Source organism: Sus scrofa, chromosome 16 (assembly GCF_000003025.6).
Source record: "Sus scrofa isolate TJ Tabasco breed Duroc chromosome 16, Sscrofa11.1, whole genome shotgun sequence".
Taxonomy (NCBI): domain Eukaryota; kingdom Metazoa; phylum Chordata; class Mammalia; order Artiodactyla; family Suidae; genus Sus; species Sus scrofa.
This window is the reverse complement of record NC_010458.4, coordinates 33901441-34905000: the sequence shown is the minus strand read 5'-3', so window position 1 is coordinate 34905000 and position 1003560 is coordinate 33901441. Positions and strand designations below refer to the sequence as shown.

At 39.6% G+C, this 1003560-nt stretch overlaps 14 protein-coding genes, 3 long non-coding RNA genes and 2 pseudogenes across 63 annotated transcripts in view; 10 read left to right on the top strand and 9 right to left on the bottom strand.

Moving 5' to 3' along the window:
* The window catches only part of DDX4 (DEAD-box helicase 4), a 104001-nt gene extending 78701 nt beyond the window's left edge, over positions 1-25300 (bottom strand). For 2 of the 6 annotated variants that reach the window (XM_021076577.1, XM_021076580.1), the window contains exons 1-3: positions 24159-24177; positions 23334-23419; positions 14506-14566 (exon numbers count right to left, since the gene is read on the bottom strand). In XM_021076577.1, the coding sequence (XP_020932236.1) occupies positions 14506-14566; positions 23334-23419; positions 24159-24174 (163 nt within the window). In that variant the 5' untranslated portion in view covers positions 24175-24177. 6 annotated transcript variants of the gene reach the window in all.
* LOC102165748 lies at positions 30256-46525 on the bottom strand. 2 transcript variants are annotated; one of them, XR_308406.3, is made up of 3 exons: positions 46390-46525; positions 33163-33221; positions 30256-30601 (listed from the first exon to the last, which is right to left on the bottom strand). It is a non-coding gene; the product is annotated as an uncharacterized LOC102165748 (long non-coding RNA). The 2 variants fall into 2 exon arrangements; XR_002339783.1 differs by lacking the exon at positions 46390-46525 and adding an exon at positions 44327-46022.
* SLC38A9 (solute carrier family 38 member 9) lies at positions 46174-265426 on the top strand. Of its 12 annotated transcripts, none has more exons than XR_002339779.1 (16): positions 46213-46358; positions 65604-65747; positions 87426-87558; positions 91281-91402; positions 91534-91597; positions 91821-91914; positions 94286-94456; positions 101315-101374; positions 104401-104595; positions 106453-106560; positions 113239-113345; positions 123747-123860; positions 125427-125575; positions 163411-163522; positions 238647-238801; positions 265335-265426. XR_002339779.1 is itself a non-coding variant. In XM_021077051.1 (16 exons), the coding sequence occupies exons 4-16, from the start codon at positions 87502-87504 to the stop codon at positions 131293-131295; spliced, it is 1497 nt and encodes a 498-aa protein (XP_020932710.1). In that variant the 5' UTR covers positions 46260-46358; positions 65604-65747; positions 65854-65955; positions 87426-87501; the 3' UTR covers positions 131296-133755. The 12 variants fall into 12 exon arrangements, 8 of the variants coding, with proteins under 8 accessions (XP_005672511.1, XP_003134026.2, XP_020932706.1 ...); XM_021077051.1 differs by lacking the exons at positions 163411-163522; positions 238647-238801; positions 265335-265426 and adding exons at positions 65854-65955; positions 129869-129958; positions 131130-133755 and having other exon boundaries at positions 46260-46358; XM_021077050.1 differs by lacking the exons at positions 163411-163522; positions 238647-238801; positions 265335-265426 and adding exons at positions 65854-65955; positions 129869-129958; positions 131130-133755 and having other exon boundaries at positions 46260-46628.
* PLPP1 (phospholipid phosphatase 1) lies at positions 163477-300634 on the top strand. Of its 5 annotated transcripts, none has more exons than XM_013984778.2 (7): positions 202349-202692; positions 227717-227768; positions 265335-265486; positions 270747-271027; positions 291257-291314; positions 299493-299669; positions 300221-300630. In XM_013984778.2, the coding sequence occupies exons 1-7, from the start codon at positions 202672-202674 to the stop codon at positions 300350-300352; spliced, it is 873 nt and encodes a 290-aa protein (XP_013840232.1). In that variant the 5' UTR covers positions 202349-202671; the 3' UTR covers positions 300353-300630. The 5 variants fall into 5 exon arrangements, with proteins under 5 accessions (XP_013840233.1, XP_003133999.3, XP_003483870.1 ...); XM_013984777.2 differs by lacking the exon at positions 265335-265486 and adding an exon at positions 238647-238801; XM_013984779.2 differs by lacking the exons at positions 202349-202692; positions 227717-227768; positions 265335-265486 and adding exons at positions 163477-163522; positions 238647-238801.
* On the bottom strand, positions 299493-426774 carry SKIV2L2 (Ski2 like RNA helicase 2). Its single transcript, XM_003133964.6, has 27 exons — positions 426361-426774; positions 418145-418282; positions 416049-416115; positions 412819-412881; positions 411589-411701; positions 395916-396090; positions 394284-394374; positions 392619-392743; positions 391440-391538; positions 390936-391038; positions 388488-388619; positions 386873-386952; positions 385168-385278; positions 382679-382780; positions 379299-379424; positions 375000-375150; positions 365348-365520; positions 364673-364741; positions 348897-349025; positions 336709-336819; positions 335386-335574; positions 329634-329797; positions 324889-324994; positions 320675-320731; positions 314823-314985; positions 302553-302657; positions 299493-300865 (listed from the first exon to the last, which is right to left on the bottom strand). The coding sequence occupies exons 1-27, from the start codon at positions 426492-426494 to the stop codon at positions 300813-300815; spliced, it is 3129 nt and encodes a 1042-aa protein (XP_003134012.3). The 5' UTR covers positions 426495-426774; the 3' UTR covers positions 299493-300812.
* Positions 328859-329627, bottom strand: LOC100515804 (annotated as a pseudogene).
* LOC100515282 lies at positions 418938-419437 on the top strand (annotated as a pseudogene).
* On the top strand, positions 426768-478354 carry DHX29 (DExH-box helicase 29). 2 transcript variants are annotated; one of them, XM_003133948.6, is made up of 27 exons: positions 426768-427128; positions 435013-435086; positions 436470-436583; positions 437452-437581; positions 438277-438422; positions 440487-440609; positions 443999-444125; positions 445384-445542; positions 448456-448621; positions 448881-449004; positions 450424-451032; positions 453159-453302; positions 457995-458171; positions 458852-458992; positions 460094-460238; positions 460359-460476; positions 461094-461178; positions 462684-462772; positions 464262-464390; positions 464738-464813; positions 465518-465742; positions 467109-467245; positions 467669-467762; positions 471924-472226; positions 473378-473509; positions 475009-475105; positions 477876-478354. In XM_003133948.6, the coding sequence occupies exons 1-27, from the start codon at positions 426948-426950 to the stop codon at positions 477929-477931; spliced, it is 4101 nt and encodes a 1366-aa protein (XP_003133996.1). In that variant the 5' UTR covers positions 426768-426947; the 3' UTR covers positions 477932-478354. The 2 variants fall into 2 exon arrangements, with proteins under 2 accessions (XP_003133996.1, XP_013840229.1); XM_013984775.2 differs by having other exon boundaries at positions 448435-448621.
* LOC110257321 lies at positions 438232-514268 on the bottom strand. The gene is made up of 7 exons (XR_002339782.1): positions 513973-514268; positions 513637-513834; positions 458827-458926; positions 447798-447835; positions 447279-447311; positions 443315-443359; positions 438232-438384 (listed from the first exon to the last, which is right to left on the bottom strand). It is a non-coding gene; the product is annotated as an uncharacterized LOC110257321 (long non-coding RNA).
* On the top strand, positions 514390-517822 carry CCNO (cyclin O). The gene is made up of 3 exons (XM_005672447.3): positions 514390-514868; positions 515467-515652; positions 516084-517822. Exons 1-3 carry the CDS (start codon positions 514485-514487, stop codon positions 516567-516569), a joined length of 1056 nt encoding a protein of 351 aa, XP_005672504.1. The 5' UTR covers positions 514390-514484; the 3' UTR covers positions 516570-517822.
* Positions 518906-527871, top strand: MCIDAS (multiciliate differentiation and DNA synthesis associated cell cycle protein). The gene is made up of 7 exons (XM_021077052.1): positions 518906-520682; positions 520770-520866; positions 521046-521146; positions 524768-524840; positions 525401-525624; positions 526243-526353; positions 526601-527871. Exons 1-7 carry the CDS (start codon positions 520563-520565, stop codon positions 527039-527041), a joined length of 1167 nt encoding a protein of 388 aa, XP_020932711.1. The 5' UTR covers positions 518906-520562; the 3' UTR covers positions 527042-527871.
* CDC20B (cell division cycle 20B) lies at positions 550413-610515 on the top strand. Its single transcript, XM_021076691.1, has 12 exons — positions 550413-556020; positions 556299-556361; positions 577727-577946; positions 580175-580305; positions 582716-582809; positions 590011-590127; positions 594170-594366; positions 599269-599363; positions 600212-600437; positions 604208-604333; positions 604843-604960; positions 609628-610515. Exons 1-12 carry the CDS (start codon positions 555958-555960, stop codon positions 609726-609728), a joined length of 1551 nt encoding a protein of 516 aa, XP_020932350.1. The 5' UTR covers positions 550413-555957; the 3' UTR covers positions 609729-610515.
* Positions 563140-568847, bottom strand: GPX8 (glutathione peroxidase 8 (putative)). 6 transcript variants are annotated; one of them, XR_001301801.2, is made up of 4 exons: positions 568574-568841; positions 568421-568487; positions 567589-567792; positions 563140-563713 (listed from the first exon to the last, which is right to left on the bottom strand). XR_001301801.2 is itself a non-coding variant. In XM_005672446.3 (3 exons), exons 1-3 carry the CDS (start codon positions 568734-568736, stop codon positions 563550-563552), a joined length of 531 nt encoding a protein of 176 aa, XP_005672503.1. In that variant the 5' UTR covers positions 568737-568842; the 3' UTR covers positions 563140-563549. The 6 variants fall into 6 exon arrangements, 4 of the variants coding, with proteins under 4 accessions (XP_005672503.1, XP_013840227.1, XP_003134018.1 ...); XR_001301800.2 differs by having other exon boundaries at positions 567589-567850; positions 568574-568836; XM_005672446.3 differs by lacking the exon at positions 568421-568487 and having other exon boundaries at positions 568574-568842.
* On the bottom strand, positions 614579-622841 carry GZMA (granzyme A (granzyme 1, cytotoxic T-lymphocyte-associated serine esterase 3); the record flags this gene model as incomplete). The annotated part of the gene is given in 5 exon segments (NM_001198926.1): positions 614579-614755; positions 617039-617308; positions 617768-617909; positions 619711-619849; positions 622771-622841. Coding segments are annotated over 5 exon segments (780 nt in total). The 3' UTR covers positions 614579-614593.
* On the bottom strand, positions 632917-642506 carry GZMA (granzyme A (granzyme 1, cytotoxic T-lymphocyte-associated serine esterase 3)). Its single transcript, NM_001143709.1, is given in 5 exon segments — positions 632917-633376; positions 634431-634703; positions 638058-638199; positions 640298-640445; positions 642430-642506. Coding segments are annotated over 5 exon segments (777 nt in total). The 5' UTR covers positions 642491-642506; the 3' UTR covers positions 632917-633223.
* On the top strand, positions 651703-663788 carry LOC110257283. 3 transcript variants are annotated; one of them, XR_002339695.1, is made up of 4 exons: positions 651703-651867; positions 653519-653617; positions 655960-656045; positions 663505-663788. It is a non-coding gene; the product is annotated as an uncharacterized LOC110257283 (long non-coding RNA). The 3 variants fall into 3 exon arrangements; XR_002339694.1 differs by having other exon boundaries at positions 653508-653617; XR_002339696.1 differs by lacking the exon at positions 653519-653617.
* On the bottom strand, positions 678862-687662 carry GZMK (granzyme K). The gene is given in 5 exon segments (NM_001143711.1): positions 678862-679070; positions 680847-681116; positions 681893-682043; positions 687129-687276; positions 687567-687662. Coding segments are annotated over 5 exon segments (795 nt in total). The 5' UTR covers positions 687631-687662; the 3' UTR covers positions 678862-678908.
* Positions 711124-720746, top strand: ESM1 (endothelial cell specific molecule 1). 2 transcript variants are annotated; one of them, XM_013984770.2, is made up of 3 exons: positions 711348-712197; positions 715327-715476; positions 719218-720746. In XM_013984770.2, exons 1-3 carry the CDS (start codon positions 711759-711761, stop codon positions 719316-719318), a joined length of 690 nt encoding a protein of 229 aa, XP_013840224.1. In that variant the 5' UTR covers positions 711348-711758; the 3' UTR covers positions 719319-720746. The 2 variants fall into 2 exon arrangements, with proteins under 2 accessions (XP_013840225.1, XP_013840224.1); XM_013984771.2 differs by lacking the exon at positions 715327-715476 and having other exon boundaries at positions 711124-712197.
* LOC100737060 (chondroitin sulfate proteoglycan 4-like) lies at positions 791322-933511 on the top strand. Of its 17 annotated transcripts, none has more exons than XR_002339748.1 (13): positions 791322-791483; positions 804319-804482; positions 805058-808627; positions 810008-810478; positions 814528-814704; positions 823536-823734; positions 827196-827327; positions 834081-834253; positions 854781-854964; positions 855602-858025; positions 900940-901018; positions 910252-910293; positions 933314-933511. XR_002339748.1 is itself a non-coding variant. In XM_021076957.1 (10 exons), the coding sequence occupies exons 1-10, from the start codon at positions 791414-791416 to the stop codon at positions 857653-857655; spliced, it is 7020 nt and encodes a 2339-aa protein (XP_020932616.1). In that variant the 5' UTR covers positions 791322-791413; the 3' UTR covers positions 857656-862596. The 17 variants fall into 17 exon arrangements, 2 of the variants coding, with proteins under 2 accessions (XP_020932616.1, XP_013840220.1); XR_002339749.1 differs by having other exon boundaries at positions 910248-910293; XR_002339751.1 differs by lacking the exon at positions 933314-933511 and adding an exon at positions 917284-917744.

Below are 1003560 nucleotides of genomic sequence, written 5' to 3'. Positions count from 1 at the left end.
TTAATCATTTTATTTTAAAAAATGATTAAGCCAATACATTTTATTTATTTTTTTATATAATGATTTTCATTTTTTTCCACTATAACTGGTTTACAGTGTTCTGTCAATTTTCTACTGTACAGCCTGGTGACCCAGTTACACATATATGTATGTGTTCTTTTTTCTCACATTATCATGCTCCATTATAAGTGACCAGACATAGTTCCCAGTGCTGCACAGCAGGATCTCATTGATAATCCATTTCAAAGTCAATAGTCTGCATCTATTCACAATAGCCAAGCCAGTAAATTTTATGTTTATTTTACCGTGATTTTTAAAAAATTTTGAAAACTTATTACAAAGATGGCAGATTAGCAGGACGTAAGGCTCATCTACTCCCACAAAAACATTGAAAACACAACTACAGGTGGAACCATTTGCATAGAAAATTTGCGAAAAACTGACAATAGACCTCAAGATTATGATAGAACAAGAAAAACATTACAAAACCTGATAGGACATAAGAAAGAAGAAGTGGGGAAAAAAAAAAAGCAAAAGGAAACGAGACAGAACCTGCTCCCCCAGGTGGGAGCTAGAAAGAGGAATAGCTCCTGCACCCCAGGAAGTTCCCACATCAGTGATGAGACCAGCCAAAAACAGGAGGAACTCTAGATAAGTGGTCTGAAGCAGTTAAGAAGGAGACAGTCCTCATAAATAGTCAATGCTAAGGGCAACAAGCAACCATAGGCAGGTACCAGATGGTGTTGGGAACTAAAACTATGGTCTTAGGGATCAGACCCAAAGAAGGAGCTGGGGCCCTCTACGTGGGGAAAAAACCAGGACTGCCCTTGCGAAAATAGCCTGGAGGGACTAGAGTATAGGGCGACCACAATGGAGAGCATCTAAGTGGAGGCAACCCAGTTGGGCTTAGAGACAAGATGCCATTGTTTGGGAGTGCTAGAAGGAAGAGACAGGATCCACCACTACAGCCTTGCTCCTTACGCCTGCTTTCTCAAGCTGCAGGACACTGCCTGCCTCAACTTGGGAATCACTTGGCTGTAGTGGCTGCCTAGCAATGGCTGGGAATCAGTCCCACCCTGAGAGCTACAGACTTTTTGGAGCAGGTGGAGTAACTGCCTGGGGGAATAACATAAGTTCCTGGTTCTGGCCGGCAGGGGCCCTACGCTAGTGGAGCCCAACCTGTGCCAGAAGAGCTGCCAGGGCTGGCAGTGCTCATCCCTCGAAAGGATCAGGGAAAACACAGATACTGTGACTCCACCTAGAGAATCTGCCAGGGATCTGAACAGCTGGGCAACACCAGAAAAGCTGGGGGTGGCAGTGCCCACTTCCTACAAAAGCGATGACCTGCTTGAGCAGGGAAGACACAGGAATCTCAACTCCACCCAGAGAGGCTGCGCCCATTCTCATGAGAGGGCCGCCAGGCCTGCTCTCTGCTGATCAGGAAAAACACAGGCATCTTGGCTCCACCCAGGCAATCTAGAGAGGCTCACGTCAGCAAAGCAGTGCCAGAAAAACTGCTAGCGGCAGCGCCCACTTCCTGCAAAAGCAGTGACCCGCTTGAGCAGGGAAAACATAGGCATCTCAGCTCTGCCCAGAGAATCTGAAGAGGTTCATGCCAATGTGGGAGTGCCCTTTCCCGTGAGAGGGCTACCAGTGCCTGCCCCTGTTCATCAGGAAAAACAAAGGCAACTTGGCTCTGCCCAGAGAATCTGCAGAAGCTTGCACCAGCAAAGCAATGCCAGAAAAGCCGCCTGGGGCAGTGCCCATTTTCATGAGAGGGCTGCCAGTGCCCACTCTCTGACAGAGCTGTAGGCTTCCCAACTGGCAAAAAACCACAGATACAGGACCCCTGCCAGGGGCCCTGTGAAGGGCTCACATAGGTGGCAGTCTTTCCACACCAAGGGAGCCAGGGGAGGCCCATTAACCCACATTCCAATCTGCAGGACTACAGAGAGCACTCCTACCAGCAGCAAGGCAGGGGGAGGGACCACCAGAAACACACATCCTGCAGCTACAGAGACAGCCTGTGAGCAACAATTAGGGAGAAACCCCCCACCCCTGAGGCTTTAGATAGAGATCCCTAGAGTGGCCAAGCAAGGAAAGTGCCAGCAGAACAGTGAAACCTGCTCCTATATCTACAGAGAACAATCCCTAGAGCCTACTTAGCAAAGAGGTACATGTGAACCACTACCATCCCTGAGAACTCCAGGACTGGACACTGGCTTCAACATCTACATATCAACTGTCAAGGGGAAGATAAATAGAAAGGTATACACTATGAGACATCAAAGAAGCAGCTTTAAGACAAAGGAACAAGACAAAAACACACAAAAAACACCAAATGATGAGGAGATAGGCAATTTACCTGAAAAAGAATTCAGAGTAATGACAGTAAAGATGATCCAAGATCTTGGAAAAAGAATGGAGACACAGATTGAGAACTTAAGAGAAATGTTTAACAAAGAGCTAAAGGATTTAAAGAACAAAATGAATAATGCAACAGCTGAAATAAAAAATAATCTAGTAGGAATCAATAGCAAGATTAACAGAGGCAGAAGAATAAGTGAGGTGGAAGAAAGAGTGGTGGAAATCACTGCTACAGAAAATAAATAAATAAATAAATAAATAAACTGAGGAGAGTCTAAGAGACATCTGGGACAACATTTAACCTACCAACATTCACATCATAGGGGTTCCAGAAGTAGAAGAGAGAGAAAAAGGGCCAAATAATATATCTGATGAGATTATAACTGAAAATTTCCCAAATATGGGAAAGGAAACACTCACTCAAGTGGAAAAGGCACAGAGAATTCCATACAAAATAAACCCCAGAAGAAATACAGCAAGACACATACTAATCACACTGACAAATTTAGGTTCAAAAAATATATATAATAAGAGCCACAAAGGAGAAGCAACAAATCACATATAAAGGAATTCCCATTAGGATAAGAGCTAATCTCTCAGCAGAAACTCTACAAGTCAGAAGAGAATGGCTATATATATTTGAGGTGATGAAGAGGAGAAACCTAGAAACAGGAACACTCTACCCAGCAAAGCTCTCATTCAGATTTGATGGAGAGATCAACAGCTTCACAGACAAGCAAAAGTTAAGAGAATTCAGCACCTCCAAACCAACTTTTCATCAACTCCTAAAGGAACTTCTCTAAGCAGATAAGGAAAGGCCACAATTAGAAACAAGAATACTAAAAATGATGAATCTTACTGGTAAAGGCAAAGAAAATTTAAAAGTAATAAATCACCCATTGACAAATATGATATCTAAACTAGCAAGCATGAGAAGAAGAGAGGACAAACGCAGAACACTGAAAATGCACTTGAAATTAAGGAGATCAGAAAGACGAACCAACTCTGCACACATGTAGATGGATATATCAAAATATAAGAGAGAGTTCCTGCCGTGGGGCAGAGGAAACAAATCCAACTAGGAACAATGAGGTTTCGGGTTCGATCCCTAGCCTTACTCACTGCGTTAAGGATCCAGCATGGCCATGAGCTATGGCGTAGGTCGCAGACACAGCTTGGATCCTGCATTGCTGTGGCTGTTCTGTAGGATGGCGGCTGTAGCTCCAATTAAACCCCTAGCCTGGGAACCTCCATATGCCTCAGGTGAGGCCCTAAAAAGCAAACAAACAAACAAACAAAATATATATATATGGAACCACTAGTCATTATAACTATGATGGTCACACATATAAATAAGAAAAGCCAGCCAAACCTAACACTAAACCTGATCAGCAAATCACAAGACAACAAAAAGAGGAAGGGAAGAAAATAGACCCAATATAGCAAACAAAAAATAATTTTAAGTATATGACAATAAATACATAATTATCCATAATTACATTGAATGAAAATGGATTAAATACTCCAACTAAAAGAAAAAGACTAGCTGAATGGATTCAAAAGCAAGACCCATACAAATGCTGTCTACAGGAGACCCACTTCAGATCTAAGGATAAATACAGACTTACAGTGAGGGGATAGAATAAAATATTACATGCAAATGGAAATTACAGAAAAGCAGGAGTAGCAATACTCATAATCATAAAAAAAAGATTTTAAAATAAAAGAAGGCCACAAGAGACAAAGAACATTACATAATGATCAAAGAATTAATATAAGAAGAAGAAATAACAGGCGCCTCCATGGTAGCGGCCTGGTATCACTGCCCTTAGGACCGTTGCTTGTAGTCCCTTGACTCCCACTGTCCACACAAGCCAGTCTGTGCTCAGCATCCTGTGCACATCCTCGCAAGTGACAGAGCCATGAATATGACTTCCAGCATACAAGTTCCCACTCTGTGATGGATCGCACATAAAACACAATGAAGAAAGTGGCAACAACATGGGATCTCTGATCATTAAGAAAAAAGACACATCGCTTCTCGGCCTTTTGGCTAAGATCAAATGAAGAAAAAAGACACTTAAATGGACACTTTTTATGCTGCAAGCCAATTTGTCATGATGTTTCCTGATGTTTAATTAGAATGATTCACTTCCCCTGGGTTCTAGATGTGGTACATTGCAAACTACAGCTTTCATATTCAAGGCACTTGCCTTACTTGTTGAACCATCGTGGTGCATATTTTGTTCAAACAAAAAAAAAAAGGAAAAAGTAAAAACCAACCTCGTGGCCTTCAGGTTATTTTGGTCTTATAAGGATCCATTTCTTTACATTTAAAAATAATAACCTTAGAATATAGTTGTATGGTGAAGTTAACATATTAAATTTTTCTCAAAATCATATATGTGCTGATTGTACTTACAGGTTTTGAAGAAAAACTATCACCATTTAATATTATTTGGTTGATCTAGAAAGTAAATTGGATGTTATTAAGCTACATTAATCTCTTATAACAATCTAGGAAAAACCTGTTATGACCTTGGCTTGCTTCTTGATAGTGATAATGACACTAAGATAGTACAGCTTTTGTGTTTTCAATCAAAATGAACTCTGAATGTTAATTCTGCTCAATTATAAGTGGGCCAGGTCAATAATAAAGGGGCAGAAACTGCTCTGTACTCATCTTCATGGATATCTAATTGATCCATTAAAAAAAAACAGTAGTGGAAAAAAAAAAGAAACAATTTTAAATATATATGCACCCAACATAGGAGTAGCACATTATATAAGGCAACTACTAACAGCCATAAAAGGGGAAACTGACAGTAACACAATAATAGAGAGGACTTTAACACTCCATTTACAGCAATGGACAGATCATCCAGACAGAAAATCAGCTAGGAAACACAGGCCTTAAAGATACAATAGACCTTGGAGTTTCCATCATGGCTCAGTGGTTAACAAATCCAACTAGGAGCCATGAGGTTACCGGTTTGATCCCTGGCCTCACTCAGTAGGTTAAGGATCCAGAGTTGCTGTGAGCTCTGGCATAGGCCAGTGGCTACAGCTCTGATCAGATCGCTGGCTTGGGAACCTCCATATGCTGCAGGTGCAGCCCTAGAAAAGACAAAAAAGAAAAAAAAAAAAGTTACATTAGACCAAATAGACCTAACTGATATCTAAAGAACTTCTCACTGCAAAGCAGCAGAATACACTTTCTTTTCAAGTGCACACAGAACATTCTCCAGGATAGATCCTATCTTAGGCCACAGATAAGCCTTGATAAATTTTTAAAAAACTGAAATTAATTCAATCATTTTCTCGGATCACAACGCTATGAGACTAGAAATAAACTACACACACACACAAAAAAAAAAACCCAGCAAAAAACACAAACTCTTGGATGCTAAAGAGTTTAATATGCTACTAAACAATCAATGCGTCAATGAAGAAATTAAAGAGGAAATTAAAAGATACACAGAGACAAATTACAATGATGATACAGCAATCCATAATCTATGGGACACAGCAAAACCAGGTCTGAGAAGGAAGTTTATAGCAGTAAAATCTTATCTCAGGAAAGAAGAAAAATGCAAATAAACAACCTAATCTTACACCTTAAACACCTAGAGAAGGAAGAAGAGAGAAAGCCCAAAATTAGTAAAAGGAAAGAAATCATAAAAATCAGAGCAGAAATTAATAACATAGAGACAAAGAAAACAATTGAGAAGATCAATGAAACCAAAAATTGGTTCTTGGAAAGATCAAAAAAATTGATAGACCATTATCCAGACTCATCAAGCAAAAAAAAAGGAGAGTTCAAATCAATAAAATTAGAAATGAAAAGTGAGAATTATAACTGACACTGCAGAAATACAAAGGATCATGAGAGACTACTATGAGCAACTGTATGCCAATAAATGGACAACCTAGAAGAAATGGACAGATTCTTACAAAGGTACAACCTACCAAGACTGAACCAGGAAGAAACAGAAAATATTGAATAGATCAATCACAAGTACTGAAACTGAATATGTGATTTAAAAACTTCCAAAAAACAAAAGTCCAGGACCTGATGGCTTCATAGCTGAGTTCTACCAAACATTCACAGAAGAGTTAACACCTCTTCTGAAACTTTTCCAGAAAACTGCAAAGGAAGGAACACTCCCAAGCTCATTTTATGAAGCCACCGTTACTCTGATACCAAACCAGACAAAGAATCCACAAAAAAAGAAAACTACAGAAAAATATCACTCATGAACATAGATGCACAAATCCTCAACAAAATATTAGCAAACTGCATACAAATATACATTAAAACCAAATACATGAAAACCATGGTCAAGCAAGATTTATCCCAGGGATGCAAGGATTTTTCAATATCCACAAATCTACCAATGTGATATACCACATCAACAAAATGAAAAATAAAAACTATATGATCATCTCAATAGATGCAGAAAAAGCTTTTGACAAAATTCAACACCTATTCCTGATAAAAACTCTCCAGAGAGTGGACATAGAGGGTAATTACCTCAACATAATAAAAGCCATTTATGACAAGCCCACAGCTAACATCATTCTCAATGGTGAAAAACTGAAAGCATTTTCACTAAGATCAGGAACAAGACAAGGATGTCCTCTTTCACCAATGTTATTCAACATAGTCTTGGAAGTCCTAGCCATGGCAATCAGAGAAGAGAAAGAAATAAAAGGAATCCAAATTGGAAAAGAAGAAGTAAATTACCACTGTTTGCAGATGACATGATTCTATACCTAGAAAATCCTAAAGACACTACCAAGAAAACTATTAGAGCTCATCGATGAATTTAGTAAAGTTGCAGGATACAAAATTAATACACAGAAATCGATTTCATTTCTACATATTAACAATGAAAGATCAGAAAGAGAAATTAGGGAAACAACCCCATTTACCATCAGATCAAAAAGAATAAAATACCTAGGAATAAACCTCCCTAAAGAGACAAAAGACCTGTACTCTGACAACTATGACACTGATTGAAAAAAATCAAAGACACAATTAGATGGAAAAATATACCATGCTCTTGGATTAGAAGAATCAATACAGTCAAAATGACAATGCTACCTAAGGCATCTACAGTTTCAATGAAATTCCTATCAAATTACCAATGACATTCCTTACAGAACTAGAACAAGATAATTTAAGATTTCTATGGGAGTTCCCGTCGTGGCACAGTGGTTAACGAATCCGACTAGGAACCATGAGGTTGTGGGTTCGGTCCCTGCCCTTGCTCAGTGGGTTAACGATCCGGTGTTGCCGTGAGCTGTAGTATAGGTTGCAGACGCAGCTCGGATCCCGCGTTGCTGTGGCCCTGGCATAGGCCGGTGGCTACAGCTCCTCTTAGAGCCCTAGCCTGGGAACCTCCATATGCCGCGGGAGCGGCCCAAGAAATAGCAAAGAGACAAAAAAAAAAAAAGATTTCTATGAAAACACAAAAGACCTTGAACAGCCAAAGCAATATTGGGAAGAAAAAAAAAAAAAAAACAGAACTGGAGTAATCAGGCTACCTGACTTCAGACTCTACTACAAAGCCACAGTGATCAACATAGTATGATACTGCCACAAAAACAGAAATATAGATCAATGCAACAGGATAGACAGCCTAGAAATAAACCCAAGCACTTATGGTCAGCTAATCTAAGACAAAGGAGGCAAGAACATATAGTGGAAGAAAGACAGTCTCTTCAATAAGTGGTGCTGGGAAAACTGGACAGCCACATGGAAAAGAATGAAATTAGAACACTCCCTAACACCATACACAAAAATAAACTCCCAATGGATTAAAGACCTAAATGTAGTAAGGCCAGATACTATATAATTCCTACAGGAAAACATAGGCCAAACACTCTCTGACATAAACAACAGCAACATCTTCTCAGATCCACCTCTCAGAGTATTGACAATAAAAACAAAAACAAATAAATGGGACCTAATCAAACTTACACATTTCTGCACAGCAAAGGAAACCCTAAACAAAATGAAAAGACAACCCACAGAATGGGAGAAAATCTTTGCAAGTGAATCAACTGACAAGGGATTCATCTCCAAAATTTATGAACACCTTCTGCAGCTCCATACCAAAAAAACAAACAACCCCATCCAAAAATGAGCAGAAGATCTAAACAGACATTTCTCCAAAGAAGACATACAGATGGCCAAAAAACACATGAAAAGATGTTCAACATCACTCATTATTAGAGAAATGCAAATCAAAACCACTACGAGGTACCACCTTACACCAGCCAGAATGGCCATCATCCAAAAGTCTACAAACAATAAGTGCTGGAGAGGGTGTGGAGAAAAAGGAACCCTAGTACACTGTTGGCGGGATTGTCAGTTGGTGCGCCAACTGGTGCACCAACTGTGGAAAGCAGTATGGAGAGTCCTCAGAAAACTAAACATAGAACTACCATTTGATCCAGCAATCCTACTCCTGGGCATCTATCCAGAGAAAACCACGACTTGCAAAGACACATGTACTCCGATGTTCATTGAAGCACTATTTACAATAGCCAAAACATGGAAACAACCTAAATGTCCATTGACAGAGGAGTGGATCCAGAAGAGGTGGTACATATACACAATGGAATATTACTCAGCCATTAAAAAGAACGAAATACCGGCATTTTTTGCAACATGGATGGACCTAGAAACTATCATGCTAAGTGAAGTCAGCCATACAATGAGACACCAACATCAAATGCTTTCACTGACATGTGGAATCTGAAAAAGGACAGACTGAACTTCTTTGCAGAACAGATACTGACTCACAGACTTTGAAAAACTTATGGTTTCCAAAGGAGACAGTTCAGAGGACGGGGGGCGGGGGGGGAAATGCGCTGGGGTTGTGGGATGGAAACCCTATAAAATTGGGTCGTGATGATCATTGTACAACTATAAATGTAATAAATATATTGAGTAATTAAAATAGTTTATTTTTAATAAACTATCAGCTACTGTTAAAAAAATAAAAATAAAAAATAAAAAGAACAGATTCAGATGAGTAAAAGCTCAATGTGAAAGGTAAAACGCTAAAGATAACTTAGGTGGTTATTTTTTGACACAGAGGTAGGGAAGAGCTTCTTAACTAAAACTGCAAAGGAAATCGGAAAGCAAAAAAATTAGTTTAATGGCTTCGAATTATAAATTTTGATCAGTGAGGAATATCATGGACAAAACTGACAGATAATAAGTGGAAGGAAATGTTCACAATGTCAAAATCAGAAAAAAGCATAAGGAGCTCCCATTGTGGTTCAGCAGATTAAGGATCCGACACAGTCTCCCTGGAGACCTGGGTTTGATCCCTGACCTCACTCAGCGAGTTAAGGATCCAGCATTGCCACAAGCTGCTATGAAGACTGCAAATGCAGCTCGGATTCAGTCTTGCCATGGCTGTGGCACAGGCCGACAGCTGGAGTTCTGATTTGACCCCTGGCCCAGGAACTTCCATGTGCCACAGGTGCGGTCATAAAAAGACAAAATTAAAAATAAAAATCATAAAATCTAAAACATAAGAAAAATGCTAGCCAATCAACAAAAAGAGAACACGCCCAATACAAAAAATGGACTAAAAATAAAATAGGCAAACTTACATAAGTGGAAACCCAAAAAGATAACCAGCATAGAAAGAGACAGTTAAGCTCATAAATAATCAGATAAGTGCATATTAAAACAATGAGATTATACTCAATAGCTTGGCTAAAAGTAAAACATTGAAAAAGAAAAAAAAATTAAATGGTTAAGAAAGAAATCAGCAAAGACAGCACAGGGTCTGTACAATACAATGAGGAACCAGAGGGGAAAGAAGAATGAAATACAAAATGAGATAGAAAACAGTTTTAAAAACTGAAATCCTCTAGGAAAGATCTAAATGATTCCTCTCTAGAGAAACTGCTTTCCCCAACAAAACAGCTTAACCCTGGCTTAGTCACTTAATAGTAGAATCCAGCAGTCAGCAATCTGTGCCCAGGCACAAAGTTGAGTTTCCAATCAGCATTTTCATGTTCCACTCTCAAATACAAAAAGGCAGGCAAGGAGCACTAGACTTTTGAAGAAAGTCACCTACACAAACACATGGGAAAAAGTCAAACAATAAAAGGAACAGAAATAATATTCAAATGAAATTATAATAATCTTCAGACAAATAAATAAAATTTCTCACAAGTAAAGGATATGAATTTCAGATTTAACAGACGCACTAAGTGTCTTGGACAATAAATAAAAAGTCCCACATCGAGGTATATCGTCATAAAAATTTCAGAACGCAGAAGACAAAGTGAGATCCTAAAAGCTTTAGAAGAGTTTAGAAAAAGTCATATACAAATGACCACTATTCAGATTATTGAACATAGCATCACTAGAATTTCATGTAAAATGAAGTGATTATAGAGTGTGGAGAAAAATTATTTCCAACCTAAAATGTTAAACTATGAATCAAGTATGAAAATAAAGACATTTGCAGTCTCTCGAATTTATTTACCATGCTTCTTTTCCCAAGAAGCTGTAGGAAAATGGGCTCCACCAAAGTTGGGAGACAGGGGAATCAAGATACAAAAACATGGGATCCAGGGAAAAAGGAATGTGACATAGTAAAGCAGTGAAGCGTAATTCTTGGGATGAAAACCTAGGGAGCAGCACGCTTATACTGGAGAGGATTGAGGAATCAAAGAAAAATAAAACTGATAGATCACTGTATATATGATAGGAACTATGAATATAGTTTGATAGATATCCATGCTTAGAAAGATAAGTTAAAAACTATGAACATAAATAGATATGAATGGAGAGCTGGGCTTCCGGCAGAGGGTTTGGAAGTGAATTAGAAATAGAAACATAGGCGTTCCCACTGTGCAGCAAGGGCATCAGTGGCAGGACTGCTGGGTCTCAAGTTTGATCCCCGGCCCCGCACAGTGGGCTAAGGATCCGGCACTGCCACAGCTGCAGCTCAGGTCATGACTGTACCTCAGATCTGACCCCTGGCCCAGAGCTCCATATGCCATTGGACGGCCAAAATGGGGAAAAAAATCATTGGGAGTTCCTGTTGTGGCACAGCAGAAATGAATCTGACTAGTATCCATGAGGATATGGGTTCAATCCCTGGCCTCGCTCAGTGGGTCGGGGACCTGGCCTTGCAGTGAGCTGTGGTATAGGTTGCAGATGTGGATCCCACGTTGCTGTGGCTGTGGTATAGGCTGGTGGTTGTAGCTCTGATTTGACCCCTGACCTGGGAATTTCCACATGCTGTTGGTGTGGCCCTAAAAAGAAAAAAAAAAAAAAAAAAAGAAAGAAACAGAAGATTAAGTAGACAAAACAAGGTAAAGATTAATAAAAACAAAACAGAAGCTTGAATGTAACCATAATATATTACATGGCTCATAAGTAAATGATATATACACAGCCATGATATAAAAATTGAATATAGATTTTCATGCAAAAAGTGTGGTAACCATTAGGAAAGTAGGAAGGGAAGAAGTAATAAACAGGGCATGCCAGGGAAGGGGAGAAGCTTAAAACTAGTATCAGAGGGGGACTGGATCCAGGACCCATCCCTTAATTTCCTCCACACATCCCCTGCTCCCAGGGATACCAAAATCCCTGGGTGTACAAGTCCCTCATATAAAATGGCATAGTCCTTACATATAACCTAACACCCTCCACATACTTTAAATCATCTCTAGATTATATACAATACCTAACACAATGTAAATACTATGTAAATAGTTGCTAGTTGAGGGCAAACTCAAGTTTTGCTTTTCAGAAATTTCCAGAAAAATTTTCCAAGTCTTTTTTCATCTTGGAAAAGATGGTTGATTGGTTGCATCTTTTAGGTGTATATAGGTGCTCAGGTTGCATGCTAGGAAGTCAAATGACGAGAAAGGGGACTAAATGTTTTCAATTATAAGCTGTGAAGTTACCATTGGACATTTTTAAACCAGGTAACATGAATTTTCCTCACTGAATTTTGGTAAGAATTAGATTATACCAGTTAACTTAGAAAAATGTATTAGCTACAAGAGACTGAAAGAAAGATGTAGTATTAGAGTCCACTGCTGTGAACAGACAATGAAAAGAGATATGCCTAAATACCATCTTAAGATCCTGGAAAGGGTATAGAAGACAAGAGCACGTAAGCCAAGGAAAAGTATGACAGGTATTTATGATAAAAAGTAACACGTACAAATATGCCAGTGAAATACAATTACGTATGTGGGAATACAAGCAGAAATCTAAAAATTCAGTCAGCATACTGTCAAAGGTGGCTAAACTTGGGAGCCAAGATTCCAGATCATTTCTTTCTTTTCACCTCTGTATTTAAGTTTTTCACTTTTGTTTTGTTTTTTTTTTTTTTTTGCAATAAGAATATTTATGTATTGGTTTAGTAGATTATTCATTTCTATAATAAGAAAACCTATTTTTATGAAAAAATTCACTTAAAAAAGAGCTACCAACATACTTGCTATCCAGAAGATAAGCAGGTAATCTATGTTTTTCATTACTTGACTGTATTTTATTAGCCCGGACATTTGACATCTAATGTTAAGGAAGTCCTGGCTTTTAGCTGGTGGCTATTTCAATCTAGCTTCTTGATGATTTCACCACAAAGTAGTGTTATACTTTAATACACTATAGACCCAAACTTTCATTCCTTTACAAAAATTGTCTTTGATGCCTCACAAAACAAGGTTTCTCCTACCTACACCATAATCTAAGCATATAGATGTGTTAAGAAGTACAGATTACTTTTCTGACTCTTTCAAGTACACACATGTATGTGGTTAGCCTTTTGAAATCTGAATATTTCATAAACTTTTGAAAATATATTCTATATTAAACTGTTCCATTTAAATGTATGCAAGAGATAAATGCATCTTGACAACAGCAAAAGCATCTCTTCTAAACTTAACTTTCTTCTATCATGAGAATTACTCTGAACTTAAGCTGAACATGGGAATTACATTTGCTTTAGCCTGATGAACTTTCAAATTCCCCTCCACAATTTAGAAACTATGTCTACACATGTTTTTTCACTTTAGGTCAGGCTTCAGTAAGCCAGCAGCTCTCCTGACTATGTTTTTTTTAATCTCATCCACTAATTTTCAATGAGAGAAATGATGAAACTACCTAGTGTTACCAGGTCCTTTCTCTTGCACTAGAGTAAGACTTAAAAGTAGCAGTTACTCAATTTCATAAGAGACTCATAGTAAATTCACAGTAACTCAAATTCATAGAAAGTAAACAGTGGCTTCCAAGAGCTGGGGAGAGGAGTGATTGGGGAGGTATTGTTTAATGGGTATGAAGTTTCAGCTCTAGAAGATGAAAAAGGTCTAGAGGTAGATGGTGGTGGTGGCTACACAGCAATGTCACTGTGGTTAAAAACAGCTACTATGGTAAATTGTGTGTTACATGTATTTTACAATCTAAAAAATTGGAAAAAAATAGCAGAAATACCATTTCAACCTGCTTTGGACTTCAACAAAACGAAGACTAGTGCTATGAGCTTAACTCTGTAGTCCAAGTCCTACCACTTCTACCCATCTTCCCATCCACATCAACTCTGTAAAATATGCAGGCAACCTAGATGGAAACAAGGAATAGGGGAAATGCAGCAGCTACCATATCTTGATTTGTTTCTCTTATTTGCCTCAGATCGCCCCTAAATTAGTTCTCAGATCCCAAAAATATCTCATATTACCTTGATAGTACAGCAGGTTTGATTTAAAAAGTTGTTGTCTGGGCATGTTACTACCACTGCAACTTGCTTCAACATCTTACAAAGCCCAAGCTCCTACTGCCTTATATCAGGAACCCTGACAATTCCTTAGCAGCCTGAAAGCCAAACATGCAAATTCCAAGCTTGGGCTCAGGTTACAGCAAACCCACTAAATCAAATGATATACTCTACAGCACTACACTCTCTTCTCTCTCCCTTTTGTTAGTGAGAAAGTGGCCCTCAAGCAAACATATCTAAATTACAATGAATTCTCGCTAGGAACTTTAAAAAACATCCTCTACAAGATGTCTACTAGTCTGCTCCTCATCCAGTGGATGAAGCCCTTAACTGAAAAACAGTTTCACCTTTTTACTTTAACACATACCTGATGATGAAGCTGGAGTCCTATTATAAGTGTCTCCATTTGCTCCAGAAGAATACCTATCCTGTAAGAAGAAAGAAAAGACTAGCTTTCTACTTTGAATAATAAAAAAGTGTCATCTGTCTCACAAACACTAAAAAATGTTAACAACTGGGCTTTGTTCAGAACAAAATAATTATAGAATATAAGATTTTCTAGGTCACTGGGTTTTCCTTTATTAACTACTCCAAACACCTTCACTTTAACATTGTATGTATAACACACTGATATATCACTTAAAACAGTGGTCAGCAAACTATAGCCACAAACCAAGTCTTGTAGGTTACCAGTTTTTGTAAAGAGAGTTTTATTGAAACACAGCCACACTCATTCACCTAAGTATGTCCATGGCTGCTTTTGCACTATAATAGCAAAGTTGCAACAGAGGCCGTAAGACTTGCAAAGTCTAAAAAGTTTACTGTCTGGCCCTTTATGGAAAGAGTTTGCTGATGTCTGACTTCAAATAAAATTTAGCCACCCATATACTTGAAAACTATAATTAAATACTATTATTATATAAATAAAATCTAACCATTTAATCTATATGGATAAAACGGGAGTTCCCGTTGTGGCTCAGCGGAAACGAACCTAAGTATACATGAGGACGCAGATTCAATCCCTGGCCTCACTCAGTGGGTTAAGGATCCGGCATTGCTGTGAGCTGTGGTGTAGATCATAGACACGGCTCAGATCTGGTGTTGCTGTGGCTGTGGTGTAGGCCAGCAGCTGTAGCTCCCATTTGACCCCTAGCCTAGGAACTTCTGTATGCCACAGGTGTGGCCCTTAAAAAAAAAAAAAAAGTCAAAAAAAAAGGTCAAAAATATATATATATATATGAATAAATCACTGCCTGCCAATACACAATAGAGTTTATAGAGTTCAGTATTTTACAGCAAACTCATCAAAATTCTACAGAATGAAGTAGAGCACAAGAGAGTGGTAGATAACAATTTCTATAGTAAAGCACCACAGAAATTTATTTCTGAATCTTCAACTGTGTTTATATCAAGTGAAACTAAAGTGATATTTTAAAAAAGTGAAACTTTAAAAAAGAACCCTCAAGTAAAGAAAACCTCACTTATGCAATAAAAACAATGTATCTATACAGGCATCTCTCAGGTGCACTACAAATCCATTAAAGTGGTGGATGTCAGAAACAGGGTCAGAATATTCATGACTAGTTTCAATCAAACTTGACACAGAAATAGTTCAAGATTGTCTTTGATGCTCCCAAATACTATCTTATTTTCCCTACTTTAGTCTCAAAATGTATTTGCTATTAATGCATATGCATTACACTTGCAAAAGTATAATGGCTGTTGGACTCAGAAAATCTAACTTTTGTTATAAAATCAATAGCTATCAAGTTAATTCTGGAACTTTCCTACATTTCTCAGGGTATCCCTGGGTTAATGACAACATGAGTAACTTTTTTCTCACTTCTAACTCCTAGGACATCCTTATCATTAAGCCACTCCTTTATTTCCTCTCAAATAAGCTTCCTCTACTTAGGGCAAAACTTCTGAACAGAACTCTGCAATTCTTGCATATTGCAATCAGAATTCAATAATTTAAGAACAAAAGGTGACCTAAAATTTATAAATGATACTTTAAACAACTGACTTCACTAGAAGAGTCACAATATTTCTTCAACTAAGTTCCTTTAAATAAACCCAAACCTGCAGGGAGTTCACCAAGGTAGGTACCTTCAGGTAATACTTATTTTCTAAAATTTCTTTCATAAAAGATACTAAATGACTTTTAAAACTACTTTTATAAAGTTTGAAAGTCAACCAATTATTTTTCTGACATTAAAGCAGAAAGACAATAGAATCCTTGAAATGGCTTGAACTTTTGATAACTACTATAGTAAAAAGTTCCAATTTATAATTATATAAACATTAAAACAAGAAAAGTGTTCCAGTTTCCCCTATTTAAAGTGAAACTCTGAAGACTTCCTTCTCTTTTCTAGTGCTTCAAGTATTACTGGGTAAATAGATCCTAAAAAGGGGCTGGTTTTATAAATGTTATAACACTACCAGCTTTATATAGCCTTAAAAAGTAATAAAACACTCTGGCACTATAGAACTGAAAAATTATTATTAGACAATCATCAGACTGTGGAATTTATTTATTTTTGTCTTTTTAGGACCACACCCACGGCATATGGAAGTTTCCAGGCTAGGGGCTGAACAGGAGCTGTAGAGGCCAGCCTAAGCCACAGCAACACAGGATCCAATCAGCATCTGCAGCCTACCCACAGCTGATGGCAATGCCAGATCCTTAACCCACTGAACAAGGCCAGGGACTGAATCCGCATCCTCATGGATACTAGGTCGGATTTGTTACTGCTGAGCCACAATGGGAACTCGCATGACTGTGGCATTTTAAATCCCACATACGTGAAACTTACAAATTTTAAGGCAAATTTTGAAATAAGACATCAAAAACATTCAATAGAATTCATCTTTCATTGTAAAAAATTCTTAACCTTTTTTATTACCTTAAAAATAAACTTCATATTCCCTTCCAGTTACTATACTACTTCTCTGCCTCTTTATAGACAAAACATCTTGTCTACAGTTGCTGCCTCCACGTTCTCATATCCCGTTTTTCCTTCGGGCTACCCTATCTACATCCTCACTTCTGCACTGAAAAAGCTTATAATAAGGGTATTATGTAATGAAATTACTACTTTTATATTTAATCCTACCGGAGCTCTCAGAAACATTTGAAACAACAAATGATCTTCCTTTTTACAACATTCTCCTTTGGCTTAAGGAACACACACACTGCCCTGGTTTACCTCTTATCCTACTGGCCACTCCCTTCTCAATCTCCTTTCCCAGCTAATCCTCTAATGTACCTTTAAGCCCCACAGCTTAGGACAGAGCCCTCTAAGTTTGTTTAACTCTATACAACTTTACCCAATCTCACAGCTTTAAATCCCACTAATACACAGATAATTCTCAAATTTGTATCTATAACTCTGATCCCTTTCCTAAGCAATACATTCATATAACCTACTGACATTCTTACTTATATGCTTTTTAGGCACTGCAAATTGAATACAACCAATACAGAATTCTTGACTTTTTCCTCCCAAATTTGTTCATCTTGCACATATTTCTCATTTCATCAAACAGCACCACCATCCATTTAGCTGCTTAAATTTAAAAACCTGATACCACTCTCTCTCTCATTCCCCAGTTCAGCCCACTCAATCCTATCAACTCTCTCCATGATCCTTCTCTTCTCCTCCTTTTGTCTTTGCTTCTTGGATTTCATTTTCTACCAACTTTGACTTACCTCACTGTGCTTAGTCATACTAGCTGTAGTAGAATGAACAGTGGCCAAAGATACCAAGTTCTAATCCCCAAAATGTGCAAACTGTTATCTTATTTGGAAAAAAGAGTTCTAGCAGATATAACCAAAAATTCTAAAGTTAGGAGACTATCCTGGATTATCTGAGTGGGCCCTAAATGTCATCATAAGTATCCTTATGAGAGGCAAAGGGTGTTAACACAAATACACAGAGATGGCCATGTTAAGACAGAGAGAGATGCAGCCACAAGCCAAGGACTGCCTATAACCAAGCTAGAAGAGGCATGGATTCTCTCCCAGAGCCTACTGAAGGAGGACAGCACTGCTGACACACTGATCTCTAACTTCTGGACTCCAGAACTGTGAGAGAAAATTTTCTAGTTTGTGGTAATTTGTTATAGCAGCCATAGGAAACTAATGCATTGTACTTCTTCCTGTTACCAAGTTTGTTTCCTCCTCAGTACCTTTAAATGATGACATGTTGGGACTTCTTCAGGTCTCGGGTTCATGAGTAATTATTTCAGGGAAGCTTTTCCTCTTTACCTGATCTAAATTCACCTTACCCCCAATCACACTTTCTCTCACATATGCGCGTGCACACACACACATTTCCTGATTTTTTTTCAAACTTTTCATTATTTATATTTGATTTTAATATGTGCTTATTCTCCCCCAGTAAAACACAGCATTCATGATAGTTGTGTTCCCTTAGTTTCTCCCTTATCTATCACATTCACCACTATCTCCAGCACCTAATAAGGCTTAATAAAAATTTGTTTGAGTCATACATCTTGACATTAGCTTATTTTTAAAACACTTAGCTGTAAACCACTGATACTTCTTTACCCATCCAAATGAACCAATTTAGAAATTTCAAAGTGTTTTAAACATAATGGTTCTCATATGGAGCTAGTTACAAATAATCTGTTTTCATTTTGATAAACACATTTCTTTTTACTTTGTACTCATTATTTTCAATTCTAGAATATCACACTTTTATTTTTTAGGTATTTTATTTTTTCAAACAAGTGAATACTTCTATTAACATGGTTAAGTTGGCTTTTCTAAAACATGGTAGAGTTCTGACTTCATATACTTGTTAGATCTGCTACTCAAGTGAATTTATATCTGGACAACTTATAAACCTTGAAAATGCCTCTTTCCTGTCCAGTTTATGGACCTATGCTGAAAGTTCCACATGCTCCTTCCCCACATTTTCCTTTGCAAATATCCTCCATTTTATGCCTACATCAGAATACTACATCAACATGGTCAGAATACCGAGATTTCATCTCTTCTTCTAGGTTCTCTATCAAATAAAGCTAAGTTAAATGGTCCAAATAAACTGACCAGATATGTTACATCAGATAGTGTGCCACATGAAATTTAAATTTTGAACAAAATACATCTTTCCTCCTTTGACCTAAAACAGAACTTAAAGTCCCAAAATACAGACAGTATCATCTTCCACCCCTTCTTCTGATCCAAGCCAAATCAGCCCCATTCATATTCCCAAATGAAGTCTGGTCCCTTCTTCAGTTTCTCCAGCAACTGCTGTGTGGAGTCATCTCCTAAAATTAATGCAGCTTCTTCAGCACCTCCAGAGCTAGAGAACTCCAACTCTGAGTGTCAGGTATCACACACGGACCTAAGATTCCAGCAACCTATCATGTCACACAAGAGTAAAGCTCCTCAAAATTTAGAAACCACCAAAGCCCAGGAACAAATACGTCTGTGGCAAACACTTACCAACTAAGCCCTAATTTCTGTACCCAAGAGCATCTTTCCAATTGTTAAATGTTTTTGTTTGCGGAAGTAACTATCAAAACTCACACTGAGGTTACCATGTACCTGAAACCTAGTGAGAGGACAGAGTATATACAGAGGAAAAAAAGGGGAGAAAACGAAAGGCTCTCTGGTTTCAGATTCTCCTGGGTGTCAGTCTATCTCCATCAGTTGACTAGAATTCTTTGCCCATAAAATGCCAATCCTCCTTCAGGAGAATTCACTTTTCTCTATTCTTTAGACTAGTGTGACCAACATCTCTGCCAACTTTGGCAATCCCTTTAGCCTTCTCTCAGAGTTTTTGTACTCTGCCCCGACTCCATCATTTAGATTTTGAAAAGAAGTCAGAGCACTTTCCTCAGTTTTCATTTGGGTATACATATTTTCTATCCCCCACAACTTCCTCTTATTCAGCATTTATGATTTTTCCATACTCTCAAATACAAGATACACTATCTTCTCACATCTCATTGATGACTAGCAGCAGAAATTGCTGGAAATCCTCCTCAGGCTCCAGCACTTCAACTTCCTTAGGTCTGCCAACCCAACAATGTCTGAGCACCACAATTTCCCTGCTACTGCAGAACTGCAGTATGAACGTGAAGAAAGAAGCCATAAACTCTTTTTCTTAATTATTATAAACTTTGCTATTACAACTTAATAAAATAATTGTGGATGAACTAATCATCTCGAGATATTTCATTTTAATCACAAAAGCATTTGCCTTCTGAAATGTGCCACCAAAAAATAAATAAATCAGACATAAATGGCCACTGTGTACACTTACTCCCAGGGTCATCTAACAAGATGCACTGCAGCTAGCAAGCAAACCCATCATCCTGTTACAGTCACCATACTCATCCATTTCATCGCTCATCCCAATAAGCTTGTATGCAATATGCAAATACCTAACCACTGAGATTTCTGGAGTATGTTACTGCTAGGTTATCAAATTTCTTTTAACCTCACACCTTTTATTGTTTTATCACCAGGTGGTACACTCACTTCAAAAACCAGAATTGGGAAATTCTAAAAACTACCAGAACAGTAGCCTATTAGTTCAAAATTATGTAAGATGTTAATATTAAATCTCCAAATAACGATCCTGAGAAGCATTCAGAAAAAGCTGACCAAAGATATTGTTACCAATCCAAGATGGTTTCAGACCCAATATAAATTTAGCAAAAGGGAAATCCAGCTTACCCCCTTGAAATAGAAATTCATTTAGATCAATCAAAATGGTGTCTTTAAAAGAAAATATGCTGAAGAAATGACCTCAGATTTCTCCTCCATAAAAAGGTCATATATTCATCCTTTTTCTACACTTCTTATTCAACCAAGGCAGGCAAACAAAACCAGTGATTGTGCCATATTCCTTCAAATCAACTAGGCCAAATAACTAATTGCACAAGTAGCACCAGGTGTTAAGTTGGCAACAAACACAAAAAGTTTACTACAAATAGGCCCCACAAAAATATGTACTAATAATTATAAGGTAGAATTGTTAACATAAAATTAATATTCAATATAGTATGACCAGTATCAAGAAAGAAGATATGTTAATGAATAGCACAAAGATTCCAAAAAGGTAAATCTGTAAAACTGACAGCCATCCTCGTTTTCTGACACCCTATGCAAAAAATATACACAATATGCTACAGTGCAGTATACTATATTAAGAACACTTAAGACAAAATCTCACACTAAGAAAAAATAAAAATTAGACAAGTCCAAGTGGAAGAAAGTCTGTACTTGTGAATAAACTTTGTATTAGAACAAATCTATTTAATCGGGGGGGAAGAACCATAAAATATCCAATAGCCAAGTAATTCCATTTTTTTAAAATGTACTCCCAAACTAAAACAAAGAATAAGCTGTAGATATTCAAGACTATATATATATATATATATATATATTTTTTTTTTTTTTTTTTTTGCTTTTTTCCCTTTTCTTGGGCTACTCCCGCGGCATATGGAGGTTCCCAGGCTAGGGGTCCAATCGGAGCTGTAGCCACTGGCCTACGCCACAGCCACACGGGATCCGAGCCACGTCTATGACCCACACCACAGCTCATGGCAACGCCGGATCCTTAACCCACTGAGCAAGGGCAGGGATCAAACCCGCAACCTCATGGTTCCTAGTCAGATTCGTTCACCACTGCGCCAGGACAGGAACTCCTTCGTGACAATATTAAAGTGAAAAGATAACATCTTATAAATTCCCACCAACACAAAGTTAATTATTTTATGGTAGATCTGTTCCATGAAATATTATATAATGATGAGAAATTATTTGTAGGAAATTAGTAATATGAAATAATGCTAAAGAGTGAAAAAGTTGAAGTCAAAAATTAGTGTTATTTACTATCATTACAATCTATATAAAAACATGTTTGGGAAAAACAGAAGAAAATTTACTAAAAATTTAACAGAGCATGTGTACTAGTAAACAAGATGAGTGATTCTTCCCTTTTCCCAATAGTGTTACAATATTTTTATGACAGGAAGAAGACTATAAAAAGATAACATACAAAAGATGTCATTTCTAAAATTCTAAAACAAGAAACATGATAAATTCAATTAGCAGCTTAGGTATTTTAATATAAATTACATATATATACACACAGAATCAAATTAAGACAAATAAAGGATATTTTATGTTTTGGGATAAAATAAGAACTTCCACAAAGACAGCATTTGAAATAGAAAGTGCCAGAATTGACTAACACGCACAAAAACTGGAACTTCTAAAAGGGAAAAAAAAAAAATCAACTTTTGGATACATTTTAAAGTAGCTAACACGTAAAAGCAATCCATTAAAGGAGTTCCCATTGTGGCTCAGCAGAAATGAATCTGACTAGCATCTGTGAGAATGTGAGTTCAATCCCTAGCCTTGCTCAGTGGGTTAAGGATCCGATGTTGCTGTGAGCTTCGGTGTAGGTAGGTGGCAGATGCAGCTCGGATCTAGCATTGCTGTGGCTGTGGAGCAGGCCAGTGGTTAGAGCTCCAATTCAACCCCTAGCCTAGGAACCTCCATCTGCTATGGGTGTGACACTAAAAAGACAAAAAAAAAAAGGCAATCCATTAAAATACATTGACTTCTAAAGTAAGAGTCTGTTCATTTTTAAAGTCAATTTTCAAGTCAAAACCAAAACCCAAAAACCCATTCCATGACCCTTTTTTCTAAATTACAATATAACTCTTCAAATGCTATTGAGGAAAAAGATCTGATGATGATTTGTACATCTGAAAATCAAACTGATATTACCATCTGAATCAGCCTATGTTTTTATCTTGAGTGCTCCTTATAGAAAAACAATTTTCAGAATTCAAAATGTCATCCAAAACCAAATTATATTTTTTGATTTTCTCTAAAAGTGTATGTCTTTCAGAGACATTAGCACAAACTTGTGATCACTCACAGTAACTCCTAAATCACTGAGATTTAAATTGGGTTATTAATATTATACATGTTATTAGTTTTTAAATATGAAATTATAAGACTATTTCATTCAATTTGAAGCCTATCGTGCCTCTTTGTCACTCCCCATAAGATAGTTAATGACAATCACATGGCGATAACCACAGCTTACTGACACAGATTATGTAATTTAGAATTTCCCCATCACAGTGATTTTCAACTTTGATATAACTGTAGCATTGAATAACTGTAAATTTTAGTACCTTCTCAAATACGGGAACATAGGAAGACATATGAGGTTTGATTATTTCTGCTTCCCAATCTTCATCTCCCATGGTGGCTTCCAGTTCTATTTTTATAAAAATACAAACATGCATATTTGGCCTCAATTAGATCAGAGTTGTATCTTTAAAAGTATAACTCTTCATCATTTCACATATGCCCATCAAAACTACTCAACTAGATGTTGATCCTCCCCAAAACTTTTTGCAAAAAGGGCAATTAAGTTTTGCTCCTTACCTAGAGACAGCGTTTATGTTCATCCTTTCTACCTTTAAAAATCTATTGAACCACTTAGCTAGTCATTTTAGCAATCACCATGTCCCCACTGATGCTTAGACTTTCCCCCCAGTCTGTTGAAAGAATTTATCTTCTTCCTCAAAAGGTCCCCAAACAGCTTATTGGCCTTAATATCTGGGGAAGGGAAATTTTTCAGACACTACTCAAGGTTTCTATCTTCAGCCGCCTCCTTCAAAAGTTGGTAAGACATTTAGCTTGGGGTTTTTGATTTAGCTTTTTTAGGAAGCAGGGCAGGGAAACAAGCAAGGTCTTGAAGTTTAGCAGAGAGAGGTAGGGTAGTTAGGTGGTCCGAGTGCCGCCAACACAGCACAAGTTTCACTAAGGAGTGTTTATACACAAATGTTACTGCAACCATCCCTGTTCAGAGGAAAACAAGCGCAGGGCTGGCCAAAAGGCGCCTTTGCCTCCTCTACAGGCCCCAACTCCTTCCTTCGGGCAACCACAGTGATTTTAGACCCTCCAGCAGGAAGCAGAACGACCCCAAAGGATGGCTTCTAACCCCTGCCCACCTAATCCGTTCTTCATTTGACCCAAAGTCCACCTACTGGGAAGCGCAGGGGTTTGGGTCGAGGCCCGTGCCGCGGAAAAGCCGCCAGGCCACTCACCTCTCCTCGGCTTGCTCTCCTGGGTCCTCGCAGGCTCTGACGCCGCTTAAACGGCTGCACGTGCAGGACGCTGACTACGTCAGGTGCGCTGCTTCAACAACAAATGGCACCAGGCGACGAGCACCACCAGCCAATCAGTGCTCAGGCAGCTGGCGTCGTCCCGCCCCCATCTCCACCCACTCCTACCCTACTTGTTGGCTTTTGAGGCTTCAGTGGCTGCGCTGGGCTCATCAGAGTGGCCCGTTGGGCATCGGGGGTAAAGGCTGGCCGTGCGCCACTTGTCCCTAGATTCTTGGGTGGGGTCCGCAGTCTGGAGAAGCTATAGATTTCCCTGTGCAAGCTCAGCAAGCCGAAGGAAAATATGGAAGAGGAATAAAATGCCTTCCCACCTACCTCTTTAAGCTCTCCTCTCCCTTTACCTACTGCTGTCCCTGGCAGTTGGCCTCTCTGGCTTTTTATTTCTGAGGCGCTTCCTTCACATCCAACATCCATGGGTTCCCCGGTGCCTAAACGTCTGGCTGAGGTCGCTGGAGGTGGTGTATTGCCTTTTCCTCCCGGTGAGGGCAGGGTGAGACTGAGACACCGATAATCAGGCAGCCGTGAAGACAGTAACCTGTCTTACAGAGTTGGGGGCCCATATGGGGAAGAGATGCCCTCTGATCCAAAAGGAAGAAGAAAGTTGTGCTGGTGTAGGTTATTCATGAAGGCTTGGGTTTGTGGCCCACCTTTTTATAGTCCTAGGGTTACTGGCCAAACCAAAGATCATTTCAGCGCTTATGGTCTCATCAATCATATATTCTTGTTCTGTCCCACGGAAGGTTGGGGAAATCCCTCCATATTGTCCCATCCCTCCAAAAGGCATAGCAACCGATGACTTGAAAAATGCAGTTTGTATCTTTGGTTTTAATTTCCTAATATTCCATTCCCTGAAACTTTGAATAAGCTTCTGAATATTTCAGAAATATGGGTCCCAACATAGTCTGATACTCAGACATGGAGGATGAAGTAATTTATGGCGCAGTGGTTAACCAATCCGACTAGGAACCATGAGGTTGCAGGTTCGATCTCTGGCCTTGCTCAGTGGGTTAACGATCCGGCGTGCCGTGAGCTGTGGTGTAGGTTGCAGACGCAGCTCGGATCCCGAGTTGCTGTGGCTCTGGCGTAGGCCGGTGGCTACAGCTCCGATTTGACCCCTAGCCTGGGAACCTCCATATGCCGCAGGGGCGGCCCAAGAAATAGCAACAACAACAACAACAACAACAACAAAAACAAAAAAAAAACTTTCATCAGTGCTCATCTAAGAGTAATATTAATTAAAAGCATTTAAGTTTATCTTCCTAAAGAAATTGTGTTAAGGTCTAGGACCTATCTCAGCGTGGGGATGGTCAAAAAAAAAATTTTTTTTTAAGGTTTAAAAAGTTTGTTCAATTAGAGAAAAACTAAGTATTAATGGAATGCAGAAGTGGCAAAGATCATGAAGAGGGTATCAAATGAGGGTATGGAGAACTGGTGCAAATAGAAAAGATTTGATCTGGCCACTGGTGACTAGAGAGTTTTTCCCTATTGTGAAGTAAAAATATTTTATGATACCTGTTTTGATTCCATGCTCATCTAGCAACTTTGTGATTAATAATTCAACTCCAAGTATTTTCATACTGAGAAAGGAGGTACTGTCGATAAGATATACAAACCTTTCTTGCTCTCCATTTTGAATTAATCCATTGAGATGCTGGCTTAGAAATCAGTCATCTAGTGTTTCCGGGGAGATCCTTCTTGTCATCAACCAGACCTCCTAAATGACATAATATATTCAGAGGCCCCTAAACACGCTTACAAGTGTTTTTAATGAGAGCTTAAAGTAAATGAAGGATTAAAAAGTCAAATTCTATGTCCAGATACCTTGGACAATCCTTAGGCTAAAGGATCTTCTTGACTCTTTGCTGAGAAACAGTGTTGCATCAGTGAATTATGGGCAGTTTGGTAAACAGCCCCTAGTCTTTTCCATTCCCACTAGATGTTAGTTATACCTAACAAAGAAAGTTGACTTCCATGTCTTAAATAGCAAAAGAAAAGTGATGTGTCAGTCATCCTGCGTATAAAAGAAGGAAGTATTCCACCTCAAGAGGAGAAGTAGTAACCTGGTCCCATCCATGAACCTAGACCAGGAATGAATCGCTTTTGCAGCAACATGGATGGAACTAGAGACTCTCATACGAAATGAAGTCAGAAAGAGAAAGACAAATATCATATGATATCACTTATATCTGAAATCTAATATATGGTACAAATAAACTTTTCCACAGAAAAGAAACTCATGTACTTGGAGAACAAACTTGTGGTTGCCAAGGGGGAGGGGGAGGGAGTGGGATGGACTGGGAATCTGGGGTTAATAGATGCAAACTATTGCCTTTGGAGTGTATAAGAATGAGATCCTGGTGTATAGCACTGGAAACTACACCTAGTCACTAATGAGCATGATTGAGGATAATGTGAGAAAAAGAATGTATATATGTATGTGTGACTGGGTCACTTAGCTGTGCAGTAGAAAATTGGGACACTGTAAACCAAGTATAATGGATACAATAAAAATCATTTAAAATGTAAAAAGGGGGGGGGGCATGACTAGCTTTCTCTATCCCTCCTAAGACTGAAGGGTTGGAGCTTTCAAAAAGGAGGAAGGAATCACTATCAATTGGCTGAGAAGTTTCTACTGGTAGTCTCCAGTTGTACATTTACTAACCATACAAGCTTTGGCAAGTTATTTGATCTCCCTCTCTATAAAATGAGGATAACCAGATTCACCAGATACTGTTTTGGAGGTTGGGCCCTGCACAAAGGCACCAAGCCAAAAGGCTCTAAGAAGGAGCTAAACTCAACCTGTACTCTACTTACCAACTTATGCTCTGAGGCTCCATTTTCCAAGTCTCACAATGGTTGAAATCCCTCTATTTTAAATACCTATGATGGCTTCTATTTTCCTGGTTGGTCCCTAACTGACACAGGGATTTAATTGAGAAATATTTTTGCTTGAAATCTGTCTTTTAGAAGCCTGAATCTTTTATATAGTGCATAGCAAGAAGACTTTTAAACTTAGGACTTCATAAGGAATTGTCCACACTGTTCTTTTCCACTTCCCCACCTTCCTTCTTTTCTGAACCCTTTACAATCTTGTTTCTGTCCCCATTGCTTCACTGAAGCTGTTACCAACAAGGCCACCTTGACCTCCTGATTTCTAAACCCCAGTTTTCAATTCATAACCTAGCAGGATCTCTTAGCAGTCCTCAACACTGTTGACTACTTCTTCACAGACATACTCTCTATATAAGTAGATAGCCACATGGAAACAGGTAAGATTGGACCTGTTCTCCATACCATATAATGGAATAAGAAATTCAAAGTGTAAAAACAATAGAACTAAGCCAAAACTAGAAGAAAATAGTGATGAATTTATCTATACTTAGAAAACCGTTCCTGCCTATGATTCGAAATCCCGAAGCAATAATTTTATATAGGTTAAAATACAAAACTTTTCATAACAAAAAAATAACAACAAAACCAAAAGACAAATAATAGAATGTGGAAAATATTTCCAATATAATCCAGAAAAATGGTTAATATCTGTAATATGTCTGTAATATAGAGAGCATCAAAAAGCAAAAAAAAAAAAAAAGATCAATAAATCTAAGGGAAAAGAGCGAGATATAAACAAACAGAGAAAGAAAAGCAAATGCCCTTAAATACATGAATAGATGCTCAATTTTATTTATTTTATGAGTGATGCAAATTAAAACTACACCAAGATGGGAGTTCCTGTCATGGCCCAGTGGAAACTAGTCTGATTAGTATCCATGAGGAGACACGTTCTATCTCTGGCCTCACTAAGTGGGTTAAGGATCCAGCATTGCTGTTAGCTGTGGTGTAAGTCACAGACATGGCTTGGATCTGGCATTGCTGTGGCGTAGACCAGAGGCTACAGCTCTGATTTGACCCCTAGCCTAGAACATCTTTATGCCACAGGTGCAGCCCTAAAAAGACAAAAAACAAACAAACAAACAAAAAAAAAACAAAAAACAAAAAAACCCCACTACACCAAGAAGCAATTTTTCACCTATTAAAATAGCAAACATTTGATAATGCCCTCTGTTAGAGAAGATTCCAGGCAACAGGCACCCTCATACATTGCTCTTAGGGATGTCTATGGCCTGACCTTGAGGGAAGGGAATTTGACAATATCTAACAAAATCACATGTGCATTTACCCTTGGATCCCATAATCCTACTTCTAAAATTTACCTCAAAAGATACACTAGCAGGAGTTCCAGTCGTGGCACAGTGGAAACAAATCTGACTAGGAACCATGAGGTTGCAGGTTTGATCCCTGGACTGGCTCAGTGGGTTAAGGATATGGCGGTGCCATGAGCTGTGGTGTAGGTCAAAGACACAGCTCAGATCTGGCATTGTTGTGGCTCTGACATAGGCCAGCAGCAACAGCTCCAATTAGAGCCCTAGCCCGGGAACCTCCATATGCCACAGGTGCAGTTCTAAAAGACAAAAGACAAAATAAATAAATAAATAAAAGATACACTAACAAAAATATAAAAGGACGTATATACAAAGTTAATAACTGCAGAAATAAAAGCTAAATATTGGAAATAACTCCAAAATCCCTTAATAGCAGACTGAAACATTCACCCATGGAGTTGTAGGGGCAGAAAATTTTCCCTTTCTTCCTTTGCAGGCTTTTTGCCTGATCTAATAACTAAATTGACATAAAACAGATTAACAGAAGAAAAACAAATTTAATTTCATACATATGGGAAACCTACAAAAATATGAGACTCAAAGAAGTGATCAAAGCAGAAAGCTTTTATATCTTAGACAAAAACCCAATAAATTTGTGAAGAATTTACAATACAAAGGAGTTTGGCCTTGGAATAGTAAATTGGTGAAGTAAAAAGATCTGTTTAGGAATGAGAAGGCCCTGAACTACCTCTGGTAATAAGGATGATTTCTTCCTTTCTGGTATTGTTGGCAGGGGTTGGGGGTGCACCTTTCACGTGGTAGATTTATACCCTGCTTTCTGGGAGACAAAGGCACCTCAGAGTGTCCTTCTTGCACTGGCTACTTCTCAAAACCTTTAATTTAAACTAAGTAATATACCAAAATGGCATATTTTGGGTTACGTAATCTGCTCCCCTTCACTCTAGCTATAAAAAAGGAGAGTTATTTCTATTTATTAATATGGAGTGATGATTAGGATATATTATTGGAAAAGCTAGGTACAGAGTAGAGTGTCAAATATGCTAGCTTACATATGAAGAGATATAGCTCCCCACATTTTTTAAAATGAAATGATGAAGCAAAAATTATAAAATAATTACATGTAAGATAAGGGGGAACAGGTTGAAAAGGATAAGAATGTATGCCAGACTTCTCTGAGTAGGTGGATTTGATTCTGAAACCATGTGATTGTTATGCAAAATTATAAACTAAATTAAATCAAAATTCAAAGAGAATTTTTAAATTTAAAGCAAAAGAAAACAACACTTAAATAAATGTATATTGAGTTAGTGGCCTAACCACACAGAAAAGAGTTATTTCAAGTGACTTAAAATAAAGTAAGTGATTTAAAATAATTTGGAGCTCCTGTTGTGGCTCATCAGGTTAAGAAACTGACAAAGTGTTCATGAGGATGTGGTTTGAATCCCTGGCCTCGCTCAGTGGGTTAAGGGCCCAACATTGCTGCACGCTATGGCATAGGTCATAGATGCTGCTCTGATCCAGTGTTGCTATAGCAGTGGTGTAGTCCTGCAGCTGCAGCCTCAGCTCCAATTCAACCTCTAGCCCAGGAACTTCCATATGCTACAGGTGTGGCTTCAAAAAGAAAAAGAAATACAGTAATTTGACCACATGTCCCTAGTGGGACATATCATAAGGCAAAAGGAACTGCAAAAAATAAACTAATTCTGTAATAATATTGCTAGCAATAAACTGGTATTTTAGTTAATATTGTTTAATAAGTACAATTTTTAGTGAGAGAAGAGAGATTGAAATAGAAAATCAAAGGTTAAGAAATAACCCTATACTCCTAAATTTGAATTGGAAATATCAATGTGATTTACTAATGTCGTATTGCATTTACAAAAAAAGAGATTTCCTTACTTTGCCCACTGAAAAAGCTTAGAACAATGATAAATCCATTAGCAGTGGACATACTAGCACATGGACTCTTGTTGATCCGAAACAAATAAGACTGTCAAATATTTCTCCAGCAAAGATGGATTTATTGAGAATCAGCAGAGAACTGCAATTTGGAGTCTGCAACCAAGCCGAACCACATGCAAGTGCCTGGCAAAAGAAGGAGAAAGTTATAAAGAGGAAAAGGACTTATCAAAGCACCTGGCCAATAGACAGGGTCCTCATATTTCTAGAGTTCCCCAGGTAGAGATAATCTTTTCCAAAAAGACTTGAGCCACAGAAGAATAATTTGTCTTTATCTGAAGGCTTCCACTCTCTATGTTCAGAAAACATACAGACCATGACTAAAAAGAGTTCCTGGCTTTTTTTTTTTTTTTTTTTTTGTGGCACACCCAAAACATATGGAGGTTCCCAGACTAGAGATCAAATTGTAGCTGCAGCTGTAGGCCTACACCACAGCCACAGCAACGCAGGATTTTTGAGCCACTGAGTGAGGCCAAAGATCAAGCCCGCAACCTCATGGATACTAGTCAGGTTCAATTTCAGCTGAGCCACAACTAGAACTCCAAGCTCATAGCTTTTCATTGGCTGAGTCCTTGAAACCAGTCTTCTTCCTATTGGGTTCTATCATCACAGGGTGTGAGAGCTCCCCCTTCTGGTATCTCAACTCAATTTAATTAAGGTTTCTGTTTATTAATTTTTTACATTTTCCCCTTTTCTGATGAGAATTTTTCTCTGAAAGAATTGCTGATCAAGTGTCAGGATCTCTAGTTTTGACTGCTTTTTGTCCACTGTCAAAAAGGACCATTCCTGGGTATAATGTCTCACATCAGAGGGAAAGTACACAGACTGGAAAACTACTAAGATCACATTTGAGTAACAAGGAGTGGTAGGAGGGAGGACTCTCAGGCACTTTTTATCTAAACTTCTGTTATTAAAATTATAGACATCGGAGATCTTCTGAAGTGTTATGCCATCATCAAAGGTTTGGCAACAAACTTCTAACAGGCCTGATCCAGATATTTTGGGAAAGCTATCTCATCAGTTGTTGTCTGCTTCATTTCTGGAAAATCTTTTCTTTCAGGTCACCAGCTGTTGTGAAGTTTCAGTTAGGGTTTGGTGCTTTCTTTACGTGTGTCTCATGAATTCAAGAGTCTGTTCCTTGGAGTCTTGGCCACATAAGGGTTGGCTGGAGCAGTACTTGATAGAGGCCTTTTCAGTAAGGTTAAAGAGAGTTCTTCTGGATGTATATTTTCCAATAGATAAAATCTCCAGGTTGTAATTTGTGATGCTTAAGGTCTTTTAACCCCCAAGACTGCACTGTGAAAAGGCTGATCTACCAAAACATGGTTATTTTTAATAGAAGAAATTAGGCCTTTGCAGTATTAGAGTAACATTTCCTTTGATCAGCTGTGGGTTAAAAGAAGCAGGATCCAAGATCATTGGGTATACACTAAGAGTTTATGAATTCCACAAGGATTGGATAAGAGATTTAGAAGGATAAAAGCTGGTGTATTTGGAGGGCCTCATGAAGGCTATCATTTTGTCAGTATACCAATGGTTTAATGCATGTACAGTGGTGAAGAGTGGGAATTTTAGAGTATCCAGTAGGACTGGATTGTTAGTTGGTACAAAACAGAGCTATTTCTTTGAAAAATCAAACCAGGGAGCTCCTAGAGTGGCACAGCAGGTTAAGTATCCAACATTGTCTCTGTGGTGGCATGGGTTCAATCCCCAACCCAGTGCAGTGGGTTAAGAATCTTGTGTTGCCACAGCTGTGGCTTGGATTCTATCTCTGGTCCAGGAAATTCCATATGCCATGGGTGCAGCCAAAAAAAAAAAAAAATCAAACCAACATTTAAAATTTTATTTCTGGGAGTTTCCATCATGGCTCAGTGGTAATAAACCTGACTAGTATCCATGAGGACTCGGGTTTGATCCCTGGCCCCACTCAGTAGGTTAAGGATCCGGCATTACTGTGAGCTGTGGTGTGGGTCACAGACACAGCTCGGATCCAGCATTGCCATGGCTGTGGCATAGGCTGACAACTGCAGTCCAATTCAACCCCTAGCCTGAGAACTTCCATATGTCATGTGTGCGGCCCAAAAATCAAAATAATTAATTAATTAAAATAAATTTTATTTCTACTGGAAGAATGAAGCCATAAAAAAAAAAAAAAAAGGAGTTCCCGTCGTGGCGCAGTGGTTAACGAATCCGACTAGGAACCATGAGGTTGCGGGTTCGGTCCCTGCCCTTGCTCAGTGGGTTAACGATCCGGCGTTGCCGTGAGCTGTGGTGTAGGTTGCAGACGCGGCTCGGATCCCGCGTTGCTGTGGCTCTGGCATAGGCCGGCGGCTGCAGCTCCGATTCGACCCCTAGCCTGGGAACCTCCATATGCCGCGGGAGCGGCCCAAGAAATAGCAAAAAGACAAAAAAAAAAAAAAGAATGAAGCCATGTTGGTCCTGCCATATTCCAAAATCATGAACTACTCTGAAAACATATCTATTATCGGTATAAATATTGGTCGTTTTGTCCTTGGCTAAGCCACATAAGAGCATATAATTCCAGCCTATTTGAGCCCAAGTAGCCATGGATAAAGATGCTGCCTCCAATAACATCAAAAAGATAGCATATAACATTTGCCATTGCCAGCTTTCAAATAAGAATCACCAGTGAACCATGAGAAAGCAATATTACCCAATGGAATTACCTGTAGATCATTAAGCAGAGTCAGGAGGTGGTCCATCAGCATTAAGCAGTCATGAGGCCCTTTATCGGTGATGGGGGGAAGAAAAATAGCCAGGTTAAAGTTATTATAAGTTTTACATGAGGGGCAGTTAACCAAAGGACTTCATAGGAGTTGAGGCAGCTGGCTGAGGAATGTTGAGTGTGGTGAAAATTAAGGAGAGCTTCTGCTGCATGAGATTAAAAAAAAAAAAAAATGGTTAAACTGGATCCCACAACAACTTTCTCCATAGTCTTAACCAAAAAGTCAGTGGCCATAATGGCTCTGAGGAAAGGGGGTTTTCCTCAAGTCACAAGGTCCATTTGCTGGTTATAATACCCTATGGGTTAATGGTGGATCTGTGTTTGGGGTGAGTACTTCAAGGGCATTCACTTCCTTTTCATCTACAAAAAGGAAAAAAGGAATCTGATTATTGGAAATATCAAGGGCAGGTTCATCAAAATCCTCTCTAAGACCTTGGGGCCATTTCATCCTGTTCTTCCCACAAATTTAGGTCAGATTGTTATTGTTGTGACTGAGCAGGGTCCTGTGGCTTTCTGTGTCGCCCATTTCTTGTTTTGAGGAAATGGGCCTCCTTCAGCCTCCATGGCCTTCCCTGAGTTCCAAGAGGCAGGTTCAGACAGTTGCTGTTTGGGAAAGGGAGGGGATGCAAAGACAAGGGAGGAATAGTCAAGCAACAGTACGGCCTTGGGGCAGGATCCTTGTTCCCCCCAAGGGATACACATAATGATGTAAGCATCTTATACACCTAGGAGAAAAGTTATATTCCTTATGATTCTGTTATGAATACTTTAATATTGAAAAGCTTGGAGCTCTTCCTTGTGCTTCTCCCTCTGATTGCACCCTAAACACAATCACCTGTAAACTAAAGTGTAGGTACCCTGAGCACAATTGCCTGTGGGTTAAGGATTATTAGCACATGATGTTTTGCAGAAACTTTCCCAGCTGCTTCTAATCTCTGATCAATATGCTGCTTTAGAATAAGTACATTTATTCTAGGCAATAACACAGAAGACCACTACCAGGATCATGCCAAGATCTGCTAAGTTCAGCTTCAATGACTAAGATTAACCCAATGAAAGAAGAATGCATGTCTGCCCCAATCCTGATTCTTAGGTGATTGAATCTAAGTGTAGACCTTGTTCTGATATCCTGGGGGGGAACCAGGATCCTGCCCCAAGGCCGTTCTGTTGTTGCTTGACTATTCCTCCCTTGTCTTTTCATCCCCTCCCTTTGCATCATGATCCATGATTCCAGGATCATGCCAAGATCTGCTAAGGTCGGCTTCAATGACTAAGATTAACCCAACAAAAGAAGAATGCATCTCTACCCCAATCCTGATTCTTACCTGAAACCCTGTTTTTCTCCTTTTAGACTATAAACTTCCTGCAATTCTTCCCCCAAAGAGGGCACAGTCTTAAAGGCATTAGCCTGCTGTGGGCTCCTTTGCCTGGCAAAGCAATAAAAGCCATTTTTTCTCCTTTACCTGAAACTCTGTCTCTGTATTTCTACTTTGACACTTGTTGACAGAGGCCGAGTTTTGGCAGCATTGTCGAGTAAAACATATAGAGGTTTCACCATAAGAGAGAAATGTAGTATCCAATTTCAGCAATCACAAACTAGCCCAAGAAAACCTCAGAGTTGGCCCTTAGTTTTGGGTTTTGGGAAACTCAGACATCATGAAGTCTATCTGAATCTAAGTGCAGACCTTGTTCCGATATCTGATGCCTTAAATATTGACTTTGGGGGGTGGGGGAATGCAATTTTTCTTTGATGAGCTTATGTCCCTATAAAGCTGAAAGTTTGGCCTTTGGATTCCATCTTCCTGTAAGCAGGCTTGAGAAGGAGAGCAAAGAAGCAAACCATTCCCATAGCCCCATACTGCAACAAAGTAGAATCTCTGGGGAACTTGTCATCCAGATCAGCCTTTAGGATTTGCCTGAGAAATAAGCACTCAGTATAAACCAAAGAAACTACTGTTTAAGACTTGTGGTAGCCAAGGGGGAGGGGAAGGGAGTGGGATAGCTGGGAGTCTGGAGTTAATAGATGCAAACTATTGCATTTGGAATGGATAAGCAATGAGATCCTGCTGTATAGCACTGGGAACTACATCTAGTTACTTGTGATGGAGCATGATGGAGTATAATGTGCAAAAAAAAAAAAGAATGTATATATATATATATATATGTGTGACTGGGTCATTTTGCTGTACAGTAGAAAACTGACAGAACACTGTAAACCAGCTATAGTAGAAAAAATAAAAGTCATTTGTAAAAAAAGAAATTACGGTTCAGGTGAAATGCCTTTCTTCCCAAGTGAAAGCAAAAAGGTATTGGCTAGCTATATCAACGGGAATACTAAAGAATGTCCTACATAAATCATTTACAGTGAAGAATTTAGCACCTAGAAAGCTCTTATGATGATTAGGATTACAAGAGATAACAATGTTGTTAATTGCTGGGAGGTCATGGGAAAATGTCCACTTGGCCCTTAGGTTTTCTCACCAGTAAAATGGGAATGGTAGGCTAGTACAAGGAATAATGAGCGCTTGAGCCTTGTAGTCTTCTATTATGGGCTTTATGCCTTGAAGCACTTCTTTACTTACAAGGTATTGATGGACTAATCCTGGGAAGAGGTTTTGAAGGGCCTATTTTAATTTTGGTAGGAGGTATGCTATGAATTTTGCCAACATCATTTAGAGATGTTGCCAATAAGGAAAGTGGTAGTTGATTCAACAGGGACAAATGATTAGTGTTTCCAGAATCTGCTATAGTATGGTCAGAGATGGAATAAAAGATATCAAAGTGTTAGTTAATTTGTCTGTTGGATTGCTTTGATGGCTACTGTCAATTTCTAGATTTTCTCCTTTTGGGAGAAAGAAATACTAGAATGATACTTCTTTAGAAGTCTTAGCCTAGTAAATGGACAGAGGCAGAAGAGTCAAGGAGAAAAGGGCGAATATCTCTCAAAAGTCCTACACAAAAGGGAATAGGCTTTGAGACAGGAACCTCTTGAGGCTGGTTAGAGATCCCTACAATTTGAACTGTTTTAGTACAAACAGTTTGAGGCAGGGGCTGTTTTACACTAGTGGAGTTAAACACTGAGAGTGTGGCTCCAGAGTCAATGAGGATTGGAAGAGATTTTCCCCCAGTCTGGAGAAATGTTCCTCCAAGCTGATTAAGAAAGAGGATTGAGAAGAGCACCTATAGTTCATTGGAGCCCTGTCACTGAGAATTGGTAAGATGTTGAAAGGCTAGTTAGAAGGTTGAAGTGCTTAATTTTGTAACAATCTAGGAACTAGGCAGGTTTTGATTTCATGTAGGGGCCTTCATTTTCTGGAGTTAAAGATTAACAATTTTGGCAGTATTCCTTCAAGGTGACCTCTAGAGTATGAGAGAATAGGTTTGCCAGATTTACTAAATATGGAGTTAACATAGTTTTTCATTCCATCCTGGTCCTTTTTACTAGAAGGAAAAGATCCCAGTTTAGCCTGTTAATAAACATAAGATTTAAAAACTACTTGGAGGAGGAGTTCCCATCATGGCTCAGCAGAAGCGAATCTGACTAGTATCCATAAGGACTCAGATTCAATCCCTGGCCTTGCTCAGTGGGTTAAGGATCTGGTGTTGCCATGAGCTGTGGTGTAGGTTGCAGCTGTGACTCAGATCTAGTGTTGCTGTGGCTGTGGTGTAGGTTGGTGGCCATAGCTCCAATTCGACCCCTGGCATGGGAACTTCCATATGCCACAGGTGCGACCCTAAAAAGACAAAAACAAACAAAACAAAAACAAAAACAATTACTTGGGTGGTTAGAACCATAAGAGACCCCGAATTGCTGAAGCAATCTTGAGGAAAAAGAACAAAGCTGGAGGCATAACCCTCCCAGACTTCAGACAGTACTGAAGCCACAGTGATCAAAATAGCATGGTATTGGCACTAAAACATGCATATGGATCAATGGAATAGAATAGAGAGCCCAGATATAAACCCACATACCTACAGTCAATTAATCTTCAACAAAGGAGGCCAGAATATACAACGGAGAAAAAAGAGTCTCTTTAGCAAGTGGGTTGGGCAAATTAGATAGCTGCATATAAATCAATGAAGTTAGAACACTTTCTCACACCAGTACACAAAAATAAATTCAAAATAGCTTCAATGGATTAAAGACACTATAGAACTCCTAGAAGAGAACAGGGGCAAAACATTCTCTGACATGAATCATAGCAATGTTTTCTTAGGTCAGTCTCCCAAGGCAATGAACAAGTGGGACCTAATCAAACTTATAACCTTTTGCACAGCAAAGGAAACCATAAGTGAAATCAAAAGACAAGCTGTGGACAGGGAAAAGATATTTGAAAAATGTGCAGTTGACAAGGGCTCAATTTACAAAATTTACAAACAGCTCATACAACTCAATAATAACAACAAGAAAAACCCAATTGAAAAATGGACAGGGGAGTTCCTGTTGTGGCTCAGAGTGTTAAGGATCTGGCATTGCTGCAAGCTGTGGTGTAGGCTACAGATGTGGCTCAGATCTGGTGTTACCTTGGCTGTGGCATAAGCCTCAGCTGCAGCTCCAATTCAACTTCTAGCCTAGAAATTTCTATATGCTGCATCTGTGACTATAAAAAGAAAAAAAAAAACGGAGTTCCTGTCATGGCTCTGCAGTTAACGAACCCAACTAGTATCCATGAGGATGAGTTTGATCCTTGGCCTTACTCAGTGGGTTGAGGATCCAGCACTGCCATGAGCTGTGGTGTAAGTTGAAGACCCAGCTCCAACCCCGCGTTGCTGTGGCTGTGGCGTAGGCCAGCAGCTACAGCTCCCATTTGACCTCTAGCCAGGGAAACTCCACATGCTGCCAGTGTGGTCCTAAAAAGACAAAAAAAAAAAAAAAAAAAAAAAAAAAAAAAAAGGAAGAAGAATAAGAAGGAGAAGAATAAAGAAAAATGGACAGAAGACCCTAAATAGAACTTTCTCCAAAGAAGACATATGGATGGCCAACAGGTATATGAAAAGATGTTCAACACTGCTAATTATTAGAGAAATGCAAATCAAAACTACAATGAGGTATCACTGACACCAGTCATAATGGCCTTCGTTAAAAGTCTACAAATAATAAATGCTGGAGGAAAGAGTGTGGAGAAAAGGGAACCCTCCTACACTGTTGGTGGGAATGCAAATTAGTGCAGCCACTAATGGAGAACAGTATGGAGGTTCCTTTAAAAACTAAAAAGACAGGAGTTCCCATTGTGGTGCACTGGAAATGAATCCAACTAGGAACCATGGGCTTGTTCATGGTTTGCTCTCTGGCCTTTCTCAGTGGGTTAAGGATCTGGCATTGCCATGAGCTGTGGTATATGTGGCAGACGCAGCTTGGATCTGGCATTGCTGTGGCTCTGGTGTAGGCTGGCAGCAACAGCTCCAATTAGACCCCTAGCCTGGGAACCTCCATATGCCATAGGTGTGGCCCTAAAAAAAGACAAAAGTCAAAAAAATAAAAAGACAGTTACCATGTGAACCAGCAATCCCATTCCTAGGCGTATACCTAGAGAAAACTATAATTTGAAAAGATACATGCACCCCAGTGTCCATAGCAGCACTATTTACAATAGCCAAGACATGGAAACAACCTAAATTTCCATCAACATATGAATGGATAAAGAAGATATGGTATATATACACAATGGAATACTACTCAGCCATAAAGAAGAATAAAATAATGCTATTTGTAGCAACGTGGATGGACCTAGAGATTATCATACTAAGTGAAGTCAGAAATAGAAATACAATGTCATGATATATCATATGATATAATATATATGGCATCTAAAATATGACACAAATGAACTTATTTACAAAATAGAAACAGACTTACATAGAAAACAAACTTATAGTTACCAAAGGGGAAAGGTAATAAGGGAAGGATAAGTTAGGAGCAAAAATAATAATAATAACTATTTGGATGGATTCAACATTTGAAGGAAGACCAGAATTTAATTTAAAAACACTCTAAAGTTGATTATAATATTCATGAGCAGATTTATCGGAATTTTGTGTGCAAGTCTGTTCTCCTCCATACTGTTCTCCATTAGTGGCTGCACTAATTTGCATTCCCACCAACAGTGTAGGAGGGTTCCCTTTTCTCCACACTCTTTCCTCCAGCATTCTGTGGAAAGGCCCTAGGAATTCCTTGATGAAGTCACTTAGCAATTGCCCAGGCCTGATCATATAATAAGTTAGCGGGCTGATTTCTCAGTTATAATTCTAGAGCTCTTTCAGGACTTTCCCAATTAGCAATTTTCATCCAATGCTGGGCCTGGCCCTTGCCAACAACCATATCAACTAGCTGATACAAGTCAGAGAAACCAGGTCAATATGTTTGACTATATTAAATTTCTCAGCAAATCTCTAAACATCCTCAGAAAATAATTGGCTATGGTTCACAATTCAGCTTTAGTCCAGAGAGTATAAGAAGTTAAGTCTTAGCCTCTGGATCCTCAGAACACTTAATTTTAAAGCCACAGGCTCTGACAAGTTCATAGAAAAAAGGGGTGGAGAGAGTTTCAGAGAAAAGGAAACGTTTGGTGGGAGAATTACTATGGGGATGGTGGTATAGTGGAAGCAGAGGTGTTGTAGAAGGGGAGGAGGAAGATACTGCAGAGGGAGAGAGACAAGATTGAGCAGGAGGCAAAACCTGAGACAAAAGAAGCCAAAGAAGAGCCTGAGGCTTCAGGAGATATTTTAGCTTTCTTTAATCTTTTGTTTGCCTCAGTTAATCTTAAAGTCTTATTTTGCCAAGGCAATTTTAGACTCCTGATAATTTTGGAAAGCCTCAAAATAGCAATCTAAATAAGCATTCCACTCAGTTCTGGAAATTTTTGAGCTATTATAAGTCTAATTCTGTTTTAAGGAAATTAAGTTTAGGGATTCCAAAAGCTCCCCATCATGGCCACTGATATTCTAAATAGCCTTTGACCTGGTCTGTAGTGAGAAGAGCATGAGAGGAAGGACCTGGATTTTGATTTTTTTTTTTTTTTTTTTTTTTTTTGCTTTTTTAGGGCTGCACCCATGGCATATGGAGGTTCCCAGGATAGGGGTCGAATCAGAGCCCCAGCTGCCAGCCTACACCACAGCCACAGCAAAACCAGATCCAAGCTGCATCTACAACCTACACCACAGCTCACGGCAATACCAGATCCTTAACCCACTGAGCAAGGCTAGGGATCAAACCCACAACCTCATGGTTACTAGTCGGATTCATTTCCAATGTGCCACGATGGAAACTCCCTAGGACCTAGATTTTAAACATAAAATTGGCCAGAGTCCCTGTCCAGTGGGTGCCCTCAAATACTTGTATAACTGAGATCCCATTTCCCAGATGTCTTTCCTCTAAAACAATTTTCAAACAGTTTAAAGAGGATACAGCATAAGCATTCAATTCAAAGAGTTTGCAAGCCCAACCCAGCCCATCTTAAGCCTCCTGAAGAGCCTGGACAAAGGCTCTTTCTTCCTTTCTTCCTTTTCTTTTCTTTTCTTTTCTCTTCTCTTCTCTTCTTTTATTTTCTTTCTTTCTTTCTATTCTTTCTTCCATTCTTTCATTCCCCCCCAACCCCCTTCCATACTTCCTTTTGCCAGTCTCCAGAAGACAGCTCTTCCAAAGGAATGAGCTAGAGGCTAAACCAGAATTTTATTTGAAGGAGCTCCTCCCCAAAGAAATTGAGCTGAAGTCACTTTCATCCAACTTCAGTTGAAACATTAGGATCTCAAGATCATACCAAAGTGCCAAAAAAGTGTTCACAGCAACTCCTTAACCAGAAAGATGAAACCTTTAAATAAATCCCAAATAAAGCCTAGAGAGCTTCAAAGACAGTGAGCTCAGATCCAAAGGAAAAGGGAAAGTCCTCTCCTTAGAGGAACTTCAGCTTATAAATGAAAATCTTCATTCTGTATTCTCTAGGCTAGGGATCAGGAAACTATAGTTCTGGAAACAAATCCATCCTTAAACTTGTTTCTAAAAATACATTAGAATAGAGTAACTTCATTGATTTACATATTGCCTATGTTGGTTGCATTCGAGCCATAAAAGCAAAATTGGGTAGTAATTGACAAAGACCACATGGCCACAAAGCCTAAAATATTTACTACTAGGTCCTTTATACAAAATGTTTGTCAATTCTTGCTATAGACCAAGAAAATAACTGTGAGTGACCTGCAATCCCTAAACTATGTGATCACCACAGGGAACTCACCATCACATCTCTGAATATTTTGAATTTTGGGGAAAACACAATATCTGTCAGATGCTGCAGTGAACCAGCTTGAGGTCCTTCATATTTTTAATATTAGATCAAGTTAATTCTTTTGACCAACATCATCTCTTTGTAAAATCGAGTTTTCAGCAGCTGCTATGATCTCAGTCAAATGCTGTGCAAAATCCAATGTGGAACAGGAAATGAAGACAGCAATATCCTATCTGATTTCAAGGTTTGAGAAATTATGCAGTGCCCAATAGGTGTGTACAATTAAGCAATTGCGGTTATTTAAGAATGAAATAAAATAATTTTCTTTCAGTTTATATCTGTATATATGTAAATGGCCACTGAGTTCCCACTGTGGCTCAGGGGCAACAAACCCGACTACCATCCATAAGGACGGGGTTCGATCCCTGGCCCTGCTCAGTGGGTTAAGGATCAAGCGTTGCTGTGGCTGTGGCATAAGCTGGCAGCTGCAGCTCTTATTCAACCTCTAGCCGGGGAACTTCATATGCCAGAAATGCGGTCCTAAAAAGACAAAAAATAAAAATAAAAATAGTACCTCAGAAAACTAAATATAGAGCTACCATATGATACAGTGATTCCACTCCTGGTTCTATATCCAGACAAAGCTTTCATTGAAAAAGATACATTCACCCCATGTTCATCGCAGCATTATTCACAACAGCCAAGACATGGAAACAACATTAACATCCAACCACAGATGAATGGATTAAGAAGATGTGGTGTATATACACACTGGAATACTATTCAGCCATAAAGTATAACAAAATAATGTCATTTGCAGCAATGGAACTAGAGATTCTCATACTAAGTGAAGTAAGTCAGAAGGAGAAAGACAAATACCACATGACATCACTTATAGGAATCTAGTATTCGGTGCAAATGAACCTATCTACAAAAAAAGAAACAAACTCGTGTATATGGAAAACAGATTTGTGGTTGCCAAGAAGGAGGAGGAGGGGGAGGGAATGGGAAGGACTGGGAGTTTGGGGTTAATAGTAGATGCAAACTATTGCATTTTGAATGGATAAGCAATGAGATTCTGCTGTATAGTGCAGGGAAATATATTTGATCACTTGTGATGGAACATAATGGAGGATAATGTGAAAAAAAGAATGTATATGGATGTATGGCAGGGTCACTTATCTGTGCAGCAGGAAATTGACAGAACATTATAAATAAACTATAATTAAAAATTTTTAATTAATTAATTAATTAATGGCTACTAAGTTGTGAGGACATAAACAGGGTATTAGGGCATTAATTTGTTTGGCCCTAACTACTTAGTAAACAGAAACTAAGGACACTGAAAAAATTTACTCAGACACTAAAGGTGACATGAACCTCTGATCTAGCAGATCACCATCAATGGCTATTGACCATCAACAACTGGTGAAAAGCTGAAAGGGAACTTTTTAAGAGACAGTATTTGAGACCACTGAATAGCCTTAATATCACAAATGAAAGAATTCCAGAAATGTGCTTCCTGATGTGATAAGTATGAAACCCATCTATAATGGCTTGATTTTCTTTTTTTTTTTTATCTTTTTATTTATTTATTTATTTATTTATTTATTTATTTATTTATTTATTGTCCTTTTGCTATTTCTTGGGCTGCTCCCGCAGCATATGGAGGTTCCCAGGCTGGAGGTTGAATCGGAGCTGTAGCCACTGGCCTACGCCAGAGCCACAGCAACGCGGGATCCGAGCTGTGTCTGCAACCTACACCACAGCTCACGGCAACGCCGGATCGTTAACCCACTGAGCAAGGGCAGGGACCGAACCCGCAACTTCATGGTTCCTAGTTGGATTTGTTAACCACTGCGCCACGATGGGAACTCCAAATGGCTTGATTTTAAAAATCAAGTTTAGGAGTTCCCTGGTGACTCAACGAGTTAAGGATTCAGCATTGTCATTGCTATGGCATGGGTTTGATCCATGACAAGGAAATTTTGCATGCCTTGGGCATGGCCAAAAAAATAAATAAATTTTTAAAAATTAATTAAAAATCAAGTTTAGGAGTTCGCACTGTGGTGCAGCAGGTTAAGAATCCAACTGCAGTGGCTCGGGTCACTGTGGAGGTGCAGGTTCAACAACTGGCCCAGCACAGTGGGTTAAAGAATTTGTCATTGCTGAAGCTAAGGCTTGGATTTAATCCCTGGCTGGGGAAGTCCCATATGCCATGGGTACAGCCATTTAAAAAAAAAAAATCAAGTTTAAATACGATCAAGCTTCTAGACATGTTACAGGCTTCAAGTCCCCTGAAGGAGATTAAACCCCAAAGCCTCTCGCCATGTCTCATTGTTATGCCCCTTCCCCCACCTTGACCAGCCTAGGCTTCTCACTCCCTGCTAGAAATGTCGCCCATTCCTCACCTGGCCACCTATAACCTGTTCCCCAAGCAAGTAAGGTATCCTGCCCAAGACCAATCTGAAGATCAAATTGGGTCTCCACTCAGGTTGCACTGTGGGGTATAAAGACCATTGCAGAGTGAGTCACGCCTTCCTTTTTTAAAACCATGCACACGTGAGTCCTCTCTCCCTCTCTGAAAATGTACTTTCACTTTAATAAATTTGTAAAATGTCTGCCGTTCCAAAGCTTTGTTATGGTGAAACAGGGACCGAGGAAATTGTGACAGAAACAGACTCAACTACCAGTCTACTAATTCTATAAAGTCTGTATGTTTTGTTGTGTAACCACTCTGTTCCATTAGCTTAGTAGTCAGCTAGTAATTTAACAGAGATGTCCTTATTAAATGCCTAGAAGCAAATAATAAACAGCCAAAATGCCCTCCTCCCCCCCAAAAAAAACCCCTCTCCCACTCTTTGCCAATTAGCTGTATGTTACCTTCAAGGCTTAGCAAAATACTTTACAATTCTGCATTAGCCTTCACTTCCTGCTTGCACAGAGTCTGAAGGTCAGCCAGAAGTGAGAGTTTGGGGTTTTCTCAGGTCTTTTCTGAGCTTGTGTCCAGATTCCCCAGAATAAGAGGAAGCTTCTGAAAACACTCACTCCTCAAGTATCTGCTTCCCCAGCCCCTTCCTTCCTAGGCTTTTTGGTCTGTTTATTACTTGCACCAACTGTTATCCCTTCCCTGACGGCAGTGGCTAATACATTTGCTTTAAATCCTTCTGGCAATCACTGTCTCAGAAGCTGCCTCAGCCCTGGGGAGGCTTGAAAGTAGGTGAAACAAAGGTAAGCCCTAGAACCAAACCATCAGGCAACCACAAGATAGGTCAAAACACATAATTACAACTCCTTTAGAATAAGATCCATATTGCTCCCTCTGGTACCAGCAACCTACACCAGGGATATTTGCTGCTGTCTTCAAGGTCTCTGCCAAGCTTGAGATGATCATAGAACTCTCTTGCCAAAATTCGGCAGTTTTTTCTTAAGTGTTGTTACTTTTTTTTTAATTAATTAGTTTCCGGAGTACCAAAAAAGTTGATTCTGATGGTTTCGCCAGCTTATTTGTTGCTTTTATGGAGGGATAGTTTTCAAGTTCCTTATTCAGCCATTCTTGCTGATACGATTCCATACCACTAACTTTTGCGTTTCTCAGCCTTGCCTAAAAATATTTGCTCAGCCTGAAAAGCAGAGAAATAAAAAAAATTTTGTTGTCACTGGAGCTATCAAAAGAATGTACTGTTGATTTGAAAACAGGCTAAAGAGCAGTTGCAAAATTTTTTAATAAGGACACCATTAGCAAAGTAACATTTATCTGCTTTAAAGGCAATATTCTTCGCATCATAGGCCTTGCCAAACCCTCAATAACAGAGGCAGTGTTTAAGAGCACAAGTTTGGAGTAAGACCTCAATTTGAATTCCAGATCATCTGCCACTTGATAGTTGTTCAGCCTTGGGTAACTCATTTAAATGCTCTAGGACTGTTTCCTGAAAACTGTAAAATAGAGACAATATACACTTCTAGAATGATGGTAAAGACTTAAAGAGATATTGTAAGTAAAATGCTTGGCACTCAATATTAGCCATTTTTAAAATTTGGGCTCTTTAATTTTAGATTCTTAACACATGACAGTGCATTGTTCGATTTTTCCTGATTGTTAAAAAAAAAAAAGCCATCGTCTTCCTTTGTAAGACCTTAGGTATTGCCATATGTTTTTCAGAAGACTTACCTTGAGCAGACTTTTTATAACAAGCACGCTAATTTTATTCATACTGTATTTTTACTTGGGGTGGCTTTGGGAGAAATTATTAGGGATGGGGAGAGGGTGCTAAAATCCTCCAATAAGTCCCTCTTTTAGCTTAGTGACTAATATGCCAACACGTCAAAAATAAAAAAACGTAAGCGTCTAGACAAGGGAGGGAAAGTGCCAACCCAACAATTTTTTTTTCAAGCCAGCCTTCCTTGGTGTCCGCAGGGTTCAAGCATGTGACGAAAGAACAGAGCACAGAAAAGCCTGAGAAGAGAGATAATAAGAGGTCAACCCTAGACAGAAATGTCACGTCAGCCCTTTCTTATGGGGCCTCTGGGGCTGTAAGAACTGCAGGCTGTGCACCCTCCCAGACGTCTGAAGTGCCTTGGGCCAGCAACCTCCTCTGGTGCAAACATGAGATTGCAGATCAGTCATGGTTTGCCCGCCTAGGCAGCCCCGCCTCCCGAAGCCGGAGGGCTGGGCTCTGAGGCGGGAGGCGTGTTAGCTGTCGTAGAGCCTCCTGGGAGTTGTAGTCCCTGGCGGCGGGAGGTTTGATTGCGGCGGCTGGATTAGAACTCCATCCCCCGCCGGCCCCCGCGATTTAGGCCGTTGTCTTTTCCTGTTCAGGGAACGGGAAGCCTGGCTGCCTCAAGTTAGACGAGTGGGTAAGGGGTGTCAGCCTTCTTACCGCTTTCTGTGAGATTAATGGCTTGGCCTGCACAGGTAGAGCACCTTTCGGGTCTTGCCAACTCACCTTGCGGGAGGGAGCGGAGGGAACAGAGGGGAAGCAGCGGGAACAGCTGAGCTTGCGGCGGAGCCGGCTGTCACCTGGGGAAGTTCTTTGGTGAAACGCGTCGGTACAGTGGCCGGTTGCGGGAGCTGTGAGGCCAAAGCCCGGGCCGGAGGAGATGGTTCCGGAGGGGCGGCGCAAGCTCCTACAGGGCTCGGGTGCGACCAAGTCAGGGCCTCGGTCGGGGGCTGAGAGAACTGGAGGTACTGTGGGAATCGGAGTCTGCTGGAGCCTTTGGGAAAAGACAGGGTTACAGGAGGTGAACACCCGGATGAGAGAAGGAGGGAGGAGGAGAATTGGGAGGAGTGGGGAGACCCTTCTCTGTCCCGAGTAGGAGAGGGCCGGAAAAGGGAATGCAGGGAAAAGCCCTTGGTGCCTTGAGCTAGGACTACAGATGGTGAGGGCCAAGTAAGTCTTTGTCATGCTTTTCTTTGGCTCGATTGTGAGAGCCAGTGCCCTCGTAGCTGCTGGCTTGACATCTTCCTGTCTTAGAAGAACAGAGCTGAAAGGGGCCTTTGAGAGCAGCTAGTCTAGTGCATTCTCTCACTTTCCAGGTGAGGAAACTGAGGTCCACCGAGTTGAAGAACCTGGCTTGCTCACCAGCAGACAACCAGTTAATGGCCAACTTGACTAAAACCTAATTTTCATGATTCTCAAGCAATGCCATAATCTATTGCTCAGATCAGTAGATTAGCAAACTCTAACCTGTTCCCCTTCCTGTTATCTTTTACTGCTGTCCTATGCAGGATAACAGGCAGCCCCTCAAGGGAAAGGTTTTTAACTTTTGTTAAAAACTCTTGTCTTAACTTGAACAAAAATCTGCTTGCCTCACAAACTACAAGCTTCATATTAAGATGAAAGGCTGGTAGCATACTAAGATGTCACTTATAGTTCATTTGCCTGGAAGCAAATAAAATTCATCTTCCGTTTCCCATTTGCCCGCTGAAGCTGTGAGAACAGTTACCTTAGATTTCTTCTCTCAATTTTAAATGCTGCATATCTATTACATACGTAAAAACAATATGCTGTTTATTGTGATTTTTGTAATACCTTGAATATTTACAATAAGAAGTAAATAGCTTAGAAGAATGGGAATACCCAAATTACAAATTAAAACAGTAATTTACAGAGTTTTTTTTAAAAAGGCAATAGGAGCATAAATTTTAAAAAAAATCATTTAGAGGCTAAAAATTTCTACCAGGCATGCATTTTATAGCACACAAATTTCAGTCCTTTGCCAGTATTCTTTCTTACTGCCTAAAACATAACTTGAGAGCATTTAGTGTTCCTAATGTGGGAGGAGAGCTCCGTTAGTGCCATTGCATTGTTTTTTTGACTGGTGATTTCTCTATTAAACTACATTGTCCTCCAGCACTGTCAAATTTAACACCTTTTGAAGGATGTATTGATCAGATTGGGAGGATGTTCTAACTGTAGCATCAGAATATCAGCATTGTAGCTCCTGTTAACCATGGAGCAATTCATAAGAAAGAGGTTTAGATAAATTTGTTACTGGACTTTATAGAAGTTATAGATTTATATAGAAGAACATACAGAACATACATAACTGCTTTCACCAGGTTGCAGGTTGCCTTTGTAATGATGATGGTTCCATTTGCTTTAATACTAGCATACTACAGAGGTGGGTAAACTATGACCAAATCTGACCTACTGCCAAATGTATTTAACTCTTTGTGTAGTTTTACTGGAACACAACCATGTTCACTCATTTAGGTATTGTTTTTTGTGCTGCAAGGCAAAGTAGTTGCATAGATCATATGATATTTACTGTCTGGCCGTTTACAGAAAAAAAAACAAAAAAACAAACAAAAAAAACAAAACAAAACCAGTCCCTGGCCTGGTAAACTGAATGTAAATATAGTATCTAAAAGGCTACTATATACAGAAGTATGAGTTAATAGTAATTGTTGCACATAAATACTTGTATGGTGGGTCCACAATCCACTTCTTTGGGCAAAAGATAGCGCCTCCTATTGCAGATTGTTGCTAGCATCTTGGCATAGATACTCAACAACTGGGCTTGGGCAGCCTAGGTGAAAACTAAGAATCCTAACCACTAAGCCGGCTAGAGGCTAGGGGCTAAAAGCAGAATTGCTCTGATTTTTGCCCCCTGTTGAAAGCAAGGATGTTTCAAGGAGGCAAAAATGGTAAAAAAAAAAAAAAAAAAAAAGGCTCAAAGTTTATTATAAGCGCAGCACATGTAGGAGAGCACACAGGGAAGTGGTTTGAAAGCAGAACAACATACTCAGAGAGGCGTGTGGATGCCCCACTAGTGGAAAGGGTGTTAAAGGGGTGATTTAAATCTCTTATATAGGGTCATTGCTTCAAGATCTTTGTTCTCCTTTGGCTGATTATCTTATTTTAGTTCTCAAACATGACTGGACCCAGGACCCTCTCTGATATGCACATTCGTCTTTGAGCCAAGATGGATTCCAGCACAAGGGCTTATGGGAAAGTTAGCAAAACTTATTATGGCCTGCTGTCCCCTCCATTTTTGACTCCTTTCTGTGCATGTGCAGTTAGGGAGGTCTCCATAGCCTTATGATTGATGTGGTCATCTTATTTTTTTTTAATCCAGCAGAGCTTAGCTCCTGGCCATTAACTTTTTTTCCTTGAAATGCCAAAGAGAAACAAGGCCCAATTTACTCAGCCTCACAAATTCCAGCCATTTGCAGCCCAAGGGCCTGTTTTCCTCCTATCTCAATACCTTTTAACATGTAGGAGCATCCTTTTTTCTTTTTTTCATGTTAGGGCTGCAGCTGTGGCATATGGAAGTTCCTTGGCTAGGAGTCGAATCGGCAGTTACAGCTGCTGGCCACAGAGCCACAACCACAACAATGTGGTATCTGAGCCATGTCTGTGACCTACACCACAGCTCAGGGCAACACCTGATCCTTAACCCACTGGGTAAGGCCAGGGATCAAACCCCATCTTCATGGATACTAGTCAGGCTCATTACCACTGAGCCACAACAGGAACTTCCCTTTCTTTGTCCTCTATGTTCTTTTTATGGAGATAAGTGCTTCAGCACAGGTACCAGCAAGCAAATCAATGAGCTGTTTTTGCATTGAGACCCCATACTAAAATCAATTTTAAAATAAATGCTTAGGGACTCATTATTAAATAACTTATCTTTGACATTAATAGTCTTGCATCTGGGACTTTGTTTTGAAGGTCAGAGGATTAACTGAGATATTAGAAGTAAATATACCTATTTATATCATCTTGCATATTTAGCTCCCTATGTTAGTGTTATGTCTACAGCAAATTAATGCTATGGAAATTTTAACATTTTAATTAATCATTGATAGCACTATTGTTTGTTACCATCTTTGTAATATTTGCTATGAAATTCCAGCACCTCTCAACCTAATTCATTAAATTTTAGGAGATCTTGGGAATTTCCATTGTGGCTCAGTGGGTTATGAACCCGACTAGCATTCATGAGGATTCAGATCGATCCCTGGCTTTGCTTAGTGAGTTAAGGATCCTGTATTTTTGTGAGCTGTGGTGTAGGTTGCAGATACAGCTCGAATCTGGCATTGCTGTGACTATAGCATCAGATCCAAGATGTTGCTGTGGCTGTGGTGTAGGCCAGCAGCTGCAGCTTCCATTTAACCCTAGCCTGGGCACTTCCATATGCTGCAGGTGCAACCAAAAACACAAAAACAACAACAAAAAAACAACTTCAGAATATCTTAGAGTTCTCGTCAAGACTTTCAAAAAGGTACTAAATTTCCTTTAGAACAGCATTCTTAAGGAATTTGAAGTTCAGTCTGACTAACTGAGGCGTCTCATCATTACCAATATCTTTAAAGTTCTTCATATTTACTTTATTATTACATCTTTAATTGAAAGGCATTGGAAACTTTAGCTCATTTGCAATTTATTTTAAATCATTGAAATGTCAGTTTTCTGCTTGTATGGAATAAAAAGCTAATTTGACAATACAACAAGTTTTCAGAATTTCTCTCAACAAATACATGTATGTGATTAAACTGGAACTTTTTATATATCAATTATTTAATGTCCTTCATATTTTCCCCAACCTTGATTATCACTTTTTGTTACGGCTGACTGAAACCCAAGATCCTTTCTAGGAGATCCTGCCGTGGTGCATTGTGTTATGAATCTGACTACAGCGGTTCGTGTTGCTGCAGAGGCGTGGGTTTGATCCCTGGCCCCAGTGCAGTGAGTTAAAGGATCCCATGCTGTCACAGCTAGGTCACAGCTGTGGCTCAAATTCGGTCCCTGACCTGGAAACTTCCATATACTGCAGGTGCGGCCATTAAAACAAACAAACTCCTTTCTAGCTTTTCCTCTTTTCTGGTTTCCTAACATTCAGTATTCAGTGAAAGTATTCATCTCCTTAGGCAGGTATCTTTTTTCCTACTCTAATTTGGCTATTGACCTTCCCTCTGTCTGTCTCACTGAGGCTGGAAGGATTATTGCTGGTTAAACAAATACCTAGCCTTGAGAAGAAGAAATTTTTATCAAGAGAAACAAATTCATCTGAGCTAGTTTCCTTAAAGAAAAACATATGTTAAATTTGTAGTCCCGATATCTGGGCACACCTTTTCACTTTTTCTAGTCCTAAAATAAAGAGTTTAAGGCTATTGGCACTCTAGGTATTATTGATTTTTTGTTTGCAAATCTGAACAAGACTGTTTTCAAATGCTTCTTTTGTCTTCCAAATAGCCTACCTCTTTTTTTAAAGTAGACTACCCACTGTAGTAGACAGCATTTGAAATCAAAGTGATATGGTTTCATTCCCAGTTGTGGCTTTATTAGCTGAGTAATTTAGGACAAGTTACTTCAGAGCTTCAGCTTCTTTTTTTGAAATTTGAAGATAATACCTATTTCCCAGACACTATAGATTCATTACGATTAAACCACATGTAAAACATTAGGCTGGTAGTAGGCATTCAATAAGTAAATGTTAGTCCCATCTCCTACTACCTATCTATTAACTTGTCTTTTTCTCTGAGTTTTTCCTTAAAGTGACACCCAATCTTCTTCAAAATGAATTCTTTTTTTTTAGGTCTATTCTATTTGTAACAGTTCAATAATTCTATGGTACTCCACTTTTTTTCTTATCTTACTGAGTTTACTCACTTTATGCTAAAAACATGTAGATATGTCAGCTGATTTTATTCAGGTCACTAAATTAAGCCCAGATATAATTTTGCTAGTTCCTTTTAAAGAGCCAAATTCACAAATAAAATGATAGCTATGTTTATTGAGCATTCGCTGTGGCCCAGGCACATTATTATGTGCATTATCTTATTTAAATCTCAAACCCAATAAGATTAGTATTTTATTATCCCCCAAATCAGTGAGTCTCAGAGAATTTAAATAAGATCCCCAAAGTTAACACAGTAAATCCAGGGTACAGATCCAAGCAGTCTTATACAAGCTGTCAACCACCACATTTTACTTAATAGAATCAGAATAGGCCATATCCCAAATTGTTGTGTGTAATTCAAACAAATGAATACCTCCTGAAAATGGTCTCATCAGTTTTTGGAGATTTAGGAGCAGTAGAGCATCCCTACTGTAATACAATATTAAAAATTTTCTCTATCCCTGGTCCGGGAACTTCTCTTAGGATTTATTAGCAGTTTTGTTGATGGCTTTTTCTTCCCACAGTATAACAGTTTCATTAAGCTTAGTTTTATTAAGGTCAAAAATAATAATAGCAGGCTCCTATATAAACTTTAGTAGTGCTTGGAATAGTTCTAAATACTTATACATATCAATTTATGGATTTATTTTATGTACTTTAGATTTTTTTTTCTTTTTATGGCTGCAGCCTCGGCATATGGAAGTTCCTAAGCTAGGGGTTGAATGTAGGCAGATGCCAGCCTACACCACAGCCACAGCAATCCCAGATGGGAGCTGCATGTGCAACCTACACCACAACCTGTGGCAATGCCGGATCCTTAACGCACTGAGCAAGGCCAAGGACCGAACTCTCATCATCATGGAGTCTAGTCCAGATTTGTTACCACTGAGCCACAGTAGGAATCCACTAGATTTTCTTTTTTTTTTTTTTTTTGTCTTTTGTCTTTTTGTTGTTGTTGTTGCTATCTCTTGGGCCGCTTCCGCGGCATATGGAGGTTCCCAGGCTAGGGGTTGAATCGGAGCTGTAGCCACCGGCCTACGCCAGAGCCACAGCAACGCGGGATCCGAGCCGTGTCTGCAACCTACACCACAGCTCACGGCAACGCCGGATCGTTAACCCACTGAGCAAGGGCAGGGACCGAACCCGAGACCTCATGGTTCCTAGTCGGATTCGTTAACCACTGCGCCACGACGGGAACTCCTAGATTTTCTTGAATAAATTTACCCCAAATTCTTTATGTTGTTCTTTTTTGATGAAATACTTGCTTCCTGACAGTTATCTTTTCAGTTTCTAAAATATATAATTTTCAAATTGAGAGAATGTTTTAAAAACTCTATAAAGCTAATAACTTCTTTACTGTATGTTTATTTTCTAAGCTTTTAATTCCAATGCTTTGTCCACCTTATTTTTGCATTTTTTTATTTTACTTTTTTTCTAATTGAGATATAGTTGATATACAATATTATGTAAGTTACAGGTATACAACATAGCGATTCACAATTGTTTAAAGTTTATACTCTATTTGAAGTTATTTGTAAATATTGGCTATATTATTTTATTTATTTATTTTTTGGCTACACCTGCTGCATGTGGAAGTTCCTGGGCCAGTTCACCTACCACAGCAGTGACCCAAGACACAGTAGTGACAATGCCAGATCCTTAACCATAAGACTACCAGGGAACTCCATAGCTTATTTATTTTGTGCATAATAGTTTATACCTCTTAATCCCCTGTTCATATCTTATTCCTTCCCCCTTCTTGCTCTCCACTGGTAACCACTAGTTTGTTATTTATATATATCTGTAAATCTGTTTCCTTTTTGTTATATTCACTGATTTGTTTTAAATTTTTAGATTCCACATATAAATGATAGTGCACAGTGTTTGTCTTTCTCTGATTTATTTCATTTACATAATACCCTCCAAGTCCTTCCATGTTATTGCAGATGGCAAAATTCCATTCATTTTTATGGCTGAGTAACTATCTATTGTATACATACCACATATTCTTTATCCATTCAACTGTTGATGGATACTTAGGTTGCTTCCATGTCTTAGCACGTGTAAATAATACTGCTCTGAACATTGGGATGCCTGTATCATTTTAATAGTGTTTTCTTTTTTTTTTCAGATGTATAATAAGGAATGGAATTGCTGAGTCATATGGTAGTTCTATTTTTAGTTTTTTGAGAAACCACCATACTGTTTTCCACAGTGGTTGCACCAATTTACATTCCTACCAACAGTGTATGGAAGTTCCCTTTTTTCCACATCCTTGCTGACATTTGTTAATTGTAGCCTTAATGATTGCCATTCTGATAGGTGTGAGGTGATATCTCATTGTGGTTTTAATTTGCATTTCCCCGATGATTAACAATGTTGAGCATCTTTTCACATGCCTGTTGACCATCTGTATGTCTTCTTTATAAAGTATCTATTCAGGTCTTCTGCCCATTTTTTAATCTGGTTGTCTGGTTGCTTGTTTTTTTGTTGTTGTTGGGTTCAATAATTTGTTTATACATTTTATATATTAACCCCTTATTGGTCATATCATTGGCAAATATTTGCTCCCATTCAGTAGGTTGCTTTTTGTTCATCAGTGGTTTTCTTTGTGCTGTGCAAAATCGTTTAAGTCTAATGAAGTTCTATTTGTTTATTTTTGCTTTCACTTGCTTTGCTTTAGCATACAGATCCGAAAAAGTATTGCTGTGATTTATGTAAAAGAGTGTTCTGCCTATATTTTCCTCTAGGAGTTTTATGGTTTCTGGTCTTACATTTAGGTCTTTAATCCATTTTGAGTTTTTTTTTTTTTTTTTCCACTTTGAGTTTATTTTTGTAGCTGTCCAGTTTTTCCAGAACCTCTTATTGAAGAGACAGTCTTTTCTGCATTGTGTATTCTTGCCTCCTTTGTCATAAATTAATTGACCATAAATGTGTGGGTTTATTTCTGGACTCTCTATTCCATTCCATTGATCTGTGTGTCTGTTTTTTGTACCAGTACCATACTGTTTAGGTTACTGTAACTTTGTGATATAATCTGAAGTCAAGGAGCATGATTCCTCCAGCTCTGTTTTCTTTGTCAAGATTGTTTTGGCTATTCAGGGTCTTTTGTGTTTCCACACAAATTTTAAAATCATTTGTTATAATTTTCTGAAAAATGCCCCTGGTATTTTAGTAGGGATTACATTGAATCTGTAGATTGCCTTGGGTAGTATGGTCATTAATTCTTCCAATATACAAACACAGTATATCTTTCCATCTGTTTGTGTCATCAGTTTCTTTCATCAGTGTCTTACAGTTTTCTGACTACAGGTGTTTTTTTACCTCATTAGGTAGGTTTATTCCTCAGTATTTTATTCTTTTTGATGCAATGGTAAACAGAATTGTTTTCCTGATTTCCCTTTCTGGTAATTCATTGTTAATACATAGAAATGCAGCAGGTTTCTATACATTAATTTTGTATTGTGCAGCTATACTGAATTCATTGATGAGCTCTAGGAGGTTTCTAGTGGTGTTTTAGGATATTTCTATGTATAGTGTCATGTCATCTGCAGAGTGTTAACAGTTTTAGTTCTTCCTTCCCAGTATGGATTCTTTTAATTTCTTTTTCTTGTCTGAATGTTTTTGCTAGGAATTCTAATACTGTGTTGGGTAAAAGTGGCCAAAGTGAGCATTCTTGACTTTTGCTGATCTTAGAAGTCTACCTTAATTAAATTTTTTTTTTTTTTTTTTTTTTTTTGCAGGCCACAACTGCAACGTATGGAAGTTCCGAGGCTAGGGGTCAAATCAGAACTGCAGCTGAGGCCTATGCCACAGCCAGGGGAACACCAGATCCAAGCCACATCTGTGGCCTGTGCCACAGCTTGTGGCAACATTGGATCCTTAACCAACTGAGTGAGGCCAAGGGATCAAACATGCATCCCTTGGCCTCACAGAGATAATGTCTCTTAACCCACTGAACCATGATGGGAACTCCTAAAATGTATTTTTCATTGGTATTTTATGTAGAATGTCAAGTTACTTAGTGAAATTAACTATTTTAAACTAAAAACATTTAATAGGACTGTCGGTCCTAGTTTCATAAATTAGGAGGTCAAAGTAATCTTAATCTTGCCTTTAGTTTTAAAATTTAAGATCAAAGAAGTCAACTAAATTATTAATCAGGTTTATTACACTGAAAAAGGAATTAAAAAATTGAGCTTCTGTTTTTGTGTATCAACTATTTTGATGAAATTATTCAACTTTATCTCATTTCCTTTCATCTTAATGAAATTTTGATAACCATTATTAATAGTGTCCATTTTATATTCAAGACCATTTCTGATGCTCCATATTTGAATATATACAATGCATCATACTATGTTGGGTCTGTGTTTCAAGCAGTCAACTAAACATTTTAACTTAAAAGAATAATCTTGCACTGATCTATAACAAAGCTAATTTAGGAGACAGAACTAGCAGTTGGTATAAATTTAAGCTAAAGTGAAAAGATGAACAGCAAATTGGAATTGGTTATTAGCGTCCTACTAGGTTTTATTATTTAAGTGATTTAGGAGAAGTTACCTGACTTTGGTGTGTCATAAATTACATTTTTTAGTTTTTTTGAGGATAGGTGCCACGAGTTTTTAAGATTTTTTCCCCTCTATTTTTCTCAGTGCCTCACTACATTGTAGACACTCATTGAGAATTTGTTGAATGAATATATTGTTCAGAATATGCCATTACTCAGTATTTTAGTTGTCTCATCTTAAAATAGATAATAATTTTTCTGTTCATACTCTTTATAAGGTAGAGAAATAAAGCACTTTTTGACTGGAAATGGTAATACAGTTGTCTTTGAATAACACATGTTTGAACTGCACAGTTCTACTTATACATGGATTTTTTTCAATAAATATGTACTACAGTACTACACCATCCACAGTTGGTTGAACCTACAGAGGCAAAATTGCAGATATAAGGGCCAACTGTAAAGTTATATACCAGTTTTCAACTGTGCAAAGGGTAGACACTCTTGACCCACTCCCCGGCATTATTGAAGGAGCAATTGTATTTTGGTTTTGCTTTTCTTAAAAAGGTACTTTTTAAGGTAGTACTTTAACATTTTCCCTTAACATTTATTTGTTTTCAGTATAACTAAGTTAATGAGAGCCTTTGAAATGCTGATCAAGGGGGTTCCCGTTGTGGCACAGCGGAAACAAATCCGACTAGGAACCATGAGGTTGCAGGTTCGATCCCTGGCCTCGCTCAGTGGGTAAAGGATCCAGCGTTGCTGTGGTGTGTAAGTCGCAGATGTGGCTCGGGTCTGGTATTGCTGTGGCTCTGGTGTAGGCCAGCAGCTACAGCTGCAATTGGACCCCTAACCTGGGAACCTCCATATGCTGTGGGTATGGCCCTAGAAAAGACAAAAAGACAAATAAATAAATAAATCTGTAAGATTGGATAATATTACCTAAAAATTTAGGGTAAATAAAAAAGAGTACCAAGACTGAAACTTGAGACTCTACAATTTTAAGAAGTCTGGAGAAAAGGAGCAGACAGTAAGCAAAGAAGACAGAAAAGGAGGAGGGGCCAGAGAAATATAGAGGAAAACTTGGAGTCCTACTGAATCTAGTTTATTAAGGAAGAGAATGCTTCCTTGTGGCAAATATTTCTGATAGGGCAGGCAAGTTAAAAACTGAGAAATTGAGTTTACCAATGTGGAGATCATTGGTGATCTAATAAGAACAGGTTTTGTGTAGTGATGGATGAGGAAGATAGCCTGATTAGCGTAGGTTTAAGAAAGAATGGAAGGAACTTGAATAATTTATGCTTTCTATTTGTCCTACCTCTTTAATGTTTTCTTTTTCTTTCTTACCTTTTTTTGGAGGGAGTCAATTATACACACACACTTTTTTTTTTTTTTTTTTGGTCTCTTTAGGGCCATACCTGTGGCGGGGAAGTTCCCAGACTCAGGATCGAATCAGAGCTGTAGTGCCGGCCTACACCACAGCCACCACAACACACGATCTGAGCCGCGTCTGCCACCTACAGTACACCACAGCTCTCTGCAACGCAAGATCCTTAACCCACTGATAAAGGCCAGGGATCAAACCTGCATCCGTACTAGTCAGATTCACTTCTGTTGAGCCATAACAGGAACTCCCATAATTTTACTTTTGAGGGCCTTTTTTACCCTGTCTAACTAAAACTTGTCTATTTTGTTCATCTTTTCAAAGAACCAGCTCATAGTTTTATTGATCTGTTTTATTGCCTTTTGCCTTTTGGTCTATTTCACTTATTACTACCTGTTTTTTTTGTTTGTTTGTTTTGTTTTTGTTTTTGTTTGTTTTGTTTGTTTGTTTGTTTGTTTTGCTTTTTAGGGCCACATGTGTGGCATATGTAAGTTCCCAGGCAAGGGGTTGAATTGGAACTGCAATTGCAGCTGTTGGCCAGAGCCACAGCCACAGCAACACAGGATCTGAGCAACATCTGGCACTCACATCACAGCTCACTGCAACATAGGATCCTTAACCCACTGAGCAGGGTCAGGGATCAAACCTGCATCTTCATGGTTACTAGTCGGGTTTGATACTGCTGAGCCACAATGGGAACTCCTATTCTGATCTTTATTATATCCTTTCTTCTACTGACTTTGGGTTTTGTTTGTTCTTTTTCTAGCCCCTTTAGGTGTAAAGTTAGATTGTTTATTTGAGATATTTCTTGTTTCTTGAGGTAGCTCTATACTGCCATTAATTTCCCTTTAGTACCATTTTTGCTACATCCCAAAGATTTTGGTATGATATATTTTCATTTTCATTTATCTTCTGGTAATTTTTTATTTTTCCTTTGATTTCTTCTTTGACCCAGTAGTTGATCAGTAGCGTACTGTTCAGTCTCCACATATTTGTGATTTTTTTCTAGCTTTCTTTTTGTAGTTGATTTCTAGTTTCATACCCCCAGTTGACTGGAAAAGAAGCTTGATATGATTTCAATCTTCTTAAATTTCTTGAGACTTATTTTGTGTCCCAGCATATGGTCTATCATTAGAGAAAGTTCCATATGCAGAATGTGTATTCTGCTGCATTTGGATGGAATGTTCTATTCAAATCTATCAAATCTATTTGGTCTATATATCATTTAAGGTCACTGTTTCCCTTCTGGCTTTCTGTTTGAATGATCTATCCATTGATGAAAGTGGGAAGTTAAAATGCCAACAGTTATTGTGTTGCTCTCAATTTGACCTTTGAGATCTGTTAGTATGTTCCAAACGTTTTGGTGCTCCTGTGTTAGGGGTGTGTGTGTGTGTGTCTGTAATGTCTTCTTGATAACTTGTCCCATATAGCCACTCTCTGTCTTTTGATTGATGAAATCTATCCTTTTAAAATTAGGTGATTATTTGTAGATTAGGACTTAGTTGTGCCATTTTATCTTTTGTTTTCCGGTTGCTCTGCATCTCCATTATTTCTTTTCCCTTATGTTTCTGTCTGCCATTTTGGTTTGGTGATTTTCTATATTTTTCTCAGTTTCCTCTCTTTTTATATGTCATGTCTTTGCTCTAGATTTATTTTGTTGTTACCATTGGGTTTGTATAAAATTCTTGTACATAAAATATTCCTTTTTCAGCTGATATCAGCTTATCTTCATTCGCCTATATGAATTCTGTTCTATTCCTCTTCCCCTTCTATGTTTTTGTTGTCTCAAGTTACTCCTTTTCATGTTGTGAGCTTATTACCAAATCGAAGTAGCTATAGTTATTTTTTCTACTTCCCCCCTTAACCATTATACTATAATAGTGTTTACAAACCTATTTTAATAAAGAGCTGCAATTTTCTGATTTTGTCTGTCACCTCATTCAGAATTTTGTGTACTTTTGCCTTTCTGTTTTTGTTAGAAGAGCTCCTTTCAACATTTCTTATAAGGCAGTCTGGTGTTGATGAACTCCCTCAGCTTTTGTTTGTTTGGGAAAGTCTTTATTTCTCCTTCATATCTGAATGATGATTTTGCTGGATACAGTATTCCTTGTGAAACTTTTTATCTTTCAGTATTTTGAGAATATCATCCCATTCCCTCCTGTCCTATAGTTTCTGCTGAGAAATCTGATAGTCTAAGGGGACTCCTTTGTAGGTTAACATCCTCTCCCCCTGCCTGCCTTTAAAATTCTTTGTCATTGACAATTTTAATATAATGTGTCTTGGAGTTCCTGTGCTGGCTCAGCAGCAGCAAACCCAACTAGGACCCATGAGGACACAGATTCAACCCCTGGTCTTGCTCAGTGGGTGAGCTGTGGTGTAGGTTGCAGATGTGGCTCAGATTCTGCATTGCTGTGGCTGTGGTGTAGGCTATCAGCTGCAGTTCCGATTTGACCCCTACCCTGGGAACCTCCATATGCTGCAGGAGTGGCCCTAGAAAAGGCAAAAAGACCAAAAAAAAAAAATAATAATAATTAATATAATGTGTTTTGGAGAAGGTCTTTTTGCATTGAGGTAATTAGGCATTCTCTCCACTTCACGGACTTTTATATCCAATGCTTTCTCCAGATTTGGGGAGCTCTCAGCCATTATTTACTTTTTTTTTTTTTTAATATTTCCCCCAAACAATTTTTTTTCTGCTGTACAGCGTAGTGACTCAGTTACACATACATGTGTACATTCTATTTTCTCATATTATCATGCTCCATCATAAGTGATGACTAGACATAGTTCCCAGTGCTACACAGCAGGATCTCATTGCTAATCCCTTCTGAAGGCAATAATCTGCACCTATTAACCCCAAGCTCCCAATCCACCCTCTCCCTCCCCCTCCCCACTGGCAACCACAAGTCTATTCTCCAAGTCCATGATTTTCTTTTCTGTGGAAACATTCATTTGTGCCATATATTAGATTCCAGATATTAGTGATATCATATGGTGTTTGTCTTTCTCTTTCTGACTTACTTCACTCAGGATTAGAGTCTCTAGTTCCATCCATGTTGCTGAAAATGGCATTATTTGTTCTTTTTAATGGCTGAGTAGTATTCCACTGTGTATACATACCACATCTTCCTAATCCAATCATCTGTCGGTGGACATTTGGGTTGTTTCCATGTCTTGGCTATTGTGAATAGTGCTGCAGTGAACATACGGGTGCATGTGTCTTTTTTAAGGAAAGTTTTGTCCAGATATAGGCCCAGGAGTGGGATTGCTGGGTCATATAGTAGTTCTATGTATAGTTTTCTAAGGTACCACCATACTGTTCTCCACAGTGGTTGTACCAACTTACATTCCCATCAACAGCATAGGAGGGTTCCCTTTTCTCCACACCCCCTCCAGCACTTGTTATTTGTGGACTTATTAATGATGGCCATTCTGGCTGGTGTGAGGTGGTATCTCATGGTAGTTTTGACTTGCGTTTCCCTAATAATCAGTGATGTTGAGCATTGTTTCAGGTGCTTGTTAGCCATCTGTATATCTTCCTTGGAGAAATGTCTATTCAGGTCTTTTGTCCATTTTTCAGTTGGGTTGTTGGCTTTTTTGCTGTTGAGTTGTATAAGTTGTTTGTATATTTTAGAGCTTAAGCCCTTGTCAGTTGCATCATTTGAAACTATTTTCTCCCATTCTCTAAGTTGTCTTTTTGTTTTCTTTTTGGTTTCCTTTGCTGTGCAAAAGCTTGTCAGTTTGATGAGGTCCCATTGGTTTATTTTTGCTTTTATTTCTGTTGTTTTGGGAGACTGACCTGAGAAAACATTTGTAAGGTTGATGTCAGAGGATGTTTTGCCTGTGTTCTCTTCCAGGGGTTTGATGGTGTCTTGTCTTATATTTAAGTCTTCCAGCCATTTTGAGTTTATTTTTGTGCATGGTGTGAGGGTGTGTTCTAGTTTCGTTGCTTTGCATGCAGCTGTCCAGGTTTCCCAGCAATAATCACTGAAAAGACTGTCTTTCCCATTTTCTGTTCTTGCCTCCTTTGTCAAAGATTAATTGACCATAGGTGTCAGGGTTTATTTCTGGGTTTTCTATTCTGTTCCATTGGTCTGTATGTCGGTTTTGGTACCAGTACCACATTGCCTTGGTGACTGTGGCTTTGTAACATTGCCTGAAGTCTGGGAGAGTTACGCCTCCTGCTTGGTTTTTGTTCCTCAGAATTTCTTTGGCAATTCTGGGTGTTTTGTGGTTCCATATAAATTTTTGGATTGTTTGTTCTAGTTCTGTGAAAAATGTCATGAGTAATTTGATAGGGATTGCATTGAATCTGTAGATTGCTTTGGGTAGTATGGCCATTTTTACAATATTAATTTTTCCAATCCAGGAGCATGGAATATCTTTCCATTTCTTTACATCTTCTTTAATTTCCTTGATTAATGTTTTATAGTTCTTGGCATATAAGTCTTTTACCTCCTTGGTCGGGTGTATTCCCAAATATTTGTTTTTTTGGGGTGCAATTTTAAAAGGTATTGTATTTTTGTATTCCTTTTCTAATATTTCATTGTTAGTATACAGAAATGCAACTGATTTCTGAATGTTAATCTTATATCCTGCTACTTTGCTGAATTTATTGATCAGTTCAGGTAGTTTTTAGGTTGAGTCCTTAGGGTTTTCTATATGTAGTATCATGTTATTTGCATACAGTGACAGTTTTACCTCTTCTCTTCCTATTTGGATGCCTTTTATTTCTTTTGTTTGTCTGATTGCTGTGGCTAGGACTTCCAGTACTATGTTGAATCGCAGTGGTGAGAGTGAGCATCCTTGTCTTGTTCCAGATTTTAGTGGGAAGACTTTCAGCTTTTCTCCATTGAGTGTTATATTTGCTGTGGGTTTGTCATAAATGGCTTTTATTATATTAAGGTATGTTCCCTGTATACCCACTTTGGTAAGAGTTTTTATCATGAATGGATGTTGGACATTATTTCTTCAAATAACTCTTTCCTTCTCTCTCTTCTGGGATACCCATTACCCTAATGCCCTTCCTAAAAGAGAGAGGTCTTGTAGAATTTCCTCTTTTTTGGAGGGGGGGTCTTTTTGCCATTTCTTGGGCCGCTCCCGCGGCATATGGAGGTTCCCAGGCTAGGGGTCGAATCGGAGTTGTAGCCACCGGCCTACGCCAGAGCCACAGCAATGCCGAATCCGAGCCGCGTCTGCGACCCACATCACAGCTCACTGCAACGCCGGATCCTTAACCCACTGAGCAAGGCCACGGATCGAACCCGCAACCTCCTGGTTCCTAGTCGGATTCATTAACCACTGTGCCACGATGGGAACTCCCAGAATTTCCTCATTTTTTATAACTTAATTCTCTTTCTTCTTCAACTTGAGTCATTTCTATTTCTATCTTCAGGTTTGCTTGTTCTCTCTTCCATTTGGTCTGCTCTATTACCAGTGCTAACTCATTCTTCATCTCATTTATTAAATTCTTCAGTTCTAGAATTTGTTTCGTTCTCCTTTTTTTTGGCCATGCCCACAGCACATGGAAGTTTCAGGCCAGGGATCAAACCTGAGCCACAGCAGCAATCCAAGCCATAGCAGTGACAGCACCAGATCCTTAACCTGCTGTAGCACAAGGGAATTCCTGGTTCCTTTTTAAGGTTTCAATTCCTTTGTTAAAGTATTACTTCTGTTCATTAATTTTATTCCTGAGATCACTGAAACACCCTTTCTGAGTTTTCTTGTAGCTTGTTGAGTTTCTTTATTATAGCAATTTTGAATTCTCTATCAATTAGGTCACAGTATTCCATGACCTTAAGTTTGGTTTCTGGAGAATTGTCATTTTCTTTTTGTGGTGTACAATTACTGTGGTTCATGATGAGCTGTATCTGTGCAGAAGTGTTTGAAGTGGCAGACACGTCTTTGCTTGATTCTAGTGGGTTTAACAAATTAGAAATTAGAGGCCTTTCTTTGTTTTCCAGTAGGTGGTGCTATATAATAGCACAAGCTTTTGGCTTCTCTTAACTTGAGCTACCTCTGGTTATATTGAGCCTTCACTCTCCATTCTCCATAGCCTCTGCTAGAAGTGTTGCCATAGGCCCTCATTATTGCTTCTTGTACTTTCAGGGTTGTTGGTGCCTTACTTCTCCCACTGTGCTGGCATCACCACCTGGTGCACCAGGATGGTGGGCTCTTCTTCACATCCAGGATCTCCTGAGTCATAGGGTCTGACACTCCAGGTGGCAGGACAGGAAAGGGAAGAAGAACTTGGATTGTGTGGACACTTTTGCTGTATTTAGTGTTGTAAGGTTCTCTGTCTCTGCGTCTGTGGCCATGGGGGCTGCTGAGGCAGGACTCATACCTCCCCTGCAGCTGTGCGTCCTCTGGGGCTGCAGTCTCAGCTGCTGCAACCAGAGAACTACGAGTATGGGCACCAGCTTTGCTCTTCTCGTGGTTTCTTCTTACCTCAGTTCTTCCCTCCTCTATATGTTCTAGTCCACCCACTCTTAGATGTACAGATGTGTAAAATTCTCCAGCAGCGTGATGTGATGGGCAGAGGCACCTTTATTATATTGTGAATGTTTTACTCATTGTAGATTGAAGGGGAAAGACAAAGGTAGCTTTTTATTCCACCACGTTGCTTACCTCCTCTCTTCAACTTTTAAATGCACCCATTGAGTTTTAAATTTTGGCTCTTATATTTTGTTTCATTATTTATTCACTTTGATCCTTTTCAGACATTTTGTTACTTTTTGAAAGTGTTCACTTTTTCTTTATTTATTTAAACATGGGAAGCATAATTGTTTTATAATCTTCTGATAACCCCTATAGTTAGAGTCTTGTGGATCTATTTCTGCTGTTGTTTCTTCTGGTTCTAATAGTACTTTGTTTCTTTATATGCTAGGTTATTTTTGACTATGTACTGTTCATTGTTCTTGAAAGATTGTAAACAAGTCTTTCTGAGGCCTAGAATGAATCTTTTCTGGGTCCTCATAGAAAAGATTTGCATTTGTTTCTGCCAGTTACCTATAAGCTCAGCCAAGCAAGTTAACCTGAAATTATAATCACAGCTATGTGTTCTTTAATTACCTCACAAATCCACATGAGGTATAGTTTTTGGTATATAATATTTCCCCCTACATGTGTATGTGTGCATGAGCAGACACACACACACACACACACACAAACACACACACACACACACACACACACACACAGGCTGTGGTCAGTGTCAAGAAAACTCTTGTTTCTTTGTAAGGAAGTGAGGCACTTTTACTTCTTGTTAACTGCTAATCTGATGGCAAAGGTCTTAGAAGTCCTCCCAACTGTACCGGGGAAGCAGGGAGAGGGGCTGATTTCTTACTACAGCTATTCCTTACTTTGGGTGAATCCTGGGTTTTATCTTCTATTTCCCTAATACTTCACAAGGCCTTGAAAACCTCAGCCCAGTTTCTTTTGGCATAGCAAATACCCTCAGAGCAGAAGCAACTTCTTTGAATTATTTACTGTCTAAGTTTCCTTAACTTCACCTACAAACAGCCTGATTTTCCATACTATTTTCAAAAAGGTGCTCTTCAAAAAGATTTTTTTTAAAGTAATTTTAGTTGTTTTGCAGGAAAATGGGTCCAAATAGTCTAATCTATTTAGAAATGCATTAGGATTGGAAATGAATTGCCCTGCTTCTTTTTTATTAAGCTGAAAAATAAGTGGTAACTCCATTTCAACCTAGAAATTTTCTGATGATATATATCTATATTTTTGTCTTTTTGTCATTTTAGGGCCGTACCCACGGCATATGGAGGTTCCCAGGCTAGGAGTCTAATCAGAGCTACAGCTGCCGGCCTTCACCAGAGCCACAGCAACGCCAGATCCAAGCCGCATCTGCGACCTACACCAGAGCTCTTGGCAACGCCGGATCCTTAACCCACTGAGAGAGGCCAGGAATCAAACCCGCAACCTCATGTTTCCTAGTCTGATTCCTTTCTGCTGTGCCACAGCGGGAACTTCCGAAATATTTTAAGCATATATCTCATTAAGATATTATGAGCAAGTTCTTCTATTTTTCTATTTTCTATGCATGTAAATGTATTACCTATTAATAGTAAAATAATTTTAAATTAAACTTTAAATTATTTCTCTTTTGTGATTTATTGTAGGACTGACTTCAGTGCTTCGAGTCTGAGAAAAATGGCAAACATGGATAGTGATTCTAGGCATCTTCTCATCCCTGAGGTAGATCATGAAGTAAATCCTGGACCTATGAATATCCAGTTTGATTCATCAGATCTAAGATCCAAAAGGTAAGTGTTTAAGATATTTCACAACTGAGATTTTAAATTATTAAGATAGAACTAATTATAACCAAACATATATAGATTTAATTATGAAATATCCAATTTCTTACAGGATCTGTATATTTGTATATGGAAGGGAATAAATATGAATACTATTTCCTCATTTATATTTGACTTTTTTGAATAAACTACATCTCTGTCAGAGGTGGTTGGGGTAAGTTTTATGAAATGATATGCATTCATATAATTCATTTAATAAATATATATTGATTATCTTATTTGTGCAAGACAGTATGTGAGGTACTAGGGATAGAACAGTAAAAGTAATACATAATCTTTGCTTTCATTGAGCAGATAGTCTAAGATAAGATAGTTTCATTCCAGCAGATAGTTTAAGATGAGAGTTTAAAATTTATTTCATTGCATACCTGGAAAACCCCAAAGAATCCACTGAAAAATTATTATAAATTGCAAGACAATTTAGTAAAGTGTTTGTTTATGAAATAACCAAAAATAAATTGCATTCTGGTGAGAAAATATAATGGAAAAAAGTTAACTATATGGGAATAGCCTTAAGAAAATACAAAATCTGTATGAGAGTAACTTTAAAATACTACTGAAGGACCTAAAATAACATGTAGAGTATGTGTTCAAATCTGAGATATTAATTGTAAGTTGTTCTGTTTTTTGAATATTTTTTTAAGAAGCTATAATCCTAACATAAACTACTGCCTGTACCTCTGATGCAACAATCTTTTAGGACTTGGAGTTTTATTTTTGTATTTAATAGAAAAACTTGTGCAATATAAAAATGAAAATATAAACAAAATGTATCAGTGAAGATATTACAAATGTAATTCTTCACATATAGAGTCTCTTTCTTCCGAGTCACTTTCTGACTTGGAGTCACCAAAATTGGTGTCTCCCTCCCCCTGCAACAAAATTGTCCTAAGTACCATTAAGAGCACGGGTAAGTGTAACATTTCTTTAAGGAATTTTCTTCCTAATCACTGACACTTCGTTTTAATGCTTGCACTTTCCTGATCTTACCAGAAGGTGTCACAGAAAGCTTACTAACAACACTGTGTTCATATTTCTTCTTTAAATGGTCCTTAAGTGGTTTGGTGACTGAAATGACCACAGGTGACAGTTACCTGTCATGCCACCAGAAATAGTTTCATGACTGCCACCTGGCTGACAGTTATTAAAAGATGTTCTAGATTATAAGATGCATCCATATTTTAGAAATGATTAAATGTATATATTAGAATTAATAACTTATGGCATGATTTGGTCTCAGTAAGGAAGATTCTAAAATAAATATCATTCTCTTTAAATTTTTATCCATAAAATTAATGTGATCTGCCCCCACCAAAAAAAAAAAAAAAAATGTCAGCAGCCAATTCCACAGTTTACATAGCCCAGCAGTTTCACTTCTTCTTTTTTTTTTTTTTGTCTTTTTTTGCTATTTCTTGGGCTGCTCCCGCTGCATATGGAGGTTCCCAGGCTAGGGGTCGAATTGGAACTGAAGCCACTGGCCTACGCCAGAGCCACAGCAACGCTGGATCCGAGCCGCGTCTGCAACCTACACCACAGCTCATGGCAATGCCGGGTCGTTAACCCACTGAGCAAGGGCAGGGACCGAACCCGCAACCTCATGGTTCCTAGTCGGATTCGTTAACCACTGCACCACAACGGGAACTCCAGCAGTTTCACTTCTAAGCATTAATTTGCGGTATCAAATAATACATGTACAAGGTTGTTTAATGCTGTGTTATTTATATAACAGAAGATTGAAAACAACCAAAAGGTCTTTTCTTATAGAATTGGATAAATATGGCACATTGATACAATGGATTATTTTTCACCTATTAAAAAGAACAAACTGGTTTATTTTATTTTATTTTTTACTTTTTAGGCCTGCACCTGTGGCATATGGACATTTCCAGAGTAGGGGTCAAATCTGAGCCACAACACCAGATCCGAGCTACATCTGCGACCCACAACACAGCTCACAACAATGCTGGATCCCCAACCTACAGAGCAGGGCCAGGGATCAAACACACATCCTCATGGATACTAGTTCCCACTGAGCCACAGTGGGAACTCCAAGAGGAAACTGGCTTTATTACATGTCAAAATGGAACCAGTCTTCAATTTATTTTATTCAATGAAAAAAGTCAAGTGCAGAGCAGTTTATATAGTATACAACCATTTGGCTAAAAACAACATAGCAAGTTATATATGTAATAAAAATATATGTATAAATAACTCTGGGGAAATAAATAGGAAACTTTACATAAGAGTGATTGCCTCAGAAAGAAAGAAACTGAGTGCTTAAGTTGGGAGATATGGCAGATGCTGTTAGGCAACTACCCTACTATTCAACAACCCCACCTATTCCTTGCCAACAGAATCCTAATTTTGTTAAGAGTCAAGGTAGTTTCCAAGCCAGGAGATGAAGGAGGTTGGTGTAAGCTAGTCTTGACAATCCTGTTTCCATTTTCCAAATACTTATTTTTTAATCTTTTTTGCAGTTAGTGGTGGCATTGTGGAATTTATCACATGAGAAATTTATCATTGCCATTTAAAGCATCCATCAAAGAAAATAATGAAATGAATCTTGTAATTTTTTCACTTGTATCTTCTAACATCAGTGAATATAAGGACTAATGAATGCTGACTAAATGCTCAGGATTTTCTTGAAACCTCTAAATTCTATGATAAATAATTGACCATTGTGACAATAGAACATAGGTCATTAAAGTGCATTCCACTGCAATAGGTTGGCAGGAGTTCAGACAGTTTTCTGAGAATTTGTTTAACCGTGTAGATTAAATGGAAATATATTTTCTATAATGAAACTTGTCAGAATAAGAGGGAATCAACTATTTACATTCATTAGATAACTATCTAGGTAAGCATGTTTTAAAAAGGTAAATATTTGTAGGGGTTATTAGTATTGAATGCTAACTTGCTTGTGAGATTTCAGAAACTTGATGAGGAAAAGAACATGAATACCTTAAGATATTGTTATTTCCACTAAAATATGGGTTATATCACCTTGTACATATAAATGAAACTCAAGCATGCTGAGGGAAAAGTGTCTTTGATTAGAAGAACCAGCTTAGACAACTATTTCTAAAGCTTCAATCATTTTGGAGTCGCCATACGACTTCAATGATATCCCATTACCACTTGCATAATACTGTAATTTAATATTTTTAAATTTACTAACTTTTAAAAATTAGGGTTAATTTAGCCTCATCTTCATATATTTTCAAAATGATGGATTTGAAGTATTGTTTATACTTTTTTCTAATATGCATTGCAGTAAATACCAAGTAGTTAAAATAACATTTATCCCTGTGCTACCTAAAATCATCTTATTTATAACCACACTTTCAGAAACTGTTCTCAGCTATTAGAGTATAAAAAAAAAAAAAAAAAAAAAAAAAGTAGGTACTTTTAGATTGCTTGGCTTCAGTTTAGCTTGTGGTTGATTCTTTCTCTTCCACTAGGTAGCAAATCAACAACATGATTCAGTTCAAATCTAAGAATTTTAAGAACTCCTTTAGACTGAAAGATAGTGTGTTGGATCTGCGCATCATTTTGGTGAGGTCTAATTAGGCTTAGATGGAGGAATGAGCTTGTCACTGTAGAGGAAGGATGCTTATAATCATTTGGGTCATGGGGGGAAATTTTGCAAACTATACAGATCCACTTTTCCCTCTACAGGCCTCCCTCCTCCCATCCGACCCCTATTAGTTTTTCACCTGGTTTGGGGTAGAGTGAAGATGTGGGTAGAGGGACAGAAAGGTTTAAAAATCTCCTATGCAGTATTTGATATATTCGTTTGGCAATCGCTGGTCTTAAGAGATTATTGTCCTGCTTTTCCCAGACTTTCTGGTAACCAAAGACTAGACCCCCTATTCAGAATTGCTTCATGCTCTGCTGCTGTTCTGGGATTATGCCCTCTGGGAGTTGACCATCCCAGCCAGTCTGAAACCAAATTGTGAAGTGATTAATTTGGTTTTGAACTTCTCTTTTTCAGTTTTCTCTAACTCCATTTCCTCTTCCATTTTCCTAGAACCTAAGGTTTTCATGCTTCTCTTTGTGTGCCCAGTTTTCCTTAGGGAATTTACTCAAAAATTCCCTCTAGATAGTGCTTTGTAAACCATACTTTTTCTGCCTCCCGTTATTTACTAATGCCTATCTCTCATTCATTCAAGGCTTTGTTGTCTGTTTAGTGTTATGATGGCAGTTTGATATGTCAAAGACCTATGTATTACTTTTCCATGGCTATTTGCTTGTGTGGGTGTGTGTGTGTGGCTACAGCATGAAGCAGCTTGATGTGAGATCTGTTTCCAGACCAGGAGGCTGCAAATAAGAAAGGAGTTTATTTAGGAGTTTTAAAATTTGCAATTCAGGAGACATGGATTCTTCGGTCATCTTGAAAGAGTGTTCTAAGGAAGAGAAAAAAATCAGGAACTTATAGATACAAAAAGCCACAGGATTGTTAAAAGTTGCCTGAAAGGAATTGTGATTTGTCCTTAAGGAATCACAAGTTATTTTAGGGTAGGAGTCCTACAGGTAGATAGACTGTGACTAGTTCTTTTAGTGTAAGGGTCTGATAAATATCTTAAGTTTCTGACAGATGTTCTGGTTGACTTGTTTATCAGATCAGAAGGTCAGACTCCATCCAGGCTGAGACATTCATAAATAAGTCACACTTCCTTAATGACATCCCGGCTTCATTTTAGAGAGCTCCCTCAGCAATACTAACTCAGTTTTGCTTTTCCTTTCACAAGTAATTTTACTATTAACTGCAAAAGCAATAAAACCAGTTACAGGTACAAGAGAACTGAAACTCCTTTTAATAAACCGATGGCGTTCCTACTATGGTACAGTGGGTTAGGTATCAGACTGCAGTGGCTCAGGTCACTATGGAGGTGTGGGTTTGATCACCAGCCCAGTGCAGTGGGTTAAAGGATCTGGCTTTGCCAAGGGCCATGGCATAGGTCACAGCTGCAGCTTGGATTTGATCCTTGGCCTGGGAACTTTCATATGCTGCACGTGTGGCCATAAAATTAAAAAAGAAAAAAAGAAACTGACTTAAAATCAAATATTTAAAAATTATGGAGGTACTTGAAATTTAGGGATCTTGTTAAAAGCCTAATGGATGACTGTAGTTCGAAGATAGAGAATTGATGTAGGAGTTCCCCTTGTGGCTCAGCAAGTTGGTTAAGGACCCAGCACTGTCTGTGAGAATGCAGATTTGATCCCTGGCCTTGCTCAGTGGGTTAAGGATCTAGCTTGCTGAAAGCTGTGGTGTAGGTTGCAGATTACTCCTTGGATCTGGTGTTGCTGTGACTGGCGTAGGCCTGCAGCTGCAACTCTGATTCAGCCCTTAGCCTGGGAACTTCCATATGCTACAAGTGTAGCCATTAAAAAAAAACTGATGTAAAAACGATGTATTCAGATTATGTATCTTTGGCTGGCCTATTATTTTTTAGTCTTAGTCTGAAATTGTCTCCAGAAGTCTATTACATAATTTTTCTATGATTTCTTGTGTTAGGATTTCTTCTTGCAATCTTTTCTCTACCTTTGTCATAAGGTATGTTTTCAAAGGTCTTTTACATATTAAAAGATAAGTAAATATCTTAACATTTTAAGTTAGGAAATATGCTTTCTAAAGAATAACATAGGAAGTTATTTTGGTGCTATACTTATAAAAAAGGCCCCACTCATTTGCAACGTCCACCAACCAGGAATGGTTAAATAAACTGTATTTTCATGTAATGAAATATTATACAGTTCTGAAAATGAACAGCCTACTGCTGCACACAAGAATATGGAAGAATCTCAGAAAGATAATGTCAACAAAAGAAGCTACACAGAAAAATACATATTGTGTGATTCTTCTTTATGTAAAGTTCAAAAGCGAGTAAAACTGATTTCATGTGAGTGTGCACCTGTGTGTGTGTATGCGAGTCTACACACATTTGAAAATATACTAGACTATTAACTGATTTAACTTCTGTATTACCCCGAATATAAACAATGTACAACCTTTTCTTTTTGGCTATACCCACAGCATACGAAAGGAAGTTCCTGGGCTAGGGATCCAACCTGAGCCACAGCAGTGACAACACCAGATCCTTAACCTGCTAAGCCGCCAGGGAACTACAACGATGTACTGTTTTAATAATGAGAAAAATGTTATTCAGAAAATACAACATTCCTTTAATTTAGGATAAAAATAGTGTATCCAAAATGAAAAACACATTTTCTTACAATGTTTGAATCACCTGTGCATCTATGGAATGATACAAATTAACTTTTTTCTCTTCTGAGAGGAAGTTATATTTTGTTCTGCTTTTGTTGTGTAAAGAAGGTTCTAGAAAACAAAACCCAGAAACATAAAGAAATACAATTTTATCACATAGAGGCAAGTGTTGTTAAAACATTTTGGTATAATTTCTCTTGTCCTTTTTTGATCTTTTTTATTAGATCACATTATATCCAATGTAATGTGCTGCTTTTTCAATTTAAATTTCTGTTACGTGTTGTTGTTACTTATTCCCTAGTTGTCTGCCTTCCTTCCTTCCTATCCTTCTCTGCTTTCTTCCTTTCCTTTTGTTCTTCTGTTCCTTCCTTTTGTCGGTAAATATTCAATAAAGTCCTGTTGGTGCCAGATACTTTGGAAAAGGAGATAGACACTCAGCAGAAAAAAAAAAAAAAAAAAAAAAAAAAGATGGGGGAAACACTAAGATGAGAGGTTATAAATACTTATTTGTAATATATATGTAATATATGTTATATATACAAACGCATTTTATTTTTTCTTTTTAATTCAGTACTTATTTTTTCTTAGAAAAAAATATCGATTTAACCCATCCTGAACCAGCATTATCAAGAGCAATCATATTCTCACAAGTAACAGTGCTGTAGGGTTTGGCTAAGTCCAGCCAGGGGTAGAATGAGGTCATTTTTGGTACTGACGGTGGCTAGGTGCTTTGGGAGTTTCTGTGCAGACATTGCTCTGTGTGAGAACATTCAGTAGTCTAGGGCAGGAGTTAACAAACTTTTTTTCTGTAAAGGACCAGATAGTCACTATTTTAGGCTTTGGGGGCATATGCACTCGATTTTGTCATTGTTGGGTGAAAGCAGCCACTAGACAATACATAATTGCATGGGTCACTTATGAAACAGACCATGGGCCAGGTTTGTCCTCTCTGGCCGTAGCGACCAACTTCTAGTCTCCAGGGAGAGACTCTGGACTCAGGAATAAACAATCGTAGGGACTGGTACTTCCTACTGCTGTGGCCCCTAGGGTACGTCTGGAGAAATTAAAAAAAGCACGGGTCACTCACCTTAAATTCACCCCACCCTCACTGTTGCTTCTATTAAAAATGTTCCCATCAAAATTGTTCTAATTAAAATAGCCTTTTGGGCAACAAAACAATCTCCAGCCTCTCCCTGAACCTCGTGCACTTAAAGCAAATGTGGAGTTCTTTGGCAAGATCATCTAGGGATTTTTTTTTTAATTTTTTATTGACGTATAATTGATTTACAATGTTGTGACATCCAAGGATTTTTAACTGCCATAAAATAGCGACTGAGGCTAAGAATGATAAATAAGGGGAAAGTACCAGGTTTCAAGGAATAGTAGAAAGATTTACAATAGAAGTTATCCTTAATAATCACTGAAATGCCTCCAGAAGTTTTATTATAAGCATTTTCCATATTAAGAATTATTTCTTAATCATTTTAAATAAATATATATTATTTAAATGTACCATAATTTAATAATGTTTTTTAAGCTGCTTACAATTTTTTTTTTCTTTTTACGGATGCACCTGCGGCATATGGAAGTTCCCAGACTCAGGGTCAAATCAGAGGTACAGCTGCCAACCTATGCCACAGCCACAGCAATGCTGGATCCGAGCTGCGTCTGACTTCCGCCACAGCTCACGACAACACTGGGTTCTTAAGCCACTGAGCAAGGCCAGGGATTGAACCTGCATCCTCATGAATACCAGTCAGGTTTGTTTCCACTGAGCCACAACGGAAACTCCCCAATATTAATTATTGTAAATGATCCTTTTTTTACTTTTTAAAAATTACAGTCGATTCACAATGTTGTGACAATTTCTGCTGTACAGCAAAGTAACCCAGTCATACATATATGTATATATATATGTCCTTTTTCTCATATCTTCCCCCATTGGGTCCTATCCCAAGAGATTAGACACAGTTAAATGATCCTATGGTTAGCAGATTTCTACATACCACATTTATACCATTTTTTTGATTCCTTCTAATAGCCTCAAAAGGATAATTATTAGAATAAAAGTATGTAAAACACAATTATGGCTCTTGATATATATAGCCACATTGTTTTCTAGAAAGGTTATTCCACTTTACACTTCCACCAGCAATGTATGAAAGTTCCTGTTTCAAAATCCCCTTTCTAGCACTATTTATTTTCTTTTTTTTCTAAAATATCTCTTACATTTCATTTATAAAACTTTCCTGTATGTAAAAGTTAGCTGATAAGAGCTAGTTGGCAGCAGGTTTCATGTTGGACTCCTGTCTTTATCAGTTTATTATTCTGAGACTGGTCTGCAAACTAACATGCCATACAACCACAATAGTTTCTCTTCAGACTACTACAGTATTTTCCATCTGGGGTGAGAATACAACCTTCTCCACCTGAAAGGCCAGTTTGTGTAGACCTTTGTCAGTAGTGTCTTTCTGGTGGCAAAGCAGTAGTTCTCTTAGCTCCTTTACCTTTCCTGAGAACCACAATAAAGGCTTCTAAGGCTTGATAAGTAGTATTCCTTTCTCTTTTTTTCTTTTTATATATTTTTTTTTATTTTTTATTGGAGTATAGTTGATTTACAAGGTTGTGTTAGTTTCAGGTGTATAGCAAAGTGATTCAGTTATCCATACACATATATCCATTCTTTTTCAGAATCTTTGCGCATATAGGTTATTACAGAATATTGAATAGAGTTCCCTGTGCTATAAATAGGTTCTTGTTGATTATCTGTTTCATATATGGTAGTGTGTATATGAAAATCCCAAACTCATAATTTATCCCTTCCCCCACACTTTTCCCTTAGTTAACCATAAGTTTGTTTTCAAAGTTTTTGAGTCTGTGAGTCTGTTTCTATTTTGTAAATAAGTTCATTTGTATTATTATTTTTAGATTCAACATATAAGTAATATCATATGATATTTGTCTTTGTATGACTTGCTTCACTTAATGTGATAATCTCTACACCCATCCATATTGCTGCAAATGGCATTATTTCATTCTTTTTATGGCTGAATAATATTCCATTGCATACATATATCACATCTTCTTTATCAATTACTTTGTCAGTGGACATTTTAGGTTTCTTCCATGTCTTGGCTATGGTAAATAGTGCTGCAGTGAACTTTGGGATGTATATATCTTTTTTCAAATTATGGTTTACTCCAGATATATGCCTAGGAGTGGTATTGCTGGATCATATGGTAGTTCTATTTTTAGTTTTTTAAGGAACCTCTATGCTAGTCTCCATAGTGATTGTACCAGTTTACATTCTCAGTAGGTGTATCCCCTTTTCTCTACACCCTCTCCAGAATTTGTTGTTTGTAGACTTTTTTTTTTTTGTCTTTTTGAGATTTCTTGGGCCGTTCCTGTGGCATATGGAGGTGCCCAGGCTAGGGGTCCAATCGGAGCTGTAGCGCCCGGCCTACGCCAGAGCCACAGCAACGTGGGATCCTAGCCGCGTCTGCCACCTACACCACGGCTCAGGCAACGCCGGATCGTTAACCCACTGAGCAAGGGCAGGGACCAAACTCGCAACCTCATGGTTCCTAGTCGGATTCATTAATCACTGCGCCACGACGGGAACTCCTGTTTGTAGACTTTTTGATGGTGGCCTTCCTGACAGGTGTAAAGTGATATGTCATTGTAGTTTTATCTTGCAATTCTCTAACAATTAATGATGTTAAGCATCTTTTCATGTGCCTGTTGGCCATCTGTATGTCTTCTTTGGAGAAATGTCTATTTAGATTGACCATTTTTTGATTGTTTGGTTGGTTGTTTGTTTGTTTATATTGAGCTACAAGAGCTGTTTGTATAATCACTTACTGGTTGCTTCATTTGCAAATATTTTCTCCCATTCTGTTGGTTGTCTTTTAGTTTTGTTTATGGTTTCCTTTGCTATACAACAGGTTTTAAAGTTTAACTAGGTCCCATTTGTTTATTTTTGTTTTTATTTTCAATGCTCTAGGAAATGGATTCAAAAAAGATATTGTTGTGATTTATGATAAAGAATATTCTGCCTATGTTTTACTCTTAAGAGTTTTTTGGTATCTGGTCTTACATTTAGGTCTTTAATCCTTTTTGAGTTTATTTTTGTGTATGGTTTTTTATTTTTTTATTTTTTTTTAGGGCTTCACCTGCAGCATGTGGAAGTTCCCAGACTAGCAGTTGAATTGGAGCTATATCCGCCAGCCTACACCACAGCAGTACCCAGAACCAAGCTGCGTTTACCACCTACACCACAGCTCATGGCAATGCCATATCCTTAACCCACTGAGCGAAGCCAGGGCTCAAACCTGTGTCCTCATGGATACTAGTCAGGTTTGTTACCGCTGAGCCACAATGGAACTCCAAGGGTTCTAATTACATTCTTTTACATGTAGCTGTCCCAGTTTTCCTAGCACTATTTTTCCATTGTATCTTGTTGCCTCCTTTGTCATACATTGATTGACCATAAATGTGTGGGCTTATTTCTTTGCCTTCTATCTTGTTTGGTTGCTCAATATTTCTGTTTTTGTACTAATACCACACCGTTTTGATGACTAGCTTTGTAGTATAGTCTGAAGTTAGGGAGCCTGATTCCTTCACCTCCATTTTTATTTCTCAGAATTGCTTTAGGAGTTCACGTTGTGGCTCAGTGGTTAATGAATCTGACTAGGAACCGTAAGGTTGCGGGTTCGATCTGTGGCCTTGCTCAGTGGGTTAAGGATCCAGCATTGCCGTGAGCTGTGGTGTAGGTTGCAGACATGGCTCGGTTCTGGCATTGCTGTGGCTGTGGTGTAGGCCGGCAGCACAGCTCTGATTAGACCCCTAGCCTGGGAATCTCCATATGCCATGGGAGCGGCCCTAGAAAAGACAAAAAGACAAAAAAAAAAAAAAAAAAAGAATTGCTTTGGCTATTTAGGGAAATTTATATTTCCATACAAATTAAAAAATTTTTTTTCTAGTTCTGTGAAGAATGCCATTGGTTATTTGACAGGGATTGCATTGAACCTGTAGATTGCCTTGGATAGTACAGTCATTTTGACAATATTGACTTTTCTGATCCAAGAACATGGTATACCTTTCTGTGTGTTTATATAATCTTTGATTTCTTTCATCACCATCTTATAGTTTTCAGAGTATAGGTCTTTGTCTCTTTAGGGAGATTTATTCCAAGGTATTTTATTCTTTTTGATGTGGTAGTAAATGGGATTGTTTCCTTAGTTTCTTTTTCTGATCTTCCACTGTTAGTATATAGAAATGCAAGAGATTTCTGTATATTAGTTTTGTAACCTGCAACTTTACTGAATTCATTGATGAGCTCCAGTAGTTTTCTTGTAGCATCTTGAGGATTTTCTATGTATAGTATCATTCATCTGCAAAGAATGACAGTTTTACTTCTTCTTTATCAATTTGTATTCATTTTATTTCTTTTTCTTTGATTGCTGTGGCTAGGACTTCCAAAACTATATTGAATAGAAGTGGCAAGAGTGGGACATCCTAGTCTCGTTCCTGATCTTAGAGGAAATTCTATCAGCTGTTCACTGTTGGTATGGTGTTAACTGTAGGTGGATTTGTCATATATAACCTTCATTATTTTGAGGTAGGTCTCTCTGTGCCCACTTTTTGGAGAGCTTTTATCACAAACGGGTGTTGAATTTTGTCAAAAGCTTTTCTTCTATCTGTTGAGATGACCATATAGTTTTTATTGTTCAGTTTGTTAATGTGGTATATGATACTGATTGATTTGTAGATATTGAAAAATCCTTGCGTCCCTGGATTTATCCCACTTGATTATGGTGTAGGATTATTTTAATGTAGTGAATTTGGTTTGCTAGTATTTTGTTGAGGATTTTTTTGTCTTTTTTTTTTTTTTTTTTTTTTTTTTTTTTTTTTTTTTTTGCTATTTCTTGTGCCACTCCCGCGGCATATAGAGGTTCCCACGCTAGGGGTCGAATCGGAGCTGTAGCCACTGGCCTACACTAGAGCCACAGCAACACGGGATCCGAGCCGCGTCTGCAACCTACACCACAGCTCACGGCCACGCCGGATCGTTAACCCACTGAGCAAGGGCGGGGACCGAACCCGCAACCTCATGGTTCCTAGTCAGATTCGTTAACCACTGCACCACGACAGGAACTTCTTGTTGAGGCTTTTTGCATCTATGTTCATCAGTGATATTGGCCTGAAATTTTCTCTTTTTTTGTGATATCTATGTCTGATTTTGGTATCAGGGTGGTAGTGACCCTCATACATGAGTTGGTGAGTGTTCCTCTGCAATTTTTTGGAATAGTTTCAGGAGGATAGGTTAACTCATCTCTAAATGTTTGGTGGAATTCACCTCTGAAGCCGTCTGGTTCCGGACTTTTGTTTGTTAGAAGCTTTTTTGTCAGTTTCAATTTCAGTACTTATGATTGGTCTGTTCATATTCTCTATTTCGTCCTGTTTCAGGCTTGGGAGTTTGGACCTTTTTAAGAGTTTGTCCATTTCTTCTAGGTTGCCCATTTTCTTGGCATATAGTTGTATTAGGCTCTTATGATCCTTTATATTTCTGTGGTGCCAGCTGTAACTTCTCCTTTTTCATTTCTAATTTTTTTTTTTTTTTTTTTTTTGCTTTTTAGTGCCACACCTGCAGCATATGGAAGTTCCCAGGCTAGGGGTTGAATCAGAGCTACAGCTGCCAGCCTATGCCACAGTCACAGCAACATGAGATCTGAGTCGCACCTGCGACCAACACCAGAGCTCACAGCAATGCTGGATCCTTAACCCACTGAGCGAGCCCAGAGATTGAACCCCCATCCTCATGGATCCTAGTTGGGTTCATTAACCGCTGAGCCACAAAGGGAACTCCTTCATTTCTAATTTTATTGATTTAAGCCTTCTCCCTTTTGGCCAAAGGTTTATCAATTTTGTTCATCTTTTCAAAAAACCAAATTTTAGTTTCATTGATCCTTTTTGCGTGTTTTCTTTGTCTCTGTTGCATTTATTTTTGTTCTGATTTTTATGACTTCTTTCCTTCTACTAACTCTGGGTTTTGTTTATTCTTTCTCTAGTTGCTTTAGGTGTAAGTTTAGGTGGTTTATTTGAGACTTTTCTTGTTTCCTGAGATAAGATTATATTGCTATACACTTCCCTCTTAGAACTGCTTTTGCTTTGTCTCATAGGTTTTGGATCATAGTGTTTTCATTTTCATTAGTCTCTAGGTAATTTTTTATTTCCCCTTTTATTTCTTTAGCAATCCATTGGTTGTTTAGTAACATGTTGTTTAGCCTCCATGTGTTTGTGTTTTTTTACAGTTTTTTTTCCTTGTAGTTGATTTTCTAATCAACTAGTAGGTGTAGTCAGAACTAGCATTGTAGTTAGAAAAGATGCTTTATATAATTTCAATTTTCTTAAACTATTTCCATTTTACTTAATTATTCCTTTGGGGTTTTCTCTTGTTCCTTTGTCTGGAACATATTTCTCTGCCATATCTTTTTGTCTAACTTTCTTTTCTTTTTTTTTTTTTTTTTTTGTCTTTTTTGCTATTTCTTTGGGCTGCTCCCGCGGCATATGGAGGTTCCCAGGCTAGGGGTTGAATCGGAGCTGTAGCCACCGGACTATGCCAGAGCCACAGCAACTCGGGATCCGAGCCGCGTCTGCAACCTACACCACAGCTCACGGCAACGCCAGATCGTTAACCCACTGAGCAAGGGCGGGGACCGAACCCGCAACCTCATGGTTCCTAGTCGGATTCGTTAACCACTGCACCACGATGGGAACTCCTTGTCTAACTTTCTAATTGTGATCTCCATTCCACAGGCTGCAGGATCATAGTTCCTCTTACTTCTGGTGTCTGCCTCTTGGTTGGTGAGGTTGGTCCAAGGGCTTGTGCAGATGTCCTTGTGGGAAGGACTAGTGCCTGCCCAGTGGTGGCTAGAGCTGGGTCTTGTCCCTTTGGTGGGCAGGACCCTGTTAAGGTATGTGTTTAGATGCAGCTTTGGGCTCAGGATAACTTTAGGTAGCCTCTCTGCTGATGCATAGTGATGTGTTCCCACTGTGGGGCCTGGTCTCTGTGCCAAAATGGCAACCTCCAAGAGAGCTCACATTAACAAGTATTCTCTAGATCCTCTCCCACTAGTGTCCTTGACCTCTCAGTGAGCCACCTCCCACCCAACCCCTCACCCCTGCTTCTTCAGGAGACCCTCCAAGACCCACAGGTAGATCTAGCCCAGGCTCCTGTGGAATCACTGCTTTGCCCTGAGTCCCAGCGCCACTGAAACCTTGTGTGCATCTTCCAAGAGTAAAGTTTCCTCTAGTCCTGTGGCGCCCCTGGTCTTCAAAGCCAAATGCTCTGGGAATTCCTCCTCCCAATGCCAGATCCCCCAGGCTAGGGAACCTGATATGGGGCTCAAAACTTACACTCCTATGAGAGAACCTCTGCAATATAATTTTTTTCCAATTTGTGGGTCACCTGCCCTATAGGTATGGGATTTGATTATATTGCAAAAGCACCCTTCCAACTTTCTTGCTGTAGCTCCTCTTTGTCTTTGAATGTAGAATATCTTTTTTGATAGTTTCCAGTCTTTTTTGTCAATGGTAGTTGAGCAGTTAGTTTTGATTTTGATGTTTTCATGAGAGGAGGTCAAGTCCTACTCTGCCATCTTCTTCCTCCTCCTCCTCCTCCTCCTCTTCCTCCTCCTCCTCTCAGTAGTATCCCTTTCTTAAGTTATGGGAGAGGAATAAGAGAGAGGTTCTTTTTCTTTGGTGATCTGTTTAAAGAGTAGATAAATTTTGTGTTTGTGTTTTCAGATTTTAGATAACAGAATTAAGATAATGAAGAAAGTAATTTTAGTGTTCATCTAAAGAATTGTATGTATATATTAAAATAAGATTTATTTAAATATACATACTTACTGAAATCTTTACCTTCTTTCATTAGCTTTCCAGTTTCTTTTTGAGGAAAAGAAATTTTGGTTAAAGTGCTGGCCTGACAATTTTCTTCTTTCATGCTTTTTTTTTTAAATGGGAATAATTAGGTTTCAAAGCTGGACATTTTCCAAAAATTTCATTTGGAAGATTTGTTAAGGAGAGTAATAATTGGCATGACATTGCAGGTTGAAGCCTACAATGACTTTATAATTTATATTATTTTTTATGATTAATATAAATAATTATATTATAATAACTAAGTTTGTAATTAAGTATAGCTTAATTATAATTTATAAATATGACAAGTTCTTATTTCAAAAAATTAAGTTAATAATATTTTTACTTTATTGCCCTTAAATAATTTCAGACACTTTGTGACTTATTTTGACATTCTCAGAATGTCAGTAAAAGGAGGAGCTGCTTAGAGAGCTGTACCCTCTTCGCAATTTTTTCCACATTCCTAATCATCTTCTGTGAGCATGTCACTCACTATGTTCAATTGGACCTTCTTTTTCTAGATAGGATGATGGTGGTGTTACTGTTTTATATCAACCTAGAGAAAAACTAAAGAATTGTTAAGTTTTTATTTACTTACAGGTGCTTCTAGCATCTTAACTTGGTTGAAACGTTCCTGGCGTTTATGTAATTCTTTTAGCCTCATTCCAGTGCTGATACTAAAAGCAAACAAACAAAAACACCCTTGCATTTCTGTTACTGATCATTTTGTAGCCATAAAAGAAGATATTGTTTTCGGAGCAGTAGAATTAAAACAGTTTCAGTTTTTAAAAACCAAAATTTGAAAACATGAATTGCATTGAATGAACGTTAAAATTTGTTCTTAGCAGAATCTGTATTTAATTAAGCTATATAGGCCTGAGAATTAAAAATTCAGGTCAAGCTCTTTGTCCATATGTAGTTGATGAAGTTGTTTTTTGTTTTTGTTGTTTTGCTTTTTAGGGCTGCACCTGTGGCATATGGACGTTCTCAGGCTAGGGATCAAATTGGAGCTGCAGCCGCTGGTCTATGCCACAGCCACAGCAATGTGGGATCCGAGCCATGTCTGTGACCCACACCACAGCTAACGGTAATGCCAGATCCTTAACCCACTGAGCTAGGCCAGGGATTGAACCTGTATCCTCATGGATACTAGTGGGATTTGTTTCTACTGAACCACAATGGGAACTCCTGATGAAGATATTTACTTGTGGCTAAGTAATACCTTAAAATTCTAAAATAAAGAAGCCCTAACTTTTGACTAGGTGTTTGTTAACATTTTCTTTTTTCATCTTACCACCCCATCAGCTAAAAAAATAATAATATACTTTCTAAAATGCTTTTAAGAGAAAAATATTGAGGACAATTTATGCAGATTTATTGAGCCAGAGAATTTTATTTTGTATTATAAACATGCAGAGTAAATGGAATGAATAGAAAAAAAAGTATGTTTTATATTAGATATTCTAAGTGCTGAAGAAATAATATAAGGCAGGAAAGCAGAGAGAGCATATAGGACATGACAAGGATAGAGAAGAAGGGTTGAAATTTTCGATGGGATGACATGAATAGCCAAATGCCTCATTGAGAAAGGGGGCCTTGAAGAAGGACTTGAAAGAAGTAATGAAGCAAGCCATGCAGATATTTAGGGGAAAGGCCTTCAGAGCCTTTGTTTTTACTTGAAATTAATAGCAAAGATCCTAAAGTAAGAACATGCTTGCAGTATTTCAGGAATGCTCAGGAGACCACTGTGGTTAGTGTGGTAGACAGTGAAGTCCTGGAGATGCGATGGGAGAGGGGTGGCAGAGAGCAGTTTGGTACATGAATCAGGAGTTCAGGCTGGAGATAATAGTTTGAGTGTCAGCAGCATATATGTTATATTTGAAGTTATGTGACTAGATGAAATTCACCAAGAGATTGACTTTGGATAGGGAAGAGAAAAATGTCTGGATAAAATAAACTGAGTTACTCTAATTTAAGAGTTGGAGGTTTGAGAAGGAATCAGCAAAGGAGACTAAGACTGAGAGTTCTTTCCTTTAGGATTATGCCTTTGTTGGCACGTGAAGTTTTGCATGTACTAACCCAGGTTTACCTCATCTCTTACCACTTTTCTTACTACTTATAGTTGTGAAAAATATATCATGCTCTCTTTCTGGGTTCTTTCTACATGATTTTCCATTTTCTGAAGCACTGTTTCTTTCCTCCTCCCTATTTAATTCCTTTATATCTTCTAGGATTCACCTCAACTGTAACTTCCTCAGGGGTCTGCCAGACGTGGTTTAGCTTCCCCTTCTATATACCCTACAGATAGATACCCAACCCTTCTCGCTCCCATTACTGCTCATGAGCACTTTCTCTCTTTGGACTGGAGTTACTTTCTTATCTCCTCCAGCAGATTATGGTCCCTGGTTCTATAATCTATTCATCATTTAAAGAATGTGCTAAAGCACAATGCTTAATCCTTGGTTAGCAGTTAAATATTTAATCAATTAGACAACCAGTCAAATAATTAGCCATAATAGAAAGAGAAGAGCCTTATATAAGCTCAGCCTTTGGAGACAGTGAGTAAAGTTGGAGTATAGAGCACGGTTTTTGTGAAATAAGCATCAGAGGAAGCAAGAAACATGTCAGCAAGCCCGAAGTTACCAGTATTTTTCTTATAGCAGTAAGGAATTTCTAGGTACAATTGCTTAATTAACTTTTTTTCTGTCTTCTTTACTGAAAAGCTGCCTGGCAAATATAATGTTTTACTAAGCAGGTAGAGAGAAGTATAGTGGATTCACTATTTTGAATGTTTATTTGCATGAGATTTTTTGAATACTTTATTCCTTTTTCATTTTCTAATAAACTACCCCAACCTGACAGGTGTTTGAGAGCTGCTGTTTTCATGGAGATGTGAATAAAGGAATAGTTTTAAATCAGAGGTCTTCCTATCAAGGGTGAACATTCTTAAGAGTCATGGAATTATTATGAAACTTAAGAGAGGCATAACTGGTCAGTGGAAGGGTGGAGACAGATTTGAAAACCAAAAAATTTTAAGGAATTTAAGGAGTGGAACTTTGAAAAGGTGTTAGGTAGAAATAAGGTTTCTTTGTTTATCAGAGTATTAAATGAAAATGCAGAGTTTTGAGTCACATTTAAAATAGTTTTAAAGTTTTGCTGAATGTTAAAAAGCATTTTTTTTTTGTAGCATGATCATAAATATTTGTAAGGTGAGATAACTACAACCTGTATGTGAAATATAATTTATTTTCAGTGTGGCACAGCTGAGCTGCATTTCAAATGGGAAGTAACATTGATAGGGAGCAGTCACGTTAAACAGTGTTCAAAAGAAAAAGCCCAAGTTTCAAAAAACATTTTATTCTGAATATTGTTCTCTGTATAGTATTAATTTTATTTTATTTTTATTTGTTTATTTATTTATTTATTTTTGCTTTTTAGGGCCGCACTCATGGCATGTGGAGGTTCCAGGCTAGGGGTTGAATTGGAATTATAGCCACAGCAATAGCAACGCCAGATCTGAGCCACATCTGTACCCTGCACCACAGCTCACGGCAACACCAGATCTTTAACCCACTGAGTGAGACCAGGGATTGAACCCGCAACGTCATGGTTCCTAGTCATATTTGTTTCTGCTGTGCCACAACGGGAACTCCAAATAGTATTCATTTTAAAAGTGTTTTCAGATCCAACTAAAGTTCAATTTAGAAATATACGTTGTATTTTTTGCTTACTTGAATAAAGCTTTAAGCATATTCAGTTAAAATACGCTGAGTTGTATATTTTTAAAGAGAAACTATTGAAAAGATTCCAAAATATTTGTTTGAACAGGCACTCAGCATCTCAATGAAAACTGTTGGAAAAGGAAAACTTTCAGTCATTCTGCTCTCTGAGTACCCAAGCCAACTGAACTGGTACAGTTAACACTTCTGTAAGATGTCAGGGGCCAAGAAATGTAGCACTTCCTGGACTGCTTTTCAACAGGCCTCCCAGCCAACTTAGTGGCTAATGTTAATACCATTGAGTTTTCAGAGTAATAACTACAAGTAGAATATCTACATCTCTTCTTATCAGTGTCACACTCATTAGTCTCTATTAGTAATCCTTTTTTTTTTTTTAGGGCTGCACCTGCGACATATGGAAGTTCCCTGGCTAGGGATCAAATCAGAGCTACAGCTGCTGGCCTACCCACAGCCACAGGAACACGGGATCCAAACTGCGTCTGTGATCTGTGCCACAGCTCATGGCAACACTGGATCCTTTACCCACTGAGCAAGGCCAGGGATCCAACCTGCATCCTCACGGATACTAGTTGGATTGGTTACCAATGAACCACAATGGGAACTCCCTCTGTTAGTAATCCTTGATGAGCTTAAATCTCTGCTTCATATTGACATTAGAACTGTAGTTTGTTCTTCAGTTTTGTAGGGTGTCATTCTTACAAAACACTAAGGGAACGCCCTGTGCAGTGTGGCCCAAACTGTCTTCCAGACTGAAATATTTCTACATTGGTTTTTAGTACTACTGAGTGTCACAGTAGAGATTTAAATTATTTAGAACACTTTAAAGGGAGTTCCTGTCATGGCGCAGTGGAAATGAATCTGACCAGGACCCATGAGGTTGCGGGTTTGATCCCTGGCCTCGCTTAGTGGGTTAAGGATCTAGCATTGCCATGAGCTGTGATATAGGTCGCAGATGCGGCTCAGATCTGGCATTGCTGCGACTGTGGCATAGGCTGGAGGCTGTAGCTCAGATTAGACTCCTAGCCTGGAAACCTCCATATGCCGTGGGTGCAGCCTGAAAAGCAAAAACCAACAACAACAACAAAAAAAAAAAACACTTTAATGCTTTGTGAGGAATGGTAGTTATTTCAGGCTACCAAATTTTAAAATAGTTATATTCAGCCTCTGACCCTTTAGTTTTCATTGTATGCCCTTGAGAATTACTGACACCACTGAATTCATTTAGCAGTTATATGCTTGGTATAAATAGTATGTCATGTTGATCTCTATATCCACATATTTGCTTTAGTAAGTGCTCTCAGATATTTGTTGGGTTTAGCTAAAAAGTGCCCACTGTATTTAGGTGGTGGTGTGGAGAGTAATAATAAAAGAAAGATTCAAAGATTCTATATGCTAACTAGAAAGACTAGACTAAATTTAGTATCTGTGTTACCATTTCTCTAATATCACAGAGTTATTTGGAAAAATAGCATAAACTAAAATTCCAGTCACTTGGGGGAGTTCCCATCATGGCTCTGCGATAACGAGCCCGACTAGTATCCATGAGGACATGGGTTTGATCTCTGGCTTCCCTCAGTGGATTAAGGATCCCGAGTTGCTGTAGCTATGGTCCAGCCCAGCAGCTATAGCTCTGATTCAACCCTTGGCCTGGGAAATTCCATATGCCACTAGTGTGGCCCTAAAATACAAATGAAATGAAATTCCAGTCACTTGGTTTTTCAATTGCTTCCCACAAGGTTAGATTAATGATATCTGCAAAAACGGTTACCACACTCTGGTAAATTTCAAGCTTATTTTAGAACCATAAATGTAGAAGACTTATACAGAACCAATGATAAATCTCTTGGCTTTTTGTCCCTTTATTATTTGGATCTGTGTATACCAAATATATACAATTTGGGATGCGCCGTCATTCGTAACTTCAAGGGATCTAAGGCATATGGTCATTTCATGCACCTCTGCCTGGTCTTTACATTTGGGTAGTTTATAACTGCAAGAAATGGAGTTTCAATAAGAAACTGAAGGGGTTAATGACTGGAAATAATGACTGAAAACCAGAATCTGGAGTCGATTGGAACACAGTTATGAGAAGAAAGCATACATATAATAGTAGCATAATAGGGCATATTACTGAAATTTAAGAAAAGTGGAATAAGACAAAATATCTCTAGTGTCGGGATGTTCCATTTAATATTTACTTGGGATGAGTTTCACAAGGGAGATGGCTGAAATCACTAATCCTTAGTATATGAACCAAGAAATAGGAATTGTGTTTATCATCGGAAGTAACTTTGGGCCATAAAGAAGGAATAGAGACTCTTTAGTAGAGGAACATTTTTGTCTGTAATTTCTCTGATTTAGTGCCAAGTGCTTTTTAAGAGAATATTCAAAGCTGTATCTGTTTAAGTTTGATTGTTAAAAACTGTCAGCTGCTATATTTCTTTTTAATAACTGATCGGAGCTCTTTCTGTCAGGTCTCCTCTATTGCTAAATTCCTTAAGTTTAAAAAAGTGTATTTAAAGTAATAGCACTATGAAACAAAAGTTTTATTTTGAGGACTGGGTAATACTTCTTTTGTGACATTTTCTTTTCCCACCAAAAGTGAGAAGTAAATGCCTTGCCTTGGTACATCCCATTTCTAATGGAGGACAAGAAGTTATTTTCTTCAATGGCTGACATCCAGAATTTCTGCCTGAACGTTCTTTGTCAAGTGTATATTCCCTTCTCTAGGCCTTTCTATATAGAGCCCACAAACATCGTCAATGTGAATGATGTCATTCAGAGGGTTAGTGACCATGCCTCTGCCATGAACAAGAGGATTCATTACTACAGCCGGCTCACCGCTCCTGCAGACAAGGCACTGGTAAGGGGCAAAGCATTGCTGATTGTCTAAGTTAAATTGAAATGAACAGTGAACAACATGAGCCAGGGCAACTCCCAGTGGTTGAACTTTTTGCTGGCCACATTCCAAGGACAGCATCATGGAAAATCAAAGATATTAATTAATACATATCTTACATCTCAGGCTAGTTCATTCTTAATAGGCCTGGCATAGAAAACTTGAAACAATCTTTGTGTTGACAACAGCCTAGAGATTTCTTAGATTAAATTCTGCTAATCCACAATCCTAGGAGCTTTGAGGATGATGAAATATTGAAATAGTTTAAGTCATTGATTAGTAAATAATAATAACAGGTTCTGGTTAGTCTATTCAGTTTTTAAGTTTGAAGCTACAAGAGAAAAATGTTTTTAGAGATTTTCTACAGGGGTGAGAAACTGAAATATACGCATGCATATATATATAATATTTTCCTGTTTGGTAATGTCCTTTTATGGATCAAAAACAAGGGTCAAAGGGCAAATACTAAACATGTGAAGCTTTTTGGGCAACGTGCTGTCATGTATTCTTTTCCACTTTTGTTTTATAATCATTAAAAATATAAAAGCTGGAGTTCCCGTCGTGGCGCAGTGGTTAACGAATCCGACTAGGAACCATGAGGTTGCGGGTTCGGTCCCTGCCCTTGTTCAGTGGGTTAACGATCCAGCGTTGCCATGAGCTGTGGTGTAGGTTGCAGACGCAGCTCGGATCCTGTGTTGCTGTGGCTCTGGCATAGGCTGGTGGCTACAGCTCCGATTCAACCCCTAGCCTGGGAACCTCCATATGCCACGGGAGCGGCCCAAGAAATAGCAAAAAGGCAAAAATAAATAAATAAATAAATAAAAGCTATCCTTAGCAAAGGGCCTGTAAAAAAAATCAGGAATAATTTTTTCCCCTAATTTTTTCACCTTTTCCTTCCCTGGGTCTTTACATCAGTAGTTATAGTAAAGTCTTTGTTCCATATTAGAATTGTCTAAGCCCTCTGGAGAGTAGAAGTAATACAGTATCCCTGGGTCTAGTTCAAACCTCCTAGAGGATGTATTTGTAGACTCAAACTTCATAGATATCAACTGGGCCAGTCTAGGCCTGAGTGTATGTTGATCGCCTGGAAATTAAGACAGCATTGTACACCAAATTGAATCCATTTTGTTAACTGACAGGTAAGCCTAGTAAATCAAAGTATATAAACAGTGACCTAAAATTAACGGAGTAATATGACCATTTTTAATGATTGTGTGCATACACTCACACTCATTTTCTGAGAGTCCCAAAATTATTTCTCCTAAAAGATTTTTTTTTTTTTTTAATGCCCTCACCCACAGCATATGGAAGTTCCTGGGCCAGAGAGTGAATCCAAGCCACAGCCGCAACCTATGCCACAGCTGCGACAATGCCAGATCCCTTAACCTCCTGTGCCAGATCCTTTAACCCACTGCGCTGGACAGGGGATCAAACCCACACCTCTGCAGCGACCTGCGCCCCATTGCAGTCAGGTTCATAACCCACTGTACCACAGTGGGAACTCCCCTAGAAGATTTTTAAAGGAAGAACAATATGAAACTGTAGGTGTCAGGTCTTTACAGAGTTATACTTTTTATTCTAAAAATTTCCCCATTTACCTTAATATTTTTATCCTAAAAATAGAAAGGTGGTAAATTATTTGGCTACCAACATCTCCTAAACCCTTGCTAATAAAAATGTGACTTGCACAGGCCAGCAATATCAGTATCATGGAGAGCTTGTTAAAATTGACAAATCTCAGTCCTTACTCCAGATCTACTGAATCAAAATCTATATTACAGGAGTTCCCGTTTTGGCATGGCGGAAAAGAATCCGACTAGGAACCATGAGGTTGCCGGATCGATCCCTGGCCTCGCTCAGTGGGTTAAGGATCCGGCGTTGCTGTGAGCTGTGGTGTAGGTTGCAGACACTGCTCGGATCTGGTGTTGCTATGGCTGTGGCATAGGCCGGCAGCAACAGCTCCAATTAGACCCTTAGCCTGGGAACCTCCATACGCCGAGGGGAATGGATCTAAAAAGACAAAAAAACAAACAAAAAAACCAACAACAACAACAAAAAGAAAAAAACCTGTATTACAAATTCTCTGTGTGAAACCCAGGAACATTCAAATTTGAAAAGCACTGTCCGAGACTAATGACAAAGTGTAGGATCCAATCCTCCAGCATTTCTCTTTCTCCTAAGAATTTCTTATTTCTTCTAATCCTGCATCAATAACTTTCAGTTTTCACTTTTTCTGAACTTAGTTTGGTAGCTATCATGATTTACCCCCTGCCTGATGCAGACATGGTCTTGCCCCCTTTTTCCTTTTGCTCCATAGTAAAAGACAGCAGAACTCAGACCCAAGAGGACTGAGGATAGAGAGAAGGCAGCAGACCTATCTCCACATAACTTTTGTATTTCTAGGAAATAGTTGTTTCCAAAGCCACACCAGGCATAGCATTCAGGATGATGTTTACAAGACACCACCAATCATATGCATAGAAGAGGTTTTGATGCTTTTTTCTTTTTGCACCAGTTCGTACATAGCCTGTCTACCTACTGAGGCCTAATGTTCCATCATTTCCTTGAAGTCTTTCCCAATTATTTTAGTCTCCATTATTATAATTATTATTTTTTTTTCATTCCTATATTCCAGAGTTGAACACTTAATTTTTATTCTTACAGCCTTGTCTAATTTCCTCATATGTTTTCCACTTGGAATTTAAACATCTTGAAGTTAGGGGCTGTAATTTTTTTTTTTCTTGAATGCTAAGCCTAACACAAAGTGGCACATTTACATACTGATATATAATTCTTAGCTTATACCAGTCAGCTCCTGTGTCTTTAATATTATATGTAAGGACTGCATATTCTCAAAAGACTCTTCTCAGGGAGATGGGAAGAATTCCATCAGGGAACTATATTTTTTTCCCTACCAAAAAAGGGAGACAGAATTAGAAGAAATGTGTCAGGGTAAGGTGGGAGCTATATGTATAAGAAATATATATCTATTCAGTCATTCTCTTTCTGTACATCTTCAGCTTCTCTATTGGCTCCCTCCTTTTGCTTACATCTTCCGTTCTTAGGAGTCCATGCTTTGCCTTTTCCTTGAGCCACTGTAGCTCATCTTTTTCTTCTGCTACCATAGCATTTAAAGAATAGTCTTTATATTTTTATTTATTTATTTTTATTAAAGTATATTTGATTTACAATGTTGTGCCAATTTCTGGAATAGTCTGTACTGTTCCTTTATGTCCCTTCTATTGACTCCTCAATTCTTTATAGTTTGAGTTCCCTTCCAGCCTCTCTGCTAAAACCACTTTCACATAGGAGTTCAGTGGCTACTTGATTCTTTAAATTCCCCTCACTCTATGTGAAAGTATCCTTCATCTAGAATTACTTAATCTCAGTCTTTGCCATCTCTTCTTCCTCCTGTCTCATGAAAATGGAGAGAAAAAATACTGACAGTTGCATATTCTAGGAATTCATTCTCATTTCAATGGAAAGTTTATTGTGTTTACATTTAAACTCTTACTCCTTTAGATCTACTGTATTTGAAGAACTATTTTATATTCATTCATCATAGATACAGACTCTACTTGTTTATGATATTTAGAAGTGTGTCTAGAGTCAGATACTTTGTTCTGTAGAAAACATCCTGTTTTGGACATTTACTGGTTCTAACATTTCTCTTCTTTTTTAACCAGATTGCCCCGGATCATGTAGTTCCAGCTCCAGAAGAGTGCTATGTGTATAGTCCATTAGGTTCTGCTTATAAACTTCAGAGTTACACTGAAGGATATGGTAAAAACACCAGTTTAGTAACCATGTGAGTAAAACTACTTTTTGGAGCATAACTTAAACTATATATAAATAAAACTTATTGACTATTTTAATTTTTGTCTTAAACTGTTTGAAGAGTCAAACTTCATCTTTTTACTACTATTACTCTGTTTTCAGTTTTATGATTTGGAATACCATGATGGGAACATCTATACTAAGTATTCCTTGGGGCATAAAACAGGTAATATAATTTTCAGCACACTTTCTGCTGGAATTTTTTTCTCTTTGTACTGGAAGTTTTACAACAGAGGTTTTAATAAATCTACATAAAATTTACTAAAGAAAGTAGACGATGTATTTAATTATACATTAGTTTTTATCATAATTGTTTAGGGAACATAATGTTTGCATATGAATGGATTCTAACATATTATATATTCTTCCATATTTTTATTTTTAAACAGGCTGGGTTTACTACTGGAATGATTGTCATCATACTGATGGGCCTTTTAACACTTTATTGCTGCTACAGAGTAGTGAAATCACGAGCTATGATATGTAAGAATTTGCCACTGTAAAAATAATGATATGGATAGTAGTTTCTATCAAGGCAGATCACTAATGTGTACATTTCACAAGTGTGTTAACTATTTTGTGCATAAATATTTACTTCTCTAATTCATAACATTTGGCTGAACTGATATGTTAATGAATTTAGTGGCTGCCAATCTGAGAGAGTCTAGGAGTTCTTTGAAGAATGCATTCACTTTGGTACTAATATCCTCATAAGAATAATTTTAAAAGTCAGATATATACATAGTCTTTTTAGGGCCACACCCATGGCATATGGCGGTTCCCAGACTAGGGGTCAAATCAGAACTGTAGCTGCTGACCTATACCACAGCAACAGCAATGTGGGATCTGAGCTGCATCTGTGACCTACACCACAGCTCACAGCAATGCCGGATCCTTAACCCACTGAGCAAGGCCAGGGATCTGACCTGCATCCTCATGGATACTAGTCAGATTGGTTTCTGCTGCACCATGATGGGAACTCCTTAGAAGTCATATTTTAAAAATGAGGTCTTTTCCAGGAATAAATTGAGAATTCTATGATTCTTATCAGTTAACAGTGACTTGTTTTGACTTATCCCTACCAAAAGTTCTAAATGTTGGATTATCCTAAAAGTAAAAATTGTAAATACAAAAATGTGAGCAATATGTCCTTTATAATGAGTTCTCAAAGTTGTACCAATGCATTACTTCCACTCACTTCTATAAATTCTAGATCAGGGAAATACCTTTTTAGATTATTTTAAAATAGCTTAGGACCTAAATAGACATGTGATAATTCATTGAACCTTGGCAAATATGAATCAACAGACCAGGCTTTGCCTCCAATTTTTTTCTGTCTCCATTATAAGCTGTGATATATTTTCTCTTAATTGTATTATTTATTCATATCCTGTTCCTCATTATACACAAATCTCTTGATACTCTTATAAATCTGCTAAATTCTTCATATGATATAGGCACTTAGCCCTTTACCTATTATATTTTGTCAATTTCTTTCCCATTCAATATTTTAATGACTTTTTTATGATAAAAAAAAGTTCTGCCAATATTTTCTATTGTTGATAGAAAAGGATAACCTTTCGGGTTCTATTTTTACATTGTCCTCTGTATTATCTTTTATTTTATTTTATTTTATTTTATTAATTTTTTTTTCTTTTGTCTTTTTGCCTTTTCTAGGACCGCACCCATGGCATATGGAGGTTCCCAGGCTAGGGGTTTAATCAGAGCTATAGCCACTGGCCTATGCCAGAGCCACAGCAACACGGGATCCAAGCTACTTCTGCGACCTGGATCCTTAACCCACTGAGCAAGGCCAGGGATCGAACCCGCAACCTCATGGTTCCTAGTCGGATTTGTTAACCACTGAGCCATGATAGGAACTTCTGTTATTTATTTTAAATTCTTAATTGTCTGAAATTTCTTTATTTGAAGTATAATTGATATGCAATATTATTTATATTGTACATCAACTGTACTTCAACTATATACTTCAACTATTGATGTATACTTGAAGTATAGTTACAGGTGTACAATATAGTGATTCATAATTTTTAAAGGTTATGTATTCCATTTATGGTTATTATAGGGAGTTCCCATCATGACTTAGCAGTAATGAACCCGACTAGTGTCCATGAGGATGCAGGTTTGATCCCTGGCCTCGCTCAGTGGGTTAAGGATACGGCGTTGCCATGACCTGTGGTGTAGGTTGCAGATGTGACTCGTATCTAGCATTGCTGTGGCTGTGGTGTAGGCTGGCAGCTGCAGTTCCAATTTGACCCCTAGCCTGGGAACTTCCGTATGCTGCAGGTGCAGCTCTAAAAAGACAAAAATAAATAAATAAGTTATTATAAAATACTGGCCATATTCCCATGTTTTACAATATATCCTTGTAGCTTATTTTATACATAATAGTTTGTATCTCTTAATATTGCCCTTCCCTGCTTCCCTCATTGTCTGAAATTTAAATTGGCATGTGGTATGAAGTATAACTCAGTAAAACATTCCTCTAAATTATTATTATGTGTGCCAAATATTGTTGGATAATATCTACTGTCCTTTATTGATGATTTTGTCTAGGCTTGGTTTATTACTTGCTTTTATTAATTATAAAATTTTATGATACTATAATCTACTTCTTAGATCATCTGTACTGTTTTATTGACCTACATTTCTTTTTAATGTATTTGTTCTATAATGCTTTAATTACTGGTATTTCATAATATGTTCTAATATCTTGTTGAAATACCTTTAATCTTTTGCTAAATATTTTGAATTAATTTGTAGAACACAAATTATGAATATGGAATATATGGTTAACATCTAATTTTACTCATTCTCTTTTATTTTTATCTAGCATCAGTGGATACCACCACCTGGGAATATCCAGATGTCTGCAGATATTATTTTGGCTCCTTTGGGCAGTGGTCGAGTCTTCTTTTCTCCTTGGTGTCTCTTATTGGAGCAATGATAGTTTATTGGGTGCTTATGTCTAATTTTCTTTTTAATACTGGAAAGTTTATTTTTAGTAAGTATCCATATTATATGCCTTAACACAATTGCTTTCTGATAAAATAACTACTGTAACATTTTATTTATTTATTTCCTTTTTTTTTTTTTTTTTTTTGTCTTTTTGCCTTTTCTAGGGCCGCTCCCACAGCACATGGAGGTTCCCAGGCTAGGGGTCTAATTGGATCTGTAGCCGCCAGCCTACGCCAGAGCCACAACAACGTGGGATCCAAGCAGCTTCTGCAACCTACACCACAGCTCATGGCAACGCCAAATCCTTAACCTACTGAGCAAGGCCAAGGATCAAACCCACAACCTCATGGTTCCAAGTCAGATTCGTTAACCGCTGAGCCGTGACGGGAACTCCATACTGTAACGTTTTAGTTTCAGTCTTTATTCTAGACTTGAGATTAATAAAGTAAAAAGTAATATTTATAATTCTGGAAGATATACTTGATTCAATTAGCTTTCTGGTTATGATCTCAAATACATCAAATACATCATGTATGTTCATTTTGAAAAACTAATTTTGGGATAAATGATATTTTTTTCAAATTCTCTAATATAAAATATTTCTAGGTTTCAGTAGGTATTTTAAGCATTTTTTTCATTCTATACCACAAAATTTTAGTTTAACAGAAAAGTTTGTGAAGTTCATTTACATGCTAAACTTCACATGGTATTTACATGGAACTTTACATGGTATTTGTTGCTAAAGAATTTGATGTGGAATCTCAAAGAAACAACTTTCAGTCACATGTTTTCAAAATATCAAGATCTAAAATTAGGAAACAAAAAAAATAAAATAAAATTAGGAAACAGTAGAATAATGGAAATTATTTGGTAAATATATTATTTACATACCACAGAGTTGTAATTCACCCACATCAGCTATTTGAATTCTGAAAGGAGTCTTAGAAATTTAGACCAAATACTTTTACAATATTCTTAAATTGGTTAAAGTTCTTTTTTTATTTTTTTGCTTTTTAGGGCCGCACTTGCGGCATATGGAGATTCCCAGGCTAGGGGTCAAATCAGAGCCACAGCAACATGGGATCCAAGCCACATCTGCAGCCTACACCACAGCTCACAGCACTGCTGGATCCTTAACCCACTGAGCAAGACCGGGGATTGAACGCACATCCTCATGGATACTAGTCAGGCTCCTTACCGCTGAGCCGCAACAGGAACTTCCAAGTCCATTTTATATTAAGATTCCAAATATTTTTCCTGATGACTGATAGACCTAAAGCTTAGTATATGTTTAGCTGGGTTTATATAGATGTTTAGCTAGATTTACATAAAAAACAAATTTCAAAATAAGTTCTAACATAATTACAATAGCTAATTTCCCTAAGTTCTTTTGAGGGACAGGTGAGTGAGGTAAATAAATTCTGTTTTTATTTTAAAGAATAAAATTAGCATTTTAATTAAGTTCTTTTTATTAGCAAGCATTTTTATTGTATGAAAAATTATGAAGTGTTTCAAACTATCAAAAAGACGCAGAAACTAATATATATACCAGTGTACCCACTAACTAGTTTTCTTGTTATAATATTTTGCCGTATTTACATTAGTTCTCTGTTCTTATAGACATATAATTGAAGCCCCTCATGTTCTCCTTCTCAGCCTCATTTTCCTTCTTCCCTAATTTTGGTACAAAATATGGTACATGCATGTTTTTGTTCTCCTACTATATAAATATATAAGCAACATATAGTATTGTTTTGCATGTTTTTAATCTATATTAATGCTTTTGCAACTTTTTGCCACATTCATCTTCAGTAATACATTATTCTAGTTCAGTTTCACTGCTTTATTATGTAGCATGAATATACCATGCCTTCTTTATCCATTCTTTTGCTGATATTTGTTTTCAGTTATTTTGCTCTTACAAACAAGACTTTGTTTAATATCATTGTTTGTTTCCTTGTGTGTATATGTGGGAGAGGTTTTTCCAACTATGTACCTCTAAGACAAATTTCTGAAACAGAATATTCACATTTTCAACATTACTAGAAATTACCAAATTATTGTTTATCATCCTTATACCAGTCACACTCCTACCAACAGTGTATAAAAGTTCTCCTTATTCCATATCCTCATCTACACTTGGTATTATCAGACTTAAATTTTGCCAGTTGGGATATAGGTTTTAATTTGCATTTCTCCTCATAAGAAGTAACACTAGACATCTTTTCTTAATTATATTGGATTTTAGATAGCTTTTTCATATCTTTTGCCTATTTTTCTATTGGATTGATGGTCTTTTTTCATGTTTATTTTTAGGTGCTCTTTGTAAAGTCTGGATACTAATATTTTATTCATTATTGTATGGAAATATCTCCACTTTGTGTATGGTGGCTCTGTTGTTCAGAAGTTTTTTGTTTGTTTTTGCCTTTTCTAGGGCCGCTTCTGCGGCACATGGAGGTTCCCAGGCTAGGGGTCTAATCGGAGCTGTAGCTGCGGGCCTACACCAGAGCCACAGCAACGCGGGATCCGAGCCATGTCTGCAACCTCCATCACAGCTCACAGCAACGCTGGATCCTTAAACCCACTGAGCAAGGCCAGGGATCAAACCCACAACCTCATGGTTCCTAGTTGGATTCGTTAACCACTGAGCCACAATGGGAACTCCTGTTTTGTTTCTTTTTTACTTTCAAACTACTCAGTCTTTTTGATTATGGTCTATAACTCTTCCACATACATTTTAGAATCACCTTGTCAAATTCCACAAAAAATTCCAATCAGAATTTGATTGAAATTGTACTGAATTTATCAGTTACTATACCATAAGCTATCAACCACTACCATAATTGATGTCATTAGGGTACTGAATTTAAGATTTGATTGGCATTGCATTGGATTTATAGATGTGGAAAGAATAATATCATTAGGATATTGAGTCTTACTATCCATGATCATGGCATGGAGTAGTTCTCCATTTATTTAGGTCTTTTAAAATATCTTGTAAATTTTCATTGATAAAAGTCTTGCATATCTTTTAAACTTATTTTATTCTCAGTACCCTAAATTTTTTTGTGTTTAAAGCCATTTTGGTTTAATATTCAAACATTCATATTTTATCACAGAAAATTTCAAACATGTACAAAGTAGAAGAACATATAAGGAACTGTCATGTTCCCCCTACCCATTGTCAACAATTATTAACATTCTGCCATTCTTGAATCAGATGGTACCAATGTTTCTCAACCTTTTTTCCCACTATTGCTCTTTTAAGGAGCCTTTTTAGGCATTTTTTCCTAATTGCCTTCCCATGAAATTCTATTTTCACAGATACAGTGTATATCCATTTATAAACTGTATATTTTTCTGTCCTTTATACGTAAAAAGAGTAAATTTTTTTCATCCCTTAGAAATGAATTTTTTCCCTTGTAGGTAATAGTGTTATACATTTAGAAAACATGATCATGCCTATACCCACTCTAGAATTCGCTTTTTTAGATAGAATTTACCTTCATTGAAATACACAAATCTTGATCATATAGATTTTTTTTTTTCTTTTTCGTTGGCACCCACATCATGTGGAAGTTCCCAGGCCAGGGACTGAACCCACACCACAACAGCCACCCATGCTGCTGGAGTGACAGTGCCAGATCCTTCACCCACTGTGCTACAAGAGAACTCCATTGGCCATACAATTTTGACAGATGGATACATCGATGTAACCCACACCTCCTTCATGAAACTAGTGATATATTCTTTAATTATAAGAAATTTAGAGTATTTGTTGCTATTATAAAAGAACCTAGTTAACTTTTTAATTGTTGTCTTTCATCTAGCAAATATATTGAGCTCTTACTGCTTATAATTTTGTAAATCCACTTTGAGTTTTATATTTAGATAGTTATGTCATCCATGAATAATGAAAACATCTTCCTATATAGTTATTATTTTTTAAATAATTCATAGATACATTTATCTTTTTTAAACTGTAAAGTTGTATAGGTGCAGTGTTCGTAGACATCCTTATATTGTTCCTGAGGAAATCTAATGTTTCACCATTAAATATTATGTTGGTTGTAGGATCTTGGTTGTACCTTTAGTAATTTAATGATGTTCCAGCCTATTGTTTTCTTAACGATTTTTATTGATGTGTGCTGGATTTCATCAAATATTTAATCTGTATCTCTTAAAATGATTGTAAAGCTTTTCTCCTTTAAATTCACCATATTAACAATTTAAAGGAGAAAAGCTTTACAATCATTTTATATATTTAGTCACTTATGATGGAACATGATAATGTGAGAAAAAAGAATCTATTCATGTGTGTAATTGAGTCACCATACTATACGGTAGAAAATTGACAACACTGTAAACCAGCTATAATGAGGAAAAAATAAAAAACATTATTTTTAAAAAAATCTGAAAAAAAAATTATTATTAATATGGTGAATTCTGTGCATATATTTTGTAATATTTAAATCATTCTTGGCATTCCCATCATGGCTCAGTGGAAACAAATCTGACTAGCATCCTTGAGGATGCAAGTTCGATCCCTGGCCTTACTCAGTGGCTTAAGGATCCAGTGTTGCCGTGGGCTGAGGTGTACGTCGCAGATGCAGCTTGGATCCCATGTTGCCGTGGCTATGGTGTAGCCCGGCACCTTTAGCTCTGATTTGACCCTAGCCTGGGAACCTCCATGTGCCATGGGTGTGGCCCTGAAAAGACAATAATAATAATAATAATCAATCAATCATTGTTATGTTCTGGGATAAACATAAATTAGTTTGTAAGTCATGGTGTATTTTTTAAATTTTCCTACTGAATTTAGTTTACTTATGGAAGGAGTTGGACTAATATTTAGGACATTCGTGTCTTTTCGTAAGAGTTATTGGCCTAGAGTTTTTTTCTTTCTCATATTGTCCTTATTGAGCCTTGGTGTATTAGGGTTGCTATGACAGATTACCATAAACTATTTCTCTTAAAACAAGAGAAATTTATTCTCTCATGGTCCTGGAAACTAGAAGTCTGAAATCAAAGTGTGTATAGGGCCCTCTGCTTCCTCTGAAGCCATTAGAGAAGAAGCCTTCCTTGCCTCTTCCTAATTTCCTAGATTGCTGGCAGTCCTTGGCATTCCTTGTCCTGTAGCTACATCATTCCGGTTTCAGCCTGTATCTTCACATGGTCATCTCCCTTCAGTGTCTTTGTGTCCAAATGTTCCTGTTCTTTTTAAGACCTTGAAAAACGTATGGTCTCCAAATGAGACAGGTTGGGAGGGTGGGGGGATGCCCTGAGGGTTTGGGATGGAAATGCTATAAAATTTGGTTGTGGCATGCGGGGGGGGGGGGGGGGGGGGACTAGATTATTTTTACATGAGAGATTCTATTATAAAATTGACAAAACTTAAAAAAAAAAAACAAAACAGGACACTAGTCATTGAATTTAAGCCCTACCCTAATCCAGTATAACCTAATCTTAACCTGATTATATCTGCAAACTGATTCAAAGTAAGGTCACATTGGACATAGATTTGGGGCAAGGTTCCTGGTGGACATAGATTTGGGGTAAATACTATACAACCCAGTATTTGGTATAGAGGTTTTCTAGCCTTATATAAGTCTTTGACATCAGAAATTACATAAAGATTTATAACCTCCAATCTCTAATAATTCCTGGAGATACTGTAAAAATCTAGAGCACTATTTTATCTTGAGAAGCATATAATGGAGGTAAATAATTACATATTAAACTTACTTTATGACTTAAAATCTAGCATTTTTTACTATCTAAGTTTTACATCAATTTTATTATTGCTTACTGAGGTTATAAAAGGTTAACAAAGTAAATTTCCTCAGGCAAGTAAGAATATATATATATATATATATATATATATGCTCTCGGGTATCTGCATATGCATATATATATATATATATATATACACACACATACACTCAGGTATCTGCATATGCTTTTTATTTTGCTACTACCTTTAGTATATCTTAGTAGTACTGAGAGTTCTCATTTGTGGTTCAGTGGGTTAAGCACCCCACAATGTCTCTGTGAAGATGCAGGTTTGATCTCTGGCTTCACTCAGTGGGTTAAAGATCTGGTGGTGTGTGGCTGCAAGCTGTGGCATAGGTCACAGATACAGCCATTTCTAGTGCTACCATGGCTGTAGCATAGGCCGCAGTTGCAGCTCCAGAGCAACCCCAACCTGGGAGCTTCCATATGCGGTAGGTATGGCCATAAAAAGAAAAAAAACAAAAAAAAAAAACCTTAATGGTGCATGTGAACAATAATTACAATATAGCCTTCAGTTTATAAAAAGCATGTCCTATGCTTTGTAAAAACTTTAGGCGATTTTCCAGATAAATTCAGCTGTTGAGTCTTGGCTTTCCCCCTTTTGCAGACTTTAGCACTTTACTATATATTTTATAATTATACTTATATAAATTAGTGTGAATATGGGGGGTGTTGCACATTATGTTGCTTTCAGGGCTTTTAGCTAAATTCAGCCTTGTGGTAGTTTTTTTTAATAACATTTTCAGAGTTCTCTGGTGCCCTAGCAGGTAAGGACTCGGCATTGTTACTGCCGTGGCTCGGGTTCAGTCCCTGGCCCAGGAACTCCCACATGCCACAAGTATGGCCAAAAAATAAAAAATAAAAATAAAGAATTCTTCAATCATGTAAAAATTTTCCACTCTGGGACTCTGACACCAATGACACTATTCTTATACTAGAAAAACCTTAAGAAGGTGAAGCTGTCTTAATGAAATAGTCTTGGTTCAATGTGCTAGGGTAGTATTACCACACTGTAGATAATAAATGATTCTTATAGATAAAATGCTTTAGAGGGTGATTGATTTAGCATCTTTCATTTGGCATTAAACTATATTTTCCCCTTAATTTTTAGATTTTATTCATCACATTAATGACACAGATGCTGTACCAGGTACCAATGATAGCAACCCTGGTAAGTAGTTTGGAATTGAAAGTTTGACTTGTTTCTATATTCATATTCTTGCTTCAAAAAGGATTTAAGATAAAAGTCATAACTTTATTTTAGGTAAATGACTGCACAAAATCATTATGTTAACTAAGCCACTATTAAATTGTTAGTAGTCAATATGTTAAAAAAAAAAACTCCGCAAAAATTTGTGTTAATGTGAATTAAACAATATTTACTTTGTATTATACAGTTCACAGTTATAATTCACATCTATAGTATCCATATTTACCTATAACCAGTACATATTTTCAGGAAGCTATATCACTGCTGATTATCTTGGAAGTCTAGAACCATAGTTCTCAGCTTAACTTAGTTTCAGACATTTATTATTTTAGTTACTAATATTTAAGGTATTTCCTAATAATGAACCAAGGTTAGTAAATATGGAAAAATAAATTGAAGACTTGGCCAAAAAAAAAAATCTTGATTTCTTAGAAAAGTTTCCTTTAATTAATTTATTAAAAATAAACATTTGTGACCTATAGGTTTATCCACTATGGCAGTCACAGAAAAAGTGAAGAGGAAAGCTAATGTAACCTGATTAACAATTATACTGTTAACCTTGAACATCACCTAAAACTTTCATGTATTTAGGTTTCAGAGACACTGCATTGATATCATTTTAATGGAGGAATATATTGATCATTAAGAGGACAGTTCATTCAGTACATATTTATTAAGTCTTTTATGGGTCAAGAACTGTTCTAAGCTCTGGGAGAAAACAGACAAACCAAGAGTTTCTCCTCTAATGAAGCATATACTCCAATGTTCGCTATTCAGTATCTTACTTTACCCCATAGTTAAACTGATTAACCTGTCATTTGTTAACACTAAAAAATGAGTGAAGTACCAAATTTTATTTCTGTGAACACATACACACTTTTGAATAATTATACTATAATATATTTTAAAATATAACCCTTGTCCCTTACCTCAGAATTTTCAAAAGACTAAGTAATTTCTCTTCTAATTGCCTTAAAAGAGAAATTCAGGAGTTCCCATTGTGGCTCAGCAGGCTAAGAACCTGATGTAGTTTCTGTTGAGGATGCAAGTTCAATCCCTGGCCTCACTCAGTGGGTTAGGGATCCAGCATTGCCGCAAGCTGCAGGGTAGGTCACAGATGAGGCTCAAATCTGGTGTCGCCATGGCTATGGTGAAGTCCAGCAGCTGCAGCTTTGATTCAACCCCTAGCCTGGGAACATCTATATGTTTCAGGTTTGGCCCTAAAAAGAAAAAAAAAAGACAGAGAGAGAAATTCATTTTACTATAGTTATTCTGGTATCAATTAATGAAACTAGTTTATTAATATCTAATAGGATTTTTTCAGTAGGGAGTGAGTCACTTTTATTGTTGAGCTCATAAATATCATAATTACACTGATAATTTGGAGAGCACCATCAGCAAAGTCAGTTTACTTTGCATCGTAATATCCTATGTCGATAGTAGCACTTCTTGATTCTGTTTATTTTGAACAGTATGTTAAATACTGAGACTATGAAACAATCCATCTCAGTTAATGTTAAAAAAATTACAGCTGACATTTGTTGGATACATATTGTGCACAGTCATTGTTCTAAATGTTTTACAGCAACTCTGTAAGGTAGGTACTGTTCTCTCCATTTTCTATGCTGAAAGAAGTTACTGACTTCCCCAGGGTTACATAGCTATTAAGCGACAGAGTCAAGATTCTTTTTTCAGTCAGCTTACTCCCATAGCCTATGCTCTTTACCACTGTAATTATTAGCACAAGAGAAAGTCAAGTTAATTTACTTCTGTTCGTACCATAGAAGAAAACGGTACATGTTCCAGTGCTAAGAAAGAAGACGAAAGAAAACAGTGTTAAGCTTTGTGGCATGCCAAATAATGGGTAGAGAATAAAATTGTTGCTCAGCATTTTTCATTAGTATTAAACATTCTTTATAAAGAGCTGATTTTTAGCAAAATTACTATTATGAAATTAGAAACACGGTGAGAATGATTTGTATTCTCTCTGCTAACAGAAGAAATTGCCACTTGTAGATCAGTGTTAGAAAAAATATACATTAGGATGTCCCTGGTGGCCTAGTGTGTTAAGGATCTGGCTTTGTCACTGCTGTGGCACAGGTTTGATCCCAGGCCTGGGAACTTTTACGTGCTGTGGGCATAGCCAAAAAAAAAGTTATGCTCACTTCCCAATTCTCTGGATGTCATCTGGGCCCTTAAACTGCTATAAGACGTGATAAACATCTGGGAGAATTACTCTGGATTGCTGGAATTCAAGATTCTTAAACTGTAAGCAATAATTAGGTTTTAACGGTACCATGGAAGCTGTTTCAATGGTGTCTTCTTTTTATTCCAAACCCACAGATTTTGTTTCTTGTTAGAAGAAGCCTGTTTTTTGGCTTTGTATGGGTTTATTTAGCACCACAAACAATTACCTTGAATGATATTTCTTATATTATTGTATAAATAAAATCAAATATTATCCAACCCAGTATTTTCTCTCTGGCAATGGAACCAAAGGATATTTGGTAGGACAATTTAATAGTTTCCAGTAAAAGCTAAAGCTATACCTCAAAATTTTCTGACATTCTCCTACCTTTAATTATTTATAGGTAAAAAATTTCTAATATCGCTGTATATGAATAGATAAACAACAAGGACGTACTGTGTTGCACAGGGAACTATATTCAGTATCTTGTAATAACCTATAGTAGAAAATAATCCAAAAAGGACTGTGTGTGTATATACAGGTATATGTATATCTGAATCAATTTGTTGTAATCTGAAACTAACACATTATAAATCAACTATACTTCAATAAAAAATAAATGAAAAACAAGTAATCATAATATATCTAAATAGAATCATCTATTTTTTTTTTTTTTTCTAGAAAAGAGAAACTTAGCATTCATGGTAAAAACTGAGGTTGGTAGAGCAGGTGTCAGTCTCAGGAGTAGTTGTTTTCTGTTCTTTGTTGCCTTCTCTAATCTGATACTTCTCTTTTGCAGTGATTTGTCCAAGTGCCAGTAGTAGTAACCATCCTGACAATGGCTCTATGATTTTCTACGCCAATGACACGGGACTCCAACAGTTTGAAAAGTGGTGGAATAAGTCCAAGACAGTGCCCTTTTACCTTATAGGGCTCCTCCTGCCACTGCTCAATTTCAAATCTCCTTCATTTTTTTCAAAATTTAATATCCTAGGTAAGCTGAGGCACTATGTTATAGAGCCTCTGTGCAGTAGAATATGTGCTGGATTCTTTAGAAATATGGTCTGACTGGAGAAACAGTTACCTTGCAAGCCTGTTTATCTATGTTTAATTTGTTCATTCATCTGTTACCCTGCTTTTGGGTTTTCTTCATGGAGTTTAGCACAAAGAAAAAATACAGATCACCATTTCAAGTCCTTTTCTAAAATGAGTTACTGGGATTCCCATTCTAGCCTTACTGAACAACTAGTCCCCAATTCCTCCAAGAGTACAACTAGAGGAAGTAGACCAGGATTTCAGAAGGAGAAATCCAAAGTGGTATTTTAGGAGTTTTTAATTCTAAGGGTTGGAAATATTAGAATTTACTATGGGAAGTTATGGAGTATTTTTTTCCTACAGTTTTAATTTAAGAATATAGCACAGAATTATCCCTTGACTTTTAAGCTAGAATATCGCTCTCTAACTCAAGCTCCTTAGGTTTATTCTGCTTTTGCTCTTGTCCTCAGTGCTTTTCCTTTCTTAGAACACTGTTGCCTCCTCAAAGGAACAGACTTCTTTTTGTGAGACCTGTTTTTCAAAAACTTCTGAAATCATCAAAGAAATTTCAGACCAGGAACCCCTGTGAAAGCTCAGATCTGGCTTACTAAAAAAAGTGTATCATTTATAAAGAATTGATAACTCCAACTAGACAACAGGATTTCACCTCCTCACTATCTGTCTCAACTCCTCATAGGCAGCCTAGAGTATAAAATAGTTAAATTACCCATCATATCAAAGACCAAAGGAGGAGGTAAGAGTGTTTCTCTATACCTCTGGCTCACAACAGCATTCCCTGTAAGACCACCACAGGCACACACAGAAAATGAGGAGTTGTGGTTATGTAAGCTTCAGCCTCTTGTTTTCATTCTTTCCAAATCAGCTAACCTCCAAACCCACAGTGGAGCTTATACAGCTCATTTGTGGTTTCCTGATTTGCTTGCCTACTTTCCTATGGAACAGATCTTTAAAAGTTAGCATAGAAGAATTTGCTTAATTGGGCAGAATAATCATTAACTTCTAACTAGGTTAATTATTCTCTACTTCCTTAAGGATATTCTGCTTTCACCCTTTTTCTTGGTATTTTCCCTTATAAAACTGCATGTGGTTTCCTAAAGTCCTCTAAATTCTAGACTACTGAACAAGTCCTGAAATTCTGAATGCCCATTTTACCCTGTGTATAAATACCTGTGAGTAGAATCTGGAATTTCCCCTTCTAGCAGGTCGTACTGCAAAATCAAAACCTCATCTACATAATAAAAAAAAAAAAAACCTCCTCTAGGTACTAGAACAGATTGTTTATGGATTATGGCTTATTGCCTTTCTCAAGTAAGTTAATGATCCACGTTTATTTTATTACTTTACTTTCTATCATCTTATACTAAATATTTTGAAAGACTTTTGCAACTTACTGACTGTCTCTAATAGTTCCAGTGCAAAGAATAACAGTTAGTTTCAGGTTGTTTTTTCTTTTCTATGTTACCCTACAATTTTGTAATGGACTCTGTGCTTATATCTTCCACTAAACTCAGCTCATAAGTCAAGTAGGCAATTTTGCATTTGGCAATATATGAGCTACTTGAAGAAGAACTATATGAGCTACTACAGTTCTTCTTAGGCCTACTGCATAGCTTTTTGCTTTGTTTTCTGATACCTCATGTAGCTTGTTTCTGTTCTTTAGATCTCACCTGGGTTTTAGGGGGCATACCAATGAAGGTAATAATTTCCCAAACTTTGCTGAGAGTATAGAAACAAAGTTTGATTTCAAAATATTTATAAAACACACAAAGCTGATTTTCTGAATTTTTCTTTACAGGCACAGTGTCCGTTCTCTATTTGATTTTTCTTGTCACCTTCAAGGCTTTTCACTTGGGATTTCATTTGGAGTTTCATTGGTTTTTGCCAACAGAATTTTTTGTCCCAGGTGAGCTCTTTTCACTAAGTAAAGAATTAATAAATTACAATAATGTGGTCTTAAGTTAACTATTGTTACTATAAAACAAGTAATGGTATTTTTGTGTATGTGTGTGTCTTTTTAGGGCCACACCTGCAGCATATGGAGGTTCCCAGGCTAGGAGTCGAATCAGAGCTGTAGCTGCCAGCCTACTCCAGAGCCACAGCAATTCAGGACCGAGCCGAATCTGCAATCTACATATACCACAGCTCATGGTCATGCCAGATCCTTAACGCACTGAGCAAGGCCAGGGATCAAACCTGTGTCCTCATGGATCCTAGTCGGTTTCATTAACCACTGAGCCATGACTGGAACTCCGTGTAATGGTATTTTTTATGATGAGCATTTTTATTAATGCTGTTAAGCTGAAAAAAAAGGAGTACAGTTGAAATTGCTCTGGTTTTCTTGCAGTTAAGGATAACCAGGAGCCTTTCTCACCTCTGTATGGGAGATAAAGTTACAATGCAATTGAAAAATCAAGAACTCATTCTCTAGACTTTTCTGAGAAAACATAACCCTAGAATTTCAGAGACTTAAAAATAGTCAATGATAAATGTACAGATAATACTGGTAATTAACATCATTGTTCCTTGTATTTTTTTTAATATTGCTAATTTATCAGGCTAATTAAGATGATTACTAAGTGTTCCCTCCCTCCTTTTTTTTTTCCTTTTTTATGGTTATAACTTGACAATTTCTTTTTTTTTTCCATTGTTTTTAATTGAAATGTAGTTGACTTACAATGTTGTATTAACAATTTCTTAAGTTTCATCCAAGTTTTAGAAGATTTTGGACATGATAGAAATACCATGAAGCAATGAATGGATAATGCTAAATGAGGAGACAAACTAGAAAATAAAGTGACTATTATGCTCATATCTTAAAAACTAATAAGGGGAAAGTAGTACAAAATTCTGTTGTTGGTTTAGAAAGATTGCTTTCTTTCCATTCTTCAGCTGTAGATTCTACCAGTGTAGAATTTCAAGTCTCTATTCAATACGTAATATTACTTTAAAGTCTGCAATTACAGCTGTCTACCACTCCTTTTGTTTCTTTTGTTATACTATTCCTGAATTTTCCAGGTGTGTTGAGTTGATGGTGATTGGAGGCTGTTGTTTATATTACCATGGTTACTTGTTTTCAGACCATCTGGATGCATTAGCTTTGAATAATTTTTTTAATGACCACACCCACACCCATACAGAAGTTTCCAGGCTAGGGGTTGAATCTGAGCCACAGTTGTGACCTACACTGCAGTTGTAGCAACGCCCATCCTTTAACCCACTGTGTCAGGCCAGGGATCAAACCCATGCCTCCATAGCAACCTGAGCCACTGCAGTAGGATTCTTAACCTACTGTGCTACAGCAGGAACTCTTGTTTTTTGTTTTTTGTTTTTTTTTTCTGTTAGAGACCCTCAAAGACTAAAAAGTGTAAATTCAGGATAAAGGAAGTACTAGGGCTTGAAAGGCATCCTTCTCTCCCAGATTTTATTTAAAATTGGACAGTGATGAAAATGGCAACTTTAAGCTACTTCTTCCTAATTAATAAAAATAGTCTAGGATGTTATTTTCTAAAAGTAGATCCATACTGGTTTATATTAAGAGCATTAGTGATAAAAATTTCTTCTAATGATAGAACTTTAGAGATAAAAATGAAAGAAAGGGAGAGTATAAACAGTTATTTAGAAGACTGAAAAGAGAACATATTTAAATAGATATCAAGCCATTTATTTCACTTTACTTCATTTCTAAATGATGTGAAGGGAGAACCATTAGGACTAAAAGATGTTTGTATAAACATTTATGGTCTGAAGTTACACTATTTTGGTTGAAGAATTTGTCAAGAATGAAAATAAGTCATAAGTATTTTTCAGTAAAGACTAGTTAAAAATCAGAGAATGTTGGAGGGTGTGAATCTTTACTATCCTGATGAAGAATTCCCATAAACTTCTGGTTCTAACTGAATTTTTATGTACAATCCTTACTGTACATAAGTACATAATTTACTGTACTGTAAATAATTTTTCATCTCAATGAATTTTATTACATTTATAATTGTACAATGATCATCACAACCCAATTTTATAGCATTTCCGTCCCAAAGCCCCAGCGCATCCCCCCACCCTCCAACCTATCTCATCTGGAAACCATAAGTTTTTCAAAGTGTGTGAGTCAGCATCTGTTCTGCAAAGAACTTGATTATGTCCTTTATTTAGATTCCACATGTGAGTAATAGCATATGATGTTGGTGTCTCACTGTCTGACTGACTTCACTTAGCATGATAATTTCCAAGTCCATCCATGTTGCTGTAAGTGCCATTATTTCTTTTCTTTTGATGGCTGAGTAATATTCCATTGTGTATATATACCACATCTTCTTTTTCCACTCCTCTGTCTATGGACATTTAGGTTGTTTCCATGTCTTGGCTATTGCAAATAGTGCTACAGTGAACATTGGAGTACATGTATCTTTTCAAGTCATGGTTTTCTCTGGATAGATGCCCAGGAGTGGGATTGCTGAATCAAATGTTAATTCTATTTTTAGTTTTCTGAGAAATCTCCATACTGATTTCCACAGTGGTTGCACCAGTTCACATCCCCACCAAGAGTGTAATAGGATTCCCTTTTCTCCATACCCTCTCTAGCATTTATTGTTTGTAGACTTTTGGATGATGGCCATTCCAGCCAGTGTAAGGTGGTACCTCATAGTGGTTTTGATTTGCATTTCTCTTAATAATTAGTGATGTTGAACATCTTTTCATGTGTTTTTTGGCTATCTGTATGTCTTCTTTTGAGAATTGTCTGTTTAGATCTTCTGCCCATTTTTTGATGAGGTTGTTTATTTTTTTGGTATTGAGCTACAGAAGGTGTTCATAAATTTTGGAGATTAATCTCTTGTCAGTCGATTCATTTGCAAAGATTTTCTCCCATTCCGTGGGTTGTCTTTTTGTTTTGTTTAGGGTTTCCTTTGCCATGAAGAAATTTTTAAGTGTAATTAAGTCCCATTTGTTTATTTTTGTTTTTATTGCTATTACTCTAGGAGGTGGATCTGAGAAGATATTGCTGTGGTTTATGTCAGAGAGTGTTTGGCCTATGTTTTCCTCTAAGAGTTTTATAGTATCTGGTCTTATATTTAGGTCTTTAATTCATTTTGAGTATGTTTTTGTGTATGGTGTTAGAAAGTGCTCTAATTTCAATCTTTTCCATGTGGCTGTCCAGTTTTCCCAGCACCACTTGTTGAACAGGCTGTCTTTTCTCCATTGTATATTCTTGCCTCCTTTGTCATAGATTAGTTGACTGTAGGTACGTGGGTTTAGTTATGGGCTCTCTATCCTGTTCCACTGATCTATATTTCTGTCTTTGTGCTAGTACCGTATGGTTTTGATGACTATAGCTTTGTACTATAGTCTGAGGTCAGGGAGCCTGATTCCTCCAGCTCCATTTTTCTTTTTCAGGATGTCTTTGGCTATTCTTGGTCTTTTGCGCTTCCAAACAAACTGTAAAATATTTTGTTCTAGTTCTGTGAAAATGTAAATAAATTTTCTAAAAATTTATCAGTTCAGTAGATTCCATCACTCTTCTTCCCAAATAATTAGAAAAATGAGAAAAATCTACTTATCTATTTTATCCTTTCCTTTCCTGCCTACTCAAGAACTTTATTTTTGCAGTTACTCTTTCTTTTTCCTTAATCATCAGATTTTTTTCCTACTGAACTATTCCTACCAGTATACGAACCTATTACCCGGTCTAAAAATGAAAATGCATATGACCCCAAATTCCCCTCTAGCTATTGCTTCCTTTTAAAGAGAAACTTTTTGTCAGAGTTGCCTCTGCTTACTGTCTCCACTTCTTCTGTTGTACCTTGCACTCACTAATGTGAGTCTCTTGCTCCAGTCACTCCATCTTTCCAAATCCAATGACCAAATCTCACACTTCTTCTTACTCAACTTATCAGCAGCATGGAGCACATTTAGTCACTCCTTCCATGTTAAGACCCTTTACTTAACTTCTAAAACTCCATTGTCTCTTGATTATTTTCCATAACTCTTCCTTCTCATATCTCTGACATCTAAATGATAGAGTCATCCAGGATTTAGTACTCAACTGCTCTTCTCTCTACCTTTATTCCCTAAATAACGTCATCTACTCACCTGGCTTTATATATTGTCTGTATAGTGACTAGTTCCAATTTTTTATCTCTGGCCCCAATCTCTCCACTGAAATCCATACTCACATATCTACCTGCACTTTCTGCATCTCCACTTGGATGTCCACTTTATATACTTAATGTATAAAAACCAAGTATTTGTTTTCTTCTTCATCCACCCCCTCCCACAAGTCTGCTTATTAACCTTCTCTTCTCCCAGGCTTTGATGGAAAACCAAAGTATATAATATTTATTTACCTTACTTCTTCTTTTCTTTTAGAGCTAATGCTTGATTCTTTTTTTTTTTTTTTTTTTTTTTTTTTTCCTTAGGGCCACACCTGCAGCACATGGAGGTTCCCAGGCTAGGGGTCAAATTGGAGCTGCAGCTGCCACCCTACACCACAGCCACAGCAATGCAGGATTCAAGCTGCACCTGCAACTTACACCACAGCTCATGGCAACGCTGGATCCTTTACCCACTGAATGAGGCCTGAACCTATATCCTCATGGATACTAGTCAGGTTCGTTTCTATTGAGCCACGACAGGGACTCCTAATGCTTGATTTTTAGTTGTTCTCTCTTTCTTTCCTAAAAGTAGTATGGTAAAAATTCACTAGGAGTCCCTTGTGGCATAGCAGGTTAAGAATCCGGCATTGTTACTGCAATGACCCAAGTCATTGGTTCATTCCTTGGCTTGGGAATTTCCACATGCAGGCATGGCCAAAAAAAAAAAAAAAAAAGGGAATTCCTATTGTGGCTTAGCAGTTACAAACCCAGCTAGTATCCATGAGGACACGGATTTGATCCCTGGCCTCAATCAGTGGGTTAAGGGTCCATGTTGCCATGAGCCATGGTATAAGTTGCAGACATGGCTCAGATCTGGTGTTGCTGTGGCTGTGGTGTAGGCCAGCAGCTGCAGCTCCTATTTGCCCTCTATTGTGGATACTTACATATGCTGTGGGTGCAGCCCTAAAAAAAAAAGACAGAAGTTTTTTTAAAAAAAGAAAAGTTGGTGGACTTTCTTTTCTCATTTCTACTTTTTACACTAAGAAATCCCCTGAGATGGGTTGTTCTCTACTTTGCCATCTACTTTGCCTAGATGCAATACTGTTTTTCAGTAAATCATAGTCTTTTTGTACATAAAAGCAATTTTTTTTTCTTTTTAGGGCCACACTTGCAGTATATGGAAGTTCCTAGGCTAGGGGTCAAATCACAGCTGCTGCTGCTGGCCTACACCACAGTCACAACAACACTGCATCTGAGCCCCATCTGTGGCCTATGCTGAAGGTTGTGGCAACACCAGATTCTCAACCCACTGAACAAAGTCAGGGATTGAACCCACATCCTCATGGATACTAGTCAGGTTCTTAACCCCACTGAGCCACTATGGGAATTGCTCATTCTTCTGTTAACAGATTTCGACAGAAATTGGCAGTGCTTTTAAAATGTTATTGTATTATTTTTATTTCAAAGTAACTTTGTGTTTATTGTAGAAAATTTAGAGGATATAGGTAAGTGATTAAATTAAAATAAATTCCATTAGCCAAAGATAACTATTTATTCTTTGTGGATATCTCTACAATCTTTTCTTTTTTCTTTCTTCCTTTTTTTTTTTTAAACATACACACATTTTTTAAATATAAGTAAAATTGCACTATACATGCTATTTGAATCATGAACATTGGCCATAGCATAAAATATTTCTTTAGAACATAATTCTTGCATAATGTATACCACTGAGCAAATGTATCATAGTTTAGCCATTCCCCCTGTGTAGACATTAAATTATTTCCATTTTTTTTTTTTTTTTTTTTTGTCTTTTTGCCATTTCTTGGGCCACTCCCATGGCATATGGAGGTTCCCAGGCTAGGGGAATCGGAGCTGTAGCCTCTGGCCTAAGCCACAGCCACAGCAATGCCAGATCTGAGCCAATCCATTGCCCAAGTGGGGCCAGGGATCGAACCTGCATCCTCATGGATACTAGTCAGATTCATTTCTGCTTAGTCATGAAGGGAACTCCTATTTGTAGACTTTTTGATGATAGCCACCTCACAATGAGATGTGAGGTGGTATCTCATTGTGGTTTTGATATGTATTTCTCTGATGATTAGTGACATGGATCATTTTCTCATGTGCCTGTTGGTCATCTGTGTATCTTCTTCGGAAAAATGTATATTTGGATCTTTTGCCCATTTTTTAATCAGATAGACCCTGAATTTGATCTTGCTCTACAATACATTAGTTGTATGACCTCAAATGGGAATAGCTAATATAAAGTACCGTCACAGAGGAGTTATTTCTTGATTCCTTTTCTTTCCCTTTTCATGTAGGTATTTGCTTATGTATAATGTTAGCCTTGAGGAACTTTGTAAAGACATTTTAATGTTCTTATTCCCTAGACAAAACAGAGACAACTGATTTTTAGTAATCAACTTTCAGCTACTAATATTTGTTTTCCATTTTTCCGTTTTAATGTGTTTTCCCCTCTCTTTTTCTTGTAGAGATAAGATTTCAGTTTCCACAGCTGACTGGAGTGCTTACCCTTGCTTTCTTTATTCATAATTGTATTATCACACTCTTGAAGAACAATAAGAATCAAGAGAACAATGTGAGTAATTACCTGAGAAGTTGACTTTTATTACTAGATCTTAATTTTTAAATTGGAACCATAAAACCATGATCAGCAACCTTTTTCTGTGAAGGTTCAGGTGGTGAACATTTTAGGCCTTGGGAACCATGTGGCTACAACTACCCCACTCTGCTGTTGTGGCATGAAAGTAACCATAGATAATGTGTAAACAGGTGACTGGTAGCTGTGTTACAAGAAACGTTTATTTACAAAAACAGAGAGTGGGCCAGATTTCACCCATGAGCCATGATTTGCCAACCCCAGTATAGAGCAGTCACTAAAAAATAAAGATGTAATAGCCACTAAAAAATAATCACTAATAACCAATAGTGGTGATAAAATCTTTTAAAAATACCCAAGTGATCTAAAAGAATACAGGGAAGGAAGTTCCCATGTGGTGCAGCAGGTTGAGGATCTGGTGTTGCTGTAGCTATGGCACAGACTGCAGCTACGGTGAGGGTTTGATCCCTGGCCTAGAAACCTCCAAGTGTCATGGGTGAGGCTGAAGAAATAAATAAATAAAATAAAATAAGACAGGAAAAAGAAAACAAAGAATGGATGGAACAGGAATTCCCATTGTGGCTGAGCAGGTTAAGAACCCAGCTAGTATCCATGAAGATGAAGGTTCAATCCCTGGCATCGCTCAGTAGGTTAAAGATTTGGCATTGCCACAAGCTGCGGTGTAGGTCACAGATGTGGCTCAGATCCTGAAACATTGCTATGGCTGTGGTCTAGACAGGCAGCTGCAGCTTTAAGTCATCCCCTAGCCTGGGAACTTCTATATGCCTCAGGTACAACCCTAAAAAGAAAAAAAAAAAAAAAAAAAAAAAAAAAAGAATAGATGTGACAAATAGAAAAATAATAGATTCAAACCCAATCATATTGATAATTACATTATAAATCATCTAAATACTACAATTAAAAGATAGGGATTGTCAGTCTGATTAAAAAGCAAAACCTAACTCTATGCTATCTATAATAAACTTAACTTTAAATATAAAGATATACCTTGCAGGGAGTTCCCATTGTGGTGCAGCAGAAGTAAATCCATTTGGTCTCCATGAGGATGCGGATTCAACTCCTGGCCTCACTCAATGGATTAAGGACACGGCGTTGCCTTGTGCTGTGGTGTAGGTCGCTGACACGGCTTGTGTCCCGAGTTGCTGTGGCTGTAGTGTAGGCTGGCAGCTGTAGCTCTGATTTGACCTCTAGCCTGGGAACTTCCATATGCAGCAAGTGCAGCCCTAAAAAGCCAAAAAAAAAAAAAAAGATATACCACGCAGACACTAAACATAAGAAAGATAGAGAGGCTGTTTCAGAACCAGGAGTATTGCCAAAGATAAAGAGGAACATTATATGATGATCTTTAAGGATCAATTAATCAAGACGATATAATAATCTGAAATATGTATGCAACCAGAGATAGAGCTTCCAAGTAAATGAAACAGCAGCTGTCAGAACGGCAAGAAGTAGAGGAATCTACTATTATAATTAGAGATTTCATTACCACTCCTTTAATAATTGATAGAACAAATAGAAATAAGTAAGGATATAGAAAGAACAAAGAACACTATTAACCTGCTTGATCTAATTGGCATTTATAAAAGTCTTCTCTCAAACAACAGAAGAATGCATATTCTTCTCAAATATACATGAAACATTTACCAAGATAGATCATGTGCTTAGTCACTGAACATGTAAGTCACAGTAAATTAAAAAAAAAAAAAAAAAAAACTGAAATCATACCAAGTATGTTCTTTGAGCACAGTGAAGTTAGAAATTAATGACAGAAAGAAATTTGGGAAATTGACAATTATGTGGAAATTAAACAACATACTCCTAAATAACTAAATGAGTCAAGAAGAAATCACAAGAAAACTGAGAAAATTACTTTGAGATTATTGAAAATGCCCGTACAACATACCATAGCCGTCTGTTATTCACTTTACATTCAGATAACACAGCAGATAGTTGAGTTGCCTCCTTGTCACTAGATGGTAAACTCACATGATATTTTATAAAAATGGAAGGTCAAGAGAAAATTGGCAAACAAACACAAATGTGCAATAATAAAACAAAAAGTGCTAATGCTGGAAATTAAATTTGAATCAAACATATTTGACTGTGAAAATGTTGACACTGCTGCCATTCAAGAGACTTAGAGGAACTTAGGGAAGGTGAGCTTATCAACATAAATGAGGAAAATAGTTGTGATGAAAAGCGTGAAGATGTCCCAGAGGAAGCCCTGTTGTCAGAAAACATCACATTGAAAGATTTCTTACAGATACTTCATGACATTAAAAGCACAAAGAATGAAATGTCAGAGGCCAATACAAACTTAGAAGAAAGGCATAGAAAAGAAGTTTGCTTTATATTATTATTATACCATGAGGAGTTCCTGCTGTGGTACAATGAGTTAATGATCTGGCTTGTCTTCGTGGCCATTGCTGGTTCAATCCCCAGTCCAGCGCAGCCAAAATGGGGGAGGAGGAAGGCAGAATTCCTACTATACCCAGAGAAGGAAAAAACTGTTTAAACTACTCTTCCTAAGTTTTTATAGAGAAATAGAACTCTTTAATTTTCAGCGTTTCTGATGTTTTAAATTAGGATGCTAAATAAATATTACTTTTTCCATTTTTTTCGTTTCCTCATACATTTGTAACTGACAGTTTTTTATTGTTTTGACAAAAATTGTTAAACATAATGGAACAATCATTTCTCCCACTGATTATTTTGATCATACTGCACAGTCATTTTTTAAACAACAGATAATGTATTAAAATAATTGATATAAGCATCTGCAACGGTGACTTCAAGCACTCAGTACTGATGGAAGTCATCTGCTTAACAATCTCTAAAGGACTGTGCAAGTCCTGAATTATTTATGGATCTGCATCTGGAGCCAACTTTGGAAAATCTTAGAGTCTTAGAACCCTCATCTCAAGGAGTTTTTCTTGTAGTGATCTCAGAGTCTTGGTTGGCATCCAAACTGGTCCTTTCACTTTTAGATCCTTTTCCTTTGTGCCTGTGATCAAGTCAGTACTCCCCTTCTCCAGAGATTCTGGGTTGTGGCTGGTTAGAGTAATTCTCCTTCCTCCAGCTGGGAAGTTATGATGCCTTCCCATGTCTGCAAGCCTTAGCTGCAGCACAGCTTCCCGACCGACCTGCTTCTGGGTAAGTGTGACCAGTGGTGAGGCAGGAGCAGGCTGCTGCAGCTGCGTCCAAAGTCATCCTCCTCAAAGAGGTGTCTGGGGCCTTTTACAGTCTTATTCTACCATGAAAAGAGAGGACTGTCTGTACTTAATGCTGCTCCTGAGTAGAATTGAGTAGAATTGCTCTTCTTGGAAATTCACAGCAGTTTATCCAGAGGTATGCATTCCTCAGTGTGAGAAGCTTAGGACTTGATAGAAAAATGAATGTTTCAGTTCTTGGTTCCTGGAGGACATAGGAAGAGTCCTCCCTTTCTTATTAGATCACTCAGTGGGCCTTGAAGTCTGTATTTCATATGTAAATACCATAAAATGAATTCTTGTTTCGACTGAGTTTGAGGGGGGTAGCTCTTTGTAGAAGCAGTATGTGAGGTTCAGCTAATTAAATTTGACTCAACTTTTGTCACTTGGAGAAATTTTTGTGTGTGTCTTTTTGCCATTTCTTGGGCTGCTCCCTCAGCACATGGAGGTTCCCAGGCTAGGGGTCTAATCAGAGCTTGAAAGAAAAAAAGAGTCATCACAATCATAAAATGTGGGCAAGGGAAGTAAGGAAATTAATAGACTCTTTGTTAAAAAAATTTGTTTCTCTTCTTAATTTTAGTATAGTAATGAAATGTTTGAACCTACAGGACCATCAGGCTAAAACATGCAATTATAGGAAGGGGTTAGCATACTTAAAAAACAGGGCACTCACAAACCAAAACCAAACACTGCATTCGCAAAAAGTGAAAAAAAAAAAAAAACGCTCAAGCAGAAAATAGTCGGAGACCATCCAACCAAAAAAAGAAAGGAAGAATGGAGAACCATAGAATCAACTGGAACATGAGGTTTAAAATGACAATAAATAATCATCTATCAGTTATCACCTTAAATGTCAATGGACTGAATGCTCCAATCAAAAGACACGGAGTGGCTGAGTGAATAAAAAAGCAAAAACCTTCAATCTGCTGCCGACAAGAAACTTATCTTAGGACAAAGGACACATATAGATTGAAAGTGAAGGGGTGGGAAAAAATATTTCATGCCAGTAGACATGACAGGAAGGCAGGAGTTGCAATGCTCTTATCAGACAAAATAGACTTTAAAACAAAAGACATAAAGAAAGACAAAGAAGGACACTATTTAATGATTAAGGGATCCATCCAAGAAAAGGATATTACTATCGTCAACATATATGCCCCAAATACAGGAGCACCCAGATAATACAACAAATATCAACAGACATAAAGGGAGAAATTGATGGGAATATAATCATAGTAGGGGACTTTAATACCCACTCACACCAATTGACAGATCCTCTAGACAGAAAACCAATAAAGCAACAGAGATCCTAAAGGGAACAATAGAGGAGTTCCCGTCGTGGCGCAGTGGTTAACGAATCCGACTAGGAACCATGAGGTTGTGGGTTCGGTCCCTGCCCTTGCTCAGTGGGTTAACGATCCGGCGTTGCCGTGAGCTGTGGTGTAGGTTGCAGACGCGGCTTGGATCCCGCGTTGCTGTGTCTCTGGCATAGGCCTGTGGCTACAGCTCCGATTAGACCCCTAGCCTGGGAACCTCCATATGCCACGGGAGCGGCCCAAGAAATAGCAAAAAGGCAAAAAAAAAAAAAAAAAAAAAAAAAAAAACAATAGAAAAGTTAGACTTAGTTGACATCTTCAGGACACTATATCCAAAAAAATCAGAATACACATTCTTCTCAAGTGCGCATGGAACATTCTCAAGAATCAACCACATATTGGGACACAAAGCTAACCTCAACATATTTAGGAGCATCGAAATTATTTCAAGTATCTTCTCTGACCACAATGGTATGAAACTAGAAATCAACCACAGGAAAAGAAATGAGAAAAAACCTACTACATGGAAACTAAACAACATGCTACTAAAAAAACAATGGGTAAATGAGGAAATCAAGAAGGAAATTGAAAAATACCTTGAGACAAACAATAATGAAGACACAACCTCTCAAATTCTATGGGATGCCACAAAAGCAGTGCTCAGAGGGAAATTCATAGCGATACAGGCCTTCCTCAAAAAAGAAGAAAGATCTCAAATTGACAACTTAACCCTCCACCTAAACGAATTAGAAAGAGAAGAACAAAAAAGACCTAAAGTCAGCAGAAGGAAGGAAATTGTAAAGATCAAAGATGAAATCAAAATAGAGATTCAAAAAACAATAGAGAAAATTAATAAAACCAAGAGCTGGTTCTTTGAAAAGGTAAACAAAATTGACAAACCCCTGGCTAGACTCACTAAGAAAAGGAAAGAACCCAAATAAACAAAAAGAAACAGAGCTTGTAGCCACCGGCCTATGCCAGAGACACAGCAACACAGGATCTGATCCACATCTGCAGCCTACACCACAGCTCACAGCAACACTGGATCCTTAACCCACTGAGCAAGGCCAAGGATCGAACCCGCAACCTCATGGTTCCTAGTCGGATTGGTTAACCACTGAGCCACAACAGGAACTCCGGGGAAATTATTTTTTGAAGGATTAAAAATAAAAGTTTAAATGGATGGTTATTTTACTGTCTTTTTTTTAATGCTTTTTAGGGCCACACCTGAGGCATGCAGAAGTTCCCAGGTTAGGGGTCGAATCAGAGCTACAGCTGCCTGCCACTGCTATAGCAAAGCCAGATCCAAGCCGTGTCTGCAACTTACATCACAGCTTGTGGCAACACTGGGTCTATAACCCACTGAGCAGAGCCAAGGATTTAACTCGCAACTTCATGGATACTAGTTGGGTACAATGCTGAGCCACAACAGTAACTCCTCTTACTGTCTTAATTAATTGAAACTAGTGTGTGAAATGTGGCCCAACTTTCAAAATATCAGTTATACTTCCTGTTAACTTCTTAAAATATTTAAATTAATAATGATAAAGCTAACATTTATGAAGCATTATATGCTAGCCAAATTCCAAACACATTAAATACTTGTAAATATACACATTTTCCTTTTGACTAAACTGAATTGGCTTATATATTTGCATAAATTAAGCCAAGTGGGTACTATATTCTGAGAGAAATTTTGTCATTTGACTTATTTAATGATTATACTTTTAAGCAGGTTTCAGTGAGTAATATAACTCATAGAAGTCCTGTTAATATCATGATACAATATTTTCTTGAGATTTAAGTCAGAAAAAATGTAAAGTTTGTCAGAAACTCTAAATTCTTATCATTGGTGTTGGGTTAGTCATTCAGAGATCAGTTAAAAAAAAAGTTTGACAATAGAAAAAAGACAAAAATAATAGAAAAGCCCTCCTTATAGTCTATATAAAGTAGAGTGGGATTTGGATCTAAAGACATTTGTGAAGGAGAACAGTAAAGCTCCTACATAGGTATAATGCTCAAATTTTTCAGGTTTTCCAAATTTGAGCTAATTTCATTTTTTTTCCACCAAACATAGTATTTTATATGTATAACTAAATGAGATATAATTTTTGTTCTTTGATAAGCCATACCTTACCAAAAAAAAAAAAGTTGTAGAGGTGAAGATAATCCAATTTATTCCTTATCATAAGAATGTTTAGTTGCTATAACCACCCTGGTTATGTGGACTAACCTTTTAGTATTTCCTCATCATGCTTGAATAGAAACCCTATACAGTGCTTTTGTTTTGTTTTGTTTTGTCTTTATGCCTGCCTATTTCTTTCTTTTCTTTTTTTTTTTTTTTTTTTTTTTTGCTTTTTTGGGTTGTACCTGTGGCTTATAGAAGTTCCCAGGCTAGGGGTCAAATCAGAGCTGCAGTTGCTGGCCTATATCACAGCCACAGCAACGCAGGATCCAAGCCATGTCTGCAACCTACACCACAGTTCATGGCAACACCGGAGCCTTAACCCACTGATCGAGGCCAGGGATTGAACCTGTGTCCTCATGGATGCTAGTTGGATTGGTTACCACTGAGCCACAAGAGGAACTTCTGCTTATTTCTTTTAAAACAGTTTGAGGTACCTTATATCTTTTTTGCTTCTAACGAATCTGTGTGGTTAACTACACATCAGCAGAAGTTTTTATGTAAATCTTTGGGGTAGGTCTGTTATTTTTTTTAGTAAATGCTCTATGGATAGTATTTTCACTATGAACAGTATGTGACACAGATTGATTATAAACCATATTTGAGAAACAGAGTGTGTTCCCATACCAACTTGTGCCCCAGTTCTCATTCTGAGTTGGCATTCTCCCTGTAACTAATTCTCTACTTCCAGTCCTGCCAGCTACTGCTTATTCGTGAGGACTGTTACCTTATTAACATATAGGATTCTTGACACATTACCAATTCACTTGTACCTGTTCATAAATATATTTTTTACTTTGAGCCTCATTTTCTAAAAAGATGGTTTTCTCCTACCTCTTTCCATTAAATAGACTGTTAAGAGGCTCTAGGTCTAGGTCTAGAATAGTGATGGCCAGTGTTCAAGCCAGAGAATAGCAAAACCCACATGTGTGCATGCTGTAAATAGGTGGCATGTTTCCCAGGATCGTGCTAAACCTCAGCTGCTTTTATATTAAAACATCATTCCTGTTCAGTAGAGCGTTTTCAGATGAAAACAGATATGCAGCTCTTGACCTAGTTCTACTGAATTTACATTTAGACTACTGTGCAATAGAACTTTTCTGATTATAGTATTTCTCTTACATCTATATGTATGCTTTCTTGTATCATTTGTTACTTATAACTTGTTATCTCTCTTGTTTTTTATTTTTTACTCTTGTCGCTTAACTATGACACAATGTATTAGAAACTGGCTAGCTTTCCATTTTAGTAACTAAGGGCATGCAATTTGAAGCCAGAAAGTCTTTGGTTTGAATATTGACTTTACCAACTACTCACTTTGTAACCATGAACAAGTGTTGTAACCTTGCTGTACTAACGTAACTATAAAATGGGGAAAGGATCATGCCTACATTAAATGAAGTAACATGTAATTTACTTGGCATAGAGCCTAGTACTTGTACTTAGAAGCACTTAATAATTGTAGAGAACGTGGTTGTTTTTGTCTGTATTTAGTGAATTCCTACTATGTGTCAGGTGTTGTCTTGGGTATTGGGGGTATAAATATGAAAAAGACATAGTCTTTGGAGTTCCTGTTGTGGCTTAGTGGGTTAAGATCCCTGGCATCTCTCAGTGGATTGGCATTGCCATGAGCTGTGGTATAGGTCTCAGATGTGGCTTGGATCTGTCATTGCTGTGGCTGTGGCATAGGCCAGCAGCTGCAGCTCCAATTTGACCTCTAGCCTGGGAACTTCCATATGCCGCAGGTGTGGCCCAAAGAAGAAAAGGAAAAAAAAATATATATAGTCCTTGTCCTCAGGGGTCTCATAGACTTGAAGTATGGCCTAACTTAAATATAGAAAAATTAAAATACTAGCATAATAGAACTATTAACCTTATTAACCTTGGCTCACTTGGGGGTGTTGAGGGAATTTTCTTTGTAGTTGAGATTCTCATGTAATGAATATAGATTATTTCATAGTAAAAATTAATGACAGTTAAAATAAAGGTAAAGATGCTATATTTTAGATATATATATAGTGCTGTAAGAACAGAGAAGCAGAAAGGGAAAATTATCTTATAGGGAAACCCTTGCATCTTAGCTTTTTTATCCTCATCCGATCTCCCCGAAAGTTTGCTAAGGTATGTGTTTTTGCAAGAAGCCTGACCAAAATAATGTGCTAATCGGGGGTATAAAGGCTAAAGACTCTCTGTGAAATGGTAGTTGTCGCTCTTTATTCTGGCTCAGCTGTTTTGGCCTTCCCAGACTTTACGTTTTGTAAGACTTCTCTGTTCTTGAGTGACATCGAGTAGATTGAGGGTTGAATGACTTTAGGATTACCTGGTTCATTTCTCTTCATCCTACATAAGACCAACAGGCAACCCAAGGAGTAACTGAAGTCTAGCCTGAGATGGTTCCTTGAGCTTCATGAACTAGAGGAAAGGCTTTGAAACCTCCTTGGAGGTTTCATCAGTCTCTCTCTCTTCCTATATCTCCATAGGCCTATCCACCATCTAATTTAGGGTTTGAAGGTCCCTGTTTTGTTTTCAAACTGATTGTCAACTTAGATCTGACCTTTGGATTTCTCACTGTTTGTTATTTGCTTTTTAAGTGAATTTATCAACATTCAGGTTTATAACTCTACTGTTGTTTTAGCCCATTTAAGGAGGAACGTTTTCCCCCAAATCAGAAATATTTCCTAATACCAGATGTCTAGTTTTCTTATTGTAGTGTCAAACAAAGGCAAAATTGTATATAATTTTTTTCTTATCTGTTTTCTTTGCTTCAAAGTAATTTGTGTTTAAAATGAAAAATGAATAGGCTTATTGCCATAATTTAGTTGTGCTGAATTGTTTGGCCATAGCTTTAGTGATGATGGAGTCCAGATTTATGAGCTGTGGGATCTGCTCTGTTTGGATCTGACAGCTGGCTGCATTAAATATCTTGGAGCTCTTAACTTTGCGGGGGGATGGGAGGTAGGGAGGGTGGGAACAGCAGTGGAAGAAAGCAGTCCACTTTATTTAATGTTCTGCATTTGTTTACTGGTTCCAATCATAACATTGTGCAGCTGTTTGAACAGCTGTCTTTTGATTTCCTTTTGTTTACTGTTTAGGTCTAGTAAGCTTGTCTTTAGTACCTGCTTACTGTGTACTCTTTAGCTTTCCCTCTTTATTAAAATATTTTAATATATACCTCTCTCATTTGTTCTAGGCATGCTTTGATTTAACAAGTTAATTCACTAAAGTAAAAAAATTTTTAACTCCATAGGTCATATGGAAATTCACCTATTCTTGATTTCTTTTTGTCCCTTAGCTTTATTTCAGTTAAATATCTTATTATTTGGTAAATAAATTACATTTTGAAATTAAGTCAGAATTTCAATCATGTTAAATCACCACTTATGTTAACTTCCTAAGTCTGCCAGTAGGTAGCTTAGTCTACATACTCCAGGATAGTTAAAAAGAAACTGTCAGGCTAACTGTTAAGTATGTGAATTTTGTTTTAACAACTTTCTCCTAACAGACTGCACACCTAGCAGGTACATACACATACACATATAGATACACCCAGAGACCAAAAGATAAATCTTGATAATTATTTCCTTATTCAAGCATGCTTACTTATTAAAAATGTATTCAACATTGTGGGAATTTTATTCTCTCTTTATAGGTGAGAGACTTGTCCATTGCTTATATGCTGGTGACATTAACCTATCTCTATATTGGAGTCCTGGTTTTTGCCTCATTTCCTTCACCACCTTTATCCAAAGATTGTATAGAGCAGGTAAGGCACTGTGCATCTTCTCTGCGTGACTGCTACATAAGCAGTGTGATCCAGTAGCAAAATGTAATGCCATACAGGCCTGGGTTTGAATACCATCTCTACTATTTACCATACATGTGAGAATTTAGGCACCTTCCGCTTCCTTTCTGAGCTTCAGTTTCCTCTCCCATTAAATAGTATAATGCATAATCCACAGATTTTTAAATGGACTTTCTGAGAAAACTTACTGCATTCTCGCACCTTGCGGTACTCAAGTAAATGATTCCTATTATATGCATAGTATTTTTGTGTGTGTGGAGAATCGTTACTAGTAGTAGTCTTAAATTTATAAGCCTTCCACAGAGAATATATTCAATTCCCTTATTTTCCAAAGTCCAGATCTTGAGATGTCCTGAATAAACTGGTGTCTTAGTCCGTCAGTCCCTAATAATAGGTCTGACACTCATTTTGGTACTGTGTGACAAGCAGCAAAGCGAAGGACTGACTATTTGTTAGAGGAAGAGACAGAAAAAATAAAAGAAACATTATTTTACTACAAGATTGCCATAAATATATTTTCCTTGATTCAACTGATCATAAACTTAGGAATAGTATAGTCTCTAGTTTAATGTAACTGAAGAATTTCTCACACAAAAAAAATAGCATTCACAGGTGATTTTCTTTCTAGTCAGAAGAAATTCCTCTAATGGATTGTAGTGGAGTATATAATGCAATTTATTACAGATGAATTATGAAGGTTATTTCAGCATAATAGTGTTAATAATGTTCTCATCTTTTTAAGACAAATAGGCTTGAGTTACTGCTGTTATGATAGCTTGAAATGTGCTCTTGATTTCCTTGATTCCAGAAGTTCTTTGGCAGCAAAATGTTTGCTGAAAATTCCCCTGCTGTGAACAATCCCATATAAAGTCCACTCGCTTGGGAATAAGAATATCTGTGGTATTTGTATTTGAAAGGAAAAAAAAAAAAAAACCTGAGTAGCTTTTTTTTCTTAGATGCCAAACGAAAATATAGAAAAGAATCATGAAAGGAAGTAGAAATAAGTTCTTTTTTATTTATTGATAAACTATACATAATGATGATACTTGATGATAGGTATACTCTTACCTTATTCTGTATTCTTTACTTTGAAAGTGTTACAATGCTTCAGAAAGGGAAAAGCAAGAGAACTATTAAGAATAAAATGCATGGAATTAGCCATTTAAATTTACTAAAACGAATTTATCCTTGAACCCTATAGAGCAGTACTTCTCAAACTACCAGTGTTGGAAAATAGGATCCTCTTTGTTGTTGTTATTTCAGTGTCAAATCAATTGCAGAATAATACGTTTGTCAAATAGAATGAAAATGTGGCAATGTCAGATTTCTCTAAGTTGCCGGGCATTTGCTTTCAATATATGTACTTAGCTCATTGAAGAATAAAGGTTAACAGTTTGTGGATGGGCGCCAATATACAAACCATTTGATGGAACCTATGTTCAAAATAAGCAAAAAAAATTCAATTTTATAGATTTGTATGTATTAAATTTGGTTTGTAACATTACTTTATTATCTTTCTTGGATCAGAATTTTTTAGACAACTTCCCTAGCAGTGACATCCTGTCCTTCATTGCAAGGATATTCCTGCTGTTCCAGATGATGACTGTGTACCCACTCCTAGGCTACTTGGCTCGTGTCCAGCTATTGGGCCATATCTTCGGTGACATTTATCCTAGGTAAGGGCTCTTCTCTTGACCAGCAAGATGTGCCAAGCAACAAATGACTGTGCAAACAGGTCAGTTTAAAATGTGACTGATCCTTTTGCTATAAAAATTTGCCTAATGAAAAGAGTTACTAAGGATAGATCATTGGTGTTCTTTTCCCAGAAGAGCTTTAAAAATAGAAGCCACTCCCTTGTCCAGAATGGTTTAAAGTTAGTTCCTTCCAGTATAGTTATCTTAGCTCTGATACCAGTTATATTTATCTTATGATTGAGCTGCTATTAATCTACTCTTTGCCAATAAGTTAATAGTGTATAATGCCTGTGTTAGCCATGTATGGCTAATGAGAAGTAACTATTTTAATATTGGTTATTGGTATTTACTTGTAAATTTATTAACATTCATGCATTTTTACCTAAATGATAATTGTTTGATTAAAGATGAGGTACATAACAAATATAAATTCTTATTTGCTTCTGTCACTATTACTGTTACTTACACTGTCACTTTTTAATTTCTTATTGGTTGTAGAAGAGTTGTGAGTCCTTGTGAAAATCTGTTCAAATGTAGTCACCCTCGTCCAAAGAGACTTTTTTATATACAGCTTGGAGGATTCCCTAAAACTTCCTTGTGGACCCCTGGTTAACTCCTACTCTTACCTTAAGTTTCATTATAGATTCGTTCCAGTAAAAAGTACCTAGTCCTAACCTGTTTTGGGGGGAGTAAATGATCTTAAGTGAAGAAAACTTTTGGATAAAATTTGAAAAAAATTGCATTTATAGTAACCAGCTAAACAAGTGGTTTTAACCAGTTTAAAGTGAGCTGATGTAATCTTTCCCCTCATTAAATAATTAGTTATAAATATGTATGTTTAAAAACAAAAAACTTTTAAAAGCAAAAGCAAGGGTTAGCAGGCCTAGCCCAGGGGGGAGAGGGAGGGAGTGGGAGGATGGGGAGCTGGGGGTTATTGGATACAACTTGGAATGGATTTACAAGGAGATCCTGCTGAGTAGCATTGAGAACTATCTCTAGATACTTAGATTGCAACAGAACAAAGGATGAGGAAAAAAATGTATACATATAAGTGTAACTTGGTCCCCATGCTGTACACCGGGGAAAAAAAAATAAACTAAAATTAAAAAAAAAAAAGAGTTAGCAGGCCTCTAGCATGGACAGTATTAGCAGCTACAGTTCTCACATTGGATTTCAATAAATGTAAGATTCCTGTTGTGTTTATACAACCTGCTCTATTTATGTTCACCAAATAAAATATAGTGAAGTCATAGATGAAAAAAATTTTAAGTAAATGTATTATTCCTGTTTTATGCCATCATTTTGCATAATGTTGACTCTTAGAATGTTTGTTCTTCTTGGAAAAGTCTGGACTTTCCCTTCTGTGTTCACATTATGTTTCTTCCCCTACTACCAAGAACACATTGTCATGTATCCTACAGTTATAAGTACTCTACAAACTGCACACTTTGGAGCATACTTTTCAGTCTCAGGACCCCCTTCATTCTCTTAAGATTCATTTGAGGTCCTGCAGGAACTTTAGTTTATGTGGGTTATATCCAGCAATATTTAATATTGTAAAAAATTAAAACAGAATTTTAGAAATATTTATTAATTTATTTAAAAGACAGTGATAAAACCTTTACTTGTTAACATAAATAACATTTTTAAAAATTTATTTCCAAAAAATCTTTTCTTTTACATTTAAAAACTCTTTTAATGTCTGATCTGCTAGTAGATAATTGGATTCTTGTATCTTCTTCTGCATTCAGTCTGTTGTAATATGTTGTTTTTATTTAAATATGTGAACAGAATCCACCCTCCCAGAGACACATAGTTGGAACAAGTAGGAGTACTTTTAATAGCCTTTTCAGATCACTGTGGATATTCTTTAATACTATGCCAAACCTTGACAAATAGTAGTTTCTTAAAAGTTAGTTGAATCTGAAATTCAGTTACATTAATATCCACTGGTCTGTGTTACATTTTGGATCTTTCACCTATGCATGATTTTGTAACATCAGGTTTAGTCATTTGGGAAATATGGGTTCATTGAGTTCTGTAGGTCTTCCAAATGTTGATACACATCATTATATAACATCAAGACCCACATTCATTAATATCACCACCAATTACATTATAAAAGTCTTTAAGGTGTTAGAAAACTGTCAAGCTCTCCAAAATTCTAAAATTCTAATTTTCACTTGAAAGCCCAAATTTTATCTTTGGCAACACAAACTACCAGTTGTTTTCTTGAAATGATAAGATTACATCATTCATTTTCAAGAAAATGTCTGTCAGATACCCAAATCTAAAGAACCATAGTTTGTCTGCCTTTCAAATAAAAATAGTGGTCTTTGGGGGAAAAAAAGACAACACAGTTGTCCTCCAGCCCACTCGCACAAGTACTTGTCCTCAGGACTACCACAGTGCTTCAGTATGCAGCAGATGTGCTTTATTATGTACTTTGTATTTAATATCAATATACATGAATATTAAAAAGGTGTGTGTTCAAGGACAATTTTTAATAAACCTTTTTAGGGTGTTTGGCAGTAAAGAATGTAGTATAGAATACAGGTAGGTGCAACTGCCTCTATCCATGCTAAGGGGACAACACTTAGCATTGCTTTTGCAAAGCAAATAATGTTTTGTCTGATTAGAACATAACTTTTACCACGGAGCTTCCTGAAAGGGTATTTGGAACTTCCTTTCAGTTCATGGTTACACTTTGAGAATCACTGCTTTGGAAAATACACAAAGATGTTCCCTTTTACAATACAGAAATAACAAAGGCCCAGCCAATGTCTCAGAGCTCTGAAGCAATTTTAAGGTTGGAGTTTTTGAGTAAATGCTTGAATATATTTATAATTCATCAAGATGTATGACTGACCACTTATTTGCATAAGTAACTTGACTTATTCTTAATTCTTTCTGTAATCTTTATCTGTGATTAAACTCTGGTAACTTGGACTCAGAGTTTGCTTTGATGCATAAATTTGGCTTTTAAGAATCATTTTTTGGGGAAATGGAGTTATTTCTTGAAGTTCATCTACATTACATTTACTTTTGTCCAAAATTGATTCCCAGACCTTGAATTGTTAATATCTAATTCAAGTTATTTAGCAGATATTCTATTCATGGTAAATACAGAATGCTGTAAAGTGGCTGAATCTGAAATTTTGCCTTTCTCTTAATATAATTTATTTCTCTAATGATAAAGGTAAAATAAACACTTTGCAAAGAAATGTTCTCAAATGTATAAATTAAAATATTTTAAAGTTCCTGAAATATTCGTTTCAGGAATATTCCTGGGCTCAGTGAAAACGAATCTGACTAGAACACAGTTTGATCCCTGGCCTCTATCCACGGGTTAAGGATCCAGCATTGCTGTGAGCTGTGGTGTAGGTCGCAGACGCGGCTTGGATCTGGCATTACTGTGGCTATGGTGTAGGCTGGCAGCTACAGCTCTGATTCAACCCCTAGCTTGGGAACCTCCACATGTTGCAGGTGTGGCCCTAAAAAGACAAAAAAAATTAAAATATTTTAAAATGTGTTAAATATAGAAAAGAAGAAAAATTACCCCAAACCCCAAATTATAACGCAGTCACTACTACCTTTGCGGTGTATTGCCTTCTGATAGTTTTCAAATGTTTTCAGATTTTCTTGTGTAATAAAAATCTAGCTAGCTTTTCCCCAAGTTGCCTAGATGAATTTTTACTATCTAGGTAACAGTGATTATTTACTTTTAATAATTTTTAATATATTCTGTCAAGTAAATCGTTACCCTGATGTATTTCTAGGATGCTTCTGTCTTCCCACAAATATCTTTATGTTAATAGCTTTTTTATTATTTTCTTAAGATACTCCATCCAAATGGAATGATGAATCAAAGAGTATGAGTCCTGATGCACACTACCAGTTTGCTCCTACAAAATGTAACCTATTTATATAATTGTACAGAAGGGCCAATATCACTGTCCCATCACCACTCTTGAGTTCTATTGTTCCTTTCTATTTATCCTGTAATTTTTTTTCTGGCTGCACCCACAGCATGTACAAGTTCCTGGGCCAGAAATTGAACCCATACCACAGCAGTGACCCAAGCCACAGCAAGTGACAACACTGGATCCTTAACCTGCTGTGCCACAAGAGAACTCCTATACTATAATTTTATTATCAAGTTTAAAATATTTTCATTTTACAGATGATAATAATGAATTTTATTCTCATATTAATTGTTATAATTTGCCTGTTTTTATATATATTCTTCCTCCAAACTCTCTTCTCAACTTCTAGTATTTTCCACGTGCTGATTCTTAATCTAGTTATTGTGGGAGCTGGAGTGATCATGGCCTGTTTCTACCCAAACATAGGAGGAATCATAAGGTACTGCCGATAAGGGAACACTGCCTCTTCATATATTGGTGTTTATTTATATGCTTTTCCTGTTGTTGTTTCAATGTAATTGCATGAAGTTCCTGTGAGTATATAAAACTGGAAAATTCAACTGTAGCTCCCTGGTATCAGTTAAAGTGCTCATTATCTTCCATTCCTGCTTACTCCTAACTCTAGAAGCCCCATTATCCCTTAGCCTGACTCACCTTTCTCTTTTTCTCATAATTTTGCACTGTATTCCTTTCTCTTTATCTAAAATAAAGTTATTTTTAATATATACTATACAACTTCTTGGGGTACGTGGGCGCTCTCTAATAAGTCAAGGATATGTCCTAACTCTCTTAATCATTTCTACTCATTGTAGTCAGAAGGTGAGGGTTTAGATCCCAGATGGCTCTTTCCTTAATACCTTTTTCTCTACATACTTTGTGATACATTGAATAGATTGGGAATAAAGTTGTGACCTCAGATCCTCATGGAAAACTGAAGCTTAGGATGATTTGATTTCTCTTTCTTAACTTGTAGAAAGCAGTACTGAGTCACTTTTTTGAAGACCCTTACCTAAGAAGGTAGCAAGAAACAAAAGGAGAGACTTTTAACCCAATGCCTATTGAATATAACGCATTTGCAAGTTCCTATTAAGTTGTTTTTCAAGAAAACTAAGTACAGGGAAAGGGGGAAGAAAGTACAGTTTCCACAATCATGTGTTTAGATATTTTTGTTATCATCTTTGATGATTAATCTGAATGCCAAGGAGGCACTCATCTGTTCTCTCTCTTAAGCAGATGCTAGCAGTCCTTCAAAAACTCAGAACATATAATTAGTTTATTAAAGATCAAACAAAGATAGGAAGTCTATCCCCAGATGTTTCTAAGGAAGTAGCCATAGTCACTGAGATACAGAGGAAATATGGAGTTTTGAGAGATGAATAAAAAAATTCTTTGTCAAGCAGATGCTATAAAGATGAACAGGAAATCATATTTTATATTAACTTAGTAAGTAAAATAAGTTTTAAACTCAGATGTTTTATATCAACAAGAAATGAATCAAGAATAATTTTGTGGTATCAGACTGAGGAGGATTTAAATTGTACTATATTTACCATAATTGTAAATCAGAAAAATGCAGGATGAACATTAACCCAAAAGCGTTTATTTTGCAGATATTCAGGAGCAGCGTGTGGCCTGGCCTTTGTATTCATATATCCATCCCTCATCTATATGATTTCCCTCTACCAAGAAGAGCGTCTAACATGGCCTAAATTCATCTTTCACGTTTTCATCATTATTTTGGGCCTGGCTAACCTGGTTGTTCAGTTTTTTATGTGAAATACTCAACTGTCTTCTCAAGATCTTTCATGGTACTTGGAATTTTGACAACAGTTCCACATAAATTCACTTGTAAATGCTGTTGTTGCCGTAATTCTAAATGTTTTCCTAAGGTAATTTGAAAACAAGGGAAATAGTGGTCCATTAGTAAGTAATTATTATGGGGGGGCAATAAGAGTGATCTTAATTGCTTTATCTTTTTCATATTAACTGTTCATTTTTACTGTCTTTTCTGAGTAGAAATGTATGCCCCTAGGAAAAATCATTCTGGGTTTTGCTTTTAGAAAGGTAAGGTGAGTGGGTTTATTTTAGGTATAATTAAGATTCTCAGGGTGTCACAGCAGCTATATTGCTAGATCCCATCTCTGTTTTATGGTTCATTGATTCACTTTCAATTTATTACTTGCTAGACCATCTCTGCAGGTTCCCCAAACCATTGCTGTTTTGGACAGTAAACCAAATACCTCATTTTTTAAATAGAAGTGTCCATGACAGTGTTAGTAGAGTGGATTCTTACATGAGTCCTTAACCTCTGTTTTAAAAAAAAGAAAAGGAAAAACAAACAAACAATATCTATACAGGCCCCATGGTCATGAAACTTATACAGAATAAAGGAACTAGGAGAGTTTGCTGCCATCTGACTCCTCTTTTGTTTCTAATCCAGTACCAGCTCCCTTTACCATATTTTACATAGGAACAAGTATGATTGTCCTCATAGACCCAGGGGGCTCTTTTGCTTTTTGGGTTTTTTTGTTGGTTGTTTGGGTTTGGATTTTTTTTAGGGCTTTTTTTTTTTTTTTTTTTTTGGCCTTTTTTTGTCTTTTGACGGCCACACTCGCAGCATATGGAGGTTCCCAGGCTAGGGGTCGAATCAGAGCTGTTGCTGCCAGCCTATGCCAGAGCCACAGCAACACCAGATCCAAGGCGCATTTGTGACCTACACCACAGCCCGCTAAGCAACGCTGGATCCTTAACCCACTGAGTGAGGCCAGGGGTCGAACCCTGAACCTCATGGTTCCTATTCAGATTCGTTTCCACTGTGCCATGACGGGAACTCCTCTTTTGCTTTTTGGATCCCTGAGGATTGTATAGGATGTACTGGTGGGGAAGCATAGCAGAGTGGGATATCGGAGGCCCTAAGAGAATAGAGAGGGTCCAGAAAGAGTGAGGCCTCCTTCATGGAATGAAAGTGATTTCTTTTAACACAAGAAAGGATTCATTCTGTTTGAAGTATGACCTCTAGAAGGAGACTGCTCTCGGCTTACTTCTGTAACTGGCAGGGCAGAGGTTAAATCCCCAAGAAAAACTACTGGGACCTGAGAAAAGTTTAGGGAATCTGAATTCTTGGAGTTAACACTCTCTTTTTCTTTCAAACCAAAGACTGAACTAAAATCCATGTCTTCCATGTGATACAGCCTCTGTGTTTCGGCTGGAAATTTTAGATTTCTCTAATTTTATGCTAATATTAAACATGTATTGTGTTAATACATATCCCAAGATAGTATGTAGATTTGTGTTGCCTTTCCTTCCTTTGAGAAGGACAGGTGAAATGGTTTTTTAAAACCTGTAAAAGAGTCCTGCATTCAAGACCAGCCATTATTTCTTTTAGTAGAGCTTTCTGTCTGGTCCATAGACCCATACCTATATCGATGAACTATATTTCCTAAAGCTTTTTAAAAAATTTTTTTGAAAATTCTGAAGCATATACAAAAATAGAGAAAATATGATACCCCCCCACATACCCATCCCCTAGATTTAGTAATATAAGACTTTGCTGCATTGCTCATCTGTTTCCCCTTTTTTCTTTTCCCCTGAAATATTTTAATCTTGGATGTTATGTCATTTCATCTCTACAAACCTTAATATGAACTAATAACCTCTTGAATTTATATTTATTGAGGGAGACAGTCTCTCTAAAGGTTTGTTTTGGGGTTTGTTTTTTTTGTTTTGTTTTTGTTTTTGTTTTTTTGGTCTTTTTAGGGCTGCACCCTTGGCATATGGAGGTTCCCAGGCCAGGGGTCAAATTGGAGCTACAGCTGCCAGCCTACACCACAGCCACAGCAATGCCAGGTCCTTAATCCACTGAGCAAGGCCAGGGATCAGACCTGCATCCTCATGGATCCTAGTCAGATTTGTTTCTGCTGATCCACATCAGGAACTCCTTGAAAGTTTGTTTTTTTGTTTTTTTTTTTTTTGTTTTTTTTTTTATTAGCAGAAACTGCTGGTAGAGTTAGGTGAATTAGAAATTCTGTATTAGGTATCTGGATCCCTGAGTTAACCTCTCTTAGAACAGGAGTATAAGGCAGGGAGAAAGTGTGTCTCTGTGCTTGGTGAATGTCTGACTCTTTATGACTTGAGAGTTCTGTACGGTTAAAGACATAGGAATCCAAAGCTAGACCTTGAGAGATCTTCTAGGCTTAATCCTTGTTTATCCCTAGTTGCCTCCCTTGTCTTGGAAAACTTCAAAGTTTTAATTGCCTTTTTTCAATGATATGCTTGAATGTTTTAACACATGGAAAAATGATTTGATATATTTTTACCCAGTTAATGATCAAAGTGAGTATGATAATGAATGTATTATTTATTAAACTAAAAAGCAATGTGGGTATTTGCTTTTTGTTTTCTTTAAAAGACTTGATAATTTATAACTTCCAAAATCCTACGTTAGACTTATGCTGAATGACTTTGCCTTTTTAGATTTTTCTTCACAAAAACCAAAACCTTTGGCCTGTTACTTAGCTTGGTCAGAAAACTCTTTGTGTGAGTATGTTTGTCCTGGCTCAGACATTACAATGATAAGAACTCCTTCTGATCACATTACAGTTTAAGTTTAGACCTTCTCTACTGTCATCTCTTTGAATTTTCTAATTAAATTTCTTTCACTTTTTGCTCTGATGTGGTTAATCTTAATTTCTTTTAATTCAGCTTATTTAACATAACTGGGGGCATTATAAAGTTTAAAATAGCTTGTTTAGAGAGCTCTTCCTTGGAAAGGCCCTGGATGAATACGTGGTATGCTAATACTAAGCCAGAAAGGACAAAGAAATAGGCTTTGACATTTGACATCTGTGAATGATTGTCCAAAATCAATTTCACCATCACACCCAAAAAATGCATTGGAATAAGGAATATATTTACCTACAAAAAGAGACTGTATTAGAGAGAAATATTCATTTTATTTACGTTAAGTATATTTTGCAAGTATAATACAGATATTAGAAATGTTGAGGTAAACTCTACTTGGAGTTTATTAGGAAAATTTTTTATCTGTATTTTGACTCTTTCCTTTCCATAAATAATTGAATCAACCACTGTCAGTGAGAGGGAAATTTCTCCCATCCCTCTTGAGTCCTTTTGTTGGTCTAATAATAAAATTGATTCAAGGCAGATAATAGAAAAAGAAAAAAAAAAACAGTTTAATTCACATGCTTGGAATTCTCATAGAAACAGGACCCCCAAAGTGACCAAAGCAGCTATTTATATATAATTTTCAGACAAAGAAATATCTGTGAAGATTCGGGTTGTGCTTGTGTAGCAAACTAATGAAGAAGTAACAAAGTTTGTTTATATAAATTTTTAAGCCTTGAATGATCTAACCCTGGTGACAAGGATGCTTTCTATCCTCTGGTATAGGGAGGATACCTTCATCTGAGAGATTTATTTCTCAGTTTCATAGAGAAAGAGAGAGTCAGTATTTTTTGTATCTTTTTTTTTTCCACCAGAGATTTCTCAGGTAAATTTAATTCAAAATAATTAATATGCCACCATGGCATATCTTAAGGCAGCCTGCCCAGAGCCCCTACAGTGCAGTGTTTAGTACTTTAGAAGAGGCAAATATGTATAAAATATCATTCAATCCTAAAGGAGCGCTTAGTTTTGCACAGGAACTATGCCTGCAGTTAACATATAGTTAATATGTAGTACCTATAATGCAAGGTATTATCAGACAAAGAGAAATGGATCCCTTCAAGTTGGGATCCTCAGGGAGGGCAGATAAAGGAAGCTGAATGGTAGGGCTGCGATGACTCATTTTCAGCCTTCTCCTAATAACTAGCCAGAATTTAAGAGATGATATACATCCACCATCAAGTGGGACTTTGTAAAGTGTAATTGCTTTTATTTTGGCCAATAACCTTTAAGATAAATTTTATGAGAAATGTTTACCTGCTTCTGTATACTATTTATTGTTCTCTTTGCATTTTAACACTGCATAGTTCACATCTCTGAATCTTGGACAGCAAAGTACAATTGATCAATAGCAGAAATAATGAGTAACACATGGGGCAATATGAACAGAATGATTCTTTAAAATTTTCTCTCCAAAAACTTGATTTATTTAAATATCTGTATTCAAATGTCAAATGTTTGAGCTCATTTACTAGAGCAGAAATAACTGATGCTGCTTGTTTTCTTTACAAAGTACTGACCTACTGCTTTTTAGAATTTGGTGGCAGTGGTGAAAGCTTATGTTCGAGATAAAAATCCAAATCTAGCTGACACCTAAACAATAGAATGTTACGTTAGCCTGTTGTCCAAAATGAAACGTGCACAAGGCGGCCTGGCTGGCCCCAGTTTCAGTCAACTGCCAACTTCACTTCAGATTATGTAAACATGTATTGCAAAACAGCTCTGACGGGAACCTCATAACCTAAACAATATTCTCTGAAATGTAATTTGTTGTCTTTTTTATATAAAAGAAGAAATTAAATCAAAATTATTTTGAAGAAAAACAGCTATGGGATTTTGTTTAATTGAGTTTTGCCAGGAAATGCTATTGTCTAGTAGCACTGACCCCAGGGCAGAAAGAAGCTGGAGTCCGTCTTTTGCAGGGTCAAACTTCTCAAGTGACTTGGCGTGTATCACATCAAGTCACTCAAGTGACTGCTGCCTCTCTCATAACAGGCCACAAGGAGCTCTCCCTCGTGTTCTAGATCCTAGAAAAAGGTATATGCTACTTTATGTTAACTGAAACCTAAAATGATCATCCCTTTCAGATGATAAACTTGTGACTTCTCCCTCTAAGAGCATTATCAGAATGAATGTGCTACTTCAGATAAGTGTAGCCCAGTTTGTGGCAAAGAATTTAGTATCATAATCTTCCAGAGCCATTTAAGGCAAGAAAGAGCTCTAATTTTCTGCCTTCCTTAAGTAAAATTCCTTACTTTCCCCATGTCATTTTTTTATATTTCTCAACTCTGCTGCAAAGATGAAAGAAAACTATGTCTTTTTAAAAGGTTAAAAATTTCTCCATTCTCCTTTTTCGTCATGGGCCAGAAAGCATAGGACTGGAATAGGGATTAAAAAGAGAAGACTGCAGATATTTCCTCCTTTGGCTCTCTCTAGATATCCCAAATAATCCAGTTGTGTTTGGCTCTAACAGGCACTTAAAATGCACTTGCTTGGAGTTCCCATCATGGCTCAGTGATTAACGAATCTGACTAGGAACTGTGAGGTTTCGGGTTCGATCCTTGGCCTTGCTCAGTTGGTTAAGGATCCGGCGTTGCCATGAGCTGTGGTGAAGTTGCCGACATGGCTCAGATCCCACGTTGCTGTGGCAGTGGTGAAGGCCGGTGGCTACAGCTCTGATTAGACCCTTAGCCTGGGAACCTCCATATGCTGTGGTGCGGCCCTAGAAAAAAGACAAAAAAATAAAAAAATAAAAATACACTTGCTTAATTAATGAGGCAGGATTCCGCTATAATGGAAAACAATAATTACTGTTTTTAAGAGGTTTTTTGTTTCCACTTGGTGTTCAGTACCAAAAGAAAGAAAAAGCAAAAAAAAAAGGGTCAATCATGTTCAGAATCAGTCCCTCTGTCAACATTTAAGTAGTAACTGGATACCAGACCATGTGCTAAGAACGGAGTATCCAATAATGAAGAAGCTGGGTATGGCCCTGACAGCATCCTTGCCCACCCTCTGAGCTCTGGCAACTGGCTGGTTGTTTTCCCTAGGCGCCATGACACGCCAAGTTGTGACCCTTTCCTGCTGCCCTGTCTCTGATGAGTACTGTGATATAGCCACATCACACACATGTTTTAAATAGATGAATCTAGAATAGTGGTGCAATAAATGCAACTTTGTAAATTGAACCTTTTTTATGAAGATCAAACTGTAATTATATAGACATGTGGACAAAAACCGGAAGGGGCCGCAGAAGAATAGTGTGGGTGACCTGTTGAAGTGATGAGATTCTAGGTGAGCCATTTATGCTGTTACTTTATTATTTGCATAACAAACTTTGTGAAAGGATGTCTATTATAAATCATGAAAAAGAAGGCTTGTAGAAATACACCTATACTCAACCCATGACGTAAAGGCCAAATTACAAAGAATCTTTGGAATCGGTAGATAGAGACTCTTGGTTACAGGGACAGATCCAGGTTTTGTGGGGTGTGAAGCTTATGTAATTAACAAATTATATATTAAATTTTCCCTCTTAAGGAGAAACATACAAAATTAGGGAAAACCCCATACAAGTGAGGGGCCCTTGCTATAACTTTTTTAGTTTTAAGGTCTGCTCTGGGGACAGGATTTAGAAGACTGAAGGAGGTGTGATGAAGAGAAGTTTCAGCACTCTTATATGTCAGGCTTTAAGAATGTCTGCTACCTTTAGGAACTGCAGCTTCTCCTAGATATGAGCTTTTACTTCTGGAAGAGTCTAATTCAATTTAGCAAAATAGCATGGGGTACAAATTCAGTAATGGTGAGTTTTCGATCACAATTGGACATTTTTCTTTTTTCGATTAGAGTTTTTACTTGGGGAGGGGTTTTTCAGGGTTTTGTTTTTTGTTTTCACTTTACAGAAGTAAAGAGTTCAAAGATACCATTTAATTGTCAAATAGTTATTTGACGAATCTTAAAGATGAACATTTTAAGGGTTCTTAATGCAGAAAACAAGCTACCAGGAGCAGCATTAGAATAAGGCAACATTTATTTATTTATACTTGCTTTTGTTCCAGAAAGGACCTATTTCTACTACAATAAAGTAAAATCAGTTTTCAAGGATTAACTTGAAGATTTTTTTAGAGACTAAATTAAAAACCTATGACACTTTTCTTAAGGAGGGGAAAAACTTCCGATAATTATACCTTTTATAATTGTATAGTTCTTTTTTGCAGTCTATGTTATAGTTCTGTATTGTTAAGTAAAGCCTAATTCAATGCAGTAAATGTATTGATTGTGCTATATTTGGAAATGCAAATATAGTCATTCTTCTCAGTGCTGCCAGAATTCTCTTTATATAATGTGATCCGGATTATGTCCCTCTCTGTAAATTCCTACAGTGCCCCAATAGAAAAATGGGCAAGGGCCTTTGTAACAGACAGCTCTCAGAAGAACAACTGCAAATAAACATGAAGAGAGAAAAAAGTTCAGGGCAAACTACTGATCAGTGCTAAGAGATGAACCTCAAAAACATAATGAAGGTAAAAGAAACCAGATGCAAAAGACCACATATTGATATAGTTCCATTTATATGAAATGTCTAGAAAAGGCAAATTTATAGAAATAGAAAGTAATAGTTGCCTAAGCCTGGGGGTGGGAGCAGGAATTAATTATAAATGGATATGGGGAAAAAATATTCTAAAAGTAGATTATAGTAATAGTTGCACAACTATGTAATTATTAAAATCGTTAAATTGTACTCAAGTTGGTTGGATTTTATGATGTGTAAATTATCCTTTGAAGCAGTTAAAAAAAAAAAAAAAGTTCAGGGAGTTTCTGCTGTGGTGCAGTGGGTTAAGAATCTGACCACAGTGGCTTGGGTTTCTGCAAAGGTGCCACTTCCATCCCTGGCCCTGCACAGTGGGTTAAAGGATCCAGTATTGCTCCAACCACACTGTAGGTTGCAGCTGGAGCTTGGATTCAGTCCCTGGCCCCGGGAACTTTCATATGCCACCAGTATGGCCATAAACAAACAAACAAAAACCAACCTACTTAGGAGTTCCTATTGTGGTTCAGCAGGTTAAAAACCCAACATAGTGTCCATGAGGATGCATGTTCAATCCCTGGCCTCACTCAGTGGGTTAAGAATCCAGAATTGCTTCAAGCTGGGGTGTAGGTCACAGATGCAGCTCAGATCCACTATTGCCATGGCTGTGGCATAGGCTTGCAGCTGCAGCTAGGATGTGCCCCCTAGCCCACCTATGCTGTAGGCGCGATGGTAAAAGGGAAAAAAAAGTTCAACCTCAGTAGTAGAAAAGTAATTTAAAATGTTTTCTGCTTGTCGAATACTAAAATAGTAGTAATAATAACTACTACACTAGTAATATTATACCCTGACAAAGATATTGGGAATAAACACTCATACACAAGTGGTAAGTGTAAAACTTTCTGAGGGTGTTTTGAGAAGATGCATCAAAGCCTTAAAATACAGCATTCCCACTGTGGCACAGTGAGTTAAGGATCCAGTGTCTCTGCAGCAGCTCCAGTCGCTGCTAAGGTACAGATTTGATCCCCAGTCCAGCACAGTGGGTTAAGGACCCAGTGTTGCTGCAACTGTGACATAGGTCACACCTGCAGCCCAGAGTCAATCTGGCCCGGGAACTTCCATATGCTATGGGTGCAGCCAAAAATGGGGGGAAAAAAAGCTCATATATTTGACTCATTTCCAGAAATATAACCTTATTGGAAGGTGTGGCTATATACACAAGGATAGTCATTTCTTTACTATTTGTAATGGAAAAATTAGAAACAACCTAAATATCCAACAATAGGAGATGAATTGTGGAATATGAATTATGGAATATTATGGAATCCCTATCAATAGAATACTACATAGCTGTTTAAAATGATGCAGATGCATACATGTGCTGTGTCAAAAGATGTTTATAAATAAAAGTGAAGAGGAGTTCCCGTCGTGGCGCAGTGGTTAACGAATCTGACTAGGAACCATGAGGTTGCGGGTTCGGTTCCTGCCCTTGCTCAGTGGGTTAACGATCCGGCGTTGCCGTGAGCTGTGGTGTAGGTTGCAGACGCGGCTGGGATCCCGCATTACTGTGGCTCTGGTGTAGGCCGGTGGCTACAGCTCCGATTCAACCCCTAGCCTGGGAATCTCCATATGCCACGGGAGCGGCCCAAGAAATAGCAACAACAAAAGACAAAAGACAAAAAAAAAAAAAAAGTGAAGAGAGATTACAATTAGGTAAGTATAGAATTTAAAACATTTGTATTTATATATACCTATATATAGAAGTTTATATAACTGGTATGAACATTAGGTATCTCTGGATTCTAGAACTATTTCTTTTTTGTTTTGTCTATTTTCTAAAGTTATAAAATGTATCATCTTTATGAAAAAAGCAATAAAAGACTTTTTTCTTAAAAAATCTTTCACTGATTTCTCACGACTTTAAGGATCCCTTTTGATATTAATAACAAAATTCTTTGGACCATCACACGATAGTAATAGTTCTATTTTTAGTATTTATTGATTGACAAAAACAATGACCAAAAGTTATTATAACTTCTATACTACTTATACATAGCTTTGAGTACCTAAAAACATTTAAACAAACACATACAACTTTCAGACTTACTTTTTTTTTTTTCCTTCTTTTCTAGGGCTCCACACACAGCCTATGGAAGTTCCCAGGATAGGGGTCAAATGGGAGCTGCAGCTGCCGGCCACAGCCACAGCAAAGCCAGATCCAAGCCATAGTCTGCGACCTACCCCGCAGCTCAAGGCAATGCCAGATCCTTAACCCACAGAGCAAGGTCAGGGATCAAACCTGAATCTTCATGGATACTAGTCAGGTTCATTACTGCTGAGCCACAACAGGAATTTTGAAGTATGCTTGGTTTACAATGCTGTGATAATTGCTGCTGTACAGCCAAGTGCTTCAGTTATATGTGTACTCACAGAAACTTAATTTATTTAATCTACATTACAAACTCTGAAACAACTCTCTGGTCTACAAGTTGGAAAACACCAACCTAGAGAATAAAGTAGAAATGCTTTCACTTGGTATCCAAGGTTTTTTTAAATTAGTCTTCATACCTTTCCAGCTTCACACAAGATATGAACTCTGGTTTTCAAGTTGAATATGGGTGTTAAAATATCCAGAACTTGTAGGAACACGGGATATTGATGTATTACCTCGTACAGATCAGGGCTATTTAGTCCTAGTTAGTCCTGATTTTTTTGGTGAAACCATGATTATGTTACATGTATACAAATAAAAAGTTAAGGAGATATCCTCCTCCTCAGCTCTTTCCTCAGTCTAAGCCCGAAGGAGGTTTACCTGAGTTCTTTACACATTGCAGTAGTCAGGGTTCTCAGAAAAATAGAGCCCATAAGAGATAGAGATAGAGGGAGATTTAAGGAATTGATTCATAAGATTGTAGAGGTTGGCAAGTTCAAAATATGCCAGGCAGGCTGGCAGGCTGGAGACCCAGGAAAGAGCTGACATCACAGCTCGAGTCTGAAGGCAGTCTGCTGGCAGAATTCCCTCTTCCTCAGGATGTCAGTCTTAAGACTTCCAACGACTGAGGGAGGACCACCCACACTATGGTGGGTGATTTGCTTTACTCAGAATCTATTGATTTAAGTGTTAATCTCATCTATAAAAGAACCTCACAGCCACATCCAGACGTGTTTGACCAAGTATTTGGTACCAGAGCCTAGCCAAGATGACACAAACTTAGCCATCACGCTCAGCAAATTAGAAACAGTAATAGCAAGTTACAGACAGTTTCCCCCTCCCTTTTTTGTCAGTTTTCCAGGAATTTTTTAAGGCTTATAAATGTCCAAGTGATGCTGGCTATGCCATGTTAAGAGATAGTACGTCATGTGATAGGAGTTCCAGCAGGCAGCAGCTCTGAAACACTGAGGGATTAGGCCCAAGTGGGACAGCTAGGGACAAACCAGCCCTGGGACTAGGAGTGAGGTGCCTGAAGGGATCCTCTGCTCAGGTCATTGCTCAAGGTGCTGGGCCTTCACAAAGCAATTCGAATCCCTGTCCATTGGGCCTAGCACCTTCCAGGCCTCAGCCTAAGCCCAAATGCAGTGTCAGGTTGTCTGGGTGACAACTCTCCCATGAAACACTCACAGCTGCTTTAATTATAGTTGAGATTACTCTATTTTTTTCACATTTCCTGGTCATTCTGAGGTTTCCTTTATTTGTTTAGCAGTCAAAGGCCAAGTCTAAATTACCTCAGACAACTCTGCTCCTCTGAATCCTGATTTGAAATCTTGGTGCAGGTATATTTTATTGTTTCTCTATGTCCTTACATAGTTCTCTTGGTTCTTTTGTTTCTGGTGACTTTTTGCCTTGTAGCTGGAGCATGAATAATGCTCTGTGGTTCATCAGATGTAGCCTGCTGCAGAAATTGTTTTCGTTTACCATGTTAACTGAAAGGGATTCTCTGAGAAAGAAAGCTAAGGTTTGGAAAGGTTCCAGGGCTCCTCCACCCTGACCGACTTCACTGGCCTCAGTACTGTACGGAGAGCAGCCAAACCACCTTCCCAGATCCTCAGTTGTTTGCAAATTGCCTATGGTTACTATTTTATCCTTAGCACCTGTTATCTTGTCAAACACAGATGGATACCAGGAAATACTTGCTGATGGAATGAATAAAATGCCTGGTAGAATAAAGAATTTGTTGCAACAAAGCAAACTACTAACAAAATAGATGAAAGTAAGAGTGAATATTTCTCTCAAATGTGTATGAGTAAAAACTATTTTAAGGTTATGCCGTGGAGGAAATCACATGGGGAAAAAAAAAAAGCTGTAGATTTGTCTACATAAAACTGTTAAACCCTACAGATCAAAAACATCATAAGCTACATTAAAAAATATCAAACTGGAAAAATATTGGCTACCTATATAGCATATAAATGTGGAAGTAAATAAGAGGGGGAAAAAATTGAAGATTCAATTCAAAAATGGGAAGAACATAAAAATTCACAAAAGAGGAAGTACAAATGACTAACAGTCATAAAATAGGAAAAACTATCTTCTAACAACCAGTATTAACAAAAAGAAAAGAAAAACAGCTGTTGCAGTATTCATTACTGACAAGAGTACAGTCGATTGGGCACGCTCCTTCATATTTGGCTCTTGATCTTCAAAGCTGAGTTTCTAAAACTCAAAACTCGGCGTTGAAACAGTTTCTTTCTCTGCATTCTAGCCGTTTGGACCCTACCCTAGTAGTGGTACAAAACGAAAGCCCTCACTGCTGCTGAAATGATGGAAGAGGGGTAAGAGTACAAAGAATTGAAAACCAAAATAGATTAATATTAAAGCATTATTCTACTACAAGTAGGTAGAGATCAAATATTTGATTAATTTGAAGGGTGTGATCCACATGTAGTCCAACATAATCTCAGTCATGCATACCTTCAATGAAAGAATCATTAGTCACTGCAGATATTTGTGAAATTAGTTATACGTTGATCCTACTTTTTATTGGATATGGTTTCCCAAAGGTTCAGAATAATGGAATGAATTATCAACTCTGTCAGACAAATGTCTGGCTGACAAATGTCTGCCATGTCAGATAACATTTTTTCTTTCAAAAAAGAACAATCAGCTTATTCTAAGTAAATTTTAATAGAGATTTTATCATTAGCACTGGCCTCAAAATAGAAAATTACAAATCATGTGAATTTCAGAATCCTCCACCCTTTTTTTGCTTGCTAATCACAAACCACAATGTGAATTTCTGCAAGAGCAGGATGCCATGTCACAAAAGGTCAGCCTGGCTTCAGAATCTCTTCTTACTTTCCCTATGTGGAGGACAGATGTTTTTTGTTGAATCAGGACCATAATTTGCATCTGGTAGGACAATGGGCCATATTCTCTTCTCCTGTCCATACAGAGAACTACACTGACAACAGCAAGCTGCTCTGAAATAGAAGCAGAATTTGGCTTAGCCAGTACAAAATTCAGCTTGATTTTTAAAAGTAAATGATCCATTCAACATCTAGTCAGGAGCAATCCAGCTAGTGGATTTGGAAGATTCCTTTAAAATTTCTTGAAATTTTCCTTTGAAATGTCCAGCCCAGTATATGAAGTAATTCCAGCCTCTAATGAAATTCAGAGCCCTCTCTGGCTATAAAGAAGAACAAAAATGATTGTCTATATTGGATCCAGGACTTTCTTAGGCGGCAGATAATTTATTATTCTGCTTTATGTCCTGGTTTTCCCTCGGTGATTGATGTGTTCTCTTCTGTTTTCAGAAGGCTTTTCTAATATTCACCTTTCTTCAAAAGTGATCCTGAAAGATGAGTCAGAAGTTCCATACCTGCTTTCCATATGGGGAAGCTGGGGGCCAGAAAGGATAAGCAAATTTCCTACCAGGATAACAAAGAAACACTGGGTTCCCAAGTGGTTACATAAATCTAGTCGAAATGGAAATGAAACTTTTGCTTCCTTAGGTTATTTCTCCTGTTTGTTTAAAATTAAGTTCTTTCCATTTTATTAGTTCCTAGGGGATTGTTTTTGACACATGTAAATTTGGAATCTCTCTAACTGGAACCAGTTTTCTCCCAGACACCCCAGTCACTGATTATGAGTAGCCTCTCCTGGGGCCTCCCCTCCCCATACAAACACAGCCCTCTTCTGGCCTAACAGATCACTGCCGATTGATGTCACCAAGTTTTACCAAGGGGTGTAGGTAGTGACCCCTTTAATTGCTGTCTTTGGAATGTATTATCTTTGAAATCCACGCATTCAGAGTTTTTTTCCCTTAGTGAAGCTGTTTGGACATATTTACCCCCAGTTTTCTTATTTACTTTTAGGTTCCAAGGTGATTTGATCATCTGAATTGAGAAGGATTTGATCTTGAGAAAGGAGAAGAGTGGAGAGGGAGTTAATAGTTTCATGAATTTTAGATTTTCCCAGGGAAAAAGTCAAAAAAGGGACCATTCTATTTTTAGGAGCACAGAATTCTTGAGTGATAGGATGTACTTCCTTTTTCATAGAATGAAGTTAAAAAGTATCTAAGAGATTTTTTCAGTCCAACCTCCCCATCTTACAGATGAGGAAATTGAATTCAAGTAAGTTTTGACATGTCTTTGAGATATTTCCTTGCCAATATGAATACATTTACCTTATTTTTGTTTAAAGCAATGTAACACCCTATAAGAATGCACTTTAATTTATTTAGCCATGTTTCTTTAAGAAATATTTTGGTCATTTCCAATTTGTTCACTATTATAAACAATGCTACAATGAATAACCTTGTGTAGATATCTTAGTATTTACTTAGTATTTTTACAGGATATATAACCAGAAGTGAAGTAAAAATTTTAGTAGAAATAATCCTCTCATGATATTGTACCCATGACTGTATATCCTTGCCAACACTGATTATTATCAAACTTTTAATTTACGGGTATTTGTTTTGGTTTTTTGGTTTTTTGTTTGTTTGGCATGTGGAAGTTCCCAGGCCAGGGATTGAACCCAAGCCACAGCCATAACACTGAATGCTTAACTGCTAGGCTACTAAAGAACTCCTAATTAGAGTTTTTAAAATAATATTGGGAGTTCCCATTGTGGCTCAGCAGGGACCCAATATAGTATCTGTGACAATGCAGGTTCAATCCCTAGCCTCACTCACTCAGTGGGTTAAGGATCTGGTGTTTCAAGCTGTGGCATAAGTCACAGATGCAGCTTGGATCCAGTGTTGATATGGCTGTGGCATAGACCCCAGCTGCAGCTCCAATTTAACCCCTAGCTTAGGAACTTCCATATGCTACAGGTGTAGCCATAAAAAGAAAAAAATAGATACATATATATATATTTGTGTGTATAATAACTTATATATACGTATATGTATAAATATAATAATTTGGTCTTTTACATTTAGCTTAATCTATCTGAAATGTGCTGTAATGTATTATGTGAGGTTGGGACCTAACTTACTAATTTTGTAAATATTTAATATTTAATATGAGAAGAGGAGCAGAACACTAGGCGTGGGAAGCATAAGAAAGGCAGCTAAAGGCAGCCACCATGTTATACAATCCATTCAGCAAGATAAAGCCCTCAGTTTAACTGACCTGACCCTCTGTAGACACCAATAAAAGGCTAATTAGAAACCATGTATTATGACAGTAGAGTTGCATCATATATACGTTTGGGGATTTAATTGTACAGGCTTTTAAGCTTCTGAGGAGCCAGATACTAGTGACTTTAGGACATTTTAAGGGACTTTTTAAATGTAATTTTGAACCACCAGTTAGCTCAGTTGGTAGAGACATGTACTATGTCAACAATAAAACCTAGACTGTCCATCTCTCACAATCAACCCTCATCCAAGATGTAACTAGAGCATTCTGCCTTCTGAGAGTTTCATGGTCTGCCTCACCCACACACAGCTTCCAGGGAACTTATGAAATTCCTTCCAATAGCATATGTACGCATAGAGCATGCTCCTGAAAGGATCTTGAAAATACAGTTTTCTCTACATCATTATATTTGGAATTTGGAAGTTTTTCAGTGATTTTTTTTTTGTACCCCTTCTGGACTGGTACCTGGCCTCACTAATCCATAATTAACCCACTCTTTCTCTCCATGCTTCAGAATTCTTCTCAACACTATTCTCTAGGCAGCCACTACCCATCGATGAGTTGACAGACAGGTGGAATCAGTTTGCCATCTCTGGGCTAGGTCATTGTTGATAAAATCCCACTGCAGTATTGGAAGATTTTTGTCTTGAGTATATGCATTTCATCACCATGATGTGCATTAGTGGTCTTGCCCACAGATTCAAGCTAAGGATTAGTGGAGGTGGTCAGGTCACCCATGGAAAAGTAGAATGTGGCTCTTTAGGGGAAGAAAATTGTTCCTTTTTTTTTTTTTTTTTTTTTTTTTTTTTTTTAAGGGCTGAGGTGAGTCATAGGTCTTCCTCCTTTCTAATCAAAAGGGCAGGGTCCATAATATGATTTCATATCAAGAGTTCAGAGGTTGCAGAAGTGGGGGATAGCAGATGCCTTTGGCACCTCACCCACATTCTTTAGCACTCCCTGCTATAATTAAAGCAGGTTGCTTCTATGATTCTTCCTGAAGACTTTTGGTCTGGCTGCAGAAGCTCACGTGGCTTTTGCACAGGGCAAGTGGCAAGTGCTGGGCAGTTCATGCCCTCTGGGGCAGCATTCAACCAATAACAGGTGGGAATTATGGTACAACACTCCAGGGGTACACTGCAGTTTCTGAGGAGTCTCCCAGGTGCCTCATCGCAACAGGCTCCTTAATGCTTCCTCTCTATGAATCACCTTCCCTTCCTTGTCTCACATCCTCATGCCTCTATGGAGATCCCCTTCCAAACTGTCTCACATCCCCAGTCCTCTCCTGAGATCCCCTTTCAAATAACCTACTTGCACGCCAATCCTCGTCTCAGAATCTGTTTCTAGGGGATCCCGACCTAAGATAGAAGGGGACATCCCCTTTGTAGTGGGGGATGACATGTGTTTTTAAGAACTGATAATAGCTAACAAAGCATTTAAGGAACTACATGTAAGTTATCATAAATTTTAATTCTTCACTCTGTAAAGAGTTGCAAAGATTCTTCTGTTTTTTGCAGAAAGAAGGAGCTACAAAAGGAAAGGGTGAATCTCAGGGCAGGGAACCCCTTCAGGTGTTACACAAGACCTGGGACCGCAAGAACAGGTGCAGGCTCAAGCACCAGTAACTGCACCAGAGGCAGCAGTGATAAGTATAATATTATGCTGTGATTTTTCCGCTTGAAAAAATTATAAACATACCCTTGTTTCAAAAGAATGTGTCATTTCAGGAGTTTCTGTTGTGGCTCAGTGGTTAACTAACCCAACTAGTATCCATGAGGACTCGGATTCAATCCCTGGACTCAGTGGGTTAAGGGTCCAGCATTGCTATGAGCTGTGACATAGGTCACAGAATGGCTCCCATCCTGCATTGCTGTGGCTGTGGGGTAGGCTGGCAACTGCAGCTCTGATTCAACCCCTAGCCTGGGAGCCTCCACATGCCATGAGTGTGGCCCTAAAAAAGACAAAAAAAAGAATCTTATCACCTCAGAATTGCCGAATGTCATGTGACCATGTTGACTGAAAACAAAAGCACAACCTCAAAGTTGAGAATTATGTTTTACTTGGCAGACTTACTGAGGACTTAAGCTTGGGAGACAGGCTCTCAGACAGCTCTAAGGGACCATTCTGAAGAGGTAAAGGAAGAGTCAGGATATGTAGGAGGTTTTGGAAAAGCAAACAAACAAACAGATATTCAAATTTTTTAAATGTTCCTACTAATTAGAGAAAAAAATAAGACATTTCAAATTAATGAATACAGTTCTTTTCTATGTATGAGAAGATGCTGGGCTTTATGGAATTATTCCTTTGATATGTATCTTAACTATCTAGGGCAAGTAGTTTGTGTTTCTCCATCCATACTCCCTTCAGGGTACACCGCTGGGGGTGACTGCAGTGACTGATGGCTTGATGACTGCAACATCCTTTGTTTACTGATATGGCAGGCAACATTCTTTGTCCACAGGCCCTCATCTTGGTCATAAATTTGACCAATGTTTGGGAGGCATTTCATGACCAATTTTGTCCCACAGTGCTAATTAGGCCCTATTGATAAATTTCATAAATTTAGATAAAGATCTAAAATTCTTTGGATTGCCTGTATTACTAGTTTCCTATGATCCAGGAAATATTTTCACTTGTTGCTTCTTCCCATATGTACAGTTGTACTACTACAATTATTACAACTATTCTATGCAGAGTTATATATTTTGTTGTAATAGTCATATTATTACAATTATTATAAAAATTCTATGTAGAGTTATATATATGATCAACTGTCTCAAGACATCATTAATTTTATTGGAGGCCTGGTTACACATTGGGTAATGCAAGAGACAACAATCTTATAAAACAGACAGGGTATAAGTAATACAGCTAGTAACATTAATAAAGTCATAGTGCAGCAGAGAGAGCACAAGGCACAGCTCATAAACAAGAGAGAGAAAATTAAAACAATGATTAATATAATTAGTTTTCAGCTGATCAAAATAAGCCATCAGGTCCACAGGGGAGCCAGCTGGAGAAGGTAAATTCTGGAAGGATTAGGTAGGGAGAAAAAGATAACTGTTTTATCTTCTTTACAAAAGTATACTTTATCTATTTGTTGCAGGTCATAGTTAATAAGAGGAAAGATTTTCTAGAAAACAAAGATTAAAAGCCAGTATATTTCAGGAAAAAAGTCAAAATTATAAACCGTGTTTGTCAGTTCATTCAGTCCCGTGTAATTAATTCCTGTTTATCTGGATAAAGTCATTAGGTTTTCCATCAGAGTTCTGTAATTCCTTACCCAGGTCAGTGGTATGACCTAAAAATTATCAGAAACTTGTATTTGTCAAAAGCCCTTTTTACGAATCTTCTTGAACATCTTCATTTTATGAAAGCATCTGAGTAAAACAATGATTGGTTTATAAAAAACAAAAGACTTAAAATGGTATGGTTGAAGATCTGATTACAATGCAATTGACAAGAAACTTGGATATTCCTGTGACATACAACATTTTAAGACAGTAACTAGAATTATGACTGGTAACCTTATATCAGGACATATCAGACTTCTGGGAATTCCATTTAAATTTTGGTATATATTAAAGACATCTAACCTCAGGAAGTCTTATCACCACTTATTTGACAATGTTTCTCATGTAATTAGGCATAAATAGACTTAATTAGTTTAATATCTCTCCTTGGGGAGTTCTCTTGTTGCACAGTGGGTTAAGGATCCAGCATTGTCATTGCAGCAGCTCCGGCACTGCTTGTGGTGCAAGTTCAGTCCCTGGCCCTGGGAACTTACACATGCCACAGGCATAGCCAAAAAGCAAAAAATATATATATCTTTCTTTGGGATGTTTCAGGGGCCCTCTGAAGCATCCACATTAGCTGGAGGTCAAAAGAACTTTATAATTTGACTAGGGGAAGTTTGTGAAAGATATCAAAAGGTTTTAAAGTACTTGGTCAAATAGGATCATAGGTCATTGTGAAATAATACTTACTTATTCAACCAAAGTGGCAATAAAAGACTTTTAAGGCAAATACAGATCATTTAGAAGGCAAAGAAATTTACAATCTGTTATGAAAAGTAGCTTAACAGTCCAAGAAAACTTCCTTCTCTTAACAGAGAGAGAAAACCAAATTCCAGTCCTGCACCAGCCCACCCTCCTTAACAAAATTTATTTACTTAATTAAATTTAATCCAGTCCCATCCTACAGTGTACAAACCTCTTTTCTCAGAGCTCCCTTTCCATAAACCTCCCACAACTTTCTGTGTCTATATTAGTTTAATCTCTAATTTTTTGGTTCCATTTAGAAATAATCAGATCGAGGACAAAATTACTCCTCCCTTATCAAAATGTGTTTCAATTTCTCATACCTTCTCTTGTTGAAAACACAATCCTACTTTCCTTGCTTACTGAAATGTTTCCCTTATTATTTCTTGTAGCTTTAATTATATGTTAAAATTTCAACCCTTAAAAACTTTAATCTCTAGAGAAAACTGACAAGCAATAAGTAATTGTGAACTTTTTGACATGCCAGCACTTCTTGACTGGAATATTCCATAATCTCTAGAAACATACATTTTCTCATAGCATAATTTCTTTTCTCAATGTGGTGCAAAGCATGTATCTAACAAACCGCAATTAGTTTTCCTCTCTTAAGAGAACAAGAGTAGGTAAACTTAGACCTGTTTACCAGTATTTTATCTTTTTTTTTTTTTTTTTTTTTTTTCTCTTTTTAGGGCCACACCCATGGCATATGGAATTTCCCAGGCTAGGGGTCTAATCAGAGCTGCGGCTGCTGGCCTACACCACAGCCGCAGCAACACCAGATCCGAGCCACATCTGCGACCTACGCCAGCCGGGCAAACGCCAGATCCTTAACCTACTGAGCAAGGCCAGGGATTGAACTCCAGTCCTCATGGATACTGGTTGAGTTCCTCAACCGAGACAGGAACTCCTCCAGTGTTTTATCTTACTTAAAATGAACTTGCTATTCAATTGGATTCTCATCATTTAACTTAGTTTAGTAAAACTCTAAAGTTTCAAGTTACAAAAAATCTGGTGAAATTATTTTAGACAGACATACCCAAAACATAATTATTCCTAAAGAGTTCACTTGAAAACTCTTATATCATACCAAGTGAATTTTTTTCTTATTGCAAATTGCAACAGAAATAACATGAACTTATTGACCTTCGCTATAAACCTAGGTACAATAAAATAAGACATGTCTGCACCGATTAATTCAACAGGCTTAAGTTAGCCTTAATACCAGATATTAACCTAATATTGAATATTCCCTAGATCACATGAACCTGAAGTTCATTCTGGCCAGTTTCCTTCATATTTAGAAATATTTAATCTGTAAGTGCTTGCTTTTAAGTGAACTAAATAGAGCTCTTTTATAAATTTCATTTTGATACTATTAAGCAGAGACATCCCATGTATATAATATAAACAGAGCAGAGACACATAAACAGACAAAACTAGAGATCTCATAGCTTCAGTTTAAAAACTTAGTTAAAGAAAGGAAAATCTACTCAAAGTTTGTAATAATCTGTGTGGGAAAAAGGAATAGATATATTTATAACTTTGCTGTATACCTGAAAACTAATACAACTTTGTACGTCAACTATACTCCAATAAAACTTTTTAAAAATAAGTGAAAAAAGTTATGAATCAGGTATTACAATATAAACTTACTAGTTTATAAATAACAGTTGGGATAAGTTAAATTTGTTTCCTTAGATGACTAAGGCTTCACTATTTGCGGAAAAGACTTTTAAGATTTGTCCTTGATAAACCCTTTAGGAGATTTTGACTTAGATTTTGAGTGAGGGAGCCTTTCCAACTGCTTAAAAAGATGGTTTAAAAAGTTTAAAAAGAGCTTTCATGGGCCAAGAAGGGGAGGGGGTTGTTTAAATTTCTGATCTGTAGAGATTTACAAGACAAAGACAGTTGCTTTTACTTCTCCAAAGAACTGTCCTGCATAAATGATATTAAAAGACTGATTTGCCCAACCCTATTTGTGCTTAGCATCTCAACCATCAATAAATGGTTGTTATTTTTTTAAATTCGGCTGCACCCTCGGCATGTGGAAGTTTCTAGGTCAGGGATTGAATCCAAGCCACAGCCAGATCCTTTAACCCACTGTCCCATGCTAGGAATGGAACCCTCACTTCTGCAGGGACCCAGGCAGCTGTAGTCAGATTCATAATCTACTTGCCACAGCAGGAACTTCTATTTTTTAAATTTTGTGTTAAAAATAATAAAACTGTGAAAACTGAGAAAAAGTACCAATTTTTATAAAGTTTCATCTCAATTTACTAACTTTTATGCTTTTAACTTTCATTTTCATTAGGACCCCATCAACAAGCCTTGGTCGTACAAGCCCTAGATTCTGCACCACAGCAGGAACTCCACTTTCCTTTATTTTTATCCCACAACCATTTTATCTATTTTAATATCAAAGGCTCCCTGTTCCCTAGTAACAGGTGAGCTGAGGGACTCAGGCCCTTTAGACAATCTTTTGACTAAATAATTGGCCTACCTGTTGTCCCAAGTAATTGTTGGCTAGATGACTCAGTGTAATTTTTTTCCAGCCGGTTAAATAAATAAATAAAGTTAAATTGGAGTAAATAAAACAGACTTTTGTGGACCAATAAAAGGTCATTTCACCCATCCAAACTTAGGTAGTGTTGTAGCAAAACCTTTTGTTTTAATCCCATGAACATCCATTTATTTAGCCTGGTTTTTTTTTTTGGGGGGGGTGTTGGCCACACCATGGCATTTGGAAGTTCCCAGGCTAGGGATCAAACCCACACTGCAGCAGCGACCCAAGCCACTGCAGTGGCCTTAACAAAAGAACTTCTACTTACCCCGCTTCTTAATAACCATCCAGAGTTTTTTTGTTCTTTTTTGTTCTTTTGGAGTAAGTCCCTTTACAATTTCCACCTCGTTGGGAGGAAGTCTCTAAATTTTCCCTTCAGGTTTTTTAACTTCCCTGTAAGTCAACCTAATTGATATTAATAATCCTAATGTCTTTTTAGCATCTGTAAGACCCAGAGAGTGGAAGCTGAGATCCCAAATATGGCTTCCCAAACTGTTTTGTTTTTGTTTTTTTTTTTAATTAGGTTAACAATTATATGTATGTATTTTTTCATGTTCTATTTGTTTTTTTCATAGGTACCAATAAAACTGCGATTTATAATGAGAGCTCTCTAAAAATTGACCAATTTAGAAGTTTCTCTAATTTAAAGGATTTTTCATCTGGCCATTAGAGTATTATGTATTAATAGTGACTCAGACCAATAAAATGCAAGAGATGTCCCCACAAGATAAACAAAGGATGTTGCCTTCACAAGTTCTAGAATATCTACTCCAACAAAGGATAAGATGACAAAAGGGAAGTTCTCATTGTGGCTCAGTGGGTTAAGAATCTCACTAGTATCCATGAGGCTGTAGGTTCAATCCCCGGCCTTGCTTAGTGGGTTAAGGATCCTGGCGTTGCTGCAAGCTGCAGCGTAGGTTACAGATGGCCCTCGGATCCAGTGTTGCTGGCAGTTGCAGTTCTGATTTGACTCCTAGCCTGAGAATTTCCATATGCTGCAGGTGCTGCCCTAAAAAGTAAAAGGGAAAAAAAAGATGACAAAAGCCCCTGAAAAACAAGTACTCAGAATCTCTATACCTGGCTGCCAAATATACGTCACACGTGCATTTTCCAGATGACAGAGACCAAGCTCTCAAAACACACACATACACACACACAGGAAAATAAAGTAAAGCATTTACATCTCAAAGACCTGGGAAGAGAAATGAAGTTCCCCCTAAAAGGGCTTTTGTTTCTTTAAAATCAGAATTCTGAAAAGATATTTTAGTAAACTGGCTTTTCCTAACTTAACTCCATATATAATGAAAGAGCTCCATCTTGGCCATTTTCAGGGCAAGATTCCCTTTAATTCCCAATTAAATAAGTACTTGTAAATATAGGTGTTACACGTACATAAACCTGGCTGGAGTATTAGTTGAAGGCAAAGCTGTGAAACCATCCTCTCACCTAATCACCTGATCCAGATTGCTCAGTGTCTCTCAACTGAGCAACTACCAGTCTCTTTCAACTGGGCTCCCCCAGTATCGTTCAAGCGGGGAGCCAAGTTCCTTGTAGACGCTACTAAATAATCTCGAGTTCATCAAACAATAATCCAGAGATCTGAGAACCAGGAGAGACTGGCCCACATTCTTCTGCACCCTCTGAGAAGACAGATGGGCACAAGAGGCCTCTGCTGGTACCGTGACTCTGGTTCCTCACAGAATTCAGGCAAAGGAGGGAAGACTCTGGGTCTTCTCTCTGCTCTGGGTCCCCTTGTTGGTCTCCAAAAGTATTGACTAAAAAAACCAACAGAACTGGAGTTCCCATCATGGCTCAGTGGAAACAAATCTGACTAGGATCCATGAGGACACAGGTTTGATCCCTGGCCTCATTCAGTGGGTTAAGGACCCAGCATTGCCATGAGCTGTGGTATAGGTCATAGATGCCGCTCAGACCTGGTGTTGTGGCTGTGGTGTAGGCCAGTGGCGACAGCTCCCATTCGACCCCTAGCCTGGAAACCTCCCTATGTGGTGGGTTTGGCCCTAAAAAGCCAAAAAAATATGACCTAAAAATTGAGAATTATGTTTTATTTGGCAGACTTACTGAGGACTTCAGCCTAGGAGACAGCCTCTCAGATAGGTCTGAGAGACTGTTATGTAGAAGTAAGGAAGGAGCCAGGACATATAGGAGTTTTGGGGTAGAAGAAATGGGGGTAGGAACATCAAAAGATTACTGCTAAATAAAGAAAAAAAAATCTCAAATTAGTGAATTTAGCAAGTTTCTATGAATGGGAAGATGCCAGAGTCCGGGCTTAGTGAAATTGCTCCCTTGATACCCATCTTAACTATCTGGGGCCAGTATCTTGTTTTTCTCCATCACGAATTCCCTCAGGGTGCACCGTGAGGGGTGGCTGCAGTGACTGATAGCTTGAGGGCCACAACATCCCTTGGTTACTGATATGACAGGTGACATTCTTTGTCCACAATGGAAAGACTGTCATTGTTCTTAGGTTTTGTCTTTTTCATTTAAAAAATTGTTTAAATGTTCATGTTTTTATGAAGTAATATTGATGAGATACCTTTTTTTTTTTTTTCGGCTTTTTAGGGCCACACTTGGGGCATATGGAGGTGCCCAGGCTAGAGGTCGAATAGGAGCTGTAGCTGTCAGCGTACACCACAGCCACAGCAATGCGGGATCTGAGCCACATCTTCAACCTACACCACAGCTCACAGCAACACCGGATCCTTAACCCACTGAATAAGGCCAGGGATCAAACCCGAAACCTCATGATTCTGAATCGGATTCATTAACCGCTGAGCCACGAAGGGAACTCTGAAACATACTATTTTTAAATAATCTTATTTGCTAAAATTAAAATTGCCAACCACCCACTTGCCAGTGACCCTCTCTTATGGAGAGGGTCATGAAATCCTAAACGCTGGGAGCCACTGATCACAAGCCCCCAAGACTATTCCCTTTCTAACATAGGGATTTATACAAGCTAGCCATGTTGAAAAGCCAGTGTAATGGCCAGTCCCCAGCAGCACAGGCCAGCCTGCCACTTTGTTGGGGTGATAGCAGAGGCACAGATTTCTCACGGTATCTTCTAGGGCCAGCTGGCAAATCTGGTCTCTTGTTCTCAGTGCCTGCCCTCCATCTCTTCACTTGACTCCCAGGATTTCCCAGGGATGATGTCTTAAGCATAGTCCAAATGCTTTCCTGTTCCTGCCCCTCCCTCAACACCAAGACAGGTGGAAGAAGAGAGGTTTTTCTTGCCCTCAGTCAATTCCCTGATCTCCTAATGCCCCTGTTATGGGGACCTCACTTTGGAAAAGAGCCTGCCATAATCGCAATGGCTATTTCTGTTGCTGTCACTGTTGTTTTAACTCCTTTGAGGTCAGAATTTCAATCTATTGTCAAAACTTATTGCAAATTATCCATATAATTCCATTCCATTCCTCACATATGTTCCTCTGATATTTTATTATCAGAGGAACATATGTGCATAAACATATGTGTTTATCTGCATACAAGCCCACTCATAAGTTGATGGAAACCCAAGGTACCACTAATAACAAATAAGAAATACAACTTTGGACATGGTAGAAGATGATAGTGGCTAAGCTGAAAGTGTTTTCATAAAAAGAGAAAGGCTAGGGAATTTTTTTTTCAGTGTAAGAAAGGCAATTATAGGCCCTCTCACTTATGAACATAGATTCCAAAGTCTTCTCAACAAAATATTGGCAAACTGAATTCCATAAGACATAGGGAAAGGCCATATATTTTAGAAATCCTTAATCTTTTTTTTTTTTTTTTTTTTTGTCTTTTTAGGGCCACACCTACGGCATATGGAGGTTCCCAGACTAGGGGTCTAATCGGAGCTACAGCTGCCGGCCTATGGCACAGCCACAGCAACACCAGATACGAGCCGCAGCTGCATCCTACACCACAGCTCACAGCAATGCCAGATCCTTAACTCACTGAGCGGGGCCAGGGATCGAACCCGAAACTTCATTGTTCCTAGTTAGATTCATTTCCACTGTGCCACAACGGGAACTCCAGGCCAGGTAATGTTTTAAAGAGATTAGACAAGTAGTAAAAATCAGGTCAGTCATTTTTTTTTTTAAATGCCTATTTCTTGAGCTCTGAGGAAAGGAATTAACCAGGAGCAGCCTTTTTTTTTTTTTTTTTTTTTTTTTAAGGTTTGGAGGCTGATTTTTTTTTTTATTAAAGAATAGTTGATTTACAACATGCCAATTTCTGCTCTAAGCAAAGTGACCGAGTCACACACATATATTCATTCCCTTTCTTATATTATCTTCCGTCATCGTCTATCCCAAGAGACTGGATATAGTTCCCTGCACTATACAGTAGGACCTCATTGCTTATCCATTCTAATGTAATAGTTTGCATCTACTAATCCCAAATTCCCAGTCCATCCCACTCCCTCCCATCGCCCCCTTTGGCAACCACAAATCTGTTCTCTATGTCTGTAAGTCTATTTCTGTTTCATAGACAGGTTTATTTGTGCTATATTTTAGATTCCACATATAAGTGATATCATATGTTATTTATCTTTCTTCCTCTGACTTCACTTATTATGAGAATCTCTAATTGCATCCATGTTGCAGCAAATGGCATTATTTCATTCTTTTTATGGCTGAGTAGTATTCTACTGCATATATGTATCACATCTTTTTAATCTCCATTCATTGGGCAATGAACATTTAGGCTGTTTCCATGTCTCAGGTATTGTGAATAGTGCTGCTATGAACATACTGTGCATGTATCTTTTTGATTTGTAGTTTTGTCCAAATATATGCCCAGGAGTGGGATTGCTGGATGATAGAGTAGTTCTATTGGGGGCAGCTTTTAAAACTGAGTAAGAGGAGTGTAAGCAGGGAGCACCTTCCTGCCTCTATTTACACACACAGATTCCAGCATGGAAGATTAGAGATATTGATCTTCAAATTCTTAGATGCATTGTCTCTCCTAAAAGGTATTTTTGTTTCTGTAAATAGTAATTTCATAGTATATCTTTCGACTAAGTGACAGTATGTCCAAAGAAGCATTGGGCAAGAAGACCCCACTGGTTTGGCCATTCTAGAACTGACATTCAGATGTAATGGTTTGCTAGGGCTGCTGTAACAGAGTAGAACAAACAGAGTTTAAACAATAGAAATGTATCATCTCACAGTTCTGGAGACCAGAAGTCTAAAATCAAAGTGTGAGTAGGGCTATTTCCTTCAGAAGGCTGCAACTAAAAAGATTGTTCCCTGCCCCTCTCCTTGGCTTGTAGATAGTCAGCTGCATGTTCATGTGGCATTCTCCATGTGTCTGTGTCTCTGTCCAAGTTTCTCCCTCTTCTAAGGATACTGTTCATGTTGGATTATTACCCACTCCAATTATCTCACATCTCTGTAAAGACCCTATCTGCAAATAAGATTACTTTCTGAGATCCTGGGTGTTAGGACTTCAATAAATGAATTTTGGGGAGACGCAATTCAACCCATAATACCTGGCAACCTCATTGGCTTCAGTTTTTCATATTTGGAGAAGAATGTTGGCCTGATGCCCCTTAAGGCTCTTTGAACCCCAGCCTTCCAGGATTTGCTCAGCCTTTTTAACGCTGCCAGGTCTGGCCCCCCTATTCACAGAACTATAAATGTGAAATTTTTCCCTACCCAAGCCTGCAAGCCAGTCCTGAAGGACGGGAAATGAATAGGGAAATGCTGCAAGGGTGGAGATTTCCTTTAACCTTTTGTTATTTGCATGAGTTTTGTAATCAGATAAACATTCAGGGTGTGGTTGTGAACCAGGGGTCCTGACATCCAAAGGCAAATCAGCAAACTCGAATGTCATCTGTTCTTTTCCAAATCCCGAGGTTTTATGTGCTCCAACTATAGATGACAAAACTGTTCCAGGAGAGCTGCAGTGTTTTGTTCTCCCTGCCAATTCATTAGCAACGGAACGGTTGCCGGGCTGTAATCCAGCCAGGCTGACATCAGTTTCCCAGTAAAAAAAAGGACAGAACTGGAGCTGGGTCTGTGCAGCCAGCAGGGATCAGGAGGGCCCAGCTGTACTGACACGTTGGCAAAAAAAAAAAAAAAAAAAGGAAAGAAAGAAAGAAAAAGAAAGGGGAGGGAGAGAGGAAGGGAAGGAGGAAGAAAGAGAGGGAGAAGGAAGAGAAAAGAAAGTGGGGAAAGTTTCTAGAAAATGAAGAGGCCACCTCAAGGGACTCAGATAGGAAAGCAAGAGGGAGGGGGTGCTAGGCATGGTGATAACGCAAATTAGGGTCTGGCCAGCATCCTCTTCAGTATTTGGAAAAAAATGGGGTTTGCTTAACCTATAAATAAAAACCATGGGTTTTAGAAACCTAAACTAAGAGCATGTGTGCAAAAAGAAACCTATATAAGGAAGCTGAGCTGGACTGTAGTTATGGGAGGCCTGAGAACAGCCCACTTCCTTTCTCTGTGCCTTTTTTATTCATCTCTAAATGTGGGGATGGTAATACAATTGTGCTCTTCGCAACTTAAAAATACTTTTCTTTTGAGTCACCTGACAAGATTTGTTTTCGCCTGCACAGCACTTATATCCATTAAGAGATCACCCAGAGCTCCTTATCAGTCTAGCAGGTCTTGCTAGAAGCAAGTCCATACCTCAGTCACCAACCCCTCACTATTTTCCTTGTCTTAATAAAGTGCCAAATTTTTATGGTTGAGCTATGTTTTATTAGGAGGTTCCTGAGCTTTCTTTCCATGGAATTTCTCCATTCCCACTTCTGGACTTTCCTCCCAGCTTTTATGATATTAGAGAGTGAGCTTTGGATGCTGCTTTATGATGTTTGGAAAGCCTGGAGAGTATGAGGATGTCTATATCTCACCTCCTTCTGCCACGTGGAGCAGGGTGGGGCAGGAAAAAAAAGTCATCCTTGTGGCCCCACTCCCAGCTCCTCCGAGGCAGATTGTGTGCCTGATGGGGCAGACGCATTCTTGGCAATACAGTGGCTGAACAGAGGGTCTCTGCCCACAGAAAACCAGGACACCAATGAGCTCATTAAAAAATAGTAATAATAATAAAGTCTAGAGAGTTATGTGCATTGAAGTTGAATTAGAACATCTTCCTTTCTTTCTTTCTTTTGGGCCAAACCTGCAGCATATGGCGGTCCCCAGGCTAGGGGTCAAAGTGGAGCTGTAGCTGCCTGCCTATGCCACAGCCACTTCTGCAAACCACCCCGCAGCTCACAGAAACACCCGATCCTTCACCCACTGAGCAAGGCCAGGGATCAAATCTGAATCCTCATTGATAATAGTCAGGTTTGTAATCTGCTGAGCCACAACAGGAACTTGTAGAACACATTTCAACAACTTTCTGTGGTTCAGCCCCATTTTCCAACTTGATTACATTTGGCATATGTACCTCAAAAGTTTACATTTTGCCATCTCTCCCCGAATATACCCTCAGATACTGACTCAAATCCTCCCAATTAAATTGAACTCTTGTATACTAAACCTGGCTCTGCTTCTTTAGAAATCGGTTCCATTGATTTATTCAGCAGCAAGGGTTGTATGTTTCCCATTCACCAAGCATAGCTCTCATTTATGGGGCTGCACAGAATAATAGGAAAGGCTTCCTGCCGTGAGAAGCTCCTGGTTCCAGGTCTCTGATCCATGAGGGCCCTGGGTTTGGGTTTTGACTTTGACTCTTTGAACTTACAGTACTCACATTTCCTTTCCAAAGAGGAACTTGGTGTCCTTGCTGATGCAGAGCATGTGTATCTGCCAAATCCCTGTACGTGACCAGATATCCGGTCCCAACTTTCCATGGTCCTCCTTGTCTTGGAAGCCCAGCATGGCAGCCCTTTGCCTGGAGATTCCACTTGAGTTCAGAAGCTCTGTCCACATAGCAAAGGTTATATACCAGAGCCTTTGGGCCTATGGAGCTTCTAAGATGTTGCTTCTGTGGGATATCTGCCCCGTTTGTTTCCTCAGCCTGACTCCCACTGGACTGTGACGGAGTTCTAAGACCCCAGTATATCTGAGAGCTCGTCTGTGACAAATCAAAGTGGGAGCCCAAGGAAAACATTTAAGCGGTTTCCTCTCTGAAGCAGTCGGTGGGGCTCAACTGTCAGAGTGGTGCCTGGTGGCAGCAACCCTACCAGGTCCTTGGGAGCCCAGGTCTACCCAGTAAAAATTCCTGGGCCACCCCTGTTTTGTCACCTTCTGGCAAGAACTGGGGGTAGGGCTGGTTACTGTGAGGTGCTGTACAGAGGAAGTCGGGTAAGCACTGTGCACAGCCTCTGCCTAAGAGGCAGTCACACCTCCAGGGCATTCCTACCTGACATCTGCATGTGCAGCAGCATGGAGGACAGAAAAAAACATCCTTGCAACCCCACTGAACCTAAAAGGGAGGAGATAATCAGACATCTGAATTGTGGTGGACTCTTACAAAACGATTATCCTGGACTCTTCAAAAATACCAATGTCATATTTTTTTAAAAAAGCAAGGGACCTATTCTTGACGAAAAACTAGAGAGACATGACAGCTAAGTGCCAATGCATGATCCTTGATTGGAGCCAGACTGAAAAAATATATAGCCATAAAAGACATCATCAGAACTATTGTGTGCTTGTGTCTGGGTGTGTGTCTGCATGTATAGGAAGAGACAGAAAGAAAAACAAATGTGACAAAATGCTAACAATTAGTAAGCCTAGGTGAAGTATATATAGATCTTTTTAAAAAAAAATTTATTATAGTTGATTTACAATGTTCTGTCAATTTCTGCTGGACAGCAAAATGACCTAGTTATACATATATATACATTCTTTTTCTCACATTTGCCTCCATCATGTTCTATCACAAGTATATACGGCTCTTTTTTAAAAAAATGATTTTTATTTTTTCCATTATAGTTGCTTTTCAGTGTTCTGTCAATACATGACTCTTCATCATACTGTTTTCTCAACTTTGCAGTAGGGTTTAAATTTTTCAAAACAAGTTTAGAACTGTAGTGTGGTCTTGTGGGGGATGAATGGCAGTAAGAAGGAGAAGATGGCATGAACAGACTGGCAGGGACCAGGGGAGGCTTGGCAGTCCCAGTCAGCCCTGGACCAGGTCCCAGTCCCAGTGAAAAAGCAAGAACCAAAAAGACAAGGCAGGCAGACTGACCACAAACATAGGCAGGGAACCTACAGCTTAGTGCACACCTGGGTCAATCCCATCATCTGGGGGCCAGATGTGGTTGCAACAGGCAAATTCCAGACCCACTAATAAGCAAAGAACTCCCAATAATGCCACGTGTGGCCTGCGGAGGCTCAGGACTGGGAAATGCTGAATGAGCAAGTGCTTGGCCGTTGTTCCAGAGGCCAGACAGGATTGAAGCCAGCAGGAACCGACATGTCTGCCTGTTGTTGGCCGAGAAGCCCAAAAGCCCGAGGTTGGGGTGAGACCTCATTAGGAGACAGGGACCTAACTGGGTTATGTTTGCTCTTAACTGGTTGAATTTTGCTTTACCAGATTAAGTTACTGATTAAGCCCGCAGATGTCCCCCACACACACTTTCTTTTGTCTTCTATTCTCTATTTCGTAATTCTTTCTGGCTGTTGCTGTTCCTCTTTTGGTTTTATGCCATTATGATGTGTGGGAAACATTAGGAGACGTCTCTACAGCATCTTAAAATGCCTGAGTACAGAGATGAAAAAAAAAAAAAACCCAAAGCTACCAAAGCTAGTTTTGGACTCAGTACTGTAATGTGTCATTTCCAAAGGTCAGGGAGCTGAATGCTAAAGTGACCAAATTTCTAGGCCCTCTGGATTTGTCATCTTTTGGCATTTCCATGAGTTTTCTGGCCCCTATAGGAATTGCTGATTTCTCTTTCCCGACTCTCTTTTAATCCGAGCTGTCCTAAGCAGAGCTTCCTCAGTTCTGGACAGGACTAGCAGTTCAGCCCTCTCCTCTCTAAGGCTCCCGAGTTTTCTTCGCCTGTATGTGGAGATGTACAGTTCGGAAGGTCAGCCAGGGGTTGGTGTGACAGATCCAGCCAAGGGCCTTGCTCATTTTCCAGCATTCGGCTCAGAAACAAAGCAGCCACGACAAGTATTGCCAAGACCATGTGTTGGGAGCCAGGAGTAGATGAATCCCCGGTGTGAGTGAGGAAAACAGCCACTGAGTTTGCTATGCCTGTGATTAACATGCAGGATTCAGCTGGGAGAAGGCACCTCCTAAGAAACCTTAGCATTTACAGATGTGGATTCAAGCAAACCCCAGTGGTTTTCAATCTCAATCTCTTTCTCTCTTGTGCTCACTCTCCCTTTCCTTTAGCAGCAAATCCCTACTTTCAGGTATAGATTTTAGACAAGAAGCAACACACAAAAGAGAGAAGAACTCAGCCTAATTTTTGTGGGGGCTGCAGAATCTATGTGGCCCCTCCCGCAGTCACCCCAGGATAATTTCAGGGTAGTGTCTGGCCCCCGGGAATCCAGGGTTTGAAGACTGTTGCTTTGATCTGTTTTCCCCTCACACAGAGGGAATATGGCATCTTCTCGATCGTGACTCCTCGGGTGCTTCTCAAACAACACCTCTCCACCAGTCCCTGAACTGTTTTCATGCTTCAACACATACCAAGAAATTCATCAGGTAAGATTTGTTGTATTTCTTTTGTAAACGTTGGAAAGTGTTCTTCGATGGAAAATGAATCTAATGATAACTCATGATATCTCCCCAAAAAAGAGCATTGGCCTGAACTTCATGGATTTCATTCTCCTAGAAAAAAATGCAAGTGTGGTCACATGGTTTCATTTCCATGAGGCCAAGCAGCAGTATCATTCTCAATTCCTTCACGGGATGGGAGACCTCAGAGTGTGGCTCTCCTCACCAGGTCTATTGCTTTGGCTTTGTGTTAACATCTTGGATGGAACTGAACTTGCTTCATTTTTTGATTATTACACATTGTATTAGCTTTCTTTTCCTGCCATTGACTGCTAGTTACATCTATGATCTCAAACGTCATGGGATAGAAAACTGTGGGAAAGTTCATTTTTGAAGCAATGGAACGTTCCCAAATGTGAGAATAACACAGCAACCTATGATGGGAAAGGCCACTACATAGCTTTATTACATCAGTTATCACAATTGCAAAGACCCTTGGGATGGAAAAATTTTTATAAGATTACCAGTCATCCCAAAAGAACGAAGCGCTTTTAGTCATCCATTTTGAGTTTGTTTGGCTCACTCCTCAGCTACCTCGTTAGTTTTCATTTTATTTCACCAGTGGTTGGACTGTATTTCCCTAGGCCATGCCAGTCAGAAGGCTGTACACTCTAAGTATACAAATAGTGATGATCCTGTTTTTGTCCTTACCTCTGGTCTCCCATCAATGTCCCTTCTGAGAGCCCCCAAAGAGCATCTCACCTGGAAACACCAAAAAGTTTGGGACCACCTTGGGCTGCTACCACTGTCTTCCCCATCCTGTCCCTCTCCAGTGATGTCACCTGCCCAGTCCTGCCCTACCCTGGCAGCTGTGTGAAGGAGCCTCAAGGCTGCCTCCACTGTGCGCAGTCAGTAATTCCTCCAGGTACATTGCCACTGCCACCACCTCTGATACACCAGGGCTTTCGGTGTACCAGTGTGCAGATGAATGTTCTAGAGGTCATGAAGGGTGGGGACAAGATGGGAGAAAGTCTTCTCGCCCTTTCATGTAGCTGTATGAATGGAATGCTGAGGCAGGACTGCCTTTCATCCAGCATCTTGGAGTTTGTTGTTGTTGTTGTTGTTGTAAATGGAGATAAGGTTTGTTTTATAAGGTTGTTTTGAGAATTTTTTTATGGCCACACCCACAGCATATGGAAGTTGCCGGGCCAGGGGTTGAATCTGAGCGGGAGCTGCAGCAATGCTGGATCTTTAACCCACTGCACTGGGCCAGGGATTAAACATGCACCTCAGCAGCAACCTAAGCTGCCGCAGTTGAATTCTTAACCCACAGTGCCACAGCACAAACTCCATCTTGAAGTTTTTTTGGGTTTTTTTGGTCTTTTTGCCATTTCTTGGGCCGCTCCCACGGCATATGGAGGTTCCCAGGTTAGGGGTCGAATCAGAGCTATAGCCGCTGGCCTACACCAGAGCCACAGCAATGCAGGATCCGAGCTGCGTCTGCAACCTACACCACAGCTCATGGCAACGCCAGATCCTTAACCCACTGAGCAAGGCCAGGGATCAAACCCGGCACTTCATGGTTCCTAGTTGGATTCGTTAACCACTGAGCCACGACGAGAACTCCCATCTTGGAGTTTTTAAAGAGAGTAATCATCCTAGTCCATTCAGGTTGCTATAACAAATATCATAGACTAGATGGCTTATAAAAAACAGACATTTGTCATAGTCCTGGAGGCTGGAAATCTAAGGTCAGAGTATCATTGTGGTTGGATTCCGGGAGGGACCTCTTCTCTGTGGCAGACTGCTGACTTTTTGCTCTGTCCTCACATGGCACAAGGGGCTAGAGGACTGGTGGGGTGCCTTTGGTAAGGGCTTTAATCCCATTCATGAGGGCTCTGATTTTATGACCTAATCACCCCCAAGAGCCCAACCTCCTAATACCATCATGTTGGGCGTTAGGATTTCAACATACGAATTTTCAGAAGACACATTCAAACCACAGAAATCATGTTTTAGGATTTTATGCACAGGGCTTTTTCTTCTGGGACTCAGCCATGCATACATGGAGGCTAGATAAGGGTTTGGGGAGTCCTTTGTTTTCGGAACTATGCCTCGCACCAAATGTCTTAACAAGCTTTTCTGTTTCCATCTCTTTTCCTTTATATTAATTCTCTCTCTCAAGTTCATTCTTTCTCTCTTTCTTTTAAATTGAAGCATAGTTGATTTACAATGTTGTGTTAGTTTCTGGTGTATAGCAAAGTAATTCAGTTATATATATATTCTTTTCCATTATGGTTTATTATAGGATATTGAGTATAGTTCCCTGTGTGCTGCAGTAGGACCTTGTAGTTTATCTATTTTTTATGTAGTAGTTTGTACCTGCTAATCCCAAACTCATACTTTATCCCTCCCCTACCTCCTTTCCCCTTTGACAATCATAAATTTGCTTTCTATTTCTGTGAGTCTGTTTTGTAAATAAATTCCTTTGTATCATATTTTAGATTCCACATATAGGTGATAACATATAATATTTGTCTTTCTCTGTATGACTTACTTCTCCTTTAGTAGGTCCTCTAGGTCCATCCATGTTGCTGCAAACCACATTATTTCATTCTTCTTTATGTCTGAGTGGTATTCTACTGTGTGTATATCTGTATCTGTATCATATCTTCTTTATCCATTTGTCTATTAATGAATATTTAGGTTGCTTCCATGTCTTGGCTAATGAAAATTGTGCTGCTATGAACATTAGGGTACATACATCTTTTCAAATATAGTTTTCTCTGGATATATCATTCTCCCTCTTAAAAATCGATTTCTGACAGAGTTCCCTGGTGGCCTAGTGGGCTAAGGAGCTAACATCATCACTGCTGTGGCTCCAGTTGCTGCTGTGGTACAGGTACAGTCCCTGGCCCAGGAAGTTCCTCATGCCATGGGCACAACCACAAAAAAAAAAAAAAAAAAAAAAAATCAATTTCTTGCAGCTGAGTCCACCAAACAGGCCTGAACATGTCTGAACCCTAGCAGGGGACGGCTTAGGCTTAAGCTAAGGCCATTGCTATATAACTTTCAAGTTTAAATTTATTGCAGCCTCTTTAGCCAATATGTAGGCTTTTAAAAATTTTTAACATATGAGAAAAAAGAATCTATACATGTATATGTAACTGGGTCACCAAGCTCTACAGTAGAAAATTGACAGAACGCTGTAAACCAGCTATAATGAAAAAAAAAAAGTTTTAAAATTATGTAAAAAATAAAAAATAAAAAAAATTAACAGATAATATCAATCATTCATTCCCAAATTAGTCATTTTCTTTTCTTTTGCCTTGTTCGTGTGAGCTCTTGGATGTCAAACGGTAGACTGGCAAGGCATTCCTGATCATTTGATTCATGCACATTAACTGTGTGAGTATGAATTTCACCAGGTCAGCATTCTGTTTGCCTACAATAAATTTACTCAAGTGGATCTTTACTAGAATATGGAGCAATTGGAAGCCTCATGTATTGCTGGTGGGAATGTAAAACAGTGCAGCCACTTTGGGACTCAGTCTGGCAGTTCTTCAAAGGAGTTGACGTGGAGTTACCATATGACCCAGCAATTCCACTCCTAGGTATATACATGTGAGAATTGAAAACATATGTTCACATAACAACTTATATACTAACATTCATAGCAGCATTTTTCCTCATAGCCCCAAAGCGGAAATATAAATAGCCATCCCACTGGTGAATGGATAAATAAAATGGGATATATGCATGCAATGGACTATTATTCAGACGCATAAAGGAATGAAGTGTGGACATATGCTACAATTAGGATGAACTTATTTTTTTAACAGAATTCTATGTATTTCACTAAATAAATGAGAATATATTTTTTGTTTTCTTTTCCTGTTGGTTTCATCAGGTAAGACAGAAAAAATGGTGGGGTTTGTTTTAATTGACATGCAATTCACATAGCATAACAGCCCCCCTTTTAATGCATACAATTCAGTGATTTTTTAGTATATTCACAGGTATCTGCAGCCATAACCATTATCTAGTTCCAGAACATTCTCATCACCCCCCAAAGAAACCACAAACCAGTTAGCAGTCAGTCTACATTTCCCTACCCTCCAACCCCTGGCAACTTCAAGCTTACTTTCTGCCTTGATGGATTTGCCTATTCTGGAGATTTCAAATATGTGAAATCATACAAGATGTGGCCTTTTGCATCTCCTTTCTTCCACTTAGCATAACATCTTCAAGCTTTATCCAAACTGTGACCAAGACACATACAGCGCTGCCTTCACAGGGAGACAGGGGAATTCAATACGGCTTGAAAGTGGCTGTGCCTTGGCCGGCATGTAGCTTCGTGGGAGCACATGGGAAGAACACCATTCAGATGTGAGGGACCAGGGAAATCTTTCTGGAGCCTTTGCTTCCTGCTAGAGGCCTGAAGGTGAGCCAGAGTCAGGGACGCAAAGAGCAGGGTGGAGAAAGGGGAAATGGCATATGCAAGGACAAGAAGGCAGCGTATTCTGGGAACTAAAACAATTCAGGTCAAATCTAAACATTTGGTCTGTGCTGAGTCCAGACTATTATGTTTAGGAATTCAGCACTTTTGCCAGGGCTCCAGCTTGCTCAAACTTTACGCTGTGTGTCAGAATGTTTTCAGTTGCAAGTAACAGGGATTGTGACTCCCACATGCTTAGAGATTAAGGACATTTATTATCTCATATGACAGAAAGGCTAGAGGGTGGGCAGACTTCAGAGCTGCTGGACTCAGTGGATTAATAATGTTATTAGGGATCCAGCTGCTTTCTGTCTGTCTGTCTCTCTTTGCTAACTACCTGTTAAGCTTCTGTCAAGGCAAGTTCCCCCTTGAGGCCACAAAACCTGGGACAACATGTTTCCCTGTCCTTTTTCAAAGGGAGAGACACTTATTTCTCTTTTCTGAAAGCCCCGTCGAGCCATCTCATTGGCACAATTTCCTGAATGGAGTCCTGGTGAGGGAGTATTACCATGAGTGACTTGGATTATATCTAGTGATAGATTGAGCTTTGGGGAGTCAAGCTCGGTGTGACCACACTAGGGACCCTAAACACAGTTGAGTGCCTTGGACTGGCATTCACCAGCAGCTGCTTTGGGGTCCATCTCCCACTTTTGTATCCAAAAATATATCCAAGTCCAACTTCAATGTAAATGAGTAATGTGGTTTTTATTGCACAGGGTTCGTGAGAACCAGCTATCATACTGAAAAACTTCCTAAAAATTATCTATAAATCTTTCTCTTCTCTCAAATTTCCATTCCTCACCACAGCCACCACATCTCTTTCTCTCTGCCCCATCTTCCTCACCGGACATCTTACAACCAAACTGGTTGTTACCTCTTTTCCCACTCCTTTTCTTTGAATCACTCAGCTTGCATTTTCTACCTAACAGAAACTACGGCTCCCCCAGGCAAAGGAACAGAATTTCAGGTCTTTCCACTGTTCCTCTCACATATCCCTGACAGCCTCAGTTTACTCTGCTAAGACTCCAGTAGGCCATCTGCATGCTTATATTGGTCATTCTGCATGCAAAGATCTGTCCCGATCACTTCAAGCTCTTTCAACTCAATAAGCTTATTAATCATCAATCATTGTTAAAAGTTATGGATAGTGCTATGTGGGGAAAAAAGGAACTTCAATATGGGTAAAAACCACAAACCATGTTCAAAGGCAAACCAAAAATTGAGTATTCTTTTAAAATACATGACAATCCCCTTAGTGTACAGAATTACTTTTACAAACCACTAAGAAAAAAATGAACATATCAAGCAGAAATATATGAGCTGTCAATGTACAAAAGAGAAAGAAAGAAAGAGATAACACCTATCTTAATTTTTGCCTATCAGATTGTCAAATATTTAAAAAATTACTAACACCTAGTATTGGCAAGACTTTGGATCAGTAAGTGCTGTGGATAAGATGTCATTTGGAACAACTCTGAAAGTCAGTCTGCATTTGTGTCAGTATTTAAATATATATTTCCTTTTTTTGTATTTACTTATTTTTTTTGGCTGCACCCGAAGCATGTGGAAGTTTCCAGGCCAGGGATCAAACCTGCACCACAACAAAGACCCAAGCCACCACAGCGACAACATGGAATCCTTAACCCACTGTGCCACAAGAGAACTCCAAAATATATTTACTTTCAGTCAAATAATTAACATTTCTAGGAATTTATTCTAAGAAACTAATAAAGCAAAGGCACAAAAATGCATGTACAGGATATTCATCATAACTCTTTATAATAGCAAAATTGAAGACTATACTGTCTAGTTATAGGTGGTTAAATAAATGAATTATGGTAAATTTGTGTTTGTAAAGACTTGCTTATCTCTCGAGATTCTGGTGCAGTGATTGGTCCATATATGAAAATTTATTGAATAAGGGAACAAATATGGTATATATTATTTAGCCATTACAAATGATGAGGCAAATTTATATTTACTGAAATAGAAAGCTATCTGTCAACTACTGTTAAAAGGAAAAGCACATTATAAAACTGCATAAATAGAATAATTTCATTTTTGTATAAAAAAGCATGTGTGTGTATATATACACAGAAAAAGTTTAGGAGGATATATAACAAAATATAAGTTGTGGTCCTTTCTAAATGGTGAGATTATAGGTGGGTTTGTTTTTCTGGTTTTGTTTTGTTTTGTTTTGCTTTGTTTGCATTCTTATTTTTACCTTTAAGTAATGTCTGGATTTTTTACTATTAGCATATATTACTTTTATGTAAGAAAAAGAAAATAAATATATTCATTTAGAATATATCTCTATGAATACATGTGCTATTGAGACATATATACATGAAAGTAAGCATAAAGCACTTTGTGGTTTTACATAAGTTTCCAGGATAACCTGAAAATGACAAAGTCCTTATAGAAGCTTGCCACCAGGAAAACTCAACAAATTGTCAAATTTTTTTTCAAAGAAAATACAAAAAGTCACAGAGAGTACTCGGTACTAGGTGGACAGGGAGGTGGATGGTCCTGCCTTAGCCTTTGTCAAGGGACCTTTCCTGGGTCACATGATATAGAGACCCCAGCTGTGGTCCTCCTCTGGCCATCATTCTCTCCACAGAGCCAGCAATCCAGGAGCCAAGCTCACCCACTTCTAAATCATGCTCCAAGCATCTAGAAACTGGAATTGGAACAGGGCCCTGCACCTGCTTCTCGCACAGACCTATTCCCTAAATATGACCTCCAGACACTGTGCTGGTAGTGTGCACTTTCCTAGCCTAAGAGGTGGCCAAGGGGTGGCCTCTATGGAGGTATAGGTTTCTGGAGTGTCCACACACATATGTGCAAGAATCCCAGGAGTGGAACCTGGGTCGGTCAAGGAATGCAAAGAGAATGGGAAGGAGGCCAGAGGCTGATTTTCCACATTCTAGTGTGGAACTCTGAGGATGCTGATAATGCTAAACCTCAAGCCAGTCTTCCAGGTCATTATGAAGGTATACTTGTAAAGAAAAGAGAATGAAATACTCTATGTACAGTATGTTGACTTGATTTATAACTTTTAAAGTTAGAAACATTGTATGTGGGCCTTCACTTGTATTCTTACTGTGGGTTCCACAAACATTAGGGACAAGCTGGAGGTAGAAAACAAATCAAGTAGACTAGTTTGAAATCTGAAGAATACCATAATCATTTGAGTTGAGCTGCAGAAGAGTGTGGTTGGTGCTCACTCTATAGCTTCAAGGACAACTTGTCTAGATCTGTCAGATGCTATCTATGGCTTCCCAGTACATCTACTGGTGCCATCTGGACTCTAGTGAACATGGAAAGCAGAGAACCAATGATGAAAGGCCTAGGATATACTTAGTCCTTCAGTGGACTAAGGACTAAGAACTATTGATAGGCTAAATACTCGCCAAGAATGGACAATAGGATTCCCAAGCACTTGGAGCCTCAAGCTATGGAGATACTTGGGGCTTCTTTGGAAAAGAAAAACTGGCTTCCCATACTCCTTTTTAGAAAAGCACTGCTTACTGGGAGTATTGACTTCGTATTATGCATGAGTTTAAGGAAGAGTCAAAAATAATAACAAAGGACAATTAATAGAAAAGGAAATGCAATTAATTTTAAATATATAAAATATTTTCCACCTCACAATAAGAAAAATAATAAAGTATACTTTTCAGATATGTTATCAAAGATCAAATGATTTGATAATAAACAGAATTAGGTTGGATAGTAGTCAATTGTCATCACATGCATTTTTGGTGGAAGTAAAGTGATACATCCTCTTTGAGGTTATGCTTTGGCAACATTTATCAGAAAGCAAAATGTACATAATCTGGCACAGCTATAGCCCCTCAAGAAATGTATCAGATAGATACATACCTCCTTGCTAACATGTACAAAGAAATTTGCAACTTGTGTATTGTGTGTAGTAGGGGAAGATTGGAAATAGCTTAAAAGTTCATCGGTAGGATATTGGTTAAGTTAATTAGGCTTCATCCGTTCAGTGGAATGCTATATTACTGTTAAAAAAAGAAATAAGTTGCTTTACAAACTGCTTACAATATGTTTCAAGGTAAGTGGAGAAAAAATTGCCGCAAAGAATAATACTGGAACAACTGGAAAACTTTATATTTGGATTATATATTAGATAGTAGTATTGTGTCTATGCTAAATTTCTTGAATTAGATCATTGTACCATAGTTAGGAAAGGGGATGTCCTTGTTCTTAGGAGATACACAAACGAGTATTTAGGGCTGAAGATGTCTGCAACTCACTCTGAAATGGTTCAGCAATCATCATCATCATCAAAATTAGGAGTTCCTGCTGTGGCACCACGGGTTAAGCATCCTGATGCAGTGACGGGTCACTGTAGAGGCACGGATTTGATCTCTGGCCCCAAGCAGTGGGTTAAGCTATCTAGTGTTACCACAGAGGTGTAGGTCACAGCTGTGGTACAGGTTCAGTCCCTGGCCTGAGAACTTCCATATGCCATGGGTGCAGCCATTAAAAAAAACCCAAAAACCTATATATATATATAGAGAGAGAGAGAGAGAGAGAATGTAATTGTAGCAAAATGTTAATTAATGACTCTAGCTGAAAGGCATAGAAGAGTTCATCTTACTGTTAACTTTTTCTGAAGGTTTCAATTTTTAAAAAAGAAAAAGTCTGAAAAGAAAAAACGAGAGGTGCAGAGCAGTCTGTAATGTACTGCCTTTGGGGAGAAATGTATAGACTACCTCTGGAAAGAGACAGAAGAAGCTGATACCAGCAGTTGCTTCTGGGAAGGGGAATTGGCCTGAGGAATCAAGTAGGAGAGAGATTGACTATACTATTTACCTAACTATACTGTTAAGACTCCCCACCACCCAATTTTTTAAAATTTGTGTGCATATGCTTTATTCAAACTGAGAGATAAGAAAAAGGAAGAAAAAAAATATTTAAAAAGTAGCCACAGTTACTAACCAACAAACAAAACTTCACTTCCATTGCACAAATTGCTTGAGATACTATTGTTTTTCCTAATCCATTTTAGGCAAGTCCACATACACTGATCAAAATCACTCGGTATCATTCAAATAAATAAATAAATAAATAAATGTCAGGGGAAAAAAAATGCTGCTGCCTGGAAATAAGTAGAGTTAATATTTTCCTATATTTCCTGCTAGCCTTTTCCCCACATGCATTTTTGAACATAGTTGAGATCATACCTATGTAATTTTATGACCTACCTCTTTCTTTGTCTTAATATCAAATATCTCATGTCCTTAAAAACTTTCTAGGCAAAGGTTTTAGTAACTGCATGACATACTGTCCTATGATATTTAATATAGTTGACCATTCCCAATTGTTGGACATTCAGATTGTTTGTAGTTTTTTTCCTATGATCAGTAAATCTGCAATGAACATAATTACTTAAAAGTCATCTGATTTCAAACTAGGTGGCTGGTAGAGAAACTATGAGGTCATGGGATAGTAACACATTTAAAAAATTCTGAGGCGGGAGTTCGCATCATGGCTCAGTGGTTAACGAACCTGACTAACATCCATGAAGACACGGGTTCAGTCACTGGCCTCTCTCAGTGGGTGAAGGATCTGGCATTGCCATGAGCTGTGGTGTAGGTCGCAGATGTGGCTCAGATCCCTTGTTGCTGTGGCATAGGCCAGCAGCTGCATCTTTGACTCAACCTCTAGCCTGGGAACCTCCATATGCAGTAGGTGTGGATGTAAAATACAAAAAAAAAAAAAAAAAGAAAGAAAGAAAAAGAAAAAAGCAATTCTGAAATATGTGTAAACCTTACATGATTTTCACACCACTTTGACTTGTATTTTTTTTTCCACACCTTAACAACCATCCCCATGAAACAGCAGGGAGATATTATTCCCATTTGAAAGATTAGAAAGTGAGGCCCAGAATGCTTAAATGATTTTCCCAGTGTCACAACTGGCAGATGATGTGGAACACACAACTTCTGTTTCCTATTTTAGAATGATTTTCATTATTTCATACTGCCTCTTTGTTTTCATCTTGTCATGCTTTCATTCTGGAACTCAAGATAGGGATTCATTACCCTAGAGTTTCTCAGACTTTACTGTATACACATCCTCAGGGAAACCTTGTTAACATGCAGATTCTAATCAGTGGGTCAGGGTAGCACCCTGCAGTCTACATTCCTAACAAGCTCTGGGTGAAACAGCTAATCTATAGTCTGGGGACCTTGCTTTGAATAGCAAAGTACAAAACTCCTTTTGGCAATATGTTCCATATTTCAGTACTTTTCACCTAAAAATCAAATTTCATCATGTATAGAAGATATTTATCATATAGAAGCCACCAGGTTCCAGAATATATAGATTGGTGGATGAAGATCAATAACTGACCACAGCCTGGATTCCATAATTTTCTGCCACCATTATCAAGTAATGAAGCTTAAAAAAGAACATAAGGAGTTCCCTTCGTGGCACAGTGGTTAATGAATCCGACTAGGAACCATGAGGTTGAGGGTTCGATCCCTGGCCTTGATCAGTGGGTTAAAGGATCCAGTGTTGCTGTGAGCTGTGGTGTAGGTTGCAGACATGGCTCGGATCCCGCGTTGCTGTGCTGTGGCTCTGGCGTAGGCCGGTGGCTACAGCTCCGATTCGTCCCCTAGCCTGGGAACCTCCATATGCCTCGGGAGCAGCCCTAGAAAAAGCAAAAAGACAAAAAAAAAAAAAAAAAAAAAAAAAAAAAAGAGGACCAGCCTAGACTGAGCCCAGTATTCGGCTGGGGAGGCCAAGCTATACACCTGAGAAATTGTGAAGAAAAAAAATAATAGATTGGCTGTGTTGGGTAATTACATGTGGCAATCAATGGAAGAGTTTAAAGTGAGTTTTTGAGGTTTCAAAGCTTGATGATAGGTAAATGATGGTATCTTTAGCAAAAATAGGGACAATGGGAAAAGTACTGACTAGTTAAATAACCATAACAACAGTTGCCCCACCAATTTTATATCCTGGTATGACCCAGAACACTATGATTGCAATGGCAGAAGAAAAATTAATTTGAGATTATTTAGCCTTAAACTTCTAATAACTAGTTAATGTTCTGTCTTTTGACTATAAAGACAGCTGCTGGGCTTATACTTGGTTTTTTGGTGACAGATAGGCACGAATTTCTGTCTCCTTTCTACCTTGCCTAACAACCATCATTGGTAACATGGTTGACTAGAAAAGAGAGAAATTTGCATGCTTGGATCACGGCCAAACTAACTTGTCTCTGTGGGATTCAGACCCAGAAGTGCCATCATGAATTCCCACTATCTGCCCATTCTCAGCACGTACAGCTTTATAGGCTGTAATCTAATTCTGATTTCCTCCCGATTTAAGCAGGACCCACTAGAGACTTCCTTGCCAAAATCTTTTTTTTTTTTTTAATGTCTTTGTCTTTTTAGGGCCGCACCACTGTCATATGGAGGTTCCCAGGCTAGCGGTCTAATTGGAGCTGTTGCTGCCAGCCTACGCCAGAGCCACAGCAATGCCAGATTCAAGCTTGTCTGTGACCTACACCACAGCTCACGCTTGCCGGAATCCTAAATTCTTTCTGGGTTCAGCTCACAAAGTGGCCTGGCCTCACTGCCTTATGGAGGCCTTGATGCCCTCAGAATAGCACAGTTATTTGCAGTAAAGGGCAGACCTTTGTACTCCACTGGCAGCTTCTCAGCAGAGCTCGTGGGAGCCTGAGAGGAAGAAGGCCAGACATGCATGCAATTTCCTCCTCTGTTCATCAATTCGCTCCATTGTCCTTTTTTTGGTGGTTTGACCTCATGCCACAATTGTAAGGTATCTTGGGATATTCAGAGATATAATTTATAGCTCTCGCTGTACAGACAGAAGATTTTTAAATAAAACGAAAGCAATAATAGAAACATATTTTCGTAGAAGAGGGTTGGATTTTGTTTAAGCCACATGTCTTCATCAATAGTTCATCATCATGGATAGTTCCATACGTAGATTTTTTCCTTCTCACATAACTTTTTTTTTTTTTCTTGGTCCTTTATTTTAAGGGCTGTACCCACGGCATATGGAATTTCCCAAGCTAGAGGTCGAATCTGAGCTGTAGCCACCGGCCTACACCACAGCTCATGGCAACACCAGATCCTTAACCCATTGAGTGAAGCCAGGGATCAAACCCATATCCTCATGGATACTAGTCATGTTAGTTACTACTAGCCTTCTCATGTCTTATCTCAGATAACTAACAAGAATTGGTGGCACACCCACACTGTTCAGAGCACAATAATAATATGCCCTTGTTTAGAGGTCAAAACGAGATGCTAATTCAATAAACCCAATAAATGATTTTGGTGGGGTTCCCCCATCCCTTTATAATAACGATTTTAATGTGAGCAATTAACTATATTTCGGTGGTAGAATTATAGGACATCATAGAGCACGATTCATCATAAATTTGAAGTTGATTATGGAATGAGATGGAATTGTGACATGAAGCCATCAAGAAGGTTTCCATTCCTTCCTGTCTCCTGGCTTTAGGGGTGGAAGAGATGTTCTACGCCTAAAGAAAAAATAGACACAGCATCAGCATCTGTCATCAGCATCTGTCACAGCAGAGATAAGGAAGGAGTCCGTCTGGCTGTAAAACCCTGCCCTGTGGATTTACCATTCTTCTCAATCACATCTTGGGCCAGTAAGCCAGACATAAGCAAAGAAGTTAGTTGGGATATGTCCTTAATCACAGGATAGCCTTAGAGAAGAGGCAGTTGATTCAGAACAACCGATTTTTTCAACCACAGTCACACAGCAGGAAGATATCCAAAACTGAATAAATGCCCCACAACTTGTATAAGAACAAAACCACAGAAAGAAGATAAAGCACTGCAGGAAACCAGCTGGAGTTCATTTATTACTTCAGCTGATTGGCATGATCTTTTCAACATACTTTTTTAAAAAACATTCTTATCTATGGAACCAGCTGAGTTCTTTGAAATGTCATTCATCTTGACATTCAAAGTGATGACTAAGCTTGGTTTACTCTCTGGGTTTAAATACAAGCCGAATGGGAAAATTCAGGTAAAGTTTGTGCCAAAAGGGACATTTTTTGGTAATCTGGAGCACATTTCAGTTATGTTTCCCCCTTTCAGTAACGGAGAAAACATTGACAGAGACGAAACAATTTGTGTTGTTTGAAACTTTGCATTTATGTTTTGGGATGTTGTAGCAAATCTTTCAAAATATCCAGCCTTGCTGATATTTTGCCTCAACTGCCTCTTCTCTAAGGCTATCCTGTGATTAAAGACATATCCCAACTCACTTCTTTGCTTATGTCCAAAGAAACTTCCCTTTTAGGACACTCAGAGGTCACAGCTGTCTTAAAAACTAAAAAGCTTTACTGATGACCTCAAGGCCACCTCTGCTTGGCCTTTCCTGGTGAAATGGGCTAGGTCTTCAACAAGAACGAGGCAGGCTTGACCCTTGGCCCCACTTCAGTAACAGTTTTATAGGCGTTCCCATCGAGGCACAGCAGAAACGAATCCGACTAGGAACCATGAGGTTGCGGCTTTGATCCCTGGCCTCGCTCCGTGGGTTAAGGATCTGGCCTTGGCTGTGAGCTGTGGTGTAGCTCACAGACCTGGCTTGGATCTGGCATTGCTGTGGCTGCAGTGTAGGCTGGTGGCTACAGCTCCGATTAGACCCCTAGCTTGGGAACCCTCCATATGCCGAGGTTTGGGCCCTAAAAAGCAAAAAGCAAAAAAAAAAAAAAGTTTTATAGAGCCCAGGTATCATTTGAAGGTAATATAGTTTTGCTGCCACCACCATCATCATCATCATCAATATAGGAGCCTGCAAATAAGAAAAGAGTTGATTTGGTGTCTTAAGAATTGCAGTTCGGGACTCACAGATTTGGGAAATCTCAAAGGAATGTTCCAAGGAAGAGAAAGAGTTAGGGCTTATAAAGGCAAAAAGCCACAGGGTTGTTAAAAGTTTTCTGGAGAGGAGTTCCCTCTGTGGTGCAGTGGGTTGATAATCTGGCTTGTCTCTTTGGTGGCTCCTGTTCAATCCCCAGCCTGGTGCAGTGGGTTAAGGAGCTGGCATTTCCACAGCTGTGGTGCAGCTGTGGTGTAGGCTGTAGCTGCAGCCAGGATTTTTGGTCCCTGGCCCAGGAACTTCCACATGCTGTGGGTGTGGCCGGGAAAAAAAAAAAAGTTGTCTGGAGAGAATTAAAATCAACTTTGACATGAAAATATTTGTCCTTAAGGAATCACTAGTTGTTTTAGGATAAGGTAGACTCTTAAGAGGTATTTTGGGACAAAGGGTCTGATAAGCATCTTGAGTCTCTGGCCAATGTTTTTGGATAACTTCATCAGGTCAAAAGTTTCCATTGCATCCAAGCTGTGATGTTGCATAAATCACGCTTCCTTAAGCACTCCATTTAAGAGTGCTGTCTAAGCAATACCAACTCCATTTTTATTTCCTTTCATAGCTTTTACCTATGTTTATAAAGTTAAATCCATTGGCATCAAAACCTCAAATAGTTCATTTTTACATACCTGGAAACATGGCTTGCGTATATGAATATATCCCTAGTTGATATATCCCTCATCTTTCAGGTAATGTAAGGACATCATAGAAGGTAGTGTCAGCATGAATAACGCACTGTTGTTTATTTTTAATTGAATTTTTTTTTTTGTCTTTTTGCTATTTTTTTGGGCCACTCCTGTGGCATATGGAGGTTCCCAGTCTAGGGGTCTAATCGGAGCTGTAGCCACTGGCTTACGCAGGAGCCACAGCAACTCGGGATCCGAGCCGCATCTGCAACCTACACCACAGCTCTCGGCAACGCCGGATCGTTAACCCACTGGAGCAAGGGCAGGGATCCAACCCGAAACCTCATGGTTCCTTGTCGGATTCGTTAACTGCTGCACCACGACGGGAACTCCTATTTTTAATTGAAATCTTAATTGAGGTAATTATAGATCCACATGCAGTTTTAAGAAATAGTACGGTGAGTGTACACTGCCCAATTTCTGCCAGTAATAACATATTTTAAAAGTATAGGACACCACCACAACCTGGATACTGACCTTGATACAATCCAGTGACCTTATTCCTATTTCCCCAGTTCTATTTGGACTTGTGTGTATATATGTGTGTTTATTTAACCATGTTATCATTTCTGTAGTTTTGTGTATCAACCATACATTCAAGATACAGGAGTTCCATTACCATAAGGATTCTTTACGTCGCAGGCTTCTCTCCTACCCCACAAATTGTATTATTTTAAAAAAAAATGCAATCATTTTATAAGATCTTTTTCTTTTATTTTTAAGGTTTTATTTGAAACGATTATTTTTTTATTTATCAGTTAGCTTTCTATGTAGGTTGGAAAGCCAGTATAAATAGTGGTTAAGAATGGCTCAAAGGGGATTTCCCACTGTGTCGCAGCGGAAACGAATACGACTTAGTATCCATGAGGATGCAGGTTCCGTCCCTGGTCTCGCTCAGTGGGTCGGGGATCTGGCATTGCTATGAGCTGTAGTGTAGGTCGCAGACATGGCTGGAATCCTGCATTGCTGTGGCTTTGGTGTAGGCCGGTGGCTACAGCTCTGATTCAACACCTAGCCTGGGAACTTCCATGTGTCTTGGGTGCAACCCTTAAAAAAAAAAAGGCTCAAAGTCCCATTGCCTGCATTTTAATCCTGGCTCTCCCACCATGCTAAGTAATTTATACACATGATCTTATTTAATGCTCACAAAAGCCCTCTGAGATAGTATTTTTGTCAACTTTTAATATGAGGAAACAAAGCATTAGAGACATGAAGTATAATACAGAATTTGCCCATAGTAACACATTAATAGACATTTTAACAAGATTCAAGATTTAAAATTTGCAGATGTAGTAACAGGATTCAAAACCCTAATAATTGCATGTACTTCGTCTATTTAACCCTCTCTACCTCCTCTGAACCTGTGGACACCACTGATATTTTTAGTGTCTCTACAGTTTTATCTTTTCCAGAATGTCCTGTTGTTGGAATAATATAGTTGTAGCCTTTTCAGTCTGGCTTCTTTCACTTAGTAATATGAATTTAAGATTCCTCCCTGTTTTTCTGGGTCACTTCTTTTTATTGCTAAATAGCTATTGTGTGGCTATATCACAGTTTATTTGTCCATTCATCCATTGACAGACATCTTGGTCACATCCTGCTTTTGGCACTTATAAAGCTTCTATAAATACTTGTGTGCAGGTTTTGTATAGATATAAATTCTCAACTCATTTGTGAAAGCTGGATCGTAGGTATGGACAAAGATTGTTGCCTGCCATATCAGTAAACAAAGGATGTTGTGGCCATCAAGCCATCGGCCACTGTAGCCACCCCTCAAGGTGCACCCCGAGGGGATTCAAGATGGAGAAAAACAAGCACTGGTCCTAGATAGTTAAGGCACATATCAAAGGAGTAATTTCATTAAGCCCAGACTCTTCCATTGTCCCAGGTATGGAAAAGTGCTAAATTCATTCATTTAAGATGTCTGGTTTTTCTTTTAATTGGTAGTAGCCTTTTGAGGTTAGATTACATATTTTTTTGGTTGGGTTTTTGTTTTGTTTTGTTTTTCCACCTTCCCCTTACCTCTTTAGAACAGTCTCTCAGAGCTAATTTTCAGCATTTAGGTTGTGCTTTTTTTTTTTTTTTCCTGCTGACATATGAAGGTAAGGCTTTATGAGAAACTGCCGTATTCTCTTCCAAAGTAGCTGCATAGGGAGTTCTCCTGTGGTGCAGCAGGTTAAGGATCTGGCATTGTCACTGCAGTGGCTTGGATTGCTGCTGTGGCTCAGATTTGATCCCTGGCCTGGGAACTTTCACATGCTATGGGTGTGGCCAAAAAACAACAGCAACAACAACAACAACGACAACAACAAAAACCCATAAACTAAAGTGACCACATTATTTTGCGTCCCCATTTTTTTAAATCTAATTTAGCACTCTTATTCCTAGATTCTTTCTTTCCTAAACTGCATAGACTTAGTCTCTTGAATTCTCTTATGAACAAGATTACCAACTTGATGGCTCCCCAACTAATAAAGTAAATAAACTTTGACATGTGCTCACTTAAATATTTGTATTAAGGGCCATGTTTTTCACTTTCTAAAAATTATGCTTTGACAGTAATAGCCAACCATATGTCCCTTGTGAAAGATGACCCTGCTGATTCACCATAGGAAGAAAACCTTTTTGTTGTTTTTCGAAGTCATGGTAATGACCTTTACAGTCACACTCTGAATGACTTTCCCAAGGGTCAGCTCCTGTGTAAACGGGCTCGACAACCCTATGACAACCCAGGGAGGCTAATATTTTACAAATGTAAAAGAACATTTGGTGAACATTCCAGTAAACTGATCCCTAGATTAGTTTTGTTTTGTTTTTTAAGTTTCAATTTGGGAACCAATTACTGGATAAATGCTAAGTCATCCTGGCATAAATCTAATTAAAATTTTCAAGTCACACAGTCTCCTTTTTTCTATATATTTTAAATTTGATGGCCTCTGTTAAGGGAGAGGATTGAAATCAATCCTCTGCAACTGGCTCTTAGGCTTATCTCCAAGAAATAGAATCCTCATAGGGTTTTGAGGTCTACAGGCTGAATTCTGACACTGCACAGACCGTCCACAGGCAGGGTAGAAAGAGTAGAATTACGTGTTGCAGTCAAGGAGACTAGGATGCATGGTTTGAATATCAAGGGCATTCTTGGGCTTACTGCAAGCCTCATTCTGATTCGTCCATTTTCAGACGTTGAGCTGAAGTCTCTTTCTCTGCACTCAAATTATTTCAGACCATGGATGGAATGCTTTGCTCCCCCACTCTCCTCAGATATGGAGCCCCTGGCAGTGGCTGGCACTGCACACATGTAACTTGCCCACACACACCCTCTCCGACTAATGTAAAGGTCTCAACATAAGCATTAGTTCTCACCAGGGTGCAAAGGATTTTCAAGACTTTGGTGCTGTAAAAAAAAAAAAAAAAATTTAGTCAGCTTGTGACAGCTACAATCCTGCTCCTGTTTCAGCTTTTAAAAAAAAGAAGGGGAAAAAAAGGAAACCATGCTCATTTCTTCCTTCCACAGCTCAGTGAAGTTCCAAAACGTAGAAAGAATCCCTTAGCTTGCCTCATTGGTAGAAATGCCTGGTTAGGACATTCCTTTGGCCACTTTAGCTGAAAACTGCATACCTCTGGGACCAAAGCATCCCTGCTCTAGTCTCTAGTCTCAGAACTGGCTGAGAACTGTCTACAAAGATAGGAGAAGTCTGTGCAAACTCTCCCAGAGAAAACAACACAAAACCACACCTGACTCCAGATGGAGGTTGCATTTCCGAGAGAAAAGGCAGCCACTGAGACAGTAGCATCCTTTAGGATCGCTTTTTACTCTAATTTCTGAGCAGGTAACCACTTTCTGGGGAGTGCTTATTTCTGTTTCCATCATATCCAGGGAAGTGTAGGAAACTCCTTCACCCAGTAAAATGAGACAGTAGCCAGTGTGACACACTGTGGTCATTATCCAAGGTGCCATCCTTGTGGGAGAAGGAACCCTCCCTATAGGAAACGGAAAAGCAGATGGAGCCTTTCCTATCCAGGATACTCATGGCCTTTTTCCTGCTGCAGCTTGTGCTCGATTCCTTGTTTTACTTGGCAATGAGCAAGCAAAGAAAACAAGGGTATTAATAATGATCATTGACATTTGAACTTCCTGGGTACACCCTGTGCTTGTACCCAAGTGCTGAATAGAATTTTTTTTTTTTAAGACTATCCATGTGTATGCGCAAATGAGACTAAAATTTGCCACAAACTTAAATCATCCATTTTCCTTTGTCCCAGAAGAACATATTTTTGTCTCTGTGACATTTGAATCAACTCTTCTTGCCTTTCCTAGTTTTGGCGTTTGAAAAGATTTTAGGTCACGAAATGACTTTATGTATTTGGCAACCCTGCCACAAAGCCTTAGGGCACGCCAATTAAGAACCCAACAGCAAAGAAGTGCAATGTGATGATTTTCCATCAATGAAAGGGTTTCCATCAGCAAGCTTCTTAAAAAATGATACCACTATTTGATGGCTCAAATGCTATAAATCTGGTCGTCTTTCTGGTTTTGCCACAAATCCCACCTGCTGGGGTCTGGCCAGGTGTGACTTCGGATTTTGATCTGGCTGCCATTTGTTGATCCCTGGCCCCTACCCCTTCTTTCTTGGAAAGGTGCAAAATCAGCAGGGCTGTACATGCTGGAAAAAACAGAGGTCCTGCTTGGAGTCTCCTGTGGGTGGTACCATTTACGGACTGTGAACTATGGAATTCAAATTCTGGGACATCTGAAGTCCACCCCCATATTCTCGGCATGTTAAAATCTGCCCACAAGAGAGTTTACCAGAAAAGGAATCTCTGAAGTGAGGAGCTAGTGTCTACATCTTTGCCTCAGATGGTCAACATTTCTGAGAAAAATTCAGCTGGGAACTCTTCTGAGAAATAAGTTGACATCATAAGGTTGAAGGACTCATTGCCTCAAGCCTAATGCAATGGAAAATTCAAAGCCACTATTTGTTAAAAATGGACTCCAGCGTAGTCAGATCCACTGATGCCTCCTTACAAACAAATGGAGGAGTTGTGCCCCAGGATCAAGTGTCCTCCTCTGTGAGAGATTCCAGTGTCAGCAGTTTGTATGATTAATACAGTGGTAAGAACACATTTGGTGGAAACCCCCAGCAAAAGCAATTTATGTACCCATCCCTGTTGCCTTCCCCTCCCCATTAATTTCGCCTTCTTAAATAGCCTAATCCACCTAATTGCACTTTGGCATTCCAAAAATGCAACATTATCAGTGACCAAAGAGAGTAAGTTGAAGCCAGAGATTTTTAGGTGTTTAAATGACCTAATCCAATCCCTAAAAACACCTTCCCTGCCTAACTCCCTCCCTTCTTCTTCCTTATTTATTTATTGTGTGTGTCTTTCCCAGGGCTGTGCCCACGGCATATGGAGGTTCCCAGGCCAGAGCTCCAATCGGAGCTGTAGCTGCTGGCCTATGTCAAGTCTGCGACCCACACCACAGCTCAAGGCAACGCCGGATCCTTAACCCACTGAGCAAGGCCAGGGATCAAACCTGCAACCTCATGGTACCTAGTCGGATTCGTTAACCACTGCGCACCATGATGGGAATTCCCTTCTTCCTTTTTTAAATTAAGAGGTATAGCATAGGAGTTCCCATGGTGGCTTAGGGGGTTAAGTGTCGAGCGTCACTGCTGTAGCAGAGGTTGCAGCTATGGTGCAGGGTCAGTATCTGGTCTGGGAACTTCCACATGCCATGAGTTCAGCCAAAAAAGAAAAAAAAGAGTACAGGATATACATATGGAATAAATTTTATTAGAGCACAAATAATTAAAAAAATTTTTTCATCATTCCATCAACTAAAAATGATTATTATAATCATGTTAATGTATTTCCCTCCAGCCTTTTTTCTATGCAGAAATTTTGTGAATTTTCTATTGCAAATCATATGTATATCATGTTGTATTATAAATCATCATGCTTTCTGTAAACAATTAACATAAGAAATAAAGGAGAAGCTAACATTTCCTAAAATCCCAACCCACAATTGTTGATAATATTATCTAGTATATTATATATCAAGATTATATAATTACATAATATAGAAAAAAAATTGATATATACAATAGATATTGATACATAGTACCTAATATATATATATTACATATTATCTATTATATATAATGACATTTTTACCAAATGGTTTAGACTGTACATTCTGTTCTATAATTTGCCTTTTTCACATAACAATAAACCTAGACAGCTTTCAAAATCCAGGTATCTTAAATGAACTATATAAAATTCCATTGCCTTGATGTACCATAGTTTATCTCATCTCTACTCATTAGATTTGTTGTTTCTAATGTTGTTGTTGTTGTTGTTGTTGTTTCTTGGGCCGCTCCCGCCGCATATGGAGGTTCCCAGGCTAGGGGTTGAATCGGAGCTGTAGCCACCGGCCTACGCCAGAGCCACAGCAACTCGGGATCCAAGCCGCGTCTGCAACCTACACCTCAGCTCACGGCAACGCCGGATCGTTAACCCACTGAGCAAGGGCAGGGACCGAACCCGCAACTTCATGGTTCCTAGTCGGATTTGTTAACCACTGCGCCACGACGGGAACTCCCTGTTGTTTCTAATTTTTTGACATTGTAAACAATGGAGTATACGTTCTTTTATATTTATCTTTGCACATCTGTTTGGGAAATGGAATTGTTGGATCAAAGTATATGGTGAATGTATTTTAAAATACAATCATAATCACATCATATGTAACTATGTTCCCTTCTGCTAAAGATCTTATCATTTCATGATCTTAACTTTGTACACATCATTTCAGTGGCTGCAAAATATCTCACCAAGTGAATTCATACTTTTAAGCCATATGACTATTTGTGTATGTGACACTTACCCCCTCTCTGTTTTTAGCTACTAACGTTAGTGGCTGGATTTAACCACATCCTGTGTGGGACTCAATGTAGCTATAATATACATCTTATTGGAGGCAAAAAAATACATAAGCAATTTTAAAAAGTAAAGATAGGAAAAAGATATGTTCCATAATTTTACTAAAGGAATAAGCCGTTAGTTCAAGGATGAAAAAAGATTTCCTGACAGCAAAGCTAAGCCACCTAAGAGTTCAGTGAAACGTCTCTTTAGACTTTTCTCATGGAATAGTCATGTCAGAGTCAGAGGAGGCTTCTAGCAAAAATATTTCATTAGCAGTTAATCTAGGAAACCACAATGTTTCCTGATCATAATGTTTGCTTCCCTGGTTTCTCATCCCCTGGTTTATGTAGACATTGTTCCTGGCTGACAGCTGTCAGATAGTTTCATACCACATTCATTAATAAATCCAATAGTTAAAATGTAGACTAATGAGCCTGTTCAAGCCTATGTCTCCAAGCTGCATTAAATCACACCTCTTTCCAGAGCCCGATTCCCAGAATTGTCAAACATATTGGACCCTGCAATTCTGGAAACTTTTATTAATTTTCTCTTTGTAAAGCACTGTCCATAATCCAGAATTTTTTAAAATGAGTAAGTGGAACACTTTCGTTCATGTAAAATTTTATATGGAAACCTAATATGTAAAACATTAAAGAAAGATCTGCTCAGGTCCAAGCTAGACCCAGGTTCAGAGCCTCACTTCTTCAGCCCTCTCCTTCCCCCACGACTATGGTCTTTAAGGTACATCCTCAGACAGCAGTTGGGTCTAAAAGAAGCAACAAATGAAATAAAATGATAATGACATATTGATAAGGAGAAGAGCCAAATCTGCAAAAATGAATTCTTTTTTTACCCCCAAGAAACAAACATTTAATGAATGAATTTATGACCAATTCTGTTGAACTTAACACACACATTAGGCTTACACAAATATCTGAATTAATACATACAGACATATGCTGATGGGCATCTAACATAAACATTTTGTGACAAACATTGTTGGTAGTTTTCTAACCATATCCTCTCTCCCTTTTTTTCTTCAAAATAGAGCTGATTTAGTTAATAATACTACTTTCCCAGACCTTTGCAGCTTAGGTGGCAGTATGACCCAGTTCAGGACAGTAGACATTAACAGAATCTAACAGAGCATTTTAGAATCCAGTAGAGCACCTTAGAATCTGTGAACACTTTGTAAAAGGGACAGATGTGTCTGGCTTGCACCCTAACCTGAATGTAATCAAAGAGGGATCCAACCTTTTTCGGGAAGGGGGATAAAATGACAAGCCTCAACAAGAGTACCTTATTTCCTATGCGGTTTTCAGCAAATGCGCTGCTTCATTATTAGGCTTATCTTAACTAAATTTCCTAGCACTGCCAAACATATTGCCATTTTATACATGCAGTTGTACTTAGTATTGTACTTCAATTTTCTAGCACATTTGAAATAAACACAAGCTAGTATAATTCTGATTTAATACTCCCTTCGTTTAGGCTTTCTTGAGTTATTAATTCCTTTTAGCTTCAGAATAATCTTTTATAATTTTGTCCCTCTTATTGTACTAAAAGTTCTTCTTATGTGACAAAACATAGGTAAATGCAGTTTTAAAAACTTCAAATCGTTTTTTGTTTTTGTTTTTTATGTATTTATTTTTTATTTATTTATTTATTTTTTAATGATCATAACAATCTAATTTCACAGGATTTCCATCCCACAGTCCAGGCACATCCCCCCACACCCCAAACTGTCTCCTCCGGAGACCATAAGTTTTTCAATGTCTGTGAGTCAGCATCTGTTCTGCGAAGAAGTTCATTGTGTCCTTTTTTTAGATTCCACATGTAAGTGATAGCATTTGATGTTGGTGTCTCATTGTATGGCTGACTTCACTTAGCATGATAGTTTCTAGGTCCATCCATGTTGCAAAAAATGCTGGTATTTTGTTCTTTTTAATGGCTGAGTAATATTCCATTGTGTATATGTACCACCTCTTCTGGATCCACTCCTCTGTCGATGGACATTTAGGTTGTTTCCATGTCTTGACTATTGTAAATAGTGCTGCAATGAACATTGGAGTACATGTGTCTTTTCAAGTCATGGTTTTCTCTGGATAGATGCCCAGGAGTGGGATTGCTATATCAAATGGTAGTTCTATTTTTTTGCTTTCTGAGGAATTTCCATCCTGTTTTCCACAGTGGTTGCACCAATATACAGTCCCACCAACAGTGTCATAGGGTTCCTTTTTCTCTACACCCTCTCCAGCATTTATTGTTTGTAGACTTTTTGATGATGGCCATTCTGGCTGGTGTAAGGTGGTGCATCATAGTGGTTTTGATTTGCATTTCTCTAATCATGAGTGACGCTGAACATCTTTTCATGTGTTTCTCGGCCGTCTGTATGTCTTCTTTTGAGAATTGTCTGTTTAGATCTTCTGCCCATTTTTGGATGGGGTTGTTTGTTTTTTTGGTATGGAGCTGCAGAAGTTGTTTATAAATTTTGGAGATTAATCCCTTGTCAGTTGATTCACTTGCAAAGATCTTCTCCCATTCTGTAGGTTGTCTTTTCATTTTGTTGAGGGTTTCCTTTGTTGTGCAGAAACATGTAAGTTTGATTAGGTCCCATTTATTTGTTTTTGTTTTTATTGTCAATACTCTAAGAGGTGGATCTGAGAAGATGTTGCTGTCGTTTATGTCAGAGAGTGTTTGGCCTATGTTTTCCTCTGAGAGTTTTATAGTGTCTGGTCTTACATCTGGGTCTTTAATCCATTTGGAGTTTATTTTTGTGTATGGTGTTAGGGAGTGTTCTAATTTCATTCTTTTCCATGTGGCTGTCCAGTTTTCCCAGCACCACTTATTGAACAAGCTGTCCTTTCTCCATTGTATATCCTTGTCTCCTTTGTCATAGATGAGTTGGCTGTAGGTGCGTGGGTTTAATTCTGGGCTTTCTATTCTATTCCACTGACTTATATTTCTGTCTTTGTCTGGCCACAACATTTCTGCTGAAAAGTAAGCTCATAATCTTATGGGAATTCCCTTATACACAACTAGTTGCTTTCTCCTCTCTCGTTTTAAAATTCTTTCTGTATCTTTGATTTTTGGCGTTTTAATTATAGTATGTTGATGTGGATCTCTTTGGGTTGATTTTGTTTGGGACTCTATGATTCCTGGACTTGGATGTCTGTTTCCTTCCCAAGGTTAGGGAAGTTTTGAGCTAAAATTTCTTCAGGTAAGGTCTCTGCTCCTTTCTCTTACCTCCTTCTGGGACCTGTATAATGCAAATTTTAGTATGCTTGATGTGGTTTCAGAGGTCTCAAACTATCTTCATTAAATTTTTTTTTCTTTTTTCTTTTCAATGTTGGTGATTTCCACTACTCTTTCAGTTCACTGATCTCTTTATCATCTAATCTACTGTTGGTTCCTTCCAGTCTATTTTTTACTTTAGTTATTATATTCTTCACATCTGTTTCATTCTTTATTTATGTTTTAACTTTTTGTTAAAGTTCTCATTTTTCAATGTGTCCATTCATTCTTCTCCTTAATTATTTTTATGATGATTTCCTTGAACTCTTTGTCAGGTAGATTGCTCTACTTTGCTTAGTTCTTCTTCTGGGGTTTTATCTTATTTCCTCATTTGGAATACATTCCTCTGTCAGTTCATTTTTCTTAATTCTCTGTTTTCATTTCTATGTATTAGGTAGGTGGGTTATTTTTCCAAATCTTGGAGAATTGGCATTATGGAGGAGACATCCTATGGGGCCCAGCCACACACTCCCCTTCTGCACATCAGTGCTATATGATGCAGTGGTGCCCTCTGTGTGAGCTGTGTGGGCCCTTCTTCTACGGTACAGCCAACTACTGTGGGCATGCTGGTAGGTGGGGATGGCCCCAGGCCTGCCTTGTGTGAAGACTGCTTTCTTGCTGGTGGCTGAGGTCAGGTCCCAGTACAGTTGGCTGGGGGTCATGGGGCTGGTGCCACCCTGCTGGACCCAGGACTGGTGCTGCTGAGCTGGTGGATTGTAAACTCTAGCACTAATCAGCTAAAGAGAGAACTCCAAAAGGGTGCTTGCCAGCACCAGTATCCTTGTAGTAGAACAAACCCTCAAAATGGCCACTATCAGAATATATGTCCCCAGCGGCAGTACTAGTTGCCTTCTACCTCTCAAGAAGACTCTTTAAGATCAGCAAGTGGGTCTGATTTAGGCTCCTTTCAAATTACCGTTTCCGTTTTGGGTCTCAGAGTATGTGCAGTTTCGTGTGCACCCTTTAAGAGTGGACTCTGTTTCCTACAGCCCTTTGGCTCTTCTGTACACAAGCCCTGCTGCCCTTCAAAGCCAGACATTCTAAGGTCTTATTTTCCTAATGCGGGACCCTGGGGGCTAGGGAACTCAATGTGGAGTTTAGACCCACTGCTTTGCTTTTTTTTTTTTTTTTTTTTTTTTTTGCTTCCTGGGCCGCACCCACAGCACATGGAAGTTCCCAGGGTAGGGGTCAAATCAGAGCTACAGCTGCTGGCCTATGCCACAGCCATAGCAACAGGATCCAAGCCACGTCTGTGACCTACACCACAGCTCATGGCAATGCCAGATCCTTGATCCAATTAGCAAGGCCAGGGATGGAACCCGCATCCTCATGGATACTAGTTGGGTTTGTTAGCCACTGAGCCGAGATGGGAGCTCCCTAGACCCACTGATCTCTTCAATAGTAGGAGGTACAGTATTTGACTATACCACCTCTCTACTCCTCCTACTCATCTAATTGTGCTGCCTTCTGTATAATTTTAGTTGGGGAAAGTATTTTCTGCTAGTCTTCAAGTCATTCTCATCTATAGTTTCTCTCTAGACAATTGTAATATTATTGTGCCCATGGGAGGAGGTGAGCTCAGGGTCTCCCTACTCCACCATTTTGGCTGCCTCCCAAATCCTATCTTTTACAGATGCATGCTTTTGATGTTCAACACCTTTTAAACTATGTGAAATGTACATAATTTTGGCTCAAGTCTAAAATAACAAATCTCAAAATGAGCAAAAGTCAGATTGCAGAGAAAGTTGTCTGCTTTGATGCCAGGCTTAATCACCTTAAACCAGCGAAATAAAATATTCACAAATGTTATCAAATAGTATCCAGTTAATAAGAATGATATTGACATTGGAGTTCCCATTGTTGTGCAGCAGAAACGAATCTGACTAGGAACCATGAGGTTGTGAGTTCGATCCCTGGCCTTGCTCAGTGGGTTAAGGATCCAGCCTTGCTGCGAACTGTGGTGTAGGTCGCAGATTTGGCTCAGATCTGGCGTTGCTGTGGCTGTGGTGTCGCCCAGCAGCCACAGCGCTGATTAGACCCCTAGCCTGGGAACCTCCTTATGCTGCAGGTACGGCCCTAAAAATAAAAAAAATAAAAAAAAAAGAAGAAGAATGATATTGACATTAATCCATCATTTTGTTTTTAGTGACAATGTAAATATATAAGTTCAAGCTACACATTAAACAGTGTCTGCTTTTGTGGATACTAACCTCATTCTACAGTCCAGCTCAGCATAGCAGATTTCATTTTAGTAGGCTAAAAGAAAACTTGGAGGATTCAGAGAGTTGGACTAGAGTAGCCTCATCTTTAAGCACTGATTTTTTAAGAAATGAGTCCACAGACAACCTATGTAAGAATCATCTTGAGGTGTTAAAAATACAGATTTTCTCACAACATTGTAAATCTATTATACTTTAAATAGATAGATAGATAGATTTTCTTTTTTTTTCTTTGTCTTTTTAGGGCTGCACCCGTGGCATATGGAAGTTCCCAGGCTAGGGGTTGAATCGGAGCTGTAGCTGCCGGCCTACACCACAGGCAGAGCAACACTGGATCCGAGCCGTGTCTGTGACCTATACCACAGCTCAGGGCAATGCCAGATCTTTAACCCATGGAGCGAAGCCAGGGATCGAACCCACTTCTTCATGGATACTACTTGGGTTCGTTACCACTGAGCCATGACAGGAACTCCTTTTTTTTTTTTTTTTTTTAATAGATAGGTTTTCTACTTCACCCCCAAAGATTCTTATTCAATATCTGAGGAGGAGCCCAGGAATCTGTAGTTTTCAAATGGTCTCCAAGTGATTCCAGTGTGTACTCAGGCAAGAAGTTGGCAATAGTTGAGCTCCATCAGGAGATACTAGAGAATTCTGGTAGGCTGATGTGCAGAGTACAGCAGCAAATAAAGTCTAAGACAGGTAAGCAAAGGTCAGGGCAGTGCTCCTACATACACCTGCCCTTGCTGTCACAACAAAAATAGCTTCATAAACTGGGAAATCATTCAAGTGCTTTAGCTTCATAAACACATGGCATGCCAGTGATTCTAAAAACCCATTCATACATCTGAGTACAGGTTGTATCTCTCTGACGTGGACCAACAAGGTCATCTTTCCAAGGTCCCCGACAACAAGAAAATAATATAACTAAGCAGAGAACCCCACTGTTATTAGCAAGCTTGAAAAGTAATAATTTGGGAGTGTGCCAATTAATGGCGACCTACTCTCCCCGCCCATATGGATAGGACCTTTAATTTTTTCCCCCAATTATTGAAAGTGTTATGTAAATACAGCTTTAAAACAGGCTTCCTAAATCCTTATCTAGGAATTTTGGAACCACCACTAGAGCTAATATTTGATACATCACATTGACACATCATAGTTTCTAGATACTTGTCAATTTTGATTGAAAATAGTTTGGCCTAAAGTTTTTTTTTTTTTTTTTAATTTATTCTTTTAATGGCCACACTCTTGGCATCTGGAAGTTCCCAGGCCAGGGACTGAATCCAAGCTGCAGCTGTGACCTATGCCTCAGCTGCCCAGTCCTTTAACCCACTGCACTGGGCCAGGGATTGAACCTGTACTTCCACAGTGACTCAAATGGCTGCAGTCAAATTTTTAACCCACTGTACCACAGTGGGAACTCCTATTTTATAAAGTTGAACATATGTGTATGTGTTACTTTCCTATGACTGCTATAGTAAATTATCACAAATTCGATGGCTTAAAACAACAGAAATTTATTTTCCCACAGTTGTGGAGACCAGAAGTCCAAATCAATTTCACTGGGTTGATTCAAGGTATTGACAGAGCATCTTGTCTTCTTCCCTGTCTGGAGTCAAATCTCCTTTTGCCTCCCACTTGTAAGGACACTTGTGATTGCATTTAGGGCCCACCTGGATGATCCAGGATACTCTCCTGAAATCAAGGTCCTTAATTTAGTCACCTCTGCAAAGACTCTTTTCCATATAAGGTAACAGTTACAAGTTTGGGAGATTAGGACATGAATATATCTTTGGGGCCATTGTCAGCCTATCCTAGCAATTTCTCTCCTATTAAATGCTCTAGAGGTATTCCAGCCAAAGTGCACCAGGAAACAAAAACAAGACTGTTCACAGATGTATTTTTCAAAGTGCATTTTAAAAGTCCATAGGACATCACCCAGATGTCTGTTGATAGGTGAATGACTAAGTCAAGAGTGGCATACTCATATAAAGACAAAATTATCCATCAGTGACAATGATTGATGTGTAGCAACAGGAAACATGAATAAGCATTAGTAACAAGGTTAGGTGAAAAAGAAAATCCTACTTATTAGTGTACATGATATGATACAGTTTTTATAAAGCTCAAAACATGTAAAATATTCCCCAGGGGCAAATATGTAGTAAAAATCATGATTTTCTTTTAGATAAAGGCAATGATAAAATATTTAAAATATCACCTCTGGGTTAGTGGGGGTAGAAAATGGAGCAGGCTAGGGATATAGGATTGGGAAGGAAACTCAGGTGACTTCAACAATATTAGAGATGTGTTAGAACTTAAGTTGGGTAGTAAGTCCTAAAGTGTTCATTTTCTTATGCCTTGCAATTTATACATATTACAAACTATTCCTTCATATGTACAAAATATTTCTTAACACTCTGAGGTAATGGACCTAGAGGGTAAATGAAATAGATCAGAGAAAGACAAATACTATATGATTTCACTTATATGTGGAATCTAAAAAAAAAAAAAAAAGACAAAACGAAACAGAAACAAACTCAGAGATACAGAGAACAAACTGGTGGTCACCAGAGGGGAGGAAGATGGGGAGCGGGCAAAACAGATAAGAGGTAAAAATTTCCAGTTACAAAATAAATATAGCACAAGGATGTAATGTACAACAAAATCAGTAATAGTGTAATAACTGTGTATGGGACAGATGGTCATTAAACTTATTATGGTGATCATTTCATAATGTATTTAAATGTGGAATCACTATGTTATATACCTGAAACTAACATAAGAATGTATGTCAACTATTCTTCCATAAAAAACAAAAGCCAGAGTTCCTGTTATGGCTCAGCAGGTTGAGAATCCGACATAGTGTCCGTGAGTATTCAGGTTTGATCCCTGGCTTCACTCAGTTGGTTAAGGATCTGGCATTGTCTTGAGCTGCAGCACAGGTCACAGATGCAGCTCAGATCCAGTACTGCTGTGGCTGTGGCCTAGGCATGCAGCTGCAGCTCTCAATCAACCTCTAGCCCTGGAACTTTCCATATGCCACAGGTGAGGCCGTTTAAAAAAAAAAAAAAAAATCCCTAAAAAACCAAAAGAACCCACCGAAGTAATTTGTTAGGCATTTTTTGAAGCCCAACATAGGCATATAGACTCAAACTGACTAGAAAAAACAAAGGGACTTCTCAGAAGGATTCACATGGATGGGAACTGGAAAGCATCTGGGATTTGTAGCACCTGAGGTACCAGCTTTGCTCTCCTCTGCGCCTGTATGCAAAGGAGAAAGAATCTGGTGCAGAAAGGCTGGTTTCGCTATAAACAGACTATCTAACAAAATCTTCACTTGCTGATAGTTTCATTTTTGAAAGCAAAGTTTCCTCCTTAAATATAATAACAGATGATTTTTTAAATTGCCAGATTTAATGAATAAGAATTTCCAAGAAAGACACTAGATAATCTGCATATTTATAAGCATAGCAGGAGTTTCCACTGTGGTGCAACGGGATTGGTGTCCTCTTTGGAGGGCTGGGACACAAGTTCGATTCTCAGCCAGGTACACTGGGTTGGGGGATACTGAGTTGCTGCAGCTGTGGTGTAGGTGGCAACTGAGGCTCCCATCTGATCCCCGGTTCAGGAACTCAAAATGCTGTGGGGCCACCAAAAAAAAAAAAAAAAAAAAAAAAAAAACCAAAAACAAACCATAGCAGATGATTCTAATTATCAAGGAAACAGGAAATTCCTATAACGTTGCTTCTCAAATGTCAATTTGCATAGAAATCACTTGGAATTTTTTTTTTTTGAACCACATGAAGTTTCCCGAGCTACAGCTGCAGGTTACGCTACAGCCACAGCAACACGGGATCTGAGCCACATCTGCAACCCACACCACAGATCATGGCTACACTGGATCCTTAACCCACTGAGCAAGGCCAAGGATTGAACCCTCAACCTCGTGGTTCCTAGTCAGGTTTGTTTCTGCTGCACCCTGATGGAGACTCCAACTTGGGATTTTTTTGAAATGAGATTTTGACTTGGTAGGTCTGGGGTAGAATCTGAGGGTGCCCTTCTGAGAAGCCTCAGGTAATACAGACATTGCTAGTCGAGGGCACCGTTTGAGCAGCAAGGTTCTAGAGCTCAGTATGGTGTCACAGCCCCCCCCCCCCCCCCGCCACCGCCCCTTGAAAATCTGGGAAAAGCTATTGATAGGCCCATTTAACCGCAAAATTCAACCTCAAAATTCATAAGCATAGAATTTAACATACAATTGCAAAGGATGTGGAGGACCCCTGGATGCTGTCCTTAGGCCAAGGTTAATAGGACACACAGTCAGCCTGGTTCTGATGAAATGTAGGAACCACTTTGAATAATACATCCAACATTTATTGAGCACCTCCTATATGCCTTGGCATTGTGCTAAGTATTCTAGATGTATCATCTTGTTTAATCCTCACAACAAACCTATGAAGTAGGTACTGTTATTATCATTCTCACCTTAAAAATATGGAAACTGGGAATTCCCATAGTGGCTCAGAGGAAACGAATCTGACTAGCTTCATGAGGACACAGGTTCACCCCTGGCTTCGCTCAGTGGGTTAAGGAACCAGTGTTGCCGTGAGCTGTGGTGTAGGTCACAGACACGGCTCCGATCTGGCACTGCTGTGACTCTGGCATAGGCCAGAGGCTACAGCTCCGATTAGACGCCAAGCCTGGAAACCTCTATATGCTGCAAGTGTGGCCCTAAAATAAATAAATAAATAAATAATAAATAAGGAAACTGGTACACAGAAAGTTTTAAGTAATTTACTCAAGGGTGTTCAATGAGCCTGATTCTTGAGCCCAGGTATTTAATTACTATGTGCTACTGCAGTTTTAATGTGTAGCAATTACTTTGAAGAACATAATTATATTTTATTAAAATTCGTCTGGAGAGTGAAAATGTGTACTTACTAGACCCACGGTTTTTGAATTCTGATGGGCATCAGAATCTCCTGGGGCATTTGTTTAACATGATAAAACAGTGCCTGGGTTGCATCCTAGAATGGAATCTCTGTGGATGGGGCTGGGCGCTTGTATAGTTATGCCCCAGGTGATTCTAATGTGCGAAGTTTGAGTACAAACTTTTACAATTACAAAGGGCAATGTTTTAAAAATCGAAAAGCAAGTTAAATGAAATTCATTATGTGAGAAACTCTGAAAGAGAAGGTGGCTCTGAGGGTTAGAAAGTTCCAGAAATGCATTTCTGACTTGATTTTAATGAGGAAAGAAAACAGGGAAGTTTCCTTTGCAGTGCGATCAGAAGTATTCTGTAATAGAGTCATTTAAAAGGAGCAGACAAATTTTTTTTTTTTTTTTTTTTAGTTCTTGGTATTTATTACTGGGATTGTCTAACAGAAGAAATCTTTTTTCACTGTTTAATTTTTATTTTATTTATTTATTTATTTGTCTTTTTTTTTGCCTTTTCTAGGGCCTCTCCCGTGGCATATGGAGGTTCCCAGGCTAGGGGTCTCATCGGAGCTGTAGCCGCCAGCCTATGCCAGAGCCACAGCAACGCGGGATCCGAGCCACGTCTGCGACCTACACCACAGCTCACGGCAACGCTGGACCCTTAACCCACTGAGCAAGGCCAGGGATCGAAACTGCGACCTCATGATTCCTAGTCAGATTCGTTAACCACTGCGCCACGACGGGAACTCCCTGTTTATTTTTTAAAATGTTTTAAAAATCGAAGTATATTGAAGTACTTTTCAGGTTCTTTTCCCTTATAGATCATTAAAAAATATTGCGTATCATTCCCTGTGCTATACAGTAGGTCCTTGTTGATTATCTATTTTATCTACAGTAGTGTATGTATATTATTCCCAAACTCCAAATTTATTCTTCTCTCCCCTTACCCTTTAGTAACCATGAGTTTGTTTCTATGTCTGTGGGTCTATTTCTGTTTTGTATATTAGCTAATTTAAAGATTCCATATATAAGCAATATTGTATGACATATGTCTTTGTCTGGCTTACTTCACTTAGTAAGATAATCTCCATTTTTAATTTAGGCATAAGAATAGATGTTTGTTTCACATGACCTCCTTTTACGACTTTTATTTTAAATACCATAAAACTCTCTATATATGGAAAAACTAGTATCAATTTTTTAAAAAGTGAGAAGTGGAGTAGATCCATTCCTTAAAGTACAATTGACCTTTGAGTAAAGCAGGTTTGAACTGCTCTGGTCCCTTTAACACTTGGTTTTTCACTAAAGGCCTGCTACAGCACTACAGGAGAATGTGTGGATTTTTGAACATAGGATACGGAGGGCTAACAGTCAAGTCATTCTTACATTATCAGCTGAGGGTCAGCTCCCCCAAATCCTGCATTGTTCAAGGGTCAACTGTGGTTCACATTATCAAGGACACAAAAAATACTTACAGTGTTATGAGCATGTAAGAATAGTGGTGGGGAAATTAACCCTATTCCCCACCTCTAAGTGGAGACAAGCTTAAATGTGTGTGGCGGGGGGGGGCGGCGCTAAAATAACCCATGGCACAGTGGGTTAAGAATGCAACTGCAGTGGCTTGGGTTGCTGCAGAGGAGTGGGTTTGATGCCTGGCTCTGTGCAGTGGGTTAAGGGATTCCGCATTGGTTGCACCTGTGGCTCAGATTCAGTCTCTGGCCTGGGAACTTCCATATGTTGCAAGTGAGCCCATATTAAATAAATAAGGTGAGTTAACCAGTCATATCAATACAGGGAGGAGATTCAACAGAGCACAAGCTGGGAGTTGTGAACAGAAAAGAAACTGGATGATGAGCAAAGGGAGAATTTTAGTATGTTTTCTAAAACAGCTGAAGAAGGTGGATTCTGATTAAAGACCTGTAACTAGACGGCAATCCTACCAAGATTTTTTTTAAAAGGAAAATATATGAGATGTCTTTAAGACTACAGATATTATATAGGTAATTAACTTCTCTATCTCTGGTGATATATATTTTAAAGAGGTTGTTAAATGGGAGTTCCCATCATGGCTCAGCGGTAACAAACCTGACTAGGACCCACGAAGAGGCAGGTTTGATCCCTGACCTTACTCAGTGGGCTAAGGATCTGGCATTGCCTTGGGCTATGGTGTAGGCCAGCGGCTGCAGTTCCAATTAGACACCTAGCCTGGGAACTTACATATGTGCAGATGGGGTCCTAAAAAGCAAAAAAACAAAAACAGAAACACAAAAAAATCCCCCAAACAAAAGAGGTCGTTAAAGAAATAATTTGTGAGGATCCCAGAGAAAGGAAGTTTTGATCACCTGAGCTAAGAACAAGTCATGCAAGACATGCCCCAGTTCTTTGGTAGATTAGGGAACCATGGTAGATTTGGGGTTGAGTAGGTGGTAGGGAGGCAGAAATAATGGATGTGGATTCACAGAAATCTTTGTTTTTGAAAAAAATATGTACTGTGTGTCTACCTAGATCAGACGTTTGCAAGACAATTGCACCTACATTTTTATATTTGATTATCACAATAAGCCTATTAAGGAAATATTGTCTGCCTAAAAAACAACCATAAAACTCATGACCTCCAAGCTTGACACTGAAGGAGAGTCTTGGTGGAAGAATATCTTGGTTTGCCCACCCACAAGGCTTCCAAGTCTCATTCTAGAAATTCACCTCCTTTTATGGAGGTGAATTACTTCTGGCAAAAGACTGGCTCAAGTATAACAGAGGACTTTCCCCTTAATACTATGCAGCAAAGCTGAAGAAGGGTTGGCAGCCCATAAACAATATTTTAGGAACCAAAGAAGAACAAAATGGGAATAAACACAGAAAAGGACTTGAAACTAAATAATCTGGTTTACAACATAAGGCTCATTCATCTTGAATTTATAGCCTACTGTAGAGATTATGACTTTGTCACTACTAGATTACTTGTTATTTATTTATTTTACTCTTTTTAGGGTCACACCTGTGGGATATGAAAGGTCCCAGGCTAGGGGTTGAATCGGAGCTTCAGCTGCCAGCTTATGCCACAGCCACAGCAACACTGGATCTGAGCTGCATCTGGAACCTATGCCATAGTGGCAATGCTTGATCCTTAACCCACTGAGTGACGCCAGGATCAATACTGCATCTTCAAGGATCCTAGTCGGGTTCTTAACTCCCTAAGCTGCGAGATGAATTCCATACATTATTTGTTTTAAATGACTGTTTTCAATCTTTCACTATGTATTTTCGGCAATGTTCTTTGCCTCCAGATATACTTTTAAGCTACAACCTGCTATAACCTACCTTCTAGAGCCATATCTTCTACTAGTCCTTAATTTGAGTTAATTCACAGCCTTTCCTACTCAAAGACCTCAGGATATGTCATTTGTCTTGCCTCTATGCTCAAACCATTCTTCAATGTCCATTCTAGTTACACAAGTTGTTTTATTCAGGGGTTTGTGGTTTAAGGACCAGAAATGCAGTTAAGTTAGCTCAAGTAAAAGGTTTTCATAGTATAACATGATTTTCCAAAAGTACTCTTAAAGTACTCCTGAGCCTTATATCGGTTGTGAATATTTGAGGCTTAAGCAATTTTGTTCCTTCACATCAGAAGAAATCTGGAGGTGGCCAAGTTGCTGGTTGTAGTAACTGAAGATTAAAAGACCAGTGATGCTCCTCTTTTTGGCCTTTCCCTTGTGATCACAAGGTGGCTGCTGTAACTCTAAATATCATGTCCATATTCAAGGAAGTAGAAAAGGGAAGTAAAGGAAGCTAACCTTTTCCTTTGGTTAGGAAAGTAAAAATTTTCACAGAACTCTGCCAGTAGACTTCTACTTACATCTAAAACAACTCTGTCACAGACTACTCGTAAAGGAAGTTAAATGACAAAATACATTATTGGAAGGAAAATATTACAACATAAAGAGTTGCTACTGAGAATAAACAAAGAACATTTAGAATTTGATAAAAATAAGATAAACAATTTAATAGAAAAATAGTTGAGGAGCTCCCACTATGGTACAGTGGGTTAAGGACCCAGTGTTGCCACAGCTGAGGTGTAGGTTCCTGGCCTAGGAACTTCCATTTGTGGCAGGTGTGGCCAAAATAATAATAATAATAATTTAGGAAAAGCTGCCCAACTACATTAGTTATCAGGGAAATGCAAATTAAGACTACATTAAAATATACATTATATCCATTAGGTTATCACAAATTAAGAAATCTGAATGTTGTGTTGATTAAATGTGGAGTCTTATCCACCACTGGTGGGGATGAGGCAAAAAGGTACAATCACTTCATAATACAGCCTGGGTTTATCCAGAGAAGTTGGATATTGGCACACCCCATGATGTAGCAGTTCCACAGCTAACAATTCCACATAGGAGATATGCACAGAAAGAACAATGTAACTATCACCTTCTTATGAAGTGTCTCCAGAGCTCCCTGGTGAACTGCATACCCCCTACCCTTTGTGTGCCTCAACACACCTTCATTACAATATTCACTTAATTACATGCCCAATACATACCGGCATTGAAAGTAATTAAAAGTAATTTCAATTTATGGTGGCCTTACAATTTGGGGTCCCTGTGACTCTGGAAGGGACCAGAACAACTCAGAACATAAACAATAGCACATCTTTCTCAGGTATAAATTGTTTAAAACTTTCAAAAGATATTCAAACAAAAGGTGAAATCCAACGTTCACATTCCTTTTAGAGAAAAACATTCTTCTTCAAATACATTTTTGGTTTGTGGGGAATCACGTGGGGCTACAATTCCAGACTCCCTGAGGGTGATTTTATCTGTCCATCAGTTTTATGACTGTTTTGCAGGAAAAGTCAGAAGTAGTAGATACAGTTTTCAATTTGCCTCCCATCTTTGATAAAGAAGTTAAGAATGAGCAGGAAAGATACCGATTGTTAACATCTGTTAGAGGGTTTGATCTTTTATTATTTCTTATTTTTTATCTTTTTTTTTTTTTTTTTCCAGGGCCACACCTGAGGCATATGGAAGTTCCCAGGCTAGGGGTCCAATTGGAGCTGCAGCTGCCGGGCCATCCCACAGGCACAGCATTGTGGGATCCGAGATGCATCTGTGACCTACACCACAGCTCAGGGCAACACTGGATCCTTAACCCACTGACTGAAGCCAGGGATTGAACCTGCGTCCTCATGGATACTAGTCGGGTTCATTACTGCTGAACCATGATGGGAACTCCCAGGGTTTAACGTTTTATAAAACACTCTCATATATATATATATATATAATATATATATATTTTTTCTGAGTTTCATCACTTCTTGACTAGAACACAGAGCAGGGATTAATTATCAATTCTTTAACAGATTAGGTAAGATTACTAAATTTTGCTAGGGTCCTTCTGGAATCAGGGTTGAAAGGAATAAAGACAACTCATTTTGATACTTGTTAAAGCGGTGAGGAAGACTATTCAAAACTGTTGCAATGCGGGGGGTCATAACTTGCAACAGGAGAAAGAGACTGCTCAACTCTGAATACGGGAAAGATACTTGGGGATTTATTATAGGCAATAAAAAGGCAGAGTTGGGGGTGAGTGGATGTAAAATCATTAAGAGAACATTAAGGTAAGGGGATTCTTGCTTTAAAAGCAGGCCAAGGATTTATATATCAAAGGACTTAATATAAGGACTTTGATCACATATGAAACGTAGCCAAATATCAAGGGTGCAGGGATGACTTAGCAGAATTCTCGCTAATACGGGTATCTACCCTGCCAGATGTGAAGGCCTCAATGGAGGCCTAGGCCAGCAGAGGGCTCGGAGGAGCCTGACTAAAGTTTGGACAAGGAGAGAGTCTTTGTCACCGACTACCCCGTTCCTCTGTATTACCCAATCCCCGTGGATAAGGAGAGCTGGCAGGCAGCCAGGGTCGCGGCCCAGCTCCTCCTCCGACTCTGCAACGACCTTCAGCCAGGGATGAGGAGGCCAGGTTCGGCGATCCCCATCCGAAAGCGGATCGGAGAGACGTCCCTCGCACAGCAAGGAAGGTACCCCCACGCTCCGCCCGTCTGCCGCGCGTCCCACTTCAGGGGCGGGGCCCGCAGGTTGGGAGGGGCGGGGCTGGCGGTGCCGATTGGTTGGCTCTCCGGGCTTGGCGTTTCCCCGGCCCCGCCCCTCGCCCCTCACTGGCCGCTCCGCCTCTGCCGCACTCCCTCAGCCCGCGAGGCCGCGCGCAGGCCGGTCCCGCGGTGCTCCGCGGGAGGGGCCAAGCTTGTGTTCCTCCTCCCTACCGGTCCTCATCCTTAAAGCACGAGTCCGACGCCCCGCCTATTGGAGAGGGTGTCTCGAACTGGACAGCGAGCGGCCGGGGCGGGCCAGAACCCACCAAGGAGGGCCTGAGGCAACCGAGCCGCCGAGACGGGCACGCGAGCGTCTTGGCCCCGACTGAGTAGTTGCGGGAGTTGCGAGGGGAGGGGTCGCGGGCGCCATTGCTGCTCGTCGGAGCGCCTCCGAGCCGCCGTCAACCCTTGGCTGCTCTCCCCGGTCTGGGAAGAGCAGTTGCCAGTCCCCGGCCGGGTCTCGTGAGTCGGGTGCCCCCGCCGCCGCCCACGCCGAGACCATGTTTGACAAGACGCGGCTGCCGTACGTGGCCCTCGATGTGCTCTGCGTGTTGCTGGGTACGTACGCGTCGCCCGCTCGAGGGGCGTGTGCGCGCGAGCCCGGGGTGGGGTGCACCGGTGGGTGCGGGCGTGCGCCCGCTGGGAGGGGAATGGCCGAGAGCCGCTGGCGGGCGTGGAGGGTGTGTGTGCCTGAGGTGCGAGCCTTGCCGGGCGAAAAGCTGGGGGCGGCTTCCGCGGCCTTGGGACCCCGCTTCGCAGCCTGAACCCCGGCTCCCGCGTGGCCGCCGCTGTCTGCCTGTTGCCCCCCGGTACGCTGAGCCCACCCTGCTTGGACGCTGTTCACATCTCTGCTCTCCATCCCTTCTCTCCTGTCCTCTGTTTCTCGATCCACTCCCAGCCAGGAGGGTGGGCTCCTCCCTTCTCTGGTGTAGGGAAGGCTGGTCGCTGGCTAATCAGGTTCAGTAGCGAAACCTGAGGTTTGATGCATTGGGGGTTCTCGCTAACCGGCTCCAGTTCTTGGTTTATCTTACCTGTGGGAAGCAGTTTAATTTTTCGTCTGTAGGAGACAACAACGTTCCTAATTAGAAGGTGTTACCGCGTTGTAAATTGTCAGGCTGTAAGTGGGTGTGATGATGCCAGGTTTCTGGCTATCGGTCTGGATAGCTCGCTTTTTTAGGGGATGGGGTGGGGGTGGTGTGTCCCAGACCTTCAGTTTCCTTCTCTGCACAGACCTTGCCATCGTGTAGCTTTCCATGTCCTGTGAGAGCCCACAAGGAGCACTAGACATTTCTTTGGCTGCAGCAAATTCGGCGTTGTCTTTCTGACCGAAGAGTTCAGTGGTGGGGGTTCTGATTGCCAGTTGCTTCTTTCTTTTGGCAAGAAAGAATTGAAGTCATCTGGATGAGGGAGGGATAGGTATTGGAAGGAGAGACTTTCGCCTTTTTTATGTGTTGTGTAAGGCAATATCTTTGAGCTATTTATATGCAGTGGAAAAAATGACAAGAAGACCTGTTCAAGGTTTGGGTAGCCCTACTCATGTCTGAGTATCGAAGTAATGGTATTGGCAAGTTTTCAGCATTGGAGAGCTGTGACTTCAGCATCCTAGATGCAGGTCTGCATAATGGCTTTTCAGTGATGGAACGTTTCCCCCAGTTTTAATCCAGTATTCCACTCTCCTGCCTCAGACTTGACCATTTAAGGTGCTTGTAGTCTTGGCGAATTTTTAGAAATTTTGTTACCTGTTTTTTGAGAAAATTTTTTTTTACTTATGAAACATCTTTATTATTTACCAAGACACTTACTGTATAACTACTTCACAGTGAATTTTAGGAATTCAGTTTAGGAAAGGGAAACATGATTTTCGAACATTATTTTTATGGAAACACAGGTAATCCTTTCAGATATCACTTCTGACATAGTCATAATTACATTAAGTACATTCAAACTTATTTGCAATGAAAAGTTTACCTTGGTAAAAATGTTATAGTTTAAAACTGGTTTAAACTTATACTCAGAGATTTGTTAAAACAATTTCATTTATATTTTACTCAAGGGAGCGGAAAACATTCAGTTAGAAGTAACTTTGGTAATTCATGGAGTTCCCATCGCGGCTCAGTGGTTAACGAATCCGACTAGGAACCATGAGGTTGTGGGTTCGATCCCTGGCCTTGCTCAATGGGTTAAGAGTCCGGCATTGCCGTGAACTTCGGCGTAGGCCAACGGCTACAGCTCCAATTAGACGCCTAGCCTGGGAATCTCCCTCCATGTGCCACAGGTACGGCCCTAGAAAAGGCAAAAAGACCAAAAAAAAAAAAAAAAAAAAAAAAAAAGTAACTTTGGTAATTCAGAAATACTGGATGTTGGAGTTTTCATTGTGGTGCAGCAGAAATGAATCTGACTAGTATACATGTGGATGAGGGGTTCAGTCCCTGGCCTTCTTGTTCAGTGGGTTGGGGATCCAATGTTGCTGAGAGCTGTGATGTAGGACGGGAGCTGTAGCTCCAATTCCACCCATAGCCTGGGAACTTCTATATGCTGCTGGTATGGCCAGAAAAAAAAAAAAAAAAAAAAAAAAAAAAGGATGTTAGCCTATCATTGCCACATAGTGTACTTTCAGAATTATATTTAAACTTGCCCTTCTCCTACCTCATGGGAGTTACTAATTAATGAAATGAACATCATGTTTTTTCTTTCGGTCAAGCACTGAACCAGGATAGATGAAGCATAATACTGCTTTGAAGTAGTTGAATATTATTAAACACAAAGTCATTTGGTAGATGTATGTTTTGTTTTGTTTTAATTCATGTATAATGGAGGAACCTATATACAGTGCAGCTTTATGAATTGTAGGTTCTTTTAGTCTGTTTTCAGCATGATGTAAACATCATATAATTGTCTTACGGAGATATGAGTAATTTTTATTGCTATATTTACCTGACAGTTGCAGGATTTATGATGGCTCTCAAAAGAGATAAAATTGTGTTTATGATTTTAAAAATCCTAGGTGATTATGGGAAAAGCTTGTTTTGGGGACTTACACATTAACTATGTTTTAGGAAAGGATAGATCTATTTGAAACACTTTTTATTTGTTTTTGTATTGCTAGAGTTTTCAAGTATTTTAGTGTATTGTCAAGATAAGCCCAGAATTCCCTTTTCCTAAATAGATAATGAAGTACTGACTTATTAGATATATAAGATGACATTAGATTTAGCAATGTCAACACTCCGTTACAAACAACAATGAAGGACAATAGCGATGCTAGAGATAGAAAACTTTTTCATGCTGACTTATGGGAGGTAATATATTTTTTATTGCAAACTCATCTTTCTAGGGAGTCTAAAGATGATTTTAAATTTGGTTTTTATTCACCTTACTGACAGCATAAGATTGGCAGCCTAAAATTATGGTAGCTCAAAGAGGACTATCAACTTAGCATTAACTTTTTTCTTTTTCTGTGGAGAACTACAGGTAAGAGTTGACTAAACCAACAAAAACATGATTAAGCACTTCATAAGTACAGGGTTCTGAGAAAGTGATTCATAATTATAATGTGAATGTGTTCCAGGTTCTGTTAATGATGACTCCAACATCATACAGTGTATCCATTAATATGATGATGTTGTGATTGTGTTACATGGCTACTTTACAGAGGGTAGTGTCTGTTGCACTGATAGTTAAATATGACTTTGTGTATGTGAGCTGTGCACGCATGTGTACCAGCATGTACTCCTAAGTGATTATTGTCATCACTATGAAACATGGATTCCACTATATAATATACCAAATTACGTAGAGGATATTATATAATCTGCTCTGGTCAGTGGATCTGGTCAGTTTTTGGAAAAAGAGTGAGGTTTTGAGAGATGATGTGTATTTGATTCCTCTCTGAAATGGAGTGTAGTCTTGCCATCTTTCTGTGCTCTTTTGGTAATGAGTTCTATGATCATAGAAAAGGCCATGAAGATCATCTGAGCACACAAGAAAAGCTGCTCTGCAGGGAGTGGTATGTGTCCTGAATAAAATTATTTGAGTGTAATAGCTGAGGGTCATTTTAGATTTTATCCACCCTGGTATTAGGCTGCCAGTTAATGTACACTGATTGGACTACTAGTTGATTCAGTGCACATTGGTTGAAGGCTAACTTTGTGCCAAGTCCATGTTAGGTGCTGGGGATACAAAGATGAATAAGACAATCCCTGCCCTAAAGGAGCAGAGTCCAATGAAGGAGAAACAAACAAGAGGTTACAATACATCATGATAAATATAATAATGAAGGTGTGGAATAGATGCCCTTTGAGTAGGGAGAAGAAAGTTTTTTTAGATCTGATCCATTATAGATAAATGGATTGTCTGTTTACTTTTAGAGATGCAGAAATGACAAACATTACCTGTGATTACTCTTAGAATCTTGTGTTTTTCCCTCCTCAACTTGATATAGGGCCATAGGAACCCAAGTAAGTACCTACGTTTATGACTTGTTTGAAGATATCCCATGATAGCAAGAAGATTTAGGTGAAACTAGCAACCTTTTTATGTGCCTGTGTTTTCCTGGGTGGCAGTTATTTGTAATACCTTTCCGTATTGTGCATTCTCCTCTTGCCCCTCCAGATCTTTTCTCCACCCTGCTCTGTGCTCTGGGAAGCTTTTTCTGTGGATGACATCAACTAGGCTCTTGCTCTTTGGTTTCTTGATGGCTTTGACCAATGGGACAAGAGCAGGAGGCCTGGCAGAGCCAGTTTACCTCTGCTGGATTTGTGTTGCCAGAGCTGTTTCATGTTTTGTGAGTAGGTCACATCCTCTATGCAGTGGCCTTCTCTGTCAGCCAGCGACAGTTACAGACTTTTCTGTGTTATGGTAACTCTTTACATGCACCTTTAGGCCCAGAGATGATAATGGCTTCCTGACGTTGCTATCCGGGAAATATTCCACCATCCCTTGGTGCTTTCCCTAAACCCCGACTATACTTTTGAAGATGGTTCCTTCAGTAAATTCTCTTGAACACCTTATTTGAATGTGCTGTCTTTTGCCAGGGCCTTGCTGATAATACTCATGTTATGGCCAAAGCGCATCTGAGGTAGCTTCCCTTTCTGCACTTGACATCGGTTACAGTTGCCCATGATAGCAAGTGATAACAGGAGGTCATGGGCGCCAACATTGGCTTTCCTGTAAGGGAGGGGGTCATGGTTATCTAAGCATGCTCCAAGTGTGGTATCGCCATTACGCCAAATCATTTCCATTTAGAGGAAAATCTGACAGCAAAAACATTGGCAGCTGTACTAAGTGGTTGTGGAATCCCTGTTGCTTACTCTTCCTCAGTCATTATGCTGACATTCTGCCCCTTAAGTCTTACCCCTAAGAAGTGCTGCCTTACCGGACCCTTAAGGAAAAAATCAAATATTTAGTGAAAGAATCTCTTGTTAAATAGTCTCCAGCCTTCCCTATTCTCTTAAAATTTATTTGTTCATTCACTAATTCTTAGGTATGTGTTTGTTTAATATATAGTAGGTGCTAGGCATTCTGTTAGATACCAAAGAGAAAAATAAGTAAAAAGTTAGTAAATGAGTAGGACACAGTGATTATCCTGATTACTTGCCATTTCAACTTCTGTTAACTTCTATGAAGCAAGCTTTTGCTTCTGATGAAAGTTTACTGCTTTTGTTTCTCTGTTTTATATAACTTTTCTCTTTCCTCTTAGCTGCAGAGAGAGGGAAGGAATCTCAAAAAATGAACAAAAGTTTGTCACACTGGCATATTCTTGGGTCAGACTGACCTTCTGTTGCAAGGTTTTTTCTACATTTAGATGGCCAGTTTGGAACAAAAGCAGATACCTGGAGGAAACTGATAGTATTTGGCTCTAGTTGGTTTTATACAGTTGACTTTCAACTTAAATTTACCTTAGTTGGAATAGAGTATGGAAATATTAAGAGAATATTTCCCTCTGTAGCTTTTATGAAAAGTAAATTTTTCTTTTATATTCTCTTTGAATTACATTCTTTGGGGAACTCATGGACATGCTATGCATGTTTATTAATTTCTTTCTTGTTTAGTCATTTTTGGCTGAGTTCTACCAAAGTTTCATATGTGTTACTCAGCTTGTGGAATTATTCTGATTCTTTTGGATAAGAAATTAAAGTTTAAATTGTTAGTGTTTATCCTACTAAAAAAGAAGTTGGCAGAAAAATCACTGAATGCCTACATTTTTTTTTTTTTTTTTGACTTTTTGCTGTTTCTTTGGGCCACTTCCGTGGCATATGGAGGTTCCCAGGCTAGGGGTCTAATCGGAGCTATAGCCGCTGGCCTACACCAGAGCCACAGCAACGAGGAATCCGAACCGGGTCTGCAACCTACACCACAGCTCATGGCAACGCTGGATCGTTAACCCACTGAGCAAGGGCAGGGACCGAACCCGCAACCTCATGGTTCCTAGTTGGATTCGTTAACCACTGCGCCACAACGGGAACTCCCTGAATGCCTACATTTTAAGTGAACCAATTAACATTGAGCACTGGGAGCACTGTAGCTTCTATTTTTTTGTAATGTTAATTGTCTGCTTCCTCCTAATTTAGGTGGTTTAATCTGGGATTTGGGATGGAAATGTACAGTCTGTGTAATAAAGTTGTTAGGGATTATAGAGACACTGATTTATGTCTTTCCTTCCTTCCTACCTCCTTTCTTCCTTCTTCCTTCCCTCCCTCCCTTCTTTTCATTCTTCCTTCTTCCTTTTTTTCCTTTTTACTTTTTTTTTTGCCACACTTGTGGCACATGGAAGTTCCTGGGCCAGGGGTCAAATCTGAGCTGCAGCTGTGACAACACTGTGGCAACGCCAGATACTTAATCCACTGAGCCACAGCAGAAACTCTTTTTTTTTTTAATTGAAATATAGTTGATTTACAATGTTGTATTAATTTCTGCTGTACAGCAAAATGATTTCAGTTTTTGTATGTGTGTATTTTTAAAAATATTCTGGTTTATCACAGAATGTTGAATATAGTTCCCTGTGATATACAGTAGGACCTTGTTGTTTATCTGTTCTGTATATAATAGTTTGCATCTGCTAACCCCATACTCCCAATCCATCCTTCTCTCTCTGCTGCCCCCGCCATCCTCTGGCAAACACAAGTCTGTTCTCTATGTCTGTGAGTCTGTTTCTGTTTCATAAAAGTTCATTTGTGCCCTATTTTGTTTATTTATTTTTTGCTTTTTAGGGCTGCGCCTGTGGCATATGGAGATTCCCAGGCTAGGGGTCCATTTGGAACTACAGCTGCTGGCCTATGCCTCAGCCACAGCAATTCAGGATCCGAGTCATGTCTGTGACCTACACCACAGCTCACAGCAACACTGGATTCTTAATCCACTGAGCGAGGCCAGGGAGCAAACCTACAACCTCATGTTTCCCTGTTAGATTCGTTTGCGATGCGCTACAATGGAAACTCCTATTTGTGCCATATTTTAGTTTCCACATATAAGTGATATCATACAGTATTTGTCTTTCTCTTTCTGACTTCACTTAGTATGATAACCTCTAGTTGCATTCGTGTTGCTGCAAATGACATTATTTTGTTCTTTTTTTTATAGCTGAGTAGTATTCCGTTGTACATATGTACCACATCTTCTTATCCATTTATCTGTTGATGGTCTTATCTCTTTTCTTATTTTCTTTCCAAAAAAAGCATTCATTCAGATATTAACAGCAGTTGCTAGTAGTTTTCTTCTTTCCTTTTGTCCTCCTTTTTCTACTTACTTTTTTTAGTTTATTTTATTTTTTCCTTTTTTATCATTTTTATACATATATATTTTATTTATTATATATATTTTTATCATTTATATATATATATTTATACTGTACAGCATGGTGACCCAGTTACACTTACATGTATACATTCTTTTTATTCACATTACGTGTTCCATCATAAGTGACTAGACAAGAGTTTGCAGTGCTACACAGCAGGATCCCATTGCTAATCCATCCCGAATACTTACCTTATTTTTCATTCACTATTTCCCCTCCCTCCTGCTTTCTTTCTTCCCTTCAGTCTTCTTGCTGTCTAGCTTTAAAGCCCAGATGGCTCAGACAGAGTTGTTTTTAACTTAACTGAAACTAGTCTAACATTGGGAATGACTTTATATATAAATTTTTCTTTATGAACTGTGAATTTTTCTTTTAAACATTAGGGAAGCAGCATAGTTTAGTGATGGACTTTGGATCCAGACTACCTGGGTTCACATTTCAGCTCCTTCATTTACTGTGTGACCTTGGGCACATTTCCACTTTGTGTCTCTGTTGCATTAGCTCTGCAGTGATAAAAGTACCTACCTTTTGTGGTGGTTGTGAGGCTCAAATGAGTCAATATGTAAAGGGCTTAGAGCAGTGCCTTATGCTTGATGTGCGTAATATGTTTGTCAAATAAAATTTATCCTCTATAATCCTACTATAAGTATAACATAACAATTATTTTAGTAAAAATAACATCCGTGTATTTTTTATTAAGGACAAAAACACAAACTTTAAAACATTTTCCATGAGTGCTTGGAATGTCTTTGAAGGGTACAGAATGTCTTGAAATAGTAGTATTTTATCAGTCATGTGTAAAAACCACATGTATGATCTTAAGGTGGTGGTAATCCCACCTATGGTGAAAGTTGATCTGTATAGTCTGTGGTAGAATATAATTAAACTAATGGAAAAGGTGTTACTTTATAGGAGTTAAGTCTTGAATTTCCACTTAATCAAGAAAATGGCACTAGTCACCTTCACTATTTTTATCGCCCAGTCCTTGGAAATGATTGAGTGACCAAGTAAAAGGTAGATTTAATATTCCTAAAAAACTATTGTATAATACTTTTCCATACCCCTTCTTCCTCTTAGTCTTGTTTTTTCAGCCAGATACTTATTTTGACTTATGTTAACCTGATAATGATTTTTTTTTGGAGGGGGGGCTTTTTTTTTTTTTGTCTTTTTAGGGCCACACCCACAGTATATGGAGATTCCCAGGCTAGGGGTCTAAGCGGAGCTACAGTTGCCGGCCTATGGCACAGCCACAGCAATGTGGTATCCTAGCCGCATCTGCAACCCATACCACAGCTCACAGCAATGCCAGATCCTTAACCCACTGATCGAGGCCAAGGATCGAACCTGCCACCTCATGGTTCCTAGTTGAATTTGTTTCCACTGGGCCACAATGGGAACTCCCTGATAATGACTTTTTAATGTTGTGTTTAACACGGTAAGTTTTTAAAATATTTGACTTTGCAACATCTTTCATTTATTTTTATATTAGCTATTACATGCTTAGTACAATGGTAGGAGCTGTAAATATCACTGAAAAAGGTAAGCTATCACTGAAAAAGGTAAGCTGATACATGAGACAGTAACAGATGTTTGTGAATTCCATGGAAGAATGAAAATAAGGTTAGAAGAAAGTGAGATGTTGGGGGGTGGCAGTCTCAAGGAAGGCTTCTCTGAGAAGGGGATATTTGGATTCAGATCTAAGGATGAAAGTAAGTTGGTCATGGGAGAGCTGAAGAAGTTGATTCCAGGCATAGGGAAGAGCAGATATTAAGGGCCAAAGAGGCAAAGGGCATTTTGTAACAGAAAAGAGACTAGTGTGTGTGGAATATAATATGTATCGTGGTGTTTTTAATAGTGAATTCTGCAACTTATTTCTAAATGTCAGAGTGGATAACAATAATAACTGACAGTTATTTAGCGCTCACTAGGCTCTGTGTGTCCATGAGCCCTCTCAGCAACCTGCTCAGGGAGGATAGCTTGGTCATCTCCATTTTATAGATGATGGAACTGAGGCCTGGAGTAGTTGGGGAACTCTCAGTGGAACCCAGCTAAGAAGTGGTATGGTTAGGAATTGGGAAATCCATTTTAAGGATTATAACTTTATTTTTTGGCATGTGGAGGCTTCCCAGCCAGGGATTGAACCTGTGCTACAGCAGTGACCCAAGCCACAGCTGTAACAACACAATTCTTAACTCACTGAGCCAGCAGGGAACTCCAGGATTATTATTATTTTAACAAATTTTTGGCCATGCTTGTGGCATGTTGAAGTTCCCCAACCAGGGATCACAGGGTTATACCTTTGAATTCAGATTGATTGGTACAGACTTGAGAAATGAGGAGCAATGATTATTTCAGGTGGCATGGATGTTTTACGACTATTTTTATTCTATATGATTTTGCTTCAGAGTTAGTTTCTGCTTATCATATTTTGAGCATTTGTCTGCTGTTCAGAGGAGGTACTTTAATTTTTCATATGTCAAACTCCTAATAACTACTAAGAGTGTGCTAAGAGAGTATATCAGAGTGGGAGATGTAACTGATTTGCCCTGTTCAGTAACATGCACACAGCTTTTTCTTCAAATAGCATTGTTGTTGTAGGCATTACTACGCAGGAAAGAAGACCTTTGTTCTTTATGGCATTTCTCATGAGTCATGTGTATAGAGTTCACAGTCACCTTTGGTAACTCATTCCAGCAGATATAGTTAGAACCTCATGGTTTAGTTCTCAGTTGTCACTGTTTGGAAATGTTTCCTAAGTCTTTTTTAGGGTGGGGTGCCCAGGAAAATGACATATAGGAAATGTGTAGCGGATGAGCTCTTGAGTTAATTGGCAGCTTGTTCAGCCAGGTTTTGCCTTGCCTTTTGGTTGATTTACGTCAGCAGTAAGAGGGATGGGTTGGCAGCTTAGGTGACTGAGAAGAGAGGAAAGTCATTCTTTATTGAATGCGTAAATGCACCGTTGGTAAATATTTTACATAAACTCATGAAATCATCACAAAACTCTGTGAGGTATTAGCCTCATTGTAAACTCTAGTACTGGGGATACAAAAATGGGTGAAACAATAAAACAAATTCCATGGATCTCAAATAGCTTCTTGCTTACTTTGGAAGGCCGACTCATAACAATGAGAATACTATGTGGTAAGTTGAGTAGCTGGTATGTTATAACACTTGGGTTACTAAGAGTGGGTGAGACAGAGTCATCATCTCCATCCCCAAGAACCTGTAAGGGGAGAGAAGTAGGTATTTTAATGAAGTCTATCTGTATTCCAAAACAATTTCTCCTGAAACCATTGTTTTTACTTTCTAGCAGAGATACTGTAAAGCTTTTGGAACATTACTTTTGGTTAGTGCTAAATTCTGGAAATAATTCCTGTAGATGGCTTAGACTCCATCTATATACTCCTGGGTGGAAACACTGTAATGTGAGTAGTTAGAAATTGTGTGGCACATAGTAGGCATTCAGATATTTGTTACATGAGTGAATAGGCAATATTCTCGCGTCAGCTACTCTTATGGGGTTGGAATTCTTGCTCTATCTATTAACTGTACGAAATTGGGCCGGTTGCTTTAATTCTCTATGAGTTTAGTCATCTAATGAGGAAAAAGATGATGATAATAGTGCCTTCCTCATAGTGCTGTGAAATTAGATTAAATAATGTATGAGACAATGTATGTGAAGTATTTAGCATAGCCCTGGTCTGTCGTTATTATCATTATCACTATTAAGTTAATAAACCAATTTGGTACCACTGACCCCATTTGTTATTTAAATTTGATATTGTGTGTTGGTGACTTTTCTTTCAGAACATTATTTTGTGTAGTTCTAGGTTCAGTTTACACAGCATTTAAATTGGAAACTGGTTCATATTTTAGTTTTTAGTGCCTAGATCACTGTGGGAGATGTTTTTGATTACTTCTGACCTATTTCTTTCTGGAATCAGATTCCTCACTCAGAGCTTCTTGTTTTACTTCTAGGTGAGCAGTATGCCCACAGCTCATAGACAAGGTACCCAAATGAATGTTCATGGTTGGAGAGAGAAAAGCAAGCTAGAAATAGAAGTAAACAAAGATGTGTATGAAGTGGGAGTGGCATGGTTTGGATAGTCACAACTTCTTTTAGTGCTCACATTATAAAACATGAAGATTTTATTTCCTGATTATAAACTGATCATAAGCTAATAACTTACAATACAGGTTGAAGTGTAGCTGCAGTACATCTAAACATAACCAGTTCTCATCATAACTTCTCTTGATCATTAAGAATTTGTCCTTTTCTCTTTCCACAGAGTTTAAAAAATAAATATGTAGTGATCACATCCATCTGCAGTATTCTGGAATAGTCCTAATTTTAGCTAATAGTCTTCTTCATTGAGGCAAACTGCCTCTTTGACTAAATGTAAATATTAAATATATGACTAAATGTAATTAAAATGGATACTTTTATAATATTTTTTTCCTAAAAAGCCAATTAAAATACTTTATCAAATGACATCTTAAATTAATTTGGAAAATATAGCTAGCATTGCTATGCAGTGTAGCAGAAGCCAGTGACATTTATTGTATTTTACTATTTTCTAGAATGGCATTGATAAGAGAAAGGAATTTTGAATATATTTTTTTCCCAAATATTGCCTCTGTCTGACCCAATGGCCCAATTGGAGAAACGGTCTCTTAGTTTGTGATGTTATCAAAACTTGCTAGACAGGTTATGGGTGATACTCAGCTTTATAGCTAGTATTGGATACCTACATTAATACTAACTTGATGTACCACAATATGAGTGAAATTCAAGTTCTGCCGTTGAGTATAGTTTAATTACTAACCAAAATAAATATATTACCTTTTATGAGGATAAGTTTTGCATAGGCTTTCCCCCTTGCTTAGGATTTGACATTGTGGAGGATTTTTCACTGAGTAACAATTTTGTTTATGTAACTTTATTTAAAGAGTTCAAAGTATGACCTAGTAATGAAAGCAGTTGGCTTGGAAGTTAAATTCTAACCTTGCTTCTGCTACTCTCTCTGATCACGTTGACAAGATCACATGGGCCACTTCATTTACTCACATGTAAATTAAAATGAGAGTAATGTCTGCCTTGCCTGTCTCTGAGGATCATAGTGGTAAGTAAACCTTGCTTATTAAGGAGAGTCAATAGTCACAGAACATATTGGAGCAGGTGATACCAGTGGACTTGGTAGGAAAGCAAAGAGCACATGGTGTACAGGGGGTATTTTGAGCATCTGCAGCAGACCTGTAGGATCAGTCTACCCTGGTTGTGAAGGCAGTGAGTATGTGAGTAGAAAATAGGAAAAAGATGAAGACTGATTGAAGAATTCAGGAAGTAGTGATACAGGAAAAATGGGCCCTAATACAAAGTAATGTAGGCCCCCTGCTTGAGTCTCTTCTTTTGCCACACATAGGTACATGACTTTATAAGTGATCAAGTGGCTCATGAAGTCTTGCAACTAGTTGGTTTTCCTGTGTCTGTCATACTGTAAGAAATGGTGAAAAATGCTAGCCAAAGCAAAATGTAATTTGGTCAGACTCACTGAAATTTCTTTTTTAAAATTTTTTTCATTACTCAAATGAATTTATCACAGCTGTAGTTATATAATGTTCATAAGAGTCCAGTTTTACAGGATTTCCATCCCATAATCCAAACACATCCCCCCCCCACCCCAAACTGTCTCCTCTGGAGACCATAAGTAGACTCACTGAAATTTCAGTGAAAGGAGATTTTTAGTTTTAGAAAAAGATAAAGATGAATGTTTACTTACCATTAAGTTAAAAAACAAAAAGAAACTACAATTCTAACTTAGTCTGCTTAATATCAAGAGATTGTAATCTGTATCAACAGCAGTTTGTCTTCAGCAAAGACTGTCAAATTCTTTTTTTTTTTTTTTGTCTTTTTAGTGCGGCACCCATGGCATATAGAGGTTCCTAGGCTAGGGATCGAATCGGAGCCATAGCTGCCAGCCTATACCACAACCACAGCAACGCCAGATCTGAGCCACATCTGCAGCCTACACCACAGGTCACGGCAATGCCAGATCCTTAACCTGCTGAGCAAGGCCAGGGATTGAACCTGTGTCCTCATGGATATAAATCGGGTTGGTTACCACTGAGCCATGTTGGGAACTCCTCCAAGTCTATCAGATTCTTTTGGCAAAAATCTGAAATGCCAGAGGAATCTCTTCTCACTTTTTATCCACCTGTGCTGTATTCTGTTCCAATGACTTGCAGAATAATAAATAGGAGGAAGATATTTTCTGAAATAATTACGTTATCTAAGATTGTTTCTATTTTCCCCCAGACTGATCTTGCAATTTGTTAACCAGATAATGGTTGAAATGATGAAACGTTTAATGTTACTGTGTACTAAAGATGGCAGAATGATTTCTTACTATGTAGGGCATTGGGCTATAGCTATCATTGAACAGTTAAGGAATTTCATTAGCCTATAACCTTGGAAACTTACCACCAATGAGAAATAAATACACCAGATTAAAAATACCATGGCCAAAATTGTAAGAAAATCTTTACAAAATTGAGTCCTATTTAAGAGTCATATTTTTTTATTTGTTAAAAATTTAAAACTTAGACTTAAAAGCATTGAGTTATTCAGTAGTTGTGCCTGAAATTTTAAACTCATGAGCTTCTAGAGCCCAGAGGCCCTGATGTGGGCTTTGGCTAAATTAATTTCTCCTGATAAAAAGGAAGGCAAAGAGGTGGCCTAGCAGGTTAAGTATCTGGCGCTGTCACTGCTGTGGCTCGTGTAGCTGCTGTGGCATGGGTTCAGTCTCTGGCCCAGAAACCTCTACGTGCTGCAGGTGCAGCAAAAAAAAAAAAAAAAGGAGGGGGCAACAGTGAGGAAGGAAAATTTAAAAAAATGAAAGAAGTAGATATTGCTGTAGTCTCTTCTTATCTTCCAGGAGGAAGCCAGGAGAGGATGAAGCTTCTTTGAAAGGAACAGGAACACTAGAATTAATCATGAGAATGTGCCTCACAAGGCTTGAGATTGCTGCCCAGTAAAGAGATTGTAGTGGATATTCTCATTTCCAGTTGGATAAATCTAAGGGTCACATTTATAGTGATGTAAATTTCCTAAAGTAAGGAATTTGTCCTTTAGGTTGGTCAACTGTAATTCAGCCTATATTTAGAATTCACTGGGAAAAAAGAGATTGCTGGAAAAATTTTGTGATACTTAACCTTACTTCATGTTTTCAGACTTTTTCATAATTAAGATTGAAATATTGAGATTGGGAGACAGCATAATATGGTTGAATATTTTGGAAATTAAAAGCAGAGGAGTTTGAAGTTCTTCTGTGGTGCACTGGGTTAAGGGTTCAGTGCTGTCATTGCAGCGGCTTGGGTCACTGCTGTGCTTGGGTTCAGTTCCTGGCCCAGGAATTTCCACATGCCTTGGGCACAGCCAAAAACCAAAAAAAAGCAGAAAACAAACAAAAAAAAGCAGAGGAGTTTGAAATTTTCACCTGTGAGATATAGCAGATAGAGTTGTGGCAGCAATGTCATTGCTCATATAGGGGCTAGCCATAGACATGTTTTAGTGCCTTTTCTGAATATAATTCAGGAAAAGATATTTATGGTATAGGAGATAAAGACACATTAATACTGTATATAATAAAAAGTGTGAATGGGTACTTTTTTGTGTGAGCTGGAATCATATCTATGCAAACTATAATTACTCAAGAGAGAGATGGACTGTTGTATTATTTTGAAATGGCTTAAATGTAGGGTTAAGTCTTACCTTGCAGTTTCAACAGAACTTGATTAAAATATTTTGTGTCTTATCAAGATATGAAATGTTTCCAGTTATTTTTATTAACATAAAATTTTACAGAATTCTTTTATATTCATAGGATGCATAAAAACTAAAGATTATGGCGGGAGTTCCCATTATGGTGCAGTGGAAATGAATGTAAGTAGTATGCATGAGGATTCAAGGTTTGATCCTTGGCCTCACTCGTTGGGTTGAGGATCTGGCGTTGCTGTGAGCTGTGGTGTAGGTTGCAGATGTGGCTCGGATCCCGTGTTGTGGAAGCTGTGGTGTAGGCCGGCAGCAGTGGCTCCAGTTTGACCCCTAGCCTGGGCACTTCCATATGCCAATGGTGTGGGCTTAAAAAGTGGAAATTCCCTGGTGGTCTAGTTAGGACTCAGTGTTTGGGGACCGAGATCCCACATCAAGCTGCTGTATACTGTGGCAAAAAAAAAAAAAAAAAAAAAAAAAAAGATATGGACACTGGGAACATACAGGTCTGAGTTTGAATACCAGGTCTGTCACCTACCATTAGGATGAATCACCCAAGTTCTCAACTTCAGTTTCTGTATCTGAACAGGACTGTGTCTTCATCTCTGTGTTCTCCTTGGCTCTGGTGAGGTGTCTACTACATAGTGAGCATTGGTTTATTGCATTAATATTAGTTCCTCACATATTGTATGTTAGGTTCTGTCTTAGGCAGTGGAGATGCATATAATCACACAAATAATATTAAAATGAATCAATTAGTGCCCAAAAGGGAGGTATGACTACTGTAAGTTTATAAAAAGGATTTTGAATAAAGAGAATAGGGTAGCTTTTTAAAATTAGGACTTTGGTTGCAGGGTTGAATAATAGAGCTGGAAAAGAATGGATTTAGGTCAATTGGGAGGCTGTTGAAATGGTCCAAGTGAGATAATGATAAGAGTGAGGAGGTGGTGGTGAAGATGGAGAAAAGTTGAAGGGATTTGAGAAGTATCTGGGAGGTTAAATGGACAGGCTTTTGTGACATATTGAAAGTGGGGAGTTGGTGAGAGAGAAATGTTAAAGATAGTTATGAAAGTTCTGTCTTGTGTAATTGGATGAATGTTGGCTTCTGCAGTAACGGAGCTGGGGAACACTAGGAGAGAACCCAATTTGAGATGGGAAAGGGGATGGAGAGGAAATAGTGAGTTTAATTTTGAGCATGTTATGTTTAAGGTGCCTGTGAAATTTCCAAGAGGAAGTATCAACTCTTTGTTTGGATAAATGATTTGAAAGCTCATTGGAACTGTCTGACTTTTGGGAGTAATTGGCATATTCTTAGTAATTGAAGTCATGAGAGTTGATGGAATCTTAGGAAGAAGTTAGAAAGTGAAAAGGACAGAAGGTTTAGGACTGAGCTATGAGAAATACCAACATTTCATATTGGCTGGAGGAAAGGAAAAAATACTGAGACTGAGAGGAAGGGAATACTTTAAAAACGGGGAGAATGTTCTGGAAATCCAAGTGAAGAGAATACCTTAAGGATGAGAACACAGGTAACAATGTCTGTGTTCTCCTAAAGGTGAGTAAGATAACACCTGGAAAATGTCCATTGGGTTTAGTACACAAAGGTCATAGATAACCTTATGTAAAGCCATTTTTAAATTGGGGTTTGCTGAGAATTGGGTAGTTGGTGAAGAAGTGGAAATCTGTGGGTATTGGTAATTATTTTAAAAAGTTGGGAGTTCCCGTCGTGGCGCAGTGGTTAACGAATCCGACTAGGAACCATGAGGTCTCGGGTTCGGTCCCTGCCCTTGCTCAGTGGGTTAACGATCCGGCGTTGCCGTGAGCTGTGGTGTAGGTTGCAGAAGCGGCTTGGATCGCGCGTTGCTGTGGCTCTGGCGTAGGCCGGCAGCTACAGTTCCGATTAGACCCCTAGCCTGGGAAACTCCATATGCTGCGGGAGCGGCCCAAGAAATAGCTAAAAGACAAAAAAAAAAAAAAAAAAAAAAAAAAAAGTTAGGAGGGAGAGTATAGTAGCTAATGGTCTTGGGTAGTAGGTTTTCATTAGGTTGTCATGGTTTCCTATGATATGCTGGATGGGGGAAGAATGATCTTGCCAGATAGAGAAACTATTTTTTTTTTTTTTTTTTGCTTTTTATATGCAAGTTCCCAGGCTAGGTGGCAAATCGGAGCTACAGCTGCCAGCCTATACCACAGCCACAGAAACGTGGGATCCAAACCGTGTCTGTGACCTATAGCACAGCTCACGTCAATGCTGGATCCTTAACCCACTGAGCAAGGTCAGGGATTGAACCTACATCCTCATGGATACTAGTCTGATTTTTTTTCTCTGTGCCACAATGGAACTCCCAAGAAACCATTTTTTATGCCAATTCTATAGGAAAGTTGAACTCCTCTTAGAGAACCCTCTTTACTGAGAACAGTGGATTATTAGATACCCTTGTTTTCCAAAGTACCTTACTAAGTATGGTGGAGTTTGGGATATGGAGCCTGGTAGACTTGGTTTCAAAATTTTGCTTTGCTATATATTCTTGCTTCAGGTCACATAGATGGTTATTTAGTCTTGTTGAGCTTCCGTTTCTTCACTTGTGTAATGGAGAGAATACTGTCTGCTTCACAGGTTTGTTAGGAATAAATGAGAAGCTATGTAAATAAAATACCTGGTACTTAGTAGGCATTCAACAAACTAATGTCGGCTTGTCTTTCTTGCTTCCTATGGTAGCTGCTACTTATTGTGTAGTTTCAGCATTGCATGTTTGCGTTTAGCCTTAAAGGAATAATTTGTGGGAGTCCTTCCTTCTTCAGCTTATCTTTTGTATAAAATAACTTTAGTACAAACATAGATTTTTGGGAAAACAGATACATGATTTGCTACTGCAGTAATCATAAGTATTAAAAAAAGAATTTTACCAAACTTTTTGGCTTATGTGTCTATTATAAAAAGTGTGTGTGTTTTAAACAAAGCTTACTAATTTAGATATGCCACTTTGGTGACTTCCTGCCAAAGTAAGAGTTCTTATGTTTTTCTTCTGAGACACACCTTAGTATAACTTTATTTTAGTTTCTGGAACCTTGCCATTTGGCATAATTTTGGATTAGACATGATGGATCCACATGAATATTTTTAAGATTTAAAATACCCAATACATTTTTTAAAAATTGGTGGAGACATGTGAACTCTTAAAAGCAGTTGAGGTCTCAGGTCTGGATTTAATTTGTTTTTTAAAAAAATTTTTAAATTAATTTTGTTACATTTATTGTAATTGTAAATATTACAATCATACAACAGTCATCACAACCAAATTATAGCATTTCCATCCCAACCCCCCAGTGCATCCTGCAACCTTCCAACCTATCACATTTGGAAACCATAGGTTTTTCAACGTCTTCGAGTCACTATCTGTTCTGCAGAGAAGTTCATTGTGTCCTTTTCTTAGATTCCACATGTAAGTGATAGCATATGATGTTGGTGTCTTGCTGTCTGAATGACCTCACTTAGCGTGATCATTTCCAGGTCTATCCATGTTGCTGCAAATGCTGTTATTTCTTTTCTTTTAATGGCTGAGTAATATTCCATTGTGTATATGTACCACGTCCTCTTTATCAGTTCCTCTGTTGATGGACGTTTAGGTTGTTTCCATGTCTTGGCTATCGAAAAGAGTGTTGTAGTGAACATCGGAGTACATGTGTCTTTGCGAGTCATGGTTTTCTCTGGATAGATGCCCAGGAGTGGGATTGCTGGATCAAGTAATAATTTTATTTTTTAGTTTTCTGAGGAATCTCCATACTGTTTTCCACAGTGGTTGCACCAATTTACATTCCCACCAACAATGTAATAGGGTTCCCTTTCTCCACACCCTTTCCAGCAATTATTATTTGTAGACTTTTTGGTGATGGCCATTCTAGCTGGTATAAGTTGGTACCTCATAGTGGTTTTGATTTACATTTCTCTAATAATTAGTGATGTTGAACATCTTTTCATGTGTTTTTTGGCCTGGTTGTTTAAAATTTTTAATTTGTAGTTTTGATACCTGAATTATTTCTTATGTGTATTTTGTACCAAAATGGTGAAATCAAGTCAATCTGATTTTTTTCCCTATGAATTCAATTGCTCTAAAGCAATCTCCTTAAAGCATTTAAGATCTGCTCGCCCCCCCACCCCCATACTCAACCTTTAAAGAGGCATTATCTTTTGTAATAGACAGTGACTAGCCTAGAAATTCTATAAGGGCATTAGAGTTTGCCAGCTTTATTCAGGAATCAGTATAATAGGAAACACACACTATTCTTTGGGATATGGGCCTTCCTGCTGAATGAGAGAAGTTATCGCTTGGCTAGCTGCTAATAAGGGAGACTTAGTTGGTTAAGGGAAGTTTGTGTATGGGATTGCTGAGAATGGAAGTCTCATTGGTTCAGAGAGACAAGTAACTTAATTAGGTGTTCTCACCTAAACACAGAATGCTTTGTTTTATAAGCTTAAATAATACCTAGATAGAACCCTACAGATAATAATTTCTTTAAGCTGAAGACTAAACAAATTCTATAGAAACTAGGCTTCAAAGGGGAACCTTCCCCTTGATTCACTGTCTTGTATTGTCTTCTAAAATTTGTTGGCTATTGATAAGCTTTTGAAGAAAGATAACTAAAATATATGTAGTTAGTATTTGGTGAAATGTTCCTGTGTATCTCTTTATAGATTTTCCAAGTTAAAAATAACTTTCCATTAGAGGAACTTCTCATGTCTTCTTTCCCACAGGTATATAGTTTGTAATATATTTTACTATCTTTACTTTGAAAATACATGATATTTCATTATATGGATTCACATAATGTACTTAATTCCTATTTTTTGACATTTGAGTCTCAGATATGGAATAACATCATTAGTAAAATCTAGATTAGTTTTTCTTTTAAAATAATTATGTGATTACAAATTTTCAAAAATTAGTATGTAATAAATAGGTAAACTCTAAAAAATCTGGAAAAGAAAATAAAAACCACTACTAATCTCACTACCACCTAGGGATGACCCATTTTAACATTTTGGTTACATAGGTTTGCAGTGCTTTTTTTATGTCTGTGAACTCACACTTAAACAAAACAAAACAAAAGAAAACCCATGCTTTAAAAAAGTGTTGGAATATCACTGCATGCATTCTTTTTAGCATAGTCTCCTACAAAATTACTTTTAATGTTTATGTGGTGTTTCATTGTTGTATTTGGCATAATCCAGTTTACCTCCATTTTTTTAATATTTATGTTATTTGCAGTTTTTGTGCTATGTAATTCTATATACAGCATCCTTGTAGAAATTCTGGAAAACCTTGGGTCATCCATCCCAGACTATCTCTGTGTTCTGACCTTTTCTTCCTCCTTCTTTCTCTATTCCAGTATTCCCTTCTTTAACAATAAGACCAGATCAGGTAGACAAACTATTCTTCAAACAACTTATTAATTCTCAGGCATTAATTCTCACACTCTAGCCTCTGTGAATTAAGGGTTTAAAGAGAAACATAGACCCATTTTATTTGCCAGTGATAAATAACTTCGATACATGAGTTGTGTTGTGATAATTTCATGTATGTATCAAGTCCATGGAGACTCAGAAGGAGAGCAGTGGGTGTGAATGCAGTTGGCAGAGGAGAAAGGTCAGGGAATAAGCATTTGATTATCTCTCTTAATGTGCCAGGTAATACATTAGGTATATTACTAGGCTTTTAGTTTATAGCAGGGAGGTACATAAATTATAGTTATTTGCATTCACCAAATGAGGAAACTGAACTCAGGTGGATAGGTAATTTGACCATGCTCACTCATGTAGGAACTGGGAGAATGCCAAAAGTAAACCTAGCTAGGTGTATCCGACTCCAAAGCCCTACTCTATTCAGGACCCCACCCTGCCACACCAAAGGAAAGGTTCCAGGAGGAGATGAATAGAAGCTAGAGTAGCAAGTAGGCATTATCTAGGTGAAGGGGGTGGTGTCATTGTTTGGAGCTGGGCAAGAGGTTTGAAATAAGTGGGGGGAGTAGAGAGGTGAGATGAGGCATAAGAGTAAATTTTTATTAGTAAAATTTACTCTCTTGGGATACAGTTCTGTGAATTTAGACAGTTTAGAATTTAGAGTCATGTAACCACCACACAGTCAAGATGTAGAACTACTCTGCCATTGCCCAGAATCCCCTCATGGTGTTCTTTTTTAGGCAACTCTTCCTACCATTTTCACCTCTGACAACCACTGGTCTGTTTCTTCATCCAATAGTGTCATATAAATGGAATGTCATACAATGCCATATAAATGGAATTGTACAGTATGTAGCCTTTTGGGCCTGGTCTCTTCACTTAGCATAATGCATTTCTAATTAGGTGACCATTAATGATGTCAGTGTTACTGTATAATTTTGCTGTAGGGTTTTTTTTTTTCCTTTGGCCTATTTCAAATTGTGCTTGTATCATCCCCAAGTCCAGTTTCATGTAAACAGAATATTTTTTGTCCAAGAAATGATTACTAGTTATAGCTTCAAAAAGCAAAGAAGCCCTAAATAGATTCCTGATAAGTGCCCAGGAGAAAGTAAAATAAAACAGCAATAGCAACAACAACAAAAACCTAGCTATGTTTCCATACACCCTATTATGTCAGCCAGCTCCTTGCTTTCTGAATGTAGAAATCCACATGAAAAGTTTGCTCCTGATTGTGACCTTTGCCAGCTTGAAAAAGAAACGGAGCAGCTGTTACCATGGGAGGGTGGAAGGAATTAATGTTGTTCCTGGCCAGTTGGCACTGTCTGCCTTTCTGGGGCAGTAACAACAGGTGACCAACTTCTGCTTTTTATATTTGTTAGTGTATAAATAAATAGGCTAACTTGTTTTTTGTGCAGAAATCTCAGGGTCCATGTTAAAATAACCTGCCCATATAGTTGTCCTGGATTTTTTAAAAAAGCTATTTAAATACATACACACATTTATTTTAAGTGTCTTAATGAACTGAGAGACTCCGGGGTTGAGAATATTATAGGTAATTATTGACAGAAAACCACGAAAAGTAAAAGCCTTCTTTGGTAAATGTCATTTATATCTAAACTGCACTTTCTCCCTTTTGTTCCAACTTAAATACAAAACAAAAAAACCAACAAGATAACTAAGTACTTTTTATAGTAAAACCATGTTGGCCACAGAGAGGTGGTGACTACAAGCCAGTGACCAGAATGTAGGTGTTCCTAAAAGCCAAGGGTGCACGGTTTTTTGAACTCTTGCCCCTGGATACTTCGAGTGCCATCTCTGTGAATCACACCCAAATATACAGTGCTCCCAACCACTGACTCCTGTGTGGCCTTCGGCTTTTCACCTTCTCCCCCTCTACCTTGCACAAACTCGTCTTCTTGAGGGACAGCTTTCAGCAGATTCTTTCTTGCTCAAGAGCCAGTGTTGATTTTTTGTTTCTTATTGAAGCATATCCAAATTATTTACCTGGAATTGACAATCTTTATACTGTAATTTTGCTTTGCCCATTCATTTTTCTCTTATTCTTCATTTCCTTCTACCCTACTGAAGTTGGATCATCCTCTTGTTTTTGTTTTTGTTTAAATTGTCTGGCAACAGACTAAGCTCAGTTATCAGTCTTTAAATAAATCATTTCTAATTGCCATTGTAGTTGTTTTGAATTTTTTTTCTGTTCTGTTAAAACCTCCAGTTACCTCCTCTCCTTATTTTTTTTAGCAGATGGTACCATTTTCCACTTAATTTAGAAGGCTTTAGAGTCAGATAAGTGCATGTTTGAATCCTTGCTGCATCACTTACTATCAAGGCAAATGGGCAGTATACCTCTGAGTTCTCCTTTCCCCTACGTCCAACCTTCCTGTGGACCTTCCCAAGATCCCACAAGTCAAATGTTGAAGCAGAACTCAGCTCCTCTAGCACTAGCTGGCATCTGTTCTGAGTGGCCAGTGATGGTGCAGTACTAGTCATTAAATGTTTTTAATTTCATCCTTATTATGTATATGACTTTAATTAAGTTGCTTGTTCTCTTTGAGTCATTCTCTCATCTTTAAAATGGGGAAATAATACCAAGGTGACTCTATTCATTCATCAGATATTTGTTGAGGGCCTGCCTTGTTTTAAGTACTGACTTAGGTGCTTGGGATATATCAGAGAACAAAACAAAATATTTGTGCCTTCTTGTATTCTAGTATTGTGAGGATGAAATGAAAATTATTGTTAAATGTTCAGTATGGTGTCAGACACATGGAGGTGCTTACACTGTTTGGCCCCCTTTCTTCCCTTTTGCCACTCATTCTCAAGTCTTCCTCTCCCACCACTTGCATTTCACCACATCAACTCACTATCGTATCTTTTGCACTATAGAAAAGACCAAAAATTTCATTACTGTTCTTCTGCTCTATTTGTCCTTCAAGATATAGACCAAGTTCTCTTCTTCCCTTTTATCAGAAGGTATTTAAAAGTTCTTTATCCACCTGCTCTTTTTCCCTAATTCTTTTCATTCTTTCTGTTTTCACTCAAGAGTATGGCAGTTCTGTACTTTGCAGTCTATCAGGGTTCATCAGTGACCTCTTGTCTGTTCTTTTCCACTCAGCTTTTTTGTAAGTAGTATTTGTTATTAAGACTCCCTGAACGCAGAGGGCTCATGGCCTCATTGACCTGGGTTTGAATTCTAATTTTGCAATCTAAGTTGCCTTGGGCAGTTTGCTTCATCTTCAGAATAGTGTAATAATATATCCATTTTGAAGATATTGAAGGATACCTAGCATACTGTCAGGATATATGGTGGGAGTTAAGGAAAAACTGATAATGACATTTTTGAAAAGAGCCCCCCTCATTTTCCCTGACGCTGTTTTTTCTTATTCTTCATTCTACTTACCTGGTGTTTCATTCCTTATTAGTTGGCTGTATTGACTTTCTGTTCTCTTTCTAAGATTATGGCTTTTGTCACTTTCCCTTTGTGATCTTAATAAAATCTCACGGCTTCAGCTATCCCCTTTATAGTTGAAATTTCAGATATTCATCTTTATTCTGAATTTTCTCTTGAGTGCCAGATACGAATGTCTAGCTGTGTGTTAGACATGAAACATTTGTTAGATGATCGGGAAAGAGTGCCTGCATTTGATCTGTGAAGGAAACACACTATCTGACCTGGCAAACTCACTAGTTTCACTTCTTAAGTTGGTAAATTTTGAATGACTTTCTTTTCTTTGGGACAGCTAATGATCCTTTATAAAAAAGAAGAAGGAAGCTCCTTCTGCTCAGAAATAGCACAACTCCCGTCAATTAGGAAGATTTTTTCTTGCGATTTTGCAAAGAATTTGCAACACCTGTTTCCAAAGAAAGCAAGAAAAATATTGCATGTTTTTCTCCCCAAAATGCATTTTGTTCAAACTGAACTGGAGACCAAATAAAGAACATTCTTTAAATTTGGAATGAATAGAACTTTCTAAAAACTGCTCAGGTAACAAAGTAGTAAAGAGCCAAAAAAATTTTATTTACTTTTAACCTTGGACTGCTAAAAGGAGAAAATGAAAGGGTTTGTAGAAGCAAATTTCACAAAAGTAACTGTAGCCTTACTTGTCAGACCCAAATATACATGTAGAGAAATGAACAAACATGGTTAAATTTGCATATGCTGGACTTTTTATTTTGGAAGGGAGGCTATTTCTTACATATAGGTTTTATCCATTATGTTTTTGGTAAAACATTAGCTGCTAGAAGCAGTTCCTTCACTGTTTATTTTTCTCGTAAGTTTCGCTATTTAATTTTCTTGTGGGTTTTGCTGAGGTTTCTTATTTCTCTTCCATAGTTTGCAGCAGAGTGTACGTACACATTAGAATGGCTTGATCAACCCAAGTGTAGTAGATGAAGATGTACTCTAGGTTACACAAAACAGTACTTCCTTCACCTCAGTCTAACCAACAGAAGAAAATCAGCTGTTTGTCTATAAATAGACCAGCCTGCTAAGAATCATGGACTGAAAAGGGACCTAAGAGATAATGTCATTCTTCTTTCTCATTTGTAGATAAGGAAACTGAGACCCTGGTGGTTAGTCTCTTTTCGTAAAAGGAGAGATGGTATGTACTGGTTATCTGCCCTAGCACATACGCAAGAGCTGTGTACTCTTGGGTGAGTTGCTTAACATCTGTGAGTTTCTGGTAAAATTTAGCTCAGAGATATTGTCAGTGCTGTTTAAAAAATTTTTAAATTTACTGTATTTCTGTTTTTCTTTTGTTTTCTTAAACTTTAGCAAGATTGATTATTTCATCAACCTATAAAAACTCATTTGACTTTATTGATCTGATTTTTCCTTCATTTTCTATTTCATTAATTTCTGTCCTATTTACCTTTCACTTTCTTGAGCCTTTAAAAAATAAAGCTATCATGTTGAATGTTTGTTTCAGTAATTTCTCATGTATGAATTTAAGGCTCTACATTTTCATGTGTAGCATTTTAACTTCATACTTTAAATTTTGATTTGTCATTATTTTTCGTTCGTATCAATCTATTGTGATTTACATTTTGACTTCTTTATGACTTAGTGATTTTTAAGTTTTCAAATATGCAGATTTTGGTAGATTCTCTTTCTTTCCCTGTGATAGAATTGCTGGGGAGAGAATATAGGCAAATACCTGGCAAGTAGTAGATATTCAACATATTTTTACTTTTTTTTAAGAAATAAGCTTTGAGTTTTGAAATTAGAACAGGAAACATAACATTGCAATAATCATAAGTAATACTAAAAGTGACCTCAGTTCTGTAACATAGCAAAAAGGGGTGATGGGAGAAGGGGAGGAGGAAGGAGCACTAAGGAAAGATACTGGAATATCGAGTTGCATTAATTCTGGCTTCTCTGAGGTCATATTCTCCTGATCACTTAGGAGAATGTGAGCTATAGGATATTATTTTTATGGTATTTCTTATATCTTTATAATAGAAGTGTCCATAGATGACCATTTTTGGGTGATTGTGTGTGTAGGTGGTCAAGCTATATGGCAAAAGTTCATATGTTTTTGAGGAGAGTGTCCATGGTTTCATTAGAATCCTCAAGGGTTCTGTGAACCCCAAGAAGTTAAGAACTGCTCCTTTAGAGATTTCACCATGTCAGATAACTTGAGAAGCCTACCAGGGAAGAATTCTGTTTTTTCCTGTTCTTTAACAGTGATGACTATTACCCTCTTGAAGAGACTGCGTGTTCTTCATTTAATTCTTTAGGTTAGAAGCAGATGACCAGGCAGTGTACTAGGAATAGAATAAAGCTTTTTCTGAAGTGAAACTTAAAACTACATAGTATTTTATTAGCATAAATATTGTGCTACTTTGAATTAATTACAAAAACTTAAATGCTTTTGATTAGTGTTATTTTTGTATAGCTAAGCTGAGTGTTCTTAGCCTCCACTGAGGGTAGGAACAATTCTGGGACTAAAGAGGAAGCAGTTAGTAGCTGCTGTGAAGATGGAGTTCCGTATAGGTAAGCTTTGGGCAGCTAGATCCAAGAAGACACTCTGCTGGGTTAGAGCATAAGGGACTTATTCCAGGACAGAATGTGAAGATCTGAGGTTGTTGAGGAAAGTAGGAGACTATCCTAGTTATACTTGATTGGCCCTCTTGCTTCCCCTTCTAGGAAGGCTAGTTGCTTGGAGAGAGAAGTCAGCTTGGGATTCTAAAATATGAGGGATGCCAAAGGGATATTTCTTTAAAGGAAGCAATTGGTGTGGGAGAATTTTATTCTGAGCACTGGCTCACAAAATCAGTGTTTACTCAGATATATCCTAACTATTTCCTCTTAAGTTAGGGAATCAAAGTTAGTTTTGCTACGTATTAAGTGTTACTAAAATTTAATGGCTCCAAACCTTAGGGTTTTTTTGTCTTTTTTTGTTTTTTTCTTTTTTAGCTGCACCCATGGCATCTGGAAGTTTCCAGGCCAGGGATTAAATCCAAGCCACAGCTGCCACCTTTACCACATCTGTGGCGGTGCTGGTTAAGACCCATTGGGCAGGGTTAGGAATTGAACCTGCACTGCCTCACAGGTAGCATCAGGTCTTTAACCTTCTGTGCCACAATGGAAACATCAACCTTAGTTTGTTTTTAACACCTTAGATCTGTGTTATCTATTATGAAAGCCTCTAGCTGTATGTAGCTACTTAAGATGAAATTAATTAAAGTAAAATAAAAACTTTAGTCCTTCATTCTCACCAGCCACGTAACAAATATTCATTGGCTGTGTTTGGCTAGTGGCTACTGTGTTGGACAGCACATTGTACTGGATACTTTTGTCATCACAGAAAATTTTATTGGGCACTGACAAATGAAATTGTTCATTTTCTTTCCTCTCTCCTCCATCAGACTAATGGTTTTATATTAATATGCAATCAATTTTGAGGTTTTTTTAAACCAGAAACTTGACTCAGTAGAATAATATTGCTTTGCTTATTACTTAATTAAAAAAAGACAGATGGTGCCACCCTTTTAGAATGATCTGCCCAAGTGCCATTATTTTATAAGATTTTTCGAGAAGGAGTGACTAAGGAGTTTCCATCGTGGCTCAGTGGGTTAAGAACCCAACTAGTATTCGTGAGAATGTGGGTTCCACCCCTTGCCTCACTCAGTGGATTAAGGATCTGGCATTGCTGCAAGCTGTGTTGTATGATGCAGATGCAGCTGGAATTTGGCATGGCTGTGACTGTGGCATAGGCTGGCTGCTGTAGCTCAGGTTTGACCCTTAGCCTGGGAACTTCCACGTGCTGCAGGCGTGGCCCTAAACAGAAAAATAAATAAATAAACAAATAAAAAGAAGTGGTGACTAAAGCAGGTATATTCATTATGGCATGAATTTGATTGTTTTTACTAAACTAATGACCCACTAGATTATTTCTGTTGCTTATAAGATAAGCATGTTCTGCAAGGACCTAATTTTTTGTGTATCTGTGTGTGTTTTGGGGGCTCTACCCACGGCATATGGAGGTTCCCAGTCTAGGGGTCAAATTGAAGCTGTAGCCTCTGGTCTACCCCAGAGCTACCGCAATGTCAGATCCGAGTCACGTCTTCGACCTACACCATAGCTCATGGCGACACCAGATCCTTAACCCACTGAGCAAGGCTAGGGATTGAACCTGCATCCTCGTGGATGCTAGTCAGATTCATTTCCGCTGATCCATGACGGGAACTCCTGGAAGGGCCTAAATTTTTAAGATAAAAATCTTCCACCATAGAAACTTGTATTGTACACTTTTTAGGAGTTATTAGACTTATAGTTATTATGATTTATCTACTTTATATGCAGTAGATCATCATAGCTCTCAAAAGTTGCAAGAGGGGAAAACCCCCCAAAGGTAATTATTTCACTGTAGGCCTACTTGTCTATCAATGAAGCATTAAAGCTAAAGGAATAATTTCTGTTATTTTGTTACTATTGTTTTGGTTTTTTTGTTTTGGACAGGCCTTTTTCTTTGCCCTGGTTTCAGACAATCTCTTTACCTTAGCTAGGACTTTTTTTCAGTTTTATTGCATGTATAATGTAATTTCAGGAAACCAAAAAGTCAGAATTAATGATCGTGATTTTTTGTTTTTTAAAATTTTCAAACATGGAAGTATATACAGTAGAAAATGAGTTTTCTATCTGATTTGTACCATCTGGAGATAACTACTTAAAAGTTGGTTATATATTCTTCTAGGCTTTCTAATATATACTTAGTCAGAAATGCAAGTAATTTGTTTTATATACATGAAATTATACTAAATATTGTTTTTACCAGATTATTTTGCCTACTAAATATATACATATACATGTACTTCCGTGTATATGATCCATACTCATACTATTTATTATTTAGTTTAAATTTTATTAATTAGGTCTAAATTTTTCCAGGTTTTATGGTAGGACGTCTAAAATATAAATGTATTTTGTATGAAGATAATATGTAGTTGTAGTGTATGGGCAGCTGCTTTAGTATGATAGTGACCTATAATATGTGCTTAATATGTGTTAGTTTCTATTCTTCTTGGACATGTATGAGAAAGGCCCTGGAAGATGATTAACTGTTGTTGTTGTTGTTTTTGTTCACTATAAAGCAAACCTTTCTCTTAATTGTATTTGCATTTTGTGATTTTGTGATTCAGGTTTATAAATTACTACAAGATTAGCGGGGTCACTTTAAGCTGGGCTCCCCCAATTATTTTAGGTGCTTCTGGTAAGAGTAGATATTTACTAGTGAATAAGAGACCACATTATGATTTATCCTTTTTACTGAGCATGCACAGTATAGTATGTACTGTAAAGTTGTACAGTATGTGAAACATTTTGCATGGGACTCTGGAACAAAATCCTTTGCTAACTTTGAATGGATGCTGAGATTGGGAATTTAATACTTCTGTTATGGAGTAGGATATGTAACTGTGTGCTTTGTGATAAGATTTTATTTCTGATTGTTTCTAGAAGTTGTAAAGAAGAGATTAGGAAACAACGGCTTTAGAGCTGATTGTTAATTATTTGTAAAGTCCTATGTTGAAGTCTTATTGCTTTGTGCTCTTCATTTGGGAATTGGAGCCTTCTGCTTTCTTGCCAGGCATTTGTGGACTTCCATTTTTGATAAATCAATAAAGAATATTGAATTGGGGCCCCAGCTTCTTTTTTCATTGAATAAGGGGTGCTGCCAAGAGAAGTACTTCTGTACTAGGCATGTCCGAAGCTTTGCTTGGAGGTAATGCTGAACTGTACAAAAATTGCCTTCAAGATTCCAGGAGTTTGTGAATCATAAATTTCTTTTAGCAATTAACATGGATTTATCAGTCTTTTTTATCTTTGTTAGCATTTTCTGTTCCCAGCAGAAAAGCTTGAGAAATAAATTGTTAGAATACAGAATTGGAAGTTCTTCCCTAGCATGTTTTTGGACTGAAGATTGTCAACCAGTTTTACCTGTTTGTTTGTTTGTTGTTTTTTTCTAACTTTATTTATTTAAACTTGAGTCTTGTGGAGAGAAAGCTGACTTAAAAACTTTTCAGGACCTAAGTTTTGGTTATACAAGATTATTATTTATTTGCCTTAGAGGCTTTTGCTCTCTTGTTTATTCATTGGTTCCTTTATTCATTTGGCAAATATTCCTTGAAGTGCTTACTGTAAAGCACGATTGTGGAGGGGAAGACTGTCAGACAGTAATATACTTAGGGTAAAGGAAAAATGGAAAATGCATTCTGCAGAGTCCAAAGGTATGTGCCGTGTGTGTGTGTGTTTAAGAGAGAGACACATCCGTATATACATATACTGAGACACGCTTCATAGTCCTATAGGAAAAATCTAAACATTTTTATTTATTTATTTTTATTTAAAAATTTTTTTTGTCTTTTTAGGGCTGCACCAGTGGCATATGGAGGTTCCCAGGCTAGGGGTCAAATCGGAGCTGTAGCTGCTAGCCTACACCACAGCCACAACAACACAGGATCTGAGCCTTGTCTGTGACCTACATCACAGCTCACGGCAATGCTGGATCCTTTAACCCACTAAGTGACGCCAGGGATCGAACCTGCATCCTCATGGATGCTAGTCAGATTTGTTTATGCCGAGCCAAGAGGGGAACTCCCCTCCTAAACATTTTTAGAACTGTCTCCTCTTCCGATTCCTACTGTTCATTCTTTATTTCAGGCCATCAACATCTCTCATATACACTAGCATTTCTTGCCTCTGTACTCAACCTCTGTTCTAACTTCACATTGCTTTTTCTTTTATACAGTTCTTCTCAAGAGTCTTTTCCACCTCCACTAAAGCACAAATTGGGTTGTGTGTATTCTGTTACCTGCAGAATAAAGTCCAAACTTCTTAATGTATAGTCTCAATATAGATTCTGTAAATAATTCCTTTATTAAACTCTGCTGAGTTATCTACTTTTTGTTACTTTCTATTCCATGCTGAGACCCTGACTGGTCTTACCTTCTGCTTCTTGGTTCTGGAGAACTTCTCTTTCCCTGTGTGGACCTGCTTTCATCATTGTCCACCCTGCCCTCAATATGAGGAGGCTCACTTTGCCCTTTGGCTTCTAGATGGGTTTGAGCAATGGGAAGCGCTGGCAGGAGGAGAGTGGGGTTGCTCTGTTTATTCTCTTGGCTTCTTCCTGCCAAATCTTGTCATGTTGGCTCTCTCATTCCTTTATCTGTCTTCCTCCCTGTAGCTTAGAAGAGATGCACTAAGAGCAGATATAACATAGTTAAGAAATGTGTTTATTAGCAAGGTTAAACTTTTAAAAAGTGACTTCCTATAATTATGATTGGGGTCAAAAAATACTTTCTGTATCCCTTATATATTAAGGAAAGAATATACCTGTCTGTGAAAGGCTTTATTTTGAGAAAAATCTTTCTGTAACATTAACTTGGACACAAAACTCTCTATTAGTACTTTCAAAAATTACCTTGAGGGAGTTCCCATCATGGCTCAGTGGTTAACGAATCCGACTAGGAACCATGAGGTTGCAGTTTCGATCCCTGGCCTCGCTCAGTGGGTTAAGGATCCAGCGTTGCCGGGAGCTGTGGTGTAGGTTGCAGACACAGCTTGGATCCCGTGTTGCTGTGGCTCTGGTGTAGGCCAGCAGCTACAGCTCTGATTCGACCCCTAGCCTGGGAACCTCCATATGCCATGGGAGTGGCCCTGGAAAAGGCAAAAAGACAAACAAAAAAAATTACCTTGAAAATGTTTTCTATAGTAGATAGAGAATATTTCATTGCTTTTTAGAGTGGAGGTGTCTGTTTACTCTAGGGGGATGGCTATGCCTCTGTATGTGTGTATGTCTGTGTGTCTTTGTCAGCTTGGGCTACCATAACAAAACACAATAGACTAGATGGTTTAAACAACAGAAATTTATTTTTTTAGAGTTCTGGAGGCTGAGATTTGAGATTAGAGTGCCAACATGTAGGTTCTGTTGAGGGCTTTCTTCCTGGCTTGCAGACAGCTACCTTCTTGCTGTATACTCATACAGCCTTTCCTTGGATGCGTGCATGGGCAGAGACTCTCTCTCCCTTCTTATAAGGCTGCAAATGTTATTGTATTAGGACTGTACCTTTATGACCTCATTTGGTCTAATTACCTCCTGAAAGTCCTGTCTCCAAGTTTAGTAAAATTGGGGGTTAGAACTTGAAAATAAGAATTGGGGGGTACAATTCAGTCCATTGGAGTATGTGTGTGTGTAAATCAGATGAGCAGTAGAGGAAATCATTGTGCTATTTAACTTGAAAGAGATTCATGCTGAGACAATAACAACTCAATATTGAAGCTCATTTTGAAATTTCTTCATAGAGATACTGTTGTTTTCGTGGAGGTGCTATTAACATACTCTCTCATGGAATATATTTGACACTCTTTTCCTCAGACCTCATTGTCTTTACTCTGTGTTCACTCTCCTTGATGTCTTAGCATTGATGTCCTATATTTACGTAGGTATAGACTTGATTGACTTTTGCATGGCATTATTTTACTTCTCTACTATTCATTCTTGTGTTTAAAGAATGGCCAATGTGTTCTGCTCAATGAGACAGATACGGCCCCTGCCCTCTAGAGCATGTAATCATCCTTTCTTCCTCTCTCTCCTGCAGTCTCTTTTCATGATTTCACTGTGGATATTAATCCTTTCCTGATTGTTTTATCACTGTTAGTTTTGACTTGAGGCTTTCTCTGAGAACTGTTTCATTGTTCTGGCTCTAATGCCAACAATTTGCATTTCTCGCTTTACTTGTGATCTTTATCCTGAATTACAATCCCTTAGCCATTCAGTGAATTTTTATTGAAAGTCAGCTGTGTGCCTGGTCCAAAGGATACAAAAAGGATATAGTCTTTGATTTCAGGTTTCTGACAGAATGCAAAAAGCAGTTTAAAACACAGTGTGATGGGAGTTCCTGTCATGGTGTAGCAGGAATGAATCTGACTAGTATCCATGAGGACATAGGTTCCATCCCTGGCCTCACCCAGTGGGTTAAAGATGCGGCATTGCTGTGAGCCGTGGTGTAGGTTGCAGAGGCGTCTCAGATCCTGTGTTGCTGTGGATGTGGTGTAGGCCGGCAGCTATAGCTCTGATTTGACCCCTAGTCTGGGAACTTCTATATGCTGCGGGTGCGGCTTTAAAAAGCAACAAAATAAAACCAAACCAAACCAAAAAACAAAACAAAACAAAACCCAAAAACACAGTGTGATGGATGTGTGTCCAGGATGCCATGGGATGGAGAGTGCATGCCTTGGACTTGAAGTGGACATGAGAAGATAGGTATCCCCAACAGAGAGCTGAACATATATATAGGTACCTAGGTTTTGAAAACACAGTATGTTCAGGTTCAGTGTGATGGAGCTTTGAGAGCTTTGTGGGGAATGGTGAAAGAAGGTTCCAAATCACCTCAAAGGCAGTATTTTAAATACTAATTTTCATCCATCATAAACCAGCTCCCTGTCCCAATTTCACATTTTAATCAATGGGATCATCATTCTCCCTACTCCTAAAACCCGGAATGTCATCTTCAGGTCTGCTGCAACAGTTGGAGCAGTTGTCAAAATGAGTCGTTTCTGTTTTCAGAACACTCTTTCATTCCTCTCTTTCTACTTTCACTGTCAATACATTGCTTATCACTTAATTACTAGACTATTGCAAAACAGTATTAAATGCTCTCTTTTCTAGTTTTTTAAAAAGTTAATTTACAAAACCCCTGATTTTATTCTGTTACTAACCCTGAGCAAGAGAGGACAGCAATATTTTGTTTCTTACAGGACAAATCTTTTCTTAGGCTAGTATTTTAAAAACATGATTCTTTTTGTTAAACAAAAATCTCAAGTTCTTTTCCTCCCATTAAAAACCACATAATTGCAGAATTAAGAGAAATCAGCAGAAAAGAAAAATTTGTTTCATTGAGTTTTTATTACAGGCATAACGTGTACTAAACAAGCTTTTGAAAGGACAAATCCCCCTCATCCAGATCACCTTGTTACAGTTCTGTTACTTTAGCCAATACTTACCTCCATGGGGGTCATATATTGACTCTAAGAACAAGATAGCCTGTGTTGTAATCCTGTTCTACTACTTACTAGTTCCAGCAAGGTTCTGTATTTCTCTAAGCCTCATAATAATTTTATGGGGAAAGAAAAGTTGCAAGTGATAGTACCTACTTCACAGGGTTGAGGTATGATTGAGTTACTCTGTGTAGCCTAAAGCCTGGCATGTGTGAGCATGCAGTACATGTCGGCTGTAAATTGTTGTGTATCTTGGAAAACTCCTTCCTCATTCTCTCTGTGCACTTGTTGATATGACCTCTTGCTACCCTTGCATCCCTCTACCACTAATTGCTATCCTTGAGCACCTCCTTATTGCCTGTGATTTACCTGCTGTTTTAAGTTCAACTCAGTTGCCTTTTTTTAATAGTCTTTTCTAACTTCTGCAGTTACGTTGACCTCTGAATTCCTATAGGACCTTTTATACCATTTTGGAAATTTATTATATTTTCTCTCTTTTATTGTTATTCCTCTCTAAATTTACATATAGTAAAATTTACTTTTTTCATTGTATGGTTCTATGAATTGAGAAGTATGTAGAGTTGTAGAATTACCATCACAGTTAAGATATAGAGCAATTTCATCACCCCTCAGAAATCTATTTTGGTATTACTTTTTTCTTCTTGGCCATGCCTATGGCATGTAGAAGTTGCTAGGCCAGGGATTGAATCCACATGACAGCAGTGGCCCAATCCACAGCAGTGACAATGCAGATCTTTAACCTGCTAGCCCACCAGGAAACTCCTATCTTGGTATTACTTTTTTTTTTTCTTTCTTTTTTTTTAGGGCTGCACCCATGGCATATGAGGTTCCCAGGCTAGGGGTCGAATTGAAGCTATAGCCACTGGCCTGCACCTCAGCCACAGCAATGCAGGATCCGAGCTGCATCTGTGACCTACACTCCAGCTCACAACAATGCCAAATCCTTAACCCACTAAGTGAGGCCAGGGATTGAATCCTCAATCTCATGGTTCCTAGTTGAGTTCATTTCTGCTGTGCCATGACGGGAACTCCCTTGCTATTACTTTTAAAACTATTTCCTGAGTATGCAGTCTGTTTCTACATGTACAATTTATGCTCTTGAAGCAAGTGTCTGTTTTACATTAATTGTCTCCTCCATGTGTGACATAGCCTAATATCAAATATATAGTAATTAGATGCTTGAATATTTGAATTGTATAAAACAAAGCCTAAAAGTATGGTGAATTTGAACATATTAAGATGCTACTAATTTATTTAACTTCTCTTTGGTCTTTCATTTTATTTGGGTAAAAAATTTCAAAGGAGCATTTTTCTTGTATAACTTGTTAAAGTGATTTTGTAGCCCTTCCAGGCTAATAAAAAACGTTTTTAATTTGTCTTTGGAAAACAAAGGGCTTGTTTCTGTTTTTGTTATCAGATATACTTACGGTTTCTGATTTTTAAGCCTATTAATTTAAATTTTAATATGAAACAAAATTTTATATATTCCCCCCTCCTTCACTACCTTTGGCAATAATGATGTCTTATTGATTATTAAATGTATTTACTGAGTTTTGACCTTTTTTGGAGTTTCGACTTAAAAAAAAACATATTTAGTATATTGAGTGGTTCAATTAAAATGTACTAGTTACAAAATATAAAATACAAACCTTCCCGTTTTCTCAACTTTATTTTTTCATTGGCCAATTATGCTCTTTTCCTGGGGGTTTCTTTTATAGATTGTCTCTGAAATCAGAGGTCAACGCAAGTAAGAGAATTTAAACTTGGTGAAGGTGGGGCTGATATGGACAAGCTGATGCTGCATGGTTTCCTCTGTCTTTACTCTTGGATATTATGGAGTAGTGATCCTTTTCAGAAAGGGCAAATATGGTTAAAATGTGCATCCCATTCAGTAGGCTTTACTTCCTAATGAAGTGAATTGAATTTAACCATGTGTGTCTTTTTTTCCCTTCCCTAACAGCTTCCATGCCTATGGCTGTTCTAAATTTGGGCCAAATATATCCATTTCAGAGAGGCTTTTTCTGTAAAGACAACAGCATCCAGTACCCGTACCATGACAGTACCGTCACATCCACTGTCCTCAGCACAGTGGGGCTTGGTTTACCCATTTCCTCTGTAAGTAAATTAATAAGTAGGTAGTGATGGGTTTGTCATGCTGAAGGTTGTGTGAAGTGATCAAATTGGGGTGGGGATGAATCCATAGTACTGTCTTCACCAATATTGATGTGGTGAATGATTGCTTGAAGGATATACCTACTGTTTCAATCTAAGGCAGTGTTTCTCCAATTAAAGGGAGCTATTACACAAAACAACTTGATGTCATCATAAGGAATTATGGGATAATTACTTTAGAATCCAGAGTTCATTTAACTCAAATTGATCAACACGTTTTCGTATACAAATGAAAAAACTGAAGCCCAGACACTTGCTTAAGCCCCGTATGCTGTTTTATGGCAGAGCTGAAACTAAGATTATGCTTGTTTTATCTTATTACATTGAGGCCATAAAAAAGGAGATTTATTTATCAAATTTGAGAAAACAGCTTGTCAGAAAGAATATGTGAAAGAAAACCCTCAGAATTCATCAAAAGTATATCACTGTTTTTTAAGTTGTACTGTCCTTTAGAAAGTTCATCAGTTTGTAGGTTAATATTGGGCTTCATTACTTTAGATAATTGGAAGCTTTCCTTCTAGGTCAAGTTTCATGAACTAGCTTGAGATTGACACTTGAGATATTGGGCTTTCTTTCTTTTTCCTTGGCTCTGATTCCTGCACCTTGCCCTGTGTCTCTCTGTGAGTTGGAAGTAGACAAGAGGAGTGGAGTGAAGATTTACCTCCTTGAGTATCTTGGAGTCCAGCAGATCATGCCACATTCCTCTTTTGACCACTTATCTCTTGTCAGCTTCCTCACAAAGTTGACTTAAATTTTTTTGTCTTAGCAAACTCTGCAGCCTTATTTCTGCAGTTAGGACACAGTCTTGACTTTTCTTTCCCTATTTTGATGCCTAATTGGCTAAGAATAATAACCTAATTCTTTGGTTTTTTAGTTCATATCTGAGTTCGTTTTGCCTTTTTGGCGGGCAGATTTTTTTTTTTTTTTAATCTTTCGGTGATGATCTTTAGCACTGTATTCTGAAGGTGTAGGGGACTTGGATTTTGTCACATTCCAAGATATATATTAAGTATTTCCACATATAGTCTGTACATTTTAATTTGATTATAGGTGTTAAAGGGGAGGAAAATACTGCCTTAAACTAATTCCTTAAATTTTTTAAATTAGTTTAAGGAAATATTTACTTTTTTCCTAAGAAGTTAATTGCGCCATAACTCGTAACCTCTATTTTAGTCACCAGGCTTATGAAACAGTGTGCAGGAAAGCAAATAGTACTGCCACTTAGATTATAATAGACAATGGTACTATGCTTGCATGAAGTACAAGGTACTGTTGTAGCCATCATTTGAGCAGCTGTTGCTTAAGTGGAGAAGAGTCTTTGTCACTTTAATGATGAACTTCATCCTAAGTGTGTATTGTATATTAAGTTACTAGCTTATGATAGAAGAATGTCTATGTAAACATATCTTAATATGCAAAAAACCTTTACTCTTAAGTTCTTTAAAAATATGTGTTATTTGGAGTTCCCGTCATGGCCTAGCAGATTATGAACCTGACTAGTATCCATGAGGAGACAGGTTCCATCCCTGGCCTTGCTCAGTGGGTAAAGAATCTCGTGTTGCTGTGAGCTGTGATGTAGGTCTGCAGACGCAGATCAGATCCTGTGTTGCTGTGGCTGTGGCGAAGGGCAGCAGCTGTAGCTCTGATTCAACCCCTAGCCTGGGAACTTCCATATGCTGCAGGTGCAGCCCTAAAAAAGCAAAAACAAAACAAAACAAAAGTGTTATCTGAAATACTATTATTCTTCTTTGTTTGAAGTGTTTGTTAAATTCCTCTTACTTTAGGATGTGAATTATGCTCATTTTTTGATTAGGGATTTTAGCGGAGTCATTCTTGATGATGATGTGAAAAACATAGAAATATCAATAGCCTTTTAACCCAAAATCTAGAATAATGTGCTTTGGCTTATCCTTTCCAACTGTTGTGGCGTGTATGAACATAAAAAAAGTGCTTGGCTTTTGTATATTATTTCAGTACAAGTATTTTTATAGCATTGATTAGTCCTCAGACTTTTGCTATGAGTATTATTACTGTGCTATATTAAGTAGATAATATTCAGTTTTTTTTATTTAAAATTTTTTTTAAAATTTTTTATTTTTTTATTACTCAAATGAATATTCAGTTTTATACAACTTGGAAGAAATATTTTCCTCTATTTTTGGTACTCTAATTGTTTTTAAATTAATTTTTCAAAATTACCTTTACTGTATTAATGCCTGAGGAAAAGGGCAATACAGATAATTTTTTAGTGGGGTGGATTGATGCATCTGTTAAGCTTGAAATTCGACAATATTTGGAAGATGAGGGAGATCATATATGATGGATATACGGATTTTTTTTCTAGTTCTTTATTTGGGGAACATAATTTGAAAAAAATCATATTTCTTTTTTTTTGTTGTTGGCTTTTTGCCTTTTCTAGGGCCGCTCCCGCGGCATATGGAGGTTCCCAGGCTAGGGGTTGAATCGGAGCTGTAGCCGCCGGCCTACGCCAGAGCTACAGCAACGTGGGGTCCAAGCCGTGTCTGCAACCTACACCACAGCTCATGGCAACGCCGGCTCCTTAACCCACTGAGCAATGCCAGGGATTGAACCCGCAACCTCACGGTTGCTAGTCGGATTTGTTAACCACTGCGCCACGACGGGAACTCCCAAAAATCGTATTTCTTTAGGTGACTAAACTTATTCCAAAGAGGATAGGTGACTATTCCAAAGAGGGTATAATGGAGGCCTGATTTTTATTATTATTAGTGATAGTGTTTTTTTTTTTTTTTACTTTATTATGCATTTTCTTTTTTTTTTTTACTCAGTGATTTTTATTATTTTTGAATAGCTACTTAGATGGTAATAAAAATTTGCCAAGAAGAAGAATGGATGGGTTAGTAATATGATTATTTTTTTAGGTTGTCAAGTAATATATATGTTATATGTAGCAAAAATGGCCATAAATGCCCTGCACTGTAGGAAGACATGCTATTTATTGGGTTTTATGGCATGGCAAGTCTCTTGCCACCTTTTTCTTCTGTTTTTTTTTTTTTGTCTTTTGTCTTTTTAGGGCCGCACCCAAGGCATATGGAGGTTCCCAGGCTAGGGGTCTAATCGGAGCTATTGCTGCCAGGCTACACCACAGCCATAGCAACGCCAGATCCAGGCCACATCTGCGAGCTACACCACAGCTCACAGCAACACCAGATCCTTAACCCACTGAGAGAGACCAGGGATTGAACCTACAACCTCATGTTTCGTAGTTTCCACTGTGCCAAGACGGGAACTCTTTTTTTTTTTTTTTTTCCTGTCTTTTGTCCCTTTTTCTATAATAGTCCAGAAAGTTGGTATCAAAATGGCTTATTGCCCACACTTCAATGTTTTGACTCCTTTATTCCCATGTTGACGTAAATGTTGTGCTGCCTTTTCTCAGTTTCCCCTCAATAGGCACAAGGCGATAAACTTTATTACTAGGGTAGGGATGGTCTGTTTTGCTCCATTGTATCCTTAGTGCTAAGCACATTGCTTGGTATGCAATAGGTATTTAATAATTTTAGATAGAAAAATTTAATATGAAATGGAATACGACTGTCACTTATGTTCAGTAATAATTACTACCATGATAATTCTGCTTAACTCTTTGGAAGTATGTTGTATTTTGATAAATTTTAATAAATTGGATGACCTAAAGGAGAGAAAAGTTATATGAATATTGAGTTCTATAAATAAATACTGCCAATAATGAAAAAATGAAGCTCTGTTGGTTTCACTAAATGTTATTGCTTTTTAAGGAATTCATTGGGAAAAGTATCTGCTCATAAAAATCTTTTTTTTTTTTTTTGGCTGTGCCTGTGGCATGCAAAAGTTCCTGGGCCAGGGATCAACCCTGTGCCACATCAGCCACCTTAGCTGCCGCAGTGACAATTCCAGATCCCTAACCCGCTGTGCCACAGGAGAACTCTGATAAAATCTTCTTTTAAAAAATAATTTCAGGGCATATTATGGAGTGCCTTGGCTAATAAGGTAAAGTAGTCAAGAGTGTTGTTTCACATGCTGAGTATAGCTCTATTAAATTAGTAGACATTGTCGTCTATCTTTTCTTCCATATGTATCTTGAGAAATCTGCAGGATTTGAAGGGTTTAGACTGTTAGTCCTGGGTGGGAGTTCTGATTTTTGAGAAGCCCTAAATCCTTCTACTAGGTGAGCTTCATCAGTGAATTATATATAAGAAGAAAATTGAAATTAAAATGCTTATTTTGCTTACCACCAGGAATTAAATTCTCTTACCATCTAAACTTAATCCAGAGTTACATCCCTACCCCTGTCACTTTTTCAAGCAAAAGTGGAATACTTTTTTAATTTGTTAAAAATTGAACTGGCAAAATGGCAAATCAAAAATATTTTTGATGGCTGTAATGAGGTTAACATGCAGTTATATTAAAATAGATGAAAAAGGTCAAATTTATCTTTTTTAAATTAATTCCTTTTTGTAAAATAGACCAAATCGTTTTTTTTTTAAGGGGCCACACCTGTGGCATACGTTAAGTTCCCAGGCTAGGAATCGAGTCAGAGCTACCTACAACTGCTGGCCTACACCACAGCCACGGCAATGCAGCATCCAAGCCACATCTGTGACCTACACTGCAGCTCACAGCAACAGCAGATCCTTAACCCACTGAGGGAGGCCAGGAATTGAAGACACATCCTCACGGATACTAATCAGGTTCATAACCCGCTGAGCCACAGCAGGAACTCCTGACCAAATTGTTTTTCTTTTTTTAAATAAATGTTTCATTTCTGAATATATGAAAATACTGGCATGGTACTGTCTCTGTTTTCTGTTGTGAACCAAAGAGTTTGAAGGCAGAGTTGTATCTCAGAATGACGTATTTTGGGAATGTCATCTGTCATTAACAGATAAAAGTGAAATAAGGCATTTGTATTAATATTTTATAAATTTATTTTCCTCTTTCATAAATACTGTTTTGAAAACTCTAGCTGGGGATATTATATACTCTTCCTTTTTAGGTCCTAAGAAATTGGTTCAGCTAATTTCCTTGAAAATTTTTGTAATTTAAAGTAAATTTGTAGCTTGGATTTGACAGTGGTTTTATAGATAATGCAAAAGCATGGTCCATGAAATAAATAAGTTGTACTTTATTAAAATTAAAACCTTCTACTCTGTGTAAAGCCACACATAAGGGGGAAATATTTATAAAACATATGTCTGATAAAGGACTTATGTGCAAAATGTACAAAGAACTCTTAAAACTCAATGATAAAACAAACAACGCAGTCAAAAATTGGGGAAAAGATCTGAACGGACACCTCACTGCAGAGGATATACAGATGGCAAATAAGCATATGAAAAGATGTCCTGTATCATAATTTCATTAGGGAGTTATAAATTTAAATAATGGTGAGATAACATTACACATCTATTAGAATAGCTATAATTTAAAACACAGACAACACCAGTTATGAGGATGTGGAGCAACAGAAGTTCTTAGTCACTGCTGGTTGGAATGTAAAATAATAAAGCCACTTTGGAAGAGAGTTTGGTGTTTTTCTTACCATAGGACCTAGCAGTTGAGCTCCTAGGTATTTGTTCAATTGAATTGAAAACTTATTTCTATATAAAAACCAGCTCATGATGTTTATAGCAGCTTTATTCATAATTGCCAAAACCTGGAAGCAGCTGAGATGTCCTTCAGTAGGTGAATGGATATACTCTTATACATCCATACAACACGATTCAATGCTAAAAAGAAATCAGCTGTCAAGCCATAGAAAGACATAGGAGAATCTTAAATGCATATTGCTAAATGAAAGAAGTCAATCTGAAGAGGCTACATACCATATGATTCCACCTACATGACATTCTGGAAGAGGCAAAACTATGGAGACAGTAAAATGATCAGTGGTTGTTAGGTGTTGGTGGGAGGACAGAAGAGGAATGAGTGGAACACAGAGGATTTTTAGGGTAGTGAAACTATTCTGTATGATATTTTAATGGTAGGTGCATGACATATTTTTGTCAAAACCTAGAGAACTATACAATACAGAGAATGAACCTAATGTAAAACTAGGGAGTTTAGTTAATAATAATTTAGTTTTCATCAGTTACAACAAATATACCATACCAATGAAAAATGTGTATAATAGAGGAAATTAAGAGTGGTGGTGTGGAGAGGGAATGTATCTTTTACTTGATGCTCAGTTTTTTATAAACCTAAAATTACTTGGAGAAATAAAATGTATTAATCTATAATTTTTTGAGAGGAAAAACATTTGCTCATAAAGTCTGGTGAAATGTCAGTGCTCTTTGTCTAAATAATATTAGTAATAATTTCTACAAATGATTATCCTCATAGTAAATAATTTATACACTCATTTCCAGGAATAGGATTACTTGATACAATATAAAAAAAGTAAAATTTCAGGGCTTTGCTTCATACAATTTACCTATTAGTATACTGATTTTATAAGAGTATTTGTGTGGACTTGAGATCACTGGTTATTGCCAAAGGAGTGCAAAACTGGTTGACATTTTAACAAATTATTTTTAACTTATATTGAAGACCTAGGTTTAGAAAATGTGGTAGTACTTAAAAATTTAGTGCAAGTTTTCAGTTTCTATAATAAAAAAAACAGGGAACTGAAATCTTGTCACTTATAGTCCTATAATTAAGAATATATATATATGTGGGATATATTTAGTTCATTTTATGTAAAGGACCATTACCACTTCAAGTTTTATTATGGTGTAGACCTATAATACATTAATTTTTTTTGGATCTCTGAAGAATAATAAGTTGAATTTAGAAACGTCTTTTAATAGTGGAGATTTTTATCTAAATACAGGTTCATGATCCATTATCCAGAACTCTTGGAACCAGAACTTTGTGAATTTTTGAAAAATTATATGATTCATACACCTTTGTAATGCCCTCAGTAGGGTCTAAGATAGTACCTTGTAATCTAAGACATTAATATTTATATAGTGAAATATGACTAGTCAAAATAAGTGGGGTAAATAAAAGCTAAGATCATTCTTTGTTTTGTTCAGGTTAAGTTTTGCCATTAGGTAAGTTCAGGTTAGGTTTTGGTGCCAAAGGTCATGAAACAACTAGATTTTGAGGCCTTTGGGTCTTAGAATAAGGTGTTATGGGCCTTTTAATGAGAGTTGATTTAAATTTATTTAATTTCTTAGTTATATTATGTGGCTACTTGAAACAGATATTTGAAAATCCTAAGTTCAGTCTTTGTTAAGAAGCAGGACTTCTGGTTAAAAGTGTAAGCTTAGAACTGTTTATGTGAAACTAATTCATTTGTGATTGGAGTGCAGGATCGGTGATATAATCCATAAAAAATAAACATATCCAATGAAATACAGTGATTTTCAGTACTACCTTATTCAGTAATTGTGACGTAAGAGCAAGAAAGTGTCTTGTAAGAACATTTTGATGTTTCCCTGTAGCTCCAAATAGTTTATATTGCATATCTGGCTTTCTGAAAAATCGCTTAAAATTCAGTTGTAGCCAAATTACTGTGGACTCCATCTTTACATAAGAATTTTAAAAAGTCTTCCACTATTTTTGTCAATTATCTTTGAGCTTCATATTAGGATGAGGATGAGGTAGTGTTTTCAAAATGGCAGTTTACTGCTTTATCACGAACCTGTGTTCCTAACATGACAAAAAACTAGGAGTTCCTTGGTGCTTAGTGGGTTAGGGAACCAGTGTTGTCACAGCTGTGGCTCAGGTCACTGCTGTGGTGCGGGTTTGATCCCTGCCCTGAGGACTCCATGTCGTGGTTGTGGCCCCCAAAAAAAAGAAAAGAAGGAAAGAAAAAAAAAGGAATTCTATATTACTTATAGAAAGAAAACAATTGTGTTTTAACATTTGTTTTTGGACTGTGAACAGTCAGTACCAGTTCACAGCACGATATTAAGGCAATCTGCTTTCAGAAGGCAGTTTCCACGTACTGCCTCTCTGGTAGCAGCAGTGAGGAATCTTTTTAATCAGACATCTTTCCAAGGCTGTCTTGCCTTAGAGGGCTGGGTGGGTGTGAGAAGAGATCCGATTTGGAATCTTATTAAATCTAAGGGGAGTATAAGCAGAGGTCACTGGCAGGACAATAAGTATGGGGAGAATGGTCTAGTGATTCACTGATTTTTCTCTATAGGATATGTGGGAGTTTTGAAACACAGGGCACCAATCATTTGTTTCATTTAATATGCATATGTGTTCAGTTAGATACATTTCTTATACTTGTGTTAATCTTCTGATATACCTAAAAGCATCTATTTATTTATTTACTTATTTATTTATTTAAGGTGAAGTAGAAGGAATTGCTTTTTTTGCTTTGCCAGGCAAAGGAGGCCATAGCAGATTAATGCCCTAAAGGCTGTGCCTTTAAAAGCATCCTTTTAGAAGCTATCAAAATTTGAAATGAAAAAGTGTAATTTCTGTTAAATTCATTTCTCTGTAACTTGGGGGAATATGCCCTCGTATAATTTTAGCAGCATATTTCCTGTTTCCATTGTGGAGCATAAATGTTTTGGGGACCCAGTAAGGGAATCAGCAGACAAGGTGATAGAGCAACTGCGAAGGCACCCATTTTGTTTACTACAAAATTTTGCTTATTCTCTTAGAAAAGATTGTAATTTGGGTCCTCATTGGTTTAGAATTTTTTCACGTGTGGTGTACAGAAGGCTGGGTTTGTTCTATCATTCATTGTCTTTTGTGTATCAAGTACTACTGTGTTATAGACCCTTTCCTCATAACAACTCTCTGAGATTAGTAGATATTTCTCTTTTAAGCTACATTGGGATTTTAACCTCGCCAGGTCTGCCTTACTCGGTTATTCACATTCTTTTGGACAGTCTCTCATTGTCTTCAGAGTGGATTTGGTCTATTTTCTTGAAATTAGGTAAGTTCTGTAGACCTTTTGTTTTGGTTTTATTTTATTAGTTGAAAGTTATGAAGGTATATGTATGTATAGTCTAGATGGTGAAGATGAGATTAGAGTGATAAGAAACTTGGGTTAGTGTGATAGAAACCACCAGAGAACACTGGAACTTATCTGTCTAGGTTGACTTTATGACTTAGAAAAATTTCTGAATCATGATTTAGAGTCTTCAAGGGTGGAAATTTGAATTTGAATGTTGTTTCTTAACTCCACTTCTGAAATTCAGTGCAACCTCATACGAGTCACTTAACCTTTTCAGATATATTTCTCTTACTATGAAAGGATGCTTTTTTTTGTGTATCAGAAAGCCACAAGGAGAGGGATCGTTTCATTGATTCAGGCACCTAACCTAACTCAAAGTCTGTCCTTGTTTTTAAGAATATAGCTCACTTCTTTAGTTCCCAATGTAGTAAACCACTTTGGCCTTGTACTTTGGAGAAAGGCACTGCCAATTATTCACCATTTATGTGAGAGTGGACTGCTTGGTCTATATTTTTTTCCCTGATCTTTTCTCATTGTTTTCTCTTCATTTAGGGCTTTAATATGCCTTTTTCTGGAGCTTAAGGCAACTCTAGAAGAATGCATCATAACTTATTGTACTTAATAAAGTTCAGTAGCTTCCTTAGGAATTTCAGAAGAATAAGCTGATCTTCCCCCTCCAGTTTGATAAAATTTCAGTTCCTTTAACTTTACTACCTCAAAGAGCCTGTCCTTTGTCTGCCTCAGCCATCTACCTCCCATGTCATATCCTAGCTGATGCCTTTTCTAATAACTTAAACTCCTCCATAACCTGAATTTTAAGCATTCTACCCTGTAATCATCATATTTATGCAAATAGTTTCTGTCAGCAATCTGTGATTTGCAAGTGTTGTTAAATCGAGTGGTCTCATCTTATTTGATCTATCAACACCATTTATTTATAAAACATTTAAGTTGCTTTGTTTAGAAAAAATTGAAGACTCACATAGAAGTTGAAAAAAATAGTTCAGAGAGTTCCATATACCCTTCACCCAACTTCCCCCAATAATGACATTTTACGTAACTGTGGTGAAATTATCCGTACGTACTATTAACCAGAATTGAGGACTTATTCAGATTTCACCAATTTCTACATACACTCCTTTTGTGTATGTGTATAATTCTATGAAATTTATTACCTATATAGATTTGTGTAACCATTACCATAATCAGGTTTCAGAATTATTCTTCACTTCATAGACACTTCCTCCTACTATCTCTTTATAGTCATGTCATTCTCCAAGCCCTAACCCTTTGGCAACTACTGATCTGTTCTCCATCACTATAATTTTTATCAGCTATGTTATATAAATAGATTCATACAGTATTTATCCTTTTTGTTTATATTATTTTTAAAAAGTTTTATTGACGTATAGTTTATTTACAATGTTGTGATAATTTATAATGTACAAAAAAGTGATTCAGTTATACATATACACACATTCATTCTTTTTCAGATTATTTTCCCATATAGATTATCACAGAATATTGGGTGGAGTTCCCTTTGCTAAAGAGCAGGTCTCCATCGGCTAGTCATTTCATACACCAATGTGCCTATGTCAGTCCCAAACCCCAGGCCATCCCTCCCCTCAGCCTGTCTCCTTTGGTTACCGTATGTTTGTTTTCAAAATCTGTGAGTCTGTTTCTGTTCTGCAAATAAGTTCATTTGTATCCTTTTTTTAAAAGATTCCTCATATAAGTGAAATCATGTGATATTTGTCTTTCACCCTCTAATTTCACTTAGTATGATAATCTCTAGGTACATCCATGTTGGTGCACATGGCATTATTTCATTATTTTTAATGGCTGAGTGATATTCCTTTGTATATATGTACCACATCTTCTCTATCCATTCTTCTGTTGATGGACATTTAGGTTGCTTCCAAGTCTTTGCTATTGTAATTAGTGCTGCAGTGAGCATTGAGTTGCATGTATCTTTTTGAATTATAGTTTTCTGCAGATATATGCCTAGGAGTAGGATTGCTGGATGATACGGTAATTCTATTTTTAGTTTTTTGAGGCACCACCATACTGTTTTCCATAGTGGTTGTACAATTTACATTCCCACTAACAGTGGGTTCCCTTTTCTTGTACCCTTACTGGCATTTATTTTTTTGTAGACTTTTTGATAATGGCCATGATGGTTGATGTGAGGTTGTACCTCATAGTTGTTTTGATGTGCATTTCTCTAATAATTAGCAATGATGAGCATCTTTTTATGTGTTTTTTGGCTATCTTTATGTCTTCTTTGGTGAAATGTCTCTTTGGATCTTCTGATCATTTTTTGATTGGGTTGTGTTTTTTTTTTATATATTGAGCTGTATGAGTTGCCTGTATATTTTTGAGATTAATCAATCCTTTTGCAATCACCTGGTCTGCAAATACTCTATCCCATTTTTTGGGTTGTCTTTTTGTTTTGTTTATGGTCTCCTTTGCTGTGCAAAAACTTTTAAGTTTAAATAGCTCCCATTTATTTATTTATTTATTTTTAAATTTTCGTTATTCTTGGAAGTAAATCTGAAAAGATAATGCTGTGGTTTATGTCAGATAGTGTTCCTCTAAGAGTTTTACATTATCTAGTCTTATATTTAGGTCTTTAATCCCTTTGGAGTTTATTTTTGTGTATGGTCTTAAAGAGTGTTCTAATTTCATTCTTTAACATATGTCTATCCAGTTTTCCCAGCACAACTTATTGAAGAGACAGTCTTTTCTCCATTATATATTCTTGCCTCCTTTGTCATTGGTAAGTTAACCATAGGTGCATGGGTTTATTTCTGGGCTTTCTTTGTTATGCAGGTTGAAAATAATTTTGTTTTCTCTTTTTAACCTTGCCTCTAGTAAAGATTAATATTTATGAAATATATGAGCACTCCATATAATGGGACCACATAATGTATACGGTAAAGCTCCTAATTGTTTATAACAAAGGAAATGCAATCATTCCAGAAGGGATAAAGGCATGCAGTAGTCCAAGTTTTCTTTCAGTTATATAACACTCATCTTAATTCTCCCTTCTTAGCTCTTGTTTTTTGGTGTAGTTCAGTAATGATTTTCGGTTCTGGTCCATTTGTTCTGTTTCCTAAACTACATTTTATCATGTATCCCCATGTACCCTTGTGCACTTCAATTCATGCATGAATGGGGCAGAGTAACTTCACAGGGTCTCTCAAATAGTTACTGCAGTTTCATTCTTTTAAATATAAGCAGAAGGAAAAAAATAAGGCATTGGCATATTCTTTTTACTATCTTATTAAATGTGATTATATTTTAGATACTCACTAGCATCTTTGGACAACTCGTGTCTTCAAAATTGACTCTTTCTTACTTGGAATTTTCCTCATTGGTAAATAAACAAAGGTAGCTTTTCAAATGACCTAATAGAGAAGGTAGACTAAATATACATTCATCTCAAATACCTTCGGGGCCTCGGGGTATAGTCAGATGGTAAAAATAATAATAGACCCATCATTCTACTGTTTAGCTTGTACCTTTGGATTCTTCAGGTTCCTTGTCTCCATCAACATCTTTCCTTTCTTTTTTTTTAAATTTTTTTATTTTTTATTTTATTTTTTTGTCTTTTTGCTATTTCTTGGGCTGCTCCCACGGCATATGGAGGTTCCCAGGCGAGGAGTCCAATCGGAGCTACAGCCACCGGCCTACGCCAGAGCCACAGTAACGCGGGATCCGAGCTGCGTCTGCAACCTACACCACAGCTCATGGCAACGCCGGATCGTTAACCCACTGAGCAAGGGCAGGGACCGAACCCACAACCTCATGGTTCCTAGTTGGATTCATTAACCACTGCGCCACGACGGCAACTCCATCTTTCCGTTCTTGTTCAGGCATTAGGAGAAGAATATGATCCCTGAGATATTTGACAAAAGGACATCCTCCTCTGTTTAAGGTCTTTTGGTCTGTCATTGGGGGTCTCTTTGTCTTCCAGACTGTTGAGGTATGGTACCTGGCTTTGCAGCAGATCTCGAAGGGGCTGACATCTTTGTGTCAGGATTTCATTTCTGCTGCCTACTGCTGTTAGCTCTGAGGCAGCATGTCCCTTAAATATTTGCTGCTGTGGACTCTGGAGTTACATGCCACTCTCTTTGGGCATCAGATAAGTTTTATATACATGGAATACTGTTCTGCAATAAAATGGAACAAAGTATCAGTCTGTGCTGCACTATGGATGAACCTTCAAAAAAAAAAAATCAAAAACATTTTCTAGAGGCATTGTATAGTTTTCACTAAAGGAGTTCCCTTCATGTGTAAAAAAGTTTTTAACCATAGTTTCTTAGTTTTGCTGGATATTCCATCACCAATCTTTCTAACTAACACAGTTATTAGTATTTACATTTATGGTTTCAAGATCTTGAGTGTTTGTACAGGAGGAAGTTGAAGACAATGTTTCGTGACCATTACTTATGTTGTCTTTTCCTGTCTCTGGTTAAATGATGGAGAAGTGTCCTTGTGGTATTTAGTTTGTGGAAGCAATGAGTTACATATCACTTGCTCTTAGCTGTTTATTTATTTATTTATTTTTTGCTGCACCTGCGGCATGTGCAAGTTCCGCAGGCCAGGAATTGAACCTATGCTGCAGTTGCACCACAGCTACAGCAGTGCTGAATCCTTAACCTGCTGTGCCACAAGGGGACTTTCTCACTTACTCTTTTTCAAACCATTATAAATATTCACTTGTAGAAGGTGGGAAGCCATATTTATTTGTGGTGAGTGTGTGTTTACTGTGTAGAGAATCTCATTCTTAAACCTGCTCATATGACAAGCCACACGAGCATATTTAAAAAGCAGAATGTAGGAATGTAAAGTATGCAGCACTTTTGGAAAAACTGTGGCAATTTCTTAAAAAGTTAAACATAAACTTACCATGTGATCCAGCCTTTCCACTCCTAGGTGTTTGTCTTTCAAAATGAACATAATGTCCACACAGACTTGTCTGTGAATTTTTTTTTTTTTTGAACACTAACCATAAGGAAATTTTATTTTTAGATTTTGTTTTTATTACGTAATGAATTTTATTACATTTATAGGTGTAGGGTTTGGGATGGAAGTGCTGTAAAATTTGGTTGTGATGATTGCTGTGAATGTTTATAGCGGTATTAGTCATAACAGATGAAAACTGGAAACAACCCAAATATTCATTAACTGGTGAATAGATAAAACAAATGTAATATGTACATATAATATGATATTATTTAGCAATAAAAAGGAACGGAATGCATGCTACAACATGGATGAACCTCAAAAAAACATAATGCTAAGTGATAAAAGCCGCTTAAAAAATACCACATTATTGTGTGATTCCATTTATATGAAGAGTTCAGAAAAGGCAAATCTGTGTAGATAAAGGAAACAGATGAGTAGTTGCCTGGAGTTGGTGGTAGGAACAAGGATTGACTCTAGATGGGCTTATGGGATTTTTTTGGGTAAGGAAAATGTTCTAAAACTGGCTTCTGGTGATGGTTGCACAACTCTCTACATTTACCAAAATAATTGAATTATGTATTTAGAGTGGATGAATTTTATGGTATGTAACTTATACCTCAAGTTGTTTGTGAAAATGAATTGTGTAAACTGAATTATTAAGAGAAACATTGTTTGATAAATGCAGTCATTTGACAGATGATGCAAAGAGATTGTTTTAGAGATGAGGTAAAAGGAAAAGGGTATTTGATTTGAATGGATTAAAGAGTAAATGGAACTCTTCATTTTTGCCCTAAAATCTGTAGTAAATGTCAAAGATAGCATTGGATAAAAGCATCTATCTAAAGATAGGTATCTTTAAATTTTTGTATTTCTCTATACATTTGTATACTGTAGCTGGTAGAGTAATTTGGTGGTGTAAAATAACCTTTCTAAAAGTTTTTCCAAGACCTTAATGTTTATATCCTTATGCCTATAATTCCATATGCAGATATATTCTAAGGAAATAATTAGAAATTCCAACGAGGGTTGGTATTTGGAGATGTTTGTTCATTATAGCATTATTTAGGGTAATAAAACAATTAATAATAATGTACACACTGTCAGTGTAGGCAGAATGGTTATAATTGTTTTAGTTATGGCTCTATTGGTTGCCAGGAGTAGAATCCTTTTCTAACTAACTTAAGTAAAATTGGGTTTTGTTGAAAGGATACAAGCCACTCTCACAACCCTAAGACAGCAAGATCAGTGCAGCACTCTTTTAGTGGGGAACCAACGCTGCTTTCACCTTTTCTCACTCTCAGGGGTCAGATGAGTCACTTCTGTTTTCTTTTTTATTTTATTTTGCTTTAAATTTATTTTTTTATTACTCACTGAATTTATTACATTTATAGTTGTATAATGATCATTACAACCCAATTTTATAACATTTCCATCCCAAACCCCCAGTGCATCCCCTCATCCCCTAACCTGTCTCCTTTGGAAACCATAAGTTTTTCAAAGTCTGTAAGTCAGTATCTGTCTGCGAAGAAGTTCATTGTGTCCTTTTTTTAGATTCCACATGTAAGTGATAGCATTTGATGTTGGTGTCTCATTGTCTGACTGACTTCACTTAGCATGGTAATTTCTAGGCCCATCCATGTTGCTATAAATGTCGTTATTTCCTTCCTTTTAATGGCTGAGTAATATTCCATTGTGTATATGTACCACCTCTTCTGGATCCACTGCTCTGTCGATGGACATTTAGGTTGTTTCCATGTCTTGGCTATTGAAAATAGTGCTGCAATGAACATTGGAATACATGTGTCTTTGCGAGTCATGGTTTTCTCTGGATAGATGCCCAGGAGTGGGATTGCTATATCAAATGGTAGTTCTATTTTTTTGCTTTCTGAGGAATCTCCATCCTGTTTTCCACAGTGGTTGCACCAATTTACAGTCCCACCAACAGTGTCATAGGGTTCCTTTTTCTCTACACCCTCTCCAGCATTTGTTTGTAGACTTTTTGATGATGGCCATTCTGGCTGGTGTAAGGTGGTGCATCATAGTGGTTTTGATTTGCATTTCTCTAATCATGAGTGATGTTGAACATCTTTTCATGTGTTTTTTGGCCGTCTGTATGTCTTCTTTTGAGAATTGTCTGTTTAGATCTTCTGCCCACTTTTGATGGGATTGTTTGTTTTTTTGGTAGAGTCACTTCTGTTTTTTTTGCAGACCTGCTTTGTCTTCAGTCTTTTCTTCAGATAGTCTTTCTTATGCATGGCTCAATGCTGTTTGCCAGCTCTCACCGAGTCAGACTCTGTTCCAGTTCCAAAATTTCCAAAGAGGACTCTGGACTAAGTCATCTCTTTGTCTTAAGTGGGTCAGTAAACAACTGATGATTTGGTCTTCCCCTTCATTCTTTTTTTTGGGGGGGTCTACATTCAGGTTTAGTTGGGTTTTATTTTGTTTTGGGGGTCACACCTACGGCATATGGAAATTCCCAGGCTAGGGGTCAAATTGGAGCTGCAGCTGCCAGCCCACACCACAGCTGTGACCTACACAACATCTCACAACAACGCCAGATGCTTAACTCACTGAGCGAGGCTAGGGATCGAACCCGCATCCTCATGGATACTAGTCGGGTTTGTTACTGCTGAGCCACAATGAGAACTCCAAGGTTTAGTTATTTAGTGAAAATGAAATGGGATTGGGTAATGACTTTGATCTAATACATCTCATGGGTTTATATGAAAGATTGAAAATATTAGTACTAATTTTAAAATAGGAATTTCTAAGTCTCTCAATTCAAATTCTCAAAAGGATAGTGTGCCTTTGTGGTAGATTCATGCTTATTTTCTTATCATTCTTTACTAAAACTCTGTGGTTTGGTTTTCACAACTTTTTCCTTATTAAAACCACTTTTACTAAGTTTGGCAATTGAAAACTCATCAGACACTCTGGACCAGTCACCCACTCCTGAAATGCTGTGTCCGAACTTTGCCTCAATGACAGTGCTTTCTCCAGACCTTCCCTCAGCCCACCAAGTCTGCTGCCTCAGTGGATCCTCTTGCTGTGCTCATCATCCCTTTAATATTGCTATTGCTCTGTGCCTTGCCTTTTACTTCTTTTCACTTCATGTCCATCATACCTGGTTTCTTTTATCTCTGTGGTTTCAGGGATGCTTTATATCCTCAAATCTCTGTCTATCTACCAGAGCCCTTCTACTGAGATTCTGACTCTGATAACCAGCACCTTTTTGAATATTAACACCTAGAGCCTCAGCAATTCTTATTCTCTTTTGAAACTGCATAGCTCTTTCTACCTCTGTTGTAATTATGTCTTTGCTGCAGTTATATACTGTGTTTTATTCAACTTTGTATTCCTGGTATCATCTCACAGAATTTCCTGCACAATGGATTCACTCAATACTTGCCCACTTGACCATTCCTTTTTTTAAAATGGACAAATTATGCTGGTATGTGATTTCGTTTCCTTTCTAGCCTCAAAGTAACCACAGAGTTTTTTTTTTTTTCTTTTTCTAAATCTATGAATAATTTCTTTCGGAGTCAAAGAAAAAAAAAGCAACCTAATGTTAATGGATATGCTTAAGAACATTTTTGAATATATTTGGTCTATTGATAAGATTTTTTCTTGAGAATAGGATGTAAAGCCTACTGACTTGTAGGCACTAACCATGTGGATTTAATTTCTGTAGTACGTATTTTCTCTTACATCAAAAGAAATACTCATTAAAAAATACAGGGAGTTCCTGTCGTGGCTCAGTGGGTTACAAACCTGACTAGTATCCATGAAGATATGAGTTCAATCCCTGGCCTCACTCAGTGAATTAAGGATCTGGCATTTCTGTGAGCTTTGATGTAGGTCGCAGATGTGGCTCGGATCCTGCATTGCTGTGGGTGTGGTGTAGGCTGGCAGCTGCAGCTTTGATTTGACCCCTACCCTGGAAAGTTGCATATACTGCAGGTGCGGCCTTAAAAAAGCAAAAAGCAAAAAAAAAAAAAAAAAAAAAAGAAAGAAAGAAAAATTCAGTCAATTCAGAAATATGCATTGTAAACACTGCAAGTTTCTATTATGTATAGAGTTTTAGAAGTAAAATGAACTCTAGAAATGTTGCTTCTTTTTAAATACAAAATAAATTTGCTCATTTGGTTAGAGTGTGGCTATTGGTTGAAGGGTGAGCATTTAGTCATTGGATAGGGCCAGCAACAGCTAAAATTAAAGATTTGAGTATTCACCTCCACAGTGTGTGCAAAAGGTTTCTGCTGTGACTGTGGTATTTGTATTAAAGGCTGGAGCATTTCATCCTCTTTCTCTGTATGCAGATGATTTGGTGCATAAGAGGATAGTCTGAATTTCAGATATGAGAGGCAGTGTAAGGTTCAGTTAGCAAAGTCAGCTCCAGTTTAAATTTTTTTTTTTTTTTTTAAGGGCCGCACATGCGGCATATGGAAGTTCCCTGGCTAGGATTCGAATCAGAGCTGCAGCTGCTGGCCTAAGCCACAGCCACAGCAAAATGGGATGCAAACCACTTTTGCAGCCTACACCACAGCTCACGGCAACGCTGGATCCTTAACCCACTGATCAAGGCCAGGGATGGAAACTGTGTCGTCATGGTTACCATTGAGCCACGACAGGAACTCCTGATTTTTTTTAAAGGTTGCATTTATTAGAACTTATAGTTTTGGGAACCTGGTTAGTATCTTAAGACTTAAAAAAAAAAATAAAACAAAACTGTGTACCTTTTACATTTGCATCTTCACAATATAAATAGTAAGGGAAGCAAGGATAAAGTCTCATTACTTCATGTGCTAATTGTAGGGTGCTCTAAGGAAAAAAGCCCCCTAATTCATAGTTAAAATTAAATGTAAGGGTTTTCTGTGACTTTAATTTACTCTCTTTTTTCCTTCCTACTTAATCAAATTACCTAAGGTAATACTTTAACATGCACCTGCAGGCAAAGGGTATTAGGTTTATTTGTTTTACTTTATTGATAAGAGATTTCTTTCCTATAGCACTGTTTTTCATTCTCTGAAATTCTCAGGTTCTCGTCACAATATATACCTTTAACAAAATAGGTTGTTGGGGCTTCCTCTTGTGCCCTTGCAGGTTAAGAACCCAATTGGTATCCATGAAGATGCGGGTTCGATCCTTGGCCTTGCTCAGTGGGTTAAGGATCCAGCATTACTTACTGTAAGCTGCAGTGAAAGTCTCAGGTGTTGGTCAGATCTGGTGTTGCTATGGCTGTGGTGTAGGCCAGCTGCTGCAGCTTTGATTTGACCCTTAACTTGGGAACTTCCAAATGCCACAGGTATGGCTCTAAAAAGACCAAAAAAAAAATTTTTTTTTTTTTTTTTTTTTTTGCCTTTTCTAGGGCCGCACCTGCAGCATATGGAGGTTCCCATGCTAGGGGTTTAATCAGAGCTGTAGCCTCTGGCCTATGCCAGAGCCACAGCAACGCCAGATCCAAGCCGAGTCTGCAACCTACACCACAGCTCACGGCAATGCCAGATCCTTAATCTACTGAGCAAGGCCAGGGATCAAACACGCAACCTCATGGTTCCTAGTTGGATTCGTTAACCATTGAGCCATGATGGGAACTCCTAGATATTTATTGTTGTTTGTTTTAATAATCTGAAATAAAAAGTATTTATGCTAAAATGTTTCAAAATATTATTGGAAACTTGACATTTATCTCTGTATATTTAGATACTATCATTGTAGCTAACTTTATTCATTCCTCTTGAAAGATTAAGAATGCTGCTATTTTTGTTTTCTTCAAATTAAAAGGGACTATTTTATTTTATTTTTAAGTGATTACCTCATTAGGATTAGTGACCATCTATCATCTCATATAGATACGACATTAAAGAAATAGAAAAATTTTTTTCCTTGTGATGAGAACTCAGGATGATGTTGTACACAATGGAATATTACTTAGCCATGAAAAAGCATGAAATAATGCCATTTGCATCAATGTGGATGGACCTAGAGCTTATCATACTAAACGAAGTTAGACAGTGAAAGACAAATGTCATATGATATCACATATATGCGGAATCTAAAAAAAGGATGCCAATGAACTTTTTTGCAGTATAGAAATAGACTCACAGACTTTGAAAACAGTCCTATGGTTACCAAAGAGAACACGTGAGGGGGAGAGGGATGGACCAGGAGTTTGGGATTGGCATATGCACACTAAGGTATATAGAATGATTAGCCAATGGGGACCTGCTGTGTAGAGAACTTTACCCAGTATTTTATGATGAGCTATGTGGAAAAAGAGTCAGAATGAATGTGTGTACATGTATAACTGAATCACTTTGTTGTATAGCAGAAATTGTCACAACCTTGTAAATTAGCTATACTTCAATACAACGTTAAAAAAATGAAAAAAATTTTAATGAAGACAAAAAAGAACTCTTAGGATGAACTCTTAACCATTTATAAAGTAACAGCAGTGTTAATATTCTTTATCATGTTGCACATTGCATTACTAGTACATATTTATCTTATAAATGGAAGTTTGTACCTTTTGACTATCTTCATCTGATTCTTCCCCCCACCCCCAACCAGTGCCTGTAGTAGCTACGAATCTTGTCTCTTTATGAGTTTGTTAGTTTGAAGTATAATTGACCCACAAGTTTATGTTAGTTTCTGGTATACAATATAGTGATTCAATATTTCTATACATTTCAAAATGATCACTATGATAAGTCTAATTGTCACTTGTAACCATGTAAAGATATAATTATTGACTATATTCCCACATTATACATTTCATACCTGTAACTCATTTATTTTGTAACTGAAAGTTAGTGCCATTTAATCTCTCGTTTATTTCTCTCCTTACCTGAACACCCTCCCTCTAACAATAACCTGTTTGTGCTCTGTGTCTAGGATTTTGGCTATGTTTGTTTTTTTTTGTTTTGTTTTTGTTTTTTTTTTTGTTTTGTTTTGTTTTGATTCCTAGGGCTGCACCCATGGCATATGGAAGCTCCCAGGGTAGGGGTCGAATGGGAGCTATGGCTACGGGCCTACGCCACAGCCACAGCAACTCGGGATCTAAGCCATGTTTGCAACCTACACCATAGGTCAATGCAATGCCAGAACCCCAACCCACTGAGTGAGGCCAGGGATAGAACCCACATTCTCGTGGATACTGTTCAGATTTGTTTCCAGTGCACCACAATGGGAACGCCCTTGTTTTTTATTTTAGATTCTACATATGAGATCATACAGTATTTGCCTTTCTCTGTCTGACTTATTTCACTTAGTATAATATCTTCTAGCGGAGTTCCCGTCGTGGCGCAGTGGTTAACGAATCCGACTAGGAACCATGAGGTTGCGGGTTCGGTCCCTGCCCTTGCTCAGTGGGTTAACGATCCGGTGTTGCTGTGAGCTGTGGTGTAGGTTGCAGACGCGGCTCGGATCCCGTGTTGCTGTGGCTCTGGCGTAGGCCGGCGGCTGCAGCTCCGATTCAACCCCTAGCCTGGGAACCTCCATATGCCACGGGAGCGGCCCAAGAAATCTCAAAAAGACAAAAAAAAAAAAAAAAAAAAAAATCCTCTAGGTCTATGGCATTATTTTGTTCTTTTTTATGGCTAGTATTCATATATATACACGTGTGTGTGTGTCACATCTTTTTTATCCTTTCATCTCTTGGTGGGCACTTAGGTTGCTTCCATTTCTTGGCTATTGCAAACACAGGGGTGCATATATCTTTTCCAATTAGCATTTTTTGTTTCTTCAGGTAAACACCCAGGAGTGGAATTGCTGGGTCATATGGTAGTTCCATATTTAGTTTTTTGAGGAACCGCCATACTGTGCTCTATAGTGGCTGCACCAGTTTACATTCCGACTAACGGTTTGTAAGGGTTCCCATTTCTCCACATCCTTTCCAACACTTGTTATTTGTTGTCTTTTGGATAATAGCTGTTGTTACAGTTGTGAAATGACATCTCATTGTGATTTTGATTTGCATTTCCTAGATGATTACTAATGTTGAGTATCTTTTCATGTGTCTGTTGACTATCTGTATGTTTTCTTTAGAAAAATGTCTATTTAGATCCTCTGCCCATTTCTAAATCATATTTTTTTCAGGTCAAGTTATATGAGTTTTTTTGTGCACTTACTATATTAACCCCTTATCAGATACATCATTTGCAAATATCTTCTCCTATTCAGTAAGTGGTCTTTTTGTTTTGTTGATAGTTAACTGTGCAGCTTTTCAGTTTGATGTAGTCTCATTTAATGTCTAATTTGCTTTTGTCTCTCTTGCCTGAGGAAACATTACCAAAAAAAAAAAAAAAAAGTTGCCACAACTAATGTCAAAGAGGTTACTGCCTATGTTTTCTTCTAGAAGTTTTATGGTTAGATCTTTAAGTCTTTAATCCATTTAGATTATTTTTGTGCATTGTGTGAGAAAGTCCAGTTTGATTCTTTTGTATGTAACTGTCCAGTTTTCCAACACTCTTCATTGAAGGGGCTGTCTTTTCCCCATTGTATATTCTTGCTTTCTTTTTCATAGAGTAATGCCCATATAAGTGTGGGACTACTTTTTTCCATTCTCTCATTTTTAGTCTCTATGTGTCTTTAGATCAAAAGTGCATCTCTTGTAGGCAGCATATATATAGGTCTTGTTTTTTTATGTATTCAGCTACTCTTAAGTCTTTCAGTTAGAGCATTTAGTCCTTTTACATTCAAAGTAACTATTGATATGTATGTACCCAGTGCCATTTTGTTAATTGTTTTGGAGTTGTTCTATGGTTCTTTTTTGTTTATTTCTTTATTTACTGTCTTTCCTTGTGATTTGATGACTATCTTTAGTGTTATGTTTGGACTCTTTTCACTTTTGTGTGTATATCTATTATAGATTTTTTTGATTGTGGTTACCATGTGGTGTGTGCGTGTGTGTGTATCTTTTTTTTAAGTTTCAGATCTCTTAAGTTGGAGTGCATTTTAACACCCTTCATTTTTACTCCTCCCTCTTGTTTACTGTTTATGATACCATGTTTTACTTATTTTGTGAACCCCCTTTTACTTATTTTGGATATACAGATGACTTTACTGCTTTTACTTTTGTCTTTTAACCTTCCTACTAGCTTTACACATGCTTGATCTACTACCTTTACTGTATATTTGCCTTTACTAATGAGATTTTTCTTTTCATAGTTTTCATTTTTTTAATTTTGGCCTTTTCTTTTCCACTTAGAGAAGTCTCTTTAACATTTCTTGTAAATTTGGTTTCCTTGTAGTGAACTCTTTTAGCAATTGCTTGTCTGTAAAACTTTTGATCTCTCTTTCAAATCTGAGTAAAAGTGTTGTCAGGTAGAGTATTCTTTTTTGAAGGTTTTTACTTTTCATCATTTTATTTTTTGACTGTACCTTCAGCTTGTGAAAGTTCCTAGACAAGGGATTGAACCCATACTGCACAGCAGTGACCTGAGCTGCTGCAGTGACAATGCCAGATCCTTAACCTGATGTATCACAAGGGAACTCTCTACTTTTCATCACTTTAAATACATTGTGTCACTCCTTTCTGTCTTGTAGAGTTTCTGTTGAAAAGTTAGCTGATAGCCTCATGAGGGTTCCCTTGAATGTAACTTGTTGCTTTTACCTTGCTCTTTTCAATGTTCTCTCTTTGTTTTTAATTTTTGCCATTTTAATTATAATCTTCTTGGTGTGGTCCTTTTAGGGTGGGTCCTGTTTGGGACTCTGCTTCCCGGACCTAGGTACCTATTTCCTATCCCAGATTAGGGAAGTTTTCAGCTCTTAATGTCTTTAGATATGTTCTCTGTTCTTTTCTTTCTCTCTTCTCCATCTGAGACCCTTATAATGTGGATGTTAGTAAACTTGATGTTTTCCCAAAGATCTTTTAAACTGTCCTCATTTGTTTTTTCTTTTTTCTCTTCAGTTACAGTGATTTCCACTATCGTATCTTCTAGTTCATTGATCCATTCCTCTGTATCATCTAATCTACAGTTGATTCCTTCTTTTATTTCAGATATTGTATTCTTCAGCTCTTTTTTGGTTCTTCTCTATATATTCTAACTCTGTAAAAAACTTCTAACTTCTCACTCTGTTCATCCATTTTTCCCAAGTTCTTTGAGCATCTTTATGATCATTACCTTAAACTCTTTTTCAGGTACCTTGCTTATCTCTGCTTCACTTAGTTCTTCTTATGGGATTTTATTTTGTTTCTTCATTTGGAATGTATTTCTCTGCCACCTCCATTTGCCAAATTTACTGTTTTTATACCTATATATTTGGTAGGTTGGTTACATTTCCTGATCTTGGAGAAGTGGCACTATATAGGAAATATCCTACGTGGTCCAGCAGCACACTTCCCTCTGGTCATCAGAGCTACATGTTCTAGGGGTGCCCTCTATGTGGGCTGCATGGGTCCCTTTTTTGTGGCTGGCTGACAACTATGGGTACACTGGTAGGTGTGCGTGACTCTTAGTCCTGTTGGTTACCATGCCCTGCCTATGTGGGACTTGGTGGTGGTTGGGGCTGGTTTGTGGCTTGGCTGGCGGCATGGCCTCTTGTCCTGGTAATGGCTGCAGGTGGTTGGACTGGATCCTGACATGGATGGCTGAGGGGCCCAAGGAGTCCTGGAGCTGGTGTTGGCATGCTGTTGGGCAGGGCCAGACGACTACTGGGGGAGGGCCAGATCTTTAGTTCAACTCACTTTGGTGCTGTGGTGATCTGGGACTTGCATTATGGGCAGTATTGGGGTCCGGGAGGACCTGGGGCTAGCGCCTGCCCTCTGATGGACAGAATCAGGTCTCGGGATCTTTGGCTGTGGGACCTGAAGGTTCTGGAGCTGATGTTGGACCACTGTGGGCAGTGCTGAAGCCCAGGGATTTTGACTGCAGGGCCTTGGGATTCCAGGGATGGTGGAATGGGTAGGGTTGGGACCCATCAGATCATGGTGCTGGTGCCTGACCCCCAGTGTGTGAGGCCAGGACCAGGGCTAGTGCTGGCCCACTGGTGGATGGAGCTGAGCCAAATAACTAGTTATATGGTGTGTGGTGGTTTCCAGAGGTCCCAGGGCTAGTGGAAGCCAGCCCACTTGTGGATGGGGCTGGCTCCTATAGTGGGTGGGGTCATGTCCTGGGGTGGCTGAGGGCTTAGGGGGGTTCTCCAGTAGACAGCCTTTGGGTGGGTAAGTCTGTGTTCTAGCCCACCTAGCTGCCTGGCCAGGGGTTGGTGCCGTCTGGTGAGCAGGCCTAGTTTGGCATTGATTGGCTAGAGGGAGGATTCTGAAATGGTGCCTGGCTTAGCAGTGTCCTCATGGTGGAATGAGCTTAGGGTCTTCCTGTACTACCTTATTGGCCGCTTTTCGCATAGTAAAGACTTCTTATGGGTTGACAACTTGGCAAATTGGCTAACACAAATAAACTTTGGTTCATGTATTCGGAGTCAGAATGGAAAATAGCAAGATAAATAAAGAGAACCAGCAATGTGCTTCTGCTTTTCATTTGGCCTTTGCATATTGAGTATATTTAATATTTGTTGTGTACACATCAGGCAGAGTGGCAGAGGCTTGGTTGTCATTGAGTCTTTAGGGGTTAATGGCATTTACGAGAACTGTAAATGGTCATGAAGACTTGGTGCTTCATGGAAAGAACACTTGAATATACGGTGAGTGTGTTGTGTTAGTTTAGTAGTTATGCTTATTACTATTGGGAGAATGGGTCACTTAGGGAAAGAATCATCCATACTTGGAAAAGTTTAAAGCAGATTTCATGTTGAGGGTTTCTGCTAAGTTCTGTCTCTTAGAAATCAGTCCTAGTCAGTATGCTGTAGTATTAATCAGAATGGCTGGGTGCAGTGAATGAAATGAAGGAGGCCTGAATTCTTCAAGTTCATATTTAGGGAAAAATTTAGACATTTTAGGACGTGAGTGTGAGACATGATCTATAGGGAAAACAGTGGTAATGAAGAAAGAAAGAATTGTCTTTTAGGTGCTTTTGTGCTTGATTCCGTTTGGCTGTCTTTTGTTAAGAAACTTGGTTTAAATTCACACTCCTTATCATAGCACTTCTAAACTTGCTGTATACAGTATAGAAACAAGTGGATATATTATATTTAGATACTGTGATAACTTAGCCAAAGACAGTGATCTATCTAAATGTGATAGTAATATCAAGATAAAATGGGGAATGCCCAAAATGCTTTGTTCCTTTGGAAGCAAAACTCTGGTTTGGAAATAGTGTTGAAAAAATCCCCTATGATTAAATGACAACAAGAGCATGAAAAGAGGTTCTTTTCCCTAAAATCAGTTTAGAGTCTTTCAGCAGAAACGAAGGGAAGAAGTTGCTCTTGGTTAAATTGGCTAATAGAGGACTTGGAGTCATTGTTCTCTGTAGAAGAAGGATCTTTACCCTGAGCTGTAATTTTTCTAACTTCTGTTGCATGCATTGCTACATTTCCTTTTTCCATGTGCTCTTATTTATTTTCATGGCAAATGTATTTTTAAACACAGTCTGTGGGATTATTATTGCAATTAATTAGTTTTGATATTTTCTTTTTAATGATATTTTCATTTATTCCTTTTGCTAGCTGGATTGCCTTTTGCAATTCTTACTTCAAGGCATACCCCCTTCCAACGAGGATTATTCTGTAATGATGAGTCCATCAAGTACCCTTACAAAGAAGACACCATACCTTATCCATTATTAGGTGGAATAATCATTCCATTCAGTATTATCGTTGTAAGTTAAATCCACTTTTCCAAGTTTATCACTTTTGGGCAACTGGCTTAATTTTGTGTTAATATGTTAATGATTGAATGTATAACCATCTAAAACAATGTTTTTTAACCTTTAATGTTATTTAATCAAAATAATCTCAGCTATTTTAAGTGGGTCCAAAAGGGTAACAATGTGTAATTAGGAGAAACTTACTGAATATATGTAGGCTTTATGCTAATCTCCTCCAAGTCATTGTGATTTTGTAGAGTTCTAATTTGCTATTGTTTCAGTAATAATGCAATAGGTAACTATTATATCAATGTATTTCTAGTATACATTATACTTGGATATTGTTTTATAACTTATTGAAACTGTGTCTATGAACCGGCTTCTAGTTACTGAGTTCTGGAAGAGAAAATTTGCTAACTAATGTTAAGACTTCGTTTAACCCACATTTAATTTAAAGAATTTTTTACATAATGGCAGAAATGGGAGATAAACGCTTAAGTTCTATATATATAATTAGCAGCGAACACAAAAGAATTTTTACTGGTACTAAAACACAATAGTTTTCTAGGATTTTGGGTGAGAATGCTTAGAGAATGTGCTCTGGGGAAAAGACTTTAAGTGATTGGACTAGGTGATTGTTATACTCTCTTAACTGAGAGAGTCTATGAATTTAATTAGGTTTATGTTCCATAGCTTGTAACTTCAGAAATTAGAGTTAATGGTAAAAGCAGAAAATATGGTCTCAACCAGGAGATAAGCATATATATCTTGTCTGTTTTGGAGTTTATTAAAAAGCAAAACAAAATTTCCTAATTTAAAAATGTAAACCTCTTACTGCAGAATGATCACAGCTCCTTATTAGCACTGAAAGTTAACTCCTAATTTGCAGTATGTAATTCATAAAACAAAACCTCTGCTATACAGATACTTGTTTCACAAGCCTGAAAGGCAGAGATGGTGCCTTGTTCATCTTGCATCCTCACTGCTTGCTGTGGAGCCTGGCATGTCATAGATGCTGGAATGAAACTGGAGTGATTATGTTGTGACATTGGTGACTCTTCTACTGTATAGTGGAATTTTAAGAAATCAGTGGTCCCTTTAATCGAGACAGATTTTACACTGAGTTTTTACTATTAAAAGAAGTAAATCCATGCCTATGATCTTTGCATTAAGGAAGGAGTAGGAATAGGATCTTCTTAAAAAGAACATGTTTCTGAGAGATTACTAGCTCTTTAAATAGAAACATTTTAGTAGGATTCCTAGGCAGATAGTAGCTGATTTCGGACAAAGATTCAAGTACTCAAACACTGCTGCAAATGTACTTCTCTTTCAGTTCTGCTTGTCTTTGTGTCTAAGAAAGATGCTGCACAAGCAGAAGTATAGACACCTGCTATAGACCAGAGGCCCACAATAAGATAGGGTGCTGGTGCTGGGCACCATGTGGTTGTGTGTAGCCTGCACAGCAAGCAGAGGGCCTGACAGATACTCAGTTATCAAAAAAAATTTTTATAGTGTATTAACTTGGAAGTTTTTATTGTTTCACCATCACCTGCAAGAAGGTTGAATGTAGTTTTCTTGAAAAAGAACAGACTTGTTGAAAAGTGCTATAAAAGTACTATTTTCATATCAATCGAATCAACAAAGACACAGCTTAGGGAAGTGGTTTTATGTACTAATTTAAAATAATTTCTGTTTATTAACTCAGCTTTTTGCAGGTAGCACTTCACTAGACTTGTATATGTTTAATTTTATTTTCTAGAAAGTAAATCATGTCTTTAAAAAAAAAATCAGGATTCTAATTGGGACTTCACACCAGGCCTTTGACATGATTGGCAAATGAACCACAAATATATTAGTAATTGAGGGAGCCTAGTAGAGAATCAGAATTAATATAGTTTCTCAAAAGCCAAAGGGGAATTTCAGTAAGGACCAAATGGTCAGTGATGTCAGATACTACGGAAAAGGTAAGATTTTGGTGATAAAAATCTGGTCTGATGAGACCATTTTGACTTTTTTTGGAGAGAGATTTTGGAGAGAATAAAGGGAATGGAGGTATTTAGAGATATTTTGGAAGGTGAGATTTTAGACTATTCTTTTGGAAAGGATTTTAGACTGTTCTGACTGAAAGACATGTAACTATAGTGACAGTTTACAGGTGTATAAAATCATCTTGGTTGGTGGAGATATGAAGGGAGATAGTGAAAAAATATTGTAGTGCATAGGTTTTAAATGGTTGAATCACACTGATTTAGGTAATTTTTTTTGTCTTTTTAGGGCCGCACCTGCAGCAGATGGAGGCTCCCAGGCTAGGGGTTGAATTGGACCTGCAGCTGCCAGCTGTGCCACAGCAACACAGGATCCAAGCTATGTCTGTGAACTGCACAACAGCTCTGTGGCAATGCTGGATCCTTAACTCACTGAGGGGGGCCAGGGATCAAACCCGCATCCTCATGAATACTAATTGGGTTCATTACCACTGAACCGTAAGAGGAACTCTGCCTAAACATTATCTTTAGTTCCTTAATAATTTATCCTATCTTTAGAATCTGAATAAATAATGCATGACGAGTAGTCCCTGCTCTAAGATTAGGGCACAGTTAGCTTACTTGTGGACTTTACCAGAGGCTGAGTTAGCATAAATGGCTCAAAGGGCAGGATAAGGTAGTAAAATGAAATGAAAATATGGCTCTCATGTATAGGTGAAATGCACAGACATATTCCTGCATTTAATTTAGAACTGATTTAGAACATCTCCATTGTCTATTCTTCTCAATAAAGATGGAGTGCTTAATAAAACATGATGTTAAGTTGATGGCATTTTAGTTTTAGAATCCCCTCCACCCTTCCCCAGTATTAAGAGTTAAGTTTCAGCATATACTGCTTCTGTAGATCAGCTTTTATTCTGTGCCTAGTGCTCTGAATGTTCCTAATGAATTTATTTTTAGTCATCAGTGGCAAAAACCAGGGTTTGAATGGCTCTAAACAGTGATCATTATGACTAGAAAGACTTGCAAAGATCAATACTTCGTTTTGGAAAGTAGTTGAGTGCTTACGCAAGAAGAGCTGACAGCTGAGATGTGGAAGTTTCAACTGCTCAAATTGTAGTTTAGATTAATATATTTGGCATACATTTTATTTATTAGTTTTGTTTTTGTCTTTTTAGGGCTGCACCCATGGCATATGGAAGTTCCCACGCTAGGGGTCAAATCAGAGCTGTAGCTGCTGGCCTACACCACAGCCATAGCAATGCCAGATCCGAGCTTCGTCTGCAGCCTACACTGCAGCTCATGGCAATGCTGGACCCTTAACCCACTGAGTGAGGATTGAACCCGAGTCCTCACGGATACTAATTGGGTTCGTTACTGCTGAACCAAACAGGAACTCCTATTTGGGAGTCGGGGTGTATACACAGATATATTTGCTTTTTAGAGCTGCACTAAGGGCATTTGGAGGTTGAATCAGAGCTGCAGCTGCTGGCCTACACCACAGCCACAGCAATTCGGGGTCTGAGCTGCTTCTGCGACCTACACCAGAGCTCACAGCAATGCCGGATCCCTAGCCCACAGGGCGAGGCCAGAGATCAAACCTGCATCCTCATGAATACTAGTTAGATTCGCTTCTGCTGTGCCACAATGGGAACTCCCTATTTGGTATATGTTTTAAATTATCAAAGATCAACTCCATAACAAAACAGTAGAGAAATCCTTTTTTGCTACTAATCTATCAAGGCAGTTGCTGGAACACCTTAACAGTCCAAGGAAACTCTATATTTTAATACAAGGCCTCTGGTGTGGTCATAGTGGAGGACCCCAAGCACAATTGCAGAGTTATGATATCCCCAGAAGTACAGTTGGTTTTCTTCTCCTGTGAGACCTGTTCTCAGAAATGGTCATTCACATTAAGGATTATAACAAGGAATACATTTCTGTGAGGCTTAATGTGTTAGTTAAACTAAGGGTGTTCACTTTTTACCCAGAAGTAGCACCTTCAGTTGAAATTCATTGACCACCAGCTCTATTTTAGGTCACTGTGACTAAAAATTCAGCTTTCTATCAGTGACTAAAAATTCATTCTTGCTTTTGTAGAGTTCACAGTCTAGTTGTCAAAGTTACAACATTCTAATTTTGGAATTCCAGGAGCCAGTGAGCCAAATGAAGAAAATGTTTGATATCAGGTTCTTGAAATCCCTTTTAGGAGGCAGCCATTTATTTCACCTTTGCTGAGACTCACCCTGAAGACAGTCCTCACTAAATGGAAATGTTCGAATGCTTTGTAAAATTGTTTATGTAAATTTAAGACTAGCGGGTGGAACTCTTAAGTGAAACTTTGTGATTTATATCCATCCCCAATATAAAATAGCAAGGAGATCGTTTTTGTTTAAGAGTTTCTTTTGGTCTCAGGTAGCTAGAGTGTGGCATATTTTATCAGCAGATGTAATTTTTTATAATGTTATTTGATACTTTAAAATTTCTTTGGGTATTGATCTATGAACTTGGAAAGTATTTGGAAGCCTTTTTATGCCTTTAAACTCGTTACACTGCTGTGCGCTCGCATACACACTCAACTAGAATCTGGGAAGGCTGTAACTCCCATTTTACAAGAGTCAGTGAAAAAGAAAGAGGACGGTGTCACTTGAAATGTTTTCTTGGAGAAGAATGTCAAGTGTGTGTTTGGTCTTTTAATGAGACTTGTGAGGGAAGCTGGCCCTGAAGGTTTCCTGGAGAGGCAGGACTGGGAGGCCTTGTCAGCTGATCTCTGCCCTCTGTACCCTTTGGCTTCAGTGTTACATCCCTGCTTTTATTATAGTAGCTTTTTCTCTCTTTGAAACTATTTTACCCTTTTTAACATGATGGATGTTTTTGATTCTAGGACTGTTTGATGAAAATGCAGACTCTGTCAGATACGCTAATTGGTGAAGTTTTTATTCTTTGAACAAACCATGTTTTCTGTCCTCCATGGATATATCATTGTCTACTTATTAAGACTCAGTTTATTTGAATAGAAGAAAAGAAATAAGGTCTTTTGTGTCAAAAAAATGTAGACAAACTATTTTGGCTTAGCTACTACTTTGTAAGGTATCAATTGATCTAACACCTATTTTTGTGGTCTGGAATTAGATATTTTAAGTTGCTCTCCATTTGAAAAGGAAAAAAGAGGAAGGTGTTTTTTAAAACAAATATTTTATTGTGATTTACCATTTTCTTTTCTGTTTTACTTTGTTTAAAGTGCCCGGTTGCTGCTTTAACATATTGTTTTTCTGTTTCTTTTTCAGATGATTGTTGGAGAAACCCTGTCTGTTTACTTTAACCTCTTGCACTCGAATTCCTTTATCAGGAATAACTACATAGCCACTATTTACAAAGCCATTGGAACATTTTTATTTGGTGCAGCTGCTAGTCAGTCCCTGACTGACATTGCCAAGTATTCAATAGGCAGGCTGCGGCCTCACTTCTTGGATGTTTGTGACCCAGACTGGTCAAAAATCAACTGCAGTGATGGTTACATTGAAAACTACATATGTCGAGGGAATGCACAAAAAGTGAAGGAGGGCAGGTGCGTTAAATTTTTAATGCATGTTTTGTCTTGTGTATTCTTGGAATAGAAGGTTTCAGTGATTGGAGGATGAGCCATCCGCTAGCTTAGAGAGGAAGCTAGTGTAATCTCTAGGAGGTGAATCGAGATCATGTTTGATCTATTTTTGCTACTTATTCTTTTTTCCCACTTTATTCCTATACTTAAGAGCATTTAAGCAGCTCTTTTCATTATCAGTGTATAATAATGTAAAAGGAACCTTTTAGATCATGCAGTCCCAGGTCAGGAAGCTTTTTTTTAAGTGCCAGATAGTAAGTATTTTAGACTTTCTGGGCTGTATATTGACCACTATCCAATAACTTTGCCTTTATAGCAGGGAAGAAACAGTCAGAGACAATCCTGAATGAATGGGTGTGGCTGTGTTCCAGTGAAACTTTAATGATTACATAAACAAACTATAACTTGTAGACTGCCCTATGGATTATAGTTTGCTTACTTTTTTTTGCTTTCTATGGCCGCTCCTGTGGCATATGGACATTCCCGGGTCTGGGGTTGAATCAGAGCTGCACCTGTCAGCCTACACCACAGCCCCAGCAACACCGGATCTGAGCTGCATTGTGACTTACACTGCAGATTGTGGCAATGCCAGATCCTTAACCCACTGAGTGAGGCTTATGGACACTATGTCAGGTTCTTAACCTGCTGAGTCACAGTGAGAACTCCTGCTTTCTTCTGATCTAGTCCAACCATGTATGAAGCTCTGCTAGATCTCTTAGCATTCTCAGAGTATATTTTTTGTAAAGTAACTTCATGCATATTTTGATAGCTCTAGGTCCTCTGGGTTGCCTTCTTAAAACACACTTGCTATTTTTTACATCTGGAGGAGCACTGTTAAGACATGAATGAAAAAAAAGTTTTTGGAACCCCAAAGGTCTAATTCCTTTGATTTGTAGACGAGCAAACCGAGGCTCAGTAACATTAAGTAAAGCCATTAATTAGTAGCAGAGCAATTCCTCAACCTAAGTCTCTGAATTGTTGGTCTTACGTGTTCTATATGTTTAACTTCCTAAATAGGAAAAATAGCTAAATAGGTAGCTATTTTCATTTTCCTTTATTTATATGATTCCCAGACATTTATTGTCCTTGGTTTTCTTTTAAGTCAAACAGGCCTGCTAGTAGTCCTCAATATTTGCATATAGTGGGGATGGAAAAAAACTCTTGATGTAAGGGCATGTGTTATGCTATATGCTTGTAATTCAGCAGTGAATAAGACAGCTCTGGTTTCTGTCTTCAAGGAGTGTTGGGTAGCAGGGAATACTTACATTAAACAAATGCTAACAACATTAAACAAATGCTAACAGTGGAAGAGAACTTCTCTGTTGATAACAAGGCCAGACTTCAGAGGCTATTGAATGCATGCTTTGAGATGGTGATGTGAGGACTGATGGGGTGTGAAGTGTTAAGGGACGAAAGTGACCTAAGCAGTAATTTTTTGAGAAGTAGATAGTAGAAGGTGCTGTTTTTGATTTGAGCTTAGGTAATAGCACGCATTTTTTTGTAAGAGGGAAAGAATGGTCCAGAAATGGCTTTGAGGAGTGATGAAGACATCAAGACCAGCACTGGACTCTTAAGGTGTGAGATGTGAATATCTCATTCCTGCTTTAATAGTGATACAAGGCCAAACAGCATCCTAGGGAAAGGCTTCTTAATTTATTTGGAGATGTTGTGAACCTTCAGTGAAGAATTTGAAGACACAGGAAAATATAGAGGACTTTAATAATAGATTTGGAATTCCAGAACGTACGGTGGAGGAATTGGGTTAGAAGGGATAAACAGTGGCTTGATTGGAGAAGAGGAAGCTTATTTTGACAGAAATTGCTTCTAAATTATTGTTCAGTTTGTGAACTGCTGTTTTGATATTAAGTCCTCTAATCCTTGAGTATGGTATATCTTTCCATTTATTTGGTGTTCTTTGTCTTAGCGATAGTTTTCAGATTTCAGTGTCTGTGTCTTACACACGTTTTGTTAAATATGTAAGTTTTTAATGTTTCTTGATGTTATTATGAAAAAGCCTAAAACATTTTTTTTAATTTATTTTTTTTCCCACTGTACAGCAAGGGGATCAAGTTATCCTTACATGTATACATTTTTTCCCCCACTCTTTGTTCTGTTGCAACATGAGTATCTAAACATAGTTCTCAATGCTACTCAGCAGGATCTCCTCGTAAATCTATTCTAAGTTGTGTCTGATAAGCCCAAGCTCCCGATCCCTCCCACTCCCTCCCCCTCCCATCAGGCAGCCACAAGTCTCTTCTCCAAGTCCATGATTTTCTTTTCTGAGGAGATGTTCATTTGTGCTGGATATTAGATTCCAGTTATAAGTGATATCATATGGTATTTGTCTTTGTCTTTCTGGCTCATTTCACTCAGGATGAGATTCTCTAGTTCCATCCATGTTGCTGCAAATGGCATTATGTCATTCTTTTTTATGGCTGAGTAGTATTCCATTGTGTATATATACCACCTCTTCCGAATCCAATCCTCTGTCGATGGACATTTGGGTTATTTCCATGTCCTGGCTATTGTGAATAGTGCTGCAATGAACATGCAGGTGCATGTGTCTCTTTTAAGTAGAGTTTTGTCCAGATATATGCCCAAGAGTGGGGTCATGTGGAAGTTCTATGTATAGATTTCTAAGGTATCTCCAAACTGTTCTCCATAGTAGCTGTACCAGTTTACATTCCCACCAACAGTGCAGGAGGGTTCCCTTTTCTCCATAGCCCCTCCAGCACTTGTTATTTGTGGACTTATTAATGATGGCCATTTTGACTGGTGTGAAGTGGTATCTCATGGTAGTTTCGATGTGCATTTCTCTTATAATCAGCGATGTTGAGCATTTTTTCATGTGTTTGCTGGCCATCTGTATATTTTCCTTGGAGAACAGTATGTTCAGTTGTTTTGCCCATTTTTCCATTGGTTGATTGGCTTTTTTGCTGTTGGGTTGTATAAGTTGCTTATATATTCTAGAGATTAAGCCCTTGTCGGTTGCATCATTTGAAACTATTTTCTCCCATTCTGTAAGTTGTCTTTTTGTTTTCTTTTTGGTTTCCTTTGCTGTGCAAAAGCTTTTCAGTTTGATGAGGTCCCATGGGTTTATTTTTGCTCTAATTTCTATTGCTTTGGGAGACTGACCTGAGAAAATATTCATGATGTTGATGTCAGAGAGTGTTTCGCCTATGTTCTCTTCTAGGAGTTTGATGGTGTCCTGTCTTATATTTAAGTCTTTCAGCCATTTGGAGTTTATTTTTGTGCATGGTGTGAGGGTGTGTTCTAGTTTCATTGCTTTGCATGCAGCTGTCCAGGTTTCCCAGCAATGCTTGCTGAATAGACTTTCTTTTTCCCATTTTATGTTCTTGCCTCCCTTGTCAAAAGATTAATTGACCATAGGTGTCAGGGTTTATTTCCAGGTTCTCTATTCTGTTCCATTGGTCTGTCTGTTTTGATACCAGTACCATGCTGTTTTGATGACTGTGGAAAAAGCCTAAAACATTTTAAAAATTGATGTCTAGTTTTTTGTTGTGTTTAGAAATACAACAAACAGTTTTTATATTACCCTTGTATCCTATAACCTTGCTAATATAACAATTTATTAGTCGGAGTAACTTCTTTTATAGGTTTCTCAAGATATTCTTTGTTCCTATTCATATTGTCTGTGAATGAAAAGAGTTATACATCTTTTTTTCCCTCCCATATTGCCATTTATTTCTTTTCTTTGTTATATTATACTGTCATAAGGCAGAAACTTAAATCCACAGCTATGTCACAGATTTTGATATATTGTATCTTCATTTTCATTTAATTGGAAATACCTTCTAATTTCTCTTTTGCTTTTTCTCTTTGATCTATGGTTTGATTTCTGGTTTAATTACATTGGGATCAGAGAACACAATGTAATTTGTATGATTAGAATGCTTTTATATTTATTGAGGTTTGTTGCATTATCCAGCATGTCCTCGAGAATGTACCATGTCTATTTGAAGAAGAAGTGTATATTCTGCTGTTTTCATGGTAGAGTATTCCATAGATGTAAATTAGGTCAAATTGATAGTGTTATTCACATATTCTCTATCTGTATAAATTTTTCTACAGAGATGTTTTTGCCAGTTATTCTTAGGAGTTTGAAAATTTCAATAATTGTTGAATTGCTTTTGTTCTTTAATTTCTGTCAGCTTTTGTTTCATTTATTTTGTGATTCTGCTGTTCAGTGTATAACGTCTGTCACTGTTCTTTTTTCCTATTGCATGTACCCTTTTCTATATGAAATATCTCTGTTTCTAGATATATTCTTTGTCTTAAGTCTGTTTTGTCTGATAACAATATATAGCCACTTTAGTCTTTTTATGTTTGTTTGGATAGTATATATTTTCTGTAAGTAAAACTTTTAGTTTATTTGAATCTTTGAATTTAAAGTGTGTTTATTGGATATTTAAAGTATGTAAGTCAGATCTTGTTGATAATTTTTAATCTAGTGTGAAAAATCCCTGCTTTTGGATTAGAGTATTTAATTAAATTCACATTTAATGTAATTATCCATGTGGATTTAGGTCTGCCATTTTGCTATTTTTTCATTCTTTGTCTCATTTTGCTTTTTTTTAAAAAAATTGAGGTGCACTTGACATATAACATTGTATTATAACATTATATTAGTTTCAGGTGTAATTTCTTTTTTAAATCTCTTTTAATTTCTATTCTTCCTATATTGCTTTCTTTTGTACTGCACAAATATCTTTGGTATAAAATTTTAAGTATTCTGCTGACATTTAATCTAATTTTTCAGTTATTTTTTGATGTCTTTCTAGGGATTACATTTTTTTGAACATAATTTTACCTCAAGTTAATGCTAACTTTCTTATGGGAAAATTAGCCTTTCGTACACAGTATAGCTCTGTGCCCCCAACCTCCACATACGCTTTGGGTTATTATTGTTATATATATTACATCCATATATATTATAAACTCAACAAAACTGTGTTGTAATTTTTTGGGGGCTGTTTCCACAACATGCGGAAGTTCCAGGCCAGGGATCAAACCTGCACTGCAGCAGTGACCTGAGCCATAACAGCAACACTTCTGGATCCTTAACTGCTAGGCTACCGGGGAACTCCCTGTGTTGTATTTTTTGCTTTCAAAGAAATTAATAGAAGAAATAGTGAAAGTCTCTTCAATGAGTAGAATAGGTAGTGGATCTTAAGAATTTAAAGATACAGGAAAATACAAGTTTCTTTATTTATAGAACTGGATTTCCAGAATGCACAATAGAGGGACTGGGATTTAAGTTACCATCTGTTGTAATTTCTTTAGTATTTTTGTGAATCAGGTTTGCTAGCAACAAATTCTCTTTTTTTTTGTCTGGAAGTATCTTTGCTTTCGTTTTTCAAGAATAGTTTTTCTGGATATAAAATTCTTTGATGGTATTTTCCTTTCCATATATAGAGTATGCTGTCGCACAGTCTTCTGGTTTCCATTTTTTCTGATGAGAGATCACCTATTAGTTGTGGTCTTGTTCACCATGATGAGATGTATAGTTTTCTCTCATACTGCTTTAGCTAATTTTACTGTGATGTGTCTAGCTATGGTTCTGGCTTTATATTTGTACTGCTTAGAGTTTGTTGAGCTTCTTTATGGTTTTCATCATTCTAGTCTTAGAATGAAACTCCGTACTTTTCCATCAAGCACTATGCCTGTGTCCCCAAGAATGTATTTCCTCTATCACCCAACAGAAAACAGACAAGATAACTCAAATGTTTTCCATCCACTAAGAAATTTAAGAAAGTCACAGTGATGATAAAGGTTTACCTAAACTCCAGAAAGTGTTTTTGTAAATGATTGTTAAGGACACAATTCCTCACACATGCATTGTTTTCTCTGGTTCAGGCATGCAAGTCTTAGCTCAGACTTTTCTTGTGACCAGTCTTATTGAGAGATTTTTCTTTCTTACACAAGCCGTTTGAACAAAATTTGAAATAATATAATTGAGTTACAGTGGTATAAAAAGAATTACGTTTTTCGGTCTGTGTGTCATACTCCCTATCTCTTCCTGGTATACCCGAATTGGCCAGCATGTGCTATTACTCTGATTGCACTGTTGACCTAAGTACATTGGGTTCTCACACACCATCATTTAACATTTCTACACCAACCCACATGCAATTGTCCACTTAAAGTCCTGTGTAAAGGTTAGGAAAACATTCTCTTCCAGAGCATTATGAATATCTTAGATAACTCAAATTGCAGAGCTATGTATATTACAAGTCATTATTACCTATAGTTTTCAATGGAGAATGTGTTGGTAAGTTTGGTGGTTCTGAAACAAGGATAAAAGAAAATCAACATAGAAATGAAATTTTAAGAAGACCCGTGTCTTATGAGAAAAACATGATTTCCATCAGTGTTTCTAGAATGAATTAGTTGTTGATAGTTTCAGAGTTGTGTAGCAGTGGTACATAACTGTGGGTTTGCATTGCTGTTCTGTCGTGGAGCATATTTTGGTTCATACAGAAGACTTGCTATTCTTTTTCTCTTGAATTTTAAAGTCAGGATGCCAAAAATGTAAAAACATCTCCGTCTGGACATTATTTGTAAGTTTATTAGGATAATAGTGTAATCTGCTCTTTTACTTTATTTCTCTCCACAGCCTGCCCTCTGTAAGTTTTTAACTATAAAATTATAATGTTTGATGGAGAGAAGGGAACATAAGCACCCAAAATAGGTCATTTTTGTTGACTATAAATGAGTCAAAGTTGCATCTTAGGATGAGAGTACCCTTCTGCAATTTTGGTTTTGGTATTGATTTTTTTTTCCTATTTGTTCTCTTATTTTTCTCTGTCTCCCTTCTCCCCTCCTGCACATGTATGCACTCTTGTGCTCTGATATCCCAGATGGACTTTTACTGGACTTCGTTTGTGGTGGCCATTGGGTCCTAAACATGGAAGTGAGAACATAATGGACTGTAATGAAATACCTTATAATTGTAATATCCAGAGAGTTCCTATTCACCATTTAAAATTAATACCTGGAAATTTGCTATGAAATAAGAGGGGCTTATATTTTTTATAGTACAACATACAACTACCATTGGTTGTAGCAATTAGAATAGCATTACTTTCAATTTTTTTTTTTTCTTTTTTTTTTAGGGCTGCTCCCACAACATATGGAAATTCCCAGGCGAGGGGTCAAATCAGTGCTGTAGTTGCTGGCTTAAACCACAGCCAAAGCAATGCCGGATCCTCAACTCACTGAGCGAAGTCAGGGATCGAACCTGCATCCTCATGGATACTAGTCGGATTCATTTCTGCTGTGCTACGACAGGAAGTCCTACTCTCAGTTTTTGAAAAAAATTACTAATGGGCCCAGGCAGTGAAGACCTGTAGCTCCCTTCCCAGGTCAGGATTGTCTTTAGAGAATCTCTAGACCAGTGGCCCTCAATACAGTAGTGGTTCATTAGCATCCCTTGGAAGGCTTGTTAAAACGGATTTCTGGGGCTTCATCCCCAGATGTTTGATTCAGAATGTTGGGGGTAGGGCCTGAGAGTTTGTATTTCGAACAAGTTCCCAGATGCTGCTGCTCTTGTTGGTCTTGGGATCACGCTTTGAAAACTAGTGCTTTTTATCACCTGGGTATGGGAACACAGCCTTGTATGACACCCACTATTGCAGTGTGTGAGAGCTGATATTTACCCTGGTGGGTAGGGTGAATTTAAGATTGTGCACAGTGAGCCAGTCTACTTATTATGATAATACAGTATAGAAAATACTGGCTTCTTTGAGAGATTCACCTTTTTCTGGCTTTTATTTAAATTATATTTGTTTAAGCATAAACTTAGTGTTCCTGATCAATTCTGAGTGACTGATCTCTGGCTATATGAAGCAGATATTCAGTACAAAGTTGTTTCTCTTCGGGTTATGGCAGCTTATATTGCTTAGATATTTATATATAAAATAGCAGTGCAGCCCACATGCAGGTAAATAAAGCTGAAGTTGGAGGGTGTGCCTTCTATAATCGTGAAAAACCATTATAACTAGACTGACTGGCTGTGGTAGTAAGTATCTAGTAAAACCTGCTTTGTGCTTTGAGAGAATGGCTTCTTCTGTGTAGCTTCTGTATCTCTCACTGGATGAGCCTTTATGCTTTCAAAAAGATTTCATTTGTTCAGGCTGATCTGAATTTCTCACACATGTGTATCAATAAACTAGACAACTTTTTTTTTCTGCCACACCCACAGAATATGGAGGTTCCTGGGCTAGGGATCCAATCTGAGCCACTTATACCACAGCTGCAGCAACAGCGAATCCTTAACCCACTGCGCTGGGCCGGGAATTGAACCCACACCACCACGGAGACAATGCCAGATTATTAACCTACTGCTCCACATCAGTAACTCCCTAACAGCCTTCTTTTCAGTGTTATCTCTGTATGGGAATATAAATATGAAAAATGAAAGAGAGGATGATTTTAAAAGACCCTTCACTCTGTGAATGGGCATTGGTTATTAGTGTATTTAAAAAAGCAGTGGCTTCAAGGCTAGCACCTCTTCCTCCCTCCTCTGTTTGGAATATCACTACTTGATAGTTTAGCTTGTAGCTGTGATCGCTTATACCACCCTCTACGTCCATGTTTCTCACATATTAGCCACATCAGAATCATGTGGACAGTCTGTTAAATATAGATTGCTAGACCTTACCCTCAGAGCTTCTGATTCAGAGGGCCTGCGGTGGGACCCAAGAATTTGCATCTCTATGAAAACATTCTTAGCTGATGCTTTGGCTGCTGATCTGAAAACCACTGTTTCACCCTATTCCTTGAAGTTACTGAATTCAACTAATACCTGTTACTCTTAAGGCAGTGTAGGAACTATCAAGGTGTACCAGTTGCTCTTGTGGTGCCCACCGCATTGGAGCTGAGATATACTAGAGATTGTGTGGGTGATAGAAGTGGTACATGCCTTAAAGGAGTAAAGATAAAATACTTGATGAAATCAGCAAATGGTAATACTGCTTCTAGTAGAGGAGGCATTTTGGAGGATGAGTAAGGTTTGAATGTGTAGAATTGAGATGGAATATGTCTTGGGTCCAGGGAGGAGCATGATTAAAGGCTGAAGACTTAAGAGTGTACAAGCAGTGTTTTATTAGCCTTAGTTTCAGTATTATCTGTTGGATTTTGGGGGTGTTTTTGGTTAGGCAGTCTGGGGCATAAAGCTAAGGAAACTTTACATCTTGATTAGAAACCGACAATGTGGAGTTCCTGTCGTGGCTCAGTGGTTAGCGAATCTGACTAGGAACCATGAGGTTGCGGGTTCAGTCCCTGGCCTTGCTCAGTGGGTTAAGGATCCGGTGTTGCCGTGAGCTGTGGTGTGGGTTACAGATGCGGCTTGGATCCTGCATTGCTGTGGCTCTGGCATAGGCGGGTGGCTCTGATTAGACCCCTAACCTGGAGACCTCTATATGCCTCAGGTGCGGCCCCAGAAAAGACAAAAAAAAAAAAAGGGGGAAAGAAAGAAAATGAAAATGTAGTTATACATGATAGTTAAATAACTCCATATGTTTTTATGCAGACTTATGATTTAGTCTTTGTTGAATTCATTCATTCCGTATACCTATATATTTTTAATGCGGTAATAAAAGCAAAAGATTTTTCCCCTCCTAACTTGGTGCCTGATTCATTTTCCTGAGAGGCAGAATGAGTTGAATCTAGATATGACTCTTTTGGCTGAGGTGCAAAGCTGGAAAAGGTAAGAGCCTTTCTTCACTTTCAGTGACTTGCTGCTACTATTTTTTTGGTAAATATTTGTATACCTTAATTTATTTTAAAAGCAATCAAACACCTTCTCCCCTCCACACCCTCTCCAGCACTTATTGTTTGTAGACTTTTTGATGATGGCCATTCTGGCTGGTGTAAGGTGGTACCTCATAGTGGTTTTGATTTGGATTTCTTTAATAATTAGTGATGTTGAATATCTTTTCATGTATTTTTTTGTCCATCTGTGTGTCTTCTTTGGAGAATTGTCTGTTTAGATCTTCTGTCCATTTTTGGATGGGGTTGTTTGATTTTTTTTGGTATTGAGCTGTAGGAGGTGTTTATAAATTTTGGAGATTAATCTCTTGTCAGTCAATTCATTTGCAAAGATTTTCTCCCATTCTGTGGGTTGTCTTTTTGTTTTGTTTAGGGTTTCCTTTGCTGTGCAGAAACTTTTAAGTTTAATTAATCCCATTTGTTTATTTTTCTTTTTACCATCATTACTCTAAGAGGTGGATCTGAGAAGATGTTGCTGTCATTTATGTCAGAGAGTGTTTGGCCTATGTCTTCCTCTAGGAGTTTTATAGTGTCTGGTCTTATATCTAGGTCTTTAATCCATTTGGAGTTTATTTTTGTGTATGGTGTTAGGGAGTGTTCTAATTTCATTCTTTTCCATGTAGCTGTCCAGTTTTCCCAGCACCATTTATTGAACAGGCTGTCTTTTCTCCAGTGTATGTTCTTGCCTCCTTTGTCATAGATTAGTTGACTGTAGGTGCGTGGGTTTAATTCTGGGCTTTCTATCCTGTTCTACTGATCTATATTTCTGTCTTGTGCCAGTGCCATACAGTTTTGATGACTGTAGCTTTGTACTATAGAGTGAAGTCAGGGAGCCTGATTCCTCCAGCTCCATTTTTCTTTTTCAGGATGTCTTTGGCTATTCTGGGTCTTTTGTGCTTCCAAATACATTTTAAATAATCTTGTTTGAGTTCTGTGGAAAATGTCCTTGGTAATTTGATAGGGATTGCATTGAATTTGTAGATTGCCTTGGGAATATAGTCATTTTGATAATATTGACTCTTAAAATCCAGGAGCTTGGTTTGTCTTTCCATCTGTTTGTGTCATCTTTGATTTCTTTTATCAGCATCTTACAGTTATCAGTACAGGTCTTTCTTTGAGAATGCTTTTAAAACATAAATTATTTTTTATTCACAAGAGAATAAATGTATCTATCATTTCATCATTGTGGATATCATTTGTTCCACTAATCTGATTGCCTTTGATCATAATGTAAAAAAGGTTTCTGGACATTCTACACACATTATTAAAATGTTTGCCACATTTGTTGGGAAGATGCATTAGGTGCTGCATGTATTTGTATACTAATAACACTTTGACCTTGCCCCAAAAGGGTTAAAGATTCTGGGTCACAGCTATGACTCAGATTCAGTCCCTGGCCCAGGAACATCCATATGCTGTGGGTATGGCCATTTAAAAAAAAAAAAAAAGTAATCTTAGGGAGGATAGGAGTTTACCAGCAGTTTTTCTTTTGTTTAGCTGTGCCTGCTGAATTTTTATAGTGAGTATATCTTATGTAATAAAAACTAGAAATTCCTGTTTACAAACTCTTGGCAGTCCCCACGCTAGGGGTTGAATGGGAGCTACATCTGTGACCTACACTACAGCTCACGGCAATGCCAGATCCTTAACCCACTGAGCGAGGCCAGGGATCCAACCTGCATCCTCATGGATCCTAGTCGTGTTCCTTACTGCTGAGCCACAGTGGGAACTCCCTCATCCCTACCCTTTTGATGTAATGAAGGAAGAAAGTGTACTTACAGATGATTTTTTTATAAAGAAGGTTGGTGCTAAGATAGATGTGTTCATTGAGTTCTGTAGGTCTCTTTCCTTTGTGGAGAAAGGGCAGTTACTTCTGCCTAGCTGGTCAAGAAGTGTTTTTTGGAGAAAACAGTAATTGTTATGTAGTAATTATTAAAGAAAAGTGGGAAGCCCATCTCAGACACAAGGATGAATAAGCACAGAGAGCATGAAACATGGTTTGTGTTGGGAATTTTAACAAGTTTGGTAGCAGATAATGGTTCTAGAGAGATTGGTGGGGCTAATGAAGGGCCTGTTACTATGCATTCAGCAGTTTGTGCTAGTGAAGGATTTGAAACAGATTGTTTTTATACTTTAAAAAATATTTAGAGTTCTTCTCCTTCTAATGTAAATATAGGATAAAATTAGCATTAAATGTTGTGTTAGGAATTGATAGTTTCCTCTTAATAGCAGAAGGACTTGAGATACTGAAAGAAATGGGACTTTCTGCTTTTGTCCATTGTGTAGAAAGATTTCTCTAAGTGAAATTTTGTGGCACCTGCTAGTCCTGTAACATGAGCTCTATCATCTGGTCTAGTCTGAAAGGAACCAAGAGTGACCCGTCTGGCCAGCTTCCTGTTTGACTCTAATAATTTTCATCTGTGTGGAGGTTTGCCTTTTCTCTCACCACTGGCAATGTCTACTTCAACTCAGATCTAAAGTTTGCATTGGTGCAATCCTGGGACTTATACTTCCTTCCTCCATTACATCAAAAGGGTTTGGGTGAGGAAGTTTGACAGTTTTATTGGTCTTGAGGCTCATCCTCCTTGACCATGGTAATCAAGGGTTAGTGGTGATTTCATGATCTGCATTAGGGTTGGAAGTGGAGTGTACAGCTAGATGCGAATAGGATTTCCTGGCCTTGATGTTGTCTTTTGGGGGAGGGCTTAAACTAGACAATCTCTTGATCTTGCCTCTAGCTAGCAATTCTGCCTCTTAAAAAAGAGAAACAACTTTGAAAGTGCTTTAGAACTGTCTCTTCCTTCTGTATTATTCTGAGATCTTTTACCTTTTGGCAGGTAGTCTCCTTGTTTAGTGTGTTTTAAAAAGGGAGTTGGTAGGCTGGGTATTATTAGTTGCCAGATTGGAATACCTCACAGTGTGTCCTTTGTTTAATCTACCACTTGCCCTTGTTTCCTTTTGAACTGGCTTAGATAAGGTGACTTGGTGATTTGGAGTCTTTCTGCACTGAGTCTTGAATTTTTCTCTCATGCCGGAGAAAACATGTGACTTCTCTTCCCTTAGTACACCTATTTATGTTTTGCTCTATCAGTAACCTTTGTCACACCTACTCTCTCCTCATCTCTTGTTAGAGTCACGGAGTTTCCCTGATGGGAATTTGGAACCATTTCTTCCCATCATCTGACTTTTAAGACACACTGAGTTCTACTTTCCTTTATCTGAAGGTTCTCAGCAACTTCCTACTTTCTAGACTCCTGCTTTTTGCAGGATTCTTCCCCAAACAAAAGACACATGATTATTTGTTTTTAATCAGCAAATGGTTCATTACATCAAAAGTTTAAAATACTCTGTACATGTACCAATTGTGTCCTCCTTTTTTCTCCCTCTTTTTTCATCTTCCATGGTCCTGCTGGTTTTTCTCCTTAAGGTTCATGATCTCATAGCTATAGGATGGTTCAGTATATGATTAACTGATGTTAGTGACTGCAGTGGTGTTTGATGCATTAATATTAGTGAATAAAATAAAATAGTCATATGTGGCTTATTTCAGATAGGCATATCACTTTTACATATAAAGTGGCTTGGTTAAAACTAACCTCACATAGTGCAGTAGGACTTTAAGTGGAAATAAAATCAAGTCATTATAAAAATAATTCAAGGAATGTATGACAGTTTTTGTTGCTGGTGACATAGTTTCCCAATCTGTGACTGGTTCAAGAATGTAAGATGAACTTACATTATTTTTTGCTGTATTTTATTTAAATTTTGGTTGGGATCATCTTATGTTCCTTCACCATTTATTACCTTCATTTTTGCCTCTGTACCCTTTGGGAGGAGAGATACTCTGTAGTTCTTGTGTTTCTAGGCATTTCCAGAAATCTGATCTCTAAAAAAATCTTCCTTGTCCAAACATAGTAGTAAAGTTAACATGTTTATTGGTTCTGATACTTGTAATAAGCATAGCGTTAATATATTGAATTTCACTGGTTTTAAATTATGTACATATATATTTATTGGAAACCCAACTTGTCATATTTAAAAACACATTATAAATGTCCAAATATTTCATTGAGAGATGTGGAAACAGACTTCTAGGGCCTAAGTCACTGCTGGGTTGTGGGCAGGTAGGTAGGGAGCTATGTTTGTACTCCAAGTAGTAGCATACTTAGCAGAGGAGCTCTCGGGGAAACTGTTGCTCAGGACGAGGAGTTTGGAGTGGGGTATGTGTGTGTAGTGGGGAAGAGGTTTGTAAGACATTGGTACTAGGCATAGCAAAGATACTTCGATTATCATTTAAATATATGTGTATGAATCCCTGTAATAACAGGATGTGTTTCTACTATTATTACTGTAAAATATGAAAGGTTTTTAAATCTCCATTTGATAGTTTTCTCCAGAGCCACTGTTAACAGTTTGTGTATCCTTTTAGTCAATTTCTATATATTTCTTTGTTAAATGTGAAATACAGTTTTACGTGGTTTACATAAATGACATTTAAAAACGTGTCCTGGAGATAATTTTTGTCAGTTTACAGAGAGTTAATTTAATTCCTTTTAGCTGATGTGTAGTGTTCAGAGAAATAGTGATAGAACCATTGTCTCAGGTCTTTGAGTGGCTGGCCGTGTTGCAGCAAACATCTCCGTGCTGGTGTATATTTCTCTGGGATGCCTTGATGCCTGAAGTGGAATTACTAGGTCAGAAGATATGTTGGTTTTATATATAGATAGGTACATTTAGATAGATGTTGCCAGACCACCCTCTGAAAAGTATGTGCTCATATTAATGCAATATAAAGTGCCCATTTTTTCCCGTTTCATAACCTACTTGATTCCCCAAGTATCTTAGAGATTTTTTTTTTAATAATAACTTGATGTCTCATTACTTAAGCTAAATTAGTACAGTTATTGGTTGTAAAAATCCTTTTGAAGTGAAGTAGGATGATTACTGGGGAAATTGTTCATTAAGGGTCATTCCTTGTATGTCCATTTGTGTGGGATATATTTTAACATTTTTACGGGATCAGTCCATGTTTAAGGGTTATCGCAGAAGGGAAATTTATCATGTCCTTCAAGTTAATTGCTGTTATGTAAACTTTATAATCAGGAAATAACATTTGGAAAAAATGCCTTGTGTGCAATTTGACTTCCTTTTTTTTTGGCCTGTAGAGTGTACAAAGGACAAATTAATGTTCTCTTAAGATGAATATTTACACATAGACAACATCTGTCTTGTCACGGATTGTTTCACTTCTTCATATATTTACTTCACACACATTGCCAGTCTTCTTTCTGAGGCGGGCTCCCTGCCTGCAGATGGCAGGATAAGCATTGCTGCTGGGCTTGCCTGATGTTCACAGGAATGTTATCATGGCACAGTGGAGAAGAGTTGGGAAGAATTAGATTTAAACCTCAGTGATGTGGCTTTTGAGCTAGTTACTCAACCTCCGGGAGGTTCAGTTTTCTGTGTAAAATAGGATTGACAGTTCCTATTATGGGTTGTTTTTTTTTTTTTTAATGTTATGCCTGCACTCTTGGCGTATGGAAGTACCCGGGCCAGGGATCAAATCTGACCATAGTGACAACCTACACTGCAGTTGCAGCCACCTGAGCTACTGCAGTTGGATTCTTAACACACTGAGCCACAGCAGAAACTCCAGTGGGGCTTTTGTAAAGAATGGAAATACTGTGTATTAATAAGCACCTGCACATAAGAAGGTACTCTATGTGCAGGTGCTCAAAAGACTTCTAATGGTTAATGCTTGTAACCATTAGAAGTCTTTTGACAAACTCTCTGCTTCAGAATGCTTTACAGATCAATTTCAGGATGATTTTTAGGAGAAAAAAGGAAGTTCTTCTGATTTGCAGCAGAGCCACTTTGGCATACCCAGTGAACTGATGGAAGTAATAATTGGAAACATTTGTGAGTGCTGGCCACTTTATAATTAAAAACAAACTGTTTTTGCCAAACACTTGTGTCTCATAGTACAGCAGTTTTGTTTTAGATAACATTTTATCAGTTCTAAGTCTTGTTTAAACAAAGACTGCTTCTATTTCTGGCAATATGGAGGCTTAGAAATGCTTAATGATACAGTTGAGCCAAACATGCTAGATAGTAAATCACACATACACAGAGCTATGTTTGTATTATATATTCAAATATAAATAAATCTTAAAACACATGTAAATCTTTAAATAAATAGCTGAGCTGGTGGGAGAGTAAAGGAATTTTATGAGGCACGAGTCAGTTAATGCTATAGATTTGATATGTGCCTCGAAAGTCCTGCCAGTCCTGGTAGTCTAGAGCCTGAGTTTTGATAGTCTCTGAATATGGGGCACAGGAGACAAAGGCTGAGGCCAGAGAAAGACAGATGGAAGGCTCGTGGTTAATATAAGGACTCCCAAAGGGCAACATCCTCCCTGGGTAACTATCCAAAAGAATTCTTAGTCACAGTGCCACGCTCATACTCTTCAGGGGTCAGGATTCATACTATCTGTATGGCTTAAAGAAAAGAAAATTTAGAAGTTTTAAGTGGGTTGATAGTGAATCGAGCAGAAGAGACCATTTATTTCTGGAAGAATTCTCTTTAAACCAAGGACGCTTAAGATTGCTCACAGATAAGTCCAAAGAATACAAGCTCATGTTCTAATATAAATGAAAGTACAAGCTACTCAAAGTGAGAATCAGCAGATGAAACAAACTACACAAACTCTCAAAGACTGCAGATATTAGAATTACCCTATAGAATATAAAGTCAGTATGTCTACTGTACAGAAGTAAATAAGAGGTTGAGAATATGATGTAGGATGATCAAAATTGGACAGATTCACAAAAGATCCAGAGAGATCTTCTACAAATTCTATATATATATAGAGAGAGAATAATTTAAACAAAAACAGACTAAGCAGATTAGACTCAGTGGATGGAAGGGAAGATAGACCCAAAGAAATGAAGATTAAAAATACAAAAGAAAGGTAAAGAGGTATTTAGGGATAGAATGAAAACATCTAACATGTTGAATCAGAATCTCAGAAAAGGATAATATAGTGGAGGATACATAATATTAAAAGAAATAATGACTGAGACCTAAAAACTGGCGAAGTCTCCAAATCCTCATTAGGAAGTCAATGAATACTAAACCAAATAAATGAAAGTCACACTAGAGACAGGAGAGCGAAACTGTAGAATATTGAAGACTTTGTGGGTGGGGAGGTAATTATAGAGAAAAGACAGATAATTCAGAAAGGAATGGACAACAGGTGACTCATATTTTAATAGCAAGAGTAGAAGCCAGAAGATAGTATGATCATGTCCTCAAAGTGATGAGAAAAAAACCCCATCAACCTAGATTTCTGTACTCAGGGTATCATCATTCAAGAATTAATGCGGAGTTCCCGTCGTGGCGCAGTGGTTAACGAATCCGACTAGGAACCATGAGGTTGCGGGTTCGGTCCCTGCCCTTGCTCAGTGGGTTAACGATCCGGCGTTGCCGTGAGCTGTGGTGTAGGTTGCAGACGTGGCTCGGATCCCGCGTTGCTGTGGCTCTGGCGTAGGCCGGTGGCTACAGCTCCGATTCAACCCCTAGCCTGGGAACCTCCATATGCCGCGGGAGCGGCCCAAGAAATAGCAACAATAACAACAACAACAACCAAAAAGACAAAAGACAAAAAAAAAAAAAAAAAAATTAATGCAAGGTGGAGTTCCCGTCATGGCTCAATGGTTAGTGAATCTGACTAGGAACCATGAAGCTGAGGGTTCAATCCCTGGCCTTGCTCAGTGGGTTAAGGATCCGTAAGGATCCAGCTTTGCAGTGAGCTGTAGTGTAGGTCGCAGACTTGGCTTGGATCCCGTGTTGCTGTGGCTCTGGTGTAGGCCAGTGGCTACAGCTCCGATTTGCCTGGGAACCTCCATATGCCTCGGGAGTGGCCCTAGAAAAAGACAAAAAAAAAAAAAGAATTTATGCAAGGTAAAGATATTTTCAAACTAAAAGAAAAGTTAAATTGCAACTGTTTAGTGAGTATGGAGGAGAAAAGGAAGAAAGTTGGGTGGAGAGGGAAGAGCAGGGAGATGATTAGGAGGTTATTTGTGATTTAACCTCCCCATAAGCTCCAGTATACTTAGTAAATTCCATTAAAAAATTAAGAAACACTTTGTGTGAGTTGATTGCTTCTGACGACTGATAAAAGCTGGATTTGGCTGTCTTTGCAGTTTATAAGGCTGAACACTAATGCCGATGTTGGAATACACAGCTGGAAGAATGGTGAATTGAGGGGTATGGGAAGATGGCTGTGCACACTCTAAGGTTATGATACTGGGGTTGAGGCCATGTTTAATGCGCTCTCCCTGGAAAAAGGGATGCCCTGCCTGACGCATGTAAGCAAACACCCATGCTAGATTTGTTACTTGGAATAGAATCCCATTCATAGTAAGTTACATAGTCAAGACCAGTCTGCTTGCTCACTGTTTAATAGACCATGCCCCAGAGCTAGTGCAAACAGCTACGTTTCAGAATATATTTTTATCTCTCTATATATTTTCTTTTTCAAAAGTCTTTCCTAAGCTTTGATGTTCCCATATCTGTCTCCTTTGATCGGAGGGGCTTTGGTGAAGTGAGATGGTAGTCTAGGATTGGCTAAAATCTAAGAACAGAACAGGGTTCTCAGACCAGGGCCCAAATCTTAAACATCTCAGTTGAAGTCACTGTGATGAAAAGAGTCTGCATTTTGGCTACTCTCTGGATTTTATTGAAGTACCCATACAGTTTTATTTGTTCATTTGTGAATCATGGATAAAGATGCCCTTATGAACTGTATCTCCTAGAGACCCCAATAAAGAGTCAGATTTGTATGGAATATGAAGGTAATTTGAATTCATATTTTCGGTGTTTTATTCTGTTTTCTTTTTATTGGGAATGAAAGTCAGTATTACCGTGACATGTTTGAAAACTTACTGTGGGTGAAGACTTAAGAGACTGGGGTCGAATCGAGTTCTCCCTTTATATCTTTAATCCCTGTCTGTCAAAGTCAGAGCCAGACTTCTTTGGCTGATCCTAAACTGGATAAAATATACGTTTATGGATTCAGAATAAAAAACTCTAAAACCATTATGTTTTCAACTAATGAGATCACCCTGTGAATTAATCAGAGCTGTTCAGAGCCATTACATGAGTTTGGAATTTATAATTTTGTGGCACAATCTACAGTAAATACACTGAAGTGTTAGTGAAAACTTTTACGTGGCTTTGAGAACATTTCTGTGATCATGGTCATTGGCTTAATGGGGTTTGACAATCCTTGAAATTGGATTTTACTAACTTTAGACTTTTCAATATAATTGATTGAAACTAGCCATAAAATGTACAGAACTTTGCTCAAATTATATAAATCATATTTTAAATCAAAATAAGGGTTTGCATTGATCTCTCTATAGCCAGGTAGTTGGAAAGGCTGATTTATTTTTCTTGCTTTTACAAGGATTAATCCAGAATAATTACCAGGTTTGATCACATAAATCCTAGTTTGCCCAGGAAGTTAGAATACTTTCTTAAGAATGTATCTGATTATATAAAAGACTGTCATAATTCTTGGTAGAATCATCATCGATATATGCTTCTTCATCTCTGCCTTCTGCTACTTTCGGTTGCCAGACATACACTCTTGACTTTCTGATATGTGTTTTAGGAGTTATTTCTCCTCTCTGAATTGGAGGAACAAATACCTTTTGAGCCAAGGGTGTCATAAGTAAAATACTTAAGAACCTGTTCCTCTTGGTTTTGTTCTTAAGCGCAGTAAAATTAAGTTTTGCAAGCATTCTGTAATTTTTAGGTGGAAAGATGATACCTACATGTTGATAATATTGAAAGAGGTGGTTCATCTGGTGCAGGACTATTAGTGCACAGTTTAAAAATAAATGTTAAACAAGAGCACTTAATCTGATGGGAAATCTAAGGCAAGATGCTAAAATTTATCTTTAAAATTTTTTAATTTATTTTTTTAAAGTAGTCAACTCATGAGTATTCCAAAGCAAGTATTTATTACTGCTATTCAAACCCTTCAAGTGGCAAATAAAACTTAAATCATGGTCACATAAGTTTTTGTGTAATAAAGTCAGGCCATTTATTGCTAGTTACGGCTTGTCATGTATTACTTCAGAAATGTTTGGCAAGTTTGTTCTCAGTGACTCATTACCCATCCTGAAAGTATCTATAAAATGACACTGTGTAGAAATCAGACCTCAGACCCTCAAAGGATTGTTCATTTACTGTCTGAAGGTCCCCCTATCTCTCCCTTCCAATTTTTCAAGGTCGGGGAAGGACATGTATACCCAGGTGGTTAACGTTATGAAATCACAAATATTCTTGCCTCAGGGAGAGAAAATTGAACGTGTCTCTTCTTTCTCTTCTAGATTATCCTTCTACTCAGGCCACTCTTCATTCTCCATGTACTGCATGCTGTTCGTGGCAGTAAGTATTTTGTGACTGTGGATGGTGGGTTATGTGCTGCATACTTTTTTAGGTGTTCAGCCTTGGTGTCCTCTCCTGTGCAGCTGCCTCCAGCATTCTCATCTGCTTCGTGTCTCAGTCAGCTGGACCCCACTGCTAGCTGCAATAAGAGGAGGGATGGATGCCTGTGCTTCTGCCAAAGCCAGTTACAATCATTTGAAACTAGTTTTGTCCTTCATTTAGAGGAAGCAAACAGGCATATTGTATAATAGGCTGCAAAGTGGGAACCTTCAGGATAATAGGGAGTCTTTACTTTTGAAGCAGGTCTTTTTCTCACAGTGGTGGAGGCCTAAACAGATAATCAGCAAGTCTGCATGCCTGGTGCTAAGATTTAGGTGATATGTCCCCTTACTTGGGACATATTTTCTCAGGAGCTTTTCTGGAATATACAGACAGCCTCTGTGTAATCTCAGCAAGTCACTGATCTGAAATACAGGCTCCTCACAACCTGCCCTGACTGAGAGCCCTGGCCTCATCTGTGCAGCGTGGGTGCCCAGCAGCCTAGTTTCCCCTGGGGCTGCTGGGGTGAGGAGTTTTGATTATTGGACTTGAAGGCAGCTGTTGTTGCTCCTATTTGAGCAGGTCTTACTTTCCTTCTACTTTGTGAAACATTTCCCAGATTGCTTTCCATGGAACTAGAAAGGTTTCAACTTAAGGGAGAACCAGTTGCTGCTTTAGGAACTTGTCATTTTTACAGTCTCCAGGTCCAATTCTGATTGCACTTGCATTATATGAAGTTGACGGTGAAGAGTTAGAGATTGGTACCCGTATTTTGCATATCTGGCTAGAGACCAAAGTATGTATCAAGAGTAACTAATGCAAGGAGTTCCTGTCGTGGCTCAGTGGCTAACGAATCCGACCAGGAATCAAGAGGTTGTGGGTTCGATCCCTGGCCTTGCCGTGAGCAGTGGTGTGGGTTGCAGACACGGCTCGGATCCTGCATTGCTATGGCTCTGGCATAGGCCGGCAGCTACAGCTCCAATTTGACCCCAAGCCTGGGAACCTCCATATGCCATGGGAGCGGCCCAAGAAAATGGCAAAAAGACCAAAAAAAAAAAAAAAAAAAAAAAAAAAAAAGAGTAACTAATGGAAGACCAGCCAGGCTTTAGGGCACACACAAGGAGTTTTCAAAGATCAATTTAATTGACTCATTTTTTATAATGTCCTATTTTTTATAATGCATCTCTCTGTATATATAAAATTATCAAAATTTGATGGGAAAAGAGGGAGGAGAGAATCTCTACCCTAACAGATCAGCTATAATTTTTGTCTTGCTTTTCTTTGTAAGTAGATTTTTATATAGTTAGGCTGTGTAAATTTGTTGTTTCCTGTTCTCCCTCTGATGACATTGAGTGCTGGATGATATTAAATTTGTGACGTGGATTAAAGATTCACAGTGTGTAATGTTAAGAGTAGCCTGTTGGGAGTTATTTGGTTTCATTTAGAGAATTTAACATCAGTTTTACCAGAATCTTGCTTTCATTTGAAAAACCATATTCTAAAAATTAAAAGAACATAAGATTTATGAAATGTAAAAGTTGCAGATGTGTACTTTAAAATTCAAAGCCACAACTTCAAAACCATTTCAGTAGAGCTAATTTTTGGCTTCTTCAACATTTCTGGAAATTGCAAGGCTTTCATCTTAATTTCAGGAAGCGGCAACAGGGTACCAAATGCAGCAGAACTTAGGCCTTCCTTTTAAAAATATTCACCCAAATGTTTCTGAAAATGTGCCATGGGAAAGGTGGCTTCTTTGAAGGTAGTAACAACAAATATTCTTCCAACATCCTCTGTTCATTTATCTTACTAGTAACAGTTACCATTCTTTCTAAAGGGAGCTACCATACTTTTTTGTTTTTAAGGCTTGGGGACTAGAGGTGAAGGGGAAGGCCGGCGATGGCTAGAGCCGTTAATATATCCTGAGAACTGTTCCCCAAGCAAAGTTCGTGACTACACTGAATGTATGCCCAGGGCCACATGTCACCAGGGCAACTTTTGTGGTTTGTAATTCACCTACCCGTGTGTCAGTATCTTGATGAGCATGAACTAAGAATCTGAGGGTTGGTTGGGTGTTTTTTTTTTTTTTTTTTTTTTTTTTTTTGTCTTTTGTCGTTTTAGGGCTGCACTCTCGGCATATGGAGGTTCCCAGGCTAGGGGTTGAATCAGAGCTGTAGCCACCTGCCACAGCCACACCAGATCTGAGCAACATCTGTGACCTACACTGCAGCTCATGGCAACGCTGGATCCTTAACCCACTGAATAAGGCCAGGGGTCAAACCCACATCCTCATGGATCCTAGTTGGATTCGTTAACCACTGAGCCATGACAGGAACTCTGGGAATCTGAGGGTTGGTTGATGTTGATGACTTGTGTTAGACTGCTCTAAGTTCTAACTTTCTGATTGTCCCCACGGAGTAAGAGAGGAGGAATGGCTGCCACCCCATCACAGATGGGGAAATGGGCCTTGGGAGGAGGCTGCTAAAGTCTGTAAGCTCTCTGGTGATCTGTTAATCAGGTTGCCTTTCTTTGTTGATTTATTTCTTGAGCTGAACCCTAGTCCAGTTATTTTGGAGGTCAGGTGATACAGATCTCTGAAAGTAAAATGGTGACAGAGAACTTCAACTCACTGTTTCTTTTTTTTTTTTTTTTGGCCACACTTGCGGCACGCTGAAGTTCCCTGTCCAGGGATCCAATCCAGTGACAATGCTGGATCCTTAACCCGCTAAGCCACCGGGGAAGTCCTACTGTTTTCATTTTCAAAGGATATTCTCAGATGTGTCCTACTCCATGCCTTCTAATTTTTGTTGCTCTTTTTCTTTGCTCCCTTGAACCTTTTAAAAACAGCTGTATATTCGCTCAAATAGAGTTTCACTGAACTCTTTTGTGAAGTATCAAATTAACATGTAGAGGGCCTCAGTGGTTAGCCTGCTCTGTGGACATTCAGGAGCAAATGAGACAAACTGGGGATATAAGCAGAGAGCATATTACCTCAATGGTAGTTTGGTTCAGTATGAGCCATTTAGATGTAAAGGAATAATGCAAAACAAAACAAAAAAAAGTTCAGATAAATAGGTCTGTCACAGATCAAGGCCTTTTTGGAGAAGCAAGTCGGCCAAAGCAGCCATGCATTGCGTTTCACTGACTCTGAGCAGTGCAAATATTTACTTGAGGTGAATGTAAACTCCAGCTTTTATTTCAGCCTCTGAATACACAGATGTCTCCTTGCTTTCCAGCTTTCGTATTTATATGCAACACCTAGGTACCCCCCCCCCACCAAATTCCTTAGGCAGTGACTCATCTCATTCCCCTAGGCATCTTGGCATCACGGGTCAGTTTCAGATTTGGGTGGAGATGTAGAGTCATTTAAATCTTCTGAGGATGGTCTCTGATAGCCAGAACTTCCCTGTCAAGAATTCTGACATCCAGAAGTTAACTCCTAGTTAAAAATATCTGTTAAAATACCCAGACCATTGTTCTCCTCCAGCAGGTAGCGGAGCCCTGCACATTTACAGCACCTCACGTTGGACCTGTGGAGACAGCTTAGGCTGGCAGGCACCCAGAGCTGGGCTTCTCTGCACGTAGCCAGTTAATGTGCTTAGTGATTCCAGATTTACTTGATTATTTAGAAAAGAGGCACAGGAAGAGACTGTCCTTTTTTCAACACAGTAAGGAATGTACTAAAGTACTTTTCTCGGCACTGTAATATTGAGGCTGTAACCCCGGGTTGTTTAGGTCACTGTCTGTTATGAAATTTCTGTGTAAATTACTACAGTGGGAACCCAAGTACCCCTCAGGGTCCGTGTTTCAGCTTGACTCCCTGCCCTGCCACAGAATGCCTTTCTCTGGGCCTCACCCCGCCTGCTTGGATAGCTGCCTCAGCTCGGTCTTCCTCAGACTCTGAGCAGCACCTACTTCCCTTAGGAAGTGCACAAGCCTTCTTCATCTGGCATTGACTCTACACTGCCTAATACTGTTGATATTTCATGAAGATGTTTCCCAAAGTGTGGATGTGACTGGGCAAGTGATCCATAAACTACATGAATTTGGCAAATTTTAAGGTGGGATTTGGGATCTAAATATAGGAATACTCTGAATCCTTAAGATGGCAAAATTAGTCTAGATTAAACCAAGGCCCATCTTAGGGTGCTTTCCTGGCCCAGTCTCTTAACAAATGAAGGTGGAACAATACAGTGTGCTGGCTTAATCTTAGGAGTGATGTTTCAAAGTAAGTAGACCAAAGTGTATTTCTTTGTGTTGAGCATGCTGTTGTTAAATCTAGTTCAGGGATTCGCAGAGTTTTTGTTATAAGTCCAATAATAATTAGGTTTTATAAGGCAGGTAGGTGCAATCTCAGTTGCAAATTCTTTTTTTTTTTTTCAGATAACCCTTTAAAAATGTAAAAATGATCCCTTGACTCTAGTTGAAAATGGGGAAAAAACCCTCTTAAGAATAGAGTACAGGCATTATCTCATTTTATTGTGCTTCACTTTCTCACGCTTCACTGATAGTACATTTTTTGCAAATTGAAGGTTTTTGGCAACCTTGAGCAAAGCGAGCCTATCAGTGCCGTCTTTCCAACAGCATCTGGTCACTTTTTGTCTCCGTGTCACATTTTGGTAATTCTCAAAGTATTTCAGATGTTTTCATTATTATTATGCTTGTTATGGTCATCTGTGATCAGTGATCTTTGATACTGTTGCAAAAAGATTATAGCTCACTAAAGGCTCAGATGACTGTTACCATTTCTTAGTAATATTCTTTAAGGTATGTATTTTTTAGACAAAATGCTGTTGTACACTTAATACACTGTACAGTATAAACATAACTTGTAAATGCACTGGGAAGCCAGAAGATTCATGCGACTTATTTTATTGCCGTATTCACTTTATTGCTATGGTCTGGAACTGAACCCACAGTATCTCCAAGCTGAGCCTGTATTAAGAGATAATAGCATTTTGTAATTAAGTATTACAAGGTCAGTCAAGGTAAGGCAAAATAAACCAGCTTCAAAAAATACCTTGTACAACCATCAGATTTTAAAAATGAAATTGTAGGAGTTCCTGTTGTGGCTCAATGGGTTAAGAACTCAGCATATTGACCATGAGGATAAGGATTTGATCCCTGGCCTTGCTTAGTGGATTAGGATCCAGTGTCACCGTGAGCTGTGGTGTAGGGTCGCAGACGCAGCTCAGATCCCTCATTGCTGTGGCTGTGGCATAGGCCAGCAGCTGCAGCTCTGATTCGACCCCTAGCCTGGGAGCTTCCATATGCTGTAGGTGAGACTGTAAAAAGAAAAAAAAAAATTAAAAAAAAAAAAAAGAAACTAAATGCTTTTTCAGAAGCTTTAGGCAAAAAAAAATAAAGGGTTATATCTTTCTCTTCAGTGATAATAAAAATAATAGAAGAATGCTTAAGTAGTATCATAGATACTGAATTTTCTTATTTAAAAAAAGGATTATGTTTTACACAAAAGGAGAAACGTACACCTAATTTTTTTTTTCCATGTGGCCCTGTCCACTGGGAAATCCTATTTATTCTGACCAGGTCTTCTTTATTGACTCATAAAACTATCACAAAGCTTTTCATAAAGTGGTGCACAAGTGTTAGGTTCTCTGTGTTCGGGAGGCCTCTCTGTACTTGGCAGTAAAGCCTATGCTACCTGCATGGTGGCACTCCGTCCTACAACCCTCCTCTCTGAACTTGAATACCTAGTTATTTTGAGCAAATCGATTCCTTCTGCCCTTCTTGCCCTAAGGAATAACAAAATTGCCTTTATGAAGTTCCCTGGTGGCACACTGGGTTAAGGATTTGGCATCACAGCTGTGGTGCAAGTTTGATCCCTCCAACTTCCACATGCCGAGTGTAAAGCAAAAAAAGTGGGGGGGGGGGCCTGCCTTTGTGAATCTCTAGTAATAGCCCAGCTAAGCTTTTATTTCTTTAAAAATACCAGGCATGGTAGCTTATTTTCAACCCATTTTCAATAGGTTTTACTTTGCTGAGATTCGAGCAGTAACTCTGTGGGGTTTTCCTGACCAGAAGCCCTGCCTGGAAGAGTGGCTCAGCTTGTTCTCCTTGGAGACAGATTCCCCCTGGAACCTTCCTCTACACAAGGCCAGTAGTGATGCCTGGTTTCAGTGAAGCCATTCTTTGGAGGATATTGTTCGAGTCATAAGGCTAATTCTCTTCAGACTAGTTTATTTCCTGAAACTGGGCTCTGCACAGACACAGGTTATACCTGATTTGCTCTGAGCTCTTGATTTGACTCACTGGTCAGGTTCAAGACAGGAATAGCTAGGTCTCACTGCAGTTGCCTTTGGGGGCCTTGAGGTTGACACCCACTCCCTATCATGTCCTCCTGTGCTCTCTGCCTGTTCTCCTTTTAATAGATGGAAATGGACCATAAGTGAAGTGGATGCTGTATCTTTGCTCTTCCTGTATGTTACAGCAGGAATGACCAGTGGCAGACTCTGGTGTTCCTTTCATAAACATGACTCTTCCCTTAAATGTTTCAGCATAGTGTTCAGATTTGTGGGAGAGGTAGGCATAGGCAGAGACTCTCTGGTTCGATCACCTAACTGGGGATTCTCTCCCATCCATTCTCTCTGTCCTGGGCTAATTAATCTCAGGGTAAATCTCCGGATTAGGCCCTTTTCTACCTGCCTCTTTATGCTGCGTCATCCACTGCTGTCTGGGTTTTCTGGGTTGCCCTAAAAACTTTGCGGCTGCATGTTTTCTTCCTTTGTTCCTTCGCTGTCCTGCCCTGGGCTTCTTGAATCTGTGGTATCACAATGTGAAGCCTTTGCTTCTGAGGAGCACCTCAGTGGAGTCTTGCAGGTTATTGCTTTTGTCTGCCTTTTCCACTCTTTTATTTCTCGTTATGAACTTTCTACTTTAGAGCTTCTTTCTTCACCATAAAGTGGGATGTTAGGATTAGGAAGGATCCAGAGGCTAGATTCTTTCATCAAGCAGTCCACTCTTCCCCGCAGATGAAATACCCATTGGACAAGTCAGTCAGCTAGGCCACAGTAAAGCATTCTCAGAGAGGACTCTTAGAAGGGGCCTGAGAGAGAGACATTGAGATGAGTCATTCGGCTTAGGGGCTCACACCCTTGTACCGTTTGTAGAAAAAAGTCATACAAGTAAATCCCATCTCTTGCAGTGGTGCCTTCTGTGGATATTCAACGTTTGTTCTGTTGTGGGATTTCATTTTTCTAGGTTTTTCTCACTGTTTGAACCTAAGTGTATAAACAGATTGTTTTCCTTTTCATTCAAAACTTACTTTTTAAAATAAGTAAAACTCTTTATCATTTGAATCTCAGAAATTCAAATTAAAAACAAAACAGGATTTTGGTTAAACACAGAGGAGGCTACCTGGCTTTTTCACCGTATGGTTGTAAGCAGCTGACCTAATTAGACCTCCTAGAGTAAAGGCATGTCGATTAGACCTAGCACAGCATCAGGAACAGAAGTTACTTGCTCCACTTGTCTCATTGGTCCCTTGGGTTTTTGAAGTCTGGTGTGGCTGCCACTCTGCTCCATTTTTTTTTTTCCCTATTAAATGGCTTGTTCTTGTCTTAACCATAGCTTTTGCTTCCTTTTTAGTTTGCAAGTAGTCTATCATGTATCCATTAGGTAGGTGCCCATTCTGCAACTTCTGAAACAGGCAACTCTGTTGCACTTCCAGAATAAATTCCAGAGGGCAAAACAGCCCAGCAGATCTCTGGGTCAGATCTGTCATAAATTGTTTACTCAGTGCCCTCACAGAAAATAAGGTAGGGCTATGTGGTCCAAATAGGACTACCTCTTCCATTTTGTCTGGATTAGCAGTTTCCCCTAGAAGGGGCATTTGAAAGTTGTAGACACTGCCACCGAGCTGGTCTGGTACCACACACAGTACTGGATATGGAGTTCTATAAGTTCTTCTAAGTCTTAAGAGATAAGCAGCTGAAGGCCTTAACTGCACACATGCATAGAAAGCCATAAACACAGAGATGCTTGCTTTGTTTATCTGATTATTTAATGATTATTAAAATTTAATGACTACTAATCATTTTAAACATCAACCTTTTAGGGGTATGTTGACATATGATTATAATTTAGTCACCAGTTGGTATGTTAAACTCTCCTTTTTTCTATTAGCTTTATCTTCAAGCCAGGATGAAGGGAGACTGGGCAAGACTCTTACGCCCCACACTGCAATTTGGTCTTGTTGCTGTATCCATTTACGTGGGCCTTTCTCGAGTTTCTGATTACAAACACCACTGGAGTGATGTGTTGACTGGACTCATTCAAGGAGCTCTGGTTGCAATTGTAGTTGTAAGTATACAGGGCAGCAGCCTACATCTTGATACTGACACACGCTTGGATAAATAAGCAGAAATAAGTGTCCCAGTGAGAAAGCTATGCTAAGGCAGAGAATGTGGCTCGGTAACTGGGTAAGGACCCCAATGTTACTAAAAGTCATTTTAGGATAGACAGCAATTAACTAGGTTATTCTTCGCAAAAGTTATAAAAAATTTTTTACTAATTTTTTTTAATTGTAAAAAGCTCTGGCTATAAATAGTTTTCTTTTTGGTATGAATTGAAAAAACAGAAACAAAAACAAATTTACATGAAGAATGACACTTCATTAGGGCTGGCAGAGTGAAGCTGTTTGCCCACAACATAGCAAAGTAATTCTCAGAATGTCTTTTTTTTTTTTTTTTCCTGTTAGCCACTAGTTTATACCTCTAACCTGTATACCCTTCTAATGTATATCCTTTTATTTTTGCAAACTGCTTATTGCAAATTTATATATACTTTTAAAACTTATTTAAATTGTATCATTAAGTACTTTCCCCATTCTAAATGTTACCTGTTCTATATAGGCTGTATATGTATCAGATTTCTTCAAGGAGAGAAATTCTCCTTTTAAAGAAAGGAAAGAAGAGGACTCTCATACAACTCTGCACGAAACACCAACGACGGGGAATCACTATCGGAACAGTCACCAACCTTGAATGTGGTGGCAGAGTGCCCAGATGAAGCTGGCCTGCTTTCTAAAGGAAAATGATTGCAACCAGTAAGCAAGAGGATGCGTCTTTCTTCCCGGTGTACAAGCCTTTAAGGGACTGCTGCTGCTATACCTCTTGAATGCCCACTTTACCTGTGTGTATATAGTTACATTTAACACAATGGTTATCTAATAGCTCTAAGTTCATTAAAAAAAATTTCAAGCCTTTCACTAAAACAATGCCCCACTTGTACATTTTTTATTAAAAAATGTAATGCTTATGTACAAATGTGTATGTAATATGCTTTCTTAGAATGATGCTTGATTTAAGCACAATACATATTAAAATGTTGAGGACAACTGTCTTGAGATGGGAAAACCAAATCAATACTTGTAGGCATTTGTAGTCAACTGTAATCGACAGGTGGTGAACAATTTAAAAATCTCACATTCCTTTAGCTGATTCTTTATAAGTAGAGGCTGGCAGCAAACACAATATCTCTCTTGATTTTGGTGATTCCTACGAGAGAAGAAAATATGGTTTAAATTGTCAAGACCACAAAGAACGTAATTCTCTCCACTGGGGTTTCAAAGACAGCACAACAATCTTTTTTTGTTTGTTTGTTTGTTTTGTCTTTCTTTTTTGTCTTTTGTTGTTGTTGTTGTTGCTATTTCTTGGGCCGCTCCCGCGGCATATAGAGGTTCCCAGGCTAGGGGTTGAATCGGAGCTGTAGCCACCGGCCTACGCCAGAGCCACAGCAACGCAGGATCCGAGCCGCGTCTGCAACCTACACCACAGCTCACGGCAACGCCGGATCGTTAACCCACTGAGCAAGGGCAGGGACCGAACCCGCAACCTCATGGTTCCCAGTCGGATTCGTTAACCACTGCGCCACGACGGGAACTCCAACAATCTTGATTAAATTGGTGAAAGGGCAGCCTGGAAAATACAAAATCCTTGCTGGTCTGAAACGTACCTAAAGGAGTTCACAGCCACCTCTGAGAATGGGAAATTTAAAAACCAGACCCCTGTCCCCTGTTCTTATGACTCTCGACTCTATAAAGATTACCTTGGGGGTGGGGTGGGGAGGCTATTCAAAAAGACCTGAAAGGAAAAACTGTCAAAGTTAGTTGACCCAAAATCATGAATTTTCAACCTATAATGAGACACACACTGTATTTGATACCCTGTGAAATTCTTTCTGGACTAAGGCAGGACAAACATTATTTAGAAAGTTTATATAACTAGACTTAAACTCAGAGTGATTAAGTAGGTCTGCCTCTATTTGACAATGTGAAAATCTGTGTCAGTTTTTGCAAAGCTCTTCTTAATAAATTGATAGCAGAAATCTCGAGGTTTGACTGTGAGCAACCAACTCAGAGCAACAATGTGGCTGCTATTCTTTGATGTTTTAACTCACAGTCCTTTTTTTGGTCAACATTCAGATGGAATGAAATTACCTGCAAGCCATGTATCCCTCTCCTCATTACTGCCACCCTGGTCTAGCTATCCTTTCTTGATCTGGACTTCCTGCTTCCACCTCTTGCTAATCTACAGACTTACCTACAAGGCAGCAGCAAGAATTGCCTTGTAAAATCCAAGTCAGAGCACACCAATCCTTTGCTCAAAAACCGCAATCATTTTAAGGGCTGGAAGCTACATGACCATTTCTTTTCTTCCTCCAACCCCTGCTATTCTATCCACTGTTCACTCTTGCTCTGGCCACACTGGCCTCTTGCAGTTGCCCACCTGTAGTAATATGAAGTAATGTGAAGATAATGAAGGGCCTAAATGCCACTATCTGAGGCAGGAGGACGCCAGGCCATCACATCTATCCTCCAGTTCCCTACTGTTTCTTTTGTTTTTATCACTACTTGATATAGTTCAACTGTTGACTTGTTTACTGTCCATCTCCCTGCACTAGAATATAAGCTCCATTAAGGCAGGCTTTTTGGTTTTTTTGTTGTTGCTGTTGTTCACTGCTACATTCCCTAGGGCTTTAAAACAATGCCTGGCATAAAATAAGGCCGAATAAATATTTTGAAATTTTATATATATTCACTTAACAAACTTTTTTCCAACAGACACTCCATGGCAATTCAGTGGAGAATGTCTGAAAATGACATTCTAGATTGTGGTCAACAGCTCAAATATCAACAGGATTTGCCTAAATTATTAGAAAAAGCTTAACAGGTTGGATACTGACCTTCTGCAAATTTATTTTCCAGCTCAGTGTTTCCAATGGCTTTTGCTGCTTGACACATTTGTCGAAGTAGTTCTTCCAGGCGCCTCATACAGCGAATTATGCTGCCTGGACAGAAAAGCAAACAAATCATATGTAAAGTGGAAATGATCAAGAGTAGCAGAACTTTTGTTAAGAGGAAGATGTACATAACATGATTAACTAACAGTATTTTGAGGGACTTCTCCTACAATAAATCAGCTAGTAAACTTGACTCGTGACTGCAAGGCACCAAAAAGACTACGAAGATGAAAAGCTTAATTCCTAGTCTTGATTAATGGTAGAGAGAGTCAAGGATCTATTATTACATAACATGTTGACACTTGCTCTTACAGAGCTAAGTCAACAAAATGCCCTAGAAGCAGAGGAGAGAGCAACATGGGTGAAGGCCAAAAAAGGTGACATATAGTGACATAGAACGTGGGTCTCTTAAAAGAATGAGGTCCCTGTCAGGCAGTGACAAGGGAAGACCCCATACTGGGGCAACGCAGAAAAGCCTAACAGACTCCAGCTGTTCAAGGCTGAGTGTGGCCTACAAAGGCCTCCAGATACTATCCTGTGAAAGAATGCAGCAGGGATCTTTTAAGCAGGGGAGTGACAGGATCAGATTTGTCATTTTTAAAGATGCAGTCAGTTATACTGAACCCTAAATAGACTCTTTAATCAGTACTTTCTTCATACAGTGTGTCCTCAATGAAGCATAAAAGAGATCACCATTCTCTTTCCACTGGATTTGAGTGTCTTGCATCAAAAGCAAAGTTGTAAACAGTTTCACTTCATCAGACTGTTGCACAAGGAGGGGCCTTGGCGTCCTTTCCCTAAGTGCCACCTGCCTAAGTTTAAAGTTCTTGGATTTCATTTTTCCTGTCTGAAATATATTACAAATATCAATTCTCTGATAGGCAATCTAGCCCAATAGAATCATTCCTAAATGACTATATATTCACTCCAATACTTTTTATGAAATAACTTACAAATTGTTTTCTTAAAGGTAAAAAAAAAAGTGTGAATTCACAATTTAGGTCCTCATTTAGTGCTGGAACAATTCACTAACACTTATCAAGTTCTTGTAATACACTGTGCAGTGTCACGGGCTACTTTTTACCTCTCAATGCCGTTCACATTATGTCTAATGTGCCCAAGGGGGAAAAACAGGGAAGATTTCAGTCATGAAGAATGCAATGTGAGCTTAAACAAAGGCAAACATACAGGCCATAATTCAGCAGGAAGTGCCCATGCACATGTACATGTACAACACCTTTCTTTCTGCAGGACAATCCCAGGAGGCTGAGAATGCTATACAGGGGCCTGCGCATACAAGGACAACATGCCTGGTCGCTGAACCCAGCTATGAGCCACAGCAAGCAGAACACAAAATGCTATTTCATAGCAGAGGTTTACGGGATGAGCTTGGTTCAAAAGACCACCACCGTGATTTGAGTCACCTTAAGAGACAAATGGGGATACTTCTCTTAAAAGGATGCTATCATCTGCTACATACAGGATTTCACTTACGTTAGACTTGGTTCAAAGCGGTGAGCTGAGACTCCAGGAGTTAGAGGAAAGAAAACCGGATGGTGACCTGACTTCTAGGTCAGATTCTGTTGCTAAGTAATTAGCTCTATGATCAAGCACCTTATTCTACTGTCTTATTTCCTTTTCATTTGTAAGACAAATTATAATAAATGCAATTTAAACAAAGGGGTTATTCTACTTAACTCTGGATTTATCTCACTTGAGAGATGAGATGCACAAATTCTGTGACAAAGACAACGTTCTAAAGAAATCTAAGGTCATAATATAGCCCCTGAGCCAAAAAATTCTAAGTTCATACTTTTTGTCCTTTCCCTCTTCCCATTAAAAGGTTCATGGAGTTCTTGGAGAACTAGGGTCAAGAATGACAGCTCACCTCCACATATAGACACATCTTACAGGAGAGACTGGCTTTCTTGTATTACAGGAGAGTATATTGATATTTATATTTAGGCATTAAGGAAAAACGAAATAAGACAACACATTTTGAGAAAAAAAGCTAATGTCCAACATTTTCTGAGCACTTACTCTGTAGCAGGTCTATAATGTTTTATATAAATTTTCTTGTCTGACAATTCCGTGAGACAAGTACTATTATCCCTATTTTATAAAAAGGGAAAAGGAGCAATTCCCAGAAGTTATACACATAACTTGACCAAAGTCTGAGCCAAGTAAATGATGGAGTCAGAATCTGAATCCAGACAGATTCTACAACACAAGCATTTAACCAGATTAGGTTAAAGTCCCTCATAAAAATGATTTATCTATATTTTCCAAATTTTCTGTAATGTATTACTTTCACAAATGTCAACTTAGAATTAAATTCAGTTTATACATTTAAAATAATTAAAAAATTGGGAGTTCCCATCGTGGCTCAGCAGAAACTAAGGACACAGGTTCAATCCCTGGCCTCACTCAGTGGGTTGAGGATCTGGCATTGCCATGATCTATGGTGAAGGCTGGCAGCTGTAGCTCTGATTTGACCCTTAGCCTGGGAACCGCCATATGCCGTGGGTGCAGCCCTAACAACAACAACAAAGATAAAATAATTATGAAAAAAAATTATAAATACTTAAGATTTTTAGGCCTTACTCTAAGCTCCTCATTTCTATTATAAATCTTCATTACCAAGTAATGCCAAAGGATTTGCAGTAATGGGTTTCAAGAAGTAGGAAGCAGCGGAAATTGGCAAGTAGGATCCAATCAGATAGTCTGTTTTCTGAATCAGAGTGGTGACTTGTGATCAGTGAAATGGGGCATTAGATTACTATGGCTCAAGAAGAAAACAGGACATAGGGAACTAAAGAAGGTCTATTTCTGACTACAAGCCTACCCTGTGAAAGGAAGGAAGGATTGAGAGTGATGATTACAATGAGATAACTCTTAATAAAACATGACTATAGCAGCTAATACTTACGAATATGTGCCAGGCATTGTGCTAAAGGTTCTACATGCATTATTATCTATTATCCTTCCCATTTTATAACCAAGAAAACTGGGGCACAGTTAAGTAACTTTCCCATGATCACCAACCTAGTGAGTGGGTAGGATTTAAGACCAGGATTTAGGCTCTTGCTCTTAAAACACTGTAAGTTGTGTTGGCAGCTGGAGAAGATATGGACGATAAATAGAAACATATTTATATGCTACAATGGTAGCAAAAACGATGTGATTCAAGACTGAGGAGGGTGCAGAAAAGAGTGGAGGAAGGCCCTGGGATTGAGAGCAATTTCCTCTGAAGAGGAAAGAATAAGGGAAAGGATATATGCACATGAGTTTCTAGGCTAAGAAGACAGGTCTGATGACATCTCCTTTTCCTCTGAAGCAGGAGTGATCACCTAGAAAGCTCGGGCAAAGTTAGGTAGATGCTTAAGAGGAGCAGTGAGCATCTGGAATTGCCTCTAAGAGAAGTCTTAGAGCCAGAGAGAAGTCCTGCACGAAAGACAGTCTCTGGAGGTAGACAGACCAGGGATTACACTTTCGCTGCCCTATGTACTACTTGAGGAACTACTAGCAAACTGTGGGAAAGACTAAATGAGGTAGAATAGAATGTTCAAAGTGTCAGGTACCTAGCTGGTGCTCAATAATCTCCTCCTCCTGCTACTGCGATTTCTATTATTACTAGGAAGGTCTAATGTGATTCTGAGGTTACAGACCAAGGCTTTTGATGACACCAAAGGACACAATTTTTCCCAGCAGAACTCTGCTGTAAAAGTATATGGATTAGATAAAGTGAATTATTAGACTGATTCAGGTTGGTGGTGCATAAGGCAGATGGAAGAACAATCTCAGTTGCCTCCTAATTCTCTCTCCAAGGCTAGGAAAAGGGAACTAAGTGGCTCAGAAGCAAGCTTTTCTCTAAGCAGAGTGGCCATGTCCTCTCCACAGCAGGTCCCCAGAAGAATGAGGAAGCAGCTATGTGACATACACCTGGCGTTTACTTCCTATTACTTAGACAACTAAATTCTGACACCAATAAACTATATTAAAAGATTTTGAAAATTAACAGAACAGATGAAAAACAGACTTGCTGCTTCTTTTACTAGTAACCTTTAACAGAAAAGATTAGTGGTTTCATAGATGTCGTTTCCAAGTAGGAGGGGACTATGTCATTAGCCACCTCCAACATTCTACTACCATTTTACAAGTAAACCTTAGAGGTGGCAATGCCTTTCAGATTCAGGTCAATACCTTTACATCTATGATTAGAAAACAAGTCTCCTGATACCCTCACTGGAAACAGCAGTGATAACTGCCTCTATCAGCTACCCTTGCAAACAATGGCTTCCCTTTCTATTTGAAGGATAAGAGTTCACAAAAGAAAAATCTTTTGAGTTTTACAAGCTGGAACCTTATAAAAGTTGGAGATTAACTAGTTTGTTTTGTTGTTTTTGCTGTGCCCTTGGCTGAGAAAATTAACTGTAGAATGAACAGACAGGACTAGGGAAGGAGAAAACTCAGTTAATGGCCTAAAAGTTGGGGGGCGGGGGGTAAGCAGGTTTTAATGGCATCTGGAGGACAGTTCCCCAGGTGAGAAGGGATAAAAAAATACATAAAACAGCCTGAAAATACAATGGGGAAAGGAAGGGGGTGAAAACAAAAATATGAAGCAAACACAACTAAGCAGCTTTACAAATATGACTAAGAGGACAGCCTATATACTCTAGGAACAGGAGGCTGCCAGAATGGCCACTAACCATGGTAGGATCAGAAGGCAGCATCTCCAGTTTCACTGTCAAATTCAAGCCTTGTCAAATGGAAAGCAGCTTTACCTCTTCCTCTGGATGAATGGTTCAGCCCCTATCCCCCCTCCCATAGGACTCCCTCGTGTAGGAACAAGCATAACAAGGGCAGCAGCAGTCCTATAGGCAGGTGGGCAACCTATCCCCCACTCTTTGCATCCCAGGAGGAAGAGGGCTCCTCTACTGCTCAAAAGTCTTTTGCACCATTAATTCAAATGACAATAGGAACACTGGTGAGTCTGTCTTGGTCCTGATTCAAACATAAGCTTCTGGATGGTGCAGTATTTTTAATATTATTAGAATAACCACAGCTTTCTGCTGTAACTTTTTACTTAAATAAATGAAAGCCACTCACTTTTTTTATTAATAAGCCATAATTATAAAAACTGTCACAAAAACAAAACAGTACTGTTAATTTCAGCTAGATACTATTGCCAACAAAATAGGCACTTCAAATGCAAAAGTTCCAAATTCATTACTTTCCAAATCTTTTCTATTAACCTATGAAAAATTTTGTTTACTCATTTATAAGGTGGAGATAAAAACAGTTCCTATACCTCACAGAGTTATTCTGAGAAATGAATGAAATTATAGAAAGTGCTTAACAAAGGGAGTTCCCGTCGTGGCACAGTGGTTAACGAATCTGACTAGGAACCAAGAGGTTGCAGGTTCGATCCCTGGCCTTGCTCAGTGGGTTAATGATCCAGCATTACCGTGAGCTGTGGTGTAGGTCACAGACACGGCTCAGATCCCACATTGCTGTGGCCCTGGCATAGGCCGGTGGCTACAGCTCCGATTAGACCCCTAGCCTGGGAACCTCCATAGGCCGTGGGAAGTGGCCCTAGAAAAGGCAAAAAGACCAAAAAAAAAAAAAAAAGTGCTTAACAAGGGTCAGTAGCACAACAGGAATCAATAAATGCTGGCTATATTTGTTATTTCTGTTCTCAGTTGCTCGGAATGCTGGGTTCCAGTTATGCTTTGCACTGAAAGAGGAAGCCTAGCTGCAATAACTTGGGTGTCTAGAGAGAGGGTGGGAGTTGGGATGGAAAAGATAATGAACATCGCATTACTCACACAACCAAAGAGTAAATGTGTATTTTGTAAATGCTTCTATTCTAAGAGAATTAAATTAGGCAATGGCTAAAAATTATATAGCACTTTAAAAAGGAACAGAGCAGATTTCACAGGTCACTTAGAAAAGAAATGAAAACCTTTATAAAACTGCTACACAAGGGCATCGGAGACCCAGGTGCCCTCACTTACAAACTTTGTTTTGACTGATTTCAAATGTATACTGGCAGAGATAACCTGACATTGTTTTTTATTTCTACAAATTGAGAAACTCATGTTAATAGGCAGAATCTGCAAAGGCTATCAGAGGCCAAACTACATGAAGTAATGACTAAGATTAATAAAGTACAAACTAAAGAAAGTGAACACACATCAGCCAGCAAGCAAGCACTGCCATGTCACATTTTGTAAACACTCCAACTCAAATTTCTGGAAAAGTGAGTTCTGACAGTTTCAGATGACATGAGAACAATTAAGAAAATGAGGCCATGGAGTGCAATGGGATCGGCAGCATCTTTGGAGCATTGGGATGTAGGTTCGGGGCCTAAAATGGGCCAATGATCCAGCATTGCCCCAGGTGCCATAGCTGTAGTACACACTGTGCTGCAGCTAGAATCTGATCCCAGGCCCGGGAACTCCCTATGTCACAGGACAGCCAAAAAAAAGGGGGGGGAGGGGAGAGACAGAAAATGAGGCCAGGAGGTACAGGGTTGCACATACAATGGCTATGGCTTGTTGGCCTCAGACTCTTGCCAACAAATCATTGTGTCTGTACAAACACCACCCATAGCTGTCTGCAGCATAAAGGCTATTCCCCATGGGGATTAATGAAGACTATTGTGAAGTAGTGAATTATCCAGCATACTTCCATCCTACACAGTTCTCTGCAGTCCAAGAGTTCTCCTTACTCCCAACTTTGGAAATCATCCTGCCTCATCAATTAGTGCCACCCAGATTAAGAGTCAGACATGGGACCCAAAGCCATGACCCATCCCTAGGCAATCTGAAGGGGACCAGAAACAGAAATAAATACACTAACAATCTAATGGTTTGTTACAAATCTTTTTCTCTGGTCTGGCCAGAGTGGAAGATGAAACTGAATTCTTACTAGTCACAGCCTTTTTTAAAAAAATACACACAAAATTTGGTAAAATACACATGAAATTCACCACTTTAAAGCATAGAGCTCACTGTCACTGCTCAATTTTACACTCACGTTTACATCACCACCCTGGAAGAACTCATACTGGGATTAATTCACATACCGTAAAATTCACCCTTTTAATTAAGTATACGATTCAGTAGTTTTTCATATATCTGGAGTTGTACAACCATAATTATTATCTGATTTGATTTTTTTTATTTGATTTTTATTTTTATGGCCACACCTGCACCAATATGTAAGTTCCCAGGCGAGGGGCTGAATTGGCGCTGCAGCTGCTGCAGCTAACCCACAGCCACACTGGAGCAGAGCTGCGTCTCTGACTTACACCTCAGCTTGCACCGATGCCAGAACCTTAACCCACTGAGGAAGGCAGGGATCAAACCTGCATCCTCATGGAAACAGCATCATGTTCTTAACTCACTGAACCACAATGGGAACTCCCAAGTTCAGAATGTTTTTATCACCAAACAGAAACCCATACCCATTCAGCAGTCACTCTCCCTTCCCCCAGCCCATGGCAACCACAAATCTACTTTCCATCTCTATGGATTCGGACATTTCACAGAAATTGAATCATACAGTAGGGGGCCTTTGCATCTCCCTCCTTTCACTTAGAACCTTAATGTGTTCAAAGCTCATCCACATTTTAGCATGAATCTGTCAGTTCTTCACTCCTTCAACCACTATGTGAATAAAACAGAATTAACTGTTCGCCCACTGACAGACTTTTTTTTTTTAAGGGCCACACCTGCAGCATATGGAGGTTCCCAGGCTAGGGGTTGAATCGGATCTGCAGCCACTGGCCTATGCCACAGCCACAGCAACATGGGATCCAGACTACGTCTGCGATCTACACCACAGCCCACAGCAGCACCGATCCTTAACCCACTGAGTGAGGCCAGGGATCGAACCCACATTCTCATGGTTCCTAGTCAGATTCATTTCTGCTGTGCCATGAAGGGAACTCCCTGATGGACATTTGAGCACACATGCTTTAAGGGTAATATTACAAACATCAGGTTCATCTGGTTCTTGAATAAAATCACTTTTGATTCTAACTGATGACAGAAATCAATACATGTCTTTATTTGGAGAGGTATTTATTTCTATCTCCACCTTTCTAGCATTTCCAAATGTGGTTCCTCACAGTTCATGCCCTGAATCTGATTTAATATTCCTATCTAAGTGGTTATTGAAGCCTGAGGTTAGGATCAGAATTGTATTTTCCTACAATCATTTACCACTACATCACAGCTTAGGCTGAAACTCTTCTGGGAGCACCAGGGCTGTTGCTTGCACTACAGTCGGCACAATTCCTAATCCCCACTAGGGTCTCAGTTAATTATTCATCAAAGCAGTTAAGTATCAGGTACTAATTCCTAAGTCTTTAAGTACTAAAGTAGTGCCAAAATACAAACACGGAAATTATACATACTAAGAATTTATTCTAGTACTATTAGCAAAATATTTTAAAATAAATCCACTGGAAAATCCCTTATGACATCGATGTACCCTGTCCAAGGGAAGGGTAAAAAACTATGTCAGTTGAAAGGCCTTTGAGAAGAGCATGTGGTGGGGGCAGAGAATAGGAAAGCACCAGAGCATGTGCTTTATAAACCTATGGCTGGCAGTGCAATAAACAGTTTCAAATGATAATTTGCCATAGGGACCTTTCCTGATTACATGTGCTTAGTGGAAGGCAAACCCTTCAGGCAGAGTGAAGAGTACAATACCGTTTTTGTATAGACAGATACGAATAATAATGGCCTCAGCCTCTGTCTAGGTTACAATGGATCTACTATTTGAATCAGCAGACTGAAACCCTAGGATATAGCCCATACAAATACATTTTAATTGTTATTCAAATTTAACTGATAGAAATAAAAAACAATGACATTCTAACATTTTTTTTTAGGATGGTAACAGAGGCAATGATTATTTGTAAGAGATCTTCAAAATTCCTCAACTGAATCGCAGTATAAACTCTTCTATCAGACATCCCTTAAACATATGGCTTTAATCATTACAATGTTAACTAACCCCAGCTCATGCTTGAAAAATACTTAAAACTACTTCTGAGGCTTGTGACAGGACATGATTAGGCACTTGACCATACATAGCACATTAAAAAGTTCCAATGCAGTCACTTTCTGCCTGTAAAAATAAAGACAGTATTCTATGGACTAGCGCTTTGATTATAGTATTTTCCAATTATATATAACATGTACAGTAACAAGATGAGCAGAGAATAGCTACTGTGGTGGGGAGACACAGTAGGAAAGAAAAAGAAAATACTATCCCCTAAATAAATCAAGATTCTCAGTTAATATTTTTTGCTGTTTAATTATATAATTTCACTTTTATTAGCTAATACATAGTCTATCCCAATTTTAGAAAGAAAAATCATAGCTGATATAATGGTACCATGAAAATTGCAATGATGTTAGACTCATTTCATGTTATAAAGTGAAACTTTCAATTTTCAAACTTTTTTTTTTTTTTTTTTTTTTTTTTTTTTGTCTTTTTGCCTTTTCTAGGGCCGCTCCTGCCACACATGGAGGTTCCCAGGCTAGGGGTCGAATCGGAGCGGTAGCCACCGGTCTACACCAGAGCCACAGCAATGCAGGATCCGAGCCACATCTGCAACCCACACCAAAGCTCATGGCAACGCCGGATCCTTAACCCACTGAGCAAGGCCAGGGATCAAACCCGTAACCTCATGGTTCCTAGTCGGATTCGTTAACCACTGTGCCACGACGGGAACTCCTCAAACTTAGATTTCTCAAGCAAATTGTGACATCAAAATAGCCCCAAAGAATTAAAAGGAGGCAAAATAGATTTCAGGAATGCTTGCATGCTATGAAAGCATCGACTCATAGGTGGGAGAGATACAAACTGTTTTCAGTTTTAGCAGTTTAGGATTTACCTTCCATACTGTGGTAACTTTCCCATTTAAGTACAAAGAAAACAAAAATAACCCACAAAGATGTTATAAGGCTTCCCTAGATTTCAGGTCTATAACTCCTTCATTTTTCATAAAACGAGCAAACAAAACAATAACTACTTTCTATTATGCACCACTACTGTTTTATGCCATTGTGTTTGCCTTCTCAGAGAAGCAGATATTATATAAACATGAGCTATAATAACAAGTCTTAGAATTTACGCACAGGACAGTCATTAGTTTCATCCTTTATGTTCCAAAAAGAAGTCAGACCCAAGAGTGGTGATGCTGTATTTGATTGCCTTTGTGTCTCTGAAACACACAAGCTGTCATATGTCTACCTGGGTTCCTGTGTGTTAAACAATGTTCACAAGTGAGGTGAGGATGTCATACTTTTCTCTTCTCACAGCCTCAACTGTAGCTATCCACCGTAAATTATTATCGACTTTTTACCATTCCTATAAGTATGGATTTCCAGTGGATGGATGGTATACTCTTTGGCAGTATTCAGGAAGTCTCTGGATGACCCAAAATTCAGGGAAAAAGTTTATGCTTCTTAGGTGGAATTATTGATTACCATCTGACTTGTAGTCACAGGGGCCAGAATTCAAATCGTAGTGCCATCATATACTATAAACTTCACTACCCTGGCCAATTATTTACCTTTTAAAAATCAGTCTCCTTATGCAAAGTGCAAATAAAATCTACTCTGGTGTGCTATTTTCATGGTTATATCTAAATTATATAAAACACTTATCAGCACAATGCCTGGCACACAGTAGTTACCCAATAAATAATGACCTTCCTAATAACAGAATATAGTATTCAGAAAAAAGATCTGGAGACCAATGATCATTTAATGAAAGATTAGAAATAAACTTTAGGGAAAGGACTAAACCAACAGACCATAATTAAAAAATAATATACTATAAACTAAATATTTTAAACTTTAAAACCTATAAGATGCAACAGAGTGAAGTAAAGGCTCAAAGTTGATTTCTCTTGCAGAGATGTTTAACCTATGCATCATAAAAGTTATTGATTCATAAGTTATCTATTAGTTTTTAATAGTATCAGGTAAGAAGCAAGGCAATACAAGGTGTGTTAAAAATATTATTTTTCTCAAAATAAACTAATAAGTAATGGTAGTATTTTAAATAGTCTTATAAGAGTTCCCATTGTGGCTCAGTAGTTAACAAATCTGACTAGGAGCCATGAACTTGCAGGTTCGTTCCCTGGCCTTGCTCAGTAGATTAAGGATCTGGCGTTGTCGTGAGCTGTGGTGTAGGTCGAAGATGCAGCTCGGATCCCACGTTGTTGTGGCTGTAGTGTAGGCTGGAGGCTACAGCTCCAATTTGATCCCTAGCCCAGGAATCTCCATATGCCGCAGGAGCGGCCCTAGAAAAGGCAAAAAGACAAAAAAAAAAAATTCTTACAATGATCTCTTTGAAGTCTAGTCTCATTTATTTTCAAGAAAGTTCAATATAAACACAATTCATTATACTTACATAAGCCAACCTTTTTGCAATAAATATAGCATTTCTTTTTTTTTTTTTTTTTTTTGCTATATTTATTTTTAGAGCCGCACCCACAGCACAGAGAGATTCCCAGGCTAGGGGCTGAATCAGAGCTATAGCTGCCAACCTACGTAACAGCCACAGCAACATAGGATCTGAGCCATGTCTGCGACCTACACCACGGCTCACAGCAACGCCAGATCCTTAACCCACTGAGTGAGGCCAGGGATTGAACCCGCAATGTCATGATTCCTAGTTGGATTCGCTTCCACTGTGCCACAACGGGAACTCCTAAATACAGCATTTCTATGTAGTTTTCTTTATATATTGTGCTTATAATTCCATTATAATTACTCTTTATATATTTCCTTTACCTTTATGTTTTCATTTAAAAATTTTCTTCAGTTGAGTAACATTTATTAGAAATGCAATGATGGACAGCACTTTCAGCTCTGCTGTTTTTCAGTAGAATTACAGAGCAAACCATCAGGTTATTACCAAGAGAATAAAACCAAAAGTAAAAATATCTACACAAGTAGAACTTACTGAGATCATTTGTTTACCAGTGATTGCAGAGACTCTGGTACAGGATTATCAACTGTTACAATGAGCAGACTGTGCTTATTAAATAATACAAAGGATTTGAGAAGAGTATTTTTAATCTACATAGGCAAAATATTATTCTTATTTAGTAAATTAATGCCACCCTAAGCATATTTCTTATATCAGAAAGAAACGTATGTATACAAAATTTAACCATACCTTCAAAGACATCTGTCATTTTGCAGATATGCGCAAATGTAGCTCCAGTTGCCCAGGTATATACTACATCCATTAAGTGAGGTTTAAATGAGCTTAGGTAAGTCTCCTCATCAATTTCCAATTTGGCTTCTGCTGAAACTTTTGCAATTCTTTTAGCACATTCCTTTGAAGATAAGAGATACACTTAAAATTTCTTTTTTTTTTTTTAAATAATGATCTTTCTTTTTTCAATTATAGCTGATTTACAGTGTTCTGTCAATTTTCCACTGTATAGCAAGGTGAACCAGTCACACATACATGTATACATTCCTTTTAGAATTTCTTACTTATGATTTCCCATATCACTTTTTCTTTAGGTTTCCAAAGTCAGTATTCTATAAGGTTTCTTTTTCTTTTAGGTAGCATGCCTACAATTTAGATATTCTGCTTCTAAGAAGCCACAGTGCCTGTTGCACTGTTGAGTGATCAAAGAGCAAAGCTTTAGCATTAAGAAAAACATATCAAAAGCATGATTTTTACCCAGTAATACTGTTTCTACAAAACCCAGAACTTGTCATTAAAACTATTCAAAAGTCACATTTCACTAGTCTTTAATTGTTTCATAAAAAAAAAGACAACAACAAAACAGACATAGGGAAACATAAATCCTATGGCAAAATGATGCTTTTCCCCCGACAATGCTTCAGTAAAAGTAAACCTTGGAGTTCATGCCGTGGCACAGTGGGCTAATAATCTGGCTTGTCACGATGGCGTTGGTGGTTGCCTATTCAATCGCCAGCCCAGTCTGGTACAGTGGGTTAAGGATCTGATGTTGCCACAGCTGTGGCATAGGCCATAGATGCACCTCAGATTCAATCCCTGGTCTGGGAACTAACATATATTGCAGGTATGGCCAGAAAAAGGAGAAAAAAAAAAAGTAAATCTTATTATTTTCTTTCCCTACATATAAGAATTAAGATTCATTCTTTTCTTCTTAGTAATCAAAATCATCAAAAACTCTTAGGCCTATAACAACTTTTCTGGTTCTGGAAGTTTAAATTTCTTAGTAAGATTAAGGAATGTTAAATGTTACATTAAAGGGGCCATTTTTAATGATTCATTCTTCATTCCTCTTTTTCAAAGTCACAGAGTTCATCTTTCCCTATCTTTCTAATGTTGAAAAGGTAGATAAAATCAGTTCTTCCTAAGAAAATAATAAAAGCAACAAATTCATTACTATAAGCTACTGTGGCTTTGAGAATCCAGCCACAGTAGATTATAGTACTTATAGCTTTTGCTATTTTCTTTTTTTTACAGCCACACTCTGTGGCATGAAAGTTCCCAGGCCAGGAATTGGAGCTGCTGCTGGCGCCTATGCCACAGTCATAGCAACACCAGATCAGAACCACATATGTGACCTACACTGCAGCTTGTGGCAACGCTGGGTCATTAACCTACTGGTGAGGCCAGGGATCAAACCCACATCCTTACAGAGACAATGCAGGTCCTTAACCTGCTGAGCCACAATAGGAACCCGAAAATAGATGCAGCTCCAATTTGATCCCTTACCTGGGAACTTCCACATGCCACAAGTGTGGCTCTAAAAAGACAAAAAAAAAAAAAAAAAAAAAAAAGCTAACTAAATCCATCAAGACGCCATTCCTTTTTTTTGGGCTATGCTTGTGGCATGTGTAAAATCCTCAGGCTAGGGACTGAATCTGAGCCACAGCAGTAACAATGTGTGTCCCTAGGCGACCAGGGAACTCCAAGATGCCATTCTTTTCTTTTCCTTTTTTTTTTTTTTTAATTTTCCCACTGTACAGCAAGGGGATCAAGTTATCCTTACATGTATACATTAAAATTACATTTTTTTCCCCCTACCCTTTGTTCTGTTGCAACATGAGTATCTAAACATAGTTCTCAATGCTACTCAGCAGGATCTCCTCGTAAATCTATTCTAAATTGTGTCTGATAAGCCCAAGCTCCCGATCCCTCCCATTCCCTCCCTCTACCATCAGGCAGCCACAAGTCTTTTCTCCAAATTCATGATTTTCTTTTCTGAGGAGATGTTCATTTGTGCTGGATATTAGATTCCAGTTATAAGTGATATCATATGGTATTTGTCTTTGTCTTTCTGGCTCATTTCACTCAGGATGAGATTCTCTAGTTCCATCCATGTTGCTGCAAATGGCATTATGTCATTCTTTTTTATGGCTGAGTAGTATTCCATTGTGTATATATACCACCTCTTCCGAATCCAATCCTCTGTCGATGGACATTTGGGTTGTTTCCATGTCCTGGCTATTGTGAATAGTGCTGCAATGAACATGCGGGTGCATGTGTCTCTTTTAAGTAGAGTTTTGTCCGGATAGATGCCCAAGAGTGGGGTCATGTGGAAGTTCTATGTATAGATTTCTAAGGTATCTCCAAACTGTTCTCCATAGTGGCTGTACCAGTTGACATTCCCACCAACAGTGCAGGAGGGTTCCCTTTTCTCCACAGCCCCTCCAGCACTTGTTATTTGTGGACTTATTAATGATGGCCATTCTGACTGGTGTGAAGTGGTATCTCATGGTAGTTTTGATGTGCATTTCTCTTATAATCAGCGATGTTGAGCATTTTTTCATGTGTTTGCTGGCCATCTGTATATTTTCCTTGGAGAACAGTCTGTTCAGTTGTTTTGCCCATTTTTCCATTGGTTGATTGGCTTTTTTGCTGTTGGGTTGTATAAGTTGTTTATATATTCTAGAGATTAAGCCTTTGTCCATTGCATCATTTGAAACTATTTTCTCCCATTCTGTAAGTTGTCTTTTTGTTTTCTTTTGGGTTTCCTTTGCTGTGCAAAAGCTTTTCAGTTTGATGAGGTCCCATGGGTTTATTTTTGCTCTAATTTCTATTGCTTTGGGAGACTGACCTGAGAAAATATTCATGATGTTGATGTCAGAGAGTGTTTCGCCTATGTTCTCTTCTAGGAGTTTGATGGTGTCCTGTCTTATATTTAAGTCTTTCAGCCATTTGGAGTTTATTTTTGTGCATGGTGTGAGGGTGTGTTCTAGTTTCATTGCTTTGCATGCAGCTGTCCAGGTTTCCCAGCAATGCTTGCTGAATAGACTTTCCTTTTCCCATTTTATGTTCTTGCCTCCCTTGTCAAAAGATTAATTGACCATAGGTGTCAGGGTTTATTTCCGGGTTCTCTATTCTGTTCCACTGGTCTGTCTGTTTTGATACCAGTACCTCACTGTTTTGATGACTGTGGCTTTGTAGTATTTCTTGAAGTCTGGGAGAGTTATGTCTCCTGCTTGGTTTTTGTTTCTCAGGATTGCTTTGGCGATTCTGGGTCTTTTGTTGTTCCATATAAATGTTTGGATTGTTTGTTCTAGTTCTGTGATAAATGTCATGGGTAATTTGATAGGGATTGCATTGAATCTGTAGATTGCTTTGGGTAGTATGGCCATTTTTACAATATTGATTTTCCCAATCCAGGAACATGGAATATCTTTCCTTTTCTTTACATCTTCTTTGATTTCTTTGATTAAAGTTTTATAGTTCTCGGCACATAGGTCCTTTACCTCTTTGGTCAGGTGTATTCCGAGGTATTTGATTTTGTGAGGTGCAATTTTAAAAGGTATCGTATTTTTGCATTCCTTTTCTAATGTTTCATTGCTGGTATAAAGAAATGCAACTGACTTCTGAATGTTAATCTTATATCCTGCTACTTTGCTGAATTTATTAATCAGTTCAAGTAGTTTTGGGGTTGAGTCCTTAGGGTTTTCTATGTATAGTATCATGTCATCTGCATACAGTGACAGTTTGATCTCTTCTCTTCCTATATGGATGCCTTTTATTTCTTTTGTCTAATTGCTGTGGCTAGGACTTCCAAAACTATGTTGAAGAGCAGTGGTGAGAGTGGGCATCCCTGTCTTGTTCCAGATTTGAGTGAGAAGGCTTTCAGTTTTTCTCCACTGAGTATTATATTTGCTGTGGGTTTATCATAAATGGCTTTGATTATATTCAGGAATGTTCCCTCTATACCCACTTTGGCGAGGGTCTTGATCATGAATGGATGTTGGACTTTGTCAAATGCTTTTTCTGCGTCCATTGAGATGATCATATGATTTTTGACTTTTCTTTTGTTAATGTGGTGTATGATGTTGATTGATTTGTGTATGTTGAACCATCCTTGTGAACCTGGGATGAACCCTACCTGGTCATGGTGTGTAATTTTTTTGATATGTTGTTAGATTCGGTTGGCTAAGATTTTGTTGAGAATTTTTGCATCTATATTCATCAATGATATTGGCCGATAGTTTTCTTTTTTGGAGTATCTCTGTCTGGTTTTGGAATGAGGGTGATGGTGGCACCATAGAATGTCTTTGGGAGTATTCTTTCTTCTTCAACCTTTTGAAAGAGTTTAAGGAGGATGGGCACCAATTCCTCTTTATATGTTTGATAAAATTCACCTGTTAAGCCATCTGGTCCTGGGCTTTTATTTGTAGGGAGTGTTTTTATGACATATTCAATTTCATTTCTAGTGATCGGTCTGTTCAGTTGGTCTGTTTCTGCTTGATTCAGTTTTGGCAGGCTGTAAGATTCTAGAAAATTGTCCATTTCTTCCAGATTGTCAAACTTATTGCCATATAGTTGTTCATTGTATTCTCTTATGGTTTTTTGTATTTCTGCTGTATCCGTTGTGATTTCTCCTTTTTCATTTATAATTTTGGTTATTTGGGTTCTTTCCTCTTTTTAGTGAGTCTGGCCAGGGGTTTGTCAATTTTGTTTAGCTTTTCCAAGAACCAGCTCTTGGTTTTATTAATTTTCTCTATTGTTTTTTGAATCTCTATTTTACTGATTTCTTCTTTGATCTTTATAATTTCCTTCCTCTGCTGACTTTAGGTCTTTTTTGTTCTTCTTTTTCTAGTTCGTTTAGGTGGAGGGTTAAGTTGTCAATTTGGGATCTTTCTTCTTTTTTGAGAAAGGCCTGTATTGCTGTAAATTTCCCTCTGAGCACTGCTTTTGCAGCATCCCATAGATTTTGAGAGGTTGTGTCTTCATTATCATTTGTTTCAAGGTATTTTTTTATTTCCTTCTTGATTTCCTCATTGACCCATTGGTTTTTTAGTAGCATGTTGTTTAGTCTCCATGTAGTAGGTTTTTTCTCTTTCTTCTCCCATGGTTGATTTCTTTTTTTTTTTTTTTTTTTTGTCTTTTGTCTTTTTGTTGTTGTTCTTGTTGTTGTTGCTATTTCTTGGGCCGCTCCTGCAGCATATGGAGGTTCCCAGGCTAGGGGTCGAATCGGAGATGTAGCCACCGGCCTATGCCAGAGCCACAGCAACGCGGGATCCGAGCCACGTCTGCAACCTACACCACAGCTCACGGCAACGCCGGATCGTTAACCCACTGAGCAAGGGCAGGGACCGAACCAGCAACCTCATGATTCCTAGTCGGATTCGTTAACCACTGCGCCACGACGGGAACTCCCCCATGGTTGATTTCTAATTTCATGGCACTGTGGTCAGAGAAGATACTTGAGATAATTTCTATGCTCCTAAATTTATTGAGGTTAGCTTTGTGTCCCAATATGTGGTCGATTATTGAGAATGTTCCATGAGCATTTGAGAAGAATGTGTATTCTGATTTTTTTGGATGTAGTGTCCTGAAGATATCAATTAAGTCTAACTTTTCTATTGTTTCCTTTAGGATCTCTGTTGCTCTAAGATGCCATTCTTAACACCAATGAAAACGATGAACGGCAGCTGCAGCTCCAATTCAACCCCTAGCCTGGGAACTTCCATATGCCACAGGTGCACTCCCCCCAAAAAAAGTTTATTTTACAATATACTATTCATAAAATACGTAATTCAAAAAAATCTTACCTGCATTTGACGAAGTGGTCCTGCTAACTGCTCTGTTAATTTGGGCATCTCACTAGACTATAAAAGAAAAGGAAGATTAGACATAAAATTCAAGTTTAAAATGCAGTGTATACTATCTGCTTTTACAAACAAAACTTTCATGATATCCATTAATTTCAAATTATAAAACCTTAGTCATTGGTATTTAGAATTTCTCAACTTTTAGTTTATATAAGCAAAATTACCACTCCTCTTATCCTAAATTATACTATTCTTTCTTACATATTACACTGCTACATTTGCAAAGTGTGCCAAACAAGCTATTTTCTGTGACCACAAATGGAATTGAAGGAGAGCAAATACTGTAAAACATGCATAGTTTAGTTATATCAACATTTATAAACTGTTGTATTATACTTTGATTTCTGAAAGTTTTGGCTTCTAGGCAACTCTCAATCTGTGGAAACTGAAGTAATGCCCTCAATTTTAATCTTACCCGGATAATTCTAGCTGTAACCACTTTTAGGATAGTTTGCATGAGTTACAGAGTTCTTAATATTGTTTTCCCTCTAGTGAAAAATCCATTAATTTCTCAATTAGAATAATAGGAGTTTCAGGTTTATTACTAACGAGTCAAATCAGCTTGGACAAGCTGAATTCTATGTGTTGATTTCTAATGCTGTCCAAGAGAAAGAAATGGTCAGATCCTCAAAACCTATAGGCTTGTAATTAGAATAGAGACATTATTATGGAACAAATTTTAACAAAAGTAGACTTAGTATACAAAAATAAAATGATACAAGAAAGGTACATATGTATGTATTCATGTATGTGTGAGACAGGATTTAAAGCAATTATAGGTGCATTTTTAAAAAGCAACTACAGGTTAGCTGAAATAGATTTGCCTTTATTTTTTCTTTTTGGCTGCATCCGCAGCATACAGACATTCCCAGGCCAGGGATCGAACCTGAGCCATAGCAGCAAGTGACCCAAGCTGCTGCAGTGACAACGCTGGATCCTTAACTTGCTGCACCACAAGGGAACTGTAATCTTTAACTTAAGCATCAGTATTTACATAGGGCTTGGTTTTGATCTATATCATGTAGCTACATATATTATGTAATATATCATGAACCAGATTGTCTCATTTCTGTTAAAAAAAATCAGAATGGATGATGAAAAAGCAAAATGGCCAAAATGAACTCAACATCTCAGTTTAATAGTGAAAAGTATTCAAGACCGTTCATGTCTTTGACATTGTGTCCAATCATGGTCAACAAATACTGATCACCTCCTCTTGCAGCCAGCTCTAAGTAGAAGGCACTAAGATAAGTGTCTTTTTAACAATACTTTTTCCACCAGGAATATGCATGGTTTGCTACTTATCTCTCTTCAGGTCTCAGTTCAAATTTCACTCTATCAGTGAAGCTTTTTCTAATCAACTTATTTAGAACAGTAACCCCAGCACCCCCAACAATTTATATCTACCTCCCCTGCTTCTTTTCTCCAAAACCCTCATCACCTTTCAACATACTATGTGTGTACTTTCTTTATTGTTTATCTTATGCACTAGCATACAAGTATTATGAAAGCAAAAATTTCTGGTGTTTCTCTAGTGCCTAGGTCTTTGCACTACATGCAGTGGGTGCTTAATAAATATTTGTAGATACTTGATATTTATATTATAATGACTGTGTGAAATCTTCAAATTTACTTTTAATGATATAAAATACAGAAGCCCAATTTTAGAAACAACACAAACACATTTCAATTAATTAATTAGTTATTTACACCACACCTATGGCATGTGGTAGTTTCTGAGCCAGGGATCAAACCTGCACTGCAGTTATAGCCTGTACCACTGCCGTGGCAATGCTCAATCTTTAACCTGCTGTGCCACACGGTAAGCTAGAAAGCATACTTTTAAAAGTATCAACAAAATTCCATGTGACTTTTGGTATAATTATCCATCTTGCTGTTAAAAGGCACTACCACAAAGACAAGGAAGAATTGATGACACTATATGTTACACAGTGTGGCTTCAGTAAACAAATCTTAACTACATATAGTGATATCCTGTCCCAAGATTTAAGAGTTGTGGTTTGGTTAAGCCCAACTCCTGTGAAGAGTTAACATTCCTGCTCTCTCAGAGGACAGGATTTTTGTAGTGCCAGTCACATCAATTAAAAAAAAAAAAAAAAAAAGCCAAACCTCTGGCCAGTCTCACCAAGAAAAGGAGAGAAAAACCCCAAATAACAAAATAAGAAATGATAAAGGAGAAATCACAACAGATAATGCAGAAATACAAAAAACCATAAAAGAATACTATGAACAGCTATATGTCAAAAAATTTGACAACCTAGAAGAAATGGACAACTTTCTAGACTTACAGCCTGCCAAAAGTGAATCAAGAAGTAGTAGATCAACTGAACAGACCAATCACTAGAAATGAAATTGAATATGTCATAAAAACACTCCCTACAAATAAAAGTCCAGGACCAGGTGGCTTCACAGGCAAATTCTACCAAACATACATACAGGAACTTATACCTATCCTCCTTAAACTTCTCCAAAAGGTTGAAGAAGGAGGAACACTTCCAAAAACATTCTATGATGCCACCATCATCCTAAAACTAAAACCAGACAAAGATACTATCAAAAAAGAAAATTATAGGCCTATGTCTTCGATGAATATAGATGCAAAAATTCTCAAATTCTCAAAATTTTAGCTGAATCCATCAACATATAAAAAAGGTCATACACCATGACCAAGTAGGATTCATCCCAGGTTCGCAAGGGTGGTTCAACATATGCAAATCAATCAACATCATACACCACATTAACAAAAGAAAAGTCAAAAACCACATGATCATCTCAACAGATGCAGAGAAAGCATCTGACAAAGTCCAACATCCCTTCATGATAAAAACTCTTACCAAAGTGGGTATAGAGGGAACATACCTTAACATAATAAAAGCCATTTAGGACAAAAACTCCTCAAACTGATCAACAAATTCATCTAAACCTTAGATCTGTTCAAAGAAAATTTGATGAACATTCTTAACAACTATCTTGGAAATTAATGCAATTGAAGTTTGAATCTAAGGAAACAGCCAAACACATAATATTTTGTAAGAAATGCATTCCTCATGTGCAAATTAAATTATTTCATAGGTGCATGGCAGGCATTCTTAGAAAAATATAAATAGTTTCTGGATAACTGCCATATTTGTTATCACTGCTACTATAGTTAAAATTCTAATTTCTAATCTGAGAACTGATAGAAAATACCTATCTACTTCAAAAAGTTATGTATTTGATCTCCTTAATAAGTAAGGAAATGCTTATTGGATAAACAGGTCAAAGGCAGAACTGAAAAGTGTCTTACACTACTTTTTTAAAGGTTAAACTAAGTGTGTACGGTAAAAGATTCTCTGAAAAATTATATAGCAACATTAAATTATTTTTAGAAGGTACATGCTCTTGTCCTACTCTTATTTTGTCAATTTCATATTCAATGAAAAAATAATTTGAAATATGAAACAAGCATTTTACTTTTTAAAGCAAATCATACTGCCTTATGGAATAAAGTATGATTAGTGTTCTTTTGGTGTTCTAGCCAGCACTTAATTACTGCTAAACCAGCAATGAGAATCATACACTATTACCTCAAATCTTGCCTGTGAAAACTAAGACTTCAGCATCTAGTGGAATAAGCTGCCTCATAGAATGTATATATGTATATGTATAATTGATTTACTTTGCTATATACCTGAAACTTACACAACCTTCTGAATCAACTATACTTCAATAAAATGTATTTCAAAAAAACAAAACAAAATTAAGAGAAGAGGTATTAATTTAATCTCACTCCCTTTTCATTTACTAGTTTTGATTAACTCTACCTTTTTTTTTTTCTTTCTAGGACTGTGCAACTAGGCCAGACCTTCAAATAATGCACTGAGTTACAGTGCAAATTTACGACTTGGAGTCTGATTAATGATGACTATCTAAATAAAATTCTACTTTACTCTCTTTTCTGGTAATATGCATTTAATTATTTCTCTCTTACTACTTTTGGGTTAAAGTTACACTGATTTCTAATTAACATTACCTATAATATGTAACTATGAAGTAATATTTTTATAATTTAAAAAAGATCCATAATAATATTAAAGTTAAGTTACAGGATAATGTGAACTGATAAATAAGAGATGCTAAACCTATTAACTTACATTTTCTTGAAACACAAAGCAGCTCAGCAGTGCCGTTGCCTGTTCTGCAGATAGGTCATTGAAAAGGCCATTGAACATCATCTCAGTTAGAAGGAGCTCATCAGCACTATACCACCACAAAAAAAGGGGTGTGGTGGGGGGAAAGAGAGAATAAACTTCATGTCAGAATATAAAAACATACATCTGTACCTACAGATCCTTAAGATATACTTTCAAATAAAATGCTATTTGACCATGAGTAGTAGATGAACTGATAAAGATCTATTTAACTAAGGAAATGGCAGTTCTTTATATTTACGAATATATAAATAATAAATACGAAATGAGTGTTTTAGATAAAAAGCCTACTCCAGCAAATATCAAAATGCACATAATTCATCAGAATAAAGAACCATTTAACTCTCAGAATACCAGAAAAAATAGGCATTACTATGTATTACCTAGGTTCAAGAAACTTTTTGTTTTCAACTCAATTCATTTTTGATTATTCTACAAATAATTTAAAAAAATAAAAATAATGGAAAACAACTTTATTAGAAATCTTAATTAGAATACACCCATAGCAAATACACATTTTATCCACAATTTCCTAGTGTTAAGCATGTAACAGGAGTTCCCGATGTGGCGCAGTGGTTAAAGAATCAGACTAGGAACCATGAGGTCGAGGGTTCGGTCCCTGCCCTTGCTCAGTGGGTTAACGATCCGGCGTTGGCGTGAGCTGTGGTGTAGATCGCAGACATGGCTCAGATCCCGCGTTGCTGTGGCTCTGGCGTAGGCTGGCAGCTACAGCTTCGATTCGACCCCTAGCCTGGGAACCTCCATATGCCGAGGGAGCGGCCCAAGAAATGGCAAAAAGACAATTAAAAAAAAAAAAAAAAAAAAGAATATAACAAATTGCTACTCATCAACTGTCATCATGAATCTGAAGTATACCCAACAATCCGATTTCAAACATATCTTTGAAAGGTACTAGCTTATCATTATTTATGTTTCTTTGTGCACTCGCATAGTCACAATGTACTACTGACTTCAGATTTTAAATCCATCTATTTTAGGTTCAAGGATATCATTATTTTTGGTTCTTCTTTTGTATTATCTAAATATAATATTTTAAAAGACTTTGACATCATAATTTCACTGATGAGGGAAAGGCCATATTCTTTGCTCTGTAGTTGTACAACATTTTCGCATTCAGTTTTATATTATAAAGACAACAGACTTACATTATAAAGATCAGAATGATCAACCCAATAAATAGTTTTCATCTCTTCATCATCTGTTTCTTTTCATTTTTTTTTTTTTTGTATTTGACTAAGAATTATATCAAGGAAAATTTACCAGACAAATCACAAAAGATGAAAGGTAGAGTTACAAGTCCTTTTTAGCAAAATAAGATGGTCCAAGCTCTTATCACAAAATATCACATAACTAAATCCTTTCTACTAAATAGAAAAGTGAGTAAAATAATAAAAATCTTACATTTTTCCATTATTTTTCCCTTTGCCATAATGGATGAAAAATGAAAAATTTCTGAATTCTGTGTTTAATGAAAGCAGACTACAATGATGGTATCTGTAAAAGTCTATAATCAAGGTTCCATAAATTATCTTACATTTATAAAAGAGTTTAATGGATCCATGCAGTAACTGAAAGGTTATTACCCTTATTAAAAAACAGAAATCTTTCTTATTTGGAGAAGATTTCTAAAAAATAATAAAGTCATGAACTATCAACATTTACAAATAGTAATAACTACTCAAAATAAAGTAAAAACTAAATTTGGGTTCCTAGTAGTAAACAAGAGGTAAGTAAAGCCTACTGAACAAAAATACAAATAAAGCAAGACTACTTCTGTAGTCAAATGTGGGAGGTAGACAAGAAAGACAATAATCACAGGACAACAATTTAACAGACAATTATATAGGCAATTACTCAAAACAGTTAAGGAGCCTAAAATCAAACTGAAGAAACTAAAAGCAAATTTCAGAAGATCTTGAGAAAAATATGTAGGGAGTGCAATAGGGAATGAGGGAAAGATCATGGTAAATGAAGAAACATCATGTGTAAGATATGGCAACAGACAAGATAGAGAGGGAAAGGCAAGAATACACTAAATTATGGAATACATTCTAAAAGCAATATGGAATCACTGAGAGTTACCTAAGAATGCCATGCTTTAGAAAGAAGATTCTGAAAGCAAGGGTATAAATATGGGTTATAGAGACAATAAGATAAGATAGGAGATAATAAGACAATAATAATAATAATAATAAGATAATAAGACAATAAGATAATAAGATAATAAGACAATAAGATAAGATAGGAGATAATAAGATAATAAGATAGGAGATAATAAGATATAAGATACAAGATATAAGATAGGAGGCAATGAATAGTCGGGAGGGCTACTGTGGCACTTTAGGCAAGAAACAATGAAGGATGCACCTTAGTCAGTGGGAATAGTTAAAACAGCATGGTGGTAAGAAGAGAAAACAATCAAGAAGTTGTGGGAAGAGAGGGAGAAGAGAGAAGGAATCTATGATGAGAGAAGGATGATGCCTCAGTTTTTGCCTTTAGTGGTTAGATCTTATTCATTATTTAGCAAGACAGACCAGAGGGTGAACTGTGGGGGAAAAGTTAAGTATTTTGATATGTGACACTGTAATCCCTATTTCTAAATATTCTTTCTTCCAAGACAAAATAAATCTAGTTATAGGTACCTAAGAGAAATTAGTTTCTATATTAATTATTAAATACCATATAACATTACAAAGAAATAATTACAATAACATTAACTTTGGCATTTAAATCAGCAGTCTGATAGTAGTTGAGATTTAAACTGGGGCAAATTTTTAACCTTATGGTGCCTAGGGTTCCTTAATTACAAAGTAGGAAAGCTTAATTTATCACAAGTTAAAGACAACTACAATCCTGTGGGACAGATCTAACAGGAGGAAATGTTTAATTTGGCTTGCACAGAGACTTCAGAATTTTGAAATAGTTTATGAACATTTAAAAATCAAGATATTTTCACCTAAAAATTCTGGATTTGGGGGTTTTCCACGTTGAAAACTCTGATACCACATTATTCTGTAATAACTAATTGGAGCTGGGTAGTTGCTGTTCCTTTTTGGTGGCCAAGAATTGTCCTATGTGCCAAAGAATCTTGGCCCCTATAGACATTTGAATTCATATCTAAACTAGATGATCAGTAAGAACAATATGAATAAGACTTCATCAGGAATGGCCAAAACCACATAAAAAGATAATTTTCTGGTCCCATCAATTATGGCTTTCGTGAAGCCATAAAAACTTTCAAAATGTCTTTTATGGACTCACAGAAAATAATGGTCATGACTATGTCAAAACATGTATCTTCAAAATGTTGGTAGTAATGTGTGACACTGAGCCAGAACCATCCAAAGGGCCCTTCTAGAAATTTGTGACCCACATAAAACAACCAGAAGAACGAAATGACTGTTACTTTAAGTTATTTAGTTCTAAGGTTATTTGTAATGTGGCAAGATTATCAAAACAGAGAATATCTTGTATACAATTTTAAAAGCTCATATTCACTTTTAAGTTGTAGCCTATAAAGTGCTATATTCTAATAGCCTACTGTTAGCCCAAAACATTACATTAAAAAGGGTAATGATTATTAGACTGAGTTTCAAAATGGGAAAATGCTCAAAATTGTAAAAAAAAAAAAAAAAAAAAAAGAAAGTATACAAAATCATGTATAAACTAAGATTACAATTTTTTTGGCTTTTTGATTTTTTTACTACTCAAAAAAGCTTCATTTTTCTTGTCTTTCTGCCATTTTCTTGGGCTGCTCCCATGGCATATGGAGGTTCCCAGGCTAGGGGTCTAAACAGAGCTGTAGCTGCCGGCCTACGCCAGTGCCACAGCAACACAGGATCCGAGCCGCGTCTGCAACCTACACCACAGCTCACGGCAACGCTGGATCCTTAACCCACTGAGTGAGGCCAGGGATCGAACCCGCAACCTCATGGTTCCTAGTCGGATTCGTTAACCACTGAGCCACGACGAGAACTCCAAAAAAACTTCATTTTTTTTTTATTTAGCTTTCTGACTCTGTGCTTGTGCTTTCAACACTTTCACAATGATTTCCTGCTCCTCGATAAGGAAGGTGTGCTTGATTCTGTCCCGGACACATTTTTAGCACACATGGAACCACCATAGGCCCAGCTAACGTGTTTTTTCATTTTAGACAATCTCAAAAGAACTTCAGGTCTCACAGCACAAACTCCTCGAAGCTGGCCTGGGCACACGCCACATGCATATTTTGGTGCTTTCCCAACTTTCTTGGTATAAAGGTAAACAATTTGATTACCAGGGTTTTGGGACAGCCTGGTTTTATTAGATGCTGTGTTGTAGGATGGCCTACGATGGTATGCCAATCGCTGGACCATTCATTGTGAATGCTTCTGGATACCGTGCCCATAAGAGGAGTAAGATTACAATTATTTAAGAATGCCACAATGCATTAAAATAAAGAAAAAGGAAATACATGAAAATGCTAATAGTTTGTGTTAATTATTGGGATTAAAGAGAATTTTATTCTCCCTTTCTAATTTCTCAACTTCATGGTCAACACCTGTATTTTAATATGGGAGGTATTGTACACACTCTAAAGATAACTCTTTTTCCAAAAGACTAAAAGCTCTCATTTAAAAAACAGTATCCCATTTTAAAATCAGTTTTCTAGAATAACCAAGTTTTACCTGCTTATTTCACAAGCCACTCGTCCTTTCATCTCTATGACATCAGAAGAAGTAGCAAATCCCAACCTCCTTAAAACACGTTTGCGACATTTGAGTTCATCCATTTGTAAAACAGTTCTTGCCTTCTTCAGTTCTCGCTTTGCAGATTTAATATCTATTGCAATCTAAGGTATATAAAAGTATAAAGGGAGTTCAATAACAAAGTAAACAAAATAAAACAACATTTAGTCATGAAACAAAAAATATGGTATTTGGGAAGGGGGAAGGGGAGCATAGGAGTTTCTTAGATACTACCCCAGGATATTACATAAGAGGAATGATATATCTGAGGTTATTAAATACTAGCAAAAATGTTAAATATATGAGAAATATAAAATATCCATTTGAAAAATTTGAAGCAGAGTAAGGAGATTGAGAAATTGTTAAAAGCTTAAAAGTTGGAGAACAGATCACTGTTCTTACTTAAATGAGGAGGGGTAAAGAAGAAGGTTTAGAAGGAGAGAAGTGAGCTGGATAGCCATAAACTAAATGAGGTAACCTGCAGGAGGCAGAAAAAGTCAGTGTGAATTAAGACAGGCCCTCCATTTGCATTTGATACTCATGGTACTAAAGTAGCAGACACATCAGCTCCAGGTTTTCATCCTTAGGAAATTAGGAGGTAACTCAGAAAATAATAAAAGAAAGATGACAGTCTACTAATCTTATTTCTTAGCTACTTATATTTCCCTTATATGCCCTGAAAAGTGTTCCTTCTCTTTGCCCTCAAATTGTATTACCAATCTGCCTAAGCTGGAAATAGATTTAGCAAAGAGAACAGGTCTTTATAGACATAGATGAAAGCTTAAAAGGAAAACATTATTTTGAGGTCATTCTTTAGAGCGGATGAGTTTTGAAATTCCATTCACCAGTAAATACTACATACTTTTCCACTGAGACACAGGATGACCAGTACAAAAGCAAGAAAACAAAGATGGGATCCTGAAGTGAGGCCTGAAGTTCAGAAAAGCAATGAAAGAAAAGTTTAGGGACTGAGAAGCTGAAATTCAGAAACTCTGGAATTTTGCAGATGATTTATTCAACTGAGTAGAATAAATTTTAAAGGTAATGATGGTGGTCAGGAACTGATATTTATCAATAGCTAACTATGTATCCTCTTTCTTGCAGTACTTTACATCATTTCACTCAATTCTTACAGCAATATGAGTTAGGTAACTAATATTAAACGTATATTTTACAGATGAGAAAACCAAGGCAGAGAGAGATCACCAAGCAGACTGGTCAGGAACACAGAGCTAGAGCTAGCAAGTAATAAAAGATGGGATTCAAACTCAAGCTATCAGACTCTAGAAACTAAACTCTTACCAATTATTTACACTGCTATGAACAGATACGTTGTCACAATGCTAGGAGGACAAGAGCAATGTTTTCTATGTTCAAATACACTATGCTACCTAGCATGATTTATCAGAAAAATAATTGTCTTCTAAAGTATCATTGAAAATGCCCATTTATTAGCACAAAAGACTGTATTAAGAATCCAGGAGTTCCCGTCGTGGCGCAGTGGTTAACGAATCTGACTAGGAACCATGAGGTTGCGGGTTCGATCCCTGCCCTTGCTCAGTGGGTTAACGATCCGGCGTTGCCGTGAGCTGTGGTGTAGGTTGCAGACGCGGCTCGGATTCCGCGTTGCTGTGGCTCTGGCGTAAGCCGGTGGCTACAGCTCCGATTCAACCCCTAGCCTGGGAACCTCCATATGCCGCGGAAGCGGCCCAAGAAATAGCAACAATAACAACAACAACAACAACAAAGACAAAAAGACAAAAAAAAAAAAAAAAAAAGAATCCAGAGGCATACAAAGCTTACTAGGTTGGTGGAAGGGAGCCTACTAGTTAAGATTTTTATCTCAATAATTTTTATATTGATTACATGTTGAAATGTATTTTGGAAGTATTGAGTTACATAAAAATCTCATGAAAATTAATTTCACCTGTTTCTTTTCAATTTTTTAATAATGTGGCTACTGAAGAATTTAAAATCATATAAGTGGCTTGTATTAATTTCTATTGGATGATGCTGTTCTAGATCTATTTCTATATACTTTAAAAGAACGTAGATATCCACGAGTACATAGATATAGGGGCTTTTCTCACTGAAGTGAGATCATCCTCCTTTTCCATTCAGTATATTAGGACCTTTCCCCAAAAAAGCATATATAAATTTACCTCTTTCTTATTAATGGCCATACTGACACCCATTGAGTGGATGCGCATAACTCACACATATCTAATTCTCTACTGAAGAACAATGAGGTTGTTTATCACCATTTGCTTTTCAAACAATACTACAAGAACATCCTTGTACTGCCTCACTTTGCAGTTTCAGTCCTAGAGGGTGGGAAACCTGGGTCAGAAGGTGTGAGCAATTAAAATGCTGACAGCTGAGGGGTCAGATTTTGAAGACTTCCTACGCAGGGATAAGGGATATCAAATTCATCTTGCAGTCACTAGGAGGTCATAAGAAGACTTGTTTTTTTCCCCTAACTTCTTAACTCTTTGTAGTTTTCTTTCATAAAAACATGCAATATAAGAAGTTCCCATTGTGGCTCAGGAATAATGAACCAGACTTGTGTCCCTGAGAACACAGGCTCAGTCCCTGGCCCTGCTTAGCAGGTTAAGGATCCAGCGTTGCCATGAACTGCAGTGTAGGTCACAGACACAGTTCAGATCCGGCATTGCTGTGACTGCAGACTTTGTGGCAGCTGCACCTCTAATTAGACCCCTAGCCTAGGAACTTTCATATGCCGTAGGTGCAGCCCTTAAAAAAAAAAAAAAGAAAAGAAAAAAAAAGCAATATAAGCACATTACAGACAACGGGGGTAGGGAGGCACAGACCTACTATAGTTTCACTGTCCAAATACACCTTCTTAAGGTTTTCCTTTCAGTCTTTTCCAGTGTATGTTTTTACTTTGCCTAAACTGTAATCATAGTCCACATTGATTTTAGGTCCTGTTTCTTAAATTTAATGCTTCTACATAAGTATTTTTTCCATGTATTGCAATCTTCAGTTTATTTAGCCAGTCTTTCAACCAGACATGAGGGCCTTTTCCTATATTTGAGTAACTCAGCCTCCCTCTGTGGCTTCAAACCACCTTCTCCATGGTTGGTTTCCTGTCACCACTCAACCAAACTCAAGTCTCTCCATTCTTGTGTTATGGAATTGTTAAGGATGACGCTCTAGTGGCCACATAGGGGATAACTGGGAGAAGGGAGGGAGCTGATGCAATGGGCCTCGTGAGAGATGAGCAGGCCAGGATCACAAGAGTCTAAAGCTTTCTGTGTTTCAGTTTCCTCATCTTGAGAAGAAATCTTCATGGTGGGCCAAAGCACGGCATCGTGTCCTACATGTTCCCTGAGAACACACTTGCTGTGCCCAATGTGGCACAAGGCCACATCATGATAGTTCACAAAAGGCTAGAAAGAGACAGTGCTGTACAACTATGACTGAACAAATTATTCTATTAAGCCGAGTTTCTATTCATATTGTTTATTTAATAAATACTAAGCATCTACTTTATAAAAATAGATCGTTATGGGAGATATGGGAGAACACAAATAAACTAAAGAGAAACACCTGAAAATAATGACCTTAAAATCTAGTTTGTGGGACAGGAAGACAAACGTGATAAAAGTGGCATATGATAAAATTTGAAAAATGTTAATAGCAAGGAGCTATAAGCTTCAAGGAGCAAGTGACATTTATATGCACAAAAGATTCTAGATGAAGACAAGTGGATAGTGGAAAGAAATGTATTCACTTCAAAAAGCTTTTTCTAAATCCATTATTCAGAATGGCTTTAAGAATGCTTTTACTGGTTAGAGAATATAGTTAGTTACCCTAAAATTGTGTACTTCATATCCTGGGATAGCTATACTTAAAAATACAGCCAGTGGAGTCCTCTTGTGGTGCAGCAGGGTTAAGGAGCTGGTGCTATCACTGCAGTGGCTCAGGTCACTGCTACGGTGGGGGTTCAATCCCTGGCCTGGGAACTTCCACATGCTGTGGGCACAGCCAAAGAAAAAAAGAAAGAAAAAAATAAAATAATTCCTCCTCAAAAAACAAACACCACCCCCCTCCAAAACTGACAATAACAAATGTTGGTGAGTATGTGGAGAAACTGAAACCCTAATAAATTGCTAGTGAGAATGTAAAGTGGTATAGCCACTTTGGAAAACACTTTGGCAGTTTCTCAAAAAATTAAACATAGGAGTTACCGTGTGGCATAGTGGGCTAAGGATCCAGCACTGTCACTGAAGCAGCTCGGGTGATTGCTGTGGTGCACATTCAATCCCTGGCCCAAGAATATCCACATGGCACAAGCACACCCCCGTCCCCCTCCAAAAAGTTAAACATAGAGTTTACTTTATGACCCACAATTCTACCCAATTCCACCTAAGAGAAATGAACATGTCCATACAAAAATTTGTACTCAAAATGTTTATAGCAGTATTATTCATAATAGTCAAAAAGCAGAAAAACTCCAAATTATTTTTGCTTTGATTTAATGATTTATTATTGAAAATCTTGGAATCTAAAGAATCATTACACAGTTTGATGTTGCAAACTTTTAAAATGCCTTGGAGTTCCTGTCGTGGCTTAGAGGAAACGAATCTGACTAGCATCCATGAGGACGCAGGTTCAATCCCTGGCCTCACTCAGTGGATTAAGTATCTGGCATTGCCGTGAGTGTGGTGTAGGTCGTAGATGTGGCTTGGATCCCAAGTTCCTGTGACTGTGACATAGGCCCGTAGTTACAGCTCCAATGGGACCCCTATAGCCTGGGACCCTCCATATGCTGTGGTGTAACCCTAAAACACAAAAAACAAACCAATAAAATAAAATAAAATAAAATAAAAACAATAAAATGCCTTGCACTTAGGAAAGTTTTGCTGTAGAAGGAATATATAAAAATACATATATATATATATATATATCTCTCCCCTCAGTAATTCTGACACATTTACCAGTAGCGAATTATAATTTTCGATTGAAGTTTTCCTTATCTGCATAGTTGATGAAAAATCCTTTGGAAAGGCATACAAATTGTTATTTGTCCTGAGAAAAGGATATTTAAGAATGTAAATATTCATAGATGAGGTAGAGTCATCTATCTTTATTAGTCTCCCACCAAAAACAGAATAGGTAAAACTCCAAATGTTCACCAACTGATGAATGTTAAGTACAATGTGATATATACATACAATGGATTATTTTCCAGCCATAAACAGGAATAAAGTACAAGTTCCTGCTACAATATGGATGAACCATGAAGACAATATGTTTAGTGAAAAACGGAGACATACAAGCCAGATACTGTATGACTTAATTTATATGAAATCTCCAGAAGGGACAAATCCATAGAGGCAGAAAGTAGACTGCCAGGGGTTGGAAGGTAGGGAAATGTGCAATGATTGGAGTGATGAAAATGTGCTGGATAATGGTAATACCTGCAGATATCTGTGAATATATTAAAAACCACTGAAGTGGATGCTTTAAAATGTTATGCTATGGGGATGACATCTCAAAGTGATTAACTTTTTCTTTCCTCTAAAGAGTTGATAGTTCACTTTAAAGATAGATAGACATTTTGCTATTTAGCTGATCAAACCAACAGGAAAAGCAAGTGAAAAATATATACTAATTCACTTAGTGAAATACATAGACTTCTATGATAAAAAATAAGTTTTAGCCATACCTGTGCTTTTTTTTCACAAAGCGTATACACAGTTTCCAAATTTGGATCATTGTGAAGTGGATGAGAATACATTCGATGCTCAAAAGCCTCTACTTTCTGGATGACTTTTTTCAGTCCTTGATCTTGTATGCCCATGTCATCAATAGGATCTAATAAGGGAACACCATCAGGAAAGCGTTTCTGAACTTCCTGAAACAAAATATTTAAAATTTATTTTTTTATCTCACAGACAAAATTAGTTAAGACTAAACTATATCAATATCTCTTTTTATGTTTTTTCTATGCACATAGAAATGTATTATAATTTTCAAATGATTCTAATATTTAAAGATGAATAGTTCTGGATGTGGTATAACTTACTGATAAAACTCATCATTGTATTTTTAGGTTGTTGTAACTTCTTGGCATTATAAATAATCCTGTATTGAACATCTCAAGAGCAAACTATCTTCAATTTTCTGATTACTTCCTTGGGGCTGATTTCTAGAGAGGGCACTACAGAGAAGAAAGATAAAGGGTCCAGATACCTAATTTTTTCTCTTTTTTAAACATGATTTATAATGAAAATATGAGTTCAGAGAAGAGACAGGTCACTATTGGCTGGTATCCCACTGGAAGATTTTCAGGGTCTTGGATAAGCATTAAGGTAATATAGGATTTGGCCAGTTAGAAATCAAAGGAAAAAAAAAAAAAGGAGGTTACTGACAAAGAAATTCTGTAAAACTGTCCAGAGAATTATTCACTTCAGAAAGCCCACTATGGACCACAGCTTAAAAATTCCTAGTCTATACTGAAAGCATCCTGTTTTCTGAGATTCATATATATATATATATATATATATATATATATATAGCCTTTGCTATATAGTAAATTCAAATATTTATTGACTAAATAACAAAGTTCTTTTTTATTTTCCAACTGGAAAATAAAAGTTTCTATAAAGTCTTAATTTTTCCTATTTTAAAAAGTATTTCATCCATGTATAAAAGATACTGTGAATAAAAGTCTTGGTATATGATTTTATACATAAAACTTTTAATAGTCTATAGTTATTTTCACTCATTTTTTAACATACAATAGTGGCCACTTGTTCCTTTGTGAGCCCCTCTTTTAGACTGACTTTGTTGGTAGATCCACAGAGAGGCCTGACTATATACAGATCTGCTGCCAATATTTTTGTTAAAAATAGCTGCTACAGTTGGTAGTGTTTATAGTTTTTCTGAAAGAAAGCAATATATTTAAAAGCATTTCAGGTGCCTTGTTATAAACCCTGTTTTTATTTACATAAAATTTATATTTAATTGGTAAAATTAACATGTATACCTGTATTGATTTTAAAACACTCTGTCTATTGTCCAGGGGTCGAAGGTCTTTAGGAATGTAAAGCCTAACACTGCTGATAGCAGACAGGAGATGCACCAATACTGGAACAACCTATCAACAAAAGTTACATATATTTATTACAATTAAAATCACATCATTTCCAAATTCTGCAATTAAATTTAGCTTGAATACTTAAAAGGAAACTGCATTTACAATATGGGACAGGTATATTAAGTACACAGTAATCACTGTGGAAGTTTAGTGAAAAGCTTAGTAGAAATTATATTTAAAAAGTAAAACAAATTCAAACTCTGAAGTAACAGGCAAATAAATGGTACGTAAAAATGAGTCCCTCAACACAAAATCTATACTTTATTTACTTTTGCATCCCCAGTATTTGGTACTTTTTGAATACCTAAAAGTACTACATCACCACATAGGTTTCAAGACTCCTACTGAGGTTCAGATGGCCAAGTAAGATTCATGTAATCCCTGGATGAGCCAGAACACAGAGAAGAAAAGAGGCATTTCAAGCAGAGAAAACAATATACTCCATTACACTAACCTTGAAGAACACCTATCTTTAAACTTTCCTCCATGCTTTCTCCTGACAAGAATATCTTTCTTTTCCCTCACTATCAAATATGCTTTCTTTAAATTCATTCCCTTTAAATTCAGAGGGCCTCTATAAACTGAGGCAAGGATAACATTTTCACAGATTCACATCTGTCAGCATATTGGTCTCCCATGGTTACCTTTCACAGTGATCACCACTAGAACTACTGTCATTCACTTACTGATAACAAATATATTCACTGTGCTTTACTGAGCAAAATGATACAATGATGGAATGTGGATTCTAGAGTCAAGACTGCCTGGGTTTGAATTCAGTCTTCCATTAGTTGTGTGACTTTGAGCAACTTACTTATTAACCTTTTACAGCTTTAGTTTTCCCATTTTAAAAATGAGGATAAACAATGGAACAGAATAACAAGCCCAGATATAAATGATCTACAACAGAGGAGGCAAGAATATACAATAGAGAAAAACAGTCTCTTTAGCAAGAGTTGTTGGGAAAGCTGGACAGTTGCATGTAAATCAATGAAATTAGAACACTCCTTCACACCATCTACAAAAACAAACTCAAAACGTTTTAAAGACATAAATATAAGACATAAAACCATAAGGCTCCTAGAAAAGAACAAGGGCAATTTATTCTCTGACATAAATTGTAGCAATATTTTCTTTTCTTCTTTTTTTTCTTTTTTTGGTCTTTTTGCCATTTCTTGGGCTGCTTCTGCAACATATGGAGGTTCCCAGGCTAGGGTCAAGTCGGAACTGTAGCTGCAACCTACACCACAGCTCATGGCAACACTGGATCCTTAACCCACTGAGCAAGGCCAGAGATCAAATCCGCAACCTCATGGTTCCTAGTCGGATTTGTTAAGCACTGCACCATGATAGGAACTCCCATGTAGCAATATTTTCTTAGATCAGTCTCCCAAAAGAAATAAAAACAAAGCTAACAATGGGATCTAATCAAACTTTAGTTTCTGCAAAGGAAACCACCAACAAAACAAAAAGACAACCTATAGAATGAGAGAAAATATTTGCAAATAATGCGATCGACAAGGGGTTAATATTCAAAATATATAAATAGCCCACACAACTTAATATCAAAAAACCAAACCATCCAATTAAAAAATGGGCAGAAGACCTAAATAGATATTTCTCCAAAGAAGACATACAGATGGCCAACAGGCACATAACACTGCTGATTAGAGAAATTCAAATCAAAACCACAATAAGATATCATCACCTCACACTGGTCAGAATGGCTATCATCAAAAAGTCTACAAATAACCCTGTTATACTGTTGATGAGAATACAAACTGGTGCAGTCACTATGGAAGATGGCATGGAGGTTCCTTTAGAAACTAAAAATAGAGCTATGATATGATCTAGCAATACCACCCCTGGTACATAGCTGAAAAAGATGAAAACTCTAATTCAAAAAATATATGCACCCTAATGTTTACAGTAGCACTATTTAAGATAGCCAAGACATGGAAATAACCCAAGTGTCCAACAGATGACGGTTTAATAAGAGTGTAGCACATACGTACAATGGAATAATACCCAGCCATCAAAAAGAATGAAATATTACTATCTGTAGAAACATGGATGGACTTAGAGAATATACTAAGTGAGGTAAATCAGACAAAGACAGATATTATATCATATCACTTACATGCAGAATCTAAAAAATAACATAAATGAATGTATATACAAAGCAGGGAGTTCCTGCTGTTGTTCAGTGGTAATGAACCTGACTAATATCCATGAGGATGCAGGTTTGATCCCTGGCCTCACTCAATGGGTTAAGGATCCGGCATCTGTGTAGGCCACAGATGTGGCTTGGATCTGGCATTGCTATGGCTGTGGTATAGGCCAGCAGATGCAGCTCTGACTGGACCCCTAGCCTGGGATCGTCCATATGCCGCAGGTACATGCACACCCCCCACCAAAAAAGGCAGGAAGATATTCACAGACGTAGAAAACAAACTTAGGGTTATCAAAGGGGAAAGGAGGGGCAGGGATAAATCAGGAGTATGGGATTAACAGATACATACTACTATACACAAAATGGATAAGCAACAAGGATTTACTGTACAAAACAGGGAACTATATTCAGTATCTGTAATAACCTATAGTAGAAAATAATCTGAAAAAATACATACAACTGAATCGCTCTGTTGTACAGCTGAAACACAATATTGTAAATCAACTATACTTCGACTAAGAAAAAAGAAAGAAATGCTGATCCAAGGGGAGAAAAATAAGGATAAAATTACATTTATCTCATTAACCCTTATGAGAATTAAATGACAATGCATGTTAATATATGCATTTAAAAGGCACTTTAAAGTAGTGCCTAAACACCTTGTAAAAATACTTATTGTTATAAATTGAAAAAAATTAATAAATTTCCATTGTATTTTCTCAACTAGATTTTTCCAACCATGAATAACTTGTGCCATATGTGCTTTTTCTCTCTCTAGATAAGTTTTTGAGGGTGTTTTTTATTTCTTCCTACTTCCTTTTCCCTCCTCCTCTTTTAACCATTTGAAATTAACTTGTAGATAACTTATCATTTCACCTTGTCAGCAAACACTTCAGCATGTATCTTTTAAGAACAATCACATTCTGGAGTTCCCTTCTGGCTCAGCAGTAATGTAACTGACTAGTATCCATGAGGATGAGAGTTTCATCCCTGGCCTTACTCAGTGGGTTAAGGAGGTGCAGTAAGCTGTGTTGCAGGTTGCAGATGCAGCTTGGATCCTGAGTTGCTGTGGCTGTGGTGTAGGCCAGCAGCAGCTCTGATTTGACCCCTTAGTTTGGGAACTTCTATATGCCGTGGGTAGGGCCTTAAAAAGACCAAAAAAAAGAAAAAAAGAAAAAAGAAGAACAATCACATTCTCCTGCATAGCTGCAATATTATAGATCATAAATTTTAACAATAATACACCATCTAATATATAGTCCACATTAAAATTTCCCCAACTGATGCAATAATGTCCTTCACAGATTACTACAACTACCACTACTGCTGCTACTGCTACTTTTGGATCCAGACCGCAACCAAGGATCATTAATTGCATTTAGTTCTCAGGTCTCTTCAGTCTTCTTTAATCTAGAATATGCTCCACATTTTTTTGTTCTTTTATGGTATTAACACTTCCCTATAATTTCAAATTTACAGAAAAATTGCAATAATAGGACAAACAGCTCCCATGTACCTTTATTCAGATTCATCAATTATTTAATTTTTCCCATTTACTTTACTATTCTCTCTATATTTTTCCATGTACATATACATACACAGAGCCATACACTCACAGTACAATTATTAAAAGCAGGAAATTTAGTGTTGATACACTGATATTATCTAACCTATAGTCCATATTAGAATTTCATCTACTTCCCCAATAATGTCTTTCACACATTCCCTTCTTTCACACTCCCTTCTTCCCTGCCACTCTATGGAGCCAAAATAGGATCATGAATTATATTTAACTATAATACTTCTTATTCTCCTTTAATATGGGACAGTTTCTCAGTTGTCTTTTGTCTCTCAAGATATCGCCATTTTTGAATACTATAGGCTAGTCATTCCGTAGAAAGACATTCAGTTTAGGTTTGTATAATCATGAAAAATCATCAAAGATTCAGGTTACGTATTTTTGGCACAAGTGATTTTTTTTGTTGTTGTTGTCTCAACCCATTGGTCAACATTATTGTTGATAGTACCTTTAATTACTTGATTAGAACAGTGTCTGCTAGCGTTTTCTACTTTTGTAAAGTTATTTTTCTTTTTACAATTAATAAGGAATTTGTAGGGAAACTCCTCAGAGACTTTGTAAATATCCCATTTTTCATTACACTTTCAACTCATTAGTTTCAGCATCCATGGATTATTCTTGCCTGAGTCAATTATTACTTGTGGTAGTTGTCTAACAGTGACTTTTCTAACATCACTATTCCTTCCGTATATCTATTCTGAGTATATAAACTCATGAGTTATTTTATTTTCACATGATTATAACCCTTTACTCTCAGTTTAAATCCTCAAACTATCAAATTCATTTATAAAAGAGATATAATGTGGACTGAATTGGCTTTTAAACCACCAATTTGTAATCTAAGCAAATTCTAGATAACACAGGCTGGCTAGAAACAGAAGACTCAGGACATGAAAAACTATCAATGATTGTACCAGGCAGCCAATATCCAGAGGGAGAGATGCATAAGTTTTTTGCACTGTGATCATGCATAACAAAAAAATAGAGAATTAACAGATTTAACTCAGAAAAGTCTATAAAACAAGTAATCAAACAATTATAACAAATGGCAATATAAACTTGGGTTTAATTTCCAGAGATGCCACACTACATCATTTAAAAAGTGTAGTTTTCAAAGAAAAAAAAGTTATAAGATACGTAAAGAGACAAAAAAACATGGTCCATATACAGGGAAAAAAAGCAGTCAGCAGAATCTGTCCCTGCAGGAGCCCAGATATTGCACTTAATGGAGTTTAAATAAACTATTTTAAATATGGACAAAGTTTATCCAAAAAAATCTAATTTCAATGTATAAGAGTACACTTTTGACATGAACTTCTGAAGTGAAAAAAGTATTAAATCTCATTTCATCACAATTATTAAAGGGTATTTTGACTCTCAAGTAGTTGCTATATAATTATAAGTGTATAGTTGTGATGTGTAATCTTTTATTGTCTTTTTTTAGATGTTTTAATCTAATGATGAATGATTCTAGAGAGTTCTTTGACTAGAAAAACAAACCTTAAAGTTGGGAAAGCATGTGACAAAATTAATTACAAGTAATTTTTAGAATACACTGTGGACAAGTGCTAACCTCAACTAATCAACTGTTATCCAAAGCTGGCTATCTTCTAAGCCATCTTGTCTTTCTGGAAAAATAAGCTTAAGATTTATTTCAGAACCATGAGGTTGCGGGTTCGATCCCTGCCCTTGCTCAGTGGGTTACGATCCGGCGTTACCTTGAGCTGTGGTGTAGGTCACAGATGCGGCTCGGATCCTGCGTTGCTGTGGCTCTGGCGTAGGCTGGCAGCTACAGCTCCGATTCGACCCCTAGCCTGGGAACCTCCATATGCCGCGGGAGCAGCCCAAGAAATGGCAAAAAGATAAAAAAAAAAAAAAAAGATTTCAAAGGTTTAAAAAAAAGTCACTTTAGAAAGTAGTCTTGTACAAAGGCTGATCAAGAGCTAAATTTGGCATTACACACACTTAAAGTTAGAGGAGGGAAAGAAAACTATAGACATCCCACTTCCTCCTCATATCTCATATAAAGGAAATGTGGTTCAAACCCACCCTAAGTAGTGCTATGCAATCACTGTAGTTGAGGTGAGATTTCCTTATAAATTGCTATGGCACTATTTCTCTATGTCTAAGATTCAAACGTAAAATATTAATGTGCAAAAGTAATATTGTACACATACTCCATTTCTTAAAGCATAGTTCTCTTCCCTGTTTTATTCCATAACTTTGCCATTTAACCTTATAGAACAGAACTTGGAGCTATTTTTATTAAAAAATTTTTTTAATTATAGATGATTTACAATGTTGTACCAATTTCTGATGTACAGCAAAGTGACCCAGTCATATATGGGTCACTTTTTCTCATATTATTTTCCATCATATTCTATCCCAAGAGACTGGATATAGTTCCCTGTGCTACAGAGTAGGACCTTATTGCCTATCCATTCTAAATGTAATAGTTTGCATCTACTAACGCCAAACTCCCAGTCCATGCCACTCCCTCCCCTCTCCTCCTTGGCAACCCCCAAGTCTGTTTTCTATGTCTGTGGGTTTGCTTCTATTTTGCAGATAGGTTCATTTGTGCTATATTTTGGATTCCACATATAAGTGATTTCATATGGTATTTGTCTCTTTCTGACTTAGTATGAGAATCAATAGTTGCATCCATATTGCTACAAATGGCATTTACTTTTTTTTTAATGGCTGAGCAGTATTCCATTGTGTATATGTACCACATGTTTTTAATCCAGCCATCTGCAGATGGACATTTAGGCTGTTTCCATGTCTCAGCTATTGTGAATAGTGCTGCTATGAACATATGGGTGCATATATCTTTTTGAAGTGTAGTTTTGTCTGGATACATGCCCAGGAGTGGGATTGTTGGATCATAGGGTAGTTCTGTATGTAGTTTTCTGAGGAACCTCCATATTGTTTTCCACAGTGGTTGTACCAATTTACATTCTCACCAACAGTGTAGGAGGGTTTCCTTTTCTCCACACCCTCTCTAGCATTTGTTATTTGTACACTTATTTCCTTTTTTTGGAGGGGGAGCTTTTAGGCCCACAGCCATGGCACATGGAGGTTCCCAGGCGAGGGGGTCTAATTGGAGCCACAGCTGCCGGCCTATACCACGCAACACAGGATCCAAGCCGCATCTGCGACCTACACCACAGCTCTTGGCAACAATGGATCCTGAACCCAATAAGCAAGGCCAGATATCGAACCTGCAACCTCAGGGTTCCTAGTTGGATTCGTTACCGCTGCGCCATGACGGGAACACCTATAGACTTATTAATGATGGCCATTCTGACTGGTATGAGTTGGTACCTCACTGTAGTTTTGATCTGCATTTCTCTAATAATTAGTGATGCTGAATATTTTTTCATGTGCCTACTGACCATCTGTACATCTTCTTTAAGGAAATGTCTATTTAGGTCTTCTGCCCATCTTTCAATTGGGTTGTTTTATTGTTGTTGAGGTCTAATGTTTGCATATTTTGGAGTAAGGCCTTATCGGCTGCATCACATGCAATTACTTTCTCCTTGGTTTTTCTTTCTCTTTTTTCTTTTTATGGCTGCCCCTCTGGCATAAGGAAGTTCTGGGCTGAATCAGAGCTGCAGCATCAGCCTATGCCACAGCCATGGCAACACCAGATTCTAGCTGCATGTGCAACCTACGCTGCAGCTTGCAGCAATGCTGGATCCTTAATCCACTGAGCAAGGCCAGGAATCGAACCTGCATCCTTACGGACACTACGTGGGGTTTTTAGCCCACTGAGCCACAATGGGAACTCCTCTGGAGTTATTTTTGATATGTATGTTCTTATTGCCATTTTATTAATTGCTTTGGATTTGTTTTTGTTGCTTTTTTCTTCTCTTCTTCACTTGTTCTCTCCTCTTCTGGTTTGATGACTATCTTTAGTGTTGTATTTGAGTTAATTTTTATTTGTTTGTGTATCAACTGTAGATTTTTGGTTTGCAGTTATTCTGAAGTTTTGATATGAGTATATATATATATATATATATATATATATATATGAGATTGTTTTAAGTTGTTGTCTCTAAATTGCAAATGTATCTCTAGTGTCCTGCATTTGTACCCTCCTTATGATTTCTGATTTTGGTGGCATAACTGTGAGTGGATGATTTCGTATCTTTACTGTATATATACCTTTACTGGTGAGCCTTGTCATTTGTGGCAGTTTTGTTTCCTGTTGCGGCCTTCTCTTTTCTGCCCAGAGGAGTTCCTTCAGTATTTGTTGTAAGGCTGGTTCAGTGGTGCTGAATTCTCTTAGCTTTTGCTTATCTGTGAACCTTTTGATTTCTCCTTCAAGTCTGAATGAGAGCCTTGCTGGGTAAAGTAATCTTGGTTGGAGGTTTTTTCCTTTCATTATGTTAAGTATATCATGCCACTCCCTTCTGGCCTGCAGAGTTTCTGCTGGAAAATCTGCCAATAACCTCATCAGGGTTCCCTGTATGTTATTTGTTTCTTTTCCCTAGCTGCTTTCAAGATTTTCTCTTTATCTTTAATTTTGGTCAGTTTGATTAATATGTGTCTCGGTGTGTACCTTATTTTATATGGTACTTGTTGTGCTTCCTGAGTGAGTGAGTGAATGGTTCCTTTCCCATGATAGGGAAGTTTTTGGCTATTATCTCTTGGAATATTTTTTCTGTCCCCTCTCTCTCTCTTCTCCCTCTGGCACCCTTGTAATACGGATGTTGGTGCGTGTCACGTTGTCCCAGAGTTCTCTGAGACTCTCTTCATTTCTTTTCAATCTTTTTTCTCTTTTCTGTTCCATATCCGTAATTTCCACTAATCTGTGTTCCACCTCACTTACTCATTCTTCTGCCTCCTGTATTCTGCTGTTAGCTGCTTCTAGTGAATTTATTTCAGTTATTGTATTTTGCATCTCTTCTTGTTTAAGTTTTATATCTTGTATCTCTTTGCTCAGTGTTTCCTGTAAGTTATCCATCTTTGCCTCCAGTTTATTTCCAATGTCTTGCATCATCTTCAGCATCAACAGTCTAAAGACTTTTTCCTGGAGGATGAGAATCTCCTGATCACTTCGCTGATTTTCTGGGAGTTTTTCTTTCTTCCTCATCTGAGTTATAGTTCTTTGTCTTTTCATTTTTATAGGTTTTTGGTGTGGTGACCTTTTTACAGATAATAGAGTTGTAGCCTCTCTTACTTATGGTGCCTGCCTCCCTTATGGCTAAAGTTGGTTCAGGGGCTTACTGTAGGCTTCCTGATGGGAGGGGCTGATGCCTGCCCACTGATAAGTGGAGCTGATTCCTATCCCTCTGGTGGGTGGGGCTTTGTCTCTGGATGGGATTAGAGGCAGCTGTGTGCCTGAGGGGTCTTTAGGTAGCCTTTTTACTGAGGGGCAGGGCTATGATCCCACCTGGATTGTTGTTTGCCCTGGGGCTTCTCAGCACTGATGGGTGGGGCCAGATTTTCCCAAAATGGCCACGTCCAGAGAAAGGCATGCTGAGGAATACTCCAAGGAGCTTTGCTTCCAGTTTCCTTCCCCCACAACAAGCCACATTCACCCCTGTTTTCCCAGGATGTCCTCCAAGAACTGCAGTTAGGTTTGACCCAGATTCCTATGGAGATCTCACTCTGCCCTGGGACCCAGTGCACGTGAAAGTCTGTGTGTGCCTTTTAAGAATGGGGTCTCCGTTTCCCCCACTCCTGTGGAACTCCTGCGCAAAAGCCCCACTGGCCTTCAATGCCAGGTGCTCTGGGGGCTCTTCCTCCCAGTGCCAGATCCCCACACACGGGATTTTGATGTGGGGCTCAGAACTCTCACTCCTGTAGGTGAGTTTCTGTGAACCAGTTACTTTCCAGTCTGTGGGGTTTCCCACCCAGGAGGTATGGGGTTGCTTATATCGTGTAATTACCCCTCCTAACTCCTGATATGGCCTCCTCTTTGTCTTCTGGAGTAGGATATCTTTTTTTTTTTTTTTTTTTCTTTTGTCTTTTTTGTTGTTGTTGTTGCTATTTCTTGGGCCGCTCCCGCGGCATATGGAGGTTCCCAGGCTAGGGGTTGAATCGGAGCTGTAGCCATCGGCCTACGCCAGAGCCACAGCAACGCGGGATCCGAGCCGCGTCTGCAACCTACACCACAGCTCACGGCAACGCCGGATCGTCAACCCACTGAGCAAGGGCAGGGATTGAACCTGCAACCTCATGGTTCCTAGTTGGATTCGTTAACCACTGCGCCACGACGGGAACTCCAGGATATCTTTTTTAAGGTTTCTGGTCCATTTGGGTGAAGATTGCCCGGCATGTAGTGGGTGAAGATTGCTCAGCATGTAGTTGTAAATTTTATTGTTTTCAGGAGAGAAGCTGAGCTCCAGTCCTTCTATTCCCCATCTTAATCCCAGCCCCTCTGGAGTTATTTTTAAAGAAGGATTCTACTAAGCACATGTTGCTTACTCAGTTGTTTTTTTCTTGTCTGAAAAAAGTTCTAATATTCCTACAAGTTTGTCTAAATCTCATACTTCTTTTACAGGCTAACATATACACACATATGCATGCATGCACACACACTCCTTTGGAGTTCACCTCTTTGAGCACAAAATGCTTCCCTCCATAGCGCTAAATCCCTTAGAGACTACACCTATAATCATGCTTACACATCCTCACTTTAATATCCTTATATCCTTAGCAGCAGATGCTGAAATAAAGTGAATAAAAAAATGTTAATTCAGGGGGAGTTCCTGTCGTGGCACAGTGGTTAACGAATCCAACTAGGAACCATGAGGTTGTGGGTTTGGTCCCTGCCCTTGCTCAATGGGTTAACGATCCGGCGTGGCCGTGAGCTGCTGTGTAGGTTGCAGACGCAGCTCGGATCCCGCGTTGCTGTGGTTCTGGCATAGGCCGGAGACTACAGCTCCGATTCGACCCCTAGCCTGGGAACCTCCATATGCCGCGGGAGAGGCCCAAGAAATAGCAAAAAAAAAAAAAAAAAAAAAAAAATGTTATTCAGTTATTTAGTAGAGGAAAGATACTCAGCTTGTTAAGGTTCAGTAAAGACCTTTTGGTACAGATTATCTATTGAACCGAACCAAATCGTTTTACTAAGGACTGCAAAGCTTCTCAGCATCTTTAGGTAAAAGAGGCACAGTTGGTCATGCTTAATAAAATTTCAGCAGATAGCAAGCAAGTTTCATCTAAAATGCTAATAACTCCAAAAAATTAGTCATTAGATCATTTTCTTGGAAAGAGTCCAAGTTTTGAGTAAGAAATGGGACCATGACATACTATCAATGTTTGCTGTAAGAGAAGGAGAATGTTGAGATGTATGCCACATATTTGCCATTCCAAGTTGTAATAACTTCAAAGATCCCTTTGGTTACAACAAATATATGACAAATTGTTGGAATTTTAGCCTAATTTTAGTTGAGCAGTTGATAAAATGTTAGGGGAAAATAAATCATGTAAGTTTTAATATTAGTAGGATTCTAGAGGAGAATAAATTAGAAAAGTGAGGAATAAAGACCAAAGATTAACTGGTATTCAGAATTACAAATAGACTTTTAAATCATTATTTTAAAATGTTTAATAATGAACAGTCTTTTAAAATACTGCCAACTCTAAATGTCATATTCATTTAACTGATCCAAAGCAGCACCCTCTAATGATGCAGTGGCAGACTGTACTTTCCACAAACCAAAGCCTATTATAACAAGTAACATTACAATGACATTTCCTAAAAGACCTAGCCAATATGACACACACTCAAAATAATGTTTAAAGATGACCAAATTACAGTATGACATCAATCTTTAAACAGATACATGGAATCTCTACAATAAGGTTTATCTACAATTATTCAAAATAAAATAGGATTCAAGGTAATATGGGTATCTCGTGGCAACTGAATGTTTTGCATTTAATTAAAAACACACATAAATTAAATGATTTTAAGGAAACTGAGGACTTTTTTACTATCAAAACACTCATTATTTTCAAGCAGTGTTTTCACAGGGATGTAATAAACAGTATAGATGGAGTAAAACTGCAGAATGAGATAGTTATAAAAATAATGACATCATAGCTCAGGTATATTCCAGCTTCATGTGAAAATTTAAATTATTAAATTCTCTTTATCTTTCACTTCATCATTAATTACCTTGACATAATTTGATAAAAGGAGATTAACCATCCTACTGGTTTTAGATCCTTTAACATACCTTAAAATATCTTGAAAAACTTGTAATTTAGAAATCATGACAGTATGTTCACTATAATCACATTCAAGAAATCTAGTGATTATAAATAATTCACAAAATATCTGAAATCTGAAAATAAAAAAGCACAAACCTGCATCTCTCCTTTCTCATCAGGTTTAGCTGGTTTTGCAGCCTCAGTAGCTGAATTTTTCAAGCTCTCTTTGCTACAGCGCAGAAGTACTTCTACTACATATAAAGGATCCAGTTCACCAGAATTAGGCTAGGAAAAAAAATTTTAAAGAAGTTTATTAATTCTTAAAAACCATCTCACAAATTTTAAGTTCCATGTGTACAGAACAACGTTCTCAGCATTTATGACTGGCAAATATGGCACAATAAATGTTTATTTCATGAAATGAAGGCTTGTCTCTCTTCCTCTTTCAACAGGCTCCACTTGATGAGAAAACACAGAAACTACCTGACACTTAGGAATTTAAATGGTATGATCATTGTTAACTGTGATATGTCACTTTAAGTTTCTAATGATTAGTTTATAATTTTACTGCATGTTATGCCAGAATTAGAAAAAGAAACCAAAAGAAATTATCTGTAACAGAAAATGAATAAGTAAATTCAAATCTCCTTAATTAAACAAGATGAAAAACATACTGAGAATAGATTATTTTGTTGCTTAGTATACTGGCACCTCTACCATGTGGCTTTATATTTTGTTAACTGTCTTTTAGGAGTTCCTGTCATGGCGCAGCAGAAACGAATCCGACTAGAAACCATGACATTGTGGGTTCGATCCCTGGCCTTGCTTGTTGGGTCAAGGATCCGGCACTGCCGTGAGCTGTGGTGTAGACTGGAAGCTACAGCTCTGATTAGACCCCTAGCCTGGGAACCTCCATATGCTGCAGGTGTGGCCCTAAAAAGACAAAAGACCAAAAAAAAAAAAAAAAAAGTCTTTTAGTCTTTTATATTCTCTAATAAAAATATGATTCTCAAAGACCTAACACTAATCACATCTACACTATGATAATTTATGTTTGAGAGCAACATTTTTCAAACAGTAATAAAGTAAAGAATTCCAATTTATGTTTTGTCTTTTTTTTTTTTTTTTTTGCTATTTCATGGGCCGCTCCCGTGGCATATGGAGGTTCCCAGGCTAGGGGTTGAATCGGAGCTGTAGCCATTGGCCTACACCAGAGCCACAGCAACGCAGGATCCAAGCTGCGTCTGCAACCTACACCACAGCTCACGGCAACGCCGGATCGTTAACCCACTGAGCAAGGGCAGGGACCAAACCCACAACCTCATGGTTCCTAGTTGGATTCGTTAACCACTGTGCCACGACGGGAACTCCCCACTTTATGTTTTAATTCAACATTTGAATAATCTCTTCTATAAAATTAGATAAAGGGAGAAATTATTTGATTGAGAGGGAGGCATGGTAAGAAGTGACTACTTGGTCTTCTCCCACAACACCTGCACAGTTCCTGTGCAAAAATGAAAACTGTCAAGAAATGACCATAAATCCATACCTACAATCTATTCCTATAATAGACTATCAATTGCCTAAGGATAGTAAAATATATTTCCATAACAAACCAAAAATACAATCATAATTATCTTAAACCACTGAGTATAAACTTCCACAAAGAAAACATAACCTTCATTTCCCAATTCAAAAGAAAAATTAGTTTTTTCTCAGTATATATTTTTTCAAAAAAAATTTTTAAAAAGGTTTTAAAACATTCTAGGAGTTCCCTGATGACTCAGCACATTAAGGATCTGGTGTTGTCACTGCTGTGGCTTGGGACACAATTGTGGCACAGGTTTGATCCCTGGCCTGGAACTTCCACACGCCATGGGTGAAGCAAAACCAAAACAGAATAAATCACTCCAGATTGGTATAGATAAAAAGCAAAGCTGGGTAGTATTTTCAATCAGATCTGGATCTGCAAAGACTGTATGTGTATCTTAATCAACATAAAATGAATTAATTAATTATTTATTTTCTTTTAAGGGCTGCACCTGTGGCACATGTAAGTTTCTAGGCTAGGAGTCAAATCAGAGCTGCAGCTGCCAGTGTATACCATAGTCACAGCAACATGGGATACTCAACTCACTGAGTGAGGCCAGGTATCTAACCCACATCCTCATAAGCTGGGTTCTTAACCCAATGAGCCACGAGAACTCCTTAAAATGAGTTTTAAAATCAGGTAAGTAGGAGTTCCATTGTGTCTTAGCAGGTTGAAGACCTGATAGTGTCTTTGGGCATTCAGGTTTGATCCCTGGCCTGGCTTTGTATGTTGAGGATCTGGTACTGCCATAAGCTGTGGTGTAGGTCACAGATGTGGCTTGGATCCAGTGTTGCCATGGCTGTGGTGAAGGCCACAGCTGCAGCTCTGATTTGACCTCTGGCCCAGAAAACTTCCATATGCTGCAAATGCAGCCACAAAAAGAAAAATAAATAAAATGAGGTAAATAAATCGTAACAAACAACAGTCAACTCTTTCAAGGGGCCAAGGACTGTAAGGAGAATCAGTGACTATTATATTTAGTTTTCCAGATGGGGGGAAAACCCTCTGAGTAAGATGCATTCCACATTCTGATGAATAAATTAACTATAAAGTGTTACAGGACATACAAGTATTTGTACAAAACTAACCTAAGATTTATGAAGAATCTTTAATGTTTCTAGATAATCTAGAACTGTTATTGGGTTTAATTTCAATTCTGTACATTTGTAAACTTAATATTCTCCTTCTATAAGATATAAGAATCATGGAAGTGACTCTAAGAACTTCAGCATTTTATACATAATTATCTGTCTTTGCAGAAATACCACTTAAAAACATTACAGAGATATTCTCAAGCGTTACTAAGGAAACACATTCAAAAGCCTTCTTTTTGTAACATTATATGAAAACTTGCTGTTAAATATATTTCTTAAGATTAAAAAACTTTTCTTGATCAACTTCTAGTTCTGTAGTCTAGTAAAGATGGGTCAACAATATCATTGTTCACTTAAGAGAAATTTATTAAATGTTCTATTTGGCTTTCAAATGACAGTCTTAGCATAAATTTTTGCTTCTATGTCCTAATTTCTAACTTCTTAATCATATAATTTAACTTTCTTCTCCCTAACTTCATTCCTTTTAAGATGTGACTAATTTCTTACTGTAAGTGAAAATTGCCAGATTAAAATATAATTTGATAATCTGAAGGTTGCAGTACGTAAAGAAACAAACAACAGTAAATACATAGTGACAATACTTTTTTTTTTTTTTTTTTGCTTTTTAGGGCCGCACATGTGACATATGGAGGTTTCTCAGGTTAGGGGTCAAATCGGAGCTACAGCTGCTGGCCTACACCATAGCCACAGCAACTCTGGATCAGAGTCACGTCTGTGATCTACACCATACCTCATGGCAATGCTGGATCCACAACCCAGTGAGCAAGGCCATGGATCAAATCTGCATCCTCATGGATACTAGGTGATTTGTTTCTACTGTGCCACAACGGGAACTCCCGACAATCTATTTTTATCTCCTTAAAATGCTTCAAAGTGTTTGCTTCTTTGGTATGTATTTATTATCCCTTTGTGTTCAAAAAAATGCCATGCCATTTGCCATTAAACAAAGAATGTTGCAGCCATCAGCCTTGGCAGCCACCCCCAATGGTGCATTGCTGAGGGGATCGTGGATGGAGAAAAACATGATGAGCCTAAGTTTTATGGTAGGGTTTATTACAGTGGTAATAAACTCCTCTTTGGAGGAGTAAGTTATCTGAAATTTAGTTTCAAGAAGAGGTGTTTAGGTTAACCTCAGTTTAAAGTCAATCGGAAGACTTTGCTCAGCTGAAAGACTCTGAGTAAGGTTGGACTAGGTAATAAAGTGTAAGACTGACCTCTCATTTTTCCTTGAATTGACTACTTTAACAGAGTTTGTTGTAATAAAAGTGAAGGTATATCATGAGAGCTTTCAACTCTGAAGAAGGAACATTTCCTCCCAGCTAGTAATGGCTTTCTCAGGCAACCAAGAAAGTTGTGGAAGCAGTGGAGGCAAGTCCTCATAATGTGCTGCCAGTCCTAGAGGGAAATCGACTTTTTTTAATTAAAAACTTGCTCTGCAGGAGACACACATTAAGAGCTGGCCACTCCATGACTGAAGCACCCATGGTGATCTTAGGATCCCAAAGGGAGAAACTGAGACACATAATAGAGTTGAAACAATTCTAGGGTAAAACCTAGAGGATTTAAGCTCACAAATAGCACAAAGCCCACCACAAGATTGTCACAGTGGAGCTCCCATCGTGGCACTGTGGAAACGAATCTGACTAGGAACCATGAGGTTGCTGGTTCAATCCCTGGCCTCACTCAGTGGATTAAGGATCCTGTGTTGCTGTGAGTTGTGGTGTAGGCCGGCAGCTGCAGTTCCGATTTGACCCCTAGCCTGGGAACCTCCATATGCGGCAGGTGCAGCTCTAGAAAAGATTTAAAAAAAAAAAAAAAAAAAAGGTAAGACTGTCACTAGTTATTTTTCTATCTCAACAAACTGACTTCAGAACGGGGAACCAAACTTTCAAAACAAAACAGGAATGACAAATTACCAGGTTTATATACATACAAAACTTTTAAGTACTTATTTAGTTGGAAATTAAAAGAAGTCTCATCAGGAAAATAACTAAGATGGAGTTCTCTTATTGCATATGTAGTTAAGTTAGAGAAATATCTTTTCAGAATTCTGACCTTAAAGAAACAAATACCCTTTTAGGGGTAACTTGTATTTATCTTTCTCTGTCTTTAAGATGTAAATGTTCTACTCAATCTTCTTCAGAGGTGTGTGTGTTTTGAGAACTTGGTCTCTGCCATACTAAAAGTATACACACTTGGCAGCCAAATGAATAGACTGGGATTCTGAACAATCTTTTGTCTGACTGTGCCAACAACTCTCAGGGGACTTTCTGCCATCTTAACCATCATTACATCAGCCTGTAGAACAAAGGTCTTTTACTATTTGGGGAAGTAAATTTTCCATACCTTGTACAGGCAGTATCCTAAATACTCTCTTATGGGGATGCCTCTTGTGTTTTATTACTTTAAGTCACTATTAAGATATTTATGAGCAAGAGGAGGTGCTATAGGCCTGCCATATCAGGAAACACAGGATGCTGTAGCCATCAACTGCTATAGTCACCACCACTGATGGTGCACCCTGAGGGGAACTCAGGATGAAGATAAACAGGATGCCTACCATCAAGCCATGAGCTTCTTCAGTCACCCCCAATGGTGTACCCTGAGAGGATTTAGGATGAAGAAAAACAGGACACTGGCCCTAGATAGTTAAAGGTGTATATCAAAGTAAAAACTGCAATAAGCCCAGGCTCTTAATATCTTCCCATACACATAAAAACGCCAAATTAGTTAACTTAAAATGTTTGGTTTTCTTTAATTAGTAGTAATTTTTGATGTTCTACTAATTTTTGATGAGTTGTTAAAAACTCCTATATAGCCTGGCTTCTCCCTTACCACTTCAGAACAGTCCCTCAGAGCTATCTGTGAGGCTGCCTCCCGTGATTAAGTTCTCAGTTATGTCCACCAAATAAAATATAATTCTCAGCTTTTTGGTTGTGCAAATTTCAGTTGGCAGGGGTGGGTGATGTCTTTTTCTGCCCTGCCCCCACTGGTTGGATATAACACTGCTGAGAATGCTGGGGCCTCATTTATCCTTGTCTTGGTTTATGAAGCATTGGTTCCAACCTGGGTGAGGAATGTTAAGAAGACACTCTGATGCTCCACTTAGCTCTCAGGTCCTAACAAGAGTGTCACCCAGAGAGAAGTTGATCACTATCTCCACACCAAACTTTAAAACTGGCTTAGAGATTTTGCTTGGGGTGGGGGGAGAAGAAAGCCTTGAAACAGACAGCTCTTAGTAACTTCCCAAAGAAAGTCATTTCATTTGCAAGAGAGTTGAGAAATCCAAGTCTTAGAGCATGCTCAAAAAACAGTGGAGGCCATGCTGAAAGACAAATAGAGATCTATAGAATCACTGGAAATATAGGCAAAATATAGGCCAGCTGGTTTACAGGAGAAAACCTAGGGTTGGGGAGTGGGGTGCTGGGAAGAGTCTCCTGCAGTTAGTGAGCTTAACAGCAGGGTATGTTCAGGAAAAGGCCCAAAGAGACCATTTTCAAAACCACTGTTACACCAGGGTAACTGTAGGCATATCAAAGGCTGCGCCAAGGAAAAGCATGAAAGGTTCAGCACTGGGGGGTGGGGGTGGTTGCTGAATAGACTTCACTCAAATAGTCTAGCAGCTCACTAAACAAATAAACAAGCAAATAAAAACAATAAACCAGGGTGGGGGGTGGGGAGAAGAACCAGTGCCTATAATGCTACAACATATTATTTTAAATGGCCAATTTACAAGAAAAAATTACGGACAAAGACAGAAATTTATGAACCATGATTTATAAAACAGGAAAAAAAAAAAGCAGGCAATAGAAAGTGCCTATGAGAATAACCAAATGTTGTGTTAAACAAGTCTTAAAGGAAACCATTATAAGTATGTGCAAAGAACTCAGGGAACTATAAAGAAGTAAAGGAAGGGATAATAATCAATTCTTCCAATTTCTCTGACAATAACAATCAAACAGAGAATGTCAATAGATAAATATGATAAAAAGAACCAACAGTAAAGTATTTGAAATGAAAAAAAATCACTAGAAGATTCAACAGAAATGTGATATAGAAGAAAGTATTAACAAATATGAAGATAAAAGAAATGACACAATTAAAAAACAGGAAAAAAATTAAGAAAAATGAACAAAGTCACAGAGAAATGTAGGTCACCAATAAGCACAACATATCCATAATGGAAATACTAGAAAAACAGGATAGAAAGTAATGAAAAAATATTTAACAAAATAATGGCTGAAAATTTATCACATTGAAAAACAGGAAACTCAATGAACTCCAAGTATAATAAATACAAAAAAATGTACTCTTATACATTATAAATTATATAAAATGCCCAAACACATTATAGCAAAAATGCAAAAAGCCAAACACAAGGAGAAACTCTTGAAAGGAGTAAGAAGAAAAAAATATTCACCTTTTACAAGGGGATTACAATCAGTTTATAGCAGACACTTTTAGTAGAAAGCATGGAGGCCAGAGGCAGTGGGTTAGCATATTCACAGAAAAAAACCTCTTAGCTAAAATTTCTTTAATCAGGCAAAGATTTATTCAAAGACAGACAATCCCAAATAAGCAAAAATTGAGATGTGTTGCTAGCAAGCTGCTTTACAGAAAATACTAAAGGAAGTTCTTGAGGCTGAAAGCAACACCAGATGTTATAATTGAATCCATATGAAGAAACAACACTGGTAAAGGCAACTGTGAAATTATAAATGACTATTTCCTTTTAAATGACTTAAAAACCAATTACATAAGACAATATGTATATACTGAATTGTTGAGAGTGCAACAAAAATGTAGTATATTTGCCAGTACCACAAAGGAGGTGGGTGGGAGCAAAGCTGTACTGGGCTAAGTCAATAACTCCAGATGGTAACATGAATCCACAAGAAAGAGAACCAGAAATAATAAACAAGAAGTTTAATACAACAGAAGTTATAAATATTTACCTTTCTCCTCTAAGCTTCATTAAGAGTCATAAAATTATATAAAATATTTAACTATAATATGTATTGGTGGGCTTGTAACATTTATAGACATAATATATATAACATCCATACCACAAAAAGAGGAAAAATGGAACAGAGGTATAAAAAGAGGAATGTTCCTATAACTAACTGGAATTTAAGTTAGTATAAATCTGACACAATTCTATTAATATGTATATGGAAGACACTAGCAGCTACTAAGAAAGTAATAAAAAAATATATATACCTAGGGAAAAAAAGACATAAATAAAGTATCACATTAGAAAATACACACTTAGGGAATTCCTGTTGCAGATCAGTGGGTTACAAACCTTATAAGTATCCACAAGGATATGGGTTTGATCCCTGGCCTCACTCAGCGGGTTAAGGATCCAGCGTTGCTGTGAGCTATGGCATAGGTCGCAGACATGGCTTGGACCCCAAGCTGCGGTGGCTGTGGCATAGGCCAGCAGCTATAGCTCTGATTCAACCCCTAGTCTGAGAACTTCCATATGCCACAGGTGAGGCCCTAAGAAATAAATAAATAAATAATAAAAAGAAAAAAAAGAAAATACACAATGTAAAAGAAAGCAGTAAATGAGGAATAGAAAAGCAAAAAGAAATGAGACATATATCGATCTAACCATTAAAAGTGAATGGATTAAGCAACCCAACGAATGGGCAGAGATATGTCAGTCTAGATAAAATGATGTTCAACTATGTCCACAGGAAACACACTTTAAGTTCATTAATACAAAAAGGCTTGGAAGTAAAAAAGATGGAAAAAGATATATCATGTAATAAGCAACAATCAATAAAAGCTTAAGTGGGCTACACTAATAGTAGATAAAAATATACTTTAGGAGATCCCATTGTGGCTCAGTGGTAACAAACCCAACTAGTATCCATGAAGACATGGATTTGTCCCTGGCCCCACTCAGTGGGCAAAATAATACTAATCCTTCAAGAACTCTTCCAAAAAATACAAGAGAACACTTTCCAAGTCATATGAGGCCAGAGTTACCCTGATACCAAACCCAGAAAAAGACATCAAAAGAAAACTAACTAGTATCTCCTTTGATTATGAGTGCAAATATCTTTAACAACATAACAAACCAAATTCAGTTATAGGAGTTCCCGTCGTGGCTCAGTGGAAACGAACCTCACTAGCATCCATGAGGACGCAGGTTTGAACTCTGGCCTTGCTCAGTGGGTTAAGGCTATGGCATTGTAGTAAGCCGTGGTATGGGCCACAAATGCAGCTTGGATCTGTCACTGCTGTAGCATAGGCCAGCAGCTACAACTGTGATTCAACCCCTAGCCTGGGAACGTCCATATGCTGTGGGTGCAGCCCTAAAAAAAAATAAAAGAATAAATTTAGTAACACTAAAAAATGGATAACAGAACATGGCCAAATAGGATTTCATCCCAGGAATCCAAAGTTCATTTAATATCTAAAAATCAATTAATATGGAGTTCCCACTGCGGCTCAGCAGGTTAAAAACTCAACATAGTCTCTGTGAGGAGACAGTTTGATCCCTGGCCTCACCTAGTGGATTAAGGATCTGGCATTGCCTCAAGCTGCAGCACAGGTCACAGATGTGGCTCAGATCTGGTATTGCTGTGGCTGTGGTGTAAGCCTGCAGCTACAGCTCCAATTGGACCCCTAGCCTGGGAGCTTCCATATGCCATAGAAGTAGCTGTATAAAGAAAAAAATAAATTAATATAACATTCTGTACCAGAATAAACAAAAAATATAATTAAAAAAAAGCCGTACGATCATCTGAATAAGCATATAAAAAGCATTTGACAAAATACAACTCTCATGACAAAAATTCAACAAATGAGGAATAAAACAAAACTTCTTCAATTCAATAAAGGTCACTTATAATACTTAACGGTGAAAGAATGAATGTTTCCCCCCTAAAATAACGAAGGGAAAAGACGAGGATATCTGCTCCATCACTATTGTACTGGAGGTACTAGCTAGGACAATTAGGCAAAAAGAGGAAATAAAATGCATCCAGAAGAGAAAGAGAGAAATAAAACCTTCTCTATTTGCAGAAAAAATCTTAAAAGAACCCACTAAAAAACTATTAGAACTAATAAAATTAGCAAAATTGCAGAATGCCAGATCAATATATAAAGTCAACTGTATTAACATGTGGGCCATGAAAAGTTTAAAAATGAAATTAAAACAACTTCCATATACAAAAGCATCAAAGGATTAAAATACTCAGTAATAATTTAATAAAAGAAGTACAAAATTTATACCTGGAAAACAAAGTATTGTTGGAAACAATTTTCTTGCCCCTTTATTTTTTTAGGGCTGCACCTGCAGCACATGGAAGTTTCCAGGCTAGGGGTCAAATTGGAACTACAGCTGTCAGCCTACATACACCACAGGATCCAAGCTGCATCTGCAAACTACACCACAGCTCATGGTAATACCAGATCCTTAACCCACTGACCAAGGCCAGGGATCAAACCAACATCCTCATGGATACTAGCTGTATTTGTTTCCACTGTGCCACAATGGGAAGTCCCTGTTGCAAACAACTTTAAAAAATCTAATAAATAGGAAAACATCCCATATTCATGATCAAAAGACACAATAGTGGTCTTTGAATGACAATACTCTCTCCAAAAAGATCTACAGGCTCAATGCAATTCCTATCAGAATCCTAGCTGACTTCTTTGTAGAAACTGACAGATAATAAAATTCACATGGAATTGTAAGGGTCGGAGAATAGTCAATATAAACTTGAAAAAGAGTAATACTGGAGGATTTCTCAGTCCATTTTGCAAACCTTCACCACAAAGATAAAATAATCCAGACACTATGGTACTGGCATGAAGATAGACATACAGATCAACTGAATAAAACTCAAGAGTCCAGAAAGAAACTCATGTATCTATGATCAACGGAGTTTTGATGAGGGTGCCAATGTCATTTACTGAGGAAATGATTTCCCAACAAATGTAGGACAAGAAAAAGTTGGATCTTCATCTTAAGGCCCTTACAAAAATTAATTCAAAATGTATCAAAGACCTAAATGTAAAAGCAAAACTATAAACTTCTTAGAGGATGACAAAGAGGTAAATCTTCATGATTGTGACATTAGCAGTTTCTTATACATGACATCAAAAGCCTGAGTAATAAGAAAAATAGAAATTGGATTATATCAAAATTAAAAACTGTTGTGCCTCAAGGTACACTATCAAGAAAGTAAAGATGACAAGATGGTTTCACAGGTATGTCTTATGAAACATTTAGCAGAAGGAACACTTCTGAATTTATTCTACAAGGCCAACACCACCCTAATACCAAAACCAGATAAAGAGATCATAAGAAGCAAATTACAGGCAAATGTCACTGCTGAACATAGATGCAAAAATCCTAAACAAAATATTAGCAAACCAAATTCGACAATACATTAAAAAGACCATACACCATGATTAAGTGGGATTTATCCCAGGATGCAAAGACAGCTCAATTTCCATAAACCAATTATTGATGCACCATATTAACGAACTGAAGCATAAAAGTCACACAGTCATCTCAATGGATGCAGAAAAAGCTTTTGACAAAATTCAACATCCATTTATGACAAAAACTCTCAACAAAGTGGGTAGAGAGGAAACATACCTCAACATTAATAAAGGCAATATATGACAAATTCACAGCTAACATCATACTCAGTGGGAAAGCTGAAAGCATTTCATCTAAAAACAGGAATAAAACAAGGATGGCTACTCTCACCACTTTTATTTCAATACAATATTCGAAATCCTAGCCACAGCAATCAGACAAAAGAAAGAAGTAAAAGGAATCCAAATTGGAAAGAAGTAAAACTTTCAGTGTTTGCAGATGGCCTGATACTATACAATCCTAAAGATGACATCAAAAAACTACCAGAGCTCATCAATAAATTCAGTAAAGATGCAGGACACAAAATTAACACATAGAAATCTGCTGCACTTTTTATACACTAACAAAGAAGTATCAGAAAAAGAAATTTAAAAAATAACTCCATTCATAATTGCACCAAAAAGAATAAAATCCCTATGGCTAAATCTTACTAAGGACGTAAAAAGACCTACTATGAGACAACTATAAGCTATACTAGCAGTTCCTTGGTGGCTCAGGGGTTAAGGATCTGTTGTGTTGCTACTGCTGTGGTGAGGGATCAATCCCTGGCCCGGGAACTTCCATGTGCCCTGGCAAAGAAAAAAAGCTATACTATACTATACTACATACTATAGGAAAAGTATAAGAACTAATGAACAAAACTGAAGATGACACAAGTAGATGGAAAGATATACTGTCTTCCTGGATGGGAAGAATTAAGATTATTAAAATGACCATATTTCCCCAAGGCAATCTACAGTTTCAATGTAATCCCTATTAAAATGACAAAAACCTTTTTTATAGAACTAGAGCAAATATTTCTGAGATAAGAATGGAAGCAAAAAAGACCTCAAATAGCCAAAACAACCTTGAGAAAGACAAAAACTGTAGGTATTATCAAACCTATATTACAAAGCTATAAGCATCAAAACAGTATGGTACTGGCACCATAAAAAGACACACAGATCAATGTAACGAATATAGTCTATAAATGGATCTGCACTTCCACTGGAAATTAATCAAGGAGAAAAGAGGCAAGAACACAAATGGGGGAAAGACACCTGTTCAACAAATGGTCTTGGGAAAAATGGACAGCTACATGCTGACAAATCAAACTAGACCACTCTCTCACAACATGCATAAAAATAAATTCAAAATGGATTAAAGACTTAAGCATAAGGTGTGAAAGAAACCATAAAACTTCCAGAAGTAAACACAGGCAGTAAACTCTTTGACACTGGGCTTAGTAATATTTTTTTGGATCTATCTCCTCAGGCAAGGGAAAACAAAAGCAAAAATGAACAAATGGGACTACCTCAAACTAAAAAGGTTTTGCTTAGTGGAAGAAACTATCAACAAAACTAAAAGATCACCTACTGAATGGGAGAAGGTATCTGCAAATGATTTAACTCATAAGGGGTTAATATCCAAAATATACAAAAAACTCATATAACCTGATACCAAAAAAAAACAAACAACCTGGTTAAAAAATGGCAGAGGATCTGAATAGACATTTTTCCAAAGCAGTCATTCAGAAGGCCAGCAAGAACATAAAAGATGCTCAATATCTCTAATCATCAAGATAATGCAAATCAAAACAAACCACAGTGAGACGTCACTTCTCAACTGTCAGAATGGCTATTATCAAAATGGTAAGAAATAATAAGTGTTGGTGAAGATGTGGAAATAAAGGAATCCTCATGCACTGTTGGTGAGAATGTAAAGTATAGCCATTATGGAAAACAGTATGGTGGTTTCTCAAAAAAGTAAAATATAACTACCACACATATGATCCAGCATATACGATCCTGCAATTCCACTCCTAGGTATTTATTGGTAGAAAATGAAAACACCATTATTCAAAAACATATACGCAGCCCTATGTTCAGTGTAGCATTGTTTACAATAGCCGAGGTATGGAGGCAACACAAGTGTCCCTCAATAGATGAATGGATAAAGAAGATCACACATACAGACACCATAAAAAAGAATGAAATCTTGCCATTTGTAACAATATAAATGGACCTGGAGGATATCTCGCTAAATGAAATAAGCCAGACAAAGAGTAACATATACTGAATGATTTCACTTATAAGTAGAATTTGAAAAACAAAACAAATGAACAAACATAACCAAACAGAAACCGTTTTGGATGCTGAGAACAGGTGGTTGTTGGGGGGAGGGTGGTGGGGGAAGGAGAGAAATAGATAAGGACAATTAAGAGATAAAAACTTTCAGTTAAAAATAAGTGAGTCACAGGCATGAAATGTAGAGTATGAGGAATATAGTCTGTAATTATGTAATATCCTTTCATGGTAACAACTAGAATCATGGCGAACATTTTGAAATGTATACGAATATTGTATCACTATGTTATATAAAAGGAACTAACACATAATTGTATGTCATTTATGCTTTAGAAACAAACTCATGAAGATGTCACATTTGTGGTTACCAAACGTGGTGGTGGTGCAGAATTAGATGAAGGTAGTAAAAAGATATAAACGTCCAGTTATAAGATAATTTAATACCAGGGATATAATGTACATAATAAATATAAGTAACAGTGCTGTATGTTACATATGAAAGTTAAAAGAGCAAATCCTAAAAATTCTCATCACAAGGGGAAATAAACATTTCTTTATATGAGGTGATGGGTATTCACTCAACATACTGTGGAAATCATTTCATGATGTATACAAGTCAAATTATTATGCTGTACACCTTAAATTTATATAGTACTATATGTCAATTGTATCTCAATAAAACTAGAAGAAAAAAAAGCACTCAAACAAACCAATTAACCAACCAATTAACCTCCATTGGCCTGCCACTGCTTTCAAATTTTAAATTTAGACCCAATATACTCAAAATATGTATTTTAAGTACTCATGATTAACCTCAATACTCTGATTTTATTCCTTTCCTTCACCTGAAATGTTCAGTGCCTGCTGCATACCACTCATACCCTACCAGTGAATATCCATCAAATGAAATTCTAATCAGTCTTCAAGGTTCTGTTTAAAATTTTAAATTCCCTTCCTTCTCAGGTGCCATATCTAATAGCTCAGATAGAATTTCTTCCTCCTCCTGCTCCAAATGCACTTTGCTTAAACTTTACTGAAGCATTTCATATTCTGCCTTATATTTTCATTATCTGTTTGTCACTGGTCATCAAATGAGGGAGTAAGGGGAATCTGTGTCTGTGGTCAATGAATGCTTATTAAATTAGAATCAAATGAGACAATGAATATGACAATACCTAGGAAAAAATCCTATTAAATTAATAATTATTAATACAGATGATAATTTATGAAAATGGCAATAATAAATATACTTAAGAAGTTATTCAGTGGGATTAATCATAGATCATTAATTAAAATACTTATCACAAACCTATGAACTTATTTCTCCACAGCAAATGGCTTCAATATCTCAAAGTTCATTTATACATTTCAGGGCTGATGCTCAATCCCAAAGCTTAATTTACATGTAAGTCGGTCAAAGAAGTTAATAAACAAAATCATGAAATAGTCAACTTTAAAATACTGCAGATATCATCTTATGTAAACCTTTCATTTAAAGATAAAAACTGACACGGAGATATAAAATGTCTTCCTTGGGGCCATATATTGTTAATTAACAGGTTGATGTCTATTGCAGGTAAAGAAAATATAACAGACAGGTAGGCTGATTTAATTTTGACGTATCATTTTTCCAACAAGTTAACAAAATCACCCTTGATTTCATAAATAAGTAATCTTTTCAAATTTTTATATAAATGATCAAAATCAACTTTATTATTGCCTTCATTTAGAGAGAATAAAATTGACCAGCTTTCCTAAGTTATTTTTTAAGTTTCTAACATATACCCAAATCGAAACTCTAATTTTCAGTGTCAGATGCTAATTTTTTCTAATATTCAATTAAGAATAAAATTACACAAAGGACTGATGAACTCAGAGAAATTTAAATTGTCATGAAATTAAAATTTGTGACAGTATTAGGAAAATAATCATACCACTTTTTAAGGATAAAATTTGATTATTCAAAAAATTCCTTATGACAGAATATAGCTTCTCTTAAAGCAATGCTATTTCTTTTTTTCTTTTACAGCTGCATAGGGAAGTTCCCCAGCTAGGGGTTGAATGAGAGCTGCGACTGCAGGCCTACTCCATAGCCACAGCAACACCGGATCCGAGCCACCTCTGTGACCTATGTCACAACCCACTGAGCCACAACAGGAACTCCTATTTCTTTTTTTTTTTTTTTTGGTCTTTTTGCCATTTTTTTGGGCCGCTCCTGCGGTATATGGAGGTTCCCAGGCTAGGGGTCGAATCGGAGCTGTAGCCACTGGCCTACGCCAGAGCCACAGCAACGCAGGATCCGAGCCGTGTCTGCGACCTACACCACAGCTCATGGCAACGCTGGATCGTTAACCCACTGAGTGAGGCCAGGGATCGAACCCGCAACCTCATGGTTCCTAGTCAGATTTGTTAACCACTGCGCCACAACGGGAACTCCAGGAACTCCTATTTCTAATCTGATCAATTTCTTGACTCTGAAAAAGAAATTTCACTAAAAATTTAAAGACAATTCTAATTTAAAGACAACTGTTTACCTTAACATTTGACTTTTTTGAGAAATTCACCACTACACCCCAGCCAAAATCATCTCCTTCATTCTTTACCTGAAAAGAAAGCAGAGCAAATAAAAAAGAATGTATGTCCAAAAGGCAGTTTAGATGCCATGACCACATTATAGGCTAATAAAACTTTCTTGGTTTTCCTGATAAAATATTTTTTGATAGAGCCTTGTTAAATTTAAGAAAAAAGATATTAACCCTACATAAAGAAATCACTGTCAAGTTTCATAAGCTTCTAAAACAGCAATAACAGGAATCTCTCAATTGGCTGATAATGTTAAAAATGGTAATGATGCGTCTGTTTGTAAACCATCTAAAGCCTTTTACAGCTAAATAAATTCATCCACCACTTAAAACTGTCTTATTTTTGGACAGCCCTTCATAACTGGAAATATTTCATGTTAATTCCAAAACTGTGTAGTTTATATTCCCTCAAAATGAAAACCAATAGAAATTAAAAGGCTTTCACATGACCCCCACCTTCCTTAATCAATGCTATGTAAAACAGTGATCTACATAATTAATACAGATCAACTATTGTAGCTGGAAACACTTTACCAAAGCTAAGAAAAAAACTGGAATCTTTATCCAAAAAATACTAAATATCCAAATATCCACATAATTTGTGAAAAAAAAAAAAAAACGACATACCTTTACCAAACGACCTGGTTGAAGAAATGGTAAGCAATATTTTGGTTTGTGGATATATTCTTCAATTTCTTTACCCAACTTGGCAAGTTGCTGCCTAATCTTGTAATAGATGACTACACTTTCTTCATTTGGTATTACTATTTTATTATACTGTTCTTCTGAGTTCTTTACCTCTGTAGTTAAAACACAAATACAACATCAAAAAATTATATACCTTATTAAATTATACCAAAGATACATCTTTTTCCCCCTACTACAACTGCAGGGAACAAATTCAGATTGCATAGAAAATCTGAAGAAAAACCTCAGAGACAACCATAAGGCATGTTGTCTAGTTTCCCCTTCTCCATTAAGGTTCACTATCTCTGTCTCATCCCAGAGTTCCCCAACACACTAACTGTGAATCCTCAAAATGATTCTAAACTAGCAGTGGTTTTATTGGGTGAGTTGTTTCTCTCCTGCGGATGGCAGAGGAGACTAACCCTGAGAATCCTAGACCTACACAGTTGAACAGAGCAATGTCCTGTAAACATATGAAGGTAGAATGTTCTATGTCAGCACTTTATAACAGACAATAGACACTATGTGGCTATAAATTTAGACAGGATTATTTCCACAGAAAGTTCTATTGGACAGCACTATTTTGGATCTTCTAAGTAATAGCTGTTTTAACCCTGGCAAAGAATCCAGTTTGCTAATGTCATCAGGCTGCCACAACCATCTGGGACTATGTCTCTAAAACTTAAGACAGGAATTCAACCATAGTTCTCTCTCTACTTAGTCAAAACACTACCCCTTTCACAACTGTCCTTTTAGTTAATCTAACCATCTGTGATGCCATTCCTAGCTCCAATTCTTGTATCTAGTGCTGACTTTCCTTCCTCACTCACTCCATTATGCCTCCTTCCCATTGTGAAATACATACAACATAAAATTCACCATTAATGACATGTAACACAGTCACAAAGTATGAAACTATCACTACCACAGATTCTAGAAAAGCACTAAACTATTTTCTACAATGACCACAGCGTTCTGTTAATTACCTTTTAAAAAAGTAAATACCCATCCTTGCGAATATGAAGTGCTTATGATATGCATTTCCCTAATGACTAATGATGTTGAGCATCTTTTCATGTATTTACATACCTTCTTTAGAGAAGTGCCCTTTTGAACCTTTTGTGTATTTAAAAATTAGATTATCTTGGAGTTCCCATTGTGGCTCAGCAGTAACGAACCCAACTAGTATCCACAAGGACACAGGTTCGATCCCTGGCCTCACTCAGTGGGTTAAGGATCCCGCATTGCTATAAGCTTTGGTGTAGGTCTCAGATACAGCTCAGATCTGGCGTGGTTGTGACTCTGCATCTGTGGCTCAAATGCAGCTGCAGCTCTGATTTGACCCCTATCTAGGAATTTCCATATGTCACAAGTTCAGCCATAAAAAACAAACAAAAAAAATTAGATTGTCTTTTTGTTGTTGAGTTGTAAATGCTCTTTACATATTCTGGATACTAGACCCATATAAGATACATTATTTGCAAATGTTTTCTCCCACACCACGGACTTTCTTTTCACTTTGTTGTTGGTATATGTTGAAGCGTGGAAGTTTCAAAATTTTAAAGAAATCCAATTTATTTATTTTTTCTTTTATTGCTTGTGCTTTTGATGTCTTATCTAAGAAACCATTGCTAAGGTCAAGGTTATGAATTATACCTGTTTTCTTCTAAGAATTTTATGATTTCAGCTCACATTTAGGACTTTCACCCATTTTCAGTTAATTTTTTTATATGGTGTGAGATAAGGGTCCAAATTCATTCTTTTGCACATAGTTATCCTGTTGTGCCAGCAGCATTTGTCAAAAATCAACTGACCATAGACATATGGGTTTACTTCTGGACTCTCAGTTCTATTCTATAAATCAAAGTCCTCTATTTAACCTGCTTCACTTTCTTCATCCACAAAATAAGGATAACAACAGTAGATATACTCTACAAGGCTATAGTTAGAAATTGACAAAAGATATATAAAGTACATAGCTAACAATATATAACACTGTAAACAGGAAGGATATTACTACTGTATCATCATCATCTTCAATCTTCTCACAGACTGCTCCCTCTAACTTCTGTTCTTTTGTACTCTTTTAGGCATAACTCCATCATCCTAGTTATTTATTTTTTCAGAAAGAAGAAAAAGGTAAATGTGAAAAACTAGGAATGTGCTATCAGGCAAGGGAATAAGAAAAGCAAAGTTTTTGACTGCTAAACCTTCCTTAATATCCCATACTTATCCAACTTACAGCCAAATGCCCACCCTACATAGTTATTCTTAAAAGAGCAGCAAAATTCAACACACTGCATGGAGACAGAAGGGAAATATGTCAAGTCACCAACAAAATGATCTTTTGACTAAAAAGAAAAACAAAAAAACTATTAAAAATCTGTTTCTTGCTCCAATTTCCCAGGTCTTTTCCCTTCTGCATCTATTTTTTCTTCCCTCAATGGCCACAACCACAGCATATGGAAGTTCCTGGACCAGGAACTGAATCCAATCCACAGCTTTGACCTACACCACAGCTTCAGCAACACCAGAGCCTTTGTAACTCACTGCACCGGGCTGGGGATTGAACCCAAGCTACTGCAGTCGGATTCTTAATCCACTGCACCACAGTGGCAACTCCAATCTGTAACATATGGAAGTTCCCAGGCTAAGGATCTAATCAGAGCTACAGCCTCTGGCCTACACCACAGCCACAGCAACTCGGGATCCGAGCCACACCTGTGAACTACACCACAGTTCATGGCAATGACGGATCCCTGACTGACTGACTGGATACTAGTCTGATTCTTTTCCACTGCATCACAACAGGAACTCCTAAAGAATGTGTTTTAGAGGTCACTTCTCTTCCTTCCCTCAGAATAGTATCCCATCTGCCTCACAGGCAGCTCCTAATTTCCAACAGCACATTGTAACCTGCGCCCTACCCCTGTAAGCTGACCTCTAGAGAGCCCTTTCTTCCTGCATACTTAGCTTCATGCTCCCTTGCCAGTCTAGCCCCTAGCCCTCAGCTTACCTCTGCACCCCTCAAGTTTTTCTGTGAGCTCCTGAGACCCAGCCCTCACCCTGGACACCCTTATATCCTTAGAACCAACACAGCCTGACACCTAGGGCCTCAACAGAGTTCATCCATCAGTCCACTCCTACAGAAGGTACAGCCACAAGAGTAGGAGGACTTTTTCCTGCCTTATTCCAATGTTAGTCCTAGACAATAATTTATTTTTGGAAACAACTATGCCTTCCAAAAAATGCTTGACTATTCTTCCAATCATTGAGGATTTCTCATTTCTATGTTCAGTTTTAATCTACACCACTGAGGCATGAAATAATCATCTTTGGGTACAAGAGGTGATCCAGAATAGAACAAACAATATGCATTTAGAAGCACCTGAAGGGAGAGAGGGAGAAAAAGCAACTTAACAGCATTTCACATTTAGAGAGATGGAGAACAACCATGTGGTGGCTAGCAGTTTTTTTGATTTCATTAAACGCAACCAGAGGAGGGCTGCACGACAGTATGAGAAGCACAGATTAGCTCCAAAGAATGTCCTAACTTAAGGTGAAACCCTAGGAGAGCTAATCGAAGGTATTTGATGGCGAGGGCAGCTTACACGTGGTGAGCACGTTATAGCTGAAAAAGTAGTTTTTAAAATTATTTAATCTGACCCTTATAATCTTTTCAGGTATTCAAAATAGTTACTATAATATCTGTATTATTCTTCTGGGACTTGAATCACAGTTAGGAGAACTGACCCAAATCACATGCTATGTGGAAGCAGAATCAAAGTCTAGGTGGAGTCTTAAGTACCGATGTAGGATTCCCCTTACCCTTACCAATGAACAATCCATTTTATTTCCAGCTGTTCAGGAATCTTTTGAAAATAATTGCTTACATAGAAATTTGCATCTGTTGATACAAACAGATGCAGATATGTGTATCTTTATAACATATATTATTAAGTCCCATCACTTAAGTTTGGCTTGTGGAAAGATCAATTCTTGTATGAAGAATTTTCAGTATATAATCTACATGATCAGAAATGGGCAGCAACTGTAACACTGTTCTCTACAGTCTCCTTCTACTTGATTTTCTTTCTTAGAAAAATCAAGAACAGTAACGATGTTTCCATCATACCTGCCCCTAGTCAAACCTCATAAAGAATATACAGTTCACCTCTGGGCACATTTTAAGAAAGCACACATTTAGATACTTAAAATGTTGGCTGAAAAAGAAGTTGGAGGAGACTGAAATGTTATCAGTGATGTGTGAGGAGACCCAGAGTTTGTAGATCACTTCCTTCTCCTCCAATCCTATTATCTTTATTGATTGCTTGTTTTTAGTGATATCAGAGTCATATGCTACCACTAAGTCTGCTGAAGTATTGAGACATGTGCTTTGAAAAAAATTTTTTTTCTTTTCTTTTTACCTCTAACTTCTGGCCTTTTGCACCCTCAAGGCATATCAGATCATCCTGGGTTTTTCTGTTTTTGTTTTTGTTTTTAATTTTTATATTTTGCTTTTTTTTTAGGGCCACACCTTCAGCGAATGGGAGTTCCCTGGCCAGGGGTCAAACATCACAGCCACAGCAACACAATATCTGAGCCGCGTCTGTGACCTACACCACAGCTCATAGCAATGCCAGATCCTTAATCCACTGAGCAGGGTCAGGGATGGAACCCACTCATGGATACTAGTTTGATTCGCTTCCACTGTGGCACAATGGGAACTCCACATCCTGGTTATTTTTAAATGAACTGCATCACTTCTTACAGGAAGTGTATTCCTTTCATATGAGAATAAAAGGCTTTATCAGAAAAAGATACAATTATAAAACTAAGCACTGACAGGAGGTGTTTATGGAGCTGTAATAAACAGACTCTGTTTCATGCATCATCACTGCCATCATCCTCCACTCCACTCCAAATCACTTCCCTACTCAGACCATTTAACTAATGAATCAAAAGTTTGAGAGACATTTTAAGAAATCACATGTGTTTCATATTTAGAATTCTAACTACAGCTATATATCATTCCAGGAAGTTAGTTTAGGTGCAGCCTGCTTTTCCTCCAAATTAAGGACAGCATCTCTTGCACATCAATCAAAGGGTATAGGAACCTTGGCTGAAGAAGCTGGTTTCCCTGCAGTGTATCACCATGTAAAGCCTCATATATTAGGAAATAGCATGTGAGATATGCCCATAAACTCTTAAGAGTCTGGAATTAAATTCCTTCTTTTGAAGGGGTGGGGAGGTGATGGCTCCAAAAATATATTCATATCATATGCGCAATAGATACGGACCTGTGAGTGATGGAGAAAGGGACTATTACTCCCAGTACTGAACAAAAGGTTAAAGTTTAAATGGCCTTATTGCTCTATGGCAATACTATCACTAATTTAAAAAAAAGCACTTACTGAGCATTTAACATAAATGATATCATTTAATTACGAGGAGCTGGATGAACTTGATATTAGGCCAAATGTATAGAGGAGCAAAGTAAGGCTGAGGGAGTCTGGATTCAAACCCATGTCTTAAATCCTTAGCTCCTGCTAACCGTGGCATTATCTATTTATGAAACTAAGCAAAAAGATTAAAATTAGATTTGCACTTTTCTTTTCAGTAAAGGAACAGTGAAATCCTAGAATTTTTACTCTTATGGCTCACAGGAAAATCTACTGTGGATTCAATAAATAAAAATGGAAAACATCTTATGTATATCAGCCATCAGAGTTTGTTATAAAATTAAAGAACTGTATTTGTAAAATAGAGAGTAATTCTATGCTTCCAAAGATAAGAGTCTACATTTTAATTCTGTGAATAATTAAAATGTAGAAAATAATACCAGGTCTCCTGAAAAGATTCTACACAGCAATATCAAAAAGAATTATACTCTTTCAAGTAACAGTGAAATAAGAATAAATCTGATTCAAGATGCATTCTGCATTTTCAAAGCACACAGGATAGCCCCTATCACCTCTAATCACGTTCTCTTACACTACATGCTTCTTCGGTCACAACTCTCAGTCCTGCAAACTACTAAAGGTGTTGCAATTACCTCATCAATTAGCACCTTCATCACTTAAGTTCCTACCTCCTCCATTAAAAGGTCTGTTATAATTTTGATATTTAATCTATTTATTAGTTCCAAATATTAGAAAGATAGGTCTTGCCCTTTAAAAAGAAAAGTGGGGAAATGCGAGGTTATTTCCATTGTAACATTCAAGTATATAGTAGCAACACAAGGAGTCAAAGATTATGTTCCAATCCTTTAAAAAGGTAAATCAGTTAGAACCACCCTGAAAACAACAGCAACAACAGCTTGAGAAGACAGGGGACAAGGAATGGAGAAATGGTGGTGATGTTTAAGTTCACAGAGTGAGTAGCAGAGTCTTGTTCATATTGAACAATCTGAGCCCAGCTAAAGTTTTAAGAAGGGCTTTAAATAAATGGTGAAACACTTTAAGAGTTCTCCCTCTATCCCTTGCCATATCTGGGATATTTTCTATGGATTTACAAAAGAAGAAAGTTTAAAGAGTAACTTACTTTAACCAAAGGGGGAAGAGGGTAGGAATAAATTTGGAGTATGGGATTAAGAGATGCACAACCATATATAAAATAGATAAATAACAAGGTTTTACTGTACAGCATAGGAACTATATTCAAAATCTTGTAATAAACTATAATGGAAAAGAATTACAAAAAAAAAAAAAAAAAAAAAAAGAATACAGGCATTCCCGCAACGGCACAGTGGATTTAAGGATTCGGCATTGTCTCTGCAGAGGTACGAGATCAATCCCCAGCCTGGCACAGTAGGTTAAGGGTCCCATGTTGCCACAGCTGTAGTGTAGGTTGCAGCTAGGGCTCAGATTTGCTCCCTGACTCAGGAACTTCCATATGTCATGGGTGTGAAGAAAAAAAAAGAATACAGATGTATACATATATACGAATAACCAAATGACCTTGCTATACTCCTGAAATTAACACTATATTGTAAGTCAATTACAATTACATTCAATTTTTTTAAAAAGTGGTTTAATAATTGTTCAAATACACTATTTTTACAAAGGAGGGGAAAAAGCAAAGGTAGGTGTACCAATGTGCAACCTCTTTCTTCCAGTTATTCAATCTTTCTGGCTGTATATGTATGTATAATTATCCTAGTCATGCATGACATAGTGCTAACTGCCTAGGAGGAATATTTTAAAGTTTCATTCCTTTTATTTAAAGTATTTAAGCAGACTTGTAACCTTATACTTGCTTAAATAAAGCATCTGAAATGTCTATGACACAAAGTAAAATTAGTAAATTTCCTTCTTTGGTATTAATCTGATTTTAAAACCCCCCTTACTCAAACCCATTTCCACACTGTACTTAAATATTGTTGATTTTTTAAATTCTATTATCACATATAATTCTTTGCAGGAGGAGGGGAGATTTATAGCTCCTTTAAAAACACAATTCTTTGAGAAGAGAATCATATTTTCCTTTCTCTTTGTTAAGGCTATAGTATATCATAAGACAAATGGCATTAAATATTTCACAAGAAAATATTAAAATTAATGTGATCTAAAACTATACATTTGTGATTAATTTTATAAGGTGTGTTTTAAAGATTTAATCAATAGATTTGCTTGTGGAAATCTAAGTAAAGGTAAGTCTTAAAATCAACCAGCTCAAGTTTTTTTTTATCCTTTTTTTTTTTTCCAGCCTTGTTTTTTTTTCACCAGAGAAGTTACATCTATTCTTATCATTTTAAAAGGGGATGATCCATGCTTTAATAAAAACAGTATAGCTTAGGTGCAGGAGTTTAATATTCCCATCTCAAACCTGCCATCAATCAAATGTGTAACCTTACATTACATACTGACTTAACTTCTCTATGCCTCATTTTTTTAAATCTGTAAAATAATGCCAAAGCTGTTTCTGGCTCTAAAGTTTGTAATGAAGAAGGCACTTTTAATTAAGACCTAAGAAATTAAGAGGAAATAATATGTTCTGCCATCCAGGTGAGGGTTAAAAATAAATATAAGAATTTAACTCACTTAGAGGTTCCAAGCCTTTTTCACTTTTTTAAGGCACATTATTACATTTCATTTACTTTCAGCTACATAAAAACTGAATGGGTAGCATCTTATCTATTTGTTAAAATAAATTTAACTTTATTGTTAAATAAATCATGGTACCTTTCTAAAATGAAATTATTATGTAGTCATTAAAAACCATACTTTCAAAGAACACTTGAGATTAAATTTTAAAAAGCCAAAATCAGTGAGTTAGTGAATGTAAAGCATTTAACACAAGGTCAGACATACGGTAAATGTTTAACAAATGATATCAATAATAAGTACCGGGAGTTCCCGTCGTGGCGCAGTGGTTAACGAATCCGACTAGGAACCATGAGGTTGCGGGTTCGGTCCCTGCCCTTGCTCAGTGGGTTAACGATCCGGCATTGCCGTGAGCTGTGGTGTAGGTTGCAGACGCGGCTCAGATCCCGAGTTGCTGTGGCTCTGGCGTAGGCCGGTGCTACAGCTCCGATTCAACCCCTAGCCTGGGAACCTCCATATGCCACGGGAGTGGCCCAAGAAATAGCAACAACAACAACAACAACAAAAATAATAAGTACCATCATTACTATTGCCAAACTGCACATTTGATACTACTTTTTAAAAAATATGAAAAATATGCATGAAAAACAAAAAAGATGCAGGAACCACAAAGCGTTTACAGCGGTTGTGTGGCTGTCTCTGTGTGAGATTACAAATGATCTTAAATTTCCTTTGTATCTTTTGCTAAGTTTTCTGGGTTTTTTTTCCTCCTTATGATTATGCGTTACTTTTATAAGATTTACCCAAACCAGTATTTTAAAACTATGCTTCTAAGTTTTAAGCAGCTCTACATGTCGATCAGCCAGGATATCTTCTAAAATATGTAAGGATGAACACACAATAAACAATTCTACTTGAACAAAGTTACCACAGAATGCTTAGTTGTGGGACATTAGAAAGGACTGTCTTAATATTAGGAGTTAGAAAATCATTTTTTTGGGGGGGGTGGCATGCTAACAGTATGTGGAAGTTCCTGGGCCAGAGATCGAGTCCGAGACACAGCAAGGATCAAAGCTGCTGCAACAACAACATCTGATCCTTAATCCATGGTGCCACAAGAGAACTCCAAGAGCTATAAATTCTAAAATAGCTAACCTCAAATCCAGCTGAGAGCATGTTTCCTCAATAATTCATAAATGTATGCTATGGCACTCTTGTACAATGGGAAAACAGTAAAAGGGTAGTATACATGCTCCTTGCAAGTAAAATTTTAATACACCAGGCATTTTGTTATATCGTTATTCACGAATATATTACAATATGCTACGTCTATAAAAATAAATTATACTAAATTTGAATCAAGTAGAGAATCATGTCCTATCGGAGTTTCCTTACCTTCACTTTAAAATGTTCTAGGTGGTTACGATGGCCAGATTGAAGATTTGGTTTACCAGGGAAAAAAAAGGCCAAAGTAGCCAATAATATAGTAATTTTGCTACTTAGACTCCCCTAGCTAAATAAGGCTGTTATGGTAACTGCATACTTACTCTCTACTACTCCGGGAATTGCTCTATAATGTTGAAACTGGTAGAAGGATTTTTCCAACATGTACTCAGGATTAATTTCTTCTACTCGTAGTAAGTTCAAAACCATGTTGTAGGTCAAATGGAAAGCACTATTTAGAGGATCAGCTGAGCCCTGAGAGAGGAAAAAAAACATATCAATGTAGGTTTTTCAAATAAATTCACAAAAAAAATTTTTTTTTTTTTTTGTCTTTTTGCCTTTTCTAGAGCCGCTCCCGTGCCATATGGAGGTTCCCAGGCTAGGGGTCTAATCGGAGCTGTAGCCACCGGCCTACACCACAGCCATAGCAACTCGGGATCCAAGCTGTGTCTGCAACCTACATCACAGTTCATGGCAACGCCAGATCCTTAACCCAGGGACTGAACCCACAACCTCATGGTTCCCAGTTGGATTCGTTAACCGCTGGGTCACGACAGGAACTCACACACAAAAATATTTTTAACCTGCTAAATAATTTAGTTCACATTAAGGACTACTACAGAAATGTGTTCTTTCCTTTAAATGACCAACACAAAGTGATAAAACAGTTAAATAGCACAGTAGCAATTAAAATACTGTTAGCCAAGTATGTTTAGCTTTCTGCCTTCTAGGCACTTGACAGGATTATGCAATTTGCCCCAGTGGGTAGACCAAATAAACTGTAGTGATGAACCACTTCCAGGCCAACTATTTAATTGCTGGTGTGAATACTTATATTTTCCGTTCTGGCACAGTGACTGATAATGTTCAAGATGGTAGTTTCTCTATCAGCTTGAATCCCTAAACAATAATGATAAGCATAACCTCCCTTGTAAGCCTACAATGAACAGGTTAAGAGAAACAAATCTTTTAGTTACCGAGATTTAATTAAAACTGCATAACCTAGCCTGTGCTGACAGAGCACACTAAACGCATTTCAGAATAACATTCAGATAAAAGCTAATTATCATGAAACTCTTAGCTTCCTGTAATGGCATAAATTTCTCCCAAATTTACAGGCCATTCTTTATTCTACATTTTGATAATTCCTCTTTCTTCTAACTGTGGCTGCTAACAAAGAAGGGCTAGGCTAATGATGAGGCAAAATAAAACATTTATCTACAATAGTATGACCTTGCAAGAAGGTTTATATCCAAAATACTTCCTTGGTATTAACTTTTTCTTACAATGTTTTTTCAGAAACACTTTTTTAAAAATGCAAATAAGATGGTTATGTAATTGTATAAGAGAATGACCAAATTCTTGGGATATACATGGTGAAATATTCAGAAGCGAAGTGTTTTAAGACATGTAAATTTCTAAATGGTATAGCAAAATATACAAATACTCTTAGGGTAGTCAGGGGCTTTTCAATAGAGGTCCATTAAGCCAGCTTTATTACATTCAAAATTATAAATGAATGCATAAAGAATTTTATGAGGAGACTATACGAAATTTTAAAGTCGCAAATGGTGGTATTCTTTAACTCCTGAAAAAATCAAATGCCCCTCCTCATAGGGTGCTATGTAGTAAGTCCCTAAAATCTTAATGTTTTTACCACTCTCCTTGAAAATAGGGCCAAAAGGAGATGTGGAGTTAATATGAAAACCACATTCTTGGGGAAGAGAAAGACAAGTCAGGTATTTCATAATTCTGCGAACAGACCAAGTCTTTACTATTCTATTATTTTTCTTTTCATTATTACCTCCTTTAAGAAATTTGGGGCCTCAATATTTTAAATGTTTATTTCCAACCTCAAGTTCTGCTTCTATATTCTAACTGCTGTAGAATACACCTGAATTTCCCTCACCTGAAACTCAACATAGCATTTAAACACTGTATCCAAGTGAGCCCAGGATAACCACAAGTTACACCTGATATGATGATTATTAATAGCCCCTTCTTTCACTATTACAGCATCTTAATTTGTATGCTAAATGATATGACTATACAAACAGCCTTCAATATCCTCAGGTTCCCAACCTGAGGATTCAGTAAACCATGGATTGAAAATACTGGGGGGAAAAAATTGCATAAAGTTACAAAAAGTGAAACTTGAATGTGCCAGGTGGCACAGACAACAGTTTACACTGCATTTACAACTATTTAAATAGCATTTACATAGCATTCCCTGTTCTAAGTCATCTCTAGATATAAGAAGGATGTGCAAGCACAGTATCATTCATGTGAGATACATGAGAATTCTTAGATTTTGGTACTTTGGTATCTGTTGAGGTCCTAGGACCAATCCCCTGAGAACACCAAGGAAGGACTGTAAATACATACAATGGAATACTATTCAATCTTAAAGAAAATTTTACAATGTGCAACAACATGAATGAAGTGAGGACATTACGCTAGGCGAAATAAATCAGCCACGAAAAGACAAATACTGCATAATCCTACTTATAAGAAGTAGTATCTAAAATAGTCAAATTAATGGAATCAAAGAGTAGAATGAATGAATGGTAGCTGTCAGAGACTGAGGGGAGGAGTAAATGGAGAGGTACTAATTAAAGGACATCAAATTTCAGCAAAGCAAGATAAATAAGCTCTAGAGATCTGCTATACAACATTGCTACAGTCAACAACACATTTTACAATTTAATAATTTATTAAGAGTAGATCTCGGAGTTCCCATTGTGGCGCAGTGGTTAACAAATCTAACTAGGAACCATGAGGTTGTGGGTTCCGTTCCTGGCCTTGCTCAGTGGGTTAAAGGATCTGGCATTGCCGTGAGCTGTGGTGTAGGTTGCAGATGCAGCTCGGATTCCGTATTGCTGTGGCTCTGGTGTAGGCAGGCGGCTACAACTCCGATCCGACCCCTAGCCGGGAACCTCCGAATGCCGTGGGAACGGCCCAAAGAAATAGCAAAAAAAAAAAAGAGTAGATCTCATCTTAATTCTTTCCATAATAAATAAACTTTTTTAAAAATAAAATTAAAGATGACAGTACTTTACATTTATAGGGTAACAAATCTAGAAATGTCAAGTAAATGGAAAGAAAAAAAATCTGTAACAAAGAAACCAGATGCTGTCATTAAAATATTACCTCCTGATTCAATTCTTTCCATACACAGAGTATGAAAAGAAAATTAGTGCTTATTATATCCAATAAAATTTAAAGAAAATAATACAAATTTTCAGTCACGTGCCATTCTCCTTATACAGTGAATTAAAGTTATATGGATACCTAAAATGGATTTCCAAGTATTAATCTTTAAAAAGGAAAAAAAAAAAAAAGACATATGATCACTGTGAATATACAGAGATAAGCTTTGTCTTCACTCATGTAAAAACATTAAAAAAAAAAAAACCTTTGTCTATTTTTGCTTTAGCATACCAGGCTTCCTACAATCATCTCAATCTCCATGCAGGTTCTAAGCGACAGCAGTTGAGCACAGTATATATCAGAAATACTGACCTATGTATGTCTTATCATGCTTTAAAGCTTTATTTTAAGTAGATAATCAGCTGGAAGTTAATTTTATATTTTTAATTAATGTTAAGTTTCTGGGCCAGGGATCAGATCCGAGCTACAGTTGCGACCTATGTCCCAGTTGCAGCAACACAGATCCTTAAACCACTGTGCTGGGTTGGTGACCAAACCTGCACACCAGCACTCCAGAGATGCCACCAATGCCACAATGGGAACTCCAAGTTTTCTTATCTTATTAACAGTGCGCTCTAGGGACATGTAATTCCTTACTATATGGAGAAAGGGAAGAAAAGCAACCAGGTAAAACTTCCTTAAGAAGCTCTTCAAAACAAATAAAAATCTTTGACAATCCAAAACATAAATACTAAGCCAGCAAAATGAACAGGATGATTTGAAATAAAGCTTGTAAGTTTAAATTTATTACTGGGAAATTTATAAACTATCAATAGGATGAATGAGAATGGTAGATTTCAGAATTAATTAATTAAGCTATCTGGGGTTACAAACGGAGAGGAAAGTAACTGCCCAAAACACTGATATCACCTGCCTTACTTCCTGTTCTGATGGGTGAAGAGCAGTTTGTGCAGTGCAAGGGTCAGATACAGAGGCATCTTAGAGGGCAAAGTAAACATTTCTGTCCTCTCTGTGGACCCTCACATCCCCTCCACTGCATGACTTGCTCTTTTCATATTAGAATAGAAAGTAGAGTACAAAATGTCAGCAGTTACCTTCATAAACCTAGATAGTTTAATAAATTAATTCATCTACTCAGAAAGGTAACAGACCTGACACAACCTAATTTTGATGTGGTCCTGAGGTATGCTTCTAAAATTCCTGGTGAAGACACAGAAGCTTATCTTGGTTACCTTAAGTAGTTGTTTTCCAATCGTTGGGCTCATCTTTTCATCTACCATAAGAATCACAATTCCTCTATCATCCATTCCCCTTCTTCCAGCACGACCAGACATCTGAATGTATTCACCAGAGGAAATCTGAATATAATTGAAAATGCAAAGTTTAGTTTCAAAGCTGGTAAAAAACAATTATTAAAATTTTCTTATAAAATATACAATCACAACTATATATTTCAAGAAAGGAAACATGATTAAAAATATGAACTTTTAGGGATATGAAAGACTGAAATGCTGAGAACTACAAAACATTAAAAAAGGAAATTAAAGAGGATTCAAAAAAATGGAAAGATATCCCATGCTCCTGGATTGGAAGAAGTAATATTGTTAAAATGGCCATACTACCCAAAGTAAGCTACAGATTTAATGCAATCCCTATCAAACTACCCATGACATTTTTCACAGAACCAGCACAACTGATCAAAAAATTTATGGGAGTTCCCATGATGGCTCAGTGGAAATGAATCTGACTAGTAATCATGAGGACACAAGTTCGATCCCTGGCCCTACTCAGTGAGTTAAGTATCCCGTGTTGCCATAAGCTGTGGTGTGGGTTGCAGATGCAGCTCAGATCTGGTGTTGCTGTGGCTATGGCTGTGGTGTAGGCCAGCAGTGACAGTTCTGATTTGACCTCTAGCCTGGGAACTTCCATATGCCACAGATGCAGCCCTAAAAAGAGAAAAAAAAAAATTATATGGAACTGTGAAAGAGCCAGAATTGCCAAAACAATCCTGAGGGAATAAAACAAAGCAGGAGGCATAACTCTCCCAGACTTCTGACAATACTACAAAGTTACAGTAATCAAAACAGTGTGGTACTGGTACAAAAACAGACATACAGATCAATGGAACAGAACAGAGAGCCCAGAAATAAACCCAGATACCTCTGGTCAATTAAATTCCAACAAAGGAGACAAGAATATGAAACAGGAATAGGATGGTCTCTTCAGCAAGTGGTGCTGGGAAAACTGGAGAGCTGCATGTAAATCAATGAAATCAGACTACACCCTCACACTATACACAAAAATAAATTCAAAATGGCTTAAAGATTTAAACATGGCACTGTAAAACTCCTAGAAGAGAACAAAGGGAAAACAATCTCTGACATAAATCATACAAATGTTTTCTTACATCATTCTCCAAAGGCAACAGGAATAAAAAATAAACAAATGGGACCTAATCAAACTTACAAGCTTTTGTACAGCAAGGGAAACCATAAACAAAATGAAAAGACAACCTACAGAATGGGAGAAAATAGTTGCAAACAATGCAACCAACAAAGGCTTACTCATCAAAATATACAAACAGCTCATACAACTCGACAACCAAAAAATGAACAACCCAATCAAAAAAGGGGCAGAAGTCTTCAACAGCTATTTCTCCAAGGAACATACAGATGGCCAGCAGGCACAGAAAAGATGTTCAACATCACTAATTATTAGAGAAAAGCAAATAAAAAAATGCAATGAGGTACCACCTGACACTGGTCAGATGGCTAAAGTGAAAAAGTTTACAAATAACAAATGGTGGAGAGAGTTTGGAGAAAGGAAACCCTCCTACATTGTTGGTGGGAATGTAAATTGGTACAACCACTACAGGAAACAGTATAGAGGCTCCTCAGAAAACTACAAAACTACCATAATCCAGCAATTCCACTCTGGGGCATACATCTGGAAAAAACTCCAATTCAGAAAGATTCATGCACCCAATGTGCACAGCAGCTCTATTCACAACAGCCAAGACGTGGAAGCAACTTAAATTTCCATCAAGAGATGAATGGGTTAAGAAGATGTGGTACATATACACAATGGAATACTACTCAACCATAACAAAGAATAAAATAATGCATTTGCAGCAACATGGATGCAACCAGAGATTCTCATACCAAGTGAAGTAAGTCAGAAAGAGAAAGACAAATACCATATCGTATTACTTAAATGCAGAATCCAAAACAGGGCACAAATGAACCCATCTACAAAACAGAAACCTAGCTACTCACAGAGAACAGACTTGTGATTGGCAAGGCAGAGGAAGAAGGGAGTGAGATAGACTGGGAGTTTGGGTTTAACAGATGCAAACTATTACATTTAGATGGAGTTCCTGTCGTGGCTCAGTGGCTAACGAATCCAACTAGGAACCATGAGGTTGCAAGTTCGGTCCCTGGCCTCGCTCACTGGGTTAAGGATCCAGTGTTGCTGGGACCTGTGGTGTAGGTCCCAGACACAGCTTGGATCTGACATTGCTGTGGCTCTGGTGTAGGCCAGCGGCTATTGCTCTGATTAGACCCCTAGCCTGGGAACCTCCATATGCTGTGAGTACAGCCCTAAAAAGACCAAAAAAAAAAAAAAAAAAAAAATGCTTTGCTTTTAAAATAATGAAACTTTTCAGTGTTTTGATCATTAGTAACTACTGCCTGAAACTTGTTTAAACAGAAAAGAACCATCACTTTCAAGGACAAGAGGAATAGATGACTATTTACAATTTTCTCAAAATGCCAGATTATGTGAGTCTTTGGTTTGCACTGAATACTCAAACTAGAAATCTCTCTTTGTCCATCTGCTTTTCACCCCTGTGATGCTCTACTGTCTTCCTAATAAATATCCATCTGCTGTTGTTACTCAGTTTAAGGATTGTTTTTTCTACGAAGCCTTTCCTGACCTCTTCTGCACAAGTGACTTCTTTTCTTTGCTTTATTCCTCCTGTACACACTTTTCAGAGTCCATAATATAAATGTATGCCTGCTACTAAGTCTCTTCATAGTAGGGACTGGTTTTATTTGTTTTAAAATTACCATCCTCAGCACCTACCATAGTTCTAGGGCCATTGTTTAAGTCTGGTAAATGCTGAATGGGTTACTTGCCTCTAAATTAAAGATTTATTTTTATTTCAAGTCACCATTCCACTCATAATCCCAACTTCCTCTCTCCCTTTGCCTTAGAAAAGACATGTACAAACCTGTTAAAAATCTCTATTTTAAAACTAAAGAGTAAAATAGTGAGCTACAACACTATAGCCACTATAGTAGAGGTGCTTTAAATAACATATTTTAAGAAATAAAAGTTTCAGATGTATTTTAAATGCATTAAAGCATTCATGACTCATTTGTGCAATTATCCCTCATCACCAAACTCTTATACCTCAAAATAGTTTTTAGTTTTGGCTGAAGAATAGAAATATAAAGGGCCTGAAATTTAACCATGATGAACTTCTTACATTAGCTCAGGTACAAGTTCGTGAGTACTTACAACTGAAAATCTCAAGGACTACATGAACTGAAATCACCTTAGGTCCAACAACTGAAGACAAATATTTTAATATATTAAGTATTTTACTTACCCATCGGAAATCCTTCCCATCAAATTTTCGAGCATTTGTAAATAGAACAGTTCTGGCTGGCATGTTAATTCCCATAGCAAAAGTCTCTGTGGCAAATAAAGCCTAAATGAATGAATAATTATACAATTAAACATATATTTTAAACTGAAAAACTAGTTTTATAGATAAATTACTCAAGCATAATTTTTAAAACTAGTTGTTAATAAAACTCTACTCCTAGTATATTTCAGCATGTGATATACAAAATTATTAAATTATTAATGTATGTATTATAATAAGTTTATACTATAATAGTTAATGTCCCTTGCATCCCAGAAACTTTTTAACTCAGGGAAGACAGTCTTTCTTTAATTTCAGTGGTGATAACCTGGAGAGACTACTACTGATATAATGGACAAAAGCATCATTAGGTTGTAGAATATTTTTCTAAACACAATCACAATTTCTGGCTTTTTCACTGATGATAGATACACTGGTTTTAAAGACACCTTTAAAATTTCTGAGGGCAGATCAAAATTAGTGGCACTTTAAGTTCATATCTAAGACTTTACCAACAAAAAGCACACAAAACTATGTGCACAAGTCACTGAAGTCAAGTAAATAGTCTAAAGTTTCATCACTAGGTAACAAGAGTAAAAACTTAATTTCATCAACTCAACAGAATGCTATTCATCTGTTAAAAAGAATAAAGAGCAAAGCGTATGACAAAACTGGATAATAACATAGGTAATATAGTCAAGTTTTGTTTAAAAATTAAATCAAGTATTTGTATATATGCTAGTGGATTATTTCTGAGAAATGAAGGATAATGGTGCTCTCTAACTTTTTTTACTTTCTGTTCAATTAATTATTCTATTTGAATTTTATTTTTTGCTTTATGTACAATTATTCTATTTGAATTTATAATTCACAAGCACCACTTAAAAGAGTCTTTAAAATAGAAAAAAGGGAGTTCTCGTCATGGCTCAGTGGTAATGAACCTGACTAGTATTCATGAAGATGCAGTTTGATCCCTGGCCTTGCTCGGTGGGTTAAGGATCTGGCATTGCCATGAGCTGTGGTGTAGGTTGCAGACACAGCTCGGATCCTGCATTGCTGTGGCTGTGGTATAGGCCAGCAGCTACAGTTCCAATTTGACCCCTGGCCTGGGAACTTCCATATACTACAGGTGTGGCCCTGGAAAAAAAAAAAAAAAAAAAAAAAGGCCTCAACAAAACATGCAATCTATATTGAGAGCATCAACAGGGTCTTACCAGGACCCAGGCATAAACGGCAACCAATTTTTTACCTAAAATACCTCAAGCATGGTCTTTAGGGTGAGTAAATTTCTACTAAAAATCCTAGTTAGTGCTGACTTTCTCATGATAAATCTCTAATCTGATTTTTAAATATAAAATATGAATCATACGAAGGCTTATGACTACATTTTAGAATTGTTTCTCATTTTTACCATTCCTTTACTGGGTATAGACATTGACACAATTCAAAAAATTAAATTAGACTCTCTTTGGCTTAAATGAGAATATCCTGAAAAACTCTTCTCTCCTAAGTCTACCCAGTAATTATCTTTGTCTTCTCTAAACCAGTCCTTTAATTCTGTAGACAGAAAGGAGTCCACTTATATAATCAGCTCTTGGTCTGAAAATTAAACAGCACCTTCTGGAAAATTCTACATTGTATATCCAGTAATGTTATCATTTCTTACTTCATGATTAGGAAAACAAACAAATGACTTTTACCTATATTCCCAAACTTATGAGTTATAACACTATATATAAAAATCAAGGGAGTTCCCGTCGTGGCACAGTGGTTAACGAATCCGACTAGGAACCATGAGGTTGAGGGTTCGATCCCTGCCCTTGCTCAGCGGGTCAAGGTTCCGGCGTTGCCGTGAGCTGTGGTGTAGGTCACAGATGCGGCTCGGATCCTGCGTTGCTGTGGCTCTGGCGTAGGCTGGCAGCTACAGCTCAGATTCAACCCCTAGCCCGGGAACCTCCATATGCCACAGGAGCGGCCCAAGAAATGGCAAAAAGACAAAAAAAAAAAAAAAAAAAATCAAGGCGTTCCCACTGTGGTACAGTGGGTTAAGAATTCAACTGCAGTGGTTCAGGTTGCTGAGGAGGTTTGGGTTTCAATCCCCAGCCTAGCATAGTGGATTAAAGGATCCAGCATTGCCACAGCTGAGGCACAGGTCATAGATATGGCTCAGATTCAATCCCTGGCCTGGAACTTTTACATGCCGTGGGTGCAGCCATTAAAAAAAAAAAAAAAAAAAAAAAAAAAGGAAAAGAAAAGAAAGAAGGAAAGAAAGAAGAATCAAGTTCATTACCTAAGTCATTCCATTCAACTTACTTAAAAATAACAATAATTTAAAAAACAACAAAGCTTCTATAAGTGGTGTTAGTACATGCTATAAAGTGTTCTTAATAATTTTCTAACTGTTCACACAATACAATTTTAGGGCACAATAAATAAAAATAAAGTCATACCTTTATCAATCCTTCAGAAAAGAGAATTTCTATAGTTTCTTTCAAAATAGGAAGTAAACCACCATGGTGAATACCAATTCCCCGCTTCAAGAGAGGAAGTACATGTTCAACCTATGATTAGAATAACATTTATTTTTACAATGATGAGAGGAAAAGAACTTTTACAATGTTAAACTAATCAAATTAAGAAAAATGGGTAATCAAGAAAGAGTGCTGTTTAAAGAAAAGTTATGTAAGCTTCCCAGAAAAAAAGCAAAAACCAAACCCATACTCCCAGATTATTAAACTAGGAGTGTTTAAAAACTCAATGTAATTCTATCCCAGCTGTCTTTAATATGAAAGGCATGTTTTAAATAAACTTTACAAATGTTTTGCTACCTCATTCAAATTTTCCAGCATCACTTATCTTCTCAAAATAAATAAATAACTAAAACTAAAGTTATGAGGGCAAAGTTTATATCTACACAAAGTAAACTTAAAAATACTGGCCAACTCAAACCAAAAATAAATAAGTAACTATAAAACAAATATAAATATGTACTTTATCTAGAAACAAATGAATTACTGAAGAGTTCATGCTCATTAAAACTATTAAATGCCATTAAATTTTACTATTAAATGTGTGCTACGATAACAAAGATGTAAAAAGACATGGCTCAGACCTTAGATACTAATCATTCAGCTGGAAAGAAATATGACAATAAGATTCTGTAAATTAGGAGTTCCCATTATGGCTCAGTGGTTAATGAATCCAACTAGGAACGATGAGGTTGCGGGTTCGATCCCTGGCCTTGCTCAGTGGGTTAAGGATCTTGCATTGCCATGAGCTGTGATGTAGGTCGCAGACGCGGCTCGGATCCCACGTTGCTGTGGATCTGACATAGGCCGGTGGCTACAGCTCCAATTCGACCCCTAGCCTGGGAACCTTCATATGCCGTGGGAGCAGCCCTGGAAAAGGAAAAAAGACAAAAAAAAAAAAAAAAAAAAAAGATTCTGTAAATTAAATACTGTTTTAAATACAAAGACTCATGCTATTGCAGTCTTATCATAAATCCCATATTAATCAAAGCAATAATTTGTACATAGAGTATGACTTTCCAAGTTTTCTTTTCACAAAACAAAACTTTCATATAGTGTTAGGTTGAACTGATGCATTAGTTCCCAGGTTTGGATGCACATTAGAATTACCAGAGGAGTTTCTGAAAGATTATGTGATCAAGACACATACCATACCAGCTAAATCAGTATCTGTGGAATGGCAACAAGGCATCAGAATATTTTAGAACTCCTCAGGCAAGTCTAATAGTCAAAAGAAAAACTACTTTAATTAAAGCTAAGTAGATATCCAATTTCTCACTAAATATGATTTCCACTGGGTATGCTCTTTTGTTTCGCTTGGTAGCCTTATAAATTACAACTGAGTGACTTAAACCTAGCCTTAAAAATTCTGTAGTATATCCTAGGCACAAAAGTAGTTATTTCCAGGCTATGTTAGATTTCAGAGAAAAGTTCCCTCAAGGCAGCAAATCTTTCCTTTTGTCACCTTTGTAGAGTTCAAAATAAAAATCAAGGTACCATTTCAGTGTACAGTGCACCATGATGCTATGTGCAAACAGTATAACATTAAGAACAAAACAAGGAAATACAAAATGAATATATACTGTCTGAAATATCCATACTTTACTTAATGACATTAAATACACACCTGAGGGAGTTTTTTATCTTCATCGGACAAGCAGTCAATTGCATTACTGAATACTTCTTCAACCATCTTCTTTTCTTCATCTATGAGAAAAAATCCAAGTGTATATAAATATCTAAATGAGTCAGTGATACCAAATTTCACACACTGTAAAAGATAACGGTCTTAAAGAGTAAAGGTAAACACTCGGGATTTAAGACCATCAGAAGGGAAAGTAAAATTGACTAATTATTTAATAAAATTTAAAGCGTGTCAAAACATACCTAAGCAGACTTTGTCCATGAATAAAAAAATGTACTCTTATAAAAATAATAACAATAACTACACTAAGTATCTATATGCAACATTTAAGGCAAACAATTATAGAACATTATAATTATTACAGGTTATCATTGTTTCTCACGAGTAAGGAAAGTGAGGCATAGAGCAAATAATGGGCACTAGTATTAACCATTAGATTAAGTAATTCCAAAGTCTGGAGCTCCCACTTAGGCTCAGCAGGTTAAGAACCTGATTAGTATCCATGAGGATGCTGGTTCAATACCTGGCCTTGCTCAGTGGGTTAAGGATCTGGCATTGCCGTGAGCTGTGGTGTAGGTTGCAGACACACACAGATCAAACGTAGTTATGGCTATGGCATAGGCCAGGAGCTGCAGCTCCAATTCAACCCCTAGCCTGGGACACAGGTGCAGCCCTGAAAAGCAAAAAAAAAAAAAAAAATCCAAAGCCTATGCTCTTATCCATTACCCTGCCTTCTTATACAGTGACTGTTATGCAGTAGTCAAATATTTGTTGACTTAATCAATATATAACCCTGCAAAATTAAGAATATCCAGCACTGGGAGTTACAAGAAAACATTTCTATGTAATTCACTCAGTCAAAAAAATACTACTGGCTTTAGAAGGTTATATGGATTACCATCACTTGTTATTTTTACCCATGGGTAAGTAAAAATTAGCTTTAAAGTGTGTGGCATTAGTTTTGTGCAATTCTGGATAACTGAAGAAATTATTTACTTCTCACTGTATAGGCTTAGATATGCAAAAGGCTGAAGTGAATGACAACTGAGGTGGAATTTAGCACACTGAAATTCTTGCTTAGGCTATGCTGCTATCTAGCTGTGTGACCTTAACTGGGTTACATTTACAGTTAATATATGGGAATCATTTACTGATTTGCCAGAAGTTATTTTACTTTATTCAAAAATTACAAAAGTTAGGTAATACAGAGTTAGGTAAAGGGCAGTCTTACCCACTTGGATTTCTAGAAGAATGAAACGTAACAAAGAGAGTCTGACCAAGAGACTTACCTTAGGTAGTCAAACAGAAAGCTGTAATAACCAAGAAGCTATGGCAATGAAGTATAAGAAGGTATGAGTCTAATATTTCTTAGTAGAGGTCTTTAGATTTTACATAGAATACTGTATTTACCTTCCAATAAAAGAGGACAGAAGAAACGATAAATCAAGGGCCTCTTTAAGCTTTTATAAATGTGATGAGTACCTTAACCATAAGGTGAACCGCAATCTTAGCAATACACAATAGATAATGTCTTATCAGAAATACATATACATTCATTTTCACATAACATTAAAATTATACTGAAATTATATAGTACCTGTGTTGAAATCTAATTTGGTCATTTGAAGTGCATAGGCTTCACAATCTTTTTTACTAAAACTAAAAATAATTACAGGTTGAAAATTTCTTTCCATAATCATCTTCACAATCTTGAACACATTTGATGGTCCTGCAAAAAGAATACATACACCATACTCAAAAATTAACTCAAAAGAGATCACAGGAGTTCCCGTCATGGCGCAGCAGAAACGAATTTGAATAAGGAGCAGGAGGTGGCGGCTTCGATCCCTGGCCTCGCTCAGTGGGTTAAGCATCCGGCGTTGCCATGAGCTGTGGTGTAGGTTGCACACGTAGCTTGGATCTGGCATTGCTGTGGCTGTGGTGTAGGCTGACAGCTATAGCTCCGATTAAACCCCTAGCCTGGGAAGCTCCATATGCTATGGGTGCAGCCCTAAAACAAACAAAAAAAAGATCAGAGACTTAAACGTAAAAATCTAAAATTACAAAACTCTTAAAAAATATATAGGGGAGTTCCCGTCGTGGCGCAGTGGTTAACGAATCCGACTAGGAACCATGAGGTTGCGGGTTCGGTCCCTGCCCTTGCTCAGTGGGTTGACGATCTGGCGTTGCCGTGAGCTGTGGTGTAGGTTGCAGACGTGGCTCGGATCCCGCGTTGCTGTGGCTCTGGTGTAGGCCGGTGGCTACAGCTCCGATTCAACCCCTAGCCTGGGAACCTCCATATGCCACGGGAGGGGCCCAAGAAATAGCTAAAAAGACAAAAAAAAAAAAAAAAAAAAAAAAAAAAAGATATATATATATATATATATATATATATAGGAACAGATCTTTATAACCTTGGGATATGCAAAGCTTTCTTATATATGTAAAAGCACAAGCAACAAAGGGAAAAAAACAGAAAAGATAAACTAGATTTCATCAAAATCTTAAACTTGTGTACTTGAATAAACACCAACAATAAAGTGAAAAGATACCCCTAACCCACAGAATGGGAGAAAATATTTACAAATCATGTATCTGATAAAGGTCTATTATCCAGAAGATATGAAGAATTCTCACAAGTCAACAGTAAAAACATAATCCAATTTCTGAATGGGCAAAGGATTTGAACAGCTATTTGTCCGAAGATACACAAATGGCCAATAAGCACAGGAAGATCCTCAACATCATTAGGTACCAAGGAAATGTAACTAGAAACCACGCACTGAGATAAGAACTTCATACCTACTAGGATGACTATAATCAAATAGACAGGTTATAGTTATTGGCAAGGATGTGGAGGAAATGGAAACCTCATATCCTTTTGATGAGAAAGTATAATGATGCAGCCACTTTGGAAAATAATTTGGCAGTTGCTCCAAAGGCTGAACACAGAATTACCATATGACTCAGCAATTGTATTCATAGTATATTCTCACAAGAAAAGAAAAAATGTTCACACTAAAACTTGTAACGCACAAATGTTTAGAGCAGCATTAGTCACAACAATCAAAAAGTCAAAAAAAAAAACCTAACTGTTCATCACTGAGGAATGGATAAACAAAATATGGTCATAATCATACAATGGAATGTTACTCGACCATAAACAAGGAATGAAGTACTAACATATACTATAACATGGATGAACAATGAAAACAAGTAAAAGAAGCCTGTTGCAAAAGACCCCATATATTACAATTCCATTTCTATGAAATGTCTAGAAAAGCAAAATAGAAACAAAGTATATTAGTGATTTCCTAAGGCTGAAGAGTGGTGGGCAAGAGCTTGGGAGAAAAGGAAGAATGACCACTAACAGATATGGGGTTTCATTTGGAGTTAATGAAAATGTTCTGGAATCACATGGTAGTTGCACAACTTTGCGAATATACTAAAATCCACTTAATTGTACACTTAAAAATGGTGACTTCTATGGTAATGTGAACTACATCTTATTAAAAAAAAAAAACTGGAGTTCCCGTCGTGGCACAGTGGTTAACGAATCCGACTAGGAACCATGAGGTTGTGGGTTCGATCCCTGCCCTTGCTCAGTGGGTCAAGGTTCCGGCGTTGCCGTGAGCTGTGGTGTAGATCGCAGACGCAGCTCGGATCCTGCGTTGCTGTGGCTCTGGCGTAGGCTGGCAGCTACAGCTCCGATTCGACCCCTAGCCCGGGAATCTCCATATGCCGCAGGAGCGGCACAAGAAATGACAAAAAGACAAACAAAACAAAACAAAAACTGTGGTGACAGTTGCATAATTTCATGAAAATACTATTAACTACTGAATTGTATGCTTTAATGGGTGAACTGTACACTATATGAATTGTATCTCAATAAATATCACATAAGAAAAAAGATAAACCTTTATTTATCTAATTTTACCATATACTTTCTAGATCTTCCTGAGGGGGAAAAAGTTAAATAAAAAAATAAGAAATGTAATTTGAAAATACAATTTGCCTATAAAATTCACTCAAAGTTCCAAATTACCTTTTGTTCCTCCTTTCCGCCCCTTCTGATCTCCTTTTGCCAAATCGCCAGCATCTCGAAGTACTTGCATTGCTGTATTAAAATTATCTTCTCTGAAGTCACCCTGGAATCACAAATATTTTTCTATGTAACTTCATGAATACCTAATCATAATCCAAACATTTTTCATTCTTCAAAACAAAGCTCTTAAAATAATAATTCAATACAATAATAAAACTGACAAAAACAAAACATAAGATATCTGAGACATGTCCAAAGCCCCTTATTCTCCGGGCATTTAGAAATACTGGGAAAGGAGGGAAATCTAATTCATGTATTAAAAAAATACGAGTTTTAAATACAATTTTTGAAATAAAAATACTTACACGAAAAACCAACGGTGGAATATAAAAACTACTTAAGGAAAAGAATAAATCTCTGCCATTTTTCTCTAGCTTAAAGAAAAACAGACATAAACAGAGAAGTATGATATTATAGCTATAAGAATAATAATTACTTCCTTACATTTTCATCAACTACAAGGTGCAGACCATCTCCCCCTGCTGGAAAAATGTAGTGCTGCAATGGAGTAGGCCGATAATCTGTGTAAATTACATGACAAGGCTGTAAAAACAAGGAAAAATAATTAAGAATATATTTTATTTCTTCAAAACAATACTATGTATGTGAGCAATCTAAAAGAACTTGAGGAGATAAACTTTTGAACTGAACATTTCAAAAAAAAAAATCTAACGAAACTTTCAAAACCAGGCAAGAGGAAAATATGGAAAATGAGGTCTATCGAATCATACCATCAGGTGTTCAAACTTACTAATTCCCTAATCAAGACCAAATACACGATTTGAGTTTCCATTAATTATCTTGGGCCCATATCCTAGACTGTGATGCTATAATTAAAGATGTCTGTTTCTCTGTAGTAGCAGCATGATAACAGAGAATGCTTCCTGAGGTTAAATGGGACTTTTTCTCCCCCACAGAGACTTCTCAAGGACATAACTAAAACAGCAGTTGATCTAATTCCTCCAGAAGATCCACAGGGTTTCTACCCTACAGAGGCAACATGGGTGTTACAAAAATACCTTTAGAGAGCTTCTAAATGGATAAAAATAAATGTGACTGTTCTGCTATAGACGAAGAATAAGCGCAGGAAAATAAAACCAAGAATAAATTTAGTATGCCTGTACAAATACTTGTTATAAGATCCTTTAATGCTGCTGAAACTAGACTAGAAAAGCAACAGGGAAACACAGTAAAAAGTCTGTGTTCACAAGAGAAAAACCAAATCACATGCTCAGGAGATGTCCAGCTTTCTTCTGGTACCAAGATCTTAGAGGGAATTCTCTTCTGAGTGCTCATGGCTCACTGTATGAGTAGATGCACAAGTTTCCAAATCTGGTAGGTCATCAGGATCAATTCAGGAGCTTTTAAAAGTTAGAGTTTCTAAGACCCAGGTCTCTACTCTCAGAGATTTTGATTTATTGGCTTTCATATGGGACTCAGAAATCCACATTTATAAAAAAACAAGTCAGTTTATTTTGATAAGCTTGCTTGATTTGACAAGTACTTTCACAATAAAATATCTCCTTATTCTAAGCAGCATGAGAAATAGAAGTATAGGATATAAAGTAAGATCAACTGTAACATCTTAAATATTCAAAACATCAAAAAAGAAAAAGAAAATACCTGTTTATGTAAGTGGCAAATCCATTCAGCAAACTGTCGGGCATTTGGAATTGTAGCCGAAAGAAAGACGTAGTGAACGTTATCAGGAAGCAAAATAATAGTTTCTTCCCACACAACACCACGCTCTGAAAAAAAAACAAACTTTGGAACTCAATGTCACTTTATTGACAGGCATCTGAAATTATTTTCTCTCAAGCTCAATAATTAGAAATGTAGACTGCTTTATACAAGGATATTTTTAGCAATAGACCCTTACTATAAACTGCTTTAATTCTAACCATGAATTTATGTAGTAGAAAGTTAGCAGACTAAACCACCACAAACACAATGTACTCTGAAATAACAGCCTAAAAAAAACAGCTCCAAACTAAATCCTGTTCAAACACCCTAATAAAGAGTCCCAGGACAATAAAAACAGTATTTCCATCTAAGAGAAGCAGAAGTTATTGGCTTATAGAAAGTCACAGAAATAAATTTCAAAGAAACGTGGTGACTACACCATATAGTGTCTCTCATCTAAATTACCCTCATCAACTCTAGAAATGAAGGAAAGCTTTAATAAACAGCAAAACTGTATGTCAGGTTTATTAAAATGGAAAAAAGAAAAATTAGTTTGAGAATTTTGCTGCAAAATGAACAAATCAATATAGGATTCAAGATTTAAAAAGCAAAAAATTCTGTTCAGAGTCTAATCTGATTTCTTAAACTGTATTACTTTCACTATAAATACAGGTGCTTTATACTCAGTGGTTTAGTTCCAATAAAAACTAAGTTTTAAGTGTGTATATATTAAATATTTAATTTTTAAAATTTTAGTTTTGAATAAATTTATTTTTCAATTTAAAAAAATTTATTGAAGTATAGTTGGTTAACAATGTTGTGTTAATTCCTGCTATACAGTAAAGCAGTTTAGTTATACACACATCCATTCTTTTTCAGATTCATCCCCCATTTAGGTCATCAGAGAATACTGAGTAGAGTTCCCTGTGGTAAATATAGCAGATGACATATTAAACATCTAAATTTTAAATGTGTGGTGTTAACCCTCACCCTCCAAGCTCCACCCCAAATTCCAAATACATTTACTTTTCCATTACAGTACTATAATAGTTCAAAAAGGGGTATTTATAGTTTTTCCCATTTGTAAACATACACTTATTTAAAAAAAAAAAAAAACTAAGATAAGTTAATGAAAATCAAGAAAGTTAACTCCGTAGGCTAGAAGTTTTGGAAATTCTTTAACACACTGCTTCTATTAAACAGCTCTCTATTAAAAGCTAATAATTTTCATTCCATTTTTAAACCTGAATCTAGTTTCTCACTCAGAAGTCGTTGCCATTTAAGAAGCTGAAATTGAATGAGATCCTACTGGAAATATATCATGTTGCCCACAATTTTAGTTTACTACAACTCTTCCGACTTGAAAGTTTAACTACTTATTCAAAATTCCTAGTGCTATTTCTTTTTTAAAATTATAGTTGATTTCAATGTAGTTCCAATTTCTGCTCTACAGCAAAGTGACTCAGTCATACATATATACGTATTCTTTTTTCAATATTATTTTCCCTCATGGTCTATCCCAGGACACTGGATATACTTCCCTGTGCTAATGCCATTCTTAAGGAAAATACATGGCACACATCTCAGCAACACTACAGAATATACCTGAATCTCTCATGTAATGAATTTCATCAAATATGACCCAAGCAACTTCTCGCATAACTTCAGAGCCTCTGTACAGCATACTTCTCAAAATCTAAAGAAAAAGTAGAAGATTTAGCAGGATTCTGACATACTAAAAACTCTTCTTTCCAACAAGGAATTTTGGAAATTTTTTTAATGGAAACATTAAAATACTTTTAGGGGGTTATGTATCTTAAGTACATAATATTCCTTTTCTAAATCCAAAGTAAATGATTTCTCAACAGTTAGTAGTCAGATATAATTCATAGAAAGAATTATTATCACCTCTATTTCCATACATCTTGAATATGAAGCTATTTCCTTATACGTACAGCATGTAACCCAAGACCCACCCTCACTCCCTCCCTCTCTTTTTAGGGCCACGCCTGCGGCATATGGAAGTTCCTAGGCTAGAAGTCAAACTGGAGCTGCAGCTGCCTGCCTACACCATAGAGAAAGATCCAAGCCGCATCCGCGACCTACATCACAGCCCCCGGCAATGCTGGATCCTTAACCCACTGAACGGGGCCAGGGATTGAACCCATGTCCTCATGGATACTAGTCAAGTTCATCACCACTGGGCCACAATGGGAACTCCTACACTTCCTAGGATATGAGAGTAACTTAAAATTATCTTCTATCCAACACAATGGATCTTATACTGCTTACCCATTTTTTTTATTCTGTTAACTTCTTAACAATATGGATACTTTCCAGCAACTGTTATTCTGATTTTTGAGTTAAAGAAAATCTTCCATGGATGGAAGAAAGTTTTGAGAATGGAAAATGAAGTTACTTTGGGTACCAAAATGAGAAGCAAGCAACACTTCTGGCTGACTCTAAAGATCAGAAGTTAATTTATGCTCTCTAGTGTACCATGTCTTTGAAAAAGTAAGTATGTAATTCAAGTGTGTACAAAAGTACTTAGTAGAATAAAGAGAGTTAATGGTGTCCCAAATATAAGACGTTGTAGTATATGCAAAAATTAACTGTGATTATGTGAAGAAGCTAAACATAATTAGGCATTTTTTAAAAAGTTATCTATTTGCATCAACACTTAGATACAGAAGAAAAAAAATTACATGGAACAAGAAGCCACTACTTATTCAAAACTACGTATTCAAATTCTAGAAACTACATAAAACCATCAAATTAGTTTCATGTCACTGACAAGATGCCTTTAAAAATACTCAGTGAAGGGAGTTCCCTTGTGGTGCAGTGGGTTAAGGATCCAGTGTTGCCACTGCAGTGGCAGGCCAATGAAGTATACATAGGTTGGATCCCTAGCTCGGGCATTTCCACACTTCGCAGGTACAACCAAAACGAACACGAAAAAAAACAAAAAACAAACAAAAAAAAAAACCTTAAAAATCTGCATCTATATTATTTAACAAATAACAGATATACTGGTAATTTAAAACTAAATTCAAACAATTAGTAGAACTTGTTTTAAGATGAACTCTATCCCTTTCAAGTAAATTTACTCAAAATATAAAATACATTTTATCGTATATAGTAGTACATAGAGCAAGTAATAAAACATTAGCTGTTTTAACTGAATGGCCCTTTAATTAAACGGAAAGGAAAAACTGGATGCAAGACCGCACATATTACCTCTGTGGTCATAACAAGACAAGATGCTGTAGGATTAATAGTAACATCTCCAGTCATCAGACCAACATCTTGAAATTCTTCATACATTTCACGATATTTCTGATTACTCAGGGCCTTAATTGGGCTAGTAAATATTACACGTTGTTTTTCCCTTAAGGCCAATGCAATGGCATATCTAAAAATATTTAAAAAAATAAGAATAAAGTATTAACAAAACCTTGTCTTTAGAAGTATATGATTTAAAAAATTCTATTAATATATAAATTGTGTCCAAATTTCTTCTAATTACTTATCTTAAATACACTTTTCAGAATATTAATGTCTTATTCTACTTTCAACCAACTATTATAAAAATAATTATTATGATAAATCTGAGGTAAAATGGTCTAAATGAACAAGAACATTTTAAACTGTGGTCTCATGAAGATAATGTAAATTACTAATACCAATGGATTACCAATGTTTACCCTATTTTTTGGAAGTTAAACACCTCTGGTTCTCTAGATGGGCCTCCAAAAGTTTACAGAGGCTCTGCTTGTCAGTTTATACATACACAGAGTATAAATATTTAGGAAAGATAAGAAAATGAAGTTTTTCCCTTTTGCATTTCACAAATTAGTTAATCCATATGTGTTTTTCCCCTACATGTATTAGTTATCAAATGTGTCTCTGATTGGAAATTATGATGGGTTTCTACAGTTCTTCCATTGGGATTAATAGACTACAATATAGTTTTTTTTTGTTTTTTTTAGAAAATTCAATTAAGTATTTATATATAGACCATGAAATCAGGACTAAACTTAATACTGTGGCATATCCTCCTTAATTAAGATCCAGTTCCTACCCACAACAGGCCTATGACCTATTTGGGGAAATAAAAATAATTCATTCCAACCACCCTCCAACAGCAAAATAAAAAATTTAAAAATTAAAAGTTGTCCAAAAATAATCAAACATGAATAATAAGAGATATACATGAAAGAGAAAATACACAGATGTTACAATATATTATCTAAAATGCTCACTTTTTAACCAAAAATTAGAATATATTGTGAGATCACACAATATTTACCTTTCTCTGACTTATTTGACTTAACATAATTCTCTCAAAGTCCATCTAACCTGTCACAAAAAGCAGTATTTCCTTTTTTTGAGGGCTAAATATTCCATTGTAATTGATTGTGTGTGTGTGTGTGTGTGTGTGTGTGTGTGAGTGTGTAGACAGACAGATAAATATTTTATCTATTCATCTGTTGATGGGCATAGGTTACTTCCTTCCTTATCTTGAGGACTGTGAATAATGAGAATGCAGACTACCTCGAGATACTAATTTTATTTCCTTTAGATAGAAACCCAGAAGCGGGATTACTAGATTATATGGTAGTTCTACTTTTTAATCTTTTGAGAAACCTCCATATTATTTTCCATAGCGAATGTAACCATTTATTTACATTTCCACCAACAAGTGCACAAGGTTTCTGTTCTCACATCCTTACTAATACTTGTTATCTCTTGTCTTTTTGATAATAGCCATTCAAATGGGTATTTTTAATTTGTTTTCATTTATTCCCAACTAATAAAAAGGAACTTCCTCAACCTGATGAAAGGCACCTAGGAAAAGAAAATGGCTAATATCAGACTTCATGGTGAAACACTGAATATCTTTTTTTTAAGATCAGCAACAGTCCACTCTCACTACTACTGTTCAATATTGTACTGGATATTGTCAGTGCAAAAAGAAACTGAAGGGTAACATATAAGAAGCAGTAAAAACTGTTTTTATTCACAGACAATCTGGCCAGTAATACAGAAAATCTTATGCAATGTGTAAAGCTACTAAAATTTGTTAATAAGCAAGTTTATTAACAAAGTCACGGGATAAAATATCAGCAGATAAAAACAAACTTTACTTCAGTATACAAGCTATTAGCAATCCAAATATGAACTTAAGAAAGGATGCCATCTGCAAAAGCATGAAGCAATAAAATACTCAGAGATTTAAGAAAATATGTGTAAAACCTATACTCTGAAAATACAAAATACTGTTGAGAGAAAGTAGAGATGCAAATAATGAAGGAATATACATGCTCATGGACTGGAAGAATCTATAATAATGTTAAGATGACAATTCTCCCAAAATCAATCAATAAATTCAACACAATCCCTATAAAAATTCAAGTAGTCTTTTTTGGTGGAAATTAACAAACTATTTTTAAGATTTTACTGGGGGATGCAAAGAACCTAGAAGAGCCCAATTTTAAGAAAGAGTGAAGTTAGAGGACTCTCGTTACCTAACTTCAATATTTACTTTAAAGCTACAGTAATCAAGACAGTGTGGTACTGGCATAAGAATACAGAGATCAACAGAACACAAAGTCCAAAACCAAATCCATACGTGTATAGACAATTTACCAGGAATTCAACAGTCAATCCAATTCAAAGATAATTCAGCAGTAAAAAAACAGTTTTTCAACTGTAACAATTTTCCACATACAAAAGATTAATTTAAATTCTACCTTTACTTCACATCAGACATAAAAATTAATTCAAAGGAATTCATAGCTCTAAGTGGAAAAACTAATGTTATAAACTTCAAAAAGAAAATACAAAAGAAAATATTTCTGATAGTGAGATAGGAAAAAATGTTTTATACTGATGCCAAAAGTATGATCAATCCGTAAAAGAAAAAACTGAGAAGCTGAACATCAAAATTAAAATCATTTGCTCTACAAAAGATACTGTTAAGACAGTTTAAAGAATTATGATGCAGTAATACCAACAACACAATTTTAAAAATTGGCGAAAGATTGAAATAGGTATTTCACTTAATATATATACAAGCGGCTGATAAGCACATGAAAGGATAATTAACATTACTAGTCATTAGAGAAATGCCAAACCACTATGTGACATTACTATATACCCAGAAAAATAGGTACAATTAAAAAAGATAATGGCAGGAGTTCCCGTCGTGGCGCAGTGGTTAACGAATCCGACTAGGAACCATGAGGTTGGGGGTTCGGTCCCTGCCCTTGCTCAGTGGGTTAACGATCCGGCGTTGCCGTGAGCTGTGGTGTAGGTTGCAGACGCGGCTCGGATCCCGCGTTGCTGTGGCTCTGGCGTAGGCTGGTGGCTACAGCTCCAATTCAACCCCTAGCCTGGGAACCTCCATATGCCGCGGGAGCGGCCGAAGAAGTAGCAACAACAACAACAACAAAAAGACAAAAGACAAAAAAAAAAAAAAAAAAGATAATGGCAAGAGTTAGAGACAGAGAAAACTGGCACCCTTATCCATTATTGGTAGGAGTAAAAAAGCACACAGCCACTTTGGAAAACAATCTGGCAGTTTACTGAAGAGCTGAATATTTATTTGCCATAAAAATCCAACAATTACATTACTAGATTATCTAGCCAAGAGAAATAAAAACATGTGCAAAGACTTGTACATGGATGTTTATATCTGAATTACTCATAATGGCCAAAAGCACAAAGCAATTCAAATGCCTATCAAGTGAAAAGATAATGTCATATATCCATAAAATGGAATAATGTGTATCAGTAAAAAGAAATAAACAAGTGATATATGCTAACATGAATGAACCTTAAAAATGCTATCATAAGTGGGAAAAAAAGACACAAAAGACTCCATATTACCTGATTTCACTTATATGAAATTTCTAGAACAGGCAAAACTATTTAGACAAAGCTTATCAGTATTTGCCTAGGGTTTGAGGTGGGAGTGCCTTGTATGTGAAGGCAAACACACACAAGGAAACTGTATGTACAGAAGTCTAAAACTGGTGAGAGTTGTGCAATTGTTAAAATTTATTAAAACTCACTGAACTATATACTTAAAATGGGTGAACTTAGTGATATGTAAATTATATAATAATAAAGCTGTTTTAAAAGCTTTACATAGGAGTTCCTGTTGTGGTTCAGCAGGTTAAGAATCCAGCGTTGCTGCAAGGTACGGCACAGGTCATGGCAGTGCCATGGCTATGGCATAGGTTGGCAACTGCAGCTCTGATTTGACCTCTAGCCTGAGAACGTCAATATGCCACAGGTGCAGCTCTAATAAGAAAAAAAATGCCTTACAAGGAATAAAAAACCAAGAGGGCCAGGAAAACTATCCACTTACATAAGTAAACATACAGTACCAATATATTAATCCTAGCACCAGATTTATACATAAAATGTTATACTTGCTACATTTATCAGTTAAAGTTGGAGTTTACTTTGAGTCCCTAAATTCCCAGGGGGTCTAAAATTATAAAATCTGGTATATACAAATATATACCTCATCAGATATATATATATTTTTTACTGAGGTGAAACTCATATAACATAAAATTAACCATTTTAAAGCATACAATTCAGTGGCATCTAGTGTACTCACTAGATGCAGGTCAGTACAGCCACTACCTCTTCCTGATTCTAAAACGTAATTCTCACCCTTCAGCCCAAAACCCCATTAAGCAGTTACTTTTTGCTCCCCTCCTCTCAGTATTTCCTGCATCCACCAATCTGCTATTTCTTATGAATTTATCTAATTAGGATATTTCACATAAATGAAATCATATGGGATATTTCACACAAACGGAATCATACAATATATGACTTACTGAATCTGGCTTCTTTTACACAGCATGTTTCTGAGATTCATTAACATTACGGCATGTATCAGTACTTCATTGCTGCTACACTGAGTAATATTTCATTGTACAGATACACATTTTATTTATCCATTCATCCACCAATGAACTTTTCGGTTGTTTATATCTTTTCATTACTGTGAATAGTGCTGCTATGAACATTTATGCATAAGTATCTGTGTATCTGTTTTAAATTCTTTGGAATATTCAAGAGTGGAACTGCTGAACTGTAAAGTAATTTTATGTTTAACTTTCTGAATAACTACCAGACCATCTTCCACAGCAGTCCTCATTAGGTTTTCAAAAGTGTCTATAACTCTGGTGAATTTCTTAAATTTCTCTTTATGGTTTCCTAACCCAGAGAATGACTACAGGTTTTCAGCATACATGTGAAAATCTCCTGTACTGAAAATCTCTCTGCTTTTGTAGGAAAAATGAAAGCAGTGTTAACACTAATGCCCAGAATGCTAATGGCTATATATGTTGGCTTTAAATAGACAATGCAACAATATACCATAATACACTGATAATAACTGAATTTTAAGAAGTCAAACCTCTTTACTATATATTTGTGCCTCAGGAGGAAATTAGCTTCTGACTTAAGTATCTTCTGAAAAGGAGTGAACCAATTAAAAAATTAGTCCTACTTCACTGGACAGAACTAGAGTAGTACCAGACCATAATGTGTTTGAATCTAGGAAACAGATCAAGACTATTCTGCAACTGACTGATACCATTAGAATGATAATCTAAGATCCAAAGCTTCACTCCTCTAACTCCCCTACAATGAGAAAAATTGAGTTACACCTAAGTCAATGTCCAGACTATGGACATATGCAGTAACCAGATAGACCCTGACTGTCCCAAAGGGCAATATTCCAGAACTCATGAAGTATTTCCACTATAATGCCACAGTAAAGGCAATGATAAATAGGACGATTAGTGCCATTTTTATCTGTTTCCCCCCTCCCACTATCTTCTTTATTCTTTAGGTGATCACTGTTAAGAGTACCTAATTCAGCTGCTTAGTAGGAAAGCTGTAATTTCTCCATAATGGAGAAATAAATGATAAATTATTGAAAGTTAACCTGCACCCTCAAACTGATTTTTGAAAAGGTGCCAAGACTGAGGGGAAAATAATTACCTTTCAACGCATGGTTCTGAGACAACTGAATATTTAGAAGCAAAACAATGAAGCTGGACCTTTATCTTATAAATTATACAAAAGATAACTAAAAATGGATCAAAGACATATATAATATCTAAAATTACAAAACTCTTAGAAGAAAATAAGGTGTAATCTTTGTGATCTTGGACTAGGCAATGGTTTCTTAAATATGACATGAGCAACAAAAAAAAACAGATGAACCGTACTTTGTCAAATTAAAGGCATTTCTACCTCAAAAGAAACTCTCAAGAATGTAAAAAAAATGACCTATAGAATGAGAGAAAATTTTTACAAATCACATATCTGACAAGGGACTACTATCAGAATACAAAATAACCACCATAATTCGACAAAATGAACAACCCAATGAACAAACAGAAAAGGACTTAAGCAGACACTTCTCCAAAGACATACAAATGACTAATGAGCAAATTTTGAAAAAAATGCTTAATATCATTAGTCACTAAAGAAATGCAAACTAAAACTACAATGAGATATCACCTCAAACCTGAGAGAATGGCAATTATCAAAAAGTCAAGAAATAACAAGTATTGTTGAGGATATGGAGAAAAAGGAACTCTCATGCACTCTTGGTGGGAATGTAAATTGATGCAACCATTATGGAAAACAGGATGGAGGCTCCTCAAAATATTAAAAATAGAACTATGACATGATTTAGCAATGCCACTCCTATGTATTTATACAAAGATAACAAAAATATTAAGTAGAAAAAAATATGCACACCCCTATGTTCATTGCAGCATCATTTAAAATTGTCAAAATATGGAAGCAATACAAGTGCTCATCAATAGATAATAAAGAAGAGGTAGTACACATACGAAATATTACTAAGCCATAAAAAGAATAAAATCTTGCCATTTGCAAAACAGACGGACCTGGAGAGGACTGTACTAAGTGAAATAAGTCAGACAGAAAAAGACAAATACTATACGATTTCACTTAACATGCGGAATCTAAAAAATAAATAAACAAACTTAAAAGAAAAACAGAGTTATAGACACAAAAAACAAACAGATGGTTACTAGAGGTGAAGATGGTGGGATAAGGAAAGTAGAAATAGGTGAGGGAGATAAAGAGGTACAAAATTCCAGATGCAAAATAAATGAGTCATGGCTATGAAATGTATGGGGGGGAGGGGAATATAGTCTAATAAACATGTCATATTTTTTATGGTGACATATAGTAACTAGATTTATCATGGTTATCATTTTGAAATATATAGAAACATCGAATCACTATGTAATATAATGGAAACTAACACAGTGTTGTAGGTGAATTACACTTCAAAAACAAACAAATGTGCTGCAGACACAACTTAAAAAAAACCCCAAACCTATAGAAAAAAAGAGACATCAGATCTGTGGTTACCAAAGGCAGGGGTAGGAGCAGGGGTAAGGGAGTTGAGGGGGAATGGAAGGTTGAAGACGGTCAAAAGGTAGAAACTTCAAGTTATATGATAACTAAGTAGTAGGGATGTAACGTACAACATGATAAATATAATTAACACTTCTGAAGGTTATATATCAAAGACAGTATATCCTAAGAGATCTTTCTCATTACAAGAAAAAAAATTATTTCCTATTTCTTTAATTTTGTATCTGTATGAAATAATAGATGTTCACCAAAGTTGTTGTGATAATCATTTCATGACAGGTGTATATCAAATCATAACACTGTATACCTTAAACTCTGTCATTTAAATCTCAATAAAACTTGAATAATTTAAACTTCACATTATCAGAAATTAGAAACAACACACACAATATAGAGTTACAGTAATATTAATATCCATAAAAACTTAATCTTGTCTAGAAATAAGTAACGTGCGTGTATGTGTCTTTCTGGAATTCTCTTTAGAAGCCTAATTAGTTCATCTTGTAGAATGTTTTAGATTATACTGAGTAACTTGTAATATGCCAAAAATCCACATGAAGAAAATGATTTTGTGGATTAAAAAAAAAAACCGTAAAATAAATTTACTATTCAAAAAAAGGTCATAACAAGTGTTGGCAAAGATATGGAGAAACTGAAACTCTCATACAACACTGGCAGGAATATAAAATGATGTAGCTGCTGTGGAAAACAGCTAGGAGCTCCTCGAAAAGTTAAATACAGAATTATCTCACCACTGCTCTTCAACATAGTTTTGAAAGTCTTAGCCACAGCAATTAGACAAACAAAAGAAATAAAAGGCATCCATATAGGAAGAGAAGAGATCAAACTGTCACTGTATGCAGATGACATGATACTATACATAGAAAACCCTAAGGACTCAACCCCAAAACTACCTGAACTGATTAATAAATTCAGCAAAGTAGCAGGATATAAGATTAACATTCAGAAGTCAGTTGCATTTCTGTATACCAGCAATGAAACATTAGAAAAGGAATACAAAAATATAATACCTTTTAAAATTGTACCTCACAAAATCAAATACCTCGGAATACACCAGACCAAGGAAGTAAAGGACCTATATGCCGAGAACTATAAAACCTTAATCAAAGAAATCAAAGAAGATGTAAAGAAATGGAAAGATATTCCATGTTCCTGGATTGGAAAAATCAATATTGTGAAAATGGCCATCCTACCCAAAGCAATCTACAGATTCAATGCAATCCCTATCAAATTACCCATGACATTTTTCACAGAACTAGAACAAACAATCCAAACATTTATATGGAACAACAAAAGACCCAGAATCGCCAAAGCAATCCTGAGAAACAAAAACCAAGCAGGAGACATAACTCTCCCAGACTTCAAGAAATACTACAAAGCCACAGTCATCAAAACAGTGTGGTATTGGTACCAAAACAGACAGACAGACCAATGGAACAGAATAGAGAATCCGGAAATAAACCCTGACACCTATGGTCAATTAATCTTTGACAAGGGAGGCAAGAACATAAAATGGGAAAAAGAAAGTCTATTCAGGGGAGTTCTCGTCGTGGTGCAGTGGTTAACAAATCCGACTAGGAACCATGAGGTTGCGGGTTCGGTCCCTGACCTTGCTCAGTGGGTTAACGATCCGGTGTTGCCGTGAGCTGTGGTGTAGGTTGCAGACGCGGCTCGGATCCCGCGTTGCTGTGGCTCTGGCGTAGGCCGGTGGCTACAGCTCCGATTCAACCCCTAGCCTGGGAACCTCCATATGCCGCGGGAGCGGCCCAAGAAATAGCAACAACAACAACAACAAAAAGACGAAAAAAAAAAAAAAGAAAGTCTATTCAGCAAGCACTGCTGGGAAACCTGGACAGCTGCATGCAAAGCAATGAAACTAGAACACACCCTCACACCATGCACAAAAATAAACTCCAAATGGCTGAAAGACTTAAATATACGACAGGACACCATCAAACTCCTAGAAGAGAACATAGGTGAAATACTCTCTGACATCAACATCATGAATATTTTCTCAGGTCAGTCTCCCAAAGCAATAGAAATTAGAGCAAAAATAAACCCATGGGACCTCATCAAACTGAAAAGCTTTTGCACAGCAAAGGAAACCCAAAAGAAAACAAAAAGACAACTTACAGAATGGGAGAAAATAGTTTCAAATGATGCAACGGACAAGGGCTTAATCTCTAGAATATATAAACAACTTATACAACCCAACAGCAAAAAAGCCAATCAATCAATGGAAAAATGGGCAAAACAACTGAACAGACTGTTCTCCAAGGAAAATATACAGATGGCCAGCAAACACATGAAAAAATGCTCAACATCGCTGATTATAAGAGAAATGCACATCAAAACTACCATGAGATACCACCTCACACCAGTCAGAATGGCCATCATTAATAAGTCCACAAATAACAAGTGCTGGAGGGGCTGTGGAGAAAAGGGAACCCTCCTGCACTGTTGGTGGGAATGTCAACTGGTACAGCCACTATGGAGAACAGTTTGGAGATACCTTAGAAATCTATACATGACCCCACTCTTGGGCATCTATCCGGACAAAACTCTACTTAAAAGAGACACGTGCACCCGCATGTTCATTGCAGCACTATTCACAATAGCCAGGACATGGAAACAACCCAAATGTCCATTGACAGAGGATTGGATTCGGAAGATGTGGTATATATACACAATGGAATACTACTCAGCCATAAAAAAGAATGACATAATGCCATTTGCAGCAACATGGATGGAACTAGAGAATCTCATCCTGAGTGAAATGAGCCAGAAAGACAAAGACAAATACCATATGATATCACTTATAACTGGAATCTAATATCTAGCACAAATGAACATCTCCTCAGAAAAGAAAATCATGGACTTGGAGAAGAGACTTGTGGCTGCCTGATGGGAGGGGGAGGGATCGGGAACTTGAGCTTATCAGACACAACTTAGAATAGATTTACAAGGAGGTCCTGCTGAATAGCATTGAGAACTATGTCTAGATACTCATGTTGCAACAGAAGAAAGGGTGGGAGAAAAATGTAATTATAATGTATACATGTAAGGATAACCTGACCCCCTTGCTGTACAGTGGGAAAATTAAAAAAAATATTAAAATAAATAAATAAATAAAAATAAGTTGCCTGAGGTTCAGAAAAATAAATAAATAAATAAATAAATAAATAAATACAGAATTAAACATGACCCAGTAATTCCCAGTATATTCTACGAATATACTGAAGAGAAGTAAAAACATGCACCTAGAGAGCTCCCTGGTGGCTCAGCAGGTTAAGGATCCGGAGTTGTCACTACTGTGGCGTGCGTTTGATCCCTGGCCCTGCAACTTTTGCATGCCACAAAAAAAAAAAAAAAATGTTTTGGCTTTTTGATCACGGCGAAAACAAAAAAAAACAAAAAATGTGCTCAGGAGTTCCCGTCACGGCGCAGTGGTTAACGAATCCAACTAGGAACCATGAGGTCGAGGGTTCGGTCCCTGCCCTTGCTCAGTGGGTTAACGATCCGGCGTTGCCGTGAGCTGTGGTGTAGGTTGCAGACGCGGCTCGGATCCCGCGTTGCTGTGGCTCTGGCGTAGGCCGGTGGCTACAGCTCCGATTCAACCCCTAGCCTGGGAACCTCCATATGCCGTGGAAGCGGCCCAAGAGATAGCAACAACAACAACAACAACAACGACAAAAGACAAAAAAAAAAAAAAAAAAAAGTGCTCAAACGAAAACTTGTACATAAAACTTAGCAATGTCATTCATAATAGTCAAAAAACTGGAAACACTCATATATCCATAAATTGATGAATGAATAAACAAAATGTGGTACAGCAACACAATATTGATCAGCCATAAAAAGGAATTCATTCTGATATATACTACAATACAGTTGAACCTTAAAGTCATTATGCTTAGTGAAATGAGATAGGCGACATTGAATGATTCCAGTTATATGAAGTACCCAGAGAAGGGAAATTCATACAAAAAGAGAACAGATTGGCCGGTAAAAGGAACTGGGGAATAAGTAAACAGGGAATCACTGCTTAATGGGTACAGAGCTTCTGCCATGGTGCACATAACATGCCATAGTAAACATATTTGCAAACTAGGTAGTAATGACCCACAAAATAACCCACAAAAGTCAATCTACAGCAGACTGCAAAATCCCATCCATGTTAAAAAGCACAATCTACTTTCAGAATGGCCCAGTTCCTCTCAAATTTTAATAGACATATGTATCACCAGGTGATCCTGTTAAAATGAAAATTATGGTTCAGTAGTTCTAGGGTGGGACTTGAAGTTCTGCCTAAAAGTTGTAGGTGATAATCATGTGTCTTGGTCCAGGATCATACTCTGAGTAGCATGACTCCAGAGCCATAGTCTTTAAGTACATTTTAGAAGAAAAGACACCCATCAAAAAATTTAAAACACAGACAATATGTTGCAGGGCCAGGGATAAACATTATCTAAAAATTAGATATGTCAACTACTGGAGAACACACACTAAAAATAATGCTGAAAACATCTTTTTTTTTTTTTTTTTGACTTTCTAGAGCCACACTTGTGGCATATGGAAGTTCCCAGGCTAGGGGTCGAATCAGAGCTACAGCTGACAGCCTATACCACAGCCACAGCAACTCCGGATCCGAGCTGCATCTGTGACTACACCACAGCTCACAGTAACACCAGATCCTTAACCCACTGAGCAAGGCCAGGGATCAAACCCACATCCTCATGGATGCTAGCTATGTTCGTTAACCACTGAGCCACAACAGAACTCCTAAAAACATCTATTTATATCCAACACAAAGTAACAGGGACTGGCTTTATCTATCCACCTGAAATCATAAAATAAAATACATGAAACAATGACTTCAGATGCTGCATATAAGCATAGTAATCCCTGAGAAGGGTAATTCCAGATTCTAGACTGTCCAGAATTTCAAAGCCACAGCTCCAGGAGGTGGACCTTGGAAGTTTCTCTAAGTTAAACAGACAGAGGTGGGAGTCTAGGGAGGCCTTGGTAGCTAGACTGCAGTGCAAAATAATCAGAGAGGAGAGAGTGGGACAGAGGAATAGCTCTGAACATCTGTTGAGCATTCTTTTGTCCTCAAATAAGTAATTATAGAGAACAAGTATTGGGAAACTACCTGAAGCCAGGGGAAAACCAACCAAATGGAGCAAAGCTAAAAATGACCAAACCTTACACAGGGCTAGAAATAATTCAGGTTCCCACTGGCCACAGTGGAAAACTCATAACTCACAAGAAACTGGCTAGAATACCAAGAAACATATTAATTAAGCAGTGGAAAAAATTAGGCCTAGACTAAATGCTGCTCTAGTTCTGCCTAAAATCATAATAAAAGCAAGCCTTGAAAGGATTACATCTTTTCCAGCTAAATATACCCAGCACAAAGCTCAAGAAAATTAACAGAAATGCAAAAATATTCATCACCCAAGAAGGTAAAATTCACAACGCACTAGGAGGCATTAAAAAATAGCCAGGTATGCAGCAGAAACGAATCCAACTAGGAACCATGAGGCTGTAGGTTCAATCCCTGGCCCTGGAACCATGAGGATACAGGTTCGATCCCTAGCCTCGCTCAGTGGGTAAGGATCCGGCATTACTGTGAGCTGTGGTGTAGGTTGCAGAAGTGGCTCGGATCTGCTGCTGTGGCTGTGACATAGGCTGGCAGCTACAGCTCCAATTTGACCCCTAGCCTGGAAGCTCCATATGCCAAGGGTGTAGCCCTAAAAAGACAACAAACAACGACAACAAAAAAGAAAGTTACTACTACATTGTAACTATGCTCTATATATTCAAGAATATTGAGGAAATAGTAAACTGCATGTTGAGAAGAAATATGGAAATTATTAAAAGCCCAAATCAAACTTCTACAGATAAAAAACTTAAGTCTAACACACTAGATAGGGCTAAAAATAGATTAGACACGGGGAGGGGGGGGGGAATGAATAAATTAAAGCCATTTAAGAGAAGCTATGCAAAATTAAACATAGAGAATAAATACCAAAAAATTAAAAAATAGTAACAGTACTGGAGTTCCCACTGTGGGGCAGTGGAAACAAATCCAAATAGTAAATGTGAGAATGAGGGTTCGATCTCTGGCCTCACTCTGTGGGTCGCGGATCTGGCATTGCTGTGAGCTGTGGTGCAGGTCGCAGAAGTGACATGGATCAGGAATTGCTATGGCTGTGGTATAGGCTGGCAGCTATAGCCCTGATTCGACCCCTAGCTTGGGAACTTCCATATGTTGTGGGTGTGCCCTAAAAAGCAAAATAATATTAGTAACAATAGTAATAGTACTGGTGGACTCTGAGACCACTGGAGTACTAAGGGGAACAATCTGAAGTAAAAAATGACTAAAATTTTTCCAACTCAGATGAAAACTAATGAACCATGATCTGAGAAGCCTTACAAACTCAAGCAAAAGAAACATGAGAAGAATTATGTAAAATCACACCATAATTAAACTGACAAAAGTCAGTGATGAAATTAAAAACAAACATCCATCAAAGCAGAATGTAAAGACATAGTAAAGTACTGACCTATAATGAACGGAAAATTAAATCAATTACAACAGATCAGGAAATAACACAGATGAAAGAAGTGGTAGCAAGAACCACTTAAACAGTTTTTAAATTGTATTCTGTACATTCAAGAAGCTGGAGAAAAGTTAAGTACAGATGGAAAACATTAAACACACATACACACACAAATGAAATTCTAGCAAAGAACACTACGTCTGAGATGAAAAATGCACTGAATGGGATGACAGATTAGATAATGCAGGAGAAAAGATTAAGGAATCTGAAGACACAGCATTTGAAAAGACCTGAAATGAAACACAAAGGAGCTCCCACTGTGGCTCAGTGGTTAATGAACCCGAATAGGAACCATGAGGTTGTAGATTCGATCCCTGGCCTCACTCAGTGGGTTAAGGATCCAGCATTGCTGTGGCTGTAGTGTAGGCCGACGGCCACAGTTCTGATTGGACCCCTTGCCTGGGAACCTTCATATGCCATGGGTGCAATCCTAAAAAAGCAAAAAAAAAAAAAAAAAAAGAAACACACAAAAAATGAACATAGCATAAGAGAATCATGATATAATTTTAAGCAGCCAAATATAACTGTGGAGAGCTTAAAGGAAAAGAGCCATAGGGAGCACTTAGAAACAAACCCCTAGAACAAGAAAACGTGAAAAAAAAAACTACACCAAGCACATAATAAAATGCATAAACCACTGATAGAGATAAAAATCTTAAAACGTAGCAAAAAAAGATACATTATCTACAGAAGAATAAAATAAGGATGACAGTGGATTTCTTGTCATAAGCTATGCACATCAAAAGGCATGCTTAAAAGAAAAAAAAAGTAGAATTCTATACTGAGTGAAATTATTTTTCAAAACTGAAGACAAAGTGTAAGAAAGTACACAAAAGTTGAAAGAATTTTTCATCAGGAATACTACTATGCTAAAGGTATTCCCCTTCTTTAAGTAGAAGGAAAATAATGCCATATAAAATCTGGACCGAACATATCAATACATATCAAATCATTTCAAAGGCTGGAGTTTCTGCTGTGGCACTGTGGATTAAAACTCTGACTCCAGTGGCTCATTCAATGCCTGACCCAGAGCACTGGATTAAAGGATCTGGCATTGTTGCAGTTGCAGCTCAGCTTCCATCCCTGGCCCAGGCACTTCCATATGCAACAGATGAGGCCATAAAAATTTTTTTTTTCAAAAGCGTATCAAAAACATTTCCTAAATATAATAAAATTTGTGATGCAGTTATAGCAATAAAAGGAAATTCACAGCACTAAATGCCTATATAAGAAAGAAGTCTGAAATTAATGACTTAACCTTTCTTCCTTTAAAACATTAGAAAAAGAAAAGCAAATGAAGCCCAAAGTAGAAAGAAATACACTAAATTTACTTGCAGAAATCAAATAAAACAAATTTAAACTTTTAAAAGGTACAATAAGAAACAAAGTTATTTTAAAATTTAATCTTGGAATTTCCCATCATAGTTCAGTGGTTAACAAATCCGACTAGAAACCATGAGGCTACGGTTCGATCCCTGGCCTCTCTCAGTGGGTTAAGGATCCGGCATTGCCGTAAGCTGTGGTGTAGGTCACAGACACAGCTCAGATCACGCATTGCTGTGGTTCTGGTGAACGCTGGCGGCTACAGCTCCGATTAGACCCATCGCCTAGGAACCTCCATATGCTGTGGGTGCGGCCCTAGAAAAGACCAAAAAAAAATTTTAATCTTAAAACTACAAGGGAAAAGAGCAAGAGAAGAAAAAGAGGATGTTAATATTTATAAATATTTATACATACAACATAGGAGTACCTAAACACATAAAGCAAATATTAACAGTCCTAAAATTTAATTTAAAAAGAAAGCTACTCACTCAGCGCATACAGTTTTTCCTGCTGATGTATGTGCAGATACTAAAACAGACTGATTATTGTCAACACATTGAATGGCTTCTCTTTGAAATGCGTCAAGAATGAATGGGTATTCCTATAAAAAAATTAATATCTCCATGAATATACCTAGCCACATCTGAGCACACTGTAAAATCAAGAGATGCTACTCTTAGAAGCATTTTGGGAGCATTTCTTTATGAGTCTATTCAGGAAATGTACTACCCACTAGAGAAAATAAGAAAGAGTTTAAAAAAAAAATCTTTAACCAAATAGCATAAAAGTTTTTTCTGCTAATCTCCCAATTATTATATTATGCTTACATATACACTGTATTAATCACAACATAATAATCATTATCATTTATCAAGCATACTTTATGGTAGGCACTGTGCAACACTTTTTCCATATATTATTAATCTTCACAGCGACCCCAAACATAGTTATCATATAGATGGGAACTCTAAAGCTCTGAAAAGTTAAGTCCTCAATGAAGTTCACTCAGCAGAGGCAGAATAACACAGCTATTAAACTTGAACAGTTTAGCCATTTTTTACTTAAAGAAAATGACCTGGAAATTTTCTATTAATCATTTACGGTCTATCACGGCTTCGAAATACATTTAATGTAAGTATTAGAGTTTAAGTTTCATTAGAAGCTTGTTAAACTCTCAAAACTATATGCAAAACTTATTGTACACATATATTTTTCTAGAGAACGATTGATGATTTTCACTAGATTCTCTAAAAAGTTTGAGAATCTTTTTTGTTTAAAAATCTTATCACATGGGAGTTCCTGTCTTGGCTCAGCGGAAACGAATCTGACTAGCATCCACGAGGATGCAGGTTTGATCCCTGGCCTCTCTTAGTGGGTTAAAGATCCAGCGCTGCCGTGAGCTCTGCTGTAAGGTCGCAAATGAGGCTTGGATTCTCCACTGCTGTGGCTGTGGCGGAGGCTGGCAGTTACGGCTCTGATTTGACCCCTAGCGTGGGAATGTCCACGTGCCGTGGGTGTGGCCCTAAAAAGACAAAAAAAAAAAAATCTTATCACATGATGCTTGGTTTTCAGCATGATTGTTTACTGATTTGGCTCTCACCATATGTGACTTCAAATAGCTTCTGGAAAGTATAAAAATATCATTTAAAAGTTTACCTTCAAGATTTTTAGGAAAAAAGACTCACAAAACTATACAAACTATTGTCCCAAGTACAGACCTTTGCAGCTTTTCCAACTCTTGGTTTAAGTGGTAGATAATCTTCATCGGCAGGAAGTGCAACCTGATGTTAAGAAAAAATATATTAATCAGCTTACTATTTGAGAACCAATCCATTCAGCATTCCATAATCAACTATTTTTTGAAAAATAAGTGATAAACTAAAGTGTTTCTGACAGTCTTAGGCACCATAAAATTAATCACATTTAAGAACAAGGCAAAATGCAAAAGCTACAACATTCAAAAAAACTTTCATGGAGTTCCCGTCGTGGCGCAGTGGTTAACGAATCCGACTAGGAACCATGAGGTTGCGGGTTCGGTCCCTGCCCTTGCTCAGTGGGTTAACGATCCGGCGTTGCCGTGAGCTGTGGTGTAGGTTGCAGACGCGGCTCGGATCCCGCGTTGCTGTGGCTCTGGCGTAGGCTGGTGGCTATGGCTCCGATTCGACCCCTAGCCTGGGAACCTCCATATGCCGCAGGGGCGGCCCAAGAAATAGCAACAACAACAACAACAACAACAAAAAAAAAAACAAAAAAAAAACTTTCATCAGTGCTCATCTAAGAGTAATATTAATTAAAAGCATTTAAGTTTATCTTCCTAAAGAAATTGTGTTAAGGTCTAGGACCTATCTCAGCGATCTTTGTATTTTCTACGTCTAACGTACTTCCAGAAATTAATGAATGCTCAAAAAGGCCTAAAAACTGATGGACATAAAAAGAGATGCCACTATATGAAAGAAAACTATGGGTAATAAAATGATACTACTTCCTGGAACAGGAAACTGATTTTCCTCCAGTGAAGGTTAGGATCTGGAGAGCACTCACAACATAACTAAATCCCCAAACCTTAAGCCAATTAGTGGCAAAGGGGCAAAGTAAGGTGACAGAGAAGTTAAAAATAATTTCTAAAAGAAAAACTTCAACAAACAAGTATTGGATAAGACTCAGAAATAGAGAAGTTGCAATAAATTTGCAATTCAATTAAAATCAAGATGATGTGAGTAGCATTTCAGAAAGAAATAACTAAAAACTAAAAACTGAAAAGTGAAAACACGGGGTTCCCTTTGTTTTGGCACAGCAGAAGTGAATCCGACTGAGAACCATGAGGTTGTGGGTTCAATTCCTGGCCTCTTTCAGTGGGTTAAGGAACAGGCATTGCTATGAGCTGTAGTGTAGGTCGCAGACTCGGCTCGGATCTAGCGTTATCATGGCTCTGGTGTAGGCTGGCAGCAAAAGCTCCGATTAGACCCCTAGCCTGGGAACCTCCATATGCTGCAGGTGTGGCCCTAGAAAGACAAAAAGAAAGAAAGAAAGAAAAGTAAAACAACAAATTGTGTAACCTAATGCATAATACCCATAATGAATGTGCTGGAAGAAATGTGACATTCTAAATGGAATTGAAAGGTAAGACAAAAGTTAGAATTAGGTAATTTATCCAGTGCATATTATCCAAGAGTTAAGAGTTGTTTTTATTACTGAATGAACCCTTCTGGGGACAGGGATAGTTTTCATCAAAAAAAAAAAGCAACCTAGAACAAAAGACAAGTTTTTGAACATTCATACCCTGAAAAGAAAGAGCAAATACAAAAGACATTAGAAACAGGAAAGGGAAAATGGAATGTTCCAGTCTTTGTGGAGGGAGGATAAGACATAACCAAGCACAATGGCAGAACAACCCTCATTAGTCTAACACCTTTTTCTTTGAGTGAATTGACTTCAACTTTGTATCCTCAAACCTCTTGATAAATAAAAGGTAAAGTTACCTGCTAAAAAAGTGAGAGGAGATAACCAAATGGAGGGCTTAAGGATAATCGTGAAGGAGTACAGAAAGAACTTCCGGCCTCCTGAGACAAAATGTTTGCTTATTTGTTTTTTTTTTTTTTTTTTGTCATTTGTCTTTTTTGTTGTTGTTGTTGTTGCTATTTCTTGGGCCGCTCCCACGGCATATGGAGGTTCCCAGGCTAGGGGTTGAATTGGAGCTGTAGCCACCAGCCTACGCCAGAGCCACAGCAACGCGGGATCCGAGCCGCGTCTGCAACCTACACCACAGCTCACGGCAACGCCGGATCGTTAACCCACTGAGCAAGGGCAGGGACCGAACCCGCAACCTCATGGTTCCTAGTCGGATTCGCTAACCACTGCGCCACGACGGGAACTCCTGCTTATTTGTTTTTAATCCCATCTTTTTAAGGCCACAGTATCAAATTGGGTCTAACATAAGCATTAAACAAATGACCAAATGGATATTATACCTGCCAAACTGAGTGCTAAAGGAAGATAAGGAAATTTCAAGTAGAAAAACAGGTACTTAGACAAAAATGTGGTTCCAAATCTACATCAAAAGCAATTTTTTGGAGTTCCCATCATGGCGGAGGAGAAACGAATCTGACTAGGAACCATGAGGTTGCGGGTTCAATCCCTTGCCTCTCTCAGTGGGTTAAGGAGCTGGTGTTGCCATGAGCTGTGGTGTGGGTTGCAAACACAGCTCGGATCTGGTGTTGCTGTGGCTGTGGCGTAGGCCAGCAGCTGTAGCTCCAATTTGACCCCAAGCCTGGAAACCTCCATGTTCCACGAGTATAGCTCTAAAAAGCAAAAAAAAAGACAATTTCTGTTCATTTGGAATTGCTTATTTATTCAATAAAGGCTTTTAACAGTATTCCCCAATTACCTGTATAATGTATAAGGTTACACAGTAAAGGTAGAAGCACTTAATAAGAAAAACTATTAAACAGTTTCCTTGTGTCCCAATGTTTATACTCTCACTGATAAAGGGCTATCAGTGACCACCACCTTGTGGCAGAACAATGAAACTGCATGTCATCAGAGCAAGACATGAAAAAACACAAGACTTGCAAAATGTTAGTTACTTGACTTTTAAGAGCATGTACTAAATACCTACTCTGGACTGGGTACCCTACCTGATTTTTTTCATAAACTTCAAAACAGCCCCACGATGTAAATCCCATTATTCTAAAGTTACAATTTTTTTTAAAAAAATGTCAAAGAGGTTTAAGAAATATATTCAAGATTGTAGTTAGGAAAAGTGCAGTGCCGGGATCTAAGCTCAGGTTTGAATACAAAGCCCCAGTTTCCTCCACTAGACTAGGTGCACTGCACAGAAACTACTTACTGTTTCCAAAGCCCTTAAGGCTAAACTGCTTGTCCACTAGCAGACTAGATAGTTCAAAGCAAAAGCCCACTAATAACACCAACTATGATATACTGTGCTTACCTCATGTGTACATCCTTCAACAGTTTCAACTGATTGTACCTTGACTCTAGGCATCAAATCTGCCAAACTTTAAAAAAAAAAAAAAAAAAAAAAAGTTAAAATTACATTAAAATAAATGACTGAGAATTATATATGCTTATAATTCAAAATGGTCAGTTAGGATCTTTTATTATAAACACAAAACAAATTGACAGAATACTACACTATAAATCAACTATAACAAAAAAAATTTTTTAAAAATACAAACCAAACAGAATCTAAGTGGATTACTCAAAGAATTATGTCAGCTTACTTCCACTAACTATTTTGAATAAAAAGTATCCTTCCAAAGCATTATTACTACTTCAAAACACAAAGCTGCTTATAAAACCATTACATGATAGGAAGAAAAATAAACTAGCATAAAACAATGTTGCTATAAAGTGTTCCCTATTCTCATCAAAATCATAAGTTACACTTATCTAGATTGTCTATTTATAGATTCTAATAAAACACAGCTGCAGATAAAGATTTAATTTAATGTAGACAAATCATTAATTTATCCACAACTATGACTGAAGCAGATGAATTTCCACACTAGATTCATTAATCTCTTATTGACTGTACTTTTGATATTTATTTTATATCAACAACTACTTTGCATAAAACTCAAGGGTTACTATAATAAGCAACAATGATTTTTAAATTGTTGATATTATTTTGTAATCTATTCCTCTCGCCTGGGTAAATGGTGTATCTTAAACAGTTCAGTGACACATCTAACCACAATTTACAGTAGCTACTTTGCTACTGACAACAAGAGCTGTTTAAAAAAAAAAAAAAGGAGTAAAATCTTCATTGTAGTGCCACGCTATAATACGGCAAACAAGGAGTTCCCATTGTGGCTCAGCGGAAACGAACCCAACTAGAATTCATGAGGATGTGGGTTCAATCCCTGGCCTCGCTCAGTGGGTTAAGGATCCTGCATTGCTGTGAGCTGTGGTGTAGGTCGCAGATGTGCCTCAGATCCTGTGTTGCTGTGGCTGAGGTGTACGCCAGCAGTTGCAGCTCCGATTTGACCCCTAGCCTAGAAACTTTCATATGCTGCACTCACAGCCCTAAAAAGCAAAAAAAAAAAAAAAAAAAAAAAAAAAAAAGGAGTTCCCATCGTGGCACAGTGGTTAACGAATCCAACTAGGAACCATGAGGTTGCGGGTTCGGTCCCTGACCTTGCTCAGTGGGTTAACGATCCGGCGTGAGCTGTGGTATAGGTTGCAGACGCGGCTCGGATCCTGCGTTGCTGTGGCTCTGGCGTAGGCCGGTGGCTACAGCTCCGATTCAACCCCTAGCCTGGGAATCTCCATATGCCGCGGGAGCAGCCCAAGAAATAGCAAAAAGACAAAAAAAAAAAGGCAAACAAGAAGGGAAAAGTAGTCACAATCATCACTAAAATATGAAACAGGTCAACCTAAGAAATTGGCATCAATTTCTAGAAAGTTTCAGCTTTCTATTTGTAAAGTTCCTGGGCCAGGAATTGAACCGGAGCCACAGGAGTGACCCAAGCCACTCTAGTGACAACACTGAGTCCTTAACCCACTGCACCACAAGAGCAATTCTAGAAAGTTCCAACTTTTGAAATCGAGAAACACCAGCTATTTCAGCCATGGGTCTCCTTCATTGTTAAGTCTTGAGATTCATAGTCACTCCTCTACTGCTACATGCTACAGTGAAAACCAGTTCCTCCTAATGCTCCTTCTCACTTATTCCTTCCAATGGGTTATATTCTTTCCCTTTATCCCACTCTTCCAGTGATCCTCTTCTTGGGACATTAACAAATAATAAGGAAATAAAGTCATTTCTTCTTTTTAAAGCTTCCAGATTCATTCTTAAAACTGGACTCTAAAGCAATAAAAAATGTTCTCGTCTATACTGTTTCCCATTTCCCCAAACTCAGAAAATGTTCTACATTTTTAGCTTTCTATGAATATACAAAGTATATTTATCTTCACTTCTCTGTATCGGCAAATACTTTCATAAAGTAACAATATATAAGCAATTTCCAAAATTTAGGGCAACCACCCAAGGCTTGCTAACATTTATGACAGTGAAAATATTACCTTAAGTCTTCAGTTATTGACTCTTCTACCCTGAGCTTCTTTCCAAAAATGGGTTCATCTGTGCCCTCAAAGTCTGCATCTCTCTTGGTCTTTCCAATATTAGTTGACTCTGTTTGTAATTTACCATCAAAATGTTTTCTGAAAAGTAAATGGTTTAGAATGAACTCTGCTGTATCACTTCTTACTTTAAAGGTGACCCCATAAAATATTATTCCATATATAACATATACTATTAACAGAAAAAGTCATGTAAGTAGATGTAACAAATCGAAACTAGCTAAAGCCTAGAATACCCTAATTTTAACTAATAAAACTGAACACAACTTGTTTTTCATATTTTCTTGGAAAATCTATTTTAAAAATATTTTGCAACTCATATTAACATAAATGCTAATATACACCATATGATCCAGCAATCCACTCCTGGGCATCCATCTGGAGAAAACCATGCTTGGAAAAGATACATGTACCCCAACGTTCATTGCAACACTATACACAATAGCCAAGACACAGAAGCAACCTAAATGTCCTTCAACAGAGGAGTGGATAAAGATGCGGTACTATATACAATGGAATATTACTTGGACATAAAAAATAATGGAATAATGACTTTTATAGCAACCTGGATGGACCTAGAAATTATCATGCTAAGTGAAGTTAGTCAGACAGTGAGACAAACATTATATGCTATCACTTATATGTGGAATGTAAAAAAGAGTAGAATGAATTTATTTGAAAAACAGAAACAGATGCACAGACTTTGGAAAAACTTACGGTTACCAAAGGAGGCAGGTAGAGGGGGAAGGATGGACTGGGGGTTTGGGATGGAAATGTTCTAAAATTAGGTTGTGATGATGGTTATACAACTATAAACATAAAAAAATTCATTGGCTTTTTTTTGGCCTCGTTGCAGCTGAGAGAGCAAGATGGGTCACCAACAGCTCTACTGGAGCCAACCGAGAAAATTTGGTCAAGGTCCTTGCACTTGCTGCATCTGCTCAAACCTGCACAGTCCGATCCAGAAATACAGCCTCAGTATGTGCCCCCAGTGCTTCCACCAGTATGCGAAGGATACTGTCTTCATTAAGTTAGACTAAATGAGCTTCCTTGAATGGGTCACTCAGGACATCTACTTTACGCAGAAACAATGCTAGTTCTTTGTACATAGAATAAACATTAAAAAAAATTCATTGAACTAAAAAAAATCTTAGGAGTTCCCATCGTGGCACAGCAGAAATGAACCTGACTAGGAACCATGAGGTTGCAGGGTTCGATCCCTGGCCTCACTCAGTGGGTGAGGATCCAGCATGGCTGTGAGCTGTAGCGTAGGTTGCAGACACAGCTCAGATTTGTTGCTGTGGCTGGGGCATAGGCTGGCAGCTACAGCTTGGATTAGACCCCTAGCCTGGGAACCTCCATATGCTACAGGTGCGGCCCTTCAAAAAAAAAAAAAAAAAATCTCTCTCTAATGACATGACATTACTATTTGGGAGAAAATATTTTGTGGTGGTTGGATTCAATGGTCAAAAGTAGTGACAAAAAATGGTGCTTGGTGGACTAGATATCCATGGGGAAATTCAATCTGACCCCCTATGCTCGTTAAACAATAAAATCAATAACGATATTAGATTGAATTGTGAAAGGCAAAAACAGCAAAGCCTCTAGAAGATGAGAAAATGATCTTAATGCTTTATTATATGTCATTAAATTATTAATCAAAAGGTAAGTAAGACTGCATTGAAACTAAGAATTTCTATAAATCAAAAGGTACCAGGGAGTTCCCGTCGTGGCTCAGTGGTTAATGAATCGGACTAGGAGCCATTCGGTTGTAGGTTCAACCCCTGGCCTTGCTCAGTGGGTTAAGGATCCAGCATTGCTGTGGCCATGGTGTAGGCCGGCGGCTACAGCTCCGATTAGACCCCTAGCCTGGGAACCTCCATATGCCACAGGAGGGGATCTAGAAAAGGGGAAAAAAAAAAAAAAAGTACCATTAAAAGAATACAGAGGAAAGACAGAATGGGAGAAATCACACACATAACTGACAAAAGGCTAAAAAAAAGACAACTCAATTAAAAAATGAGCAATAGAGTAGAATAGGCACTTTACAAAAGAGGCTATCCAAATGGCCGAAAGCATATGAAACAGGGCTCAAAAACCATCAACTACCAGGAAAATGTAAATCAGACTATATAGAAAAAAAAAGCTCAAAAAAAGGAGTTCCGTCGTGGCTCAGTGGTTAACAAATTCGACTAGGAACCATCAGGTTGCGGGTTCGGTCCCTGCCCTTGCTCAGTGGGTTAAGGATCTAGCGTTGCCGTGAGCTGTGGTGTAGGTTGCAGATGCGGCTCGGATCCCGCGTTGCTGTGGCTCTGGTGTAGGCCAGTGGCTACAGCTCCAATTCAACCCCTAGCCTGGGAACCTCCATATGCCGCGGGAGCGGCCCAAAAAAATAGCAAAAAGACAAAAAAAAAAAAAAAAAAAGACTATATAGTACATCGGTGGCTCTCAAATTTTTGATCACAGAAGACTTTCCCAGTCTAAAAGTTAATAAGGATTCCAAGGATTTTTGTTTATGTAGTTTTATCTATTGATATTTACAATATTATATATTAAAACAAAAAAATTATTCATTTAAAAATGGCAATAAAAGAACTATTAGGAGTTACCATAAATAGCATTTTTGATTAAAAATTATTTTCCAAAAAAATATAATGAACATAGTGGCAATGTTTTACATTTTTGCAAGTTTCTTTAATATCTGGCTTAATATAAGGCAGCTGGATGCTGATCTATTTTGACATTCACTTTGTGATGCACTGTTTTTGCCTGAAGTATATGAAGAAAAAGCCAGCCTCATGGAGCCTTATATAGTTGAAAAAGAGCAAACTTTTCAGATAATTGTAAATATTCCTCTGATCTCATACCAGAACTCAATCAGACTTTGAGAAGTACTGCTAGAGTTACAGATATGAATTATACAAATATATACCATATGATCCAGCAATTCCACTGGGGATTTTTCAATGGTTGAGTCAAAACCAGACACAAAAGAATATATTCTGTATGAGTCCACTTACATTACATTTACAAACAGGAAAAAAAAAATTAAAGTGGTTATCAACTTAGTTTTCTGAGGGAAAAAGAAGGATTTCTGTAATATTCTATTTTTTCTCCCGATGGGGGTTACATTCATTAGTGTGTTCACTTTATGAAAATTCATCCCATGACTTTCAGACATTTCCTTTTCTTTATGTTTTACTTCAGTAGAAAAGTTTTTTTAAAGAGCAACAAATAGTAGTATTAATCTATACACTTGAATAACCTTTCATAATGAAGTTTATTCTTTGCAATTTAGCAAAACCTGAACTCTGAAAATCCTCTCACTCTCAATTTAGTTTAACAGGTATTCATACTTGTCCCATATTACTTACATGAATCTCCTTTGGACAAGCCATCAATATCCTTGGGCTTAACAGGGACAAGGGATAATATCAGTAAAAGAAGACATGTGTATAATAAACTGTGATCCCTCCAGTTCTAACATTTTATTATTCTATGTCTGAATTAGTAAACATCAACCAAACCACTATAATTAAAACCTACTGGGAGTTGGTGACAACTATAAAGCAAAGAAATATAGTTCCTACACCTTTGAGAACTTTAAAACCTAAATTCATGGGAGAATACTTTCCTTCAGAAGAGCTCTAGTATTCCTTAATACTGTATTCAACTGCATTCTTATCTAAACAATTGAATCTGAATCTAACCATCAGCCCTGTCCAAGATATATGCATGCCAGATGCCTATATAACTTTAAATTTCTAGTAACCATTATAAAACAGTTTAAAAAGAAATCAATTTTAATATATTTCATTTAGCCCAAAACACACAAAATATTATCATTTCAGTACATCATCAAGATAAAATACAGTGTATGTTTCATAAAACATCAATTATAATTAGTTACATTAGTCACATAGTGGCTGCCTAAGTTCTCAGGTCACTGGTGTGGTACAACAGTGGTTATGTTCAAGTAGCCCTTATTTTACCTAATAATGACTCCAAAGTGCAAGAGTAGTGCTGCTGGCAATTTGGATATGCAAAACAGAAGCTGTAAAATGCTTACTTTAAGTGAAAAACTGAAAGTTGCCAACTTATACATTGTTATAATTTTTATATTAGTTATTTTAATTTATTGTGCCTAACAACTTATAAGTTATGTTTTATCCTAAGTATATATGTATGCATAGGAAGAAACATACTACATACAGGGTTTGTTTAGTATTTGCAGTTTCAGGCATCCACTGGTGTTCTTAAAACCTATCTCCCTCACATAAAAGGAGGGGGTACTAATTAATATACATTGGATAGTACAGCTCTACATAAAAGAACAATTTACAATAAATACTTGAGGGCAGAGAAGCTAGTTAAACAACAGGATAAGAAAGCAAATTCAGAATATGGGAAACTATATGGACAAATGCACTGGTTTCTCCTCTCACCCATCCCTCTAAAAGAAATTAGTGGCATAAGGAAAAAATAAGGAGACTGCTGTAAAATAAAAAATTTAAGGGATACAACAAACAGTATATGGACTTTGTCTGGATCCTGATTCAAATAAACCATTTCCAAAAATATACCTTAGAGACAACAGGGAAAATCTCTCTCTGGATTGACTATTCAATGACATTAAAGATTTACTGTCAATTTTGTTGGATATAACAATGGTATGACAGCTATGTTGGAAAAGAAAATCATTATCCAAAAGAAATTCAAACTGAAATATTTAGGGAGAAGTAACATGATTAGCGGCACTTGATTTATAGGAAAAAAAAAAGTGGGGTACGCAGACTGACCATGACCTGATATAACTGAAGCTGAACTATTTGAACATGGAGTTTTTCATATTATTCTCTTAGATAATTCTCATATTACAAGGTTTTGGTTTTTTTTTTTAAAGCATCCAGTTGGCATACAGTGTTTTGTTTTTTTTTTTTTGTTTTGTTTTGTCTTTTGTCTTTTTAGGGACACACCTGCGGCATATGGAAGTTCCCAAGCTAGGGGTTGTGTCCAAGCTGCACCTGCCAGTCTATGCCACAGCAAAGCCAGATCAGAGCTATGCTGCAACTTGCAGCAATGCCAGATCCTTAACCCATCGCATGAGGCCAGGGATCGAACCCACAACTTCATGGATACTAGTCAGGTTCTTAACCTGCTAAGCCATCATGGGATCTCCTGGTCTAGAATATTAAATTCACAGGACAAGATCCTCTGAAGTCCCATGATTTGCCCTCTTGTGTTATACAAATTGAATGGAAATCTTGCCATACACAGTGATCATTAATACAAATAATTATGGTACTATGACAGTTGGAATCAGGCAAATTGGATTTTTCCCTAAAAATACCTAGAAGTCTAGGCCTAGCTAGAAGTCTTTATAGTAAATGAAGTCCCTCAAATTACTCATGTTCTATATTTTCTTGTTTCCCTTCTCTAACATTCACGTTTCCTAATAAAATTTGGAAGGTTGTGGAATCAGCTTACCCTAAGACACTGCAAAGTGAACTTTAACCTAGCAAATTTAAAGCAGTGTACCTGCCACAGTGGGAAATTACTTTATAACATCACAGTTGCCCATCAAACTACAGCAATCATTAATTATTCCTATTCAGAAAAAAAAAATAATCTGTCCTTTCTCATTTTCCCTGAGTTCTCCAAAACTGCTACACCCTCTAATTCAATGACAGAGAAAGACTATTTTTCTTCTTTGTTCCATTCTTACTTGACATTTCCCACTCCTGACTGTTCTGCTCTTTCTCTAATCTCTATGTTATGTGTGGGAAAATTATACTTTCCCACAGGAACCTCCACTTCAAGTAGTACTAATTCAAAATAACATCCAAATATATACCTTCAGTGCCAGTATTGCTCCAAACCTAGATTAAAATTGCCCAAGGGACACTCCCAACATTGGCATACTACTATCATTTCACTTTGTCTCAGGTCAAATTAATTTCCAAATCAAAATCTCTTCTAAATTTCCCTATTTTTCTTTTCCTTGACATCTAAATTCAAAATCTCTTTTGACCACCTTTCTATTATTCTCCTTAATAAGGCCTAGCAATTTTTTCCTTCACATTTTATGTCTTTCCTTCTTTCTGACACCTCCTGAGATGAGGTCCTTACAATCTTGTAATTAGATAACTGAAATACTTCCTAATTTACTATCAGTGTCTTTCCTCTTTCAACACACTGACAAGCATTACCAAGTTAATTTTCCTAAACTATCACTCTTTCCAGCCTCCAAGTTAGGAAAAAAACACATGTTCACTTGGGTTTTAAAAATGAAATCAAGGAGTTCCCGTCGTGGTTCAGTGGTTAACGAATCCGACTAGTAACCATGAGGTTGCAGGTTCGCTCTCTGGCCTTGCTCAGTGGGTTAACGATCCGGCGTTGCCGTAAGCTGTGGTGTAGGTTGCAGACGCATCTCGGATCCCGAGTTGCTGTGGCTGTGGGCTTCGTCCGGTGGCTACAGCTCCAATTGGACCCCTAGCCTGGGAACCTTCATATGCCGCGGAAGTGGCCTGAGAAATGACAAAAAAAAAGAAATCAAGGAGTTCCCACCTTGGCGCAGCAGAAACGAACCCGACTAAGAACCATGAGTTGTAGGTTTAATCCCTGACCTTGCTAAGTGGGTTAAGGATCCGGTGTTGCGTGAGCTGTGGCGTAGGTCGCAGACGCGGCTCGGATCTGGCGTTACTGTGGCTCTGGCATAGGCCGGCAGCTGTAGCTCCGATTAGTGCCCTAGCCTGGGAACCTCCATATGCCGCTGGTGTGGCCCTAAAAAGACAAAAGACAGAGAGGAAAAAAAAGAAAGAAAGAAAAAGAAATCAAAACTCATCTGCTTGCTACTCAAGGCTCTTCATAACCCCAAACCGATTTATTTTCAGCCTTATATCTTGTAGTCCCTAAGCAAACACTCCTTCTAGCCCAATTTGTGCTACTAAAAAAGAAAAAAAAAAATCGTAATCAATAAAGAATCATTTCCTCAAACCCAGAATAGTATCTTGTATAGAAGGGTCTCTGGACATCACAAATAGGTATCTCGTTCCTGAAGTTGTGGATTTTTTTTTTTTTTTTTTTTGGTGCCATTTCTTGGGCCGCTCCCGCGGCATATGGAGGTTCCCAGGCTAGGGGTCCAATTGGAGCTGTAGCCACCGGCCTACAGCCACAGCAACGCGGGATCCAAGCTGCGTCTGCAACCTACACCACAGCTCACCGCAACGCCGGATCCTTAACCCACCGGGGGGGTGGGTCGAACCCGCAAACCTCATGGTTTCTAGTCAGATTCGTTAACCACTGAGCCACGACGGGAACTCCTCTTTCCTTAAGTTTTATTGCACTTAACTATATGTACAGCTCATTGTAGTTCAAGCTCCTACTAACTGTAAGGTATGTATCTGTTCTACCTCCTTACCTCGACTAAAAATTCCCTAAGAGCAAAATCATGTCTAACGTAGCATCTCTTAGGAATCTCCCTCAAGATCAAGAGTAAACTTTATTCATTATTAATGAGTTACCTTACTTTAATTCAAGCTTCGAGGACCAGTAAATTTTAATATTTTTCTTAATAAAATCCAAGAAAGCCAGCATTTGAGAATCTACCATGTGCTAAAAGCACCGTTAGGCGCTTTAAACATATCGCATTTAACCCTCACAAAACCCCTAGTGGTTGGCCCTATCATCTCATGATGAGCAAGAACATTACTAATTTCTCTCTTATGTTGTTATTTGCCCCTTCCGCTCCAAGTCAATCCAAGTCACATTATCGAAACTCCCTACCCCTTCACTCAATTCGTTTCTCGAATATTAAAGGCTCTGGGCCCAGTACTGTGCCGGTGCTAGGAGTACAGAAGCTAAGGAACAGCTTACAGCTTACCTGTCCTCACGACCCCACAGCGCAGACAGGTGTAGGTAGTCACGCCAACGCGGGGGTAAAGGAAATGCAGCGGAACGCTGTCTGCGGCCGCCCGGGAAGGCCAAAACCCGCGCCTCCCAAAACCAACTTTCCTCCCCCACTTCCAACATTTCTCTCAACCCCCTTCACTTCCCGACGCTGCTAACGTACACCCACTTTCTCGTGGTCTTCAAGAGTGTCCGATTTTCTTCCCTCAGCGCTGAGAGGGAAAAAAAGACATCTCGGACATCTTCCTTACCCGGCCTTTTCTGCAGACCCTGGTGGCCCCTTCCATTTCCCCTTCTCCTTCTCCTTGTCTTTTTTGGTTCCGGGCGCAGTGGTCGAGTCGTCCTCAAACACGCTGAAGAGCTCATCCCCGAAAGCGTCCGCCATCTTTCGGAGTTGTGAGACCAAATCTCGCTCTTACCCACGATGCCCCGCAACCGCGCCGACGGTGACGCCAAGGGAAGCCGCAACAGGGGCCCGTAGGAGACAAAATTAGTTGAGTCGCACAGCCCTCAAGGCTTCTTTTTTCCCTTTTGGACCTTTTTTCCCTCTTTGGACCTTTCTTTTCCTTTCCAACCACTAGCGGACGCGCATCTCCGAAGCTGAAGTGGCAGCGCGGCGGCGGTTCCCGGCCCGCAGCTGATCCCTAAAGGGGCGGAGAGGAGGCGGGACCTTGGGGAATCGGGCCAATTGAGAAGCAGCGGTCGTTCCGGCCGGAGGAGCCCGGATGGAGGACGCAAGGTGGCGGCGTGGGACTGGGGGAATGTGAACAAACCTTGGAGGCGGTGCGGGAGTGGTATCGGGATCAGACCAGAGCTGTGATTCTGCCACTGCTGCAACATGGGCGGCAAGAACAAGAAACACAAGGCTCCGGGTGCCGCGGCGGTCCGGGCCGCCGTGTCTGCTTCCAGAGCCAAATCCGCCGAGGCCGGAGCTGCGGTGGAGGCCCAAAACAAGAAGCCTGTGGCCAGACAGCCCCCCGCCGCTGCTGCCAGCAACAGGGAGCCCCGAGTAAAGCAAGGTATGAGCTGTCGGGCGCCAGGATCTGGCCCTAGGGGGAAGCCTTCGCACCTGGGCGAACCCTTGGTCTCAAAATTTCTGTCTTCCGCAGCCACAGTTGCTGGCTCCGTATCAGGCAGCCTTGTTTTAGATCAGTGTAAGCTGTTAGGGCCTCCAGAGTTCCGACGGTAGCGCCCCCCAACCTAACCTCCACTTTTTCTAATTCTGTGAACTAAGTAAAAATTGCATTAGCTCCCGTTTCATCAGCGATCAGTCTTGAGCCATCATCTAAACTAGCGACTCGCATGCAGAGAATACTGTCTGGAGTTATTAACCTCCTGGAGCCAGACCCATTTATTTACCTCCTCCTCAACCTCTTCAGCCACGATGTAGTGTTTCCACGTGCTATGTAAAAATCAGTACTTAATAAGAATTGCAGCACTTGCACACCGAATATGGATATAACCTGTTGTAAAATTATCAGCGATCTTTACCACAGCATTGCATTTTTGCTTATTGTGCCATTTGATTTGATAACTCAACTTGGAGATTGCCGGTTCTGGCTGCAGATCAGCAGGCCACTATTACAGCTGATTTCAAAAGATAAACAGTTATACACTATTTTGTTCTGCTTAGCTTGTCTTAGTTCTTATTGAAATGTTTAGCCAACAAATATTTATTTAAAACCTACTTTGTATCTGGCACGATGTTAGGGATGGGATGAGCAAAATAGGCAATCTCTCCCGGAGCTTGCCCGTCTAATGGCGGACACAGACCTGAAGTAATCGCACAGACATCGTTCTATAAGTGCCACAAAGAAAAGCTAAGTAAGAGAATTTAACAGGGTAACCCAGTTTTTACTGAGGAGGAGGAGGGATCATTCACGGTCTCTTTGAGAAAGTGACTGTTAAGCTAAGATCCAAAGGGTGAATAGGTGTAAACTCTATAAAGAAGGGGGGAAATAGTATTCCCGGCAGAGATAAGGAAAACGGTGTGCAGAGATCTTGAGTCAGAAAAGAGCATTGGCCTTTGAGATCTCAGAATGTAAGCATTGTCTAAGGAGAAGATGAGACTGAAGTAGGCAGGTAACAAACTTTCACCTAGAAGGTGGATAATAATCTGTGCTCTGCAATTTACTGTAACTTTTTAACTACAAAGTTATGCCTGCAATTACAGATACAAAAAATTTCTCCTTGTGTATTCTGCGGCGTTTTTATTCTGAGTCAGCCTCTTTCTGACTTCCTTTGTCTTTCCTGATATTCCTCTGAATTCTTTGAACTTTCTCATAGCCATTTATTGTATTCTTTGGTTTCCCATTCCCCCAGCCCCCAAAAGTGACCGTTACCGAAGTGTCATTCTGTGACAGTATGCTTTCCTCTTTACAGACCTTCTATGAGAGTTTATCTACTTCCATTACTTCTTCTGTCTTTTCCTTTGTAGATGACTCCTCAAGCAACATGTCCAATCCTGGTCTCTATTCCAAGCTCAAGTCAGCCATTTCTACATTTATTTGGACACTATTTTGCAAGCATCTCAAATTTAACATGGCTAATACTAAACTACACTTCCCAGCCCGCCCCCACCCCTACTCCCACCCCCAGTAGCTTCTCCTCTGACTTCTTTCTCTTTTTACATATTCCTCTTTATCCCATGTCAATAGTTATTTTTTTGTGCCTTTCTTTCTTTTCACATCCAATGTGTTGTCAAGCTCTGTGCAGTCTTTGCATATCTTACATGTATACCCTTTTCACTTTTGATTTATACTGCTCACACTTCAGTCAAGACACTCATGAATTTCTGGAGTACCAACACAGCCTTCTAAAGAGCTAGCTGTGCTTTTTTCCTCCTCCAGTCTGTCCCACATAAGGTGTCAGATTGATCTTTCAAAACCACTTCTTTTGGGAGAGGGAGTGGAATGGACTGGGAATTTGGGGTTAATAGATGCAAACTGTTGCCTTCTGTTGCCTTTGAAATGGATAAGCAATGAGATCCTGCTGTTTAGCACTGGAAACTATTTCTAGTCACTTATGATGGAGCATGATAATGTGAGAAAAAAGAATGTATACATGTATGTGTGACTGGGTCACCTTGCTATACAGTAGAAAATTGACAACACTGTAAACCAGCTATAATGGAAAAATTAAAGATCATTGTAAAATTATAAGAAATCGTTAAATTAAAAAAAAACACTTCTTTGATCATATCACTTCCCAGTCTTTTCTACATCATCCTCACTGACTTTGTGATAAGGTACAAAGCATTGAGCTAGTATCTAAGACCTCCTTTCTAGTCTTTTTACAGTTCCTATATTTAGCTATAGCAAATCTAGTATGTTTCACTGATCCCAATGCAGCTTTTGGCTTTCTGCTTTCTCATGCTTATTCTTGACCATTTTCTTTTATTGGCATACCATCCATCCCCAAGATTATCTACCAGAATTCTATAATAATCACCCCAGCTCTCAACTGTTTGAATTGTTCCTATGGATACATAGCTCATGCATCATTGTTGTTTGATTATTCTTTTTGATATTTAGATCTTGCCTGTGGCAATGGTATTTGATATCAGATCTTGCCTATGTGATGAATTATACATTTTACCTATCCTACAAAATTTTAGGAGGTAGGAACAGTTTCATGAGTACATATCCCTCAGTATCTACTCAAAGGCTATGAATAGGGTCATTCAAAAAATTTCTTGGGTCAGTGACAAGGAAAAATTCAGAGGAATTATTAAAACCAAGAAATCAAGAGAGAGAAAATGAGAGGTTATCTACCAAATTTGTGAGGAATTTTTTTGTAACCATAAATCAATATATATAGCAGTATACATAAAATGTTGCAACAAGATTTCTGCATAATTTTGCTTTCTTTTTCCTGTTTGGTTATTTTTATATTACATATAATAGGCCTATTTTTAAGAAAAAAATGGAAAAATACACACACAAAAAATCACCTCTGAACTCTATTTTCCCTAATGTAAATGTAATTGTTTTACTCTACTTCTATCCCTCTGTCTTTTCAAACAATTTGAAGGGTTGTCTTTTTGTCTTTTTTTTTTTCTGGGGCCCCACCTGCGGCATATGGAGGTTCCCAGGCTCGGGGTCCAGTCGGAGCTGTAGCCACTGGCCTATACCACAGCCACAGCAACACGTGATCCAAGCTTCATCTGCGACCTACACCACAGCTCACGGCAACACTGGATCCTTAACCCACTGAGCGAGGCCAGGGATCAAACCTGCAACCTCATGGTTCCTAGTTGGATTCGTTAACCACTGAGCCATGATGGGAACTCCCAATTTGAAGGGTTGTACGTAGCATAGTTTCTCAACTGGACTCTCATTTAGAGGTAGAAAATGACTAGCGCCACAAAATGGCTTTTGACACAATTCTGGGTATTCTTCCACTCCTGTTTTTTCATTTCCTTTGTTCATCAAATAATTCTTGAAGAGCAACTATATGCCAGGCAAGATTTTAGGCACTAGGGATGCCTCAAGAATAAAACAGACTGAGATCACTGCTTTCAGGTTACATTATTGGATGTGGCAAAGGGTGCTTACACACCAAAAGCTGTGTTTGTGTGAAAAATCCTTAAACTTAGTTGAGACTTAGGAAATAAGACTAGGGGACTGATGTCATGAATAAGCTCAAAAAAGCCATTTTATATGTATGTATAAATATTTTATGTACATATATGTTTTATATGTTTCTAAATAATATATTATTTTAGGGCTCCCAAAATAAAACAGAAAAAGTGCCATGAATGTCAGAAAACAGTCTCTTGGTAAAGGATATTTTTATTTATTTGTCTGTGCACACAGAAGTTCCTGGGCCAGGGATCGAACTTGAGCCACAGCAGCAACCTGAGCCACAGCAGCGACAATGCTGACTCCTTAACCACTAGGCCACCAGAGAACTCCCTGTAAAGAATAAATTGTGTGGTTTGGTTTAGAACAGAGATGAGGGCACCTGCTGAGATGATTTGAAGCAACCAGCTATTAGATCTTCAGGACAAATGTTTGAGTCTTAGAGAACAAGAACAAAGGCCCTAAGATGGGAACAAAGTTGGTGTAGCAGGAAGACAAGAAATCTATGTGGGTGGAAAGAGTTGGGGTGGGGTTCGTGTTGGTATTAAATTGGGGAGAGACTTTAGCTAGGATTCCTCACAGGCACCGACTGCTTAGATATATCCGCTCACTCTCATCTATTCTCCAAATAACCTGTTCTTCCCCTTCATAGCTTATTTGGATAATTAGTTGTTTAATTACTCCACCAGAATGTGAGCTCTGTGAAGGCAAGGACTGAGTCTTATATATCCCTGATTGAATTCTTTGACTACTTTGGATCTCCTTGCAGATGGATACAATGGATCAGAAGGGAGCCAGCATGCCTAGTGCTCCCGTTACCAACACCAACCCTTCAAAGTGAATGTCTCAGTGATTGTGGGTCATTGCAATCACTATATGATGTAAAATGCAATACAGTATAAAAGGAATATGTTCTAAAAGAAAGGCTAATGGGCAATAAGAAATACATTCTGGCCGATGCTTTTCTTTGTTAGCTGAGTCATCTTGAGGAAATCACTTAGTTTTTCTATGCTTCAACTTAAATAAATATTTTTGAGAGCCATTTATATGTGTTGTATTGTTCCATAAACGGTCATTGTCAATTTGAAATCCTTAATGCTTTTGCCTTGGAGGTATACATACTGCACATAACTTCCTTATTTCAAGTCGAACTTTCAATAACTGTCTCCATCTGAAACAAAAAAAACAAAACAAAGATCTCTAGGCAGCAAGAAAAATAGCTGTCATAAATCTTGTGCATATTACTTGGCAAAAGAGTGGAAATCATCTTTATTCAGTGGCCTCTTGACTTAGAATTGTGTTTGAAAATAGGGTTGCTTGAGAGTTCCCATTGTGACTCAGTGGTAGCGAACCCAGCTAGTATCTATGAGGATCCTGGCCCTGCTCAGCTGGCTAAGGATCCAGTGTTGCCACGAGATGTGGTGTAGGTTGCAGATGAGGCTTGGATCTGATCTGGCTGTGGTGTAGGCCAGCAACTGAAGCTCTGATTCAACCCCTAGTCTGGGAACTTACATGTGCTGCAGGAGCAGCCCCCCCAAAAAGAAAAAGAAAGTAGGGTTACTTATCTACAAGTTTTAACATCTGTTTTCTTCTCATACCTTCACTTTTCCCTAGGTAACCGATTAGAATCTGGGGGTCGAGAGGGCTAGTAGCTTGACATTCTGAAAGCAGGCAGCTGACAGGAGACCAAAGAATCACCAAATAGAAAATTAGAGCAGTGTAAGGGAATTGAGTAGCCTCTGCAAGCCTTTCAGCACAGTGATATTCATAATAAGTAATACATCATGAAAATGTTTCTTATTGTAATATATATTATGGCAGGAAGTGTAAATACAGTTTAGAAAGATTTCCATCAAATTGTTTTAAAATGCATTTCATATCCTAGAGTTTTCATTCACACTGACTAATAATCTTATATGAACACGTTTTAGGAAGAATTTGAAAATGAAAGGGCCTTACTGGTTTACTTGATTTAATTGGCAATACCTCTGTGGCAGATCTTATTATTGCTTCGGTTCCTCAGAGTAGTGATTAAAATGAAAATGCACCATTTTTAGAGGCCCTGATTGACACCCAGTAAATATGCAGCAGTATTTTGTTCATTTTCCTCCTCATATTCTGGAGATTCGGATCTCCTTTTATTTTATTTATTTATTTATTTGTTGTCTTTTGCCTTTTCTAGGGCTGTTCCCGCAGCATATGGAGGTTCCCAGGCTAGGGGTCTAAATGGAGCTGCAGCCACCAGCCTATGCCAGAGCCACAGCAACGTGGGATCCCAGCCATGTCTGCGACCTACACCACAGCTCACGGCAACGCCAGATCCTTAACCCACTGAGCAAGGGAGGGACCGAACCCACAACTTCATGGTTCCTAGTCGGATTCGTTAACCACTGAGCCATGACAGGAACTCCCAGAACTCCTTTTATTTACGCTCTGGAAAGTTTGCAGTATGAGCTGACCCCAAGGAAGTACATGATATGGTTGGATGTCTTAGGTGGAATGATTATAAGAGAAGTGAGAGTAGACTGCAATCTTCAATTAAGTAATTTAAAAAATAAAACCAAAAAAAGGTTAATAAAGAAATTTTTAGTCTTACTTCTGTCAGTAACGCATCAAATTTGAACTGTTTCTCAATATTTTCCTGAGTAATGAAATATTCATCAGTATATGTTTTCAAAAAGGGTTATAACTGGGGCTCCTCGGTGGGTTTAGGGACTTCTAAAACTAATTAGTATGCTAAACTTGTGAATGAATTTACTACAGCTATTAAGACCCCCATAAATGGTTAAAGATTACTGATACATACTCTCCTTTATGATCATTGACATAGGTTTATGATCAGGGTTACTAGGATTTAGGTAAAGTCTAAGACTAAAAGATGAGGAAACTAAACCATAATATATCAGAATTTTCTAATACCTCATTATTTTAACTAGCGTCTTAAAATGAACAGCACAATGTAAGTCCTTGACCTATAAAATCATAATAAGCAACTCTTAATATTCAGCTGTCTCAAAGTGAAAAAAAAATTCTTATTTTTATATAACAGTGGGTATGTTCAGGGGATGCTAGTAAATTCTTGAGACCTGTGTCTAGCAGAGGCTTAATGAGAGCAAACTGTATTTATGATAATTCTAAAATGTTATTTGCCATCTTCATGCTCATTTTCTCACTAGTATACAGTGGCTACATGATGTGTGATGTTACAGAAGATTAAATGCAGAAACCAAACATTGCAAAAATAGAAAACAATTTTTCTGTTTTGGAAAATGTAGTTATTTTTCATAAAAAGCATTTATGTTAACATGTGGGTTTTTTTTAAATTTTCCTTTTATAACTATCAGTTATAACCCACGTATTTCATATCTTCAATAGTTTTTAAGAGAGTAAGGAGGTCATGAGATCAAAGGTTTAGAAGTAATGTTTATTCCTTCCCAATTAGACTTTGTTAGATGATAATATGTATAGCATTTCTGTTGACTGGAACAGACCTGGCAGTTGTAGTGGGTTGAGTAGTGACCCCCAAATGTTCATATCCACCTGGAACCTCAGAAGGTGGTCATATTTGGAAATAAGATTTTTGCGTAAGCATCTTGAGCTGAAATCATCTTGGTTTTAGGGAAGACCCTAAGTCCAGTGATGAGGGACCAGAGAAAGAGAGGGAGATTTGGACACAGAGGGATGGGAAATAAGGTCCTCCTCATTTTAAGAAGGTGGCAGACAAGCCAAACAATGCCTGGGGTCACCAGAAGCCAGAAAGGGAAAGAAAGGATTCTTGTCTAGAGCCTTCAGAGAGAGTATGGTCCTATTGACACCTTTAGTCTTCAGAATTGTGAGAGAATATTTCTGTTCTATTTAGCCACCAAGTGTGTGATAATGTGTCACAGCAGCCTTAGAAATTAATAGAACAATCTTATACTCAATAGAAGATGATAGAACTCCTACCTCCTTTTTGCCTTAGGAGGAATACTTTCTCTTCAAAATTATTCATCTTCTCTGCCAGGTATCAAATACCTTCTGAGAGGTCTTCAGCTAAGTGCCAAGCAAAAAGGCATCTGATTTTTAAATATATGTAGATAGATTTAATCTAAAAGATAGACAAGTATTTACACTTTATGAGAAACTGGTTAACCTATAGAAGGCAAAGTGGTAAAATGTTTTCAAAAATTTAGAGGGAGTATTGCTGACTTCTAGGTGGAGTTATTGGTAAAGTGGAAAGTAAAATATTTAATATTTAGCAATCTTTGGAGGAAAAGTAAAATAGTGTAATGGGTATTATTCATTAAATTGCCTTGACTGTTTATTGTCTGTTATATATAGGTCCGAAAATTTATAGTTTTAATTCTGCAAATGATTCTGGTGGTCCTGCAAATATGGATAAATCTATTTTGAAAGTGAGTACCAAGGTTTTGAGTCATTTCAAGAAATGTTACCTTTAAAAATATATATTCTTAAATGTAAGCAAATGATGGGGTATTTTAGATGTTTGTAAATAGTACAATAATTGCTCATCTGTGCTGAAGAGATATAAATCATATTCATCTGTTGAGTTCCTATACGAAATAAGGAAGAGTTGGATAACCTCCAAATGTCTAAGTATAGCGTACACATCCTTTCAGATCTAACTTAGCCCTGCCAGCCTCCTCTCCACTACTCTTCTCCCCTTAAAATTTTTGTTCACATCTTATTGTACCCTGAGATCCCATATGATTTTGATTCCAAACTTGTGTCCATGGGCTCTCTGCCTGTAATGCCTTACACCCCTTTCTCCATTTATCACCTCTGTGAAGTCCTTCATAACTAGCCAGGTGGATTTTCCTGGTGGTTCCATCACCACTTTGGATCTTTTAAAATAATTATCATGCTGAGTTATAATTTGTCTTTTTATATCTTTCTTGTGCTAGACTAAATTCCTGAAATATATTTTTGTGCATTGCTCATAATGAGCATTCAGTAAAGATATGATCAAAGGAAGGTGGTTTTTGTGGATAGATACTTGTGTAATCTTAGGTTAGATATATGGAAACAGCAGAAGATAAAATGCCTGGTAGGTGAAGTTCCCATTGTGGCTCAGCAGTAACGAATCCAACTCGTTTCCATAAGAATGTGGGTTCGATCCCTGGCCTTGCCTAGTGGGTTAAGTATCTGGCATTGCCATGAGCTGTGGTGTAGGTCACAGACATGGCTCAGATCCCTAGCCTGGGAACTTCTGTATGCCGCATGTGCAGCCCTAAGAGGAAAGAGGGGGGAAAAGGGCTAGTAGGAAAAATAGGAAACCAACTCAGAAGCCAAAATAATTTTTGTAACTTAATAATTATAATTTATATAGTTTTTACTTTTACTTGATGTGCCCCCTTTTTAGTGCAGTATCCATTCTTTTAGTCTTCGTGCTTGGGCTGGTTTATATTAAGGCAAATTTCTGGGTTCCATCCTCAGAGATTCTGATTCAGTATGTTTACGATAGGGCTTAGGAGTCTGTCTTTGTAATGTAGTCTCAGTGTGGCTCAAGGACAATGTCTTGAGACATGGCCTCAAGAGGCTTTTGTAAAAGGATTTTTTTTTCTTGCTACATGTTGTTGCTTTTTCCTGAATTCCATTTTTTAAAAAAAAATATATAGTAGGAATGTGGTCCAATGAACGGTATTCCAACATATGATAGTCACTATCTGATTTTAGCTGAAATTCTGGTCTTAAAAACTGATTTGGTTCTAATTGTCTAGTTCTTAAATGTTATTTAATAATTCAGCTTCTAATCTATGACTTTTTGGCCTCAACAGGTGGTAATTAATAACAAACTAGAGCAAAAAATTATTGGAGTGATCAATGAGCATAAAAAGCAAAATAATGACAAGGGAGTGATTTCTGGGAGACTTACTGCCAAAAAATTACAGGTATTATGCAAACTTTTTCTTAAAGTTACTTATTTTTAGTGGAGCATTAAGACAGCTCTATAATATGTGAGATAAAGTTTTCAACTTCCATTGAGATTTCATGTAGATTAGTTCCATCAGCAAGAATAGGGAAGGAGCATTGCACCAAATGCAAGTGGACACATCAACATGGTGATATGAAAACTAAATATCATTCCCAAAATTATGTTCGACTTGTGTCCAACTGACACACCAATTCTGAAAGGTATTTTGCCCCATTTTACAAATGAAGTAATTGAGGCTTGGAAAGATTACACAGGTAATAGCCTAAGGTTGTTAATTACTAAGTGGCAAAATAAGCAGAGTCTGGATTTGAACCCAGTCCTGTCCAGCTCTAAAGATCATGCTTTAGAAAGTGCCTTAAAAAGTTCTGCTTTTATGTATAAAGATATTAATTGATGCACTGCTTATAACGAAGGAAACATCCTACCTAAAAGGTCAACAGTAGGAAAGTGTACAATTAGATTCACCCAGTGGAATATTATGTAACTATTAAAAGTGATGAACAGTTTGGGAAGATGCTTATGTTATAATGTTAAGTGAAATTTTTTTTTACAAAATCATTGAAAAATGAAAGGAGACATACAACATTGCAAACAGTATCTTTAGATAGTGAGAATATGAGCAGTTTCTCCTGGTCTTTTTTAATTTTTCTGTGGTTCTCAAATTCTTAATACAGTGAGCACGTTTAACTCTTCTAACTGGGAAAAAAAAAGTATTTTTGGACTTAAAATTTGTGTCAGAGTTTCTGGTTTAAAATGAAGGAAAGAATATACTTAAAAATGAAAGAGAAAATTGACAGAATGACTTTTTCACATCCCTTTCATAGGATTTATACATGGCTTTACAAGCATTTTCATTCAAGACTAAGGACATTGAAGATGCGATGACTAACACACTCTTACATGGAGGTGATCTTCATTCTGCCTTGGATTGGCTCTGTTTGAACCTTTCAGATGGTAAGCAGTATCGTCATAAACATTTTTCAGTTTATAAAAACGTTTTTGGTATTTATGATATTTATAACAAGATTTTCACTTGAAAATACTTTTCACTGTTATAATTATTTATTTTTAGAGTGTTCCTACTGTTTTATAGTCTTCAGCATATTCTTCTTAGAGGTTGGAGCCTGTGCAAGAAGAAATTTTGTGGGTGTGTGTTGCTTTCAGTTGTTGATGGCCATTTTTCAGTGCACTTAATATAGGAGATTCTCAGAGTTTGCCTATTACCTGTCAGGTTGTGACACCTGGTTTTGGTTTAGAAATTAGGGCTTGTCTGGCTTTGGATAAATAATATTTGATTACCACTGTAATCTTTGGCAAGAACCTGGAGTACAGATTGCTTGTATCACTGATTAAGGATAATCCCACATGCTAGACAGGCAACCAAAGAATGGGAAGGGTTAAGATTTTCTTAAGAAAACTTAGGAGTCTAGCAAATTGAGAGTGAAATAAATAGCCAAATAGAAGTGGGTCGGTCATGTTCCCACTGGTTTGATAACAAAATGAGGTTGATTATAGGATTTCTATTAGGACATGAGAGATGGGAGAAAATTAGGTTCTCTTTGTCTCAGCAAAGCTTAGGAGTATATTTAATAAATACTTGCATGTTTTGTGTGTGAGGTACATATTTATTCATTTCAATTTCTTTTAAGATGCACTTCCTGAAGGATTCAGTCAGGAATTTGAAGAGCAACAACCTAAAAATAGGCCAAAATTCCAGTCTCCTCAAATACAAGCCACTATGTCACCTCCGTTGCAGCCTAAAACCAAAAAACAGCAAGAAGATCGTAAGATTAAGGTAATTTAAGAATTAAATGAAATTTAAAGTTGTATAAAATCAGGAGTTCCCGTTGTAGCACAGTGGTTAACGAATCCGACTAGGAACCATGAGGTTGTTGGTTCGATCCCTGGCCTTGCTCAGTGGGTTAAAGATCCGGCGTTGCCGTGAGCTGTGGTGTAGGTTGCAGGCACGGCTCGGATCCTGTGTTGCTGTGGCTCTGGTGGAGGCCGGCTGCTACAGCTCCGATTAGACCCCTAGCCTGGGAACTCCATATGCCACGAGAGTGGCCCAATAAATGGCAAAAAGACAAAAATAAAATTAAATTAAATTAAAAAATGAGAAATTAACTTGCTTTTTTTAAAAAAAAAAAAGTTGTATAAAATCAGAATGAAGTACATGTAACAGTTCATAAGGGTATAAATACTAGATTATAATAACATTTCTTTCTTATTGAACATGACTAATGGGTTTACCAAACTCTCCTATCACTGTCAGTTTCAGTTATCCATTGCTATATAACAAACCACCCAAAAACATAGTGGCTTAAACTAGCAATTTATTTCTTAGGATTTTGCAGTCTGGGCTGGGCTCAGCTAGGCAGTTCTTCTGTTCCATGGGGTGTCTTCTCAGGCTAGAACACCTAAAATGATTTCTTTTCTCACATGGCTAGTGCCTCAGCTGACTAGCTAGGTCTCTCTGCCCACATGACTAGCTTAGGTTTCCTCTCATGTGGTGATTTAGGGTGGTCAGACTTCTTACATGACATCTGGCTTCCAAGAGCGAGTATCTCAAGATGATAAGCCCCAATGTACAAATTTTTATCCAACCCCTGCTTGCTAACGTCCATTGGTTGAAGCAAGTCATGTGGACTATTCAGAATCTATGTGTTGGAGTTCCTGTCGTGGTGCAACAGAAATGAATCCAACTAGGAACTATGCGGTTGCAGGTTCGATCCCTGGCCTCACTCCGTGGGTCAAGGATCTGATGTTGCTGTGAGCTGTGGTGTAGGTCACAAATGCAGCTCAGATCATGTGTTGCTGTGGCTGTGGTGCAAGCCTGCAGCTATAGATCCAATTCAACTCCTAGCCTGAGAACCTCCATATGCCATGGGTACGGCCCTAAAAAGGAAAAAAAAAAAAATCTTTGTGGAAGGGGATTACAGAAAAGCACTGAAACCAGAAAGTGTACATTAGGGCATTACTCATAGATACTCTCCATATCGTAAACTATCTATGGACATGGGTGAACCTAGGACCTTTATGCTAAATTAAATAAGCCAGCCATAGAAAGACAAATACTTGAATGATTTCACTTATATGAAGTCTCTAAAATAGTGATATTCATAGAAACAGAAAATAGAATGGAAGTTACCAGGGGCTAAGGCAGGGGAAGAGGGGTAAGTGGGGAAATGTTGCTTAATGGTTGTAAATGTTCACTTATACACGATGAATAAGTTCTAGAGATCTGCTGTGCAACATAGTGCCTGTGGCTAACAGCACAGTGTTGTGTACTTTAAAATATGTTAAGAGGATAGATCTCATGTTAAGTATTCTTAGCACGACTACCCCTCTTCCCCTACCAAAGCACACACACAAAAGAACACAAAAATTTTTGGAGGAGTTGGATATGTTTAGTATCTAGACTATAGTGATGTTTCGTGGGTATATGTGTATGTCCAAACTCATCAAAATGAGTGATATAAAATATAGTCATTACAATAACATGTGTATTAAATATGTGCAATTTTAATGTATCAGTCATACCTCAAAAAAGCTTAAAAATAAAACAAAAATTTAGAGAAGCATCATCTTCACAAAACCAGTTTTTAAGGAATAACACCAGTTTTTAACAGTTCTCCTTTCATTTCTTTGCCTTTTACGAATTCTTTGGCTTATGTAAATTTAGGCTTATTAATATGTTCAATTCACTTGTCCTTCACTGAACAGTGGAGAATATGATTTTTGAGGCTTATGTGTCTACTGTTTCTCAGTCTAAAGAAAGTGTAAAAGCAGTGACACTTGATGATAGTTTTGACACCTTTTTCTGATTTTGGTTTTTCAGATATTTGTTTTTTCTTTCTAGCCAAAAGAAGAAAAAGAGTTGGAAGTAAATATGAAAGAATGGATTTTGAGATATGCTGAACAACAAAATGAAGAAGAAAAGAGTGAGACTTCTAAAAGTTTAGAAGAAGAAAAATTTGACCCTGTGAGTAGAATTTTTTTTTTTTCGACTTTTTTTTTTGTCTTTAGGGGGCTGCACCCACGGCATATGGAGGTTCCCGGGCTAGGGGTCTAATCGGAGCTGTTGCCACCGACCTACACCACAGCTCACGGCAACGCCAGATCCATAACCCACTGAATGAGGCCAGGGATCGACCCACAACCTCATGGTTCCTAGTCAGATTCGTTTCCACTGCGCTACGACGGGAACTCCGAGACTGTGAGTAGAAATTTTTTATTGGGCTTCTAGCTGCTTATTCCTAGCTAAATATTTAACATTTTTAAGACTTAAGTTTCCTCCTTTGTAAACTGAGGAAATACCTCTAGGATTTTATATGAAGATTTAACAACATAACACTTAGGAAAAAACCTGACACAAAATAACTGCTCAACAGATGTCCCATGGTTAAAGAGATAATCACCTAATATTTTTAAATGATTGTTATGTGTAAGAAGTATGCTAAATTACTTGGATATTTTAAAAAATACATTCCTTTTTAGAGAAATCCCATTGCCTGGACAGAGAAAACCTAGGTATCATAAGATAAACTAAAAATATAAGGTTAAGTGGAGTTCCTGTCATGGCGCCGTGGAAATGAATCGGACTAGGAACCATGAGGTTGCGGGTTCGATCCCTGGCCTCGTTCAGTGGGTACCCCTAGCCTGGGAACCTCCATATGCCACAGGTGTGGCCCTAAAAAAAATTTTAAAAATTAAAAATAACAAGATAAGGTTAAGTGAAAAATCCAAGTTATAGGAAGAAGATAATACAAATATCTGATAAAAGACCTCTCTGGAATTTATAAAGAAATTTCAAAAGGAAAACATACTTTATAAAAATAGGTATGTTCATGGCCAATAGACATGTACCAATAAGTTCAGTATCACTAGTCTTAGAAGAAATAAAAATGAACTGCAATGAAATACGACTATATATCTATCAAAATGGCTAAGCTGGAGTTCCTGTTGTGGCGCAGCAGAAACAAATCCGTCTAGGAACAATGCGGTTTTGGGTTTGATCCCTGGCCTTGCTCAGTGGGTTAAGGATCCAGCATTGCTGTGAACTGTAGTGTAGGTCACAGACGTGGCTCAGATCTGGCATTGCTGTAGTTGTGGCATAGGCCGACAGCTTTAACTCCAATTCAACCCCTAGCCTGGGAGCATCCATATGCCTCAGGTGCAGCCCTAAAAAGCAACCCCTCCACCAAAAAAATGGCTAAGCTTAAAAAGATCGGTAATACCAAATGTTGGGAGGATGTGAAGTAACGGGAACACTCAAACATCGATTTTAAGAGTATAAAATGAAATTGTACAACCACTTTGGAAAACTGGCTCTTTGGAAAGCAGCAACTTTATTTATAACAACCAAACACTTCAGGCAACTCTCAAAAATATTATATAAGAATGAAAGAAGCCAAGCACAAATGAGTATATGCTGAACAATTTCATTATATTAAATTCCAGAAAAGTTATCTTTGCATAATCAATCTTTAACGAGGGAAAGCAGATCAGTGGTTGCTTGAGTCCAGAAATGGACGAAGAAGATTGACTATAAGACATGACTATTAGACATGATGGGGAAACTTTTGAGGATGATGGCAATGTTTTATGATTATGATGATTGTTACATGGACATACACATTTATCAAACACATTCACCTATACTCTTAAAAGGGGTGCATTTTATTATAAGTGAATCATACTTTTATAAAGTTGATTTGGAAAGAAAGAAAGGAAGTTTCAGAACAGCATGTGTAGTATAATTAACTCATTTACATAAAAGAATATATAAATATATACACACATATATTTGCATTATTATGCATACAAGGAAAACATCTGGAGAGATACACAAAAAGCTATTACTAGTGATTAGGACTGGGGTTGTAGGGTGGGAGGAGACTTCTTTTTTATATTCTCTGTATCCTGTAAGTTTTTTTTAACCATGATTATATTAAAGTGATACAAACAAAAAGAATTTAGGATGCTACATGTCTTACTTTGAGGTTCAAAGAAAGAGGTCTCTTCTGATTGTAGTGTTAAGTCAAGACTTCAAAGAAGAGGGGTGGAACCTGAAGGATGCATGTAGTGTGCATAGGGAACAAAGAATAAGATGGTCCATATGGGTGAAATAGTGTGAATAAGGATACAGAAGTGGGATTGCACGAGGGGCCTTTGAGTGTTAAACAATAAACAAGACAAAATGTGTTGGTGGCAGATAGAAATAAACAGGTGAGTTCAACTGAGACCAGAAGATTTTGATGCCTAAAAAATGAATTTGACAACTTTACATCTTGATTGTGAAGAGTTGCTAAAAGCGTGGAGGCAGGTGACCGATAAGAATTTGACATTTTACATCAAGTTTAATAATGTTTAAGGTGCAGTTCCCATTGTGGCTCAGTGGGTAAAAAACCTGACTAGTATCCATGAGAATGCAGGTACAACCCCTGGTCTTGCTCAGTGGGCTAAGGATCTAGTGTGGAGGGATGGTGATATCAGTGCCATAGATAGGAAGGATTGAAAGAGTAAGTGTGATTTGGGTGAATTTGAGGAGTTGCTAACTTTCCTGTTACACTGTGTCGATGTTTGCTTCTCCACAAAATGGTCCCAGAATTCAGCTGGTTTTGTTTCCTTAGTTGTCTCTTTTCCCTTTGTCTCAGCAATTGTGTTTCATAGCAGCACTGCACATACCCTCTTCTCTACCTGGTTCTTTGGTGTTTCTCATCTGCTGTTAACCTAAAGTACAAAAACAGTAATTTGAGTTTAGCTGCAAACTCTGTCTACCTTTTCTCAGCTGAGTTAAATCCTTAAGCTTTATTTTTTTCCTAGAGAACCATTTTTCCCAGAGACTTTTTTTTTTTTAATGTCCCTGACTATCTTCCCTAAGACAGATGTTATGGGAAGGTAACTTTCAGGTAAGAGTATTATATTACTGCATATACAATCCTTTAAATACATATATTTATAAAATGTATAAAAATTTAATTTTTCTTTTACAGAAGTGAGCTCTTACCTACATTTTAATTCTGTACTTTGCTTTATTTTATTTAATATGTCAAGGAAGTTTTTCCATGTGGATCACCCTCATTCTTTTGCTACCTCACTTTTTTTTCCCAGTGGCTGACTAGTTTGCTCTGTAGGGATGTACCACACTTGATTTCCAGTTTTCCTTTTTAATAACTACTACAGTACACAGCTATGTACCTGCACATCTACATGTATATTTGTATTATTTCTCCATGAAAAATTTCTGAGTAGATATGTTGAATCAAAGAATAAGATTTTAAAAATCATAGGTTTTGATACAATACCTTGACTAGATAAAGTAATCTTTCTCTTTTTATTTCTTTATTATCGTCTTATTTGGAACAACAGAATGAAAGGTACTTGCAACTTGCAGCAAAACTTCTGGATATCAAGGAGCAAGCAGCTACTTTTAAACTAGAAAAAAACAGGCAAGGCCAAAAAGAGGCTCAAGAAAAAATAAGGAAATTTCAAAGAGGTAAACATTTTAAAATTCTTAGATGTATAAATGTCTTTTCTTTGTTGGCCTCCTTAGGATGGAGGTTGCCTCTTTTTAAAAAATAATTAGTCAATTAATTAATTTTTTAATGGCTGCACCTGCAGCATATGGAAGTCCCCAGGCTAGGGTCTGAACTGGAGCCGCAGCTGAGGCCTACAATCATAGCCAAGGCAACACCAGATCAGAGCCGCACCTGAGACCTACACTGCACCTTGTGGCAATGCCAGATCCTTAACCCACTGAGCAAGGCCAGGGATTGACCCACATCCTCACAGAGACAACATCATGTCCTTAACTTGCTGAGCCACACTAGGAACTCAGGTTGCCTCTTTTTAATATGTCTGCTTTTTCCTAATAGTTATACTTGGGACTTGCAAACTTTTTTTTTGCTAAAAGCCAAACAGTAAATATTGTAGGCTTTGCAATTTGTTAATGATTATTCAACTCTGTCACAGCATAAAAGCAGTCCTAAATAATACATAAGCAAATGGTTATGTTCTCATAAAACTGTATTTATGGATGTAGAAATTTCATATAATTTTCACGTCAAAAATATTTCTTCCTTTTGTCTTTTCAAGCAGGTAAAAAGTCATTCTTCGATTTCAGACCATACGGAAATAGGCAGTGAGGCTGAATCTGGCTTGCAAGCCAGTTTGTCAATCTCAGATGTATACCATACTATCTCCATTCAAGAAAGAGAGGTGGATGTAATTCCATGAGTATTTATTTCTAGTGAAGATATTTTTCCAGGCCTTCTACATCTCTTAAATAATTTGTTTTTAAAAATGTTAGGGAGTTCCCATTGTGGCTTAGCACAGCATAGTGTCTGTGAGGATGTGAGTTCAATCCCTGGCCTCGTCAAGTGGGTTAAGGATCTGGCATTACCACAAGCTGTGGCATAAGTTGCAGATATGGCTTGGATCTAGTGTTGCTTTGGCTGTGGCATAGGCTGGCAGTTGCAGCTCCAATTTGACCCCTAGCCTGGGAACATCCATATGCTTGCAGGTGTGCAAAAAAAAAAGGGGGGGGGGAGGGAGGAAAATGTTAGTATGTGATATGAAAATAAATTGCCTCTGACTTCTAGGACAAATTCCTAATAGGAAGTGTTGAATAATTATCTACTAGGAAAAAGAAGGAATATTGTTGTTGTTGTTTTAAATCAATCTTTGCAAAATAAAAAGGCATAAAAAAATACAAATAAAAATAAAGTGAATAAGCATCTTTTTTTTTTTGGTAGAAATGGAAACTTTAGAAGACCATCCAGTATTCAATCCAGCTATAAAGATTTCAAATCAACAGAATGAAAGGAAGAAGCCTTCTGTAGCCGTGGAAGGGGAAAGTGCTTTGAACTTCAATTTATTTGAAAAATCTACAGCTGCTACTGAAGAAGAGAAAGGTAAAATGAAGGGAAAGTGTTTAGGGGTGTAATTTGTAAATAGTAAAGTAACAAGGAATATATAATTGAGAAATTATGTTTCTTTGTATTCAATTCTAGCACACTATATAAGATAGCAGTAAAGTTTCGCTTCCACGTGCTGTCATGGAAAAGTAATAATTATAATAACTTGTATAGCATTTTGTAATTACAGATATCTTGCCTCATCTCCCTCCAGTCCATCCTCCAAACTCCTGCCAGAATTATCCTTCCATAATACAGATCTAAATTTGAGTTTCATGTTAAAAACTTTAATCAATAACAAGTTCAAACCCTGTATCATGGCATTGAAGATCCTTTGCGATCTACCCTTCCACCTTATTCTCCCAGCTACATACTACAGCTACATTTTTCTTTAAAACATGTGTTTCATGGCTCCATGACCTTACTTACCCTGTTATCCCCTTCTTGGCCAACTTTTCCCTTGCTTAGAGGCTCGAATCAAAGAGCCCCTCTTCCTTAAACCTCCTCTTGTTCCTGCCATGCCACCAGAATTCCCCAAGAGTGCTTTTCATTTTGCTCCTAAGAAAATTATTTATAGAGCTAGTGTATTTATCAATCTATGATATAGTCAGTTGAATCCCATGAAAATGTCCATTCTTTTAATTATACATCCTTTGCACAAATATTTTAATTTTTATTGTTTAGAATATCAGGTGCTATACGTACACTTATAAACAAAATAACTTAGTCTTTGCCCTCTTCCATTATATAATCTAGAAAGGAACATAATCTTTAATTGTACACAAACACAATTACAGATTGTAATATGTGCTGTCAAAGAAAGAAAACTGGCTTCTAATAATAGAGATAACGGGGGGGGGGGGGGGCCTAATTTGGACTGGGGAAACATTGCTGAGGTCTTGCTTTGAGATCTGAAGGTGATCAGGAATTAGCCTGGTGTTGAGTTGGTGGAAAGACCCTTCCAAGAAAGGAGACAGTACGTTGGAAGTATAAAGTGGAAAGGGGCTTAAAGCATCACTATTTAACAAAACACTCCATAATGGAAATATTCTATATTCGCACTGTCCGGTGTGGTGGCTGCTAGCCAAATATGAATACAGTTGACCCTTGAACAATGCAGAGGACAAGGGTGCTGACCCCTGCTCAGTCAAGAATCTGTGTGTAACTTTTGACTTCCCCAAAACTTAAAATAATAGCCTACTGTTCACTGGAAGCCTTACTGATAGTCAGTTAACACATATTTTGTGTGTTATATGTATTATATACTATATTCTTACAATAAAATAGAGAACAGAAAATGTTATTAAGAAAATCGTAATGAAGAGAAAATACATTTACGGCACTGGACTGTATAAATTCCATGAGCTTATATCATCTATTTACAAGATGAATCATCTCTCAGTACCTGTATCAATATTGTCTTATGTGATACAAAATGCCGTAGATGTTGTATGTATTACCAACACTAGACATTAAAAAAAATGAAAAGATGATGTGAAAAAGAAATTCTTACTTGCTTATAAGTATAAATTATTCATGCACTGATAATCAAGAAACAGCAGTATGATTGTTTTATGGCAGCCACTATACTCAATACAGTTGCTTCACTGTAGCCTAACCTTATACACCAATGAATGAATTGTTATAAGAATTTTTTATGGCATACAGTATCATGGTCATATTCATAATATAATATTGGAATCATTGTTACATTTTTTTAAAAAACCACTTACTTGCGATATAGGCTGATACTCAGTTTTCTCCACCTATAAGAGAGAGGCATACTATTCAGTAGTGTAATTCTTTGAAAGCAAAGTTATAAAATAATAAGAAAACTAACATATTTTTAATTTATATTAAATATCACCTAATGCCTATCTAAGGATAGGCTATTCACTTTAATATGTCTCACACATGATGTTCTCACTGTATATTTTTATGTATTTACTGAAAAAAAAAATCTGCATATAAGTGGACCTGTGTAGTTCAAACCCATGTTGTTCAAGGGACAACTCTATCGAGCACTTGAAATGTGACTAGTACAACTAAGAAACTGAATTTTAATTATTTTAATTTAGCCACATGTGGCTGGTAGCTACCATATTGGGCCAGGCAGGTTTAGAGCATTTAAGGAATTGACTGATGACCAGTGTGGCTACAGCATCGTGAGCATGATAAGAGAGCAACAACAAATAGGCAGGGATGGCCCATGACTTTTTAGGCAGTCAGGAAGAATTCAGATTTTATCTTACCCATAACATGAAGCCATTGAAAGTGGTAGTAGTGGCAGCTGTGAAGCAGAAATGACATCTGATTAATATCTTTTCAAAAGATTACCTTCCTGTGTGGTAGCCTACCCAACACTGTAATTCAGAGTATTCTAAACAATCATGAGATGGATAGCATCATAGATATTTTATAGAAATATATAACTTACTCAGGGAGTTCCCATTGTGGTTCAGTGGGTTAAAGACCTGACGTTGTCTTTGTGAGGATGCGGGTTTATCACTGGCCTTGATCACTGGGTTAAGGATCTGGCACTGCAGCAAGCTATAGCACAGGTCACACATGTGGCTTGGATCTGGTGTTGCCATGGCTGTGATGTAGGCCAGCAGCTGCTATTCCAGTTCAGACCCTAGCCTGGGAGCTTCCATATGCCACAAGTGCAACCATGAAAAGAAAAAAAAAAATAGTAACATACCCAAGATACTTTTTTTAAAAGATTCAGATTTTCACTGATTCAGTCCATCAAGAGGATTTCCTTACATCACTTACAGAAGAGCAGACCTTTCCATCTGTCCTTTCTTAATCTGTTCTGTTTTAAAAGTCTATACCCAAAAGTCAGAGAATTTTAATCCCTCAAGAGAATGTACATGACCATTTTTAAAGAACCAATCTTTGTCATTTTAGAGAAAAAGAAAGAACCTCATGATGTAAGAAATTTTGACTATACTGCTCGAAGCTGGACTGGAAAGTCTCCCAAACAATTTCTGATCGATTGGGTCAGGAAGAATCTTCCCAAGAGTCCAAATCCTTCCTTTGAAAAAGTTCCAGTAGGTAGATACTGGAAATGTAGGTATGTTTTTGGTGAACTGAGTGAACTTTTAGAAAAATCTACAATGAATGAGAATCTTTTTCTTTCTCATGAGTTAAGTAGACATTTAAGAAGCTAGTTCTACACCTAAGATTGATAGTGCTTATAAATCATTATCTAGTGCCATGTCTTCTGTGGAAATGTTTAAATAATTAATGTAAACTACAGTTCAGTGTTAATGGAATTCTGACCTTTGTTACTTCATTGATTTCATTTTTAAATGTTTTTGGCTTCTTTGTAGGGTAAGGGTAGTCAAGTCTGAAGATGACGTCCTGGCAGTGTGCCCTACAATCTTAACAGAGGATGGCATGCAAGCTCAGCACCTGGGAGCTACTTTAGCTCTTTATCGTTTAGTGAAAGGGCAGGTAAGACTTTTTAAATCTAGGTGTTTCAAAAATCACTTGTAATGGGTATATTTTGTCAACGTAAAACTATCTGAATGTGGAAGGTGATATTTAATTATGGCCCTTTGTGCCAATTTTCTTTCTACTGAATGTTTCTGATTGATCCTTGTTTCAGCCTATTTATAATTTTGACTTCCTCTCATTCCTAAACATTCTTCAGTCGTTCTCTCATTAGACCTGAGGCTCTGAACCACTTGATCTCACTTTGCAAGCTGTACTGATTTACAGATTAAAAAGTAGTTGTGCTAGAGTGGTTGAATTAATGAGAATTTTTAAACATTTGTTTTCCTTTAATGTTATATTCTCTCAACTTTAAAAAATTAGACATTGGTTTCAGTTTTCAGTCTTAGACAGGAAGCTTCCAGTTTAAAGAAAGATGAAAATAAAGTACTACTAAAGAAAGCACTTTTAAGAGAACACAATGCTCTTTTTAGGGGGGAGGTGGGTATTGTCAACATTTCCTTTTTATAATAAATGTGTACATCTTTCTTCGTGGGGAAATAGAACCACTGAAAATTTAGACAACTTTTCTTTCAGTAAAAGTTCTTAACATCTGCAATGCCTTCATTTTGTATTTTTATTTTATTTATTGTCTTTTAGGACCATACCGTGGCATATAGAAGTTCCCGGGCTAGGAGTCAAATAGCCACAGCAATGCCAGAAACAAGCCGCATCTGTGACCTACACCACAGCTCATAGCAACACTGGATCCTTAACCCACTGAGCTGGGCCAGGGATCAAACGCATGTCTTCATGGATATTAGTTGGGTCCGTTACCGCTAATCCACAATGGAAACTCATATTTTTCCCTCACTTTGTAACATAATGCATCATAAGCTAAGTTTAATTGATGAAAATGACTACCAATGTTATAGAAATAATTGTAGGCTATTTTATAACACAGAATTAAGATAACAGATTCCATCCAATATAGGTCATTTAAAATACTTTGATCTGTAATATTACAGAATACTGCCAGAATCTCAGCGAGAACTTTGTTTTAGAAATTCTTTATGGATCATCTACATAACCACTGTAGGAATGAATAATAAACATATATTTAGTAGTTTAATGTGTTCCAGGAATAGGCACTTTACATGATTAAAGTTTACCTCAGAGTATGCCTATAAAGGTTGAACTATTAGAAACTGAGACACAGAGAGGTTAAGTTACTTGCCCAAGATCACACAGCTAGTATGTCTAAAAACCTAACTATGATATGCTATTTATAAATTTGTATTGTATGTATGTATATCTTAAAGTAATAATTTACTAGTTTTAAGAGACATTTTAAGAGGAAGAGAGCTAAGTTCTAACCTATTGAATTTTGGTTTCCAGTAGTTAGTAAAAATGACATACTGCTGTTGTTTTCTTTTATAGTCAGTTCATCAGTTACTTCCTCCCACATACCGAGATGTTTGGCTGGAGTGGAGTGATGCAGAAAAGAAAAAGGAAGAATTAAATAAAATGGAAACCAATAAACCACGTGATCTTTTTATTGCCAAACTTCTGAATAAATTGAAACAGCAGCAGCAACAACAACAACAGCATTCAGAAAATAAGAAAGAAAACTCTGAAGATCCTGAGGAATCTTGGGAAAATTTAGTGTCCGATGAGGATTTTTCTGCTCTGTCCTTGGAATCAGAAAAAGCAGAAGATTTGGAACCTGTTAGAAACCTCTTTAGAAAGTTGCAAAGCACACCTAAGTATCAGAGACTTCTAAAGGAAAGGCAACAGTTGCCTGTGTTCAAACACAGGAATTCAATTGTTGAAACTCTTAAAAGGCACCGGGTTGTAGTTGTGGCAGGTGAAACAGGGAGTGGTAAAAGCACTCAAGTGCCACACTTTCTTTTGGAAGATTTGCTTCTAAATGAGTGGGGCACAAGTAAATGTAACATTGTCTGTACCCAGCCCCGGAGAATCTCAGCAGTAAGTTTAGCCACAAGAGTGTGTGACGAATTGGGCTGTGAAAATGGACCTGGAGGAAAGGTAAGATACTGTTCAACTCTTCCTCAGTGAATGGTGACATCATTCACCCATGATCTTGGGATCCAAATGGAACTCTACCATTTATGGAGTTCTGACTGATATTAGTTGTTCAGTAACACATTTTAGGGCACTTTTCATGTCTTCTTTGATAAATGGAATGGTATGCCACTCTCCTTAATATGAAAATGATTGTCAGTAACTCACTAAAATTCTCATAAAAAAGGACAAATATACTCACTTTAATGATTGCGTATTCAAATATATTACATTCTAAATTGATCCAAGAATATAAACACATACGAATATAACTAAAATTTATATATCTCAAGTATTTGGAAATCTTTTCTATAGAATGTATATTCCTGAATGATTTTCATTAGCTCAATGAACAAAAGGAAAAAACAATATAGAAGAAAATATCAGACTATTTTCAAATCCAGTATATTAAAAAAATAGAAAAAGTACTTAAATATCTGTTGTCATGCATTTTGCCATGAAAATATTAATTTTGGAGTTCCCGTCGTGGCGCAGTGGTTAACGAATCTGACTAGGAACTATGAGGTTGTGGGTTTGGTCCCTGCCCTTGCTCGGTGGGTTAACGATCCAGTGTTGCCGTGAGCTGTGGTGTAGGTTGCAGACACGGCTCGGATCCCGCGTTGCTGTGGCTCTGGCATAGGCAGGTGGCTACAGCTCCGATTAGACCCCCAGCCTGGGAACCTCCATATGCCGTGGGAGCGGCCCAAGAAATAGCAAAAAAAAAAGACAAAAAAATAATAACAATGATTTGACCACAAAACTGGCCAAACCTTAACCAGAGTGACTGCAAAGTATAGGAACTGATAAAATTAGAACCAAATATGATTAATTCCATATTAATTCCAAGTTCATGTAACTCAGTTTAATTATACTTTGAATTGTTCTTTTTAGATATGGTTCTTAAAACTTTTCTCTAAGCTAGTACCCTTCACTAAACAAAATTTTATGTGGCAGTTTGTCTGAGTTTCTCTCATGAAATGTAAAAGGAAAAAGAACACAATTTCTGCCTTACAAGGAATTTACATTAAGGGGATGGCAGACATGTTTACAAATAAAACAAATGACTACAGAAGTAAGAAATAAAATGTAATGGGGGAGTTCTTGTTGTGGCCTAATGGGTTAAGAACCTGACTAGTATCCATGAGGATGCAGGTTCGATCCCTGGCCTTACTCAGTGGGTTAAGGATTCAGCATTGTTGCAAGCAGTGTAGTTTGCAGATATGGCTCAGATCCTGTGTTGCTGTGGTTGTGGTGTAAGCCAGCAGCTCCAGCTCCAGTTCAGCCCCTAGCCTGGGAACTTCTATATGCTGCAAGTGTGGCCCTAAAAAATAAATAAATAAATAAATAAAATGGAAGTAGAAGTGACTTCAAGATTCCCTGTTATTTTCATAATCATGTTAGTGGCACTCAGTGCAGGTGAACAGATTTTATTTCAACACACTGAAAAGAAAACAGGTTTTTCTTCTTGTTTAAAATAGCCAAAACAGGAGTTCCCATCGGGGCACAGCAGAAACGAATCCAGCTAGGAACCATGAGGTTTCAGGTTCGATCCCTGGCCTCGCTTGGTGGGTTAAGGATCCAGCGTTGCTGTGAGCTGTGGGGTAGGTTGCAGATGTGGTTCGAATCTGGCATTGCTGTGACTCTGGTGTTGCTGTGGCTCTGGCGTACGCCAGCAGCTACAGCTCCAATTAGACCCCTAGCCTGGGAACTTCCATGTGCCATGGGTGGGGCCCTCAAAAGACAAAAAAATAAAATAGCCAAAACAAATTTTATAGTTTTATATAATTAAAGATTGTGGTAAAGTAATAAATTGCACTAAATACATCTGCTTAGACTGCTCCATACAGCAGCAGGATCAGCACCTGTGCTTTGCCTTTTTTTGGGGGGGAGGGTGCGTACCCACAGCATATGTAATAAGTTCCTAGGCCAGAGACAGAACCCACACCAAGAGCAGTGGCTCCAGTCACTGCGGTGACAGTGCTGAATCCTTAACCTGCTGTGTCACAAGAGAACTCTGTGCTTCATTTTTAAAAACTTGTTTCCCAGATTGCATGTGAGAATCTAATCTTGGCCTTATGTTTCTTCTTTAGAATTCTTTGTGTGGATATCAGATCCGGATGGAGTCTCGAGCTAGTGAATCTACCAGGTTACTTTATTGTACAACAGGGGTTTTGCTAAGGAAACTTCAAGAAGATGGTCTTCTAACTAATGTGTCTCATGTTATTGTAGATGAGGTGAGTAGATTCTATAGTCATGTTCAGAAAAAAATTCTAAACATTTTTGTATTAAAAAGATGTTACTTCTTAAGTTCCTTTGCAGCTCAGCAGGTTAAGGCTCTAGCGTTGTCACTGCAGTGGTTCGGGTCACTGCTATGGCATGAGTTTGATCCCTGGCCTGGGAACTTCCACATGCCACAATCATGGCCAGTAGAAAGAAAGAAAAGAAGAAAGGAAAGAAGAAAGAAAGAAGTTATTTCTGAGACTAGCTAACATTTTCTTCATGCTTATTAAATGCCAGCCACTTTACATATAATAATTATATAATTTCCTCTACTTATATTAGTATAAGTAGATATTATATATTACTATATAATATATATTATAAATAAATGTAATAGATATAATATAATATAATATAAATATTATATTATTAATATATAATATAATTAATGTGTTAATATAATATAAATATTATATAATATAAATATATTTTATATATTATATTATATAATATAAATAAATGTAATAGATATAATAACTTATTTCCTCTAACAAATCATGTTATTTCATTTAAAAAAATATACATATAAAATTTGCTATATGCTAGATGCTATTCCAAGGACTTCATATATACAACTTCTTTTAATCCTTAAAGCAGCCCAATGAAGTAGACATTAGCCCTGTTTTACAGTTGAGGAAACTGAGGCACACGGATGTTAAATAGCTTGCTCAAGTTCACACAGCCAGTAAATTCTGCAACTAGGGATTCAAATTCAGGCAATGCAGCTGCAGCCACCTCTTAGCAGTCTGCTTCCTTTCGGCTACATTAGAGGGTTTTCTGATTCATACAGAAAACAAAGAATCCTCAACAATACGTCATCTTCTCTATACATATACCTCTACTTAATCAGACTTGAATGCACACTTAAATTGTATTATGCCAAAAGTTTCACATTACAATTATTTTAAATGGTGTACTAGCCTAGTGTATATTAAACTGATATGCTTTGTACATAATTTTTTGAAGTAAAAATATATTAGCATTTCTGTTGTTCAAAAAGAATTTTCCCTAATGTAGTTTTTATGCATGTCTGTTAATGTACCAAGTTCAGAAAGCATTAGTGAAAGTACAGTCATCCTTTGATTTTTAATTAATAGACTACATGTAAATTATTAGATTATGTTCCTCCTTTTAGTTAGTATTAGAAGCATAGATACAAAAAAGGAAAGTAAAAATTATCTATAGTTTCCTGACCCAGGAAAAAATTAATGTTGACATTCATGTATTTATATATGTATGTTTAGTATGTATATATATTTATTTTACAATTCACATCATCAGTGTACAAAAACATTTTAAAAAGCTTTATGGAAGTATATAATTTGGATGGTCCATAATTTAATCATTTTCCTGTTGTTGGACAAGTTTAGGTTAAGATATTTTTAAATATAATGTTTTGGCAATAGATAAATGATAGCAATTCATTTTTATCTAAAGAATCTTTATTCCTGGGGAGTTCCCATTGTGACTCAGTGGTTCACGAATCCGACTAGGAACCATGAGGTTGCGGGTTCGATCCCTGGCCTCACTCAGTGGGTTAAGGATCCAGCGTTGCCGTGAGCTGTGGTGTAGGTCGCTTGCAGACACGGCTCGGATCCCACATTGCTGTGGCTCTGGCGTAGGCCGGCAGCCACAGCTCTGATTAGACCCCTAGCCTGGGAACCTCCGTATGCCGCAGGTGCGGCCCTAGAAAAGGCAAAAAGGCAAAAAGGCAAAAAAAAAAGAATCTTTATTCCTTAATGGGGGAAAAAGTTGTACTATTATCACAAAGAAAGAGGATGTATGGCTGCTTAATTGAGCAGGCCCCTGGGTAACTGCTCCTGGCTGTGATTTGCAGAATGAGATATCACAGTAGTAGCTGTGCATGGCCAAGACCTAGATTTTATCTGTATCATCAAGAATCAGCTTAAGTCAAAAATACTAATTTATCTATTTATAATGAGAAATTTTTATTGCTAGATAAGATGACATATTTGTATCAGCTAGTAAGTTTTCTTGGAGCCCCGAATTATTAGAAAATTGCTTGGTAAATATAAAGCAGAATGAACTCTAGTTTAAAAATCAGACCACTTTCAGGGAGCTGTTCTTTGATGGTTTAGTATTAGCAGTCAGTAGACGTGATTTACCAATTTGTGCTTCAGTTTAACACTCTGAACCTCTTGTGGAACAGTACAGTGAGAGTAAAAAAAAAAAGCCCAGTGAAATTCATCAGCATGTTAAATCTAACAATATAAGCATATGCAGTATCAGAGTTCATTATATTATTTAGGACCTTCTTTATGAAGATGCTCAGTATAATTCTTCTAGCTTTCTTATTAGGAATGGTTGTATGATTTGTCTTAGTTTAATGGTCAGTGTGTGAGTTATGTGGCTTTTCCTCTGGCTGCTGCTATTTTACTTTTTGCCCACCTCTCCCAAGTGTACTTAATAAAGTATACATTTTTATTAGCTCTATTTTATGTTTTATCTTCCTTTTTATTTTTTTTAAATCAGTATTTGTATAAATTACCATCTACTTGAGGAGGTTCTCCAGAACTGTTTTCTCCATTGAGAAGTTTTTCTTGAGTTTCAAATATAAATATCCTCTCAAACCACCAAAGCAAAAACATCCAAGGTTGTTCTTTCTTTCTCTCATCTCTCCTAAATTCAATCACCTAGATTTGTTGATTTTACTTTTCTCTGTATTCACTGATATTGGCCTTGTATAGGCTACCAATATCTTTTTCATTACCACAAAAGCCTCTAATCTTTCTGCTTTCTGTTTTGTTCTCCTCTACTACGTTGTTCACATTATAGCTGGAGTTATCTTTTTTAAAACAAAATTAGACCACATGATTTCTCTGCTCTAAAATGTCTTACTACCCTGGCTTATTAGGATAGTCTCAGCTCCTTAACATGGTTTACAAGACTTTACATGGCAGATTACCGAGTACCTCGCCAGCTCTGTCTCGTGCCCATTCCTCATCCCATGCTCATGGCATCTTTTTGTTTCTCCATTTCCTCCAATCAAATGTATTACGAGCCTTAGAGTTCCTACTGTGGTGTAATGGGTTAAAAATGCCACTGCAGTGGCTCAGGTCACTGCAGAGGTGTGGGTTTAATCCCCAGCTCAGTGGGTTAAAGGACCTACATTGCTGCAGGTGTGGCTCATATTCATTCACTGGCCTGGGAACTTCCATATGCAGTGGGTGAGGCCCTAAAATTTTTTTTTTAAATGCAATCCCCTTCTCCACCATGATTTTGCATAAGTTGTGTTCCATGACCACTTTTTATACCTTTATCATACTGTTCCTTCCTCCTCCTTTTTTTCAAACTCCTATTTCAGTTCTCTGCGTAGATGGCAAATCTCTTTTACTAGCCTTCCTGACCACCTGAACTGGCTACCTCTCATATACAATTTCAAACCACCCTCTACAATATCCTCTTAGGAGGCTGTAAACTCTGAAATGAAAAGACTGCCTTTGGTCATTTTTTAGTCCCCAGCATCTAGCACAATGCTAAGTACTGTTTATTGGGCTCTAAGGGCTTTGCATGATTTCATTTGATAGTCAGCCACTCTCTGAAGTTTGTATTATTTATCTTCTTGTTTTATAGAAGAAGAAATAGACCCAGAGATTTTTTTTTTTTTTCTTTAGGGCTGCACCCACAGCATATGGAGGTTCCCAGGCTAGGAGTCAAATAGGAGCTGCAGCCACTAGTCTACGCCACAGCCACAGCAACGTGGGATCTGAGCCCGAGCTGAGTCTGTGACCTACACCACAGTTCACAGAGACGCTGGATCCTTAACCCACTGAGTGAGGCCAGGGATTGAACCTGCCTCCTCATGGATACTAGTGATGTTCTTTTCCACTGAGCCATGATGGGAACTCCCGACCCAAAGATATTTAAATAACTTTCTAAGTGTCCAAACCTGGAAGAACTGAACCTAAGCAATTAATTCCAGAACCTGAACATCAATCACTATTGCCTCCCTTCCAAGCAAATGATCACACTTGTTTTAATTTTTGTTATCATGATGTATTCTATCTTTTATATGCTGCCTTAAATCTTATAAAATAAAATGGGATAGAAATGAATCCCAGTGTAAGAAGTTGGAATACAGACATCCAGCAGATAATAAGTTCAGACCATGTGCCATGTTTTTATACTCTATAGCAGGTTTGTAGTGCTCTTCCCTAAAATGCATCTATTGGAAGGGCATAAGAGCCTTTTTCTTAGAAACTTTTTCAGAGAACCTGTCAGGTTCCTACTAATTAAATTCCCCTTTTTCTACATAGTGGATAAACCATCTCTCTTGTTGCAGTTTTATAATCTGGGCTTTAAGAGTTATACTGGCTTCTACATGAAATTTGAGAGATACCCTAATCTTATATTCTAAATATTTTACAAACCATCTCCTAAGGTCAAGTCCTACTATCACAGCTAATCTTATTCACTAAATGCTGCTTTTTACCAACTTTAATTTTAGAGGGTAACTTCATTTTCAGTTCTGAAGATATACCTTATTTGAAACACAGGACTTCTCTCTCCTTCCACATGTACTGAATATATGTAAATAGTAATTAACTTATAGTAACTTTCAGCATCTGATTGTTTTAGCCTCTTACTAGCCTTATATATGATTTTTTAAATTCTCTTTATACTAGGTTCATGAAAGAAGTGTCCAGTCAGACTTCCTGCTAATTATCTTGAAAGAAATTTTACAGAAACGCTCTGATCTACACTTGATACTAATGAGTGCCACTGTAGATAGTGAAAAGTTTTCTACCTATTTCACACACTGCCCTATTCTGAGAATTTCAGGAAGAAGTTATCCTGTTGAGGTAAGTTTTCTTTATAATGCATATATAAGCAGAAACTGCATTCCCAACAGCAGGTGTCCCCAGAAGATAGATATGCCCTTATAGTCTGAGTCTAGAACTATTCTAAGTCAGGAGAGAACCTGGAGATGGCCTTGGGAATCAGATGGCTGGTGCTGCCCTGAGGGAGGGTGGGCAGGAAGAAGGATTCTACTGAAAAACTTAACCTCAGAGGTACACAGCATAAAACACAGTTCCAAAATAACTATTCAAAAAATAATATTATAATTTTTTTAAAAAAAGAAAAAAACGCATTTCCATAGCAAAACCATTACATCCAAACTGGGGGTAGTAGCTGCCTAGCAATAAGGACCTCCCCTTTCACCCTCCTCAATGGCTTGTCTTTGAAGCTTCTTTCTATTCTTAATGTTTGCCCTATTGGTTCAACTGATAAAGACTGCTCTTTTAATTGGTTTTCACATGTAAAAACTGTACACTATAATGTACTTTGTCCTGAGACTTCTAGGGACAGATCCATCTATATCAGCCAAATTCTTTATTCCCAAATAATGCAAAAAAAAAAAAGTTTTTTCCTAATATTCTAAATCAGTATTTGGTGATATTCAAAGAGTAACAATCCTTTGTTCTTAAAATACTTACTGAAGTCAGTTTGACTCACCGTTTATATGCCTTTTTCTGTGCAGGTTTTTCATCTCGAAGATATAATAGAAGAAACAGGCTTTGTACTTGAGAAAGATTCCGAATATTGTCAGAAATTTCTGGAGGAAGAAGAAGAAATAACCATTAATGTTACAAGCAAAGCAGGGGGAATAAAAAAGTATCAGGTAAAAAGAAAACATCTTGAAAGACATGATATGCCCTGACATCTTGAAAGACACAAACTGCCCTGACAGTTTTAAAATCATACAGCTGGCATAGTGCATTCAAATATAATTTTGTGGAAGAAGAATAGATATGAATATGAGCCAGTTGTAAAGATAATTTGTTTAATCTTTGTTTCATAGGTTCTAGTCTTTGGTTTATTATATTTTGTCTTCTTACACTGTTCTGGGCCATATAAATGCACATTAAAAAAAATCCAGGACTTCATAAGTAAAAAAACAACTTTTATTGTTTAATAGCAGTGATCAATTAAGGAGTACATTTTGTAATGATTTTCTTGACTTTGTCTTAACACCTTAGGTAGTCAGGATGGGACACACCCAAAATCTAGATCCCTGCCTTAGCAGCCTCTGTCCTGGCATGAGCCAGTCTTAACTCTATAATGAAGCTACCCATGGCAAGACAGTTCTTCATACAGAGTTAGTTTGAAAGACATATTTTCAGAAATATCACAAAAGCTATGTTATCTTGCATTTTAGCCAGTGGTACTATATATTTTCATTATATCCACAACATTTCATGCATCTGATAGAAGCATAAAGTTATTTTATCTTTTAATTATGCAGATAAACCAAGAAAGCAGAAACTAAAATCTTTCCCTAAAATTGCAGGTAGAAAAAAGACTTCAAAAAATTAAAGATAGTATTTCAAAAGAAATGATTGGCTTTCAGCAACCAAAGTAGAACCTAGAAGGAATGAGACAGGTGTAAACTACTTATTAAAGTTACTATGAGCTCTCTTGGCCTGGCTACTTTTTTCAGTTACCACAGAACAATGATCTGATTTTCTTCATTTCTTCTTTAATTTAGTATTTACATGCTAAGATAAAAAGTTTGTATACTTAAGGAGACTGGATGAAATTAATAGGAGATGAGATTTTCTAATACATTAATACTGATAAAACAGTATTTTAACAAAATAACATATTTTAACAAAATAATGGTGACTGAGAAAAACTCAGATTTGAGTGGAGATATTTTTTCCTTGTCTTATAAAAATACTTAATATTTTTGTTCAGCTTTTTCTGATTATTTTTCTGTTAGGAATACATTCCTGTTCAGACTGGAACAAGTGCTGATTTAAATCCATTTTACCAAAAGTATAGCAACCGTACTCAGCATGCTATTCTCTACATGAATCCCCATAAAATCAACCTGGATCTCATTTTGGAACTTCTTACATATTTAGGTATGTATCTTTCTAATGTGTCTCCATATTTTTTGATAAAACTTTTCTACTAATTGGAAATATTTTATCTTATATGCAGTTTCATTATTTTTGAATATTATATCTTTTTAAAAATTACAGACAGAAGTCCCCAGTTCAAAAATGTTGAAGGAGCAGTACTGATCTTTTTACCAGGCCTTGCTCATATTCAACAGTTATATGATCTCTTATCAACTGACAGAAGATTTTTTTCAGAACGGTAAATCTTCATTATATTCATAATAGTTTTAAAAGAGAAAAATATTTCATACGTTGAAACTCTTGATCAAAGCTTTCAAAGTCTTTTCACCTTTAGTTAAAATTGTCCATGATGAAGCAAGTTTTTTTTTAACCATTTCTATTACAGTATTTTATCTACTAAAATTTTTAGATACTATTTCTACATTTGTTTCATTTTCTTAATATGATTAAGCAGAGGGAATCCTGTGGTTAAGAATAAGACAGTGGCTCCCCTCCCCAACCCACTGGATGGTGCAAAACCCCAACTGCATTGCAGTTTTCCATCCACACATACTGAATTGGCTCTTAACTCTGTTTTGATACAGCTTATTACTGCTGCTACGGTTATCACTTCAACATCAGATCATATTTTAAAAATTCTTTAAACCCTACATTCTATAAGATTCAGTCATATTAAATTTTCTTCTCTTTGATGAGTATATTTGGGGTTTCACTGTACCATTCTCAGAACTTTTGTGTGTGTTTAAAATTTTTCATAATAAATTAGTTACTTCCTATTTGCAAATAAATTTTGTTATTCTTTGCAGTGTCTTCTAAAGAGAAACTCTTGCTAAGAACTATGATTTTAACTTTCAGATATAAAGTGATAGCTCTGCATTCTATACTTTCAACTCAAGATCAAGCTGCAGCATTCACACTTCCTCCTCAAGGAGTCAGGAAGGTAAAATTTAGTACTGCAAATTTATATGTGATCCAGCTGAGAATATTTCATGAAAGTGTGATGACTTATCATCAAAGACAGTAATTAATATTAAGTACCTTATAGTTCATGGCAGACTCCAGATGCTTTGCAGCTTAATATATCAAATATTAAAATTCAACTTATATTAGGTGTTTATATTATATAGTATTAAAATATTAAAGAATTTAGAGGACTGGTAATTTAAAAATAGGGCATGGATATTGCTAATGAAAATAAAAATCACTATGTTTCCTCCAAGAAGATATCACAAAGGATATTGGAGGTCAGGAGCTATTTGAATCCTGGGAGGATTCTTTTTTGTTCTCTAGGCTATTCCTCCCTGATTATTTTTATAATACATAGAACATTAGGTTAGAACACTCAATATTTTTGTTGCCTCTCCTGTTCAAGATTTTGAATGAAGATGCTTGGCAAAGAGAGTTTCTCAGATTTTGACCCTCTCTTACATTGGGCAGGGGGGAGTGGGGGGAATAGAAGTACTATGTGGAAACTGAGGAACACAGGGCTCGCAGCAGGAGCCTGGACTATATTGCAGGAGGCTTAGGTTCTTGTTCCTGAGCTGACACCAGGTCTATGGCCTTTGGCAATCCACTCAGCCTCATTTTCTCATCTTTAAAGAGTTGGATTAAACTGATGGTTTTCTTCCTGTGCTCAGAAAACTGCAGTGGTTCAGAGGCTGTGCTCTGATCTGTAACATTTGGGCTTCCCTGTAAAATTCTGTCTGAAGAAAAGAGTTCCACCTCTTTAAAAAAATTTGATCACTTAGGTCCCATCTAAGCGTTAATAATCTGGGTTCTATTTCCTAGCATAAATGAATAAGAAAAGCAAGCATTCGCTGTTGAAATACAGGATTGAGATGGAGTGAACTGAATTTGACCTAGAATTTCCTAAATGTTTTACCTCCAAAGACTCAATAGAGGAAAAAGAAAAAAGAAAAGTGTGCAAGATTGCACTATTCAGCTATCACCATTAAGAATTTTAGAGCTATAAAGGGACATAAGAAGTCATCTATTTCTACCTCCTAATTTACAGTCAGGTAACTGAAGGCCAGAAAGGTAAAATGATTTGCCCAAGTCACAAGGCTAATAAGTAGCAGAGATGGGGCAGCAACCCACCAAGTCTTCTACTAAAGAACTATTGCTATTTTTTTCCTAATAATTGTGAAGTGTTCTGCTAAGCAGTCTCCATCCTCTAACCCAATTTCCCATTCTACATATGCTATTTTTAAGATCACTGACTCAAATTTGGGGAATGGTTTTTTGGTTGGAATAAAAATCTGTAACTTTAGTGATAAAACTAATTGGAGCAAATTAAAATTACACAGTAACAGCAGTTAGATTGTGAATTTTTGTAAATAAAATTGAAATTCGGTTTTCAAAATTCATTGGCTAAAACTATCTAAAATTTAGATGATGGCACATTGCTGAAAGTTGTTACCTAATATTTTGGCTTTTTATTTTCAGATTGTTTTAGCAACAAATATTGCAGAGACAGGTATCACTATTCCAGATGTTGTATTTGTAATTGATACTGGAAGAACGAAAGAAAATAAGTAAGTTTGAATTTCCCAAATCAAACATTTTTAAAACCAAAAAGGGTTTGGGTCTCTCAAATTCTTAGGAAAAATCACAGAATCATATTGGGAAAATCCCAAAGGTCCTAAATTCTACCCCGAACAAAGTCTCAGAGAAACTGTAGAAAACTTTAAATGTCTGAGAGTAAATGTCAAAATTCATGTCATCAGTTTTCCCATAAATAATGTCAATGTAGGAGTTCCCACGGTGGCTCAGTGGCTTAAGAACCCAACTAATATCCATGAAAAATGCAGGTTCAAACTCTGCCCTCACTCAGTGGATTAAGGATCTGGCATTGTCATGAGCTTTGGTATAGGTTGCAGCCACAGCTTGGATCCCACAATGCTGTGGCTGTTGTGTAGGCTGGCAGCTGCAGCTCCGATTCCATCCCTAGGCCCAAGAATTTCCATATGCTACAGGTGCAGCCCTAAAAAGAAAAAAAAAAAGTCAATGAACTGCTGCTACTCTTAGAAAAGTACTGAGAAAATGTTCAGAACATAAATTTTTGTAAATTAGTTTGTAAAATAAATTGTTTGACAGGAAGCAGTATTTGTGGGATTATAAAAAAAAAAAGAACATGACCTTTAGAATTAAGAGTTGGCTATAAATCTCTGTAATCTTGAGCAATAGGACCATCAATTATAATCATCAGTTTCCTCACACATAAGGGGAAAAATTAATATTTGATAATTGAAAGTGCAGAGTACAGTAATTGGCACGTAATAGGTAATTTAAACTGAATTTTCAACAAAAAGATTATTAAATTTTTTTTTTTGGCTGCGCCTGTGGCATGTAGAATTCCTGGGCCAATGATCGAAACCGCACCACAGTTGCAGCCTGTGCCACAGCTGCAGCAATGCCAGATCTTTAACCCACTGTGCCACAAGGAAACTTCCTTACTTTATAAATGTTTTAATGTTTATATTACATAAATAAAGGAGACCACCTTAGTTGTCTGTTGTAATCTATATTCACTGTCCCTGATATTAGAAAACCTTAGCAGTATTTGGAAATGACTATCCAACACAAAATAAACCCTTGATTTTTAAAATTATACCTTTAGAGGAAGCATTTTCAGAGTTGAACTTTATCTTGTAAAAGGTACATGTTCACAGCAGTGTTTCTCAAACACTTTCAAAGAATTCTTATTGTGTGGAATAGGCATATTCCACTGAAATCTGAAAGGTTCCATAGTCCAATAAATTTGAGAAAGGTTAAGGTAAATGGTTTTTTTTTGTTGTTATTGTGTCAGAGCTTCTAATTTGGTAATGTGAGGTTTGGTATGCAATATTTGCTAAATTATTTAAATGTGAAACACAGTTTGGAAAATATTGGTCCAGAGTGATAATGGACTTTTTTTTTTTTTTAGCTTAGCTTCAACTTAATTTTAAGAGTCAAGTATTTACTTTTTTTTCACATTTTGATTTAAGTCAATTATCTACATGTTTTCTTATACCATTTCTCTAGGTACCATGAAAGCAGTCAGATGAGCTCTTTAGTGGAGACATTTGTCAGCAAAGCAAGTGCTCTGCAGCGCCAGGGAAGAGCTGGGCGGGTCAGAGATGGTTTCTGCTTCCGAATGTACACAAGAGAAAGGTATGGCATAAACTGGAAATTAAGGACACATAAACCAGGAGTTCCAATTGTGGTGCAGCAGAAACAAATCCGACTAGTATCCATGAGAAAACGGGTTAAATCCCTGGCCTCGCTTAGGGGTTAAGGATCCAGCGTTGGCCTGAGCTATGGTGTAGATTGCAGACATGGCTCAGATCCCATGATGCTGTGGTATAGGCCAGCAGCTGTAGCTCCAAATCGACCCCCTAGCCTGGGAACCTCCATATGCTGTGGGTGCAGCCCTAAAAAAGCAAACAAACAAAAAACACATAAACCAGTACAGTGTGGCATTTCTGATAATATGTATTTACTGTTATTTTATTTTTCAGATTTGAAGGCTTTATGGACTACTCTGTCCCTGAAATCCTGCGTGTGCCTTTGGAGGAATTATGTCTTCATATTATGGTAATCCCAAAGGAATTTAAATGAATTTTTTTCTTCATCTCTAAGAAAAAAAAAAAAAAAAGAAGACCTAAACTTAGCTTATGTTGCTCTAGATTTTTAAATATTTTATTTATTCTTGAATAAATGCCTTCTTCCCCCATCTTTTATGAGTAAACCCACTGTGCTTTAAATCTGCCCTAGGCACTCATACTTTATAGGTTAAAATACACACTCATAACCTAGACAAGTAGTTTTCAGCTGGGGGCGATATTGCTCACCAGGGGATAATTGGGCCGTCAAGAGACATTTTGGGTTGTCAGAACTGGGGGGAGAGGGCATCCAGGCTATGGACATCTAGTAGGTAGAGACCAGGAGTATTGCTAAACATTCTACAAAGAACAAAACAGCACAGTCCCCTAAAACAAAGAATTTATCTGGCCCCAAATAACAACAGAGCTGGACTTAGGAAATCCTGACCTAGACTAAAGGCTGCCTAGTCTGAAAAAGCTATAAATCCTTCAGTTCTTATACTTTTGATTGTATAAAAATCAGGAATGAAAAACTTAAAAAATGGAACCTGTCCCCTTTAACACACATCCACAGACTCATGCCCAGACACAGACATCCTCTTTGCTTAAAATTTTACTGAAATTTAGTTTCAGTTTGACCATCTCTTTGTTAATTCTTTCTGATCACATATCAATTAACCACTTTTCAATCTGCAGAAATGCAATCTTGGTTCTCCTGAAGATTTCCTCTCCAAAGCTTTAGACCCTCCTCAACTTCAAGTAATCAGCAATGCTATGCATTTACTCCGCAAAATTGGAGCTTGTGAACTAAATGAGCCTAAACTGACTCCACTAGGCCAACACCTTGCAGCTTTGCCTGTGAATGTCAAGATTGGCAAGATGCTTATTTTTGGTGCCATATTTGGCTGCCTTGATCCAGTGGTAAGGAAAACATAGCTGCTTGTTCACTTTAAACATCATTTTGGTTGGGAAAATACTAAGTTTGGAAACAATTTTTAATTAATTTTTTGACCAAATAGAATGTCTGTACTAATATTAAAACCAGTAAATCTGAATGCTTGATGAGAATTTTTAAACAATTTAACTTTTTATGTTTATATACAAAAAATAAATTCATCCATTACATAAAGTGTACTTTAGGTATTATTAAGTAAGAGGGTTTTGACTTGTCTAAACTTTTGCTATCAAACATCCTACTAGAAATATTTAATTGAAGATATAGTGGATGGTTCTTAGAGTGTTGAACTCCACACATAAGGAAAATCAAAACCTCCTTCTCTTTTTCTGGGTTATCTCTGAGCCAACAGGTACCAGCAATTCCGTTTTCTCAAATTATCTCAGAATTAACAAACTTTGTGCCTCTGTCTCAATCCCTTGGGTTCATATGCTATGCCATTCCAACTTTCTAACTTTATGAAGTTGTGCCCTTTTCTGAGACTACAAATCAAGACTGTTTGAAAACAAAATGGAGAGAGTATGACTTACTCTAGTCTCTTTTTTCCTAGTATCAGAAATAGATAATCACCAAAATTATGCAGAGTCCAGGAAATAATCTCAGCCATGATAGTCGATCTGAAAAGCTGCAACAGGAGTTCCCATCATGGCTGAGTGGTTAACAAATCTGACTAGGAACCATGAGGTTGCGGGTTCGATCCCTGGCCTTGCTCAGCGGATTAAGGATCCGGCGTTGCCCATGAGCTGTGGTGTAGGTTGCAGACGCGGCTCGGATCCCACATTGCTGTGGCTCTGGCGTAGGCCGGCAGCTACAGCTCTAATTGGACCCCTAGCCTGGGAACCTCCATATGCCGCAGGAGCAGCCCAAGAAATGGCAAAAAAGACGAAGAAAAAGAAAAGCTGCAACAACAACAGATGGGTTATGTAGTCCAAATTATTTAAGAAGTATTTAAAGAGCATTGCAGGCAAGGGAGATTCAGGCTAGGAGTCAAGGCCCTGAGCTATGATTCAGGGATTGCTTCGAACTGTGTGACAGAATATAAGTTGCTTATACAAACTCTAATTTTTCTAAATATCTGATTCTGGTGATACTACTTCCTTATCTCACAAAGAGGGTATAAAAGTAAACTGATAGATTTTTTTTTAATTCCATAAAATGAAACTAAAAGTAACTACCTAAAATGAAAATGTTAGCCGTTCTAGAACGTGATCAATTGGAAAGAAGAAATACGCAACTTGAAAGTGGTAATTTGTTTTGTTTCGCTTCATACTACAAATCAGCTTACAATATATACCTCTTTAATGATAAAATTTTTTGGTTATTTATGGATAGGCAACACTGGCTGCAGTTATGACAGAGAAATCTCCTTTTACCACACCAATTGGTCGAAAAGACGAAGCAGATCTTGCAAAATCAGCACTGGCTATGGCAGACTCAGACCATCTGACAATCTACAATGCATATCTGGGGTAAAATAATAATTTGGGTGCTGTCAATAGGTCAAATCTGAGGTTACCTACTTTTTAAAAAAATGATATTTGACTTTTATTAAAAAGATATATTTAAGATTTAAATTTATTTTTAGATACTTCATTTGTCAAGGTTTAAATTATTTTAGAAATTCATATTTTTATAACCCCAAAATTTAAGAACAATGTACTTTATGTGTACTACCTTATATTTGAAGTTAATAATTTAGTGTTATACATAAAAAATATCTGTATTGTAGTTGAAATTCTTATATACAATTGGCTAGCTCCTAAAACAAGCAAGACCCTTTTCTCTTTTTTTTTTTTTTTTTCTTGACCTTTCCCTTTAAATGAGCTTACTTTGGTTAGTACCTCTGAAAAAGTTTGAAAACATGTTAAACTTTGGTCATTTTACTTACATAGATGGAAGAAAGCCCAGCAAGAAGGAGGCTATCGTTCTGAAATAGCATATTGCCGGAGGAACTTTCTTAATAGAACATCACTGTTAACCCTAGAGGTAAGTCTTAATACAGCTATCTTAATTTCGGGGTCATAGGGTTGACCAATGGGATTATTTTGGAAAAAGAAATGCCTAGGATTTCTGACACATAGTAAAGGTTTAATAAATATTTGATGAATTAATAAATTTATAATTTTTTGTCATTGTTTCTCCTAGCAGGTAACCTGTATTACACAATAATTCAAAATAACATTTAACAGTCATAATATATCTTAGGAAATGATCAAAGATTTGACATGATTTCACAGAAATAACACTAGCTTGGGAATTGGGATAGTTGTCTATTAAACAGCTTGGCATGGGAAGGTTAATTAGTCTAAGCCTCAGTTCCTCATTTTAAAAAAAGGAATTGAGGAGTTCCCATTGTGGCTTAGCGAGTTAGGAAGCCAGCTGGTATCCATGAAGATGTGGGTTTGATCCCTGGCCTCGCTCACTGGGTTAAGGATCCAATGTTGCCACAAGCTGCCGTGTGGATTGCAGATGTGGCTCAGATCTGGCATTGCTGTGGCTGTGGCATAGGCCGCCACCTGCAGCTCTAATTCACCTCGTAGCCTGGGAACTTCCATATGCTGTAGGTGCAGCCCTTAAAAAAGGGGGGGGGGGACTGAATGATGATATTCTATAGTTTTTTCTGAAAATCCACTGTTATTTTTAATTATTATGGGAATTTTCAAACATACATAAAAGTAGACAAAATAGTATAATGAACTCCTGTGTACCCATTTCCCACTTCCATAATTATCAACATGTGCTCAATCTTGTTTTATTTATACTCCTCTTACTCCACTATCTGCTCTCTGGGTTATTTTGAAGCTAATCCCAGGTGTCATAATGTTACATATCTCTGAAGTATAGAACTTTTTTTTCTTTAACAATATCATACCTTAAAAAATTCCTTAATATCATCAATGTACAGTATTTAAATATCCCTGATTATCTTATTAATGGGTTGTTTACAGCTAGTTCTAATTATGATCCAAACAAGATCCACACATTGAATTTGGTTGATATGTCTCTTAAGTTTAGCACATCATTTAAAGAGAAATGGTGTTTAGTGCAGACATGATATAAAAAGTACTCAGCAAATAAGCTTAATGTATCTCTCACATAATTCCCCTCCTGTATGCTCATGTTTAAAAGATTTAAAAACATTTTTATTCTTATATAATTTGACCCATTTTTTGGGTAATTTAAAATAACTGTGGTGGAGTTCCTGTTGTGGCTCAGCACAAGTGAATCTGACTAGCATCCATGAGGATGCAGGTTTGATCCCTGGTCTCGCTCAGTGGGTTAAGGATCGGGTATTGCCCTGAGCTGTGGTGTACGTCGCAGACGCAGCTTGGATCCTGCATTGCTGTGGCTGTGGCTGTGTCATAGGCCAGCAGGTACAGCTCCATTTCAGCGCCTAGCCTAGGAAGCTCCATATGCCATGAGTGTGGCCCTAAAAGAAAAAAAGAAAATAAATAACTGCCGAGATGACAGCAGGGACTCCTCTCTGTGGAATGAACTTTGTCCTTGAAGCAGAAAAAGGGCTAAGGTGAAGCAGCAGCCACCTCTGGGCCAGCTGTCTGGAGTTCAAGATTTGGAGAACTCCTTTGCTTCCACTGCACTTCCTCCCAATCTCCAAGTTGCCTCCCACCTCCTTCCTTCTATGAGCCTTTTCTTCACCTGGCGGCAAGGTTTTTAGATCTCTTCAGCAACTGTCTCTTAGGTCTTGAAGTTAAAGACCCTTAAATCCCAAACCAGAAACCTAAAGGAAATCCTAAATATAACTGTCACCTTTTAATAACTTATATCCGTTTACTTTCAAAAATGCTTATCCTTCCTGCAGTATTTTAGCTGACTGGCACTACTAGAGGTAGAAAAAGATTTTTTTTGTTTTTTTTTTTTTTTGTCTTTTGTCGTTGTTGTTGTTGCTATTTCTTGGGCCGCTCCCGCGGCATATGGAGGTTCCCAGGCTAGGGGTCTAATCGGAGCTGTAGCCACCAGTCTACGCCAGAGCCACAGCAACGCGGGATCCGAGCCGCGTCTGCAATCTACACCACAGCTCACGGCAACGCCGGATCGTTAACCCACTGAGCAAGGGCAGGGACCGAACCCGCAACCTCATGGTTCCTAGTCGTATTCGTTAACCACTGCGCCACGACGGGAACTCCAGAAAAAGATTTTAGGCAACACATTTAGATTGTTGCCGTTTATAAACTTTGTCAGAGTTCTTTAGGAAATTAAGGTGAGTTTCCCAGAGACAAAGGTTGCAGGTTCGATCCCTGGCCTCGCTCATTGGGTTAAGAATCTGCAGCCTAGGATAATAAGGTTCTTGCAGTCCTCTATAATTATTCTTCAGTGTTGTTCACTATGTGACCATCCTTATTGAGTAAAAATGTTGAAAGAAGAACTACACTACTGGAGTTCCCATCGTGGCGCAGTGGTTAACGAATCCGACTAGGAACCATGAGGTTGCGGGTTCGGTCCCTGCCCTTGCTCAGTGGGTTAACGATCCGGCGTTGCCGTGAGCTGTGGTGTAGATTGCAGACGCGGCTCGGATCCCGCGTTGCTGTGGCTCTGGCGTAGACTGGTGGCTACAGCTCCGATTAGACCCCTAGCCTGGGAACCTCCATATGCCGCGGAAGCGGCCCAAGAAATAGCAAAAAAAAAAAAAAAAAGCAGAAGAAGAACTACACTACTGAAGTTAATGAATGAAAATGCATTTACACACATTTTTATTGCTTTCACATTTTAGACATTTTTTCTGGCTCTGCACATGGCATATGGAAGTTCCTGGGCGGGGTCAAACCAGGGCCACAGCAGTGACAACACTTAATCCAACACTGAATGGAGGGAACTCCATTAAATATATTCTTATATTTTATGACATCTAAAGTCTTGCAGTAGCAGAATTAGATGACTTTATAATATTATATTCATTTCAGGTGTACAGCATAGCGATTCAGTATTTTTATAGATTCTACTCTATTAAAACTTATTACAGCAGTTCTCTGGAGTTCCCATTGTGGTGAACTTTGTAACAGTAACGAATCCGACTAGTAACCATGAGGTTGCAGGTTCGATCCCTGGCCTCGCTCATTGGGTTACGTACAGATCTGGCGTTGCCATGACCTATGGTATAGGTCACAGATGCGGCTCAGGTCCCGTGTTGCTGTGGCTGTGGCGTAGGCTAGCAGCTACAGCTCCAATTTGGCCACTAGCCTGGGAACCTCTATATGCTGCAGGTGTGGCCCTAAAGAAGGAGAAAAAAAAAAAAGTTATTAAAGGAGTTCTCTTGTGGCACAGAGGGTTAAGGTTCTGGCATTGTCACTTCTTTGGCTCTGGTCACTACTGTGGTGCACCCTGGAACTTCCATATGCCACAGGCACAGCCAAAAAGAAAAAAGTTATTACAAAATAATGGCTGTAATTCCCTGTACTGTACATTATATCCTAGTTGCTTATCTGTTTTATACATACTAATGTGTATCTCTTAATCCCATATTCCTATCTTGCCCCTTTCCCTTTCTCTACTGGTAACCATTAGTTTGTTCTCTATATCTGTGAGTCTATTTCCATTTTGCTATGTACAATCTTTTCTTTTTTTTTTTTTTTTTTGCCATGCCTATGGCATGTGGAAGTTCCCAGGCCAGGGACTGAACCTGTGCCACAGCAGTGACAATGCTGGATCCTTAGCTGCTAGGCTACCAGGGAACTCCTATTTTATATTCCACAAATAAATGATATCATACAGTATTTGTCTTTCTCTGTCTCACTTATTCCACTAAGCATAATATCCTCCAAGTCCATCCATGTTATAGCAAATGGCAAAATTTCATTCTCTTTTATGACTGAGTAATATTCCATTGTGTGTATATACCACATCTTTACCCATTCATCTGTTGATGGACACTTAGGTTGTTTCCATATCTTGGCAGTCATTATAATGCTGCTATGAACATTGAGGTACATGTATCTTTTCAAATTAGTGTTTTTGTATTTTTTGGATATATACCCAGCAGCGGAATTGCTGGATCATGTGATGATCATATTTTTAGCTTTTTGGCATCCTGTCAATTTTAATAGGAAAGAATAATATAAATTACAAGGTTGTTTGGTAACATCTCTATTTTAATTGATTATGACCTTCTCTCTTTTTAACAAACCAATCTAGGATGTAAAGCAGGAGTTAATAAAGTTGGTTAAGGCAGCAGGATTTTCATCACCCACAAGTTTTAATGGCTCAGAAGGAAACAGAGCTTCACAGACCCTTTCCTTCCAAGAAATTGCCCTTCTTAAGGCTGTACTGACTGCTGGACTGTATGACAACGTGGGGAAGATAATTTATACAAAATCAGTTGATGTTACAGAAAAATTGGCTTGCATTGTGGAGACAGCCCAAGGCAAAGCACAAGTACATCCATCCTCAGTAAATCGAGATCTGCAAACTTATGGATGGCTTCTATACCAGGAGAAGGTAAAGTGCTCATTCTTAAATTCTAACATTCAGGGCATTATTCTAGAAGTTAGGATGCTGAACAAGTATTATATTTGGTTCTTAAATTGAGGTGTTCATTTTTGTTCATATTTGAAATCAAGATGTACATGGCTTCTCAAAAAAAACCATATAACATGTCTTTTTCCCACATTTCCAAATAAAGGAGATGTAGGATGGGATTGAACTATATATGATGTGGTAACAGTTTAAGTCATAGTGCAACCTAAGATAATGTAATAGCAAATATTTGTAGATTATGATTAAAACAGTCAACTTTTTGAATCACAGCTCATTAAATTAACAAGGATCCACAATTTCAAGAACTAGCTTGAATAACTCCCACCGTATCATCAAACTTAAATACAAAACATAACAAATTTCTGATTAATGACCAGCACTGAACACTGGCCTAGAAGCCGAATGCTTTGAAACTTAATCATAATTTTATTTTTGCACTAATTAACAGCATTAGCATTATAAAATTGCTGGTTCTTAGTTTCATTTATGTTCAAGATAATTTCCACAATTTCAAGCACTGGCTCGAACAACTCCCAGAATATCATCAAACTTAAATATAAAACATAATAAATTTCTGACTATTGACCAGCACTAAACATTGGCCTAGAAACCAGATGCTTTGAAACTTAATCATAATTTTACTTTTGCACTAATAGCATTAGCATTATAAAATTGCTTGTTCTTAGTTTCATTTATGTTCAAGATAATTCAGCCCTACAATTAATATTTAAAATCCTTTTAATAGTATAAATGCACAGGTGGTAATTGCGGTTATTATAAAACTGACGAATTATGCATATAAAAGAGTAAGGAATTCTCACTGTGGCACAGTGGGATTGGCAGTGTCTCTGCAGCACCAAGATGCAGGTTCGATCCCTGGCCTGCCACAGTGGTTTAAAGGTTCCAGTGTAGCCACAGCTGCAGTAGAGGTCGCAACTGCGGCTTCGATCTCATCCCTGGCCAGGGAACTCCATCTGCCGCAGGGTAGCCCAAAAAAGGAAAAGGAAAAAAAGAGAATGTAGACATGTAGCTTTACAAAATATTTAGAAAATTATAGAAAATGCTTACAGGAAACAGGTAAATGAATTCTTTTCTCTCTCATTTTTATGCAGATAAGGTATGCCCGAGTATATTTGAGGGAAACTACCCTGATAACCCCTTTTTCAGTTTTACTTTTTGGTGGTGATATAGAAGTTCAACACCGAGAACGTCTTCTTTCTGTTGATGGCTGGATCTACTTTCAGGTACATGCTACAACTAATCATTTTGGTTTCATTAAAATTTCTACTTCCAGTACCATTTGAGGTAGACTTTCTATTAGGAGTTCCCCTCGTGGCTCAGAGAAAACAAATCTGACTAGGATCCATGAGGACACAGGTTCGATCCCTGGCCTTGCTCAGTGGGTTAAGGATCCAGCATTGCTGTGAGCTGTGGTGTAGACCAGTGGCTATAGCTCCAATTCGACTCCTAGCCTAGGAACCTCCATATGTTGTGGCTGTGGCCCTAAAAAGCAGGGAAAAAAAAAAAAAAATAGAATTTGCATAATTCCTATAATTTGACTCAAAATAGAAGACTTCCTTATTTCATCTTGCCTGTATGGTTTTAAATCCATTAAATTTGAAAATCAGATTATATTGCAATTACAGATTGCATTCATTGTCAGTAACAATTATAACTTGCCATGTGTTGCGTACTTCAGTAGTTAACTTTACATGGATTAACCCAAATTTAATTCCCTCATAATCTTGTTAGATAATTTGTATAGTTTCCTTTCTATAAACAAGGCACTTAAGCTCAATGAGAAGTTAAATAACTAACCTAGGTTACTTTGATTGTTCATGGTAGAGCAAGATTTAAACCAAAGACACAAACAGATGCATAGCTTGTAATGCATACTGTCAAATTCTCTAGAAAAATTAGACCAATGAGTGCTGCCAGCAATACATTTATCCTGGTAACTTATCAACAACACTGACCAGTTTAAGCAAATCTAATACGTTCTGCTGTGATATATCATGATAGTTGTTTGTCTAAGACTGGAAATGTAAATTTTAAAGGCAACTTAAAAATACATACAGGAGTTCCCGTTGTGGCTCAGTGGAAACAAACCCAACTAGGAACCATGAGGTTTCAGGGTTCGATCCCTGGGCTCGCTCAGTGTGTTAAAGATCCAGCATTGCCATGAGCTGTGGTGTAGGTCGCAGACATGGCTCGGATCTGGCGTTGCTGTGGCTGTGGTGTAGGCCGGCAGCAACAGCTGCAATTCAACCCCTAGCCTGGAATTCTCCATGTGCCGCAGGTGCGGCCCTCAAAAGACAAAAGACAAAAAAAAAAAAAAAATACATGCAGTTCTCATAAAGAGGCTGAAGTGGGAGAAGTGGGAGAAGTGTTTATAACTGGTGATGACTGCACAACTTTACTAAAATTTACTAAAAATCACTGAATTGTACACAGTGAGTAAATATTTACGATCTCTAAGTTATACCTCAATAAAGCTGTTTTTTAAAATTCCATTTTAAAAACAGTTGAAATAATGGTTGCTTTATTTTGGAAAGATATCAAATTTATAAGTATTTAATAGGGAAATTGAAATTTGCATATCAGCTACAGGAAGTAGTTTGCTTATATTTTTCTTAAAATGCTAAAGCACATAGTAAGGTATTTATGCTTACATTGATATTATTTAAACACATTCACACTCCCTGGGATTAAATTTTTCTAATTTGTCATCTCCTCTCAACAGGCACCTGTAAAAATAGCTGTCATTTTCAAGCAGCTAAGAGTTCTCATTGATTCTGTTTTAAGAAAAAAACTTGAAAATCCTAAGATGTCCCTTGAAAGTAAGTGTTTGATTATAAAGTTGGTAGAAAATAGTACACTTTTAAACACTGGCATACTCTATAGTTCATTAAAGTCTTAAGTTCCATGTGATTAAAAATTATTAATTTATTTTATGGTGAATTCCATCAGACCCATAGACAATTCTTAACATTCTTTTAGTTTATTCCTTCCTCTTCTAAGCTTTACTTCCAAACTTCTGGCCATGTCACAGAGAAAGGTTGATAAAACTGAGTATTTGTAAATTTTGCTAGTTATTAGCATATTAGTAAACTAGTGATATAGTTATTATAAAAAATTAGAAAGAAGGATATTCAGTGAGTTTCCCAGCATGTTTTCTCTACCATTCTCATAAATGTAGAGCTGTTAGTCTGTATAATATAAGTACATTATCCTTCCATGAGGATGTGGATTCAATCCCTGGCCTCGCTTAGTGGGTTAAGAATCTGGCGCTGCCATGAGCTGTGGTGTGGTTCTCAGATGCAGCTTGGATCTGGCATTGCTGTGGCTGTGGCGTAGGCCAGCAGCTGCAGCTCTGTTTCCACCCCTAGCCTAGGAACTTCCATATGACACACCTGTAGCCCTATAAAAAAAAAAAAAAAAATACAGAGTCCAAAGACCTACTCCAGGCATCCTGAATTTCCTCTGTGGGGAGAGGCCTATGTCCATGTTGTTATTTTAATCTCTTTTAATCTATAATAGCTCTCTACTATGATCCTCATTTTCAAATGCAATTTATTTTTAATAAACTAGATTTTTCTGGTAGAATTTCTCATATTTAGGATTTAGGTGGTTGCATCTTCATGCTTTAATTTAATGTGTTTCTCTGTTCCTTGTATTTCCTGCAGATTGGTAGTTATATCTAAAGACTTGATAAGAATCAAGTTTTTAGGAAAAGAATTTTTTTGTTGGTACAATATAATCTTCCCATTGCATCACATCAGTTTGGTTTTCCTTCTTTTAATGGTGTTAAGAATTGATCAGTGGGTTCAATATGATTATATTTAACAAATGTCCCAGTTAATTCTCATAGTTGTGTAATTTGGGAAGCTAGTGGTTCAGTGCTACTACCCTGAAGACTCATAAGCCATGTTTATTTGCATAACTAAAGGTGAACGAATAGCATTAAACTGTATCAATTTTCCTGTACTGCTGGAAACTTTGATGGGGTCTTAATTAAGAGATGTAGGCTCTTCTTGTGGAATTCAGTACATTACAATTCAGCCTTAGAAAGAATTATATAAAGAACAAGTTGAACTACAACTTTTAAATTAAAAAAAAAAAAGTTAAAATGATTTCAGTGTTTCTCTTTGCCATAAAAGAGAAAGCAGAGGCGTTCCATGATGCCTCAGTGGGTTAAAGATCCAGCACTGTCACTGCTTCAGCAGGTAGCTGCTGTGGCGTGGGTTCACTCTCTGGCCCAGGAACTTCCACATGCCACAGGCACAGCCAAAACAAAGAGAAAGAAAGCAGAACTTGCCCTTAGATGAAGCATGTATTTTTGACATAGGTGGGAGGATAAAGAATATTAGAGTCCTCTCTTTCTGGACTTTATAATAAGGAAAGTTGAGACAGAACCCCAAACTTTTGAAAAAAAAAAAAAAACTGAAATTGCTCTTGTGCTTTCCTTTACTCTGCTCTTCCTCAAACTAAAAATTGTGAGGTTCTTTCTAAACCTGCCATATCCCCTTTGCAACAAGTGATCTTTCTTCCCCCAACCCTTTTTTTTTAAAGGTCACTGTAGCCTCCAGAAAACTTGGTGTCAGGCCATGGGCTTAGTTATCAGTAATCCCCATTGCAATCATTGAACCACAGAGCATTCTCTTATTGAAGTGTCTAATAAAACACAGAATTTCAGTCTGGAGCCCTGATAATTACAACCATCCAGAAAGTACTTGTGAAGTTCTTAGGAAGTCATTCTATCAGAGAAACTGTAGAAGCAGCTGTTAAAACTTCTAGCACATAACGTATCCTCTGTTGCCCTATTTGTTAGATTAATTGATGTCTGATTCCTTTGCTATGTAGATAGGTCTGTCACTTTGCCATTGACACCTCTTCAAGAGCACATCCATGTTAAAAGTTTCCTTTGTGCTAAACATGGAGAAAATGATACACAGTTCCTTATTCTTTGCCCATACTATAGGAATCCTCACACATTCTGAAGTACGTGGAAGAGTTAAAAAGGCTTTAGTATATCTGAGCCAGACTTCTTGTCTTAAAAGAATTTTTAAAGAAATAATTCCTTATAAAAGAGTAACAGGTATATCACATCATTTCTTCGGGCCTTTGCCTACTTTTTGTCAAAGCAAGTATGCTATAATTAGAATGATAATCAAAATAATATTTGTAAGGAGTGTCCATCATGTCTCATCAGTAACGAACCCAGCTAGTATCCACGAGGACGCAGGTTCGATCCCTGGCCTTGTTCAGTGGGTTAAGGACCAGCCATTGCCATGGGCTGTGGTGTAGGTCAGAGACGCGGCTCAGATCTAACGTGGCTAGAGTGTAGGCTGGCAGCTGCAGTTCCAATTCGATCCCTAGCCTGGGAACCTCCATATGCCACAGGTACAGCCTTAAAAAAACAAAAATAATATTTGTAGGGTAACGAATTATACTATGGAGGCATCTCTATTTTATAGCGAATACTCTGGTATTAATTCTGCATTCTAATTTAAAAGAATACCCCTTCTAATGAGGTTACCTATTTACATGTGTATATGTTGGAATATTAGTCAGTGATGAATTTATTCATTGTTTTTTTTTTCCATCCAGATGACAAGATTCTACAGATCATTACAGAATTGATAAAAACAGAGAATACTAATTGAAACTGAAATTCATGGTCAAGTGGTTTAAAAATTAAGATGAACACAGAGTCATGAAATTATGTGAAATTGGACCATCAAATTAAGTATTTCAGTACTTAAAATGGTACTAGCCATAACTTAAAGGTGGTGGAAAAAAGCACATACTTTAAACATGTGTAATTTTCTAATTCTTTTTAATGATAATTATTCTCAGTGTACTTGCCACTACATTTACAATAAATTCTTTGGTATCATCCATTTTGTATACACCCTTATGTGCCCTATGGCTAAGCCCTGTGACTGTTCTATCTTTAACTCAGTGTTGTGATTCCCTGTGTACTCACCTCATCCTCTCAGTCCTTGATGTCTGGAGAGTTTAGACCTTCTTGACCCAGAGGAGAATGTGCTCCAAAACCAGTTTTAATTAAATTTCCATGAAAAGGACCAACTTCAGAAGTCAGTTATTTAATATTTGACACTCAAAGTCAAAACCCAAATAAGGTACGCAGTATTAATAGACCACCTACAGGAACATTCATTAAGCACAAAGGCATAGTCTCGGAGGATAAGCAGAAATGGCTAATGCTGCTGTCAAACCTGGTAAACAGCCTGCACCATTTTCCTTAGTCATAAGCTTTGATGTCACTGCTCTTGAAACCTTTTTGTACCCATAGTTAGAGTAGTAAGGTCAATAACCTTGAGATAGTAAAGCATGCTTAAATATTCTTCAATCATTTCATTTGTTTCATTTACTGAAGATCTCTGAAACTTCATTTTGATCATTTAGAGGAACTTTCCTTCGTTTCCTGTCAAGATTGTTGACGACCTTCAAATACAGTTTTTTGTAGGACTTCCCGTGTGGCTCACAACAAATACAGTTTTTTGTATTCAAAAAATGGCAAAAATTCTATCTGAAGGACAAAAGATTAGAAATGAGTAGGAACACAGTCCAATTGCTTGACTCTGATAGTAAGTACTCAGTGAACATAAAACAATGCAGGCCTTGAGGGTACTGACCCTCCACACAGCTGAAAATCTATGTGTAACTTTTGGCCTACCCAAAACTTACTACTAATAGCCTGCTGTTGGCCAGAAGCCTTACCAATAACATAAATAACTGATTGACTTGTATTTTGTATATGTATATCTAACACATATTTTACACATTTGTGACATACCTTTTTAATTTTTTTTATATTTCTAGGCTACATGGTTAATCTGCAAGGTTTTTAATTGTTGCAAATCTTCAAAAATTTTTCCAATATACGTACTGAAAAAAATCTTTGTATAAGTAGACCCACACGGTTCAAAGCCGTGTTTTCCAAGGGTCAGCTGCCTTTGTTGATGAATGAATAAAAGAAGCTATAACTTTCACATTATGTGCAAATGAAAGTAGAAAATAAAGCGATCTCTCATTTTAGGTTTCTACTTGCAGTGTGATAAGGGAATTGACACAAAGGGTCAAATATGAGTGCAGTTTGGAATCTCTAGCTAGTGCCATTAATAGATGAAATTGGGTGTTCAGGGTGGTGTGGCCATCGACTAGTGCCATTTAATAGAAATGGAAATGTTAAGTGAAAGAGCTAGATTGGGTGCTAGAGGCAGTTCAACTCATGACATACAGGGACAGAGAAACTGTAGAATCTTGCTAAAGTTGAAAGATTACTTTGTGCAAGCCAGTGTCAAAATGTTTGTGTACGGACTCCTTTAATCTTCATTACAATCCTATGAGGTAGGTAATGCATTATTTCCATTGTATAGAAGAAGAAACATAGCAAGAGGAAGTAAAATAACTGGTCCAAGATCCCAATGATAGTAAGGAGCAAAGCATTGTGGCTCTGGAACCATTTAAATTTCTGAAATGTAACCATTCCTTTGAAAATGTGAAACAGTGGCTCACATCAGGATTAGGGTCATAGAATTAGAGTCTTTCACACAGAGGTTAAAGATATGGGAATGAAGATAATCACCAAAGGAAAGAGCAGATAGAAGATATGTGAGGTCAAAATCTTGCAGAACTCCATATTTCAAAGTCCATTCACTCCATCTCCTCAGCCATCACGCAGACCAACGTCACCATCTTTCACCTACATCACTAGTCATCTCCAAACTAGGCTCTCCGTTTCTTATCCCTCTCTAATCCATTCTCTCTACAACCCATAAGAATGATCTTTTAAAAAGATACCTGTTGCTTGGCTGATTAAACCCTTTACTAGCCTCCTGCTGCCCTTAATATGAAATTTTAAACATGCCTACAGAGCTCCAAGTGATCGGGGACCTCACCGCCCTCCAGCCTCCTCTCCACTCTCCCACTTCTCACAATGTTCCAGCCACACAGTGCTCCTTTTGAATCCCAGAGGATGCCAAGTGACTTTTTAAACATTTACACATGCTGTTCTCTGCTGTTTTGGTTCTTTACCAAACAGACTATCCTACTTCTTTGCTATATCTCCAGACACCCTACTGACTTCCTCACTGACCACACTTCTGAAGTTCACCTCCGCTTTTAATCACTCATACACAAGAACTTTACTCAGAAGGTACCATCTGCTTTTTGTCTTCTCCCATTGGACCATATGCTGCACCATGACTGCTTTCACTAGCTATTATATACTGAGACAAATGCCTGGCACTTAGGGGCATCATAATGACCGCTGAAGATGAATGAGGTGTGAGGAGGGTCAGGGTAGGGCATTCTTACAGAAGTCCAGGAAGGAGAGTTTCTGGAAACAAGAGTATTGTCAACAGATGTTCTGAACTAGACAAGACTTCTAAAGATGAACCTTTAGAGAGCAGTTTGAATTAAGGGTGACAAGGAAGGACTCTAAGCGGTCCCACGGCCACCTACACATTCAGTGATTTGCTAGAAGAAATTGCAGGATTCAGAGGCAATAGTTTATTGTAGAGAAAGATTTCACAGGATCAACAAGGGGAAAAGACCCATCATGTGGAGTCTGGAGGAATCTACGCACAAGCTTCCAACATGTTATGCAATGTTTCTGCCCAGGGAAGCCCAATTGAGACTCGGGGCCCCAGGATTTTACTGGGAGCTGGTCACAGGCACAAAGACAAAAACTATTAACTATCAAAATTCCAGCCTTCTGGAAGAAAAGCAGGCATTCAGTACCCCAAGCAGGCACAAGTGTTATCTGAAAAGCAAGGAACTTTTCAAAAGCCAAGTTCCCAGGCTCCAGCAAAGAACCAACCCTTGCAGCCAGGCCCATCTAAAGATAGCAACCTCAGGCCTGCTTTGTTAAAACTCTCCCCTCTACAGTCACAATGCATCATTAGGGAATGAATACAAACTAAAAAGTGAGGTGCCAAGTAAAGAATGCTCTTTACAAATGCAGTGAAAAACAGAGAAATCTTATAAGAGGTTGAAGAGTGAGACAGTTTAGGATAGGAAAGACCCTCATTGATTTGCAGAGAAAACAGCAATAACTACCAGAGAGTGAGGTTAATTTAGCATTAGAGAGAGCCCAACAAAGGACTAAAGAAGAATATAGGGAACCAAGGAAACAGGGAGAGACTGAGAGATTAGAGGTCAGAATCTAATCCCAAATTCATTTTAAGTAACAGGTAAAGAAACTGATTAAGGAAGAGAATTTCATAATTTAAAATCCGAGATGCAGTTGTTCTAACAATAAATAAATCTAAAGGGTTTCCCTGCTGGTGGAGAGGAAAATAGAAATAAGAAACACTGAAGGTAGGTCCAGGAACAATATAACCAGCATGTTGGATCATCAGTGTGGATGCAGGAAAAAAATGGAGACCAGGCCAGGTTCTCTGGTTACTGGGGAAAGCCAGAAGGTGCCCTTAATACACAGTGGCAAAAAAATAAAAATAAAAATAAGCAGACAGTCATCTGAGAAAAGGCATGCTCTTCAGGTAAGGAGTTGTTGAATCCTGGTGGAGGTACAGAAAAATGCCTACTTCTCACTAAATCAATCTTACCCATAAGACATTTTAAAATACAGGGAATAGCCTTTTTTTTTTTTTTTTTTTTTTTTGGTCTTTTTGCCTTTTCTAGGGCTGCCCCGCAGCATATGGAGGTTCCCAGGCTAGGGGTCCAATCGGAGCTGTAGTCGCCGGCCTACGCCAGAGCCACAGCAACGCGAGATCCGAGCCTCATCTGTGACCTACACCACAGCTCATGGGCAACGCCGGATCCTTAACCCATTTAGCAAGGCCAGGGACCGAACCTGCAACTTAATGGTTCCTAGTCAGATTCATTAGCCACTGTGCCATTAACTCCATAAGGAGTAGTCTTTATCGGAGAGGATTAGCCAGAAGGAAAGGAAATATTATCAAGGGAAAGCTGATTCCCATTATAACTTTTTTAAATGGAGCATTAGGTGATAAGCACTGAACTAGGAGCTTTGTTATATTCTTGTTTAGTCCTCACAACTATCCTGAAGGAAGATAGGTAATGTATTTCCAATTTATAAGTGAGGAAATTGATGCTAAGCAGTTAAGTTTTCCAAGGTCACTCAGCTAATGAGGAAAATTGAAAAGACCAAAAATAATCTGAGCAGTGTACTGGTATAAGGATAGACATATAGATCTAGGGAACAGAATTGTGAGTTCAGAAATAAACCCATCCAGAGTTCTCTTGTGGCACAGTGGGTTAAGGACTCAGCATTGTCACTGCTGCTGCCCAGGTCACTGCTGTGGTACAGGCTCAATCCCTGGCCCAGGAACTTCCACGTACTGCAGGCGTAGCCACGAAAAAACAAAGAGAAACAAATGAACGAATGAACAAAAGAAAGAACAAGTGAGAAAGAAAGCCAACTGTTAACAGACATAAACTACTATGCATAAAATAGATAAGCATCAAGGATTTACTGTATAGCACAGGGAACTATATCAATATCTTGTAATAACCTACACTGGAAAGAAATTTGAAAAATATATATAACTGAATCACTTTGCTGTTACATGAAACATAACATTGTAAATCAACTATACTTCAATGAAAAAAGGAAAATAAATAAATCCATCTCTCCATGGACAGCTGATTTTCAACAAGTATGCCAAGATCATTCAATGGGGAAAAAAAATCTCAACAAATCGTGAAACAACTGGATACCCACATGCAAAAGAGTGGATTTGAACCTTTACCTCACACCATATATAAAAATTAACTAAAAGTGTATCATAGAGCTAAATGTAAAAGCTAAAAATATTTGCCACTTAAAAGATACCATCAATGGAGTTACTGCAGTGGTACAGTGGGTTAAGAAACTGACTGCAGCAGCTTGGGTGGCCGTGGAGGTGCAGGTTCAATCCTCAGCCCAGCGCAGTGGGTTAAGGATCTAGCATTGCCACAGCTGTGGCAGAGGTCTCAGCTGCAGCTTGGATTCAATCCCTGACCTGGGAATTTCCAAATACCGAATGTGGCCAAAAAAAAAAAAAAGATACCATCAAGAAAGTATTTAAATGACACTCCACAGAATAGAAGAAAATATTTGCAAATCATATCTCTGATAAGGGACTTGTATTCAGAATATATGAAGAACACTTGTAAGTCAATAATAAAAAGGGGAGATCCCATTGTGGCAGAGTGGGTGAATGATCAGGCTCCTCCCTGTGATGTTGCTGTTCAATCCCCAGCCCAGCACAGTGGCTTAAGGATACGGCATTGCCGCGGCTGTGGCATAGGTCACAGAAACAGCTCAGATTTGCTCTCTGGCCCAGAAACTTCCACATGCTGTGGGTGCAGCTGAAAAAGGAAAAATACATATATAATAAGAAGAATGCAACCCAATTAAAGAATGAGCAAACTAGGAATAAAAGGAAATTACCTCAACATAATAAAGGCCATTTATGAAAAGCCCACAGCTAACATCATACTCAGTGGCGAAAAATTGAAAGCCTTTGCTTTAAGATTAGGAACAGCTAAGAATGCCCACTCTCACCAGTTCTACTCAACATAGTATTGGAAATGCTAGCCAGATGATATGATCTCACATGTAGAAAACCCTAAGGATTACACACACACACACACACACAGTTAGAACAAATAAACATATTCAGCAAAGTTGTAGTATAGAAAATCAACAAATAAAAATCAGTTGTGTTTCTGCACATTAACAATGGACAATCCAAAAAAGAAACTGAGAAAACAGTCTCATTTACAATAGCATCAAACAGAACAAAATACTTATGAACAAATTTAACCAGAGTCAAAAAAGACTTAAGACATTTAGACAAGGAGGCAAAAGACACTACAAAACATTGCTGAAAGAAATTAAAGATGATATAAATAAATGGAAAGACACCCATGTTCACGGATTGGAAAATTTAATATTGTTAAAACGTCTACAGTGCCCAAAATAATCCACAGAGTCAATGCAATTACGATCAAAGTCTCAATGGTGTTTTACAGAAATAGGAAGAATAATTCTAAAATTTATATTTAACCACAAAGGATCCCAAATAGGAGTTCCCATTGTGGCTCAGTGGTTCACAAACCCAACTAGTATCCATGAGGACAAAGGTCCAATCCCTGGCCTTGCTCAGGGGGTTCAGGATCCGGCATTGCTCTGAGCTGTGGTGCAGGTTGCAGACACAGCTCAGATCCCGTATTGCTATGGCTGAGGTGTAGACCAGCAGCTACAGTTCTGATTCAACCCCTAGCCTGGGAACCTCCATGTGCAACGGGTTAGGCCCTAAAAAGACAAAAGACACACACACACACAAATAGCCAAAATAATCTTGAGAAAGAACAACGCTTACACTTCCCAATTTCAAAACATTACAAAGCCACAGTAATCAAAACACTACGATACTAGCTTAAAAACAGACATAAAAAACAGAACAGAATAGAGAGCCCAGAAATAAGCCCACACATATAGGGTCAAATGATCATTAACAAGGGTGCCAAGACTAAGCAATGGGGAAAGGATAGTCTCTTCAACAAAAGGTATTGGGAAAACTGATATCCACATACAAAAGAATGAAATGGAACACTTATCTTAGAGCATACACACCCCCGAATGGATCAAAGACTTAAACATAAGGCTTGAAGCTATACAACTCTTACAGGAAAACTAGAGGGAGAGCTTCACAACATGGGTGTTGTAAATGATTTCTTAGATAAGACACCAAAAGCACAGGCGACAAAAACAAAAGTAGACAGAGGTACTACATCAAATTAAAAAGCCTCTGCACGGTAAAGGAAAGAATCAATAGAGGTAAAAGGCAACATACAGAATGGGGGAAAACAGTTGCAAACTGTATATATCTGATAAGGGGTTAAGATTCAAAATATAAGGAACTCCTACAACTCAATAACAAAAAAAATGAATAACCTGATTTTTTAAATGAGTAAAGGACTTGAATAGACATTTCTTCAAAGAACACGTACAGATGGCCAAGAAGTACATGAAAAGATGTTTAACATCAATAATCATTAGGGAAACACAAATCAAAACACTGTGATATATCACTTCACAACTCTTAGGATGGTCGTTATTTTAAAATCAAACAAACAGAAAATAACAAGTATTAGCAAAGATGTTGAGAAAGTGAAACCTTTGTACATTGTTGGTAGAAATGTACAATGGTGTAGCTACTATGAAAAACAATATGGACTTTCCTCAAAAGACTAAAAATAGAACTACCGTATGATATGCCATCATTCGCACTTCTCTATATTTATCCAAAAAAAATCGGCATTAGGATTTCAAAGAGATATCTGCACTCTCTTGTTGACTGTAGTTATTATTCACAATAGCCAAGAAGTGGAAACAACTTAAATGTCCATTAACAGATGAAAGATAGAGATAATACTGTACACACACACATACAAATGGAATATTCAGCTTTTAAAAAGAAGGAAATTCTGCAACATGAGACAACGTGAACAAACATTGAGCACATTATACTAAGTGATATGAGCCACACACAGGAGGACAAATACTGCCTTATTCCTTCCACTTGTGTGAGGCATCTAAAGTAGTCAAGCTCATAGAAACAGAAAATAGGATGGTGGTTTGCCAGAGGCTGGGATCTCAGAGCGGGGAATGAGGAGTTGCTGTTCATTGTTTTTAGAGAGTTTCGGTCTAACACAAAATGAAAAAGCTCTAGAGAGCTGCTGTACAATTGTGCTTATAGTTAATAATACTGTATATACACATAAAATTCACTGAGAGGGTAGATCTCATGTGTTTATTACCATCAAAAAAAAAAAAACTAGCAAAGGGTTTGAATAGATACTTCTCCATATAAGATAGAACAATAAAAATGCTCCAACACTGTTAATTAGGAAAATGCAAATCGAAACCATAATGAGATATTACTTTACCACTACTAAGATGGATAAAAATACAGTAATAAGCGTTGGTGAGAATTTGGAGAAACTAGAACCCTCACGCATTGCTTGGGGAATGGAAAATGGTGTAGCCACTGTGGAGAACAGTTTGGCATATCTTAGAGTTAACATATGACTCACACAGAGAAATAAAAACACTTCTAGCTATACGCACAAGAGAAATAAAAACATATGGCCACACAAACACCTGTACACATATATTCATGGCAGCATTATTCACAATAGCCTCAAACTGGAAACAATCCACATCTTATCAAATAATGAACAAAAAATTCATCAATACAAAATAATCTGAAAAGAAAGTACATACATAACTCATTTTGCTGTATACCTGAAACGAACAGAATATTGTAAATCAACTATACTTCAATTAGAAAAAAATTATACCTGTTACTGACCTGAGTTCTCTGCCTTCCTTAATCAATAGAAATTGATAAGAGGCCAGGCAAGAAATAAGGGCAAGGCTAATCAGGGCCCCTGTCACAGCAAGGGGAGCAAAAACAAGCAACAATTTCCCCCCCTCACGGGCTGGATGCCTTAGAGTGCTGGCGGGGCTCCATGGTTCCTCATATGTGGTGAGGGTAGGGTGGGATCCGGTCAGAGGAGTAGCTTAGGAGGTCTGCCCCCCCCTTAGGTGGTGTTGTGTGCATACTGCTTTCACTCCCAAACACCCTGCTTTTGCTGTCTGCTCTTCAGAAGTGGCAGCTGGTTTTTTAATCTTTTTGTGTCCGCTTGCCCATCATTTGCCCTAACTGCCCCTGCATACAGTTATTTTTAGCTCCTTATAGTTTCTTTGTGTTTTGTTGCTGGAGGAGATGTTTATCACTGAGCAAGCACTGCAGCCACTGTAGCAAAGGGTCCCAGGCCCCAGCCTGTCTCATACCTACCACCCAGCAGAAGAAATAGAATATTACCATGAGCTTTGAAGCACGGGAGTAAACTTTTCTGAAAAGTAACCACTGCTCTGAATTTCACACTCATCAATCCCTTGTTTTTCTTTACAGCTTGAAAATAAATTTATGTGTTCCTAAAATTTTTTATATGTATCAATACATTGTATCAATACAACACAATATAACACAATGGAACCAATACATTTTATCAATACAATGGAACATTATTTGGATATAAAAAGGAATGAAGTGCTGATGCATGCTACAAGATAGATGAACCTTGAAAACATGCTCAAAGAAGTCAGTCACCCACACATATGGTATGATTCTCTTTACATGAAATGCCAAGAACAGGGAAAGTGATAGATACAGAAAGTAGATTCATGCTTTGCAGGGGCTGGGCAGAAAGGGGAATGTGGCATGACTGCTAATGGAAACGGGGTTTCCTTCTAGCGTGATTAAGATATTCTGAAATTACATTGTGACGGTGGTTGTGAGACTCTGAAGTGACACTTCAACAGAGTGAATGTTTATGTTTAACTCTATATGGTTTTTGCATTTAGGCATTATTTGCATCATTTAAGGAATAAATAAGAGTGGTAAAAAAAATGGATCAAAGTGAGGGGAAAAGACAGCAAGATTGGTCACAAAGAAAATAATCGTCCACTCCTTCAACACGCACTTCCTGAGGGCCTGCTCAGGGCTGGGCACTGAGATAACACGTCTTCCACATGTTTACTGAGCACCGCATACACTCCCGCAGATGCTGGCTACAAAGCAGTAAAAACAACTGACAAAAACCCCTTCCTTCGAGGATTCTGGTGAAGGGAGGCAGATAATGAACAAATAAAATCAATAGCACGTCAGATAAATGCAAAGGGGAAGAAGCAAAAGAAGAGAAATAGGAGTAACAAGGTGCGGAGGAGGACAGACAAATTTCAATTTTAAACAGAGTGCTCAAGTAAGGCTTGCTGAGATGGTGACACAGCAAAGCCTTGGAAAAGGTGAAGGAGCTAGGCACAAAGACATAGGTGAAGAGGACTTCCCACCATAGCTCAGATGTTAAGAACATGGCTAGTATAAGGATGCGGGTTCGATTTCTGGCCTTGCTCAGTGGGTAAAGATCTGGTGTTGCCGAGAGCTGCAGCGCAAGTCGCTGATGGGGCTCAGATCTGGCAATGCTGTGGCTCTGGAATAGGCCAGCAGCTGTGGCTCCAATTCAACCCCTTGCCTGGGAACTTCCATAGCCCTTAAAAAAAAATACAAAGGCAAAGAGAATTCCAAGTAGAGGACGCTGTCAACACCAGAAAATGGGCTAGTGTATTCAAGGATTTGCAAGGCAGCCAGTGTGGCTGGAAGAAGGACAGCAGTTAGATGTCATGGACTAGCATGGCCAGGTCACATGGGACCTTGTGAGCCTTTATGAGGACTTCAGCTTTTCTTTTTTATTGAGATATAGTTGACATCTAATATTATATTAGTTTCAGGTGTACCACATAATAATTCGATATTTGTATATAGTTGGTCCTTGAACAACATGGGCTTGAACTGTGCAGGTACACTTATGCACGAATTTTTTTCAATAAATACATTGGAAAATATTTTGGAGATTTGTGGCAATTTAAAAGACTTAAAAACAGTGCAGCCTGGAGTTCCCATCATGGCTCAGCGGTTAACAAACCCAACTAATACCCATGACGATGCAGGTTCAATCCTAGGCCTCGCTCAGGGGGTTAAGGATCCAGTGTTGCTGTGGCTGTGGTGTAGGCCAGCAGCTATAGCTTCAATTCGACCCCTAGTCTGGAACTTCCATATGCTGCAAGGACGGCCCTAAAAAGAAAAAAAGAAAAAGAAAGAAAGAAAAAGAAAAGAAAGAAAATCACTGAAGAGAAAGGAAATCTGCTGAACAGATTTATTTTTCTGTCTTTATTTCTCAACTGCACCTGTGGCATATGGAATTTCCTAGGCCAGGGATCAAATCTGAGCTGCCACTGCAACCTATGCCAAAGCTGGGAGCTGGGGCAACACTGGATCCTTAACCCACTGTGCCACAGCAGGAACTCCATCAACAGTTTTTTGTTTTGGTTTGGTTTTTGTGGGTGTTTTTTTGTTTGTTTTTGTTTTGTTTTTTGTTTTTCTTTTTAGGGCCTCATCCAAGACATATGGAGTTTCCCGGGCTAGAGGTCAAATTGGAACTGTAGCTGCTGGCCTACACCACAGCCACAGCAATACCAGATCCTTAACCCACCGAGCGAGGTCAGGGATCGAAACTGCATCCTCATGGATGCTAGTCAGATTCATTTCCACTGAGCCACGATGAGAACTCCTCCATGAACAGTTTTTAATGCAGGTGAAAGTGCCCTATTCGGGGGCCGGGGGGGGCGGATCCCACAGAGGAAGGCAGCATGAGACAGGCCAACTCTACTCCTGTGTGCAAGCACAGTCAGCTTTATGATCAGAACTGTCCTCATCTAGAAAGCTGCTCACCCTCAAGCCTTGACAGGGAGGATCAACACCAGCTGCCAGTCTTGTGCTTATACAAGAAGAAGGCCTGGACAAGAACCCTTTTTTTCTGGAATGGTTCCATTGATGTTCTGTCCCTGAAAACAGGAAGTACCTTGCCTTTTAAAGTTCTTTTGAGGAGTTCCCGTCGTGGCGCAGTGGTTAACGAATCCGACTAGGAACCATGAGGTTGCGGGTTCGGTCCCTGCCCTTGCTCAGTGGGTTAACGATCCGGCGTTGCCGTGAGCTGTGGTGTAGGTTGCAGACGCGGCTCGGATCCCGCGTTGCTGTGGCTCTGGCGTAGGCCAGTGGCTACAGCTCCGATTCAACCCCTAGCCTGGGAACCTCCATATGCCGCGGGAGCGGCCCAAGAAATAACAACAACAACAACAACAACAACAAAAAAAAAAGACAAAAAGACAAAAGACAAAAAAAAAAATAAATAAAAAAAAATAAAGTTCTTTTGATATTGGACAATGGCCCTGACCACCCAGGGCCCCATGAGCTCAACAGTGAAGGTGTCAAAGTGGCCTACTTGCCCCCAAATACAACATCTCTAATTCAGCCTCTGCACCAGGGGATCATAAGGACCTTTAAGGCTAACTACACAAGGTACTCTATGGAAAGGACTGTCACACTACGGAAGAGAACCCTGATAGAACATCACGAAAGTCTAGAAAGATTATACCACTGAAAATGCCATCATTGTTACAGAAAAGGCTGTGAAAGCCATCAAGCCCTGAACAATAAATACCTGCTGGAGAAAACTGTCTAGATGTTGTGCATGACTTCACTGGATTGACTGACTACAGAGCCAACCAAGGAAATCATGAAAGAGACTGTGAATATGACAAAAAATGGTAGAAGATGAAGGGTTTCAAGATATGGACCTTAGAGAAATTTCAGAGCTAATAAGACACCATGGCAGAGGAATGACAAGAAGATGACTTGATGGAGATGAGTGCTTCAGAACCAGTGCCAGGTGATGAGGAAGAAAACGTTAGAAGAAGTGGCACCAGAAAACAGATTGACGTTAGACAATCTGACAGAGGGTTCTGATTATTCAAGACTGCTTTTGCCTTCTTTTATGATATGGATCTTCCTATATAGGCACTGAAACTAAAGCAAATGGTAGAAGAAAGACTGGAACAATATAGAAACCTTTCTAGATAAATGAAAAAGCAAAAAGTCAGAAATTATTATGTATTCTGGAAAGTCCACCAGCTGGATCTGCCTCTCCTGCCTCCGCTTCTACCTCCTCCTCCTCTTTTACCTCTTACCACCTTTGAAGCACAAGACCAGTCTCTCTCCCTCCTCTTCATCCTACTCATTGTGAAGACTTTTGTGGTGATCTGCTTCTACTTAATGAAGAGTATTAATAGCCATCATGCCATATAGTTAACAAGCTTATCTGTTGTCTGAGTGTCTTTGTGTGAAAATCTAGTAACTGTACAGCAAGAATTGTATGAGATTTTTTGTGTCATTATCATCATCACCACCTAATTATTCACCATGTAGAACACTGTGACTGAGACTTGTATTGAGGTGGCTAGCCTAACCTTACATAGGCATAAGGTGATATTTAGTATAAAATTAATAAGGTGTTAGTTTTCTTACTGCTTACCAGCATATCGTTTTTTTTTTTTTAATAATGTTTCCAATACTGTATTACGAATATGGGTGTAATATCATATGCCATAAAAATTTTACAATGATTCATTCATTGGTGTACAGGCCAGGGTACAGTGAAGCAACTGTATCAATTACCCTAGGCTACCATTAAAGCAATCACATTGCTGCTTTTTCCTTATCAATGAATCAATCATTATACCTTTAAATAAATAAACAAGAATTTCCTTTTCACATTATCCTTTTCATTTTTGATATCTAGAGTTAGTAATATGTATAATACCTACAGTGTTTTGTATCATATTAGACAATGTTGACATAGGTACCGACGATGCATCTTGTTAACAGAAAACATAACTTTATGGTGTCACTAAACACAGTACAGTTCTGTAAATCTATTTTCACTTATTTGTGATTTTCTTAGTATTTTCTGTTCTTTAGCTTATTTTAAGAATACAGTATATAACACATATAGCATACAAAATATGTTTATGTTATCAGTAAGGCTTCCAGTCAACAGTAGGTTATTAGTAAAGTTTGCAGGGAGTCGAACTTTATAGGTGGGGGTGTGGGAAGGTTTGGTCCCCCAACCCCTATGTTGTTCAAGAGTCAATTGAATATTTCAAAAATGATCACCGCAATATGACTAAACATCCACTACCACATATAATTACAAAAATATTTTGCTTTTTCTTCTTTTTTCCTTTTTTGTGATGAGAACTCTTAAGATCTACAGGACTTTGGCTTCTATTTTAACTGAAGTGAGGAGCCATTGGCAGGTCCTCAACAAAAGAGAAAAATAGTCTTGACTTGGATTTTAGAATGATCATACAGGCCATTGTGTAGAAATAAATGGACTAGGGGAAAACTAGGAGACCCTTAAAGGAAGCTACTGCAATAAGAAACAATGGTGCCTGGGACTAGGGTGATAGCCCTGGACATGGTGAAAAACTGTGATTCTAGGGAGTTCCCATCATGGTGCAATGGTTAAGGAACCCAACTAGAAACCATGAAGTTGCGGGTTTGACCCCTGACCTCTCTCAGGGGGTTAAGGATCCAGTGTTGCTGTGAACGGTGGTGTAGGTCGCAGACAGGGCTTGGATCTGGCATTGCTGTGGCTGTGGTGTAGGCCTGCAGCTGTAGCTCCGATTGGGCCCCTAGCCTGGGAACCTCCATATGCTGTGGGTGTGGCCCTAGAAAAGACAAAAAAAAAAAAAAAAAAAACCCAAAAGGAGGTACAGCCTATAGGATTTGCTGATTGCTTGGGTGTGAGATGTGAAACAAAGAGAAATTTTAAGGATGGTTGTGGACAGAGTGGGTTTCAAGGTGAAGATCTAAAAACCTGACAATGGACTGATCTGGAATTTCTGGCACCAGGATAGAATCAAAGGTCCAAAAGGTACACAGGAGAAAGCTAAAGGAATGATTTCAGATTTGGGAGAAGATGGAGATGAGCTGGATAAGAAATAAGACACTGAGAAAGCTAGAAACACATTAGGAACAAGGAAAGGTTAGTATGAACTTACAAAATATTGTCAGAGGATCATCTAATTCTGAGTAATCACAGGCTACCTTTCATCCTCACACATCAGCAGAATGCTATCCCATGACTAAAAATGAAGTTGTGTAAGATTATCTGACAAGCCTGAGGGCACTGACTGATCATTTGGTCTCAGAGTCATCCACCTAAATTCTCCACACAGCCAACAAAAAGCATATATTTATAAGAAAAAAGTTATAGAATTGCTTTTATTCTACAACTTCAATCTTTGGTTAACACTCCCCAAAGGAAAAGATGAAGTGATGCTTTTCATGGAAGATTTAATGAAAAACAAACATAGCAAAAGTCTATTAAAAAGTGGAGAATGGTTTATTCCTAAATATTTTATTCTTTTTTGATATGATGGTAAATGGGATGGTCTCCCTAGTTTCTCTTTTTTTTTTGTTTTGTTTTTTTTTTGGGGGGGGGTTGTTTTGTTTTGTTTTGTCTTTTTGCTATTTCTTGGGCCGCTCCCCAGGCATATGGAGGTTCCCAGGCTAGGGGTTGAATCGGAGCTATAGCCACCGGCCTACACCAGAGCCACAGCAACGCGGGATCCGAGCCGCATCTGCAACCTACACCACAGCTCACGGCAATGCTGGATCGTCAACCCACTGAGCAAGGGCAGGGACCGAACCCGCAACCTCATAGTTGCTAGTCGGATTCGTTAACCACTGCGCCACGACGGGAACTCCCCTAGTTTCTCTTTTTGACAAAAAACCCTGTACTCTGAAAATCATAAGACACTGATGAAAGAAACCAAAGATGACACAAACAGATGGAAATATATACCATGCTTTTGGATTGGAAGTTGGAAGAATCAGCATTGCCAAAAATGACTATACTACCCAAGGCAATCTACAGATTCAATGTAATCGCTATCAAATTACCAAGGACATTCTTCATAGAACTAGAAAAAAATATTTTAAAATGTGTATGGAAACACAAAAGACCCTGAATAGCGAAAGCAATACGGAAAAAGAAAAACAGAACTGGAGGAATCAGGCTCCCTGACTTCAGAGTATACTACAGAGCCAAAGCCACAGTTACCAACATAGTATGGTGTTGCCACAAAAACAGAAATATAGATCAATGGAACAGGATAGCCAGCCCAGAAATAAACCCAAGCACCAACTAATCTAAGACAAAGGAGGCAAGAACATACAGTGGAAAAAAGATGGTCTCTTCAATAAGTGGTGCTGGGAAAACTGGAAAGCTATATGTAAAAAGAATGAAATTAGAATACTCTCTAACACCATATACAAAAATAAACTCAAAATGGATTACAGACCTAAATGTAAGGCCAGATACTATAAAGCTCCTACAGGAAAACACAAGCAGAATGCTCTTTGACATAAATCACAGCAACATCTTGTTTGATCCACTTCCTAGAATAATGACAATAAAAATAAACCAATAGGACCTAATTAAACTCAAAAGCTTTTACATAGCAAAGGAAACCATTAAAAAAACAAAAAGACAACCCACGGAATGGGAGAAAAATCTTTGCAAATGATGCAACAGACAAAGGCCTAATCTCCAAAATCTACAAACAACTCATACACCTCAACAACGAAAAAAACAAACAACTCAATCAAAAAATGGGCAAAAGACCTAAATAATTTCTTCAGAGAAGATGTATGGATGGCCAACAGGCACATGAAAAAATGTTCAACATCATTAATTATTAGAGAAATGCAAATCAAAACTACTATGAGGTTCCATCTCACACCGGTCAGAATGGAGATCATTAATAAGTCAACAAATAACAAATGCTAGAGAGGGTGTGGAGAAAAAGGAACCCTCGTTCAGCTGTTGGCAGGAATGTAAATTGGCACCACCACCATGGAAAACAGTCTGGAGGTTCCTCAGAAAACTAAATATAGAACTACAATATGATCCAGCAATCCCACTCCTGGGCATATATTCAGACAAAACTTTCATTGAAAAAGATACATGCACCCCTATATTCACTGCAGCATTATTCGCAACAGCCAAGACATAGAACCAAATGTCCATTGATAGATGAATAGATTAAGAAGATGTGGCATACACACACACACACACACACACACACACACACACACACACACACACAATGGAATACTACTCAGCCATAAAAAAGAACAAAATAATGCCATCTGTAGCAACATGGATGCAACTAGAGACTCTCATACTAAGTAAGGTCAGAAAGAGAAAGACAAATACCATATGATATCACTTATATGTGGTATCTAAAATATGGCACAAATGATCCTATCTACAAAACAAACAGATCAGGCAGGGCAGATCTGTGGTTGTCAGGGGCGAAGGGGGAGGAAGTGGGATGGACCGGGAGAGTATGGGGTTGGTAGATGCAACTATGACATTTGTAACAGATAAACAGTGGGGTCCTACCGCACCACACAGGGAACTATGTCCAGTCTCTTGGGGCACACCATAATGGAAGATGGTATGAGAAAAGGAATGTGTGTATGGGGGCGGGTCACTATGCTGCACAGCAGAAATTGACACAACACTGTAAATCAACTCTACTCTAATTTTAAAAAGGGAGGAGAAACTGAAGAAAGTAAGCCTCCTACTTGCTTTCACCCAGTAATTGGTTTACATATCCTGTAAGGTACTCCTGAACCATACTGCTCCTTCCTAGTTAATGCCTCCCACTGCTCCAGAGGGAACAACAATTCTTTTTTTTTTTTTTTTTTTTTTTTTGTCTTTCTGCTATTTCCTGGGCCGCTCCCAGGCTAGGGGTCCAATCAGAGCTGCAGCCACCGGCCCACGCCAGAGCCACAGCAACGCAGGATCCGAGCCGCGTCTGCAACCTACACCACAGCCCACGGCAACGCCGGATCGTTAACCCACTGAGCAAGGGCAGGGACCGAACCTGCAACCCCATGGTTCCCAGTCAGATTCGTCAACCACTGCGCCACGACGGGAACTCCTTTTTTTTTTGTTTGTTTTTTGGGTTTTTTTGTTTGTTTGTTTTTTTGATCAATTCTGACTCATACTATTAGTTTTGCCTTTTAACTGAAGTAAGTTCACTTACATTTGGCTTTAAGTCTGTCACCTTGCTTTTTGTTTCTATTTGTCATGACAGTTCTTTGTTCCTTTTTCTGTTCTTTTCTGATTTCATTTGGATTAATCACGTATTTTTGTCATTCCATTTAACTACTCTATGAGTTAAAGTGTTTTGTATTATTCTTTTAGTGATTACCCTAGAGCAGCCTAGTGCAATAAAAATTTCTATATTGACAGAAGTGTATTATATCTACTCTCTCCAATGTGGTAGCCACTAGCTATGCGTAGTGACAAAGTTCTTGAACGTGGCTAGTATCACTAAGGAACTAAATTTTGACTTTAATTAAATAACCACACATGATTAGTAGCTATTGTACTGAACAGCATATTTCTAGATAGTAAATATGCATCATTATGTTGTTACCATCTACCCTAAATCATTTACATTTACCTCTTACTGAACAATGCATGATTTGTGTTGTGTTTTTATTTCTATATTTTATGATATTTTGACATCTTAAAAATCTTGCTAACCAGGGAGAGACTGCCCTTGCTGGGTCTAGCCAATTCTTTTTTTTTTTTTTTTTTTTTTTGTCTTTTTGCCTTTTCTGGGGCCACACCCGCGGCATATGGAGGTTCCCAGGCTAGGAGTACAATCGGAGCTGGAACTGCCAAGTCTACGCCAGAGCCACAGCAACGCAGGATCCAAGCCACGTCTGCGACCTACACAACAGCTCATGGCAACGCCGGATGCTTAACCCACTGAGCAAGGCCAGGAATTGAACCCGCAACCTCATGGTTCCTAGTTGGATTCGTTAACCACTGAGCCACGATGGGAACTCCCTAGCCAATTCTTGGAAACAGCAAAGACCTTGGCTAGAAACACACACTTTATGTGCAAACTAATCAATCCTGAATTTATATTCCTAATGACCCCCTTTATCTAACTCTCACCCACCAAACTAATATTTTCTCTGCCCTAAATCATCCCAAGGCCAGGGACTGGGCAAGGATAGATCACTCCTGTAGCCCACAGCCAACTAGAATTACTCACGCTAGCCAACCCCAGGCTGTTTACTCTGAGGACTGCCTTTCCCAGAGACCCCAAAAAAGACTAACCTAGGCTTTCCCCTTACTCCACCTTCTGCTTCCTGATGAAAACCTGGTGCTCTCCACGTAGCCCTGCATGGCATGATGTGCCCCTTTCAGGAAATATAAGTAATGTCTTTTATGAATGGCATTGGCTTCTCCATGTTGTTTGCCTCCATAAATTAAAATCCCACAATTATAAATAAAACACATCTCTTGTAACATTTAACTTCATTTAACTCTCCCACTGTTACTGTTGTCATGTGTTTTTACTTCTACACATATTCTAAATGACAAAAGATTATTGTTACTACCGCTAGTTATTTTTTATGGTATAGATTCTGCTGGTAATGAGTTCCTTCAGCTGTTGTTTGCCTGAAAACATCTTTATTTCACCTTCATTTTTCTTCACCTTTTTTTTTTTTAAGAGATATCTTCACAGGATGTAGAATTCTAGGTAGGCAGTTTTTCTAGGTTGGCAGTCTTTGTTTTTTCCTTTCAGTGCTTTAAAGATGTTGCTCCATTGTATTTTGGCTTTCATGAAGTCTACTGAAAAGTCATTATTAACATTGCTGTTTTTTCAAAGTTAATGTGTCTTTCCACCCTCTTCCCCCCAGCATATTATCTAGCTCCTAATAATTTTCTCTCTATTGCTGGTTATCAGCAGTTTGACCATGATGTGCTAGGACGTATACACATACATTCTGCTTAAAATTCACTGAGCTTCTTGGATCTGTTGATGTTTTCGACCAGTTTTGGTAACTTCTCAAACATCATCTCTTCAAGTACTGCTTCTGAACTATTCTCTCTCTCCTCTTCTTCAGGAGCTCCAATGGAATGTATGTTAGACTTTTTGGACTGTTAAACTACACTACTGTATAAAATAACATGCTGTTTTTATATTCTGTGCTTCCAATCTCCTACCTCTCTTTCTTCTCTGTGATTCAGTTTGGATGGTTTCTATTAATCTGTCTTCAAATTCACTAATCCTGGGGTTTTTTTTGTTTTTGTTTTTGTTTTTTTTTTGGTTTGTTTTGCTATATTCAGACTGTTGTTAAAGCCAGTGAATGGTAATTTTAAATATCATATTTTTCAATTATAATATGCTCATTTATTTTTATAGATTTCAATTCTCTGATGAAATTCTTCTCTTTTTGTCCATTTTATCCATGCCCTACATTTTCTTTAACGTATTTATAATAATTATTTTAAATCCTTGTTTACAAACACCAATAAGTAATTCATCTGTGAATTAATCTTCTCTTACTGTCTAAAGTATTTTACTAAAGTAAAACTATGTGATGAAATGCTGGACAGAAGTCACTCCTCTCAGGAATCAGAATGAATAATGCAAATGAAAAAGACAGACATGCCATAAGATATAATGATTCACTGGGCTCTGAGGTGAGAAAACTGGAGGTATTTCTTGGACAAGAAACCAGACCCTGATGAGAGGTTCAATAGGGAGGGCACAATTTGAAACAAATAAAGTATTTTCTGCTGACCCATACAAAAGGCAGACTCCAGTGAATAGAGCCCAGTCAAAATGCCACTCAGGCACCAGGGAGACCAGTCCATGTGTTAGGTAGAGTCATGGGTAAAGAAGAAAATTTCACCAAAGTACCAGCCTTAAGAACTAGCTGATAGGAGTTCCTTTCATGGCACAGTGGTTAACGAATCCGACTAGGAACCATGAGGTTGCCGGTTCGATCCCTGGCCTTGCTCAGTGGGTTAAGGATCCTGCATTGCCATGAGCTGTTGTGTAGGTCGCAGACGTGGCTCGGATTCGTGTTGCTGTGGCTCTGGCGTAGGTCAGTGGCTACAACTCCGATTCGACCCCTAGCCTGGGAACCTCCATATGCCACAGGAGCGGCCCTAGAAAAGGCAAAAAGACAAAAAAAAAAAAAAAAAAAAAAAAAAAAAACTAGCTGATAAGTATGCTTTAGTTTAGACAAACCAAACAAGCCCAAGAAAAACAGGTCCAGGATAAGGGCAGAGATTCTGGGGTGAGAGATTTAAAGAATTACCAGAAGGGATAAAGAAAGTGATTTTAAAGTTAGGTTTGGGGAGCCTCATGCTCAGGTTATGAATTTCTGAGGCCATACAGAAAGGGAATTGCTATATAACCATGGTCCTGGGTAGGGAAGCTGTCTAACAAGTAAAATTCAATCTAGCATAGAGACCTCACATACCTGGAAAACACTGACTAGGATATATAATCTGGGAGCAAACAGGAATTCCACCAGAGTAAACAACAGCACCAAGCTAAAATTCTCTCTGGCCAGCAGTCCAAACAACTAGATCAGGACAAAGTCATACAATTAGTTAGTAGCAGAGCTTCAGACTAGAATTTGTATCATAAGGAATCAGTGCTCCATAAATGCATCTGTTCCCAGATTTCAAAATATCAGTTCTTTGGATGTACTTTTCCCTCAGTTTTTACTCAATATGTTTGTAAAAGATTCTACCCTAGCATCTAGAAAAAGAAAGAGAAAGGGTCAGGAAAATGAAGCAGTTGTGGTCCAATGGCAGTACTTGGCCTCTCTGAAGTAAAGGCCAGAGTCAATTCCCTGGGTTTTCCTTTTCTGGGGGGTGGGGTGGCAGGGGTTGTCTGTCATTTCAATAAACAAAGAATGTTGCCCCATCAAGCCATTGGCTGCTTCAACCCCCCCTCTACCCCACCTCTTACTTCCTTCAATGCCCCTGAGGGAAATTCAGGAGGGAGAAAAACAGAGTACTGGCCCTAGATAAGTTAAGATGCATATCAAAGGAATACTTTCAAAGAGCCTTGACTCTTGCATCTTCCCATATATAGAAAGGCACTAAAATCATTAACTTCAGATGTCTGGGTTTTTTTGTGATTAACAATAATCTTTTGATGTTGGGCTATATGCTTTTTTTTTTTTTGGTAAGCAAAAACTGCTATATAGCCTGGCTCCTTCCTTACCTCTTTGGAACAGTTCCTCAGAGCTGTCTGAGAGGCTGTGGCTACAGTCCTCAATAACAACCTCAAATAAAACATAATTCTCAACTTTGAGGTCATGGGTTTTTTCAGTTGACACCTTTTACTAGGCCGGCCATTTTGATAAATCCAAAAGCTATAATAATTTGGGCTTGCAGGCATTTTGAGATAAAATATTCTAAAACAGGGAGTTCTTGTCGTGGAGCAGCAGAAGCGAATCACACTAGGAACCATGAGGTTACGGGTCCTGGCCTAGCTCAGTGGGTTAAGGATCCAGCATTGCCTTGAGCTGTGGTGTAGTTTGCAGATGCAGCTCAGATCTGACATTGCTGTTGCTGTTGTGTAGACCAGCAGCTGTAGCTCTGATTAGACCCCTAGCCTGGGAACCTCCATATGCTGAGGGTGCAGCCCTAAAAAAAAGCAAGTATTTGAAAACAAATGACCTCTACCTTTCCAAAAGGTCACAGGGTAGCTATTTTTATTGGCTACTTAGTTTCTTTTCTTTTTTTTTTTTTTAAAGGTAAATGCCAGTAGAGTCTTTTTATTTTATTTTTAGTTTTGCTCGTTAGGGCTGCACCTGCAGATATAGAAGTTCCCAGGCTAGGGATCAAATCAGAGCTGCAACTGCCGGCCTATGCCACAGCCACAGCATATCCAAGACTCCTCTGCAACCTACACTACACTCATGGCAACACTAGATCCTTAACCCACTGAAGAAAGCAAGGGATTAAACCTGCAACTTCACAGATATTAGTCGGGTTCCTCCCTACTTAATTTCTATGTAAAAGACAGAATTTAGAGACTGGTGGAGACACACACACATTTCACATTTAATGGTAAAATGGAATTATTAATTTGCCTCCAACCACAGTCTGTTGAAAGCTATTAATAAGCAAGGCCTATTCCGCTTGGTTACACAAGCCCTTTCTCTTTCTCAGCTGGTTAACATCATCTCTATCCATCCAGAGTCCCAATGGGCAAAGGTTTGAGGGGAGTGGGAATAGTGGCAGGCAAGCCCAGCGCCTCTGTAGTGGGGAGGGTTGAGAAGGGGGTAGGGAAAGAGCTGAAATATAGCCCAAAATGGGAAAAACTGAGCAGTGTAAACCTAAGAATCCTGGGGTTTTTTTTCAGGGGGAGGAGATCCACCTAGGAAAGAAGAAAATACAAGAGTATGAATGAAGAGAAACAACAGTACGGAAAATGGGAGAGTTAAGGGAAACATTCTATTTATAGAAAAAGTGGGGCATGTGGGGACATAGGTAGTACCTCTGCCCTCCTGCTTATGGTTTTGGACTATAAAAGTTTGTGCTAGAGAGAAAATTTCCCTTTTCATTCTCAATATCTGAATCTTAACATATCTAAATAAATGCCAACAAACTAAACGTCCAAAAACCTAAGATTAGTTAGTTTTAGGAAATCACTCGGAAATGAGGGATGTATGTCATTGTACATAAGACTTCCTGGAATGCTTAACTAAAGAAGAGTATGTCCATTCGATGGGAAACTCTGAGGCTATTAAAAACCATGATCTTGATGAACATTTAATGATTTGGGGGAAATGCCATGACAATGTTAAGTGAGATAAAGCAGATGGGATGGAGACAATGTGATGTATTGGCCACACTCCTTCCTCTTTTCAAGCTTACAAGGATACTATACAGCCCAGCCTCCCCTGGGTTAGGTTAGGATCACGTGATGGAATTCCTCATCAATGGAAATATGAGCAAAAATGATGCAACACATTCTAGTCTTAGGCAGTAAAGAACCACTGCAAGTTTCCAAGTTCATTCTCCTAATAGGTTTGGAAGCACAGAGGTCCAAAGATGGTGATTCGCAAAATCAGAAGCAGCTCTGATTGACTGATCCATCTCTAACTCACTGTTGGGGGAAAGCTGATGGGGAGAGCTGCCTGACCTGCAAGAAATGCGCTAAAAGAAAGAAGCTAACCCTCGTTCTGTGAAGCCATTAAGATTAGATTTAGTTGTTAGGACAACAAACATACTAGGATACCAAACCATATATATGAAGAGCCTAACTTTGTTAATAAAAAGGATATACAGGCCAACAAGCACATGAAAAAATGCTCAATATCACTGATTATTAGAAAAATGCAAATCAAAACTACTATGAGGTACCACCTCACACCTGTCAGAATGGCCATCATTAATAAGTCCACAAATAACAAATGCTGGAGAGGATGTGGAGAAAAAGGAACCCTCCTACACTGTTGGTGGGAATGTAAATTGGTACAACCACTATGGAAAACAGTATGGAGGTATCTCAGAAAACTAAATATAGAACTACCATATAACCCAGCAATCCCACTCTTGGGCATGTATCCCAGACAAAACTTTCCCTGAAAAAGGTACATACACCCCTATGTTCACTGCAGCACTATTCACAATAGCCAAGACACGGAAACAACCTAAATGTCCACTGACAGATGAATGGATTAAGATATGGTACATATACACAATGGAATACTACTCAGCCATAAAAAAGAACAAAATAATGCCATTTGCAGCAACATGGACGGAACTAGAGACTTTCATACTAAGTGAAGCCAGTCAGAAAGAGGAAGACAAATACCATATGATATCATTTATATCTGGAATCTAATATACAACACAAATTAACCTTTCCACGGAAAAAAAATTCATGTACTTGGAGAACAGACTTGGTTGCCAAAGGGGAGGGGAAGGAAGTGGGATGGACCAGGAGTGTGGGATTGATAGATGCAAACTATTGCATTTGGAGTGGATGAGCAATGAGATCCTGCTGTATAGCACAGGGAACTATGTCTAGTCACTTGTGATGGAACATGATGGAGGATAATGTGAGAAAAAGAGTATATATGTGTGTGTGTGTGTGTGTGTGTGTGTGTGTGTGTGTGTGTGTGTGTGTGACTGGGTGACTTTGCTATACAGTAGAAATTGACAAAACACTGTAAATCAACTATAATGGAAAAAACAAGAAATCATTAAAAAAAGGATATGCAAAAACACATATATGTCTTGTATGTGTGTGTTTAGATGTATACACACAGGTAACTGAAAGATATATATACTGACATGTCAGTTATTTTCTGTTATAAAACTGAAACAGTATGCTGTGGCTCTGGTATAGGCTGGCAGCTACAGCTCCGATTCGACCCCTAGCCTGGGAACCTCCATATGCCGCGGGAGCGGCCCAAGAAATGGCAAAAAGACAAAAAAAAGAGAAAAAAAAAAACTGAAAAGGTAAAATTCTCTATTCATTATGAGATTCTTCAAATTTTATTACAATAACAGAACTACATTTCTAATTGGGAATATACAATAAATGCTATTAATGAAAAACTGTGAGGCCAGGCTCAGGGCAAACACTGAATGAAAATGATAGGTGAACTGAAAAGTACTACTGAGTGTCTGATTGCCATATTGCCACACTGCTGGAGGAATTGGTACATGCTACTGTCACTACTCTTCCTGGAAAGCCTAGCTGTTTCAGAGTGATTACACAGCTCCAAAATGAGTCAGGCCCAATCTCTAAACATGTTACTTTGGTAAAAACAGTTTTCATAGTTCTATGTTAAACCTGCATCGCACATATCACCAAAATCACAATCTCCAATTGGTCTTTGAGTTACAAACTGATATTACAATATAGAATACAGGAAAGCACAACTTCTGGAACAAAACACGCTCCACGAATGGTTCACCTCCTATTTTTCCAAGCCCACACAGAAACTGCAGACATAATTCACATACGGAAATGTGGCTTATAATACTGAAGGAAACTAAAAATTTGTCAATCTCTCCAAAATACTAGGAAACATTGTTCCTGAAGGATATGACTTTAACACCCAGACTTGACACATAGGGAGAACAGCCACTCCAGCCATTCATTTCAAATCCACATAGTTGAACACACTCAGAGACTGGCTGGTGCCTCCCCACAGCCAGCAACCTGCTCCACGCTGAGTGCCTTTGTTATCGGCAGGCCTTGATGCCTTTTCTCATAAATTCTAAGAAACATATGACTAAGCGGCCCTCACCAGCTGCCCTGTTTTGATCTGCACCCTGCGATTTGACACACAAGCAGGCGCGTTACATATTGCGCTCTTCAGCCCTCCCTTTTGCTGCTTTTCAATAGGATCAGTTTTCCTTTACGTTTGGGACATGGGGGTTGTTTTACCATGGACTGAAGATACTAACTGCTGCCCTCTGTTTTCCATGTGGTAGAGAAGGAAAAGATATGACAGATCTGGCCTAACAGGGAAGCCTGATGTTATGTTCACATAGGACGTCCCTCTGGGCAGAAAGGTTCTGCAAAGCTAGACCTTCATTTAAAATAATAACAGCAACAACAAACACAGAGATGTACTGGCTTTATCTTGCACCTGTTTGGGAAGAATCCATTGTATGCAATGAACCTACTTCACACTCTCATTCCTTTGCAGTTCAACCTGGCTACTTCAGGAGAATTTATACATCATTATTTAACATCTGGAGGAAACCCCCCATAAAATATTGCTCCCAAATAATAACATACCAATTTAAGCAATATTATGAGAAATCTCACTTAGGGAATGGATTTGCACAACATTAGAAGAAAGAGACTGACATTCTGACTTTAGCAATGAGGTGAGAACTGTCTTCATAAAGGCACTCCTGAGCATCCAATTTAAAGCAGCACAGGAGTCCCAGCTGTGGCTCAGCAGTTACCGAATCTGACTACCATCCATGGGGACATAGGTTCAATTCCTGGCTTTGCTCAGTGGGTTAAGGATCCAGCATTGCCATGAGCTGTGGTGTAGGACACAGACACGCCTCAGACCCTGCGTTGCTGTAGCTGTGGTGTAGGCCAGCAGCTTTAGCTCCAATTGGACCCCTAGCCTGGGAACTTTGCTGGGTGCAGCTCTAAAAAGCAAAAAAACAAAATAAATAAAATAACACAATCTAGGTCTCGCACACTTTTTAAAAAGTTACTGAAGTATAGTTGATATACAATGTTAATTACTGCTGTACAGCAAAGTGAGTGACTCAGTTATACATATATTTTTTTCAGGGAGTTCCCATCGTGGCGCAGTGGTTAACGTATCCGACTAGGAACCATGAGGTTGCGGGTTCGGTCCCTGCCCTTGCTCAGTGGGTTAACGATCCGGCGTTGCCGTGAGCTGTGGTGTAGGTTGCAGACGCGGCTCGGATCTCGCGTTGCTGTGGCTCTGGCATAGGCTGGTGGCTACAGCTCTGATTCAACCCCTAGCCTGGGAATCTCCATATGCTGCAGGAGCGGCCCAAGAAATAGCAACAACAACAACAACAACAAAAGACAAAAAGACAAAAAAAAAAAAAAATAAAATAAAATAAAAAAATAAATACATATTTTTTTTCATATTCTTTTCCATTTTGATTTATCACAGTATACTGAATATGTTCCCTGTGCTATACAGTGGAACCTTTTTATTTATCCATCCTATATATAAGAGATTAGGTCAGCATACTTAAAAAAAAAATTATGGCCACACCTGTGGCAGGTGAAGCTCTCAGGCTAGAGACTGAATCCGAACCACAGCTGTGACCTACTCCACTGCGCCAGGCCTGGGAACACATGCCTCTGCAGCAACCAGAGCCGCTGTGGATTCTTGACCCACTGCACACAGCAGAAACTCCCTAGGCCAGCACACTTTAAATCTCTGCACAGAGCTTACCATAGTCTGATATCCTTTACATGTTATTGTTGTACTTTCTCCTCTTCTCACCCTATATGACCTTGTGTGTTTTACCACTGCTGCAAATCTAAAGCAATGACCAACCCTTAGGTAGTTGCTACTAAAAAATGGCCATGGAGGGGCAGAGACAGTTTTCAAGTAGAGTTATAATCTATAACAAGACAACTTTTAAAAAGCTTTTAGTGATTTGTCTTTGATCCACTGCTTCTTGTGAAACATGGTTTGCACCAGGAATGGAAGGTGGAAAGAAAGCTGTACTTTTTAATAGGCAGCTTGTCTCAGCTAAAGAACAAAGGCACAAACTTCCCTCATTCCTCAGGCAGGCTTGTTTTCTGAGACCTCCTACTCCCAGCAAGGCTACCAGACATCAGAGCTTGTACACGCCAGACATTTTAAATTCACCTATTCAGCTCCCCTGCTTTTTCTGGGAAGCTAAGTGAACTGTCACTTCCTAAATGATCACCTCCTAAGAGGTGGCTGAGTCATAGAAATCAGGCACAATCATACTCCAAATGGCTTCACACTTCCTTTGGCCTCGAAGCCTTGTTTCCTTTCCCACACTCTCAATTCTAGATCAGCTTGAACCTCCTGGAACTTTAAGGCCAAGACAATTCTGTCTGTTCTGCTAAACCACATCACAGAACCTCCAAGGTTTCTCATGAAAGTGCAACTGGTTCTGACCATGTGGGCTCCTCCTTCTTCTGGGGTCTCTACCCCTCTGCTTTATCCCCCTTCAATGTGGTGACTCAAGGGTGCACTCAGAGCCTGCCCTTAGTTTTCTGTTAGCATTTAATAAATACAGAACAGCATCAGGATGAAGGTCCAGACTAGAACCACAGACTTGGATTAAGGGTTTATTTTACTTACTAGCAAGGATCTTCAAGCAAGTACATTAACCTCTCTAAAGATGATCTTATCTGTAAAATGGGGACCATAACTATAACTAGCTCAGATAGTTCAGGTGATGATTAAATGTTGCAACAAATAAAAGTGCAACCTAACAAAGCATAAGAACTCAGAGAAGGCAGACAACAGCAGGGTCCTACAGAGTGAGGCTTCCTTACCTTTTTTTTTATTTTTATTTTTTGCTCTTTAGGCCCACACCTGTGGCATATGGAGGTTCCCAGGCTAGGGGTCTAATCCGAGCTGTTGCTGCTGGCCTATGCCATAGCCACAGCAACACGGGATCCAAGCCATATCTGCAACCTACACCACAGCTCATGGCAACGCTGCATTCTTAACCCACTGAGCAAGGCCAGGGATCGAACCCACATCCTCATGGATACCAGTCAGATTCCTTTCTGCTTTGCCACAAGAGGAACTCCTCCATTACCTTTTTTACCTCATCTGCTAAGTCCTTTACTCCTGCTCCAGCTACACTGGGCTCCTCCCCATTCCTCCTCATGCTAGGCCTGCTCATGTCTCAGGGCCTTTGCACTGGCTATTTTCACTGGTTAGGATGCCCTTCTCCCATAGGCCCACATGGTTCCCACCTCATGGAGGTCTCTGCTCAAAACTTCCCAGTGAGCTTTACCTGACCAGCTTATTTAATCCTCACTTTCAATGCCCCAGTCCCTATACTGTTTGTCTCTCCCTGCACCACTGCCTCATCTGAAATCCATGAAGGCAGGAGCATTTGTCGGTTCTGTTTGCTGATATAATCCAGGTTCCAAAACAAAGGTTTCACATATGAAGCAATACAACTTTGCTCCCAGACTACTCAGGCCCTGTTTTATTCTATCCATTCTTTTCTAATATCCACATATGAGAGCTATCACCACTTTTCAGGCCTCTCCTAAAGGCCCTATTTGCATATGAAAAATGCCTTTTTTCCTTTTATTTTTTGTGGCTGCACTCACAGTTTGGGGTGGGGGCAGGGATCACACTCATGACACAGCAATGACAAGCCCAATTTTTAACCTGCTGTGCCACCAGGGAATTTGAAAAATGCCATTTTAAAAGCAGATAACACATATGCAAAAGGTAGATGAAGGTATACAGTAAAGAATCCCTATCACTCTTCTAGTTTTATTTAACACTCTATTTTGAAAATTCCCCAGTCCATAAACATCTTCCTCATTTTTGTGTTTTGGTTTTTTTTTTTTTTTGCCTTTTAGGGCCACACCAGTGCATATGGAGGTTCCAAGGTTAGGAGTCGAATTGGAGCTACAGCTGCCAGCCTATGCCACAGACACGGCAGCACCAAGATCTGAGCTGCATCTGCAACCTACACCACAGCTCATGGAGATGCTAGATCCTTAACCCACTGAGCAAGGCCAGGGATCAAACCCGCAATCTCATGGTTCCTAGTCAGATTTGTTTCCACTGTGCCACAACGGGAACTCCATCTTCTTCATTCTTTTTAATGACTACACAATATTCTGTTTTTTTAGATGCCCCTTTTCAAGGACAATGAATATTTTGCTTTTAACAAGGATACTGCAATAAGTATCTTTTTACGAAGTCATTTTACATTGATATGGAAAAATTATTCCAGAGTAAAATCGATGAGCTGAAGAATATATGTTCTTTAAATGTTTGCAGATCTTGCCAAATTGCCTTCTAAAACAGCTGTACCAATTTACACTCTCACCAACAATATATTGAGGGTCTATTTCCCTACCTCCTCTTATCAAACATTTGGACTTTTAGCAATCAGATTAAGTGTAAAATTAGTATCTTAAGATAGTTTTAATTTGCATTTTTTCTTCTTATGAGTGAATTTGAGCATCTTTTCACCCAGAAGACATTTTCCTATAGACTACTCATTTTTATATTAGATTGTCATTCTTTTTCCTACTGATTTTATAGAATCTCTTTATATTTCATAAAATTAAGCTTAAGAAAAAGAAAAGGAAAAACAAACAGTTAAATATGGAAAAAAATAGGCGTGAGTGTGTGGCCTAATTTACAAGTATTTTTCCAGTTTCAATTGGAAATACATTTCTCCTTATAAATACATTTTTTAAAACTTTTGTTTGTTTTTGCTTTTTAGGGCCACACTTGTGGTATATGGAAGTTCCCAGGCTAGGGGTTGAATCAGAGCAGCAGCTGCCGGCCTATGCCACAGCCACAGCAGTGCGGGAACTGAACCTCATCTGTGACCTACACCATGGCTCAAGGCAACATTGGATCCTTAACACACTGAGAGAGGCCAGGGGTGGAATCAGTATCCTCAGGTATACTAGTTGGGTTCATTACCGCTGAGCTACAGTGGGAACTGTATTTTCTTTTAACATTTACATAATCAAATTCACCAATTTCTTTTATAGGCTCTTGGTTTTGTGTCATAAGTCCCCATTCTGAGAAAAATCACAAAATCAGAGGCATATCTCTTTAACATCCACTATCATGAGCAAATCTATTTGGCCACGTCAATACCTGGGGGGAACGAGCACAAGAGAGAGACATTCCTTCTTGCAGAAAGATTTTCCCATATTATGGTTTCTTTCTGGGAAGGCACATCTTTTCTCCAAGCAAATAACACCAGGAATGACCTCGTTCAGGTAAGAGTCTGCTCTCTATACACTGGTAATAGTGCAAGAAGGCTATATAATAAATTCTCTAAATGCATCTGATGATAAAACAGTGTCTTGACTGTATCAAAAGTAAAAGTCAAAACCCTAAAACACACTGTACTAGGAGGGTTGTTTCCTCCTAATACCTCTGAGTCTACTTGGGCAACCCCACCATCTAAAAGGAAAACAGCAGAGTATCAGGCTATAATCACAGAGTGAGGAAACGCTTCAGGGCCCACTGAAGCAAGTCACTTATACTCCTTTATTTCAGGAGATCTGGGGCCTGGGCTGACCTTAAGCATAATTATGCCGCTGTGCTTAACTACTCTTCTAGCTCTTCCCCATGTCCACTTCTGATCCAGGCCCTGGAAGAACAGGAGACCTCCCGACCCAAATTTTTTTTTCTGACCCCCCAACATGTGGAAGTTGCCCGGCCATCAATCTATCCTATTGCTGCAGTTGTGGCCTGCACCATAGCTGTGGCAATGCCAGATCCTTAACCCACTGTGCCACAAAGGAACTTCCCCTCCCATCCCAATATTACATCTTCCTTCTTGTAGCTGGCATTTAGCATCTAAATATGGAAAAGAGACATATGTTTTACAGAAATAAAACTTCTTAGATGTTACCCCAGGTAATGCTTATTTGGAGAGCTATATCTCTAGTTCAGCACTTGAAAGACCAGCCTCAGATCTGAAATGAAGTCCAGTGGAACTATAACACAAATAGTAGCCTCCTTACTCCTTATAGCTATAAACATCCATCATTATAAACATATAAATCAGATATAGGAGATATTACATATGTAACATATATATGTATCAACAAACTAAGTGATAAGTATTGTTTTTCCAGCCCATCCTAGGCGGCAAAACAAACATATGACTTAGCTAGAAAAAAACACTTACAGCAGCAGGTAACTCATATTGAGCACTACATGAGCACATTTTATGTCTTATCTAATCCTCACAACAATTTTATAGAATACTCTATCTCATTTTTGTTTAATAGCTGGGGAAAACTGAGGAATAAAAAGGCTGGGTAACTTGCCGAAGTTTACAGAGTTTGTGTTCTGCAAAGCTTCAAACCCAAGGAGCTTGACTCCAGAGCTGAAGCTCTTAACCATTACATGGTACCACCTGTGCTGGGCAGATTGCCACAGGTGGATGTGAATTGGGAGAACAAGCACATGTATGCACTAGGGGAGAGGCATGCACTTGAGCATATGCACTGAACCCTAATGAATTAATAATTGGTAAAGCCCCATGAAGGCAAGTAATAGAGATGGCCTTTTCCCCAGGTGTGGATACTGGTGGACATTTAGACACTTAAGTCAAATGTCAGGTTTTTAAAAATGTGCTGGAGGAGTTCCCATGTGGGGCAGAGGGTTAAGGATCCAGTATTGTCATTGCAGTAGCTGGGACTGCTGCTGTGGCCTAGGTTTGATCCCTGGCCCAGGAACTTCCACATGCCACAGGTGCAGTCAAAAAATAAAATAAAATAAAATGTGCTGAAAATTCCTGCCCTTTGTTTACCAAATACCAGCAAAACTTGTCTCTGACTTCGAGTACCCTAACTATATCTCAATTTGGCAGCTTAAATACATTAAGAGAATATGGAGTCGTAAGCAAATATTTTTCGTGACTTCAAAACTAAGTTTAATGATCATGTGAGGCACTAACAAAGTTGTCCATGTCTAGACAGTAACCCACTTTCTTTGTTGAAACATAGTACTGTTAGGAAATGCCTTCTTCCTACTTCAGTCTCAATCCTAGAGCTGGGGTAGCAGGAGGGTGGGGACTTTGGCTGAAGCTGAAGTGCCAAACTGGCGGGGGGCGGGGGGGGGGAAGGGGAACAACCCAAGAAAACAAGCTTGGTTCCATTATATGAACACTCTCTGGCAGATTTCATAAACAACACCTGAAAATAAGTAGGGTCAAATTGTGGCTAAGCGGCTTTCATCAAAGCAGCCTAGGTTTATGTAATTAGGCTTTACATTTTTAAAGTATTTTAGGTTTAACTAGTGACTTTCAGGTGCATTGGGCCCAGGTCCCAGAAAGATTAAAAAACAAAAATTAATTTTAAAGGCCCTTCATAGGGAAAACAAAAAGCCCAGGCTTGAACCACAAATACTGTAGGCCTCCAGTCTCATTCCCTCCAATTCATTTTCCACATATCAGTCATAGCAATTTTTTTAAAAACAAAAGACAGATCATGTCACTCCCTTGGTCAAGCAATTTCAATAGCTCCAGGTAAAGTCCAAACATTTAATGTAGCCTAGGAACTACACGATCTTACTGTTGAAGGAGTATAGCATGCTGATTATGGAGCAAGGAGCTAAGCTGTCTCTTTGAATCCTAGTTCCACCATTTACGATCTGCATGCCCTTGTTAAATTTCTTTTCCTCTCTATCCTTCAGTTTTTCTCATCTGTAAAATAGGGACAATAATAGCATCTACCTCATAGAAACTGAGTATAATATAAATGAAGAGCATAACAGAATGCCTGGCAAAAAATTCTATGTATGTAAGTTTTTGCTATTATCTCTAATCTCCCTTACTTCTTCTCTTGCCTTCCCCCCAACTCTATGTTCTAACCATTCTGTATCAGATAGGCCTAGAATGTCCAGGAATCATGCTTCCAAATCTTCCCATATCCTGTTTCTCTATTTCAAATACTTGTGCGTAAATCACTCTCTTATCTTCTTTCCATCCCCGTCTTCTATCTTAGCTTAACCACACTTGCTTTGGGAAGTCTTTCCAGCCCAGGCCAGTCGTTTCTATCATGGGCTCCCACAGCATCCAGGTAGAGGTGCCAGATGTTAGGAGGCCCAGTTAAATTTGAATGTCCGATAAACAACAAATACTCTTTTAGTATAAGTATGCCCTGTGCAGTATATGGATTTCGGATAAGCAATGAATGATCTGTCCCATGTGCTATTTGGAACACACTAAACAGCTGTTTATATGACATTTGAGTTTAACTTTTATTTCATCTGTCAACCCTACACCCAGGAGATCCTACCATAACCTTTATCACACTTTAAAAAGCACAACAAATGGTTCTGTTTTTCCCACTAGAGTGTTAGCACAGACCTGTGCCCAAGCAGCCTTGCTCACTGTTGGTTTTTTTTTTTTTTTTTTTGGACACACCTGCAGCATGTGGATCCAGGCCAGGGATCAGACCCAAACCACAGCAGTGACAAGGCCAAGGCCTTAATTACCAAGCCACCAGGAAACTCCTGCTCACTGAGTTGGCATGTGAGCAGCTTAGCAAGCAAATACTGAGGAATAGAGCTATCCCACCAAAGTTCAGGTGCCCTTTGAGAAGTTAACTCTAACAACGGTCAAACTCTGAGAGAACAAAGCATTTTCAACAGATGGATAAAATGATGGTACTGCTTTTCAGAATATGATCAGTGTGATAACACTGATTTCCCAATGACAGTTTTAAGGTGACCCCACTATTTTATATCCAAAAAAAAATACTTTTGGGTTTTCACACTTATTTCACTTAAGACAAGTATTAATAACCACATATAACAGATGTGTAAACAGAGGCTTAGAGAAGGTAAGTAGCCTGCTCAAGATGACCAATAAATGGGAGTGACCATTTTGACCCTAGGACTTGACTTTGTGCTCTTCCCACTGTAATGGCCATCTGGGTCAGTTTAAAGAATCAGAATTCTTGGGTTCTTCCTCCTCACCTAGACACCCTCTCAAAGAAGTGTGATACCTGACCCCTCTTCACAGATTTAATTGCTCCTCCTATAAAAGTTCCTAACAACAGCCTGAGAGGAGACAGGGAGGACCGGTATCAGTATTTTGAAATACAGGTAATTCTTAGCTAATCTCACATGTTACAGCTGATACTATTTAGGTCTGGAGACTAAAGACCCTGCTCAGAGTTACAGAGAAATAGGAGTAACACTGACCAGAACCCAAAATCTATCCTATTTTACCTGAATCTCTAGAAGACAACACCCCACAGCCAGCTAAATTTCTGGGGACATGATTTACACTTTGATTATATATATGTCTCTTCTGGAATGAGAACCGCTGAACCTGCTCTCGGTATAGCACCTAGTAATCTCACCTCTTGGAGCACCTCTGCAAAATTCATCAGCCCCAGGGTATTAGAGCTTTTTGCCTCTGGGAAATGCCTAAAAGGCTGATTAGATGATACTCGTGTCCTTTCTCCTAAAGGAGCCTCTTAGGAATATTCGCTCGGCCGGAGAAGGTCTGCAGTTTCTACGGGAACAGGAAGCTGAGACCAAACCAGCAGTGCCCAGCAAACTGCCATGCCTAGTCCAGTCTCTCTTGCCTGGACGCTCTTCGCCTCCCCTACTTCAGCTCAACCTCCTTCAGAAGCTTCTTCAGAGCTTTGAAGAAAGCAGGAAATAATCCAGAAAGACTGGGCTGCCCAAGGCAGAGTCCGAAGCTAATGACTTAAAATGTAACAGGCTGTGAGCAATTCGATAAAGCTAGAAAGGCAAGCTTCCAATGTTTTTAAACCACTGCAACTTACTTGGTTTGGGGGGAAAGTGCGGAGAAAGTCTTACTGGAGTGCAGATCGGCTGTCGGAGTTCCTTGGGGAGTCTTCTGTTTGGAGCACGAATGCCTGCTGGCTGGCTGGACTGGCCCATAGATAACAACGCAGAGGAACTTGCGGAGACTCTGCTCCCCAGCTTAGCGGAAGGAGGGATGTTGGCTACTCAGGGTCTGCCTAAAATTAAAAATCACAAATACAATTGAATTAAAAGTATTACTTGCATGGGTGGGTCACTGAAGCAAACTGAACTGACAGAAGTCTAGCTGGAGCCTTTGTTTGGAGCTCGGAAGCGACCTTTACAATATTACCGACCTGGATTAAAGCCAGCACAGAAAGTGCTTGCAGGTGTCGAGACCATCTGGCCAAGGACTGGGAGACGCTCCCCGGGGGAATCTTTTTCCGCGGGCGCAGTGGAGCCCTTCAGCCGGATCCCGCGCTCACCTGGCCTCTCCGCCGCCCCACCTCTAGCCGACAGCTCAGCTCCCCCAACTATCCTGGCTGGGTTGCCCAGGTAACAAGGGACGCGGGGAGAGCTGGCATCTCAAGTGGGTTTGGCGGGTCCGCTGTAGCTCCTCCTCCCCCTTGCAGACCGCGGAGGCTGTGGGGGCCAGCCGTGCGCTCGGGAGCGGGTCTTTAGCCGGGAAAGCGGGCTCTCAAGCCGCTCTGGGCTCAGCCAATGAGAAGCCGGGGGTGTGGCTGAGGGAATGCGCAGGTCTGGTACTTAGAGCCTGGTGGCGGGTGGGGTCTGGCCTCATCAGCACTCTCTTGCGCTTCGGTCCACCCTGCAGCACCCGGGAGTCGTAGAGCGGCCAACTGGCTGCATCATGGTGACCCCCTGCCCCACCAGCCCCGCGAGCCCCGCCACCCGGGCTGGGAGGCGTGACAACCAGAACCTCCGTGCCCCGGTGAAGAAGAGTAGGCGACCACGCCTCCGGAGGAAGCAGCCTCTACAGGCGCTGAACCCGTGCCTGCTCCCGGGAGACTCCGGTGTTTGCGATCTGTTCGAGTCCCCGAGCTCCGGCTCGGATGCCGCAGACAGCCCCGCGCCGTCCACGGCGCCACGCTGCAACTCCTTACCTGGTCCTGCCCAGCAGCTGGTGCAGCTAGATCTACAGACCTTCCGCGACTACGGTCAGACCTGCTACGCTTTCCTCAAGGCACGGGAGAACCACTTCCACCCGCGGGAGTCGCTGGCGCGGCAGCCACAAGTGAGGCGCTGGTAGAGCCAGTTCTCCCCGGCTCTCACCTTTTCTACTCTGTCTGCCTTCCGCGGCGCCCCGGCCCTCGTCAGCCCAGCTTTGCCCCCAGTCGGAGCGCGAAGGGGCTTCGGAGGGCCGGGCCACCAGCCTCATTTTACAGAAGGAGAAAAGTGGGGCCTAGACGACTTAAGGAACCTGCCCGAAGTTTCCAAAGGGGTTAGCAGGGACATGGTAGGATGCAGAGGAGTTCTGTTTATAGGTTCGAGTCCGGATTCCGACCAACCCCAGCAAATTTCTTAACAATTCTGAGTTTGTTTCTTCATTTGCCAAGTGGGGAGTTCCCTGCCCCCACTGAATTGCTGAGAGGATTACACAAGGTAACGTGTATCCGTGCTCGGCACAGCGCCAGGCAAGAATTCATGCGCCCCGCCTGTGCTCTTTGCGCAGCAGCTCTGCCCGCGTGTTTCCCAGTTTCCAGAGCCTTTACGTTTTTCCTCTTTTTCCTGCCTCCCTCTGGGGACGCTCCCTAGGTTTTCCTGACTTGTTGCATCCACAGCCCCCCTCAGCCCTAGGCTCAGCTGGCCCGCCTCCCTCCTCCCTCCGGCAGGTGACGGCGGAATCCCGCTGTAAGCTGCTCAGCTGGCTGATTCCCGTACACCGCCAGTTCGGCCTCTCCTTCGAGTCTCTGTGTCTGACGGTGAACACTCTGGACCGCTTCCTTATTACCACGCCTGTGGCTGCAGACTGCTTCCAGCTGCTCGGCGTCACGTCCCTCCTCATTGCTTGCAAACAGGTAACTTCTTGCGGAGGGGGGAAGGGGGGTGCGCACGCGGAGCCTGGCTTTCCAGCGCACAGGATTGAGTGCTGGGTTCCCTGAGCTCATTTTAGCAGATGTTTGCAAACTTTCATACCCCGCAGTCTTAACTTCACAATTCCGCCACAAACTAACAATCTTTTCACCCAGCCCCCAAAGAAATAGGCCGTTTCAACAGCCCTCTGTAATCCTTCTATTCTCGTCTCGGGGGAAAAAAACTTCAAAATTTCTCAAACCTGTTTTCAGCTGGACAGTGCTGGAAGTACATCCCCAAATGATTACAGTGGAAGTACGGAGAGGCGAAGCCCTGGATATTTCGCCTGAAGGGATGGGGGGAGTCGTGGTTTTCTCCTGGGTGTGAGACTGGATGGGCCTCGGACCCCTGGATGCTGAACACCCCTGTGTTACAGGTGGAGGTGCACCCGCCGCGCGTGAAGCAGCTCCTGGCCCTGTGCTGTGGTGCCTTCTCCCGGCAGCAGCTCTGCAACCTTGAGTGCATCGTGCTGCACAAACTGCACTTCAGCCTGGGCGCACCGACCATCAGCTTCTTCCTGGAGCATTTCACGCACGCACGCGTGGAGGCCGGGCAGGCCGAGGCCTCCGAAGCCCTGGAGGCGCAAGCCCTGGCACGCGGGGTGGCGGAGCTGAGCCTGGCTGACTACTCTTTCACCAGCTACACTCCCTCACTGCTGGCCATCTGTTGCCTGGCGCTGGCCGACCGTATGCTGCAGCTCCCGCACCCGCTGGACTTGGGCCTGGGTGGGCACCCTGAGGCGGCATTGCAGGACTGCCTGGACAAGCTGCAGCTACTGGTGGCCATAAACGGAACCTCCCTGACTCACATGCTGCCCCGCCAGATCTGTGAGAAGTGCAGATTGGCCCTGAGTTTGAAATAAAGTAGATCCTTGGTCTCCTTTATATCCCCTGGCCTGGCAGCTAGACCTCTCCACTGCTTTGTAAGAGTGCAATACTGGCCCACAGAGAAGGGGTCAGGGCTCCCGCCCTGTCATCAAGTCATCCTGCAGGTTGTAAATAGTGTCTCTATTTATTTTGCTGAAAGCACGCAAGATAAGAGCTATCTTTACCCCTCAAAACAGGCTGACTGTCGTGGTTCGTGTGAATGCTGCTATTGTGAGCATTTGTCCGAGGAGAGGGAAGGTGAAGCCAAGAGAGTCCAGAAATAGAGGCGGTCACTTGCTATCCAGGGGTCCTTCCTCCCTCAGGGCATCTATCTTTGAGAACACCAGGTCCAGAGAGGTTCCTGTAGCCCAAGGTTCCAGTTATGAGCCAAGTCAGGATCACTTGTTGGCCTGTAGCCCATTAACCTCTTGTTAGGAGGCTGAGGACTGCTCATTCCTAGAATTTTAAAGGGCAAAGTGGGGTGTGAGGCCCTTGCTGTCTAGAGGGGCCTGGGGGCACATGCAGATGATGCCAGGCTAGGAAGCTGTGGCCCTCTAGCTATGGCAAGCAAGAGCTATGCCCACAACTGCCAGATGCAGAAAATTCGGAAGGTCTTGCAGGCAGTTATGGCCATTGCAAATTGACTCCATTTATCCTACAATCACATGGTTGAACAGTTCTCACTTGTCTTAACGCCAGCTATGTGTGAGCCCACAGTACCAGTAGTAAACGTGGCTGTCGTTGAGTGGTTATCTGTACCAGGCACTGTGTCCAGCACTCCTTATTTCAATCCTTCAACAATTTTATGAGGCAGAGTCTACTAGCCCATTTTTAAGAGAAGGGCACTGGGTCACAGAGAAGTTAAACAACAGTGGAGCAGTCAGGATTTGAAGGCAGGTGATCTGAATCCAGAGTCCCACCCTTTGCCACAATGCTTAATTTCCCCCTCTTACAGATTTCTGGAAATGCTCAAAAACCTACCCGAGGTAGGTGTGGTGATTACAAAGTGCCATCCATTCAGCAGGGACAATAGAGAACATATTTGGAGAGCCAGTAAAGTCTCCACCTCCAGTCATGTTACAGGAGTCATTTTACAGATGGGAGAAATGAGTCAAGAAATGGGGAAAAAAAAAAAAAAAGACATGGGACAGAGGCATGCTGGAGTTCTGTGACTCCACAGCTGTCCCATCTTTATTCTCATTGTTGTGGATCTGCTGTAGGCCCTGAATCTGTCACTTCCAGCAATTTTTTTAAACTGAGTCCAACAGCCAAGTGATACCAGTGCTGTTACGAAGCTTAAAAGAGATTGTGAGGTGGTATCAAGTAGTGATTAAACACATGGGCTCTGGAGTCAATTTCCTGGGAGACCTTAACAAGTCACATATCTATGCCTAAGTCTTTCCTGTAAAAATGGGAATAACAGCACTTACCTTCTAGTGTTGAGGTATGGATTTAATGAGATGGTCTCTACAAAATCCTTAATACAGATTCTGTCCAGCACATAGCAAGTCTTCAAGAAGGCTGGTGGCAGCCTGCACAATGATGGGGAGGGGTTATACAGGAAAAAACTTGGTGAAAAAAGAGATAAGTACAGGAAAATGTTAACAATGTTATGGTTGTTCATTGTACTGTTTTTTCAAATTTTCTGTATTGTTGAAAAATAATAAAGTAGTCAAACTCAGTCATATTCTACTGCATTTTTGGGTCCATGCAGAAAGAAGTTCCTGGGCCAGGGATCAGACCCTCACCACAGCAATGACCCGAGCCATAGCAGTAACAATTTGGAGTCCTTAACCCATTGAGCCACCAGGAAACTCCCCTCCTGTGTTTAGAATAAATGTATGACAAATAGCACAAATAAAAAGCAAACAAACTTGAAACAAGTTTAGAGTAACTTCCTTGCTGTTCTCTTCACCTTACTCTAGGTGCCTCATACTCTTTTTTTTTTTTTTTTTTTTTTTTTTTAAGGGCCACAGGTGTGCATATAGAAGTTCCCAGTCTAGGGGTCAAATCGGAGCTATAGCTGCTGGCCTGTGCCTCAGCCACAGGCATCTTCGACCTACACCACAGCTCACGGCAATGCTCAGGACAATGCTGCCAGATCCTTAACCTGCTGAGAGAGGCCAGGGATTGAACCTGCATCCTCATGAATACTAGTCCGTTTCCGCTGAGCCAGGATGGGAACCCTTCTCCTAATATGTTGATATACTAGGCTCAGCAGAAATTTTCTCCTCCTCAACTCAGGAACAGAGAAGTGACGATCCCCAAGCTGTCTGAGGAAAAGCTGGCTGTGTTGGTGAAGAGGAGGAAGAGGAAATCATTATCTGTTTCAACTTCCAAAATGTCTAGAGCCCTCAGTCTGGCTGTTAGGGGGGGTGAGGTACCTCTGCAAAAGAGTGGCTTTGGGAGGAATTGTCTTCACCTGCATTTACTCCTTCACTCAGCCAAGACTGATAAGGGTGATTTGGTTCCAGAATCATCAGACTAGGAGTATATAAGCATACTATTCCAGGTCCCGTTGCCACAGCTAATCTAGTGTACATTTTAATGTACAATGTCCGTGTTTTTCTACTCCAATTTGGACCTCATTGATGAAAAAAAGGGCATGTTGTACATCTCACCATGTGTAGAAATGTCCTCAAAACTCAGCTGAGAGCTTCCATACTCCTTTTACAGACTGAATAGGAGTGGGAGACAGACTGGCTAGTGGCTAGGCTACTCAGGAAGCAGAGGAAGTAGACCACAAAACCAGCAACAGGCTGCCAGAGGCCAGAGGTGCAGCCGAAAAGACTCCTTAAAACGACGTTATTTATGTAAAGTGACCCATGCTTGGTGTGGCTGAATTAATGTTGTCACTTTACATAAATAATCTTATCTCCCCAGGAACTCCATTGAAATCAGTGTTATTTATTTATTTTTTTCAAAAGAACTGGGGTTCAGGGATTTAGTGGAGCCTGGGTTCCAGACCCTAAAGCCAGAGCTCCTTCCTCACCATCAGCAACACCACACCAACTGTAGCTGGCTCACTTCACTTCAACTGGGTGTCCCCATCTATAGATGGGTCACAGAGTCTCTAAGTCTATTCTAACTATATATTTGGAGTACTCTCCATCACTCCTAGTGGTAAGTTGTATAGATGTTTTGAGGGGTAGCTGAGGCTTGGGGGGCAGAAATCGTGGTTTTAGGGGATTTGGGGCTATCCACTGTGGCGTTTTCAGAAACTGAAGAAGAGTTTGTAGATGTCACTTTTTCGTAACTGACCCCCTTTTAAAAGGCTGTGCTCAGGTGCTACTGCCCTAGGCATCAGACCAAGTGGAAGTCAAGACCCAGGAGTGCTCCCCAGCCTTGGGGGAAGGGGTTTCCCGTAACCTGGGGCTGTTCTGGAGAGTCCCTGCTAGAATTTTAAACCTCCACCAAATCCTACGTGGTGGAGCAAATTCCGGAGTGTGGCTTTGGCGACTGACACTCCAAGTTGTTTCGTGCTTTGTGGCTGGGGTGGGAAGAAAATGAAATAAGAATCGTTGACTTTTCCCTTCCCGCTGCCGGTAGGCGGGAAGGCTGTACCCAGCATTAGGGACCGGTAGGGCTGGTCCGTCCCTCCTCTTTTGCTCTGGCGCGGCTGGGAGCGGCGGCGCCAACGCTAGCCAAAAGGGCGCTCTCGGGCCCGGGCCCCGCGCTTGCCTCTCCCGGGGGAAGCTGCGTTGCCAGGTGGAGTTTAACGCCTCCGCCTGAGCGCAGATTGTCCGGGCCGAAGGCGCCACCTCAGGCGCTCAGGCGCGAGCCGCCCCTCCCGCGCGGCGGTCCTCCCCCGGCACCCGGCCCTCCCTCCGCATCTCCACCGTCGTCCCTTGGCCCCACCCGCGCCACGCGCCTCCTCTACTTGTGGCCGGCTTCAGAGCGTGCAGGCGCGGGGTCGCCATCCCTGACCACGCCGCTGCAGCCAAGCAGTCGGCGCGAAGCTCCGGGGCGGAAGAGTGAGGGGAGGCAGGATGCAGGCGGCGTGCGGGGGCGCCGCGGCGGGTCGCCGGGTTTTCGATAGCCTTTGCCCCAACAGGATGCTGGATCCGCAAGGCCGGCCCTTTGGCAAGCCTGGGAAGCTGGACAGGAAGGTGGGGCTGCGGGCTGGGACCGGGCGGGGTCCGCATGCTCCCAGCCCCGAGGGCTGACCCACGCTCACCGTTTCTGTGCCCGGCTAGTTCGCTCCTCCACGGAAGTTCTTTCCCGATCGCAGCATCAGCAGCCGGGTGTCCGTGTACGAGGATCCGCCAGACCCCGAGCCCGCTGCGCTGCCAGGTGAGCCCTGTAGCTCCTGCGCTAACCCTTCAGGTTTCCCGCGCCTAGTGAGTGGGACGCGCGCGGCTCGGAAGTTTCTCTCCCCGAGGCTTCAGCGTCCTGGCTGAGATGCCAGAGACGAGCTGTTGCGGAGAAGCTTAGGGTCAGCCTGGCGCTTGTCTCCGGTTCTCCCCGCGCAGCCCTCACCACCATAGACCTGCAAGACCTGCGAGACCTCGCTGACTGCTCCTCGTTACTCGGATCCCATGCGCCGCCTAGTGGTGATTCGGCCGCCTCACAGGTACCTCTCGTTCCTTGCGGAGCCTCGCGACTTCTCAGAGCCCAAATTCTGGTAGTCATTTTTCGAGTATCCTTCAAGAAATCAAATTGGGTAGGGAGCGCGGGCATATCTGGCTAGCAGGGGGAAATGTCCTGCAGGAATCCGAGTCTTGAGAATCAGAACTTTCCTCCTAGTATGTTAACGGTGGCCGCCTTCCTGGAGTTGGTTTTGACCAGTCCTGGGCAGGGAGGCTCACCTGGAGGGCTCCCCTGCCAGACCGGTCTCCTGTTCACCTCACCATCTATTCATTGGAGCTGCGACAGAATAAGTGGAAGTTGCACAATGAGGGACCAGGTGGGTAGGTGGGAGCAAAGTTGCGCTCTGGGCACCTGATACACATCCTGTCTGTTCTTCCAATATGCCCTTCCTGGCCACTGGTTAACCATTTTCATTCCCTGGTTGTCTAAGGAGTGTGGACATTGGAGATAACTTCTCGACCAAGACTGGAAAAAATGAAGAGAGTTTACATTTGGAGGAAGTGGGAAGAGGGACAAAGGACTGTGGAAGAAATTGACGGAAAGTGTTCCTCTCTGCAGAGATGGCCCTTCAATAGCTGAGCACCTTATAAATCATTTTCACTCCCTTCAAATGCTGCCATCACTTACCCCCAAGCCTATCTTCTTACTTCCATCCCACTTCTACCACTCACCAGGGCTGACACTTCCCAGGCAGATGATGGGCCTCCCAGCACAGGTGTTTGGGGGGGGCCAGAGCCTGGCAAATTGCTGGGATGTAAAGAGACCAGAAGGACAGGAGGTCCTGGCTAGATGCAACCTACAGGAAGGGTACCAGTTCCAGCTTCCTGGCATCAGGTGCTGGGGACATGAGTTTTCGTGGGAACAGGCTGAGCATAGAACACTCTAGAGACTATGACCACCTCCCAGAATTGGGGTTGGTGGTGGACCAAGGCTTCCCAGGGCCTCCTCTAAGTACCTCTCAGAATTGGGATAAAGCCCAGGGGGACTCAAGATAGGTGGCCACTGAGAGCAGAAATTGTGACGGCAGGAGATGAGAGTAGGCATTGCCCTGCAGAGGCCATTCTATTGTTCTTTTCAGGTCTGGATACTCTAGAAAAGACAATAACTCAGGAGTTCCCGGCGTAGCTCAGCGGAAATGAATCTGACTAGTATCCATGAGGATGCAGGTTCAATACCTGGCCTCGCTCATTGGGTTAAGGATCCAGCATTGCCATGAGCTGTGGTGTAGTCACAGACGTGGCTCGGATCTGGCATTGCTGTGGCTGTGGCATAGGCCAGCAACTGCAGCTCCGATTCAACCCCTGGGAACTTCCATATGCCCAGGGTGCAGCCCTAAAAAAAAAAAATCCAAAAAAAAAAAAAAAGAAGAAGAAGAAAGAAAATACAATATTTGAACATCTTTCAACTGACCCAGAGAGTTACATTATTCCAACATATTTATTTTGTAAGCAACCAAACCCAAGCAGGCTCTTGATGAATTTTTACTTATGTATACAGAACTTAAATTTGACGTCATATTCAGTGTTAGCGTTTTTTGTTTTGTTTTGTTTTGTTTCTTTTTGGCTGCTGTTTGAGTTGGGGAAATGCCAGGGTTTTGTTTTGTTTTGTTTTTCTAACTGGAAAATTAGAATTCAAAGTTTCAAGGACAGAGTTTATGCCAGATAGCCCAAGAGGGGCCAGGACTTGTCCTGGGGAAGGCAGAGTTGGTGCAGAAGGAAATAGATTATTAGGGTAAGATTCTTGGGATGGGGAGGAAGGACCCCTGGCTAGTGCACACTCTGATTACATTTCCCAACCTCCTTCCTATTGGAGAAAGTGGACAGAGAGAGGAAGTGCTCTAGAAGTGTTTGCAGTCCAGAATGGACCCAAACTATGCCAGGCCTGGGCTAGCACAGGAAGAAGCATTTGCTGGGTCCCCTTCAGTCTCCTCATGGTAAGGGTTTTTCTCAAACCTCTACAGAGAAGGAGACCTTTTAGCCCTCAGAAAAATCAGTCTCATTTCTGACTCCTTCAACCAGGGCGGAACTTGTGCTTCAGGATTTGTCTGGGGCCCTCAGTTCTTCCTTTCTAAGCTCCCTTCTCCTTGGAGCCTCAGCCCTCACCTGCTGCTAGAGGTCTCCCTAGTTGAAACTGATACTTGTATTCTTCAAAGTTAAAATCGGATAATTCTCAGAAGTATCTGAATGGTAAAGAAGGCTTTGTGGGAGAAGAGTATGATTAAACCAAAGGAATATAAAAAAAATTGGTAATAAGGAATCAACAGGACAGATATTTCTCCCTACCCCCCTTCCACGGCATATGGAGTTCCCAGCCAGGTATCCTAGCCTGAGCTGTGATATAAGCTGCAGCTGTTCCAACGCCAGATCCTTAACCCACGATGCCAGGCATCAAACCTGTGTCCAAGTACTCCCAAGACTCCGCTGATTCCATTGCAGCACAGCGGGAGCTCCAGGATAGGTAATTTCTGATGGGCATATTGGCCTCACACCATGCCCCTTGAGAGACTTCTTTCCCCTTTCCAGTGCTTCATTGGAAGCCAGGCTTTTCTAAAAAAGAGATAAAAGCTAGAAGCAATGAGGTATAAAGGAAAGAGGATTGAGATAGTCACCAGGTTTCTGGGACAGAAGCTCCAATTTCACTATTTCAGAGCTGGGTGCTTTGGGGAACACGATTTCCTTGAGCTTCAGCTTCTCCATCTGGGGGAGGAGTCACTTCCTGGGCCCTGCCTGCTTCCCACATTGGTGTGGGAATTAACAGAGAGACTCAGTGTATGAGTTTTGTCAACTCTGTACACTAAGGGAATTAAGACGTTTTCTGGCTGCCAGCCTGTTATGTCTCCTTCCATCTCACGCACGCAGGCACATTGCAGGAACCCAGCAGAGTGTCTAGTTCAAGATGTTGGAGGTACATCACACCGCACGGGAAAAGTCAACTCCAAATTTTTGAGTAACAGGAGCAATAGGGGCCACACCTGCTGCGTGCTGAACAGAGGCACTTTCCATAGTATCCTGCCCCCTCAAATCTTAGCCTTTCTTTATGCGGAGGGGTGGTTTAGCCGTGGCTGAGCCTTGGTGGGATATGTGGCCTAGAGTTACTGATTTGGATGACCCTGCACGCTGGCAGATCCTGGGAGGAAGGACGGGGTGTTCGTACACTGCGCTCCTAGCTCTTAAAGCTTTGGCTGCTTGGTCTGCGGGGAGATAAGTCGGAGCCGCTGTTCCGCTGGAGCACTAGGAACGCGCCTGGTTGGCTGGTGGCGGGCCAATGAGGCCGCACGAGGCTGTGCCTTCTGCGGGAGGCCGGACCCGGGCGGCTGTGCTGTGAGCAGAAGGACCTACTCCAGACGCATCCGTGTGCAGTTTCAGCGCCCGGCAGGACCCTCACAGTCAGATCCCCACTTGGTGCTTACCTCTTCCCACCATGGCGGTGCAAGCCTGCTGGATTCCGTGTATCCGGCGGGGCTTTGATTTTCAGGTATCAGTTTCCGCTGCCAAGAATGCATGCAGACACCCCGCCGAGCCTGGGAGGTTAACTGTCCATCTAGGAAGTGTGCCACACCTGCCAAACTCGATCATAACTAGTTTACACCTCTGGTTTATTTCAGAACCACTCCTTGCAAACGGCAGCGGACTTCGATCTGCAGGATTTCAGAGACACAGTGGATGATCTCATTGCAGGCAAGTGTAGTCTCTTTGCAGTTAAAGAAAAGCAGGGGTGTCCTCCGCCCCTTAAATTTGACTAGTTCAGATTTCGTGGTAGTTATGTGGTAAACCCAGTACCTGTCAACTGCTCCCCAGCAATTCATCAAAGGGCCAGGCTCTTTTATACTTAGGACCCCCTCCCCCTTCCTAATCGAGAAGATGAATCGCTGGATCTACAGCTCTTTCTCAGCTCGCCACTGTGAATTCTGGGAGAGAGAGCCCGACGCTGTGATGTGGTTGAGAAGAGGCTGAATGACAGCATTGTGTATGCCGAGTGTGTGTGATTTAAGGCAAGTTTGCCCTGGCCACCGTGGAGATTCAGTTTAGATCATCCAACAGGCATTTATTGAATGCCTACTCTGTACTCTGTATCTGGAAGGGCCGGGGGATCGTGATTGCAGAGGGATTGGTGCTTTGTTAATAAACATCTCCACGTAAACCCTCCACTCAGCCTGGCATTTGTCCCTGTACTTAGCCAGGTACAAGACTGAGGCTGCAAACCCGGCTCCCTCTTTTTCCTCTCTCCTCTTAATCAGACTCATCGTCTTTGATGTCACCTCCCCTGGCCGGCGGAAACTTTCCCTTCTCTCCTTCTGACGTACTGCCCTTTGGGTCCTGTCTCTCCCCGCCGCTGGACTCACCCGCCCTGCAGTCACCGCCGCTGCGCCCTCCCGAGGTTCCCCCTCCAGAGCAGTACTGGAAGGAGTTGGCCAATCAGAACCAGAGGGCGCTGGGGGACGCACTTGTCGAGAATAATCAAGTAGGGACACTGCGCTGGCGTCCAGGAATCCTGGGGGCGGGGACAGGGTATGAAGCTCCAGGAGGAAGTTGGGGCTGCAGGATCGGGAATGTGCCCCTTTGGACGTTAGAACCAGTGGACCAGGGAGTGGTTCCTTTAGCTGCTATTGCTTCACTGGCTTTACCTCAATTTACAGCTTCACTGAGTAGGAATAATCCTACCCACTAGGTTTTTGATAGGGCCACCAATATTTGTTGAAGACTTTCTATATGCCTGGTATTGTGCTTACTATTTACTTTCTCCTCATTTAATACAGCCATTAAGCTAGGTACTCTTACCAGCCCCATTTTACAGATAAAGGACACTGAGGTATAGGAAAGGTGAATGAACTAAAGAGGCAGAACCTGGAGCCTGTTGCCCAAGTCAGTACTCCTCACCACTACACTGAGGATTAACTGAAAACATTTTGTCTAAGTGCTTTGTTAAAAAAAATTACATAAAATCATTATTCTCACCAGTGTAAATGCTCTTGGGAGCCCAGTTTCTAATTAGACGTTAGGATCTGGGTTCAATTCATGCAGAGTATACAGACAAGACCGAGCACGGTAGCCTATGGCTGAATGCTTGGCTCTCCTGCAGCTGCACGTGACGTTGACCCAGAAACAGGAGGAAATCGCCTCACTGAAGGAGCGGAACGTGCAACTGAAGGAACTCGCCAGTAGGACCCGGCACCTGGCCTCAGTGTTGGATGTAAGTGGGGCTCGGGCGTGTAGCACACTGCAGGAAGTCGGAAGTGTCCCTGTGCACCCCCCACCCTGCTCCCAGTGTTGGGACCTGGCGGGGGTCGGGGAAAGGAGAGGAGAGCTCGGTGAGTCACTTGAAAGGGTCGCCTAAGCCGCTGAGTTGCTCCTACGAAGTGCGCCAGATTGCCTTTGAGTACCCAGCAAGAGGCGAGTCCGGCTGGCCCCAGGGCGGCGCTCCTCTCCGTCTCTTGTAGAAGCTGATGATCACCCGGTCCCAGGATTGCGGTGCGGCAGCCGAGCCGTTTCTGCTCAAAGCGACTGCAAAAAGGAGCCTGGAGGAGTTGTTCAGCGCTGCGGGGCAGGACTGCGCGGAAGTGGACGCCATCCTACGGGAGATTTCCGAACGCTGCGACGAAGCGCTGCAGAGCCGCGATCCCAAGCGGCTCCGACTTCAGCCAGAGCCCCCAAGCATGGACGGCAGGCCCGGGAACCTGCATGGCGCCTTCCGGGGGCTGCGCACAGATTGCAGCCGGAGCTCGTTGAACCTGAGCCACAGTGAGCTGGAGGAGGGCGGCTCTTTTAGCACCCCCATCCGCAGCCACAGCACCATCCGCACGCTCGCTTTCCCCCAGGGCAATGCGTTCACCATCCGGACAGCCAACGGGGGTTACAAATTCCGCTGGGTCCCCAGTTGAACTGGGATGTGGTCCTTCAAAACACTGCCCTGTATTCGGACTGAAGCGCCTGGAGGTTAAGTGAGAGTAGTTGGAACTGTTTTCTGAACCTGACTTTTCAGAACTCCCCCTGAAAGACCAATGCTACCCTGAAACTTACTTTTTTTTTTTTTTTCAGGAACACTTTGATACTGATGCATTGTAAAGTTCTGGTACAAAACACTGAATAGTCCTTCCCCTTTTCACAGTGAAATTGTGTGTGTGTGTGTGTGTGTGTGTGTGTGTCACAGTCATTTTTTAATGTATTTATTTTTAGTAACTTTGAATTATGCACTTTTTAGAGCTAGAAGAGACCTAAAAACCACTTAGCTGTTTTATAATTACATAATGCCCTACTTTCATAAGAAGTTAAGTAATTTTCTATATTAAGAAGTGTCATTGAGGAGTTCCCTTGTGATGCAGTGGATTAAGGATCGGCCTTGTCACTCTAGTGGCTGGGGTCACTGCTGCTCTGGCACAGGTTCCATCCCTGTCCGGGAAACTTTCACATGCTGCAAGTGTGGCCAAGAAAAAAAAAGTGTCGTTGGAACCTTCCAAGAAGTCTCCCTAGTCATTTAATTGAAAAATGGGCAGTAGACCTCTAAGGAAGACATACAGATGGCCAATAGGCACATGGAAAAAAAAAAAGCTCAACATCACTGATTATTAGAGAACTGCAAGTCAAAACTACAGTGAGGTAGAATGGCTATCAAAACTGCAAAACTGGTTATAATGGCTGTCGTTAATAAGGCTACAGGAGTTCCTATCGTGGTGCAGTGGTTAATGAATCCAACTAGGAACCATGAGATTGCTGGTTCGATCCCTGGCCTTGCTCAGTGGGTTAAGGATCCAGCGTTGCCATGAGCTGTGGTGTAGGTCACAGATGCGGCTCTGATCTCGCTTTGCTGTGGCTCTGGCGTAGGCCAGTGGCTACAGCTATGATTAGATCCTAGCCTGGGAACCTCCAGGAAGCAGCCCTAGAAAAGGCAAAAAGACAAAAAAAAAAAAAAAAAAGGCTACAAGTAACAAATGCTGGAGACAGTATGGAGAAAAGGGAACCCTACTCGCTGTTAGTGGGAATGTAAATTGGTACAACCACTTTACACAGAAAACAGTATGAGGATTCCTCACTAAACTAAATATAGAACTACCATATGCTCTAGCAATTCTACTCCTGGGCATATATGGGACAAAACTTTCTCTGAAAATGATACATGAACCTCTATGTTTATTGCAGCATTATTCACAGTAGCTAAGACATGGAAACAATCTAAATGTCCATTGGCAGATGAGTGGATTAAAAAGATGTTGTACACAGTGGAATACTACTCAGCCATTAAAAAAGAACAAAATAATGCCATTTGCAGCAACATGGTTGCAATTAGAGATGCTCATACTAGTCAAGTAAGTCAGAAAGAGAAAGACAAATACCATATGATATAACTTATGGTGGATATAAAATATGGCACAGATGAAGCTATTTACAGAATAGAAACAGACTCACAGACATGGAGAACAGACTTGTAGTTGCCAAGGGGGAGAGGGAGGGAGTGGGATGGATGGGGAGTTCTGGGTTAGTAAATGTAAACTATTACATTTAGAATGAATGAGCAATGGGGTCCTGCTATAGAGCATAGGGAACTACATTCAATCACTTGTGATAGAACATGATAGAAAATAACAGGAGAAAAAGAATGTGTGTGTGTGTGTGTGTGTGTGTGTGTGTGTGAATGACTGGGTCACTTTTCTGAATAGGAGAAATTGAGAGAACATTATAAACTAATTATTAAAAATTACAAAAAAAAAAAGATTGTTGGCCCAGAAGCCAGGTCTCTGGGTGAACATTTCAATACACCACTCACTTCCCCTGATCCTACAAGGACACTAAATTTTGTTACTATTGAAAAATTTTATTCTAGATGCCAGAATAAAAAAATTAGGAAAAGTTAGGTTTAAGATTTCCTAAACACTTTTCTTAGGGCAGGTAATAAACAGAGGAAAATGCAGATTTTTAAGAGTCGATGGGTTATCAAGAAAAGAGGTGCTAGAGGAGCTCCCATTGCGGTGCAGTGGTTAACGAATCCGACTAGGAACCATGAGGTTGTGGGTTCGGTTCCTGCCCTTGCTCAGTGGGTTAACGATCCGGCGTTGCCGTGAGCTGTGGTGTAGGTTGCAGACGCGGCTGGGATCCCGCGTTGCTGTGGCTGTGGCGTAGGCCAGGGGCTACAGCTCCGATTGGACCCCTAGCCTGGGAACCTCCATATGCTGTGGGAGCGGCCCAAGAAATAGCAAAAAGGCAAAAAAAAAAAAAAAGACAAAAAAAAAAAAAAAAGAAAATAGGTACTAAACATTTTTGTTTGTAAAGATCATTTATATAATTTTGTAAGATTTGTGGTAAATGTTTATATTATATACAGTTTTATTTGTCTAAACAGAATAACCACAGAAAAAGTGAACTTAGAAATACACTTAAATGGCATATCTCACTTGAAAAACAGTGTTTATATTGTAGGGTAGTCATTGTTTTTGGCAGAAACCAAGTGTGAAAATTTTGGTAAAAGTAAATCTATTTGGATTCTACAGATAAAACTAGGGTGCATATTCATATTTCATATTTCTTGGCTTCACCTTCTAAGAAAAACTTAGGTGTTATATATGTGGTGCTTTCTCTTTGCATTTTCTTTATTCTCTTTTGCGTGGGCTTTCTTGTTCTACTCTGCTGTGAGTTTTTTTGTTTTATTATTGTCTTTTTTTTTTTTTTTTTTTTTTTTGCCTTTTCTAGGGCCGCTCTCAGGGCATATGGAGGTTCCCAGGCTAGGGGTCTAATCAGAGCTATAGCCACCCGCCTACACCACAGCCACAGCAACGCGAGATCTGAGCTTCATCTGCAACCTATACCACAGCTCATGGCAACGCTGGATCCTTAACCCACTGAGCAAGGCCAGGGATCAAACCCGCAACCTCATAGTTCCTAGTCGGATTTGTTAACCACTGAGCCACGACCGGAACTCCAGCTGTGAATTTTTGTGAGTAGAGTATGTCATGTAACAATTTATTCCAACATCCACAGTTCTCAACGTGAGAGGTACTTCTTGTGTTTGGGGGCTCAGCTTGGGCAAGTTTCCAAGCCTGTTACACCGCATTGCTGGTTCTGCCATCCGAATGCCATCTGATAGGGAGATCAGGTAACAGGTGAGCTAGGCAGGGCGGCAGAACCTGCTTCTCCAGTTTGTCCCATGTACTGTTTCCCATATTTAAATGGCCATTTAGAAAATAAAAAAAAAAAAAAAGATAAAATGGAGCACATTTCCTCATACTTTGTCTAACAAATGGACTCTTAAAAATACACTAGATGTTTCAAAATTCTTTTTATCAGTTATAAAGTTATTGCAGTTCAGAATAAAAAAAAAAAATAACCAAAAAAACAGAAAACAAATGGAGCTCCCCTTGTGGCCCAGCAAGTTAAGAATCCAACATAGAGTCTGTGAGAATGTGGGTTTGATTCCTGGCCTCCCTCAGTGGGGTAAGGATCCACCACCACAAATACGTCTCAGATCCAGCATTGCCATGGCTGTGGCATAGGCTGGCAGCTGCCGTTCCAATTCGACCCCTAGCTGGGGAACCTGCACATGCCACAAGTGCAGCCGTAAAAAGAAAAACAAACAAACAAAAAAAACCCTTAACTTGTTTCAAGAAAAAATCTGTTTGCTAAAAGTTCTTTTCTTCTCCACTCAGCTAGTATTTTCATAATGCTTCAGCTCAGATGACAGAAAAGTTTTTCAAAATTACCTATATGTATTTTTCTATTTATTTTAGATTAAAAAATTACAATTCTTACTCCCTTTCAGATTATAGACCTATAATTGTCATGTCAGCCATTAGCAACTCTAACTGCCTATTTCTGGGGGAAGGAATGAGGGAACTCAAGTCCTAAAGTCAGAGTTGAGACACATAGTTACCCTTACTTGCAAGGGAGGCTGGGAATCTGGTTTCTTACTCTTCTAGCCATTATAGTGTAGGAGGTAGGCAGGAAAGAAAGGAGTTGGGAGAAGCTCTTATATTATCCAACTAACAGTATCTGCCACAGAGGTTTAGTTGGTGTCAGTAATGTAGGGAAACCTGAAGAGGAAAAAAAGGAGGAATGTGTCCCTCAGAGCCTGATACCAGAGCCTGGTCTCCCCAGCAGGAGAAAGGTGGGCTTCCATCCTCAGAGAGGGCCCAGGGTAGATCCCAGCCTCTTTCTGGGAACTGGAAGCCTGAAAATGAGAGAAGCACTCAGAGTGGTCCTGCAGCTGGATCCTGAGGCCTGGGTGCTTGATGAGAGTCTTTGAGTGTGGGAGCCACTAGGAATAAGATGAAGGAAATGATTCATACGCTGGCCGTATTCTCTGTAATACATTTTTCATCTTCATCTTTTAACTAAAAAAAAATGGAAATAAAAATTTTACTCAAGGAAATCATACTTATTGTAAAGTAATTCAGATCAACAGGAAAGTACAATGAAGTAACAAGTGGTAATTCTACCATCTAAAGGTACTCTTCTGAGAGTTCCCGCTATAGCACAGCTCTTTAAATATCCCGGCATTATCTCTGCCAGAGCGAGGGTTTGATTTCTGGCATTGAAACTATTGCATAGGTCATAGCTGTGGCTTGGATTGGATCCCTGGCCCAGGAACTTCCATAAGCCACAGGTGCAGCAAAATAAATATACTAATCTGAATATTTTGGTATGTTTGTTTCAGAATTTTTTTTATGTATGTACACATATGAAAGCATAAGTGTGTGTTCAAAACTTGGATCCTCAGAGTTCCTGCCATGGTGCAGCGGAAATGAATCCTAGTAGGAACCATGAGGTTGTAGGTTTGATCCCTGGCCCTGCTCAGTGGGTTAAGCATCCAGCGTTGCCATGAGCTGTGGTGTAGGTTACAGATGCAGCTCGGATGTGATGTTACTGTGGCTGTGGTGTAGGTCACCAGCTGTAGCTCCATTTGGACCCCTAGAATGGAAACCTCCCCATGCTGCTGGTTCAGCCCCAAAAAGCAAAAACAAACAACCAAACAAACAAAAACTTGGATCCTCTATACATACTATTATTGAATAGCAACACTGACCATTGTATAGCAATGATCAGGCAGTCTAGAGTCAAATGGTGATGCATGGTTCCTATCCTGGCCCTGCAGGGATGGGTCAGCCGGGTGACTTGGTCTGCGAGTGGCCATCATTCATCTATTTTGAAACTGGGACAATAGAAGTTGTGAGGATTGATCAAGGTAGTGCAGTCTCAAATGCTTGACACGGTGCCTGTTACCTGATAAACACTTTATGTTATCTGTATTAGCTTTCTATTGCTGCTATAGCAAATTACCATAAACTTAGAGTCTAAAACAACACAAATTTATTATCTCACAATTCTATAGATCAGAAGTCTAGATGGGCTCCACTGGGTTCTCTGCTCTGCAATATCTTGGAAAACAGTGTTGGCTGGGTTCTTATTTAGAAGCTCTGGGAGGACTCCATTTCCAGACTCAGCTTAGTTGTTGGTAGAATACATTTTCTTGTGATTGAAGAACCAGGGTCCCCAGTTCCTTGCTTGCTGCCAACCAAGGACTTGTTTTTGCTCCTAGAGATATCAGCCCTTACATCTCAAAGCCAGCCATGTGTGTCAATCATTCTCACACTGGAATCTCTTTGACTTTCTCTTCTGCTGTATCTCTCTCTTGCTTCCAACTAGGGAAAAGTGCCCAAGAAGTAAAAACATAGGCATGAGCTGGATGTCAAGAGTGTGGGCATGGATTATCTGGAGAGCAAAAATAGTGTCCTTGCTACAGCTGAATTCTAGAGCCCATTGTCAAATGGAGGAAATCTAGAGAGCAGCTTTATTAATGAGTGCTGAAAATATTCACAAGAGTTTCTTAACACTCATGTCCAAGCAATTGTGGGGAGGAAATCCAGAAACAGGAAAGTAAGTCCAGTTCTTGCTTCCCAGTGGAATTTCCTGCCTCAAAGTACCTCAGACTGACTTACAGAGGAAAAGTTGTCAGAGGGATCTTGGTACTGATGCTGCATAAAAATTTCAAAATGCACTGATATAAGAGAGCATTTCATGCACATCTAAATGTCCTGCAACTCTTGACCAAGCCTGAAAATGCATTCTTATGTGACCACCAGTTTATTAAAAATGTTACTTAAAGATTCTGCATTTCCCCCCAACTCAAATACCTGACAGACCTTTCTCTGTTATAGAGTTTTTCTTGCCATCCCAAGTACCCAAGAGACAGTTCTCTGAAAAATTCCATTCTCATATTAAGGAATGTTATCTTCACCCAGTACCCCTCTCTGTCCGGAGTGAAATCGGATTCACTCATTTGTTGAGGTCCTGTATATTATTTTCATCTAGCTGTTTACATTTTCTTGCCACTTACATTCAGAATTAATCTGAGATCATCTGTAATGAAAACTTAAATGAAATAGGACAGTTAAAACTGAGTAACATTAAATGTAAGGAAATAGGCACAGATAAGGGTAGTAATTTGCTTTGATTCAATCATTCTTGCACCTAAAGATCTGTAGCCTTTCTTTAGGCAAACACCTGTTCAAACTTGCATAACTAACAACTGTTTTCATTATTTACTTTTAACTGCCTAACAAAATACAAGGTAAATATGACATGACAATTATCTACCTGTTCTCATATTGCACTGATGTAAAGGAAAAGAAATACCACAGATTTACTTAGGATTCACATGGACAGCCAAGTGTTAGCAATTGCATTTAGGTATAGGATATGGAAAATTCAATTATTTCTAAGTCATGCCATGGTTCAAAGCAAATACAAATACCATGTTTTGTAAGGAATAATTATGGCTTTGAGCACTTGCATAACCTCATGCCTAATTCTCAAGGCATGTGGAAGTTCCCAGGCCAGGGACTGAATCTGTGCCACAGTTATGACCTAAGCCACAGCTGCAGCCACACCTGATCCTTAGCCCACTGGCTAGGCTGGAGATTGGACCCCCACTGCAGCAGAGACAAAACTGGATTCTTAACCTGCTGCACCACAGCAGGAACTCATTTCTTTAAAGTGGAAATTCCTAATGTAGAAGATACCTCCTGGGGTCGCTTCTAAACTCATCATGGTTGCCCCTTTTCTGAAGGGAGCTGAGCACTCGGGGTTGGGTCTCTCTGGTTTAGGTTGTCACCACCCTCTTGCCCTCATCATCCACATCACCACCAATAGCTAACTGAGTCAGGAGATTTATTTTTAACAGAATTATTGATATATAGTTTACTACAGATTTCACACATTTAAAATGTAAAACAATGTTTTTTAGTACGTTCACAGGGTTTTAAAACCATCCTCACAACCTAATTTAAAAGTTTTTCTCCTCTCTATAAGAAATCCTGTACCCATTAGCTGGTACTTCTCATTTTCCTCCCCAATCCTCCAGCTCTAAGTAACCACTAATTTCTGTCTCTACAGTTTTTGTATTTTGGACATTTCATATAAACAAGATCATATAACGTGCTTTTTTTTCTTCTGGTGATTCTTTCACTTACCATGTTTTAAAAATCCATCCATGCTATATGACACATCAGTACCTACTTTTTATCGCCAAGTACCATTCCATTGTGTGGACATTTGAGTTGTTTCCACTTTTTTTTTTTTTTTGCTGTTATGGAAATGTTGCCATGGATATTCACGTACGAGTTTTTGTGTAGGCATGTATGTTATTTTCATTTCTCTTGGAAATGAAATACCTAGAAATGGAATTGCTGGGTCCTACGATGGCTCTTTAATATTTTGAGGAACAAATTATTTTCCAAAGTCTTTTTTTCAAAGCTGCACCGTTTTACATGCCTAACAGCAGGGTATGAGTATTCCAGTTTCTCCACATCCTTATACTTGTTATTTTATTATAGCCACGCCAGTGGATGTGAAATAATATCTCATTGTGGTTTTGCTTTCCATTTCCCTAATGATGAAGGATGTTGAACATTTTTTCAAGCACTTATTGGTTACTTGTATATATTTTCACTTCTTTTCAATCCTTTGCCCATTTTAAAATTATTTCTCTTTTTATTGTTGAGTTTTAAGAGTTGTTTATTTATTCTGGATACAAATGCCTTATTAAATAAATAACTTTCTAACATTTTCTCTCCTTCTGTGGTTTGTCTTTCTTGATGCTTCTCGTGCAGCAAAAGTGTTCTGGTTTTGATGCAGACCAACTTGTTTTTGTTTTGTCACTTGTGCTTTTGGAGTTATAAGAAACCATTGCTTAATGCAAAAATCAAAGGTTTACTCCTACGTTTCTTCTGAGTTTTATAGTTTTATCTGTTAATACAGGCCTGTGATATGTTTTGAATTAATTTTTATATATGACGGGGGTTCAAACTTCATTCTCTTTTGCTTTGGATATCTAGGTATGTCAGCACTATTTGTTGAAAACACTTATTTTTCTCCCATTGAACTCAGAAATATTTCTTTTTCTTTTCTTTTCTTTCTTTTTTCTTTTTCTTTTCTTTTTTTTTTTTTTTTTTTTTTTTTTTGTCTTTTCAGGGCTGCACCTTCAGCATAAGGAGATTCCCAGGCTACGGGTCTAATTGGAGCTGTAGCCACCGGCTTACACCACAGCCACAGCAATGCAGGATCCAAGCCGCATCTGTGACCTACACCATAGCTCACGGCAATGCTGGATCCTTAACCCACTGAGCGAGGCCAGGGTTCGAACCCACAACCTCGTGGTTCCTAGTCGGATTCATTTCCGATGTGCCACGACGGGCACTCCCAGAAATATTTCTTTTTTTTTTTTTTTTTTTTTTTGTCTTTTTTCTATTTCTTGGGCCGCTCCTGCGGCATATGGAATTTCCCAGGCTAGGGGTCTAATCAGAGCTGTAGCTGCCAGCCTATGCCAGAGCCACAGCAACGCGGGATCCGAGCCGCGTCTGCGACCTACACCACAGCTCACGGCAACGCCGGATCCTTAACCCACTGAGCAAGGCCAGGGATCGAACCCGCAACCTCATCGTTCCTAGTCGGATTCGTTAACCACTGTGCCACGACGGGAACTCCAGAAATATTTCTAATTAGGTGTCCATTCCCCAAACTGAGGCAGGGCTATGCCCCATATCAGCAGGAAGTAGCCAGAGGGGTACCCTGGGAAAGATAAAGCAGAAGTGGGGATTTAAAACTAAGTCCCCTAAAACCGGAGTTCCCATCATGGCACAGTGGAAATGAATCCAACTAGGAACGATGAGGTTGCTAGTTTCATCCCTGGCTTCACTCAGTGGGTTAAGGATTTGGCGTTGCCAAGACCTGTAGTGTAGGTCACAGACACAGCTAGGATCTGGCATTGCTGTGGCTCTGGCGTAGGCTGGTAGTTGTAGCTCCGATTTGACCCCTAGCCTGGGAACCTCCATGTGCCATGGGTGCGGCCCTGAAAAAAGCAAAATAATAATAATAAAATAAAAAATAAAATAAAACTAAGTGCCCTGGAGTTCCCATCGTGGCGCAGTGGTTGACGAATCCGACTAGGAACCATGAGGTTGCGGGTTCGGTCCCTGCCCTTGCTCAGTGGGTTGACGATCCGACGTTGCCAGTGAGCTGTGGTGTAGGTTGCAGACACGGCTCAGATCCCCCGTTGCTGTGGCTGTGGCGTAGGATGATGGCTACAGCTCCGATTGGATCCCTAGCCTGGGAACAATCATATGCCTCGGGAGCGGCCCAAAGAAATAGCAAAAAAACTCACAAAAAACAAACAAACATAAAACTAAGTGCCCCTAAAACTGAGTTCCTTTTCTGAGTTTATGATTAACATCTCTATCCCAAATAATTCCCTTTCTTCCCAACACATGTTCTCCTCAAGATTGAGGAGTATCAAGGAAAGAGGGAAATGTAACCGAGCTATGCCCTGTGGGGCTCCTAGGCACACAAGCATTTCTGTGACCTTCATTTCTTGTTTTTGGGAAAGAAGCCTCAGCCTCCATGACCTTCCCTGAGTTCCAAAGGACATTTGCTAATCAGGGAAGGGGGGGATGCAGAGAGCAGGGAGAGGCAGTGCAGTCTGGGGGCAGGGTCCTGCTTCCTCCTCAAGGAATATACATAATATCTTTGAGCCTTTCTGTAGAACTAAAACCCCTAATGAATGGAAGAACTGCTTGGTGAAACATTCTTCATTCTGGGAAGAAGGACCACCACCAGAACCAGTCCTAGGGCCACTAAACACCAGCTTTGAAAGACAATTCAAGCTTGTCTGTACCCTGATCTTTATCTACGGCCCTATTTTCCACTCCCCAAACTATAAAACCCCTAACCCCTTCCAGAGGGGGCACAGTCTTTAAGGTATTAGCCTGCTGTGGCCCCCTTTGCCTGGCAAAGCAATAAACCTATCTTTTTCTCCTGTACCCCCCAAGTAAATGAATAAAAGTTAAAAAAAAATTCTTGGAATTCCTCTTGTGGTTCAGTGGGTTAAGAACCCAACATAGGAGTTCCCGTCGTGGCGCAGTGGTTAACGAATCCGACTAGGAACCATGAGGTTGCGGGTTCGGTCCCTGCCCTTGCTCAGTGGGTTAACGATCCGGCGTTGCCGTGAGCTGTGGTGTAGGTTGCAGACGCGGCTCGGATCCCACGTTGCTGTGGCTCTGGCGTAGGCCGGTGGCTACAGCTCCGATTCAACCCCTAGCCTGGGAACCTCCATATGCCGCAGGAGCGGCCCAAGAAATGGCAAAAAGACAAAAAAAAAAAAAAAAAAAAAAAAAAAAAAAAAAAAAAAGAACCCAACATAGTGTCCATGAGGGTGCAGGTTGGATACCAGTCCTTGCTCAGTGGGTTAAGGATCCAGTGTTGTCATAGCCTGTGACATCGGTGGCAGATCCAGCTGGGATCCAGTATTGCTATGGCTGTGGCGTAGGCTGGCAGCTGTAGCTCTGATTTGACCCCTAGCCCAGGAACTTCCATATGCCACCAGCACAACTGCAAAAAGAAAAAGGGAAAATTTTTTTTTTGCCTTATTAAGAATAACTGACAAATAAAATTGAAAGACATTTGAAGTGTAATCATCACTGTGATTTTCATATATATAGCTATACACTGTGAAAGGATTCTCCATTAAATTAAATCATCTATCACTTTACAAATTTATTTATTTTTGGTGAGAAGCTTTTTCATCTTTAATTGACTAAAGGAGGAAAGGAATTTAAGTATGAATGTAGATACTGCATTCAATCCTGTTTATATAATTTTTTATATTAAAAACATTTTTTCTTATGTCATTAACGCATGTTTATTGTAGAAAAGAAAAATAAATCCAGCCATTTACTATTTCATTGATTTAACTAATATATATTGAATACCTACTGTGTGCTAGGCATTAGGTTTATATTGGTGAATAAAAAGGTGTGGATTCCTTCTTGCCTTCCCATGGAGCTTAGAAGCAAGAGAATGAAACAGACAATAAATAGTAGACACAAAAATATGTAATTTAAAATTGGCATAGGGACCCTGATGTAGAGTCCAGAGAGAGAATAGCAGCAGAGAATTCACTTACATTAAGAGAATTCAAGGAATACATTTCTGAGGAAGAAAGTTTACATATTAAATTTGATATTGTATCAAAGCTACATATATACATGATTTTAAAAAATCAAATAAAAGAGAAGAACTTATATGAAAAATAATGACCTGCTCTCCTCATCTTCCCACCCCACCCTACTCACCAGACTCAGCCATCGCCTTGGCTATTTCCCTTGCTAGTGACTGCCATAATCTAAAGCATCTGCTTTCAATACTCCGTTTCACTAGAATCACCTGGGGTGGCTGAAAAACCTACCAAATATGTGGGCCTCACCTGCAAAGAATCTATTTTAACTAGTTGTGATGGTGTCAACATTTCTGCTTTGATTAGTGAACATGCTTCATAAGACATTGATTTTTTGGAATCTACTGATATTTCTTGAACAACCTGGCTTATGGTTTAAACTGGTGAATGTACCATATGCACTGAAAAGAATGTGTATTCTGAAGTTACTGGGTGTAGCCTTCTTCAAATGTCTGTTAATTAAAATGGTTGATATTGCCGTGATAATTACTTCATTATCTCTCTGTGATAGTTTCTTACACTCTTGCTTTTGATATTACTGACAGTGTTGAGGCCTACTGCTCAGGTGTACTTTAGCATGCCCCTCTGCTAGAATTTACCAAACTGTTTTTCTAGTAAGTCTGGGGCGGGGGCGTGGTGGGGAGTGGTTTACGTGTTTTTTGGAAGAAGATCATACAAAGTGCCATTTTCATCATATACCAAGAGTACATCCTCTCAACATGATCTAAGACTATTGATGTTGACTTTGATCACCTGGCTGATGGAGTGTTTGCCAGGTTTTGCCGCTATAAATTTACTCTGAATTCCCCCCTCACCATGTGTATCCCATGCTTAAGAAATAGGGAATTATGCTTCCCCTCATTTGGAGTTGGACATCTACATAAATTATTTGGAGTTTTTCTACATGACAAATTTGTCTCTTTTCCTCAATAACATTTCTATCTTAATGTTAATATATCTACATATACGGCATCTATCTGCCTATCTACCTGCCCAATCATCTGTCAGCTCTTTCCTTTTTGTTAAACAAAATTAATAAAAATTATCTTGCTCTAAATAAATGGTATTATTTCTAAAACTAAATTGACATGTCTTTATCTGAGCAGAATAACGTTCATTATATTTGCTTTCACTTTGATAATATTTGGCTTTTACCTAAAACTTTACCATAAGATTCTCTATACCTTTTTATTATTTATTTTTGTAACAGTTTAGTCTACATGCTGACACTGTTAACCTTATTTTACAGAGGAAGGAACAAAATAGTTAAATGCCATTACTACATACTCATAGCAAATCAGTGAGTGAGCTGCCTCTACAGTGGACTCCTAGATTTGCCCTCATCTCACTGGGCCTTGATATGTTTATTTATCTCTTTGTAAAGTTTAAGACTTAAGGAAGAGAATCTTTTTCGTTCATTTCCTTCTTTTGGTCCTCTAGTTTAACTTTCCCCTATCTTTAAATAGTGAATTTTAAACACACTTTAGACTGAAGGGGAGAAATTAATGCTAGGTTTTTCTGCAATGTGTATGAAACCACCAATTAGCAAAAGCTAAAAAAAAAAAAAAAAAAAGGAAAGAAATCAGAATATTACTTTGAAAGCAAGATGAACATCAGTATTGCACAAAAAATAAAACTGCAAATCCAGCAACAACTGAAGCACTTACAGGTGTCGCTACTTAGAGAAATGTTAGCTTTAGTTTCCTTTGTTTCTGGATTGAAAGCAAGACATGTTTGTATTTAAATTTAGAAAGTTTTGCTGGTGCTTATCCTTAAAAATAAACACTCCACAGTAAGTGGCTTAGCTATGATACATGTATACCAGAAACGGAGTGTGTTCTATGCGGAGAGAATGGAGAGAAGAGGATAAGGGGCGCTGGGGGTGGAGGGAGAACTTGGTAAGAAGAGCAAGGTTGAGGAAATGAAGCTATGTGTTAAGCTTGCTTTTATGGAAATTTTTTAATGAATTCAAAGTTGTTAAATGAAAAATGAAAAGTTACAGAAAAAGTAAACAATAAAAATAAAAATTTGAGAAAGTCAAGAATCTGAAAACCACGTCTCTAAGAGGAGAATGGTCAAAAAAAAAAAAAGAGTTCCCGTCATGGCGCAGTGGTTAACGAATCCGACTAGGAACCATGAGGTTGCGGGTTCGATCCCTGGCCTTGCTCAGTGGGTTAAGGATCCAGCGTTGCCGTGAGCTCTGGTGTAGGTTGCAGACGCGGCTCGGATCCCGAGTTGCTGTGGCTGTGGCGTAGGCCGGTGGCTACAGCTCCGATTGCCGCGGGAGCGGCCCAAGAAATGGCAAAAAGACAAAAAAAAAAAAAAAAAAAGAGGAGAATGGCACTCATTCGTATCTGAGTTTAGTACAGAAAGTGATTTACTCAAAAAGTATTTTATCTTCTGAACTAAGTACTTAAGCACCCTACATGTGCTACATGATGGCACAAAAGTGTTCAATAGATTTATACTGGAGGGAAAATTTTTATTGCTAGATGGGAAACCCATCAACTAAATGGAGCCACTGGATTAAATCAGAATGACAAAACTAAAAGTGTCAAGATGTATTACATTTATTGGTAACACACTTTTATCAGGCCAGTTTATGGAATTTAAATCAGGAAATAATATTGACAGGAAATTTTCAGTTAATCAGGCCAAGAGTGGCTTATTAAGAGGTCTTAGAGTCTCTTACGGTTTCTTTAATTTTGGGGCGGTAGAGTTACAGTGAGAAGATTTGGGCTGGACATAAGATCTTGCCTAGGACGGTACCTATGAATGTTTGTTGGCTATATTCAGGCAGAATGCTTCTCCTTAAAAATACTTGAAGTGATTCTTTTACCTTCAGAAGCTACAGAAAAGACTGAAGAGAATTCACAGTCTATGAAGTAAATCAAACATCATTTACAAACACACCTATAGCAGATGAAAAAGGGCCTATAATGGCTGCAGAGTCTGTTTGCAGTTAATAGTTAGTCATATCTCCACAGGCTGATGACAGAGCTCTGGGACAGATGGCTTCATTAAACCTGTCCTTGATCCATCCTCTCGTTTTCATTTTCATTTATTTATTGGCCAGGCCCAAGGCATGAGGAAGTTCTTGTGCCAGGGATCAGTCCTGTGCCACAACAGCGACAATGCCAGATCCTTAACTGCTAGGCCACCAGGGAACTCCTAGCCTCTTCTTCTTTTTTTTTTTGTTTTTTTGTCTTTTCTAGGGCCGCACCCGCAGCATATGGAGGTTCCCAGGGTAGGGGTCTAATCAGAGCTTGTAGCCGCTGGCCTAAGCCAGAGCCACAGCAACGAGGGATCTGAGCTGCATCTGCGACCTACACCACAGATCACTGCAACACCAGATCCTTAACCCACTGAGCAAGGCCAGGGATGGAACCCACAACCTCATGGTTCGTAGTCAGATTTGTTAACCCCTGAGCCACGACACGAACTCCCTAGCCTCTTCTTTTTTAAAGTCTCCCTCTTTTGCACCATTCCTTAGCCCATTTCTATATTCCCTGTCCACATTGGTCCATGTGAAACTGATTAGTTCTCTGTATCTGAATTGATATATGCTAATTGCAGAATTTGCAGTCTATTTACAGTTGACCTAAACTTCAGTTTTTCAAATATAAACTTTTTGCCGCAATCAGAGAGACTCCATTAAATAAACTCTGTGGTCTTGGCTGTTTCTGTTCTCATTTCTTACTATGCAAATTGACGTGATGTATGAAATTTAAGTAGGCGATGCTCCTTTAAATACATTCTACCTGGAAAAGCCTATTAATACCTGTGCATACCTTCTATGAAATGATTCCCAGTATATTATCACTTGCTGCATGAGAAGAGGTTTTATAAATTGCCTTGACTTATTATTATTATTATTATTATTTTGTCTTTTCGCCTTTTCTAGGGTCCCTCCTGCAGCACATGGAGGTTCCCAGGGGTCTAATTGGAGCTGCAGCTGCTGGCCTATACCACAGCCACAGCAACACCAGATCCAAGCCGCGTCTGTGACCTACACCACAGCTCACGGCAGCGCCGGATCCTTAACCCACTGAGCAAGGCCAGGGATCAAACCTGCAACCTCATGGTTCCTAGTTGGATTCATTAACCACTGAGCCACGATGAGAACTCCTAAATTGCCTTGACTTTAATAGAGAAAGAAAAAAATCTTCCAGGCTCAAACATTCCCTGAAATATTCCTTTTTATTATTTAGATCATGTACTTGGGTAAATTCCTTTGGGTTTGTTTCCTCATCTGAAAAGATAAAAAGAGGCTGATCCCTCATAGGTTTAAATCTTCTATGGTCATAAATTCAGAGAAAATCCTTATAAATTTAGAGGAGGGTAGGGTTATTGGAAAGCAGAAAACTTTTCCTTTTCTTTCAAATCAAACTAATGCTCATTAAGTAAATAGGTATTTGAAAATACTTGGTTATTTTGCTTTTATAAGACTGTTTACTGCCAATATAAAGGCTGAACATTTTATTTCTTTGAACAACTGATAGAAACAAAAAAGATCTATGAGAAAGGAAAAAACTGAGAAGTTCAGTTATGTTTTAGATTTAAGGCTACTTTTGTGTCAAGACAAGTACATTGTACTAAGTGAAATTTATATGGTCAACAAATGAAGAAACTGCAGATGCCTGTGTTGAAAATTCCCTTGGATTTATAAATACAGAAGAATTTAAAAGTAAAGTTGATCAGACTAAAATTATTCCTATAGATGCAAAGTGAAATTGAGAATCGAGGCAATTGGTTTTCTGGATGTTTTCAGAAAAAGCAATTTTTGACTTGCGAAAGTTTTGAAAATTGCTTTGGTAATACATTTCACTCTCTATACAAAGAAAACATGTAAGGTATTTTATAATGAATTTTATTTATTCTAATTTCAGCTTTTAAATAAAAATATAGGAAATCTCCATGTTATCACTATAGTTCAGGGAATCTTCTGCTAGTAAAATGCTTTTATGTGTAGAAATAGGTGGACATTTTAGGGAACATTTTCAGACTCAGAAATGGAGTTGGGGGAAATACTACAAAAAGCAGGGTTCATTCAGGAGAGCTGACGCCAAGCCAGGAAAGGCCTCCTGCTGTCCCTGACATATCTCCCCTGAATCTTTGCATTTCACTTAGGTACGTGGTCTAAAACGTTCCTCTGACTAAAGATTAATTTTGGTTAATAAGTAATTTTACTTAAAAATATGATTTTTTTCAGCATTCCTGCTGTGGTGCCATGGGTTTAAGAGTCTGGCATTGCCCCAGCTGTGGCGTAGGTCATACCCTGGCCCAGGAACTTCCATGTGCTTCGAGTGCAGCCATAAATAAATAAATAAATAAATAAATAAATAAATAAATAAAATATGATTGTTTCCATTAAAACAGTAGTACCTGTTCATTAAGGCAATTTTAGAAAATAGAGGAAGTAATGAGAAATTGCCTCAAGTTTCAGCTTCCACATATAATCATTGTTCACATTTTGGTGAATTTCAATAAAGTTTTGTGTAACTATTGGTTTTATCTTCCTCAGAGTTATGAGCGCCCAATCTGTAACAGTTTGACTCCTTTGTTCCATTTATTTACCATAGATTTCCCTGCTCCCGCCATGAATAAACATGCAATCCTCTCTGGGAGGAATATGGGACTGTTTGGCATATAGCATGTGGAAATTCCCAGGCCAGGGATGGAACCCAGGCCACGGCAGCAACCACAGTCACTAGAGTGACAACACCAGATCCTTAACCTGCTGCACCACAAGGGAACCCCTGCTTGGCATTCCTGAGTTAGTGTGACATTGTTGCTCTGGTGTTTTTCCCCCTCCTTTCTACCAAGCTCATATGCATTTATTTATTTGACTGGTGCATTGGACATCTATGTGCTGAAAGGTTAGGAAGGTGGACCCCCCTCCTCTCCCCGAGGAGCTCAAAGTCTATGGGGAAAAGTTGTATCAAGGAAAGAATGAGAAATTTGACTCAAGGGGAGGGAGACAAGTTGGCTGGACCCAGGAGTACCGAGGACCCAGGACAGGTCAGGGTGGAGCTGTGAAAAGCATGGCCCTTCTATCCCCCAAAGTAACCAACGAAAGGGGTCCAGAATTCGAGGTGGGAGTGTGGCAATGATAGATTCTAAACAAAAAATTTTCTAGTTAAAACTCATTGCAGTAGTGGTTACCCTTGGTGAGGAGTGTTGACTGGGGAGAAAATGAGGAAAACTCCGGGGATGGAGAAGTTCTATTGTTATCTGAATGACGGTTACACAGGTGCATGCGTATAAGAAAATCATCAGGCCATACATTTAAGATTAGTGCGCTTTATGTGTGTATCAGTAAAAAAAAGTAAAAGCCTTTCACCGCAAGCCTGACCCTCTGCCTACAGGAGGAGATGTTTAGAAAAGTTCTGCTTGTCCCACTCTCTGCTCTACTGCATCACTCTGTCAGGACCCAGGACTTAGAGCTGTATTATTAAGACCATGGTTCTGATACACTGTAGGTTAAAAAGGCTTTTGTGGATTAATTTAGGAAGTTAAATATCATTTAAAATTAATTCTTAGGAAAGTGCAGTTGGCTTTTAAAAGAACATTGCAGAGCTCCCGAAGTGGCTCAGTGGTTAACGAATCCGACTAGGAACCATGAGGTTGTGGGTTTGATCCCTGGCCTTGCTCAGTGGGTTAAGGATCCGGCATTGCCGTGAGCTGTGGTGTTGGTCACAGACGTGGCTTGGATCCTGCGTTGCTGTGGCTCTGGCTTAGGCCAGCGGCTACAGTTCCTATTTGACCCCTAGACTGGGAACCTCCAAATGCCGTGGGAGCAGCCCCAGAAAAGGCAAAAAGACCAAAAAAAAAAAAAAGAAATAAAAGAACATTGTGAGTGCAACTCAGCAATCAGTTATAGAACACCTCTGCTGTGTAAACAATGGTGCTTTGTGCTGGGAAAGTCTCCAAGAGGTATGAGACTAGCATCCTATTATTGAAGTGTTATCTTTCCCTAGCAGGAGTCTTTCCCATATTACTCTTGGTTGAAGACTTGATTTTCTAAGTTTTAGAAATAATCAAAACATGGCCACCAGAGAGATGCAATCAAAACACAATCAGAAACCATTTCATACTCACTGCATGGCTATGATTAAAAAAAAAAAACATAAAAAGTGTTGAGGCTACGGAAAAATTGAAATCCTCATATGTTACCGGCATCCACCTAAGAGAAATGAAAACATATCCACACAAAAACTTTTGCATGAATGTTCATACCAGCATTATTCATAACAGCCAGAAGTTGGAAACCCAAATATCTGTCATCTGATGAATAAAATGTAGCATGGCCATGCAACAGAATACGATTTATCAATAAAGAGAATAAATGATTGGTACATGGAACAATGTGGATAAACTTTGAAAATATTAGGCTAAATGAAAGAAGCCAGCCACAAAGACCACATATGGGAAGATTCTATTTACATGAAAGTCCAGAATTGGTAAATCCATAGAGACAGAAAATTAGTGGTTGCCTAGGGCTAGGGAGAGGGGAAGTGGAGAATGACTGCTGAGGAGTAAAGGATTTCTTAGTGGGGTTGACGGGGTGGTAATGCCAATATGCTAAAATTTGCTGTGGTAATGGCTGCATGATTCTGTGAATATACTAAGAATCACTGCTTTGTACACTTTAACATGGTGCATTTTAGGCTCCATAGCTCAGGGTTAGAGCACTGGTCTTGTAAAAAAGTGAATTTTATGCTATGTGAGTAAAGCTGTTAAAACACAAAAAACAGCGTGTTTGACGAAAGTAGCAAGAAAACCTTAAGACTAACTTTTAAGCACAAATATCGAGTGGTTAAGAGCTGTTCTGGAGTCCCGGGATTTTTATCCTAGCTCAACCATTTCTAGCTGTAGGATCTTGCATGTTATTTAATTTCTCTGGGCCAGCTTCCTAGCTGGAAAATGGAGCAACTGGCAGGCTTACTTCACTCACAGACAGAGTACACAGGTTTTATTGATGCATAACCGAATTCTACAACTGGAACAAGTTACAGAGCTCATATTAGAGCTCAGTAAATGTTAGTTATTATTTGTAGAGAGCTCTAATGTTTTTAAAGTGCTCTTACATGCATTTTTCCACTTGCTAACACAAGTACTCAGGACATTTACATTCTTTCCACCTCAGTAAAATTTTGAGCTTGTTTTTGGCATTTGAAACTCTCCTGCCTGTCACTGTATCTCACTCCTGTTTATCCCTTTTTGATTCTTTTCCCTAATTCCTGCTAAGATGTCAATAAATAACATTGACATTGAATAATGTGACCCAGCCAAGGAAATTTCCATGTTAAAAGACAAATCTTAAAAACTAAAGAAGTTTGTAGAACCCAAAGGAAAGGCAATTCTACAATAATATCATTAGGTACAATTATGTACCATTACTGAGGCAGCCTGACCTGGCTACTCCTCAGTGGAGTTCTGATTTTTGTTATGATTTAGCGTGAATATTGTGCTTATTCTAAAATTAGCTTAAAAGTCCTAAAAAGATAAGAACTTACTCATAAAAGACAATTTACACTTCTCTTCTTTAGATTTCTTAGTCCTCTTTTTTTCATTCCTTTTTCTTTTTAGGGCTGTACCTGCAGCATACAGAAGTTCTTGGGTTAAGGAGTCAAATCGGAGTTGCGGCTGCAGGCCTACACCACAGCCACAGCAACACCAGATCGGAGCCTCATCTATGACCTATGCCACAGCAAGGTGCAATGCTGGATCCTTAACCCACTGAGCAAGGTCAGGGATCAAACCCACATCCTCACGGACACTATGTTGGATTCTTAACCCTCTGAGCCACAATGGGAATTCCTTGTTTAGGCCTCTTATGCTAATAAACCAAGATTTAAAATTTTGTTTTAATTCTGAGGATTTTATTACATAATGAAGCATCTTATCTTTTTTTCTTTTTACAAAATCAATGCCTGCATGCAAAAAGAGTAACATAAAACACCCATATTTCCCCCACTTTGATGGGACTTCCAGACATTTTTGTTATGTATACACATACAAATACATACCTAAGAGAACAGGAATCATACCTCTGTCATACACCTGTTTTTCTCTTCTACCTGAAGTTTTAATGATTCCTTTATAATTTTTATTTTTGAAATATTTTAATGACTTCATTAGCTAGATGGGAAATTATTTAACCAACACCCTGTGTCTGGATATTTAACAAATCTGCATGAGATCATGCACATTTCTACACTTTTCTCAAAAGTGAACACAATGCTAGGAAATTAAGGAAAGAAAGGCATTTCTTCCAAAATTCAGACTTTCAGGCCTTTATAATGGTGGTACGGTTTTTAGTTCTAAAACCTAAGGTAAATATTGAAACCTGAGAATTCAGAGGAGGACAGTAAACAAAGCATTGAGAAATAGGAATTGAAATTATTTAACCATAAGAACAGGAATATATAAAGACTGTATTTATATTTACAGAAAAAGAATATCCCACAACACCTTATATTTTCATGTGTCACTCTCACAGTACGTCAATATTAGAATTATTATTGTGTTTGTCTCCTCTTCACTTTGAGTCTAAGAGCTCTTAGAGGACAAAAGTGATCTCGTTTCTTTGTTTACCCTGTAGTGCAGGCTGCTGTCTATTGAGCAGGAGTTGAACATAAATCATGATATCTCAAAGGAACAGAAAGCAGCCAGAGTTTAGTCCTGCTGACAGTCACTATGCGAATTTTCATAAGCTTCTAAAGGAATTGCCAGCCATGTGACTGTAAATATTGCTAGTATGCTACTGTGTTTCCTATTCCCATGAAGAATTTAAGAGCCTTTCCTCACTGCCTTACTCTAGTAAATCAGGTCCCTGTGTATAATATTACTGAAATGTAAACACAATCATGTTGAAATTATTACCCACTTGCTGATTTGAACCGTACGAAATGTTAACTAAATGCTTCTGTATTTACACAGGTATATTTACTTATTGGATAAGCATAGTTGGAAGTGTTTCATTTAAGTGTGATGATCTGATAGTCTTGTGCTACAGCTGAGGGGCAAGTTTTCCATAAAAGTAACACAATTCAAGTTTTCTGGGCATTTAAAAAACTAAATATCTAGGAGATAAAGCTGTGAAATCTCTAAAGAAAAATTTTAAACTGTAGCCTCTGTGGCATACAGCCAATCTACATATTCAAATTATGCTCTTGAACTTTGAGGGTTGTTATAAAATTTTACCAGCTTCTTGAACAGTAAGCTAACTGCAAATTTTAGGTTGTTTGGATCACAACTTCTTCCCACATTTGATGACAAAATTATTTGGATGGCTTGTTCCTTGCTAAAGTAGGTCTGATTCTAGTATGAGATCTGCAATTTTATTTGGTAGCAGGTAACAAAATAAAATCACTTATTTAGTTAACTCTCCAGTTAATGAAAACAAATCTCATACTTTGTCTTCATAATTGTCCTAGTATCCCCCCAAAAGTATAGAAACATGTTTATAAATTCTTACTTTTCCTAGCAAAATCAAGTAAGTTGGAGAATTTTTAAAAAGGCTCCTTTCTTTATTCCACCGCTGAACTTTGTATAAAAGTGCTGTAATGTATTTAAAGTGCTTAGTACAGTGGCTGAACATAGCTGGCATTCAATAAATTTTAGTTATTAGTTTTTTTCCAAAAAACAGTATCTTAATCTAAAAACTCAAAAAGTTAAAGGTGCAGTTACAATAAACAATAAACTTGAAGAATCAAAGTGAAAAGGGCAAAGTGAATCAAAGTGAAAAGAAAAATCTAAGGCACCAGGATGTATATTATGTTGCTTTTTTTTTTTAACCTGATAAGATAATCCCACAGTCCTAAAGTTACTGAATTAGTTGCTTTTCCTTGTTCACAGTGCCACCTTCAGGAAAGAGACCTTTTGTTTTAATTTAGTGCAAATGCATCCTTATTGGATTAAGTTAGGTCAAACACCTGAAGATTAGGCATAATAAAGATTTTCATGAGACTATGGACTCTGATTTTCCCTACCTGGCTGTGTTCAATGCAGATCAATCTGTAAGCTTTTATTTATTTATTTTTTTAGGGCCACACCCACATCATATGGAGGTTTCCAGGCTAGGGGGTCTAATCAGAGCTACAGGTGCTGGCCTGTACCACAGCTCACAGCAACGCAGATCCTTAACCCACTGAGCGAGGTCAGGGATTGAACCCACAACCTCATGGTTCCTAGTCGGATTCATTTCCACTGTGCCATGACGGGAAGCCCAAACTTAAGTCTTAAATCAAAAGGTTTCTTGCTGAGCACAGAATTGGGACATATTTAAATGTGTATTCTAGCAACAAAACCATTAGAGAAGCCATATGGATTCCTCTTTAGTATATTTCTATTTAGACAATGAGGTTGGAAGTTTAGAGTTCATTCACTTATATAATATTTATTGACCACCTACTATGTGTCAAGCATCTATGATATGTAGGCTCTGGGCCAGAGGATAATGTTCTCTGGACAAATGATTTAGAGAGACATATTTTTTTTTTTTATCCAAATACCTTCTTTTTTTTTTTTTTCTTGTCTTTTTTCCTTTTCTAGGGCCGCTTCCAAGGCATATGGAGGTTCCCAGCCTAGGGGTCTAATAGGAGCCATAGCCACCGGCCTAGGCCACAGCCACGGCAACGCGGGATCCGAGCCGCGTCTGCAACCTGCACCACAGCTCACAGCAACGCCGGATCCTTAACCCCCTGAGCAAGGCCAGGGATCGAACCCGAAACCTCATGGTTCCTAGTCGGATTCATTAACCACTGCGCCACGACGGGAACTCCTATCCAAATACTATTTTAAATTAGATGTCTAAGTACCATTACTTGTCTCAAAAGAGAAGTTTATTCTTTTAGTTTACTATTATTTCTCTTAACCCTCAACATAAATCTGTACAGTAGAAAATAATTATCACATTTTGCTGGTGACAAGCCTGACTTAAAAGGGTGAAATAACATATTCAAATCCCACAATAGCGAATGGCAGGGAAGTCTTTCTTTCGTGACCCTAATTCCATAACTTGGAAAACACCCTAATCTCATCTACAAATCAACAAATTCAGCAAACATTTATTGAATGCCAATGATGAACAAAACTTACTATGTGCAAGGCAGTAAACCATTCTCACAAGAGAACACAAAGATGAAAAAGACAAGATCCTTGTATTCTTGGAGCTTACAATATAGTGGAGAATACACACACAGACACAAAGACATACTCATATATAAAACCTGGAATTAAGCTGACAAGCTGTACGAAAGACGTGCTATGGGAACATAGGGTAGAGAAAAAAATTCCAACTAGGAAGATCTGAGAAGGCTTCTTGGAAATGGGAACTGACATTACATGGTAAGAAGAAGATAGGGGAAAGGAACCCAAAGGTCCTAAGGCAGAAAAGTTCCAGCCATTGCCTACATTTACTGGAGATATTGGTGGTATTGTGGGAGATGATGCAAGAAAGGTAGATGTTAAAATCAGAGAGAGCTTGCCTGTGAGCTAGAAAACTTGCAACTTAATTCTATGTGTAAGGAAGATCCTTTCAGGGATTTGGAGCAGGGGACAAATATCAGCTCAAAATAAATCTTATTGGTTTTAATAAAAGCTTTATCACTTGATCTCCACTGTTTGCCTAGTGAAGGACACTTCTTGGGTGTAAATAAACATATTCAATGAATGGACCGGTGGGGAATAGACTGGAGGTTGAATGATCAGTTAGCCTATTATAATCCTTCAGGAAGAGGGCAGATGTAATCAACACTGCAGAGGAAAACGACTCTCTTTGATAGTTGGATTTGGGCATATGGGAAAGGCAGGCTTTGCTCCACAAGGAAGGCAGTAACATTGGGAATAAGATGCATGTGGGAGGAATGGGTGGTTTGAGGAGAATGGGCATAGGGAAAGATTCTCAGTTCTGTTTTGGATGATGTTGTGTTTGAAGTGTTGGCAGTAAAAGGACTTTTCAGTCTAGAGTGTTCATGAAGGAGTCCTCTTTTCTTTGAGGCGTTACCATGTTCACATGCCTGACTTCATACATTGTTCTATACAGATTTGTAATCATTTTGGTTTGATATTTTCCTTACCTTCCTTAAAATCATGAAGAAGTAACTTAGGACCCTATGCAAGAGCTACCCTACAGAGAAAGAGAAGGGGAAAAATGTGCTAAATGGTTGAAGGTGAAGTGGTCTGATTTTCATCTTTCAGCTGGGCAAACTACCCGCCATCTTCCACAACTGGGGAATAAATGGAGAAACAGTTTAAAGGACAGATGTTTTACTTAGAAATCAGCCAGGAAAAAACAATATGCATGTAACAAACTACTGAAAAACAAGCCATGTAACCAGAGGTGATGCACTTTGACTGCTTTTCTGATCGAGGCTTTTACACTGCTAGAACGTTTACAAGTTGGGTTTTTGGGTCCTGTTGATAGTCTTGAGTTATAAAAGGACTCATTCCTTACCCCGCGCTATTCAGAACTATGTATTTTGGGGAGAAGGTAGGCTCAGAGAGATTATCAGTCCAGGACACGATGGCCTCTGTCTCTTCCTTTTCCCTCGCTCCTCCTCAGTGTCGATACCCTGAAATCTGCCTTCATCCAATTTCCCCATTGTCTGTCCCCCGTAGGCTGCAGCTGGACACGTTCCCTGCAGCCTGGCGCTTTCCCCAACCTCCACCTGGCGGGGCACGTGCCCGGGGACCGTTGGAACAAACACCAACGGTCCCCTTTGTCCAGTAGGGCGCGCTCAGGGCGGGTCGGGCTGCCGCGCGGGAGCCGGGAGCGGGAGCCCGGCGGGCGGCGCGGGGGAAAGGGGGCGTCGGGGGAGGGGTGGGCGCGAGCCCGGGCGCGGAAGCGGGACCAGCCTCCAGACCCGCGGGAGGAGTCCTAGGGACTTGACAACGGACCATTGGAGGTGGGAATGGGGAGCTCTCCAGTGTGCCTTTCTGAAAAGCAATTGAAATCAGTGAAGTAGAAAAAGCAAGTCACAAAACCGATAAGTATAGTCAGGTCCCATTTCTCTAGAAAGGTTCACAGCGCCAAATTACCGGTGTGCTTGTATGTAAATACACTGGGAAAGTTCTGATGGGGAAGAGAATAGCTTGCGAAAGAGGATAGAGGAAGCTTTGTACATTGTACATTTCTGAGATACTTAACGGTAATATTATTTAGGCAAGTGTGATCATGTAATTGAAGAGAAAAATCTGCATTTGGGAAGCTTAAGCATCCTTTTGCTTCCCATGGGTAGGGACCTGCTCAGACTCTCCTACACTGGCAAGAGATGAGCTCAAAAAAGCTTCTTCCTATTTTCTTTGCTCCCTTCTCTGCTGCTCCACCTGTTTTCCCCAGTAAGAGAAACCTTCTTACTGGAAGTCTTCCAAAGTGGTCTTTGGACTTTGCCCAGGAGTCTTCCTCACAGCTTTCCTCATTACAAATCTATCTGCAAAACCCACTCTCAAAGAGGAAATATTTTGAAGTTAGCAAATTGCTCACTGGCACCTGAACATTTGAATTTCCCATTATTCCTAAAATATATCAAGATAAAATGTTTATGGAATATACCGACCTTCTCCTAAACAATTGTACTATAGTTTTTCTATTAGTATGACTGCAAGATGTTAAATTTTCATTTTAAATTAACTTGACTTAAAAAAAGTTACAAAAATGATACAGACAATCCCATTATATCTTTTACCCAGCTCCCCCAAATACTAACATTTAACATAACCATAATACAACAATTATAACCAGGAAATTAACATTACTATTACTCTGTTAACTAATCTACAGATATTATTCACAGTTCTATAGTTATCCAACAAATCTTTTTTTTTTTTTTTTCTGGTCTAGGTTTCAATCCAGGATTTCATAATGCATTTAATTATTATGTCTACTTAGTTTCTTCTCATCTGTGGCAGTTTCTCAGCTTTTGTTGTGACACTTTGGAAGAGTACTACTGGCCAGTTATTTTGTGAATGTCCTTCATTTTAGGTTTGTTTGGTATTTTCTTATTATTCAAGTTACACTTTTTTTTTTTTTTTGGCAAAAATATCACAGAGTGTTGTGCCCTTCCCAGTACATCATATCAAGAGGCACATGATATCCAGGTGTCATTAATGGTGACATTAATTGATTACTTGCTTAAGGTGGTATCTGCCAGGTTTGTCCAATGAAAAGTTGTTATTTTTCTTTTTTTATTTAATTATAGGAGGCAGGCCTCCTTATCGAATGCACACCAATTTTAGCATTCATGATTCCTGACTGGGACAGTTAGTGTGTGGTGTTTCCAAACAGTGATTTTTTTGTTTTCATTATTCTGATGTTAAATTTCAATCTGAATATTTAAATGCATAACAACTTCTGGGAAAGGAAGATTTTGACTAATACTTTTCTACTTCACACTAGGGGGAGAAAGCATTTGGAGGCTGTGAAATATGCCATGGAGTTAGTGGCTAAAATGGAATTTATGAATGTATTATTTACTTCCTGAATTCTAAATGAATAAGTCACTATTCTTAGTACTTGTCAAGAATATGGAATCTAAAATCCCAATTTACATGAATTTACAAGTTTATTAATTGAATTGTTTTTTATTACTCCTGTGTTTGTAACTCATCAGTGGGTAAATATAAAGTGGTATTTAAAAATAGAACAAAGAGAAAACAGCTTTAATAGTATTTCAAATGTATTGCTATTTTTAGTAGCTATTGCAAAACTAATCCTTTACATCAACAATACATCTGACTCTCACCCAATGATATTTCACTTTATTTAGTCTCAATGTTTGCTGAAGGGATTTACTGGAAGTTGGAATGAGTATCCTTTGAATACACTGCAAGGAAAGTAGACTTCTTTGTGGATGAAATTTAGAGATAATAATCTGAGGGTTACTTGACTAGCAAGCATTTTGATAAATCTTGTTTGCATTTATTTCCCCTAATCTTTATCATTACAGATGGAAAACTGGTCCAAGATTGGGTCTTAGCCTCGATGCCATTTTTCTTTCTTTCAAAGTATGAAGAAAAGCAGGAGAGAATTTAGATTTTTTTTTTTAGAAAAATCACTCGTTTGATTGTCTGATATCTCTGAACCCTTGCCCCAGAAAAAGACGCAAATCCATGTATTGCATTAGGAGCAAAAGCAATCCAATGTCAGTTGGGGGTGGGAGGGGAGCATTGAGGGGTGCGGAGACAAGGGAGGAGGTGATGAGGTGGGGAAAGCAAGCTGCCAGACCGTCAGAGGTTTCCCAGACAGTTACCCCGCCATATGGCAGCTCAGGTGTGGCTGCTCTGGCTCCACAGCCCATCTGGCTCCGTGTCATTTCCCTCCAAACCCCTCCTTCGACCAACCCCCAACATCATCCTCTGCTTTACCTCTTAGCCCCCAGTCTGCTCAGCTTTCTTGCTAGCTCTTCACTCCTTATCAGGCTTTCCCTCACTTGCTCTTTCATCAACTCTCACCATTGTTTGAGAAGAAAGCACAGAAACTCAAGTGAGAGAACCTGACCATTCCCAAATGGTTAGAGCAAAGAAGAAATTCTTGAATAAACATGGCAATTCTCCCCCTTCTTATCAGCATAGAAATCTTGCCCATTTGAAAATAGATGAAGAACACGCTGGGGGAACGCGCCTAAAATCAATAGCTTATGCAAACGGTGATCATCGCCAAAGGAGAAAAGGCCGCAGAGTTACTGCACCTCTCCGATGCCTCAAAGGCAGGACGATGGGGTTGGAGGAAGAGAAGTGAAAGCCGAGAAAAAGGCCCGTTATTACGAAACATTTTTGTTTCTAAAATGGAAAGAACGTGAAATCCCAGAACCCGCTTCTTGGCCCGCCAACCCCCCTCGCCTTCCGTCGCTGTCCTGCCCTCCGCTCTCGGCCCAGCCCAGGCCCGCCACCGCTCGCGGCAAAGCTTGGCGCTCCATTGCGCGCCTCTGCGGACAAAGAACAGGAGGCTGCCGGGTCCAGCCAGCAGCCGGGCGGGAGACAGGCGGAGGCGCGCGCTGGGGGAATCCCTCCTGGGTTCTGACGTCACCGCAGCGCCAGCCAATGAGAAGCCGGAGCGGGGGATTCCCGCTCCCGCTGCCGCCCAGCCGGCTTTTTAAACAGTACCCTGGGGAATGCTCTCTAGGAGAGGTGGGAGGAGTAGGGGGAAATGGAGGTTAAGGATGAAATGTGATCGTCCTGGGGGACAAGACATCCGAGGTTTGACGATTAAGCATCAAGACTGGCTTAGACCGGGGGTGGTGGGGAACCAAAAGCTGTCGAGGAGAGGCTGAAATCCAGGTAGGGCAAAGTCCTCCAGAGATGGAGTGGAAACTGGAGCGCACCGCCCGGAGGAGGATCCGAACTGAAGAAGAGATGCTGTGGGTGAGCAACGCCTTTTTGTTTCCTCGCCCCAATTCCCTAACGGTTTTGTTGTTGTTGTTGATGATGGCACCTTTAAAAGTACTTATTTGAAACTAAGAGGTAGTTCAAAACTCAAAATTCTGTTCGTAATTTGAGCTGTGTAATTTAGTTATATTTTAGAGGTACCTTGCTGCTTAAAAGGTGAATGTAATTTGACAAGGATCTAGAGACATTCCACACCTAACATTATGATTTTCCTAAATAGTTTCTCTCCCAAAACATTGTCTATATTTTCAAAGGAGGATGTCATGAGGGTGCTCGCCAAAGACATGAAGCAGAAGAGAGGTCAAGGTTCTCCCAAGGTGAGTGTCCAGTGCTTGCTCTAGTTCTTTCTTTTCTTCCCCAATTCTCTGTCTTTTTGAAATTATTTTATGATTTATGTTGTGTATTTCAGGTGTACAGCGAAAGTGATTCAGTTATATATACCCATATATCTGTTTTTCAGATTCTTTTCCCTTGTAGGTTATTACAGATTACTGAGTAGAGTTCCCCAGGCTATACAGTAGATCTAGTTCTATGACTTAAATATGACCTTGAACAAACTAATTCTTGCTAAAGAAGATATTTGCTGTAAGTATGAGTTGGTCTGAAAATAGGAAAAAATTAAAAATCTCATGTTATCACTAAGTGCAGAGTCTATATACAAAAGAATTTTTATAAGAAACTGAAGAGCCCTCTCTGACAAATAATGGTAATCATTTGTATCTGAATGGTGCGTTCTAATTTTTGCCTCAGCAGCAAAAGATGGAGCATGGATGTGTCAGATAGGCAGCGCATCTCTAGCTGGCTGTTACAATTTCACTTTAACAGTTGCTAGTTGCACTCTCCTCTGTCTCACTCATAAACTTGCCCCCCTCCCCTGAAATGGAAATGGGGCCATCTGGTGGTGAAGAGGAGAAGTGACATAATCCATGGTCCTTAGGGTAATAATTTAAAAGTTGATGCTATGTAGTACTTTTTCATCTTGAAAGTCCGAACCTAAACGCCTTTAGCTTCTCTTGTAATCAGTGTGAAAATAAAACATACAAAGATCTTATCTTAATTTTAACACATAAACTATTCTCATATGCTTTAGATTTCTCGTTATTGTTATTCATCTTACTTCTCTCTAGGCTAAATAGTTCACATTCCTTTACTCAGAGATTCTCATTTCAAATCCATCACTAGCCTTATAGATTCTTCTAGATATCCTTTAAAATTTTCTATATTTAAGTGGCAATACAATAAATTGAACATATAACTTTCAGAATGCAATGATTATATCTTTTGTAGCAGGAGAAAATGCATGACATATATGTGTAAGTATAAGCATCCCTAAATACTGTAATAATTATTTCTCCTAAACATAGCTGAAGATTTGTCTTATGCCCAGCTTTTGTATTACCATGGCTCCTAGATATTTCACTACCTAATACCGTCAACTGGCCTTTTGGTCAGTAAATACAAGTAATTGGAAAAGCTGTAGTTAAGTATAACTTTGTTAATTCACTTATATTACAATAACACCTTTTCATAGCTGAGTCTTTAATTTGGAAAAGCTAAGTGTATTTTGAAAGGTTTTTTTTTAAGTTTTGACTAGATTAAAACATATTGGTTTTATTTCTTATAATATTTTTGGAGGAACAGTTTTGTCTGTAAGTTTTCTTCAATGTGACTATTAAGATGAAAGTTATGTCACTGTGTTTCAAGTTACAAATTTAATCTTTATGGGCCATGAAAAGCAGCAGAGACCTGAATCAGGTAGGCAGTGTATTGTTAGCTGGCTGCTTTGGATCAGTTCAGCAGCCACGACTACCCTGCCACTTGCTTCTGGATAAATTCTTCTTGTTAATGAAGTGCATTGGTTACCTGTGTGTGATGGGTTGGCAGTGTATTGTTAGCTGGTTGAGTATATGAGTAGCATCAGCTAACATGCAACTGCTGTCTTATTGCATATAATGAACATCAAAGTATGATTCAGTCTGTAAGTGATGTGTGTGTGTATATTTTGTGTACTTCTGTCCTCTTTACCATAATACTTATTATCGCTATTCAGTTACAATAGACAGCTTTATAAAGATGAAGAAACTACTCCAATTAATTATTTTTAAAAATTTCAGGTAATATTCTGGAGTCTCTAATACTTATAGATAATATTAAAGTTCTTTAAAGTTACATATTTATTTTAAATATAAAATTTAGAAGATAACAATTTGTAATAGAAAGCCTAAAATATTCCTCAAATTTTCAACTAAGTCTTTAATATTCTTTCTGGACGATCAGTTTCTTCTTTTGACATTAGGGTAGGTCTCAATTACCATGTGTGTGTACAGCCAAAGGGAGAATTGAGGTAACTTTCCTCGTGAGTTAGTCAACTAAAACATTTTCACTTGAATATCAATTTTAGGGGGCAGGAAATTGTTGTTTAATTGTTTGGAAGATTTATCTCAAGTCTTCATTTTCTGTAAAATCACTACTCGTATAGTGTTTGGAAAAGAGCACAAGATTTAGTGTGTGAAGTAGGAATAATTTACCATACAATATAATTTTAAATACTTTCTTATTCCCTTGGAGGCTATTTTGACCCATGGAGCAGCGACAGATATGTGCTGGGTCCCAGATACACAGAGTAGTCATGTAGACATTTGCAGCAAGTTCATGGAATTGACTTCGGTGGTCTGGTCAATTATTTTCCCCTAAATGAGATGTGAAAAATATATCACATTCTCTTCTGCATTGGATTATAAGTTATTGGTAAAATAATCTTCTCACCTTATTTAAATATAAACATTTCTAGATCCATGGTTTAAACAGATACCTATAATTTGAGTCTTATGCATTTTGCTACTTTCAGATCTTATCCTCTTTTTGCTGCTGCCTAATATCATTCCATTTTCAGCATCTTTGTGTTTAAATACCCCTTTCCTGTAAATACTGTTTTCATCTTGTTTTTTTTTTTTTTTTTGAGGTTAAATTTCAACATGTTATTTTCTGTAGAAAATCATTAACCTGTTCATAAAAATAAAACCTACTACATTTAGGCTTGTCCTTTGTGTTTTAATTTTTTTAAACTAAAGAGCAAGACATAAAATGTCAACATTTATGCTCAATAAAGAGAATAGTTTGGGGATCAAACTATTTCTATTAATGTTTCTATTAATGAGATGATGGGAAAGGAGAGAAAGAAAGGAATGCAGTAAAGTGAAATAAGGGGATCAGTGGGTAAGGAGGCAGATGAATGTAGAAATTAAAAAAAAAATGTTTCCATAGGAGTGAGAAGGAAAGAGAGGGATCCATACCTGAGATGTCAAAGGAAGAGAAGAGGGAAGGAGGTTGAAAAAAGGGGAGGGAGGCAATGCTGGTTTGGAAGTGTTTTCTGTCAGGTGTTTTCTCTTGGGGCAACCACTGGGCTGTTTGCTGGTGCTGGGGAAGTAACTGCTTAATTCCTTGATTCTCTAAACTGGCCTTCCCTTCTCTACCCATCTCTGCCCCACAAAGAGAAAGCTTACCTCTTCAAGAAGAAGAGTGGGAAGAAATGTGATGTGTTAGTTTCCAGGAGTAACAGTTACTGGGATTTTATTATTCCTTGGGGAAGATAAAGTCAAGCTGAGGGATAAATAAAGACATATTACTATTATTATATTAGATATGTTGGCTCCATCCAAACATGGCATTTTTCTTTCAAAGGAACATGTTATCGGGAATGAATGTGATTTTGTACAGGGATCACTCCAGGCTTTTAAGTTCATATCAGGCAGCCTTAAAACACAGTTAGTACATTTAAAGAAAAGAAATATAGAGAAATAGTTTTTGCTTTCCCTCCTAGACTTTGTCTGCCTTTCTCTTTTTATTTTTGGCTGGAGTGTTTTGTTTTTTAAAGGAGCATGTTCATTATTTTATTTATGTATTTATTTATTTATTTAGGCTGTCCCGTGGCATAAGGAGTCCCAAGCTAGGGATCACATCCCAGCCACAGTTGTGACATAACCTGGGGATCAAACCTGAGTCCCAGTGCTCCCAAGATGCTGCTGATCCTATTGTGCCATAGTGGGAACTCCTAGAGGGTTTTCTTACTTGAGATTATCTGCAGGCAATTCAGTTAGCTCATTATATTTTAGTGTGGTTATACAGTTATAATGTTGGGAGCGCTTCATCATTCAGTAACTGCATATGTGTCCATATTTATACATAACCTGTAAAAATAGTATGTAATAAAAATAAGGTATATATGCTATGTGTTTCCCCTAGATTTTTCTCTTTGGATACTCCAGTCAAGTCTGATTTTAAAAACTGTGTTGTGCTGGATCCAGCCTGTCTTAGTTTGTGAGAAATGATTGTTAAATTTTCAGAGATTTTGCAAGCCAGTTGTGGGAACCATAAGTAGGTTAAAACTGGCCTTGTGAGAGGATTCACACCATGGAAATTGCAAATGCTACACATTGGGATTCTTCCTCCAGAGAGTTGGTTGTTAAACATCTACCAGTCACCACTGTACATATGCTACATATACTGTAATCATTAAGAACATTTATGTACATATGCATACTATAGGCACGCTATAATTCGTAAGCATTTTCAAAAATGAAGTACAATTTTTAGGGAATATTTCAGGCAAATTCATATTTCTTCCACTGTCCAACACTCTATTGTTACATCTGCCATAAGTTAGTAGGAAGTACTCCATTTCCCAAATAAAACAAAACAAAACGAACTTCGAGTCAAGGAATTAACCACAAAGAGCATTTGACTTTGTCCTCCTTGTCATGAGGATGGCAGCTGAGTACTCTTTTATGTGATGCCTGTTATTTCTCCATTACACTTCTCAGTTCAGGCAGCCCATAGCAGCCCCCGTCCCAGACTTTTTGACGCTGAGATAGAGAAGATACTATGCTCAGTGCAAGAGAGATGCAGTTTTTTTTTCTCCATGTGTTTGCCTGGCAGTATTTATACGTGACATTTGAGTTATGGGTGGCGGCACATCAGCAAATGGCTGTACCCCCTTTCACCGCACACAGCCTGGCTGTTTCACAACACTGACCGACACGTATATGGCACACTTCCAAATCCCCGTCTGCCTCCCCTGCAAACTCAGAAGGGTGGAGGGAGGGAATCAAGCACAAACTATAGTAGAGGTTATTGAAAAAGGCAACCAAGTTTGGAGATATGTAAGTGGAAACCTCCTTTTCTATAGCTTTGGAGAGAACCGGTGATGGGCAGAATGGACATCTGAACTGCAGTCACGGGGACAGTCTGGGTGGTCCCCAAGGCAGCTCCATTACCATCCACCTGGCAGTGGGGCATCTACATAGCCTCCGAAGTGCTGGCAGATACATTTCTGCTCACACTCTGATACGAGCACATAAGCACCCCTGCAGTCCCACAGCACCACCGTGAACTCATAGAATTCATAAGTGGGGACACATGAAAACAACAGTTGGAGGGATTGCCCTAAATGAAATCTTAGAAGCCCAGAATTCAAATTGCTAACAGGCTTTGGGGGCAAACTTGCAAAGGACAGATAGACAGACAGGTTAGGTGGCTTCCACTTCAACAACAGTTCAGGTTAGTACTGATTCCTCATCACTAGAGGTGCCTCAGTAGGCTGGAAGGGGCTTTTTTCACTCTGACTCCCATCCCCAGTTTACAGGTGAGGAAACTGAAAAGTTGTCTAGCAACTGCCCAAGGCTGTGCCGCTGGTGAGAGGCTTGCCCACATGCTGATGGCCATTCTTGAGGTGCCCCTGCCAATCCTCTTGACCTGAGGGGAACTACACCTTCACCACCACCAGACTTCTCATTAACTGCATGCAGAGCTGGCGGGTTGAAGAGGAAGATATTCTAAGTAATATTTTTGGTTTCTCTAAGAACTTTAAACGCTTTTGCAGAATTATATACTGAGATGGCATTACCAATTTCACCATAAAAAAGAATCTTCACTTTCATCAGGTCAGAATTGGAGAGCTGGAGTTCTCATTGAAGCTTAGCCGGTTAACCCGACATAGTGTCTGTGAGGATGCAAGTTTGATCCCTGGTCTCGCTCAGTGGGTTAAGGATCTGGTGTTGCCGCAAACTGTGGTGTAAGTTACACATGTGGCTTGGATCTGGTGTTACTGTGGCTGTGGCACAGGCTGGCAGCTGTAGCTCCAATTAGACCCCTAGCCTGGGAACTGCCATGTGCTTTAGGTGTGGCTCTAAAAAGAAAAAACAAAAGCAAAAACCAGAATTGAAGAGCCAATTCAGTTATTTAGATGCGTCTTCTTTCTTAGCTAAATTGTACATGACTTTTTTTCACATCTTTTTCTCCAGTATTCATGTTCAATTCTTTTATGAAATAAATATATATTTCATGGGACAATAATTAACTTTCACCAATTTGGCAGGTTTCTTTGTTAGCCAGTCATTAGAACAGTGCCAAAGCATAAAGTTCAGGACTTTGGAGAAAAGGTTACGTTATGACTCTGTCAAAGTGCTTAGTGATTGCTGATGTCTCTTAGACTTCCTTAGTTGCAACCACTCCCTTTTCCTTTTTTTTTTTTTTTTTTTTTTTTTTTTTGCTTTTTAGGGCTGCACCTGCAGCATATGGAAGTTCCTAGGCTATGGACTGAATCGGAGCTGCAGCTGCTGGCCTATGCCACAGCCACAGCAACTTGTCTGAAATCTTCACCACAGCTCATTGCAATGCCAAATACTTAACCCACTGAGCCTCAATGGGAATTCCACCTCTCCCTCTTCTACAGTGAGAGTTTTGACTGTTTGGAGTTGATTCATCTTATTTCAGCCACAAGGATGATGCAGCATTGAATTCTCTGCAAATGTCTATCTAGTCTGACTAGATTAACAACTAAAATTAATCCATAAGGAATCTGTAAGGAATTAGCCAAAATTTATCTGAAGGAATCAAGTTGAATGATCATGTACTCATGGCTTATAACTTACACTTGGGATTTTCACCCAGAAATACAGACTGACTCAGTTGTTAGTATTCTAATTATGGAATTGTGTTGCTTCTGGAAAATAATGTTTCAAATGTTATAATATAAAAACAAACAAAATCCTATGCATGAAACATATAAAAATACATAAGGATTAGAATCTCTACATATTTCACATTTTTCAATGTTTACTTTCTTTTATTACATAAAAATAGTCATTTACTCTGGAAATTTCACGCAATGTCTTGAATTCAGTGGTCTAGTGTGTTGGCCTTTCCATCAAGTACAATCCTAGAAAATGTCAAGTCAAACAATAGACTATTGAAACATATTGGTGTCTGTATTCTGAATTATTTAGTCTGGTCAGGTTTTCATTTAGAGTCTTTGGCTACTTTTTATTTTTGCTTTGGGTAGCACCTCTATTTGGGGACATTTATTACTATTCACTGGCAAGATAACATAAAAGGAAAATCATCCCTCAGGGCCACATGAAATTGTCAGACTATTTAAAATGGGACCAAACCCTCATGGAGAGATTTCTGTATTCTAACTATTGCCTTGGAATGGCTTGATGGCATTTTCATAGATCCTCTTTCTTTTTTATGATCATTTGTCTAATTAGAGCTGCTATTTCAGGCCTGATGACTTCAATGGGTTCCTCTGGTCTCCAGTACTTCACAACTTGACCCTCAGGGTTGACCAGATACTTCCAGAAATTCCACCTTGGTTCCTTCTTTGAAGAATCTAAAATATTAGAATATATTTTCATGAGTAAAATTTTATTCTTTGTCAAGATTTTTATTTCTATTAGTATCTGCCTAAGTGATAACCTTAGAATCAAGTCTAGGATTGTCATTTTGTCAAAAACCAAACCAAACCAAAAGCAAAACACCCAAACAAAGCAACTCAAAGTCTGTGTAGCCAGATTTCTATATATTTGGTGACTTCACTGATGATGCTACTGACTTAGAATCGTGAAATGAAGTAGTTTTTTTAAGATTTGTTGAGCTCAAGCACAGAAACTTTACTCTGTTACTAGTGCAAAACCTAACATTTTTTAAAGATGATATTCTAAAGGTCCTTGGTAATGGGGATGTATGGATTACTTTTCATATCAAATGTATCTGTGTTTTAAATATTAGTACATGTTACATAGCTGAAACTAGTAAGGAATATTAAACATATTATTTTGAGAAATTAAACATACTTTTGCTACATCTTAATTTATGTAAGAAATGTGGACTTTATTTATAGATATAGGATTTATGTGCATTATTGACTAATATAAGAAAAAAATACAAATAATTACAACTAAAATTTACCAAGTTCCTATTACGTGCTTAGTAACATATGCTCGGTACTTTAAATGCATCCTCTCCTTTTATCTTTATAGCAACCTTGTGAGGTGGGCATTATTATTATTCATACCTTACAGATGAAAAAAATGGAGGCCTAGATTCATGGTCACATGGCTAGAAGGGCTGGGATTGATGCCTAGACCTTCCTACCATAGAGCTTATGCTCTTAAAACAGAGAATATGGCAAAGCAAGCAGATCTGAGGAAGAAGATGACAAGTTCATTTTGGTACATGAGGGGATTCAGGTGTACTTGGGACACCCCATCAAAGGCAGCTTTGGAGCTTAGGAGAGAGTTCACCCAGAAAAAGGGGACAGAGTAATAAGAGCTCAGGTGGATGCAGCAGAATCCTGAGGATGAGTAAAGTTAAGGTTGGATAGAAAAGAGGACCCTGCAAAGGAGAAAAAGAAGGGCCCAGAGCAGAAGTCACAGGCACGGGGACCCACGCTCGCTCGGAGAGTCATGGAGTGAGAAGCCAAACACAGTGATCTAAGAAGGAAACAGAGATAGGGAAGTGGAGAAAACAAGTGTTAACCATGCTTCGAAAACGCTGATGAAGAAGGGAGAAGGAACACACTGCCTAGAGTTCTTAAAGATGGGAGAATAGGTTAAAAATAATAAATAAAGGCATTCCTGTCGTGGCACAGTGGAAATAAATCTGACTAGTAACCCTGACGTTGCAGGTTTGATTCATGGCCTTGCTCAGTGGGTTAAAGATCTGGCGTTTCCATGAGCTGTGGTGTAGGTCACAGACATGGCTCAGATCCTACGTTGCTGTGGCTGTGGTATGGGCCAGCAGCTATAGCTCTGACTGGACCCTAAGCATGGGAGCCTCCATATGCCATGGGTGTGGCCCTAAAAAGACAAATAAATAGATAAATAAATAGTAGCCTAATATTTACTTATATGTACTTTGCTTTGCATACTGTGCCAAGCATTTAAATTGGTTATTACAGTAAAAGAACGTATTGCCAATTAGATCAAACGTCAGTGATGCAGCATGAGAATCATATTATTAATTAGAGTCTTCTTAAAATCATTTTGAACAATAGCCATTTTCTATAATGGAAAAGGTGTTTTTAAAGATAATGCTATCAGGGCATGGCTCTCTCTAGCCAGTGTAACATCTTTTTGTTAATTAGAAAAAGATACCCTGCCAGGTGGGTGCAGTTGCTCAGCACATACCTTGCACCTGTCTGGGTTTCAGCCCCCTCATGTGCCTCCTCAATTAGTTGCCTTGTTTAGTGAACAACCTGCACGCCTGTACAGAGCTGTCCCATTTGTGACCACATTATCTGTTACTGTCATATTTTGGCCAGTTTTAAAAGATCTAATTTTCATTTGGCAATCATCTCATAGTCTTTGTCTCTGGAACTTCATCTAACTTCAGTGAAACCTTAAATCACTACTATCTTTTTTCTCTTCCTTCCTTCCTTCTTTCCTTCCTTTCGGCTGTATCCACGGCATATGGAAGTTCCCAGGCTAGGGGTCAAATTAGAGCTGTAGCTGCTGGCCTATACCACAACCACAGCAACTCGGGGTCTGAGCCTTTTCTGCGACTTACACCACAGCTCATGGAAACGCCAGATCCTTAACCCACTGAGTGAGCCCAGGGGATAAAACCTGCATCCTCCTGGATACTAGTCAGATTTGTTATCGCTGAGCGGTGATGGGAACGCCCACTGCTACTTTTCTGATTACACAGGATAAGCCACGAGGGGAACTCCCACTACTGTCTTTCTGATTACACAGGATAAGTAGTTTCAGAAGCTTTTTTAGTAAGAAAGGGGAAGAATCTAGGAGCTATTGCACCCAAGTATTTGGCTGCTATGATTGAGAGGTGATGACAAGGCAAGTGCTCTGGCTTTTCTTTCCTCAGTGTACTCTGGGAATAAAAGGAATGAAGACTTCACTCCAGTTGCTGGTCATGGTGTTAGGCAGTATATTGACCCTCCCAAGGAATTAATATTTTTGCACGTTTCTAACTCCATACTTAAATGAAATATAGAACATCATTCGCTGGTTTATTGGACTAGAAGCTTGATTGCCTGGCTGAGGTCATGGTTTTATCAAAATTCAAATTACTGCATAATAATGTGAAAAAAAGAATGTATATATGTATGTGTGACTGGCTGTACAGTAGAAAATTGACAGAACACTGTAAAGCCGCTATAGTGGAAAAAATAAAAATCATTAAAAAAATTCAAATTAGCTACAGTGAAAATAACTGAGGATATCATCTACATGTGGAAGACAAGAGAATGTTAGCTGAATGTCCTTTATTACTTATTTATTTTATTCATTTTGGCTGTACCCATAGTATGTGGAAGTTCCTGGACCCGGGATCCAATAAACACCACAGCAGCAAACTGAGCCACTGCAGTGACAATACTGGATATTTAACCCCCTGAGCCACATGGGAACTTTAGAATAGTGTCTGGCACACTGTAAGCTTTATGTGTATAAGTACTTTAATTATTAACATGCTCAATCCTCCAAATAATCTTAAGGGATAGATACTGTTGATAATGTCATTTTACAAATGAGGAAACAGGCACAGAGAAGTTATGTGCCTGAAGCTACACAGCAAAAGCAATGGACAGGGGTTTCAACCCATGTAGACTGGGACCAACTCTTTGTTACTATGCTATACTACCTTTATGCTGGAAAAAATTTTACACAGATTTCTGTAGCTAGCATAATTACAGAGATAGCCTAACACTACCCTCCTCCTCCAAAAAAAAAAAAAAGAAAAATCAAGCTATATGTTTTGAATTTTACCAAAACCACCCGGCAAACTGAGATATTATTCACCCTTGAGGATAATGTGTCAGATAAGGAAGGTGACATAAAATTAACCACAAAGAAGTTTAACTAAAAATGCTCAGCAATATTCATGAGAGATGTATAGTTTTAATAATAGGGAAGGACATTTTCCCACATATTAGTCACACAGAGGAGGATTGTAATATTTTGTAAAAATAGCCATGACCAATCTTAAATTCTTCAGGAAAATGATCATAAGGAATAAAATACATCGGAGTAGATTTATTTTGCTGTCCAAGAAGTTAAAACACTGACTTCAGGGAAGCCTAACTTCCAGACAATTACAAAGGATGAGAATCTAGCTCTTTGATAGTTTTATAAAACTTGCCCACTAAAACATTTCAAATGAAATAGGAAAGTATGGTCCTCGCACATTTGTTTTAAAAATGAAAAGCAATGAAAAACATTAAATTGGTGAGGCAAGGCAGATATTTACCAACAAGAAATCTAAATGCAGGTTCTGCTTCAGATCCTAGAATCTTAATCTTGTGGAAGATGGGGAATGTTACTCCGTAGTTATTTCTTGCAAAAGATAATACTTCCTTGCTTGGGCGGGGCTCCGATTCTCCAAACTGATTGCATGGAAAAGCCAAGACGCTGAAGTGGAATGGTCCAAACTCTTTGTGCAGTTCCTGCAGTGCTAAGTAATTTCTGTCTGTGAGTTGGCAGTCACTAGCCACGTTTACAACTAGTGCAACCTCCCGGAAAAAGAAAAAAATCCAACCGGAAAGTGAAGCAAATAAAAGATTAAAAAAAAATTCTGCAAGTAGTTAAAATCCTAAACCATTTTGGAGGAATACAGCCCTTGATAGACGGTTATTTCATATTTTTATATATACCAAATAATACTGAAAATCATAACCCATATGCATGAGTTAAAACTCTAATAAAAGATCACAGTAATTAAGAAAGCCCCAGGTACTCAGGGAAAGTTTATTTTTAAATAAAAGATAAAATATGATTATTGAAAGAGTGCTTTTTAATATTGTCAAATTATGGATTAATACTCTTGTTAATGTCTACGTATTCACATTACTAAATACAAGAATTTCCTAAACGACTTTAAAAGTATTATTTCAGCACTTAAAACATTTTAAAGCAGTTAAGATAATCAGTTTATCAATGAGAAATATACTATGAGATACTAAAGTGATATACTAATATTACTTTGAAGACTAAATTATAACACTATAAACATATAAATTGACTATTAAGAGAATAAGAACGTGGACAGAAAATACAAAGAAAAATCAGAAGATGCAACTTACTTTGCCTTTAAACTTTTCCAGAGAAACCGTTCTTCCTTTTGCATCTTTCACTTCAAAGTTATAAAAGCTGTTGATTTTAGGTTTTAGGAATTTTAGTTGTAGAAGAAATAGCATTACTGTACAGAGAACCATAGACAGCAAAACTGCAAATACCTTTGCTTTGGGCCCTGAACATCTTAAAGGGTAGGCTGTGAGAGGCTCCATTTTGGATGATTCCAGAGTGTCGTCTCAACAGGCTGGAATTCAAGGAGGAGCTGAAACTTGAAACCGGCTCAGTGTAACGGAAAGTCAGAAAGGACAGACTAGCGCCTTTCATGCCTCAGATGGAGAATGGAGTGAAACTCCCGAATGAAGTCAAAAGCTCTAGAGAATATCCGCTGCAATTTTTGCTAGAAAAAATATCGGGACATTTTGGGTAGTACTTGAAGATAGTCCCAACAAAGGAAATATTCCGCCAGAAGATGGTGCCCTTGTAACTTGAAAACTGTGAAGTACTCCCAGCAATTGCCTGGATGTGTTGGAATATTGGATATATAATACCCAGCAATAGTTCATAATATTGATTAAATTGGTCTATTAATATATCTCTATAGGAATTTAATATATATATATGCATGTAATCTTCATACGGCTTAAGCATGCTATGTGAATTCAAGGTATTAAGAGTAGAAAGGGTACTGAAATATCTGAAAAGGCTACTTGCTCTGACCTCATCTAGCTAAGTCAATGCTAAGTGAATATAGCAAAAAATTGATCAAAGCAATGATGGCTTAAAAAAAAAACCCTCCTCTATCATAAAGCAAACTATAGTTCAATGATTTTTCAAATTTTTGCTTATGATGCATAGAAAGAAATGCACTTTATGAGTATACACAGGCACATGTAACTGTGACATTTCATTAAGCAGTGCTTCTGCTTTGAACTGTGATGCCCTGTGGTCTATTGCGTTTTTAAAAACAGCATGGTTCCGACCCATGAAAATGATTGTTCACCAATGGGCTGCACACTGGAAAAATACTGCAGTCTATAATAAAGTAGGAATTTAACAAATAAGATATTTCTACACAAAAGGCAAACACAACTCCCACCCCCACTCTATACCCCCTTCTTGGGTGCATCATCTAGTTGCTTCATTTTGTATCTTTATTTTTCAAGTGGCTGTTGCTTTCTACAGAAGATCTAACTTTGTTGAAAACTTTAGGGGCATGCATGGAAAGGGAGTTGAGGGCTGCCTATCCTGAAATCTATGGTTCCTTTAGCTACCTTAGAAAATATCCTGTTCAGGATATGTAGCAAGTTTTGAAAAAAAGGTGCTTTGTTCCTCTAGGGTCTGACTGTTGGTGTGTGTAAGTTTCCAGATAATGCTAGAGAAGTCTGAGAAGCTTGAGAGAGTCCCTTCCCATCCTTGTTAGATCTTTAGAGCTTTCAAGCTTGCTAAGGAGGCTGCTAGCTCTGCTCCCATCCCTGCTTCTGAGGTGTGCGTGTGTCTGTGTGTGGAGGTTGTTGAGCAATGCCCACAGCTTAGGCACATTAACCTGGCAGAGACCATAAACCACTTCACTCCCACTCTTGGGGCCTAATAAGAGTGGATGCAAAAGAAAACTTTTCCCTTATAATTTCTAGTAAAAATTGAAAATATACACAAAAATGTATTCTACCACTTTTTAACTGTAGTAATTTTAATTTGGTATTCTTAAGCTGAGTTATGGAAAAAGTCAAAATCCCTGTGTTTATATTACACCCAAACACCGCGAAGTAACTTAAATTCTCTGGCCTTGCTCCTTCAAGTCTTGTCTGCAGCACTGCTGTCACCTGGGGCTTGTTAGAAACATAATATCCCAGGCCCTTCCAAGGCTTTCTGAATCAGGAGCTGAATTTTTACAAGATCCCCTCACGACTCAAGTGAACATTTAAGCTTGAGAAATTTTAGACCTCAATCTTCTTCTGGTTTGCAGAGCAACAAGTTTCTTTGGCTTCCCTTTATCTTCCATAGTAGACATGTTTTGTGTCTCTGGGTCTACGTTAGATACTTTAGCTCCTCAGGCTGTTCAAGCAAATGGCTTTAAAAGTTTAATTCACAGAATCTGCTGTGAATCATGTAAACTCATCCCATTATAACTGTGCTTTGAGGGGGGGGGATGTTGACTCACCAACCCCCAGGCAAGACCCTATAGGGTGATATTGTTTTGATAAAGTCATTATGGTAACTTCTGGTCCATTGTTTTCTAAGTAAAGAATCTCTCATTGAGTGATCCAGAGCTAAAAGCACTAGAGAACGCCAATATCCTGCTGTATGAACTTGCAAGAGGTGGCTGTATAAGCCATAGTGCCAGTTTTTACAGCCAGAAATAAAACATTTAAATACAGACCTGATGTTTCAGGTTTGACAAGAAAATCCGCTCTATATGAAAACTACTTTGAAAGCTTAAGTAAATCCCTTGTCAAGGATGAAATAAGAGCCAGTTTGTTAATTTTGTAATTCTTAAGGCTTAGGAGCATAAGATTTATGTATATATATATACACACACGCACACACATATATATATTTATGATAATATAAATATTCATACAGGCCTATTAACCAAACATTCAAGACAACATTTGGGGAACTCCCACCCTATATGGTGGTGAACACAGATTTTGGACCTTAGAAGCTTTCTTCATTTGGGAGAATCTTTCTCTGTATATATTTTGATATCATCACCTCTCAGCTTTCTGGTTATCTGCCATCATTTCCTATATGTTCTGTCTATACTAAGACCATCTTCAGACTATTAGTAAATCAACATTACAAATTTCTCTGCATAGGGGATCATATATTAGAAAACCCATCAGCACTCTTTCGGAAGAGCTAGAAAGGCTTCTTAAAGGAGGGGAAGTGATTGATGAGGTTGAAGGCAAGGTTAAGGGAAGCTACTGGGTCAAGAATGGGATAAAGCTGTTGACTCAGTTAATCAAACAACTCAGGTACTGTAGAAGATACAATAAAGTATAAGTGATGGAGGCAGCCTCACACAAGTATGAAATCAATTTTGGGTACAAAATGCACATGAAATGAGGGAGCAATTATAGAGCAGCAAATAACTAAGAGCTAAAGGAATGACTTAGTTTGTTTATTTATTTATTTATTTGGTCTTTTTGCTATTTCTTGGGCCGCTCCCGCGGCATATGGAGGTTCCCAGGCTAGGGGTCCAATCAGAGCTATAGCCCCTGGCCTACGCCAGAGCCACAGCAACGCGGGATCCGAGCCGCGTCTGCAACCTACACCACAGCTCACGGCAACGCTGGATCGTTAACCTACTGAGCAAGGGCAGGGACCGAACCTGCAACCTCATGGTTCCTAGTCGGATTCGTTAACCACTGCACCACGACGGGAACTCCGGAATGACTTAGTTTAAGAGCTTTATACTACATACAAGTCCCAGAAATACATAAATAACATATTTTTAGGAAGCTATTTTTGTATATGTAATATATAAAATAGTCATATATTTATTTTAAAGGGAATCATGCGTGGTATAAAGCTCTTTATAGATATCATGTAACAATTATTTGAAATAGGAAGAAGTTAATAACTCACCCAAGATCACAGAATTAGTAAGTGGGACAAGCAAGACTAGAGTTTGGGACTTACAACTTCATCCTCAAAATCATTTTAATAACATTAAACTACTTTTGTAATAGACAAAATATGTTTACTTAGAAGGAAATGTGATAGGTGAGATCACTGTAGTACTCTGGTGAAAGAGTTTATTCATCAGGAGACATTTAGTTTTATAAGAAATCACTGCAAGGAACTGAGGAGGGGAGGGAGTGGAGCACATCCACCAAAAACTTGGCCATGTGTACTGACATTATCTGGAAAAGGTCAGAGTCTGCAGACCAAATTAAGCTGAGAGATGACAGTGTCTTAAAGAAGGCAGGCTTGCTGGGTAAGATAGAAAGGAAGGGATAGTTGCTAAAGACATTCTGGAGCCCCCAGTGGCAGGTGTTGGTAGTGCAGAATAAAGGATATTTGATCTTGCTAAGTTTTTGCTTGGGTCGTATTGCTTCCTAGGATGAGGAGGCTTTGGAGGTTCAAAAAGGAGAAGATAAACATTTTGGTCTTCATAATTACTTTGAAATAACATTGAGGTCCTGAATTAAAAATATCTTGTGGACAGAATGCTGCTGCATTGTGCTGGTGGTGGTAGTGGTGGGGGCAGACATTCAGAGGCTAAGGAAGGGGGATTGGGGGGACATGCCTGAGAGCCAATGGACTATCTTTGTTACTTTTTGTCTCTGCCTTGAGGTTCCAGAGAGACTCTGGCATCATCAGCATGTCTTCCCTTGGAATGTCCAGATTTTTCCCCCTTATTGAATATTTGTGTGTCAGATTATTTATCACTAGACATATGTTTCTATTTTCCAAGTTGTTTCATTTTGTTACTTCCTGACCTTATTTTTAACCTCTCTAGGTTCCTTTCTATTTATTTTTTGGCCCTGGTGCCCTGAATTCCTCCCGATTTAGTGTCAATATGATGTGAACTCTAAAGGTAAACAAGCCACACTGATGTGCTTGGAGTAGCAAGTCATTCATCCCTTTTCCCTTCTTTGTCTTATTTTCCTTATCTTCCTCTTCCTCTCTATTAATAAATACTTGAGTCATTTAAAACTATGCGACAGGCATTTCCTCAGCAGGAGATAGATCCTGGAACAAAAGTTTAAAAACATTGAAGATGAAATAGCACAATCTACACACTGTTTCCTAAGCTGCCGTCATTTTCATGCCACCTCTGTGATTTTTGCTCTGTCCGCATACCATTTGTTTGTTACTTAGCTTTTTTTGGGTCCAAATCGAGGCACTTATTTTACTCAAATTAATTTTTATGAGGGAAAGCTTTCTATCAACATTAAAAAATTTAAAACATTAGGAGTTCCCCTTGTGGCTCAGCAGTAATGAACCTGACTGGTATCCATGAGGATGTGGGTTTGATCCCTGGACCTCACTCAGTGAGTTAATGATCCCTCTTTGCAGTGAGCTGTGGTGTAGGTCGCAGTCGTGCCTTGGATCTGGCGTTTCTGTGGCTGTGGCGCAGGCTGGCAGCTATAGCTCTGATTCAACCCCTAGACTGGGAACCTCCATATGCTGCAGATGCAGCCCTAAAAAAAGAAAAGAAAAGTTTAAAACATTAAACAATGCCCATCAAAATAATCAAAATACAAAACTATTAAAAATGTTTATCTGTACAATTATAAACTATATGTTCCTAGTGGAGGGGCTGACCGAGAACTATATATTCAAGATATTATGAACCATTGCTTTCTAACTCTTTGGAAGTTCTTTGTATTGAATACAGATCTGCCTCCTTCCATGCATGGGTCCTAGTTTCATCATAGGGAACAATACAAAATGTTTACCTCTAGACTAGACACCCTGGGGTCATTCTGTTACGTTGTTTTTCCTGACCTCCTATCATTGCAGTCTCTTTCCTCCAAATAAAATCAAGTTTTGAATCCTGGCTTGTCCATCTCTTTCTAAAAAATTTTTCTGAGACTGGCCATGGTGGTCCAGATGAGGTTTTTGTTTTTGTTTTTTTTTAACCATTTGATCCAGCAATCCCACTCCTGGGCACCTATCCAGAGAAAACCATGACTCAAAAAGACACATGTACTTCAAAGTTCATTGCAGCACTATCTGCAATAGCCAAGACATGGAAACAACCTAAATGTCCATGGACAGAGAAGTGGATAAAGAAGATGTGGTACATATGCACAATGGAATATTATTTAGCCATTAAAAGGAACGAAATATGGCATTTTTAGAAACATGGATGGACCTAGAATTTATCAAGCTAAGTGAAGTCAGTCAGACAATGAGACACTATCATCAAATGCTATCACTTACATGTGGAATCTGAAAAAAGGACAGGATGAATTTCTTTGCAGAACAAATACTGACTCACAGACTGAAAAACTTATGGTTTCCAAAGGAGACAGTTTGGGGGGTGGGGGGATGCACTGGGGGTTTGGGATGGAAATGCTATAAAATTGTGTTGTGATGATCACTGCACACCTATAAATGTAATAAATTCATTGAATAATATAAAAAAATAAAAAATAAAAAGCCAAAAACAAAAAACAAAAACCCTGAGGCATATGGAAGTTCCCAGGCTAGGGGCTGAATCAGAGCTGCAGCTGACAGCCTACACCACAGCCAAAGCAACATAGGATCCAAGCCGGGTCTGCAACCTACAACACAGCTCACGGCAATGCCTGATCCTTAACCCCCTGAGTGAGGCCAAGGATCAAACCTGCATCCTCATGGATACTAGCTGGGCTGGTTACCTCTGAGCCATGAGAACTCCTCCAAATGAATTCTGATCTGTGCAGAGATAATCAGGTTTTGCCGGCTTTTGTTCTGGACACTGTTTCCCCCTTAATGAGACCTAAAACTGGGCTGCTTGAAAAATGTAATTACATTACACGGTTGACTCATATTCTGGGGGTGGTTGCCTAATCTGCCAGTCATTTTAACTTCTTATCAGTTGTCTCCCATGTAAGGCCTATGCAATGAAAAACATCTAAATGGCTAGATTTTTTGCATATTCTTACTGAATTTAATTTTGCTGATTTTGATCTTTGTCCCAGACTTTATTCTAAATTCTATTCCTGTCCTTAAGTATTTTGACTCTCTTCTTTCTCAGCTTAGGATAAGACATTTTGATAAATAAATCTCCATTCAAACCACTGATAACAAATTGAACAGTATCAGGTGAAAGACAAAACCCTGCATTACATCATGGGGGGTTCATTCAGGTTAATATAGATCCAGTAAGACTTTGCCATCTGGGCCACTGGCTGCAAACTACTTTTTTCTAGTTACTTGATCCTCCTATGGAAAAAATATGAAAAACTTTGTCTATCTAAATTTAGGGGGATGCATTTTTCTCATTTGTCATGTTTTTTCATAGATCACTAATCAGTGTCTGTTCTGGAAGTGTTGTCAGTGTTCTGAGGTTTCATTTTTCTGGCCCTAGAGACTTGAATTTATTTATAATGCCCAGATAAACACTTACTGTTTAGTTTATCTCAATTTCCAGTCTCTGCAGAAATGTTTATTATACCTCATCCAATATGAAAATCATGCTTCTTAATGGAAAAGAAAGAAAATAGCTTATTTCCTTGCCTCTGGATTCTTTCTTAAATCCCTTGTGCCTTTTTAGGATTAATTGCCTCTAGGGGAAGAGATTTGTTCATTTATTCATTCTGGAGTCCCGAGATGCCAATAAAGGTCCTATACTCTGAGAATAATAAGAGAAAAGGTGAAGTCCTTGGTCTTAAGGAATTGATGTTATAATAGTAGGAAGACATAAAAATAATCAGAAAAGTGGAATATGAGCCATCAGAGTCTGTGTGGGTCACTATAATTAAATACCACAGACTGGGTAGCTTACAAACAACAGAAATTTATTTCTTATAGTTCTGGAGGCTGGAAGCCTGAGAGCAGGGTGCCCGCATGGTCGGGTGAAGGCGCTTCTTCTTGTACCTTCACATGGGGGAGGGACTAGAGAGCTTTGTGCGGCCTCTTATAAGGGGGCCATAAATCCCATTCATTAGGGCTCTGCCCTTGTGACCTAATCCCTTCCCAAAGGCCCTACCTACTAACACATCCCCTTTAGGGGTTAAGATTCCAACATGATTTTTTGGAGGTGGTAGGGGGGCAGAACACATACATTGAGACTACAGCATGAATAGAGGTGCTAAAAGCATAGGGACCGAATCTTTGTGAGTTTAAACCCTAGGTTGCCCTGGTTGGATTGTGAGGTTGTGTACGTGTGTACCTCATGCTCCAGGGGCTGCCTTTCATAAAGGCAGTGAGGTGTACAACTGTGTGCAGTGGCCTGGTTCCTGGATCCATTACTTATCAGCATTATATCTTTGCTCAAGTCATCCTTGTTCAAATCTATTAACCTCCTCTTTCCAACTCTGGAGACTGAAGGTAATAATTGTACCGATCTTATAGCGTTGTGATAACGTTTAAATTTAAAAAACCCCTCCAATACATTTATCCCAGTGCTTGGCACATATTGAGGGCTTGATACATGCTGTTAATATTAATAAAATATGACTGGGCTGTATGGGAAACACACACAGTGAGCTATGGAAGCACAAGAAGTGCTGAGTATTAGTTTCCAATGACTGATATAATGAATCACCAAAAATTTGGTGACTTAAAACAATACACATTTATACTCTTACAGTTATGGAGGCTAGAGGTCCAAAATCAGTTTCCCTGGAAGAAGCCAAGTCAGCAGGGACTTGCCTCCTCCAGATGCTTTAGGGGAGAAGCCATTCCTTGCCTCTTCCAGATTCTGGTGAACCAGCATTTCTTGGTTGTGCGTTACTCCAGCCTCTACCTCTGTGGTCATGTGCCTTCTCCTCTGTATGTAGTCAGATTTCCCTCTGCCTCCCTCTAGGACATGTGATTTCATCTAGGGGCTACTCAGATAATCCAACATGATCTCCCCATCTGAAGATCTTTAATTTATCACATTTGCAAAGCTCTTTTTCCCTAGAAGGTAGCATTCATAGGTTCTGGGGATTAAGACCCAGATGTCTATTATATCTTTATTATGTCACTATTGCATTAGTCAGGGAGAAGCAGAACCATTTTGTACCATTTGCATTTCGATAAGCAATCTTAACCTAACATACCTGTCATTTTGTTAAATAAATTAATTTTGTCATTTGCATTTTTAACTTCATATAGATACATGGCATGGCTCACCACTAAAGGATCTGTAAATACCAAAGTCCTGCTGTTTCTCAGAGACAATGGACAGATGTTGAACAAGTTAGGCCTCAGTTTTCCCATCTGTGAAATGGGATATGACTAGGAAGTTGCTGTTTATTTCCTGATTTTATGAAATTTAATGATTTTATATAAACATCTTGTATGTTCAATATATAGTGTTATTCAACTTCATATTTTATATTTGTATGTAATAGTAATATGCATAGACGTGATAACTCTCTAAACTTCTTTGACACCCTAGAGCAGAAGCTCTGAGTGTGTGTATATATACACACATACACATATATATGTATATATACATATAGCTGTTAAAATGTGTAATTATATACTTTTATTATATATATAAATATATAATAAAATAATAGTCTCCCAAGTCACCAAATTAAAAATGTCATGTATATGTATTATTTGTGTTGCATTAGGTGAATTGTTTATAATTCTTTTAAGGAATTTTAATTTGTGTATCATTGAGGCTACTACAAACTACAGATCTTTTTGTTGTTAAATAGGTATTTGATGTAGTTAATACTACATATTCTAACTTCAAGAGCAACTTTGCCAAGAGACTATCGGCTGAGGTTCCTGTTGCCAGTAGCCCAATTACCACAAGATGGCGGCAAAGCCAAACTAGGGATGTGGCAGCCCACTCCTTTGGCGAAGAGCATTCAACCACAGACCTCGCAGAAACTGTGCTGAGGATGACTCCTGAGAAAGAGACCTTGAGTCCAGGTGAGGTAATAGAAATGCCAAGGGACAGTTTTGAAATCTTAAAAAAAGATATATTCCTTCAAAAATCTTTTTTTATTTTTTGTCTTTTTGCCTTTTCTAGGGCCGCTTCCCGCGGCACATGGAGGTTCCCAGGCTAGGGGTCTAATTGGAGCTATAGCCGCTGGCCTCTGCCACAGCAACACAGGATCCAAGCCATGTCTGCGACCTACACCACAGCTCATGGCAACGCCGGATCTTTAACCCACTGAGCAAGGCCAGAGATGGAACCCACAACCTCATGGTTCCTAGTCAGATTCGTTAACCACTGTGCCACGATGGGAACTCCCAAAGATCTGTTTTTTTACAGAATTATCTAGTGTCATGTTTGGTCAACTGCTTTTCTTTTTCTCCCTTTGAATAAGACATTTCCAAGGAGGTCGTGGTAGGGAAGAGGAGGGCTGAAACAACACCGAAAGAAAATATGCCGTCTTTTAATATGTTTCTGAGGTTTGCATCGGTAGATGATTACTTTTATAAATATTGTACATATGTATACATGTGAATACACACAAATATTTATCATGCATGTTTTGCCAAGATTCCTTGTCTACAAACAGTCAGGATAAAAACATGTTAGTGCTGAAATAATCAGGTAGGAAATAGGCGAGGAAAAAGATGGAAACAGGAGAGGATGAGGGGAAGAGAAAGTAAAAGGAAGAGGGGAGAGATGGAGAGAAGAGAGGAGAAAGGGAGAAAGAGAGAAGAAGGAGGAGGAAGAAAGAGAAGAACAGGTGAGGGGAGAAGAGGGAAATAGTAAGAGAGGGAAGAGGGAAGCAAAGGGAAGGAAAGATGAGAGTGGGATAGTCTGATGCCTGCCTGGAGCAGGGATGGAGAGTGGGCACTAAGGCTGTGATCTGGTAGGCAGGGAACCAGGAGCGACCTGTCACAGCTCTGAAAGGTACATTCTCTTTCTAAAACATGTCTCATGTGAGCACAACCTTCTTTATTCCCATACTTCTGAAGCAAAACTTGCAGCTTAAGTGATTTAATTTCTATTCTTTCTTTTTAAAGTCCCAGGCAACAGAAATCATTGTCTTATCTGCATGTTTAAGACAAATGGTGACTGCAGGGCCACTCTTTTTTAGACACAATGAGGCACCATAGTCCTACAGATTGAAACGGAGCCCCAAATAATTTTTAACCCAGTGAAACTGCCATGTAACATTATCAATGCTCAAAGTAGCTGGTTGAAGCAGTAGGAGATACTGGGTTATAGGAAAGGCCATCCTTGAGGCAATCTTCTGAAAGATATTATAATTGAGGGGTGATTTTATGGTGATTGTTTTAGAGGAAGTTCTGGCTAAAATTAGGAGCTCTCTTTTCCTTTCTGGGCCCTTAATAATTTTCAAATAAGGCATTGCATGAGAAATCAGAGTCCTGAGAGAGATTATCAGTTGAAAGAATTTTACAAGAAAGTCTAATTTCTATCTAATAGTACATATTAATCAGAGACATTGGTTTCTCAGTGTTTTACTGGTGGGGTTTCTTTCTTTTTATTTCAGAAGGCTGAACACTGGAGACCCTCCCATCCTAAAAGCGATGTTTGCAGAGAGGTTCATTTGGAGTCATGGTCTGGGGACAAAACCTGGGTGATCCCAGATTAGGCTGGTGGACCTGACCTCTTCGTTGATAACTGGGATGACTGTTTGTACTAGCATCCAACTGAAACTTTTTCTTTATCATTTGAGGTTTACAGAGCTAGCTTCTTTTCCTCTTTACTTGTTTACAAAAAGCATGGAACAAGCACGCATACTTTCTCAGGACAGAGAGCAAGATCTAACTTTGCAGAACATTTCATGTTTTCATTCCCTCTTCCTCCTTGAAATTAAATTTTGGATCACCTAGGACTTGAGGAGCTGGGTTCTACAAACATTAGCAACAGGTTATCCAGCTCATGTTTGTCCAAATGAGAAGGGATTGTCACATGGCAAAAGGCCAAGATATTTCATCCAATAGTTTCTTGGCTCCTCTTATGAACACGTGATATGGCAGGTACTTAAGGGTTTTTTGTTTGTTTGTTTGTTTTCTTTTTAGGGCCGCTCTCACGGCATATGGATTTTGGAGAGATGAGGGTCTGTGTCTTCACGTACTGTTCTACTATTCATGTCAAGGGCTGACCTCCAATCAAAGGTTTAAGATATTTTATCATTTTATAAACTAAATTCAAAGCTAATTTTTTTCCCTGGCAGGATCCTACAAGGAACCACTGAAGAACCCCAACAAAGGAAGTTTTGAAACAAGTAACTCTGCTTTCCATTTTTGCAAGGCATCTCATGCACTGGACAGGGGCTGGAAGGAAAATGTTGCCTCAACAGGCCAGGTAGGTAAAGAGAAAAAACCGAAGATTTCACATCTTGAGAAGCTCAGACAGCTGAGTCTTAAATGTGAGACCACAGTTGGCTTAGCTGCCCTTACAAATCAGAAAGAAAGTGATGGGTTCCTGATAGAAAAACTGAGGTGTCATGGACACGAATAGAGGCACTTCCAAAAAAGAAACAGACTATCCAAAAAATACACAAAAAAGTGTTTAATTGGTTTCAATCAAAAAAGTGAAAATGAGGCCTTCCCATTGCGGCTCAGAGGTAAAGAACCTGACTAGTATCCGTGTCACAAATTCTCAATTTAGGCCAAGTTACTCTTTCAGTGTGTGCCTCCTGTGTTTGGCATATACATCTTGCTGGAGGAACAATAACATATTGTGAATGTAAAATTTAATTATTTGAGCTCACAGTTGAAAGCAAATGTGCTAGAGCAGGCCTTTTGCCGGATGCTTTACTATTGGGGAAGGGTTTGGGGTGGGCAGGTGGCCCAGGAGTTGTACTGAGGTAACTGTGGGTGCTGTCGATTTCATGCCCAGGCCAGGGTTATTAGCACCACTGTCCTTTCTTACTGCTGGTTAGAGTTTTTACTGCCCTGCCCTTTAGCACTCCCCTTTTCCTTCCCCTTGGGCTGTGTGGTAATGGGTGGCAGCAAAGTTGGTGGCTCTGTAGGGTCACAATGGTGCTGTCGTGTTACTCTTCTTACAACAATTGTTATCCAGTCAGAACATTGTTCCAGCCTCACTAAAGAGTCTGGGCAGGGTAAAATGGAAATTAAATTGCTTTGCTCCTTTATTATTATTAGGCTATGGCATTCAGCGGCTTGATGTGGGATCTCAGTTCCCAGATCAGGGATTGAACCCAGGCTGCAGTGGTCGAAGTACCAAATCCTAACACTAGACCACCAGGGAACTCTCCCATTTTACTACGTTATGTAGAGCATTTGTTGTCATGACTAGTTGGACGTCACACAGCAGCAAGCGTGATGCATATAGACGTGTAGACAGACAGTAAATGTGTGTCTTCATGTGGTCTCAGAGATCATCTGGAGATTGTTTCCATAGTGAGACTTGCATGGCTATTGAGATGTTCAGGATTTGCATATCCAGTCAGCTCTAGGCCAAGTTGCTCATTGAAGTAATAAGTAGGTTGCATGGAGGGAAGACGTACACGGAGTATACGGAGCAGAAGCACCCTGTTGGGTGATGCCCTGGTCAGCTTTTCGGGAACTACGGGATTCTGAAGAAGTGACCTGTGAAGAGTTACGTTAAGCTACTGGCTAGCAGGCCATTTTAGGGAGGTTAGTTTCTATCAGTGTTTCCCACATGGAGTTGACTTTGCTCCGCAGGGGACCCCTGACAATGTCTGGAGACATTTTGGATGATCACAGTCCAAGGGGAGGGTATCTAGTAGGTCACAATGATTAACTATCTGCCACTAGTTCTGAGGCTGTGAAATTCTGCTTTGTACTTCATTGCTATGCTGTGAATACCTAAAAATCCATGATTCACTGACTGGCAATGCCCGCTATGTGACATAACATCTGAGAAGAAAACAAAAATATCAAAATCATGCTTGGCAGAGAGACCTCTGTCCGAATTAATAATGATCCAGTGATTAAATGTATTGTTGTGAAGAAAAAAAAAAGAATCTTCTCTGTTTTAACTATTCACCATTATATTTCTAGAATAAGTACTTTTCTTTCCCCTTATTACTAGTTTTCTTTACTGTTTTTGATCGAAGAATGTCTGAAATGCTCTTTATACATTGGCCCAGAGATTTAGCAATCAGATTTTTGAACTCATGGAAATTTAGGGAATTTACTTAAGCTCTCTTGTGACTTGTTACCATTTCTCGTCGGTAAAGATATGAGGGGAAAAGGACCTTTTAAGATAATTAGTTTAATTTCAGCATATTACAGGTGAGAAAAATTGAGGTCCAGAGAAAGTCTCAGTCACAGACCTTGAAAGAAGTCTGTCTTGGGAAGAGCAGCCTTCCTAATGTTCAACTTTATTGTTTTGAGGAGGTATTTTAATTTTGGAGAGTACTAGAACTATCATGACATTTCAGTTCTTACAGGCTTTGATGATATCACTGGCCTATGGTTGGTTTGTGGGCTAAAGACATTTTTAGCCTAGAAGAATAAAAGAAGATTTTATTATAGCTGAGTAATACCTGCCTCTGGAGGTGTTGGGGAGATTAGAAATAATCTATCAGTAAAATGCTCAGCACTGTGTTCTTTAGGCAGTGGCTGGCTAATAAATAAGGGCAATTATTATAGCATTGGTTGGTGAGAATGTGTAGTTTTTTGAACTTCCAAGTGAGTTATCAATTTTAACTCAATACCATGCATCACATCTGGGATGGAGAAATATGTTTCTAAATAAGTATCCTCTTTATGTTTGTTTTCAGAAATGCTTAAACCAGCTATTTTCGACCCAGAAGGTGGCTCAGCAGGTTAATGGGAAAATGCAGCTCTGTGAGCAGCCCCAGTGCATTTGGAAAGGTTGGGGCCAAAGATTTTCTGTTTGCCTTTCTTTTTAGCCTCCTCTCTCCTGGCTTCTTTCATTTCTTTCTTGTCTTAAACATATTGTTTTTATATCAATGAACATAATTGAAAAACTTAGGAATTTCTCATAATCCTCTGTCTTAACTATCCCCACCCCTACCTCCCATTTCCTAGAGGCAACCACTCTTAGCTCTTCTGGCTATGCCCCTGGTATTGACATTTATGTTCTAACTAATATTTGTAAACTGCTACTTTTTAATTTTAGAATTTATCACAACTTTCTAGCATAGTAAGAACTTAGTTCTCCTCCTGTCTCATTCATCTTCCTTGGTCTATTTATATTACACTTTAAAAAAAGTACAATTAGTATTTAATGTTTACATCATCTTACTACACAACAATTGTTTGCTGCCAAGCCAAGCAGTGTACTATACCTATGTGTCTTCCCTAGTATAACTCTTTGTTTTTCCTGGAATTAAAAAGTTGCTTTGTTTTCTCATTTATTAGGTACCTATGAAACTATGACTTTTCCCTAGATGCACCGTCCATGTTGTATTCCACAACTATCAATAACCTTTCCCATGCACCCACTCATATCATTTCTTATTTTTCTTGGTGGCCTCCTACTCCTACCAGCTACCAGGGTGAGCTGAACAGGCTGCCCTCTTGGCCAGTCCCTCAGTTGTAATTCTAGGTTTTCTCATCTCTGATGTTGGATCCACTATTTCCTGGCAGCCATGTTGTGCTTATTCTGTTTTACACTTGATTCATAGTTTGGCTGGCTACAACTTCTAGTGTCATTCAGAATTTTGAAGGTACTGCTGTATTGTTTTCTAGCAATCATTGTTGAGAAGTCTTATATGCTATGGCAACTTCCTATGCTTTGTATACCACCTGCTTTTTCTCTCTGAATGCACTTAGAAAAATTTCTCATCAGAGTGTTTTAAAATTCCATGATGCTAAAACTTGATTTTTTTTAAAAAACCTCATTGTAAATGAAAAGTTCATTTTCATGGAACTTTTCAATCTTAGAGACCTGTGTCTTTTAGATCTTAGAAAGTTTCTCGAATTATTCTTTAGTGATTTCTTCACCTTTTTTCTTTTTCCTTTCTTTCTGAAAGATAATTGCTGCCCCTTTTGGATTAATTCTCTTATTTTTTATATTCTATTTTTCATGTCATTTTTTTCTTCTTTCTAGGTGGTTACCTTTTCCTGCCCTGCTAGTCTTGTTATTAATTATTTTGGTTCTCCTAGTTTTAATTTTAAAATTTCTTGGATACTATAAGTTCTCTCTCTTTTTCTCTCTGCTCTTCCCTTCCTCTTTTCCACCCTTCTTTCCTTCCTTCCTGGCGTCCTGTTCATACTTCATGTATATACTATTTTCTCTGATTTCTCCGAAAAAATTTCAAATAGGGGTTTTGGAAGTACTCCTCTTCTTCCTGAATGGTCTCTCTTTGCTCAGCTCCTCTGCCAGTAGTTTTGGTTTCACTCTTTCAGAGCACAAATTTTCTGAAATGTCTGGTGTTCTGGAAATAGTACTAAGGTTGAGAGCTGTGGGCTATCAAATTCAGCATAATGATTTTCACTCAGTCTGTTTTTTCTGGTGCTCTTCAGTTGAGGTTGTCATTTTTTGTTTACTTGGGGAGTTAACACCTGGTTTCTTCTGGCATGTGTACTCCTGTGTGTACCAGTGTATGTGTGAAGTTGACAGTCTTTCAACCAATCCACCTCATTCTAAACCCTCCCTTGCCTCTGAGCACTGACCCTTTGAGGGGTTTCTGCACGACAAATCAGCTTGCTTCTGTTCATCATTCCTCCTCTATAGGCACTTGAGGGATAGTTTCTTATGTTCCTCCTGGTCAGTTATCAAACCTTTATTCATTTTGCAGAAAATTACTATAGTCTCTTCCTATTGCTATATTCACTCCCATACTCTTTGTTCTTATATCCTCACACCTGAAAAAAGTCGTTCACTGTCATTCTAGTGAGGTTGAAAATAGAAGGCAGAGGAAGTACACTTATGTGCCATTCCTCTGACTTGATTTGCACGTCTGTTGCTTTGCTTTAGACAGATTACTTTGGTGGAAGCACAGAGGAAGATTTGAAGGGGAGGGATTCAGAAGTGGAAAGTAATTGAAAGGAATATTCTATGTAGGGCTCAGTTCTTAATTCTTTTAAGGAGATTTAAAGAGTGAAATGGATTTCACATAAGCCAGGTAACTAATTTTAGGCAAGTAGGTCATTGGGACAGATTTTTATCCAGGTGCTGTGTATATCAAGTATTTCTTTCTGCCTCACCCATATCTGATAAGAGTCTAAAGCCTCACCACAGGCACCTCCTATGAATTGTAAGTGTACTTATTGGGCCCAAAGCTGGTTGAAATCTTTCGATGGTCAAGTCATGGGGCATAAGGGTGGCTCTGCAGGCATGCAGTGGGGAGATACTGTTATGTGGCCATTTCCAGAAGGTCCTCTTTCTATGCTGCATTTAGTGCTCCCAAAGCAAATTTACCTTATGCCCCACGTGTTCTTCTTCCTACTTCCTCTTTCCGTTTTTGGAAATCTTTGTGTTATTCATGAAGTTGTTATTCTGGTTGGAAAATAACTGGTCAGGAGCCTAGCTCTGTGAGAGAAACTTTAGAGAACAAGCAGTTCAAATCATAAATGCCAGGGAAAGCTGACTCTTACATTTCCTTCTGGGATAAGGTAACTTTGTGCCTATGTGTTTTTCATGTCTCTGTTTCCTAGCATTATAAAGGGGACAAAAAATGAAGTTAAACACACAAAAATAGGCACAGAAAGCTTCAGGCCCACTGAATATTCTTTTGAGAAGTTTGGTATGTACAGTTGGGATGAATGAATGAAACTTATCCTTTCCGTCTTTTCTTTTTTTCTTTTAGGGCCACATGTGCAGCACATGGAAGTTCCCAGGCTAGGGGTTGAATTGGTGCTACAGCTGCTGGCCTATGCCACAGCCACAGCAACATGGGATCTGAGCAGCATCTGTGACCTACACCACAGCTCACAGCAACCCCAGATACTTAACCCACTGAGTAAGGCCAGGGATCCAACCCTCATCCTCATGGATATTAGTCAAGTTTGTTACTGTTGAGCCACAGAAGGAACTCCTATCCTTTCCTTCTTTATTCTTTTTCTTAGAATAATATTTTCTTAAAAGCAAAATAAAATATTTGGAGGCATGTGTTCCTTAACTCTCCCATCTTTTTGTGATCTGATCAGCAACAAGTTTGTGTTTCTGTAACATGCTGAATATTTGATGTACAATAGAAATTATAGGAGTTCACGTCGTGGCTCAGTGGAAACAAATCCAACTAGGAACCATAAGGTTGAGGGTTCAATCCCTGGCCTCGCTCAGTGGGTTAAGTATCTGGCATTGCTGTGAGCTGTGGTATAGGTCACAGACGTGGCTCGGATCCTGTGTTGCTGTGGCTGTGGTGTAGGCTGGCAGCTGTAGCTCCAATTTGACCCCTAGCCTGGGAATATCCATATGCCGAAGGTGCAGCCCTGAAAAAGCAAAAAAAAAAAAAAAAAAAAAAAAAAAAGAAATTATATATTCTATAAAGGCAGAGAGAATGTACTGATATTATTTTGATATCCTAGGAGATCAATCTATATGTATGTATGTATGAATCTATCTACCTACCTATTTATTGACTATATCTATCATCTATCTATTCATTCACCCATACATCCATCCTATTTTTTAGAGAAGTTTTGGGTTCACAGAAAAATTGAACAGAAAGTACAGACAGTTCTCATATATCCCCTGCCCCAACACATGCACAACTTCTCCCACTGTCAACACCTCACACTAGAATAGTGCATTTATGATAATTGATGAACTTTCATTGATACACCATTATCACCCAAAGTCCATAGTTTACATTAGGGTTCACTCTTAGTGGTGTATATTCTGTTGATTTTGACAAATGTGTCATGACATGTATCTACCATTATAATACCACATAGAGTGGTTTGAATTGCTCTGAACATCCTTTGTACTTCACCTGTTCATTCCTCTCTCCTCCTCTAACTCTGGCAAACTTCTCACTGGATCCACAGTTTGGACATTCCCAGAATGTCATATAGTTGGAACCGCAGAGTATGTAGCCTTTTTAGATTAGCTTCTTTCACTTAGTAGTATGCAATTAATCTTCCTCCATGTCTTTTCATGGTGTGAGCACTCATTTCTTTTTAGCACTAAATGATGTTCCATTATTGTCTGGATGTACCACAGCTGATTTATCCATTCACTTATTCAAAGACATCTTGTTTGCTTTCAAGTTTTGGCAGTTATGAATAAAGCTACCATAAACATCTGTGTGAGGTTCCTCTGTGGATGTAAGCTTTCTACTCACTTGGGTAAATACCAAGGAGTGTGATGGCTGGATTGTATGATAAGAGCATATTTAGTTTCATATGATACTGCCAAGCTGTCTTCCAAAGAACCATTTTGCATTCCCACTAGCAACGAATGAAAGTTCCTGTTGTTCCACATCCTTGCCAGAATTTGGTGTCTATCAGTCTTTTGGATTTTGGCCATTCTGACAGATGTTTGTGGTGTCTCATTATTGTTTTAACTTGCAATTCTCTAGTGAAATATGATGTCAAACATCTTTTCATATGCTTATCTACCACCTTCTTTGGTGAGATGTCCAGATCTTTTGCCCACTTTTAAATTGGGTTTTCTGTTTTCTTATTGTTGAGTTTTAAGAGTTTCTTTGTATATTTTGGATAACTATCCTTTATGACATATGTCTTTTGCAAATATTTTTTCTCAGTCTGTGACTTATCTTCTCATTCTTTTGACATGTCTTTTGCAGAGCAGAAGTTTCTAATTTTAATGAAGTGCACATACTAGTGATTTCTTTCATGATCATGCTTTTGGTGTTGCATTTAAGAAGTCACTGCCAAAACCAGGGACATATAGATTTTCTCCTATGTGTTTTCTAGGAATTTTATTGATTTATGTTTTACTTTCAGGTCCATGATCCATTTTGAGTTAATTTTTGAGAGGAGTATAAAGGTCTGTGTCCAGATTCAATTCTTAAAAATTTAAGTATAGTTTATTGACCACGTTGTGTTAGTTTCAGGTATACAGCAAAGTGATTTAGTTATTTTTTTCCCAGATTGTATGTGGTCATTGTTTCAGCAGCACTTGTTGAAAAAAATTAACTTTTCTCCATTGTACTACCTTTGCTCCTTTGTGAAAGATCCTTTGTGTTTGGGTGGGTCTATTTTTGGGCTCTCTATTCTGTTCCATTGATCTATTTGTTCTTTGGTCAATATGACACTGCCATGATTATTGTAGCTGTTTAGTGAAACTTAAAGCTAGATTAGTATAGGTTCTTCAGGTTGGCTCTTCTCCTTCAATATTGTGTTGACTATTCTCCATGTAAACTTTAAAATCATATTGTCAATATCCACAAAATAACTTTTTTAGTTTTTTTTTTTTTTGCCTTTTGTCTTTTTAGGGCCACACCCATGGCATGTGGAGGTTCCCAGGCTAGGGGTCTAATTGGAGCTACAGCTGCCAGCATACACCAGAGCCAAAGCAACGCCTGATCCAAGCCTCATCGGGAAACTACACCACAGCTCATGGCAACGCCGGGTCCTTAACCCACTGAGACAGGCCAGGGTTGGAACCCCCAACTTCACGGTTCTTAATCGGATTCATTTCCGATGTGCCACCACGGGAACTCCACTTGTTGGGATTTTAACTGGTATTGTATTGAATCAATAAACCAAGTTGGAAAGAGCTAACATCTTACTACTGAAATTTCTTACCTATGTACATGAAATATCTCTTCCTTCATTTAGATTTTCTTTGGTTAGATTTTCGTAGTTTTCCTCATATAGATCTTATACATGTTTTATTAGCTTTAGTCATAAGTATTTGTTTTAGAGGTATTTATGTAAATGGTATTGTGCTTTTAATTTTAAATTTGAATTACTTACTGGTTGTATGTAAAAAAGCAATTGACTTGCATATCTTATATCCTGCTATAATTACTCCTTAGTTACAGGAGTTTTTGGCTGACTCTTTGGGTATTGCTTTTTTTAATATATAAAACATTCTATTAGCTTCAGGTGTACAACGTAATGATATGATTTTTGTATATATAGCAAAATGATCACAAGTCTAGTTTACAATGGTCACCAGTTATGGTTACAGAATATTTTTTTCTTGTGATGAGAACTTTTAAGATCTACTTTTTAAGCAACTTTCAAACATGCAACACATGTTGTACGTTAAATCCTCATGACATTTTTATTTTGTAACTGGAAGACTGTCCTTGTTTTTTTTTTTTTTGAAACTTTATTGGTTGAGTATGTATTTCTAGTAACCTTGCAGTTCTGCCCACAACTGCAGGTTTTCATCGTTGCGTGGGACTATGAGTAGCAATCTGGTTTCTTGGTATAGCAATGTGAAGTACTCCTTCTTTTATCAGAAGCCATGTGGTCTTAGGACCACAGGTCACCTGGGTGGGCTCATTTCCTGTTGATCATGTCATTCTCAGTTTGATTACAAGCCAAGTGGTTGGAAAGATGAAAAAGCAGTGGCTTGTGGTTTAGACTTAGTGGGGTCTTTTGATGAGAAGTAAAACTGAGCACAAGATATAACCTTGAACTTAGATAGTCATGGGTAACACTAGCCAAGAATTACTCTGTGTGCTCTGGTACAGAAATAATGAGCAAAAGAGCAAAAATCAATGAATCAACAAATACTTATTGGCAAAGGCTCAGAGTAGGGCTTAAATCTAATAGATAATTGTTGATGTTATAACCACATGAACATGTGAACATTACTTTGGTTTTAAACTCACAAGTGACAGAATAAATATTCAAACATGATGTAGTGTCTCTATGTGCTCTCCACAAGATCTATCATTACCTTTAGGTCTGATACTCATGTGCTTTTTATTAGAAAATGTCATTGAGTATTTTAAAAATTTTCAAAAAATTGATATTGAAGTTGTTTCTTCCCTTTCTCTCCCTGCAACTCGTAATTCAGTTTTGTCTTGATAACCACTGTCTTTTCTCACTCCATTATCTTTTAATACTTGCAAGAATATATATATATTCTTGCAAGTATATATATATAATATTACATATATTATATATATATAATGTTTTCTGCATTGTAGAGATGTGTAGCACTATTTGTTTCTTGTAGGCTGCAATGATGGAGTAAAAGATGGGTACTTCTACATTCAAAGTTTCAGTGATACAAACTATTCCATACTCCAGCCAGAGGTGAAGATTCATCTTACTGGTCTTCGAAATGACTACTGTAAGTTATAGTTTAGAGCACAAATTGAAAACTTGAAATGACAAAACTTATTCTGGGCTCTGGCATAAACTTGAAATTTGATTCTGGAATAACCAGATGGCCTTGTGCTTCATGTTTAAGTGGTATATCATCCAAATATGGTTGGTACAGTGGGTTTTTCATTGTGGAATTTTCATGTTCAGGAATGGATATTGTTGGTCCTGGTGGGGCCCAGGAAATACACATTTTGTTTTACTGTATTAGAATGACTGTATAAATGGTGGCCTATTCTTATACTTATATTTTAAACATGGATAAATCTTATCAAACAACCACATTGGCTTTGTCCCTAGCTTATTCTTATGCCCCTAGCTTGTAATCTAGTTTGGAAGATGAGACTAACCCATACTACCAGCATGCCAAGAGAGAGTATAATAATAAATTGTGGGGTATAAGGGGTTGTAAGGACTATAAATAATTCAGTGATCTTTCAAGTTGTCCAGAAAGACTTTGTGAAGATATTCAGACTTGAGACGGATCTTGAAAGATGGGTAGGATGTGAAGGAGTGGAGGAGAGAAGATAGAGCATTTTCAATGATATTAGCAGCATGAACAAAGGCAGGATGTCAGTAACTGATGATAAGTAATGCCAATGAAGAGTGTGTATTGGGAACTGGTGAATAGGAGGTGGATGCAGATTATGGAGAAATTTCAAAATCTGGAATAGATTTTTTAATTTGTTGTGGAAATTCTCAACTAGAAGAACCATCAAAGGAAATTTCATGGCAGAGTATGCAGATTGCATTTAATAGGAGAGCTATCAAAAAGTAAGGGACTGTTTTTTTCTCCATGAGGAAAAAATACATGGGAAGAGGGATAAATTGCAGATTATTCCAAGTTTTGAAGCAGGAGAAGGCAAGTCACTGGGAAGACAGGTTAGCAAGAGAAGTAGAGTGGGGAGGAAGACTATTCTTACAATACATTTGAGGAGACAGTAAGACGCATAAGAGTTTCTACTGATCATTGAAGTTGGTAGTTGAAAGAAGAAAGACTAGAGTGTGGGTCACATGAGTATGGTTGATGCCAAAAGCCAGTGAGCTCTCGTGGTGAGGAAGAAAAGTGTAGAGGGAAGAGGTCTGGCTTCTGGGGAACATTCAGAGAGAATAATGAGGGGAAAAAAAAGTCATTAAAGGGAACAGTTCTCCTACCATTCTTCTCTTATAGCTCCTTCTCTAAGACATTTTTTTTATTGCCATGACCAATGAAAATCGAAGAATTCATTTCAAGAGATGTTTAAAAAACACAATACTCTTATTTAAAAAAAATAAGCAAAACCTTTTGTTCCCACTTCCCCTTCAGGCCATAATCCCTTTTCTCTCCTCCCCTTGACAGCAAAGCTTGTCAAAAGATGCCTGTATTCACAATTTACTATTTCTCTCCTCACATTATCTTTGAGCCCACTCCAATTAGTTATTAAATTTCATCATTCCACTGAAACTGCTCTTCCAAACACCACCCAAAAACTCTTCATTGCTAAATCCAGCAATCACTTCTTAGAGCTCATTCACTTAACTCAATCGACCACATTTGAGACAATTGATAATGCCTTCCTCCTTGATAGCCCACTGTCCTGGGTTTCTCCCCTAGTTTTCTGTTCACTTTTTTTTTTTTTTTTTTTGCTGGTTTCTTGTCCGTTTCTCTCTGTCTCCTAAATTTTGGAGTGCACCAAAGTCTCATTTCTTGGACATCTTTTCTTTTTGACTTCTATTTTAGTTGATCTAGTGGCTTTCTGGCTATATCTCCTTGTATTATGTTTTTAGTTGTTGCTCTAGGGGTTGCAGTGCAATTGAACTTTCTTAATCTACTTAGAATTACTGTTGCATACTTTACACTATATACAAAAATCTTGCAGTCACACATGTCTCTCCAACCCCCAGCTTTTTTGGGAGGGTTACTTTAGTTGCCTGTGTTTTAAATCTGCATGCATTGAAAACTCCACTATTATTAAAAGTTTTACTTTAAAAAGCCATACATATTTGTGTTTTAAATATTTTAAGAGGGAAAAATTGTCCTCATATTCACCCAAATATTTACCATTACAACTTTCTCCTTCATTCCTAAAGATCCGAATTTCTTTCTCATATAATTTCCTTGCAGTTAAAAACCTTCTGTTTATATATATATATATATATATGCATATATATATATGCATATATATATATTTTTTCATATTAGGTCTGTTGGTGAAGACTTCCCTTACACTTATCATGATATTTTTGCTGGATATGGAATTCTGGGTTGCCAGGTATTTTCTTTCAGCATTTTAAAGATGTTCCACTGACTTCTGGCCTCCATGGTTTCTTGTGAGAACTCATTTGAAACCTGGCTCTTTTGCTTCCAAGACCTGACTCCAATTACACATGTTAGATCTATGGGTATTATTCCACAAATCCCTGGGGTTCTGTCCATTTCTTTAAAATTTTTTTCCTCCATGTTCTTTAGATTGGATAACTTGATTTTCCTTGCAATTGCTTGATTTGGGTTTAGGCTGAGATGTGAATCATACATTCACAATTGGAAGATTCCTTTCTATGCCTCTCTCCCCTCCCTTGCTTTCTCCTCACACTTTGGCCACCTCATCCTCCTTCTCCTGTTTTCTTTGTCCAGAAACATGGTAGGCTTTGTATCAGAGTTTGAGCTGCTGATGCTACTCCATGATTCAGACCTACCCTCTAAGTAAAGCCCAGTGAGAAAAGAAATGGAAAACTCACCTGTGGGCTGGTTGCTTCTCCAAGCTTTGACTCCCTTACTTAGTTTACCTGCTTTTGCTTATTTCTGAGAGTTTTTTTTCCTTTTTCTTTTTTTCTATTTTGTTCAGAGTTTATAGTTCTCATCAGTGGAAGGGATGAGTTAGAGGGGGCCTAGACTGCTCTAATGGGACGGGTGTGCTTCCTAGTTTCATACTGATACGTCTCAATCAGGATGACAAATATGGTTTATCTAAGTAGTCAAAGAATTCTTACAGAGTAAGATAGAGAATACTACTAAAAACCTCCAGGCATCAAAATAAGTCAGAGATCACCTCTTCTAAATAAACATTAGTCGAGTTGTCTTTTTGGTTAGAAGTAATGGTGGTGTCTCCCATGTGATAGTCTAGGTCCAAAGATGACTCCATAAGAATTCTGTGATTTTAATGTTTAGTGATCTGTTAGGTGAAATCCATGGATACTTATAATGGTAGATGAAATTGCCAAATTTTAAAAATTCCTCTAAATAAGTATATCTGAGCATAAATGGTACATGTTATTCCTTATTAGACTGTGTATCTCAGTACAAGATTCTAATCCAGTTTTCATTTTTTTTTAAAATTATTTGTCTTTTTGCCTTTTTCTAGAGCTGCAACTGCAGCATATGGAGGTTCCCAGCCTAGGGGTCTAATCGGAGCTGTAGCCGCTGGCTTATGCCACAGCCACAGCAACGTGGGATCCAAGCCACGTCTGCAACCTACACCACAGCTCACGGCAACACCAGGTCCTTAACCCACTGAGCAAGGCCAGGGATCGAACCCGCAACCTCATGGTTCCTAGTCGGATTCGTTAACCACTGCGCCACGACGGGAACTCCAGTTTTCATTTTTGAACTTGTAATGTTCTGGTTGGATCCATGAGTCTCTTTTCCAAGTGACGATGGGGAAGTTATTAATCTTTCTTTTCTACCTATAATTAAAGCTTTTTCTATAAAAATATATATTTTTTGTCTTTTGTCTTTTTAAGGGCCACACCCATGGCCTGCGGAGGTTCCCAGGCTAGGGGTCTAATCGGAGCTACAGGTGCTGGCCTACGCCAGAGCCACAGCAATGCCAGATCCGAGCCATGTCTGCGACCTACACCACAGCTCATGGCAACACTGGATCCTTAACCCACTGAGAGGCCAGGGATCAAACCTGCAACCTCCTGGTTCCTAGTCAGATTTGTTTCTGCTATGCCATGACGGGAACTCCTGATTCTATGAAAATATTTTTATTTGGGCACAATCACCCTAATGTGAAATGCTTTTCTTATAGATCTAAATATTTTGGACTGGAATTTTCAAAATCTTGTTGCTATAGCCCTTGGATCTTCTGTGCACATCTGGAATGGGGAAAGCCACAGTGGTATTGAAAATATAGATTTAAGTCTCACTTGTAACTATGTATCTTCTGTGTCTTGGATTGAAAAAGGAAACTGCCTGGCAGTTGGCACCAGCGAGGGAGAAGTGCAGGTACTGGACAGTTTTTTCTTTCTCATAGTGTGCTCTGTACAGCTGCTAGATAACTAAGATTGACTTTTATTTATTTATTTTTTTGGCCTTTTTTTGCCTTTTCTAGGGCCGCTCCCACAGCATGTGGAGATTCCCAGACTAGGGGTCGAATCGGAGCTGTAGTCGCCAGCCTACACCACAGCCACAGCAACACGGGATCTGAACCACATCTGCAACCTACACCACAGCTCATGGCAACGCTGGATCCTTAACCCACTGAACAAGGCCAGGGACCGAACCCACAACCTCATGGTTCCCAGTCAGATTCGTTAACCACTGTGCCACAACAGGAACTCCTAAGATTGATGTTTAATAATAGGTTATTATAAAATAAAGAAACTGTAGTAGATGTGGGACTTGAAGCTTGGGGGCATAAGAGGATAAGCCATTCTCATTCTTCTCTGAATGGCATTTAGTGAGGATGTAGACATATGCTGCTTAGTTTTTCTACATCATCTTTCTGCTACATTCCCCCCCCCCAAGTCCTTTCTCTGAAACTAAAGTTGGGCTTATAAATCCCCAGTTTTAGGACTTTAAAAAATATTTTTTTGGTTGTGCATGTGGCATGCATAAGTTCCAGGGCCAGGGATCCAACCTGTACCACAGCAGCCACCTGAACCACAGCCGTGGCAATGCTGGATCTTTAACCTGCTGAGCCACCAGGGAACTCCAGGACTTTGAACAGAAGAAGGTAACCTTTTAGTTCTCTTTTCTCACCCTTAAGCCATGATCAGGAGGAGAATTACTTAAAATGAGTGACTTTTTTTTCTGATAGTGTCTCTGAAATGGAATTTTACCAAGTTTTATCAATCTAATTTCTCATGTATCATTTTTTTTGTTTATTAGCAACAGTGTAAACAATATTGCTCAGGTGTTTGGTGACATTGGAGGCCCTACTGTTACGGCAGCTGCCCAGCAGCCCTGAGGCCCCAGTGTATCAGCTCTAGCGACAGCCCTGTGGCTGTAGTGTACCAGCTCTAGCAGCTCTGGGGCTGCGGGGTATCAGCTTTTACCCGGCGAGAAACCAAGTGAGCACTAGGAGAGTTGGAGAATTCAGGTTTATTACACTGGCTGGTTCAGAGGAGATCGCTCTCCGGAGTCTGAGCCACCCCGAAGAAGGGTTTCACAAGGCTTTTATGGGCTAGCTCTTCCAGGTCTGTGCTTGGCTGGTTGGACCGGAGTGAGAACAGGCAGGGTTGTAATTGCAGAAGCAAATTTACAGAAGCAGATGTGTGTGGGTAGGGGTGGTTAGGGAGCAGTTGGCTGGCCTTTGCTTAGTCATCATGGCCGGGGTCTCTCCTTTCTACCTTTTTATTGGGGCATTTTCTCCTACACCTCCCCCTGCCCCTTGAAGCTTTTCCACTTTCTTGGAGCAAGCAATTTTTAGAAGTCAAGTTGTTTGTGTCTGATGTGTCCAGGGAGGCATACTGTGTCCTGACTTTGCAACTTTATAGACTCAATTCGTGTGGTTATGAAATGAGTAATTGTATTAAGAATACAGGGCCCAAACAAGAGGGCAATGATGAGTATAGTAAGAGTCCCAGTTGAGTGTAGGAGCCACGAAGGCCAGTTCCAGATCTTATTCCAGTGGTTTGAAGACTGCCAATTCTTGCCCCCTCTTGGTTATTAGCTCTTTTAATTGTTGTGCCATGCCCCTGACTACTCCTAACTTGTTGGCATAAAAACTGCATTCTGGAGTTCCTGCCGTGGCTCAGTGGTTAACCAATCCGACTAGGAACCGTGAGGTTGCGGGTTCGATCCCTGGCCTTGCTCAGTGGGTTAAGGATCCGGTGTTGCCGTGAGCTGTGGTGTAGGTTGCAGACGCGGCTCAGATCCCATGTTGCTGTGGCTCTGGCATAGGCTGGCGACTACAGCTCTGATTCGACCCCTAGCCTGGGAACGTCCACATGCTGCGGGAGCGGCTCAAGAAAAGGCAAAAAAAGAAAAAAAAAAAAAAACCCCAAAAAACAAAAAAAAACATTCTTCCTTAAGGAATAGACAGAGTTCCCCTAGGTAAACCTCTGATAGTTTGGAGTAGTTAATGGGCTTTAACTTGTGCAGCTTTTAGTCCCTCAACCAAACAAGTAATAAAATGATTCCTATGCCAATTGTTTTTATCCCTCTCATCAACAGACCAATTAGGATGGCTCATAGGAAATGCCTGACACCCTGTGGGGAATATTGTTTGTTCCTCTCCTGACCTGCCTCTGGCATTTATAACAAACCATTCATCTCCCCAGCCTTGAGCATTTCCTAAGACTTAATCCTTCCTTTCTTGGTATATTTGGGAGGAGGGGGAGCAATTCTGGAACTGATCGGGATGTTCTGGTGTCCCAGTAACCACCTGTTGTTATACCGCTTGCCCGGTTGGTGGGTCTAGGACGCCCTCTGATGGCTAGCCTACACGGAAAAATGGCCATTCAAGTTTACACAAGGGGCAGAGTTTTCATGGAGTCATATTGACCCGATAATCTCCAGAAAATCCCTTTTTGAAATCTTTGATCACCCAGTCTAGGACTATGGGTTTGAACTTGGACGAGCCCATGTGTCTTTCTGTGGATCCTGTCTATGGCCTGATATTATGAAACCTTCTCTGACCTCGTGAGTGGTATCCCCAATAGTGTTGCCTCTGCTACTCCTGGAAACAAAATAGCTCCCACTTAGCCTGCTTTGTTGCAAGTGTCTCCAATCGATCTGGGCCCCTGGTCTCAGGAAGGCATGCACACAAGTTCTATTGTTTGGACAAAGGACGGGGGCCTTGTACCTACTTCTCCTTATACCCTGAACTGATGCAGCAGGAGACGGGGATGATGGGCTGGTGGCAAAATAGGGGTTCCAATAGAGGAATTTCCAACTGGGGCTGTACCCAACCTTCGGGGAAGTCTCCCTGATTCAGATCCTGGGCCTCCATGAACTGACAAAATGGGCAGTCTCATAGTGGGTTTAGAATCTGGGGAAGGAGTTCCTGGAGGCCTGGGGTCAAGGTCAAATTAGAGATCTCCTTGAAGAATTTCTGGCCCAAATGGAGGGAGTACAGGGGTCTCTGGCTCATGGGCTTCTGGGTTAGGTCCCACCCCATGTGGCCGCCCTGTGCTGGTGGCGCAGACAAAACAAGGGAGGGTGCCCCCTTCTCAAAAGGTGGCCATTCAGATGTCCGCCTGACCGCCCCCCTCTCGGGAGTTTAGGTGCCTCTTAGCAATTGGCTGGTTCGTATAAACCCCGAACTTGGATTGGACTCGCAGGGAGGGAAGAGAACCCTCAGAGTCCGCTACAGCCATAAGCCTTATGAAGTCACCGCGGAACTGCAGGTTAGGACCCACTCGGACCCCGTAGCTGCTAAGGCCGTGGGGCCACAGACTCGAACCTGAAACGCAAGCGAATCAGGTCGCTCATTCACTCTCACACACACTCAGAGGTTATCACAGTGCCTCCCGCTCCCAGGGAGTCCCTAACTAGTAGCTCGGTCAAGCACAACTTTCAATCTGCTACTCCTGACAGTTGCTCCGCCCAAGCAAAGAGGTTCCTCTGCTTCTGATTTGGAGCACTAGGACTACTAGTCCGGTCAGGCACAGATTCCTACTGGGAGAGTCTCCCTAAGGGGGTGATCAGTCCCCTCTTCTGCCCGCTGGGGCAGGACCTGACTGGGGTTGGCCCCGGGGCCTTACCTTGTCCAGACGCCTTCCTGGTGAGTTGGTCTGTCTCTCCACTGAGTCTGGTCTGGGTTCGGTTGCCAGGGAGTCAGGAATGCCACTCACAAAGGAGGACCCAGAATGCCATTGGGTGGCGGACCGCCTCATTCGGTCTGCAGCTCCCCGGGTCCCATGTAGCCTTACCACCGCTCCTGTGGCTCAGCAAGCCAGAACGGTTGGAATCTTGCTGGGGCCTCCAGAAATGTTACTGCAGCTGTCCAGCAGCCCCGTGGCCCTAGTGTATCAGCTCTGTGGCTGTAGTGTATCAGCTCCAGCAGCTCTGTGGCTGCAGGGTATCAGCTCTTTTTCCTGGGGAGAAACCAAGCGAGCACTAAGAGAGTTGGAGATCTCACGTATATTACACCGGCGGGCTCAAAGGAGATCACTCTCTGGAGTCTGAGCCACCCCAAAGAAGGGTTTCACAAGGCTTTTATGGGCTAGCTCTTCCAGGCCTGTGCTTGGCTGGTTGGACCGGAGTGAGAACAGGCAGGGTTATAATTGCAGAATTAACTTTACAGAAGCAGATGGGGGGGGAGGGGTATTTAGGGGGCAGTTGGCTGGACTTTGCTGAGTCATCATGGCCGGGGTCTCTCCTTTCTACCTTTTTATTGGGACACTTTCTCCTACACTACTGCTTTCTCATCTCTGTAATGATACCGGATACTATAAGGGTTATGACATGATTTCTTCTTATGCCAAAGTTCTCATTCCTCATTTGGGTCAGAATATCATTTATAGCTGGCAGGAAAGGACTCTTAGCAGTAAATTGAATTCCTGATTCTAAAAATTGTTTGGACACCTAAATTTTATTTGTTGGTAACTGTAGGTAGATTTCCAGGTTTTAAATTCTTACAATTTGAAAAAACTAAAAGGGTGATAGAAATTCTTAACCTTTGACTGCTCGCTAAATTCACCTGGGGAACTTTAAAATCAATGCACTAGCCCCAGGCTCTATCCCCACCATTAAATCACAATGGCTAGAAGCCAGAGGCTGTTCCCAGGTGATCCTAATATGCAAACAGCCTGGAGAACTGCCAACTAGGGGAAGAGGGGCTGAGCTTTCACCTAGCGACAGGACTGGCTCTGTGAACACTAATTGGTTATCAGATCTCTGAGGAGACTGTGGGTTGTGAAAATGTCAAGGCTATGTAACCATGCTTGTTGATTTTTTCAGTTATGGGATGTGGTCACTAAAAAGCGGCTGAGAAATATGCTCGGTCATTTGTCAGTAGTTGGGGCTCTGAGCTGGAATCACTGTATCCTTAGCAGGTAAGAGCATCTTACTGGAACCAATTATATTTGCACCACCAATTGATTACATGCTGAATGAACAGATCCATAATATTGAAAACCAACCCCCAAGTTAAACAGGCATGATTAGTAGCACTTATGCTCCACCTCACAGTTATTTACTTTCTCCTTAGAGAAAATTGAATTAGTCCAGAAAGAGTCCATTGTCTTTGAGTGATAAGATCTTTATTACCATTTGGACCCAAATCACTGAGAATAAGAGATATTACCCACTGATTTTGAATGATATTGCAGTTTGCTGAGACATTCAAATAGTTTTATACTTTTTTTAGATATTGGTGGCATTAGCAAACAAATAGATCTGTAGATTAATAGGAAAAGGAAATAATATGTTTCTAAACCTATCGTTTATATAAACGGTATATGTATGTATACATACATATACACACACATATACCATTGAGATATATTGTCACTGGGATAATATGAAATATTTTGAATTCCAGAAAAGTAATAATTCCTAAGTCCATTACTTAAACTACTACCTTGGAAAATATAACAGTCTTCTAAATTTATCTTTTCCATGCCTGCCTGCATCATATTACAGCCATTGGAGATCTCTATCAAAGGATATCTTCTCAACATCTGTATTTCAGACTCTGCCAGACAAATCTATTTTACTTGTAAGGAGAATTACCCAGGCTGAACACCCATTCTTACTCACTCAAGGAATGTCTGTGTTTTGAATCTATCCTCAGGAGTTTGTCAGTAGTTTGAACAATACTTCTCTTCATGTTTTCAAATGCTTCTGTAGCAAACAGGACTCAGGTTTTCGGTCCTAAACCTGCTCCTTTGCCTCTGCGCAGCGGGTCGAGACTGGGCCGTGTTTATCATCACGATGTTCGGGTAGCCCAGCACCGTGTTGGAACTCTTCACCACAAGCAAGCTGTGTGTGCCCTGAAGTGGTCGCCAGATGGCAGGCTGCTTTCCAGTGGCTGCAGTGACGGGCTGCTGACTATATGGCCCCATGATCCAGGTGTGACTGCACAGGGTCACGCACTAAAAGTCATACCCCAACCCACAGCAGTCAAGGTAAGAAAAACAGTTTTCTAGGTTTCCCTTTACTCAGAGACCACTGGGTATCCTTTACCCATGAAAACAAAGCCAGCAAGCCAATCCTTTGAGATTTTATTACCCCAGAATTTGTTTGGGACTTTGCCATCACTCTCCCGAAAGACAACCCTATTTATACTCCCCCTGTGTCAGATTTTTTTGGTTGTTAAGTGACTGAAACCTTGAGCTTAAACAAAACAGAAAAAACATTGGCTTATGTTATGGAGGAGTCCTGGTATATACAGCTGATTTAAACATCGGCTGGATGTAGGTCCCTAAGTAGTGTTGTAAGAGTCCTGTTTTTTGGCTCCTGGCTCTGCTTGTCTCTCTCTTTTCTTGTCTTTTTAGGGCCGCACCCTCGGCATATGAGGTTCCCAGGCTAGGGGTGGAATTGGAGCTGCAACCGCTTGCTTATGCCACAGCCACAGCCATGCCAGATCTCACGGTAACACCAGATTCTTAACCTCCTGAGCGAGGCCAGGGATTGAACCTGTGTCCTCATGGATACTAGTCAGATTTGTTTCTGATGAGCCATGATGGGAACTCCCTAGTTTTCATTCTTTATTTGGACTCCATTTGGTGGGCATGATGGCTCTTGGCAGCTTCAGATTCAGATGTTTTAGATGGGAGTTGGATAAGAAACCATTATTCCTTACAACTCTGATAGAAAATCCCAGGCAGGACCCTGGTCTGGCTTTGGTCACTTTCTTGTCTCTCAGTTGATAATTGTGGCCAGAGAAATGGGTACACTGACTGAACAGGCCTATTTCATGAGCTCACACCCAAGAAAGGTGGAGACTCTTCGTAGAGTTAAACCAATGCTCCACCATGCTCTGTCTCATAATTTAATTTAGTTTTTTTTTCCTTTTCAGGGCCACACCTGTGGTATATGGAGGTTCCCAGGCTAGGAGTCAAATTGGAGTTGCAGCTGCCAGGCTACGCCACAGCCACAGCAACACTGGATACCAGTCGCATCTGCAACCTACACAGCAGCTCACGGCAATGCCGGCTCTTTAACCCGCAGAGCAAGGCCAAGGATCGAAGCTGCATCCTCGTGGGCACTAGTCGGGTTCATAACCCATTGAGCTACAATGGGAACTCCAGGCTTATAATTTTTCATTTCTTTGTATTTCAAATTCTTATTTCTAGTAAAAAAAAAGAAAATCCATATTTTCCTTCCTTTGTTGTCACAAATCTATGTCTTGGCTTCAGTGTGGTCCCAGAATATTTATTACCCCACAGAGCAAAGAAATGATTCTATTTTATTGACTGTAAGCAAGTTTATTAGAATGAGAACTTAAATGTTATCACAGAGGCTTTTTTTTTTTTTTTTTTGGCCGCACCCATGCATGTAGAAGTTCTCAAGCCAGGGATGGAACCCATGCTGCAGCAGTGACCCCAAGCTGCTGTAGTGATAATACCAGATCCTTAACCTGCTGTGCCACAGGAGAACTCCAGAGTTTCTTAACATAGGATGGGATATGTAGTGCCTGCTACTACTGCATAATATTGGCCCAATAATGCTATGGTTTTAAATGTCCACAGGACACTGAGAATAATTTTAATTCCAAATTCTCATTACTAATGACTTGAAAAAAATCTAGGGAAAAATGTATGTAAAATATTCTGTCTGTAAACAAAATACAATAACAAAGCAATACAACAAAAAAACAAGTGAAAAACCCAAGCCAAGCTAAACAAGTTACCTTCCTGTTACTGAACTCAAGTTGGGCTGCTTGCCACTTGGAGAGGCTTGGCTGGAAAAGGAAAGGTTGCTTTATTCTATGAATCAACAGGTTGGGCGAAGCATTGTATGACCGCAAGATGTGAGAGGTATGCTTGGGCTGGAGGTGAGTTAAGCATGGGAGGATCTGGTGTAAAGGTTAGTTAAAATATAGCTTTGCTGAAGTGACAAGACAAAAAGCCTCCTTTAAGAACTGCTTCTTGCAAAGAGCTACTTACATTCTTAGACGTCTTATCAGAAATATAGTGAATTGAACTAATTGCGTCATGAAACCTGAGCAGCCAAGCCTTGTGGCAGCTACAACCTGGGGAATCACAAAAACAGTCATAGTGTAAATATTTTCCCACTCACTATCAACTAGCCGAGCAGACTTCATAGGTTGACATCTGTGTGACTCCTCTTGTGATGGAGTTTCTAGTTTTGCCAAAACAGCTTATTTATAGTAAAAGCTAATTAGAAGTAGGGTCTTGAAGAAAATGATTATTAATACATATAAAAAATACTAATATCCATTCCATGACAGAACTTGGGTCCGCCAGCTCAGGAGAATTTCTGAGCCTCTTCAAATTGTATGCAAAACTTTGTGTTTACTGAAATAGCCCTCTTATCCAACCTAGGTAGGGGTGTAGATGAATGGTTATTTTAGAAAGATAATTAAGAAGGTAACCATAAGATATGATATATAAATAGTAAATATATTTATTTCAACTGAAAATTAAATTGTACATTTAGTCACAATATAAGGCAAGTGTATTTACTTTGAGTGTAGGTTGGATGCTTAGAGTTATTCATTGTCCTTGTATGAACTACAACCATATTTCATTGTCTAAGCTTTCTATTTATGACATTTATCCTGGTTATCTATCGCTATTAACAAATTACCCTAAAACTTAGTGGCTTAACACAACAATTATTTTATTTTCTTTTATGGTTTCTGTGGAGCAGATTTGGGAAAGGCTCTTCTGAGCAGTTCTGGCTCAGGGTCTCTCATGAGGTTATAGTCAGACAGTGACTGAAGCTAAAAGTGCTGGGAGCTAGAGCAGCTGGTAGCTGGCCAGGCATCCTCCCTCTTCATTTAATCTCAGAACTTCTATTTGGACTACTTTGGGCTTCCTTCCAACATGGCAGCCTTAAGTTGGATTTTGTGGCTCAGGGCAACAGGGCCAGTGCTTCAGAGAACAAGGTGAAAGTGGCATCATCTTTTATAACCTAATTCGGGAAGTCCTGTAGTGACACTTTTGGTGCATTCTATTGTTTGTGATAGAACAGCAAATAAAATAGTATATACATTATGTTTAGTACTTTATAAAATACTTTTACATATAGAAGATAATATGCAAAAATGAGACTAGTTGCCAGGATGATTGAAAAGGACATACAGATACATATAATTGAACTATTTGTTAAAATAGTCTTTAAAGTTACTGTTACTAGTTATTTAAATTATTAATATAAATGAGTAATACTAAATTCTCTTTTAAAGAATTAACTATAATAATTTGAAAGGCAAGAAAGAAGAAGGCAATTTTATTTTCCGAAATGTATTGGGATCAGAAATAATGAGATTTTTTGAGTTGCGAGCAATCAGACATAGCTCTCTTTTTTCTTCTATTCCCTTCTCTGACCTAGAACCCAAGGACACAGGTAGATAAACCAGAGCGAGGCCATTTCATAACCAGATTCTAGGGGCACATGTCCACCACTCTAGCAGTAGATTTTGCCCCATAGGATGTAGTGAATGTAGTTTTTCAGACACACTATTGTGTGGTTTTTCTGTTTAAAATATTTGCAATTATTATCTAAATTTGAAGAGGACACCAAAGGTGATTTTGAGTTCTTAAGAAGTAATTTCTGGAGAGTGAAGTAGCTCCTGCCTTCGGATCAGAGGTCCAAGAGAGCTGTGATGGGGCTGAGCTCTGGAACTTTTGCTTACCTGCATGCATCACATCCACGAGTTCACCTTCTCCAAGGCTCACCTGCCTGTATGATTATTTGGAACTTTAAGGCCGTGGATTGGTGTCCCTGGAAATCTGAAGTCCTTGCTGTTGGAGGAGGAATGAAGGATGGACACTTACACATCCTGGACATAAATACTGGGCAGAGCATCCAGACCCCAAGCACAAACTCACAGGTAAACTTCTCTGGAGTTCACTTTCTCTCTGATCTAGAATCTTGTGGTAACAACTTATGATAGCGCATAGGACCCAAACCCACCTCTCTTTACCTGTGAATCCATAGGAATTTCAGTTCTTAAGAGTTTATTTTTGTAAAACCTCTTTGAGTTGAAAATTAATTTAACTTACATATCTTTTTTTTTTTTTTTTTTTCAATTCCCCTTCTTTCTTGGCACTGCTTTGGCCGTGAAACTTGAGAGCAGTCTGACTATTCCTGGACAATGACCATAGTCCACTTAAATCTGAAGGTTCATTGTGCCTAAGCCTTTTTTTATATTTAGTCCTTTGTTGCCTTGGGATAAACTTTCTTAGAACTAACATAATTCCTCTAATACTCTAACACCACATGTGGACTTGAGGATACATGTGGACAGAGTATATTGCCTAGAATCAGTTTAAAATGCTTTCATAATGCATCAGAAATTGCCGTAATTCTGTATTTTTTTTGGGGGGGTCATTATTACAGATTTGTTCTCTTGTCTGGCTACCAAAGACAAAGGAGATTGCAACTGGCCAAGGTTCTCCTAAGAATGATGTGACTGTGTGGGCCTGCCCTGCTCTGGCCAGGTCACGTGGGTTTTTTGGTAAGTAAAGAGCTAAGTAGAATGCCGTGTACCAACTGCAGAGTAAGTTTCCATTGGTGGAAAAAGTCACAAATGGAAGATATTCTTCTTCTGGTTCTTTGAAGTATATATTTCATCAGAGGAAAAAGGCCTACACCCACCACACCTCAGGGAGGGTATAGATGAGTGTTTCAGAATCTGACTAAGACTGCTCATCACTGATAATTGTCATGTCTTCTTGCCCATGTGCATGGATCATGCGGTGATGATTGTGGACAGTTTTCAAGCTGTGCTTCTGAATTCTGGGCATAATAGCTCATCTTGCCCTATTGTGAAGAAGAACCAGCAGTGCTGAAATGTGTGGGAGGCAAGGAAATATAATGAGGGGGGAGACTACTCCAGAGCATGAGATTCTGGGGAGCCTCTGCCCTTTCAAGGCAGACTGCTGTTCTTTCTTGGCATAGTTCTGGAAACGTTTACTGGCTACTTTATTATTTTTATTTTTAAAAATACTTTACTGAATTATAACATCCACATGAACGTCTGTACACACGAGGCCAACTTGATAAGTTTCCTGCAAACTGAACATATTCACGTAACCAACACCCAGTTCCAGAAACAGAGCATGATTTCCTCTTCCAGAATCCCTCTACCCCTCACCCTGACTGCCAGCAACCTCAGCCTGTTTCATCTGATTTTATGCTTTATGTCAGACAACGGTTCTCACCTGGGGGCAGTGTCGCCCACCCCCTGCCCACCACCGGGGGACATTGGCAATGTCTGGAGACATTTTTGTCTGTCACAGCTTTGGGGAGGTATGTTACTGGCAGCTAATGGGTAGAGTCCAGAGTTGCTGCTGAACATCCCATCAGAGAAATATCCAGTTGTCTTGGTTGAGAAACCCTGATGTAAAGAGAATCACACACTATCTACCCTTTTATGCTCTGATCAATTTTAATCCTTTGATTCTGATCATTTTTTATTTTCTTTTTTTTTGGCTGCACTCATGGCATGCAGAAGTTCCCAGGCCAGGGATGAAACCAGTGCCACAGCAGCAACCCGAGCCACAGCAGTGATGATGCTGGATCCTTAACCTGCTGAGCTACCAGGGAACTCCTCTAATCATTTAATAAGAAGCAAAAATGTCACATGGAGGCAGGTAGAATCCCAAATAAAATCCGGAGCTGTACTGGCTACCTCTTCTTTTGACCATGCCTGTAGCATGCAGAAATTCCTGGGCCAGTGATAAAACCTACATCATAGCAGTAACCAGAGCCACAGCAGTGACAACACCAGATCCTTAACCTGCTGAGCCACCAGGGAACTCCCAACACTGGCTACTTCTTGAGAGCAAGACCGCATGATGGAGAACAAGACTGAGGTCTTATCCTGAAGAGTCTCAACTGTTCTCAAGTGCAATCTGAAATGCTAAAGGGGAGGAACTGAGGGTGAGTAGTCTCTCCATTTCTCTAGCCCTGGGAAATAGGAAGAAAGAAGTATTCACTGATGAAAGAACAGAGCAGTGGTGTCCAGTCTCTTGTAGACCTCTGATTACATATTCTGTCCTCTTCCTCTCACCATTCAACTTGTCTCCCAGTCATCCCTGAAATTTATTTATCTAACTTTTATTTATTAAGCATCTACTTTGTGCCAGGCACTTTTAGGGGTGCTGGGGATACACAGATGACAATATCCTTGTCCTCATGGAGGCTGCACTTATGTGGGAGGAGACCAACAAAACCCAAATACAGACAATGTTAGGTAGTGATAATACCCATGATGACACTTTGGAGCCTCCGAGGATGTTATTTGGCAGCCGCAAAACACCCATGAGATGACTTCCTGCTTCTGCTGGTCAGCCTGGCTGGAGCTCTGGTTAGCCTCAGAATGACTCTATATCCTTCAGCTGTTACACTGTGTGACTGTGACTTGGTAAATAAAGTACAGGTGGCTCTTGATAGAGCCACTTCAGTGCCAGCCTGAGTGTGGGAGAAGCACGGCTTGGTCCTTTGGATATATGTAATCATAATTCACTGGACCGTCTCAGTTTAGAGAAATATTTTAAATCAAGCCTTAAAACTCAGTTCTTTACAAAATTATAATTCTAGCAGCTGGATAGATGGAGGTATTGATAGATACTTGAATCAGTTTGCTGATGCTTAGAATGAAGAATGTACTTACCATTGCGGTTTTTTTTTGGTTGTTGTTGTTTGCTCCTCTGACCTTAACAAGTTATTTATTTTTAAAGTTTTAATGCCTTATGAATTTTTTCATTGATATTAGATAACAATCCAAAGAGTACATCTAACCTTTTCTCTTTCCCTTAAAATGTTTATGGTTGGAGGAGATGTAGTTACATTGAACTTTTAGACACTATTTTGCATCTCCAACTTAGCAGTTTTTCTGGACACAGTATTTCTCCAAAGTGCATAAGCAGGAAGATTGTTATACAAACACACATTATGTAGTCAGATAAATTTGGAAATTCTGGGTTAAATAAAAACAGTTTTCTTTCCTAAGGATAGCTCAGCGTCTTTGATACATTATGTGTATTGTAAATCAACATTCAGTGTTGCCCTAATCCATTTGGGAAATCTTCGTTTGGGAGCATCTCGAGGTACTTGCTCCACGAACACACTTCAGGGGGCACTGCCACGTGGGGATGCTGAGGTCCTTAACTTCTGCATGTTTTTAACTGTGAGTCACTGTTTCCATTGTGGGTCAAGATCAGCATAAAAAAAGAAATGGAATGGTATAGAATGGAGAAATGGAAAAGTAGATATTGTCTTGTGAAACTTCTGTTATAGCTGTTGGGACATTTGTGCGTCTGTGTATAGGGGTCACCACATAAAATTCGACAACAACGGGTTGTGGTAAAAGATCTGGAAAAAAGCTATTGTAAGTTGTGGTCATGCCTTTACTAAGTCTCACCCTGTTACCCAGAGTCATAATTCTTTGGTGGAAAATTTTAGCTAAAGAGACCTCTCCCAGCTGACCACAGAAGAAAGATAGCATATAATTCCCTCTCCTATCCTGCCAAGAGTTGTAGTTTCTAAGCACTCAAACAGTGGTAGGTCACTTTCTAGCCTACAAGTATGATTCGGCCTTTGACTGGGTTTCATTTTCCAAAGCACACGAATCAGTATGTGGTCTCATTTACACTTGTAGCTGCATAGAGAAGACTAAACTCTCAATGCTTTCAGTGACCATACCCTTGGAACCTGGGGATGTAAATCTTTAACAGGACTTCATCTGAGATAAGGTGGCATTTCCCACTATCTAGTAAACTAAGATTGTCACAAATCTGAGAGAAGTATTTCAAGAATGCTTTTGTTTTGGACTTTCCTTGTGGCACAGTGGGTTAGGGATCTCTCACAGCCATGAGTCTCTGCTGTGGCTCATGTTGCTACTGTGGTGTGGGTTTGATCCCTGGTCCTAGAACTTCCACAGGCATGGCCAAAAAAAAAAAAAAAAAAAAAGCTTTTGTTTCCATCTAAGTGTCGTTTTGCAAAATATTTTTCAAAGCCTGCTCTGTAAAATATTTGGAATTTTTTCCCCCTGTTATCCCTTTTTCGATTTTCTCATCTTTCCTCTTCATCTTATATAATAATAAAGGATGAAAGCATCATTACTGATTGTATTTGTTGAATAGATTTTTCTGTTATAGGTTTAATTTAAAAACATTTGTATAATGATCTATATTCATCCTAACTTAAGTTTTTCATGTCATGGCTTAAATTTCTTAAATTTTTAAAATTAAAAAAACAGTGGGCAGTGGCCTTTAATAGAAAAAGAGGTTCTTCTTTGCATTGGGCCTAGGAGCGTGCTCTAAGTAGTTGAAGCATTGAACTGGATTTGAGTTCTGGCTCTGCTATTAATTAGCTGTGTGACCTTGAACAAGGTGTTTAATATTAAATTTTTTTCTTCATCTGCATTATAAGAGTGTTGTGTTATACCTATGAATTTAAACCTTTTTTATGCACCAACATGTTTTAGGCCAATCCCATGTCTCCCTGGGTGCATGTCTGTGTGTGTGTGCATGCATGAAGAAGAGCATTGGGAGTTAGTGTGTAGATGGAAAAAAAACCTAAGTATCTAAGAAATATCTCCTTCGGGAGTGGATTAGTCTATCTGCGTTCCTTGCTTTTGAGACTCTTGTGTCAGAAAACAAGATTATTTCTGAAATTTCAGCTCTCAATCAAATTGTTAGCAGTACTGCTCCTGTAAGGAGGTGACTACCCACCTTATCTGATTTTAGTTGTGCCCCCGGATACTTACCCAGTTAAAAACATCCAACCTCCTTCCTTCCCCCATCCTCCCATCCCCAGCTTCTTTTCATGGAGTCAGCTTTGTCCAATAAATTTCGATTGTCTTAAGCCATGCAGTTTGTGGTAATTACAGCAGCCTTAGGAAACTGATACAGGCGGGGAGCACTCTGAAGGAGGAATAGTGAAGCAATACTTTATGATGCTGCACAGAGTCTGCCCTCGCTGGTGTTTTCCATGGCAAAAGTTGTGTGGGAGTGCTAGACCTCCTTGCAACCCAGGTCCCAAAGGGATGACTTGAATGTGGCAGGTCTTCAGAGAAGCCCTTTATCCTGGGATTCATGGCCTCAGCTGAGATGGCTTCTCTGTCCTCGGCAACAGCTCTTGCCACGTGGATCATGACCTCTGTTCTTCTTCCCACAGGCCACAGAGGCAGAGTGCTGCACCTGGCTTTGAGTCCAGACCAGACCAAGGTGTTTTCTGCTGCAGCTGATGGCATAGCCTGTGTATGGAATTGCTGCTAGTCACTCAGCCCCTCTCAGCCTCAGCTTCCTCATTTCTAAGTGAGAATAGTGATGTTGGCCTTGCCTTCTCCATAGTGTTGTCATGAGGCTCAGTTGATGTGCCTTTCCTGAGGTGAATGCCTGACCCCCTGATCTTCCTTCTCAGGTTACTTTATTTGCTCTGCTTCATCCCATTGCATTTCCCAGATGTTGTCTTTGACTCTATGCTTCTCTCTCTGCTTTCCTCCTCCTCCTCCACTGCTTCCTCCTCCTCACCTTTTCTTCTTCTCTCTCTGTCTCTTCCTTGTTAGAGATGCATTTTCACTGGTATAGTCACAGTAATATCTGCAACAAAGATTTCTAAACATTTCTTTCCCACTTGTCATTTCTCCTAAGTGCCAGCTTCATACTTCTCTCTTCCTCTGGTTATTTCTTTCTCAAGAAAATTTTATGTCTTTAGCTCAAACTCAATACATCAAAAACACAGCTTATTCACTTGAAAAATATTGATTAAAGTGCTACTCTATGTTAAGCATGCATATTCTTTCCTCTCAAAATGAGGTCTTCTGTGGGATACTCTTTCTCTTCTTCATGCTCCCATGCCTATCCTGATTATCCCATCACTCAGGGAACCTCCTGATAATTCAATTTACCCCTTGTTCTCTGTTTTTTTGTTTCACCCTGGTCATGTCCTGGACACCTGCTAAGCAGTTTGTGGTCATTTCCTTCTAACTAGTTCCCTGTCTTTATTCTTCATGGGTTTCCAAATGACTGGTTAAATTTCTTTTTTTTTTTTTAAATGGATTTTTTAATTTTTTTTTTTTTTTTTTTTTTTTGGTCTTTTTGCCATTTTCTTGGGCCGCTCTCGCGGCATATGGAGGTTCCCAGGCTAGGGGTCGAATCGGAGCTGTAGCCACCAGCCTACACCAGAGCCACAGCAACGCGGGATCCGAGCCGCGTCTGCAACCTACACCACAGCTCACGGCAACGCCGGATCGTTAACCCACTGAGCAAGGGCAGGGGCCGAACCCGCAACCTCATGGTTCCTAGTCGGGTTCGTTAACCGCTGCGCCACGACGGGAACTCCTGGTTAAATTTCTAAAAGCACTCTGCTGATTCTCCTAGTCTCCTGCTCATAAACTCTCAATGACTCCCCATTACCTAACCCCCTGTCTTCAACCTTAAAGCCCTGAGCCCAGAACCTGAAGTTAGGGGACCTGAACTTACCTTGACTCTGCCATAAACTGACTGAGTGAGCTTGGGTATGTCATAATATTTGCAAGGATAGGAATTTGGATTTGAGAACGGCTAAAGTTTCTTCAAGCTTGATCAGGCCACTCTTCTAACTTTTTAATGTTAATCCTCAGTCACCTCCTATGTTAACCCTGGGCTAAGCCTTGTGATTTCCTGCCCTGTGACCTTGTTGGAGCTCTTCCTCTAGTCTGAAATTCCTGCAACTCTCTTTCTTTGCTTCTCATGTCCATTTAAGTTCTAACCTCTCCAGGAAGTGTTTTGAAATGATGTTACCTGGGTTTAAACTCTTGGCATCAGTCTGTATCACCTATTTGGTATTAATACACTCTTCTAGTTGTTTTTAAAAAAATCTTTGTTGCTATGTGAATCTTTGTTTATTTAAGTTTTAGCATGCTTATTTCTTCCCTGGACAATTAAATTGAGGAGTTGAGGGAGCATATGTCATATTTTTTAAGTGCCCTTTGGAATGCTATATGTATATGTCAGATAACAAATGTTGATTGATTTATTTGCTTTGTCATAATGGTTTTCTCCAATACATACACACTCCCTAACACTCCTCCCCCTCAAAAACAAAGTACAAAACAAAAGCCTTGATAATTGAAAATTGGAATAGTGAATACAAGGAGAATTAGTACTTTCCTGCCAAATTGCTAATATATTCTGTTCTCTTCCCTGTTTTTTAACTCAGAAGAATCTGCTTGATGGTGCTAGTAATTCTTGCCTTACAAAATTTTAGGTCACTAAAAGCTGCAGATATGATACTTTCTTATAATACTCACTCTTTTTATTTAAGATAATGGTTTTCATTTGATCTTCTTATTTAGCTAGATATAAACCATAAGAAAAAGCTTAGCAGGGAAAGGAACAAAATGATAAGACCATTTCCTGTGTCCCCTGCCATTCTGATATTGTTCTTCTGTATTAACAATCTCATGACACTGTAGCATTACCAGAGATCATTTCTCTCAGTTAATACTGGGAGTGAATAAGTTTCTCATTTAATAAAAATAGCAATATATTTTTTACTGCTGTTAGTTTTGGTGGAAGTTTGGAATATAGTTTCAGTAAAGAAAAAAATGAACTTACACATAATACACAAAACAAGCCTTTTCTATAACTGATTTTTTACATTTTGTAATATGAAATTTCTATTAACAATTCACATACAGCCAAGCATATATATCTTGGGTGTATAGCTCAAGGAATGTTTAATTTATGAATAGATTAAGATCAAAATCATATGAATAAATCATCCAGATCAAGATATGAACATTTCTTTCTTTTTTTTTTTTTTTTCCTATTTCTTTGGGCTGCTCCCTCGGCATATGGAGGTTCCCAGGCTAGGGGTCGAATCAGAGCTGTAGCCCCTGGCCTACGCCAGAGCCACAGCAACGCGGGATCCCAGCCGCGTCTGCAACCTACACCACAGCTCACGGCAACGCCGGATCCTTAACCCACTGAGCAAGGGCAGGGACCGAACCCGCAACCTCATGGTTCCTAGTCGGATTCGTTAACCACTGCGCCACCACAGGAACTCCTGAACATTTCTTTATTCCAGAAGACTTCTTTGTGGTTAGTCAACACTCCTTCATTATTCTGACTTCTGTCACTATGAATTAGTTTTGCCTTATGCCAACTTTCAGATAAATGGAATCATACAGTAAATCTTTTTTTGTCTTGTTTATTTTACTCTTATTTTCTAAGAGTAATTCATGTTGTTACATGAAACTGTAGTTTGTTCCTTTTTATTGCTGTGTAATATTCTATTGTATAATATTCTATTGTATATACAATGATTATTTATCCATTTTATTATGGATGAATATTTGAGTTATTTTCAATTTTGACTTTTAAGAATAAAGCTGCTATGGACATTCTCAAACACATCTTTGGTGTAAAAAAGTCCTTATTTCTGTGTGGTATTTAGCCAGGAGTGGAATTGGTCATTGCGCATGTGTTCATTTAGTTTTAATAGACACTGCACTTTTCCTAAGAAGCTGTATCAATTTACATTTCCACCATACAACAACGAGAGTTCCATACAACCATTTTTAAGTGGACTTCAAAATCTGTAATAAATGTTGCCAGTAGGGAGTATTCCAGCCATCCTCTTACTGCTGTTAAAATCGTAATTAGGGATTATAGTGGGTATCTAAAATGTCATCCTAATGACTCTTTTAGAGCATCTCTTTTAGATATTAGTATGAGACTTCATTTTCTAACATAGGAGTTCTCATCCTCAGCTGCCTATTAGAATCATTGGGGGAGCTTGTATAAGGAATCCTTTGCCCTGGGTCTCACTGAATTAAATAAAAATTTTTAGAGGTGAGACCTGGGCATTTGTCATTTTAAATAGCCTGGTAAATCTAATGGGCAGCCTTAATTGAAAACCATTATACTAGTATTTTGTTAAGTCTTTACACTATGTTCCTTCATTTGTTTTAAAAAGCTGTATCTTAGTGTTACTATTTGTTCTTAGTTTGCATTTACTTTGTGTGTGTGTATGTATATATGTGTGTATATATACACACTTATAAAATTTATATTCCCAGAGTTCCCGTTGTGCCTCATCATTAATGAATCTGACTAGTATCCAGGAGGATGTGGGTTTGACCCCTGGCCTTGCTCAGGGGGTTAAGGATCTGGTGTCACCATGAGCTGTGATGTAGGTTGCAGACACAGCTCGGATCTCGCATTGCTGTGGGTGTGGTGTAGGCTGGCAACTACAGCTCCGATTTAACCCCTAGCCAGGGAACTTCCATATGATGAGTGTGTGGCCCTAAAAAGATCAAAAAACAAAAAAGATTAAAAAGTAAAAATAAAATTTATATTCTCAAAGGAACCGATAGAAATCACAGGATTCTGTTCACATAATCACATCACAGTGGCTACTGGGTAGATGACTATCCACAAAGTTCAATATGCTGAATAAACATCTTGAGTTTTTTTCCCAAAGGAAATATTCAGGCCATGATTCCACATTCATTCCCTAGTCTGAGATGGCAGCCACTGATTGGCCCTACCCAGTCTCAAGGACAAGGAGAGCCAAGGAGTCACCTAGATAATCCAGGCTTAAATTCAAACTACTGAGAAAGGAGGTTGACTTGTGGTTGTACACTTTTCTTGGCTGGCTAAGTGCCTAATTCCCCCCAATTTTAATTTGTTTCTTCCCTGCCTTTGGAAAGTACTGTAAAGCCTTTCCTGTTTCTACGTGTCCCATTGACTCAGGTTCTTGCATATAAATCTGAATAGCAGGTATTAATGAAGAACAATGGCTTGTGAAGGGCAAACATTTCCTTTTAACCCAAATGCTCCAGACTGACTGTTTCTGTTTCAGCCCTTCACTCTACTTGTTACTAGACAGACTGACCTTAGTGTCCCTCTTGCTGAGTCAGTGATGTGCATAATTCAAGCAGAGTTTGTATGTCACTTGTCACTTAAATGGATAATACAGGTGACATCGGTCCCTTGATCTTTCCCTCTAGAAGGTTCTGTATTCACTCTGCTTCACTTTGCTGGTGGAGATCTGCCCACTAAAGTTATAGGGGAGAAATAGAGACAATGATACAAATTGGTTTTATTTATGATAAAATTAAGAAGTAACAGCAAATGAAATGAAAAACAATTATCTAAACTGCATGCTTCATAGTATTAACTATCCAGTTGAGGTGTTTCTTTGAGAGAAGAATATAGACTCCAGGTCCTCGTGGGTCTCCGCATTTCTCTGAAAGGCCAAAGGCAGTGACGCCTCTGAAAATGCCCTCACAAATCAGAGGTGCTCCAGAATCTCCCTGGGGGAAAACAAGAGGAATGGTGGAGACCACATCAAACATGGCCACTAGCAGAACGAAAGAAATTCCATTCAGTGTGGAGCACTTAAGGTAAAATTAAGACCAACCTCGACTTACCTGATAATTAATGCTTAAAAAACCCAAATGTTTTGGGGAATGTTTTAAAATTGGTTTTCTTTTTTATATTATATTTTTTTATTATAATCAAGTTATTTCCCCAATACATTTTTTTCCTACTGTACAGCATAGTGACCCAGTGACACATACATGTATACATTCTTTTTTCTCACATTATCATGCTCCATTGTAAGTGACTAGACGTACTTCTCAGTGCTACACAGCAGGAAAACTGGTTTTCTTGATTTGTGTATGAGGCAGTGAAAATTGAAAGGAAACTTGTATTATTGTTTGTGTTATCCACTAATTTTGAGACAGATTCTCTGCTTTAGAAAGGAAATTCTCCTGTTGGTCATTTTCTCAAAATGCTTAACAACTCAAGAGATAAAATAGTCAAATAGAGATGGGACACTGAGGCAAAGAGAAAAAAACCATGTTTTCTAGTTCCTCTAGCAGATAACTGTCTTCCCAAAGAAACAAAACCAAAGCAGTCTTTCCCTTCACCTCCCCAAATAGCAGAAATTGCTTCTTCAAGTGTCCTTTTTCTTTAAATAAGAAAGATACATTTAATGAAATAAGTTATACAATAATATCTCTGAAGCGCATATGGAATGTGAAAGATGAAAGACTCAAAATAAAATTAAACTCATCAATATAGTAATCACTGAAGAGAAAATTACATATATTTATGATTAATTTTTTTTTTTAAGGACCACAGGTGCAGCATGTGGAAGTTCCCAGGCTAGGGGTCAAATCGGAGCTATAGCTGCCAGCCTACGCCACAGCCACAGTAACACAGGATCTGAGCTGCATCTAAGACCTACACCACAGCTTTCCGGATCCTTAACCCACTGAGCAGAGCCAGGGATCAAATCCACATCCTCATGGATACTAGTTGGGTAGGTTTCTGCAAAGCCACATTGGGAACTCCCAAAAATTACATTTTAAAGCCTGTGTTATTAATCTGCCAGTCTATCACCCTATCGTAGGATCAATGAACATTAAAATTAGACCTTGGAAGAAAACTTCCTTCATTTCCCACAAACACCATTCTTCTCTAGCAAACATTATTGACTTAGTCAATATCTGTGGAGCACTTACCATGTGCTGGGTCGTTTCCTAGATACTAGGAATAGATCAGTGAACAAAATAGATAAAAAGTACTATTTTTGTGGAATTTACATTATTCTTTGCTTTCCCCCTGAGTCTCCTTTGAGCATCTGATGCTAGATGGATCCTGCTGGAAGTCAGTGATTACACGTTGGAGCTGCCTGGCTCCACCAGCAGGGGGGCTTCGGTTAGTTGTAAGTCACGTTTTATTCCTGTGCTTGAGCTACCCAATGTGTGACTTTGTATTCTTTCAAGGAACTCTAGAATCAGCATACTTAAACATATTTAAGGTCTAGAGTCCTGATTAGCCGTTTCCCCACGGCTTCTTTAGGGAAGATGGGTGATGGGTGGTGCTGGACGGAGGGCTGTTGAGGCTTTTACATAGAGTTCTGCAAACACAAGGCTCTGAGGGCCCAGCTCTAACCCAGGGAGGTGAGAAATGATAAACCAGTGCTCAGAGCTAAAAACCTTTGTCAGGTGTTTTTCTGCTCCCATCTTTAAGCAGAGTCTTGTCCCAGCCTTCCACTGGTAGGGGGGCTTGATGTTTTCCAGTACAGATTGTGCTTAGAAGTTCTTTCCTGGGGGTTGAGCTCAGCTCTAGGAAGCTATAGGGTCTACCCTGAGATCTTCAATCAGTCTTGGGAATGCAGGCATTACAGACCCCTGGAAATTTGGGGGTGCTCAGATAAGGAAAAGGGACTGAAAGCCCTAGAAGAACCCTGACTTCAGCTCTCCTGAGTGTTATGTATTTTCAGTTTAGCTGTACATGTTAATATGAACAAGGAGAAAAAAATTGTTTCTCAGTGGTTTTTGATAAAAAATCAAGAAGATGTAATAGTTCAACCCATGCACTACCAGTGAACTTGTTATTTTTGATGAACAACTCACCTGAGCTGAGAACATTAATTTATTTGACTGGAGTTTTATCAAACTTCTTTTAAAAAGTGCTATGTCCCTGTAGAAGCTAATGCCACGACAAGGCAAAGTGTGACTTACAGTTTCTATATCTGTGTGACTTAACCCAACAGCTAAAATTTGGGATCTTATTTTACTTACATTGCAGGAGTCTTTTCCACCTTGGGGGCTTCCGGCACAAATCATATTCAGTCCAATCACAGTAGTGTAATTATAGTGGCTTTTATCATTGCAGATTTTTCTGTCTATCACGGTGACATTGACTTCTCTCAAAATATCAGACCGAGGTGAATTATTGTGAAACTTTCCCCATCCTGCAACTCGACACACAGTTCCGGGTTTCACATCATCCCCCACTTTAGGGAGATGAAGGACAGCCACGTTTTTATTCAGTGTTGCTTTTTTGTTCAGCTGTTGGGAGACAGGCAAAAAGAGTTAGAATGAGATTATTAAATTTTTCATATTTTTATTTACATTCTAACTCAACCCTCAGGGACCCACTAGGCACCTATAGTCTGTATTTATAGGGGCACCAAGAAAGGCGTCCATGTAGGTGGCCAGATTGTAGGAACTTCTGTGACTTTTTTTAAAAACAGCTGCACCTGTGGCATTTGGAAGTTTCTGGTTTAGGAGTTGAATCGGAGCTGCAGCTGCTGGCCTACACTATAGCCACGCCGACACCGGATCCAAGCCTCATCTGTGACCTACACCACAGCTTGCAGCAATGCCAGATCCTTAACCCACTGAAGGAGGCCAGAGATTGCACTGCATCCTCACAGAGACAACGTCGGATCCTTAACCTGTTGAACCACAGATAGGAATTCTTCTGCGGCTTTTAAGTCGATCAAAAGTACAGTCAAAGGTTTGTACCTTTAGAAGTTTAAGGTCACCCTCATGTGTGTCCTGGTCAAAGCATGGATAAGGATACTCTTTCTTAACAAGCATTATCTGTTTTTCAGGCTCTTTCTTGGTTATCGAGTGAGCTCCAAGGATGATCTGGGATTTTTTGTTCCTAAAAACAGACACAGCACTGTTAATTTGGTTTAATCAGGAGCTGAGCTTACTATGTGCTGATCAGTTTCATTGTCCTGTTTGTTAATATGCTTGCTGTGGAAATAATTGTTTGTGGCTCAGAAGAAAAAAAATTTGTATTTTAAAGAATAAAAAGGAAGTTGTTCATGAATTTGTCATTATCATTATCATTACAATCACCTGCAGCTTATTTATAACAAGCTAAAACTAGGTTCCTTGAAAATCAAATAATAAGTGAATTCCATGGCAGCTAAGCCTCGGAATCTGTGGGGTTTTACTGCTGTGCCCTCGACTCCCCTTTAGCTGTAATAGACGATCAGGTTGCAGATGACTAGAAAACAGAGGTCTCAGTAGTCTAGAGACAAAAACAAAAGACACTTGATGGTTACAGACTAATGCACTGGAGAAACCTGTGTAAGAGAATAGCAAGTAAATGGAAAAACTTTCAGAAATCGATTGCGTGGTGGAAGTTCCTATTTGCAAGGCATTGAGGAGATGGAGGTCTGAAGGAGGGGCCCAGACTTCTTTCCTTTTCTTACTCTGTGCTAAAGGTTCATCTTAATTAATAAAATAAAAATCCTTTTTTTTTTTTTTTCTTTTTAGGGCTACACCTGTGGCATATGAAGTTCCCAGGCTGGGGGCTGAATAGGAGCTGCAGCTGCCAGCCTACGCCATAAGCCTCACGAACACCATGCTGGGTTCTTAACCTGCTGAGCCACAACAGGAACTCCAAACTCAAAATACTTTCTGATATGGAGTTCTTGTTGTGGCTCAGTAGGTTAAGAACCTGACTAGTCTCTGAGGATTTGGGTTCCATTCTTGACCTCACTCAGTGGGTTAAGGACCCAGCACTGCAGCAAGCTGCAGCATAGGTCTCAGATGTGGCTGGAATCCGGTTTTGCTATGGCTGTGGTGTAGGCCAGTAGCTGCAGCTCTGATTCAGCCCCTAGCTGGGGAACCTCCATATCCCACAGGTGCGGCCATAAAAAGAAAAAAAAACTTTCTGATGTACTAATGATTAAGGCCATTATCACTCACAATTTCGGATAAACTACACCAAGCATATATTCACACTGCTGTTTTCCCATTACACAGCTGACAATAGTCTCACTTAAGACATTAGAATGGTGCTTTCAGTAGAGTACATTTTGATGATGAAACGTTCTATAAATCTGCACTGTCTATGTTGGCTACTGAGGACCTGAAATGTAGCCAGTGAGACCAAGGAACTAAATCTGTAATTTGATTTCACTCTAATTAATGTAAATGTATATATAGCCAGATGGAAATTTACGTAGCCCACAAGATAGTGGCTATCATAATAGACAGCCCAGGTTTAGCGACTAGATTTAGGGAGTGGAGAAAAGGTCAGCCCTGGAAGAGGTCTGAAGGTGTGGTTGACAGTAGTTAAGAGATGGCTGAAGGTGTGAGTTCATCAGAAAAACAGGAAGGCATTCAAAAGAAGTGCTCACCACTGATAGAGCTGCTCAGGCTCAAGGGGACGCTGAAATTTCCACATGTCCACACTATCATGAAGTCAAGACCAAAAGCAAAGATGTGTAGCACCTGAGCCTAGGGACTCTAGATAAAATTTATAGAAAGAGCTCTGGGTGCTGCTTCCTCATTGGTCTGATTCTTTGGGATTGAGTCTGGGCTCATCTCCATGCTGGGGTAAAGCAAGTCGCCAAAGAGGTAAGTGATGTGAAAATCCTGTGCCTTTAGTGGTACTTACTCTTCTCATTAATATTGCCCCATGTTAGAATATCTGCACAAACACTTACAGGGCACAGTGAGCTGCAGTCAAAACCCAGTCTTTTGCGATCAGAGCCCCGGCACAGATGTTTTTTCCTTCTAGTAACACCATGTAGGGTCTTGAATGCGGGGTCACTGGATTTCCTCCGATAATTTCTACGCAGAAATCTGTTAAAAAGAAAAAAATGAATTACATGAGTGCTCACCTCAAAGAGTTCTACTTGAAGTTGAGTTTCTAAAACCAGACATGCTTTTCTCTCTCAAAGAGGAAGGGAGGTGAGAATACCCTTCCCTCCTTCCACGTGGATCTCAGATACCTGAATATAAGTCCCTTTCCTGTTGGACTCTCTGGGAAGGTCATACTCTTTCACCCACAGAAACCATGCTATTGGCAGTTCCGGGGAACATCAGGCTGGAAATCTGTCATAACCACTGACCTAAGGTTTCAGGACTTGCAAAGGGCCAACAGCTGTGCATTGGTCTATACCAGTTAACAGGTGCAAGAGGAGCTGCTGGTGGCTATGACAACCTTCAGTGCCTCCACCCCTCTCTAAATATTAATCTGGGGAAGTAGAGTGGCTTTTAGAAGTTTGAAAACCGCCCTTTTCACCCCAAACCCTTGCAAAACCCCACAGTTTATAAGCTGACATTAGCACCTTTTAGCAGTGATCCTACCCATAAGATTTTGGGTCATTGTGAGACTTCTGCTTATTGAAATTTGCATTCTTCTCATTCATAAATTGAGAGAACAATGTCTTATGCATCTGAAGCTCCCCTTTAATTCTCAGACTGAACCATGTGGTTTAATCTAAGCCCTTTTCTGATGAAGAGAGGAGAGAAGATGTTATAAGGAGAGAATTCTTCCTTAGTCAAATTTCTTTGATGATAGGCCAAGAGTACAGATTCTTTTTTCTTTTTCTGGCCACCTCATGGTATATGGAGTTCCCAAACCAGAGATCAGAGCTAAGCTGCAGCTGTGGCAATGTCTGATCCTTTAACCCACTGTGCTGGGCTGGGGATTTGAACCTGCGTACTGGCACTGCAGAAATGTGCCACAGTGGGAACTCCATAGATTCATTATTAGAAAACAGTGAGACTGAAACACAGGGCAAACTGTCCATGTTGGTTGAGAGGATCCTTTGCCCTTGCAATATACTCTCAGCACTCACCTTCCTACACCACACGTTCTTGGATTCTCCCCAAACACTTCTGACCATTGTCTGAGACCTGTGGTTCCTTAAATAGGGCACAGAGCCCATTACTCTATTATTATTATTATTATTATCATTTTATTACTGCTTTCCAGGGCTGGATCTGCAGCATATGGAAGTTCCCAGGCTAGGGGTCAAACCAGAGCAACAGTTGCCAGCCTAAGCCACAGCCATAGCAACACTGGATCTACCCACGTTTGCAACCCACACTACAGCCCGTGGCAATGCTGGATCCCTGACTCACTGAGCGAGGCCAGAGATCGAACCTATGTCCTCCTGGCTACGAGTCAGGCTTGCTACTGCTGTACCGGTGTTACAATGGGAACACTATGTTACTCCATTATTAAAGTTAATTCTTTGCCAGTTTCACAATAAAGTGTAAATAATAAGAGTTGGAGGAAAAGGAGGAGAGTGTCCAGAAGGGCTCTCATTTCCAAAAGGGAGTGGGGATAGGGAAGTCCTAGGCTGAAGAAGTAAAAGGATAAGGCACTTAGAGAAACCGAGAGGACTTCACCCACATCTCAATTTTCCTCGGGTGTGTCATGAATAGATGGGTTCCAGAGATTCATCTTTGGACCATCTGAGCTGCAGAAATCATAAACTCAATAGATTACCCCCTTTTGCAGAGCTCTCTGTTTGGTGAGCACACATACTATCTCCTGCAAACTGGGATTCTGGAATAGGATTTAAGGCAGGGAATAGGACTTTAAAACTAGCAGTTCTTGAAGTCCTGCTGTATAGCACAAGGAACTATTTCTAATTATTTGTGATGGAACATGATGGAGGATAATGTGAGAAAAAGAATGTATATGTATGTATAACTTGGTCACTTTGCTGTACAACAGAAATTGACAGAACATTGTAAATCAACTATAATAAAAAATAAAAAAAAACCCCTAGGAATTCTTGGTCCTCACCCAAGATCCAAATAAATTAAAATCATTGGAACTGGGGCTGGGATGTCAGTATTGTTTCAAAAGCTTCCTGAGGACTCTAATGGGTTAGGGGGTTAAGCCTACCCATCCAGAGTATCAAATATTACTTTGCTGTGTCTGTTCCTTTAAGGGCCCACATTGCTCCCTCTGACCTCATGAAACAAAGTTGCTTTCATCTTTTCCTTGGAAGGAAAGATGATTGAATTTTACTTGTCAGCCCAGTTCAGCCTAGCCCCAGAGTGGTCCTCACTGCCTAGAGTTTTTAAAGAACAGAGCTACCAGGGGCTATCCCCCTTCTAGTGATAATCCCATCACTTTCCCAGCATTTCAAGTAGATGTATGTACAGCTCACACAAAATCAGGCAGGTTGGTTACCACCTAATACATCAAAGAATAAGCTTAAAACAAAACATTAAAGCACCCCCAAAGAGCCGATGTGGAGACGTTCCCAATGTCCTAATGTATTCCCAAGGATACACTAATCTGGAGAAACAATGACAAATACTCAAATCATTCCTGATTTTTGAAGGGTATCTGGGTCAGGTTTGTTTAAACGGTCTATAAAACTCTCCATGCATTTTCTGTAGCAAGAAAGGCTGAGGCACCACTGTTCCTTTCTTGAAAAGTACACTTTGTTTTTCTAATTTAAGAGCTTTTGGTTTATTTATTTACTTGTTTTTACAGTGTCCATTTTGGCAATTTTCAAGCCACAAATTGACAGCATTGGTGGTTTTGTTATCTTTTGAAAAGGAATTGTAAAGAAGAAAGAAGGATTTTTTTTCCTATTAAAATAAAGACGTGTTTAGAATCCAAGAAAGAATGTTAAATTTTGGGGGTGGGGGAATGTCCTTTTAGTAGACTTACCTAATATTGCCAAAAGTTCATTAAAGTCTGCTCCATTTTGCTGAATGGTTATAATGGAAAGGACAAGAGTCAGTCTTACCTTCATGAATTTGGAGAAAAATGACAATCGAGAGAGTGGCTGCCAGAAAGGTAGAGGAGTTCCTCATTGTGGCTGGTGTCCCCACATCAATCGGTTGTGAAAATCTGTTTTCAGTTCTTGACTGGCTCTTCTTTATATACTGAGAATACAAAGGATGTGGTTTCCTTGCCTCTTTCTAGTTGCAAAGTTGAGCCCTAGGGAAGAACACCCAAGTGAGGGTAGTGAATAATTGCTCCTTAGCAGTGGGTGTGCTTTCCTTGGCTAGGACTGCTGAGGGGAAAGGGTTGTAATTCTACAGGCCAGTGGGGACAAGGGGACCTTGTTGCCATCAGAACATAGTACACAAGAAGAGATTCTAAATATCTCAGCTGTGATTTTGAGGAGTCTATACTTTCCAATAGCACCAACCTTATCTTCTGTATCCATGAATGAAAGATCTTTAAAGGATTAAGTTAGAGCTTAAAAAAAAAATGTCCTAAAAAATTGATCACCAACTAAGTATCTTTCCAGTTATCTCCTTGGCTTTTGTAAGGATTAATTGGCCAAGGGCACATGGAAATGTAGGAAGGAGACATTTATTTATAAGCTCCTGCCTGGATTTTCCTTCCCCACTTCGTGGAGGATTATTGTGCTCTGGTCTGGAGTCTGGCAGTGGGGACAGAGGCTGATGAGGGTAGGGGGGTTGGCTCTTTCCAGCCCTCTGATTGTGCTGCCACTGATTGTTCGATTTTACACCTTTAGATATATGGAAGTATCTCTGAGTTTCCACTTCCTCCCTCTCTCCCTTCCTTCCCTCCCTCCCTCCTTCCTTCCTCCATCCCTCCCTCCCTTCTTCCCTCCTTCCTCCATCCCTCTCTCCCTTCCTTCCCTCCCTCCCTCCTTCCTTCCCTCCTCCATTCCTCCCTCCCTCCCTCTCTCTCTCCTTCCTGTCTTTCCTTCCTTCTTTTTGGATTTAGCTAAGAAAAGAAAATGGGAATCAGACACGGCTATTTTGTTCCAATACTGGAGAACATCTTACTCCAAGAAGGATCATCCTCAGTCCTTGAAGGAACACTATTCAGTATGCTTTCTTTAAGAAAATTCTTTAGTTCTTTTTCTGAGGATGTGGTCTTTATTATATGACATGTGTATTGGTCATATGTTTGATCAGGATGTTTGGTGTTAAACCAGACATCCCCAGAGTTAGCACCCTGATGACTTCAGACCCAGAGGTTACTTTTTCAGAAATCACATGACCTGGGAAGGAAGCGCTGCTGAGACCCCTGTGTTTCCTCTTCTCAGATATTACTAGCACATCAAAGATCAATCATTTTCAGTAAAGCAGTGGAATATCCTGCTTCTGGTCTTGGTGAATAATTTCACTGTAGACTTAAAAAAACCCAAATTTTGATTGACCACCTACTGAAAATTTCTTAAAGGAAACATTGACAGTTCTTGTTTCTTTTTATGTGAATATGGTTAACGTTGATTCACGGTGACTTTTAACAGCTTTCTGAGATACAATTTAGATACTGTAAAGTTCACTAATCTCAAGGGTAAAATCCAGTGGCTTTTAGTATATTCACAGAGTTGTGCAACCATCACCATTAATTTTCATCATTCCCCAAAGAAGCCTCATCAGCAGTTACTTTCCATTACCCTTCTTCCTGTACTTTCCTGCCCAAGACAACCGCTAACCTACTTTCTCTCTCCTTAGACTTGCATATTTTGGACATTTCATATAAATGCAATAGTACAATACATGGTCTTTTGTGACTGACATTTTCTACTTAGCATAATGCTTTTGGGGTTCATCTACATCGTAGCATGTATTAGTGGTTTCTTTCTTTTTCGTTGCCAAATAATATTCCATCATATGGAAATGCCACATTTTATTAACCATTTCATCAGCTGATAGACATTTCTGCTGTTTCCACTTTTTGCCTATTATGAATAATGCTGCTATGAACATTTATGTACTAATTTTTGTGTGGATACGTTTTCTTTTTTGGATAGGGTTGGATTACTGGGTCATATGGCAGCTATGTTTAACATCTTGAGGAAGTTTTAAACTGTTTTCCAAAGTGGCTGCATCATTTTACATCCCCATCAATAATGTATGAATATTCCAAGGTTTCTATATTATTGCCAATACATGTTACTATTATTTTTTATAGGTGCTATTCTAGTGGGTGTGAAGCAGGTTCTCGTTGTGGTTTTGATCTACATTTCTGTGATGCCTAATGTTGAGTTTATTTTCACATGCTTACTATTTGTATATCTTATTTGGAAAAATGTCTATTCAAATATTTTGCCTGTTTTTTTAATCAGGTTATTTATTATTGAGTTGTAAGTGTTTTTATACGTTCTGATTATGAGTCCCTTATAAAACACATGATTTCTAAATATTTTCTCCAAGTCTGTGGGTTGTCTTTTATTTTTCTTGATGGTTCACAAGTTTTAAATTTTGATGAGTCCAACTTACCAATCTTTTATCACTTGCACTCTTGGTGTCACATCTAAAAAATCATTGACTAACCCAAGATCACAAAGATTTACTCTTTGATTTTCTTTTTCTTTTAAATTATAGTTAATTTACAATGTTGTGCCAATTTCTACTATAAAGAAAAGTGACCCAGTCAAATATATATACATGACTGGATATAGTTCCCTGTGCTATACAGTAGGACCTCATTGCTTATCCATTCAAAATGGAATAGTTTGCATCTACTAACCCCAAATTCTGAGTCCTTCCCACTCCCTCCCCTGTCCCCTTTGGCTTCTAAGAATGTTATAGTTTTAGCTCCTATATTTAGGTTTATTTTTAAATTAACATTTTTGTACGGTTCAGGTTAATTTTTGTGTATGGTTTGAGATAGGGGTCCAACTTCATTCTCTTGCATGTGGATATTTAGTTGTCCCAGCATTATTTCTTAAAAAGGCTATTCTCTTTCCCCATGGAATTGTCTTGATCCCTTTGTCAAAAATCAATTTATCATAAATGTTAAGAGTTTATTTTTGGACTCTCAGTTCTATAGCATCATCGATCTTATGCCAAGACCACATTGGTGTATGTGCTTATGACAGCACCACACTGTCTTGATTACTTCATCTTAGTAGAAAGACTTGAAATTGAAAAATGAGTGTTCACTAGCTTTTCCACTACCTTTCTATTCCTTCCTTTCTTCCTTTCTTTCTTCCTTCCTTCCTTCCTTTCTTTCTTTCTTTTCTTCCTTCCTTCCTTCCTTCCTTCCCTTCCCTTCCCTTCTTTCTTTCTTTTTTCTTTCTTTCTTATGTCCCAATACATTATTTTTTTTCTACTGTACAGCATGGTGACCCAGTTACACATAAATGTATACATTCTTTTTTCTCACATTATCATGCTCCATCATAAGTAACTAGACATAGTTCCCAGTGCTACACAGCAAGATCTCATTGCTAATCCATTCCAAAGGCAATAGTCTGCATCTATTAACTCCAATTTCCAGTCCATCCCACTTCCTCCTCCTCCCTCTTGGCAACCATGAGTCTATTCTGCAAGTCCATAATTTTCTTTTCTGTGTGCCCTATATTAGATTCCAGTTATAAGTGATATCATATGGTATTTGTCTTTCTCTTTCTGACTTACTTCACTCAGCATGAGAGTCTCTAGTTCCATCCATGTTGCTGCAAATGGCATTATTTTGTTCTTTTTTTATGGCCGAGTAGTATTCCATTGTGTATATATATCACATCTTCCTAATCCAATCATCTGTCAATGGACATTTGATTGTTTCCATGTCTTGGCTATTGTGAATAGTGCTACAATGAACATGCAGGTGCATGTGTCTTTGTTCTCAGCATCTTTTTCAAGATGTTTTGACGAGGAATGAAATATAAAATTTTAAAGTTGTGGATGCAGTCTATTTCTTTCTATTCTTGGGGAGAAAATTAGTTTATTCCAACTGTGAATAAGCCATTCCAATATTATAAGCCAGTAGTTCTCAAAGTGTGGTCTGTGGACCCCTTTTCAGGGGTCTGTGAGATTAAAATTATTTTCATAATAATATTAAGATGTTGCTTGCTTTTTCACCTGTGAGTTGACATTTTCACTGAGGTCACAAAAACAATGATGGGTAAAACTGTGTGTGCCTTAGCACAAGTCAGTGCAGTAGTCAATGGATTTTTCATTGTCAGACACTCTCAGAATAGAAAAATCAATTTCTCTTAACAATGTCTTTGATGAGACAGTAGAAGCAGTAAAATTGAAAAAAAAATTAACACATTTTTACCCTGTAGTAAATATCTTTTTAGTATTCTGTGTGTGGGAAGTGTGCAAAATATGTATAAAGCATGTTGGCCACACATTAAAATACCATGGTTGCTTTGAGGAAAAGCACTGGTGCAGTTGTTGGCAGTTGTGAACTGACCTATTTCTTTCATGGAACACTATTTTTATTGGAAAGAATGCTGACAGACAAAAATGTGATTATTCAGTCTTGGGTACTGGACAGACATTTTCTCAAATGTGAATGAAGTGAGCTTGTCACATTAGGGAGAACAATTGCCAATGTTTGTTTATAATAGTAAAATTAGAGCTTTCAAGTGAAAATTAGAATTCTGGGAACACTTGGGTCTGCTATCATGGCTTGCCACCTACCCAACACCTAAGGACTTTCCCAACAAGATGGTGGTGATATTAACAAGTGTGTTTTTAAAAATATTGTGTAATAAGTGTGTCAACACAACTCAGTGAATCAGGAGTTCCCGTCGTGGCGCAGTGGTTAACGAATCTGACTAGGAACCATGAGATTGCGGGTTCGATCCCTGCCCTTGTTCAGTGGGTTAATGATCCGGCATTGCCGTGAGCAGCTCGGTTCCTGCGTTGCTGTGGCTCTGGCGTAGGCTGGCGTCTACAGCTCTGATTAGACCCCTAGCCTGAGAACCTCCATATGCCCATAGGAAGTGGCCCTAGAAAAGGCAAAAAGACAATAAATAAACAACTCAGTGAATCAACATTTTCCAAAAGAGCAATGCATGGTGTTACATGCATTTGTATTTGAATCTGCTGTACTCTTTCCATAGTAGTAGATGAGTGAACCAGCTATTGGGGAAAGGGCCTGGAATCATATTAATTAATAGGCAAAACAAGTATTTATTGAATGCTTCTTGGATGCTCTTAAGACACAGTGCTAAATGCTGGGGACAAGAAGCAAAGGTGAATAAGACAGATTTGAATCATGCCATTACGGAGCAGAGAGTCTCCTAAGAAAGAAATTTGTAGCTATATGAAATGATTTTAAATTGTTATAAGTATCATAAAGGAAACTGGGCACTGAGATGGCAAATACTAAGGCAAGGTCTGTTGCAGAGAGGGTCATCAGCAGACCTTAAATGTGAGAACTGCCAGATGAAAGGGTGCCAACCTGAGAAAACCTAGCTTGTGGGTGAGTGAATGTGTGTGTGGGTGTGAGTGCCTGTGCGGGTGGGGATATATGTGAGAGTATATGTGTGAGGGCAGGGGGTGGGCACAAGGCCTTGTGTGTACGTGTCTGTATAACCAAGGGAAAAATACTGGCATGGCCAGAGTGGAGTGAGTGAGGCAGAGGCCAGCTTGTGCAGGACTTGTACACTGTGGTGAGAAGTTTAGATGTGTTCTAAATGTCTGTGAGAAGTCCTCTATGCTCCTAACCCCTGCTGCTGTTCAAGGGTCAAGTGCATAAATAAAGGTTAGGGTAAGGGGCATAGAGAGCATGAATTGGAGGTGTGTGTACTGTGATTTCAAGCAGGGAAATTTCAGAAGATGTGTTGAGGAGGTGACACTTAGCAAAGATTTGAAGGATGGAAGAGTGTGAGTCATGAAGATATATGGGGGAACCTCCCAGGAATAGGGAAAAAAATGGGAAAAGCCCTAAGTGGGTTCCTGGTGAGTATGAGGAAGAGCAGGAAGGCCACCGCGGGTGGAGAGAAGTGAGTGAGGGGCATACAGAAGGAAATGAGGTCAGACAATGTTGGGAGAGAAAACTGTGAGGGCCATGTGGGCCACTGTATGGGCTTTGCCCTTTGCCCCAAGAGAAATAGGGGCCGTGCAGGGTTTTGCGTAGGGGAGAGACAAGAGCTGAAGTGTTTGGACAGGATTATCACTTTGGCTGCCGTGCAGGGAGCAGACTGAACAGTGGCAAGAGAGGAACTGGGGAGGGTGGGAGGTTACTGCAGGGATTCAGGACAGAGAGGATGATGGGCTGGAACCAGGAGATAGCAGCAGAGGCTAGGAGAAGTGGTTGGATTCTGGATACATTCTGAAGGTAAGGCAGATAGAATTCCCTTGCAGAATGGATGTGCAGTGAAAGAGAAACAGAGGAGTCAAAAAGATTCCAGGATTTTTGGTCTGAGCTATTGGGAGGCTGGAGCTGCCATGAAATAAAATGAGGAAGTCTAGAGTTGAGGCAGGTTTGGGGGGGAGATAAGAGATCTGCTCCAGGCAGGCTGTGTTTGAGATGTCTCTCCTGGACACCCAAGTAGGGCTGTAGAGGAGGATGGCTGGCTCTTGCAGCCTGGAGTTAGGGAGATGTCTGAGCTAAAGGCAAATTAGGGGACTATGAGTGTATGTATAGATGGCATGCTATCTCTAGAGTCATGGAGAGGGAGTAGGAGGATGGGGAAGAGAAAGGTTAAAGGATTTAGCTATGGGTCACCCCAGCATGAAGAGATGGAAGAGAAGAGGAGGTCCAGCAATGTGTGTTGAAGAAGGAGGAGGGCCGGGAGAGTGTGGTGTGCTGGAAACCAAGAGAGGAAAGCACTTCAAAGAGGGAAGAATTCAACAGTGTCCAGTACTGCAGGGAAGCCAAGTGAAGGGGAATGAAAACCCCCATTGGATTGACGAGCCCTTGACGAGCCGTTTCTGTAAGAGTGTGGGGCAAAAGCCCTATTTGGGGTTTCAGAGAGATTGCAGGAGAGAAACTGGAGTATAGTCATCTCATTTGAGGAGTTTTGATGTAAAGCAAAGGCGGGAAATGGGGAAATGCCTGGAGAAGGAGTCTTGCTTTCTTTTCATCTTTTTTTTTTTTTTTTTTCGGCTGCACCCATGGCATGAGGAAGTTCCCAGGCCAGGGAATGAACTTGTGCCATGGTAGTGATCTGAGCCACAGCAGTGAGAACACCTGATCTTTAACTCACTGAGCCATAAGGGAGCTCTTCTTTTTTCTCTTTAAGATGAGAATGGAAAAAAAATTGAGGATGTGGTGGGGGTAGGGGAGAGATATGGCATTGCTGGAACTGATGCCTTTGAGTAGGTGAGAGGGACTCTCAAAACTCTGTGTTGCAGGGTGCTCTTTGCTCTGTAGCCTAACTCACGTACCCAAACTTGGAGGAAACTAATGTCTAAAGTAGAGAGCGGATTTATCACACTATTGTGTGATGGAAGAACAGTGTTTCATTTGCTCTGGGTGCGTCCTCTCTCCTCTCAAGGCACATCATCTTAAAGGTAGGTTATTGCTTGGTGGGATAGGATTTTATAACCCCCCAACTCCCACCCCAACTCTGAAATCACATTTCCATCCAGTAAGACTTTTGTCTTGCTGATCTACTGATGTCTCTCTCAAAAGAACTGACATCAGGCCTATGAATCAGCATAACTTTGCAACAGTAAGCACCAAATGATTTTCCTCCTTTTCCAGAAAGGGTCTGTCCCTCCCGTCTCTTTTCCTTAGGCACACTGGTGATAACAGAGAGGATTAGATTGCAGAATAGCTTTCTTCTTTTTCTTCTTTTAAATGGAAATTCCTGGGCAAGGGAATGCATCTGAGCCACAGCTGCAACCTACACCTCAGTGCAGCAATGCCGGATCCTTTATCCAACTGCTCCAGGCTGGGGATAGAACCTGTACCTCTGCTTTGACCCAAGCCACTGCAGTTGGATCCTTAACCCACTGCATCACAGCAGGAACTTTCAGAATAGTTATCTTCAGTTAGTTCCCGATTTAGGATGCCCTATAGAGATGTTGCATAATCTGCTTCTTCTCAGGTCTATTTAGTGGCAGCTTGACAACCCCTCCCTTTGGGTGGGGTGCTTTGGTAGAGTGGTGAACTGACTGAAAGTTGATGCTTCTAGTTTCAGTCTTAGAAGATAAACGGCTCTCTCTTTTTTTTAATGGGTTATCATTCACATACCATAAAACCAGCCACTTTAAAGCATATAGATCAATGGTTTTAGTATATTTACAAGGTTGTGCACCTATAACCATAATCTAATTCCTGAAGATTTTCATCATTCCAAAGGAAACTCCACATCCCTTAGCAGCCACTCCCTAAACTCCCTTTCCCCAACTCCTTGCAATACTCATCTACTTTCTGTCAATAAATCTCCTTATTCTGGACATTTTCTATAAATGGAATCATACATGTAGCCTTTTCTATTTGGCTTCTCTCACTTAGCATAGTGTTTTTAAGGTTTATCTGTGTTCGGCCACATACATACATGATAGCACGTGTCAGTACTTCATTTCTTTGTTTTTTTTTTGTCTTTTTAGGCTGCATCCGCGGCATATGGAGGTTCCCAGACTAGGGGTTGAATCGGAGCTGTAGCCGCCAGCTTACACCACAGCCACAGCAACTTGGAATCCAAGCCGCGTCTGCAACCTACACCACAGCTCACGGCAACGCCAGACCTTCAACTCACTGAGCAAGGCCAGGGATCGAACCTGCAACCCGATGGTTCCTAGTCGGATTTGTTAACCACTGAGCCACGATGGGAACTTCTTTCATTTCCTTTTTTAACTGAATAATACTCCATTGCATGGACATAGCACATTTTGTTTATCTATTCATCAGTTGTAGACTTTGGATTGTTTCTACTTTTTGGTTATTATGAATGATGCTGCCATAAACATTCATGTAGGTGCTTTGGCGAGGACATGGGTCTTCATTGCTCTTGTGTACATGCCCAGGAGTGGAATCACAGAGTCACGTATTAGCACTATGTCTAACCTTTTGAGGAACTGTCAAACTGCTTTCCACAGTGTTTCATATTCCCATCAGTGTTGTATTAGGGTTTCTCCACATCCTCGTCAATATCTGTCTATTTTTTGATGATAACCATCTTAGGAAGTGTGAACTAGGAAGATGCACCACTCTTAACTTCACATTTTGGGGACACCTCCTGTTAGGCCTTTTTATGTTACTATTTCTAGTTCACAAGTGTGAAAACAGAGGCACAGACATTCCCTGCTCAAGGTCTTACACTGTCTAGTGATGGAGCTCGTGTCTGACTGGTAGATCAGTGATCTATCCACTAGGCTGTTGTGATGTCTGTGGCATTCCAGTCTGCAATCCAAAATTTGTGTTGATCTGTGAAGACACAGGGCACGTCTCAGGAGGAAGACTCTGAGGGCTTATTGTGAGGGCTGCTGGGCATGTGAAATATTATTTATCTTTTCCTTATCACCTTCTTAAGTTAATAGATATCCTTACTCAGAACCCAGTGCATATATCCTCTTATTCTTGGATTTCTCCTTGTTTTCTACTAGACTTCAAACACTTTGAGGGCAGTCTTAGTATTTATAGAGCTGGACATAATGCCTAGCACATGGCCCATGATAGCCTGACTGAAACATTTTTAGCAAGGAAATGTTTGGGGAATTAAATTGGATAAATCATTTAGGATTATTAGAGAATGAGTTTATTATCAATCAGTTCTTTGGAGAGAGAGAACAAAAAGATGGGATCTAAATAGTAGGTGATAAAAAAAGCCACTTTTATTTATTATGCATCACAATCTATTAAGAATAGCATAGAACTACGCTTAGTGCTCATATATATAAATTGATTAGCAAAGGCAAAATACATATCAAAATACTGACTGGACCAAGGCCTGTAAAATTTTAGTCTACTTGTAGTTAATAAATGATGCAAGTGCCCTGAACTATCCCTAACCTCAAATTCCAAATTTTCCAACTATCTAAAACACACACCAAGTCTTTCCCATTGTATTTATACCACACATTTTTGTAAAAAGTTAAGTGATACAGAAATATACAGTAAGAAGTGAAAAATCCCCCTTTATCTCTCTCCTTACTCCCACGTTGAGTTGAGTCAGAACAGCAGGCTCTGAATTCCCAAGGCCACTAATATTTTGGAGCTTCATTTGGAAGCAAGAAGAACATTCTAACTTTTCCTGAGATTGACTTCCTTTTAAGGATGAACCCCAAAGTGATGGTCTTTAAATTCTGAATAAAATAGAGAGTCACTGAACTGGGGAACTTTTTCTCAAGGGACATTTCTTGCCACAGATAGAGAACAGCGATTAATCAGTCTTCACTAATGGTGGAAGAGAGAAGGCAGAAGGTCATTTCTTTCATTGCTGGTTTTTCAGTCAGGCTATCGTTTGGACACCAGGTTAAGAGGCTTGCGAGGTGCTTCTTCAGATAGGACAAGTTAAAACCCGCTTTGCTTGACATCTCCAGGTGGTTACCTCAGTTTTCTGCTTTGAAGAAGAAATGCTATATGGCTCCTGCAATGGTTTTCTTTATCCAGTTGAGGTGTTTTTTGGTGAGGAGAATGTAGACGCCAGGCTTCTGGGGGTTACCACACTTCCCAAAGGAAGTGACCCCTCTGAAAATGTTGTCACATATCAGAGGACTTCCAGAATCTCCCTGAAACAGAAAGTCATGTGTTTTAAATAGGGGTGCTTTCCAAAGGTATTTACTTACCTTTCTATTAATTCATTTATTCACTCAAAAATCCTTTCTCTCTTTCATTATTTAAAGGTGAATTTAATATCTCTTTTATTAGTTATCTGCCCTCAACATCAATTAACACAGATTTGTCTATCTTTTCTAATCATTTTCCTTTTGAAAAAGGCAATTCTGGAGAAGATGTGAAGCTCTTTTTCATCAGTGAGACAAAGGAAGAATCACAAAGGAAGCCTTTAACAGTGAAAAATAATTGTACCTGTACCTCTTTTTCTTCGTCTATAGACTTTAGGGGAAGAAACTGAATGCTGGGGTTGCCTGAAGGCATGAGATGGGGTCTGAACTGCTCCCTGCTCTGAAGGACACTAGCTAAGCCATCTCAGACCAAGGAGAACTTGCAATAGTTCAAACAATTTTTAAGGATCATTTCCAAGATTCATCAGCCTTCATTTCATGTTCTCTCTGACTTTGCAAACTCATGAGTTCCAAACAGGGCCAAACCCTGGTCAAGCCCGTTCTCGGCACATAGAAAGGCAAAATAACGTAGGAGCTGGGAGCCAGATGGCCTCGGTCGAAGTCCAGGTGCATCCCATAGACAGGTGAGTCACCTAACTTGGGGAAGTTAAATAACTTTCTATGCCTTCATTTCCTCATCTGTAAAGTAGAGTTGATAATAATCGCGTCTAGCGCATGGGGCTATTTTAGGATTAAATGGCATACAACACAGAACTTGACATAGTTCCTGGCACCTGATAAATCCCAGCTGTCATAATCAGTTTTGAGAAGGCTGGATAGCATCCATAAGTGGCAGGTAAATGGGTTCCTGATCATTAGTAAAGAGAAAAGTTTCCCTGGGCAGAAGATTTCACCTGGGGCAAAGGGGTACATGACGACTTTTTTGCAGGTCCTTGCCCATAAAATGTATTAACAATTGTCCACCCTGTTCTTCCTAGGCCTTCTATTTACCCTGATTTCTTATAGCCCCCCAAACAGTTAAAATTTTTAATTTACTTACTTCACATGAATCATCTTCACCTTTTCTACCAACTGCACAGATCATACCAAGGTCAATAACTGGATTAAAATTATAGTGCTGGGCATCATTGCACATTTTTCGATCTATCACAGTAATGTTGACTTCTCTCAAGGTGTTTGAAATTTTGCACGAGTCTTTTCTGGTGCTTCCCCATCCTGCCACATGACACTTGGTGTGGGGTTCGACATCTTTTCCTGTGTTGGGTAGCTTAAGTATTCCTACAGCTTTGGTCATAGTTGCTTTACCTTCCAGCTAGAAAAGAGACAGGAGATGCAGTTTTAGGCAAGGACAGCAGTAACCAAACCCAGAAAACAGCTCTGACTGAAATAGGTATCTTGCTTATTTGGCATGTTCTTACAAAGGACATGACCAAAGACATGTTCCAACCTAATTAACCATCAGTAATTGATTTTTAAAAAATCACAACACACCTTTTCAGGAGTGTTTTGCTAGGCTAGTTTAGGTGAATTCCAATCCAGCTGACCTGTCAATGATGAAATTATGTTGGTGGTGGTTGACAGTTCTGCAGGTGAAAAGCTGTATTGGAGAACTCAATCCTCATTTTTTCAGGTGGTCTTAGGTTTGTAAACTGACTGGTACTGAGATTAATCGAAGAAAAGCAGGGCTCCAGATGCAGTGGGGTGCAGTGGGAAAGGGGCTGGTGTCCTCATTTTCCACTTTAGTATAAATGCGGCTTCCCCACTTCTGAGCATGTACAAACCAGTCTCACTGCCTTGGGGGGCTCACCCACATCCTGCCCTTTTCTTTTACTTATCAAACCCTCTTCTAGGCTCACTGCCTTGCTTTCTCTCTTTCCAATTGTGGTTGAGTAGAGGGTAGAGGAAGATGATTCTAGTCTTCTTTTCTTCTTGCCTTAAGCTCAGTTTGAAATGGTAGAGGGTCCTGGTATTGTGGACCTTCTTAAAACACAGAAGCACAGCAGCACAGCAGCAAAGGCCACTGTCATATTCCTATCATTGCATCATTTTCAGGCACCACTTCCTGCCATCAGACTGTCCCCACTTCCTCAGTGTCCCCTCTAAATTGTTAGTGTGCTCAAACCCCACCTCGCTAACATTTACAAGGTGAAATGGCCACAGTTTAAGGTCTTTCCACAGAACTGACTTCAAATGCTCATGTGCAATGTCCCTCCTTCTCTCCTGCTCATGCTTTCTCACAGCCTTCATTCTTGTTATCTGGCTGGTTGAACAAGGAGGAAGAACCCCCAGAAAGGTCTTCAGGTCTGAATGAATGGATCAGAACTGGAGTCTGGGAAGCATATGCTTGTAGGGAGCTCCCTGGGGTCAAGCACACAGAGTATCCATGAACATATCAGTAGGATTTTGTTTGCTTTTTGGTCTTTTTCTAGGGCCGTGCCCATGGCATATGGAGGTTCCCAAGCAAGGGGTCTAATCAGAGCCGAAGCTGCCGGCCTATGCCAGGGCCATAGCAACACGGGATCTGAGCTGTGTCTGTGACCTACACCTACCGCCGGATCCTTAACCCACTGAGCAAGGCCAGGGATTGAACCCGCAACCTCATGGTTCCTAGTTGGATTCGTTAACCACTGAGCCACAGCGGGAACTCCCATATCAGTAGGTTTTAAACCTGGTAGGTTAACCATGGTAAGGTCCTGACACCCTCTTTATGATTTCTGTAGCAACATCACCCTATTGGCCACAGTGTCAGAGCTGAGAAGGGGTTTCCTAACTTGACTTCAAGTATATGAACCCCTCATATCTGCTACTCACTCCACACTCTTGTAAAGGTAAGATTCCCAGGTCCTGAAGGAGACGACCACTGCTACTACCTGCTTGAAACTTGAGTTCAGGATCTATTCCCTTGATGACCTTTGCCATTGCCTGGCTTAATTGCATCCCTTATCCAAAATTATTCAGGAAATATTTATAGAGGGCCTACTATGTACTAGGTATTATACCACCTGGTATAGGGCATAAAAATAAGAAAATGTCTGTTCTTTGGGGATTATATTTGTTCCAGCAAGGGAGGCAGACAAAAATCTAAAGCATATCAGAGAGTAAGTGCTGTGGAGAAAAATGCAGGAGGAAGTAGGGCAGGAGGTGCCCTCTACTGGGTAGGGGTGGGATGGGGGTTGCTTTTCCCTGCCCAGGGTTGGGGGTGGGAGGGGAATTTACAGTATAGGGGAGGAGGAGTGACCAGAGTGAGAGAGGCCCAACTTGAGAGTCTCAAGGCAGATAGTATGGGGGTCATTATTAAACCCTGGGAGTCAGGGAATGTGAGGAGTTTGCCAGAAACATACAGAGCTCTAGGGCCCTATCTTTACTTCTGAGGTGGGGGTGTGTGGATCCTCTGAGCTTCCTGTTAACTCCTGCTGGGGAAGTTCCTCATCAAGACCCTTTGGACTAGTGTGAATCTTCTGTTCACACTCTGCTTTCCATTTCTGCCATTGCTATTCTGTCTGTACAGCAGCCAGATAATACTTCTAAAACCAAGTCTGATCATGTCACCGCCCTGCTTAAAGTACCCTCCCATTTCCTTCCCCATAAAGTTCAAACTTCTTCCCATGGTGTACAATGTCTGGGTCCCCTCTTCCTCAAGTCTCATGATAACTCCCCTTTTTCCCCTTCTTCCTCCAAATGCATTTTCCAGAAAGACCCCTCTTGCACAGGTTGTTCTTCCTGCCTCAAAAGTCCTTTTCTCCTTTTTACCAACTGACTTCTGTACCTTCTCTAAGAAAGCTTCCCTGATCATCTGGACACGCCACATGCTCCCGTAGAGCCCCCTCTTAGTCATCTCCATCACTGATGAGTCACATGCTGTCAGACCAGAGCTGTTGATTTATATGTCTCTCCACTAGACTGTGAATGCTTTGAGAACAGGACCTACTTATCTTATGAAGAAGAGAAAAGCTTATTGGCATTCATAGCTGGGCCATGATTTTTCCTATTGATCACCAACACTCTCCTAGACCACCAATATCAGGCCCTAAAGAAGGGAGCAAAACCCAGGCTGCTCTGTAGTCACGTTTGAGTACAAGCAAAAGCAAGGTCACTGTGCATCATTCCCCCTACCCTGCAAAATGACCAAATGCCCCCTATGGGCTAAAATGAATGACTGCTGCTTCTCATCCTCCTGGATAGAATTCACTGAGATACTCAATCATAGAATTATTCTACTTCTGGATGACAGTTCAGAGCAAACTCCTACTTCCGAAAACCCCCTCCTCCGCATGTGACACAAGCCCAGATCCTAGGATAAGCCCCATCTAAACTCTCTTACCGAGCTACTCCATGCTTCCTCATGGGGTACAGACTGGCTTGCTGAGCAAGAATCAATAAATGCAACATGGTTTGACTGCTGTTGAGTTGCTGGTGGCATTACCATTTTGGATTGGCATCCTTTCAAAGTAGGACTTTTGTCAATATCTGTTGAATTGAACTGACTCCCTAGAGGGGGAACATCTCTGCAATTGTGCTGGGTCTCAGCTCTGCTTCTTCCCTCATCTCCTGGTACTAGCCACCCTTGGCTGTGAGGCCAGCATGTGAAAACTTAGTTTCAGGTTAAACTGACCAAATTTCAAAATTTTGCTATTTCAAAATAGTTACTGAAAAAAACCATATTTACCTGAAGCAGCTGAAGATCCCCTTCAAATGTCTGTGGATCAAAACATGGATAAGGAATTGCCTTTTTAATGGAAAATGTCTGGTCATATTTCTCTTTATGGGATGTAGAGTGGGCTCCAAGAATAACTTGAGGGTTGCCTTTCCTGGAGAAAGCAAGGACAATGTGTCATGCATGTGAGAGAAGAGATGAAATGAAGCATGGATTTGATTAAATCTGATCAGTTCTTTTCAATAGTTTTCTATCTGAAAACAAGCACAGTAAGGCAGGGGGAATTTATGAGGCTTTTCCCTTTACCTAAATCTCCCAAGACGGATATTATCTCAAATTGCTTTAACTTCACATGTTTTTAAGGAAGAAGTAACAGGAAGGGAATCTCAGGCCTTTTGGCAGAAGCAAGAGCATTGGGCTGTCAAGGCCTGGAGAGGTATGCTTGGGTGCTGACCAAAGGGGTCTGCCGCTGGGAGAGGAGCTCTATTTCACCATCTGTCTTGGATTTGTGGAGTCAACACCTAATGGAAGAGACTAAACCCAAGAAAAAGACGCTAAACTTAACAAGGAGAGCAGAGGTGGCAGGTTTGCTTCTCTGTGTTTTAGGAAGATAGTGCACCTTGTTTAAGTCTTCGAAGATGGTAAAATTGAAAAAGAGTCAAGGAATTCCCGTCGTGGTGCAGTGGTTAACAAATCCGACTAGGAAACACGAGATTGCGGGTTCAATCCCTGGCCTCGCTTGGTGGTTAAGGATCTGGCGTTGCTGTGAGCTGTGGTGTAGATCGCAGATGCGGCTTGGATCCCATGTTGCTGTGGCTACAGCTCCAATTAGACCCCTAGCCTGGGAATCCCCATATGCCGCAGGAGCAGCCCTAGAAAAGGCAAAAAGACAAAAAAAAAAAAAAAAAAAAAAAAAGTCAAGCTTTTAATAGGAAGGACTGAAGAAATGAATCTTGATTTTACAGTGAAATTTTAAAGCTGAATCTCTAAATAAACAAGCATGCGTGCATGCACACATACACAGAAAAGCAAACAAATGAACTGCACTAGCCCTAAGTCTAGTTTATGAACCGAATGCTAGCTAATCTGGGAGAGGTGGGCACAAGCATTTCTTGTTTTGCTGGATAGACTTTGCAGCAAGTGGGCCTTTTAATCAAGTATGTCAGTGGTTAGCTTTATTTATAGTATTCACTGTGTTAAAGTTCTTACTTGATAAATTCTCTCTCTCTCTCTTTTTTTTTTTTTTTTTTGTAGAGCTGTACCTGAGGCATATGGAAGTTTCCAGATGAGGGGTTGAATTGGAGCTACAACTACTGGCCTACACCACACCACAGCAATGCCAGATCTGAGCTGCATCTGCGACCTACACCACAGCTCAAGGCAGTGCTGAATCCCTGACACACTGAGTGAGGCCAGGAATCGAACCTGCATCCTCATGGATACTAGTTGGGTTCCTAACCCGCTGATCTACAACAGGAACTTCTGACAAGTTCTCATTTGACACAATATAATGCAGATCAGTTTGGATCTTTTTTGTGGGAAGCTAGTTTTTAGGTCTCTTCTTTTATTCATGAAACCCTCCTAAAGCAAGCAGGGCAATAGTAGGTGCCAGTTACCAACAGCAGGTACTGATGAAGAAAACAGCAGCATAGGATGTGATAAACATTATTCTGACTTTCAAAGCACAATTAGGAAAAACATTAGTTTGAACCATAGGAAATGGCTATTTTGTAAAGTAGAACAGTTAAATGTCAGTAATTTCTTATGGTTCAATCTAATATGTAGCAACACGGGATAAAACAAATTATGTATTATATAACAGTTATGATTATATAACAGTGAGTAAATTACTTGTAATCACAGAGAACAATGGCTCAACTGTGTAAAATATACTTATGGAAAAAGACTGCAACAAAATATAGCAAAATATTAGCAGTGGTTGTTGTGAAATTGATGACATTATGAGTTCTATTTTTCACCTTTCTTGTTTTTCAGAATGTTAATAATGTTGCTATTTATGGTGAAAAATATTTTAAAATAATATGAGAAAATGGTCATGCATTTCAATTTTATTCTATAAGATCTGGCTTTTGCTAATAGAAATAAATATCACAGTACATAACATTGAATGTGCTTGTCCACTTTCTTCTCCATTCCTGCCTAGTTTTGGCTTTGGACTTCGCTGTCACTTTTACAATTCTTGTGCCCCTCCCCAAACTGCCTGAGAATGAGAGTAGCTCAGAATTACTTACAGGTCACAGTGAGCAGCTGTCAACACCCAGTTTTCTTTGATCAAAGCCCCTGCACAGACTTTCAGCCCTTCAATTAAAGCCATGTAGCGCCTTGTGTGGGGTGACACTTCATTTCCTCCTATAATTCCGTCACAGGATACTGGAAAAACTGAAAGAGTAATCCAGAGTGAAATCCTATCTTATGACCAAGTCATGCTTCCCTCTGAGAAAGTTCTGATAAAATGAAGTTATCCAGAATGAGTACATAGACATGCACTCTGGGTCAGGGAGAGATCAAAGCAGTTCAAATGGTACAGTTTCTACAGTTTTCCATGACAGCTGTGGATAGTAGTTATCTTGAATTTAAATGATGTTTCTTTTGCTCAAGAATTCAAAGCACCTTTAACATAATGTCTTTCTCCTTCCTATCCCTGGGAGGTGGAACATATCTGATAACAGAGTCTTTTTCTTCAGGCTCAAAAAGCAAAAAGATTAAAGACTTACCTAATATTAGATAGTTAGAGCAGATTGGGGAGAAATCCCATTCTTTTGTTTCTGCCATTCCTAGTCTATTTACTTCCTACTGCAGGCTGCCCTGTCTTAATTTTGGGTTGGATACTATGCTTTTGGCCTTGAAAAATCTCACAGCATCCCCTGGTGGGATTATTATTTGGAATGATAATTTGGTAAATTATATTAAAATCAAAGAAAAAAATCAACAATTATTATTAACTATAATAATGACAGCATCTATGATTTACCAGGCACTGGTTAGTTCCAGACACTGGCTCTGATGTTTACTATAATGCCAGGTGGGTGTTATTATTCCCATGTAGAGATAAGGAACATGAAGTTTAGAGAGGCCAATTACCTTGTTTAAGTTCATACAACTAATAAATAGCGAAGGAGTGTTCTAATTTGGTTCTACATCATGAAAAAAATTCTTTCCATTGTGAAGCACTGTTTTTCTAAAGCTGTGGCTCTTTACTTTTGTTATTTTTGAAATATAGAGCCATTTGAGAATCTGATAACGTATAGACACACATACGCATATAAGTATTTGCATATAGTTTTGGGAGACTCATAGACTTCTTAATGGCTTTCCATGGCCTTGAAGGGACTCATGGATCACATGTAAAGAATCCCAGCTCTGAAGGTCTCACTGAGCCTCTAAGGTATCACAGTATGTGGTTAAGAACATGGACTCTGGGTTCATATCCCAGCTCCCCTACTTACTAGCTGACGACTTTAGTAAACTCACTTAACCTCTCCATGCCTTAGTTTCCTCTTGTGTAAAATGGGCTGATAACAGTGATACTTAAGAAGAGTAAATGTAGGAGTTCCCGTCTTGGCGCAGTGGTTAACGAATCCAACTAGGAACCATGAGGTTACAGGTTCGATCCCTGGCCTTGCTCAGGGGGTTAAGGATCCGGCGTTGCCATGAGCTGTGGTGTAGGTTGCAGATGAAGCTCGGATCTCGCGTTGCTGTGGCTGTGGTGTAGGCCGGTGGCTACAGCTCCGATTAGACCTCTAGCCTGGGAACCTCCATATGCCACAGGCATGGCCCTAGAAAAGACCCCCCCCCCAAAAAAAAGAGTAAATGTAAAACATTTAGAATATGTCTATACTTAATTATAAGTTTTACTAAATGTTGGCACATGTATATACATATAATTTATTGGATTATTTTACACAGATGTTATTTCTTTCACCACCCCTACCACTGGAAATAGATACTCACAAATAAATTCTAAACCAAAAGTTTTAAGATTTATCTGAGAGCTATGACTACTCAATTGTATCTGTATGACTGAGACATCCAGTTAGTAAGTAATCTACCTATCCCCAATTTAATGGCTTTATTGGTTTATCACTTGAAGGTTTTGCTCTGGAGACCTGGCCTGAATTTATGAGAATCTCCAGATACAGTTAATGCTTTCATATTATTCCTATAGACACAATAGGGTACATTTTCATCTTAAAAAGCCAATATGCCATTCAGATAGCAAAGACAAAAGGTAACATGAAAAACTATTGGAAATTAAGTTATGGTTTCTTTTTCCCCTTTACACAACATTAAACAAAAATTAAACCAATATAAAATTCTCTTTTCTCATGAGCAAAACTGAAAAGCATATGGAACTATGTCTTACCTCCAGGAATTATAAGGAGACACATGGCAGCAGGAAAAAAGAAAGGAAAAGGAATTTCCATGGCTTCTGTTACTCACATATGGAGACTATTTAGTTTCAGGTACTGACTTGGTAATATATAATGAAACACAAAGGATGTGGTTTTTTTCTTTTTTTTTCTTTCTCTGCCGTGTGGCTAAAGATTTTGGTGTTTTATTAGTGGGAAACCTAACTTCATTTTAGAGACACTGTGGTCACTTATTTGTTTCACATTTCCTTCATTAGAACTCTCCTATCTTAAAGGGTAAAGATGAAGCCATGGAGACTATGATAAATTAAAGACATTAAACAGAAAATTCCTCTTTTTTGACAACTTCTTCACTTTCAAATATGAGTTTATTTTTAAAAACTGAGATTTCAAGTCTATATCAGAAATTGTTTTGAAGTATCGTCTTTATATCTCTTCTAATAGGGAAAGGACAGATATTCAATGCATTCAATGTTGAGATTTCTGGGTAATCACAAACGAAAACTGAAGTTAGATTCTTAAGCACACATTTCACCTATAAAAGCACTAAATGAAGATACCGATAAATATTTTTACACATGTAGAAACAAGAAAGTGGCTTTAAGATATAACAGCAAAGGCAAAAAGAAAAGATTGATAGATTCAGTGATTAAAAGTTGAACTTTCTGTACCTCACATCAAATATAAAGCCAAATTGTAAACATTTTCCATTGATGTGACACAAATAGCTATTTTTATAAAGCAATAAGATGAATCTCTGAAAAGAAAAATAGTCAGAGAATGTGAACAAGTAATTTACAAAAGAAGAAATAAAAATGGCTGCTATATTCCTAATCTATAGAGGTGTGCATATGTACACAGGACAAGTTAGCAATAATAAAAATCCAATTTAAAACATTTTAATGTAATTTTTTGCCTGTCAAATTACTAAAAATTAAAAAGCAAACAAAAAAATACCCTCCAATGTTGGAAATTCTCATGTGCATATAATAATTCAAACTGCTACTATATTTCTGGAAGGTGATACATGTAAAGATATGACTAAATTTTTGCATGGTCTTTGATCCAAGACATGTCTATGATTCATAATTTAAAAAATTGTGGAGTTGCATAAAAATTTAGCTATAAGGAGTTCCATGAATTATTGTTCCTAATGAGAAAAAGTTGAAAATAGTCAAAATGCTCCTAAATAAGGAATTAGTAATTATATAGTTTCCCATTGTTGCTGTAACAAATTACTACAAACTTAGTGGCTTAAAACAATATAAATTTATTTTTCACAGCTCTACAGGTCAGACGTCTGATGTGCTGACACCTGGGTGAAAATCAAGGTGTCAGCTGGGCTGCATTCCTTTCTAAGGGAAACTCCATTTCCTTGCCTTTTCCAGCTTCTAGAGGCTGCCCACATTCCTTGGCTCCCTTCCAGCTTCAAAGCCATCAATAGCTGGTGGAGTCTTTCTCACATTGCCTCACCCTGACACTGACTCGTCTTCTTTCCGCTGCTTCCACTCTTAAGGATCCCTGTGATTACACTGAGCCCACTCAGATCATCTCTCTGTTTTAGGTTGAGCTGATCAGCAGATCAGCAGTGTTAATTTTATCTACAATCTCGATTCCTCTTTGCTATGCAAAAGCTCAAGGGATTAGGATGTGGGCATCTTTGGGGTAGGTGGGAAGCATTATTTGGCATGTAAGTACATTATAATTCATCTGTATAACCATTCTGTGCAACAATTAAATAACATGGAAAGTGATCACAAAAATGTTACTATATCAAACACCTCCTATGTGTCACCACAGATCCCCTTGACCTTATGAAATCCATGGAGCATGGTCATTTGTTCCTCTTCAGTTACCTGTGGATACCAATTCTGCATGGCCTGTACCATCTTGGGTACCACCTGACAGCACCCTGCCTTATACCTGCATGATGCATCTTTTGCCTTGCATCCCTGGACTCCATTGCCAATGCTGCTGAGATCTAAGGCTCAGCGTGATGCAGAAATGCAGAGTTCAAGCCTTTTGGAAACATCTATTGTTTAGAGGAGATAGAATCTAGTGGATAAATAGGTTATTTTTTGAAGCAGTAATTCTTACTGCTCTTGGAAAATATTCTGAGCAATTAGTTGTGTTTGATGCCAAGAGGTTTCCTGTCTAGCCATGTATCCTTATATTGGTGGCTTCTCTTCCATACTCCTCTTTTCTCCCTCCACAACATCCACTGCCCCCCCCTTCAAGTATGATGACCACTAAGAAAGTGATAGCACATAACTTCTTCCCTCTGGGAGCTCAGGCTGACAGTTAGGAGTGACACTAGGAGTTGGGAGTGACCTTATAAATTAGACCCACAAAGTAGGATTTGGAGTCAAGACATTCACTGATCTGAAACACTGTGATTCCACTGGAGGTGGTAAGTGGGAGGAGTGGAGATGGCAGTGGGCTCCTCTGCTTCACCTACCTGTGGTGTGGGATCTGGGCAGCCCCATCCCCTGCCTCCCAGAGAAGGACACTGTGGGAACAGGATTTCCCTGAAGTGTGGCAGGTGGAAGAGAGGTGATTATAACTTCTTTGATTTTCTGAACTTTAGACCTGGAGTCAACTTTGAATAAACTCTTAGAGTGAGAAGACTTTTATGAAGTTCCCACCAAATCTTTCTGGTTGTGATTCGGTTATTTAGATGTGGTCTGGGGCAGAGGTTTCTATGTGGTAGGTTTTCTAGGTAATGAAGCTACCAGACCATCTTCCTCCCCCTGCTTCCCAGCCCCTAGCTTTGCATCTCACGTCACCCCACTAGACCATTCACTGCCTCACTGTTGCCGCATCTACTGTGACCACTGGGACAGTCCCCTTTATTTCATTTCTTTTTTTAAAACCACTTTATTGAGATACAATTGATGTATTATGAAATTCACCCATTTAAAAAATATAACTAGATGGTTTTTGATATAAAACTATTAATTTTAAAATTGTGATAATATATCTATAAACCATAAAATTTGCCATTTAAACCATTTTAAATGTACAATTCAGTAGCATTGTGCACCTATGACCACTATTTCCAAAACTTTTTAGTCACCTAAACAGAAACTCTGTAATCATTAAGCACTAACTCCCCATCACCCTCTCCTTCCAGCCTCTGGTAAGCTCTGATCTACTTTTTGTCCCTATGAAATTACCTATTGTAGATATTTCATGTAAATGGAATCATATGATATCTGTTTGGCTTATTTTACTAAGCATAATGTCTTCAAGTTTAGTTCAGTTGTAGCAAGGATCAGAATTTCATTCCTTGTTATGGCTGAATAATATTTCATTGTATGTATATACCACATTTTGTTTATCCATTCATGTGTTGATGGATTTTGGGGTTATTGTGAATAATGCTGCAATGAACATTGGCATTTAAAAAAAGTACCTGTTCAGATCTCTGCTTTTTGGTTCTATACCTAGGAATGAACTTACTCAGTCATATGGTCATCTATGTTAAGCTTTTTGAGGAATCTCCTCATTTGACAATTTTAGATCCTAGCTTATTGTTACTTTCTCTACCCATACCTCTGTCTTAATTCTTGGGGGATATACAAGTATGATCCTTGCAGCACTCTATCCATAGACTTCTGGTTTCTGTTTAGACTGTAGAAAGTTGGAAAGAGTGCTAACACCACCTTTACAACAAAGAAAAATCTGAATCATCTTCAAAATCATAATTTTTCTTCAGAATCGAGGCTTCAGGTCAAGCAAGAAGGCTGAGATTTTTTTTTTTTTTTTTTTTTTTTGGCTGTGCCTGCAGCATGTGGAAGTTCCTGGGCTAAGGACTGAACCCACCCCATACCAATAACTAGAGCCACAATGGTGATAACACTGGATCCTTACCCTGCTGAGCCACCAGAGAACTCCAAGCAGGCAAGTTTAAGGGACAATAAGTATGTACCTCCAGGGAGAGATAGGACTTGCTCACCTGGAGCAAAGCATGATCAGAGAAGATGCTGGACATCATAGTTTCTGATTGGAAAAGTTCAGGTAGATTTTAAAATGAATTGCTAAGGGCTGAGTGTGGGTTAGCATGAGAGTATTACATCCCTGCGAGCTACAGACACAAGGAGAATTCATGCTAGCTGGCAGGCTTGTCTTCATGGACCTCACCAGGAGAAAGCTATGGGGCAAAGTAGGACACTGGAGAGGGCCTCCCCTTTGGTGTAGGGAACAAGAGCAGCCACCATTGCAAGAAAGGCACAAAGCTCTGCCAGGCTGCTTCACCCCTGCTTTCTTTACAGAGCAAAAACCCTAAGTTTCTGAGGAGAGGGCAGCAAATACTGTCACCCTCATGGCCTAGATGAAGACACATTGTAGCTGGGGGAGGGCAAGAGGACAAAAACAACCCTCTATTTCTGATGGAGAGGCAGGGGAAGGTCCTCTGCCACCAGGGCCAAGAAAGGATCCCTGAGATGGCCCCACACCTGAGAGCAAGGTGCACAGTGCCTGCCTAAGACTGGCCTGAATGTGGACAACAAAAATTATCTCACCACTTCCCACCCCAAGGATAGTGAGACCTGAGTAACCATAATAGCAGTCTACTATGAGGTGGGGGCAAAAACAAGGGGAGAAAATATCTTTGAGGTTCAGGGATGGCTGAAGCAGAACCAAACACTGAGAAACTCTCTCTGGTAACCAACCCATCCCCAGCCATAAGTACAAGGTAATGCCAGAGGAATCTACAGCCTGAGGTGTACTGAAGGTAGCTGCAGCAACAGTAGATGCAAACCCAGATCAAATCCTGACTAGACTGGCTCAATTCCTCACATTTGAGGCCTAGAAAAAGAAGAGTTAGTCACATACCCAGACATGAAACTCTTTACCTCCCGTGTCTGTTGTCCTGCAAATTATGAGATCCACAAAGAAGCAAAGAAAACAGAACACAATCAAGAGGCAAAGCAACCAACGGAATCAGACTTAAATATGACTTCGAGGTTAGAATGATCAGAAAGAGAATTTAAATAATTATGATTTCCATGTTAAAGTCTCTAGCGGGAAAAGATGGGAAATAGGAGGGATATCAGCAGAGAGATGGGAATTATAAGAGGCGACCAAATAGAAATGCTGGAAATGAAAAACATGGTGAGAGACTAATTAACACTGATAAGCTCATTAGGAGATTTTACTTTTAAGGAACTTAAAGACAGGTCAGTAGAAATTGTCCAAACTGAAGCACAAATAAAAAAACAAAAGAAAGAAAAAAACTAACCCAGAGGAGACCATGCAAGAGCTGTGGGACCCTATCAAACTAACAGTCATGGAATTGGAATCCCAATATGAAAAGAGGGGCAAGGTGGCATAAGAAATATTTGAAGAGATAATTAATAGGGTGAGCCTTTGGTACCTAGTGAAGGAATGAAAGTCTTTGCACTTTTCTTCTCCTAAATGATCTTGCATTTGATTCACTAATCTGAGTATGTGGACCCACGCCCTAGTCTAACTCAATTTCTAGAACATGATATATTCCATTCACTTATTCATTCAATTTAAGATACTTATAAAAGTAACTACCATGAGCTAGTTCTGGGAGTTTCTGTCTGATTGGATCTTAAGGCTAAATAGAGACTAGAGACACTAGTGTACAGTGCTGTGATCCATGAGAAGAGCATGGCTTTGGAAAAAAGAGGGCCTTGCCTCTGAATTCCAGCCCCGCCATTTAATATCTGCATCCTTTGTGAGCACCGTGGTAACTAGCTTATTGGGCTGTTGAAAGGACTGCTGTAAAGTAATGATTCTGACTTTCTAGAGGTGATCCCAGGCATTTCCCCCAAAGTTTCCCAGGTGATTATAAAAAGGTAGTCAGGGCAGAGAAGTGTGGAGGTAAAGTGTTACCTGGCACAGAGAGGGCACCTAGCAATGTCCTTATCTTCTTGATTGACAGCTGAAAAGGGATGGAGTGGGGTCCCAGTGTGCCCTGGGGCCAGTAGGATGTGGGGTAAGGTGTAGGGGATGGTGTGGAGTTCAAGTGTGCGTAAGTGTATGCATGTGCTGTAAGCAGACCAATTTTGAAAACAAAGGCTTCATTAAGATGTGCTTACTTAAAATGAAAAATATCAACTAAGCTGAGAAAATAGTGAAATGAAGTAGTTCTATGAAAATGTTAAATAGGGACATTACCAGAGTATCACCATCTGCTGTGCTGTGAAAGAGGATTTGATTATTCTTACTTCACAGGTAAAGAAACTGAAGCTCAGGAGGGTAAATAACTCACCCAATGTCGTACCATTAATAGTTGATAAGCCAGAATTCAAAGCTAAGACTGACTGACCCCTAAACCGGTCACTGCTCCTAAAGTTTGGTGAACTGGATCAGAGACTTGATTAAGACACTTCCCTATCTAAGGCTCTGTTCCTAAACTGTGCCTCTTATGCACCTATGATCCCCTTTGGAAAGATCTTACTGGTTTTGAACCTCTAAATGAGAGGGGCTTTTGGTCCCTTTGCTCCTTTATTCTCCTGGAGACTAGTTATGTGTTAAATTTCCTGCCTACGTATGCATAGGATCTGTCCAGTGGACCTGGAGGAAAGTGATTGATTCAGTCGTCCACTGTTCTCAACCTGTACAAAGAACATGGGTAGAAGGAGAGGGTTCAGACTCTTCTGATCTACCCTAGGCTTGGCACTGACTCCTAAAGAATTTAGAAGACAGACTCTCTCCCCAGAAGGAAAGGCAGCTTCTTCTCTAATTTGGTGGCACCACTTTTAAAGAGTAAATTGGAACAGCAGTTATCATATAGCTAAGCTACAAGAAAGAAATAACCTTCTCTAATAATAGCTAATATGCAAGTAGAAGCCTGCCACTGTGATGATTTCTTGCAGTTTTCTCAACTATCTACTTTATAAATAGGGAAACTGATGATTAGGGAGGTTAAGTGACATAGCTTATTGACTGTGCACCTGGAATGCAAATCCAGGCTGACTTTAGAACCCATTCTCTTAACTACTGTGCAATAGTGAGGTCTGTGCATTAGGGATGTACAGCTGAGAGTGATGTCTGTGCAATCGTGATGCCGGTGGAACAGTGATGTCTGGGCATGAGTAACATTTGAAACTATCTTCCCAATGTGAGGGAGCTCAACCCAAGTCAGCCTGAGTTTAAAAAGGGTGGAAAATTGCAGAAAATCTGGATTCTAGCCCTGACTCTCTTGGTGCTCTGTGGATTGCCCCTACTCTAATTCATTTATTTATTTTGCAGCTACAGTTTCTCTCTTGGGTAGGAAGACAGTTAGACATGCAGTCCTTGCACTGCCTCAGAAACCAGGGGAATGACTTGCAAAACTAGTTTGCAGAATCTCGTCTTGGACAAATATATATCAATCTACAATTTCTTTATGACTTTGTTTTTCACAAAGTGTGGGAATCTATGAGGAACTGTGGAGGGGACCCTGGGGCTCAGAGGAAGGAAGAGAACCTCTTGTGGTGACTGGCTGGGCAGCAGCCTGAGTGCCTGTGAGTAACCTGACTTTCTGCTTCTAGGGGAAAGCACCCAATAGTCTGGCATACAGAGGAGTTTCCATAGAGCAACTTGATTTCTGGGCCTATATCAGCTGAGTGAAAGCACACTGGCTGGGACAGTGGCCGATTTGATCACTGAAGCTTCTGAAGCCATTGCAGCAGTGGATGTTTTAGGGTAAGGGAGACACCTACTGTTAGTTCTGAGGAAGCCATCTAACTTTAGTCCTCTGAATTCACTGTGTGTGTGTGATTTATAATCACATTTAGAGAGTTCTACAAGTCAGAGCTGAAAAAGTTCTTGGAGACCATGTTCTAGACAATATGGTAGCTATTAGCATATACAGCTGTTTCAATTTAAATTACATCAATTAAATTTAAAAACCCAATTTCTTGGTCTCAGTGGCCACATTTTCATCTTTTTTTTTTTTTAATTTTTATTTTTATTTTTAGGGCCACATCTGTGGCATATGGAAGTTCCCAGGGTACCTGAATCAGATCAGAGCTGCAGCTGCCAGCATACCCCACAGCAACCTGGTATCCAAGCTAGGTCTGCAACCTACACCACAGCTCATGGCAATATCAGATCTTTAATCCACTGAATAAGGCCAGGGATGAAACCTGCACCCTCATGGATACTACCTGGGTTCCTAACCTCCGGAGCCACAATGGGAACTCCATCAGTAGCCACATATTAAGACGTTCACTTTTCACATACAGTCAGTGTTTACCATATTGGGCAGCACAGGTATAGAACATTTCCATCCTTTTAGAAAGTTCTTAAAAAAATTATAACATAGGAACATATTAGGAAGATCCATTTTCCACAAAGAAATACAGAGGTCTGACATGTTAGAAGTAAGAGGAGAGGCATAAGAATAAACTTTGTGTATAGGAATAAAAAGTGGGTAAAAATTAAAAAAAAAAGTTCTATTGGACAGTGCTGTTCTAGGGTCTTCCAGACCAATTCCCTTACTTCCCTTTTTAGTCATTTTTTAAAAAACTGCAGTATGATTTTTAGCCTAAGTTGACTAAAACAGCTGAAAATTTAACAATGAAATAAAAATAGATGCATATAGGAGTTCCCGTCGGTGGCGCAGTGGTTAACGAATCCGACTAGGAAGCATGAGGTAGCGGTTTCGATTCCTGGCCTTGCTCAGTGGGTTAAGGGTCCGGCGTTGCCGTGAGCTGTGGTGTAGGTCACAGACGTGGCTCGGATCCCGCGTTGCTGTGGCTCTGGCGTAGGCTGGTGGCTACAGCTCCAATTGGACCCCTAGCCTGGGAACCTCCATATGCCGCGGGAGCGGCCCAAGAAATGGCAAAAAGACCAAAAAAAAAAAAAAAAAAAAAAAAAGCATATAAACATACCTGCAGGAGCTCTCTTGTGGCGCAGTGGAAACGATCCGACTAATATCCATGAGGATAGGGGTTTGACCCCTGGCTTCACTCAGTGGGTCGGGGAGTCGTTGCTATGAGCTGTGGTGTAGGTCGCAGTGGCTTGGATCTGGCATTGCTATGGCTGTGGTGTAGACTGGCAGCTGCAGCTCCCGTTCAACCCCTAGTCTGGGAACTTCCATATGCCCTGGGTGCAGCCCTGAAGAAAAAAAAAAGTACCGGCAATTTTTTTTTTTCTCACAGACTTCAAAGTACTGTGGAATGTCTTAATATAAAAAACCAAAAATATCTTCTAACGCCGTTGCGCCCCCGCGCCTGCGCACAGTGGAGTCAGGCCGCTGAGCCTGAGCGCGCGCTTGCGCATAATTGGGATCACCTGGACCCGCATCCACCCTTTTTACCCGGAGCAACGTGGCACCACCGGGCTGCCGCCCGTGAGAGTCTATGGCAACTCAAGCTTTAGCCCTTTAAACCAAGGTTGAAATTTCTTCTGGAGACAGGGGTTCCCGCAGTCTCTGTTACTTACTGTCTTGTGTGTCCTGTGCCTTGCATGTAAGTCTGAGTGTCATCTCTTCGTACCATTTCCCTCATTTTGAAAATGAGCAAACTAAAGCTCAGAGAAGGGGCTTGCCCAACTGGTTCATACTAGAGCGGGGACCAGGACCCAGGTAATTGGCATTTTTTGATTGGTGTCACCAAGACGCCGTCTTTTATGGCACTGTGCCAGGCATGAGCCAGTACTGAATGGTATACAGTTCTGACCTCTTGCCCTCCTGGAGATCATAGTACGATCACATGGGCTACACCAGTTTTTTATGTTTTAGCAGGGAATCTTCTTTTCCCCATGAAATTGGTGGAAAACTAAAATGTAAAACAGACAAAAATCAGAGGTGCCCTTGCTGAAGCACGATATGAGTGAGGGTGTGTGTGTGCGCGCGCGTGTGTTTGTGTGTTGGTGGGGGATCCCAAGGCCTTTCAGTCCCAGCCTCCTTCTCATGGCCTCTTCACCCTCTTGGAACTATAGCGCTCCAGAGAACCTTTGGAAAATTGTGGTCTGTATTTTGGCTCCTTAACTGGAGGACTCTCTCAGGTTTGAAGTGGCTGTAGGCATGGAGATGGGCTGTGCAGAGAGGGGCCACAGAAATTATTGCTTGTCTGGTGTTTCAGAGGCTCAAGGGGTAGAAATTGAGATTTGAAGATGATGACATGTCCCCCCATTATAGCCTCTATTTCCTGCAGAGGTGAGGAGGGGCAGGGCATGGCCAGAAACACAAATGGTTGGTGGCACAGTTTTCCAAGACTTGCTGGGGTGTTCTTGTGGGATTTATGCATGCATTCATTCATTGATTTGTTCATTTATTCATTCAGTGAGATATTAACTGACTTCCTATTATGGAAAAGAGGCTGAACTAACATTCTATGTAGGGTGGGTACTAAGGTAAATCAAATAGGGACCTTGTCCTAAAGGAAGTTAGAGTCCAGTAAGAGATAAGATTGAAATATCAATACCAAAAATTCAAGGTAGAAAATGCTAAATGCAAAAACCTGAGTGTAACTAGAGCATTATGGGATTCTGGAAGAGGAAAAAATTACCTCTAACTGTAGGGATTGGGTAAGGGATCATGGAGGAGAGGGTTGAATTTGGATTTACAGAGATTGGGGACAGAGGGCAGAAGCATCTTTCTGCTCTGAAGAGAGGCTTGGGACACATGTGGGGGGCAGGGGGAATTGTTAGGGGACACAGCAAGCAGTGTGAGGTTACTGAAAGCAATTAGGAGGTTTTCTTCTCACCCACCCCCTACACCTTCATAATCAAGACATCATATGGAGAGTTGCCATTGTGACTCAGTGGGTTAAGAACCTGACTAGTACCCATGAGGACGAGGGTTCAATCCCTGGCATCAATCAGTGGGTTAAGGATCTGGCATTGCTGTGAGCTGTGGTGTAGGTCACAGACATGACTTGGATCTGGTGTTGCTGTGGTTTTGGTGTAGACCAGCAGCTACAACTCCAATTCAATCTCCTAGCCTGGGAACTTTCATATGCTAAGGGTATAGCTCTAAGAAAGAAAGAAAGAGACAAAAAAAAAAAAAAAAAAGACATCATATGGAAGATAGCATCAGGCCCAAATCTTGCCTCAGTTACTGCTAATGAGAAAGGAATTAGGGGCGAAAGCTACCTCTGTCCTGGAGTCTTTCTTTAGGATCCTGCTGAGGAGAGAAGTCTGCCAGAGGACCAACTTGAAAACTGCCTTCCTTGGTCGCTTCCTAACAGATTCTGACAACCATCCTGAAGGGGGCAGGTGAGACAACTCAACACAGATTACCATTAGCAGATTTCCTGCTGCCAGCTCTTCCTGGGTATTGAAAACTCCTGGTTTCTTAAGCTGGTTTCTTTGCACCCTTAGAAACACACAACTGTAAGTGAACTGTATCTTGGAGAAAGTTGAAGTGAAAGAAAGCATTCCATTTTTGGACCTAGCACTGCCTTTATTCTGGCATGAGTAAGAGCTTGGGTGTGTACATGTTTAGAGTAAAGAGAGCCCCAGAGTGGCTTTTGCTAAAATATTTTCACAGGCTCTAGATGTTAATTTCCAGAAACTAAGTACATCCAGTATGGAAAATGTTGAGAAAATTAATGAACATAAAAAAATTCATCCATATTGCTGCATAGAGTAGTTCATTCTTTTATTTTTTTTAAATCAAAATCTTGCAGGATTTAAAAGATGGTGGTAAAATATACCTGAAATAACATTTACCCTTATAACCATTTATTAAGTGTACAGTTCAGTGTAACATTCACATTGCTGTGCAGCCTTTATTAAATCCATCTACAGAATTTTTCCATCTTTCCAGTCTGAAGCTCAGTTTCTGGAAACCATGGGCCTGCTTTCTGTCCCTATGAATTTGACTACACTAGGTACCTCATATAAATGGAATCACACAGTATTTATTATTTTGTGATTGGCATATTTTACTCTGCATAATATTTTCAAGATTTATCCGTGTTGTAGCCTGTGTCAGAATTTCCTTCCTTTTCAAGGTTGGATAATTTTCCTTTATGTGTATATACCACATTTTGCTTCCCCATCCATCCATTGATGAACATTTGGGTTGCTTATGTCTTTTGGCTCTTGTGAATATGGGTGTATAAATATCTATTTGAATCCCTGCTTTGGATTCTTTTGGGTATATACCCAGAAGTGGAATTGTTGGAGTGTATGGATAAATCTATCTTTAATTTTTTGCAGAACTACTGTACTATTTTCTATAGCAAATGCATTTTACATTCCTACCAGCAATGCACAAGGGTTCCATTTTCTCTATATCCTTGTCTGCATTGCTATTTTGTTTTTGTTTTTGTTTTCATAATAACTGTCACAATGGGTGTGAAGCAAATAATAATGAACTTAGCTTTTCATAGCATTGATTACAAAACAGTTTAATACGTCTCTTCCCAGGTACCTAGTCTTAGTTTCCCATGGATGTTACACTGAATGAAACTTGGACAATTGAATCTGTGTTTCTCCAAGCAATTAGAAAAACAATGGTATAGTAACGTGATGAGATATCACATAGTTACTGTGCCTGATGCTATTGGGCTCGGACCACACACCCTCAGGATTTCCTATTCATGTGCTCTAACCAAAAACTTCCAATTGCATGCATCTACGGATCTTTTCCTGGGAGCGTTCTGCAGCTATTGGCATCCTCTCAGCATATAACCAGCGCAGCCTTGATTATTGGGGAATTATCACTGATAGCCCTCAACCAATGACTGATGGCAGTTAGTGCAGAAATACCCCAGCTGCTTCCCTCCTTAGTTGGGCTAACTCAGAGGCAGATTCCACACTGCCTCCGAAAGGACCCTGTTGGGCATTGAGCCCTGGTGGCACACAGTGATAGCCTGCTCATTTGCATCCATCTGTGTCTCAGCTCCTCAGTTTTTGGAGTGTTTCTTGAAATCACCTTATAAAGAAGCTATTTGCATTCACCTCTCTCTTAGCATCTACTCCAGGAGGAACCCAACCTGCTATAGTCATTACAGTAATGATGATGTAGACTTTGTTATTTCATGGTAGAGTTTATAAAATAATGACACATGAAAAGACTATAACTAGGTTAAAATTATATTTGTGTAAGAAAAGCTTCAGAACTGGCTACACCTTTATGTAAAAAGTGTTTTCCCCTCACGTGGTAGTATTTTATATGTTTTCCTAGTGAAGTTACTTACATATGTAGCAGAAATGAATTTCTTTGAACATTTCAAGATTTTGATTATACTGCTCTATACAACATTTGAAACTATCTTTATTATCCTTGGAATACAACCTGCATCTTTTGCAGATAGCTTAGGTTATTTATTTATTTATTTGTCTTTTTTAAGGCCACACTCACGGCATATGGAGGTTCCCAGGCTAGGGGTCAAATCAGAGTTGCAGCCTCTGGCCTATGCCACAGCCACAGCAATGCCAGATCCGAGCCTCGTCTGTGTCCTACACCACAGCTCATGGCAATGCCAGATCCTTAACCCACTGAGTGAGGCCAGGGATTGAACCTGCATCCTCATGAATGCTAGTCAGATTTTGTTTCCACTGAGCCACAATGGGAACTCTGATATCTTAGGCTTTGTTTAATGTTTCAGGTTCGTACCATGTACCAGCTTGGAAAGATGGCTTCATCTTTGCTCCTGGGTATATTATTGTTTCCGGCTATGCTTAATCTTAAAAGGTAACTGGACTTAAAATTCTATTCTTCTTATTTTACATATATAGAGAAAAATGTTAATTGCTTTTTCCTTTTGTGCTGAGAGTCTCATTTGTGAGATTTTACCCCATCAAATCTTTGCCTTTCTAGTAGGAAATATTTTAAATTTTATTTGGCAGACCATTCTTTGAATTTCCTACTTCCAAATGTTACTTTCATGAGTGTCAAGAAGGAAGATGATTTAAAGATTCCTGGACAAGTTACTCCTAGTTATGTGAGAACATGATTTGCCATAAATTCCATACTCTGTATGTCTTAAGTGAGGATTTATGTGGAACGTGAAAAGTACATGGTCAAGGAGTTATTTTTAATTTTTGGAGTGCTCTTGGCAGACTAAATGTTTCACAGCAGACTCACTTAAATTTTTTTAAATCAGATGAAATTTATAGCCAGGAGCTCAAGGAAGGGGATCCTGTCCAGGGGAAAAAGGCAGACTCTGAGAAGGTAACTGCTGGTGAGAAAATACAATTTCCCTTAAAGCTTTGGGGTCAAACAATGGTTAGATTTAGTTGGTGGCCAATGATCCTACAAACCAAGCTAAAAATTTTCTCAGAGAAACTGAACTCATCATTGGTGAGGCCATTATCAATTTAAGGATAAACTGACCTTGGTATGGTTGTTTATTTAGTTGTTATGGAATAGGTGGTAGTAAGTTGATTCTTCTCAGTAATTCACAGAGGTTTGGAGGTGAGGTCTACAACTTATAAACTCCCTGTAAATCTTCCAACAATATAGATATTCCTAAGAAGTTCTTCCTTAGAACTCTGGACAAAAGCAGCAGGGTGCTGAGTTTCCATAGGGTAAGTTCCTTTTGCTTGGCAGTTCCATCTTTAGATGGGTCTTTTATCAAAGGATAGGAGAACCAATGGCCAGTGAGTGAGCACTGGGTACCATTGTGTATCTGCTGGGTCCTGTGTTAGGCACCAAGCCACACCATGAGCAAAATTCCTCAAAAGCAAGAATTACCCAAATCTTTGAACTTTAATTGCTCTAGCACATTTTGCTGATTTGTACATGTTTCCATTTGCTCTTGGGGAGCAGCACTGTATTTAATATAGGGTTTGTCGTCAATGAAGTGGTGCTAAACCCCCAGTTTATCTTCTACAATCTTCCCCCATCCGCCTCTGTCCTGCATTCATGTTGTTTCTGAGACAGATAAAACTGTGACGATGGCACCTATTATATTTTATTATCATAGAAACATATGGAAGACTGTTAGGCCTTTGATATAGTCTGTCGAAGGCTCAGCAGAGGAGAGAAGTCACAATTCAACCAATCATTACATAAAACAATACAGCAAGCCTATTCTGACATAACATAAATTAAAAAAAAAAAAAAGAAGAAGAAGAAAGAAAACTCTAAGACTGTTTTACAGCTTCTTTGGGTTTTTTGTTTGTTTTGTTACCTCCTTGAATGATCTGCCCCTTTGTAAAAATCCCATCCTTTTACAAATTCACCCTTCAGTCAATATTTATCCATAAAGGAAACACTGGCTCAGTAGCATACTGGTTCTGGCTTGTACCAGCTCACAAAAGTTTATTATTAAATTTTTAGGAAACTTGTAAACCAGTTGTTAAACATAGTATTAAAAAATTAAATTAGATAAACTTGCAATTAAATAAATTATGTAAAAAAGATAATCAAAATAAAGATAATCAATACTCAATATGCATCAATAATCAAATTATATAATTTGATAATTATATAATCAAATTATATAATCAATAAAATTATATAATACTTGATACACATCAATAATCAATTAAATCATATAAAAAAGATAATCAAAGATAGTCAATAATAGCATCAGCTCAATCATTTTACTGTGTTCTATTAATATCTATGCTTTTGAGATATTTTATTTCAGTCATATCTATTTTACGTAATGAAGAGCTACTGTGCATCTCTTCCCAATTCCGTGTTCAGTGATGTCATATTGGATTTTTGAAATTGGCTATGGTGGAGTATTTACACCATAGAAATCAGCAAGCTCTATAAATTAGGGCCTTTCTGCCTAAGGGTCAGCCTCTTGCTAACCATTTACCAATATACCACTGACCTGTGCTTTCAAGGGCATTGCACTTACATTTCACTTTCAGTGAGATCAAAGACAAAGGCACTGCCCCAGCATTGGTTGGATCTCTGCTCTCCTTTGCATGGACACTGAGATACACAGGAATCAATGTCTCTGGGATGATGGCCTGGTCAGACAGGCACTAACTGGCTCAAAGAAGTTTTCTCTCTGCATTGAAGCTGTGGGCAGTTTTAGTTTAGGCTGACAGATGTGGCCATCGAAACTCTTGTGGGTCCACTTGGCAAGCAGTAATCTTTCTGGACAGGGTGCCTTTTTCACTTTTTTAGTTTTTCCTCAAGAATTGTGAACTTTGAGTGCATTCAGTGGATGCTGCCTAATGGATGATCATTATTTCCAAAGTGGTGTGTGTACTGACCACATTTAGTGATCACATGACTTAGCTCTGTCTTGGTCAGTTCCCTGACAAAAAAATCCTTCTGCCTCTTCCCAACCCTCTAGTGTCTGCTTGCAGGCTTCCAGTATCTTCTCCACAGGTAGCACCATTGGAGTGTCCAGTTTCTAAAGTTTCCTCCCATACTATTCCTGGAGGTTGGCTGAATCTGCCTAGTTCTCCACACATTTTTCCAGAATCTTCCCCTTCCCTTTCGATAAACATAGTATAGATTTTGAGGCCAGTCTAATTTGCTGTAAATGTCAGCTCTGTTATTTACTGGCTATTACTTTTGGCTGTTATTGCTGTCATCACTCCTGAGTTGAAGTTTTCTTATCTATACAATGAATATGGACCAAATAATCCTTTGGTCTCACTCATTTGAGTATACAAAGGAGATCATATTAAATCTGCTACTATGTCAGCATCCCTAGCTGGTGAGAGCAGGACTTCCAGTTCCTCTTTTCAGGGCTCTAGGTGATTGGCTGGCAGAGTCACCTCATCGGACCCCATTGCATCTGTGCCTTTGCAGTTTCCTGGGTGCATACTGACACTCTGCTTAGCCTGTGGCCACTGTGCCATAGTTCTAGATGCCTCCTTCCCAGCCCCTCCTATTACTGCCCTTTTATTTCTCTGGCCCACAAATGACATATCCTTTCCCTTAATTCCCCATAGAACTGCTTGGCCAGGCTGTATCTTTTAAAAAGTTATTATTGGTGAATCAAGGGTAAGAAAAAGGATTATAACATGAATAGTAATTATCAACTGGCTACCCAGAGGCCCAGAATCTTCTGCCTTGGACTCTACTTAGACCTCAGGTTGCTGCACTGGGAAGGGGCCAGTGTTCCTCTCCCCACACTGAGAGCCCCATCAAGCTAATTACTACTCCTCAGAGTCAGGTTCTCAGCAACTCTTGCTGTTCACTCAACTTCGACAGAGAAGAAAGAGTTCTCTATTGTGACATCATCTTTCATTTACTTTAAAATTAATCACTAAAAATATCAGCATTAATAATCACAGCAATTGTATTTCTTCAGTTTACTGTAATATCAGGCTCTGTTCTAAGTATTTTGTATATGTCTAATTTTTATAACAATCCTGTAAGGTAAGTTCTATTATCTTTTTTTTTTTTTTTTTTGTCTTTCCTAGGGCTGCACTGGCGGCATATGGAGGTTCCCAGGCTAGGGGACTAATTGGAGCTGTAGCCGGCAGCCTACGCCAGAGCCACAGCAATGAGGGATCTGAGCCGCGTCTGCGGCCTACACCACAGCTCACAGAAATGCTATATCCTTAACCCACTGAGCGAGGCCAGGGATCGAACCTTCAACCTCATGGTTCCTAGTCAGATTTGTTAACCACTGAGCCACAATGGGAACCCCTGATTTAACAGAAGATGAAACGGAGACACAGAGGTGGTAAGTAATTAATCTGAGGTCAAACATGGACTAAAGGTGTATCCAGATTCAAAAGCAGGTTCTTGAGGCCATATGATGCAAGAGTGTGTGTGTGTGTGTGTGTGTTTACATATATTTGTGAGTGTGCATGTGTTCCTATGTGTGTGTGCATGCAGATTTGTGTGTGCTTGAATGCATGGGTGTATTGTGACTGTGTATTTGTGTGCGCATGAATGAATATATATATGTATGTGTGCATGTGTGTATTAACATTAATCTAGTGGGTGGGGGCCTCTGCACTCAAGGGGAAATTAGCATTTGAAAAACTCTAATCAGGAGTCTTTACTCAGAGGTGGCTGCAATGAGCACTTCAAATATCATTTTCTAAATTTGTGCCGAAGTGCTGGTTGGGTAGCATAAGGGACGGTAGGAATATGTTTTTGTTGGTGAAATGAGTCATGTTAAGATATACAATTGCTTAGAAATATTCTGAAGGCATGTCAGCTTTAGCATGAATGGGATGTAAGAATCAGGGGAGCCTAATGCCTTAAGGCAGAACCCTGGGACCAAAACTGAGGTAGTGTGTTATACCATTAACAGCAGAAGTTTATCCTATTACTGCTGTCAAAAATTGTGTTTGCTTAAAAGGAAACCTTTCATTCATTGTGCTTGTTTGAATTTCTAAAGGACAACTAAGAATTTTCTGTGCTTCCAGGATGTATTTTTTGAGTTATTTTGCTCCTGCTTGCCAGAAAAGATTTGTACTAATGGCAGACTTGTGTCTCAGTTTTGTTTTCAGTGTAACACAGTGTGGTAGGAAGTTGTGGGAAAGAAGACATGCAGCTCTCACCTACCTCTAAAATAGATGCTGCCGATCTTTACCAATTAGAACCTAGTATGTGGGGAATGGACAAATTGGTTTAGGTCAGCTTGCAGTATTTTCCCATCTCCAGTATAGGCCTCATTCTCCAACCTTTCTTTTACTTTTTTGGAGATCTCCCATTTCCAGGGTGGTTAACAGTGGTAATATCTATTTCTTTTAGGGAAAACCTCACTTCTACTCATTGTGGGTGGTCTTATCTTTAGGCCCCCCTACAGAGGTCTTCTGTGAGCTTATAAGATTCTTCATCAGTTCATCTTTTCAAGGCTGGATTGTTTATTCTTAAATAATACCATAAGTAAGACAACAGTGTGGTCTAGGCTGAGCTTCCTCCAGACTGGTTCAGTTCCAGTTCCAGCTATGATGAGGATTCATATCTTGACTTCTGGTTTCCTGTGAGCATCTCAGATGAGAATATATATTTCTCTCTCTGAAACAAAAAATGAATTTCAGGCACTAAGTTCTTGCTTAGAAAAAAATTATTTTAATAAATTAGCAAAGGTTGCCAACTGGTTACACATGGATTATGTTCCAGTCGCTGTTAGTGATTTAATTTGGCCTTCATAATATGGACCAATACATTACTTTAAATAACTTAAATTGATTTTATTATTTTACAATAGGAAAATTATGTATAAAAATCTGTATTGTCTGACTTCTTAAAAATCAGAATATCTGGTAACATCATGCCTGCAATTCCATTCACATCAGCAGCCAGTAAGAGCTAAATAGCAGCTTCTGCCTTTGACTGAGGTGATGACTTTCCAGTTTGATACAGTCCCCACTACTCCACATGGTGTTCCCAATAATGAAATCAAGAGCTAATTAGTGTTTATTATTGTGTTTTTGCTGTTGTTTTTCTTTTGGTAGAATTAAGAGGATCATGTAATGTACCCTGTATTCATATCTTTATTATAAATTGGAACCAAATGAAATATAGAGTAGCTCACCTATATCCAAAATGTCCAGAGTTTAGTTCAAAATCACTCATTATTTCAAAATCTAAGAAGATCTCAAACTGAATGAAAAAGGACAAAAATATAATACTGAGATGACAGAGATATTAAAATTATCTGACCAAAAATTTAAAGCAGCTATCATAAAATTCTGCAACGAACAATTACAAAAATGCTATAAGAAATTAATAAATAAAAAACATCAGGAAACAGAAGCTATAAAGAAGAATCAAATGGAAATTTTAGAACTGAAAAATATAATAAGCAAAATAAAAATCTCAAAGGATGGGATCAGAATGGAGGGGACAGAGGAAGAATTAGGAACTAAAATATAGAACAATAGAAACTGTCCAATATGAATAGTAGAGAGAAAATAGACTGGGGAAAAAGAAGAACAGAGCCCAGGAACCTGTGGAACTGTAAGAAAAGAGCTAGCTTTCATGTCATAGGAGTTCCAGAGAAAGGAGAAAGAAAGTGGGCCTGAAAAAGTAGTCAAAGACATAATGGCCAGAAGACATAAATCTAAAGCTAAGTAAGTCCTAAGCAAGATAAATCCAGACAAGTCCACACCAAGACACATCATAGTCAAACTTCTAACACTACAGACAAAAGCAAAAAAAAATAAAATAAAATAAAATAAAAAAATAAAGTCTTGAAAACAGTAAGAGGAGTGACACCTTACAATTAGGGGAAAAACAATTCAAAGGGCAGAAGATTTCTCATAAGAAACCATGGAGGCCAAAAGGAGGTGGCACAACGTTTATTAAGTGCTTAAAAAAAAAAGGAAGAAAGAAAAAGAAAAATTATCAACCCAGAATCCTATATCCAGTGAAAATAACTTTCAGGAATGAAAAGGAAATCAAGACATTTTCAGATGAAAAAAATCTAAGACAGTTTGTTCTTAACTGATCTACCCTGAAAGAATGTCTAGAAGAGGTTCTCTCAACAGAAAGGAAAAGATAAAAGAAGGGGAGTTCCCGTCGTGGCGCAGTGGTTAACGAATCTGACTGGGAACCATGAGGTTGCGGGTTCGGTCCCTGCCCTTGCTCAGCGTTGCCGTGAGCTGTGGTGTAGGTTGCAGACGCGGCTCGGATCCCGTGTTGCTGTGGCTCTGGCGTAGGCCGGTGGCTACAGCTCCGATTCAACCCCGAGCCTGGGAACCTCCATATGCCGTGGGAGCGGCCCAAGAAATAGCAACAACAACAACAACAAAAAAGACCAAAAGACAAAAAAAAAAAAAAAAAAAAAAAAAAAAAGATGAAAGAAGGAATCTTGGAATATCAAGATGGAAGAAAGAACATAGCAAGCGAAAATATGGATAAATACATATACTTTTCTTCTCTGGAGTCTTCTAAATTATAAGCTTGCACACTGAATTAAAAATATTGTATATCAGAGTTCCCATTGTGGTTCAGTGGGTTCCTTAACTGAGACCTGACACTGTCCCTGTGAGGATTCGGGTTCAGTCCCTGGCTTCATTCAGTGGGTTAAGCATTTGATGTTGTCACAGCTTGCAGTGTAGGTCACAGATGCAGCTTGGATCTGGTGTTGCCGCAGCTGCACCTCTGATTAGACCCCTGGCCCAGGAACTTCCGTATGCCACAGGTATGGCCATAAAAAGAAAAAAAAAATTATATGTCTATTGTCATAAGTTAGAAGTATAGCTTAAAGTTCTGGGAAAAGATTCTCTAATTTTTGTTTTGTTTTTGTTTTTTTCCTCCCTCACAGCATGGGCAGTGAACCTAATCTAATAGGAGTGAAGTTTGTGGTCTTGCCTTAAGATCAAAAGGTTATGAAACAGACCACAGTAGGGGACAGCCAGTCCAGGAGAGTCACCGATAGCAATGTTGATTGTCATCAGAGAACCAAATCATCCCCTCGATTATAGCTGCTGCTTCGGTATCCTGTCAGATGAATATGCTGTTCCAGCCAAAGCCCATTAATTCAGGCCCACTTCCTTTCTATGTGGGCCTCCCACTAGGAATAAGATTAAATGTGGAGGCTTTGCTAAAGATCTTCCAGCCTTAGTATCTTTATTTTCTTTCTTTGTTGATCTTTTGTTCTATCATTTTCCTTTTTCAGGCAGCAGTGCCATGAATAAACTTCATGGGAAACTGTTCCTGAGGCTTTAAATTGCTGGCAGATGCAAACGGACCACTAATTGGTTGAAAGACATGCAGCACTCCTCTCTTTTTGGTATATGATTGTGGCAATGCTTGGGGAACCTAGAATTGACAAACTGTTGACAGAAACGTGCTTTGGCTGTATAAAGAGAGTAATTCGTAACAACTAAGTACGGGAGGAGACTCAGTTCTGCCACATCTGAAAAGGGAGAGTGTTTTGCCATCCATGTAGTGCACCCTGCATGAGTTTTGCTTGAGAAAAGCTATGGCTCTGGCCTTTTGTGACATGACGTATGAGCTCTTATATATATTTCCCACTCTCATCTCCTACCACTTGCTGTTCATGTGGAAGTGGCTCCTTCCATATGAAGCCACTTGCTCTTCCCTCCTCTTTCATGCTTCTGTGCCTTTGTTCATGCTGTTTATTTTGCCTGTAATGACTTTTCCCTCTCATCCACCTGGAAAGTTCCTACTCGTTCCTTAATCTAGTTCACTAGCTTCTTCCTCTGTGGAGCCTTCTCTAAGTCTAGCCTGCCCTCACCGCCACCCAGTTCCAATCAATTGCTTTCTCTGGGTCTCCTATAGCACTTTGTACAGATCCCTATTATAGTCTTCCTACTTTTGTATTGTCTCCTCTACTGCACTGAGAGCTCATTCATCCTTGTAACTTCAGTGACTGATCCAGGGTTGAACATCCAGGTAATAAGAGCTTAATAAATTCTCACTGAATAAACAAATAAATGGATGAGGATACACATGATGTCATAGTGATAAAACATAGCCTAACACATCAATGTTAGAAAAGAAGGAATTAAAAAAAAATGCAATGCCAGAATTCCACTTCTGGGAAGATGTGCTGATATACTTTCTCTTCTTCCTTCTTGGATATTATTAAAAAAAAACAAATAAATAAAAATAAAAAGACCCTGAGAGTTGGAGAAAAGGAGGCAGACTGGTTAGGTCCTGTGAATCCAAGGAACTCAATGGTGAGTTCTTCAGGATTTCTTTCTGCCTTTCTTATCCCAGATTTATAGCTGAAGGCGCTGGCCACCTGGAAATGCCAATGTATGCAGATTAAAAAAAAACAAAAAACAATAAAAGCCTGTTATCTCTAGTCAAAGGGCCAGGAAGGGAGCAGCCTAGAAAAACAAAAACAAAACTTTTAGACAATAATGATGTGCCAGGAACGAGGTGGTATCCTTTCTTCTCTCAGAGCAGTGTCAGAGAAGAGAACTAAAGGGAAGGCTGAAATCAGATTAGCTACCCAGGAACATTTTGGTTAACACCAAGGAGAGGTGTTTCTTATTAAAACCCTGGGCTCATTTATTTGTTTAGCAAATATTAATTGAATATCTACCACGTGCCAGGGTTAGTGCAGGGCACTGAGGATAGAACCAAGAACAAAACAGACATAGATAAGATCACTGCTCTCGAAGAACTCACATTCTAGCAGGGAACAGAGACTTCACAGAAGTAAATAAATTATAGCATGATAAAGTAATCAAAGAACTATTAAGTAGTAAGAGTACAATGAGTGAACCACATCATCATTAACCTTTTGATGGTACCTACCATGTACATGTACAGCTACCTAGGAGCCAGACTTTTTTCTCCTCCATGCTCTGGTTACCAACACCTCCAACCCCTTGGTCAAAAATTGGTCCAGAATGTAAAAACCAACGATTCTATAATTCACCAAGATTCTCTTTTAAAAAAAATACATCCTTATGATGTAGAAGAGGAGAGGTTTTCAGATTCACCTGATGAGGAGAAGTTTTCAAATTCACAGTACTTTAATAGAGAAAGGAGTCTTTGAGGATGTTAAATATTCACTAACCTGTAAGGTTTGCACTAGCCTCACCTTAATTCCACTCATGTAATTAACTGGTACATTTGTAGATTTTACACATGAATGATTGTGCTCTTAGCAAACGTTTATTGAGCATCTACTATGCATCAGACTCTGTATCGGGCCTTAAGGATGCAAAGATGAAGATACAAAGGATTGAGAATTGAGACAGGGAGAAGAACTCTTTGTGTGAATCTTAAAAGAAAAAACAACAGAAAAAAGAGACATCCTATTTATTACAGCATTATTTGGAATTGAAAAACACTAGAAGTAATCCAAATGTTCATAAGAAGAGGACTGGTTCGATAAATTATTGGTACATTCATACAATGGTGTACCATATAGCTGTAAAAGAAATGAGGAATATCTCTGTATAATGCTATGGCATGATCTTCAGAATATGCTGTCAACTTAAAAAAAAGCAAGGTGAATGAAGAATGTAAATAGAGTATGCTATCATAAACAATAAAAGGATAAATTAAACAAAAGTTTTAATAAGAACATAGTTATCTATTAGAAAGGAAAGGAATAAGACTATGATCGAAACTACTCTGAATATTTCCTGTTTTGTTCAATTGACTGAAACCACACAAATGTTTCACATAATTGAAAACAAAATTCAGTTTAAAAAACCAATTTTTAAAAATTGAAAGTAATAGCAAATAAACCTGTGTATCAAGTTGGTTACACTACCACACAAATAACAATTCTTTTTAGTGACTGTATAGTACAGGATTTTGTCAGTAAATCCTTAGTAAAATATACTCTAAAGGCAAAAAAAATCCTTGCAAAACAAACAAACTCTTTTCCTATCTGTGTCCACCAAAAAAGCCTAGAAACAATGACTGATCCCCTAGCCAGGAGCACTCTAATGAATTAATGGGTCTAGGCGATGACCAGTACCTGCTAACATCACAACAAGAAAGATACATATTTTGTATTCCTAACAGAAATACAAACTGAATCTCAATCTCATCTGCATCTTACTACCACTTCGCAGAAAATAGAAGGGAGAGAGGAACATGTTAAACGACACTATGGGGTCGCAATAATCATAAGCCACCCTGGGAAACTATACAGGAAAGACAGCCCAATTTCTTCAGCAACTAGGTATAAGGAAAGAAAAGGATGACAGAGAAGTCTGTATATTTAAAGAGATTGAAGAGATGTATTAATCAACTTCAATATATGGGCCATATTTGAATACTGACTTGAGTAAGTTACTTGTTCAAAAAACTAGACAATAGGAGAAACTTGAGCATTGACTGGATATTGTTTGATAATAGTGAATTAATGTTACATTTAAAATATGATAATTAAAAAGTCTTAAAAACCACCATAATGGTTAGGCCTTTAAAAAGAGTCCTTGTTTTTTTAGAAATGCATATTGAGAGATTTATAGGTGCTATGATATAGATGGAGATTTTCTTCAAAATATTCCATGTATGAGAGGAACATGGAACAAGATAAGCCATGAATTGAAAATTGTTGAAGCTGGGTGATGGGTTCACAGGGTCTCATTATAGCATTCTCTCTACTTTTGCATATGTTTGAAAATTTTCATAACAATAGGTTCATAATGAAAAGGGACAGCCTACTTAACATAGTTTACTTTCTGAGTTCATTTAGGCTTGGTCTGACCATGTTTAGGACCTGTCATCTCTTTCCCGTTTCCTTAGATACCAACAAATATTATTATAAAAAGAAAAATGACTTTGCTGAGATACTTTTTCCGTATGGTCCCCAAATGTAAGAAGAATCGGGGGCTGCCAACCCTGTGAAACTGAGACTGGGGTGAGGAGCCTCGTGTGGTTGCTGACTTGCTCTTTAGGGTTCTGCTTCTTCCATTTGGTCTCTGATACTGATACCCAACAGCCATCTGTGGCTGTGGCTTGGATGTGGCATCTGAAAAGGAGGGAACTCCGACAGCAGAGCTGTGTCAACTGCTCAGTAACGAAGAACATAAAATATTGCCTCTGTGTAGCAGCAGAATAATTGAGGAATATTTTTGAATCGAGGGCCATGCATTTTTAGGGCTATTTGGAACCTTATAGCTTTTCTAGTCCAAATCATTTTGTGGCAGATTAAAAATAAAAGCCCAGAGAGAGGAAGTGACTTGGTCAAAGTTGTACAGCTCATGGAAGAGTTGGGATCATAACCTATATTTCCCCAATTTGCAGAGTTCAGTACTCTTTCCTCCACACTGCATCTGGAGTGGGTAGGACCTTGATTTATTTCTTTGGTCTTAGTCTGAACTCCATATAATTGATACCGCTCATTCTCTTGAGCAACATTCTACTGCATTGTGGAATTTTCCGTTCTTCCAGTTCAAGGGTTAGGCGCTTGTAAAGTGTGTGTTGGTAGGGAGGGGAGTGGGTGACTTTAAAATAGTAAGCTTAATTGGCTGAAGGAAACTCCGGGGGGTGGGGGGAGGGGGAGTTGTGACTCATGCTTTGTAGCAAAGAGGGCCACATTTCAGGACTTGAGTTTGTGCTTGCCAGATCCCAGGAAGGAGTTTACAGGACAAGTGTGCTCTGGAGTCAGATAATCCGAGTTTGAATCCATGTTCTACTGCTTTCAAGCTGTGAGACCTTAAACAGGTTCTCAATCTCTGTATCTCATCTATAAAATGAGGATTATTATAACACCTACATCATGGTATCATTGTGAAGACTGAATGAGTTAGCACAGCAAAACTCTTAGATCAAAGCCTGGCACCGTTAAGTCAATATTGGCCATGACTTAAAACTGGATGCAAGTAGCAGTCATTGGGTTTGACTGATAGGACTTACACAGGAGATCGTTAGGTATCTTGGTAAGCCTACTTACTGAGACTACCTGTAGGATGTGTTAACTGCTTATTAGGATGTTAAAAGTCTCCTTCAATTGAGAGTTGATACAATGCTTAAAAGTCTCAACACTGGTTAATGAAGTTAAAAATTATGTTACAATCAGTTGTTATCTGGAAGTAGTAATATCATCGTATAAGTCATTTAACATGTTATAGTCAGGTCACTCATCATCCGAGAGAGCTAGTCAGTTAGCCAGCCCTTTACAGTAGGAAGCATGGTTGAGAACAATATTGAGGGAGTCTTATGGGTACCTCCAGAGCAGCCGTAGCAGATGCTGTTGGTAACCCACACCACCCTGGCTTTCACCTCTACACTCTTAAGGCTGCTTGCTCAGAAATCTCGAACTCTCTCTCCTTGTCATACTTCATTCTCTAGCCCATGAGCAGGGCCAGCTGGAAATGCAGGGATGTTAATGACCCTGGAGTGGCTAACAGTGATGGGGGAGTTGGTGGCTGATGTCCCAGCTTCCTAGCCCTTAGTTGGGATTACTCTGGGTGTGTTCTACACTGTCTCCCAGCTTCCCCATGGGATTGAGTTCCATTGTTCATTGTGGTAACCAGCATGAAAATGTATGCTCTTTTGGCTTTTTATTCCCTTCCTTCTCACTCCTTTGCTCTTCTATTTGTTTCCTGGTGTGACTCATAACTAGACTACCTTCTGGTATCAGTTTAGTGTGTGTGTGTGGGGGGGTCTTCCCTCATACTACCAGGCAGTGTTCTGACCCCAGCTGGGCTGTCCTATAATTTGACTCACTTCTGACACTATCAGAGACAGTATCAGCTTCCACAAGTTAGGGGCTCAGCCCTATAAGACTGCCCCCACTTCAGACACCAATTGAAAGTCTAAGTTATTACCTGTGTTTCTGACTAGTTGGCTGTAAATCAGTGGTTCCCATGGCCCCCTTGATTCATTTATAGGAGCAGCTCACTCGGAAAACCCATTTACTCACTAGATTACTGACTTATTACAAAGGATACTAAAGTACACGAATCAACAGCCAGATGAAGAGATACATAGGGCAAGTTCCCCAGTAAAGAAGCTTCTGTCCCCATGAGGTTTGGGCCTGGCAAGTTGACACATGGAAGGGCTGTGGTTCACCAACATGGACGCTCTCTAAACTCTTTTCTTCTGGGTTTTTATGGAGGATTTTTTATGTAGGCACTATTGATTAAATCAGTGGCCACTGGCAAAGGATTCAACCTCCAGCCCCACTCACCTTCCCCAGAAATCAGGGGGCAGAAATACAAGTCCAACCCTCTATTCCCTGGCAACCAGCCTCCAATCCTTAGGTACTTTTTTTTAATCATTAACATAAACTCAGCTGTGGTGAAAAGGGGCTTGTTACGAATAACAAGACACCCATTTCACCTTTATGACTCTAAGGCAATTTCAGGAACTGAAGACAAGAGACCAAATATTATAACAAAAGATGCTCCCATTGCTCTTATTGCTCAGGAAATTCCAAGGGTTTGGGGAGCTGTAAGCCAGGAACTCACACATAGAATTAAAAGCTACTTAGAATTAAACGTGGGATGGGGAAAAATGCCAAAAACCATTTCTCTTATGAGCTCAGGATTTCAACTTTCTTTGACAGTTAATTCTTAAATGAAATCAGGAAACTCATGTTTGGGCTGGAGACAAGTTATCTGACTTCTCTTGCATCAGTACCACCATCAACAAGGTTTGCAGGTTATATCTGTTTTCAGACTTACTGACCCAGATGGTATTATAATGACTACATCGACTTAATCAGGCTTCTTTGAAAGTATAGTTTTATATGGAATTGGAAAATATCATTTACATTTCTAAATCCTTTAAGTATTTAATGAACTGAAGAGAACAAGCATCTTATAAAAATTAATGAAATAATTTACTGCTAAAGTTCACTATTGCTGAAAGCTGACTAAGTAGTATTTTAGACAGTGATGACAAGGCCAAAACAAGTAACTTTGAAAATAATCTCTTTCAGACCAGGCATACTAATTATTTTTATAAACTTTTTCCCCTTCTTACAAAGTAATGACCGTGCTTACCAAGTCATATAAAGAATGGCTCATTGAAATTTCAAATAAATAATAATACTCAGTGTTTATATAGTACTTTTTTTTTTTTTAACCATGCTGCTCCAGAATTATTAAATAATCATGGAACTTTCTAGGTCACCTACTTTATCCCCAATACTGTCTTAACCTTTGCCTTTTATGAAGAAATTTTAAAAATGACTTCAAGCATATGGTAACTATATTTGCAAATGGTTACAGAAGTAGAGGTGTATTAATTCATCATTATTATTTTTTCATTCAATCATTCATCAATATAGTAAATTCTTCCATTTTCCCCATCCATTCATTCACCCGCTCATCTATCTATTTACAAATTTTTATTAAGCAGCCACCCATATCAGGTCCTATGGTAAGTTCTTGCTGTACAGTTGTGATCAAAACAAATATGGATCCTAGCTGTCATGGAGCTAGTGGTATAGTGAATTTTACAGCTCAAATTCTAATAAGATTTCTGTGATTATGCTGTTTCTATCTAAAATAATTTTAAAAATATGTTTTTACTAAGATTCAGAGAGTTAATTTGAGGTATAATACTTTCAATTACACAGATGGAAAGGTAAGAACACTTGGAAAGAGAACAGAGGCCTCATCTAAATGCATCTGAGGTCAACAAACCCAAAATTGTAGTCTCTGCAGGTTAGTTTTATGATCACATTGTGAGCTGTGGCGGTCCCTCACTTGGCAAAGCGAGATGGTGGCCCATAGAAACCAATGTATTAGCCCATTTCTGTTTTCATGTTGTTTTGTTGAGCTTCAGGCAAGTCTAAAGTTTGTGTTGAGTCTGTCTTAGAATTCCCATGTAAAGTTGGGGTTCAAAATTTTTTCTGGAGTTCCCGTCGTGGCGCAGTGGTTAACGAATCTGACTAGGAACAGGTTGCGGGTTCGATCCCTGCCCTTGCTTAGTGGGTTAAAGATCTGGCATTGCCGTGAGCTGTGGTGTAGGTTGCAGACGCGGCTCGGATCCCGCGTTGCTGTGGCTCTGGTGTAGGCGGGCAGCTATAGCTCTGATTCGACCCCTAGCCTGGGAACCTCCATATGTCACTGGAGTGGCCCAAGAAATGGCAAAAAGACAAAAAAAAAAAAAAAAAAAAAAAAATTTCTTCTGAGAGTTCCCATTGTGGCACAGTGGAAACAATCTGACTATGAAACATGAGGTTGTGGGTTCGATCCCTGGCCTTGCTCAGTGGGTTAAGGATCGACGTTGCCCAGAGCTGTGGTGTAGGTCACAGATGTGGCTTGGACCCTGCTTTGCTGTGGCTGTGGCGTAGGATGGCAGCTGTAGCTCCAATTCGACCCTTAGCCTGGGAACCTCCATATGCTGCAAGTGCAGCCCTAAAAAGCAAAAATAAATAGATAGATAAAAAAAATAAAAGGGCAGATAAATAGTCATTCCTGACTAACCGAACAAGCTGAGTCATCTCTTTCTGAGAGAAATGGAACAGGGATGTATCTGCTCACAGTGCTTAGTCTTGGATATTTTTATGGTGGGGTCAGGTCCTGAGAGAGCTGAGTTCTCAAAAAAAGCAAGTGAGTTTACCTTTATTTTCATTGACGTGATTTTACTATGGATACTGTTATAGCTTTTGTTCTTTTTTGTCTGGTCATAGGTGAGTAGTACCGATCTGGGGATTTAGATATTTCCTTCCCTCTACCTTGGGAAACTGTTGACAAATTTTAGGCCTCGTCTGTATGGCCCAGAGTGCTAGAGCAAATTGTCCTGCAGGGATTCTGAATGACTCACACTTGATGGAGCTTTCTGTTCCCATGTTCATGTCTCCATTATAAGAATTTTTGTATTAGAACGTAGTTGTTTTGTACATGTCTCCATTATAACTATTCTCTGCATGTCACCTTTATAATAATTTTTGGAACATAGTATATTTGTTTATTTTTATGTTCATGTTTGCTTGCTAGGCCATGAATTCCTCAAGGCAGGAATTGTCTTCTTGGTATTTCCAAGGATCAGCAGAATGCTCAGTAAATAGAGGTGCTTGATAAGTGTTTGCTGAGTGAATGAATGAATGAGGGAATCTCAATAGCGAGGACTCAGAAGTCTATTTGGATTGGTTATTTATTTTTTCTTATTTATTTTTGTCTTTTTAGGGCTGCACCCCTGACATATGGAGGTTCCCAGGCTAGGGGTCGAATTCGAGCTGTAGTCGCTGACCTATGCCATAGCCATAGCAACATCAGATTCAAGCCATGTCTGCCACCTACACCACAGCTCATGGCAACACTGGATCCTTAACCCACTGAGTGAGGCCAGGGATCAAACCTTTGTCCTCATGGATGCTGGTCAGATTCGTTTTCCACCTAGGCACTACTGGAACTCCTGGATTGGTTGTTAACATGATCATCTTTTGTACTGATGGCTTGTCTGACCACACGTGGGCCTGATTTGATTTTCTACAACCTTGCTAATACTCAGCTATCTTCCAGTGGAGTTGCTTTTGTAGTTTGGATGGAAAAACTGCTATATTATTTCAAATCGTTGTGAAATAGTAAAACAAATAATAACCTCAAATGCCAGAAAACATTATTTTCATGGAACTTACAAAAAACAGATCTACAAGATCCACTTACAAAATATACACAAAAGAAGAAAATAGTGCTACAGACTACTAAGTGCCATGTATTATTTTTTATAATAGGAACAAGAATGTTTGCCATGCAGCAGTATGTGGTTAAGATAAAAATATCTTTTCAAGTAAGTCAGGGAGTCATTTTCTCCATGTTAAGCCACAGGATGAAACAATGAGAGGGGAGCGATTTATTGATCATAACAGTTAAAAGTTACTTTTCTGAATCAATTCTTGTATAAATAAGGCATTGTAGAAAGCTAAAGCCATATGAGATTTTGGAGGATCTGGGCATAAGAGCATAAAGATATATGCTTGTCACTGTTTGAAGCATACATCAGGGACAGAAATTTTAGGTTCCTGACTTTATCTATTAGTGTTGGGCAGGGACTATTTAACAGAAAGTTCCAAATAATAGGGTATTAAACATGTATGTTTCTTTTCTTTCATAGAAAAGAAGTTCTCAGGTAAAGAGTACAAAATTGAAAAAGAGCCTCCTTTCTGCTTCATTGTCACTAACACTTAGATTCTATACAAGTTTGCCTCGTGGTTCCAGCATTGTTGCTGGAGTTCTCACCATCACATCTACAATCCAGCCAGTAGAAGGAGGAAAAGGAAAAAGATACTCTTTCCTGCTGAATCAGCTCTCTCTGAAGGAACTTCCTGAAAGTTCCCAGCCAATGATTTCCACTTACATCTCCTTGGCCACCACTCACAGTGAGAGAGTCTGGAAAAGACCATCTTTTAGCTTTGCACGTTTGTGATTCCAAATAAAATTTGAGTTTTGTTACCAGGGAAGACAGAGATGGATTTTGAGTAGTAAACCAGCAGTCCCTACTACTTAATGAACCAGATAAAATACAGCTAAAAACCTACACAACTTCTTGCAGTTATTGGATAATCAGAGTACCAACAAGACTATATATATATATATATATAGACTCTATATCTATCTAGTATATATATAGATAGATACTCCAAGTGTGACCACATTTTATACCTGTGGCCAGAGCAGGAATGTCAGGAGTACTTTTAGGGGAAAGGCAGGTTGTTGATCTGTTGAACAGTCTCATGGGAGTAGTTAAAATTAATTATGTTTGAGAATTTACCAGGGTTCAGAGTTCACCTTTGTTGTGGGGATCAAAACTTGATTTTTTTTTAGCACACAGAGAGTGCATTTGAGAGAAATTCAAATTACCCTAACCTAAAGGTAAAAAAAACCCATAAATGTAGAAAAGCAAAATGTTTATTAATTTTCAATGAGAAATAACTCTCATAGGGAACAAAATGCTCATGGAAGTTTGCTTGGTGAGAATGGAAGTAGAAGAAGACCAGACAAATCAACTGAATGCCTAGTGAATCAGGCTAAAGGAAGGATGGGCTCACCATGGAACCAGAAAGCAGGTGGAAGAGCTCACCTCCCTCCTTTCCCTATCAGTTCTTGGTCCTCTACCTGTGTGGTCTCCTCTTCCCCTTCTGACTGGAATACTTTTTTTTTTTTTTTTTTTTTTTTTGGCTTTTGTCCTTTTACGGCAGCACCAGCGGCATATGGAGGTTCCCAGGCTAGGGGTCCAATCAGAACTGTTGCTGCCGGCCTATGCCAGAGCGACAGCAATGCCAGATCCTTAACCCACTGAGTGAGGCCAGGTCTTGAACCTGCAACCTTATGGTTCCTAGTCAGATTTGTTTCCGCTGGGGCAAGACAGGAACTCCTGACTGGGATACTCTTGAAAGTTGTTAACATTCAAGCAGGTTAAAGCTTACCTCGTAGGCTTCACCATCTGTTCTGACTGATTTTGTTTATCTCTGCTCTGACTCATTAAGTGTGGATTTTAAGTTTTAACTCTCAGAGGACAATGTAATTCTACTTACTTCTAAGTTCTTAGGAGACGCCTCAGTGTAAACCCCATATGCTGCCTCTAATAGATTGTTAGATGGACCTTTATGGTTAAAACCAGAAAATGAACATGATTTTTCCAAGGCAGAGGATAAAAGGTGATGAGGAAGGTCTGTCAATCTAGAGTTGACTGATATGACTCAGCAAAACGACTGAAGAAGTTAACATTGGTAAACAGGAAGTCAGTGTGTGAAAGCTTAAAAGTGGGATGGAATCATTCAAGACTCAAGGGACTCAGCCGTCGAGCCAGCATGCACTTGTACTCAAAGAACTCGTAAGACAATATATGAGTAGCTTTCAGATGTGTCTCAGTAATCTTGTGGAATTGTAAGGTTTTTGAGAGATCTGAGTACATTACCCTTGGACAGGCTGCTTTCTCCCCCACCACGTGTATGCCCTTCCTAAACTGAGAGCTTAGTCAAAGAGGAAGAGGGACCTTGATTGACTGAGCAATTCTTCTCTAATGAAATACCTTTCTGAAATAAATGAGCTCTGAATCATTTCAGGGTGAGCTTGGATTTATTTTGTGTGAAAACTGTGAGAATAACTGCTGCCTAGTTCTAGGCTGGTTTCGTTGCTCACTTGAATTAATATTGATTTATTTCATGCATTATATTTTGAACCTAATTGTTTTTAGTGTTGTCACTTTCTACTAAAATTGGCTGAGAGTTCCCTGGGGCTCAGCAGATTAAGGATCTGGCATTATCACCACTGTGGCTCAGGTCACTGTTGTGGCTCAGGTTTGATCTCTAACCTGGGAACTTCCGTACGTTGCAGGTGTGGCCAAAAAAAAAAACCCCCACAAAAACAAAAACCTTGCTGGACATAAAGTATGAAGCCTTTTTCTATGTTTGTGGGGAAGGCAAATGTGCTCAGTTCATGGTCATGAAGAAAGGAGAAGGTAGGACAATTCAGAATGACAGCAGCCAGCCATGATCTCCTAAAACCTTTGAGCAGTTTTTAAATCTGGATATTTGCCTCGTTTTTACCGTCAATTTGTCTTTGAGGCCATAGATGAAATCAAATAATCTTGCAAAAATAGAACTCCTCAAATTAAAAAGCTATATTCTTTTAGGCTGTAGAAGAGCCCATGTTGGGAAGATTTTGGTATATTTAATAAAATATCACTTCCTGAAAGGATGAGAGATGCCTTTTAGTTTTGGGCTCCATCATCAGCTGCTTGTCAAAATAAAGTGTTTATCTTCCAGTTTCAGAGTCACCAGACCTCCCGTAGCTGTTGACAGAAGCTTCCTCTCTGGCAGTCTGAGCTGGTTAGACTATTAGATGTTAACAGCATGGAGCCTAAAAGCAAAACACAACTCTCAGGTTTTAGTGACAAATTTTCAGGATAGTCACCAACTGCAATCAGAGGAAATTGCAAGTCTTTTTGTTACACTAAAGAGACTTAACGACACATGTTCCATGGATTTGAAATTTAGATGAGATAATTACTTTTTTTGATAGTGAGTCCAGAGTTTCTACAATTCTCTCCCACCCCTTTTCTTCTTATAATACATAGTCTAGGGTTTCTGGGTCCTAATCATGTATTTTTAATGAATCAAAATGACACAAAATGGAATATTTAGAGAACCGTTTTTTACTCCTTTATTTTCAAAGCAGTTCTATAATTTTATTAGGTTGCTTTTTAACACAATGCTTCCATTTGGCTAAATATTCATAGTGCAGTAGTGCTGGTTAATGGTTTCTAAGAACCATGAAAACAAACCAACGTAAAAGAATCCATTTCTGGATGAAAGTAAAAAAAAAATCAATGGTTCCACCTGGAAATGAGCACTGTTTATCTTCTAAAACCCAAATTAAATATAAAGACTGAGATGAACCCTTTCGTTTTCTGACCGTGGAAAGAGAAGCCTGAATAAGGTTCCCATCCTCTGCCACTACCCACTCAAATTAGAAATTGTTGCTATCACTGAACCACTACAGTCAGAGACAGCTGAGCCCCTCAAGTGCACCTACTGAATTGCACTTAGGTCTTCAGCCATCAGTTCAAACTGAAGGATTTGTTAAAGCATGACACATATTGTTCTTTTTTGTAAGATGTTATTAAGGGTGTTCATTATCAGTGGCTTTTGGGTTTGTCCATTTAACGGAACCAACTAAATTGCTGTTAAACAATGCAGATTTCTGGGCCCACCTCAAACCTATTCAATCTGAATTTCTGGGCAAGGAATCAGAACAATCTGTATTCTAGAAATCTTCTCAAGTGATCCTGATACAGTTGGTAGAGACCTAGGAACCATGGCACAGTGTCCTTCTTAAGAGGATCATGGAAGCAAGCTCTGTTTAGTTTCAGTTCCAGCACCAGGGGCTCTCTTTCTGGGAAAATAGTTTATTTTTATTTCCTGGATACAGTAATTCATATAAGTAATTGTGTAAATCTTTTTGTATTGACTCAAGTGAAGCACAGGGCCAAATATCTCCTTCTAGCAACAGTGTAGCGGGAAAATTTTGGTACATTGGGTATTCACAACACTGCTTTCTTCATCTTCTCTTTCTTACTCTTATTCCCTCCTTGCCTCAATTTCTTCACCAAATTATTGTTTATATTAATTGATTAGGCAATTAATTAATCTTTTGACCCTCTCCACCCATTTTTCCCACTCCTCACCCCCTACTCTGGCATTCATCAATCTGATCTCTTTGTCTATGAGATTTAAAAAAAAGATTCCACATATAAGATACATCATATGGTATTTGCCTTTCTCTGTCTGACTTATTTCACTTAGCATAATACTCTTGAGGTCCATCCATGTTTTTGCAAATGGCAATATATTTCTTTCTTTTTTGTGGCTAAATAATATTCCTTTGTGGTGTGTGTGTGCGTGTGTGTATGGGGGTGTGTGCGTGTGTGTATGTGCGTGTGTGTACCACAATTTATTTATCCATCATCCATCAGTAGACACAAGTTGTTTCCTTATCTTGGTTAGTGTAAATAGTTCTGCAATGAACATTAGGGTGCATATGTCTTTTAGAGTTAGTGTTTTCATTTTCTGCAGATAAATATCCAAAAGTGGAAATGCTGGATCACATGGTATTTCCATTTCTAATTTTTTGAGAAAAAATTATTTTTACTTTATATTTTGTTTTATTGCAGATATTTTTGTATGTTGCTTTAAATTCTGTTTGGAACAAAATGTGACATAAATAAATAATAAGTAGTATCCTAAATTTTTGAATAAACTTTGATGGTTCTTTCTTTTTTCCTTTTTGGGTACGCCTGCTGCATGTGAAAATTCCCGGCCAGGGATCAAACCACTCCAAAGCAGAAACCCAAGCTGTTGAAGTAGCAATGCTGGATTGTTAACCTGCCATGCAAGCTTGAGTTGGGGTGTTTGAATTTGATGTTTCTAGCAGAAATTGCAACATAAATCTGGCTGAAGGAGATGCTGTAACTGTCTGGTTTAATCACCTTTTTGCCCCTTTTGGCAGGGGGAGGAGTTGAGTGGAGTAGGGGGATATATTGTTTGCTGTGCCTTGTTTTTCCATAAAAGACAAACAGATAGTTTTCTAATTTTTATTCAGAATAAAATCAGCATAGTAGAAATACATAAGTGGTACATGTGAAAGAGAACTTTCTTCCTTAACAAAATCAGTCCTGAGTGGTCAGGATTGGATCCTAACTGTGCTCCACTTGAACCACATTCAGCTACTACCTCTGAAGATAAGTTGGCCTATAGAACATATTATGAAACAAAACCCAAACCAAAAAACCAAGGAACTGGTAGAGCCAAGAAAATCATCTGTGGTCTTAGTTTTGATGAGATGGGGCCAGCTTGCTTTTGATCCAAGTCTGGTATTTCCGGGATAATAGGATGTAGATTCCAGGTTTCCTGGCGTCACCACATTTACGACCTCCAGAGACTAAAGCATTGAAAGCACCTTTGCAGACCAAGGGGCCACCTGAATCACCCTGGAATGAAGACAATGAGCAGATAAGAAGCTGTTGAACTTTTCCTACCACCAATTGTTAATTACTGGAAGGATTATTATCTGGGTCTTTGGTTCCTTTATGTCCTGCTGAATGTCCGCTACAGCCCCTGACTCAGTGTGTAGGTTCTCCGTGTCTCCGTCTCTGTCCAGGACCATGGTTCTTTGCATCTGTTTATCTGCCTCTCTTTGTCCATGTCCCCGTCTCTGTCTAAGGCTCTGTATACATACACCCTTTGGTAATCAGTAACTGTTGGGCTTTATTCATTAAGCAATGAGTAGGCATAAAGTTTGAAATGACCCATTGAAATAAAGTAAATTTTTAAAATCATGATTTTTGGTGCTCTGAAATATAGCTGTGATTGAGACTGGGAGAAAAGAGCAATGTGTTAGAGTAAATGTCTTGGCTGGTGGCAGGGACTTTACCTTCTCTGTTACTTTATTCCCATTTTTGCACCTCATATAATTGAACATGGGGCTTTGCACATACCCAAAACCTAGTCAATATTTACTCAATGAATTGATTCTCGAGGACTCACTCTGGCAACAAAACATATAACTAAAATCCTGTCAAGGAGAGTGACAAGATGATAGAGAGGGCAGCCTGGCCTTTTAGATTAGGAGCAGACTTTCAAATCTGAAGAGCAGTCTTTGCCTCTGCTGCCCTTCACATGGAAAACTGCAGTACTTTGTACTTGGTTGGCTGTGAAAATAGAGGCTTAGCAGGATGGCAATCATGGGCACTGCAGTTATACACGATCTTTGAAATCATCACACCCTCCTCTCAATAATGTTTAATACAGTATGATGTGAATATTGTATTTTTAAATTTTTTAAAAATTTAATTTATTTGTTTTTCTTTTTACAATTATACCTTCAGCATATGGAAGTTCCCAGGCTAGGGGATGAATCAGAGCTGCAACTGAGGCCTACACCACAGCCACAGCAACGCAGGATCCGAGCCACATCTGTGACCCATGCCTCGGCTTGCTGCAACACTGGATCCTTAACCCACTTCGCGAGGCCAGGGATTGAACCCATATCCTCATGGAGATGTCATCCAGTCCTGAACCCAATGATCCACAATGGAAACTCCTGAATATTGTGGTTTTTTTTTTAATTAGTAATACTTCTGTGCTAGGTAACCGTCATCACTTGTAAACATGATCACTTGTTTATTATTTATTTGACTACCTCAGGAAACAAAAGATTTTGAAAATATGACTGTTTTCCTTTTAGTCAGTCAACATTACTTAAGAAACACAATATATATTTGAGCTTCTTGCATTTGAGTCTTATAAGACCTCTACATTGATTAATTTAAAAGGTGAGTTCTTTCTGTTTGTTGGTTTTGAGATGTTATCTTCTAATCACCACTAGTGACCTCAGAGTTGGTAGGTTTTCTAAGGATGGTAATACCCCGCAGAAAGGGCCTGTAAAAGTATCAGATATATGGTTCATTTTGCCTTACACCTGAAGCTAACACAGCAGTGTAAGTCAGCTATGCTCAATAAAATTTAAAGTAAAAAAACAGTTATCAGATAGAGTCAATTATCCTGATGAACAAACACTCAATGAGTCTTGTTTATGTGTTAGGCACGCTCTCATGAGAAAGAATAGAGAACGCTGTGCAGAAAGGGAGCCCAGCTTTTTGGAGTTGTGATACTGTGTTCTACACACCTTTCCTCCTCTGTGTGAGTGTGCAAAATTTCAGGGAGCTCAGCACCCTGAAATGCCTGTTTGAGTGAGAGGTTCTTACCTGGCAGGAATCCTTCTGGCCTCTGGTGTCTCCTGCACATAGCATGGTTTTAGTTATAATCGGGTCATGGTTGTAATAACTTCGGCTGTTGCAAACTTTTCGACTTATGACAGTAACAGTGACTTCTCGTAGGGTGTCAGAGGGGCTTAAACAATCTGGGTCAGTGGCTCCCCAGCCAATAACCTGGCATTTTGTTCCAGCTCTAATATCATTTTTGGATCTTGGGTGAAGCAGTTGGATATGGTTGTTGAGTTTTGCGGCCTTGCGGAGCTGACAGATTGAAAAGAGAATAAATTATCATTTGTCCCCAGTAGTATTTTGTTATTAGCCTGAGCGATGTATGTGTGGTCCCTCTGTTTCAGGAGGGCGTCCCTCTTTTTGAATCTACTTTGGTGGTAGCCCACAGCTGCATCTGTGGTTGTTGCTTTGCTAAACATGCTCTTCATTCCTGTTAGAGCTCAGTGATGCTTGGGAGGGAGCTTATACAGAGCAGGAATTTTGCCCAGTCTTGAGCAAACTGGCCTTTGCTCTGCATTGGATGGTTTTTTTTGTGGAATAACATCCATAGGTCATGACTTTGAGGGCTGGGCTATTTCCTGCTGGATAGGACCCTTGAGTATGGTCTAGACTAAGTTTGGACTAGACGAGGTATGGTCTAGACTAAGCTGTAACTCACTTCTGTGTCCCTGAAGTCACTTGGTTGGCTCTATTGTATAAGTGACTTGTATTTTTTACTTGCCAATGATAAAAGCATTTGGGGAAAAAAGCTTTCAGCGTGGATCCTTGGGCCTGTTGGGATTTTCTCCTCCCTCATATGTGAGCATCAGAGCTATTTTTCCTTAGATAAACACAGCCCAGATGCATTTGTGATAAATTCTTGTTTCTTCAAGGCAGTAAATGGAATAAAATCGACCTTTATAGAGTATGTCACAATCATCTCAAACTGGGGGAGAATGCTAACAAAATGCTTTTGTGTAGATGATTTAACAGCTAAACTACGTGATATAAAAATGTTCAAGAAATTGAAGGAAGGCAGTGTTACATACCTCAACCAGCATAATATCATTCGATTTAGGATCTGATGTGAATCTTGGAAATGGTATGAATTTTTTAATCTCAAACGTTTGTTTGGAGGCCTCATTCTTTGAGAGAGAATGTGCTCCTAAAACCACTTTGGCAGACTGGCCTTTGGCAAACCTTGAAAAAAAAAAAAAAGAGAGGGAGACACAACAATGATTCTTAAATCCCCCAGCAGGGAGAAGTGGTGGAGAAGGCCATATACACACAGGAATAAGAACCATCTCCAAGATAACATGTGTAGGATTAGGTGGTACTCCTGGGACAGAGGTCTCAGTGGACCCAGTCATGAATGAATAATATCAAGGACCAAACCCATCCCATTCCAACTGCTCAGCATTACAAAAGAATATCAGAACTTGCACCTTACTCTGGGGAAAAAGAAGTAAAATCATGGGAGTGACTGCCTGTGACTCAGAAGTAACGAACCTGACTAGCATCGGTGAGGACTCAGGTTTGATCCCTGGCCTTGCTCAGTGGGTTAAGGATCCAGCATTGCTGTGAACTGTAGTGTAGACTGGCAGCTGTAGTTCCAATTGGACCCCTACCCTGAGAACTTCCATATGCTGCAGGTGTGGCCCTAAAAAGCAAAAAAAAAAAAAAAAAAAAAAGGTAAAAGCCTAATTGGCTGAGATCAAGTTTCCAATAAAATTGTGTTAATATATGTAAAAATAAAGGAAATTATATTTCTTGAGTTTGTGGGTTGTGATTTATATCCACCATTTTTTAAATTGAGGTAAAATATACATAACATAAATTTACAACTTCAGCTGTTTTTAAATGATTCTGTGGTATTAAATACGTTTATGCTGTTGTTCATCCCTCACTACCATCTATCTCCACAACTTTTTCATCTTCCCAGCGTTGTGTTTTAATGACCGAAGGATAAAGACGCAGCTCTACATTTGCTAATTTGATGTGTCTAGACCTCATCTCAGGGGAAATAAAGTCCATTAGGTGCCTGCCAACATGCTCGCATGTTCTGGCCTCTCAATTAGAAATTAAAGTAGACAAGAAAGGAAAACTTTTCCCTCAAGGGAAAAATCGTTTGAAATTAAGACACTTTAGAATTAGTAGACATTGATAATTCCATTGAGGAGATTTAGAGGATAAAAACTGGTGAGTCAGATGAAGAAACAACAGGGTTTTTTGTTTGTTTGTTTGTTTTTAAATCCCTGGTCATTTACAATTTTAGTACGAGTGTTTCAACAGTTGATCTGATTTACTGTATGTTGAATAAAATTACATTTCTATTTACTTATGAAAATAGAAATGACTTTTTTGAGATCTTGACCACACCTTGGAGATATTTGCATACTACCAAAATATCCCACTTTAATGTGTGTTCTCAGGAAACGATTTCAAAACCTTTTGTTGGAACAAGGAAGGTTATGAAAAGAATTATATTTATTTGTTTACATGAAACTATTTCACTGTCCCATGGAAAAGGGTCAGGCTAGATTACAGTAAAAACACACATACCCATGTATACAGATGAATAAAAATTAAAAAGATCACAGAAACATACAGAAAAAGGAAAGGTGGTTTCAGGTTTGGGGAATAGCTATGCTGGAGGGGGTTTACATATGGCAGAACCGTGACTGCCCAGAATTACCACTTCTTGGTTTCTGCCAAAGCAGTTTATTTTGGTTTATTTTGGGAATTCCAGCTCTATTTGTTGAAAAGTTTGCCTCTTGCAAAATCAGGATGGGGATGAAATTTCTCAAAGGATGTGGATCGGATTTCCAAGGATTAATTCATAGTCAAATTCAGCTCTAAACCCAAGGCTTTGGAGAGGAAGAATGATATACAGCCCCTGGGTCTACTGCTCTGATAGAAAAGAGGGATACATACATAAATGACCATCGCAGGAGAGGCTGGGAGGTACAAATGCGGGATGTAGAAGGTCAGCTCTGACCAGGGGAAGGGTGCTGAGAAAATTCCTGGTTTTTTTTCATCTTTTACTGATTTCCTTAATTAGTTCCTGGCTTTGAAATGTTTTGGTTACTTTTGTCTCCACTGAGACATGTTAATACCAAACCAACCCAAGCAGACCGTGAATGCTTTCTGAACTTTCCATTTCCAGATACACTTCAATTGTACTCTAGTACAAGGTTGGTTTTTTTTCCTGCTTTGCAGGATACCTGGAATTACCTGAGTTCCAGGATCCCGCTCCTTTGCTAAATCCAGCTCTGAATTCACATGGAGGAGAAGTAGTCTTGCTCCACAGGTGGTCTTGGGACCACCTGCTCCAGAATCATCCGGAGGTGTTTGTTTAAAATGCAGCTTTCCTAGTGCCAGTCTGGGCTTACCTAGAACAGAACTACATGCAGAGCAGAACCATATATTGCTCAGTGTAAGTCTTTTCATTGTCTGCTGAAAACAACTATAAACATTGTCTTTATGGAACCTATCAATAACCCTTCTCAGTGTTAGGGCTGATGGGCTGTATAGTCTGTACTAGGGAAAAGCGTTCTTTGACCAGGGGTGTCACACATCAGAAGTAGGAGAATCAGGACCAGCTTTTGTGATGCCAAGGCCAAGGGAGAGGGCATAGGGGCTTACCTTTGTAAGCCCTGTGCCAAGCCCCTTTACACCTTGTATTTCCTCTGCCAGCCTGAGGAGTGTTTCTCACTCCTGAGTAGTGTTTCTGCTTAAACCCATTCCTCTGGGTGTAATAGTGAAGGCAGAGTCCCTATTTCTTGGAGGTCTCTTGTCTCAGAGAGGAGGGAATGACCTGGCTGTCACAGAAGGGCTGCTACGTCCCTATCCCATCAACACAGTTGGACCATGACATTTGTTCCTCAGTGATTACCATGGAAGGTACAGATGTGAATATACCATTAGATAACATTTATTAAGTTATTGTTAAGTGTGCCAGGTTTTGGGTGAAGTATTTTACTTATTTTCCTTCATTGAACCCTCGCAACAGCTGGTAAGGGAGATATTATGATCATCCCCAGTTTGCAGATGGGGAAATTGACGGTTAGGTAAATTAACAAACTTAAAAAAGTCTCACAGATACTAAGTGGAGGCTCCAGAATGCAGATGCAGGCAGGATTAAAGCTCAGTTGGTTTGAACCCAGGGTCTGAATTTTTAACCGTTCTACTCAGAGAGTCTTGTGTGATTTTAGGCAGGTGAAGGGGTGGGGAGAGTTCAGTCAGAGAAGGCATTGGAGGAGACTCAGGAAGACAGGGGACAAGAGGTGGTTAGAGTTTTGCTTCTGATAAACTGAAATGCTGAAAATAATATTATACAGAAAGCTTTTTAAAGTCGGTTTCCTTTTATAATTGGCATGGCAACTCATAAAGGGGCCGAGAGACTAAGTGAGGAAGTTAATGTGGATAGGTAGTGAGAAAAAACACCCTGGACTTGGCCTCCTTCAGCATTTTGCTGAGAGAGGGGCCTGGGTTAGTAAGCTGTTCCCACAGGATACTTGGGAGTACATTTGTGGGAAGCCACCATTGAACTATTTCATAAATATTTGGGATTTCATAAAGCTTAATATTTTTCTAAGCACCAGTCTGCCTACATTTTTACACCCAAGTGTCCTGTAGAGGAAATCTGATCCACATATTCCGGAGTTCTTTAAACTTCAGCCATTTAAAATAATATTTAGCAAAAGGTTTTTGTTTTTGACTCCAAGGCCTCTTCTTTACCAAACTGTCAACTTGGGAATCTACTGAGTCAAGTTCACTTGACAAAATTTAAAATCTAACTTATGATTTACCTTTGGATAGCACTTAATGATCTGTGAAGGACTTCACATACTGTGTTTTTAGCTTAGCAAAAACCAAAAACCAAACCCCTTTCCAGTTTATTTCCTTCTTTCTATCCAGCATTTGTTCAGCATTTGTAATAAGTCAAGCTCTGCATCTGGGAAGGTTGTAATCCATTTGAAAGTGTAACCATAAGCATATTTGAAGATGTGCATATTTTGAATTGAGTGAACATTTATTGATAGTCACCTTCTGCCTGTTTGGTCCCTGGGTGACAAGTGCCCTGGAAAGGACAGAGGTGATGGGGACAGAAGCGTGATTTCTATGACAGCAAGAACCCTGCATAAATGGAGTAGCCCTATTAAACTGGAAATTAGTGGTGTGTTATTTAAAAATAAAACAGAAGTCCTCACAGTTTGCAGACTTCAAAATTTCCAATTTGTGTTCATCCTCATTAAGATGGGGCAACCAAGCAAAACCCCTAAAACATGGAGAAGCAAGTAAATTCAGTTGTTTCATTTAGATACAGCTGATGCCTAGAGAGTAAACCATTATGGCTAAGAGGTTCTCAAGTGAAATGCTGTCAGGTTTGTAGGGAAAGGAGAAGGTCCCACCTCTTCTCAGTATATTAAGGCCAGAAATATAAGGAAGAAACACACAAACAAAAAACAACCCTCAAAACCAAAACAAACAAATGAAACAACAACAAACACCACATTAATTTTCTATTGCTTTTCCTTTTATGTAGGTTGCAGCATCCAAAGTAAGGTTTTGGATGTTTTTAGCTGAAGTAAAAGATCATAGGCTGAGAGATTATTGTCTCTCTTTAGAAAAGCTTTCGTCCAAAGTATCCCAGGAGAATTAACTCAGTCCCTCTCTTTTTCTGTGAAATTATCTTTTTTAAAAAACAAAAAACAACCTAGGAAGATTATTGCCCCTTATAGCTGTGATTCCCAAACTGTAGGCTTCAGATTTCTGGGGTGGGGGCTGGGCAGAAGAGTTAAGGTAAGGGGTCTAAAAAAATCTATTAGCAAAGCAGGCTCCTTATACGTATAATACCGATAATAGCTGCAATTTATTCATACTTACAATGTGCTAAACATGCTAAGCTATTTAAATAGATACCATTTGACCCTTAAAATCCTGTGGTGCAGGTATGTACTACTATTATTATTCATTTGCAAAATGCGGTGCAAAATCATGTTGTCTGAGTTCCCGCAACAAGGTCAGGAATACTGCCACTTCAGTTGTTACCATTGCTGTGTCCCCTGGCATTATAGGAGGGACTTGAGTTAGTCTCTCAGGTTGCCCAGATCTCCCAGAAAAGGAAAACCCAGGGTAGAATCGTGAATGTAGGAGAGAGGAAATAAACTCCACTAGTTGGTCAGTTATCATAGAAGCTCATGGTTGACCACACTCTCTCCTGGGAGAAGCGAGCTTCCCTTCTGGCCAACATGAGGAAAAACATAGAAGCATAGTACTCACCGGTAGTAGCAGTGGGCTGCTGTCAGCACCCACTGTGGGTGGATCAGAACTCCCCCACAAATGTGATGACCGCTGTACTGGATGGAAGCCATAAAAGGCTTGGAATGAGGGGACACTTCTCTCCCTCCAACAATCTCCATGTTGAAACCTCCAAAAGAAAACCAAAAGATTTAACATAAAAGATCTAAGCAGATTATTCCATGTAATTCCTTTGACAGCCACTATGCCACTTTCAAAGATTTAAAACAAAAACAAAAACAAAAAAAACCCTACAGTCATCTAATAGTTATTATGATTTTACTGATGAACAATTGTATAATACATTACAGTTTGGAGGGATTGACCTGGATGTAAAAATCATCTTCATTTATAATGTAACAGTACAATCACTAGAAATTCATTTAATGTTCACACGTGGTAGGTCAAGAAGATACTTACACTCTGGAGTCATATACATCCCAGCTATTAGGAAACATAGAAAAAAAGAAGAAAATGTAGTCATGTTAATGGCTTAGATTTAAGAAGCCCAGATGAAATATTCTGACTGTGTTGGTGAAGGAAGAAGATTCTGAAGACTGAGGTTTGAGTCTGCCGATTTAACTTTCTCACCACAAGTGTTCTAGGCGTAAAGTTTTTCGCACCTAAGATTAAAGGAGTATATCAGTTTGGGGAGTTTCAGAATTATGCTTTTAGCACTTTTTGAGGAGAGGTATGCGTTCTCTAAAGAACTCATTTCTGGAGTTAACCATCTTCAGTATCTGTATAAGTACTCAGGTTGGAGATGGTGAGAGAATTAAAAATATCTAAGTCATAAGAACTTAGATAATGAAGTGGCAGACAGAGTTTAAAGATGTCCATTGCTCTAAAGCAATACTTACTATTTTTCCTGGCAGAACATGCTGCCTATCATATTTAGTTTCTCTCTATTTTTCATTTGGACATAGATTTATTATGCAGAGAGACACAGAACCTTGCACAGACCATGGTTGCTTTACAATAAGGCTTAGCCAAAGCCTGTACATCAGCCAGAGAAACCCATATGTTTTGTAGCAGACATATTCCCAGTCATGCATTTTCTCTAAATTTGACCAAATTTGGTTAAATTTTAGTTACATTTCTGGGAGATTTCATAATGTTATTAAAGGGGAACATTGGCAGCATATTTTTAATTTCATGTCTCTCTTTTACTCATTTTTTAATTGAAAATGACCATATGTTTATCCAGGGCCTTAATAATAATATCTTCTAGAAATCGAGAAAAAAAAAATCAAGGACTGTATTTTGTCATTCTCTCCAGGACCAGATGAAACACATTGCCAGGCTTTCTACTGTACTTTCTCCTTTACTACAAAAGGTATTAGACGTAAGATTCAACGAGATTCTGTTTGTACTGAGTGCTGATCAATAGAGCAAATGTTATAAAATCAGTTACAGACAAATCACGCACCACCACCCCAAGCACTTTCCAGAAACATGGACCAAAATTTACCTTGAATTAACAGATCTTATTTTCGTTTTTCTAAGAGATATACATGCTATCTTTTTTTTTTTTTTAAAGGAGAATTGAAATCCAGACTCTTTTGGCAGATTGCAAAAGACTCCTACAAAATTGTTTTCTAACACAAGTCAATAGGAATAATAGTAAACAATATTACATATTATACACAATAATGTAATAAATAAGTGAAGTGCTCCAAATTTATTTCCAAAATTCTCTTTACATGATCATCTATATGTTTTCATGCCTTATGTCTGTGAGGAAGGTAGGACAAACATTTTTATTTATATTTACATTACATTACTATACAGTTTTTAATATTATATATAATGTTCACAACTGAAGAAATATGCTCAAGGAGACAAAGTAATTTGCCTGAGGTCACACTACATACCACCTGGACCAAATCATTTGCCTGATCTGGAATGACTTGTATATTAATAAATATACCGCCAGAGCACAGAATTTAAGAAATATCCTGTTTTCACTTTGCAGGGGTACAACAACAGTAATACTTTCTTGCATAGAAAATTAGAAGAATTTAACAAAAGCAAAACAGAGCAGTGACTTCCTGTCGCAGAGACCTGTGGGTGAAGTAAGGAAGAGACAGATTAAGAAAAGCCACACACGTAACAAAGCAAACTTGTTAGTTCCAGCTAAACGTCACTGTTTCTTTTCAAGTCATCTTTGTCCCTGTTGGGGTACCTTGATGGGTCCCTCAGGTGCTGCTTCTCAAGCTCTAAAGTGGATGTGATGATGCCAGTCCCCAGCATATCTCAGCGATGTTGGGAACATAAGAAAGATAATATGAGACATGTGGAAGTAATTTGAACTATAAGGAAGAAATGAACTGTGTAAAAGACAAAGCCTCATTTCTGGCGGGGCTGAGGGGGGACATTGATTAAAAACGTTTCGCTCAGATGCTTATTTCTTTGTAGTGAATGACATCCACACAGATTTTTACAAATTGCTAGGCATTTTCTACTCTGTCTCCAGGGAGGTGTCTATCATTAGTCTTGTTTTGTGGATGAGGGCTTGAGGGAGATGACCGAGCTAGCAGGTGGCAGAGTCAGTTCTTAAACTCTTAGGTGCTGGCTCCAGACCCCATGTGGCTTTCAACCTGCCTGCCTGCCTGCCCTGCTTTGAGAAGTTCTGGGGCTTAGATGCTCTAAGAGACAAGCTGGCTGTGCAGAGGGAAAACGGATTTACCCATATACACTGCAATTAGACATGGTGAGATTTAGTTCAGTTGGGAAGACAGTCTCATAACTCTTTCTTGTAGCTGACCTGGAAAATTCTGAGAATCATGTTGGTTGATAGTAACGAGTTATTTGGTTTTAGCTTTAGAATGATGCATGGGTTAACAGTATCATTGTTATAACATTCAGAATCCTGGATTTGAGAACAGTGGGCTATGTAACATGATGAGTTCTGCGATCTAATTTATTTCTGGGTGTTGATTTTTGTTCTGTTGAGTCTGCTGCGGGGACAGCCTTGTTTGTTTTGGATGGATTTTGAAGCAGCTGTGCTGGGCTGAGCAAGTGCAAGGCAGTGCTCAGCGAGGGACTGGTTCATGGGTTGGGGTCCTTGAGTTTCCTTTGCTGTGTTGTATTCAGCTGTCCTTATTAGCTGCTCTTGGAGATGCTGATTTTGAGCTTGGGGTTTCTGTTTTCCTCCATCCCTCTTCTCTCTCGACCCTTCTGTGTTTTGAGAGACCCATATAGAGCAGCTCTCTGGATGCTCCAAAGACCAGATATGGTTCTTTCCACTGGGCTTTCTTTGCCAGTCCAGACACCCGCTTCATCATATTCATGAGCCATGCCCTCTAAAGCCTTGTTACTCAAATTGTGGCCTCCAGACCTGTGGAGAAATAAGGAAGAGCCAGACCTGTTTATCACTTATCTCAGGCAAGATGAAGACAGAGTTTAGAAGCTGTTACAGCCATTTATCATGACTCTACACTAATTTATTTTTTATTTAATGAAATGTAATTTAATGTCTGTCCAATCTAATCCTAAAATAAGGCATGCATTGTGTATGCCTTTTTAAACATTTTAATTTTCTACTCATTTGTGTCGTATTGTACAAAAGTATTCAGTCCACAATGAACTGAAATGAAAACCAAACAAATGAACAAAGTTCCAAAACACACCTGGTCTTCCCCACAGGTGGTTTGAGCACTGCTCTGTAGATACAACTGCCAAGCAGGTCTGGTTCAAGCCCTTTTCATCTCTTCCCTTTCGGCCTCCTTTGAAAAGTTTTCCAACACCAAGGTTTCCAAGATTCTTCTGACTGTCCAATCCTCCCCAGGCACTTGACATCAGGATTTGGCAGAATTCCCCTGGGGTCCTTCCTTTGTGACCACCACCCTCCGGGCCTTAGTTTCTGTCCAGCAATGGTTTAGCTAATCTAGTAAATGCATCTGCTAACAATTATGATGAAACCATGGCAGTTTAAAAAATTGGAGGAGGGCTATTGGGGTGCTATAGGATGACATTATGTCTAAAGATCTCAAGAAAATAAATCCTGCGTCAGAATATGGCCATCGCTCCTATGAGTTTCCTTAAAACGGATAAGCTTGAGAGCCATTGCATGGGAAAGCATAGTATCCCTTGACTCAGAACTGGAGCTTGAGCCTTAACCTCAACGCAGAGAAACTGGGTGAGCTGGGTTGGGGCACATGGAGCACTGTCTTTTTCTAAGCTATTTCATTGAAAATACTTCATTCAAAGAACTGCTGTATCATGTCCCCTCGGAGGAATGATGATAGTGATGAGAGTAAGACAGAGGGAGATTTGTTGTATCTTTTTCTGCCTTAACTTTTAATCAGAACATATTTTGCATATTAATTATCTTCATTAACCATGCATGTGTTTCCTACTCACCACTATTGAGTTAAGTAACCCTGGTCCTTTGACCTCCTCCTCCTCCTTCTCCTCCTTCCCTCCTCTCCAGGTCAACTATGAAATAACTGTAGTAGATGAGAGCTACAGTGGGTGAGTAAAGGATCTTGGCATAAGGAATTACTGCATGGAAACACCTCGAGAATTTGGCAAAGGGGGATTTCCCATTACACCCAGAGCTGGCTGTCTAGTCAGACACTGTCCTTATCTCACCTTTTTTCTCTAGGTTTCAATTTGCCCTTCTGTGACACCTCTTCTTTTTCTTTTCTTTTTCAGGGTTGCTTTTGATGTTCATTTTCACTGAGTTGAAATGTTATGGGAGGGAAAGTCCCAGGTGGGGTGGCCCTGTGATGTCACTGGACCCAAGGCAGATCACTCACACTGTCTGCAGTGTTTGTCCTAAAAGATTTACACATGTGAAAATCCTTTCCGCACAGATGCCCGCCAACGGAAGGTTTGCAGCCCTGACCTCTCTCTCAGCAACTTACTTGTAGGAACATGGCCTTGCACAGAGGAACTGAGGTGAGCCCAGTGGGGCTTTAGAGAGAAAACTGGGGTCAGTATGTAGCCAGGTCAAGGGAAAGATGATATGGAAAGAACCTGGTGATAGAGACTAGAAGAAAGGTGGAAGCAGGAAGGGAAAGGAAGAAAAATAAACATGGTAGAAGAAAGAAACAGCCAGTGGAGGATAGGAGGACTTAAAACGAAACACTTGCATTTATATTTGAACATCTCAGATACTGTGATATGTCCCAAATCAAATGTATCTTTTTGCAGGAGAAACAGATCTGTTAAAAGAAATAATCTTATCATTTTGAAAGCTATTCAGTTATTTAAACAAATCAGATCTGTTTCATAAAATAAACTCACAGCAGGCAAAATAGTAAGCATTTCAGAGGGGATGGTCAGATTCATTAATGAGGGAAACACATAAATGCTATGGCCAAGCTAGAACTCAGTAAATCAATTGATTCGGTACTCCTTAATTTTTTTTACTTACAGTGAATTCAAGGAGAAATTGTCACACAGTTCTAAGTGTGATAGAAATACTTTTTCCAAAGGTGAATGATTAACCAAACAAAACACACACACACACACAAACACAGATGTGTACATTCCCCTGCCCCATACCCACTAATCTTTAACTCCCTAGCCTACTCTTTCTCACAAATAAATTCAAGGTGGATAAAAGATTTTCTGTGAAAGAAATGAAATCATTATAAATGCTAGATGAAATGGTAAGTTAAAAACAATGTTAGAGAGAGGAAGGCATAAAGTAAACCACCAATATGTTAGAGTGCATAAAACTTTGATTTTTGTAAGGAAAAAAAACCTCATAGGCAATATCCAAAGACATATGATAAAACCTTTGCCTTCAAATAATATCTTTAATATATGAAGAGCTCTTACAGCTCCATCAAAGAAGATAAGAGTAATAATAAATGAATTTGATGATAAGTAAATCAGAATAAGTACAAATAAAATAATGCTTTAGTTAAAATTCCTCATTAGGGACCTAGCATAAAAATAACATTTTTATAGAATTGGTAAAAAAGAGAAAATTTATTGTCCCCAATTCTGACCACAACACATATGATAATTTTCTTTTTTAAATTATAGTTGATTTACAATGTTGTGCCAATTTCTGCTGTATGGCAAAGTGACCCAGTAATACATATATATGCATTCTTTTTCTCATATTATCTTCCATGATGTTCTATCCCAAGAGACTGAATATAGTTTTTTGTGCTGTGCAGTAGGATCTCATTGACTATCTATTCTTTTTTTTTTTTTTGTCTTTTTTCTAGGGCCACACCCGTGGCATGTGGAAGTTCCCAGGCTAGGGGTCGAATTAGAGCTATAGCTGCAGGCCATAGCCACAGCCACAGCCACAGCAATGTGGGATCCAAGCCACATCTGCGACCTACACCACAGCTCATGGCAACGCTGGATCCTTAATCCACTGAGAGAGGCCAGGGATCGAACCTGAAACCTCATGGTTCCTAGTCGGATTCGTTAACCACTGAGCCACAACAGGAACTCCCGACTGTCTATTCTAAATGTAATACTTGGTATCTACCAACTCAAACTCCCAGTCCACCCCCCTCCCCGCGCAAGCAGGGACAAGTCTGTTCTCAATGTCTATGAGCCTGTTTCTGAAAATCTTGGTGATTATAAGCTAAAAAATAAAGCATGTTTCGCATTTTTGCAAGACTTAGTGTAAGTTTGATGCACTAATGGCAAAAGAACTATATTGATTAAAAAGCCCACCAAGCTGAGAAGAGATAAATCAATAAAACAATAATTTACTAAATTCTTATTGTTGGTTGACAAGTCAGTGGATGGGTCTTAGCAAAAATGTAATAATTGTGCTATTTCTTTCAGATTTTCAACTTTGTAAATCCTATTTTCTTCTACAACTTTCTTAATTCACCTCTACTTCTCTCCAAGGTCCAAAACACAGACTTTCTATTCTCACCAGAATCTCAGATCACTGGCCTTCTTGCAATTTAGCTACGTCCACTAGATTTCTTCTGGACTTATCTAAGCTCTTTTCAATCTGAACAGGATGGTCTTATTAACAAGGCCCAGCTGTCAACCTCAGGTGTCCAGGCCCACTTAACCTTCCACTGTGGAACTGCCCAGCTCTACATCTCCCTTACCCTTTGCTTTCTCAGATTCAAGCTGAAAGAATATGCTGTAGAAAATCATTGGACCCCACAAGCCTAGTCCCCCAGCTCAAGAGTAGAGTGTTGATTGTACTCCAGAAATCCTTCCACTCACCTCTTGTTTGTTCTCTAGATCACTGGCCACAATAGCTTTTCTAGGCTCTCTTCGTCTTTCCCCATTTCCTTCCATCGTTTCACCTTTACTTCAGAAGTTGAAGGTGAACTCACTTTTTATCGATTACTCATCTTTTCTTTCTGGCCAATCAGGAACAGCTCCAGAGAGGGATACCTATATTCATCTCTGCATCTCCCAGGATCTTTAATTATTTCTTTGTATAGCGACTTACATGTCTACATCTTCACTAGCTCATTCCTTTAGTATCCAGCCAGCCAGCCAGCCACCTGCCAGCCAGCCAGCTAGCCATCCCTACATTAATTTATTTACACTTATCTTATTTGTATGCAAGCACACCAACCGGTCTACTCATGAAAGGTATTCACTTGAACATGTTTGATCCTCAGTTTATCATTCCTTTTCTTTCATAATCAGAGTTTCCTCTAATAATCAATTTATTACTTTCATCCTCACAAATTGTTTTCATTTCTTGCCACTAAACATGCTATTGGTGAATCTTGCAGGCTCGTCTCAATCCTCATTCTCTTTGATTTCTTTGCACCTTTTCTTTCTGCTGATCAGCTTTCCCTTGAAGCATCCTCTGCCCTGACTCCTGTCACACTCTCTGTTCTGATGTTTTTTACCCCTTCAATCACTGTTTGTCTCTTTACTGCCACTTCCTCTTCCTGTTCTCCAAATTCTCTTTGTAAGCCTCTTCTATTCTCTTTAGCCTAGCCTTTTCCAAGGTATGTACCACAGAGCAATAATCATAGGTGTACTGATAACACTTGTACTGAGGAAAAAAAGAGTTCTGTTGTCCAGAAGTTTCAAAAACATGTAGGCAACTAAACAATGTTAAATATAGTTCTAGCTTGTAGGACTTCTCAGAACCTATAATTGCTAATGTGTATTGTTGACACCCAAGGGGATATGGGAATATAGTAAGCTCAATGTTTCAAACTTGTCAGACTAAAGAACATTCATTTTTGCAGAGCCTATCCAGGGACCTGGATTCCATAGAACTCATGGTGGGAAACGTGTACATTTTCCAATTTTCCACCTTGACCTCTCTTCATAATATTGCTTCAGCAACTTTTCTTCTACTACTCTCATCTAGCTTCCTTTCTCTTAAGAGAGAATAGATTGTTTTCTACTCACCTTTTCAATGCCATCAGAACACTTATCTTATTATTCAAGTCCTATAGGAAATGCTGCCTTCTCCATGAAGTGTTTTCCTAATCATTCCAGGCAGAGGTCCTTTTTGCCTCTTCTCAAAGCAAGAGGAACCCTTATAAGTAATAGTTAACATTTTGGTAGATGTTTATTGTGGTATTTATTATATTCATCTCTGAGATTGTTAACTTCTTGAGGACTGTGCTTATGCACTTTGTACTAGCAAGGAATGCTTTCAGCTGCAAATAACAGAAAACCTAACCTAGGGGAACCTAAACAACAAGGAAATTCACTTTGTTATATAACAAGAAGCTCAGGGGTAGGGCACCAGGGCTGATGAATCTAGTGGCTCAGTGTTACTGTCAAGACTCAGGTGTGCATCCACAGTCCTCATGTTTACCAGCCTCAGGGTCCCAGGTGTCACATCTGGCTATGACAAGGTTAAAGTGAAGGATAAATTATGCAGCTCTTCCTATAGATGTATTTTATGATCTCACATCTTTTCCAGAAGCATGATGGCACCTTTCCCTTCCCACATCTAGTTGGACAAAACAAGAATACATGCCTTCTTGAAATCAGTCACTGGATTTCCCATTGGCTTGGCTTAGACACATCTGCCAAGCTGGGGTTTGATGAGGAATAGAAACGTGAACAATATAGGGGTTCTGTTAGCAAGATGTGAATGGACAGAAGTAGATTTATATCCTGTTTTGCTCCCCACAGAGTATGCTGCACATTCTGTGGATTTACTAAGTGAGAAAAAGGATGGACAGAGTGTTGGGCCAAATAACGTGTTTAGTCAAGATTTTAGAACTTGTTACCTTCCCTGAATTTTTAGGAGGAAGCATCAACAATTATACTATAAGGAGAAATATTTATAGATGAATATTTATAGTTGCCAATTCTGTGTTTGAAATTTGAAAGCCACCCCCTCCCACCCTGTACTCTTCACATCGGTAATATCAGGAGCTAGGAATGTAAGAGAGCCATTTCAGCAAATGTCTCCAAGGGAGTTCACAATGATAGAGTCAAAATACAGAAAATAAATTTTAAATTAAGATTTTCATTGTCTTCATCAACAAAATTATAACATTGGGGAGCTTCTTTTTTCTTTTCCCTCATATCAAGATAGCAACCGTATTTAATTATAAGTGATTTGATGCCAATAGTTGAATCAGTCTGTCTTTTTAGTATTTCCTCCAGACATTCTTTGAACATGTGTCAACAGGAAAGAACATGTTTCAAAATCCACTTCTGCCCATTTCTTCCTTAATAAACAAAATGAAGTTTGAAAATATGTCTTTTAGTTCTCTTACTATGCTTTCTAAAATTTGCCCCAAACCTGAATGATCATAACTGGTCAACACCATATTCTGAAGCAAGTAAAATTGACAGTGGGGACCTTTAATCTCCACTCTCAGTATTCTTACTTCTCTCAATAGTCCTCATCTGCAAGGACTTCTTGTCAGCAGACACCCGTCCACTTCTCATAGCTAGGGAATATTTTAAGGTGTTACTACTTTACAGTGTATTCTCATTTTATTTATTGTTTCTTAAATAAAAACCCTCTAAAGATTCAGAAGAAGCATCTCTAAAATGATGAAGTATCAGGTATAGTTTCAAGGATGGAGATAGTTTGGGTAGAGAATATTCCTTGTTCTGATTAAGTCTCATCTCACAGGCATCACCTATTCTGAGTATGTAAGAGGCTGGCTCTAGGAATGACATTTTTTAACTGAATAACAAAACATGCTTTATTGAGCACATATGAAATATTTCCAAAGCAGGACATGTTTCGTACCATAAAGGAAGCCTGAATCAATTTCAAAGGAGTAATAATATAACATAGACTATTATTCTCTAACAACATACAACATAATTCGTAATTAAAAGTAAAAATCAAAAGACTTTTTTTGGGCTTATTGTTGGGTTATTGATAAGCTAGAAGTTCCTGAACTGATGCTTCCAGGGACAGTTTCCAGTTTAAAACTGTCATACTGTAAGTGCTAAAGCAAATGTATTTCTGCCCAGTGTATGTGTGTAGGTTGTGTGGGAGGTGGCTAGAGAAATATTTAAAAGTTCAATTAGAGAGTGCTCTCCTCATTTAAAAAGCTCTCTGAAGAAGCGAAGAACACAAAGAGTGAGGGATCTGGGAACACCGTGGGCTCCTGGTTCACAGACGGCACCTAAACCTGCACAGGAGGCACTCCCAGCTACTGTGTACTAGAACATGGGAAGGCGGGCAGTGCGGTAGCATGGTATTAGTAAAGAAGGTCCTTCTCTGAGTGACACTTCCCTTGTGTTACTAACTGCCAGGCACCTGCTGTAATAAGAACAAAGTCTCCTGCTCTCAGAGGTCTTAGGATCCAAGCCAGCAGGTTGCAGCCCCAGCTGACAGCATGCAAAGAGACCGACCCAAACCAAAGCCAAAGATGCTTGTTGTGAGAGCCAAATCAAAGTGCTCAAGGTGCTTTATACAATGAGGAGGATTTTAGTAATTCATAGTTCAGGGAAGAAGGAAAACTCTCCTAGCAGACCTGTCAGCTTTCCATCCCAGACATCTAAAATACTCTTCCTTGTTCATTCTTCCGGCTTTTATTCTCACAAGGCTGTTTTGTGAAAGTGTCAGAAGAGATCCGGGGTGAGAAGAGATGGGTGATGAGAAAGGTTGTGTGCATCCAAATTGCCAATCCTCTTAGGGAAAAGGGTCAGAAAAATTGATGTAAAATCTCTGAGTCAAAAACCAATAAGTGGTAAACCTATATTTTATTTAAAAAATAGTTTTCTGGGGGAAATTGCTGCATTCTCAAGTTTTAAAGTAGTAATAATAACCATTGGCCACAATTGGCATCTTGAACTATGTTTTAAACTTATTAAATAAAGGTTATTCTTCTGATGGGAAAACAAGGAATAAAAGAGGCAGCCAGCATTTTGCCAAGTGTGTCAGAGTGAAGCCAAGACTCCATAGCAATTTAGCAATGAAGGATTAGTCCCTGCTGAAATTCACTTTATGGACCATGAATCGAGTCCTGGACACAAAACAAGATCAACATGGAACATACACAGAAGGATCATCAGAATGTGGACAATGAAAGTAAGAGACGAGCCTGTTCAGGCAAGTCTTCCACAGGGTGACTCTGCCTTTTCCAGTTCCTTAGTGACCACAAAGTTTATACCTGAACCCTCACCAGTAATACTATCTTAGTGTTTATACATGTTTTTATATATGTGCTTTTAAAGGTAGCTGTTTAGTAAACAATATAATTAGATAGATCCTTTTGTAGTCTAAAATCTTGAGGTAAAGAAATAGCCCAGATAGTGTTACTAACTCGTAGGGTGGAGCAAAACCCACCTGCGTTGGAAGTCATAATTCCAGTGCCCACAATGTATGTCTTTCCGGATGTTGTTTCGACAAAGTGTCTGCTTGGGCTACAAGTGTTAGAATCACAGGATGTTACCGCTGAAAGATACCTGTTTCAATCAGATCCTGTCAGGAAATAGATTCTGACTCGGGTGATTTAAATGAAGAGATGTTAGTGAAGGGACTAATCTCAGAGGTGTGGGCAGGGTGGAGGGACAAGAGACCCCCAGGGACATGCAACAGCAGGTGGCTGTTGCTGCCCCTGAAAGCCCAGCAAGAGCTGAGCCATGGAGACAGGGCCACCAGGAGCTGTGAGCCTGGAGGACACACCCCTGCCATAAATGCCGGCCAAAGCAGGCAGGAGTAGGGAAGAAATGTCACGGCCCCTCTCTCCTCCTCTGATCCCCTGTAGTTGCTTCCCCTAAGCCATACCCAACCGGAAGGCAAAAGGCAAGGGAACCTGGGTGATGCAGTCTGCAGAGGGCATAGAGTCGGGCAGGAAAGGGCAGAGATTGGCTTTGGGTGGGAGGGGCGAGTGGCAAAAAAACCCACACAGTACTTTGGAAATCGGTCCTCTGTGCTCGGACAGGAAACTCCAAATTCTTTATTTAGCCAGAGACAGGGTGGCAGTATGGGCAGCAGATTTATGACTATAGTTTACACCTGCGAAGAGTTCACTTTTTAAAGGCGAGCAGGCTGGCATGCCCAGAACAGAAGTGGCCTCTCTGTGGCAGCCAGTCCTGGTCAGTGTCTGGTGGTGCCAAGAGAGGGTCTGGTTCCTCCCCAACAATGAACACTTAGAGGATTCTACAGCTAGCTTGTGGCATTCTAGAGCTGGAAGACTCAGCCAACAGCCCTCATCATGCCAGGAAAGACCACTCTCTCCCCAGGCATGAATGCTTACAGGGCTGGGGCTAAGGTACTGATGTGTCATGTCACTCTTGTGTCCCGTCTCTGATCACACCAGGTAAGGGAGCCGGTGCTTCCCAATCATGCCACCTAAAGTCTAGCTCTGTCTGGCTTTTGGTGCATTACTCTAGGATGGGTCATGGGGAAATTGATCCCATCTCCCCAGCACACTCTGTTCTGTCAAATTCTGGTATATATGTATGGCTTTGCCAGTTGCCCTAGTTTACAAGAACCTCAGACAAGAATCGACAGAGTAGTGTGGGTGGCAGCAAGGCTCCCACAGCAGACTTAGAGAGTCCCCTGGTTCCCCACTCCTCCAGCCGAATCTCCTTTAATCAACTGCATGTCCACTCAGGAGGCCAGGATGATTGGGCAGTACTCACCCACGTTGCTTTGCCAAGTGAGATACTCTGTGGGCTGCATCTTGAATGTCATGTCTAGCAAGGATGATGTTCCTGTGACCCTTCACCTGTGGCTGGTGGGCAGATGTTGTATGTAATGGGACAAAGAATTCAACAGGAAAAACAAAATAGATGTGTTCATTACAAAACACTTACATAAAGGCCCTCGAATAAATTAGTAAGTTATTTGCGGTGCACTGCAAGTTGCTCAATTATGTCTGTATTTATTTATGATCCCTTTGCAGGTTGTTCAATTATGTCTTTAATCCCTCACCATAAGTGAGGGAAGTATGGTTTCAACTTCCATTCATTTCGTTTGAGGAAGGGTATTGTGAGAAATTGGCTTTTTATTGTTCCCCTGAAGCCCACTTTGCTGGGGATCCAAGTGGCTATAGCAACAAAATCTCCTGTTGACTCTTCCTCTAGACTCAATCCCTGAAAATTAGTTGGAACAGATTATAGTGAGCCCTGTGAAATGCGTCTTTGGTTTTAGAGGGGCAGTGAGCTGGAAGGCTCATCCGTTCTTTGATCCTCCGTGACTTCTCTGATCCTGTGAGTCTGTGTGACTCATACCCGGTCTTGTTGTTTCACTGCCTTGGAAACTGTTGGACTGTTATAAATAAGGCCCACACCTGGCTGTCTTGACCTTCAGACTTCAGAGCCCCCCAAAGCCCTGGACCAGTGCTGAGGGCTCTTTCCACATGCACGAGACCGTATCTATAAAAATAAACCACTTTAACAATTTGGGTTTAAATCGACTTTCCGTTGTATGAATCAAGCTGCATCCATACCCCTTCCCCCAATAATTAAATGGCATCAAAGGGTTTAGTGGGTGGAGACACAGCCTGAGCTTCTGCCACTTCCTGGGGATCTTCTCTATTCCTTCTTTCTTCCACAGTATGCATCCATTTGGGTGCTTGAGGAGACCTGGAGTCATGGGGTCATTGAGAGCGGGGGCAGGAGGGGGTGTCTGGTATAGGCCCAGCCCAAGGCCATGTTGGTATCAACATATTTTGAGAGCTCACTACTTACCAGGTGCTGGCTGGGTGAGTCAGCTTAACCCTAGGAAGTAGATTTTCTCATGTGTGTTCGCACCTGAGGAAATCAAAGCTTAGAAATTTAAATGTTGTGTTCAGTTTGTAGTGTTAAAAAGTTGTGTACTTGGGATCCAAATTCAAGTGATCTGACCCCAAATCATAGGTTTTTAAGCCACTGCTGTAAATGGTGAAATAAATCTGCTGCTTCTACCTCACTTCGATTCCTAATAGCAGAGCTAGGGGGCCTGAGAGTGGGTAGGCTTGGAGCAGGAAGGGATGGTGGGGGCGCAAGGCACAGGACAGAGGAGAAAGTGATTTGATAAACTCTTTCCAGTAAGGAGCTCATAGTGTAAGGCTGGAGCTGTTTTTCCAATTTAGAAGAGGGGGAGGGAGTGGGATGGACTGGGAGTGTGGGGTTAATAGATGCAAACTCTTGCATTTGGAGTGAGGATCAATGAGATCCTGCTGTATAGCACAGGGAACTAGTCACTTGTGATGGAACATGATGGAGGATAATGTGAGAAAAAGAAAGTATATATAGTGTGTGTGACTGGGTCACTTTGCTATACAATAGAAAATTGACAGAATACTGTAAACCAACTATAATGGAAAAAATAAAATTCAATAAAAGAAGAAGAAGAAGGAGTTCCCATTGTGGTTCAGCAGAAGCAAATCTGACTAGGAACCATGAGGTTGTGGGTTCGATCCCTGGCCTCGCTCAGTGGGTTAAGGATCCAGCGTTGCTGTAAGCTGTGGTGTAGGTCGCAGACACGGCTCAGATCCTGCTTTGCTGTGCGAAAGTGGGGGTTGGGGACAGCTGTCTAATTCACTGGTACTTGAGGGTTGGGGTTTGTGAGTCTGTCCCTGAAGTTTGCTTATTGCTTTATAGAGGCTGTGCAGTTTCTGGAGCCCCCAGGTGGCTCTGCAGGATCCGAGGGAAGCGTTGCGGGGATCACCACGACTTCGAGGACTGTAAGATGGTTCCTGCTCACTGCTCATAGGAACCAGAGGGCCCTCTGCACATCGGGAGTGCAGAAATGCCAGGTTGGGGGAGGGATTCATCCTGGCCTGGAGGAGCTCACACAACCCCTGACAGTCCAGCCTTGAGGGGGGAGTGTTTTCATGGATGGAGGAAAGAGGGGAGCAGGCTCAGGCCAAGGCCACATTTGTTATTGACTGTGGACACATTTACCAACCATCTGTGGACACATGACCAACATCATATTTGTTTTCTGAGAAGAGAAATATTTAGTAACTTACATTTAAGTACTAGTATTGTATAATTACTCCAGGTAAAGACGTAAAACAAAAGTCTGAAAAAATATTTAGTTAAAAGTAAATTATAAAATTCCAAGTTATTAAATGTTTCTTCATTCTAGTTTCTTTGGCAGTTGAATAAACAACTTACCTGGAACCACTTCTCAAATCAGACTTCCTCTGGCTCTAAGCACTGGTATATTTAGGGCTTGAGAGGCTTTCTGGGGTCATGTTTTTGCTTCAGCCTGTTTCTCCTCTTTTTAGTTATGAAAGGTCTTTGATTACCTGTTTATTCTAATTGCCCTGGCAGTGGGATGGTATGTGGAAGGAAGCATCCCTTTGCATTTTGAAGTCTTGGACTCTCCTAGTTGAATGTGAAGCTCTCTCATCTGTGTCTGCCCCTCGAAGGAGAAGCAACTCTTCTGCAGCAGGCTTGTGTGGCTTTGCAGTTGCAGGTGAACAGTTTTGAAGGCTCACCATGTAGGATTGTTAGAGTGAATCCCTCACAGTTTTTGTTGCTGCTGCTGTTTTGTTGCCTCTGTGGGGTGTGTGCATGCGCGTGCGTGCACATGTGTGTGTGTTAACCAACTAGGAAGAGGTTATAACGCCAGGCGTGCCACACAGGTTAGCCCTTTTGCAAACAGCTTAAGTGGTTTCCATTCAGGTCCCTTCCGTAGTGCCTGTCAGACATTCCCTGAGAAGATCAGATACCCTACATTTTCTTGTTTTCAGTATAAGCTCTTATCTGGATGTGGGGTGCTTCAAAGGCGATCCATTCATGGCCTTATTTGAAGTTCCATTATTTTAAGTTTGTAAAATGAAGGCATTCATGCTAAAAAAATCAGTGTGGGTCAGTGGTCATCGAATCATCCATCCATTTGATACTTTTGATCCTTCCTAGACGTGACCACACGAAGGCTGAAAATTTGATTTGCCATCTTGAACACTTTGAATACAGAAAGCACAAAGTACATCGTATTCCTTTCATTCTTGGAGACATTGTTTGGTGTTTTATTCAGTGAGTACTTCCTAAATATATTTACAAAGGAGCCAGGCTCAGCATGTTGTCTGGAAGTGGTGGTGTATACACAGCCTCATGATCCACTGTTAGAAGTGTAGGCTGGGTGTATGTGCATGTGCACGTTTGTGTGTGTGTCTGCACTTTGGAACCGAGAGTGGGTATTAAATGGGGGCTTTTCAGCACATCTAGCTCACCCTAAAATACCTGATCAGGTTAGGATGATGTTTTTCAGGCAGCTAGCAAGAGTGGAGTCTTCAATTTCATCATATAAAGTTCTAGCAGTAGATTGAAGACTGGGAAAACAATTCATTCTGCTGCTAAGTAAACTGTTGATGGTGGATCAGTAAAAATAAAAGCAGGTCTATTTGTTTAGGCAACTACTGGATTTCATTGAACGTAAAATGTTATCAGTATATTCTATGCCATTATGTTATATATAATTAAGAAAGAAAAATATTCTTCCAATTAAACTCTGACATATGCTTTTGTATCACCAGATTTTTTCTTTATTCTTATTGAAAGTTCTCTTTTAGGCTTCTTTGGACACACGTTTCCATCATTTAGAACTTTTGAAAATTCATCTGAAGGAAAATATAAATTCAGTAAATTGGTTAGAATATTCCTGAATGACTCCACATTCATATCTGGTCCTTCCGAATCACAGGTCAATGTTATATCTTTTTGATAGATTATAGGCCCCTGAGCCACAGAGATCATCAGTAATGCAGCATTTCTTAAAAACTAGCTCCACTATTTGCCTTTGAGATTCTCTTTCAAGTGACTGGCACTCATTCTGGCAGTTCTTATGTGAATACGTAAGCAATGCTAATTACATCACGATGGCCTATCTCAGCTTAATGTGTGAAGATGTATGTTTTAGAATCAGTAAAATATGCTAAAAAATTTGAAGTGCATAATATAGTTAAAAATTCTAGGTCAATCCCTCAAACAGACTTTTTCCATCAGAAATCTCCAGAGTAAACATTATATACTAATTCTGCTAATATGCAGAGATGTGACTGGGAGAAACCATCAGTTTAGAAGTTTCTCAATATTTGTGTTTGTCAGAATCAAGTGACTTCTTTGTTAAAAATGTTGATTTTTGGGGCCCATGCTGGACCCATCAAATTGGAATCTCTGGCTGTGGCATTTTGACAAGCCTGAGGCGGGTGGTCTGGGGGGCAGTGCTTTGATGCACGCTGCTCTGAGCCCTGTCCCAGGCATCCTCAGGGTACATTATGCTCTCAGATTATAGGCTTGGAAACTTCATGAACCCCATGGCAGCCAAGAGAAAGCAAGACACTTAAAAAAAAAAAAAAGAAGGTCACAATGTGGGCTTTCATGGAGAACATCCCAGGAAGAAGGGAGCCAAGATATTTCAACACCAGACTAGAGAATGAGTCTGAGATTGCCAGTTCCTTAAAAAAAATCTAATAAGAGGCTTGGAAGTTATGCTTCTTGTTTCTCCTCTTCTGGTGCTTACCTTTAATTTGTTTTAAAACATTCAATCATTTATTCAACCCACATGTCATGTAAAGGCTGAGGCTCTTCGTCACTAGACAAACTCTGATGAGTCTGGTGAGGGTGGTCCTGATTAATATTTTATTACATTATAAAAGAGGTCAGTTTAAGGTTAGGCAAAGGAAGTGCCATGTTATTAGAGAAGCAAAATAGCAGAATCATTTCCTATGATTCTTGTATTAATCAGGAATCCTAGTCTTTCCAAAATTCCTAGTGAAAATTCCAAGTGTCTTAGCAATAACTTCTAACATGACTTTTTAAACCTATGTTCTCTTATGTCAGATAGTTCTAATGTCCAAATGACTTAAATGCCTAAGTTAATTCTTTAGTCATTTAGGAAACTAGTAATTAAAAAAAAACTCTTTTGGCTTACACTAGCAGTCTGTGGGCTGTTTAGTCATCCCACTCCGGATGAAGCAAGGCTGCAAGGAGAGGGGCTGGCATCTTTCTAAGCCAGAATGTGGATGTTCAGACATCATTTCTGTGGATGAAGTGAATGAGAAATTGCACCACCTCAAAGAAGATGAGAGGAATGAAGGAATGGGGAGGCTGGAGATAAACAGCCCTAGGCTTATTTTCTTTTGTGGTCTATAATGTGTTTTTAGAATAAATAAGTATGTTTCATACCTGTAGGATAACTTAGAATTGACAGTATGTTTTCATATCTAAATATCTTGATCTTTGCAAAACCTCTCTCTTTCTTTTTTTTTTTTTAAATTTTAGGGGCTCACCTGCATCATATGGAAGTTCCCAGGCTAGGGGGTTAGAATGGGAGCTGCAATTGCCTGCCTATGCCACAGCCATGGCAACTTGGGATCCGAGCCACATCTGTGACTTACACCACAGCTCATGGTAATGCTGTATCCTTAACCCACTGAGTGAGGCCAGGGATCGAACCTGCATCCTCACAGATACTAGTTGGGTTTGTTTCTGCTGAGCCATAACAGGAACTCCACAACATCTCTTTAAGAAAGAGACGGCAGTGTTTCTATCCCTTATATTTTGCTGAAAGAAAATGATATCATGTTCCTCCTGAAGGCTGGTTGGTGTCTTGCACCAAAACTGATAGTTGAGCTGGACTCAAACTCAGTTCTCCTGGTTCTAAATTCAGAGCTACTTCCAGTATTCACACTATGTCCCATTGGTTTCCGGGCATTGCTTGGTGTTTATGGATGTGGTTCATATTTGGAGGAAGAAGGATACTGTATGGCATATTGCAGATGGGTTCATGGACTTGAAACCCTGATTTGAGAAAGAGCTAGGTGTTAGCAAAACTTGCCTGACCCCTCACATTAGTACCTGCCAGGATTGGGGGCAAAGAGGAGATGTGGGTAGCTGCTCCTCACAGATCCCCAGGTCTAGACTTTCTCACTCTAAAAGAATGCCTGCCAGTGTGAACCAACAGTAGAAGTTTCTGGATTTAGCCAGGATTAGAAAAACAGCCTGATTCTGTGACTGCTTCCTCAGGGGAATCAACTATGGATGTGGTGTTAAAGTTATTTGAGGGGTGTCCAGAGGTTTGGGGTCGAGGTTTGTCATAGATGCCCTGGGTGTCCTTCCCTTATCTTCTCAAGCTGCCCCCCACACACTGTTCTTGCAGAGCTGTTTGCCCTGAGCCTCCATTCTTGTCCCCCACCTACCTAGCCCTGACATGCTCATTAAGACAAATTAGAGCACCCTCTGCAGGCAAGAAGCCAAATTTTAAAAGTGCACTTCTCTTTACTCTTCTGAGCAGTTGTAGTTTTTGAAAATTGCCTGTAACCTCATATCCCTCTTTACTATTGAAATTGCCTTTTTTAAGAATTAAAACTTAGAGAACTGAAGAGATATTTGGGGGAAAATATTTTCTCCAAGACATAGGTCATTTTTAAAGAATGAAGCAAACCTTTAGAAATTTAGACTCTTCATAGTCAGAGTCATGATGCCCCTTTTGGTCTTCCCAACTCATTATTGAGGTAGAGAGAAGAGCTGAGGTATCTGAGGTGACTTGCCTAAGATCATGTAGTTTGGTAGTGGCAGAGCTGTTTCTGGAACTCCTGCAAGCTGTTCCCAGGGCCTGTGTCAGCCGACCTGTGACTGCATTAAAAGTTTGGCAGATATGTTTCATCAGGGTCTCTCGGCCATAAGGAGCTCCACAGACTTCTTCTCAGGGTGGATGTGGTGCTGCCAGAGCCAAAGCTAGACGGCCAAGAGGCTAAGAGGTCATGCAGGAGCTGACATGATGGGACCAGTGTCCTTGCTCAGACTCCATTCTGTCCTCAGCTGCTTCTGCATTCCTGAAACCTCTACCTCACTCCAACCCATCCAAGAACCTGCACCTCACTTCGCTTCCCCAGGGAATACATTGATGCCCGTTTTAACTTACTACTCTCTGAAAATAGCTCTGGGAAACAGCTGATTGTTTACATATTTATAAAGTATTCAGCTCTTATTATATGCTAACAAAATTACAGTTAGCTGGTGCCAAAGCCGGAAGATTTGGTACTGAAAACAAAAACAAGAACTAAACAGACAACAGTCTCAGACACCTAAATTTCTCTACTTGCCCCTTGGAAGTCTTTGCATTTTGTAATTCAGTTTAAATCAAACCTATCCGGTAAAGGAGTCTGTGAGGAAGGCACAATAAGCATGGTACAATTTGCATTGACCATGAGGGTTTGGAAACTTCTCAGAGCCTTTCTCACTTTACTCATCCAGAAAAGATGCCTACCATTTGGTTACGAGCAATTACAGCATACAAAAGCAAGCACAAAATACCAGTGTCCATTACCAGGCTTATTTAAGGTAAAAAGTCACAATGGTATTTTAAATGCATAAAGTATACTGGGTTGAATAGTTATGTGGTTTTTATTGTGTCTCTGGCCCCCATACAGTCCTTTAGATTCCAAGATGGTCCCACTATAGATTGAACTTGTGTTTTCAGAGTTGTGAAAGCTTATGTGATTCCCCTTGGCCTAACTGACAAGTGATACACAGAACAAGATTAGAGATTTGCCAGTCCCAGCAAAGCAAGCCCACCAACATGGACCTCATGCCCTCATCATCAACCCCTTTGCCTTTTCCTCATTTATTTTTTTTTTTTTTCAGATTAAACCTGGCTCCTTGTTTACTCATGCTCTGATTTCCTAACTCTGTGGTCACTGCTAGCTTTCCTCATAAGATTGGTTGATCTGAGCTCAAGGACGGGAAAGACAGAAATACAGTGAGACATAAATCCCTCAGGGACTGTGCTGGGATGAACAGTTTTTGTTGGGTCTTGGAAGGAATTGAAGGATCTCCAAAAATGAGCTGTTAGGTACTATGTATTGGGATAGTTCCACCACTTAGGAGCTCTGTTGAGCATATTTCCTTCACTCTTCTGAGTATTGTGTTTTGATTTACTACTACTGAGGATTTGGTATTCTCAACTGATACCTTCTCTCTGTGTCATTGTCATCTACTGAAGGTATTACCAATTTTTAGCAATGTAGGTGGTTGCCCATGAGCTCCTCTTTCCTTCTTCCTCCCCACACTTGTGATTTTAACATTCAAAGACGTTCATTGTTGCTTCCTTATAATTTCTATAAAAAGCAGGTTTTTACCTTATTTCTTTTCTGTATTCACTGCCAATTCTATGATGACTAGAATTGAATTTAAAATGAAAAATAGCCATCATTTATTGAATGCATATTAACTGATTGACACTTCCCATCCCTTATCAGTCTTAGCAATAATCCTATTAAGAAGGTATAATTAGCCTCATTGTACAAAATGAGGAAATGAAGTCTTAGAGACATTAAACTAAGTTCCCTTAGGGAGTAAGTGACAGCAAAGATTTGGATCTAGCTCTGACAGAATCCAAAGTTTATAGCGAGACCAAACTAGTGTGCAGACTGGATCCAGTTCATAGGAAATGAAGGCAATATAATATTTTCTAATTTGAATAATATACTGGCCAACATTTAAAAATTAGGGAATTGCATTAAAAAGTCTGGGCTTTAGGGAGTTCCTTGGTGGCTCAGCAGGTTAGGGATCCAGTGTGGTCACTGCTGTGGTTTGGGTTCAGTCCCTGGCCTGGGAACTTCTGCATGCGGATGCGGATGCAGAACCCAACTTCTGGTGTGGTCAAAAAAAAATTCTCTTCTCTTTAAAATAAATTAGAAGATTGGGCACAATGGAATCCTGTTCCTGCATGGCAGCAGTAGCCGGCCATAAAGAGTAGCTGCTTCCCTTAGTGGAGGCGTGCACTCTCAAGTGGACAAATCCCCCTCCCTCCCATTGCATGACAGCTGGTGCAGCTTACCACCTCACTCACTGGGGTCACCTTGGGGGCACCTGCAAGCATTTGGTTTTATAATCTTTATTCTAGTCTCTGGAGATAGTCTGTCTTAGGGTTGGAGTGCTGGTTTTATCATTTACTGCGTGACCTGGGACAAATTACTTAATCTCTCTAGGCCCCAGGTTTTCTCATCTCTAACATGGGAGTAAGAATAGTACCTAGCTCTTGAGGTTGTTTTGAAAATTAAATATGGTAACCCATATAAAGTGCCTTGCATGGTGTCTGGCACATCATAATCTTTCTATAATAATAAGGTGTTATTATTAACTAAGATTCCAATTAACCACTCTCCTCAGAAAGTGGGGTTCATCAAAATTTGAATAAGAAAGCTTTCCCAGGCTCAGCCTATATTGTGAATTCAGTCATCAAAACCATTGGCCATGGAAGCATGATTATGTTGTAATAGGCAATAGAGTGTGTGGCTTTAATGATTAGACTGACAAGGTTCAAGTTCAACCTCTTACATTATGGGGATCTTGGGCAAATGACTCAACCTCTTTCTGATTCAGTCTCCTTATTCATAAAATGGGCATGAGAATAGTACCTACTTCATAAGGCTGTGGTGAGGAACAAGTGAGTTACTATATATAAAATGCTTCAGAACAGTGCTTGGTACATACTCAATGGATATTACCCACCATTGAAAACAATTATTCAGATTATGCCATTTTCTAAGTATGTGTTTCCTTCTGGGGGAATGAAGATAGAATATTTAAAATTGGATTGTTGGTAATTTGGAAGTTAAGACTCTTGCCTTCATTTCCCACCACCTTAATGGCCTGCAGTCTGGATTCTGTTCCCACCATCCTCCTAAAATTGTACTTTCGAAGGCTGATCATCATCAAGTGACATCCAATGGCCTCAGCCTCATCTTCTAGAGGGGACAAGAGATTGCCTTGAAAACTGTCAATTCCCAAAAAAAAAAAAAAAAAAAAAAAAAAAAAAGGAGGCTGAGGCTGAGAGAAGTCCTGTGGCTTGCCCATAGCTAACTTGTGATCGACCAAGAGTTAACTCCTCAGAGTTCTGTTGTGGCTTAGTGTGTTGGTAATGAATCTGACTAGTATCTATGAGGGCTCAGATTCCATCCCTGACCTTGCTCAGTCCAGCATTACTGTGGTGTAGGTTGCAGATGTGGCTTGGATCTGGCATTGCTGTGGCTGTGGCTGTGGCATAGGCCAGCAGCTATAGCACCGATTTGACCCCTAGCCTGGGAACTTCCACATGCTGTAGGTGCAGCCCTAAAAAGACACACACACACACAAAAACTTATTAACTCCACTGGTTGTATATTTACTAGATGACAGTGGAATTATGTCTCTTTTGACAGGTGGGTGGGGCTTGGAATCCAACGTGCAGCTGGTGTAGGAACTCCCTCCTCTCCTCTTTCAGCTTGCTCTCTCTGCCCCACAAACCTTGTTCCAGTGAATATTTGAAGAGGACTGCTCTTTCTTCTGCAGTGGGACCCAGGCCCTGTAACCCACCATAGCATGAAGACTTTGTTCCCTGGGGTAATGTTTTCCCTTTCCTGTGACCTGCCTCTCTGGGCCACATTCCAATTTTCCTGCTGGCTCCTTTGTGTCCTTGGGATAGGTGCCTTGTATGGCAGTTTTAAGTGAGGGTTCTGGTCAGTGTGGGGAGCTGAGGGGAAGGGCTCTGAATGGGCTCAATCATTGGACAAGCAGACCCGGTGATGGAAGAGCCTTCTCCCCAGTGAGTTCTGGGTCAGGAGAAGTCCAATTGATAAGTTTTTCCAGAAGTGAGTAAGCCAGAGACAGTGCCAGCAGCATCTTAGCTCTTTTGTGATTTTTTTGGTATTGATTTTAAAGGAAATTCTCAGTGGCAGTTCCACATCTTACTAGAAACACGGCAACATCCACGATAAACTTAGATATATGTCATACGAATTGTTTTAGAAATAACATTTGAAGAGGAGTGGGAGGAAGGAAGAGAGGGTCTTTAAAATGACCCCTTTCAAAATATTTTCTTTCTTCTAAGTATTGAAAAGACACACTCTCTTTCTTCTTCCAGTGATCTCATAGCTATTTACTGAGGGGAAATACCAAATGTTTATTTATTTTTTTAAAAGGAGCTCCTTCGGTCTTGATGATTCATGTCGATATAATCTTCCTCCTGACTGCAGAGGCTCTGAGACAAAGCTACACCCCGACCGATGTGTCGGTGTCAGAACAATTCCTGTCCTGGAGGAGGGTATGCAACCTTCTTTTATTCCGCCCTCACAGACGTCCTTGAGCCCTTGAGACGGATGTGAGTGCGTTTTTTAGTCCTCATGCAAAACAACCATCTAAACATAACAGATGACATCAGCTCGGGGCTTTTCAATTCCTGGATGGCAGCAGCGTGTTAATCCAGCCTTCATCCTGGATTTCATAAACTAAAACAAGAGAGCCTGGCAGGAGGACAGCGCTGCTGCTGGGCTGAGGAAATTGATGACGGGGAAGCATGCGGGCAACCCAGTGTATAAAACTCTTAAACGTGTAGGCAGAGGCTCAGCTGCCACTTTGGACGGCTGCTTCCCGCCTGAGAAGACCCCGGCGCGGGAAGCGGAGCCCGGAGCCGCGGGAAACATGAAGAGCCTCTTGCTGCTGGCCACGCTCCTGGTCCCCGCGCACCTGGCAGCGGCCTGGAGCACCAAGTACGCGGTGGATTGCCCCGAGCGTTGTGACACTAACGAGTGCAAAAGCAGCCTGCGCTGTAAGAGGACAGTGCTGGATGACTGTGGCTGCTGCCGGGTGTGCGCCGCGGGGCTGGGAGAAACTTGTTACCGCACAGTCTCAGGCATGGATGGCGTGAAGTGTGGCCCCGGGCTGAGGTGTCAGTTTTACAGTGAGGAGGATGATTTTGGTGACGAATTTGGTATCTGCAAAGGTAAAGAGTGACCCCTTGCCTCTCCCCTGCCCAGGGCACACTGAGGGTTTTTAGCCAGCGTGGGAGGTAAGGAGGTTTTCCTCCTAATGCAAAGGGGAAAAATGCAGAAGGTTAGGGACCAGGTCCCACACAGGTGCAGTCAGTCATAGGGAGAGAGAGGGATAACTCTGCAAATTGCAACTGAACCCAGTGTGCAGGCAAGCCCAGAAGGAAATACAGCATTGCACTCTTTATGTCTAGGAGATTTTTATTTTAAAGTTGCAATGGAAGATTGTATTGCCTCCCTTTCTGGAAAACTTTAAAAACTTGACAGATAATCTATTATGGCTGGTTTAGGGGTTCTCTCTTCTGCAGGCAGTGATTACGGAGGTCTGCAATGGATAACCTCTCGGAGTGGCGGCTAGCGCTGGGATTTAGTGATTCTTTGATCTTAAAAGGGTCCACAGGATGGAGGGCACCTCTCAAGATCAGATATTTCTGATCAGCACTAATGCACTTTATGAAATAGAGTGGCTTAAGTCATCTAGCAAAACCACTCACATTCTTGGAAGAGGATTCCCTGAAGTCTAAAACTAACCCCATGCCACTTTATAAAAGGTTTTGGTCATCTAGGAAAATAACAGTAAAGAAAAATAAAAATTGGAAATCTGTAAAGAAAGAGGTTAGCAGTCTTACAGACTTAAAGAAAAACTTTATTAGATTGAAATTATAGCTCAATAATGTAGTTAAACATTTGTAGAATTTATTTCAAACTTAGTGACTATAGTTTAAAATGTTGAACATGTTTAGAAACTAAAGAAAGGTAATTTAAAAATTCTCTATGTGGCTACCTCATGATCTCATCATTGAGAGCTATTCTTACTATGCAACATATATGTTAAAGTCCCATTCATCAGTTTTATGATGTAAAGATGATATTGAAATTAAAGGGACTGGGAAATTTCCAAATGATTCTTATTTATGTGTTTAATACAATTTTAAACTTTTATGAATGACAATCATCCAGCATTGAGCTAATCTCAGTAATTCTTTTAGAAAACTATTTTATAAGTTATCTTTTAAGCCACAAAACATACTAAATAGGGAATAAATTACTAATTTAACTACATACTAATTAAGAAATAAATGCTTGCACTATTAGGTTAATTTTATATTTTGCTTAGTTTATTTTTTGTTTATGACTAATACAAAGTAGAATATTGAGGAAGCCTTGTCTCTGGTGGCTATTCACATGCATTTCTTTCAGCTGAGAAGAATCTATATTTTCTGTAAATTATAGGGCTTATCAGCCAAGAAAAGAGTACTTCACATAAGGAAATTAGGGAGGAAGTGGTTAACACAATCATACTTATAATATAACAAGTAGATGCCGTGGATTGCTTTTTCTCTTGGCATAAAAACTGGCTGTGTATATGTGATCGTAAATGTCCAATTGCATGTGTGGAAAGAAACAAGCTGTAAGGCATCTGGAGTCTTTAGCACTCCAGGATTTACTGAATGACTGAGGTAGCTGTTAGTAAGATATACTTTTAAAAGCTATTTAGGGTAGCTCTTGGACATCCTTCAGATTGCAACTGAGTCTGGTTTGAACATTTTTCTCTCCATTGGAAATAATGAGCTTGTGTGAACCTCAGCAGCTGGATAGAGACATTATATTTTGCTATAGACAAACTCTTCATTTTTTTTATAGAACACTCCCATGAAAACTGTATACTTAGCTGCATATCCGGATGTTTTCTAAATATTCAGATGTTTGGCATTGCATTGCCCGGATAACAATCAGCCAGCCCACAGGTATTTATTAAATACCTACTATCTGCCCAGTACTATTCAGACTTTGGAGGATACAATAGGAGCATAAATGAGAAATTTGGCTGAAGTTTTAGTTTTCAGTGTTACTGGAGACACAGTCAGATCCCAATTCTGTGTGCTTTTCTGCCAGAAGCTGTTTCAAGATCCCTTTTGAGGACTACTTTTCCCAGCAGAGAGACCAGTGTTTAAAACCAGGTGCTTTTTTAATCTGAAGGATGCAGAGTGGAGCAGTCCTAAATCTCTTTTAAAAGTATATTTCATTAATATCTGTCTTGATCATTCTGTGGGATATTAGATTGCTAAAGGCTTAGATGCCTTACAACTTATTTCTTCACTCATATGTGATTGTACATTTATGAGGATGTTCTCATGCCAGGAGACTAAATATTCTGCATCTATTCTGCTCTGCTGTTTAAGACTGACTAGCCTATTGAGATGCTCTTTACATCATGAAAACCATGCATGCTTAATAAATGAGTTTTTCTCTTTTTTTGGTAGATTATACAAATAAATTCTTAGGTTTCTTGTCATTTAGCGCATTACATCTTAGCTCTGCAGAGGGTTTCATTAGTGAATCCTCTTTACATCTGGAGAAGTTAGGCAAATTTGTACTGCCATTTTGGTAGATAAGGAAGTTAGAGCAGATTGAGGATTGGTCACTTCACGAAGAGCTGGGACGACAGCCCTCTTAGCCCCTGGTTAGTTTAAGCAGCTTTTCTAGACATTTAGAACAGTAAATTGTCTGTGAATGCAGGGGATTCAACAACAGGATCATATCTTTTTTTTTTTTTTTTTTTTTTTTTGGCCACACCCATGGCACAGGGAAGTTCCTGGGCTAGATATCGAACCTCTGCCGTAGCAGCAACTCGAGCTACTGCAGTGTCAATGCCAGATCCTTAACCTGCTGTGCCACAAGGGAACTCTTCATATCATTTAAACTCTGTGAGGAGCCTGTGCACATGCCTGTTCAAGTGTCTGCCTCACTGAGCTGTCAGAGGTAGCCTGTGAGACCTTAAGTAGAAAGTAGATAGAATTAAAACTGGTTCAAGGATATTGGTTAGTGTATGTCTTCAGTTAAACTTCACAGCAAGACACTACAACTGAGGCATCCATTATCTGCTCTCCTGTGTCTGATGTCACATTGATGACTTAAAGTTTCCATTTTCAAAACCTGGGGCTTTTTGAGAACTAGGTTTTATCTGTCAGTCAAGACTCATGAGGTCTTTTCAGCCCCCATGGCTGGGCACAGAGGGGCTGGGAGATGGACCCGGATGCATACAGAGCAGCTCCTTCTCTCAACCTTCCCTTTGTCCTCAGACTGTCCCTACGGCACCTTCGGGATGGAATGCAAGCAGACTTGCAGCTGTCAGTCGGGCATATGTGACAGGGTGACTGGCAAATGTCTGAAGTTTCCCTTCCAATACTCAGTAGCCAAGGCTGCCAACCGGAGGTTTGTTTCTCACACAGGTAAGAAGTGATTCCCGTAGAAACACTGCAACAACAGCTTCATTTTTCATTTGAATAACAAAAAATATGGAGTAGACTAAGATGTTGGTTTAAATGATTTTGTTTCTTTTACTTAAAGGAAAGGTGGGTGGTTGTTGAATTTGGTTGCTGTTTTTCAAAGAAACCTCATTAATAATTTTGAGAATTATATAATTTTTCCTAAAGTTTACCCAGTTTATATGGGGGATAAATATGATTGATTGCCAGAAACCTGTAATAAAAAATAACCAAGATATACAAAGTTCTTTAAATTCTTCAGTGATCTGTTTTACACACGTACTAGACAAAGCTGCTTCTCTCCCGACTTCACATAGATAGAATACTCTGAGGAATTTACTGGGTGCAGAAAGTATAAAACATTTCTTTTTTTTAACCAAATGGAAGTATTTAAATGGAATAATTCCAAGCATGTCTTTTCGTGGATTTGGGAGAGAAAAAAGTATCGGTGATGAAAATTTGGGAATTATCTTTAAGCCTTTGAATGAAAGTGTAGCAATACTCGTAATGCTACTTGTTAGTTCTTACGTACGTCTTACATAGGTTGTTAGAATGTGAGAAATACAGGCTGTGGAGTTACCATCATAGCTCAGTGGTTAACAAGCCCGACTAGTATCCATGAGAGTGCAGGTTACATCCCTGGCCGCGTTCACTGGGTTAAGGATCTGGCGCTGCCATGAACTGTGGTGTAGATGGCAGATGCAGCTCAGATCTGGCATTGCTGTGGCTGTGGTGTCGGCCATCAGCTACAGTTTCAATTTGACCCCTAGCCTGGGAAACTCCGCCTGGGAAACTCCATATGCCACGGTGCAGCCCTAAAAAAGACCAAAACAAACAAACAAAAAACAGGCTGTAAGATGATGCTGTGCACACTGGTTATCTTGCTGAATAAATGGTTAGTACAATAAAACTTTATTAAACTGAAAGTAGCTCCTTTAAATCAACATGTAGCCACAACAACTGCTCCTATCAACAAATGATATACTTTCCCTCCTTTGACAAATGTGCTTATTTGCCAGCTTCACCTCCTTACACATGGGTTCAGTTTAGCCCATCAAGATAAAGGGGAAATACTTTGTTTTCAAGTGAATTATTATTTTTCAGTGTGGCTATGCCCTTAAACATTAATTTAGGTGTTCCTGTTGTGGCGCAGCAGAAACAAATTTGACTAAGAACCATGAGGTTGCTGGTTCAATCCCTGGCTTCGCTCAGTGGGTTAAGGATCCAGTGTTGCTGTGAGCTGTGGTGTAGGTCACAGACGAGGCTCGGATCTGGCGTTGCTGTGGCTGTGGTGTAGGCCGGTAGCTATAGCACCAATTAGACCCCTAGCCTGGGAACATCCATATGCTGCGGCTGCGGCCCTAAAAAGAGAAAAAAGAAAAAAAAATTAATTTAAGTGAAAACCTTTCCTTAACCTATTAGGTGAATATTTTTGTGAATATTTGATCTGAAAATAGAGATCAGTATTGACGTTTTAAATACTTATGACTTTTCTGTATAGCCCTTCAAATGCAAGACAGGAGAAAACTAAGTTTATATCCCAAAACATTTTTTTATTGAGGTGAAATTCACCTAACGTAAAATTAACCATTGACAATTAACAATTCAGTGGCATTTAGGACATTTACAGTGTTGCGTAACCACCACCTCTGTCTAGTTCCGGAACACTTTCATCAGCCCGAAATAAAACCAGTACCCACTAAAGAGTTACCTCCGTTCCTCAGCCTCTAGCAACCAACAGCTATTCTCTGAGAAGAGACAGTTTTTGAATGGTTTGATTGCTTTTAGTACAGGTTTGTAACCTATTGTGTCTCAGCACAGCTAGCCAGCTCAAACACTTGAAACTTCTTTTGTCTTATTTTGCTTTCTTAAAACAATAGGCTAAAAAGAACATTGAAGGAACAACTTTTGAATTCCTCTTCACTTGTTTAAGATTGCACCTAAACCTTCCCCACCAAGAGAGGACTGAATACCTGTTTGGGATGTATGTCTGGGGGCCTCCTGAGCTTCTCTGGAATAATCCTCAATGATGGAACTCTTGTTGTCTCACCTCCAGCCTTCCTGCTGCACACACAGTAGCATCCTTCCTCTTTTCCACTGGACCACTGGTGCAGTCTCTTTCCCTCGGGCCTGTTACCCTCTCTTATTTGCTTGCAGAGTCTGTAAAAATCTTCCCCACCATATAAATGCCTTGAAATAGATACTGTTGACCCTTGAACATGAATTTGAACTAATATGCACTTTTCCCCCCAATAAATAGAGTACCTATATTACAGATGTTTAAGTGCTAGGGAAAAGTTTGTTTTAGTTTAGAAAGCTCAATCCATGGGGTCAAAAGAACTAGGATTTGAGTCCTGATTCTGTCCAAACTGTTTCGGCTTCCAGACCTTGAGTGAGTCATTTACCAATTCCTTTGTGTTGGGGGCAGACATAGCAATAGGTGGATTTTCAACTGTGTGGGGGATGGGGTGGGCTAGGCACACCTAAACACTAGCGTTGTTCAAGGGACAACTGTATTTTGCTGGACGAAAGTTTACACTAAAGGTTACACAAAAAAATTTTTTGTACCCAAATTAGGTATCAAGATTCTTATTAGAAATGTATGGAAAAAGCATTTTCTGGCCTAAGGTGCTTCCTTTCTTGAGCTAAAGGAGCAACTAAGGATGACTATTAGTGTAATCTTGGTAAACCATAGTCAGGTTGAGGATGGAGCTCAAAATATCCTGAAGACTCCATGCAAAACTGCCTGGCAGTCGGCCTTCTGTTCAGTTGTGCAGCGTCCACATGGGACTTCCAGGGCTTCAAGCACTACTGTTTACAGGAGGGGGCTTGGGGCCTCCATCCTGCCTCAGGCTTCACATCACCTCCACACAAACCTTTGTAAATGGCACCAAGGTTCCTCTGCACAGAGACTTTGGAGGTGCCTTTCATACAGTTATTGCATGAGGTTGTCTTCCCTAACTTTCCACCCACTGGTCACAACATTCTTGGCAAATGGGCCTCCTGGTTTCCTGTCTCCATTTGTTGTTGTCCAAAAGTGGACTCTCTAACTTTCCAAGACTGGGAATTCATAAGCACCTTTTTGCTTGTGGGGGTAATGGCAAGATCTGGAAAGTTTGATGAATCTTATAGCATTCCATTTCATGATGTACACCGCCAAAGCAAACACGCCTCATTTCTCTTAGAAGCAGAAATTTTCATTTAAGAAATTCTAAATATTACAAACTTTTGCATAGAGCAAGAAATATCTTTATAAAAGTTCTGCCCTTCGGTCTGCTTTGCATTCTGGAGCCACATCAATAAGCTAATTCCTCTCCCATATCAGATAATATACGAATCTTACTTAGAGATCCATACTTACAGCATTTGCTCATTCCTTAAGTATTTATTAAGTGGTTACTATGTTCCAGGCACTGTTGTAACAGTGAACAAAACAAAGACCCTATCTTCATGGAGCTGATATTCTAGTGGTACAGTGAGATAATGCAGGGAAAAAAGACAAATGCATGTTTAGAATAATGTCAGGTGATAGAGAATGAAGAGGAATAATTCAAGGAGGTACTGATTGGTAGAGAGCACGTGAAATTCTTTGAATCTATTAAAGATTTCATTGTAAATCCACTGTAATACAGAAATAAGACCAAACCAGGCTTGATCCTGGAGTTTTAAACATTTGGACATGATTTGTATTCCTTCTAATTTTAGAGCATGACATGGCATCTGGAGATGGCAATGCTGTGAGAGAAGAACTCATGAAGGAGAATGCTGCCCGGTCTCCTGGAATGAAGTGGTTAAATCCACGCTGATCCTGGGTGCGATTTCTGAGAGAAGACTCTTTTAATGATGATTCACACAGCCAACATTTTAGGAATTGTCTGTATTATAGCATATGGACATATAATTTTTGGAGACCAAGTCTGAGTCAGGGTGGGTCCAGAAAAAAAAGTAGGCTACTAATAATCCATAAAAATGCATATGACTGAACTCTTTTAGATGTGTTAAATATTGGAATGCATATAGATTTGTTAAATATGTGTTTATAGTAATCATGAAGAACTAAAAATGCAATTTAGATAACTCTAACTTGGAGAGAGATCAGCCAAAGAGAAAGCTAGCCAAATCTGAAGACCACAGTGAGTCTACAGTTTTTTGACTCAATGTACATTAATGTTTCGATACAGGATGGAGGAAGACTTAGGAGCAAGAGTATGTGGGGTGGGGTGGGAGAATGTGATATTTAGGTCTTCCGTGTGGTAGCTTCAATAGAATTTAATTGTGCTTCCCCCCCCCCACTTTGGGAAAAGTCAAAACAAAACAATCCCTGAAGGAAGTGGTATGTTTGAAGCTTGTGGGAGTTTGAGTAGCAGCCTTGAATTGAGGCAGGTTTCAAAGGGCTGCTAATGTAGTTCCCAGGTTACTGCATCGGAAGGATGGTTCTGGGGCAGAGGGCAAACGTGCACTTCCATAAATGGTTGTAAAGAGTGCCACCTCAGACTGAGAGAGCAAGGAAGGATTTTGCCTACTTGGGTGAAGTGTGAAGGTAAATATTTATATATTTTTGTAAACGATTGTTAGTACAAGTCATCCTCCACACCCATATTTATCATCCTTTCGAGAAAATAAACATATATTGTTTAAGATGGTTAGAATAAATGTATAAGTCTATAAGCTTTTGAAACATCCAAGGCATGGTAAATTTATTATTAATAATTATAGTAATATTAACAGTAATAAGCATAAGAGAAACCTAGAAAAATTTAGTCACAATGGATTTAAAAAAGGTCAAAATATGAGCAATAGAGGGAATTTATTTAAAAGTAAGAGCAGTGACTTAAATGAGTTTCAAATTTAAAGTATAAAATGCTTTTTAGTAGGTTTGGAGAAGAGTCAGTTTCAGCAGGAAATGTCAACTTTAAAATATTGTTCATTTTTATGTATTTTTTTCTTTAAACTTGGTCGATAAGTGGAATTATGTGTACACTTGGAAGGATGTTAGCACAAACTGGACTGTTGTACTAGATTTTGTTAGGAAATATTTGAAGAAGTATTTTATTTGGAGTGAAGAATTATTTAAGAATAATTTCACTATTTACCTATATTTTATTCTCAAAGTTTGCCAGCAGAGTTGTGAATATGTGTGTGGGAGGGTCTTTGAATGTAAGCTAAATAAGCTGTTAGGATTTATTTTAAAAGGACAAGTTTATGATTGATCAATAAAAAAATAAGACAGCTGCTCTGAGTCCATTCATGACTTCGTTAATCATTAAAATATTTAAACAATTCATTCATAAACAAGATCTCTTTGATGCATATTAAAGGCCAGGCTTCTCAATTAAATTTTCTGCTACAGATAAGTATATTCTGCCAAAACATGAGGCCAGAATGTTTCTTTCCTTTTTTTTTTTTTTGCTTTTTTTCTTAGGGCCACACCTGCGGCACAAGGAGGTTCCCAAGCTAGGGGGTCAATTGGAGCTGTAGCTGCTGGCCTACAGCACAGCCACAGCCACGCCAGACTGGAGCCTCGTCTGCAACCTACACCACAGCTCATGGCAACGCCGGATCCTTAACCCACTGAGCAAGGCCAGGGATCGAACCCGCAACATCATGGTTCCTAGTCGGATTCATTTCTGCTGCGCCATGATGGGAACTCCAGGAATATTTATTTCTTTGCTTCACATTTTTGGTCACTAATGCCTTAGAGCTTCCTAAAAAGTTGATCCTTATTATTAACCCATTCTACAGAGGCAAAAACCCCCACCTCAATTGGTGTTTGAAAGTGGTTACACTTTTGCACTTTAAAAGATATAGGCAAAGACAAACCATTCAGTGCCTAAAAAAGAATAGAGTAAGATACAGCTTTGAAGATTGAAGTATGATATTGAAAAATATTATGTTTACTCAGCCTTCATGCAAATTTTGAAAACATTTTAAGTGAATTGATACAATGCTGAAAAAAATTATGTCTATATTAGGAAAAACACCCAGTTTTCCTAAACTAATTCTTTTTTTTTTTAAAAAAAAGGGGAGAAACAGAATGTGAATGACATAATATATTTAAGATATAAATATATTATTAAAAACAGAAATCACTGAAAATCCCTACTTTCACTAGTATGCAATGAAGTTTCAGGATATACCCTCAGGGATTAGGGTTATTCAAAGATCTGCTATCTTGGCCTGAAGCCTGGAACACAGTCCAGTTTCTCCTTTGGGGTAATGTGGACAGTGGAACAAGAGTTAGACTAGGGAAGGACTTGCCTCTGCTTCCAGCTCTGCAGCAACTGCCTGTGTGGCCGTGGGCAATAAAATCAAACAAAGACAGACTCACTCCCAGTTACAGGCATGTTTTCTAGCTGCCCAGCTTCACGCTACTGGGAGCCCTTTGTGCTCTTCATTTCCAAAACTAGTACCTGTCTATTCTGAATTGCTCTGTCATCTTCTGACTCTGTTCTTCATAGCAGCGGTCTCTAAAATCTGGATGTTGCATGCTTTTTGATTGCAATTTTTTGAGCAGGCAGTTTAAAAGTATATACATAGCATAGTATTAGTACATTATGATCATTATAAAACATAACACTCAAATTAGAAATTTTAAAAGGATAAGAAATAAATAGAAATAGAAGTTCTGAGATTTTCTTCCTACCTCCCAATAGGCCATCCTGGGGAATACCTGAAAAACAAAAGATAATGCCTTATGTCACGGTCACCAATGAGTCCCACCCTCATTTGATTTTGAAGAGAAACCGAACTGACATTTTTCCATACAATAAATATCTCTGGAATGAGTGGATGGATGGGTGAGTGAATAGGTGGAAGGGTGGATGGGAAAAACAATGGATGGCTGGAGAGATGAATGAATGAAGCAGGTGATAGGACTTCTGTCTCCAGCAGAGCTGTAGCCACTGAGGGGGTAGATGGCCTCTCACTTTCTTCATCTCCTAGCCCCGCGGTCTCCTTGATGGCTACCTCATTCTGCCTATTGGGGCATGAGGTGATTGAAAAAACTGGAGGCATACATTAGAGTCAGCGAATATGACAAATAGGGTTGCCCAGGGCAACAGAGAGAGAGTGAGTCTCCCCCAGGCACTGGGGACAGCCCTGTGGTGGCAAAACTATAAAGTAATTTCCTTGGTAACCAGACTGGGTTGTCATTTCTGCCAGAGGCAATTTGGGAATACTCTTATTTATAGCCTACAATCTATTCCTTTCCTTACCCTGAGCCCCCTAGGAGAAAAGAGTGCATGGATATAAATCAACAATACGCAGATGTTAGAGAGTGAATTGATTATTTCTGATTACCCATCAGTTAACACTAATCATTTAAACTAAGGCTTATCTTGAAAAGGGTGTATATTACAGAGTAATGGTTCTCAAATTTTAGTATGCATCGGGATCCTTGATAAAACACAAGTTATTGATTCAGGATGCCTGAGGTTAGGCCCAAGGATTTTCCATTTTAACAAGTTACCAAGGTGATGTAGCCACTGCTGGTCCTGGGACTATACTTTGAGAATCACCGACATAGGGAAATCTAGATTTGTCTAGAAGGGAGATAAACTAAAGGGTAATCAAACACAATCATTGCTGGCCTTTTGAAAGAATGCATTGCGGTGTTTCTCTTCTTTTTTAAAAATTTTGTCATTTTAGGGCTGCACCTGCCGCATGGGGATGTTCTGAGCGGAGGGGTCAAAGCAGAGCTATAGCTGTCAGCCTACGCCATTTCAGTATTTCTTAACATTAGGTTCATTCAACTTTTTGTTTGAAGATATTTAACTATTTAAGTAGCTGAAAAGGTTGAAATATCAGAGACTTTAAGCTACACTGTGCTGTACAAAGCATATTAGCATACATTACACAAATGTACCCAGTGTACACAAACGCACATTGGTAGTGAAAACCCTACTACTTATCATTGTACCTATTTTAGCCATTGAATTTTAGAAATGAAAACATTAAAATCTTTACCTACCTCGTATTTTAAAATATGCGCGCACGCGCGCGCGCACACACACACACACACACACACACACACACACACACACACGAGGGCTTTAAAAGTATACCTCCTTTCACACAAAAATTCCACTTTTATGAATTTATTTTAAGGAGAAAGAAATTTTAAGTGTTCAAAAATATTTTTACAGGTTCTCTTTGTGGCTCAGTGTGTTAAGAGCCTAACATAGTGTCTGTGAGGATGTGGGTTCTCTCCTGGGCTTTTGCTCAGTGGGTTAAGGATCCTACTTTGCTGCAAGCTATGGCATAGGTTGTAGATGTGGCTCAGATCTGGTGTTGCCATGGCTGTGGTGTAGGTCTTAGCTGCAGCTTTGACTCGACCCCTAGCCTGGGAACTTCCATATGCCACAGGTGTGGCTGTTAAACAAAACAAATGTTTTTACAACTAACACTGCAGTGTTTTTACCACATGGAAAAATTGGAAATAATCTGAAAAGGTCATTGATAGGATATTGGCTAAAGAAATGACAGTAGAGCCAAAAACTGATTATGATTTAGACATTGAAAATGATGTACTGCACAGAGTGATTGACAGGTTCACTGCAAAGCAGAAAGTGACAGTGCATTCAGGGCTGGGATGCGGTTGGGCAGTGTGGCTGATGGGTGGGACACACGTGGTCTTGAAATTGCAATTAGGGTGCAGATTCCTTCTAGATTTTCATGAATCCCTCTCTCTAGCTTGAGAGCAGCTGTTTTTTTTAGAGTGATATGTTTATTAGGTTTGCCTGAAACATTCGCCTTAGTTTTCATAGAAACAACAATCCTCTTCATATGCCTCTAGCTTATTGATCTTTTAATATTAAAATTATGTAACAGCGATAACTGGCACAGACAGGTTTGGGGAAAAATGTAACAGGCTCTTGGTATGTTTTTATTTGAACTGGTGGAAATGTAAGCGTGCAGGTGCATCCCAGAGGGAGACTTGCCTGCCTGCATCCTTCAGTAGACACCACGAATGTCAAATGCTACCCAGAGAGGATGGAAATTTCAGTGAGACTACAAAGTGAAGTCTGCTTGAGAGCACTTCTGTACATTAAGTAAAAACAAAACAAAACAAAAACATGCTGCAATGCCATATGAATAATCTTATTTTTGTGAAAAGATAGAAATTGATGCAAATTGAGATATTAACAGTGATGCTTATTTTATCCTTTACACTTTTAGCTATTTTTAAAATTTTTGCAGTTAGCTTTATAATTGAGAAAAAGAATATATCTCCATTTTTGAAAATTTAAATTGCAGCAAATTTAAACACATGAAAACAAATTAGTGGTTTATTACATACATGGTGAACTAAGAACATCACCCTATATTTCAGTTGTTTTGAGATATGCTTTGTCATCCTGGCACTTTGTTAGATATGGAGATAGGGTTTCAAACCAAGCAAATGTAGAGAATCATAGTTTTCTTGCAAATACTAGAAAGGCTGTGATGCACATTGTACCTCTCTTGTGGAACAAACCTTGGCCCAACAGAAGCAAAGCCAGTGAATACTTAAATTATAGATAAACCTCTCTGATTACAGATACACATTTTGAATTACAATATGCCTCTGCACCTAGGCACAGAAATGCTATCGGCTTAAGTGGGTGGTCAGGCGACCAGGGTTCCTAAGGTATTTCCTGACACCTGTGAAGTTGGTAAATATTTCCTGTTTTTGTTGTGTCTAGAGAAAACAGGAATTAACAACTTGGAAGTGATTATTAAACAGGCGTCGTGAATGACTTCTATACAGGCAGTTCCCAGTATGAGATTTCATTTTCTTAAAATTTATCATAACATATTTCTCTTAAAGGAAAAATGAGTTGTCACAATAATCTGACAACTGATGGAATGGTGGAAAATAAACTTATACTCAGGAGGAATGGCACCTGTGTTAGTTGTGGGATGTGTACTAGGCATGTTCAGAATTTAAATACAAATCCAATTTAAGATTTCAAAAGTAAGGAAAACTGAGAAAGTAAGCAATGCATAGTCTATTGATGATTATTGATACATAGGCTTTTTGAAAAATACTTTTGATTATCTAAAGGACCCTAGAGTTTTTTTTTTAATTCAATGAGTTTTATTATATTTATTGTTGTACAACCAGACCCTAGAGTTTTTCATCAGAAGAGGCTAGATTTAACTCACTGCAATACTTACTAGTTATTGACTTCAGATGTGTTCTTTAACCATGCTGTTCCTAGCGTCCTTTGTGTAAAGGGTAGATAATGGCTTATGTGCAAAGTTGTAAGGACATTTCCACATGTTCTATGTACCATTTTATCCTATCCCTGTGTCTACATATACTAAGCTTTGCAGTACAATGGAAGATAATTTAAGTGTTCTTATATAAGCCACTCTCCTTTTTTGGATATTTCAGATATCCATTAATTGCAGCAAGACTAAAATATTTAAAATATTTTACATGTTCTGGTAAATATGAATAAATAAAGATACTGAAGAAAATCAACTGACTGCTTAACGAACAGGCAAATGTCTGCTAAAGGTAAATAGCAACGAACGAAATTCATTTACTATCATCTGAAACTCTCTCACAATTCTACAAAAGAAGTGACTATTTTTAAAGAACAAATAATAGTGTTCTATTTAAATCTCCAAACAATTATTAGCATGCTCCTGGAAAAAAAAAAAAGGTACAATGCTTCAGGAGAATGCAAGGGAGCCCTACAGATGTGGTACATTTCCCTGTGTATTATTTTTAGTTTTCTATTCCTGCCTTTTATTTTGGGACTTGGCCCGCTTCCTTTGTAGTTTCCCCTTAACTCGTTCATACCTTTCTTTCTTATATAAGAGAGCTGCCTTTTTTTTTTTTTTTTTTTTTTTTTTTTTTTTTTTTTTTAACCTCTCAAAGGAAACTCAAGGAATGTTGACCAGTTCAGAAGCCCCTGCTAGTCTTGGCAACAGCAGAGTTCTTGGTTTGAAAACAACCTTGGAAATCCAGGATCCTGGTTGACTTTCTAGTTATTCAATGAATCAGAGTTACAGAGAGACGTGGGCCAGACGTGAGTAGATTTTTGAACATCATTTTATGAAATTGTTTCATGGCTTATGGAAACTGGAGGAATTTGAAAATGGACTCTATTTTCCATAGCTTTATATAGAAGCAAAATCCAGTTTAAGAAATAAGAAGAGAGTCCAGTAAGTCTAGTTTGGGGCTACTTCGCTTTAATCTCTGGGCAGTGAGATGATGTATTTAGAAGAGCATCCATCCTGTACAATGTCAATGGAAGCAGAGGGAGATGGAAAGTTATGACCCCCATTTTTAAAGAGCCCTACAGAGAAACTGCGGAGATGGGACAAACAAAACTGAAACATGCAGGAGCACAATCTAATCGTGTGGGAGTTATGGTTCTTTGGTGGCAAGCAAAGCAAAACAAAACACCACAGTGAAACAACTGACTTTGGCCAAATTCAACAAAAGTGCAATTTATTGGTAGGATATGAGGTGCCTGACAAGGTGGAAAAACAAAACACCTGCTGAACCAGTCAGTTTGAAGGATGTTGGACAGCTTGGGAGGTGCAGATGGCAGGAGCGGATAGACATTCTTGCTGCTCTGGGACAAAGTGTACAATTGTCGTGGTGCTATTCTAGTGCCAATTCTCTTTGAAATTCCTTTTTCGGGTATTACCCTCAGACTTTGTGGTACATTTTCATGAAGAGCTCCGTTGTGACCAACATTCTTCCTTTGTAGTGGGTTTTAGTTTTGGATGTAGCCAAAGCCATTTAAAGCCTGGTCTAGCCAATGAAATATTGATTAATTTGAGCAGAACTGTTTTGGTAAAAACAAAACAAAATGAACCCAGTTATGTAAGAACACAGGATAAGATAAGGTGTAGGAATAAGATTTGGGCAAGAAAGAGTGACTTGGGAACCAAGAAACTCACCCCGTGGTCCTGGGGTTTTAGGATGTAGGGTTCTAGATCACTTGTGTTAATGGCACTCTTGGGAGAAGCATGGCGTGTGTTACTCAAGTGTCTCTGTAGGTTGACTGAAGCTTCTCCACGAACCAAGCGGAGGCTGACCGGGTTCAGGTGGGATTAGCATCGGGGTAAAGGCTGTGGTGTCAGTGGTGGGAAGCAGTCACCCTTTGACCTGTCTCATAGTCTGACCATTGATTTCTTTTTTCCCTTAAATGACTTTATCTGCTGTCAAAGACAGCAAATAAAATTATGATTCACAATTGCATTAAGTCAAACTTATTAAAAAAACCCCAGTAATTTAACATCAATGACTTTTTGTTCTTCATAGTGAAGAATATTTTTAAAAACTTCTTCCTTTCAAAGCTACCTAAATAGCTGCAACTTATGCTCAAACAGGAAAAACATATAATACGCATACATATTGAGAGTGGGATTGATAAAGTAAGTGTGATAAAATGTTAACCTTTGAGGAATCTGGATGAAGGGTATACAGAAACTTTATTATATTCTTGAAGCTTTTCTGTAAATCTGCAAGTAGGTCAAAGTAAAGGTTAAAAAAAATGATCACTGATATTTTCATCAGCATTCCCATTCTTCTCCCTCTACTGTCGTTCCTTCACGTTTCTTTACAACAATTAGGTCAACATAACACCTCTTAAAAACCTTGCTGCTACTCTTAGGAAATGTGCTCAGGATGGTGACCATCCCCTTTCTTCTGAGGCCCTGAAAAGCACTATTTCTCCTTCTCGGAGCCTGCATGGGGGCCTTGACACCCAGACATAACAGGAAAAGCCAAGACTACATCACTGAGGGACAGAACACTTTTTTTGCTGGTGGAGGTGCAGCAGGGCCAGCAAGGACCATATCAAGACTGACTCTGACACCGGCAGCAAGTAAAGGCAACGACTAGAGGGATGTGTCCAGGCCAGAGAGAGAGCATATGTCAGAGGCTGAGGAAGAGTTTCCCAGGGCAGATGCAAGGTTCCTCTTGACTCTCTAATCACTGTGGCTCATTGTAAAGAACCACATCTGGGCAACATTTTCCTTTTTTGTGCAATTATTTATCAGGCAATAAAGAATGAATGGGCCCAGCTCTTCCACTTGGGCATGTATCTGCAGAAAATGAAAACACTAACTTGAAAAAAATGCCTGCACCCTCATGTTCATTACAGCATTATTTATAATAGCCAGGACATGGAAACAACCTGATTGTCCATCAATAAATGAATGGATAAAGAAATACGGAGTTCCCCTGACCCAGATTCCTGTGGAGCCTCTGCTTTGCCCTGGGACCCCATGCACATGGAAGCCTGCGTGCGCCTTTCAGGAGTGGGGTCTCCGTTTTCCTCAGTCCCATGTAGCTCCTGTATGCAGGCCCCAGTGGCCTTCAGTGCCAGATGCTCCAGGGGCTCTTTCTCCCTGTGCCAGATCCCCAGGCATGGGGACCTGGTGTGGGGCTCAGAACTCTCACTCCTGTAGCCATATGTGTCATTGTCTCAGCAGATGGCACCACCCAGTCCAAGCAACAGTACCCCTAACAGCAGCAATGGGAGCAATCAATGTAAATGACCAGCTGAGTAAAATCAATCTCTACATCCCGGGACTGCAGCCAGGCACTACTGACCAGGACCTAGTCAAGTTGTGTCAGTCATATGGCAAGACTGTCTCCACTAAGGCCATACTGGATAAGACCACAAACAAATGCAAAGGCTATGGCTTTGTGGACTTTGACAGTCCTTCAGCAGCACAGAAAGCTATAACAGCACTAAAAGTCAGTGGTGTACAAGCACAGATGGCAAAGCAACAAGAGCAGGACCCCACAAATCTACACATATCAAACCTCCCACTGTCAATGGATGAACAAGAACTGGAGGGAATGCTGAAGCCTTTTGGCCAGATTATCTCCACTTGAATCCTTCAAGACACCAGTGGGAACAGCAGAGGCGTTGGCTTTGCAAGGTGAGGGATACCAAGGATGGGAAATGATAAGGTCAATAAAGACTGTCACTTAGAAGGTCACCAGGAGTCTGTGCCCTGCTGTCCCCAGGACCAAACCCATTGGCCAAAAGTACTTAGCGGTAAATCAAAAGTTCACAATAGTCACAAATCTATTTGCTCCCAAATCCTTCCCCCACTGCTTCATGCCACTCAGGCCATTGTTCCTTTGATCCAGACCTAACCATAATAAAATAACTCTGTATCTTTTTTTTTTTTTTGTCTTTTTGCCATTTTCTTGGGCCGCTCCCGCAGCATATGGAGGTTCCCAGGCTAGGGGTCCAATCGGAGCTGTAGCCGCCAGCCTATGCCAGAGCCACAGCAATGCAGGATCTGAGCCGCGTCTGCAACCTACACCACAGCTCACGGCAACGCCGGATCCTTAACCCACTGAGCAAGGGCAGGGATCGAACCTGCAACCTCATGGTTCCTAGTCGGATTCGTTAACCACTGCGCCACGACGGGAACTCCAAATAATTCTGTATCTTAAAAAAAAAAAGAAAAGAAATATGGAGTTCCCGTCATGGCTCAGCAGTGATGAACCCGACTAGTATCTATGAGGACATGGGTTCCATCCCTGGCCTTGCTCAGTGGGTTAAGTATCTGCCATGAGCTGTGGTGTAGGTCACAGACATGGCTTGAACCCTGCGTTTCTGTGGCTGTGGTGTAGGTCAGCAGCTGTAGCTCTGACTCAACCCCTAGCCTGGGAACTTCCATATGCCAAGGGTATGGCCCTAAAAAGACAAACAAACAAACAAACAAAAAAACCACCCAATGGAATATTATTCAATAAAAAGAAAGAAATTTTGCCATTTGTGGCAATGCGGATTAAACTTGAGGTCATTATGCTAAGCAAAGTAAGTCAGACAGAGAAATATTGTATGAGCTCACTTACACATGGAATCTAAAAAACAACCAGAAAAAAAAACCTTCATAGATACAGAAAACAGATTGGTGGTTATCACAGGGGGGCAGGGGACAGGGATGGGTGAAATGGGTGAAGGGGGTCAAAAGGTACAAACTTCCAGTTATACAATAAATGAGTCATGGGAATTAATGTACAGCATAATGACCATAGTCAATGATATTGTGTATACTTTAAAAGTGCTAGGAGAGTAGATTGTAAAATTTCTCATCACAAGAAAAAAAATGTGTGACTCTGTATGGTGATGGATGTTAACCAGACTAGTGGTGATCATTTGTCAGTGTATACAAATATTGAATCATTGTATTGTACACCTGAAATTAACATTGTGTTATATGTCAATTCTGCCTTAATAAAAAAGAATGAATGGAGTTCCCGTCATGGCGCAGTGGAAATGAATCCGACTAGGAACCGTGAGGTTGTGGGTCCAATCTCTGGCCTCGATCAGTGGATTAAGGATCTGGTGTTGCCATGAGCTGTGGTGTAGGTTGCAGACGCAGCTTGGATCTGTCATTGCTGTGGCTGTGGCACAAGCTGGCAGCTACAGCTCCGACTGGACCCCTAGCCTGGGAACCTCCATATGCCGCGGTTGCGGCCCTAAAAAGACAAAAGGCAAAAAAAAAAAAAAAAAAGAAAAAGAAAGAAAGAAAGAAAAATGAATGAATGAGTACGGTTAGCTGTTCCTATTCAATCAAGATCAATGTTCCATTTTCAGAGAAACACTCTAATTAATAGGGAGATTAGTATATTGACGTCTTTCCATCTCGCATGGTGGTGGCAGTCACCAAGACTGCTCAGGTATGTCAGGGTTTTAATTCTGAAATTCTAGATAAATGTGAATATTTTGACTGCTTGATGGATGAAACTTCAGATGGGAAAAACTGGGCCAGATGTTTTCACCTCTTCCAGTGTCTGTTTTCTTTCCTTTGAATGCTGGCTCGGCTGCCCTCATTTAGTTTTCTACATGTTTTGAAGTAAGGAGAAAAGGTCTGGGAGGGAGTCAGTTTTCTGGGAAGAAAGCCTGTGAAGGTATTGGGGTCAGTCTTCTCAGACACTTTGTTTACTGACAAGGGAGCTGGAGTGTGTGGCTTTGGGGGACACTTTATTTGCGTCTTTTGGAATGACACACGTTGGGGGTGATAAAGTGAACTCTACTCATTATGCTGTGGGAAAAGTTTTTTCGTAATGACTCGAAAACAGAGCTTGTTATTCTGAAAAAGCAGAGTACATCCTCATTCCACACAAACAATGTGACATGGACCTGGAGCCAGGCCAAGGTTCCCTATGAATAGAACTTAGCAAAGAGAGTGTTAGAAACACTTCAGATTTGAATGGCAATCCTGGATGCCTGATCCCAACAAAGGAAATGATTTACCTGCTCCTCAGATGTAGAAATTAAGAGGATTCCCTCTTATCCTCCTACACAGAACTGGACCAGGACTTCCTGGTTAGCATGGCTCCCTGTCCACACAGCTGAGATAAAGCAGCACCTGCCATCCAAGAGGCATTTGATTTTTTTGTTTTTTGCTTTTTGTTTTTTGTTTTTGTCTTTTTAGGGCCGCACCCGAGGCATAGGGAAGTTCCCAGGCTAGGGGCAGAATTGGAGCTCTGCCAGCCTACACCACAGCCACAGCAATGCTTGATCCAAGCCCTGTCTGAGACTTACACCACAGTTCATGGCAATGTTGGATACTTAACCCACTGATCAAGGCTAGGGATGGAACCCACATCCTCATGTGTACTAGTCAGGTTAGTTACTGCTGAACCACAGTGGGAACTCCTAAAAAAATGTATCTGTTACAGCTATTTCACTATGAATGCAAATTCTTTTTTTGTGGCAAATGACAGAAACCCAGTATAAAATCATTTAAATAAAAGGGAACAGGAGTTCCTATTGTGGCTCAGCTGTAACAAGCTTGACTGGTATCCACGAGGATGTGGGTTTGACCCCTGGCCTCACTCAGTGGGTTAAGGATCCGGCGTTGCTGTGAACTGTGGTGTAGGTTGCAGACACAGCTCCAATTCGACCCCTAGCCTGGGAACTTCCACATGCCACATGTTCGGCCATTAAAAAAAAGATGTTGGGGTGGGGGGTGGTATTTGTTCTCCTAACTAGGAAATTGAGACAGTGGGTCTTGGTAGTTTCAGTTTTGGCTTAATCCAGGAACTATACATCAGGGTTTTGTCTCACTTCTCATGTGTCGGGAACAGGGGGTCTGGTGTTGCCAGTCTAATGTAGTGACTGCAGAATTCCCAATATCTACAGCAGAAAGGTTCTAGGAAGTGCCCTGGAGGGAAAACCTGAGTGACTGGGTCAGAGCTGGGAGGGAGGATGGAATACTATTCCATAGGAAAGAAGCATTCAGATACCAAAGGAAGAAGGAAAGGTGATAGAATGCAGAGCAGAAAACAGTACCATTTAATCCCAGAGCTCTAACTCTGTCACAACCAGCTGTTCCTGTGGGTGAGCTGGGGCACAGTTCATGGGCTACCAAATGAATTTAGAACCTGAAAGGCTGAAGCCAGAAGGAAAAGTCAGAGTATGGGTACAACACAGGGGATAGAGTCAACATTTTATAATAATTATAAATGGAATATAACCTTTAAACTTGTGAATCACTATATGGTACACCAGAAACATATAATCTTGTATATCAACTGTACCTCAGTAAAAAAAAAAAAGAAAGTATGGGTGGAGCAAATATGTTAGTGCATGCCTAACACACTTTGTGTTGGCATAGCCTAAGAAGTGAGTTCTGGGAAGTCTATTGCAGCACTTGACCTTAGAAGAAAGAGACACTTAGGTATCAGGAGACATGAATCTGGTCCGAGTCATGGTCTGCAGCCAACTAAAGGTATCACACTGGGCAAGAAACTTGGTCTCTCTGGCCCAGTTTCCTCGTCTGTAAAATGAGGGTCTTGGTTCATTGACCTCTAGAGACTCCCTTCACTTTTTATTTGTTTATTTATTTTATCTTATTTTATTTTATTGGCGTATAGTTGACTTACAGTGATGTATTATTTTCAGGTGTATGGCAAAGTCAATCAGTTACACATATACATATATCCGTTCCTTTTCCCATATAGATTATTACAGAGTATTGAGTAGATTTCTCTGTGCTATTCAGTGGGTCCTTGTTAGGTATCTATTTTATAGATAGTAGTACGTATATGTTAATCCCAGTCCCCTAATTTATCTCTCCCCTCCACGGTCTCCCCTTTGGTAACCATAAATTGATTTCAAAATCTGTGGGTTTATTTCTGTTTTATAAATTCTTTTGTATTATTTTTTATTAAATTCCACATATAAATGAAATCATGTGATATTAGTTTTTCTCCTTCCAGTTTGAAGTCTATTTTTCCATCTTAACCGTCTTGAACCACACTTTGTTCCTCTGAGCTACAGTGATCATCCCATTGTTAGAGATGGTTGAGAACAGAAGACTGAGTCCAGGGAGGACTCACCTGCCTACTACAGAGCTGGCTTCCCCTATAACACAGTTTGACAACACTCTCACCTGCCCTCCAGTTTCTCCCACTGTCTAGCACAAAGCTACATCAACCATGAGATATCACCTCACACCAGTCAGAATGGCCATCATTAATAAATCCACAAATAACAAGTGCTGGAGGGGCTGTGGAGAAAAGGGAACCCTCCTGCACTGTTGGTGGGAATGTAAACTGGTACAGCCACTATGGAGAACAGTTTGGAGATACCTTAGAAATCTATACATAGAACTTCCATATGACCCCGCAATCCCACTCTTGGGCATCTATCCGGACAAAGCTCTACTTAAAAGAGACACGTGCACCCGCATGTTCATTGCACCACTATTCACAATAGCCAAGACATGGAAACAACTCAAATGTCCATCGACAGATGATTGGATTCGGAAGATGTGGTATATATAACAATGGAATACTACTCAGCCATAAAAAAGAATGACATAATGCCATTTGCAGCAACATGGATGGAACTAGAGAATCTCATACTGAGTGAAATGAGCCAGAAAGACTAAGACAAATACCATATGATATCACTTATAACTGGAATCTAATATCTAGCACAAATGAACATCTCCTTAGAAAAGAAAATCATGGACTTGGAGAAGAGACTTGTGGCTGCCTGATGGGAGGAGGAGGGAGTGGGAGGGATCGGGAGCTTGGGCTTATCAGACACAACTTAGAATAGATTTACAAGGAGATCCTGCTGAATAGCATTGAGAACTTTGTCTAGATACTCATGTTGCAACAGAACAAAGGCTGGAGGAAAAATGTAATTGTAATGTATACATGTAAGGATAACCTGACCCCCTTGCTGTACAGTGGGAAAAAAAAAAAAAAAAACTACATCAATTCTAGCATTGATCCATTTTGAGGTTTGGGGTCAGAGACCCATTCTCTTTCGCACTGTGCTTGCCCAACTCTCTCTAATCACGCTAGCTTTAGTGCCTCTTGTTATCTTGTCTATAACACTCCCCAACCCCCATCCTTCACTGATTTAACTCTTAGTCATTCTTCAAATTTCATTTTACTTGTCCACTTTTTTTTTTTTTCCTTTTTAGGGCTGCACCTGTGGCACATGGAAGTTCCCAGGCTAGGGGTTGAATCGGAGCTACAGCTGCCAGCCTACACCACAGACATAGCAACTTGGGATCCAAGCCGTGTCTGCGACCTACACCACAGCTCACATCAATGCTAGATCCTTAACATACTAAGCAGGGCCAGGGATCGAATCCATAACCTCATGGATACCAGCTGGGTTTGTAACCTGCTGAGTCATGATGGGAACTCCTAGTTGTCCACTTTTTAGGATAACTTTCCCTGGATTCTTAGACTTGGTCAGATTCCTCTCTGATACCTGCAAGCATCAAGGAGTTTCTCCGCAGGCATCTATCAGAGCTGCAATTCCCCAGCAATCAGGCTCATGCTAGGTCTTTTCATGAGACTATAAGCTCCTCCATGAAGATACAAACTACATCTAATTATTTTTCTCACCATTTATCTCTAGGAAGTGGCACAGTGCTTGGCATATAGTAAGGACTCAATAAACATTCATTAAATTTTTACTTTAAAGATGGTTTTCTTCATCAGGAAAAACTGTATAGAGCAGTTTCCCTTCTGTGCATGTCTCTTCAACTTACATTTTACAAGCGTGGCCTATGATTGGCTAAGCGCAGTGATAGGTGAGGGGAAAAGGTCCAAGAACTCCTCTTCTCTCACTTAGTGAAGAGACGGAAGATGTGATCAAGCTTTTCTTCCTTGACACTCAGCCTCTCAATATAACCTGTAACACCAAACACCCTCTAGGACTCAAGGACTCTCTTAAGAGGTCCCCATGTCCAACCTTGATTTGGCAAAATATGAAACCAATCTGCCTGTCTTGGAGAAAGCTGAATTCACACACCTAGCCATGCCTCTCTGTTAGCTCATGTTCAGTGAGCAAAGACAAAGCCTGGTTGTTGCCGACAGTGCAATAAGAACTATCTTCCAATCCACACATCTTTTCACCATGCAGGGAAGAATTGCAACTTCCAAAGGCCCCTGACCCCTGGGCTGTGCCATTCAAAGAATAGACCCAAAGTAGAATAGGATGGTGACATTTAGGTTTGCCTCATTTCCTTCCATTCTTCTCAGGATCCAGGAGGACATCAGGTCTGACTGCATGGTACTGACAAACCCGCCGAGACAGTCATGGCTCAGGGAGGTGAGGAGCACACTAATGTGGAGAGCATTGACAGGCCGTGCTGGTGAGCCATTTGAAGTGAAAAGGATGAATACAGTTGTTCAGGTCTGTGCTGGAAATTCCAGCATGCTGCCCAGAGATGCCTTCAGAAATGACCTACTCACTCGCACATTTGCTGGGAGTGCTGCCAGCAGGCAGATGCCCTCAGCTGTCAGTTTCCTTTCAGAACTGCCTCTGCTAAGGAGAGTCTTTCTGGGGTGGGGTTGGGGTGGGGGTGGGCTGCCTATATCCATAGACTAATCAACATGTGGGTCCAAAGAACCAGTCCCCTTACCCCAACCTGGGACAGCTCTGAATGGTCTTCCCAGCTTCAAAACTCCCAGCAAGTTTCCCTGAGGTTTCTGTGGAGACTGTATCACAGCTCAAGTTTCCCCCTCTGTCTAATTCTCTTCACATGTCTTCCTTTCTCCTCCCTCCCCTCCCCTCCCATCTCCCTCCCTTCCCTTTAACAGGTATTGCTCCAAGGGTTCTACCTAAAACCCCACCCCCTGCACCTACATCTCCATCTCGGAGTTGGTTCCTCCGGGAACTTAACCTGTGACAAGCAAACAGCCTAGAGAGCTAGTGGGGGTTTCCACACAACCCAATTTCCTCACAGGGTGCAGTCAAAGGCAGGCAGCTGCTGCCTTTTGGTGATCATTTGTCCCAAGTGGGTTCTTTTTTTGTGACTCCTCTGCCTGGAGGGGGCGCCTTTGTGTAATTCATCAGCTGGGAGAAAACACTTTTGTAATTTGTTGGCCTAGTGGGTGTTCTTTAGCAATCTACTTTAAACCACCAGAAAGTGTCTTTTGCTAACTCAAGCTCCGAGTCGCCAGGGTGCAGGCCTATTAAGTTTGGATAAACTACAAAAAAGATAAAAATATTTCTGGGAAAAAAATCAGGGAGGAAGTGAAATATAGTGTCTTGAATTTGAGGAAAAAAATAAACTAAGAGGAAATTCCATAGGTAGTTCATCAGAGCTCAGGTCCTTGGGATTTTATTAATCTGAAGGGGAAAAATGCAAAACGGAAATCGCTCCTCAGAATTAAAGGCACCTCCCGAGGTGGCAGGAAAATGGCTGAGGGGTCCATTGCTCTTTGCTATTTAGGCACAATCAAAAAATATTTTTCAGTGTTGTGTGGCCATCTCCTGAGCATTGCAATAGCTCACCACAATGCCCATGGGCCCTTGGCAAACAATAGACAGGAACCAGAGAAAAGGCACCACAATTCCATTAGGACTACTTCAATTTAATTTTAGGCCAAGTAAAAGAAACTCTAGATGGAACATCCAAAGTGTCCACATAGTAAAAACAGAAAAATTCCTTTGTAAAGAGGTCTTGGGACAGTGGGATAGGTTTGAGGATTTGCCTTGAATTTTTTGTATGTGTTACCACCCCAAACAGAATGTAAGCTCCTTAAAGACAGGGGAAGTCATTCTGTATCCTTGATAAACTTGGCCCAACATTTCACACATATTAAAAGTGTAATGAATATAATAATAACAATAGTTATGAATGAATCAAAGAATGAATGAATCCAACCCCTACTGATCAACCCTGGTCTTTTCTCTGAATTATTCATTCAGTAAATTTATTAGCTGCCTTTCATGAACTAAATCCTGGATCAATAGAAAGAAATGACAGAATAGTGTACAGAGAGGGTAATGCAATGGGCTAAGCCCTGAAGTGAGGTGTGTCCAGGTCTACAAGGGACTCAAGAAAGGATCTCAGAGAAAATGAACTGAGATTTGTAGGGGTTTGATAAGGAACAATGTAGGTCAAAGGTTTGAGGCAGAGGGAAAAGGATGTGCAAAGGCATGAAGACTTGTGAGCTCATGGCACATCTAAGGAATATTAAGTAATTCTATATGACTAATGGATCCAGGGGATGGAGGAATTTAAGACGAAGTGGAGGCGGGCTCAAGACAGACTGTGCAAGGTCTTTAATTCTTTAAATAGGAGGTTGATTTTTCTCTTGTAGAAAACAAGTAGAAGCTATACAAAAACAAACAAAACAAACAAACAAAAACAAACAAACAACAACAAAAGAAGTTCCCATTTTGACTCATATATTAGGTTAAGATCCTAATATTTTGTCTGTAAAGATTCAAGTTCCATCCTTGGTCTTGCTCAGTGGGTTAAGGATTTGGTGTTGTTATAAGCTTTGGCCTAGTTTGCAGATGCGGCTCAGATTCTGCGTTTCGGGGGCTGTGGCGTAGGACTCAGCTGTAGCTCTGATTCAACCCCTAGTCTGAAAACGTACACACGCCCCCCAGCTGCAGCCATAAAAAAAGGAGGAGGAGGAGGAGAAGAAGCTGTATATACTTCTGTGTACCATTGTATAATGATGAATTCAGTTGTACACTGGTGTAATGGACACAGAATGAAGGTGAAGAAGTATTCTCTTAGTTTTGTCAGGGTAGATATAGCCCAGTAATGAAACACTGAGGAGGGTGAGTAGCAGGGACAGGAAGTCTCAGCTGTCAGGCTGTTTATTATGTGGTGGGATGACCTCATTTCCAGACCCGTATAAATACAAATAGTACCCATACTAGTATAGAGAACTTTCAGTCCTCTTCTAAATACAACATCATTTCCATCTTTACACAAGGCTGTGAGGTGGGCAGGGGCAGAGATGTCCCAGACTCTCCAGTGGGGAGTTAAACAGTCTATCTAATAGAGAGACTTATAGCAGATTCTTTCTTTCTGTCGAAATTTATGGTTACCAGAAGTGACCCATCTACTGGGAAGGCAGAGATTTGCAGTTGCGTCTTTCCATGCTATTGGTTAATAATCTCTGTGGAAATGTGGTCCTGGACTAGCAGACCCACTGAGGAACACACCCAAACAGGAGATATGTCAGGATAAGGTGACCTGACATTCAGGGTGTTGAAGATGTGTGAGTCGGGGGTGCTTTGTGAGCCTAGATTTGCCTGTTACTGATAATCTAGTTATTCATCTGCAGCCCAGATGAGTAAATTTTATTAGATCTGAGCAAAGTACTACAGAGCCTTCTTTAGCAAGATTCCAGAATAGGAAGACGAAGAGTGTGTAGCCAGCCACAGAAAAGAAAACAGTAATTCTGGGGCAGAATCCACCTCATACCGGTCAGAATGGCCATCATTAATAACTCCACTGGAGGGGGTGTGGAGAAAAGGGAACCCTCCTGCACTGTTGGTGGGAATGTAAGCTGGTACAACCTCTATGGAGAACAGTATGGAGGTACCTTAGAAATCTATACATAGAACTACCATATGACCCAGCAATGTCACTCTTGGGCATATATCCAGACAAAACTTTCCTTAGAAAAGACACATGTACCTGCGTGTTCATTGCAGCACTGTTCACAGTAGCCAAGACATGGAAACAACTCAAATGTCCATGACAGATGATTGGATTAGGAAGATGCGGTATATATACACAATGGACTACTACTCAGCCATAAAAAAGAACAAAATAATGCTATTTGCAGCAACATGGATGGAACTAGAGACTCTCATATTGAGTGAAGTAAGTCAGAAAGAGAAAGACAAATACCATATGATATCACTTATATCTGGAATCTAATATAGGGCACAAATGAACCTTTCCACAGAAAAGAAAATCATGGACTTGGAGAATAGATTTGTGGTTGCCAAGGCGGGGGGGAGGGAGTGGGATGGATTGGGAGCTTGGGGTTAATAGATTCAAACTATTGCTTTTGCAATGGATTAGCAATGAAATCCTGCTGTGTAGCACTGAGAACTATGTCTAGTCGCTTATGATGAAGCATGATAATGGGAGAAAAAAGAATGTATACATGTATGTGTAACTGGGTCACCATGCTGTACAGTAGAAAAAAAATTGTACTGGGTAAATAACAATAAAAAAATAATAAAAAATAAAATTCTTCATGAAAAAGGAAACAGGTGCCACTGGCTCCAAATTCTGCTGTTAGATTTAGAGTTTGTTTGCTTGTCTATCTTAGCACTTTGCACAAATATGAAGGTATGAAAGATTAAAAAATGTAAAAGATTTTAAATACCTTTGGGGGGTTCCCATTGTGAAGCAGTGGAAACAAATCCAACTAGGAACCATGAGATTGTGGGTTTGATCCCTGGCCTTGCTCAGTGGGTCAAGGATCTGGCATTGCCATGAGCTGTGGTGTAGGTTTCAGACGAGGTTCAGATCTGGTATGGCTGGCAGCTACAGCTCTGATTGGATCCCTAGCCTGGGAACCTCCATATGCCACAGGTACGGCACTAAAAAGCCAAATAAATAAATAAATAAATACATTTGAGATCAAATATTAAGATGAAGACTTTTGCATTACTTTTAAAGGTTTTTAATTTTATTTTTCAAATGGAGTGTTTGCCAATGGAATGACTGCATTTTAAAATTTTGGGCCAAAGATCCATAGATAGGAATATTTCAAATTTCCTTTCCTACAGTTTAAATGGAAAAATTTTGGCATATTTTTTTCAGCTCTCCAAACCAGTCATTAACTTTACACTTACTCTGTTCAGCCTACTATTTAGTCTACACAGAGTGTATTGCCAGGACAGTTTTTCATTTTATGTTGGATGTTTGTTTGTTTTTTTTTTTTTGTAAGTAGATATACTTATAACTTAATAGTTAAGAACCGAAATTACTGTAAAAACCACATTGCCACCAACATCTTAAAAATGTCTCCAGAGATAACAAAACCTTTAACAGAATAAAAGCACATTAAATTTTTAAAATTACATTTATATTTCACAACTGAACATGAGTTCCCATTTTATATGGGTTTTTTTTTGAAAGAGGTAAGATTTTAAAGGAGTACATTGCTTTAAAAAGTAAGTGCATTTTTGATATAACAGTAGTAAAAGACTTCTGTCAAAATGGCTCAGTAATTTCATGTTGAGTAATCCCTTCTGGGCCAAGCATGTACATTGAGGAAAAAAAAAGAAAAAAAGATGTAGCCAGATTAGAAAACAAGATAAATACCCTCACCAACAATCTTCATGAAATGGAAGATGCCTGAACGTGGTGAGCAGGGCTAAAGCTATGAGCTTGCTGAGTTCTGGGTTGGAGCTGGAGGTTTAGCGTCTGCCAGGATTAGGGGACAAAAAGCATTTTGAAAGACAAGGACAGGATTCAGACTGCCTTGAAATGAAAATATAGGGTGGGCTTTTGCAGATATGAAAGGAGGTTGAAACCTCTGCCAGAGCTGTGGTTTAAGGAAGTTTCTGAATTAGGAAAATCCTGCCGAGGTGGTCCTATTAACCAAGATGCACACTGGCTGGGCTGATGGATCTGCGGTCTCTCCAAGACCATCCTTGTGCAAGTTCTGTGACTGGTTAGGTTCTGTGCAGGGCTAGTAGCACTTGACGGAGTCAATTACAAAACCACAAAATAGGAGAGGGAGGGTGGAGAAGAAGAGAGTGAGAAACATCTCACAACGACAGACTCCTAAAACTTTCCATTCAAAATTATGGCTGCATATTAGAATTCCAAAATATGTGCTAAGCAAGACTAATAAAATCAACAATTGGAACATGAATTTTCTAAAAATAAAGTTAATTTTATAAAACCTGAGGACCTCTAGAACATTTGAATCTTCATACAGAAATACATATATGCATGCAAATAAAACAGAAAAAAAAAGTGTTAAGAATAGATGGTTAAAAAGCTGTATGAGATGTTTGTAAATTCTGGAGATTAATCCCTTGTCAGTTACTTCATTTATAAAGATTTTCTATACACCAATAAAATATTTTAAAATATATAGTTAAGAGAACCAGTTAGAAATCTTGGAAATATAAAATATAATTAAAATATTTAGTAAATAAAGTAAACCCTGGACTATAGAGATGGGATTATAAATTAATAGGTGGTACTGACAAATGTAGTCAGTGAAACATATAAAGACAAAAAAAACCTTAATGAGCAGTGAAGTGCCCATATTAGAGACTTAGAGTCTCTCCTTCCTTTGCATTCTAGATGAAGAGATCAAGGAGAATTATACAGAAGCAGTAAATAAAGAGCTTTTAACTTTTAAAAGTTAAAGCTTTTAACTCTTTATTTACTGCTTTATTTACTACTCATGAAAACAAACATGAGTTTCCATACTGAAAATGTACTCCAAGGGATAAAAATAAAAATAAATAAATCTAGGGAGTTCCTGTTGTGGCTCAGCAGTTAACAAACCCAACTAGCATCTGTGAGGATGTGGGTTCAATCCCTGGCCTTGCTCAGTGGGTTAAGGATCCCTTGTTGCCGTGGCTGTGAGGTCGGCTGGCAGCTGTAGCTCCGATTCAATCCCTAGCCTGGGAACCTCCACATGGTGCGGGTGTGGCCCTAAAAAGGCAATAAATAAATAAATAAATAAATAAATAAATAAATAAATCTAGATTGAGATACGTTACCATGAAACTGCAGAACATTAGGAATAAAGAGAAAAAAAAATAAGTTTCCAGAGTGAAAAGACAGATTACTCTCAAAAAAATAGCTATTGGTTTGACAGCAGATTTCTTATTAACAGAAATAGATACCACTAGAAACTGGAATAGTGTCATCAATGATTATCAACAAGACTTTTCATATCCAAATAAGCTCCTATTCAAGGCTAAGAATGAAATAATAGCATTTTCTGACATATAAGACTAAAGAAGTTTACCATCTATAGGTCCTCAGTGAAAGAACTGCTATTGTATCTACTTCAACAAAAGGAAAAGCAAGCCCAAAGAAAATGCATGGAGTTAAAGACACAACTTTGAACACAAAAATAATGGACTTTAAATGATCATTGTACGTGCACATATGCACGTATGTACATGTATTAAAGAAGGGACAATATTGACAATATTACAATAGGAAATAATGTTGAAAAAGTAAAGTGTGTTCAGATCTTTCATTTGTTCAGAAGGAGCGTAGAATAACCAGTAAGAAATGTTCAATTAGTTTTAAAAACATACATACTTAAGAATAACCACACAAAAAAAATATAGCCAATAACTTCAAAACTTAGTAAAGGAAAAAGCAAATGAATGTGAGTCCCCCTTGTGGCTCAGTGGTAACGAACCCAACTAGTACCCATGAGGATGCCGGTTCAATCCCTGGCCCTACTCAGCGGGTTAAGGATCCAGTGAGGCCATAAACTGTGGCGTAGGTCAAAGACGTGTCTTGGACCTTGTGTTGCCTTGGGCTGTGGCTGTAGGCCATGGCTGCAGCTCTGATTTGATCCCTGGTCTGGGAACTTCCATATGCCTCAGGTGTGGCCATAAAAAGAAAAAAAAAAAAATAGAGATTATTACATTGGCTGACAAAAACCTAAAATCCATCTGCTTTCAAAAGTCATACTGGAGTTCCCGTCATGCCTCAGTGGTTAACAAATCCGACTAGGAACCATGAGATTTCGGGTTCGATCCCTGGCCTTGCTCAGTGGTTAAGGATCTGGTGCTGCCATGAGCTGTGGTGTAGGCTGCAGATGTGGCTCGGATCCTGCGTTGCTGTGGCTGTGGCGTAGGCTGGTGGCTACAGCTCTGATTCGACCCCTAGCCTGGGAACCTCCATATGCCGCGGGAGCGGCCCAAGAAATGGCAAAAAGACAAAAAAAAAAAAAAAAAAAAAAGTCATACTATACAATAAGATGATATAAAAAGATTGAAAATAAAGGAATGGAAAAAATATATCTTGTGTTGGATACAGATCTTGGCTTGGTATTTTCAAAGAAGACATCTTCAAATAGTCTATGCAGCAGATACGAGTTAACTGAGTTAAAAGAGAGGACCACTTTGATGGAACTGATCATTGGATTGTCCACCCAACTTCTACACTTAGACCTTGTTGCCCTCTATCTGAATCAGGGGCTACTGTAATGAGAACCCTTTAAGTAAACAAGAAAACAACTTAGGAGGAGGATGGAGGATTCAAGGTGGGGGTTAGGAAGGAAAGCAATCAGTGTGGATAGAAAGTGTCAGAATTACATTAAAGCCATTTCAGAACATTTGTGTTCTCTTGGTTGATTCTGGCATTTGATTGCCTGTGGAAAGGATCTCATCGGGCTAGTTTGCCACCATCCAATCAATATACCACTGGGGAGAGATAGTGCACACACACACACACAGACACACACACCCGCCCCCGGAGACTGGCTTCCTCCTGAGCAGCCCAATCCTGCTTGCTTTTCATTTGGCTGACCTCTGGCCAAATAAGCTGTGACAATAATAACTGGCCTTGGTTTCATTCAGCAGCAGTGGTAAAAATTATAGCATTTTGGACAGAAAAATGACATTTGGAGTCTCTTTTCCTAACAGAGATTGTGTAACAGATAGGCATGTAAAGGCTTTGTGACCTTTCGAGTACAACCTGGCTTCTCTCTCTAGTTCTTGATGTGGCTGGATGGAACACACGGATTGCCTGCCCTGGAGGACTGCCCCTTCTAGCCCTGAAGTATGCCTGATGAAAGGGTGGTAAGAGGTACTAAATAAGAGAGATGATGCAGAACAATATATTAGTATCGTAACCTCTGACACTAGAATTTCCCCTGGGGTGGAATCAATTGGTGCAAAAAGTGGGATTGCCATAGCTTGGAAGGTTTGATAGCTTTAAGGAAAAGAAAAGGATTCCTCCCCCTGCAGGAGAAAGGAATTTACTTGTTTCTCTAAAGTGGGGGTTGGGGGGGGGGTCATCCCATCTCAGCTCAGTGATACTGGGCTACTTCTCCAACTGTCAATGAACCCTGCTGTGCAGAGATGTTAGTGAGTTGATCTAAGCAATTAAAATAATATTTCATTTTTCAGATTGGATAGGGTTGGAGAGAGGAGAGAGAGAAGAACAAATGAGATGGAGAGAGACTGAAACCAGGGAAGATGAATGGGCATGAAGCTCTAACTCATGGCTGGGCTAGGTGGACATTTCAAGGACAGTGATCGCTATGATTTGATTTTCAATTGTTTGTGCTGCCTCTTTGTAAATGTGTTATCCATCATTTCCCAAAAAATTTCAAATCTTTAGGAAAGCCTACCAGGCTCTCAAAGCCCAAGGGGGAGTGAAGTTTTACCAGGTAGAACTCACAGAAGGGGCTAATTTTATGGCTAAGTTAATTCAAGTAGAACCAGAATCAGCAACCTAAAAGGCAGAGGAGACCACAAAAACAATAACTACTGAAAAGTCAAAGACAGTTTGAGAATGGCTTTAGACTTATACAAGCTGGGAAATTTAGAGGTTCTAAATTTGCTAACCTGGTTCCAGGAATACTTCTCTTCTACTTGTGAAAATGAGGCAAAAACCCTGTGCCTTTAAAGATCATGCCATTCAACTATGACACCATTTCTCTCTTCTACCACACTGGTCACCTACCAGTTCTCTTCCTCTCAACTGTTGACAGCTTGGGCTCTTGGCTCATGGGCTTCCTTTAAATGGTCATTCTGGGCCACTTGATTGCCATGCAGACAAGCCGTCTCACACCAGGGCCTCTCAGATCTACCACCTCCTTATGTCCAATGCCTTCTCCCCTTCTCTTGACCCACTCCCTCAAACCGTGATCACTCATAGCCACTCTACCTTTAAAATCACTAGTGCAAACATCTTGCTCTCTGACTAGCCTCCCTTGCCTTCTATCTCTTTGTCCAATTACTTACACCGTTAATACTCTCAAGACATATGGGGGGTTTCAGTCCCAAATATATTAGCTTTCTATGTCTTTTACATTCAGTCCCCAAGAAACCTTTCCAGACTGACCTCCTATTTTTTCTTCCTCACACATTTTTTGCTTTGACTGAAACACAAAATGCTGTGTTCCCGGAATACACACTGTGCTGTTACCTCTTGTCACTGCTCATTTGTTTTCTTGTTAATGAAGCCTCTTCTCTTATAGCCCCTCATCGGTTCTTATGCTACTTAATCTTCAAAATATACACATCTTTATGTATATGTATATACACATACACATATATTTGTGCATAAACACATGTATCTACACATACACTCAGTGTATACTGATAAGATATAAATATTCCACCATAGCTGATCTCCTGCTACCAAGTTTGTTTTTTTTTTCCCTTAGGGTCACAGGTGTGATATGTGGAAGTTGCTGGGCTAGGGGTCAAATTGGAGCTACAGCGGCCGGCTCTCAGCAACACTGGATCCTTAACCTACTGAGTGAGGCTAGAAATTAAACCTGAATCCTCATGGATACTAGTCAGGCTCGTTTCACTGAGCCACAGTAGGAACTCCTCCTGCTACCAACTTGACGTCACAGGACTAGGGGGTGGGAAGAGATACACACTCTCAAATTCCTTAAGCCACTGGGGGCTTTCTCCAGCACAGCACAATGACATACATTTATATATACACATATGTATTATGTGCACACATGCATGTTTATGTCTGCATTTTTTTGTTTTTTGTTTTTTGTTTTTTCCTTTTTTGGCTGCACCTGTGATGTATGGAAGTTCCTGGGCCAAGGATCGAATCCAAGCCATATCTGCAGTCTAATCTACAACGCAACTTCAGCAATGCCAGATCCTTAATCCACTGTGCTGCCTTGGGGATTGAACCTGCACCTCCACAGTGATAAGGTGGATCATTAACCCACTGTGTCACAGTGGGAATTCCCTTTGTATTTTTACCGTGTGTATCAGTACATTTGTGTAAATAGTCTGGCAACTCACATTAACTCTTTTTCCAGAAATTCAAACCCACTTAAATTTATCTTCAACCTCTGAGATAAAATAATGAAAGGCAGAATTATCTAAGTCGGAACTTAACTTCCTTTCCTCCAAATGAAACTGAGAGCAAGAGCAAGAGCGAGGGAGAGAAGAGGTGATCATATATATGATTTATCTTTATGTGTTAAAGTTTGTAATTTAGTTTTCATCATCTTCATTAAAAATAACTTATAGGGAGTTCCCGTCGTGGCGCAGTGGTTAACGAATCCGACTAGGAACCATGAGGTTGCGGGTTCGGTCCCTGCCCTTGCTCAGTGGGTTAAGGATCCGGCGTTGCCGTGAGCTGTGGTGTAGGTTGCAGACGCGGCTCGGATCCCACGTTGCTGTGGCTCTGGCGTAGGCCGGTGGCTACAGCTCCAATTCGACCCCTAGCCTGGGAACCTCCATATGCCGCGGGAGCAGCCCAAGAAATAGCAACAACAACAACAACAAAAAGACAAAAGACAAAAAAAAAAAAAAAAAAAAAACTTATAGACCAAAAAAATTAAATATGAGTGCTTGTTTTAATTTGGGGGTTCAACTCTATTTTCCTTCTTTGAGTCATCAGGTTTATGTACATCAGGTCTTCCTACAGGATGCCAGTGGAGCATGGCATAAAAGAAAAGTAAAATGATTGAATATTCATAACAACTCTGGACAATCTTAACCAGACAATCTCAACCAGACAATCTTAACCAGACACAAGAGTTACTTAACAACCCAAGAGCTTAAAAAGCAAAGCTTGGATAGTTCTTTCATGCTAGAGACAAAGTTTTTTTCTTTACAATTCCCTTTATAGCTTTGTGTACATATTTAAAGTTTCTCTAAGAAGAAATGTCAGAAAAATTGAGAATATATGTTACAGCCAAAGAACCAAATTTAAGCAAAAGCTTGCAGTTAGGAAAAACAATTACCAAGTTTATTTCTGTAACCTTCTTATTTGGAAGGCTGATATGTTGATTTAGGCCTTTCAGACATGCACATGTTTTAATTTCATAAGTCTTGCATTTCCCATCAGGAAGCTGGATATAAACAGTACTTCTAAGTATTAAGATATTTAAGTCAGGTACCCTTATTTAAGTAATTAGTTTTGCAAATAGAAGGTTAAACAGAGGTCCAATGCCTGGTAGTAGAATGACTTCTTTTCCCTGTAATCATTCACCACTTTCTGGACTTCAGCCATGACCTAGACACCTATGCCTTGGAATGTTAAGCTCTGGTGCTGTAACGTCCCTGTTCAGAAAACCTCCCTAGTTTCCGATGATTGAAGAAGAGACCCCCCTACCCTGCTTCTGGCCCATGTGCCATGGGATCCAGGTATGCCACAAGTAAATTATGGATGTGCTGAAATATTGCTCCCTTTGGCCTTGGGGGAGCTCCAGGCCATGGCCTCCAGACAAAGGCAATCTTATTCATTTATGTGCTTTTATCTATGTGTACCATGACAGGGAAAGGGCAGAAGCCCTGGCCCCGGTCACATGACCTAAACTCTTTGCATAGCTTTCAAGACCTTACAGTCTTGCCCATGCCCTTCCCTTCCAGCAAGACCTCCCATAGTTCTCATACCTGGCCCTTTTCATACTCCCTGGACTACCTGTCCTTTCCTAAAACCCTTCACTTTTGCCTCCCATGCTTTACCATTTCCTCTACATCAAAGCCTTTCTCCCCCAGCTGCATGGTGGATCTTTTATGATCCTTTAAAAGACAGAGCCAATGCCACCTCCTCAATGAAACTATAATCTCCCCAGTCTGAATCATCTTCTCCTTCCTCTTTGCTTCCTTGGAAGTTTGCTTGTTACCCTCTTTTGCACTTGCTGTTTTTCCCTTGTGTTACAGTTATTTGCATGCTTGTTTTAGCACCCCTCCTAGAGTATAAACAACTCAGAAGTGGAGATAGTTTTACTTATCATCGATTCCCTCCCAGTGCTAGCTGATTGCACGTTCAGTAAATGCTGGTTAAACTGCATTGATGACACACATTCCAGAGGGAAAGAGGATCCACTCATGCCTGTTGCATTTCTGCACAGTGGTGTGGGAAATGCCATAATGTGTGCAGTCTTCACAACACCCCTTGCAAATTTGCAGATGAAGAACTGAGGAACTGCAAGGCTAATTGCCTCCAGGTGATCAACTTTACACTGGAAAAGAGAAACTTGAAACTGCAGTGCACTGTCCTGTTCAGGTGTCCATCAGAGAATGTGGCTCAATGGTTTCAGGGCTTTCACACCACCTTGACCAAGTAAGTCCCGAAACAGTGTAGGGAGCAGCAGGGGTTTGCTGGAAGCCTGCTCACACATTTATTGCAAGAACTGCCTTGGCTGGTAGAATTCTGGCTAGAGTTCCATTTCATGAACTTAAACATCAATCATTCCTTCATCAACAAGGAAATCCTTTTCTCTAGAATCAAATCTGAGATACAAATCTGAGGTACAAAAAGGGACAGAACAAAAGTGATATTTCTCTTTGCTTGGAAAAGGATTTTCTAGTGAAGTTTAAGTTGGAAAATAGAACCAACTATGTGTTAATTATAAATACTCTACTTGGACAGACGTTTCCCTTCCATTCTTTCTGGTTACACTCTGATTTTATTTATTCTGTTAGGATTACATTTATATTACTTGAATAAACTTTTGAATACAATACCCAGAGTAGATGACTTAAATAATTAGATTATACAAATTTTTGAATAAAGTTTTGAAAACAATACCCAGAGTAGATGACTTAAATAATTAGATTATATAAATTTGATTACATTTGTTTCTGATACAGTACTTCAGGGTACAACGTCCAGTGGCCCTGCCTGGCCAAGACTTGTGCAGTGTGGGACAAGCATTTTAATGTTGAACATTGACTTCTTCATCTCTAAAACAAGGTAGAAAATGCTGATATAGGATCTTTGTTGACAATGTGTCATGTCTAGTTTTCCTGGGCCTTTCATTATCCTGAAAGAATTGATGATACACTTTCTCCTTCCATGTGACTCCCACGTGCTGTGGACTTAGTGATAACAGCCACCGTGATGCCATCAAATCTGTCACCCCATGGCCTGCATGGAAACCTTGCGGAGTAGGTATTCTAAGCAGCATCTCTCATGTGTAGACGTGAGAAGTGGAACTATATCCAATCTCTTGGGATAGAAGATGATGGAAGATAGTAGGAGAAAAAGAATGTATATATATGTATGACTGGATCTCTGTGCTGTACAGGAGAAATTGGCACAACACTAAGTCAACTGTAATAATAACAATTTCATCACTTGGAAAGAAGTGGCTTGCCCAAGGTCACATGGTCAAGAGAAGTGGCAGATACAGGACTCAAAAACTGAGCTGGAGGAGTTCCCGTCATAGCACAGCGGTAACGAATCCGACTAAGAACCATGAGGTTGCAGGTTCGATCCCTGGCCTTGCTCACTGGGTTGGGGTTCCGGCGTTGCAGTGTGGTGTGGGTCGCAGACGTGGCTTGGATCCCGAGTTGCTGAGGCTGTGGTGTAGGCCGGCAGCTGTGGCTCTGTTTAGACTCTGAGCCTGGGAGCCTCCATATGCCACGGGTGTGGCTCTAAAAAGCAAGCAAACAAACAAAAACATCCAAAAAACTGAGCTGGAGACTTTTTCCCTCTTCATCTCTTGAGTGTAGTTAAAGGATAAACAGGTTGGGGATGGGGAGATGGTTAATAAAATTTGAGAGACTATAGAAAAGGGGGCTTGATGCTAGGGGCAAACATCATAAAGGGGATTTTCAAACAACTGACTTCTATTTACATGCCTTGATATCCAACTACACCTGCATTTAAGTTTGGCATTTTAAAGGAGTGAGGAAAGGAAGATGAACAAGCATTAGGCAAATTGTCAGCTGGCCACAGTATACACGATGTTGCTTCACAATGCCTTTCTATATTCCTGATTCATTTTTCAGGTTTACCAGATCTACACACACTCTTAACTTGTTTCTGAAATGAACAAAGAAACCGAGGGAGCCAGAGAAATGCAGAGGAATTGTTAGGTTTAATAGGGTCACTTTCATTGCAGGAAATAAAGTGGAACATTTTCAAACCTAAGGAAAGTTGGGTTGCAATTTCCATTAGTAAATATTCATCTGAAAGGTATTAATTTTCTATTTATGGATTTCAGTGCAAGTTGAATCCCATCATAGAAATCACTGTGCAATAGAATTTTTTAATGATAGAAATGGTCAACGGTCAGGCTGCATACAATACCCTCTCGCTACATGTGCCTATTAAGTGGTTGAGATGTGATCTGTGTGACAAAGAAACTGAATTTCTGCTATTATTTAATTTTAATTAATTTAAATTAAAATAGAGGCAAGTGGCTCGTGGTCACCATATTGAACAGTTCGGCTCCAGATGATGTCAGCCCTCAGCTCATGTTTTGGAAGCAGACTGATATACAGAAGAGGACTTATAAAATCAGCTCTGTTTTCCTAAATGTTTTTGAGATAAAGATTCTTGTTTCTAAATTTAAATGGATATAAAAAACCATTATAAATGTGTATTTAAGTAAGAATAAGACTGAAAAACTTGAGTACATGTCATATCTTTCCAGGTTTTGGAGTCTCAATTCAGTCACTAAATAATACGTTTTCTACTTTCATTGGCATGAATACTTCAGCCCACGAGCATTCTCATCTCTATTGATGAGACTATATTATTAATTGGCAGATGAAAAAAAGCAGACTGGATTCCTACATTTCTAAGCTTGGAGAAATCAATTATTTCTCATTGATAAATCTCTTGTATTGTTTTCTATTTTAGTACAGGCTCTTTCTAGACTGTGGAAGTTCTCCTACATAATGCAACGCACATTCATCAAGATAGCTATCTGAAGCACGTGGGAAAACCAAGAGAACAAATGAATGATAACCAATTGTCTGTCTAGACAATCCCACAGCCTTTAGCCTTGCCAGCGTGCCCAGTCCCTGATGAAAACACCTTTGTGAAGTCCCCAGACGATATCCTAGGACTGTGATAATTGTCACGTGCCTGTTTATTTTTCCCTTGAGAAACTGAATGAGTAAAAAAAAAAAAGATCACAACTAAACAAAAGCATATCAATAACAGGAAGTTGTTGGTGAGAAATACCCTGATGTTCCTGTAAATTCACGTCACCAGATTCCCCAGGGACAAAGGTGCATGAACTGTATGGGTAAATAATTATGATTTAATACGGAGACCTTGCAATGCTGTTTACAATAAAACAACAAAACAGAATTGTTTCTGGAGGCACAAATAAGCAAATAATAGAAACATATCAATATAATCAGGAAGTGGTGATGCGATGTCTAGGTCAACTACTGAAAACAATCTGTAATCTATCAAAGTATCTCCTTTGCAATTGCAAGCAGTACAAGGTGAGACCTTAGGAGGAAGAGAAGCCCTTGTGATTAGAAAGGGTGGAGAAAATGGGATTTTCATCTTGGAGAATTTGTGAGAAGTTTTCTACATCATGATACCTAATATGTTTACAGGGTTTTTTTTTTTTTTTCTTTTTTTCCCTCCCATGGACCATGAGAAAGGATAACAACAGATTCTCCTTCCTTTAGGATTTCCAACTGGACAGCAATGCCAGCTTTTTTTTTTTTTTAATGATTTTTATTTTTTCTATTATAGTTGGTTTAGTGTTCTGTCAATTTTCTACTGTACAGCAGACTGACCCAGACACACACACACACACACACACACACACACACACACACACACACACACATTCCTTTTCTCACATTATCCTCCATCATGCTCTATCACAAGTGACTAGATATAGTTTCCAGTGCTATACAGCAGGATCTCATTGCTTATCCGTTCCAAATGCAATAGTTTGCATCTATCAACCCCAGATTCCTAGTCCATCCCACTCCCTCCCCACCCCTCTTGGCAACCACAAGTCTGTTCTCCAAATCCATGAGCCTCTTTTCTGTGGAAAGTTTCATTTGTACCATATATTAGATTCCAGATATAAGTGATATCATATGGTATTTGTTTCTCTTTCTGACTTACTTCACTTAGTATGAAAGTCTCTAGTTCCATGCATGTTGCTGCAAATGGCATTGTTCTTTTTTATAACAATGTCAGCTTTTAAGTGCATCCCCATGGGTGCATGCATATCGCAGCTAAGAAACTAAATGCACGGCCAGGCTTCCACTGCTCAAGTGTATTCCCATATGTAGGGCCTTTTCCTCTCTTTTTATTATAAATAATGTGGGGAAATCATAATTTTCTGATTTTTTTTTTCTCAGAGTCTACCTGCTATAAAAGTCATTACGGATTTTGTTGGGTAGCCTGCAGAAAAATCTAAAGTTTCACTGGGGAGTTTGGTGGGGGGTAAGAAGTGAAAGAGTCAGCAGTAGTGAGAGGCAACACAAAATTCTCACCTGAAATCTCTCTGCTTTTTTCTGGGTGATAGGATAACTCTAGGAGTTTCATTCTCAGGGTCTAAGTAATTTTAAAATTTATCCAGAAGTTCCTTTTTTGGCTCAGTGGTAACGAACCTGACTAGTATCCATGAGAACACGGGTTTGATCCCTGGCCTCGCTCACTGGGTTGGGAATCCAGCATTGCTGTGGCTGTGGTATAGGCTGGCAGCTGTGGCTCCAATTGGACCCCTAGCCGGGAAACTTCCATATGCCACAGGTGTGGTTGTAAAAAAGACCCAAAAAAAAAAAAATTATCCAGCTATATATGCAGCCAAAGGTAAGCTCACTCTGATTATCCCTACTAATTTCTCCATTCTTAAAAGATGTTGTGGCAGGCAGAATAATGAGCCCCCAAAGATGTCCATCTTCCCCATAATGTGTGCATACATCACTTTATATTTATTTTTATTTTTATTTGGGCACAACTGTGGCATATGGAAGTTTTTGGGCCAGAGATTGAATCCAAGCTGCAGCTGAGACCTATGCCACAGCAACAGCAATGCTGGATTCTTTAACCCACTGTGCTGGGTAAGGGATGGAACCTGTACCTCTGCAGCAAACTGAGCTGCTGTAGCTGTATTCTTAATACACTGCACTGAGGTGGGAACTCCAACACAACATTTTAGATGACAAGATAGACTTTGCAGATGAGGTGAAATTAAAGATCTTGAGATAGAAAGATTATTTTAGATTATCCAGGGGGATCAATGTAATTAAAAGTGTCCTTACTAGCATCAGAGAAGTAAATGTGACAATGGATGCAGAGAGAGATATGAAGCCACCATGTGCTGCTGGCTTTGAAGATGGAGGAAGGGACCACACACCATGGAATTCAGGTGATTTCTAGATGCTGGAAAAGACAAAAGACAAATGGTTCCCTAGAGCCTCCAGAAGGAATGCAACCCTGCCAATACCTTGATTTTAGTTCTGTAAGAGCCATTGTAGTCCTCTGACCTCCAGAACAGGAAGATACTACAGTTGTGTTATTTTAAACCACAAATTTAGGATCATTTGTTACAGCAGCAATAAGAAACTAATATAGTAGTTCCTGTCATGGCACAGAAGAAACGAATCCGACTAGGAACCATTAGGTTGTGGGTTTGATCCCTGGCCTCGCTCAGGGTTAAGGGTCTGGCGTTGCCGTGAGCTGTGGTGTACGCTGGCAGCTCTAGCTCCGATTAGACCGCTAGCCTGGGAACATCCATATGCTGTGGATGTGACCCTATAAAGACAAAAAAAAAAAAAAAAAAAAAAAAAAAGACAAAAAAAAAAAAGAAAGAAAGAAAGAAAAGAAACTAACATAAACCCAAAATGTGATTTTATGTTCAATGTTCGTATTAGGTCTGTAAAATTGTTTCTCAATGTTATGTCCTACTATGAGACGATTAGACTGTACGTTAGAATTATCTGGAACACTTAAAAAACACTGAGGCCAGGGCTCCATCCCTAGTGATTTAGATTTAGAAAATCTGAAGTGGAGGCAGTGAACTGGTATTTTTACAGAGCTGCCAGATGATTGTAGCGTTCATCTAAAGATGAGAATCCCATTGTTAGAGGATGATTGCCTTTGTGTGTTCTTTTGCTGTTTGAACTCAGGAAACACGCTTTGGATCAATAAAAATGAATGGATCATTTCACTGCTGCTGGGGTAGTAAAAACAGTCTAATTTCTTTGGACATTAATGCCGTGTTTGATTTCTGCCTCCATCTGAACAAGGTTCATCCTCTGGGAGTGGATGCCTGGAAGCAAAGCCTCCTCTGGGTCTGTTTCCATTGAAATGCAGCTGAGGATGACTCCCCAGCCAGGACCCCTAACACCCATAGTTCTGGCACTTGTCTAAAAGACTTGTAGATCGACATACGGTATATAGCAGGGGTGGTGTTGCCGGATCAAGGGAGTGATCACAGAAAAGACATCACTCCCCCCCTGAGCCTGTATAGTTCTTGAGAGAAAGATGGAATCACTGCCTATATCTCCTTCTGGCCCTGCTTCTAGTGAATATCATAGTAGAAAGTGACTTGAACTGCTGCCAGGCAAACTGTGCTCTAATCCCGGCTCTGGCACTCATTTTAACAGTAACAGCCCTCCCTCCCTGTCTACTAAGCACTAGGCTATTTCACAGGATGATAATCTCACATAATCATCTCAACAACCTTGGGAAAAGAGTGCCATTATCATCAATTTTACACTGATACATTTTAGATTTTACAGATGCTAAAACTGAAATCTAGAGAGGTTTAAGGAACATAACTTGAAAGTGATGAAACCAGATGTTGAGTCTAGGTTTGTATGATCCAAAGGCCACGCTCTTGGAAAATTGGAGGAGGCAGTAGGGTGTGGTTCTTGAGTGATCCTGGACAAGCCACTTTCCCTTTTTGGAACCCAGTTTCCTCCTTGTCAACAAGGGAGTCTTGTGAAATTAGCATTGTGCCCCCTAAAGCTTCTCTAGCTTGGACCTCCTGGAAATCCACGCACCATGTGCTCAGCCACTTCTCTGTGGCCGGACTCAGAGACGGGAGGAAATACTCTCTTCCTCCCCAGACAGCAGCTCAGTCTCAGGCAACCTTTCCCACTGAGGCTTAAGGAAACTCCCTGTCCAAATTCTTCTTGAGAATAAACTAAGAAGCAACTGGCATTTACTTGTAGACCCTTGAGTTCTGAGTTCTAGCCAATGAAACTGGAACAAAAGTGCCACTTTCAGGCCTGGCTACCCATAGACTTTCTTTTTCCCCATATGCATATAAACAGCTCTGACTCTGGAGGAGAGAATCATAGATGAAAGGTATCTGGATCTTTGAAGGACCATGTGAAGCCCACCTGCTGACCAGGAACTTCTAATGTGCTAAGCCCCTGAGGTTTGGGATTCATTTGACATGGCAGCTGGCATTACTTACCTTAAACAGTGCCAGGCTATATGAACTAGGTGTCCTTTTTTGGGGAAAGGTTGAGTAACCTCTTCTAAGGCGCTGATATGAAGAGACTGAAAGGATAACAAAGTGAGGTGATACGTAGGTTCTGGGGCCATGTGTCCTTGACAATACCAACTTTTCCCCAGGTCAAGGCAAGTCAAGGTAGATCAAAGAAGAAAATCCTTTGGGAGAAGGAGTATACGATGGTCAAGAGACAGAAAGGCCATTTTCTCTGTGCTCTGATTATAGTTTCTAAGACTGGGCTTGTTCTCTCTCTCTCCCCATCTGGCAACTGCAAGGTCATTCAAGGATGCAGCATATTTCAGTCCATTATTTTAATAGAAAGTGCTGAATGCTCTGCCGAAGGTGTGGCAGTCACTATCTAACTACCACTGATAATCACATCAGAGGTTCATTCCCAGGTTCCATCAGTGAACTCTAGCTCTCAATTAATCAGTAGCTCCCAGTTCCATGAGGAGGACTCCGGATGAGGAGACATGTGTCCCAGCCTAGAAGAGGGGTAGCCTTTACCCTGAAAATGTTCATCTATCAACAAGCCCAGGAGGAAGAGAAGGTTGAGTGTGGGTCAGCTCATCTTGCCCTCATAAGAACACCTGGCTCTGGGGCGCTTCACAGTTCAGACGGCTGCACACCCCTCCTGGACTCTTGGAGTCTTGTCTTCTGGGTACTCCTTATTGCCTCTGTCTGTAAGCCACCCAATATCATAAGGGCCTAAATGGGATTCTATCTCCCAAGTTTTTAAGTCTGCCCTTGAATTGTGTCTCCCCCAAGTTCATATGTTGAAGCTCTAATCCAGTAACTCAGAATGTGACCATATTTGGAGATAGGGCCTTTAAAAAGGTGACTAAGTACAAATGAGCCCCAAAGGGTGAGCTCTAATCCAGTTCAACTAGTGTCCATATAAGAAGAGGAAATTGGGACACACAGAGACACCAGGGACTGAGCACACAGAAGAAAGACCCTGAAAACACTGGGAGAAGGTGGCCGTCTGCAACCAAGGGGAGAGGCCTCCGGAGAAACCACACCTTGATCTTGGACTTTTAGCCTCCAGAACCGTGAGACAATAAATTTCTCTTGGCTTTTTTTTTTTTTTTTTTTTTTTTGTCTTTTTGTCTTTTGTTGTTGTTGTTGTTGCTATTTCTTGGGCCACTCCCATGGCATATGGAGGTTCCCAGGCTAGGGGTTGAATTGGAGCTGTAGCCACCAGCCTACGCCAGAGCCACAGCAACGCGGGATCCGAGCCGCGTCTGCAACCTACACCACAGCTCACGGCAACGCCGGATCGTTAACCCACTGAGCAAGGGCAGGGACCGAACCCGCAACCTCATGGTTCCTAGTCGGATTCGTTAACCACTGTGCCACGACGGGAACTCCCAATTTCTCTTGTTTAAGCAGCCAAGTGTGTGGCACTTTGTTAAGGCAGCCTTAGCAAACTATTACAGCCTCCTGCACTGCCTCATACAAACATGAGCGTAAGCAACAAAGCTTAAGCTGCTCAGCTGTGACCTTTTCCAGAGCAGCTACAATCACACCCCAGGAAACCTCTGGGCTCACTGTCACGCACAAACTTTCAAGCAGCTCAGGAGTAGATTTGCCAGGTTGAGTCAAAGAATGTGAGATGTCTCCAAAAAGTAACCTGAACCCAGGATGCCAAAGATAGCTCTGAAAGGACAGTGGATAAGCAGAGAGGAAAGCTTGGCATGAAGCCATCCAGTCATTTGAAAAGGATCCAGTAGGACTGATTGGATCATGAACAATAAAACAAAAGCAGAGTGACCAACGCCATCTCCTTGCCTAACATTTGAGCCTACTGGTTAGGCACAACCTGGGTCAAAGTGAACAGACAAATTGAGGTTCAGGTTGTTTTAGCATTCACTTCCCGAGAACACTGTTTATAACTTCATGGCTTGCTGCCTTATCAAGTTAAAACAGTTCAGGCTTTTCATTATTTCTATATTTAGAAACTGTTTGATGTTGAAATATGATCATTTGCCTTCTGGGTTTCTAAGAACTTGGGGTGCTGGGATAGAGCTAACTTTTTTTTTAACCGTTTACCACATATCAGGGGCTTCACAAATATGTGATTTTATTCTCATGGCCATTCTGCTGTCAGTGTTATTATTTGCTTGCTACAGATAAGGAAAATGAGATTTGGGAAGGTTGCTTACTCGAATTAGGTCATTATGTGATAAATAATAATAATGGTCTCCTTCTTGGGCTCCTTTACGAGATCCTCATTGTCTCTTCATGTTGGAGAGTCCACGGCTCAGTTCTTGGATGTCGTCTCCATCTACACTCACTCCTGGCTCATCTCATCTGGTCTCATGACTGCACGTGCCATCAACATGCAACAAAAGTATATTTCCAACCCAGATTTCTCTCCCAAGAATAGAGGGCAACTTCCCCTCTTCCAGACTCATATCCAACTGTCTACCTGCTACCTGCCATTAACTACTGGACTTCTACCAGACTTCTTGAACACACCACATCCAAAACTGAACTCCTGGTCTACTCCAGTGTCAATCAGGTCCAGCCAGGAGAACAAAATCACTATGCACTTCTCCATACGGAGGCGTTTCATAGGTGTTGGAAGGGCTGGAGGTGCAAAATGGAGGTGGGGTAGGAGGTCTAGAGGCGATAAAGGAAGAGAGGTAGGCAGAAGTCAGATGCTGCTTACCCACCCCCCACCCCCGCTATCCTGAAGCCACAAGTCTGTACTGTGTGAGAAGATTCTATTGTGTCAGGGCTGCTGGGTCGGTGCTGAAGCTGCCAGAAATCTGCTGCTCTGCAAGGGCTGCTACCTTCTGGAATCACCTCTACCCATTCTCATTTCAGCAAATATCACATTGGGTCATAATCAGGAAGATTCTCTCTTCCTCCAACTTTCTTTTTTTTTTTTTTTGTCTTTTTGCCATTTCTTGGGCCGCTTCCGCAGCATATGGAGGTTCCCAGGCTAAGGGTCTAATCAGAGCTGTAGCTGCCAGCCTACGCCAGAGCCACAGCAACGCAGGATCCGAGCCGCGTCTGCAACCTACACCACAGCTCACGGCAACGCTGGATCCTTAACCCACTGAGCAAGGGCAGGGATCGAACCTGCAACCTCATGGTTCCTAGTCGGATTTGTTAACCACTGCGCCACGACGGGAACTCCTCTTCCTCCAACTTTCTGATCTCCCACCTGTGTCTTCTAACGGGAAGTCAAACCACAAGGAAGCCTGGGAAAAGCAGTCTGCAGATGCCTAGCCCCAGAAGGACAGAGCAGAGCATGGATGGGGAGGTCTAGGCTGGAGAGACAAATGTTAATAACCAAGGCATCTTCAAACCTGCTTAATTTCCAGTCTTCTTCATATCAGTTGTCAGTTGAGGGTAATTCCAAATTTCAAGATGCTCACATCCAAAATTATGATGGTAGCTTTGAATTCTTTTTTGCTAACACGCTGAATCCAATCTGCCAGGAAATCTTGTCAGTTCTATCTTTGAAATATATCATATCTGATCACTTCTCATCACCTCCACTGCTACCACCACCCTCATCTCCTGTCTGGATTGTTGCAACGGTCTTTTAACTGATATCCCTGCTCCTCTGGAACCCTCTAGTCCCATGGCATACATCAATCAATTACAGCACTACTCTGTCCCAAACCTTCTTATGGCCCACTTTTTCTCTCTGAAGAAAAGCAAAGTTTTAAAAATGACCTATAAAGTTCTATCATCTGCCCCTCTCCCCATCCCATTATTTCTCTAATCACTGGGGGAATAACAGACTTAGAATTTCAGCCTGCTCCCTCTCAGCATTCCTATGCCTCTTTCATTTTTCTGCAGTACTTAGGACTTTCTAACAAACTGTGTAGGTTACTTATTGCTTATGTTTGTTGGTTGTTGTCTACATACTTTGGATAGTATGTAAGCTCCACAATGGAAAGACTTTTGTTTATTTTGTGCATGGCTCTGTCATAAGCACCAAGAACAGTGCCTGGCACCACATAGCAGGCATTCAATATGTATTTGCCAAAATCAATACCAATTGTTTGGTAGAAACACACATATATACAGGTATAGTTTAGAACTCATACTGATTACAAAAAGATTTTTATAATATGATATAAAAATATATGTATTTATGCCGACACCAGGGTCTCCCTGAATTAAAGAGGGAGAAGGAGAAGAGGAGGAGGAGAGAAGAAAAGTAGAGAAAAGGGAAGGGTAAGAGAGTGAGAGAGGAAGGGACAGGCAGAGGAGGAACAACCTTCTTAAAGATGTTGCCCAAGACATGTCACAATCTAACAGCACTTGCCTTTCAAACCGTAGCTTCCAACCCTTTAACTACTCACCCCAGTCTCCTGTCTTTGAACATTTTGGACCAACATAACTGTATTTGGTTGTTTCAGATCTTCAGATAATGGGCACAACTGACCCTGGGGTTCCCTGGATATGCATGTCCTAAGTAAAAGCCCTGATTTCAGATACTTTAAACGAACATGATGAACTGTCATAGACAGTAGCGTTTTCAATGCTCTACCATCCTCTGAATTCTGTACCAGTCACTGTCTGACCCCTTCTCTCAGTTACTGAATTCTTCTGGGTTTGTAGTTGTTTGGGCATACGTCCCTTCTCCTTGGGGAGGAAAGAGTTGAAGCATCTGGCCTGTGATCCACTTCCTCTCTCTGTTACTGGGAGATGCTCCCAAGAGAACACAGGTGACTGGTTGAACCTCCTTGTCAACACAGTAACTGGGTCTCTGGGAAATAAAATAATGGTATTTCCTAGGAGGAGAGGGTTTCTATGTGGATTTCTCTTACTAGAATGTCTTTTGTTTGCTTAGAGAACCATATCTGGGATTGATGGTTTTATGAAGCATGGTTCCCTGGAGAATGTCTTGTGAGGTATACAGTTTCCTTGGGTATAAAATGAAGATACATCTTAACTCTTATGCTCCCTGCTATGTATGTGACCCACAACTCCCACTTAGAAATCTATCTGGGCTCAGCCAAAAAGCACATGTCTAGTGTGGGGTGATGGTCCTGGGGAGTCATGTGGGAGAGCCCAGACCTCCCTTTGCTTGTCTGTGCTTCCTGAATGTTGTATCCTTGAATTAAATTAAAGCTCAGTATTGGGTAAGATCTCGGATTCGTATAAGTTTGATTTGAAAATCTAATCCTTTGGAGTTTCTGTTGTGGCTCAGCAGCAACAAATCTGACTAGCATCCATGAGGACACAAGTTTGATCCCTGGCCTTGATCAGCAGGTTAAGGATCTGGTGTTGCTGTGAGCTGTGGTGTAAGTTGCAGATGCAGCTTGGATCCCACGTTGCTATGGCTGTGGCGTAGGCTAGTGGCTATAGCTCCCATTCTATCCCTAGCCTAGGAACTTCCATATACCATCCGTGCAGCCCTAAAAAGACAGAAAAAAAAAAAAATCTAATCCTTTGTGTTCGCTCAGTCCTCTATTAGACCATAAGCTTTTGCAAGGCCAGAACTATATCCAGCTCATCTCCATGGACCTGGTATTGTGTTTTTAACATGCTTGGTGCTTCGAATATAGCACAATATACTAAAAGATTGATGGGTTATAAAAAAAATCTAGAAGAGGAAAATCTTATGTAAAATGTAGGAATATAAATTTACACAAAAGGAAATGAGACATTTGCCAATACTCTGACCATTACGGTACCATTCTCCCTACCCCAGGTATAATGTATTTTAAATGTAAATATAGTTTACTTCTACATTAAACTCAATATTCCTTTATATGGCTGCAATGAAAACTGTAAGATGGTTAGAGCTTTTTAAAAGCTTTTCCATTTAAATTAAATTATAGAGCTCATAGATATATTTTGAATGCTGATGGATCACTTCGGTTCCTAGCAGGTCATCAATCAATGGTTGTATTTAGCGGAGCCAATTTTGACTTCCCTTGGCCTTTACCACATTCACCATTTGCAATTAAAGTTGATCCTCATGGAGAAAAAGGAGTTCATGTCTTTAATGAACAATGCAGCTTGTCCAGGCATGGGATCTCAATTTCTTTCACTGTGGTTGCTGACGAAAGTATGGGAGGGCATATACTCATCTTCATATGAGGCAAAACTTCCTAAGTATGGGTTTAGGTGGTGTGTTTTGGGGCTATTTATAGGTGCCGTGTGTCTCACAGTGTCTCCTCTACGGTCTACAATTGTGCCGCATATCACCAACTCAATTGTCATTCTTCATATTAAGAGATTATTATTTTATTTCTCTAGAAAAGGCATCTGTAAGTACTCAAGTGTAATCTAAACCGGGCAACCTAATAACACAATGACCTGTTGACAGATACAATATGTAATGTCTCTCTTGGGTCTGTCCCCATGCCCTCCCCACAAGGCAGACCCTTAGAACAGGGCTGATGCAGGCACTTTATTTAGGATCTGATTCCAGGAAGGTGGGAGAAGATAAGAGAAGCAAGTCACACAGTGAGGGGAGAAAAGCCATTAAGATTGTGTTAAAGAGGAGTTCCTGTTGTGGTGCAGCAGAAACGAATCCGACTAGGAACCATGAGGTTGTGGGTTCCATCCCTGGCCTCGCTCAGTGGATTAAGGATCCGGCATTGCTGTGAGCTATGGTGTAGGTCACAAATGTGGCTCAGATCTGATGTTGCTGTGGTTGTGGTGTAGGCCGATGGCTATAGCTCCAATTCGACCCCTAGCCTGGGAACCTCCATTTGCCTTGGGTTCCGCCCTAGAAAACAAAAAAAGAGTGTGTTAAAGAGAGAATTACTCAAAGTTCCCATGTGGCACAGTGGGTTAAGGATCAGGCATTGTTGTAGCTGTGGTGCAAGCTACAATTGTGGCACAGGTTCAGTCCCTGGTCTGGGAACTTCCACATGCCACAGATGTGGCAAAAAAAAAAAAAAAAAAAAAAAGAGAGAGAGAGAGCGAATTACTGCTATTGGCAAGTGGGCCTCTCTCGAGTTAAGACTCTCTAAGGAATGTGAGAAATGCACATCAGGACTATTCCTTTGAAAACCAAGTGCTTTTTCCCTGACATCCATCCCTTGGTGTTGAGGGTTGCCCCTAGGGGTGTTCAATCTCTAGACCACCAGGATGCCATGTGCAAGGGCTGAGCAAGCTTCTAAAGCACAGGAGAACTTTAAAAGAAAAAAAAGAAAGAAAGAAAAAAAAAAGGAGCTCCTGTTGTAACTCAGTGGGTTAAGAACCTGACATAGTGTCTGTGAGGATGCAGGTTTGATCCCTGAGATTAAGGATCCAGTGTTGCTGTAAACTGCAGTGTGGATCTTGGGTGTGGCTCGGATTTGGGGTTGCTGTGGCTGCAGCGTGAACTGCAGCTGCAGCTCTGATTCATCCCTTAGCTGGGGAACTTCCATATGCTGCAGGTGCAGCCTTAAAAAGAAAAAAAGAAAGCATAAGAGGACAGAGGGCAGCAGGATGGGAGTACTTGATGTGGGCATGATGGATGGGACTGCCCCCGAAGGTGCAGGTGAACTCAGGAGTGGGGTGAGGCAGGGTGGGCAGCAGCAGTGTCTGCATCAGTTGGCTTATTGTGTGATCCAGAACAAAAGTATGAAAGAATGGGAAGGGACCAGGTCAGTTGTTTTGGGGAGAGGAGACAGGATGAAGAAGAAAAAAGGGATGAAGATTGAGAAGACATTCCTTGAAGACAGAAAGTTGAGGTGAGCTTTCATTGTTGGAAATTCCAGGTCTGAGAACCATGGGAGATGAAACTAGAGGACATGCTTCAGAGCTAGTTTGGAACCTGCCCTGACTCTCTGGGTCCTTCTGAACTTTGGAGATCCTGTCCACATAATGAGAGAGCAGGGCTGTGCATAAGGTAGAGTGTTGCGAAGGCTCTCTCCCAGCCTCGCCATGACTTACTTCTCCCTCTGGTGCATCGCCTTTGGGCATGACTCATCACTCGTCATTAGCGTGCTTGTGCTTTTTGCCATACGCTGTTAGGCACACCTGTGTGGGTGTGGGGTCAAGTGTGTCAGAGCCGCTGTTTGGCACATCTATGTGGGCGGGGGCACAGCTCCAAAGCTGCCCAGACTTCGCACCCACTTTTCTCAGTCAGCTCTGAAACTTTCAGGGTGACTTGGACCCTATGTATTTTTTTCCCCAAAAGGAGTATAGTGTTTCATTTGTACTGATGCACCTGCACTTTACCATGCCTTGTTCCTCCTTTCTACTGAATGCCTGTTTGAAGCTTCTACCTAAACCCTGCAAGTCTCCTAACCAAACTACAGCTATAGACTTGTAAACTATCTACTCAACCACTACTTCCCCTTTCCCAACCTTTCCTATCTATTAGATACTCCATCTCCAGATTAGTCTTTTTCTGGCAGAATTTATATCACTGCACTTTTCTGCTCAAACATATTCAGTGATTTTCCAGTGTACACCAATTTAAGCATACATTTTCAAGCCTAGAAATGAAGGTTTTTTTGGTTGTTGTTTTTGTTTTGTTTTGTTTTTATAATAAAGCCCTAACCCAATCTTATTAAATGTTTCCCACTATGTCCCATGGTTACATCACACTAGAGGTTGCAACCTGCCTTTGGGCTGTTTACTACCAATTAGTAGATTTTGTTCAGTTTGCAGACTGCTTTTTTCTTATATTATTAATTAGTTGTTCACATTTAGATACTGTCTTCATTGTTTCACCTTTTCCAGAATGTTACAAAGTTGAAATTATATAATGTGTAGCCTTTTCAAAATGGCTTTTTTCACTTAGCAATAACGCATTTACAGTTTCTCCACATCTATTCATGTCCTGATAGCTCATTTCCTTTTAGAGCTGAATAGTATTTTGTTGTTTGAATGTACCACAGTTTATTTATCCATTCACCTACTGAAGGCCATCTAGGTTGCTTCCAAGTTTCCGCAGTTATGGATAAAGCTGCTATAAACATTCGTGTACAGGTTTTTGTGTATATATAATTTCCAATTCAATTCCTCTGGGTAAATGCCAAGGAGCCTGCTTGCTGGACAGTATGTTAAGAGTACTTAATCCTCCCTTATTTGAGAGGAGTAAGTTCCAAGACCCACAAAGTAAGCCTGAAACTGCAGTAGTACCAAACCTCATACAGACTATGTTTTCTTCTATATATACACAAATTAGGCACAGTTAAGAGAATAATAACAATAGCTAATAACAAGCTAGACAAGTATAACAATAAACTGCAATAAAAGTTATGTGAATGTGGTCTCCCTCTCTTTCTCTCAAAATATATTAAAACTTTGGTGTTCCCTGGAGTGGTTAGGATCTGGCATTGTCACTGCTGTGGTACCTGTTTGATCCCTGGCCTGAGGAACTGCAGCCTGCTGTGATCAAGGTCCCCCAAAATCTTAAAATTTAATGCCTTTTCCATTATAATTAAGCACTTATCAAGCACTGTGCCCATAATGTTTGCAGTTTGAGGTGTGACAGCAAAACTGCCATGAATTTTTTTCTTCACAGTTTCACTGATGGAAGACTTGTTCTTACCATAGATCTTTGCAACCTCAGCAGACAATTTTTTAAAGTTGAGCACTTTCACCTTTTCACTTAAAAAAAAGCACTTTACATTTTTAACATTATGCACTTTATTTTTTTCGTTTTTATTTTGTTTGAACATGTTCTTTTTTATTAATGTAGGGTTGATTTATAATGTGTCAATTTCTGCTGTACAGCATAGTGACCCAGTCATCCATATATATACCTTCTTTTTCTCATATTGTCTTTATTTTCACTTAAAGGAAGCACTTTACAGCTTCCCTTTGGCATATCCAAACTGCCAGCCTCTTGTGCTTTGGGCTGTTATTAAGTAAAATAGCACAATCACAGCAATACAGCGACAATCTGATAACTGAGAAGGCGACTAACTGACTAATGGGTGGGATACACTGGACAAAGGGATGATTCACGTCCTGGGTGGGACGGAGCAGGATGGCATGAGATTTCATCATATACTCAGAATGACCTGAAATTTAAAATACTGGGAATTGTTTATTTCTGGAATTTTGCATTGAATATTTGCAGACCAGGGGTAACTGAAACCATGGAAAGAGAAACTGCAGATGGAGGGGACTACCATATGTCTAGTTTTGTTAAGAAACCTCCAAAGACAAGACCACGTTGTGTTGGAGCTGTACCATTTTCCATTCCCACCAGCAACATATGAGGGTTCCTATTGCTCCACCTCCTCTCCAGCATTTGGTGTTGTCAGTGTTCTGGATTTAACCATCCTGATACATGCATAGTGGTATCTCACTGTTTTAATTTGCATTTCCCCATGACATGTGATGTGTGGTATCTTCATATGCTTATTTGCCACATGCACATTTTCCTTAGTGAAGTGTTTGTTACGATCTTTAGCCCATTTTAAAATCAGATTGTTTTCTTGTCTTTTTTTTTTTTTTTTTTTTAAGGACCAAACCCTCAGCATATGGAAGTTCCCAGGCTAGGGGTCAAATCTGAGCTGTAGCTGCTGACCTACGCCACAGCCACAGCAACACCAGATCCGAGCCACATCTGGGACTTACACCACAGCTTATGGCAATGCCAGGTCCTTAACCCACTGAGTGGGGCCAGGGATCACCTGCGTCCTCATGGATACTAGTTGGGTTTGTTACGACTGAGCCACAACAGGAATTCCATTTCTTTGTATATTTTGGATAATAGTCATTTATCACACATATCTTTGCAAATATTTTCTTACAGTCTGGGGTTGTTTCCAATTCTCTTGATACTGTTTTTCAGAGAGCAGAAGTTTCTAATTTTAATGAAGTCCAGCTTGTCAGTTATTCCTTTCATGGATTGTGTGTTTTGTATTGCATCTCAAAAAGTATCACCACACAAGGTAATCTAGTTTTCTTCTATGTTAGCTTCTAGGAGTTTTATAGAGTACATTTTATATTCAGCTCCACAATCCATGTTGAGTTAATTTTTGTGAAGGATGTAAGGTCCAGGTCTAGATTTATCTTTTCTGCAAGTGGATGTCTAGTTGTTCTAGCATCATGTGTTAAGGAGAATATCTTTGCTCCACTGTACTGCTTTTCTTCCTTTGTTAAACGTCAGTTGACTATATTTATGTAGATCAATTTCTGAGCTTTCTACTCTTCCATTCTATTCGTCTATACTTTTGCCAATACTACATTGTCTTGATTACTATAGCTTTATAGAAAGTCTTCCAACTTGGTTCTTCTCTTCAATAATGTTTTGGCTATTGTGGGTCTTTTGTCTCTTTATGTAAACTTTAGAATCAGCTGTTGATATCCATAAACCGCTTACTGTAATTTGATTGGGATAAAATCAACTTTTTTAGAAAACTGGAAAGTAACTGAAAGCTTGCATAAATCTGAATAATTTAGTAGAGAAAAATGGCTGAATCTTGGTAAGAAATGTGAAGTTTGTGGCATTTTAATGTGCTTATCCTCACTCCCTGCTCCCCAGCTCAGTGGTAGCCTTGAAAAATCAAGGCCTGTAGGCCTGGTACTAGAGAGAGCAGAATGGAGCTTAAAATCTTTCAAAATGTCATGTCCAAAGAACTGTTATTTGATTTGTTGGGTGGTTCCCTGGAAGACCCCAGTCAAAAGATTTTCCTTTATTTGACTTGACTTGTGTTCACCCCAAACTAAAAACCTTTCCCTGGGTCATTTGTTGAAAACATTTATAAGCAAGTACAGGTACCTCACAGCTGCCTCCAGTGATGGATAACAATAAGGCAAAGAACAGATTAAACAAAAGCTTAAGAGGAAACACTGAAGAATAAAATTATCCATAGGAACTTTGGAAAGTTCCAACATATTCCCTAAAATCTAGACAGCCATGTACACACGTAGGGCTGTGTACATGCTCATGATTGATGCTAGAAGGCCCTGTGTTCTCACTTTTGGTTCACCTCGAGGCTCTGTATGAGTAAGAAGTGAAGGCTAAGGCAAGGTTGTAAACTGCCTGGTTGAATACTGAAGGCAGGCCTCACATGCACACAGAGGCCCTCATCAAAGATCGGAAGATTTATTCATTCCAAGTATTTAAGAAATTCTCCATCTAATCATTAGTTGATTATAAAGCTAAATGAGTAAAGACCTCAGTGGTAATATATGACAAAGTACACATTTTTTACAAAATTATTTCAGAAAAGTCACTGAACCAAGAAAAACAAGCAGTAACAACAAATCCTGGGGAGGGAGGAGAACCTGATTTCCAAGGTTGCCACATTCTATTATTTGAAATATCCAGGTCTCAAGAAAATTTATGGGACATAGAGAGAGCCAAGAAAGTCTAACCCATACACAGGAAAGACGCAATTAATTGAAACTCAGCATCTGAGAGAGGGAGAAAAGCCTTCACTCCTCTGCCATGTACAACCCTTCAGATATGAACCAATTCTCTCAAGGAGTAAAGGGTGAAAGTCCCTACCCTTGAGTGCAAGCAAGTATTTGGCTCCTGGGAACTGTTTAGTTGCTCTATGAATAGGAATGAATGGCTTCAAGTCTTTTTTTTTTTTTTTTTTTGCTTTTTCGGGCCACACCCCTGGAATATGGAAGTTCCCAGGCTAGGGGGCCAAACTGGAGCTACAGCTGCCAGCCTACACAGGATCTGAGCAACGTCTGTGCTGCTCACAGTAACACCATATTCTCGACCCACTGAGCAAGCCCAGGGATTGAAAATGCATGCTCATAGGTACTGGTCAGATTTGTGTCTGTTGTGCCACAACAGGAACTCCCAGGTCTAACACATTTTAACCTTTGAGTTTTGCCTTTTAACCAAGTTTTGGTTTTCTTTTCTTGGAAAGCCTTAACTGTGCAGAAAAGGACATTTTCTCTACCACAGTCATCAGGCTGACCAGCCAGGATGGTGGCCACCACAGGAATGATTACAAGACATAACAATGGGATGATGCTACAGCTTGGTTTGCCCAGGACGGTACCAGTTCATACCCATTACAGTAATGCTTGTTGGTGGTTTTAGTGCCTTCTTTCACTTTCAAGTGTTCCAGTGTGATGATTCGCTATGCTGTCACCCCCACAAAAACACTAACGGTGCCTGTTCTCCTGTGGAAAGGTGAAGGAAAGCGGGAGGTCAGAAGATGCCTGGGCATTGACTAATTTGTCAGCTGGGATAAGTCATATTTTCATAGAGCCTAAAGTTTCATTTTACATAGCCAGTATTTCAAACTTGATCCCATACTTCTACAGTAATTAATAAAACAATCCAATTATGACATATTGGTGCCATTTTGAGTTGAACAAGTAACATGGTAAGAGAAAACCTAAACTTCAGGAAATTATAGGAAGTAGATAAGGTTTAGCCAAAGAGAATAACAAAAGGAATTGCATGGAATAGTGAGAAATGAATCAGCACTGAATCATAGGTAAAAAGAAAAAAATAGCCCTTGGTCCATTTCGGAGACGTGAATCAGAGGAGGGAAAAAAAAAAAAAAAAAGGGAAATGGTCCCAGGAGAGTTTGGCTCTCAGGGAAGCCCAAGAGTCAGTGCATATTGATTCTGATCTGTATTTTTCCTCAGGAAACACTTTGCTATTAATGATGCATCTGAGGGGTATTATCTGAACTAAGCTCTAGTGTTTCTGGATCCAAGGCGCAAGGTTTTTGCATTCAGCAGGGCATGGTAAGATTTTGAGGCGCTTACCCCAGGGCTTTCTAGTCCATGGATTTCCTTCAAAGATCCATGAAAGGGCTTAGTAGTGGTGACATCTCTGAGAGGCTCTCCTTGATCTTATTTGCCTCTTGGTTTCTCAAGCATCTTACCCAGATGTCTTCTGGAAACTGATCACTTTGTCTTGTTTCTACACAGCAGCTTCCTGATGCTCTTACAGGGAGGGCTAGATCTTATTCACCATGGTGATGTCTCCCTCAAGATTTGGAGCATGGGGAGTTCCCGTCGTGGCGCAGTGGTTAACGAATCCGACTAGGAACCATGAGGTTGCGGGTTCGGTCCCTGCCCTTGCTCAGTGGGTTAACGATCCAGCATTGCCGTGAGCTGTGGTGTAGGTTGCAGACGCGGCTTGGATCCCGCGTTGCTGTGGCTCTGGCGTAGGCTGGTGGCTACAGCTCCAATTCGACCCCTAGCCTGGGAACCTCCATATGCCGCGGGAGTGGCCCAAAGAAATAGCAAAAAGACAAAAAAAAAAAAAAAAAAAAAAGATTTGGAGCATGTCCAGCAAGTGCATGAAAATGAAATCAAAGTGGTCGAATAATTTGTGTGCTTTTGTTTTGCGAGAGATAGAATTATCTAACTAGGCCTGCCATTTAGTAATATTCCCCCCTCCCCCTGCCACCTGCTAGAGAATGGTGGGCTGAACTGAGGAGCAAGGAGAGGCCCGAAGACTTGTAGAGAAGGGGATGCCCAGCTGTGAGCTCCTCTCTGATGTCAGACATTCCTTTAGGCATCTTTAGTGTGATAACAGGATAGTGGAGAACTCGAATTCCTATGTTTAGATCCTCTACCCATACTCCCTTGGCCTTTTATTCAACCACACATGAGAACTAAATCTAGAAGTGCCAGGTGGCATGCCACAACACAAAACCATCCAGCTTTTTAATATCAAAAAGATGGAAAGTGGAATGGATAAGAAGTGAGAGCCTGCTGTATAGCACAAGGAATTAATGACTTGTGATGGAACATGATGGAGGATAGTGTGAGAAAAAGAATGTATATAAATGTATAACTGGGTCACTGCTGCATATTAGAAATTGACAGAACATTGTAAATCAACAATAATAAAAATAAATATTTTTTTTAAAGATGAAAATTGGGTCACAGTTTTTGCTTGGAGGTGAGTTGCTCACTCAAGATAACTGGCATTGAAGTATTGTGAGAACCCCAAATAAATGTATTTGGTTTATTAGTAGCCTTCCTAACAAATACACCTTATATGATGTCTTCATTTTGTAGACAGCTTTTTCTGTTTGGTCGGTTAAAATGTTTGCCACTGGCTCCAGACTGATCTGGTTCCAACAGAAAGAGAGCTTCCTTCTCTCTCTGTCCACACACCAAAGCCAAAACAGCTCTCATTATTACTGACCTAGAACCCTGTTCCTGGACCAATTTTGATGTGTGATGAAATGGTGTGACTTAGTGATCATGAATATAAACTCTGAAACCAAAGTGCCTGTATTAGAATCAATCAAAGGCTCGGGGTTCCCTGGTGGCATAGTGGTTAAGGACTCAGCCTTGTCACTACTATGGTTCTGATTACTGCTGTGGCTGGGGTTTGATCTCTGGCCCAGGAGATTCCACATGCTGCAGGTGTGGTGGTGGGGGGAGGGGACAATCCAGAATCTAGCACTTTCTATCTGGGAGACACTGGACTGTCTACTTAATTTCCTCAAGCCTCAGTTTCCCCATGTGCAAAACGGGAAAAATAATAGTACATTCTGGCATTATTGTGAGGAGAAAATGGGTTCATGCGTGGATTTAGAACAGTGATTGGTACCTAGGAAAGCAAGAATTTCTACAACCTTGGTCCAGCTATGGTTCGAGTGTGCACAATGCTGAGAGATGTAACTGAAAGAAATACCAAGAGTAGAAGTGTTTTGCAGTTTACAAAGTACTTTTTACATTTGTTTTTTCATTTGATTCTTGCCTCAATCTTGCAAAGAGGTCATAGAGGACAGAGAGGTTCAACTAGCCTCAGAGCACATAAAAATAAACAACAGTGATCAATCTTGAATCCAGGGAGCCTTGTAGGACATCCTGAGTGGTAGGGATATTGCAGAGGTGGTGATAGCAGCCTCCACCTGGCTTGAGCAGCTTGAATATGCCACTAGCTAACACAGCTCTTGGCAACCTGTGATTGAAAGTAATCCTCAGGCAGTATCCATGAGGACTTGGGTTCATCTCTGGCCTTGCTCAGTGGGCTAAGGAGGATCCAGCATTGCCAGGAGTTGCAGCGTAGGTTGCAGACATGGCTCAGATCTTGTGTTGCTGTGGCTCCAATTCAACCCCTAGCCTGGGAACTTCCATAAGCCATGGGTAGGGCCCTAAAAAAAAAAAAGTAATACTCAGGAACCATCTGCGGGGTGCTGAGAGGCACTGTTCTCTGTTCTTCAGGGATCTGGCATTGAGAGACACACAGGACCATTTGGTTAGGCTCTCATTGGTTTGATGTTTGGGGTGACCATGGCACTTAATATCTGCGGATGTTACCCCAGGTTCTGAAGTCTCTACAAAGGCCCATTCAGAGCTTGAAATGATTGTGTGGGTGTTTCTTTCTAGTTCGATCCTCCTTCCCTCCCAGATATGGGCTCTGCTCTGATTCTCTTGGACCCTCAGGGCACTTGCTGTTCCCACTCTCCGGGGATCTTATGAGCAGATTTTTCTTTGTCTCTGGGCACTTACACTTTCATGGTTTCCCTGAGCTCAGTCTTTCTGAATCAGCACACATGAACTCAATCTCATTCTTTCCCTCTCTCTTGCATTCTATTTCTCTCTCTCCCTCCCTCTCTCTCTCTCACTCTCTCACACACACAGTGTCCCACAATATATTCTCAAGTCAAGAAGTCATTCTCTCTCTTTCTCTTTTCAAACCACTAGAGTCAACCTTTGCAAAGATTATGGCTCTCTCCAATCTTATTTATGCCTTAAGTCATCAAACATGGACCCTACCACTTATTCAAGACTATAAATCAACAAGACACAGACCTTATTTGAGATTGTTTCACTACTTATAAACTGGAGAAAATTATACCTGCCCCCTCAAAGAGTTATTATGAGGAATAAATTAATTTACATTCATGAAAACAGTATGCAAAGAGTTGTTACTCTTCCTGGTCAGGGAATCCCAAGTTGCTTGTGTCTGATAAAAGCATGAGTTGTGTTATGGAAAGGGTTAAAAAAACAATTGCAACAAATAATATCAGCCAGGTGGAGGCCAGTTTCTGTGAAAGGCACCTTTAGCTTCAGGCAACAATCACAGATTATTTAGTGAACATCTAATCTAAAGGCTGGGGCCGCTGAACAATATGCTCAGTGGGTGATCAGAACAGCACTATACAGATGGTGGGAACTTAATGAACACATTCTGCCTCTGTAGATGATGATGATGGTGATGGTGACAATCATATCAAAGGTCATTACACACAGGAAGGTTGGTGCATAAAAGTGCTGTTGATGACTGTAAAGATGCAGCCATTTTTCTAATGATGCTCTCTGGAGGTCTTCTCATGTCTAGATTCCCTGATGAATGGGCAGTTATTTTCTATTGATCTAGTTCTACTCTTTAGCTTTCCAATTTACTGCCTCACTGAAGAGCTAATCAGCGGAAATTTGCAGGGGAATCTTGCTGGTTGGCTGAGCACAGAGCCTGACAGCCATGTCTGGAGGTCACAGGCAATTAACCACAAAGCTCTCTTCCAATGAACCAGTTTTCCGGGGACTCCGTGATGGGCTGATGTCTTATGGGTTTGGACAGAGAACAAGGAGCCACTTTTCATGATTCAAGACACATGATCATCTTGACAATACAGTCACAGTTCTAGGGAAATAACCAGATGAGTTTTAGGAGCAAGCGAGGTGAAACAGGATTGTCATCACATCATCAACCAATACTAACTCTTCATCTCTTAAGACACCTCTGGTGGCAATTAAAGCTCCTAGAGAAAGTACACTGAGCTTCTCATGATGCCAGGGTGCAATTTAGTAAGTTACTAACATGTTTCAATAAATTAACTAATATTTGGGTGACAATTCATATCTGGAGACTAGTTTGTTTCCTGCCTTAAAGTAAACTTTGTTTCTCTAGGAGGTCCAACAGGGCTACAGTGGTAATAAAATAATCCTTTGTTCAGCTCCCACAAGCAAAGTCACTAGATCCTTAGTGGTATCCACTGCTACAGAACCATGAGGATCATTGGAAGGAGAATGCTCCAAGCAGAGGAAACAGCCAGGGCAAAGGCCTTGGGGTAGGAATAAGCCTGATGGGTTTGTGGTCCAGCCAGGAGGCTGATGTTGCTGGAGTGAAGGAGCAGGAAAGCAAGCAAAGGAAGATGAGTTCTGAGAATTAGGAGATGGGCAGAGACAGGACTGGTACACATCAGGTGAGGCCATGCTGGCCTTTATGAAGACTTTGGCTTTTAATCTGAGTGAGAAGGGGGGCCACTGCAGGGTTTTGGCTCAAGAGTGATCTGAATTATGTGGTCCTGAAAAAGGACCACATTGCCTATTGAGAGAATAGATGGGAGAGCGGAGTGAAAAATAGAACAGCCAGGACTTCCCAAAGTGGCTCAGTGAAAATGGATCTGACTAGTATCCATGAGGATGCAGGTTCGATCCCTGGGCTTTGCTCAGTGGGTTAGGGATCCAGCATTACCTTAAGCTGTGATGTAGGTTGCAGACAAGGCTTGGATCCCGAGTTGCTGTGGCTGTGGTGTAGGCCGGCACCTACAGCTCCAATTAGACCCCAAACAGGCAAACCAGTAAAGAGCCAAACCAGTTAGGAGGTATTTGTGAAAAGACATGTAGCTTGGACCAGGGTATCAGTCTTAGAGGAAATGAATAACATTCAACTTGGGGATGACTTTTAAAGCATGGCCAACAGGGTAGGCAGGAAGATTCCTAAAGAGACAGCTCTGGTTGGCTTCTTCCCTGGGTACCAGTCCCACAATTTTCAACTGTGTCTGGACAGCTCCACCTGATGGCTTTTTAGTGCTCCAAATCCATCATGCCCCTAACTCCCACCCCACTCTAACCACCGCTCTTCTTATTTTCCCCCTGAACATAAAACCTAGAATCATATAAAGTCTTCCTCACTCTCACATATAGTAGTTGATAAATTCTGGAGATTCTTTCTCCCTTGCCATTGGAACCTACACTTCCTGTCTAGCCCTACTGCCATACTGTAGTTAGACTGCCCTTGTCTCCCTCCAGAAGATTCAATTCCACAGATACTGATTGTCTATTATGGATGATGCCCTGCTGGAAATGCAAGGAAGAGTCCCATGCAACCCAGGCCCCCTTTCCTCCCAGGAAGCTTTCAAATAACGAGACGAGACTGGAGAAAGATAGGAAGCCTCAAGCTGGTCTCACAGCAACACCTGCAAGGCTTGGACCCCAGGGCCCTGACTGCATCAGGGAGGGGTTAGCACTCAGAGCTCCATGGATGCTGAGCTAGCAGAGAAGAGCTTGAGGCGTATCACACAGCTCTGCTCTTACATCCCAGCTCTTGCTGAGTGCATCCTTGGCCTGCAGCTTAAAAGACCCAGAGCCACTATCCCAGAGAGTCAAGACTCACTGTCGTGAGAGGACCATGAACTCCAACTCACAGAGCTCAGAGCCTGAGCCTCGGTTCTACCCATTCACTCCAGGCCTTTGATTAATTCTCTCCGAGTAAGATTCCTGGAGTTAAAGGTAGTAAATGTGAAGTGGCTTGCAGAGTCAGGATGTGATAAACAGTAATGAATCCTGGATGTTGGGTTTCCCTCCTCCTGGCAAACCTTTACAATCTCACTAGATTCATTTTCATAAAACACAGCTCTTGGATTGTCATATTGCCTGCTTGGTAATTGACCTTCTAGAGAAAAGCCTCAAGGAATGTAATGTGTGTGTGCGTTTTCAAACTTGAATCCATGTTTCTTTTTAGGTCTTAGACATCCTCAAGCCTTTTCACCAATCAAAATCACCTTTTCTTCCTTTAAAGACAAGAAATAGAAGGAAACTTTTTTCATGTTATTTCTCTTGCAATAACTCCGTAAATTAGACAGTAATCTATAATGTGCCTGAAATGTTCCTGGGCTGGGCAATAGGAGTTGCAAGTACATTATTTATCCCCTGTTTTCAAGGGTCTTATAGTCCAATGGCAGAGACTGGAGTCACATATGAAACAATCAGGGTGATGCAACTGCGAGAGAAAAATCTAAGCAGTGAGATGATTATCTGGGAAAAACAAAAAAAAAGAAGGCTCTATGGAAACCACAGAGCTCTCATTGAGTACCAAAGATAGAATAGATTGGGCTAGGCGAGAGGAAAGTACACTTTGGATGCTCTGCTCTGTTATTTAACTCTCTGTTACGGTTTATTTGCTCATTAAAATTCTCATTCTTAAAAATGTGCACTAATGCTGATATACTCTATTGAATTTGAAAATTCTTTTTAGAGGCTTTTGGCATCCTCTGCTGCAGGAAGGAGCCCTTTGCAGCACCCAAGCTTGGGGATTTCAGCTTTCCCTGTAGATTTTCTACTATCTCTGCTGAAAGTAGGACCTGCATCAGGCAGACAAAGCCTGGTAAGGAAGATGAGGTCACATATCAGCTTTTCTTTCCCCTGGGAATTTTCAAACACCCAAGTAAAGCAAAGTTTTCCCCATGGAACCCAAACTACTTAGGTTCCCAGTTTAAAGTCAGAAGGTTCCTATTATGCAATTTGTTCCCACTGTTTTTCTCACTTCCCTTTGGAATATTAATCTAAACAACTGTTTCTTCTACAAAAAATACACAGGGCATCTTTTAACACAATATCGTTTTATATGTCATTTGGCTGGGAAAAGGCAGCTTTGCAAAAGGGAATTCAGAACTTGTCGATTGGATTTTGGTTAATCTCTCTTGAGTTTAAAGAGAATAGATTACTGTTTCTCTTCCTTTTCCTAGAAGTGAGACTCAAATTCAATCTTATTTCATAGAACTCTTTGGATTCAGGTCTGGATACTTCAAAGTAGCAGAAAAGCTCTTCTCTTAAAACTTAATGGCGCCCTCATGTGGCACATCCCATTTCAAGAGCTGAAAACTAATGGCAGCACTTTCAGAAGTGTTGCTTCCTAGAAACTGTGGAAATTATTTTCCAGTGATCAGGTTTATTATATTTTAAGATGACTATCTAAATTATCCCTTATTATCCTTTGACTTTCAGAGAATTTGAGATGCTTCTTGCTGCCTGCTGCCATGAGAACAGATCTTAGATACATGCACTGAGGGTACAGAGCATGGCTGATGGATGGTTTTTTAGAACACTCTCATGGAAAGGGAATTTCCATGAGAAATCTTAGAAACCTGAATTGAGGTTTGAGTAAGGGAGGAGACTTGAGAAAATAGGTAAAGGCTTTGAAACTAAGCATACCCTTGGCTTTCTTCCTCCTACACATTCTGTTTCAAGAAAGCATGATGATTTTATACTTCACAAGGTAGTAAATAAGGCTGAATTATTTGGTTTCCTCTCAAGTGTCAGTGGTCAGGCTACTGGTAGGGATGAAGAAACCATGCTGGTCATTATTTTTCAAGGCTGACTTAGAACACAAGATCTTTGAAGCATTCTAATGAGATGGATTCAGAGCTTCCCACATGCTGTCAAACCATTCACCCGACCTGCTCACATTTCCCAGTGCAATCGGGGTGAGGTGGCTGATAGGAGAAACAGGCCAGCCAAAGGCTATGGCTGGACCGTCCAATCTGTTCCATGGGTGTTTTATTAGCCATTTGGCCCAAAGAATTAGCTCGCTAAGATATGGGAAGCTCTGAATCTCCCCTTGACTGGGATGAGTGGTTTGAACAGTCAGTGCAGTCCTAGCTTGGCACATGCAGACATGGTCTGGGGTCTAGGAGGGCAAACTGCTTCGCACAACATCAGTCAGGAGAAGAACCTAAAATGATTCTCAGGCTTACACTCTCCCAATAATGTTGGCATTTTATATAGGCCTAAGGTAAGGGTCAAAGCAATTAGCTGAAAGCTTAAAAAAACTGTAAGAGTGGAGTTCTCATAGCTCAGCACGTTGAGACCTGGCCTTGTCTCTATAGGGTGTGGGTTCAATCCCTGGTCTTGCTCAGTAGGTTAAGGATCCAGTGTTGCTGCAAGCTGCAGCATAGACTATGGATGTGGCTTGGATCTGGTGTTGCCTAGACTGTGGTGTAGGTCCGAAGCTGCAGGTCCAACTCAACCCCTGCCCAGGAACTTCCATATGCCACAGGTGTGACCGTTAAAAAACAAATAGGAATTCCCATCATGGCACAGCAGAAACAAATCTGACTAGGAAGCATGAGGTTGTGGGTTCGATCCCTGGCCTTGCTCAGTGGGTTAAGGATCCAGCATTGCCGTAAGCTGTGGTGTAGGTCAAAGACGTGGCTTGGATCTGGCATTGCTGTGGTGTAGGCTGGTGGCTACAGCCCCGATTAGACCCCTAGCCTGGGAACCTTCATATGCCACAGGTGCAGCCCTAAAAAGACAAAAACAAAAGCAAAAGCAAACAAACAAAAAAACAAGTTTAGGAGTTAAGAAAGAAAAAATTTACTCATGTCCCTTCACTGCTTGGGGACTGATTAATTTCAGTAGGGTGTCATGGAGATTTATGCCCAAGTGAGGAGTTTCATTGGCTTCAGAGACACCAAATTGTGTTGTTGTTGTTGCTAAACTCACTGACATTCCCAGGAGAGCAATGAAGATACCACTCCTCTAATAACAGGAGTATAAGTCACCACACTGACTTGGAAAATAAAGAGAAGCTGAAAGAGCTGAGAAGAAATACACACACACAAATATAGGTATGTTTAGTTGGCATGAAAGAAAAAGACCTCCCTGGTCATCTTGCTCCCTCTTCTGGAAAGGAACTGTGTACTCTTGCCACACAAAGTTGTTTCCATAAAGTTACCAGACTGGAAGATTGGAGGAGTTTCATCATGAAGGGAGAAGCCTCACGCTCCACATATTCTCCATGTATCATCAGTTTGTATGCATGTGAGAAAGGGACAGCCCCACAGAGGATAGGACATTTCTTCTAACTAACTCTTCCAAAGAAAGCTGAATGGAATAAAGGGCAAAGGATTGAGATCTTGAGACACTCACGGAGGGTCATGATTCACACTGACCACTGGAGGGCGCCCCTGTGAGTTGTCACTGCCCAGAAGCCCAGACAAAAACTTCTCTGATGCAGGTCCAGATGTATTCCAGGGTTTCTCAACCTCAGCACTGCTTATGGTTTGGACCAGACAATCTTTGTAGTCAGGGGGCTGCCCTGTGCACTGTGGCATATGTAGCAGAATATCTAGCCTCTAACTACTAAATGCCAAGAACTTCTGACAGCCCCACACTGCAACCCAGGCATGACAAAAAAAAATATCCCCCGACATCACCAAATGTCCTTGGAGGGCAAAAATCACCCTCCATTGACAACTATTTGTGTACTGAATGTTGATCTAGGCATCAGTCAGACCATTGTTCTAAGGCTCAAATTCTATTTCCCTAAACTCTTGTTTACCCAGGAGTCAATGGACAACTGCCTAGACACTGTAAACACAAAAGTTGCTCAAGGCCCAAGTAGAAGGTCAAAAACACAGTGGGCTTTCCAAACTGCCAGCACCAGTTGGTGCAGAAATGACCCAGAACAACCTGGTTTCATTATACTGTATTTATAATAAATTAGCATTGTGGTTTTTGCCCCCTTGTGGGTTTTGCTTGGGTAATTATGGGTAAGTGCCTGAGAACAAGGGGAAGAGTTATATAACCTAAAGCTGTCAATCATCTTGTCAATCAAAAGACACAAGACACAGGGAGAGACTTCCCATTACTCTGAAAAACCAGGCCTCCCCTCACCCCGAGGCTGCTTCTGGTTTCCAGCCAGACAGCCCACTCTCTTCTCTCCAGGAGCGTACTTCCGCTTGTTCTGCTTAATACAATTCTTGCTACTCAAAATTTCTCTCTGTCTCTTGTTGAATTCTTTCCTTCAGGGGACAAAGGACCAAGGAATTAGAACTACATTCAATATCTTATAATAACCTATAATGAAAAAGAATCTGAAAAAAAATATATGCTTGTAAGTCAACTATACTTCAATTAAAAAAAACAAACAAAACTATACTTGTTTCTAACATCTGACTCCATGTGGGGTCCTGATAGCTGGAAGAGACGTGCCCATGGAGAGAGTGCAAGGCTGAAAACGAATCCACCTTGAAATTCCCCTTTGAAGTCATCTTTGAATATTCTACCCTGAGTTTAAACATCATTGAATAAATAAATGAATGAGCTATAGAGAAAATGGAAACAAATATTTGTGAAGCACCTGTGCCATACATGATGCCATGAAGCTATCCAGAATATTAGCCATAGCTGCATAATTAATAAAGAGGCGGGCATGCAAACCATCAGAACACAGCAGGGCCAAGGAGAATAGATTATAAGGTGAAGAGAGTGAGGAGGAGGGAGAGTGAGCCTCACAGAGCAGTTTGGTGTGGAGTGCGCTTGGCGACTGTAGAGGGAAGAGTATCATAAGACTTTATATGGGGCCCTGGGGTTAATGTGTTACGGGGAAGCAGCAGTTTCCTCAATCACAGACTCTTAGACCCCAGAAGTGCAAGTTTCACATGTGCCGCTTTCACGGCAACTTATGGAGACCTTGAGAGCTCACACTCACTCACGGCAACTTATGGAGACCCTGAGAGCTCACACTCACACGAAGACCAAATTGCCTTTCCTGAACCTTCCAGTCATGCTCCCTGCATTCAGGTTCTCCATGGTTTCTGAGAAATGTTCCATGAAGAGTAAATGATCTAAATCATGAGTTTTGCTGAGCCAGAGAAATAGAAGCCTTCTTGAAAGTGCCCAGCTGTTGCCTCCTTTTCTCAGTTCCTTCCAATGCAAGCAGAGAAGTGCACTGAAGATGTGTGTGTGTGTGTGTGTGTGTGTTAGAGAGAGAGAAAGAGAGAGAGAGGGACAGGGACAGAAAGGTATTGATTGCCAGTTGCTTTATACTGGAAGGAAGATGAGGGCTGCCCTTGAATGAGAATATTAGGGTTTACTCCTATTTTAGCAGCAAAAAGTCAATGAAATATTATTTTTTGTGGCTACTGCTTCATGAGATGACAATTTCCAAGCAGCCGAAGATAGCTGGTGCCTTAACGAATGCTCCAGCAAAGTACCTAGCAGAGTGCATTCCAAGTGACACGGTGAAAAATACCTGCTTTTCTCTCATTCCTCTAGCTCTGTAACCCCATCATTTCTCTTCTTAGTCACAACTGGGTGACAACTTCTGTTGGAACATCACGAGAAGAAGGACACCAGTCTAGGGAGAAATCAGACTCGAGAACCTATGGACTGCGGAGTGAATCTCCTTCCTGTTTCTCTTCTTCTTCTGCTTGTAAGAATGTCTGAACTAAAAGCCAAATCTCTCTGAAGCCAAAGCCCCCAAGCCCTACAGTACTGCCTCTCCTGTACTCTGCCAGGTACTTTGCTGGAGCAAAGGGAGGGAGGTGGTAGAGGGGTGGAGGTCGGCACAGGCCTTGTCAGGCATTGGGAGGATGTTGGCTTTTGCTCTGAGAGATGCCTAAAACCACAAACTTTCCCTGTCTTTTTATCCATATGTCACAGAAGCAGCACTGATGGATGTCATTATCTCCACACTACCCAATTACCAGAACTTTCAAATCTCCTGAATTCCCAGCCTTCCACTTCACCAACCCAGAGAGATCCCAATCCTCTGGCAATATTTTATTTAGCTTCCTTTGTGTCTGGATGCAGGGGGCTGCGCCAGTGAGAAAATGGTTCAATTGTGCAGGTGAAAATAACACCAATCTCTCTCTCCCTCCTCTCTCTCCCCCTCTCACTTCTTCTTTTCCTTTCTCTTTCTCTCTAATTTATTGTTCAACTGGGACACTGTTGAGAGTGAATGGATACTGGAAGTAATTACACTAGGACAACAAGCATAAACCAGGACTGCCTTGGACACCCAAGGAATAATGGTCAACCTATATGTAAACAATCCTACATAACTAAAGAAAAGGAGAGGAGGATCAGATCAAGGATGCTACAAACCTTCCAGGCCTGTGTTGAACCCACCCCTACTTAGCAGACAGCTTTAACCCATTTCAAGCTCAGTTCCCTGAGCTCTGATCTGTTAACTTGCTGTCCGCCTGGGTTCATCTTCGCCTCCTCTCCTCTGTTTAAACCTCCACACACATCTGAATTCCAGGCCTTCCTGCCTCTTCCAGCCCACTGCCAGCATCCTCTCTCTTCCCTGTAATTTTCAGTCTCTCCTGCTCTATTTCTTCCCACCTAAAAGCAAACGCTAATCCTGAAAATCCCTTTCCCCCACCCTATGATCGACCTTCATTTCTCCTCTGCTATCCAAGCCCTTTGAAGCCCTATCTGCACATGATGTCTCCTCTTTATGTCCCATCCGCCCAGGGCCGAATAGTTTCTGTCTCCTGCTAAGTTATTAAAGTAGTTCTCATCAGGATTAGCTTGATCCAAGTGGCCCAAACCACCAGACCATCTTTAACTTTCTTGACTTCTTCTCTCTCTCTTTTTACCACCACACCTGTGGCATATGGAAGTTCCCAGGCTAGGGGTTGAATCAGAGCCGCAGCTGCTGGTCTACACCACAGCATAACTGGATTTAAGGTGCATCTATGACCTACACCAGAGCTTGCAGCAATGCCCAATCCTGAAACCACTGGGCGAGGGCAGGGATTGAACCCGCACCTTCACAGATACTACGTCGGGTTCTTAACGCACTGAGCCATGATGGGAACTCCCTTGACTTCTCTTGATGCCTTTAACCTTATTAAGCCTTCTGATGAATACTCTCGACTCCCTCACCCTGAAGGGTTCTCTAGGTGCCTCTTCCACTGCTCACTCCTCCACGGTCAGTTGCCACCAGTGCAAGACCTGGACTAACACCATTCAAAAGTCTAAAACATGTGGCTGTTGCTACTTCCTGCAGATGGTACCAGAGGCACAGGGTGGCAAGCAGGTGGGCAGAGAAGGTGCTCTGGAAAAGCTGGTGATGCTCTTTCTTTTGGAGCTGAAAATCCTCAGGGGTCTGAATCTGCAGGAGCCACATGGCTCAGGGGTCTTTTTCTGCATATATATTTTTTTCAAATTTCACCCAATTGTGGGATGAAGGTAGCAGTAAGTCACATGTGTAACTTGCATAAGAAGGAGACCAAGTGCAGCACTAGATAGTTTGGGGGAAAGCAGAGTTCAACGATTTAAGATCAATTTCCTAGTTCTAAGACAGCCAAAATTAGTTTCCTGTGGCTTCTTTTATTTCTTTAACTAGGGTCACCAGAATGTGGCTTTCTGTTGGGAATGCGAGTTCAGCAGAAATGTGTCTTTCCTTAACGAGGCCTGGAGCTTGTCTGTATAGTGTCTGAGCCCTCGGGGGCTGTTCAGTGGGTGGTGGTGGCAAGCTCTGATTTCTAGCTGCAGGGAAGTCCATAGGCATTCTGTGGACGAATTAAATGGCCATAAACTACCCTGGAATTTGGGACTGTCAACTTAAAAAAAAGAAAATTGAGAGTTAAATTTTATTTGAGGCAAAATTAGGACTTCAGCCTGGGAGACAGCATTTCAGGTAGCCCTGAGAAACTGCTCTGAGGAGAAGAGGGAGGAGCTAGGACATACAGGAGTTTTTGCAGCAAAGAGCAGGTAGCAGGAACAAAATCTATCTGCGCTCACTGAAATCCTTCCTTCGATATGCACCTCCACTATCAGGGCCAGTATCCTGTTTTCACAGCCTGCAGGATGGCTGGCTCTCACCCTTGGAGGTGGCTGCATTCGCAGATGACAGTGACATTCTTTGTTTTGTTCACTTAACTACAGCCCAAATACTGCCCCAAAGAGGAAAGGGGAGACATCAGGATAGGATGGGGGGGGCGGTGCATGCAGCCATGCACACATTTTATAAATTTTGTTGCTGGTCTCCTGAAGGTTAATGCTAGTCATGAGGAACAGAAATCACCAAGAAGGATAGTAGTATTTTTCTAGATATGAGGAGATGCAAGAATTGGTCACATAAAATCTTCTCCTAAAAATATCTAACTATCTGAAGACCTGTTCTTCCAGTTTTCCCAGAGCAGAGAGTGCCTCACTCCAGATCTCCACCTTGAGTTCTGCTCAGGGGGTGCTGCAGTTTGGCAGCTGCAGTGACTCATGATTAAATCCATGTAGAGGCAGACAGCAATTGATGGCAGGTGCCACACTCAGTTCACAGGACTGAGTGCAGGGCTTCCATGTGGGGCCTAACGCTACACAAGCCTTGTGGTGGGCTCATGGGGAGCAGTTTACCACTCAGAGCTGGCTGTGCAGGCCCCTTGTTACTTGCTGGGTGTCTCTTTTTGTGGCCTCTTGGAGCCTTGATTCTGAGCAAAGCTAAGCAGTGTTGACTAAAAAAATCCCAACCTGAAAGTTGAGAGTTAAGTTTTATTTGGGGTGAAATTAGGACTTAAGACCAGGAGACAGCATCTCAGGTAGCCTGAGAAACTGCTCTGAGGCAGAGGCGGTGAGGGAGGAGGTAGGATTTATAGGATTTTTTGCAACAAAGGGCAGGTAGCAGGAACAAGAGGCCTGGGCTCTCTGAAATCATTCCTTTGATATGCACCTCACCTATCAGGGCCAGTATTCAGTGTTTTCACAGGCTTCAGGACTCACAGGCTCTCGCCCTTGGAGATGACTGCATTGACAGACAACCGTGAATACTTGGGTGGTATTCAGACTGAGCTGAGATACCACCCAAGGAGGAAAGGGGGGAGTATAAGGATATGATAAAGGTCAGGGGGAGGTGTATGCAGCACACACACATTTTATAAAAGTTTGCTGCTGATCTCCTGAAGGTTACTACCAGTCAGGAAGGAGAAAACACCACCATGAAGGATTTTAGTGTATGCGGAGATGCAAGAATTGGGCTCATAAAATACTTTCCTAAAAACATCTGACTACCTGAAGACCTGTTTTTCCAGTTTTCCCAGAGCACGGAGTGCCTCACTCCTGATGTTCACCCTGAGCTCTGCTCAGGGGGTGTTGACGGTCGGCAGCTGCAGTAGCTCATAATTTAATCCACATAGAGGCTCATGGCAAGTGCCAAACTTCAGTTCACAGCAGCACAGGATTCACCAGTTGCGGGAAGGCTGTAAGAATTCCCATTGGGGCTATAGACAAGAGTCATCTTTGTGCGTTCTGTATTACTAAAAGGCCTCTGTAAAAGTTCCTTTGTTCAAGGCAAGGAATGTCAGAGCTGACAGGAACCTCAGAGACGCACCAGCCCAGGCTTCTCATTCTTTTTATTTATTTATTTATTTATTTTTATTTTATTTTGTCATTTTTAAGGCCACACCCATAGCATATGGAGGTTCCCAGGCTAGGGGTCTAATCAGAGCTACACCTGCCAGCCTACACCACAGCCACAGCAACGCCAGATCCAAGCTGCGTCTGTGACCAATACCACAGCTCACGGCAACGCCGGATCCTTAACCCACTGAGCAAGGCCAGGGATCGAACCCACTTCCTAGTCGGATTCGCTGCCACTGCACCAAGAAGGGAACTCCCTCATTCTTTTTAATATAAGTTTTGAAATACAGACAGTGGTTTGACCCCCATAAACTGCATCAAGTCATGTGATTTCATAATGTTTTAATTCCTTCAATATTAAGCTTTTCATTGCTGACCGCAAAACAAGAAATGAGAACCAAGTGAAACATGAAGACTTTTCAAATTCTTTATAATGCCAGTATGCCCCATGTTTTTTAACCTGCTGTCCTCAACCTGTGCAAAAACAGACGCCTAAGGCCTTCATGTCCTTCCTTCTGGGCTCTTAGGCCATCTCCATTGGCATATTCTTCAAAGTCCAGCCCGAATACCCAAAAGGGCTTGTTTTTCTCATGTTCATCACACTGGCCTTTTGTTCTACTTAAAGCCGTTTTGGTGGGATCCTATTCCTTGCAAACAAACTAGTGTGGGAGAGTAATCTTTTTTTATTATTTATTTTGAGGAGGTCTTTCTTGTTTATTGAGGTATAGTTTATGTACAGTATCATACAAGTTTCAGGTGTATTATTTATTTGTTGTATTTTTTAGATTCCACATACACGTGATAGCATACAGTATTTGTCTTTCTCTGTCTGACTTATTTTACTAAGCATGACACCCTCCAGGTGCATCCATGTTGTTGCAAATGGCAAAATTTCATGGGAGCCTGAAAGAGCAGAGAACTGCCACACTCTTTCTCTAGCTTATCCCTGTCTTGGCAATACATATGTCCAGTGGCACCTTAACATAACACAACACAACACAGGGAAATTCAGGAGAGAAAACTTAAATTGACTGAGACACTGTTTTTCATCCACAGTAAACTGGGAGGTCAAAACAGAAATCAAGTCGAGTTTTGTAAAAATATAGAAAATTATCATTCATGCACACCTGAATTTGTGAAGTTAAAGTTGTATACTAGCTCACTAAAGTGTGGATTTATCCAAAGAACCCAGGGCAATCACATGGAAACAAACATCAGGAAGTACATCTGGGCTTCCTGAGACTGAGAAAGCCAACAGGCAGCTACTGTCTGTTGCTCTGTCCTTTATAATAATCAGGTTTTCTCTGGGACATGGTGCAAATCAGCTCTCTGCAAAGACCCCAACAGGGGCAGGCAGCTTCCTCTCCTGACTCACGGTCCCTCCATTACCTTTATGGACCTTGGTCTTTGGCTGGTGCTCACTAAGCCTCCATCTCCGCATGACTTACTGGTCTGTGATCACCACCAAATCACTGCATTCTTAATGCCTCTTGGCTCAAAGTTTTGAGAAAGAATCGGTTTTGACATTCTCTTCACTAGGGTCACACTCCTTAGACCAGGAACCCACCATGGCCTAGTCATGTGGGGTCAGCAAGCGAGCGGTCATGTAAACAAGACATGGCAGCTCACATCATCAAAGACATATGGGTTGGACTGTTCCAGAGAACTGAGCCCAGTTTTTAATTCCCCCATATTAAAATTACTGCTATACCTGTCTTATACTCCTCTCTATATTGTAACTTCCTTGAAAGCAGGCGCTCCTATTCATCTCTGCTATACAACTTGACATCTTTTGTGTGCCTTTGAATGAATACCCATCTCCATATTCATTCTCTGCTCTCTATAATTTCATTTATGAGTGAAGGGTGCTCAGGTTAATATCTGAATAGGATAATTCCTGCATAGCAGGAGTGTGCTGGTCAAAATGACTAATGACGAGATTTGAGTGACTGTTACATAGGTGGATTTCCTGACCAGATACTATGACCATAGTTGTCATTGGGTTTTCCCTAACAACTGAGCATGCTAATTGCTTATTATTCTAGAGCCAACTTAACTGCTATGGAAATTGGTTGGAGACCTCTTTCATTCTTTGAAGCATTTTTGTGATAGATTAGAACCAATTTAAAGAGAAACAAGAGGTGCTCTACAGGGAGATAATTCCTAGTCACTTTTTTTCACACTTGAATGATGTTTCTAAATTAAAAGCTCCAAGTTTATTAGCAATCACCACTTTGAGTAAAGAAATTCAAACATTTCATGTTTCTCTGTGTGCTAATTAAAAGGGCTCTATTTAAATAGCAGAGCTGTCCTGATGCCAATGATGACAAATCAGAATCATAAAATTTTGGACCTGGAGGGACTTTACAGATCATTTAATCCAACTGTTCCATTTTATAGGGGAGGAAACAGAAGCTGTCATACATTTAGAGACAGAGCTACCACTGCCACCTACCTGATCCAGGGTTCTTCAGCCCCAAGAAAATTAATACAACTATGGGCAGCAGAAGGATGCTGGGGATTAGGAACATGGATAATACGAAGAGTCTTCAGGCTAAGCTCTTGGAAGAAAAATGAGTCAGCCCTCCATCCTAAAGAAAAGCTAAAAGATGGCTCATTCTCGGGAGTGTGTCTAGCCCAGTTGCTCAGACTGAGCCAGAGAGGCCCCGTAGGCCTGGCTGGGAACAATATATAACAAGACCGCCCAGTGATGATGAAAAGATAGTATAAGAAAGGGAATGTATACATATATGTAAGACTGAGTCACTTTGCTGTACAGCAGAAACTGGCACAGCATTGTAAATTAACTATACTTCAATAAAAAAATGTGGTAAGAAACCCAATAATAAATAAAAAGGCTGCCCAGTGAGTTCTTACCATGAACCAGGCATCAGGCTCAAAACTCAATCCTCAAGGGCTGGATAAACCCCACAACCCACCTAGGGGATCAACATCATCTTCATTTTGCAGACGAGGAGGCTGCAGTTAGGACAATAAAGAGATCTGTCCAGAGTCACATAACAAGCTCACTTACTAATTAATATGTGAGCTAGGATTTACCTTAGTCAAGGTACTAAGCCTGTGTCCTTTACAAGGGATGACATTTGAGTAGAGGCTCCGTGGGGACACTGATGAGTCTGGGACCTCGCTGGGGAATCTTGTTCTGCACTGCTTGTGCTTTGACATGTATATGGACATTTGAGCCTGCCAAGAGAAATTCTGCATCACAGGATCAGCCTGAGCTGAATCGGCCTCCAGCCTTGGGTAGACTTTTATCACAAGCTACACCTCCAGCTCTTTGCTAAGACAGAGGTAGCCCAGGTTGGGACAATCTCTGTGCTTGTTCACTTACATTCCTTGTGGGGAGACTTTCCATTTGTTTAGAATTTGAACATGAGAATAGTAAAGATGGGAGTACCTTAGAGATTTGCTGCAAACGCCATGTTTTAAGCAGGAAGAAATAGAGGCCCACTGTGTATTTAGTTTATGCTGAGATGTAAATGATGAGAGAGAGCCATGGTGGCTCAGAGTTAATAGGTCTGCTCCAGGAAAATCAGTTCTTTACAGCTAGTTCTTTCTTAAGTTGCTTATCAGCCCAGCTGATTGCATATTTCTTGCTTGCCAGTCAGACAACATTTGCTTGCCAGTATGGAGTGAAGGGCAGAAGACATAATGGAAAGAAAATGCAGGAGTCCACTGACCCAGGCAGCTTTAAAGCTTCTTGTGAGAAGCCTGGGGATATCCAGCCATACTCCAAGCTTCTCTGAAATCCTATTCTAATTTAGTTTAAAGCTAAAAAACACAGAGAGGGTGAAGGAGTTGTATAAAATGAGGGGGCAGGACTCATCCACATTAAGGCACACAAAACCACTGCAAATCTTGGCAAAATCTCTCTGCTTCTTTGACATCTGGCTCCAAGCTGGGATCACATGAGACTTTAATTAATTCTTACAACAACCGTATAAAGTAGAAACTATCATTAAGGCCATTTTGCAGTCAAGAAACAATGTGGTGGGCATGTTATCAAAGCCCAGAGAGGCTCAGATATGTGCCTTGGGGCACTCAGGTAATTCTAGGATACAAGCCAATGGCCCTGTGCCATGTTCTTAACCATGACATTGCTGCTTCTAGATCAGGTCTCAGAAGCTCCTTTCTACCCCAACACTTTTTGTTTTTATGATTCTTTGAGTATGGAGAAGAGGTTCCCCCAAGTATCCACATTAATGAGCAGGTTACTGCTGTGGGCAAGAAGGGCTCAATACTCTAGGAGACTTTCAGAAACCCCTTCATAGTTATCCTACCCTAGCGCAAGGAAGCTTGGATATTTTTCCACCAAGTCCTGTCTATCACTGGTTGAGGGCTGCTCCTCTAAGTCATCACTTCTGACCTGCCTTGGGCATCCATGTACCCAGCATGTTCCTGGACCTAGAGTAAGCCTCCATGCAGAGAGCTGCAGGTGCTTGCAGGAGAAAAGCAGCACCACATTAGGGAAATCATGACTGCCAAGGGAATCTGAACTGAGATAGACAGTGTTCTTGACACTCACGCTGTGAGTCCATCATCCATCAGCTGGAAGGTTCCTCCTCGTCTCGTCTCAAATTTAGGGCCTGCAGAACAGAAATGAGAGTTAGTGAAATGGAAAGCATGCTCGTATTAAAGTTGATTAAAGTTACTTCAGTTATAAGTAATGGAACCCAATCTGAGCTAACTGAGGTTTAAAGAGGACTTCAGAGACTTATATACCCAAACCCCAGAAAAGACAAGGGTAGAGTTGGTCCACCAGCCCATGTTGCAAATCTTCTCTTTGTTCTCTTCTTTTAAACTGTAGACTGGCTTCTTTAAAAATCAGAAGACTTGGCGACCTATAGCTTCTCTGTTTCCCCTCCAGAGAGGAGCAGACCCTCTTCCCTTAGAAGGTGCTGGGAAAGTTTCAAATTGGAACTAATTCTCTGCTCTTTGTCAAGTGTTCATCCTCTGACCAATCACTGGAAAGGTCATGAAAGTTGGTGCTGGCTCCCATTTTCAACACACTTGCACAAGGGTGGGGCAGAGAGTGTGGAGCAGTTCCCCTAGAGAAGTAGGGTGAGGTTTCCAGGAGAATGGAGGACTGTTGGGCAGAGGAAACCTGTCTGCTCAGGAGTTAAAGTACAGATCATCTATGCTTAAAAGCACTTCTGGGAGTTCCCCTTGTGGCTCAGAGGAAACGAACCCAGCTAGTATCCATGAGGATTTGGGTTGGATCCCTGGCCTCACTCAGTGGAATAAGGATCTGGCTTTGCTACAAGCCATGGTGTAGATTGCAGATGTGGCTTGGATTCTGCAGCACTGTGGCTGTGGTTGTAGGGTGGTAGCTCCCATTTGACCCCTAGCCTGGGAACTTCCATATGCCACCAGTGCGGCCCTAATAAGAAAACAGAGGGGTAAGAAAAAAGCACTTTATTACAGAACTAAAAAGGAAAGGAAGGGGAAATAAAATCATCTTTAATTTTATTAGGTATAAAATATCGCTAACATTGTTGCCCTTGTTAGCACACGCATTACCATTTTGTCAAACACCAATGTTGGAGTGAACACAGCCCAGAAACATGGCCCAGAGGCTGACCTAGAAGCCCGCAGCTCTGGCTGGTCAAACCCTGCCAGGCCCCGTTCTAGCCCCGTTCTCTCAGGAGGTGAGTGTTCCTGCACATGACTCTTGGGCCTTGATTCACGCACCTGATAGACTATTGCTTCAAAAACTCAGTGAAATTATTTTAGGGATAGTCCTTTTAAAATAAATAAAAATAAGGCTCACATTTGGGAAGGAATGATTACATCGCTTTTCTCCTCCCATTCTAACTCAGCATTCACCCAACACAGCTGACGGTGCCTGTGCTCCAGGTATGTGTTGGGGATACAGCAATAAGTTGGCGCTCACTCTGAAGCCTTAAGGTCTTAAGTAGGGTCATACCTCAGGAATGCTTCTCCCTCCAGCCACCATTTCTCCACAGTGCCTGCTCTCACACCTAACTCCTTTGCCAGGCAGGCTGGGGTGGGGGGGCAGGTAATCTCTCCCACCGAGCCTGCCTGGGCCCTGGAGCACGGGAAAAGTTCCGGTAGGCGCCGCGGTTGGCAAGCGACGCGGAGCGTGATGGGGACGCAACAGCTGCGGATTGCAAGTGGCTCTCCCCGCCCCCGCCCAGCCCCCGCGCTGGTTGGGGGCGGCGCCCCCTGGCCAGGCTCTGGGTCCCGCCGGCTGGCGGGGAGGGGTCGGCTCAGGTATCGCGGCCGCGGCCGCCGCCCGGGAGCGAGCGCTGGGCGCGGGACCGCCAAGGCAGAATGGGGCGGCTCGGAGCCCGCCGCCTCGTCCTGCTCGCCGCCTGCCTGGGGCTCTGCGAGGCGCTCGGAGGTACGCGCACCTAACTTCCCTTCCCCGTCCCAGCCTCGGCCGGGCGCGCGCGGAGCCCGCCAGGAGAGGGGGGTGGCGAGCGGAACGGGGGGCGGGGAGACCCCTGTACTCTGGGGGCTCCGGGAGACGCCGCGGCCCGGCAAGTCCCTCAGCGACCGCAAGTTTAACTCTCTGGCCGGGCCTTGGGAGCCGGGCAGCCGGGGGAGGAGACCGCTTGGTTCTGCGGTGACTCCCGGCCTCCGCGGAAAATTTCCAACTCCCCGCCCCGCGCGGCCCGGCCCCTCAGATCCCCGCCAGTTCCGGAGCCTGAGGGGCGGGCCCTGCGCTGACCTACACGCGGCCTTCGCCGCCGATTTGGGGTTTCAGAGCCAGACTTCTGGTGGCCCTCGGACGAGCCAGGCTGAAGGTTCCCGGCTGTCCTCCCTTCCGAGCCTTTTCAGCCCTGCCGCGTACCCAGGCCCCTTACTCGGTAGCACGTGACCCGCACGGGTTTGGGGGTCCCTGGCCTGTTCCATGAGCCCTTCCACAGTCCACTTACATTTTCTGGACTCGATTCTCCGAAAGTGCTTTAAATTTCCATGGCTCTTTTCAGTTGTCAAAGATTACTAACGCAAGACAGTTATGGAGACTTTTTACATAATGCAACTCAACAGTTGTGCCTTCCTGCTCTTCACGGCCCTTTGAAATTCAGTTCAGCTCAACAAAAAATTTTCTTCGAGACTGTTTAGAAAACACTCTAAATCAAAGGCCTTGTAAATCTTTGTGGTACGCTTATTTACTTCCCTTCAGTTGAATTCCCTAGGAGCTTCAGTCAGAGTCGCGTTCGGGCTGGGTGGGGGTTGCCAGGCCCTCAGAGTAGCGGGGCCTCACTCTCACCTCTGCGCATGCCTGTTCCAGCTCCTCCAGCTCTGCGCCTATCCGCTGTTGGGGGCCTCTTTTGAGCTCCTCCGTTTTCATCTCCCTCTTTCCAGATTCCTCTTCTGCTTCCTCCCGCGGCCCCTTCCTGCCTGGCGTCCAGGGTGGGTTAGGCGGGGTACTAAGGTCCAGGTGTGGGGCCGCTGTGACTCTGATTTTGGTGTGGCTTGAGAGAAGGTGCTAGTTGTAGACCCGGAGATCTGAGAGGGCAGTGAATGGCGTTGGGGGTCAGAGGGGTGGTGATGGAAGTCCCATGGCTTTGGAGACAGGTGGACTTGGTCTTTAATCTGGGTGCCACTGCATATTCTCAGAGTGACTTTAAGAAAATTACTTCTCTCAGTCTTGATGTTGCATTTGTAAAACTGGGATGATAATTGCTTCTTCTGAGAGACTTGATTAAAGCATGTGTAAGATCTCTTAGCAGCTTGGGAACTAATCAGTGCTCATTTCCTTCCTTGCCTACTCTTAAGAATTTTTTTTTAAAAAACTGGAGTTGATTTATAGTATTGTGCCGTTTTCTGCTGTACAATAAAGTGACACTTATACATATATATACATTTTTTAATGTTATTTTCCATCACAGTTTATCCCAGGAGATTGAACATAGTTCCCTATGGTATACAGTAGAACCTTGTTTATCCATTCTAAACTAGTAGTTTACATCTACCACCCCCAAACCCCCAGTTCATCCTACTCCCTCTCCCCTCCCCCTTGACAACCACAAGTCTGTTTTCCATGTCTGGGAGTCTGTTTCTGTTTTGTAGGTAGGTTCATTTGTGTCATATTTCAGATTCCACATGTAAGTGATATCATATGGAATTTGTCCATCTTTTTCTGAGTTACTTCACTTAGTATGGTAATCTCTAGTTGCATCTGTGTTGCTGCAAATGGCATTATTTTGTTCTTGGCTGAGTGGTATTCCCTTGTGTATGTGTACCACATCTTCCTAATCCATTCATTGGTTAATGAACATTTAGATTGTTTCCATGTCTTGGCTATTGTGAATAGTGCTGCAGTGAACAAAGGGGTGCATTATCTTTATGATTATAGTTTTGTCCAGCCATGTGATCAAGAATGGGATTGCAGGATCATATGGAAATTCTTTTTTTTTGGTCTTTTTGCCTTTTCTTGAGCCACTCCCTCGGCATATGGCGGTTCCCAGGCTAGGGATCGAATCGGAGCTGTAGCTGCCGGCCTACGCCAGAGCCACAGCAACGTGGGATCTGAGCTGAGTCTGCAACCTACACCATAGCTCACGGCAACGCCGGATCTTTAACCCACTGAGCAAGACCAGAGATCGAACCCGCAACCACATGGTTCCTAGTCGGATTTGTTAACCACTGCACCAAGATGGGAACGCTGGAAATTCTATTTTTAGTTTTCTTTTTCTTCTTTTCTTTTTTCTTTTTCTTTCTTTCTTTTTTTTTGTTTTTTGTTTTTTGTTTTTTGTTTTTTGTTTTTTAGGGCCGCACCCAGAGCATATGGCGGTTCCCAGGCTAGGGGTCAAATCAGAGCTACAGCTGCTGCCCTACGCCACAGCTACAGCAACTCAGGATCCAGTCCCTGTCTGCCACCTGCACCACAGCTCATGACAGTGCCGGCTGGATCTTTAACCCACTGAGCAAGGCCAGGGACTGAACCCTGATCCTCATGGATACTGTTCAGGTTCATTACCACTGAGCTCTGAGGGGAACTCCTATTTTTAGTTTTCTGAGGAACCTCCATAATGTCTTCTATAGTGGTGGTACCAATTTACATCCCCACCAACAGTGCAGTAGGGTTCTTTTTTTTCCACACCCTCTCCAGCATTTTTCATTTGTAGACTTATTAATGATAGCCATTCTGACTGGTGTGAGGTGGTACCTCATTGCAGTTTTGATTTGCAGTTCTCTAATAATTAGAATTGTTGTAACATCTTTTCATGTGCCATCCATATGTCTTTTTTGGAAATTTTTTTTTTTTTTTTGGAAAAGGTCTTTTGCTCATTTTTCAGTTGGGCTGTTTGTTTTTCGGTTGTTGATTTGTATGAGTTATTTGTATATTTTGGAGATCAAGCCCTTGTTGATTGCATCATTTGCAACTACTTTCTCCCATTCTGTAGTCTCTCTTTTTGTTTATGTTTTCCTTTGCTGTGCAAAAGCTTGTGCATTTGATTAGGTCTCATTGTTTATTTTTGTTTTTATTTCTACTGCCTAAGGAGACTGACCTAATAAAACTCTCTTCTTCATCTGCGCTGATAACTTGGGCATGAGGCAAAGACCCAATGAGTGAGATATCCATTTAGGGGTTCAGAATGTAGATAAAGGAGATTCATTAGATAAAGAATTCCGTAGCATATAATTCAACATTGATATGGCTCTTCACTCTTGGCTCTAATTGCATGACAAATATCAGCTACTGAGTTCTTACCAAAAGCTGCTCTGAGGCACTTGGAAGAATATTATCTTGAGTAGCCAGATGTGTAATCTGAATTTAGGTTTCTTCCTTACCTCTTTGGATGATTGAGCCTGTTGCTTTGAAGAATCTAATTGTCAAAGACTTAGGTGAATGCTACTCTCAGGCCTTACAGGACACAGGGTGATACCTCCTCAGGGAGTCTCCCCATAGCAGGAAGTCAACTTTGGTAAACAGAAATTATCTCATTAAGACATAGGCCCCCAGTGTATCCCTATTTGTAAACCAAGTCTCAGAACTACTGTTACTAACAGTTTCCTCAAGGTATGATAGACTTTAGCTCTAGACCCATGTTGTAAATAGTTTGGTAATTTCTCATTTTTTGACTGCTGTCAGATCCCGTTAGTGTACTGTTGCTTTAACCTTGTAACAGGGCTGATGAAGAGCCTGTACAGAAAGGGGAGAAGGGCAGCACCTCCAGTTCTTTGCTTAGTCCAGTACTTAACAAATGCTAGGTGTTTTTTGTTTTTTTTTTTTTTTTTTTTTTTTTTTTTGTCTTTTGTTGTTGTTGTTGTTGCTATTTCTTGGGCCGCTCCCGCGGCATATGGAGGTTCCCAGGCTAGGGGTTGAATCGGAGCTGTAGCCACCGGCCTACGCCAGAGCCACAGCAACGTGGGATCCGAGCCGCGTCTGCAACCTACACCACAGCTCACGGCAACGCCGGATCGTTAACCCACTGAGCAAGGGCAGGGACCGAACCCGCAACCTCATGGTTCCTAGTCGGATTCGTTAACCACTGCGCCACGACGGGAACTCCTGCTAGGTGTTTGATAAATGTGAGTGCCTGGGTGAAAGAGCACCCCTGGGGACTGGGATGGGCAGAATAATGCTCCCCTTCCAAAGAAATTCCCATCCTAATTCCTAGAACATGAAATATGTGGCTTTGCACGGCAAAAGGGACTTTGCAAATATGATCAAATGAAGGATTTTGAGATAGCTAGGTTATCCTGGTTTTTCTGGGTGGGCCCTAAATTACAAGGGTATTATAAGAGAGGCAGGAGGGTCAAGATCAGGGAAGGGGAGTTCCCGTGGTACATTAGAAATGAATCCAGTTAGGAACCATGAGGTTGTGGGTTCGATCCCTGGCCTCACTCAGTGGATTAAGGATCCAGCATTGTCATGAGTTATGGTGTAGATCACAGACACAGCTGGGATCCCGAGTTGCTGTGGGTGTGGCGTAGGCAGGCAGCTGTAGCTCCAATTAGACCCCTGACCCCTAGCCTGGGAACCTCCATATGCCTCAGGTGGGCCCTAAAAAGCAAGAAAAAAAAAAAAAGATCAGAGAAGGAGATGATATGATGGAAACAGAGGTCAGAGTGATGTGATTGCTGACCGGGGCAACAAGCCAGAAATGTAGTGGTCTCTAGAAGCTTCTCCATAAGCTGGAAGAGACAAGGAAACCTCCCCTAGAGCCTCCAGAAGGAACACCGCCCTGATGTCATCTTATTTTAGCTCATTGAGACCTGTTTTGGACTTCTACCCTCCAGAACTGTGAGACAATAAATTTGTGTCATTTTAAGCCATTAAATTAGTGGCAATTTGGAGCTTTCATTGTGGCTCAGTGGAAATGAATCTGATTGGTATCCCTTAGGACGCAGGTTTGTTCCCTGGCCTCACTCAGTGGTTTAAGGATCCGACTGCCATGAGCTGTGGTGTAGGTTGCAGACTCGGCTTGGATCTGGCATTGCTGTGGGTGTGGTGTAGGCCAGCAGCTACAGTACAGCTCAAATTCAACCTCTAGCCTGGGAACCTCCATATGCTGTGGGTGTGGCCCTAAAGGGAAAAAAAAAAAAAAAAAAAAAATTAGTGGCAATTTGTTACAACAGCAATAGGAAACTTATAGAGGGAATTTCTGTCTTAAGAAATCATACAAAGAGACGATTAATTCTGATGGTCAGAAGATGGCATATGCCATCATACAGAAATGAGGGACTGGGAGATTTAGGGAAGGTTCTGTCCCTGTGCAGAGTGAGCCTGGCTCCAGCACTCCATCTAAAGCCTGTGGCTGGGCCTAGAAAGCTCCCACACAGTGGGTAGCAAACATAGAAAGGTATGAATGTCACATTTGGAGCATTCAGAATAAGACATAGGCTCTGGGATCACTAAGGAGGGAGTTGTCACCTCAGCCAGGGCTGGCTGAGGACCAGGACAGCCCAGTGCTTCATTCCAGAAAGTGCTACAGTAACATGCGTCTACAGGAATAGCTCCCCCTGGAGGTGTGCCACAGTCTGCAGGACCACTTGCAGCAGGCCTAGAGAACACCTGGTTGAGAGGGGGTATGGGCAGGGCAAGTGCTGTTTTCTCTTTGCATCCTGAGCTGATGTTCAGGGAATGAATGAAAAATGAGAGTCTGGTGTGTCCTGTTCTGTAACAGCAAAGATTTCAGGGCTGTTGGTTGTTCTGGCTCTACTTGGAAACCTAAGATTTCCATCCTCATAGGGACCCTGGGTCTCCAACTCCCACCTCCCAACTGTGTCAGCAACAAAGGCATTTAGCGGGAGTGGCCAATAAATACATAAATAAGTACATAAATAAGCTATACTTACCATATATCAACTGTAGACCATGAAGTATATAAAAAGGTACAATATAAAAATTACCACATTTTTTAAAAAAGGCAATTCTAATTTTCAGTAAAAGCAAACAGTTTTGAAATCTTTTTTGAAATACTTTCCTTATTTGTTTCCACCCTATTCTTGTTTTGCCTGCCACCCTATTCTTTTTTTTTTTTTTTTGCTTTTTTAGGGCTGCACTTGGGGCATGTGGAGGTTCCCAGGCTAGGGGTTGCATTGATTGGAGCTATAACCACCGGCCTACACCACAGCTACAGCAAGGCAGGATCTGATCCTTGTCTGCAACCTATACCACAGCTCACGTCAATGCCAGATCTTTAACCCACTGAGCTAGGCCAGGGATCGAACCCACAACCTCATGGTTCCTAGTTGGATTCGTTTCTGCTGCGCCACAATGGGAATTCCCATTGAGAATTTCTTGTCATATATATAACACAACATATAGATACGCAACTTGCCCCCTGACCCCTCCTGCCTCTGCAGCTTCTACCCTGCCTGCCCTCTCCTTAAACTGTACTCAGGCAGACTGGACTTTTGGCCCCTTGCAGTCTCCTCTCTTCTATCTCTTCCCACCTTTTATTCACGCCTCTTCTCCCTTACCCCTCACCAGCTCTTCCTAGAAGCCAGTGCCTTGCCTGAAACACCCTTCCCACATCCACCCTCCTTGACAAGGCCCAGTGCTTCTATTGTGGTCTGTAGTTCCCAGTTATTAATCAGGCAAGGTAGTTGTTTGATTAACAGTCTATCTCAGTCACCACTGAATCCCCAGGACCAAACAAAAAGTATATTTGTGGACAGAATATGCACGTAGGATGGGACACTTAAACCTGCCAGAGAAAGAGATGCTTAATTGTTAGATTGCTTCTTCCCTCATACCCTCACTGGGCCCAAACCATACTTCTGTTGTACCAACTTTCTACTACCACTCAGATACATTCTTCTTTCTGAGCAGCTTTCTCCTCTGATAGATTGCAAGCCCCTTTATCTTATTAATTCCCCAATCCAACGGTTGGTAGTACCTGGCACATAGTAGGTGCCCCCCTCCCAAACTCAAATGCAAAACCAAAATCAAATTAAAAAACCAGAAAGATAATAGTTTGAAAGAAGGAGTGGGAACCAATCCTAAGGTAGATAAAATGAATCATATAATCACCCTCCTAGGAGAAATTACAGAGAAATATAAATTCTTACCTTTCATGAGAAGTATTTTACCCACCTCACTACCAAACTTTGGCTTCTATTCAAACATTTCACCTTTTATTTAAGCACATAAAACTGGGAAGTTGCTCTGATTTTTGTTCAATTGATTTGCTAATGCATATAAAACCAAAACACACCTTTTCCTTCACTGAAGATCAAGATCACCTTTCTTTTTCTCAGAACCAGTTTTACTTGTACTTCTGTTTGCTCTTTATTGTTGTTTTGAGGCACTTAACTAGGGGCCCCCAAAGTTGGGGTCAATTTGAAGGTATATGAGGACACTGGCTTCAGGCTGTTAAACCGGAAGTTTTAAAACTGCTTTCTTGTTTTTCCTTTGAGGCAATGGAAATTTCTAGCCACCAGCTGAGATTGGAATTGATTTAGTGCCAGAGGTGAAACGTGGGAAAATATAGGGGTGTTGTTTATTAAGCTTACTTAGTCATTCTCAGCAGGAGATTTTATGATTTAGAAAACATTTCCTGGTTTTGAAAACTTAACAATACAGTCTCTAAGTCTGTCAAAAATTGGAGTGGAGGGATTCATGAATGAGAAGGCCAGGATGATAAACTAGGATAGCTAGTGGGTTTGTAATTGCTTCTTTCAACTTTATGACCATGTCCCTGCATTGAATTTAATTATTATGGCTGTTTTTAAGGCGAAAAAAGGGTGCTTATGCGTATCTGAGAAAGTCTATAAGAGATCATATTCATCTATATCAACTTCATATCTTAGTAAAAACACCGGCTTGGTGTTTTGGGAGTGCTTATTTTTTTGTCTTAACTGTTTCTAATTAACTGTTGGCTTTGCATAAATCCATAAGCCTCTTTAGGCTTGAGTTTACTCAACTGTAAAATGAGGGTTTACTAGGTTAGTTCAGTTTGGTTCAATAAATACTTGCTTGCCTCCCAGCTATCTTAGATTGGATTCCCTAGAGAGAGAGGTTTAAGGAGGAGGGATTCATGTGCAGGTGAATATTTGAGTGAGTGCTACCAGAGGAGAACTGTAAGGTGAGGGAAGCAGGTTAGGGCAGGAGAAGAAACCAAGCAAAGATATGGTCTCATCTCAACCTGATCCTAGAGAGGGCTCCAGAATATGAATGGCAGCACAGAGTTCTGCACATTTTATACACCTTTTTCAATCAGTCATTGACTAGGAGTTGCCTTCATGGTTCAGCGGTTAATGAACCCAGCTAGGATCCATGAGGATGCCGGTTCGATCCCTGGCCTCGCTCTGTGGGTTAAGGATCCGGCGTTGCCCCTTGAGCTGTGGTGTAGGTTGCAGATGCAGCTCAGATCCCGCATTGCTTTGGCTGTGGCGTAGGCTGGCAGCTGTAACTCCAATTCAACCCCTAGCCTGGGAACTTCCATATGCCATGGATGCAGCCCTAAAAACAAACAAATAAACAACAACAACAAAAATTCATTGACTAAAGGTTGCCCTCTGGGATATGGGGTATAATTTCACTGAAATTCTTGGGTAACACAGTTAATCAGGGGAGGCTGGGTACACCAACCTGTTAAAAAGAATCTAAATGGGGCACCAACAGAATCTGTTTTACCTCCTGTGTACCAGGTGCTGTGCTAGGTATTGGAGAGGGAAAGGTAAAAAAGATACGGTCTCTGCTCATAGGAAACTCATGAACTAGTGCAGGAGATAGATGAGTAAACAAGTAATTTTAACACGTCATGGCGAACACTAGGATAAAGGAGCATGTAGTGTTATAGGAACAGAGGAGAAATGGGCAGTGCAGGTTGTGGTCCTCAGGAGGCAGAATCTAATGTGGAGGTCAACAGGCAGGAGCTTTATTAGGGAATGTCCTTGGGAGCAAGATTGGAGGAACGGAAGAGAATAGAAGAGAAATGAACTTGATTGGGAAGAGGAGTCAACCTGCAGCGTAGTCTCAATGGAAATAGCTGAGTTTGTGGGGAGTCCTGAAGATGCTGGGGGCTATCTGCCAGCAGCATTCATAGCAGCCTGAGTAGAAAGAAAGTCCTTTGTTCTCGGGTTGTAGTGGGTACATCACGGATTCCTCAAGGCTCACCCTTTGCATCATCAGGATCTGCTTCTTCATGTAAACTATGGGAACAGTGTCCGAGTGACAGTCTTCATGTTCTTCCTTGTCCAATGATCCCTTTATGCTCAGCGGGCATCTCTGCTGGTCTCAGTGGCCACCTGATGGTGTGATTTGGACCTTCATTCCCAAGAGGGTCTGAGCTCTTGTCAATGCACTCTTCTCAGGACAGGGGGACTGCATTTATTTATTAACTGCCAAAGAGATACCAAGAGGCATCCAAGGGAACCAGATGGGCACCCAGCCTATTTTTCTGTGAACCCGTTGGGTAACAAGAGGTCTACCTCCTCCTAATGATGCAGGCTCAATTGCCCACCAAAATAGGGATGACTCGTCTTGCCGGCTGGTTCCTTAATGTGAAGAAACTGAAATGTCCAGGCAGCAGCTATAACTACCATATAGAGAAGCTTGCTGTTTCCCCTGGTGGAAGCATTCCCCTTGGAAACCAGGAGGTTTCAAACTATGGATTTGTGACTGATGAGAATGGGAATACAAATTCCTCAAGTGGGTCATGAGAGTGACGTAAGCAGGGCCACTCCTCATCTATCCCTTGTTCTCAGACCCACAGATTATACTTCCTGGAGACACAGCAGGAAGTAGGTAAAGATCTTTAAGGACCATTTAGGAGTTCCCATCGTGGCACAGAGGAAACAAATCCGACTAGGAACTATGAGGTTGCGGATTTGATCCCTGGCCTTGCTTAGTGAGTTAAGGATCCGGCGTTGCTGTGAGGTGTGGTGTAGGTTGCAGATGCGGCTTGGATTTGGCGTTGCTATGGCTGTGGGGTAGGCTGGCAGCTGTAGCTCCGATTAGACCCCTAGCCTGGGAACCTTCATATGCCACAAGTGTGGACCTAAAAAGCAAAATAAATAAATAAATAAATAAAGACCATGTAAAGAGTTCCCATTGTGGCTCAGCGGTAACGAACCCAACTAGTAACCATGAGGACTCAGGTTCAATCTCTGGCCTCGCTCATTTGGTTAAGGATCCTGGGTTGCTGTGAACTGTGGTGTAGGTTGTAGATGCAGCTTGGATCCCGAGCTGCTGTGGCTGTGACGTAGCCTGGCATATGTTAGCTACAATTTGACCCCTAGCCTGGGAACTTTCTTCCAAATGCCTAAAAAGCAAAAAAAAAAAAAACGTGTAAAGATCTTTCACATAAAGTGTAGATTGTGTCCTGGAGGCTGGAACCCCCTTGACGGAGTATTTCTTTTGAGCTAATGATTCAGCTGTACCTTCATCAGGCTGATCCAGCACTCTCTCTGGCCTGCTGCATCATCGGTATAGTGTGGATAGGACCAGTTGGTCCCCATGGCCTAGCCCATCACCATACCTCCTTTGGAGTAAAGGGTGTGCCTTGGATTGGTGTGATGATATTTGGGATCCCGTGTTAGTGGATTAAACATTCCATAAGCTCTCAGATAGTGGTGCTAGGGCTGCCCTTTGAGCAAGAAAGGCAAATATATACCCAGAATACCTGTCTGTTTTGTGAAAGTGAATCACTGGATATTCTAAGGCAGAAGGGTTTCATTGATATCAACTTTCCAATCCTATTCAAGGGATGGGGTAACCTATTGGGAATTCGACATTGGACTCTGTGAGAGGCTTGTTGGGCGTTCAGTAGCAGCATAGCTAAGAAAGTCTTGGTAGAGGGTTAACCTAAGCTATTGGGTGCATGTACAGACTCCCCTTCATCCCATGGCTACTTCATCTCACACCCATTGTGCCAACATCAGGGTGGCAGGTGACAGAGGCTCACTGATGGCAAACTAGCTGAGTCTTTTGGTCTGCCTGGTTGTAGTGCCTCTTGTGTGGTAGATGATTCCTGGTGGGCATTAACATGTGATATAAAGATTTCCCCACTTCATGCCAACAGTCTTGCATCTACCCCAGACCTTCTGGTCCTTCTTTTTCAGTCTTTCTTGTTCCAGGCTCCCGACCATCTGGCTGGGCCATTGACACTACCTATCAGTCTTTATTCTAACCTCAAGTCACTTTTCTCTACATATAAAGTGGATGATGAGGTGTATCACCCAATGTTCTACCTTCTGGGGAATTTTCCTTCACTAGTATTTTTCATGGCCACACCTAAGAAGAGCGACAGTGCATTTGGAGACCATTTGAGCTTGCACGCAAATGATGAAGCTGACTCAACCATGAACTAAGCTGAGGTATTCTGTCCTTCCATCAGCTGGCAGTCAGGGATTTCTCCATGCAGCCAGAAGCGTGAGATGAGGTAAAGGTGCTGGCACAAGAATGGTGATGACATGGAGTTCTGGCCACTCTCTCATGTAACTTGCTAGTGCCTCCTGGTCCTAGTCAGGCTCGATCCTGAGTGTACCACTTCCGTCCCTTGACTCTCTGCCTCCACCATCCATCCATCATGGCAAATCTGTCATGTCTGTCTCGTTTTGAGTGGGTCATTGCACTTTCTGTGCTTCTGGGATCCTCCTTAGCAGTGAGTTCACACAGTTCTGAGCAGTCTCTGTCAGCATGTTATATCCCGTATCCCTGGAGAGTGCTCCCAAATCTGTGATAAATTCCCTCTTGTTTAGCTTTATGCTGCCCTCTTGATCAGGTACACTCAGCTCCATGTGCTTTCTCCCAGCTGCTGGCACCACATTCTGGGTAGGTCCTTCAGCTCCTATAGGGTCTAGTCATTTCCCTCCCATACTGAGTCTGAGGTGTCCCCACACAGGTTGTGTTGTGACTTAGGCTTTGCTTTTGGTCTAGCAGTGAAGAGAGATGGGGGTGTATCTTCAGGGGTTGCATGTCACTTTGTGGGGGAGAGGTTTCTGTGTCCTCTTTAAGCAAGTGGAATGCCAGCCTTAACAAGAGGATAGGTCACTTCTTTGGTCTCAGAGGGTTCTGGCGGGAGGTGGGACGGGGGGAAACTTAGGGACCCAGCTTATTTGAGTGCACTAATCCATTCCATAGGTCAAGTTTCCATTCTTTACCAAACAAGGCCTTCAGCTTGTCAGAGCCAGCCTGACATGGTTGGAACTTTATTTGGAGCTGACTGCTCTGACAATATATTCCTGAGCAGGAGTTTCAACTTCCTCTGCCCACCTGCTGTAGGAGATGAGAAAGGCCACATGCTACAGGGGAAGCCCTTTGGCTTTCACACTTAGCTTGTATTTGACACTGTTATCTCCTAGCTTTTCCTTATCTTTTCCAAAGCTACATTCAAACTCAGAAATGGCTACCCACTTCCATTGTCCTCATAGTTACCTATGCCCTATATTCTGCATAGCTTGATAGTTTAGAGCTATCTCACACCAGTTCTCCACTAGCAACTTGGGAATAACCCTGTGGAAGGGAGGGAAGCAATCTTGGGTAGGTAAAGAGGTAGATTTGCATTTCAGTTTCAGTGGAAGCCTTGGCTACCCCTCTTGAGAGTTCTGAAGAGGGACTGACCCATCAGAGGTGTCCTGAGTTGGGGCAAGAGAACATTGAGCCTTTATACCTCCACGTCACGTCTGTGGGCAACCCCAGGAAGCAGATGTGGCCTGGGCAAGGCAGCTGTCTTCAGCAGGGTCAGTCCCTGAAGGAAGATGACCATAGAAGCTGAGTAGTCATTGTGTGATAAATTTACTAACTTATACTTCTTCTCACTCCCCAGCATCTTTTTATGGTGAAAGCTATGTGGAGCTCAGCATCACAGAGGTTTCCTCGGAGTTATCACTTCAGTTAACATTTCAAACCAGCAAACCCCAGGGATTACTTTTTCTTGCAGCTGGGAAAAGTGACTACTTTATAATAGAACTTCTGGCAGGAAACTTAAGGGTAAGGTGTTTAAAAATCTTTTAAAACGTATAAAGCATTCAATCACTGGAGGGGAAAACAGTGAGTGAGAGGAGAACAAAATAGCTATCCATTTGATTACTGTGATTTCACTAGAATAAAATCAGGTGCCAGAGAGAAAGGTTGAGAGCTCCAATTTTACCAGCATGTCTTAAATATTCCAACTGTGATATTTTTTTAAGGATTTTTTTTTGATAGGTGATGCCTCTATCAAAAGTACTTTTTCTTTTTATTCATTTTTTAAAAAATGATACATTTTTTGGATTCCAAAGTCAAAGCTACATAGAAAGGCATACACAGACAAGTCTCACACCCATTCCTGACCCTTTCCCTTATTACTCTCTGCCCCCATAGAAATGTTTACAATTCCTTATTTATCCATTTAACGCTTCTTTGTGCAAACCCAACTGTGAAATTTTTTAACCTTAATATGTAGTCCACAAATGTGGAAAGAATTTTTGCATCCAAGTTTCTCTCTTTCTCTTTGTGAATGGCCTTGTTTTCTCAGTGAAATGCTATGAGATGAGATTGATTCATTTTGATTCTTTCTCTTTCAGGTGAGAGTGAATTTGGGGGCAGGTGAACAAGTGCTCCTTTCTGAGCAAAGACTTCGTATGGATGACTTGGTGTGGCATTTCGTGGAACTGTTCTGTGTGAAGGATAGTATCTCTCTGGTTATTGACAAACATTATGAGATGACTGGCCAGATCACGGGTGGGAGGCACAGTTTACACTTTCAGCATGGAATCTACATAGCAGGCCACGGTGGACTTGATGTTCCTTACCTAGATGGAGAGCTCCCCAATTTCCGTGGATGTATGGAGGATGTGGTATTTAACCAGAGGGAGATCCTTACATCCCTTAGATCTTATCCTGGTTTTAAGAAAGTTTATGAGGTGTCACTCGGATGCAGTGATGAATTTTTTGCAGGAGAAGATGAAGCCATCAACTTCTTTAGCTCCAGATCCTATGTCGCCTTCCCAGAATGGAAGATGCCAGGGCACGGACTGTTGGAATTCGCTTTGCAGACTGAAACTCAACAAGCCTTGCTTTTATTTCAGTCAGGTCAAGAAGGAGATTTTATTGCTTTGGAAATAGCAAAAGGCTTATTGAAGGCCCATGTAGGAAGGAATAAGAACAATACTGAGCTCTCTTCTTTTAGTTTAGTTAGTGACAACCAGTGGCACGTAATTCAGTTCAAGTTCACCGAAAGGTATTTGGACCTGATGGTGGATGAACAAGGAGTAAGGACATTGCTGCCTTTGCAAAGCCAACCGTTTGTGTCTGAAGGCCCTCTCTTTGTGGGAGGTCTTGGCAACCACAAGGGAGAAGAAGTTAAGAGGTTACAACTTGCCTTTGTGCCTAGAAAATCTGCTCGGGGACTCTCTTTCAAAGGGTGCATAAGAGGCTTGGAAGCCAACTCAAAAAAGAGAGCATTAAAGGATGCCCTTCTTTCTAAAGATATAGCTGCTGGGTGTAAAATGAAGAGCAGTGATAATGAAAATCCTTCTGTAACAATAAGGGAAAACCTGCTTCGGGCAGAGATTCCCCTTTCCACTGCTGTCCCTGAGGCAGGCCAGCCTATCCTGCAAGATGGAAGTAGATATTTCTTGGTTCTCAATAACTTGGAGGTTCAAGAAGGTGGACGAGCCTTACTTGAACAAAGGCACATGAATGTGGATGTGGACCTGGAGGATCTGGGTATCCGTCAGTCTCAGATACTATTTAAAATACAGGAAATACCTGTTCATGGGTTCCTTCAGTTAGATGTTTCTCCTGAGCAAGACACAGAGAAGGCCTTTTCTCTGTTAGATCTGGAGCAAGGAAAAGTTTGGTATGTCCATAATGGTTCGGAAGAACCTATGGATTATTTCACATTTTCAGTCTTTTTCAGCAGCAAGGAGGAAATGCCACTATACCAGCAAGGACAAGTTTCATATGTGTTTAACATTATCGTCATTCCAGTAAATGATCCCCCAAACCTTAAGCTCCCTGAGGGAAGCCTGCTTCTCGTGTTTGAGAACTCTAAGAAGCAACTGACTCCAAGTATCATACATGTGTCAGACCCAGACACAGATTCCTTGAGTCTTAGCTTCTCAGTTCTTGGCAACTTCAATTCAGATGCTGGGTTTTTAGAAAACACCAATGATCCTGGGAGGCCCACTGCTGGTTTTACATATGGGGATTTAAGAGATGGCAATATTTTCTATGTGCATAGGGGCCATCAGCACTCCCGGATCCTTCTGAGAGCAACTGATGGAGAGGTGGTTAGCAATACAGTGGTGTTACGGGTCATGGCGGTCCCTTGGGACTTTGAAATAGCCAATAGTACTGGTGTGGCTGTAGAGCAGGGTGGCACAGCTCTGATTACGCAGGGCCACTTGTCGGTGGAGGTTAATGGTGAACGCCCTGAGGTAGAGACCCGCTATCTTATCACTCATCCACCTCAGTTTGGCCAGATTCAGCGGCAGGGGTCAAGTGGCGAGTGGAAACAAATCAGCACCTTCTCTCAGCGTTCCGTTGATCGGGGTCGGGTCCGGTACTGCAGCACATTCAAGGATTTGCAGCTAGAAAATGTTACGGATCACTTTAAATTTCGAGTTAACATAGAAGGAAAAAGCAGTGAAGAGCTGACATTTCCTGTTACGGTACAATGGCTGAGGTTTACCCTTCTGAAAAATGTACCCCTTGAGATCAGTAAAATAAACAGGCACATTCTGAATTCTGATCATTTGCAGGCTGTGACAGAGGGTATGGAAGTAGCTGAGAGGGAACTGCAATTTAAGTTACTCACCACACCTAAGAAAGGAAAATTGCTACTTGGCACACACGTTCTAAAAGCAAACTCAGTCTTCAGCCAACAAAACATTACAGACTCTAAGATAAGCTATGAACCACAGGAGAGGCCCAGGGAACATTCACAAGATACTTTTAAGTTCTTGATGGTTGCAAAGCATATAGAATCAAAAGATTATACTTTCAGAATAAGATTTAAAGCAGAGAAGAAACACATTATTTTAACGAACAGAGGGTTGTTTGTTAAAGAAGGAGAAGGGAAAGTCATCACAAAATCAGAATTATTTGCTCAAACTTTGGACAGTCAGACTTTCCAATATAAAGTCACCAAGAGTCCTCAACACGGGAAGCTGAAATTGATTCACTCTTCAGATTCTCCAGGAGTTCATGACAACATCACTACGTTCACCGACCAGGACATCTTGGGTGAGTGGCTGATGTATGTACATGATGACTCTGAGACCGAGTATGATGAATTCCTTCTCGTGGCCTCCACCACAGGACCAGGCCCAGAGGGAGTGGTGGGGGATGGTGGCACAGAGCGTCTGTCTGCAGAAATGAAAGTCACTGTTTCTGTGGGCTTGAAGAACGATGAGAAACCAGTGCGTGTGGTAGATAAGGTCTTTGATGTTGTGCGGAATGGCCAGCGCTTGTTGACCCTAGCAGATCTCTGTTACCATGACCCCGACTCAGATTTTGATGATGGGCAGCTGCTCTATACCCGGCGGGGCATCCCTAATGGAGACTTGGTGCGAGCCAGTGACCCCACCCAGAAACTCTACCAGTTCAGGCAAAATGACCTACGGGAAGGACGCGTGCTCTTCAGGCATTGGGGTGCAGACTCAGCCCGCTTTGTGCTGTTTGTGACAGATGGTGTCCATTACACATCGTCCCTCCTAGAGATAAGTGTGTCAGAGCCCTATGTCCGTGTAGTCAACAACACAGGGCTGCTGGTACAGAGAGGAGAGGAGAGCAGCCTTACAACGGCCAACCTCAGCGTCACCACAAACCAAGATGTCAGAACAGACCACGAGATCGAATTCCACATCCTGCAGCCCCCAAAGCATGGCATAGTGTTGGTCAACAGCTCAGGGCAAGGCCGGTTCTCCCTGCATGATCTGAAGCAAGGACATGTGACTTACAGGCATGGTGGCAGAAGCAGCTTTGATGTGTTCAACCTGACAGTGAAAGTGAAAGATGTAGAGTTAGAACTGGGTGTCTATGTGCGAGTAGACTCGGAAAGCCACAAACATCATGCCCAAATTCTGCACAGCAAGACCCTTGTAGTTGAAGAAGGAAAACCTGTAAAACTGAGCAGAGGAAGGCTCCAGGTAGGTAGTCGACCCAGCACCAAGCATTCTCATTCTCTTATAACCACAGGGACAAGCCATCTATTTGTTTGCCTCTGAAAAGCTATTTTTTTTTTTTTTGTCCTACTGACTTCTCTCCTGGTATTTGGAATGACTTTTAAAAAGTGTAGATGCCATTGAGAAGAAAATGGCATGATTTCATTATTTTGATTCTGCTAAATGTTCTATAGTTGGAAATGGAATATAAATAATCCTAAGCCTCATTTTCAAGCTGTGTGCGCATGTTCACATGAGTATGCATGTATGTTTAGTATAGGATGACCTGGGAAGTAGGAGGAAATGTATATATTGTAAATGAAGAGGTTGTTACTATTATCATTTTTCACTGCCGATACTTCATTTGATATGAGTTACATTAGTAATATGATGAAGCAGGGTATAAAAATGTAGAGTAACTTAACAAGTACAAAAAGGATTCCTAAAACAGCATAGGAGAGGATATTAGTTTATTTCCTTGGCTCTTTAGTTTTCTTGAAATCGATGGATTAGCATTGGTTTGGACCAGTGGAATGCCAAGGGCGAGACTTCACACCAGCAGCTGCCTGGTTTCCTGAGGCTCCTACATGGAAGCTCCCAGCAGCCCAGCCCTGCTGAACAGAGTTAGGAGAGTGAGTAATACTGTACAGGATGGGTAAACTGTGATTTATGACAACTGGCCACAAATGCAGGCTATTCTGAACCCACCCTCAAAACTGCAAACAAGTTTGCTTGCTTGCTAAATGCAGTCGAAGACATCAAGTAGAAATCAACTCAAATAAGAAACAGTTGACTGCATAATGAGTTTTGACTAAGAATATGCGACCCACCAGATTTTCTCAGTTCTTTTACAGGATCTTAGTATTTAAGTTTCACCACAAGGGGGCGTATATAGTTCAGTGACTATAAATCAGTAACAGTGACAGCTTTGAGATGGATTTTGCAGATTTAAAAAATGTGTATTGAAAATGCTGAACTAGTTTAAAAATAAACTTTCTTCTAAAGTCTTTCAGTTTTAGTCATTCAGCTGTTACTTATTCCACCATCTTTTATTCCTTCTCTTTATACCATTTTCTTTCTTTCAGCTCAACTTCCTGAGTCCTGGGTTTCTTGCCACTGTGAACAATGCCTTGTTAATACACGATTAGCTATTCAAATGCTTATTTTTCTTTTCAACCAGGGCTAAAATATTGGCATGGTCACCAGGACAAGACCAGCTTAAACTGTGTTATCAACCTGGATTTTGACCTAAGCCATTTGTAGACACTAATAGAAAAAAATTTGGTTCATCAAGGGTCTTAACTCTTGCATATATTAATGCGTTTTTTTCTTTTTGTGTCTTTGTGTTGTGAATATGAACTCAAGGCTGTACACGAAGGTAACTTTCCTTCAGAGGCAACATTCATCGTTAAAGCTCTGCCAAAGCATGGATACCTCCGAAGATCTTTGTCAGAAGAAGGTAGCTTAGGTGCAAATGAAAAGTCCCCTTTGACTTTTACACAACAGGACATTAATGATGGTTATATCCATTATGTACAGACAGCTCCTGACCAACAGCTGGACCGTTTTTTACTGGATGTGGTGAATGGCTTCCAAGCTGTGAGTAGAGTTGAGATCTTGGTGGATATCATTCCTAAGTGGATTCCTTTGGAGGTACAAAATTTTACAGTCCAGGAAGGTGGTTCCAAAGCCCTTCTGGAAGACCACTTCAAAATTCCAAGCAAACATTTCGAGAGACTTGACTGTGAATTTGTTCTACTCAAACCACCAAAACACGGTTATATTGAAAATTCTCATTTTCCAAGAGTAGAGCTAATGAAATTTACCAGGAAACAGGTAATAACTTCAGTTAATATATTTGAGTGTGTTGGTTAAGAGAAGAAAACTTGGCTCTTGATCATTTAGATTCATGGACTTGTGGGAGTGATGGGACTTTAGAAGGTATCTGGTCAAATCTCCTAACACATAGGGAAGCCCTTCCATTGTAACCTCATAGAGAGGTCATCCAGCCATTGCTTAAATATCTTCAGTGATGGAGAACTCACTACTTCCAGAGATGGGCCCTTCTGGTTAAAAACACTTCAATTGATAGAAAGTTCTCTATGCTGAGCTGCCATTTAGAAACTAGGTCCTGGCTTTAGTAGCTCACAGAACAAATTGCTCCCCCTCTGATAAAAGCTCTTTAGGAGTTCCCATCGTGGCACAGTGGTTAACGAATCCAACTAGGAACCATGAGGTTGTGGGTTCAATTCCTGGCCTTGCTCAGCAGGTTAAGGATCCGGCGTTGCCGTGAGCTGTGGTGTAGGTTGCAGACGCGGCTCGGATCCTGCGTTGCTGTGGCTCTGGTATAGGCCGGTGGCTACAGCTCCGATTAGACCCCTAGCCTGGGAACCTCCATATGCTATAGGAAGCGGCCCAAGAAACGGCAAAAAGACAAAAAAAACAAAAGCAAACGAAAAAAAAACCTCTTTAAATATTGAAAGAAAAAAAAATATCAAATTCCCTTAAATTTTAACTTCTTTATGTTAACCAACTCTTGTTTTCCCAACTTTTGCTTATATGTGCGGGTCTCTAGCCCTTGCATGGTCCTGGCTGCTCAATTCTAGAAGAGCTTCACACTGTCTCTCCCTCTCAAAGTATAACACTCACGGAGCTAACACAGCATGCCATCTCTTAATCATAGTTTTCCTCTCAAAGGCTGGACAGACCATCCAAGATCACCACTTGCTCTCGTGTAAGTAGAATTTAAATCTGTTCACCTTGTGACTCTGGGTGAGAGACTGAGCACTAAATTTTGGTTCTGTCTTGGCCAATTCATTATTTTGTTTTGTTTTGTTTTGGGGCCTCACTCGTGGGCATGTGGAGGTTCCTAGGTTAGGGGTCAAATCAGAGCTGCAGCTGCTGACGCCAGAGCCATAAGCAATGCAGGATCCGAGCCACATCTGCAACCTACACCACAGCTCATGGAAACGTCAGATCCTTAACCCATTGAGCAAGGCCAGGGACCGAATCTTCGTCCTCCTGGATGCTAGTCAGATTCGTTAACCGCTGAGCCGCAACGGGAACTCCTTGGCCAATTCATTATGGATTGTGCTTTGTAAGAAGTGTTTTTTTAAGCATGGTTGGTTGAAGTCTGTGTTGAGTTCGTGTGTTCTTGTAGCACCCATGTTATCCTTGTTCACGGTCAAGTTTGTGTTCCTACTCTTTCAGGTGAGCCCTTCCTGTTTTATCTTGCTTTATGACTCCCGAGGTCTCTAGGTTTTGAGACATGATCATTTTCGCTAAGAACCTCACAACTTGTGGTTATAGCCTATAGTGACTCAAAGAAGGAGAGTCCTGACCATTTTTGCCCTTCATTCATTCAGCTATAGTTTTTGAGTGTCCATTATGTGTCTGGTATATTAGTTCTGAGTACTGGGGATAAAGCAGGGAGCTAACCCAGCAATAATCCCTGTCCTTATGGATCTTTTTTTCCTAGTGGGGGAAAGATGGGGGCAGAGAGAGAGAATAAATGAAAGAAGTGAATTTGTAGAGATAAAGTAGTTGAATGAAGATTAGTGGTATGGAGAAAGTAAAGCAGGAAAAGGAGATAGGAAGTGCTGAGAACTTGACGTGTGTGTGTGTGTGTGTGTGTGTGTGTGTGTGTGTGTGTGTGTGTGTTGAAGTTCAGTTTCAAATATGGTGTGGTGGTTGGAGGGAGGGTGTTGAGCAGACCCCTGGAGTAGGTGATGGATGGCGAGCTCAGTGGATATGGAGAAGGAAGCTCATTCAGGCCAAGGGAAGAACAAGCGAACAGCTCTGTGAGGGGAGCAGGAGAAACTCCGTCTGGCTGGAGCTGCTCATATGGGGTGGGGAGGTGGGGGCAGTAGATGAGGTTAGGGAGGTCCAGTTTGGAAGGCTTTTGACTTTACCTTTGCCCCAGAGTGTGATGGGAAGCAATGGGAGAGGGAGGATTCGAGCAGAGAAGGGACCTGACAGTCCCTGCACATGTTCGTGAGAGGACCAAACACTCTTTAATATTTTAAGATTTTCTGCAAGTTTGTCATATACTTTAGATTCAGGTCAGCAGGTGTTTTTCTGGTGTTAGAACTAGGAATGGACAAATCCCCACCAAACCCTCTTGCTTCCTTTAGACTAATACCTACTGGCTGACATTTTAAATGGTACTCTGGGGGAGTACTACTCCATTGAGGAAATGACAGGACGTATTTCTTCTGAAAAGGTGACTTCTATTTAAATGCTCTCTTCCTAAAGCATACTAGATTAAAAATTCTCCTGCTCTGTGATAAATGCCATCTTCCACATTTGCTTTCAAATAGCTTGAAGCAGTGTGTTCTAGGAGCAAGTGGTCAGGCTGATGGTCTGGAGTTCCTCTTCCCATTGAACTCCAAAGAAATTCTCATGCACCTGTGTACAAGTGGCCACAACTTTCTCTTGAGACTGTTCATGAACTTTTCAACTCTTGTCAGAAACACCTCTGAAAGATCAAAAGTCTTTGCTCAAAGGAAATGCGCCACAGGACTGGGCAAAGTTGAACTGTGAAAAATGTTGGCTGTATTTTATCAAAACAAACACAACCCCAGAGGCTTTTTTAGAAGTTCAACTACTTCTCTTGGGCTTTGGAAGTACTCTGCTGTTGTATTTTTGGGTCACAGATTCACTGAAGCCAAGTTCCCTTCTAGCTTTAAAATTCTCCTGGTCTTTCTGATTTTGATCCTGAAAAGCTCGTCAACTTTTCCCTCAGAGCCTTAAAGGCAAGGAAGGCATTCTGATCAAATCTGTGGCTATTGCAAATCCAAGAGGAATAACTGATTCATTGGATGACCATTTTAGAATGAAAATTAGATGAAATTTACCAGGGATAAAAATAAACATTTGCATAGTGGTTATCACATTGAGAGAAATCTTGCTTGATAGACTAAGTTGGATACAATCATTACACTTTGTCCTCGGGAGGTATATAGTAGCTAGTTATGGGTAACATCTGTTAAGACATGCACCAAAAAATGATTGTATTCTGAAGCAGGAGAGGAGGTGGCAAGTGTAACCGTGCATACAAAGAACAGTTAAGGGAAAAATGCAAGCTTAGTTCAGAAAGGACTAGTTTGAGGAAACTTAATTAGTTGCCCTGATCCATATGTCTCCAAAGAGCAGAAATTCATCCAGTGCATGGAAACTTAAGAGCCTAAATCCAACATTCTGAATTGTCCAACAAAATAATCTACAACCTCAAAAATTCACCTCTCTAAAGAAACAAGTAGAGTCTCAATTTTAATGGGTGTTGTTAAAACCCATTGGAATAAAGGGTGGAGCATGTCACTTAACACATTTTAATGTTAGAAATACCTTTTGAATTCAAATTTTCTGGTAACCAGTCCAGCATTTTCTTTACTCCTCCACATTGCTCCATTACTTTGTTCTTCATTAAACTTATTTCTGGCATGCAGCACCGCTTCATAATTTGCACTCTGATTGTCAGAATCAAACTTCCTGAAATGAACACGTGCTTCTGTGTTTTAGAGTGATATTAAAAAATCAAGATTTTGGAGTTCCCGTCGTGGCTCAGTGGTTAATGAATCCGACTAGGAACCATGAGGTTGCAGGTTCGATCCCTGGCCTTGCTCAGTGGGTTAAGGATCCGGCACTGCCGTGAGCTGTGGTGTAGGTTGCAGACACGGCTCGGATCCTGTGTTGCTGTGGCTCTGGTGTAGGCCGGTGGCTATAGCTCCGATGATTCGACCCCTAGCCTGGGAACGTCCATATACTGCTGGAGCAGCCCAAGAAATGGCAAAAAAAAAAAAATCAAGATTTCTTTCATAGCATTTTTTTTCATATTTTAAGATTGCATTTCAGTGATTTGGTCATTTTGATGTTGTTGGTTACAGGTGGAAAATGGATTGATTTCCTATGTTCATGATGATAGTGAGGACCTTCTTGACAGTTTTACCATCTTTGCAAATAGCTCAGAGCTCGGAAAACAGAGTGTGCCCCAAACTCTTTTTGTGACTGTCAAGTCAGTAAATGATGAGGCTCCAGTAATTACAGCTAATAAAATCCTTCAGGTAAGTGCTCCATGCTTTCAGATTTATCCTGCTAACATAGAGCCACCAATTTGATTTTCTTCTGTGTTGTTTCTAATGTTAAATAATAAGATATATGAATATCTTATATATATATTTGTAATATATCTTTGATAAGTATATTTATATTTAATTTGTTTATTTAATGTATATTTATATATAGAATGTTAAATAATAAGATATACAAGTATCTTGTATTTATATAAAATATATATAAAATATATATTATATGATAAAAATATATTTATATATAATATAAAAATATATTTATATAAAATATATATTATATGATAAAATATACATTATATATTAAATTTATATGTTTAATATATGTTTATATCTATTTATATATGTATTATATAATATATAATATATATAATATATATATAGTTGACATATTCCTACTGGTTTTAAATAAATATCAGTTATCACCAAGACATTCTCTTGGTTAGAGCTTGCGCTAGTCTAACCTGGTAATCTTAAATATAATTTTCTAAGTGGCAAAGGCTCTGTACCATCATGGTGCAGGACATCCATGATACTGGCTAGAGGTTGATACAAAAAGAAAGAAGGTCTTCGGTGAGAGTGGTGGCCAGGCAGGTGACAGGGAGGGACAGGAAAAAAGTGAGGAAAACAGCAAGGAAACAAGGAACAGTCAGCCTTTGACCTTAATTTCTAAGACACCCTAGTGTCGACCAAATGACTGTGTAGGCATACCCAGGAGCCCACCAGAGGCTAATCTAAGTGGAAAACTTTACATTGTTAAACATCACTGGAGTTTTTAAAATCCGTTTCTTTTATTGCCTAAAATAATTAAATCTGGGAATAGGCTTCTTACTGCTTTTAATTATATTATAGCATAGTTCATGATTTAGCCCCTACATTTTAAGTGAGAAATTAGTGGTGTTTAGACCTTTGGAACTTGTCAGTTTTCTTTGTAGTTTATTTCACGGTCTTTATCCAGGTGGCCTAGGGATGGTATGATCTAGCTGGTCAACCTTCTGGGCCTCCTCTATTTTCAGTTGCCTTTCTCCCTCTCCCCACGCTTATTCTTACTGTATTAATACCTATTAAACTCATTCTCAGCCAAGTGATCTGAGAGTAGGCTGTAGGCTAGTGCGATGAATTGTAGGTGTCAATTATCATTAAACACAGCTATGAAAGTTTACATTTATTGCCGTGTGGAGTACTGGACACACAAAGGAACTGCTGTGTTTAATACCCTTGTTGTAGATAGGAGCACTGCGGCCCAGAGTGCTCACCAGAGAAGGTGTGGACTTAAAGCCGAGTGCCGAGCGTGTCCTGGTCTGATTGTCCTGCCATCATGCTCTGTGGCTTTCCTGTTACCCAGGACTGACTCAAGCTCTCTCAGTGCATCCCTGTGATCAAGGGCTGCCTTATTAGTGAGAAGAAAGCTCCAGAGCTGTTGCACTTCTTGCTTCTGCAGGAATGGGTGTGCAGCAGTTGTATTGACACCTAGGTGTTTGCCCAGGAACCTCAGCAGAGGATTTGGGCATTTTGCTGTGTGATGCAGGACTGCAGGATGAGGTAGATCCAGGGGAGGGACCAGGATCTAGAAAGACATCTGTGAAGAGCCGGAGTTGGCTGAGGGTGTGGAAGACCAAGGAATCAAATAGTGAATGCTCAGGCTTCTTTTTTGAAAAGGAATCAAAGGCCCATTGTGGACTTGGCTTTCAGTTCTGAGGTGCTGTCAGTTATAAGATGCACTATCAACTTAATAATAGCTTTACTATGTTTAAATGTACCTGTCAATTTAAGATGTTCAGAATATTAAATTGTGAGGAGGAAAAAGTGTACGCTAGACTTTGTCTATGTCTTCCCTTAGAATTAAGGAAATACAGCTTGCTGGGAACCTGGAGCTTGCTCAGGCACTTTGCTCAGACCTCTTCCCCATCCCTGAAGCCAGAGTGTTTCTGTCTAGAAAAAAAAATGGAGAGGACCTGAGGGCCGGGGCCATTTCCTTTACTCCTACCTTTTCCCTTGTATAGTCTCGATCCAGGTCAGGAAGGGCACAATTTTCCAGTTTTGATGGATGTGGTCATTTGACACTAGCGCTTTATGAGTTTATTCATTTATTTATCTAATTAATAAACTCATTCTCTGACTTGAAAGTTCTGGATGGAAGTTAGGAGATCAGAGTGTAAAGTTTGTAAATTGCCCAATTTAAGCAAAATTTCTCTCAGCCTCACTTTCGTCAGTAACAAAACCATGAGCGAGTCATGGAGTGGAGTGTGTGTGTATATGTGTGCATAAGTATGTGTATTGGTGAGTGTATATGTGTGTGCATATGTGTGTGTTTGTGTATATGTGTGTATGTGTGTGTTTTCCTTGGTCATCTCTCAGCCCCTCCCAGTTCTAACATCCTGTGGTTTTTATGACTCTAAACTTTGCTTGATACTCTTGAGGTGAAGCTGCATACGAACTTCGAGAGGGCTGTCGAGCCACCACTTTGTGTTGGGTTCACTCTGGGCTAGACTGGGAGAGCCTTTTCTCTTTGAGAAACATATGAATAGTTTTGGCATTAAAGTCAGTGTGTCTAAAATCTGGAGGTGACTAGGTACTCCTGTGGGACACATTAACCAGTCATGTAGGATGTAGAAAGGGAGTTCCTGTAGTGGCTCAGCAGAAACTAATCTGACTAGCATCCATGAGGACACAGGTTCAATCCCTGGCTCAGTAGGTTAAGGATCCAGCATTGCTGTGAGCTGTGGTGTAGGTCACAGACACGGCTTGGATCTGGCCTTGCTGTGCCTGTGGCGTAGGGCAGTGGCTACAGCTCTGATTCGACCCCTAGCCTGTGACCCTGCGTATGCCGTGGGTGCAGCCCTAAAACGACCAAAAATACTAAACAAACAAAAAAGATGTAGAAATAGTTTTGGTAGGATTTGCTTCTTTTAAAAGGGAAGAAAAAAGAATGTTTCTTCAGTGGTAGGTAGTAGTTGTGATGCTGTATCAATGAAAGTTTTTCTAAATCAAAGTGTTTAGGTTCATTTGCCAAAAGAATTTTCTTCCTTTGTTTAAACTAGAACCATTGGGGATAGAGACTTTCTAGATTTCTCTGATTTCCAGGTATCCAGTGCAGGAGACAGTACCAGGTGTGTTACCCGTTCTGGGAAGCCTGGCTGGCCTCTGGCTCCCCAGCTTCTAGAAGTGCTGCTCTTATAGATGCTTCCCTGGCCACGCCAGCAGAGAGAGAGCACCGTGCCACTCTCTGTCCCTTGACCCTGCTTTATTCTCCTTTGTAGTGCCCGTCACTCTCTAGTAGTAAACAAATAAACAATCTGTCATTTGCTTCCTCCCATCAATGTCAGCTCTTTGTGGAAGAGACTTTGTCCTTTTCCTGTGGCATCCTCCATGCCTGGCATAGTACCTGGCATGTAATAGCGGCAGTAAATTATGAATGTCTAAGTTCCCCATGAAATTTTTGGTTAGTGGAGAAGACAATAAAATTGTGTAATAAACAAAATGATGATCTGCTCTATTTTTCTGCAAAGCAGTTAAGGGGACAGAGAGTGATGGTGTTAGAGAATGCTGACCTTGCAGAGAGGGTGGTGAGGGAAGGTGTCTTCAAGGAAGGGACATTTGAGGGGAGGGACATTTGTGTGTAGGGGTTCCCAGGCCCTCCACAGGTTTGTTGGTTAGCAAGGACTCATAGAATTCGGCATACAGTCAAACTCATGGCTGAGTTATTACAGTGAGAGATATGGAGCAAAATCAGCACAGGAAAAAGGTATGTGGGGTGAAGTCCAGAGGAAACTAGGTCAGGCTGTAAGAGTCCTTTCCCAGTGAAGTCACACAGGATGCACTTAATTCCTCTAATAGCAAGTTGTGATGACACGTGGGAAGATCTCTAGGTCCCGAGTGCCCAAGATTTTCACTGGGGCTGGTCAGGTAGGCACCCTCTGACTAGTAGATACCAAAGTCCCAGATTCCCAAGAGGAAAGCATGTGTCCAGCACAAACCACATTGTTTATGCTGTTTAGATACAGTCAGCCTCCCTTATTATTTAGGGTAAGTTTTATATCAGTACAGTGAACTTTTAACATCTGAGTTCCCAGATACCAGCCAAGTGCCAACTTGCCAGCAGGACTATCTGTGGAAAGGTAGTTTTAATCCTGTTTTGTTATCTCTTTTTCTGAATAAAGGTTGGGGTAGGGGTACTTAGGTGGGGGAGCAAGGAACCATAGGAATGTTAGAGGCAGGAACATTCCCAGCAGGGGAATAATCCAGAGCAAAAGGTGTGAGTTTGTGGCAAGTTTGGCATGTTTGAGGACGTGAAAAATTCAGAGTAATCAGAGCAGATGGAGGGAGGAGAGTGGTCAGACATTAGGTTCCAGGGGAAGAGTTGATTTCTGGGCATAGGATCCCCTATGCTAAACAGTTTCATTCCATTGGCCTTCCAGAGATGAGGATGGGGAGGTGGGCCAGCATTATTGAGGCCCTGCTATGAGCCAGGCTCACTTCTAAAAGCATCACATGTGACTTCTCATTCAGGTTTCTCAACAGCCCTCGAAGTACTTTAAACAACCTTGCCTTCAGCCACAGGACAGGGGGCTGGCTGATCAAGGCCATTCAGTGCTACAAGAGGTTGTTTCTGTCATGACAAACTAGAGTTAGGAATTGGAGTTACTATGTCAGGTGAATCCTTTGTATTTTACTCTGAATTATGTTCTACTGAGTACTTTTGTGTTCAAGAATGACTTGGGATTTTCATGCATACCTAATAAAATGTATGTCCACAAGGTGGCTTCATTTTTCTATTTTTCAACTTTGGTTTTCAATGATACTGTATTTTGTTTTGTTGTTATCGTTCATATCTAAAACAGAACTATTTCTTGTTTTTGATAAGCATTTGCCATCACTCAAAAGAGCCTTGAGAGCTAGAAACAATGGAAGAATGAGGGCAGCAAGGTCCTAAATGGTGGCTTGGGGCCTGAAGGCCTCGAGGGGTCAAAGAGTAGGACAGTCAAATCTTGACTATTCCACATCCCTCATGAAATTCTAGACAAAGGTCTGGGTTTTAAAATATTAGGATCATAACTTGGATATATTAGATCATAATTACATTTCTAAATCTCACTAACCTCTTAAGTTAAAGATGAATTTAAAAAATTTATCATTCCAGATTCAAGTATTAATTTTTTCCAGATATTTATTCCTTAAAACATTAATGCTTGGGCTTTGGGTCACATTTAAGTCTGAATTCAAGTGTGGAGTCTTTGTTTTTCTTTTCCCCACTTATCTGAAGTTTCACCAAGAACTGGGCACTAAATCAGGCCTCACCCAGAGCAATGGGGCTGTTAGTTGAACTGAATTTGGTTTGAGTGGAAATGAAGACCTGAGGTTTACCAGCTCTTATTTTGAATGGCAGGTTTTACATTTGTTTTGGAGGATAGTATATTCCAGAGGCAAGAAGGGCAAAAGCAGTGTTTCACAAAAGAGTAACTACAGTGGAAAACATGCTTCATCCAGCTTTTGTATGCATGGCGTTGGAAAAAATGAGTGTCTGCCAGTCACGGGAAGAGAAATGGCTGCGCCTTTCCAAATCTGTTCGAGTTCATGAAGAAATGAGGATAAGATACACGGATGGATTTTAAAATGTAATAGGAAAAAGCTAGAGTGATCAGACTTGGAATTTTGTTAAGCAGTCCAACTTGTGTATTTTATAGAAACTGTAGCCTTGCCATGAATTAACTGAAGGCCAAAACCTCATACTTTGAGCATTAGTTTGATTTGCATTTCTGGTAGCTATTAAAAAATTGATATCCTTAGAGTTTAAAGCTGAAAAATCCTCAGTAGGCATATTCTAAATGCCAAGATACAGGAACATCCACTGACAACACAATCATTAAACAGATGAACGATTCACCCCAAAATACACAGGAATGCTGTGGGACTAAACAAAATGTACAGTACATAATATAGAATAGCCAATTTATGGTTTCCAAAGGGGAAAGGTATCTGGGAGGGATTAACAGATACAAACTACCATACATAAAATAAACAACAAGGATTTAATTGTGTAGCACGGGAAGCTATATTCAATATCTTGTAATAACCTCTAATGGAAAATAATCTGAAAAAAATATAACTACATCACTTTGCTGGGTACCTGAAACTAACAATATTATAAATCAACTACAGTGCAATTTTAAAAAGTTAAAAAAAAAAGTGGTATTACACTGTAAGTGATTTTTAAGTAATACTAAAAAAAAAAAAAAAATCACATCCATCCTCAGAGCCAAATCTGATGAAGAAGCTGGGTAACATGAAGCTAATACCTACTGAATGCTAACTGTGTGTCCGGTAAAGCTTGTTCCAAGTACTTCACCTATTTTGTGTCACTCACTATTCATAATAATTCTATATTCCTAGTTCACTAAGGAGGAAGTTGAGGCACAGAGAGACTGAGAAGCATGCCCAAGGTTTCGTAACTAAAGTGGTGTATCATATCTGGTAGGAAAATATGGGAATCCTTTCTGACTTCCCTTTCTCAAATTTTGCTTAGTTATAGTTATTTCATAAACTGCCTTTTCTACTGAGGAGAATGACCCCTTAGACCAGAGAGATTCTGTATTAAATCAAGTAGGTATGATTTTTTTTTTTTTTTTGCTATTTTAGGGCCGCACCTGCGGCATATGGAGGTTCCCAGGCTAGGGGTCCAACCAGAGCTGTAGCCACTGACCTATGCCACAGCCACAGCCATGCAGGATCTGAGTGCCATCTGTGACCTACACCACAGCTCATGGCAAAGCCGGATCCTTAAACCACTGAGTGAGGCCAGGGATCCTAGTCCAGTTCATTAACCACTGAGCCACAAAGGGAACTCCAGAATGAATTTTTAAACAAGTTGGTAACAAACGTTCTAGTCAGAGAGCAAAGAAGGACACATAAACTGGGGACTGTGTGCTGTGTTTTTGTAGGAGGACATTTATAAATACAGAGAGAAGTACGAAAATCTAGTTAGTGATGAAGCCAATGTTTTTTAGGGTTCGCAAAATATCATGTGACTGCATGATTAGCCTAATTCCATCAGACAGGATTTGATGCCTCAACAAGCACTTTAAATTGGCATGTCCAAAACTGACTCCTGATCTTACTGCCCAGAGCCTCCCCACCTGCAGCTGCCCTCATTTCAGTTAATGGTAGCTCTGTCCTCTGGTTGCTGAGGCCCCAGCCACATCCTTCTTCCTGCCTTGCCTTCTTTTGCACTCCCCACACCTGGCTCGGAAGCAGCTGTTAGCTCTATGGCCACCACACACCCGGAAATGCCCTTCTTACCTCCTCTCCAGCTACCCCCCCGCCCCCATCTCTGGGATTATTGCAGTCGCCTTCTTACTGGTCATCCTGCTTCCCTTGGTCTCTGACCCAGAAGCCATAAGGCTCTGTTAAGACCTAAGCCAGACTAGGTTATACCTCACCTAATGCCCCACATTTATTCTCTTTTGTACTCCGGTAAAGCCCAAGTTCTTCCAGTGGCCTTCAGGAGCCTGAAGGACTTGACCTTCCATGCCCTGCTTGGCTCTCCTCCTACTCTCCATCTCGTTCTGGTCCCACCACCCTGGCTTCTTTACTGCTCCCAAACAGCCGAGGCTTTGGCTCCCACTGTAGGCCTGTTCCCAGTGCCTGGATCATCTTCCCCACACGTCCACGTGGCTCCTCCTTCACCTCCTTCCAGCTTTCCTAAGATGAGCTTCCTGTTCAACATTCTTTCACTCCTGAATGCCTCATTTGTCTTCATTTAAAATTTTTTTCATAGAGCCTGTGACCTTCCAACAGACTGTGTAACTCAGTTCTTCCTCATGCCTGTTGTTTCTTCCCTGCATTCCCTCATTCTCTCCTGCTGGAATGTGTGCTCTATAAGGACAGGACTCTGTTGTGTTTTCTGATGTATTTCAAGCATCAGAACACTGCCTGGAACATAGTAGGTGCTCAGTAAATGATAATTGTTGAATCATTTAAATAGATTTTAAATGTAATTGGAAAAATAGAGGCTATCACTCAGAAGCAATTGCGGTGAGCTATCAGCACAGCAATCATTCCAAGGCTGTGGGGACCAGATACTTGTGTTCCTAAAAGACAGGTATGATAAAGGAGAATAATAGAAAATAGAGAAGGGAGATCCGTTGTGGCTCAGTAGGTTAAGAACCTGACTAGTATCCATGAGGATGCGGGTTCGATCCCTGGCCTTGCACATTGGGTTAAGGATCTGGCATAGCTGCAAGCTGTGGCATAGGACACAGGTGTGGCTCGGATCTGGCATTGCTGTGGCTGTGGCTTAGGCTGGCAGCTGCAGCTACAGTTCAACCCGTAGCCTGGGAACTTCTCTGTGCTGCATGTGTGGCCCTAAAAGAAAAAGAAAACTGTGCACAATGTATGTTTTTCCCTCAGCTATTTCAGAGCTGATGAGATCATTCACTTAGAGTAATGAATAGAAATTCTTAAATCAACCCTATGAGGTAGGTTCTGTGATCATTTGAACTTCTACACAGAGTACTCAGCATATGCCAGCCACACAGAAGGTACTTAGTAGCCCTCAGCTTTTACTGCTTTTATACTTTCTGTAAATGCATATGTGGTTTAAATAATTCATTTTGAATAAACAACTAGGAATCCTATTTTTTATTGAAAGCTCATACATTAAATAAACACTACAACATGCCCTGCATTTAGATTTTGCTTTAGATTTTAAATCTTTGTACAGAGGGCCAAGGTGTCCTAGCTATTCAGTTTATCAGTGTTACATGATGGGAATCAGTCCTTGCAAGATCTGTGATCCTCTTCTTTTTAAGGTGTGGGTGAATTCTGTCACCGAGATTACCAGTGGTGACCTCTGTGCAGAAGATGCAGACTCCTCCCCGCGGGACCTTGCCTACTTGGTCTCTCCTCCCAGCAATGGACATTTGGCTCTTAAGTCCTTTCCTGGCCACAGCATCCAGAACTTCACCCAAGCTGAAGTCAACGAGGGCCAGCTAGTGTTTGTACACACCGGTATGTCACAGAGAAAAACAATGTGAAACTAAGATATGTTTGGATCAGAGGTTAATATATAGTCCAACCTAATAGCTGCTGCAGGAAAACCAGGCCATCTAAAAAATTTTCCAGACTCTATACTTTTTACAAAGTGACACATTTTAATAAGACTAATATAGCAAACATTAAAGGGTACCTATAACTCACACATGGCTTACTCACATTGTTATGGGAGGCTTGCACCCAAATATAAGCTTCTCAGGAGCCTTGTCTTGACCACCCACTAAAATAGCATCTCTTCCATTGCCCTGCATCCCTTACCATGGTTACCTAACACTGTTGTTTAGATTGATGTGTTTACTCATTTGTTGTCTGTCTTCCCCACTAGAGTATAAGTGCTAGAAGAATAGGATCTTACTTTTTTTCACTGATATCGTCAGCACCCAAGACTAGTGACTGGAACATAGATAGTAGGTGCTTAATAAAAATTTCTTGAAAGAATATAATCATATTGAATACCTATTATGTGCCAGGTAATGTTCCAGATGCTAGGGATATGTTAGTGAACCCAACAAACATATTTGTCAAATGAATGAACACATGAATTAGTGAATAAATAGAACTGTAAATCTAAGCAACCCTGACATTAAAAGGCTTTGTTTTCTTCCTTCTGGTCATCAGCAAATCAATAAGCCGAATACCTACTGCAAATCTGCAGGAGGGGTGAGCCAGCCTGCCTTTGTTTTCAGGCTGCCCTTGTCAGTGGACAAGAGGAGGAAGCAGACCATTCCCAGTCTGCAGGAGGAAATGGCCATATCTTTCCAGCCACTTTTAATTATCTTCTTTGGAAATACAGTAAAGAAAAGAAAGATAAAAAACTTCTAAATTCAGATGTAGTAATTTCCTGATTATCTTTGCACTTAATGCAAAGTACCCCCAAATAATCTGAAAATCATTTACTATGCAATGCTCTCATCTAGTGGTTCCAGACCTGTAGCCCAGAGACCTGTTGGGAGTTAGTTGTATTACAAGTTCCTAAATCTACCCACATATGTACCAAAGCATTGTTTCTAGTCTGAATGATTTTTTTCCACATATGGGTGTTCTTATTTTTTAATTGTGTGTGCAGATGTGCTCATTAATAAAATACAATTCATTTAAAGGGACACTGAATTGATAGGAGGTTTCTGCGAATTATGTGTGATTTTGATTAGTAGATACTAAAAATCCAAGTTTTATTAGGTGAAGGCCTAGGAGGGTTTTTTTTTTTTTTTTAAATCTCTATGGAAAGATTATCATATTTTCAAAGTGGTGAGAACTGCACAGGGAAAATTCAGAATTTCTAAAACTATGCGGTTTGTAGTGGAAAGGAATTACTGACTCTGGCACATGTCTGGCACTGCAGGAGATGCAGTCACATGATCCATTTCATTAAACCTGCAGAAGTTCTCCAAGTGATCAGGAGTATGATCCCATTTTAGAGATGAAGAAACAGGCTCAAAAAGATATAAGTTGATCTGACCCTAACGCTGGGCTTTCTCCACGAGCTGTCACCCACTGAAGGGCAGAGTAGGTTAAAGGACTGAAGTTATCCTTAGCAATGAAGGATTAAAATATAAATTATCTCTCTGGATTGATTTATTTGTTAACTACTAGGTGAATATTTGCTTTTGGTGAGTAGAGAAAATAATTTCTCCTAAAAAAAGCAGGAAGGAGGGTTAAAGTCAAGCTCTTTGGGAGTCAATCCATTACATTTTCTAAATGGACTTGGAGGCAATAATAGCCTTCAAAGTGGCTGGAGCCCAGCTGCAGATGAGTCTCTGGCCGAAACCAGCTGGTTCTCTCAGCTACATCTGTCCATCAGCAGCCCCAAACAAAAGCTTGGCTTTAATTAGTCTGTCTTAGCATTTATATGTGCCAAGTGCCCTGCCATTAATCTGATTCATTATTCCACATAACAACCTAAGTAGGTTGATAGGGCCAAGATGTAGGAGGCTAAGTGATTTCAGGTTGCCCTTTTGAAAATACTGTCAGGTCAGGAAAATCTGAGGTTGTACACTAGAAAATCCGCAGTCACAGCTACTTTCACGTTACCCTTCTTCCCCCTCTTTGGTCATAATTACTATGCTATTTAGGGCATGCCAGGTACTATTCTAGTGTTTGTTTTGATATAATTCCTTTTGATTACATTTCCATTTTGTTTCCGGATTTATGAAATGTTCAGAGTGCCTAATGGCAGAAAACATTCTCTCCCCATTTCATGTCTCATTAAATACAACTTTCAAAGTGCTATTTTTAGTAAAAATGAGCAAACAACAAAAATAACATTTGGTTGTGGGTCTCTGTTCCCTATTTCGCAGACCCAGCATTCTCTTTCTCTGTTTTTTAAAATATGATGACTCTTGAGTGTACTGAGAAAACTTTTTTAAAGGCTGTAACCGTGTGTGTGTGTGTGTGTGTGTGTGTGTGTGTGTGTGTGTGTGTGTGGAATCAGAACTCCTTGGGTGTGCTTAGATAACAGAGACATGAGAGACTGTTAAGGCATCAACCAGCCCTTTATTAAATCATGTTATTAAGGGAGTACTTGTAGCTAATTGCAGAGTCTGACCATGTCTCCTTTGTTCCCCTGCTTCATGCCCCTGAGGGCAACAAAGAGGACCTTTCTACCCATTAGGTGATGCGAAGACCTGTGGGCCTGCAAATTTCCTGCTGGATGAACAGTTTCAAAGGGCTAGGGGCCTGTGATCATCAGGTTCTTTGCATAGTGGTCTTGCCTGGTGCTTTGGGACTCAGATTAGTAGAGCACTCCTGGGAACTGGATCAATAGGCGGATGTCGTGACTTCTGTTTCTGCACATAAGTTAATTTATAACTTTGCTGATGTCACTAATTAATCCCTTGACAGGGGTATGGGAGTAAAATCCTCTTCTTGCAGGAATTCAACAAAAACACGGCTGGATCTTTTCCCACTTTTCTCTTTCCCTTCTTAACAGAAAACAGCTAGTCTGAGGCAAGGTGAATAATGAGAAATTATTTGGGGAGAGGGGTTAAGTGTTATTTACTTTCCCTGTAATTTTGATTTTCAGCATTATCAAGTAAGTGTTATAAGTAGTTGAGAAATTGCTTAAAAGTGTTGTATGCTGCATGCATGCATTATTTTACCGGTATAAATTGATTCCAAAATAATAAAATGCAGGTGATGAACATGTTTTAAAGTTTTTAAAAAATTTCTTGTGGTAAACATCCTTGCTTTCTTTTATTATGTCTCAGGAGAGGATGAGGTGGGAATATGCATTTTAGACCTTTACTGATGTTCTCTTAACTTTGGCGCTATTTGATTTGGTGCATTCAGTGACTGTATTAACCCCCTCTCAGACTAATAGGGGTCACTTTTCAGGGGTTCATGTGTGTGAGAAGATGAACAGGGGTGGCTTTTGCAGAATAATCAAACTGACCAGAGTGTGATTTCTTCTTTTGAAGGAGCAATGTCAGGAGGCTTTAATTTTCAGGTTTCCGATGGTTTGAACTTCGCAGCAGGACAAATTTTTAGCATCACAGCTCGAGCTCTAGTCTTAAGCTTAGAAGTAAACAGAGGACTAAGCATCTTTCCAGGTAAGATTTTTTAACTTCACCGAGTATTTGGGTATAAGTGTTTTTCAGTTTATTTAGAAAGTTCTACCTTTGTGGTATATGGTGTCATCTTTTACTAAAGGATGCTATCATCAGTTACAGCGTCCCAGAAAGAATTGTCTCATGCAGGAATTTAGTCTCACCCCCCGCCCCCCACCCTTTCTCCTCTCCTTTTTCTCAGCAGAGAGCATGTTGGGTGAAGAGCCAGGCAGGGCGAAATCACTGAAACAGCCATGTCTAGGATCCAAGTGCGCATTTCCCCTGCTCTCTCCTTGGGGTCCTTAAAGAAGCAGCAGAGCCAGGCTCTGTCATGACCATCTAGATCTTGGGGTTTTCTTTTTTGGAGTTTAAAACCCCTATGCATCATAGGGGATTTCTCTGAGTTCTTGCTTGGGGGCTCTAAGCCTTTGGGCTGCTTTTTTGCAGGAATCTCAGCCTGGCTGAGGTGGAAAGATCTAAGTGAGCCATCCCTGAGTCAATACCCTCACTGTGGGGATAGTGAAAAATTTACCTAATGGCAGGGGTTAAAAAAAGGGGGTGGGGTGGGGCAAGGAAAGAATGTAAAACTTATGTCGACTAAAAAAATATGCACAACCTAGAAGTTGAAAGTTACGTTTTATTCAGTGGACAAAACTGAGGATTTAAGTCCGGGAGGCAGCATCTCAACCCTGAGAAAACTGCTCGGTGAAGGCGAGGTGGGGGGCTAGGGTATATAGGAGTTTTGCAGCAAAGGACAGGTAGTAGGAACACAAGATTATAAATGGAAGACTAGACATCTCAAGTTAAGGAATTTAACGCTTTTCTTTGTATGGGAAGATGCAGAGGTCTGTGCTCACAGAAATCATCTCTTTGATATGTACCTCATCTATCTGGGGCCAGTATCCTGTGTTTTCACATCCTGAGTTTCCTCAGGGCTCACCATTGGAAATGGCTGCAGTCTGATGGGGCTTCTAGGTGGCAGGTATTCTTTGATTCCTTCCTGAGCCTCAGGGCTCACTGGCTCACCTTTGGAGGTGGCTGCAATTGCTGATGATGTAACATCCTTTGTTTATTGATATGGCAGGCAGTATTTTATTTCTCGCTTATTTACCAAAAAAAAAAAAAAAAAAAAAAAAAAGCGCTAAGGTAGGCATCACAGGAAACAAGAAAATTTATATTACAGTTTTTAAAAAACCCCTGTGCATTGTAACTGGTTTAATTGATATGCATTATAAGTAAAATATAAATGGAGAAAGACACTATTTTATTAATTGTGGCCACTCCATGGTTACTCTAGCCAGTTGTTTTCAACCACTGAGAAGCCTTAAAAATACATGTCTCAGCCTCACCTTACACCAGTTGAGGAGTCTTTGGGATAGGCCTCCCTATTATTATTATTATTATTATCTTTTTAGGGCCACACCTGCGGCTTATGGAAGTTCCCAGGCCAGGGCTTGAATCAGAGCTGCACCTGCCAGCCTACGCCACAGCCACAGCAATGTAGGATCCAAGCTGCATCTGCAACCTACACCTTGGCCCATGGCAATGTTGGATCCTTAACCCACTGAGCAAGGCCAGAGATCAAACCTGAGTCCTCATGGATACTAGTCGGGTTTGTTACTGCTGAGCCAGGACAGGAACTCCATCATCATTATTTTGAGGTACAACTGGACTGAGATCCATGGAGCTAGCCCTGTACCAGTCTTTTAATCCTTATATCTGTGTGCGAGAAGAAATATATTCACAGCAAGTTGGCAGGATTTGTGGCTGATAATGCAACTTGGCTGTGTAACCAAGGAAATTGTAGATAAAGCTTACATACGTCTATAACAGACCTAGAGAAAAATCACTGTGTATAACTTAAAAAACCAAGAAGTTTTTAGGAGAAATTTTGAAATATTCAGGTGTCTTAAGTATTTGAGCTCACAAAAAGAAGCCTTATCAAAATCCAATTAAAGATATATTAACCCAGATTCTTCTCTCCTAAAACCTTTTCACGTTCCGTAATTTCTCTCTGAGAATAAGGGTGATGCTTCTATTGTTTTTTTTCAGGGCAATGAAGGTGCCATTTAGTGTTTTAAAATATGTGAAAAAACTACTGTACCCTAATATTCTGAAAAATATAGCAATCTATTTTTTAAAAGTTCTAAATCAGAGTAAATCTGCTTGCTGCAAAAAAATTAAATACCTTTCATCTATTCTGGCTAAACTCTAGTGTGGTAGTTCAAGACAGTTTTATTAGATTAAAGGGGAGTTATAGCCACTATAGCTTTGAAAGTTTTGAGTTTCTGGCCCCTGTTTTACTGAATATTAGTTGAGTAAGAAAAATATGTTAAAGTGGCCCAATTTCCTTTGTCACCCTTGTGGAACTACGCAAAACATATAGTTGTCTTAGCCCTCTGTTTAGTATTTAGTCACGGCCCTGAGTAACCGTCTCCTTTCCATTCTCAACATGCACTGCTTCTGCCCTGCCCTGGCCTCCCTCTAACTGTGTTGAGAACCCTCCCCTGGAACCTGCATGTTTTCCTCAGATCCCAAAGCTCTTCCTTTTCCCAATTCCCCCAGCTTGTCAGATCTGATATTCTTGGTTTCTGTGTCATCCTCTATCCCCAGACGATGTTTCCAGTTCTGGCTCCTGGCCAGTGGGAAGGAAGATGGATTTCCATGTACTCTTTTGTTAGGTGGCTCTTAGGTTTGATCTGATCTTGGGCAGGTGTGGAATGAGAATGATGGGGTCACAGATTTTAGAGACAGGATGGACCTCTAGGTCACTTGGTCCGGTTACTCTTGGCATTCTTCCTACCCTAACATCCCCAAGTTGCAGTGGCCCCCTCTTTTCTGCATCAGAATTCCCGTGGTCTGAAGACCACACCTCCTCATCTTCTCTCCAGGGAGGGCAAAAAATACATCTTCACTCTAAGACTTACAGTTTTTAACATGCTGATTTGCTTTTGAAATCTCCAAGAAGTATACATAGAGTGAGGGGTTGCCACACAGGTGTAGTCATAGAGCCCTTTTGTTATCACACCTCTTATAGGACAGTTCTACTATGGATTTAGGTGGGACCTTACTGAAATCTTTCTCAAATTAAACACTTGAAGCTCATTGATGAAAATATCAATGTTTGGATAAAATGAGGTAGGCAGTGGGGGGGGGTGTGGAAATTCCTTTTGGCTCTTGGTGAATTGGGCTGCATGGTAAAAGATGTTCATTGAGCAGTTACATCATGCTAGTCTTGATGACTGAGCATGCTCCGGGTGACTGCTGACTAGGGACTGAACACCCTTCTGGGTTAGGTAGCTGGACGAGGGAATGAGGGATACACCCTGGCTGGGAAAAAAGTATCCTTGGCCTGGAACCCAAACCAAGGGGTCCTTTACCCCTTGGGTCCTCTACCCACAAGGATTAAGATAAACAAAGTGGTTTTTCTTAAAGAATCTCGAATCCACCTCCTACCTGCCTAAGGTAATCCTCTAAGTGAAGGAATAAATGAAAAGTTAAGAGTCTTTTATAAGAAGGAAATAATTAAGAAAGCACAGTGAGGAAAATTTCCAAAGAAAAACTGAAGATAAGAGGTTGGATGTGGGGGTACCCAGAGATTGCACACAAAAGACATAACCCACTTAACAGGAGCCTTAGCGAGTAACAGAGAATGGGCCTTAGTTATGACTTTATGTAACATTATAAAGCATCAGAGGCCTCTCCAGGGTGACCTCAGGTCCTCGGTCCCCAGCTCCAGAAACCAGAAGGTGGCAGTGACTGCAAAACTTTCAGCCATAAGAACTAAGAGAGATGGGGGAGGCAGTTAAAACATCATTTTGTGTGACAACCACGGCTGTGCCAAGGCAGTCCTGAACCTGGGGCAGAGCTGTGTTCCTCAGGCTGATATTTCCAGGTACTCCTACCTCCACTCCCAGAAGCCCCAAGACCTAGTGCCCATCTCAGGAGCTCAGGTATTTTATTTTATTTCATTTCATTTCATTTCATTTCATTTTGCTTTGCTTTGCTTTTCAGCTTTATAGAGGTGTAATTGACAAATAAAATTGTAAGATATCTGAAATATACAATGTCATGTTTCGATAAATGTTTGCAGTGTGAAAAGACTCCCTCATCCAGTGAATGAACACATCCATCACTGTGATGTATTAATTTTTTGGTGCGTGTGAGAACATTTAAGTTCTACTCTCTTAGCAAATTTCAGTTATACAATAGTGTTATTAATTATAGTCACCATGTTATACATTGGATCCTCAGACCTTATTTATTTTATGACTAAAAGTTTGTACCCTTTTACCAACCTCTACCCATTTCCTTTACCTCTCCCAGCAACCACTTTCCATTCTTTCTCTGTGAGTTAGACTTTTTTTTTTAAAGATTCCACATATAAATGATACCATGTAGTGTTTGTCTTTCTCTATCTAGCTTGTTTCACTAAACGCATTGCCCTTAGCTTCACCCACATTGTTGCAAATGACAGGATTTCCTTCTTTTTCAAGGTTGAATGATATTCTAGTGTGTGTGTGTGTGTGTGTGTGTGTGTGTGTGTGTGTGTGTGTGTACGTACCCCACATTTTACAACATTTTGTGGATCCATTCATTCACTGGTGGACATTTAAGGATGTTTCCATACCTTGGCTATTGTGAATAATGCTGCAATAAACTTGAGAGTACAGATTTCTCTTGAAGATAATGGTTTCGTTTCCTTTGAATATATACCTAGAAATGGGATTGCTGGATCGTATAGCAGTTCTATTTTCAATTTCTTAAGGAATCTCCATACTATTTTCCATAGTGACTGCACCAATTTACATTCCCACCAACAGTGCACAAAGCTTCCCTTTTCCCCACATCCTCACTAGCATTTGTTATTTCTTGTCTTTTTGATAATGGACATCCTAACAGGAGTGAGGTGATACCTCATTGTGTTTTTGATTTGCTTCCCTGATGATTAGTGTTGATGAGCACCTTTTCATGTACCTATTGCCTATTTGTAAGAGTTCTTTGGAAAAATGTCTGTTTAGGTCCTTTGCCTGTTTTTTTATTTGAGTTGCCTGGATTTTTTGCTACTAAGTTGTATGAGATCTTTACATATTTTGAGTATTAATCCCTTACCAGATACATGGTTTGAAAATCTTTTCTCCCATTCCAGATGTTGCCTTTTCATTTCATTGATGGTTTCCTCTGCTGAGCAGTTGTAGTCCCACTTGCTTATTTTTGTTTTTGTTGTCAGGTATTTTGAAGGCCTCTAAATTGAAGGCTCAGAATAATCCTTTCATGTTTAAAAATCGTTTCAAAAACCAGCTTCTCCATGTATTAACTGTAGTCCAGATCCTGCCTTTAAGCACCTAATGTGGTTTGACGGCCCTCGTTCTCCAAGACTATGAAGTTTGAGTAAGGAAAGCAAAATGGGGGCGTTCCCGTTGTGGCTCAGTGGTTAATGAATCCAACTAGGAACCATGAGGTTGCAGGTTCGATCCCTGGCCTTGCTCAATGGGTTAAGGATCCGGCGTTGCCATGAGCTGTGATGTAGGTTGCAGACGCAGCTCGGATCCCGCATTGCTGTGGCTCTGGCGTAGGCCGGTGGCTACAGCTCCGATTGGACCCCTAGCCTGGGAATCTCCATATGCCGCAGGAGCGGCCCAAGAATTGTCAAAAAGACAAAAAAAAAAAAAAAGCAAAACAGATATCATTTAAGAGGCTTAATTTTTATTGAGTGATTGACTCAACTTCATAAACAATTTATGAAGTGTCTACTCTAAGAGCTGCTCTGTGCAAGGCCTAATGCTAAAGCCCTTTAGTAATAGCTAAAACAGAAAAGAAAACATGAGATTCTGGGCCAGGATGTCAGTCTCTCCCAGATCTGCCATCCTATCAGGTTGGGGATGTCCCTTAAATCCATGCAAATACAAGGATATGTATTCCAGCCCTCTGCCTCTCCAGTTGTGATCCAGGGACCTTCTAGTCTGTGAACTGATAAGAATGAAAAGTGAAAGGAAGCGTTTACAAATTTTTATAGCAATTTGACATTGCTGCAACTTTTTATTGTATTTTATTAAATTATTGGAAATTATTGGTCCACAGTGGATGGGGGGTGGGGAATTCTTATCCTTCACCACAGAGCATTTGAGAAACACTGCTCTAACCTGAATGTCCCCAAGTCTCTCTCTCTCTGGTTGTCAGTGAGGTCACATTAGTACACAGACCCATTCATCACTTGTTCTTCTCCCCTTAACATCCACATGGGCCCTTCCCTCCCCACGTTGTCCATGCAATGTACATGTCTGGAGGTCCTCTAGAGATGGCTCATGTTTCTTGCAGAGCCAGTCTCTCCCCCAGGTGTCCACAGATAGACATTCCATTGAGTACCTGTAGCCACCGTCAGGCCAGGACACACCTGTCCTCCCAGGGGACAGTGCTGTCTCCTGTTCTCTCCATGCACAGGGTCAGCTCCCCCTTCCTGTGCTCAGAGCTGAGCTGGGTGTCACTCACCTGGCACTGCCTTCTTTCTCTCAAGATCAGTTAGACATGCAGCAGAGGGATTTTCCTCCTTCATCTCTGGCCCCAGTAGCAAAGCATGTCGACAAACAAGCCTGACAGATCACTAGCCTCTCTTGGCCCAATTTCAAGTTAGAGCTGGCCAGTCCTCCATGCATAGCCAGGTGTTTTCCAGAATTTTCAGGGGTCTCTAAAGATCGTTTCATTAACTGTAGCCTTCATATGCTTCATACTTATATGCATGTTTTAATCTTCACTTAGGTTCCATAAAGCCCCTTTCATCTTGTGACTTGAGAGCTGTGACCAATGATGTGGACAGTGCAGGAAATAGAACCATAACCTTTACGGTTGTAAGTTCCCCTAGACTTGGGAGGTTGGTGCGAGTAAATTCTGACAACAGCACAGAGGATGTTTCCGTATTTACGCAGAATCTGGTGAGTCCTAAAGTTTGCCTATGTAGCTGGGGAGGGCTGGGCGTCGCTGCAGGGCAGCCCTCTCACTTGTCTGCATCTTGTTGAACCAAGCAGATGTGCCCCTTTGCCCAGGCAATTACTCATTCCAGCTGTGCTGGAAATAGAGCGAATCAGATGTCTGCCTTTAAGCGTTTTTTTTTTTTTTTTTGAAAACTGGACACTTCGTAGTGATCATATGATGGAACACAGCTGTCAGAAAACACCAAGCAAATTCACACCCCCTGTCTAATAAATAAGAAGGGATCCTTTTATCACTAGAGACAAATTTAAGAGGAAACCCAAAGCAGAGTTATATATAATTTCATATGTTACAGTTATATGTATGCGTATAAATACGTATGTATATAAGGTATGTGTGTGTGTTTAATCTGTATCCAGAGCCATCTGTTTTCAACTTCACTGGTACTTTACCACCACTTTCTATGTACCTTTTTATTTAAATGCATAAGCCTTTAAAGGTTTGTTTGTTTCATTTTTGTATTTTTTTTCACTTTTGCATCCTAGAAATCTGACTGACTGGTTTGCTTATATGGCATTTCATTTTCTAAACATCTACATTTCCAAATGGTTTTCTTGAATATAACATTTCTTGCTTGCCATTCAGCGTTATTTTTTCCATTCTTAGAGAGTGAGTACAGGGAGCTGATCTAGCTTTAGCTTTGTATGACTAAGGAATAAAAAAGTCCAAAATCAAATTTAGAGGAAATAGAATGAATCAAAAGTCTACCTTTAACTGTTGAGCCATTTTTCCCCACTGTGATGTGACAGAATTGAATTTAGCTTTTGCTTTGCAATCACCTTTGTCTGGGATGCTTTTAAGGGAACAGATCATGAGGTTAGCAAAAGTTCTGAAAGTGACACTGAAAAGAGGAAGTGTAAATTCTCTAGTTCACAGATGCATTCTGGAGGAAGCAAAAAGAGATTAGGATAAAAACTACATTCTGTAAGGGTACTTAATGTGCCTAACGGCATCAAAACCTGCCCATTCAGTTTACATTTAGAATACTGGCAAGAATATCAGTCGTATAAAGATGACTAGCCCTAGTTCTTTAAAAAAAAAAAAAAAAAAAAAAAAAAAAAAAAAAAAAACAGGATTATTTTTTAATGGTGATCGTTTCAAGCATTAGTTTTCACTACTTTTCTTTTTTTTCTTTCTATAGCCACACCTTCCATATATGGAAGATCCCAGGCTAGAGGTCGAATCGGAGCTGCAGCTGCTGGCCTATGCCACAACCACAGCAATGTCATATCTGAACTGTGTCTTTGACCTGTGCCGGAGCTTGTGGCAATGCCAGATCCTTAAACCCACTGAGTGAGGCCAGGGATGGTACCCACATCCTCACGGAGACAACGTTGAGTTCTTCACCCACCCAGCCACAATGAGAACTCAAGTTTCCACTACATTTCATCTCAAATATATAATATTTCAGATTAATATGATCTAAATAGGCTTTAGTTATAGTTCCTATCGTGGCACAGCTGAAAAGAATCCAACTAGGAACCATGAGGTTGCAGGTTCAATCCCTGGCCTTGCTTAGTGGGTTAAGGATCCAGCGTTGCTGTGAGCTGTGGTGTAGGTCACAGATGTGGCTCAGATCTGGTGTTGCTGTAGCTGTGGTGTAGGCCAGCGGCTACAGCTCCCATTGGACTCCTAGCCTGGGAACCTCTATATGCTTCAACTGTGGCCCTAAAATGCAAATAAATAAATAAATAAATAAACAGGCTTTAGTAGACATGGTGGTAGGTTATGCTGCAGTAATAAACAACTTCTCAATCTCAATGGCTTACAACAACAAAAGCTTATTTCTCACATATATTGTACATGGCCCATGGGTTGGCTGTGGGTCTGTTCTACATTTGTCCTTTATTCCAGGGTCCAAGTTGAAGGAGGGGACCTCCCTTGGGCATTGCCATATTTGCAACAGGGAGAAAAGTAATGATGGTGGAACCATGTGATAACTCCTAAAGTTTATGCTCGGAAGTGCATACCTCTCACTGACTAAAGAAAGTCATGTGAGAGAGCCTGATGTCAGTGGGGTGGGGATGGATAAGCATCTCATAGGGAGGAGGCACTGGAACAATAGAACCATCCACCATGGTGGGCTAGCCTGGTAATTGGAAAACTGTTTATGATACATTGAGCACATTTTCCTGTAAAAACAAACTGCCTTCCTGAGACCACATATTTGTAAACAGGAATTAAAACCCGAGGCTAGTTATAAGGCAGGCAGAGTCTTAGTGATTAAAATCCAATTATTTTAAGGTTTTATTTTTCCTCCCATTATTCCTTCTACTTTACGAACCATGAGGCAAGTGTCAAGAAAATGTATCAGTGGCAGGTGATAGTCTGTGGATGATGTGTTACACTGGGGCTCAGGGCCATAAAGGACCTGCACAGGTGTATCTGGGGTAAAGGGCTTTAGACCCAGCTGTTGGTCCTCATGGAGGCAAGGGGCAGGCTCCGTCATGGAAGCACACACTGAGCAATGTCACAGGTCAGGTGTGGTAAGAGAGGAGTCTGTTCTCAAATGGTCCAGGAGACGACCCTTCTCACCTCACACAGCCCTTTCTTCTCCAAAGCATGCACCCACTGTGCCTGGCTCAGTGCTTTAACTCAAGGGACAAAGGAGAGCTCCTTCTGTTGTACACAAGGCATCAGACCGTGTATCAGGCCTTATCTGCAAGTACACTCCTGGATGTGATGATTCCTGTCTCCCCAAAGCAACATCTAAGATTTATTTGGAGGCTGGAAATTTGGCACAGCAGCCCACACTCTCTGTCTTCAGTGTGTGAGTATGGAAAGAGCACATAATTTAGGAATCTGGCACCCTGTTTCTGCTCCTTGATCCACTGCTGACCACTCATGACTGAGGACAATGCCTTGGCCTCTAAAGTCAGAAGATCTGGATTAGCTCTGTGAGTTATGGCAAATGACCTATCTTTTGAACCTGTTTCCTGATCTATAAAATGAGGGACTATAGTAGTAATGATAACTGAAACTATTTTGAACGTTCCCCATGTCCCAAGCTCCATTCTAAGCGTTCTTCTCTACTACTCATCATGTCACTTAACAGGCTTGGATCCTAAAGCACAGGGAAGTTAAGCACCTTGCCCACAGCTACACAGCTTAGAAGTGGCAGAGTCAAGACTTATTTTTTTGTTTGTTTTAATCTTTTTAGGGCCATACTTGTGGCATATGGAGGTTCCCAGGCTAGGGGTTGAATCAGAGCTACAGCTGCTGCCCGGCCCCATTGCCACAGCAACGCCAGATCTGAGCCCTGTCTGCAACCAACACGACAGCTCACAGCAATGCCGGATCCTTAACCCACTGAACGAGGCCAGGGATCAAATCCTTATCCTCGTGGATACCAATTGGGTTCATTACTGCTAAGCCACGATGGGAACTCCCCAGAGCCAGGATTCAAATCCAGGGTCTCCACTATAGGCCATGCTCCTATCCAGTAGGTTATACTTTCCTCTTGAGTGTGTAAGGAATTAACACAGATAATGAATACAAAATGCCTAGCACACTGCCCCACATGTAGTGGACACTAAATAAATGGTAGATAAGGCTGTTGTGATTGCCTTCCATCCTTGAAGATGTGAGAAGTTCCTTTGCTCTCATAGTAGCCCAAGGACTTGTTTCACAGGGCAAGCGATTTTCTGGGACACTGGAATTGGCTGCTGTGTTTACCCTAATGTGCTGCAGTGATTTAATAAATGGAAATGAGGTCATTAGAAGAAAATGACATTTACTTCACCCTGTAACCTGCTTTCTTTTCCCTTTGTGAGAGAGTCCCTGGTGTTCTAGAATACATTTCCCTGAGTGATGACGAGAGGAGGGGGCTGAGGAAAATGTCAGGGGGCCTCACGCCTGGATCCAGCAGCACTTCATCCTTGGGCAGAGCACAGGCAGGAGGCAGAATGAGGCCTTGGACTGGGTACCAAAGATCCCACCCCAGAGGGTCAGAGCAGGGAGGACCCAGTGGAAGGACCCCTCACCAGAGCAGCTGACAGCTGCTGTACAAAGTTGAGGTGTCTTTGCAGGATATGTTTGGCTAAATTTCCAAGTTTCTGTGAATAAGTTTCACCGAAATACTGTGTCTCCCTTTCCACTTAAATAGTTATAAAGAACACCAGTAATGTGTGGAGAGGAGAGTGTGCAGAGGAAACTTTGTAAGGATATAAACCCAAATGCAACTCTGGCTCTCAGTGTGTGTGGTTTTTTTGAGTACAGAAATAACACATGCTTATTGTAAAGATAAAATTAGAAAACACTAAAGCAGAAGATTAGTATTGAAAAAGAATAGGGCATCATCAGTAAATTCAGTACAGTTGGAGTTCACCTGAAGGGATTCCAATTCTGTTTAGCTTGTGTGTTCAAAAATGTACATTTTAATTTGTGACTGGAAGAAACATTATCTCCCCGATTTTCCTCTTTTCAGATCCTGTCTCCATCACATGCAAGTGGAATGTGAATTTTTTGCTAAAATCTGAGTTTCATGGCCTAAAACAACAGGACCCTAAATAGAGACCCTAATTCAGGTCCCCAATTAGGGCCTTGGTCAACTGCAGCCATTTTATGGTGGCTCAGATTTACTCCTCAGCAGCTCCAGAACATTTTGGGAAGTAAAAGAAAGAGTGGTAGGAGTTCCCATCTTGGTACAGTGAAAACAAATCCAACTGGGAACCATGGGGTTTCAGGTTTGATCCCTGGCCTCGCTCAGTGGGTTAAGGATCTGGTGTTGCTGTGAGCTGTGGTGTAGGTCGCAGATGCAGCTTGGATCTGGCATTGCTGTGGCTCTGGCATGGGCTGGCAGCAACAGCTCTGATTAGACCCCTAGCTTGGGAATCTCCATATGCCGAAGGTGTGGCCCTAAAGAGACAAAAGACAAAAAAAAAAAAAAAAAAGAAAGAAAGAAAGAGTGATATAGGTTTTGGAGGCATTGATGATGATTAAAACATTTTCTCTGAAATTCCTTAACAAGGACATTTATTGAGTACATATTATGTGCTTTGATTAGTCCTTTTCAATCTGGTTGGTAAGAAGAGATATTATAATTTCAGTTGTAAAAGTTGCTTAGAGCTGTTTAGCCATGTTCACATGATGAAATGGCTTTGATTGCTTTTTGGCTTTCTAGACCAGTTTTTCTAATTTCAAGAGTGAGGTCCAACCCATAACTGGCTCAGTGTCTGATTGGGACAGTGTTTTAGGCAGATAATGGTTGAGTTCTCTTTCTCATCTTAAAGGACTGAATTCTTTCCAACTCTTTACTACCCTCAGCTGGGTGAGGCAGAAACTCCATGTTATTTGCTTATAAAACTACACCCTTTCTTGCTTTTGATGGATAAACAAATTGACCATTTTAATCAGTGGCTCTGTATGTATAGCTTGTGAAAGAAATCTCGACGTTCTCCATTATGCTTAATATTGTCTTTTGGCAAAGTAATTGCGGGGAAAGCATCTGTTAGGTTACAGCTCAAGATATTTTCTTATCCTGGAATAAATTCGTGGTTTTCAAACCATCCCATGTTAATCTACCAAAGTAAACAAATGACATCCTTATTTTGCACCGTATGACACCTGCCTAATGGGAAAAGCTAAACCACAAAAGCTTATGCTTAAAATCTTATATCCTGAAGAGTTAAACGTATGAATATACAGAGAAGGAGAATCATCACAATTTATTTTTTTTACTTTTTTTTTAATTTTTAAAAATATAATTCAGTAGATTAGTAAGCATCTAGATTTTATAAGAAGATAAAAATGGTTTAATATAAAACACATAACAGGCCTAATGGGAAAAACTATATGACAATTTCAATAGAAGAATCATCACATTTTAAAATGAAATGAAAACTTTTTACAAATTTAGAGAAATTACTGTTCCTTTCAAAGAATGTATAAACAAAGTAAGAGTGAATTGAATTCTCTAAAGCGCTAATCTCTTCCTAGTAGATCTCAAGGGTAATTGAGTGATTTTCATTCCAGTGCTTATTTAGATAATTTAGAATCATTAAAAAGCAAAGTGTTCTGGTTTTGAGGTTTATGATTCCTGGCCTTTTTTCTTTTTCATAAAGCCAGTAATTACATTTTAGCCATTGTGCTGTTGTGGGTAGAAGATCATCCATCTTCATCTCGCTTGCTGCTGCAACACAGATAGAGGTTTCTAGAACACACTGAAAAATAATACAATCGATTCTGGGTTATAAATTTTGTCTAATTACCTCTTCTTCTAGACTCTTGGTTTCTTGCTCAAGACAACACTTAAATTTTAACAAATTGTGAAAAAAAAATACTGTATATATACATGTATGTGTAACTGGGTCCCCATGCTGTACAGTGGGGAAAAAAAAAAAACAATGAAAAAAGAAATTGTAAACACATTTCCTATAGGATAGAAATTAATTTATTACACCTTAGTGGAGAGCAAGTACAATGGGATCATTAAACTTTGGTCCTTTACTTTTCTGAGCAGGGAAGAATAAGTTTCTTTGTGTTAGTGGTCACCCCTGCCTTACCCACACCACATCCCTGCTTTCTTGGGGTCTCCTCATCGATGAGCTCAATAGCAACTAGGCTCAGTGGGCATTCTGAACATTTCCACAAGTTTTTTTTTTTTGTTTTTTTTTTGGCAATTTTGGTTTGGCTCTTAGAGTCCACTGAATTATGTGTTAACATATTTTTTCCATGTGTAGAAATTATTCTATTGCATTGCCACTTATTCACCTATTCATTGTTCAAATGTGAAATTGGCTGGTGGGTCCTAGTCCAGTGGCTTTGAATAACCAAAAATGTTTCTTTCTCTTAAACTTTTGGCTCTTTCTTTGAAAAAGTAGATTGAACTAATTCCCATTTCAGTGAGCATGGTTTATCCTTCTTCCTTGTATTAATTTCCTAAGGCTGATGTAATAAGTTACCACAAACTTGGCAGCTTAAAACAGAAGAAGTGTATTATCTCATAGTTCTGGAGGCCAGAAGTTGGAACTCCATTTCACTGGGCTGAAATCAAGGTGTCAGCAGGACCATGCTCCCTCTGGGAGCTCTCGGGGAGAATTTCCTCCTTGCCTCTTCCAGCTTCGGGTAGCTGCCAGCATTTCCTGGCATGTAGCCTCATCACTCCAATCACTGTCTCACTGTCTCCACAGTCACAATGCCCTTTCCTTTCTTTTCTTTCCTTCCTTCCTTCTTTCTTTCTTTTCCTTTTGTGGCTTTAAGCTACGTGTTCTTTTAATTTTTAAAAATATTTTATTATAGTTGATTTACAATGTTTTGTCAATTTCTGCTGTACAGAAAACTGACCTAGTTATACACATATATACATCCTTTTTCTCACATTATCCACCATCATGTTCCATCACAAGTGACTGGACATAGTTTCCTGTGCAATACAGCAGGATTTCATTGCTTATCCATTCCAAATGCAATAGTTTGCATCTATTAACCCCAAACTCCCAGTCCCTCCCACTCCTCTCCCTACCCCTTGGCAATCACAAGTCTGTTCTCCATGTCTGTGAGTTTGTTTCTTTTCTGTAGATAGGTTCATTTATGCCGTATATTAGATTCCAGATATAAATGATATCATATGGTATTTGTCTTTCTCTTTCTGACTTCACTTAGTATGAAAGTCTCAGTTCCATCCATGTTGCTGCAAATGGCATTGTTTTATTCTTTTTATGGCTGAGTAGTATTCTGTTGTGTATATGTACCACATCTTCTTAATCCATTCATCTGTTGATGGATATTTAGGTTGTTTCCATGTCTTGGCTGTTGTGAATAGTGCTGTAATGAACACAGGGGTGCATGTATCTTTTTTAATGATTATGAAGCTGCAGTAATCAGGACAGTGTGGTACTGGTACCAAAACAGACATACAGACCAGTGAAATAGAATAGAGAGCCCAGACACCTAAGGTCAGTTAATCTTTAACAACGGAGGCAAGAATATAAAATGGGAAAAAGACAGTCTTTTCAGCAAGTGGTTCTGGGAAAACTGGACAGGTGTAAGTAAATCAATGAAACTACAACACACCCTCACACCATGCACAAAAATAAACTGAAACCGGCTTAAAGATTTAACCATAAGACAAGACACCATAAAACTCCTAGAAGAGAACATATGACATCAACCATACAAATGTTTTCTTATGTCAGTCATCCAAAGCAACAGAAATAAAAACAAAAGTAAACCAATGGGACCTAATCAAACTTACAAGCTTTTTCACAACAAAGGAAACCATAGAAAGAAAGAAAGAAGAAAGAAAGAAAGAAAGAAAGAAAGAAAGAAAGAAAGAAAGAAAGAAAGAAAGAGAGGAAGAAAGAAAAGAAAGAAAGAGAAAGAAAGACAACCTACAGAATGAGAGAAAATAGTTTCAAACAATACAACTGAGAAGGGCTTAATCTCCAAAATATACAAACAACTCATACAACTCAACAGCAAAACAACCCAATTAAAAAAATTGGCAGAAGACCCAAACAGATATTTCTGCAAAGAAGACATACAGATGGCTAACAGGCACATGAGAAAGTTCTCAACATCACTAAGTATTAGAGAAATATAAATCAAACCTCAATGAAGTACCACTTCACACTGGTCAGAATTACAAATGGAGCTCTTGCTATGGTGCAATGGTATCTGCAGTGTCTTGGGAGTGCTGGGACACGGGTCAATCCCCAGCTCACAGAGGGGTAAGGATCCTGTGGCTTAGTTGGAGGTTATGGCTGAAATCTGATCCCTGGCTGTGGAGTTCCATATGCTGCAGGGAGGCCAAAAAAAAAAAAAAAAAGTCTACAAATAACAAATGCTATAGAGGGTGTGGACAAAAGGGAACCCTTCTGCACTGTTGGTGGGATCATAAATTGGTACAACCACTATGGAAAACTGTATGGAGATACCTCAGAAAACTAAAAATATAGAACTACCACATGATCTAGCAATCCTACTCCCGGGCATATATCTGGGCAAAACTTTCATTGAAAAAGATAATGCTTCACTTTTCTGTCTGTGTCATTAGACTCTCTGCCTCCCCCTTGTGAGGATGTATATGACTGCAGCTAGGGCCCACCTGGATAATCCAGGATACTCTTCAGTCTAGGCTTCTTAACTTAATCACACCTGCAAAGTCTTTGCCATGTAAGATAACATTCACAGGTTCAAGATTTGGACCTGATATCTTTGGTGGGCATTTTTAGCCTCCTACACTCATATATAACAAAAGCAAGATGTCCATACTGCCTACTACTCTTTCATAATGAATCACTTTTTTTTTTTTTTTCTTTTTCTTTTCTTTTTCTGGCCGAACCTGCAGCATATGGAAGTTCCCAGGCTCAGGGATGAATTGAATCTGTAGTTGAGGCCTACGCCACAGCCACAGCAACACCAAATCCAAGATGCATCTTCAACCTAAGCCAGAGCTTGCTGCAACATGGGAACCTTAACCTACTGAATGAGGCCAGGGATTGAACCCACAGCCTCATGGATACTATGTTGGGTTCTTAACCTGCTGAGCCACAACGGGAACTTCTGAATCACCTTTTATATTTGATAGTTTTATTAAAAGCCTCCATTCTCGTAATGGTATAAGGCCCATGAAAATCTATGTCTACTTCCATACAAATGTGGATTTGGACCTCTCTGCCAGGTAGGGCTGTAGATGGATCTATTTTAAGCACCTTGAAAAGCTTTTTGTTCTAATATTTTTTATGCAGAGAATGACCCAGTCATGGAGAGCCATAAATAATTATTTGGACCATTTCTAGCTGGAGATTTCCAGATATCACCATTTGGGAACTAAATTTTCCTTCAGTCCCTCTTCCACCCATTTCCACTAAGGGGAATCACTCTTGGGATTTACTCCAGTCCCACTTTATTTAGGCTGATACCTAGCTAGGCACCCTCTAAGCTGTGCACCCTGGGCTGCCCCAGACTTGTGACCTCTTCCGGAAACCCTGAACCTTCTATGCCCAGCTGCTTTCTGCAAACATTAGTGCCAGTCCTGGTGGAAATAAGAAAGGCCACATAGAGAGGTGTTTTCTTCTCTGTGCTCAACCATCAGAGCACAGGAGCTTGTTGTTTTCCAAGTCTTAGCCCTTAGGATTTTTTGGTTAACCTACATGGAACCTCAGAAACTTTATCTTTTTGTATGGTACTCGTTGTGAGTGGTTCCTTTCCCATGTTTGGGAAGTTTTTGGCTATTATCTCTTGGAATACTTTTTCTGTCCCCTTCTCTCTCTCTCCTCCTTCTTCCACCCCTATAATACGGATGTTGGTGCGTTTAACGTTGTCCCAGAGTTCTCTGAGACTCTCTTCATTTGTTTTCAATCTTTTTTCTCTTTTCTGTTCCACATTCGTAATTTCTACTAATCTGTCCTCCACCTCACTTATTCGTTCTTCTGCCTTCTGTATTCTGCTGTTAGCTGCTTCTACTGAATTTATTTCAGTTATTGTATTTTGCATCTCTTCGTGTTTAAGTTTTATATCTTGTATCTCTTTGCTCAGTGTTTCCTGTAAGTTATCCATCTTTGCCTCCAGTTTATTTCCAATGTCTTGCATCATCTTCAGCATCAACAGTCCAAAGTCTTTTTCCTGGAGGCTAAGAATCTCCTCATCGCTTAGCTGATTTTCTGGGGTTTTTTCCTTTCTCCCTCATCTGAGTTATAGTTCTCTGTCTTTTCATTTTTATAGGTTTTTGGCGTTGTGACCTTTTTACAGATAATAGAGTTGCAGCCTCTCTTACTTTTGGTGGCTGCCCCCCTTGTGGCTGAAGTTGGTATGGGGGCTTGCTGTAGGCTTCCTGATGGGAGGGACTGATGCCTGCCCACTGGTAGGTGGAGCTGATTCTAATCCCTCTGGTGGTTGGGGCTTAGTCTCTGGATGGGATTAGAGGCAGCTGTGTGCCTGAGGGGTCTTTAGGTAGCCTGTTTACTGAGGGGTGGGGCTGTGATGCCACCTGGGTTGTTTGCCCTGGGGCTTCTCTGCACTGACTGATGGGTGGGGCCAGATTTTCCCAAAAATTTACCATAGGTGAGTCTCTGTGAACCATAGGTGAGTCTCTTAGTTTCCAGTCTGTGGGGCTTCCCACCTGGGAGGTATGGGGTTCTTTATATGATGTAATCACCCCTCCTACCACTTAATGTGGTCTCCTCTTTGTCTTCTGGGGTAGGATGTCCTTTTTAAGGTTTCTGGTCCATTTGGTTGAAGATTGCTCAGCCTTTCGTTGTGAATTTTGTTGTTTTTAGGAGAGAAGTTGAGCTCCATCTTAATCCCATCTCCTTAGAAACTTTATCTTTTTTGAACTGTTTGGCTTTATGTCATCTCCTTTTCCCATGAATATCTGCCCAAGATAGAGATTTTTTGGCCAGTTCTATTTCCATTGCTCTTCCTGGCCAGTCATTGCATTATATAGCAACTTGGACCTTTGGCAAAGCCATCATGTTGTGGAGGATCAAGAGAATGGACTGATTCCTCCCTTCTCCCTCCCTCTACACCCAGCTGACCCTAAGATAATTTGGTTACTTTTTTCTCCAGTGAGAATTTCAAACCTGTGACTGACTTTTAGGCCTCAGTATGGGACAGATCAGTGTAAAGGACTCATGTTTTGGTTTTCTTATCAGGATGATGGGGAGGTATATTTAGAAAGACCCTTAAGGGAGTTCTCATTGTGGCTTAACGGGTTAGGAACCCAACTGGTATCTGTGAGGATGTGGGTTTGATCCTTGGCCTTGATCAGTGGGTTAAGGATCTGGCATTGCTGTGGCCTATGGTGTAGGTCGTAGACATGGCTCGGATCTTGCATTGCAGTGGCTGTGGTGGTGGCTGGCAGCTGTAGCCCTGGTTTGACCCCTAGCCTGGGAGCTTTCATATGCTATGAGTGCAGCTCTAAAAAGGATAAAAAAAGACCCTCAAAATGAAGATATAATCCAGAGCTTTCTTGCCCTGCTTTTGGCCAAGCTTGATAGTCATGTTCTCCAACACTGAGTCTGGACCATGTGTAGTTTTGTGGATCTATGGAATGTCCATGTGATTTTAGCAAAAAAAAATCATCAGATTCTAGGCCATGGTTGACTTCACCAAGCATGGTATAACAGAGCTCTTGTTTTACCCCTGGGCTCATCCAAGGGCACTCATAATGACCTTCTGCCTTGAGGTTTAAAAACTTAGCCTTAAGAAAGTGGATATCTACTAGTCACATAGGGGCCCAGACAAGAATTGCCATCAGTCTGGAGCCAGGTGGAAGGGCCTTTCCCCTCGGTCCTACTCTCTTTCCCTCAATGTTCTGAGAGAAAGTCCACCTGATCCACAATGGTAGTTGTAAAGAATTGGAATATAGCCTTCCCTTAACTTGCTACTTGTAATCGATACATTATGTAGAACTATTTCTTTAAGTCCTTACAAGTTCTGGCCAATAGCAATTGTGTCCTAGACAGGCCAGACCACAGTGGCATCTGTCTGCTCTAGTCATACCTACCAACTGACTTTCCATATTACTGGACTCCTTGGGGTTGGAGAGCATAACTTGGGAATTTCTTGGTTGACGGTAGTCTCACCGAGCTTTCACACAGAGATATAGTAAAGTGGAAAAAGTATGAATTTTGAGGTCACACATGACTAGATTAAAAACTTGGTTCTTGCACCTATTGGCTAGAGTGAATTATTTAAATTTCCTGAGCCTCAGGTTTGGGTTTTTTTTCTTTTTTTTCTAGGGCCACACCTGAGGCATATGGAAGTTCCCAGGCTAGGGGTCAAATTGGAACTGCAGCTGCCAGCTTGTGCCACAGTCACAGCAGCGCCAAATCTGAGCTGTGTCTGTGACTTATACTGCAGCCCACAGCAACACTGGATACTTAACACACTGAGCAAGGCCAGGGATTGAACCCTCATCCTCATGGATACTATTTGGGTTTGTTACCGCTAAGCCACAACGGGAACTCCTCAGGTTTTTTTTTTTTTTTTTTTTTGTCTTTTTGCCCTTTCTTGGGCCGCTCCCGCGGCATATGGAGGTTCCCAAACTAGGGGTCTAATCGGAGCTGCAGCCGCCAGCCTACACCACAGCCACAGCAACACAGGGTACGAGCCGAGTCTGCGACCTACACCACAGCTCACAGCAACGCCAGATCCTTAACCCACTGAGCAAGGGCAGGGATCGAACCCATAACCTTATGGTTCCTAGTCGGATTCGTTAACCACTGTACCACGATGGGAACTCCTTGTTTTTTTTTTTTTTTTAATATGTCAAATAGTAATAACAATCCTGTCTAAAACAAAATCAAATAAAATGCATTATATAATATGCCTATCAGATTGGCTGGCATATATTTAGGGCACAATTAAAGTTAGGTACTTTCAGTATGGTTTTTTTTTTTTTTTTTAGATGAATGGGTAAGAAATGTCTTGGATTGCCTGATTTCTACTGCTTTGTGATATAAAGATATACATTATAATGAAATTTTGTAAACCACTTTCTAGTAGCTTATTTGTCCAATAAACATTTATTGAAATGCCAAGTCTAGAATGGTGAACTAGTACTTATTTGTAAAACAACTCGAAGTAAATTTCTGAAATACGTGCCAAGATTCCAGCCTACAAATTCCTTTGTTTTATGGGAAAATATTTATTTTATTAGGCATATTTTAGAACTTTATGATTGCTTAATAGTCTCATGCCACTATTTAAAAAAATGAATATAGTCTTCTACCTGTAAGGAATTGGTTACTGAAGACAGAAATGCCCAGGGCCTGCCACTTTCATTGATATGGCAACAGACCAATTAGGTCAAATGAGTATCTACCAGTGAGATATTATTCTATATTTTCATGCAGAAATGTAGGCTCAGTGAGGTTAAATGACTTGCATAAAAGCCATAGAACTGACAGTCATAGCATTTATATTTGAATTTAGGTCTGATCAATCCAAGGTTCAAATTCTTCTACACTCCTCTGCTTCCATTTTTATTTATTTATTTATTTATTTATTTATTAATAATTTTTTTTATTTTCCCACTGTACAGCAAGGGGGTCAGGTTATCCTTACATGTATACATTACAATTACATTTTTCCCCCACCCTTTCTTCTGTTGCAACATGAGTATCTAGACAAAGTTCTCAATGCTATTCAGCAGGATCTCCTTGTAAATCTAAGTTGTGTCTGATAAGCCCAAGCTCCCGAACCCTCCCACTCCCTCCCTCTCCCATCAGGCAGCCACAAGTCTCTTCTCCAAGTCCATGCTTTTCTTTTCTGAGGAGATGTTCATTTGTGCTGGATATTAGATTCCAGTTATAAGTGATATCATATGGTATTTGCCTTTGTCTTTCTGGCTCATTTCATTCAGTATGAGATTCTCTAGCTCCATCCATGTTGCTGCAAATGGCATTATGTCATTCTTTTTTATGGCTGAGTAGTATTCCATTGTGTATATATACCACATCTTCTGAATCCAGTCATCTGTCTGTGGACATTTGGATTGTTTCCATGTCCTGGCTATTGTGAATAGTGCTGCAATGAACATGCGGGTGCATGTGTCTCTTTTAAGTAGAGTTTTGTCCAGATAGATGCCCAAGAGTGGGATTGCAGGGTCATATGCTTCCATTTTTATATTAATGAGTGTCTTCTTCCTTCTTAGAGGAATTCAGGCAGTGGGAGCCAAAGAGGCCTGTAAAGTGCTCTAGGAGAAAGAGCTCTTATCTATAAGCCTAGAGATCTGGCTTTTGGCTCTAGCTCTGCTTCCAACTAGTCCTGTGACTCCGGGGGAGGGAGAAGCGCTCCCTAAAATCCCAACTTCTCTGAGCACCTCAGCAGCCTCTCAGCTATAAACTTTACCCCATCACAGAACAGTCAATAGGGACCCTGACCTTCTTAGCTAAATCCGTCTCTTTAGCCTCTGACAAATGTTTTTCTTTGTGTTTCTATAGGCATCAAGGATATGAGATCCAGAAGGTTTCGGCTTTAGAGATCCAAGGGTTATTATCATATTGTCCCTTCAAGTAAAGGCACTACTCAGAGGTCTAGGATTTGGAACCACACATACACCCATTCATAAGTTAGGTAGGAATACAACCTCATTAAAGTCCTAGAGAAATGGACCAAACTGGAGGTGGAGGGGACCATGTGGGATAGGCAACAACCACTTCTTGATTTCAAGGCATGGAGCATATTCTGCATATACTGAGTCATCCAAGAAAAGGGGTTCTTGGTCACTTCTTGAAGTTTGTATAGCCAAACACCACTGGGTTTACTTTTTTAAATTATTCTCTTTTTTTTTTTTGCTTTTTTAGGGCCACACCCACAGCATATACAGGTTCCCAGGCTAGGGGCTGAATCGGAGCTATAGCTGCCGGCCTACACCACAGCCACAGCAACATCAGATCCGAGCTGCGTCTGTGACCTATACTACAGCTCAAGGCAACGCCAAATCCTTAGCCCATTGAGCGAGGCCAGGGATTGAACCCACGACCTCATGGTTCCTAGTCAGATTCATTTCTACTGCATCACAATGGGAACTCCTAAATTATTCTTTTATCTTTTTATTTCGAAATAACTTTAGACTCACAGAACAATTGCAAAAGAATGCAAAAAAATTTTCTTGCACTATTCATCCATTTTCACCAAATGTTAGCATTTAACTACCTTTTAATAACCTTTGCTTTACCATTGTCTCTCTCTCTCTCTCTCTCTCTCTCTCTCACACACACACACACAATTTTTGAAAACTTGAGAGCTGATTTGCAGACACAATGCTCCTTTACCACTATAATTAGTAATATATTTGTATTTATTTACCTCTATATTTAGTACCTTTATATTTAGCTTTGTATAGTTCCTAAAAATAAGGGACCATTCTCTTATATAACCACAGTAGAATTTTCAGCAGCATGAAATTAACTTTGATACAATGCAATTATATAATCTATAGATCTTAGTCAAATTTCACAAGCTGTTTCAAGGAATGCCCTCTACAGCAAAGGAAAAAACCCCACAGCATAAAACATAGCATTTAGTTATCAGGTGTCTTTAGTCACCTATTCTGCTAGTCACACTGAGTCTCGTGACCTTGCCATTTTCTGAGGAGACCAGGCCAGGTATATGGAGGAAGTCCCACAGTTTGGTTTTGTCTGTGTTTCCTTGTGATTTAGGTTGTGCATTTGGGGTGAGAAAGGCACGAGAGAAGCTGGGTTCTTCCCAGAGCTTCCCGTCAGGAGGCACAGTGCCTGCTTTCCCATCACTGATGATGTTTTCTTTCATCACTTGGTCAGGTGCTGTCTTTCAGATTTCTCCATCATGAAGGTACTATTTTCCCCTTTGAAAGGAGTAAGTATCTGTGAGGAGGTACTTTGCAACTATGTAAATAGCCTGTTTCTCATAACAGTTTAGCTCACTAGTTTTAGCAGCCATTTTAAGATCCTTGCCTGAGGTATTTCTTACTGTGTTGGCTGCCAAATAGTGATTTTTTTTTTCTAGTTTTCTGTTTTTCCTTCTACATTGGAATTCTAATGACAGTCCAGAAAGTGCCTGTATGTAAAAGATAAAATATCTGGGCTAACCTAAATCCATAGGAAATAAAAACACCACTCTCCCCCATCTGTAATCCCAGAGCCCAGGTATTCAGCTAAGTGGCTTATCTGTCTATATTTAACACAGTGGAAATATGCAGCGCTGTTGGAAGTTGTTCCTAAGGCTGCTTTCTATTTGAGGTACCAAGTAATTCCTGAGAACCTTCTCTCCTCAGGTTGGCCCTACACTTTTTCTCATAAAGTCTTGGTCTTATTCTCCCTTCTCCCTTTCCTGACTCCCCCGCACCCTCCCTCCACCCCCCCCCACACACACCTTAGAGCCTGACTCCTAAAGCTGGTGAAGCTAAAGCTGTTTTCTAACATTAGAGACCCCACTCAGCTCAAAACACTTGCCCTCTTTCAGGGCCTGACTGGCAAGTTGACGTTCTCCAGGCACCCTTACTCCTCTTGACTTCTGGTTCAGTCCTTTCAGTTACCTGCTGTCTGGTCTTAAAGCTTAGACACTCAAGATGAATCTAATTCAGTTCTCTCCATCATGCTCCAGTGTGAAATAAGTCAATTTGTTATTCACAATTTCTCACTCTTGAAATGCCTCTTCAAAAATAGAACCTATAACAGACCTCTCCTCCACTAGACTTCTGAAATACAAAACTATATTTAAGACTCTTCCCCAGTTACTTCCTTCATAAGATTTCTGACCTTTACCCCAGCTCTTCTCATCTGACAACCATTCTTTCCCTGGGAAAATCATTCTCCTTACAATAGACATCAGAAGATCTTAGATTATTCTAATAATTTATTATTTATATTTTCAGGGAAGCTCATTTTCACTTATACCAAAGGAGTAATGGACACAAATGGCTGCATCCAAGTAAACCTTTCCTCCTGGTTAATAGACCATGTGACTTTTAATATTAAGAAACTGTATCTCTCTTTCTTCATACTATTAAGCCTCTTAAGCAGAATGGGAACATTTTAGGAACCACCCTCTGGTCTAAAATCCATAGCACAGTTACATGCTTCTGGGAGGAGGAATATACTTATGACTAATCTTTTGTCATGTATCTTAAGCTAGGAATACAAATGACAGATCTACTAAATAAAATTGCCTTTATTCCCAGGAACTTCTGGGGGGATTAAGTTACTAGTTAGGATGAGAAATGAATGTCTTTGGGGAAACTCCAATTTCTCACACATAATCTTGCTTATTTTATGAGGAAATGATGAGAGATGATATTTTCTTCTCCCCACTTAACATCCCTAAGTGACAGCACTTCCTTGCTTTATCCTTGAATAGGTAAGAAACAATAAACTCTTCATCTACAGTTTTGACAATTCTGGGAACATAGATCTTTATTCAATGGAAACTCACTAGCCATAGGGCATTTCTGGTACTAGATACATCCACTATAATGAGCAGAGAGTCAGAGCAGTGTACCACAGTACAGTCATCCCTCCATATCTCTGGAGCATTGGTTCCAGGACAAGCCCCCTCCAACCTCCCTCACTGCCACAGATCCTAAAATCTGAGGATGCTCAAGCTCCTTACATAGAATGGAATAGTGTTTGCATATAACCTACACACATCCTTCTGTTTACTTTAAATCATTTCTAGATTATTTCTAATACCTAATAAAATATAAACGCTGTGTTAAAAGTGTTGCCAGCATGTGACAAATTCCAGTCTTGCTTTTTGGAACGTTATGTTATTTTTTTCCAAATATTTTTGTCCGTTGTAGGTTGAATGTGTGGATGTGGAACCTCTGCATTTACCAATACTGATTGGTGAAATAGATTAAACTGCTTTATAAATTATACGATAATTTATCCTAGGCACTTTTGATACGGACACTCAAATACTTCAGCAGAACCTACCTGTAAGTTCAAATATTATAATAAGATAGCAGGCCAGTAAAAGATGTGACTTGTAGGAATTAAAGTTTGACTATATGTTTTTTTATGGCCACTTACAGGCATATAGAAATTCCCAGGCTAGGGATTGAATCCAAGCTGCAATTGTGACCTATATGGCAACGCCAGATCCTTTAACTCACTATGCTGAGCTGGGGATCACATCCATGCCTTTCCCGCAAACTGAACCACTGTGGTCAGATTCTTAACCCACTGTGCCACAGCAGCAACTGCAAGGATTAAATATTTTTTTTCTAGTTTTCCTTTGTGTGGTGACAGTTTATTTATTTAGTTAGTTTTCAAAATTTTTATTCTTTTTTCTTTTTAGGGCCACACTCATGGTATATGGAGGTTCTCAGGCTAGGGGTCAAATAGCAATTACAGCTGCTGGCCTATGCCACAGCCACAGCAACACAGGGTCCGAGCTGTGTCTGTGACCTATACCACAGCTCACGGCAACGCCAGATCCTTAACCCATTGAGCAAGGCCAGGGATCAAACCCGCATCCTCATGGTTCCTAGTCAGATTCGTTTCCACTGAGCCACAACAAGAACTCCTGTGGGGGAACAGTTTTAAAACATTTAGTCGATGTTGTTGGAGGACTGCCCACATGGTACCTGGGCAATAAAACAATGGGTGTAACCCATCTCCATCAGTTGAGATAAAAAGGGCATTGATGGGCCACAGGCATTAGGAACTTACATGAAATCTAGGAAAAAAGTAAGGTGTGAAAATCTGAACATCAACCGGATCATACTTGCAATGGAATGAGCATATATCATACATTAAAATTCATGAGTTAATGATATTCTCAAACAAACAAAACAAAACCAATGGTCATTGTTTGGAGATTGGAGCCAGAGGACTCACGCTTTTGAAAAATGATATATAAAGGGAAAGAGTCAAACACTTATCCTGTCTTTCTTGCATGTACTGTGTACCAGTGCAATCAAATAGCTGATAAGAGAAAGTTCTTTATAGAAGAATTCCAGATAAGAATGAAGAAGAAATGATAAAATAAATAATATCAGTGTTTTGCCACTACAAAAATAATGGTTTTTTGTAACTGTATCAATGAGTCTGTTAAACTATTAGTTGATAGGGTTATAAGAAGGTTTAAAATAGATGGATCAATCTAACAATACTTGACACCATTTATCAATTTTAACATACCCCAAAGAGAAGAAACGCACCATTATTTTCCCTTGCCGCACAATGCAAGAGAAACTATACAGTAAGGCATGTAAAATATTCTTTCCAAAAAAGTTGAACTTGATTCTTTTTAGGCCTCTAGATTTAACTGCTAATAAATAGGAAGTATAGGGACCAGAGGAACATGTTAAACAACACTATCTGGATGCAATCGGAAAAAATCCAGAATGTGGGAAACTAAAAGACAAATAACCCAATTTCTTCAACAAATAAATTACAAGAAAAACATTGAGAAAGGGAACCTATGGATTAAAAGAAACTTATGAGAGGTGCCAAACAAATGTGAGGTGTGTATTTAGGATCCTGACTCAAACAAAGCAACTTTAAATAAATTAAAAAAAAATAAATAAATAAAAATGTATTGGTCCACCAGAGATATTTGAACACTAGCTGGATATTTTAAAAGAGTCATATTTAGAAAAAAAAAAATACTTCGTAGGTCATTTACAGATGAAATAATATGGTATCTGATTTGCTTCAAAATAATCTATTGGGCAGAAAAGTGGGTAGGACTATATATGAAACAAGATTGGTTAGGAGTTGATAGTTATTGATGCTCTCTGACATGGAACTGAAGGTTCATTATAAACGTTTTATACTGCAAATATCTTGGGCATTAGTCATTTCAAAATCAATGTGCTTTTTCTGATAAGTAGATTATTTTGGTAATAGAATCACCTAGGTTTGACAAATCAGTTCCCACACTTTAAATGTGCCTGCATTTGCAGGGACATGTGCAATGCTTTGAGTCTGAGTAAAATAAAACCTGAAAAGACATGTGTCTTGTCCAGTTAGGACATGTGTTCATCCTGGTGTTATCCCTGAAGCCAGGGACTGATTTTTCCTACTATCTGACCAGGTCAGTGAACAGCTGATATTATACCAGCATGTGGACTGGGAAAACACAGGCTGGACTGCAGAAGACTCTTTCATGTTCACGGCATCCTCCCCACCAGCAGATCTAGGCCCAGAGGAATTTCATATAACTATTTCATATGAAATTAATGAACCTGGTCGGCAGAGTCGTCTGCTTGCAAATACAGGTAATTCTTCCATGATATGGTCAATACTTTATCTCTAGTTACTAAAGTAGGGACACTTTGGAAATCCCTTTTTAATTGTCAATGCCATATCAGCCCTTGAAATAAAACTTATATGGCTATAAAAATTTCTTGCTTTATGTGTGCTCTTTCTCTTTCCTCTCATAAGCTTTAATGGTTGTAGTGGGGGGAGGGGAGGATGGCAAATTAGCTTTAAAGAATTCTTATTTGTACCTCTGAATGGGGACTTCACCATGCCCACAACTGAAAACTTGATGGAAAATGAAAACGACAAATAAGGTAAGTTCTTGAAAGGAAAGGGGTATTGAAACTTGCACCTGCTTCCATGGCAAGACAAAGTCCAGTAGTAGGTAAGTTAGGAGATTAACATTGTATAAGTGAATCTCAAGGTTTTAAAATTCTCTTTCTTGAATGTAGACTTAACAGTGTGAGTTCGTATTTCAAACTTTTTTTTTTTTCATATGCCTTGGGTAGTAATGCTGATTCAGGTACTTGAGCAACCAAAGTGTTTTAAATAATCCACTGGGACAGGCACATTCAAGGGACAGAAAGTCTTAGAGCTGTCACCTGAGAGTTCTAATGAAACGCCACTTTGTTCTTTGTATTTGTTTTTTAATAGGAGCTGTTGTCAAGGAGGGAGACAAAGTTCTCATTGACCAATCTAAGTTAGATGCTTCCAATCTCTTATTTAAATTGCCCAAATCTCAGCGCTCTTCATATGAAATTTGGTTCCAAGTTACATCTCTTCCTCACCATGGAAGTATTATGGTTGGAGAGAGAAATATTACCCAAAGAAAGCCCAATTTCTCCCAGTATATAATTAATAAATTTGGAATCACATACCTTCATGATGACTCTGAATCACTGGCTGATAATTTTACCTTTGCCGTTTGGCCCAACCAAAAGAGCAAGTCCACCACTAAGCCAGAGGCTGACTTTCTTGAAGAGATGTTTAACATCACCATCAGTCCTGTAAATGACCAGGCACCAGAATTAAAGACCAAAGGGCTTCGGCTGAAAGTTCTGCAGGGCAGTAGGTTGGTTTTAGGACCTGAAAACCTGAAAGTGGAAGATGAAGACAGTCCTCCAGAGGAGATCAGATATACAGTCATCCATAATCCTGACAATGGCTTTTTGGCAATGGCTCACCATCTAGACACACCTGTTCACCATTTCACACAAGCTGACATTGATGACTCTCAGGTGTGGTTCATGCAGGATGGAAGCCCATCCTCCGGGGTGTTTTACTTTAGTGTGACCGATGGCCAGCACCGCCCACTCTACAAGCTCTTCCACCTGGATGTCATTCCCATCTCCATCACCCTTGTTAACCTCACTGACCTGCTTCTCCCACAAGGCCAGACAACCATCCCCATCACCAGTGCTCACCTGTCAGCAATGACCAATGGGAGGAGCCCCCAAATCACTTACAGGATAACCAGGCCCCTCCAACATGGGTATCTGCTCTTTGAAAACCAGGTGGTCATCAGCTTTGGACAGGAGGAGCTGGATTCAGGAAAGCTCTCTTACCACATGACAAACCTGACTGCCTCAGAGGACCAGCTCCAGTTCTCACTGTTTACCTCAGAAAGCAACCTGACAGGACAGACACTGAGCATCAGGGTGCAGCCTTTACTGTGGGTTACATCAAACCTGACTGTTTCCAACAGAGTGGCCCATCGGCTGAGAAGAAAGGACCTTGATGCTACTGAGCTTGCTAATAGGACTAACAGTGATCCCGAATTTGAAGTGACAGACCCCCCCATCCACAGCAGACTTCTACGAAGAGTGGGCCAGGCCACCGTGATGGAAGACACTACTCTATTCACTCAGAGGGATGTTGACCAAGGACTGCTGATGCTCGAGCCACATGCCAACCTAACAGGCACTGATTGGCTGAACGACTCTTTCACTTTCTTGCTCAGGGCAGACCGTGTGCAGCCAGCGATAGGCTGTCTTCCCTTCACCATAGTGCCACCAGATCCCTTTTTTTCGCAAACTTTTACACCTGATGTTTCTTTATTAGTCACTGCAGATAACCTTGTGACCGCAGGTCTCTCTCAGGAAAAGCATGTGGTTTCCTCAGGACCCACAGCACAGACAGGAACTCTGAGGAAGCTGACCCAGACCAGATGGCAGGAAGCTGATCCCTGGCAACGACACAGTGGTAAAGAGCCCACTTTAGATGGCAGGGCCTCTCCCACTAGAGCCATTTGGCCACCAGATGCCACTAAAGCCAGTGCTGGGACACCCACCCTGCCCAGAGAGAGTGGTCACTACTCTCTAATGGTCATCGTACCGTTGACTGCGGTGATCTTCCTGCTGATAGTAACTTCAGTGGCCTTGTGTGTCTGGCTGCTAGGCTGTAAAGTAGAAAAGGCGAAACCTCTTATCAAGCTCCAAACCAACCTAGAACCCACAACCCCAGGTGCTAGGCCAGAAAGGAGCACAACTATTCCTACTGTCACGGTGACGCCCCTCCTGAAAAGCTCCAGCAGTCCTCCAGTCAGCATTTTCAGGGCCCCACAATGTGAGCACATGGAAAAATCTGTAGTCTCTGAGCCTGTGGAAAAATGTGCTCCCTGGGAGCCGTGGGTGAATCTGGATCCCGACATGGTCAAGCTCTGCCGACAAACCAACCCAACACTGAAGCACAACCAGTACTGGGTGTAGATGGAGGGAATTTGTTCTTTACTGACCACGCAAAGGCAAAGTTATGCTGGTGAGATCAACTGAGATAAACCCAGCCCTTGGTGCTCAATTGGAGCTCCATGGTTAGATGTTGGCTGGTGTTTATTCTAACTTTGGACAACACTCATCTTATAGGCTCTCCACCATGAGCTTTGTGTGCCCTCTTCTGGACCTGATGCTCTGAGTGCACATAAGATTTTGTTACTATTTAAACCCTTTACCAAGGTGGCCAGACTGTGGATTAACATGGGAGTTAGAGTTAATGGAGGAAGGCTTTGAATATTTTTCACCGACGATTCACTCTCAGAGTGTCAGCGAGGAAGTGCAGGAACTGTTTCAGCAAGTACAAGAGGTAATTTATCAAGTCAGTGAATATGTTTCTAGTGTTTTTCTGTAATGACTTTTCCTCCTTGGAGGCTCTAGCTCTGACTTCCTAATGAAGGAAATGCTTGGGTGCTCCAGATAATGGGACAGTCTCCCCTCCTTTGAAGGTATTTGTGAACACATTGCGTCTAGTCTGATTTGTAACATCAAGCCTGTAGGACCAGTTTTATGTGAAGTCCAAGGAATAGAAAAGTTTGTTGAATACTTTTGTGATGCCTCAATTTGGCTTAACTTTACAATGAATCAAAATAGCGTCAGATTTATATTTAACTTGCCCAGTTGAGCCTCCCATTGGCAGACTCAGTTTCAGTTTCCATAACTGCAAAATGGAGATAACAGTACTTGTATTGTTAGGAATGCTTTGGATACCAAATCACAACATATCTGCTACATGTAGGCCTCAGGTTGGGGATTGGCAAACTTGTTCTGTGCAGGGCCACATAGGAAAAATATTTCAGGCTTTGTGGGCTACATATGGTTATTTTAAAAAAATTTTTTTAAATGTAAAAACAATTAACAGTTCCTGGATGTGACCCACAAACCATAGTTCGCCAGTCATTGGTAGAGCTGAGCAATAAAAGTATTGAATTATTTTAAATAAGCAGCCTGAGGTGGACATTCCAAAGCTGGTTCAACGGTTCAAAGACCTCATGGAGGACTGACGCTCTTTTGTTCTTTCTGCATTACCTTCCTTGAGCTATTGGCACTTATTTCATCCTTTTGTTTAGTTCCTTATGATTGTGAGATGGCTGCTGAAGCCCCAAGCAATACAGTCCCATTCAAAGGCCAAAATCCTAGTGGGGGGAAAAGAGAGATATCAAGAAGACTTTTCTTTAGAGAGGATCTTATGTATTAATATTTTTTAAAATCTCGAGGCCTTCCCAAACATTTCCTCCCTTTTACATCTCATTGTCTAGAACCGGGCAACGTGATTCCTGTACCTTAACCACCATTGGCAAAGAGAGATGGAATTCTCATGATTGACAACTCTTCTGGGGCTGGGAGAGGATTCTGCCAGGTCAGAGATCAATGAATAATCAGCCCACTGTGTAATTAGGAAAGTATGGGGAATGGCAACTAGATAGGCAAAGAGTAGGATCAACTGAAATATTCTTTGAGTTTTGAAATACTTGGGCAACACAGCTTTTGATCTTTCGAATTGGTATCTACTTTAATATCGCCTTTCTATATTTTAATGATTTTCTTAAAGCCAGTGTTTCTAAGGTGGGGGGAGAAATTTCCCCCTAGGAGGCATTTGGCAATGTCAGGAGACATTTTGGGTTTTCACAACTGGTGCTGTGGCATCTAGTGAGTATAGGCCAAGAATGCTGCTGAATATCCAACAGTTCACAAGACAGCCCCCACAACAAAGAATTACCTGGCCCAAAAATGTCAATAATGCCAAGGTCGAGAAAATCCTGGTTAAAGCCAGAATGAAGAGTTTTCTTGTATACCCAGTGAAGAATTCATAAACCCATTCCTAAATTTAGGCAAAAACTGTATCCTGAAAACAGAATGGAAGAGTGAAAATCTCATAGTATGTTTGAAATTGTGATTGGCTAATGGTATCCATGAAGTTTTTTTTTTTTTTGAGACTGTATTAAAAATGAAACAAAACTTGAGCACACTCATTTCTATAGATTCGTTATCTAAGAAAAAAAAAAATTGTCTTGTGTCAACCAGTGGGACCCATCATGAGAAAAAGAAAAAAAAATAGGGTAGGATATTTACAAAGGTAAAGATGAGGTCACAGTGTCCCCAGAAATCTCTGATGTGTTCCATGTGGAAAAAAGCTTTTTTCTCACCCTGTCCCTTTTTTGCTCTTCTAGGCTGCTTTTCCCTCCCAACCCAATTTTAACTGCTCTTTGTGGAAACAGATTTCACAGTCTACAGAATAAATGGAAGCATAGCATATGTAGGCCTAGAGACAACTTTCCCTGTCTTAGTTCCTTGGCTCTAATGCCACAGACAACTGTTGCCCCCATCCCTGGCTATGGACAACTACTGCTGAAAATTTCTCTACTCCTCTTCCAAAAGTGATTCTCTCCTGCATTTCTGGATTCCTAAATTCTGTATAACTCCCTCAAGTGGTTTTGTTTTTGTTTTTTAGGACTACAGGTATGGCATATGAAGGTTCCCAGGCTGGGAGTTGAATCAGAGTTGCAGCTGCGAGCCTACGCCATACCTACAGCAACACCAGATCCGAGCTGAGTCTGTGACCTACATCACAATTCAGGGCAATGCCGGATCCTTAACCCACTGAGAGGCCAGGGATTGAACCTTCATCCTCACAGATACTAATCGGGTTCGTAACCTGCTGAGCTACAATGAGAAATCCCTATTTGATCCCTTTATGAAGGGTGAAGAATGAGAATCTTAAACCAAGGTTTGCTTGAAAACTGTGCAGCTCAGAATTGTTCTTAAGCCTGTTCTAAGCTGTCAGGCACTCAGAAGAAGCAGACTGACAGCGTGTACTTGAGCTTATTCACAGAAAGTGAAGGCTGATGAGCATCTTTGCATCCAGTAAGTGGAGTTTTCCTCCCCCTCAACTGGGCAAGGAGAATGCCTGTTCTTTGTGGGAAAGCCAGACATACTTGGCTCTGTGACCACCTTGGCTTCTCCCTTACTTCAGCCATAAAATCTCTGGAGCTAGGACTACCAGCCTGGCCAAACAAAAAAGTCTGATTTCCCTCCTCTTTCTCCTGTTAACTCTGCAGCTCCAGACAAACTCGGTGTCTATATTGGAATGAGACACACATCATTGTCTTAAAAATGATAATTCACATTGTTTGTGAGTGTGTCTGCTAGAGCAGGAACATTAGTGTGTGATCCAGACGTCAAGATGCAGTCATTAATCAAGTAATTCTCATAGAGCTTGGAAAGATTTCTTCCAGAGGATGTGGAATATTCTACCAATTTGCAGATGGGTTCAATTAAAAGGAAACAATGCCTACCATTTGATGCTGGCTCAAATAAAACATGAAATAAAACATCTTGGCAAAGCCTTGTTTAGTGTTGAAAATTGAAGTTTAGAAATTGAAAATCAGTCTGAAATGGTTTCTCCCATGTGCATAACTATAACTGCATAGTCTCAACCCTGTCATACTGAATTCACTGCTTTTTAACAAATGACTGGTGACGAGTTCCTATTTTGGCTCATTAGGTTATGAACCTGACTAGTATCCATGAGGATGAGGGTTCAATCCCTGGCCTGACTTAGTGGGTTAAGGATCCTGCGTTACCCTGAGCTTCAGTGTAGGTCACAGACGTGTCTTGGATCCTGCATTGCTGTGGCTGTAGTGTAGGCTGACAGCTACAACTCCAATTTGATCCCAGGCCTGGGAACTTCCATATGCCTCAGGTAAGGCCCTAAAAAGCAAAACAAACAAACAAACAAAACCACCATTGATTTAATAAGTGGATACCTAGGGTTAATATCAGAAGAGTGGCCAGTTTTGCTTAAGAGAAGGTACGCATTGTTTGGGGTGGGCTGGGAGTGGAGAGTCTAATGTTTTTCTATATCTGGAGGTTTTGACTGTTTCTAACCTTTCAGAGATCCTGTTCAACACTTGAGTGTACTTTCTTAGAGTCATGGGTTAATTAGGTAAAGTGGAGATGACACAGGAGGTATTCTTCAGATTTTTGAGGCTGAAGTGGACACATTTGGAGAGTGAATGGTAGGTAATGGGAGGTGATGGCACGTATCAGATAATATTCCCTGAATTGAAGGATAGGGCTGCACTACATACATCTTGAATCTTTCAGAGGGGGTTAATAATTAATAATGAGGTTCAGTTTGGTCCTGTGTAGGGAGAGATGTGGGAATAAAAGAGGGCATGGAGCCCACGGTGTGGCATGCTGAATGATGGAGATTTTGCCAGGTTGTTCAAGATCACTACTGGCTGTTTCGCAGGGACCTGGAAGAGGCTGCCTTATCACAGTGATCTGCAAACATTTATTAGGAACCAATTGTATGTGAGATGCTAGATACTGGATTCTGCATCTAGGTATTAAAGATACAAGATTTTGTTCTGAAAGGAACTTTTTGGTCTGTTTCCTCTGTTGGCTCTTCCAGAATCACACAAGGAATGCCAGAAGAAAGGAAGGTACAGAAAAGAAGGACAAAGGGAAACAGAGGTTAGGAAAAGGCTTTGTGTCTTTTCATTTGAAGCATTCTTAGGTAAGTGCTGCCCACCTAGTGGTGTAGCAAGAATTGGGGAGCTCACTGGCCCACTAGCCTCCACATTTCCCACTGTCCCTCAGCCTGCCCCACTCATGTTCTCACCCAGCCTCGTGACATGGCAGTGTTTTAAATAATAGACTATGGGTCTGTTTTGAATCCTGACCCTCCACTTCCAAGCAGCGTGACTTTGAGTAACTTAGCCTCTCTGAACTTTAGCTTCCTCAGCCAAAAAATGGGAATAATATTAGCACCTATCTCTGGGTTTTATTATGGTTTAGTAATATAATCACCTGATGTTAATATCACCATCATTATATTTGGACAGTACTTTCCGTGTATCTGGCACTATACTAACCGCTATAGAGGAATTTTCTTGCCTAGGATTTTAATGCATTTTAAAAAGAATTAACACATTAAGTCACTTGATAAACCAAAGACTCATCTTCTACCCAAAGCAGTGCATTATTGGCAGTAGAATTCTAGGTGGGCGATTTAGGGATATATGAGATGTTTGTAAGAAGAGCTTCCCAAATGTTCATAGCTTTGCCTGGCAGGCAGGGCTTTCCCCTTCATCCTTGGGCAGAGCCTTGGCAAGAAAATGGATGAAAGAAAGAGCATGCCAGAAACCCTCATGCGAGACAGACTCGAGCTTGGAGGTATTGACGATTCTCTATCTTGTAGGGAGTGCAGAGCTGCTGGTAAAATGCCCTGCACCATTCTCTCCCTAGCCAAGCAGGATCACGTCCCTACATCAGCCAACCTTTTGCTTTTGAACTCTTGCCTCCCCTCCTTCCTCCCAACCCAATTTTTTTCCAGGAATTCATGAGCCAGTAATTTTCTTTTTAAGTCCAGGATTGGCAAAGGACTGATATTTAAAAAAAAAAATTTAATATCATTCCTTAGTAAAAAAAAAAAAAAATGCTGCTTATCATCACCATAATTTCATTTCTAAAGTAAGAACAGAATAAGCAGCTTTATAAAAAATTCCCGTCTTTGACCAGACTTGACCTTGGTCCTGGGTGTGTGTGTGTGTGTGTGTGTGTGTGTGTGTGTGTGTGTGTGTGTGTGTAGGAGTAGGGGTGAGGGTATTTGCTACTCAAGAATCCACTCTCAGGAGTTCACACTGTGGCTCAGGGAAACGAATCTGACTAGTATCCATGAGGATGCTGGTTTGATCCCTGGCCTCTCTCAGTGGGTTAAGGATCTGGCATTGCTGTGAGCTGTGGTGTAGGTCACAGACATGGCTCGGATCTGGCATTGCTGTTGCTGTGATATAGGCCAGCAGCTACAGCTCTGATTTCGACTCCTAGCCTGGGAACCTCCATATGCTGTGGTTGCGGCCCTAAAAAAAAAAAAAAAAAAAGAATCACTCTCAGAAGGACACCAAGCTTGGCTTATTGCTCTTCTGTCACCATTGGAAATTCTAATAGTTTTTGAACAAGGATGCCACATTTTCATGTCTCGCTGGACCATAAAAATTCTGTAGCTGATTCTGAGACCTCACAGTAAATTGATAGTTACATCAGACCCCTTTTAAGCATTGTTTCAAATTCTCTCAACTTGGCTTCCTCCTGTAACTATGGCTGAGGCTACCAGTTCTGGGTGTATTTACAATGATAATGAGTGTACTGTGTGCCTTGTGCGTTCTGCCCTGGGTCCCTTGTCTCCACAGCATGCCTGTTGGAACTTTCGCTTGCACTCCCTGCAAGCAGGGAAAGTTAGCTCCCCATAGAGCAGCCCTTGGCCAGTGGTAAAATGGAGCTGACAAAAAAATGCTTCTTCCTTTCATCCCATGGGTTAACAGTTATAAAATGCATTCTGTGAGGCTTCTCAGAATGTCCTGAAGATTGAGCACAAATACATTGGTGTGTGGACCCTTTTGGTCCCATTTATTATCCCTGTCCCTCACTCCTGCTCCCTCTCACAGAGGAGCCTTTGCTTTGGAGAAAACCCAAGCTAAGACAATAGTTCACTTTCTCTTTATTTTGTGTGCCCTAGGACCATGGATCCTGGGACTCTTGGCTCTTGCATGACCTTTAGGCACACAGTTATTGTCTGTGTTACTTGCCTCCAGGGCTCACACCTTGCAGAACCCTTTATCTGCAGCAGCCCAGATCTGCTGAGACATTGTTGTCTGCCCACAGGTGGGAGCCAGGAGGCCTTGTGCTGGTGGGATCCTGGCCCAAGTCTCTGTTTTGGCATCAGGCTGAGAAACTGGGCTTTTCCCAAACTACTTACTAGCTGAAAAAAATCTCCTAACTCTCAATTATAGTTTCTCTGGTGGTTGTGTTTGGTCCCAGGAACAATAACTCATTTACCACAATTTTTAGCAAGACCAAGATTCACTACATTTTATAATATTTTTTAAAGACTCTTCTGTTTTTCATCTCAGCACTGCTCATGCTGTCACAAAGCAAAGACTACATCAGCACTTAAAAAAAATTATGGCTTTATTGAGACATTATTTACACACCATATGATTCATTCAAAGTATACAATTCAATACTTTTTAGTGTATTTACAGAGCTATGCAGCCATTGCTGCAATCAATTTTAGAATATTTTCATCACCTCAGAAAGAAGCCCTGTATCCATTGAGTCACTCTTCATCTACCTCCAAATTTCCCACCCCTGAGCAACTACTAATATACTTTATATCTCTGTAGATTTGCTTATTCTGGATATTTAATATAGATAGAATGACACAATATTTGGTCCTTTGAGACTGGCTTGTTTCACTTAGCATAATGTTTTCAAGGTTCATCATGTTGTGGCATGTATTAGTTTCTTTTTGTGACAGCATAATGTTTCATTGTATGGCTATACCACATTTCATTTATCCATGCATCAGTTAATGGACATTTGAGTTGTTTCTACTTTTTTTTTTTTTTTTGGCCATTGTAAAAAGTGCTGCTATAAATATTCACAAACCTGTTTTGTGTAGATACATGTTTTCATTTCTCTTGGATATATACCTAGAAGTGGAACTGCTGGGTAATTAATTCTTTGTTTAACCTTTTGAAAAACTGCCAGACTATTTTCCAAAGTGGCTGCCACGTTTTAGATTCCCACTGTCAGTATATGAGGGTTCCAGTGTTTCTATATTCTCAACAGTACTGCTTGTCTTTTTGATTTTCCCATCCTAGTGGGTAAGAAGTGATATCTCACTGTCATTTTGATTAGCATTTCCCTGATGAGTGATGATGTTGAACATCTTTTAATTTACTCATTGACCATTTATATATCTTAGCGAAATGTCTATTCAGATCCTTTGTTAATTGGGTTATTAAATTAAAAAATTATTGAGTTTTAAGAGATATTATATTTTATGGATAGTAGTCCCTATCAGATATGTGATACGCAAAATTGTTCTCCCATTCTGTGGATTGTCTTTTTACCTTTCTTTTTTTTTTTGCTTTGCTTTTTAGGGCCACGTCTGTGGCAGCTTGAAGCAACGCTGGGTCCTTAACCCACTGAGCAAGGCCAGGGATTGAACACACATCCTCGTGGACACTGAGCCACAACAGGAACTCTGTCTTTTCACTTAATGCTGTCATATGAAACACAAAAGGCTTTAATTTCAATGATGTTTAATTTATGAATTTTTTCTTTTGTCACTGTACCTTGGGTGTAATATCTAAGAAAACATTTCCTTAATCCAAAGTCATGAAGATATATACCTTTGCTTGCTTTTAAGAGTTTTCTATTTTTAGGTCTTAAAATTAGATCTTTGTCTCATTTGAGTTCATTTTTATACATAGTGTATATGGTATGAAGTAGAGGTCCAACTTCATTCAATAGCATGTGAATATATACTTTTCTTAGCACCATTTGTTTAAGAGACTATTATCTTTCCATTTAATTACCTTCACTCCTTTGTCAAAAACCAGTTGACCGTAAGAGATTATTTTTGTACTCTCAGTTCTGTTCTATTGATTTCTATATTATATTATTTCTGTACTCTCAGTTCTATTTTATTGATTTTTATATTTTTGTATATTCTATTGGTCCTTATGCCAGCTGCGCCCTGACTTGATTACTATAGCTTTGTAGTAAGTTTTGAAATTTGGAAGTGAGTTCTCCAACTTTGTTCTTCTTTCCCAAGATTGTTTTGCCTATTTGGGGCTCCTTTAATTTCCATATGAACTTTAAAATCAGCTTATCCGTTTCTGCAAAGAAGGCATCAAGATTTTGATAGAGATCTCATTGAATCTGTAGATAAATTTTAAATTTAGGGACTATTAAATCTTAACAATATTAAGTCTTATGATCCATTGAACATAGGCTGTCTTTTTATTTATTTAGGACTTTTTAATTTCTTCCAACAATGTTTTGTTGTTTTCAATTTATACGTCTTGCACTTCCTTAGTTAAATTTATTCCTAAGTATTTTATTGTTTGTGATGCTATTGTAAATGAAATTGTTTTCTTAATTTTAATTTTTACCTTCTTAATTTTGTGTATTGCTAATACATAGAAATACAACTGATTTTTGTATATTGATTTTATAATCTGCAACTTTGTTGAAATCTTTTAATTGTTTCTTAGTGGATTTCTTAGGATTATCTACTTATAAGATTATTTCATTTGAAAATACAGGTAGCTTTACCTTTCCAGTCTAGGTTCCTTTTTATTTCATTTTCTTGCCTAATTATCCTTACTATAACTTCTACTACAGTGTTGAATAGGAGTGGTGGGAACGGATCTCCTTGCCTTGTTTTTGACCTTAGGGAGAAAGTTTCACTCTTGCCATTAAGTATATATTGACAGCTATAGGGTTCCTGTAGATGTCCTTTATCATGTTGAGGAGGTTCCCTTCTACTCCTAGTTTATTGAATGTTTTTATCGTGAAGGAATATTGAACTTTTTTTGGTGGGGAGCAGTCCCGTGGCACATGGAGTTCCTGGGCCAGGGATCAGATCTGAGCCGCAGTTGCAACCTACACTACAACTGTGGCAATGCTGGATCCTTAACCCATTGTGCCAGGCTGGGGATTGAACCTGCATCCCAGTACTCCAGAGACACTGCTGATCCTGTTGCACCACAGCAGGAACTCCAGGATACTGAATTTTGTCCAGTATTTTTCTTGTATTTATTCAAGCGATCATGTGATTTTTGTTCCATGTTCTATTGATATAGTGGATACATTAATTGATTTTTAGATATTTAACCAACCAATCCCATTTGGCCATGGTGTATAATCCTTTATATATATTTGCTGAATTTCTCTTGAGGATTTTTGCATTCTATTAGCACTCTTGCTATAAACCTCCCTGAAAAGGGCCATGAGTTCAAACAGAAGCATGTGTATTGAATGGACAGCAAACAGTTTTTATCTAGGAAGATTTGTTTTATTGTGGAATAAAAATAGAATGAATTTGGGAATTTGAAATGTTTTAAGTCTGTGAGGGAGAAGCTGAAATATTTACCTTAGTTTAGAGCACAGATCACATTTGGAAAGATAACTGGTATTGAGTAGACCCTGGGGGAGGGGTAGTCACCAGAACCATGCAGAAGTTAACCATATACATTTCTACGCTAAGTGCCTGTGCCTGCAGCTGCCCCTTCCCCAGCTCACCCCACGTGATTGTTGAAAGTTAGGTTGTCCTAGCAAGCTGGAAGAGCCAGGAGGGATAATGCAACCTGTATTTGCTTTGAGGATGGATATCCAAGATCATGGGGTGTTGAAATGAAACTTTCATTTGAAACACCAAGGCAATAGATATCCCAGTTCAAAGTAAAGGGCTTCACCATGATAAAGTTTTTTCAAAAGAAGTGATCAGGCTAAATGACCCTTAAATTCCCTCTTATGGGGAAAAGAGTTAGAAATTGGAAATGAGTGAAGAAGAATTTGAGAGAAAGCTGTTCTTTTGCCATGAGTTCTACCCCACCTCTACCTCAAGGGAAGGTCTAGGAGTCTCTGAATGTTTAAGCTTAGGGAAAGGAGGTTCAAGGGATTTTTAAAGAGGTTAATATAGGTCTCCTGTGTCTGAGGACATAGAATGATCTAAAGGGTGAGAGAGAGACAGACTAGTTGCTTTCATTGTTGTTCAAAGGAGAGATATCCATGAGAGGAGGTCAGTTTTCCAGAGCTGTCAGGCCACTGAGTGAATACAAATAGCCTCTGACTTGTCATAGTTTGACTTAGAATTTTTAGACTTTGTAATGGTGGGAAAGTGATATTCATTCAGTAGAAACCATACTTTTAATTTTGAATTTTAATCTTTTCCCAGCAGAATATGTGGTAGATACTCTCCTGATGCTGGACAGTGGCAATGACCTGTAGCTCCCAGTCAGCCTGACAATCATGAGGGTCAACAACCAATACACCTACAACCATCCTATACCCATACAACCGTTCTGTTTTTCACTTTCAGTACAGTATTCAATAAATTATATGATATATTCACTCCTTTTTATAAATTAGGCTTCATGTTAGATGATTTTATCCAATTGCAGGCTACTGTAAGTGTTTTGGTCATGTTAAGGTAGGCTAGACCAAGCTATGATGTTCCATAGATTAAATGCATTTTTGACTTACAATAATTTCAACTTATTGGGATATAACCCCATCATAAGTCAAGGAAGATTAGCACATGAGTGTTTCTTGTGGACCAGATGTGGATTCAGAGAACAAGCTGGCACAGGGGTCATCTTATCTGAGACAGTAGTCTAGAGAGGCATAGACTTGAGTGAAGAGAAGCTGGATTTTTAGAAGATGAAGAAAAAAGGAAGGACCCGTCAAAAAGTTGCATTTGCCCTGCCAAGGAATTGCAGATGAGAAATCTCAAGGATCTCTGAAGAACCATTGTCAGAGCTCATGAGAAAAGTCAACTTTAAACATTTGCAAAAACAAAATCACAAATTCTAAACTTTATGACAGTAGCAGGTAAGTAGAAACTTCTGCTCCCCTGACCTACCCACCTCTGGAGGGGTTGAAACCATGAATAGTCAGAGGAAGTCAGAGACAAGAGAAAAAAAGACCCTTTGCTTCCTTGACTTCAGACCCAAACCATCAGATGGAGGGAAGCCTCAACTTAAAAGCAAATTTGAAGTTTTGACTATTACGTAAGACTGGACATTTTGATGCTAACCTGAAATTGTGATTTATGACTTGAAGTGACCCTTAAACTGCTTGTATTACCCAAGAGTGACCAGAAAATTCTTGATGACTTCCCTACCCAGGCCCCACAGGGATCGAAAGGGACAATGGCAGACAAAAATGAAGTTGTTTTCTGCTGACATTCTAGTTCTGCTTGTTCAGTATAATGTTTGCATGAGAATGATGCATTTCTACTTATCAGAATTGCACCTCAGCCACAGGACTGAGTGCCAGATGCTGTTGAATTTTATTCCAATTTTGTTTTACTACAATAATGCATTATCTGTATTCTGTTTCCTCCAAGGGGCCTTGTCTGACCACTCCAGTTAGATGATCTCTATGCAATGGACATATGTCCTTCTTTATGGCCACTGAGCATTGGAAACACCTTCCTAATGTCTGGGAAACCTCCCATTTTAGGAAGCAGTGCTCCTGTCCAGGAAAAGAAGCTGAAATGTCAGGTATTCAAGTCCTACCCTCCCTGCAGCAGATGTGTCAGCATAGCCAGCAACAGGAGGGAGCAAGGGCTGTCTAGACTCCATTCTGGTAACAGATGGTGGTAGTAGAAGTAACATCTGGTTTTTAGAGGCAGCAGTGACAGAGAAGAGGACCCGGTGTTGTGGGGTGGGTGGGGGGTCTGCAGTGTCTGTGCCCAATGGGGGCCTGTGGAATCTTCATTGGCCCAGTTCCACCATGTGAGGTTGGCAGCACTTCCTGGCTCTGTAGCCCCCATGCATCCGGTGCTCCTGGAGATTCAGTGAACTTCTCGGTCATCTTTTTGTAATTACTAATTATAGTAATTATAGATTTACAAAAAAGTTGCTGAGATCGTAGAGAGTGTCCTCATATGTTCTCACCTAGCTTCCCCCAACATTAATGTCTTATACAGCTATGGCACATTTGTCAAAACTAAGAAACAACCATTGGTATGACATCATTCTCTAAATCACATACTTTATTTGGATTTCACCAACATTTCCATTCAGGGCCCTTTTCTCTTTCAAGATCTAAATCAGGACAGAACTTTCCTTTTGGCTGTCATGTCTCCCAGGTCTCTTTTCTTCTTTGACAGTTTCTTAGAGTCTTTCCTTGTTTTCTAAAAGAACTAGTCAGTTATTTTGTAGAATGTTCCTCAAGTTGGACTTACCTGATGTTTTCTCATTAGTTGACTGGAATTATGGATTTGGGGGAAAATTACTACAGAGGTGAAGTGTCTCTTCTCTTCAAGGGTTAAATCTCAGGGGATACATGATGTCCACATGACTTATCATGGGTGATTTTAACTTTGATCAGCTGGTTAAAGGGCTGTCTCCCAGGTTTCTCCACTGTGAAGCTAATATTTTCCCCTTTCCATACTCCATTTGTTGGAATGGAGTCACTAAGTCCAGCTCACACTTGAAAAAAGGAAGTTGAGTTCCATCTACTGGATGGGGGCATGTGTTCATATATTATTTGGAATTCTTCTATAAGGAAGATTTGTCCTTTCTCCTTCATTTACTTAAGTACGTATGTATGTATCTATCTGATACTCAATCTAGCACAAGAAAAGAGTACTCGTTTGTAAAAATTCAAGAAGAAATCTTAGGACCCAGTGGTGGGAAAAACAGCCAGCATGAGAGGGTCTATGAAGATATTAGAAACCAAGAAAAAAAACCACATGGAGGAAACAAGAGACATGCTCTCTGTGACCTGCTCTATTCCCTTGCAGTGGACCAGCTTCTGACACAAAGTTTAGTTTTACTTCCCTCTCTTGCTGGCCTGAGCCTCTCCATTGTCCCCATGCTGTCTGACTGTTGCTCCAGGGCATAACATCATCTGACTACAATTGAGGTTTGCCTGGCTCAAATTCTCACGAGAAAGTAACTTATTTTCTTAGCAGCTTATAGATTCATTCTTCCTGGCCCAGATCCCCTTGAATTCAGTTAGCTGTGGCCAGCAATGGGGTGGAATTACTTGGTTAAAAAAACAAGCAAACAAACAAAAAACACAATCATCTTGTCACCTCTTTGTAAGAGTTCTGAGAAGGAATGAATTCTAAAAAGAGAGTATGAGGGGCTGGCACTGCAAAATGCTCCTACTGCATTTTCCTTCGGCTCTTCTTGGAATAAGGGTTTTACTCCTAAAATAACATCAGAGGTTGCATTTATTTCGAAGTCTACATATGGGCTCTTCTGCTCAACACACAGTGCTCTTTGGTGATCATTTTTGTTCTCCAAAATTTTGGAGTTTTTGCCTAAAATTTCATTAAGCAGATAAAGAGGAGCTTTTGAAGCATCGATGGAGGCTTAAGTCACCTTCCCAGCCTTTCCATCCTCTCCCTAGTGGCTGCCAAGATCCCCTTCAGTATGTAGCTTAAGGGAGGTAGAGAAGATAAATGATTTACTTTTCTGGGCCTCAGTTTTCAAGTCAAAGAAAAGTCACTGCTTTCATATATCATTCTCCTAAATGAGATTATACTGAGGGGCACTGGGAAATTCAGAGTCCCTGCCTGTAAAAACATCATAAAGATGAATTTGTAAGCTGCAGGGTCCCAGAAGGCACACCAAACTGAGTCACTGAGAAGTACTCAATAACAAACTCAACAGAAATGTGGGCAGGTTCAGGGAAAATAAGTATGGCTCTGTAAACACCCCCCCCCCACCACCCGGGGGGCTTGCAATTGCAGGGTGACTTTGCAGCCCCTCAGACAGAAAGGACAAAGGAAGGACTGGTTCCTAGAGGTAGAGAGAGTGGCTGTATGGCTATGAGAAGCAGCCACCCTTAGAGAGTGCAAGGGAAGGGAGAGAGTTGGGGGAATAAATACTCCATATCACCCTTCTCCTTTCTGACCTCCTGCCAGTGGCTGCCGTCCACTGAACCCAGTGGGAAACCAAAGGGCCAGATTACCCTTGACCTAGTCCATAGAGAGAAGCGTCTCAGGACAGATAGCAGGGTGCAGAGGAATCCAGCACAAGACAGTCAGATGGCTTGTGGCCGAGCCTGGTCTACAACCCTACTTTCCTGACTTGTATCATCATGCTCTTTCTACCACATCACCCTGCCTTCTTCTCATTTTCTCCTGCCACTCTAGGCTGGCTGCTTCAAGGTTCTTCTCATGTTATAGATGAAAGAGCAGCTTAGGTTTGCAAACTATCAGGGCCCCACTGTGGCCTGCATCTTACCCAGTCCAGTAATGGAAGAACTAGGCCTTCCCTCCTGCTTCTCTTGAGTTTCCTCCCAGCTCTGGAGGCCAGAAATCTATCTTATGGCGCCTCCATCCTGACCTCTGGTGGATTTGCTTCTAGACAGAGTGCTTTGCTGAGAAACCCCTCCTTATGAGCACAGGAACCCCCCCCCCATTTTTTTGCAATGCAAAAAGAAGCCCCAAGTTGCTTTCTGAATAAATGAGGTTTGCATTCTTCCTGGAAAGAGTTTTCTTCTCTGAGGTGGTTATTGCCACGGTCAATTGAAAATTAGGAAGCTGCTTTCAGAAATGTTTGCCTATGCTTTGGAATGTAATTGAAAACAACTGTTTTATTTCTACTGAAATGTGTAGAGAGTTAGAACCAGCACTGGCAGCTAATCAAGGAGGGGTGAAGGCAGAATGGTTTGGAGGAGGGGAGGGGAAAAGAGTGGTTGGGGAGGGGAAAAGAGTGGTTGGGTGGGGGCAGGGGAAAACCAAGTTTTATTCATTAGAAGAAAGGAAAATAATTGGAGGTTTCCATGTAGAGTAAGTTTCTATCTGACCCACCCCAATGGCAACATAGACTATGGAAGAGAAAAGCTGAGTGACTTTTTAGAGTAACAACATAGTCTTGGACCAGGTGGTAAGAAGGCGAGTCCAGGACAAGAACCTTAGTTTCTTATAGCAAGTCAATTAGGTATTGCCATTCGCACTTTAAAGAGAAGGAGAGGCTAGTTCACAGAGCTATGGGGATAGTTCGCAGAAGATACAGGGGATATTCTCTGAGGCTGTAGAAGGAAAGTTCCCATCACCTTTCCAGTTATTGTATGACTTCAGCAAGGAAGACGGAACACTCAGCCCAGCACGCCCTTTTGCTTCCTGCAGGCCCCATAGTCTTCAGCCTTAGATTTTCTTCATGAATCATAATTGTATTCCTAAGCAAATGGCCCATACCAAGAGCAGATGCTGGTGGAGTTGGACAGCTGGGTCCACACCTGGAACAAATCCCTCCCTGAAAAATATCCAGGAACCTTCCAGCCCTGCAAGAAAGGGGGCTGGGGCTTCCTCCAGGAGAACTGACACATTCTTCCAGTACCTTGAAGAATCTAGAGAATTTGGGGACTGGATTCAAAAGACAGGGCTCTTAAATGCCATCATAAAAGAGATAGAACATTTCCCCTATTATATCAGAATTGGTATATTCAGAAGACAGATCAGAATTGATCATATTCAGAAGCATTAAAAAGGACATTTTAGGTAAAATGACAACTGTTTTATCCTTGAGCTTCTTATGGTTGTAACCTTTGGAATGAATGTGAACTGATTCAAAGTCTGTCATGCTAGGCATTTTGCCTGACAGCCTGGGCCTCTGAGGAATCAATCATAGATTGAGCTACAGACAGATTTTTAAGGGGGCCATCTCTTGCTTTTCTGGTCTCTCATAAGACTCCACAGTCCCAATTAATCTCTGAATTTGAACATTCCTGATCTTGTGCACTTTGTTAGAGGCAGGTGATAACTTAGATAACTTAGAACAGTGCCAGGCATATAGCAAGTACTCAGTGAATGTCTTGCCCGTGCTAACTCATTTAATTATGCCACTCTATGAAGTAGAGATACCTATAGTTCCTCGTTTTCCTCATTTGTAAAATAGAGATAAAGAGACTGAGTAACTTACTCAAGGTCATATAACTAGTAAGTTCTAATACAGACACTGAGATGTGCTGCTCAGATCCCTCATCAGGGGTGAAGGGCTTACACCTGCTGAGAGTGTGGCTTTAGACAGCTCCTAGATGTCAGCCCTCTCTGGGAATGGCCTTGGCTAAAGAGAGCCATCAAGCCTAGGGCCATACTTGCTTCCCAGGGCAGCCCACATCCAGTGATTGATTGACAGAGGAGTACAAAGGCTCTGCCTCTCTCAGTCCATCTCAGAATAATTCTGAAAGTCCATTTCAGTGTCAGAATCCTGAAGGATTCACTTGGGCCTACACTGAGATGATACAGTAGCTTAATTTCTCCCTTAGCCCAATCCTATTTATTTCCTTTTCCTTCCATAGTAATTAATCCCAGGAACACTCCTTAATAAATCTTCAGTGCTCTAAAACCCTTGACTCAGAGTCTGCTTCCTGAGGAACCCAAGCCATGACAGTGCTGGAGCTGCAATTTGAACTTGGGCCATCTGGCTCCACAAGCCATGCTCTTAGCCAATGCATTCTAATAACTCTCAAGAGAGGTATAATTGTTAAAGCTTGAAGGAACCTAGAGTCAGGTAGTACAATCCTCATGTTAGCACCTAGAATTTAAAATACTATTTGAAAATAACAGGAGTATCTGCTTGCCCAGAGCAGATACACAAATGTTTTTGTTCATTGACAGGGGAAGTATGTACAGTGTTTGGGTTAAGAAATTAGGAGGCTCCCTCACCCCTGTATATGTTTCAGTAATATGAATAGAGATTTGTTGCCCATCTTCATAGAACTCAGGTTCTCTATGGTTTTCCAGTGAGCTTCTAAGAGCACAAGTTCAGTGAAGGTCAGGCTCCTGAGAACTGGTAGCCTCTTAAATGACATTAGGAGAGGCAGGCACTCAAAGAAGGGGAGAAACCACCATGGCTTTCTCCACTAGGGCTTTCTATATGTGGAATCTTTGATGAAATGCTGAGCAATCTCCCATGTACTATGCTCACAGCCTTCTCATGGAACTGTGTTTTTTGACCCAGAAATAACATTGGCCCTACAACCCCACTTCATCTTCTATAGACAAGGACACAGAAGTATGGAGGAGCTGAGGGTTTCCCCAGCTAACCAGTGGCAGAAATGACTCTGGAACACTGTCAGTCAAGGTCTCTTTCTACTGCTCTGCTCTTCCATTTTGAGATTTCACAAAACATTTCCAGGCATGATTAATGTGCCAGAGATAGTTGGTGCACAGTGTTATTCCACATGTTCTTCTAACACTTCCCAGCTTCTTTTGCAGTTATGTTGAAATCACATGATATCTGGCTTGAACTTTGTGTATAAGTGTAGTGCATGCCTCTTCCAGGCTAGTGAATTCAGACTGGTGTTTCTTCATCCTTCGTGTGCTCTGTAAAGGACAACTTGGAGATCAGGTGGGACATGCAGCAAAGCTACAAGACGGAGGACAGCCTCCCAACTCACATGAGACTTTACATAAGCATGAAATAAGCCATTGCTCTCTGAAGCCACTGAGATTTCAAAGATTTGACCTTTGAGACAGTTAGAATCCACTAGCCAGAGTCTCTAGTCTTTTACTCCTGGACCAGCTTGCCAGAACAAGACATAAGGTGCAGGGCTTGACAACAGCAGCCCACCAATTGGGAAAAGTAAATAGGAATGTGACATTCATCACTTGGACACCTGTTCCTCAACTCAGAAGGTCTGAGAGAAGGTAGGGGGTCTGGGAGAAGGGTGAGAAAAAGAAAACTAGTTGCTACTTGAGTGCACCTTCCTACTCTTCAGAAAATCAGGTTTCCATGGCTTTAGAGAAGGCTGTGTTAGGCAACTGTGGTGTGTTCTTCCTCAGTTTTCTTTCTACATTCAGGAATGGGTTGTGGCCACATTGCTTTTTTTAGCCTGAGCCCAGCTCCATCCCCTCTCGAAAGTGCACCAGGAACTGGTAGGAGGAACTGAGCCAATGAGAACTTCTCTATGAAACCTCTGCTCCAGACCCCACTTCATGCCCCACCTGCAGTGGGCTTCTCAGGACCTGGCTCTGAACAGAGAGCTCTCAACACTTTCCCTGGTGGGCATAACTATGACTCCAAACAAACCCTTGAAATAAGAGAGAGGAAAGGCAGGGCATCTTCTTTGCCAGGCTGTTGGTTTTGAGGCTATAACTGAGTGACTTTTAGCTCTAGGACCTCAAATTAAAATGCAGATTGCTGGTCCTGATGTTGAATTCTGGCAAGCTGGTCTTGTAGTCTTTGCATTTCCTGCCACTTAGCCTGGCACACCCACATTGGTAAGGTCCACTGATGGAGAACTTGGTTGTCTGTGCCTTTCTGACTCCACAGCTGGCATCTTATTTCAGAGTGACTCCCTCCCACACGGGATACATGTCCCAGGGTCAGCAGCTACAAGGCCAGGCTTTCATACCCTCACCTCATGTGCCTTTAGATAAGACTGACTATTTAAGGTCATGGTTAATGGCTTTATTGCATGCAAACTCTTCAGAGAACAGGATATGATACAGCTGGAAGCTGATTCTGTCGTTGTTGATCATACAGATTACATGAGAAATCCCAATAACTGGGCTGACCTCTTCCACTTTCACTAGTAATAGTCTTCTCTAGGTTCTGGTAAATGTAATAATTAGCATAATTAGCAAATCTAGCTAATGCTTTGTTACAAATGCTTTTGTCGCAAATGCTTTGTTATTTTCCTGACACATCTTTTTGAAAAATCTAACACATTTTAGTTGTAAAGATTAAAGCAATATAATAGAACGGCATTTTCCAGTCCCAAGTCTCTAACAGATGAACAGTTTGATATATGTAAGCATGATTTTATGCTTACATATATCATGTATTTTAAAAAATATAAATGGGATCACACTATATATATATTTCTCTGCAACTTACCTTATTATTTCATTTTAAGGTATTGGGACATTTTCCCATGTCAATGTGATCTCCCTCATCGTTTAAAAAACATCTATAGAGTGTTTTGTGTGTGTGTGTGTCTTTTTGCCATTTCTTGGGCCGCTCCCGCGGCATATGGAGGTTCCCAGGCTAGGGGTCGAATTGGCGATGTAGCCACCGGCCTACGCCAGAGCCACAGCAATGTGGGATCCGAGCCGCATCTGCAACCTACAGCACAGCTCAGGGCAACGCCGGATCCCTAACCTGCTGAGCAAGGCCAGGGATTGAACCCACAACCTCATGGTTCCTGGTCGGATTCGTTAACCACTGAGCCACGACAGGAACTCTAGAGTGTTTTACTATGTGGCTGGACTAGGATGTATTTATTTAATTCTCCATTGATAGACATTAGGCTATTAACATTCATTTATTATTATGACCAGTATTACAATAAGCACCTTTATACAGTATATCTTCACACATATGTCTTATAATTTCTTTAGGATAAATTGCTAGAATTAGAAATATTAGCTCAAAAGTCATGTGCAGCAAAATTTTCAAATTGTAAATAGATTATCTTCCAGATGTTGCAACTGGTGTGAGAGTACCTATTTTGCCATACTGTTAGATCAGTGAGTATCATCACTTTGATTACTCTGGGAGATTTAAGTAAATCTTGCTCTTAAAATTTTTTTATTTCTTTATTATTGAATTTAAGCAGTATCTTTCCAGATAATAGTGGTCATTTGTGTTTTATCTAATTGTTTAATTTTTGCTCATTTTTCTTTTGTTTGTTTTTTAACTGATAGAAAAAAGCACTAAATATTTTACAAATATTAAACCTTTCTGATATATGTTGAAAATATTTTGTAATACTTCTCATTAGTTCCTCATATTGAAAGAGTTAAAATTTTACATACTTCTATAAAAGCAAAATTCAAAGTTAATTTTCTGCTTTAATGTTTTTTGACTTTGTGACATGCTTGGAAAAGCCTTTTCACCTCAAAAGTATGAAACTATTCTACATTTTCTTCAAGTATTTTTAAATGTAAAAAGAAAAGAACTTACGAATATTGTCTTTCATCATACACAAAATAAATTCCTCCAAAATGGATTTAACTCACTTCTTCAGAAAGTAGACAGCCAATGATTTCAATGCTACATACTTTAAATATTAAAATATTTTTTAAAACATTAAAATGTAAAACATTAAAATATTCCAGTTATCTTAAAATTCATCTTTATGTTTTATACTTAAAAACAAATTATACATGTGTGGATTTTAATTTAGACCCTATATTCTGTTTCACTGATCTCTTTTTCCATACTTAAATCAAATCCAGAGTGTTTTAATTTCTGTGGCTTTAAAGTATGTTTTGATATCTGGGAGGGCAGATTTCCACTCATTAATCTGCTTATGCATTTATTCTTCCAAATAAAAGTTAGAATCAATGTAGATTCCCTAAACAAACAAGCAAAGATTTCTATTAGGGCTTTATTAGAATTGTGTTAAATTTATAAATTAATTTGAAAAGAATTGAAATTTCTATGAGATTGAATCTTCCTAAACAGAAATGCAGTATAGAAATCGATTTATATAAATCCGTCATGTTTTTCAGTAGATTTTTTTCATGGAAATATTAGGAAAAAATAATTGTAAAAAGATCCTACTTATTTATTTATTTATTTATTTTTGTCTTTTTAGGGCTGCATCTGAGGCACACGGAGGTTCCCAGGCTAGGGGTCAAACTGGAGCTGCAGCCACCAGACTATACCACAGCCACGGTGACGCCAGATACAAGCCAGGTCTGCGACCTACACCACAGCTCATGGCAACATCGGATCCTTAACCCATTGAGCAAGGCCAGGGATGGAACCCTTATCCTCATGGTTCCTAGTCAGATTTGTTTCCACTGAGCCACAATGGAAACACAAAAAGATTCCATGTATAATAGCAAAAAACTATTGTTGGAGCTTTCTAAAATATTTAGAAATACCTAAACTATTTCTGACATATTCATGATTGTTTGATATTTAAATATTTTTATTTTATCTAGACATCCTTCTAAATTCTCTCTTATTAATTCTAATTGTTTTTGAGGCATAATCATATTGCAAACGATGACCACGTGTCTCTACCTTTCTGATATTTCAACCTGCCTTATTGAATTTGTTAGGACCTTCACAAAAATGTGATAATAGTATACAATTGGTCATATTTATATTACTTCTGATGGAGTGTACAACACCAGAGGTAGTGCCATTTAAGTATGTGTGTTGTCTGATGGTATCTTGTTAAAATGAGGAAATTCCTTCTATATCTGATTTTAAAATTTGTGTATGTGTATGTATAAGTGTGTGTGTATTTCATCAAAAATGACAGTGAATTTCATTGACTATGTAGGTTATAATATAGTATGGGGGGGTTGCTGTGGGGAAATAGAGGGGGAGAGAGAATTTCTTCAAGGTGAGGGGAATATGTCATGTTATTTCACTTGAACTTGCCACTTATTCCTATCTTCTTTCCTCTCTCCATTGAGAATATCACAGTATTTCAGTTATTGTATTTTGCATCTCTTCGTGTTTAAGTTTTATATTTTGTATTTCTTTGCTTAGTGTTTCCTGTAAATTATCCATCTTTGCCTCCAGTTTATTTCCAATGTCTTGCATCATCTTCAGCATCAACAGTCCAAAGTCTTTTTCCTGCAGGCTGAGAATCTCCTGATCACTTAGCTGTTTTTCTGGGGTTTTGTCTTTCTCCCTCATCTGAGTTATAGTTCTCTGTCTTTTCATTTTTATAGGTTTTGGTGTGGTGACCTTTTTACAGATGATAGAGTTGTAGCCTCTCTTACTTTTGGTATCTGCCCCCCTTGTGGCTGAAGTTGCTAAGGGGGTGTAGGGGGGAGGCTTGCTGTAGGTTCCCAGATGGGAGCCTGCCCACTGGTAGGTGGGGCTTTGTCTCTGGGTGAGATTAGAGGTAGCTGTGTGCCTGGGGGGTCTTTAGGCAGCCTGTTTACTGATGGGTGGGGCTCTGATCCCACCTGGATTGTTGTTTGACCTGGAGCTTCTCAGTGCTGATAGGTGGGGCCAGATTTTCCCAAAATGGCCACCTCCAGAGAAAGGCATGCTGCTGAGAGCTTTGCCTCCAATGCCCCTCCCCCACAACAAGCACATTCACCCCGTTTTCCCAGGAGATCCAAGGAGAACTGCCGTCAGGTCGACCCAGATTCCTATGGAGCCTTTGCTTTGCTCTGGGACCCAGTGCCTATGAAAGTCTGTGTGCACCTTTCAAGAGTGGGGTCTCCGTTTACCCCGTCCTGTGGAGCTCCTGTGCACAAGCCCCACTTGCCTTCAATGCCAGATGCTCCGGGGACTCTTTCTCCCAGTGCCAGATCCCCAGGCATGGGGATTTGACGTGGGGCTCAGAACTCTCACTCCAGCAGGTGATTCTCTGTGATACAGTTCCTTTCCAGTCTGTGGGCTTCCCACCGGGAGGGATGGGGTTGCTTATATTGTGTAATTGCCCCTCCTGCTTCTTGATGTGGCCTCCTCTTTGTCTTCTGGAGTAGGATATTCTTTTGAAAGTTTTCAGTCCATTTGATTGACGGTTGCTCAGCATTTGGTTGTAATTTTGTGGTTTTCATGAGAGAAACTGAGCTCCAGTCCTCTTCTTGCGCCATCTTAACCCCATCTCCAGAGAATATCACAGTATTAAAAACCAGTTTTTTTTTGTGTTACTGCATCTTAGAAACTGAGTTTAAACAGATAAACTCCCTCCAGATATGCATTCTGAGGGGATCAAAATACAACTTTGCTTCTTCTTACTCTTGATATAGTTTTCGTTTCCTAATCTGTAAAACACTGTAAAGCACCATGTAAGAATAAAGATGTTATAAATTATAAAAGTTAAAACATATAGCCTGTACAACAAAAACAAAACCCATTTTTTGGAGTTCCTTCATGGCTCAGCTAGTTAAGGATCAGGCACTGTCACTGCTGTGGCTTGGGTTGCTGCTGTGTGAGTGTGACTCCTGGCTGCAGATGCAACCAAGAATAAATAAACTTTTTTTTTGGTGAGACAATAAACATTGAGTGAGTTCCTTCTTCTTCCCATTTTCCTTATATCTATTCTACCTGCAAATAACCTCTCTAAGTCTGTGTCTCTGTAGATCCCTGTATTAGCTTATTTGCCTGAACCAACTTGAAAGATATTTTTAAAAACTAAGTCAATTAATTCACTGAATTTTAATGGTGCAGAGAAAGTTTACCTACTTTAAATTCTTTGGTCAGATGTTTTATTCTGCCATCCATCCTATTCAATTATTATTCTAATCATTCAGGACTTTCCTCACTTGGTCTATGTTTTGAAAATTGCCTCTGAGTTATTTTTTTAAAATATGGTAAGTACCCTACTTTATCTTTTTTATCTCATCTGGAAGCTTTCCCCCCCCCCGCCTTTTTTTTTGTCTTTTGTCTTTTTAGGGCTGCACTTGTGGCATATGGAGGTTCCCAGGCTAGGGGTCGAATCGGAGTTATAGCCACTGGCCTACACCACAGTCACAGCCATCCCAGATCTGAACCACATCTGCGACCCACACCGTGGCTTATGGCAGCACCAGACCCTTAACTCACTGAGACCAGGGATCAAATCCGCATCCTCATGGATATTAGTCAGGTACGTTAGACACTGAGCCATGAGGGGAACTCTAATCTCATTGCTCTGCCGTACCAATATTGTTTTCATGTCTACCTTTTCAACCTTTTTTAACACTGTATTTGAACATTAATCAGGAATGGAAGAAAGGAGAAAATTTGTGAAAGGGAGGCTTCAAAGAGTTATTAGGTGAGAAGAATTGAGATACAGGTGAAATTTTCCTATTTTACTAAAATGTCTCCAGTCATTAAAAAGGTCCTTTCTGGCTCAGTTACTTGATTCTATTAGCTCTGTTTGCCTTTGGTATGAAACCATTTCTTCGTGGGAAATCTTACAAGTAGAGCATATTAAGAAAGATGTGTCATTTTAATTGATAACCAGTATGGAGCTTGTATTCTCATATCCTGGGCCTTCCCTTACCCCAACTCTATATTCCTGTTCACTGTGACCCCTGGGGTTGGGAGACGCTACTCCCTAAAACTCCCAACAATCTGCAGAATATAGTGTAGCAATCACTGGACTGGATAGGCCCTGAGCTCTCTCCTTGTGGGCTGTGTGTCCATACCTGGTCTTACCTTTCCTCTCCCCCTGTCTAAATCAGACTCATCTTTTGAAGCCCACACCCGTGACTGCACCTGCATATATTTATATCCTCCTCTTTTGTTCTTTGTGCATTCTATTCCCTCTGTGTCAACTTCCCTTCCCATCTTTTGTGGTCCTGAGGAAGTGTAGAATTCTCAGGTAATAGACTCTATTCTAGTTTGACTGGAGCATGGGATTTCTGAAGGAAAAAGGTAAGAAAATCGAGTCCAGATCATAGCAGGTAGTAACTGTCTGAGGTAGCAGCCACTTAGGTCTAGAGTAAGAGAATTAGCAACATACACAAACATCAACCCACTTCTACATAAAATGATTTCATAGTTCCATTCCCGTCTAGCATTCCTGACTCCTCTGATCAGAGCTGTTTCTGGCCTGAAGGCCAGGGATGGAGTGAAGTGGAGGAGGCAGGGACAGAGTGTTCTCTTCCTTGGTCTGTTAGCTCCATAAAGTTAAAACCATAAAAAAGCAGTATCCACCCAAGCCTCTTTCCTTTGCCTCCCTGTGACATGTCTAAGTGGGTCTTCCATTTGCCACAGGATTGGGGAATCTGGAATCACCTTGAGTAAGCACTGAACTTGGCAGATGGTGCTTTTGAAATTTGGCTTCTCTTGGAATTTTCCTTACAGTCTCCATTCCTCTATTCCTGAATTTGTTTAAATATTCATGTAGCATATTTAACTTACTCAAAACACTTCCACACCCATAATATGTCTTTATAACAACTTAGTAATGGGAGAAATTATCTTTATTTCACAAACGAGGAAATTGAGTGCCTGGCAGGTTAAAGGACTTGCTAAGATTAGATACCATAACTAATGTTCGTGGTAGAAGAGCGATGAACTGGGAGCTAAGAGACCAATATAACAAGTGCATGCTCATGTTGTTAACATGATTCTGTGGGAACAGCACCCTTCCTGTCACTGTGCCCACTGCCAAGTTAGCCTCACATCATCCTTTTGAACTCACAAACCAGTCAATATAAAAATCTCCACACAAATGTAAACGTTTTTGACAATACATCTTTGCTTCTCAAGATGTGGACCTGGGGGACACTGGACAATTTGGATGGCTTAGGAGTTGGCACAATTAGGACAGAATGGGTTTTCAAAGTTGGTTGGAGGCAAATAGGCCAATAGAAATGGTAACCAGATTTTTCACATCTAAAATACATTCCTAGTTAAAAAGTCAGCCAAAGCAGCACAAGATGGAAATAAAGGTATCATGCCAAAACTCCAGCCACCACAAATTCTGTTCATCTCCCTCAAAATCAGCTCGAGCAATGGGATAGAGAGTGCCTCTCAATCCCACCCAAATGCTGGGCCCCACCTTTTCAAAGGCAGAACTCTGGCACCTTTCAGAAGCTCTGCATTTGGAAGGGAGAAGCAGAGGTGGGATGGGGAGCTCTGTGAGTACTGGGTGAGGGTGGGGGACCCGGTCTCTATGCTTAGAGACACTGCTGACGTCAAACCCTCACCTCCCTCCCTCTCAGACTGGAGCAAGTACACAGAAAACTCCCTTTTGCAGCTGTGTAAACCATTCTTGCTGAACTGCAACACGCCCACTGCCCCCTACAGCTATTCCAAATCCAGTTTCATCGGCCATATTCAGAGGGAAATAAAAAACCGGTCTATTTTCCCAATTGGCCCCTTTTCAATCAGATGTGATTAAAATGAAGCCTGAAGTTTAAATGAAATACTCTTCCAGTTTATGCTCTGGAGTTTCCATGCTCCTTCCTCCTCTGATTAGGGCAAGCTAGCCAGCTGAGGCTTTTCTTCCAGTGTTTCCTAAGGAACATTCTGGAAAGTTGGCTCTAAGGTTGCATTTCTGTCTAATATGCATCTGTTTCAGGCTTCAGATGAGCCTGTTCATCCTCCCTGGTGGAATATGGGACATTAGGAGTGGATTCTAAAGCCTGGCCCTATAGAGGGAAGGGGAGGGGGCAAAGTGAATCAGATTTTCCCCCAGGTCTTATGAGAGCCCACTGTCCCCACTGGTCCTGCAATACACAGACCCTCTAAACCAGTCTGTGGGAGAGAAGGAGGTCATGTTGTTTAGTGGGAATGAATGGTGGACTCTGCACCTTTCAATGGAAGCTCAGGTGGGAAGGGGTAAAATACCTCTTCTAAGTCCCTCTAAACTGTGCTCCTAAGGCTTTGACATCAAGAGTGGTGTTAGAATTAAGAGGTATGAACCACTCTGTATAAAATAAATAAGCTACAAGGATATATTGTGCAGCACAAGGAATGTAGCTGATATTTTACAATAACTATAAATGGAATATAACCTCTAAAAATGTTATGAATCACTATGCTGTACACATAAAACTTATATTGTACATAATTTTCCCTCAATAAATAAACAAAGTCATAGAAAAAGAGATCAGATTAGTATTGCCAGAGGAAGGTGGGGATTGGGTAATTGGATAAAGGTGGTCAGAGAGTATAAATTCCCAGATCTAAGATAAGTTAGTACTAGGAATGTAATGTACTACATGGTAAATAAACACTGTTGCATGTTATATATGAGAGTTGTTAACAGAGTAAATCCTAAGAATTTCTTATCACAAGAAAAACCAGGGTTTTTTTTTTAATATTTCTTTAATTTTTTGTATTCAGTGTGAGATGATGGATATTTCACTAATCTTACTGTGGTAATCAGTTTATGATGCATGTAAGTGAAATCATTATATGGCACACCTTAAACTTACACATTTCTGTGTTATATCTTAATGACACTGGATGAAAAAAGTGAAAAGAAAATACTACTAAATGAAAATTAATTTATTTTAAAAGATGTTCAAAAAATTTTTTTAAATTGGGACTTAAGCCCACGGTTTTGTTTGTTTGTTTGTTTATTTATTTATTTTTTAGGGCCCACCGATAGCATATGAGAGGTTCCCAGGCTAGGGGTCTAATCAGAGCTACAGCTGCTGCCTATGCCACAGCCACAGCAGTGCAGGATCTGAGCTGCGTCTGAGACTTACACCACAGCTCATGCAACGCCGGATCTTTAACCCACTGAGTGAGGCCAGGGATCGAACCTGGAACCTCATGGTTCCTAATTGGATTCTTTTCTGCTGTGCCACAATGAGAACTCTTCAATTTTTTTTTATTATTATTTTTTTAATGGTGTTAGCAGTTTGGGAGCAGAGGAAATGTGGAGTTCTTGTATAACTTCTAGTTCCAAGTGCCCTGCAAATCCCCATGGTTCTTGGGTGTGTACTGGAGTCATCTATGGAGATTTCTAGAAATATAATTGCCATACTCCAAGCCCAGGTATTCTAGTTCAGTAGGAAGGGCACTGTAAGGCCTTAGCCTTTGTGTAGTTTGAAAAGTTCTACAGTGATTCTCCTGAAGGTGGTTTCATGCATTTGCAAGTTTTCTCATCTGGGATATGTGTCAAAATCACCCCAAGGTTGGAATTCTGAAGTCACTGGAAAAGAATTCTTTTAAGTGGAAATCTGCAGTACAGAGGTAGGGAGATCGCTAGTTTAAAAAGATTAGAGGGTATCAAAACAGGAAGTATTACAGTACACAGGAACAAATGCCTCATTTGTAGACAAACGCAGTAGGGCTGTTTTTTTCTAAGAAAACTACCAGCCCTGCTGCAAGAGTCACTGAATAAAATTAATTGTGCTCTAGCTGTAGAGATAATACCCAGCTGGGAGTGGAGAGAAAAAAAAGTCTGATCCCTGAAGTTTGAGCAGGTAGGTAATATTAGACCCACATCTCCTCAAGGAGCAGAGATCCTTGTGGACAAACACAACATGCCTCAGGCAGGGCAGGAATCTGGGTCAAGCCGCTCCAACATTTTGAGTTCTCATTTCGAGCGGTATCAGACACCTTCCCATTGTTAAGACTTTCATTTATTTCTTCATTAAATATTATTGACTGCCGGCTATATGCCAGTTGCTCAATAGTAACTTCTGGAGGAACAGTGACAATGCCACCGGAACTCTTTTCTTCTGATGATTACTTTTCTTGTCTTATTTTTACTTGGCCTTAGTTTTTCATTTAGACTTTCCACATGGTAGAGAAGTTGCCTTCTGCTGCCCATGATTTATACCCTTCAGCTTAGAAACTCCAAGAAAAAAAGGAGCTTCTTTCTCTTAGTATCAATCAACTATTCTAAGGGAAATTTTGGAAGGGCTCTTGCTTGAGTCATATGCTTTTTTTTTTTTTTTTTCACTTTAACATTTTTATTTTAGAGCTATTTTTTTTTTTAATTTTCCCACTGTACAGCAAGGGGGTCAGGTTATCCTTATGAGTCATATGCTTAACCATGCAGATGATATTTTCCTTAGTGTGATGATGGTTGCACTAATATATTCATTCTTCATTACACATGTTTATCTTATAAGGTGACAGGCACTCCTTCCACCAAGGGTGAGGCCCTGTGTTCCCTCCTCTTCTGTCTGGGTGGGGGCTGTGATGGCTCCCACCAACAGAGTCTTCAGGGCCAGAACATAAAAGGGAAACAGTTTACAGCTCACACACACACACTCTCTCTCTCTCTCTCTCTCTTTTTCTCTGGATATTCATCTTTAGAGCCCAGCCTCCACGTTGTGAGGAAGCCCAGGTCACACAGAGAGGCAATATGTGGGTACGGTAGCCAACAGTTAGCATCAACAAGAAGACATGTGAGTGAATGAGTCTGCACATGATTTCAGCCCCAGCCTTCAAGTCTTCCTTCTGTGACTGTAGACAGTGTGTAACAGAGTACAAGCCATCCTGCTCTGCCCAGTCTGAATTCCTGACCCACAGCACCCATGAGCCACAGTAGATCATCAACTATGTTTTAAGTCACAAAGTTAGGTTTTTTTGTTTGTTTTGTTTTGTTTTTGCTTGTCAGGGCCACACCCTCAGCATATGGAAGTTCCCAGGCTTGGAGTGGAACCAGTGGTGAGCCGCATCTGCAGCCTACACCACTGAAATGCCAGATCTTTAATAACCCACTGAACGAGACCAGGGATCGAACCTGCATCCTCATGAATCCTGGTCAGATTCATTAACTGCTGAATCACAAAGGGAACTCCCTAACTTACAAAGTTTTGAGCAATTTATCGTGTGGCAATGGAGAAATAATTGTCCATTGGACCAGTCTCTGTTGCTGGCAGTTGAAGCATTGTGATTAGGAGAGCAAATGTGTTCCTGAATAGGAAGGATGCAAAAGGGTGCTGGGTAGACAAGATGAATAGATACCACAGCCCACTACAATCATCCTAGGATAGGTTAATTTCCCACAAGCATATACACATTCATGCATAAGAACAACTGAAGCCAGTCGTTACTATGAACAGCAAAAGGAAAACACCCCAATTTTACTAATTCCATCATGAGAGAGCTAGTGTTATCCAGGTAATATATTCTGTTTTCTCTGATTTATTGCTTAGGCAATGATTCTCAACTGAGCAAGGCCTAAAAAACAAAATTTCAGAAGTGTTACAAGGAAGGTTTGGGGCACAAGTTGAAGTCCAGCCATGTAACTTAGAGGCTGAGCTTAAAAGCTGGTTGAAGAAACAGGTTCTACAGTAATCTTTAAGAGGATCCTACACATAGGGATGGGATAGAGGATCACTTTTAAGAATGAACACTTCTTTCCAGTGCAATTTCCCTCTGTCTTCTCAGCTCTGAGCAATTCAGGAACCTATTCACTAGTCTCCAGCAAGTCACAGTTGATTTGCATAACTGAAAACAGAACTCTAATTCTTCATTAGCAAACAAAATTATACATTCTGAAGTTCCCAAAGGATTTTTTTTTTCTTTCAGTTTTACTTGTTTTTAAAAGAAAGTTGAGGAGTTCCCATTGTGGCGCAGCGGAAACAAATCCGACTAGGAACCTTGAGGTTTCAAGTTCAATCCTTGACCTCGCTCGGTGGGTTAAGGATCTGGTGTTGCTGAGAGTTGTGGTACTGGTTGCAAATGCAGCTCGGATCTGGTGTGGCTGTGGCTGTGGTGTAGGCCGGCAGCTGTAGCTCCCATTAGACCCCTAGCCTGGGAACCTCCATATGCGTCTCAAAAAAAAAAAAAGAAAAGAAAAGAAAGTTGACCAAAGTATATTCTCAAGGTTTATTGTGTGCAATTATTTTTATAGACTTCTGATAAAAAATTCCTTATATAGACCCATTTTGAAAGCTCAAAACACAGGAGGGGGAAAGTATAAATTAAGCAGTATCTAAAATATGCTCTTTCTCATAGGAGGGGAAAAAAAGGTTACTCTGCTGTCAATTTAAATGATAGCCACCAGAGAGGCCAGAGACTGGGCTTCAGGCTTAGGGACTGAGTTACAAAATTAAAACATCTCTATCACTGCTCATCTATAAAGAAGAAACAAAAACAGTAGACATTTGAATGTTGCATCTCTGAGAAAGGACAGAAGAAGGGAAGAGGAAAAAGGTGAAGTTCACTGACCCCAGCTCTCCAGTTGGAAGGAGGGTCACAGAACTGAATGCATCCTCAGCCTCCATTTCCTTTCAAACAGAAAGTGATTGCCAGTGAAAGAGAGCACATTTTGCCCTGTTCCTCCCTGAATTTAAAGTTCTCATCTAAATCCACATGAAAACAGAAAAGACACAACCCATTTCATAATTCAGCAGAATTGGAACCTGCTTTCAGAACTTATAGTGTTCAATTATGTGAATCTTTTGAGGTTTTTAAAGTTTTCAATTTTAAAAAGTTGTGGTAACATTTACATAAAAAATAAAAATAAAATTTACCACTTCAAGTGTACCTTTCAGTAGCATTAATGTAGAACATCCACACTGTTGCATAACCATCCCTACCATCCATCTCTAGACATTTTTGATGTTTTCAAACTGAAATTCTATACTCAATTAAACAAAAACTGTCCCCCCCCCCATGCTACTTTCTGTCTCTATGAATTTGACTACTCTAGGTATCTCATATAAGTGGAATCAGAATATTTGTCCTTTTGTGACTGGCTTTTTTCACTTAGCATATCTAAGTTAAAACATAGGTCAGAATTACCTTATTTATTTATTTTTTGCACCAGCGGCATATGGAAGTTCCCAGGCTAGGAGCTGAATCTGAACTACAGCTGCCGGCCTGTACCACGGCCACAGCAACACCAGATCCAAGTCATATCTGTGGCCTATACCATAGCTCACGGAAACGCTGGATCGATGACCCACTGAACAAGGCTAGGGTTCAAACCTGCATCCTCATGGATACTAGCCAGATTCATTTCCATTGCACCATGACAAGAACTCCTCTTTCTTTTTATTTTCTATTTTTTACTTTTTAAGAAATTGTATTATAGCTGAACTTACAATGTTGTATTAGTTTCAGGTATACATCAAGGTGAATCAGTTTTGCATATACATATAATCTCTCTTTTTCCCCATACAGGTTGTTACAAACTATTGAGTGGATTTCCCTGTGCTGTAGGTTCTTGTTAATTATCTATTTTATACAGTAGTGTTAATATGTTATTTCCATCCTCCTAATTTATCCCTCCCCCCTCAGTTTCCCCTAGGTAACCATAAAAAAATCTGTGTTTGTTTCTATTTTTTAAGTTCTTTTGTGATGTTTTTCATTAGATTTCACATATAAGTGATAGCATATGATATTTGTCTTTGTCTGACTTACTTCACTTAGTATGATAATTTCTAGTTCCACCCATGCTGTTGCAAATGGAATTATTTCATTCTTTTTTATGGCTGAGTAGTATTCCATTGTATACATAATACCACATCTTTTTTATCCATTCTTCCATTGATGGACATTTAGGTTGCTTCCATATCTTGGCTATTGTAGATAGTGCTGCAGTAAATATTAGGTGCATGTATCTTTTTGAATTATGGCTTTCTCCAGATATATGCCTAGGAGTGAGATTGCTGGATCATATGGTAGTTATATATTTAGTTTTTTTAAGGAATCTGTCCCCTATAGTGGCTGTACCAATTTACATTCCCAATGACAGTGTAGGAGGGTTCCCTTTTCTCCACACCCTCTCCAGCATTTATTATTTGCAGACTTTTTTATCATGGTCATTCTGATTGGTGTGAGGTGATACTTCATTGTAGTTTTGATTTGCATTTCTCTACTAATTAGTGGTATCGAGCATCTTTTCCTGTGTTTTTTGGCCATCTGTCTGTCTTCTTTGGAGAAGTGTGTATTTATATGTGCTCATGTTTTGACTGGGTTGTATTTTTTTTTTTAACATAAAGCTGCATGAGGTGTTTGAATAGAATTTCCTTCTTTTTAAAGGCTGAATAACATCCATAGAATGTATATACCACATTTGGTGAGTTTTTTAAGGGGAGGAAATATCTTCAGGATAGTCTTTCTGGTCTCCACTATCTTTTTAACATTAAACATTTGTTTAAAGATTTTTCTTCTTCTATGTTTATTATTCTATCTGATGTAGGGGAACAAAATTTGTGGCCTCAAAATACATCTCATTTTCATGAGGATTAATTTAGGCTGATTATTTTTAGGGCTCAAAAGCCTAACTGCCTAAAAGAATGTAGATGGAGGTCCTGTTCCAAGAAGGCAGCCACCATCACCATAGGTAACTACAGTGTGAACTGGGTGTGTAGACAGAGAGGGACCTAGCCAAGTCTGTGTGTTAAAAGTCCTTTCTGTGTCCCGCTGTCTCTGCCTGGCCCAGCAAACATTTGTTTATCAAACATTTGCTTTTCTATCTCCATGTAAATTCCCTTCTTCTCCTTTGAGGCCTCAAACTCACACCCCCAACATCCTCTTTTGTCTTTAGCTGAAGATGGTGTTGAAGGTGAGGGCTTCAGCCATTTTGGCAAACAACTCAGTTTTCCTCGGTTTCTGCCATGTCTACATGTTATTAAACTTTTGTTTGATTTTCTCCTTTTAATCTCTCTCATGTTGATTTAATTCTTAGACCAGCCATAAGAACCTAGAAGGGTAAAAGTTCTTCCTCCCTAACACTGTTTTCCTTTTCCTCCCTACCCTCTTTTTTTCTTTGTCCCTTACCTGTGTCCCTTCCTTCCTTCTGTCCTTCATTCCTCCCCTCCCTCCTTCCTTCTGTCCTTCCTTCCTCCTTCCTCCTCCCTACCCTGTCCCTTCTCTCTTTCCTTTGTAATAGTAGGCAATACATACTGTTTGTATTGTTACATTTATGTAAAATGTTATGTAAATATTCATTTCTCCTAAAAAAAGAAAAAAAAAAGTGTCAGTTTCTTGGAGCAGGAGCCAAATCTTACCTTGTAGGAGGCCTAGAATAAATGCTTAGTAGAGGAAAGCTGAATTTAACTGAGTGAAATTATATTCAATGTCGACAGCTGCATGATGATCTCATCTACAGATTTCTTAAAATCAACTAAGTGAAACACTGACCAATATGGCTATCCGAGTATTCATTTTCTTTGGCTTCCATAACAAATTTCCACTGATTTAGTGGCTTAAAACAACATAATTTTTTTTTTTATCTTATAACTCTATACTTCAGAAGTTCAGTATGGGTCTCACTGGACTAAAATCAAGGTGTCAGTGGGCTGCATTTCTTTCTGGAGGGTGTAGCAAAGTATGTTTCCTTGCTCATTCAGGTTTGGGGAGAATTCAGTCCCAGGAGGTTGTAGGACTGGTTGTAGGACTTCATGTCTCTGCTGGCTCCAAGGGGCTGACCTTACCTCCAAGAGGCTTCTCTCAGGCATTTGCACATGTATGTAGAACCCTGTACCTTAGAACCAGCAAAGGGGCATCAAATCCTTCTCAAGCTGTCATCTCTACTAGCCTTCTATTGCTGTGTCTTTCTCTTTACAGGCTGGGAAGATACTATATTTAAGGACTTGTGTGATTAGATTGGGTCCACCTGGATAGGCTTAATTACATCTGCAAAACCCCTTTGCCATGTAAGTTTCCATGAATGGACATCTTTGGAAGCCATTAAAAGCTCATTCTTTTTTCCCCTCCATTAGCTGGTCATAAAAGATCCTACATGTGGCCACAGGTGTGAGCTGAAGGAGAGGAGCTAGTGTGAGAGTAATGGATGGCATGAGGATCTGGGCTACCTGCCTACATAGCTTCCTTGTATTCTTCAGTCCTATCAGTGGTCAATCCTAGGAGTAGTGCTTTTATTTAATAAGAGACTTCTGCTAACCGCGCCTTACTTTATGACTTGATGATCCAAGCACTGCATCCTGGACCTAACAAAGTCCTACCCTGGAGCCTACTCAGAGCTGGCAGCCTTTCATGTCATACACTGCTGTGTGGAAGAGTATTCCTGGGGTATATTCCCTAGATTCTAAAGTGGCTTATCAGGTGTTACATATCCTTCCTCATGGTTGGAAGTATGGGAAGCAACAATTTTTCCTTTGGAGAGTATGTCCTAGCTTGCCTCAGACTACCAGGCACCTAAAAATTCTACTGATGTAGCCCTTCCTAGAATCTTCAGAGGATTTACCTCACATTCTTTGAAGTATATTTATCTCACCAAGGCCTCCAATGAACTGGCCACTTTGTGCTCCTCTGGTCTGATTAACATGATGCCATCAACAGAGTAAAGCAATGTGAGGTTCTGTGGGATGTCCAGGTCTTTGCAGACTCTATTTTATGAGAGAATGAGAGGATTCATATAGACCTGGGAAATACAGTGAACACATACTATTATACATTCCAAATGAATGTGAAGCATCTAACCCTCTTTTTTGACTAAAAAGAAATGTATGACCCCATACCATGGGCCTGAGATCATGTTAATCTGCTAGAGCTGTCACAGCAGCTGCAGTTGGGACTACCGCTTAGTTGAGTTTTTGTACTGGTCCACTGTCATCTTTCAGTGTCTGTCTGGTTTCTGCAGGGGGAAGACTGGTGAATTAAATGGAGATATTATGACCATCACCCTCACAAGGGGTGAAATATAAAGCTGAAGGAGAGAGAATTTATTGACTTGGGAGCCCTCCTCCAGAATATACTCTACATAACCTAGAGAAGGCACCAGGAAATGGTTCAAGCATGCTGCTAGGATGACTGCTAGAAGGATGTGTAAAAGAAATGCCTCAACCAAATGAGGTAAAAAGGCCAGAGATTGCCGTGGCATGCAATGGAGGGGAAGTAAAAGGCTAAGAGAAGGGAATTTGTGGATATACTATATAAAGTTGGAAAGCCCAATTATGTTGTGATTTAATCCTATTTATTGGTCTAGTGGCAGGAAGGAAGTAGGGGCAGATTCAGGGGTAAGGGAGTTGCATTTTGTCTTATGAGGGGAAGACCCTTGTGTCTTATTCAAGTAAGCAAGCATGTTATCCTTTAATAGGCAGGAAGGGGGCCAATTTTGCATGCTTAGGTGGTTAGGAGAAGGCTAGAGAGTTGAAATTTTGGGTGGCATCAACCAAGATGTCCCTATTCCATATTTCCAAACCTCATTCTTTCCTAACAAGGGCCATGGCCTTGGGACCATATAATGTCATTTTTTGAGGGCAGGGGGATCTTTTTAGGGCTGCACCCAGGGCATATGGAAGTTCACAGGCTAGGGGTCAAATCAGAGCTGCAGCTGCTGGCCTACACCACAGCCAGGGCAATGCCAGATCTGACCTGCATCTGTGACCTACACCACAGCTCACAGCAATGCCAGATCCTTAACCCACTGAGTGAGGCCAGGGATTGAACATTCGTCCTCATGGATAGGAGTCAGATTTGTTACTGCTGAGCTATGATGGTAACTTCACCATATAATATCTTAATTGGGAGTTTAACTTTTTTTATTTGATTGGAGTCAACTACCATATCAAATAATTCCTGAGGCTGCTTCTCAGCTTTCTCACTATAAGAGATGATACCTTTTTATATGCTAAGAAGGAAGGTCTCTCTGGCATTCACTCTTAGCTTGTAATTGTCAGTTAATCACTCTGAGCTTTTCATTACCTTTTCTCAGATCATTAATTGAGTTTACCAATACCCATCGAGTTCCATTTTTCTTATTATTTCCCAAATACCTGATATATAACAGCATCTAGTGAATTCCTTTCCATCAGTATACCATCCCACTTCATCAGTGGTTGAAAATTTTAACAATTTCATTGCTACCTAGTACCAGGGGCTATTTGCTGCTCCTACAGTCACCAGTGGGGTCCTCTTTGCCGAGTAGGTGTTGGATGAGTCCATTCCTCAAGATTGGGCAGTATATCGCAGTGTCTCACAAGTAATCTTAAACCCTTACTTCAAAACAGAACACCTTCATCAAGCTTCAGAAAGAGCTTATTTCAGGAAAAATCCTTTCTCTGGAAGGCTCTTGTGAAATAAACATAGATCCTTGACCTTAATTTCATCGGAAAAGCAGAACCCTTTGGTAGGCAAGTCATCAGTGAATGACGCTTATTAGATGCCTACCATTTTCTCAGTCATTCCATTCAGCATAAGGAGAGAAAAAAAGAAAATCTTACAGGTTTTTAAAGTTGTCTTCAAAGAAACACAAATGATTTTGGGTCACAGTTGCCAATATTTAGATTGAATTTTGTCTTTTTTTTTAGGGCCACACCTGTGGCATAAAGAGGTTCCCAGGCTAGGGGTCCAATCAGAGCTGTAGCCTCTGGCCTATGCCACCGCTGCAGCAATGCCAGATCCAAGCTGTGTCTGTGACCTACACCACAGCTCATGGCAATGCTGGCTCCTTAACCCATGGAGCGAAGCCAGGGATGGAACCGGTGTCCTCATGGACACTAGTCAGATTTGTTTCTGCTGAGCCACCATGGGAACTCCTAGATTGAGTTTTGAAATAATCCCATTGCTATTATGTGGCTGAAGCATTTGGTTCATAAAAGGCACTGCTTAACTTTGGCAATATTTTCAAATAGCCTGGTAGATACTCTTGGGCAGGCCAAAGACATCCATCAGATGTACACTGGCCAGCAGTGGGCCCTGAGAGAACATCTGGAATACCAGTTCCTCCAATTTCTTGGAAAATTAGGGAGTGGGCGTGTTATAGAACTGCTTCCTAGGGACTTTCATGGAGCTGGATGTCAAGTCCAGTAACTCCTTTGTCTCCTTCCATTTGTTTTATTGTTCTCTGATGCTCTTGCTGCCACACACCCCCTCCCCCTGAAGCATAGTGTCCTGCCTAACAACCTGGGATGGGAAAGGAGATAATAGCCTCCAAGGGTGCCTGCTGGTGCCATGGCCACCCCAGGAGACAGCGACCACCCAGAGGAGGCTTGGGAATGCCTCTCTCCCTCCTAAGCATAGCACAGTTTTCTATCAAGTGGATCCGCTCCAACTGGGAAAGAGTTCTGAAGTCAGAAATATTCATTCTCTTCCAAATTGTCATTTGACCATGTTGTTGAGTTAACCTGCTTGCTTTTGACCAAATAACTTTTGACCCATTGTTTTTAGCTGGGTAAGTTTCTCCTAAATAACTTAGAACCCATTTCCCCTTGGCTTGCGCATTGTCTAATTATATGAAAACACAGAAAAAATAATTATTCATGTCATCAGAAAGATACTGAAAAAGACAAAGACCTCTCTATCCTCACTCCCTCCCTCACCCAACTTGTTTCCAGTGCTATTACTCAGAATATGCTTGATGCCTGGTAAATAAAGTACTTTATGAAAAATAACCAAATCCTAGCCTTAATGTTATCACCAGTGGAGGAGTTCAAAAGAGAATGAAGAAAAAAAATGACTACATCTGCTCTTTAATTATTTGGGATAATAATGAGTTAATATACATATAAATACACCTAAAATAGGAGTTCCTGTCATGGCTCAGTGGTTAAAGAACCTGACTAACATCCACAAAGACACGGGTTTGATCCCTGGCCTTTCTCAGTGGGTTAAGGATCTGGCGTTGCCGTGAGCTATGGTGTAGGTTGCAGACATGGCTCAGATCTGGCGTTGCTGTGGCTCTGGTGTAGGCCAGAAGCTACAGCTCCGATTTGACCCCTGGGCTGGGAACCTCCATATGCCTCCTAGGGTGTAGCCCTAAAAAAAGACACCCCCCCCCAAAAAAAAACCCCACCTAAAATAGCATTTATTGAATGCCTACTATATACCAGAAACTGTTCTATTTATTGTTATTTTGCATATTGAAACTGTGGCAACTGGCATGCTATCATTTCCAATGTAAGTATATTAAAATGTACCAATTAATGGGCTGTGTTTATAATTCAGTTAATTATAGCATCATTAATTTTACTTACTTGGATGCTAATTTGATACTTCAGGATGTTGCTTCCTAAACAGAATGGCACTAAATTGTGTAAAAAATTCCTAAAGAATTTCTGATGAATTATATGTACTTAGAAAGTATATAAATGCCTAACTCAACACTCCTCTTAGGATTTTATAATTCTGTGAAAGGAATGCATGACTTACTGCCTAGAGGTATTTGGGGCTTGAAGCTAACACCCATCCCCCAAAGGACCTAAATGATAAGAAAAAGCCACTTTTGTCAGAACAGCTGTATGTGAGGATTGGACAGTGAAACCAACAATCTGATGGACCTGTTTGAGATCTATCACCTATAAGTCAGGAGATTGTGGCCATGTTACTTGAATTTTGAGTCTTAGTTTATTCATCTGTGAGAGAAATACTTCTTAGCATTATTAAGAAAACAGAGTAAGAAAACTCTATGTAAAGCATGCAATAAATGGCAGATATCTTTACTGTTAGTGGTGTTATTATTAGATGGGATTCCCAGAAGTGCTGGCAGGAGTGAATTCTCTTTTGATAAGCTAGTCCCTCTCTGTATCTCCAATTCCTCATTCATAAAATGTGAGTAATAATGGTATCTGCTCTAATGGCTCTTGTGAGGATTAACAAATTAATACATGCACACCCCTTAGAACAGTGCTTGGCACATGGTAAACTCACTCTTCAAGTTCATGTGCTTTCAATTTATACTAAATTTCTTTGACCAAATCTAAGGATATAAACTACTTTTCCTCAAAAGGAATATTTGATTTAGTCAAGAGTATTATATCATTTTTTTCCTCCTCATTGACCACAGACTTTCACCCTTTAAAAGGCCTTTTATTATTAACTGGAAAAAATAAAGTAAGCTGGTTTTGTGAAAAAAGTGCCAGATTTGGCTAGTAAGTTGTGGAAGATGGATCCAATATGGCCTTGGGCAAGTAACACTCTGAGCTTCAGTTTTCTCATTTGACTGGGGGAATAACATCCCTGTCCAAAACACCTCAGCATCTTCCTGGATGATTTAAAGATCTTATGGGATAAAGGAGACTTGCCTCCTGTGTGTGATACTATTAGTGTTCAAGAATAATGCTTGGCTTCTCCCAGTCCACATAACTGACTCTCAGGCTTCTTCCTTGACTGTTGGATTGGATATGAATGAAGTGGCTACTGGGGTCCTTTAAAGATGATAATTCTGAAGGACAGTAAAATGTCAGTTGAATGAATGATGTTTGATGATGGGGTAAGCAGTATTATCACATACCTCCCCCCCAAAGATATCCACATTTTACTCTCCAGGAACTTGACTATGTTCAATATGAATATGTTGTTATCTGGCAAGGGAGAACTAAGTTTGCAGGTGGAATTAAGGTTGCTAATCAGCTGACCTTGAAATAAGGGGATTATCCTGGATTATCTAGGTGGATGTAATATAATACCAAAGATCCTTTAAAATGCAAAACAGAGGCAGAAGAGGTCAAAGTCAGAGAGAAATCTAAAGTTGCTATAAATTTGCTTGAAGATGGAGGAAGGGCCACAAACTGAAAAAAGCAAGCAGCCTCTAGGAGGAAGAAAAGGCAAGAAATGGATCCTCATCTAGAGCCTCTAGGAGGTGGCTTGATTTTAGCTGAGAGAAACCCATTTTAGACTTTTGACCTCTACAACTATCAGAGAATACATGTGTGTTAAGCCACTAAGTTTGTGGTAATTTACTACAGCAGCAATAGGAAACTAACATAGATGGTGATGGAAATATTATGTCCTGGTAGCATTTACTCAATGCTTACCTTCCAAGTATGATATAGCTATGCTTTCTTGCCCTCATAAAAAAGTGTTATTCCATTTTGCAGGTGAGATAGCAGAGGCTCAGAATGATCAAATAATGCCCCAGGGGATACTATTCACTTGTGATTGAATTGGACTGCAAATCTCTCAGATCTTACCCTGATGCACCAGTGCCATTCAAAGTGTGGTGCCTCGTTACTGATATACTTTGAAATAGTACAGATATACAGACTGCATGCTTAGAAACTTTTTATAGTAATTTTTTTTATAATTTTGAAATGTAATTTTATGTTTGTTAAGTCTAGTAATAAAAAAATGGGTGCTTATTTTTTGGGGGAGGGAGGCTGCACCCACAGCATATGGAAGGTCCCGGGCAATGCCAGATCCTTAACCCACTGCACATGGGATTGAACCCATGCCTCAGCAGTGAATCAAGTAGCTGCAGAGACAGCTTCACACTGGATCCTTAACCTGCTGTGCCACAGGGGAAATTCCTTGGGGCTCATTTTATTTGTCTTTTTTATTTCATTTTTTAAAACAATTTATTCTAATTGTATTTCCTTTAAAAACATTGACTAATTCTGGATTGGAAAGAAAAAAAAAAAAAAACTGTTTCCAAATCCTAGATGCTTTGAGAAGCATTGCACTGACCACAATGCTGAGATTTGGGGTTGTTGTGGGTCCTTGACTCTGGCTTTACTAGTCTCCCCTTAAATGGTGAGAGTGAGGAGCCTGGCTCACAACTGCACATAGTCTTCCTGGGGAGACGTTGGGGTGTAGGGTCCTCAGAAGTGTTAATTTTCCCTCAGGGCAAACTTTCCCAGTTCTTTCTAGTCATACCCCCAAAGTCTTACTTTCTCTCTTTCCTTTCAATAAAGGATTTTCAAAGTTTATTTTAACTTTTCCTTCTCTTTCTTTGGTCAATTTTTTACGAGAGTGCATGCCCCCTGCATATTTCACATGGCTTAAATTTTTATGAATCCAAGAATAAATGCATTTTTGGCTAACAACTAAGAAGTATTTTTAGACTTATAGAGCTGTATTTTTGTCTTTTGTAGAGCATAATTTGAAGCAGATGCAGTTGTACACAGAACTCTTTAATTCTGCACCCCTTTTCAGATGTCCTGCAGACACACTACATCCCCTGAGAAATATGTTAATACTTTAATGAAAACTGATCTGATATGAAGAATCTCAGTCTGGAGGGTTGAGCTACCCAGTGAACAAGGTGCTGGGTTTTTGTCTGTTCTTTGGGTCAACTGCTTTTGACGTTTGCTTTGCCGGGGAAAGGGGCACTTACTGTGGAGATGTTTAGTAAGCAAGTAGAGGAGAGGATGGAGGGTAGTCAGAGTAAGGACAAGGTTCAAAGCACAAAGAGACCACTGGGGACAGAGGAGAACTTGCCCAAACTACACGCTGCTGTTTTTCTCCCCACCACTCTGAGTTCCATAACAGAACAAGACCAGGTCCAGGGGAGTCTGTGTGAGAGAAAGAGAAAAACAAAACAAAACAAAAAAAAACTACCAACTTATCCTACTCACAGAATCTTCCACTTGTCAACAGATCTGGCAGCAACCTCTGTCATCATCCAGTTCAACATTCTTATTCTACAGCTGTGCTCGAAAGCTACATGTGGTGTTTGTTTGCTTTGTACAATTATTATCTCAGTCGGTGTCAAAAAGTTCCTTGAACAAGTGAGTGAATGAATGGTATTGAGACTTAGCAAAGATAAATATATCTTGTCCAAGATAACAACAGAGTTCTGAATATACCAGTCTCATTTCCATACAGTCCAACAGACTTGCTGTCAGTACCGATATAGAACTAGAAAATGCTCCTGGTGTGAGTTCAGACTTGGCACTGGGTTTCTCCCAGCTAGCTGAAGGTTAAATAAAATACCCAAGCTGGGTTTAACTTGCTCTCCAAGCAGGAATTCAATGCATTTTAAATCAAGAGTTCCTGGATCCCAGCAGATGAAAAGTTTCATATGGCTGGAAGGGCCAAGCCTGGATGAACATTGTGCATTATCTCATTCCACCTTAGAAAGTAGAAGCTGGGTTGTGAAGGGTTGGCCATGGTTAAAAGCTGCAAGGCTGAGGGTTCTTTCAACTCTGCTATGATTGGAGCTAAGCAGGCATAAATATGCCTTTCCCAATGAAATAAAAAGCAAAGTTTAGCCCCTCCCCCCAAATCTCCCAAGAGTTGCAGATTTAAGTTGCTATTGAGATAAAAATTAAGGAAGTATTGACAGTCTTCTGTGACTAAAAAAGCATCTTCCTGGAGTTCCCATCGTGGCTCAGTGGTAATGAATCTGACTATCATCCATGAGGACGCAGGTTCAGTCCCCGGCCTTGCTCAGTGGGTTAAGGATCCGGTGTTGCCAAGAGCTGTGGTGTAGGTCACAGACACGGCTCAGACCTGGCACTGCTGTGGCTGTGGCGCAGGCTGGCAGCTACAGCTCTGACTGACCCCTAGCCTGGGAACCTCCACATGCTGCAGGTGCAGCCCTAAAAAGACAAAACAAAACAAAACAAAACTTCCTTTCTCCAAAAAATCATTCAGAGTTTGGGAATGGTTTCAGGGAGAATAAATGAAGTATAACTGGGATGTTGGCCTGTCAGTATATGACTAGGAAAATGACTAGCCTGGAAAAGTAACCACAAACTTTGCTTCACAGATGAGCAGCAGGAACAAGGAACAAAAGGCGTGATGCAGCACAAAAAGCCTGGCTGCTGTTAGAAGACTTGATTGGACAGGTGATGTGCCTTCTCAGAGCTTTGTTTTCTTTACATGAAAATGATCATGACAGTAGTTCCCCTCACGGAAATGTTGTGATGAGGTTTATTTATGTTTTTCTTTTTATGGCTGCACGTGTGGCATATAGAAATTCCCATCTAGGGGTTGAATCAGAGCTTCAGCCTCTGGCCTATACCACAGCCACAGCAACAGCAGGTCTGAGCTGCATCTGTAAATGGCAGCTTGCAAAAATGCCTGATCCCTAACCCACTGAGCAAGGCCAGGGGTGGAACCTGTATCCTCATGGAGACTATATCAGGTTCTTAACCTGCCGAGCCACAATGAAAACTCCCTGTAACTAGGTTTATTAAGAGAACAGGTGTATATTAATAATAACGGCTGTAATTTTTCTAGCACTCAATATGTGCTAAGGCACTCTCCTGGAGTTTTTTGTTTGTTTGTTTGTTTTTTCAAGTCTAACTTAGAAGTAAATTTGGGCAAATTATTTATCCTTTTAGCTTTTATTTTTTATTGAGAATAAATTATAATTTATTAATAATTTTACATACTCATAGAGTTGTAGCAAAGATTAAATAAGTCAGTTTATGAACGTGCTTACCCAGTATATAACCCGTGGTAAGTCCTTAGTGAGTATTAGCTCTGAGGGAGTATATTATACTGCCTAGTGATATTAATAATATGAGATAGGGTCCTCACGAAAAGCATCTGAATGAGGAGGGAGACGAGGAGGATGATGGGACCTGTGGTGACAATGGGAAAGTTCCACTTTGTCCCTCCACGTGTACTCGCCACACTTTTCCCTGCTCAGTGCCCAGGATGAGGACCTGTATGGGCTACATCAGGAGGCTCCCTCACCCTCTGATTTCTGGTTAGCTCAGCTAATGCAGAGCCTGAGCAAAGAGAGAGGGAGGAAGGTGGGGAAAGTGAGGCCAAGACATTCATTCCCAGCTTCTTCCCTGTGGACCAACTGGCTGCTCTCCTTGCCATGACCCTCTTGACAAAGCTTTCTCTTCAGGGCTCTGCTTAGGGCTTCCTTCCCGGGCCACTTCAGGCCTAAGGATGGTAAGAACTTTCCTCTGCAGCTAGCCAAGGGCAATGCACTTTCACCTTTATTTCCTTATATTCTGCCAAGACTTTGGAAAGCAGTCCCTTTTAGTCCTTGGGTTGTCCTTGCATTGCCCAAGCAAGGCGTATGTAGTCTTCCTGGGTACCTTCTCTTACAGTCATTCCATTCCTATGCTAATATCCGATAGAAGTAGTAAACACTGCTTCAGAGGAACAAATTCTATGAATTCCAAATTGGTCATCCTGATGTATTCCATTTACACATCTATACTCCGCCTACTCCCTTCTCATCTCATCTCCCATGGGGGGATTGTGACCTTGTTCAGATATTTTTCCATACAGGAGCAGTGGAAAGACAAGGGTTCAAGGGCTTTGGAGTGTGGGTAAGAGGATGATGGGTGAATTTAGGTTACACAGTTTAAGAATGAAGCCAGGAAGCTGATAATAGACTGGAAGAAAATTCAAGTCAAAGGACTAGGAATGTTCATGAGGCTGAAGATGAGGTAGTGGGGAAGTAAAGAGAAGAGACAGCTAAAACTATAAGTGCTGTATGAGGGTGAGATAGTAGTTAAGATTTCAGAGGTAGAGCAGCTGCAGGAGATGACAAGAGCCATAGTGTATGGTGGGACCCAGTCAGTTAAGTGAAGCAAAGGTGAGAGTTGCTGTATTTGTGGAGGTCCAGGAAATTGAAGTCAAGGGGAAGGATGAGTTGCCCATGTGGTCACAGAGATCATCAGGGATGAAGGCACAGGTTTGTGCTGAAAGGACAATGAGCTGGGTGCTGAAGATGTCAGTGAAACCAAGGAGTGAACCAGGAGCTTGGTAGATGACAGCAATAGGAGGGACAGCTATGTGGCACACATCTCAAAGGGGGAGTTACTCAAGGGCAGTCATTCCCATTTGTGAACACCAATGCCTCTGAGATCTAAGGAAGATTTATGGGAGAATAAATAATCTCCTGGATCATTTGACTCACAGCAGAAAACAGATGGCAGGCACTCTCATTTTGGGTAAAACATTTCAGGACAGTGGGAACCTAGAGTAAGAGATTAAGAATTCCCACTGGAAGAAAAGCGATCATGGCAATCATTTGAATGTTGCCATAAATGTTGACCCAAATCTCTAAAAATTTCAAAAATTTTCTCCCATGATTTAACCTTCCCAATATAAATGTTTTCATACCCCCTGTTTTTTAGTATTTGCATAACATGTTCTTCCTTTAAATACTGTAGTTTTGCAAGAATTTCCTGGTTTAACAATGACTCAGTTCTTTAACAGATAAGTCCTGCAAAATTACACAATCCATTTCTCATAGTTTGCTTGAAAAAGGCAAAATAAAGAGTAAGGTCCAAAATACGAAATTAGTTTCCATTTAGTTTACTGTAAAATACAATCTGCCATTTCATGTTTTAACTTTAGAGTTAATTTTAAACATTTTACAAAAGAAAGATTGAAAATAAGAGGAACATTTAAGCAATACAAATTTTTTTTTTTTTTTTTTTGCTTTTTAGGGCCACACCCACGACATATGGAGGTTCCCAGGCTAGGGGTCTAGCCGGAGCTACAGCTACTGGCCTACACCACACCCACAGCAACACTAGATCCGAGCCTAGTCTTCAACTCACATCACAGCTCATGGCAATGCTGGATCCTTAACCTGCTGAGTGAGGCCAGGGATCAAACCCACAACCTCATGGTTCCTAGTCAGATTTGTTTCTGCTGTGCCACAATGGGAACTCCACAAGTAAATTTCTTGAGGCCAACATAACTCTTCTTGGTTACCTTTTCAAGAATCATTCTCTTTTTGGTCTCCAGCTGCTGAACTTTTGCTTTGATAGGAAAGTAAGAAGTTACTTTCTTGGAAGAGATCTCAGGACAGAAGCATCAGCCTTGCACTTACAGAGGGCAAGATTCTGGTTCATGTTGTATGGCAAGGTGGCTATTTTCCCTGTTTTCTCTTCTTTTCCATTTTTCCTGGATTTGTCAACTGGACCCCGACCACCCAGAATATACAGTCAATACTTCACAGCCTTGCTTGAACCTAAGGTTTGACAGTGTATCTAAATTTCAGCCTGTTTGATATATTTGATGCTGTTGATGAACAAAGTTTACTGTTCAGGGTGCTATCAGTTTATGGAATTTCAGATCAGAGCACAGAGATTAGCATCTTTCTCTCCCACACACCAGCCATATCACATGGGAACACTGCCTCACCTCTTGCTACCACCTGTAAAATAAGAATAATATATTCACCTCCTGGGGTGATTATGAGGACTGAAAAAAAATAATGTTAATGAAAAACAGTATTTAATCTGGCACTTTCCATGTGCCAGGATCTGAGTCCACATAGTCCATATCAGATATTTAATAAATGCCAACACAAAGCTCCCAGCATCCTACCACACAGTGAAAGCAGTGCTGCCCAGGACTGTCCAATGCTGCTCAATGAGTCTATAGGCATCTTAGCCCCAGGACTCTGCTCCATAGGACACGGGTCTGAGTTCACAGGACTTTGTCTTATGGGACAACCTGTGTGAAAATAACACTTCTGTGCTCAAAATAGTTCCTTTCCCACCCTTACCCTGATATATTGTCGAGGTTAAGCCAAACAAGAGTCACCCCCAAGTATTCTTGTTTCTCATGCGCAGAGAAGAGGAAAGAAAACATAGTTTTGGAGTTCCTGTTGTGGCTCAGTGGTTAACGAATCTGACTGGGAAACATGAGGTTGCAGGTTCGATCCCTGGCCTTGCTCTGTGGGTTAAGGATCCGGCGTTGCTGTGAGCTATGGTGTAGGTTGCAGACTTGGCTCAGATCCTGAGTTGCTGTGGCTCTGGCGTAGGCCAGTGGCTACAGCTACGATTAGACCCCTAGCCTGGGAGCCTCTATGTGCCATGGGAGCAGCCCTAGAAAAGACAAAAAAAAAAAAAAAAAAAAAAAAAAAAGAAAGAAAGAAAGAAAGCATAGTTTTGTCCAAGTCCTCTAGATATGTCTAGGCATGTCTGAATACCGGGATGAACAGTCTCCAGTTGAAACCTATTCACCCTCTCCCTACCCCACCCTTGCGGCAAACACTGCGCAAATAACTTCCCAGAAATGGGGGGCTGAGGTCTTAAAATATCTTGATATTTTACTGTGGTACAACTGTCACCTTTTGGGGACAAGAGTGTCTCTGAAACTAGCAGCTTCTTCCTCCCCAACATGTGGGTAGGAATCAAAATAATAATAATAATAATAATAATAAATTAAAGAACCCCATCCAAAGACTAAGAGCTGCTGCCCTTGGCAATGTGGGCCCAGGTCATTTAACCCTGTGGGTCAGAGCTGGTTTTATTATTGAGGAGTTGATTAAATGAGGTGGATGTGTCAGGAATCATTACGTAAGGCTTCATACTGCCAAAAAGCAGGCGACTTATATTCTGATCTTTCTCAGCATTGACCAGAGGCAACTCCAGTCTTGGGGATAAGGTTGTCCACACAAGGCACTCTGAGCCTGGAAGCCATAATTACCAAGCCCAGTCCCAGTGGTCCACAAAATCCAAAGCAGGGAGAGAAGCACAGCTCTACTGCTGGCCTTTTGCTGCAGTGCTACTGCAGAGGACAGCCAGCAGGATTCTGTGCATTCTAGCTGGCCCTGTGTCTGGCCTCTCAGCCTGTCAGGGAATATCAGTCAAGGCAAGGTTTACTGAAGGAAGTCTGGGGTGCATCATAGCACCTGGGGTTGCTTGGGGTGGTCAGAGGAAGGGCTAAGGAGAGTCAATAATTTTGTGGGGAAGGAAATGAAGCTTCTATTAGAGGACATTCTTTGGTTAATTGTCTCAGTTCTTTGCCAGTTTAAAAAATGTATGTGTGTATGCTGTATGGCACGAGTGTGTATATGTGTGTGTGTAAATATGTGTGAGCATGTATAGAGAACAATACACATCTACCCCCGCTACCCTTGGGGAAATGAAGTCACAACAACTACAAAACTAACATCGCAGGGACCTTTGGCCATGGATTTTCCAAGACAATCTCTACTTCAAATATTTTGGGTCAAAACATATTTTCTGAATTGGTTAACAGGATATGTGGTCTCAGTGTTTAATGTCATGTGTCATTAAGATGTTTCATCATCTACCCAGCTTTCTCTAAAATACTCGTCAGTGCCCCACTCACATACTTCATACTCATTTATTTAAAGTTTATCAAAAAACATATTTTTACCCTCCTCAAAATATTTTTTTCAAGTTCTCTCATGCATTCAGCTTTGGTTCTGGAAACATTGCCATTTTTTTTCCTCTTTGTCACAGATATCATACAGTGTGTGTGTGTGTGTGTGTGTGTGTGTGTGTGTGTGTGTGTGTTAGGCCATACATGCAGCATACGTAAGTTCCCAGGCTAGGGGGTCGAATCGGAGTTACAGCTGCTGGTCTATACTACAGCCATAGCAATGCCAGATCCAAGCCACATCTGCAGCTTACACCACAGCTCATGGCAATGCCAGATCCTTAACCCGCTGAGCAAGACCAGGGATTGAACCTGCATCCTCATGGATACTAGTTGGATTCGTAAGCTGTTAAGCCACAGCAGGAATTCCCTGAAATGGTTTTTTTTTTTTTTAGAGGGTGGGTTAGGGTTGGGGAGGATTGGAAGCCAAGGAAGAATGGAGAGGAGGACTAGTCTTCAAAAATATATAAACATTTCTGCTTTGTGACTCTAGATGTGAAGTTTAACTAAAAAGCCATCTCTGGCTTTGTAAGAGTGGTCCTCAGCATAAGGCAACGAGGTGGTTTTTCTTACCAGATAGTTTGTAACCAGAAAAACAGCCTTAGAATTGTCCCCATTCTGTTGCTACTCAAAGTGTAGTTCAAGTCCTGGCAGCCTCAGCAACAAACAATTAGGAGCTTGTTAGAAATGCAGAATCTTAGATTCTAACCCCTCCCCACTGAAAAGAATCTACATTTCGGCCAGATTCCCAGGTGGTCTAATGCACAACAACATTAAGAAGCACTGGTCTAGAGAACATCTCAGTTCACAGGCATGGAAACTAAGGCCCAGAAACAGTGAGGAATGTGACCTAGATGTCTTCCTTTGTGGTAAAGTCAAAGATGACTTTATTTCCTGTAATTGGACCTGGATTTTGAGCCCAGATGTCTGTAGAAGAAATCTCATTCTTGCCCAGTCTGGGTAACTTGGCAGTTCTGGATTTTTCCAGTCTTGTTTGGGTAAATAGTTAACTAAGAATTGTCCCTCACTCTTATCTCCTGTGCTTCTATGCAGAGGTGGCCAGTAGCCTGAGGTGTGATCTCCAGTTCTGGAATCAGAGGGGCAGGGTAGGGCTGCCAGGGGCAATTGTACCATTGGTCTGTCACAAAGTGCCAGGAACCAGATGCAAATGAGGCTGAAATTCCTTCCTTCTGCTCACTCTCCAGGTTAGAGCCCTTTGCAAGGCAACTTCAGCACAGAAGAAGAGGTATCTTTTACTAATTCATTACAAAGCCTCCTGGACAGGACAGCCTGGCAGAGGCCCTGGTTTGGGGTGGTCTGGTGTGTGGGAGTCCCCAGCAGAGACCAGCATGTTCAAAGAGAGACCTCATCTCTCTGTGTCTGCTGAGTGGCCCTGAAAGGACTGACTAGTTGGAAAAGCCTGTGCAAAAATTGAGGGCTATGCAAAATTCAACCTGAGAGCATTTTTATAATCTCAGGGCCAGAATAATTTATAGATATGAGAGAACGCAAGTTTCTCTTTGAATTTTAGATTTCTTTGCTTGTAAGGTTTCTTTCAAGGGAACTTAATCAAGTGATAATCCTGAGTATGAGTCTCAATCTCTTTGAGCAGACTGAAGAATTACAACTTGAAATTCATAATTTGACCTTAGAGGGAAGAGGTCATCTTCTTAAAGTTATGATGTCAGGAGTTCCCATCATGTTTAAGTAGAAATGAATCTGACATGAGGATGCAGGTTTTATCCCTGGCCTCACTCAATGGGTTAAGGATCCAACGTTGCCATGAGCTGTGCTGTAGGTGGCAGACATGGCTCGGACCTGGTGTTGCTGTGGCTGTGGCATAGGCTGGCAGCTGCAGCTCTGATTAGACCCCTAGCCTGGAAACCTCAATATGCTGCAGGTATGGCCCTAAAAAGACAAAAAAAAAAAAAAAGTTATGATGTCTACCACATGGCAACTATGAGATGGATAAGGTACATCCCACCAGGGTCTCATGCCCGAGGGCAGGTCATCTGGGCCCTTGTTTGGTCTAATGCAACTACAAGCAACTGAGAAAATTAGCCCTAATATGTGGGGGGATAGAGAAGTTTCTTTAGTGGAACTGGGAAGATTTGGAATTACATATAAAAATGTTTAAGGACTTCAAGCAATAATATTGATATTTTATATTAAGGTATAGGAAAATATTTTATATTTCATGTGCTTATAATGTTAGGAGAACTGGGCCTATTAGAATAAAAGGGTCAGCCTTATTATCCCAATTTGAATTATACTTGAGTAATTTATTTTATTTTATTTTTTTTATTTTATTTTTTGCTTTTTAGTGCCACACCTGCGGCATATGGAAGTTCCCAAGCTAAGGGTTAAAAAGAGTTGCAGCTGCCGGCCTACACCACAGCCACAGCAACACCAGATCCGAGCAGCGTCTGTGACCTACACCACAGCTAAGGGCAATGCCAGATCCTTAACTCACTGAGCGAGGCCAGGGATCAAACCCTCATCTTCATTGGTACTAGTTGGGTTTGTAACCCACTGAACCACAACGGGGACACCGAGTAATTAGTGACTCCAATATAGTCACTTTCTAAGGTACTGAGGGTTAGAACCTCAGCATACGAATCTTGAGGAGATAATTCAGTTCATAACAGGTCCATGAGCATAGTAAGATAGCTATCATTTTATGCCATTAAGTTGAGGATGATTTGTTATGTAGCAGTAATAACCAGAACATGGGCCTTGGTATTCAAGATAAATTTTGAGTCTTTAGATTAAAAAAAAATTTGTCTTTTCAACACCTGCATTTGTTATGAGTTTAAAGCATACATTGAGAAATCCAACTGATTTTTTTCATTCTAAGCTGCATCCACTCACACTGAGTCAATGGGGCAACAGGTTAAAAAATGCTAAAGAAAAATTTAGTTATTATCCCAAGAGAATACCTGGCTACACAGGTGCACATCAGTATTCATGGAGATTCTACTATCAGTCAGATACTGCTAACTGGTCATTAAAACACAAGTGGTCCCTGCTCCAGGAAGCTTACTGTCCAGTGTGAAAGATGGACATTGCTTTGTTAATGACAAATAACAAGTATCAAAGTACTGAAGAGTGGGTGGTATACGGTATTATGCAAGTAAGTATTAGGGATCTGACCTAGACCAACGGTCAGGAAAGACTCACACTCTGGTGGGAGGGAGCATGGCCCCAACACAAGATGGAAACAAGGCCTTTGTAGTTAGAGATCAGAGAGCTGGGAGGAGCCTACAGGAGAGGTGGGCAGGACTCAGACCATTGTAGGAACTTGAAAGGCATCCAAAGCAATCATCCATTGAAGACTATCTAGAGACAGAGAGAGAAGGAAGAGGGTGGCAGTGACTTAATGAAGATGTATTTGAAGTCACTTTGGTAGAATAAGGAGAATAGATTGGAAAGAGGGAAAATAGAATTGGCAAATCAGTTAAGTGGCTTTACTTAATATGAGAGATCAGATAGTCAAGATGAGAGATGATGCATTTTCCTCTGGAATTGTGGTAGTGATGGGGAAAAAATGGACAGATTAAAAAATATATATTTAGGGAGTTCCCGTCGTGGCGTAGTGGTTAACGAATCCCACTAGGAACCATGAGGTTGTGGGTTTGATCTCTGGTCTTGCTCAGTGGGTTAAGGATCCGGTGTGGTCATGAGCTTTGGTGTAGGTCACAGATGTGGCTTGGATCCCGTGTTGCTGTGGCGCTGGCGTAGGCTGGCAGCTACAGCTCTGATTCGACTCCTAGCCTGGGAACTCCATATGCTGTGGGAGCGGCCCTAGAAAAGGCAAAAAGACAATATATTTAGGAGCCAAAATCAATAGGACTTGATGATGGATTGGGTATTGCTGCTGTAGCAAAGAGAGCTTGTCTAAATGACTCCTGCCTTTCTGCTTTCTTATCTGGGTGAATTATGGTGCCATTCCTCAAGACAGAAGCCACTGGACCAGGTTTCAGGAGGAAGATCATCAGTTCAGGTAAGGACTACGCTGCTTTATGTGGTAGCCCCCACCACACATGGCTATTTAAACTAAATTTAGTTTGGAGTTCCCACTGTGGCTCAGCAGAAACTAATCTGACATCCATGAGGATGCAGGTTGGATCCCTGGCCCTGCTCAATGGGTTAACGATCCAGAATTGCCGTGAGCTATGGTGTAGGTCGCAGATGTGGCTTGGATCTGGTGTTGCTGTGGCTGTGCTATAGGCCAGCTGCTATAGCTCCAATTGAACCTCTAGCCTGGGAACCTCCATATGCCATGGGTGCATCCCTAAAAAAATAATAATAATAACAACAAATAAAAGTAAATTTAGTTTATAAAATTAAAAAATCAGCTTCTTTATTGCAACTGCTACATCTCAAGTGCTCAGTAGTCACACGGTCAGTGGGTACCATATTCTACAATGCAGATATAGAATATCTCCATCATCATAGAAAGCTCTAGTGGGCAGTACTGATCTAGAGACACTGAGTTTGAGATGCTTTAGAGACATCCAGGAGGAGCTGTCACATCAGCAGTTTATTATGTTCTGGAGCTCAGCAGAGAATTCTAGCTGGAAACCTATATGCCAACCACACATTTGATCAAAAGCTCATTGAGAACTTAATATGCTTTTTTCACTACTGGGTCTCTGATACCTAGGCTAGTATCTGCCACAAAGTCTCGTAGAGCTTACCCTCTGGCAAGGATGGAATAGATAATAAATATAGACTATTTCAGATGGTAATGTGCTACAAAAAAATTAAGGAAGGTGATAAGGGGTATGAGGTTATTTTCGTTTTGGTGGTCAGGGGAGATCTCTCTGATGAGGTGGCATTTGACAAAACTGGAAGATGTGAGATGCACTTAAGGCAGAAGGAGGTAGTGTGCCAGTTGTGGGTATTCGAAGCCTTGGGCATGAGTGAGGTGTCCTAGGAGACAGCATGGAGGGAGAGGTGAGCCCGTGCACTTACCTGTTGAGTAAGAAAGGCCAATCCTGCAGAGGAGACAGAAGAGGCAGGAGGAAAACCAGGAGAAGCTTAGGTCATGGAAGCTGAGGAAGGAGAACGTGCTGAGAGGGGAGATGTGGCCACATCTCTGATGAGCTGAGGCTCAAAGGACACAGAGCCACTGGTAACCGTGGTATAGCTGCTTTGTGGGAGATGTAAGAGTGTGTGTGTGTGTGTGTGTGCGTGCTTGCATACCTGTGTGCATGATTTCAGATTGGAGTGGGTTGAGGAGCATGTAGTAGGTGAGGAAATCCAGGCCCGAGTCTGTAAGAGGCAGAGAAATGACAATAGGGAAGGGAACTGTTGGGGATGAGCACAGGGTCCCGATCAGTTACCAGCTCTTCACCTTCTGCTACTCCATGCAGCATCTATTCAAGTTGGAACATCAGCCAGTAAAACAGGGGAGAGAAAGTTCTAGTTTCCTCTAGGTTACTTCTCTGAGTCAGAAAACAAAAGCAGTAAAGGTAAATGTGGAAATTTTACCCAGAGGGCAGAGGAAGCAAGGACTAGGGGTCAGCTGAGATGCTGGACATTTATTGATTTGTTTACTCTTTTATTCAACAAACCACCAGCAGAGAGTATTGAACTGCACCCTTAGAATGAGCAACAGTCATAATAATACTTAACAATAATAACACTTAACAATAATACTGAGCATTGGAGTTCCCATCATGGCTCATTGATTAATGAATCCGACTAGAAACCATGAGGTTGCGGGTTCGATCCCTGGACTCGCTCAGTGGGTTAAGGATCTGGCATTGCCGTGAGCTGTGGTGTAGGTTGCAGACATGGCTTGGATCCCAAGTTGCTGTGGCTGTGGCATAGGCCAGCGGCTACAGCTCTGATTAGACCCCTAGCCTGGGAACCTCCGTATGCTGTGGGTGCGGCCCTAGAAAAGACAAAAAAAAAAAAATAATAATAATAATAATACTGAGCATTGCCATGTGCCAGGCTCTGTTCTAAACACTGTACACATGTAACTCATTGAATCCTAACAACCCAGTGAAGTGGATGTTATCATCAACCCATTCTACAGGTGAGAAGAATTAGGTGCAGAGTGATTAAGCAAGGTCCAACACCAGGTAAGTGGTGAAGCCGGGACTCAAATCCCACTGATAACAGGGTCCTGCAAGGAGGCATCAAAGGACAAGTATTACCCACTCACTTGCTCAGAAAGCACTTACAAAGCACTTACTGTTGCTAAGTGCTGGGGGGACAAGGATGAACTGAACCCAGTCCCTGCCCTCCTGAGCCTAACAGTATGGTTAGGGGAAAGTGGTGCTTAAATAGACACTAAAATACAGTATGACAAATTGTGGGGATGTAACCCAGCTCTTGGATATCAGGGAAGGTTTTTCCAGGGAAAAGATGGAGAATAAACAGAATTCTCAAGGAGGTGTGTGGTTGGCTTACCAGTGGGGATAAAGGGAAAGGAATAAAAGCCCCCATCCACAGGCTGACAAAGCAACACAGCTGCAGCTGGAGAGGGAAGCATGGTGGGAAAAGTCCAGAACCCAACCGTTCTTTAATAAGATTAGACATTGGAAGTTCCAACCCAGCTAGTAGCTCAAAGGCCACCGAGGGTGACAGGAAGCCTGGTTTATAGGCAAAGATTTTCTCTTTAACTGATTCCAGACAGGCATCTGAGCCTCTTCCCAACTAGGCCTTAGCCTTGGCCTAAAAGACTTGGACAGACACACGTGATTTCTAACATCTTAGGGCCATACCTGCAGGTGACCCTCACTGCCGTTAAAGAGCCTATTTGAGAAAACTCAAGAATTTACTGTTTGTTCCAGCCAGCACATGAAGATAGGCCCCAACCACCCCCTTTTTAGAGCATTTACTAAAAAGGGATTGCAGTTGTGAACTCTTCCTCTGTCTCTTTGAGGTGTACATGTATCCCTCACAACCCAGGAGTGTCTTTCTCAAGGACCTGAAAGCCACCCTGGAAACGTAATTCTCAGGAAGAATAGGGCCTCTGTCTCCCAGTCTTTGCGGGAGGAGAGAATTCTAACTTCGATAACTGGCAGCTAACAGATACTGCTGGTCTAATTGTATTTATACCAACCAAGCATTTGTAGTTTTCACTTCCCTGATTCTACCTAGCGCTCCCCCACCCCACCCCAACACCCTGGTCCATCACCCCCCACTCCTGCTCCTCACCACCTCATTTTCCCCTTAAAACATCTAGTCACCTCTGTACAATCAAAGTTGAGTTCAGTTCACTCATGCTCTCTTTTCCCTATTGCAATAGTATATTACTGATTAAAATTTGTCCTTTCCTCTTTAACTAGTATCCAGCATTGGTGATCTTTGACAATGCTCAGAGCAAAACCAGATGAGGAACCACTGAACTCACTGGAGGCAGAATTATTTCAGCTTGTGTCTGACCACATACAGTGTGAGTATGTGTTCACACACACCCTGAGGCCTGAGGTTCAGAATCCCACGCACACTGGGCATTCACAAAGTTCATTCAACCTCCTTGGCCTGACGTTATACCTCCATGTAGAACAAGAAACCGCTGACTCACTGAAAACAGAGCGCATTTATAAACAGGAAGAGAGTGTGACCACAGACATTCAGTATCTGATAGCAATTGCTGAATGTGGCAAAAAAAAAAAAAAAGTTTGAAGTAAAAATCTATTCCACTAAATTAGAACTCTCTAGCTCATGAAAATACAATCCTACTATTGATAATTTATTAAATATTTAAATGTAGGGAGTTCTTATTTGTTCAGACCAAGCCGGTGAGTCAGGAAGCCTGCAAATATTGATTGACTCCCTTGGAGCATGTGGTTTTCCCTTTTTTCATTTTCCTCCCTCTCCAAGCAGAGCAAAAAGGCTCCCATAGTTCATACAGAAAGAATTTGTTTTCTCCTGAGCTCTGACAGCCTGCACTTCAGGCCAGGGCTCTGTGATACTCCACACTCTCCACTAGGAGGGCCCCCAGAGAAGATGCACAAATATTGGCACTTAAAACCTGCCAAGCAGTGACACCTACACAGCACTGAGGCTGGCGATGCAGTTAAAATGGAGACGTGATGGGAACAAGCACAGGAGAATATGTCAAAGGACTTGTGCTTTTCCTACTCAGAGCAGCACGGGAGCTGCTCATTTTCCCTCTCGTTCATGGGGAGGGTTGCTTTCGAGCAAACTGATCCAAGAAGGTTGAATCCAGTGGCCAAGGAAAGAACCAGGTGATTATCTCCAAAAAGTCTTCTAGGAATTGACACAATGGCCACATTTGTCCTCAGGGCAAGTGTACCCGAGTCATGTTTGGAATCTCTCCACTTCTTGTCTGTGACATCATGTTAGGGATAATAATAGCACAGTACCTGGCACATATGAAATTATAGGGAGTAGCTAAGTGCTCTATGTGCACAGTTTTGCTTAATCTTCACAATTACCACATGGGATAAGTACTGGCAACCCTGTTGGGTAAATCAATAACAACATCTCCAGTGCACCAGTGAGCGGCCACGTCAGGATTCTGGCCCAGGCGTGCTGGTTTCATAGCACAGCCATTTGTCTAATTTATTGCTGAAGTTTTAAAGCAGGATGTGTCCCTTACTCAGACTTAATTAGAAACCCTGATCTTCAAATATTACCTACAAAGAAAACCTTATTTATTGACTCTTCAGCCTCACACAGAGCAGACTGCACTGATTCTCTATTATTTACAAAGAAAATGCTGTGTTGGAATTCTCAAGTAGTAGTGGGATGTCCAAGTGCCTGGACAACCTATTAATATTGGCATTAATAATAATTAACATTTATGGAATATTTATTGTGTTATTATTGGCTCCATTTTACAGATGAGGAGTCTTGAGGCTCAGAAAGGCTAAGCAGGATTTTAGTGCAAGCAGGCTGACGTCAGAGCCCCTGCTCTCATCTGTTATGCTACATGGTGAAAGAGTTATGCCTGGAACACCAGGGTTATATTTATAAAAGGAGCAGGTGGCTACCAGTATTTCATCAAATCCTGAAGAAAAGGCTCCTTGAGCAATGACAATTACCGCAGACTTAGATTGGAGTTGCCAGAAGCAGACCCTGACACAGGTCTCTGCACAAGCGATTATAACCGAAGTGCTCCCACAGCAAGTCCAGTGAGTTGAAACAGCTCAGCGGTTAACAAACAACTAGGATCCATGAGGATGTAGGTTCAATCCCTGGCCTCGCTCAGTGGGTTAAGGATCCGGCGTTGCTGTGAGCTGTGGTGTAGGTGGTAGACACAGCTCAGGCCCTGCGTTGCTGTGGTTGTGGTATAGGCCAGCAGCTGCAGCTCTGATTCGATCCCTAGCCAGGAAACTTTGATATGCCTCAGGTGTGGCCCTAAAAAAAAAAAAAAAAAAAAAAAAAGGGTGGGGGGAATAGGACAAGAAGGAAGAGGAAGCCCAGCATCCAGCAAGTGTGCTGTCAGGTGAAGTCCTGAAGAGGGGAGCCTCCTTGGAACTGGAACAGGACTGTTATGGATTATGTGTGTGTGTGGCACTGTGGGGCTATGCCATCTACTTATTATCAGGACTTAGCTCTGGCGAGTCACAGCAAACTTCATCTCCCAGAAACAACATAAAAGTCTCTCTCTTATAAACAAAGCCTAAAGATAAGCAATCTGGGACTGTAGAGTGCTATAGCAAGGGCTGGCAAACCATGCCTCCACCAGCGCTGGACTATTGCCTGTGCTTATATAGCCCATGCACTAAGAATTGCTTTTATATTTTTAAATGGTTGACAAAACCACTTAATAAGAAAAGTATACTGAAGAGAGTTCCCGTCATGGTTCAGTGGAAATGAATCTGACTAGCATCCACGAGGACGCAGGTTTGATCCCTGGCCTCGCTCAGTGGGTTTAGGACCCAGTGTTGCCGTGAGCTGTGGTGCAGGTCGTAGATGCAGCTCTGATACTGCGTTGCTGTGGCTGTGGTGCAGGCCAGTGGCTACAGCTCCGATTCGACCCCCTGGCCTGGGAACCTCCATATGTCGAGGGTGTGGCCCTAAAAAGACAAAAAAAAAGTATGCTGGAGTTCTCTTGTGGCACAATGGGTTAAGGATCTGGCGGTGTCACTGCAATGGCTTGGTTCACTGCTGCAGCATGGGTTCAGTTCTTGGCCCAGGAACTTCCACATGCCATGGGTGTGGCCTTCCTCCCCCCAAAAAAGAGTAAACTATTTTGTGACATGAAAATTATGATTCAATTTCAGTGCCTATAAATAAAGTTTTATTGGAACTTATATTGCCACATATTGGATCTCATTCATTGCATATTATCTATGGCCATTTTCACTCTGTTCGATAAATATGGCCATAAGGACTACTTGTGACAGAGACCGTAGGTGTACAAAGCTGAAAATATTTACTATCTGTCCCTGTTCAGAAAACAAAACAAAACACTACAACATCAAGGAATTAGGATTCTTCTATTTTGTTGCTCTGCCATCCTCAACATATGTTATCACTGCATGGCCTGAGATGGCTGCTAAAGCTCCAACCACTGTGTCTGCTTTCCAGGCAAAAAAGAACAAAAGAGAGTTCATTTTCTCCCTTTAAGAAAACTTCTTGGAATCACACTCTTCATTTCTGCTTTATCTGGCTGGAAGTTAGTCTCCTCACTATACCTAGCTATAAAACATTATTCCAATAGGCTATGAAAAAAAAATAGTATTTCATTATAGAGGAAAATATGTATCAGGAGACAATTGGCAATTATACCTCATGTGGTTACGACATTTTGAAACAAGGGATTTTGAAAGAGTAGTATATAATTATATAAGGTACAAAGAACCCCAAATTGCTCTAACTTTATACATTTAAATAATTCTTGTTTCCATTCCAATGTTCATTTCCCTTGGGCCTTAAGAAGAATAAAAATTAATTAAGTACTCTATTTTCCTTTCTTCTAACTAGGTCTTTATTCCTAAAAGAATGTGTCCTTCTCAGGAACTTTCTTTTATTTATTGTGAAAGTAATGTATCCTCAGGAAAGAAAACACGAGGGCTCTTTGGAGAAATGACTGAAACCAAGTCTAGAACAGAAATTATACAGGATGAGCCTACAACATCTTTCCATACCAGAAAGCAAGCAAAGATTTCTCAGGCCACAACAGAGGAATCCAGGAGCCAAGTCGAAATGTTCCCAGTGACAAGAAAGGGAATAATTTGAGCATCAACAAGAATATCTGAAACATGGAAGATAATATGAGAAAAAGAATGCATATATATATGTATGTATGTATGACTGGGTTGACACAACATTGTAAATCAACTATATTTTAATAAAATTTTTTAAAAAGAATATCTGAAGCAGATTAAAGCATATAGAATATGTCAAAAACTATGAGATCATAATGAAAAAACCCTCATTTCATAAACGACAGCAACATCTCAGATCCACCTCTTAGAGTAATGACAAACAAATGTAAAAACAAATATAAAAAATGGGACTTAATTAAACTTAGAAGTTTCTGCACAGCAAAGGAAACCCTAAACAAAATGAAAAGACAACCCACAGAATGGGAGAAAATCTTTGCAAATGAATCAACTTACAAGGAATTCATCTCCACAATTTATAAACACCTTCTGCAGCTCAATACCAAAAAAAAAAAAAAAAACAAAAAACCCATCAAAAAATGGGCAGAAGATCTAAACAGACAATTCTCCAAAAAAGACATATGGAGGGCCAAAAAACACATGAAAAGATGTCCAACATCACTCATTATTAGAGAGATGCAAATAAAAACCACTAGGAGGTACCACCTTATACCAGCCAGAATGGCCATCATCAAAAAGTCTACAAACAATAAGTGCTGGACAGAGTGTGGAGAAAAGGGAACCCTATTACACTGTTGGTAGGATTGTAAATTGGTGCGACCACTGTGGAAAACAGTATGGAGACACCTCAGAAAACTAAACATAGAACTACCATTTGATCCAGCAATCCCACTCCTGGGCATCTATCCAGAGAAAACCATGACTCGCAAAGACACATGTACTCCGATGTTCATTGCAGCACTATTTTCAATAGCCAAGACATGGAAACAACCTAAATGTCCATCGACAGAGGAGTGGATCAAGAAGATGTGGTACGTATACACAATGGAGTATTACTCAGCCATTAAAATGAACGAAATACCAGCATTTTTAGCAACATGGATGGACCTAGAAATTATCATACTAAGTGAAGTCAGCCATACAATGAGACACCAACATCAAATGCTTTCACTGACATGTGGAACCTGAAAAAAGGACAGAATGAACTTCTTTGCAGAACAGATACTGACTCACAGACTTGAAAACCTTAGGGTTTCCAAAGGAGACAGTTTGGAGGGGGGTGCACTGGGGATATGGAATGGAAGTCCTATAAAATTGGATTGTGATGATTGATCATCGTACAACTATAAATGTAATAAATTCATTGAGTAAAAAAACCCCCACATTTGTCACCTCTGTAGGTAGTACTACTAATAAGGGAATAAATTTATTATTCTAAAAACTGTAAAGTGAAAAAATCAAGCATTTAATTTTCCTTTCCTATTTTAATTTTTCCTCAGGTAACTAAATGAATGATAAAAACAAGTTTCTTTTTCTTTCTTTCTTTTTCTTTTCCTTTTTTTTTTTTTTTTTTTTTTTGGCTTTTTAGGGCTGCATCTGCCTCATATAGAGGTTCCCAGACTAGGGGTCAAATTGGAGGTGGGAACTGTAGCCACTGACCTACGCCACAGCAACAGCAACACCAGATCTGATCCACATCTGTGACCTGCACCACAGCTCATGGCAAGGGATCACCCACAGCTGAGTGAGGCCAGGGATCAAAACTGCGTCCCCATGGATGCTAGTTAGGTTCATTTCTGCTGAGCCATGACGGGAACTCCAGGAAAGTTTCTCTTCATAGAATTATTTCAGCTAATACACACACAGAAAAAGAGTGACAGAACATCACCATCTTGCAAACTGCTAATTGAATAATGAATCTAGGTTGTGCTTCTCCATAGCAGCTAACACCATAAAAAGAAAGGGAGGTGGACATTATGTGTCTCCTGGTGGAAGCACACTACATTTGTACCCAAACTGGTTAAGACTCCAGACTTAGCCACCAGCTTCTGGGAGAGGCAATGACATGACAAAATAAGAGGATTTTAGGTGGAACCCTGAGGAAATTTTCCATCAAAGGAAAGGGAAAAAGAAGGGGAAATCCAAAAGGTACTAATTAAAAAACAAAGAAGTAGGAGAAAAATTCATGAGTGCAGTGCCATGAAAACCAGGAGAAGATAGTGTTTTAGGAAGAAGAAAGAAATAAACAATGTAAAAGTTTGGGGAGAGATTGGGAGAGCTGAAGAATATCCAGTTGGAATTAGCAACAAGGTGTTGGCTTTGATGAGAAAGCTGCAGTAGAACAGAGGGCATAGAAGTCAGTTAAACCACCAGTGAGCTGAAGAGAGGGAGGTGAGGCAGTGGGAGACACAGGTGGAGGACCTCTCCAAATTTGGTCATGAAAATAGGAGACTTAGGGCTGCTGTAACAACCAACCAATGAATAATGAAACCTATTGCTTCATAGTTCTGGAGGCTGTAAGTCTGAGACCAAGATATCAGCAAGTATGGATCCTTCTGAGGGATAAGAGAAATTTTTTCCATGCTTCTCCCTAACTTCTTGTGGTTCACCAGCAATCTTTGGTATTCCTCAACTTTTGCCGCATTACCCCCATCTCTGCCTTCATCTCATGGCATTTCTCTGTGTGTATGTCTTTTTTTTTTTTTTTTTTTTTTTTTTTGCTTTTTAGGGCCACATTTGTGGCACATGGAAGTTCCCAGGCTAGGGGTGGAATCAGAGCTGCAGCTGCTGGCTTACACCAGCACCATAGCAACTTGAGATCTGAGCCACGTCTGCAATCTACACCACAGCTCACAGCAACTCTGGGTCCTTAACCCTCTGAGCAAGGCCAGCGATTGAACCCGTGTCCATGCTGTCTGGACACACCACCCTCCCCACACCTACATGTGTTCATCAAACAGCAGCTCTCTGAACCCCTTCCTTTTGGGTCTGAGGTCTTCATTACTTAGGTGATGTCGAGATTAAATCACTGGCCATTGGTGGATTCAACCTCCAGCCCCTCCCCTCTCCCCAGTGGTTGGGGTGGGACTGAAAACTCCAAACCTCCAATCACAAGGTTGGTTCTCCTGGCAACCTGCCCCCAGCCTGAGGTGCTTTCCAAAAGTTACCTCCTTTACATAACAAAAGACACCTTTATGCTCTTAACATTTAAGACATTTCTAGTGTTTCAGGAGCTCTATGCCAGAAACAAGGAAAAGACCAAATATGTCCTTATTATAGATCAGAATATCACAGTAGGCCAGTGAACAAATAAACTGGTCTACGTATACTTACTGAAATCCTATAGAAAGCTGAAATGGGAGTTCCTGTGTGGCTCAGTGGGCCACGGGTTAACGATCCTGTGTTGTCACTGCAGTGCCTAGGGTTGCTGCTGTAGCACTGCTTCAGAGGAACTCAGGAACTTCCACATGCCACAGGCATGGCCAAAAGAAAAAGAAAAAAAAAAAAGAAAGCTAATATGTACAAACTAGATCTATACATATCAATGTGAATAAATCGCAAAACATGTGGCTATGGAAAGCAAGTTACAAGAGGGAATGTACTGTATGATTTCTAATATTTAATACAAATATTTAAAGCACAGAAAAGAATAGTATGTATCATTTAATGAGTAAATCTATATAAGTTTAAGTACACATACATGAAAATATTGTGTTAGTGTGGTCACCTCTGAGGAAAGAGATAGAGGATGGGATGGGGTGGCTTTATCTGCACTTAATATATTCTTTTTTAAAAAGAGAGAAAATTGGAGTTCCTGTGGTGGTGCAGTGGTTAACAAATCCGACTAGGAACCATGAGGTTTCGGGTTCCATCCCTGGCTTTGCTCAGTGGGTTAAGGATCCGGCGTTGCTGTGAGCTGTGGTGTAGGTCCCAGACACGGCTCGGATCCTGTGATGCTGTGGCTCTGGCGTAGGCCAGCAGCTATATAGCTCCGATTCGACCCCTAGCCTGGGAACCTCCACATGCCACAGGAGCGGCCCTAGAAAAGGCAAAAAGACCAAAAAAAAAAAAAAAAAAAAGAGAGAGAGAGAGAGAGAAAATTGCTTCTGAAGCAAATAAAGCAAAACGTTAACATCTGTTAATAAGGGATATTGATACATGAGTTTCTGTTGATATTTTCTGCACTTGGCTGTATATTTGAAATGTCGTCATTTAACATTTAAAACTTAAAAAAAAAGACAAAATCACTGCTTTTGTGTACAGGAAAAAGATTTTCAATTAATTATATTGTTTTAAATTCAGAGAGTAGAACACCATAGATATTATAATAGTAATTATATTACTTAGCATAGCATGTATCTCTTTTTATGTGTATCTCTAATTATAACTAGTGTCAATACATTCTGCTAAAATTTTCCATAAATGCCTTAACTATAGACTTTATATTTTCATTAAGTGTGATCACTGGGCTTCTGTTTTTCTAAGTTACAGCTACAGCAACTGACAAGGCCAATTGACTGTTTCCTTGTTTCAGTAAATGGAGCTGGGCCAGACCCTAGTTTGCTCCCGGGGAATCACAGTCACATGTCTGAATAGTCACAGGGCCCCTCTCCTGGAGACAGTGCAACCACAGGCTGCAGGCCATCAGGGAGGGCCCCTGGTCTTTCCACAGTTTTCTAAACAAGGGAGCAAGGCTGGGAACAGCCCCAACAATGCTTCCAGTATTCCTAATTTTATCTCCAGTTTTGAAAGGACTAATTGTTTGACTTAAGAGCAGGGGTAGGAGGTGATGAATTATGGGGATGCCTGCAAGTTACCAGCGATGAGCCCCTTGATCCACATTAGTAGGTGTGTTTATGTAATCTCTATTGTGGTGTAAGGCCTAAAATTAATATGTTGTGCCACCTTGCCATCTAAAACTGAGAGGGCCTTGAGTGGCCTAACTGCATCCTGCTACCCACTCTGCCCCTCAGAGAGGGTCTCCTAGACAAACAACCCCTCTGACCCTTCTTAACCCAGGGACGAGGCATAGACCTGCTTACCCCTGAAGACTAGGCTTCACTTCCCTGCCAGGCCACAGATTTATTCAAACAAGGCAACCACATACTCTTGTAAAAACAGGAGTCACTTTATCCTCTTATTACTATAAAGCCTACTGCTCCCCTCACCCTCTCACCCTGACCCCCGACCCAAACCCAGCCCCTTCTTGTTCACTTTTTTCCTAAGTACAACTCCTGTCCAGCTCTGATGGTGCCGTATCTCCTCCCTTCCCTGGACAACAAACTGCCACCAATCCCATCTGGGTTAGGTGTCATATGATTCCTAGGGGAGAATCTCTCCCTCGTTAACAGGGTGAAGAGCAAGCAATTAAAACATTGATGGTTTTCACCTTTTCCTTCTTTAGACCAATCCTTAAAACTTCATGGCTGTTATTTCCAACCAGTTTACTCTGATCAGGAGGATGGGAATGGAAAAAAAGTGTATGCAAAATGTGTTTTCATGATCTATTTCTAGCTGAAAATTAATGTTTTTGTTTATTTGTTTTGGGGTTTTTTTTGTTTTGTTTTTTTGGTTTTTTTTTACTTTTTAGGGACACACTTATAGCATATGGAAGTTGCTAGGCTAGGGACTCGAATCAGAACTGCAGCCACAGCAATGCAGGATCCAAGCCACATCTGTGACCTACACCATAGCTCACAGCAATGCTGGATCCCTGACCGACTGAGCGAGGCCAGGGATCGAACCCCACATCCTCATGGTTACCAGTTGGGTTAACAACCCTCTAAGCCACAGCGAGAACTCCTGAAAATTAATAAGTTTCTGCTTGAGGGAGTTCCCATTGTGGCTCAGCAGATACCAAATCTGACTGGTATCCATGAGGATGCATGTCTAATCCCTGGCTTCACTCAGTGGGTTAATGATCTGGCATCATCATGAGCTGTGGTATAAGTCGCAGATGTGGCTTGGATCCCACATTGCTGTGGCTGTGATGTAGGCCAACAGCTGCAGCTCTGATTCAACACCTAGCCTGGGAACTTCCATATGCCATAAGAAGGGCCTTTAAAAAGACCAAAAAAAAAAAAAAAAAAAAAAAAGTTGTTTTTGCTTTGAACTCTCTAGTCACAGGGAAAGTGAAGGCAGAGGGTGGCCCGACAAAAAATAAAAAATCTTAGTCAGAAGATAGGATTTCCTGAAGATCATTCACCTAAAATGTTCAAAAACTGAATCAGGGTCACACAAAAAAGTTTTCATCACACGATATATAGAGTAAGTAGCAATTTAGTACTTTATCAGCCCAACATATAAATGATGAATTATTATGTCATAAACAATATCACATCATGGCATCACTGCCATGATGTCACTGTGATTGTCTGCCCTTTGGTACGTATTTGGCCACAGGGACATCACTGAACATCATACCACAGTCCACACATTATGGCACACCATCTCTCTCTCTTTTTTGTCTTTTTAGGGCCACGCCTGTGGCATATGGAAGTTCCCAGGCTAGGAGTCAAATTGGAGCTGCAGCTGCTGGCCTATGCCACAGCCATAGCGACACCAGATCTGAGCCATGTCTGTGACCTACACCACAGCTTACAGCAACACTGGATCTTTAACCTACTGAGCAACGCCAGGGATTGAACTCGAATCCTCATGGAGACTATGTTAGGTTCTTAATCCATTGAGCCATAAGGGGAACTCCTGACACATCATCTCTTTCTCTCTCTTTTTCTTTTTGTTTATCTTTTTTATGGCCGCTCCTGTGGCATATGGAGGTTTCCAGGCTAGGGGTCAAAGGCCGCTGGCCTACGCCACAGCCACAGCAACTCAGGATCCAAGCCGAGTTTGCGACTTACACCACAGCTCACAGCAATGCCTGATCTTTAACCCACTGAGTGAGGCCAGGGATCGAACCTGTGTCCTCATGATGCTAGTCAGATTCGTTTCCGCTGAGCCACGATGGGAAAGCCACATCATCTCTTTATTTTGTTTTATTGTTATTACTACTTTTTACACGAGCAATCATGAAAACAACTGAGTTAGAATGTTGATGTTGTTTGGATGTTTCATATTTAGAATCCTTGATGTACATTTCTTTTGAGTTCTTTTAGTAATTTTTTTTGGTCACAGGCACAGGTACTTTATGCTTCAAAGGTGCTTTTATGTTTATTTAATTTATTCTCACATCATAGACCAATTGGACTGAGATTTATTAATCAACAACAACAAAAAAATAGAGGTATAAACCTGGAGAGATTAATTTCCCCCCCCCAAAGTTACACAATCAGATAAATAGATTCTTGACTCAAAAAGAGTTTCTGACTCTTGCTTCCAGTGTTCTTTCTACTACTGAGATTCTCCTAACTTTTACCTCTTTATATTTCAGTTCCTCATAAATTGATTAGACTAACAAATGTCTCACAGAAATAGAATGTTGGCATTTAAGAGGCTTTGGAAATTATTCCAACAATCAACATATACAAAAGAAGGAAGATAACATGTTCCTGAGATAGGGACTGTGATTTTATTGAGGAGTAATCATAAAAGCACAATGCTGATTTATTTTCTTATTTCCTTTTTAGGGCCACACCTGCAGCATATGGAAGTTCCTAGGCTAGAGCTGTAGCTGTCGACCTACACCACAGCTCACAGCAACACTGGATTCTTAACCCGCTGAGTGAGGCCTGGGATCGAACCTGCATCCTCATGGATACAGTTGGATTCTTAACCCACTGAGCCACAGTGGGAACTCCTGACTTCTTAATGTTTTATCTAGTCCACTCCTGTATGATTAATAACATTCTGAAACTACACTTCGTTCTACCCAATTTGCTTAAAATACTTTCTACACTGAAGGTCTAATTTGCAAAGCGTTGATTAAATAGGAAGAAGAAAATGAAAAGCCTTTGTGGTTAGGAAAATTGATAGACATTGTCTATCAATTAAAATAGGATTGAGTTTTAGAAGCTGCTTAGTCTGATTCGCTAATCAAAATAAAATAAAAGCCTTAAGGTAACTGTAGCAAAGAATGATATCTAATAAGCCAACAATTGAAATAAAATTAAATTATTAAAAGTATTCAACTGAAAAAAGGTAGAGAGGAACAAGGAATAGATGGGACAAAGAGAAAACAAATAGCATGATGGTAGATTTAAACTCAACTATATTGATAATCACATTAATTATAAATTGTCTAAGCACTCCATTTAAAAGGTAGAAATTGCCAGATTGGATTAACTGACTGACTTTGCGTTTCTTGAGTATAGCAGGATGCAATATATTTCTTATTTCCTTTTTTTTTCTTTCTTTTTTTGCTTTTTAGGGCTGAACCCATGGCATATGGAAATTCTAGAGCTAAGGGTCAAATCAGAGATACAGCTGCCAGCCTACATAGGATGTGAGCTGTGTCTGCAACCTACACCCCAGCTCATGGCAACACCGAATCCTTAACCCACTGAGTAAGGCCTGAGATTGAACCCATGTCCTCATGGATCCTAGTTAGGTTTATTGCCACTGAGCCATGACATGAACTCCCCAATATTCTTTAAAAGATTTTTAAACCCCTAAGCTAGGAGTGATTTGACTAGAGAATTATTATAATAACTAGAGACTTATTATAACAGCATCTATAAAAATTTAATCCACCTTATTGGGCCTAAATGCTGTAAACAACACATAAATCCTTCCTCCCAAATGACCATATACACTGTCATTCTGACAGATTCCATTCTGAGAGACAATAGCTTCATTCCTCTACACCTGATTCCTAACTTGGAATTTAATCATCAAAGTTCTCTCATGGCCAGGAGTTAGGAAAACCAAGTCCTTGATCTTTGATCATATAATCTGCTTAGAAAGCAAGAATAATACAATGTGACTTCTGAATTTCAACTTGTGACTGAGTATTTTCTCCATTTACTTAGATTCTCAAATTGTTATGATGGTGATGAAAGATATGCCCCAGGAAGTGCCGCTCTGGCACCAGTGACAGTGGGATATTTGTCATGCTTATCTGAATTTTAACTCCTGAAAACTCTTGAAGTAAAAAGGTGCTGAATTGCTGAAAAAGAATGATTCCTCATCTTCACCCAGTAAGAGGCAGGTCTTGTGGCTTTTTTATCAAACACTTTTCAGAGGAAAAGTATTTTCTTCAACATTATGATAATAATCTCATAAGTCATATGGATGTGTCAAGTACAGGTGTTGTGGGCATTTTGCTTTTATTGTTTTCAACAGAGAAAACTAATAATGAAATGAGAACAAAGACTGGATACAGGAAATAGGCTAATTCTTTGAAAGAACTGCAAAACAGCTCTCTGACCCTCTGCAGGACCCCTTCCTGCTCCCCAAGCAAGCCCTCTTGCTCCAACCCTAGTATCCCCAGATGCATATGGTGACTAACAACTAATGACCCTCCATTTTCAATACTGGTTAGTTTTGGGTCCCATCCCTGTAGAAAGCTGATCTCTATTTTCATATCTTTCTCTTTTTTTGCTTTTTTTTAGGGCTGCACCGACAGCATATGGAGGTTCCCAGGCTAGGGGTCCAATCAGAGCTACAGCTGCTGGCCTATACTACAGTCACAGCAACATCAGATCCGAGCCACGTCTGCGACCTAACCACAGTTCATGGCAACGCCGGATCCTTGACCCACTGAGCGAGGCCAGGGATTGAACCTGTGTTCTCATGGATGCTAGTCAGATTTGTTTCCACTGAGCCATGATGGGAGCTCCCCTCTATCTTCATAACTTTCTAATTGTCCTCACAGTCAACTTACAAACCAGGGACTGCAAAATGGAAGAGAGGGAGATGTTTGTGACCAACCGACATGTTTGGTTTGACAACTGTCTGACGACTAAACCTAGTTATATTTTCTTTTAAAATACTTGGCTCTTATCCTATGCCAAGCCTGCCTTGGGCATTAACTGCCAGGCTTCTGTAGCAAATGGGAATTGTGATTGCAGAAGCTAATCTCTGCTAATGTGTAAAATAATACATAAACCTCACTGAAATGTTTAAGCCTTTTGCTAAAGGCTTCTGAAAAGCCATGCTAATTGGAAAATGTCCATGGAATAATGCTTAGAAATTTCAGGGGGAGGGAGAGAGAGACTCTGAGACCTGATGCAGGAGTGTGGAAGAGGTAGCTCTGGTTAGATAAAGTTCAAGTTTCTTAATGCCCTTCCCTCTATGGCCAGTTGAATTTAGGTGGCTTTATTTGATCACTTCTAGAATTAAATTGTTTCACATAATGAAGACTTGAGCTAGTAGTTATGTTCTAAATTAATAAAGAAATGAATTATTGCTTAGATCACACACACACCAGTGGGATTAAAGGATGAGCTGTCTACAGAAAGTAGAGTAAGAAGAGAATAAAAGGGTGGGAGTAGGATATGGTCTATCCTGGCTCAGCAAAAAATTGAGCAGGAGAGGCCAGGCTCAGAATTTGAACGGTCTTTCGTTCTACCAAGGTTTTCAGAGTATTTAAAGACAGAAACACATCTCTTCCTCTTCCTTCCTCTTTTTCCTCTTCTTTTTTTAAATTGGTCTGTGGTTTTGGACAGTTTACATTGCAAACACCGTTACAAATGAATATGCAGAAAAAGAAACAGAACCCAGACAGATTGGTTAATGTAAAAAGTGAGTTTTATGCTATATTCTGTTGCTCCTGTATTATTCCTGGCTTGGCAAAGCTATGGAGCTCAGAGAGAATAAAGTTCTTCATGTTCCCATTCCATTGTTCTCCTGCAAAAATCTTGGAAGGACAAGACTTGTCTGCTCTGCACACAAATTAGGCAGGTGAGCATTTTAGTTTGTAGCAAATGCCTCCCAACTATGCCCCTGGTATTTAAACTGGAGTTCCCATTCTGGCACAGTGGAAACGATTAGGAACCATGAGGTTTCCGGTTTGATCCCTGGCCTTGATCAGTGGGTTAAGGATCCGGCGTTGCTGTGAGCTGTGGTGTAGGATGCAGCCACAGCTTGGAGCTGACATTGCTGTGGCTGTGGTGTAGGCCGGCAGCTGCAGCTCCGATTTGACTCCTAGCCTGGGAACCTCCACATGCCTCAGGTATGGCCCTAAAAAGCAAAAAAAAAAAAAAAAAAAAAAAAAAAAAAAAAAAAAAAAAAAAAAAAAAAAAAAAAGACAGAAAAGACCTCTAATCCAACTTGTTCTTTCATTAGGCTAAAACGCTGATCATTACAAAGCAGATGGCTTCAAGTAATAGAATAGGAATGGGGTTATTTTATAGCCTGATTTAAATTACTAATAAGCCAATTCCTACCTCATGGAAGTCTGTACAGCAGCACTGTCCATTTTGGGGGGCTTTGGTCATTTAGTACACCACAGTGGTATTAAAGAGAAGAAAGACATACCAGATGTTGGAAATCAGAAGGACTGATGGTGTGTTTAGTGAGTGAAATGAAAACAGGCCCAGGAGGCAGAGGGCTTGGGCTCAAGTCCTGGTTCCATTTACTACTTGCTTCCTCCCTGTGGACCTTGGCTAAGCCACCTAACTTCTCCAAGCCTCAGCTTCTTCACTTGCAAAATTAAATAATAATTGTGACTAGCTCATTGGGTTATTGTGAAGATTCCAAGTTACATAAATGAATTTTAAAAAAAAATAAAGGAAGTTCCCATTGTAGGTCAGTGCTAATGAAGCTGACTAGTATCCATGAGGATGCAGGTTTGATCCCTGGCCTTGCTCAGTGGGTTAAGGATCTGGCATTGCCATAAGCTGTGGTGTAGGTCACAGACCCAGCTCATATCCTGTGTTGCCGTGGATGTGGCGTAGGCCGATGGCTACAGCTCCAGTGCCATCCCTGGCCTGGTAACTTACATACGCTGTGGGTATAGCGCTAAAAAGACAAAAAATAAAAAATAAAAACAAAGCTCTTTTGTTTCTGTGATGTCAGAATGAATAGCAGACACTAGTATCTTTATTAGGCTTTAGTCTGCATATCTTTCTTTAAGATGCCTGCTTTAGATTATCTGACCTGAATACTTATGTTTAATGTAAACTCCTTTTTGAAAGGAGGAAGGTAAACAAGTCACATGATTATTCAAGTTGTCTTTAGTTTAATGAGCTTCTAGATGATTTGGGAAAACTAACTAGCTGCTTCTTGTCTGTGCTCTGCATTCATTTCCAGGGCATCCACTGTGCAAATTTGGGAAGCAGTGAGAGACAATAGGGTTTCTTTGTAAAGAGAACTGCATTCCCTATAGTTCAGGAGAGACAGCTTATTAAGCAAGACACTTGTGTCAACACCACAGCTGATAAAGACGTTGGTAGGAGATGAAATCATGGTCTTCTCACTCTATACACATCTGATTTTTACAAGTCGACATCTCAGGTTGTTATAAGCCCCAAATGGAGTTGGAATAAGATATAATTTTAACACAAGTTTTCTTTTTTATATTTCCTAATATGTGATTCTCCGGTCAGACAAAGTTATCTGTGTCCTAGAGGCTGATTTTATTATTTTTTTTTGGGGGGGGGGAAGCTTGCTTTAAAAATAATGTGTGAAGCATGAACATGACTTGCAATCACATCTTTTAAAAGACTTATTCCCTTGAGTTTCACCAACATTTGCAACATTGTAGGCCTCTGACATTGAAAATAAGAATTTTCTAAAAAGATTTGAATGTCAGCGAAAGGATTTCTCAAATCTTTTATCTCCCATTTCACATAGAAAGAACCACACCTGGAGCCTGAATCTCTACACTAAGGAATAAGCTCTGGGATCAGACAAACTTTCTGCTGTGATGACCAGTTCGTGAGGCTTGTTGCTGGGTAGAAGGAGGATCTGATGTCCAGGAAGGAGGAAAAGTCTAGGCTTTTTGGTCCCAGGTGACTGTAGGGAGAAAGGAGGAGAGGAAAGGCAAGAGGGAAAACAATTAGATTATGCTGGCCCTGAATTCCTTTTTCTAGGAACATTTTCTGTTATGAGCCTACAAAAGGCTTCTGTGGGGATGGATCCCATGCAACAAGGGACAGCACAGCTGACCACATCCAACAGGTCAGCATTTGGATGGAGGATTTAGATTATACTCCTGGGTCTCCCCTTATTCCTGTGTGGCATGAACATCAAAGAGAGAGCCAGGAGTTCACTCTTGGGGTCACCAAAGCAAGGCTGAGGAGATCTCACATAGGATGAAGAAAGACAATCTGGGCCAGGGTTCTAGCACATGACAGAGACTCAGAGAAGCATACCTTGCAAAAAGTGAGGGGGGATCAAGTCAACATGAAGTAGACAGAGATGGAGTTTCCATTGTGACTCAGTGGTAATGAACCCAACTAGTATCCATGAGAATGTAGGTTTGGCCTCGCTCAGTGGGTTAAGGATCTGGCGTTGCCGTCAGTTGTAGCTATAGATTGCAGACACAGCTTGGATCTGTGTTGCTGTGGCTGTGGTATAGGCTGGCAGCTACAGCTTCAATTAGACCCCTAGCCTGGGATCTTCCATATGCCATAGGTGCGGTCCTGAAAAGACAAATAATAATAAAAAAAAAGTAGACAGAGCACTCTTACTAAATTGAGGAAGAATTTATAGTAGCACATCACACATCAGATCCTCTACTGCTAAGGTCACCTTGCAGGCTCAGAGTCTAAGAGCCTTTTACTCAAGTGTTTTTCCTCTTACACAATAGATGCCATCCTGGAGAAAGACAAGTGAGAATAAATATGAGAAATTATCTCCAAAGTCAAAACATTACCCAATGGGGCTATTTAAGTATGGCTATGGGAAAATGTTTAGCTGAATTGGACATTTAGTTATCTTTTTCCATATACCCCAACCACTAAGCAGAACCATCATGAAAAAGACCACATCTAGAAGTATATCTTTATGTACATCTGAGTTGCTGGTGAACAAATTTGCAAATCCATTGCATAATGTTTCCTAAGAAATTGCACTTATTTGAAATACGTCTATTGAAATATTCCTAAATGTTGAGCACTGTGCCAGGGACAAGAGATTCAATGAAGAATTAGGTGTAGTGTAGTCCTTGCCTGTAAGAAGCTCATGGTTTACTGGATGAGATGCCTTAGGGTATTAAAATGTTCTGTTTACTTGCTACACTTCAAAAGTTTAGTAGCTTAAAGAAAAGAAGCTTATTCTTTCTCATGTAATAATCTTGGTGTGTATTTTGGCCATTAACCTCTATAATTACTTGGGCCCCAGGCTGCTGGCTTTTCTGCCTTCTTCAACCTATGGATCCCAAAGTTACTTTGAGTGTCAAATGTCACATTAGCAAACAGAGGGAGGGCTTTATGGACCAGGCATGGAAGTGGAGCAAATCATTGTGCTTCACCTTGGCTGGAGAGAAATTATTCCTAGAGCCACACATAACTACAAAAGAGGCTTGGAATTTAGTCTGGTCACATGTCCAGGTAGAGGGGGAGACTGGATTTTGGGGGTAATTAGAACCCTTCTCAACAGGATGAGCTTCAGTGACAATGCAGTGGACATAGCAGAATGCCTTGTTGAAGATTAAACTTACGGTTTTTGTTTTGAACTGTAGAAAGTGAGGTTCACAGATCTTCATGTAGCACTGAGAGTCACATACAGTACTTATTCTTCCATCTCTAGCCACAAAGCTGAGGTTGTAAACAGATCTAATTCATTTGTAGGTGAGAACCCCCTTTGAAGGTAATCACATTCTATTTTCCAAAAGGAACGTAAAAATAATCTTTTAGAGTTCAGAAAAAGAAACATCCAGGTTTATATTGGGATCCATCACAACCCCAGCAGCAACCTGCTTTTTGGTATTTTGCCCCAGTGGAGAGGCATTCCAGCTCTTGTCCTACAATACACTGGGATGAAGGATTTGTGTTTTAGGTCATAAGAGAGGAGGGATCAGAATTCTGAGGAGAGAGAAGAGCCGGTCCTTTGCTGGGTGTTCACCATGAAACTTGGTGTTGGGATCCTTTGGTGGCTCTAGTGGGGCCAGGGCCCATGGATCAGGGACAGGGCTCAGTGAGTAGGCATCACATGGTGTTTGTGGAGTGACTGGACCAGAGTGCCTGCCACAGCCCTATGAATCAGGAGGCCTTGCCCATCAGGCCACTGATTTGTAGTTGAATGGAGCCTTCCCCATTTCTGAGGTGCAGAGACCCTGTCTGTTAGTGTCTTTGGAGATAGCATCCTTGGATTTCTCAGCCATTGTGAAACAGCCCTCTTCAGCAAACCCCTGTTTGTGCATTATCTTAGGCAGTGTGTTGGAGAGTTGGGGAAAGATGCTCTTTCAGAATGACTGCAGTTACTACTTCATGCGTGAAGAGCTGCAAGAATGATTCCATGTACATCTAGTTGCCCAAGTGAAAAAGCTAGTACAATATTTTGATTATCCATTTTTCTTCATCCTCTACATCCATTCTCTCACCAAATTCTGACAATTTTACATCCTAAATATTTGACTCCCCTCACTTCTTTCCAACTTTGCTGTCACCACCTAAGCTTAAATCACCATCATTCCTCTCACCTACATTACCCCCCCCACACCACCTGCCCCAGGGCTCCTTGGATTGATTATTCCCTGTTCTTTCCTACAATACAATCTTTTCTCCACCGTATAGGGAGGGTAATATTTTGAATGGAACTCTTCTCTGTTTAAATGCTGTTCTGGGAATTCCTGCTGTGGCTCAGAGGTAATGACCCGACTAGTAACCATAGGATGCAGGTTTGATCCCTGGCCCTGCTCAGTGGGTTAAGGATCTGGCGTTGCTATGAACTGTGGTGTTACAGATATGGCTTGAATCCTGTGTTGCTGTGGCTGTGATGTAGGCTGGCAGCTACAGCTCTGATTTGACCCCTACCCTGGGAACTTCCATATGCCGCAGGTGGGGCCCTAAAAAGAAAAAATACTGTTTTATCTATCCATAACTCTCTGAATGGAGCTAAAAACCCTTAGTGTTCCTTGTGAAACCTGGCCTAACCATTTGCTTTTTTTTTTTCCAGCCTCATTACAGACCATATCTATTCCAGTTCCTGGAACAGCTATCCCTGCTACTTCCCACCTTGAGGAACACTGTGTATGGGGTACCTCTCATCATCTGCTTTGGCACAGTTAACTCCCACTTATCCTCCAGTTCTCAGATGCATCAGGGAACTCCAAATCCTCCCGAGCCTAGATCAGGTGCCTGCTCCTACTAGATGGTATGATAAATCTTTTCTTCACAGCACTGAACTCAGTGGTAATTTTATACCTAGTCACATAACTGTTCAAATGGCATCCATATTCTACTAGGCTGTAAGAACTACGTACGTTTCCTTTTTTTGTTTGTTTTTGTTCTCAACATTGGCATTCTGGACTATGCTCTTTTCTTCACATTTTATCTCCAGTGCCTGATGCACAGTAGTTGTTCAATAAATTTTTGTTCAATAAATGCATGAGCAAACAAACTGTAATAATAGCAATGACAACCACCACAGCACATGCTTTGAAGTTTCCAAAACTTTCACACACATTATCTCACTTGACAAGCAAGCAGGACAGGGGGAGAGGGACTTAAGTTCCATTCTCAGGACACTGCTCCAATGGCCTTAAAATAGAAACTACTATCAGAAATGCAATACTTAAACAAGCCTTTGGGGCCAGGTTACAGTGTGAAATTTGATTAATGGGGCCTATGAGATGCTTCCTGAGAAGCTTGTCCTTGGGAATGGGTTTTATATATATAAAGCATATACACTTTTATGAATTCTGCACCAAATCAGAGTTAAGAAGGAAAATGGCTGGCAAAGTACCAAAAGGGACATATGTGGGAAGTCTGTAAAAAGGCAATAGTTGGGAAAGAATAAAATAATGCTGAAGTAAGCTGATGGGTGGATAGGGAGGAAAGAGTATTCATCAGTAAACTAGATAATATAATGGCTAGAGCGAAAACAGGAAAGACACTATTGAAGAAAAATTGCCAAGAAAAAGTACAAACAGCAAAAAGTCAGAGAATCATTTTAGAGAACTGGGCTAAGAGATCAAGGATGATGATAGTACCTTGTACATCGAGTTCTTCTGAGTGGAAGTTGATTTGTGGATGTACTTAGGTCTAAAGACTAAAACATGGTACTCAGATACATTCTCCTGCCTTATTTCATCTTGACATCTATCATTATCATTAAGGAAGCACAAACATGGAAAATCACTTAGGGAAGGTAAAGAGTGATGGAAAGGAGTTAGGTCATAGGATTCCTCAACCTTCCTTTCTCAGGTTTCTGAGTAAAATCTGGTCATTGGTTATGTTAACATTTTCCTCACTCTCTACTCAACATTGTGCACTTGATTCTATAATCTGTCATATCTCTGGAAACCACTGAGAGAGACCAAAATAGAGACAGAGATAGAGATAAAGAAAGAGAAACCCAGAGATTGACTCAATGGTTGAATGGTAGATCTGAGTTCTATACTGTCAATTTGGAGAAAAGTAATTCTTTCTTTGCCTTTGCCATTCATTTCATTACTACACTCATGTTCTTAATTCTTTTTTTTTTTTAATGTCTTTTTATCTTTTAGAGCTGCACCAGCGGCATATGGAGGTCCCCAGGCTAGGGGTTGAATCGGACTTATAGCCACTGGCCTACACCACAGCCACAGCAACTCGGGATCTGAACCCATGTCTTCATGGATGCTAGTTGGGTTTGTTAACCACTGAGCCACGTAGAATTAAGAACTCCACGTTCTTAACTCTTTATTCCTCCTTTCAGTATCTGCTCCATCTCATTTCTCATTCACGCTTGATCCCTCTCATTCCACCAAAATTGTTCTTTCTGACTCCAAACAATTTGCTTGGAGTCTTCTATTGTATCTTACACATTTGGTATGCATTATCATTATTTGTACATATACTTTGTCTATTGTGTATATAATAGATATAATAGATATATAATAGATATTGTGTATATAATAGATTATAGGTATTCCAAGGCACAGAGTCTTATCTATGGGGATTTATTGTGCTCATTTCTGACTCTCCAAGGTACTGCTCAAAGCTATATACATAGTAGGGTGTCAAGTACTTATTGATCTGAATTGCTAAAATTACATTACCTTTAGCTATTTAGAGGCATTTGCCATATGTTTTTCCTTCCTCCTCAAATATGTCACTGGAAGGAAAAAATTTCTTTAACTGATAAAATCTCCTAAGAATTTTATAAAAATTTGAAACACATAGTGTTCAATTCATGGGCTCATCAACTTAGCATGCATCCAACTCCAGAATATACTTTTTTTCTTATTTGATTTTCATAAAATATTTCTGTAAAAAATATTTCTAGATATATACACACATTATATATTTAATTTTTTTTTTTTTGCTTGTTGTTAATGAGGTATAACTCATTGAAAAACCTTAGGCAGGGACAGCTTTTGAAAGTGACAGTGTGACTCTGTAAAACCAAGACCTGCTATCAGTAACAGAGATGGAAGAGATAAATTCCTTAAGTTTTGAAATCATGATGCCACACTTTTGGGTCTGGCTGTCAGCCCTTGATACCCACCAGTTCCTGTTTGCTGACTAGAGAGGTACATATTGCCAAAGTGCATAGGCTCGTGCAATCCAGAACCCTACCTGGGCTCCTGTCTCCTCATTACTGGAGCCCAGAAGGTACGTTTGAAGTCTAGTCCTATCTTGGATCAGTTAGGACCTTAGCTCTCAGTAGTTCATCTCATCTGCAGGGAGAAGATAGAGGAGGATGTGGTGGCTACCTGGGCTCAGCTTGTAGGTCAATCAGTCAGCAAGCTAACAAATCTCTGCTAAGCATCTACTGTGTGTGCTGTGCGTATGGTGCTGCTAGAGGCAGTGGAGATACAGGGGTTAATCCAACAGCGCAGGTCTCCTCAGACACCCCAGGCTCAACCCTGGCCTCTGAGCAGGGGTCTCCCTCCTTCTGTGACCTCATCCCAGGTCACAGAGAGTTCCTAGCAGTTTCTCTCCCCCCGCCCCCCTTCATTCCAACTGGGTGTGTTACATCAGCCTAGAGTACAGCTTCAATATGAAGCTGAAGCAATGATGGCCCAGGATTATCAAATGTACAACAAATGTGACCTAGGAGCTTGCCAAAATGTGAGTGTTTTTTAGATTTTGGAATCAGGAAAGGAGGAAGAAAAATGGGAGGCTGATTTACCATTTGTTTTGACAAAGAGAAAATTGAAATGAAGAAGTTCATCTAGGACCACGGTTTTTCTCATTTTCTTGAGTAAAAGTATATAACTCTTTGATGTGATAGAAAGAACACACAGATTGGGTTGTGCTCACTCTTTCCTTCAGCCCGTTTTTATGTTTCCATCCCCCTGCAGGGCCTTAGAAATATAACTGTCTGGATGGACCTAGAAATTATCATGCTAAGTGAATTTAGTCAAACAGTGAGACGTCAACGTCATATGCTATCACTTACATGTGGAATCTAAAAAAGGACACAATGAACTTCTTTGCAGAACAGATACTGACTCACAGACTTTGAAAAACTTATGGTTTCAAAAGGAAATAGGTTGGAGTGGGGGATGGGCTGGGGGTTTGGGATGGAAATTCTATAAAATTGGGTTTTGACAATGGTTGTACAACTATAAATGTAATAAAATTCATTGAGAAAAAAAAAAGAAATATAACTGTCAACAAGACAGTCAAAATTATGACCTGCCTCTTGGCAAATGAATCTCATGGTTCTGAGATCTTTTGCCTTTCTTGGTCTCATGTCCACATCTCTACAATGGGCCTGAGACCAGAGGGTGGCCACCATTCTCTGGCTTTCTTCTAGCTCTTCCCCGCAGGACCTCTAAGAGCAGACAAATTCTTATTATGGAAACAGAGGTCCTGGTACCTTCTACCACTCAAGAAAGGGCTGGGAGGCTGCCCCTGGGGCCACTCTCCCCCATGAAGGTCTCCTGAGGATCAAGGGAGAGGCAATGGTCTTCCAACAGGAGTTCCACATTCAGCTCACTCCTCTGGCTCCTCTGCTGTGCCTGGCCTCCTGCCCCTCAGCACTGGGTGCTTTGTGCTGACTCTTGCATGGCTGTCAGTACAGTGACTACATTCTGCTGTGCTGTGCATGCTTCAGGTTTGGCAGCCAATTAAAAGTGATTTCTGAGACTAGATGAAAAGGGGAGGAAGGCGTCTGATGCAAATCATGGCAGGAGGAGCTCCTGGTGGTAGAGGAGTCCAGGCTTGCTGCAGAAGCTTGTTCCTCCCTTGGGCCCAATTATGGCTCCAGCAGGCCAGCCTGGCCAACCATGCACATCCTGTGTCTTACGGCAGACAGCTGGCTGGGCACCTGAAAGATCCTGTCGTATTATCTTGGCCATGCAGAACTTACTTGTACCTGTAGGAAGTGTTTTTAGTTTCCCTGTACATCAACAGGGAGAAACCAAACTCCCAAATCCAGGATCTTTAAACTTTTTATGCTCTTTGGCTGTCTGGTGAAGCCTATTAACCCTTTCTCAGAAGAAAATTTTTTAAATGCCAAAAATTAGGATTTCTCTTGTGGCCCAGCGGGTTAAAGATGTTGTCATTGCAGCGGCTCATGTTGCTGCCATGGTGTAGGTTTGATCCCTGGCCGGAGAACTTCCATATGACATGGGTGCAACCAAAAAAAAAAAAAAAAAAAATCCCAAAAAAGAAAAAAATTGAAATACACATATAGGATTATAAAGGACATCAATTATATTGAAATTCAATTATCAAAATATTGAATTGTAATAAGACAATATACATGCTTCCTTATTAATATATTAAAAAACATGTTCTATAATTTTATAGTAGTGATGATATTTTGAGTCTCTCTCTGCAATAACTGTTTTATTTGATATAAAAGTAACAGTGATCTCTATTGAAGACAAAAATTCCAGGTCCTGCTAATACTACTGTGTTTGCTGCCTACTGAATTAGTTATCTGTTGCTACAGAATGCAACTTAGCAATTTACAAATAGCAGATATCATTGCACTCAGTTTCTGAAGGTCAGGTATCCAGGAGGAGATTTTGGATGTTTCTACTCAGTCTCCCGTGTGACTGCAGTCAAGCTATGGGCTTCGGCTATATCATCTAAAGTCTGGAGAATCCACTTCCAGGATCACTCATGTGACTAGTTCTCAATGGCTCTTGGCTTGGTGCCTCAGTTCCTTGTCACCTGAACTGAAGTCAGGGCAGCTGGCTCCCCTCAGAGTAAGTGATGGAGAAAGAGCAAGCACCCAAGATGAAGCTGCAGTCTTTTATAACCTAATCTCAGAAGTGGCATGCTGTCACTTCTGTATCCTATTGATCACACAGACTGACCCTGACACAAAGTGGAAGGAGACTGCACAGGAATGAGGTCAAGGAGGCCATGTGGAAGCCTGCTTACCACACCAATGCTCAAAAGGAAGGACATGCTAAATTTAAATTAAAACTGAGTAAAAATAGAGATGTAAATTTTTCTCATCTGAGTTCCTACACCCTGAATTTTATGCACCTACTTTAAATTTAAGTTAGAGCTTAGTAAAAATAGAGAGATAAATTTTTCTCATCTGAGTTCCTACACCCTGAATTTTATGCACAGACTCCAAGTTAAAAACTGCTGATAGATTGAGAGCATCTTTGTTTCCACACAGTTTCTTAGTTTAAAGAAAATCAAACCATGGGATAATCAAAATCACAGACCACCCTCTAAAAAACAGAGCTTTAAGGGTCTATGCGCAGGCCTGATAAGCTTTCCTTTTATTTGTGATTTGTTGAGCTCAAGATTGCTGGTACTCTTGGCCTTGCACAGAGCTGGACACATGGGAGATGGCATATGTTCACTGGATTCAGAGATCTTACTGTTTAGTGCATTTGGGATCAAAATATGTTAAACTCAGGAGGAACTTTGGAGACCATCCAGTTGATTTTTACAGGGAGATTATTCTAGCCCTGCTCCTGCCTGAAGACTGTACATGTTCTGTCCCCTCCGCCTAGAATGCACTTCCTCCAGATATGGCTCCATCTCTCTTGCTGCATATCTTTATTCAAATGTCACCTCAGTGTGACCTCCAATGGCCACCTGTCTAGAGATAAGCAGCCTCTCAGATGGCTCCAGTGATGCTCATCCCCTAGTCTTCATGCCCTTGTATCACCCCCTGACTTTGAGTGTGGGCTGGGCCTAATGACTCATTTCTAAGGAATAGAATACAGGAAGGATAGGGTGCCACTTCCGCAATCAGGTCATACATCATCTGGGCTTCCTTGCTGAGCCTCTCTGGTCCTCTCACTGTCCACTCTGATGGAAGTCAGCTCCCTGTTTTGAGCTCTCTATGGAGAGGGTGATGTGGCAAGGCTACAAGGGAGACTTCTAGCCAATAAGGAGCTAAGGCCTTTAGTCCAGCAATCTGCAAGAAACCAAAACTTTGCCAATAACCATGTGATTGATCTTGGAAGTGACTCCTCCCCCATCCAAGCCCTGATGACTGCAGCCCCTGCCAACACTTCCATGACAGTCTTGAGAGCCTGAGCCAGAGGACACAGCCAAACTATGCCTGGATTCCTGAGCCATAGAAACTGTGACGATAAATGTTGTTTTAAACCACTAATGTTGGTGTGATTTGTTATTCAGCAACTAGTAACGTGCTATCAAAAATCATAACCTGTCACTCCCACCTTGATACTTCCTACCTTTCACACCCACCACACATTTTTTTCTCCTTACTACTTTTCACTGGAAAATGTGTATGTGTATTATATATATACATATACATATATACATATACATACATATATATAGTTGTCTATCTTTCCCTTAGAATGTGAGTTTTATGAGGGTAGGTATTTTTGGCTAAAATGGTGCCTAGAACAGTGCTTGGCACAAATTTGGTTCTTAATAAATACCTGTTGAATGAGTGAAGGGGACCGAGAAGGGTCTTAGGATGGGGTATGCCTCGGTTAAGGTGGTATTTTAGAAAACAGCCCCTGGATATGTTAACTATATCCATACTACTTAATGCTTCTCCAACTTACAGTGACATTTCTCTCGATATCCCACCCACACCTCCAGCACTGTCTTTGATCTGGGCAAGCAAGGCCCCTTTCCTCACACATCAAGGGTCATCTTGTCTTGAAGTGTCCTTGTGTCAAATTTGTTAAGTCCCCTTCTGGTTCCTGGAACTGACCTAGGCCAACAGTGCTTCTGGCAGGTTGCCCCAAGCCCAGACTGGGTCCTAGGTAGCCCAAGTCTCAGTTCTCCTATACACTTTTTTTTTTTTTTTTTTTTTTTTGTCTTTTTGCTTTTTCTAGGGCCGCTCCCACGGCATATGGAGGTTCCCAGGTTAGGGGCCTAATGGGAGCCATAGCCACCGGCCTACGCCAGAGCCACAGCAATGCGGGATCCAAGCCGTGTCTGCAACCTACACCACAGCTCACGGCAACACTGGATCCTTAACCCACTGAGCAAGGCCAGGGATCAATCCCGCAACCTCATGGTTCCTAGTCGGATCCGTTAACCACTGTGCCACGACGGGAACTCCTCCTCTACTCTTGAAGAGATCCTCCTGCATAATCTAGGGTGGCCCCGTTCTTCCCTCATTTAGAATCCTTATTAGAGTTAACCCCTGTCAGTGATCAGAATGTATCAGGAAAATAAAAATAATTAAAAAGCATGTTATAGATTAAAGGAGACCCCCAACATGAATTTTGGTTGAATCCTGGTTTTAAAAAATTAGTTATAAGGATATTTCAGGGACAATGGGGGAATTTGAATCTGGACTGGATATTAGATAATCTTAAGGAAATTATTCATTTCCTTAGGTATGGTGATATACTACAGTTATGTCCTCAATATTAGGAGATGAATGCTAAAGTATTTAGGAGTGAAATGTCATGATATTTGTAACTTATTTTTAAGTGGTTCAGAAAAAACAGTTTTTAAAATTAAATATGTAAATATGTATACACACACAAATACACACGTGTATATACATATATAGTTAAACAGATTCAGAAAAAAAAATGTTAACTATTAAATACTATTGGTGTTAACTATTAAATAACTACTGCTGAGTGTATATGTGCTTATCCTACTATCCTTTCTATTGCTACATGTGTTTGAAAATGTTCACAATCAAAAGTTTCTAAATGTTTAAACATATATTAATTTCAAATAGAAAACTGGGCTTCAGGGAGGTGATGATAACCCAGCTAGTCAGTGGCAGGTGAGAACCTAGAGGACCAGGCTGCCAGTCCAGTTTTCTTTCTGTCACATCCAGAACATCCTTCCTTAATTTTTTCCCAGCTCTGAAACAAAGGCTCCACCAAAGTGATGAGTCAGGAAAGCTGCAAAGGATATATCCCTCTGTCTCCGATTCAATGGGGTCAGGGATTTTTATCAATTTCAAACAGACCCGTAGTTGATCAGTTTTCCTGGAACCCATATGCTTGTCATCATGAAAGGCCTCTAAGTGATTTAAGCCACTTCCACAACAACAAAAGGATGTTGCTTTGGTTCTGTTATCCAAGTCTTTAAAAATATTAGAGATAAGCCTTCAACAGGAATGCAGTCCACATACTTACAGCCTCTGCCAAAAGCTGATTTTTTGCCTCTGCTACTTTTAACCTTTTTTTTTTTCCTCCTGATTTGTTCTTAACTCCCAGTCATTCAAGCCTTGATGTAGCATAGGTTCTTGTTCTAAACAGCATGGGTTCAAAACTCAGCTCTAACATGCATTAGTTGTGCAAACTTAACATGAATTTAGTATCTATGTGCCTCAGTTTCATCATTTGTAAAATAAACATAATGATAGTGTGGTAGACAGAATAATGGCCCCTCCCCCAAAGACATCCACACCTAATCCCCAGAACCTGTGAATATGCTACCTTACCTGGAAAATGGACTTTGTGTGGTTAAGGTCCTAGACCTCTTGGTGAAAGATTATCCTAGATTATCTTGCAGGCCCTATCCAATCACTAGAGTCCCTAAAATCAAAGAACATTTCCAAAGGGTGTCAAAGAGAAAGCAAAGAAATTATGCCAAAAAATGGGGGTTAAGTGGAAGTTTAAATCCTAGATGATGAAAATCTGCTTTCCTATTGCACTATCCCCTAAAGCCTTCTTTCTTCCACTTGGCTTTCAAAACTCAGGCAGCCAAGCTCACACCATTAAGGCAGTTCTTAACTATAAGCACAGAGCTAAGGATCACCAGACATTTGAAGAAAGTGTTTAATGTGAAAGAGAGAGAACAAACAATGTTGGGAGATAATTCTCTATGAATCTCTCATATTTTTGCATGTTTTTCAAGCAGAGGCACTGTGCTTTTGTTCCAGGCTATCTTTTCAAAGATATTTATATAGCAAATGGCCTTGAAAGATAAGAGATAGTGTCTCCCTCTGAGGTAAAGGGTAGGTTTGTTCACTGTCCAGTATATTATCTTATGTTGGAGCAAAAATTAGAAAGGATTTCTGTGCATTATAAAAGATTAGGGTTCTCAAGTTTGGGATTCCTCTCCCATAACACAACCTTCTGTGTGTAGGCATTACCCAGGCTTCTCTGTGTTGCCCTGTGAGAAATTATGCTCAAGAAACTGATGCAAATGCTGACACTATGGCTGCAGTATTTCTGTGAGTAATAAAGTCCTTTGTCTCTGACCCAGAAGTCACATGAATTCTGCCAGCATCCATGCAATTGTGGCAGGCTAACTTGTTAGCTTGCAAATGGCATAAGATCTTAGCCTTTTCACATTTCTTGACAAGAAACAAATAGAAAAAGACCAAGCCAACTTGGAAAAAATGGAAACTATGAAAAGATAAAGTTTTTTTTGTAATTAACTTTAATATCCTCTGAGAGATTAAAAAAGTTATTATATCCAGGAGTTCCCATTGTGGCTCAGCAGTAACAAAACTGACTAGTTTCCATGAGGATGCAGGTTTGATCCCTGGTCCTGCTCAGTGGGTTAAGGATCCAGTGTTGCTGTGAGCTGCAGTGTAGGTTGCAAATGTGGCTCAGACCCCATTTTGCTGTGACTGGCAGCTCCAATTCAACCCCTAGCCTGAGAACTTCCATATGCTGCAGATAAGGTAAAAGACAAAAAGAAAATTATTGTATCCATGAAGCAGGAACAGGATGCCATAGAAACAGGATAATCCTAGAATAATGTGTGATTGGAGATGTGTAGAGATATGGTTATGTATGTGTGACTATAATGGTAGAAGTGTAAGATTCATTAGAAGAGTTGAAAAATAAAGTTGAGGAAAACAAGAAAGAAAGATAAGAAAATTAGAGTATCCATCCAAGAGCATCAACATCTCAAAAATGAGTTATGAAAGAGAATGGGAAAAAATTGAGGGAAAGAAATAAAGAGAATGATTTAAATAAACTTGGACATGAGTTTATAAATTGAAAGGCTCTGAATACAAAGTTCAGTGGATAAAGGTAGGTCCATATACCAGGTATATCACTACTAAATTTCACAACACTGGGGAAAAAGAAAAAAAAAAAAAAATCGCCAGCTTCCAGAGGAACAAAACAGTGCTCACATAAAACATCAACTATTATAATTATTTTAGCTCTCTAAAGCTCTTCACTGGAATCTAAAGGACAATAGAAAATTTCCCTTTAAAGTTGTGAGAGATCTCTTATTCAGTCAAACTATCTATTTAGTGTGAGGGTAGAATAAAAACATTTTCATATATGTAAAGTCTCAAAAAAGAGAAGCAAAAGGAATTCCTAGGATCAGAGTGAAGAGAGATTCTCAAAATAACAGTAATGTACGAGGAGTAGAGAGCCACCAGGCCAGCACAATACATGCTAGGATGTTATATCTGGGAAATACTTCTTCAAAAAGTTGAGATTGATAGAATATCTGATATATTTGAAAATACTGAGAACATTTAAACAATTGGGGGAGTATTTGGAGCTGAATTAATGATAACTACATATAAAACTAAGCAAACGATAAAACATGACATTCACTAACTTCTAGGAAAACAAAAAATTAATGTGCGAAAGAGGAAAGGTACAAGTCCTCAACCTGGTTCAGTGATGAACAACAGTGTTTACTTAGTTGTAATCATGTAAACACTGATTATTAATATATTCAACATTAGATATAACGATTTTGAGAGAAAAAATGGGATAGGAAGAGGGCTTGTGGGAGGTGTGATAATGCTATAAAAAGTTATACCTTGATTTTTTTTTTTTAGTTTAGTAATTATGGAGAATGGAGAAGTAACAATATAAGCATGTTACTCAGAGATATGAAGGTAAATACCAAAAGAAAGATTTAAAATTGTTGAACGTGGTTGCCACCAGGGAGCTAGAATGGGCTGGGCCTGGAGAATGACTCTTGGTTTTAGCAATTAGTCTTGTGAATTATATAACATTATGTGCATGTACAACTTCCATAAGATAAATACTAAATAACAACAAAAACAACAAAAAAGACACATTGTGTTTTGGCCCCTGTCTGCTGCCATGGCTGTTAGGCAGGTATCATCAAAGGGCTGGTTACCTGCAGGGGATCTGAGAGATCCTTAAGAAGCTTACACAGCAATCTCAGGGCAGCAGAACCTGCCGTGCTCCTTGTTCCTCTGAGAAGCCTCCTCAAAGAGGCGTTGTGGCCATGCATAAAGCATTCAGAACACTCACCTTCCAAGGGGGTCCCACCAGGAGGGAGGCAGGAGGAAGAACAAAGATAGACTTTGTATGAGTAGAGGGAACAAGTCACTGGCAGAAATTGCCCTGAGGTTGACTCCCTGTTACCAAGATTCTGGAAAAGAAAAGGTCAATCTATTTTTCCCCCCTTAACTATTAAAAGCCAGGGTGCTACAGTCTGAATGTTTTCATCCCCTAAATTCAGATATTGAAACGTAACCCCCAAGGTGATGGTCTTAGGAAGGGGAACCATCAAGAGGTCATTAGGTCTTGAGGGCAGAACCCTCGTAAGTGGGATTAGTGCCCTTATAAAAGAAGCCAAACTGCTCCCTTGCCCTTTACAGCAAAAACAAGAACAATGAGCCATCTAGGAGGTCACCTCTCAACAGATACTGAATCTGCCAGCACACTGACTTTGGATTTCTCAGCTTCCAGAACTGTGAGTAATAAATGTTCATGGTTTATAAGCTATCAGATTTATGATATTTTTGTTATAGCAGCCGGAATGGACGAAGACATAGGGTGTTTACATAATCAGGAAAGAAAACAAAGTTATAAAGGTATCATAATATCTGTCACGGTATCTTGGCTTTCAATAATGTAAGTCGGTCGTCATGGTTCCACGATTCAGAAGGCTAGAAGAAGTTCTATTGGATGCTCAGCAAACAGAATGCCTTGTCCTAGATCCAAATGTGACTTCTGCCCACTGTCAGTATACAATGAGTAGGGAAGGAAAGATGAGAACAAAGCATTATAAAGCAGACTAGCTCAGCATTTCTAGTAACATGCACTACAGGAACTGAGGAACAAAAGACCTCATTCTTTCCTACATATTCAGAGAAGTCCTCATGTGTGAGGTAGACTTAGTGACAAATGCAAGGTTTCCATAGGCAAAAACAGTGGGAAAAGAATATCCCAGACAGAGAGAATAGCTTGAATAAAGACCCTGGAATTTGAAAAGACAAAGGTCACCTTGAATGCCAACTATGTGCCATTGTCAATATGAGTAACATGTAGTTCAGGTCCCCCTTCTATAAATACACCCAGGGTCACAGGTCAGTCTATGGCAGGGCCAAGAGTCAAACCCAGGTCTGTCTGATGCAAAATCTGGGCTTTCCCCACCATTCTGTGTTGCCTCTTATGCAGACATAAGAAAGTGCACAACTAGTTAGGAAGTAACTCTGGGTTCCCTCCAAGCCAGATTAGATACAACTCAAGTACACATTAGTTATTTTGAAGTTAATCCTAGGAAATTTGGTAAAAGAATGAGGAAATAAGACAGGAAGGGGAAGAAAACCAATAAAGGGTTTATTATTTTAAAAGTTACCTCTGTAATTAACTGAAACTGAATCCCACTGGGAAATTCTGGAATCTAGCCTGCATCTAGAAGTGATCTCTCCACAAAGGGTGAGGGAGCTGGATAATAGATTTTCCAACCATTGATTGAAGGATGCTGGAGTATGGGGAGCATTTATTCCCAACTTACCATATAGGTGACAAAGAAGCTCTCTAGGCCACAGAAAGCCCCAGGCAAAGAAACATAGATACTGGAAATTGGACAGATACATGCCGAAGTGGTCAGGATGAGGGGACATCATGGGGAGGGGACCAACGGTGGCTGCCACAGAAGCACAAATTACAAGAAAGCTCCGCAAAGGCAGAGATGATGTCTGTTCTACTTACCACTTTTTATTCACTGGTACATAAGAGATGCTCAATAAATGTCTGTGGAAAAAAGGAAGGGAGGAAGAAAGGGAGGATAGAGGAGGAACAGGTACTGCACATCTCCAGGAGACTAGAGAAGAGGCCAGAAGGAAGAGCACAAAAGTCTTAAAAGACTTTATTCAGTATGCAGTGGAAAGCTTTTGGAAGTTTTGGAGGAGGAAAATGACATGATCAAAGCAGAATTTAAGGAAGATGAATCTGGCACTCTTCTGCTTAGAAAATGATTATTAATCTGAGTCAAAACACGCTTCATTTCTAGTAAGCATGGGGCAAAAGTAAAAGATTTACATTGCAGCAGAAGATTTTTTTTTCTTTTTTCTATTTTATTTTTTTATTACTCAAGTGAATTTATCACATCTCTAGTTGTATAATGATCATAACAATCTGATTTCACAGGATTTCCATCCCACAGTCCAAGCACATCCCCCCACCCCCCAAACTGTTTCCTCCGGAGACCATAAGTTTTTCAATGTCTGTGAGGCAGCGTCTGTTCTGCAAAGAAGTTCAGTCTGTCCTTTTTTCAGATTCCACATGTCAGTGATAGCATTTGATGTTGGTGTCTCATTGTATGGCTGACTTTACTTAGCATGATAGTTTCTGTGTCCATCCATGTTGCAAAAAATGCTGGTATTTTGAGAGACCAATCTTATTTCTAGGAAATGCATGTTTAAGAACATAGAGAATAGATTTTTTTTCTTCCCTGATTATAGCTTCTATTTAAAGAAAAAAAATGGAGTTCCCTTGTGGTTCAGTGGATTAAGGACCTGGTGTTGTCCCTGCTGTGGCTCAGGTTGCTGCTGTGGCACAGATTCAATCCCTGGCCCAGGAACTTCCACATGCCATGAATGCATCCAAAAAGAAAGAAAAGTTCATGTATGGTTGTAGTATACACTCTTCCTGACAGTTCCAGTATTTGCAGTCCTCGGAGAACTAAATTGGACTTTTTTTTTTTTTTTTGGTGTTGATGGAGAAATAAATCTGTATTTAATTATTTCTGTTGACTCTCAGCCTACTGACTTACCTTCATGTGTATTTATTTATATTTGTGATTTTATTTCTTGATTTTAATCTATTAGAGTTGAATGGGCCCTAAACTGGCAAGAGGGGAAGTTTTTCTCCAAAGAAAATCTGCTTTGGCTCATATCTAGAGGATACTGAGGATCCTCCTATGATCCCTCTTCCCCCCCTTGAGGATCTCAGATCAGTGGGATAATCTCACATTCTCCTTCTTGTGGTGGAGTCTTTTTTTTTTAATATAATTTTTTTATTTTCCCACTGTACAGCAAGGGGGTTAGGTTATCCTTACATGTATACATTACAATTACATTTTTCCCCCAGCCTTTCTTCTCTTGCAACATGAGTATCTAGACAAAGTTCTCAATGCTATTCAGCAGGATCTCCTTGTAAATCTATTCTAAGTTGTGTCTGATAAGCCCAAGCTCCCGATCCCTCCCACTCCCTCCCCCTCCCATCAGGCAGCCACAAGTCTCTTCTCCAAGTCCATGCTTTTCTTTTCTGAGGAGATGTTCATTTGTGCTGGATATTAGATTCCAGTTGTAAGTGATATCATATGGTATTTGTCTTTGTCTTTCTGGCTCATTTCACTCAGTATGAGATTCTCTAGTTCCATCCATGTTGCTGCAAATGGCATGATGTCATTCTTTTTTATGGCTGAGTAGTATTCTATTGTGTATATATACCACTTCTTCCTAATCCAATCATCTGTCGATGGACATTTGGGTTGTTTCCATGTCCTGGCTATTGTGAATAGTGCTGCAATGAACATGCGGTGCATGTGTCTCTTTTAAGTAGAGCTTTGTCCGGATAGATGCCCAAGAGTGGGATTGTGGGGTCATATGGAAGTTCTATGTATAGATTTCTAAGGTATCTCCAAACTGTTCTCCATAGTGGCTGTACCAGTTTACATTCCTACCAACAGTGCAGGAGGGTTCCCTTTTCTCCACAGCCCCTCCAGCACTTGTTATTTGTGGACTTATTAATCATGGCCATTCTGACTGGTGTGAGGTGGTATTTCATGGTAGTTTTGATTTGCTTTTCTCTTATGATCAGCGATGTTGAGCATTTTTTCATGTGTTTGTTGGCCATCTGTATATCTTCTTTGGAGAAATGTCTATTCAGGTCTTTTGCCCATTTTTCCATTGATTGATTGGCTTTTTTGCTGTTGGGTTGTATAAGTTGCTTATATATTCTAGAGATTAAGCCCTTGTCAGTTGCATCATTTGAAACTACTTTCTCCCATTCTGTAAGTTGTCTTTTTGTTTTCTTTTTGGTTTCCTTTGCTGTGCAAAAGCTTTTCAGTTTGATGAGGTCCCATGGGTTTATTTTTGCTCTAATTTCTATTGCTTTGGGAGACTGACCTGAGAAAATATTCATGACGTTGACGTCAGAGAGTGTTTTGCCTATGTTTTCTTCTACGAGTTTGATGGTGTCCTGTCGTATATTTAAGTCTTTCAGCCATTTTGAGTTTATTTTTGTGCATGGTGTGAGGGTGTGTTCTAGTTTCATTGCTTTGCATGCAGCTGTCCAGGTTTCCCCACAATGCTTGCTGAATAGACTTTCTTTTCCCATTTGATGTTCTTGCCTCCCTTGTCAAAGATTAATTGACCCTAGGTGTCAGGGTTTATTTCCGAATTCTCTATTCTGTTCCATTGGTCTGTCTGTCTGTTTTGGTACCAGTACCACACTGTTTTGATGACTGTGGCTTTGTAGTATTTCTTGAAGTCTGGGAGAGTTTTGCCTCCTGCTTGGTTTTTGTTTCTCAGGATTGCTTTGGTGATTCTGGGTCTTTTGTTGTTCCATATAAATGTTTGGATTGTTTGTTCTAGTTCTGTGAACAATGTCATGGGTAATTTGATAGGGATTGCATTGAATCTGTAGATTGCTTTGGGTAGTATGGCCATTTTTACAATATTGATTTTCCCAATCCAGGAACATGGAATATCTTTCCATTTCTTTACATCTTCTTTGATTTCTTTGATTAAAGTTTTATAGTTCTCAGCATATAGGTCCTTTACCTCCTTGGTCAGGTGTATTCCGAGGTATTTGATTTTGTGAGGTGCAATTTTAAAAGGTATCGTATTTTTGTATTCCTTTTCTAATATTTCATTGCTGGTATACAGAAATGCAACTGACTTCTGAATGTTAATCTTATATCCTGCCACTTTGCTGAATTTATTAATCAGTTCAAGTAGTTTTGGGGTTGAGTCCTTAGGGTTTTCTATGTATAGTATCATGTCATCGGCATACAGTGACAGTTTTATCTCTTCTCTTCCTATATGGATGCCTTTTATTTCTTTTGTTTGTCTAATTGCTGTGGCTAGGACTTCCAAAACTATGTTGAAGTGCAGTGGTGAGAGTGGGCATCCCTGTCTTGTTCCAGATTTGAGTGAGAAGGCTTTCAGTTTTTCCCCATTGAGTGTAGCAGAAGATTTTTAAGTTACTTCATTGCTCATGAAGAGCACTTACTGAATATTACTAGCTTTCCAGGAGTATTTCTTTTTCTTTTTTTGTCTTTTTAGGGTTGCACCTGCAGCATATGGAGGTTCCCAGGCTAGGGGTCAAATTGGAGCTGCAGCTGCTGGCCTACACCACAGCCACATTAATGAGGGATTCCAGCTGCATCTGCAACCTACACCATAGCTCATAGCAACACTGGATCTTTAACCCACTGAGTGAGGCTGGAGATCAAACCTGCGTCCTCATGGATGCTAGTCAGATTAATTTCCACTGAGCCACAACGGAGACTCCTCCAGGAGTATTTCTTACTCTTGGTCTGAGGATGAAAAGAGGGACTTTTATCAAGAGACTGAGATTGTCAGGGCTCCCCTAGTGATAGCCAGCATCCACTACTGCCGAGACCATGGAGGAAGCAACAAAGAGCAGGCCCCAGATTATGTAAGGGTGTTCTCTGCCTTATCTCACAAATCACACTATTTCCCTTGAGTTGCAAAACTGGAAGAAGAGAACACAGATATTTCTGCAAATATCAGGGAGTAATGAATGGACTCTAAGAGGAACAGAATCTACAATATCAATCTATACTGACTATATTATATCATCTTCTAACAGGCAAAAAACTCAGGACCCCTGATGAAATGCAGTTCCCAAATCCCTTTCCCACCATTCAGAAATCCCCAAACTCTAAATAGTCATTTACTCTGATAAATTTGTGACAAACTCACTTGACATCAAAACTTGACCTTGCTGTAAATTGAGTCTTTTTTTTTTTTAATCCCACTTTAGGTGAATATTTATTCATTTTCCTCTAGAAAAATTTGCTACTCTGGATTCCAAAATACATTTGACTCCCAAAGATATCAGATAAGGGATTGTGGACCTGTATTTTAAACCAGATTCCTGGAGTTCCCACTGTGGCTCAGTGGGTTAAGAACCCGACAATGTTACTGTGAAGATGCAGGTTGGATCCCTGGCCTTGCTCAGTGGGATAAGTTTTCAGTGTTGCCACAAGCTGCAGCATAGGTCACAGATACAGCTTGGATCTGGTGTTGCCGTGGCTGTGGCATGGGCCTCAGCTGCAGCTCCAATTTGACACCTAGCCTGGGAATTTCCATGTGTCGCAGGTGTGGCTATAGAAGTAAATAAATAAAAGAATAGGGAATTCCTGTTGTGGCTCAATGGAAATGAACCTGACTAGAATCCATGAGGATGCGGGTTCAATTTTTGGCTTTGCTCAGTGGATTAAGGATCTGGCATTGCCACGAGCAGTGGTATAAGTTACAGCTGTGGCTCAGATCCCGAGTTCCTATGGCTGTGGTGTAGGCCAGCAGCTGCATCTACAATTCAACCCCTAGCCTGGGAACTTCCATATGCCACAGGTGTTGCCCTAAAAATTAAAATAAAAATAAAGAAATAAAAGAATAAAAAGTGATGCCTTGGAATTCCCGCTGTGGTGTAGGGGTTAATCATCTGGCCTTTTCTCTGTGGCAGCACAGGTTTGATCCTCAGACCAGGGCAGTGGGTTAAAGATCTGGCATTTTTGTAGCTGTGCTGTAGGTCACAGTTGCCCCTTGAATTTGATCCCTGGCCTGGGAACTTCCATATGCCATGGGTGCAGCCAAAAAAGAAAAAACAAACAAAAACCCCCCTGATTCCTGGTCTCTTAAGTTGAATTTCCCCCCATATTTCCACCAGAGAGCAGTTCTGTGTATGGGCATGTGTGTAAGGGTCAGAGATTATTGGACACAGAATAGTCAAAGCTGGAGAGGGATATGCCTTCTGAGCCCTGTGACTGGGGATGTCCACGCCTCTAGGGGCTCAGATTGACTCCAACAGGGAGAGTGTGCTGCTATCAGCCAAGTGATCTTCACCACCTAGTCTGGGCACCAGCTCTAATTTTTCAAGCATTAGACCTCAGTGGACTTGCCAGAGAGCACCTCTGTTTGTTAGAAACACACTTTTCTTCCCAGCACAAGTTGGGGAAGAAACTTGCCTTTTTTTTTGGTCTTTTCTAGGGCCGCTTCCCTCGGCATATGAGGTTCCCAGGCTAGGGGTCTAATCGGAGCTGTAGCCCCTAGCCTACGCCAGAGCCACAGCATCACGGGATCCGAGCCACATCTGTGACCTACAGCACAGCTCACACAATGCTGGATCCTTAACCCACTGAGCAAGGCCAAGGATTGAACCTGCAACCTCATGGTTCCTAGTCGAATTCGTTAACCACTGAGCCACGATGGGAACTCCAGAAACTTGCCTATTAAATCAATTCTTAACCAATATATTTTCCATCCCAAATCAACCCATCAAATAAAAATAATCAACCAGGGTAATATTTGCAATCTGATTAATCTGGCGAGCTAATGATACTTGAGGGTTGGATGGCCTGAGATTAGATCCCAGATCTGCCACTCTCTAGCTATGTGATTGTAGACAGGTCACTTTATACCGCTAAGCTTTAGTTTTAACATTTGCGAAATTCATCATAATAATATTTACCTCATAGGTTTGGCATGTGAATTAAAAGCAAGAACACTGTAAAGCTCCTAAAAGAGTATTTTAGCACATAAATGCTTACATAACATGAGACTTTTATTATTAAAAGAATAATTAAAAACCATAAGAAAAATTTGAATACTTTAATAGAAAAAAATGAGCAGAGGGTAGTATAAGCATTTAGGAAAGAAGAATAGACAATGGCCAAAATATCTGTGAAAGAAAGCTCAGCCTCACTAGTATTCAAAGAGATGCAAAATGAAACAACTTGCCCATTCTTCCCTATCAGATTGGCTCATATTAAAAGTAAAATCCCATCATAATGCAGTAAGTGGGCCCCCAAAATCTAATTGTGTAAAATGCAAAGGTCACATGATTATGAAAGTAATGAAATGATGCTGGAAGGCCTACTGTAGAGCCAATTCTAAACTGTCACTATTGCAGGATTTCAATGACCCTGCTGTTGGGGAAGAGGTAGCTTCCTGCCTGCTGTTGACATGAACAGACACACCTTTTCTGAGGGGCAATTGGCATTGTGTGTCAACTGCCTTAAAAATTTCTTAACTCAGGACCAGTGACTGTACATCTAGCAATTTATTACTAAATAGATCAAAGACCACACCAAGATTCATGATTAAGGATTTTAACCCCAGCATTATTTAATAGTTGAAAATTCAAGTTAACCAAAATGTCTAAATTAAGACCTCATTTAAATGACATATTTATTAAATTTAATTCTATGAGCTAGTTTAAAATGTATGTTTTTAAAGAGTATTTAGCGGCACACATAAATACCATTAAACAAAATAAGGATACCATACATACATATATATGCGCATGTTAATATAAAAGTATAGACCCAATCTGTGTTTCTGTGTGTGTTTGTGTGTGGAAGTGTTTTACTTTAAGAGTAGGATCATTGGAATTCTTGTTGCGGCTCAGTGGTTAACGAACCCAATCAGGATCCATGAGGATGGGGATTCAATCCCTGGCCTCACTCAGCCAGTTAAGGATCTGGCGTTGCCATGAGCTGTGGTGTAGGCCAGCAGCTGTAGCTCTGATTTGACCTCTAGCCTGGGAACCTCCATATCCCATGGGTGTGGTCCTAAAAAGCAGAAAAAAAGAAAAAGAGTGGGATTATTGAGACTTTTATGTTCCTCTTTATGCATTTTTTTTTTACTTTCCAAATTTTCTCTAATAAATTATATTACTTTTGTAATCTGAAATAATTAAAATTGCTATAGAACAATCTTAAGAACAACACAAAAGAGAAATATTTGTTCAGTAGCAAATGCAGTTCAGTAAAGATGCTATCCCTTCACTAGGAAGAAACCAGAAGCCCCATTTCTTTCTTCCAATAAATGTCAATAGCGTTCCAGCAAGATTTCACTTTCCATTCCAGAGGGGCAGACTACCTTATAGGCGGACTATGATAACCCCTACACCTAGGCCCATCACTTTCTACCTAGGGGACTCTGGGGGAGTTACTGAACTTCCGAGCCACATTTCCTATCTGTGAACTGCTGGTTATGAGGCTCACCCAAGAAAATACAGAACATACTGTATTCTGTATTTGGCAGACTGTCCAGCCCACAGTAGATGTTTAACAAGTGCCTGTTTCTTCTCTGTTGTACTCTTCACAGTGGCCTCTTAGGAGGCCAAACACTGCTAATAAACTGATCTGTGGTTACACAGGACATTTTAAAAATTCTTTCTTGAACTTCCTGCAGTTTGTTTACTGGCAGTTGGTCACTTGGAGGATTAACACTTACCAGCAATTCCACCTCCTTCTGGAGAAGAATCTTTCAGACTTAGTGGACTACCCGGCATGACAAGAAATATGTTTGGCTTTGTGATCCAGTTCATATCTATATTTACCCAACTAAAACAAAAGTTTTATGAAATAACACTTTACCTTTCCTACATGTGATACATTCAGATACCTTCTATTTTTATTATACTCTATTTCTTTTTTAAAAAATGCTAATCCCAGCCCACTAAATTGATTTCACCATTCATTAGTGGGTGATGAACTACACTCTGAAACTTTGGTGACGAATATAAAAAAATTACTGAAAAAGTGCAATTACAATGCAGATTCCTGGGCCTTAATCTCAGAAACCTGGTGTGGGGACAGGGACTCTGCATTTTAACAAATTCTCCAAGAGATTCTGATGCAGGTTGTTGGAGGACTGTATTCTGAGGAACTCTGTTCTAGAACCTTGGTGTATTGCAGGCTCTGCAGATCCAGAAAGGATATTTCTGTTCTCCCATCCCAGATGTGGTCTGGGTTCAGTCTTAGGTGCACATACACAAGATACGATGGCAGGAGTCTGGTGGGGGCCCCACTTCTGCCCTTCCTCTCAGAAAGCTGGGTCGTGAAGGCATTTGGCTTTTCTGCCTCTGCAAAAGGCAAAGATGGCATTTTGGTGTCAAAGGCACAGAACACCTATGTTGCTGGTATTGGCAACAGCAGGTGTGGAAGATTCTTGGTGCCTGCAGCTGTAGGGGCAGCTTCCTGATCACGGAGGCTCCTCAAGGGTGTCACTGGCAGCAGTGTCGGTGTGCTTTTGGAGCCAGCATTTTCCCAATCTTAACAAAAGCAGATAGACACTCCCTCAAAAGCCTTGTTCTGGGGTATGGCTTAGAGGGTCACAAGGTGAAGTTTGTTCTCTAACTTCCGTTTTACGCCCTGTATTGAGTTACTTCTTGCTTGAATTAGCTAGAGTGAATTGTCTTCTCAGTTGAGCCTGAGATGATATTCCAGCCATACAGCAAACCAGTAAAACCATGTTATAATTGCAGCTCTTTTTTGACTCAAACTGGTCTCAGCTGCATGACTCCTTCACAAGACTTGGTAGCTATCATGGAGAATAATAAACCTAAAATTTTATCCTCAAAAGACAAATATTTCCTACCATTGAGACTGCCTAATAAAGGTTGCCACAGATAAAGATCTTTCAGCAATGACAGCATTGTTGGAACTGTTACATTGCCTCCAATGGTGATTCTCTTTAAAAGAAAACCAGTCATTGGGATATAGGATTTGGGGCCAATTTGTTAGGAAGTCAATGTACATTCATTTGGTATCCAGAGAAGACAACAGTGATAGAGCGATAATATATAGTATCTGTTTTTGAGGAGCTCCCAGGCAGATATGTCAATCAAGCATCAGACAGACTGTGATGAGTGATCTAGTGGAGTATACACAAAGAACAACTACTTAGCCTTGCTCTCCACACAGCACCCATGTGTTTCACTGCTCAAATGGCCGAATCCATAGCCTCACTCCTACAAATTGACATTTAATGGGAACACTTAATATCCATGTGTCCTCAACAGAATGATGTCATGATAATCCCGAGGGCAAAGGGCTTTTAGGGATTTGGCAAATTGAGACCAGAGACGTATTTAATGGGGAGTCTGAATGTATAAAATAGTATTTAATCAACCTTATCTCTATAATAGAAAAATCAAATAAGCAAGGCCTTACAGTTAAAATACTAAAGCCAAATAACATAATTTTTAGTGTGAGGATTTATGAGGTTGATGATGGCAAACATGAACACTGTATTTTTATTTTGAGAATCGAATTCTGGAAAAAGTGGGAAGATTAGTCCAAAGGCAAGTCAGTAATCTAGTACTATGACAGCACTAAAAAGGAGAAAAATGCTTTGATTGGCAAAAGCTTGGATAAGAGAAGCCAACAGAAACCAAGAGCCTTGGTTATTACAACTCACTGATTTTTCTAAGCTCAGTAGAGAGTGGCTCAGTTCTGGATGTCTTTCATTCCCCCTCCAGATCCACTCTCCATCCTTCTCCAGGCTGACCTGTGTTTGTATGCATTGCTAATAAGCTGAGAGCCAAGGAGGAGCACATAGGGCAAGGGGTATCCAGATCCACTGTCCACTCTGCTCTCTTGATAGACATTTATGGACCGTTATCAGTTAGCTCCTTTTGTGATCTTGCTTCTGGTTAGCGAGCCAGTGAGATGCCCTGGCAGAGACTGGAGGAAGAGAGGAAAGGAAGGTTGGGGCATTTATTCCTCTGGCTCACTCTGTAGGGCTGTATGTTCCAGAGACTGTGCTCCTCCATCTGAGGCCAGGCTCCTGTGGGGAAGACAGCCCTCCCTCCTAGCTATAGTTCTCTCTTCCAGGTCCAGCAACCACCTCCCCTCCTGCCCTTGAGTGGTAAGCACTCTCCACTATTGCTAACTGTGAGGTGCTTCATCATCTCTTGCTATTTTCTTTTAACCCAGTACATCCTTGTAAACTGTTTCTGCAGTAAACTCTCCTCAGTTTTCCCCATTTGAACATGTTCCTTGTTTCCCATGGAGACCCCACCAGGAAGGTTGTTTTCAGAAGAAGTTTTCTCAGTGTTTAAAGAGTCAATGAGAAGTTAATCCACAAGCTCTTCAAACACCTCAGTTAGCTCAGTTTCTGGAAAGAATCTCAGCGGAGTTGGTCATCTCCCCATTGGGATTACTAAAGGACGGAGCAAGTTAGCGTGACATCAACCTTAGATAAGAGAGTGGAGTAGGCATGGCCCAGCCTGCCAATTTACCTGAAGATCAGGGGGTAACGTGGTCTCTCACTAATCTCTGAGAGGCTGGGGCTTTGTGAATTAAAGAGCTACTGGACTTCATATCTGCTTCCAAGGGCAAGGTATGAAGAGTTTTTCTTCTTTAGAGTCTGCCTTCTCATTAAAGCTTCATCTCTATCCAGTTAATTAGAGCAATGTTACTCAAAGAGTAGTGTGGGACCACTGCTAATACGCAAGCTGATAAGGAGCTGGCACCAAAATAAATCAGCTATGCTCAGTTGACTGACTTCTTTTTTCCAGTAGCAAGACTTTCCTGATGAAGGAAGCATGTGCTGATTTATGGTCTCCCATAAGCTCTTTTTTTCTCATCACAGATAGGGAAAAAACATTTCTCAGATGGCTATTTAGGTAGCACTGACTTAGAGTACTATGAGATTGGGTTTGGGCAATAAACTAGATCAGGGCTTAACAAGTTGTAGTCTATGGAATCCTAATCCTCGAAGATATCCTGTCCATTAAAGTTGGGAAATGCTCAGAGATTCACAAAGCACATGATCATGTCAATAGCCCTGATAAGTCCTTCAATAAAAGAATTTCCTTACTTTTGTTTAGCATAGAATTTCCCATACCTCTTTCAAATGATTTTATCATGTCATGTTTATTATCATTGGTGAAAACAGTATTCTTGAATCACCCTTCAGAAAATGCTCAGTCAGCTGATCTCTAGAGTCTCTTGGGAAGATATTCATCTTCCTTAACTATAAATAATGTCTAATATTAGCATAACACTTAGTATTTTCATATGCATTTCCTCAGTGAATCTCATGGTTGTGCTGTCAGAAATAGGGCAGGAGTAATTGAGCAGGGATCAGGGTGGGGTATCAACGGATTACATGATTTACTCAAAGTTAGTGGAATTTGTGAAAAGTAAAGCTAGAATTCGACACCCTGATCATCAAACTCCAAAATCTGTATTCCCTGAAAAAACCCACATTGATTCTTTGAGTCAGAAGGAAACTTAGAGAATAATAGAAACTAATTAGAAAAATATGCTAGCAAAGAAGCAATTCAGTGCTAACCCAGTGCTGACACACTTAACTTTTAGATGAGAGCTGTGATGTTTTAAGCTGTTTCTTTAAATCATTTTGACACTTGTCTTTTGTTATGGTCAAATAGAGTTTTCCAATGTCCCGTTTTCTCCAAATCCCAGAGAATGGGTCACATTTTCCTTCTAAAGTAGAGCAGAAGATTAGGGGCAGAATGTCACAGACATTGGACTTTTCAGTTTGTTCACAAAACAAGACATATGGCATCGGGAAGAGAATAAGGACACTTGACATTTATACCCTGTATCCCTGAGGCAAGTAAAAGGGGTGTGGGGCTTAATGGTACTTGATTTAAGTGATCATGTCATAGTCTGCCTATCCTTCCATGGCAAGTTAAAAAAAAAAAAAAAACAAGCAAGCAAGCAAGCTTGAAAAACAATCTGACCATGATTTCTCCATTCTCTGTGTGTATGTTTCCAACCAGACTTCCATCTAATGATTCATCCCTTCATTCATTTGTTTATTCATTCAGTAAACTTTTTTTTTTTTTTAGCCTCACCCACAGCATAGCCAGGGATTAAACCCAAGCCACAGCAGTGACAACACTGAATCTTTAACCACTAGGCCACCAGGGAACTCCTCAGCAAACTTTTCTTGAGTACCTATTCTGGGCCAGGCAATGTGCTAGGAGCTGAGGAAACAATGACTAAGATATATTTCTCACCCAAGTCAAAGATGAATTATCATTATCATCAACAAACATGTATTGAGCAAGGTGCTAGGACTGGACAGTTCGGGAACCTAAACAAAGCCTGGCATCACAGGGTCCATGTCCTTTAAGAGTTCAGTCTCCTTGAGGAGACAGCCATGCACACTAAAGGCTAAGTAACATTATACAATGCTAAGTGCCAAGTTGAGCAGTATGAAGAGTAAGTACAACCAGCATTCCAGAGACAGGGAGATCACTCTTGGTCCAGGCAGGTGGGGAGGCTCTCACAGTGGCATAATTGTGGTCAAAGCTAATAAGAACTCTATTATAAACCACAGCATTGCAAAGGAGATGGAATAATTGTTTTGAGAGAATGAATCGTTTTGGTTTAAATTGACCTCATGGAAATAAATCCAGCACTTAAAGAGTTTCAGGTTTCACTTATGTCATAAGGGTTCATTTGTGGTTAACTAGTTCCCGAAATAAGGAATTTGTGTCTTTAGGTTGGAGTCATCTTGAATGGGAGAGTTGAAAGTTCATTATTCTCTGGAAAATTATTCAACATTAGTTGTATTTGACACTTTTTAAACAAGGAAAATTACTCTAAACTGGGTGGTTTAGATTACATTGTTATCTGTGAGAAGTTTTCTCATGTAATTACTATGTGCTAGCTCTATAATTATAAAGAAGACCTGAATTTTCTTCCTATCACTGAAAGTAACTGCCTCTCCTGTGTTAAAAAAAAAAATGCTTGACTACTCTTTATTTTCTTGTCCTCAAATAACCTATCAAAAACTCATTCCACCCCGAGTAAATTCTAAAGAACTTAAAAGTGAAAATGTCATTGATGATGCATGTATCTCTATAGCTTTATTTTTAAAATGTGGGTATCACATCATGTTACTTTTAGGGAACTTATGATAATTTAATATAAAATCATGTTTATATGGTTATATATTAGATGGAAAATCAGATCTGTGCTTAATGACAATTTTCTATTTTATTTAAGTTCTTAGAACATGCAGTGCTCATACATGACTCTATTTGACTCAATTTCAACCAATAAAACAAGCTTGCAAGTTTGAGATGCTGAATAAGATGCCTCTTGATCTCTGTTGCATTCTCATACAGAATGCCACAGGGTCTGGCCATAGATGAGAAACACCAAAGGTTTCCTCCCTTCCAACAAGAATAACAACAACAACAATAACAACAAATGAAAACCAAACAAAACCTGGGTGAAATTAATATTTTACTTTTTTTCCTTATAAAATTTAAAAGCTAACAAGATAGTGAGGACTTAATCTGCAAAAAATATAGAAGGCAAAATTAGGGAAGTAAACTGAGCACACGAAGCTACTTTGACCCCAATAGCAATGGTCAAACCTGAAGACACATGCAAAACTGAGGTGCTGTTTTTGTGGCCTCAAAAAGCAAAAGGAAGAAGTCAAAGCCTGGGGCCCACCAAAACTGGGGAGTCTCACTTTTTCCTCAAATATATTAAGCTGAGATCCAAAGGCCTGTACCCTCAAATGAAAAGCCAAAATTACACCATCCCTTGTGTGAATTTGCAACCCAGGTTTGGATCACCCGAATGGTCCAAGGAAGCACAAACCTTGAAGAATCATTCATAAATATTTTTCAAGTATACAATCACCAGCACATGGTCAAATATGATCAGTTGCATAAACCAGACAACATGAGTGAGAGCAAGCAGAAGTAACAGGCAATAGAACCACATCACAGAGACTTCAAAATTAAAATTATAAAATACACACTGTAAAATATCTGTGGATTCTTATGTTTAGAAAAAATAAATATAGATCTCCAAGAAGTAAAATACTGCAAAAAGGACAAGAACACTATCAGATTTTTGCAAAGACAGACAAAATGCATTCAAACACCTCCAAATGTATTCCAGCAGAGCTATACTGTCACAGACTGAGAAATTTGTACAAACCGCCCACTTATGAAACCAAATAGCCCAAGTAAAAGTGTCCTGATCCTACCTATAAAAGATAAGAGCCTCCCTGCCTCACTTTGGGTCCTAAGGCTGTCCTCTAGAAACAGGTTATTTCTATTCTTTCTACCTTCTTTTTTTTAAATCACAGTTCAGGTAAACCAAGAATACCCACTACCAAAACTAAATAAGCAATACACGTTCTTTGTGAAGAAATATCTCACTAAGTGTGAGAGAAAAAAACTGACTCAGAGTGCATTCTTCCTTTTATATTTCCCTCAAAGGCGACAAACAATCTCATCAGCTTTCATAGCACAATCCTTTTACCATAATTTCTTTACTTCTGCATCATCCAACATAGTGGACGGTGTGGTGCCCTGTTTAGATTTCCCTACAAGAATGAAAGACCTATTCCTACAAAGACTGTTGCAGGCAAACAGCCTTTGGCTGCACACACACACACACACACACACACACACACACACACACACACACACACACACACACAGGCCTTACCTCCTTCCTGGGGAACCCATATCCAATGACCAATCAGCAAGATGTATAAAGTATTTTCCCTTCTCTCCTCAACGTGGGGCCCTCTGAATATGAGTCCATTTGCAGACCTCCCTCCAGAGTTGACTGTGTCTTCCATTGAAATATCTGGCATCAAAGTTCAACTTCTCCTGGTGCCCAACCCTGATTTCTCTTCTTTTCTTCTTCAGGTGTTAATCCCAAGAGCACACTTTCAGAAACATCCTACACACTGACATCTGGGTTCAAGCTTCCCAGGGGACCCAGCCTATGGCACTCAAATCTCCACTGATTTGAACCTCTGGACCTTATTGGGGTACAACATTTCTTCAGAGGTATTATAATGTAAGAACTTAATCTAAGTAACAAGAAGTCTCCTTTGTTCTCTCAGCTAATCTGGGTGACCTTTCAGGAAATTTCTTGGAAATCATTCTGCAAGGAACATCAAGATTTAGTACATGTCCTACTTAACTCGTCCTCAGTTCTTCTCATGTCTGACAACAACTTCAGGGAAAGAGCAAAGTCCTGATTCTTAGAGGTAGAAACTAGTGCTCATCCCTAATCACAGCTGAGAACACTGAATGGATGCAAAGTATTGGCATTTTCAGTTTTCTTCAGAATCCAGGTTTTATTTTTTCAGGAGAGGAGGCCACTCAAATGCCAGTGATGTCTATAACTAGGCAGGAATAGTGACAATAGCTCTAAAATAAGGACACAGGAGATAAGCCATCAGTCATCCTTTGGAGATGCTTGGCTTCGATGGTGACCCCTGGAGAAAGCCTCTGTCTGATCAGGTTGCTTTAATGAAAATCACTTAGTGACGAAGGTCTTACTATGGAGGTTGGTAGAGGCAAAGTGTCACCGGCAAAGCCCACTGGGGACCCTGAGGAAAATAAGATGGACTACAGATGACAAGATAAGGTCTAAGCTCTTCTTTCGAGCTTAATCTAGTTTCACTTGCCTTTAGAGGGCTGTGTGCAGAGGCCTGGAACTTTAAACATCAGATTAGAATTTTCCAGCCCAGAACCGCCAACCCACCACTCAGCTCTGCTGCCTGTGAAGTACTGCGCAGGGTACTTCAATTCAACACCTCTACGGCCACCGCCAGAGTTGTGCAGAGACACTGCAGCACTTTTAGGTCTGAAGCGCTGTGAGCAATGCGCCTGCGCTCTGAGAGCTCCGCCCCCTCGTCGCTGAGGCGAGAGCTGAGCGACCAGCCATGAGCTGGGCTGAGGGGAGGGTCGTTCTCTACAGCGCAAACTCAAATTTCTCCGTTCTTTGATCAAAGACTAAAACGTTGCTTTGCTTCTGAACCAATTCTGTCTTATTCTATCAGCTCGAAGGTCACCGGTCGTCAGGACCCTTGTTGAGAACCAACTGGACAAGGTCAGTAACGAAAGTTTCATTCCTTGCCCCACATGCTCTATCTCCAAAATCATTGATAATGGAATCTGATGAAATTATTCTATATTGACAAGTACCTTCCAGCTTAATGAGGTATCATTGTCAAATATGACATTTAAATACACAATGCGATGATTTGCTATATGTTTACCTTGTGAAAGGATTCTCCCCCCACCAAGCTAATTGACACATTCATCACCTCACACATTTAACTTTTTTTTGTAAGAACATTTTTTTTGGAAGCAAGTACCTTCCAGAATTATTATTTGCTGCATCTAAAACACATTTAAGGGGGAGTTCCTGCTGTAGCTCTGTGGTAACAAACTGGACTAGGATCCATGAGGACACGGGTTCGATCCCTGGCCTCGTTCAGCGGGTTAAGGATACGGCATTGCAGTGAGCTATAGTGTAGGTCACACACGAGGCTGGGATCCTGCGTTGCTGTGGCTGTGGCGTAGGCCAGTGGCTACAGCTCCATTTGGACTGGGAACTTCCATATACCACACCCGTGGCTCTAAAAGGCAAAAAAACACAACAAAACAAAAAAACATTTAAGGCTTTTTGTGTGGTTCTCCCCCAAATCCTCAATCCTGCCAAGGCCTGTTTTAACAAGGTCCTTTCAGGATCTCAGTCCTGGAGGCTTTCAGAGACCACCGAGGGCAAGAGGATGGTGTCCCTGGTTCAGAGTGTCTCCAAGCTGAACCAGCTGCTTTTTACAGCTGGCACCACCCCCAGGAAGTGGAAAACCTGACAGAAATACTTAGGAGGAGGTTTAGCAAATTTCAATTATACAATAGAGTTTTATCAACTGTTGTCACCAGGTTATACAAGACATCCTCAGACCTTGTACATCTTATAACTGAAAGTCTGTACCCTTTCATCACAACCATACCATTTTGAGGTTAATATTATCAAGTTGTGATAGCCAGTTTGATATAGAATCCATTTGCACTTGTGCTGCCCTGATCAATGGAAAATGTAAGTTCTCAGTGTTAAGTCCTCAGTTGGTTTTATAAATAAATTTTATTTTTGTAATACATACTAGATCCAGGAACACCTATTTTTAACAAGTAAAATAGACAAAAACAGAGTTGGGATATTTTTTAGTTTGAAGGGTGGCAGTTGCAGTTTGGAAAGTTTAACTGCCCTGTTTTACTGGCTTCAGTAAAATGGAGGTGTTTAGGGTTATGAGCTCCCTTGATGGGTTTATTTACCTTCAAATGCTTGTATTGGTCTGCAGAGGGATGGGGTTAACGGAGAACAGGGAACTAGGAAATGAAAGGCCTGTGGTGAAACCAACCAACTGGGAAATGCAGGCAGTCCCACATTAACATTCCATAGGATTCTGAAAGTTCCACTGCAAATTGGTGACTTGGAACCCAGAATTCTGGGGACAGACTTGCCTCAGGCTGCCAATCAAGGAAAAAAAAAAAAAGTCACTTCTGGGAAAACATATCACTTCCCTGCAATTGATGTGAGGGAAAAACATCAATTAGTATTTTAAATCATCAAAGTGCTTAAGGCCCTTTCTTGAGTGACCCCAAAATAGTAACACCATTTCCTCAAATTCAAGGGCAGAAGCAGTGGTCTGTGAATCCTGCAGTGACTGTCTTGTCCCCATATTGCCTGCTCTCTGGGGCCCTGTCCTCTGCCGGATCCAGGGCTGGGAGTTGCCCTTTGCACTCTTCCTGCTCACAGTGGGTCTGCTCCCCACCTGCACCCCCACCCCCTACCAGGGACAGGAGACAGAGGATGACTTAAGGGCAAGAGGGAGCCACAGACCTGGAGAGGTGTGTCCCTGGGTTTATCCTTCAGGAGAAGGAAGGAAAATGAGAGAAGGAGCGATGGGAGGTGAAAAGGAACTTCTCCAGCCCTGGGAGCACATGTCTGACTTGAATATTTGTAACTCCTCCAGCAGAGCTTTCCTGATACTCACACTGTATGTAAAAGAACCAGGCTGAGGAGCTGAAAATCAGTTTCTCTTTTAACTTTGCCTCTGAATATCAAAACATTCCCTTTCTCTTGAGGACAGGGTTGAGAAGACTTTCTATTAGGCAATATTTATAAATGGTCTGAGAACCTGATATTACAAGATGAAAGAAATTTTTATCATCTTGATTGCTGTTGTTTGGAAATGTTTTGGGGACCCTGAGGGCCTGGATGTTTGTTGGCCATAGAATTTAAAAGTAAAACCGGCCTGCATTGGTCATGGAGAGAAATGTTTTCTACTTTAGAGATGGAGGGGAAAGACAAGGGAAGAAATGCAAGGAGGAAGGAAAAACAGCTCAGTCCTGGGGCCTCACACACAGGCTGCTGAGGAGGTGCTAGGTCTGCCCTTCATATGAAGTTCCTTGCCTTGCTGTGTCATAAGACTCCAGTTCTGCTCCAGAATTATCAATAAAGACTTCTTTGTTCATATTTCTTTTTGATGAGCTCAGAAAAGGACTACTGTTTTACAGTTAGAGGAGGAAGACCTCATGGGGAATTGGGCTCCCATTAGGAATTTATGGGGTTCTAAGGGAGAGCTCTAGGCTTCTGCTAGCCATGGTTTTGTTTGTTTGTTTTTGTCTTTAGCCACCTTGCAGCATATGGAGTTCCTGGGCCAGGGATCAGATCTGAGCCACATTTGTGACCTACCTCTGCCGCAGCTTCGATAACACCAGATCCTTTAACCCACTGTGCTAGCCAGAGATCGAATCTGTGTCCTTCCACAGTGGAAGCTCCCAGCTAGGTATTTAGGAAAGTGAGGTTGAATTATTTTGATCTCCATCTCCAAGAGGCAGGGACCCACTAAGTAACTTCTGGGTCATATAGATGAAAGAAAATTAAATACCATTTGGTAAAATCAATAGTAGGATCCAGAATACAAAAGAATATTCAGTTTTGCAATACCATAAGTACTGGGCTCTTTGTGGCAAAAAAAGTGGAAAGAAAATTGCCCTCCTAAAAGTGGGGCAAGCATGTAAATAAATGAATACCATAAAAGAAGATAGTTCTTCTATCATAGCTATGAGGACAAGGCAGTATTTGTGGGTAGGAAGGAGGAATTTTGAAGAATTCAGGGCCTGCCTCTGTCAGGTATAAAGAAATGACTGCAGTGTCATCTGTCTAGAGACCTCTTTAGGGGGTTAATTTCTTGCGCAGGTTTTGTTAAGAGCTTATGTTGGGAAGTCTCCTTTCTAAGGTATCACAGTTTTTTGAGTGTTGGCTTCAAGGAATCCATGGCTTATGAAAAATATTCTATGGAGTTCCCACTATGGCACAGTGGGCTAAGCACCTGGCTGCAGCATCTCGGCTTACTGTGGAGGCTGGGGTTCAATCACTGGACTGGTGCAGTAGGTTAAAGGATCTGGTGTTGCTACAGCTGTGGCATAGATCACAGCTGTGGCTCAGATTCCATCCCTGGCCCAGGAACTTTTATATGCTGTGAGTGGGGCCATAAAAAATAAACAAAAACCAAAACAAACCAAAACAAAACAAAACTTCTGTATTTCTGTGGAAGTGATTTCTTTTTTTTTTTTCCAGCCACACTTATGGCACATGGAAGTGGGTGGGCTAGGGGCTGAATGTGAGCTGTAGCTGAGGCCTGCACCACAGCCACACAACACCGGATCCAAGCTGTATCTGTGACCTATGCTGTAGCTTGTGGCAACACTAGATCCTTAACCCACTGAGTGAGGCCAGGGATCGAACCCCAAGCCTCACAAAGATAACATTGTGTCCTTAACCCACTGAGCCATGATGGGAACTCCCTGTAAGTGATTTCTTAAGAAAAAAAAAAAATAATGAAGAAAAATGTGATTCTGGGCTTGCTATATGAAGGGGAAAATAAAATATTGTATAGTAAGTTATTGGAAAGGCAGTGGTGCTTTCTTCAAATAGCCCTTTGCTACAAGTACAGCGCTTCTAGGGGAATCAGAAGAGGATTTCTTGATGGTCAGATGAGTCCACAGTGCTGCTCAGGCCATGTGACCTGGATAGTCTCACCATTAAGAGAAATTCTTAGTTAGAGAACATGGGCGTTTACAAATTTTGTTTTTTCTATTCTTCTAACAGCCATATCTTGCATACTTTTGCTTTAGAAGATGTTTGACATAATTTTTTCTATGACTTATCATATGATGACCAGATAGGATCTGGAGTCAAAAGTCCTGGATTCAAATTCTAACTTTTTTACAAGCTAGTTGTATGAACTCAAGCAAACCACCATTCTATGAAGCCTCAGTTTTTTCATCTATAAAATAGGCTGCTGATAACATCTGACATGTTATTTTTTTTTCTTTTTTGGTCTTTTTGTCTTTTCTAGGGCTGCTCCCATGGCATATGGAGATTCGCAGACTAGGGGTCTAATCAGACCTGTAGCCACTGGCCTACACCAGAGCCATAGCAACGAGGGATCCGAGCTGCGTCTGCAACCTACACCACAGCTCACTGCAGTGCTGGATCCTTAACCCACTAAGCAAGACCAGGGATTGAACCTGCAACTTCATGGTTCCTAGTTGGATTCGTTAACCAGCACGCCACGACGGGAACTCCTAACATCTGACATTTTAGGCTCAACCTAAAAGGGCTGTGCAATTGGCAGTCTTTGTTTTGTTTTGTTTTTTGGCTTTTTAGGGCCGCATCCATGGCATGTGGAGGTTCCCAGGCTAGGGGTTGAATCAGAGCTCTACCTGCTGGCCTATGCCACAGCAACGCAGGATCCAAGCCTCGTTTGCAATCTACACCATAGCACACCACAATGCTGGAGCCTTATCCCACTGAGCAAGGCCAGGGATCGAACCTGTGTCCTCATGGATGCTAGTCAGGTTCATTTCTGCTGAGCCACGACAGGAAGTCCCAAATGGCAGTCTTTAAATCAAGCCTTTTAGAACAGTGGGAGAGTATGTAATCTATTAGTTTATTACTACATCGTTATCTCCGATTTTCAAGCCCTTTCTATGTTCCATGCACTGTATCCAATGCTTCAGTCTGTTGTCTCACTTATTTTCACTTCTGTCCTATAAATTGGCACTATCATTACCCCCATATTTATTTTTTTTTTGTCTTTTTGCCATTTCTTAGGCCGCTCCCGCAGCATATGGAGGTTCCCAGGCTAGGGGTCGAATCAGAGCTGTAGCCACTGGCCTACACCAGAGCCACAGCAATTTGGGATCTGAGCTGTGTCTGCAACCTATGCTGCAGCTCACAGCAACGCCAGATCCTTAACCCACTGAGCAAGGCCAGGGATCAAACCCGCAACCTCATGGTTCCTAGTCGGATTCGTTAACCACTGAGCCACAACGGGAACTCCCATCACCTCATTTTATAACCAGAGACACTGAGACTTGAGGTTAAGCAGTGGTCTGTGATCACCCAGCTGGGAACCCCGACAGCCTGACCCTGAGCCTCTACCTTGGAACCCCATCTGGAGAGTGGCTACGCGGTTCTGTCCCGAGTCTTTGTCTAAAGGCCTCCGCACCCCTCCTCCTGGTGCTCTCCTGCCTGGAAAGAATGACAGAAGTTGCTCAGTGCCACCCTTTTATAGTGGCTATGTCACCAGCATCTCTACTTGCAGAAATCCTGAGTGGCGTCATCACAGGCCCTTGGGTGAAGAGATTTGCTGCAGAACCTGTGAGCTTCCCTCAGTGTTTGGAAAGTGTTGCGTGATGGATAGTGTCATTGGCCTTTCTGGGCTTGGTGCTGGAGCCCCTTGTGTTTATGGGACAAGGAATGACAAGCTGCCTGGCCCTGCCCCAGTTGGCAGGCCGCTGCAACCACTTCTCACACCTAATTGGAGCCTGTAACAACACAGCACTGGCTCTCCAAGACCAGGCGTTGCCACTCACTGCCAAATGATGAAAACCTTCTGACCTGCCTCCTGATTGTTTTCAAATTAAAAGGTACTTTTGGGACAACTGAAATTCCCCCAAGTGCTTGTCTAAATGACTTTGGCAGCTTCTCCCAAAGTGCTCTGGCTTCCAGCACAACCACCCAGTCTCAGACTTTCCATGCAGTATAGGCCCATGCCCGGCCGTTTTCTGAGCACATGCTGCAGGCACCGAGCCAGCTCCTTGCCTACTAAGGGCTCTCTCCTGCCCAGCAGAGCAGACACCTTTGCCCCATGTCCACCTGTGGAAAGAGAAGCTGGTGAAGGGCCCTAGAATCTGCTCCGAATTTTAAGGAGAACGCGTCCCAGAGACCCCAGCTGAGCAGCACACCCGTGAGCACTGACAGTGAGATGCTTCAGGGATCTTTCCCTCACTGATGGAAGGATGCTGCTTTCCAAGGACCTTTATGAGTCTTCCTCCCAGCCCTGGAAGATCAGAGCCATAGACAATCAAATCTAAAAGCAGGGAGTTCCCATTGTAATGAATCCAACTAGTATCGATGAGGACTTGAGTTTGATCCCTGGCCTTGCTCAGTGGGTTAAGGATCCAGTGTTGCTGTGAGCTGTAGTCTAGGTCACAGACTAGGCTGGGATCTGGCATTGCTGTGGCTGTGGTGTAGGCTGGCAGTACAGCTCCAATTTGACCCCTATTCTGGGAACTTCTATACGCCACGGGTGCAGCCCTAAAAATACAAAAAAAAAAAAAATCTGAAAGCAGCATCAGGGCACACCTAAAGGCCTGGGGACATAGGGGAGTGGCCTCGTGTTTAGCAATGAGTTTGTGGCAGAACTGGGACTGTGGTCTGGGCCTTGTGTGGGCCAGGCTGTGCTGTGTTGCCACCCTTATCTTCTGTGCCTCATTCTGCTGCTGGACAGCTCTTCTCCTCACCTCCTTCTTCTTTCTCCCTAGAAAGAAAGTTTGATGGGTCATAATTTGAAGATGGAGAAGGTTATAGGACACTCCAGAATCTAATAGGTCCACACAAAGGTGAAATTGAAAGATGATATATGAAGATCCATTTCTGTTCTAAAATGACTGTAATTATGAGATATAATCTAGATCTTATTCCCATCAAAGCTGTTTTAGGGTCAGGGGGTACTGAGTTGACTTTTCTTCTCTGACTGTGCTGTTATCATTTCATCATTGTTCTGTGGTTCTTTTCTTCCTTTCCTTTTAGTGGACCCTTTCAGGGAATTAGGTCACTTTCAAAGCTCTAATTTTGTTTTCTCCTCCTTGTTGTCTCCTTTCCCACTTATATTCTTCCTTTGGCATTACTGGTTTTGCATTTTATACTCTTGACCACTTTCTCTTTGAAAGTCTCTGCCTCTTCACCTTTAGTGAGACCACACTCCCAGATTCCTCCTACCACTCTGGCCACTTCTTCTCAATCACTTTGTGGTCATCTCTTCTTCTGGGAGTTCTTCCCTAAATGTTAGTACTTTAGTTGGGTTCATCCTTGGCTTGGTCCTTCTCTTCTCCTCACTACATCCTCTTCTAGAATAAGTGCTTCTGTAGTTTTCCTACTGCATCTGCAGGCATGATTGTAGCGGACTCTTCAGATGGATTTCGTAGGAGACTTTCAAGGCCCAGCAAGTTTCCTAATTTCCTGCCTCTGGTAAAAAATCCTCTTCCCCTGGCCTATGACTCATAGTCTAGGCTAAGCTAGTCTTACACAGCACCATTCTGCTGACAAGGATTTGGTTCTCACTCTTGAACCAAGCATGGCCATCCTGGCTATTCTCCATTCGTATCCCCTCACACCTACCAAGGATCAGTTCTCCAGCCATCTCTGACTTGCACTGAGACCCAGGAGGATGATTCTTACAGGCTACATCAACCAAGCTCCCATGCCCTCTGGCTTCTGGTGGGTTTGGTTGTGAGAGATATCAGCAAGAAATCAGAGGATAGAGAGAGAAAGAGCAGTCAAAATATATGGCACCAGAATGGAGAGTCAAACCAGTAATGCCAGAAAATGGAGTTGGATGGACCATTTAACCTTAAAGAGAAGGAAGAGTGGCAGCTTGAAGAAATGCCTTAGTCATGTGGGTGGTGAGTATGTGAGTGCCTGGGCACAAATAAGATATGGGGCTGAAGCCTAATTGACACTTTCCAAGGCTAGCTGTACATTCCTACCAGGCAGCTGTGCCTGAATGACACATGGACCCCTCAAACTCAACCTACCAATTCTGCCAACCCCAGCCTGTCTTCTTCCTGTATTCCCAGCAATATCAGCCAGCTCACCTTTTCGGTTGTAAACCTCTTAGGTCATCTTTGATTTTTCCTTTTCTCTCATTTCTCACATGTAATCCCTAAACTCAATCCATTCCACCTTTGAAATGTCTTTTCCTCCATCCCCTCTCCTTTGCCATGATCTGGGCCCTTCACAACATGTACTCATCTTTTGCCACTGATTCTTAACCAGGTTAGTTGGTCTTCTTATCCTCAGACTTACTCCTCCAAAATGACTATGTAGTATCACTAGGGATATTTCTTTCTCTTTCATTACCGTGAAGTATTTCAGGCTATAGCAAAGTGCAGAAAATAACATTATGCCTATGTACCCATCATAGATTGCTTCAGAACTTAAAGAAAAAAAAAAGATTTAATAAAATGTGGCAAAACATTAAGGAAAAAAAAGCATTTCAGATGTATTTGAAGCCTCTGGTGTATCTCTTCCAATCCATTTCCCTCCTTTTCTCCTTGTAGAAGCCAACACTATCTTCAATTTTGTATTTATTTTTCATAAGAAATGTTTTTACCACATTTTAATGCATCCATTAAAAATATTTACTGTGGTTTTGCATGTTTAAAAATCTTTATAGAAATGATATCAACTGTATATTATCCATCTGCAATTTGCTTTTCTCATCAATAATGTCTCTGATATTTATACCTATAAATACATGTAGCTTTATTTCATTAATTTTAGTTGCTATAGAAGCTTCTATTGTATGAATGTACTATAATTTAATGATACATTCTTCTTTTGGTGGATATTTATCTTATTTCCAGTTTTTCACAATGGTGAACTTGCCAAAAGTTAACTTTCTTACCTGTGTATCTTTGTATATGTGTAAAAGTCTCTGAGAAGTAGACACATAGAATAAGATTGATGAGTCTAATTGTAGACACATCTTTCTATGTTACCAAATTATTCTCCAGATTGGTTGTATCAATTCACACCCCTGCCAGCTTTACATTTCCATTTCATACTCATTAGACTGACAAAAAAGGAAAACTCTGACAACTCCAATTATTAGAGATATTCTGGAGAATCGAGATCTCATAGTTGTTTTAATTTATATTTTCTTGATTACTGGTGAAATAGAGCATTTCTTATATTTGTTTTCTGTACTGGGTTCCTCTTGCATGTGTTGCTGATTTATATCCTTAGCCCATTTTTCTACTGAGTATTTTGGCTTTTTTTCTTATTGATGTAGGAATTCTTCTTATGTGCTAGATATTTTTCCTTTGGTGATTATGAGGGTCAGTTATCTTCTCCAGTCCATGGCTGGTATTTTCTCTTTGATAAATTTGACAACCCTAAATTTTTTAAATTTATATGCAAAAATCCCACCATAAATAAAATGTTTTCCTTTGCAGTTGATCCTTCATGTCTTATTGAAGAAATCCTTTTCTACCTTAAGATCATAAAAGCATTTGTATTTTTTTCTTACACAATTGTAATTTGATCAAGGCTGGAAAACTGACAGTTAAAATAAGAGGAGGTAGTCAAGAGGTCATTAAAACAAACAAACAAATTAAAAAATGTGGATCAGAAAGCCCCACCATTTTCTTTTGAGCTGTTCAATCCTTAAAAGGTCACTGAACTTCTGTGTTTGCCCCTGGTTTGTTGGGAAGCCCTGTGCCAATGTCAAGGAGGGTGGCTAGTCTCATGACCTGCCCATGGCTGCTCTCCTGGTCCTCTCCTCTGACATTTTCTGGATGTGTGAAATCTCCAGCTGCAGTTCTATCTTCCACATCCTGAACCAGAACAACCTTGTGCTGACCTGGATGACTCAGCTGGAACATGGCAAAAAACCACTCAGAACTTTGAATCTGTGCTGGCTTCATTTGATCAAGTAAGTGGGATTACAGAGACCCTGCCAGGAAGAGAGAATGAGGAGTGGGAAGTTATAATGGAACCGAATGAAGCCCTGGATTCCTTGGAAGGAGATGTGGGAAGAAATGGGTTATCAGCTCTCTCTCCCTCCCTCAACAGCATTCCTGGTGTTTAGAGGTTCTGATAATGTCAGGACTTGGTCTAGGAAAATTGGAACTAGAAAGGAGAGAGAGGTTTGTTTTGAACTGAACTTCAGCTTTTGCCATTCTGCAACTCTTAACTCCTTTTTTGATGCTCTCTTTTTCTCCCATGTCACATCCCTAACACCCCCACCCTCCCCACACACCACCTCTTCTTATTCTACCTACCAAAACCTGTACTCCCAACAACACCTGGCACCTGGTAGGTCTCAGTAAATGTGGCTGGTATTAGCAGGGAATAAAGGATAGCACCTTTTGCTATATATTTTATATGTAGGTCCTATTATCACCACGCCCATTTTACAGTTAAGGAAACTGAAGCAAAACGAGTTAAGTAACCAGCTTAAGCTCATGGAAGTATTGAGTAAAAAAACTTAGACTCACGCAAAAATGGAGCCCATTCTCTGAACAACACTGGCTTCCTAGGCCACATTCTCCTGCCAACTTAGAGGCAGCAGCAGGGAGGTTGAGTGCCCAAAGGGAAAGCCAGATGTGCAGGCCCAGGCAATGGCTAAGTTATCCTTACCATAGAGCCTCCCCCCATCTGTATGTGTGTACTGTACCAGGGGAGTGGGGATGAAGGGAAATCAGTGGGTAGCTGAGACATAGAATTCGAGAATGTAGGCTCTGAAAAGCAAAGATACAAAAAAAAAAAAAAAAAAAAAGACTAAAAAACCCCCAAAACAACCAGAATAGAATATCCAAGGACCATAGAACAACTACAAAAAGTGTGACACAGGCACAATACGAACACCAGAAGAACAAGAAAGAGAAAAGGAGAAGAAATATTTGAAGCAATAATAAGTGAAAAATTACCCCCAAATTAATGTTAGACAACATCCCACAGACCCAGGAACCTCAGAGAACACAACTCAGGATAAATACTAAGTAAATACTAATTACTAAATGAATGCTAAAAACCACTAAAGAATAAATACAAAAAAATATACTCAGACACATTAAACTTAAACATCAGAAAAACAGGAATTCCTGTTGTGGCTCATTGGATTAAGAATCCAACCTAGTCTCTGTGAGGATATAGGTTCACTCTCTGGCCTCACTCAGTGAGGTCAGGATCCGGTGTTGCTGCAAGCTTCAGCATAGGTCACAGATGCAGCTCAGGCCTGGTGTTGCTGTGCCTGTGGTGTAGGCCTCAACTGCAGCTCCAATTCTACCCCTAGCCTGGAAGCTTCCATATACTGCAGGGAGGTGGTAAAAAGAAAAAGAAAAAAAAATCCAAGACAAAAAAGATCTTGAAAGAAGCCAGAGGAAAGTAACACCTTACCTATAGGAAAGCAAAAATAAGAATTACATCTGACTTATCAGAAACCAGACATGCAAGAGAATGGAGTGAAATATTTAAAGTGTTATAAGAAAAGCGCCACCAACATAAAATTCTGTTCTCTGAAAAATAATCCTTCAAAAGTGAAGGAGAAATAAAGATTCTCAAATAAGGAGTTCCCATCGTGGCTCAGCAGTTAACGAACCCGACTAGGAACCATGAGGTTTCGGGTTCAATCCTTGGCCTCACCCGGTGGGTTGGGGATCCCGTGTTGCTGTGAGCTGTGGTGTAGGTCGCAGACACGGTTCAGATCCCCAGTTGCTGTGGCTCTGACGTAGGCCGGTGGCTGCAGCTCCAATTGGACCCCTAGCCTGGGAACCTCCATATGCAGGGGTATGGCCCTAAAAAGAAAAAAAGACCAAAAAAAAAAAAAAAAAAGACAGATTCTCAAATAAAAATTGAGGAAATTTTTTTCCAGTAGAGCTGACTTGCAAGAAATGTTTGAAGTTCTTTAAAGAGAGAGAGGGGGAAAAGGAGTTCCCCTGTGGTGCATCAGGTTAAGGATCCAGTGTTGTCCCCACAATGGCTTGGGTCAGGTGGCACGGGTTCAGTCACTGACCAAGTAAATTTCATATGCCACAGGTGCAGCCAAAAAAGAGAGAGGAAAACAAACCTCTGACAGAGGTCAGACACTCAGATCTAAAGAAAAAAAGCATCAGAGAAGGAATAACCAAATGTACCACTGTGATACAGGATGTGGACGTTGGGTGAGGTTGTGCATGTGTGGGAATTGGGGTACATGGGAACTCTCTATTTTCTGTCCAGTTCTCCTCTGCACCTAAAACTGCTCTAAAATTACAGCGTGTTTGATTTTTAAAAATGAGACTTTAGACGTTTCCGTCGTGGCTCAATGATAACAAACCTGGCTAGTATCCTTGAGGATGAGGGTTTAATCCCTGGCCTCATTCAGTGGGTTAAAGATCCGGCGTTGCCATGAGCTGCAGTGTGGTCATAGACACAGCTCAGATCAGGCGTTGCGTGGCTATGGTGTAGGCCTGGGAACTCCCTAAAAGTGGGTGCGTCCTTAAAAAGACAAAAAAAGAGAGAGAGAGACTTTAATTTGCTTTATAAAACTCAAACTATGGGGATTTGCTTGTGGGTTTTTATTTATTTATTTTTTTTGGGGGTCTTTTTTTTGCTATTTCTTGGGCCGCTCCTGCAGCATATGGAGGTTCCCAGGCTAGGGGTCCAATCGGAGCTGTAGCCACCGGCCTACACCAGAGCCACAGCAACGCGGGATCCGAGCCGCGTCTGCGACCTACACCACAGCTCACGGCAGCGCCTGATCCTTAACCCACTGAGCAAGGGCAGGGACCGAACCCGCAACCTCATGGTTCCTAGTTGGATTCGTTAACCACTGCGCCACGACGGGAACTCCGGGTTTTTATTTATACTCACTCTGACTGAGTGAAAGAAATGCTAACTTTTGAAATAATTTGTCCTTAGGAAAAGGAAGTGAAGAGCTCTGTGAGAATAGGACCTGGCTAGTTCCTTATTATACCTCTTTTAATTCCAGAAATCACTTAGAGCCAGTAAGCTGGCAATTCCATAGCCCATTGATGGATGAAACTCTCCTTAAAGATTTGACTTAAGACTCTAGATCTTTTTTTTTTTTTTTTTTTTTTTTGTCTTTTTTTGCCATTTCTTGGGCCGCTCCTGCAGCATATGGAGGTTCCCAGGCTAGGGGTCCAATCGGAGCTGTAGCCACCAGCCTACGCCAGAGCCACAGCAACACGGGATCCGAGCCGCGTCTGCAACCTACACCACAGCTCACGGCAACGCCGGATCGTTAACCCACTGAGCAAGGGCGGGGACCGAACCCGCAACCTCATGGTTCCTAGTCGGATTCGTTAACCACTGCGCCACGACGGGAACTCCAGACTCTAGATCTTGAAGCCAATTCTTTCTCTTTGCCAGGTTGTGTTTTCATCTTGTCTGTCCTTAAAGCGAACTAGGACTTAAATTCATTTCAAGCTCTGATGCTTCTTGATTATGGAGCAGTTTATCAATCAACAAACAATTCCTTGATTGTTCAAAATTTGGAAGAAGCTACTCCATAACGGAGATTTCCTGTTTTAAATTTAAAAGTGAAGGAAAAAAACCAAACAACTAACCAAACAAAACCTTCAGTTGTCCCCCACCTGGTTTCACAAAAGATTTAAACAAATAAAAAATTAGAGTGATAGGAAAATCAGTGTGTTCTTGGGTCCAATTTGGGACAGTGTGATCTATGCCACATTGCTACATTCTTCAAAAATTCCAAGAATCAACACTGTGAGCCCATGTTGAAAAAAATGTAAAAATGGAGGGGTAAAAGTCACTTGATCCAAAATAAAAAGTAATGAATTGGAAAATAAGAAGCTAGAATGGTTCAGATTAATGTCCTCCCAAACTCAAGTAAATACAGATGATACCAAGAAATGAGGAGTTAAAATTAAAGCCATTTGGCAGGAAGTAGTTTCCTAAGCAACAAATATATAAGGCGTTCCCAAAGCAAAAATGCTAGAGCTGTTCAGGAATGAGAAGCTTGGGGGGGAAGAGAGATCAGAAGGCAGATCACTCTTACAAAAGGAATGTTTTCTCACTCTGGCTTGTCCAATGACCACAAACCCATTGCTTGTGGGGGTTATTTTCCTACCATCTCTGCAACTTTCCTTATCAGACAGATTTCAGGATAAACCAATCTGTATCAAGATGATCAAATTCATGTTGATTCTAGTACTGTTTTTGTCTTTGAAATCCAGGAATCCTCAAATGCCAAGTTTAGTTCTCTCCAATTGCACTTTGCATTTGTTCTGGCAACTTGCTTTTTCATATTTTTATAATTTAAAAATTTTTTTTTGCTTTTTAGGGCCACACCCAAGGCATATGGAAGTTCCTAGGCTAGGGGTTGAATCGGAGCTGCAACTGCCAGCCTCCATCACACAGCCACAGCAGCGCAGGATCCAAGCCCTGTCTGTGACCTACACTATAGCTCACGGCAATGCCGGATCCTTAACCCACTGAGCAAGGCCAGGGATTAAACCCACATCCTCATGGCTCCTAGTTGGGATCATTAACGACTGAGCCACAAAGGGAACTCCTTTTTAATTTTTTAATTAAAGTATAGTGGATTTACAGTGTTGTGCCATTTTCTGATGTACATCAAAGTGACCCAAGCATACATACATACATTTTTTTCATATTATCCTTCATCATTATATTTCCCTATGCTGTAAATTAGGACCTCATTGCCTATCCACTCCAACTGCAATAGTTTGCATCTACTAATCCCAAACTCCCAGTCCATTCCACTCCCTCCCCCTTGGCAATCACAAGTCTGTTATCCATGTCCATGAGTTTGTTTCTTTTCTGTAGATAGGTTCATTTGTGCCATATATTAGATTCAAGATATAAGTGATAGCATATGGTATTTGTCTTTTTCTGACTTACTTTCCTTAGTTTGAAAGTTTCTAGTTCCATCCATGTTGCTGAAACAGCATTATTTTGTTCTTTTGTGTGGCTGAATAGTATTCTATTGTGTATATGTACCATATCTTAATCCATTCATCTGTCAATGGACATTTAGGTTGGTTCCATGTCTTAACTATTGTGGATAGTGCTGCAAGGAGCATAGGGGTGCATGTACCTTTTTGATTGTAATTTTGTCTGGATATATACCCAGGACTGGGATTGCTGGATCATATGGTACGTCTATATTTAGTTTTCTAAGGAACCTCTATAATGTTTTCCATAGTGGTTGTTCCAATTTACATTCTCACCAACAATGTGAGAACATTCCCTTTTCTCCACACCCTCTCCAGCATTTACTTGTAGACTTATTAATGATGGCCATTCTGACCAATGTGAGGTGGTACCTCATTGTAGTTCTGATTTGCAATTTTCTAATAATTAGTGAGGTGGAGCATTTTTTCATATGTCTACTGGCCATCCATGTCTTTGGAGAAATGTCTATTTAGGTCTTCTGCCCATTTTTCAATTGAGTTGTTTATTTTTTTGCTGTTGAGTTATGTGAGTTGTTTATAAATTTTGGAGATTAAGCCCTTGTTGGTTCCATTGTTTCCAACTATTTTCTCCCATTCTGTAGGTTGTCTTTTCATTTTGTTTAGATTTTCTTTGCTGTTCAAAAGTTTGTCATTTTGATTGGGTCCCATTGGTTTATTCTTGTTTTTATTTCTCCTGCCTTGGGAGACTGACCTAAGAAAATATTTGTATGAATTATGTCAGAGAATGTTTTGCCTATGTTCTCTTTTAGGAGTTTTATGGTATCTTGTCTTATGTTTAATCTTAAAGCCATTTTGAGTTTATTTTTGTGCATGGTGTGAGCGTGTGTTCTAGTTTCATTGATATGCATGCAGCTATCTAGTTTTCCCAACACCTCTTGCTGAAGAGACTGTCTCTTTCTCATTTTATGTTATTACCTTTTTTTGTCGAAGATGAGTTCACCATAGGTGTCTGGGTTTATTTCTGGGTTCTCTATTCTGTTCCATTGGTCTGTATGTCTGTTTTTGTACCAGTAGTACACTGTCTTGATTACTGTTGCTTTTTAATATTGTCTGAGGTCTAGAAGAGTTATGGCAACTTACTTTTGAAACCAGAAACAAAATTTGAGCAAAGATTGGTATGGTAAGACACTGGTGCTTTTCACCAGTATTTCCAATTCTTTTCTGGGCGTGAGTAGATTCCTCTTCCCTACCCTCATGATGTTAGAGCCATATGGTTTGCTTTGACCAGTAATGTATAAATGGAAGTGATATGTATGTCTTCCAGGTGGAAATCTTTAAGAGTTTGCCAGTGATGATTCCCCAGGTCATTGTCATTAGCAATGTTCCAGTTAATGAAAGGCCCACCAACCTAACTCCCTGAGTACATATGTGGAGCAGAGGCTCCTGATGAAGGGTGATGGATATAATGCCTGAGTGAGAAATGAACATAATTTTAAACTAGTGAGAATTTAGGGTTATTTGTTATTATAGCATAACCTAACCTATACTGTTCAGCTGATAATTAAGGCAGTAGTAACTAAGACCGCCCCAAATATATCATACTTCTCTATTTTCAAAGAAACTCTTTTTTTTTTTTTTTTTTTTTGTCTTTTTGTCTTTTTTGGCCTTTTCTAGGGCCGCACCTGTGGCATATGGAGGTTCCCAGGCTAGGGGTCCAATCGGAGCTGCAGCTGCCAGCCTATACCAGAGCCACAGCAACACCAGATCCCAGCCTCGTCTTTGACCTATACTACAGTTCACGGCAATGCTGGATCCTTAACCCACTGAGCAAGGCCAGGGATCGAACCCGCAACCTCATAGTTCCTAGTCGGATTCATTAACCACTGCACCATGGCTGGAACTCTAAAGAAACTCCTTTTTAGACGAAATGGACATCATCAAATTTACTGAGGACTCTGAAAATTCCATCATCCTAGAAATGTGACCCACTTACTAAAAATGTTGTGAGAGTAAATATTCTTAACACCAGTTAGGCTTGTGAGATATCATATGCATGATTAAATATCACATGTCTACTTTATCCTGAATTTTATCTGCAATTTTAAGTCATTTTATTTTTGAAGTGCTTTCCTGATTTTTTTGCCATTGGTATTATAGCTGCCTTAATATAAGAGTAACTATTTTACTTCTACCTGTAAATACAAAAATGGTTATATATTTTTATTTAAAATAGTTCAACCTAAAAAACAAATAAAAACAAAAATAATTCAACCTAAAATCAACTGAATCCTTTTAGAAGGATAATTATTATAGATGAATTAGTTGAATGCAAAGCTATTAAAAAGATGGATGGAACCGTGGGGCTCTACACATATGAAGACCACCCACATTAAATTCCAGGGCTGTTTTCTTAGGTTCAATTTAGAATTATATTTCATATTTCTTATAAGTTGTTTTTTAGCATTTGGCCAAGAATAAGTTTGAATATTGGATTTGTTGTGATATTGAAGTGACCTTAATTTTGGACATATATTTGGCAAGCAAGAGTCTTAGTCTAGTGAACTGTTATATTGATTTTTATGTTTTAAAGCAGTGAATTCAGAGACAGTCGGTGTTTCAAAACATGCATTTGAGACTAATGCTAACTTTTACAAGCTCTGATTCAGTTCCATCCATCTTGGAGATACTCCAACATGTACTTTAAAGTTTAATCTAAATTTCAGGTAGCAAATATTGCCTTAAACTCATCTATAGCATGCATCTTCTGGAAACCAATGCAATATAGCATGAAATAAATAATTATTAAATACATGGAATTCATACAAAATGTCTTTTGCTCCCTAGAGATGTTTTGTTAAGAGAAAGATGATTTAAATAGACATCTGTGATTTTACTTTGGGCTAGGCCTATCTCAGCATTTATGAGAGCTTTCCAGAAATCAGCAGAGCCAGATGACAAAATCAGTTCCCATGGGGCTAGGCTGACTCAGAACATCTCCATATGGATGTCCCAAGGCAGTTTATACTCAACATGTCCCCAAATGAACTCATCATCATCCTTTCACAACCATGGTCTTAGAGTTCCCTTCAACTCTTTTCTTGCTTCTCATACCCAACCACTCACTGAATGCAGTATTTGGCCCTTGCCACTGGTCCTACCATTGCCCTGTTCTGGCCCTCACCTCCCTAAGATTCTTCCTGTCTCCAATATCTTCCCTCTCATCTCTTTTTACACTGCCACCAAATTAATCTCTCTGTAAAGCAAAGGTCACATTGTGCTACTCTCACCTCAAAAAGGGTTAGTGATTCTGTGCTGCTATCTTTTGTTTGCCTCTGCATACCCAGTCTCTACCCTTTTCCCCCTGTTTTGTATCCTGAAGGTAGACTTGTAGGGAAAGCATTAGTGACCACCCCTGTTCTTTGGCTAATGGTTCCATTTGGACAATGTGGAGCCCTACAGAAGGAGAGTCAGGGAGTTCAGGGAATGTATTTCCCAGCTCCCTCCTGTGTCATTGGCGTAAGCTGGCCTCGTTTCTCAACTAAAGGCGTGGCTCTTAATCTAGAGGCCTTTCCTGTATACCCTAGTTTGAATGTGCCATATGTGCTGTACTTCTTCATATCCCTGCTTTGTTTTCATTTGTTTTTTCTTTTCTTCCCTGTCTTAAATTCTTCCTATTATTTCTACTGAAATATTCTTCATCTAATCCTGCATTGTCCTTGGTACAGGCAGGCGTATCAGTTAAGAAAGTTGTGGAGCTACAAGAGTGAAGGAACCAAGAGCTTTGAATTACTGTCTGGAAATAGGACCACTCATGAATCAGGAATGCCCCTTATGGACTTCACATGAGTGAGAAATATATGCTAACAATTGAGATATAGGGATTTATCTATTTCAACTACTAGCATTACCTTAGCTGATTCAGATTCTTTTGGAAAATAAAAAAAAATTCTGCTCCTCAATGAGGTTCCCAAGTAGGTCATTAGGGTGAGTTATAAACACACAGGTGAAGGAGCTGTGATCAGTAGGAGCCTGCAGGAGGTCACAGAGAACACATTTTCTACTGTGATTGTTTCCTGGATAGAAGGAGAAAGAAAAAACACAGCAGCCGTGGTATTTCTAGATTGGTCTGAGTCATTTGACCAAATTCTCATGATGTTATTTTGTTCAAGAGAGAAAATTATTTACAAGATAAAAATGAAGTTAAGTGAATTATTTATGGGTTGAGTGAACTTACTCAAAGGATGCTGCTTAATAATGGACCTAAAGGAAGTTCCCGAATAATAGCCAACCTTGGTTTGCTACCATAACCAGGCAAACATTTTTATTAGTTATTTAGATAAAATTACAGAGGATTAGGCAAAACAGAAGTATTTCTGTTCTAGGCAGGGTATATTTAAGAGCAGAAAATTGAAGATTCTTAGTGGGAAAAGCAGCAGGATAATTTTGGATCTGAAAATCTATCCCAAGGAAAGTTTTGAAAGACTGGGAGATAGGAATCCCCGAGAAGAGAAGACTCAGAACTTCCATACACTGTGGGTGTAGCCCTAAAAAGCAAAATAAATAAATTAAAAAAAAAGAAAGGCACTTTCCAAGTCTGATTTGATTCTTTTTTTTTTTTTTTAACTTTTTAGGGCCGTACCCATGGCATATGGAGATTCCCAGGCTAAGGGTCAAATCAGAGCTACAGCTGCTGGCCTACGCCACAGCCACAGCAACATCAGATCTGAGCCAAGTCTGTGACCTACACCACAGCTCACGGCAACACTGGATCTTTAACCCACTGAGCAAGGCTAGGCATCGAATCCACAACCTCATGGTTCCTAGTCGGATTTGTTTCTGCTGCGCCATGACAGGAACTCCAGAGAACCTTTGATTCTTACTCACTATGCAGAACTTGGGCAAGTCAAAAAATATGCAAGCCAGCTGATAGATACCAGCCATCATTTGTGTGCTGACTTTGTTGGCATTGCCAAGAAACAACTCAGGAAACAAATAAATGTTCCTCCTAGATATCAGAATTTGTGTTATAGAATGAGTGGAATAATCTATGAACAACTTCTTCAGGTCAGGCACTGTACCTGGACATCCTCTACCTCCCTCCTATCTTTCCCCTCCCTCCCACAAAGTGCAGAACTTCTCTTGTTCCTTTGGCAATCATGCTAGTCAAGGAAAAATACTGTTTTTGTTTTCTGTTTCTCTTCAAAAGGTTTGACCCAACTAAAAACTCACCAGTCAGTTGTCATGTTTTATTATGATTGCTGCCAATAATGATAATAAATTTTTTCCACTCTCCAGAGAAGAGCTTTAAGAGAATTAAAATGGTGAGGGATGTTTAAGGAAGGGTTTTTCTTTTTGAACTGGGTTTGGAATTTAGTAGGGAGGGCAGAGCAACAGAAAACAACATCAGAAAAAGGGTGGTCACATTTTTAGTAGGGGCTTGAATGGGATGCTGCTAAGGAGCTTCCAAGACAGAATGGTGGTCTGGACACACACATATATCCAAAATTAGTAATTACCAAGAACGCTGGCTTTGGACAGAAAACATACATTGTGAAAAACTAGATTAGTGGTTTTCAAGCCTCCATTTGTCCAAAATAAATCAACATAAAACCATTCTTGTTTGATGGAGTCCCTAAAGCACCTCTGGGAAACCCTAGGGATCTTTGGAAGAGGATGATAAATGAGTCCGGGTGAATATAGAGCACCTTCCACCCAATGGATGGCAATATCTGGGCTCATTTATTACTTAGCAGTTCTCCAATTCTCCTGGTGCAACATAGGCTCACCTGAAAGACAGTTTGGCTTCCAGTTCTTTATATTCTGTTTTCCTAGACAGCACTCTTGTCCTTACCTTCATTATTGCCAATACCCCCTAATTGCTCTCCCTGCCTCTGGTTTCTGTCACCTCTGATGCACACTGAATAGAGGAAAGAGATTAATTGTTTTCCTAAAGTATTTTTATCATGCCATGCTCTTGCTCAAGAACCTACAGAAATGGCTTATTACCACTACAGACTCAAGCTTCCCCCAATCCACACCACATCCTCAGGCAACCTCTGTTGTAATCCACTCTGTCCTCTTTCACCTTCAGGCCTTCACACAGGCTGTTCCTGCTTAGAACACTCTCTGCAGACCCTCCCCCATCGCTTCTTCCTCTGCAAACTCCTGTTGCTCATGCTTACGTATGATTTTCTTTGGAAAGTCTAGGAACACATGTGCCCCTCATGTGCACTGCCATAGCACTCCATGTCTTCTTTATCCAAAACAATTTAATTTTAATACTTATAGAGCTATTCATCTGTGTCTCTCACTAAACTAAACAACAAGAAAGGAATGTCCACTTGAACAGTATTTCCTCTTGAACCCCCAGATCTTGGAATTGTAATACATATTCAGTGAATGAATGAATTCAACATAAATATTTGTTGAGTGAGTGAGTGAATGAATGAATAGGTGGTTGTTGATAGAATGGCAGACGCATAATACTCTTTTGCAGGTGTATGGTTCTCTGTGACGCCCTGTCAGGTGGTCTTTCATTTATGATTCTCACAACTTGGGCATCTGCCTTAGTCTGTTTGGGCTGCTGTAACAAAATGCCACTGACTGGGTAATTTATAGACAACAAAAATATATTTCTCACTGTCCTTGAGGCTGGCAGTCTGGGGTCAGGGCACCAGCACAGTCAGGTAAGAGCCCTCTTCCAGGTCATAGATTTCTTGTACTTCACATAGTGGGAGGGATTAGGGCTCTCTCTGAAGCCTTATTTATTTATTTATTTTATTTATTTATTGCATTTTAAGGCCACCCCTGGGGCATATGGAGATTCCCAGGCTAGGGGTCAAATCAGAGCTACAGCCGCTGGCCTACACCACAGCCACAGCAATGCAGGATCCAGGCCACGTCTGTGACCTACACCACAGCTCATGTCAACGCCAGATCCTTAGCCCACTGAGTGAGGCCAGGGATTGAACCCAAAACCTCATGGTTACCAGTCAGATTCTTTTCCACTGTGCCACACTCATGGAGCCTCTTTTATAAGACACTAATCCCACTCATAAAAAGTTCCCCCTCCTGATGTGAGTACCTCCCAAAGCCCTTACCTCCTGGTACCATCATCTTTGGAGGTTAGGATTTCAACATAAGAATTTGGGGGGAATACAAACATTCAGACCAGAGCACCTACCAAGTGAATATTCCTTTTATGTATTCTTAGATGAGATAGCATGGCAGGAGGCATGAACCTTTTGGAATGAAAACTCTGAGTGAGGAGGGGGAGGCTGCTGGACATCCCCCATGCTGTGGGGATAAGTCAAGGGATTCAGGAGACAAGCTCCCTGGCAGCTATTAGTGTTGGTGGGGCAAACCCTGGAGGAACTGAAAAAAGGGCTTTCATCCTTTTTCTTGTTGCCAGTGGGATATATGGGAGGTGGTAGCAGCCACTTTGTCTTGTTACCCAGAAATCAAGTTCTAGAGAGGCATAAAGATTTGCCATGAATCTCAGAAATGATGGCAGAGCTGGCCCAGAACCTGATTCTTTTTTTTTTTTTTTTTTTAAGAATCTGATTCTTGAGCAACATTTTCTGTCGCCCATCATTTCCTCTCTCTGCTGTCTGAAAGCCCTTAGTTCCGATTTGCTAACTCAAAGTTATGCATGCAATGCTTCCTCCACTGTGCTTACTGGCCTTGACCTTTGATGCTGTGAAAGCAAAGGCCAAAACCAGGGCATTTCCTCCTAACCAACATTTCCCACAGAGCAAAGCTGTTCCCCTGTATGTGTGCATCTGCTTAGAGGGGAGAGAGGTGTGAAAGGGGAAAGGGAGGTGTGAAGTGGGGGAGGGGGCGGAGCCACAGCAAACAAAACCAGGCGGAACAGCAAGAAATCTATCCCTGCACATGTTCTTTTTCTCCTGAGGTTTCGGGAACAACTTCACTTTTTTATTTTGAGACAATGGAAAATGCTGCCTTAAATGGTGTGTGGGGTGGGATACACATAAATGCACATAAAAGCATGAGCAATTAATTAGAACCACAGAGTGAAGAATGAAAGACCCACATCTACTTAAACCACCATTACCATCTCATCCTTGTGATTTTATTTCTGGAGCTGGGCACCTTGAGGCCTCCAAATAGCAATCCCTCTGAGTGTGGAGTTAACTGGCAACATCCCTGCAGAGGGCTCCCATGGATATCCATCTCCCAAGTGCTTTGTGGCCTGATTCAAAAATGGATAAGTTTGGAGTTCCTGTCGTGGCTCAGTAGCTAATGAATCCAACTAGGAACCATGAGGTTGCGGGTTTGATCCCTGGCCTTGCTCAGTGGGTTAAGGATCCGGCGTTGCCGTGAGCTGTGGTGTAGGTTGCAGACTCGGCTCGGAGCCCGCGTTACTGTGGCTCTGGTGTAGGCCGGCAGCTACAGCTCCAATTAGACCCCTAGCCTGGGAACCTCCATATGCCACGGGAGTGGCCCAAGACAATGGCAAAAAGACAAAAAAAAAAAAAAAAAAAAAAAAAAAAAAAAGGTTAAGTCAAAGCTTTTTCTCTTTATCATGTGATAAGAGACAAGTTCATCCTGAGGATTCTCCTTGAGTTATTCTTTGCTTTGCAAAGATTTAATCACTTCAGATGGAGCTGAGCTCCTTACCACCAAGATAAGCATTGTTTCTGACCGTGGACATTAGTATTGAAGATTCTTGAGGAATTGGTAAATGTCCATGAATCAGGAAGAGAAATAAATAGCTAGTGAAATGATAATGGCTTCAAACAAGGCCTCAACACACATGAGCAAATGGTCTTTCTTTCCTCCTTTCTTTTGCTTCATTCATTCAGCTGGCTTTCTCTCTGGAATCAATAAGCCCACAATTCTAGTGAGAAAAACATTAAAAAAAACTTTGACTCATCATTGCACCATGTACATTTAAGATGCATATATCGCAAGCAAAAGAAAATCTGGCTCAGTCAAGCCCAAACAAGGAAGGAAATCTGTTGGCTCACATGATTGATTAAAACTTCAGGGGAGGATTTGCTTCAGACAAGGTCCTGTTCAGCAGCTCAGTCACTATGTTTCTCTTCCATTTCTCCACCATCTTCTGGGTATTGGCTGTATTCTAAGGCTGAGTCCCTTCACATTCCCAAGATGGCCATAAACAACTACCAGTGCTACATATTTCCCTGTTCAGATCCAGCCAAAAAGAGAGAGAGAGAGAGACAGTATCTTTGCCCCAGGCACTCCTGTAAAGAGTTCTGAGATTCAATCTAGTTCCAGGGTGGACATCCTGTCTTAAGCTGAGTTAATCAGTCACATGATCAGACAGTGGTCATATACTCCACCCCAGAGACCAGTGTGAGCTGCATAGGAATTCCTAACTGGAACTGGGAGTTGGGGAAGGGAAGAGAAAGAGATACCAAAAATGCAGATTTCAGGGAAAGGCTTTTGGCAGGAGTAATATGACATGTGTGGGTACAATAGAAGGGTCCTTCTCGGCCTGAATAGGCCCAGGTTTTTCTATAAGGAAGAACCATGCAAAAGGAAGGAATTTGAATTGATCAGCACTAGAATACACTCCAGTATACTAGATTTGGAAGCTTCCCTCAGTTATAAAATGATGAAGGCATGAAATTGATGTCTAAAGGCAAGAAGGCCGGGCACAGACTTTATGCGAGGACTCAAGAGGCTGTATGTTGGGGCGTTCATATGTCTGTCTCTTAAATTCTCAGAGAAGAAAATGAAATTATTTGAATGTGTCTTAAGAGAGCTGTTCTTGAGAAGGTTCTGGTTTCAAGGGCTATATGATACTGAACTGTGTTCATCAAGACAAGGCAAGGTTTGATTCACACGAATCTAGACTTGAGACATAACTCTACGGCTTATTCACTGTGGCTAAGAGCAAGTCATTCAACCTCACTGCTTAACCTCTTTGTCTTTATTTATATATTTTAGTATAAAATCTTTTATTTACTTATTATTCTTCCAGTTTTGTTGAGATATCATTGACATACAGCACTGTATGTTTAAGGTGTATAGTATTATGATTTGACTTACATACATCATGAAGTGTTTACTGCAATAGGTTTAGGGAGCATCCATCATTTCATTCAGGTACAAACTTAAGGAAATTACAATAAGAACTCTTAGGATTTACTCTCTTAATAACTTTCATATATAGCATACAGCAGTATTAATTATTTTTATCATGGTGTACATTACATTCTTAGTACTTATTTATCTTATAACTGAAAGTTTGTGCCTTTTGACCACCTTCATCCAATTTCCCTGCCTAAGCCCCCACTTCTTGTAAACAAAAAAAATCTGATGTCTTTTTCTATGAGTTTATTTGCTTGGTTTTTTGTTTGTTTGCCTTTAAAATATAATCGACCTACAATACTATGTTAGTTCCTGTTACACGACATAGTGATTTGGAATTTCTATACATTTCAAAATGATCACCATGCTAAGGCTAGTTACCATCTGTCACCATACAAAGATACAGCATAATTATTGATTATATTCCCCACACGGTACATTTCATACCCTTAACTCATCTATGTTGTGACTAAAAGTTTGTACCTCTTAATCTCCCTCCCCCATCTCCCCTCCCCTCTGGCAACCACCAGTTTGTTCTCTGTATCTATGGCTTTATTTCTATTTTATCATGTTTTGTCATTATAGTTTTCAGATTCCACATATAACGAGATCATACAATATTTGTTTTTCTCTGTCTGACTTCCTTCATTTAGCATAATACCCTCTAGGTTCATACATGTTGTCACAAATGGCAAGATTTCAGTCCTTTTTCTGGCTGAGTTATAATCCTGTGTGTGTGTGTGTGTGTGTGTGTGTGTGTGTGTGTGTGTACCACATCTTCTTTATCCATTCATCTACTGATGAGCACTTAGGTTGCTTCCATATCTTGTTGCTCTGCAGAGATGACTGGGGCTGGGGGAAGCAGGTGCTTGCTAGCCACAGAGCCTTGTTTCATGTTCTTGAATACCTGGGGCCTTCCTGGTGACCAGAGGGCACCATAGTTCCCCTTCCAGAACATGGCTTTGTCCCAAGCATAGAGCCAACTTGAGGTACCCTTGGCCAAGAGTGTTTGAGCCCTTTGGTCTTTTTCACCTGGTTTAGAGGGTCTTGGAAACAATTTCCCCACCCCCACCTCCTTGGAAGATTCACTAGGGCTATTATAAATATGTTGTAATGAACATAGGGGTGCATATGTCTTTTCTTTCTTTCTTTTTCTTTTTTCTTTTTTTTTTTTTTTTGCTTTTTAGGGCCACACCCACAGCATAGGGGTCAAATAAGAGCTGTAGCCACCGGCCTACACTACAGCCACAGCAATACCAGATCCGAGCTGTGTCTGCGACCTACATCCCAGCTCATGGCAATGCCGGATCCTTAACCCATAAATCGAGGCCAGGGATCAAATTTGCGTTCTTATGGTTCCTAGTCAGATTCGTTTCTACTGAGCTATGATGGAAACTCCCTGCATATATCTTTTCTAATTAGTGTTTTTGTTTTCTTTGGATAAATACCCAGGAGCGCAATTGCAAAGACTCATACAGCTCAACATCAAAAACAAACAAACAAAAAAATAGCTGATTAAAAAGTAGACAGAGGATCTGAGTAGATACTTTTCCAAAGACATATAGACGGCAAACAGACATATTATAAAAGATGCTTAACATCATTAGTCATCAGGAGAATACAAATCAAAACCACAGTGAGATATCACCTCACACCTGTCAGAATGGCTATTATTAAAAGACAGCAAATAACAAGTATTGGCCAGGATGTAGAGAAAGAGGAATTCTCATGCACTGATGGTGGAAATATAAATTGGTGCAGCCACTATGGAAAATAGTATGGAGGTTCCTCAAAAAATTAAAAATAGGGAGTTCCCTTTGTGACTCAGTGGTTAATGAACCTGACTAGTATCCATGAGGACATGGGTTCAATCCCTGGCCTTGCTCAGTGGGTTAAGGATCCAGCATTGCTGTGCCTGTAGCATAGGCTGGCGGCAACAGCTCTGATTTGACCCCTAGCCTGGGAATTTCCATATGCTGTGGGTGCAGCCCTTAAAGAAAAAAAAAAATTTAAATAGAAGTACCATATGATCCAGCAATAACCTCTTCATTGTTAAAATTTGGATGACAGCACTTCCATCGCAGAGTGATTTCTGAAAAGCAGAAATAATGCCTCGTGCCCAGTGTGAAATAGGCATAAAGCAAATGTGGCTATTGTAATTTAAATGGATTTCCCTCTGGGATGACGCAAGGTCAGAAGAGGAATGTGTACTTTCTGGAAGAGCCTGGCTTTAGACAAGATCTAAGCAGTAGATAATCACTTGGGAGGTATGGTTCTGGGACATGCTGATATTGCTGGAGTCTCAGCTCTAGTTATTGCCGAAACTATGTTTCCCCTGGATTCACATGTACCTGGGCACTCCTGGCAGATGATCCCCACCCCTTCCTGGAAGAGGCTTTTTTTCTAGGGGAATCAAGTCTGTTATACAGCTTAGTTCAATGTAATAGACCCATGTCAGAGAGGAAAATGATAACCCCCATGCTTTGCTCCAAATCAGACCCTTTCTGATCTTGGCTCCAGGAACTAAGTCCCAAAGGAGAGGAGACAGTAAAAAAAAAAAAAGTAAGAAGGTAACTATATTGGGAGCCCCAGTGGCAGCTTTTGGATGTGCCCAGAGGAGAACACAGGAGTTATGGTGCTTTCTGGTTTGGGTTAGGATTGAAATGGATTGGAGCCCAGAATGGATAGAGTTTATGCTAGGACCCCCTCAGCCCAATCTAGGAAGAAGAACGGGAGGGAAGCACCACATTCAGTAAGTAGAGAGAGAGATCAGTAATCAGTAATAAGTGCTTTGAAGCATGGCTGGCACAGCTCCGTGACATTGGTGTCTTCAGTGGAAAGGGGTACATAATGCCCAAACACAAGACATCACCACAGGGAGCCAGAGAGGAGAAAGGCTGGGTGCAGGGTCACACAGACACTGAAAGGGCCATTCAGGAGAGCACACATAGCCATTCCAGGGATGCCTATGAACAGCTGGAGGGATTCTGCAGTGTCAGCTAGGGACAGGACCAGACAAACCATGCTGGGTTACTCTACTTTTGCCCCAGAGTGGTGGGGCTAAGGCAGCTGGGTAACACAAACCCATCACTTCCCTGTGGACACGACAGAATCACTTCAGTGCCAAGTTAAATCATCGGGAGCACGTATATTACATTGTGCTTTCAAGAGGTTGTTTCAGCTTTGCCTTTTGCCAGAGATAATTAAGAATGTTTTCATGTGTACTATAAAAATTGCTATAATGACAGTTTTTATTATAACGTTTAAAAGCCTTATGTAAACAATCCTCCTAATTGCTTTCTCTTAGTATGCTGGGAATGTTTGTCCCTCAGGTTGGACTAGCATACTTCTTTCCTTCCTCCCTTTCTTTTCTTTCTTTCCTTCCTTTCTTTCTTTTTGAGGGAGCTAAATAATTTATTAAATTTGTCTTTCACCTTGACAAGTAGGACAGGAAGAGTGAAATGTGGCACACAATTGGAATAACTTCGGTATAGCTAAATTTAATGGTAAAACTATCTCCCGTTTGTCATCTTCAACATGGCTCTTGTTTGGGGTGTTTTGGTTATCATTATTGTTTCTATCATTAGTCTGTGTTTATGTGTCTTTCTCATAGGCTACCTAAAATACTTATTGGAAGTAGTTGAAATTTACTTAATATATACTCTCATTGCTGCGAGAGTAGGTAAAAACTGAATCTTTCTCGAAACAGAGAACTCTTTCTTTTAAACCTCATATATTTTTTTTTTCCTCTGAGGCACTCAGAAGTTGAGAATAATGCTACCCTTTTTTCAACATGTTTTCATCTGAGGCAATTCTTTGTTCTGTCAAATAGATTTGTTTTCTTTATTAGGCGGAAATGTGGGCAAAAGAAAATGATCTCCTTGCATATGATTCCTGACGCAATACCCAGGGCTCCAGACTGCAGTGAAACATGACTTAGGACACCTTTCTGATTTTGAACACCTCTTCCAAGAAACACTGTTTGAAGTAACTCACTGCCATTGATTCCTTGGTGCCAATACAGACATGCTCTTGTCCTGATCTTTACATTTGTGTTGGATAGCAAAGGGCTGGTGTTTGGTTCCTGCCCCAGCTTTTATTTAAAAGAAGAAAAACTGTACTCAGTGATAACATTTACTTATTTGAGTCAGTAAGTCTCTATTTACAGAACTAAACATGAATTAGCTTAAAGAGCTTTCATAAGTGAATATATCTATAGAATCATGACCAAGATCAAGAAACAAAAATTTATCAGTCTCCACTAGTTGCCCTCATGCCCTACCTAGTTCCTATATCCCTTCAAAAGGAAAGCATATCCTTGCTTTCTGACACCATTGATTACGACTTTGTCTGTGTTTAAAATATATGTATAAATGTAATCATTCAGCATTTATGTTTCTGTATTCTTTTCATGAGATTCAACCTTGTTGCTCCAAGTCACAATTATTCATTTTTATTGCTTTGCATTCATTATATAAATATACCACCAGTCATGTATCCATTTTACCTTTGATTTCCATTTGGGTGGTTTTAAGTTGTTGGCTCTTAAAGATAATACTGCTATGAATATTCTTGAGTATATATATCTTTAGGTGAACATATGCATGCATTTCTTTTGTGGATATACCTAGTAGTTCTGGGTCATGGGATTCGTGTATGATCAACTTTAGTAGATACTAGAAAACAGTTTTCCAAAGTGATGGTAGCAATTTCCACACTCACTAGCAGTATATAAGAGTTCCGTTTACTTCACATCTTTACCAGCACTTGTATTGTCAGTATGTAATGAGAATTGTGAAATTGTCATTGCATAACTTTGTCATGTTAGCCATTCTGGTACTACCTGATGAAGATGAACCCTTCTCTTGTGTTTATGGACCATTTGAATATGCCTCTTTTGGAGTTCCCATCGTGGCTTAGTGGAAACAAATCTGACTAATATCCATGAGGACGCAGGTTCAATCCCTGGCCTTGCTCAGTGGGTTAAGGATCGGGTGTTGCTGTGAGCTGTGGTGTAGGTTGCAGACAAAGCTCAGATCTGGCATTGCTGTGGCTGTGGTGTAGGCAGGTGGCTACAGCTCCGATTTGACCCCTAACCTGGGAACCTCCATATGCCGTGGTTGCGGCCCTAAAACAACAACAACAACAACAACAACAACAAAAGAATTATGAATATGCCTCTTTTGGGAAATGCTATACAAATCTTTTATCCACACTCTTGCTCTACAGTAACATCATGAAGATATTCTCCTATGTTTTCTTTAGAAGTTTTATTTTTTGTTTATTTTGTTTCGTTTTACATTTAGGTCAATAGTCCATATGGAATTGTGTATAGAGTACAGGTTAATATTTTTTTTTCATAAAGATATACAATTGATCCAACATGATTTATTACAAAGACTATCCTTTTTCCACTGATCTGTAGTGCTACTTTTGTGATAAAAATCAATTGTTCATAGGTATGTGGATCTGTTTCTGAACTTTTACATCACTAACTAATAAGTCACTAACTAATAAGATTTTGAGTTGAAACACTGGTTTATAATATCTGATATTCTAGAGTTCCTGACTGTAGTTATCCCGTAGCCTTGACATAAAGGCCTGAGAAAGTGAAACCAATTAATGTAGAAAGTCCACTTTGAATATAACAACAAGAAAGAATAGTAGAGATTTTTAAAAATCCTATTCCCTTATTTTAAAAATGAGAAAATATGTATATCCAAAAGTGCTGAATATCTGTTTACTGATCTAACTTCACTCTCCATCCTTCTCCATCTGCTGTGCTCTTGGATGTACCCACATCAACGGGCTCCTTTGCCTTAAAATTTCCAGTTGGTTCAGTTTATGGAGAACATTGATTTGAGGATGGAAGAAAGCAAAATCAAATATCTATTTATTCCCTTAGCTATCTCCCTGCAGGCTAACTGATTCTCTCCCTGATATGGCTTCTGATGAACAGCCCTCTCCACACAACCCTCTTCTTTCAGATGCCAACAACCTTTCATTTCTTTTGTTCCAGTCCAGGGGTGTTAACAATATGCTGCTATTACTAGCCTCAGGATACTGCACTGGGAATCTGGCACTGCAGGACTAGAGGCACTCATGCTCCAGACAGGAGAATAGGAGCCAGGACCCAAAGAAGAGTCATAGGGCATATGTCATCCTTCCCTTGATGAAGATTCCTAGAAGCTGCCATATGACACTTCCACTTACATTTCACTGGCTAAAACTTGATTATTTGGCCATAGCTAGCTGTAAAGCTGAGAAATGTTTTAGATAGCTAAGGCCCAACTGAAAATCTTACAAGCTAAGAATAGCAGTTTCTACCACTCATGCCATTTAGCTCAAGTCTAGTCATTAAACATGTATTCAGTACGCTCTGGACCACTCACTTTTCTAAGATACAGAGATGAATGATGAATAGCCCTGGCCCTGTCTAGTACAAGACAAGGATTGCTTCCTCCAACAAATAAGCGTGTCAGTCCCTGTGCTGAGCATTAGGGGTTCTAGAGTGCACCAGACAGTGTTCCTGCACAAGACGGTCAGTAATGACTGTGTACCTCTGTTGTACTGGTAGTCAATACAGGTTACCCAGGGGAGATGTGGCTGGGAATAGAAGAGGAACTATGTCTCTGAAGGGAGACCATGAGGTTGCCGTGTGGACAGGGAGACAGACCTTCCAGGCTCAGACACTACATGGGGAAGACAAGGGCATGAAATCATGGTATTTCCAGGGAGTAGCAAGGACTCTATGGAGCCAAGAACATATCTGCATGGAGGGGAGTGGGTGAAGATGAGGGTGAACAAGTTCGCAGTGACCAAGTACAGCCATTTGACAAATGCCTCACTCACCCCACCCACCAACCTCTTCCGCTGCACATGCCTACAGAGGGTTTCCAATAAGTCATGAATGAATGATAATATGTCGGGAAGTATATCAAGCTTGGGACCAAGTTATATATCCTTCAGGAAATTTACCAGAGATCTGAATCTTGAAGTTTCAGCCTCTCTCTTGACTTGAACAATCTGGTAAAATTCTGGAATTACTTGCTAAGCCTGACTCATTTCCAACCTTGGGAAGAAAGACAAGCAGGAGAGAGAGGAGGAGTTCAGGAGAACTTTCACTCCCACCCAGTGTTTAGAAATGGCTCCAAATGGTTTGTTTTGCAATAAACACAAACATTTAGAAAGACATTTTTTCTCTCTCTTCCCGCAGGAATACTCTAGAAAAAGAAGAGAAGGCAGAAGAATAACTATAAAGGAGGAAGCATTATACATTTTCTTAAGCACCTATAATGTGCCAGATGTTCTTCGAGATGCTGGGGCTACAGTGGTAAGCAAGTGCTATCTCTGTGGAGTTCACATGTTAATAGAAGGAAAAAGTGTTTTTAATGTGCTTATTATCTAAAATATTTTCAAGTACCGAAGTGCGTATTATCTAAAATATTTTCAAGTACTGACAAATACTATGAAGAGGCTAAAAGAGGATAATGTGGTAAAGCATGACTAGTATGAAGAAGTTCCCTCTGAAAGGTGACATTCAAGGAGTTCCTGTTGTGGCACAGTGGAAGCAAATCCAACTAGGAACCATGAGATTTCAGGTTCAATCCCTGGCCTCTCTCAGTGGGTTAAGGAGCCATTGTTGCCATGAGTTGTGGTATAGGTCACAGACACGGCTTAGATCTAACATTGCTGTGGCTGTGGTGTAGGCCCAAGGCTGTAGCTCTGATTCAACCCCTAGCCTGGGAACCTCCATATGCCGTGGGCGAGGCCCTCAAAAGACAAAAGACTAAATAAATACATAAATAAATGGATAAAAGGTGACATTTGAGTTAAGACTTTGTATTAGTTTGCTATTGCTGCTGTAACAAATTATCAGTAACTTAATAACTTAAAATAACAACACAAATTTATTATCTCATGATTCTGTAGGTCAGAAGTCTAACACATATCTTACAAGGGTAAAACCAAGTTATCAGCAGGGCAGCATTCCTTTTAAAGGCTCTAGTTTCCTTGCCTTTCCCAGCTTTTAGAAGCTACCTGCATTGCTTCCCTGTGGCCTCATCCTGCAGCTTCAAAGCCAGCAGACAGCAGAGTAGCATCTTCAAATCTCTGATTGTGACACTCACTCTCCTGTCTCCTTATACTTATAAGAACCCTTGTGATTATATTGGACCCACTAAAACAGTCCAAGATAAACTTCATATCTCTAGATCCTTAATGACATCTGCAAAATCCCTCATGCCATATAAGGTCATATAGTCACAGGACATGAGGATTACATGTGGGCATACCTGGGGGCCATTACCCTACCTATCACAGACCTAAATGGTGAAACAAAGGCAGCCACCTATCTTAGCAAAGAGCATCCCAAGCAGAATGAAGAGCAAGTGCAAAGGGCCCAGAGTAGGAATGAACATAGCATTCTTTTTTTTTTTTTTTTGGTCTTTTTAGGGCCACACCCATGACATATGGAAGTTCCAAGGCTAGGGGCTGAATCAGAGCTGTATCTGCTGGCCGACACCACAGCCATAGCAACATGGGATCCAAGCTGCCTCTGAGACTTACATCACAGCTCACAGCAACACCAGATCCTTAACCCAGGGATTGAACCCACTACCTTTTGGATACTAGTTGGACCTTTTGGATACCTCTGAGCCACGACAGGAATGCTAACACAGCATTCTTATTATCACAACATTGTAAACCGACTATAGTTCAATAAAACTTTTTAAAATGGGGGAAAAAACCCAGCATTCTTAAGGGATAGAATTGTAGAAATGAGGCCCTATCTCCAGAATCCAGATTTTTTTCTGTTGTAGTTTGGAAAGGTGGCCTGTCCTGTGGACCTGTCACATCTGAGAAACCAGACAGAGAAGAGCAAAGCATCCTGACAAGGAGATACAATTGACATATATTTGCTTGTAGATATATTTACTTTGCAGCTTATTCTGATACTTTTCTAAATTTTTCAAAATTTTATATTCTATTAAAAAATTTTTTTTTTGGTCACACCCACAGCATGCAGAAATTCCTAAGCCAGGGATCTAATTTGTGCCACAGCAGTGACCCAAGCTACTGTAGTGGCAATACCAGATCCTTAACCTGCTGCACCACAAGGGAACTCATATTCTATTTTTAATAACACAAAATCAAGTGTTATTTTTGATACCTTTGAAACCTTTCACCGGAAATACCCCTATTTTTATTCAATGTTGGAACCCATCAGCATTGATTTTTTTTTTAAATATGCCATTGTTCACTATTCTGTACAAGCAGATAAAATCTACAGCTGGAAGGTGGTGGAATATCAAGGATGAACTGGCATTTAAAGGAAAGTTTAGAGTGTCTAGAAAACAGATGTTTCTTTTCCCACATGAATATGCAGTTTAAAACATAATAAAGGCATACATTTTAGACAGTGAAGTAAAGTAAATCAAACAGCATTCTACAAGTCTAGAATTCATGTTTTTCAGTATTCCACATCAGCAGGAAGGTGGGTTCAGAAGGAGGTCAAAACAACTTTTCCAAAAAGTGCTTTTTGTTATTGGTTATCACAACACTGAAGACTATAATATTCTCTCTTTTGAATTAAAAATCTTTTCTTATCTGTGATTTTTTTTTTTTTTTAGTGAACTGAACTATCTACCGAAATGCTATGATGCACATTCTATAACAATAGCTACCACCATCATCCTATTAGTCTTTTATATGGGCTGTCATTACTGTGTCAGAAAGGTAGACAGATAAGGAGGGAATGCAGTGTGCTGTCATCTCCTGGTGGCTCAGTGGATGATACAGAGGGACATTTGGGATCAGCCAGCACCTGATGATGTTCAGACACAGAGCAGTCAGCTAATTGCTAGTGGGTCAGCAAGTGATGGCTGCTGGGTCTACTTCTAAGAGAAAAACCCAGCACCCCTGGCCTGTTGTCCTTTATGAAGAGGAAACTCACCATTTTTGTTTGATTTTTATTTTATTTTCTTGTTAATTTTTTTCTTTTTATAGCCACTCCTGTGGCATATGGAAGTTCTCAGGCTAAGCATAGAATTGGAGCTGTAGCTGCAGGCTTATGCCATGGCAACACCAGATCCGAGCTTCATCTGTGACCTATGCTGGCAGCTTCCAGCAACACTGGATCCTTAACCTACTGAGCAAGGCCAGGGCTCAAACCTTCATCCTCATGGACACTGTGTCCTTAACCTGCTAAGCCACAATGGGAACTCCTAATTTTAATATTCCTAATATCTTTCCCACAAAATCTTTTTAACCATAATATGTAAAAGACACCATCATTCCCAATTTATTCTTCCCCAAAGGAACAACTATGAACTTCTTTTGGGTCTTTTCAGAAATGTCTTTCTATGTTTATAATGTAATATAGTATCAAATCATAATATACCCTATCATATCTGTTTTCCTCTTGTGAATGGTCTACACTATGCATTATTGGGCAATTTGCATTCTTCATTTTACTCAGTACCCTTGGCGACCTTCTATGGCAGCAAGCCCGCGGTTTCAAAGTGCCCCCTGCAGAATCACAGGCCTCATGGTTTCTCTGTGGTTCAGTGCTTATGTCTCAAGAAGAAAGTTACTGAAACGTGTCCAGACCATGGCTTTCAAGAGAAAGGAATCCATTGTATATGTAATTGACTTCATCCCAATATATGACTTTGCTTTGGCAGTTAGGATGTTATTTTCCTTATCACATCATCTGAGATAATTTAAAGACTTTTGAAATACCACCCTCACTGCTCTCATGGCATCTGAACAAAATTTTCATAAGGTTTTCAAATTGGTCATTTCAACAAATAGCTATTTTGATAGCCCAGGTCAAGTAATCTCTCTAAGAGAATATGTTAGAAAATGAGGTACAACTTGAATACATTACCATAAATTATGAAACAAAGGAGTCATCATGCTTGTGAATTTACAGAAGACTTAGAAAAAATCAGTATGAGCATTTTCTCATAAACTGTACAAAATAATAATTTATTTGCTTTTAGTGGCATATGAAAACAGAATGAATTCTCCTAGTATATTTGATGATTCCATCTTCAAAGAGGTGCTGGTGGCTTCAACTTAGGAGTAAATTAAGATTTCATCAAAGTTGGAGTGTCCGTTGTGGTGGAACGGAAACGAATCCAACTAGTAACCATGAAGTTGCAGGTTCTATCTCAGGCCTTGCTCAGTGGGTTAAGGATCCGGCGTTGCCATGAGCTGTGGTGTAGGTGGCAGACTTGGCTTGGATCTGGTGTTGCCGTGGCTGTGGCGTAGGCCGACCGCTGTAGCTCCAATAAGACCCCTAGCTGGGAACCTCCATATGCCTTGATTGCAGCCCTAAAAAGCAAAAAAAAAAAAAAAAAAGATTTCATCAAAATCACATACAGCGTAGTTTCAAAAAGTGGTGAATCTAAATAATGTCCAAAAAGAGGGAGTTCCCATTGTGGCTCAGCGGGTTAAGAATTCAATGTAGTGTCCTTGAGGATGCAGGTTCAATCTCTGGTCTTGCTCAATGGGTTAAGGATCTGGTGTTGCCAAAAGCTGTGGCATAGGTTGTAGATGTGGCTCTGATCCCAAGTTGCTGTGGCTGTGGCATAGGCCCACAGCTGCAGCTCCACTTCAACACTTAGCCCAGGAGCTTCCTTCCATATGCTGCAGGTATGGCCATAAAAAGAAAAAATATAGATAAATAAATAAATAAATACATAATGAAATTCCAAAAAGATAGTGACTTTTGCCCTTTCCATCATAAACAAAGCCAGCTTTGGTCTGGCCTTTGTGCTCTGAAGGGACAATATGACCCCATGGAAGACACATCACCAAGAATACAGGAAGACAGAACTTATATCACTTTGTTTTCTCAGACCCTGGCTTTGGAATTTATAACCAAATTAATAAATCTCTGTTTGTGATAAGTTGCACTCTCCTAAACAAGAAAAACGCAAACAAGAATGATCCACTTTTTTTGCTACCAGTAACAGCCCCACCTAAGCAAGGTATTTTCTATGATATATGGTACATAGGCTTTATTATCAAGCAGACTTGTTTCATTTTACTTTATTTTGTAATAGCTTTATTAAGATAATAACTCACATACCATGCCATTTCTCAACTTCAGTAGACCAGTGTTTTTTTTGGTTTGTTTGTTTTGTTTTGCTTTTTAGGGCCACACTTGTGACATATGGAAGTTCCCAGGCTAGGGGTTGAATTGGAGCTGTAGCTGCCAGCCTACACCACAGCCACAGCAACACGGGATCTAAGCCATGTCCCTGACCTACACCACAGCTCACAGCGACGCCAAATCCTCAACCCACTAAATGGAGCCAAGGATTGAACCTGTACCTCATGGTTACTAGTTGGGTTTATTACCACTGAGCCACAGGGAGAACTCCTAGAACTTAGTCCTTTTTTTTTATTTTTATTTTTTTGTCTTTTTGCCATTTCTTGGGCTGTTCTCGTGGCACATGGAGGTTCCCAGGCTAGGGGTCTAATCGGAGCTGTAGCTGCCAGCCTACGCCAGAGCCACTGCAACTCGGGATCCGAGCGCGTCTGCAACCTACACCACAGCTCACGGCAACACCGGATCGTCAACCCACTGAGCAAGGGCAGGGATCGAACCCGCAACCTCATGGTTACTAGTCGGATTCGTTAACCACTGCACCATGACGGGAACTCCAGAACTTAGTCTTTTTAACTATAATGTGGGAATAGTAATAGTGAGACCCACTGATGTGTTGTGCAAATTAATGTGCCCAGGCTATTTCATGGCACATAGTAAGTGATAAATAATGACAATATAATCAAATAAGATTCATTTTTACATACTCACCTCTGTCATCGAATTTTGTAATCAATCATGTCTGATTCTGATCTTCTACTTTGACAGGGAAACCTTAATCCTGTTGACTTACAATAATTTCAGGTATAGAGTTTATCTCACTTCAGTACCTTCACTGCCTCTTCTGATTAAAAGTGCAGTCAGTGGGAGTTCCTTTCGTGGCGCAGTGGTTAATGGATCTGACTAGGAACCATGAGGTCTTGGGTTCGATCCCTGGCCTTGCCCAGTGGGTTAAGGATCCGGCGTTGCCATGAGCTGTGGTGTAGATCACAGATGTGGCTCGGATCCCACGTTGCTGTGGCTCTGGCGTAGGCCGGTGGCTACAGGTCCAATTAGACCCCTAGTCTGGGAGTGTCCATATGCCACGGAGCAGTCCTAGAAAAGGCAAAAAGACCAAAAAAAAAAAAAAAAATGCAGTCAGTGAAAGCCTCTGCCCCTGCCCTGCCTTGGGGTAGAGCTAGGTTACCAGGGGCCCTTATGAGATGTGCCTGGTCCACACCCACTGGTACTGCTGCTGTGCACACTCACCTCCCTTCTCCTGGGATGGGGAGCACAAGGAGATGGGTAGCAGAATGGGACACTGACAATCTCTGCTATCTTGGCCCCCAGAAACTGCTTGCTGCTACCTCTGCTGCCTTCCAAGTATTCAGTGGAGCTGGAGTACCTACAACCAGACAGGCAGGAAATTGGGCAAAGGGTTACTCCCCACCCTTCAACTCCAAACTGCAAGCCTTTCCCTGAATCCCATAGAAGTAGGAGGGGAAAGCAGGGCACTGCACCTGCCTTTCATCTTCTTCCCAAACTCTTCCTACTGTCCAATCCTGTTTAGGTTCACTGGACAGCAGAAGAAGTGGAGCTCTTTATTCTGCTTGTTTCCACTGACGCCCCATGGTCCCCCTGACCCTGGGCAACTGGAAGTCTGAAGGATTGGTGAGCCTGAGAAAGAAAATGGGACCATCCGTGCAGGTTGATATGTTCAGTGAGTCACTATAGCCATGAGGTATTCCATACTAATCTATATCCCTACCAGTCTAACCTTACCTCATCACCACAAAAACATTCTCCACTTCCTTCTCTGGGTGTAGGTTTGTTACTTACTTCCTCTCTTGGAGGATGAAATCCAGAAGGTTTCATAATTCTAGGTTTATTTCTCCATGTCCCTGCTTCTTGCTTCTGTTTTTTGGTCTCTTGATATTCTGTACATGAAGTGCTGCCCTAAATGGAATGTTATAGGTTAAATAATGCTCCCTCCCTCCCCAGGAAAGTCCTAAATCCAGTTCTTCAGAATGTGACCTTTTGCAGGAAAGGGTCACTACAGATGAAATGAGTTAAGAGGAGGTCATACCATTAGGGTGGCCCCTCATCCAAGATCACTGGTGTCCATATTAAAAAGGGAAATTTGGGAGTTCCTGTTGTGGCTCAGTGGTTAACGAATCCGACTAGGAACCATGAAGTTGCAGGTTCGATCCCTGGCCTTGCTCAGTGGGTTAAGGATCTGGTGTTGCTGTGAGCTGTGGTGTAGGTCACAGATGTGGCTCGGATCCTGAGTTCCTGTGGCTCTGGTGTAGGCCGGTGGCCTGTGAATCTCCATATGCCGCGGGAAGCAGCGCTAGAAAAGGCAAAAGACAATACAATACAATAAAATAAAAATAATAACAAAAAAATAATAAAAGGGGAAATTTGGACACAGAGCACACACAGAGAGTTAGGGTGATACTTCTACAAGCCAAGAGATGCCAAAGGCTGTCACAAAACTACTGAAAGTTGGAAAGGGGTCTGGAAGAGATTCTCTCTCAGAGCCCTCAGAAAATACCAAATCTGCTGACACCATTATCTCAGACTTCAGAACTGTGAGACAATCAATTTCTGATGTTTAAGCCTCCTAGTTTGCGGCGCTTGGTTATAGCAGCTCTAGCAATCTAATGCAGGGGGCGTGCGTATTGCATTGCATTTCCAGCCAGCCACCTCCCTTCCTCCACACCCACCATAAGAGCAGCCACGTTGAACATCATGACCCTAATCCTAACTGGAGTTTGCTGAAACTTGTGTTAGAGACCAGGGAGCAAGTCTCCAGTGACTGATGCTGAAAAATATAAAACTTGGCAGCTGCCAACAACTGTGTTTTCCACAACAAAAAGAAAGCCAGTCTGCCACCAGACAAAGCTGGCACCCAGAGAAAGCAGAGATGAGCCTAGGAGGGAGAGCTGGCTGCTTTCCAGTCCTGGCTCCATCCATGCCCCAGGCTCCAGCTCTATCAGGACCTGGCTGTGACTTGAATTCCAGGAGACTGCCATGACTGTCTAGTAAATTCCTCTTTTTGTTCAAGCTGATTTATTCAAGGTTTGTGGCACTTGTTACTCAGACTTCTGGTTAATATATTCTCCAGAACTCATGCACTCTTATTTTTAATAATAAGCAGAAGATTATTGCTCTAAGAAATTATGTTCTTACCAGACATGGATGCAAAATTCAGAAAAGAACCTGAATTAAAATCAAACAGTGAAAATAGAAAGTAAGTTTTGTTGGAACATTCTTTGATCAGTGAAACTTTATGCCATCAAACACAGCAAGAAATTAGTTTCTTTACCTTTAAGATTAAAATAAAAAATAATTCAATAATAGGCAACTTTTATGTTTCATTAATGTATTGGAATGTTTTTTAACCTATAGACACAGCATAGTTCCTTCATTAATAAAAGTCATTTGTAGAGTTGACTGGGATGGCTGTGAAAAAGTCATCTTAACTATTTGTTATGTTTTCATTAGCTTTATTTTCAAAGAATATATTAGCCCTGTGATAAGTTTCAAGTGCTGGCATTTTGCCTGAAAAAATATTTTTTTATTTAAATTTTTATTATAGTTGATTTATAGTGTTCTGTCAATACAGCAAAGTGACCC

What these genes read in the sequence shown, in the direction of transcription:
- SLC38A9 (XM_003133978.5), top strand. Translation starts at nt 65,635, where the DNA reads ATGGCAAACATGGATAGTGATTCTAGGCATCTTCTCATCCCTGAGGTA. An exon ending in AACACCAGTTTAGTAACCAT is followed by an intron (nt 91,403 to 91,533) that starts GTGAGTAAAACT and finishes CTCTGTTTTCAG; the next exon opens with TTTTATGATTTGGAATACCA. An exon ending in ATAAGAATCAAGAGAACAAT is followed by an intron (nt 113,346 to 123,746) that starts GTGAGTAATTAC and finishes CTCTCTTTATAG; the next exon opens with GTGAGAGACTTGTCCATTGC.
- PLPP1 (XM_013984777.2), top strand. Translation starts at nt 202,672, where the DNA reads ATGTGCTCTGCGTGTTGCTGG. An exon ending in TTGGTTTACCCATTTCCTCT is followed by an intron (nt 238,802 to 270,746) that starts GTAAGTAAATTA and finishes TTTCTTTTTCAG; the next exon opens with ATGATTGTTGGAGAAACCCT. An exon ending in CAAAAAGTGAAGGAGGGCAG is followed by an intron (nt 271,028 to 291,256) that starts GTGCGTTAAATT and finishes TTTCTCTTCTAG; the next exon opens with ATTATCCTTCTACTCAGGCC.
- SKIV2L2 (XM_003133964.6), bottom strand. Translation starts at nt 426,494, where the DNA reads ATGGCGGACGCTTTCGGGGATGAGCTCTTCAGCGTGTTTGAGGACGAC. An exon ending in TCATTACATGAGAGATTCAG is followed by an intron (nt 392,744 to 394,283) that starts GTATATTCTGTA and finishes TTTTTTTTTCAG; the next exon opens with AGCGTGGTGTTGTGTGGGAA. An exon ending in CAAATTAGATTTCAACACAG is followed by an intron (nt 386,953 to 388,487) that starts GTACTATATAAT and finishes TTTTTCTCATAG; the next exon opens with ATGAAGAAAAGAAGATGGTT.
- DHX29 (XM_013984775.2), top strand. Translation starts at nt 426,948, where the DNA reads ATGGGCGGCAAGAACAAGAAACACAAGGCTCCGGGTGCCGCGGCGGTC. An exon ending in GGAGCCCCGAGTAAAGCAAG is followed by an intron (nt 427,129 to 435,012) that starts GTATGAGCTGTC and finishes TGTTATATATAG; the next exon opens with GTCCGAAAATTTATAGTTTT. An exon ending in TTGGCTGCCTTGATCCAGTG is followed by an intron (nt 465,743 to 467,108) that starts GTAAGGAAAACA and finishes ATTTATGGATAG; the next exon opens with GCAACACTGGCTGCAGTTAT.
- CCNO (XM_005672447.3), top strand. Translation starts at nt 514,485, where the DNA reads ATGGTGACCCCCTGCCCCACCAGCCCCGCGAGCCCCGCCACCCGGGCT. An exon ending in CGCTGGCGCGGCAGCCACAA is followed by an intron (nt 514,869 to 515,466) that starts GTGAGGCGCTGG and finishes TCCCTCCGGCAG; the next exon opens with GTGACGGCGGAATCCCGCTG. An exon ending in TCCTCATTGCTTGCAAACAG is followed by an intron (nt 515,653 to 516,083) that starts GTAACTTCTTGC and finishes CCTGTGTTACAG; the next exon opens with GTGGAGGTGCACCCGCCGCG.
- MCIDAS (XM_021077052.1), top strand. Translation starts at nt 520,563, where the DNA reads ATGCAGGCGGCGTGCGGGGGCGCCGCGGCGGGTCGCCGGGTTTTCGAT. An exon ending in CTGGGAAGCTGGACAGGAAG is followed by an intron (nt 520,683 to 520,769) that starts GTGGGGCTGCGG and finishes GTGCCCGGCTAG; the next exon opens with TTCGCTCCTCCACGGAAGTT. An exon ending in AGTGGATGATCTCATTGCAG is followed by an intron (nt 524,841 to 525,400) that starts GCAAGTGTAGTC and finishes CCTCTTAATCAG; the next exon opens with ACTCATCGTCTTTGATGTCA.
- CDC20B (XM_021076691.1), top strand. Translation starts at nt 555,958, where the DNA reads ATGGAGTGGAAACTGGAGCGCACCGCCCGGAGGAGGATCCGAACTGAA. An exon ending in GCCCCAGTGCATTTGGAAAG is followed by an intron (nt 582,810 to 590,010) that starts GTTGGGGCCAAA and finishes TGTTTCTTGTAG; the next exon opens with GCTGCAATGATGGAGTAAAA. An exon ending in CCCAACCCACAGCAGTCAAG is followed by an intron (nt 600,438 to 604,207) that starts GTAAGAAAAACA and finishes TGGAACTTTAAG; the next exon opens with GCCGTGGATTGGTGTCCCTG.
- GPX8 (XM_003133970.6), bottom strand. Translation starts at nt 568,624, where the DNA reads ATGGAGCCTCTCACAGCCTACCCTTTAAGATGTTCAGGGCCCAAAGCA. An exon ending in TGGAAAAGTTTAAAGGCAAA is followed by an intron (nt 567,851 to 568,420) that starts GTAAGTTGCATC and finishes TTTTTCCGGGAG; the next exon opens with GTTGCACTAGTTGTAAACGT. An exon ending in TGCATTTAGATTTCTTGTTG is followed by an intron (nt 563,714 to 567,588) that starts GTAAATATCTGC and finishes CTAATATTTTAG; the next exon opens with ATTCTTCAAAGAAGGAACCA.
- ESM1 (XM_013984770.2), top strand. Translation starts at nt 711,759, where the DNA reads ATGACGGGGAAGCATGCGGGCAACCCAGTGTATAAAACTCTTAAACGT. An exon ending in CGAATTTGGTATCTGCAAAG is followed by an intron (nt 712,198 to 715,326) that starts GTAAAGAGTGAC and finishes CTTTGTCCTCAG; the next exon opens with ACTGTCCCTACGGCACCTTC. An exon ending in GAGGTTTGTTTCTCACACAG is followed by an intron (nt 715,477 to 719,217) that starts GTAAGAAGTGAT and finishes TTCTAATTTTAG; the next exon opens with AGCATGACATGGCATCTGGA.
- LOC100737060 (XM_013984766.2), top strand. Translation starts at nt 791,414, where the DNA reads ATGGGGCGGCTCGGAGCCCGCCGCCTCGTCCTGCTCGCCGCCTGCCTG. An exon ending in TGAGCAGAGGAAGGCTCCAG is followed by an intron (nt 808,628 to 810,007) that starts GTAGGTAGTCGA and finishes TATGAACTCAAG; the next exon opens with GCTGTACACGAAGGTAACTT. An exon ending in TCGTCTGCTTGCAAATACAG is followed by an intron (nt 854,965 to 855,601) that starts GTAATTCTTCCA and finishes GTTTTTTAATAG; the next exon opens with GAGCTGTTGTCAAGGAGGGA.